The following is a 1,129,884-nucleotide window of genomic DNA, read 5'->3' on the forward strand; positions in this document are numbered from 1 at the left end:
TCATGGGGTCACAAAGAGTCAGACATGACTGAGTGACTCGGCACACACAATATTTATTTATTTTATTTGACCGGCCGGGTCCTAGTGGAGGCACATGGGCTCCTTAGTTGCGGCCTGTGAACTCTTGATTGGAGCTTGTGGGGTCTGGTTCCCTGACTAGGGATCGAACCTGGGCCCCCTGCATTGGGAACACAGTCTAAGCTGCCGGACCACAAAGGAGGTCCTCAGTCCTTACTTTTTTGCCTTTGCCTGCTCCCCTCTTTCAGATACTTCCAATTGTCTAGAGTAAACTTTCCCCCCACCCTTTGGACATCCCGACTCCAGTTCTTCTCACATTCTAGCCTCTCACCAAGCAGCCCAAACCGGGGTGAGTTTCTAGGGTGCTGAGCGAGGGGAACAGGACCTCCCCGTTCACCAAAAATGAGGCCCGTGGCCCCAGCCTCGGACCCGCGATCAAGCATCCATCCAGGTTTGCTGGGTTTTGCTCTCCAATTTCCCTTTCCGGAGTAAAAGCCCTGCCTTGCAAAATGAATCACAAGAACAGTAGCTACTTTTAGCTGCTGCCGAGGTGAAGGCAGGAAAGCTGAAGCTGCCCTGTGTGTTCGGGAAGAAGGATGTCAATACAAGGGTTCAGAGGTTTCCGTCCCTGTTGGAAGAGCCTGGGGAGAGAGTGTCGGGAAGTCCCCACCAGCTGTCTTGGCCCAACACATTGATGTGGGTGATTCTTGGGGGCCCCCAGGAAGTTCTGGGAGCCTCTTTGTCCATGTTTCAGCTTCAATGGCCCCCGAAGCACAGGGCCTCCTTCTCTTAGCTCCCAAGTCTCACCCAAGTGTTTGCCTTGCAAACTCCCGCACCCACATGGGGACAGAGAAGCTGAGTCAAGGAAGGGCCGCCCCTCCTCTCCTCTAGTGGGCGCAGACCTCAGGGGGGCGGTATTAGCACCCCTCGAAATTACATCATTTAATCCTCCCAATAATTCTTTGACTTGAGCAGTTTTTTTCAAGAACAGAAAGAGAAACAAAATTCAGAACAGTGGAGAAATACAAGATTATATAGCTAGAAAATGGCTCAGTTAAGATTTGAACCTAGGTCACCTGACTGCAAAATCCCATGACTTAACCACCATGTTAAATGGTCCTGGAAACTTATCCTTCTGGTTTTTTTGTTTTGTTTTGTTTTGTTTTTTGAGTTTTAAGACTCTTTTGCTTAATGAAGAAAAATGGCAGTTTATTACTTCTTCAAATTACAACTATCAATCTGAATATTGTTACCCATGACAACCAAGTAGCACAGAAGGACTTTAGAGTTTAAAACACGCATTCCATAAAAACTGCATGGAGTCCAGATACCTCTAAGAGGGGCTTTTTATCAACCTTACAAGGGGACTTTCAACAGGATTTGAACCCTATCCTTCTGATCAGAACATTTGAATGAACTAATCCTTGCTGGAACCCTCCACCCCTAGATGAAGACGGATCCAACACCTCTAACCTCTGGCTGGGGTCCTATTTCAAATTGGATAAAACCTTCCAGAAACAAGGCAGTTCCTCCCAGTTGCCCCAGTTTTCTTGCTGCCTGAAGTTTGCCAGAACTAAGGTTCTTGAGGACCAAGACGGGCAAATTAGGACATGCACTGGCCACTTCCCTTTGACAGCCGAGATGCTCTCAAGAACGATGTTATTTCCACACTAGCTCACCTAGACCTGGGCTGTCTCCTCCTCCCACTTGTTCCCCTCTCCTACAACTCAGCATCTTTCAAGCCCAAACCAGACATGTTAAAATAGCAAGCCGATTCTGTATGGTTCTTGGGTCTAACTGGAACTCCTGAACACCCTACCACATACGTACGGCGAACACCCTTCCCAATTTGAGTTAGACAACAGGCCTAACAAGGCACAACATATTCCATAGCCATTATGGCCTACAGAATAACACACACATCCCCAGCACATGTAAGCCATTCCCCAGAGGCTCAGACCTACCTCTCTAGTCCCACAGCCCGTTATTTTCCTAAATATGCCTTTTATCTAGTCAAAACTCATCTAGCCACCATTTCTAGGAAAGAACCTTTGTGGACCTCTGTTCAAGGTGTTCTTCCCACGTAGAACACCTTGCTTACTCCCCCGTCACTCCTGGCAAATTATAACCTATTTCTCAAGGCACGTCATGAATGGTGCCTAACAAATATTATGCTTCTCAATAAAAAACATTCCACGGCGCTTGTATCCTGGCTATTTGGGTGAGTGTGTTATCTCTTCTATCAGATGAAAATCACTGAGGGCAAGGATGATTTATCTTAAGGATGTCTCTCACCCACATCTTCATAGATACCTACAGCGGCCTAAGAACACAATAGAAAGTCAATTTTAAAAATCTTTCAAATTCAGCTTAGGAGTCGAAGGAAGGTCAAGAAAACTGTTCCCTAATAAATTAGAATATTTTCTGTTTTCCCAAATTGGAAAAGACAAATTATATATTCTATACATTAATGTCTAGCTATACAAAATAGAGGCTTCCCTGGTGGCTCAGACAGTAAAGAATCTGCCTGCAATGTGGGAGACCCCAGTTTGATCCCTGGATTGGGAAGATCATCTGGAGAAGGGATAGGCTACTCACTCCAGTATTCTGGCCTGAAGAATTGGCTTCCCTGTTGGCTCAGCTGGTAAAGAATCTGCCTGCAATGCAGGAGACCCCGGTTCGATCCCTGTGTTGGGAAGATCCCCTGAAGAAGGGGTAAGCTAACCACTCCAGTATTCTTGGGCTTCCCTTGTGGCTCAGCTGGTAAAGAATTCACCTGCAAGGCGGGAGACCTGGGTTTGATCCCTGGGTCGGGAAGAGTCCCTGGAGAAGGGTACGGCTACCCACTCCACTATTCTGGCCTGGAGAATTCCATGGACTGTGTAGTCAATGGGGTCACAAAGAGTCAGACACAACTGAGTGACTTTCACTTCACTTCATATAAAATAGAGACTTTAGATTATACAAGCATAAATAAATTTAAGAAGAAACCACCAAAGAGGAAATTCCCCAGGGTGGGAGGTATCTAGTTTCCAGTTACTAATGGATTTTAACTATCATCCCATCCCAAAGTTGGTGACCCTGAGGAATCTGTATATACACATCATAATTTCTGACCATTAATATAATTATGTTCCATTTCCCTAGTTATTTTCAGCCCAATACTTATTCAAATGCTTGGGGTTCCCCACCTCCCCTCCTAAAAGTATTTCCTTCAATATGCTAAATGTGTAAAAGAAACTTTTGCTGAATCCTTGCCAGAACACACTCAACGATGGAGGCTAGAGCAAATATACCTCCTGAGTCATGCAAGTACCTTCAATTACTGGGGCAGCCTGAGAGCAGGACCCCCCTGTGGTGTATCTGAGCACAGAAGCCTCTCTGTGTCCCCTGTTTCTTGTTTCTAGAGAACAGACTCCAGCCTCCAAGACCTTCCCTGAGATCCAAAGGGCAGGTTCAAATGGTTGTTAATCCAGGAAGGGAGGGGATGCAGAGACAAGGGAGGAGCAGCCAAGAAACAATAGTGCAGCCTTGGGGCAACCAGGAAATTAAAAGATGCTTGCTCCTTGGAAGAAAAGCTATGACCAGCCTAGACAGCATATTAAAAAGCAGAGACATTACTTTGTCAACAAAGGTCCGTCCAGTCAAAGCTATGGTTTTTCCAGTGGTCATGTCTGGATGTGAGAGCTGAACCATAAAGAAAGCTGAGCACCGAAGAATTGATGCTTTTGAACTGTGGTGTTGGAAAAGACTCTTGAGAGTCCCTTGGACTGCAAGGAGATCCAGCCAGTCCATCCTAAAGGAAATCAGTCCTGAATATTCATTGGAACGACTGATGCTGAAGCTGAAGCTCCAATACTTTGGCCGCCTAATGCGAAGAACTGACTCATTTGAAAAGACCCTGATGCTGGGAAAGATTGAAGGTGGGAGGAGAAGGGGACAACAGAAGATGAGATGGTTGGATGGCATCACCGACCTGAGGGACATGAGTTTGAGCAAGTTCCGGAAGTTGGTGATGGACAGGGAAGCCTGGTGTGCTGCAGTCCATGGGGTCACAAAGAGTCAGACATGACTGAGCAACTGAACTGAAACTGAACATCACAACTAATTTCTTTGAAATCTAAATATCCAAAGACCTCCCATAAACATTTGGGCTGGGTGAAAGGAGCACAAAAGGAAACTTTTATAAATTGCCTTCTGTGTATACATTGCTTTACATATGTTATCTAATTTAATCCCTACAGCAACTCTGTGAGGTTATTCTCACTTACAGAAAAAGAAACGGAGGCTCAGAGAGATCAACTTGGTTTGCTTCCTTCCCTTACTTTGGTGCTTAACATTAGAAATAGGAGTATAAACTCTAGAGTCAAACAGACTTGAATTAATGCTCTGTTTTCTTCAGAATGTTTCCATTAGAACTGGTTTTTTAATGTAGAGCTCATCTCCATTTTTATATATGGCAGTTTCTCTATGACTTAGCTTTCAGAAAAGTTATGTTTTTCTTAAATGACCTAGTGTCTACTTTCTTTAACTTCTGACTTAACCTACCTGGTAAACACCTGGCATTGGAGATAAACAGATGACCATTTAATTCAAATAGTAGCAGCATCATGCACTAAAACAAAACAGGGAAATAATACAAGTTATTTTCAAAGGTACAGAGGAGTAATTCTATGGTTGCAATGTTACCGTGCCATTTGGTCGCTGCATATGTTTATTTAACTTATATGCAGAGTACATCGTGAGAAATGCTGGGCTGGATGAAGCACAAGCTGGAATCAAGATTGCCAGAGAAATATCAATAACCTCAGATATGCAGATAACACCACCTTTATGGCAGAAAGTGAAGAAGAACTAAAGAGCCTCTTGATGAAAGTGAAAGAGGAGAGTGAAAACATTGGCTTAAAACTCAACATTCAGAAAACTAAGATCATGGCATCTGGTCCATCACTTCATGGCAAATAGATGGGGAAACAGTGGAAACAGTGGCTGACTTCATTTTTTGGGGCTCCAAAATCACTGCAGATGGTGATTGCAGCCATGAAATTAAAAGATGCTTACTCCTTGGAAGGAAAGTTATGACCAACCTAGACAGCATATTATAAAGCAGAGACATTCCTTTGTCAACAAAGGTCCGTCTAGTCAAGGCTATGGTTTTTCCAGTGGTCATGTATGGATGTGAGAGCTGGACCATAAAGAAAGTTGAGCGCTGAAGAGTTGATGCTTTTAAACTGTGGTGTTGGAGAAGACTCTTGAGAGTCCCTTGGACTGCAAGGAGATCAAACCAGTCAGTACTAAAGGAGATCAGTCCTGGGTATTCATTGGAAGGACTGATGTTGAAGCTGAAACTCCGGTACTTTGGCCACCTGATGCGAAGAGCTGACTCATTTGAAAAGACCCTGATGCTGGGAAAGATTGAGGGCAGGAAGAGAAGGGGACAACAGAGGATGAAATGGTTGGATGGTATCACTGACTTAATGGACTTGAGTTTGGGAAAATTCTGGGAGTTGGTGATGGACAGGGATGCCTGGCATGCTGCAGTCCATGGGGTCACAAAGAGTCGGACACAACTGAGTGACTGAACTGAACTGTACTTAAACAACTTAGGTACTTGAACACAATAAAGAATGGAAACACCATGAAACATCCACCAAGAAAGGGAGAAAGAGTCAAGAGTAGGTAAAGGTCAGGAACAGTAAGGATTTGGGGAATACCCCGTTTTCCCCCTTTGATCTGGCCGATCAGAGGAGGACCAGCTTGTTTTCCACCTCCCTCATTAATGAATTCTTTGAACTCCTTTGAGAACAAAGAACTTTGTAAGGTATAAAATGGCAGGCATCCAGACTCAAGCCGAGGCTCCCTCCACGCACGTACGCACGTAGTGGACGGTGTTCCCGCCGGGGCTCTGGTGCGCTGACCGTGGGACTTCCCGGCTGCTAGAGCCAGAGGGAGGTGCTTCCCCCCAGGTGGGTGACGCTCAGTTACTGGTGCTATTGCCAATTCGCTTCTTTCCTTTTACTTTGATCCTTGATTCTTACAGCCTCAATAGTTAATAAACTGATGTCTGCTACCATCTTGTGGACTGCATCTCAAATTCTTTAAAAGAACCACTGAAGCAAAGCAAAACAAGAGGTCACATGACATGGAATTCTTTGACAATGTTTTCTCCTTGTTCTCAAAACTACAAGCCTACTGGCCAGTGTATCCTGAGTTATATTTGGAAAACATGGCACCCTCTGTACAGAGAGGAAAAGTAGCCCCAGAATAGCAATGCTAACTATTCGGGGTGGGGGGCAGGGGTGGCCTTTTGCCAACAGCAAAATGTGGATCCATAGCTTCCTGCCAATTTCGCTTCAGTTTTCTTTTACATGCAACAAAGGACAGAAATATAAATGGTCTGTGATGCAACTTGCAATTGCTACCCGTTAAAAAACTTTGCGGTGGTGACTTTTCCACTAGCTGCTGCTACTAAGTCCCTTCAGTCATGTCTGACCCTGTGCGACCCCATAGACGGCAGCCCACCAGGCTCCCCCGTCCCTGGGATTCTCCAGGCAAGAACACTGGAGTGGGTTGCCATTTCCTTCTCCAGTGCATGAAAGTGAAAAGGGAAAGTGAAGTCGCTCAGTCATGTCTGACTCTTAGCGACCCCATGGACTGCAGCCTACCAGGCTCCTCTGTCCATGGGATTTTCCAGGCAAGAGTACTGGAGTGGGTTGCCATTGCCTTCTCCATTTCCACTAACTAAGGGACCTAACTCCAGGCCAGTGGTTCTAATTCTCTCTCGGTAATGTGCTTTTTCCCTGGTTCCTTAATTCCTGTCAGGAATTAAGTTCCAGCTTAATTAAGCTGGAATTAAGCAAAGACTTGAGTTTCATTCCACGGAATGACAATCTAATGGGAACACAAAGAGGTAAATAAAAAGTTAGTCTACAATGTCTCATAGACTAAAATCATAAAAGCATCTGCAGGCATCATGAAGATGCAACAATAGAATGCAGAGGATTGTAAATCAGACTGAACACAGACTATCCTGAAGAGTAAGTAATGATAGAGCACAAATTAACTTCAGCAGTAATCCTGAAGGAACGCATCTTACTGGGGCAATGTCAATCTTAGCATAAAGCAGGCAGGAAAGGAAGAAGCAAATGAAGGATTCAGAGTCCTGAACAAACAGGCATAATCTCTAAAATAAGGTAAAGGAACACAACATCAGATCTAACTTTTTTTGATCTAAATGAAAGTGGGAAGAAATTAAAATTGTCTGTCACTGATAACTAATCAGCCAGAATTGTTAGTCAACCCAGAGACAAAAAAAAAAAACAAAGACAGCACATTATTTGATACTGATAATCAAATAAATATGAAAGAAAAAGCAAGATGTTTGAAAAATTTAGAAAATAAGACCCACTGAAATAAACTTACCAGGGGTCTAGCTAACCGGTAGATTGATACGAACCATGTTCCCATTACAGGACCCTGTGGGGCCTGCCCCAGCACAAAAGCCTTTCCATGTCCCCCATTTCCTGCTGGTAAGAAAAAGGTTTTGGCCTCCTAGACCTTACCTGCATTCCAAAGAGCAGATTCAAACAGTCACTAATGAAAAGAGCCAGGGCATGCAGAAACAGAGGGAAAGCGGGTAGGAAAAAAACAGTGCAGGCATAAGGCAGAGTCCTAGCTCCTCCTCAAGGGACACACACACACACGGTCTGACACAGATCTCTGAGTCTTTCTTTTGGAGAAAGGCCCCTGTCCAGGTGGAGGATGGTGACTTCAAGCTGAGCACAAGCGCGTGGACCCCAGAAGCCTGGAACCAGAAGGCTGATGGTTGAGATTCCCAGGACATCACCCTGTTACTCCTCACCAACCAGTCAGAGGAGCAGGGCGTCACAGACCCCGAAGCCCTCGCCTCAAATTTTTCCTATAAAAACTGTTCCAAAAAGCCACTGGGGAGTTTGGGGATTTTAAACTGTAGTCACCCATATTCCTTGTCGGGCGCCCTGCAGTAAATGTTGCACTTTCCTTCACTTTGACCCAGTGTCAGCAGATTAGCTTTACTGCTCGAGTGGGCATACCCAAGTTTGGTTTGGTAACAAAACGATAAAAGCTCAAGACATGGGTGAGAAATAGCTCAACCAGACACTGCAGCAGCCCAGAGTGGTATTGAAACAAGAGAGAAGAGGGTAGGGCACAACCTTTAAAAGAATGACATCACGGTTGAGGAAAAAGAGCAAAAACTGCTGAGAACCAAGTAGGTCCAAAACGGAGGAAGATGTGACTTCCAGTGGACCTCAAGCCTCATTACGTGTTCACTGTTACACGGTGGCTAAATGACACACCCACAGGTCATGGCAGTTCTGAGGCTGACCGTAAAAGGATGAAACGTGGGCAGTGGCCCAGTTCCTGGAAATCTCTGCCCTTCCTCCAAAATAACTGGAATACTCCTTCTACACATTAGCCTATGAAATTACCCAGTCCACGAAAACTAACCACCCCGTATGTGGGGGCCCCTCGCCATCTGAGATGGCCCACACACCATCCATGGAGTGTGTTTCTCCCAAAGCTGCTCTCGCCTTTTGAGACACACCACATTCTGTCTGTGGAATGTGTGTCTCTCTAAAGAAATCCACTTCTTACCTATCACTTTGTCTCTCACTAAATTCTTTCTGTGATGAGACGTAAAGAACCTGAGCTTCACTAAGTCCTGAGACCAGGTGTGTGATCTCAAAAGACAATGGGTCTTAGTCTCAACCTGGTCTGTGCAGCTTCAGTGTTGGGCCCAAATATAAGCTCTAGGAGATTTTACTGGCCTGAATGGAGCTCAGGAGGGGGAAGACTGATGCCAGAAATGTTATGTGGACAGGGAACTCCCTGCAAGTCCAATAGTTAGGACTTGGCACTTTTACACGTGCACTGCTGTGGCCTGGATTCTATCCCTGGTTGGGAAACTAAGATCCTGAAAGCCGCAAAGTGTGGCCAAAATAAACTAAATAAGTAAAAAGAAGTAGGATGCATCCAGAAAACCAGAAGCCAGGAATCCAGTCCACAAAATAGAAAGTAGAGGGAGGGACTCTGTCCCCGTAGAAGGCAAAGCATCAAGGAAACTTGCCTGCTGGATGGAAAAAAAGAAAGATTCCTGGAAAAAAAAAAAAAAAGTGAAAACCCAGGCTTGCTCCAGTCATCTGTGAAAGATAATAATAATAAATTGTTGTCTTAGTTATAGTTCTGGGGATAGCTCATTATACAGCGAAAGGTAATCAGTATCTAGAATTACAAGAATGATTTCACTTTGCTGGAATTTCAAGCAAAGAAATTAGTACTGGTCTGAAACTGATGAAGCCCCTGAAGTACTAACAGAATCAAACAAAACCACTTTGAAGAGATGTGTCCAATCATTGCAACTCACACATTAGCAGCGCAACACAAACTAGTTAAAGATAAGCTCACAATAAAAAAATTACAGTGGTTGGGGGTGAAATAGGTGACGGGGACTGAGGTATAAGCCTCCAGTTATATCATAAGTAAAAAGGATGTAATATATAATATACAGCCTAAGGAACATGGCCAATAACACTGCAATATCTTCATATGGGGATAGACAGTTACCAGACTTCTCATGCGATCATTTCATAGTATATGTAAATGTCAGCTCATTGTGCAGCATGCCTAAAACTAACGTAATAGTGTATACCAACTATATTTCAATTTTGAAAATTGCAAATCACTTAAGGAAATAAACAACCATAAGAGATAGCAAACAAGAAAAAAATACAGAAAACTTGACACACAGGGAACTCTACCCAGTACTCTGTAATGACCTATGTGGGGGAAGAATCTTGAAAAGAGGGCATATATGTCTATGGATAACTGATTCACTTTCTGTACAGCAGAAACTAATATGACATTGCAAATCAACTATACTCCAAAAAGATTTTTTTAAAAAGAGAAAGAAACCTTTACAACCTAAAGACAGGAGTTTATAAATTGTGTATTTCAAATTATTAACATTTAAAATAATGCCCATCTCAGTGACTTCTTAATTTCTGAACGGTATCTTCATTCCTTTGGTAACATTGATAGTAAACTCTGTTTTCATTTATCTGAAAATGGGAGTGGGAAGAGGGAATTAACTAAAAAGGGCACGAGGGAACTTTGGGGTGATGGAAATATTCTATGACTTGACTGCTGTGGGATTACAAAACTGTGTTTTGTCAAAATTTGTTAAAGCATGCATTTTACTGTAAAAGGGTGAATCTTACTCTATGGAAATTAAACCTCAGTGCATGACGCTTGAAAAATCATTCAGTCTCCTGCCTTTCAGGGGAGACAGACAGAAGACAAAATGAAATAGACACTCACTCAGTGAAAAAGAATTTTTGCAAAGATTCCCCATGAAATTATCTCACCCACACAAGCAAAGTCATGGGAAAAGATTGGATTCAAGTCCTATGGAGGGCTTACGTATTTAAGTCGGTGAAGACTGACCTGAACCCCAGGCCCCCAAAGCTGGTGAGGGTCAGATAGTGTCACAGGAAACCTGCTTCCCTGGGGAGATTCAGGATCAACTTCCAGCCACATCCATTTTTTAAAAATGTGTAACAGAGACATTTACATTCCTTTACAGCCCTGAAAAAAAAATAAGTCTTTAGGAAACAGGTTTTTCACTGAAAAGTGACTCAGAACACATAAAATCATTCAAACCCAGACTTTGCCAGTAATAAATAATATAACCTTGCACCAAATACATCATTTCTCCTTATGTTTGTGGTCATAAAAGGAATGAACCAGCAGCTCCCTCTGGTCCTGTCCTGCCTTTATAACCCAAAAGTTTATAACACGGTGGACTTAGGCAAGGAGCCACCAAAACTTCAAAGTCACAATACTCAGTTGGAGAAAAATTAGAGACCTGTAAATTCTAACTTCCATGGCAGATTAAAGCTGTACCATTTCAGAGAGTAGTAAAATCAGGCTTTCTTCAAACTCGCCATTTGGGCGGAGGGATTTGCTGTGGAAACTAATTTCTCACAGATGCAAACAGAAGGAAAATGTTAATATTTATATGAAGTTTAAGAAGAATTAGAAAGTGAGTCTCATACATCATGCTCCATTCCTTCTAAATTCTATTTTAACTTTTTGTAAGAGATTATTTATGTAGCAGCCCACTTCAGCCAGTGTAAACAAAACTTGGATTCTATTAGAAAATTACCAACCTTTTTACATGATTTATTTGGACTTCCCTTGTTCAACTGGCAAAGAATCTGCCTGCAATGCGGGAGACTTGGGTTCGAACAATGGGTTCAATCTCCTGGAGAAGGGAACAGCTACCCACTCCAGTATTCTGGCCTGGAGACTTCCATGGACTGTATAGTCCACGGGGTCGCAAAGAGTCAGACATGACTGAGCAACTTTCACTTTCATGCTAATTTCTGGGGTAAGCTTTCGTTCATCCCCTCAAATCTACATTATTGCACAGTCAGACTGTGATTTCAAAGAATCGTCTATTTGGTCAGATCTAACCATGCAGATCAGTGATGCTAGTTGTATCTTCAGCTCGCTGAGCATGTATTTACTGCCTGGGAAAACAAACCTGCATTCTCAGTATCCAAAGTGCTCTGAGCTTCTCTGTAGCACTGGATTCCATTTCTGTGTTAGAAACTCCGCGGTCAGGATTGTGACCGCTGTATAACATAGTCTGTGCTAAGCTGGTGGAGAAGCTTCATTTCTCCTCCCTTCACCCTATGAACCAACCAAGGTCACTGTTGTGACCTTATCACTTGTTGGTAGTTGCCCCAGTGACCTTGGGGCAGGTCCTGGTTCCCCCTCCAGGGACACACAGTTTTGAGGACATTATCCCACTGTCTGGCATTATCCCCTTTGTCTGGCAAAGCAATAAAGCTATTCTTGCTACTTTACCCTAAACTCTGTCACTGAGATTCGATTTGGAACCAGTAAACAGAGGCTGAGTTTCCAGCATTACTAATTTTCTGGAATTAGTACAGACCCCAGAGTTAAGGCCTCAGGCCTCCACAAGACTCTGCTCACGTCAATTCCCACAGAACATCCTGGCCCCACCGTTACCTGCACGTCTGAATGGCTGGCTATCAATTCAGCGCTGTGCTGCCCAGTCATGTCCAATTCTTTGAGACCCTATGAAATGTAGCCCACCAGGCTCCTCTGTCCGTGGGATTCTCCATGAATCCCTAAGTATTCCTAAGAATACTGGAGTGGGTTGCCATGCCCTCCTCCAGGGGATCTTCCCAACTCAGGGATTGAACCCAGGGCTCTTGCCTTGCAGGTGGATTTTTTACCATCTGAGCCACCAGGGAAGCCCTTCCATTTGCGACTCCATGGACTGTAGCGCACCAGGCTCCTCTGTCGGTGGGATTCTCCAGGCAGGAATACTGGAGTGGGTTGCCATGTGTTCCTCCAGGGGATCTTCCCGACCCAGGGATCAAACTCAGTTCTCTCTCTCCCGCGTTGCAGGCAGATTCTTTACTATATGAGCCCCAGGAAGGCCCCAGGGGCCCCCACAAACCCCTCAGCCTTGATCGTTTGCTAGGCTGACTCACAGAATTAAGGACGCACTATACCTGTGATTACAGTCTTATTGTGAAGGATACAAATCAGGACAAGTCAACGGAAGAGACACAGAAGCAAAGGTTTGGGAGCGCTCTGAACGCCCTCTTCCCATGGAATCAGGACATGCCACTCTGGCACATAAATGTGTTCATCTACCGGGATGCTCCACTGAGCGCCCAAGTCCAAGTGTTGGCTGGGTTTCACTACGGAGCAGTATGGATTAGATGATCAGTCCTGTGACTGAGCTCCATCTCCAGCCCTTCTCCTCTTCCTCCAGGTCAGACTGGCCCACAGTCTCAACCCTCCGATCATGTTCTTGTTATTCAGTTGCTAAGATGTGTCTGACTCTTTGTGACCCCATGGACTGCAGCACGCCAGGCTTCCCTGTCCTTCAGGATCTCCCAGAGCTTGCTCAAACTCATGTCCTTTGAGTTGATGATACCATCCAACCATCTCATCCTCTGTCACCCCCTTCTCCTCCTGCCTTCAATCTTTCCCAGAATCAAAGTCTTTTCCAAGGAGTTGACTTTTCACATCAGGTGGACAAAGTATTAGAGCTTCAGCTTCAGCATCAGTCTTTCCAGTGAATATTCAGGATTGATTTCTAATCACGTAGGTGGTCTTTCTGCTAGCCAGCCCCCACCCTGAAGCTATTTAAAGACTGTCTTTGAGGCCTTTCATTAGTATAAAATTCAAGTGTGATCCAAGGGGCTTATGAATAACAAAGACATTTCCACCACTTAGGAAATCTCAGGAGTTTTAGAAGCACTAAGTAAGGAACCTAGAATAAAGATCAGATGAATTCTTTATTACACAACACAGCTCATCTCCGATTCTCTCTGTGCAATCTTTTTAAAAATTCTTTCTCTGCACACGGGTATTCCTGGCTTCCAGATGCTGGTGGATCATGACCACCCCAGTAGCAAAGCTTCAACTAAGTAACATCGCTAGGATACTATTTTTAATCTCTGGAGAAGAAAAATCCAAGTGCCCCAGCTTGAGTTAGGAGTCCATTGGCCTAACAAGCTGTGATCAGAAGGGCTAAGTTATAGGATGCTTCAAGTTGGGCTGACAGTTCTCAGAGACTGATGCCAAAAACGCAGACTCTGTACACCAGTGCTGAACTGACTCTCAGAGACAGAGTTTGGGATGAAGCAAAAAGGATAGCTTTATTGCTTTGCCAGGCAAAGGGGGACACAACAGGCTCATGCCCTGTATCCCAACTCAGGGGAATCTGGTAAGAAATTTTACGGTGATAGTTCAAGTGTGGGGCTGCTGATAAGGATCAGGGTGTTTGCAGGGCCTGTGCTTCTTTAATCTGGCCTCAAGTGGTCTCCAGATGAGGTTCTGTGGTTCTTGAGGTTATCAAATTTTGACCTTCTCTGTGGAATGAGGAATGCTTCATCAGTTCAGTTCAGTTCAGTCACTCAGTCATGTCCAACTCTTTGTGACCCCATGGACTGCAGCACACTAGGCCTCCCTGTCCATCACCAGCTCCCAGAGTTTACTCAAACTCATGTCCATCGACTCAGTGATGCCATCCAGCCACGTCATCCTCTGTCATCCCCTTCTCCTCCCGCCTTCAATTGGCATCCCCTCCCTTCCCTGATTAGCAGCTGTTTGAACCTACCCTTTGAGACTCAGGGAAGGTGATGGAAGATGGTATCTGCTCCCTACAAAAAAGAAATGGGGGACACAGAAAGACTTCCATGCCCAGGAGCCCCACTTGGACCTGCTTGGTTTCAAGACCAGACATGGATTTCGAAAGGCATCAGACGATGTATCTAAATACAAGCTTCAGGAAAAGCACAGGATCTGCTCAAAGAGAATTAAAGGAACCAGTCTCCAGGACTGTGGCCTTCCTCCCTACACTCTCTGGGTAAAATAGGTACAGAAATAGTTTGGTTTAGCTTTATACAGATAGGATGTCATTAAGACTAACATTCAAAGTAGGCAAACCCAAGTTGGACATGTTCTTTTTTGCACACAAATGGTGCCATTTGACTTCAGAAAAGCATTGTAAATGGAGAGCGTAGTTTGTAGGGAATGGGAGAAAAAGAAATTCTATTTGGGAATCAAAATATGGAGAGCTAACAGAAAGCTTAGATGAAAGCTAACCAAACAGTACATATCTGAGCTAAAAGAGAAAAAGATAAAATCTCTTTAGCTGCATATGAAGGAAGCTAATTAAAGCTAGATTAAGAAAAATGAGACTGCTGTCATAAACGACGTGAAAAAAAATTCTTATTTTGTGGCAAGACAAGAAATGTTTAAACACAACAAAATTCTTCTCTGCCCTTTCTTCTCCCCTCTCCCCTCACTGCGCAGTGTGCGTCTGCATTCTGCATAGACCAAACCTCCCCCATCAGCAGGAATACCTGCTCAGCCATAAGGAGCAACATTCTCCCAGTACCAACAAGATAACTCCTTAAAGATAACATTTCTTCTTGATCTCACAAGGGGCCATGATAACCCACCACAATGACGCTTAGATCTGGATTATGTAAGCTGTCAATAATACAGTATCCGATGTACAGTCCTCTGTCTCAAGAACCATGTGTAACTGAGCCTTGACTCTGAACAGATGGAGCAGTTCTCAGGGATTTCTGAGATGCTCTTCCCAGATTACAATCCCCAAGTTTGCCTTGAGTAAAATTTTCCATTTCTTTCTTAGATTAACTGGCTAACTTATTGTTGACAGGGATGAAGAGATGACTCGCGAACTCCAAGTGCACAAATACAGTGTGGCTTCCTCACTGCCCTCACGGCCGCTCTCTGCAGGGTCTGCCCTTCTCTCTCTCTCTAGCCAGCATTCTCCTTTTGCTGTTTCTCAGGCCACACACTGTGCACAGTGGCCACATCACCTGAGTTTACTCTCCCTCTGTCTGAAAGTCCAGACTAGAAGAAGCACGAATCCCTTAGGTTCCAGATCTTTAGCTCGGGAGACATTGCCTGGCTGACCCACTCTGCTCTGACCCATAATGACCCAATGGGCAGGGATCCTATTGTGCAAATATGGTGCCAGTGATACCTGAAACCTGGCTTTGCCTCTTGCTGCTGTCAAGTCAATAGACACAACCCAAAGATGGAGAGAAGGCAGGATTTATTACTTGCAGCAAGTAAGGAGAACACTGGGGATCTCTCCTAGAGCAATTCAGTTCAGTCGCTCAGTTGTGTCTGATTCTTTATGATCCCATGGACTGCAGCATGCCAGGCCTCTCTGCCCATCACCAAGACTCCCAGAGCTTACTCAAACTCATGTCCATCGAGTCGGTGATACCATCCAACCATCTCATCCTCTGTCGTCCCCTTCTCCTCCCGCCTTCACTCTTTCCCAGCATCAGGGTCTTTTCATATGAGTCAGTTCTTCCCATCATGTGGCCAAAGTATTGGAGTTTCAGCTTCAACATCAGTCCTTCCAATGAATATTCAGGACTGATTTCCTTTAGGATGGACTGTTTGGATCTCCTTGCAGTCCAAGAGACTCTCAAGAGTCTTCTCCAACACCACAGTTCAAAAGCATCAATTCTTCAGCCCTCAGCTTCTTTATGGTCCAGCCCTCACATCCATATATAACTACTGGAAAAACCATAGCTTTGACTAGGTGGACCTTTCTCGGCAAAGTAATGTCTCTACTTTTCAATATGCTGTCTAGGTTGGTTGTAGCTTTTCTTCCAAGGAGCAAGCATCTTAATTTCATGGCTGCAGTCATCATCTGCAGTGATTTTGGAGCCCAAGAAAATAAAGTCTCTCACTGTTTCCATTGTTTCCCCATTTATTTGCCATGAAGTGATGGGACCAGATGCCATGATCTTAGTTTTCTGAATGTTGAGTTTTAAGCCAGCTTTTTCACTCTCCTCTTTCACTTTCATCAAGAGGCTCTTTAGTTCTTCTTCACTTTCTGCCATAAAGGTGGTGTCATCTGCATATCTGTGGTTATTGATATTTCTCCCGGCAATCTTGATTCCAGCTTGTGCTTCATCCAACCCAGCATTTCACGTGATGTACCCTGTGTTTAAGTTAAATAAGCAGGGTGACAATGTACAGCCTTGACGAACTCCTTTCCCAATTTGGAATTAGTCTGTTGTTCCATGTCCAGTTCTAACTGTTGCTTCTTGACCTGCATACAGATTTTTCAGGAGGCAGGTCAGGTGGTCTGGTATTCCCATTTCTTTAAGAATTTTCCACATTCTGTTTGTGATCCACACAGTCAAAGGCTTTGACGTTGTCAATAAAGCAGAAGTAGATGTTTTTCTGGAACTCTCTTGCCTTTTCAATGATCCAATGGATGTTGGCTATTTGATCTCTGGTTCCTCTGCCCTTTCTAAATCCAGCTTGAACATCTGGAAGTCCACAGTTCATGTACTGTTGAAGCCTGGCTTGGAGAATTTTAAGCATTACTTTGCTAGCATGTGAGATGAGTGCAATTTAACATTCTTTGGCATTGCCTTTCTTTGGAATTGGAATAAAAACTGACCTTTTCCAGACCTGTGGCCACTGCTGAGTTTTCCAAATTTGCTGGCATATTGAGTGCAGCTCTTTCACTGCATCATCTTTTAGGGTTTAAAATAGCTCAACTGGAATTCCATCCCCTCCACTAGCTTTGTTCGTAGTGATGCTTCCTAAGGTTCATTTGACTTCACTGCTAGAGCAATGTCCTCCCCAAATAACAAAATCGGGGATGCGCTAAGCTAAGGGTACATGCATATTCATGAAGAGGCTTGAGCAGAGGAGAATTAAGCATAGAATTGGGCTAAGGTCCACAGAGACCAAGCTTTAACTGATTGAGGTCACCAGGATCAACGTCATCACTCCATTCTTTGCTGGTTAGGGACCTCAGTTCCTGCAGAACTCAAAGATGTTTTTGTGTGTGTCCCTTGAGGAGGAACTAGGGCTCTGCATTTTCGCTGCACTGTTGTCTGACCAGGCCTTCCCTAGTCCTGCTTTCCTTGGTTCCCTTAAGATCACTAATTACTGAAAACAGTTCAAGGGCGAGCATTGTGGGCAGGCTCAGACCACAGAATGGCTTAGGCCAGAAATGGTTTCTTTTATATCAAGAAAGCCCTGCCTGGTTCTTTTTCTCTGGGGACCTTCTAATCTATCTGCTTATACAAGGACCTTGTGAGCTGAGAAGTCCCGGAAAGAGGTTCTGACACTATTTCATTTAGTTTAGAGGAAAGTAATAGTTGCCCTGGATAAATGACAATGTCCATATCTCTCCAGTCTACATAATAGTTTCCGGATTTAATATTTTAATAAATTATGTGAAGAGTGAATGCTTTAAAAAAAAAAAAAACCTCACATTTGCAGATAAACAGGGATCTTTGGAGTTTAAGTAAGCCAAGGTGATAAGAATAAAATGCCAACAAATAGACTTCAGTGAGTGTCAGTGACACTGAACTGAATCCTGTGGCACCTTCCTGGATACAAAAGCCTTGCCCTGTCCCCCCCTTTTTTATTTCTAGGGGAATTCTTCAGCTTTCAGACTTTCCCTGAGTTCCAAAAGGGTTAGGGTGGGGGTGAGGGTGAGGGTGAGGGTGAAGGTTAGGTGAGGGTGAGGGTGAGAGTGAGGGTGAGGGTGAGGGTGGGGGTGGGGGTGAGGGTGAAGGTTAGGGTGAGGGTGAGGGTGAAGGTTAGGGTGAGGGTGAGGGTGAGAGTGAGGGTGAGGGTGAGGGTTAGGATGAAGGTGAGGGTGAGGGTGAGGGTGGGGGTGAAGGTTAGGGTGAGGGTGAGGGTGGGGGTGAAGGTTAGGGTGAGGGTGAGGGTTAGTCAGGGAAGTGAGAGACCACAGAAATAAACACAGTGTAGCCGTGGGGCAGCGTCCTGGCTCCGGCTCAACGAACAGACAGAACAGTATCTTTGAGTGTTTCTGCCGGAATAAGACCCCCACCCTGGTCGCTGATGCAAACTTCAGCTGAGCATGAGACTCCCGGAACACCACCCTGTCACCTCACCACCAAACCGTCAGAGGGAAGCCATGACCCCTGTGGCCCTCAGCCCAGATTCCGCCTATAAGGACTTTCTCCAAAACCATCAAGGATTTGGGGTCTTTTTGAATATGAGCCCTCCTTTCTCCTTTCTGGGCCCTTCAGTAAAATTTTTTCTGCTCCAAACTCTGACGTTTTGTTTTGTTTGGCTTCACTGTGTGTCAGCCACGGGGACTTACATTTGACAACAAAAGGGGAAGGTAATAAGCTCAGGACAAAGTAAATCCAAAGTATCTAAATCCATTGGTTCTAAAAAATCAAAGGAACATGAATTTGGGTGCACAGAAGACAAGTTCCGATAGATAAAGACCTGAGATAATCCAAGACCTGAAAAATTAATGGGAACTTTTATTATTGAATAATTTCTAGGTCTCAAGTGCTGTTACTCATTTACTACTGCAATAGAAATATGGGGGGGGTAGTGAGAGGGAAGAAGGGAGGAAGAGAAGCAATGGAAAGAGAAGGAAAGCAGGAAAGGAAGATGGAAAAAATACACGACACGTCACAGGCCCCTCAGGAGGTGAGTGTTACCAACATCAGGGAGCATTAAAGCAGCTCTGTGGGATGATAAAGTTTTAAATACTGTCTAAGAGACTGAATATGGGACAATAACCCATTTGGAGCCAGAGTATGATACCAAAAGAAGGTAAACAAGTTTACCTACCTACATTTGTACTCCAGAAATGCTGCCTCTTTACTGGCTAGGGCCTAAAATTTTCAAGAAGAAAATTTTGGTCACAGGTAAAATAATAAAATGGTCAAACCCCCAAACATAGAAGCAATGTTGAAGAAAAGTGGATACATCATATTACAGAAAAATTTAAAGAAACTTATAGGCAAGTGATACCAAAAATAAACTGGAACTCACACTTGCAAAGTACATGATAGTTACAATTCTTAACAACTAAAGGGCTCATACAACAATAAAGGGGTAAAAAGCCTCAGCAGGAAAAAGGGCGCAACCAAAACATCTGTCGACAGATGAGCCGACAAAAACGTGGTGCACACATATCCAACAGATCAGGGCCCTGTGGTCTCTGCCCCCAAGTCCTCAGCCCGCCCTTTCCTGCGGAAAAACTTCAGCCGAAGAATAAATTTAATCAGGGAAGTGAGAAAATGCAGAAAAAGAGAAACAGTAAAAAAAAAAAAACAAAAAAAAAAACATACAACAAGAGTTTGGTCATTAGGCAAAGTCAAGGACCTTTAACTCTCTCTCAAGGGCTGTACATAATATCCTGAGCCATATCCTGTGAGCTGTCTTGTAGAGACTGGAACCCCAGCAGGTGGAAGAAGTTAACTCCATGATGACCAGACTGTGGCCGTGACATGAACTGCCACAATGCCAAGGGCTGGCCTCAAAGAAATGGGAACACACTGACCCAGGACCTGAAGACTAACTGTACTTAAAACAACCAGGATGACTCTCAGAACTGACTGCGCTGTTTCTGCATGGAGCCGCTCCCTGCAACATAAAGACTCTTGCCCAGTGACATTCACTGGAGGAGTCGGCCTCTGGACCGGACTTCCCCACTTCCCCCGTGCCAGGACCCAAAATGCAGCAAGCTTTCCTTTCCCCCAATCTTACCTCTCTATTGGCTTTAGAGCAGCGGGAAACCGGGCCCCCACTTTAAGTGACATATGCAATGGAACACTACTCAGCCATAAAAAGGAAAAAGAAGCGACGCCATTCACAGCAACATGGACCGACCTAGAGGCTATCACACTAAGGGCAGTAAGTCAGACAGAGAAGCAAATACCACATGGCATCAGTTCTATGTGGAATCTAAACTAGGACACAAAGGAACTTATTTACAAAATAGAAACGTACTCACAAACATGCAAAACGAATTTATGGTTACAAAGGAGATGGCAGGAGGAGATAAACTCGGAGTTTGAGATTTTATATACAGTAGGTAATTTACTATATATAAAACAGATAAACAACAAAGTCCTAGTGATTAGCACAGGGAACTATATTAGATATCTTTTAATAAACCATAATGAAAAGAGAAAGAAAAAGGGCAAACGACTAGAAGAGAAGCACATTTGGCAAATAAAATTGAAAAAAAATATCAGTCCTTACTAGTCACCCCGCTATTTGTCTATCCAACTGCAGCTCTTCTCTCTCTCTCTCTTTTTAATGACAATATCCAAGGTTGTGCATGTTATTGTAAAGTGTGCTTTCTTAAATATTGCAAATGAGTGTTTAGAAGGTTACACATTTTCTGTAACATGATTAGTCAGTCATCAAAAATTCAAACACCTGACTACCTTTGATGCAACACTTGCACTTCTAGGAATCCATTCTAAGACACTGCAAAGATTAAACAGCAATGTGTTCATACAAAAGTATGGATAAAAACTAAGAACAACCAAATGTCCAATGATAGCAACTGCTTAAAGAAAGTTGATCCATCCACAGGTTAACATTCTCTGCAACCAGGGGAAAGTATGCTAGAATAGAATAGTAGTGTTCTGAATAATCAAGTGAAAAAGAGCAAATAATGAGATTGTCTATGCTTATCTATACAATTTTAGATAGAGAACATTATATCTGTAACACATGTTATCTATAATAATTACATCTATAGCACATATTATCTATAAATTATAGATATATATTTAGATAATTTTTAAATACTCATCAGATATACACCAAAATATTCACAGTGGCTCTTTCTAGGTAGTAAGGTTAGAGGAGATTTTTACTTTGTATAATACATTGTTCTCTGTTTATCACAGTTTCCACAATAAATTAAGCTGCATTATTTTTATAGTCAGAAAAAAATCATTTTTCAAAGTGCAGATTCTTCAAAGAGGGAGGCACCAGTTCTGCCCATCTTGTTTGTATGAGAGATGAATTCAAACAGTTTTCAGTCCTCTCTGAGGTGGTCACAAAGGTGGGAGCATACCTTGGGTGGCTGCAAGTAAACTCTGTCTTCTCCACAAACTTGTAGAAAGTTTAAATATTCCTCCCCAAAGCAAAACACAAACATACATTTCTAAGAATAATTTGGTTTTGATGATGATTTCCTACCAGAATAATCAAGCCATTATTCAAAATCTTCCAAAGCAATAATACAAACAATAACAACATCATAAAACATATGATAAAAAGCCTAAAACACAAAACCAAAACAAGATCATCTCATTAAATAATACAAGAGAATCCTGTTAAAAATGTCTAGGCTCTTGCAACTTCCCTGGCAGTGCAGCGGTTAGGACTCGGTGCTTCCACTGCAGAAAGCAAGGGTTCAATCCCTGGTCAGGGAACTAAGATCCCTGCAAGCCATGTGGCACAAGAAGGGGGAAAACGCCATCTAGACTCTCACTAGAAGGAAATTTCTTCAAGAATAGTTTTGATTTAAGAATGACAACCCCAAAATGACTTTGCTTTCCTCTCTTCGTGGTGCTTTCAAGGACATGTTTGGGTGCCTCTGAGGGCACTCAAGCGCTGTCCGCTAAGAGAAGTGTGATTGGTGAGAGAGGAAATGTATTATTTGCACTGTTCAAAAGCAAAACAGAACATGTGCTTATGATTTTTTGTGTATTTTTTACCTCCTATAAGTATAGCAAAAATTGAGTTTAAGCAAGTCCACCTCTCTCTCCCTCTCCTCTCTTTCCCAAATATTTCTCCCACTTGATGCTAAGGTGGCCAAAACACACCCCTATTAAATTACTCCCTGGATCCTGAAAGCATTTGCTTTATGAGGAATCTCTCATTTAAAAACAAATACTCCCCAAGCCAAATTGAGCTCATCCTGGACTAGATGCAGTCATCTGAGAGTAGGACAGTGACCAGAAAGGTTCTCCAGGTGAGGGGACTGTGTGCCAAGGACGTTTGTGCAGGAAGGCTAATGGGAGCAAAAGGCAAAGGGCAAGAATCCTAAATGTGAGCTCTGCGAATCACCCCCACGCAGACGGGGGGCGGGGGGGGAGGGAGGTGCAGAATGAAGTTCTGGGAAAATGGATCCCCTTTTAAAACCTGATAGCTCAACTGGTAAAGAATCCGCCTGCAATGCAGGAGACCCCAGTTTGATTCCTGGGTCAGAAGATCCCCTGGAGAAGGGACAGGCTACCCACTCCAGTATTCTTGGCTTCCCTGGTGGCTCAGCTGGTAAAGAATCCGCCCACAACGTGGGAGACCTGGGTTCAATCCCTGGGTTGGGAAGATCACCTGGAGGAGGGAAAGGACACTGACTCCAGTGTTGTGGCCTGGAGAATTCCGTGGACTGTGTAGTCCATGGGGTCACAAAGAGTAGGATACAACTGAGTGACCTTCACTTTCACTTTTAAAACCAAGGCAATGTCCACTTTCTCTTGTGCTCAGTCACTCAGTTGCGTCCAACTCCTTGCGACCCCGCTGACTATAACCCACCAAGCTCCTCTGTCCATGGGATTTTTCAGACAAGAATACTGGAGTGGGTTGCCATTTCCTTCTCCGGGGGATCTTCCTGACCCAGGGATTGAACCCACATGGATTCTTTACCACTGAGCCACCTAGAAAGCCCCTTCACAGGTACTAATTCCTAACAAATATCTTGCACCATAAACTGCATCTCTGTGTCTCCTTCCAGAGAACACAACCAGCAACAATGCAAAGATAAATAGTTCAGATCATCTGACAATGGCTGGCCATTGAATCATTTGGAATTCTTAGCTTTTGCTTTTGCACACATCTGTACTTCAGATGTCTTCACTAAATTACCATGTATTCATTTACTCAATAAACGAATGCCTTTTGCATGAGCTAGGCAATGTGCTTAGTGGAGGATGCATGAAAAATGTCTGAAAGGCAGACCCAGTTTGAGAAGTGAAGCAGCGCTCTTGCAACTGTGAAGCTGAAAGTGACGGTCAAGGAAGCAGAAGAGAGACCCAGAAATAGCCTCCATGGAGCAGTAATGACTGCTCTGCTGCTGCTGCTGCTAAGTCGCTTCAGTCGTGTCCGACTCTGTGCGACCCTATAGACGGCAGCCCACCAGGCTCCCCCATCCCTGGGATTCTCCAGGCAAGAACACTGGAGTGGGTTGCCATTTCCTTTTCCAATGCATGAAAGTGAAAAGTGAAAGTGAAGTTTCTCAGTCGTGTCCGACTCAGCGACCCCATGGACTGCAGCCCACCAGGCTCCTCCGTCCATGGGATTCTCCAGGCGAGAGTACTGGAGTGGGTGCCATTGCCTTCTCCAATGACTGCTCAGGATTACCTATCACTGCCCTTCCATTCTTTCTTCTTGCTAACTGAAGGAAACCCCACCACTAGTTGGCACTTACTAGTGCCTGAGGCAATATCATGTCTCAGCCATTGTTTGTTAATTGACTAAATGAACAGATGCATGGTGCGTGTTCAATCGTGTCTGACTCTTTGTGACCCAGTGAACAGTAGCCCACCAGGCTCCTCTGTCCAGGGAATTTTCCAGGCAAGAATACTGGAGTGGATTGCCATTTCTTTCTCCAGGGGATCTCCCGAACTCAGGGATCAAACCCAGGTCTCCTGCATTGCAGGCAGATTCTTTACCACTAAGCCACCAGGGAAGCCCAAATGCATGGTAGTCCTTTTACTATTATTCTACCCCGTGTTCCCTGGTCAAACCCAGACAGACAGCCAGCAGTAAGGAGTAAAGAGGGGCCTAGTCCCTGCTTGCCCACCTCCTGGCTCAAATCTGCTCACCTCTTTTTTTCATTTTTCATTTCAAAAACATACTGGTATTATTCCTGTTTTGGTATTACCACATGAAAATGAACAACAAGCAAAGCATTTCTCCAGTTATGAGATCAATTTGCCACATTTTCATTCTATATCTCACATTGGAAGGAGAGGAAAATCTGATACACGGGACATGGGGTTGCATAAACATATAGCATATTTTTTAACTGCTTCAGTTTTAGAGGATCTCAGAGATAATGGCATGTCTATAATTATCCCTCCACCATTAGTAAGCTTGAAATTACTAGCTGCTCTCAAACGTAGAGAAAATTTTTAAGTATTTTTTATGAAATTTTAGAAGTTGCATATTCAGTAATTTGCTATTTCATGGAGTTATAGACAAGGAGATATCTTAGAGATTCTACTTACCTGAAGGAAGATTTTTCAATCAACCTAACTGACTGGAACATAAGAAGACCACCAAGAAAAGCCTGACCACCAAGTAAATGCAAAGTCTTTGAGGTCCACAAAAGCGTTTCACCAAATGCATTTAGTTGAACTGTCGACTTTGTAGGCATTTAAGTTCTGATTCTTGGCCTTAAAACTGATGGGTTACTTTCCCCATCAGGAAGATCGTAAAAGGAGACACATTCATAATGCCATGAAGAACCACCAACTTTTAAAACGAGGCATCATTGAGGAAATGTAGAGCTGGAAGGGGCCTCAGAAATCATGCAACTGACTTCACTGCAGGTGAGGGGCAGAGGCCCAGCTGGTCACACTTTGAACAGATCAGAGTTGCATCTCCTGATGCCCAATATGGGTCTTATGCCAACCACAGAGTGGTCCAAGAACATGTGTCTGCAACAAACATTGCCACTGGTCAGTGTCATGGCCGTTCAATGGCTCCCCCATCCCTAATGTTTTGAAAACCTTTTTTTTTTAATTTAAATATTAAGAAAATCCAGGGCTTCCCTGGTGGCTCAGACAATAAAGTATCTGCCTGCAATGCAGGAAACGCTAGTTTGATCCCTGGATCGGGAATATCCTCTGGAGAAGGGAATCATTATACACTCTAGTATTATTGTCTGGAGAATTCCATGGACACAGCAGCCTGGCGGGCTACAGTCCTTAGGGTTGCAGAGTCGGACATAACTGAGCGACTAACACTTACTTACATGCTTTATAGCCTTTCTAACCATTTAAAAGCAATTGAAAAAATTTATCAAATAAAACTCTCATGAGGCCAGGACAAGATTTGGAGAACTGAGTTGGTCTAAATCAATGGTGAGTAAAAGACCAGATAGTAGGTGTTTTAAGCTTCGTGAGCCACAGGTTCTTTACAGCAGCGTCTCCCCTCTGCTATTGTATCAGGATCGCAGGTCGGAGGGGATATGTAAATAAAGGGGCTTTACTGTGCTTCCAATAATACATGCATTACTATGGACACTGGAAGTCGAATTTCATATAATTTTCATGTGTCATGAAGTAATATCTTTCTTTTGTTTTGGGAACCACTTAAAATTGCAAAAAGCTTTCTTAACTCACAGGCCATACAAAATGACAGTCAAGATTTGGCCCGTGGGCCAGAATTTGCAGATCTCTGGCTCTGATGGTGAGAGGAGATGCAAAGAGCAGTAAATGTCCTTGTCCTGGAATCCCAGGGTGGCTTTCAGGTTGAATACAAGGCCAGCCTGACTTTTTAATATGAGTATTTCAATGGTCGTTTGTTTGTTTTTCTTTTAGACATGGATTTCCTTTGTTTATTTTCTATATAATTTTATTTATCTACGTATTTGTTTTGGCTGTGCTGGGCTGTCGTTGCTGCGTAGGCTTTTCTCTAGTTGCAGCAGTGGGGGCTGTTCTCCAGCTGTGGTCTGCGGGCTTCTCTTTGCTGTGGCGTCCCTTGTCGCAGAGGACAGGCTCTAGTTCATGCCAGCTTCAGTGGTGGTGGCAGGGGGCTCAGGAGTTGCAGTTCCCGGGCTCCAGAGCACAGGCTCAATAGTTGTAACTCATGGGCTTAGCTGCTCCGAGGCATGTGGGATCTTCCTGGATCAGGGCTCGAATGTGAGTCTCCTGTATTGCAGGCAAATTCTTCACCACTGAGCCACCAGAGAAGCCTTGAATTGTCTTAATAGTTTATCCAGTTTATTCATGTTGTCTTGTTTGATCTTTGCCACGTTCTATGAGTTACACACGCAGGTATGTGTGCGTGTGTGTGTGTGTGTATGTGTATGTAGGTATATTGCATTTCAAATTTGTTCATTTTTCATACACGTTATAATCACCCTGGTGTCTCAGATGGTAAAGAATCCATTCTCAATGTGGGAGACCTGTGTTTGATCCCCAGGTTGGGAAGATCCCTTGGAGAAGGGCATGGTAACCCACTCCAGCATTCTTGCTCGGAGAATCCCCATGGACAGAGGAGCCTGGTGGGCTACAGTCCAAGGGGTCGAAAAGAGTTGGACACGACTGAGTGACTAAGCACAGCACACACAGACACACAGACACACACACACACACACAATTGCCATAACCGAAGAAAATTCACCCAAGAAATCTCCAACTCAGGAAAAAATATTTAGCATTTTTCTTTATATCACTCTACTCTTTTTTCATGTGCAAAATTTTACTGAATTGGCATCATAATGTTAATAACATGGTAAATTCCAGTTTTTCACATAATGAGTCCAAGCATTATGCCGAATTACTAAATAGGCTTCATGGTGACTGTTTATGATTCTTTTGTACTCTGTCATTATTCACTTAATCTTTTCTCACTTGTTGGACATTTGGGAATTTTCCAGTGATTTACATGACAAACAATGCTGCAATGAATGTCATTCTCCTCTTTACTTTTATAGGAGCATTTTCTTATGATATCCCCAGAAGAAGGATTACCAGATAAAATGATACTAACACTCTTTAATTATTAATATGCTTTGGAAATTTCCTTCAAAAAGTTATACTGAAGCAGAATTTTTATTAGCGTAGGGTTAAAACACTGGGCCGTGCTGCAGTCTAGTGCCATCCTTGACTCCTGTGTGACCTTGGGAAAGCCCCTTCTACTACAAGCTTCAGTTTCGCCATCTGTCAAAAGAGGAAAATAATCTATGCTTTCAGTGAGGATTAAAACAGATAATGTATATAACAGTGACCCTTAGTAAGCAACTTCCTAATACTAGTGAAGATGCTGTGATGATGATGAAGGTGATAATGAGGAGATGGTGATAATGGTGATGAAATGATGGTGATGATGAAGGTGATGGTGGTGAAAATGAGCTTCAGTTTATTTATAAAGAACTGAAGTTCAGACTTCAAACTAAGATCATGGCATCTGGTCCCATCACTTCATGGCAAATAGATGGGGAAACAATGGAAACAGTGAGAGACTACTTTGGGGGGGCTCCAAAATCACTGCTGATGGTGACTGCAGCCATGAAATTAAAAGACGCTTACTCCTTGGAAGGAAAGTTATGACCAACCTAGACAGCATATTAAAAAGCAGAGACATTACTTTGCCAACAAAGGTCCGTCTAGTCAAGGCTATGGTTTTTCCTGTAGTCAGGTATGGGTGTGAGATTTGGACTATAAAGAAAGCTGAGCACTGAAGAATTGATGCTTTTGAACTGTGGTGTTGGAGAAGACTCTTGAGAGTCCCATGGACTGCAAGGAGATCAAACCAGTCAATCCTGAAGGAAATCTGTCCTGAATATTCATTGGAAGAACTGATACAGAAGCTGAAGCTCCAACCCTTTGGCCACCTGATGTGAAGAACTGACTCATTGGGAAAGACCCTGGTGCTGGGAAAGATTGAAGGCAGGAGGAGAAGGGGACGATGGAGGATGAGATGGTTGGATGGCATCACTGACTCAATGGACATGAGTTTGAGTAAACTCCGGGAGTTAGGGATGGACAGGGAAGCCTGGCGTGCTGCAGTCCATGGGGTCGCAAAGAGTCGGGGGAGACTGAACTGAACTGAACTGAAAGTTCAGACTTAAGTGTCTCACTGAAAGTCACAAAATTAGGGAATAACACCTCAAACTCTAACTCATGCTTTGGCTGTTTCTTTTTGATGGCACCCAAGGATCTCCTGTGATTTTGAATATATAAATGGTTTTCATTTCTTGTTTGTTCTTTTCATTTGCAGACTGACTTCTAAGTACCAGGCATCAGCTAATCTCTTCCTTCTGCATCTGAGGACCCTGTTGGTCCATCTCTAACCTGTTACACAAATCCAGAAATGAGGTTTTTTTTCCTTTTTATTTTTTAAATTAAACAAGTAACAAATGAGCATTATGTGATATAACATTTGTGCCTTCAAGCCCTCACATCTGCCTAGTCACCAAACTTGCCACACAGCCCTCCCCTCCTGACAGCACTTAGATGGCTATTTAAAGCAGATGTCAACAAGTCCTAACTCGGAGTTCATTTATATTCATAAGCCTTTATCTACACGCTGATATTTCAAGGTTAATGACATCAGTACTTCTGAAACTGATAATATCCAAGAAGAATTCATATATGAAAAATTTATTACTTCATCCTCTTTTATTCTTTTACCTAAATATCAAAATTGTAGAGTCAATAAAACCGTGAGAATTGTGACAAAACCTATAATCTTTGTCTATATAATATTCTGAATAAGGACACAAAAATGGCATCTAGAAGCTTTCTTGCCAGCCTTTGCCATGTTTAATCAATCCCCCTGAGATGTTTTCTGTAAGTTTATTCACTGATGCTGTTGTGTTTCTCAGTTTTGCTTGCACTTGGTAGAAACTTTGATTTAAAATATTTGAGACAGATCCAGTTCTAGGAATTAATGACCCTTGTGGTTACAGATTGGGGAAAATTAGGAGTTCAGTGAATAAGTGACCCCTTCTTGGGTCTTCAGGGTGTGTTAATAATTCTATTATCATAGTAAATGAATAAGTCAGAGAAAGACTAATATCACTTACATCTTTAAAAACTTCTTTAAAAATGACAAAAATGAACTTATTTACAAAACAGAATAGATTCACAGACATAGAAGACAAATTTGTGGTTACGGAAGGAGAATGGGAAGAGTTTGGGGTTAACATAAACATACTACTATATATAAACTAGATAAACAACAAGGACCTACAGAATAACACACAGAGCTCTACTCAATATTCTGTAATAACCTATATGAGAAAAGAATCTGAGAAAGCGTGGATATACATATGTGTATAACTGAATCACTTTGCTGAACCACCTGAAACTAACACAACGTTGTAAATCAAAAATACTCCAATATAAATAAAAATTAAATTTAAGAAATAATAAAAAATGTAAACAATAATTACAGCAAATAAAATCAAAATTATATCTCTGATATTTACAAATTTCTATACTCCATGCTTTTTATTCAATAAAAACTGGCTATTTAATTTGTGAAAAGTGAAGACTTTGGCCAACAGTTGGTTCCAGCTATCATTAATTCCTATTTGCAATCATTGTGACAGCAAATATTAAGTTAGTATCTACTGTGTATACGGTGGGCTTCCTTGGTGGCTCAGCGGTAAAGAATCCACCTATAATGCAGGAGATACAGGTACAATTCTTGGTTTGGGAAGATCTCCTAGAGAAGAGAATGGCAACCCACTCCAGTATTCTTGCCTGGGAAATTGTACAGACAGAAGAGCCTGGCAGGCCACAGTCCTTGGAGTCGCAAAAGTCAGACAAGACTGAGCAACTAAACCACCACCACCACCATGGACAGGGTGCAGAACTTCCTCCAAATAATCATCTCAAAAGTTGTGTTGAGGTATCTGGGTTCAGCCTTATAAATATCTTCCAGTCCCATGGAGAAATTTTTGCATTATCTAAGAAATGGGAATGTTATTATATACAGATTCTACTGGTCTCATTCTTAAATTTAAAAAATATAGAATTGTATCCCTCTTTTGCACAACTCAGACAATGTATTCCTTGTGGGTTAGAAAACTCCAATTTTACAAGTATAAAATCAAGAACTAAGTCGGGTCTACCTGTTGACTTAAGAAACTGACTAGAATTTAACACATTACTTTGAAAATACAAAAAGAATTATTTATGCTTCATAAATTTGTTTTTCAAAGTAAAATAACTAAAGCCATGGTGGCAACATTTCTACAGGAGAAGGAGTTTGGAAGCTGGTCTGAAAAGCCGTACTAACTACCAAGGATTTGGCACCATCATGTGGCCATTTAGATTTATCCACTAAAAAATAAAGTAAGTACTGCCCTTAGCTACACGGCAACTCCATGCAAATCATAACTGATATCTGGAAATAGAGAAGAGACTCTTCAAAACAGTGTTTCAATCCACCCTGTTCTCTGTCTGACAGGGGGCAAAAGATTATCATAATTAAATTACTGTCTGATGCATAAAGCTAGCTTGCCGATTTCGAATCCAGTTTTGTCGAGTCCTGCTGAATTCACTGACCGGATGTCACCTGCCTCTTCTCCCCTCCATCCCTACTGCCACCCCGCCGAGGGCAGACCCTCCAGTGGGTCTCTCTCTGGATCTGTCTCCTGGGCTCCTAAAGCAATGCCCTTCTCGAGTGCCTCCTGCCGTTCTCCACTCTGCTGCCACGGGGATGTGTGTTAAAACCGAGCCTGCCACTCCTAAAGCCCACCTAAAACCCTTCCATAACGTCCCACTTCTCCCAGGAAACACGTCCAGTTCCAACTCCGCCTGCAGGCCACCAGCGCTGTCCAACACGGGAGCCTCCGGCCACGCGTGGTCCCTGAAAACTTGAGAGGAGGCTGGTGCCAATGAACTGCGCTGTGACTGCAAAAAGCACCCCAGACTTTGAAGACTTCAAACATAAAACAAGAACATCAGCTACCTTATTAATAATTTTAGAGTATAATGAGAATATTTTTGGACATTACAGGTTAAATATAGTATTTAAAATTTTTTTCTAATTTATGTAATTTTTAAAGGTTACTTTCCATGTACATTTACCACAAAATATTGGTGAAATTCCCCCTGTTGTACAATATATCCTTGAACCTGTCTTATAGCAAATACCCCGTAGCTCCCCTTCCCTCACCCTTGCATGGCCCCTGCTCCCCACTGTAATCACTGGCTTGTTCTCTATGTCTGTGCGTCTGCTTCTTTTAGAATACAGTATATCATTAAACTTATTTCCACCTGTCTGTTTTCACTCTTACAATTTGGACCCACAACCTGGGGATACAGGGAAGCAAGGAAGCAAAGTGCCTTTCCCTGCGGAGTTTCCCAGTCTCCTGGGAGAAACAGAAGACAGGCAGGTCAGGGCAGGAGGCAGCACAGGCAAGATGATGATCCGTGCTGAGGAGAAGGGGCTTCCCTGGGGACTCAGAGGTAAGGAATCCGCCTGCCGACGCAGGAGACTCAGGTTCGATCCCTGGGTCGGGAAGATCCCCTGGAAAAGCGAATGGCTACCCACCCCAGTATTCTTGCCTGGAGAATCCCATGGACAGAGGAGCCTGGCGGGCTACAATAGAGTCCTTGGGGTCTCAAAGAGTCGCTCAGGGCTGAGCACACAGCACAAGAAGGGAGTAGGAGCCAGGATGGGTGGGTGACTTGCAGGTAAGCGACCTGAGGCAAGGCCCCATCCAGTAGGTGATTTCCGAGTCTTAATGAACGTGAGGGAAGCCAGGCAGAAAAACCACTAGAGGCCGAGGAGACAGCAAGGGGGGGAGGTTGTAAGGCAGGGGCAGCCTTGGCTTACTTAAGACACAGTCAGAGGTCAGGGAGGCCGAAGCTTCCCTGAGCAAGAGGAGAAAGAGGAAGTGGGGGTCGGGGAAGTGACGGGACACATCCCTGAGGGGGACAGGAAAGGGGTCGGGGAAGTGACGGGACACATCCCTGAGGGGGACAGGAAAGGGGTCGGGAAGTGACGGGACACATCCCTGAGGGGGACAGGACAGGGGCCAGGAAGTGACGGGACACATCCCTGAGGGGGACAGGAAAGGGGTCGGGAAGTGACGGGACACATCCCTGAGGGCAGGACAGGGGTCGGGGAAGTGACGGGACACATCCCTGAGGGGGACAGGACAGGGGCCGGGAAGTGACGGGACACATCCCTGAGGCTCTTAGAGGAGAAAGGAAGGACTTCAGCTGAGGAGGACAGGAAGCTACCAGAGACCCCACACACCACACGCAGGTTGACTGAGAAAGCTGTTTCCATCTCCAACTCTCCCTGACTCCAACCCGAACGCCGAAGCGCTCCACTCCGCTTTTCGTCTAAAAGCTCTTTCTGACGTGACCGATTCCTGACATGCCACCCCAAGACCGGCTCCTCACCTAGGAATCCTTCTCCTAACCATATCTACATGCTCCTACATAGCACTTAAATAAAAGGCATTTGCAGTAAAAAGTCTTCTGTCATCAGCTCCAACATGTAAAAAGATTAGAAGGCATCACTCTTTCTTATGAAAAGAAAAAGGCGAATAAACTAAAAAATCAACAACTTCTCTCAGACCTGTCAGAGAACTGAGGGGTAAAGCACCCTGAGGTCTGGAGAGACGGGTGAATCCACAGAGTCACAGTCAAGGCCGGCGGAAGCCACTGGAGGCAGAAATTGGCAGCCACGGTTTCCACATGGCAGCTACAAATAGATTGAGAATTTGACTCCCAGGTGCTTGGCAGGTGTCGATGGGTCTTCTGAGTAAGAAATGAAAACCAAAAGTGAAACAACTACACGAGACTTAAAAATAGGTTTTGATGAGAAGAACCTCTGTACAACAAAAAGGAAGAAAAGTTTAAAAATAACTAGGACACTCGAGGGTTTATTTGTGGCATAGGTAACAAAAGATCAGCACCCATAATACATAAACAGCACCGAAGTATGAGCAAGTTCTTGAAGCTTCCCAGGTGGATCAGGGGTAAAGAATCCACCTACCGATGCAGGAGATGCAGGAGACGTGGGCTCGATCCCTGGGCTGGGAAGATCCCCTGGAGGAAGAAATGGCAACCACTCCAGTATTCCTGCCTAGAAGATTCCATGGACAGAGGAGCCTGGAGGGCTACAGTCCGTGGGGTGGCGAAGAGTCAAGACAAGACTGAGAGACTGAGTACGCATGTGCGCGCATGCGTACACGCGCGCGCGCGCACGCACACACACACACACACACGCACACACACACACACACACACACACACACACACACACACACACACACACACACACACACACACACACACACACACACACACACACACACACACACACACACGTTCTTGAAACATTGTTTCCAATACAGAAAACCTGGATTATATTCACTCTAGGCAGGGTATATCCATTCCATAAGGTTCTATGAAACTGATAAAAAATGGACTGTTACCTTCTGTCTTAGCAAAATCTCCATGTTTTGTATTTAAATAACATAAGCATGATAAATATTGAAAGTCTTATCTCAAAACAAAGTATGTAATTTATTCAAGACTTTATTTTATGGTTCCACAACAGAGTTTTCTTCAAAAAGGTCCTTTGTGCTTTTCTTTAGGTTAATTTTCTGGATATTTTCTGTTTCATGATGCCAATATGAATGGAATATATTCTCCCATAAGATTTTCTATACACATTTCTATACAGCTCATATAAAACTTGCTCATGTTTTTAGAGCAAGTTTTAGAGAAATCTGTTTTAGAGAAATCTGCTAAATTTCAGATATTAATTTATAATTGGACTCCTTAATGAATTTTCTTATTGTTTCTAGTAGCTTAAGAACTGTGCCTACCCATTCTGTTTCTTTTTTTTTTTTTTTTGGAAAAGTTTTTTTATTCAGTGTTTAAGTAAGATTAAAAACTACAAGATTTTGCTTGCAGCTGATGAGCAAGAAAAGTTAAACCCAAATTATCACCTGGCTGGCTAGTTAAAATGTTCTGACTCAGAGTCAGATTACTCAGTGACATAACAGTTACCTTGTGTTGGCTTAGGGATTTGGAGCAAAACAGCCCTAAACAAATGGATCATCTGAGAGCATAGGGCTAAAATGGGCGTATGAAATACTGAATAAGAAAGCTGATAAAGGGAGGCTGTCACAGACTTTTTTTTTAGGCTTCTAGCAGTTGGTTACCATATACAAGGACCTAGCAGCCAGTTGTCTGATCTCTTAACTTGTCTGAGTTAAACAACTTTAACCCACTAAGCCCCATTCTGTTTCTTACGTTTCCTCCCCTATACCCCAAGAGGAACTGTTAAATACAACTGCAGTTCAGGGGAATTTTACTGCTCAATACCTGGGAACCATAAAGTTGCTCATATTTGAAAACAGAACAGTTTCACAAAATCGATTAAGTATGTATATGGTCCCTAAGCTAAGGTTCCTAAAGTCTTTCTCAGTCCAGGCAGCAGTGATCACAGTCTTCAGGCAAGCAGCTCAATCTCCAAATGAAACCTCAAGCAGGAAGGAGCCTGAAACCCAAAACTGAGCTTGTGTGACTGACATTGGGCTGCAGCATCCTAGGTGAAAGAGGAAGCTCGTCTGAACCCTTGAGAGACTCCCCAGAATAATGTCCTGAGCACTGAAAACCCCTACGCTCTCACTTCCCCTTCACCCCTGAGAACTGCAGTCCAACTCCTTTTCTTCCCTCGTCCCCTCTCAAATTTATATTCCTCTTCTGCCATAAAACTTACTCTTTTTCAATGTGTGGGGGCCCCAAGTTAACTTCTGGACACAAATATAGGGCATTTTTTTACAGTCCCATTGAAATGTTCCACAATCGCCTAGAACATTCTGGAATTTGACTTGACTTCAAGGAACCAGAAGACAAAATACTGTGCATGATGACTCTTTGCTTTGAAACTCACGCAACTGTTTCTTGAGAATTCCTGCCTGTTGACCTTAAAAACATGCCAAGTGAGTAATTAAAATTCCATTGTTTAAAAAAAAACCACTCCATTGTTTCTGCTGATTTTATGTTTTTATGTTGGTTATTAATTTAACAAAGGTCTGCATGCCCACAGCTGCTTTAGGAGAGAAAAGTTCTCCACAAATCAGGAGAATCAAACAAATCAAAACAAAACTGAAAAGGAAGCCAAAAAAAACTTTTAAAATATTCTAGACCTCAGATAGGGCTTTGAACAGCAGGGCTTTAACCCAAAACTGTGCCTGGTACAAATAGTTCTTCACGTTCCATTTACCTGACTAGCAAACTGGGAGGTCTGCAGTCCAGCAAGCTCTCACGAGCACCCACTGGGGAATCTGGTTCCTCCAGCCCCGGCTCCACAGACCTGGCCGCTGTGCTTGGAAGCTCCTCGCCCCATCTTGGCATGCATCTGTGTGCATTGGCATAAAATTCCATCTGTGCTATAGGGTGATTTTAATTACAAGACTGGATCCGGCAGATAGATGAGAGAATGCAACGAAAGTTCTCCACATGATGAAACTGCAAATTCTGGCATTTTACTTTTTGATTAGCTGATGAGGTCAAACTATATTGTTTTTGAGCAAAAGCCTTTCTGCTGAAATCACGTCTTTTGGGAAAAGGAGCTGTGAAGAGCTGAGCCGTGACACTGAGCGGAAGGCTCTCCCTAAAGTAAACTGCTAGAGGCTCTGCAGGAAGGGATTAAATGAAGAGCTCTGATATCTACTCGGCCACATGTGATACAAAGAGAACAAATATGCAGCTGAGGAGAATCACAGGTAGCCAGACTCAGAGAATTTAATTAGCTTGGCCACAACTGAACCACCTATTTCCACCTTCTTACAAGTTTACTGTGTTCATCTCCAGGCTTAGGCTGAATGCTTAGTTTTCCATCTCAGTTAAAGTCTAGATGTGTAAGCCGCAGGAGACCACACTCTTCTCATTATGCATGTGTAAGTTCTACTGGTGCCCATTTCTTTCTGTCCGCAGAGCTCTCTCTTTGATTCTCAGGCTACTGCACATTGGTTTTATGCATCAAGTATCACTGATAAAAAGCCCAATACCATTCTGATTTTCTTTCCTCTTGTAGTTAATTTGGTTTTTATTCCTCAGGATTTTCTTTTTATCTTGATTGCTTTGAAGTTTCATGCCAAGTTATTCATTTTTGTGAATGGTGTAAGGTCTGTGTCTAGGTTCACTTTTTTTTATTTTAAAAGAAAAAAAAATGTAGTTGAATAAATGTGACATGTAACATTGTATAAATTTAAGGTGTGCCTTTGATACATTTTGATATTATAATATACCTGTCATTGTAGTGATGCTTATCAGCAGTATTTAATTATAGTACAATATTATTGACTGTGTTCATTGTACTGTGTATTAGATCTCTAGGGCTGATTTACTACTGGTTACAAGTTTGTGCCCCTAAACTCCATCAGTCTTATCCCCTCAGCCCTCAGCCCCTGAAAACCACTATTTTACATTCTGTTTTTCACAAATTTGACTTTTCTAGATTCCACATACATTTTCACAAGTTTGACTTTTCTAGATTCCACATACAAGTGATAGAGTACAATAGGTTCATTTTTTGCTTCTGGCCTTCCAGTTATTCCAGCGCCATTTGTTGAAAAGGTTATTCTTTCACTATTGAATTGCCTTGGCTCATTTGTCAAAGAGTTGTTAGGGTTTATTTCTTACCTCCTTAATCTGTGTCATTGGTCTGTATCAATCTACACATCTGTCACCAATACCCTGCTATCAGTTTGCCCTGCAAGAAAGGTTTACCAATGTGCCCTCCCAATAACAATGTTTTACACTTTCTCCATATACCCATCAATAATGAATGTTGTCTGTCTTTTAAACTGCCATATGACCCAGCAATCCCACTCCTGGGCATACACACCAAGGAAACCAGAACTGAAAGAGACACGTGTACACCAATGTTCATCGCAGCACTGTTTATAATAGCCAGGACATGGAAGCAACCTAGATGCCCATCAGCAGATGAATGGAAAAGAAAGCTATGGTACATATACACAATGGAATATTACTCAGCCATTAAAAAGAATACATTTGAACCAGTTCTAATGAGATGGATGAAACTGGAGCCCATTATACAGAGTGAAGTAAGCCAGAAAGATACACACCAATACAGTATACTAATGCATATATATGGAATTTAGAAAGATGGTAACGATAACCCTATATGCAAGACAGAAAAAGAGACACAGATGTATAGAACAGACTTTTGGACTCTATGGGAGAAGGCAAGGGTGGGATGATCTGAGAGAATAGCATTGAAACATATATAATATCAAGTGTGAAACAGATCGCCAGTCCAGGTTGGATGCATGAGACAAGTGCTCAGGGCTGGTACACTGGGATGACCCAGAGGGATGGGATGGGGAGGGAGGTGGGAGGGGGGTTCAGGATGGGGAACACATGTAAATCCATGGCTGATTCATGTCAATGTATGGCAAAAACCACTACAATATTGTAAAGTAATTAGCCTCCAACTAATAAAAATAAATGGAAAAAATAAATGAAAAAAAAAATAAAATATTTTTCCAATTCACTGAACTTCCGCCCCAAATCTACTTTTTGAAAATGCCTAATAAATTGTTTTTGTTTAATGATTTGTTGATACTGTTTGCATATTATAGATATTGAACTTATGTTATCAATATTGCAAATAGTTCCCTTCAGTTTCCTAATTTTCTTTTAACTTTGTTTCCCTTTTATCACACAGAAGTTCTGCATTTCTGTGTAGTCAAACCAGTTTTTTAAGTTCATGGCTTGGGTAAATGTTTTACTTCTGGGTTTCATTTCTTACTTAGAAAAGCCTTTGACACCTGTCAGGTCCCTAGGAGTCAAATTCTCAATCTAATAGTAGCAATCATGTAGTACCTGTATTTACATATTTTCATTAGAAATTTTTGCTTTCTTATATCATCATTCTAATTTTCTTACAGTTATCTAATATTCAATGGAGCTAATACATCTAATATTATCTCAAAACAGTGTTTGTGTTTTACATGAGATACAAATAAAGTGGATAAAAATAAACGTATATTTCACTCTTAGATATACACACAGAATAATTGAAACTGTGTGTTCAAAGATAAACTTGTGCAGGGCTGTTCATACAGCACTAGTTACAAGATCCAAAAGGAGGAAGCAAGCCAAATGTCCATCAAATGATGAACAGATACTAGATACTATCATATTAAGTGAAGTAACTCAGACAGGGAAACTCAAATATATGATATCACTCGTAGGTAAAATCTAAAATATGACACAAATGAACTTACTTACAAAACAGAAACAGGCTCACAGACTGAGAAAACAAACGTATGGCTCCCAAAGGGGGAAGTGGGGGCCAGAAGGGAAACATTAGGAGACTGGTATTAACACATACATGCTGCTGCTAAGTCACGTCAGGCGTGTCCAACCCTGTGCGGCCCCATAGACGGCAGCCCACCAGGCTTCCCCAGTAGATAATCAACAAGGACCTACTACAGCAGAGAGAACTCGACTCAGTATTCCATAATAACCTACATGGGGAAAGAATCTAAAGAAGAATGGATACACGTATAACTGAATCTTTTTGCTGTACCCTTGAAACTGACACAACATTGCAAATCAACAATTAGCGTGCGGGCACGCCAAGTTGCTTCAGTCATGTCCAACTCTTTGTTAACCCACGGACTGTGGCCCGCCAGGCTCTTCTCTCCATGGGATTCTCCAGGCAAGCATACTGGAGTAGATTGCCATGTCCTCCTCCAGGGGATCTTCCCAACCCAGAGATCTAACACTTGGCTCTTCTGTCCCTTCTGTCTCCTATACTTCAATATAAAATTAAATTTTAAAAAATGATGACAAAAAAAATTGATGACAAAATGTGGTATACCATACAGGGGAATAGCACTCGGAGTGAAATACTGATACATAATGAGCCTGGGAAACCTTATGCTAAGGAAAAATAAGTCAGACACAAAAGTTCTCATATTATATGACTCCATTTATATGAAGTATCAAGAATAAGTTAATCCAAAGAGACAGGAAACATATTAGTGGTTGCCAGGGACTGGGGAGAGGCAGCAGGGTTAATAGAAATTGACTGTGTAATGAGTGTGGGGTTTCCTTACGGGAAAATGAAAATGTTTTGAAACTAGGGAGAGGCAATGGTTATACAGCATTTGTGAATATAATAAATTCCATTGAGTTGGACGCTTTAAGTGGTTACATTTATATCACATATGGAGAAGGAAATGGCAACTCCAGTGTTCTGGCCTGGAAAATCCCATGGACGGAGGAGCCTGGTGGGCTGCTACAGTCCATGGGGTCGCAAAGAGTAGGACACAGCTTAGTGACTAAACAAGGCAACAATATCATGTATATTTTATCTCAGTGTTTTTTTAAGGTACAAATATATCAATAAATGTTTCTTTCTAATGTGACGATCTTAGTCTCTACCCACTGCAAATGACTGTTATAATTCTGAGATGAAGGAACTTTTTAGTTACCCCAATATTAGCATAGAACTACATCATGACCAAATATTGGGGTGACTAAAAAGCTCCCTCAGTTTTTAAGTAAAAATAAAAGACACATTTTCCTTTTCAACAAGAACTTTATTGAACAACATATTCACCATCTTCTTCTACTACATTCTACCATTTTTCAGGCAACTACATAATTCCACCTTCCCAAAACTTTCTATCTTTTTGAGCAAAAAATTGTTCCAGATGCCTTTTACAGTCTTCCAGGGAATTGGAATTTTTTTCATTAAGAGAATTTTGTAGAGACCAAAATAAATTGACATCTGAAGTTGTAGTGTCTGGTGGATACAAGCAGATGAATCACAGCTTCCCAGCCAAGCTGTAACATTTTTGCCTGGTCATCAAAGAAACATGTGGGCTTGCATTATCCTGATGGAAGATTATGCATTTTCCATTGACTAATTCTGGAGACTTTTCATCAGGTGCTTCTTTCAGTTGGTCTAATTGGGAGCAGATCTTGTTGGAATTAATCGTTTGGTTTTCTGGAAGAAGCTCATAATAGAGGACTCCCTTCCAATCCCACAGCATCACCTTCTTCAGATGAAGACTGGCCTTTGGTGTGGTTCATTGCACTTGTCCCAGATCAATGGGTTGTGCCACTGGCTGCAATTTCCCTGCCTGGTTTTCCTGTCCTTTGCTATGTAACATTTTGGCTCTCTCCCATGGTGGGCAGAGTGTGATGTCACCTCTGGTTTCCAATGGCTGGCTTTGGCCAGGGGATGTTAAAAATGGGATGCAGAGAGGGTCTAGGAAAATGATTGTGCAATTGAGTGTAGGCCTTTCCTAGCTAGCCTGCTGGTTCCAGAAGGGCAGTGAAAACAGAACTTCCCCAGTTAAACTGGTTCAATAAAATTCTGAATAAATCAGCCAGCCATCTGAACCCCAGCATGGCACAAGCCACCATATCCACTCTTAAGAATTTATCCAAGGAAATGTTTTAACAAGATAAAAATAAAATGATGCACAAGAATGTTCAGCAACATATTGATTACAATATGGGAAAACTAGAAACCTAAATATCCATGAATGGGGGTCTTTTTAAACACATCGTGATATAAGAGAATGAAAACTTATGCAGCTATAAAAATTGAAATAGACATTTTGCTTCTTTAAATGGGAAGATACCCACTACATATTATAGAATAGAAAGGGTAAAACAACTTAGGGAACAGAATGACTGACATGAACTCATTCATGTAAAATGTGTACATATTTCCACATATGTTACGTACATGAGAAATATCTGAAACAGTGTTATTTGAGGTTTTCTCCCAATTGTCAGGGTTTAGGTTTTTGTTTTCCTCTGCATCATTTGACTTTAAAAGTATACATGCATCATTTTTACAGAAGCAGTGAAGTGTTCAAAAGCAAGTAAATTACTCATCTTTAAAACTAAATATATGGATAAAGATGATGTGGTACATAGATACAATGGAATACTAACCAACCATAAAAAAAGAATGAAATGATGTCATTTGCAACAACATGGATAGACTTGGGGGGGTATTATGTTAAGTGAAATAAGTCAGACAGAGAAAGAAAAAAACCGTATGTCATCACTTATATGTGGCTCTAAAACCTGCAACAAACCAGTGAATATAACAAAGGAGCAGACTCACAGATACAGGGAACAAAGTAGTGTCTACCAGTGGGGAGAGGGGATGGGGAGGGGCAAGATAGGGGTAGGTATTAACAGGCACAAACTACTGTGTATAAAATAAGCTACAAGGATAGACTGTACAACACAGGAATGCAGCCAATAATTTATAGTAACTAAGTGTAGCATAACCTTTAAAAATTGCGAATCATCATGTTGTATACCTAAAACCTATATAATGTTGTACACAAGCTACACTTTAATTTTAAAAAAGAGATTAAATATAGGAGAAAATAGACCTTTGCTCTTAACTTAATTCCTGATTCATTGTCAAGGTTCATACTGGAAGTCCCAGTTTTTCTGCACACACACAAAAAAGAGCAGCTACTCATTTTAAAACAAGTTTAATTTTTTTATTAAAATTGGGTGGGAAGTACAAAGGTGTTTGTTATGTTATGCTTTGTATTTTTTTGTATGTCTTATTTCATAAATATTTTTGAAAAAATGTAAAACCTGTTTTATTGCCCAATGTATTTGATCACAAAAGCAATTTTTTTACTTCTGGGCCTCTTAATATTCATATTGAAGACTATTTTTAATAATTTACTCAAAGCCTCTAACAAATAAGCATCATTTAATAAAGCTATTATTTACTGAACTCCTACTATAATCAGTGCACTATATCAAGGCCATGGGAAGTTTTTCTTAAGTACATGACAAAAAGTCAACTTATAAGAGGCAAAAACTTCATATTTTGAAGAATATTCTCCTAGTAGGATATGATACAAAGAACTTCTGCCTATAAAATTATCTCAATGTCAAAGCTAGATTTCATGGAGAAGATGAATCTCATGCATGAGATTCTCAGAATAGACAGCATAGGTGTTCTAGGCCCATGCTTCCATCAGCTTAAAACTTGGCTCCAAAAACTGGACAGTCAATAGCAAACTTTAATTACACCCCAATTAAAAGCATCCTGGCCACAGGGTACTGAAAGGAATATGTTTTAAAGAAAAAGAACAAAAACAGTGATATTAAATAGGAAGCTTAGATCAGCAACCCAAAATTGGCCAATATCCCAAGCTGACTGTTCTCCAAGACTACTTGAAGTTGCTGAAGATGGTTTGTTGTCAAAAAGACTCTAATGTATATACCTCGGTCTTGGCTTCGTATGTACACACAAATTCAGCTGTGACATTTTCAACTCATTTCCTCTACTTTCTACCAAAAATGAGGACTCAGCTCATTTGTAAGAGTTTTGCATCATTGCCAAGGGACACACTGCAGCCAGATTTCTCAGCAGAGGACTGAATTGGTGATATACTCACTTTAGTTCTTCAAAACAAAATACCTGCTAGAGGTAATATTTGTTTCTTCAAATCCCTGCAGTTGATTCTCCAGTATAGTGGCACTTAATGTTGATTTGCATTAAACTCATTTTCCCTTGGGTCCTGCCTTCCCTCACTGTCTGTATATCCCTAAAAGTCAAGAACAGCACCTACTCATCACTGAAACCCCAGGACACCTACGATCTGTCTGGTAAACAGTGGTCCCTCAGTCAGTCAGTCAGTTAAGTCGCTCAGTCTCCCCTGACTCTTTACGACCCCATGGACTGCAGCACACCAGGCTTCCCTGCCCAACACCAACTCCCAGAGCTTCCTCAGACTCATGTTCATCCAGTCGGTGATGCCATCCAACCACCTCAACCTCTGTCGTCTCCTTCTCCTCCCACCTCAATCTTTCCCAGCATCAGGGTCTTTTCCAATGAGTCAGTTCTTCGCATCAGGTGGCCAAAATATTGGAGCTTCAGCTTCAGCATCAGTCCTTCCAATGAACATTCAGGACTGATTTCCTTCAGGATTGACTGATTCAATCTCCTTGCATTTCAAGGGACTCTCAAGAGTCTTCTCCAACACCACAGTTCAAAAGCATCAATTCTCCGGCGCTAAGCTTTCTTTATAGTCCAACTCTCACATTCATACATGACCACTGGAAAAACCATAGCTTTGACTAGACAGACCTTTGTTGGCAAAGTAATGTCTCTGCTTTTTAATATTCTGTCTAGGTTGCTCATAGCTTTTTCTTCCAATGAACAAGTGTCTTTTAATTTCATGGCTGCAGTCACCATCTGCAGTGATTTTGGAGCCCCAAAAAATAAAGTCTGTCACTATTTCCACCGTTTCTCCATCTATATGCCATGAAGTGATGGAACCGGATGCCATGGTCTTAGTTTTCTGAATGTTGAGCTTTAAGCCAAATGTTTTACTCTCCTCTTTCACGTTCATCAAGAGGCTCTTTAGTTCTTCTTCACTTTTTGCCATAAGGGTGGTGTCATCTGCATATCTGAGGCTATTGATATTTCTCCCAGCAATCAGTCCTTCAATAAGCAGTTCTTTTTAAAGACTTTTTGGATGATATTTATTGGTTCATTTTTGGCTGTGCTGGGTCTTCGCTGCTGTGTGTGGGCTCTCTCTAGTTGCAGTGAGCTGGGGCTGCTCTCCAGTCTCACTGCGGGCTTCTCTTTGTGGTGGCTTCTTGCTGCAGAGTGCGGGCTATAGGGCGCACCGCTTCAGTAGCTGCAGCTTGCGGGCTTGATAGTTGAGATTCTCAGGCTCTAGAGCACGGGCTCAATAGTTACCGTGGCGCCCAGGCCTGATTCCTCCATGGCATATGGGTGATCTTCTTGGCCCAGGGATCGAATCCATGTCTCCTGCATTGGCAGGTGGATTCTTTACCACTGAGCCACCAGGGAAGGCCAAAGATGTTGTTGTTGGTGGTGGTGGTGTGGACCATTTTTTAAAGTCTGTATTGAATTTGTTTCAATATTGTTTGTTTTATGTTTTTGGTTTTTTGGCCATGAGGTGGGGGGGGGGTCTTACTCCCCAACCAGGGATCAAACCTGCACCCCCTAACTGGAAAACAAAATGTCTGAACCACTGGACAGCCAGGGAAGTCCCAAACAATGGTTTCTTAATCAATTAATACATTCTAAGCCTGTTTCTAATTCTGACCAATAAAACTCAATCTGTTTTGCATATAGGGTTATCATTACCATCTTTCTAAATTCCATATATATGCGTTAGTATACTGCGTGGGAGAAGGCGAGGGTGGGATGTTTTGAAAGAACAGCATCGAAACATGTATATTATCTATGGTGAAACAGATCACCAGCCCAGGTTGGATGCACGAGACAAGTGCTCAGGGCTGGTGCACTGGGAAGACCCAGAGGGATGGGGTGGGGAGGGAGGTGGGAGGGGGGATCGGGATGGGGAACACATGTAAATCCATGGCTGATTCATGTCAATGTATGGCAAAAACCACTACAATATTGTAAAGTAATTAGCCTCCAACTAATAAAAATAAATGGAAAAAAATAAAATTAAATAAAATTTTTAAAAAAGGAAAAAAAAACCCCAATCTGATGAGATACACTAAAAAGGACACTGGATCTTAAGTACAGAGATGTAATAGATACTATTGGTTTTCATCTCTACATTCACTTTATAATACTGTCATCCCTTGTGGCAAAATCTGCTTCCCATGACTGAGACTAAAAATGCCAGATATTCATTTTAGCTGCCCTTTTTGCAGTTAGTGACAATAAATGCAACCAAACTCAAGCCATACTGATACACTGGGAAATCTGAGAACTATTTCTTGGAAAGATGTGAGAGGGAAAGTCGCTCAGTTCATGTCCAACTCTTTGCGACCCCATGGACTGTATAGTCCAGGCCAGATTCTCCAGGCCAGAATACTAGAGTGGGCAGCCTTTCCCTTCTTCAGGGGATCTTCCCAACCCAGGGATGGAACCCAGGTCTCCTGCATTGCAGGCGGATTCTCTACCATCTGAGTTATCAGGGAAGGTGCATCTCCTAATTAAAACAGGGGGAGAAGGAAAGAACGAGAAAGATAGAAAGAAGACATAAGAGATGGAAAAGGAGAAAGGGAGGGAGAAGTAGATGAAGTCATGCAAGAAGGAGGGATGGGGAGGGGGAGAGAGGGAAGCACAGTGGCAGAAATGGGCAGGAAAGGAAGGAGAAAGGAGGAGGGAGGAGGAAAGAGAGAGAGAAAGGATTCCTGACTCTCTCTTCTGCTTTGGATTGATTCTATAATGTGAAGAAGTGATGGCTGGAGCTGTTGCAATCATCTTGTGGCCTTAAGGGGTAGGTCAAGAGAATCAAAGAGACACAAGCCTGGCTCCTTGAACTAACCTGTAACCACTTGCTTCCAGTCTTCTGTTTATGTGAGATTGCTAATGTCTTTTGTGATTAAGCCACTATGATCCAGGTACCTGGTCACATGTACCCAAAAGCATCCTATCTGATACAGAAAACACAGGTTTAAGACCCAGCTCTGTCACTTACTATCTGTATGACCTTAGAAAAATATCTTAATATCTCTTATGCTCTATTTCTCTATCACGGCCTTCCTCACAGGAATTGTATCATGAATGGTTATGAAAACTATTTTAATTACAGGTTGAAGCTAATGATATTCTCACACTTTGTCAATGATTGTTGACAGACCATGTCCTCAAATCTCAAAATCAACAGGTAAAGAAAAACATACGATAGAAACAAGATCACAGTCTGCTGATGAGCAGAAGCAATTAAATTTCTCACATCTCCAGATTATCTTCTTTTCAAAGAGAATTCCCAGAGACTCATTTGACCCAACCCAAGAATTAGCTGGTTTTTTTTTTTTTAAATGCAACACTCTACCATGATTTTAAATGCCGATTTTAGTCTTCTTAAAATATCTTGAAAGTAGACAGAGAAACATTTTTCTGGAATGTAATTATTACAAACATGGACTAATTACAGGAGCAACCTAAGGGCTGTTTTTCTGTACAGTTTGTATATACTCACTCACTGTGGGTAATGGCTCAGTCACTTAGAGCAGCATAGAATTGCTCAGCACTTACAGTTAAGTCTTTTCTATACTTTTACTAAGTGAAAACATACAAATGCTATAAGACTTGGAGGCAAGCAAACGGTTCAGGGAAAGTGTAAGTGTTTTCCATCAAGGTCACTTAGGCTCTGATTCAGGATGGTTTGTGCTCTAGATGCACACGTTCCTATGGGTAAACTCCAGCCTGCTGACGCTCAATCAAGCAGAAGTACAACCTGCCCTTGAAATAAGAGGCTTGGGTTTGAAGACTTCCTGTTGATCACAGTAGACGGTAGACTACTCTTCTGTCTGCTCCACACGTACACACTTCCCTCTCTCCCTCCTTCTAGGAACAAACTCTCCCCACCAGTCACAGGCTTCAACGTGTGGCCCAATCAAAGTGGCGGTCATCATCACACTGGGACAACATCGTCCTGTGTGAGCCCAGGGATTGGTTCAGGGATGCGCATGTCGAGCCAATCAGAATCCTTCCCTGGGTTCCCTGTATGGACGTTAGGAAAACCCCATCTCCAATAAAAGAGGCTCTGCTGGGACCCAGAAAGGACTAGTTTCATCTTCTGAGTCAGGCTTTTAGCTTCTGCACACTGGCAGGCTGCCAATCCACAGGGCTTCTGGCAAAAATTCTCTGATTAATTCAAAGACGTGACTCAACTGCTCCTAGAAATAGTAGCAATTTTAAAATGGGTGGCAAAGTCAGCCATCATCTGAGCTCAGAAAAGACCTGACTGAGCTGTACCACTGGACACAGTGATCAACATGACAAGCAGAAGCAGAGAGTAACTTAACAGCAAAGATTAACTGACCCAGAGAAGAATCCAGAGCAGCACCACGCAATAGAATCTTCATGTGACCCACCCATATAATTTTAAATCCTCTAGCAGCTATGTTTCAGAAAGTAAAATGAAAGGTGAAAATAACTTAAACAATTGGTTTAATCTAACATAGCCAAATCTTATTATTATTTCAACAGGCAATGGATATTTTAAAATTATTAGTAAGACATTTTGCTTTCTTTTAGTTGTAAGTCTTGAAATCCTGTGTGTATTTTTTTTTAATTTACTTATTTATTTTTTGGCTGTGCTGGGTCTACATTGCTGCGTGTGGGCTTTCTGTGAATCGCGGCGAGTGGGGGCTACGCTCTAGTTGCGGTGCACGGGCTTCTCACTGCAGCGGCTTCTCTTGTTGCTGAGCACAGACTCTGGTGCATGGGCTTCTGTGGTTGTGGCTCACAGGCTTCGTTGCCCAGTGGCATGTGGGATCTTCCCAGACCAGAGATCAAACCTGCAACGTTCCCTGCATCAACGGGTGGATTCTTAACCACTGGGCCACTCAGGAAATCCTGTGTGTATTTTATACTTATAGCTGACCTCAGTTCAGACTAGCAGTATTCTATGTGCTCAATAACCTCATGTGGCTGGTGGTTACCATATCAGATGGTGAAGCTCGAAAGAATAAGATAACCTGGTTTTTAACTTTTGCTGACAGTTCCCTAATATCTGTTTGAGCTGGTAATCAGTGACTCCCCTAGATTCAAAGCTTCATTTACCAGAAAAATACATAGAAACTCCATGTTGGGTATTGTAAATGGCAAAGTCAAGATTTCATGTGGGTGTGGGTAGACCCAAGTGTGTGTGTCAAGAATCTGAAACACCTTGTGTGGACTATGACACCTGCTCAGCAAAAACACAACCACGGACCATCCCTCCCGCACTTACACCCGGGCTGTTGAGCAGCTCTCTTGGAGAAAAATCACGTAACTTGGAGCACTGGTACCATTACAAATTCAAGGCTTTAAACCTCAACTGGAAACCTCAACAGTTCTACCCAGAAATTCTGTCCCTGATCCATCCCCTTCCCCACTGTCCTCAACAGCTCTTTCACACTTTCACGATTTTCCTTAAGCCTGTTACCTCGGCATACCACCTTCCTCTGTCAGTTTCCCATGCATAACTCTAACCTTCCTTCATAGAGAAACGGAAGCTTCATGTAAGAATCCCATTTCCCTAAACCTGTTTATCCTTCAGATTGCAGACTTCAGCTTTTATCCATCCTTTTCTGCCTCTTGTCCGACTCCTATCACCTCCCACCTTCTTCAGAGCTTGCTCCAATCTGTTCTACTTCCTGCCTTTCTTTGGCCTTTCTTCTCCACTTCCTCTTTCTTTTTTTAATTTTTTTTTTATATTGAAGTATGGTTGATTAGGGGCTTCCCAGATGGCTCAGAAGTAAAGAATATGCCTGTCAATGCAATAGACGTGGGTTTGATCGATCCCTGGGTCTGGAAGAACCCCTGAGAAGGAAATGGCAACCCAGTCCAGTATTCTTGCTTGGAGAATCCCATGGTCAGAGGAGCCTGGTGGGCTAACTCAGCAACTAAACAACCACCACAAATAGTTGACTAACAATACTCTCTTAGTTTTGGGTGTACAGCAAAGTGATTCAGTAATACATGTACACGTAGCCTTTTTCAAATTCTTTTCCCATTTAGGTTGTTAGGCATAATATATCTGCTTCTTTCCCTTCAGTATATAAACATGTTCAAATTTCTATTGTATTGAAAATTATATACATCCAACGATTGCTATTGCTTCCTTTCTCTTCATCCTCTCTAAGAAATCTGTCCCCCTTTCTCCATGAAGATGGCCCTAGGATCAGCAGAGATGCCTCTTCCTGGAGAATCCAAAAGAGACTGCTCTTCATTACTGGCTCTCAGCAGGCTTTGAGTCGAACACACTCTCTGTCTTGAAAATATCCCCACCATTCACTCCATGGCACAATAGCTCTCCTGATTTCTTCCATTTCTAGCTACTCTTCACAGTCTCTTTGCAGCTTTCTCCCCATTTGCCGATTATTAAAATATCGTTGCTCCTTACGTTTCAATCATCTATGCCCTTGTTTTTCCAAGTGTGGTCTAAGAAACAGTAGCATCGCCATCCTCTGGACCATGATGGAAATTCAGACTTGTGGGCCTTCTCCCAGGCCTTCTAAATCAGAATCAGTATTTGCACAAGATCCCCAGGGGATTTATGTGCACATTCCAGGCTAAGAAGTGCTGCTTTCCCTGGCCTCTTCTCATCCTACGCATTTCTCCCAAGCAATCTCATCTGCCCTTACAACTTTCATCAGTACCCTTATACTGATGATGCAAACGTGCATCTCCAGCCCAGCTCTCTCTTCTGAGCTCCTTGCATGTTTACGGGCTTTGTCTGTTTTTTGTTTGGGTTAAGCCATGAGGCATATGGAATCTTAATGCCCTGACTGGGTATCAAACCCGTGCCACCTGCAGTAGAAGCACGACATCTTGACCACTGGACCATCTGGGAAGTCCCCCTTGCACAAATCGCTGTCAGGATATCTGCCCAGTTTACATAACACAGATATCAAATTTGTACGATTCCACGGGCAAATTTGATCCCATGTGTTCAGATAAGGGGGAGATGGTGAGAGAGGAGTAATCAAGGACCTCACCTTGGAGCTGGCATTAAACATGACCCAAACCCAGGAAAATGGGGCGGGCAGGGATTCAGATAAAGGGCGAGTGAAAGGAAACCTAAAACATGTTTGTCTTTGTAACTGATGTGTAACACTTTCTCCCAAGGCAGTCCCCTCTTGCCAGGAAGTCTGAGGAAGAGGAAGCAGTTCAAGACTTCTTCAGCTGGGGTGAGAATTTGCCTAGATCTCTTGGTCTCTCTCCTCTTCCAATTTCTTTTTATTCATTGAACAGATGTCTAAAAGTTCCTATTATGTGTCAGTACTGTTCTAGGTGCTAGAGATAAAGTAGTGAGGAAAATGCAAAAATTGTTGCCCTCACATTCTTCATAGAAATATTTCTTTTCTCCCCTTAATGAGTCACCTAAAAAAGAGATGATCATACGAGTTGAGTCCTTCAGTGACCAAGCTCCAGGACTCAAGAAGAAATCCAAAACATCACCTGAAATCTTTAAGGGACAGGCTTTCCATTTGTGAAACCTACCAGTAATAGTGACTACGCAAAAATGGCCTGGATCCTTCATGTTCCCATTGGCCCTACAGAGAGGCTTGATGGAAGCTGAGCCCCTGGTAAGCCAAAATGACTGATGCATTTATTCTAGTGCTTATCTATGCTAGACTCTGAGATCACAAAGAAAAATAACAGCTCTGCCCTCCAGGAGGGATGGGAGGTGAACTGTGAATGGAACAGTGCAAATCCACCACATCTGAGAAAACTTTTCCAAGTAGATTAATAGATTTATCAGTGTAAATCAAAACACTGTAAGACAGCCTGCCGTATCCCTTGTTTAGCACAGATTTCACTTGTGACACAGTCCCCATTCTTTGGACAGGCTAATTAAAACCAGCACTCTAGTCCAATGACAATAGTGCACCAAAAAATTAACTAATGAAACACACCCACAGAAGTAGTCTAGTCGAGTTCAGCTATGAGCAGAAAAACACTGATAACAAAACACTAAAGCACAGAAAATCTACAGTGGGATTGTAGATTAACTGCAAAAATGGAAAGTTCCCCTGATACCTTCATAGACTGATCATTTCCTCAAATCCCAAAGATCGTGGCCTTAATTATGTTTGATAATTGCAAAAGTCTGCCACACTTACATCTTCACATTTTTCTCTTTATATTGTATTTCAGGGCTTGTCAACTACAAATTGGCACTTGCCATGGGCACTTGCCATCTCCCTCTGATTTACAAGGATTTACAAGGATTAAATCATGAGCCGCTGTAGTCATGCAGTCAAAGCCACTGACCTTCAACACCCTGTGAAAGGAGCTCAAGGTGGAGAACAGAAATGAGGCACTCGGTGCTCTGGGCAAAATGCGCAGAACAGGCCTTCACAGTTAGGTATTTTCAGGAGAAGATTTTAGGAGCCCAATTCTTACATCTCCTCTCATCTAGAAAAGCACTAAAATCCTTCATGGTGACAGTCTGCCCCTCATGACTAGCAGAAACCTTCCACAAAAAAAATATGTGTTTCATTGCATGTACCCTCCTTCACCAAAATCACATGTATACTGACCTCCCCCCCTGCCTCTGTGGAGCAGTTTCTCAGAGCTATCTGAGGTGCTCTCTCCCGGGCTATAGTCTTCTTTTTGCCCCCAATGAAACTCAACTCACAATTCTTACATTGTGCATTTTTTTTAAGTTGACATGCTGATAAAATAGGGAAGAGAAAAGTAGAGCTTTGATATCAGGCCTCTTACCTGTTTTATCTCAATCCTAATATCGCATATTTCTAGAAATACACAATAGTGCATAATAGGCTTCTCTATCTTGGATTGGTATTGCTGTATGTTAGCTATCATTGCAAAATTATTGTGTCTCCTACATGGAGACTAAAATTACAGACAATGGTTACTGACAAATTTCTCTCCAGTTCACTGATTCCTCAAAGAGAATGGATTTTCTACCCAGCTACAATTAATTATCATTGTTAGAGAAATCAGAATGCATGGGACAGCTTGAACAGAAAACACTGCGCGCTTCCCTTTCCACTGTATCATATCAGGAATCACATTCTCCAAAACCAATTTGTATCCTAGAATCTTTCTAAAGAAATAGCTACCCACTATATAAGCTACCTGTGGAAAAGTCAGGCACAAAAAAAATACTCCTGAACTGTGGGGATGCAGTTTTGGGCAATGAGAGAAGGCATCAGCAAACAGCAAATGTTTTATCATCTCCTGTTGGTCCCAAGAACGTGGAGGATCTGGGAAAGTGATCCTATGGTACCAGGCAGCCCAAGATGGGACGATCCAGGGTGTTTAAGTTAGTACTTCTGCCTAACACGGCACCCAAAACTTGATGCCTGAAAACAGCAGCCATAACAACAAAGTCCTACTGTTGAGCACAGAGAACTATATTCAGTCTCCTATGATAAACCATCATGGAAAAGAATACCAAAAAAAAAAAGAATATATATAGTTATATATATATAAAGAATATATATATATATCTGAATCACTTTGCTGTGCAGCAGAAGCTCACACCTTGTAAACAATTACACTTCAATTAAAAACCAGCATATCCGTGTATTATTCCCACCTGTGTCTGGGTCAGCCGTGCAGTCCGTGGATCCGAGCACACTCGTGTCTGCCGCCAGCTGGCAGGTGGGCCATGCTCTGGCTGACCAGTGATGGCTTCAGCAGAGACTCTGCTCCACGAGGTCTTCTCACCTTTCAGCCCACTAGCCTGGGCTCGTTCTCGTGCTGGTGGCAAGGTGAGAAGAGGAGCATGCAAAGCCCGTGATGACTGGGATTGGCCAAAGCAAGCCACCGGCCAACCCAGATCCCCGGGACAGGGCAATGGACCCTACCTCCAGACGAGAAGGTCCTCAGAGTCACTGCAGAGGGCTACAATACAGGGGTAGAAAATTATGGAAGTGTCTTGGCCGTAAGTCTAACATCCCTGCGAAACCCCTGGCTAGCCTCCTTAGATATCACATTTCTACCTGGCACATCCCTGGGCGGCTGTCCTTACTGTGACCCTGTCTTGCAGTTGCTCAGTTGCCGTTCCCCTCTAAAGGCAAGTCAGAGGAGTCAGGGCAAGAGGGGAAGAGGAAGACACTGCCTGTGTCTGCAGGGCTTTACCATCTGTCCACTCGCACCAGTAACACATCCAAACCCGTGCTCTGGCCCCCTGACAGGTGGAGCAAGCTTCCCTGCCCCTCAGCTTTGGGACAGCACTGTGCCTTGCTTTGGCTGATGAGACGTGCCAACAGCAAAGGCTGAACATGTGCTTGTGCATTACGTTTATACTACTGTGCTTGAGTCTTTGCCGTGAGAAAAACATACTCTGGGTAGAGGTTGCCCCTTCAGCATGGAGCAGACCAGCCCAGATCACCCAGAGTGTATGAGCCAAAAATAAATGTTTGTAGTTGCGTGAAACCGAAATTGACTGAGTTATTGACAAACTCAACTGAGTAGATGAAGTTGGTTTACAATGTTGTGCCAATCTCTGCTGTATAGCGATGTGGCTCAGTTATACACATACATACATTCTTTTTTTAATATTCTTTTCCATTTTGGTTTATCCCAGGAGACTGGATATGGGTCCCTGTGCTGTATGGTAGGACCTTGTTGTCCACCCATTCTCAATGGAAGAGTTTGCATTCACCACCTTCGTGAAAAGACTCACCATTATTAAATCTGCTGATTTTTATTTTTAAAAATAATAGAAGAAATGAAGAAGACAAGGAGGAAAACAGAAATTCTGAAGGCAAGAAACCAGCAAAGAGGTGATGAAATCACCATCTTTAATCTGGGTTTATTCAACACATGAATTTTCTGGAAAGAAGTCATACAGAGTTGTTTTTGCTTACTGAACATTCCAAGCATTAAACCAAGAGCATCTTTTCTATCTCTGTGTGTGTGTGTGTGTGTGCGTGCATGCATGCATGTACTTCTTGTTTTAATGGTAAGTGCTGCTTGTGACTAATCATTAAGAGAGAACTTTGCATCATTTTCATAAGCATAATGGGATACACTGGTGTTTGTTAAAGATCTGTCCCATATTCCCCCATCTGTGAAATAGAGACTAAGATGCTAAGATGCCTCAAGGGTTTTATTTTCTGGGGATTTTTTTCCCCTGAAGAATAATGGAAAAGATATTTGAAAAAATTTAAGGAAATACAAAGTGTTATAAACACTAAATAATAATTACTTGTAAGAACTGAAATGAGAATTGCTTTGCCAAGAATCTTGAGTAAGATTATAGCTCCATTATTTCTGAGGAACAGCTAATGAGAATCCTCATTAAAATTTCTAATTTTCTACTGACCAACTCTTTACCAGGTCAAAATTATTAGCAAATCCCTATCAAGCATCGTGAAACAGAAAGATATTCAAGGCAAGCAGTTTCATTTCTTTTTGGAATATGGTTGACCAGGGTTGTCAGAAGTCACACAGCCATTGCAGAAAGACACAGTACTTCCAGCTAGAGAGGAAAAGACTCATTCCCAGCAGACAAGGCTTCACAAAGATACTAGGCTGGGGCTTCTAGTTAGTTGGAATGCTAACTGATGTGATATTTGTATACTACCCTTCCAGAAGACTCACTGCTGATTCACTCATGTAAACCACTAATCATAATAACAATAATAACAGCTACTATTTATTCAACAGCAAGTATATTCCAGGAACTTCAAACTATCATATCCTTGACACTTATCATGTACACTTCTTTACGTATAAAAGATGCTAATAAATGTTCCAAAAGTGAATGAATATTTATAAGTACTGTTGGCACCTTAACTCCTTCTTATAGACAGGAAACAAACAATTTGGGTGGTAAATGACAGAGTCACTTTTTTGAATCCAGAGCCTGTTCTCTTTCCATGACATCTCACTTCCTCTCCCATGTGGACAGGAAGAGCAGAATGGAAATGAACAGAACCCTTGCTCTTTAGACATTTCCCATCTCAACCAGGTGGAGATGTTACCTGCCACATCCTGAGTCAGGCTGAGTCCAGCCATCCTACAGGTGAGGTGGAAGGCCACGGCCCAGCTCAAGCGACTTTCTCCACCCCCAGCTCCGGTGCCTCTGAGGCTGTGCCCTTCGGAAATCAGTTTGAGGAAAGGTATCCTGGTGCTCCCAAGCAAAGAGTCCAGCCAGTAGGGCTGCCAACACCACCCCTGCCCTAACTCTCCTCCTTTGCCCCCACCCCACCAAAGGACTGACCTGCCCCTGGTAATCAAACACGGCCCTGTTACCCCACAGCAGGAAAACACTTGGGCAAGTCTGGGCCTCCAGGATCCCTTCCTTTCCCTGTCCAATCCTCCTCTTATCTACCGGGCAGAACACCCCCCCACCATCATCCCCACCCCGTCCCACTCAGCACACCACATGCCGCTCTAGTGCTAAGTATCATGAGCATAAAGTGTGAAGCCAGAAATCTTGGCTCTGCCATTTACTAACTGACTTTCAGAATGTCACAACGTCACCTAGGGCTTGGTTTTCTCATCTATAAAGGGGGAGCTAATGTAAACATTTTAAAAAGTACTTAAAGGCAGGCCTTTCAAATCTCACCAAAGGTGGCATTAATCCAGGTACTTCAGGTGGGCTGTCAAAACAAGCTTGGGTGAAGAAGAATGATTTTTTAAATTGATTTACAACATTGTGTGAATTTATTCTGTACAGCAAATGTTAGTTGTTCAGCTGTCTCTGACTCTTTGTAACCCCATGGACTGTAGCCCACCAGGCTTCTCTGTCCATGGGATTTCCCAGGCAAGAATACTAGAGCAGGTTGCCTTTCCATTCTCCAGGGGATCTTCCTGACCCAGGGATCAAACCCAGGTCTCCTGCATTGCAGGCAGATTCTTTACCATGTCAGCCACCATCAATGGGATAAAGGATAAAGAAGATATGGTACATATACACAATGGAACACTACTCAACCATAAAAAAGAAATAATGCCATTTGCAGCAATATGGATGGACCTGGAGATTATCATACTAAGGGAAGCAAGTCAGAAAGAGAAAGACAAATATCATATGATATGGCTTACATGTGGAATCTAAAAATATGGTACAAATGAACTTATTTACAAAACAGAAATAGAGTCACAGATATATAGAAAACAAATTTATGATACCAAGGGGGAAGAGGAAAAGGCATAAGTTGGAATTTGGGATTGACACATACACATTACTATATGTAAAACAGCATGACAACAAGGACCTACTGTGTAGCACAGGGAACTCTACGCAATAATCAGTAATACCCCACATAGGAGAAGAATCTATAACAGAGTGGACACGTGTATATGGATAAGCTCGTCACTTTGTTGTACACCTGAAACTAACACAACAATGCAAATCAATTATATTCCAATAAAAATTAATTTAAAATGATAATAAAGATCTGCCAAGCACCAAAACAAGGCTGGTGTAGAGTGAGCTGAAGTGGTGTAGATTATTTAGGAGCTTTTCAACCATTGCAAGGACTTCAGTACTTATTCTGAAAGGGTTTGAGCTAAGGAGTTGTGTAAATGGCTTAGGGTTTATAAGGGTGATCCTGGCTGTTGGGTTTGAGAACAGGCGGCAGGGACTCAAGGAGAGAATCAGGGAGACTTACGACAGGGCCACGACAGCGGCGTGGACAGGAGAGGGCAGTGATGTGGACCAGAGCAGCGGAACCTGGGAGAGGGCAGAAAGTGGACAGATCCAGATATATTTTAAGGTTATCAGAATGGGCAGAAGTCTGCAAGGTGCAGCCAAAAATAAAGAAAGAAAGAAGCAAAGCAAAAAGGAACATGATTCAAAAAGGTGTCTTATCTTTATAGTCTGGGACTGAAAAACCTTAATAGGGGAAGAAGAGGGGGAGAAAGGACACTTATGGGAAAACAAATGACTTTTAGGAGAGATAAATGGCCCCTCAGGAGAACAGACGACAGGTGCGGTTTCGTGACAGTGTCTGTTTAGATGTGGCTCCAGCTTCTCGTCTGAGCAATGAGTCCATCTTCCCTCTTCCCTGGGTGTGCATTCCTGGAAATGTTACCACCGTTGAGCTCTTCTGAGAGTCTCTGCTCTTAGGCAGATAAAAAAGGGTTCGGGGGAAAAAAAGTTTATTCTCAAATGACTTCATTTCAAAATAATATTTATGCCTCAGTGGCATATTCTGAACTCTGCCACTGTGTTCTGCTACCTTTATTTTAGAGATACATACTGGAATGTTTCAAAGTAAAATGTATGAATGTAATCTGTTTCAAAATAATCAAGAAGAAATAAGAAAAGTGAATGGGCCTTGGGTAAGACAAGATTGCTCGTAAATGGGTTAACTGCTGATGAATACATGGGGGTTATTATATTTCTCTCCAAATACTTTTAAAAATTAAAAATTTTTCCATCATAAAAAGTACAGAAGGACTACCCTGATGGTCCAGTGGTTAAGGCTCCACACTTCCATTGCAGTGGGGCTCAGATTTGATCCCTGGGATAAGATCCCACAAGCTGCATGGTGCAGCAAAAAAGAAAAAAAAAAGAAAAAAAAGTAAAGAAGCAAAACAAAAAGGAAACAAAATAAAACACAATAGTAATATGGTTTTTAATTAATTGCTATTATTGAACACATACTCCAGGAAACACGCTAACCACTTTACATTTATTACCTCTTTAATCTTCCCAACAACCCTGAGAAGTAGGTTCTATCATTATTCCCATTTTATAGATGAGAAGCACAAAGTACATTGCCAAGAACACAGAGCCCATTAGAGGTCAGAACTGGTGTCTGAAACCCTCCTAGGCTGGCTCCAAAGCCGATTCTCCCAAAATTCTAGACAAGTTACTTATTAGATTCATGTGGCTTACCAATCTGGGAACTCTATTCTCAGCTCCCAAGCCTCTTTCCTAGTTAATATGCTGCTCTGGTGATATCTTTCTGGGGGGTCACCTCCTGGGTCTTTGTATTTGACATTATTATTCAATTCCTTTTTCTCACCCACAATATAAAAATTAAGCTTAGTTAAATCCTTCTGTATCTGAATGCATTTTTTATCAACCTTCTCCCTTCTGCTTTAGTCCAAAATATAACAATAACAAGAAATCTTTTAGAGGAGAAGAAAAAGACCCAACGGCTTGTATAAAACATGAGCATTTGAGTCCTGTTAATCTCCAGCATACAATTTTAACTAGGCAGGGATAGATTCAGGTCAGGAGGCAGTATTTTTAACCATCACTGTGTACAAAGGATTTTACATCGGCAGTATTAGCATAATCTTTAAACAGACATCAGAAAACAAAACCACAAGCTACAAGGAACCTTGAGAGGTCATCTCATCCCCCGCTGCTCTAGGAAGGGGTGGGCCTGAGCCAGCCAAGAGCTGCAGCTTTCTCATCTTTCATCTCTTCAGAAGGAATGTCTTAAGGTTCTTTGTTAAAGCTTTACGCTTTACACTGCTTATTTTAGGGGAATTAATGTCTGGATATGGCGCTTTTTACCTTGACAAAGCTTTTCTCCTAGTTAATAACAGGTCACATGGATGACACTATAATAATAGTAACTGTAATAATAATAGTATTAATAAACCTATATAGATATAGAAATATGAAATAATAAAATCCAAACCAATTGAATTTTCTGGACTTAGCAACAAAGCTCCTAGAGAATTCATTAATATGGAAAAGTCCACATTCATCTTTTAACAAAATAGCCACTCTCTGTATAGAATAGAGGCTTAATATATTGATAACCTTATTTGAGGCTCAAAACCATTGTTGCATGGGTAATATTGTTGATTCTGAAACCAAGCAGCACCCTCTGGGGCCCTCCTAGGTACAAAAACTCCTCTGTGTCCCCATTTGTTGTTTATAGAAAAAGGCTTTAGTCTCTTAGACCTTCCCTAAGCTCCAAAGAAAAGGCAGGTGCAGTTACTAATTAGGGAAACATGAGATCCCAGAAACAAAAGAAAGCAGTTAAAGAAGAAAAAGAATGACAGTGATGAAACCGTCCTACGTTCCTCCTCAAGAAAAATACATAACAATCCGATGCATATTGATGCTTTTGAACTGTGGTGCTGGAGAAGACTCTTGAGAGTCCCTTGGACTGCAAGGAGATCCAACCAGTCCATCCTAAAGGAGATCAGTCCTGGGTGTTCATTGGAAGGACTGATGCTGAAGCTGAAACTCCAATCCTTTGGCCACCTGATGTGAAGAGCTGACTCATTGGAAAAGACCCTGATGCTGGGAGGGATTGGGGGCAGAGGATGAGATGGCTGGATGGCATCACCGACTCGATGGACATGAGTTTGAGTAAGCTCCGGTAGTTGGTGATGGACAGGGAGGCCTGGTGTGCTGCAGTCCATGGGGTTGCCAAGACTCAGCGACTGGTCTATGCCTATCTCTGAGCAGTTCTGCAGGAACTGAGACCTCCCCCAACCCAGGTGGAGGATAGTCACTATAGGCTGAGCACAGGAACAAGAGCCCAGATTGGCGGGAACCAGAACGTTGATGATTAAGATCCCTGAAACATCACCCTGTCACCTCCCACAAACCAATCAGAAGAAAGTCATGCACCCTGCAGCCCTCCCCTCAAAGGCTGCCTTTAAAACCTCCCCCTGAAGACCATCAGGGAGTCTGGGCCCTTTGAGCATGAGCTGCCCATATTCCTTGCTAGGTGCCCTGCAATAAACACTGTCTCTTTTCCTTTCACCACAACCCAGTGTCAGTAAGTCGGCTTTGCTGCGAGGCAAAAAGTGGACCCAAGTTTGTTCCAGTAACAACTCCATTTATGGATGAGGAAAAGGAGGGGTTTTTTCCTCCTTTTTCTTAAATAATGATTTAAAGCAATCGGAGGGTGGTTGATGAGCAATCAGAGGCTCATCAATCATGAGCTGATTGATCACAAAAACTGCAACTCCCCTCCCACACCTGACCTTTAAAAATGCTATCCTGAAACCCATCAGGAAGTTTGGGCTTCCAGAGAACTAGCTGCCCCTGGATGCCTTGTCTGATGCCCTGCAATAGAGACTGTGCTTTCCTTCACCAGAGCATGGTGTCAGCAGATTGGCTTTAACTGGGCACTCAGGCAGGTGGACCCAGGTTCAGTAACATCATGGAGATGAAATCAGAAGGTGTTAAGAAAAGTACTTGAAATACTGCCCCGCATACTACATAAGCATTGTTGTTGTTGTTGAGGCACCAAGTCATGTTCAACCCCGTGACCCCATGGACCGCAGCACTCCAGGCTTCCCTGTCCCCCACCATCTCCCAGAGTTTGCCCATGTTCATGTTCATTGAATCAGTGATGCCATCCAACCATCTCATCCTCTGTCACATCAGCTATTGCTACTACAATTATTGTTACTATTCCAGTCCCCAAATCCAGCTTTCTAAATTTATGCTGCAAAGTTTCTGGATCCCCTACTGGCACAGAAAGACTAGCTGGCTGAACATCTCTGAAAATGTGCTTCCTTGAAGACTTAGAGCAGGAATTAAGCAACTACAGCCCACTGACCAAATCTGCCTCCCCACTTCCAGCTCCCGCTGCAGGTCACGGCCTGCCCCGGCCGCTTGCGTAAGTATTGTTTGTAGCTGCCTTTGCACTAGAAGGGCAGAACTGAGAAGCAGCAACTGAGACCATATGGCCCATAAAGCCAAAAATATTAACCCTCCAGCTCTTTACAGAAAAAAACTGGCTGAGCCCCAAGCTAAAGGCATCTTTGTTCAAAACAACATAATTAGGCTTTTAAAATTCAAGGTACACTGCTTTCAAGCAATTCTAAAGAAACTACCAAAATATCCATGACCCTTCCTCCTTGGTCCCAGAGATCAAAGCTGAGCCTCAAATAACTAGACAGAGAAAAGCATTACAGCCTCTGCTAACCTCAGCCAAGAGTTCCACCGACTGGACTTACTGGTGACGGTAAAAACAACTCTCTTGGTTTTTCCAAGGTCATGAACAAACTGCTCTTCATTGCTGTCTTCCTGAAACAAAGATATTTTAAGTCACCATTAGAGCTAACATTTTTCTGTTTGTATTGGGGGGGGGGGGTGTGCTGACGTGTGTGTGCCGCATGCTTGGCTGGATTCTGGGAATACAATTTTTGTTCCCAAGAACAATAAGATTTCTCTTCTCAAAAAGTTTACATTCTAACAGAGGAATTTAAAAGCTCAGAAAAAAATATTTTTAAAAGGAGATCATTTCTAATAGTGATAAGAGATATGAAGGAAAAAAACAGGGCTCTGGGATGGAGAGAGATAGGGGGTGTCCTTACGATTGGGCGCTAGGGAAGACTCTCTCAGGAAGAGGCGTTTTGCTGAAACCTGAATGTCAGGAGGAAACCAATATGCACAGAAATGAAAACGGACAGAGCAGAGCAAAGACAGAGGCGGAAAGGAGCTTGATTCGTCTGAGGAAGAAAAAGAACACAGTGCGGCTTGGATGCAAGCAGTATGAGGCCGGCCGGAGCGGGCCGATGTTTGCCTTTCAGCCACTCTGAGGTGGGCAGCCACGGGCAGCTTTCCAGCCGAGAAAAGGCATGATCTGATTTACATCAGAAAAAGATCAATTCAGTCAGCAGTGACTGAAATCCTGGCAGGCCCCTCCGGGGCCCCAGAATGGGCTCCTGTTGAACACTCAAATTAATTTTCTGAGGAGACACACATGCTGACAAAGCAAGAGATTTTATTGGGAAGGGGCGCCTGGGGGGAGAACTTAGGGGAGCCCAGGAGAACCCAGGAGAGCGTAGGGGAGCCCAGGAGAACCCAGGAGAGCGTAGGGGAGCCCAGGAGAACCCAGGAGAGCGTAGGGGAGCCCAGGAGAACCCAGGAGAGGGTAAGGGAGCCCAGGAGAACTGCCCTGCTACGTGGCTCACAGCCGCAGGTTTCATGGTGATGGTTTAGTTTCTGGGTTGTCTCTGGCCAGTCATCTTGCTTGTCCCATATTTGTTCTTACTCAGGGTCCTTCCTCATGGCGAGTGCTTCTCTCAGCCAAGATGGACTCCAGTGCAAAGGATTCTGGGAGGTTGGCAGGACATATTATGGGTTGGCATCTCCTCCCTCCTTTTGTTCCCTCTGAACCCTCCCAGGAGCAGCACCTTGCTTCTTGTCAGGGCCTCCTGTTGGGAGACAACTCATGCAAGCAGTCCTCATCGTGCCTGAGCAAGGCACGTAGTTTCAGTCAACAATTCCCTAACAAAATGAAAGGTGCTTGGGAAGCAATGGAAAGTGGAGGCAGGAGGACCAGAGAGTTGGCTCTTGCAGGAACTTGGGGAGACTGTCAGCTATAGTGGCTGTGAAGGCAGTGCTGTGCAGGGGATATTTGGAGGATATAGTAAGTTAAGTTCTGGAAGGAGAAGCTGTGGGAAAGCAAACAGGGAAAGAATCATGGGTGCCTCCAACTAGTCTTATGGTTGGGGGAGTAATTTTCTGAGATCCACTCGTTTGTTCATTCGGCAAATGTTTATCAGGAACACACTTTGTGCCAGGTACTGTTCTAGACACCAGGGATCATAGCAGCAAAATTAGCAGCAAAAATCCCTACTCAGGGGGCTTCCCTGGAAGTCCAGTGGTTAGGAGTCTGCACTTCAACTGCCATTGGCCCGGGTTCCATCCCTGGTCAGGTAACTAAGATCACACATGCCAAGCAGCACAGCCAAAAAAAGAAAAAAATCCTACTCTGGTAGAATTTAAGCTCTAGGAGAGAATAGAAAATTCAGAGGATTATAGGGGAAGCAAAGACTTTGGGAAGGAAGACAAGGGGAATCATTTACCAAATCCTTCAATTCTGATTCTGACTCCTAAATATTCCTTGCACTAGTTCAAGCTGAAAACAGATGGCAGCTGCATTAAAGCCGTATTCAGAATGTTAATCAAATAGGAGGCTGTTAGACTGATATGGCGCCAATGTCCTGGCAGCCTGAGTCAGCAAACCAAAATCTAAGGCTGAAATGCCTCAAGGTTATTAAAGTGAAACTAAGGACAGCCAATCACATTCAGCCAGCCGGGCTTTAGGCTGTATCCAACCAGCACGTCCCTGCCTAACTTCCTACAAGCCAGCCTCTGAGCCCCAGCCGGTGAAGCTGCCTAAACACAGTTTGGTGCTGGCTGACTTGACTCAAAAAACGTTCAGATAAACTCTTAAAATATTTGAAATGCCTAAGTTTATCTTTCAACACGGAGCATACTTGAAAGACACTGAGAGGGACACTTTCCACTGGGCAGAGCTGCAAACAATGCCTCTGGTCCTTCACTTTGCACAGAAGTGAGACTGTTTCAGTATTCCTGGACAGTAGCCAAAGGTCTGGGCTTTAGTCAGGGGTCTGGAAAGAAAAAAACCTGGAAGATCAGAGACGAGACAATCTGGGGTGGAGGCACGCAGAGGCACACACAGACCCTCCATGGAGGGTGCAGACTTGCATATCACATGTTCACACCCACCAGAAACATCCACACGTTTATCCATTGAACAACCCGGGAGACAAAACGACCCGGCCACCCAGAACTTACACAAGAGGTGTCAGAAGTAGTCACTGTCCCAGAGATGGGGGCCATAGACAGCACTGTGGACTCCCAGTTACCAAGATGGATCAGCTGCCGCTGCCTCTGCATGTCCCAGCAAGCTGCAACGGGAGGGCCTGTGGGCCATCCTCATCGGTGTCAGGACTTCTCTGGTGGTTGGTCCAGTGGTTAAGACTCTTCACTGCCAAGGCAGTGGGCATGGGCTCTATATCCCTGGTCAGGGAACTAAGATCCCACATGTCGTGCAGCATGGCCAAAAAAAAGGCATCCTCACAGGTGAGGATTCCAATCCCAGGCGTGGGTTTGCCTTTGCTGCCAGCACGGTGGTCTGCGGGTCCACAGGCATGGGACCCCTTACAACGCAGCTTATGAGTGCTGGCTCAAAAACTCAGGCGTTCCCCGGGCGAAATCTGAAGCTGCCCCGCAAACACTGAAGGCAAGGAGGAACCAAACCCAGGCAGGTAGGTGGCAGATTTAATAAGCAAGGGAACGTACATAGGAGGACTGGCTTGGGCCCCACAAGACCAGGCGGTGTCTCCACCCTCCCGCCAGATCTTAATGTTCACGCAGAGACCTTAACCGGTTCAGTCATGTGTTCAGTCCAGAAGGTCTCAACACCTCACTGCTCTCTCTCCAGGCTGCATCCTTGCAGATGGATCCCACTGTGGGAAAGGAGGGTGGGAAGGTACATTTCAAGGTTGGGGAGGGACTAAGGAGCCTCCGATTGCCTGGGACCAGCTCAAGGGTCAGTCCGAGGTCACATCCTCTTTAAGAGCCCCCTCGACACTCCAGGCCTTCCCAGTGGCTCCTCCAATCCCACTTGCACCCCCACCCTCTCCAACAGGCTCTGAGAGGTCAGCAAGCCATTTCACCAGCATCAAGACGGCTTGTGGCTTGTTTGGCAGCAATAGGCACATGGAGAGAAAACAGAGATCAGAACGATTCCCAAATTAAGTAACACCTTTTCCCCATCAAGAGCCTCATGATCCAAACCACGGATTTACCAAAGTTCCCTTGGCTGTGGGTGGATCACTCAGGGTGTTCGCTTGTGTCTCCATGTGACTTTAATAAAGAAGACACACTCACAGATCCATCAGGTGTGAACATACAATATCGTGTTTAGATAACAAACACACAGGCACCTCCTTGTGAAGCAGTGAACGTCCCAGGCCATTTTAATTTGGAGGACGGCTTTTCTCCCTAGAGGCATTGTGGTATACAGGGAGGGCTGGCTTTGCCAGCTATCGTTCAAGGCTTGCTGGGTGAACTGGGGAAGGGCTTCTACGTGGGCTAAAATAGCATCCAGGCCGATGGAGGGATGAAGAGAACAGGCCCGCCTGTCCTCGAGGAGGGGGAGTTGGGCAGCTTTAGGACCTGACCTGGTTGAGCACATCACACATGCTGGCCGGAGGAGGCAGCCCAGTCAGGTGTGAGATGGACTGGGGTGGGGTCCACCCGACCAGGACCCCTCTCTCAGTGGTAGATATTCCACTCCGGGAACGCTGCTTTTCCACAGCCAGCTGACAGCACCACAAGGGTTCCCCCTGGACGTGGGAGCAGGACGCAACACTCCTTCCTGGGTGGGACGTCCCACTGCAGATCCCCGAGGATGCCACCTGTCCCAGGCGTGGGGGCTTGGTTCTCCCAGCAGCACAGCACGTTGACCCACGGTGAGAATCAAGGCACTGCTGTCTGCTGACACTTCGATCCTTCACGGGGTTGTGATTTTCAGCAGGGCCCCCAGGCTGGCCTAGGGGGCAACAGTCCCTGCCGGTTGATCACTCAAGTGCATGAAGTCTGGGACAGCGTCTTAGTCCACCCAGGCAAGGTGGCTGGACCTGTTAGTGATTTAATCTGCCACCTGCGGCTTTGAGGGCAGAGGGAACCTCCTTTGAACACCATGCTCCTTTGCTAGTCTCGCACATCCCAGGCTTTGACACATGTCCCCCGGTCACTGTTTGACGAGGGAGTCAGTTCATGGCACTCTGCTTCTCTGATCACCCGAGGGTGGCGGCCTGGTTCCTGCGGCGGTGGGAAAGCTTGAGTTAGTCCAGAAGCAGTGTCCACGCAAATCAAGGCATATTTAGAACCCTCACTTAGTTGAAATAATCCGGTTGCCAACCCATCACTGGTGGCGGAGGTGGCCCCAGACTCCTCTGGCAGCTGCCATGGGCACTGTTTAGAAAAGGACATGCTGATGCTGCATTAACCAACTCAGTGTATTTCAAGGGCAATGTAGGGTCCTGGCAACACACCACCCCATCCTGGCGCTGCGGCGGATGCCCTTCCTGTGCATCCCACCTACTGATGATTCTGCTGAAGGGCCAGTAACCAGGGCTGGTACCCAGCCTGGGGCATCAGCCTCCCAACTGCCAGGGGTGTCAGCGCCTCCTGAGTGGGGACATGGAAGACAAGTGAGGTGCCCCAGGCTCTTGCAGGGGGATGCAAACCTCCCCTGTCTCTCCATACATCCTGACCACACGAGGGGTTATTCACGAACATCCGCTTCCAGGTCCCCATTGTCCAAGCCACCAGGTTACTCCCTTGAGAACAGCCCAGCTGTCAGGACAAAGGGCAAATGGCTAGGGCTCAGGAGGGCCCCCCAGCTCAGTGCTGGCTTCAGCCCCCAGCTGCTGCATTCAGCCCCGTGACAAGAACAGATTCTTATTGAACTTATGCAAATAACTGTGTTGCCACGAATATAAGAATACTCGTTCTAAGATCTTCTGAGCTCTGGAGAGATCAAGTAGGGAGAAAAAGATAAATGTTTCATCTTTGTTTCCAAGGGTGTAAGTCAGCAAATTGCTGATAGTTTAAAAAACAAATGCTTTTCTTAAATCTGGAGAAAACATTAAAGAACCAACAATGTTTCCAATCAAGAGTCATAAAAATCATGGTCATCCTCAGCAGTTTTCCATCAGAACTCTGTGAATCTGTATTCAGTTTAGTTGTGTGATCCCAGTTATCAGAAAGCTGTGAGTGAAGTGGAAATGAAAGTCACTCAGTGGGGTCCTACTCTTTAGGACCCCATGGACTATACAGTCCATGGAATTCTCCAGGCCAGAATACTGGAGTGGGTAGCCTTTCCCTTCTCCAGGGGATCTTCCCAACCCAGGGATTGAACCTAGGTCTCCCGCATTGCAGGTGGATTCTTTACCAGCTGAGCTATCAGGGAAGCCCTTTGGAAAGCTACACTTTTCCACAAACCTTGAAGGAACGCTTCAAGATTCTTCTTACAGGAACACTGCAAAAGCATCAGACCATGACGAATGTCTGTAAATGACAGAAGGACTTTAAAATGGCCACGGATGAAGATCTGATGAGAGTTCATTATAGCACAATTGGCAAGGAAATCTGGTCATCTCTGGGACTCGCATCCTCCTGATGACCTCCTCCGACACTAAGCAGGGGACCTGCTTCGCAGCAAGGACAGGCCGTGGGCAGAGGCTAAGGACACGGGATCCCTGGGTTGTGTGACACGCCCTGCCATGCAGAAGCAGCCGGCCTCCCAGAGGGCTGAACTTCCTTCCAAAGGGACCCTGAATCACCAGCTTAGATGCAGCTCCTGAAGGGATGTGGCACCCATCCTCAGAATGCAGCATCTGCTTAAATCAAAGACTTTCTCTCTCTCTCTCTCTCTCTTTTAGTTGCTAACTTAGTCTGACTTTCTGGACCCCATGGAAAGAGTTCACCAGGCTCCTCTGTCCATGGGATTCTCTAGGCAACAATACTGGAGTGTGTTGCTGTTTCCTTCTCCAGGGGACCTTCCGGACCCAGGAATCAAACCTGAGTCTCCCGCATTGCAGGCAGATTCTTTATCAACTGAGCTATGAGGAATACTGTATGGGGCTAAGTCCCCAGTAAGAACACCTGGGTACAGAAAGGGGCATGGGGAACAGGAGTGACCCACTTACCATCTGCCCCACTGATCTAATCACAGTGAGGAACTTCATGCTTTCCATTCTTGCCACCCTGAGCTCCACAGAGTTAAAGCTCTGATCTCCAAAGGGGACACACTCTCTGGCCAGGGCACACAGCCAGTGTCTTATTAGAGCCAGGACACTCTGGCCTCCCGGTGCCCCAGGGACCAGAAAGTCAGCATACTGGCCGTGGGATTTGACCCCGACCAGCTAGGGGAGGCGGTGCTTCTTCACAGTGGGATGGGGGGATGTGGACGCCATCCTGGCTGTCCACCTGGGTGCCTCCTGATGCCAGGGCTCTCTGACCCCGCAGCAACTGCTGTCTGAGAAGGGTGTGTGGTGGGACTGCCAAGGGCTGGCTTCCAGGAGTAAAGATTTGAGTCACCAGGCAAGCTGCCAAGTCCTGCCAACATAATGGCTGAGGGAGAAGGGAATTTAGAAAGAACAGTGGCTTAGGGAGAGGGTGGCTCCTGACCAGGGCACGCCTGGAAACAGACGCAGGGCCAGGGGCTGCTGCTGACCCCACTGACTGTCCTCTTCTGAATTTTCCTGCAGAAAGGGAGGTCCGCAGGAGCCGGAAGGAGCTGCCCCCTGAACCAGCTGGGAGTAGACCCCTGGTACAAGGGGTGCAGCACAGGGGCCAAGGAGCATTCATTCTATAGGACTCCATTTATATAAAATTCTAGAAAAGGCAAATCTTATCTACAGTGACAGACAGCTCTTCTGGAGGTAGGGAGACTGACTGCAAAGGGGCACGGGGAGATTGTCACAGTGATGGAAATGCTCTGTGTTCTTTTATCTTACATCTTCAGGATTCTATTTATTTATTTATTTTTATTGTTTTTGGCTGCACTGCATGGCTTGCAGAATCCTGTTTCCCCAACTAGGGATGGAACCCACGCCCTGTGCAGCTGAAGCATGGAGTCCTAACCACTGGACCACCAGGGAATTCCTGGAAACGCCCTATATTCTGACTGAGGTGGCAGTTCCACAAGTGGAACTATTTTTATCAAACTTATTTGACTGTATACTTGAAATGGGTGCAATTTACTGCACATAAATTATGCCTCAATTTTCAGGCTCAGCCGCCGCCTCAGCTCAAGGTTGTCAGCCAGCAAAGCCACAACCCATGTGAGCGACAAAATGATTGCTGCTTCCCCTGCACCCTGTGAATCGCCTACAAGAATCTCTTGGGGCCAACCCTGACCAAACATACGGGAGAGCGAATTCTGGGAAATGTATTCATAGTTCAGCCTGGCCAACTTGACAGGTTACAGAACCATTGTAACACCCCAAACATGCAATGGTTTCCAACTATTCCCAGTGCCTTAATAAGGCTTATGAGGTTCTGGGACTTCCCTGGTGGTCCAGTGGCTAAGACACTGTGCTCCCAATGCAAGGGGCCCAGGTTCAATCCCTGCTCAGGGCACTAGATCCCACATGCTGCAGCTAAGATCTCACATGCTGTAACAAAGACCCAGTGCAGCCAAATAAATAAATAAATTATATATATATAGCATATATGAAAGAAGAACAAAATATATATGATAATATATAATTCATAATATATATGAAAGAACAAAATTATTTTTAAAAGTTAAGGTTCTTTGTGACCTGATTTCCACCAGACCTTCTGGCTTTCCCTCCTGCCTGCTTCTCAGGCTACATGTATTGACATTCCGTGCTGATGCTCTTTCTAAATTTCCTAGTCTTTCCACACTATGCCTCCTGGCTGGAATGTTCTTCCTTATGTCCCCCTATCCCGGCTAAGACCTGTTCACCCTTAAGGCCTCAGCTGCTTTTAGGGAACCACTTCATCCCTGGTGGCCAGTACACAAAACCACATCCACAGCTGGCTCCTAATAAACTTCAACTGAGCGAACTGTGTGCCAGTGAGAATTATGACTGAGGGTCAATGAAAGAACATGGCTGGAGACTCAGGCTATGGAGATAAAGTGCTACGGCAAAGGTCAGCAGGAGGGTAACACACACAGCCCGTTAACATCTCACGTCTGTGCCCCCAGCCTCCCAGGAAACCGGTGGCAGCACTGAGAGACATTTTTGGTCGTCACCGCTGGGGAAGGAGGGGGCACTGGAATCTAGTGGGCGGGAACTCGGATGCTGTGAAGCATCGTAGGATGTACAGGACAGCCTCCTCTTTCCTCAACAAAGAAGCACCCTGCGCAAAACATCCATGGTGCCAAGGCTGAGAAACCCGGACAAGAATAAACAGTGCCTGGGTATTGTTATATAAAAATATGCATTTATATAAATGTATTATTTCTCAATGCAGTTTATAACAGTTAAAAACATCAATATTTAATTACAAGTGATTTGTCCTACATGCCAGCAATACAAAGTGTTGCATTAGTACCGCCGAAACCAAAGGAATTAGTGAGCGCAATTCGTCTTTTCTCAGCTTTCCATTCCTGTGCCTTGAGTGGCACGTAATTGAGATCAAACTGCGGCTCTGTGCAGTCCAGGTTTAGAGTAGGCGGCAGTTTCCGATGATGACAAGCCAGGGCGGTAAAGGCGGCCTCGGCCGCCCCGGCAGCCCCCAGGAGGTGCCCCGTGGCCCCCTTGGTGGAGGAGACGGCAAGGGCGCGCGCGTGGTCTTTGAAAAGCTGTTTGATAGCTTTGTTTTCAGCAGCGTCTCCCAGAGGCGTGGAAGTAGCGTGTGCGTTGATGTAGGTTACCTCCTCAGGTTGGATGCCTGCATCTTTTACAGCAGCGGCCATGCATCTAATAAATAAGAAAAAAGCAGTTGGACTCATCAGAACGACATTTCATTTTAACAAGGTATTCAGCATCTGTGGGCTTCTCCAGTGGTTCAGTGGTAGAGAACCCACCTGCCAACGCAGGAGACATGGGTTCAATCCCTGGGTCGGGAAGATCCCCTGGAGAAGGGAATGGCAACCCACTCCAGTATTCTTACCTGGAGAATCCCCATGGACAGAGGAGCCTGGCAGGCTACAGTCCATGGGGTCACAAAGAGTCAAACATGACTGAGTGACTGAACACGCACTCATTGTCCGTATGACTACAGATAATGGCTACAGAAATATCCAGGTACACTGGATAAAAAGAACCCGTTATGTTCCCATAACAGAACAGCATCTTGGATTACCACGTGCACTAGAATGCCCTCTGCATGGGAATACCAAGGCACCCCCAGTACCCTGGACTGATTCATCACTGTGACATAAACATATAAACCTATGGATTTTATAATCTCTAATAAAACATATTTCCATTTTATTTGAACTGACCTTATTTCCTAGAGGAAAAAGTAAGGTAGACTCAACCCCAGAATAATTTTTCTTTGGGGAATTTCTTATCAGTGGAGAATGCATACAGAGTTAAAATAAGGAGAAAAGATTTATAACTATGTTTTAATTTTTTCTTTCACATTTAAATGTAAAGCTTTGCATATTTGCCAATAATCTAAAAAAAGTCCGTGCCATCACTTTAATGCTTCAAATATCTTTCAAAACCTTCTTATTCAGGCCATAAGAATTCTAAGTGAATGAAGAAGTACAAAGCCAAACCTCCAAACAGACAAATTTAAAAGTAAAATATTTCAAAATAAATAAATAAATAAAACATTTCTCTGGGAAAACCTCTGAAAATCTCATGGATATTAGCACCTCCTTATTCAGTTCCGGGCTGCCTCGATTTCCTTAAAAGGTAGCTCAGAGTATAACCGGAAGTGTGATGAAGGGTTTCAGCGAAATACGACCGTCTCCTGATCCAGCTGGCTGCTACGCTTGACATTTCCAGTACCAGCAACTACTCAATAAAACTCAAAAGGATATTCAAACGTTTTCAAACACGGTAAGGCAAAGAAAACACTGTTCAGTCTAAAACAGAGACAGCACACCAAGGCCGGATACGACCATTTCCACTAAGTTGAGACTCCAACGGTCTTATCTGAAGAAATGGGAACAAACGAGCAGTCTTTACCTGAAGGCACCCTCTCCTCCAGGGTCGGGGGCGGTTATGTGGCCGGCATCCCCGGAGAGTCCGTAGCCCACGATCTCGGCGTAGACCCGGGCCCCTCTGCGGAGCGCATGCCCGTGTTCCTCCAGGACCAGCACGGCCGCGCCTTCTCCCATTACAAACCCGTCCCTCTGGGGGTGAAACGGCCGACAGGCGGACTTCGGATCCGCGTTTGTGCTCAGAGCGCGAGCTCTGGCGAACCCAGCGAGGGACAGGGGGCTGATGCAAGCATCTGCTCCCCCGGCCACCATCACGTCCGCATCTCCGTGGGCTACGAACCTGAACGAGTCTCCCACCGCGTGAGCCCCGGTGGTGCAGGCCGTGGAGACCGCGTGGTTGGGGCCCTTGAGCTTATGGCGGATGCTGACCTGGCCTGCTGCCATGTTGACCAGAATCTTAGGGACGAAGAATGGGCTGACTTTACTGTAACCTTTGGTCTGAAACGTCAAAGCGGTTTCGGAAATCACCTCCAGAGGAACCATTCCCATGCCGATTGCGACACCTGTAGCCGCCTGATCAGCTTCTGATTGAGGGTGCCAGCCCGCATCTTTTAAGGCTAACTCAGCGGCCGCGATGGCCATCACCGTGGGAGGCGACATGGCCTTGGTATCTGACTTGGGCACAAAGTTTTGCTCGTTGAACTGCCCTTCATCACAACCTCTTGGCACATAAGCGGCAACGCTGCACGGAATGCTCTGGTACTCCTCGCCAATCAGGGAGACTATTCCACTCTCTCCCCGGACAAGGCGGTCCCACACCAGCTGAGTTCCAACGCCAAGAGGGGTCACTAAACCGATGCCGGTGACGACGACTCGCCGACGCAATCCGGGTGCTGGCGCGGTTGCCAAGAACCGCCTTTCGTTTATTAATCGCTGGCATGATCCTGCACGTATCAGATGACATTTGGTAATCCTTAGGAAACTTTGCAAGCCGTCTGACAGCATGGTTGAGATTCAGAGGGTCAGCACCTTTCCTGTAACAGACCACAACAAGCCCAGCAGGTATGGTCACTGTGGTTTAAAACACCTTAAAAGGTCTAGGAAACAACATCCAGGGTGTGGTTTTCAGGCGCTCGGTTGTGAGCTGTTAAGGGAACGCAGGGAAAATAACGTTATGTCATTTTAATTTATACTTATCATCGAACCACCTGTTTGGACGCATCCCTTTTCAGACTCCAATTACCCTAAGATATTAGAAGACAGAGTGAAACGACGATTCATTCGAATCACATAAACAGAACTTGACTATGGAAAACACACGGGCATTCCTGGCCTGATACAGGCTGCGGAAAGCATCCTTTTGCAGGATGACCAAGACCGTATTACATTTAATGCTCCTGGTGTTAGCGGCGTAAAACACATTTCGGGCCGTAGTGTTCGAGGTAGGGGTGAGAGGACTTTTTGGATCCTCAGCAGGGAATCAGGATTTCTGCGACCGCGAAGGCCAAGGGCGAGGGGAGGCCGGGGACAAGGGACGGTGGCCAACTCCCAGCACCGCCTCAGACACCCGAGGAGAGCGTGGAGAGAGGAACAGACAGTAGGCCCTGGTCCTCCACGCTGCTCTCCGCACCCGCCCCCAACCCGATGGGGCGCCGGAGCGCGAAAGCCAAAGAGGGGCGAGCGGCCACTACCTGCACCTGGTGCAGCCCGCGCAGCCGCGGTTCCCGGCGCCCGACGGGCGATGCGCACGCGCACAGGCACGTCCGCGAGGGCGCGCACGCACGAACGCGAGAGCGCGTGCGTGTGCGTGCACGCCCCCGGTGCGCGCGCCCGCCGGCCCGAGCGCCCTTCCCCCGCGTCCCCTTGGCGGAGGTCAGACCTTCCTGGAGGCGGATCCCGGCTCGGGGCCTGTGGCCACGTCGGCCGCTCCAAGATAAGCTGGAACGCACACGAAATGCAAGGAGAGAGCATTTTGCCCGTCAAGAGGGGATTTTTTATTTTTTTCTAATAATGCCCAAATAGTCTCCTGTTGTGGGGAAAAGGGGCACCGTCAGATTCTGCTGGACTCCTAGGGAAGAGTTAAAGACGTTCCTGAGTCCTTCCAGTGATGTCTGGGTCGCCCACACCTGTTTGTAGTAGCAGAGTAGGCCGAAATAAAATGCCCAGCAGCAGGAAGTCGACTGTTGAGTTTTGTTGTTGTTCAGTCGCTACATCCTGTCCGACTCTTTGCGACCCCATGGACTGCTTTGTGGTATATCTAAATGCTCTGCAGCCACTTAAAATAATTCTGTGTGTGACTATTAATGTAGGGCTTCCCGGTTGGCTCGGTGGTAAAGAATGGCTTGCCGGTGCAGGAGACACGGGTTCCATCCCTGGAGAAGGAAATGGCAACCCACTCCAGTGTTCTTGCCGAGGAGCCTGGACGGCTACAGTCCATGGAGTCGCTAAACGTGGAGTTATTTATTAATGTGAAAAGCATTTATTAATGTGGAAAGCCATTGATACTTTATTAGAAGATCCAAGTCGTAGCTTGTGTTTTTACTTTTTAAAGGGGATTTTTTTTTGGGGGGGGGGTGTTGTCTGCAAAGTATGTACAATAATAGTGATGTCCCTCCCACACACACCTTTTTTTCCGCAGCAGTGCAGAGACTTGAGGGATCTTAGTTCCCCCTCCAGGGGTGGAACCCAGGACCACTCGCAGTGGAAGCACTGAGCCCCACTGGACCTCCAGGGAATTTCCTCCCACCCTTATTTTCGCTTAGTTTTGTTTCCTGTCTTGTCTACAGTATACAAATAAGCCTTTCTAATAATAAACTTATGTTTACTTTTAAAATTTATTTTCATATCTTGGGTGGTGCTCAAAATATCACACCCAGTGTCTGACAAGAATGAAGACAGGAATAGAACAAAGAAAAATGTAGACATTTATTTCCAAGTCTTCGAAAAATTCAGCAACTTATTTGCTCAGAGCTGACTGAATTTATCAAGGGAAAAGTAACATGAGCGTATTGTTTAAAATGCAAGAAGTCAGCAAGGTAATATTTATTGGAAGAGCGAACTCATTGGAAAAGACCCTGATGCTGGGAAAGATTGAAGGCAGAAGCGGGGAGACGGGATGAGATGGTTGGATGGAATCATCGACTCAATGGACATGCATTTGGACATGCATTTGCGCAAACTCTGGGAGATAGTGAAGGACAGAGGAGCCTGGCATGTTGCGGTCCATGGGGTTGCAGAGTCAGACCTGACTTAGGGACAGACCTGACTTAGGGACTGAACAATTAACAGCTCATGTGCTGTCCCAGATGAGTTTGGTTTCCTTTTTCCTTTTTTAGTTTTTGGTCCTGCTGGGCAGCTTGCATGATCTTAGTTCTCTGACTAGGGATTGAATCTGCACCCTCATCCCTTAGCAATGAAAGCATGGGGCCCTAACCACTGGGCTGCAACTGAATTCCCTGTCCTTTTCTCTCCTTTATATAAAGGGTTGACTATATACTCTGCATCTGAACTTGTCAGCGTATTTGTCTCTTTCTGGGCAATGTCTCTTGAAGCATTATTTTCCAAGTAGAGTGCTTTGCCGTCTTTCCCAGCTCTAGAGGCTTTGGGAGAAACTTAGCTTTTCCTGGTTAGTAATGGATTTAAATGTGTCTGGAAATACACTTTTTCTAAAATTGTTCCCTAATATGAGCTTGAGTCATCCTTGATCCAAGGCCTGGTCCATTACTTCTTAGTGCGACCTTCTTTCAATGATAGTAGAGTTACTTTAAGAGAAATTAAAGCAAACGTAGTTATAAAATACAACTAAAACTTAACGAGTGAGAAGTACCCAAATTTGCTGTCTCCTCTCTTCACTGATATAGTGTTTTCAAGTCACAGTGTGAAAAGACCTAAAATAAATTTCATGAAGCCAAACTCATATGCAACGTTAACAGTTTTAACACGCTGTTTTTTCTTTTGTACATCACAAAATTATCTTGGATAAGAAGTGACAAGTTGATTAAAATATTGTAGAAAAGTAAAGCCACTGATAAGTCACTTCATTTTCATTTCTCCCTCTGATCTTTGGTCTGGAAAGGGGTGAGGAATTTTACGATGTTCTAATAGCTGTGTATGATTTAGTGCCGTGTGTGTGCATGTGCTCAGTCACTTAGTCACGTCTGACTCTGTGACCCCGGGGACTGCAGCCCGCCAGGCTCCTCTGTCCATGGGATTCTCCAGGCAGGAATACTGGAGTGGGTTGCCATTCCCTACTCCATGGGATCTTCCCAACCCAGGGATCAAACCCCAGGTCTCCGGCATTGCAGGTGGATTCTTTACCATTTGAGCCACCAGGGAAGCCCTTTAGTACCATATTCCTTGCCAAAATACATTGGTATTTTATCCAAAAACCTTCAAAATGGCCCCACTTACCATAGTCTCTTGTTCAGCTATAGGTTTACTTAAATTTTTGTGATTTGGTTCAAAACTGTATTCCGAGGTATAGTTCCCATTCTCTGTCAAAATAGATTCCCACCCAAGATGACTGTTCTCTTGCTCTGCTCAACTAGAGTCTGTTTCACCTATATCTGTTCACATGACTGACCTTCCTACACACTTGCGCCAGCCCCAGCTAGTGATTGTTCTAATCTTTAGATCAGAACCACCACCCCCCCCTCCACCCAACGTGACAGTTTATCAAAGGGGCCATGAGATATGCCCCTCTGCTTACTTCTCCTGGTAACCTATGAGCTAGCCGAATATCAACCTGGGTCCCCTCCCACTGGAAGCAAAGACCCCCGCCATGACCTGCCCACCTGCCCACCATCTGTGGCACACGTGTAAGATCCTTCCGTCCATTAAACCATCGATGTCTCTGTCACTCATCCTGAGCCCTTTTTTCAGTCTTGAAGCTGAGCAAGTACAGGGTTTGCAGGCCTATGGGGTGCAGACCAACACCCAGCAAAACTGAGCTTATCACCTCTGGATGGACTTCAGCTTCTCTTTTTTCATCTCTGTATCTTTGCTTGTACTTTCTTTTCAACATTTCTGCCTAACCTGAGCCAGAAACTGGCATATGAAAATGAATAGGGTATGGTTCTTGCTTTCAAGAAGTTCATTGTCTAGTAGAAGGAAATAGCTGTGAAGACAAATACATGCAAAGTACTGAAACAGGTGCTGTAATAGAAGAATATAACAATTATAATAATATGAAAGAGACAATATAATACTATGGGTCAATACTACCTTCCAAAGTCAGGAAAGTCTTCCAAAAAGTTGACCTTTGAACTTGCATCATGAAGGTGAGTAAATGTCTAGTAATCTTGGTGGGAAAGGACATCCTGCCAGGCAGAACAGAACAAACTTCTGAGACCTGGCATCTTCTACATCCTGCTGGTAGTAGTTCAGTGTGGCCAACACTGGATTTGAGGTGTGGGACAAAGCAACAGGGAATGTCTGAGAGTGAAGAATGGGCTGATGGGAACAAGTCTTGGGTTTTGTGCAGAAGACTTTGGATTACTCCTGTAGGTCAGAGATGGTATGTGGGCAGCCCCAGTTGCAACCTATGGACTGCAACCTTCTTTTATTGAATCTAAATTCCTCTAGGAAGGAAATGGTACACTCTCTCATTCCCTACCCCAGGATCCCTGCTACTCCTTTTTGTCTTGAACAAAGCCACTTATGTTCAAATCTCTTGCCTAATTTGTGACATCACTTGACTGTAGAGAGTGTGCTAAATTGCTGAAATTTGGTCTCTGTACACTAGTGCTGGATTAAATCTCAGGGGCAAGATTCTGGGTAAAAACAAAAATAGCTTTATTGCTCTGCCAGGCAAAGGGGGTCATAGCGGGCAAATGCCCTCAAGACTGTGTCCTGTCCTAGACGGGGCAGTGAGGAATCATGGTGTTCAAGGAGCAGGGCGTGGTCAGCTGTGGACGTCCTTCTGATTGGTTGGTGGTGAGGTAATCCAGAGTCAGCATCATCAACCTTCTGGTTCCAACTGGTCTGTGGTCTACCTGCTTGTGGGCAGCATGCAATTAACTTCACCTGATGGGGGTTTCAGAATCTGCAAAACAGCTCACAGGCCAAGGCTCAGAATATTGTCTATAGTCCTTGAGAAAGGGATGAAAGGTCCTTGACTTTGTTTAATGGCAAAAGTATTGTTTTGTCTTGACTGTTTCCCTTTGACTAAAGTCTTTCTACAGACAAAAGGCAGGTGGAGGACATGGGTGGGGGAGGTCTATTCTGGGAAGGTTTTATAGGGGTCTTGCTCGGTTACATGTGGGCAAGGGGTAGCCACAGAAGACTTCTCAGCAGAAAAATAACATGATCAGAGGGGTGGTTTAGAAAGAGCATCATTGCAGTATGTGCAGGGGGCTAGAGGGTGTGGGAAGGGCAGTGGGGAAGAGAGTGCAAACTGGTGGGGCCTGAACTAGGGCAATGGAAAGGAGGAGAGATCGCTAGGATGCTGTCCTTAAGTGGGGGGGGGGGGGTCGGGGCCCTCGGGGTTGGGGGGGGTGATCTTCCACAGCAGGGATGTTCGCCCCTTCCCCACCCCATTAACCTACAAATTTAAGGGTTCTGTTCAAATTCATTCTCTTCCATGAAACTTCAGTGACAGTGGAATTTTCCTTCCTCTAGTTTGGAATACTTCTCAAACTTTACTGGGCACCTGAAAGGCTTACTGCGCAGGTTGCTGGGTCTCACCTGTAAAGATGGGGCTTGGGGGCTTCCCAGGTGGCTCAGTGGTAAAGAATCCGACTGCCAATGCAGGAGACAGATCCCGTGTGCCGGGAAGATCCCGTGTGCCCCCGAGCAACCCAGCCTGTGTGCCACAGCTACTGAGCTTGTGCTCCAGGCCCCATGAGCCGCAACTGCTGAGACCCGAGTACCCTCGAGCCGTGCTCTGCAACAAGAAAAGCCCCTGCGAGGAGAAGCCTGCACGACGCAGTGAGAGAGGAGCCCCCACTTGCCACAACTAGAGAGAAGCCTGCGCAGCAGTGAAGACCCAGCATAGCCAAAAATAAGTAAAATTATGAAAAAAAAAGATGGGGCTTGAGAACATCCTGACGAATTCCCTGGTGATGCTGCTGCTGGTCCAACCAGTGAGCGGACTCACAGGGACTCCTGTGAAGACAGCGGGCCCGTGCTCATCGCCACTGCTTGGGTGCAGCACAGCACCTTTAGTAGCCACTGCATAACTATTTGGTGAGTGAATGAATTACAGAATGAATGAATAAACACATACGCGTATGCATACACCACTTAGCACATTTCTTACCAAATGGTTATTTCACAGTGACTCTTTTCGTAGTCCTTCCTACTAGATTAAATGTTTCTTAATGCCATTCATCTCAGGATGCTTTGCAGAGTGTGTGCTCAATAAATAGTAATCAGTTACATACGTAATACGATCATACAATAGTGAATCATCACATACTCCTGAAAGGCTTCAACCCCTCTCCTTGCCAGTAGTCTTCATTTAGGTCAACCTTTTCATTTTTTATGACAAAACCTGTCCCAGGGAAATTTTAGTGAGTCGTATCTTTATTTCATCTAAGAATGGTGCCACCATATGTCATATGTCACCTAAAGATGGTGTTCTTAATAAAGCTGGAATCCTAAAAGGAAATTCATTATTCTGAAGCAAAAAAAAAAAAAAAAAAATCAAGTGAAAGAACAGAAAGTTCAAACCTACTTTAAACTAGAATATCCTTTTATGTGTTTGAAGCAGTGGTGGGTATAAAGAGATTAAGAGTAGCTTAATATCTTCGATTTTTCTACAGGAAACTGAAAAATCAAAATATTTTCAACTTACGGAAGTAGAAGAAGCAGACAAGGAAAAGAAAGAGTCAAATCCCTTATTATAATAGATTCCTTAATAGCTCCATAAATGGTATCCTAGAGAGATTTTAGTTACTCAAAGTAGAGAGTAATTGGGAAGGATTAAAATTTCAGATGAATTAAAATAAACAATAACTCAGTGAATTACCCTTGAAATGACAATTTTTATGACTTTATGGACTGTATGATATAATAATAGCATTAATTTTGTAGCACTGGTTTTCACACTGTGATTGCATGTTTCCCACAGAAGCACTCAGAAGGCCAACACCTGTCAAGGGAAAAGCTGAGGTGATAATACTCTGTTCCTCCTCACACCACATATGCATTCCTGCTTCAATCCTAGAATGCCTCCACTTTGGTGTTTTATATATACTAGGTTTTCTCTTAAGATTTTATTTGGGGGAAAAAAAAAAGGTGTTCTAGATCTTTAAAAAAAATTCTAACTATTAGATAGTATAGGTAACCTTATGTGATTATTATAGAATAAATAAGTTGATGGAAAAAGAAACTCCAGGGGAATACAGTTTGTGATGGAGACAGCTAATCACAACCCCAACCCCCACCCCCATCCTCCCTGCTTGAGAGTTGTGAGTGCTCCCTGTCCAGCTAAGGACTACATTTCCCAGCCTCCCACCCTCCCCAACCCCTGCCGACTTTTACCTAGTTGGGGCTTCCTTTTCACCAGCAATACAGTAAAGAAAACGCTGTTTGTCATTTCTGGGCCCGTGAAGCAGATATGCCTTCTTTGTGCCCAGCCACTAAGTAAATGCAGAAGTCTCTGAGGCCATATAGCAGTAGTTAACAAACCACAAGCTAAATCCAGAAGGCTGCTTGTTTTTGTAAATAGTTTCTTTGGAACCTTACCATACCCATTCCTTCTAAAGTACAGTTGACCCTTGAACAACATGGGTTTGAACTGCCTGGGTTCACTTAATGCATGGATTTTTTTCAGTATTAAATGCTACAGTGCTACATGGTCTGCTCTTGGTTAAATCCTCAGATTCAAAACCACTCAATACGATCTACGAGCTACAGTGGAACCTCACATATATACAGAGGACGTTATGCACAGAATTTGACTGCCAGGGAGCATAACACTGCATGCTGTTCACCCCAACGCCCCCTGTTAGGGGTGTTAAGAGCAAACTCTACTGTCTGCTGCAGAGGCAGAGAGTTAAACAGTTGAAACAGAGACCCTATGGCCACAAAGCCTTAAACATTTACTAAATGGCACCCCACTCCAGTATTCTTGCCTGGAAAATCCCATGGACAGAGGAGCCTGGCAGGGTTCAGTTCATGGGGTCGCAAAGAGTCGGACACAACTGAACAAGGGAGCATGCATCCATATGGCCCTTTATAAAAAATGCTTGTTGGTCTCTATGCTGGGGGATGAGAGGCGCCTGGGGCCCTGAATCACTACACGGAGGAACTGACAAATGAGAACTGCAAGGTTAAACTGCTGTGTGCACAAGAAAGACATTTCTTATGTTAAATCATGGGAATCTTTAGTTACAGCAGCTAACAACAAATTATCAGTTAAACACACCATTCTTGGAACCTGGTCCAAGAATATTATATTTATTACTATATAAATATTACATATTTATCAAAATCTCACATGCATCTGGCAATTGAACGATAACTGAAGTGGGTAGTATAGCTCAGGGACTTGCTCAGAGTCCTGGAAGAAAATTTCGAGCTTGAAAAGCAAACCGAAGATAAAGCATCAAGAATATCTAAAGAAACTTAGACAAAAACTTACCTTTAAAATCTATCATCAAGAAACAATGTTTGTTGAGATTTGGAAAGGAATTTCTGCAAAGAAAGGAGGCATTGGTAAAGCACATTTTCAAAGGCATGGAGAGGCAGAGCATGGATTAAAAAGGTTAGGACGCATCTTTTAAGAGGAATAGAGGACACTCATCATGGCCTCTACCTGCACAACAAAGTCACAAATTGATACACACCCTTACTATATGGGATGCATAACTTGCTGTCTCTCCTTTCCCCTCTATCCTATTCTGTCACTATTGGGTCTGTGTTTTATTTTGGTCAATAGAGTCCACCACCTGCAACCTGCAGTTTCAAAACACTTCTTTACAGAAACATCATACTATCTGGGCTGGGAATGATGCAAGAGATTTTCAGTCATTTATCTAGTTCTAAAAGGAATCCATAGAGGGGAATCCCAGCAGAGTTCATAGCCAGGCCTTTGGTTTTGAAAACTGCTTGCTCCTTCCTCCTGGGGTCTTTCATCCCCATTTATTTAGGAAAGCCTGACAACCTGCGAGGAGGAAGCTGTAAGATATTTTCATTTGGGAAAAAGCTGGCAGTTGGAGTACAAGGAGTTTCCCCACTGTCTTGGCTGGATCTATTGAGGTTGGCCTTGGGACACAGAGGAACCCAGGTTTCCGCAATGTACCAGCCAGCACCCACTAGCCCTGGCCAAAGCCCACGGCCCCCTGTACCAGCCCTTCCACCCCACCCCTGGCCCAGACTACTGAGTCAATTCCTAGGCAGGTTGATAAGAAACCTTCTCTGTCCCTTTTCATACTTTAATGAAACTGTTACACAGAAGCTCTTGAGTGATCAAACCTGGTCCCTGGTCCCGAAGCTAAATCTTCAGAGATCACACACCTGACATCGTTTACTGGAAGCTACCACTACCAGACTGCTACTGTTGCTGCGAAGTCACTCAGTCGTGTCCGACTCTTTGCGGCCCCATAGACTGTAGAACCCCATAGACTGCAGGACCCCATAGACTGTAGCCCGCCAGACTCCTCTGTCCATGGGGTTCTCCAGGCAAGAATACTGGAGTGGGGTGCCATTTCCTCCTCCAGGGGATCTTCCCGACCAGGGATTGAAGTCGCCTCTCCTGCATGGCAGGCGGATTCTTTACAGCTGAGCCACTGGGGACGCCCAACACCCCTGGGCAAAGCCCCTTGTTCTGGACGATCAAGACCCCATCCCCGTCTGGTCGAAGATCCTTGGGCCCTGACCACCAGGTTTCTCTCGGCCCAAAACCTCGAAGCTCCCAAACAGACCCCAGCAGGCGGGGACAAGGCCCCAGCCCCGCCTAGACGACCCGTACCTGAAGACCAGCCCCGCCCCTGAAGACCAGCCCCGCCCCTCCCCCGCCCTTCTCCCCCCGCCCCTCCCCTCCCCCGCCCTTCTCTCCCCGCCTCTCCCCCGCCCTTCTCCCCCCGCCCCTCCCCTCCCCCGCCCTCCGGGCCGGCCGCGGGCGCCGTGCGCCGGGGCGCCTGCTCAGAGCGCGCGCGGCGCGGGGCGGGAGCGGACGGCACGGGGCGGGGCTCAGCCGCGCTCGAGCATGGCGGCGGCGGCGGCGGCGGCGCTGGGCGGCTCCGCCGGCTCCGCGTCCCCGGCCGTGGCTGAGCTCTGCCAGAACACCCCGGAGACGTTCCTGGAGGCTTCCAGGTTGCTGCTTACTTACGCGGACAACATCCTCAGGTGCGGGCCGCGGGGGGACGCGGACAGCAGGCAGGGCGCGGCCCCCGCTCGGCCAGGGCTTGGGGGGCGCCCGGCCGGTGGTGCCGGGGGCGGGGGAAGGGTCGCCGGTCCCGGGCCCCCAGGATGGAGACCCGGCCCGCCCAGCCCCGCCCGAGGGGAGGCGGTGTCCTGACCTGAGCCCTGGCGTCGCGCGGGGCGGGGACGGGGAGACGCGCCCGGGGCTCCGGCTGTTGAACCGTCTTCCGAGTCCGGACAGAAGCGGCCACAAGCGTCTCACGCCCCCCGCGTGCGTTTTCCCCGCCGGGCGCCTTCAGCTGCCACAGGCGGCTGAGAAGTTCGTCAGGGGCGCGCCGTTCTCCGGTCGGCGTCTTGCGGGCATCCTCACGCCGCCGTCGTGTCCGCGAGGGCAGCCCTGGTTGGGGGCGCTTTGTTCACCCCCAGACCTTCGAGGGACCTCGCGGCTTGGGGGCGTCGGGAAGTGGAGTTTGGACGACTTCCCTCGTCTCTTAGCTCCCACCACGTGGTGCCCAGAGGGACCTGAGGTGGGGGCGGGAGACGGGACCTGAGGTGGGGGCGGGAGACGGGACCTGAGGTGGGGGGCAGAGGGCACCTGAGGTGGGGGGCAGAGAGGCGCCTGTGAAGGCTCCGCCCGCCCCGACCCCTGGTGCGCAGTGTGTTGGCATGAAGTCTGAAAAGGAGATTCCCTCTCAGCTTCAAGGCTCTAGATTTCACGTGACCTGATTTTGGAGACGTTAGTTGCGAGTGCAGTGTTTTAAGCCATGGCAGTTTCAATGCTCAGTGAAAGGCGGTCAGTCGTGTCCGACTCCTTGCTACCCCACGGGACTATCCAGTCCATGGAATCCTCCAGGCCAGAATACTGGAGTGGGGAGCCGTTCCCTTCTCCAGCGGATCTTCCCGACCCAGGGATCGAACCCGGGTCTCCCTCATCCGTTGGTGGCTTCTTTACCAGCTGAGCCACCAGGGAAGCTCTTCATACAGGTCACCTTGATGACTTTACAGGTGAAGCGGAGGAACAACACATGGAGCCCTTGTCCTGAGCCAGCTGCTCCGAGGGGTGCGGTGTGCACAGCGGCACGATTGTGACCTATGTGGGGGCTGTCTCCTTCCTCTGTGACACCTTCTCGGCTCGATTTCCCTACCCCAGGAGGTCAAACAGCTCTTAAGAGCTCAAGGCCAATGCCGGAGGATTCTGCCCTGAGTGAACCCCGAGGCAGAGTTCTCCAGAGCCCATCCGCCGCAGGGACCTCCCGCCTGGGGAGCCACCCAGCTGTTCAAACCCCGTTATTGGGAACAGGGAGTTGGCCTTACAATGAGGATTCACTTCTGTTTTCAACCCAGTGAAACCACAGATGCTGAGATCAAGGTGTTGTGAGGAAGGAAATCCTTTTGCATCACAGTTATCACTATGAATGTTTACCAAACTCATAGAAGAAACTTGGCATACTGTTCATGTATGTTACAGTCTTTACCGTGGCTTATGTTTTCTATCTTAAAAAAGTGTTTGTCTATAAAAAGAAGTTAGAAGTTGAACTCATATAGGTGGAGATTGTGTGAAAAACTATCTGTTCTAGTTTGTCTTAAGTAGTAATATTAGTTCCCTGTTCTCATAGTCTTACAGTTCAAACTCCTTTGATCTTGGTGGCGGGGAGCCACGTTTTCTTCCCCTTCCAAGTCCATTTACTAGCTTGCTTGTTAACAGAAAAGCCCCAGACCTCCTGAGCCCTTAGCCTTTCTGCACTACAGATATGCTAGAGAACAGAGGAGACCCCAGTTTTCTGTTTGTTTTGATGCTTTAGGAAATCCTTTAACCTTAGAGATAAGGGAGGGTGTTGTCTTGATATCCCTTGCAACTACCTCAGGGTAGTTATTTTATAATATTTTATACGGTGAATGCTAAAATGAGAATTTCATTTGCAGTTTGTTTTTAAATAGCAATATTTGTCACTGCACACAGGTGAAAATAATAATTTGGTTTAAATTTTAAATTTCTGCTTCAGATTATGCTTATCCTGTTCCCCAACTAAGAGTCATAAAGCTCGTGAAATTATAGAATGAAGTATATGCTAATTTGCATGCACAATATACCATGGGTTAGAACCATTTTTTTCAGTTCACTAACTTCTTGATAAAAATCCACTGTCCTCAGTATCCACCTTTCAAGAATCTGTAATAGTTTTACTAACATTCCACATGGGCTCCCTGGAAAATTTGCTTCATTCATTCTTTAAAAAAACATTTTATTTCCCACTAATTTCCTTTGCAAACTGCACACAGTTACTGGTTATGAACTGCACTGGGTATGATTGGGAAGGGCTAAGAATGGAAAGTGGTTTCTTTCTTCAAAGAAAATATGTCTCGGAGAAAGACACAGATACAGAAAATAGCCATAGCATAATATCTGGAGGACAATTCGAGGATGATGTTTAAATGCTTGCATATTTATATGAGAGGAGATAGCAGGGACCTGATGTGGTTTTGAGAAGAAAGGTTTGATAAGATGACATGTATTTGACGTGATATGCAACAGAAAGCACTTGTAGTTTCTAGACTCAGAGCATAATGAGAGATTCGTGTAGAATGATGATGTAAGAAGGCATGGGTTTCACGTCTGAAGTTGTTGCAGTCAGCATGTGTGTAACTGGATGAATGGAGAGACAGTTGTAGGCGGGGGCTGGCAATTCTTGATGACTGAGTGCCAGGGGTACAGCTGGTAATGGGAGGAGACGGAACGCCTGAAATAACTTCTGATTTCTCATCTGGGTTACCACTGACACCTGGAGAAACTGAGCCAGGCAGTTAATTGAGAATGGATGAGTTTGTTGGCAACTGTATGGTGGAGAGTGTTTGTAAACAAACCAGTGAGTGGGTTTAAGTCCCTGTCAGCCGTTTTCTAGGAATGTGATTATAGGTGATTTATGTAAACTCTGGGTATCAATTTCCTCATGTTTAACAACTTATTGACCAGAGATGTATTAATACATCTTCTGTTACCCAGATGTTATTGACCAGAGTGTTTCAGTACTCAACTACATAAATCGTTGGCCACCGGTGTTAGTTTCTACAAAAATCCCCTGGTCAACAATGTGTTAACAGGAAAGAACAATACTTAAGTTATAAAACTGTCGCAGAAGAAAGAAATAAATAAAGGACATGGCACACATGTTGTTTGTTTCTCTCATTCAGGTTTTCCTGTTAAGCTGGGTTATGTGCACATGTTTCCCATGTTGTCAGCTACAGAGAATGGTAAAGTTAGAGCCAGAGATGGTTCCCAGATGATTCTAAAGGCAGAGAGATGTTTTTGAAATTTTACTTGTACTTCAGAATAACAGTTTTTCAGAAGGACTAAGAAATAGTGTTTCAAATGACCTACAAAATGACTTCTGTGATGAGTGATAAAAATACAAGATTATAGAATGCACTCATGTACTAAGTTTCCACTTGTGAGAAGTCTTTTTGGGATTGTGCATTCCAAAGAAGAAGAGGACAAGTAAATTGCTCAGATATACTTAATTCCTAGCATTTCAGAAATTCTGAAGCAGAAACATTTAAGTTTTCCTTTTCTGAGGAAAGGAAAGCTGTGACTCAGTGGGAGGCTTTTTGCTAACATGTGTTAAAGTCTTAGAAATACAGTTGATTATGACTTTTAGGGTGAAAAGTAGGGCTTTTTCCTACTACTCAGTTGTAAATTGTCAGCAGGCTCCTCTGGCCTCCATTATCTCCCAGAGTTTGCTCAAATTCATGACCACTGAGTTGGTGATGCTATCTAACCATCTATCTCATCCTCTGCCGCCCCCTTCTCCTGCCTTCAGTCTTTCCCAGCATCAGGGTCTTTTCCAATGAGTAGGCTCTTTGCATCAGGTGGCCAAAGTATTGGAGCTTCAGTATCAGTCTTTCCAATGAATATTCATGATCCTTTAGGATTGACTGGTTTGATCTTCTTGCAGTCCAAGGGACTTTCAAGAGTCTTCTCCAGCCCTAAAATTTGAAAGCATCTATTCTTTGTCACTCAGCCTTCTTTATGGTCCAACATCCATATGTGACTACTGGAAAAACCATAACTTTGACTGTATGGACCTTTATTGTCAAAGAGATGTCGCTGCTTTTTAATATACTGGCTAGGTTTGTTATAGCTTTCCTTCCAAGGAGCAAACATCTTTGAATTTAATGGCTGCAGTCACTGTCCACAGTGATTTTGGAGCCCAAGAAAATAAAATCTGTCTCTGTTTCCACTTTTTCTTCTTTTGTCTTCCATGAAGTGATGGGACCAGATGCCATGATCTTACTAGTTTTTTTTTTAAATGTTGAATTTCAGGACAGCTTTTTCACTCTCCTCTTTCACCCTCATCAAGAGGCTCTTTAGTTTCTCTTTGTTTTCTGCCATTAATGGTGTCATCTGCAGATCTGAAGTTATTGATACTTCTCCCAGCAATCTTGATTCCAGCTTGTGAGTCATCCAGCCCGACATGCAGATGAAGTTATCTGCATATAAATTAAATAAGCAGGGTGACAATATACAGCCTTGATGTACTCCTTTCCCAATTTTGAACTAGTCCACTGGACTAGTTCCATGTCCAATACTGTTGCTTCTTGAACTGCGTACAGCAGACCACGTTTTGTGAGAACTTTCCACTATGACCTGTCTGTGCCCCTGTGTGGCATGACTCAGCTTCATTGAGTTATGCAAGATCCATTGCTGCAACAAGGTTGTGTGATACATGAAGGGATTAGTTGTAAATACAAAGACTAATTTTTCTATGGATGAAACAATTTGGTGATACCTGTGGGTAAGACAACTCACAAGACACCAAAATGTGTTCAGAGTGACGGTTGAGTAAGATTCAGGAAATTTTGCTGCCCTTTCAAGCCTCATCTCTTCAACAGCATCATCCAGCAACCAGAAGAAACCTCAAGCTAAGGTACAAAACAATTGCTAATCAGCAAGATAAATACTGGAAGTCATAGAAATAATTAGTGGTCAGCAGAGATAGGAAGAAAAACATCAAAGAGTTATAGCACAAAAAATTTGAGAAAAATCTGTAGAGAATTAACGGAAGATCAGACAAAACTGCAGGTGATCCTTAGGGCTGCTTTAGATGCCGCCGGGTAAGGAGAGTAGTAAAGAGGTCAAGGAGAGTGACTGCACAAGGCTTAAACTGCGAAGCTAGATGTCTAGGCGTGTGTGTGTGTGTCCCTCTGTGTGTGTGGCGCTTTTCCAAAGGCAGGAAATGGGAGTTGATGGATTTGAGACCTGAAGGTCCTGGAGCCAAATTCTCTAAGCCTTTGAGGGCTTCAGAGGTTGATTTTCACATCAGTCTATACTCACGACTCTGGCCGGTCTGCTCAACACATTTTAAAAGAGGAAGATATTTGGGTAACTGGACATTATTGCCTTTTTTTTGTTTGCAATATGTGTTGAATGAGAAAAACAGATGAATAATATATGAGGTTCATAGATAGTGTACAAAGATAGGAAATTGCCTAGATGCTAGAGAGGACAATCTAAACTGTACAAAGCCCATATCAAAGATGCTGCATCGACAGTTACTTTGAAACACATCAAAATAATAAGCTGTATCAGAATGGCTCATGTAAGTTTTATAAGAATTTTTAAACACTAGTGGAAAGGGGAAGAAAAATTAGAAAATTAAGCGCAGTAAAAGACTTTGATTATGTAGAAATCTGGGAACTGTTGGGAAAAAGTAGATTAAGAGCTCTGGCACTTTTGCACCAGTGGAATGTACCATCCTGGTGGTACTGCTTTGTTTATCACCCTGTGGGAGGTGTTGAGAATCATGAAAAGATGCCTCATTTATCTGTAACCAGCTTTGATAAAGGTGCGGTTATGCTGTGGTTTAATGTTTACATTGTAAGGAAGAGTGGCATGCTTGTGACCTAGTGTAGCAGAGAAGCCCGGGAGGCTAAACGTTTTGCTGTGCCCAGGCAGCTCCCACAACAAAGGCCAAAGGTCAGTATTGCCAAGACTTAGAAACTGATCTAATACACAGAATAAAATAGTAAGGCACTTGTCTCTCCTTGTGTTTCTGTCATTTTATGACAGAAAATGACAGTTATCTGTCATTTTCAGATGACCTGCAATGAAGAATAGTGCTTTTATTTTTAATTTCCAATCCTTTGTGGACCTATAACTTTTGTAAATTACAATGAAAATTGCATGGCAATGTCAAGTTACTGTAATAATAACTGAATGCTCTCAATTTCTGTATTCCTCATGGATGAATAGCAAAGAGTAGATTAGCACCAATCTGGACACTTTAACACTATTTTAGAGCTTTTGTCTCTGAATATTTTGTAATAAACTTGTGTAGTTTTTAAAATTAAAGAAAAGAGGTTTTAAAAAAAGTTTCATGTAGTGTTTATGACAGTTTGGCAACAGGAGCTGCTTGATGGAAAACAAATGTGAAATTTGTTGAAACTTCCACAATTAAAATACCTATTTTGGTTTTGTTTTTATATCACAGTATCTAGAGAACATGTTAAGTTTAGGACTAAGGTGACTGGTTATCTGCTAGCATTTGGCCACCTCGCCATTCCAGACCCCAGACTGATGGCCTCAGGACTTCCTCTGTGGACACCTTACGCAGCCACAGAAACCTTAATGTTGTGCTGATGGAAGCCACTATCACTGGACTTCCCTGGCGGCGCAAGACGGTTAAGAGTCTGCATGCAGTGCAGGGGACCTGGATTTGATCCCTGGGTCAGGAATATCCCCTGGAGAAGGGAATGGCAACCCAGTATTCTTGTCTGAAGAATTCCATGGACAGAGGATACAACCCATGCGATCACATAGAGTTGGACATGACTGAGTGACTAACACTTTAAGTTTCACCATTTTTAAAGGTGTCACTGTCAGATATGAAACCTACTTATCCTGAATTATGTTCAGAAGGCCTTTTTTGAGTATAATTCCATGATTGTCTTTAACCTTTTATTTTTTTTTTCCTAACAATCTTTCTGGTTTATCAAGATTATTAAAAATCTCAAAGATGTTTCATGTGCTGGTCTCATCCCATGTGTAATATTCAAAATCTTAATCTTTGTAAAAGAAATTCAAATCTTCATTTTATATTATTACCATACTTATTGTTGACAAAAATATATCTTGAGCTGAAACAAGACTTGTAGTAAAAACCATTGGCCTAGGGAAGGAAGAAAAATCAAATGACTGTTAAGTTATAACTAGGTTCGTGTTTGTCAGAAGTAGTATTTGAGGAACTTTGGTTCATTTTTATGTAACTTCTTAGTTTCTTGTATTCATTTCACAAGCATTTATTAATTTTTAATAAACTAAATTATTAACATCATCTACATGTCAGGTGTTACTCTTGATGATTGAGATCCATCAGAACAAAACAGGCAAAACTTTCTTCCCCTGTCTGGAGCTTGCATGAGTTTTTCTTCTTTTTTTTTTTTTTTTTTTTTGAGTTTTTCTTCTTAGCAGCTGAAAAACTCATCAAAGTCTTTAATTTTAACAGCACAGAAATAGAAAGTTGCATGTATTTCCCTCCTGGCAGCATTAATATGATCAGCTGTGAAGGTGAACAGTGATGGTGTGCGAAGTGTGCCCTGAGGGAAGAATCACCAGATCAGGGTGTCCTTCCATAGCGGCTGTCTGTAGAGTCGGAATCTCTACTGCCTTGAGGGAATATAGCCAGTGTAAAACGTAGAAAAAATGTAAAAACATGGTGAAAATTATAAATTGTTATATATAATCAGACTTTTTTTTTTTTTAAATCAGAAACCCTAATGATGAAAAATACAGATCTATCCGGATTGGAAACACAACTTTTTCTACTCGACTCTTGCCTGTCAGAGGAGCTGTTGAATGTTTATTTGAAATGGGATTTGAAGAGGTAAGTGTGTTCGTGGCTTTCTCTGCAGTTTCTGTACAGAGCATTCATTGTAATGTTGATCAGTGATTTCTAAACAAGATAATATTTTTTAATTGATTTGTTCGGGAAAGCTATGGAACTAGTTATTTCTTCACTTATTGGACATTGAAAAATCACAGTAAATATACTTTAAAATCACAGTAAAATATAATTGCTCTCCCATGGGGAGAATTCTTACCATCTCAGTCCTTTAGGGAGGTCAGACGTACAACCCAGGGACTAAATTGTGACTCTTCTTAGACTTTGAGCCAAAATCTGCTATGTGAGCACAGAAGAATGGCCTCCAACCCCTGTCTACAGGAAGAAATGAAAAGGGTAAAAACAGAAAAGTCGAGTTTAGCTGCCACACGTAAGGGTTCTCCTCTGTGACGGGAGAGAAGACTCTCAGTGTTTTGTGTTTGTTTTTATTTTTAGGTCACACAAAAAGTTTGGTGTTTCCATCTTGTGGAGTCTGTGGCATAGTTTAATTTTATGACACAGGAAAGTAGCTGTCTAGATGATGAGTTTTCTGTGTGTATGTCTATGCTTAGCCATTTCTAGTTTATGGAGTACTGAAAGATATCAAAGCTGGTTCTAGAGACTGAGTGATCAGTAGCAATTAGAGCTGGCAAGGCTGTGGCCTTGGGTGCACTTGCCTCCCTACCTCTCTGCTTCCCTCCCCCCATCTGCTTCAGGCCTTAGGAATCCAGTGGTGAAGAGGTAACAGATCCCGTCTCACGTGGAGCTTGCATTCCAATAAGGCAGACAGACAGATGTGAAAGCATAGATGTGGTAAGGCTTGAAAAGACATTGTAAGCCGCTGTATTTGGGAGCAGCCATGTAAGGAAGAGTGGTCGGGGAGGCCCGGGAAATCATATTTGAGCTGGGACCTGAGGGAGGAGAAGCGGTTGAGGTCCCTGACACTCTCAGGTGAGGGCTTTTCAGTCACAGAGATTCGCCCTGCAGAGGACTTCTAGCAGGTGTAGCTTTGGCACAGAAAGTAGCCACAGAGGCAGGCAGAGGTGTGGGCGTGGAGTTTGGGGAACTGTGGTAAAGACAACTTGGTGACAAGTGGGATGGGAAGCCAGTGTGGGATGGGAAGCCAGTGAAAGGTTTTAAGCAGGGAAGAATATTTTTAAAGATTGCTGTAGCCATTGTAGAGAGAATATTCTGAATGTTTTGCATGAGGGTGAGGGATAAGCCTGGAGGCCACTTAGAAAGCTTATTGTTTTCGTCTCTCTGAGAAATGGCAGTGGTTTGTGTAAATTCTGTGATGGTGGGCTTTCTGTCTGTGTTTCCTGTGCTCTGGCTCCTGGGGAAGGACCAGCACACATAGGCACTCAGTGAATATTTGTTGGATTAAAGACCGACAGCAGTGGGGATGAGGGAAATCCTGGATTTCTTTTTGAAGCAGAGTCTGTGGGACTTGCTGATGAATTAGGTGTGGAGTATGAGGGGAAGGAAGAAGTCAGGGTGACATCTAGGTTTTGGTTTGAGCAACTATGTGGATAGGAGTTCCATTCATTGAGACAGAAAAGTCCTGGAGGGTAGCAGGTGTCAGAGGAGGAAAAACTACTAGCTGTCTTTTGGATAATTATAACTGGTACACTGTTAAATATTCAAGTAGAGGTATCAGGGAGAGAGGGAAGAAAACTGTGATGATTGCAAAGGAGAGGGCAGGATAGTGTCAATTATTGTGTCATCCGCTGGTAGCTGCTCACAGGCATCTGAGCATAAAGAAGTTAAAACTATAGACAGGGAAGATTGAGAAAATTGCTAATTTTGTTCAAGGAAATGCAAATTTTTGAGTTAAATGATAGGAAAATTAAGTAAATGATTCCTGGGTTGGGAAGATCCCCTGGAGAAGGGATAGGCTACCCACTCCAGTATGCATGGACTTTCTTGGTGGCTCAGCTGATAAAGAATCTGCCTGCGGACAAAGGATTAATTTCCAAAATATACAAGCAGCTCATACAACTCAATACCAGAAAAACAACCCAATCAAAAAGTGGGGAAAAGACTCAGACATTTCTCCAAAGAAGACATCCAGATGGCTAACAAACACATGAAAAGATGCTCAACATCTCTCATTATTAGAGAAATGCAAATCAAAAACTACAATGAGATGATATCTCACAACAGTCAGAATGGCCTTCATCAAAAAGTCTACAAACAATAAATGCTGAAGAGGATGTGGAGAAAAGGGAACCCTCTTACACTGTTGGTGGGAATGTGAATTGATACAGCCACTATGGAAGACAGTATGAAGACTCCTTAAAAAGCAGGAATAAAACCACCATTTGACCCAGCAATCCCACTCCTAGGCATACACCCTGAGGAAACCAAAATTGAAAGAGACACAAGTATTCCATTGTTCATTGCAGCACTATTTACAATAGCTAGAACATGGAAGCAACCTAGATGTCCATCTACAGATGAATGGATAAAGAGTTTGTGGTACATACACACAATGGAATATTACTCAGCCATAAAAAGGAGTGCATTTGAGTCAATTCTAATGAGGTGGATGAACCTAGAACCTATTACACAGAGTGAAGTAAGTCAGAAAGAGAAAGATAAATATTGTTTATCATATAATCAAATTATGTGATATAAATATATATAAATCATAAATATTGTAATGCATATATATGGAATCTAGAAAAATGGTAAACATTTATTTACAGGGCAGCAGTGGAGAAATAAACATAGAGAATAGACTTAGACATGGGGAGAGGGGAGGAGAGGGTGAGATGTATGGAAAGAGTAATATGGAAACTTACATTACCATATGTAAAATAGAGAGCCAACAGGAATTTGCTGTATGGCTCAGGAAACTCAAACAGGGGTCTGTATCAACCTAGAGGGGTGGGCTAGGGAGGGAGATGGGAAAGAAATGCAAAAGGGAGGAGATATATGTATACCTATAGCTGATTCATGTTGAGGCTTCATAGAAAACAGCAAAATTCTGTAAAGCATTTATCCTTCAATAAAAGTAAATTAATTTAGAAAAAAAAAGAATCTGCCTGGGATGTGGGAGACCTGGGTTCAATCCTTGGATTGGGAGGATTCCCTGGAGAAGGGAAAGGCTACTCACTCCAGTATTCCTGCCTAGAGAATCCCAAGGACTGTATAGTCCATGGGGTCACAGAGTCGGACACAACTGAGCGACTTTCACTGTAAGTAAATGACAACTGGAGACTACTAGTTTTTTATTGTTAAATTTTATTGTTAAAAATTCAGTGGAATCAGATTTATCTTTCATTCAGCAGATATTTGAGTTCCAGGAGAGGTGGCCAGCTGTTGCAGTTGCCTGGGAATGTGCTGGTTTTAGCAGTGAAATCCCATACCGCACACAACCCCTCCACCCCAGGCGGACTTGTTGTGGGTTGGTTATACCAGTACCAGGTGACAAGCCAGGTTGAGACTTGGAGTAGTATTAGACACAAACGGAATCACAATCTCAGATAAGACTATCCTGTTTTCAGACTAATTTATATTTAGAGTTTCTGGCTGGCTTTGGATTTCACACTTTAGGACCTGTAGAAGTAAATGTTTTATCAGTGTTAGCCAATAGAACTGAAACTGAACTTTGCCTCCAGAAAGAAACTTGGTAGGCTTTGAGATGCAGTGGGAATCCAAGACCTAGCCTGAAATTTTCAGTTGTTCATTAAAATCCTGACAGCTTTGGACTCACTTGACTCTGAGACTATTCTTTTTTATGAAAATTCTGAGGAGAGGGTGTAGAAAGACAGTGATTCACAGGGTGGGTGACCCATCAGGCCAGCTTAATGGAGTGGTTCTCACCAGGAGCCGTACCCACCCCCAGGGAGGAGTGGGCATCATAGTTTAGGTTGTCTGGATGACTGGAAGATGTCACCAGCATTTATTGGGCCAGGGACAGGGTTGACTCACACCCACCAGTGAGAATCGTCTCAGCAAGAATGTGTTGAGAAACACAGATTTTGTCAAATACTGAAATCCTGGTTGGTTTCTTAAAATGTTTGATCTCATGCATTAAGCCTGTAGTTTTGTCCTTTTACGAAAATGCAGTGATGTTGATTAAACTTTTTGGTACAGACACTTGGTTGATAATCACACATTCTTTCAGGACTGGTCCTGAGAAGATGGAAGGGATGGCACCCCCCACCGTATTAGGGGGGCCTCTCTGAGCTGTGGCCCAGGCAGACCGCTGCCTGTGGGGCTCCCCTTTGCCTGTCCATGGTGTCATCTTTCCTCTGTGTTGCCCTGCACACTGTGCAAGATTAGAGGCTGCCTTGTTTGGTTTTAAACCAGGCATCTGGTTTCTCTTTCCAGACGTTGTCATAGATAGGAGGTGGTTCCTTTCTCATGTTGGAAGATTAGTGTGTTCCAGTTTGTGCCAATCATCGTGTGCGTAATCATCGCAACTGTCGTAATACTTGGCTCTACCCTTCCACCTATTTGTACAGGCTTGTGGGATTTGATCTGTTCAGTCTCAGAGGTGGTTACAACATAGCAATTACAGTTGTGTGAATCCTTTCACTGACGGTTATTCAGAACATCAAGCAGGTTATTTAACTTCTCTGAGCCTTCATATTTTCATATGAAAAGCGGGGCTAAACCTAGTACCTACCTTTCAAGGTGGCTATAAGAATTCTTTAGATAATGTGTGCACAATACCTAGAAACATGTTGTAAGTGCAATAAATGATAGTGATCTTTCTTAACGGCTATTTTGGGTAATACATGGAGATCGCTGGCCTGTCCCAGCTTTTTCAAAAAGGATTCACTTGGAGTTGATCTTTCATGTCATTATTGACTAAGGTCTTGGTCAGGTGATTCCTGTAGATCTGCCATCAGCAGGGAAATACAGTCATTCTCAATTGTGGAGTTTAGTTTAAATGCTCATGATCTGCAGATTGGTCTGCTGCATGTTACACCTGTTTTCTCCTATTTGCAGTTGGTAGAATGCTCTTGGTTTTAATGCTCTTGGTTCTCGACACCTAAAACCTTGATTGAATATATTTTCATTTTACTTTTTGTTTTATAATTTGCTGACTGTTTTACATTGTGAGCTTTTTTGTAATGTTTATTGTACCTTAGAGCACTCTGTATTATGTGAATTCATAAAATGAATTACTTCTTAAAAGAATTGGATTTTTATTGTTTGTTTGTTTGGATCACCTTAGTATTACTAAATAGCAATCTGTAGTTTTGAAATGACCGTCAGGGTATAATTTTTGTTACTTTGGAAGAATTAGTGGACCCCATAGACTTCTAATCATGCAGCTATTCTTAAAGACTTGAGAAGATTCAAAGGTTGTTATATAACTTATTCGTTTTATGTGACCAGTGATCTTGTAGGAAATTTCATGGAGAATAGTTGTATCATATCCTATTACAGAGAAGATAGGAATGTGCTTTTTTTGCAGTCCTTAGGAGGCTTTCTGACTTATTACAGTATTCCTAAGAGATAGAATATTTTTAAAGGTCTTTTGAACCAATAAGATAGGCTAAACATCTGATGCTAAAAAGGAGACAGATTTTCTTAATTTTCTGGTATACCTTTTCCTGTAATTTTTTTTAAAAGTGCCGTAATGGTACAAAGAGAATGATTCTTAAAGTATGATGTGTTCTATAGTGTTGGCTCCATTTCATATATATTTCCCTAATTTTTTAAATTCCAGGGAGAAACACATCTTATCTTTCCTAAAAAAGCTTCAGTGGAGCAGCTGCAGAAAATCCGTGACCTGATTGCCATAGAGAGAAGTAGCAGATTGGATGGATCAGAGAAGAGCCACAAAACAGAATTATCTCAGCACCTTGCAGCCAGCTCTCAGCTTCCTACAGCACCTTCTTCACACCCTGACGGGGTGACCCAGCCTCCAGGGAACAGTGAAGGGCAGGCATCCAGACCCCGATTGGCTCCAATGGTAACGTTAGAGCTAAGCCTTCCTTGACTTGTTCCTTTCAAAGTGTTGAAACAGCAGAAGCTTTGCTTAGATGACTTCATTTAATAGGAAATTATCCTGCTTACAAAAATCCTTTTAAATAAAGGTCCTTAAGCATTTTACTCATAAATTTTCACTGTCAGAAAAATTGTAATGGTTTTTCTGTAGTACTTTTATCAGTAGCAAACGTAAACTCATGTCCTGTTTTAATTTTATAAAACACCTTGTTGCTTTCCTCAATACAACGGAACCTTACATATAGAGTCAGTTGTTAAATCTGTTTTTCTCCAGCTGGATAATTCCAGAGCCTTTAACCTCATTTTCCTAGTAGCCAGGTGATGAGTCATCCCTTAGTGTGGGCTAGGAGTGTCCTAAGTTTGTCTCTAAAAAATAAAGGATAAAGGTGGTAGGGGCCAACAGAGGAAGAGACAGGATAGAGACAGTCCTTTTTATATAATTCCTGATGAGTGGTTTCCCAGCTTTTTTTTTTTTTCAAGAAGATTAACTCTTCTAAAGCATATTCTTTTGTACCTCAGTTGACTTAGGTTAACCTTTAAGTCTTTATAATATTTTCCCCTCTCATTAGCTTCACAGCTAATACTTATTTATAATAATAAACATAACTTTGTTGAGGAATGCTTCCAAGAAGCGGTTTAGTATTGAATCAACTAGTAATGATATTAAGTGATTGTGGGAGTCAGATGATATGGCATGTGTGAAAGCTTAGTCAACTGTGAAGGGCTTAAAGATTTGCTCTTGGTAACAGTAATTCTCTCTATGAAGTATCTGAGCTGCTTCATTTAGTACAGAGTTATCATAAGTAACAGAACAGAGGGACCACCTGTCTCTAGTGGGACAGAATAGTAATCCGAGTCAGTCCAGTCCTTAGAACACTGATTTCCAGTTTTTCTTTGATTGCACATCTTCTCAGTGACAGTGTTGAAAACATAACCAAATAAGTGTCTCTTTACTTATGAGTTCCCTACTTCTAGGTGTATATGTTAATATACCTTAAACAGGAGTCACATACAGGATTAAAGCATGTCATTTGTTACACTTGGGGTAACTGGGGTCTTCATCAGTTTTGCAGTTAAGGTTGATACAGGTATAGAAGCATGCTTAACTTTTTCTTGGTTTTTAGCACCTTTTCTTATGAATTTTCTAATTAAAGTATGAAATATATCTTTTAAGATTCCCCACTTTATCTTTTGTTGAATCTCAGTATTACAGTTTAAAATGCACAGTATTGACCAGTCTTAGGGAAAAACATAAAATTCAGGAAGATATTTTATTTTACAAAACAGCTGTTTGCTGGACTAGTTAGAATTTCTTTTTTTACAAATTTTACAGATTTTCTGAACCTTCTTTAACCTCTTTCCTTATTTAAAATTCTTAACCTCAAAATTCAGTTGTAGTTTGAGGTCTTTAGAACTCTGCTAATTGCCCGAAAGCGCATGGATACTACACTGAAAACAAAATGTCATTCTGTTGTCAGAACAAATGCAGAGTTTAGAAGCAATAAACTTCAAACACATATGCTCTTAGAAGGCTGTTGTGTATTTATTCTTATTTCTCTAGTTCCTGGGATATAGTATCTTTTCCTGTTTCTTAAGGGAGTTGGGAGAAATTAGATTGAACCTTTCATATGTATATGATTTTCTGTATGTTTCTGGCCGTGCTGGGCTTTGCTGCTGTGCCGGCCGCTCTCTAGCCGTGGGGCAGGGGCCGCGCGCCACGGTGGTTTCTCACGTGGAGCGCGAGCTCTCGGGTGCACGGGCTTCAGTAGTTGTGGCACGCAGGCTCTTCCCAGACCAGGGATCAAACCCGTGTCTCTGGCATTGGCAGGCAGATTCTTTACCACTGAGCTACCAGAAAAGCCCTAGAATGAGTCTTGTTTTTATAGCCAATCCTAGTTCTATGGATTGGTGAAAGACTGTCTTTTAAAGTGTCTTGTTACTTAAGCTCTATCACTGTTACTGGCTGTACTACAGAATTTGGTAGTTACGTTCTCCTGCCTTTCTCATTTTGAGTGTGGATATTAACTGAATTAAAATGGACCAAGTCAAACAGCAGGAGAGAGATCGACAAAGCATTTAACTGCATATAAACTAGACATGTGCTAGGCACTGATGAGCTTCTTAACTAATATAATATTTCTCTGGTTGAAACTGTATCAAGTAAAAATTCTGAAATTTAAGGCAAGATGATGGTCGCTGATGTTGTAAGATGTAAAATACTGGAATATATTGGTGCTCAATATCAGTAGTTTAGTTAGAAACTTATTTTGCTGCTTTTTCTGGATATTTTATGTAAATGGAATTATGCACTGTGTATTCTGCCTCAGGCTTCTTTTAGTTTGTGTTTGAGGTTGATCCATATTGCAGGCTGTATCAGTATTTTGTTCCTGTTTATTGCTGAATAGTATTCTCTGGAGAGCATTTGGGTTTGCCCTGTTTGCCTTGTTAGTAGCAGTACTGCTGTGAATGTCCACAGACCAGGCTTCGTGTGGACATATGTTTTCACTTCTCTTGTGTAGACTCCTAGAAGTGAAGCCACTGAATTATATCCCAACTTTTATGTTAATATTTTAAGAAAGTGTAAGCTGTTTTCCAGAGCTATTACACCGTTTTACATTCTAACCAGCAGAGTGTGAAGGTTCTAAGTTGTCAGTGTTCTCACTGATACTTGTAATGTCTTTTTTGGACTCCCCTGATGGCTCAGTGGTGAAGAATCCACTTGCGAGTGGAGGAGACTTAGGTTTGATCCCTGGGTCAGGAAGACCTCTTGGAGTAGGAAATGGTAACCGGCTCCATTTTTCTTGCCTGGGAAATCCCATGGACAGTTGCGTGGCATGTTCTTTATCCATTCCTCCATTAATGGACATTTTGGTTGCTTCCATATCTTGGCTATTGTAAATAGTGCTGCAGTGAACACTGGGGTGTTTGCATCTTTTTGAACTATGGTTTTCTTCAGATGTATACCCAAGAGCAAGATTGCTGGATCTTACAGTAGTTCTGTTTTTAGCATTTTAAAGAATCTCTGTGCCATTCTCCTGGAGGAGGACATGGCAACCCACCCCAGTATTCTTCTCTGGAGAAGTCCATGGACAAAGCCTGGTGGGGTGCAGTCCATGGGGTTGCAAAGAGCCAGACACGACTGAGAGACCATCGCTCACTCACTCATGCTGTTCTGCATAGTGTTTGTACCAGCTTACGTGCCCACAGACAGGGCAGGAGGGTTCCCTTTTCTCCACGTTTGTTCTTTATCGACTTTGATGATGGCCATTCTGACCAGTGTGAGGTGATACCTCATTGTAGTTTTGACTTGTATTTCTCTAATAATTGGCATTGTTAAGCATGTTTTCATGTGCTGTCTGGATATCCGTATGTTTTCTTTGAAGAAATGTCTACTTAGATCTTGTGCCTATTTTTTAATTGGGTTGTGTGTGGTTTTTTGTTTGTTTTTTGAGCTACACGAGGTGTTTGTATATTTTGTATTTTGGAGATTAATCTTTTATTGGGTTTTTCCTTTACAAGTATATTCTCCCATTCAGTAAATGTTCTCTTTTCACTTTGCTTATGGTTTCCTTTTCTGTGCAAGAGCTTTTAAGTTTAATTAGGTCTCATTTGTTTATTTTTTAAAATTTTCATTAGTATGTGGATCCAAAAAGATATTTGCTACAGTTTATGTTAAAGGATGTTCTGCCTATGTTTTCCTCTTAAGAGTTCTGTAGCATCACTCTTACATTGAGGTCTTTAATCCATTTTGAGTTTATTTTTGTGAACGGTGTTACAAAATGTTGTTTTATTCTTTTATATGTAGCTCTCCATTTTTCTCAGCACTGCTTATTGAAGTGACTGTCTTTGCTTTTTTGTATTTTATACTGTGGATTTGTTTCTGAGCTTTCTCTCCTGTTCCATTGGTCTATATTTCTGTTTTTGTGCCAGTACCATACTATCTTGATTAGTGTCACTTTGTAGTATAGTCAGAAATCAGGGACCTGATTCCTCCAGCTCCATTTTTCTTCTATGTATCAATTTTGTATCCTGCAACTTTACCAAACTCATTGATGAAATCTGGTAATTTTCTGGTACCATCTTTAGGATTTTTCTGTGTGTAGTAGTATTTCGTCTGCCGACAGTGACTTTTCCTGTCGAAGTTTTCCTCCTACTTTTCCAACTTGGATTTCTTTTATTTCTTTTTCTCCTCTGATTGCTGTGGCTAGGACTTCCAAAACTTTATTGAGCAACAGTGGCAAGAGTAGACACCTTGGCTTGTTCCTGATCTTAGAGGAAATGCTTTCAGATTTTCACCGTTGAGTATGATGTTAGCTGTAGGTTTGTCATACATGGCCTTTTTTATGTTGAGACATGTTCCCTGTACACCCACTTTCTGGAGTTTTTTATCTTAAATGTTGAATCTTGTCAAAAGCTTTTTCTGCATCTCTTGAGATGATCATATGGTTTTTATTCTTAAGTTTGTTGTCATGGTGTATCATCCTGATTAATTTCCAGATATTGAAAAATCTTTGCATCCCTGGGGTAATCCCACTTGATCATGTTGTATAATCCTTTTAATGTGTTGTTGAGTTCAGATTGCTAGTATTTTGATGATTTTTGCATCTGTGTTTGTTCATCAGTGATGTTGGCCTTGTGTGTGTGTGTGTGTGTGTGTGTGTGTGTGTGTGTGTAAGTGATCTTTGGCTTTGGTAATCAGAGTGATGGTGGCCTTATAGAAAGCGTTTGGAAGTATTCCTTCCTCTGCAGTGTTTTGGAATAGTTTTAGAAGTGTAGGTGTTAATTCTTCTCTAAATGTTTGGTACAATTCTCCTGTGAAGCCATCTGGTCCTGAACTTTTGTTGGGAGTTTTTTAATCACAGTTTCAGTACTTGTGATTGGTCTGTTAATATTTTCTGTCTCTTCCTAGTTCAGTCTTGGGACATTGTACCTTTTAAAGGATCTGTTCATTTATTCCAGGTTGTCCATTTTATTTGCATATAGTAGTCTCTTATGATCCTTTGTATTTCAATGGTATCTGTTGTAACTTGTTTTTCATTTCTGATTTTTTGATTTGAGCCCTTTCCCTTTTTCCTTGATGAGTCTGGATAAAGGTTTATAAATTTTGTTTATCTTTTCAAAGAACCATTGGTCTTTCCTATTGTTTGTTTCTATTTCATTTATTTCTGCTCTAATCTTTATGTTTTGTTTCCTTCTAGTAACTTTGAGTTTTGTTTGTTCTTCTAGTTGCTTTAGGTGTAAGCTTAAGATGTTTGAGATTTTTCTTGTACCCTGAGTAAGATTATATTGCTATAAAGTTCCCTCTTAGAACTGCTTTTGCTGCATCCCATAGGTTTTGGATCATTATGCTTTTGTTTTCATTTGTCTTTAAGTATTTTTTAATTTCCTCTTTGATTTCTTCAGTAACCCATTGGCTTTTTAGTAGCATATTGCTTACTCTCCACATGTTTGTATTATTTACAGTGTTTTTCTTGTTTATTTCTAATCTCATAGCATTGTGATCAGAAAAGATGCTTGTTATGATTTCAGTTTTCTTAAATTTACTGAGATTCACTTTGTGGCCCAGCATGTGCTTTGTCCTGGAGAATGTTTTATGTGCACTTGAAAAGAATGTGTATTCTGCTGCTTTCAGATGGAATGCTCTATAAACATCAATTAAGTCTGGTTGAATGTGTCATTTAAGATCCGAGTTTCCTTGTTGATTTTCTGTCTGGATGATCTGTTGATTGATGAAGCTGGGGTGTTCAGAGTCCCCCACTGTTACTGTGTTGCTGTCAGTTTCTCCTTTCATGGCTGTAAGCATTTGCCTTATATAATGAGGTGCTCCTGTGTTGGGTGCATATATATTTACAATTGTTCTGTCTTCTTCTTTGATCTGTTGATTTTTATATGCTGTCCTTCTTTATCTCTTTAACAATCTTTATTTTAAAGTCTATTTTGTCTGATATGAATACTGCTGCCTCAGTTATCTTTTGATTTCCATTCGCATGGAATACCTTTTTCCATCCTCTGACTTTCAGTCTATCTGTGTCCCTATATCTAAGGTGGGTTTCTTGTAGACAGCGTATATGCCAGATCTTGTTTTTTTATCCATTCAGCCATTCTTTGTCTTTTCATTAAAGCATGTAGTCCATTTGCATTTAAGCTAATTATTGATAGTATATTCTTACTGCCATTTTGTTAATTGTCCTCCATTTGTTTTTGTAGGCTTTTTTCCTTCTTTTCCTCTTAATGTTCTGTTGTGATTTGATGACTAACCTTTAGTGTTGTGTTGGGTTATTTATTCTTTGTTGTGTGTGTCTGTCATGTATTTTCAGTTTGCAGTTACCATGAGGTTTTGATATAGCATTCTATATATATGAACAAGATTGTTGTAAGTTGCTCATCTTTGAATTTCAGATGTGTTTGTGCTCTCCTCCTCTCACAATTGCTAGTTTCAGTATCAGTTTGTATGTGTGTGTGGTGGGAGCAAGGGGGTGATTTCCTGTCTTGACTGTATGTTTGCACTGGTGAGGTTTTTCACTGATCATTTTCTTGTTTCTAGTTGTGGCCTTCTCTTTTTTGCTTAGAGAAGTTCCTTTAGCGTTTGTGGCAAAGCTAATCTGGTGATGCTGAATTCTCTTAGCTTTTGCTTGTTTGTAAAACTTGTGGTTTCTCCTTCAAATCTGAACAAGAGCCTTGCTGAGTAGTCTTCTCGGCTGTAGGTTCTTCCCTTTATCACTTTAAATACAGTGTGCCTCTCCCCTTTGGCCTGTGGAGTTTCTCCTGAGAAATCAGCTGATAACCTTATGGGGGTTCTTTTGTATGCTATTTGTTGCTTTTCCCTGGTTGCTTTTTAATTTTTGTAAATTACGTGACTATGTCCAGCATGTTCCTCAGCTTTATCCTGCCCAGGACTCTCTGAGCTCCTTGGGCTAGGTGACTGTTTCCTTTCCCATGTTAGGGATGTTTTCAACTATTATCCCTTCACACATTTTCTCAGGTCCTTTCTCTTCTTCTTGGGTCCCTGTGGTGAGTATGTTGGTACGTTTAATGTCCCAGGGGTCTCTTAGACTGTCCTCACTTTCTTTCATTCCTTTTTTTTTACTTTCCTCTGTGGCAATGATTTCCCCCATTCTGTCTTCCAGCTCACTTATTCATTCTTCTGCCTCAGTTATTCTGCTATTGATTCCTTCCAATGTATTTTTCATTTCAGTTAGCATGTTGTTCACCACTTGTTTGTTCTTCTAGGTCATTGATAAACATGTCTTATATCTTCTTGATCTGTGCCTTCATTCTTTTCTGAGACCTTGGATCATCTTAACTATCGTTACTCTGAATTGTTTTTGAGGCAGATTGTCTATCTCTGCCTCACTTAGTTGTTGTTCTGGGGTTTTATCTTGTTTCTTCCTCTGGAATATATTTCTGTGCCATCTCATTTTGTCTAACTTTGTTTATTTGTGGTCTCTGTTCCTCAAGTTGCAGGATTGTAATTCTTGTTTCTGGTGGGTGAGTTTGGTCCAGGGGCTTGTGCAGCCTTCTTGGTGGGATGGACTGGTGACTGCCCACTGGTGAGTGGAGCTAGGTCTTTGCCTTCTGGTGGACAAAGCTTGTGTCTAGGGTTATGTTTACTTAGAGGCAACTGTGGGGTCAGGATGACTTTAGGCAGCCTGTCTGCTGATGGATGGGGTTGTGTTCCTGCCCTGCTGGCTGTGGCTTGTGGCCCCAGCAGGGGAGCCTGCAGCCTGTTGAGTGAGGCCAGGTTTCGGTGTCGTAATGGCTGCCTTCAGGAGAGCTCACGTCAGATGAATATTCCCCAGTACCTCCGCCACCGGTGTCCTTGCCTCCACAGTGAGCCATAGTCGACCCCCACCGCCCTAGGAGACCTTCCTAAACCAGCAGGTAGGTCTGGCCAAAGCTCCTGTAGAGTCACTGCTTTGCCCCAGGTCCCAGTGCACATGAGACCTTGTGTGCCCCCCAGCCCTGAGGCGCTCCTGCACTCAAGCCCTGCTAACCTTCAAAGCCAGATGCTCTGAGGGCTGCTCCTCCCAAGGCCACGCCCGTAGGCTGAGGAGCATGACATGGGGCTCAGAGGGAGAACCTCTGCAATATAATTATTTTCCCGTTTGTGGGTGCCCCCCCCCCGGGAATATGGGATTTGATTATATTGTGAAAGCGTCCCTCCTACCATCTCATTTTGGCATTTTCTTTGTTTCTGGAAGTAGAATATCTTTTTTTGTAGGTTCCAGTTTGCTTTATCGATGGCTGTTTAGCAGTTGTGATTTGGGTGTTTTTGTGAGAGGGACTGAGCCCACGTCTTTCTCTGCCACCTTTTGTCCTCTCCTGTTTATATTTTTAAATTGACACCAATTCTGTTTATTATTCAAAACCCTTCTCTAATATCCACATCAGAGTTGGATTTGTTGCACCTTGAGGAGGTTAGAGTTAAGTCAGACTTGCAAAAGCTTGAAATGCATACCTGAGACAGTGGGAGCCCACAGGGAAGCGCAGCCTCCTGGCTGACCTGCTGGCTTCTTCCCCTGGCTGTGTGCCTGAGTTGGTTGATTTTTTTTTTTTTAAGACTAATGTTTCCTTTTTTAAAAAATTTTATTTATTTTTGCCTGCACTGGGTCTTTGTTGCTGCGCACATTCTTTCTCTGCTGATGGTAAGCAGGGGCTGCTCTTCGTTGTGGTGTGCGAGCTTCGTGTTGCGGTGTGCAAGCTTTGCGTTGTGGTGGCTTCTCTTGTTGGGGTCGCCTCGCAGCATGTGGAATCTTCCTGAACCAAGACCTGAACTGGCTTCCCCCGCATTGCCAGGTGAACTCGTAGCCTCTGGACCACCAAGGGAGTCCCAGTTAGTTGATTTTTAAGCTAATTGAATCTCGTAAGACAACTTCTTAGTCTGGATCTATATGCAGTCTTTTTAAGAGAAGAAATCTATGCTCCTGTTTCCTATTTGGACAGAGGATTTAACTGTTCAATTTATTATTAACCATTCTTAAGAGTAAACTACATCTACATCCCTTTCAATAGGCAGTTGAAATTATGACAAATCTTTAAATTGACATTCTTCATGTCCATTAAAAATGATGATGTGGTATATTTTGATGTGAGGATTATTACTATGTAGGAAAAAAGGTAAAGAATTCCAAAATTAAACAATGTATGTTATGTATATGTGACTATTTCTGTTTTTCTTGTTAAAAATGCTCATACATAAATATGTTTATTTTTAAAAGTTCTGGAAAACTGTACACAGTCTGATTTTTTGAGTAGTGAAATTTTAATGATTTCTTGTTATTTATACCATTCAGTATTTCCTGAAATTTTTTTTGAAACATTCATTAATGTTAAATATAGAATAAAGTGGTTTTTGTAAGCAATTTCTCTTTAAGTTGCAAATTGATTTTAGATATCATTAAAAATGTATTAAACAGAACTACTATATTTTTTAAAAAAAGCAGATTCTACATGTAAAAGCCATGGAAGCAGAGGGTTGTAAAAAAGCAGAAAGAGGACTAATGGGCTTGGGAAGCCTGTCCTTTACTGAAAAAGTAAACTTACTGATCCGGCTTCCTCTGCCTTTATCATGTGGTTTGACAGAAATACACATCGTACTTGTTTTCTTATAGAGTCTTAAAGGTCTCTCATCAGAAACCAAATAATTGAAATCCAAGTGTGATTAGTGAAGGAAAAAAATCTTTTTAATCTAAAACAGATTTCATATTTTAAACTCCCATTTGTACTCCAAATAACTTTAACTGTTAAGCAGTAAACTATTGCCTTATGTACATGGTTACCCAGCTGCTATAATTGCCATCAGCAAACTTCTATTTTTATGACTTAGTTTTTTTGGCATTGTGCCAAAGAAATAAGGCAAGAAAATAACCTTTATTGTTCAAGATCGTTTGCGTGCCATTAAATACCACAGTGAAGGGGGTAATTTCCAGAGCGAAAAATACTAAATTGAAAATAAAAATTCTTTGGCTGAGTTTTAACCTTCCCAGCAAATGAAACTCTGCTTGTGAAAAAGAAAAATAATATAACCATAAAGGTCTCATTTTTATAGGAATTCTTTCAAATGGTAATGGAAAGCAATTATTCTCCAATGAAAAATAAATAAAATAAAAATGGGCATGTTCCGTTTGCTCTGGATCAGTTCTGGTAAGACGCACTCTTTGTTGCTGTGAGTGCCCTGGGTTTCCCGCCCCAGGTCTGCCCCAGCTCTTCTTTCGTCTTTGGTGGAGTGAGTGAGTCTGCCGCTGCTGAAGGCCAGCCCCTCCTCTGTGCCTGTTTTCCTCTCCTCTGCTTTCTGTGGGGTCACAGGTGGGGCTGTGCAGTCGTGACCTGCCCCTTTTCTTGGAGATTCTTCTCAGTGGTTTTGAATCCTTGCCTTAGGCCAGTTTTCATCTAAGTTTGGACCATTGGTGTTAGAATAGCCTGGGTTTGCAGATTCCTGGGCACACCCTAGACTGGCTAAACCAGGAGAGAGGGAACTTGGAAATCTGCCTTCTTCACAGACAGGTCAGTGGTTACAAACATTTCCTGTAAGCTCTTAGACACAAGTCAGCACACAAATATCGCTAGATCCTGCCTTCTTTTATTTCTCATTTCCTCTTCACTGCAAGTTTCACAGGGAGTCCCCAGTATCCACCCCTGTCCTTACTCCTCATAGTTTTGTCTGGCAGGTTTCCACACTTTATGTGCCCCATCAGCAAAATATTTCTGAGCGTGTCCTCTTGATATGTATTTATTTGTTTATAAGTTGTATACTTACATTAGCGTGCCACTGTGCTGGGTGCATGGTAAAGCGGTGTACAGAGGCAGCGAGGATGGGAGGGTTAGATAGCACCACAGGCTCAACGGGCGGGAATCTGAGCAAACTCTGGGAGATGGCGGAGGACAGGGGAGCCGGGCGGGCTGCAGTCCATGGGGTCTCAGGGCTGGGCACAGCTTAGCAATTGAGCAACAACAAAAGAGGAGGTAGGAAATAAGTAATATTTTTAATTTAAAAAAATGATTTAGCACTATCATTCAGTGAATGTAGACCTAAGTCTATGTTTTAAATGCTCTTTTGATAATTTTGAATTTGGGAGGCTCACTTTATCAGATCTCAGCAGATTGTGTTCTTTTTTCACATTAAAATTTGGCTGTTGAAGGGGCTCATACCGAAAAAAAAAAGACACATTAGCCCTACCATTTCTTCTTGTACACACTCCACACGTTATTACATTGTAAGTATTAGCCTTATTGCTTAGAGGTCTTTGAAATCTTTTTTAAGTGAGGTTGAGGGTCAGTTTAGTAAAAACTACATAATATAACCTGCAAAGCCATTGAACCGGGCACATGTGGCCTGCAGAAGCTTGAAGGAGGAGTGGGTGTGCCACTGGGTCCCCCCGACTCCGTGCGGCCTTGTTCCCGTGGGGCTGCTTCTGTAGCTGCGGAGGGGCAGCCACTGAGCCACATGCTCAGTGTTATGATGACTTGGTTTTACTTGGGGGCACAGGTAATATAAATAGCAGTTGTAATATTTTCTGTCTGTATCCCAGCAGACCACTTTGTACAGCTCCTGGCCCGTGATGGGACAGCACTTGAACCACTGGGTCTCCTACACTTTGTTTTCCTTATTAACACTGTTGCAGAACTTACTACTGAGATCATCACTGATCTCCATGCCCCTAAATTTAGTGGACTTTTTGGGTTCATTTTTACCTGACCATTCGTAGCTTTAAGCACAACTGACCATTTCCTGGCTTTTTTCTCCTCTTGTAAGTGGTTCGACCATTGACCCAGTTGCTCTGTGGGTCGTTCCCCTTGACTGCACGGTTCAGTCAGTGGGACCTGTTGATTCTGCTTCCTCCGTGATTGTGAATCCATTCACTTTTCCACCACCTCTGCCCGCTCCTGGTTCAAGCCTGTCTCCCTCAGAGCTCAGCAGTGGTTCCCTGTGGGTCTCCTGAGACCTGCTTTCTCCCCACCTCAGCCGGAAGCTCGGAGAACATGAAGCTGGCCATTGTGCTCCCTTGCTGCTTAGGTCTCAGATAGCTCTCCATACAGCAGGAAGAGACAGGGAAAACCTGGCTGTCGCCCAGCTCACTTCCTGCTTGGTGCTCTGCGCTCCAGATACCCTGACTTTCTGTCTGATCCCCCTCTTTGCATGCTCCCTAGCCACCTACCTACACGTTATTCCCTCTTCACAGGAATGGTGGTCTTCTCCCTTCCCTGGTCACCAGCTTCTTCTCATCCTTCATATTTTATTACAGGATCACTTCTCCAGGGAAGTCTCATTAGAGCCCCTGCCAGGCAGTTACACTGTCCTGTATGTTTGCTTTATAGCTCTTCCCCTAAATATGAATAAACTAGTTGTTATATCCCCTGTATCTAACGGATCATAAAGACTCCTTAAATATTTGAGTAAATTGGCATTGTTGTAGCAATATTTGTTTCTATGTTCATAGGCTCATTATCCTGTGAGGATAATGCCCTTGTCTGGCTTGGCCTCCATTATTTTTCTATCATCTAATCATTTACACACGAACACACAAATTTTGTTGACTTAATGTGAAGATTCTATCATTATTTGTTCAGTGTCTTTCCCCCTTAGACCATAGGGTGATTATCTGTTTTGTGCACACATGCCCAGCATTCGTATACTGACATTATAGTCAGTATTTGGTGTTTTTTTAGTCTATTTCTGCCTTTTTCTATACACATTTAATCCATTCCTATTTACGATGATTCTAATATGTTTGAACTTATTTCAGACATTTTGTGTTATGCCCTTGTTTTTTCTTTTTTCTTCTATTTCTTTCTATTGTTTAAATGGATCAAGTTTTATTCCATTATTTTCCCTCCAAAAGTTAGAAAGTTAAATATCCTCTTTTAATTATTGTCTTAAAATTTTTAATGCAAATATTTACTTTATATTTTTCTAGCATCTGCTCCTGTCCCTGCCACCTTTCTTATGTGATTTTGCTTTTTAATTATTTTTAACAAACAGAACTTAAGTTTTACCAGCTTCTTAGTTTTTATTTAACTCGCTTCTGTTTCTTTTTATCTTGGGTTCTACTCTGTGGTGTTCTATTTATTTACTTTGGTTCTATTATGTTTTGGGGAGTCAGTAACTTTTGTAATAATTTTTTAAAATAGGATTTGGGAGTGATGTATATTCTGCATTGTTAGAGATCAGAAAATGTGTTGTTTTGCTCTTCTTTGTAATTAGTTTACCTGGGTATGCATTGTATGTTCTCATATTCCCTCAGTATTTCAGAGATTTTGCTTCACTGTTTCCAGTGAGATGTCTGATATCACTGAAGGCTTTTAGTATTTTGTTTTTACCTTTACTGTTGTTATAAAATGTCACTATTAGTTTAGTCTTTGTTTTGTGTTTTTTTTTCTCCTGTTCACACTGGCTCTTTCTTTAACCCTCAGAAATTTCCCATTATTTCTTTGATAAGTGTTTCTCTTCCATTATTTTCTACTCTAGTTTCTAGATATTTCCCGTTAGCTGGATTTGGGAAGTTCTGAGTTCATCCTTAGTGTCTTTGTCCTTTTGTACCGTATTGTCAGAAAACGCCTCATCTCAGTCTTGTAATTGTTTGATCACTTAACTGTGTTTGTTTTGCTGTTTGACACACCATCTGTGTTTTCTTCTTCATTTCAGTGTTTAAATTTTTAGTTTCCAAGATCTGTGGGTGTCTTTCTGTGACTCGAGTATGCTCTTGAACTTCTGAAGGCAGGCGTCTTTGGGTCTCTTCTGCATTTGCTGCAGGGCTCCTTCTGCCGTTGACGCCGGTGCACCGTCTCAGCAGCGCTGGTGGTCATGGGCTCTCAGGGACCTGAGAGTCCCTGCTAGCCTGTTGGTGAGCGCTGCGTCCGGCTCTGACGACTACGGGAGAGGGCAGGACGTGCCACCAGGTGGGCTGTGCCAGACCAGCACGGCTTCTGAGCTGGGACGCCTCTTTCCTTTTATCAATCTAGACGTCCACCCTCACAGCTCAGAGACACGCCTTTTTTGTGGAGAAGGAGTGACCACAGTGTCCAGCTGTTCCCGCTGCAGAGCCTGGCAGCCTGCTTAACACTTACTCCAAGACGCCTTCCTGCTTTGTGAAGCCTCTGGCCCCTCCCTCCTCGGGATTATTTTGAGAACTTTGTTTAGTTTTATAACCACTTTCTCTAGACGGCATATTGCCATTGTTTGTTCCTTTTGTCTGTTTGTACCTGCCTTTCTTCTTTCAGGAATTTCTCAAAATTTCTGATCCCTTGAGATCAGTCCTCCTTAGCTAATGCTGTATAAGGAAAAGAAAAAAAAAAGACATTTATCAGGACTTAAAGTGGAAAGAGCTGTCAGAAGCACTGCTCAGAGTGCTGTCTTGATCCAAGCTGTGCTCAAGGGTTCAACATATCCCTGTTTAAATATATCCTCAGTAACATCTATTCAGATGAAAATATAGACTGTGATACAGATGTGACTATCTCCTAGTACTAATTTTGTAAAGGTTTTCATTATAATTATTATATTTCAGTGAATCTGTACATTCCTTTATCTATGAACTCATAGAGCCAGTATTTTTTATTATATTATTTTTATAGCATACGAAGAAAAGCTAATTTCATTGTTTTCTTTCTATTAGGTTGCTGACAATTCAGTCATTCTAAAAGTTCTTCAGTCCAACATTCAGCATGTACTGGTCTATGAGAACCTTGCTCTCCAGGAGAAAGCACTGGCTTGTATTCCAGTCCAAGAACTGAAAAGGAGATCACAAGAAAAGTTGTCTAGAGCCAGAAAATTGGATAAAGGTAATGGCTTTACAGAATCATTCATTGCTAAATATGCATCATTACTAAATCAACAAAAATGCTGAAATGGTGCCCTTTACTGTATACATTGTAAATATGTAACCCAGTTCTATTTGGATTTTTAAGAAGTACAACAGTAGTATAATTTTTTATTGCATATACCTTGTGCACACATCTGTTAAAATTTTTTAACTCAAATAATGTATTTTTAGTTTAATCATTGGCATGTGATTTTTTTTTAAGATATAATATCACTGGAACTTCAGTCCATAAAATATGTGATGGCATTATTAGTGAATTTTAATGTGAATCTGAGAAAAAGCTTATTCAGAATGAATTCATGTGATTTGACCACTGACTCCCTTTAACTGGCAGTTACTGATACAGCATATGCATGTAGAAGCCGACTACCTGGGTGTGGATTCAGCTCCACCTCTCACCTTGAATCACTGAGCAAGGAATTTCATCTCCCTGCTACAGTTTCTTCATTTGATAATAGGAATGATAATTCTCAGAAATAACTATAATAGTGCATGTGAATGGCTCAGAACAATGCCTGCCACATTCATCAACCAATACTTTGTTGTTTTCATTAATAGTCTTAAGGATTTTAGTTGTTAAATTTTTCCAACTTCAGCATTTTTACTTTGAATTTGTATTCAGTTGTTTTTTTCTGTGAACTCATTTCCTAATCCTATATTTTCTAGGGGAGTTCAGTAATATTCTTTTGGTGGTTGATCTTGTATGCAATAACCGTTTTTGTTTTTCCAGTTTAAAAAACTGTTATTTTACATTGAAGCAGAGTTGATTTATAATGTTGTGTTACTTTCAGATATCCAGCAAGGGGGTTCAGTTGTGTGTAATGCAATATGTCCACTCTGTTAGATTATTTTCCTATTTATATTATTATAGAGTATTGGGTAGAGTTCTGTGTGCTGTACAGTAGGTCTTTGCTTATCTATTTTATATCTAGTGGTGTGTGTATGTTAATTCTGAGTTTCTAACTCGTCTCTCCCTTACATCCACAAGCATTATACAGCTTCCTGTATAGTGCAGGTAGGTTTTAACAGAATGTCTCAATTCTTCCTTCCCATCCCTTGTGACCCTACCGTCCTTCATTTCACTGAACTAGACACTAGTCACCCAGTAGACTAAGAGTGAGAAAAATGACAGATTTTATGTTACCTTCATTCATTCATTCTTTGGACACTCTTGCAGTATGCAGGCCTGAGTTTTCTTCTTTCTGAAGAACAACCTCTTCTACTGTTTCCTTCAGGGCAGGTATTCTGGTGGAGAAGCCCCTCAGTTTTTCTCTACCTGGGAAAGTCTTTATTTCTCCTTCACTGTTGAAGGTTAATATCACGGGGATGTAGAACTCTAGGTTGGTGGGGTTTTTTCCTTTCTGTCAGTGACACTCGATTCTCTTTGGTTGCCTGCTTGTGTATGATGATAAGTCTGCTGTAATTTCTGTCGCTGTACTCAGGGCCATCTCCAACCCCACCCCAGCTTCATGCAGGATCCTCTCCCTGTTCATTTTCTTCCGTTTCAGTATGACAGACCTGGATATTGTTTTTTGGTATTTATCCTACTTGGTGTTTTCTGAGCATCCCAGATCTGTGTTTTGGTGTCTCATTAATTTTGGAAGATGCTCGGCTATTGTTACTTCAAATGTCTCTTCTGCTCCTTTCTGTCTGTTTTCCTTCTGATACTCCAAAATAGGGTGTCCTGTTATACTCTTATTTATCAGCTGTTTCCACCTTTGTTTGATGTGCTAGGCCATTATGAACCGCCCCCCGCCCCCCACCATAATTGCATGTTCTGGGTGTTTTGTTCGTTTGTTTTCATTCTCTTTCTCTTTGACTTTCAGTTTCTGGTGACCTGCCTTCAGGCTCAGTGATGCTCTCCTCGGCTGTGTCCAGTCTGTTGATGAGCCCATGGAAGGCATTATCTCTGTAACAGAGTTTTTGATTTCTTCCCATCCCTCTGCTTACATTGTGCATTTGTTCTTACATGTTGTCTCCCTTTCTCATTAGAGCCCTGAGCATGTTAATCATAGTTATTTTAAATTCCCTAATTTCAAAATCTGTGCTGTATGTAAGTGGTCCTGATGCTTGTTTTATCTCTTCAGACTTTTTTCTTGTATTTTAGCCTGCTTTGTAATTTTTTGTTAAAAGTTGAATATAATGTGTTGGGTAATGGGAACTGAAGTGAAGAGGCCTTTTGTGGAAGGCTTATGTGTCCACTTAACTCTGAATTGGGCACGTTTAACTACACTGTTTAACGCTTGGTGTGAGTGTCGGGGCCTTCAAGTTCCTCTGGTGTTCCTGGGGCCTCTCTGTGGTCTCCGAGCCCTCCGAGCCTCCCTGAGGAGGACTCCTGAGCTCATCTCCCTCCTGCAGATGGCGTCATATAATCGTGCCCTGTTGCTGTACTGGGGTCCTGTGGATGGCGAGGCGTAGGGGAGGAGCATCCTACAGACTTAGGGCTAGGTCTCGGTGTTGTAGGGGCTCGTGTGCAGGAGCCTGGGACATCCCCACAGTGAGACAGGAAGGCCGGAGGGGCCTCGAGTCAGGGAACTCTAGAGCTTTAATGTGAGTAGGGCAGAAGGAACGCAGCAGGTAATGTACATTGGTATTGTGAAAATCAGAAGAAACTGGGCTTTTGTTTTTTTAAGTTTATGAAAGATACGTTGGATTTACAGCCTGAGATGCCAGAGGACACGTGAAGGCAGGGATGAGGAACTTTCCTGCAGGTGCAGGGAGCCGTGTGCGTGGGGCAGCGGCGGCAGGCATCATGGGGAAGGGTGCACGGCGCCGTCTGCTTGTGTCAGGTCGGCGGAGACACATGAGGCAGGCCAAGACCATGTTTTGTTTGACACTGAATTTTAGGCAGAGCAGAGCACACTGAGTTTATATTTTTAATCTTTCAAAAAAGAGTTAGAGGTAAAATGAAACAAAGGACTTGTAAATGAGGTTTTAAAGTAGAGAATAAGGACCAAGGAAATTTGAAGGATGAACGCATCTTAGAAGGCTAATGCTATGGTGTTCGTATGATTGAACTTATAGCAGAAGTGTTAAATAACCTGTTCACTAGGCAGGAAGAAATAAGATGACTTCTCAGGAAAGTCAGATGTTCTTGATGACTTAAGTCAGAGGGTTAGGCACTGAAGCATAAGCAAGGGGAAGACAGGGTGCCCTTCAGGAAAATCAGTCCAGCAGTCACTTGTAAGATAAAGAGAATCAAGAGAGTACACGGAGAGAAGAGTTCAAGCACAGCAGTAATAGAATTTCCCTAAGAGGTAAGAAGGCACGCAGGGGCTGCGACTGCAAGGGAAGCAATGGGTGTGTGTTGCTGGGGTGTTTGCAGGGGGTCAGACATGGCGTCAGGGATATGGAAGGAAAATGTGCAAGAGGACCGCCTCGTTCTGAACTGCAGTCAGTATGGGCAGGCTTTGAAAGATGAGGGGTCTGCGTTCAGTCCCCCTCAGGGGTTAGAATGTATATGTCTTTGGGGGGCCATTTTCAGCCTCCACATGGGCCAGCTGCAAAAATAAGAGACTTTGGGTTGTATTCTGAATGAGATGGAAAATCATTGGAGAGTTTCAAATGACATGAGCCGCCTTGTGTTTTTAAAAAGATCACTTTGCTGTAGGGGCTCAATGGAGAAGCAGAATGGCAGTGCTGTTTTTCCAAAAGTTCATTTTTAGAAATGAACATTCACCAATATCTCTCTGTTGAGAAGTTTTCATGTGTACAGGAAAGGCTAAGCTCTTCTTGCCAGTCAGTCTACCCTCTTAACTCCACACTTAAGAGTGGTTATCATGTGTTTCTTTTCATATCTTTTTCTGTTTATTTACATCCATAAGTAGTTATATATAAGAATAAACAGCTTATGTTGCAGAGTTTACATAAACTGGGTCATCCCTTATGTATTCAGCCCCACGGTGTTTTCCTAACATGGCTTGGAGGTCAGCTGCCCTTCCCCTAGTGCTCTCAGCGTGCGTGCATTGTCACTTACACTGTGTCCCAGTGTTGCGCTGACGGACACTGAGAGGGGTTTTCCTCTGTTCTGAGGGCTTCTGCAGGGGAAAATCCTTATACAGCAGGCCTGCCTACCTGAGGAATGTTTCCCTGGGATGGATGTAAAAGTATCACGGGCATGTGATGCTTCTGCCAGGGTCCCTGGCAAACAGACTGTCTTACAGCTTGTAACAGAAGTGTCTGGGAGTGTGTGTTTGCGCTTAATGAAATTACTGAACTTTCTTATGGACTTTGCTGATTTTTCTAATGATTTTGTGAATATTCTTACTGACTTATAGACATTCTTTATATATTCTGGATACTTTGTTAGATGCATTACATTTTGCTCTCAGTATTCTTTAATTTCATTTACTGTACCTTTTGAAATTCAAAAGTTATAAATTTTAATTAGAAAATTATTTTTACAGTTGGTGTTTTGTTTTCTCCCCCAAAGATGTAAACATAAACTTCTACTTTTATAATATTCCCGCTGTATGGTGTTTATATATATATGTGTTAGAAGGAATGAAGGAGGAATCTGGTATCTGGACAGCTGCTTCTCCCAATACGATTTGTCGAACAGTCCCTCCTCTTAGAATTGCTTTAAAGGCTAACTTTATTAAATACTGTGCATCACTTAGAAATCTGTCTTTCAGGACTCTTTCTTTTATTTCATTCTTCTGTCTGTTCTTTACCAATATCACAATATTTTATTTAGAGTTTTTTAATGTGCCTTGAAGTACTATAGACAAATTTATCTTAAAAGTTGACTGTTTTGTGCATTTCTTCTTTCATGTGAGTTTTTTGCAGTTGGCCTGTGAAATTTTATGAAAAATTATTTTCTAGTGTCACTTGGGATTTCATTAAAGTACAGGTTGATTTGTAGAGAATTAACAACTTGAGAATATTGTTTTCCCACTCAAGAACATAATATGTTTTGGCTTTTTAATTAATTAATCTCTGTAGTTTTTTTTATTTTTTTAATAATTTTGAGATATATAAAATATAAATACAAAAAGTATTTTAGAGTATAATAGAGTATAATAGATTCAATACCTGTGCCCAGCATCAGATTTTATTAGATCTTAATATTATGCTGTATATTTCCTTCATATATGTGTTTTTTAACTATTTAATAGTAAAACATTAAAGACAGGAATGAGAGACCCATCCGTGTCTCCCAGATTCTTTTCCTCTCTCCTTTTCTTCTTCCCAGAGATAACACTGTCTTGAATGTGGTTAGAGACCCTTTTATTTGATACAGTGGATATAATATGATATATCATGTTTACTTGCAAGGGTTGTTATAAATATTGTAAACATGGTTGTGCTTTTATGTGTTTTGTGGTAAGTGTTCTCAGATGAATTACATTGTACAATTGAAGCACTAATAGAAAAGCTAATAGGATGATTTTTAATATGTTCAGAATTCTGTGATTTCTGCCTATAATTTTGTGATTGTTTTGTATTTACTTGTGTTTATGTCTGATAACAGGTTTAATGCAGTCATTTAAAAATGTTTTTCAAAATCACACTTCTGTTTTGGGGGGTGGTAAAGTAGGAAAGGAAAGCTTTATTACTTTGCTAGGCAACAGGGGAACACAGTGGGCTTCTGGGAAAAATTGTGTCCCCAGAGTCAGACTTACTTTCTTACTTTCCACTTGCGTGACGACCCCTGAGAGCTGGCCGTGCTGAGTATGGTGTCGGTCAGAGGACACAGTACTCAAGCCCGACGGCTGTGAGTGTGCCGTGGACTGTGCCATTGTGTGCCTGCCTCACAGTGCACTGACAACTCTGTCTGCATCCTCTCGTGAAGACCTTTTAGGTAGTCTTCTGTTTTCATTTATTTCAGCTTCATATTTGAGAACAAAATGTATGTGGGTGTTTTTAGTTTTTTTCTGCTTTAGGTCTTACTCAGTTCTGTTCTAACTTTTCAGGTACTAATGTAAGTGAAGAGGATTTTCTTTTGCTGGAGCTTTTACACTGGTTTAAGGAAGAATTTTTTCACTGGGTGAACGACATTGTGTGCAGCAAGTGTGGTGGCCAGACTAAGTCCAGAGGCGAGTCATTACTCCCCAGTGAGGATGAGCTGAAGTGGGGTGCCAGCAGAGTAGAAGACCACTACTGTGATGCGTGCCAGCTCAGCAACCGATTCCCACGGTGAGCGTCCGCTGACGGCGAAGGCAGAGCAGTCCCTCATGGGATGGTTAGAAGAGCATTTTATTAAACCAACTTCTAATCTTCACTTCTGTTATTAGAAGTATATTCCTCCAGAACAGGGGTCGGCTAGCTGGGCTGACAGGCTCAGTCCGGCGCACATCCTGTTTTTGTGCATGAAGTTTTACTGGAGCGCGTCCGTGCTGCTTTGTTATCGTGGTCTGTAAGTGTTTTCATGTTACAGTGGCAGAGTTGAGCACTGGCTGCAGAGACCGTATGGCCTGCACAGTCTAGAGTATTTGCTGTCTTGCTTTTTATAGGAAGAGCTTGTTGACAACATGTTGAGTATTGTCCTAGCAATTTAATGCTATAAATTGTGAGTTTTTCTTCTTTTAATACATAAATTTTAACTTTCTGATAACATTAATAATAATACTGATAGCACATAAAAAATAATGCTAAAAGATTAGAATAAAACTAATCCTTGTGATGGTAAATACAGTGCTGCACTTAAATCATCAGATGGTAATATGGAAGGTGAAAGTATAGTTAAAGACTGTCATGTTTTATATAATTTTTTGAAACTAATTTTTCTTTTTTTATGTTTATTGTCGTGATATTATTCATTGAAGCATGCTTGGCATACAACATTACATTATTTTCAGTGTACAGCATAACGATTTGATATCTGTATACATTGTGAAATGATCAAAGTAAAACTAATTGCTTTCGGTTGTTATACAGTTAAAATGTTTCTTTGTTATGAGATCTTTTAAGATTTTTAGCAGTTGGTGGGTGAATGGCTAAAGAAGATGTGGTGTTATATATACACAATGCAGTTCTACTCAATCATAAGAAAAGAATAAAATCTTGCCATTTGCAACAGTATGATGGACCTTGTGGGTGCTATGCCAAGGAAATAAGTCACACAGAGAAAAACATGTACTATATGATTTCACCTGTGTGTGGAGTGTAAGACCAGAGCAAATAGACACACAAAGCCAAACTAATAGATATAGAGAAAAAATATGGGTGGTTTCCTGGTGGGAAGGGCATGAAGGGAACCAAGTATAACGTCCAGAAATAAAGTAGTCCTGGGGGCGTGATGCAGTGTGGGGTCTGTACACAGTGCTGCTGTATCGCATCATATTTTATTTTTAATAAAGAAGTTTGGTGCCTCCCCTGCCACTCTAACCTACCCTCATATCTCTTAATTTTAAACTAAAGGAATTGGAACTTTTCTGTTAACTTTTTCCATCCTTTAATATACAAGTCTCTTATTAGATATTCTTAATTGACAATACTTATAAAATTTGGTTGTGTCATCAGGTAAGAAAAGATAGCAAGTTTTTCTTTTTTTTGAGCAAGTTTTTGAAGCACCTGGTTTTAGGGGCCTCAGTACTCAGTTCTATCTTAAGGGAGAATCAGTCCTGTGATATACGGAGTCCAAGATAAACAGAATCCAGTATCCAATAATTATCTATAATTAACAGTTGTTTCTTCATTCAGCATATATGTGCACAGGTACTTGCAAAGATCTGAAGATAAAAGTATATATGATTATAGGTAAATTGTCCTTATAAACTCTAGGCTGTGGGTATGGACTGACAGTGCATGGGGTGGGGGCAGAGGCTTGGGGATACAAAGGTATTGTATTTGTACCTTGTTGTCCTTTTCCCGTCGAATCGTGCGCTCGTCTTGGCTGTTCTCTGTGTAGGATTGGGAGGATGGACACTACTCATTAGAGCCTGTGGCCTTTCACCTTGACACAAGCAATGTTGAGGCATGGAGGCACAGGACGCCCTGATTTGCTGCTGTTACTTCCTCATGTAAAGAGACCACGTGTTTCAGTAACTACATTACCTAAATTATAAATTCATTTCACTTAGCGCAAGCCAGAGCATCTGCTTGATTGAAGACAAGCTCGTCACTGCTGAGCCAGTGCACTTGTGAAGCTGTGTCCTTCCCACCCGAGCTCATGGCCAGCATTTCTGCTCAGCTGAGCGCTTTTCCTTTGTAGCTTTATTAGCCCCAAATTCCTTCTCAAACATAATATGCAAAATTGGATGTTCTTCAGCTTTGTGGTAATGTTAGAACTGGAGTAACTTTTTTTGTTTTTGTGCGCACTGTGCGGCTTGCAGGGTCTTAGTTCCCTGACCAAAGATTAAACTTGGGCCCCAGCAGTGAAAGCACCCCGCCCTGACCACTGGACCATCAGGGAAGTCCCTGGAGTAACTTTTTAAAGAGTGTGGCAAATACATTTCAAAAAACCACTTCCAAATTAGCAAGCACCTTCAAGTGAATTGGAAGAATAAAAGTATAATCCAAATGATCATTAGAAGGGAAAATAGTGTTTTAAGTATTAATAAAATTGAGTTCAGCTAAGCTTTCAAATCTTTATTGAGCAGTTTGTTAAAGTTGTTTAAGTACAGTGAGATAATTACACCACCTGTTAGGCAAACAGTCATGCTTAAAGCAGATTCTGCAGAGAATCTCTGCCTGTCCTGCAGGGCCCAGTTCAGATGTAGTCTCTCCTGCCTGAACCCTGTCCTGTAACACCGATTCTGACCTGTTGTGTAGCTTGTGTCATGTCCTGCCATGTACTAAAATTATCTGTGTTCTGTCCTTTTCTCTCTCAGGACCATAAGCTCCTGAAGGCTGTGTACCAGTGTTTAGTCACTTTCACCCAGGATTCTAGCACAGTGCCTCACACATTCTAGACTCTGTAATCGTTCTTTAAGAATATGAAGTTAAGAAATATTACTGTTTAGCACAAAGGTGGCTTCCCTGGTGATTCAGACAGTAAAGAATCTGCCAGCAATTCAGGAAACTCCAGTTCAGTCCCTGGGTATGGAAAATCCCCTGGAGGAGGAAATGGCTACCCACTCCAGTATTCTTGCCTGGAGAATCCCATGGACAGAGGAGCCTGGTGGGCTACAGTCCATAGGGTCACAGAGAGTTGGCCATGACTGAGGGACTAACAAACACTTTCTTTCAATATAAATTCTTTAGAATTCTTGGTATTGATAATGAACCGGCACTTTTTGTTGTTGCTACTTTGAACCAGGTATAATAATCCCGAGAAGCTTCTGGAGACGAGAAGTGGGCGGTGTGGGGAGTGGGCCAACTGCTTCACGCTGTGCTGCCGCGCCCTGGGCTTTGAAGCCCGCTACGTCTGGGATTACACAGGTGCGGGGCGTGGAGGTGGGAGGGCGCTGAGGCTGGGGTGCACACTCCCCTGCCTTGTCAGTCTGAGGCTCCGTTTGCCTTCTGTAAGATAACAGGTTTTTTTATGGGGAGCACAGGATCTTTTTTTTCTTTTATGGCTATTACTTTGCATCATAAATATTCTTTAACAATTTGGAGGACACCATGCCATTTTTAGTCATGCTATTTCTCTTTGGATAGGAACATGTGCAATAATGTTCTGTAGAAATTCTTTATTTTTGGAGAGATTAGTATAAAAGATTTAGTAATTTTAACTCAGTAGACAATAAAAATATAATAAAAGCCATTGAGATTTATATTTATTTACTTATAACTTGTGTCACTTACATGTTCTTAGATTTTTTTCACTTGTTTGTTTCTGTTGTTTTCTTAGGGTAAAATGAAAGCTTCACTCAATAGTTACTTGTTTTGTTTTTTTTTTCCCCACAATCAAATAGAGACCATGAATAACCAGACATCCACTGTTAGATCTCTGCTGGTCTACAGTTCCAAAGTGGAGTTAACTCCTTCACATTAGCAAACTGTGTGTATTAGCCCCATGGTTTTTGTTTTTTGCTATTTTAATTTTTTAAGTTTTACATTTCAATACTCATGGGCACCATAATTTCCAAGTACCATGGGCTGCTCGATTGCTATGTGTACTTTTTTTTTAAAGGATGATGTATTGTTGCTTAGTGGAAATTTTATTGATCATTTGTTAATATTTATTTATTGACTGTACCACCCAGAATGCAGGACCCTAGTCCTCTGACCAGGGATTGAACCCATGCCCCCTGCAGTGGGAGCACGGAGTCCTAACCACTGACCCACCAGGAAGTCTCAGGTCCATGTTTTTGATGCTGTTGTTTAGCTTGTTTGCCCCTTTTAGAGTTATAGCTCACATTATTTCTAACCAAACCTAACACTGACTCTACTGAAGTAGTTTCCAAGACATTTTCCAAGATTCCAGGGAGAAATTAGAACAACCATTCTAGAGTCTTGTATGCCACAGAATGGTCAGGCTCACTCATTAAGTTCAGAGTTGCTTGATGCTGTGTGGTTCTCCTCTTGGGTGTGTACAGTTACCGAAGGTCCTTCTGGTTTTATACACTGAGCTTTTGTTTCCTGCCCTGCTGCCTCTCGCCTGCCCGTCACGTGTGTAGACCATGTCTGGACGGAGGTGTACTCGCCATCTCAGCAGCGCTGGCTGCACTGCGACTCATGCGAGGACGTCTGTGACAAGCCCCTGCTCTACGAGGTCGGCTGGGGCAAGAAGCTCTCCTACATCATTGCGTTCTCCAAGGACGAGGTAGGACATGGGGGGAAGAATTGCGTCCTAAGAGTAAAATTACTTTGCTCTTTTGACAGCTTTTGAAGGTATAATTGACATAGACTAATCAGCATATATTTGAAGTTACAATTTAATAAGCGTTGCCCTGCGTCCACGCCCCTGAGATGCCTTTGCGGTGGAGTCGTGAACACACCCGCCATCCTTGCAGTGTCCCTGTTGCTTCATCTTCCCTCATCCTGGCCGCTCTCCCTGCAGGCCCCCACAGCTGCTTTGTGAGACCATCGATGAATCTGCATCTCTGGAGTTGTGTATAAGTGGAATCATATTTACTCTTTTTGATGGGGGGGTGCTTTTATCTTACTCATGGTAACTATCTTGAGATTCCTCTGTGTGTTCTCATGTATCAATAGTTTATCCTTTTCATTGCTGAGCAGTGTTCCACTGTATGAATGTACCATGCTTTGTTTATCCATTTGCCTGTTGATGGACATTTGTGTTTTTTCCAGTTTTTTACTATTTCCAGTGCAGCCGCTATTGTCTTTATATGACAACATAAAGGCACAAGTCTTTGAATGAGCATAGCTTTCTTTTCTCTTTGGTAAATGCCTACAAGAGGAATGACTAAATCACATGGTGAAAGTGAAAGGTGCTCAGTCGTGTCCAACTCCTTGTGACCCCACGGTCTATAGCCTGCCAGGCTCCTCTACCCATGGGATTCTCCAGGCAAGAACACTGGAGTGGGTTGTCATGACTAACTTTTTAAGAAGTTAGCTCAACTATTTTCCAAAGGAGTGGTGCCATCTTTATATTCTCACCAGCACTATGTGAGGATTCCCAATTTCTCCATACTCTTGCTGGCAGTATGGTCTGACTTTTTCTTGTTGTCCCTTTTAATAGATGTGCAGTGACTTCATTTGCATTTCCTCAAGGATGAATACTGAGCAGCTTTTTATGGACTTGTTTGTCATCCATTTCTCCTCTTTACCCATTTTTTTTTTTTTTTAAATTGGGTGGTTCATTTTCTTATTCTTGGGTTTTGAGAGTTCTTCATATATTCTGAATACAAGTCCTTTTTCAAATAAGAGCTTTGCAGAGATTTTCTCTGTGTTTGTCTTGTCTTTTTAATTCTATTAATGATTTTTGAAGAGAAGAAATCGAAAAAGTTCAGTTTATCGATTTGTCCTTTTGTGGATCTTGCTTTTTGATGTTACATGTAAGAGATGTTTGCCTGTCCCAAGCCACAAGGATTTTCTCCTAAGTTTTCTTCTGGAAGTTTTATGCTTTTAGTTTTACATTTGCGTCTGTGATCCATTTTGGGTTAACTTTTATGTATAGTCCAAGGTGTGAATTGAAATTCATTATTTTGCATATGGATAATGAATTGTTATAGCACCATTTGTTGAAAAAAATTTTCTTGTCTACTGAATTATATTTGCACCTTTGCCAAGAAACAGTTCTATAATGTTTATATATATATTTATCATTTAGATAATTCAGTACAATAAAATGGAATTTTATTTTTTGAATTTATGAGATCAGCTTTGTAGATAAATTCTGATAGCTAATTGTTGGGAGTTTACCTCCTAATCAATCTTCCTTGGATGTGTACCAGTTAGAATATGAGTAAAAAGCATGTTTGATTTTTTCTACAGATTCAAAAATTTTAATGAAAAGATTAGCATTTAAAAATTTTAAGAATTACATGCATTCTAGGTGTTTAGCAAATTAATGTTGATGGTTGTAATCTTGTTAAATATTTGTGTCTTGTAATTCAAGGTGGTTGATGTCACTTGGCGATATTCTTGTAAACATGAAGAGGTAATCTCTAGAAGAACTGAAATTAAAGAGGAATTACTTAGAGAAACTATTAATGGACTTAATAAGCAGGTATGTGATGGGTGTTTGTCATTTTTGAGAGGACATTTGAAATTTTTTATATAATCAAGAATAGCCATTTTTTAACCCATTGCAGTTCTTTAAGTAGTATGCAAACAAAAATATTTAAATATGTTAAATGTCTTTTTTCATTAAACTTTTGAGGACTCATTTTAAATATTGTGGGTGGGTGTTTTTTTGTTTGTTTTGGGGGTTTTTTGCCTTAAATTGTCACATCTGAAAGTGGGGGAAAAAAATTCAATTCAATATATGTAATACTTGACATAAAAAATATTTTGCCTTGGATGTCCCTGGAGGTCCAGTGGTTGAAGACTCTGCTAATGCAGAGGGCATGGCCTCAATGCCCATGTTCCCTGGTCAGGGAGCTGAGATCCCACATGCTGCCAGGGGCAACCAAATAAGTAAAAGTCTTTACCAATCCTCCTGTTTAAAAAAAAATATATATATATATATATATAGCGCCTTATTTTTCTAAGTGTCACTTGAATATTATTACGTGCGATTATCCTTACGTGTATCTACATGGAGAAATTTCTGAAAGAAGGCACAGGAAATTGTTAACTATGCTTATTTGTGAGGAGAACTAGGGGTCCAAGAGGGAAGTTTCTGCTTTGATTTTATACTCCTTTTGTGTACTGAAATTTTTTTTACTATATGTTTGTGTATTATTAGTATTTTTCATGATTTGAAAAACAACTAAGTTTGCACCTGGCAGGCAGTTAGAACAGGCAGATCACCTTACAGTGGTTGAGATCCACGGTGGGTCTCCTCCTACTTGGACTTCTGCCATGCCCCTACTATGCAGCCTTTCTGAGTGCCTCAGCTGAATCCCTGGAGTGTTTGCTGGAGCCCAGAGAGGGCCTGGACTCGGGGGCCGGCTCCCAGCGCTGACGGCGCTGCTGTGTCCGTGCCCGGCGTCTCAGCCCACCCGCCTCTGGGAGCGTGGCTCCCCGTGCCGCTTGGTAGACGGCAGGTGCCTGGCAGGGAGTTCAGTTTGCCTGTTTGCTTCTTCTCTTGGGCGACCATGGTAGCTTTTTGTTGCATTCAAACAGGTGTAATGTGTGTGTGTGGTCCCCTGCTTTCCTCATCTTCTCAGCAGGACAGCTGGTCTTACTCAGAAACAGAAACTTCTGCCTCTGTTTAAAATCTGGGCCAATAGAGGACATGGAAGGGCTTCCCAGGTGGCGCAGTGGTAAAGAATCCACTTGCCAGTGCAGGAGATGCAAGAGACCATTGGTTCAATCCCTGAATCAGAAAGATGCCCTGGAGCAGGAAATGGCAACTCGCTCTAGTGTTCTTGCCTAGGAAATGCCTTGGACGGAAGATCCTGGTGCGCTCCAGTCTATGAGGTCACAAAGAGTCAGACGTGACTGAGCACACACACATGCACACATATGCAAAGGGTGTGGAAAACTGGATATGGGTGCTAAATGATTTCTCAGCATGAAAGTTACAAAATCATCTTAACTTTCCACAGTGTCGTTTTTATTTTCCAAATAATTGTATGTATGAAAATAAAGTTGGTTAGTTGGACGTTGTTAAAATATAAACGTGTTAATTATAGTCATGCTTACAGATGGACCCCTACATTCTTTTAATCTTTAGTGACTTTTTTGTTTTTAAACCTGAATTACAGAGGCAAGTATCTTTGTCAGAAAACAGAAGGAAAGAACTTCTTCAGAGGATCATTGTGGAACTTGTTGAATTTATATCTCCCAAAAGCCCTAAGCCTGGAGAACTTGGAGGAAGGACGTCTGGGTCCTTGGCCTGGAGAGTCGCCCGAGGTGAAGCAGGTCCAGAGGTATTTGCTTCATTGCAACCCGATGACGACCTCACTTTCCCACTTCCTGTCCTGTGTGCTTTTCATGCAGCAAACCCACTGACCACTACCTTTCAAGAACTTTGCAGAATAATTGTTACAAAGTGTAAACATTTGAAGAGAGCCAATAGTGGATTGACATAGTATAATTGCACACAGGAGTTAGCAAAGCAGTTAAAATGGGACTTTTTATTGTTACTTTATGTAAATTTCTAGTGCAGTTATAACTTTTACTGAAGTACATGAAAATGCATGAATTATAAGTGCACAGCTTAACAGATTTTCACAAAGTGTTAAACACATAAGCATTAACCAGAATGAGAAATAGACGACCAGTCACCACCTTTCACCTCTAAGTGTGACCTTTATTCTGGTATCTAATATCACGGACTAGTTTTGCCTGTTATTCTGCTTTATGTAAATGGAATCATACAGGATGCACTCTTTTGTGGACAGTTTCTTTCTCTTAACATTATTTAGTGAGATTCATAGTTGTTGCTGCATATTTATAGTACATTTATTGTCATTAATGTATAATATTCCACTGTGTGGATATTCTATAATTTATCCACATCACTATAGGGTATTTAGGTTGTTTCTCAATTTTGGTTTAAAATTGTGCTACTGTGCTGTTGACAATAATACCCAAGATATGGAAGCAGCGTGAGTATCCATCAACAGATGAATGGATAAAGAAGTTGTGTTGTTATACAATGGAATAGTATTCGGCCATTAAAAAATAATGAAATAGTGCCATTTGCAGCAACAATGGATGGATGTACAGACTGTCATACTAAGTAAGTCAAAGTCAGATATTATATGATGTCACTTATATGTGGTATCTGAAAAATAGTACAAATGAATCTGTTTACAAAATAGAAGCATACTTTGCAGACACAGAAAACCGCCGAATGAGTGGTCAGAGGGGAGAGGGGTGGGGGGTGAGTTAGGAGACTGGGAGGCGCACACTGCCCGTTATAAAACAAGCACGCAGCACAGAGCTTGCAGTGTCCCGTGATAATCTACAGGGAGATCCTCTGGAAACAGGTACCGTTTGTGTTTGTGTATGTGCTGGGCTCAGTGGCTTCAGTCGTGGCTGACTCTCTGTGACCCAGGGACTGGGGTCCACCAGGCTCCTCTGTCCATGGGATTTCCCAGGCAGGACGCTGGAGTGGGCTGCCATGCCCTCCTCCAGGGGGTCTTCCCCACCCAGGGATCAACCCACATCTTCTGCGTCTCCTGCATCATAGATTGTTCGCCCACTGAGCCGCCTCGGAAGCCCTGTATGTGTGTAACTGAACCACTTTGCCATACAGCTGAAATCAGCGCAGGGTTGTCAGTCAGCCACCCTGCAGTTTTAAGTGTTGCTGCTGTGAACGCATGCAGACGTGTCTTCAGTGAGCGTTGTGCACGCTCAGGTGGGTGCACACCTGCGGCAGAAGAGCCGGGTCAGAGTGTGAGGACCGGCTGCTTCCAAACCGCTTCACACTCTGCCCAGTAATGTTACCTGTTTCTGCCTGTGCTCCTCGTCGCTGTGCCGAGCAGGGGCTGCTCTCTGGCTGTGCCGAGCGGCCTCCTCGCTGTTGAGGCTTCTCTTGCTGCGGGGCACCGGCGCTGGGGCGCACGGGCATACTGTCCCGCAGCGTGTGGGGTCTTCCCAGACCCAGGAGGGAGCCAGTGTCCCCTGCATTGCAAGGTGGGTTCTAACCACTGGACCACAAGGGAAGCCCTGTCGTTTGATTTTTATAATGTATTTTTTATCGAAGTTCAGTTGATTTACAGTGTTGTGTTCGTTTCAGGTTTACAACAGAGTGATTCAGTTTTACATATATATTTTTCCCCCGTTTTAAAATTTGCATTTTGATGCTGGATAATGACATTGAATGTCTGTCTTTAAACTTTCAGATATCATCTTTTGTGAAGTCCTGTTCAGTGCTGTGAAAACTTTTTAAAGTACAGTGGGGAACGTAATAGAAATCTGGGCCATTCTGCTAGTGAAAGTGTTCATTTCTTATTACATTCTTGACCACATCTAGTTTTGGCTAGAAATTGTTGTTAGTGTGAGTACTATTACATAGTCAGACTTTCTGAAAATATTATCAGTTAATCTCTCAAAATTAAGTGATGAACAATGGGAATATTAATTCCTAGAGTTAGAGGCTTGCTGAAGGCATTGTGTTCTGTAATGGACATTAAGAAAGTTCTTTGCCCTTAGGGAGCTTAAAGTTGACTCACTAGAAAGCATTTATTATAAACGCGTAAGAAGATAAGTCATGAAAAATGCTTGAAAGGAAAATAACCAAACAAAGTTTTATATCTACTTTTTCCACATTTGCCATTATTACACCTCATTTCTCTAATAAAGGAAGAGTGGTGAATTATCCCTAGTCAACATTGTTTACTTTTAAGTTTATCTCATCATATTTAGCAGGCAGTTAGCAGTGGTGGTTCCGCCATAGAATAACGATCTGAATTCAGCAGATAACTCCAGTCACCGCTGATGCAGTGCACATTACAAGCAGAAATCTAAATGAAGCCAGTGTGAGCAGAGCCAGTGCCATTCACAGCTGTGTTCAGTTTAAAATGTGGGTATTTAGGTCTTCATTTCTTTTTTCTTTTCATGGATGAGTGTGCTTCCTCTTGCATGGCATATAAGTTAATTAAACTTTAAAAATAGGAATTGGGCTATATGCCCAGATTGTTTTCCCTTTTGAAAACTGTTTAAATTTCTCAATTACGGAGATCATTTTAGAGCTGTGAATTTTAAAAGTCATTTTTCTGCTTTGAAATAGATGTTTATTTTAAAAGTCAGTCCTAAAAATTAGGGAACTATATATCTTAAAATCAGCAGGACAAAGAAGGAAACAGAAAGAGTTTTGTCTTAACCTTAAATTTTAAAGCATTAATGAAATATTAATGTTATAAATGATATATTCAGTAACATACATATTTTTCTTTTCCCTTTGTAATTAATTATCCTTTGGTAAAATAGTAGATAATGATACTTAAAAATTTTAGTTCCATCTGGTTTATGGCAGTACTCTGAAATAATCTTTGATAGTGAAATGTCTTTGATAAAGAAGAGAAGAATGGGAAAGTATTGTTACCTGCTAGTATACTAATTCATATTTAGAAAATCACCTTCTAAAAATAATAAACTGATTTTGTTTTTTACATTATCCTTGTGGCAATAATAATTACAGGTTCTAGGGAATTATCTTCTTATTTATACATTTGTAAATACTTTCTGTTTCTAAGATATTTTATATTCTACTTACTAATTCTTGTACATTTGAAGTTTTCACGTTGGTTAATACCTGGTACCCAGTGTTTAACCAAAAAAAAAAAGCATTACCTACTGTCATAATTCATTAGTAAATGATTCGTTAAAGCAAGACATTGATACAGACTAGAGCAGTGGTTCTCAGCAGTGGGTGATGTTGCCTTCCAGGAGACATTTGGCGGTGTCTGGGGACATTTCTGGTGTCAGAACTGGGATGGGTGGTCCCACTGGCCTCTTGAGGGTGAGACCAGAGAGGCCGCCACACAGGCTGCAGTGCTGGGGCGCCTCCCCACCCCCACCCCCACCCCCACCCCCGAGAAGGACTGAGCTGACCCGCAGGCGCCTCTGCTCCTGTGTGGGGGGACGGGACGTGGTGTCGGTGCCGTGCAGACGCAGGGTAAATGCACTCAGTGACTTGAGGGATTTAGGCGACTATTTTACATTAAAAGAAACAATTTATTTTGTAAGAGAATACAAAATTGCTTGCAATTTTAAGGTAAAACATGAGATTTTGTAGTAATTTCACCCGTGCAGACAATCATTTCCAGCTATCCTGTCCTCACTTCTAGCATCAGGAAAGGACACTGATGAAATGACTTTCGGCTGTGGCCTGGAGCAGGAGAAAGAGTCACGTAGCTGGAGAGTAGCAAGCACAGCCTTCCAGATGCACGTGTCAGGGCTCTGAGGCAGAAAGGAGCTGGCTTTGTAAGGAGCTAAAGAAGGAGGGAAACGGTGGGGGGCGTGGCGGCAGCAGGGAAGGGGAGCCTGGGGTCTGGCAGGAGAGGTCGAGGAGGTGGAGCCGTGTGCGGCGCTGGCCACCTTTGTAGGGGCTTAGGGTCTCTGGCAGGAGGTCGGTGCAGCGAGTTTGGCAGGTAAGTGACGTGTGCCAGTTGACGTCCTTAACAGTCGTCGTGATCTGTGTGGAGAGGTGGAGTTGAAAGCTAGGACTCAGCTGTAGGAGACGACGGCTGTGTCCACTTAAAAGGTGGTGACGGTGGTGGGAGTGAATTCATGTTGACGCACAGTCCCCAAAGTGTAAGTCACAGCTGCAGTTTATGTTTCTTGTTTTCTTCTTAGTAATGTCTATTGCTATGTCAGCGCCACACTGATGATGTTTAACCTGTAAGAGAATTTCCAAATTTCCCAACGGCGCCACTACACTTTCCTCTTGAAGGGATGGCTTAACCCCTCTCCACAGCAGTACCTCTTTGTGCACTGTCTTCTATTATGTTGAAAAACTAATTCTTCTTTTTTTTCCAAGAGTAAAGAAACCCTGTTCATCCCCTCTGAAAATGAGAAGATTTCTAAACAGCTCCACCTTTGCTATAATATTGTAAAAAATTATTATGTCCGAGTTTCAAGTAATAACCAAACCATTTCTGGATGGGAGAATGGTGTATGGAGAATGGAATCCATATTCAGAAAAGTTGAAACAGACTGGAACATGGTAACGTAATGCATGAAACTGTTTAAAATCTTAGTCATTCTTTAAACAAATAGAGATTGGCTTCATTTTTCACCTGGTCTTAATGTACAAACTGATATGAGAATTACGCTTAGTTATCCTTAAACTTGTAAAAGAAGATCCTGCCACCAGTGTTTAATGAAAAGTCCATTAGAAATTTGTGTGTTTGTATCAGGAATGTACCCGTTTTCATCAAAGAGGCCGAATTTAATTCTTTCATGGAAAAAAATCAAGTGTATGAGCAACCATGTAACTAGTTTTTGCATGAATATATGGAGTATATTCTTACCCATTTCCTTTGTGGATATGTATTGATTGCCTGCTAAAAAAGCAAGCTACTAGATACCATAACATTTAGTTCAGCGTCCCAAGAGCTAACCATTCAACATGCTTCCATCTCAACGGATTGTGGCTGGTTGAGCAGCAAGATTGGTTTATTTCTTCTCTGTTTCCTCTAAAATAACGGGAGGAACAGATGCTGGGACCATGGTAGTTCATTACACCAGCTTGTACATTGTTTTCAAATGTTGTCTGTAATAAATAAGAGGCTTTGCTTTTTTTTTTTTTTTTTTTTTTTGAGGCTTTGCTTTTAAACTACCCTCTCCCTTAGAAAAACTCACCAAAAATAAATGCAGAGCTACTCACATGCCCTCGCTAGATCCGACCCTGTTACTGACAGACTTCATGGGAGTGAACGAGCTTACAGGCCTCTTTAACTTGCCAAGTCGGGGGTGCGAAGCTGTGCGCTTGTGAGACACTCGAGTGGATGTAGCGGGAGAGTCACGGATGAGCAGCTGCTGGTGTTGCTGAGCATCTGCACCGTGCTTATCCTTGTAAGGCTAGGCGTTGCCCAGCGTGCACAGGGCGCACACCGATAAGGTCCCTGCTTCCTTCTCTTTTTCCCCACAAGTTTGTCTCCTAAACTTGTCTTGGTGCACATTTGGACCATCTTTTTGTAATAAGCTAAAAATGATTTATAGGCTTACTCAGATTGTAGATGTAGGAATTTACTTCTTTAGTTAGAGAAGGACATGAGAGAGAAAACAAGATGTAAAGTTTCCAGACGTGTGTATCTGTAATTGTCTAGTTGATGAGCAAGGATGGACTCCTAGAAGATGCTCCTCAGTTGCGGGATTGCTCTGAACAGAAAGCAGGAAGGGACAGACGTGGCTCTTACCAAGGGCTTGTCTGTGCTGGCTCCCACCGCGAGCCCAGCGTGCCGGAGGAACCGCTGTGCGGGGAGCAGAGGTGGTCTGCGGCAGGCTCTTGGTCCTGACCTGCAGTCGTCCACCTGCACGTGAGGGCCAAGGGCCCGCTGTGTCCGTGTGGACATGAGCATACTGGCATGGAAACTCCCGGAGGGAGACACGCCCTGGTTGCGGGAGCTGGGCAGAGAGCGCTCCGTGGAGCCCGGCGCTGAAAGGAGAGGTGTGGTTAGACAGGAGTGGCAGGTGCTTCTAGACCTCTGAGTCGATCTCACAGCCCGGGCGGGTGTGTTGTGTGAGAAAGCTTCTGAGTAAGGTAAATGAGATGTGAAGGCCATTACATGCAGACACGCCTACTTAAATGTATGCCTTCATATGCTTTTATAAGGGGCCCTGTTTTTTTTTTTTTAAGCTGAATGAATACATTTCCAGTTCTAAATGAAAAACGCTAGAATTGTAACTGTACTTGTAGAAACGTAACTCAGAGGGAATATGTTGCCATTAAAAGCATGGGTTTTCCACCTGCACCAGTGTTTTCGCTCTGTCCCAGGTTCCCCGTTGGGGACTCTGACTGCACCAGACGCAGGACCCGTCTCCCCCACACCCTCCCTCGCAGTCTCCTCGCGGGGCCGCGGCAGGGCACGGCAGCCCGTCTGTGGGTGTTGAGAAAAGACCTTACCCTCTCCCGGGAGCACAGAGACTCGCTGAATTTTACTGCTTACAAGTATACCGTTCAGCGATGTCTGGATTTGAAAGGAGCATAAAAAGCTAGAGTTTACTGAAGAGTTCACTTTTTAAGGGCACTTTTTAACTGTTCTTAGATGCTCTGTATTTTTGAACAGCTTTATTCTCTTTGCCACTAGAGTCATGTTAGCACTTTTTGATGCAGGACATGATGCCAGGAATTGATGCAGTCATTCAGAATCGGACACTGCTCAGCATTTAGGATTAGTGGTGAATTTCGAGGCAGACCTGCAGCGAGGGTCTGCTTGTGCCAGAGGAAGACACGGGGAGCGGCTGCCGAGACGAGTGAGGGAAGCACTGTGTGAGACGGCGGAGCCGCCGGGTCCCGGAGGGCCTGGCAGGGGAAGGGGGGTCTGCGCCGGCCTTGGAGGCGGCGGACGAGGAGCCTCTCAAGAGTGTGGCGTGAGAAGCTGTATGCAGTGCACGCACCAACCTGAGAGACAGGTGGCAGGTTCAGAGAAGAGGGAGGCGTCGGGAATGTGGGGAAGTGAGGCTGCAGGGGTGAGCGGGTCAGGCCCCAGGGGCTTCGGTGGCCTTGCAGTCATGCAGTAGGAAACCACGCAGGCGTTCAGGCGAGGGAAGCCCATCGTCACACTGGCCATCCAGAGGCTGCGCGTGGAAGCACGGGAAGCGTGGACTAGACAGTGGGAACTGACAGTGTTCATGACGGACCTCAGCGAGAAAACGGAATAACCAGGATTAAGATTGCTGAGCAAGGGCAATGTTCTAGCATTGGAGGAAGACTTGAAATACAGCTGCTCTGCTGGAGATGCAGGCATGACTGACTGCACGGTGAACTCAATTAGAGCTCATTCAGCAGCCTCAGCAGAATGCTGATTTTTAAGAGCATGCTAGAGAACCACTCCCAACAAGAGCAGTACACACCAGACCTCCAGGAAGCCGGAGCGGCGGGCTGACCAGCCTGGCGTGTAGTCATCAGAAAATCATCATGTGAAGGTCTTCACAAGAACGGGAGATGCGGGAGGAAGCTGGCATGCATATTGTTCTCGGTCTTGAAAGCAGTGGTCACGGCTTTCCGTCACTGGTTCCGTCAGGGTGCCTCGTGAGCAGCACGGCTTGACCCCACGCCGTCGATCTCGCCCCTCTTCGCAGGCGGTCGTGTGCTTCTGTCCTCACAGGTGCTGGAGCGGGGCCAGGGGCCTCACCTGTGAGTTTAAAAGGCCAGCACACAGACAGGAGTCTGAAACAGGCAGCAGTTACAAAAGTGCTTTTTTTTCCCCTTTAGAGCAAATAGTTGACTAAGAGGTTATAAAGTGTTTTTTTCTTCTAAATAAATTATAATTACTAGTTCTGTTGGTTTTACACATAGACTGGACCACAATTGGAGGTTTATATAAATCCTGTTGTTTTTGGTTTCAAATTACCAAACTGAGTATACTGTATATAGTAACATCCTACCACCTCTAAAAATGCTGAGTTAAATAAGTTGGCTAAAATGCTACAGATAGAATATATTGTGCAAAAAAGATGACATGAATTTTCAATAGAAATAGGACCTGTTTTATCTCCATTTGCTCTTCCTTTAACCTAAGGGAACTTTTATTTGCTCACAGTGTGTTATTTAATATAGTTGATTTATTTAAGCATTTAAGAGTTCAGTGATGAATTCCATCTTACCCTTTAACTTTTTAGAGTCATTAAAAACTGATGCCTTTAGAACTGAAAAATGTGAGTCTTAGAAAAAGCAATTCTCAGGCAGGTTCAATAGCTATCAGAAACCTTTTGTGACAGTTAAAACAGTTCTGGCCCAGACCCACCTGATACAATGAAGGCAGTCTTGGGGGCAACTTGAAATTTGAGGTTAACCTGACTTCAGCCTATCCTGTTTTATATGCCTACACTTTTATGGGGGGCATTTGAAGCTACTGAGCTCTGAAAACACACAGGACGTAGAAGACACACAGAAGTAAGATCACTTTCCCCCAGTCTTTTCATTTCTTTCCACCACCTTCTAGTAACCCCTCTGTTTGGCTCATTTTTTTCAGATGACCCCATTTACTAACCTCTGTTTTGGAGGAGTAGTTAAGTCATGGATAACCCATAGGGGCCCGGTTGTTCAGCAGAGGTGAACGTCTGGCCCCCAGGAGCACAGGTGCAGCCCTGAGCCCAGTTCCCCCTGCAGACAGCTGCAGAGGGGATGCGGTGGCCACCCGCAGGCCAAGGTCCTGGAGTCGGGCAGGCGGCAGCGCCCACGCCCAGGTCTGCCGTGCAGAACAGCGGTAGGCCGGTGTGCGTTTCTGGTCTCAGGAGGTTACGTGGTTTTCCTTGGAGACTGATTGTTTAATGATTTTATCATCGCCAGCTCGCTGATTCTGAAAACTCAAATTAGCTGACAAATTTAACCTGGAAGAAAACTATAGGTTGCCAAATAGAATGAATTATTGATAACGTGCTGGCAGTGATTGACTTCTTACTTGATGACTGAAAACTGGAATAGTACGGACTTAGATGGCAGCTGTGTTTCTTGTGGTACTTCCAGCTGTTTGCCCCTGAGAAGTAGATTAGATGTTTCTGAAAGAGTGCATGTTTGTGCAGGTTTCTGGTACAAATAAATACTGTTTATTAAACTCTGTAAATCCAGAACCTATGCCCCAGAGAGTTTATGATTTGGTTAAGTTACCTAATACAAGTAAATCTGAAATGAAATAGTTATAGTTGGGTCACAGAGTGTTGGCAGTTCAAGGCGGTATGAAATTCTGGATGAAATTCTGGCATGAAAGCCAAGAGTTTGACTATAATGTGAGAGGCAGGCACTTGCTGTGAGTTCTAGACCAGGCAAGTGATATGAAGGAAGTGGCATTTTAAAAGCGTTAATTACAGCATACTAACACATATATAGGGAATTTAGAAAGATGGTAATGATAACCCTATATGCAAAACAGAAAAAGAGACACAGAAGTACAGAACAGACTTTTGAACTCTGTGGGACAAGGTGAGGGTGGGATGTTTCGAAAGAACAGCATGTATATTATCTATAGTGAAACAGATCACCAGCCCAGGTGGGATGCATGAGACAAGTACTCGGGCCTGGTGCACTGGGAAGACCCAGAGGAATCGGGTGGAGAGGGAGGTGGGAGGGGGGATCGGGATGGGGAATACATGTAACTCCATGGCTAATTCATGTCAATGTATGACAAAACCCACTGAAATGTTGTGAAGTAATTAGCCTCCAACTAATAAAAAATAAAATAAAAAATAAATAAATAAAAGTGTTAATTAGGCAGTTGCAGAAAAATGAGAAAAAAGTCATGACCATATTGACAAGTGCCATATAATTAAAGAAAGAGGTTTTTGGTTTTTTTTTCCTCCAAGACTTATAATGTCCAGATTTTTGTGTGGGGAATTTGGACACTGGGCATAAATGATGAAAGAGATTCTCAGGGTGAGTGGACATCCGTTTTCGTACCAACATTTGCAGAGTGTAGATGAACCTGTGAGAGCAGATAGACTGGAGGCTTCGGTGACCCTGGATGCCTCCACTGGGATGTTGGTCAGGGCGCTGATGGTGGAGGCCCGGGGAGTGTCCTGTTCAGAGAGGCACGAGAGGAGCATGGACATGACCTTTTTAACCAGACCATTACTTTAGCAGTGACCGAGGTATTTCTTGGTTTATAGGGTGTGGCCCATCTCATTCTAGGAAAGCTTATCTGAAAAGCCGGGCTTAGAAAAGAAGATAAATTAAGGAATAATTGCATTTAAGAGGACTCTTCATTTTCATCCAGATTCATCATGCAGTGGGGAAAAATGAGGTTTTTAATAACCAGTTGTTCATAGCACACGTGACAGACTCTTGATGATCTGTGCTCTTACGCTGGTTGATTATTTCTGACAGCCCCTTTTATCCCTCCCTCTTTACAGGTGTATTTAGCCCGCAAGGAAGGATCATCTTATGCTTACATTTCCTGGAAGTTTGAATGTGGGTCAGTTGGCCTAAAAGTAGATAGTATTTCCGTTCGGACAAGTAGTCAGACCTTTGAGACTGGAGCAGTGCAGTGGAAGCTGAGATCTGATACTGCACAAGTGGCACTGACGGGCGGTAAGCGTCTGCCTGGGGAGCTAATCACGAAGGGTGTGCTTAATGCTCTGGGGAGTAGTTGTACTTATTTGAAATGTAGTTAAGGGTTTTTCTTACCCTGGAGTCATTCATACTATTACAGTAAAAAAAAAAAAGTTTCAGTTAAAACCTGTAGTTTGAGCTCATATAATAAAAGGGCTTATGTTTCTTATTGTGAAGCACAAATGGAAGGAGAAAAATCATTTCTTTTTCAGAGGACATATTTCCTCCATAAAGAATAATTTGTATTTATTTTTTTAAGAGTTGATTTTTACCTATAAGGTAGTTATATAAAATGCATTCTCTGTGTTCTTATCAAAAGCAAAGTGTTAATTTTTTTTTTCCTCCAATAGATAAAACTCTTCGCTCCTATCACGATTTTTCTGGGGCCACTGAAGTTATCCTGGAAGCAGAATTAAGCAGAGGAGATGGTGTTGTTGCTTGGCAACACACCCAGCTGTTTAGACAAAGCTTAAACGACCATGAAGAAAATTGTTTGGAGATAATTATAAAATTCAGTGACCTTTGAGAACCTGAACGTTACAGAGAAGCTGGCAATAGTCAAGGACGTAGCTTGTTCTAAAGTAGTCTGTTGGTGCCGTGCATGCTTAGTTGGCGGTCTGCTCTCCTCTGGTAGCACGTTTCCCTGTTGGCTATCCATCATGTAACCCTCATGAAAATATATCTTTATACCATGGACCATGATGAAACCTCGAATTAAAAGCTCCTTTCCATATGTGACTCTGATTTGGAGTGAAATCTTACTGCCCCGCTATGAGAATTTAACTTAAAAATTGTAATTGTGGCTTTAAAAGTAAAGTGAAGGTATTCATGACTAAATACTGTTCAGGATTATGGTGAAATCTTCAGCTAATAATACTAATTTGACAGTTTCTGATCAGCCTTTAATTTTTCCATAAGTAGCTAAAATAGATTTCCTAAGATTTTAAATTTTTAATAAATGTGAACATGTATCTCATGTTATAATGCATGAAAATTTTTATGATTGTAAATATGTAGGCATTTAAGAAATAAATTATTTTGCGTTACATCTTTTTAGTGGTTACTTTGGCTAAATAAAAATCTTAAGTATGCTAAACATTGAAAACCACTTGAATAGCCAAGAATTATGAAAACAACATTGCATAAATTCAAAGATACATTACAAATCCATGGTATGTGGACACTTCTGAGAATGCTTTACTGTTGAGTTTATTTTTGAGTATTTTTATCTACCTCATTGAATAAAATGTTTTTTCTTGACTTTGAAACTATGTAACTGTATTATTCCATACAATGTATCCATACAATGTATCAAGAGTTTTCATGCTGTGTTGGGTGTAACTTCTCCAGTTAAACTTAGTGAACATGTGTGAAGTGTTTGTGTGCAAGAGCCCTGTGGGGGAGCCGTGTGGGGGTGGTGAGAAAGATGACCCCTGCAGCCCCAACCCCCAGAGGCCTGTGTTGACAGTCTGCAGAGGGGTTGCCCAGCTCTCCCGGCCAGAAAAGTACGTTCTCAGACTTTCAAACCCAGTGTATCCCAGTAACGTGTTTACAAGCATTATAAAATACCTACCGAAATTCTGAAACAATGGTATTACATTTTGTTTTTAATTATAGTCAAACTCTGTTGAGGATCACTTTCTTGCTAAAAACTTACATTTAAAAGAAAAATAGCTTGTACCTCTAAATTTATTAATATGTCTTGAATATTAGAAATTTTTCTGGAACTCTCAAACTCTGAAGTTAATCACAGATCATGGAGTGGCCAAATAGGTAAAACTGGGCAGACTTGACTCCCACCTATCTTGTGAAGTGTCTGGTTTCAGCGCAGTGAACATTTGGGTGGTAAATGGACCAACACTCCTCGTGAGAAAAACGAGTGGGACAAGCAGTCTCATAAAGATGCTTGCTCCTTGAAAGAAAAGCTATGACAAACCTAGACAATATGTTAAAAAGCAGAGACATCACTTTGCCAGCAAAGGTCCATCTAGTCAAAGCTGTGGTTTTTCCATTAGGCATGTGTGGATGTGAGAGTTGGGCCATAAAGAAAGCTGAATGCTGAAGAATTGATGCTTTTGAACTGTTGTGTTGGAGGAGACTCTTTGAGAGTCCCTTGGACTGCAAGGAGATCCAACTAGTCCATCCTAAAGGAGATCAGTCCTGAATATTCACAGGAAGTACTGGTGCTGAAGCTGAAACTCCAATACTTTGGCCACCCAATACGAAGAACTGACTCCTTGGAAAAGCCCCTGATGCTGGGAAAGATTGAAGGCAGGGGCAGAACAGGAAATTGGTCATTGGTGGGTCTGAGCAACATCATCTTGGTTGTTTAAGGTACAATTACTTTTCACTTCCTGGGTTGATTTGTTCCCATTTCACTGAGACCGGTTCTCAAAACTGTGACAGCTTATGTCATGGACTAAAGCCTGGCGTGCTGCAGTCTGTGGGATCGCAGAGTCAGACATGACTGAGCGGCTGAACCACAACATCATGGCTACAAGTCTGGTCATCCTGTAGTTAACTTCTTCCAGCTGATGGGCGTTTCAGTATGAGACAGCTCACAGGAAATGGCCCAGAAAATTATTGCCCGTGCTGGCGGTGTGTTAGTTGCTCAGTTGTGTCTGACTGTTTGGGACCCTGTGGACTGTCGTCTGCCAGGCTCTTGTGTCCATGGGATTCTCCAGGCAAGTATACCGGAGTGGGTTGCCATCTCCTCCTCCAGGGGATCTCCCCGACCCAGGGATTGAACCCTGGTCTGCCCAATTACAGGCAGGTTCTTTACCGCCTGAGCCACCAGGGAAGCCCCTTGGGCTGCTTGTTCTGGAGGAAGATCATTGCTGTGCCAGGAGGCCTCTCGAGCAGGTGTGGAGAGGAGCCCAGGACTCCCTCCAGCCCCATCCAGACTTCAGGGAAGCCTCATGAGAAGGAGTCACACAGTTGGACCTGCCTAGCTGAACCACTACTGAATTCCTAATGCACAGAAACCAGATCTAGTGAGTGGCTTTTTAAAAATGTGTGTTTATAGAGCATGATGTTGCTGTCATGAACTGAATGTTTGTGTAAAGTGAAAGAAAGAAAGTGAAGTCGCTTAGTCATATCTGACCCTTTGCGACTCCATGGACTGTAGCCCACCAGGCTCCTCCGTCCGTGGGATTCTCCAGGCAAGAATACTGGAGTGGGTTGCCATTTCCTTCTCCAGGGGATCTTCCTGACCCAGGGATCGAACCCAGGTCTCCCGCATTGCAGGCAAACGCTTTAACCTTTCCTACCCTCCCCCAAATTCATGCGTCGAAATCCTAACCCCCAAGTGTGATGGTGTTAGGAGGTGAGGCCTTTGGGAGAGAATTAGATCATAAAGGTGGCACCTTCATGAATGGGTTTCTTGCCCTTAGGAGAAGAGAGAGAACCTCGAAAGAAGCCATCCGGAAACCAGGAAGAGAGGAGGGCCTTCAGCAGGAACTCAGCCCCATCTCAGAGCTTCCAGCTCTGTGAGAGATACGTGTTTGTCGTTGAAGCCCCCAGTCTATGTGATTTGTTTAATGCAGCACAAAGTAGGCCAGTTAATTAAAACAGCGTTGCTCTTTTTGCCAATCTGATGGGTGAAAAATACCTAGTTTTAACTTCCATTTCCTTGATTACTATGAGATTCCAATTGTTCATTAGCCAGTTTGGTTTCTTCTTTAAATGTTCTGTGTTTACAGTTGTCCCTCAGTATCCATAGGGGTTTGGTCTAGGACTGTCTATAGATCCCAAAACCCAAGGATACTTCTCAGCTCCGTTATATAAAATGCCATGCTATTTGTACACAACCTACACGCATCCTCCTGTATACTTTAAACCATCTCTAGATTGCTTATAACACCTAATACAATATAAAAATGCTATGTAAATAATTTCTGGTATGAGGCAAATTCAAGCTTTGTTTTTTTGGAATTTCCTAGAATTTTTTTTTTCTGAATTTTTTAAGAGTTTTTTTAATTTACTGTTCTTATTGAAAGATTCTTTACATTTACAGTACTTTAAAATTTTCCCAAGTGTCACACAACGATTTCATATAATCCCATAATGACCCTTCTTTTATTCCCCTCCTCTGTATTGCCCCCACCTGCTTCTCTCTCCACTGGTAACCACTAGTTTGTCCTCTGTATCTGTGAGTCTGTTTCTTTCCCCGTTTTTGTTCACTAGTTTGTTGTATTTTTTATATTCCGCTTAGAGGTGATAGATGATATATTTGTCTTCCTGTTTCTGATTTGCTTCACTTGGTTTGCTCACCTCTGGCTGCATCTCTGTTGCTGCAAACGACATCATTTCATTCTTTTCTGTGACTGACACTCCATCGTGCGTATGTAGTGCATCTTCTTCATCCCTTGCTCTGCCGATGGACATTTAGGTTGCTTCCCTACCCTGGCTGTGTGCCCAGTGTTGCTGTGTATCTTTTGTCTGTGCTGGGTGCCTGTATCTTTTCGAATGATCATTTTGTCTGAATATATGCCTGCGAATGAGATCGTCAGATGATCTGGTAGTTCTATTTTTTTAGTTTTTTAAGAGGCCTCCATATTGTTCTCCATGATGACTGCACTGATTTCCATTCCCACCAACTAAACTTTGTGATTTTTGGCATTATGATCTGTGTGAGACAGTCTTCTGCCACTTCACTTTGTGTTTCTGCTGACTGGTGGCTGGAGCGCCTTTTACATTTATTGATGGTTTGAGCTCCCTGCTCTGCAGTTGCCTGTTTGGGTAGTTTGCCCCCTTTTCTATTGGATTCTTTGTCCTTTTCTTACTGATGCTTAGTTCTTTATATATTGGGACAGGAGTCTTCTGCTTGCTTTATATCTGTCTCCATCCGTGATCCATCTTTTAAATAAATATGTTGATGATCCTTGGCCAGACAGAAACAACAAAGGGCCCTCTTCTCTACAGGATCTATTTAGGACGATAACAACCTTTGACTGTACACCCTTTTATGAGCCCTAAAGCCAGTCTTACTAGAAAAAGGGCTTTGTAGGAAGAACAGGAACAAAGCTGTATCTGGTGGCAATAAAGAATAGTGTGTTGAATTCCTGATGTTCTTGAAACATAACACTGAATGAAATTCCGTGTGTGATGGCAGTATGCTTACAATCGGAGAACGTTTAGAGAGCTTAGAGAAAAACAAATGCTTGAAGGCATTCTCATGCTAAATTCTTTGGTGGAAAGAAAAACTGTCATCTGAAATGTAACGGTATCCCTTGCAGATGTGTAAAAACTAAAAAAAAAAGCAAAGAAGACCTTTGATCTTCACTTAATAAATATGGAACCATCAAAGCTCTTGTAGTCCTCGTAAACTTAAATTTGAAACAGATTAAATGCCAAGGGAGAAGGATGGCAGGGAAACTTTGTAAAATGAATCACAAAGTAGTTGAATTAAAAAGAGGCCAGCTGAGGAAATGTATACCGTAATTTCAACTGGATGCAAATCGTTTCTCAGGATGAGGAGTGTCCATACCAAACGGTCGCACAATCAATTCACATATCTTTGCCACTAGAGGGAAGTTAAGGTATTTTTTTCATTAACAAAACACTATTATCCTGAAAATGCCGGGTGGCAGAGGAGTTGCCCCAAAGGGGTGGTGCAAACCTGAGTACCAGTTTTCCTTGTCCACGCCTGGTGGGAAGGGGCGTCTGTGCTGAGGTGTCCAGAGGTGGCTGTGCTCTCTAACCTGCCAGCCAGCTGGGGCAGGTGCTGCCCTGTCCCGCCCTCCTCCCGCTGGTCCATGGGGCACTCCCACCTAGCCCTACACCCCCAGGAGCCACAGGAATGGCTTGCTAACCAACAGGCCATCAACTTGCTAACCAGCGTGCTTGCTAACCAACAGGAAACCATCACTACTTTTAATACACGTGCTCAGTAAGAGAATGGAAGTTGCCTACATTAGATTTCTCAGACTCTCCACATCATAATTCATAAAGCAATATTTGAGGGAAACTTTTCATTTTGCTTTGTGAATATAAGCTAATTATTTTTCTTAGTGGGAATGCAGTGTTGCCTTTCAGCCTCGTCTTCTGAAAATATAATTTTGATTTCACTGAAGAAGGAATTACATACAGATTAAATTATACTGTTTATGAAATAATTCCTAATTTAAACTGTTTGTGATGTATTACAATGGGAACATATAAATGGAAACAGGAAGAAAAGAAATGGCAAGTTAGTTGCATAGTTAATACTTCTGCTATTTCCCTTTTGCACTGGTGACGCCTCACACAGAACACAGGATCTTTCAGGCTGTGTTCCCCAGAGTGAGGGTATCTTCCACCATCTGAGGGGTTCCCTTAAATGCAGATTCCTGGGCCTTGTGCAGGAGATAGTAAGTCAAAACCCTAGGGTTAAGCCCAGAGAATTTGGTTTATTAATAAGTCCCTGATTCTTTTTTTTTTAATTGAACTTATTTGAACTGGAGGATAATTACAATATTGTGATGGTTTTTGCCACACATCAATATGAATCAGCCACCAGTATACATGTGTCCCCCATCCTGGACCCCCTCCCACCTCCCTCCTCACCCCATCCCTCTGGATTGTCCCAGAGCACCAGCTTTGGGTGCCCTGTTTCATGCATTGAACATGCACTGGTCATGTATTTCACATATGGTAATATACATGTTTCAATGCTATTCTCTCAAATCATCCTACCCTCGTCTTCTCCCACTGAGTCCAAAAGTCTGTTCGTTACGTCTGTGTCTCCTTCATGTAGGATCGTCGGTACCATCTTTCTAAATTCCATATATATGCATTAATACACAGTATTTGTCTTTCTCTTTCTGACTTACTTCACTCTGTATAATAGGCTCCAGTTTCATCTACCTCATTTGAACGGACTCAAATGTGTTCCTTTTCATAGTTGAGTAATATTCCATTGTGTATATGTACCACATCTTCCTTATCCATTCATCTGCCATTGGACAGCTAGGTTGCTTTCATGTCCTAGCTACTGTAAACAGTGCTGCAATAAACATTGGGGTACACATGTCTCTTTCAATTCTGGTTTCCTTGGGGTGTATATGCAGCAGTGGGATTGCTGGGTTGTATGGGAGTTCTATCCCCAGTTTTTTAAGGAATCTCCACACTGTTCTCCAAAATGGCTGTAATGGTTTGCATTCCCACCAACAGTGTAAGAGTGTTCCCTTTTCTCCACACCCTCTCCAGCATTTATTGTTTGTAGACTTTTTGATGATGGCCATTCTGACTGGTGTGAGATGATAGATACCTACCTCATTGTGGTTTTGATTTGCATTTCTCTAATAATGAGTGATGTTGAGCATCTTTTCATGTGTTTATTAGCCATCTGTATGTCTTTGAAGAAATGTCTGTTTAGGTCCTTTGTCCACTTTTTGATTGGGTTGTTCATTATTCTGGTATTGAGTTACATGAGCTGCTTGTATATTTTTGGAGATTAATTCTTTGTCAGTTGTTTCATTTGCTATTGTTTTCTCCCATTCTGAAGGCTGTCTTTTCACCTTATAGTTTCCTTCATTGTGCAAAAGATTTTAAGTTTAATTATGTCCCATTTGTTTATTTTTGCTTTTATTTCCATTAAAAATAAGACAAGAGTGCCCACTCTCAACTAATATTCAATATAGTTTTGGAAGTCCTAGCCACAGCAATCAGAGAAGAAAAAGAAATAAAAGGAATCCAGATTGGAAAGGAAGAAGTAAAATTCTCACTGTTTGCAGATTACATGATCCTCTACATAGAAAACCCTAAAAATGTCACCAGAAAATTACTAGAGCTAATCAATGAATATAGTAAAGTTTCAGGATATAAAATCAATACACAGAAGTCCCTTGCATTCCTATACACTAACAATGAAAAATCAGAAAGAGAAATTAAGGGAACAATCCCATTCACCATTGCAATGAAAAGAATAAAATAACTTAGGAATAAATTTACACAAAGAAACAAAAGACCTATATATAGGAAACTATAAAACACTGATGAAAGAAATAAAAGATGACACAAATAGATGGAGAAATATACCATGTTCTTGGATTGGAAGCATCAATATAGTGAAAATGAGTGTACTACCCAAAACGATCTTTAGATTCAAAGCAATCCCTAGCAATGGTATCTTTCACAGAACTAGAACAAATAATTTCACAATGTGTATGGAAACACAAAAGACCTCGAATAGCCAAAGCAATCGTGAGAAAGATTGGAGAAATCAACCTTCCTGACTTCAGACTATACTACTAAGCTACAGTCATCAAAATAATATTGTTCTGGCACAAAGACAGGAATATAGGTCAATGGAAAAAAACAGAAAATATAAATCCATGCACCTATGGATGCCTTATCTTTGACAAAAGGAAGCCAAAAAAGTCCATGATTCTTAAATGGACAAACATTTTATAACTTCTGTGCTAGCCTAATTCTCTCATTTTTATGAGGAAATTGAAGATCAGGGAGGCTGAAATGTTGGTCCAGGACCACACAGCGAGTTAGCAATTCCTTACCCAGTGTCCAGTGTTTGGAAGCCTCAGCTATGGCTAACCTGTCTCATTCTTGTTTTTACCAAGATTTTACTGTTGTGAGATTCTTTTGTTCTTTCCCTTGCATTATTATGTACTAGCATCATTATCATTTGTGTCATTATGTTCATTTTTTAAAATTTAATAGGAAAGGAATTTTTTTTTTCTGGTTCTCTCAATTCTTAGAGCAGACCAAGTTTACCTCCAATGGTAGAGGGGGGAAAAGAGAGAAAAAGAAAAAAAACTGGTGTTCTAGATTAACTGAGGCTACTTCTTTGCATCCTGTTTCACTTTGGACTCACTGCAGTGTGTCCTCCACCTCTCTGCTGTTCTGCCAGCCCCTTAATTCCAGGAACTATGTGCTGTTCTTTCTTGTTACCCCAACACCCAGAAGGAGTGGAGTCAGTCAGCAAAGAATAAGCAGATAAACTCCAGAGTGAAAGGAACCCCAAGAGGGTTGTTCCAGCCTCTCCAGGGAACTGCTGCTCTGAGAGTATATTTAGCAGTTTTGCCCCAGGACACATACACAGTTTGCACTCACTGTGCTGTGGATTCATTGAAGGTCTGCTTCTGTGCTCTTCTGTATCTTTACTAGTTTCCATACATGGGTATCTTCTCATCCTCTCCATCACCAGGGACTCTCTCTCTCAACCCACATTCTGGTTCTTTTTCTGTTTGGATCCATCAGCATAATCCACATTGGTTTTCTGTTACCCTAATCAGTTCAACCAGTGCTGGAATTACTATTATGTAAATTAAAATCTGTGGTTGAAATAATCACTGGGACGGTTTGGCAGCTAGTGACACATACCACATCCTAAAACTTTTTTTTTTTTTTTTTTTTGTGGTGGTCAATCCTTATCCATCTTTTAGTTCTCTTTTACCAAAAAGATCCTTTACCCAAGCTGCATTTTTAGTCCTCTTTCTAATTTCACCATTCCCCTTTTGTTTATTTATTTTTGGCCATGCTGGGTCTTTGCTGCTCTGTGGGCTTCTCTCTAGCTGCGGCTGCTAGTGTGAAGGCAGCTCTAACTGCAGTGCATGGGCTTCTCATTGCGGTGGCCTCTCTTGTGGAGCCACGGGCTCGAGGACTCGAAGACTTCAATAGTTGCAGGACATGGGCTCAGCAGTTGCAGTTCCCAGGCTCTAGAGCACAGGCTCAGTAGTTGTGGTGACAGGGCTTAGTTGCCCTGCAGCCCGTGGGATCTTCCCAGATCAGGGATCAAACTGATGTGCCCTGCATTGCCAGGTGGACTGTCTGCCACTGGACTGCCAGGGAAGCCCTGTTATAGAACGGCGCACATCTTGTAGTCTCACTGATCAGTCTGGACATAGCTGACTCCCAAGGTTGGACTTTGTGCTGACACCTCAGGAACGTCTGAGATCCCCACCTCCAGCCACAGAGGTTCCTTTCTGGGCAGCCACACCATTTGCCCTCCTCAGACCCAGCCTAGTCTGTACCAGGAATTATTTCAGGTACGGGAAATATAGCAACAAGACAGCACTCTCAGGCCACGTGGCATTTGTATTTTGGATAGGGAGATAGCTTTTAAGCAAGATACACACACACCTTTAGATAGGGATATGCAGACAGATTTTTAAGTAGTGATAAATTTCAACAAAAAAATATTATGTTACCAATACACAAAGTGAGTCTGATGCACCAAGAGTGACTTGCCTGTAATGAACCAAGCTGCCTCCCCAGCCGCCAAACAGAATGACCGACAGTTGGGTCTGTCTGTCCTGCCTCCCCTCACCTGCATCTGACAGGTGATGGTTACAGAGAGGACACACTACTGTCTATGACCATCTCTGACTGTAAGCAGTGAGTAACTGATTTTGCACAATTCCTTGAGCTGGCCACAAACATCCCCTGCATCTGTGTGTCCTTGGGATAAGCCCAACACACTTTTTCTTCATACAAAAGACTTCACTCCCCCATGTATCGTGTGAGTGATGTTAACCGCGGCCCCCATGTGTGGATGGACCGGCCGTTGGCTGAGTGGTACAGGAGTACATGTTGATGAGGAAACTGTAGCACAACAGCACTTGTCAGCATCTCTCCATCTTTACTTGGACCAAATCTGCACCTTTGCTTTGGTCTCACTATTTTCCAGTAGTCATGTATGGATGTGAGAGTTGAACTATAAAGAAAGCCAAGCATCAAAGAATTGATGCTTTTGAACTGTGGTGTTGGAGAGACTCTTGAGAGTCCCTTGGACTGCAAGGAGATCCAACCAGTCCATCCTAAAGGAGATCAGTCCTGAACATTCATTGGAAGGACTGATGCTGAAACTCCAATACTTTGGCCACCTGATATGAAGAACTGACTCCTTGGAAAAGACCCTGATGCTGGGAAAGATTGAAGGCCAGAGGAGAAGGGGACGACAGAGGATGAGATGGCTGGATGATATCACCAATTCGATAGACAAGTTTGAGTCAACTCCGGGAGTTGGTGATGGACAGAGGGGCGTGGCATGCTGTGGTCCATGGGGGTCACAAAGAATCGGACACGACTGAGCGATTGAACTGAACTGAACACTAATACCTTGTCAGCCCCAGTGCAGCCACCTGATCACATAGTCATATAGGTTTAAGTAAGTTCCTCCCAAGTCTGTTTTATTGTGTGGCACATAGAGACAATTCCAGCATCTCAAGAATGTGGTGAGAATTGGGGGTATTACATGTAAAGTATCGGCATAGCCCTTGGGTATACGAGGACCCAGGGCATGCTAGTAGCCAGTGTCACTGGTCTGCTCTCTCCCTAGAGAGCCAGGCCTGGCCAAGCTGTGTCTTCTTCCTAAATTTTGGCCTTGGCCACTCCCACTTACACACCTTTCTCCTCTCCTTCATAATTTGGCTTCACGTTTGTAATCTTTTGTAAATTCGCAGTTCCTATTTTCAGAAATGTAGCAAGAAAATGAGTAATATTGCAGAAATGTAGCAGAATGCAGTATTATTTAATTGAAAGCAATTAAAATTGGGGATTTTTTTCTTAAAACTTTTTCTTATATGTTCCCTATAGAAAAAAAAATTAAAATACAGATAAGCAAAACTCACCTGTGATCCCATTGCTCAGAGATGATCACATTTTAGATTTTGATATTTGTCTTTTCACGCATAAGGACACACATTGTAAAGTTCATGTTATCTTTTTTTTCAAAATTAGAATTTCACTATACATCCTTTTTTTAATGTAAATGTTTGTGAATCATAAGGTGTTTTTCAATTTATAATCATTTTATTGCAGGCTTTTCTCTGGTTGGGGCAAGAGGGGGCTACTCTCTATTTGCAGTGCACGGGATTCTCGTGGTGGTGGCTTCTCTTCTTGCAGATGTTGCAAACACAAGCTCAGTAGCTGTGGCACAGGGGCTTAGTTGCTCCACAGCATGTGGGATCTTCCCTGACCAAAGATTGAACCTGCGTCTCCTGCATCAGCAGGAGGAGTCTTTACCGCTGAGCCACCGAAGCAGCTCCTTTCACTAATTTTTATGATTGCATAGTAATCAACGGTGCAAAGTCGTTGTCATTTGAAGCACACCAATCTCTTGTTAGATTTAATGGTCTGATTAGTTTGTTGTTTGGTTTTGATTCTTGTCAGGGTTTTTTAAGAGAAAGAGGTACATAACAAAGAAAAGACAGCTCTTAGCCAATATTTCCCCCTAAAGATCAAGATACCTGGAACAGGCCCTGAAAGGATGCAGATTCAGTCTAATTTCCCACACTTTTAGTAACATCTTAGTGATGGAACCAATTCATCGTGACCAACACAAAGCACTGAATTCCCCCCTCCCTCCTCTACATGGCGTGTGATAGTGGGAACTGAGGTGGCAGGATAGTGTCAAGAACCTGTTCGGCTCCTCTGCACAGGACTAATACTTTTGGAGGAGAAAATACTTCAGCCTGGGTTTTATAAAGACCTTTCTGATTTACTCTAATATAAATTAAATCAGCCAGATTTTGTGGTTTGTGTCATTGCTACAGATATGCTCTTTAAATTCAAATCTCAAATTTATTAACTATCTAAACACATGGGACATCAAGCAAACCATTTCCCTATCTGGTTCCCTACTTCCTTATCCTGTACTTAAAAAACAAAATGCAATTTCCTTGCTTATTCTCATGTAACATAAAGATGAACTGAACGTGCTCACAACTGGAAAGGACTTCCACGATGTGCGGGTGATACAGTTGGCATTATAGGACACCAGTCATTCTGAAGAGGATGTGAGATTAAAACAGAGGATGAGGGATTCCCTGGTGGTCCAGTGGTTAGAAATCAACTCTTCCACTGCCGAGGACATGAGCTCAATCCCACGTCAGGAAACTAAGATCCCACGAGACATGTGGCACAGCCAAGAAATTTAATAATAATAATTAATTTAAAATCAAAAACATTCCTTAAAAGACCATAAAAACTTTAAAGAAAACAAACACCATAAAATAAAATGGAGGCTGATGGTTGAGTACAGGCCAGGTGGTCCTGGAGCTGTGGGCAACGAAGCATAGACGTGGATGTGCCCATTCTTAGAATTCCAAGGTCCACAGTGAGCTAAATACACTGGCTTCTGTGATCTACTTTAAAGAGAACAGCAGCCTGTGACTAACTTAGCAGTAGGCAAGAGAGGCGTAGCCCCAGTCTCCTGACAAGCTGCCCACAGGGGCAAAGTTTGACTCTATTGACTGTCAATTGGCAAGATGTAGACAGTATTTGCCAACAAAGGTCTGTCTAGTCAAAGCTATGGTTTTTCCAGTAGTCACATATGGCTGTGAGAGTTGGACTATAAAGAAAGCTGAGCGCTGAAGAATTGATTCTTTTGAACTGTGGTGTTGGAGAGACTCTTGAGAGTCCCTTGGACTGCAAGGAGATCCAAACAGTCCATCCTAAAGGAGATCAGTCCTGAATATTCATTGGAAGGACTGATGCTGAAGCTGAAACTCCAATACTTGGCCACCTCATGTGAAGAACTGACTCATTGGAAAAGCCCCTGATGATGGGAAAGATTGAAAGCAGGAAGAGAAGGGGATGACAGAGGATGAGATGGTTGGATGGCATCACTGACTTGATGGACATGAGTCTGAGCAAGCTCTGGGAGTTGGTGATGGACAGGGAAGCCTGGCGTGTTGCAGTCCATGGGGTTGCAAAGAGTCAGACACCACTGAGCAACTGAACTGAGCCAGTATTCATTGTAGAAGAAAGTAAGGTTTCAAAGATACCTCTCAGCTTTCTGTAACAGGTGTTCTCCCTGACCTGCATTCATTCAGTTCAGTTCAGTTGCTCAGTCGTGTCCGACTCTTTGTGACCCCATGAATCACAGCACACCAGGCCTCCCTGTCCATCACCACCTCCTGGAGTCCACCCAAACCCATGTCCATCGAGCTGGTGATGCCATCCAACCATCTCATCCTCTGTCATTCCCTTCTCCTCTCACCTTCAATCTTTCCACCATCAGGGTCTTTTCCAATGAGTCAGCTCTTCACATCAGGTGGCCAAAGTTTTGGAGTTTCAGCTTCAACATCAGTCTTTCCTGCATCCATTAATGGAAGGTAAATGTGGAAAAGTGTGCCTCATAGATTGCTTCTTTCAAAACTAACAAAGGCATAAATTGGGAAGCAATTCCACGTACTACAGGTTCTCAGTTAATCAAGTCAGTCCAACAATCATTTAGAGCAGCAGTCCCCAGCTTTTTACGCACCACGGACCTATTTCATGGAAGAAAAGTTTTCTGTAGACTGGGGTAGGGGGATGGTTTCAGGATGATTCAAACACGTTACTTTTATTGTGCACTTTATTACTATTACATGGTGGTGTATAATAAAATAATTATATAACTTGTCATAATGTGCAGCTCACAGTGGGTTCCTACTCCTATGAAAATCTAATGCTGCCCCTGTTCTGACAGGAGGCAGGGCTCAGGCAGGAACACCCGCAATGGGGAGCAGCTATAAGCACAGATGAAGCTCTGCTGGTCTGCCCACTGCATGCCTCCTGCTGTGCAGCCCACAGACCAGTACCCGTCCATGACCCAGGGGCTGGGGACCCCTGAGTTAGAGCCACCATCATCTTAAACTGAAGGTATTCTGTCCCAATCCCAAATCCAACTCCTCATCCCTGGGTGGTTCCTTTTTCTACCAATAATGCCACTTTATCATGAAACTTTTCAGGTCTTCCTTGTTGATTATTCCTTTAAAATATGTCTCTCTCCCACTCATTTCTTTGTCTTCCCACACCAGGACCCAGGCACTCATCCCTTCCTCATTGGTTTTTGTGCCTCTGGTCTCCCTTTTCTAAGATATTCTGTACATCGCTGCTAACACAATATGTGATCTTTCTAAATTATTCATTCCATCGGGTCAGCCCTTGATTCCCCACAGATTTAATTCCTGGCACACAGTACATTGTTAAGAACTGTTGCAGGAACTCGATGATTGGTGAATGTGAGGTTTTAGTTTTGTTTTAGCTTAAACATGTGATTCACTAAACTTGAACTCGTAACTGTGGAACTGCACTTCTTTTAGGTTTATTTTACTTACAACTATTAAGTGAGGCATTGTAAAAACAACTGCTGATAGTGAAATAAACTAAGGAGATGAAAGTTTTAAGGACATGTCTATCTTGTGGAGTAATTTGAAGTCACAGTCTAACTTTCACATCACGAAAACTTGCATCATTCACAATGTGTGTCTTAAGTTGAAGACACTGATTTTCATAATCCTCACTTGCAAATCAGCTTCATTATTTTCTCCATCTCTATGTGCGCACAACCCTTCTTCCCATTCTTTTATTTTTAGATCCAGCCAACCTGCCAATCTTCTGTGAGCTGCTCATGAATAAGACCATCTCTAAACAGAATTATAGCATTAGGGGTTTCGGCTTCTGCGTAAGTGTTTATAAATTACCTAAATTCATTGACCAAGTGGAGTTGAATGATTTTACATCAAAAAGAAGTTTTACATGAAGTGTTCAGTGTTTCCATTTGCGTTGCAAGTGCTTTCTCTTCTTCTGCATTCCCCCATCTTGGATTTGTAAAAGTTGTGACATCATAACTTTCAACCAGGTTTCTAAGAACTTCAGATAAATCACAGAGCCCAAAATGATACATGTAACCCAAATTCACAGATTGAACAAAACCAATGAGTTGGTTAAAACTGTTCCGGGGGTGATTCTGGTATATCATCTCTTCTCATTTATCTCAGTTCTTTAGCAGAGCTATGTCTTAGAGCCCAAAGTATCAGCTGATAGGAGAGTTTGCTTTGCTCTCTGGGCTTAATTTTTATAGGTACTCCTGAAACTCCACAACTTGCTGATAAGTGACTGAAAATAAGGCAAACAAGGTAGATTCGCTAGGTCTCCTCTGGCGGCTTTGGATGAATGTGGATAATTAGCTCCTGAATGACTGACTGCAATCTGCATATTTCTCTGGGTCATAGCTGGAAGTTCTTTTAGCTCCCCTGACTGCACTCTACACTTCCTAATTGTGTGCTGGGGGTCAAGTTGCCCGTGTTCCAAGCAGACTGAGAAGAAATGTGGGAAGTTCTCTTATGTTTCAAAGTTATTTAAAACCTGTATGGCTCTTCAGCTGTGGTAGGCTATTCTTGCCAATAAGCTAAATTTAACATTTCTCTCAATGTGCTGCAATGAGGTTGCTACTATAAATTGCTGTTGTGTAGACTGCAACTTCAGAGAGTGATTCTATGTGCAGAGGGCTCCAAGCCAACTTCTTGACAATCTTGCCTGCAGCCAGTGTGATAATACTAGAAATTACTTACTCTTCAGCCCAAGACAACACTTGTAGCAGGGTCTGAAAAGACCCAATGACGACCTACGAGTCAGTCCCAGCTGAAGTGGAAATCATCAGGAATATATGACAAAAAAAGGTGAAAAATGCAGGCACTTCCTTTGTATGTCTGATGCTGAGCATTATTTTAAAAATCAAAGGATTAAAAATAAATAAAAATCAAAGGATTATTTTTATGTGGGAGCACTGTTTCCTTCTGAGGGCTTTTTGAACATCAATTTAGTATTATGAAGGTTTTGTTATTTGAATTAGGAAATGTCAAATGAGTATATATTGTAGATTTGATTCAGTCTGTACCATATAATGACAAGGCTTAAGTGTGGCAATTTGAGGCATATTTTATAGAGACTTTTGGGGAAAATGCAAGTGTTTGTTTTTTTTTTTTTTTTAATGAATTAATGCTTCTGATATTCAAAAACACAGATTTTAGTTTACTGTTGGCTTGTGTTCCATAAGTCTGATTTGAACAATCAGTTATAGTGGAAATGCCAAGGACTTGTGGAAAAAAAGCCAAACCTGGTTAAAATTTGGTCTATTATTTCTTAGCTGGATAAAGTCCCTTAACCTTTCAGAGACTCGTTTTACATGTGTGTGGGAAGAACGCTATCTCTCCCTGAGTTGTTATAAAGCTTAAGGGGAATATATGTAAAATGCAAAGCATAACACTTGAGACATAAAGTGAAAGAAAGTGAAGTCACTCAGTCGTGTCCAACTCTTTGCGACCCCATGGACTATAGCCTACCAGGTTCCACCCGTCCATGGGATTTTCCAGGCAAGAATACTGGAGTGGGTTGCCATTTCCTTCTCCAGATCTTCCCAACCCAGGGATTGAACCCGTGTCTCCCTCATTGTAGGCAGACGCATGGTAAGTTTTCAATTACTACAGTAATAGATTAGCAGTAGCAGTTGTCAGAACTTAGAATTAATAGTAGGAAGGTAGGTTACTTCTGCTATGCATTAAAATGAGATTTTGTGGATCAGCCTAGAAATCCCATCTAATTTTAAAACCAAAGTGAACAAGATTTTCTTCTTAAATTAAGGTTCAATTCCAAGATACAAAGCTGTTTCAGACCAACTTTTAAAAAAATCTCATGAGGGAATTAGCCTTTGGGGGAAGAAGCTTGTGGTTTTACAAGCTAAAGGAGCTTGTTGATTAAAGGAAAGCCACTGGAAATACTGGCAGTGTTCTTGACCTGAAAGCCAGGCACCTGCCAGTATTTGAGAAAAAGCAAAACAGAGACAACTTTTACTCCTCTTTTCATGTCTCCAGAGCTTCTGAGTTCATCAGCGTGTCCTTGGGGGCTCCCTCAGGGGTCAGCCCCACTTCACAGATGCAGAAACTGAAGGTCGAGCAGAATCACCTGCCTGAAGTCACACAATGGGTTAACAGCAAAGTGGAAACTAGAGTTAGTCCATTCTAGTTACGGAAACACGTGCGGAGTGTGTGCCAACAGTGGGCATATGGCCACAAGGCCTCCTCCCCAGCCCCTCCCCCCACACCACACACCCTCTAAGCCTCCTTCTCCAAGATCGCAACTGTCCCTTTGGAACAAGTAGGGCTCCCTCCCCGTCTTTGTCCATTTGCCTCTATAACAAAACATCAGTACCATGAAGCGGGTGGCTTGTAAACAAGTTATTGCTCACAGCCCTGGAGGCTGGAAGTCGGTGCAGCTGGGCCAGGAGAGGGCCCCTTTTCTGGGCTGCAGGCATCGGGTGGTGTCCTCACGGGGAGCTCTCTGGAGCCTCTTTCAGGAGTCCCTAATCCCTGCTATAAGTGCTCCACCCTGGAGGCTGAAGCATCTCCCAACAGCCCTGCCCACTGAAACCATCACATCAGACATTAAGGTTTCAACAAATTAATCTGGGGGTGGGGCACAAACATTCGGAGCTTTGCACTCCCTTTAACCAGCACTCAGGTATCCTGGAAGGTCTCAGAAAACAGGAGCGATTTCTTGTTACAAGGCAGAGAGGTGCTGGGAATTCCAGAGAGTCAGCATCATGCAGATTTGAGTATTTGTGTTGTTGACTACATACTAGTTGACAACTAACAAACTGTCAGTTGGGTACCTCTTGAAGCACCAGAAGTTAAACTGTCTAACTTTCTACAATTCAGTAACATTCTATTGTTCTCTTTAAAAAGGCTTTTTAACTTTTTTTCTTTTTAAACATCTTTTTAAATTGAAGTTTAGTTGATCTACAAGTGTTTCAAACTTAAAAACACACAGGCAAGAAAAACTCTCATCCCAGTTTTGGAGAGCTATAGGGCGAGGCCAAAACAAACACAGACACATTCGAACGGATGTTCAGGTTTCAAGAGCAGATGTACAGCTTCACGTTCTTTTCTCTCTCCTGCAGTGTTCACAACATTTTAAGAAGAGAGCCTCTGATGAAATAAATTGAGGTATTGAGGTTTTCAAGATTCATTTCATGAGTGGGTTTTATTACTTTCCTCCAAAGCGTAATATATTGCTAGGTTTCTCTTCCAATATCTAAACAGCTATTAGCTTTGTGAAACTGTGTTCTCTTGCCCAAAGAGGAAATTCTAATTAACTCAAAGCACTTTGATTCAACCTCTAAGCCATTTACAGACTGGGGGTTGTGCTACAATTAGTTTTCGTTTGTTTTTTTTTTTTCCTTTTCTCAAGTCCTTTGTTAGCTTCATAAAACTTCTATGGATATGAATCTTAATAGATTTCAGCCCTGTTCTATTTTCACATTCCTGCTTGTCCTAGGGGAGTCATATAGTGTGCTTACTGTTGGTCTGGCATGCAGCTGGAAAAAGAATGTCAAGTTTATGGGAGAGGGGGGTGGGGTCCCTGCTTGTTTCTGCTGCCAGAAATGTGTGTCTTGCAACTCCTAGGTTTTGTGCAAGACATGATATGAAAGGAACTGAAACAGCAGAGGTTAGAGCCTTGGCCCATGAAATGGCAAGTTTGGGGAAGGATGTTAAGGGACGGGATTGAGGCTAAGTCCTTGGACGTCTTCCTTTTGTCCAGGCCCCTCAGCTGCTCCAGGCATTGCTTTCCTTCCCGCCTGGCCGAGCCTCTGGGCTGCGGCATTTCAGTTCCTGCCTCATTCACTCTGCTACCCTCATCACTCGGTGGTCCAGTGCCCCCCGCACCCCTGCGTGTGGCGAGTCAGGCGGGCGGCCTGCTCTGCAGCCTCGTCCGGCCTGGCACACTCGGCCTGGGCCCGTGCTGCCCGGCTGCACCCAGCAAACCTGTGCCGGCATGCCGCAGAGCTGGGCCTGCAGGCCAGACCTCTGTCCTGACTTCCAGCCCCATCTCCTCCCATTTAGTGCGAAGACTCACTTAGATGTCCCAGGTAGAGTTCACCTATATCTCTCTTAAATCTCCAACTCCTTTGATGACTGTCAAGACCTTAAGGTCCTTGGGGCGGGGGGGTGGGGGGGGGCGGGGGGCGAGAAGAAATCAAAAGCCAAGAACCTGGCGTCTTTTGCCTCGAGGCCCTTCTCATCCAGAGCTAATCAGAGCCTAGTGCATCAGAAGGCGGGCTCTGTCTGCTTTGCTCTTCAGTAACCTGGTGATCTCAGTAGCTCTGTGCAGAAGGTCAAGACTTCAGGATGGGACACGTTCATTCATTCATGGTGTCAGCAATGATGCCAGATATGGGCATGGAACATGAAGAGCTCCTTAGATAAATAAAGACAGGTTGTGCTATTGTCTTTACATGCACCGCAAGATTGTAAAGATTTCTTGAATAACCAGTTTCCCTGGGGAATCTGCGTTCCTTCTAAATGTCTGTGCACTGCCCACCCCTCCTTCCGTGGGAGGAATTTGCATTTAGAGCATTATCTCAACGTATAACTTTTGAAAGGGGCTACAAAGAAGGCTGTAGATTTCCTTTGGGATCAATATAAAGCCAATGTCACATTGCATAGGAAAAAATCATACGCCTCAGCTTCCCTGGTGGCTCAGACGGTAAAAAAATCTGCGTGCAATGCAAATATGGGTTTGATCCCTGCGTTGGGAAGATCCCTGGGTTGGCAACCCACTCCAGTATTCTTGCCTGGAGAATGCAATGGACAGAGGACCCTGGTGGGCTACAGTCCACAGCGTCACAGAGTCGGACACGACTGATCGACTAACAGTTCCGACACTTTTTGGCCAGGAAAGAACTACGGGATTAGGAGTGATTAAATCTTACCCGCAGGGCTGAGCTGTTGGGAAGGACTGAGTTGTGGGGAAGGTTCCAGGAGCCGTTGACAGCCTGGCCCCCTTGGCTTTCTGAAAAAGAACATGATGATTTGGGTTTTACTTCTTCAACCAACAAAAATGGTCAAAAAATTAAGGTGCCCATGTTGAGGTTTGGCTGCTCTGCAGGGATTTGTTCAAGTAGAAAGAACAAGGAGCCAGGAGAGAGCCTGAGTGCCTCTGAGCCGTGTGATCTGAACCAGGTGCCTGTTTTCCCGGCTTCAGTTTCCTCTGCTGTTAAATAATGATTCCTGTATTCCATGTAAAGTCATCTTGGATCTCTAGTGAAACACTCAGGAAAGTCATGCTTGGGATAAATATGTTTCTACAGCACAGACAGACCATATCTTTAAGACCTCGTGATTCTGATTTTACGAATTCCTGTAGTTTGGGGAGGTGGGTGTTGTTTTTTTTATTTTTAATTTATTTTTTAATTGAAGGATAATTGCTTTACAGAATTTTGTCGTTTTCTGTCAGAGGGGGTATATGCACACCTATGGGTGATTCACGCTGTAGTTTTGTTTTTAAGAGCGATGCTTTGATTTGAAGTACTTTTATTACTTGTTGGATGTGAAAACTTAATTTTAAGTTAATAACTTCAGGATTATTGGCTGTGAGCTCCTAGTTGCCAGGCCCCCTTACTCAGAATAATGGTGTATGTGAAACTGGAGCGTTGTATCCTGGGGGGTCTATGAACCCTAAGGAGCGGAGGGGTGTGTCAGAGTCAGGACGAGGGAAGGGCCTTCCACCGAGAAAGGGAACGGGCCGTGGGGCAGCGGGGGAGGGTGGCTGGGCTGGAGGCCCGTCAAGTCAGAGCAGGCCACTGGCGCCGGAGACTCCGGCGGCTCCACCGCCCGGGGTGGGCCTGCGGCGCCCCCTCAGCCTGCAGGACCCGCGCTCCGGCCGAGCCGCTTCTCCAGCCCGGCCCCGGCCTGGTTCCGGGCCGCGGGGAACCTCCGCCTTCCCGCAGTCTGCCGCTGTCCTCCCAGCACCCTCGGCCTCGCTTTATTCAGGCTTCTACTCAAATGCCGGCTCATCGGTGGGACCTTCCCTGACCTCCCCAAAGTCAAGGGCACTCCTGCTCCCACTTCCTTGGCTCAGGGCCCCTTTCTTTCCCTTACCTGCCTTTCTGGTTCTAAAGCCCCTGCATGTTATGTGTGCGAAGTCGCTTCAGTTGTATCCAACTCTGTGAGACCCCATCCACGGACTGCAGCCCCCCAGGCTCCTCTCTCCATGGGGTTCTCCAGGCAAGAAGACTGGAGTGGGTGGCCATGCCCTCCTCCAGGGGATCTTCCCAACCCAGGGATTGAACCTGCGTCTCTTATGTCTCCTGCATTGGCAGGCAGAGTCTTTACCACTAGCGCCTCCTGGGAAGCCCTCTCATGCCCCTGCCACCACCTAAGGTTGACAATCCGTCCTCCTCAGGTGAACATCAGATGCAGGGGGAGGGGATACCTAACTATTGCGGTATCATCAGCACCCAGAATTGGCCCATGGTAGATGCTTCACTTTCACTTTTCACTTTCCTGCATTGGAGAAGGAAATGGCAACCCACTCCAATGTTCTTGCCTGGAGAATCCCAGGGACGGGGAAGCCTGGTGGGCTGCCGTCCATGGGTTTGCACAGAGTCGGACATGACTAAAGTGACTTAGCAGCAGCAGCAGATGCTCAATAAACCATCTTTTTCCTTTTGTTTCTTAACTTTTATTGGAGTATAGTTGATTTATAATGTTGTGCTAGCTTCAGGTGTTTAGAAACGAGAATCAGTTATACATATACATATATCCACTCTTTTCTAGATTCTTTTCCCATGTAGGTCATTATAGCATAGTCTCCCCTGGTGGTTCAGTCATAAGAATACGAATTCACTTGCTGTTGCAGGAGACTCAGGTTTGATCCCTGCGACAGAAAGATCCCCTGGAGAAGGAAATGGCAACCCACTCCAGTGTTCTTGCCTGGAGAACCCCATGGAAGAGGAGCCTGGCAGGCTACAGTCCATGGGGCCACAGAAGAGTCGGAAACGGCTTAGTGAGTAAGCAACCACATTGCAGAGTATTGAGGAGAGCTCCCTGGGCTCCGCAGTAAGTCCTCATCAGTTACCTCTTTTATATATAGCAGTGTGTAAATGTCAATCCCAACCCCCCAATTTCCCCCTCCCCCGCCCCTCGCCCAACAAACCATTACTGAATGAAGAAAAGCAATGTGTCTGAGACTTGCAGACATAGAGGTGTCTCAGTTCCATCAAAGAGGAGCCAGACACAAGCAACTGAACACTGCAGGTTCCAGGGGGAGGCCTGGGGGACAGACGGGGAGTCTTTGGCATTTGGGAGTTGGGGTGGGGGGTTGGGGCGCCGTCAGGGAGTGAGGAGTCAGAGGAGGCCAGAGCCAGGCCTGCGTCTCGGGGACACCAGCCCTGAGGCGCGGGTGATGGAACAGACTCGCGAAGGGGGCTCAGCAGGGGTAGTGACTGAGGGCAAAACCACCCGGCTGCGCGAGGGGAGCCCGGCGGCCGCCGGCAGGGTAGCCCTGGGTGCAGGACAGACCGGCCGGCGCTGCGGGTGAGGCTGGGTCCTTGGACCGGGCTCCCTCGTGCCCGGAAGGGCGAAGCCGGGCGGCGGCGAGCTGAGGGCCGAGGCGAGCCTGAGACCAGAGAAGCCGGTGGTGGAGGACTGAGCTGAGGCAGGAACAGCAGCCTTCAGTGAGACGGGAGGTGAAAGTTGTCTGCTGATGGAGCGAGACCGGGAGGTGGATGCAGACTCGGGGGCACAGATGAGGCCCCGAGGGGAAGCCGCGCGCTCTGCGGCTGGCACAGGGGGCGGGCAGGGGCAGAGGAGAGCCGGCCCTGACGGGACCTGGGCCGGGGCGGCGGCGAAGGACCGGCGCCTTCGGCCCCCAGCAGCCGCATCACCACCAAATCAAGGCAGAAGGGACGCTCTCTGGCTGGCGAGAGGCCAGACGTCGGGGATGGATTCCAAACAGAAGGTCAGCTTTGGGGAAGGGGTGACATGGGTGCCCAGCAGTGGTCAAGGCCACCTAGGACTGGAGATCACGTTTCTTTTCTTCTTCTTTAAAAAAAAAAAAAAAAAACTTATTTATTTTATACAGAACACGTCAGCAATCTGGGTGTCATCCCTGCCCCGGCGGCGGGGGACAGGCTAGTCTTCTCTGGATCGTTCCACGTTGAGTGCATTCACTGCCGCAACGAGCCAAGACCGCGAGTCTCGGAGCAGCCCCGGTGTTTCGTGTTTGGCCGCCAATTTCCCGGGGCAGGGAGATCACCTGGGGATCTTGCTAAAAGCTGTGAATTCGGACTCATCGAGCCTGAGGTCTGCAGGCCCAGGAGATCTGCGTGAGGCCGAGGCGGCGGGCCTCCCGTGGAAGGTATTGGGGATGTTCTTCGCCCGCATCCAGCGGCCCGTCCTGCGTCAGAGCGTGGGGCGCGGGGGCCTGAGGGTCGCCATGTGGGCTCCGACAGAAGGGCAGGGGAAGGGAGGCTGAGGCGGCTGGAAGGCCAGGCCGAGGCGACGCGCTTCGGCCTGGAGACGCTGGAGAAGGATGCGAACACCATGGAAGGAGGTGCCTGAACGGTGAGCGCCGCGGAGCCAGAATCCGAGGTGAGTGCGCAGCGGACCTGTGCTCGTTGGACCGGACCGGGTCCTGGGCGCCGGGGTGTAAGTGCATCTCCCCGGGGCCGGTACACGCGAAACGGGGAAGGAAAAATGCCAGCCGTCTACAGTGCCTTCTAAGCACATACGAGTTAGCCAAGGGCATTAACGTTCTTACCCTCTTTACGTAATTTCTACGTAATTAAACGTCTCTTTTTCCTGTTATCCTCGTTCCGGATTTTAAATGTCGACTGGGCCGAGATTTTACTTTGGGATTAACACGTATACCCTGATGCTGGGAAAGATTGAGGGCAGGAGGAGAAGCGGACGACAGAGGATGAGATAGTTGGATGGCATCACCGACTCAGTGGACATGGGTTTGGGTTAACTCCGGGAGTTGGTGATGGACAGGGAGGCCTGGTGTGCTGCGGTTCCTGGGGTCGCAGAGGCGGACACGACTGAGCTGAACTGAGCTAACAGGCATACAGCCCTGCATGGCACAGTGGGCTTGGCTGGTCAACATGCCGAGGGAATTCCCTGGCCATCCAGTGGGTGGGACTCGGGGCTGTCTCTGAGGTAGCCGGTTTCTATCTCTGGTTTGGGAGCTAAGACGCTGCAAGCCCTGGGGAGGCCAACAATAAAAACAAACAAAAAAAACAAGTATTGAAATACTTTTCTTCTGGGCAAGCACATGGACTTAAATGATCCATGACTGTAATCATTCTTTATCAGGAAAATCTGTTAGCATCATCTTTACATTATTTCACAGTTATTTTTCTTTGGAATAGGGCATCACCCACATGCCTAGAAACACAACTCTGGTAAAACACTGAAGTATGTGGCCAGCCCATAGTCTTAAGAATTACAGTGTCCAATTATACTGTATTTTAAATTATTTTTTATTGATATACAGCTGATTTACAATGTTTTAAATTTCTGCTGTGCAGCAAAGTGACTTAGTTAAACACATATATATGTTCTTTTCTATATTTTCTGTTATGATTTAGCCCAGGAGACTGAACTTTGTTCCCAGTGTTACACAATAGGACCTTGCTGTCGATCCATTCTCTAGAATAATTTGCATCTGCTAATCCTAACCTCCCAGCCCTCCCCTCCCTCCCCCGCCTCCCTCTGGCAGTCACAAGTCTGTGATAGGTTCGTTTCTGTCATATTTTAGATTCCACGTAAAAGTGATATCATATGGTGTTTGTCTTTCTCTGACTGCCTTCACTTAGTGTGAACATCTCCAGGGCTGTCCATGTTGCTGCACATGGCATTATTTTGTTCTTTTTGTGGCTGAGTAATATTTCATTATACATATATGTACCACATCTCCTTCATCCATCCCTCTGTCCACAGACACTTAGGTTGCTTTCATGTCGTGACTTTTGTACATGTGTCTTTTCTAATGATACTTTTTTCCCCCAGTGATATGCCCAGAAGTGGGATTGCTGGAACATTAGGGCAACTCTCCTTTTACTTTTCTGAGGGACCTCCATACTGTTTTCCATAGTGGCAGCACAGATTTACATTCCCAGTTATACTATTTTATATCAAGATCTCTTATATTTGGAGGATTCATTATTAACAGTTATTAGGACTTGGTAGTGCATGATGGTAATACAGAAGCTAAAGTAGGGCCCCTCCCCTCATCTCTAATCAGAGACTAAGATACACATGTGTGTGTAGGTGTCTTACAAGCAACACCAGGCAGTATGGTTAATTAAGTACCAGGATGAAAAAAATTAAGAACTTGTACTAAAGGCACCTTGAAAGGAAAGGTGCTTGCTTAGTCGCTCAGCCATGTCCAACTCTTTGTGACCCATGGACTGTAGCCCACCAGGTTCCTCTGTCCATGGGGATTCTCCAGGCAGAATATTGGAATGGGTTGCCATGCCCTCCTCCAGGGGATCTTCCCAGTTCAGGGATTGAGCCCAGGTCTCCCACGTTGCAGGCGTATTCTTTACCATCTGAGCCAAGTCCAAGTAATTCAAAACAAAAAGCAGTTACCAGATTTTTCTGCTTTAGGATCAATTTGAAGGTGTGATTTCCAATTAGTATTAATCCTAACTCTGCCTTGATTGCTAGGTCTTTTTCAAAACCTGAAACCAATATTAGCAGTTGTTACCAACCAAACTAAAACTGACCATTTTTAATTACTCCTTTAAAATCGTGTATCATAAACTTTCAAGCACACACAAAAGCATAAAGAGCAATATACAAAATAACTATTCTCTTACTCACCAATCTTTATCCCAATAGGTACTTGGTGAATGTTTGTTGAATGAAGAAAGGATTCTCATTTATTATTAAATACCTTGTCTCCATATTTTTTTGTATCCTTGGAGCCAAGGACGATGTTTTACATTTGTTTTCTTTTCCCTAGTGCTGTTCAATGATGCTTATGTGGTTGGTGTTCAATCAGTACTTGTAGATTGGCTGATTATTTAGGGTCTAGGCTCCCTATGTTTGTAGCTGCTTTTACACTTGAGCCCTAACTGGTAGCTTCCCCACCCCCCCACTCTAAGCCAATTTTAACTTAATTGAAATGGTTTTAATTGTAACACATTATTGATGAAGTACACCTCTAAAACTTGAAAGCGAGAGAAGCTAAAAATCATTTAAGCTATAGCTTTTACTGGATTTTATTATTACATCCTAACATCTTTTATTGCTACCTTCTACTTTTAATGTTTGAATTAGAAATTTGTTTAAAGCCCTGATTTTTAATTAGAGTAAGAATAACTCAAAAAGCTGATACTGCAAAATGTTTAAACACAGGTTTCTCTTGTAAGGGGAAAAAGAAGACTTGGCTTCTTCAAGGTCCTCTTGTGACTACTACAGGTGCCACAAAATCCCAGAGATTATTCCTATGCTGCCACATGCATTTATTTTCGGCTTCTTCCTCTGGTTCACTGTTTCAACATGGCTGGAAATCTCTGGGGTGCTTATGGTATAGATTCCCGACTCTCAGTCGTCTTGTGTCCCAAGCAGGATGAGGGGTAGCAGGTTGATGCCAGCATCTTTAAGGTCTCCCTGTGCTTCTTCAAGGTGCTAAACTTGGGTAAGTGTTAACTGCTGCTGCCTTAGCTCCGGGGTTCTTGTTCCGCTTTCCCTCTCACAGTATCTTTCCATTTCTGTCCCCATTTCCCCCTTTGCTGACCCTTCCATACCCCATCCCTGCTCCCACTCTGGCCCCTCCCTCAAGGGTCTCTTCCCCCCTCCATGGCCCTCGTGATCCACCTCCCAGTTCAGAAACTTAAGGGTAGCCCCGCTCACAGAATCACTACCCCTCCTCACTTAAGTCTCAGGGGATGTAATCACCCAAGACACTGGAGATCATTATTCTGTTTCAAGTGTGAGGGGCTGTAGATCAGAGCTACTCAAAGGAGCCTGTTCAGGAGATAAACTCACGCTGTATAATCAATGCACACTTTCCTTATGAGGAAAGTCTTGCTACAATCTCATATTTTGGTGTACGCTCGACTCTTCATGGACTAACCAAAGACAGTTCATGGAAAGCACAGTTCCGCTAACCACATCTTGAGTATATGTGCTATAGATTATTTGGGGGGAAAAGCTTTCTTGAGATATAGTCATATACCATCGGGCTTCCCTGGCGGCTCAGACTGTAAAGAATCCACCTGCAATGTGGGACACCTGGGTTTGATCCCTGGGTTAGGAAGATCCCCTGGAGAAGGGCAGGGCAACCCACTCCAGTATTCTTGCCTGGACAATCCCACGAACAGAAGAGACTGGCAGGCTATAGTCCATGGGGTAGCAAAGAGTCAGATGTGGCTGAGCAACTAAGGACACACACAGTCATGGACCGTGAAACTCATTTCAGTACATAAAAAGTGACTCAGAGTTTGCAACCTTTGCCATAATCAATTGTGGAACATTTTCATCTTCATTGGGAACTTCAGAAAGAAACGTGATGCTCCTTTAGCTGTCACCCACCTGCCCTTCCATCTCTCTTTCCCCAGCTAATCACTAATCAACTTTCTATTACAGTATCCTTCTGGATATTTCATTTAAGGGGAGTCACAGAATATGTGAACTTTTGTGACTGGCTTCTTTTACTTAGCGTAATATTTTAAGAGTTTCTCCGTGTTGCAGCATGTATTAGTAGTTCATTCCTTTCATGGTCAAATTCCAATTCTAGATATAACTTGATTATTCATTTATCAATTGATGGACATAGTTTCCACCTTTTGCATATTATAAACTGCCGCTGTGAACATTCATATGCAAGTTTTTGTGTGGATGTACATTTTCAGTTCTATTGGGTATATGATTAGGAGTGGAATTGCAAAGTCAAATGGTAATTCTGTTTAAATATTGAGAAACTGTCAGATGGTTTTCCAAAAAGTGACTGCACCATTTTATGTTCCTATAGCTGAGTATGAGGATTCCGATTTCTCAGTATTCTGCCAGCACGGTCATCTGTATTCTGGCTTTCACAGTCATCTTCCTGGATGTGAAGTGGTACTGTGGTTTTGGTTTGCCTTTCCCTAATGACTGATAATGAGTATCTTTTCATGTGCTTATTGGCCGTTTGTCTAGTCTTCAGAAAAATGTCAATCCAGAAAATTTTTTTGCCCTCCTTAAAATCAGCTTTTTTATTGAAATCATAAAAGTTCTTCTGGCAACAAGTCCCTTATCAGATCTGATTTGCAAATTTTTTTTCCTCTTCTGTGGCTTGTCTTTTCACTGTCTTGATAGTATCTTGTTGCACAAGAGTTGTTAATTTTGATGAAGTCTAATTCATCTTTTTTTGTTAATGCTCAAGCTTTTGGTGTTTCAGAATTCATTCCAAATTCAAGGCTGTGAATATTTACCCTTATGTTTTTCTCTAATAGTTGATAGTTTTGACTCTGCATGTAGCTCTTTGATCCACTATTTAATTTTTGTACATGGTGTAAAGTAAGGGTCCACCTCCAGTCTTTTGCATGTGGTTATCCAGTGTTTCGGCACCATTTGTTGACAAGGCTACTCTTTCCCTATTAAATGATCTTGGTACCCTTATTGAAAAATCAACTGACAGGATTTATGTCTGGATTTTCAACTGTATCCCACTGACCAATATGTTTATCCTTACGCTAGTTCCACGTTATCTTGATGAGCGTTGCTTTTGTAATAAGTTTTTAAGTTGGGAATTTGGGGGTCTTCCAACTTTGTTCTTCTATTTCAAGATCATTTTAGCTGTTTTAAGTCCTTTCAGTTTTATATGAATTTTAGGATCAGCTTGTCAGTTTCTACAAAGAAGCCAGCTGGGATTCTGCTAAGGATTGCATTAAACTGTAGATCAATTTGTGAATTATTGTCATTTTAACCTATTGTCTTTTAATCCTTGAATATGAGATGAGTTTCCATTTATTTAGATCTTATTTGATTTCTTTTGACAATGTCTTGTAGTGTTCAGAGTATATTTGGTACTTCTTTGGTTAAATTTATTCCAAAATATTTTATTTTTGATGCTATTGTAAATGGAATTGTTAAGTTCATTGTTGGCTCGTTCATTGTAGTTCTTACTCATTAGGGACACATAGAGGAAAATTCAGCTATTGCAGGGAAAACGTGGCTGGTTTTCTGTGAGCTAGCGTTTCCTAAGACAGATTGCTTGAGACTCTATGTAGAGAAAAAGTATTCCATGTCAAGCAGTCTTGAAGATGTTTCCTGTCTGAAAGTTTCATGATCCCTGTGAACATATAGAATAATCTGAGAAATCAGGCAGAAGTTTTAAATCCTAAGGAAGCAAAGTCTTTTGTCTATTTTGAAGTACTTAATCCTGAATGATTTTCAGACCCTTCTTAGGATGCGATGAGACAATAATTTATGTGGCCAGTGTCTTGAAAAACAAAGTTATGCTATTTCATAATTTTGCCTAGAGTAGACGTTGTCATGGTTGGTCATAATATTATAAAATGTACTGCTAGTGCCAGCGAAAATAGTTCTTTTTGAAAGTGATATTTAAATTTGCCCAGTAATATACTGTCTTTTGTTGAATTGTTTCCCCCTTGGATTAAGTATCATAAATGTTCATAATCCTGTATAATGATAAGGATAGGGTATTCAAGACTGGAGAAAGGGGTCTTGGGGAACTATTAGATGAGTAAGCTTTGGAGAGCTATTAGATGAATAAGCATACACAGTTTTGAGTTCAGGAAGGTAAGGAGTAAAGACAACGGGGCCTGGGAGTTGGACATGCTCGTTTCAGAATCTTAGCTCTGTGTGTGTTACCTGAGTGATAGTGAACATATGTAAAACTGAATCTCAGTTTTATCACTTAAAAAATGGTCTTAAGAGCTATATCGCTTTACAAAATGCATAGTATAGTACATACATAACTCAAATGTAAAATGGCTTTGTTCTCTAATGTAAGGCTATATATGTTTATATTCCATTTTGCGTATGCTTTACCTGTACCCTTCAGATTTGTGTCTGATTTGAAGGAACACTGGGGACTGAATTCCTGGAACAAGTTGACGGCCTTGCTTCAAGAGAGTGGACCCAAGCACTCCATCGACCTGAACTACACTCCAAGCTGGCTGCAGGCCAGCTTTGTTACCGTCCTTGCCTTTAAATTTTCTTTCTTTATTTTGGCCGTGCTGGGCCTTTGTTGGTGTGCGGGCTTCTCACTGCGGTGGCCTCTTGTTGTGTGGAGCACGGGCTCTCGGGCGCGTGGACTCCGGAGTTGCAGCTCGTGGGCTCGAGAGCACAGGCTCAGCAGTGTGGCGCGCACACGGGCTTAGCTGCTCTGCAGCATGTGGGATCTTCCTGCATCGGGGATTGAACCCGTGCCTCCTGCATCGGCAGGCAGATTCTCCACCCTGAGCCTCCAGGGAAGCCCTGCAGGCCAGCTTTGAATCAGGCAACTTACCCGAAGGGTTCCACCAACATTTTTTCCCATCTTCTTTCCCTCCAATTCATTCCCTCCTCCTCTCTGATATATGTCTGTCCTGACAAAACCAACTTTCTGGAAAAGTAATGTCTTAGTCTGTCTGAGCTGCTGTAACAAAATGCCAGAGACTGGGTGACTTACAAACAAACAAAATTGGTCTCTTAATTCTGTAAGCTGGTAAGTCCAGTATGATGGGACTGCCAACTTAGCGTCTAGCTGACCCTCTTCGGGATTACTGAGTCTTCGAGTGGTCTAAAGGGCCAGGGAGACCTCTGTGTCAGGCTTCCCGTTGCCCTCCCCCTCCCTGCTTTCTTCATTTCCCCTAGCATCTAGCTCATTTCTGAGCAGCATCAAGTCACCTTGGAAATAACTACTCAATCTCATTTTCCTTGTACTTACTGTTTTCTTCCATAATTTCAAGTGCCTAATATACTGCACCAATGGATGGTACAAGAAAACTTGTATATTTTCTTCTATTAATAAATATATAATTTTAACATTATAATTAGTGTTACAGATTGTTCTCCCCTGGTTTGTGATTTCTTCAAAGGCAAGGCTGTACTGTATTCATGTTTGTCAGGCCTTTTTTTAAATAAGGGCGTTAATCTCTGAGGGTAGGCCTTTGGGCTAAAAACTTCCTCAAGGCCCCATCTCCTAATACCATCACATTGGGCATTAGGATTTTAGTATGATGTTTGGGGGGAACACAAACATTCAAACAATATCATGTAAAGTATCATCTAGTCAAGTGACCTGTACCAGTGATATTCGGCAGTTTTTCTGTCTTCTCTAAATATGGACCGAAAAGCACTGTTTCCAGTTAAATTTTGCAACTTTGTCATGGAGGGCAGTGAGAAAGTATGGAATTCTGTTGAACAGATGACCCTTTCCTGATGCTTCTGGTTTTATTATGTTAGCCTGATGACTAATTCCATTATACCTCTGTTACTGGGCTCTGAATCACCAGTTAACTTTCTGGAGAAGGAAGGCACCACTTTTGGGTATTTATTATTGGTCTTTATCTTTCTGGCTTACTTCACTCTGTAAAATGGGCTCCAGTTTCATCCATCTCATTAGAACTGATTCAAATGTATTCTTTTTAATGGCTGAGTAATATCCCATGGTGTGTATGTACCACAGCTTCCTTATCCATTCGTCTGCTGATGGACATCTAGGTTGCTTCCATGTCCTGGCTATTATAAACAGTGCTGCGATGAACATTGGGGTGCACGTGTCTCTTTCAGATCTGGTTTCCTCGGTGTGTATGCCCAGAAGTGGGATTGCTGGGTCATATGGCAGTTCTATTTCCAGCTTTTTAAGAAATCTCCACACTGTTCTCCATAGCGACTGTACTAGTTTGCATTCCCACCAACAGTGTAAGAAGGTTCCCTTTTCTCCACACCCTCTCCAGCATTTATTGCTTGTAGACTTTTGGATAGCAGCCATCCTGACTGGCGTGTAATGGTACCTCATTGTGGTTTTGATTTGCATTTCTCTGATAATGAGTGATGTTGAGCATCTTTTCATGTGTTTGTTAGCCATCTGTATGTCGTCTTTGGAGAAATGTCTGTTTAGTTCTTTGGCCCATTTTTTGTTTGGGTCATATATTTTTCTGGAATTGGGTGCTCAGCCTTCTTTAAGGTCCAACTCTCACATCCATACATGACTACTGGAAAAACCATAGCTTTGACTATACAGACCTTTGTCAGCAAAGTGATGTCTTTGCTTTTTAATGTGCTGTCTAGGTTTTTCATAGCTTTCCTTCCAAGGAGCAAGGATCTTCCAATTTCATGACTGCTGTCAACATCCAAGGTGATTTTGGAGCCCAAGAAAATAAAACCTGTCACTGTTTCTATTTTTTTCCCATCTATTTGCCATGAAGTGATAGGACCAGATGCCATGATCTTAGTTTTCTGAATGTTGAGTTTTAAGCCAGCTTTTTCACTCTCCTCTTTCACCTTCATCAAGAGGCTCTTTAGTTCCTCTTCATTTTCTGTCATTAGAGTGGTATCATCTTCATATCTGAGGTTGTTATTTCTCCTGCCAATCTTGATTCCAGCTGGTGGGTCATCCAGCCCAGCATTTCTCATGATGTACTCTGCATATACGTTAAATAAGCAGGGTGACAATATGCAGCCTTGATATGATATACTCCTTAAACTGTCAGTTATTCCATGTCTGGTTCTACCTGTTGCTTCCTGACCTGCATACAGGTTTCTCAGACAGGTTAAGTGGTCTGGTATTCCCATCTCTTTAAGAATTATCCACAGTTTGTCATGATCCACACAGTCAAAGGCTTTAGGGTAGTCAGTGAAGCAGAAGTAAATGTTTTTCTGGAATTCCCTTGTTTTTTCTATGATCCAATGAATGTTGGCAATTTGATTTCTGGTTCCTCTGCCTTTTCTACATCCAGCTTGTACATCTGGAAGGTCTCGATTCACTGAGAACCTATAGCTGAAGCCTGGCTTGAAGGATTTTGATCCTTACGTTGCTAGCATGTGAAATGAGCACAACTGGATGATAGTTTGTACGTTCTGTGGCATTGGAAAGAAAACTGTCCTTTGCCAGTCCTGTGGTCACTGCTGAGTTTTCCAAATTTGCTGACATTTTGAGTGTGGCACTTCATAGCATCATCTTTTAGGATTTTAAATAGCTTAGCTGGAATTCATCACCTCCACTACCTTTGTTTATAGTAATGCTACCTAAGGCCCACTTGACTTCAGACTCCAAGATGTTAGGCTCTAGGTGAGTGATCACCATTGTGGTTATCTGAGTCATTAAGACCTTTTTTGTATAAGTGAGTGAAGTCGCTCAGTCGTGTCTGACTCTTTGCAACCCTATGGACTGTAGCCTACCAGGCTCCTCTGTTCATGGTATTTTCTAGGCAAGAATACTGGAGTGGGTTGCCAATTCCTTCTCCAGGGGATCTTCCCAATCCAGGGACCAAACCCGGGTCTCCCACATTGTAGGCAGATGCTTTACTGTCTGAGCCATGATGGAGGGTTGGAGTTTAGAGTTCAGAGACCTGAAGCTTTTTTGTATAGTTTTGTGTAATCGTGCCACCTCTTCTTAATCTCTTCTGTTTCTGTTAGGTCCTCACCATTTCTGTTCTTTATTGTGCCCATCCTTGCATGAAATATTCCCTTGGTATCTCCAGTTTTTATGATGTCATTTCTAGTCTTTCCCATTCTATTTTTTTCCTCTACTACTTTGCACTATTCATTGAAGAAGGCTTTCTTATCTCTCCTTTCTATTTTTTGGAACTCTGCATTCAGTTAGGTATGTCTTTCCCTTTCTCCACTGCTTTTTGCTTCTCTTCTTTCCTCAGCTGTGTAAAGACTCCTCAGACAACCACTTTGCCTTCTTGCATTTCTTTTCCTTTGGGATGATTTTGGTCACTGTTTCCTGTACAATGTCATGAAACTCCATCCATAGTTCTTAAGGCACTGTCTACCAGATCTAATCCCTTGAATCTATTTGTCAGCTCCACTGTATAACCATAAGGAATTTGATTTAGGTCATACCTGAATGGACTAGTGCTTTTCTCTACTTTCTTCAATTTAAGCCTGAATTTTGCAATAAAGAGCTGATGAGCTGAGCCATAGTCAGCTCCAGGTCTTATTTTTGATGACTGTATAGAGCTTCCCCATCTTTGGCTGCAAAGAATATGACCACTGTGATTTTAGTATTGACCATTTGGTGATGTCCACGTATAAAGTCAGTCTCTTGTGCTGTTGGAAAACCGTGTTTGCTATGACCAGTGCATTCTCTTGGAAGAATGCTGTTAGCCTTTGCCTTGCTTCGTTTTGTACTCCAAGGCCAAACTTGACTGTTGTTTTGGGTATCTCTTGACTTCCTACTTTTGCATTCCAATCCCCTATGATGAAAAAGAAGTGTGTGTGTGTGTTAGTTCTAGACGGTCTTGTAGGTCTTCATAGAAATGTTCAACTTCAGCTTATTCAGCATTAGCAGTTGTAGCATAGACTTGGATTGTTGTGATGCTGAATGATTTGCCTTGGAAATGAACAGCAATCATTCTGTTTTTGAGACTGCATCTCAAACTCTTTTGTTGATGATGAGGGCTACTCCATTTCTTCTAAAGGATTCTTGCCCACAGTAGTAGATATAATGGTCATCTGAATTAAATTTTCCCATTCCCATCCATTTTAGTTCACTGATTCCTAAGATGTTGATGTTCACTCTTGCCATCTCCTGTTTGCTGTTCAGTTGCCCAGTCATGTTTGACTCTTTGTGACCCCATGGACTGCAGAACACCAGGCTTCTCTGTCCCTCACCATCTCCCGAAGTTTGCCCGAGTTCATGTCCATTGCATCGGTGATGCCATCCAACCATGTCATCCTCTGATGCCCTCTTCTCCTTCTGCTTTCAGTCTTTCCCAGGATCAGGGACTTTTTCAATGAGTCAGTTGTTTGCATCAGATGACCAAAATACTGGAGTTTCAGCTTTAGCGTCACTGAATATTCAGAGTTGATTTCCTTAAGGTTGACTAGTTTGATCTCCTTGCAGCCCAAGGAACTCTCAGGAGTCTTCTCCAGCACCACAGTACAAAGGCATCAATTCTTCGGCTCTCTGCCTTCTTTATGGTCCAGCTCTCACAGCCATACATGACCACTGGAAAGGCCATAACCTTGACTATACTGACCTTTGTTGGCATGGTTTGTTGGACCTTTGTCTGCTTTTCAATGCACTGTCTAGGTTTGTCATAGCTTTCTTGCCAAGAAGCAAATGTCTTCTGATTTCATGGCTGCAGTCACCATCTGCAGTGACTTTAGAGACAAGAAGAGGGAAATCTGTCAGTACTTCCCCCCTCTATTTGCCATGGAGTAATGGGGTCAGATAGCATGATCTTAATTTTTTTTTTTTAATATTTAGTTTTAAGCTGGCTCTTTCACTCTCCTCCTTCACCCTCATCAAAAAGTGAAGCTCCTCTTCACTTTTAGAGTGGTATCATCTGCTTATCTGAGGTTGTCGATGTTTCTCCTGCTTGTAACTCACCCAGCCCAGCAATTCTCATGATGTGCTCAGTGTATAGATTAAACAAACAGGGTGACAGCAGACAGCCCTGTCGTACTTCTTTCTCAATCTTGAACCAATCAGTTGTTCCATACAGGGTTCTTAATGGTCACTTCTTGACCCACATACAAGTTTCTGAGGAAACAGTTAAGATGGTCTGGTATTCCCATCTCTTTAAGAGCTTTCCACAGTTTATGATCCACAAAATCAAAGGCTTTGAGGTAGTCGATGAAACAGAGGTAGATGTTTTTCTGAAATTCCTTAGCTTTCTGTATGAGCCAGTGAATGCTGGCAATTTGATCTCTAGTTCCTCTTCCTTTTCTAAACCCAGCTTGTACATCGGAAGTTCTTGGTTTGCATAATGCTGAAGCCTAGCATGCAAGATTTTAAACATGACCTTACTAGCATGAGAGGTGAGTGCAATTGTCCAATGGTTAGCACATTCTTTAGTACTCCCCTTCTTGGGAATTGGGATGGGGATTGACTCTTTCCAGTCCTGTGGCCACTGCTGGCTCTTCCAGATTTGCTGACATAGTCAATGCAACACCTTGACGGCATCATCCTTTAGGGATTTGAGTAGTTCTACTGGAATTTCATAGAATCCACTAGCTTTATTAACAGCAGTGCTTCCTCAGGCCCACTTGACTTCACTCTCCAGAATGTCTGGCTCTGGCTGGCTGAGCACACCATCATCATCTGGTTCATTTAGATCTTTTTTGTGCAGTTCTTTCCAGCTCTCCTTGCTCTCTTCAGCATCTACTAGGTCTCTCCTGTTTATGTCCTTTATTGTGCCCATCTTTGGGCAAAATGTTCCCTTGATATCTCCAGTTTTCCTGAAGAGAGCTCCAGTCTTTCCCTTCTGTTGTTTTCTTCTAGTCTTATACACTGTTCGTTTTAGAAGGCCTTCTCGTCTCTCCAGGCCGTTCTTTGGAAATCTGCATTTAGTTGGATATACCTTTCCCTCTCTCCCTTGCTTTTTGCTTCTCTTCTTTCTTCAGCTGTTTGTAAGGCCTCCTCAGATAACCCACTTTGACTTCTTGCTCTTTTTTTTCCCTTTGGGATGGTTTTGTTTGCTGCCTCTTGTACAATATTACGGACCTCTGTCCATAGTTCTTCAGGCACACTGTTTACAAGTTCTAGTCCCTCGAATCTATTTGTTACCTCCACTTCATATTCATAGGGGATTTGATTTAAGTCATGCCTGGCAGGCCTAGTGGTTTTTGCCACTTTCTTTAGTTTAAGCCTAAATTTTGCAATGAGAAGCTGATGATCTGAGCCACAGTCAGCTCCAGGTCTGTATTTATTTATTTATTTTGCTGACTATATAGAGCTTCTCCATCTTTGGCTGCAAAGAATGTAATCAATATGATTTTGGTATTGGCCATTTGGTGATGTCTATGTGTAAAGTTGTCTCTTGTGTTGTTGGAAAAGGGTATTTACTATGACCAGTGCATTCTCTTGACAAAATTCAGTTAGCCTTTGCCCTGCTTCATTTTGTTTTCCAAAGCCAAACTTGACTGCTACTCCAGGTATCTCTTGACTTCCTACTTCAGCATTGCAATCCCCAATGATGAACAGAACATCTTTTTTCTGGTGTTAGTTTTAGGAGGCCTTCTAGGTCTTCATGGTCTCCTGCTTGACCATGTCCAATTTACCTTGCTTCATGGACCTAACATTCCAGGTTCCTATGCAATATTGTTCTTGACTGCATTAGACTTGACTTTCACCACCAGACACACCCACAACTGGTCATCATTTCTACTTAGGCCCAGCTGCTTCATCCTTTCTGGAGCTGTTAGTAAGTGCCCTCTGCATATTGGACACCTTCCGACCTGGGCGGGGGGGGGGAGGGCTCATCTTCCAGTGTCATCTCTGCCTTATCACACTGTTCCTGGGTTCTTGAGGCAGGAATACTGGTGTGATTTGCCATTCCTTCCTCCTGTGGACCATGTTTTGTCAGCATTCTCCACTATGACCCATCCGTCTTGGGTAGCCCTTCACGGCATGGCTCACAGCTTCATTGAGTTATGCAAGCCCCTTCAGCACGACAAGGCTGTGATCCATGATGGGTGGTGTGTGTATCATATCTTCTGTATCTGTTTCTCTGTGGATGGTCACTTAGGTTGCTCCCTTGTCTTGGCTTTTATAAATAGTGCTGCAGTGAACATTAAGGTGCATGTACCTTTTCAAATTATAGTTTTGTCCAGATACACGCCCAGGAGTGGGGTCATACAGTGGCTCTTGATTTAGTTTTTTTAACAAACCTCTGTACTGTCCTCCATAGTGATTGTACCAATTTACAGTCCCACCAACCGTGTAGGAGGGTTCCCTTTTGTCCACACATGCCCTCTCCAGCATTTGCTGGCATAACTCATCTTTGACATTACCAAAACCAAGCACAAAATGGATCTAGTCACATGTCCCTCTGCTGTTTAACTAGAATATTTGATTTTTGAGCTCTACTGGCAAACAATGGATGCTCTCATCCAATGCTGCTGAAAGAAGCCTGGTTGTATTCATTTTTTCAAAAACCAACAGTGTGGACAAAGTATGCAACGTTTGGTATCAAGTTACAGAAAAAAAGATTCTGTAAAACTATGAAGGGGTAAATGCAACTCACTGGTCCTATTTCTCAAATTACTCTTACATTTGAATAATGGGAGGACTAAAAGAAAGGATGGAAATACTCAGAAGGAGTATCAAATCCAAATTCTTTGCATTTTACAGATGAAGAAACCAGGCACCCCGAGAAATTATACTTTGCAACAAAATGATTTAACCAACAAAACCTGTAACATTGAGGCCAGGGAATTAAAAACAGCTGTGAAAAACATTCTTCATGGTTAGTTCCTGCAGCTCATTGAACAAACGAGATGTAACATGACCAAGTGAAGATGAGAGATAACGTAATTAAAGAGCAAGAAATGTGTGATAAGTTCCTGAGAGAAATGTATCACCAGGGTAATGGGCAAAACGTTTCAGGTTTTTACTCCTCTGTATTATGAAGTGAAGCGGTCATCCTGTGGTTGTCAGGTGACAATCTGACATCTAGGTTGCTTCCATGTCTTGGCTATTGCAAATAATGTCACAATGGACATTAAGGTACGTGTGTCTTTTTTGATATATAATTTTGTCCTGATATATGACCAGGCTTCCCAGGTGGTGCTAGTGGTAAAGAACCCGCCTGCCAGTGCAGGAGACATGAAAGGTGGGTTCATATTCCTGGGAAGATCCCCTGGAGGAGGAATTGGCAGCCTACTCCAGTGTTCTTGCCTGGAAAATCCCATGGACAGAGGAGTCTGCCAGGCTAGTCTGTGGGGTCACAAAGAGTTGGACATGACTGAAGTGACTTAGCACAGATACGAGCCCAGGAGTGGGATTGCTGGATCAGATGGTAGTTTTGTATTTACTTTTTTAAGAATTTGATTTTTGACTCTCTGGAAAGGGTCAGCTCAGATGCTGTGGAGACTACTTGATCACCAGTAAAATAAGAAAGCAGTGGCTTTCCAGATAGTGTGTTTAGGAGGGCAGATTTTAAAATGACATCTCATACCTGGTGCTTGCCTGGACTTAGAATCACTGAGGATTTTTTTGTTCTTAGAACTCTAATAGCAATCAATATTTGTTCATCGTATTATTCTTCCATCAAGTAATTCATCAGAAGGAATATTTTCATTTTACAGGTATGAAAAGTAAAAAAAACAGAAAAGAATCAATAGCAGCATATTGTCTGTTAAGCTTTCGAGGACTTGGTTCATTGTTTTGCCAGAGGTCCGAAAATCCCCAGTAAGGGGGAAATTTTAAGGTCACTGCTGTGAAGGAGCCATTACTTGTTAAAAAGAGGAAAACAATAATCCTGACCCGCTCTATCTTATTTTTCTAGGGGGGATAGAATATGTTATAGTAGGCAGGTGAGCCTAATCTTAGAGATGAGATTTGGGCTCTGATTTCCTTTTCTGTAAGAGTAAGATAAATGTAATAATATTTGAACAAAAAAAGACTTAGAAAACTCCAAATGTAATCATGAGACTCCACTGCTTTCAAAACCTCCATTGATTCCCTCCCACCTTGGACTGTATCGGAGCAGAGAGTAAAATCCATGATGTGACCCCATGTTCCTGGCTTTGTCTAATCCTGGTGCTGTTTATCTTCTCCCATTTCCTCAGCTGTCCCATGAGCCAGCATCAGTACGGGTCCACTTGGGCCCTGGCCGGTCTTGAGTGTTCATTCATAGTCCATTCTCAGAGCTCAGCATGTTTTTTAAACTGTTTATTTTGTATTGGAGTATAGTTGATTGGCAGTGTTGTATTTCGGGCATACAGCAAAGTGATTCAGTTACGCATGTACCGATTCTTTCTCAAATTCTTCCCCCATTTAGGCTGTTTTATAATACTGAGAAGGGTCAACATGTTTTTAAGGCAGCCTCTCCCATCCCCCTACCTGGCTATGTTCACCACTGATTGGTTATTTAAGCAACTAGTTATCGAACGTCTTTCCCATGCTTAACTCAAGGCATGCTTCATGCTCTGGTTTACTCCTGTATCTGTAGCACCTGGTGCCCCATCTGACACCTAGGAGGGGCTTAAGTATTTGTGGAATGGAAGGAAAGAACAGCTGACTGCAATACTCAGTCAACATGAACAGCTGTTAATTAACAGATTAATTCTGAATTTGTCTCGCTCTCCCTCTGTTGCTTGATCCGCCTTGTTTTCAGTTGCTCGGGGTTCTGAGATGTCGGCCCAGCTCTGGGGACTAGCGGTTTGCTGCTCTGTGAGGTAGGAGCTTTATATGTGTCTGCACTCACTGCATGAGGACAGGTCTGGGACCCTGACCTTGGATCTGCTGCCAGCATAAACTTGCTTAGCTTTCAGGGCACTTCATCATCGTTGGATATATTAACTGTGGTGATACTAACCTCAGCTCTTTATAAAATTCATGAGGTTTCCTGTTTAAATGTTTATTGCCGATGACTTGTTCTGCTACGGGCACCTTTTAGAAAGCTGGAAGAATTTTGACTCCTGGTTTTGTTTGAAAAAACTGAAAGATGTTTGTGAGAACTAAGACTGCTTTTACATTTATTTTACTCTCAACAGTTAGTGATACTGTTCAGACAATCTCCTTTAGAGTGGCTTCTAAAACAACCTCTGGATAGTCAACTTACAGTAGAGCTGAAGATTAAAACCACAAACTCTGGTGACAGGAATAGACTGGGTTCCTATCACCCCTTTACTACTTAGAGCAGTGGGACTTCAGGCAACCAACCTTCCTAGCCTTGGTTTTTCCATCCTGTAAAAGGTAGTTTATAATAAATCCCACCAAGTTGTTTGGTGAATCCCTTTCACATCGTTGAAAATAACAACGTGAATATCCTATACCAGTGGTTCTCACTGGTGGTGGGAGGGAAGGAGTTTTGTCTCCCAGCAGACAATATGTCTGGAGACATTTTGTTTGTTTTGTCATGATGTGGGTGAGTGGGTGGGTGGGGGAGAGGTGGTTTGTTACTGGCTTCCAGTGGGTGGAGGCTGGGAATGCTGGTAAACATTCCACGATGCATGGGACAGGTCTTTGTTTTTTGTTTATTTTTATGTTTTTATTTACTGGTGAAGGAAAGTGTAGTATTTGTTTGCTGGCCATACAAGTAATCTGGGACAGCTGGTGTTCAAAAAGCCCAAACTCACCCGTGGGTTTCAGGGAAGGGTTTTTACTTAGCAGCTCTATGACCTTGACTCTTCTACTTAACCTTGCTGTATCTCAGTGACTTAATACAATGGATGGCAGCCTGTATGGGTGAGAAGTTGGGAAGAATGGATACACGCACATGTATGGCTGAATCCCTTTGCTGTGCACCTAAAACTATTACAACATAGTGTATAGGCTGTGCTGTTGCGCAGTTGTGTCCGACTCTTTGCGACCCCGTGGGCTGTAGCCCACCAGGCTCCTCTGCCGATGGGGCTCCTCCAGGCGAGAATACTGGAGTGGGTTGCCATGCCCTCCTCCAGGGGATCTTCCCAATTCAGAGATCAAACCCAGGTCTCCTGTGATGCAGGTGGACTCTTTACCATCTGAACTGGAGGCAGGGGGCAGGGGAGGCACTTAATAGGCTATACTCCAGTATAAAATAAAAAGTTAGAAAAAGGGATGGGGGTTTAAAGACCAGATGAGGGAAGGGGGTCGCAGGGTGTCACAGGGGTGAACATCATCAATCCTCGGGCTGTAGGAGACCTGGGGGCTCTGTGATTGTGGTCATCAAGTAATTAAACATCTTCCACCTGGTGGGAGTTTGAGCATCTGTAAAACAACTCAGGAATGGGCATCGGATACTGTTATCCAGCTTCTTCAGGGAGGAGCTGCAGCAGAGGACAGAGGGGAGGGGTCTGTCCCAGGAAGACCCCATGGGTTCTGGCTCGGGTATAGAAGGACTGTTGAAATCCATGCCTTTCTTACCCACCTGCCATCCCCGCTCTGGGCCCCTCTGCCCACGCCAGAGTATGGGGAGTCACATCCAAAGTGAGGCAGTGCTGGGAGGGAGCTCGTTGTGAAACCAGCGTCAGAAGGCTGTTTCTAGGGTGGAGCTGAAACTGCATGGCTCAGGTCGGACTTGAACCCTCTGTCTTTTTAACTAAAATCACACACCTGGTCTCAGGCCTTAATGCAGCTCAGGTGCCTTGTGTCTCATCCCAGAAAGAATTCAGTGAAAAACAAAAGTGATAGGGAAGAGAGGTGGGTTTATTTAGAGAGGTACACATTCCGTAGACAGAATGCAGTCTGGCTCAAAAGGTGAGAGCAGCCCTGGGGCATGGGGTCATCTAGGGAAGTGAGAGTGACCCTGGGAGAAATACCCCCAGATGGTGTGGACTGGCTCAGAAGATGGGGGGCAGGACGGATCTGTAAAGAATCATCCACTCCAGGGACTTCCCTGGTGGTCCAGTGGTTAAGACTCCATGCTTCCAATGCAGGGGGTGCGGGTTTGAGCCCTGTTGCAGGGAACTAAGGGGCTTCCCTGGTGGCTTGGCTGGTAAAGAATCCGCCTGCAATGAGGGAGACCTGGGTTTGATCCCTGGGTTGGGAAGATCCCCTGGAGAAGGGAAAGGCTACCCACTCCAGTATTCTGGCCTGGAGAATTCCATGGACTGTATAGTCCATGGGGTCGCAAAGAGTCGGACACGACTGAGCAAATTTCAGGGAACTAAGATCCCATATGCTTTGTGATTCAGTAAAAAAAAAAAAATTACCCAATCCAAAAAGTCTGTAGTGCTCCTGGTTGAGTGCCTGCTTACAGTGAATGGTTAAATAATCTCTGTAGCTATTTAAAAAACCCAAGAGGTCTATGCACAGACAGACACAGAAGGATTTCCAGGGGTCACCAAGCAAGTAAAGCCACCCAAAGGGATGTATTTATTTATACTATGATCTCTTAATCACTGCCTCTGTTCTATGCACACATGTTTCCACATACATACGAAAGAGCTGGAAGGACAAATACCAATGTGTTAATCACTGATATCTATTGGGGAATGACATGTTAAGGAGTGTCTGTATTTCTTACTGGACACACTTTTTACTAGATTTTTATAGCTAGAAGCTACTACCTTTATAATTTGGAAAATTCCTAACTCATACTGTTCCTGCAAGAATTAAAGTAGATAATGAAAGTAAAATGTTAGTACAGTGCCAATATATAGTAAGCCAATAACAGTTAAAATTATTGTTTATTAGGACAATTCTATATTTCTTGAAAATTGAGGGAGTTTAAGAAGTGAATATGGTAATTAAAAGATTTCATTATTGATTTTCCAGAGCTTTACATGTGGCAGCAAATTCATTTTTTTAATCACAGAAATTTCCTTTTGTGCTTACTGAAAGAACTGTTCAACCTTACATCATTTTTGAGGCACACATAATAAAGGAAAACATGAAATAAATTGGTAAGGGTACTCATGCTCAGGATACAAATCTTCTAAATCAGTGAACCTGTCTTTCCCATATACTCTCATCCTTATTTCTATCAAGTGTTGGTGATACAGTATTTGTAAATTTTATTTATTTTTTTGTGGTGCAGCTTGCAGGATTTTAGTTCCTCAACCAGAAACTGAACCAAGCCCTTGGCTGTGAAGGTGCCAAGTCCTAACCACTGGGCAGCCAGGGAATTCCCTAAAGTAAACTTTTTAATTAAACTTCCTTTAGCAAAGTATAAAATTAAAATGTGCACACTGGGATGAACTTTCAAAATGAACATAATCATGTACTCACCTTCTAGTTCAAAAAATAGAAATTATCAGCACCCAGAATCCTCCTATAGGCGACCACATCCTGACTTCTAACATCACAGGTTAGTGTTGCCTGTTGCTAATTTTTATATAAAGGGAATCATACAGTATGTGTTCTTTGTTTGGCTTCTTTAGCTTAATATCCATTTGTGACACATTTCTGGTGGGTGAAGCAGTGATCATTATTATTTCTGGACTGTTTTCCATCATGCGCACGTATGATAGATCCAGTATACCATTGGTTGTATCTGGTTCAGGGCTACTACAGATAGTATTGCTTTGTACATTCTTGTGTGTGTATGCATTTCTATCTGTATATAACTAGGAGTAGAATTTTCCATTATTCATATTCCATATAATGTTTAGCTTTGGTAGATACAGTTGGGTAGTCAACTTTTCCAAAGCAGTTTTGCTAAGCTATACACTACTTACAATATATGAGACTTTTTGTTGTTCCATATCCTCACCAACAGTTGATATTTTAATGTTAGCCCATCTGATGGGATGGAACTCCTTTTTAAGTTTTAAAGAACTCACTAGCACTTATTGTTGTCCCCTTTAAAAAAAAAAAAAGTATGAAAGTATGTTTCTGAGTATTCACAAAAGGAATGAATGATTGTCACCTAACTGTTAATAGTGATGGAATTGTGGGGTCATTTTGTCATTTGCTTTAATACTTATACTTTCTAAACTTGTAAAATGAACATGTTACAATAACAGAAATAATATAAAAAGTAACTGCATTTCCGAAAATATTTTCATTGAAACAAAAATTCAATGTTACTAGGAGTCTCTGTAAATAGTTTCAAGGCTAAATAAGCTTGCCTTTGTTCCCAGCAGGGTTGCTCAGAGACCTACGGGGCTCATGTATCTGACGAATCTCGCATGCATGGGTACCACACGGCAGTGTGCATGGCTGGGGTTTACAGTTTCCAAAATATCCACGAATGACTCAAGGAGCTAGTTTATGACAAACACTTGCAAAGTGCTGGAATGGGAGATGAAAAAAAAATGTAATACATAAGAACTATTTGCTTTTTTTTTTTTTTAATAGTTTTTGGTTGAGCTGGGTCTTCACTGCCATGCATGGGCTCCCCCAGTTGGGGTGGGGTCTGCTCTCTAGTTTATGGTGCACTGGCTGCCCACGGCGGTGGCTTCTCGTTGTGGAGCTCAAGGCACGCAGGCTTTCGTAGTTGCAATACTCGGTCTCAGTACTTGTGGCTCATGAGCTTAGTTGCTCCAAGGCATGTGGAATCTTACTGGACCAGGGATCAAACTTGTCTCCCCTGCATTGGCAGGTGGGTTCTTATCCACTGGACCACCAGGGAAATCCTGTTTGCCTTTTTGTAATTTATCCTTATCATAGATGGAGTGTCCATAAACAAGTCTTCCCTGGATGACTGAACACTCTTGAGAATTTTTAATGTTCCTTAAAGTATCTTTCACTAAATGAATTTGAAGTTCTCCAGACTGTGAATCCGAGTCCAGTCCCTTGGCACTTCTATATTTTCCCTCTCTACATCTGAAAGTTAACTATTTGAGAGTCTTCTATGATTACAAGACTGGATTTCTGTGATAAGGTTTAAAATCATGTAGATGGAGAGATGTCCCAGGACTCACAGGTCCAAGATCTCAGGTGTTCTTTGATTCTTTGGACTGATGCCAAAACCAACTTACTTTGTAACAAGGTGGGATAAAGCAGAATCAGGCTAGTTTGCAAAAGAAGTGCTCATCAGTCACACAAATTGTAGATGCTTGTCACCACAGTTCAACAATAAAATGTAACAACTGAAGGGTTTTACCAAGGGCCAGGTTTATTCACCAGTATTGCCAGCTTCCTAACGCATTGCCAAATAGGCTCTATTGCCAAGTATGTTAGCCAACTTGGCAGTGTGACCAAAGAGTGTGGTTTGGATCAAGAGAGACTTGGGTCTGAATTTCAGTTCCATCATTTATTCAGCTCTGTGACTTTCTATGACATTTAATTTCCTCGACTGTGAAATAGGAATGCTAATAATTCTCTTAGGGTTGTTGAAAGTTAACAAATATGTGTGAAAGTGCCTGCCCAGTACTGTCCTAAACAGATAACAGGGTTCTTGATAGATGGGGTCTTCCTTCTTCATAAAATGAATCATGAGCATTGGCTGGGCTATAGCTGACCGTCCAAAGGCAGAACATACTCACTTTCTCCACTCAGCTTCGGTGGGTCTTCTGCCCCCACCCCCAGTTCTTTTTTCTGGTTCCACAATCTCATTTCTTTCCCTCTTCATACCATCCCGTTTTTCATTCCTAAAGAAGAGCAATGCTTTAATCAGTATTTTTAGAAAACATTTTTGTTTATTTGGCTGCACTGGGTCTGAGCTGTGGCTCCTGGAATCCTGTTTCCATTGTGGCATGTGAGATCCCTAGTTGCATCCTGTGAATTCAGAGTTGCTCCATGTGGGGTCTAGTTCCCTGACCAGGGATGGAACCCAGGCCCCCTAACTGATAAAGTGTAAGCAACTTTCTCCTCTCTGGTATTCAACCAAGAACACTTAAAGAAACAAGACTTAAGGATCCAGGCCAAGTGTCAGCATCATTGTAAGGTGGGTGAGATGTTTTGCTTTGAGGAACTTTTTGATATGCCTCAAATTCATTCTTTGAGAAGTTGTTTATTGAATACCTACCATGTGCCAGGCTTTCTAGGATTGGGTAGCTCTGTGTAGTGTACCATTTACTGATCAGACTGGTCTTTCAGTTTTCCCAAACAACGTTTAACCCAGAAATATATTCCTTAAAGAGTTAGCATTCTTGGGTTTGCTTTGGGATTTTTCCACATTCAAATAGCACTCTCAAAGAGAAGAAGAAAGATATTAGACAAAAGTATCAGTTACATAAGATATCTGGGTTAATCTGGGCTTAATTGTTTTAGAAATAGGAAACAGTTGCTTTTTGTTAACTGGTACACTAAAAGGTGGAAAGTTTTCAAAGTTCTGACTTTTAATTATTCCCTTAGGTAACCTATGGGTATCTTCATTGTTCTGTTCCATTGTTTCTGTTCTGAAACCCCTCTAACTTTTGACAATTTTCCATCTTAGATTCTTCTGGTGTAGAAGTTTCTCACATTTCCTTGCCCTGACCCCTGGCTGCCCGCACTACCTCCATTACATTAAAAAAAAAATACTATAGAATATTTTAAAATATATCCTATACATTAAAAAATATACTTTAGAACTTGACAACTCCAGCTTTAGAGTTCCTAGCTCTTCTGAAATGCAAATAGTTGATTCAGGAAAGCCACTGCTATCTTATTTCTTTAGATCTGAATCTTAGAACCTTACTAAGTCACTGAATTTGATTCTGCAGAGATTTCTAGTGTCAATACAACATAGTGATACACATGCTAGGATCACATCATGTTCTGCGGGTGAAGGTCAGGTGAATGATGCCTTCTCCAAGACAGAGTTTGGGCTTCTGTGGTGGCTCAATGGTAAAGAAACCGCCTGCCAAGCAGGAGATGTGGGTTCAATCCCTGGGTTGGGAAGATCCCCCAGAGAAGGAAATGGTAACTCATTCCAGTATTCTTGCCTGGGAAACACTATGGACAGAGGAACCTGGTAGGCTACAGTCTATGGGGTTGCAAAATAGTTGGACATGACTTAGCAACTGAACAACAACGAAGACGGGGTTTGCTGAGAACAAAATGCTGTTTTGAAAGCCTGAACCTAATGTTATTCCCTTTCAAAGCCCAAGTACAGCCTTTTACATGATATGCTAATCACATGCGAATTATATTTTTCATATTATACCATTTAGAGTAGTTAAGAGGTCTGGTCTATACCATCTAAAATAAGTGAAAATGTCCAGTCTGTCTGTACAAGTAATTAAAGACATCTATTGCCAGAGGATCAGCAAAGCTTGGTTTGGCCAAAACCAATCAAAATAAACTTCTTCAAAGCAAAAGGTCAGACAAAATGAACCTCCCAGAAATATTATAGGTAGAAATCGAAGACCGTTAGCCTTTATCTGACTTTGCAATGGTGGTAATACTCAGGAATGTGGTGGTCATTAATGTCTTCCACCATCAATAAACACCTGTTATCTTTGGTGCCTAAGTATCTTTTTAAAAATAAAAATATGCTTAGGAAATACTTGGAGCAATTAAAGTCTCAGAATTAATAATCTTACAATATTTAGGATAGAAATGCTAAAACACAAATAGCTACATTGACGGTAGCTTTCTTCCTTAACATGAGCATATACTTCTCAAGAGATATAACAAATTACGTTGAAAACAATAGTCATTATCTGGAAAACCCTTTATTGAGTTTACTGAATTTTTCTTAGTCTTTGCCCAGCAACTTTGTATATGTTCAGTTCAGATGCTCAGTCGTGTCTGACTCTTTGTGACCCCATGAACTCCCTATTCATCACCAACTCCCGGAGTCCACCCAAACCCATGTCCAGTGAGTCAGTGATGCCATCCAACCAAATCATCTTCTGTCATCCCCTTCTCCTCCCACCCTCAATCTTTCCCGGCTTCAGCATCTTTTCAAATGAGTTAGCTCTTTACTTTGGCCACCTGATGCAATGTCTCTGCTTTTTAATATGCTGTCTAGGTTGGTCATAACTTTCCTTCCAAGGAGTAAGTGTCTTTTAATTTCATGGCTGCAATCACCATCTGCAGTGATTTTGGAGCCCAAACAAATAAAGTCAGCCACTGTTTCCTCATCTATTTGCCAAGAAGTGATGGGACCGGATGCCATGATCTTAGTTTTCTGAATGTTGAGCTTTAAGCCAACTTTTTCACTCTACTCTTTCACTTTCATTGAGAGGCTTTTTAGTTTATCTTCACTTTCTGCCATAAGGGTGGTGTCATCTGCATATCTAAGGTTATTGATATTTTTCCCAGCAATCTTGATTCCAGCTTGCACTTCATCCAGCCCAGTGTTTCTCATGATGTACTCTGCATATAAGTTAAATAAGCAGGGTGACAATATACAGCCTTGATGTGCCCCTTTTCCTATTTGGAACCAGTGTGTTGTTCCATGTCCAGTTGTAACTGTTGCTTCCTGACCTGCATACAGGTTTCTTAAGAGTCAGGTTAGGTGGTCTGGTATTCCCATCTCTTGAAGAATTTTCCACAGTTTATTGTGATCCACACAGTCAAAGGCTTTGGGATAGTCAATAAAGCAGAAATAGATGTTTTTCTGGAACTCTCTTGCTTTTTCAATGATCCAGTGGATGTTTGCAATTTGATCTCTGGTTCCTCTGCCTTTTCTAAAACCAGCTTGAACATCTGGAAGCTCACAGTTCACATATTGCTGAAGCCTGGCTTGGAGAATTTTGAGCATTACTTTACTAGCATGTGAGATGAGTGCAATTGTGCAGTAGTTTGAGCATTCTTTGGGATTACCTTTCTTTGGGATTGGAATGAAAACTGACCTTTTCCAGTCCTGTGGCCACTGCTCAGTTTTCCAAATTTGCTGACATATTGAGTGGAGCACTTTCCCAGCAGCATCTTTCAGGATTTGAAATAGCTCAGCTGGAATTCCATCACCCCCACTAGCTTTGTTCATAGTGATGCTTCCTAAGGCCCACTTGACTTCACATTCCAGGATGTCTGGCTCCAGGTGAGTGAGCACCCCATCGTGATCATCTGGGTCGTGAAGATCTTTTTTGTCCAGTTCTTGTATATGTTATTGGTTTATAAAAGCTAATATAATGAGAGGAAGGGAGAGGTAACGTTGCAGACACAGAATTTTGAATTCAAATATTAACTTATTTAAATGTAACTGAGTGCAAGATGAGCACCTCTCCCCTCACCTCCCAGCTGGACCTCAGCGTTGGAACAAGATATGGTTTGAGTGGAAACTCTATTATTGACATTTTGCGATGTATCTAGAAGTATAGTTTTGAGTTACTCTCTTCTTTTTTTTTTTTTGAGTTACTCTCTTCTGAGTAAAACTATTTTATTTATTGACGAACAAACCTGTTGTGTATAAGCACAATGAAAGGTGTGACACATCAGGTAAACTGTCTATTGACTAGCAAATGAATGCACATAAATTGTTTCTTTGAAATTGATCTCAAAACTGTCAATATATTACAAAAGGTGTAAACTCAAGGCCAAGACTACATCCTCATAACCTTTTTGTATTACAAGGTCCTGAGTACCTAACATATAATAGGCACTAATTTTTTTATTGCTATAATAGGGAAACATAAGATCTAAGACTAAAAATTTTAAAGTAGTTAGATTACGGAAGCTACTCAGAAAGCTTGATTAAATAAAGGACTTTATTTTGACAGTTACTGGTACTGACTTTGATTTGTACAATTTTTCATTTCATCTTACTAGGTATGAGGTGGAAAGTAAGTCTTTAATAAACACATGAATAAAAAGTAGTATTACAAATGAGACAAAGCTGGACATAGAAACTTTTTAAATTGAAGTGTGGTTGATTTACAATGTTGTGTTAATTTCTGCTCTATAGCAGTGATATACATATATACATTCTTTTTAATATTCTTTTCCATTATGGTTTAACATAGGATACTAGATATGGTTCCCAGTGCTATACAGTAGGACCTTGTTTATCCATTCTATATGTAACAGCTTATGTCTGCTAATCCCATTCCATCACTTCCCCAACCCCCTCCCCCTTGGCAACCACAAGCTTGTTCTCTGTGAGTCTGTTTCTGTTTCATAGATAAGCTCATTTGTGTCATATTTTAGATTCCACGTATAAATGATATATTTCTCTTTCTCGGTCTGACTTATTTCACTCAATATGACAAGGACCGTCAGTGTTGCTGTGCATGCATTATTTCATTCTTTTTTATGGCCGGTGATATTCCATTGTATATGTGTACCACACCTTTGGTGGCTCACATGGTAAAGAATTTGCAGGCAATGCAGGAGACCCAGGTTCGATCTCTGGATGGGGAAGATGCCCTGGAGAATGAAATGGCAGCCCACTCCCGTATTCTTCCCTGGAGAATTCCATGGACAGAGGAGCCTGGTGGGTTTTGTGACCACAGTCCATGGTGTCACAAACAGAAGGACACAACTGAGCAACTAGGACTTTCATTTTTTTCACCACGTCTTTATCCATTCCTTTGTCAATGGACATTTTGGTTGTTTCCATGTCTTGGCTACTGTAAATAGTGCTGCTTGAACATTAGGGATGCATGTATCTTTTTGAATTAGTTTTGTCTGGATATATGTCCATGAGTGGGCTTCCTCTGTGGCTCAGCTGGTAAAGAATCTGCCTGCAATGCTGAAGACCTGGGTTTAATCCCTGGGTTGGGACAGTCCCCTGGAGAAGGGAAAGGTGTACCACTCCAGTATTCTGGCCTAGAGAATTCCATGGACTGTATAGTCCATGGGGTCACAAAGAGTCAGACTTTCACATGCCCAAGAGTAGGATTGCTAAGTCATATGGTCATTCTATTTTTAGTTTTTTAAGGAAGCGCCATACTGTTCTCTCTAGTGGTTGTACCAATTTACATTCCCACCAACAATGTAAGAGGATTTCCTTTTCTCCACATCCTCTCCAGCATTTGTTATTTGTAGAGTTTTTAATGACGGCCATTCTGACCTGTGTGAAGTGGTAGCTCATTGTAGCTTTGATTTGCACTTTTCTAATAATTAGCAATGTTGAGCATTTTTTCATGTGCTTATTGGCTAGTTTTATTTCTTCTTTGCAGAAGTGTCTACTAAGGTCTTCTATCCATTTTTAGATTGAGTTTTTTGTTGTTGTTGAGGAATTTGAGCAGTTTTTACATTTTGGAAATGAAGCCCTTGTCAGTTGCTTTGTTTGCAAATATTTTCTTCCATTTTGTAGGTTGTCTCTTTGGTTTTATTCTTGTTTTTGTTTTGTTTTGTTTTTATGGTTTCCTTTGCTGTGCAAAAGCTTGTAAGTTTGATTGGGTCTCATTTGCTTATTTTCATGTCTATTGCCTTGGGAGTCTGACCTAAGAAAACATTGGTACAATTTATGTCAGATAATGTTTTGCCTATGATCTCTCATAGAAACTTTTTAATATGTCAATTATTGCTATGATTACTCAGTAAATGGAAGTTATTTGACAAAGTCCCAGAAGGGAATGCTGCACTGAAGTTCAATACAATCACTTTTATCATAAATACATGTTGTTGGCTGTCTGAGGTTAAACAGGTCATTGTGCCTTCAGGAGCTGAGAAGCTTGTGATCTAGTTACTTTTCCCCATTTATTGTGAAGCTCTGCTTTAAACTGTTGATTTGCATTTCTATTCAACAGCTCCTTTATTTGTGATTCTTTTAGGTAAGTCAGTATTTTCAAGAGAATAATCTTGCTACATTTACTAGAAGGTCAAGCTACATTTACTAGAGGGTCTTCATGCTTAGAAGCCTAAAGGCTTTAGTGCCTCGCATACGAAGCAAGTGAAAAGATGAACATGAATTTCCATTAACCCATCTGGCTTTTGAATATATGATTTTATTCATTTGAAAATTTGAGATTGAAGAGCTTTGAAAACTGACATTTAAGAAAAAGATATGAGTATAAATTTTATAGCTTGGCTTCTATTTAATGCATATATCTTTATTAAAAAACCTCAGAGCCCTTAATTATTTACCCCTTTTCAAACCTGTAGAATATATGTGTATTTTGAAGAAGTAAAAACACAGTAAATACAGAGCAAAAATCCTCAATTTAAGGAGGTGCAAGCAGAGAGGTCCATGAAGGTAAAATAACAAGCAGGGATACTTAGCTGATCAGGTTCAGCCCAGACTAGACCCTGGTCTGATTTACAAGCTGGCACCTCAAGTTCAAGGTAAAGAAAGGCTTCACTGTTCTGGACTAAAGTCCCAGATATGCCAAAATTACATGGTCGCTAGAGAGCTAATTAACAACAACTATGTTTAAATTATTTCCACCTTTCAGAGTTCTCCACCTCTTTAGATTCTGAAGTCAGTTGAAAGCTGTGACCCGAGACATTTTTGTTTCCCCTCGAGGGGAAACACACAGTTGGAAGTTCAGAAAACACACCATTTCCACAGGCAGCAATAAGGTTTTCACCCTTTCAAAAAGCTCTCTTGTCCTGGCTACTTGGTGGCACGTCGCGCCCTCAAGTACTCATGTTGGTTGATGGTTAGCTCCCTTTTAGCTTGTCTCAGGAGCCAGGTTATAAACGACTTGAAACCAAGGCCCGGGGTTTATCTTGAACCCGTGGCACAGCCTGGCACAGGGTGGCATGGATTTCTCCCCAAGAGCAGAACCGAAAAAGTCAAGCCATTTTCGTCGGCCAGGCTGAGGTGCAAGCTATGTGTGGGTGATTTTCTTAGAAAGCTTTAAGGTCAGTGACACGGTCCCTCGGTCGTGCTCTGGGACATTGAAAAGGTTAGCGTGCTCCCTCTTAAAGGACAGGAGGAGGCATGGCTGTGCACAGAAGAGGCTCAGAAGTGACAGACATGCTCTCATTGTTTGGAGGAGAGGGAAGGTCACCGACGAGGCGAACCCTCACGCCGCCCGGCCTCTTTCCCTGGAACGTTCTCGGCGCGCCCCTTTATCATCTAAGTTCCTTCAGAGCGGGTTTTTTCTCCAAACGGACCGGGCCCCTTTAGGGGTGAGGGGAGGGGGGGAGAGAGAGAGAGAGAGAGAGAGAGAGAGAGAGATGGAGGAGGGGCAGGTCTGAGCCGAGGCTCCTCTCACGGCGGCGCTCACCGGGGCCTCGGGGCCCCTCCTCGCACCAGCGCTCTGCAACGTCCCGCCCGCGGTCACAACCGCTCTTTAAAAATACTTTCCCTTCGGGACGCCCCCGGCTTCTTCCGGCCCCCGCCCGCGGTCCCGGGCCGAGGAGCACCCCGCTTCGCCCGCTGGTCTGGCGGAAACGGCAAGCTTGGAGGATTCAAAACCGAGCCGAGGCCAAGTCGACCCTTATCCTCCGCCGCCCTCAGGTGACCCCTGACAGCAGCCTCTGCGCAGCCTTCAAACGGAAAAACCCCTCAGAGACACCACACACACACACATAACAAAAACCCCAAGTCTTCCCTTCGGTTGCTACCCGCAATGACGTTTCCCCCCCCTCGGGTCCCGCCCCTCCGGGGGGGCTTGGAATTTTGGGATAGGCCGAGAGGCTTGGCGACAGGGCCCCGATTGGGCGCCGCGGCGTGAGTGACAGCGGGGCAGGCTGCTCGCCCGCCCTCTCCCCGCCGGCCTTCCCCAGCCCTCCCTGGGTGCGAGTGTGTGTGCGGTGTTATGCCGGACTGGAGGGAGGCGACCGCGGCCGCGGCGGCTCCGCTTATTGTCCGTCTCGGCGAGGGGCTGTGAGGAAGTCGGGCTGCGACGCGGCCGACACACGCAGCTTCGGCTTCAGCAGCAACCTCGCTCCAGCTCCCCGAGGGGCGGCCTCCGCGGAGCCTGAGAAGAGACAGAGCGCCGTCGCGTCCCCGGCGCTGCCGCCGCGTCCGGACGCCCGACTGCCGGCCGCGCTCGCCGCCCGCACTCGGGCCCTCGGCCCGGCGGGGAGGAGGCCGCGCCGCCGCCCACCGCCGGCTTCGGCGCTTCCTGCTCCGGCGCCGCCGCCTCAGGGCCGCGCTAGGCCCGGGCGCCGCGGCCGCGCGCCTCGAGTTTGAGGGCGGCGGGCGGCGCGGCCTCCTCAGCGGGCTCGGCCGGGCATCCGCCCCGGGCTTGGCGATGGGGCGCGGGGGGCGGCGCCGCTAGGAGCGCGGCGGGCGCGCGGTCGGTGCGGAGCGGAGCGGGCGGCCGGGTGGCCGGCGGGCGGCGGAGCGGCGGTCTCGGGCCCGGAGCGGAGGAGGCGCGCCATGGCCAAGGCGGGCGGCGGCGGCGCGGGAGCCGGCGGCCACGGGGCGCTGACCTGGGTGGTGAGTGGGGCGGCGGGGCGGGCGGGGGTCCGGGCCGCGGTATTGTTCCCCGCCCGCGGCGCCGGGGGTGGCGGGGAGGAGGGTCCCCGCCCGGCGGGAGGAGGGTGGGAGGACAGGGAAACCCGGCCCCCCGGAGCGCGCCCCGTCGGGGCGGCTGCCAGCCGAACCCCTGTCCGCCGCTTTCTTTCTTCTCTGCCTCGGTGGAGGTTCGAGCGCGCAACGCGCACCTGAAACTTGGGGCGACTAGCCGTCCGTCAGCAGCGCCTGGAGCCCCGTCTCTGCTCCTCCCCGGGGCTGGGGGCCTGGGGGCCGGGGGTGGCAGTGGTGCGTGTGTGTCCGTGTCCTGAGAGCCTCCGGAGAGGCGCCCGGCCGCGAGTGTGTGCGCGCGCGCCCGCGCGTGTGTCTGTGTTGTAAACGCTGTACCGCGTCTGACGCCCTCCTCTCGGAGGAGAACGGGTTTGGCCGGGGCACTCGGCTCTGGGGAGTACCCTTCGGTCCCGAGAGGCTCGCCGGGTGGAAAGCGCATTCGGGATGCCGTCCGCAGCAGCGAATGTTACACTGTAGGGCGTCCATCTGTCACAGCGGGATTATTGAAAGAAGCGCTTACCTGTGTCAGCATCGCAGGCCAGACGGGGTGGGGGCTGCGCGGGGAGTGTTGGAGAGGTGACCCGAGTGGTTCGACCTGGAGTTGAAGGCTTGCGGCGGCGCTCAGTTCTTGCTGGCAGAGTAGTAGAGGGAAGACCTTAGAGGGATCCGATTCCCACGGCGGATCGATAATTCACCCGCATTTCACTTGCTCAGCACCGAGTTCAGACCAGGGTCACTTCCTATACACACTGCCCAGCTCAGCCAACTGGCTGTGTATCCAGGAGAAAAGTAAAAAGCGTTACTTTTTCCCGGGGACTTTTTCGATGGACCTTCCGTTTTTTAAAACACCTAAGGAAACTCGTATTGGCTTTTTTTTTTTTTTAAAGAAAGTTTTTCGTATATTTTGTTTGCTTGTTTGGGTAAGGGTTAGGTGAGTTGAATAGCAGTTCTGTTATATTGACAAGCATTCCTTGTCATAAAGGATGTTACTGATAACAGGAAACTACATATTTATGTTTGCATGCCAAGGTGCAGACTGTCATCGCTGGATCTCTCCGAATTTTGTATGTTACTTCAGTAATGTATAGTATGCATGAATAGACTAGAGCCAGGAAGGAGAAAGTGTTGATAATAAGTTAGCCGTCCCTGTGAACATGGGGGTTGGGGGCCTTTTACCCTTCTTACTAAAATCAAACAACTTTCGAAAATAACAACACTTCTAGGTTAGCCAGATGGTTCTCATTCACTGTTTGGAACTGTGGAGGCCTGATCAGTGTTTCCTCTGAGAACAGCTGATTCTCTGTAATGGTAAATATTTTGCTCCAAGATTGAATTGGTTAGCTTTAATAGTTAAAAGCAGTAGTTTGTTTACTGTTAGTTAATTTTGTAGATGATTAAATGACTACTTTTTCTTTCACGCTCAATAGAAAATTTTCATCCATATGAAAAGTTTGATGAAACTTAGAGGATATCATTCAAAATCAGAAAAATTCATTTGAAACTATAATTGACTTACTGATTAAATATTTTCTCATTATAAAAACTATTAAGGGAAATAGAGTAAAATTAAAGTAAAAATCACTTACTCTTTATAAATTATATCCTCCTGTTGAATTAGAACTTTATTAAAAAGGTAATCACTCCATAAGTTCACTTTAAGATTTGATGCTTGCTTTAAATTTAAGTTGGGTTTTGTGGGCATCTTTATGTCTGTAATACACATCATCGACCATAGGCCATAGTTTAATTTTATTGGGGGCAATATAGGGAAGTGGTTGTGAGCATGGACTTTGTCAGATTGAGGTAGATTTGGATCCTGTCTCTAACAGTCACTGCGACTTTGCGAAAGGGGCCTAATCTTTCTAAACCTATTTCTTCATCTGTAAAGTAAGATTGCATTGATAATTAAATGAGACAATATATGTAGCACATTGCTGGGCTTAATAAATGTTTGCCTTTGTCAGTGAAGCTCAAGAAGCATACATTAAGAAGGGTAAAGTTGTTTTCACACAGAATATTTTTGAGCCAGAGTGAAAGAATTTTATTCCTTTGCGAGGGTTAGGGATTTGTTGCGGAGGTCATCTATTTCTGAAGACAGTTAATTTTGCTTGCTTTATTGAAACATGTTATATTGCTACCTCTTTGTGGGTAATGGGAAGAAATAAAAATGGAATTAGTCCCTGATATTTTCCTTCTTTTTAGGGAGCTGGGGGTGTGGTAATGGCCAAGTGTTGGCATGTGTGCCACCAGGTAGTGTTAATGTTGTCACTTCTCAAAAGTTTACATTTCAGTGTCTGAAACCACAAAGCACAGTGGTTTAAAATTATTAACTTCTTTTAATAGTGCACTGGGTTTATGCTTGATTTGCAGTATCTTAAGTTTTTTTTAAATTAAAAAGTGAAAAATACAAGTACTATAGTATAACTATTTTGAATAAAAATTGACAACAGCTGTGAAGGCTTCTCTGAAGCAAACAGAATTTCTTGAATTAAGTTTTAGTTTGTAAAGTTTGATTTGTAGACTAATAATCTATTTCATTCAGTCAGTCTTTTATCATGTTTAAGTGGTTGTAAAAATAAATGTATGGAAATATTAGAATATAGTTAATCTCTTTATTAATATTCACCTTTTCCCAGTCCTACTCTAATTTGGTAAATTAAAAAAAACATTATAATAGAAAATATTAGGCCTATACAATTATGATGGTCAGAATGATGCAGAGACACTATCATCAAGCTTCAGTGGTCATCAGCTCAAGGTCACTCACCCTTCCCTTTCTCATTATTTGAAGCAAAGCAAATCCACTTTATTTGTAAATATTTCAGTATTTCTAAAATGTAAGTTTCTGAAGTATAAAATTACCATTAACTATGGAGTTCTTTAAAAGTAAAATTGAATGAGATATAAAATTTTTTGACCATGAATATTTCTAGTTTAGGAAACTTGACTGTGTATATAAATGCTGTTTAAATATTTGTATTAAAATTTTTGCTTTAGTGGCTTATTTTTATAAGTCTAAACTCCTCAACCAGACTTTCAAGTCAATTTTTTTTATAAACTATGTTCCAATTGACATTGATTCCACATCTTCCTCATAGTTAGAGTTCCCTCTTCACATGTCCCCTGGGCATCACACTTGTTTCTGTCACTTTGGGTTCTTGTCTTCCAACAGGGCTGCCTTTTCCTCTTCCTTTTACCAGTCTAAATAACACTTCAAGGCTAGCTCAGAGTCTCACCAAAGTTTTCTTACCCTTATGGATCATAAAACATAAATGTTCTTTTAAATGTAACTTTCACGGTGTGATACTTTTGTTTTAACAATTAGATTATCAGCTCTTAAAGTTAGAGACCATGTATCCTTTATAGTTTTTAGCAATAAGCTGGATACTTAGTCCAAACTTAGTTATTATTGGTTAACTTAGTTAACCAATTATATAGTTGACATACTGACTTCCTGAAAAGTCTTCTGCTCTTAGGACAAGTGATTAGGTTCAATGTTCTTTAGATACATTCTCAAGTAACTAATTGCAGTATTTAGAAACAGTTTTTATAGAGTGTTCTAACTTTTCTGAATAGAAGTGTGTCCACCAATAGTTTCAGATACATTAAATACTGGTAGCAACAGTTGCATTTTACTAAGTATGTTAAAAATAAAAAAAAACCTCTTCTGTATTTTTAAAAATCTTAGTATAAATAGGACCCAGTTTTAAAAAAGAGGGGAGATCAGTAAAATTATAGCCATTTCCAGGGATGGAAACAGGAGTTTACAAATTAGGTAACAAAGTGTGAATTACATGGCTAAGGCAAAGGTGGGGTTTAAACCAGCCCTGTGGGCTTCCTGGTAGCTCAGTTGGTAAAGAATCTGTCTGCAATGCAGGAGACCCTGGTTCAATTCCTGGGTCAGGAAGATCTGCTGGAGAAGGGATAGGCTACCCATTCAGGTGTTCTTGGGTTTCCCTGGTGGCTCAGCTGATAAAGAAAGAATCTGCCCGCAATGCGGGAGACCTGGGTTTGATCCCTGGGTTGGGAAGATACCCTGGAGAAGGGAACGGCTTACCCACTCCAGTATTCGGGGCTAGAGAATTCCATGGACTATACAGTCCATGGGGTCGCAAAGAGTCTGAGGCGACTGAGCGACTTTCACTTCACTTTCACTTTGTTCTTAACCATCCTTTACACACTCCCCTGCTTAAAAAGTTACAACCAAAGCAGTTTGTCTTTGATATGGTGATATCACAAGGTAAAAGGAGAAAAGCCTCCTGAGGAATATGTGTATACCTCTTTCTAATAACCTTTCTTTTACTTTCACATGAAAGACTAGGGAGTACACTTCCTTTTCAAGGTATATGTATTTTGAATAGCATTGTAAGCATGATGCCTTTTAAGAATGTGGGCTACAAAATCATATCACCTGGTTTCATAACTCAGCTTTTCCATACTAACTTTGTTAGCTTAAATTCTTCAAACCTCAGTTTCCTTGCTGTAAAAAGGGAATCAGTAGTAGTAGTGTCTACTTCCTGGAACTTTTATGAGGCTTGAGAGTATTCATTTAATTCCCACAATGCTTTGCACACAGTAAACTCTTAGATGAGTGTCCATGTGTGTGCACACACAGACACTGGTATCCCCCTTCTTTATATTTAAAAATATCCAGTGATTAATATTTTCATTTTTGAGTCAGAAGATTTTTGTATTGCAAAATGATCACCACAATAAGTCTAGTTAATATCACCATACATAGTTACATATTTTTTTCCTTGTGATGAAATTTTAAAAACCTACTCTTAACAACACAGAAGCATTAACTATACAACATGGTACTGTTAACTATAGTTGCCTTTCTGTACATTACATCCCAGGACTTAGTTACTTTATAACTGGAAGTTTGTACTTTTTGACCACCTTCACCTATTCCCCTCCCCGCCCTCAACTCTGACAACCATTAATTTGTTCTCTGTATCTATGAATAAATAGATAGATTGCTTTTTGTTTTGCTTTAGATTCCAAATATAAATAAGATCGTACAGTGTTTTTGTCTTTCTCTCTCTGACTTATTTCACTAAATGTGAATCCTCTTTAAATCTACCCATGTTGTTCCAAATGGCAAGATTTCATTCTTTTTATGACTGAATAATATTCCACTGTATAGAAATACCACATTTTCTTTATCCATTCATTCATTGATAGACATTTATGTTGCTTCCTTGTCTTAGCTTTTGTAAACAATGCTGCAGTGAACCTGGGCGTTCATATAGCCTTTCAAATTAGTGTTTTCATTTTCCTCATGTAAATACCCGGGAGTGGAGTTGCTGGATCACATGATAATTCTATTTTAAATTTTCTCAGGGACTTTCACATTATTTTAGATAGTGACTACACCAGTGTACAGAATGTACATGAATGTACACAGGGGTCCTTTTCTCCACATTCTGCCAATACTTGTTATTTCAATATTAACCATTCTGACAGGTGTGAAGTGGTATCTCACTGTGGTTTTGATTTGCATTTTCCTGAGATTAGAGATGTTGAACACCTTTCACATACCTGTTGGCCGTTTGTCGTCTTTGGAAAAATGTCTATTTATATCCGCTGCCCAGTTTTTAATGAATCTATCTTTTGCCCTTGAGTTGTATGAATTCTTCATATATTTTGAATATTAACTCTTTATCAGGTATGTGGTTTACAGATATTTTCTCCCACTTGGTAGTGTGCCTTTCAAGTTCGATGGCTTTCCTTTGCTGTGTGGAGCTTTGTAGTTTGTTGTAGTCTTGCATGTTTATTTTTGCTTTGGGGGTCAAGTAAGAAAACCATTGCCAAGACTGATGTCACAGCGTGTACTCCTGGTTTTCCTCTAGGACTTTTATGGTTTCAGGTCTTACGTTCAAGTCTTTAATCATCTTGTGTTAGTTTTCTGTATGGTGTAAGATAGGGGTCCAGTTTAATTTTTTGCATGTGGTTGTCCTTTTTTTTTCTCAACACCACTTATTTGTAATTTTATTTTTGGCTGCACTGGGTCTTCGTTGCTGTGAGCAGGGCCTCCTCTCTCGTTGCTGTGTGTGGCTTCTCCTGTGGCGGCCTCTCTTGTGTGGAGCATGGGCCCCGGGGTGCCTTGGGCTGCAGTAGTTGTGGCTCCCAGGCTCTGGAGCGCAGGCTCAGAGTTGTGGCGCACGGGCTGGCTTGCTCTGTGGCATGTGGGATCTTCCCAGGTCAGGGATCAAACCCTTGTCTCCTGCACTGGCAGGCAGATTCCTTACCACTGAGCCACCAGGGAAGCCCCTCAACACCACTTATTGGAGAGATTGTCCTTTTTCCAGTGTGTATTCCTGCCAACTTTGTCGTAAAGTAATTGACCATATAGGCATGGGTTTGGAGAAGGCAATGGCTCCCCACTCCAGTACTCTTGCCTAGGAAATCCCATGGACGGAGGAACCTGGTGGGCTACAGTCCATGGGGTCGCTAAGAGTCGGACACGAGTGAGCGACTTCACTTTCACTTCTCACTTTCAGGCACTGGAGAAGGAAATGGCAACCCACTCCTGTGTTCTTGCCTGGAGAATCCCAGGGACGGGAGCCTGGTGGGCTGCCGTCTATGGGGTCGCACAGAGTCGGACACGACTGACGTGACTTAGCAGCAGCAGCAGGCATGGGTTTATTTCTGGGGTCTGTTCTGTTCCACTGATCCGTATGTCTTTTTCTTTTTAATGCTATTACCATACTGTTTTGATTACTGTATTACTTTGTAAATAGTAATATAGTTAGTTTTTGTTTCCTTTTTTGCCTGCGCCGTGGCATATGTGGGATCTTAGTTCTCCTGCATCGGCAGTGCAGTCATAACCACTGGACTGCCAGGGAAAAGTGAAAGTTAGTCGCTCAGCCGTGTCCGACTCTTTGCAACCCCATGGACTGTAGCCTGCCCGGCTCCTCTGGCCATGGGATTCTCCAGGCAAGAATACTGGAGTGGGTTTCCATTTCCTTCTCCAGGGGATCTTCCCGACCCAGGGATCGAACCCAGGTCTCCTGCATTGCAGGCAGATTCTTTACCAACTGAGCCACTAGAGAAGCCCCAAGAAGTCCCTATAATAAAGTTTTAAATTTGGGAGTGTGATGCTCCAGCTTTGTTCTTTTTCAAGATTGCTTGGGCAGTTCAGTTTTGTGGTTCCATATACATTTTAAGATTATTTATTCTATTTCTGTGAAAAGTGTTGAAATGCTGATACGAATTACATTGAATCTGCAAGATTGCCTTGGGAAATTGGACATTTTAGCAATATTAATTCTTCTTATCCATGAACATAGAATTTCTTGCCATTTATTTTTGTCTTCAACTTCTTTAATCAGTGTCTTATAGTTTTCAATATTGAGGTCTTTTACCTTCTTGTATAAATTTATTCCTGGGTATGGACTTCCCTGGCCATCCAGTGGTTAAGACTCCACACTCCTACATAGAGCATATATATATAAAATATGTTATATATTATATTGTATATTTTTTCCTGGTATTTTAATTTTTGTTGTTGCCATTATAAATGGAATTGTTTTCTCGGTTTTTGACAGTTCACTGTTAGTTTACAGAAACACAGTGGATTTTTGATTTTGTATCCGGCAGCTTTCCTAAATTTGTTCGTTCGTTCGTTCTAATAATTGTATGGTGGAGTCTTTAGGGTTTTCTCTACATAATATCATTTTGTCTTCAATTAGTGACAATTTTACTTCTTTTTGATTTGGATTCTTTTTAGAGAAAGTATTTTTTATTTTCACTGTGGACATTTAAGCATTTCTTATGATATTAAAGTATCCCTCATCTTCTAACTTCTCTCCTGTCCCTTGGTTTGGGAGGGCATATCTGGAGACACATTGTGATTTTTGTTTTTATTAATGGTGGGTAGATAGCATGGCCCTGGTTATATGGATGAGGATTATATGGGTGATAAAATGAATATCAAAGCATGGCAGCCTTGAGGGAGAGAAGAGAAGGCAATATTATGAAATTGTACCGTGGACTCAGAGGGAGTCTTTGTAGAAGATAGAAGAGGCTTGTTGCTAAGCTTTTGCTGGTCCACCTCCTGTTGGCTTGGTGATGGTGAGATTTCTCTGCCTGTTGTGTGAAGGAGTGGCTCAGTTCCTTTTTTTGCACCAACTGGCAAACCATCTCCTTTCCCCTCTTTGGCAGCAGTTCTTTCTCCCACAGAAAAACAAATTGAGTGATTGCCCCAAATTGCTGTGCATCAGGTGACCACTCTGTAAATGGAAGAATCTTTCTTTTTACAGAATGATCTTCGTACATACTTTCTGAAATTAGGAGTTTGTTTTATTGAAATTTTTTCTTTTCTAGTACTTGAGAAATGTTCTTGATAAAGGTTGCATCTTTGACTATTATTAAATCTATATTCTTTTATTAGAAGTTAGCATTATGGCAAAAACGCTATAAAATAGATTAATATTTTAAAATAGATTTTAATATATTTTGACATTTTTGTTATAATTTAAGAATTCTCAGTGCATTAGTGCATTGTCTAACATGGCAGTCAGCTTTTGAACTTTAGAAAAAGTCATATATCATCATATGTATAAATCACAAATGATTAATCACAAATCAAAATTGTAGATATATGGAGAATGTTTTAACATGGGTTTATTTTGCATTTTCATTGTCTTTAGTTATATGTGGGAGTGAAAATGTTGCCCTGAGTGCTTAGATTCCATTATTTACTGCTATAAATAGTTTGACTTGTCCACACAAAGACAATAAAATAAATTACAGATAAACTTAACTCCTAAGATTTCAATTTTATCAAACCGTAATGAAAATTTATTCAGAATGCTCTTGGTAGTTGATTATTTTTGAGGGCATACCGTTAATTTGTATTCAACATGAAATACTTAGTGCAGTTACTACAGTACAACATATTATAAAACAAATAATACTTTTACATAGTACAAATACTGTGAGCATACAGGATAAGAAAAAGTTGAATCATTTTTTAATCAGAAGACCCCTTGTTTTCAATGTTGAAAATAAGCATAATTCTCTTAGCCTATAGGTATTGAAGGGGCTTCCCACGTGGCACAGTGGTAAAGAATCTGCCTGCCAATGCAGGAGATGTAAGAGATGTTTGATCCCTGGGTCTGAAAGGTCCCCTTGGAGGAGGGCATGGAAACCCACTCCAGTACTCTTGCCTGGAGAATCCCCTGGACAGAGGAGCCTGGCAGGCTACAGTCCACGGGGTCACAGAGAGTGGGACGCATGCATGAAGCGTCTCTGCATGCAGAGGTATCGACTGTGTATCATTCTCCTTTCATGTGAGGGATTGAGAGTGCTTTTTATAAACACGCAGACGTGAGTTTGCTGGACTATTTCTGTTGAAGCTAATTTCTTAATCTTTTTTCTGAATATTATCAACAACAGTGTTTAAACTGAATTTCTATTCAGAGTGACTTTCTCTTTAAGAGCTTGAGATAATGGTTATAGTTACTGTGGGGAAAGTGATCAGTGAACTTTTTTCATTTACTTTCTCTGTTCTCAGGCTAAGGATGTTGTATTTACATCTGTTGGTTCAAGGGATGAGGTCATCCCATTGAAGGGTGTAGAGTTGCCCTTTCTTCCTTTCCCCCCAAATTTTGATTTTTAGTGGCTTGGACAATATTTAGGGGGCAACTTTCTAATAACATACAGGAGCTGCTAGAGATCGTTAATCCAGGCATCTTTCAGAAAAGCTGATAGACTTCTCAGGGGAGAGCCTCCTGGGTTTACTGCCTGGAGTCGGTGAGCAGTGCAGGCTGCCGCTTGTTGAGGGTAGGAAGGTATAGATACGTCCACCCGCGGTATGGACTTCTGCCAGGAGCCCCCTGCCAGGACCCCTTGGCCTGTTTGTTCTGGTTTCTCTTACCTTTTTACCTAGATTCTAGTGAGAAAGTGGGGGCTGCAGAAGTAGTAAGGAGGACAAACAGTGCCTCTAGGAAACAGTGTTACTTCAGTGTTACTCTAGCTTAATTATGTTTTCATATACATAAATTAATAAGCTTTTAAAACGCTTTAATATATGTTCACTGTAGAACATTAGAAAATGTCTATCAGAAGAGAAAATGAAAAGCATTTCTACTACTCACTTGTAATTTTTCTGGCTATTCTGTTGGGTATATTTCATAATTTCTCTAGACATGTATATATTGTGTGTGATTTTTTTTCTGATGAAAATGGACTCACATTTTTTAAATATGCTTTTATAACTTTATTCTCTGAACACTATAGTTTTATTTAAAAACTATTTATGGCTGTGCAGGATTTTCTCTAGTTGTGGTGTGTGCGAGCTTCTCATTGTGGTAGCTTCTCTTATTGCCGAGCGCAACCTCTAGGGCATAAGGGCTCAGGAGTTGTGGCTCGCAGGCTTAGTTGTATTCCATGGCATGTGGGAGCTTCCCAGACCAGGGGTCAAACCCTGCACTGGCAGGCGGATTCTCTACCACTGAGCCATCAAGGAAACCCTAAACAGTATAGTTTTAATAAGCTACTGATTTAAACATACTTGATTATGTACAATTTCATATAAAAGTTATAGTAAGAGAAATTTATAATATACCTATTTTTTGGTATAGGCAATTAAAAGTGTTTACTCAATGAAATAGTCAGGTTTAAAGCTTTACATGAAGTTTTGAAATTATTTAAAATCTTCATTGTGAATTGATTTGAAGTATCTACAAGCCATCTGTTTTATTGTGATATTCTGTAGATAATGTTTATTCCTTAATGCTTTTCACTACTTTAGATAGAATGATACCTTTTTTCCTTTCCTCAACATGTGTCGTATGATACTTAGGAAGAAATATTTTGGCATAAAATGCTTTAAGTATATCATCACACTTATTTTTTGATATTTATGTATTATTCCTCCAGAAAATTACGAATAGTAATCTGACAAAGCTGACTGCTTTTTGCATAGTCTCTGGCTTTTGAGAGTTTATTCTAGCAAAAATGACAACTTTTTGAAATTGATAGGGATCTAGTAGGTGCAAACCAAACATTCCCTATTCTCATGTACCCACTTGGGAGGAGGAGTGAGGTAGGTTTTCACCCTGTTTTCCATACCTGTGTGCCACTTTGCATGTATGCATGCATGCTAAGTTGCTTCAGTCATGTCTGACTCTTTGTGACCCTCTGGGCTGTATCTCAGTGTTATCAGGGCCAAATGCAGAGCCCAGATTAGGTAACCGTGGGCCTTTGTGAGAGTCTATAATCTTACAAATGTTTTCTTTGTGGTGGGATTTGTTTTGGATGAGTAACCTGAGATAGGAAAGCCTTTACTTGCATGGTTATTATAAGTTCCATATAACTTTATGCCAAAATTGCATACAGTTCTAAGTTAATGGTAAGAGGTTACTGTTATCCACCTTTGAATGCATGGTATTTATTATTCTTAAGCACTTAAAGAATGTGATCTTAGTAATTATATTTTTTCTAACTATTGAGGACCCATTAAAAATCAGTTATGTTTTTATTGTTAAGTTAATTTCTGTGAATTATCTCAAAAAGTGAGGAACATCATTAGAAATTTGGAGACTGACATTTAAAAAATATAGTTCATTTTTCTGGCCTCCTAGTTCATCATCCAACTAACTTGATAGAAACAGAATATGAAGACTTTATGAAATAATTATTTTTCTTATGTCCAAAGCTATTTTTAATTGACTCTGAGCAGCGTTAATGGGTAACCATATAAATCAAAGAATATGTAAGAAAATCTCTTTAATTTTATGTAAAATTTATGGCATTGGAAGATTATAATTGATACTTGGATTTCCATAGGTTTTGTTTGTTAAAAGCTTGCTCAGGTTTAGTCTACTCAGAGGTCATGTATTTTGATTTTTAAATGTACATTTGGCATGCTTTTTAAAAATAATAACTTTAAAGATGATGGTATGGATATGTTTAAGTCTCAAATTGAAGTGGTGTGTTGCTTGCTTGTTGAAATGCACAAAATCTCTCCATCTCCCATTGTTTGTCTTCTATTTCATTTCTACCAAAATTCAAAGACCTATGAAAATATCTCATTGTGTCTTATGTTTGAGTTACTTTGGGACTCAAAAAAAGGATAGGCCATCATAATAACTCTCTGTTAGTGAGATATCTAATTTGTCAGCATTAGGGAGTTCCAGAAGTAGAAAAATGTTTTCCTTGCTGCTATTTAAAAAACAGGGAAATCTGCAGCCCGCAAAAATTTTTGTTTGGAATCCTTATCTGCTGTTAAGAATTAGAATTACAACTTCTGCCTCCATGGAATTGGCAAAGAAGAGTATACGTACACTAACTACATAGGTTACTATTTCTGCCCCCTCTTTACTGTAGTCTTCAGTAGCTTAATGGCGGGGAACTTGTATCTGGGAGCTTTTGGGACCCCTGCAGTCAGCCAGGTTCAGTCCTTGCCCACCTATAACCTGATAAGAATGGACATTCTGTGGAAAGTGTTTAAAAATTACTTAACTAACTTCTGGCGGCGCTGGGTCTCGCCTGATGTGCGCAGGCTTCCTTTAGTTGCAGAGAGCCCCTGCTGCTCTCTAGGTGCAGTGCACGGGCTTCGCACTGCAGTGGCTTCTCTTGTGGAGCACTGGAATTAGTTGCTCTGCGGGATGTGGGATCTTCCTGGACCAGGGATTGAACCCGTGTCCCCTACATTGGCAAGTGAATTCTTAACCACTGGACCACCAGGGAAGTCCTTCTTCCCAGGGAAAGTTTTGAGGACTTAAAACATTAATCTGGTATCTTATAGAATTGGGAAATATTTATTTCTTGATTGAATAGTTGTTGGCTGTTCTAGCAGTTCTGGTGTCTGTGTTGACCTACTTTCTGGGTTCAGTCAAAACTGCAGTTTCACACTATATTACAAAAAGAACTAAACTGTCAGTAAATAGACCTGTGTTTTTTGTTGTTTAGTTGCTAAGTTATGTCTGACTCTTGGCGACACCATGGACTGCAGCGTACCAGGTTTCCCTGTCCTTCACTATCTCCCAGAGTTTGCTCAAACTCATGTCCATTGAGTCAGTGATTCTATCCAACCATCTCATTCTTTGTCACCCCGTCTCCTCTGGCTCTCAATCTTTCCCAGCATCAGCGTCTTTTCTAGTGAGTCGACTCTTTGATCAGATGGCTAAGTATTAGAGCTTCACCATCAGACCTTCTAACGAATATTCAGGGTTGATTTTTTTTAATAAAACTTAATAAAAATGAGCCTGAAAGATAGATTTTCTCTTTAACAACAAAATAATGTCATGTGTCCATATACATTTTAGTTTACCCTTTGATAGGTTATTTAAATTTGATTTTTTGGTTAATTTTAGACTCTTTTTGATCAGAACAATGCTGCAAAAAAGGAAGAGTCAGAAATCGTACACAGAAATGATTCTTCAAAGAAACTGTCTGTCGAGAGAGTGTACCAGAAAAAGACACAGCTCGAACACATTCTCCTTCGTCCTGACACGTACATTGGGTCAGTGGAGCCATTGACACAGGTAGTTATTAAATTTTACTGAAATTAGATGTATATCTGTATCTACTGAATAACATTTTTGTGATTATATGGTTTGTGAATACATAATTTCATGTGTCTGGTAATAACGCAAAGTAGGGAGAGCGATCTAAGAGGCAGAAATGTCTTCATTTCCTACTAGGGATTATAAAACTAGGAGATAAAAACTGAGAAGTATAGAGTATAGGGAAGTGTATAGTAAAATGGTGCTTTATGAACTTCTTAAAAGTTCTTAAGTTCTGGCTGTGGTTTATTTTAAATTATAGAATTTATATGTACACATTGACTATTGTTTAATACTTACTTGGCTTACACTTAAAGTCTTATTTGATTCTAGCAATTTTGGGGAGCAGGCACTGTTTTTTCCATTCTATAAATGAAGACACTGAAGTTTAAATTTTTTTTTTTTTTTAAGTGACTTGTTCAGATCCCTCAACTAGTGAGAGCTGGGATTCATAACTAGGTGTCTTTGACTCTAACATTATGCTGCATTCATGTTATTTTACTCTATGCTGTTTATTTATTGGAAAATATAACACGTGAAGCAAAGTGTAAAGTAAATATGATTTGGTTTTTTCCCTGTTTTATCAGGTTGGCCAAAAAGTTCATTTAGGTTTCATAACATCTTGGGGAAAAACCTGAATGAACTTACTGGCCAGTTCCATATTTAAATAGTTATTAACAATTTTTGGTGCTTTACATTAAAGCTGATTTTTATGAGTAGAATACAGACTTGATATAAAACAATTTCTCAATTTATGGGCTATTTAAATTGAATATGGATTCAGTAAGGTTACTTGTGATGAAGTAATACGTTTTTCTACTTTGAAGACCTAAGTATTTACAGAGTAAATGACAAATACGGGTTTATGTTTTGTGAAACTATACTCCATAAATTCTTTTGAATTTTTCTCTCAATGCAGCTCATGTGGGTATATGATGAAGATGCAGGCATGAATTGCAGAGAGGTTACCTTTGTGCCGGGTTTATACAAGATCTTTGATGAAATTTTGGGTGAGTACTTGTTTAAGATTTAATACATTTGTTTCTATTGATATCATTTATAATGTTCCTGTATATGTAAAGCCAAACTTATAAATTTTAGAGGTATATCTCAGGTTGTTATGTTGAGTATAAATATTCTTCAGAAAATCTATGTTACATGCTGTAATATGTTCATATTTCTTGACATTATATCTTTGTGTTTTGGTTTGTTCATCTGTAAAATGCGTGTATTGTATTTGGTCAGTAACCCCAAGATTAGTGTGTGGTCCTGTGAGTGCAGTTGTCTTGGGGTTGATTGCATCCCAGTTGCCAGGGAGGGCATGTTAAAGATAGATTCCAGGGCCTGATCTTTGCAGATTCAGTTAGTTTTGGGTGAGATGCATAAAATTGTGTTTCTAACCAACACATTAGGTATTTCTGTTGGTAACCAGGTTTAACAACCCTTGTTTCAAATACCTCTGCTTTCCAAATCACGCAGTTAGTTCAGTCACAATAAAGTGTTGATGTGTAATTGACTCCTGGGGAGTACTCAAGACTTTGGGAATGTTTTTAGCCACACAGATGCATTAGTGCCACTGGGTTTCCTGCCAGGGTTGTGTGGGTCTCTTGAAGCTTCTTTCCGTCTTTGGGAAAAAGAAAGGAGAGTAAAACTGGTTACTTAGTTTTGTAAGTTTTGTACTTTTTGCTCATCTCACAACTATGCCAGTTTTACTTTTAGGTTATACAGTGTTTATCAGGAACATATGCCTTCTGTGATTGAAGTTCAGTTTTACACCTAGCTCAGTGTTCAAATTTTACTGAAGCCATGGTTAATGTATGCAAATATTATCAGTTGTAGTTCATAGGATTTAGCATTTTGATTTCTGTGGATGCTAAAGAGTGCCTTTCTAATTCAAAACCAACTGGTTTCAGCTCATTCTATCTATAAAATCAGTAGTTTATTGAAGGCGATCAAGAGAAAGTAGTTGTTACCAAGATAAAATATAATTAAACCCAATTTTTAACTTTTAGGCCTGAATAGGGGATTGTAAACTGCAGATGTTTGTTTTCATATATCACAAAATCATCCCCCCACCTACCCCACACCTTGTTTTGTAGAAGACATAATAGTAATTTAGTGTGACATAAAAAAATTTAAAAATATTATTTGGAAAGTAAGGTTTTGTAATAGAAGTTACCAGTAATTATTTTCTTTGACTATCACCATATGTAAATACTTACATTAAGTAGTGACGCACTTGCAGCCATGTTTGTTTATGTCATGTATGTCTGTCTAACTTTTTATATATCACTCACCAAAGTATTTTTGTAGTTAATGCAGCTGATAATAAACAGAGGGATAAGAACATGACCTGTATTAAAGTTTCTATTGATCCGTAAGTATATTTCAAGTTTAATTTTTTTTTTTTCAAGTTTAATTTTTTATGCTAAGCTGTTTTATTCAGGTAGTCCCAGCTTACGAACATGTCTCAAATGAATAATTCATACAGTTAGTTTCCTATTGCTTGAGACCCTGTTATTCTTACCTCTTTTAGCCAGAATGCTGTCCTCTTAGTTTCCTCTGTCGTTGAGTCTTTTCCTCCAAGGTACTTTTCTTATGGGAGCTCTCGGAGACCATTTTTCTCCCTCTCTGGTGCTGTGGACGCTGTTTTAGCTGCCGGAATAATCACTGGGTGTTTCTTCCTTTTGCTTTGGTACTCAAGGCCAGGTGCACTATCATTAGTATTATTCCAGTTACATTATGGATTAAATTTATTCTTTCATAACCAGCATTTAGGCTTTTCCGTTATTTATAACATCATTTGTAGACTGAGAACTGCTGGTAGTGTAGAATAGGTACCGGGTGTTCAGGTAATCACTATGGTGATTTCTTTTTTTTGGAGGACTGAGGGGGGTGTGAAAATAATAAAGTTCTAAGTTTGAAATATAGTTTTTACATTTATGCTATTTTCACCAGTATGCCTTTTGTAAGATACTACATTATATTTATCCCTTGTAATTTCATTAGTAGGTTAGCATGATTTTAAGATTTTTTTCCTTAACATGAAAGTTTAATAATTCAGTTACAACTGTATTGTCAATAATCTAATTTCAGAGGGCATGGTTAAGATAAATGATATAATAAAAATATAATTTATATTTGGTTATACAATGAAGTTGACTATATCTTATATGAAAATATTACTACATAACTATACTATTGAAGTTCTTGATTTTCTTTGTCTTCCTTTCTTATTTTTTTACTTGCATCATTTCTATAATGAATACACTATACTGAGAATTTAAATGGTAAGATGCATACTTAAAAGTAAGTGGTATGGTATGATGGACACTTAAAAGTTACAACTTATGCAGACATTTAAGATAGTTTTAAGGAAATTTTAGCTGTCAAGATTTCTTTTCTTCCATAGTTAGGAAATTTATTCAGTTAAAAATGATTATGTTTTAGGAGAGTAGTACAGAGTAATAGAGGTTGAATGTTTAATATCTTCATGCTTTTTAAAAAATCAGAACTGACTGAAAACTAAGGAAGAAGGCCTTCTTAAAACTACATTCCTGATGAACCTGGTTACAATTATTTGATTCTTTTATCTTAATTATCTTGGCCACATTGATCCAGCAATGTGCAGTTAAAAAACAGCTTACATAGAATCCCATTATAGCAAAGTGATTAAGAAGTGAGCTATAAAATAGTTTTGTAGACCAAATAGTGGCTCATAGTGACAAGCTTTACTTTATTCCAGATTCTGGACAAAGTAATTCTATGTAACTAGTGTCTTTATTACTGCTCTTTCTGTTTTTCATTCTTTTTAAACATCTGTGTATAGCAGATTTTATTTTTCTTTGTGCATGTGTGTTCATGAACTCTGTGTAAAAGAAAGGTTAAATTTTAATAGTTAATGGATCAAATGTAGAGAATGCACTGTCTAGCTTAGCTCTTATTATTATTACTCTTTCAATAGTACTCTGTGATGTGGAGATAAAATTTAAGTACAAAGCCATCGTTGTAAAAGATAGAGGAATAGGTCAGCAAGGGATGCTGTGTAGAATTTGGACAGCAGTTCTAAGAAGCTAGAGAATTTAAAGCAACTTCTTACAGGGGAGTTTAAAACCCATTAAATAGTATAGTGTAATGGTTAGTATTGAAACAGCTTACTTGCTAGCATCAATTTGATTAAAAACCAACAAATGTGAAAAGCACAATAACCAGAGTTCTAATTATTTCTCTAGCTTAACTGAAATTTTTTAATAGAGAGGTGACTTTGATAGAAAGTTTCAGTTTCATACTCATATAGGCTTATAGAATGTATGAGGGAAAAAAAATGTATGAGGTATCATCTTATTTTTTTGAAACTGTGAAGATGATGAATTTACAAAGTGCCTTATTTTAATTATAGTACTATATATACTAAGTAGGATGAAAAGATTTTAAAGATTTTTTCATGAATATATTGACTTTAGTGTCATTCTGAGATGTTTAAGATCTGTAATTTTCCATCCATTATCTTTCTTTATTTCCTTCAGAATTGTTCTCTATTAGTTTTAAACTCCATGAAGTGTCTTGTGTTAAAAAAAAAGATATTTAATAAGTTACACATTTTAAACTCAAGCTAGGAACTATTTCGATATTTAAAAAAATAATGCAATACAGGGCCCTTGTTTTCAAGGCTTCACTCTTGACCTCTGGATATGGGACACACAAGGTAAGGTACAGTAGCTAAGTTGAACTGTTACATACTTAAATATTTAGCTGTATATTCTGTAAAGAGCATTTACCCACACATGAGCTAACCTAATTATGTCCTGAAAAGTGAAAGTGAAGTTGCTCAATTGTGTCCAACTCTTTGCGACCCCTGTGAACTGTAGCCTACCAGGCTTCTCTGTCCATGGGATTCTCCTGGCAAGAATACTGGAGTGGGTTGCCATTTCCTTCTCTAGAAGATCTTCCCAACCCAGGGATAGAACCCGGGTCTCCTGCATTGGAGGCAGACGCTTTAACCTCTGAGCCACCAGGGAAGATGATTATGTCCTGAGGTCCCTAGTAAATAATTTAGATTTTTTTTGGGGGGGGGCAAGTTTTAATATAAGGAATGTTGGAAAACATTGTTTTAGGCTGGGAGGACAGAAGTTGTAAATTGATTCTTGAAGTTAAGGTAAAATTTAGCTAGACAGAGAAGAAAAGAATTTTGCAGGCAAAGGAAAGCCGATGAAGAAATAAAGAATTGAGACTGAATATGGACAAGTAATAAAACTGACTTAAAGGAAAATATGATGGATGTTAGAGAATAGTAGTTCAGTTTGACTGTAAGTAGGGGTATGCATAAGGGCCTTGAACATGCAATAGAGGACTGCTAATCTTGATTTCATAGAAAACATGGAATTACTGCTGTGTCCTGGAGCAAAAAACAGTGTTATGAAAGCTGTGGTAAGTCCATCATTGTTATGAAGAATATATTTAAAGGGAGTGGCTAGTTCTGTTCTTAGCTGTGTCACAGTAATCAGTTTTTAAGGTGATACTAATTTAGACTCATACTGTGGCATTGGGAATGAAGGAAGGTGGATAGAGATGAAACAAATCTAATAGGACAAACTAATGTCTTAATGGTCAGGAGATATGAATAAAAATAACAAAGTTTGAGTCCCTGTGGTTCAGAGAGTTGAACCCATATTGCTAAAGGTGAGGGAAAGAAAAGTTGAGTCTCCATGATTTGGAGAGTTGAACCTGTATTGTGAAAAGTGAGGGAAAGAGAAGTTGATTTGCTGATTTGGGAAAAGAAAATGATGTGCTTTTTAGTCTTTTTCTTAAACTTTAAAAAATGTAATTAATTTCCTCCTGTGTCTTTGATTTTCATTTTGGCTTTTATAACTTTTTTTTAGTTGTAATAACTAGTAACTCTAGAGAGATTAAACAAAGTATGTGTAAGTGAAAGAGTCTAAGAGTAATTGTGAATCAGATTGCCAAATGGTAGCTTTTAAAGATAGTTCTCTGTTGGTTATGAAGCTGTGTGTGCAAATTTGGCTCTTAAATGATAAAGGCACTGTGGGATATACTACCGAAAACAATAGGGTAGGCAAAATTTTCCGTCAGGACCACTGCCTGTGTTAAGTTGCTGTTAGCTGTAGGAACCTCTCTACTCCATACCATTTAGGGCTAAAAAGGATGGTTTTCTGATAGAAATACCTAAAAGATCTAAAATAGGTAATAAATATTTTAAAGTTGTTTAAGTTAGTGTGTAACAATGATTGCTATAGTATAAACAAGCCTCTAACATTTAGATGGAGAGTGGAATATGTTTCAGACAGCTTTCCTTTTCTGTCTGCATGCCTCAGCAGTCAGGTGGGAAGTGACAATGGCCATGGCCACAGCCCTGCAGAGCCTGTGGTTCACAGGGGGTTGACTGGCAGGAAGGAGCATAGAGGTCATGGCTACTATGTATGAAAAGAAAGTGGAATTGATAGCTGGCTTCTTATACAAGCTTCACTGCTTTCACTATTGAGAAGAGTTTTGTTTTCTTGGGAGATTTTTGCAGTATTACCTGCAGAACTTAGTGACCCTAATTAGAGTTAACAACTCAGAGATGGTAATGTGTGTCCTCAGCAAGTGTTTTCTTTCTTTTTTTTTTTTTTAAGCAAGTGTTTTCTTGAAAGATGAGTGAGTGTCTTCCAATTGGTAATGGCTGGCATTTTACTTATAATCATTCATGTTTATTCTGGGTCTCTTTACTTTTGATGGAAATTGATTTATCTTTAAACTATTTTAAGCTCCAAACTCTGCTTGTTTATTTACAGTGAATCTAACATTATAAGCATTTGGAATAATGGGAAAGGCATTCCAGTAGTAGAACACAAAGTAGAGAAAGTTTATGTTCCTGCATTAATTTTTGGACAGCTTTTAACCTCCAGTAACTATGACGATGATGAGAAAAAAGTAACAGGTAAAGTCTAAATGGCTGATCAGAATTTTTATTGAGAAATACTGCTCTCTTAACATAGAAGTCTGTTACTATTTCTATATAAGATATTACAGAAAAGGAAGCTTTTCTAGTTTTGTTGTGAGAAAATCCTTCTTAGAATTAATGTCTATAAAAACTATCATGTATTAGTGTTGTCTTGATCATAGTCTGATAGACACTTAACTCGCAGCACATCGACTTCTGCTAGAGCCCCTGGAGCTCTGTCTGACCCGGCCGATGGTTTGGGTTTTGAATTGGAGTACTGGTGAAAGTAAGATGCATGTGACCCTGTATCTGTCAATTTGCTTTTACATAAGCACTGTGTCTTTTGGTATCAATTAAATTACTTCTAAACCATTTTCTTTGAGTCAGGATTGAAAGTCTAGACTCTATAGAGTTGAAAGTGCTTTGACCATAGCCAGTTGTTTTTCTACTCATTTACATTTCCTAAAAGATGATTTTTTTTCCAAAACCAAAGTTCCAGGAAGTTATATAGATTAGAGTTTTGTACTAGAAGTGACTGTGATAGAAAGCTCAGATTCATACTCACATAGACTTACTGGATTGTTTGAAGATACAGTGCTTAATTTTTTTTTTAATTGTTATGAAGATAATCTACAAAATGTGTATTTTAATTATATTACTGTATGTGCTAAATCTTAATTATGTTTCTTTAAATGAAAAATCTAAATATACTTTGAAATATTCAATCAATGATTAAAATAATAAGTGGAAGCTATTTTGCAGTAGACCTGCCCTATGGTAGGTGAGTTAACAAAGTCCCTTTAAAATTGTTTTCATTAAACCTTTCACATTTAATTGTTCTTACAGGTGGTCGCAATGGTTATGGTGCAAAACTTTGTAATATTTTCAGTACAAAGTTTACAGTAGAAACTGCTTGCAAAGAATATAAACATAGTTTTAAGCAGGTATGATAGAAATGTGACTAATTCTTTTTTTAAGAATAATCATGTTTGTTGCTTTGCCAAGGTAATACCTATATAATACCTTAGATACCTATATAACTTATTTTTTTAAGCATTAAGCAAATCATCAGAGTAAAAAGGCTACAGAATGCCTGGGAGATTTTACATAAATCTGTTTCCCTCCCATGCCTTTAAAACAAAATGCTTTATTTGACAGACTTTTCCTTTAACCTCTTTAAGCAATAGGGAAAATGTCTTGAACCTCACAGTCTAATTGAAATGCACCAGCTTAGCATGTTTGAAAGTTTCCTTGTTGATTGATCATTTATATTTCAAATTTTTATATTTCACTTCTGTAGACCTTTGAAAATTTTATGTAAGCTAAAATAATTTTGTCAGAAAAGCATTGTACCTTTTTATTTTTGTATAATTCTTTATGGTCATTTGTAGATTTTGAAAGATTTAACTAACAATATATAAAGCTGTTCAGTTGATTTTGCTTATTTTCAGTATGAGGTTGTTATAATAGTTTTATCTAAAATGTCTTCATTTATAGTATAGTTTTAAAGATTGGTTTGTTGTGAAAGTTGGAAAATGGTTCTCGTTGTGGTAAATGAATGTATTTCATTAGCTGAGTCTTTATGTATTATCTAATATAGAAGCACAATAGAAATATTTAAATATTCTCTTAAAGACATGGATGAATAATATGATGAAGACTTCTGAAGCCAAAATTAAACATTTTGATGGTGAAGATTACACATGTATAACATTCCAACCAGATCTGTCCAAATTTAAGATGGAGAAACTTGACAGGGATATTGTGGCTCTCATGACCAGAAGAGCTTATGATTTGGCTGGTTCCTGCAAGGGAGTCAAGGTCATGTTTAATGGAAAGAAGTTGCCCGTAAGTGTCTTCTAAAATAGCTCATGCTTTATTAATTTGTAGACAGCTTATAGTTAGATCTTGCTTTTTAAATTGTTAATCTCTTTTAACAAGTGTGTTTAGATGATTGACATTTAAAGTAATTATTGATACATTTGGATTAAAGCTTAACATCTTGTTATATGTTGATTTATTGTGTTTGTTCTTGGTTACTTATTTCCTTGTATCCTGCCTTCTTTGGTTTTAATTCAGCATTTAAAAAAAAAATGATTTCACTTTATCTTTTCTATTTACTTATTATGTGTGTGTGCATGTTCTCAGTTGCTCAGTCATATCTGACTCTTTGAGGCCCCATGGACTGTAGCCTGCCAGGCTCCTCTGTCCATGGGGTTTTTCAGGCAAGAATACTGGAGTGGCTTGCCATTTCCTTCTCCAGGAGATCTTCCCAACCCAGGGATTGAATCCACGTCTCCTGCATTGATTGGCAGGCAAATTTTTAACACTGTGCCCCCTAAGAATCCTCTTTACTTATTATTCTTATTTTTAAAACTTATTTAGTGATTGCCTTAGGGTTTATAATACTCATTTGTAGGTAATTTGAGTCCACCTTGATTTGTCACTTGGTGTGTAAAAGAGTTGGACACGACTGAGCGACTGAACTGCACTGTAGAGCAAAACCTTTATAGCAGTGTATCCCCAGCTCCTTCCTGCCCCTGTGCCCTTTTCATCATACATTTCGCTTTGGCATGTTCTCTAAACAACAGAAGAGAGAGAATGAGGAGGAAGAAATATTTGAAAAAGTTATGGCAGAAATATTTGAACAGTGAAGTTCATTGATTTTTTTTTTTTTTTAACTGTGTCAAGTTTCTGACTTGATGTTGCTACTGCTTTAAGCAGTCAGTTATACTTTAGAGCAATAAAAAATAGAGTTATAGTTTACCTTCATTTATTCCATCTCCAGTGCTCTTAATTTCTTGGTGTAGGTCTAAGTTTCTGACCTATTTTATATTCCTTCTGGCTGGAGATTTTTCTTTAACATTTATTTCCTGTGGATACCTTTGCTGACAATAGTTTCCCTCAGTTTATGTTTTTCTGAGAGAGTTTTTTCCTTCACTTGAAAGGATACAGAGTTTCACTGAGTATAGAATTATAGTCAATAGTTGTTTTTTTTTTCAGCACTTAAAAATGTTACTTTGTTGTCTTCCTGCTTGCATGGCGTCTGCTGTAATTCATATCCTCCTTGCTCTGTTGGTAAGAGATTTCTTTTTCCTCTGCCTGCCTTGAAGATTTTCTATTTGTCTTTGTTTTTTTGAGTATGATATGCTCAGTTGTATATATAGGGTTTTTTGTTGGTTTTGGATTTTCTTTTTGGTACTTAATTCTGTTTGGCGTCTCCTGAGCTTATTGGATCTGTTGTTTGGTGTCTGTCACTAATTTTGGAAAAATTTTGGCTGTTATTAACCTGCTGTTCTTCCTTTTCCTTCTGGGAGTCTAATTATGCATAAATTGTAGGACCCATGCTCTTGGATGTTTTACTCTGCTTTATTCACTCTGTTTTCTCTTTGAGTTTCAGTTTGTTTGATTTCTGTTGCTGCATTTTCAAGTTCATTGACTTTTTTGCCTCTACTGTGTAAAGTTTACTGCTGAGCCTGCCAAAGGCATTCTTCATTATCTTCTGCTTTTCTTGATTTCTAGCATTAGCATTTGATTCATTCTTAAAGGTTCTGTCTCTCTGCTGAAGTTGCACATTAGACAATATGCAACTTCCACAAGAGACTTTAACCTATTAGCCGTTGTTGTTCAGTTGCTAAGTTGTGTCTGACTCTTTGTGACTCCATGCACTGCAGCATGTCAGGCTTCCCTGTCCTTCACTGTCTCCCGCACTTTGCTCAGACTCACGTCCATTGAGTCAGAGATGCCATCCAACCATCTCGTCCTCAGTCCCCTTCCTTCTCTTCTTGCCATCAATCTTTCCCCACATCAGGGTCTTTTCTAATGATTTGGCTCTTTGCATCAGGTAGCCAAAGTCCTATCTGATAGTTAAAACATCTGCGACATACCTAAGTTCTGGTGATTGATTTGTCTTTTCAGACTGTGTTTTCCCCTTGCCTTTTGGCATACCTTGTGAGATTCTGTTGAACACCAGCTGTGTTGCATAGCATAGTGAATACGTGAATAGGCTTTCGTGTGAGGATTTATGTTAATCTGTACAGGGAGTGGGCGGTGTTTGCAGGCTGTGGTTGCTGCGTTACTAGTGTTGAGGTCTGCTGTTGCTGTGGGCACTTCAGATTCTGTTGTCCTTTCTCTATGCACTGGGGCTTGCCTTGGAGCTGCTGCTCCAGGAGGGTCTCTTGCAGCTCTTCCAGCTGGAAACCACTGTTACAATTGGAGGCCTGCTAGCCTGGGTATAGGTTGTGGGAGACCCCATGTCTGATTAGTCTCAGGCTTTGGAATGCTTGGGGCCTGTGTCTCGGGGTTTGGCCTTCACAGGAGTGTCTACGCCTCCTCTTGAGGTGGAGCCGTTCCCTTTGTCCTCTGTTCTCTGGTTGCATCAGGTCACACCAGTGATCTCCTTTTGTGTCCTTCAGGTTCCCTACCCTGCAGAATAAGCCTTTTTAAGATGCGAATGGGATGGGCATAGGAGGGGTGGGACTGGGCGGAAGTACTTTATCCCAGCTCTGGTGATATTTCACCACTGCTTTCCAGCAGTGTCCTTCCCGCTGTGAAGTAAGCTGTTCTTTTTTTTTTGATGAGTGAAGTGTCTGGGTTGAATTCCTAGTGGCTGCCGTTCTCTACCTGGCCCCATGAGGGTCACTTTTCTAAATTCTTTCTGATCTACCCTGTGAGGAAACACCTGTGAAAGACTGGGAACCCCTCTGACCACAGCCTTCAGGTGCTTCTCACGCTCACTAGTCCACACTCGTCTGTGGAAAGAGGTTCATCAGAAGCTCTGGTTCCAGGTTCCCGTGGGTTTATGCCATACCAAGCAGCTTCTGCCCAGATAAGACAAAAATTTAGGTTCTGCTCTCCCTCCAAACACCAGCTCTCTTCAGATTTTGGATGCTCAGCTGTCCTGTGATCTCAGGTTTTTGAAGATGCATAGAAAATTTGTTGTTTAATCAGCTGTTTTCTTATAAAGGAGAAGAAAACGTCTTCTTTGAGCCTTCCCTTCTACATGTCTGAACTGGCTGGTGTTCACCTAGTTCAGCTGCCAGTGCAAGAGGAATTGTTCATTGTTTTTGTTTTCTAAATTTTAGGTAAACGGATTTCGCAGTTATGTAGATCTTTATGTGAAAGACAAATTGGATGAAACTGGAGTGGCCCTAAAAGTTATTCATGAACTTGCAAATGAAAGATGGGATGTTTGTCTCACATTGAGTGAAAAAGGATTCCAGCAAATCAGCTTTGTAAATAGCATTGCAACAACAAAAGTAAGTAAACTAATTCTTTGTTTCCAAATCAGTTGTTGAACAGTCTTCATTAAAAACAAGATAAAACAACAAAAAAATCCCTCCACCCTGCTTTTGAGAAATCAAAATTGACTTATGAAAATAAAAGTATATTTTCTATGAAATATCTGTCTTACTATTTATTTAAGCATCCATTGAAAAGTAAATTTACATGATTAGAGCTTATAGTTGAATACATTTGTATTTTACAGAATTTAGAATGATAACAAATTCCTTGTTCTGTGTTCTGAGTTTTGAGTGTAAAAGAACAAATAATAAGAAATGAGTCTGTTTTGGAATCACATCATGAAATGCCTTATCTCTTGTTCTAAGGAGTTTGAACCCTTTTTGTAGGCTTTTAAATTTCCAAATCAAATGAAATTCTTCTCATCTATAGGCATTTATCCATTGACCATAATGAAATATTGGGCAATATAAGTGTGTATTTTGGAATAAAGCCATGAGCTATCACTTTGTCACTCTTGTTCAAGTTTGAACTTATTTTTTATAATCTAGCATCACTTTTTCTAGTCAACAGAAATCCTGTTAGATTTGATTGCATTTTATTATGTGTAATAGAAACGTAGTATGCAGTGGTTTGTAGACATGTGAAGGTTTTACTTTTCCTCTTCTGGGGACTGATGGTAGGCAGTCTTAGTCTGGTTCTGTGACCTTACAGTGTCCACAGGGTCCTGTCCTCTTCCTGGCTTTCTTTTCTGCCTCTCTTAGCATGTGGCTTTCATTTTCATGCCTTTAATATGTCTGCTGCACCCTTCCAAGTCCTAAGGAGAGAATTAATTAAGTTGGACAAATTCGTATGTGAATTAAATCTCTCCGCTTTTTTCAGGAATGCAGTAGTTTTCCTGGAAACCCCATCCAGTAGACCTCTGCTAGCATCTCTGGCTAGAACTGGGTCAAGTGACTACCTGTAGCTGCAAGGGAGTCTAGATTGGTAATCTTTGTAACTGGACATGTTGCCAGTTAAAAACAGTTGGATTTGTCTATAATGTGAAAGGGAAGAATGGGTATTGAATAGACAACTGTTGATGGCTACCATGGTCCCTTAGTGGCAATCTTGTGAGTGTCATTGCTACCACCAGGCCAGTGTTCATTCTCACTTCCGTGTCTCTTTTTGATTGTTTTCACTTTGTGGGGAGTTTATATAGAGTTGCTAATTAGCTCTGTGGCCAAAAAGACTATGTTTTAAATCCGAACTCTTTCCTTCTGAGACTTACCATATTACCTCTGGTATATAGGGTGAGTAATATAGTCATACTAACTTTAAAAAGTTATGTTGAAGATTAAATGCTCATTCTAGAAAAATATGAATGTATGAATGTTACTGTTTTGCTGCCTTAATTATAGAAGATTTTGTATTCTGTCCCCCGCCCCCCCCCCTTTAGGGTGGACGGCATGTGGATTATGTAGTAGACCAAGTTGTTGGTAAACTGATTGAAGTAGTTAAGAAAAAGAACAAAGCTGGTGTGTCAGTGAAACCATTTCAAGTAAGTGATGTTTTATATATTCTGTTTAATTGTTAAGTAATATCGATTCTGATATTGACCTTTTTTTGGATGTTTTCAACAGGTAAAAAATCATATATGGGTTTTTATTAACTGCCTTATTGAAAATCCAACTTTTGATTCTCAAACTAAGGAAAACATGACTTTGCAGCCCAAAAGTTTTGGATCCAAATGCCAACTATCAGAAAAATTTTTTAAAGCAGTGAGTAAAATGTATATTACTTTTCAGTGTTTTTTGTTTAATTTAGAGTTAATTAAATAGTTTTTTTGATTTATTTATTCTAATTATTCTGATTAGTTTGTTATTTTAACTGCAGATACAGGCATATTTATACTAAAAACTAAAATGCTTGATTCTGAAAACTTCAAAGGTTAGATAGTGTTTCATAAAACAGTTGATTATTTTGCCAAGCTTTAAAGTAGGAAATCATGTAATTAATTATGTTTTAGTTTGCATTGGTCTTTATAAAGCCAGTTTTGCCTCTAAAAAATGTACAGGTCCTCACAGGACTCCTGTCTTCATCTTTTCCATTCCTTTCAAATTCATCTACTGATTTTGTAGATGTAACTTAAAAAAATTATGGTAACATATGCATAACATAAAATTTACCATATTCTACATACTTTTTTTTTTTTTTTCATTTTACTTAGCACATATTTATTTAGGCTGCCTTAACCTTTCTGAAACAAGATGAGACTATAAATAGTCTTAGATTTATAACTGAGCCTTGTGGCTGCTAATAATTTCTTATAGTCATTTTTGTGTAAGATTTGCCTCAGTTCTCCTGTTCACCAGTGCCACCAAACATATATTAAGTGCCTTTATGTTTGCTCTGGGAATGTAAAGATGAATAAATTACAGCCCCTCCTCTTTGGCAGTTTATAGTTTTTTGGAGGAATATTGTGTAATATTGCAATAGAGATAACATATTTGTCAAATTTTGGTATTGGAATTTCAAAGGTAGGGTCTCACAAACAAAAACAAAAGTTGATTTTTAGGTTTAGCTAAAGGCCTATAGAATAGTACTTTTGGGTCTGATCATAATGAATTCTGAATACCGATGACCCAATGCTAATCATTTCCCAAATTTCTGCCCTCTTAACAGTTGTTCTTTTTATAAAGTAATTTGATTTTAGTTTTTATACTTTTTCATTTTTGGCAAAGGAAGTTTAGATTTGATAACATAGTTCACTTCTTTTTATATTTGAAACATTCCAGAAAACTATTTCATACACCTAAAATCAAACTACCCACATAGATGAAAAATAAATAACTCAAACTTGGAGATGCTTTACTTTTTCGGGGGAGTGGCGTTTGACATCTTATCACCCGTTAACTCACTGCAGAATGACACATATGTATAATGTTAAAATCCTTACTACTAAGCTCTTTAAAAAATAAGGACTATTCATAAGTTCTTGAGTTTATCCTGATATTCCCTTCATGTTAATATTTTTTTGTCGTAGTGAATTCCAGATTCATGTTTTTGTGTTGAAGGATATCAGAAATGTCAGTGTCTATAATTTCCCAGGTAGTAAATTCATAGGTGGATCAGCCTTTACTGTGTTCATTGTAACAAAACTAACTTGTAACAAAAGCTGTGTACATTTCTTATGGAGTTTATTCTAATAAAATTTTTTTCATATGTAGTGAAGTTGCCTTTTTCTCATGTGTTAACATTTCAGTATAATCGGTCATGGTGAATAGTTGCCTGGATTAATTTACTGTAATTAGAATAATTTACCAGCATATATCATTATTATTATCATTTTGCCTTACAACTGCCCAGATTCCAAGTATTACATTAATTTTAGCTAAGTCTGTGAACTTCTTGCTTGCTTCTTTGATTTTTAGGCCTCTAACTGTGGCATTGTGGAAAGTATCCTGAACTGGGTGAAATTTAAGGCTCAGACACAGCTGAACAAGAAGTGTTCATCAGTAAAGTACAGTAAAATCAAAGGTATTCCCAAATTGGATGATGCTAATGATGCTGGTAAGATTCAGTTTTTGTTCGGTTTTTAGATTTTGATTTAAGTTTTTATTCAGGTATAGACTGTTTTAATTTTCCACATATATAGGATTTTATTTTCAGAGGATAAATTTCACTAAAATTGTCACATATCATACATGTTACAATTTTGGGGGGATAAAGCTTCAATAAAATATACCTCATTTTTACATTATACTGAGCATAAGATGACTCTTTACAGTGTTTTATTATCACTGTGATTGTTAATTTTTTGGTTTCATGTTTTCCATTGGTAAAACTGAGAAATTTGGAATATGTATCATTACTAATTTCTCTTAGGTGGCAAACATTCCCTGGAGTGCACACTGATCCTGACAGAAGGAGACTCTGCCAAGTCCCTGGCTGTGTCTGGGTTAGGTGTGATTGGGAGGGACAGATACGGGGTCTTTCCCCTCAGGGGAAAGATTCTTAACGTGCGGGAAGCTTCTCACAAACAGGTGTGTATCTACATATGTACCCACATGTGTGTATGACAATTTATTACTTTAACTAAAATTGTTGCCTTTTTGTGTGTCAATTCTGACTCCTCTTTTGTATATTTTGACACTTTAAAATACTTCCAATTCTTTTCATTTTTGCACAGATCATGGAAAATGCAGAAATAAACAATATTATCAAAATAGTTGGTCTACAGTATAAGAAAAGTTATGATGATGCAGAATCTCTGAAAACTTTACGCTACGGAAAGATTATGATTATGACTGATCAGGTTGGTTAAAAGTTGCCACATACTAAAACATCTCTTTTTCAGAATGTCCTTTGGATATTTATTTCATGGGATTTGTTCCAACATAGTAAATTGAAAATGATTATACTTCACAGGGGAAAAATATTGTTAATGGCAAGGTTTGTATGAAGTACATTTTACATTATCTAATTTATGGTAGCCACCTTTTTGGTTAGTTATTTTAAAATGTTTTTAAATTCAGTAAATATGGAAAGAGTAGAACACACTGTAGTATTATGTTAAAGCTTGCCTGTAAACAGGAAGGAAATGGTGAAATTTGTAAGCAAGAAAGGTTAATCAATAGGAAAATGGCTAATATTTGTTTATGATAGCATGATTTGGGATGCACAAAAAACTAGGAGGATTTGAATAGTAAAATGGCAGTACTTAGGCAAGAACTAGAAAACTGAAGAGTTTCGTATGCTACCCTGGTGGCTCAGATGGTAAAGAATCCTCAGGTGGGAGACCTGAGTTCGATCCCTGGGTTGGGAAGATCCCCTGGGAGAGGGCATGGCAACCCACTCCAGTATTCTTGCCTGGAGAATACCCATGGGCAGAGGAGCCTGGTGGGCTACAGTTCATGGGGTTGCAAAGAGTTGGACATGACCGAGTGACTAAGCATACACATAAAATTGAAGAGTTTCATATGCATCCAACTGCTTGTGTCTCAAGTACTCTAACTGAAAGCATTTGTAGGAAAATCTGCAACTGAGAAGCTGCTGTGTAGTTTTAAGCAGAAATGTATCAGTTTTTATGTTAAGAGAAGACTTGTGAATACTTGTATTCCATAGGTTTCTCCTTTCAGTGAAGTGGCATTGTAACTGTGTTCCTTGTATTTCTGTCTTCTCGTGAAATCTGGGAAAACTATAAAAAAGATAATGGTAGTATGTTTTATAGTGACAGAAAGATTCAGTCTATCACATAGCTATATTCTTTGTTTGAATTTTAAGAAAGAAATTCTTTAATCATCCCAAGAATAATCTCTTCTGTTTTGTACAGTGCAGTTCTAAAATTTGAGTGGAATTTTGCCTCATTGCTGCATTCATATATTTAAATTTTTGATTATGTAAGTAATTATATTTCATAAAATTATCATGACATTCTTTACTGATACTTATTTAGGATCAAGATGGTTCTCACATAAAAGGCCTGCTTATTAATTTCATCCATCACAATTGGCCATCACTTTTGAAGCATGGTTTTCTTGAAGAGTTCATTACCCCTATTGTAAAGGTACTATTTACATTAATGTACTTTTATACTATGGTCTTAAGTAGTAGCAGAAAAACTAATTTTTTTTATTATTCATTTAAGGCTAGCAAAAATAAGCAGGAACTTTCCTTCTACAGTATTCCTGAATTTGATGAGTGGAAAAAACATATAGAAAACCAGAAAGCCTGGAAAATAAAATACTACAAAGGTCTGTATTCTAAAACATTAAAATTTTGTGAACTTAACTATTGACATAAATTTCCTGTTAAGAGAGCATTATAAAATATTTTGAAAGTTTATCTCTTTTAGCTTTCAAAAACAACTATTGCTGATTTTTAAAGGGTTATTATGGAAAACTTATGTAAGTAGAGAGAATAGTTTAATGGGCTTCCCATGTACTTAAGTGTCATCATTTCATGGACAATCTTGTTTCATCTGAACTCTTCTCATTGCCACCCCATTAGTTTGAAATATTAGGTTGGTGCAAAAGTAATTGCAGTTTTCCTTTGTTGAACTTTGTCATTTGATATTGGAATACGTTCTTAAATGTGGTTATATTATACATCATTTTACTGTGCATTTCTTGCTATATGTTCTTTTTGTTAATGACTTATTGCTTGTTATTTATTATACATTTATTTTGGACTGTGGAAATGATGTTAGACAAAAAGCAAATTTGAGCAGTTTTGTTATTCAGGTTCAAATGGGTTGTAAAGCAGTGGTGACAACTTGTAACATCAACAACACATTTGGCCCAGGAACTACTAACAAACATACAGTGCAGTTGTGGTTCAAGAAGTTGTGCAAAGGAGACAAGAGCCTTGACGATGAGGAGTGCAGTGGCCAGCCATTGGAAGGTGACAGTGACCAACTGAGAGCCATCTCGGAAGCTGATTTTCTTACAGCTACACAAGAAGTTGCTGAAGAACTCAACGTTGACCATTCTATGGTCATTTGGCATTAGAAGCAAATTGGAAAGGTGAACAAAGCTCGATAAGTATGTGCCTCATGAGCTGAACAAAAATTTTAAATATCATCATTTTGAAGTCTTCTCTTGTGCTATGCAATAAGAACTAACCATTTCTTGATTGGGTTGTGATGTGTGATGAAAAGTGGATTTTATATGACAACCAGCGATGATCTGCTCAGTGGTTGGTCTAAGAAGAGGGTTCAAAGCACTTCCCAAAGCCAGACCTGCACCAACAAAAACATGGTCACTGTTTGGTGGTCTGCTGCCCATCTCATTCATTACAGCTTTCTGAATCCTGAAGAAACCATTACATCTGAGAAGTATGCTCAGCGGATTGATAAGATGCATCAAAAACTGCAGTGCCAGCAGTATTGGTCAACAGAATGGGCCCAGTTCTCCACGACAGTGCCCAACCATTGTCACGGAACCAGCGCTTCAAAAGTTGAACAAATTGGGCTATGAAGTTTAACCTCACCCACCATATTCGCCTGACTTCTCACCAATTAACTACCACTTCTTCAAGCATCTCGACAACTTTTTGCAGGGAAACTGCTTCCACAAGTAGGAGGCAGAAAATGCTTCCTAAGAGCTTGTTGATTCCTGAAGCACCAATTTTACGCTACAAGAATAAATAAGCATTTCTTGTTGGCAAAACTGTGTTGACTGTCCTGGTTCCTATTTTGATTAATAAAGATGTGTTTGAGCCTAATTATAATGATTTAAAATTCTTGGTCTAAAACCTCAGTTACTTTTGTACCCACCTAATAACTTCCAGGCATTAATAATATAGTTAATTTCTATAATACTTTAGTATGTATTTCTAAAAGAATTTTTTGTTGCCCATCATACCATTATCATACCTTTCTTTAATAACCTTAAATGTTCAATCTGTTAAAATTCTCCTGACTATATTAAAAATGTTCATTTATATATATATACTTTTGAATCAGGATCCAAACAGAGCCCACACATTGCATTTGGTTGATAGGTCTATTAAATCTTATTATATTGTTTTTCTGTTTTCCATGTAATTTATTTGTTTAAAATGTTGGATAGTTTGACCTGTTTCATTTCCCACATTCTGGATTTTGTTAATCATTTCTACAGCTCTTTTTTTTTTTTTTTTTTTTTGGAGAGAACATTTAATGTCTATTCTAAGTAATTTTCACTATATGCAGTATGGTATTATTAACTACAGGCATTATGCTGTAATTAGATTCCCCAGAATTTATTCATTTCGTAACTGAAAGTTTGTACTTTTGACTGACATCTCTCAATTTCCCTCTCCCCTCAGCCCCTGGTAACCACTATTCTACTCTGTGTTACTATGAGTTTTACTTTTTGTTTTTTTAGATTCCACATATAAGTGAGATCATATAGTATTTGTCTTTTTCTTTCTGTATGGCTTATTTTTACTTTCGTTTTAAAACTTATGCAGGGTTGGGTACCAGTACAGCTAAGGAAGCCAAGGAATATTTTGCTGATATGGAAAGGCACCGTATCCTATTTAGATATGCTGGTCCTGAAGATGATGCTGCCATTACCTTGGTAACAAAGTTAATTAAGAAATCTCTCTAGACTGGGGGTTGGGAATGAGTTGAGAGAGAGTAGCATTGACGCTGGAGAAGGCACTGGCACCCACTCCAGTCCTCTCGCCTGGAGAATCCCAGGGCCGGGGGAGCCTGGTGGGCTGCAGACCATGGGGTAGCTAAGAGTCGGACACGACTGAGCGACTTCACTTTCACGCATTGGAGAAGGAAATGGCAACCCATTCCAGTATTCTTGCCTGGAGAATCCCAGGGATGGGGGATCCTGGTGGGCTGCCCTCTACGGGGTTGCACAGAATCGGACACGACTGTGGCGGCTTAGCAGCAGCAGCGTTGACATACATATACTACCACGTGTCAGCGAGCTCGCTGCTGTAGGGCACGGGAAGCCCAGTTCCTGCTCTGTGACGCCCTCGAGGGGTGGGAGCGGGGAAGGGAGGGAGGCTCCAGAGGGAGGGCGTATTGTATACTTATGGCTGATTCATGTTGTTGTACAGCAGAAGCAATTAAACTCCAATTAAAAATTAAAAAAGAAATCTCTCCCAATATCATTTTCCTCTGTCTGCCATCCTTCCCTTCCCTGTCTTGGTTTGCTGGGGTATGTCTCTCTTTAATTCGAAGCCCAACCTAGTTAATCTTTGTGTCATTCCCCATCACCTCAGATTATGCTCTGCTTTCATAGTTCTTTAATTCAGAGACTTCTATTCAAATGCATTTTTGATAAAAGAGTATTGGAAAAGACTTTATAATTTCCCAGAAATTAATAGTTATTTGCTTTTATAAATTTTAATTCTAGAGTGAAATTAATTTCTTTTTAATGTGTGAAATTATCTGGAATTTTTCAGGCATTCAGTAAGAAGAAGATCGATGACAGAAAAGAATGGTTAACGAACTTTATGGAAGATCGGAGACAGCGTAGGTTACATGGCTTACCAGAGGTTAGTCATAAAGAGCTGTGATCTGGGGGAAGAAAGAGAAAGGCTAAAAATCCATGTAGTAATAATGACGTAATTGCTATGTGACTTTTCCCTTAGCAATTCTTATATGGTACAGCAACCAAGCATTTGACCTATAATGATTTTATCAACAAAGAATTGATTCTCTTCTCAAACTCAGACAATGAAAGATCTATACCATCTCTTGTTGATGGTAAGTAGTGTTTGTTTAAGAAGCTTTTTTGTTTTTGAATGTTATTGAGTGTATTTTAATTTCATGTATTTTAACCCATCCTTATAATAATTTTAAAAAAAATTCTAAAGTTGCTTTTGAGATGTTTTAGAAGTTTTGAAATATTTTGTATTCTTTAAATCTTAAGCCCTTTTTGAGTTTCTAAAGAAAATTATTAATAGCTTGCAAATTTTTAAAGTTTTAGCTCCAAATTATTGGAGACTTTTTTGATAAGTTCTAGAGTATTTATCAGACCAAATTTTAAAAGCACCTTTACCTCCTCAGTACCCAGAGCCTCCCATCCAAGTACTAGCCAGGCCCAACCCTACTTAGTTTTCAAGATCAGACAAGATAAATCTCATTCAGGGTGGTATGGCTGTAGACCTCAGTACCCAAAATCTAATGCTTTAACTTACTTAATGTGACAAAAAAATTAAACTGCTACCCAGTAGTTGGAACAGATTTTAATCCTTTATCTAGAGCTTTTTGATTTTATAACTTTTAAAAAGTTGGTTCATCTTTATGTCCCTTGGTTTTTCAACTAAAACAGATGGTTTTATAATCTATCTAGTTTTAGCTTTAAGTTATACCCAGTCTCCAAAGTCTTCGCTAGAAATTGCAGTCTAAATTGGTCTCTGGTGCTGTAAACTTCTATGCCAGTAGTTGTGTGCCTCTTATTTTACTTATGTTAATTTTGCCTCCTCAATTAGGTTATAAAATTCTCAAGAAAAGTGGCCATATTTTGTTATCCTTTTGCTTCTTCTATGCTCTGGGCCCATGGTGATGATGATAGCTAGTATATACTGAAAAGTTTATTACTGGGCTCCTTGGTCTAGAGCAGGAAAAATGATCAGGAAGTAGAGTGCTTTGCTTACATTATCTCATGTAATCGTTATGGTCACCTTATTAAGAAGGTAATTATGTTACACTGAGACTTAATGGTTTAGTAAGTTGTAGAAAGTCATGGCCAAGTCGAGAAGAGTATCCAGGTTAGTGAGATTCTAAAGCCTGCATTCTTAATTACCAGAACATATCTCTTCTTTATAAGAGCATTCCAGATTTAGGGTATTCTAATAATAGTTTTTAGGCTATTTGATGACTCTCTGATACTTTCATCACAACTGGCATTTTGGGAATATGAGTGTTTGGAAGCTCCTGTGAAAGGAATTTGGTGCCACTCAGCAGTTCTTTAAGACTAGAAGGGGTCTTTCAATTGGTTCTTCACTTTTAGAATAGCTTAAGATGGTATAAAATATGTTAGTAGGTACTCATTTTGTTACAGAGTCTCAGCAATTTTAGTGATTTTTAGTAAGCAGACTATATCTTTGCTTTTTTCTCTTGAATATATAGAACATTGTTGTCACATTGTTGTCACATATAAAGAAACATTGCAACTCAATCTTGAGTAATATTTTTTTTTATTGAGTAATATTTTTTTTTGAGTGATATTTTTAAAAGAGGGTTTTTCTTTTTAAAACCAGGTTTTAAACCAGGTCAGCGAAAAGTTTTATTTACTTGTTTCAAGAGGAATGATAAACGTGAAGTGAAAGTTGCACAGTTGGCTGGGTCTGTGGCCGAGATGTCTGCTTATCATCACGGAGAAGTAAGCCAGCATGGAGACTGGAATTAATTGGGAGCTACACTTACTGGCATGAAGAATGATAGTAGGATAATTCAGCATAATCAAGTGGTTTTTCTTTTATGAGGTCTTTGGAAATGTTAAAGAATTGAGGATTTGTGTTTTAATAAAAATGAGATTCATGGAGGAACTTTGTGAATGTATTCTGTGTCTGTTCTGCAGCAAGCATTGATGATGACTATTGTGAACTTGGCTCAGAACTTTGTGGGGAGCAACAACATCAACTTGCTTCAGCCTATTGGTCAGTTTGGAACTCGGCTTCATGGGGGCAAAGATGCTGCAAGCCCTCGTTATATTTTCACAATGTTGAGGTAATGATTTGCAGATATAATGGCATAAATACTATTTGAAGGTTATTGGAACTAACAAAATGTGTAATAGAAGTGTAACTATGGAGAAAGAGCCATGTTTCCTGGTGGCTCAGACGGTAAAAGTGTCTGCCTACAATGTGGGAGACCTGGGTTCAATCCCTGGGTTGGGAAGATCCCCCCCTGGAGAAGGAAATGGCAACCCACTCCAGTATTCTTGCCTGGAAAATCCCATGGGTGGATGGAGGAGCCTGGTAGGCTACAGTCTATGGGGTCGCAAAGAGTCGGACACGACTGAGCATCTTAACTAACTTAACTATGGAGAGAGAAGCTTGAGTGTTATGTTCAGGGTGAGTGTTCCAAAGTATTTGATCACATACAGAATGAAATATGTTGATCTTGGTTTTTATGAATTATTGGTGAAGCCAGTCCTAATGAATGTAAGGATTTTTCTGATCTAACAATTTAGGCTGAAAGTGGGTTTTGTGGTTTAGTCAGAATAAGAGGAAATCCTTACCAGGTTATATAGCAATATGAAGAATTTAGGCAGGTTAGTCAGTAAGTAATATAAGTAAAACAGGGCCATTTTATTCTGGCTTTGTGCCTGAGAGAAATACATTTGGTAATAAGGTCAAGTAAATTTTATTGTCAAGTTTAAGCACTTGTGCTGAAAAATTGATGCTTTTGAACTGTGGTGTTGGAGAAGACTCTTGAGAGTCCCTTTGACTGTAAGGAGATCCAGCCAGTCCATCCTAAAGGAAATCAGTCCTGGGTGTTCATTGGAAGGACTGGTGTTGAAGCTGAAACTCCAATACTTTGGCCACCTCATGCGAAGAGTTGACTCATTGTAAAAGACTCGGATGCTGGGAGGGATTGGGGGCAGGAGGAGGAGGGGACGACAGAGGATGAGATGGCTGGATGGCATCACTGACTCGATGGACATGAGTTTGAGTAAACTCTGGGAGTTGGTGATGGACAGGGAGGCCTGGCGTGCTGCGATTCATGGGGTCGCAAAGAGTCGGACACGACTGAGCAACTGAACTGAACCAAAATTTTTAAATGCATTCTCTTAAAAGATTTCTGACATGTCAAGTAATTTACATATAAAGTTTTTTTTTTTCTCAAACCGTGACATTGATGCATGTTTCTCTTTTTCCTTTTATTAGCACTTTAGCAAGACTGCTTTTTCCTGCTGTGGATGACAACTTGCTTAAATTCCTTTATGATGATAATCAGCGTGTGGAGCCTGAGTGGTATATCCCCATAATCCCCATGGTTTTAATAAACGGTGCTGAAGGCATTGGCACAGGGTGGGCTTGTAAGCTGCCCAACTACGATGCCAGAGAGATCGTGAACAATGTCAGGCGCATGCTCGATGGCCTGGATCCTCATCCCATGGTAATGGTGTAGAATTTACTGCTTATATTGTTTTTTTTTTTTGTATTTAACGAATGATATTGTGTGAACTATGAAGTCATTAATTTTAGAAAAGTAATGGAACCATTTTCATTTAGAACATATTTTAGACAGTAAGGACCTTGTTAGTGTATAACTTGATATGTGCTTATAGTAAAAGATAAAAGTTTGCAAAAAGCCTGCAGATAAGGCTTATGGGGAGAAACTGTTTATTAAAATTTTAATGTAAAAGTATTTCAGGCTTTTTTCAAACTTTCAAATGTCTAAATTATGTAAAGAATAAGGCTTCTATGATAAAGTTATATGCAACTTTTTATTGTTCTTCAACAACTAAGTCATGTTAGAGAGTCATGAGGATACTTAAAAACACACTGCAGGTATTTTAATATGTCTCCATATTTACTTTTCCCCTTTCCTTACATCATTCATTGTGTTCAGCTCTTCCCCAACTCCCTCCAAGAAAAACCTCTCTACATGGTTTACCCTTTTTCTACATGGTTTAAAATCGTCTAGATTCATAAGCAAAGAGGAAAACATACTCCATGTATATAGAAACTTAATATTTTTATGTATTTCACTCCAAGTTTTATTTCATTTTTGTATTTAAAAAAATTAGATTGAATGTGATTTAAAATCTGTTTTTCCCCTAAATACTTTAAAGTACTTTACAATATTTCTAACAGAAGTATCAAATTACTTATAATGATTATAGCATTTTATTTGAATTATTTCAGATACATTGAGTATTAAGTTAATATGTTTCTTACATATACATATGTGTGTGTGTATGTATATATACACATATATATAATCTTCTATATATGATACTGTGCCAAGTGGTGAGATAAAATATTATGATCCCTGTCTTCAAAACGTTAATCTTTTGTCAAGGCAAGACATCCGGGCATGTGGTTTACGGTGACAGAAGATAGTGATAGTTGTTCAGTGTGCGAAAAGAAATGTCCTGTACTACGTACCTAGCTGCTTAGTGATAATAACAAATAGGGGTTAGAGAAGCGGGGGGTGGCTTGTTGTTTGGCTGTGATTCATATAGTTATATAGGGTGTGAGGGCATGCTGGGTAGAGGAAAGTGAGAATATTTAAAATATTTGAGACGTATAAGTAGTGATCTGGAAGGCGGATCATTGGCTCTGGACTGCAGAGCTAACAACATCTGAGGAATCTGAATTTAGAGAATTTTTAATGTACGGGAGAAGGAAGGATTTAGGTAATAGGCTGGGGAGAAAAAAAAGGTAATATACTTTGAAGACTATGAAAGATGACACTAAGGTTTCAGGGCTGGGGAATGTTGGTCCTCTGAGAACAGACACTGTGACCTCAAGCCTGAGTGGTTGTGTGAAGAGGGCCTGCTGTGGATGAGAGGAGTTTGGGTTCAGTCGCGTGGACCTGAGCTGGCAAGAGAGCCCGACTGGGGGCGTTCAGAGGTGGCGCTGGCACTCAGTGAGGAGTTGGGCCCGTAAGGGACTTTTATTTTTCTCTTCAGCTTCCAAACTACAAAAACTTTAAAGGAACTATCCAAGAACTTGGTCAAAACCAGTATGCAGTCAGTGGTGAAATATTTGTGGTGGACAGAAACACGGTGGAGATTACCGAGCTCCCCGTCAGAACTTGGACACAGGTTGGTACAAGATGCAAGCTGCCTGTGAAGAGGGTGATTGCGTTAGACAGTGTGTTCTGGTTTGAATGGGATTCCATCTCTGTTTGCCCTGAGTCTGTAGAGTGTTTAAACATTCCTGCATGCATTTTTTGACACATTCATTTGAATATTCAAATTGTAATTAAAATGTTTTTTAACTTATCTAAATGTAGAATGAGTTAAGCTAACTTTTAAAAAGACTTATCTTTTTTAGTAGATACTCTACTACATACTCTACTTGAGTAGAGTATGAAGTGAGGAAGGAATAGTGTTTGGAACCCTTGCAAGTGTGGTCAGTAAATTGACGTCAGTCAGTACAGGTGTCGAGTCGTCAGTTCTAGTTGATGCCATCCTGTTTGTACTCTCAGCCTCTTTTCACCCTTTGAGCAGATCAGAGCCGTGCCCTTGTCATCTTCTTTCTCCATTAAGATCCCCACATGTTGTTGACTGCAGTGGCTGGGCCGGAGACGGTGGAGCTGGAGGTTTCCCCTTTTTTCTGACTGGAATTGAGAATTTTTAAAAGAGTGCGTGACTTATAGTTTAAGAACATGAATGTGTGTCATGAAAGAATTACTTATTTATAAATCTTTTGTAGGTATACAAAGAACAGGTTTTAGAACCTATGCTAAATGGAACAGATAAAACACCAGCATTAATTTCTGATTATAAAGAATATCATACTGATACAACTGTGAAATTTGTGGTGAAAATGACTGAAGAGAAGCTAGCACAAGCAGAAGCTGCTGGATTGCACAAAGTTTTTAAACTTCAAACTACTCTTACTTGTAATTCCATGGTACGTGAACTATATTTACTATGAATTTAACCTTTTATTTTGTAAGTGGGATTTTTGCATCTGGCTTCATGACACAAGTGAGTGTAATACGTCTGAATGCTTCTCCTCTTGTATGTTTGCTAAGGAATCTAGAGGTACTTTCCTTTTTCTCTACTATTATCCTCTCCTCCCCAAGCTCTGCATTTTGCATCTGGTCTTGAATACACAGGGTACACATACTTTCACACACACTGACTTGAAGTTCTGGTAGTGATTATTGCAGGATTTCTGTGTGCCTTATGTCTGTCTCTATTAGCATTTTAATTGTGAAGTACTCATCTTCTTGTTGGAGAAGGAAATGGCAACCCACTCCAGTATCTTTTCCTGGAAAATGTCATGGACAGAAGAGCCTGGTGGGCTGCAGTCCATGGGGTCACAAAGAGTTGGGCACGACTGGGCGACTAACACATCTTCTTGTAACTATAATCTGCTTTATTAAGCTTATAAATAATTGAGGAGGAAAATAAAAGTGAGTATGTATGATTATTCTCGTTCCATTCCAAATTAGCTTTTAGACTTAAAAAAGAAAAAAAAAAATCCAGCAATATCACAATGACTGAGAAAAAGTGCCATGATTGATAGAAAAAGGATAAAAAGGATAGAGAAGTAAGATCTCTCCCTAAATTGAAGTTTGAGTGAATTTTGCTGCTGCTGCTAAGTCGCTTCAGTTGTGTCCGACTCTGTGCGACCCCATAGACGCAGCCCACCAGGCTCCCCAGTCCCTGGGATTCTCCAGGCAAGAACATTGGAGGTGGTTGCCATTTCCTTCTCCAATGCATGAAAGTGAAAGTGAAGTTGCTCAGTCATGTCCGACTCAGCGACCCCATGGACTGCAGCCTACCAGGCTCCTCCGTCCATGGGATTTTCCAGGCAAGAGTACTGGAGTGGGGTGCCATTGCCTTCTCCATTGAGTGAATTATAGCACATTTCAAAAAATCAAAAGAGAGGCAAATGCACATCCACTGAATATATGGGAAAGAGAGAACTTTAAACTTAACATTTAAAATTGAAAAACATTTTAAATTTAAAAACTTACAGATAGAATGGGTTTCTTTTTAGTTTGAAAAAAAATATTAGGTGGTTTTATAGCCATAGTTGATACAGTTTTAAATAAGAACCTTATTTTAAAGTCCTATCTTAAAAATTTATTCCAACTTAACATATTTTCATTGTTTTGAGAATTGAATTTTATCCATTTCTCAAAGTTACCAAAGGAATATTCACAGAAATGTGTAATTTTGGTTCTGGCTTTTAGGAGTGGTGTGTATTCATGTAAGTGTATTATGGTTATTTTAAATACTGTAAGACATAATACAAGCTAAAAATACCAACACAGATTTATACAATCTTTGAAAATTTTGTGTTTTGCATAGGTACTCTTTGATCATATGGGATGTCTGAAGAAGTATGAAACTGTGCAAGATATTTTGAAAGAATTCTTTGATTTACGATTAAGCTATTATGGTTTACGAAAGGAGTGGCTTGTAGGAATGTTGGGAGCAGAGTCTACTAAGCTTAATAATCAAGCCCGCTTCATTTTAGAGAAGATACAAGGGAAAATCACTATAGGTAAGATGCAACCTTTAAAAATTTGAAGATTAGTTAAAATGGAAAAAAAAAACTTTATTAATAGAAGACATTTTTTATCAGTAGAATATAAACAAATACAAATTGAATCTCTTTTCTTGATCCTAACTTTATTTTTCCCTCACATAGAGAATAGGTCAAAGAAAGATTTGATTCAAATGTTAGTCCAGAGAGGTTATGAATCTGACCCAGTGAAAGCCTGGAAAGAAGCACAAGAAAAGGTAATCATTTGCAGAATGAGACATTCAGAGAAGCTTTTAAAAGCAACTTCCAAAGCGAACCAAAAACCCAACCCCTGAATTTTGAATTTAGTACTGCTAACGGTGCTGAGTGGTGTGTTTGGAGACGAAGTCCTCTGTTTATCCACGAAACGGATGTGGTACAGGGTTTGCAGTGCACACCCGCCCCAAAGCACATGGCCAGCATGGCTCTGCCTGGGCTGGACTGTGCCTCCGGGTCTGAGGAGTAGCTCAGTCTCCTCGGCCTTCTTTGTGAGCTGCTGTTAAAGGATGGTGGTGGTGGTGGTATGTGGTGCGGGTCGTTCTGGGAACTGCTCTGGTCATGCGTAAATGATTTCCCCCGGGCAGTCTGCAGTCATAGTCTGGAGTCACCACTCCCTTGATCTGGTTTTGCTGCACTCTGGGGATATGAGAGATGGAATGGTCAATACTTACCAGTATTTATTGAGCCCCATGTGTATGCTGTGACCTTGGCTTAGATCTTTAGCTGGAGATTTAAACCCTGGGACTTCAGATTAAAAGTCTGATGTTTTGTTAATTGTCCATTTTAGATCATAGAGTACTAATACTAATTCAGTGAATGGAATATTGAAACTTTGAGAGTTCTCTCAAAAATTAGCTTCTTGCTGCTGTGGATAATTTAAAGAGGTCATACCACATTGTGACTGAGAACACAAATGTACAAAAAAGAAGAAATTTGGAAATGATTAGTTTTCAGATACTTAATTGAATATTATATACATATATAATACTGATAATGTTTGCATTTTCAAAAATAGTTATGATTATGTGATATAACTTGCACTGAAACATTAAACTTCCCAGCATCTGAGTTCTCAACCATAATGTTTTTCATATATTTCAAACTACATAGAAATACTGCTTTCACTTACATGAAAGTTTTTTCAATTTTGAACTGTCATTAGAATGACATATATTAGAATAAAACTAAAATGAATTATACATCAAATTACATATTGAGATAATAGGTTTATTCATTGAGGGAAGTGGGTAGGACAAAGTGGGAGAGTATTCAAAATTAAGATGCTTTAAGCACTTGCTTTCCTTTCAGCGTGTTTTACTGCATTCTTAAACCCCAAGTTATGGTTTATACACTGCTTGCCCTTCTGTATCACTGTTGGTTTAAATTATATCTTAAAAATTTTTGCTAGTAAGGTAATGAATTTTATGTTTAGTTTTTAAAAATAAAAGGGTTTTGGGTTTGAGAATGCCTTTCTGGTGAAAATAGACCTCATGGGTAAAAGCACATGTTTGGTTTCAATACTTTCATTGTTACCCTCAAAAATCTTCCAGCATCTTGACCATGTGTTGTTCACTTTGGGGGTTTCAGAAACAGAAGGAGCTGCTCTTACAAGAGTGTCCTGTTATGTAGAGTTGGAGGAGAGAGAATTATAAAGTAGATAATTAGAAGATCAAAAGCATGGTAGAATTGTCACTGGAACTTGAAAAGCGGTGTTTTTTTTTCCCCCTGAAAGTATCCTTAGTCATCTTCATGTTAACAGCGATAGATACACACATTTATGGAGCACTCATTAACAATACTTGGTGTGTCATTAAAGCCTAGAGCAAACAGACTTCTGAAATGTGGGTCTAAATAGGATTTTATGACACCTGACACCCTCATAGTATTTTTTTTTTCTTTTCTTTTTTTTTTCCTAATAGTATTTTAATGGTAGTGTAAGAAATTCCATAGCAGCACACTATTTCATGAAGAAATTTTAAAAGCTGTAGACTGTATTAATTTGTCATCAATTATCTAGGTACTTATAATCTATCAACTGAACAACAGCATTCCTTACTTGGATAATGTTACTTAACTGAGTTTATACTTTTAATGTAATGAAGCATCTTTCTTGTAATTTTTATTTTTATCTCTTCTAAAATAAACTTAATTTGTATATATACATTATTTTACTGAAAATTTAAAATTGTAAAACTTTAAAAACTGTAAGGCTTTTTTTCTTTTTTTTGATTACTGGAAGTGGACTTTTTGTTTTATGGAGTATCATGGCTAACTCAGTCATTTTTAATGATCTGAGTGCCTTTAACAATTGAGATTCAAATTTATTTTAACAGCTGTTGTTATTTAAAAAATTTTAAAGATGATGTCACTTATAATAAATTCATTTGATTTTGAAATTTAGTATTAGTGTAAGAAGATTGTTTTAATTGTAACTATTTCTGTGAAAAAAAGACCTTATGAATACAATTTTTGAATAACCCTTAGAATTTTTACTCTAACCTACCAGCTCTTCAACTCTTAAGTGAATTTTTCTTAGTCCTTACTTGAGTGTTCTTGCTTGAGAAAATTTTTATTAAGAATTCACCCTTAGTGACTGACTATCTTAGCATATTTATTATTACTGTAAAACATATTTATTTTAGGTTTCAATTGTTCATTCATTCTCCAATGCAAAGATCTGACAAAATGCATGATAGAATATTACTTCTGCTCTGTTACATTTAAGATGTGGTGTCTTCTCAAGCAGTTAATTTTTCACCAGATTCCTGAATAGAGGCTGAATATACTATTCCTTTTGATGACATTATTTTGCATTTTTAGAAAATTTAAACTTTTTATAGGAAATATATTTGCATAGATAATCTTGTAGATAATCTAAAATAAACCCACCACCCTGAAGATGTAGCTTTAAGAGTGTAGCATGTGTGGAATTTTAAACTTAGTATTCAATAAAATTCAACATTGATTTCATATTATACAGGACTTTAATATAAAGTTTATTATTTTTTGCAGGCAGCAGAAGAGGAAGAATCACAAAACCAGCATGATGATAGTTCCTCTGATTCAGGAACTCCTTCAGGCCCTGATTTTAACTATATTTTAAATATGTCTCTATGGTCTCTTACTAAAGAAAAAGTTGAAGAACTGATTAAACAGAGAGATGCAAAAGTATGAACTTCTGTGGGTTAAATAATTTGAAACTATTTCAGTGTTTTCCATATATTTATTTTTCTTTTCCAAAAATAGTTTTATATATCCTTTATGTATCCATTTTAAAATTATACATTTATAATTGAATGTTTAAATCACACTACTTTTTTATTATAGGGGCGAGAGGTCAGTGATCTTAAAAGGAAATCTCCTTCAGATCTTTGGAAAGAAGATTTAGCAGCTTTTGTTGAAGAACTGGATGTAGGTTAAGTCTCCATTAAAATATATTTGAAAGAGTAATGTTTATCAAACAAAATGAAAGTTTTTAAAATTAAATTATCTCAGGATTTCCTTTAACTCTACAAAGGTTAATGTGTTTATAAGCTGCAGAGGATTAAGCTTCTAGCTATATGAAGTCATAAAAAAAAGTTATGTCTGATATAGATGAATAAAAGCTATGGAGTGGGAATTTAGAATGAGTTAAATTCTAATACTCTCTACTAGTTAAAACTGCTTAACTGACTTCAAATTAGCTTATTGCTTCAATTTTAATGTTTTCCCCTGAAAGAGGTAAGAACAATATATATATATGTGATTGAATATAGGTATTTGATTTTTAAAAAGTAGAATGATAGTCTCTTTAGACTTTTAACAGAGAAATTTAAAATTTTTTAAAATTTATTTTTCTCCAAGTAGAATTCCATGTTTAAAAACAAAAGAAAAAATGTAGAGAAAGATATAAAATACAAACTTTTCCTAAAATTGCCTAATTTATTTTTAAGCAATTAACTCACTTAAAATCTTAGAATTGTATTCATGGTAGCAATATGATCGTCTAATTTTGAATAGTACAAGGTAGATTACTATTTATTATTAATCATGATATTATATTTATTGGTTTTAGGTGCTTCATTGATTTATTGTCCACATGCTCTAGTTTTATAACCTAAGTCAGAATTCGAACTCTTCAGAATAAGTGTGGTATATTAATTGCCTAATAGAATTTCTGGAATTTTAATGATCTTTCAAGTATCACAATATCACGTGTTGCCTTGGTTTATACTTTTCTTCTGTTGTTATGAATTAGATGTTTTAAAAATTTGAGACTTTTCCCTGCTGACTTACACATTTAAAAATTAATATCCATTAAGATTCAAGCAAGGTAAAGCAAGAGTAAAGAATGGCTTCATATTTGTTACCAGAACTGCCTTTTTGTATGATTTGCTAGGCATCTGATGATACCAGGTCATCAACAGTCCTGATCCCATAATATGTCATGGGGTTCTAGAATTGGAAAGGGACCATGTAGGTCATTTAGTTACAACCCCCTCGTCTTACAAATGAGAAATTTGTTAGATAGAAATGGGACTACAGCCCAGGCCTTCTGATTTAGAATTGTTTTTTCCTTAGGTTAGATCACTTGAAAAGAAAGCTCTGTTCCTTATTGAGTGAATAAAATTGAACTTTGACTTCTGCAGTTCCAATTGTCTTTTCTGATGAGTTGTTTATGCCCCACCCTCCTCCCCATCCTTAATGATTCCTCTCCAGAAAGTGGAAGCGCAGGAACGAGAAGACGTTCTGGCTGGAATGGCCGGAAAAGCAATCAAGGGGAAAGTTGGCAAGCCTAAGGTGAAGAAGCTTCAGCTAGAAGAGACGATGCCCTCCCCTTACGGTAGGAGAGTGGTTCCCGAGATCACTGCCATGAAGGCAGATGCCAGCAAGAAGCTGCTGAAGAAGAGAAAGGTAGCACACGGCTCCTCCTCTAGCTTGTGGGTGGGCTCCACCTCAGGAATGATGTTTGTAGGAATTGTAATTTTACTGTGTACTGAAATCGTGCTGTATTTTTTGTTTCAAATGTATCGCTATTTCACTGTGATAGGAAGTCATTTGTTCCATGGAAGCAGTTGATCCATACATAGGATGAAGACATATTATTCAAGGACCCACATATATGTAAAGAGCGACTTACTTGATCCCATTTCTAAAAAGAGAGAGAAGTATTCTACTCAGTATTCTAAATTAAAATCATGGAACAATAGCAACAACAAGTATAAACTATAAACTTTAGTTCTGTATCATGACCAGTTAAGGAAGTCTTACAGTAGAAAAAGGTCTGTTTGACTTTTGAAGTAAACTGTCATCTTTTACTATTTGTTTTTACCTTTAGTTAAAAGATCATCAGCCACAGCCTATATCATTGGGTTGATTGATGTTATAGTGGATTTAAAAGCCTCCTGGAGAATGGGGGGCAGTTAGCCAGAGGAAGGAAACATCTCAGAGCTGAGGAGGCAGGAGCCTGATGGTTGCAAGGAGAAAGGCTGACTGTTCTGGGCAGGCTGTAGAAGCAGAGCGTGCCGGGTGGACCTGGGAACTCGGGAGACGAGCCCAGGCGCTGGCTGAGGCCGGAGGGCTCTCTGTGCAGAGAGAGAGTGGACCCTGGGTGGGGCACTGGGGTGTGGGGGAGCCCTCTCCTGCTGTGCTGAGAACCGGGGTCTCACACATCCACCTACACACAGCTTGCTCTTCTCAGAGATGGCTTCTCTTCTCTCCATTTCCCATGGTGTTAGTCAGGATCCGTTCTCAGCACATTTCTCTGCGTCTTTCGTAGTCTCCCTCAGTGACTGCGTTTGTGCCTAGAGCTTTTATCACTTGATGACTCTTTAGTCAATGTCCTGAAGCGGTCATGGTTCCAGGAGAGCTGGACTTACACAGCCATCAGAACGCCCCCAAGCTCTACAGGTTCAGCATGCCTGACTTAATCCTCCTGATTTTAAAACTCCCCTCCTGCCTCTGCCTGATCTAGCTTCTGGCATGATCAGCCATCACTAACATAGGCCAGAAGCTGATGAGTATCTCATTTAATCAGTAACTCTGTCCTACTGACTGACTATAAAAGAGTCCCAAAATCCACGCTCTTTATCTTGGTCCCCATTGACACTGTCTTAGGATTCAGTATATTTTCTCTGAGGCAGTTTAAGGTGAGTCATGTGGCTCCCCGCAGTTCTGTCTCATCAACCAGTCCTGACTCCACCTTCTTCACTTCATTCCTCTGTCTTATCTCTTTCCACCGGGGTGATGTTTCCAAAAGACAAGACTGGTTATTACACAGTGACCCCTCATGTGCAGTGATTTAGCTTCCACCTGGCTGCCCTTGGGCTTCCCAGGTGGCGCTAGTGGCAAATAACCCGCCTGCCAATGCAGGAGACATAAGAGACACCAGTTTTATCTGTGGATCGGGAAGGTGCCCCGGAGGAGGGCATAGCAGCCCACTCCAGTGTTCTTGCCTGGAGAATCCCATGGACAGAGGAGCCTGGTGAGCTGCGGTCCATGGGGTCTCAGAGAGTCAGACATGATGGACCTTTCCTCTCAGCTCTCCTCGAGGCCCAGCAGACTGGGTCATTGTCTTTTCCCTCCTCACTCTGCTCACTTGGTGGATGTTCCCAAGTCTTCAGTGCCCAGTGGAAAAGGCTCCTTTTCCCTGTTGTCTGTCCTGCCCTGGGCAGGATTGCTCACTTCTCACGGGTCACTGTTCTTTCTCCATTTCAGGGTCAGGGGACTTTGTCTTATGCTTAGCAGTATATGACATGTCATGTTTTATTCTCATAATAATAATCTGAAGATTATTTTTATCATCTTCAATAATCTGAAGGTTTTTTCCTAGTGGATAGAAGCCTGAGCTATAGCAATGAATTTTTTTCAGGTACCTTTTGGTACCTTGTCCTTAGCTTTGAGTGTGAAAGTCCCTTGGATAATCAGAAGCTGCCTTCTTATTTCTTACAGTTTTAAGTAGCTGTCATCTCATAGAATGCACTAATAGATTAGAGTGGTAAGCACGATCATTTTCCATAGCTACATATAAAGCATGGTCTGATCAATGTCATCTCTTGGGGCCTCAGTAGACCCACGCATTCTTTTATTCATCTGATACAGAAAAGCTATCTATTGACCAGAAATGTACCTCTAAAGTACATATGATATTAATTCAGCTTTTATTTTTACTGATGGTTTGGCTTTCTTTTTAATGTGTAGGGTGATCTGGACACCACAACAGTAAAAGTGGACTTTGATGAAGAGTTCAGTGGAGCAGCAATAGAAGGCACAGGAGAAGAAGCATTAATCCCATCAGCTCCTGTAAACAAAGGTCCTAAACCCAAAAGGGAGAAAAAAGAACCTGGTGAGGAGCCATTACACAGTTTTTTGTTTGTGAGAAGATGTGTATGTTCAGGGCATTAGTAGATGCTTTTGACTGTGGTTTTTTCTGGTAGTTGAAGTAATATCTTCAGTTCTCACAAACATTACTTTATAATGAACTTTTAGTTATAATAGTTTTATTTTTACTAATGATATTTGGATAAGTATTGATATATACCTTATTGTTACTCATTTCTGTTTAGGTACCAGGGTGAGAAAAACACCTACATCATCTGGTAAACCCAGTGCAAAGAAAGTGAAGAAACGAAATCCTTGGTCAGATGATGAATCCAAGTCAGAAAGTGACTTGGAAGAAACAGAACCTGTGGTTATTCCAAGAGACTCTTTACTTAGGAGAGCGGCTGGTATTCTGATATATTTTATACTTATTTTATCATTTTTTTGTGGTTTGACAAAGTTAGTATTACTCATAAGTTGGTATTATTAATATCATCAATATTACTGAAGTAGTAAACCATTAGTATTTCAGAAGGTAGTTCACAAAGACCAAAAAGCCTTCTTTATAGAATGATCTTTTCTAGCAAAGTTGGACATACATTTCTCCAAAGTGAAATTTGGAGAAAGTGTTTTCTTACTGACTTCTGTGATAAAGTTTGGGTTACATTCTGTCCGTAGTTTGGAGATGTTTGCTAGAAAATGTACCTTGATGTGGGCTCAGTGGTAAAGAATCCACCTGCCACTGGAAGGGGACGCAGGAGACATGGGTTCCATCCCCGGGTCGGGAGGGTCCCCTGGAGGAGGGCTCGGCATCCCACTCCAGTGTTCTTGCCTGGAGAGGGGCCTGCTGGGCTACAGCCCCAGGGGGCTGCAGAGAGCTGGGCTGAGGGACTGAGCACACGCGTGTGCCCCTTGGTGTAGGGCACGGGCAGTGACGGTCCACAGGCAGTGCTGCGTCCGTTTCCTTGCGTCGTGTCGTCTCTCTCATGTCATGAGAAATTTCCCTACCTCATAGTCTGGTTCATATGCACACAGCATTATTTAGATAATTGCAGGGCCAGAGTTTAGGTTGTAGAATCCCATTTTGTTAGTGTATATTAGTATTAGGCATGTGATTTGATCCTTTGTGAATATTTATTAATTTGAAGTCTTCAAATACTGAAAAACTGATGAGTGTCTTATTTTATAGGTTCTTCTCAAATTTTAAGTCCTAATTTACATAAAATGAAAAAACATTCTTATTGTTTTCTTTGGGAGATACTTTTATTATTTCAGGCCTTCAATCACTAAGTAATTGAATTTCTTTTCCTAAAGTACATAGGTGACAGAGGTAAAAATTTTTTTTTGTTAGACTATAGTTGATTTACAATGTTGCATTAATTCAGAGGTGAACTTTAATACTGTATCAAGTTACATGAAAATTAATTTATTAACAGCTTTAAAATTGTACTTAGGCTTTTCCCATACATTTAAAATGAAGTATTAAGTTGCATAGCATCCAAATGACTTTAAAATTTTATTCCATAGTTATATGCTAGAAATTATAGTATAGCTTATTTGCATTATACCAGTGTGCCCTTCTCCACAGTGGGTGCTTTTTTATGTGTTATATTATTTTGCTAATATATTGAGATCTTAACTCTGTTTCTCCTGATTCATCTGAAAAATTACTATTTTTATTATTTCATGGTAAAACTACTGTGAAGAGAGATGATAGAAGTTTTTATGTAAGAAGTTAAGAGAAAGCACTTTCTAAAGATATACAAGTTGTCTTTTGTAATTGCAGAAATGGGGGAATCACATATTAGTAGTCACTTTTACAGTGACCATGTCTCCTTTCCTCACTGTTTGCAGTAACATTTAAGCATGAAAAGCAGCATCCTGATGATCTCATCAGGATCATGTCACGTTCTTCTGACACCTAAGCATGACCCCAGAGCCTCCTGGGAGTGCAGGCTAGACGTTAAGACTCTCCGAGTAACTGAGGCCAAACTTGGGCACTTTTATTCTCTAACGCTTGTCGTCTTCTCTTGCATGTTTTCAGAGACTGCTGAATTATTTTTCAAGTGTGTATGGTTTGAAATAATATTTCACTTTGATAAAGCTGGGTTTAAAGTCATTTTTATTTTTGTCCTAGCTGAACGGCCAAAGTATACATTTGATTTCTCAGAAGAAGAGGAGGATGATGCTGATGATGATGATGACAATAATGATTTAGAGGAATTGAAAGTTAAAGCATCTCCCATAACAAATGATGGAGAAGATGAATTTGTTCCTTCAGATGGCCTGGATAAAGATGAATACACATTCTCACCAGGCAAATCGAAAGCTATTCCGGAGTAAGTAGCACGGCAACAGCTCTTCAGTGACATGTGCAGTCCTGTGTCTTGGCCTCTGTCAGATCTCACAGTAAGCACCAAGAAACTGTTACCATTCTGGGTGAGGCCCTCCTCATTGAAGGAATAAATCTGGTTAATATTGTAGCTGTTTACATAACTGTTGCTTATAGTTGAGAGCATAGGTTGGCCAATGTTTTCCATAAAAATTTGGAATAGTAAACATTTTAGGCTTTGCAGGCCACATGGTCTCTTGAACTACTCAGTACTGCCACTGTAGCAAAAAAGCAGCCATAAATGATATGTGGATGGATGAGTGTAGTTGTGTTCTGTAAAATTCCATTTAAAAAATTAGGCAGCAGGTGTGTGGGACATAACTTGACAAGCTTGGTTCAGAGAAAAGTTATGAAGTCTCTAGAATTGGGAGGTTTACTTTACCTCCTGTGCTTTTGTCGTGGTTGACTTTTCTTGCCTCTGGTGCTTGGGAACAGGTAACATGTAGGATATGAAGTTTGTCAACTATTTCAGATTTTTAAGGAAGTATTTTACCACATGCAGTAAAGTATGAGAAATCAGATTATTGCCTCCTCTGACAGAAACTGACTTTCTTCTTGGATTTTTGCCAATAATTTACTGATGTTAAATTCTGAAGTGGTTTTGTCAACCATAAAACTCTGTGGTATTTTGATTAACTTGGAACTTTTGCTTTTCTGTTAAGTAATTGTTTTGTCTTGTCTCTGTGTATGCACACTAATGAGAGAGCAAAAAGGAGTTTGGGTGCCCTGTGTTTTACAAAGAGAAACACGTGAGAGCTAAACTGCTCTGTAATTATAACCTTGCAATAAATATTATATATACATTTTCAAGGTTGAGATCATGGCTTAAGTGGTGATTAATTTCTTTCTCTTTAATAGAAAGTCTTCCCACGACAAGAAGAGTCAGGATTTTGGGACTCTCTTCTCTTTTCCTTCATACTCTCAGAAGTCAGAAGATGGTATGCTCATTTCATCTTTTCATTGGTTATTTACATATTATTGCTATGGCTTCTTTTATGAGTAGTAAACTTACTTTCTCTTTACATTTTCTTCAGTGTAATAAGGTTTATTTTTTTCCTGATGTGAGTTCCAACTGAATGGTCAATGTTGGCATTATGGTCAATGTTAGCATTATGGAAGCACTTAGGTGGAGAAGCAGGTGCTGACATGTTTGTGTGGGTGAGGGGTGAGGAGTGTGAGTGTTTTAAGGAGAAAAAAGTACAGACAGAAACGTTGGAAGGCTGAAAATTTTCATGGCAATGAGAGTAGGTTTATGACAGGATGTTTAAAGCTACAAGCCTACCAATATGCCAATTTGTTTTACTAAATTCTAGTAGCTATAAGACAAAACCTTCATAGAAGCAAATTTAATCAGTGTGCATACTTTTTTTAATTGCCTACATTTGTGTGTAGAATTTCTAAGGTCAAAACAAATCTAGTTATATTTGAGTTACTATTTTCCATTTTTTTAATACACATTCATGTAGCTAGATAAACATGTAGACTGTCATCGTTCAAATGCTAAGGTATGTCTGACTCTGTGACACCATGGACCGCAGTGCGCAGACTTTCCTGTCCTTCACTATGTCCTGGAGCTTGCTCAGACTCCTCTCCATTGAATCAGTAATGCCATCCAACCATCTCATCCTCCGTTGCCCCCATATCCTCCTGCCCTCAGTCTTTCTCAGCATCAGGGTCTTTTTCAATGAGTTTGCTCTTCACATCATGTAGCCAAAGTATTGGAGCTTCAGCATCAGCCCTTCCAATGAATTCCTTTAGGATTGACTGATTTGATCTCCTTGCTGTCCAAGGGACTCTGAAGAGTCTTCTCCAGCACCATAAGTCAAAAGCATCAATTCTTCAGTGTTCAGCTTTCTTTATGGTCCAAGTCTCACATCCATACATGACCACTGGGAAAACCATAGTTTGACCATACAGATGTTTGTTGGCAAAGTTATGTGTCTGCTTTTTGATATGCTGCCTAGGTTCGTCACAGCTTTCCTTCCAAGGAGCAAGTGCTTTTTAATTTCATGGCTGCAGTCACCACCCACAGTGATTTTGGAGCCCAAGGAAATAAAATGTCCCTGTTTCCACTTTTCCTCATCTATTTGACATGAAGTGATAGGACCAGATACCATGATGTTAATTTTTTGAAAGTTGTTTCATGCCAGCTTTTTCACTCTCCTCTTTCACCCTTATCAAAAGGCTCTTTAGCTCCACTTCACTCTATGTCATTAGAATGGTATCATCTACATATCTGAGGTTGTTGATATTTCTCCCAGCAACCTTGATTCCAGCTTGTGCTTCATCCAGCCCAGCATTTCTCATGATATACTCTGCATATAAGTTAAATAAGCAGGGTGACAATATACAGCCTTGACATACTCCTTACCCAGTTTTGAACCAGTTCATTGTTCCATGCCTGGCACTGACTGTTACTTCTTAACCTGCATACTCGTTTCTCAGTAGAAAGGAAAGGTGGTCTGATATTCCCATCTCTTTAAGAATTTTCAAGAGTTTGTTGTGATCCACACAGTCAGAAGGCTTTAGTATAGTTAATGAAACTGAAGATGTTCTTCTGGAATTCCCTTGCTTTCTCTATGATCCAACGAACATTGGCAATTTGATCTCTTGTTCCTCTGCCTTTTCTAAATCCAGCTTGTACATCTGGAAGTTCTTGGTTCATATACTGCTGAAGCCTAACTTGAAGGATTTTGGGCATCACCTTGTTAGCATGTGAAATGAGTGAAATTGTGTGGTAGTTTGAACTTTCTTTGGCACTGCCCTTCTTTGGCATTGAAATGAAAACTGACCTTTCCCAGTCCTGTGGCCACTGCTGAGTTTCCCAAATTTGCTGACATACTGAGTGCAGCACTTTAACGGCATTATCGTGTAGGATTTTAAATAGCTCAGCTGGAGTTCCGTCACCTCCACTAGCTTTGTTTATAGTAATGCTTCCTAAGGGCCACTTCACACTCCAGGATGTCTGGTCCTAGGTGAGAGACCACACACCATCGCAGTTATCTGGGTCATTAAGGATCATTTTTTGTATGGTTCTTCTGTGTATTCTTGCCACCTCTTCTTAATCTGTTCTGTTAGAGCCTTACCATTTCTGTCCTTTATCATGGCCATCCTCGTATGGGATGTTCCCTTATCTCCAGTTTTCTTGAAGAGATCTCTAGTCTTTCACATTCTCTGGTTTTCCTCTATTTCTTTGCATTGTTCACTTAAGAAGACTTTCTTAGGTCTCTTTGCTATTCTCTGGAACTCTTCATTCAGTTGGGTGTCTTTCCCTTTTTCCTTTGCCTTTTGCTTCTCTTTTCTCAGCTATTTGTAAAGCCTCCTCAGACAACACTTTGCCTTCTTGTGTTTTTCTCTTGGATGGTTTTGATCACTGCCTCCTGTACAGGGTTACAAACCTCCATAGTTCTTCAGGCACTCTACCAGGTCTAATTCCTTATATGTATTTGTCACCTCCACTGTATAATCATAAGAGATTTGATTTAGATTGTACTTGAATGGCCTAGTGGCTTTCCCTGCTTTTTTCAGTTTGAGCCTGAATTTTGCAATAAGGAGCTTGATGATCTGAGCACAGTCAGCTCCAGGTCGTCTTTTTGTGGATGTAGAGCTGCTTCTTTGGCTGCAGAGAGTATCATCAATCTGATTTCACTACTGACCATTTGGTGATGTCATACCTGTGGACAGACAGACATAGATCTGGTACATGTTCTAATGTATATATGGATAATGCATTTTTGAAGGCCTGTCAGAACAGCCATATAAAAGTCTCACTCACACCCAAGTTACCTTTTTGGTTTGAGGAAAGGAAGGATGGAGGGGAAAACTGATTAAATTGAGTGTAAAAGTAAACTGAAGGTACCTACTTGCCTTTTAAATTAAACTTAAATGATGTAAAAATGTTGAATGTTGTTATTGATATTCCTGAAATGGTTAATTAGCTGTGTATATACTAAAATAATCACAGTGAGAACTTTTATTAAATATCTCATTTTAAAACCAGTATTTTTGAATTGATCAGTTTTAAATGATTAGCATTTGGGAGTATTAAGAATTTTTATTACTCTCTGCATTTCTATGTGGTTTTACAGAGTTAACATTTTTGAAATACAACATTGTAATATTTTTATTTCTGCTGTTTGTATATTGTGGATTATATGATCACAAAATATAAAGATTTATTATCTAGCTAGAGATGTCATCAGTAAAAATAAAGTTTAACTACTTAGTGGTCCTTATAGAATCTCTTTACTGAAAAAAATAACTAATTTTTAGATTCAGCTAAATTTGACAGTAATGAAGAAGATTCTGCTTCTGTATTTTCACCATCATTTGGTCTGAAGCAAACAGAAAAAGTTCCAAGTAAAACAGTAGCTGCTAAAAAGGGTATGTACTTACATTTATTTTTGTCAAGCATCATATAAGTCATATATAGTTGATTTTTTTTATATATAGTTGATTTTAAAGGAAATTTAATATAATTTGAAACTAATTGCACTAGTACTTCAATAGAAAACAGCTCTAAAGTATAAATGTACATACAGAGAATCCGTCTGGTTTTCTCAACTACTGAGGTAATTATTAAAATGTCTGTCAGGTCTCCTTTTAAAGCTCTTATAATCACATGTGCTGCTATCAAAAGCCAGCTCTCTAGTACCGGCCTGCTGTGGCGAGACTGTCCTCGCGCAGCTGGTCGTGGCCGCGGGGCCTGCCTCACTCGTCCCTGGAGCCGCTGGTCGGCTCACGGGGCCCTTTTGTGAGTCAGGTGGCTTCTCTGTTCCACAGCCTCAGGTTGTCTATCACCAGGCTGAGCTGAGTCACGAATCTGTTACTAGCACTAAGGCACATCCCTTGAAGGAGGTGTTAGTGCTCCGTGTTTAAAAGAGCTTCACTACTTAGCCAGCAAGACAGTAAACAGTTTGGAATGTACCTTTAGCATTTGAAAAGGGCGGCACACATCCCACCCTTGTAGACACACATGTATCAGAGGGGCAGAGAGGCAAAGAAAGGCCCTGCTTCCTCCGCACACACCAGGACCGCGGTGAGAAATCGTCTGGCCAGCGGGCCTCTCGCCTGCTTGCCCTCGGCCCTAATTCTTCACCGGAGGAAGCTCCTCCGCGCTGCTGTCCCCACCCCGCGACTGGTGGCCAAGGGGAGCTGGTTGCGGTTCTCAGGGCTCTTGCCTTCAGGCTAGCTCACTCTGGTTTCATACCAGCCGTCAGATTTCTCGTGTGGTTAAGTGTTTCAGTGATGCCAGGCTCCACACCCTACCCGTTCCCAGCTGCCCTCATCGCCTCCCAGACAGCCCTAACTGCAGTGTGTGTGAGGGTTGGGGGGCTTCTGGGGCGCTGAGACCGAGACAGGCCCTCAGCTTCCCTGCGAGCATCCTGTCTTGATGGAACACCGGAGAGCCACCCTGAACACGTGGAGCCAGTTCCTCTCCCAGTGATCAGCCTGTTTCCTTCTTCAAGCTGTTCACTCCCGTGAAACCCAACAAGAGTTCGGTGTTAACTAAAGGCCAGCACAGCCAGCATCCACCCGCCCTGAGGCTCCGGCTCAGGAGGATGGGGGTGACCTATTCTCCCCTTCATTCACTCATTTTAATGGCCCTTGTTTAAAACGTCACTTGAATTATCAAAAGGCAAGTTACGTACGATAAAAAGCATTTTGTCACCTATGAGCAGTTATTTGCCTTACACTGGCAGCAGATGAAACATTTTATTATGTAAGGTCACTCAGTTCCACATCAGCAGTAAGAAATCCTGTCATTACGGGATTCGTTCGATTCAGCTTGGGTTGCTGGTAAGTAATATTACATTGATCTGTGAAATGGATATTTGCTTAATAGGAAAACCGTCTTTAGATACAGCCCCTAAGCCCAAGAGGGCCCCCAAACAGAAGAAAGTAGAGACTGTGAACTCTGACTCGGATTCTGAATTCGGCGTTCCAAAGAAAACAGCACCAAAAGGTGAGGATAATCTTTGTGTAACGATCTTCAGCACATTCCCTCTGCAAAGTGTTCCTTTCTTCGACTCGTTGAGTTTAGAGAGACTGGGCACCTGGTTTTAAGTAGCTTTACTCCTCAGTAGTTCCCAGTGATTCTGATGATCAGTGCTCAACTAAATCCTAAGCAAGCAAGTAGCAGTTTGGTCCAGTCAGTTTGAGTCTCAGTTTCTTGATTTATGAAACAAAGACCTCTCTTGCAACCAGAGAATGGGTTAAAGACCCCCTGCAGGGGACTCACTGGAAGCCATTCCTTAAAAGGCAGTGAGGGCTCCTCCTTAAAGTGTGGGACTCCTTGCAGGAGGCTGGAGCAAGGACTGGCAGGCAGAGGCCGGTCCTCCTCTGGGAGTGGAAACAGCTGTCCTCAGGGCCCCTCCGGGGCACAGCACCAGTTCCTCTCCAGGAAGAGGAGCTTCGGGTCGTCAGCGGTGTTTTCTATGTAAGACGTGGTTTCTCTATGGGTAGCTGTTCCGTCTTTCACCACCTGATAGGATACTGCCGTCAGCATGTCTATTTCTTAAAAGTGGTGGCTGGGGTAAGGAAATACATAGATATACCTGGCCCCAAGGGGGAACGGGGGGGCTGGGGAGAAACAGGGGCGCGGGAGGTGGACCCATTCAGTGCCGTCCCAAGGCCATTTAGCAGTCTTTCCTTACCATACAATCTAGCCATAGCTCCTGAACTGTAAAAAATTTAGAGTTAGAGTTGCCATTTTCTGTCTCTGGCTTCATTGTAGGAACATTTGGTAACCATTCATATTTTACCTTTTCGCTTTCCTCCTCCGATAAGAATGAAGTAGACAAAAAAACCTAGGCTACACGGGGGTGATTCTAATCTGAGAAGGAATGTGAAGAGTTGACAGGTGCTCCCATGACTAATGCTGGGGTGATACACTTTAGGATTGTGCTGCTTAAAATGGGATATGCAACTGTTACTAGTGTGATAAGTAAAATTTAGAGGAAGCATTTAAACCATATATATCATCTTTCCTAGTGATTCACATTATACTTTTAAAAGTACTGGTCTGTGGCAAGTTAGGAACTAATTTTTACAAAACACCACATACTGTTAAGATTTTTGTTTCAGGCCCAGGTACCACGGGATGTGCAGATGTTTTATGTATTAGGGGGCTTGGTCATTAAAATCTGTCACTAGGATGTTCCCACTAGTTTAAGTGTGTTTGTGAAATACTCTTATGTTCTGGGGTTGGCATGACTAAAGTGATGGTGACAGACTTTTTCTGCGTCAGTCATACTAAGAGATCAGGGCTGCAGGGCCAGTTGGGCATGCCCAAGAAGGAAAGTGTGTTCTGGCATTTATCTTTTTATCCTGTACTTAATTTTGGGAGAAAAACCGCTTTGTATCATTTTAAGGTAAAGGCCGAGGGGCAAAGAAAAGGAAAGCATCTGGCTCTGAAAACGAAGGTGATTACAATCCTGGCAGGAAGACCTCCAAACCACCCAGCAAGGTAATAGCATCTTTTTAATTTATGGTTTTAAGATGATGTGTAACTGGCTGAGTTTGCTTATTACTGTGATGTCTTGTTATAGCTTTAACCCAGCATCTCTTATCCATAGGGGGCTTGTTTATGGTTAAAAAGTTATCCAGGTATAAAATTTATATAATCAGGACCATCTCTTAGATACGAGTGTCACATAAATTAGCCTACTTAAGAGTACTCCATTTCCTCCAATGGCAGAAGTTACATGCTGCCTTAACTGAAATACTAGTTTTCAGGATCAAATAAAAGCTATTTCTTTTTTGCAACTTGCAATTTGACAAGGACCAATTTGATTTTCTAATTTGAATTTATTTTTAGTCTGACCCTTCTCCAGAAGTACACTGTCTCTTTTGGGTAAATTAATATCAAACGCCCCCCTTTTAAAACTTAAAAACGCAAACAGATGCCTTTAGCTGTGTGGTGGTCTTTACACTGACCTTTTCCACCCAGTTGTCTGCTAGGACTGCGGTCCTTCCTGGTGACCGTCCTCAGCGTTTCTATAAACACTTACCTTGTGCACAACCTCCTGGGCAGTCTTGTTTTCTTCTCATGAATTGATGGGTACTTAGCAGTAAGCTGAATTTTTACTTTTCTGTGCATAGTTGCTGGGTAACATACGTTTATAAAGAAGTAATGGTGGTGGTTATCATTATAGAGGATTAGGTAATGGGCCTCACACTTAAGTAACTTAGCATTATAGTTCTCATCTTACAAGAACCATTATTTTCAGTATGTCCCCAAATAAGTGAAGGAATAATCAGTCCTTTTCTTTTTCTATTTTTAACTTTTTTTTTTTTTTTTTAAAAACAAACAAACCCAGAAGCCGAAGAAAACCTCTTTTGACGAGGACTCAGATGTGGACCTCTTCCCCTCAGACCTCACTGCCGAGCCGCCGTCGCTGCCACGGACTGGCCGGGCGAGGAAGGAAGTAAAATATTTTGCAGACTCTGATGAGGAAGAAGATGTCGATTTTGCAATGTTTAATTAAGTGCCCACAGAGCACAGAAACAGTTCTCAGCAGATAACTTGTGTTGTCCTTTTGTCTTTTCTGTCTCAGACTTTTGTACATCTGGCTTATTTTAATGTGATGATGTAATTGATGGTTTTTTATTATTGTGGTAGGCCTTTTAACATTTTGTTCTTACACATACAGTTTTATGCTCTTTTTTACTCATTGAAATGTCATGTACTGTCTGATTGGCTTGTAGAATTGTTATAGACTTGTGCATTAGCACAGATTTTAATTGTCATGATTGCAGACTACAGACCTGCTTTTTGAAATGAAATTTAAACATTAAAAATGGAACTGTGTTCTCCGTCTCTTGACTAAGATGAATGTGCAGTAAAATCTCTCATACACCTTTAAAATAAATATATTTTATTCTTTGCCAGGAGACTCCATGGAAAAAGGTAAACAGTATATGAACATAGAAGCACTGTTAAACAATCTCAATGTACAAACAGAGCCAGTGAACGTACATCACAGACTTGCTAATATATCAAAAAAAAAATTCCACTAGTGCTTAAATGAGACCTAAGAAAACTGACACTTGGATCTGTTAACCACTCCACCCTGCTTCATAGCGGCTGAACCAGGCCAGCGGATGCAGACTGTCCGCCCAGGACTTGGGGGGGTCAGCCCTTCCCTCTCGGGACACAGAGTTACCTGGCGCAGGTGGCAGGCCGGCCCGTCGTCACCCCATGGAACCTCCGTTGATGGCTTGTGAACAGGTAAACAAAAACTTATTAACACTGAAGAGTGTTGCTGCCTTGGAGGCTATCACTGTAAAAATGTATCTTTTTAAAAAAATTGTGTAGTTATGTCATTAAACAAGTATTAAACCATTTTTAATTTAAAGTGACATCAACAATTGAACAAATGACGTTTGATAACTGAACTGGCAGTTACACTGATAGAGAAGTCTTCTGCTAGCGCAGTGAATCTGGATACATTTACTGGGCAACAGGAAATCAAAGACGCAGTTTGAGAGCATCCGGAGAGCAAGGACAAGCGTCTACACTAACTGAATTAGAGCATCTTTAGCCTTATCTCGTCACACTACAATACTCCACTTCCTTACCTGGATGTCTTGATTGTTCTGTGAAAGCAAAACACTTATCCTTTTGACCCTCCCTTAACTGGACACGCACAGTAATCCGCTCCACGACCGTGGGCCTTGGCTCCCTGGAGCGTGGGACACGCAAGGCGGAGAGCCGCGCCGCTGTATGTACAGAGTCTTCGGAAACACGGCCAGGGTGCACCGTGGGGACTGGGTCTTTGCCATGCAATCTTGCGTGTTCAAAGAGGAAAACAGAAGCTTTTAACTCGTTTTGGGTTGCATGAAATGGCTGATTTTTAGAATTTAAAAAGTTTGTACTTCTAGGTAAGTTAGACAGTGAGGGGTATATATTGATACATATGAAAACTTCTTGGTCCTTCTTGAGTTTTAATATATTTTCAGTCCAAAAACTAAGCAGCAGTAAAAATGTTTCTTCCTTGCATTTTAAATCCCAGGAGTGAAGGTACTGGGGAATGCTGGAGTAGCTAGAAAGTGTCTCACTGCAGCAGCGGGGACTGGCCGGCGCCGCTGGGCTCCAGGCAGCTGGGGGAGACGCTGGGGCTGGGCTCCGCCGTGTGCCCGCTGGAGCTGGGGGTCAAGGGCTCGTGTCCTTCAGAGTTCTCCAGCATTTCCTGGATGAGCGGCGGCATCGAGCCAGGGATTTCCATCTTCAAGGTAATCACACGCTCCGCACCTTTTAGAAAGAGAACAGAAGCTGGTAGAGAGAGGGATGCCGGGTCCGCCCTCAGCCGCTCGTGGCGGGGGCTCGGGGCGCCGGGGCCTGCGCGTGGGGCGGCCCTCAGCCACTCCTGCTCCCTCTGGGCAGCAGCGGGGACGGGAGGACGGGACACGTGATCGACTCCAGACTCAGTTCTGGGAAACAATACGGGGGTGTGTGTACTCAGCATCTCGGACAAAGAGAAGCTCCTGCTGAGAGACCAGAAAGCGTCTCTTGAAAAGAGCCAGCGAAAGGACAGCGGTTGCCCAGGACCGGGGCGAGGACCTGAGGGACCCCCCCGAGACCGCCAGGAGCCCCAGGCGGGGCCGAGCGGTACCTGCGGCTCCTGGACACCGCAGGGCTTCGCTGTGGGCTCAGACGGGTAAAGAATCTGCCTCCAAGGCAGGAGACGCGGGTAAAACCCCTCACGCTAACTACTACTCAGAAAACCGCCTCAGCGGCACCAACCACGTCGCAAGGGCCTGAGCCCCACGTGTGGACGACGCGGGTCACAGCATTCCCATCCCGTGAGCACTGCCGGCGAGCGGGGAGCGGGGGCGGGGCCAGCAGCTTTAAAGTCCAAGCCCTCAGCACGCCCGCGGTCGGCGCTGGAGTCCTCTGCACGTCCTCCCAGGCCTCCGAGAAGGGCGCGGGGGCCCAAGCTGCTGAGCACTTTCTGAAACGTACAGACTGGAATCGCTAGGCAGGGCCAGTCACAGCTCTCTGGGGAGAAAACGCCCCTTTCTCAGGGGTGCACAAGCGCACCCACCTGCGCCCCAAGGGGGGCGGCCAGCCTGACGGACAGACATGACCCCAATGGGCACCTAAAGCACCACACATTTCTTCAAACCGGAGTGTGTGCGGAAAGCTGGAATGAAACGTATGTAACGAGTAAACGACAAAGCCAGTCATCCAGTATTCAGTATGTTCTCTTGGAAATGCTTTTTCTAATCACTTAAGTCACATGAAACTGTAAAGCTAGTCTCATAATCTGCTAAAATCACTGCGTGGGCTAAGGTATAAGGTTTAAGAGAAGGCATCCTCCTTTTTGACTTGAAAGAGAAATGAATTCCAAAATGATAACAGAAAGGTACCTACTGTCAAACACGCTGCATTAAAACCGAGGGTTTCTAAAAAGGCCGGATGCGGTGGACGGGTCGTACCTTTCGCGCTGATGCTGCGGAGGTCTGTGATCTTCATCAGGATCTTTGGGAACATGTGAGGCTTGCTGGGCCGTCTCTTTCTGATGTAAATTTTCAGTGCTTCCAGCAGTGGTTCTTGTAGCTTATCTACTTTTGTTGGTTCCTCAAGGTCCTGGCGGTCTAGATTCCAGAAACAAGGTATTAAACAATTGAGGTCAGGACAGAACGAGCCCTGCCCACGCCCCCGCCTCCTCCTATAATCTGGTGATTCAACCCCATAAACACGTTTGAAGGTGTGTGAGCGCGGCTGATCTGGGCTTCCCTGGGGGCTCAGTGCTGAAGCACCTGCCTGCCAACGCAGGAGACACGGGTTCCATCCCTGGGTCTGGAAGATCCCCTGGAGGAGGAAAGGGCAACCCAGTCCAGGATTCTTGCCTGGAGAATCCCATGGACAGAGGAGCCTGGCAGGATAGAGTTCAAGGGGTCACGAAAGAGTTGGACGTGACTGAGCACACACACACACTCCTGTGACACTTGAAAATGACTGTCCTTGGTCAAACCACATTTGGAAGGCTGGTGGCTTTTATCCCCAGCAGAGAATTACTGCTCGTGACCAGGAGGTGTCACTACTGAACTGAATTAAAGGAGACCTGACCCAGATGGTTAAAATGCAGGTAAACCAGCCCCCAATTAAAGGCAGCAGCTCCTTAACCACCCTGTTTTGGGTTCCCGTGGGCCAGTGAGGGCGTCACACCAGGCCTCCCGAGGTGGGGGCGCCAATGCAGGACTACAACCCCCCGCCGCCGCCTTGGCAAGCAGCACCAGCAGGCTCCCTGACTCACCCTGAGAATGTCCCCAGGCAAGTCACGTTAAGAGGGTCTGATCCTACCCTTCAAACTGCAGCTGTGGCAATGCAGACAGCATTTTGGTATTTCAGAGCAGGAAAACCCCAAATGCCTTTAACTTATAATAATATGGAAAAATGCAACAAACTCTAAGCATGCATGCCTAGTTTTATCCACGTCCTTTTCCATGCAAAATAACTCCCAAGTGGAGATGAAGAATCTCCCATAATTTACGAGTGTGAGCGCTCTCCGTGAGCTCTCGCGAGGGTGCTCTGGGTGGTGGTACCTCCACAGATCAGGCAGATGGCGCTGAGAAGGCCGGTCTCCGTGTCGTCCATCTCCAGCGGCAGGAGCTGGCCGGCAAAGGTGAACACTAGGTCGGTCAGAGGGCCAAAGCCGGCGTTGTGCATCTGGGTTCGATTCAGCGTCAGGCCGTCCGAAAACGTCATGGTGTCCTGCTCTGGGGTGTACCTGGTGCAGATTCTGAGAATCTGGGAGGAAACCATGTCTGGATCAACGGCCTGGCCCTACGGCCTCCCCGGGGAACCAGGGAGGGAATCCCAGGAAGGTTCCAAGGGCTCCAGAGCGGACAAGCCCCCCCGACCCCCACTTGGGTGTGAACGCTGCTCCAGCTCTTCCTCCAAAAGACCACACACATCAAAACAAGGGCGAAACCTTATTTAGGGAATAATAAATAGCACACGAGAAATTTTGAGAAATATCTGTTTATGCTAAAAGTGATTCATTTGACTCAAGTAAACATTTACTGAGTACCTACTTATGTCCCAGGCACTGTGCCAGGTGTTGGGGATGAAAAGAGGAAGAAGAGTCATTTTTTTAAAAGAGCTTAGTCTACCAAAGGAAAAAAAAAAAAAGGCCAACATTTACACTGAGTAAGCGCCCAGCGCAAAGCCAGCGCTCCACCTGCTCTCCACTTACGCTAGCCGCCAAGCTGGCGGGCTGAGGACGCTCCTTACAGACCAGGGGCTCAGGAAGGCTGGGCTGAGCTGGGGCTGGCCCCCCACCCCCGGGGATGCCCCGAGCACCCCGCCCCTGGAGACCCTGACCCCAGGGGGCAGGCTGAGCCAGCAAGGGGCAGCAGGGCAGGCCCAGGGCCGAGAAGGGGCTCAGCCTGGAGGCCTGGCGGGGTCTCCTGGAGAAGCAGCCACCCTGGGAGCGGCAGCCGTTGTCCTGGAGACAGAGCGCGGCGCCCCCAGTCACACCACCGGAGGGGCTGCTCAGACGGGCGTGGTCAGCGGAGCGCCGCACTCCCAGCTCCGGGTTCCTGGCTGGGGCCCCTGCGTCTTGGGGGCCAAGGCGGCCTGAAGCTGCCCCGCTGTCAGAGCGCAGAGGGACCCCGAAGTCACGGAGGGGCCTTCGCTCCCGAGGAAGCCCCAGAAGGTGAGGCGCCAGCCGACGGTACACGCCAAGGCGGGGCCGGCGGGAGGGGCCCCGCATCCACACAGGCTCCGGCGCGGGGCCTCTACCCTCGCTTCCCGTGGGACCAACAGGCGCCAGACGAGCCTCTGCAGCTTGCGCGCACAAGAGCCCCTCGGGGTCCCCAAGCCGCCCAAGGCTCCCCCGAAACCCGCGTCCAGACACAGCGCCCGGGGGCCCGCTCCACCCTGCAGGGCCTCACTCCTCAGGCCAGACGACAAGCGGGTTCTGATGAAGCGATTCCTGTGGCCTCTCTCCCCTGGGAGCCCGACACGGCTGACCAAGTAGAGCAGGCGTCGGGAGGGGAGAACGTGGACCGGGAGAGGGTGTGAGCCCTAGAGACACAGCCCGGAGCCCCGGCTCGTCCCACGTCCCACGACAGCACCGGCGGCACACCCAGCCCCTCTTGAGGGTGCAGACAGCCCCCGCCAGGCCGGCCTGCCGCGGAGGGGCCTGCCCCGGAGGTTTCTGCAGGGGGCACGGCGCCCACACGCGGGCCACCCTCCTCAGGGCGCCGAGCAGGGCCCCGGGGGGTGGGCAGGTGGCCTGTCCATGCCCCTCCACCCCAGCTCTCATGTCCCAGGTCCCCCTGGTGATGTGCCCCTGAGACGGGGTGCAGGGGACAGCCGGCCTGTGACAAGGCCACGGGAGGCGTGGGGGCCCCTCCTCGCCGCCCCCCTGAAGCCCGTCCTGCGAGGCGGCCGGGGCACCAGAAGCCCCAGCCTCTGCTCAGCAGCGGCTGCAGCTCCGGGCAAGTGATGAGCCGGCCTGGAAGCGGCCGGCAACCCTGGTCAGGCCTGCAGATGAGGTAGCCCCCAAGTGCCCACGGCCACCCCCCAGAGCTCCGCCGTGAGCTCCCGACAGCAGGGACTGCGGGACGAGTCTGTCCTCAGGGGCTCAGTCTGGGGCGGCGTCACAGACAACGGACAGCACACTTGCTGCGGGTCGTGCGCACACCCGGGGAACACAGAGGGATGCACCCGCCCCGTGTGGGCGCGCCGGGCCCCGGCAGGGCCGGCATCGCGGGCGCCCGGCCCTCCCGGCCAGACCCCCCCAGACCCCTGGGCCCCACCGCCCCCAGACACGGCTGCCTGGACCTCCGCCCCCAGGGCTCCCTCCGCCCGTCCCGAGCCGCGGGAACGCGGGCTCACAGTCGCATCCGACTTCTCCCTGCCCCGGGGCGGGGACCCCGCGGCCGTGTCAGAGTGCGAACCCGACCCCTCCCGCTTGCTGTCTTCACGCGGAGCTGTTCTCGGGGCTTCCGTGCCCCCCAGCCCAGGAGACGAGCTTTGGCGGAGAATGCCCCGGCTGCCCCTCAGCAGCGCGCCACACGGCGGGGAGGAGCGAACATTCACCCACTTACTGAGGAACCTCTCCCACCTGCTAACCCCCTGCGAGGGGCGTATTAAGTCCACGGGTTTCTAAGTGTTTTGGCAAAGAAAACACGTGTTCACCATCGCGTTCTCTGCACTGACTGCCCGGCCATCAGGGGCAGGTCCTGACTGGAGCGTCTGCCGCCCGGGGGCTGCGCTGAGACGAGGCCGCGGCGCCCAGGAGGGGCCGGCCAGGAGCGGCACTTCCTCAGTGCAGTCCAATCCCACGCCTGCTGCGGGAGGGGCAGTGACCCAGACGCTGGAGGACGATCACAGATTCTCTCACAACAATCAGAGTCCTGCGCCCCACATCCGTGCCCCAGCCCGGGGTCCGGCGCTGGGAGGAGCCGCCCCCGGAGCGCTTGGCTTTGAAGGCCAGCGGGGCTTGAGTTCAGGAGTTCACAGGACTGGGGGGACCGGGGACTCCACTCGCTGAGGGCGCACAAGGGCTCCTGGGCACTGACCCAGCAGAGCAGAGGCCACAGGAGCGTGGACCAGACCCGCCTGCTGCTACAGGGGGTCTTGGGGAGACGCGGGGGCAGCTGAGGCTCACTGTGGGCACAAGGACACGGGTGGCAGAGGGACCGGGAACACCCATCGGAGCAAACGCCCCAGAGGTCACCGTCTGGCATTGACACCTGGTCTACGCAGCGGGTTCCAGCGCTGGGACACCCCAGGCCAAATAACGAGCAAGAGGACAGCCCCACCCAGCAGCAGACAGGCTGCCAAAAGCCGGTCCTGAGCCCGCGACCGCCCAACACATGCCCTTGACACATCCTCCCAGGGCAGCCTCCAGCCCCTCCCACCAGGAAGGCTGCAGAAGTCCCTGAACCAACCTCCCCCACCACGGGGCAGACACCAGAGCCAAGAATTCCAGTTTTGCCTTGGGAAACGGCAACCACAAACCCAGAAATGTGGGCAAAAATAAGATGGCAGAGAAATATGTCTCAGACAAAGGAACAAGATGAAACCCCTGAAAAATAACTAAGTCGGGTAGAGAGAGGCAATCTGTCTGAGAAACAATTCAGAGTAATGGTACTCGAGATGGTCCAAGATCTCAGAAAAGGAACGGAAGAACAGACCAATAAAATACACAACATGCTTAACAGAGACCTAGAAAATTTAACCAACAAAAAAGCTGTACAACACAGCAACTGAAATGAAAAATAAAGAGAAGGTCAGACAGAGACAACACAGAAAAAGTTACAGGCCAGTACCACTGATGAACACCGATGCAAAAATCCTCAACAAAATCCTAACAAACAGATTCCAACAACACATTAAAAACCTCATACACCATGATCAATTTGGGTTTATCTGAAGGATGCAAGGATTCTTCAATATATGCAAAATCGATGTGATATACTGTAACAATTTGAAAGATAGGATATGATTATCTCAATAGATGCAGAAAAAAACCTTTGACAAAATTCAGCACCCATTTATGATAAAAACTCTTCAAAAAATGGGCACAGAAGGAACCTACCTCAACATAGTAAAGGTCATATATAAACCCACGGCAAACATTATTCTCAATGGTGAAAAAATGAAAGCATTTCAAGATCAGGAACAATACAGGGGTGCCCAATCTCACCACTATTATTCTACATAGTTTTGGGAAGTCCTAGCTACGGCAATCAGAGAAGAAAAAGAAATAAAAGGAATCCAGGTTGGAAAAGAAGAATTAAACCTCTCACTGTTTGCAGAGGACATGATACTGTACATAGAAAACCCTAAAGATAGTATCAGAAAATTACTAGAGCTAATCAGTGAATTTAGCAAAGTTGCAGGATAGAAAAATCAATACACAGAAATCACTTGCATTTTTATATACTAACAATGAAAAATCAGAGAAATTAAGGAATCAATTCCATTCACCATTGCAACAAAAAGAACTAAATATCTAGGAATAAACTCACCTAAGGAGACAAAAGAACTGTACACAGAAAACTATGACACTGATTAAAGAAATCAAAGACGACATACACAGATGGAGAGATATTCCACATCTCTGGGTTGGAAGAATCAATATTATGAACATGACTATACTACCAAATGCAATCTACAGATTCAACGTGACACCTATCAAATTACCAATGGTATTTTTCACAGAATCAGAACAAAAAATTTCACAATTCACATGGAAACACAAAAGACCTAGAACAGCCAAACCAATCTTGAGAAAGAAGAATGGAGCTGGAGGAATCAACCTTCCTGACATCAGATTATCCTACAAAGCTACAGTCATCAAGACAGTATGGTACTGGCACATAAACAGAAATATAGACCAATGGAACAAGATAGAAAGCCCAGAAATAAACCCATGCACCTATGGGTACCGTATTTTTGACAAAGGTGGCAGGAATATACAATGGGGCAAAGACAGCCTCTTCAATAAATGGTGCCAGGAAAACTGGACAGCTACATGTAAAAGAATGAAACTGGAACACTTCCTAACACCATACACAAAGATCAACTCAAAATGGATTAAAGACCCATATGTAAGAGCAGAAACTATAAAACTCTTAAAGGAAAACATGGGCAGAACACACGATGACATAAATCAAAGCAAAATCCTCTATTACCCACCTCCTAGAGTAATAGAAATAAAAACAAAAGTAAATAAGTGGGGCCTCATTAAACTTAAAAAAGTTTTTGCACAGCAAAGGAATCTATTAACAAGGTGAAAGACAACCCTCAGAATAGGAAAAATAATAGCAAATGAAACAACTGACAAAGGATTAATTTCCAAAGTATACAAGCAGCTCATACAAGTCAATATCAGAAAAACAAACAACTCAGTCAAAAAATGGAAAAAAGACCAAAATACACATTTCTCCAAAGAAGACATACAGATGGCTAACACATGAAAAGATGCTCAACATTGCTCATTATTAGAGAAATGCAAATCAAAACTACAATCAGATATCACCTCACACTGGTCAGAATGACTATCATCAAAAAGTCTACAAGCAATAAATGCTGGAGAGGGTGTGGAGAAAAGGGAACGCTCTTGCACGTTGGTGGGAATGTGAATTGATGATACAGCCACTATGGAAGACGGTATGGAGATTCCTTAAAAAAAAAACTAGGAATAAAACCACCATATGACCCAGCAGTCCCACTCCTAGGCATACACCCCGAGGAAACCAAAACTGAAGAAGACACATGTACCCCAATGTCCAGGGCAGCAGTGTTTATAATACCAAGAACAGGGAAGCAACCAAGACGTCCATCGACAGGCGAATGGATGAGGAAGCTGTAATTCGTATATACACAATAAAGTGTTACTCAGCCATAAAAAGGAATGCATTTCAGTTCTGATGAACCTAGAGTCTGTTATACAGAGTGAAGTCAGTCACAGAGACAAAAACAAGTACCATATACTAATGCAAATATATAGAATCTAGAAAGACTATACTGATGACATTATCTGCAGGGCAGCAATGGAGACAGAGACAGACAGACATATGGACATGGTAGGCAGGAGGGAGGAGAGGGTGGGAGGTATGAGGAGAATAACGAGGAAACTTACATTACCATATGTAAAACAGACAGCCAATGGGGATGTGCTAGATGACTCGGGGAACTCAAACGGGGCTCTGTGTCAACCTAGATGGGTGGGATGGGCGGGGACGTGGCAGGGAGGTTCGATGGGAGGGGACATATGTATACCTGTGGCTGATTCATGTCGATGTTTGGCCAACACAACTCTATAAAGCAATTAACCTTAAATTAAATAAAATACACTAGAAGGAATAAACAGCAGAATAACTGAGCAGAATGAATGAATAATTTGGAAGACTAAATGTTAAAAATCATTGCTGTGGAATAAAGAAAAAGGAATGAAATGAGGACAATCTAAGAGACCCCTGGGATAACACTAAATCCACCAACATTCTCATTATATGGGGCCCAGAAGGAGGAGACAGGAAGGACCTGAGAAAATATTTGAAGAGGTGATAGCTGAAAAATTTCATAACACTGGAAAGGAAACAGTCACCCAAGTCCAGGAAGTGCAGAGCCTCAGTCAGGACAAACTCAAGGAGGAACATGTCAAGACACATGGTAATCAAACTGAAAAAATGAAAAGACAGAAACAATATTAAAAGCAAAAAGGGGAAAGCAATAAAGTAACATACTAGGGAATCTCCATAAGGTTATCAGTTTATTTTCCAGGAGAATCTGTGTAGACCAGAAGTGGGTGGCACGAGATATTTAAGGTCATGAGAAGCAAGAAGCTACAACCAAAGATACTCTACCCAGCAAGACTCTCCTTCAGATTTGGCAGAGAAACGAAAAGCCTTACAGACAAGCAAAAGGCTAAGAGCATCCAGCACTATCAAACCAGCTTTGTAACAAATGCTAAAGGAACTGCTCTAAGCAGAAAATTAAACACTGCAACTAGAAATGTGAAAATCATGAATGGAAAAACTCACTGGTAACGGCAAGCATACCGTACAGGTGGGAAATCACCCGCACACAAAACATGACATCAGAACCAGCAATTGTGAGAGGAGGAGAGAACAAATGCAGGACACTGAAAATGCACTGAAATTAAAAGACCAGCAACTTAAAACATCTTGCTTATATACGCGGACGTCAGTATCAAAACATCATGGTCACCATGAACCGGAACTACACAATGGATAAACACAGGCAGAAAAGAAAATGCAACCCAAACACAACAATAAAGGTAGTCATCAAATCACAAAAGAAGAGAACCAAAGAGGTAGGGAAGAAAACGACAGACAAAAACAGATTAGCTCCAGATGGCAGAGTATAAGGACCTGAGCTAATTCCCAACACCACCGAAGTCACAACTGATGAAAAATCATCATCATCAAAAAACAAAAAAACAAAAAAATAAAAATAAAGATAAAACAAAACAAAAAAACCACACTGCAATCTATTAAAAAGATACTCCATGCCCAAAGACAAAGAAGCCACAATGAAATGGTAGGAGGGAGGAATCACAATAAAATCAAACCCCATACCCTCTGGGTGGGCAACGCACACGCTGGGCAACAGTCACACCACAGAAGCGCTCCCCCAGGCGTGAGTCCCGAGCCCTGCGCAGGTGTCCCAGCCTGGAGGTCTGACGATGGAAGGAGGGGCCCCCAGAGAACCCGGCTTTGATGGCAAGCGGGTCTGACTGCAGGAATTCCACGGAAGTGGGGGAGACAGAGACTCGACTCCTGAAGGGCACGTACGAGGACCTGTGCAAAGCAGGGCCTCCTGAGCCTGGTCCTGCAGGGTCTCCTGTGGGGGTGGGGAGGGCCCGTGTCTGAGACTCACCGCGGAGACAGAGGCACCGGCAGCAGCAATTCTGCAAAGTGCCTGCTGGTGTGACTCCCCCTGAAGGCCGCCATCAGCCCCAGCATCCCACAGGGGCCAGAGCTGGGTCACTTAAGGCTAAGCAACACGGGGCGGGAACATGGCCCAATCCATCAGCAGACAGGCTTCAGGTCTGCCTGAGCACAGTCCTCCCCCTAGAGGGACAAGACCCAACTCTACCCACTACTGGAGTCCCACCCGTCAGAGAGCCAGGACAAGCCTCCTAGCCTCAGCCACCAGAGGACAGACAACAGAAGCAAGAACGACAATTCTGCAGCCCATGGAACAGAAAATACAATCACAGAAAGTTAGACAAAATGAGACATCAAAGGAATATTTCCAAATGAAGGAATGAGATGAAACCCCAGATGAAACGACTGAGTGAAGTAGGCAACCTACTGTAAAAAGAACTCAGAATAATGATAGTGAAGATGACCCACAATTTCAGAAAAAGAATGGAGGAAATATAGGAAAGGTGCAAAAAGTGTGTAACAGACAGCTAGAAGAACTGAAGATAAAACAGAATTAAACAATAACTGAAATGAAAAATACATTAGAAGGGATCAAAACCAGAATAAGTGAGGAAGAAGAACAGATAAAGTAAACTGGACACAGAATGACGGAAATCACCGTCACGAACAGAATAAAGAAAAGAGAACGTGAAAAGAGAGACCTCTGAACAACACTGACTGTACCAACATTCACACTACAGGGGTCTCAGTAGGAGGGGAGAGAGAACGGACCTGAGCAAGTATCTGAAGATAGAACAGCTCAAAATATCCATAACACGAGAAAGGAAAGACTCAAATCCAGGAAGTACAGAGTCCCAGGCAGGATCAACACAAGGAGAAACATGTCAAGACCCACAGTAATCAAATCAGCAAAAATCAAAGACAAAGAAAAAACATTAAAAGCAACAAAGGAACAGTAACGAATAACACACAAAGGAACTCCCGTAAGGGTATCAGCAGATTTCTCAACAGAAACTCTGCAGGCCAGAGGGCGTGGCACAACATTTTTAAAGTGATAAAAGGGAAGAACTACGACCAAGAATAACCTACCCAGCAAGGCGCTCATTCACATCTGAGGGAAAAATCAAATGATTTATAGACAAGAAAAAGCTTAGAGAATTCCACATTACCAAATCAGCTTTATAACAAATACTAAGGGAAATTCTCTAAGTGGAAAAGAAAAGGCCAAAATGAGAAACATGAAAATTATGAACGGAGAAGCTCACCAGAAAAAGCAAACCCAGGGTAAAGGTAGGAAATCAGCCCCACACAACATGATACCAAACCAGTCACTGAGAAACGACCTGAGCACAAACAGGATACTGCAAATGCATTTGAAATTAAAAGACCAGCGACTTAAAAAACACACAAATCTTGTTTATATCTAAGATGCTACATCAAAACCACATGGTGAGACTTCCCTGGTGGTCCACTGGTTAGGAATCCATCTTGCAAGACCGGGGACACAGGTCTGATCCCTGGTAGCGGCAACCCACGTCAGTATCCTAGCCTGGAGAATCCCCACGGACAGAGGAGCCTGGTGGGCTACAGTTCACAGGGTCGTACAGAGTCAGACATGACTGAGCGACTAAGTGCATCACGGCACAGGGGAGCTTAGAGCTCATGTGCTGTGGAGCAACGAAGCCACGCGATGCAACTACTGAGGGCGTGGACCACGCCCACTGAGGGCCTGACCACGCCCACTGAGGGTGTGCACCACGCTCACTGAGGTGTGACCACACCTACTGAGGGCCTGCACCACGCCTACTGAGGGCCTGACCACGCCTACTGAGGGCGTGACCACACCTGAGGGTGTGGCCACTCCTGAGGGCCTGACCATGCCCACTGAGGGCCTGACCACGCCCACTGAGGGTGTGCACCACACCTACTGAGGGCCTGACCACGCCTACTGAGGGCCTGACCACGCCCACTGAGGGCCAGACCACGCCCACTGAGGGCCTGACCACACCTACTGAGGGCCTGACCACGCCCACTGAGGGTGTGCACCACACCTACTGAGGGCCTGACCACGCCCACTGAGGGCCTGACCACACCTACTGAGGGCCTGACCACGCCCACTGAGGGCCTGACCACGCCCACTGAGGGCCTGACCACACCTACTGAGCCCAAACGCCACAGCGAGTCTGGGGGCCACAGGGAGAGCGCCTGCCTGGGGCAACGCACAGCCCACGTGCTGTAGCTAACGTGATACAGCCGAACGACTCAGTCAGAATTGTTTTCCTAAAAAGAAACTCGCGGTAATCGCAAACAGAAAGATCTACAACAGATACGCTAAAAAGAAAAGGGAATCCAAACACAACACTGAAGTCAATCATCAAGTCACAAGAGAAGGGGCTCCCTGGGGGGAGAGTGGTTAAGAACTGACTGCCAAGGCAGGCAACACAGGGTCGATCCCTGCTCCAGAAGATTCCACTGCGTGGGTCACCTCAGCCCATGTGCCACAACCACTGAGTCCGCACTCTGGAGCCCGCAAGCCGCAGTTACTGAAGCCCGCATGCCTGAGGGCCTGTGCTCGGCAACAAGACGCCCGTGCACTGCAGCCAGAGAGGGTCCTGTGCGTCACACCAGAGCACGCGTGAACGCAGCAGCAAAGACTGACAGCAGTTCAGTGCAGTCGCTCAGTCGTGTCTGACTCTTTGCGACCCCATGAACCGCAGCACGCCAGGCCTCCCTGTCCATCACCAGCTCCCGGAGTTTACCCAAACTCATGTCCATTGAGTCGGTGACACCATCCAACCACCTCATCCTCTGTTGTCCCCTTCTCCTCCTGCCCTCAATCTTTCCCAGCACCAGGGTCTTTTCAAATGAGTCAGCTCTTCGCATGAAGTGGCCAAAGTATTGTAGCTTCAGCTTCAGCATCAGTCCTTCCAGTGAATATTTGGACTGATTTCCATTTGATCCATTTCAGCCAGTCTATGTCTTTTGGTTGGAGCATTTAGTTTACAAGACCCACTTCAAATATAGGAAAATGTATTCCATGCAAATAGAAATCAAAAGAAAGCTGAAAGAGCAATACTCATATCAGACAAACAGACTTTCTTTTTGCAAATTTATCTATTTGGCTGCTTTAGGTGTTAGTTGAAGCAGCCGGTTCAGTAGTTGTGGCCGGCAGGCTCAGCTGCTCTGCAGCAATGTGGGATCTTAGTTCCCCAACCAGGGATCGAACCCATGTCCCCCACATTGCAAGGCGGATTCTTAACCACTGGACTGCCAGGGAAATCCAACAAATAGACTTTAAAGTATAAACTTATAAGAGACAAAAAGAGACACTACATCATGATCACAAGGATCAACAAAATAATATAACTGCAAATATATATCCACCACGGGAGCACATCAATATATAACGCAAATACTAAGAGCCATAAAAGGGAAAACCAACAGTAACACAGTAATACTGGGGACTTTAACACCTCAGTTTCATCAATGGACAGATCATCTAACACCAAAATCAATAACAAAACACAGGTTTTAAATGACACTATTCATAGAGCATTTAATCCAGAATCAGCAAATACACATTCTTTTCAAGTGTACAAGGAACATTCTCCAGAACAGATCACATGCTGGGCCACAAAGCAAATCTATGCAAATTCAAGAAAACTGAAAGCATATCAAGCATCTTCTCTGACCACAACTCTATGAGATCAGAAATCAACTACAAGGAAAAAACTGTAAAAAACAAAAACCTGGAGGCTAAGCAACATGTTACTAAACAACGGACTGCTAAAGAAATCAAAGAAGAAACCAACAAATTTCTAGAGATGAGTGAAAATGAAAACATCACAACCCAAAAAACCTAGGGGATGCAACAGAAACAGTTCTAAGAGGGAAGTTTATAGCAATACAAACCTACCTCAAGAAACAAACAAAATAAGACCCCTCAAACAACCTAATCTTATACCTAGAACAGTTAGAGAAAGAACAACAAAAACCCAAGGCTAGAAAAACATCATAGAGCAAAGCAGAAAAAATAGAAATGAACAAAAAAAAACAGCAAAGGTCAATGAAGCCAAAAGCCATTTCTTTGAGACAAAGAACCATAAGAGATCATCACAAGCAGCTACACACTGATAAAATTGACAACCCAGAGGAAACCGACAAACTCCAAGAAGAAAGGAAGACAGAAGGAAGCAGGAAGGAACAGAAAATACGAACAGACCAACCAATCAGACGCCCTGAAACTGAAACTGTGATTTAAAAACTTCCGACAAACAAGTCTTGGACCAGATGGCTTCACAGGCAAATTCTATCAAATGTTAAGAGGAAAGTTAACCCCTCCCCTTCTGAAACTTAAAGTTTCAGAGGAGAGAACACTGCCCAACTCACTCTACAAGGCTACCATCACCTTGATACCAAAGCCAGGTATGGTATCACAGAAAAGGAAAATTACAGGCTGATATTCCTGGTGAACACAAGATACAAAAATCCTCGACAAAATGCCAGCAAACCGAATCCAACAATACTTTTAAAGGATCATATGCCATGGCAAGTGGGATTTATCATAGAGATGTAAGGATTTTTCAGTATCTGCAAATCAATGTGATCACATTAACAGCCTGAAGAATAAAAACCATATGATCATCTCAATAGATGCAGAGAAAGCTTTTGACAAAATGCAACCCCATTTATGATCAAAAACTCTACAGAAAATGGACACAGAATTTTCTTCAACATAATAAAGACCATATACAACAAACGCATAACTATCATCATACTCAATGGTGAAGAGCTGAAAGCCCCTCCACTACGATTGAGAACAAGAGAAGGAGGTCTACTCTTGCCACTTCTATTCAGCATTTATGGAAGGTCTAGCCATGGCAATCAGAGAAGAAAAATAAAAGGAATCCACACTGGAAAAGAAGCTAACCTGTGTCACTGTTCGCAGATGACGTGACACTATAAATAAAAAATCCTACGGTGGCTACCAGAAACCTAGTGCTCATCAATACATGCAGTGAGGTGTGTGTACAAAAGAGATACACAGAAATCTCTTGCATATTTACACACTAATAATGAAAGATCAGAAAGAGAAATTAGGGAAACAATCCCATTTAGCACTGCAACAAAAATAATAAAATACCTAGGAATAAACCTAGTATCTAAAGAGGCCAAAGACCCATATCCTGAAAAGTGTAAGATGCTGATAAACAAAACTGATGATGATACATGGATAGAAAGACATACCACATGCTTGGATTGGAAGAATCAAAATTGTCAAAATGAAACATACTATTCAAGGCAATCCACAGATTCAATACAATCCCTATTAAATTACTAATAGTATTTTTTCACAGAACTAGGATAAAAAAAAAATCCCTAACAATCTGTACAGAAACACACAAAACCCAGAAGCCAAAGCAATGTTGAACAAGAAGAATGGGGCAGGAAGAATCAGGCCCGTCTTCAGACCACACGACAGAGCTACAGTCATCAAAAGCAGCATCTTCTGGCACAAGACAGAAATAAAGATCAATGGAACAGAATACAAAGCCCAGAAATAAACCATGCCCCATCATCAATCCATCATGAAAGGAGACACAGTGTTGGAAAAAGAGTCTCTTCAACAAATGGTGCAGAGAAACCTGAACAGCTACATGCAAAAAAAAAGAAAGAAATCAGATCATTCCTTAACACCATACACAAAAATTAGTTCAAAATGGATTAGAGCCCTAAATCTGAGACTGGACACTTGAATCTCCTAGAGGAAAACACAGACAGAGCACTCTCTGATATAAAAATTGCAACAGTATCTTTTTTGGATCCATCTCCCAGAATAATGGAAATAAAAATGAAAACAAACAAATAGCACCTACTCAAAAGCTTCTGCACAGCAAAGGAAACAATCACCAAAATGAAAAGACAACCCACAGACTGGGAGAAAATGTTTGCAAATGATGTGACTGACAAGGGAATAATCTCCCAAATTTAGCAACAGTTCAGGATGGTTAACAGCATCAAAACAAACAACCCACTCAACAAAGGGGCAGAAGACCTAAACATTTATCCAAAGAAGAAGCACAGATGGCAAACAGGCACACGGAAAGATGTTTGACATTGCTATTAGAAAAATTCAAATTAAAACTACAATGAGATATTAGTATCACCTCACACCAGCCGGAATGGCTCTCATCAAAAAAATCCACAAACAATAAATGCTGGGGAGGGTGCAGAGAGAAGGGAACCCTCCTCCACTGTTGGTGGGAATGTAAACTGGTGCACCCACTCCGGAGAACAGTGTGGAGGTTCTTTAAGAAACTAAAAACAGACCTGCCATATGATCTAGCAACCCCATTCCTAAGCGTATATCCAGAGAAAACCAAAACTCGAAAAGATACATGCACCCTTATGTTCAAGGCAGCATTGTAACAGCCAAGACGTGGAAGCAACCTGTGTCCGCTGATGGATGGATAAGGATGTGGTATGTGTTTACAATGGGATACTGTTCAGCCACTTTAAAAAATGAAACAATGCCATTTGCAGGAACATGGATGGACCTACAGATGGTCACACTGAGTTAAATGAGTCAGAGGAAGAAAAATGCCACAGGGTCTCAGTTAAAAGTCCAATCTGAACAATGATGCAAAAGAACTTATTTACAGAACAGGACCAGACTCACAGACTGTGGGGGGAAAGCCTTAGTTTCCATGGGGGAAAGCAGAAGAGAGCGATGGATGAGGAGTCTGGGTGAACATGTGCATACTACTATGTATAATCAACAAGGATCTACTGTGGAGCAGGGAACTCCGCTCAGGGTTCTGCAATAACACACACTGGGAAGAGTGTGAGGAAAGAGCAGAGACGCATGAACACGTGTATAAGCGAATCACTGCACCGTACACCTCAAACAAACAACACTGCAAGTCAACTGCTGTCGCTCAGCCGCGTCTCTGCGGCCCCTGGACGGCAGACCCCAGGCTCCTCTCCTGGCGCGGCTCAGACTCACGTCCATTCAGTCGGTGATGCCATCCAACCATCTATGCTCCATGATAAAAGATTTTTTAAAATCTAACTATGTTTTAGTTAACCCAAGAGATCCAACATACTGTGTTAACAAGTTATCAACTGAAAGAATCATAAAGGAAATACTTCATGTTACTAAGCGCTAAGTCTGAAACCAAGCTTCCCCTACAATCGCAGCTCTCAGACCGCGGCCTCCATGCCGTCCTGGGAGCACAGCTCGAGACAGCGGCGTGGCCCCTGTGCACACACACAGACACGGTGGGCTTACAGACGACGGTGCTGCTGAGGAGGGCCTGAAGGCTAAAGGGAAGGAGCGCACGAAGTGCGGGGGCTGAGCCAGGGTTTCCAGCAAGGACGGCCTCCGTTCTCCCAACAGCCTCACCGCGGAGGAGTCACTGAGGACGCGAGTAAGAGCATCGCCTGGAGACGGGGCTGCCGTCCAGCGGGTGCAGTCAGCGACGGGGCCACAACAGCACAGAGCGCTGCTCCTCGTCTCCCCAGGCCCGCGGGCGGAGGCCTTTCTTACAGGGACCCGGGGACGGACAGGGAGCCGCTCCCCTCGGGAGCCCGTCTCCCCCGAGTCCCGGGCAGGTCCCCTGGACGCTCCTCCCTGGACGGTCCCCCGAGCCCCAAAGGGCGCTGGGCGTCACAGGGGTGTCCCCGCCGCGGGGAGACGGCGGGGGCACGGGGGCCTCGGACCGTCCGCCCACCCCAGCGCGACCTCCGCGGCCCGACCCGCGGGAGACACGTGCGCCGTGCTGGTGGCCGGGGCAGCACCGGGGCAGCCCGGGAGCTCCCAGGATCCCCTTTCCAGGGACCGAGCGCTGCCCGCCCCGGGGGTGTCCGTCTGTCCTTCCGCCCGCAGCGCTCCCGGCTTCCGCAGGGCCTCCTCTCAACAGTCAGCCGGCCGCGCCCTTACTCGAGAGACGCCCTCTGACGCGGCGGTTTTCAGGATCTGGGTCTTTGCCACAAGTCTTGGACAGGAGCTGTGCCAAGGGCCTCATGAGTATCCCCGTCTGCCTGCCTCCTCCACCCCTGCTAGAGCTTACCCCCGCCTACCGCACCCCAACACCAGGCCGCACCCGAGAAGCCAGCAGAGCGCGATGGAAAACGGCCTGGGTTGGGCCCAGAGCTTGTAGCCGCCTGCAGGCCTCGGCCCGCTCCCTCGTGGCCGCTGGCCGAGCCCCCCGGGCTGTTCCACCCTCTGCCCAGGACCGGGTGACCTCATGCCTGCCCTACATGTGGGTAAACTGAGGTCAGGAGAGGTCACGGAAAGCAGCTCCCGTCCCTCCTGACTCCACGGAGAAGGGCTGACGCGTGGGTCCCAGGAGGGAGTGGCTGGGCTCTGCGTCAGCGCCAGGTGCCCCCCGCTCCCCCCCGCCCCGTCCCGGGGGCTCCCCTCATGCCCTCCTGCCCCGAGGGCGGCGGGTGCAGGGATCACAATTGTCACCCGGCACCCAGACAGAAGGGAGACCCGGGAGCCCGAAGCCTGGAGGTGCCAGGCCCACGGGCGGCGTGGGGTCAGGACCCCAGTCCCGGGGCCGCCTGGCTGCAGCTCAGCCTTGCTTCGAGGAGGGGCCCCACGTGACCCAGGGGCCCGCGGGGCTCTGTCCTTGGGACCACATCTGAACGCCCCCCGCTCGCGCCCGGGAGCCTCAGACCTGCACTGCCACGAGGAGCGCCCCGCCCACCACACCCAGAAGACAGCCGGTCCCTGCGGCGCTCTGCATCAGGCAAGCTGAGCTTTACCAACTACAGGCGTGGGCACAAGACAGGCAGCCCGGCTCAGACGTTTCATTGTCCTGAACGTTTCTAGGCTCATCCAAGACCCTCTGATTTCATGAGACGGTATGACACACTCAGGATCCCTGGCACCTGCAGGTTTCAGACTAACTGTTCTCACTCCTGAGATCCAACTTCCCTAGGAAGACACACACACACGCGTGTACCGCACGACTGACGGGTCCGAGTCCTCCCTCCTCCTCAGGAGAAGGAGAGTGTGTCTAATTACAGTAACTGGATTTGCTTGGCAGAACTGTTTATACCCGGAGCTAGGAAAGGTGTAACACAAAGAATAATCGATGATTTTAAACACCTCGAAAGCTCACGTCACTCTCCCTGCGTCCAACTTCCTCCAGAGATCCTGCACCCCCCACACCAGGTGGGACACACCCCTGCCACCTCCACAGCTTCCCTGCCCGAGGGCACCAGCCTGGCCAGCGCTGGGCAGAGGACGGGCATGACGGGCCCTCACGCCTCCAGGGCCCAGAAGCCACGGTGTGGGGCTGCGGGCTGCTTCCCAGGCCACCCAGAGGGGCCCCCACCCCAGGGGGAGTAGGTGGTGCTGCCCGGCTCCGGGGGGCGCCCCTGGCCATCAGGCAGTGGACCCAGAGCCCCGGGTGTGTCCCCAGAGGCACCCTGGCCCCTCCTCCCCACCCACCCCAACAGCGGGCGTGGAGCCCACCTACCAGGATGTCGAGGCAGGCGGCCTTCAGCAGGGTGATCTGGTCTGCGATGGTCAGGCCGGTGAAACCTGGCAGGCGTTTGGCAAACTCTACGATCTTAATAATGCACTTGGTGGCCAGTTCACTGAATTTGTCCCAGAGGCCCAGGTCCAACCGGACTCGATGGTCAGCGCTGGAATTCTACAGGGAGAGAAAATGTGGTCAGGGCTAGTTGTGGGAAGCCCAGTGGAAGGCAGGGGACCGAACACCGCTCCTACTGAACCTGCGGACAATTCCGTCTTCACCAGGGAGCCTTGGGGCTCGGCAGGGGGTGGGGGGGGGCGTGCATTGTTGGTAGTTGACATTTTAGCTTAGATTCATCTTTTTTAAATGATCAGAATCTTATCCTCCAGACCAGTGGATAACCGAGTAGTGGAGAAGCTCTCTTTAGCAATTACTCCCGCCAACGAATGAAGGGATGGGAGGCGGCGTCATCGCTTTGTAACCTGATGAACCAATGGCTCCACTCGACCCGGGAAAGCCAGGATGGCCACAGGCAGAGGGCCCTTCCTGGGGACACCGAGATGCCACATCCAGTCTCGCCAGACCACACCAGGGTTTTATAGTTCAGTCCAAGTTGATCTGCGTTTGGCTTCTATCACCCGCAACAGGAAGATGTCTAACTGATGTCGAGTTACGGGTTAAGATGGACTAGGGTTGAGAGTTTCACATTCCGCTCGTAGAGAGGTGTCAGGACCCAGGGAAGGGGTCCCACCCCAAGGCCCCCAAAACCTCCTGCCTGGACCTTCCTCATTCCACCCTGGCCTCCTCACAGTGAGTTCTTTAACCAAAGGCATGTGGGCATCGTTTTAAAGCCTAAGTCACAGCGAGTTACGGTGCTGCTAACATGTCCCATCTCACTGAGGTTAGAAGGCCAAGTCCTCCCCGTGGCCTGCAAGGCCATCCAGCTGACTTGCCTCCCCCAGATCCCTTCCGTCCCTGGGCAGACGCACAGCGGGGCCGGCCCCAGGCTCTCTGCAGGGCCGCCCCTCCTGCTGGCCTGCCCTGCCCCTGGGTGAACCCCTCGCCCCCAAGTCTGGCACGCCTGGGCTCCCCCAGCCGCTCCGTGACAACCCCTGCAGGGGCCGCCTGTGCTCCAGGCCTGTGCTCCCAGCCCTCGCCCTGACACACCACCCTGTCCCCAGGGGCCACGCCCTCAGCAGGGGCGCTCAGACTTCTGCTGAGTACATCGCTGAGTGAGGAGCTTCCCAAAGCCGACGCAAGGATGAGGCTGGCCAGGGAATGGGGGACCTGGCAGGGAGAGACAAGGTCGAGGCTGGGGCTTGGGCCCGGACACCCTGGGACACAGCTGAGCCCAGAGCGCTGGAGGCTCGGCTCACCGAGTCTGTACACGGAGCTCTGCTTGTGAAGGTGGTTGGAGCTGCAAGGGAGCCCTGCGTGAGGGCCGCTCGGAGCTCCGACGCAGGCAGAGGCTGCGGTCCCGCTCACCGTCCCAGCCGTCCCCGCGGATCTGGCGCACACGGGCAGCGGGAGGCCTCCGCGACCTTCCGGCGGCGCGCCCGGCGCTCTGTCTGGCCGTGGGGAGGTGACACGGGGGTGCGCGTGAGCAGGCGAGGCCCCTCACGACAGAGGGTCCGTCCCCGCCGCGCCAGCTCGGGGCGGAGCGCAGACCTCCTCGGCCTCGCAGGAGGGACGCGGCCAGGCGCCTGCAAAGAGCGCAGAGCCATCCTAACGGCACGCGAGTCTCACTCACCACGACGCAGACCGAAGCGACGAGGCGGCTGACAAAACACAACCACCAGGTGTGTCCCTACTGGGGTGCTGGGCCCACAGCCTGAGGTCTGAACCCGGCCGTCAGTGCGAGCTCGGCCAGCTCGGGCACTGATGGAGGCGGCTGGGGGGCACCGGGGAGGGAGGGTGGGGGGACGGGCTCAGAGAAGCAGAGCCCCCCGCCCCCCAGGGCAGGACCCAGCCCGCCCCGCGAGGGCCGAATGCGCCCCCCAGGCCTCTGGAGCAGCGGCCCAGCCCAGCCCCACCCGACACGCAGGGAAACGGCCACTGCGGTCGCGCAAGGCGCCCCCTCCCCGCCGCCCGGCTCTCCGCTGCTCTGACTGGAGTTACTTCCAGAACAAGGCCCGGCCGCGGAGGTGGGGTCGCGGGGACGTCACGCCCGTCTGCAGAAACTCTGAAAGGGAACACGGAGCTGAGGGTCCCGGGGGCAGCGAGGGCCTCAGGGAGCCCAGCGTCTCAGCCCCGAGAAGCCAAGGCCCTCTTGAGTTTCATCTGAAGCATGTTCCCGGCATCCACGGTCACGTTTCCAGCAGAGATGCTGCCTCCGGACTGGCCCCTCCTCGGGGCTTCCCAAGAGCCAGGCCCCTTCTCAGCGCTGGACACGCACTCCGTCCAACTCCCAGGACCGCTCACCTGGCGGGTGGATCACCGCCCTCCTGCAGACCTAAGGCCCAGCGAAGTGAGCTGCAGTCTGCCCGGCCCGCCCCTCGGGGCACCACAGAGCCTGGACTTTGTCTCTGGAAGCCTGTCTCCTGGTTGGAAACCCCGGAGACTGGAAGATGCCGGGCCTGGCCATGGCAAGGGCGTGACACGCTGCACCTCCCTGTGGCCCAGAGACTCAGCGAAGAAGCAGTTGGGCACGTCCGTCCACAGGAGGACGGGGTACAGAGATCCCAACACACACACAGCGTGGTCCTCAGACCTGGGCGCTTCCGACAGGCCTGCCACTCCAGGGGCGGGGGAGGTTCCCCCAAGACGTCTGGCGAGAAGCAAGGGAGATGGGGCAGGATCTCCCTGAAGGCGAGGTTTCAGGGGTGCTCCTGGACCCCCCTTCTAAGATGCCTGGGCCGGGACAGGAGCTTGCAGGCGCCCTTCTGGCCGGCCGGGTGGTCTCAGCAATCAGGGGCCCTGCTGGAGGGCAGGGCGTGGGCCTGGGGCACCAGCTGCAGGAAGGAGTGAGACCACTGCTCCTCCCAGGGATCCGGGGTGCTCTGCAATCCACGCGCGCTCCTTTCCAAGTGGACTAAGGGCTCCTCGTGGCCCCACAGTGCCACTCCCCACACCCCCGAGCCCCAGGAGGGCAGCCTGCATGCCCAGGCTGGGCCCGCACCTCCAGGAGATCACCTCTGTCCCGCCCCGTGGAGCCAGGCCCGGGTGAGGCCGCACAGGTCCAGGGGGGGAGCCCTGCCCACCTCGCCTGTGTGTTGGAAAGGCGGGTCCGTGTCCCTCTTTAACCTCCTTGGCAGCCCCACGAGGCAGCCCCCGTCCCAAGTCCCGAAACACAGATGAGTGGCAGGGCTCCAAGGTCACGGAGCTCCCAAGCAGCCCGGGCAAGGCTTGAATCTGGGCCTCAGAGGCCCTCAGACCTGGACGCCACGGCGGTGCTCAGTAAGGAAGCAGAGCCAACGTCCCGGCGCTGGGCTGCTTCCTCTTTGGAGGGTGGGTCATCCACCGCCTGCGCCCACAAGGACTCCTTCCTTGCCTTGTTTTTGGGGGAGGCGTCAGAGGTCTCCCCAAGGAACCCAGCACTGAGCCTGCAGCTGAGCGCCTGCCCAGGCCTGGGCGTGGAGGGTGGGGGCCAGGCCCCTGCCCTCCCCTCCCACAGCCTCCTGGGCCCTGACTAGGGTCCCAAAGTGAAAGTCGCTCAGTCGTGTCCGACTCTTTGCGACCCCATGGACTACAGAGTCCATGGGATTCTCCAGGCCAGAATACTGGAGTGGGGAGCCTTTCCCTTCTCCAGGGGATCTTCCCAACCCAGGGATCGAACCCAGGTCTCCCACATTGCAGGCGGATTCTTCACCAGCTGAGCCACAGGGATGCCCGACTAGGGTCCCAAATCAACCCTAATTAGGGAAGAGAAGGAGCCACTCTTTCGAGGATCTGGAGATGGGCAGCTAGCTGCCTTTTTAACTCCTCTCCACCTACTTCTGCCACAGGCGTCTGATGAGGGTGCCAGCCTGGCAAAGGTGCATGAAGTTCCCTCGCAGTGGGAGCCGTGGCCTGTAGGAAACCTTTTTATAAAAAGAGCTCATCCCAGAACCAAGAGCCTTCAAAGAATGTATCATGCCTGCTGTTACTTATTTACTTCTGAATTTTACTTATTTACTTTCAGAAAGGACTGGAAGTTGCTTACAATAAAAAAAAAACAGCTAGACCCCGAGCTCTGGAGCAGCTTCTGCAAGGAGTCAGGAGATGGGACTTAACAGCCACACTCCCCACTAGATCCAAAGAGGCACGGAAAGGGGTGCTGGAGGCTCTTGGGGAGCCCCTGTCTGGGGCTGAGAGCAGACCCTGAAACTAGGAATTGAACACAAGCTGCTCCTTTGAGCAGAAATTCTGGGAAGCATAGGGGAGGCGAGGGCAGTGGGAGGGGGTTCCACCTTGTCGGGGAGCTGGTCATTCTCTGCCATCGGGTGGGGGTTGCTCCCAGGAGTGTCCATTACCCCCAGCCCCCCGTGTGTACCACGCTCACCCTGCAGCTGCACAAAGCCTTGAGGCGGGCGGTGGGCCTGCTGTGTGAGCCCCCCGGCCTGGAAGCAGGTGGATCAGACCTCAGGTCCAAAGAGAATCCCAAAGAAGAGGCTCCCCAGGAGGAGGGAGGTGGGGAAGGGCCCAGAGAGGCCCACCCGAGTCCTGGTGTGCCAACCACAGACGGGACCGTCCTGAGGCGAGGTCTGGTCCCAGGCCACGTGCTCTAGAAAGGCAAGTGCCATCCGTACTTGTGTTTGCCTTGACCTCCAGACCAGAGTGCCGCCACTTTATCTGATGACCAGGTGAGTCAGGGTCTGCAAGACGGACGAGGCCACCCTAAGACATCCCTGCCAGCAGAAGAGGGCTGGGGCCCCGACCAGACAACAAGTGACCCCTCAACTGTCTCTCACTGCTTGGCCTGGCTCAGAAGCTTCCACCTCCAGGAAGCTCTCCCTGCCGTGACTGTTCTCTTTTACTCTGTCTTCTGGAGTGAAAGGTCTAATTTATTCCTGGTTAACAGCCCCTCCTCCCACAGAGATGCCCAGGGGCTCTTGCCTCCATCCTGCCTCACCGCCCACCCTCCTGAGGTGCAGGGCACCGTCTGGGGTTAAAAGAGCTGCCTTGGAGTCAGACTGCCCGTGTCGAAGGCCACTTGGTATCTATGGGACGCGGGGAAAGTGACTTACTCCTCTGAGACATGGGGGCCTTGTGCCGGCCTCAAGGAGGCCTTGGAAGGAACCAAAGAAATCACAAGGTGAGAGACTCGATGTGGCCCTCGGCACGAACTAAATGCTCAGTGAGCATCGGCTGTAGTAACGATGACAGTAACCGTAACAAAGATCCCTCATCACAAACTAGACTTCTCTCCACTGCTTACAGACTGAAACCCAAAACCGAGGCAGAGAGAAGTCAAGTAACGAGCACACAGTCCCACCGCTGCTTGGTGGTTAAGCAGGATTTAAACCACATACACCTGGCGCCTGGTTCCTGATTCAGAGCATCACCCAGGTCTCTGGCTCTGCTTCCCCTCCCGGGCTGACCTCAAAGCTCCCAACGTTGCCCATCCCGCATGTGCCCTGGGTCGGACCCCGAGCTCAAGGGGGACTGGCATACTAGGTCAGTAGCCAGGCCAGGTCAGCACCTTCACAGATGGGCCAGCATCTCTTCTCCCTGACACCAGGGCATGGGGTGCCGGGCCCAGAATGTCATCCTGGGTCTTGCTACTCGAAGTGCATTTGTGGCCTTTGCTACTCAAGAGTGTGGTGTGCAGACCAGCGGCACCTGAGAGCCACACCCGCTGAATTAGAACCTGCACTTTAAGGGCTGGTGCTCTGTAAGCTGGCCAAGGGGGAAGCAGGCTCTCGGTTCCCCGTCGTCAGCAGGTCCGCCAGGGGACCTGTGTCCAAGTCCAGGGCCAGCTCTTCCGAAGCTGGTGCCACTGACCACACAGCCTGCAGGCGACTCACTCACTCTTTTTCTGGCATCATCATCGCCTCTTATCTCTATGACCTTTCATGCAGTTCTTTTTCCAGCACATCAGTCATCAAATCAGCAAAACTGCAACATTTGGAATTTTTACAAAAGAACCTGCATCTTAGGTGGGCAGCGTGAACTTAAGAACCCAGACCGACATTCGAGTTACACTCACTCATTCTTGAGAGCCTATCACCTGCTACTCACTAGAAACACATTTACACGTCAGTGAACACGACACGCACAAACATCAGTTTGAAAAATCCAAACACCTGACGCCATCCGCCCCCCCCCCCCCCCCCCCCGGGCACATCCAGAGCAGCCAACACAGGCCTCCTGCCCCATCTCCCCGCCTCCCCCTTCTCTTCATTTCTGACCCAGCGAGCCAATGCCCGGGAAGGAGGGGGTAGCGGAGGGCCTCGCGGGGCGGCCCCCCTATGCTTTCCCAGGGCCCCTTCACCCTTGTCCTTCGGAGGCCTCGCTCCCCCCCCTCCCTCCCCGGGCGGGCTCTCCCAGATGGAAAGCCCTGCGCTCCCAGCGGCCGTCTGTCGAGACCACTGAGACCGCCGAGACTGCAGAAACCTGCCTAGTACCCCCTCGACCCCTCCGCCCAGGAAAAAGTCCCTGGGAACACGGGCCTCGTCTCCGTTACCCGGTCCCGGAGCCGCGCACGGGTCCCACCTGTGCGTTGTGACTGTGAGGGAGGAAGCGCCCACTCGACGCAACCGCAGCTGAAACCCCCAGACTGGACGGTGGTGAAGAGCCCCCTTACCGAGCTGGGTCCTTCCCGCCCAGGGTCGGCGGGCGGGCGGGTGCACGTGCCTCCGCGTCGGTGCTAGTGCACCTGCACGGCAGGGCGAGGGCGCATGCGTGCATGAGCATATGCAGGAGTCTGTGCGTGCGTGCGGGCGTGCGTGCGTGCGTCTGTGCGTGCGTGCGTGCGGCGCGGCGTGGGCGGGGCCTCTCACCGTGGTATACTTGCCCAGCTGGCAGAGCGAGGGGAAGGTTTCCTGGTGAGCCTTGCGGATCTTCTCAGTGAGGTCGTCCAGCTCGGCCGTCATCTCGTAGCTCTCCGGGCACTCCTGCTTCGAAGGCTCCTTCTTCTTCTTGTTCCTGTCATTCCTGACCGCTGCGGACGAGAGAGCAGACAGACAGAGCAGGGTCACCAGAGGCCGGGCTGTGCCGCCGCGGGGCCGGGGAAGGCGGTCGGCACAGCACAGCGTCCCCGGTAAACGAGCGGCGGCCGGCGGAGAGTGGCCCGCCGGTTCCTGAGGAGAGCTCAGCTCACCCACAGGGCCGACGGCCTGTTTGTTTGGACGGAACCTCCCGTGTGCACTGGTTTCTCGAAGACTTTTTCCGGGCACGCTCCCCCCAGTTCCAGAGGCGGTGGCCCGAGGGGCGCGCCAAGAAAACCCCTCTTGCCTGGGACACACATCCCGGAATGGAGCCAGGGATTCCTAGCTAGGACTTTTGGGGCACTTTTTTTGCTTTTCAGTTTTCTGAATTAACTGGCAGTTTTGGAGAGACTCATCCTCAAGAGGATGGGATTTGGGGTTCTTGTCCCTTCATGTGTTCCTGCTTCGTTAACTTTATGTGTTAATTACATAGTCATTTTTTGTTAAGTTTTAAAAAGTAATAATCCATGTGTCAGGAGCCCTCGGCCTGGGAAACTGTCCGTTCATTCATCCCTTACCTGCCCTGCAGCCCTTGTCCCCACGCCTTGTCTGGCAGCGGATCTCATGCAGCAGAGCCTTGGCCTCTGCTCTGAGTGGTATCCCTACAGCAGAGCCTCTCTGACGGCTCAGAGCCGAGGGTCACTCAGAGCTCTGGCGAAGGTCTCCTGGGGAAGAAAACTGGGACCCAGGGAGGCAGACAGGGGAAACTAGACCATGCTACTCCCACCATGCTGCCGAGGGACCCAGGGGTGCCAGGCTGGACACCACCTGCTGGGTCTGCTGCCACCCTGACCTGGGAGTCTGTGCTGCAGATGACCCAGGGCATAATCTGATCCTTCCTAAGAGGATTCAGCCTGGCCCTCCTTGAAAACCGCCAGGCGATCTGACAGCCAGCAGCTCCCCAGGTCGAGGTCTACACCATGAGGACCCCAAAGCTGCCTGGGAGCTGAGGGCAGAGTGAAAGCAAGGCATCAGCATAGGGAGAGGAGAAAAGGTGGAAGGAAAAACATGGGAAGGGCGGCGGGGAGATAACGAAAAAGGGAGGCGGATACTGAGAACCTCAGATCTGTAAGAGCACCTCATGCCTGCAGTCAGGGGGGTACTTCTGAGTGCCTTCAGATCCTACTGGGAGCCCTGTCCACAGTATGTCACTTGATCCCCTTGCCAGGTAGGCAGTTTTAAACCCATTTTACAGATGAAGAAACAGCCTCAGTGAGTCTAAGGTATGTGCCCATGACTACACAGCTGGAAAGTCCCTTCCTCTCTACTTGCTTGTTCCTAACAAAATACAAACATTTGAAAAAACTTCTCCAGGCGATTTTCTTTTCAAGGACTCTGAAATGTCACTGTTCTTTGGCCCAGAATGTTTCCAGGTCTAGGACAAGTAAGTAAAGACAGTTGGGGTATCTAAGCCTCACTGGAAGGCAGATCATGCGTGTGCCCAGACCACTCCCACAGGTGGCAGATACAGGGGAGGACTGTGTGGTTTAAAGCCGGGAGAGTGCAAAAGTGAAAAACCAATTCCTTTTAAAATTGCATCCAAAACAAAAACAAAAACACAAAACCCTTAGGAATAAACCTGACCAAGCTGACAAAAGACTTACGTGCTAAGAACTATAAAACATTAATAAAGGAAATGGAAGATGATTCAAAGAAATGGAAAGATATCCCATGCTCTTGGATCAGAAGAATTAATATTGTTAAAATGGCTATGCTATACTACCCAAAGCAATCCAGAGACTTAATGTGATCCCCATCAAGTTACCCATGACATTTTTCATAGAATAAGAACAAATAATCCTAAAATTTATATGGAACCATGGAAGACCCAGAATTGCCAAAGCAATCCTGAGGAAGAAGAACAAAGCAGGAGGCATAGCCCTCCCAGACTTCAGACAGTACTACAAAGCTGGAGTAATCAAAATGGCATGGTATTGGCACAGAAAGAGACATAGATCATCAGAACAGAAGAGCTAGCACAGAAATAAACACACTCACCTAAACATCACTTACTCTTCAACAAAGAAGGCAAGAATATACAATGGGGAAAAGACAATCTCTTTTGCAACTCATGCTGGCAAAGATTAGACAGCTGCGTGTAAATCAGTGAAGTAGAACACATCCTCACACCACACACAAAACGAGACTCAACACGACTTAAGGCTTAAATGTAAGACATGACACCATAAAGCCAGGGGAGAACACAGCAAAACATTCTCTGACATAAATCACACCTGCGTTTCCTTAGGTCCATCTCCCAAGGCAATAGAAATAAAAGCAAACATAAATGGGATTTAATCAAACTTATAATCTTTTATACAGCAAAGGAAACCATAAACCAAATGAAAAGACAATCTATGGACTGGGAGAAAATATTTGCAAATGATATGATCAACCGACAAGGGCTTAATTTCCAAAATATACGTGCATCTCATATAACTCAGTAAAAAAAAGGCCAATCAAAAAATGGGTAGAAGACCTAAATAGACATTTCTTCAAAGAAGAAATACAAATGGCCAACAGGAACAATGAAAAAATGCTCAACACCGCTAATTATTAGAGAAAACTACAATGAGGTACCTCCTCACACTGGTTAGAATGTCCATTGTTTAAAAGTCTACAAATAACAAATGTTGGAGAGGTGTGGATAAAAGGAAACCCTGCTACACTGTTGGTGGGAAAAAAGACTGGTGTAGCCATGATGAAAAACAGCATGGAGTTTCTTCAAAAAACTAAAACCAGAATTGCCAAATGATCTAGCAATCCCACTCCTGGGCATATATCTGAAGAAAACTCTACTTCAAAAAGATGAATGCACTCCTATGTTCATTGTTTGTTGTTTTAATCGCTAAGTTGTGTCCGACTCTTTTGAGACTCCATGGGCTTGTAGTCTGCCAGGCTCCTCAGTCCATGGGATTTCCCAGGCAAGAATACTGGAGTGGATTGCCATTTCCTTCTTCCCTACCCAGGATCAACCCCACATCTCCTGCATTGGCAGGTGGATTCTTTACCTCTGAGACACCTGGGAAGCCCTATGTTCATAGCAGCACTATTTACAATAGCCAAGACATGGGCTTCCCTTGTGGCTCAGCTGGTAAAGAATCCTCCTGCAATGTGGGAGACCTGGGTTTGATCCCTGGGTCGGGAAGATCCCCTGGAGAAGGGAAAGGCTACCCACTCTAGTATTCTGGCCTAGAGAATTCCATGCACTGTATTGTCCGTGGGGTCTCAGAGTTGGACACAACTGAGTGACTTTCACTTTTCAAGACATGGAAGCAACCTGAATGACCATCAGCAGGTGAATGGATAAAGATGTGGTACACACATACAATGGATTACTGCTCAGCCATAAAAAGGAACAAAACTGGGTCACTTGTAGAGATGTGGATGGACCAAGAGATTATCATACTAAGTGAAGTAAGTCAGGCAGAGAAAGACAAACACCATATGATATCACTTACATGTGAAATCTAACATATGACACAAGTGAACTTACCTATGCAGCAGAAACGGACCCAAAGACACAGAGAATGGATCTGTGGTTGCCAAGGGGGAAAGGAGGTGGGAGAGGGAAGGATCGGGAGTTTGGGGTTAGTAGATGCAAACTATAAGATACAGGATGGATAAACGCAAGGTCTTACTGTATAGCACAGGGAACGCTATTCAACATCCTATGATAAAGTATATGGAAAAGAATACGAAAAAGAATGCGTATAGATGTACATGTATGTATACCCAAATCACCGTGCTGTATAGCAGAAATTACCACCACATTATAAATTAACTATACTTCCATAAATTAGAGTAGGGAGAAAGCAGAGAAAAGAGTCAACACAGGGGAGCCAAGTGGGCACCTGGGTTTGAGGGGGAGGCCGTGGCCTGAAGTCCTATGTGAACACGGGGCTCTGCGGGCAGGTTGTCGGCAGGGGCCCCCCGCCCCCTCCTGGCCCTGCTGAGAACCCTCTCCTCCAGCTAATGCGAAAGTCCTATCTCAGCAAGATGGTCTTCTGAAACAGAACAGTTTGGCACGAGAAAAACAGTCTGGTAGGTCCTCAAAAAAACACATCCAGCAACTCTACTGCTTGGTGGACATCCCAGAGAACAGAAAATACATGTCTGTGCAAACCTACACCCAAATATTCACGGCAGCGTGATTCCTAACAGCCCAGAAGTGGAAATGACCCACCTGCCCATCCATTGATGAATGGATAAATAAAACTGGTCTGTCTATACAGGGGAATATTAATGGTCACAAAAAGGGACAGAATTCAGATACATGTGACAACACAGATGAACGTTGGCAACATGATGCTCAGTGAAAGAAGCGAACCTTTTCTGTTCCTGTGGTTCTATTCCTATGAGATGTTCAGAGTAAGCTAATCCATACAAAGCCAGTTGGTGGTTGCCAAAGGCTGGGGTGAGGGTGGGGGGAATGGGAAGTGACTGCAGTTGGGCCCAGGGTTTCTTCTGGGGAGATGAAGATACTCCAGAATTAAGCAGTGGTAATGGCTGTGTATGCCAAAGAATGCTCAAACTACCGCACAATTGCACTCATCTCACACGCTAGCAAAGTAATGCTCAAAATTCTCCAAGCCAGGCTTCAACAGTATATAAACTGTGAACTTCTAGAAGTTCAAGCTGGATTTAGAAAAGGCAGAGGAACCAGAGATCAAGTTGCCAACATCTGCTGGATCATCGAAAAGGCAAGAGAGTTCCAGAAAAACATCTACTTTTGCTTTATTGACTATGCCAAAGCCTTTGTGTGGATGACAACAGACTGTGGAAAATTCTTAAAGAGATGGAAATACCAGACCATCTTACCTGCCTCCTGAGAAGTCTGTATACAGGTCAAGAAGCAACAGTTAGAACTGGACATGGAACAACGACTGGTTTCAAATAGGAAAAGGAGTACGTCAAGGCTGTATATTGTCACCCTGCTTATTTAACTTATATGCAGAGTACATCATGCGAAATGCATGACTGGATGAAGCACAAGCTGGAAATAAGATTGCTGGGAGAAATATCAATAACCTCAGATATGCAGATGACACCACCCTTATGGCAGAAAGTGAAAGTGAAGAAGAGCTAAACAGCCTCTTGATGAAAGTGAAAGAGGAGAGTGAAAAAGCTGGGTTAAAATTCAACATTCAGAAAACCAAGATCATGGCATCTGGTCCCACCTCTTCATGGCAAATAGATGGGGAAACAATGGAAGCAGTGAGAGACTTTTTTTTTGTTTTTTGGCTCCAAAATCACTGCAGATGGTGAATCTGCAGCCATGAAATTAAAAGACACTTGCTCCTTGGAAGAAAAGCTATGGCCAACATATACAGCATATTAAAAAGCAGAGACATTACTTTACCAACAAAGGTCTGTCTAGTCAAACCTATGGTTTTTCCAGCAGTCGTGTACGGATGTGAGAGTTGGACTATAAAGAAAGCTAAGCGCCGAAGAATTGATGCTTTTGAACTGTGGTGTTGAAGAAGACTCTTGAGCATCCCTTGGACTGCAAGGAGATCCAACCAGTCCATCCTAAAGGAAATCAGTCCTGAATATTCATTGGAAGGACTGATGCTGAAGCTGAAACTCCAATCCTTTGGCCACCTGATGTGAAGAACTGACTCACTGGAAAAGACCCTGATGCTGGGAAAGATTGAAGAGGCAGGAGGAGAAGGGAACGTACAGAGGATGAGATGGTTGGATGGCATCACCATGAGTCTGAGTAAGCTTCAGGAGTTGGTGATGGACAGGGAGGCCTGGCGGGCTGCAGTCCATGGGGTCGCAAAGAGTCGGACACGACTGAGCGACTGGACTGACCTGAACGGCTGTGCAACCATGTGTGAGTGTATTACAGATCCCTGGACTGTATACTTTACAGCAGGGGTCCCCAACCTCCACAATCTAATGCCTGATGATCTGAGGTGAAGTTGATGTAATCATAATATAATAAAGGGCACAATACACGTAACACGCTTGAATCATCCCCAAACCATCCCAGCCAGCTCTGGTCCATGAAAAAATTGTCTTCCACAAAACCAGTCCCTGGTGCCAGAAAGGCTGGAGACCACTGCTTTAAAATGATTAGTATTATGTGAATTATATCTTAAAACAACAAGAGCCAACCACAAAAGCCCAAAGCCCCGTGGGAGGGCACAGTCACCCCAGCTCGCGGGCCTGCGCTGGCCACGACGGCACCTGGACCGCCTGACTTAGCCACAGCAGCAACATTGCTCACTGACGCTTGGCGAGGCCCGGACCCAGCCTCAAGGGACTCAGTAAATTCCACAGCGAACCGGGGTGGTGGGCGTTCTGATTCCGGGTCTACAGGCTAGAAACTGGAGGCCCCGGGTCACCCTGTATGCAAGTCATCAGGATGTGAGTGGAACAGACGGAAAAGTAAAGAGGGGCCACGTGCACTGCCCACAGCCCGTCCCCAGTAGGCCCAGGCACCAACCACCGCCTGTTCACCCGTGGCCCCCGGAACATGAAGCCCAGAGGGGCAGTCACAGCACTGGAGGGTCGCCTGGGGGGAGGGGGCCAGCACTGAGCGCTTGAGCAGAGGTGAGGCGGGAAGGGGACCCGTGAGGTGGGCAGGCAGGCGGCACTGCTCATTTCGAGGCCAGGGCTCCACCTGCTGTGCTTGGGGTCCAGGCCGGGGCGCTCTCAGTGGCTGTCTGGTGGCCAAGGGACCACGACTCCACCTCTGTTCCCTTCCAGATGGCTCGTGCCCTCCCCACACACACTCCCCCCGTATCTCCATCACCAGAGGACGCCTGGGTCACTCAGACTCCTCTGCAGCTGCACCATGCGGCCCCGCGCCTGCTGACAACGCCCTGATTACAGAGAGGCTCCTACGCTGATGGACGTGTTTCCTAAACATTGGCTCCAGCAGCTCATTCTGCTCAATGGTTCCGGAGTGCTGTGGAACGCAGACGTGGTGTCTGGGCCAGGCGTGCGGATGGCTGCCAAAACCACCAGCAGCGGGGGACAAGGCGGTGCAGAGCCGGGGGCGCTGGCTCCGTCCCCCCTCGGGGCTCACGGAGGCGGTGGTGGCTGGGCTGTAGCAGAAGCTCTCTCCGCACCGAGCACTGGTGAGGTCTGGGGTGCTGCAGGGCCCGGGGTCTGACCGTGTCCCCTCCTGGAGTGGCTGGCCCCTCCCAGAGCCTCTCTCCTCAGTGGTTGCTGGGCGGGAAGGGCGGGTCCCCTAGTCACACAGGCAGAAGGACGGAAGCCCTTCCGTGTGGACACGGGGGGACCTGAGCACCCTGGGCCTGTCGGCAGCATCACGGGTCGGTGGCTATAAGTGGCAGTCAGGCTTTTGAAGAAGCCGGTGGGTCGGGCACTGTGTGAGCAGGTGGACCATTGCTTTGTCCAATCATTCATTCATTCACTAAATATTCTGCAAGTACCCACTCTGTGCCATCTGCTGGGAAGCCATACAAAGCCTCCTGCTTCCACGGCACTCGTGGAGGGAGACACAGGGTCACTTGGTAACAGTGACAGAGACAGGACTATTGGCATCACTTATTACATGTACTGTCACTCGAGCTAGAGAGTTATTATAAGACTCGAATGTTAGTACAACTTCCACAGCAGCTATGGGGCACTCGCAGAAGCCCTCTGTTCTTTTAGATCACTCAGTTCTCACACCCACCTGACGGGAAAGCATCATCATCGTGCCCATTTTGCAGATGAGAAAACGGAGGCACAGAAATGTAAATAACCTGTCTGTCCTGTAACTGATGTAGAGGGGGTTTGGAATTCAGAAATCCCGGCTCCAGGGCCCCCAGCCGCATGTGTCACACTCACACACGATGCTATGACGTGAGTGTCATGAAGGAGGCTGCAGGAGCACCAAGTGTGTTATCGGGGTGTGTGTGCATGCGCGTGCGTGCGTCTGCATGTGTGTAGGGGGTGGGGTGTGCGTGTGTGTAGGGGCGGTTGGGGCCCTGAGTGTGTTACTGATTGTGTGTGTGTGTGTAGGGGGTGGGGTATGTGTGGGGGGAGAGTGGGGTGTGTGTGTGTGTAGGGGCGGTTGGGGCCCTGAGTGTGTTACTGATTGTGTGTGTGTGTAGGGGGGCAGTGTTTGTATGCGTGTGTAGGGGTGGTTGGAGCACTGAGTGTGTTACTGGTGTGTGTCTGTGTGTGTGTAGGGGGTGGGGTATGTGTGTGTGTTACTGGTGTGTGTATGTGTGTGTCTGTGTGTCTGTAGGGGGTGGGGTATGTGTGTGTGTTACTGGTGTGTGTGTGTGTGGTATGTGTGTGTGTGTGTAGGGGCGGTTGGGGCCCTGAGTGTGTTACTGATTGTGTGTGTGCATGTGTGTAGGGGCGGTTGGGGCCCTGAGTGTGTTACTGATTTTGTGTGTGTGTGTGTGTGTGTAGGGGCGGCTGGGGAGGAGGTCCGGGATCAGGCACTGATGCTGGAGAAAGGGGAGGAGGAGCGGGGGGAAGGCCGGGCTGGTGGGGAGGCCCACGAGTCTCTGCCCTCCAGGTCTGGGGTGGGGGCTCAGCCCTGCAGGAAGCCTGCGCCGTGTGACGTTTGGTCTCTTCTTTCACTCCCACTGCACTGGCTGGCACATGCGTCAGCCCTGTGATGTGCCAGGGAACAGGCACCTGCATCCGTCAGAGGGCGGGGGGCGGGCCCCTACCGTTCCCTCTGGCTCAGCGCCTCCATCCCGTGGTGGGGGGACAGGTGGTCTCCCGCACGGCCCCCCGGCTGTGACCTCTGGAAGGCAAGGGCCGGCGTTTACCTGTGTGTGTCTGCAGGGCTCGATGCCCCCTGCGGTCCATGGTGAAGGCTGAGCGTGGGGTGGATGTGGGCTGTCGGCTGTCAGGACCCAATGGCAGCGCACAGAGCCCGCCTGAGCCTCCTTCTTCCCCAAATTCAAGGTCTCACCCTCGCCTCCGGGCACGCAGAGAAGTCACGGCCACCCTCGGCCCCAACCGTGCGGCTGATGGAGCAGCGGACGTGCAGAGGGTTGCCAGCGTGATTTACACACCTGGCAGAGCCTGGCCCCTTGTGGCAAAACGCTTCTTGGACGAAAGGCGCTCCATAAAATATCAAGTATTCTCCTTGTGAGGGCTAAGTGCCACAAATCAGATTTGGTGGCATAAAAGTAACATATTTATGATCCACTATCATATTGCAAATGAAATGAACGTAATAAAAGTGTCACTTATACAAATACCTCTGATGTACGGATCTCAACCTATGAATATGAAAACAGACACCCCAGCACTTTTATTTGAATGTCTAATCATGAAAATAAATGAAGTCATGTTCATTTCAATGTGTGCACTTGTGCATGTATCTGGAATATTGATTCCTAGGCACACAATAAAAATGTAATCCAGGAAACACGCAAAAGGGAAGAGATTTCACTTGGACTCGGGAGGAGATGAAACAACACATCCCTACAAATTCTTTCACATCAAAAATAAAATAGGAAAGGAAAATACTATCAACAGTGTTTCTGTCCATTAAAATTCTCTAGATTCAGTCTAGCGAAGGAGGCATAATGGTCTGTTTAGTCTTGTTTGAATATTAAAGTCTGGAGTCCCTTTATCCCGACTTTTCACCTCCTTAACTAACTGCACGAATAATGAGCCTCAGCCGGTGATGATAGCCGTCTGGTGGCCATGAGCAGGGGAGGGTCTGTAAGTAACATACCGCTATACTTGAAAGAAAACCACAAAAACATAGTTTCATCTTAGTTTAAAAACCATTTGCTGAACTAATTATACAGATGAACTACTCATGGACCTGAAGGCAGGTGGATCTGTAACTAACAGGAAATACTGGGAAATACTTCCCCATGGTTTCAGGATTTGGGATTCTTTCTCAAGCAATTAACAGAGCAGATCCCGCTGTGACCTTGGGTGGGGTTGGGGTGAGGGGAGCACACAGCCCCAGAGTCAGGACCCCCTGGGCGGTGGGAACTGTGCCTTTCTCCCAATATTGCAGTCTCCACGGAGGCACACGTAGAAATTGGAACAGATACACAGAGAAAGGAGGTTAGTGGATGAGGCTGCAGCTACATTTTCTCCACCGCGAACACTGCCCTTTGGGCCAGTCTGAGGACAGGACACCCGTGAGCGTCTGTTGAATGAATACAGCCCTGGCGGCTTCCCTGGTGGCTCAGTGGTAAGGAGCTCAGGCCTGACATGTGCTTAATTGAATCCGACTCTTCGCGATCCGAAGGACTGTAGCCCACCAGGCTCCTCTGCCCATGGGATTTTCCAGGCAAAGAAGACTGGAGTGGATTGCCATTTCCTTCTCCAGGGGATCTTCCCCACCCAGGGATTGAACTTGCCTCTCTTGCATCTCCTGCCTCGGCAGGTGGATTCTTTATCAGCTGAACCACCAGGAACCTACGTGTCAATTCAGGAGACACGGGTTCAATCCCTGGGCTGGGAAGATCCCACGTGCTTGGGAGCAACTAAACCTGTGTGTGCAGCGCCACTACTGGGCCTGCGCTCTGGAGCCTGTGCTCCGCAACGAGAGAAGGTTCACACCGCAACGAGGGAGGAGCCCCGCTCACCGCCAGCGAGAGAAAGCCCGCCCAGCAATGAAGACCCCGCGCAGCCAGAGGTTACAACAACAAAAAATATAGCCCTGTGCTTGGACCTCGCTTTGGGGGTTTTGAAACGGAGGTCAAAACTGCATCCTCCAGGGGCCATTCCAGTGAGCCACGAGGCAGCATCTGAGGGCGTTGCGGGCCCTGCACAAGGGCAAAGCCTTAGGAACGGCCGGCGCACATGGTGACCGCGCACGGAGCATACTTAAAATTTTTGGAGAATATTAAATATGCAGGTCTTGGTGGGGAGGGAGAATAGTCTGGACATAGCATTCTGAGAGTTTAACTGGGATCTACCAGCCTAGCTCAGCTTCTTCAAGTTATCCCAAGGACTTATAGAAAATCCTCAAATAGCAGAATAACAGAAGGTCCAAATACTTCTGTTAAAGTGGTACCTTCTACTAATAAAACTTTCCAAGCGATTTTAAACACACTTTCCCTTTCCCTGGCTCTTTCAGCCATGCAGCGGTAACCTCTTAAGGGAGCCGGGCTCCTCCCGTCTCATACCACCCCCCAAGCCCTTTCCCGCCTGGGCGGGCAGGCGGGCGGGCAGGCGGGTGCAGTCGCCTGTCTCTCCGGCGGGCCCCGCGCGGTGGGTACCCTGGCACGGCAGGAGATTGGAGCTTACTGGCTCTGCTGGAAGGGACAAACCCTTTCCTCTGGAGAAGAATCTTGGATGAACTATAGCAAATACCCTACATTTAACTCCGGAGACAAACCCTCTTGCCTGACGCAGGAAAGACAGGGCTTGGGCAGAAGCAGAGAAAGTGCAGGCGGCCTCTGGGGGGCGCCACCGGGGCCCTCCTCTGACCCGGCCTCTGGCAGCAAAGGCCCGGCCAGCCAGGGTGGCTCTCCAAACCCCGTCCACTGGAGGCGCTGTTTTCCTGAGCGCCATCCAGCATCATCAGGGCTGAGATGAAGGATTTTACTGATGCTATTAAATTGGATGCTAGGACAGCTCTGTTGGCGCAGCGGATGAGAATTCGCCTGCCAGTGCAGGAGCCACAGGTTCAGTCTCTGGTCGGGGAAGATTCCACATGCCGCAGAACAACTAAGTCCCTGCGCGACAACTACTGAGTTCATGCCCCACAACTACCGAAGCCCATGCCCTTAGGACTGGTGCTTTGCAACAAGGGGAGAGCCGCCGCGCTGAGAAGCCGGAGTACTCCAACGAGAGAGTAGTCCCCACTTGCTGCAGCTAGAGGAAAAACCCACACGGCAGTGAAGACCCAGCCTGGCCAAAAATAAATAAGGAAAGATAATTATATTTTAAAAATGGGATGCTAAAAAAATGGACATTGAAGACACTGTGCCCGGCCATCTGCCTTTAAATCAGGAGTAAACTCACACCCACTGCACGATCAACACCCCTCATCTGTTAAAACCTCCAGTTTAGAAAAGGACCGTTCAGCCTCTGCTTCCATGAGCCAGTTTCAGGGGCAGGACCTGCCTTGCTATGTAAGTGGAGGTTAGCTCTGCTGAGTTCAGACTGCCCTCGTCTGTCTGAAAGGCTGCTCAGTGGGTTTTTCTGACTCGGTAAAACTGCAGGGAGTTTGAGAGTCAGGAATCCAGAGTCTTAAAATAAGGACCGTGTATCCAGAGTGACAGGACTGAACAGAAGTCCTGGTACTTCTCTTTAGAATTTTTTTTTTTCCCACGAGAAGACTTTGTTTAAAGCAGTATCTAATGCTCTGGGGTGGGGTGGGGTCTCCAAATAACAAGAAGAAATTTCCCAGCACATTGTTGCAGATAAGCCTGTATCCTGCTCTGTGTCCTATACATTCTTCACAGCAAGTTACAGGCTGTCAAATATGAAACAACACTCTCCATCAAGATTTGTATGGAAATAGAAAAGACCCCAAATAGCCAAAGCAATCTTGAGAAAGAAGAATGAAGCTGGAAGAGTCAACCTTCCTGACCTCAGTCTACACTAGAAAGTTACAGTAATCAAGATGCTATGGTACTGGCACAAAAATAGGAATATACATCGATGGAACAGGGCGGAAAGTCCAGAGGTAAACCCACAAACCTGTGGTCACTTATTCTATGACAAAGGAGGTAAGACTATACAATGCAGAGAAGAAAGTCTCTTCAATAAGTGTTGCCAGGAAAACTGGACAGCTACATACAAGAGAGTGAAACTAGAACACTCCCTAACACCGTACATAAAAATAAACTCAAAATGGATTAAAGACCTAAATGTACGGCCACACACTGTAAAATTCTTAGAGGAAAACATAGAACACCGTATGACATAAATCACAGCAGGATCTTTTCTGATGCACCTCCTACAATATGAAAATAAAAACAAAAATCAACAAATGGGATCTAATTAAACTTAAAAGCTTTTTTACAGGAAAGTAAACCATAAACAAAAATACAATCCTCAGAACAGGAAAAGCATTTGCAAATGAAGCAATCAGCAAGGGATTAATCTCCAAAAGAGACAAACAGCTGAGGCAGCTCCATATCAGAAAACACAACTGAATCCAAAAAATGGGCAGAAGACCTAAATAGACATTTCTTCAAAGAAAACAAGATGGCCAAAAGGTACATGAAAAGATGCTCAACATCACTAATTATTGAAGACATGCAAATCGAAACCACAATGAGGTACCACCTCACACCAGTTGGAATGGCCATCGTCAAAATGTCTGCAAACAATAAATGCTGGAGAGGCTGTGGAGAGAAGGGAACCCTCCTACACTGTTGGTGGGAATGTAATTTGGTGCAGCCACTTCAGAAAACAGTGTGGAGGTTCCTTGAAAAACTAAAATTAGAGCTACCTCATGACCCAGCAATCCCACTCCTGGGCATGCATTCAGAGAAATCTCTATTTAGAAAAGATACATGCACGCCAATGTTCTTTGCAGCACTGTTTACAACAGCCAAGACATGAAAGCAACCTAAATTTCCATAGACAGAGGAATGGATAAAGAAGATGTGGTACATATATATAATGGAATACTACCCAGCCATAAAAAGAACAAAATAATGCCATTTGCAGCAACGTGAATGAACCTAGAGATGGTCATACTGAGTGAAGTCAGACACAGAGAGATAAACACCATATCATATTGCTTATACACTGGAATCTTAATAAAACAGTACAAATGAACTTCTTTACAAAACAGAATTAGAGTCGTAGTTGCAGAAAACAAACATGGTTATTTATGTGGGTGGAGAGGGGAGGGGTAAATCAGGAGGCTGGGATTGACACATACACACGGGCATATACAGAACAGATGACTAACAAGAGCCTGTTGTTTAGCACAGGGAACTATACTGAACACTCTGTAATGGCCTATGTGGAAAAAATATGTATATGTGTAACTGAACCAGGGCTTCCCTGTAGGCTCAGTGGTAAACAATCTGCCTGCCAAGTAGCAGACACGATTCCAACCCCTGGGTCAGGAAGATCCCCTGGAGAAGGAAATGGCAACCACTCCAGCATTCTTGCCTGGGAAATCCCATGGACAGAGGAGCCTTGTGGGCTGTAGTTCATGGAGTCGCAAGAGAGTTGGACAGGACTGAGAGACTAAACAACAATAACCACTGAATCACTCTGCGGTGCATCTGAAACGAACACAACGTTATAAGTCAACTACACCTCAATAGATTCTTTTTAAAAAAGATGAGTTCTAACAATCAAAAATGTCATTCCTCTGGTCCCCTAAACCCAATTCATTTTCAGAAAATCATTTTCCGTTCTTGTTGACATTCTCCTGTTCTCCCTCTTACAACGTTTTATAAAACAGAAACCAGGTCCCTAGCTTGGGGAAAGTCCTGAGATGCAGCCTCAGGGACTGCCCTGCGGGCACGGGACCCTCACAAGCCCCCTCAGGGCCAGGGCAGGGGCGCAGCGTGGGAAGGGCAGCAGCCCCATCCTTTGGCTCTCCCCCCGTGGACCCCCTGCGCGCCCTGACGCCTCAGCGCCTCCATCCAGAGGTGGAGGCTGGTCCCAGCCCCTCTATCTGGGCTGGCCCATGACGCACTCTGACCAACGGAGCCCAGCGGGAGTCGAGCTGCGCCAGCCTCGGCGTGGAGAGCACCGTCACTGCGGGAACAGGCCGGGCCAGCCTGCTGGAGGAGGACGGACAGCAGCCCAGGCGGGACGTTCCCAGATCAACCGAGAGTCCTGAACCTCGGAGGCACTTCAGCAAGACTGGGGGCGGGGGTAAGTTGGGAGACTGGGATTAACATATACACACTGTTATACATAAAATAAATAACAGGTAAGAACCTACTGCATAGCACCGTTTATAACAGCCAGGACATGGAAGCAACCTAGATGCCCATCAGCAGAAGAATGGATAAGAAAGCTGTGTTGCATATACACAATGGATTACTCAGCCATTAAAAAGAATCCATCTGAATCAGTTCTAATGAGGTGGATGAAACTGGAGCCTTATACAGAGTGAAGTAAGTCAGAGAGAAAAACACCAATACAGTATACTAATGCATATATATGGAATTTATAAAGATGGTAACGATGATCCTATATTCGAGACAGCAAAAGAGACACAGATGTAAAGAACAGACTTTTGGACTCTGTGGGAGAAGGCGAGGGTGGGATGATTTGAGAGAATAGCATTGAAACATGTATACTATCAATTGTGGAACAGACCGCCAGTCCAGGTTCGATGCATGAGACAGGGCACTCAGGGCCGGAGCACTGGGATGACCCAGAGGGATGGGATGGGGAGGGAGGGGGGTTCAGGATGGGGGACATGTGTACACCCGTGGCTGATTCATGTCAATGTATGGCAAAACTACTACAACACTGTAAAGTAGTTAGCCTCCAATTAAAATATATTAATTTACAAAAAAAAAAAAACAACCTACCACATAACACAGGGAACTCAGTCCTCTGTAACAGCCTATATGGGAAAGAATTTAAAAAGAACGGGCATGTGTGTATAACTGAATCACTTCACTGCACCAACTATTGTGAGTTTCAACTAACAATGTTGAGACTAACACAACATTATAAATCAATGAGACTCCCACATGAAACAAAAATCAAAAAACAAACAAAAAAAACACCCTTCTTTCCCAAAGGACTTTCTTCCCAAAACTCACGGTGGGGGGGATCCGGCCCACGGGGTGAAGTTGGCAGAACTGTGCTCTAAAAACATGTCTTTGATTTTTAAGAAGTTATTTGTAAAATAAGTCCAAATTAGGGCAGAAAGTATTTTTAACAAACAGAAAGGGCTTAACTCCCACTCTCCCACGATTGTTTTTCCCTTTGATTTCATTAATCAGGCAACAGGGTGGACCCCAACTGCTTTTTCTACCCGGCACCAAAGCCTGTGTCCCCACAGACTCTCTTCTGGAGACCCTCCTTCCCATCTCCCCACCACCCCTGGCTGTGACCCCACAGTACGTCCTGGCCCTGGCTGAGAGCTAGAGGCGGACTCTTCCCCTCACCACGCACAGAATAAAAAGGCTGTCACTCCCTGAGTGCGGGACTTCAGCGCAGTGGTCAAGAATCTACCTACAGTGTAGGAGATGTGAGTTTGATCCCTGGGCCCAGAAGATCCCCTAGAAGAGGGCAGGGCATGGCTACCCACTTCAGTATTGTGGCCTGGAAAACCCCATGGACAGAGGAGCCTGGCGTGCTGCTATCCATGGGGTCGCAGAGAGTCAGACGCGACAGAGCAGGCTCATACCCCTGACTCCCCCCGAGAAAGCATTGGGGATAGTGGAGCGGTTGGTGGGGGGGCAGCCAGGGGAGACCCTCCCGGGGAGGTTACACCTGAGCTGAGCACAGTGAACTAGGGTGGAGAACGTCCCAGGCTTTGGGGAAGGGTGAGCACCCGGGAAACGGAGAGACTCAGGGGTCTGAAGTCCTGGCGTTCTAGGAGGTGTTCTAGGGGTGTGAGGGGGTTCCAACTCTCACAGGGCCTCTGAACAAAGCTTGCAAACCCGCCCGGTGCAGTGACGCCCAACGCCGACACCTAGAAGTGCATCTGGCAGATGTGTGCCAAAGGCCTCCGGGCACGGCCCTTGCTGGAGGAGAGAGCCCAGATACACGAGACGTGATCAGTGCAGTGTGTTCACTGCCCCACAGTCTCATGAAGCAACACCTCAGATGATCTTGGGGGGAGGGGGCGTGGACAGGAAGGGGGGGGTCTCCTTCCAAAGTCCTTATTCTTCTTTAATTTTTACTCAGAGCCTCTCCAAAGATGTTGCATTCCCCTCTGCCCTTTTGCAAGATGGCCTAGTCAAAAAGGGAGTCTCACAAACAGTGAAACCTAATTCACATGGAGAAGAGGAAAATGTGAAGACTCCAGAGAGTCTCTAAAGAAAACCGACCTGCACCCTGCCCACCCTTCCTCCAGGGATGCCGAAGAGCACACCTGGGCGCCTTCCAGAAGGAAGGACGGTGAGACCTGACGGCCAGAAAGGTCGGCAGACAGCAACCAGTAGGGTCTGTTTCATTCACCCAAGTCTTTCCAGAAAAACAAACAAAAAACTGCATAAGATGGCCAAAAAACATCCTCTCCCCAGAACTAAAATTTTCAGATATTTAAGCACCATCACTTTTCATCATCGACTCAATGGACACGAATCAGAGCAAACTCTGGGAGACAGTGGAGGACAGAGGAGCCTGGGGTGCTACGGTGCGAGGCGTTGCAGAGTCGGGCTTGACTAAAGAGATGGGGCAACAACACTTTTCACATATTTCATAAAATTCACCAAGTAAATGATACTTAAGCACATCTTCCTTTGTAAGATTTCTGTTTTTCATTCCAACGCTTCAAAACATGAAGTTATACCTTAATGGACATGTCATTAATTTTTCCTGTCTTGACAACATGTGTTTATATTTAAGTGCATCTATTATGTAAAGTTTCAAGCATGCTACAAGTAGAGGAAATGGTACCAGAAGCCCCCAAGCCGCTCAATGGTCAGCTTCAATGATCAACTTCTGGCCAATCTCCTTTCCTCCCTGACTCCTCCCTCCAGAGGATTCTGAAGAAAGCCCTAGATGTCACATGCTTTCCTCTGAAATATTTCCAACTCCTTTTTTTTTTTTTTTCTCATCACTTTTTCCATACCCTTGCTTGATTTTAGAGGAGTGAGGTTTCATCTTTTTCTTACAGATTTTAGAAGGAAGAGAGGCCGAGGCGGGGCGGGGGGGGGGGTTACTCGACCTGAACCTGGACCACAAGTGCAAGACGGTGACCTTCCCGTACTCAGAGCAGAGCCAGGCGCCCTGGAAACGTCCAGAACACGAGGAGAGGTCATGCTGCCCTCACCGGCCACCGAGACGAGGAGGTCCACCACCTCCTCTCCGCGTCCCTTCCGACGAGAGCAAGCAGCGCTTCCCGGCTCCGCACGCCCAGGGTCTTGAGATGCACACAGCAGGACTCTGCAGGCAGTTAAGCGTGGCCGGACCTCAAGCTGGAGAGGAACGCTCGACTCTGTAGTGCTAATTCTTCTCACTAATTCCACCGGGCCCCCGGTCCGGCCTGTTCCCCCACTCACCCCGGAATCTTCTGACTGAATTTGGGAAACTGCACAATGGGGCCGCTCCAGCAAGTGCCATTTTTAATCACACAGACGTTCTGCCACCAGGCATCCTGACTGCAGAGGGGCCCACGGTCAACCGTGAGGGTCAACCTGACCCTCCCACGCCAGGGCTCTCACTGAAGTCACCTTATTTCCAGACTGGGCAAGGTCAGTAAGTTGTGGGACTTCCTTACGATGTGTCTGGACTTTTAAAAAAATAGCAAGAATTATGGAACATTAAAAAGTGCCTTGAGCTAACTTCAAAAAGAGCAATGCTGGGACGTCCCTGGGGGTCCAGTGGCTAAGACTCCGAGCTCCCAATGCAGGGCACCCAGGTTTCATCCCTGGTCAGGGGACTAGATCCCACATGCCACAGCTAAAGGGCCCACCTGCCGCAAGGAAGATCGAAGATTAAAGATCCTGTGTGCAGCAGCTAAGACCCAGTGCAGCCAAATACATGCCTTTAAATATTAAGTAATGGATTTATAATATAAGTAAGAGACTTCGCTAGTGACTCAGATGGTAAAGCGTCTGCCTGCCATGCACGAGACCTGGGTTCAATCCCTGGGTCGGGAAGAGCCCTTGGAGAAGGAAATGGCAACCCACTCCAGTGTTCTTGCTTGTAAAATCCCATGGACGGAGGAGCCTGGTAGGCTACAGTCCACGGGATGGCAAAGAGTTGGACAAGACTGAGCGACTTAACTTCCATAGATTTATATATAAATATACATTTATACTTAAATATATGCATATTTAAAGAGGAATGCTGATGAATGTGGACCAGACTTCTCCTCTCTGAGAACTCTTGCTGGTCCCCGGATGTATAACCAGGCGATGGAGGGCCCCTTTGAGAAAGCTGGTAATAAACACTGCGGCTGAGACAGCCGTATCCTGGGATCCCCAAGAGGCCTCCCTGCAGCACATTTAAAGGGCTCTCTACCCAAAGAGCATCCCGAGCCCTCCTTTCCCGCTTCATGAATCCTGAGATCGTGCCCAAGCCGTCTGAGCACTTGCACCTGGATGGCACGTGTCCCACCTCTGCCCCTAACCCCCCCCCCCCCCAGCGTCAGACGTGCGCCTACCGCCCCCGGACGTCGCTCAGCCCTGCCCGCCGACCCCCTCCTAAGGGGACCCCCGATGCCCTCACGCGACCCCGCCCTGTGGTGCTGTTGGTTCAGTGACTCTGGACCCTCCGCCTGGCCCGGGCCCCAGTGCGTCCCCCTCATCCTGTGGACCTGCCGAGGTCGGCTCTGTCTGCCTGCATCCTCTCTGTGAGTGACGTTTGCAGACAACAGCCCATCTGGGAATGCTAGGCAAAAGTAGTAATATAATAGAAGTAAAAGTGTTAGAGGTTAAGCAGGCCTTTTCCATAGAGGTGTCCTGACTCATTGTCTCTCGTGGGGCCCCATAAAGCATCCAGGGGAGCGCTCAGGTGACCAAGGTCCTCACCGCGGCACATCATTGGAGGGAGTGACTTGCTGCTCCCAGCACCCTGCTAAGACCCTGTCCCTGCAGGCTTTCACGATCATCTTATTTTGCAGGTCATGACCTTCTCAGCCCCTTAAGACAGACACACACACATACACACGCTCACACTCACTTATTCCCTTTCCAGACGCTCCAGGAAAGCAGAGATGGTAAACTAGCGTTGCCAACCATGCAGACCGCTTTGACTCTCCAGGACCTTAACTGCAAGGGACCCCTGGTCTCTCAACCCACCGAGTTTAAGGAGCACGTGTTCTCAGACTAAAGTCACCTCGTTTGGGTGCTGTGACAGAGGACTCCCTCCCTGTGCCTGGAATGTCTCAAACATCAGGAAGGGACTTTGAACGTGTGTCCTGAGTGGAGACCTGGGGAGTGGTCAGAGCTGCCAGGGATCCCCTCACTGATCCCTGGAGTCCCTCTCTGGCGGACTCGGTTATGACAAGGCGGCAAGTGCTGGGTCCGAGAGCTGGTTTACGTCTGGCCCCTGGCCCCGGAGCTGAGTGAATCCCAGCAAGGTACCTGGCTTCTCTCCGTGGTAGCTGCCCCGACCAGGAGGGTAAGGTACTAATCCAACACAGGTGCCAAAAAGATCCAGAGTGTGACAGACGGTCGCCAACTTGGCAGCTTTCCTTTCCGCGCGTGGCCCCCCAAACGGTTCAGAGCCAGCATCTCCTCCCTGTGGCTGAGTCTCCCCAGCCCCTGAATTTCCAGCGTGCTCTGTCATGTCTCTCAGCGGACAGCCAGGTCCCAGGCTGTCCTGCTCCAGCTGCAATGGATGTTCTGAGAATGAGATGCGCAGAGCAAAGCCCTGCAGCTCTCCAAAACGTGCTCTGCCCAGCCGCAGACAGAGAGCCCCGCGGGCCTCCAGGATCCATCCGCCCAAGACCTCAGGAGCAGACAGGCTGGGGAGCCTACGGCCTCAGTCTCTCAGGCCGGCACCCAGCGCATCCCGTGACGCTGCATCCGGACACCTCGTCTCCGCGCAGGGCGTCTCCCCTGGACCCGCCCGTCATCTGTCTCTGTCGAAACCTGCAGGAAGTTCCAGGTCTTCCAACATTCTCAGTCTTCCATGCTCTTCTCCGGGACCAGCTATAGACTGGAGTCTTCTGCCTGAGGCCTCTCCCTTGAGTCTAACCATCTGGGGGCCTCCTCGGCCCTGCCCGGGACCCCTGGGCACCTCAAGGGGGCCCAGCAAGCAGGGGGACCCTCGGAGGGGCCGCTGCTCGTCGGGGGCCCAGGTGACAGCGCTGCACATGAAGCGGACGGACTCACCACCCCCAACCCGGACGCCAGTGAGACTCACCCGGGAGAGGCCGCCGACGGCAAGAGCCCAGCCTCCCCCCTAAAGGCGCGAGCAGGCCTTCCACCAGAGTGACAGTCAGAGAGGTACTAGACTCCAAACACAGAGTCAAACCTCGGCGAAATGAGATCCCCCGGGGCTCGCCCTGAAACATCCGTAATGTCAGCTGCCGCTTCAGTGTGTATTGGAAAAATATTTAGAACTAAAATATGGTATTTCTCCAGGGGGCGTATATCAAAAACGGGGGGAGAGCAGCAATTACTAGAGAAACTCGATAAATCTCCTGGCTACCTGTCACTTTTCTCCAGGTGCACCAATAACATGTATTAGAAGGATTCAAATCTTGCTGTTTCCTCCCCCAATTTGTTGTTGTTGTTGTTGTTTTTGTTCAAGTCTAGTGAAGCTCCATTCAGATCATGGGCAGGGGAAAAAAAAACACCCTATAAAATGCAGTCAGTGACTTACAGCGTACACCACATTTAAAGGAATGGGCTTCAGAAATGTAGAAAACATTTACGGTTACCAGGTGGAAAGGGGGAGGAATCAATGAGGAGATTGACACTGAGATGCACACACTACTGTCTAGCACAGGGAACTCTACTCAATACCCTAGAGTGACCTCTATGAAAAGAATCTTAAAAAGAGTGGATACATGTATAACAGATGCACTTTGCTATACACCTGAAACCAACATGATGTTGTAAATCTACTATATTCCAATAAAAATTAATTTTTAAAAAGTCCATTTACAATTGAGAAATATTGTCGTACTAAATTAAAAAAAAATTAACACCAAAAGAATGGACTTAGCTAAGACTTTCCCTCAGTGCTGCTTACAATCCAGGGAATCTGAACACCAGTCTTCCTGTATTATTCATTCCATAATTGCTGGGTTTTATTAGAAATATGATCTATTATAACCTTGAATAGAGTACATTAAATGACATTGAAAATTAGATTATTCTGATTATTAGAGAAGTGAGAAATGTGCTAAACATTTGTAAGACTGATAATCAATCAGGGAATCCATCTGAGTGTAATAAAAATCAATCTGGAGCCAGTGCGTTTAAATCTAATTTTTTAAGCATGACATTTTCCTCGGAGTTTCTCTCTAAAATGTCACCATCTTCTACAACGGTGATTGATTCTGTCTCTAGGGAGAAGCACTCACTCCAATTACTTCATCCACTGCACACAAACCACAGTCCACTTACAAAAAGGCCGAATGAATCACAGCAAGAACGATATATTTTGGGGGGCGGGGCACAGATAGATTTATGTCACTCAGGCTGGAAAATCACGTCTTCCTCCCCCAGCTCAGACAGAGAAAATATGCTACTTAGATCTCACGTGGCTCTTTAGTGTCTTCCAACAGAAACTAGGAATTTCCATAATGGGTTTTTATTTCAACTGAGGGAAAAAAAAAGAGGAAAAGACCATGGCTTATGTAAAAAACATGGTTCTGTTCATGTCTTCTTCAGAGAAAGAAAAAAAGGTATGACTTAATTTAGTCTTCCTTTCACCCACCCTTCCACCCATCTCTTAACGCATTCACCCATCAGTAGATGATTACTGAACTCCAACTGAGGTCACCAGGAGACTGGCCAGCTGGGGACTCTTTCTCTAGAGGATATTTACCTGGCGGAGGAAGGTTAATGAAGTAACGTCCAACGGGGACTTCCTGAGCTGAACCCCACATTCTGTAGAGGGACCACTAGCTTGGCACCCCCTATCCAATAACTCAGCTTGGCCCCCAAGAATGGTACAAGTGAAGACTGACTTTACAGAAGGTTGGTGTTTTCCTGGCAATGGTAGGAGAAAGGGGAAGACGACAGTTATGGAACCTTTGCCATGACCGAGAACTTGACATCCATCACTCACTATAAATCCTCAGGGGTAGGGCCCCGGGCTCCTGGCCCCGGGTCTGCTGAGCCGGTGACCGGCAGTGAGCCTTGGCTTTCTCCCTGCCTCCCCGTCTCGTTTTCCCAGGAGCGGGGACTTGTCTTAGTGAGTCTGAGGGAAGGCACTGAATGTTCTCAGCGGAAGCCCTCCCAGGCCTTCTCTGCCTCTGCCCTCCTCCCCCCAGGAAAGGCATCTGGCCTGTTCTCCATGCTGTGGGAGCTCCCGGGGCGGGCTCTGCCTGGGGGAGGACTTTGGTTATCAGTGCTGCCCAGGACAGGGCAGGGAGGCTCATCTGACTCAGGGGTGAAGTCCAGGAAGCCATGAGCCACCGGGGCTGCACGTGGCAAGCTGCATCTTCCAATAAGCCAATGACTCTGTAAGTTAATTCACACCTGCTGAAAGGAACATTACACTGCTATCAAAAATCATCTTTTCAAAGGCTATTTAATGACATGGCTAAATATTCACAATGCTAAATTTAACATCTCCTTTCAGAAAGGAGATCAGAAAACAATGGAATACACACATATATGGATTGAAAAAAGCAGAATAAAAAAAAGTCACAATATTCACAGGACTTACATCTGGGACATAAGATTCACTGTGATTTATCTCCTCTTTTTGATAAATTTTGGTACTTTCCAAATCATCTGCAGTGAGCTAATGTTGCTTCAATTATTACTTTTTTAGGCTCTCATTAATTATCTATTTTATTCAAACTATCAATAGTGTATAGAGGTCCATCCCAGTCTCCCAATTCACCTCACCTTTCTTCCCTTGGTGTCCATGCATTTGTTCCCTGTGTCTGTGTCTCTATTTCTACCTTGCACATGAGATCATCTGTACCATTTTTCCAGACTCCACAGGTAAGCGTTAATATACAATATCTGCTCTTCTCTGTTTTTCATTCAGAATGACAGTCTCCAGGTCCATCCATGTCTCTACAAATGACCCAATTCAATTCCTTTTTAAGGCTGAGTAATATTCCATCATACACACGGACCACATCTTCTTCATCCATTCATCTTTCGATGGACATTTGGGTTGCTTCCATGTCCTGGGTATTGTAAACAGTGATGCAGTGGACACTGGGGTGCATGTATCTCTTTGAATCATGGCCATCATTAAAAACTCTGCAAACAACAAATGCTGGAGAAGGTGTGGGGAAAAGGAAGCCCTCCTACACTGCCACTGAAAGTTGCTCAGTCATGTCCGACTCTTTGTGACCCCATTGACTATACAGTCCATGGAATTCTCCAGGCCAGAATACTGGAGTGGGTAGCTGTTCCCTTCTCCAGGGGATCTTCCCAACCCAGGGATCAAGCCCAGGTCTCCTGCATTGTAGGCAGATTCTTTACTAACTGAGCCACAAGGGAAACCCAAGAATACTGGAGTGGGTAGCCTAGCCCTTCTCCAGCAGATCTTCCCTGCCCAGGAATCAAACCGGGGTCTCCTGCGTTGCAGGCGGAGTCTTAACCGGCTGAGCCAGAGTGGGCATGTAAATTGGTGCAGACACCATGGAGAACAGTATGGAGGTTCCTTAAAAAACTAAAAATAGAGCTCTCATGTGATCCAGCAATCCCACTCCTGGGTCTAATCTGGAGAAGACCATAATTCAAAATAGACACATGCTTTGCATATATTTTTTAATGTAGGGTTCCTTGGTTTTGCCCTTCAAAGGAAAGTGGCTTTTCTCTAGCGGGAAGAAGGTTTTCAGACTGTAAGGTGAGTCTCAGAAACGAGTTGCCGACATGGTGATTCCTGCAGTTACTTCGCAACTGACTCCTGAAGACTCCCAGCCCCAGCATCGCCTCGCTGCTCCCACGTTCCCTTCTGTGGCCCCCAGGCGCTCCCTGTGTCTGCCCTGACTCTGCCGACATACAGTCTCAATAGAACAGCCTTCTTGGACCTACGGAAACCCAACTTCTGCCCTAAACACCCGACAGCTTCCCATCAGACCTGCCGTAAGAGCAGAAGCCGGGACAGATCCCCTGGGCCTCTCTCATTCCCTGTCCTGTCTTATGCCTTTTTTTCACAACTGGCTTCCTCCTGGGTCCTCAAACATACCGGGGAATGCCCCACCTCAGGGCCTTTGCACTAGCTCTTCCTTCTGCCTGGAGCCTCTCCTTCCTGCATTCTTTATTCAGATGTCACCGTATAAAGCCTGAAGCCTGCCCTGACTACTTCATCGCAAACTGCAATCCCCCACCCCATGCCCCCCACAACGGTCCTCTTCCCTTTCCCCGTTCAGTCTCCTTATTTGTCCTTTTAATTATCTTTCTCCCCCATAAGAAGGTAAATCCCTGGAGGGCAGGGATTTTAGGAATTCTTCACCCCAAACAGCACCCTAAACAAGTCTTTGTTGCTGATGGAGGCTCTGAGAGGGAGGCTGAGTGCTGTGCTGGGGTGAGGGGATGAGGGCGCCAGGACAGCAGGAAGACCCCATCCCTGCCGCACGCCTTCACCGCCCTCACGAGCTACTCCCTACTGGGAACAGAGCCTGCGGCTGCGCTGAGGCCTCGTGTGCGGTGAACCGCTCATTTAGATTCCGGGTGTCACACCCTCTCAACCCGCTTCCCCCGCAGCGTCTGCTTTGGGGGCGGACGCGAGAGGGGACGAATCAAGGCAGGGAAGAGGCGCAGTCCCATCAGAGGTTGGGCTTCTCAGGGCCTCTTTAGAGAAGAAAAAGGAAGCTCCCTCTGCAGGGAAGTGCAGATGTATGCCCGCCGGGAGACGCACGGAGAACAAGAAAAGTTCCCTGACCGATCACAGATTCTGCCACAGACTGCTGTTCAGCTTAGGACAAAATCTAAATATTCTAGAGGTCGTAAAGAAAAGCATTTGGCAAGAGAGTAGCTCCTTGGAGATACTGCAAGGAATGTCCATCCATTCACCGAGGCAGCACTTTGGAGATGGTCATGTCAAACAAGCCAGGCACCTTCCTCTGTTTTCTAAGTTCTAGCTAGCGGTTAAGCAGCTTAGGGGAGGGGGAGATGGGAGGGAGGGGGCAGATGTTCCAGTTTTCAACTAAACAAGGTAGGAAAAGGAGTACGTCAAGGCTGTATATTGTCACCCTGCTTATTTAACTTATATGCAGAGTACATCATGAGAAACGTTGGGCTGGAAGAAGCACAAGCTGGAATCAAGATTGCCGGGAGAAATATCAATAACCTCAGATATGCAGATGACACCACCCTTATGGCAGAAAGTGAAGAGGAACTAAAGAGCCTCTTGATGAAAGTGAAAGAGGAGAGTGAAAAAGTTGGCTTAAAGCTCAACATTCAGAAAACTAAGATCATGGCGTCTGGTCCCATCACTTCATGAGAAATAGATGAGGAAACAGTGGAAACAGTGTCAGACTACTTTTGGGGGCTCCAAAATCACTGCAGATGGTGACTGCAGCCATGAAATTAAAAGACATTTACTCCTTGGAAGGAAAGTTATGACCAACCTAGACAGCATGTTAAAAAGCAGAGACATTACTTTGCCAACAAAGGTCCATCTAGTCAAGGCTATGGTTTTTCCAATGGTCACGTATGGTTGTGAGAGTTGGACTGTGAAGAAAGCTGGGTGCCGAAAAATTGATGCTTTTGAATTGTGGTGTTGGAGAAGACTCTTGAGAGTCCCTTGGACTGCAAGGAGATCCAACCAGTCCATCCTAAGGGAGATCAGTCCTGGGTGTTCATTGGAAGGACTGATGCTGAAGCTGAAACTCCAGTACTTTGGCGCGACCTCATGCGAAGGGTTCACTCAATGGAAAAGACCCTGATGCTGGGAGGGACTGGGGGCAGGAGGAGAAGGGGACGACAGAGGATGAGATGGCTGGATGGCATCACTGACTCGATGGGCATGAGTTTGAGTAAACTCCAGGAGTTTGTGATGGACAGGGAGGCCTGGCGTGCTGCGATTCATGGGGTCGAAAAGAGTCGGACACGACTGAGTGACTGAACTGAACTAAACTGAAACATCTTATGACTGCAGTGCGACCAACCAGATGAACTAACTTCCTTCATCTTCCAGGTAATGACTGGTTTTTGGTTAAACTAGGTTTGGGCAACTAGTTTCCTAGAGTCTCCATACAACATGAGAACCTTCATAAAAAGTTACTTTCTTTGGAAAGAAAAGAAAGAGTATCTTTTAAAAATAGCAACATATGCTCACTGCACACATTTGGAAAGTAACAGAATCGCAAAGAAGAAAATACAAGTTATAATTCATCCATGTCCCAGAGATACACCCTCCCTGTTAATGTTTTATTTTTTTTCTCTTCCTTTCTATGCATTTATATGTATATTTTTATTACAGATCATAGACAATCTCAATTTTCTCATCTTGTTTTTCATTTAAACTTAACATGGTGGGTATTTCCCCATATCAGGAAAAAAATCACTTTCCCTGTGGCATAATGTTCCTTTCTATGGAACTAAAGAACCTCTTGATGGTGAGAGAAGAGAGTGAAAAAGCTGGCTTAAAACTCAACATTCAAAAACTAAGATCATGGCATCCAGTCTCATCACTTCATGGCAAATAGATGGGGAAACAATGGAAACAGTGACAGACTTTATTTTTGGGGGCTCCAAAATCACTGCAGATGGTGACTGCAGCCATGAAATTAGAAGATGCCTGCTCCTTGGAAGAAAAGCTATCACAAACCTAGACAGAGTATTTAAAAACAGAAAAGTCACTTTGCCAACAAAGGTCTGTCTAGTCAAAGCTATGGTTTTTCCAGTAGTCATGTATGGGTGTGAGAGCTGGACCATAAGGAAGGCCGAAGAATGGATGCTTTCCAATTGTGGTGTTGGAGAAGACTCTTGAGAGCCCCCTGGACTACAGGGAGATCAAACCAGTCCATCCTAAAGGAAATGAACCCTGAATATTCACTGGAAGGACTGATGCTGAAGCTGAAGCTCCAATACTTTGGCCACCTGATGCGAAGAGCCAACTCACTGGAAAAGACCCTGATGCTGGGAAAGATTGAAGGCAGGAGGAGAAGGGGATGACAGAGGATGAGATGGTTGGATGGCATCACTGACTTGATGAACATGAGTTTGAGCAAATGCCAGGAGATGGTGAAGGACAGGGAAGCGTGGCGTGGGGCAGCCCATGGGGTTGCAAAAAGTCGGACAGGACTGAGTGACTGAACAACAATTACTGAGCCACAAAAAGGAATGAAATTGGATCATTTGTGGAGAGGCAGCATGGACCTAGAGACTGCCATAGAGGGAAGCAAGTCAGAAAGAGAAAAACAAATAGCACATATTAACACACACATGTGGAATCCAGAAAAAGTGGTACCGATGAACTTAAGTGCGGAGCCGGAATAGAGGCACAGACGTGGAGAACGGACATGTCGACACGGGGCTGTGGAGCGGGTGGCAGTGATATCTATACACCACCGGGGGTAAAGCGGACAGCTAGCGGGAAGGTGCTGTATCACACAGGGAGCGCTCGGCGCTCTGGGATGCCCTAGAGGGGAGGGATGGGGCTGGGGTGGGGGCAGGCCAAGCAGGAGGGGCCGGGAGAACACATACAGCTGACTCACTTCAGTGTTCAGCAGAAACCAACATGACATGTGAAGCAGCTATACCCCAACAGAAATAAAGAGCCTGGAGGAGAAGCTGCCACCTGCCCCCAAGGACACGGCAGAGCCCCCATCTGGTACCCAGCGCTGGACAAAGACGGGCCAAGGTGTCTGTGGGGGAAGGGGCCAGACACCCGTTTTGTGGCCTCCTCGTCTGTTCCCCACTCTTTCCGTGACCCTACCGGGTCTCAGCCGCTGTCCTCGGCGTGGTCCAGGAGACTGGGCCACACCGGATGAACAGAAGGAAATTTACAGAAGCACTACTACCTTCAATCACTGCAGCCACAATATGTCAGAGTAAGACCAGACTTGGGGCCAACGAAATGGAAAACAGCTGCCTAAAGTTCCAGGTCTTGGCTGGGTAAGGGGACACGTCCGTGATTCCAAGCGGAGCGCTCCTGTACGACTACCTCTGGGGTCCACCCGTTCACCTGTGAGGTCCAAACAGGACTCTCCTGCAAGGTGACCTCTGTTGGAACGTGCCCTCCAGGCAGAGCTAGACCCGCTCACATGCCTACCAGACGTGTGCCAGGCAGGGGGGAGACGGCACTGAACGGAACGACTGAAACCTATGCCCCATGCGTGTTTCTGTCGAAACGAGGTCCGTGTGAAGATGGAGGAAGTGTGGACAGAGAGAGTGGAGAGGACAGTGAGGTTCGCTGCACCACGGGGTCAGAGAAGACATGGCCGCCAATGATGGTCATGGGAGCCGGGAGCCGGGGCAGGGGTTTGGCACCACCAGAGGCCAGATTCACGGACCTGTTGGCACAGGACAGAGGCCAGCCGACTGATCTCTGTGGAGAACCGAGAGCAAGTATCTCACGCTTCGGGGGCCACCCAGCCTCTGTCATGGCGACCCAAGTCTGTGGTTGATTTCAGAAAACAGACACAGATCATCAGCAGAAACCAACCGGTGTGGCTGTTCCAATAAAACTTTATTTGTAATTCCAGGTGACCCACTGGGTCTGGCCCACCCAGCTGCAGCTTGCTGACCTCTAAATCAGGTCATTCATCAACCTGAACAAAGTGGCTTTGCTTCCATCTGCAGGGGGGGTGGGGGGAGAGGCCAGGATGCAAGGCGGTCAGGAAGTGAGTGGGGCGTGAGTTAAGTCAGGTGGCCCCAGGGAGGCGGCTTCCACGAGTTGTCTGACTGCCTTCTTCCCTCTTTAATCTTCTCTATTATTCTTCTTAATTACAGACATCAGACACGCTTATTATCACCTGTGAAACATCATGGTAATGACTCCCTCCCACTCCCCTTCCAGCCCGGCCCCCTGAGGCTACTACCCACACAGGACGTCTGGCGGGGTTCAAGGACGCGGGGGACACGTGGTCAGGGGCTGGGGTGCTGGGGGTGATCAGATGTCACGAAGGTCACAGCAAAGAGGCCTCCTTGACCGACAGCCCCGAAAGGGGAGGATGAGGGAGGCGGCTAAAACCAACGCACTGTCCACCTGGGGATGCTGTCCACCTGGGAAGCTGGCTGAGAAACGCCGGTCTAGAGTCACAGCTGGCCAGGTCTTTGAAAACTGGCTGATGGAGCTCGGACCCACACACTGGAGAGATCCAACCGCAGACCCAGTAATGGTCTTAGACGGCCTGATGAGAGCTACACTGCATGGACTGGGAGAGGTGGTCATTTTCCTGTACCCTGGGCAGACCGCGCTGGGAACGCCAGGGTCGTTTTGGGGGGACTCACCCATTGTAGGACAGACACTGGCTCGACAGAACGCGGGGAGTGGGGACCAGCAGGGCGGGAAGACTGAAGATGGGGTGTGGAAGGGGATTCAGAAGCAGCACGGAGTCTGGCAACAAATCCTGGGACGGATTCTCTGTATCCTGGGGAGGCAGAGCTAAGCCCACAGGTGAGTGGCAGAGACGTGGGCCTGGTGTGAAGAAGGACTTTCTAGCCATCCCTGCTATCCCCCTCCGAGAGGATGCCACCTGCCGTGATGCGGCCCTCCCACGGAACAGGGGCTGCCCACGGGCAGGTCAACACCAAGGGCAGCACGGCCCCCAGGGTCTCTCCCAAACCTTGAGCTTCTGTGCAGCTATGATCTTTCAATTGCTTTGGAAAACATAGGGAACGGCCTTTCTGTTGAGGGTCTAAATGGTTTTCTGATGGGGAGGACTCAAACGTTATCAAAGGCTATCTGTTCATAGGTCACCAAGGTCGATGGTCAGCAGAGATCCCTCCGTCTCTCAGGCAAGGGCATCCCTGGTTGTCCAGTGGTTTGGGGTCCGCCTTGCAGAGCAGGGACACGGGTTCGATCCCTGGTTGGGGAAGATCCCCCGTGCCACGGAGCAACTAAACCCAGGCCCCCCAACTACTGAGCCTGTGGCTCTGCAGCCCGGGAACCCCAGCTCCTGAGCCCAAGCGCCCCAGAGTCCATGGTCCACAGCAAGAGAAGCCCCTGCAGTGAGACGCCTGAGCCACATAAGCAGACAGCGGCCTCGCTCTCCGCAACCAGAGTCAGCGGACGCACGGCAAAGAAGAACCGGCACAGCCAGAAATACAGAAAGACCTCAGGCGAGAGCACCCGCAGCTCGGCTGGCTCAACAGGGTCTGTGATTAGCAGCAGAGGGTTATCTCAGAGGGCCGCTGGCTTCAGGTGTGAAGCACTGGATGGAGACAGCCCACAGGTGACAAGCTAGCTGTCTTTCCCCTCTCGCAGTCTAGGTGTGTTTTATCTGTAAAATGGGGTCTAATATGCAATCCCCGTGTCCCTCACAAAACCGGAAGCAGTACCACGTGGGGTGATGGATGCTGTGTAAAATACAGGACAGATGAATCGCGAGGAAAATGGCACGCTGCTTGGATGTTACGGCAGTATCAAACTACAGAGTTTCTCAATTTCTGTGTCTCCCTTTTCAAAAAAATTTTATGGAAGAAGAGTTGATTTACAACGTTGCATTAATTTCCGTGGTACGGCAAAGCGATGCAGTTATCATATGTATGCCTTCGTTTTCACGTTCTCTTTCCTTATGGCTTATCACAGGATATCGAGTGTAGTTTCCTGTGCTACACGGTCTGTTCCTCACTTTTGTACACATCTATCATTTCCGTCGGCTCTGGTTCACGAACCACATCTTGTGTAATTCTACTCTAAAACACTGAAAAGTATTATTCTAATGCAGTGTTACTGTGGCGTGAAAACATTAAAAAAATCACAGTGATAAGACATCTAAAACCTTGATGAGAAGATACTGGTGTTTAGCGACTGAAAGGACCCCCTTTCTCTTCTGATAACCGGTCTGGGTTCAATGATCATTACTGGGTCAGCTGATGAAAATAAGAAGGCAACTCCACAATCACGAGGCGGGTCTGAGCTTCGGTCAGGGGCTTGCCAGTCTTCCTGGACGTTGATGCAGAGCCATTGTAATCTCACTTCAAATGCTTTCACAATCAAAGAGCCTGGATAGATTGAGTGTCTGAGAAGACAGTTAAAAAGACACACACATTACCAGGAACCATTTCTTAAAAAAAAAGGGGGGGGGGTTGCTTGTTGATTTTCAATCTAAGTGATAACCTAGAAGCCTCTGAAAACTGCCTGAGAATACGCCCCAGACACAAGGGACTTTGTTCCTATAAAGCACTGAGGCAGCAGTTTGCACAGAGTTAATAAAATAACACTTTCTACTTGGATAAACTGACCTAGATTCTCTGACTTTCATGCAGAAACGAAACCGGCGGGCTGCCATCTCGGGAGCCGCCTGTGAGAGCGAGGGGGTGGGAGACCCGGGGCTGGGGGCAAGTCCTGTGCGAAGAACGGCAAGAGGTTTCCGCCTGACCCTGGTTACGACCTGCACCCCCACTTTGTGAGTGGAAGGGATCTGTTGTTCTAAGCGTTGAGGAAGGGCTTTGTAAGGCGACTGACATCGCTGCTGGAGGCTGGGCTGACGGAGAGGCCCTCTCCTGTAAAAGGACGTTATTTACTTATTACTTCTGTTTTTGGCTGTGCTGAGCCATGTTGCTGCGTGCAGGCCTTGTCTGGCCTCAGAGAGCGGGGACTCCTCTCTGGTTGCGGCGCGCGGGCGGGCTTCTCCCGGCTGAGACTTTTCTTGCGCAGCACTTCTCTCTTTGTCCAGGAGCTTGAGCTGCAGGAGTGGAGGCGAGGTGCTCCAGAGCACTGGCTCCATATTTATTGTGGCGCATGGGCGGTGATGACCCGTGGCTGGGATCCTCCCGGATCAGGGATCGAACTCATGTCCCTTGCATTGAGAAGCGGATTCTTCACCACTGCACCATCAGGGAAGTCCAGGAAAGGCCCTCTTGATAAAGGAGCTCAGAAACACACGCGCGCCCTGATAGCCCCCTCATTCAGGGCCATCTTTCGGTTTTGGCAGCAGGAATGAATGAATGAATGAATGAACAGTGCTATATAGCCAAACAGCCCCAAAGAGCCGTGGTGTCTACATCTGCGATACGGGGTTATACACCTGCCACATAAAGGAACAAACTGACCATCAAATCGGTCCGCGTGCGGTGCTGGGAATGCAGACTCTGACCAAGAACCCGTGTGTGTGTGCACACTCATGTATACACACACACAGACAGTTCCAGCCCACTCAGAGCCTCATCATACACACGACAAATCCTGACCTGCAGGGGCAGGCGATCTCAGGGGAAGCAGCACACACAGCTGAAATAATCGATGCGCGCCCACGCTCACATGACTCAAGGAGCTTGGCGTGCCTTTAAAGCACTCGATGGTGTCTTCCAGATGCTCCTTCCTCTCAGCCGCACTCTGTTAGCAGGCCTCTCTCCTTTCCACCGGGCCAAGCCACATACTCAACGCCCTCGGCCCCTGAGGATTTGGGGTCTCTTCCTGACCAGGGTCCAGGCCGCCCCTCCCAGCAGGCTGCAGAGTCAGCACTTCCCTCTGGGGGCTCCTCGGGGAAGGCTTTGAGGAGCTTTTCTCAGGAGTTTGGGAATGCAGTCTCTTACTCAACTTCTCCGAACTGGATCTGCCACCGTGTTCGGGAGAGCATGGGTTTATTTTCTTTCTCAATCCAACACGTTACTGGAAAACTCCCCAACTTTCTTTCTCTAGGGCTCTTAAAGTTCTCATTTTATGGTCACGCTCTCTCTCCCAGCAGCCCCCCAAACTTCTCACCATTACGTCCCAAACTCCCACCTCACGCCTCCATGCACCCATCGGTTTCTGAGACACTGTTTCTTCCCGAAACACCCAGCCGTATTTGCTCAGAAGAGCAATGGGTCTGCATTTTATTTTTCACTAAGCAAGGAAGCCTGATGCTTCAGAGGGTAGAGAATCCGCCTGCCATGCAGGAGACACAGGAGATGTGGGTTCGATCCCTGGGTCGGGAAGAACCCCTGGAAATGGAGGAAATGGCCACCCAGTCTTGCTGCCCGAAAACACCCATGGACAGAGAAGCCTGGCAGGCGACAGTCCTTTGGATCTCAAGAGTTGGACGTGACTGAGCAACTAAACGTACACGTCAAGCTAAATTCCCCACACCTGCCAGAGCCCAGGGATTAAAAAACAACAACAAACTTTAATTGTTTTTGTTTTGAAATCTGAAATGTTATTTAGCTTTGCACCCTGCTTTGTGCGGAAGGGCTTGACTTGGAACATTCTTTGGTCCTCTAAATGTCTCAGTCCCATTCTGTCTTTTCCCTGGGCTGTGCAGCTGGAATGAAGTGGCATCCCCTATCTTTCATCGGAGCTCCGGGGTGGATGAGGCTGGGTCTGTGAGTGCCCTGGGCATTTACACTGCAGGATTCCTCATTCTGGGAACGCGCACGTGGGCATCCTGCGCCAGACCCGGCCTCCGCAGTCACAGCCGCGGGCCTGCAGAGAAGCCGCGGACGCTCTGAAGGGAGAGGGGATGCTTCTCTGCATCTCCGCCCACCCTAACAGTCAGGTGAAAGAGCAGGAAGGAAGAAAGGAGGCCTGTGTGTGGTGCGGGGAGGCTGGACGGGGGCCCTGGGTCCCCACCACCCTCCTCCGGAGCCTCCTGCCTTAAGTGACCCCGGGCTGCCTCCCTGGCGCCCCGCACGCTTGTACACATGATGCGTTGCCTTGCCCAGCAACCCAGCAAGATTAGAACTCCTACCCTCTCCCCCCTCACAAGCAGGATGCTGACGCTCGCGAGCTTGCGGGGCCCCAGATCCAGCCACGCTGCCCTCAGCGGACGGGGAACCTCTCTGACGTGGCCCCAAGCGCCCACAGCCATGCCCACGCTCGGCCATTTCTTCCACGCTCCTGGCTGGCACACAGAAGAGGTTTAGGCTTCCGAGGGACAGTGGGGCCTTCCAAACAGCGGTCTTTGCAGGACTAACTGGGTCCGCCTCACCCCCGGACCCTGCCCCAGGGCAGAAGCAGGAACTGCTCCAAGTTCCCCTGCACTGGCTGGCCCTGCAATCGTCTGTCCGTTTACTTAAAACGATCATCTCTTGGGTGCTGATCCCAAAGCCAACACGGAAGGACTCAACGTAAAACAAAACACAAACTCGGAGCACAGTTAATGTGTTTGCTTACACTTATTTATTTTTAATATTTTTTGGTCATGCCCCAGAGCTTGCAGAGTTTTAGTTCCCTGACCAGGGATCGAACCTGGGCCCTCGGCACTGAGACAGCAGAGCCCTAGCCACAGGACTGCCAGGGAATTCCCCTGTAATGATTTATTTGAAAAGAAGTACGGTCTCTGGGCTTCCCTGGTGGCACAGTGATAAAGAATCCTCCTGCCAGTGCAGGAGACGCAGGTTCAAGCCCTGGTCCGGGAAGATCCCACACGCCATGGAGCGACAAAGCCCTTGTGGCCACAACTACTGAAGCCTCTGTGCCCTGGAGCCCGTGCTCTGCAACAAGAGAAGCCGCCACTATGATAAGCCCACACACCACAACTAGTCCCTGCTCTCTGCATCTAGAGAAAACCCCGCACAGTTAAAATAAAAAAGACCCCCCAAAACTGGCCACTGGCCAGAAAACATCATCATCCAAGCTGGTGTGTTCAGCAAACGCTGCTCCAGGAGGACCCAGGAAAGTCACCACTAAGGGCCCTGGGGGTTGCTGACACCCAGACCCTGAGTAGAAGGGCAAGTGTGGTGCTTCCACAGGAGCTGTGAAGCAGGGACCTTCTCTGCTTTCACTTCTGGGATGAATATAAAGGTAAGCTTCGTTCCGACCAGTCGCTCAGTCGTGTCTGACTCTTTGTGACCCCATGGACTATAGCACACCAGGCTTCCCTGTTCATCAACAACTCCCAGAGCTTACTCAAACTCATGTCCATCGAGTCACTTAAGTAAGCTTAAGACCCTTAAAAAACAAAAACTAGAGTCACCGCATGATCCGGCAGTCCCACTCCTGGGCGTATATCCAGAAAAGACAAAAATTCTAACAAGAACAGACACATGCATCCCAGTGTTCACAGCAGCACTGAACCACCTAAACGTCCACCGACAGATGACGGGTAAAGATGTGGTACACACATACAGTGGACTATTCCTCAGCCACGAACAAGGATGAAATAAGGTAATTTACAGCAACCTGGATGGACCTACAGAGTATCACACCAAGTGAAGCAGGTCAGACAGAGACAGATACCGTAAGATACTGCTTATATGTGGATTCTGAAGAATGATACAAATAAACTTATTTACAAAACAGAAACAGATTCACAGAAACAGAACGCAGGCATACAGTTACCAAAGGAAATGCAGGGAGGGATAAATTGGAAATTTGGCATTAAAATAGACACATTACACTACTATATATAAATTAGATACGCAACACGGATCTGCTGTCTAACACAGGAAACTATATGCCATATCTTATAATAACCTGCAATGAAATGAATGTATATATGTATATGCATATATAAATGAATCACTTTGCTGTACCTGAAACACTATAGATCAACTATACTTCAATCTCAAAAAGAAGAGAGAAAAAAGCCCAAGTTTAAGAATCCTGAGTCCTCCTCAGATTCAGAAAAGATAACTGAAGACCCATTATTAACAACAGTACTACCGATAAAGACTAACATTTTTTGAGTTGTGTACTTATGATGAATCAAGTACACAGAACCGGTGCATTGCACACAGGTTCCCACTCAACCTTCTCAATCTTCAAGGTAAGTATTATTTTACTCTAATTTTGCAAATGCTCGGATTGCGTGGCCAGCAGATAGTGAGGTTGGGTTTCCACTTCACAGGGACTGAATCTAGCTTTCTGATGATTGGTTATGAAAGGATACACTGAATCATGAATACTCAGAAGTTAGAGCTGAGCTGAATGAAACATAATCTGGGGGTTTCTTCAAGAGGTACATGTTGAAAACATTTTTTCAATTAGGATCAATGGGAGACACGAGGAAGGACTTAACTTGGCTTCCATGGAGGAATTCTGAGAAGCCCCAGAAGAGCACTGAAGATTCAGTGGATCCATGTCACCACCAGGAGAGAGGAAGCCAGGGTTTAATTTAAGATCAATTCAGAAGAGGCAAAGTGCTAGGAAGTAAGGCATTTAATTTTGCCCAGGAGTTTGCATTTCTTTAAATCACACTCTCAATTACGTAACTTAATAAATTTTGAATTAGACAGTTTCTGCTTTTAACCCAAACTTTGTCAATGGTTTTCTTATTCATTTAGCAGTGTCTACTAGAGTACTACAGATTACCTTCTGCTCCTTCTATCAGATTATTTTATGATTTCTATCAATGATTGAGCAGAATTGAACCAACAAAGTAGAAACCTAGATATATCATTTGCAAAGGAAGTACTTGCTTTATTTGCTGGCATATAAAATGCAATCACCCCTCTTCTGGCTCACCAATAAAACATATCCAAACACTACCCTGCATTTCATGTCCTTCAACTTACAGAAAACCAAAAGCACAAGATGTGAAACAAGAAAGTATTCTATCCTCTTATGAAATAACAAGCTTCAAGCCAGGCAGCACATTAGGCATTGTTTGGCCCATTATCTTCATGTTTTAGAGGTACTTTAGTACATTACACTGTTATTTCCTGATACCAATGTAACTATTTAACCTTGAGGGATTTCTTATTTAAGGTTAGTAACTGCAGCCATGAAATTAAAAGATGCTTGCATATTGGAAGAAAACTTATGACCAACCTAGAGAGCATATTAAAAAGCAGAGACATTACTTTGCCAGCAAAGGTCCGTCTAGTCAAAGCTATGGTTTTTCCAGTAGTCATGTATAGATGTGAGAGTTGGACTATAAAGAAAGCTGAGTGCCAAAGAATTGATGCTTTCCAACTATGCTGGAGAAGATTTTTGAGAGTCCCTTGGTCTGCAAAGCGATCCAACCAGTCAATCCTAAAGGAAATCAGTCCTGAATATTCATTGGAAGGACTAATGCTGAAGCTGAATACTTTGGCCACCTGATGCAAAGAACTGACTCACTGGAAAAGACCCTGATGCTGGGAAAGATTGAAGGTGGGCAGAGAAGCAGACGACAGAGAATGAGATGGTTGGATGGCATCACTGACTCAATGGACATGAGTTTGAGTAAACTCTGGGAGTTGGTGGTGGACAGGGAGGCCTGGAGTGCTGCAATCCATTGGATTGCAAAGAATTGGACACGACTGAGCGACTGAACTGAACTGAAAACAACTACATATCTAGAACTTGATACGTTTGTTGAGTTGTGGTCTAGAGCATATAATTTTTACATAAACAATTTTACATAAACCCTATAAAACTACATTACAATTATGTTCAATATAAATATATACAGAGCTTTTTGTGAGTGTACATTGACATGGCCTTTATAATCAGTGCATTAGATTTAAAAGTGGAGGTAATGTCTGTAGTACTTTTAGCAAGTATTATGCTTTCATAAAGAATCTCTTTTAATCCTCTAACACCGGTCAACTTGTTAGCAGCGCTGAAGGAAACCCCAGTTGTTATATGATAGGCAGTCTCCGTGACCTCAGTCAGCACTGCCTGCCACCTGGTGTCAGCATGCCGAAATTGCAAGCATAGACCTCCGGCAGGCCCAGGGCTAGACCTGGAGAGGCTGGCCTTGAAAGTGAACTCTAAATGTCCTGGAGAGTAAAGCCTCTCTTTCCAAAACACTTAATCACATTCCCCGGGAGGAATTCCCTCATCTTTTGTGGATTAGTGCCTTGGCCACCTGCCATCAGGAGTGAAGGTAAATTCTCACTCTGGAGACAGTTATGGGAAGCCTCTTCGGGCTCCAGCCATTTGGACCATGTTCTTAATTATCTGAGAGCTGGATCTTTAGCTCTTCTTCCTGGATCTTAGCCCAGCAGCATCTACTAACCAAATCAGTTGGTCAAGTGTATTCACGTAATATACGGCCGTTTTCAAACATACATTGCTCTTGGGAGGCAAAGTGCTACAAAACATAAAATAAATTGTCACCACAGCAACTACCAAAAGCCTCTAAGTACTCATGCCTCTTTCACTTTAGGGAAACAGTATCATAAATAGAAGACGCTTCTTTTAAAATAAAAAATACTATTTGTTTTTAAACAGCACCTCTCTCCTCATTACTCACCCCACCTCCCCGCCTCTGCTGTTAACGACATCTGATCTCACATTTAAGCAGGAAGAAAATGTAGCCACATGATTTAAAAAGCATGTGTTTATGACTTGCCATGTTTAAGCACTGCTGAATAAATGTATATTGAAAACATATTTCAAGTGAGAAGCCATAATAAGGGGTTCGGAGATATTCAATATTACTCTACTAATTCATAGCACACCATAATTATGGAATATGTAGACTTTCTGGATGTAAATTACAACCCATGACTCGGTAAGAGCCCTTTGCTGCTCTCCCCCCGTATGACATTATACTCTTCAGGCAAATTGACATAAAATAGAATAAATTATGTCAAAAAGCTATACAGAACCATTATTTCAGCCTTAAACATTTCATTAAACCTAAACAGCTCAAAATCTCCCCTTCCCCACTCCTACCTCCCAATCTGTGGTGAATTTAAGCCTGAAGATCTTGAACAACGTAGCTTTTTCACATATTTCTGGATGGGAAGATTATTTTTACCAACAGAACTAATCCAGATTTTGCACTGGTCCCTTCGGCAAGACCCTGGGTGAAATGACACCGACCTCGTCTCTGCTCTCCTGAATTGCTACCTGGCAGAAAAGATTCCTCGCATGCAATTTTAATAATGCATGGGTTAAGAAAGTGGTTTCCTGTTTTTAAAGTGTATCTTTTCCTTTTCTTATAAAAGTCTATAAAAATAGAAAACAGCTGAGTGCCTCCGGTTGAATTAGGGCTAGATGGGGGAATTTCCTACAAGGAGCCTTGGGGCTTCTCTGTAAAATCCTTCAGAAAACATGGTGGAAAGTTCCTGAACTATCATTAAAGGGCTCTGTGCAGCGACTCAGGATGGTGATGTCACGGCATTCAGGTTTCCAGATTCCAATGGGAGATGGAGCAGGCAACTGTTGGTCCCCTATGTATATTTTACACACACCCGCTAGGTCTTGACTTCTCCAGTGTATTCCGACCAGAATTCCAACCACCAACACTTGCATCTCTGCTTGTCAGCTTTCCCTGGCCCTGGAGTGCATGTGTACACAGCTCCCAGGAGTTAAGTTCCCTCAGGGCAGCTCTCGATCACACCCCCACCTTGTTAGGGGCAGCCTCTGAAGTTCAGGTTTCCTACCTCAGCCCCCAGCCTGGATCCAGCCGGCACATGGGGCCGCAGCCCCGAAGACACCCTCAACGCGGTTTCCCTCTCCCCTACCTCCCTCCACTTCCCACCAGTGTTTCCAGGGATTATCTAAGGAAACCAAACAGAAAACCTGTAAGCTCTCAAAAAAAGCGCTGCCTCTCAAGCGACTCATGTCAGGGTCTCTGCACCAACTAAAACTGGAACAAAAGTCCGGTGAGACCCCAAATCTGGGAGGAAGCACTTGCCATCACTCAAATTTCATCCATCAGCTCTTTACCGTGTGTGGCGGCGTCAGTGACAAGCTGTCCCTTGCTGTGGGCACTTGCCACCTATCTCTGTGAGGATTAAATCGTTAGCCGCTGCAGTCGCTGACCTTTAACACCCCCCGAAAGGAATTTAGGGTGGAGATCACAAATGAGGCACTCTGCGCTGGGGTGTCAGGGGGAATGGTAGAACAGGTCTTCAGAGGGTTGGATATTTTCAGGTGAACATTTTATGAGCCCCATTCTTGTATCCCTTCATATCTACGAAAGCACCACAGTCCTTCATGGTGACGACAGCTCCTGTGACTAGCAAGAAAACACGTGTTTTATTGCATGCACTCCCCCCTGCACCAAAATCACACGTGCCCTGACCTCCCCTCCCCACCCCACGGGTCCCCCGCCTCTTTGGAGCAGCTTCTCAGAGCCATCTGAAATGCTGTCTCCTGGGCTGCAGGCCTCATTTGGGCCCCAAATAAAACTGAACTCACACCTCTCAGCTTGTGCATTTTTTTTTTTAAGTTGGCAATAGGAAAAAGAATGCCCCCAACCTCATCTCCCCTAAATGTCTCCATGCCAATCCCCAGAATGTGTGAAGATGTGGGGATCAAGGCTGGGCATCAGTGGACCTTCGAACCCCAAGGCTAGCCTGGGTGGTCCGGGGGCACCGCTGTGAGCATCAGGGCCCTTAAAAGGAGGGAGACGGTGCAGAAGGGCCAGGGTCACAAGGGTAACATGAGAAGGACACGACCCGCCCCTGCTGGTTTTGAAGACGGACAAGGGCCAGGAGTCGGGGTGCAGGCAGCCTCCAGGGCTGGGAGAGACCAGGAAAGGCATCCCCCCAGACCTGCAGAAGGGGCACACCCCACCAGCACCCGGACCACAGCCCAGCGAGACCCCCTCCGGACGTCAGGCCTCGGGACCTTATCTGAGGGGCCTTCAGCCCCGGCCCACGTCTCCCCCTGACTCTTCCTCCTGCAGAACCAGAGAGGATGCCCGCATCTCAACGAACTCGCCACAATCTTTGCAGAACTTCTCTAGGTGCCAGGCCACGTGTTGGAACTGAGGGAACTTTCAGTCTAGAGGGAGCCAGAGAGGCCCACAGATGCCCACGATTCTGCCAGGCCAGCGCGGGAGGAAGCGGACGGAAGAGTGGGGACCAGGGCAGAGGACAGGAGAGGCGGGCAGGGCAGGGCTTGAAGGCGCTGCCATCCACACCGACAGTCTGACTCTTGTAGCAGTGCCTGCGTGATCCGTGTGGGCCGGCTCTGCGACCCCAGGGACTGTAGCCCGCCGGGCTCCTCTGTCCACGGGACTCCCCAGGCAAGAAGACTGGAGTGGGTGGCCATGCCCTCCTCCAGGGGATCTTCCCGACCCCGGAATCGAACCCAGGTCTCCTGTGTCTCCTGCACCACAGGTGTTTCTTTACCCCTTGAGCCACCTGGAAGCCCAGCTGAACTCTTACCCAAAGAGAATGGCAAACCACTGAGGGGTTTTAGAAACACTTTTTCTTTTTTCCCAGTAGATGGAGTAGCTAAAAAAATAGAACAATTACATATAAAGGATGAACAAAGTTTAATAAACACACCTGCATGCCTACCACAGTGAGTCCCCTACATGCGAACACAAGAATATTCGTGAGCCCAATGTTTCTGTGAGGCCACCAAAGTCAGCCTCGGTACGCGACTAACGATCAGCTACACTGAGCCAGCTCCACCACGGCTGGTTCATGCTTGCTTCCAGGCATCCTGAGCTTGAAATAAAGATCCTGCACCACCGTCCCCTATGCATTACTGCAGGGTACACAGAGGACAGCCGCTTGTAGGGGATGATCTCAGGGACAATGCACGCCAGACACGTGAGCCAGGACGCATCTTCTCAGCTTTGAAAGCTGGCAGCTCAAAGGTTCATATGTAGGGGGCTCACCATATACACTCTTCTCTAACAAGCGCTTTTTCAGTTGAGCTATAATTTACATACTACAGATTTCACCCTTTCGCTGTATATAGTTCTCTGAGCTTTGACAAACTCGCAGTCATATAAACACCTTCAAGATCATGATACAGAATAAGTTACGCCCCCTCCCCCAAGTTTCCATCATGTACTTTTAAGTTTAAGGACATCTTGTCCATCTGGGAGCCTCTGGGGTGCCCCTTCCCACCTTCTTATCCTTCAGAAATAACGCTACTCTAAATTTCATGTTTAGCATTTTTCTTGATTTCCTGGCTAACTTTTCCACGTTTCCATCCATAAAGAAAAGGTGGTTTGTCTTGAATGTTTCGAAATGTATAAAAATGGAAACAGTCATATTTTCGGTGAGTGAGTGGGGATGAAACCTGAGCGGCATCCATGTTCTCAGCTAGACAATTTCATCCTCATGGAGAACTTCAGGGTTTGAATTTATGCATTCTGCTGCTGCTGAAAATTGAATTCTTTGCAGCATTTTGCTATTACTTTTTAATTGAAGAACAACTGATTTATAATATCATGTTAGTTCCAGGTATACTGCAAAATGATTTAGCTATTATATATAAATGTATTTCTTCAGATTCTCTTCCCTTATAGGGTATTACAAGACACTGAGGCGAGTTCCCTGTCCTACACAGCAGGGCCTTGTTGTTTATCTATTTTATATATAGGAGTGTGTGCAAGGTGGCTTCCCTGGTAGCTCGGTTGGTAGACTCTGCCTGTGCAGAGACCCCGGTTCGATTCCTGGGTTGGGAAGATCCCCTGGAGAAGGGATAGGCTACCCACTCCAGTATTCTAGGACTTCCCTGGTGGCTCAGATGGTAAAAAATCTGCCTGCAGTGCGGGAGACCTGGGTTCAATCCCTGGGTTGGGAAGATCCCCTGGAGAAGGGAAAGGCTACCCACTCCAGTATTCTGGCCTGGAGAATTCCATGGGCTATATAGTCCATGCGGTCGGCAAAGAGTCAGACACGACTGAGCGACTTTCACTTTCACTTCTCACTTCCAGTGTGTGCAGTCTGGATGTTAACCCCAAACTCTTAAATTATCCCCTCATTTTGAATACTGTCGTTAAGAATATTCTTGTACACATTTTCATGGTAGAAAACTATATATATATATTCCTTCTGAGGTTCACAGAGAAGCTGTTTGCTTTTTCTCTTTAGTTCTGTGGAGGCAAAGCTAATGACCTAATGTTATCTTTGACTCACTCAAGGAGCAATGAACACATTTTGGTTTGTTTGCGGAATGCCAAGAACATCTAGTTACCCTCAAAGAAGCCCCTGTTGCCTTGGGACATTAAGGTCTCGAGAGACAGGCTGGGACCCTCTGCTGCAGAGCTGGCACCTGGACAAATGTCTCCTCCAGCGACAAAACACAAAGAATCCATAAGGGACGGACAATAACTGTGTGAATGAGCCGTCGGGGCAAATTCTGGACAAGATACAGAAAGACCAAAACCCCCGCTGCCACTTCTGAAGAGTCGGGAACAAAAGCGGGGGGGCCTGCCCCCGGCACTCAGCACCACCGAAGGGGCGGGCAGACCACCTAAGACACCCCCCGGCCCGACCCCTGGATCCGCCGACATCCTCGTCTTCTGTGAGGAACCAGCTCGCCCTCTCAGGGAACAAGTGAGCAAGGGCACCTGTTGCTTGTTCTCACTCCCTCCTGCTGCAGCAGGGGCCCCAGGAAAGCCTTGCCTGAGTTTCTCATCTGGCGTCTGATCCATTTCAATTGATCGGGGAAGGCCAAGGGCCCTGGTTGGCAACACTCTGAGCATTGTCCATCACTTACCTGTGCTTGGCAGGTGCTGGACTAAAGGATTCCTGTACAGTCTAACCCCTCTCAACACACTACAGGGTTTGCCTGGGCCCCGACTCGTACTTGGGGACACTCCAGTCCATGGGTCGCCTGGAGCTGGGGCTGAGCCCACAGCTGACCAACTTCAAAGCCCAGCTTCTTTGACCTCCATCCTAAAGGGAGGTGGTTTACCTGTAACACACAGTCATCTTTCACGACCATTTTCAGGGCTTGTCAGTTGAAGTCTTTCCAGCAGGTCTTCCTGGGAGGAAATCAAGTCACAGGCCCCCTGTGACTGGGGCCTGCCACTGGGTTTGCATGGGCAGGAGCCCCCCGGGGACTCTCCAGAGCCTTTGCCTCACTGCGGGCTGATGCTTGCACAGTGTTCAGGGCTGAGGTGCAAACTGTGGACACAGAGGCCCGGATTTGGAGGGGCTGGCTGGTGAGAACAGGCTCTGGACATTCTTAATTGCACATCTGCGTCTGGGGGGAAATTATTCCTGCTCCACCGACCTGCAGTGACCTCAAGTAAGTGACCTGCCCTCTCTAAGCTTTAGGTTCCCAATCTGTCTGTACAAGGGCCTGGGCAGTGTCCCCCTCACAAGGCATTCCTCAGGATGAACTGAAACAGCCTATGAGAACACTGCTTCCCAGGTCATGCTCATGGCAAAGCCTGCCAGTTCAGGAGATGCAAGAGACGTGGGTTCGATCCCTGGGTGGGGAAGACCCCCTGGAGGAGGAGACGGCACCCCACTCCAATCTTCTCGCCTGGAGCAGTCCACGGGCAGAGGAGCCTGGCGGGCTGCAGTCCACGGGGCTGCAAAGAGGGGAACACGACTGAGTGAGCGAGCAGAGCGCATCTGACAACATCGGAACGCCACCCGGCCAGGCCAGGCCTCCACACCCTGCTTCCGGGAATCACACACACAGGACACCACCAGGTATCTGCTCAACCACAACGGGGTCGTCCACTAAGATCACTGCTAAACGATGTAATTCCTTCACAGCAGGGCTCCGTCACTAAAGCACAAGTGAGCAATCACAGGAGACCGGGGACCCGCCTGAGGAAGGAGAACGTTTCTAGCAATCAACTCAGTTATCATCCTGTCAAATGCGGAGACTTGTCTACCAGATCTGTACTGAAGACCAGAGAACTAGTTGCCAACCATCCAGCCCCAACCATCCTTCCACCTACCCGTGTGCCTATCTGTCTGTCCATCTATCTGTCCCCGCTCCGTCCACGCCCCCACCCATCCACCCACCCACACACCCACCATCCGTTCATCCTGAGCTCATCCAACACTCCCCACTGCCTTGTATGCACTGTCAAGCTGGTTCTTCATCCAATTTATTGATGGAAACCAATGCCATTCTCTGGAATTTCCACTTTTATCTCCACTGCCACCATCTCGTTCCAAATCATCCTCTCACACCTGTGCCTGGCTGGTCCTCCACCCACTCCCCACATGGTAGGCCAAGCAGTCCGTACTTTAAAACTGGAAATGCGATCACGCCATTTAATGTTGATCACGTATCAGTGGGACCTCAGAGCACAGAGAACAAGGTCACACTCCTTCGGTGGGGGGGGGGGGCCTGCAACAGCCAACCAGTCTGTCTCCTGCTCCCTGTCCAATGACATGCTGGAACACTTCTCCCCTTAATGACCATGCACAGCCCCAGCGGTCATCGGGGCCCCCAGCGGACAGACGTATCCCAGCCTGGAGACCTTCCCCCATGCTGCTCCCATGGCCTGCACCCCATCCCCCCACAAACACACCACCCGCCATATGCAAGGCAGCTCCTTCTCAGACATCACACGTCTCACTGCGGTCTTTTCTCATCAACCGATTCGAAGTCCCTCCCAAGTCCCTTCTCCCATTTATCTTCTATCACAGTTTGATTTTCAACTATGCATGTAATTTTTGCCACCTAGCTTAAAGTCCACCTGACCTGTAGACGGAAAGTTCAAAGTCCATGGATCAGGAATGCATCCGTTTCGTCCACCACTCAACTCTCAGCATGCAGCGCAGAGCTTGGCACCTGTGGTCTCCCACCAGGAACCGTCTCGCTCTGACCCCTCCCTGCCCCACCCTTTACTTCCCTCACATCCCTGCTCAGATGTCCTCTGGCCAGAAGGATGTTCCCCAACCTCCTTTATCAAAGAGCCCCCACCAGCCCTGCAACACCGCTTTATGTCTGTCTGTATACTTCAAGTGCTCAGCAGACGTCCGTGTCATGCGACACAGCTCAAAACAGCGGACCTGCTCATCAATTACGTCTGTCTACTCTCTCCCCAGCGCGTTGTCTTGCCAACATCCACTCGATCATCGAAAAAGCAAGAGAGTTCCAGAAAAACATCCATTTCTGCTTTATTGACTATGCCAAAGCCTTTGGCTGTGTGGATCACAATAAACTGTGGAAAATTCTGAAAGAGATGGGAATACCAGACCACCTGACCTGCCTCTTGAGAAACCTATATGCAGGTCAGGAAGCAACAGTTAGAACTGGACATGGACCAACAGACTGGTTTCCAAATAGGAAAAGGAGTACGTCAAGGCTGTATATTGTCACCCTGCTTATTTAACTTATATGCAGAGTACATCATGAGAAACGTTGGGCTGGAAGAAGCACAAGCTGGAATCAAGATTGCCGGGAGAAATATCAATAACCTCAGATATGCAGATGACACCACCCTTACGGCAGAAAGTGAAGAGGAACTAAAAAGCCTCTTGATGAAAGTGAAAGAGGAGAGTGAAAAAGTTGGCTTAAAGCTCAACATTCAGAAAACTAAGATCATGGCATCCAGTCCCATCACTTCATGGCAGATAGATGGGGAAACAGTGGCTGACTTTATTTTTTTGGTGATTGCAGCCATGAAATTAAAAGACACTTACTCCTTGGAAGGAAAGTTATGACCTACCTAGACAGCATATTGAAAAGCAGAGACATTACTTTGCCAACAAAGGTCCATCTGGTCAAGGCTATGGTTTTTCCAGTGGTCATGTATGGATGTTAGAGTTGGACTGTGAAGAAAGCTGAGTGCCAAAGAATTGATGCTTTTGAACTGTGGTGCTGGAGAAGTTTGAGAGTCCCTTAGACTGCAAGGAGATCCAACCAGTCCATCCTAAAGGAGATCAGTCCTGGGTGTTCATTGGAAGGACTGATGCTGAAGCTGAAACTCCAGTACTTTGGCCACCTCATGTGAAGAGTTGACTCATTGGAAAAGACCCTGATGCTGGGAGGGGTTGGGGGCAGGAGGAGAAGGGGACGACAGAGGATGAGATGGCTGGATGGCATCACCGACTCAATGGACATAAGTTTGAGTAAACTCCGGGAGTTGGTGATGGACAGGGAGGCCTGGTGTGCTGCGATTCATGGGGTCACAGAGAGTCAGACACGACTGAGCGACTGAACTGAACTGAACTGACCTTCTCCCCCACCCCAAAGAGTGCTCCATGGTGTCGGGGACTATCCTCAGGGCGGCACTTGGCGCCTGAAAAACACCTGGCAGATAGGAGGCATACCATAAGTATCTGCTGTTGGAAGACCGAAGGGTAGGACTTCCCTGGCGGTACGGTGGGTGAGTCTACCAGTCAAGGCAGGGGGTGCAGGTTCGATCCCTGATCCGAGACGATCCCACGTGCAGCGGAGCTCCTGAGCCTGTGCCCCACCACTGCTGGGCCCGTGCTCCAGAGTCCACGAGCCACGACGACTGAGCCCACGTGCTGCAGCTACTGAGCTCCCTGCACCCTAGACCCCGAGCTCTGCAAGGAGAGCGGCCACCACGCTGAGAAGCCCACGCATGGCAACCAGCAAGGCCCCTGCTCGCGGCAGCGAGAGGGAGCCCGTGCGCAGCAACGAAGTCCCAGCACAGCCAAATAAATGAATGAAGAACAACGTGGCAGACCGGACGGTAAACACTCGGGAAATACGTGACTACTTCCATGAAGCTTCCCTTCAGGAGCGAACTCCTGAAGGCATGAGTCAGAAACTGTACTTCCTGAGGGGCCTAAGAAATCAGTGAGGGTCAAGTTTCTGATCTCAAGGAGCTTCCTACTGAGGACGGGGGACAGGGCAGCCGGAGTCGCTCGGCGTTCCAGTCTGTGCCCCTCCACCCTCGCACGCCAGCTCTCCAACCCTTTCGTCCTCTGCCTCTCGCCTCAAGAGGAAGCCAGACTTTAATTCTGCTGATCTTGCTTTTGCCTTCAAGTGAATATTGGGCATTTTGCTCCCAGATGAACAGGAGAACTCAGCATCCTGGGAATTTTATTGTCAGGATAGAAAGATCTTTAAGTGTTATTTTTTCCCCTTTATTTCCCCATCCATTTAGCACTGCATGTATGTGTGTAAAATTCTGAATAGGTTTGTCAGAACACTTTAGGAAGTTGTGATATAAACTGAAAATTAAAAAAAAAAAAAAAACACTTCCACATCACATATCATTTCTGATTGTATTCCCAGAGTCATAAAAGCAAGTCTTTCCAAAGTGGAGAAAGGGGGGTGTGTGTGGGGGGGGAGCCTTCTTTTGAAGGTGTTTGTTAGTAGGTTTTAATCCTTACTTTTATGAGATGAAAAAGACTTGTACCGCATTCCTTAGGAACCTCCTTCTTTAATCCAACCAAGATGAAGAAGATGGTGGAAACTGCAGGCCACTGGCATGTTTCAGATCTAACCCTAATTCCTACGGGAACAAGGTTCTAATTATCCTTTGATCTTTTTCTGGCCAACACCTCGACTAAAGAGATCTTAAAACTACTAATGCACTTCACCTTCTGTGCAATCTGCTTTTTCGAGGAGCTTGTGTAAAACAAGCGTGGACGCTGCGTGCCGTGGTAACAGAAGTAGGTCACCCTGCCTTGGCCGTGCGTCTGGCTCCGGGAGCACTGTCCCGCGAGCACCCCGGCTCACGCTCCTCCAAGAGCCACGTTGGCGTCAGCTGCACGCAGCATGCGGGGAAAGGCAGCGGCCGGCTTAGCCGCGACGGCAAGATGCTGCTCAGACGCCTCAAGACGTCCCTCGACTTTTTAAACACCTTCCCTCCTAGCTTCGATGAGCAACCTCTTCTGTGCTGAGGGCACGGGAGTGGAACCCCTCAGAAAGTTAAATGTGCATCAGTCTTAGCACTGCCCGTAGGACAGACTGCTGGAACTTTTTAAGAGGCAGCTTTCAAACTGTACTTTATATGGGAATGGGAATGAGAATGAGAGGTTGAGAAAGATTTCCCCGCTAACTTCTATTGCTACAAACGGCTCGTTTTAAAAATTAGGCAATGTTACTAATACTTCCCGGGCAAGAGAAAAAGAGTTGATAAAAATCGTTGCAGAAGTTTGATGGTTGTTCTTCCCCCTTTTAATTCTGAAAGCGTGAGTGAGGGCTGACGCTCCATTCAAACAGGGCAGTGATAAGGTAAGCTATTTTCTCATCGTTTTCAAAAAGCACTTGTTAAGCATTTTTTGAAGGAACTGGACAATATGTATGCGGTAGACCCTGACTTCTAGAAGCTCCTAATTTGTCGTTTGTTTAGCCCAGCTGGCGAGAATGCTCTCTAAGGAGACAAGGGCCCTCTGCTCAGAATCAGGACGCCTGAGTGCTATTTCTGACACAACCGTGATTAGCCACCGACATTGGACAAGTCATTTCAGTTCTATGAATCTTATATTCTTCAGTCTTTAAATAGAAGCTTTTGGTCTCTCCCTTACTGTTTCACATGAAACTTGCCAAGATCCAGCTACCTGAAGGGGACGGCTCATGTAATAAAAGGATCATTCATTTTACAAAAAACTTACCTAACACCCCATGGACACAGGGATCGCCCCACCCTGTATCTGGAAACAAAGTCTTCTTATGTATAGAGACTCGATTTATTCTGCAGGAGGCCAGATATCCAGTAGAAACAAGGGCAGAGAACCATTTCCTGAGGCAGACATCCCCTCAACTTCTCATATGTAACATGGCAACACTTCTGACAGGTCTGCAGAACCTACCAGAAGGTGTCATCAATACCTATGTGTTTGTTATGTGCTGGGGAAGCTGTCAGCAGCAGAAACATTCCCTTGTCTTAGAGATGAGATCTGGTGAACACGAGATCTAGACACCACCACGAACATGTAGAACATCTGAACAGAATTCTGATCACATGTTCATGGATTCCTTACTGAACTTTCTGGAAATGAGAAAATAGCTTACCTGTCACTTCCCTGTTTGAATGGAGCATCAGACCTCACTCACGCCTGGTTTCAGAATTAAAAGCAAATATGATTTTCAATGACAGGGTCTCACTGGCGCTAATGAAAGGGATGTTGTGACAAGTCTACCATCTTAGATCCTGTGATGTCTCACCAACCATCCACTGCCATGCCCTGAATGGGCACTTGGAGGACAGCCAGCCTGGGTCCCCTGCTCTATGGACAGAGGCTGGGCCAAGAATCCAGGGCCATACCCTGTAACACTCAACACATCTGAGTCCACTACTGCGTGGCCCCCAGGGGCAGGACAGGGCCCCTCCTGCTGCAGAGGCAGGGGGTGGGGGCTCTGGGAGGACCATAGACTTCCCACGCCCCTGGGCTGAGCTTCCAGATGGGGCGGCCTTGGCTGATTCTGGGCCAGAGTTTCCCAGGCCTCGCCACCTGCGCTCCATCCCCCAAAGCGCCCACACTTCCCCAACACCTTCTCCTCCTCTCTTCCCTCTGCTGAGTGATAGGGGCCAAGCCCCATTCCCTCCGCAGGATCAGACAGGGACGCAACCTGCCGCCTCTCCCCGGGGACCACCCTGTACTCACGGGTTATAAAGACAAGCTGACTGCGAAGGGGAAAGCCCTTTACACGTGGGGACGGCGCGTCAGTGAGAGTGGGCGGAGCCTGGGACTCGGGGTGCGGGACGGGTGTGTCACAGCGACAGATGTGCCCAGGAACCCGGTGCGCCCCGACGGCAGGTTCCTCCCCTGCCACCTACAGCCTGGGGTCGTCGGCCCAGGGGCAGAGCGCACACAAGTCTTCTCGTGGATTTTTACATCTACACGCTCCAGGCGCCTGGAGACGGAAAAGTGCGTAATTACAACCCCACTTCGCTCGCCTCGCGCCAAGCAGACAGCTCCTCCCCTCGGCCATGTCTGCTTGGGGCATTCTGTACATCTGTTTCGGCCGAGGCCATTAAGACCCTTTGTGTCTAGGTGTCTCACCTCTCCCACGATGAGACACGTTCTGAGCATGCCGTGATGGGAATGTTCAGAGCGTCCCCCGCCAAAAGTGACGGGCGAAGAAGTGACAGAGAAAAGTCAATCCCGAAACGGCGCTACATCCCCAAACCACTTTCACAGCTGCTTTCTGTCTGCTTTATCAGGAGCAGAGCAGGGTCCGAATGCGGCTTCACTGTATTCCTGTCCTGGAAGCAGATGTGATTTTCAATGACGGGGTCTCACTGATGCTAATGAAAGGGACGTTGTGACAAGTCTCCTGTCTCAGATCCCGCGATGTCTCGCTACCCATCGCCACCACCATGCCCGTGTATGTCAGACGTGTGACACCCAGAGAGGGCACGTCAGTTGCGCGGGTCACCCCCCTGGTGAGGGGCATGGCCAGCCCCCAGGTCTCGCCGCTGGGATTCCGGGTGTGTGAACAGACGGCTACTCCACGAGGGAGCCCAGAGGACGCAGACTGCAGGCTCTCTTCTGCACTCGTTCACAAATCAGTCCAGCAGGACCAAAGTCCCTGTAGGTCTCATTTCCTGTTTTATCCCCAGCCGTCCTAGAAACCGTCAGAGGCACCAGGAATAACGGAGAAGCAGCCATCAGCTCCCTCCAGCAGCGAATAACACAGATCCATCCTTGAAGCAGAAATCTCTGTGATGAGTTTACCTGGAGGGTGAGGTTTGGTGCACCCCTCGTTTGGTATAATTAGATTCCAGGAGGAAACGCTAAGAAAGATGGTAGCATCTTTCAGGGGAGCGAAGTCTGCAAGCTGTGAATAAGTAGGTCAGGGAAGTTCCACTGGGACGGGAATATGCACGTATGGCATTTCTCCACGGGAGGTGGGCTCTGAACTGTGCGGGTCGGGGGGTGTCCGGGGTGCAGTGATCCCACAGAAAAGTAATGCCCTGGCCTGGTCTGATGGGGAGAGTCCCACACAAAGGTTCTTCTACAGCCTCGGCTGACAACAGGCTCACAACACTACCCACAATTATATCTTCTCTGTTTCTCAAGCATTTTGGTTTGTTAAGCCACTTTCACAGTTTTTTTGTACTCCTGGCATTTTGTTCTCACAAAATATGGAAAGGGCAGGAATGAACACCTTCGTGTTCAGTTCAGTCACTCTTTATGTTACAAGATACACAGAGACACGAAAGTCTTCGTGTTACCGGATGCAAAAACAGAGGCAGTGGTGTTCTTCTGCCTTGAGTCCATCTTTAAAGTGGTCCAGGACACCATGCTAGTTTATTGATGTGTATTTGTTTTTAAGTTCCCCTTTGGTCATTTGTAAAAGGTGAAGAAAGAGTGATACGTTCCTCATGAGTTGATGTAAATGTTAAAGCATTCCATTCTTTATAATGTATGGGGTTTAAGATAACATGTACAGATGGGGCTTCCCTGGTGGCTCAAGAAATCAGCCTGCCAATGCAGGAGACACGGGTTCGATCCCTGGTCTGGGAGGATTCCCGCCTGCCGCGGAGCAACTAAGGCCCATGGCCACAACTACCAAGCCTGTGCTCTAGAGCTGGTGCCCTGCAACAAGCCGTCACGACGAGGAGCCCACGCCCCGTGGCTGGAGAGTGGCCCCCACGCCCCGCAACGAGAGAAAAGCCCACGCAGCAATGAAGACCCAGCGTGCCCCGAAACAAATAAATAAAATTGTTACTATACACAGGTAAAACAGAAGACCATTCAGACTAAGAGCCATCATCTTGGAATGCTACCCGTTCCAACTTTGGTGTCTCTGCTTCTAACAAATTTCTCTCTCTCCTTCCAGAACTGCTTTCAAAGTCAATTTCTAGCCAAGAAAATCAAGCTACTTTATTATTCACAGTCACTACACTTCCTTTATCTAAAAAGAGGTACCAGTTGGATGCTAAAGTTATCTATGTGTGTTTAAAAAAGTTACATGACTTTAGAGTTAGCTGCATTTCAATCCAGGAAAAAAACACTTTTATTTTTCCTGCACATAACATGAAAGGATTTTGGGGTACAGATGAGGAAGGATTTGTTTATGGATTTTCAAGCTGAAGTTGAAATTAGATGTAGTTCTTATTGAATTATCAAGACATGATTGTAAGGCACGTAACTGGTGAGTAGCTTCTGTGAATCGTTTAGAAAGGAAGGTGCGGTTACAAACTGCACGTATGTCTGGCACAGAGCAAAGCTCTCGTAACCATTGCTTGAATTGAAACAGAAAATTTAAGGAGACGGAATGGATTATGGTCGGGGCTGGCAAACTCCTTCCACAAAGGGCCAGACAGTAAATATTTCAGGCTTCGTGGGCTACACAGTCTCTGTCCCAATCACTCAGCTATAATGTCACAGCAAGGGAGCAGCCGTGGACGATACATAAATGAATAGATGTGGCTGTGCTCCAATAAAATTTTATTGATAAAAACAGGCAGAAGGCCAGATCTGTCTCACAGGCTTAAGCCTGCTGACCTCTAGATTGTAGCCTATTAAACTGAGGGAAATATGGATGCAGTCCTTAGATATCAAGATGTCTAAATACACATGCATAGATTTGCTTCTCCCTGGGGGAACAGATAAATGCAAAACTGTATTAGCATCTATGTTCTCAACCATTTCTATCTAAAGCACCATCAATACCTGACATTACTCAGCCTAAAGTGTTAAGACAATTAGGAAAATGAAAGGTCTACCTTGATCAATTAAAGAAATAACCTCTTCTTTTTTTTCCCCCCCAAATTTTTCTTCTTTTATCACACAATGAACAAATGTATACTGAGGTTAAACAATAAACTAAAACTAGAGACAAGTTCACACAAGAATATAACAAGAGCTTTTAACATTTTGAGCATTATCTTCCAAACTTTGTTTTTATAAACATGAGATCAAAATGTGCGTAGCTTTATTTTCTATTTACTAACTTAACAACAGGTTGAGCTTTTGTTAAATTAAAAAGCAATGTACTCAGCCACAAAACAGGGGTCATTTGCAGTGATGTGGATGAACCTAGAGTCTGTCGTCCAAAACGAAGTAAGTCAGACAGAGAAAAACAAATGTCGTCTATTAGTGCCTATATGTGGTGTCTAGGAAGATGGTACTGATGGCCCTATCTGCAGAGTAAGAATAGAGACTAAGAGACGTGAGAGAAGGGACTTGTGGACGCAGTGGGGGAAGGGGCGGGCGGGACAAACTGGGAGCGTAGCAGGGACATGTGTCACCACGTAAACCGGGGCAAAGCAGACAGCTAGCGGGGAGCTGCTCCACAGTGCAGGGGGCCCAGCTGGGTGCTCTGTGATGCCCTGGAGGGTGGGATGGGGGAGGGAGGATCAGAAGGAGGGGAATACGCGTGGCTGATTTATTCTGCTGTACAACAGAAACATCACATTGTAAAGCAACTGTATTCCAATTAAAAAAAAAGGCCAAAAAAAAAAAAGCAATGTAATATCATTAGTGATCATGAAAATACAAACGAAAACCACAGTAAGATGATCACCTCATACCCAGGAGAGGCCTAAAATTAAAAAGACTGAAATATCGTAAGTTCGTTTTCTTTGCTGGGGGGGGGGGGGAGTTGGGAGGGGGGGACAGTTAGGGACTTTGGGGAGGTCATGTCCACACCGCTAGATTTAAAATGGAAAACCAACAGAAACCTACTGTATAGCACAAGCCAGAGCGACTGGGGACGCAAAACCGGGGCGATCTCCAGGAAGGCAGGATTTGAAGGAGAGAGATTTAAATGATGTAACTGGAAATGGATCGGGGAGAGGAGTCAACCCTTGTTTGCTGTGACAGTCTTCACGGTGCTCCTCAATTTCGGGGCCAGTCACTTCTTTGGGGGTCTAGCATCATAAAGATTCCCTTGCTTTTCTGATGCCTTTTTAATTCCAATTTGGAAAAGAGATGAGACTGAGCTACATATGAAGGGCTGTCCCAAGGAACAGCAATGAGAACTGTCAAGGACATACTAAAGACCCCTCCCAGGACTCTCTTTAGAAGGAGTCCTGGGAGACGTTCATCTCCAAGTCACTGGAGATTCGGCTGTTTCCATCTCGTGGACGCCAGGGACCCTGCCCTTGACAGCATCCTTTTTCACTCCACTAGGGTGACCAGAAGCCTTGTCTAGGCTGCATGAACCTCAGGGTGCTAATTTGAATCCAAGGTTTCTCCTCCTATTTTCCCCTAAGTCAGCTAGCCTAGCATTTAAAACATTCTTTCATTTAAAAAACTGATATATAATTCACATACCATAACATCGACCTTTTAAAGTGTGTGATTCAGTGGTCTTTGATAGAGTCACCAAGCTGTAATACCACCAACCCTAAGAAGAAACCCCTTAGCTGTCACTCCTCATTCTTCAATCACTCACGCCTCTGGTCACGCCTACCTTCTGTCTCTGTGTTTTAATTTTTAACTAAAAAATGTGTTTTAATTCACATATAGTTGATTGACACTGCGGCATTAGTTTCAGGTGTATAGCAAGTGATTCAGTTATACATGCATCTTTTCTTTGCTTCGGTCTCTATGGGTTTGCCTATTCTGCACATTTTAATAGGTGAATTCACGAATTATGGAGCCTTTGTGTCTTTCTTCTTTCACTGAACATAACATTTTTCAAGGGTCAGCATGCTGTATCATGTATCAATACTTAATTCTTTGTTAGGCTGAATGACATTCCATTGCATGGGGAGACCACATTTTTTTTTTTTTAGGTCTCTTCATCAGTGAGCAGACACTTGTGTTGTTTTTCATGTTGGCTCTCTTTAGGAATAATGCTGCAAAGAACATCTCTGTCGAGTTTCTGTGGGGCACGTTTTTCATTTCTCCCGGGTACACATCTGGAATAGAACTCTGACGGGTGATACAGTAACGCTATCTTTAACTTTTTGACAATCGCCAGATTCTTTTCCAAAGCGGCTGCCCCACGTGACAGCCCCACCTGCAGCGCGAGATGGCTCACGTGTCCGCATCACTTCGCCAGCACTTGCCGCCGTGGGTGTGAAGTGGGAACTCGGTGACTTTGATTTGCCTTTCCCTGATGACTGATAAACCCGCTGAGCATCATCTTGTGTGCTGATTGGCCGTTTATTTGTCTGTCCTCTTTGGTCAAATGTCTATTCAAATCCATTGCCTACTTTTTAGAGGGATGTATTCCTTTCTTCGTGTTTGGCTGTGCTGGCTCTCGGTCGCTGGGCGGGGTTTTCTCTGGTTGCGGAGACAGGGGCCCCCCTTGTTGCAGAGCATGGGCTTCTCCCGTTGGAGCGCGGGCTCCAGAGGGCGGGCTCAGTAGGCGTGGCTCACGGGCTTTAGCTGCCCCTGCACGTGGGGTCTTCCTGCACTAGGGACAGACCCCCTGTCTCCTGCGTGAGCAGGCGGGCTCTTTACCACTGAGCCATCAGGGAAGACCCATTGCTCTCTTTTTAACCAGGCTGTCTTTTTACTCTTGAATTGCAATCATTTTTAAAGTAATATTTTTGTAAACTCCCTTGCATTCTTGAAGATGGCACTGAGAGATACATCGCTATAAAAAGGGTTGGGGTTTGTTTATATTTGCCTCTTTTGCTGAAATGAAGCTTCATTACTTTTGATATGTTTAAAAGTGATATTCCATATCCTAAATCAAATGCTTAATACACCAACATTCAGTTCAGTTCAGTCGCTCAGTCGTGTCCGACTCTTTGCGACCTCATGAACCGCAGCACGCCAGGCTTCCCTGTCCATCACCAACTCCCAGAGTCTACCCAAACCCATGTCCATAGAGTCGATGATGCCATGAAACCATCTCATCCTCTGTTGTCCCTTTCTCCTCCTGCCCTCAATCTTTCCCAGCATCAGGGTCTTTTCAAATAAGTCAGCTCTTTGCATCAGGTGGCCAAAGTATTGGAGTTTCAGCTTCAGTCCTTCCAGTGAACACCCAGGGCTGATCTCCTTTAGGCTGGACTGGTTGGATCTCCTCGCAGTCCTAGGGACTCTCAAGAGTCTTCTCCAACACCACAGTTCAAAAGCATCAATTCTTTGGTGCTCAGCTTTCTTTATAGTTCAACTCTCACATCCATACATGACCACTGGAAAAACCACAGCCTTGACTAGATGGACCTTTGTTGGCAAAGTAATGTCTCTGCTTTTTAATATGCTGTCTAGGTTGGTCATAACTTTCCTTCCAAGGAGTAAGTGTCTTTTAATTTCATGGCTGCAATCACCATCTGCAGTGATTTTGGAGCCCAAAAAATAAAGTCTATCACTGTTTCCATTGTTTCCTCATCTATTTGCCATGAAGTGATGGGACCGGATGCCATGATCTTAGTTTTCTGAATGTTGAGCTTTAAGCCAACATTTTCACTCTCTTTCACTTTCATCAAGAGGCTCTTTAGTTTCTTCACTTTCTGCCATAATACACCAAACATACTAAATCACAGATGCTCTCTCTTTATAGTTAAATTTCAGAAGCTGAATTAATTGCTCCTATTCTGCCAACTGGTATTAGGAAAGGATTTACCATTTTTACTATTTCTCCTTTGTCATCAACATATGGTAAACATTTTTTAAAACCAACAAAAAGGACAAAGAAATTAATATGGACTTTCTGTAAACTCAGAACTCCTTTAAATGTGAATAGCCTCACAAAGAAATGACTCGATAGCTATGAAAAAGAATGTAGGTTGTCTATTCTATTAGGCATATTTTCTTGTTAACTTTTCTAAACCACTCTCAGTTAAAGTCCCATTTGCCTCTAATGGATGATTCAAAATGAAAAGACATCTTTTTTTTTAATTATGGAAAAAAGGGATAGCAACTAATTATTAAACTAGAATCTAAACTGGTTTATAAATCCCATTCTGATCACATTACATACCTGAGAGAAATTTACCGTCACTGTGAGGTGGTGCAGTGGTAAAGAACCCGCCTACCAGTGCAGGAGATGCAAGAGACATGGGTTTAACCACTCAGTCAGGAAGATCCCCCGGAGGAGGAAATGGCAACCCATTCCAGTGCTCTTGCCTGGAAAATTTCATGGACAGAGGAGCCTGGTGGGCTATAGGCCATGGGGTCACAGAGAATCAGACTGACTGAGCAACTGAGTGTGTGCACACACACTGATAATTTAACACTAAAAAATAACTATTCTTCGTGCACTGTTTATTATTTTGATGGCTGAAATAAGTTTTCCAAAACACAACAAGCTGTAAATGGATCCATGGGCTATTCATTTGCAGTGCATAGCACCAAAGGGAAAAGCCAGTTCGTTGGGTTGATGAGATTGGAGGTGTGATATAACCATCCTCAGAGAACTCAGAGTAAGTCAGGGATCACATCCCAGGTCTGGTGCTCCTGAAGAGTTCAGAGCTGCAACTGAAAAAGGTCCCCAGTTAGAGGAGAAGATGAAAGGCAGAGAGGGCAGAACACCTCCTGAAGAAACAGTGGTGTGTTAAAGGGAGGCGCATTCATCTTCTTTTTTAAAACTGTCCTGGAGGATAACTGATTTCCAGGATTGGGTTTCTGTCAGGTGGAGAGCCAAGTGATTCAGGAACACATATACACACATTCATTCTCTTCCAGAGTCTTTCTGTATATAGCGTATCACTGAAGACTGCATAGAGTTCCCTGTGCTACACGCTGGATCCTCAGTGACTGTCCATCTGACATACAGGAGTGTGCCTACGTTATTCCCAAGCTCCTGATTGACTCCTCACACCTATGTTTCCCCTCTGGTAACCAGGAGTTGGTTTTCAAAATTTTGCGAGTCTGTTTCTGTTTTGTAAATAAGTTCACTTATTTAATTTTTAAAAGTTTAGATTCTACACATGAGTAATATCATATGATACTTGTTTTTCACTTAGTACGATCATCTCTAGGTCTGCCCATGTTGTGGCAAATGGCATTATTTCATTTTAACGGCTGTATCGTATTCCATTGCACACACAGACTACATCTTTACCATTCCTCTGCGGAGGGACATACAGGCTGTTTCCACGTCTTGGCGATTGTGAATAATACTTCAATGAACATTAGGGCTTAAGCCTTTCTGGTAAAGGACCACATTTCAATTTGATGGACATAAAATTAAGGAACTCAGAGAACCACACAAAAGCCACTATCTGCAAAAACAAATTGGGGTTCGCGTTCTAGAGCTCCAGATCCTGTTATCATCTGGGAGACACAGGCACGGTCATCTCCAAGGGTTGGTTTGGCTCCACGAGGTCATGACGTCTCCCTTCCCTGGTCAGAAGCCTACTTGGAGCTGCGTGTTTTCACATCTCTGACAGCTCCAAGTCCAAGGGGGCCACAGCCAAGCTTCCATCCAAAGTTGCTCAAGTGCGGAGTCCCCACACTTTCAGGACACAAAGTGGGAATCCTTCATGCATTATAGTTTGCCGCTTGATTCTCTGGCTGTCCTCATTAAGTCCCAGAGTAGACAGAGTTTACTCAAAGCAAGTTTTATCTTCTCTTGGAAGTGCTGTGGCCTCCTAAGTGGGTCCATTTTGAAACACCTGTGAAATCCCTCTGTTCTATTTTAAGATTTAAACAATGTTGCTGAACCAAGACACTGTTTATAAGTCTGACTCAGGGATGCTATTAACCACCACCAGAAGAAACAAGCCAAGACAGGGGGTGGGACTCACGTCCTCCAACGTCAAAGCAGAACATTTCTGTCCGAAAATCATTTTGAAAACAGAATGATCAGACTTTTTAATCATGGAGGGACATTATATCTGTGAAATGAAGTGTTGAAACAAGTGTGAATTGGGGGCAGAAACAGTCCTTCTCTTGAGGAAACAGCATTCTCTCCTTGGTCTCAGCACTAAAAAGACACCTGTCTTCATTAATCGAGTTCATCGGCTCAGAGCAACTCTTTGTTTTCCAGCATTAAAGGGAGAAGGATGGGAGGGATAACCTGAGTGTGATAGTTAATGTTCTGCGATGGCAGACTGGCGTGAGTGCGCAGTCCCACTGCAGGAAGAGCAAATTCCAGGCTGAGCGGTGTGCGTGGATTTATGGAGCAATTTAGGGAGCCACCCTCCAGAGAATTGCTGCCACTGAGAAGGCACTTAAAGTAGGGCCCTGCTCGCTGGAACACAGGGGCTGAGCGGGCGAATCTCGGGTTGCTATTTTCAGGGACACATTTGTTTCCAAACAAAGGGCTCTCTGCCAGCTATTTTAGAAGTCTTTGCATATTTACTCAGCCAACTCTCTGCGCTGGGGATTGTCTTTGGGCACTGAGGTTTTATCATCAGTGTCTATTTAAAGCAGGATGAAAAACAGCTCCAGATGAAAACAGAGCATATTTCCAGCCTCAAATGTGAAGACACTTCCTTTTCTTACAGGGCTGAGATCTGGCTTCCCTCTCTCTCTCTCTGAAACTGCCACCTGTCTTAACAGTCTTCACTGTGTCTTAGTTTAATTGGTGCTGTTTTGTTTTTAGCGGTACATAAAATTATAGTGCGCCTTAACAAATTATAGATTGGATGAAATATGGTGTCTATGTGTGCATGGTTTTGAGAGAAAGCAAATCTTCTCCATTAGGACCTAGTTACAATCTCTATCTGGTTACACCCCCCATGGAACACATCATATCAAGATTTCAGGTCATCAAAGGGCCAACAGGCTAGTATTCACAGGGTGCGAATTAGGGGAGGGAGAGAAATGGAAGAGAGACAACAGGCTCAGTACAGCAATATGTTGATTCCAATCTCTAGCTCTTGGGAAGATCAAAGGTCCTGATTCAGAATCCTCACTTCTCCGGCACCCTTTGCCTGCAATCCGTTCCAGAACTAGCTGTTCAATACAAGGCGCTGGGGACCCAAATAGGAAGAAGGCTGTGCCTGCCCTGAGGATGCTCACAGCCCTGCAGGGAACACCTGCTGCCTCTCACACACGCACCGCTGACTTCTGAACTCAGAACAAGTCTGACTTTGAAAGTCGCCAGCCTCAGGTGTCACTAGCATGTCACACTGCGGGGAGGTGAGCGCGCCCACCTGCCTCTGCTGCTGGAGGAGCTTGGGGGTTCGTGGGTTAGGTTAGGTGGCTTAGGAGGGCGGTGGGTTAGGACGAGGGAGAGGAAGGTGGGGGGCAGCATGGACTGAGGCAGACCACTCAGGGGTCTTTGGGGAGCAGGACGAGAACCGGTGTGGGGCACAGAGCCGAGCGGGTGGTGGGGCTGAGACCCGAACCCCGGCTGCCTCGGGTCTGCACCCCCAGCCCCACCACACTGCTCTTCAGAAGCGGGGACACGGGGCTTCCCCAGTGGCGCTGTGGGTAAGGGTCCACCTGCCAATGCAAGGGATGTGGGTTTGGTCCGTGGCGTGGGAAGATCCCACGTTTTGAGGAGCAGCTAAGCCCGCGCTCCACAGCTACTGAAGACCAGGTGCCCCCAAACCCCTGCTCCACCCCAAGAGGAGCCACCAGCCCGAGAGGCCTGTGCACCGCAACTGGAGATGGTCCCCGCTCACCGCAAGCAGGGAAAAGCCCACGCAGCAGCAAAGACCCAGCTCAGCCGGAAATAGATAATAAACATGAAGCAGGGACTCAAGCAAACCGCCCTGGAGGCCTGCCTGGCCTCTCCCGCTACTGCTGCAGACGGTCTGGGTGTTTGAAAGCCCGCCCCACAGATCCAAGGGAACCCACCCTTCACGGCACCAGGATGGGATGAACCCCGGGAGGCAAGCAAAGCAGGACCCATACCCTCCACATGCGGGCAGCTCGGGGTGGGGAGAGGGCTGGGGCAGGGGCAGGACAGAGGCAGATTGTGGGGTCCAGACCCCTAAGGGAGGCCCCAGGCTCTGGAGAGATGCTCTTCTATCCCTGTCCAGCACCGCCTGACCAGCTGGCTCAGAAAACCAGGCTTTCTCCAGCGTCAGTCCCTGACTACCTTCACGGTTTTTCACATGCTCACAGGCCAGCATGCCCTGATGACTTCTGTCCAAATTAATTTTTTGGTTAAACAAATTTTAGAGAATTTGATTTTACTACTGTTAATATACAGGGGAAAGTAGTAGCAATGGCCATAAATAGGAGGTAAAAGAAAAAAAGTCAACAGTGTTTTCAGGTCAACTGCTTTTGTTTGTAATCAAGTTTTACTAAATAAAGTCTTACTGGAACAAAGCCAAGCTCCTTCATGAAACTTTCATGGGGCAACAGTAAAGCAGAGGCAATGACACCCAGTGGCCTGCAAAGCCTAAAGTAAGTGTTATCTGGCCATCTAAGAAGGTTCGCACACCTCTGAAACAAATACGGCTTCCAACTAAGGATGGTAGCCTGTCCTCTCTGTTAAAAAGAGGGAGCATTGAAGGTTCATGAGGTGTTGATAAAGAACGTATCAGCATCAACCTGAGACCTTCTCACTGGCAATGGAAAGACTGAATGAATATTGATCGAAAAGGAAATAACTTCATCACTGTATGATGTGATCCCATTCAGCATTCCCTAAATTATGTTTCACAGTACCGTGGGCAGAGTTTACACCAGGGGAAATATTGCATTAAACCAGTCCATACATCAAATCAAATCTTATATGTAAATGATAGAACATGTGACTTGGCAGCAAAGATGGGTGAAGACACTGAACACCTGGTAACATTAAACTCGCAAAAGAACTTTACTATCGGTGGCTCAGTTGGTAAGGAATCTGCCTGCAGTGTAGGAGATGAAGGCTCGATCCCTGGGTTGGAAAGATCCCCTGGAGAAGGAAATGGCAACCCACTCCAGTATTCTTCCCTGGAGAATCCCATGGACAGAGGAGCCTGGTGGGCTACAGTCCATGGGGTCGCAAGAGTCGGACAGGACTTAGCGACTAAACCACCACCACCAAGCAAAGAGAAACTTGAGAAGATCTGCGGGACTGGAAAGGGACCGTGGGTTGAAGCCAGCACTGTGAGTTGGGCAGGCCTCAGCTCCTCCAACTCAGGACACAAGGGGTGACCCTAAGTCCTAGGAGGCTCTTGGTAAAGCACTTTGTGCCCCTATCACCCGCGAGGCTGATGGCAAAAAGCCATGCTGATAAAGGGCCGGAAGGGTGATAAGATCTAGTTGGGAAAAAGGAGATAATGGGTTCAGGTGAAAGGCAGGCACGGAGACCCAAATGAAGGATGCGGAGAGATGGGAGGTGCCATGTGGGCGGAAAGGGGGGATGCCGAGGGAGGGGGCCCCGCCTCCCCGGGGACTCGGCTCGGTTCTGCACCCTGAGCCGAGGACACAGGGAGGCCTCCTTTCTAACACTTCAGCTTCCCCCGTGGAGTAGGGCTCCGTGATGCCAGCAGGGCCCTGTCTATTCTCTGCCCTCACGCATCTCCAGGCGGATGAGCTACCTGCCTCCAAGTTCACAGCAGCCAAGGAAGGAGGATATTCATTCTAGAAACTTCGTCTGCACGTTTTCCCTTAACTCTGCGACATAACGGGTCGGGCGTCCATCTGCACTGCCCTGCTATACAAACACCTCAACCCAGTCCCTACCTCCACTTTTGTCCTAAAGGAGGACCAAGGCTGTGGTTACTCAAATCAAAACCAGGGCTTCCCTGGTGGCTGAGGGAAGTGGTTACGTCACCCGAAAGGTTGGTTTTAACGGAGCTTTAACACTAAAGGGGTAATGATGGTAAAGAACCCACCTACCAATGCACGAGACACGGCTTCGATCCCTGGTCCGGGGAGATCCCACATGCCGCCGGGCAACTAAGCCCGTGGGCCGCAACTACCGAGCCTGCGAGCCGCACCTCTGAAGCCGGCGCGCCCTAGAGCCCTGCTCCGCCACGAGGGGAGCCGCCGCAACGACAAGCCCGCAGACCACGGCGAGAGGGTAGCCCCTGCTGGCCACAGCTAGAGGAAAGCCCGCGCACGGCACAGCCATGAAGACGCAGCGCAGCCAAAAATAAATAAATAGCATTAAAAAAAAAAAAAAAAAAAAAAGACAGGCGTGCCAGCAGCAACAACAGCACAGGGCAGAGCCAGTGGCCGCGATGGAAGGAGACCCCGAGGAGCGGGCAGCACCGACCCCGACTTGTCGTGCGCCGGGCAAAGTCCCAGGCGCGAGACCACCCCCTGCAAGGCCGCGCACCCCTGCCCGAGGGAGGAGGGCTCGCGGCCCCAGATCAGCCCCCATTGCTGCTCCGGCGCGCTGGGTGATGGGGATTTCGCCTTTGCCTAAGGTGAGGCTGCGCGAGGCTGCGGGGAGAGGCGTGTTTCAAGCCCCACGGCGGCATAGACAGCTCTGCCTGCCGGGGCCCAAACGGAATCCCCTGTGGTTTTTAGGGTCCCGGGCAGACACAGGGAATCAGGAACCTGTGGCCAGTGTAATGGGGCAGCGGATTTTTACCTTCCAGCTTCCGTGGCATTTTTAGATATAAAAAGTTTCAGTCTTTGGTTAACTTCCCCAGGGAGGTGCTTTGGGGGGATTTTGTGTGCGGCGGGGGTGAAGGGAGAAGGCGGGCTTAGAGCTCCATCTCTGCTGAACAGAACAGAAGAATCACAGTGAACCTCGGAAACGCAGTAACAGGCTAGGGCCGGGGAGCACTGGAAGAAATAAACTGAAATTAGAAAGACGTTTGCGTGCCCTGATGATGATTTTTATGTAATTTTCCATGTACATCCATGTACGTGGGGCAACCTACAATATGAATTTCTTCGTAATTAAGCCAGTAAAATTCAGCCATAGAACCAATGAGCACATCCATATAATTTGTGCACCAAGAAAAGTGATTTTAACGGAGGTTAAGAGCCTTTCATCCAAAAGGTTTGTTTTAATGGAGGTTTAACACTGAAGGGGAAATGATGGGAACAGAAAAGGAGAACATCTCATGGAAGTGTCTTAAGTGTCCATAAAAAGTGTCCATTTATCGCGTCCAACCCACCCATGGGGACATTCACATCTAAAGTGTAAACTGGAATTTAGAGACTTTATAAAAAACTGTTTTTAATCTCAATGTGCCCCAAATGAGAAGCTATCAATGAGTGGTTAGGGACTCTTAAATTCAGAGATTATTCAATTGCTCTATTCTATAAAAACACTTTATGAAATTGTCATAGGGATTAAAAAAAAAAAAAGCTGTACAATAAATACCGAATAGCATTCTCACACAAAATCAAAGATTTTGCCTACCCCTCAAAGGCATGGACTACATAAATATAAGCTCAAAGAAAATGTAAATGGGTTCCTTTGAAAATTATCAGCCAGTGGTTTTAAGAAAGGAAAGAAGAAGCGGAAGGGGGCGGTGGCCTCGGGACCTTCTATAACATCTTTGTGGAGGGCGCCCAGCCTAAAGGACAGAGGCCCACGGAACCTGCCACACATCAGAGGCACCAGGGCCACAAATCTCCCCTCATCACAGCTCACGCATCTTCATCCAGGCTAATTCTCATCTTCCATTTCCACCCCAAGTCCAGCCTGTCCCTGGATCCCTGCCTTTTGTCTGTGAGCAATTTCACTACTAATGAGACAGTAAAATTCAACATTCAGAAAACTAAGATCATGGCATCTGGTCCCATCACTTCATGGCAAATAGATGGGGAAACAGTTGCAACAGTGATAGACTTTATTTTTGGGGCTCCAAAATCACTGCAGATGGTGACTGCAGCCATGAAATTAAAAGACGCTTGGCTCCTTGGAAGAAAATCTAAGACCAACCTAGAAAGCATATTAAAAAGCAGAGACATTAGTTTGCCAGCTAAGGTCCGTCTAGTCAAAGGTATGGTTTTCTAGTAGTTGTGTATGGATGTGAAAGTTGGATTATAAAGAAAGCTGAGTGCTGAAAAATTGATGCTTTTGAACTGTGGGTTGGAGAAGACTCTTGAGAGTCCCTGGGACTGCAAAGAGATCCAACCAGTCCATCCTAAAGGAGAACAGTCCTGGGTGTTCATTGGAAGGACTGATGCTGAAGCTGAAACTCCAATATGTTGGCCACCTTATGCAAAGAGCTGACTCATTGGAAAAGACCCTGATGCTGGGAAAGATTGAAGGTGGGAGGAGAAGGGGATGACAGAGGGTGAAATGGTTGGATGGCATCACTGAATCAATGGATATGAGTTTGAATAAACTCCAGTAGCTGGTGATGGGCAGGGAAGCCTGGCGTGCTGTGGTCCATGGGGTCACAAAGAGATGGGCCCGACTGAGCCACTAAACTGAACTGAACTGAGACAGCCTGGGGCCTGGGACCCTTTGCTGCTGTGCCTGCACCTGGACTAACATCTCTTCCAGCAACAGAATACAAAAGAACTAGCAGGGACTAAACACAACTACACATATGTGAGCAGTTGGGGCAAAATATGGACAAGAAGATATACAGAGAGACCAACAAACCCAACTGCCACTTCTGAAGAGCTGGGAACAAAAGCAGGGCACTGCGCATGCCCCCTGCACTCAGCACCACCAGAGGGGCGGGCGGACCCTAAGACACCCCCAGCCCGACCCCTGGACACACGCCGCCCCCGCCCGTCTCTAGTTGCGCTTTTGTGTCTGACCCTGTGCGACCCCACGGACTGTAGCCCACCAGGCTCCTCTGTCCATGGGATTCTCCAGGCAAGAAGACTGGAGTGGGTTGCCACGCCCTTCTCCAGGGAATCTTCCCGACTCAGGGATTGAACCCCAGTCTCCTGCACTGCACGCGGGTTCTTTACGGCTGAGCCACCGGGGAAGCCCAGGACACATCCCCATCCCTCATGTAAGGAGCCAGCTGCCCCATCCTGCTCAGGGAGTGGGCAAGGAAGCCTGTTACTTGTTTTCACTCCCCGCTATGAAGCAGGGACCCCAATAAAACCTTGCCTGAACTTCCTGTCTGGCCTCTAATCAATGTCTACTGATTGAGGAGGCCGAGAACCCTGGCCAGCATTACCAGAATCACCAAGGTTTGGCAAACGGGAGCCACAGCCCCCTCGCCGCCCGTCCACCCCAGCCGCCCCACCTTCAGTGAGGTTTCCGTGCACACGCGATGCCTGCTCGGCTCCCCGGTGAACACACGAGAAGACCTTACATCTGCCGGGGAGGCGACCAGCCAGGGGAGGCTGAGGGCAGCAACACCGTTCTCGGAACAGGAGGAGAGGCGTCCCTGCTCAGGCCACGCCCAGGGGGTCAGCCAGCAGCAAGGCTACGCTCATCCAGCAGAGAACACAGCCCCGGAGAAGGTGTGTAACGTGTCTGGGCCCGCGGCAGAGGAGGGACAGCTGAACACGTGTATCCAGAAAGGCGCTGCGGCTGACAGCTTGCAGAGGCCGGGGTGTCTCTCAGTGCAGCCACAGTTAAGCCCCTTGACCAACCTAACTTCTCTGTGCAAGCATCGTGCTGGCTTCTGGGGCCACAAGCTGAGAAGCACAGGATGCGCGCCTCTCAGGGGTTTATAATCAAGCTGGGAAGCCTCACGGGTAACAGAATGGCCTGTGGTTCCTAGAGGGACGTACAGAGCCCCAGCCCCCGCCCCCAGAGCACCGGGGAGAGAGCCTGCAGGGGGCTTCAGGGAGGAAGCAGCACCTCAGCAGGCTTCTGGGGTTCCTCGGACAGGGAAGAAGGCGGAAACCCAATCCCAGGGCAGGGCCTTTGCAGGAGCTCGGAGCTGTGAGAGGCTCGAGGGCCAGAGGCTCCAGGACAGCTGGAAGCTGAGTGATCACCCGTCACAGGAGAAAAGCAGGTGGTGGAGGGGGGACGAAGCTGGGGGTGAGGTCACAGAGCAGCGGGCATGGCTGACCGCTGGGGGAGCCAGGAAGGCGGGAGTACTTCCGGGCCAAACCCACCCGACACCTGTTTTGTAAATGAAGCTGCACTGGGACACGACCACACCTCTCTGCTCATGTATTTTCTATAGCTGTGATTGGGCTTCCTGGTGGCTCAGCGGTAGAGAGTCCGCCCGCCAATGCAGGAGACAGGGGTTCGATCCCTGGGTCAGGAAGATCCCCTGGAGGAGGAAATAACAACCCACTCCAGTATCCTTGCCTGGGAGATCCCATGGACAGAGGAGCCTCGAAGGCTACAGTCCATGGGGTCGCAAAGAGTTGGACACGACTGAGCGACTAAACACCACCACCGCCAATAGCTGTGTTTGCTACAGCGGCAGAGGTCGGGAACTGAGACGGAGGTCACACGGCCCAAAAGTCAAAACATTTCCTATCTGACCCTTTTTTTAGTTTTGCTGATCAATGGCTGAAAAATGTGAACTCTCACTGGGGTTTCTGTCACTGACCGGAATGCATTGTCAGTTTCCTCCTGTGGTCTCTAAGCAGCACGGCTTCAACCTGCTCCCTCCCCACCACGGACATAAGCTTGTCTGGACCGAATGTCTCACTCTCAATCCCAACTTTTCTGTCTTCACTTGCTGCTGATCTTTTTTTCCCCGGGTTTTTACTTTAGGGCTTTGCTGTGCTTGTCTTCCCTGACATGGTCACCAGCCTCCTGCCCACCAGCAGCAGCTCACCACTCAAGCTGGAGTCATGTTACTTCCTTTCCCTCCTCCCCAAGTTCTTCATAAACTTTTCTACTACTTTTCAAATGCGGCTGAATATCGATTTTTTTTCCCCCTTGCTGTTACCGCTTTCAAATCCCATGCTCTGACAAATAGCTACTCTTCTGAAAAAAAAAAAAAAGAAAAAAAAAAGGTTCCCCTCTTGTACAAAGCCCTTGGAAAATAGAAGGTACGCCCACCAGCATTCAGAGAAAAGGAAAACGAAGAAATAACCTTGCTTTTCTGATGGGACAAACAGTAAAAGCTTTCTGTGTACATCCCCGTATACATTTAAAACCAAATTTGATCTATAAAAATTAAATTTGCACATGATTTTCCAGGGCATACATCTCTAATATACAGCAAGGAGTGTGACTGTTGTTTTATTAACCACTGGCAATAAAACCCAGAGTTTTCAAAGCTGCTTTTTAGGGCACACAGTATATATCACTCCCTGGGTCCTAAGCCCAGGGTTGCCTCTTACCCACTGTGTTACGTCGGGTCAATTAACCTCTCTGTGTCTCAACATCCACATCTTCCTAAAACAGGGGTAGAGAGGAACTGAAACTAACCTATCTTACAGGGCTGTTCCGAGGATGGGATGACGTGAGCAGTTTATGCGGTGCCTGGTACACAGAAAACGCCTTGCCTGTGTTAGCGAGCACTGTAATCCTGAGGTTTCTTTCTTTTCCCCAACCCAGATTCAAGAATAAGAACATACTGGGAACAGTGCCATGAGACTCGATGTTTCACGGTGAACATGAAGTCGTTTCTGCCCCCATCTCTCTGGTTTCCCGCACTCTTGGCTCCTTTGGGGTGGGGGTGGGGGTCCAGGGATGGACACGGATCCAGAACTAGCCAATCACAGTATTCAGCCCCCGCCCCACCCCAAGTCCTGCCTTCACCGAGGATCTGGGTCTCTGTGTTTCTGCTGGGTAGGCTATTGGCTGGAGTTGTTGGTTGGCCATCTTTACTAGCCACTTGGAAAAGCTTCCCAGAAACAAAACCAACACAGTAAAATAACAAACCAAAAAAAAAAAACAAAAAACCCAGCTGTGAGAGATGAAGAGGACAATGAAAATGCCCCTAAAACAAACAGGAGCCTTGGGATCCAGTCATGGTGTCCGGAAAGCCCCATTACGTGTGCGGATTTTTTTAACTTATGGCAAGTTTCAGCTGGGTTTTCTGTCCCTTGCATCCAAAGAGTTCTGCAACACCCTAGTGAACTGACATGACCTACGACCAGACCTGAAGGCAAACCTTGCGCGTCTTGGTGCTGCAAAGAAAGCGTGGCAAGGAGAGGTGGTAGCCGTGAACTCTAGGCCCGGGTCTGTCTGCAGCCAGTAGGGGATGGCTGGGAGGACCGTTTCATCTTTCTGGGTCCTGCCGTACTTGTGTGTCAAGGGAGAGAGGTGACTGAAAACCAATCTCCGAGATCCATTTTCAGTTCAACCATCCCAAGAGTCTCTATGATTTCTGGGTTTGTTTCAGTTGCTGATACTGTGGTCTAATTGGTTACCGATTCTCTTTATTTTCCTGCTTCCTTCTGTTTCAACTTTTTAAATTTTCTATTAGACTCTCAGTCACTATACTCCAAGTGTTTATTGTCTTCACCTTCAATTGCCTTCTAAAGAAAATACATTTATTTTTGTATACTTGGGCATAATGATCCCATTTTCTTCCCATTCCTATATTTTTCAATCTAATTAGGGTGATAAGTTCCTTGAGGGTTGAAACCAGAGTTTTCCTGTGGGTGTAAACATTATTATTATTGTTCTTTTTTAAATTGGCAAACCAACCTGCCAGTTTTTACGGAGCGGCAGGATATGGGTTTTAAGTAATGTAAGCAGGAAATGGGTCTCTAGCCCACACAAAATAAAGGCAAAAGTACCGATCTGCCCTGAGTCCACAGCTGCCTTACTCGTTTATAATTGTAGTCTGAACCAAAATTCCCCCACAGAACTTCAGCGTAACATCCACATCTAAAGAATGTCAGACCAAAAAAGGGAGTTAAGGGGACATCCTGTGGGCCTCACGTAGCCATGTAAATGATCTGACTATTTCAGGGCAGTATCACTCTTTTCTCATCAGTGGTAGGGTTTAGGGCCTGAGCTAAGTAAAAATTACTTTCATATCACAACATTCATTGATTTTTTTTTTTATTAAATAGCTCTGAAGTCCAGAGGGGATGAAAGGAACTGGCTGAAATGTGGACTCATCACTTGCAGACAGAGCCCCCAGAGGATGTCACCCACGATGCTTCCCTGTCTGGTACCCATGGGGCTGGTGACCCCATGCTTGCTCATCGGGATCTTAATTATGAATGAGAGCCCAGCCCAAGGGCCTTCATGATGACTTCTTGGCAGATACAACCAAATGACCTGGAGGCAGAGGTTCCAGGGGTGGTTGGTCCAGCAACTCAGGGATGCCGTCAGGGCCCGAGTTTGTATGTCTGTCCACTCCTCCATCCACAGAGCCTGCTCTGACCTGTCGCTGACCTCCTTCAGGGCTGAGAGGACCTGTGGGTCCCTGCCTCCCCACACACCTGCAGCAGAAGGCGGGAACACTTCGGCCCCAACATTCTAAGCACGAGTCTTTGGTTTTAGTAATTTTACTTTGCTAAAATTTCCGATTTGCTGAAAAGTTGCAAGAACAGTACAGGGAGCTCCTTCATGGTGTATCCCTTCACTCAGATTCATGCGATTTGATATTTTCCACCTCTCTCTTCTTTCTCTCTCATTTCTGTCTCTCTCTCTCTCTCTCACACACACACCTCTCCCCTCCCCATCTTTTGAACCATGGAGAGCTGGTTGCAGATACTGAGAGTAAGAACATTCTCTTTCTCGTATAACAAAAGCACAATGATCAAAGTCAGGAAATTTAAAGTGGACTCAATTCTAATCTACAGTCTGTATTCAAATTTCAATAACCGTCCCAATAACGCCCTTTATGGATAGTTTCCTTCTGCTCCAGCATGTTCAGGATCACTTAGCTGTCATGTCCCAGTCACTCTGTCTTTCAGAACCTTGGCATTTTTGAAGAGTACTCGTTAGTTGTTTTAATTGGGTTATTTGCTTTCTCATCGTCGAGTTTTCAAAGGTTTTCCATATTCTACATTTAAGTCCTTATCAGATATGTGATTTGTAAATATTTTCTCCTCACCTGTGGCTGATCTTGTCATTAATTTCACAGTGTCTTTGGAACAGCAGACATTTCTGATTTTGATGAAGTCTAATTAACCATTTTTTTCTTTTATGGATCATGAGCACGAGTCTTGAACTCTTTCTCACTGGACCAGCCTAGGTTACAAGTTCATGAAACAATGATAGTGCCTGGAACAGAATATACTAATGGCTTGAGTCAAATGAATTGATCCAACCCTGATGTCTTCCCTGAAGTGCAGAAACCCAAGAGGTGGAAAAGCCCATTTAAACCCTGGGCACAGTTAGGAACACGCTAGGCAGACCACCAAGAAAGATCCTCCAGTCACAACTCCCGGGGTAGAGCCAGGCAGCCCGTTGCACACCCTCAGTGTGGGCCCACCTGACTCCAGGGACCTTCTCCACTAGCACTGGGCCACATGTTCCAGTTCCAAATTCCAAGAGCCTCTGCACAACATAAGTCTTCAAACCCCACTGTCAGACTGTGGCTTTCTGTCCCACACTTGTAGACGATGGTGCGCACAGCTCAGCATCTCCAGAGCCACTTAGACCGCCCTGCCCAGGGCCCCAAGTGATCCCCACGGGATGCAGGGCAGGTGGGTGGCAGTTCCACCAACTATTCCCCCTGGCACACACACCTGCCTCTTCCTCACACCCGCCCAAGCCAGGGCATTGGTCTGGCATGTTCTTGCTCTCTTCATTTGAAAGCACCAAGGAGAACCCACAAGCAATGATTTTTTGGTGCTGTATTCCCTCTGCCTGTGTTAAAGCACGTCTAATTCAAAGCCCCATAAGCCGATGATTATGGACCACTCGTTTTTAACCTATTCACATGTTCTCTTCTGAATTAATCAAGAGAATAATTGGAGGAGGGGGTGGTGGGAAGGAGAAAAGCTGAATCAAGTTTGGAAAAGTGTCAACGTGCCAAATTTCTAAACGTTTCTTCGACAGCAAAAGTTTGGTACCCCCTCCCCTCTGAGAAAGGGTGCATTATTTCCACATGCCTCTGCCTCTGTTTTATTCTCATCAATACAGGCAAGCTCTTTATTCCTCCTGTCAAGATGGGGGAATGGTCTCCGTGTGGTTCTAGGACATGCTTGGGTTACCAGCGGAGACGCAGGGTCAGTTACGAACTGCTCTGGAATACAAGAACGACCCCCAGCTCCACCCCTTTCACCAAATGCCACTCAAACTGTATCTGAAAAGCCCCGGTTTTCTATTTCCATGTCATCTCTGTTGACACCTAACTGTGGCCATGTATCATTAGTGTTATGTCCGAACTCCACATGCTGATGTCCTCCACAACCTGATTTTGGAGGCTGAGTAATCACATTTACAGATAAAGCAAAGAGAAAAAGAATTTTTGAAGTTCGACTTACATTCTTTGGACATCCCCACTTCAAAGCACTTCTGGAGCCGACAGTACTGGCATCGATTCCTGGTGACTTTATTAATAACACAATTCTTATCTCGGTGACAAGTGTAAATCATGTTCTTCTGAATACTTCTGCGGAAAAAGCCCTGCAGGCAAGTGAAAAGAGGAGAAAATTAAGCAAAACTACTGAGCTTCAGGAGAAATCAAAGTCAACCTTATCAATGCATTGACTGCTCGTTCTGAGTAATGAAGTGATGGGAGCAGAAAAGTTAACTTATTTAAGCCTTAAAATTCTTGTGTCCTTGTGAAATATGACAGTCATATTCAGAGTCTCTCCCTTTGCTGCAAAGCAGAAAGTTCCTTTTAATCAAAACTGGACATGACTGTTATTATCTTGCTAAAAGAAAATGAATGCCTTGGGAAATACAATGCAGCGTTGACTTCCCTCCAGACAGGCTTAACTTCCTAAGTGGTTCCCACGCTGGCCAGAGTGATTTCAGGTGAGTCTACTGTCAAGAAACCCAACAGAAGAACCATTCAGTTTGCAGAAGAAATGATATGCTTCGTGAAAGAAGCAGGTCTTTTCAAAGGTGTCCTCTCCAAATCCTTTTACATATTCAGCTCATGTAACAATATTTAAAACATGACTTAATTTACAGAGTGTTTAAGAAAAATATTAGCCAAGGTTGGAAACAAGGCAGAAAAATGACTGCTTGGTCATTTAATGGCATATTAGAGTTGTGTTGTCCAATAAGGTATTGGACAATAAGCTGTTAATAAGCTATTGTCCAATAAGCTATTAATCACATGTGGTCATGTAAATCAAAATTGATGAAAATTAAATAAAATTAGTGTGATAATCTCCACGTCCATCCAAGTTGTGGCAAAGGCCACTGTTTCACTCTTTTCAGCGGCTGAGTAGTATTCCATTGTATCCATGTACCACAACTTCTTTATCCATTCAGCTGTCAATGGACACTTAGGTTGCTGCCATGTCTTGGCTATTGTAAACAGTGCTACAATGAACATAGGGGTGCATGTATCCTTTTGAACCATGGTTTTCTCCAGATATATGGCCAGAGGTGGGACTGCAGGGGCCTATGGTAGCTCTATTTTTAGTTTAAGGAGCCTCCATCTGTTCTCCATAGTAGCTGCACCAATTTACATCCCCACCAGCACTTTCCTCCACGTCCTCTCTGGCATTTATTGTTTGTAGACTTTTGGATGATGCCCATTATGGCTATTGTGAGGTGACGTCTCACTGTAGTTTTGATTTGAATTTCTCCAATAATTAGCGATGTTGAGTGTCTTTTCATGTGTCTTTTGGCCATCTGTATGTTTTCTTTGGAGAAACGTCTACTTAGATCTTTAACCTATTTTTGATTGGGTGGTTTGTTTTTTTTATACTAAGTGGCACAAACTCTTTGTAAATTTTGGAAATTAATTCCTTGTGGTTGCTTTGTTTGCAGATATTTTCTCCCATTTCAATCATTCAACAGCCACATATGTGCAGTGCCTACCACACTGGATAGCACATGTACAGAATATTATTGTCATTTTTGCAGAAAGTCTGCATATGCAGCCCTGACTCATAAACTTACCCAGGTCGTCTAACGGTCTCAGGAAAAGTAACTCATTGTGACTTACTGTTTATTACTGATTGGACCCTGACTCTGTAAAGATTGTATACAATAAGACTGGTAACTTAAGAATCATATTGGTCTATTACAGGTGCAAAGATTCCTGCCCAGTTGAGCTATAACCAAAGATTACTGTTTTATTGCCTTGCAGGGCATTAATCAGTTGTGTCTAACTTTGCCATCTTATTCCAGCATTTTTTTCCCCCATCACTGTATCAGGTACACTGTCTGTCTGTGTACCTACCTACCTAGGCATTTTCTCATATCCTTCTTTGAACCAATTTATCCTCCTCCTCTTTTCCTCATTAATGTTTTAAATAAATCCTCAATATGAGTTTACTGCATATTTGAATAAGTTACTGTTTACTAACTTTTGGATGTTATCATTTGACCAAAGAAGCAATTTATCTTGATTTTTGTGAAACTGGGATGAAACAAGTAAAACTTTAGGCTCCACAAGCACAGGGTCCCCGCCTTCTCCTCTCTGCTTACCCATCTCCCCACACAGCTCTGCAGAGAATGGAAAATTGAGTGATGCTTGTTAACACAGAGATGAATGAACAGTGACTGACAAGTAAACCTGCTGTCTTTTTCCTCTTCCAATCGCCCATCAAAAACCTCTCTGCTGCTAGGGGTAATAAAAGCAAGGAGTTTTACCTTATCAGTTGTGATGCAACTTTTACCTACACGAGACACAATTCTCTTGAACGTAAGAAACACACCACCCAATGTGTTGAACCACAAATAAGACTCACCATTTGAGTTCACCTTTCCCGGCAGTGCATTAACACTCCAGGAGCCAGAACTAAAAACCTTCAAAGCCAAAGCACAGTAGCCAAGAAAGCTCATGTAACACACATCATTTAGGATATGTACGTGGGCACCCTAGGATTTTAATGTCTAAATAACATATTTTCACTGGCATGGTTCAACTGTAAATGCCTGGAAATCTTGTTTAAGGTTGCAACTCCTGTCACATCCCAGATATACACATTTTTCCAAGAAAACATAGTTTATTTTTGTACCTCTGGAGCTACAAATATGCTCAGAATTTAAAATAACAGGTTATAAATACCCTGCAACTCTAAGAGAATCTGTGCACTGTGGTCACTTCAAACACATCTTTTCCTGCAGAAAATATTAATGCATACGGGACACTTTTGGCTGCCAGATGTACAAACTCCACTTACAAACACTTCACTGCTCTACTGCCAAGAAACACTGACATTTGGAAGATCCAGTCTCTGCAGGTGTGAAGCCAGTGAGGTGTGGACAGAGGGGGTCTCCTCCGTTTATTAAAAACTGAATATTCAGTTCAGCACATTCGTGGTGAGGGAGCATGGAGGAGAGGAAACCAATCTCATGACACCGAGATGGAAGAAGAGAGGCTTAAGAACTTTATACGGCACTAATTATCTAGAGAGTGAGGTTCAGTAACAGTGATAGCAGAAATGAAATAGGACTTCTTGGCTTTCCAAATCAGGGTTTAGGCTGGATTTCAGAAGGGGAATCTGAGTTCCAGGAAATTATTTCCACCACGACAGGATACTTGGCTAAGACGGATGCGGTCAGGTACTTTTGCACATGGGTTGGGTGAACGGAAATGCCCTTGGAGGCCACAGAGGGGCCTGTCTTGTCCAACCTCCCTCCCCTGCAGTAGATACCGTGTGCTGTTCGGTAAACCTCATTTCCACTGCTTGGAGGCTCTCGTGTGTGGGTGGCACCATAGCCCCATGCCACCAACATTTTATCCACTTAATGTTTTTATCTAGGTCGAGTCTTCTTTTATTTCTAGCATTATTTAAAATGGAAACTTTTAACCTCTGGCTCGATTCAAAAGCTAGCACTGTCATTAAAGAATGAGAGGGCACTTACACAATAAACAGAATGAAGTCCGGTAAAACAGTAGTCAGGACTTCCCCGGTGGCACAGTGGGTAAGATTCCGCCCGACAATGCAGGGGACACGGGTTCGACCCCTGCTCCGGGAAGACCCCACGTGCCGCAGAGCAACTAAGCCCGTGTGCCACAGCTCCTGGGCCTGTGCCTAGAGCCCGTGCTCCGTAACAAGAGAAGCCACTGCAGTGAGAAGCCAGTGCATAGCACTGAAGACTAGCTCCCTGCTTCACACAGCTAGAGAAAAGCCCACGTCGCAATGAAGACCCAGCACAGCCAAGAGTTAAATACATTAATGGAAAAAAAAAACAATACTCAGAAGTGATTTCACTCTTGCTGGATCCGGGTTGTGCTAAAGACGTGGAGCCCAGCCTCCTCACTTCTGCCTGAAAAGGGACAGAGCAAGACTGAGGAAGAGATCAGCCCTGACTTGAGACTTCCCTTCGAGGGATGGAGAGATAATAAACATGCTTCTCACTATGTGACTCAATGAGGTTTAAAGCCAGGAATCCATCCCACCTAAAATTGAGAGCCTCGTAATTTGGGAATCAAAAAACTGTAGCCTCTCCCACATAAAACAAAAAAAAACCCAAAAAAACCATAGCCCAAATTTGTCATATGTAAAATGGGCTTTAGGAGTATTGAGTTCTGTTCATTGCAGCACTGTTTATAATAGCCAGGACATGGAAGCAACCTAGATGCCCATCAGCAGAAGAATGGATAAGGAAGCTGTGGTACATATATACCATGGAATATTACTCAGCCATTAAAAAGAATTCATTTGAATCAGTTCTAATGAGATGGATGAAACTGGGGCCCATTATACAGAGTGAAGTAAGCCAGAAAGATAAAGAACATTACAGCATACTAACACATATATATGGAATTTAGAAAGATGGTAACGATAACCCTATATGCAAAACAGAAAAAGAGACACAGAAGTACAGAACAGACTTTTGAACTCTGTGGGAGAAGGTGAGGGTGGGATGTTTCGAAAGAACAGCATGTATATTATCTATGGTGAAACAGATCACCAGCCCAGGTGGGATGCATGAGACAAGTGCTCGGGCCTGGTGCACTGGGAAGACCCAGAGGAATCGGGTGAAGAGGGAGGTGGGAGGGGGGATCGGGATGGAGAATACGTGTAACTATGGCTGATTCATAACAATGTATGACAAAACCCACTGAAATGTTGCGAAGTAATTAGCCTCCAACTAATAAAAAAAAAAAAAAAAAGAAATCACACACACACACAAAAAAGAAGAAGTATTGAGTTCAAACAGGAACAGACTCATAGACTTTTAAAATAAACTTATGGCTACCAAAGGGGAAGGGAGGGACAAATTAGGAGTTTGGGATTAACATACACAGACACATATATAAAATAGATAATCAATAAGGACCTACTGTAGAAAACTCTACTCAACAGTCTGTAGTCACCAGTATGGGAAAAGAATCTTAAAAAGAGTGGACACATGTGTTTGCATAACTTTATCACTTTGCTGTACAGCAGAAACTAACACAACATTGTAAATCAACTAGATTTCAATATAAAATAAAAGCTAAATTTAAAAATTCTTGAAAAAGAAGTACCAAATTCAAGTGTGCTAGTTCTTGCAGCCGGTAGATGGGTAGAGACACACCTGGAGGAGAAAAGGCAGAAAAGCTGAGCAGGTCCAAGGGAAGGACTTGGTCCTCCTCCCCGGAGCGGCTGCAGGGAAGAGGGGAGGCGGGCAGGGCCCTGGAGGAGAAGCTGAAGGGTGGTCTGGGGAGTCCCTGCCAGGGAGCTGGGTGCACCCATCCCGAGTGAGGGGCTGGTGGCTGATTCCCGGACCCTTCTCAGGTGTACATTTCTGAGATCCCAAGTGGGTCCTCACAGCAGGGAGGGGCATGTTGAGACAGCTTGAGGGGGAGGATGAGGGGGCTTCCATGGGCACAAAAAACAGCAAGGAGGAGGCAGCATGTGGAGACGAAGGACGGACAGATCTGCCACCTGCAGGGGTAATAGCTGTGGTTTCTTCAGACTCACGGACACAGAGAACGGCTCTGTGCTGGCTAAATCGGAGGAGGGGTGGAGAAGGGATGGCCCGAGAGTCTGGGATGAGCGGCTGCAAACGATTATATATAAGATGGATAAACAACAAGCGCCTCCAGGATAGCACAGGGAACTAGAAGGAATATGCTGTGATAAGCCATCATGGAAAAGAGTATGGAAAAGAAAGTAAATATGTGTATAACTGAGTCACTTTGTTGTGCAGAAATTAATACAACATTGTACATCAAATATACCTCAATAAAATGAATGAAAAAATGAAACCAGAAACAACTATGATTTCTTGGGACTGGCCTTGGGCTTAAAAGATATCAACCAGAGGGCTTTCCGATGGCTTCAGCTTTCTCTTGGAGTGGAGACCTCAGCTCACCTCTCTGGGGACCTTGGGCGGGTGTCTGTGGCCAGACTGAGGCTACGGTGCCAATCCCAGGAACTGGCTCACAGTCTCCGGTCACCAGTTAGTCTGAGGACCTGGTTTTCTGCCATGAGGTCAAGAAGACAGACCTGCATCACAAACTGAGTCAAGCGTATCCTAATCATGGATTTTTCAACCTTTCTAACTTCATGTTCTTCTACTCTTGCTATCAAAGAACTAGGGGTCAACCAAAAAAAGAAAAATACTCATATGGTACAGAAGGCCACATAGGCCTTAGAGCCATTTGTGAGCCATCTGCTTCACATCTTAGCAATAACCACAAAACACCCACATCCTACTCAAGATTTCATTTGTCTTCCCTCGGGGATACAAGGTACCCTTGTTCTAACTGATCTACTATCTACAGGACATAAACAATCATAAATCAGAAGGAAAGATAACTGTCTCTTGCAAACCTAAACATTTTCCTAAACCTAAATACTTCAGATTCCTAATTCCCTTGACGAGCTAGTCAAATGTCCCCAATCTAGACAGGACATGGGAAAAAGTGACTCATCTCACTCTCCTTTATGGTGGTGGTTTAGTTGCTAAGCCATGTCCAACCCTTGTGACCCCATGGACTGTAGCCCAACAGGCTCCTCTCTCCATTGGATTCTCCAGGCAAGAATACTGGAGTGGGTTGCCATTTCCTCCTCCAGGGCATCTTCCTGACCCAGGAATCAAACCCAGGTCTCCTGCATTGCAGGCAGGTTCTTTACCAACTGAGCTACAAAGGAAGTGGTTAAGAATTAGGCTTTACATATAATTATATATAATGTCTTATTCCAAAAAACTACTAGAACTCTTCAATGAATTTGGTAATGCTGTAGGTTACAAAATTAACAGACAGGAATCTGTTGCATTTCTATACACTAACAACAAAAGATCAGAAAGAGAAATTTAAGAAACAATTCCATTTACAATTGCATTAAAAAGAATAAAATACTGAGGAACAAACCTACCTAAGGAAACAAAAGACCTGTACTCCAAAAACTGTAAGATGCTGATGAAAGAAATCAAAGAAGACAGAAGCACATGGAAAGATATACCATGTTTGTGGATTGGAAGAATCAATATTGTTAAAGTGAGTATACTACCCAAAGCAGTCTATAGATTCAATGCAATCCCTATTATATTACCAATGGCATTTTTCACAGAATTAGAACCAAAAAATCTTAAAATTTATATGGAGACCCAAAAGAGCCAAAGCAGCCTTGAGAAAGAAGAATGGAGCTGGAGGAATCAGGCTCCCTGACTTCAAACTATACTACAAAGTTATAGTCATCAAAACTGTATGGTACTGGCACAAAAATAGACATCAATGGAACAGGATAGAAAACTCAGAATTAAAATCATGCACCTATGATCAATTAACCTATGACAAAGGCGACAAGACTACCCAATGTTGGAAAGACAGTCTCTTCAACAAATGGTGCTGGGAATACTGACATCTACATGTAAAAAGATGAAATGAGATCATTCTTTACCACCAAACACAAAAATAAGCTCAAAATGAACTAAAGACCTAAATCTGAGACTGGACACTATAAACTCCTAAAGGAAAACATAGGCAGAACACTCTGACATAAACTGCAGCAAATATCTTTTCCAATCCATCTCCCAGAACAATGGAAATAAAAACAAAAATAAACAAATGGTACCTACTTAAAGCTTCTGCACAGCAGAGGATACAATAAACAATAAACCGCAAAGACAACCCACAGGTTGGGAGAAAATATTTGCAAGCAATGTGACCGACAAGGGATTAGTCTCCAAAATTTACAAACAGCTCATGATGTTTAACAGCACAAAAACCAACAGTTCAGTCAACAAGTGGGCAGAAGACCTAAATAGACATTTCCCCAAAGGAGACATACAAACGGCCAAGAGGCATTTGAAAAGACGTTCAACATCACTAATTATAAGAGAAATTCTAATCAAAACTACAATGAGATATGACCTCATAGCAGCCAGAGTGGCTACTATAAAAAAAATCCACAAACAGTAAATGCTGGAGAGGGTGCGGAGAGAAGGGAACCTCCCTACACTGTTGGTGGGAGTGTAAATTGGTGCAGCCACTATAGAGAACAGTAAGGAAGTCCCTTAAAAAACTAAAAATAGAGCTACCATATGTCCCTGCAATCCCACCCCTGGGCATACATCTGGAGAAAAACATGATCCAGAATGATACATGTGCCCCAATGTTCATCGCAGCACTGTTTAGGATACCCAAGACATGGAAGCAACCCAGATGTCCATCAACAGAGGAATCGATAAAGAAGATGAGGTACATGTATAAAATGGAGTATTACTCAGCCACTAAAAGGAATGAAATAATGCCATCTGCAGCAACATGTGATAGACCTAGAGACGGTCATACAGCGCACAGTAAGTCAGACAGAGAAGGAGAGAGATATTCTATGACATCCCTTATATGTGGAATCTAAAAATAAATGATACTATGAACTTGCTTACAAAACAGGAGGAGACTCACAGACTTACGGCTCACAGAATGAACTTACGGCTGCCAGGGGATGGGACAGTTAGGGAGTCCGGGATGGACATGCACACACTGCGTATCTATAATGGATCACCAGCAAGGCCCTACTGTATAGCACAGGGAACTCTGCTCAATGTTACGTGGCAGCATGGATGGGAGGGGAGTAGGGGGGAGAATGGATGCACGTATATGGATGGCTGAGTCCCTCCACTGTTTACCCAAAACTATCAAAGCATTGTCAATTGGCTAAGCCTCAAAACAGAAGTTTTTTTTTTTAAAAAGAATTAGACTTTACAATATTTTTTAAAAACACAATGGCCTGTACTTTGTATAACCAATGATTATTATATATAATGTCTTCCCTTACAGAAATGGTTCCCAGTGGGAGCAGGGCTGAGATTTTTGACCTGTAAGGGATGTTTCTGTTGTCATAATGTACATGGCTGGCAAATACATTAGAGTAGTTAGAGACAGAGGTTAGAGATGGTGCCACACATCCTGTGATGCCCAGGACCCTCTCTGACAATCCCCCTGCTGTAGACTGAATGCATCCCCCAGAAATTCTTTCACTGAAGTCTACCACTCAATGTGATGGAATTGGGAGGTGGGGCATTTGGGAAGCACTTAGGCCATAAGGGTTTGTTGTTGTTGTTAAGTCACTAAGTTGTGTCCAACTTTGTGAACCCATGGACTGCAGCACGCCAGGCTCCTCTGTCCTCTACTATCTTCTGGAGTTTGCTCAAATTCATGTCAGTTCAGTTGGCGATGCTGTCTAACCATCTCACCCTCTGCCGCCCACTTCTTCTTTTGCCTTCAGGCTGAGCGCTAAAGAATTGATGCTTTCTAATAGTGGTGTTGGAGAAGACTCCTGAGAGTCCCTTGGACAGCAAGGAGATCAAACCAGTCAATGCTAAAGGAAATCAACCCTGAATATTCACTGGAAGGCCATAAGAGGAGAACCCTTTAAAAAGACACCAGAGAGCTAGCCTACCCTTTCCTCTCACACATGAAGGTAAAGGGGAGAGACATCTGTCCAGGAAGCAGGACGTCACAAAACTCTGAATCTGCCGAGTGCCTTGATCTTGGATTTCCCAGCCTCCACAACTGTGAGAAATAAATGTTTGTTCCTTATAAAACAAAACAAAACAAACAAACAAAACTTTGGCTTGGTCACTTACCATCTGTGTGATATTGCACAAGTTACACCAAGGCCTCAGTTTCCTCCTCCATAAAATGGGGATACTGAAAGTGCCTACTTCATAGGCCCACTCAGTGGACCCGATCAGGAAATGCACATGAAGTGTTAGTACAATGCCCAGCACATAGCAAGGCCCTGATGAATGGCAGCTTTTGTTTCTGGCAAAACCCCTTTTTCCAAAGCTTTCTTCTGGACAATTTCCAATACACATCTTGTGTTTAAAATAAAGATATCCAAATAGGACAGAACAGTGCTATGACTCTCTGGGCAACACGGGCTACTGTGGGCGGGCAGCCTCATGACTCCAAAGACCCATTCATGATCCATTCACTCAGGGCCATTTAACGGGGGTGCAGAGGCGGTGGGCTCTCCCGGGGAACACCAAGATGGAAAAGATGGATATGGACTGCCCTTCTCCAACCTACCAGGAGTGAGAAGTCACGTGAACTAAGCAGTGTAGAAGCATTAGAAGAGCCCCGTACAGTGCCTGGCACATAGCAGGCACACACAAATGGAGGGTTTGAAATTGACGCACACACTACCATGCATAAAATAGTAACTAATTAGGACCCACTGTGGAGCGCAGGCACTCTACTCAATACTCTGTAATGACCTAGATGGGAAAAGAATCTTTAAAAGAGTGGATACGTGTGTATGTCAAAGTGAATTACTTTGGTGGACACCTGAAGCTAACTCAACACTGTAAATCAGCTATGCTCCAATAAAGTCAAAACACCATGGGTGAGCAGAGGTCAGAGGTGAGGAAGGACAGGGAAGGGCCAGCAGTCCAGACTGGCAGAGAGGTGAGTGATGGGGGTGTGTGTGCAGCCACGGTGGGGACAGTGAACTGATGGGCAGACAGGGTCAGGTCAGGAAGGCCACGCCAGGCACTTGCTGGGAAGGCGCTCCCTCTTCTGTGCAGGCGAGGACCAAGGTCAGGAGCATATTCTGCCAAGCTGGGCACCACTGATTGCATTCTGCATTAATTTAACACATACTGAAGCATATAAAGAAAGCTGAGCACCCAAGAATTGATGCTTTTGAACTGTGGTGTTGGAGAAAAGTCTTGAGAGTCCCTTGTACTACAAGGAGATCCAACCAGTCCATCCTAAAGGAAATCAGTCCTGAACGTTCATTGGAAGGACTGATGCTGAAGTTGAAACTCCAATACTTTGGCTACCTGATGAGAAGAACTGACTCATTGGAAAAGAGCTGATGCTGGGAAAGATTGAAGGTGGGAGGAGAGGGGACGGCAGAGGATGAGATGGTTGGATGGCATCACCGACTCAATGGACATGAGTTTGAGTAAACTCCGGGAGTTGGTGATAGACAGAGAAGCCTGGCATGCTGCAGTCCATGGGGTCACAAAGAGTCGGACACGACTGAGTGACTGAACTGAATCGAACTGAAGACAGTCGAGCCCTGGGTATCAAGGGGCCAGGGGGTGGGAGGGAGTAGGGATGGGGGAAGGGGGTTAGTGTTTGGTGGGGGCAGACTTTCAACCTGGGATGGTGAAAAATTCAGGAGATGAATGATGATGAGAATTATACAACAGTGTGAATATACTTAGTGCAGCTGAACTGTACAATTAAATATGGTTAAAATAGTATGTTTTATATTACATGACTTTTACCACAATAAAAAAAAAATCATTATAAAAAAATACAAATACCTAAAGCCCTTAGGTTTGAGCAGGAATGTAGGCCAAGAATCTTTGATTTCCGAAATGACAGCACAATTGGCTGACTCCTGCTTAATCCTCAAGCTGATTTTGAGAATTTACAATGCGGTGTTTTGGATGGAAGCGGCTTTTTCCATTTTAGAGCCCCTTTCGTCGGGTTTAACAAGTGTAGAAAGTGTCATGATCTCTGGAAGAAAGGCACTAAGTGAAACCTTTTTTCTTTTTTCAAAAAAAGGCAACTTGGCCCCGAATTCATCATAAAAAAACAACGGGTCAGGAGAAATTCACCCAAAAGAGAGTGTGGGCATCACACATGTTTGCACTGGGCTTCAGCAGGGTTGATTTCTATCCCAAGCAAAGTTCAAAAGGGTGCTTTCTCCTTCCAGAGTGAGAGGTGAGAGAGAGAAGTAAGTCATCATTCCTCGTTCATTAAAAGGAATGGTCTGCAATCCCAGCTCGATCCAAGCCACTAAGCAGGTGGCTGCCCCAGGCGGGCATCACCCAGGCCAGTGAGCCTGGCATGGAGACTCAGGCTGGCCACGCACAGACCTGCAATTCCCATCTCCAGTCAGAAGCAGAGGAGCTGCCCGTGGGAGGTGAGGGTGGAATACTCCCATTGCAGCTACTTTGGGAAACGCGGCTTTCAGACCAGGAAACACGTTGCCTTAAACAAACAAAAAACACCCTCCGGACTGAGTAGAGGTCTATGCGTGACAACGTCTGAGGAGTTATTAATAGCCAGATTTGGGGGGAGAAAGAGAAAAGTGAAGACCTTTTCACCCCACTGAAAGACAATGGTGAGAGGGAGGGAGAAAGTAGAAAAACAGCCCGCTGTTTTGATGACAAACAGGGCGCTTCCTCCCCCGTGGGGAGGCTGGGCACGCATGGGCTGAGCACGCTGGCCGGCCAGGTGGGGGCCGCTCTGAGCCACCAAAGGAAAATGCCGCGGGAGCCACACTCTGCACAAGAATGTTGCCGTCATCCCAAGGGGGACAGGAGTAGAGACATTCGTTTTTTGTTTAGAAAAAAGCCCCTGCCAGGGCAAGACGCCGCTACTGCGAATTCGGCAAAGGTGAACGGGTGACCACGTGGAGGTGGACAGCCCACCTCCTAGGAGGCCCCAAACTCCACGGCGCCTCTCGCCTGCCCCTGGGAAAGGGGCCTCTGAGTCCTTCCCCTTGACCACGCGTTTCAGCCCCAATACTCTCCTGCCAACTCCCTCAGACGGGAAGTCTCCTGAGCTCACTGACTCTAGTCCAGGTGAGAAAGACAAGCCTTTATTTTGGGGGTGATGGGCAGACAGGGTCAGGTCAGGAAGGCAGACAGGTAGCCCAAGCGGTAAGGAATCTGCCTGCAGTGCAGGAGATCTGGGTTCGATCCCTGAGTCAGGAAGATTCCCTGGAGCAGGGCATGGCAACCCACTCCAGATTCTTGCCTGGAAAATCCCATGGACAGAGGAGCCTGGTGGGCCATAGTCCATGGGGTTGCAGAGTCAGACACGACTGAGTGACTAACACTTGCTTTATTTTGGGAGATGCCTAGGAAGATGGTTCTTAAGAAGGCAAAGACTACAGATTTAGCAAAAACTTCATCTCTGTGGGAGCCAGTCTTTCCAGAAGAGGGTGATTACGGCCTTTTCCTGGACTTTGTCAGGCGAGCCCCTGAGAGCTCAACCCCTGTTAGACCCAGAGGCCAACGCTCTCAATCCGTCTAATCCCCTGTTAATTAGAACTCCCCAGGAATACCAAGTTTGCAAAGGTGGCCTGGGTTCCTAACTGCGAACATGAACTCACAACACCTGAGATTAAGGTTTAAACTTCTAGAGTCTTCCATGTCCCAGGAAGGGCATTGGAGCCAGTGCATCAGTCCACAATGTTCTTTATTTTAGAGGAACATGATCTGGGGAAGAAATGCCACCAGGTAAAATGAACTGGGACTAACAAGTAAGAAGAGTTTAATTGACTGGACAAAAAGTCTTTCAATTTAGGTGAAAAAAAGAAAAAGGCTTTTTATATTTCCAAAGCATGACCTTGGATAAGAGTTTTTGAAAGTGCTCAGCTATCATATAGTCTGGTTGATTATTATAAACCCATGCTGTGGGTAGGCAATCTATCAGGTTTGCGGACCAACAATCACAAACAAGATTTGAGGAGAAGAGTCTCACAAGACAAGTGAACACTACTGGTTGAACCGGCTGTTTTTCCAAAGTGCAGGGGTCTGCCCTGGGCGGGGCCAGCTTCCCACGCGTGCAGCCTGGGCGGCCACACAGAGCCTGGCCCTGGAAGGGTCTCGCACTGGGTTTACTGCTCTGCTGGCCCTGTCTTGAACTTCTGGGTCATTTTTGAATGGGAGGTGAGCATTTTCATTTTGCCTGGGTCCTGCAAACTAAACAGCCAGTCCTGGCTGTAGAATACCATCTCAGCAAAGGTCTCCAACTTTCTTCCTCCGTGAGGACCTGAAAATCTTCTTATCCTCTGGATGACCTCAAGGCTAGCTGGAAGACTGCAGATCAGACAGAATTAAGCAAGTCCACCACCAGGATGCTTTAGATCTCCTCGGGATGCTTCTGGGCAATTCAATGGCTCCAGAAAGAGCCAGAAGGGAAAACCATTTGGAAGGTATTTGATGTTCTACTTTGGGCTTTATTTCCCACTTGGATAAGGGACTTTGGGAGGGAGCTGGGAGGAGTAGAAAGAAGACCGAGAACTTTTTCAGAACTGGATAAAATTTCCTTCTAGACAGCACATATGTTTAGGTGCAGTCTCAGGAGGGAGCCTAGAAGCTCACTCATATGCCCCCTGGATGTGCCAACTCCTTCTTGGGGGCCACCAAGAGAAAGAGTAAAGCAGAAAGAAGCTGAAGAACATGAAGCCCAACAGTTACTCCGTTTTCCAAAGGATTTCTGTACAGCAGGTTAAGTATTACAAATACAGTGTCTCGAGGACCACTTTCCCACTTCGCAAGAATTTGAGTTGAGACAGAGTAGAAAGAAAAACTGTAAGAGAATTAAAAAAAAAAAAAATTCCTCCAAAATGGATGATTTCACTGGGCTCCACATAGCTTTCTTTAAATCTGGTCTTGAGAATTTACTTTAAACCAACCAAAGACATCTGTTTTCTAGATTACTTGGGTCAGTTATTTTGTGCCCTTCCACCATGAAACCCATAGTTACCGATTTATCATCAGGATTACTCAAAATATAACAGGGCAAGAAGCCAGTGCATTTTGAGTTTTTAAAATATCAATTCTTTCACTGAGAAAAATTGCACCAAAATTGGTCCTCGGCCACAGCCCAGGAGTTAGCAGAACCCAGCTGCTTTACACATTAATTACTAAATCTCCTCTGGACCCAAGTTCAAGATCTTCATCTGCCCCAAAGAGGGGGAAAGGTAAGCAGAAGGAGACACAGCCAAAATGTGCTTGAAAATACATAAATTCTTTGCAGAGGAGGATGAATTTATAAATCTCTTTTAGAAATCTGGTATGCAACAAGTCACCACCGGCAAAGCCACGACTTTCTCTGTCATGACATGTGGGCTGGTGACAAAGTACAGCTCCGCGTATCACAACCTTCCAAGGCCTCTTACAGACACCGTAACTAGGATGTGCGGTTATTGTTCTGTGTTGCAAAGAGGGACCTAAATTAGAAAAGAAAAGAAAAAAAAAACTTTAACCAAAATTTCTTGTATTTTTTCTAAGTTAATTTAATTTTCGGGGCCAGTCAGGGATCCTCTTGCTGGAATTTTTCCACACTTATTATTGTGTGTGCAGTTATGTCCTGAATCTGACGTGAAAAGGAAGAAGTCACAGAGGATGTGTGAGCAGGAAGGGAAGCGGGTCAGGCCTTCCCATTTAAGTCGGCAAGAGTCTGACGCCTGTAAAGTAACGAGCATTTATTGGGTGTGACCTTCGGCTTCTCCACACCACAGACGCAGCCCTGTCGCTGCAACGGTCTTGCCAACAGGTCGTTGAGAAAACATGGCTTGAGCTCCAGCTCTCAAAGTGGATTCTGTCCTGCTGTGGAACAGCCACGGCGACTCCAGGCTGAGGCCTGCTACAGCACCGTATCCCAAATCCACGCCCTCCAAATGTCCAGGTCATCAGTGAAACGGTCTAGACCCCTGCCTGTCCCCCAAAGCTGCCCGAGTCCTTTGTCCGGGCCCCCACCCCGAGTGCATGCTTTCTCTCCTCTGAGCCTTCACAGTGCTGTTCCCTCCGACTCCAGATTCCTTCCCTGCCTTGCCCTTTAGCTCACGACACAGCCCCCCAGAGGTCAGGCGCCGGGGGATCCCCTACGGCCCCAGCAGCAGGCCCTACTGTGACCTTCACTCCACAACACTGCAGCGACGGGTCTTCACGGCGTTCTTCCTCAAGTCAGGAAGCCTTTCACGCGGTATCCTAATCATCTCTGTGATGCAGCGTGTGCGGCTGCTGTGATTAAAAAGTAACGCAGTGCGCCCAGCGCTCACAGCAGTCGAGACGTGGAACAACGTGAATGTCCACCGACAGAGGAATGGATAAAGAAGAGGTGGTACATACGCACAGTGGAAGATCACTCAGCCATCAAAAAGAATGAAGTAATACCGTCTGCAGCCACGTGGATGGACCTGGAGATTATGATACTAACTGAAAAGTCAGACAGAGAGAGACAAATATCATATGATGTCGTGTATATATGGAATCTAAAATAGGACACAAATGAACCGTCTGTGAAACAGAATCAGGGCCACAGAGAACAGATTGGTGGTTGCCAAGCGGGAGCGGGGTGGGAGGGGTGGAGTGAGCTTGGCGCTAGCCGATGTCAACTATTATATACAGAACGGACACTCAGCAAGTCCTACTGTATAGCACTGTATCCAATACCCTGAGATAAACCACATGGAAAAGAATATTAAAAAGAATGAGTGTATGTGTATAACTGAATCACTCCGCTGTACGGCAGAAATTAGCACAACACTGCAAATCAACTATACTTCAGTAGACAGATAACATGGTGGCAAGTGATTTTGCTTTTTAAATATCATATGGAGATTCCATGTTGAAGGAGATGGAAGAAAAGAAAGATCAGCATGGAAACTTAAATTCAATAAATATAACCACCAACCAAAAAATTTCAAGATTAAGGAAAAGGAGAAAGGAAGTTATATTTTCAATGTTATTGCTGTTAGCTGCTCAGTGGTGTTCAAAACTCTTTGTGACCCCATGGACTGTAGCCCACCAGGCTCCTCTGTCCATGGGATTCTCCAGGCAAGAATACCAGAATGGGTTGCCATTTCCTTTTGCAGGGGATCTTCCCGATTCGGGGATCAAACCCCGGTCTCTCTCATCGCAGCGAAACTAATATTAGAAATTCAGACAGCAATACCAACTTCGTGATGTATCCCAAACTCCTTTCTTCCTTATTCCAAATTAGTAAGAAATCGGCTCAAATTTCACCCCAGCTCCTCTTTCTTGATCTTTAAAATTAAAGTTGCAATATTATGTCAGCACCGTGCCAAGATCTGAGACTGAACAGGTCCCCAGTGCAAAAGGTAAAGTTCTTTAAACAGCATGAACTTGTCTGCAATTAGCACATTACAGCTCCCACCCAAGCACCTCGAGTTATAAAAACGCGCTTCTGGAGCTGTGGCTCTCGGAGACCTTAACTCCTGTGCTTCCCGTTCCTGTTTTATAAGAGAAAATTTGGCAGAACTCACACAGGGCATGTTTTAAGTGTTACACTTCTCTGCTGCTCCATTTCATCCCTGCTTTCCGCTGATAAAAGGCGGAGCAGCCTTTCGACTACACGGGAGAGAGGGGGGAAAACCGGTCCCATCATAAAGGAGGTACCTGCCAGTTCTCAACTGCTCTCCAGTTTTCAATTAAAGGCGGCTAATGAATGTAGGGAGACACATTTTATTTTTCCTAACAGAGCCCTTATTTTTAAACACGTAGCTTCATTTTCCAAAACTGCTGGCCTTAGACAGAAGAAACACACATCCTGAATGAAAACCTGTTATGTTCTCCTGTTTCCTGTATCAAAGGGACATTTATTCTCCTCCGTGGCTGCGTCCCACTGCAGCCGGGATGGGCGTGTGGCGTGGTCCCTGCGGCCGGAGCCCGTGTTCCCCGCCAGCAGGGCACCCCAGGGGCTCCGGGGCGCCTCACTCGCATCTGCTCTTGTCAGATGATCATTCCATGGAACTTCGTTTACCCTTCCAGGCTTTTTTTTTTCTTCCCAGAAGGACAAAGTAGATAACTTGGAAGGGTGTGTTTATTTGGAACTCATCTAAAAGAACTTTCCTCTCTCTTAAGCAGCTGCCTGGACACAGAATTTGGGGAATTATTTTCCTTAGATCAAACAGGACTAAACACTTCCTTGGCCACGGCTGACCTTCTTCTTTGGAACACACATGCTTTCAGGATTGGTATTTTTATCCAGAGTTTTCTCAAATGAATAATTAGGAGATGTCCACAGGCAGGTGTAGGAAAAAAAAAAAGCTTGGGCCCCTTAGCTGGTCCAACCAACCTGGGACCACCACTGAGCGACTTTCCATTAACATTCGAGCAGTTCTGTCTCTCTGGGACCACCCTGTCACCGGACTTAGGGGATCTGGACCGGGGCGGGGGGGTGGGGGTGGGCGACAGGGGTCAGAGCTATGGGAGAAATCCTCCAGGGCTGGAAAAGCTGCTGTGAGCCACGTGACTCTGGTCGACTGAGATTTAACGTTGTCAGTGGGGGCAAGGAGACAAGACGGCATGTAGTAATCCCTATTTGTTTTAACGTCACCTTAAGCTTGCTGGGTGCACCCAAAGCCGGCCGAGAGAGACCCATCAGGACTGAGCCTCGCGCCTCGGTGGGCCCGAGAACAGGTCTTGTGAAAACAGCAGGCAGTGAGCCAGAAGAGGTGGTTCTGAATCCATCTGCAATTTCAGGTTTCCAAGCGGCTTTTACGAGGTTGCTTACCCAAGGCATTTTGGAGTGTCATCTCTTTGAATTTTTAATGTTCACCTGCGCGATGCTCCTCCAACACCCCGACCCCAATCATGGCCCTCATCTTGTTATCCTAATGGGCTGGGGAGGGGCGGGGAGATAGGGTGTCCAGCCGCCCTTCCGCATTCGGTGTCCTCATTTACAGATTGAGGAAGAAAGTGCCGACCGTGAATTATTTAAAATCTTTTGTATCAGTGTGTGTTCTGTAAGCATTCGCTACCGGCAGAGCCGCCCGATTAATTTTCCGCTTTTAATTGTGCTGATGCCTCATCTGCCTGGTTGAAAGTGGAGAGTGGTACATGACACCGCCTCGCACGGTGAGGACCAGAGAGGCCACGACGCCTAGCTCTGAAAGCTACACTGACCCCCTTGGCGAAGGAACCTTCAGCAGGCCGCAAGGATGAGCCATCCGGAATCACTGTTCCCCTCTGTTGTTCTGTAGTCGCAAAGTCATGTCCGACTCTGCGACCCCGTGGATGGCAGCCCACCAGGCTCCTCTGTCCATGGGATTCTCCAGGCAGGAATACTGGGGTGGGTTTCCATTCCCTTCTCCAGGGGATCTTCCCCACCCAGGATCAAAACCCACCTCTTCTGTTATTGGTTAGGCAGATTCTTTACCATGGAGCCACAGAGGAGGCCCCATTTTCATCAGTAATGTGTGTCTATTACTGTATCAAACAACAAATGAGGGCAGGACAGAGCCTGGTTCCTTAAAAAAAGGCTCTCAGCTGAGGAATCCAGTGTGGGACCAACCGCACAAAGGCAGCGGTCCCAGGTAGGCAAGGAGGGGACCACCAGCACCCCCCCTCTGCCACCAACTCTCAGGTGTGTCGTAAGAGGAGAAGCATCGGAAGACATCACGGCTGGGTATGCTTGCAGACTTTGTCCTAATCCGAAAAAAATATTTAGAGCAACGAAAATATATTTAGATGATGAAGCTATAAACCTGTGACTGGAACCTGACTGAAATAAGACTATTCATGAGACGCAAGGATTTATTACTCAGAAATTCAAAATTAAGGACTTCCCTGGTGGTCCAGTGGTTAAGACTCTGGGGTGAGGACTCGATCCCTGGTCAGGGAACTAAGATCCCATGTGACACAGCCAGAAAGAAAAAAAAAAGAAACTCAAAATGAGTCGTAATACCGCTCCTCAAATGCTCACAGGTACTGGGAATGTCGGTATGTGGTCCAGAAGTGTCTCACCATTATCTAAACGTAAAACGTCCCCTCCAGACACAGCAACTCAGGAATTCATCTGGGCGAATCCACAGGTGACTACAGAGTGGTTCTGATGTAGTTTATGAAGCCGAAGACTTGTCATAACTGTTTAGCTCTTGTATCCTCAGCACCGCATCCAGTGCCTGACCTGGCTTTTGGGAAATCTCTGTTCATCTGGAAGGTGGAGGGTCGCGTGGGGGAACGACTCAAGTTTGCCAAACTGAGACGGGCTGGGGCTTGGGACCCTTGGCTGCAGTGCTTGCACCTGGACACACCTCTCCTCCACCCACAAAATACAAAGAAAGCATCAGGGCCTAAGAATAACGGCAGGCATGTGCAATCGGGGCAAATTCTGGATAACAGGATACAAAAAGACCAAAAACCCAAATGCCACTTGTGAAGACCTGGGAGCACAAGAAGGGTACCATGCATGCCCCTGGCACCTAATCCCACCACAGGGGTGAGCAGACCACCTAAGCCACCCCTCCAGCCTGACCCCAGGCCACACCCCGACCCTCACCATACAAGGAGCCAGCTCACCCCTCCTCCCGGAGCCGGTGGGCAAGGGCACCTGCTACGTGTTCTCACTGCCCACCTCTGCAACACAGGCCCCAGTAAAGCTTAGCTTGAGTTTCTCCTCTGGCCTCAAGTCAACTTCTACTGATCAAGGAGGACAAGAGCCCTGGGCCATCGCAAAACGACTCTGCTGGAGTGGAGGTTCGGCCGAGAGGAGAAGGAGGAAGGCCGTGGGGGGGTCTTGGATTCGCCTCACAGGGAAGCTGGGGGCCCCGGGAAACTGCCGAGCGACTCTTGCGATTCCGGTGCACACGTCTGAAATCACCTTGCCCTGCCCTCCAGCTCTGATGTCTGAGATTTCTGGGAGTCTGAAGGAGAAAACGCGGGGTGCCCCCACGTCTCCAGCCTGAGCTCAGGCCTCTGCCTTTTGTGGGACGGGCCGGGTTTGCTCAGGAGGGAGCTCGAGTTTCCCAGACGTGGGTCCTTCCCCGCCCGGGTCAAAACCCAGCCGACAGACAACTCCCAGCAAAACAGCCGAGCCCAGAGCAGGATGCAGAGATGAGCCGTGTCCCACGGGGCATCTGTGAGTTTGCTCTGCACGCTGTCAGAGGGCATCTGTGGCAACGACTCGGGTGAGAGCCCTAAGTCAGCCCCCCACACGGTCCCTGGCTGGGACACAGCCCGGCACCCTGGCTGGGCACGAGCTTCGGAATGAACTCCTGCCCTCCCCAGCAGCTTCCCGGTCTCCGCCTCGAGTCAGTGCGCGTGAGGGGAGCGGCGGGCGGGAATGTTCTGCCTCCACCCCGAAAGGGAACCGGCAGAGGGAGAGGCTCCTGCCTTCCTTTCCATCTGGTTTCTCCAATAAAAGGGAAAAAAAATAAATGGAAATGAAAAGTAGACAATTAAAAAAAATTACACTTAACTTCCTTTTGCTAATGTCTGTAAGATGATTTTTTTTTTGGCCTGGCAGGAGATTCCAGATGGGCCGTATAATGACTATAATTTAATACAAAAAACCGGAGTTCAAAGCAACACATTTTTCCAAGTCAGAAGGTAGTGGGTTGTCTCACACTGTGTAATGCAAGGCACCGGGACGAGTCATGGCATTTCTGCTCTTATTGCACATTGGCCTTTAAACCTCATCTCAGGGCGGCCAGACCCGAAGCCATCAAACCAGAAGCCGTCGCTCTCCGAGATGGGCCGGCACTGGTGCGTGCTTGCCGGAAGGGCCAGAGACCACTCACTACGAAATGTGTTTTCCTCCGGGCTCTCAGGATTTATACCACCAATTAAGGCCATAATGAGTGCCCCAAGTTGACCTCCTAGGAGCAAGAATTAATTAAGCACAGTATTTCTTAGTAAAGAATGACATTTCTCCCAACAAGGAATAGAAGGGAGCCATATTTTCTGATATTACCACACGTCCATGTACCATCCTTCACAAAAACAGAACAATCTCGGAACATGGCTGAGTTTGTGCTTTTAATGTGGTAATAAAAGAAAACAATCTTTACTTTTATCCTTAGTTGGGGGGGGGGCAGCAAAGAGAATGTTTTGAGCATAGTGCATGTATGTGAAGCATAAAATTATTTACGTTAGTCGTATAAGGTCACTTCTTTTAATTACCAACATCAAGACAAAAGAAGGAAGCCAGGGCTCATATTTCGAATCTCCTTTCCAGCTTTCAAACATGAAGAGTTGTGTGCTGAAACTATTTGCTCCCTGAAGTTCTTACGCTTCCATAAATTCTGTAATCGAGTTTGTTTTGTCTTTAAAAAAGGTTAAGGCTTTATTTTGGAAACTGACTCTTAGATGGTCTAATCTAGGGGTTGGCAGACTCCTTCCATAAAGGGCCAGATGTAAACCTTTTAGGCTGTGAACCAGTGTCTGTTGTAAAGGCTCAAGCCGGCCGCGGCTGAGTGGAAGCCATGCAGACAATTCATAAATGAGGGAGCATGGCTGTGTTCCGAGAAAACTTATCCATGCACACCGCATCTGAATTTCCTATCATTTTCATGTGTCATGAAATATTCTTTTATAACTTTTTTTTCCCCAAGCTTTTCAAATGCAAAAACTATTCTTAGCTCTGGGCTGTACAAAAAACAGGCAGCCAACCAGATTTAGCCTGTGGGCTGTAGCTTGACAACCTCTGGTCTGAAACGAACGTCTATTTTAAGTCATCAGTGAGGCTGGAGAAAACATGATCTCTGTCTCTCTCACACACGGACACACATGAATACAGAGTCGCGCAGAAATGCACCTATCAACATCAGGGCTTCTGAAACCACTGACGTGGCACAGGGAAAGTGTGGTTTCAAGCGTGTGTCTTTAGTGCCATGAACGAGACACCAGAAAAAAAAATCTCAGCCTTGAAGAAACATTACAAAGGTGGTAGGAGAAAGAGACCTCCTTCCTCCCATCCTTTCTCAGGAAGAAGATCACCACTCTCAACTACGAACCGTGCCCTCTACTCCTGTAAGGAGTGAAACGCAGCCCACATGAATCTGGAAATCCCTGAAGCCTACTTGCCAATTAATGTCTTTAAAGAGCAAGGTTGTTATTTTATTATTTTTTTTTAATTTAGCCCATCCATCACTAACAGAACATTTTGGTTGAAAATATTAGGATTTCCAAATAACTTTATGGCTCTGTAAATTGCCAACATACCATCTGCAATTGAATTAACATTTATAACCAAACTGAAATAATAAATAAAGCAAATTATGCTGCAAATATTCGTGAGTGCCCAATACGCACTCGAGAACGATAATTAGCATTTTATAATCATGCTTCATTTTCTTTATCCAACTCCCTGTCACATTAATGATAAAATATTTTAAACTGTGCTCTCTCAGCAAATGGCAGCACAATCTCTAGATTAGCCATTAACTAACGTGGAGAATGAAAACAGTTTGTGCTGCTGACACGATGCATCCAGAGAACTTCTACTCATAATCAGTCTCCCTGGCTCTTATCTCTGGGCTTTGCTGTGTCTTTTTCTCCCCGTTGCTACCAAAACAAGCCTCAGAAAGGCAACGCTTCCTCTGCACCATCCAAACCTCGGTGAGAGCGGAAGGCACGCTCTTTTGCTAGGAGGAAAGAAAGAAAACAGGATTTAAAAATTTATTATGCTCCTCTGATCGAGACCACTGCGAGGGGTCCAGAGGTCAAGAAGCTCTAAGTCATTCAAATGGGACAACTCTGGTCCTCACATTGTTGTTTCCGAAGCTCACTCTCTCTTCAGGATCTGACATCCTCAACTGTGGTACGGGCAATCTTTTTCCTAGCTCCAGATAAAAATGAACTTCTTTAAATAAACCAGTAAAGAGAAACTATATACCCATATATTTTTTTTCACAACTAGACCTTCCACCAATTAGTAAAATTTCCCCAAAGTTTCCCATTTTCTTTCTCCAAAATCACTTCTTTAAAATAACTGCATCCAGATGCTTTCCTGACTCTCTGCTGCCCTGAGCCTCTCCGTCCCCCGCACCAGGCACTAAGGGGTTTTCTCGCAGGCTTGCCGGCTGTGCGTGCGACTCCCACGCCTCTCCGGTCCACTGCTGTGCCGTCCACTGCCGGCCACTGGCCGTACGTGGCTGCTGAGTCCTTGAAATGGGGCTGGTCAAAACTGGGGTTGTTTTACGTGTGACCATAGCCTCATGTTTGGAGGACTTAAGTATGAAAAATAATGTAAAGTCTCTCAATGGTTCTAGTGAAATATTTTGGGTCCAGAATAAGACAGCGTGTATTATGGACATTAACTTCACTAGATGCTTTTTACTTTTTGAACACGAGGCTACCAGGGCACCTCACGTGGCACATCTAACTCAAGCAGTGGCCAGCACTGTATTCTGATCGAACGGCGCTGGTCCAGTCAGTCCTGGACCAACGGTGCCTGGAATCCTTGGCTGAGTACACGCTCTGCTAAGACCAAAATGATGATTATCAAAATACCTTATCAAAAGCTTGTGATCTAAGAAATCCTGCACGAGGCCCAGCAGGCAACTCCAGACATTTCAAAGAGCCATAAAACCTGGTCTCTGCCATGCAGAATCACATCTGTACTGAGATTAAGGACTGATGAGCCATGTGTCACATGGAGATCTGGGGCAGATGGAAATCATTCTGTGGGTTGTAGGGCTGTGTCCTCACTGGCCCAAGTCCTACAGGGAAGACGAGGGCTGAGGACCCTTCGTGGAGAGTCAGTCTAGTGGCTGTGGGCTTGGGTCCTGCTGGAGACAGGCCTGGGTTCAAGAGTCATCTCTGCCTATTAACTGTGTGGTTGATTTTGGACAAGTAATAACCACCGTGTGCCATGTTTTCTTATCTCACAATGGGGACAGTAACATTTTCCATCTTATGGGGTTGTTATGGAAAGGAATGAGCTAAGTTATGTTGAAAGTGGAAGTGTCAGTCGCTCCGTCGTGTCCCACTCTTTGTGACCCCCTTGGGCTGTGGCCCACCAGGCTCCTCTGTCCCTGGGGATTCTCCAGGGAAGAATACTGGAGTGAGTTGCCATTCCCTTCTCCAGGGGATCTTCCCCACCCAGGGGTCGAACTCGGCTCCTGCCTTTCAGGCAGATACTTTACCAACCTGAGCCAGAACACGGTCACTATGTGGGAAGCTTAAAAACACGTGTTAAGAGCTTAAAAACATTAGGTGCTGGTAGTACTATCGCATAACACAACGGTAAGTGGCAAGAGCTGCAGGTGAAGATGAAAGAAAAAGTAAGATGAGGTGAGGAAAGAATGCGAGCTGCATGTGGGCAGAGAGGGGTGAAGAGGAGCCTGAGCAGGACCTCAGGGATGGCAACACGAGGCTGAGGGCAGCAGTGTCCGGCCAGGACCCTTCCCGGCAGCCAGGTCTGCTCCTGGCAGACAGGCCTCAGCAGGGACCACAGCTCACAGGCTGCCTCCGCCTAACCCAGGGACCTATCTGATCCTTTTCACAGCTGATGGATTCCCACTTCCGTTTATAAAAGAAGAGCACATGCTTTGGCTTGCGGGACTAGGTTTTTTCCTTTTTTCCTGCTGTAAAGTTTTTCATGAGACTTTTAATTGCAGAGAAGACATTAAAAAAAAAAAAAACTGAATTCTTTCATTCTCCTCCACCCTATCTTCTTAGCATCTAAAGCAGAAGTTGCAAATGACTAATCTGTACGCTGAACTGAGCCACCAGCTATGTTTATTTTGGCTCAGCGGTGGCCAGCAGAGTCGCTTAAAAATGTTTAAATGCATTGGCAACATTTAAAAAGTGGGAGATTTCAATAACAAAAGAGATTGATTTGATGTTTCTGCCTAATATTTTCTTGCCTAATCCTTGTCTGATTTGAGCACTTTTTTCTAGTAGCAAAATGTCAGGAGAACCAGAAAAGATCCTGAAAAAGCCACAAACCTCAAAGAATAGAGAGGTTCCCTTGAAATACTAGAAAACTTGACAATGTTAGTCCCACAGGGCAGTGACTCTCAAATGTGGTCCCAGCCCCTTGCAGGATTCAGGAGTGTGTTGGAAATGCAGAGTCTCAGGGCCACCAAGACCTCTTGTACCTGGGACTTTGGGGGCAGGACCCTGTAATCTATGGCTTAACAAGCCGTTCTAGTGACTTGGATCCACACTAAAGCTTGAACACCACTGACAGAGGCTAGCGAGCATTGGGAACATAACCAGTATCTTGGTCACACTCCCATCACTCTCTACTGCCCTAGATCAGCCCACATGGCTCTCCGCTACGCATCCAGATTCTCAACTCCAGTAGTAGAACTAACTCCAGTAAGAAAAATTACACACGACTTCTTAATGGGGTTCATTTTTGCAGAAAATGATCCGGCATCCTTTCACCCTAAAAACTCAAACAGACTGGACTACATAGTGACTTTTACCTTTAGAATTATGTGCAACACAACCAAAGTGCCTCCTTGCCTTTCAAGGAATAGTGAATCAGAAAATATTAAAGATGAAAGTTAGTGACCTCAATTGCCATCTGAATCTGACCTGGCTCCTGGCACGGGTGGAGAACAAGAGGAAAAGAGAAAGTAAAGCAAGCTGGGGTCTCCCCTGCAACTGGGAGCAGCGGTAGCTTCCTTCTTCATCAAGCCATGGTGAGTGTGGACTGAGTTGAAATATGTGTCCAGCACAGGGCACATGCTAGATAAGTGCTTTCCTCCCTAAAGAAACACTGGGGACACGCGACAGTGTATGTTTCTCAAATAACCCTACCATTCAGCTGTTATTATCCTTTTCTATGAAAGATGAAACTGGGTTTCCGTGGCTTGCCCCAGAGAGTGAGACTTCCGGGGCCAGAGGAAGGCACCAGCTCAGGTTGAGGGGACGTAGGAACCACAGGCCTGCCGCATCCATCTCACCAAGACTGAGCTTGCTGGGGAGGGGACAGATCGCTCTTTTCCAAAGAAGACAACCAGCCTTTCGTGCTTCAGGAATACGGTCAGTATGTGGGTCATTAAAGATCTTTCCCAGCTCGCAGGTCGCTGCACAGCATGTAATGTGTGAAGGGGGATGGAAGAGGAAGCCAGGTCAGCCTGTGTCACTTCCATGCGGCTTATTTATAATGTCCGGTGGCGGAGCGCTAGAAACATACAGTGCAATTAACATGGCCTGTGCATTCTGCAGTTGGGGATCGTCCCGCCTCCTTTATAGAGATGGCTCAGGTGGTGACCCCATGAAGCCAAGGAAGGAACCCGAGGACTCCCAAGGTCGCACGACTCTGCTTCACCAAGTCACAGTCAAAGCCACATTCTACACGTTTCCTTAAACCCATGACGTGTGTTAGCTGCTCAGTCATGTCCGACTCTGAGACCCCATTGATGGCAGCCCACCGGGCTCCTCTGTCTATGGGATTCTCCAGGCGAGAATACAGAAGTGGGTAGCCATGCCCTTCACCAGGGGATCTTCCTGACCCCGGGATTGAACACAGGTCTCCCACATTGCGGGCGGATTCTTTACCAACTGCGCCACCAGGGGAGCCTATGATATTTGAAACTTTAAAAAGTCATTGTAAGTACTCATTTATAAGGAGTTGAACAAAATTCAGTATATTTCATGGTTTTGTGTTTTACTTTTAAATAGGAACAAAGTAATAAACAGTTTTGGAGGGTTTAATCTAACAAGAAATGTACAAAAGGAAAATGAAATTTATGGTCAGAGAAGGGTATGGATCACATAAGACTGTGCGCAGCAAAGTTGTGACTTTTAAAAGCGGCCATTTAAAATGAAGTCCAACACCGCTCATCCCAGAACACGGTATCTACCACCCTAAAACCAATGAGCGTACCATGATGGATGCGCTGAGTAATTTTTAAGTAAATACCCCTGCATGTTTTCTCACTGCCCTTCCCTTGACACGCTGTACTTTACAAAAATTCATGTCCGAGTTCAAAGAGGAAAAAAAAAAAGACAGACAGACAGACAGCATTTTTTAACCAGCCCAACCTTGGAAATATGTACAGAATTTATGCATGTTTCAAGTGCTCTTTCTCCTTCGCCAGAGGGTGTAATTAAAGGCCCGTAGACAACTTTCAAGCTGAGGCCAAGAGCATCTCGGCCGAAGTCAATGGGAGTTCAGCACCCTGACCACGCACGGGAATAGCATGCCCGAAAAGGAATAAATAACTCTCTTGGCAGGGAGCTCAGGGAAGCACAGGAACATCTCACGTTAGAGCCCTCATTTATAAAAATACAATTCATTCAGCGGCCTGGAATCAATAAGATAATCATCGTGTGACTGACACAGCCTGGGGAGGGCTCGGGGCAGAGCGGGCAGCCTTCTTCCGGGAAGTCGGGCTCACCTGCCTTCTGATTCACTGTTTCCCCCTCTGTCAACAAAGGCAGACGCACAGCCTCAGTGGGCTTCAGTTTTCCCAGTTATCTGTGAAGTAGGAGCCCACCCACAGCAGCGGAGAGGTGGGCCAGGGAGCCACACGCCAAGCTGCCCCGAGCTCAGGAAGTGGGCCTCCTTCAGTGCAAGACCAGTGATGGGACCCCCGGGGCCCTCGGTCCCTCGCGGCTCCCCGTTGGTCTCCCCCGTCCATAAAGACGCGCCCTTTCCTAAGACAGGCTCCCAAGAACACGCCACCTGCTTCACCTGGCGTCCAACTGGAGAGAGAGCCCGTGCTTCAAACCAGAGCCCCACAGCAGCGGGTTGGTCCTCCAAGGACGACCACAGGGCTACCCCCACCCAGATGCTCTTCTCAGCTGACCTGGCTCTATCCCCATGAGAGGAGGCTCTGCGCCCCTTCCCCTGAAGCTGGAGCGGGGGTCTGTGACTGCGGCGAGCAGCAGAATTTGACCAGAGGTACACTCCGGGGCTTCCGGGACTAGGAAATAAAAGGCCACGTCTCTTGTCTGTAAAAGGGCCTCCCCCTCGTCTTCTGCAGCCCTCACTTGTGGGCCTCCGAGCCCACGCTGTAATATGCCTGCCGACTCCACGATCAGCATCTTGTGAGGAAGCACAAGCCGCTCTGAGAAGTTCCAGTCAGTTCTCTGCTCCAGATACCAGCTGAGGCCCCGGTCACCAAGCAGCATCAACCACCAGATACAGCTGCCTCCAAAGGCTGCCACCTCCCAGACCTCAGGCACTGGAGATGCTGTCTTCTCAGCGGAGGCCCAGACAAACCATCCCCACCATGTCCCGTCTACACTCCTGACCTACAGACCCCATGAGCAAAAAAAATAAAAAATAAAAAAGTTGTTTTATGTCTTTAACATTTGTGACGGTTTGCTATGCAGCACTGGTAACTGGAACACACTGTTTGGATGACTGAGGGTCATTTTAAGCCGGTGCAATTTTTTTTAACACATGCACTTATTTCAGAAACTAAACCTTACTAAGGAGGGGCTCTCTGTCTCACCTACACAATAAATATGTTATAAAAAGCAAGGGCATCAGTGGTAAAGAACCTGCCCGCCAACATAGCAGACTAATAGACATGGGTTTGATCCCTGGGTCAGGAAGATCCCCTGAAGGAGGGCATGACAACCCACTCCAGTATTCTTGCCTAGAGAATCCTAAGGACAGAGGGCCCTGGCAGGTTTTATAGTCCATGGGGTTGCAAAGAGTCAGACATGACTGAAGTGACTCAGCACGCACAAAGCAAGGAGGTACTGTATTCACTGGAAGTCCTGAATATTCATTGGAAGGACTGATGCTGAAGCTGAAGCTCCAGTACTTTGGTCACCTGATTTGGTCAACTGACTCATTGGAAAAGACCCTGATGCTGGGAAAGATTGAAGGAGGGAGGAGAAGGGGACAACTGAGGATGAGATGGTTGGATGGCATCACCGACTCAATGGACATGAGTTTGAGTAAACTCCGGGAGCTGGTCATGGACAGGGAGGCCTGGCGTGCTGCAGTCCACGGGGTCGCAAGGAGTCGGACACGACTGAGTGACTGAACTGACTGTATTCATGAATCCTCACTGTGCCCTCTACTTGTTAGTAATCACAGGATTTTTCATAATGAAAGGAAGGCATCTGTTATTTCACTGGTGTATATGACGAATGGGAAATGACCAATATTTGAAATTTAAAACCAGTTCAACATGAGGCCAAGAAGTGACCTTAATAATTGATAAGAAAACAGTCCCCCTCGGCAGACAGCAACACATCATCTATCTCATCAGGTGACAAGGCGAGCCCAGTGCTGTTCTTACATCATTGGTTCCATGCCAAGAGCAGCGTGGCAGTGGGTGGAGGGGAGAGACAGCGGGACAGTGGGCTGGACTCCCCTGTCAAGTCCCGAGTGCTCGGAGGAGAACGCTCCTCCTGAAGACGAAAGCAGCATGGGTCAGGATGCCTCCTGACGTTGCCAGGCTTCCCCTCCAGTCTGCTAGGACACACCCAGCCGATCCTGCCTGAAACATCTGTTCCTCCATTTGCCCCAAGTTATTACAGGGTGGGGGTTAACACAACCATAGGGTAAACACTAGCAATTCTCCCAGACACACAGTAGGACTGCATTCCATTCCCCTGGATGACACAGGGCCACACAAACTGCTTTGGGCAATGAATCGTGATGTGAGTGGGAGCAGAGAGGTGGCCTGCACCCCGCAGGGCCTTAGAACCACGGGGACCCAGGCTTCTTCCTGCCCCCAGGAGGCTTGAGGAAAAGGAAACAGGAGTTACAAAGGTACAGTGTCTCCAAAATGTATGTAAATCATTTTTTTTCCATCTTACTTACATGACTTTTACATTCCTTTGTAGGAACTTCTGCCTTGATATTCTAAAATAAGTTGCTACAATGCTTACAGCTTCCACCTCTGATGTGGGGGGTGAGCCTAGAGTCACTGACAGCAGCCCACCCACCGGGTCGTGACGGCCGCACGGTGAGCTCCTGGGGGTCAGTGACGGCCTCGCGGTGAGCTCCTGGGGGTCACATTCTCGCCCCGCCCGCAGTGTGCCCTGCAGACAGCAGGAATACCATTTCCTTTCTTTTCTCTTTCTAATTTGCTGTACCTCTTGGCATGCGGGATCTTAGTTCCCCGAGCAGCAGCGAGGGAACCTGTGACGCTGCGGCGGAGGCTCAGAGTCCTAACCTCTGGACCGCCAGGGAAGCCCCAGGAACACTATTTCTGAGGCCCAGGGCTGATAAAGAATAGGATGGATGGAAAAGAACCGAGCAGAAAAGAAATACCTGACTAGATTTATTAACTAAAAAAATACTCTGTTAGGCTTCTTAAACCACTGGTCCATGATGTTAGTCCTCTGCAAACGTGCCACACACGGGCGTAGGGAGGGGAATGACACAGACTTCACTATTTGGGTTTGAGTCCAAATGTATCCAGGGGTGGCAATCTACCCTTTTAGGCTTTGACATAATTCATAATTCTGTGTCGATCCTACCCGCCACAACAGAAATAAATCCTATATCTGTATGTGTAACAGATCCACGAGGCTCAAATTTTTGGTCAAGAGAATTAGCACCAAATACTCATTTAAACAGAACATAGTTCCCACCTAACTCTTATTAAAGCAGGGAATAATTGAAGACCAAAAATACCAGAGGATGAGGAATTTTACATTTAATTCCGTTTCAGGGAAAAATAACTGGAAGCGGTGGATCAAGCTCTCAGACCCTTTCCCATAATCTCTGGCATTTGCACTAATCCCTGCTACACTTTTGCCATTCAGTGAACAGGACTGAGAGCATGTTAGCATACTGTCTTTGATGAGAATGTAAACTTGATATACTTGCATTCAAATGGAAGAGAAGCCATCAAACGCTATCTCGTGGGGGTACTGGATCCACACGTGGTCTAATTTAGGAGACCAACCAGTTGAAGGAGCATCTAACACAAGAGGACACGCCCCTGAAACTGACAAATATCGCAAACCACCCCCCCCTCAAAATTTCTACGATTCTGAGACTCATTCTTGACGCTAACGAGGACTAACGTAAACAAGGACAGCAGCTTTCAAAAGCATTTCCTGGCTGAAAGTGTGTCCGCAAGGCCCGAGTCCCCAGATACAGCAGACAAATGTGAGTATGAAATACAGAAGCGGGATCCACACGGAAATTCTTACTTCCCTCAGGAGCAGTCAGATGACCCCTGTGGGGTTTGACTAATCAGGATAATTTTCATGATTTGGGGGACTTTCCAGTCCGTATGAATGGTGGTGCTGTGTTACAGAGAATGCTGCTATTTTCAGCTTCAAAAGCACGGAGGAGAACGCGCGTTGTTTGATCATTCTAGTTTCTCCAAATTTGTTTAACCGTGCAAATCCTTTGTACGGCCAAAGTTTTCCCTCCCTCGCTGACCTACCTCAGAGTTTTTCCATCGCTCATTATTTTAAGGCTCACAGACCCTGAGAAGTACATTTAACATGTTCCACTTCAGAGCTGCAGCCAATATAAAGGATTTTCCCTACCCTACCCGCCCCACCCCCCCACCCCCAGGCTTTTTCTGTAAAAAGCCTCCACAGAAACAGAACAGACAGGGTCACTGAAGATTTTGCTTTTCCTGATTGGAATATTTACTTTGCAAATTCACTGATCTCTGTCATAAAGGGAATATCACGTGAAATCCTGAGGGAGGAGGGGGCCCGTGATAAAGCCCCGAGGGCTGCCTCAGCAACACTTGAGAACAAGCTAATGAGTTAAATTCACTGTACGCGCCTTCTCGCGTTCTGACACCAGTGAACGGGAAGCAGCCGCCCTGGCGGGCGGGCCACCTTGACGGCGCAGAGGAGCCTGACAGCCAGTTCCGCAGAAACAGCTCCACCTTGGACGCTCACATCGCCCGCACTGCGCTGCTTCTGAAATAAAACAAAACCAACCCAAACACAAATGCCCCGGGCGACAGCGCCGGCCACAGGACTGGTGCCAGACACCCGGGCAGGCCGCTGCGAGCAGAGGAATGTCATCTTTTCAACGTGGAACAAGGAACAAGGCTCTGATGGGGCCGGGCTGCCAGAACCCAGCCTTCCCTCCTCCCCAGACAATGCGAGCCTTGTGCGGGGGAGATGCACGCAGATCTTCATTCCCATTTCTAGATATTTTTCAGGGATGAGTTCTAGGGTCCAGAGAACAAACGTCTCCCCATCCTGTCAGAGCTAAGCCACTGGACACAGCTAGCCACCTTTCTGAAGTGGAAAAATACTGAACTAAAAATAAAAGAAAGAAAGAAAACAAAAAAGATACAGCTCATAAAAGGCACTGGAGAAATGCCAATTCCAAGGAAACTACTGTCACGGAAGAAACTCAGAGACAAGGAGAGATCTAGAAAGACGTGTGATTTTCAGGACATGAGTTTGTGTTGCATTCGTGTAGTTCCTGTGCTTAAGGACACGTATTTTTGGTACAACACGAAAACAGAAAACAGCTATCTCGTCTGGGGCTCTGAGGAAGGGCTAGCAATCTGCTTCCAAGGCTGGAGGAAGAAGTGGCTTTGTCGTCTTAATGGGAGACATATGTCAGTCTCCAGCCGTCTGCCTGCTGGAGGGATTTTCTGGGGTCATTCTTGGCTACGTGTGATTTCTGTTTTGTGGGAGCATGCTGGGCTAGAGCCCCTGATAAAGGTCTTCCCAGCCTCCCTGTATGTCAAAACAGAAGATACCAGGAAATGAAGATGTTTAGAATCGCAGACTTTGAAAAGACTTTGACACGATCAGGGAGAATTAAGTGAACAACTGTACAAAGTATCCATGCTGGTTTCCACAGTAACCCTGTCAGGGGCAGCATCAGATTCTAAATCTGGGAGGTGCATTGTAGAACCTGGTGTGTTTTCTCACCTGTGAAATGGAAGGAAAAAAAAAAACAAAAAACCCTCCTCTACCTACTTCTCTAATTTTTACGAGGAGCAAATAAAACACCTCAGGCAGGGACTCAGCTCTCCACTAAATTCAGTATTGCTTTCCTATTGCCAGTGGCTCGCAAGGTAAAGAATCTGCCTGCAGTGCAGGAGATCCGGGTTCGATTCCTGGGTCAGGAAGAGCCCCTGAAGAAGGGAATGGCTACCCACTTGCCTGGAGAACCCCATGGACAGAGGAGCCTCGTGGGCTACCATCCATGGGGTCGTAGAGAGTCAGACACGACCGAGTGACTAACGCATTCACACCTGCCTACTGCTAACAGCCGGTTGGTCCCCAAGCTCACGTCCAGGCTCCACCTCCAACAGCCGCTCTGAGGCCAAGACCGGGACCTGGCCTGCTCTGTGCCCCCCAGGCCTGGCTTTGCCCACCTCTCGCTCTCCCTTCCAGTCTCCGGTTAGAACCAGAGGCGGTAAGGGCCTGGTGGATGCCACATGGGAAGCAGCCTGCCTTCCTGCGCACAGCCTAATTATGTACAGCCTAATCTCTGTGCATAAGAGAGCAGGGACCAGTCGAGGACACATGCCCCAAACGGCTACTTGACAAGGAAATTCTGTACCAAAGAGGACACATTTTGGAGGGTTGTTTTTTTTTTCCCCCTCCCAGTGGCAGCTAAGCTCAGCTGAATTTAATTGCACAAAGCAAAAGTGCTTTAGAAAAACTTAGAGGCAATACAAATATAAGATGGTTTTCCTGTTTCTGTAATTTAACACAGGTATGCAGGTGAGGAAGGCAACCATCCCGAGAGGGGAGACCAGGGAGGCACAGCCCCGCCCTCGGGAAGAGCAATCCAGCGACTGGAGACACAGGGGCGCCCTCGTTATTAAAGGGGAAGCGGGGGCAGAGAAACCAGGAGTTTGGGATTGACACGCACACACTCTTCTCTGTACACAGCAGCAGCCAACAGGGACCTGTTGCAGAGAACACGGAACGCTGCTCAACGTCCTGTAGTGACCCGCGTGGGAAATGGTCTGAAAAGAGTGGGTACATGCACGAACAGGGCCGAATCCCTCTGCTGCACCCCTGAAGCTAACACAACACTGCAAACTAACCACACGCTAATATAAAATGAAGAATAAACGTCACAAAGACAAACCAGGAGTGTCCTTCCAGGGGATTCCATTCCTCATGTTCCTTGGAGTTCATGCAGGAGAAGGAAATACAGAATTGGAAGCTCCCTATTGAACCTCTCCAGTAAAAAGGTCTGGAGAGACATCTGAATGACTCATCTCCCCAAAGTCACTAAAATCATAACCTCTGATGGTGTAAAACCTATTTTTTAAACAGAAGCGATGTTCGGTCACAATTTCTATCACCTCTCAGGAAACCCCAGACATACGCTTTCATTTCTCTGACAGAAATACAGTCTTGTTGTCGTTTGGTGAAATTGTAATATATTGTCACATTTCTTTTTAGATGACGGTCTCTAGGAATTTTGTATAGGTAACTTAGTTAACCGCCCCCTCCCTGGGGTCCCACACTTGCTTTAAGTAAAAAATGGTATTGATATTTTGCTAATTTTTTTTCATTGACCAACTTCTTGAAATACATACACTTGTGACATCACTGGGAGCAAGGCATTGGCAAGTCAAGAGGCTAAGTATGAACACGGGGGCTTCCTTCTCTGCTGGATGACAAGGGCAGAAAGCTTTACCAAAGAACTAGACTTGAGGCTTGTTTAACAAAAACAGCAAATGGGAGTGTTCTAGATATTTTTAAACAACAGACAAGCAAAGTAATTTAAACAAGCATTTATGAACTTGTAACCATTAAAAAATTTACAAACCACTTAAAACTACCAAATGAAATAAACTGTTCTCACTCAGCTGACATGGCAAAAAAAAAATATAGGATTGTAGGCGAATTCACAATTCACCCTCCACTTCCTGTTTATTCCTACATCAGAAACGAAAAAAAAAAAAGACAGACTTTTCCTGCTTTTTCAATCCAAAATGATTTCTCAATTTAGAACAACATTTGTCCAGCAGAAGAGAAGAAGGAAAGTGTTTTCTCCTGTGGGAACTAAAACTAGAAATAGCCAGATTGTCATTTCATCTGTCTAGATGTTTCTAGATAGAGGTAGGTTCTAGATGTCGAGATTTTTATTTTCTTTAAAGCCCTAAGGGCTCACAGTGTTTTTAAGTACATTGTTCCAGTTGCTAATCCTTAAGAGTTTGCTTAAAGATATCAAAAAGAACGTATCTTTTTCCGTGAAGGCTGAACCTTGAAGTGAAAGGCAGAAGGACTAAGCAAATAAGCTGGATTTTGGCCACTCGAAGCTTCAAACTGTTAATAAATTTTGTAAATATGTTCATGAATATATCATCACAAACCAGATATATTCAGATGCAATTCGTTATATAATTACAATACATATGATGATACCACTCACTGGCATTACCATGCAATTTTGTCTTATTTATTACCTGTCACTTATTACTCTATTCATTACTATACAATTATATCTGATTCCTGATTTAAAACACTTCTTCCTTTGGGCCCCATGCCACGTCCTGGTGGTAATGTTCAGATGCAACACCAACCCTGGCCTTCCTGAGGCTGACGGTGTGACAGAGGCAGCGGGCAGCAAACACACAGATCCACCACAGCAAGTTCACTCACATCACTCAGCCACAGAAGAGATGGAAATAACGCCATCTGCAGCGACATGGGTGGACGTGGAGATGATCACAGTAAGTGAAGGGCGTCAGAGAAGGACAGATACCGTATGACACCACTCTATGTGGAATCTAAAAAATGCTACAAGTGAACTTATTTATAAAGCAGAAACAGAGTCGCAGAGCTAGAAAACAAACATATGTGTATCAACCGGAGGAGGCGGGAGGAGTCTGGGGTTGACACATACACGCTACTATGTGTAAAGCAAGTAAGTAATGAGAACCTATTGTGCAGCAGAGGGAACTGGACCCAATGTTCTGTAATAACCCACATGGGGAAGAATCTAAAAAAGAGCGGACATGAGGACATGCATAACTGATCCACCTGAAACGAACACACCATCATAAATCAACTATACCCCAACAAAAATTAATGAAAAGAAATTAAGTTAGTGACACCTGGGTTGAGTGCTACAAAGGAGAACACAGAGCATGTGGCCAAGAACGGCAAGGCTGTGCTGAGGAGACGGGCCGTGGGTCCTTCTGAGCCTCTCAGCCGTCAGCTGACCCCCAGATGCCTGCACGGGGCTGTGTAGAACCAGCCGGACCCGAAGGGATGTGTGTGTGCCAAGTCACTTCAGTCACATCCAGCTCCTCGTGACCCTACGGACTGTGGTTTCCCAGGCTCCTCTGTCCATGCGATTCTCCAGGCAAGACTGGAGTGGGTTGCCAGGCCCTCCTCCAGGGGATCTTCCCGACCCAGGGATCGAACCCACGTCTCTCACGTCTCCTGCAGGGCAGGCGGGTTCTTTACTGCTAGCGCCACGCGGAAGCCCTAACAGAATGGATACATTTCCACTTTTCCATGTAATTCTCTGTGGGCTATTCCAGGTTCCCTTGCTTTCAGATCAGTCTTCAGCTTCTGCCTGGAACACCGCTCCCCCTTTCCTCATCTGGGAAGTGCTCACACAGTCCATGGTCACGCCGTCTCTTCTTCAAAGCCCTCCCTGGAAGTGCCAGAGGAACATGGGTCTCCTTCTCTGCACCCGGCGAGCCCCGAGACCACATGTGTCACAGCCCGGAAAACACACATCTCCCTCCTTGCTGGCGCACTCACTGTTTGGGTCAGGAAATATCTACTCTATGCCTACTATTTAACCGCACCAGTCTGTATACTTGCTGAACATTGGGAGCAAAACACATGAAACTTTTCACTTCTCTACCTAGAGCCTGTCTCACAGAAGGTGTTTAGTAAATGACGGATCAATGAGAGAACAAATTCTCCACTCCTGACCAGTTTCATAAAGAAAAGTTCTCTGGATCTATGAGGGGACCTACTTCATGGCTCAAGGATGGAAATAATGAACTTGACAGCAGCTTCATAATGCAGCTTTAGCTGCAACAGCGTGCAGACATTGTCCCATCTCTCGTTATGGCCCTTAGTACGTTACACTGTTTTGGGGACCAGACCCTTGCAACAAACCCCTCAGCAGAAGCAACCGTGAAGGACAGGCAAAGCCGGGAATGGTTTCCAAACAGAGCATGATGTTCATGTTTATCAATGTCGATTAAAAACAACAACAACAGAAAAAACCAATGTCATCTTAAATGACCCTGGTCAAATAAAATAACGAAGCATGTTTATAATATTTAATAGAAGTTCTAAAATTAAGTGCAGACATCCATCTTCCTGATTGCAAAACTCTCTGTGACTGCACACACTACTTGCTGTCTGCCAGGAAAAAAAAAAAAAACCCAAACCAGTGGAGTGGCTGAAGGCCATTCTGGAGATGAGAGCCTCCCTCTTCAGAGGCGAGGAAAACAAAGGCAGATGAGAAAATGGATGAAACGAGCCCTGAGGGACCTAGGGGGCTAGCGGAGTTTAGCCTCTTCAAGGCTGCTTTAAATAGCAGGCGGCCAGCGTGACCACAATCAGACATCGCGCTGGGCCTCCTGGAAGCCTCACCCCCGCTCTGGTGGGGCTGGGCGCTGGCTCAGGGATGGGAAGTTTCCACCCAGCGAGGGCGAAGCGGGGGGAACACGGACCGAACACCACGTGGGAGGCTGCCCGGGGCGGGGCCCGTCTGTCCACTGCCCCTCCTTGGGGAAGACTGCCTTATAAGCCCTTTCTTCTTTTACTTCTTGATGTAAAAGTGTCATTTCTTTAATGAGATGACCAAGATGACAGGGTCGCTGCTCTTTTGCGGTACGCCCCCACCTGGTTCTAATTTGTCGCCCCCGCGAAACCCCACGCTCTGGAACAGAACACAGCACGCTTCCTATCCTCTGGTTCGGTGTGGCTGAAGCAGTCGGGTATTTTCCAAACAGGCGAGGGTTGAGGTCCAGCTGTGTGACCTTGGCCACGTTCCTTAACCTCTCTGAACCTCAGTTTTCTCCTCTGTTAACGCGGTGGTCATACAGCCTACCCGCTGCTGGGCTGTTGTGAGAATTAACCGAAATGGGAGTATAAGATGCTCCCGGGCCTGGTAAAGAGAAGGCACCCACCAAGCACAGCTTCTTCCCTGCCCGCGACTCTCCCCGGACTTGCAGACACCAGGGACCAGAACACCAGCCAGGCTACGCCTAACAAGAAATCGGTGCACGTACTGGATTCACTGTGGCAGTTATTTGCCCTTTGGCGCAGGATGGCGTTCAAACGTGTGGATTTGTCTTCGTTTCACACACCTGTTGAAGTCGAGAGAGGTGAAGGGACACAACAAAGCCAGGAAGAAACGACCCGAGCCCAAGTTCAGTTTCTGACCTAAAGTCCTGTCCCCATCACACAGTCGACTCCTTCTCCCCGTGAGCTCTCACCGGCGTGCGGGCTGAGTTGCTTCAGCCGTGTCCGACTTTGCGACCCCAGGGACTACAGCCCGCCAGGTTCCTCCGTCCTTGGGATTCTCCAGGCAAGAATACTGGAGTGGGCTGCTATTTCCTTCTCCGGGGGATCTTCCCGACCTGGGAAGATCCCGGGGATCCCAGGGATCAAACCCGCATCTCTCACGTCTCCTGCATTGGCAGGCGGGTTCTTTACCACTAGCTCCACCTGGGAAGCCCCGATCTCCTGTCGACCCAGGTTCCACTCCACTCATCTTTACCAGACCATCCTTTCTTCCAACTCCAAACGGTTTGCCTGTCTGTGTCCCTGTTCCAGGAGGAACCCGTCTGTCATGTCCACTCTGTATCCATGGCGCCCAGCACAGTGACTCCGGAATACAGTTTTGGGAAACTAATTCCACACGACACCAGGGCATAATAGAAGGAGGTGTGTAACCAAATGTCAGCTTGGGCACCCTCACCTTTTGCTGAGTGGGGACTCGGCCACTTTTCCCCACAAGGGGTGGTGGCCATTTCTCCATCCGTTGACTGCAGGCATAAGCGCGCCTGGGCAGCAGGAGGGACACTAGCAAGTGTGACGTAACCAGAGGTGTGTACACTGGCGGTGTCCTGTCTTACGATGGAAGCCTGTCCACCCCACGTGAACAAGGGCAGGCCAGGCTCACGGGAGGAGGAGCCGGTCATGCCGTCAAGGTCCTGGTCACGTGCATCATCTGGCCCAAGCCAACCCAGCCCAGACAAGAAGACCTGCAGAGAATCGTAACCGATCAGAAATGTCTTTTGTTTTAAGGCAAAACCATGAAGGCTCTTTGGTAGGCAGGAAAAGCTAACTGCTACAGAAGATCAAGGGGTTATATCTGGTAGACAGAATGCCTGCCTGAAGAACTACGGACGGCGGTTCATAACACTGTACAGTAGGTGGTGACCGAAACTATCCATGAGAAAAAGAAATGCAAGAAGGCAAAGTGTTTGTCTGAGGAGGCCTTACAAATAGAGGAGGAAAGAAGAGAAGTGATAGGCAAAGGAGAAAGGGACAGATCCACCCCACTGAATGCAGAGTTCCAGAGAAAAGCAAGAAGAGATAAGGAAGCCTTCCTAAGTGAACGACGCAAAAAAACTAAGGAAGACAATAGAATGGGAAAGACTAGAGATTTCAAGAAAACTGGAAATACCAAGGGAACATTTCATGCAAAGATGGGCACAATAAAGGACAGAAATGGTATGGACCTAACAGAAGCAGAAGAAGTTAAGAAGAGGGAGCAAGAATACACAGGAGAACTATACAAAAAAGGTCTTAAACACCCAGATAACCCCAACAGTGTAGTCACTCACCTAGAGTCACACATCTCAGAGTGTGAAATCAAGTGGGCCTCAGGAAGCATCATTAGGAACAAAGCTAGTGGAGGTGATGGAATTCCAGCTGAGCTATTTCAAATCCTAAAAGATGATGCTGTGAAAGTGCTGCGCTCAGTTCAGTTCAGTTGCTCAGTGGTGTCCGACTCTTCGCGGCCCCATCAATTGCATCACGCCAGGCCTCCCGGTCCATCACCAACTCCTGGAGCTTATTCAAACCCATCAAGTCGGTGATGCCATCCAGCCATCTCATCCTCTGTCGTCCCCTTCTCCTCCTGCCCCCAATCCCTCCCAGCATCAGGGTCTTTTCCAATGAGTCAACTCTTCGCTTGAGGTGGCCAAAGTACTGGAGCTTCTGCACTCAGTAGGTCAGCAAATAAGGAAAACTCAGCAGTGGCTACAGAACTGGAAACGGTCAGTTTTTATTCCAATTCCAAAGAAGGGCAATGCCAACAAATGTTCAAACTACCACATAATTTCACTCATTTCACATGTTAGCAAAGTAATGCTCAAAATCCTTCAAACTACGCTTTAATACTATGTGAACTAAGAAATTCCAGATGTACAAGCTGGATTCAGAAAAGGCAGAGGAACCAGAGATCAAATTGCCAATATCTACTGGATCATTGAAAAAGCCAGAGAATTCCAGAAAAACATCTACTTCTGCTTCATCAACTATGCTAAAGCCTTTGACTTTGTGTGGATCACCACAAACTGGAAAATTCTTCAAGAGATGGGAATACCAGACCACCTTACCTGTCTCCTGAGAAACCTGTATGCAGGTCAGGAAGCAACAGTTAGAACTGGACATGGAACAAAGGACTGGTTCACGATTGGGAAAGGAGTACATCAAGGCTGTATATTGTCACCCTGCTTATTCAACTTCTCCACAGAGTACATCACGTGAAATGTCAGGCTGGATGAAGCACAAGTTGGAATAAAGATTGCTGGGAGAAATACCAATAACCTCAGATATGCAGATGACACCACTCTTATGGCAGAAAGTGAGAAGGAACAAAAGAGCCTCTTGATGAAGGTGAGAGGAGAGTGAAAAAGTTGGCTTAAAACTCAGCATTTAAAAAATTAAGATTATGGCACCTGGTCCTGTCCCTTCATGGCAAATAGATGGAGAAACAATGGAAACAGAGACAGACTTTATTTTATTGGGCTCCATAATCACTGTGGATGGTGAGTGCAGCCATGAAATTCAGACGCTTGGAAGAAAAGTTATGACAAACCTAGACAGCATATTAAAAAGCATAGCAGCATATTAAAAAGACCTTTGCCGACAAAGGTCTGTATAATCAAAGCTATGGTTTTTCCAGTAGTCATGTACAGATGTTGACAGTTGGACCATAAAGAAGGCTGAATGCCGAAGAAGTGATGCTTTCTAATTGTGGAGAAGGCAATGGCAACCCACTCCAGTACTCCTGCCTGGAAAATCCCATGGACAGAGGAGCCTGGTAGGCTGCAGTCCATGGAGTCGCTAAGAGTTGGACACAACTAAGCGACTTCACTTTCACTTTTCACTTTCATGCATTGGAGAAGGAAATGGCAACCCACTCCAGTGTTCTTGCCTGGAGAATCCCAGGGACAGGGGAGCCTGGTGGGTTGTCGTCTAAGGGGTTGCACAGAGTCGGACACGACTGAAGCGACTTAGCAGCAGCAATTGTGGTGGATGGACATGGGTTTGAGTAAACTCCGGGAATTGGTGATGGACAGGGAGGCCTGGTGTGCTGTGATTCATAGGGACGCAAAGAGTCAGACATGACTGAGCGACTGAATTGAACTGAATTGTGGTGTTGGAGAAGACTCTTGAGAGTCCCTTGAGATGAGACCAAACGAGTTAATCCTAAAGGAAATCAACCCTGAATATTCATTGGAAGAACTGATGCAGAAGATGAAGCTCCAATACTTTGATGTAATGTTGTGAAGAGCCAGATCATTGGAAAAGACCCTGATGCTGGGCAAGATTGAGGGGAGGAGGAGAAGGGGATGACAGAGGATGAGATGGTTGGATGGCATCACAGACTTAACGGACATGAGTTTGAGCAAGCTCTGGAAGAGTGAAGGACAGGCAAGCCTGCCGTGCTGCAGTCCATGGGGCCATAAAGAGTCGGACACAAACTGAGTGACTGAACAACAACAACAGATTATAAAATATATCCCATCAACGTCTCCAAAGCAAGCCAGGTGTTTCTGGAAGTAACTGACTTATAAGGAAACTGCTCATCTCTGGCTCTGGGTGATAAGGAGGTGGGAGCTGAGCGGGGATGAGGGGTGGAGGAACAGATAGGAAGAGTGGTCCTGAAGCTGTTGCCATGGAGACCGTGCAGGCAGGAAAGGGACGCAGCTGTCCTAGGCCCACAGTCCACTAGAAAGAGCTGATGCCACCTTTGGCATGAATGCTTTGGGCCATCAGCTTCTGAGTTTCAGAAACTGGATGGGCTTCCCAGATGGCGCTAGTGGTAAAGAACCTGCCTGCCAATGCAGGAGACATAAGAGACATTCAGTCCCTGGGTTTGGAAGATCTTTTGGAGCAGGGCATGGCAACCCACTCCAGTATTCTTGCCTGGAGAACCCCAGGGACAGAGGAGCCTGGTGAGCTGCAGTCCATAGGATCGCAAAGTCAGACACGACTGAGCAGCTAAGCACACACTCGAGATACGACGTATCACCATGTACTTTTGCAGAGATCGGGAAACTAGGCCGAAGGGCCAAACATGGTCTGCGGCCTGTTTTTGTAAATAAAGTTTTACTGGAACATAGCCAGGCCTATTTATTTACATATTGTCTATGGCTCCTTTCATGCAACAACTGCTGAGTTGAGTAGCCGTAACAGAAACCATACGGCCTCTGAAGCCTAAAATATTTACTGTCTCCTCTTTACAGAATCAATGTGCCAACTCCTGTCCTAGTGTAATCAGTGGAGGTTCCAAGTACTGGCTAGCTCTTAACCTAAGTCTTGAAGGAAAGAGGCAGTGTTTATTTGTGTACAAGGGAACAGGGAATTTCTGAAAGAACATTACAAGAAAGAATACTAGGATCATAACCGACGTTACAGTACTGTGTGCAAAAGTCACCACAATACGTTAATGACAGTACGAAACAGTAAGTAAGCATATATACTGCTTACGATGTGCCAAGTGCATACTTCATAGTAACTCATTTTATATTCACAACAGTATTACAAGGTGGTGATCTTATTATCTCTGTTTTTCCCACTGAGAAAAGAGAGAGACAGAGAGAATTAAAGATGCTTGCCCAAGGTCACAAAACTAGAAAGCAACCTAGCTAGGAGTCAAATCCTGGTCTTCTCACTTTAGATCCCATGCCCTTTGAAAGCTACAAGTATGCAAATATAAAATGTGATGAAGGTCAAAACTTCACGCAAATTCTAGCTATGAGTAATGGAATTGTTTCTTAAAGACAGCTGAAAATCAGCTTTACAACTTTATACTGTTACACCTCCTCAGCTAACTACACCACATGTTCATTTTATGTACTCTTGGTCCCCTGTAAAAATTTTATGCACCCTCTGTCCCCTGTAAAAATTTGCCAACGCTTAGCTGGAAATCCCCTAAACGGGACATCCCTGTGGGACAGCTAGTGCTTATGTTGCCACGGTGATGCCAAGTCAACACGCAGCCTCTGGCCATTCCCAGAGGTAGCCCGTGGCCCGTTCATCACCTTCTGAGGCTGATTCTGCCACCTGGTCCTTTGGGAGACAGAGGTTCTCTCCCCGAAACAACAGTCAATAAGGTCACTCTGGTCACGACAGGCAGGAGTCACTGTGGCGACCCCTTCTTAAAGATATAAATTGGGTTCTGTTTGGGAACCCTACTTTAGAGCAAGGGCTTCCAGTCTAGAGCTGCGATCCTTGATCTCCAGGCAGAGGGTGGGCCCACTCTTACAGGTCAGCTGGGGGCCCCTGGGGTCTGCCTGCTGGGAGCCTGAAACGGCACCAGGCAGGGGGCCCGTTATAAACGACCAAACTGTGGTTTGTTTGAGAAGCTGTTTCTTGACTCATTACATTATTACTACAAGGGAGAGAGTCCTAATAGTCTTCAGTAATATTAACTCTATCAGACTGACAGAGCTGACACCAATAAATGTCTTTTAGAAGGCATTTTGGCAATTTGTTTAAGCCTTAAACCTGGAGAAGGAAATGGAAACCCACTCCAGAGCTCTTGCCTGGAAAATCCCATGGACAGAGGAACCTGGTGGGCTACAGTCCACGGGGTCGCAAAGAGTTGGACACGACTGAGCGACCTCACTTATACTTTCTTTCACTTTAAGCCTTAAAAATGTACAGAGCCACTGACCTAGAAATTCCACCTCTACTAATTTATCCTAAGTAAATTATCAGAGATAAACAAGAAGGCTATTTACCAAAGCATTATTTATAGTAGAGAAACACCGGGAATACCTCAGTTGTACAATAGGGGATTCATTAGATAAATTGTGATGTACCATAAACCACTACATTAACGGTATAGCCTTATAAACTAAGCAGTTGTTTACATTTTGGTCATGAAAGATTATTAAATTTAAAAAGAAAGTCAAAACCAGTGTACAATATAAAATTCTATTCTGGTGAAAAAAAAACAAAAAACAAAAATAACAACGTGCATATAACTAATAGAAAAACAGGTTTAACAGGGGTTTCTCTCCCAGGGTAGAACACTGGTTATTTTAATGTTCTATTTTTTTTTTTATACAATAAACTCTGCACTGTACTGGTCATTTTTAAAATGAAAACAAAAGTTTTATTTCATTTTTTAAAGTTATATATTTTTTCTTTGGTGGTTACATCATACTTTTGGCTTCTTAAGCTTTTCAGTTCTATGAATTTTGTCACTATATCTGCCCAGCAAGCCAAAATGCAGACCAGTCTTTCTCAACAAGCAGGGGGCAAGGCGGCCCTCGCTTTCAGAGGACCACCCATAGTCTAAAGCTATGGTGGGCTTAATCCTTAAGCTGGACAACTGGCTGGCCAGCTCACCTGACCTTATTGGGCTTACTGTTCTTTACTGAAAAGATACACCCCAGCAGGACTCTGAACAGCTTTCCCAAGCTCATCAAAGTTGCTTGTACTGGTCCAGGCCTTGTTTGTGTTGGGGATTTTCCTAAAAAGAGTCAGAATCCTGTGCAGGAGGTCAGAGAACTAGCTGACTAAGAGCTGATTAAAACAGCTTGTCCTTCAGAGATTGTGAAACAGCTTAACACGTGGGCAGGGCCCTGGGGTCTGGCACAAGAAGACACGCGGGCTCATTTCTTTTCCCAGGGCAGAAAGGGAGCAGGTGAGCGGAGTTACAACAGCCCTCATGAAGGTTTCTGGACAGAAGGTGACAAAGTTTTTTTGAAATAAAGGAGTGTCCTTTCATTTAACTTTCAAATGAGCACTAGAAAATGATGTATTTATGCATTGCACAACACTTGGACAGAAGGAACTGGGGTTCTCTGAACCCTTCCCAAATCTCAAGATAAATTTCAGTAGGTTCAGCGAGGGGTTACCAACATTCAGCAGTACTTCGAAGCAAAAAGCTTCACTTTCCACCCAGCTGCCAGCTGGCTGCCATGCTCACTGCCGTGCCTGCCCTATCTAAGGCTGCGGGAGGAAGTGGCCTTCCTTTCACGCCAACATGATCCCAGAGAAAGAGATGTCCCTCAGGCTGTAATGAATTTCCCCAGGCGGGCCTCACCCTGCAAACGAATACATGCTTATTCAAAAGACTTGAGAAGGAAGGAAGGGTCATCCAATCTCCTCGCGGGGCTGATGCTTGGGTGTTTGCTCATGTGGCTCTTCTGGTGGCCAGCTGTGGGTTAGTCGCAGCTGCGGTTGGGGTCCCGGGTCCCCCCCCCCCCCCATGTATGCCCAGGCCAGCGGACACGCAGTGTGGTAGACGCAACGCACAAAGACCCCATTGGTCCTTCCTCTGTGTTTCCGCCTCTCATCTTGTGTCTTGGCCACTCCTTGGGCTGAGAGGTTGAGTTTATGTTCCCACCTCTTGTGTTAACAGGCTGGGCTTCTGACCTGCTCTGGCCAACACCAGAGCGTGTCAGGAGCGCTCAGAGCCTACGCCTGTGGGCCTCCGGAGGCCTTGAGCAGCCTGGTGCCCTCTTCTGGAACCCTGCCCGTGAGAATAACCGGGGCCAGCCCATCGGGAAGGGAGCCCCCCACCCCTCAATGGACAGCACCCTCAGAAGCAGAGCCAGCTGGCTAACCTGCAGCTGATCCAGTCCACGCGAACGCCGCCAGGGGAACTTGGCCGAGAGCACTGGCCCATGAGTTGCAAACCAAAGAAAAGGCTGTGGTCTCAAAGCCATACCATTTCAGGGTGGTTTATCACAGACCCCGAGCACACAGTAAGTACTCACTCTTATCAGCCAAAGACAAAATGCCTTGGAGCACCTGGGGGGCTGCGGGGTGGGGAGCTGGGGGGCCGGGGGGCTGTAACTCTCCACATTAAACAACCACCTGAACTGGCACCAGTGAGAACAGAAATTAAGCCGTGTATCTAGCGAAGGGCTGCAAGACAGACACAAATCCTTTGACAGACTGTCTGTGGGTGAGTTGGATCTGCCTATGAAGTCATTCTTTGTTTCTTTTCTCTCTTTAAAAAAAAGTAAGAAGCTCTTTCACTCAATTAAGCCTGTTGGACTCGATTACGACTGTCTAGTTTGATTCAAAGCAGCCATAGAGTCTCTGACACATGTTCAGCCTCCACGACTCCGTAGGCTGGAATTTTAAATCCAGCTCCCCTGAATTTATGACACACACACAGTAGCAAGTCCCCACAGGCTGAAAATCAAACTGTAATTCAAAGGCCACAGGGCTGAGGAAACAGCCAGAAGATAAATCCCAATTTCAACCTTGGATTCTCTGCAAGTTGATTCAGGGGACTGTCAGTCATATTTAAAAATAAAATAAAACTACAAAGACACCAGACGGCATGTTCTAAAGAGAAATAGGGTGATGCTTTTCAGGACGCCTTCAAAAGGCTCTTGTTACCTGAAAAGAACTGCTACGGGTTATTTTGAGGGCCCTGGAACATTTGGCTTCCATCAGTCATCTGGAGAAGTTTCTGCATTTTTAACTAATGAGCTATATAAGGAAGAAATGAAACCATCAAACACAGCCCAGACCTCCAGGCTGATTGGAGAGGCCGGGACAGATGTCGAGGCGTCCCAGACCTGGGGCTGAACTCACCTTACAGCCCTCGCAGGCGCTGACCCCATAGTGGTAGCCTGACGACTTGTCCTGGCAGACGAAACAGGGCTTGTACACGCGGGGCGGCGGAAGCGGAGACGGGGGGCTCGGGACCAGTTCCTCGGAGCTGGTGCTCTGGGTCTCAATCGCTGTGGCGGAGAGGCGGAGAGGGAGAAAAGCGAGAAAACACAGTTCATTACTTTTTCCCCAGTGGGTTCACAGGCCTCCGCCCCCATTTCAGCTATGACATCGCCAGGACAGGCCCACAAGGCCAGCTGTCAGGGTGGGCACCACAGGGGCAATCTACCGCTGACGTGGGTCTCTGCGGTTTACAAAGCAATCCGGCATGTCTCTCTCACTGGCAGAACGCTTCGGCACTGAGAGGGAGGTCATGTTATCACCGTTTTACCCTCGAGAGAGACAGCATCTCAGAGGAGCGCAGTGACTCATCCCAAACCAACAGGGCCGTGGTGGAGCCAGGACACAAAGTCAGATGCTCACACCGCACACTCAGGGCTCTTTCGGCTCGGGTTCCCCAGCTTCCGGTTTATTTAAGAGTCTCAGGAATGACCTGCTTGACCCTGCAGTAACTTAACCAAAAGTAAGTCTCCTCAGGGCAAAGGAAGACAATGCCCTAGCCAGCCATCCGACAATGGAGGGGGTCTTCAGCGCGGGGCCAGAGCTGAGCGTCATGAACAGTAACGGGGGCGAGATCTTTGCTCTTCAGGGTCCCCCTTGGACCAGCAGATCAGCATCGCGTCAGAGCCAACTACAAAGCGAGGTCATCAGGGTCCAGCTCAAGCCAGTGGAGTCAGTGTGTGTGTGTGCGCGCTCAGCCATGCCTGACTCTTTGCAACCCCTTGGACTGCAGCCCGCCAGGCTCCTCTGTCCATGGGATTTCCCAGGCAAGAAGACGGGAGTGGGTCGCCATTTCCTCCTCCGGGGGATCTTCCCGACCAGGGATTGAAGCTAGCCTAGCGATCAGCCAGCATCTCCCACCTCAGCTGCTGCAGAAGCCTCTGCACTGGGCTCCTGGGCCCACTGTCTTCTAGCCTCGGGTCCATTCTGCAAACCCACAGTCAGATAGCTGCTGCAAAGTTAAGACCAATCCTCTCCCTAACCCGCACAAAGCCCTCCAACAGTCACTGGTGACAGCAAACTCCTTGCTATGTGTTCAGCAAGGCTCTTCGTGATACGGTGCCTTAGTGATGACATTGGATGCAATGATCGTCCTCCTTGACTGACCTCTAAACAGTTGCTTTCTGTTCCATCCCTTGAACAGGCCAAGCTCTGGTGTCAAGCATTCTCTGTATCTGGAAATTCTGAGACCTTCATACGTCTCGTGGCTCTTCTCTCCTACATCTTAGAGCAGATGTCAGCTCCTCACAGATGGCTTTTCTAAATAAAAGACCCCTTCCCACTCTTGGTCACTGTATCTCATTTTATTTTCTACAACACCCTAACTAGAGTCTAAATTTAGAATGTCTGTGCACACCATTTTATATTCTGCCCATGCTACCCCACAAGTATGGGTCTGGGAAAACCAAGGAACTTAGATGAATTGTTTACAACTCTGCTCCAGGCCTACAAGAGGTTCTGGCACATCGTAGGTGGGTAATCGATAAATATTCAATGAATTAATACATGAGCTTTTCCACTTTTCCTTCTTTGTCTTCATTCCAAGCCCCAAATGCCCCTCTAAGTTGTTAAATGGTAAAATTAGAAACCAAATAGCTTTCAAATACTCATTTGCTTCCTTTAAAAGTAATTAATTATCCCTTTGGAAGAGAATCAACTATAATTATAGTATTTTCATAATTCAGAAGAATCTTGGAATGAATTCATTAGCGCTGCGCAGGTCTAGTAGATAAATCTAGTATAGTCTTCCCTGGGTAGCTTGGCACAATCGCAGCACATGTTGCATAGGAAGGTCACCATTTAAGATGTCACAAAAGCTCATCAGATCAGCTATCAAGCCACAGATACAAAAGGATGCCTCACACTAAGCTAATCGGCTTCACCGAAGGCAAACGAGTCATAATGGCATCCACAAGAAAACAGTACAAGATGATATACCACTGTTCGCTAAAAATCTAGGGAAACAAATACAGAATAAGCTACAAGGATACAAGGAGCTTCCATGGTGGCTCAGTGGGAAAGAATCCACCCGCAACGCAGGAGACGCAGGTTTGATCTCAGGGTTGGGAAAGATCCCCTGGAGAAGGAAATGGCAACCCACTCCAGGATTCTTGCCTGGGAAATCCCATGGACAGAGGAGTCTGGAGGGGTACAGTCTCGGGGTCACAAAGAATCGCACATGTCTTAGCAACTTAACAACAACAAGGACTAAAAATAACAAGGATACAACGTAGGGAACAGAGCCAGTATTTTATAACTATAAACGGAACACAAACTTTAAAAATTGTGAATAGTGTACATCGAGTGTACCTCTGTAACTTACACAATATTGGACAGGAACTGTATTTCAATCTTTAAAAAACCCAAGATACTGCTGCTGCCCTTGTTACTACTGTCATTCCTGGGTGTCACTGATCTGAGTCACCATTGATTACAAGATGCAGTTATTCCACATTATCATTTAAGAAAGCCAGGGTACTGCCAATTAAATTATGATCCATGAGTGCTTGTGAGACACAGCCCGATTTCAAAGAAGTTAACAAATTAAAAGCTTCTGGAGCCCTGGGTTGGGGGGGGGCGGGAGGAGAAAAAAATCTAAGAAAATAAACCCATACAGAATTACCCAGAATCCTTTCACTCAGAGAAAATTACTGTTATCTTGGCATCTGTCCCTCAAAACATTTCACCGTGAATGTAAATGCTTTTGGTTTATTCTAAAAAGTGGAATTACACTGTAGATTCTGTTTGCAACTTTGTTTAACTTACTGTGTCATGAGTTTGTTTCATTGTCAATAAATATTCTTTCCCACAAAACATTCCATCATGATGAATATCTTCGTAGCCAATCTCAGCACATCTCTGACTATGTCCTTAGGATAAATTCTCAGAAGTAGAATCATTAATTCAAAAGGTATGGTTATTTTGTTGTTTCTAGAGGGGCTTACACTTACACTCCTAGATATCAATGGGAGTGAGTCCGCCCCTAAGTGCCTCCCAGAACTTTCTGATTGGTTTTATCTGTGTGTCTTTACTTCCCCTCAAGGGACCAAGCTGGGTCCTCACCACGACCATCAACCCTGAGTTGCGTGCAGTGTGGGGAGAGCGTATTTTAACGTCCCACTGGCTCATGTAGAACAGTTAATCTGGCTCGTTTAGCAAAGTTGTAAATAGACTTCTGCTAGGGCTGGACTCAGCTGTCAGAGCTGCCTCCTAAATTTTGGAAGTGGGTGTAATTTCCATAAATACGCTGCTTCAAATTCATGTGTTGAGAGCATCCAGCATCTCTCCCTCCCAAAGAGAGGAAACAGAACTGCAGGCAATCCAATCCCAAGCATCTTTGGCAGGGCACCTGAAAGGGGAGCGACCTCAAAATCCTGAGACATTTTATAAAAAGGTCAGGAAAAGCCTTTCCAGTGGAGGAGAGTCACTTATAACCAGAGACTGAATCAGAAGTCTTTTTCTGAACAGTTGTACAGATGAAAACGTTCTATTTGGAAGCAATCAATAGTGAATGCTGTGGACTTCTCCTAACCCTGTGGTGACTTCACCAGCAGTGCTATGAACTTTTCCGTATTTGTACACCGGATGCTCATGTGTTTAATTGTTTAATTCCCTGCGCGGCTGTAACATGCCAAGCGTATGTTATATGCTACGGACGGTACATGGTGTAATCCCTTAGCCCTGACAACTTTGGCCCAATATAGAGTAAACTAACAATTAGAAATATAATACAGTGGTTCTCGAACTTGGCTGTATGTTAGAACTACCTGGGGAGCTTTAAAACTTCCTAGTGCTTAGGCTGTATCTATGACCGATTACGCCAGAATGCCTGGGAGTGGGAGCCAGGCATCAGCGCTTTTTAAAAAAATATTCCCAGGTGAATCCAAATTGCAGCAGTTTGGGAACCACAGATAAATGACATATCAGAGAGGGCTATATAAGCCTTATTCAGCTCAGAAAAATCATGGGAGTCTTCCCAGAGGAGGTGACCAGGCTGTTTTGAAGAATGAATTGATTCTGCTGCGGTTTGCAATGCGAATCCTACAAATGCCATGCATGCATCCCACACAAACATAAATAGAAAAGACTTATATGTCACAAGAAACAATGATCTTTGGAAAAAAATTCCCATTGGTGGTAAAGAATTAACTGACTGTATACAGTCAAACATCTCCTCAAACTGGATAATCACTGGTCTCTCACGTCCTCCATGTGGCCCACCAGGCTGAGAACAATACGAAGCAAAAAAGAAAAATCTCAGTGGTCCGTCAGCCTGCCAAAGCTGGCTTTAAGCAAACAAGCCAACACAAGCTCTAGAATTACAACAAGGATATGGCATCAATATAAAAGCGGATTTGAACTTCAAGGCAATCTCTGGTTTTTTCAGTAACACAGCAAAAACGTAAGTTTGGCCAAGTTTTATTAGTGCTCCTCTTCTCCCGTGCTCCCCCTTTATTTCCACCGCAGAGAAGACAGCGGGGAACGGGCCGGGTGGGCAGCCCACAGCTCCCTTAGTTCTGGTGTTGAAGATAGCTACCGAGTGCCTGGCCATTGATCTGCTCCCTGTCATCCTGCTTAAATCAATAATCTATTAGTCCCTTTAAATGAGAGTTAGATTCATCAAATGCCCTTGAGAGGCCTCAAACATTCTGTTACTTATTCCGGGCAAGCACAATCAGTCTATGGAATGATAAAATTTTTGCTCAAAAACTCTGCAGGCTCAGCAGACAACATGTCCTGTGTTAACTCATTCAGCGATGTCAGGCAGGCCAGAGAACGCAGTTTTTAGACTTCCCAGAGGGGAGAAAGAGGCTGGTTGTCATTCAATAAAACACCAGCCCTCCAGCCATCCTGTGGGGATTTCAGTTTGGGGAAAAGCAGCCTTTGAGGACTCATCCGGACCTGCTTTTCCTTTATTTCCCTGCTTACCTATTGTCCTGTGCAGTTTTGGCCGGTGGCTGCCTCCCCAACAACTGCAGCCTCCAGGGCATCACCCAAATTGCACATCAGACTGGCTGTCAGGGAACCGCCAAAGCAGGAACTTTTGTGCTTGGGCGAGGTGGACGTTTGGCTCCACGGGATCCTGCCAAGAGCAGAGTCAGCACCAGAGGTGCTCCGGGGCCTTCCCCAGGCTGCCAAAGGAGACAGCCGACCCACACCTGCACTGACAGAAGCTTCTGGCCCATCTTCTAAACCTCTCCGTTCCTGCCACGCAGAGGAGGCTGTCACTGGGGCAAACAAATCTAGAGGCACCTTCCTTGCAGAAAAGCCCCACAAGTCTTGATTGCCTTCATACTAACCCTCCAGGTGCGTCTGGGCCACGATCAGCAGCAGACCTCTGGGGGTGAGGAAGGCTTGTGCTTTAAATGAGTGATTTTCAGACTGTCTATGGTAAATGACCATTTCTTTTTTTTTCCTTCATAGATTGATAGTAATAAAAGCAAATCTCGAGGGGGAAAAAGATACAAAATGAAATCTCCAGGAAAAAAGGAATTTCAGAAAAGATGCTCAAAACACAAGCTACAAGTTAAAATGAGGAGGGAAAAAACCGATTTTTTTTTCTAGACATAAAATTACTCTTGTCGAATTGCTGGACAAATTTCTAAACACCTGCTCTTGCTGCCTCATTCCTCCAGGACTGGCAAGGGGCCGAAGCTGGCACTGTGAGAAGCACAGTTCTGAAGGACTCCAAACTCCGAGGTGGTTTGCAGACAAAACAAAAAACAAACGAAACGAAATCTCCACCGACCAGATTCTGCACAAAAGCAGAATACCAGCATTCCCAAATGTCACAGCTTTCTTAAACAGTCACAACTCTGGAGGTTTAATTCACTCCAAAAAAAAAAAGCAATAATAATAATACTATTGCATGTTAAGAGGACTTGGTGCTTATAACTTAACTCACCTGAGAAAACACAATATAAAAGTCCTTGTTGTTACAACACACCTGAGTGTCATTTAAACACACGGAAAGCTTCTAACAATAGCTCCCTTCACAATTCCTAACATGCTTGGCATTCTTCTAAAGGTTAGATTAGTAGCAGATAACATTTTAAAGAGAAGGCCCAGTATACTGTTTTTCTTTGTTTTTTTTTTTTTTTTCTTTGTGAGAATTAATTTACAGCTGGCTAAGCCATGTTGACAGACTTCAGGATTTTACGTTGGGCCTGATTCGACGCGGGCGGGGCAGGCATCCCGCGGTATGAAAGTCTTGCTTTTTTTACTAGAACCTTCGATGATTAAGACAACATTTTAATGCACTCTCTGGGCAGCCGAGCTTTAAAAGAAAAAGAAAGGAGTTGTAAAGCAAAAGGAATTTCCTGCATGGCCCCCGGGGAATTTTGAGCCCCGAGCTCCGGGACCCGGTGGGAGGGAGTCATTTCAGCTAATTAAGGGAGAAGCGCAAAGTGTCGCATTTGGTCAAAACATTCAGTTGGGTTTCATTTTTGTTGGCACCGAAGAGAGCCAGTCTGGATTTCCCCCCCTCCCCTTTTTTCTGTGGATGCACTGCAGGATCGCAAGGCCCACAGCTCACATACATTAGGGAGAAAGTCAAAGGAAACGCCAAAGTTCAACCAAAGTACAAGTAATTAGAACCAGATTCTGCGCTGCAGACGTGTACGCATGCGCGCGCGCGCACGCGGGCCTTCTTTTAAATTATTCTTTACACGTGAGCGCGGGGGACCTCGGTGCGGCCGCTCATTTAATTTTCCAGTGGGGGTGGGGGCGGGGGTCTGCTTTTAATCATCTTTCAGGAAAAGCGGTTTGTTTCCACACTCGAGGGATTTTGCAAATCTGTGAATCGCATTTTGAAAATTAGGTGATTGCCAAAGAAAAACTCCGGTTTGGAACGGTCTTGCCTCGCTCCGCTGCTGGCTTTGTTATCCCTAAGCAGCTCCGAGATCAGTCCCGGGTCTGGGGAAGGGGAGGGGAGGTGGCGGGGGACGCCGGGGCGGCTCCGGCAGTCTTGACTCAGTAACCTGCCCGTGACCCTGAAGGAGTGTGTGCTTGCCCGGGTCGCCCGGGATGCTGGCCCAGGGCTGGGGCTGGCGCTCTGAGAACCGCTGCAATTCTCACCGCGCGGGCAACAGGTGCTGAGCACAGGCAGGAGACCAGAGGGCCGGGGAGGACTTTGATCTTCTAGCCCTTACAGAAAGGCTGGCCTTCCGAGCTGCGGCCCCTGCCTCGGCACCACCTGGGAGCCCGGTGGAAGGCGAGACTCTCGCGCGCCCCGCCCCAGAAGTGCCTGCCGAATCCAAACAGGCATGTTAACAAGAGCCCCAGATAATTCCCAGGCCTAGCAGCAACATCAGAGCCACCCGGACATAAAAATGCCTTGTTACTGTCCTAACCTCTCCGGAATCCCAAACAATCTGCTGAGTCAATTTGGCACCGGGACTGTGCCGGCTTCCCCTTTGCTCAGGTCCGCCCCGAACACTCCCCTCCTTGGGCAGTTAGTCCATTATTCAGATCTCCAGGCTGCCACTGTGTTTATGCTCACCAGAAGCCTGCATCTTCTCCCACGGAATTTTGGCAGTGGGTTTTAGCTGGCGGAGGGGGGTCAGAGTTGGAGGGAAGAGCTGAACTAACAGAACCTACCATTTACTGAGCACTTACTAAGTGCCCAGGGCTGGGCTAAGTGTTTGTAACTAAGGCAGAACCGCATTGTCTCCGCCCCCAGCCCCCGGGGGAAGGGAGGGGAGGGCCCCTGAAGTCGGCGCCTTAGCATCCCAGAAATTTAAACACAAGACTATTAGTTTTACAAGAGATTTAACTGGCTGAATACTCTTTGTTTTTTAAGATTTTTTTTTTTTTAATGTGGACCATGTCTAAAGTCTTTAGTGAATTTGTTACAATATTGCTTCTGTTTTATGTTTTGGTGTTTTTTGACCAGGAAGAACGTGGGATCTTAGCTCGGGGAGCAGGGATGGAACCCACAGGCCCTGCATTGGAAGGCGAGGTCTTAAACTGGACCTCGAGGGAAGTCTCCATATTCCTCTTGTTTCACTCAAACCCACAGCTTTTAAAGCTTTTTAACCCACCTCCTTTATCTCCTTCCTCTGCTAGGAATATCACTAGGTGTGGTCCGCTAGGGCCTATTTACTGGCATTGTAGAACTGCAGGGTTGGGTACCTCCCTTTCTTTTAATTGATAGTTATAATTTTCCAAACACTGACTTGAATCAAGACATGGTTAAACTTGACAAGATAGTTTAGGCCTTATCAAAAGGGCGACTTCCCTGGTGGCTCAGATGGTAAAGCGTCTGTCTACAATGCAGGAGACCCGGCTTCAGTCCCTGGGTCGGAAAGATCTCCTGGAGAAGGAAATGGCAACCCACTCCAGTATTCTTGTCTGGAAAATCCCATGGACGGAGGAGCCTGGTGGGCTATAGTCAGTCCGTGGGGTTGCAGAGAGTCGGACACGACTGAGCGACCTCACTTTCACTTTATCAGAGAGACGGGCTGAGCATCCACTGATCTTCCTGTTCTGCACCTACATCTGCCTGGGCTCTTGGCAGCAGCAGAAATTATTCCTGGGACTGACTTTTACCATGGGAAGAGCTGTCATATTTTCCTAAGGGACTATGACACATTGAACACCTACCTTTCATTTTTATAATATGCTTCTCTTGCTTCAAGGAACATAGTCGAAAATTATCTCCTAGGTTGTTTTAGGTGACATTTGTAACAGACGATGCTTTAGATCACTATTTTCTAGGACAGAATAAGATAGCTTGTGACAAGTTCAAATAAATTCTCTCTTAAAATCACTTAACGCCCGACACATCTAACTACTTATTAATGATGTGAACAGAGAGGCATCAGAAATGGAAGGTGTGAATGCAACAAACGCGAGACCCAGTCTCTGGAGTCAAGTACAGATGAAGCTAATTGCCTCGCAATAGGAAGGTCCCTGAAGAGTTAATCTCCACACCAAATGAGTCACTCTCATATTCTACTTCCAGTCAGGATTCCCATAATTCTTAAAAAGCAATTATTGCACTAACAAATGACATCCTATTATCTGTTCAAATTTCTTACACCCACAGTGAATTAAAACAAGAGCATTAAAATGTGTATCATCTTAGATATACAGTTATTTGTTTATATCCCATAAATATATTTGAAAATCACACTGATACCAGCCTTACAGAAAAGTAATAAGGGGAGGATACTTTGGGGGAAGAGTTTTAAAAGAGGACATTTGGTCACATGGAAATTTCTGCCACTCTTCCCAGCTCTGAGTAAGCTCAAGGGTTAAGACACCAGAATGTAGCCAACCCATCTTTTGCAACAAAGTAATGCTGTACTTGCTGGGTCACCATTTGCTGCAAAGAAGTGGTGTTGTTGTTGTTATATTTTGTTGTTATTTTACAGGTATACACTCATATTAGTGGCTTCAGAATAACTTGGAAACCAATTCAATCCTCATCATCTGGGTTTTCTTGTTTCCTAAAAAGAACTAACATGCCCTGAACCTGCAGAAAACCGTGTGAGGAAGTGATGGGAAGGTCATGCGCTTTGCTGCCAGAACCACCTGGGTGGGATCCCTCTTCTGCCACTTATTAATTTAGTGACCAGAGAGTTTTCTTTCCTTCTCTGCACCCTAGTGTCCTTTTGGACACTGCAGATAATCCTAAAATTCCTGCTGGTGAAAGAGAGAGTATGTTTGCAACTTGCCTGGCACAGTGTTCAGTAAGTGATGGTCAACCCGGACCTCCACATCCGTCCACTTTTCCCTCCATTTTTTTTAATGTTGAACAGTGGCTCTTAACTAACACTGATTTTTGCCCCCTAAGAGATAGTTGGCAAGGTCCGGAGAGATTCTGGCTGTCATAATTGGTGGCAACTTCAGGCATTTTTTGATTATAGCCCAAGGATGCTACCAAACATCCCACAGTGTACCCCATGTTCACAGAAGCACTCTCCATGATAACCAAGAAATGGGAGCAACCTAAATGCCGATAGAGGAATGGATAAAGATGTGGCACATATATATATAATGGAATATTAGTCGGCCATAAAAAATAATGAAATAACGCTATTTGAAGCAGGTGATGCTAGTGGTAAAGAATCCACCTGTCAACGAAGGAGAGATAAGAGATGAGGGTTCAGTCCCTGGGTTGGGAAGATACCCTGGAGAAAGGAATGGCTACCCACTTCAGTGTCCTTGCCCGGAGAATCCCATGGAGAGAAGAGCCTGGTGGGCCACAGTCTGTGGGGTCAAAAAGAGCTGGACACTACTGAAGTGACTTAGTACACACACATGCAGCAACATGATGGACCTTGAGATTATCATACGTGAGTGAAGTAAGTCAGAGAAAGACAAATACCATAGGGTACTGTTTATATGTGGAATCTAAAAAAACGGTACAAAAGAACTTATTTACAAAACAGAGAATTGCAGATGTAGAAAACAAAACTTACAGTTACCAAGAAGGAAAGAAGGGAGGTGGGATAAACTGGGAGACTGAGATGACATATACACACCATTATATATAAAATAGATAACCAGTAGGAAACTGCTGTTTAGCACAGGTCACTTCCACGCAAAACTCTGTAATGATCTATATGGGAAAAGACTCTAAAAACCACAGATCCACTTTATATATATACACATGTTTATATATATACACACATATTTACATGTGGAATCTTAAAAAAAAATTAGTACAAATGATGGTTAGGTTGGCCTCAGTTTCCTAATCTGGGAAATGGGGATGACAAGCGTGAATAGCACATTGCTGGGTTCACACCAGGTAAACAACAGAACTCTGCATTTGAGTGTTTGTTAGAGTATCTGGGAGCAGGTGGGCGAGCCATGTCTTAATATGACCAACACCTTAGACAACAGGAAACTGTCATCCAGGCAAACAAGACCCACAGGACGATATTGACAGAGACACTCATGGAGCCCGTACCGCGGGGCTAGTAGGTACCACCCCCTGTTCTAAGCGTTTGACGTGTATTAATTCATTTGACTCCCACAATGGGTCTTTGAGTGAGCTTGCCTTTATTTCTACAAAATGCTTCCCGGCAAGACACCGGAGGTGTGGACTGGGGCGGGAACTTGCGCGAGGTCCTACAGTGGGGAGCAGATAGGCAGGAATGGGCAGGCACGTGACTTGGGTTCAAGAGAACGGGTGTGACCCCGGTGCTGGGCGAGGACGGGACACTCACATCCTGTCTTGTGATCCTGCAGAACTTCTTTGGCCGGATGCTGGCAGAGACCCTGGCAGCAAGTTTGAGAAAATATTAGACCATGTCAAGCAGACCCATGCCTAAGGACCGAAAGTTAAAGTAGAAAACTAAAGCAGAAAGAAGCCAAAGGGACAGCAAGAATGCACTTGCTCCTTTCCAGTCAAAGCGGTGCGGCAGGCAAGTCCCGTAGAAGCAAACGCAGGGGTCAGGAGGCACGCACATCGCAGACTGGAACCCCTCCCTCACATTCCCTGCCGCGAAGGGGGGCAGGGTGGAGCAGCTCAGACGCGGGTCCGAGGGCGTGTGATTCCGCGAGCAACTCCGGCCACACGTGGCTCGCCCACCGCCAGCTCGGGGCTCGGCCGGGAGGGGCAGAGGAGGGCTCCGGCCCCCTCCCTGGGCAGTGGCTCCCTTTCCTGACAGTGGACCACTTCCTCTTCCTGAGCCAGGATGTAGCTGGCGCAAGAAGGGAACCCGAGGCTGTGTGATGGCTCTGCTGTCCCTGTCTGTCCCTGTCTGCAGGTTCGGGATGCCTTCAGGAGGGCTGGGTCTCCCGGGAGGACCAGAGCGTGGGTGGCGACCGGAAGCACCCCGCAAAGCTTCTAGCGGATGAACGCGACGACTGAGCTAGTGAGGGAGACGGCCACACACACCAGCTCCAAGGGACGCAGCACTGGGGGTATTTCGTTTTCATAGGTGCTTATGTTTCTACATGGAATGTTCACGTCAGAGAGATGCTCTAGCATGGGCGATTTTTCTTGATCTGTAACAGTGATTCCTCACTGTTTCTTCCTGTGAGAAGGAAGAGGGCGTCAAAGTGCTCTCCTTTGCGTTCTTAAAAAAGAAAATTGCTGTGGCTTCCCTGGTGGTCCAGGGGTTGAGGACCCACCCTGCAACGCAGGCAACACGGGCTCGATCCCTGGTCCAAGAAGACCCCACGTGCTGAAGAGCAAGTAAGCCCACAGCACAACTGCCGAGCCGGCACCCTCTGGAACCCCGGCGCCCTGGAACCTCCATGCTCCGGAATCCATGTGCTGCACTCTGGAACCCCCGAGCTCTGGGACCTCTGTGCTCTGGAACCCATGTGCCGCGCTCTGGAACCCCCGTGCTCTGGAACCCACACGCCACACTCTGGAACCTCTGTGCTCTGGAACCCACATGCTGCACTCTGGAACCCCCCACACTCTGGAACCCACTAACCCTAACCCCGCTCTGGAACCCCCATGCTCTGGAACCACACACCCCACCCCCCCCGTGCTTTGGAACCCCGGCACCCTGGAACCTCTGCTCTCTGGAACCCCTGCGCTCTGGACCCCACTAACCCTAACCCTGCTCTGGAACCCCCGTGCTCTGGAACCCACACGCCACCAGAGAGAGTCGCTGTGCCATAAGGAAAGATCCCGCAAGATGTCACAAAGATCTTGACAGCTGAATAAACAAATAAATAGTTAAAAAAAAAAAAAGAAAAGAAAGAAAGAAACTGCTAAACAAACTTACGGAAAAAGAGGGAAATGTGGTGTGGAGAGATGAATCAGAAGTTTGGGATTCACACACACACACTGCTGTAAGCTTCCCAGGTGGCGCTAGTGGTAAAGACTCCACCTGCCAATGCAGGAGACAGAAGAGCCACGCATTTGATCTCTGGGTTGGGAAGCTCCCCTGGAGGAGGGCACAGCGACCCACTCCGGTCTTCTTGTCTGGATAATCATGGACAGAGGAGCCTGGCAGGCTGCAGTCCGCAGGAGTGCCAACAGTCAGACACAACTAAAGTGACTTAGCACACATGAATCACTGTCTATTAAACAGACTACCAACAAGGACCCACTGTAGCGCACAGGGAACTCTATACTCAATATTCTTTAATAACCTACATGGGAAAAGAATCTGAAAAAGAATGGACATATGTATAACTGAATCATTTTGCTGGCTGCATGGAACTAACACAACATTGTAAATCAACCATACTCCAATATAAAATAAAAAACAAAGAGAGACAAAAAAAAAAAAACCTTCACAGAAACACTCAGAATAATGTTGGACCAAGTATCTGGGCACCCCATGGCACCCCAGGCAAGTTGACACATAAAATGAACCACTATGATTTTCTTTTTGAGATGATGAAAGTGTTCTAAAATTAGATAGTGGTGGTGGTTGCACAACTCTGTGAATATATTACAACCCACTAATTGTATACTTTAAAAGGCTGAACTGAATGATATGTAAATTAAATCTCAGTAAAGCTTTTTTTAAAAAAGAAGAAATTGCTAAGGAAAACTTGAAAAAATAATTTAAAGAAACTTTTACCACCTGCAAGAAGGCCTCAAGGCTCAGGTCTTTTGGGATATTCCCTTCTTCAGGGAACTTTCCATCTTGACAGACAAGCTGAGGCACGTGATTAGAAATGTGAACTTTGAAGCCTGCTGGTCTGGGTTCAAATCCTAATTCTCCTAGCTGTGTGACCTTGGGCAAGGTCCTTACTGTCTCTGAGTCTCCACTTCTCCTTGTAAAAACTGACAGCATAGCCCTCACCGGGTCACCGTGTGCATTCAGTGATGAATTACGGTGAAGTACTGGGCCCAGCGCCTGTCCCCAGGCCCTTCAAGCAGAGTTAGCATCGCTGCGGGATCAGGGGCTCATGCTGTGCTGATCAACCTCAACACTCTTCACCTCCCATCGCCCTCCTCCACAGCGCTCGCAAGTCTTGATATGCTAAGAACAGATAGTGCATATTAACGCCTTTCTATGCAATCCAGAAAAATGGTACGAACGACCCCATCCTCAGGGCAGGACATGGAGAATGGACTTGCAGATGCAGCGGGGGCAGGAGAGGGTGGGACGGAAGGGGAGCCAAGCACTGACATAAGTGCACAATCAGGTGTAAAACCGCTGGCGGGAAGCTGCTGTAAGCAAGGGAGGCTCAGCACGGCGCTGGGTGATGGCCTGGGGGCGGGATGGGGGAGGGAGGCTCCACGGGGAGGGGAGACGTGTATCTATAGAAATATGTATTTGCTGACCCTGATGCTGGGAAAGACTGAAGGCAAAAGGAGAAGAGGGCAGTAGAGGACGAGATGGCTGGCTGGCATCACCAACTCCATGGACATGAGTCTGAGCAAGCTCCGGGACAAAGTGAAGGACAGGGGAATCTGGCCTGCTGCCGTCCATGGGGTCGAAGAGTCGGACGTGACTGAGCCACTCAAGAGCAACAGGATACTTATAGCTGATTTGTGTACAGCTGAAACCAACGCAACATTGTAAAGCCATTGCTCTCCAATTAAAACAACAACAGAAGTCTTGATACGCTGCCCCTTCCTTCCATCGTCCCTCCGCACGCGGTCCTCCCCGGGCTAAGAGGAGCGGAGCGCCGTGCCAGCCCGACTCCTCACCCTCCCACTCCAGTGTGGCTTCCACCCAGCTCTGCGCATCACCCGGATTCGTGTGCACAGACCCCGGAACAGCTTCCCGAAAGGCCTCCCTGCCACGGCGATCTCCATCAGCTTGACAGCCTTCCACGACTGCTTGAACTTAAGTTCCAGCACTTTGGATGGGCCACTGGGGGTGGGGGTGGGGTGAAGACGGACGGTCCCCGTGATTATGAGCCAGCAACATCCAAGTGCTGACATGTATTTATTGAGCAACCGGCAAGACCAGACACCATGCTAAATGCCGGATTAAAAAGAAGTTAGGAGACACTGTTCTCAGCCCACGCAGACGGGCAACTAAAAACACCAGACGGCAAAGATGGTCCCCGAGGCTGCCATGACTGGGCATGTCACCGGCACACAGAGGCTTCAGCTGCCTTGCCTTTAAATGCCCAGTGCCTGAAAGTACAGAGCAGGGGCCCAAGAGAGGTTGGTTGAAAACCGAGTGTAAGAATGAAATCTGCGTAGACATCCTTGCCAAGATATCCTGTGCACTATGGAATACGGGATGGCTGTTTCAGCCACCGTCAGCCGCCAGCAGCGCACCAGGTGATGGAGGACCCCAGGGGCGTTTCCATCACACCGCCTCCCTTGCTCCCCCGTAGCAAAAGTGAGCAGAAGAGCAGAGATCAGTATCATTAGCAGAGTTTTAACCTCCATTATTCACAGAAGGGGGCGTCCCTGAGAGCTCAGTTGGTACAGAATTCGCCTGCAATGCAGGAGACCCACGTTCGATTCCTGGGTTGCGAAGATCTGGAAATGGCAACCCACTCCAGTCTTCTTGCCTGGACAATCCCATGGACGGAGGAGCATGGGGGTCTACAGTCCATGGGGTCGCACGTCTACAGTCCATGGGGCCGCACAGAGTCGGACACGACTGAGCGACTTCACTTTCACTTTCATTCACAGAAGGAAACTGAGGCTTCCAGAAGGTCAGTGACTTGGCCGAGATCACAGAGCTGGGGACCGGCGTGGTCCAGAACAGGTTTCTGGAATCCACCTAACATGATGATAACCAAGAGACAAGGTACTCATTCCTAGTCTAACTGTCCCACTGATTTTTCTTTTTTTTTTAACATTTTAAGACAAGATTAGCAAACTCTTTCTGTAAAGGACTAGACAGTAAATATCTCAGGCTCTGTGGGACACACGGTCTCTGTCACGGCCACTGAGCTCTGCGGCTTGCAGGGGAGCAGCTGCAGGCAAGTGGGTAAATGAGTAGGTGGGACATGTACCAATAAAACTTTATTTACAAAATGGGTTGCCGCCCAGCTTTGGCTCCTGCTTTAAGATTAATAAAACTATTCCTTCCTAGAGTAAATGCACATGTAAATAAAATATATAAAATCCATGCTTTTCTTTGCTTCTGGGGTAAAGACAGAATATGATAGCCATATGTCACAGAGATGCGGGAAATATTTTAAGGATTCTAGCACTATACTGTATACAGTATTTATATACACTATAAATGTGTAAGGTCTGCACATTTCCTTCAAAACTAACCTCATGTATACATTTTTATTAGTTAGGGAGGTCAATATGTCTATCGTAAATACATTTTAAAATTCCTTCCTACATATTTTGTCTATTGGGATTATTTATCATGCCCTGTTCTTTGGCCTAGAGCCAGGCGGAATATGGGAGTTTTAATACCTTTAATCCATTACATGGATTTTTTTTAGAGCTCCATAAGACAAAATAAAAAGCAGTCTCATGGTCATATATGCAATAAACCTGATATGCCACTTAATATTTCATGTTCCATTTTATATTTCACCTGTGATGGTTTCCAGCTCTGAACGTACAAAATGACATAATTTCTGCCATCTTTTAGCTCCAGCTTTTTGCTGTTGTTGTTTAGAGAACTCCTGACAATCCATAAACAATAAATTTCACTGTTGACTTTGAGGCATGATTACTATTTTTCCCCAACACTCTGAATAAGTCCTGAAATAAATGGTCGCTGACACGTCTTCCAGGGTAGGGCACTGTGGATGTATTAGGCCGCGTGACTCTATTGAAAGAGGTGTGCATTTCTTTCTAGTTAGTATGCAGGCGGTCTCCAAAGAGGGCCTGCCCAGGGAGACCCACACCTCCAGGGAGCATCACATCGCTGGGTGGGCCCTCCCCCTTTAATCTGAGCTGCCACTTTGATTTCTTTTTGATCAAAAGGATATGGCAAGAGTAACACTGTGACATGGGAGGCAGGATCCCGAGAGGCTTCTGTCTGCATCTCCTGGAATGTTCATTCTGGGAGAAGCCCTGTGAAGAGCTTAGGGATCCCCACACTGTGAGGAAGCCCACGTCACAGGAGGGTGTGAAGAGAGAGGTTCGGACAGCCTCCAGCTGCTCCAGAAGCCTCAGCGGAGGACCCGGACAGGGCATGGAGAAGCCCACCACGAGCATCCAGCCTCCTGCAGCCGCAAGAGGGGTCCAGCTCAGCACTGCCTGCCTGCAGCCACAGGAAAGATCCCAAGGGATAAGGAGCCTCAGAAGGGAGTAACACGCTGGGTTTTAAGGCACACCTAACTGAAATTCCTTCTACGGTTATCATTAACTAAAGGTGACTTATGTGCAGTCATGAAGGGCCTGTGGAAAGAGCCCACCTCACTCTTTCAGGATCTGGGAGACAGTAATCTGACATCACGTTCACTCATGCATGTTCACTTTCCAGCCAATTACAACAGCGATGGACTAATTCCATCTAAAAATAAGGAATTAGGAAGTTCCCTGGCAGTCCAGTGGTTAGGACTCCGAGGTCACTTCTGGGGCCCTGGGTTCATTCCTGGCTGGGGAACTGAGACCCTACAAGTTATGCAATGCCTCCAAAAAAAATTTTTTTTTAAACTAAAAATAATTAAGAAATTCTGGATAAAAAACAGCATGATAGATGCTCATTTATGAATTCAAAGACTGTAATGGTTAAGATAGAACAAGGCTCTTAAAAAGTTTAAAAAAAAAAGTCTACTGTAATGCAATGGGTCTATTCTCCTCCAATTGCTTGTAAAACTCATTCATATCCACCTGGGCCCACATGTGAATACCACCTGCCTGTCACCTGCACACACCCTCTTTTATTTTGAGATGCAGATGTCTGCTTCTTGGGTCGTTATGTTTTTATTTGTTCCTCCAGGGGACAGACTGAATTCTTCTCCCCGCGCTGGACACTGCAATTCAAAATAATAGCAGAAAACCCTGCAGGTGACGGGCCAGAATACTCACTTGATACCCACTAAAGGAGGGTTTAGATCACTTGTTCTCGGTTACCTTTCGTGAAACATCTGTTTCACATGAGCCCGTTAAAAGTGCATACATCTGTAAATGATAAGCCCGTGTGTGCACATAATTTAATGAATTAGGACATAAAAAGGAATTGAACAGTAGGGGCACAGCGATTAGAGTAACTGCCCATTTTGTTAAAAATGCATTGTTTCCAGCTTTCACTTGAAAACCCTTCTATTATCCTGTGGGTTCTGAGACTTGCAACCTCGCTCCGTCCCTCTCCTTACAAAGAAAATGGGGGTCTACTTCGCAGGTTGGCAGAGGGAAGGAACCCCGACATCACACAAAGCTGAGAGGGGACCGCACCCCGCTCTCTCCCGCCTCACAGATCCGGGTGCCCGAACCGCTCTGTCTGGGGAGTCTCATCTGTAGAAGGGAGCCACCAACAGCGCCTTTCTCGTCAGGCTGTTGTGAGGATGAGGGGACAGAACTCATTTTACACTCTTGGCATAATATGCAGGTAACACACACTTCATAAATATTAACTATGATGATGGTGCTTGTTTAATAAAAAATCAGTCACAACCTGAAACCATCTGAGGGGAAAAAAAACCTTGGTTCAGAAATTTCTCTTGACGGGACAGACTTGTGGTTATCAAGGGGGAGGGGTGCGGCGAAGGGAAGGATTGGGAGTTTGGAATTAGCAGATGCGAACCACTGTATATATTAATAGAACAGATTAAAAAGCAAGGACCTGCTGTACAGTATAGGGAACCACATCCAATATCCTGTGATAGCGTAATGGAAGAGACTAGGAAAAAGATACACAGACACATATACACACACATACATATACACACACACACATATACATACACACACATATACATACACACACATACAGAGAGAGACATACACACACATACACACATATATACATACACATATACACACACATATATATACACACATATACACACATACACACATATATACATACACACATATAAATACACACATATACACACACATATAAATACACATACACACACACATATACATACACACACATATATATACATACACACACATATATAGACACGCACATACACACACATACATATGCACATACACAGACACACACACATATACATACACACATATATACACAGATATATACACACATATACACACACACAAATACATGCACACACATATACACACATACATATGCACATATACACAAACATATACACACACATATACATACACACACACACATATACACACACACATACACATATACACACACATATACACATGCATACACACAAATATATACACATACACACATATATACATACACATATATACACACACATACACACATATACACATACACATATATACACACATACACACACATATATACACACACATATACACACACACATATATACATACACACCTATACACACACACACACATATACATACACACACACACATATATATAGGGCTTCCCAGGTGGCACAGTGGTAAAGAACCTGCCTGCCAATGCAGGCAGATTCAGGAGACCCAGGTTTGATCCCCGGGTCAGGAAGATCCCCTGGAGAAGGAACTGTTAACCCACTCCAGTATGTTTGCCTGGAGAATCCCACGGACAGAGGAGCCTGGAGGGCTACAGTCCATGGGGCCGCAAAGAGTTGGACACGGCTGAGCACAAACACACACACACACACACAGCACCCTGCTGTGCCGCAGAAATTAACCCAACTTCATAAATCAACTATGTTTCAATAAAACAAAAATTTTAAAAGCTTTTCTTGACGGTTGACTTGGTCTTACTTCTGTTTAATTTCTTTAGCCCCTTTCTAGGATGAACAGAAAAAGGAAGGGAGGGAGGTGTGGCAAGGTGAGCGGGAAGGACGATCAGAAATTCTGCCCCGGAGACAGCGGGGTGAGTGCCAGAAGCCCACGGAAACACCCCCTCTCACGTCTGCAGGCTGGTTTTCCAGCTGGCGTTTTCCGTACGGGCTTGCCTTCGCGGCCAGCGTGGGCCTCCCGAGGCCTAGGCACCCTCTCACGTCTGCCTCAGGTGTTTTGAGTGACCCTCAGATACACAAATAAACGAAAGCAGAGGCCGCCACCCGAGACGCTCTGGGTTTCCAGGCCGTCTTCCCTGAGCGGTATTCAGGTCCCTCCCAAGGACGTCCTGTGCGCCCGGCGCTGCTTTCCCGAGCAGCGCAGACATGTGCAGAAGGCGCTCCTGAGAGTCTAGAACACACACTGAGGCGTCCACAGAGCACAGTCTGCTATCCCTCTGCCTCCCTGCTATTCCTCTGCCTCCCTGCAGTTCAACATGCTTCAGCAGAGTTAAAACCGGCTGGAAAAGGCTGGAAGAGACAGCGTCCACTTGAAAACCACGCAGGCGTGGAGCGCGGGGCCTGAACTCGTCCTTTCCCTCGACAAGACTGCTGCAAGGAGCGGCTTTCAAGCCCAGTCCACAGGGATTCTGGGCAAGTCTTGGTTGAGCTCCGCAAAACGCGCGTGAGCAAAATAAGTGCTAAGTCTTTGGCAAGCCCCAGGAAAAACAGTTCCACCCAGAAGGAAAACAAGTAAAACAATGACTGAAATCACAGCCCTCCAATATTCTGTTTACATTCTCCTGCAGTCCATTTACGGGCTGCATAACGAGATAATTGGAGCTCCTGAACGGCAATAGAAGAGGTGAATAAAGGCTGAAGGAAAAGGGAAATAAAGAGAATGTACAAATATTGAAAAAATAATAATAGCTGAGTGTACAGGGCTGTGTCGTTCAATGCAGTAGCCACTAGCCACATGTGGCGACTGAAAGTTAATTTAACTAAAATTAAATACAATAAAAAATTCAGTTCCTCAGACACATTGGCCACATTTCAGGTGCTCAACAGCCCCACGTGGCCAGCCATCACTGTGTCAGAAACAGAATTACGGATGGCTCCCATCCTCGCAAAAAATCCTACTGGAGAGACCAGGTAACCGGGACCTTACGGGGTGACATGGCTGAACACCTGTATCCACTGACTTAACCACGGTTAACTGAGGGCTGATCAGGTGCCACACGAGCTGTGCCGACAGCCTGCTCTTGTGCTGGGAGGACAGAGGTGAAGGGCACCATATCTGGCCTCAAAGACTTCCCAGGTTGCTAAGGGGACACAATCCAGGTGGCTCAGTGGTAAAGCATCGCCTGCCAGTGCAGGAGACCCAGGTTCAATCCTCGGGGCAGGAAGATCCCCTGGAGAAGGAAAGGGCAACCCACTCCAGTATTCTTGCCTGGGAAATCCCATGGACAGAGGAGCCTGGTGGGTTACAGTCCATGGGGCTGAAAAAGAGCTGGGCATGACTTAACGACTAAACGACAACAATGACAAAGTTTGCAAGGTAAGCGTTACGTACAGGTGAAAACGATCGAGGCAACAGCAGAAGCAGTGCAGGAAGCGTGCCCAGCTTCACTGCACCACGGGGTCCACGAGGAACGCATGCAGCATCGACCCAGAACGCTCCTCACGACCCACAGGCAGTCACTGCAATTCCCCCATCTGCCTCCTCAAAGGCCGTAATTCAACAATTAGATTTCAAACAAAAGAAACAGGTAGAACACAGTACACAAAAATCCCCAATACAGAACGATATATTGCACTTGAAACAGTTACTCCATATCTGCGGGAGACCCTGGTTCCAGGATCCCTGTGGACACCAAAATCTGTGGACGTTCAAATATATAAATGGAAATAGAATTTGCATACAACATCCACATCCTCTGTATCCTTTAAATCATCTCTACTCATAATGCCTAATACGCTGTAAGCACGAAGCTCACAGTTACAAACACAATGTAAATACTGTGCAAATAGTTGCCAGCTGTGCAGCAAAATCAAGTTTTGCTTTTTGGAACTTCCTGGAATTTTTTTTGTCCTGAATATTTTCCATCTGAGATTGGCCAAACCAGTCAATGTGGAACCTGCGGACATGAAGAGTAAACTGTTTGAAACCACAGAAATAAGGGCGTTATGTGAGGCTAACCGCCATCATGATGATTAATGTAAACTTCATTAAATAGTCACAATTTTCATAGGTTTGTTGTTGTTGTTTAGTCACTAAATCATGTCTGACTCTTTGTAACCTCATGGACTACAGCACGCCAGGCCTCCCTGTCCTTCACTATCTCCCAGAGTTGGCTCAAACTCATGTCCATTGGGTGGAAGATGCCATCCAATCATTTCATCCTGTCTCCCCCTTCTCCTCCTGCCCTTAATCTTTCCCAGCATCAGGGTCTTTTCCAATGAGTCAGTTCTTCGCATCAGGTGGCCAAAGTATTGGAGCTTCAGCTTCCACAGGTTTGGGACCCTAAAAACAAGCAGATACTGAAAGTAGGTGGCAAATATCAAAATGTAAGTTTTTCAGTATCTCCTAGAAGTTTTTCTTTTCTTTTCAGTAATGGAAGATACAGTAGTGCTGTTGAAGAGGTCCCACCACTGGTGTCCATCTCCAGATGAGGGCTCTGAGCAAGCTAGAAGAACAAGAAAATCTTATTTCTCATCTCTCACCTCCCTTCAATTCCTCCGTCCTGACTCAAGATCCTGTGAGCTGCAAAGGGACCAGGTCAGTTGCAGACTCTGACAACAAACAGGACGGAAGACAAAAGGATGAAGGAGCAAACAGCATCCTAGCTTCTTCCACAGTTTAAAAGGCTGTGTCTTTCATGGGAGAAATGATGGAATCAGAGGAAATTCTGTGGTCCAGTCCTTCACCTCTCTCCCACCTTGCTCCAAAGCCAAAGCGCTCACTCCGGGGTCCACACGTGGGGTTATCAGGGCAGAAACTTTCTGCAGGAATTCCCCCCTCCGCTGCCACACTGCTATCAAACTCACTTTCTCTGAGCCTCAATTTTCTCTTCTGGGAAAAGAGGCAAATCATACCTGCCTCACATGACTGCCTGTGATACTGACGTAGGGAGCACGATTAGAGTAGGGTCTCTTCAAATGTCTAACCAGCCTAAGAAAGGACTAAGAACTCCACTGCAGCTCCTCAGGCTGTTCTCTAAACCAGAAGACGGTCACTCCTCTCGGGTTCCAGGGCACGATGGGATGACCACCGTGTAGAACACAGCAGCATGCTCTTAGACCCCCACGTGCAGAGGTGGTCCCACGGGAGCCGGGCTGGGCCGAGCTGCTCCCCTAACAGGAGGCGGTCCCAGTGACCACGTGCCAGCTTCGCTCCAGCCTTTCCGAGGCCCAGGAGCTTCTAGGCAGCCCCCTTCTCGGATTACTGCCGCCACGCAGAGAGGAGCAGGAGATACACATGGTGACCGCCCAGCTGAGCTCTCTGCCAACAGCCAGCATCCACTGTCAGCCCCGGGCGCCAGCAAGGACAAGCTTTCAGCCCATTTCAGCCCTGCATGGTGCAGCCTCAGTGGACATCACCTGGAGCAGAAGATCTGCCCAGCTGAGCCCAGTCCATCCACAAAATATTGAGATAATAGCTGTTAGGTCACTAAGTTTGGGGGGCACTCCGTCATACAGCAAGAAAGTCTCAAAAGCAAAATCATAAATACAAAGTGACACAATGGCCCCCACGTGGAAACATCCTGAACGTCCATCGACAGATGCATGGATAGAGATGTGGTACACAAACGCAATGGAATAGTCTCAGCCATGAAAAAGAGAGAGAAATGATGCCGTTTGCAGCAACATGAACGGTCCCAGAAATTATCATACGGACTGAAGTCAGTCAGACAAAGACTAATATCATATGATACTACTTACATGTGGAACCTGTATTTCCAATGACATAAATGAACTTATTTACAAAACAGAAAACAGATTCACAGATTTCAAACATAAGACTTATGGTTACCAAAGGGGAAATTGGGGCGGGGGGATAAACTTGATAAACTAGGAGGTTGGGATTAACAAACAGACACTATTATAGACGAAAGAGATAATCAAAAAGGACCTATTGGAGAGCACAGGGAATGCTACTCAATACTCTGTAACAACCTATATGGGAAAAAGTCTGAAAAGGAATGGATACATGTGTATGCATAGCTGATTCACTGTATACCTGATTTCCCATACACCTGCAACTAACACAACATGGTAAATCAACTGTCCTCTAAGAAAATTTTTTTAGAAAGAAGTGATTTTTAAAAAATATCTAATCAGACCCAACCCCTAAAAACATTATTTAACAAACACTCCAGAAACATCCTGTGAGCCTTCAAGAAGCAAGTTCAGAAGGTATGCCCTTAATCCATCGCGGAGTTTGGAACTCTGCTTTGTAAACCGCGCTTAGGACGCACCTATGGTGGCTGCCCCCAGCAAAACCTCTTGCCTGCCTCTTGTGACAAAAATGTGTGACCCACGTGATCCCCTCCTTAGGCACGAGCCCTGTTTCTCAGTGAGTTTGAGTTCTGTCTGTAATCAAACCCACTTCCAAAGTCCCAAGGAGATCCTTGTGTTTGTCTCACCGCGGGGCTGTGTCACACTGGCGTGTATACACAAGTGTCTCCCTTCCGTGGAGAGTCCAGAGAGCAAGGGAGGCGTGGACTTCACCTTGGGGGTCCCTCTCCTGCCACCGGGACATGTCGGGGGGAGCCTGGCATACGGCAGACACCCAAGAGCTGTTTGTTGAACAGGCCTTTGCAAGATCTAACCCATCCCTGAATGATAGAACCCTGGGTGAGCTGTACTGTGACAACTTCAAGGGTGACCACGCTCGGTGTAAAAGTCAACTGTCTGCACTCAAGTCTCCGGGCTTGGTGAACAGATGCCACTGCATCAAGACCACAGCGCTATTCCACTGACATGGGAAGTACTGTCCCCTCGCCGACAGGTCACAGACAGAGGAACCATCTCACGCAGGAAAGAGACACCAGCTCGGCCGGCACCGTGGCTGCTGGCGAAGGCAGGCGAGTCACAGAACTGCTCTGAAAGCAGGGACCTCCGTGTGTCTTCAGGGCAGGGCAGAAGCCTCCTTGACGTTATCTATAATCTTGCTACAAATCCTGCGATGTCCCATTTCGTGGCTGTAGAAATCGATCCTGTGTCCAGGCGGGCTATTCCTCAGGCCAGCCACAGAGCGGGGACCGCAGGTGGAGAGATGCTCGCAGAGTTACGTCTGTGCCGGGCAGGTGGAGAGGCCGCCGTGAAATTCTCAGAGTGACGGCCCCACAGCCCCAGGGCTGGGAGCCGGGAAGTCACTCCGCCCACCTCTCCAGAGCGCTCCCCACATGCAGGTGGCAGAGGAACTCCCGGGAGGCTATTTACAACCTGTGCTGCTAGAAGCCCGTGGCCCACGCAGCAAAAGACGACTTTTGCATCCTCCAACTTTCCCAGCACATCCAAACCCGGTCGCCGTGTCTCTGCTTCCTATTGTTTCCTCTGATAAGCAGGGCCCCAGTGAACAATTAGGGCTTTCAATAAATAATCTCTAAGCACATTCATTTGATTGACTGTTATTTGATACAGCAGTTAGTTTCAATGGGGCAGTTAATATTGATCACATAAAGTACTCCAGACAAACATGAAACAGTTCCAGAACTCCATGGATTATTACCCTTTATCTGCCAGTCATCTGGGTTACTTGTAATGGTCACGGAATTTAAAATCAATAATAACAATTAGTGTTCTGTACACCAAAACGGATGGATCATGGGAAATGGGTTTTCCTAGAAGATCAAAGGTAAAATGGGCCTGTCACTTGGAAGGCGGCTCTCTGGATTTCCAGGCCACACGTGGCATGGTACATCCAGCCAAGCCTTCAGCAGAGGCTGCAAGTGAGAGAGAACACTGGATTTAGGAGATGTGATCATAAAAACGCAGGTGAAACCCCTGACAGTCTTAATCCAAAAGGATGAAGCGTAAAAGATAAAAGTGATCAAAACGAGTGCTAACAAACGTGGTAAAATTAATGGGACTGGCAATATACTTACTCTGAGAGATGCTTCTCGCTACCTTTTCCCGATTCCGATTAATAGGCATTAATCGTGATTTTTTTTTTTTAATAAAATGGCAACAATGGTATTTTAGCTCCACGGCCCCACCACTGTAATGTCTGGATAATTAAAATGCAAAGCAACAGAGAAATGTTTCATCGTTAAACTGTAACCAGCACACTATGTGAAATCATCCATCCCAAAGACTTGTTTTTCATCAATTATTTGTTATTTATCTGATGTAAATATAAGAAGGACTAATTAAAACGTATGCCTTTTTATACAGCTTCTTGTCATTAAAGCCAATGAAAGCATTCTGAGGACCATAATGAAATAATTATGTTTGCCTTTAAGAATTCTCTTCAATAACACATGGCAGTACTGAGCTAAATTAAAACATTAGGAACTAAATTTCGCTTGCCTTCCATTTCCATTTTAGTTAATTACACCCCCAAGCTTTCCAATGGGCCAGACCCTAAAAAATCTTTTGAAGCTGAAACAGCCTTTTTGTAATCACGAACTTAAATGACAAGACAAAGGTACTGTAGCCCCAAAAGCTTTAACATTTTTGAGACGAGGGATTTATTACCGAGGTCTTCATTCACTCTGAAAATTAGAGAAGCATTAGGATAAGTGTGATTCAAATCTTCATTTTCCAGTTAGCTGATGCAGTCATCTTATCTGGTCTTATCTGCATCATTTCTACCCCAGTATTCCAAATTTAGCTATTTTTTGATAACATTTAATCTGTGACCAGTATTAACTGATCAATATCAACAACCACAACAAAAACATTTCACTATATCTGAGTAACATTAGGAGAATAACTCCTTATTCAATACTAAAACCTTAAAAAAAAAAAAAAAGCGTAATCTTTAACAGTAGACTATGATGGCATGAACTTGAAAACATCAAATAGGATCCTTTCATTAGAATTTGACCTCCGAACTTCCATTGCAGACACTAATAAAGGCAAACAACAGTAAAAAAAAAAAAAAAAAGAAGAAGAAAAAAAATTTTTTTTTTTAATTTTAACCTAGTTTAGGAGAAAAGGACGAAGGAAAGAGGAAAGGAAAAACTGCCAGGTGGCTTCAGGGCTTTAGCCTGCTGTCAGATGACGCCGACGGGGGTGGGAACCTGGAGTTTAGAAAAGTAAACAGGAGTCCCAGGGATTAACTCTGACAACGCGAATTCCCGCCCATTTGGTTCTACGTGGGGAGTTGGCAGGATTCACGGGGGATAATATTTGGTGCCTGCTGGATAGACCGTCTTAGGAGACATCAGAGGGAAACTGTTGACAGCTGGGAAACAAATATCCAGCACATGACAACCTAAAATTGCGATTATCATCGCAGAGTCTGCTCTTACTAAACCCCCTCCCCTGCCAGCCATTCTTTGTTCTGTTCAGAGAAACCTCCTTTGGGGAAGGAGGGACACGGTCACCCAGGTTCAGCCCTGCTCAATTAGCTCCCCGCCCCCCAAGCCGGCCCAGCTCCACTCCATCAGCCGGGAGCCTGTGCCCCGACAGAGGAAACGCTCCTCCGGGCGGGGTCACCCCCTGACGTCAGTTCCTGTTATCCCGCCTTATCGTGCTGGGGACCAGGAGTCTTATCTTACTGAAAGGCCCCCTCCCGGCTCCCCACCCTGCCAAGCCAGAGAAAAAGCAAGTCAGCGGTTCCATTGCCTGCTTGAATTCCCACCTAGGCAGCTCTGGGAGCTCCAAATAACAGAATACCCCACCGGCACAGGCAGCCTCCACTGCTGCCTGAGTGGGGAGAACTTTTTGCAACTTTTATTTTTTATTCATTAGAAGGGGATCAGGGGTTGGGATGGGGCGGGAATCGTGCTTCTTAATGATGAAGGAAGGAGGCAGGAAGGAACAGAGGAGCGTCCAGGGCAACGTACTGAGTGATGAGGCTGTTATTAGATCTTACAGATGGGCAGGCTATCTCATCTCCTATTTAACAAGAGGTGCTTAGGCCAAGCCACTTACAGACAGGATGCGGATAAATCTGAAACCGGAGTTAACTCTCCTCTCTCCATCGCATCCAACGTCAACTTTTTAAGAAGACGCTGGCTAAGAACTGTTACAGCTTTGTACACAGGGATTTAGTGTGTAATTCCACTCCTCCGGCACTCCCAAAACACACACGCAGGCATGCACGCAGACACACACTTGAGGCATCAGAACCTCGGTCATAGTACTTAAATCCATATTGCAAGGGACGCCTGCTATTTACAGATCTACGCTTTGCCACAGAAGGAACTCATGTTCAGAAGAACGACCCAGAAGCACGGGCGATCTGCCCTTATAATGGAAAAATTAAGCTGTGAGTGAAAGCTGCAGTTACACTGACCATAATATCCAAACAAAGGCTTTCTGTGCCGCTCCTGGGTTCAAGGGGCAGCGCTGGGAGATGTCGTAATGCTGGAATATCTGGCATAGTTCTGTGACTTCTGTGGGAATTGTGGCAAGCATATTTGAAAGTGGGTTATCCTAGAAAAGCTGAGATGTATGATAGCCATAGCTACCCTGTAATTTGAAAGGCAAGATTCCACATTAATATCTTTTAGAAAGATTTTCAGCCAAGATTTTTCTGATTAACTTTCATCAAAAAAAAAAACTCCCATTCCTGAAATAATCTATTTAATTGATAGTTAACTGAATTTATATGAGAACATTTAAAGTATAAAAATGTCACTTAAGGATAAATTTATTGGCACTTATATGTAACTCAAATCCTATGGAAGATTCTTTTTAAGATGCCCTAAAATGAACACTGCATTTACTATTTCGTAAATGCTATTGGACTCGAAGGGTTTTCTGTTTTGCAATGTGCTTTTACATCTTCATCTTCTCTCAGTAATTTGTTAGTTAAAAAATCCCCAGCCTTTAAAAAACTGTTTTCATTTTAAAGATTATAAACTCCTGGAGAGCACAATTTATAATCTTCATCATCTACCATGTGTTTCTCTTCTGAGATTATCTATTGATTACATTCCACAAGAAGGTACAAAGGAGAAAACAGTAAGGTTCTCTTTCCTACTTAGCCATCTCAGGGGCTTAACATGTTGAAGGGAAATTATAAGAACCTGATATCCAGAAGAACTTTCTTTTCTGCTTTAAAGCAAAGTTCATGATGATACTGACTGGTTATACATGGTCAGAGCCAGGCCTCAAAAATGAGGAGAAAAACTTCTGATTCAGGTCACCTAACCTATCAGAAATTGCCATCTGATCATTTATCTACTAAGAATAAAAAAAAAGGAAGGCCTGTGTGGGTGTGAGGGCTTTGCATCGGGGCTGCGAAGTCCAACGCTGCCCCGCGTTTTCCCATCCATTCCACAGCCCAGGTTTAAGGGACACGCACATCTACTTCTGGCGTTTCCACCTAATTTTTAGAATCTCCCCTTTTCTGGTAATAACAGTTATTTATTCATTTTTTTCCCCCAGGTTGCACATCAGTGCCTCCCTACCAGGAGTGCCGAATTATCTGGATACTGATAAAATTTTAGTATTGCTTTCTTCCTACCGGGAAGGAAAAGTTAGTGAATCTTCCACTTGTTTTCGGACGGACCTATCCTGCACTCCCTGAGATATAAGAAGAATTCCCTTTTCATCTCTCCTTTCTGATGGTGTTGGTAACCACTGTCATATGGCCGAGAAGCAGAAAAGTATGTCCTACTTTAGAAAAACAATTAAGCCTTTTCACCGAAATATTTATTCAAAACCCCATTCAATTCATACGGTGGCTGTCAGCCTTTATTTAGTCTCTCTTTCAGAGGGTATCTTTGATTTTGCCACTTTGACCCCAATTTATATCTCACTAGAAGAGGATTTAGATACTGTTTAATACTGAAAATTCAGGTCCCGGCACTTTGGGAAGGGTACTTTTTTCCTTCTTTCATTGTACATTGATAGTTTGTTTTTAAAAAAACAGATGATTTCTCCTTGTTGGAAAAAAAAAAAAATCTTTTTCTCCTTTGTTTTTTGATGTGTTGAGTAGGGAGAAGACAGGGAAAGGGGCCAAGAAGTTGTCACACTCATGATTTCACCGAAAGCAACTGCTATATTTAGACCACAAATATTAGGATTTATCCTATGCCCACTGAGCAATTAATGCTGAAAACATCTGGAGCAGCCTAAACCCAAGATAATCCAGGAGGCATCTGAATAGAAACTTAGTGACTCCCAACACCTCCAGGGGCAGTCTTAAATCGTATTATTCATACCACATGCCCTCAGTAACTCGCTACTCCTGACTTTGAATTTTTAGAAGCAATTCACAGGCCCTACTCCAACCGACAGCTGGTTGGCATATCACTTTTCTGTCTTTAAAATTAAAAAGGAAAATAAAAAGAATATTCTAACACCTTTTAAGGAATGCTTCTGGTATGGTTTACATTCAAAGGGTTTACTCTAATTACTACACACACAAAGACACACACTCACACCATAAAAATAAAATAAAAAGTAGGGATCTCAAGAGTAGAAAACAGTTTGGGTTAGGATTTCGTACTATTTTTTCCCTTTCTTGCCCACTGCTTCCTCTCTGTTAAGAGCACAAACAGATCTGCTTCTTGTCAAAACAGTCATTAAGTAAAATGGAAAAGGTTGCGGGTTTGTTTGTTTGTTTGTTTGTTTGTACTTACACAAACGGAGCCCTAATATGCTTTTACTTCAAAAGCCCTAACTGGCTGTGCCACCCTGAGCCAAACACCGCGTGGCAGAGCTTTGTTAGAACTTTTATTTATGCTAAAAAAAATGCAATCACTTCAAGAACTAAACTGAACCATCAAAAGCCCTCCAACTCTGCAGGGGCATAAGTGACATTTACATTCTATTCATGTAACCTGGAGTGGGGGGTGGGAGGTTGAAACCCTTGTGAAACTGACCACAGCAAGCACTAATTGCCCTGCTTACAAAAATAAAGACACTGAAATTTTTGAAATCCCTTTGTCAGATGCCTTTATTTACTTTTTTGAAGGCAAGTTTCTTTGATTAGCTGAACTTTGCTGTTATCAACACTTCTCGCTTATCTGGCTGGCCCTAGGTGAATGACACATTCACCACTCGCTCTCCCCAGATAAGGCAAATCCCTTGTTTAACTTGTTCAAGAACAAACAAAGCTTTCCCCCCAACTCCTGCAACTTAATAGGCACTTTTGGAGGGTTAATTACAAAAGGAAGAATGTCTACTTGTAAAACCTCTATTAGGTCTAATAGCTTGACGCCAGGATCCCAGCATTCTTTTTTCTCCTTCCTTAAAAAACGTTTCATTAAAACTCTCTCACAAGAAAAAGTTCCAGACGCTCCAGTTCCCTGCGATTCCAAATGAAACTGTTCATACTGTTTTAATTGCTACAGAGGGGTCTAAAAGATCCCTTAGTAGGTTGGAAAATTATTTTGTAACAGTTTCTTTGAGCTCTTCAGAAAGAAAACAGGCGGCAGGAAAGTAAAGCCATTTCAAGAGCAGCTAACTGAGGGCACCTTCTGAGAAAGATATATATATATATATTCTTTTTTTTTACCCTGGTTATGGCTCTACGAAATATTAAGTCAGACAGCCAGACTGTTGGCATCAAATGGTTATTGATTTTTCAGCTACAGACCTGTTGATTTCCTGGCCCTGGAAGCAAGTCTTTATTCTTAAGAAAAAGTTTCAGAAGAGGGCAGTTTAAATCTTGTCATTGTCCTCTCTTCCTCTCCTTTTTCTTCCCTTTCTTTAGATAAGCCATCATGTTATTAGGAAAACTCAATTTCTTCCAGTTAAACTTTGACCTCTTTGAAAACAAAGATTTAAAATGTCATTTTCAGGCTAATGCTCCAATGAATTGTCAAATAAAGTACTAAAAACATTTTGATAGATAGCCGAGCCATTTATCTAAATCACTGTCAGGGCAGCAATGCGCCCCGCAGGCCCCCACTGCAGACGCCCGAAAGTGGGGTTTTCTGGGACTGCTGCTCATTTCTCAAGCCTGCAGCCGGGCTACTGTTGACCAGCGTGGGCCTCGGCACCCCGTCAGCATCAGATAACCAAATAGTCAATATTTTTTTAAAAAACTGGGCTACTCCACTTATGTTTCCCTTCCTTGAACCAACGTCCAGGTTCCCGGCTGAATTGCAAGATATGGAAATAATGGATGGCTCAGCCCAAGGGGTGTTCGTTGCCAGTAGTTTTCTAGCAAAACAGCAACTTCTTAGAGCAACAAAGTGACTCGGAAAGGTGGCAGCAGGGTCAATGCTAAGAAATATTGCCTTTTTCCTCCGCAAGAAAAACATTGGAGGCAGCAGTTTGAACTGGTGGTTTGTGAACTTCAGGAGCAGCAGACACCTCAATGAGGCCAAATTCCTCCCGAGGAAGATGTCATATTTTAATTACTTTGGATTGTTGAAACACACAAGGGGGGTGAGATAGATATGTGTGTGTGTGTGTATATATATATATATATATATATATATATATATATGTATATATATATATATAGCCAGCAGTTAATCCAAAGAACAGCAAAGTGAAATTCCCCTCTGCATACATCTTAGTAAAAACTGTACAAATGTGTCAAACTGCCTCACTTGAAGAATGTTTCAAAGTCCTGTGGTCACCCTCTACTTTTCCCCTCTCAGCGCGCGCACATTTTTTTTTTTTTTTTAACAATTTTCAAGGCACGGTAGGGTTGGTAAGGAGAGGAGCAGGAGTCTGGAGGGGTTGTTTGGGAAGAAAACATCTAACAGGAAATTTTCAGCAGACGGAATCAATATGCACACCAGCATAGCACACCCTTTCAGCATTAAATCATTAAATCCTTTGTCTGGCTAGCAGTGCAGTTTGTTTCCAGTGTCTTTATTGCATGCAAGAGAGACAATTCATTTTTTTTTTTTTTTCTGGGTAGAAGAAGGGAAAAAAATAAACCTACATTGAGCAGTGTGCCGATGCTGCCATTCGGTTTGGGTCAATCCACTGAAGCATGCTTTGAGAGCCTTCTCCTGGAGCATGCATGAAGACGGGCTCGCAGTGTAGAAATCCAGGATTCGCCCAGGACTCACTGACAGGACATCCATACAGTCAAACATGATCTCCCCTGCACCGAATGTCTGCAAAAGTGCTTATCCTCTAGGTGTGGAGGCAAATGGCATAGAAAAGTCCACCCAACTCCATCAAACTCTGCCCCCTTTTTGGCACGTAGGCTGTTGGTCTTTTTCCCAGCCTCGAATCATGAATTATGACAGACAAGCCAGCTAAAAGCCTGTAATTGATCCAAATGATCATTTACCATTTTCCAGGCTTGCTCGGCCAATCCAGCCGGGGCGGGGGGTTCCCAGAAAGATCCCAAGTTCTCCTTCCAAGCGGACGCCTGCAAAAAGCCTTCGGAATGCGGTGCGGCTCCTACCCGGACGGTGCCCAGACCAGCCCTGCCCGGCTCGCGCGCGTCCTCGGCATCCGCGTCCTCGGGCGGCTCGCGCGGGGACTCTGGTCCCCCCTTTGGCAAAGAATAGACCCTCCTGCCTCTGAACAGCTCACTTCCTACTACTTCTGTCACACAGAATGAAAGATTGAATTGCCTAATATATGCGAGTGAACTTTCGGTGAACCCTTCCCGGGCTGCTAACCTTCAAATGACCCAGCGAGTCTGACATCACCAGCTCCCAGGATTCTCACAGAGCCGAGCACTCCCAGCAGCCCCGCCGCGCGGGCGGCCCGCGGCCCGGGCGCGCGCTCCTCCCGCCCCGCGCCTCCGCTCCGAGCGCGCGGGGCCGGGGCCGGGGCCGCCGGGAGGAGCGCGCGGGGCCCCGGGGAGGAGCGCGCGGGGCCCCGGGGAGGAGCGCGCGCGGGGGCGCGCGGGGCCCCGGGCCCCCCGGGGGGAGCGCGCGCAGAGCGGGAGACACGGGGAGCACGCGGGGCCGCGAGCAGCCGCCGGAACCGGGACGCCGCTCCGGGCCCGCCGCCCGCCGGCGCCGGCCCTTTGCGCCCTGGTTGTCCCGGGCTCCGCTTGGCTTCGCGCCCCTCCCCCGCCCGCCCCCGGCCCAGCCTTGACATTCCTCGGTGCGCCTGTCTGTCTGGTAAATGCCTCGTAACGTGAGTGTTTTTCCACTCCTGCAAAAGCACCGCAAGCCCTAAACTGGAGCACGAAGAGGAGCCGCCCCTCGGGGAAGCGGGGGGTTCAGAAACTTTCCATTTGATAGTCTTTTCCTCTCTGTCCCTTGCGGGCCGAAGGGGACTGCATTGGCTCGGAAGTGAAATTCCGGCTTTCTGGATTCATTTGTTTCTTAAAAATTATCCTGAGTCAACACGCAGCATATGAAGGAGTCGAGAATGTGTTCCTCCCGCCCCAAACACGCTCAATCACGTAGATATGCAGGGTTTCATAAAACACAGTGATCAAGAGCGTGCATGCGGGAGTCAGACTGAACAAGTTTCCAACCCAGCTCAACCTCTGAGCAGCTGTGTGACCTGGGACAAAGATCTAACCTCCCAGGGCCTCAGCTTGCTTGTCTGTAAAATGGGAATATAGGACTGCGGACCCCAGTGGGTTGCTGTGAGGACAAAGAGAAACAGCGCTTGCAGCACACATCCCAGGACAATCAGCTGTGACTCTTCTCAGGCAGGCTGAGGGCTGCCTGAGGGCCCACTGCTCAGAATCAGGACTAGAGCCCAGCTCCCCGGAACCCCAGGCGTGAATGAAAATTACTTTTCTGCTCTGGAACAGCGCATGGGCGACCCCGGTTACCATAGCCGCCACTCCTGTACCCCTTCCCTTACTCCCACCACCACATAACTAAATGCAGGTTTTGAGAACTGATTATGTCAAAGTTTTCTATTTCCAAGGGCCACTTTTTACCCCTCCTAGCCCCTCCAAACTTGGCTATTTATTAGAAGATAGTAATTTTAAGAAAACGGATTTTTTTTTTTTTTTACATCTCCCACACTGACCGGAGGAAGGAAAAGCTTTTCAGCCATCACCGAGAAGGACAAACACGGTGTTTACAAATACACCCAGGCAGAGAGCTGTTAAAGGGAGAGCCAGTCCACCCTGCAGCCATTTTGCACAACTTGCTTAAAGGATGCAAGGGTACATCAAAGAAAAGCAGCTCCGGGAGGGATTAAAACACCCTTTTTGATTCAGTGCCCCTGCACTCCGGACTGCGGATTCTCTCACACCGCAGGGCTGGCGAGTGGGCGGGCAGGGGGCCGGCTTCCTCGCCCCTCCCAGGGAAGGGCGGCTGCCTCTCCTTTCTGTGCGCGGGCTGGAATGCGCACTGGCATCCAGGCCTTTAAAAAGCCTGCCGGGCACCCACCCCGTGCCGCTGGGCTAGCACAGTTGTTAAGTGGCACTCATGGCGTAACCTGTAAACTATGCATTGCGCACACTTACCAAGTCCAAGGCCCTTTTAGGAAGGTACGTTTGGACAGTGTTCAGTCCAGCAAGCTCAGTTCTTGCAACTGAAAAGTCCTGGGTGATAAAAGAGGTGGTACGATTTTGCTGAAATTCCGTGTTTGTTATTCTCTCTTTTTTATGTGGTCATCATTTTGTAACAGAGCTTTATTACCAGAAATCCTTTAACTACAAAGAAAACACACATTTTAAGCGAGGAGCAAGGAGGAATTTACGAAGCATTTGGTAACACTCCTGTCATGAAGATAGTTGTAAAGATACACAAAGCTCCCGATCCTGTGCCACTTGCTACGGGGTCCACGATTTAGCGACTGAACCACCACCACCATGAGACTTATAGCTCCAAATGCTGATTTAAGGTCCTGAGAATTCCTTGGAAACTGTAATTATTTTGTACAAGATGGGTGAAAAGTTCTTTGGGGGGTGGGGCGCAGCTTTATTTAAAGTACAGCTGAAGGGGCTCAGTTAGAGAGGAGAAACACAGCCCCACGTCCAGGTTTGTGCACAGGTTACCTCTGGCCCTTAGCACTTGCCAAAGGGTAGGGTGCACTGGCCTCAAGGTAGGGAACTTGGGGACAGGGCCCCCCAAATTCTGTTTACTCCATTCCTTAAGCTACGGTTTCAGCCTCATCCAGGAAGGGAGACAAGTGTTCCCACATTTTTTTCCTCAATATTCTGTCATGGCACAAAGACAATGACAGAGATGTGTGTGTGTGTGTATGTGTGTCTGTGTGTGTGTGTCTGTGTGTGTTAGGGATTTGGAGATTGGTATTTTCTATAAGGAAATTTTACGTTTCTATTCACCTAGGAACCCATTGTTCTTAACTGTAGAGAAATAAACTTGAGGCTTGAAATGAACCATCAGTGCTCAAATCCTTGTGCATAGGATATTATGTGTTTTTTTTTTTAATAGTGCAACAGTATTCACTAGTCAATCTATCATTTCTCATCCTGAATTGACTAGGTAGACAGCAACTATTAGAGTTATTATTTAATCCAAATATAATTGAAAAAGTAGACCCTAAATTGAGCCATGACATTTCTTTGTCAGTAAATATACTTCTTATACTTCTTGAAAATCTGACTTTTCCTTCACATTCTTCTCCTTAAGTAAAATTAAGGAAAGATACACAAATAGCCACAGTTCTTTAAATACATATCTGTGCACCATAAAGATTAATGAACAGGTAGAAGGTGAAAAATGGCCTAATTATTGTGGATAATGAGATTTAAGTTACTGACACCTATTTTAAACATTAACCAGTGACTTGGATAGAACCCTTTCCCAAACATGCTCTTAGGCATAAAATAACATTCGGATATGTGTCATGGCTTCTGTGTTCTTTGTGTTTGATCAATGATGAAAGGAACGCTAATAAAAGTATTCCCAACCACAAACAAACACAAAAGCAAAAGTTTGAGCCCTAAATTCATTTTGTTTCAGAGTAACTGTGTATTTGTCAGTGTGACACAGCGCATTTGAAAGCCATAATCATAAAACAAAAATTTATGGCCAGGGTTCAGGGTCTACATCTGTTTCTCTGGTTTCTGTACGGCGATTACCCACTGGACAATCCAGAAAGCAACACCATGAATCACGCCCGACAAACATGTTCGAACTGGAGAGTCTGGTGAAGAGGGAGCAGGCGTCTCTGCGCACCAGCACCGCGGCGGCCCCGCGCCTCCGCCGTCTAAAGAGAAGGCTTCCCCCGGGCGCGGGCCTCCGCCCGACGCCAGGCTCGCAGAGTGCAGGCGGGCGTGGGGCGGAGCGAGGGCCCGGGACCCATTATTGGAAAGACGCACCTGCCTCCTCCCTGCGTTTTTCTATTGATTTTTACTGTATTATTTCTTTTAACTGTTCATCTCATGTAAACCCCTCTTGCCATAATTCTGCCACGCCCCCCCCAAATAAACGACCAGCATGGCGTGGAGTGGGGGTTTCAGCAGGGCGGACGGGGCAGGGGTGTGCGGCGGGCACAGGGCCAGTGCTGAGCCGGTTCTTGGGGCTCCTGCGCCCGCAGGCTTAGCGGCTTTCCGAGCTGGGCGCTGGGGCAGCCCTAACACCGATCAGCATGGGAACCCGCCCCAGCCTGCCCCTCTGTACCTGCCGGGGGGGTTGTCTGCTGCTTTTCTATAACTGTAATCAAACAGTATATAATGTTCTGATTGTTCTGTTTAGTAATAAGCAGTATACATAGAACTAGCTCATTAAAAACAACACATAGCTCAATTTAAAGAAGAGTCTATTAAAAGAATGGGAAGAAGACCTTAATGGACAGTTTTGTTTTTTTTTTTCCCCCCAAAGAAGACATACAGATGGCAAACAGGCACATGTAAATGTGTGCAACATCACTAATTATTAGAGAAACGTAAATCGAAGTCACAATATCACCCGCACACCTGTCAGAATGGCTATCATCAAAAAGACTGCAGATGGCAAACATTGGTGACGATGTGGAGAAAAGGGACCCCTCCTGCAGTGTTGGTGGGAAAACAGTGTGGAGGTTCCTCAAAAAAATAAAACCAGAAATGCCATATGATCCAGCAATTTCACTCCTGAGTGTATATCCAGAAAAAATGAAAATACTAATTTGAAAAGGTAATATGTGCCCCAATTTTCATAGCAGGTTTATTTATGATTGCCAAGACATGGAAGCAACCCAAGTAACAGACTAATGGATAAAGAAGATGTGGTACCCAATGAGATATCGTCTCACCAGTCAGAATGGCCATCGTCAAAAAGTCTACAAACAGTAAGTGCTGGAGAGAGTGTGGAGAAAAGGGAACCCTCTTACACTGTTGGTAGGAATGCAAACTGGTACAGCCACGATGGAAAGCAGCATGGAGTTGCTTAAAAAACTGCCATATGACCCAGCAGTCCTACTGCTGGGCAAACACCCAGAGGAAACCAGAGCTGAAAGAGAAACACATGTATCCCAATGGTTATTGCAGCGCTGTTTACAACGGCTAGGACATGGAAGCAACCTCGATGTCCATTGGCAGATGAATGGATAGGGAAGTTGTGGTATGTATATGCAATGGAATATTACTCAGCTATTAAAAAGGAACACATTTGAGTCAGTTCTAATGAGGCGGATGAACCTGGAGCCTATAATGAAGAGTAAAGTCAGTCAGAGAGAGAAAGTATATTAACACATATATATGGAACTTAGAAAGATGGTACCAATGATCCAACATGCAGGGCAGCAAAGGAGACACAGACGTAATGAACAGACTTTTGGACTCAGTGGGAGAAGATGAGGGTGGGATGATTTGAGAGAATAGCATTGAAACATGTACATTACCATATGTGAAATACATGACCAGTGCAAGTTCGATGCATGAAGCAGGGCACCCAAAGCCCGTGCTCTGGGACAATCCAGAGGGATGGGGTGAGGAGGAAGGTGGGAGGGGCTTCAGGATGTAGGGGACACATGTGTACTGGTGGCCGATTCACGTTGATGTGTGGCAAAAACCATCACAATATTGTAATTGTCCTCCAGTTAAAACAATAAAAAAAAAGATGTGGTACATATATACAATGGAATATTACTCAGCCATAAAAAAAAGAATTTAATTCTGCCATTTGCAACAATTTGGGTGGACCTAGAGAGTATTATGCTTAGTGAAATAAGTCAAACAGAGAATGATCAATACTCTTATGTTGCCACTTATTTGTGGATTCTAAAAATAAAACAAATGTATACAACAAAACAGACTCACAAATATAGAGAACAAACTAGTGGTTACAGGTGGCAGGGACAAGCTAGAGGTAGGAGATTAAGAGATATAAACTACTGTGTATAAAATAGATAAACAACAAGAATATATTGTACAGCACGGGGATGTTGTTACTTTATAACAACTTTTAATGGAGAATAATCTGTAGAAATTCTGAATTACTCTGCTGTACACTTAAAACTAGTATAATATCGTGTATTCTTTTACATGAACGCACTGTAATTCATTTAACAGTGCTCAGCGAGTGGATATTTATATTGTTTTCAGTTTTCCAGTGTTATAAGAAACCCTGTGGGTATGTGTATCAAAACATCTTTTGAAAAAAGTCTAGTAACAGTGTTGACAGGTTAAATGTGCATTTTAAAAATTTGATGGCCACACAAAATAGTACTCCAAAATGGTTATGCTAATATATGTTCCCCTCCCCTCCCCACCCCACCTCATGTTCTATAACGGAGGTCAGTAAGCTTTTTTCTGTATGGGGCCATAGAAAGTGTTCTAGGCTTTGCAGGATATATAGTGTCTGCTGCAACTGCTCAGCTCTGCGGATGTAGTGTTAAAGGCACCGCAGACCACACTTAAATGAATCAACCTGTGTGTGCTTAATGAAATTTTATTTACAAAAACCAGCATTCCACTGGGTTGACCCATACGCTGCAGTTTGTCTGAAAGTGACAGTGAAAGTCTCTCAGTTGTGTCCGACTCTTTGTGACCCCACGGACTATACAGTTCATGGAATTCTCCAGGCCAGAATCCTGGGGTGGGGAGCCTTTCCCTTTTCCAGGGGATCTTCCAAGCCCATGATGGGACCCAGGTCTCCCGCATGGTGGGTGGATTCTTCACCAGCTGAGCCGCCAGGGAAGCCCAAGAATCCTGGGGTGGGTAGCCCTTCCCTTCTCTAGGGGACCTTCCCCACCCAGGGATGGAACCCAGGTCTCCCGCGTGGCGGGCGGATGCTTCACCCGCTGAGCCGCCAGGGAAGCCAGCAGTTTGCCTGCCTCTTTTCTAAACCAATATTCAATGATTTCATCCAATTCTCCATGGCTCTGTCTCTATCCATAAAACCTAACCATATACATTTGCGTTTTCTTAACACTTTAACTTTCCATCTCCTCTAAAAGCTTCACCCATTTTCAACTGTGTGTCATACAAAGCATAATATGGCTCTTGTATTACAGTATTTCATCCAGGGTCATCTTTATTTCTCTCTTGGCTTATCATTTTCCCCTTTCCTGCTTCTTCACCTCCTTCTGTGAAGAGTATGGGATTACATCTCTCCTTCAATGAGCCCAGATGCCACCATACTTCCTTTTTCCCACACTGAACCCTGCTTTAAAGTCAGTGATTTCCATCAACTCCCTCTTCCCCTAATATACGGGGGCAAGTATCCGGAAGATGGAAAATGTAACAATGATTCCTGAGAATAAGTGCCAATGGGCCCACCATGCTACAGCCTGCCTGTATTATTCTTCCTGGATTATTTGTTCTATCTCTTTTCCACACATCCTCCAAGGAGCTAAGGGTAGCTGTCCCACCCAGTTGGCAGAGCACTTAGAAGAATCGAGAGGCTCTTTTGGGGATGGAAAGAATCACAAAGGATTCTCAGAGTGCTTTGGGACTAGAGGATAATGTCAATAGCTGAGATGTCTTCCTTTTGCTTAGTTCAGCACTTAATACTTTTTTTTTTTTTTTGATCATCTGCATGAAAAGAGGCTATCAGTTGGCTCTTAAACCATGCTGTTTAAAGTAGTTTAAATTCAATACAATTAAAACTTAGTTCCTCAGTCATATTGGCCTCATTTCACGTGGCTACTAGTTATTATGTCGATCGGACCACGCAGATAGAGAACAGTTTCGTCATCACAGAAAGTTCTGTTGGACCAGGATGCTTAAAAAGTGAGCTGAGGGACTTCCCTGGGGGTCCAGTGACTAAGACTCTGCGCTCTGCACTGGGTCCCAGGGCAGGGGTTTGATCCCTGGCCGGGGAACTGCACCCTGCATGCCACAACTAAAAGACCCTGCATGCTGCAACTGAGGCCCGGGTCAGCCGAATGAATACATATTTAAAGAGCGGTAAGAGAGGTGGTACGGCTTGGTGGGTGGGGCTGTGGAGTCTGGACGCGGACTGAGTTTCAGCCCCAGCTTCACCTCTTCCCAGCTGTGGGATCCTGACCAGTTACTTTCACCCCAGGTGCCTCGATTCCCTCACCTGTAAAATGCAGATATTAGTGGCACCTACCTTCCAGAGTTGTGGTAAAGACTGAATGAGGTGATACAAGCAAAAAGCACTTAGAACATGGCCTGAGATATATTATAAGTGCTCTGCAAAATGTTAGTGGCGTGTCTGTAAGGAGAGCGCGAGGTCAGGAACAGAACTCAAACCCTGTTCAGCTGCCTCCGGTGTCAGGGACACAGCATCTCCTGTCAGCATGGGAATTTTCAGCCAGGATGCGCAGTTCGGGCTGTGGGGTCCAGGCACATGCAATTAGGGCAAATTCCCCAGGGGATTTTGCTACATAGATGCCCAGTTTAAGTTCCTCAGCATCGAAGCATTATTATATACATTACAAAAGGATGCTTTCTTTTCGTCTCCAAAGCAGACACTGAGTCAGAATGGCAATAAAATATTTGACAAGCCCCACCCTGCTGCTCCTTGTGGGAAGCAGAAAATAGATCCCATGGCGTGCTGTTTTCTGCAAAGTGGTAGTTAGCCTCAGGAACATAGGCCAATTATGGTTAATTAAATGGCAAGGATATTGTACAAAATGGAAGATGTGCATTGTCTACCTTATCTTTCCATCCATTCCTCCATCCTATCCGCCTACACACCCACCCATCATTACCCATCCACCATCCATCTTCCCTTCGAGTTATCTGTCTCCCACTTGTCCCTCTGCCCATCTGGTCATCCACCTCCCCAGCTCTGTCTGAGTCATCCTCTACCCAGGATCCAACTACCAACAGAGATGAAGGGTGTGTGGCTTTTTGGCAGCAACGTCTTGAGTACAGAGAGATGAAAGTAAAGCTTCTCAGAAAGCTTGCACCTTTCTCTAGAATCACTGAAAAGGATTTCTCAGTGACATGTGCTGGTAGAAATAGAGCCAAAGCACTGGCCACTGCCGATTTCCATTAAGGACGTCCGGTAAATCAGGTTGCTGATGGGGAGCCCTCATCCCTGAGAACGTCGAGGAATTTGAAATGCTAATGAAGCCTAGTTCTATTAGCAACACAAAAGTTTCTGACTCAAAGGCCCCAAAGGAATTTCCATCGGATTCGACAGGGAAAGGGAATGCAAAAGTTGCAAATACATCAGAGAGGCCATTGGGCAGGGAGAGGAGTTTAAATTCATCCTGATGTCTGACGGAGAAAAAGGCAAGTAAAAAGCTCAATGCAATTGACTGGGAATTGAGGTTAAAATAAAGCCACAGAGAAATCTCTGGGAAATTAGCTACAGGATATAACGCCACCCCCTCAACCAAGGACTTTGAAAACTTCTGTTTGAGAGGCTATATGTTGGCTTCCAAAATTCATTTTTGACATTTTATCATTGTTTGATTTTGTTTGTTTGTTTGTTTTGAGTTAGAGATGTTTCAAAAGAAATTAGCTGGGATTTTTCAGAAAGCAAGAGTTTCAAAATTTAGCATGTAAGTCTAGGAAAGCCAAAAGGGAAAGAATAAACAGAAATATGAAATATCTTCCCTCTCTGTTTAAGCAAAACACAATAATACAATGTAAGGTCAGTGCGGTGATTCCAATGGCATGACCATTCCCGGGCTTCACACCCAAGGCCATGTCATGGGTGTGAAGACCTCTAGTGCTGGGCTCAGGTAATCAGGTCCTTTGCACACTAACATGTCAGAGCCTTTGCTCTGCTGGGACATTCTACTCGGTAAAGACCAAGACACAGACCTTGAGAGGATTAGGTATTAAGAGGGATGAGTTTCTAGGAGAGCAAGTGGGGGAGCTCTGAGCCTGGAGTAGGGTCTGGGTTCTGTGTGTAGCAGCTATATGGCTTTGGTAAACTCACACTTTTTTTTTTTAACTTTTTAATTTAGAAAGTTGTTTTAATTGAAGTATAGTTGATTTACAATGTTGTGTTCATTTCTTTTCTACAGCAAAGTGATTCAGTTATGCATGTTCACATTCTTGTTTAAATATTCTTTTCCATGACGGTGTATCATAGGATGTTGACCCGAGTTCTCTGTGCTATGCAGTAGGACCTTGAGGTCTATCCGTTCTATACATCTGCTAACCCCAACCTCCTACTCCATCCCCTCCGCTTCCCTCTCCCTCTAGGCGACCACCCATCTATTCTCTATGTCCCTCACGCCCCTTTTATTTATTTTGGCCTTGCGGAGTCTTCATTGCTGTGTGGGCTTTTCTCTAGCTGTGAGCGGAGGCTACTCACTCGCTGCCATCACGGGCTTCTCCCCGCCGTGGCTTCTCTCATTTAAGAAGGGCTTTATGTCGGAGAGTGTTTTGCCTATGTTCTCCTCTAGGAGTTTTATAGTTTCTGGTCTTACATTTAGATCTTTAATCCATTTTGAGTTTATTTTTGTGTATGGTGTTAGAAAGTGTTCTAGTTTCATTCTTTTACAAGTGGTTGACCAGTTTTCCCAGCACCACTTGTTAAAGAGGTTGTCTTTTTTCCATTGTATATCCTTGCCTCCTTTGTCAAAGATAAGGTGTCCATAGGTTCGTGGATTTATCTCTGGGCTTTCTATTCTGTTCCATTGATCTATATTTCTGTCTTTGTGCCAGTACCATACTGTCTTGATGACTGTGGCTTTGTAGTAGAGTCTGAAGTCAGGCCACCTCCCAAAATATTGGAAATAAAAGCAAAAATAAACAAATGGGACCTAATGAAACTTAAAAGCTTTTGCACAACAAAGGAAACTATAAGCAAGGTGAAAAGACAGCCCTCAGATTGGGAGAAAAATAATAGCAAATGAAGCAACAGACAAAGGATTAATCTCAAAAATATACAAGAACTCCTGCAGCTCAATTCCAGAAAAATAAATGACCCAATCAAAAAATGGGCCAAAGAACTAAACAGACATTTCTCCAAAGAAGACATACAGATGGCTAACAAACACATGAAAAGATGCTCAACATCACTCATTATCAGAGAAATGCAAATCAAAACCACAATGAGGTACCATTACACGCCAGTCAGGATGGCTGCTATCCAAAAGTCTACAAGCAATAAATGCTGGAGAGGGTGTGGAGAAAAGGGAACCCTCTTACACTGTTGGTGGGAATGCAAACTAGTACAGCCACTATGGAGAACAGTGTGGAGATTCCTTAAAAAACTGGAAATAGAACTGCCATATGACCCAGCAATCCCACTTCTGGGCATACACACTGAGGAAACCAGATCTGAAAGAGACACGTGCACCCCAATGTTCATCGCAGCACTGTTTATAATAGCCAGGACATGGAAGCAACCTAGATGCCCATCAGCAGATGAATGGATAAGGAAGCTGTGGTACATATACACCATGGAATATTACTCAGCCATTAAAAAGAATTCATTTGAACCAGTCCTAATGAGATGGATGAAGCTGGAGCCCATTATACAGAGTGAAGTAAGCCAGAAAGATAAAGAACATTACAGCATACTAACACATATATATGGAATTTAGAAAGATGGTAACGATAACCCTATATGCAAAACAGAAAAAGAGACACAGAAATACAGAAACAGACTTTTGGAACTTTTGTGGGAGAAATGTGAGGGTGGGATATTTCAAAAGAACAGCATGTATACTATCTATGGTGAAACAGATCACCAGCCCAGGTGGGATGCATGAGACAAGTGCTCGGGCCTGGTGCACTGGGAAGACCCAGAGGAATCGGGTGGAGAGGGAGGTGGGAGGGGGGATCGGGATTGGGAATACATGTAAATCCATGGCTGATTCATATCAATGTATGACAAAACCCAAAAAAAAAAAAAAAATTATAGCTACAGTGGCAACCATATTATAATATTTAAATGGGTCAAATTAATATGTTAGATACCTTAAATTTATATAATGTTGTATGCTATATATGTATGTTATGTATGTTATATATGTATGTATATAATTGAAATTGAAATATTTCAATTAAAAACATAAATTAATAAAAACAGAAAGATGCAAAAAAAAAAAAAAAAAAAAAAGAAGGGCTTTAGCAGGTGTGGCGTATGGAGTCAGCCGTTGCGCCGCATGGGCCTGTTTGCCTCACAGCCTGTGGAATCTCCCTGGGCCAGGGATCGAACCCTGGCTCCGTCCTGCATCGGCAGCTGGCTTCTTAACCACTGGGCCACGAGGGAAGTCCCTGAGTCACATTCCTGAGCATTATTTAATCTTCAACTATAAGAAGATACTGTGTAATTCCAACGATAGTGTTTATTTCAAGGGAATATAATGTTGAAGAATTAAACTAATGTATGAGAAAGACTTTTCTAAATTTCTAAAGTATTATGCAATGGTAGTCATCGCTGTTTACATATTAGGTAAAAACGGACAAAAAATTTTTTTCCACCTTCTCTTATAAACTCTGTGGCAAGCTGTTAACTCCAGCCTCCCTCTTAATTTAAGCTCCCTTTAAGAATCCACGATAATAGATTTCTAGTAGAGCGCAGGGCTCCCAGACAGAGAGAGCATTTCCTCTCTGCAGCCGGCTGTGGCCACGGGATCATGCTCTCATCGATCAGACGTGCTGTGTGCAACTTTCACGTCACATCCTAAAGAGGTGATTTCTCTCTTCTCCCTTTCCTGCCAGCTGAACTGCTTTGGGACCCAGCCTAGTCCATGGGGATTAGGGTAGCAAGTCCAGGGAGGGTAAAGGCTCATGATGGAGGGACCCCAAGGTCCTGAATGTTCACGGGGAACAGAGCTACTCAGACACCTATCTCTAGACCATCACATGAGGGAAATTAATTATATCTTTTGTGTCTGTTTGAAGTGTGCAGGTAAGACTGCCCAACACTATACTAGCCCAGAAATTAATTCTATCTTATGTGTCTGTTTGAAATATACAGGTAAGACTGCCTAACACCATACTAGCCCAGAGGCTGGCATGGTTCAAGAGCCAAATCTAGCCTACCAGTAAAACAAAGGCCACCCAAATCCAGCTCATTCAGCAAAATAAAAGTTTTATGAGAGCTTAGAATGTTCGCATTTATTTGCTTACATATTGTCTGAGGCTGCTTTCAACCAATGACAGAGCTGAGTGATTGCAACAGAAACAGTATGTCCCACTACGCTGAAAATATTTACGATCTGGACCTTGAGAGAAAAAAACTTCCTGACGCCTGCTGTAGGCGTTCACCACCAATTCATCTGAATTGGCCTTGAAGATGAAATCTACCTGGAGAAGGAAATGGCAACCCACCCTAGTTATTCTTGCCTGAGGAATCCCATGGACAGAGGAGCCTGGCGGGCTACAGTCGCAAAAGGGTCACAAAAGAGTCGGAATCGACTTAGCGGCTAAGCCGCCACCACGTGAAATCTACCAGCGGTCTTGGAACTGCATAATATTGAGATCTAAAATTCTCATTTCAAAGATCCCAAGCACACTCTGCAGCTTTTTTTTTTAAGCAAACACATTCCTTCAGCATCTCTGAGTTTATTTTGGCTCTGCCAGGATACTCTTTGCTTGGATATCGACAAGACTTATCCCATTCCTTTCTTCACATCTTTATGAATATATTGCCTTAACGGAGATATAGTGATCCTGTTTAAAATAGGACTCTAGGTCATGTCCATCACTATCAGTTCCTTGAGCCTACCTTTTAAAATTTATGGACATATTACTACCTGGCATACATTTATTCTTTACTGTATGTACCCTAAAATAGACAGTAATCTCCTTGAGGGCAGCGAGGCCATCCAGTTCACTGTGATGACCCCGGTAACAACAGTGCATGACACACAGTAGTCCTTCAATGAATATTTGTTGAGTAAATTAAAACAGAGCACTTTTGGGAAGATATTGCCATGTACAAATTAACAGAAATTTAAAATAGGCAGAAAATACAATCCACTGTCTCCAGGCAATTTGAATGGCCTCACTGTGCGTGAAATAAAACTAGGACTAGTTATTAAAACACATCATTTTAAAATTGAAATCTATGGCATAAACTTTACGCTTTTAGTTCACTGCTAAGGGAGTTCAGCCTAAATGCAGACCAGGAGAAAGGACAGTCTCTCCAAAAACAGCACAGGGCCAATGAGAGATCCACTACAGGAAGAAAGAAACAACCATCCATACCTAACACCACGTACAAACGTTAAGTCAAAACGGGCCATGGGCCGAAATGTAAAACATAAAGCTATAAGCTGTTAGATGAAAATGAAAAGGAGCTCTCGTGACCTTGGGTTGGGTGTGGATTTTTTTTTTAATTGGAATATAATTGCTTTACAATGTTGTGTCAGCCTCTCTATGAAGTGACTCAGCCACACGCATACGTGTGTGCCCTCCCTCTTGGACCTCCATCCCACGACCCCATCCCACCCGCTCAGGTCATCACCGGGCAACGAGCTGGGATCCCCGTGTCACAGAGCAGCTTCCCACGAGCTGCTTTACACATGATGGGGTGTGCATGTCAACCCCCACCTCCGTCTGTCCCGCCCTCTCCTTCCCACCCTGCATTCACACGTCCGTTCTCTCCATCTGCATCTCTATTCCTGCTTTGGAAACAGGTTCAGCTGTACCGTTTTTCTAGATTCCACATACATGCGTTAATACATGGTACTTGTTTTTCTCTTTCTGACTTAGCTGTGACACCAAAGTATGACACGCAAAAATACAAACTGATAAGTTAGATTTCATCACAACTAAAACCTTCTTTCCTTTGAAAGATTCTGCTAAAAGAATGAGAAGATAAACCACACACTGAGGGAAAAAGCATATAACTGAAAATGAATATGTATCCATATAAAGAATTGTCAACATTCAAAAGCAGCAAAGCAAGCACCCCAGTGGGTAAATCACTTGAAAAGAAATGCCACCAAAGGCAAAATATCTTGGCAAACAAACACAGGAAAAGATACACAGATACAAAACACAAAAACAAAATAAAATATCCACACAAAAATAAAAAACAAAAGATACACAGCATTATTAGTTACCAGGGAAATGCAAATTAAAGCCACAAAGAGAAACCATGACATACCACCTACAAGACCCTCTACAATTAAACAAACAAAAACAACACCAAAGCAAGCGTCGCTGTGGTCAAGGAGAAGCTGGAACTCTACACGACGGCCGGAAGGGCAAGACCATACCACCCCTTTGAAGAGGGTTTGGAAATTTCTTGAAAAGTTAAGCGTGTACCTACAACATGATCTAGCTATTCTACTCCTAGGTCTTTACTCATTTAATTCAAGAAACATTAAAGTATATTTTTACTCAATGACATGAATGTTCATAGCTGTTTTATTTGTAAAAGCCAAAAGTGAAGATAATTCAACAGGTGAACTGATAAACTCTGGTATACCTATACAACGGAAAGCTCTTGGAAATAAAAGGGAATGAACTACTGATACATGATAAGACAGACATGAACCTCACAATAACTATGCTGAGTGAAAGAAGACAGACCCAAGGTGGTATTTAACATACGGTTCCATTTATGTAAGGAAGTTCTAGGAAACGCAAACTAGCGTTTTGTCCCTTAGAGGACGCAGAGCCATGGTTGCCCAAAGACAAGATCTGGAGGAAGAGGGAGGGGCAAGAAGACAAGGTCAGGGGTGGCGGTGCTGTGCGGCGCTCAGTCGCTCAGTCGTGTCCGGCTCTTAGCGACCCCCTGGACTGCAGCCTGCCAGCCTCCTCTGTCCATGGGATTCTCCAGGCCAGAACAGTGGAGCGGGCTACCATTTCCTTCTCCAGGGGATCTTCCCAACCCGGGGATGGAACCCAGGTCTCCTGCATTGCAGGCGGATTCTTTACCATCTGAGCCACCACGGAAGCCCAAGTGTGGTTGTATATATGTTCATTATTATTATTCACATTTTTTATTGAGATATAATTGATGTATGCGTGCATGCCTGCTAAGTCGCTTTGGTTGTATCTGACTCTTTGCGACTCTGTGAACTGTTGCCCGCCAGGCTCCTCTGCCCATGGGATTCTCCAGGCAAGAACACTGGAGAGGGCTGCCATGCCCTTCCCCAGGGGATCTTCCCAACCCAGGGATCAAGCCTGTGTCTCTTTATGTCTGCTGCATTGGGCAGGCGGGTTCTTTACCACTAGCTCCACCTGAGAAGCCCATAATTGACCTATATTTTATATTAATCTCAGGGCTATAACATAATGATTCAGTATTTATATCTATTGCAAAATGATCATTACAGTAAGTCTAGTTAATATTCATCATTTGTTACAAATCTGTTTTTTTCTGGTGATGAGAACTTTTAAATTTTACCTTTTAATGACCTTCACTCATTTAGCCTGCAACTCACTGCTCCCCCGCTCCCCCAGCGTCTGGCAACCACCAATCTGTTTTCTGTATCTCTGAGTTCAGTGCTGTTTGTTTTAGATTCCACATATAAGGGACATCGTATGGTATTTGTCTTTGTCTGCATGACTTGTTTCACTAAGCATAACACCCTCGAGGTCCATCCATGTTGTTGAAAACGGTGGGATTCCCTTCTGTTTTTGTGGCTAAGTAATAAATATATATCACAGTTTAAAAATCAACTCATCTATTGATAGACACTTAGATTGTTTTCATATCTTAGCTATTGTAAATAATTATGTATTGAACATGGGGATGCAGAGAGCTTTTCAAGTTAGTGTTTTCATTTTCTTTGAGTAATTACCAAGAAGTAGGATTTCTGGATCGTGTGGCAGTTTTATTTTTGATTCTTTGAGGAACCTCTATGCTGTTTTCCATAGTGGCTGCACCAATTTCCATTCCTGTCAACAGTGCGTAAGTGCTCCCGTTTCTCCTCAGCCTCACCAGCACTTGCTATTTCTTATCTTTTTGGTGACAGCTATTCTAATGGGTGTGAGGTGATGTCATTGTGGCTTTTGATTTGTAAGTTCTCTGATGACTAGTGACTTTGAGCTCTTTTTCACATACCTGTTGGCTATTTATCTGCATGTCATCTTTGGAAAAATATCTGTTCAGATCCTCTGTCCGCTTTTTAAGAATTTTTTTTTCCTGCAGTTGAGTTAAATGTATTTTAAAAATATATTTTGGATGCTAACCCCTTATCGGATTTGCAAATATTTTCTCCCCTTTCACAGACTGCCTTTTCAGGTTATTAGTGGTTTCCTTCGCTGGGTACATTATAGTAACTGTGGTGATGACATCACAGGTGTGTACACATGTCAGAACTTATCCAACCTCACACTCTATGTGCAGTTTAACACATGTCAGTTATACCTCAATAGAGCTGTCCTAGAAAACAGTACTTAATAAAATATTTAACTCAGTATAGTACAAGCACTGACCCCTGAGGATAAATACTGGCCATGTCAGTGTGTTGCAGCTGAATACCCAACCAGCCTTGGTTGCAAAGGTGCTCCACTCTATTGGTATTCTGGGAATGAAATTTAAGACCACAATGCAATAGCACTTCATGCCCAGCAATATAGCTAAATTAAGCAAACAAGGAATGATATGAAGGGTGTGCAAAGATGTGGAGAAATCTGAGTTTTTGTACACTGCTGGTGGAAACTGACATTTGTACAACTATCTTGGAAAAGTATTTGTCAATATCTACTGAGGTCTGATATCCTTCAACCTCTAGAACAAGGGGATTGTATTCCTACATACATACTCAATATATGTTCACATAAAAGACATGTGGAAAAAAGGCCATAGTAGTACTAATCATAATAGCCCCGTATGGGAAACTAACCAAATATCCATCTGTAGTAGAAGGGATAAATAAAATACGATGCATTCTATTATTAACTACCATTCGGCAGGGAGAATGAATGAACTTTAACCACAGGCAATGGCATGGGTGAATACCACAAAATTATATTGAGTGAAAGAAGCCAGAAACACACAAAAAAGTACAACTGCATGACTCTGTCTTTATAAAGTTCAAAAATAGACCTAATTAATCTATGCTGTTACGAGTTAGGATACCTGTTATCCTTGGGTCAGGATTAGTGAATAAAAGGAAGCAGTTAAGAGCTTTTGATGTTCTGTTTCTTGATCTGCCTGCTGGGGACGTGTGTGTGGTCGGTTGCAGGGCAACTCCAAACTGTATACTTATGATTTGCATACTTATTTCTATGTGTATTTCAATAGTGTTTACTTAAAAATAAAGAATAGATGGAACAGATGACTGACAGATTTTAAAAAAACTCCTCTCAGTTGGTCTTTGGGTTGAAAACGTTTGAGAACAACTACAGCGGTCAAGAATCTTGAGAAGGTGAGGTATTCTCAAGCACTGGGGGGGAGAGGGGGGTGAGAGTCTGGGAGTCCCTGCAGAACCGGCTTTGAATATTTAACTCTAAAGTACAAAAGGCATCTTGATGAAACCTCATGTCAGCATCTACATCTCTAGGTATTTAATAGCAACATCTAGTGAAGAAACACCAAAGCCTCCACATATCAGGATATCGTTTTTACCTTTTAAATGAATATCTAAGAAACTAAACATAGGAGAAAGAAGAGAATGAGGGACAGAGGACAAAAGAAAAATAAAACAGCCACTTTCCTCTAGATAATAATTTGCTATCAATTCCCACCAAGAAGCACCTTGACCACAATGTAGTAATAGAAGCCAAAGGTGATTAGACAGCTTACAGACTCTGTGAGGCTGGGAGGCCCCATGATGACCGTCTCTCATGCTTCCTACAGTTCCCAGATGACAAGGTTTTAAGCGGGATGGCAATTCACTTGCAGTTGGCCATTTCCCCAAAGTCAGGGGCTTCCGCCCTGCCCTCACCCAGCCCCTGGTTCCGGGCCCCCTGCGGCCCTGCCCCTGCTGGCCAGGAGTCTCTCCTGCACTGTCCCTCTTCCCGAGTCACCCGCTGCCTCTCCAGACGCCCCTGCATCTCTTGGACTTGCTAAGGGCTTGGGTTGCCTGGCATTTCCTCTCTGGATGCCAGGGGTCACCATCCTGGTTACCAGTCAGTTCTGTTGGATACTAGCTCATCAGGACACAGGGGCGCGGGCCAGGCTCCAAAGGACATTTCTTGGCGCTGGTTTAGAGTGCTGGGAGGTACTATGCCTAGGCCGCTCTGTGAGTCTTTAAGAGATACTTTGGTTGCCTGTCTGACCGAGGGCACTCCTGGCATTTCGTGGGTGGTGCTAGAGACGTCTGTGGTTCTGTACAGTGAAGAACTACTCACGTCCCACGTGACTCTGGAGGGCAGGTAATCCACGTAGGAATGTAACCTGAACCTAGGAACAAATTCCTTCCTGACAAACACACAAACTATGTTTTTTTGCATGGTTTTAATATGCAAAAAAACATTCTGGGTCTTCCAAGCTGCAACTGTCCTGTGGATTGAGGGAAGGGGGTGTTTTACGCTGTGAGGAATTTTACGAAGAGTTGCTTCAGAACGTCACACTGATTACTGAAGCCTCACCTTGCTCATTCTGCATTGTAGCTGCTGCTTTCTTTGTGGTTCTACGTAAAGGTATGAACAATATCTTATCTTGTCTTCTAGTGAGACACGCTCAAATATTTACATATTAAAATAAAGCCACCTATTATAAATAACTTCCATTTTTTAAAATATTATCACTGGGATATTATGTTGATTTTTTAAAAAAAAATGTTGCACACATTATACATGTATGTGCACACGTGTTTATATGCATATATATACACATACATGTGCGTGCGTGCGTGCTGTCACTTCAGTTGTGTCCGACTCCGTGTGACACCATGGACTGTAGCCCGCCAGGCTCCTCTGACCTTGGGATTCTCTGGGCAGGAATGCTGGACTGGGTTGCCATGCCCTCCCCCAGGGTATCTTCCTGACCCAGGGATCGAACCTATGTCTCCTGCTTTGCAGGCGGACTCTTTACTACTGCAGCCCTGGGGAGGACACACGGGGTCACTTTGCAGTACACTTCAAAGTAACACAATATTGTAGATTAACTATACTTCCATAAGAAGTAAATATAAGTAAATAAATAAAAATAATTTTTTTTTTAAAAGTGCTGCACAGGTAAATGATATCTATGAATTTCATTCCAGAATGGAATAGGATGTTTTCTAAACTATCTAGTATATAATGGAGATATTGAGTCTCAGAAGGCTGGGATCCACTGATTTATAACAACAGTTCCAATTCCTTTGAAAAATTTTTAAATGCTTTTGTAAGATCTCAACTTTTTATGCCAAATATCAGCTGACCTTTGCCCAGTGTTGTGTTGGTAAATATTTAACAAGTGGGTTTCCATGGGGGAGAAGTCCTGGTTCACAGTATTTGCCCATTTCCTTGCTGTAAACACTGTGTGGGCAAGTTCAAGAGTCATCTAACATGACACCCCTGAGCCTACAGCTGGGCAGAGATGACAAATACTAGCTCCTCTAACTTACACAAGTCAGGGGACCTGAGGAACCCCGGTTATCAGTTTTCTGCTTAGACACCGTCCCAACTTTCTCTAGGTTTTCTCTACCAGCACTCAGGGGAGCAAAAAGTAAATCAAGCACAGAATAAATAAATGAAATAAGCCACAACTTTATATGGGTAACAAAGATACCACAAGGCTCAGGTTCAAAGGAAATGCAGACAAGCATGAATGAAAGAGTTCACTACATCGTCAGCTGATGTCAATTAAGATTCCAGGATAAAAAGAGCTGCCTTGTTCAGAGGAGAGCCAGAAGATGTGGCAATATGTTTCTAGTCCTTATTCTGCCGCTGGTTGGAGAGAAAACTCTGAAGACAGATTTGTGAAACTGATTAAGGGCAATCCTGGGACAGGACCTTTTGCTTAGCCAGCTGGTGGAACTCCATGGGCCACGGACTGGCCCTCCTTGGTGGTATCTTAGCCTAGAGTGTCGGGTAACCCATGGTCAGCTGCTTGGTTATCAGTCATTTTCAGGACTGGGGGGTCCACATGGTGTGTTTGGCCAGAGTACAAAATCTCATCAGGAGGAATGGTGGATGAGTTACCAGCTGAGAGGAAGGGTGAACACAGGAGCTGGATCGGTATAAATGGTGCTCAAACAGGAAAAAGGCATCCAGATCTGTGGCAATGGGAATCTATCTGATTTAAACACACACGTCTGATTTTCAATTTGTCTAGGACCAAAATTAGCCACATTTTCTTTTTCTTCTTCTTCTTCTTCTTTTTGACCGCACGGAGTGGTTTGTGGGATCACCAATCAGGGATCAAACCCGGGCTCCCTGCAGTGAAATTGCCTAGTCCTAACCACTTGATCGCCAGGGGGTCCTCAAATTAACCATATTTTCACTGTTTCTGCAAATCCCTGATAAAGAACACTGAAGGACTCTTGGGATGTGAATGTAAGGCCCTGCTGTAAAAAGGCACGGAAGGACCGGCCACACCCTGAGGGATGTTAACGATGGAATTTTTGGAGAGCAGACAGGAGGGAATTGCTGAGCTGGCTTGGATGGACCCCAGCTTCTGCTGGTCACTTTAAACTTTGCATATTATTAGAAGGGACCCCATCAGGGTCCTTTGTAATAAAGAAAGCTAAGTTTGGTACAGCTTACTCTCTGCACCCCTCTTTACTGCCTTCAGATCTTCAGAAATGTGAAGTATAGTCCCACACCTGGAGTGTGTTATTCTGCGACTCTGCATTCCCCGTGAATCCCTAATATTCCAGTCGTTCAGAGAAGATCCTTCTATCCCATGACACTGCAGAGTTAACACAATGTTGAATAAAGTCTTGAGTTTATGATGAATGTGTTCCAGACACACAAAAGTTTAACATGACTGTCAACCAAGAAAATGTGCAACCCCAGCAGATAATGGCATATGGTGTGTGATCTGATGAGGCGGAGCAGGTTCCGAGCAGATGCTTAACGACAAAAGCAAAGTCAGTTGTACAGTCTCTTGGGAAAACAACCAGAAAATAAAGGTGAAAGGAGTTTTTTTTGGCGTGTCAGTAGAAGAAATTCATGAGCTATACATTTTCTTCCAGTGTTGAGGAGCAGGGACAGACAGCTCACGCTAGTGGGCTTAGGCCGCTGCGGTCAGAGGTCCCACATCATCAGACAGCGTCACCAAGGCCCTGCGGCTTTGGGGTCCGTCTGTGTAAACTGGGAGTGTCAAAAATTAAACAGCCCTCAATAAGAGCCAGTGGGAAGTCAGTGGATGAATCCAATTTAATCGCAGAGTTGTGGTTGCTGCTGTTGTAATGCTTTATATGCTGTGATGGCCTTTGCTTTGCTTGCTGCCTCGGGCCGGGCGGATCACCCCTTAACAGTTCTTTAGTGGAACTTGCGGCAACGCTGGAGATACGGCCAGAGTCCTAATGCCAGCTTCCTGTGGCAGGTGCAGGGGGTGTAGGTGCAGGCGTGGGTGTAGGACACCAACTGGGTCCCGCCCATTGGGTCACGTGCTGCCAAGGAATCAAGGAGTGAGTGACGAGTGAGTCCTGTGTAGCTGATGGAAGATGCCACGTGCTGCACTGGCATCTCAAGTTGGGTTTCCACAGAAACAGATGCTGACAGAAGGTTCTGAGCACGCGTGTCTTGGGGGGCATCTCAGGCGGCAGCGATGGCAGGTGGGCAGTGAGGCAATGAGGGACAGGCGCTTGGAGGCCGCTCACCGAGACTGGCCGCCCTGGGCAGGCGGAGGTCAGTCCTTCCGCGGCCCTGGGGTGGGGAGTGCTGAGCAGGCCTGAGAGTTACTCATCCTCCCCAAAGCACACGGAGGCTCAGGGATTAATTCCCCAACTTCCTACTGGCTCTTGTTGAGGGCTGTTTAATTTTTTTTGACGCTCCCAGTTTGCAAGGCTTGAGAGCTGAGGATGCTCCCACAGCCAGGAAACAAGCCTCCAGGCAGAGAACTGCAGGTATTCACACAAGCGCTTTCAGTTCTTACAGAGCAGCGGTGAAGGGTATGAGCGGGGCTGACAGATTCCTGCACGCGTGTGTGTGTGTGTGCGCGTGTGTGGTGCACATGCACACAAGCACGGACATAAAATAAGATGGATCTTGAAGAAAGGGACTAAGATGGGCATAAAAAGGGGGAGGTCCCAGCCAGCTGGTGGAAGGGTGTTCAAGGTTCAGAAAGAGGAAACGCAGAGTAGAGTCAGGGATGCTCACGATGACCGGGCCTTTCACTGAGGACATCCTATCCTCACACAGGCCCTTTGGACACATTATGAACTGTCTCTCCTGCGACATTGTAGTTAAGTATCATTGCTCTCCTATCACAGATCCCAGGAGACTGAATTTCAGTTAACATGTCTCAAAGGCCGGTGAGCAGCTCTTATCCGAATCTGCATCGCAGGCCTAGAGTGTTCAGCACACCCGTGCTGGCCTCATCCTGCTCCGCTTTGGATGAAGGCATTTCTGCAATGCCTCAGGCCTCTGTCCATGCAGGAGGTCAGGCGGGAGCAGGGCTTCTGTCTTAAGTATCTTTGTATCCCCACATCACCAAGCCTGGTGCCTGGTACACAGCTATTCTTTTTTTTTTTAATTGGATTATAGTTGCTTTGCAATGGTGTGCTAGTTTCTGCTGTATAACCATGTGAATCAGCTAAAAAACCCAAATATATATATATATATATTTATCTTGCCTCCCTCTTGGGCCTCCCTCCCCGCCCCTCCCTTGAGGGCATCACAGAGCCCCGAGCCGAGCTCCCCGTATCATAGAGCAGCTCCCCACTGCGAGTGAATTTACGTCAGACCTCATCTCCCAGTTCATCCCACCCTCCTCTCTCCTCTGTGCTCACACATCCACCCCCTGCATCTGCGCCTCCATGTCTGCCCTGCAAATAGGTTCGCCTGTACCGTGTTATAGATTGTACACACATGTGTTTACGTGTGATACTTGTTGTTCTCTTTCTGACTTACTCTGTATGACAGCCTGTTCACATGTTTACAAATAACTCAGTTTCGTTCCTTTTAATGACTGAATAATATCCCCTCATGTGTATGTACCACATCTTCTTTATCCATTCCTCTGCTGACGGACATCGAGGTTGCTTGAACAGTATGGAGGTTCCTTGAAAAACTAAAAACAGAGCTTCCGTAATGACCCAGCAATCCCACTAGGTGTACACCCTGAGAAAACCCACAATTCTAAAAGACACAGGTACCCCGATGTTCACTGCAGCACTATTTACAGCAGCCAGGACAGCGATTCTTAGAACACGTTTGTGAGCCTAATGTGGTTGCCATTTGATCTCGGATCACTGATCAAGTAGACTACTGGCCAATCTTGTGGCTCAAAAGGAAAACCTTTAAATTTTTTGACTTTCATGAGTTTGGCCAAGTGCCAGGTCTCCACTCCAGCCTCTGAGGGGCGATGGATGGTTAAAGTGCAGCCTTGGCCCCTGAGGGCTCAGGGCTCCTGGAGAAGGCAGAGAAGCGAATCTAGGCTCACTGCTCAGATGAGCAAGTGCCTTTCAGGCAGGTCTGCAGTCTACCTTACAAGATTTAGGCTGATGCTTCTTGTACTTTTTTCTCCGGTCCTATAGAATCACTTTTCTTTCCTATAGATGGAAAAAATGCAATAAATGCTGGCAGGGCATGAGACCTGTTGGGGTCCCTGACAAATTGCTGGGAGTAAGTTATGTCTTGTTTTCAGGAGCAGTCACCAGTGGGAGGGGTGCAGTAGACCAGGAGAGTGATGGTCTTCCGGGTCAGAGACACTGAAGAATTTCACTGGTTTCATATCAATGTCACTGTAACAGTGTTGTTAAGTCGTGTCCGACTCTTTTGAGACCCCATGGACTGTGACCCACCAGGCTCCTCTCTCCGTGAGATTCTCCGGGCAAGAAGACCGGAGTGGGTTGCCATGACCTCCTCCAAGGCATCTCCCCAAGCCAGGGATCCAACCAGAGTCTCTTGCTTTGGCAGGCGGACTCTTTACCACTGAGCTACCAGGGAAGCCCCGACTGTAACAATGATCTACCATCAAAGACGGTCTTTCTCTGTAGACAACGCTGGAAATACAGAGGCCACGCCTAACTGGTCACGTCCATTTCCCCATCCCATCTCCGCCCGCCACTCTGGGGACCTTGTCAACAGTAGGTACTCAGAAGATGCCTGCTGAGAATGAACGGGAGAGCCTGTAACGAAGAGTCTTTATGCTTCCTTTCTCTCCACGGGGCCAATTCTCCAGTCCTTAGAACCATATCCTTCCAGAAACTGGAGGGCAGCAAGGCGGTTGCCTGGTCTTCCTTTGGTCTCACAGGCAGTAGTAACTCTCGGGAAAAAAATAAACAAACTGTGTTCCCGGTTCATATTTTTACTAGAAAGCAATCTTTTCTTTTTTTTCTTTTAAATCTTGCTTCTTAATGTATTGTAATAAGACAGTGAATTTGGCTGGCATGTGGAGGAGATACTGAAAAGCATTCATTTTTCTTTGATTTTGCAAGACCTGGTTTAATTCCCATCTGGGGAGGGTAGGGAGCAGGTTGTGAAAGTACAGCTGCACAGGAACCTAATCTGTGCTAGACAGATAATGTACTCGTTTACAATATAACAGGATAACCAGAAATTCGAAGGCTCTAATTGAGGCCGTCAGCGGTGATACAATTTTACATTTGGCTCAAGTGACTGTTTGAATATCAAGTGGTGCTGAGTTCCTCCAAAGCCCTTCATGACCCCTTGGAAGGAGTTTCACCACAGTCTCAGAAGAAATCCAAGTCGTGAAAAGCACTCATTTTTAAAGAGCATGCCAATAAACCAACAGTGAAGAGAGAAAAAACAAAAACAAAAAACCCACAGCGCTCCATGAACTTAGAAGGGGATAAGCGTTCACAAGTCAACTTTCCACCAAGGAGCGCAGAGGAAGAAGTCGCAAGGGCTGCCCGGGAGGGCGGAAAACACCCTGAGAATCCAATGACACATGGACAAATATCACTCCTGCCCGCTTTCCTCAAATCAGAATCGAGCAGTGGAAACACTTCCCAAATCAGGTTTTGACAGTTCAGGCAGGACTGGGCCCCTCCCTGTCCTGTCAGCAGTCTCTGACAGGCTCCAGGTGGGTCCTGTCGGGGGGTGGGGGGTGGGGGGGAACGGAAAATCCTGAAATATTCAGTACAAAGTGATTAGGGAGGTTTTGCCCTTCAACCATAAGCTTCTGGGGAAGAAATATTTAGAGGTTTTTTTTTTTTAATATAGAAAAAGGAATTCACAGCTTGTAAAACTTGGCATCTTAAAAAAAAAAGATGATGACTAATTTCATAAAAGAAATGGAAACAAAAGTGCTAAATACCAACACTCAAATGTCAAGACAGGATTTTCCAGGAAAATATCAGACTGCTCAAAAGGCTGAACACGTTATTAGGATGGCTACATTGTTTGGGACATAGTCTCGCCTTACTTCAGAGCAAATCTTAAAAAATAATAAAATCACAGAGCCGATGTTTTCATCTTTGTTCTGGTTCTAAAGTTAAGCCAGGGTAACTTGATCTAGCCTGATCTGCCTAGGTTTACTCTGGTTTAAAGGCAAAGTTGAGGTCAGGTTGAACAATACTGCCTCATTCTCCAGCCTCAATCACATGAACTCAATGATGCTTTCACATGGTTTTACTTCTAAACCATGAACAGATCACGTGTTGAATGAAACTGGCGTTGAGTAGTTGGGTTTTAGCCAACTTGGGATCCAAATTATGTTCTTCAAACTGTAGTGATGTCTTCCATCGATTTGGAAAATTCATGGCTTTTTTTTTTTTTTTTTAAATCTTTAAAATTTCTTCGGTCCTGTTCTCTTCTCTCCCACTGGGAGTCCAAATATATATGTTAAAACTTTTCAGGATGTCTCCTGTCTTTTCTGTGTTTTCTACCCAATGAAGCCTTTTTCCTGTTTTAGTCTGAATATTTTCCCTGACCTATCTGATAGTCACTTATCCTTTTTTCAGTTGTGCCCAGGCTGCTATTCAACTTATCTATTGAGATTTTCGTCTTTTTCTTTTTTAAAAAAGTTATTGGTATAATATAGTTGATTTACAGTGTTGTAGATCTTCATTTCAGCTAGTATATTTTTCATTGCAAAATTTCTATTTGATTCTTTTTGAACAGAGTCAAGTTTTCTGGTGAAATTCTCCTTCCATTTATTTCTTGACTATGCTAACGACATTTTTTAAAAGATAAAGACTGTATTTATCTGTAGAGATAAGCACAGGGGCATCACTGGTGGTCCAGTGGCTAAGACTTCACGCTGCCAGTGGAGGGGGCCTGGGTTTGATCCCTGGTTAGGGAACTAGATCCCACATGTTTGAAAGATCCTATGTTCCGCAACTGAGACCCAGCACAGCCAAAACAAATAAAGAAATAAAAGTAAAGATCAAAAAACAAGGTAAGTCAATATCTGGATCATCTATGGGTCTGTTTCTATTGTCTGTTTCTTCTTGGTTCTATTTCTTAGTTCTTTATTAAGTTTTGATGGGGTGAAGACCATTGCGTATGAAAATTTTAGAGGCTCCGGATGGGTTTACCTTCCTTTAGCAAGTCAGTCCTCTCTGAAGGTAAAAGTAAACCCTGATACCTAGAGCAGGGGGTGTCACCTCAGTCTAACCAAAGGCTCAGTTGAGCTGAGAGCAAGTTTTACCTTTCTCAGGCTGGGCCTACTTTGGACTCACCCATCCCGAGGCAGTTACTTTCTAGAGGCCCCGGGCAGAGCTTGGGGTGTTTGTAAGAGTCCCTTCCCAGTATTCTCACCTTTGCTTTTCCAGCACCGTGAGATTCTGAAAACCACACTCTGCTTTTGAGCAGTTTTTCCTTTGCTTGGGGTCTTAACCGCTTGGTTTATGCAACTAAGAATGAAAAACCACGTTCTTGTTGTTGTTCGGTTGCTAAGTCACTTCCAACTCTTTGGGATCCCACGGACTGCAAGCTTTCCTGTCCTTAACTGTCTCCCAGAGCTTGCTCAAATTCATGTCCATTGAGTCAGTGATGTTATCCAAGCATCTCATCCTCAGTTGCCCACCTGCCTTCAATCTTTCCCTGCCTCAGGGTCTTTTCCAGTAAGCTGCTCTTTGCATCAGGTGGCCATAGTATTGGAGCTTCAGCTTTAGCATCAGTCCTTCCAATGAATATTCCACGCTGATTTCCTTTAGGATTGATTGGTTTGATTTCCAGCAGTCCAAGGGACTCTCAAGAGTCTTCTCCAACACCTTAATTCAAAAACATCAATTCTTTGGTGCTCAGACATCTTAATGGTCCAACTCTTATATCTATACATGATTACTGGAAAAACCATAGCTTTGACTAGATGGACTCTGTAGGCAAAGTGAAGGCAAAGTGAAGTGTATGCATATTAAAAAGTGTCTCTGCTTTTTAATATGCTGTCTAGGTTGGTTATAGCTGCTGTCTAGGTTGGTCATAGCTTTCCTTCCAAGGAGCTAGCGTCTTTTAATTTCATGGCTGCAGTCACTATCCACAGTGATTTTGGAGCCCAAGAAAATAAAGTCTCTCACTGTTTCCACTTTTTCCCCATCTATTTGCCATGAAGTGATGGGACCGGATGCCATGATCTTAGTTTCTGAATGTTGAGCTTTAAACCAGCTTTTTCACTCTTATCTTTCACCGTCATCAAGAATCTCTTTAGTCTCTCCTCACTTTCTGCCATTAGAGTGGTATATCTGATATAGCTTTACCATATAGATATTATCTGCATATCTGAGTAAGAATGAAAACTTACTGAAGGAGAAAGAGCTTGGGGCCTTCCTTTCACAGAGGGCCTGACCCCTCAAGTCTTAGATGCCTTGGCAGCCCTCTGATGCCTTCAGATAAATTTTTATTTTAATTTTCTCTTGCCTTTCTACTTGTTCTTCCTGGGATCATTGGTCTGGCTAAAAACTGCTTTGTTAGAGCCAGGAGTAGAAGTAATGAATAGCTACAGTTTTGCAAAAGCAAAATCCCAGAAACAGAAAGCTATAAAAAAACTCAACTGGGAAAATTCATTCCATGTACCAGGAAATATACCTGGACTGGGGTTTTTAAGCAAATAAGACAATATCCTGATCCTAGAGGGCATTCACATCCTATCAGGATTTTTCCAAGGTGAACTTGATTCCATTCTATTTTGCTCTTTTTCACTCGTTGCTAGTATTTAGCTCAAGGCATCTAATAAATATTGGCTAAAAGACTCAGGCAAATATTAAGATCTTCTTTCTTTGAGACCTTGGGCTACTTATCAGCACCTCTCAGATCCTGAGATGGTTAATAATGGGGCCCTTTACTCCCTGCCCACACCAGACTGGGAGTTCCCTTGAAGAGAAGGACTAGGTTTGATACTTAGGCTAGACCCTCCATATCACCCAGCGTCTATTTTTGGCTTTTTTCACTATAATCACTCACTTGATGGGCAAACTCCCATATTTTCAGTGTGACTTGGGATTTTGTTTGTTTGTGTGTGTTTTGACTGTGCCTCTTGGCTTGCAGGATCTTAGTTCCCAGACCGGGGATTGAACCCAGGCTCCCAGTCCTAACCTCTGGACTGCCGGGAATTCCCACTTCCAGTGTATTTTGTACGGGGAATAATGGGATGAGGCGGTGACCCTCTTTAATGAGCGGGGAGAGTACAGAAGATGTGCTCTAGTTCTTGTCTGTGCAGGATCAGTAATGATTTCAGCCCATCTCCATAACGAGCAGCATTTATTAATGGCTTCCCAGTATGCTTGGCATTTTTCTAAGCATGTTATATGTATCATCTTGTTAAATCTTATGGACAATCCTAAGAGGTTTTATTATTATGCCCGTTTTGCAAACCAAGAAACAGAGGCAGAGAGTGGCCAAGTTACAAACTCAACCCTAAGGCGCAGTCGTCTGAAAACAGCAGCTGAGCCCTTAACTCAAGACCTGCTCATGGTGGTGGACCCTTGTCCGAACCTGGGGAATTCCTGGCGACGGACCCCAGCCGGTGGCGGATGGTTGATGGGGAATTTGCTGATTATATACAACAGTCTCTGCCCGAGACACAAATCTTGCGTTTCCTTGTGGTTCCATTTATCATTTTTCTTCATCCCGTCTCTAGTTTGTTTTACTCATTCATTTAGAACCGAGTGTCGTTACAGCGGCTACACTGGCTTAACCAGCCAGGGGCCTCTGTTTTTCCTGGCACGAGTGGTCTGGAGGTGGGCAGTCGCGTTCCACACAGTGGCTCCCTGATGCCCCGAGGGTTCCGGCGCTTTCTGTGTGTCTATTCTGTTAATGAAACATGTAACTTTCATTCTCCTGCTGGCAAGCGTGCCACTCCCGCTTCAGCACTGTGTGTGTTTCAGACAGGAAGAGGAAGGACAAAGGGATCGGATAAAGAGTCAAGCTGACAATTCTGTTCCTAATTAAATAGCTTTCCCAACCCTCCTACACTGCTGGTGGGAATGGATACTGGTTCAGCCACTGTGGAAAACAGTGTGATTTTCCTCAGAAAACTAAAAAAAAAGCAACTACCATAGGACCCAACAATGCCACTCCTGGGCGTATATGCAGACAAAATGCTAATTAAAAAAGATATGCGCACCCCTATGTTCCTGGCAGCACTACTCACAACAGCCAAAACGTAGAAAGAGCCTAAATGTCCATCGACAGCTGAATGGATGAGGATGGGGTACACGGACACAATAGAGCACCATCCAGACCTAACAAAGAGTGACCCAGTGCCGTCTGCAGCAACAAGGACGCAACTAGAGATTACCACGCCGTGGAGGGAGTCAAAGACAGATGCTGCATGACATCACTTATATGTGGGACCTAAGATATGATACAAGTGAACCTATCTGTGAAACAGAGACAGACTCATGGGCAGAGAGGACAGACCGGGTTGCCAAGGGGGAGGGGCAGCGGAGAGGTGGAGTGAGGTTGGGGTTAGCAGATGTGAGCTATTGCACATCGATTGCATAAACAACAAGGACCTACTGTGTAGCACAGGGAACTGTCTTCAATCTCCGGGGACAAACCACAGTGGAAAAGAATATAAAAAGGGACGCATGTACGTGTATTACTGAGTCACTTTTGGGGCTTCCTAGGTGGCGCAGTGGTAAAGAACCCGCTGGCTACTGCAGGAGACACAAGAGATATGGGTTCGAAGGTGGGAGGGGGGGATCGGGATGGGGAATACATGTAAATCCATGGCTGATTCATGTCAATGTATGACAAAAACCACTACAATATTGTAATGTAATTAGCCTCCAACTAATAAAAATAAATGGAAAAAAAAAAAGAGATATGGGTTCGATCCGTGGGTCAGGAAGATCCCTTGGAGTAGGAATGGCAACCCACTCCAATATTCTTGCCTGGAAAATTCCACAGACAGAGGAGCCTGGTCAGCTACAGCCCACGGGGTCACAAAGCATCAGATACGACTTAGCGACTGAGCACACACGAGTCACTTTGCTGTACATCCGGGATGGGCACAGTGTTGTAAATCAACTATATTTTAATTTAAAAAATAAAATAAATAAATAACCAGCTGTCCCAGAAGCCCCAGAAGGAATTCTCTTTACAACCAGCTGAGCAGGACCTAGGCCCACGGCCACCCCTACGGTAAGGAGTCTGGAAGGTGGGTACGTGGTACACTGAGGAAAATCAACATTCTTTTAGCAAGGAAGAAAGAACAGTAGCAACCTACAGTACCTGAGCTAGTTATGCAAGTTTTAACTGAGGGCAGAGGAGAGAACTCCATCAAGGACCGGCAAGCCCAGGAGGCCAGATTTCTCAGTGAGTATCACAGTGACACATGGAGCTTGAGAAAGAAATCAACATCCTCCTGGGTCGGACCTCGGAGCTACCTTCCGGTAAGTGATCTGTTGTACAACCATGACGCTATGCTGAGAAGACCACTGCATTCAGATGCAGAGGAACACCCTGCTGTTGCCACATATGATCTGGGGGACCTTGGGCAACATATTTTCACAGTCCTTATCAGTAAAATGGTAATACCCATTCCACAGAATTGGGAAGGTCAGAATAACCAACGTGGAAAAGTTTTATCATCTACTGACTCACACATTTCACTTGCATTTAAATGACATTGGTATTTCCAGTAGTCACACATGGATGTGAGAGCTGGACCCTAAAGAAGGCTGAGCACCGAAAAATTGATGCTTTTGAACTGTGGTGTTGGAGAAGACTCTTGAGAGTCCCTTGGACTGCAAGGAGATCCAACCAGTCAATCCTAAAGGAAATCAGTCCTGAATATTCATTGGGAGGACTGATGCTGAAGCTGAAGCTCCAGTACTTTGGCCACCTGATGCGAAGAACTGACTCATGTGAAAAGACCCTGATGCTGGGAGAGATTGAAGGTGGGAGGAGGAGGGCATAACAGAGGATGAGATGGTTGGATGGCATCACCAACTCAATGGACACGAGTGTGAGCAAGCTCTGGGAGTTGGTGATGGACAGGGAAGCCTGGTGTACTGCAGTCCGTGGGGTCGCAGAGTTGGACACTGAGCGACTAAACAACAATAGCAACTTAGGACATTTAAAAGTTAGAAATGGAGAAGTGTAAAAGGGAACTAGCTAATTATTTTCATACATGTTTAAGAAAGTGAAAGTGAAGTTGCCTAGTTGTGTCCGACTCTTTGTGACCCCATGGACTGTAGCCTACCAGGCTCCTCCATCCATGGGATTTTCCAGGCAAGAGTACTGGAGTGGGGTGCCATTTCCTTCTCCAGGGGATCGGATCTTCCCGACCAAGGGATTGAACCTGGGTATCCCACGTTGTAGGCAGATGCTTTACCTTCTGAGCCACCAGGCAAGTCATAAATGTTTAAAGGTCCATCTAAAATTAGGTGTATAATTTATACACTTAGGTGTATAAATTTATAACACTTTAACATTTTGTAAATATAAAGAATATACTGATGTAAATAATTCTATAACATACATATACATACACACGTATGCAGTTGTTTGTTAATGAGATTTGGTGATAGCCTTGTAATGGAATGTGGCAAATTTACAACATTCAGTCTTAGTACTTAGGCATCTAGAAGCTACCTGGTTGCTTAATCTACTTCTTGGATTTATCCCGTACTGGGGAGAAAAGAGGGCTTGGAATTGTCAGTGTATCTCAACATTAAAACTGTCATCTCTTCCCCTGGAAATATGGGAACAGTGCTGTGTTTTCCAAGATATATGCCAGCAATATTTCAAAATATGATTAACAGTGCCAATACCTTGTGAAGTCAGGCACATCTTTTCTTGTTTTGCTGTAGCGGTGCCGTCTATCTCTGTGAAAGCTGATGTATTAAATAGCTTTTTAAAAGCCTTATTGTGGCCTTTCTCTCCCCTCGGTATCGGAGTGTAACTTTTATAGATAATAATGGGAGTTATGCTGGAGCATCTTGGGGTTATGTGGCTTCTCGAGTTAATGGTGATGGGCCAGGCTGGAAGCCACGGCTCGGCGTTCAGGATCCCGTCTCATTTATTTAAGCTTTTGGGGGATGGCTGTGTCCTTTCAGCTGGCCCCCAAACTTGCTGCTTCTCTCCCTTTTATATTGGCAGAAACCCAGTACACGGACACATAAATTAAGTGAGATGGAATGGCATCAAATTTCATAGAAAACTGTATGACATCCAAAATCCAGCATTAGGAGAATTTTCACCCCAAAGATTTACTTTGAAAGAAACCTGAATTTCAGTTAACTCAAACCAGGGCTCTGTAACAACCTAGAGGGGTGGGAAGGGGTGAGAGGTGGGAGGGAAGCTCAAGAGGGAGGGGACGCATGTATACCTATGGCTGATTCATACTGATATACAGCAGAAACCAACACAATATTGTAAAGCAATTATCCTACAATCAAAAATAAATAAGTTTTTAAAAAGAGTATATGAAAATTATAATATTCAAAGGTTATATAAATCAGCTGTTGAGAACTAGACAGGAAATAGATTTATCCTAATTTTAAAAAGCCTGCTTAATTTTTTTTTATAGGGTATTATTTTTAAAATTAATTTATTTATTTTAATTAGAGGCTAATTACTTTACAATATTGTGGTGGTTTTCGCCATATATTGACATGAATCAGCCACGGGTGTACATGTGTCCCCCATCCCGAACCCCCCTCCCACCACCCTCCCCATCCCATCCCTCTGAGTTGTCCCAGTGCACCAAAGCCTGCTTATTTTTAAAAATCACACAACTTTTGAGCTGGAAAAGAGCTATGTAATGGACTCATTTTATAGATGCGAAAAGTGAGGTCCAATGAGGTTAGACTGTTTACCCAAAGTCAGTTAATCCTAACGCCTGACCGTGGATACAGAAAACATTAACATAATGAGCCACTTGATTGCTCAACAAATATAAATGCCTCTTTGGGACAGGATGGATACTCAATAGATACTTTTAGGATAAATTCAATACTGAAGGGTCATTACAAAGAACGGAGCTAACTTAACAGTTATTGAAATTATTCATATTTTACTGTACTAGCAAAAGTCAAACTCAGGCAGTCAGTAGGGTTGGTGGGATGTCCACTGAGCACATAATGAGAATTGAACAAACATTTGATGACCGAAGGGAGTGTGTTAAACTTTTACCATACGTGTCATGAATAAAAAGTATTGAACAAACATTTGTCAGCTGAAGGAGGTGTGTTAAAGGTTTACCATACATATAATGAAATATCCCCAAACAGTCATTTTTAACCTAGGTTATTTTTCCCTTTGATGCTGACTTTTATTATTCTGAAGCCCAAACCTGATACATATGATACAGTTATTCTGTTTGGAGTAGACTTCCACTCCATGTCGAAAACCTGTGCCAGTTTTTGAAGAGGAAAAACGAACCTGTCTGCTGGTAGTCACACGGGGACTGCTGGCGTGGTCACAGTCCCAGGCTGTCTTTTCCCCAACACACAAGCCTGGGCCACCTGAGGCCGTCTCCCCTCCCCAGCGTCGCTTCACCTCATCAGACACAAGCAGTGAAGTCTCCCCTGCATAGCTCCTTCACGTCTGCCTTGGCGCCTCTGGGCATGCTTTCCTTCCCCCTCCACTCCTCTTTCCCATCTGGTTTGCCTTCTTTCAACACTCAGGGGCTGCTGCTCCGCACAGAGAACTACAGTCAACATCCTACGATAGAGGCTTCCCTGGCGGTCCAGCGGTTAAGAATCCACCTGCCAAGCCAGGGCCCACGGCTCTGATCCCTGGTCCAGGCAGATCCCACCTGCCGCAGAGCGACTAAGCTTGTGTGCCTCAAGTACCCAGCCGGCACTCTGGAGCCTGCGAGCGCGGAGCCACGCTCTGCAACAAGAGGAGCCGCCGCAACGAGAAGCCCTCCAAGGGCGGCGAGAGGATCCCCTGCTCGCCGCACATGGAGGAAGCCCGTGCCCAGCAACAGAGACCCAGCACAGCCAGAAATGCATGATAATCAACAAACAAAAACGTTCTGCTAAGAAAACATTCTGTGATAAATCACAAGGGAAAATAACACGAAAAAGAATGCATATACATATATATATGTGTATAACAATGACTGCCGTATCGCAGATATTAATACAGCATTGTAAATCAACTACACCTCAATAAAAATATATATAGATAAAAAGTTTAATTGTATGTGTGATCAAAATTGTACAGTCGATAAAAAGTTATATAATCATACAATTGATAAAAACTTGTGCAATTGATAAAAATTTTAATTGTGCAATTTAAATGGGTGAATTATTTGGTATATGAATTATATCTCAAAAAAGATTTTAAGAAAAAAAAAAAAAGAAAGAGACTCAAATACTTAGCATCTTCTCTTTTAGGTCTTTACAACCTCCCCAAGGTTCCTCTCTCTGGGCCCCGTGCAACCCACACATCACTACCATTGATCAAGTTAATGCAAATGGCAAGACCCACAGAATGGAGGCCGCCCCTGGGGACTGGCCCATGTCACGAGTCTAAACCTAAGTCGGCCTGTACTTATGGGAAACACCGGCCAAACGACACTAACACAGCCCAGTCACAGCTGAGCATTAGCTGACTCACCTCATCCTAGAAAACGGGACCCAGCAGCCTGCCAGGGAGAGCCCAGCCCACTTCTGCATTGCCTCTCTCACTCCGGACAAAACTTCTTGCCCCAGATCCCTTGGGAATGATGCTATGCTGCTCATGAGGGTCTGTCCTGAACCCCATCTCCCAATCCCAATCCATGGACCTTTTTCCTTTTAACAGATGACATCACATCTGTTCCTAAATCATGTTATTTTTGTCACGAGGCACTATTATTTCAATTTTTTCTATAGGCACCACTTTCTTCTCCATTAGACTGTGGATTCTGAGACAGCAGATGCCTTGCATTCTATTTATTCCTTTGCCCACAGCAAGGAGGCCCTACTGAAGACAGGGTGGGTGGACAGCAGACATTTGCGAGAGGGATGAAGGAGAAATGTCACCTCCTCGCCCTGTGCCCTGGCCCTCCGTCTCAGCGCAAGCAGAGCAGGGTGGCAGGCATCACCCCCATGGCCCGGGGCCGGTTCTATCACAGGCACCCTTTTACTGAAGGGGGAACCGACACTTAGGCGATGTTTACTGACTTTCCCCAAGTCACACAGCGAGGTTGGATGGCCGTACAGTGGAAACACTAGGGGAAGAAATGTGAAGCAAGCGGTAAAAGCCATGGTGGTAACAAAAGCAATCTGAGCCACGGACATCACTGAAGAAGTCACACAACCAAGGATGCGAGCGCGTCACCAAACAGGGAGGCAGGGCGCCCAGACTTGAGCCGATGCCCAGTCAGCTCTGAAAGCTGGGGTTTCATCAGGAGGACGTTCTGGATGAAGGATTTCTGCCAGCCCCGCAGGGGCCCTTCCAGGGGCGCTCCACGGGCAAGTGGGTCCTTCTGCTAACCTGAGTCTGGCAGGCTGCACCCCAAGTGCCAGTGCCTGGCTCCCCACGTTCTACGAAGATATTTCACACCCTTCCTTTCCCTTTCTTGCAGCCGGCAACATGTTTCTGTCTCCCAGTTTACTCCGAGGCATCGTGTGTTTCCATTCGCCAAAATAGATCAGTGGCATTTTCTACCACTAAATCAAAAATCTTTTTCCTCTTCCACCTTCAAAGATAAACCTGCTAATATTCAAAACATTCCCTAGATTTTTTTTTAATGCCTAGAAATTCACATGACAAGGGAACTAGGGGAAAAAAAGCTCCCCACCTATCTCCTGCGTTTGTGAATATTTACAACGCCATCATTGTTTATGTTGAGTTCTATTCATTTTCGTCAGCTGGCTTCCTTTGTACAGTTTAACTACTTTCTCATCTTGCCAAGCTCTCTGAGAATTGTCACGATGGTTAATGGGAAATTCTGTACCAAATACTATTTAATTTTAAGGCATTTCTGCCTGCTAATTTATTACCAACTGCAAATTTCATTTTGCCAGGGCAAAATAACAATTTGTTTGTTTTATGTTGAAAATGGTTTTTCAAATAAAATCTGATGGTACACTTATCAAGCCCTCTTATCTTTCATTAAACTAATGCTTCTGAGCATAATTAAGAAGGGGCTAGAAAACTAAGTACATTGTAATGCTCTGATATTAAGGAAGACATATCAAAATAAATTTGCAATCGTATCATTACATCAATCTCTACTCTGACTGCAGTAGTATTATAACCATAATTAATTAGCTATGGTACAAATTACTAATAAATCTTTAGAAATTAAATGCCTAATTTTTCAAAACCATATGTCTTTGTAAATTGATTATTTAGAATTTAGAGGCTTTTTAATTAGGAAGAAATTTATGCAATGCTGTATGTAATAATTAGGAATCAGCTTTTCTGAAATACTCTTGAACATCAGCAAAAAATTAAATCTTGGGAAAATAGTCTGGGTTAATTATAGTATTTCACTGTCAAAAATCAACATCGAGGTAAAATTTAGAGGTTAATGTGGCCTTTCCATTTCTTTAACTTCCACCTAGCCTTATGTTCTCAGTGCTGGAATCATTAACGGAATCCAAAAATCAATGAGAGGGGGGGAAATCTCCCCCAGTGATTTATGCCTCTAAGAAAGTTTTCATTTTATCCAATAGTTTCAGCAAACCTCATCAATCCAGGTTAAACATTTAACACTCTTTTTCTCTATTCCCTAAGGATAAAGCAGGGCTATTTCTGCGCCTGGCCATCATTTTGGGTAAGTGATTATTTTGACATAAGACACAAAAGCTGCTTTGTCAGGAGGGTGGGGACAGCGTTGGGGTCTAACAAAGGCATTGCTGAAGTGTGACCTCATTAAGTGTTTGGGCAAGAGACCCACGGGCCAGGAGGAAGACCCAGCAGCGAGCCCCTGCCCTCCTGGGGCTGCAGACCCAGCATCAAAGCCACAGCCCTCCTGTGTCCAGGAGGCTGACTAGGGGGTGCCTGGGGCCACGCCTGGTTCCTGCCACATGGGGGCCTGGGAGGGGCGTGTCTAGGAGGTGCCACAACGAGAGGGGAATCCTCTAAAAACCAGATGGTTGGCTACACCACCCAGACACCAGTGGTTTCCGGCTTCCGGCTTCACCTCCTGCCTCTGCAGCTCTGGGTATAGTCCAGCTGATGAGTCTCCTATCCGTGGGTGCCATTGGGATGAGGCCACCCGGAGCCGGAGGCGATTTTGCTCATCAAAGCGCTTTTCCTTGTGTCTTCCTTTTGAATCTGTCTTCCTCAATAAAAAGTTGGACCCCAAGTTCTCCCAAAGCCAGTGTCCCCTCATCTGCCCAGGAAACAGAATTATTCTTCCCTGCAGGCTCCCAAAGGAGGGAAGCTACAGTTCTCTGCCTTCGGGGCCAGTGGTTCTGTTGTGTATCCCCAAGTCCCGTCTGCACCGGAAGGTCTCCTGGCAAATCTGTCACAGCTCCTGAGCACATGACTCCAGGGTGATGGTCACTCACGGCCGCATTTGTACCCGGGCGGGAACTGGTCTCTAACGGTCGCTCGCGGGGGAAAGGAGAACAGGGACAGCCCCTCTGCTGTCGGATCGAGACGAAGCCACGTGCACGGGTGGCGGGGGGTGGGGCAAAACTGCTGACGCCTACAGGACGAAATTTCAGACTCTGACAGCTGCTAGGTTAAGTAAATGGCAATCATTTTATTCTGGGTAAATGCAGCACAGCACATCTTGCAGAAGGAGTGGGGGCCCCGCGGGCGGTGACACCCCCGGGGTTGTCAGAAGGCTGTTCGGAAGGGTTCCCCGCGAGGAGGAGGCGCGGGCGGCCCCGCAGGGATCCCCCCCACCACAGCCCGTCTCCACGTGAGCGCAGGCGGAAGGCGCGAGCCCCCTCTAAAGGAGACGGAAAAAAGGGCTCTGCGTTCCCAGGTCAGCAGGAAGATACCACACGTGGATCTGAGAAAGCCCGCGTGAAAGCCCAAGTAGGAGTGAAAGCGCTAGTCGCTCAGTATGTCCGACTCGCTGCGACCCCCTGGACTGTAGCCCGCCAGGCTCCTCTTTCCATGGGATTCTCCAGGCAAGAATATTGGAGTGGGTTGCCCTGCCCTCCTCCAGGGGAATCTTCCCGACCCGGGTATCGAACCCAGGTCTCCCGCATTGCAGGCAGGTTCTTTTACCATCTGAGCCACCAGGGGGGCCCAAAAGCGCAAGGCCTGTGCCCAAATCCAGGAGACAGACCTTCATCTCTCCCCTTGAGGCTATTAACCACCTTCCAACTGGTTTTTCAACTTCGCTCTCCACCTGCAGCCAGGAGAAAAGCCTTTTCAAAGGCTGCCCCAGCCCACGGGCCACCAAGGACCCCACCGGCCACCAGGAGAATGTCTTGTCTTTAGGCTGATCCACAAGACCTCCCCCTCCTCACCACAGCCACATCCCGCAGGCCTTTCAGGGGCTCTTCCATCCTTGAACCCTCTTCCGAATGATGCCTGTAGATCCTGTAGATGTCAGCTGAGCTGTTCTTGTCCCAGAACCTCCTCCTACTCTCTGAACTCTGTGCTCCTTCTGCGCCACTGGGATAGCTCTCTCAGACCCCCAGTACCTGCTTGGTTTATTTATTTATTTTTGGTCTCTGGACCAAAAAGTGTCTGCAGACACTTGAACCAACTTAAGCTAAAAAGGAAATTCAATGGACCCAAGGATCGCTCACGAAAGTGAAGGAAATGCTGGACAACCAAGCTAGAAGAGGGCAGAATCAGGGTCCCTCCCAGACCCCCAGAGTCTATATCAGGGCCTTGAACACTGCTCTTGGCTTGCCCCTGTCTCTGCTCCCCGGCTCGCTCTCCACCTCTCTTTCCCCTCTCTTCTGTCGCTGAGGTGCTGTCTCTCACCGGCAGCATGGGATCCTATTTTTCCAGAGGGGCTTAAGCTTGCATTTTTCTTGGTTCGAGGGTGGAGGGTCTTTAGAAAGGATTCTGATGGTTTCTTCTTGGATCACCTGCTTGCCCCGAGACCACAGATGACAGCTCTGGTTTAGGGAGAATGTTTTAATAGAAAGACAGCTCGCATGCTAAATCGCTTCAGTCGTGTCTGATTCTTTGCGACCCTATGGACTGACTGTAGCCCACCAGGCTCCTCTGTCCACGGGATTCTCCAGGCAAGAATACTGGAGTGGGTTGCCATGCCCTCCTCCAGGCACATGACCTCCTAGTAAAGCTTTATGATGTACAAGACATCACGGAGCATAGATACCATGTCATGTGTCATAATCTGCATCAAGGGCACCTCACAATATATATATATATATTTTTTACTATCAGCAGATGCAGGGAAGAGGTGCACTTAAGTGGGAAAACAATTTACTTCTTATTACCCCTTCTCAGCTTTCTAAACGAAAAGAATTTGGCTGGCTGGTCTTCTCCCTTTAAAGGCATAATGGGAGCTTCCTTGGTGGCTCAGTGGTAGAGAATCCACCTGCCGATGCAGGAGACACAGGTTCGAGCCCTGATCCAGAAACAGCCCACGTGGCTGTGGGGCAACTACGGAGCCTGTCTGTGCTCTAGAGCCAGGGGGTCTCAACCACGGAAGCCCTGCGCCTGCGCCTAGAGCCCGTGCCTGGCAATGAGCAGCCCGCGCACCAGGATTGGAGAGCAGTGCCCACTCCCCGCAATGCGAGAAAAGCCCAGACGGCGATGGAGACCCAGCACAGCCAATAAACCAACAGCCAGGTAAACGAAAGGGCGGAAGAGGCTGTGCTTTCGGGAGGTGCTCTTCTCGGGAGAGGACGCAGACAGGTGACGTCAGGTGACACGCGCTGGTGTGAGCACCTCACGTACCAGCCCCTCCTGCGGGCTGAGCTCCCGGCAACCAGAGAACCATCTCAGGGGAGGAGGAACGTTAGGCTCGTCCTGGAGAGAGGGGAGCCAGCCCTGCGGGGAGGCTGTGATTGCAGGGCCAGGGGTCTGAGGCTTTAAAGACAAAAAACTAAAGACACCTGAGGAGCGGGTTCCTCCCCCGATCTCTAGCACCTCGTGGCCACACGACTGTGGGGGACCCTCACCACCCATGCCTTCTCGCTCCCACCGACAGGAGCTGAGACTCAGTCTGTGATTCTTCACACAAGGCTCTGCCCACACGGAGGACAAAATCTCCCCTTGTTGGTCCATCCCCTGACTCTCACCCCACCCAGCTGGTTCACAGGAAATAACAACAATAAATAAAGCTTGCGCTGGGAGACTGAGACCCTGTGCTGACTTTTCAAAACACAATCAGACAATTTAACAATTACTGGGCAGTGATGGGGGTGTACAAACCCTCAGTCCTTCTAGCTAGACATGTTGCATATCTGGGGGGAAACTGGATTCTGCTTGCTTGTTTTGAGAGGTTGCCGGGACGGAGATTTTGTTGTTGTTTTGTTTTTAATGATTTATAATGTATTTTATTAATTATTATTATTATTTTAGGTTCTCACTAGATATCTATTTTATATAGTAGTGTCTACATGTCCATCTCAATCTCCCAATTCATCCCCCGCTTGGTGTCCATAAGTTTGTCCTCTACATCTGTGTCTGCATTTTTGCTTTGCAAAGACGTTCATCTGGACCATTAAATAATGTTTTTGGAGAATCTGTCCTAACAGCCAACTAAAAAAATGATCTTATAAACCTGTGTGGTCTAATATGGTAGCAACCTCTAGAGGTGATTTTAAACATTTATATTAATAAAGATGAAATAAAATTAAACATTTAGTGCCTCCTCTACCATATCGGGTAGTACAGACACAAAACATTTCCATCAGCTCAAGGTAGTTGGTGCCGTGGGAATAGGCTGCCGTTAGCTAATGGCTGTCACCCTCTCGCGTGGCCGAGCTCCGGGTCCTCCCAAGTTGAGGTCTGGGAAAATCGCTGGAGAAGAGCAGTGGCTATCAGCTCAGGAGCTGCCAAATCTAGTAATCAAATCACCTTTCCATTTCGTAGGTCCTGCTGAGGTCCCACGTCCTCCCCACACTGAAGACTCCCCGTCTATGCCAAGTCATGAGTTGGCAGAAAGGAACCCCATGCAGAAGGAGAAAATGCCTGGGTGTGATCAGAGGACCCGGGCTCTCATTTCAGCTCTAAGACTAACTTTGTGCCTTTCGTTCTGATGTTTTCCTCTCTGAACCTCAGTTTCATCATCTATGAGACAGAGTCGACCAAACCGATGTGGCTGATCAGATGAGTATGAAGACATAACCTCCTCCCCTAACACAGATGTTGGTACTTGCATGGCGACCCCATCCCAACACGCCTTCAGGAATGACGGCTCTAAGGTCGTCATGCGGACAGTGAGGCTTTTGCCTGGGTATTCTCCCTCTCTGGCTCTTCTCTGAGGGTTTTTGGAAAGTGCCTGTGGGAGCAGGTTCTCACCTCTGCTGTCTCTGTGGGGTGCCTCCAGCAGCAGTGGTAAGCGGCGTTTCCCTTTTGCAATCAACAAGAAGGGTGTGCCCGCTGTCTCCTGTACGCAACAGAGAGGTTCACAGGTCCAGGCGGGTCACCCGGGGCTTGACAGGACAGCGAAGCTCGGGGGTCACACTGTGGGCGTGGCTGATTAGCCCACATCCCTGGAGAGTTCCTTCTCCAACCCCCAGGGAGCTCTGGAAGGAAAACACGGTGACATGCCCTAAGGCGTCAATGTCGTAAGGTCCCACACACGCCCATGGACGACCACTTAGACATTCAGCGGAAGTCACTGCGAGCTGCCCGGTGACTTGGTTGCTTCAGGAGGCGAAGGGCACTAGTACTGAAGACATAGAGAGGAGGCTCGAGCTGCGGCCAGGAAATCTGCCAGACTCAGCGGTCACTAACCAACACCCCCAGTGAAAGGAAGAGGTGCAGGTTCTTCACTTCATGAAGACCACCCAAGACCATTAGAGGAACCAGAGGAACTCACCAAGATTAGGAGGCCCCCTGAGACCAGAGCAGAGGAGTGCACACACCCCGGTCCTTACCAGCAGCCCCACCCGTGAACCGTTCTATGAATTCACCCATTCCCCCAGGATGGGACCACGGGCAGGAGCCCGCCATGTCCCCCCATTCACCTAGCAAAGCAATAAACCTATCTTTTTCTACTTAAAAAAAAAAAAAGAAACGTCTGGACCAACTAGTCTTGCTTCCCTGTGACAATGAAGGACTTCTCTTTGTTCTGATCTGTCTTCATCTACCATATACTCTTAGATTCCTACTCTTTGAACCAAGAGAAACAAGCAATTCCGCACCCCCCCACCCCCGCCCCGACCCTGGGGCCCATGGAAGGGGTGATGCTGACACTCCTCAGGTAGAGTATTGCTACCCTGCAGCCATAGCTTGCTCCCTGCTTAGGTTGCTCCAAAGAGCATGACCATGGACGGTACAGAGGGTCACCGTGTTGCTGGTGGCGGGGGTGGGGGCTAAGGTAGAGGCAGCTCTCTTTTGTATTCTGGACACACCTTTCGAGTAGAGAGCGTATCCCCCATAGGGTCATGGCTGTCAAACTTCAGCATCACCAGAATCACTTGCAGGGCTTGTTAACACCTGAATGGCCTGGCCCCACTCGCAGAGACTCTGATGAGTCGGCTGGGGGCGGGTCCAAGGTGGGGTGGGTTGGATCTGCAGCCCTGACTGGTTCCTACATGCTGCTGCTGCAGCTTCTGGTCCAAAGGGCTCAACTCTGATAATCACGATTTTCAAGGCTTCTCAAACTGGAGCACAGAGGGACTCAGGCGACAGGAGGCGTATTTCCCCAAACGCATGTTTTCTTGAGTCTGATACCAACTCACATGACAGGCAAACCGTAATAGTTAACACTTGGCTAATAGTTAATCCATAGCTTTTCTGTGTTAGAGGCACAACTCTAAGCGCTTAACTGTATTGAAAGTGAAAGTTAGTCACACAGTTGTGTCCGACTCTTTGTGATCTCATGGACTGTAGCCCGCCAGACTCCTCTGTCCATGGGGATTCTCCAGGCAAGAGTACTGAAGTGGGTTGGCATTCCCTTCTCCAGGGGGAATCTTCCCGACCCCGGGATCAAACCCAGGTCTCCTACACTGCAGGCAGATTCTTTACCAACTGAGCTACTAGGGAAGTCCTATTAAATGAGTTAACTATATTAACTCACTTAATTCTCATGAAAATTATATAAGAGGGTAGCATATGATCTTATCTCTTTGGCAAATGTAGCCCAGAGAAGTCACTTTCCTAAGGTCACACAGCTAAGGGGAGACGCAGAACTGGGGTCTGGACACAGGAATCCGAACTGCATCTCCCTCCCACCGTCTCCCTGAAATGGCAACGTTCCTTTAAGAGGGCGCTTGGGATGATCCCTGCATGCAGTACGCCCAGCCTCAAGACTGTCAGAAGGTAGCCTCCGTCAAGTTTATTTTTATACCTTGTAACTGCAACAGAGCACAGCTTCTCATTTGCTGATACCCTGACATTTTGGGAGCATCCTTGATGCAATAATTAGTTCACAAGCGATGTAGAATGATTTGACGAATAGAAAAATGGAATCTTGGGTGAAGGAAGAGAAGTAATAAACAGGAAAGAGAAAATAATAAAGCAAGAGGAAGAAGGGTACAAATAGCCAGATGGTAAGGTCAAGGTGGATCAAACATGGGAAATCGGGATTCTATAGGAGAAACTCTGGCGAATTAAACACGCATGATAGAAAAGTTAAAGTGTGCGGCTGTCATACTGAGAGAAATTTAAAAGCTCAGAGTAAATCCCGTCAAGAGGACAGAACACAGGAAAGGAGGAGGAGGGGAGGTTAGGAGGGGTGGGAGGGGACAAGCGAGGCCATAAATTGGGGTTTGAACTCCTGTTATAATTGGGCATTTAAGCTATGTCAACATTCTTCCTCATCCTCGGTGTATTTTGCAATCTTTCAAACACAGGAAACGCCATTTGATTTTGTCCCCACGCTGGGCCACTCAAGTCCTGGTTGCTTGCTTATTTTTTTTCTCGTGCAAAAGAAGTTTCACGAAAGGTTGGCATATGGAATAAATCTTTTAGAGGAAAGAGAGGGAAAAATAATTCAACGGGAAGGAAGGATTCATTATGACAGGGTCCAGGTCAGGGAAATGACCACATAGCTGCATTCCTGAGAGCAAAGGCCTGCGAGAAACTAAACCTGCACGGAGGCTGTTTGCTCTGCCCTGGGATCGAGCTGGGGTCGCTCCGGAGGCCAGTCTCAGAGCCGGAGACTCTGAACGTTCTGTTTTCGATTAGAGCTGGGTTCACCCAAGGGGTACAGCTTGGGGAAGGGTATGGATGAGGTCAGCTCTCGTCTGAGGGCCTGCGTCCTGCATGGGAACATCCCCACCCCGGAGGCGGTCTAGAAGGTGGTTGTTCCATTCCATGGGCAAAGACGGGGGTCCGGAGCGGAGGGGAGGAGCGTTTTCTTCTTATTCACCATTTGCCCATTAGTTGTCAGATTCTTCTCTCTACGCTTATCTTTTGGTGTAACAGGAAACTCTTGAATTTTAAAATGGAATGCTTGCAAAATTTATCTTTCCTAGAAAACTAGCTCCTATCCAGTTCAAGGTTAATTTTCCAGCCCTGCAACTTACAAAGTCACTTTTCCTGCAAAGTCTTTCAGCATCTGCCCTCTGGGGATCCACCCGCCCTTCTCCCCAGCTCCATCCATCTTGGAGGAGAGTTGTCTGTGAGGCCACAGCACTTATACTTCCTTGAATCCAAGACACTTCTGAGTGTGAGAACTGGGCATCATTATTTCACGCGCCACTAAAGGAAAAGAGTGCCATTCACACTGCACGGCAGGTTGTGGGATGTCCCTCTAACCCAGAGATGTTACCAAGTTAAGTAAACACTCCGGCCATAGGAGTGGCGTCGCCTCTGCAGACAGCAAACTCTTGTGCCTTGTTTCCTGTTCTCTTAGGCCACCCTAAGGTAGAGCACAGCTTTGTGTATTTCCCAGGCTAGCTTGCTGACAATTGCGACTGAATTGAAAGAGACGGAGAGAGAGAAAAGAGAGAGGAGAGAGAGAAGAGAGAGTTTGACCATGCGTCTGCACAACTAGCATCTTTATGCCATAAAATAAAATTGCATACCCTTTCCATCCTTAAGTCTTCCCAAGAAATTCAAGAACCAGGCAGGCGCTGCATTTTCCCTATCTTACCGCTGATCTGCCTGAAGCTCAGGGATGTGATCTCTGAGACCCACGGTCATATTGTTAGGGGAACCACACTGACTGAATCCGCCCACCCTGGCCAGGCACCATAGTGACCATCTGCATGAGTTGTTTTACAACAGGAGGTCCTGGTAAGGAACAGGGAACTAATAAGCCTCCACCAACCAGAAGAGTCCCTTGGACTGCAAGGAGATCCAACCAGTCCATCCTAAAGGAGATCAGTCCGGGGTGTTCATTGGAAGGACTGATGCTGAAGCTGAAACTCCAATACTTTGGCCACCTGATGTGAAGAACTGACTCATTGGAAAAGATCCTGATGCTGGGAAAGATTGAGGGCAGGAGGATAAGGGGACAACAGAGGATGAGATGGCTGGATGGCATCACCGACTCGATGGATATGAGTTTGGGTAAACTCTGAGAGTTGGTGATGGACAGGGAGGTCTGGCGTGCTGCGGTTCACGGGGTCACAAAGAGTTGGACATGACTGAGCGACTGAACTGAACTGAACTGAACCAGAAGAGTTTGGGAAAGGTCAAAAGGAGTCACCACCTGTCCGCCCACCTCCCAGAATCCTCCCCTCTGGCATCCATCTTGGCTGAACAAGGAAGGACTCAGTCAGAATGATTGGCTAAGGACAACCCAGAAACTAATCCCATGAGCATAAAATCCGAGACTGCGAGCCATTTGACAGAGCTGTTCTCCTGGGTTCCCTTACCCCCCTCCTCTCCATCCTGGCGCCCTTTCCCAATAAAATCTCTTGGTTTGTCAGCAGATGTGTCTCCTCGGACAATTCACTTCCGAGTGTTAGACAAGAACCCAGTTTCGGTCCCTGGAAGGGGTCCCCTTTCCTGCAACAATATAGCCAGGAAAACGGAAAACTAGGACCCGGAACCAGGTCTGGGTCTAGCCTTTGCTATGTCTTCCATGTTCAGGAAACAGTAGCAAGGACAGCGATCCCTCACTTCCCATCCCTGCTCCCAAGGAAAGCCCTGTCTTCACTCAGAGAAGGGCTGCTCTGTGGCCCCGCGGGCTCTGGCGTGAGGGGTCTATTTTATCTCCACGGCAGCTCCCTGTCAATGCCTGGTGCTGGCAGCAGCTGGGGGAGTTTGCACACACGGAGACCATCCGAACAGAACGTTAAATGGGAGTGAAGGAACACGGGAGCAACAGGTCAGTAAATCCCCGACAACCTGTGCTGCCTGCGAGGGCCAGGCTATGCTGAGCGTTGTGCTTACACAAAATCAATTTTACAAGCGATCTTAAATAATTAGGGAAGACACCGTCACACAGCAGACACCCTACATTCACGTAACAGCCGTGGCGTTCGTCTCATTGATCGCTTTTGTCTGATAGCTGCTCGGGAGAAAGCAGTCCACGCGCGCTATCTCCTCTGATAGCTTCTTTATGAGATGCTGAAAAGCTACCTTAAGAGGAACCAAGACACACATTCTTATCAGTATTTTACAGACTAAAGACCCTGAAGTTACCTATTAGCAGTTAAGTTACCTATTCTTGGGCTTCCCTGGTGGCTCAGAGGGTAATGCGTCTGCCTGCAATGCAGGAGACCCGGGTTTGATCCTTGGGTCAGGAAGATCCACTGGAGAAGGAAAGGCAACCCATTCCAGTATTCTGGCCTGGAGAAGTCCCTGGACAAAGGAGCCTGTTAGGCTACAGTCCATGGGGTTGCAAAGAGTCAGACACAACTGAGCAATTTCTTTCTTTCCTTTAATTCTCTGATCTCAAGAACTTAAAGTATCTGGGGGATGGACACATAAATCAGGGGGTGGGGTACCATAAACACTAATCATAGAAGTTGGAAGGAAAACAAAAACTGTCTACATCGGGTTCACGACAACAGCAGAGAAAGAACATTTGGATTAATGTGTGTCTTCCCTTCATCTTCTAGCTTTCCGGGACATAAGCACGCTTCCTTCATATAAAATGGGTCTTTAGTGAGTGAAAGTCACTCAGTTGCGTCCTACTCTTTGCAACCCCGTGGACTATACAGTCCATGGAATTCTCCAGGCAAGAATACTGGAGTGGGTAGCCTTTCCCTTCTCCAGCAGATCTTCCCAACCCAGGAATCGAACCGAGGTCTCCTGCATTGCAGGTGGATTCTTTACCAGCTGAGCTATCAGGGAAGCTCAGAAAATGAAAAAGCCCAAATAAAATGGATCTTTGGTTGACATCCAATACCCACTAACCATGCTTTGCAGGGGTCACTGGGGACAGATTTCCTTAGGGACTCAAGTCCAGAGACACTGCATGGCTTCCCACAGGTAGCAGGGAGCTGCTCTGGCTTGTGATGGAGACGCTGTAAATCCCCATCTGCCCTGGGACGCTGCGGGTCCCATCTGTTCCCCCGAGTGCCTCCATAAACGAAGTCCCTGCAAGCCATCTGCAAAGGGCCCTTGTGCGTGCGTGCCGGCGTCTTGTGCTAATGCAGTGTGGGGATTTTGCAGCTTCCCATGAGGTTCATTTTCACTGTCACTGTTAAGACCACATTCTTCGCCGCTGTCTCTCTTCTGCGGATGAAAAGCATAACTTCAACGGCTGACACGTTCTTGTCTCTCACCTGAACTGCCCCATTTCGCTCCCTATGTCTAGTGTGTGTTTAACAACAACAAAATACCTGTGACCATAGAGATGCAGATGGACCTGGAGAGAGTGTCATAAAGCGTGAAGCCACAAAGAGAAACACAGATACCGGATTTTGATGCATACATGTGGCATCTAGAAAAGCGGTAGGGATGACCCTACTTGCAAAGCAGAAGCAGAAGCAAAGACGCAGAGAGCAAATGGGTGGGTGCTGAGGGGGAGGGCGAGTGGGAGGTGTTGGGAGATCGGGACTGACTTACAAACACCACTGATTGCTGCTGTTCGGCTGCTAAGTCGTGTCTGACTCTGTGACCCCATGGACTGTAGCCCGCTAGTCTCCTCCTTGGGGTTTTCCAGGCAAGAACACTGGAGTGGGTTGCCATTTCCTCCTCCAGGGGATCTTCTTAATCTGAGGAATAGAACCCACATCTCCCACGTCTCCTGCATTAGCAGGCAAATTATTCACCACTGAGCCACTATGTATAAAAGACACAACTACTGAGAACCTCTGAACCTGGGTCTCCTGCACTGCGGGCGGAATCCTTGCCATCTGAGCCTCCAGGGAAGCCCTTCAATGAGAACCTGCTGAGCAGCACAAGGAGATCTGCCCCATGCTCTGTGCTGAATGAAGAATCGGGAAGCTCAGAAAGGAGGAGTCGTGTGTATGTACGGCGGGTTCCCTCTGGTGTGCAGCAGAAATCAACACAACAGTGAAAAGCAACTACATTCCAATAAAAGGTAATTAAAAGAAACCCCATGCCTAGGAAGAGGTGGCGGGAAAAAGACAAGAATCTCAGATTAAGGCGTGGGCTCTGGCCATCGCTGGGCTACGTAAGAGCCGCGAGACTGAATCCCTGGGTGGCTCCTCCCCACGGGTAACTCGGGCACGCTGAGAAAGTGAAAAGGTCCCTGCCAGTCCCACAGGGCAGGTTCTAAATTTAGCCCCACTCCTCTCACAGGTGATTCTAGCTGTGCTTGAATTTTCTTTTCTAGGGAACGTGACCCAATTTGGAAATTCTGCCTCCTCTCTTTCCCTTTACGATCCCAACTAAAACCTTTACAGAAACCAGCCCAGAGAGTTTCAGTTATCATCAATCACCTATTTTAATGAAACTACATACTACATAAAGGATGACTTAATTAACTCTGGCTGGTAATTTTTATCTGCTTAAGGAGCCTTATTTCCTATTACCATGCTGTAAGTAAAAAATAGAAAAGCAATTTCTGTTAGGAGATATCTGTCCTACACAGGGCCATCACACGCCTAGCAGGTAAGAATGCTTCTGTTCTGTTGGGACTGTTGATCTGACCCCCAGGCAAGCCCATCTGCACACTTCTCCCCTGTCTGCCTTGCAGAGGACACAGCAGTGCACCGCCCTGAACACTATTGTGTCCAGTCCCCTTTTCAGCACGGCTGGTATTTAGTCTAACGAGGAGAGGAAAGCAAGGACAATTACACAAAGTCCAGGAATACCTGTTCTTTCACTGCTGATAAGCCCAATTGCACGGGGCATGTCTGAGCGGAATCTGTCATTCACACAGCGTACTATTTGTCCAAATATCTGTAGGTCACATTATTTCTCTTCAAGCCAGGGAAAGCAAAAGCCAAGGCCAGACGGGTTATTCATCACTTAGTATTTCTCAAGCAACACTGAAAAAAAAAAATGAGCTAACATAATGGATTGAAAGAAGATTAAACACAAGAAACACGAGGCATTTTTCATGGTTGTGAAATGAGCCCACCCGGCTACCACAGGGTGCCGTGAGAAGTTGGAAACGGGACCCACGCCTAAGGAATTACACCCTGGTAGCTCTCATTTCCTCTGGAAGGAAATGGAAGTTCAGATGCGCACAACGCTGGTGTTTGTGTTGGAGTGTGGGAGTCCGCCAGGGGTGTGGGAACCCACATGGATGCAATGAGTCCAACAGTCCTTGGGACAGACTGACATCATCACACACAGGTAGAACTGGGAGCGGGGGAATCCGTGTCTATTAATGTCGAGTGAAAAGAAAGGGTGTGGTTTTGTGGCTGTCCACGGCTGTTGGGGTGACTTGGAATAGCATAGGTAGGCTCACTGTCACACATCTGTAAGCAAAAGCCTGTTCCAGACGAAAAAACGCGCTACTTAGGAACAGCAGGTGCATTGTTGAGCCTCCCAGGAGGACTTCTGTTTCAGGGCAAGACATGGATTACAAGGTGATACAAAGACATGGTTATAGATTCTGCATCTAAAAAAAAAAAAGATACAAATGAATGTATTTACAAAATAGAAACAGGCTCATAGATTTAGAAAACACGTTTATGGTTACCAAAGTGGAAAGTTGGAGGGGGATAGGATAAATTAGAAGTTTGGGATTAACATATACACATGACCATACATAAAGTAAAATACTTTTTAAAATGGGGCTTCCCTGATGGCTCAGATGGTAGAGTATCCGCCTGCAATGCAGGTGACCCAGGTTCAATCCCTGGGTTAGGAAGATCTTCCGGAGAAGGGAATGGATACCCACTCCAGTTTTCATGCCTCGAGAATTCCATACACAGAGGAGCCTGGCAGGCTACAGTCCGTGGAGTCGCAAAGTCAGATGCAACTGAGTGACTAACACTTTCACTCATACATAAAATAAATAATCAATAAGGACCTATTGTATAGCACAGGGAACTCTACTCAATATTCTGCAATAACCTAAATGGGAAAGGAACTTGAAAAAGAATAGCTATGTGTATATGTATAACAGAATCACTTTGCGGTACACTTGAAACTAACACAACATTGTAAATCAACTAGACTTCAACAAAAGGAAAGAAAAAGACAGGGTTGTATCTGGGGCCATAACGGTTGGTAAATTAGTCACGGAGGCAGAATTTTCTTGTTCTTCAGTATCTTTCTACACTAACAGAAGATAACATTTTGAGACAAATTGGAGTCCTGTCTTGCTGGACTATATGGAGCCCACACAAGCTTTCACGGAGCCCCTACCGTGTTTCTGGGTGGTCGACAGGGAGGTGTATCGACAGGTAAGACCTCCAAAGTGAGATGAGAAAAATGCGATTTGATGTAGTTGATTCTACACAAGTAAATCATAATGGCTTCTCTTGGTAGTTTTCCTAAACAGAACAATACGTTAGATCTGCTGTAAAATAAAGGTGAGGTTTTAAGGGCTTTGCATGGATTAACTCCCCTGCGCCCTATTCATCCCGGAGAGGCAGAGGTAACACCCGCATTCCACAGCTAGGAAATGGATCCACAGGGAAGCTCTGTGATGTTCCTCAGGGCCACGTAGCTGGTAAATGGTTGGTGGAAACTGAATCCTGGGAGTCTAACTTTGGAGTCCATTCTTTTAATCAGTCTCACTCCAAACAAACAAACAAACCTCTGCCCCAACCCCGACGATATGGCTAAATGACTGAGGCTGATCACAAACAGGACATCAATTTTGATCATGGTGCATGTGTCCCAGCAATACGTGTGCATGTTCACGCATAGTCAGAGACTTTAAAGGTACCTATAATGTGGCTCAGCGGTAAAGAATCACCCTGCCAGTACAGGTGACAAGGAGCCTGGGTTCCATCCCTGGGTCAGGAAGAGCCCCTGGAGGAGGAAATGACAACCCACTCCAGTATTCTTGCTTGGAAGGCTCCATGGACAGAGGAGCCTGGTGGGCCACAGTCCACGGGGTCACAGACAAACGACTTAGTGACTGAGCGTGCATGCATGCATAAGGCACTGTACAGATTCTCAGATTCGCTCCCCAGTAGGTGGTGATCACCTATAACTGAAGGGTAACAGAAGGTAGGCCTCCACAGGATCCAAGTTTGCATCCAACAAATGGATTCGTCAATAACTCAGTCTAAGACGGTACTTCTTGAGACCTAGACAATTAGTCATAAGACCCAAAGGACCCAAGTAATCGATCGCCTCTGCCTGACTCAGTAATCAGCATATTTCTGAGTAAGGGGTCATCATTGGTACTAATACAAGGGCCTTTAGGACAGGAAAGCCCACAGTTAAGGATCAATGGCTGTGATGTTGCCCACAACACCCATGGTTCTCTGGATGGAAAACAGATCATCAATATGAGGTAATTCAACTGCAATGACAGTAGTCATGGAAATACTTCATTACTACCGAGAAGGCGCTGGCTCTCCTACTATGCGTGGGCCCCTATATTTACGGTCGTGTTTGAAGCTACTGATTTTTTTCCGAGGTGGAATATGCTGATGGAGGATCGTTTTCCAGGCTCTATTTCCTTTTTGGCAGATATGCAGTAACAGTTTTGGTGCCTAGCACCCTGGAGCAATGATATTTCATTGTTTTTTTTTTGACAACTTGCTTTATGTCTCTCTTTAAGTTTTCAGGCAAGTCTATTCCCAGCCTGGAAGAGCATCAGTGCTTCAGGTTCTAAATCAAAAGTAAGGGTTTCAGGAAAGATACTCGGGGGAAAAAAGAAGCAGCATAATATAATCTTTGAGTCGTCCCCGTGAACCTTTTTCTGGGTGTGGCTCTGTAGTTCTTTCCTAGGCGAATCAAGGTGAGAAGGGCTCCATCGAGCTAAATTTCTGCTCAAGTCACTGACACCCGAGGCGTGACATCCTGTGCAGCCTAAAAAGAGGACAGGTCCTCCCTGTTAGGCTAGACGCAATCAGGCCAGAGACGGGTCCGGGGGGGGGGGGGGGGGGGGGGGGCTCCAGCGTCCCTGTAGACCTGCTCCCGGCTCCTCTACTTGCCCCAGAAGCCCGCCCTGGCTTCCGGCTGGAGGCGGATGAGCAGGTGGGAGGGGCTTCCCTGCCCCGCCCCCTCCCCCTGCCCCCGCGCCCGCACCTTGGGGTCGCCGTGCTCTGTTAGGAAGGCCCCCCTTCCTGCCGCGGCCGTCCCTGCTTCAGGATGCTTCTGCATCTCTGCCAGACCTCTCCTCCCCCTGCCCACACCCTGAGAGTCTCCACACCTAGACAGACTCTTCCCTGCTGGGAACTTAACCCGGTACCAAGTCCTGTCCTGGGACCCCCGCCCCTGAGGCTCGCCCACCTGTCCCCAGGCCCCAGAACTTGGCATCCTGTTTCCAGCTGGGCCTTGGGGCCCCAGGCGCACCCCACACGTGGGAGTCTGAGCTCTGCGGGTGCTGCCGGGCCCCCAGCCCTCCTCTGCCCGGGGCTCTGAAGGCTTTAGCAGGATCCCCATGGCAACTGAACTTCGCCAGCGGCTCCAAACTTCAAGATGGTACCTAAGGCCTTAATGTAATCACGAGTCTCCTTGACTTTTTTTTGTAATTTAATTTGTGGTTTAAGTGATAGGAGGAGAGGAAAGAGCTAGGATCTCTCAACACTAACAAGATTGTTTATTCGGGCCTCTGGGAGCTGCCCTTCACTCCTTGTGTGTCTGGCATAACCAGAGCAGGGCCCTTCCTGCCCCTTGTAACATCCTTCGCTGTTTTTCTGGACCCTCCTTCCTCACTGAGCGCTCTTTCTCCATCTCTTGGTTTGCCTTCTCTTCTGGGAGCGCCCCCCACCCCGCAGCGTGCCCCACGCTCGGCCCAGGGCCCTGTCTGCCCTCCGCGCTCCTGTTCTCCTCCCTCCGTTCCTGCTTTCTCCACCCCGCCTCCCCCTCTCCTTCCCTCCCTCAGAAATCTCATCTTGACCATGGCTTTCAAAAACACCTGTGTGCCCACGACTCAAAACGGTGCCTCCAGCGTGACCTCTGTCCTGGGCTCCAGACTTGCACCGCTGATGGTCTGCCTGCCTTCTTCCCTTCGTGCAGATCTTCCAGAGATTTCAGCAGGCACACGACCTCAGAACACACACCCCTCCTCCCGACTCTGCCTCCTGCGTCTTTCTCCGCATCAGTAAAAGATGCCATGAGTTACCAGTTGTTCAGGCCACAGAGGAGAAGGACATGGCAACCCGCTCCAGTGTTCTTGCCTAGAGAATTCCATGGACAGAGGAGCCTGGTGGGCTGCTGTCCATGGGGTCGCACAGAGTCGGACATGACTGAAGCGACTTACCATGCATGCATGCATTGGAGAAGGAAATGGCAACCCATTCTAGCGTTCTTGCCTGGAGAACCCCAGGGACGGGGGAGCCTGGTGGGCTGCCGTCTATGGGGTCGCACAGAGTTGGACACGACCGAAGTGACTTAGCAGCAGCAGCAGGCGGCCACAGACCGTCTCTGATTCTTCTCTTTCCCCTGCATGCTCACTTCTTAGGCGTCAATAACTTCTACGATTCCACCTCCGACACACGTTCCAAGTTCACTCATGTGTCTCTCTCCTGCTCTTACAGACGGCCGTGAGCTCTGGCCTGGAGCCCACCACAGCCCCCCACACCGGCCTCCTGCCTTCCACTACTAACTCTCCTACAAACTGTTCCCCTCGTAGTAGCCAGAGAGGGGTCTGTTGCCATTTAGCCCAGCGCTCCTATCTGGGGGTGATTTCGTGCCCCAGGGCACAGCCGGCAATGTCTGGAGACAGTTTTGGTGTCACAGCTGAGGAGAGTGAGTTCCAGTGGGGAATGCGGCTAAACCTCTTCCTAAGCTCACGGCAGCCCCCAGACAAGGAAGGGCCAGCCCCAAATGCCAACAGGGCTCAGGCCGAGAAACCCTGATTTACATGCACAGGGATCAAGCAGGAGCCTGCTTATATTTAAAATTCACACTTAGAAACATTTTATTGGAGGGTAGTTGGTTTACAACGCTGTGTTAGACTCCGTCGCAAAGCGACTCGGTTCTACATATATTCATTCTTTTTCAGATTTTTTTTCTCGAATAGGTTATCACAGAATACCGTGCAGAGTTCTCTGTGCTAAACAAGGAAGTCCTTGTTGGTAATCTGTCTTTTTTTCTTTATATTTTTAAATTGACGTAGAGTTGATTTGCAATGTCGTATTAATTGCTGCCTTATAGCGGTGACTCAGTTATACATATATATTCTTTTTCATTTTCTTTCTCGTTACAGTTCATCACAGGATATTGAACACAGTTCCATGTGCTATACATCAGGTTCTTGTTGTCTATTTCTATATAACAGTTCACATCTGCTGAGTCCAGACTCCCGATCCTTCCCTCCCCCGCTGCCCTCCCCCTTGACAATCACCAGTCTGTTCTCTAGCTCTGTGGTCCTCTTCCTGTTTTATAGATAAGTTCATTTGTAATAACACTTGTAACTGATATCATATATTTGTCTTTCTCTTTCTGCCTGACTTCACTTAGTATGATAATCCCTGGGTCCATCCATATTGCTGCAAATGGCATTTTTTCGTTCTTTCTTATGGCTGAGTGGTATTCCATTGTATATATGTACCATATTTTCTTTATCCATCCATCTGTCGATGGACATTTAGATTATTTCCATGTCTTGGCTAGTCTGACTCGTGCTGTTATGAACATAGGGGTGCATGTATCTTTTTGAATTGGGATTCTGCCTGGATGTACGCCCAGGAGTGGGGCTGCTGGACCATGTGGTAGCTCTATTTTTAGTTTTTTGAGGACCCTCCACATGGCTCTCTATGGTGGCTGCGCCGATTTACATTCCCACCAGCACTAGGAGGGTTCTTTTTTCCCCATGCACTCTCTAGCATAAGATCCATACATTTTGCCTCAACCTCTAAGGCCTGAAATGATGTTTCCTCTAAGCGCCTCGTGTCTCAGCCCCCCTTGTCCCCTTCCTCACTGTCCCTCAGACACGCCAGGCCTGTTCTTCATGTCACCGACAGTAGCTCTGGGCCCGAAACGCCTGTCACTCAGCATCTCCCAGGGCTCAGTGTCAAATGCCACCTCCTTAGTGAAGGCCTTCCCTGACCACCCAGCTTCAAACACCCCTCTAGGCTTTCTTTCACGCCATCATATTTTGTTTTCTTTTTGCATTGTCACCCTGCTACATTCTGGTTTACATATTGTTTACATATTGATTGTCAGCTCATGAGAGCCAGGAATATTTCCCCCTTTATCTGCAAGGCCACAGAAAGTGTTCAGTAAATAACTGTTGAATGAGTTAGGTTTACAGTAAGGGTTCACTGGCTTTGTTTTTGAGTGACCTAATAAGGAATGCTTTTTTGCAAGAATGATTTTTGTTCTAGGACCAACATTTGTTCCAAAACCACTTCATGAACACCGCTCATAGGATAGGCACTCTCCTCCCCCCCACCTGCCATCTTTTCTCTACTGATTTTTTTAGCAGATGTATTCATTTGTCCATCATTTCAATGGGCAGCATGTCAGAAACCAAGGATGGTGCCTTGCTGTTAACAATGACCAAGGAATGTCTCTAGTCCTTGAGAAACCTTCAGACTTGACTTATCAGCACCACCTTCCAAGAAACCAAATATGAAGACTTGCCTTCTCTACGATGTGCCCATCAGCATTAGGGTGGGTTAGGTGGTGTCCCCCCAACCCCACTGCCCCCTCCAAAAAGGACTTGTCCACATCCCAACCCTAAGAACCTGTGAATGTGACCTCACAGTGAGTCCCCTATATACAAATGAGTTCTGTTCTGACAGCATGTTCGAAAGTCCAATTTGTTCATAAGCCCAACAAAATCAGCCTAGGTACCCAACTAACACAACCTATATAGTACTATACTGTAACAGGTTATAATATGTTTTCACACAAATAATACATAAAAAGCAAACACAAGACAAAAAGAAGACATTTTTAATCTTACAGTGCAGTACCTTGAAAAGTCCAGTAGTAAGTACAAAACAGCCAGCACCTCTTAGCAATGCCAGCTACATTCATCGCTGCTTTTACGTTTGCTTCCAGGCATCTGGGCTTGGAATAAAGGTTCTGTGCTCTATACAGTACTGTGCAGTGAAGTTCACAAAAGCATAGGCACTTGCAAAGGAGGCGTGCATGTGACAATGTATGCCAGACATATAAACTAACTTATGGAATTCGACGCACGTTCGCATCTTTGAAAGATCACGACTTGAAGGTCTATATGTAGGGGACTCACTGTACTTGGGAAAAGGGGGCTTTATAGATGCCATTAAGTGAAGGATCTCCAGACGTGATCATCCTGGACTAGCCAGCTGGGCCCTAATTCCAGTGACTCGGTGTCCTTACGAGAGGCACGCAGAGGAGAGGAGCGGCCGGGGAAGATGGGGCAGAGGTGGGAATTAGGTGGCTACGAGCCAGGAAGCGCCTGGAGCATCAGCAAATGGAAGATGCAAGGACGGGTTCTCCCTGGGACTCCCAGAGGGACCATGACCCTGTTGGCCTTCAGGTCTGTGAGGGAATACATTTCTGCTGCTTCAAACCACCAAACTGGGGGTAAAATACTATGGCAGGCACAGGAAACCGACTCGAGTGCCCGTGCAATCCACAGCTAGCTCCTCCTCATGTCAGTCGGCCCCTCCTGGCATCGGCCTCTGCCTGCCTTCCTGTCCCATTTCTGGGATCAGTGCCTGCTTTCTGCACACCACATTTTCCACGTAGCCACGCGCGAGTCCAATGGGATTATTCATCTTCTCCAAAAGCTCACTCCCCTCTGATGCCTTACTGCTCCTCCATCCACTTCCCATCCCAGTGAAGCCGAAAACTCCTGCCTGTCCTTCAAGGCCTGATTTCTACGTCCCTGGCTTCTTACTCCCACTTAAGGCACTTCTGCAGGCACATTACCACTTCCTGGTGTCTGTTACTCCCTATGGAATTGCCCTAGGTTGCAGTATATTTCTTTATCGTTTAACACTAACTTTTACGCTACTGTGTTTTGACGATAAGGAATTTTAACTATAAAGTACTTCCTGAATATAGTGCATTTAAAAAGAGGTGGGCTTCCCTAGGGGATCAGTGGTAAAGGACCCACCTGTCAGTGCAGGGGACATGGGTTTGACCCCTGACCTGGGAAGATCCCACAGGCTGCGGAGCAACTCAGCCGGTGAGCCACAGCTATTGAGCCTGTGCGCTAGAGCCCGGGAACCTCAGCTATCGAGCCCACGGGCTCCAGAGCCTGTGCTCTGCGACAAGAGAAGCCCACGCACCTCAACTAGAGAACGTCCCTGGAGCAATGAAAGCCCAGCACAGCCAATGACAACAAATAAAAATCATACTAAAAAGAGCACTGTCGGCAACACTAACATGTCGCTCTGACCGCTCCTTCCAGCGGCGGGGCAGCAGAAGTGCTGGACCGTAACCCACATTCAGTTTCACAGAAACACTGCCAAGTCCTCTTTCACAACACTGTTCGTTGGCTGTGCCTGCTTTATCCTTTTGAACTGAGTTGTCCACGGAATGAAAACACCATGAGGACCAGCACCTCTTCTGTTCTGGTTTCACGCCCAGGTTCCTAGAACAGTGCCTGGTACACAGTGGGCATTCAATAAACGTCTGTAGGACGGAGGTCAGTTTCCCCGTTTCGTAGAGTGCAAGCTCCTCTGGGCAGAAATAGCTAATTCCTTCCTGTATGCCTGATCCCTGCAAGCATCTCACACAAATCAGATGCTCAAAAGTTCTTGTGTATTGTTGAGTTAATGAGAGGGCATTCTCAGCACGATGCCTCCGTGTCCTCGGAGATGACCGTCAGTGGCCTAAGTGTCGATACCTAAAAAGCGGGCACTGTCTTCTCGATCTACTCCCCTGCCCAACTGAAAACCTTACCGTTGGCGATTTTGCAACCTAGTAATTGTGTAATTACATGCTTCCTTTGGAGGACAAAACCAAGAGTGTGATGTGGCCCAGTTTCCCCACCTGTATTCCCATAGCCATGCCGATGGACAGTCACTGGTGCAGTGGGGAGTTACCAAAGAGGTCCGAGTGATCTGCTATAATCTATAGGTAGGAACAGAGGGCCGAGTGATCTGTTATAATCCGTAGGTAGGAACAGTGGTCCAAGTGATCTGTTATAATCCGTAGGTAGGAACAGAGGGCCGAGTGATCTGTTATAATCCGTAGGTAGGAACAGCGGTCCGAGTGATCTGTTATAATCTGTAGGTAGGAACAGAGGCCGGGGCCTGGAAAGGAACAAGGGAACCCCTGACCGACCCCTGGGCCGGCATCGTGTAACAGTAGGCAGATTTCATTTAAAATGTCATGAACACACCTTGGAAATCCGCTTGCAATTAGAAAGAGATAATGAACTGTATGTATCTAGGCCAGGTCTGTTTGTCAGCAGCTCAGGCAACAAAACCATGAGTGGCTTGTGATGATGAGGATTTTCAATGAAAACACATACAATTCCTGATAAGCACATTGCCACCTCTTACGTTTTTGTGGAGATATTTTTTTGGTCTTGAACGATATAAAAGAGAGTGTGTATGTATATTTAAATAATGTATTACCATGAACATCTTTGATCTTGTCTGTGTGTATGTAAGTGTATAATATGTATGCATAATTTACATCCTAATAATGTCACATATGAATGATAAATGCTAAATTTAAAATAAGGTGGTAGAATTATTCATTACCAACTTTGTTGCCAAATGCATGGTTTAAGGAATTCTTTAGTTTCTCTAAAAGGCCAGAGAAAATTTCTCAACTGCTAGTCTAGAAGTTCCCAGATCTTCATATTTCAAAGAATGATTAAAAGAGCAAACCTATAAACAAATTTAGGGTCTGTTACAGCTTGCCAACTGTTTGTTTTTGCCAAGGAAGGCCATTCAGAAAGAAAAACAACTATTACTGCCATCACGTCATAAAAGGAAAGATATTCATGGCCTCCACAGCCCCCAAAAGGTCAGAAGATTATTCTCAAGAATAAAGGGAAGTCTTTTAGCTTGCAGAAAGTAGATTTATTAAAAAAATTTAGGTTTACAAAAAGATTTCCTTATATTTTCTCATTTCACAGAGGAACACTAAAAACTTGATCTCCCACGAGTCCCAGTGCAGGAACCCATTGGGAAACCACCTCTCCAGCCTGGCTGCTTCAAGACTCCCTTGATTCTTCTGGAATTTTCCTATGAAATCCAAGAGAGCCACAGTTAGACTCAGCACGGAGGGTAAGACAATTCCAGCAGCATTTACTGAGAGCGTGAGAAAGAAGTTCTTATGACGACACCGACTGACGCCATTACACCGGGTGTCATAGGAGACTGCACGAACGCTGCGAGAGCTGCGATCTTCTGCACAAATAATGCTCTCTGCCGCTGCTGGAAATCCAGTGTTCAAGTCACCGCTAATACGTATGTCTGCTGCTTGCTTTTCCAGTTGGTTACCACAGTTTGAGGAAATGTTGGAGAGTTTTTAGAGCTTTAGTTTCACATGTTTACAATGGAAAACTACTCACTTCTAAGAAGTGACAATCTGGATCATTTGTAGAGCTATGGATGGACCTAGAGTCTGTCATACAGGGTGATGTAAGTCAGAAAGAGGAAAACAAATGATCCCACGTTGTTGCTCAGTCACTAAGTCGTGTCCAGCTCTGCGACCCCATGGACGACAGCACACCAAGCTGCCCTGTCCTTCACTGTCTCCCAGAATTTGCTTGAACTCATGTCCACTGAGTGTGTGATGCCATCTAACCATCTCGTCCTCTGTCGTCCCCTTCTCCTCCTGCCTTCAATCTTTCCTAGCATCAGGGTCTCTTCCAATGAATTGGCTCTTCACATCAAGTGGCTAAAGTATTGGAGCTTCAGCTTCAGCATCAGTCCTTCCATTGAAGATTCAGGACTGATTTCCTTTAGGATGGACTGGCTTGATCTCCTTGCAGTCCAAGAGACTCTCAAGTCTTCTTCAGAACCATAATTTGGAAGCATCAGTTCTTCGGTGCTCAGACTTCTTTATGGTCCAAGTCTCACATCTCACTGGGAAAACCATAGCTTGGACTAGACGGACCTTTGTTGGCGAAGTGAAGTCTCTGCTCTTTAATATGCTGTCTGGGTTGGTCATAACTTTCCTTCCAAGGAGCAAGCGTCTTTTAGTTTCATGGCTGCAGTGACCATCTGCAGTGGCTTTGGAGTCCAGGAAAAGAAAATCTGTTACTGTTTCTACCTCATGCATACACATGGAATCTAGAAATATGGCACAGACGAACCTGTTTGTAGGACATGAATGGGGAGCGCAGACCTAGAGGATGGCTGTGTGCTTACGGAGGAGGCGGGGAAGAGGTGTGGGATGGACTGGGAGATGAGGGTCACACACATACTCTAGCAGGTGTCAAACAGCTGGCTAGCGGGAAGCTGCTGTGTTGCTCAGGGAGCCCCGCTCGGCGTCCTGTGATGCCCGATTGGGGTGGGGGGCCGGAGACCCCAGAGGGAGGAGATGCACGTATACATTTAGCTGATTCATTTCAATGTACGGCAGAAACCAACAGAAGATTATAAAGCAAGCATATTCCAATAAAAAAAATAGAAAGAACCCCACTCGGGAGGCCCAGATCTACACAAGACCGCCTGTACTCATCTCCCACGAGTCTCCTGCTTTATTATCCACCTAAGATACATGACTCCCAGGGAGCCTCTAACCCAGGTCACCCGTTCCTGCCTCTGAGCCTTTATCTACGCTCTTCTTTCTGCCTGAGACACGGCTCCTTCTGCTTGGCTTCCTGGATGGGTCTCAGGATGCGTGTGTGCCTCCTGGAAGTGAGGGCAGAACTTTGTGTAAATTTGCACATATGTCTCATTCTGGGAAGAGGGTCACAAGATTCAGCAGACTTAGCGAAGGGGCTGTGAGTCGAGGTTGCTTAAAAACGACTCACTCAAAAAAAAAAAAAAAAAAAACAACTCACTCTCTCCTTTGCCCCCTCGTTTCCCCGTGAATCCACTTATCCGCTTATTGACACATGCTTACGGAGTGCCTGTTAGGTTCCAGGCACTGTTTCGGGCACTTCGGAAACAGCAGTGAATCAAACAAACAGGGCTGCCACCCCCCGGGACTTCTGGGCACCTGACTATTCCAGCACAAGGACAGAGATGTTACATCACACAACAAACACACGCTGGCGACGTGAATTATACAGTACACTTGAAGACCTGTTCTATGCGAAAATTGCGCTGGTAAGGAGAATCTGAAGTGCTGGTAGGGATAGCACCACCACGACGCTCTCTTTCATGAAACTGCCCAGGTTTCCTGGGACGCCCGGTCTGCACCACCGTTGCGCTCTCATTGTGTGCCCCCTTATCTGGATTAACTGTTGACCCTTCCTTCACTGAACCGTAAAAGCTGACGGGCTTCCCTGCTGGTCCGGTGGTTAAGAGTCCACCGGCCAGTGCAGCAGACCTGGATTCGATCCCTGGCCGGGAAGATGCCACGGCCTCAGAGCAATGTAAGCCCGTGCACACAGCTACCGAGCCTGTGCTCTGGATTCTGGGAGCCGCCACTACGGGGCCCACGCTCCACAACCACTGAAGCCCGAGGGCCCCAGAGCCTGTGCTCCTCAACAAGAGAGACCTCTGCAGTGAGAAGCCTCAGCTCCGCAACCCAGGGGAATCCCCGCTCGCTGCAACTAGAGAGAAGCCTGTGCAGCAGCAGAGACCCAGCGCAGCCAACAGAAATGAAACACAAGGAGCGTGGCGAAACGTAAGTTGCTTTCTCTCTCCCACTCAGTTCTAGCCACTCTGATTCTTTCTCAGTCCTCATCCACCTTACAGTTTCTTGTGTGACACAGACTACGTCATCCTAAATAACTTACATAAAGTAATAAACCAACCCTGGAGTTACAAAAAAAAAAAAAAGAGCTAGTAGGGAGAAACTCAGTTTTAAATTGCTGTTGTTGTTTAGTCGCTAAGTTGTGTCCAACCCTTTGCGACCCCATGGACTACAGCATGCCAGGCTCCTCTGTCTTCCACTATCTCCTGGAATTTTGCTCAAACCCATGTCCATTGAGTTGGTGATGCCATCCAACCATCTCGTCCTCTGTCGTCCCCTTCTCCTCCTGCCCTCAATCTTTCCCAGCATCAGGGTCTTTTCAAATGAGTCAGCTCTTCGCATCATGTGGCCAAAGTGTCAGAGCTTCAGCTTCAACATCAGTCCTTTCAATGAACACCCAGGACTAATCTCCTTTAGTATGGACTGGTTGGATCTCCTTCAGTCCAAGGGACTCTCAAGAGTCTTCTCCAACATCACAGTTCAAAAGCATCAATTCTTTGGTGCTCAGCTTTCTTTATAGCCCAACTCTCACATCCATACATGACCACTGGAAAAACCATAGCCTTGACTAGATGGACCTGTGATGGCAAAGTGACTACATAGATCTTTGTAGGCATTTTTAACTGAAATGGTCAAATAGGCTGTGTTAGGAAGATGACACTTGAGCCAGGTGTTGAAGATGGTCAAGGAGTGATCTACATGAATGCCTGGGAGAAAAGCCTTTCAGACTGAGGGGAAGCCTGAACAAAGACTCTGAGGTGAGAGTCCGCCCTGCAGAAAAGAGGAACAGCAAGGGGCCAAGTAGGGCTGAAGCAAAGTCACGGAATGAGAGGAGTGAGCCAGGAGGCTGGGGGGCTTGGCCCGTTGCATGGACTCTGAGAGACGTGGGCCCAGAGGAGGATTCTGGGGAGGGCATGGTGGGCTCTGGGGTGTGTCCTGTTGTGAACAGTGCATGGTGTGGGGAGGATGGGACGCGAACAGCAGCGGCGGGGCTCAAGATGGGGGTGGTGAAGCTGTCCCACTCTGGGCTGACCAGAGGTGCCGATGATAGGATTTCCTCTCGAAGCAGAGGTGGTGTGAGAGAGAAAGACAAGAGACAGGGATGACACCACGATCTGTGGCCAGGACGATTGAGGGGTTGTCGCACCAGGATGGGGAAGGCTGGGGGGCAGGGGGCCTTGGGGGCAAGCTGGGAATCCGGCTTTGGCCACGCTGATTTAGATTCCAAGAGGAGCTGTCTCACTGGCAGCTGCAGGAATCAGGAGCTCCAGGGGAAAGTTCAGCTGGGGATAAGCGTCTGGGAGCCATCAATTATAGATCCCCGGGAAAGCTGTCCCACCAGCCCTCAGGCCTTCCAGGTCTCTTAAAACATTCTACTCTACTTCCCCAGTGACATGTTTTCTGCTGCTCATCATACTGAAGTTTTCTACATACTTTCCTCATTCTCTTTACTGGACAATAAAGTTCTCCAGTTGCATCCTATCTAACATTGTATCTCTTGTTTTGCCTCCAGAAAATATTGGTTTAAGCTCCTCTTCATTAGGTTTTCATGTTTCAATAGTCAAGACCTTGCAGATGGATTGAACATAATCATTTTGATTTCTTTTTCTCCCTACTCATCAACATTTGCCATCAAATCCAGGCTCTATTTTCATTTTCTAGTGAATGTTAATTATATCAAGCCAGTTTTCTCCTTAGAATGGATTATTTTAAAAACAGACACAGGAAAAAATGCCCAACATCATGAATCATCAGGGAAATGAAAATCACCTCACACCTGTCAGAAACGGCCATTGTTAAAAAGACAAGAACTATCAAATGTTGGCGAGGATGTAGAGAAAAGGAAACTCTTGTGTACCAGCAGTGCGATGTATACCGGTGCAATGGGAATGTAAATTGGTGTAGCCACTGTGGAAAACGGTATGGGGATTTTTCAAAAAATTAAAACAAGGGCTACCATATGATTCAGATTTTCTACTCCTGTGTATTCACCCAAAGAAAATGGGACTACCAATTAAAAAAGATTTACTCCTATGTTTCAGTTCAGTTTCAGTTCAGTTCAGTTCAGTCGCTCAGTCGTGTCCGACTCTTTGCGACCCCATGAATCACAGCACGCCAGGCCTCCCTGTCCATCACCAACTCCCAGAGTTTACCCAAACCCATGTCCATCGAGTCAGTGATGCCATCCAGCCATCTCATCCTCTGTCGTCCCCTTATCCTCCTGCCCCCAATCCCTCCCAGCATCAGGGTCTTTTCCAATGAGTCAACTCTTCGCATGAGGTGGCCAAAGTACTGGAGTTTCAGCTTCAGCATCAGTCCTTCCAATGAACACCCAGGACTGATCTCCTTTAGAATGGACTGGTTGGATCTCCTTGCCGTCCAAGGGACTCCTATGTTTAGCACATTATTTATAACAACTAAGATATGGAAACAGCCTTGGTGCTTACAGGTGGAGGAATGGATGAAGAAGATGTGGTGTGTATATATATATATATATGTACACACACACACACACACACACACAACGGAATATTACTCAGCTGTTGAAAAGAATGAAATCTTTTACCATTTGTAACAATATGGATGGCACAGGGGTAGAGAATCTACCTGCTAATGCAGGAGACATGGGCTCACTCCCTGGGTTGGAAAGATCCCCTGGAGTAGGAAATGGCAACCCACTCCAGTATCCTTGCCTGCAAAATCCCACGGACAGAGGAGCCTGGGGGCTACAGTCCATGGGGTCGCAAAGAGTCGGACATGACTGAACACACACACACACAACATGGATAGACCTTGAGGGAACTACGCTAAGTGAAATAAGTCAGAAAATGACAAATAGTGTATGATTTCACTTCTATGTGGAATCTGAAAGACAAATCTAAAAAATGAAAAAACTAAACCAAACCAAAGCAAAGCTCATAGATACCAAGGACAGGATGGTGGTTGCCAGAGGGGAAGAGGGGTGGGTGGGCAAAATGGGTAAAGGGGATCAAGAGGTCAAAACCTACGCTTATAAAATGAAAAAGTTTATAAAATAGGGATGGAGCTTACAGCGTAATGACTACAGTAAATAATACTGTAGCACACATTTCAAAGTTGCCAGGAGAGGAAATCCCGAAAGGTCACTTCACATGGTGACAGAGAGAAGCTAGACTTACTGTGGCGATCACTGCACATTGCATATCAACATCGAATCATTATGTTGCAGACCTGAAACCAATATGATATCATGCATGTCAATTAGATCTCAATAAAAAAACTCACTATGAATATTCATTGGGAACAAAGCAGAAAAAGATGTCAAAAGGCAAAATGTAAACTTAAATACTTCTCCTCTTGTAGTTTCCCTGAAAATTAGCTTTCGTATTCTGCTGAGCTGGGTGCAGTTATTAACAGGAAGCACTGTGGGTCTCAAGTTTCTCAAGCAAAAGATAAAGAAGCTGGGTTAGACAATTATAAAATTCTTCAAATGCTTCCTTTTGAAAGACTCGGAATGGCTCTGTTTAATCACTAACATTTCTGGAGACCCAGCATCTATTCTGCTTAAAACTACATGTGATCAGAATAAATATTAAGGAGAAATAGATCTTGCAGTCAGTAATCTTTACTACAACTCCTTTCTATTAAATTGCAAATAGAGAAATTAGCCTCCAACTAATAAAAATAAATGGAAAAAAAATAAATGGCAAATAGAGAATATATGTATATATTTTAAATTAAAGGACATTTCCAAGAATGATCTTGACCATTTTCTATGTCAGGATTGATTAAAAGGAGTCTTTTTCTGAGTTCCTGCTTACTACTTTTTCCTAATTGATAATAGCTAAGTCTGTTATAGATGCATTCCATAAAAAAGAGACCTAATCACAAGGCAAGCAAAGTACTCTCTGTGTTCTGGCACAAGTGTGTTTCATGAGACTCTAGGATACAATCTGCGTGACTAAACTGAATCTTGTGATTCCTACATTAGAACTATTTTAGCTACTTATGAGGTTGAAACGTATCCTGTCCACAATATCTTGCTTCCTTTTTTGTTCAAGTCTACTGACAGAGACTTATTCTTCATCATGAGCATTAATGGGGACTCATAAGTGCTACCTGTGGAAATCATGGTAATTGCAATAAAAAGGTCAGATCAGGCTCAGGGCTTGGAAGTCAACCACAGGTGGAGAGGGAGACAAAAAAACAAACAAAACCCTGGCCAGCCAAAGAAACCCCTGTCAACAAGAGGCTAAGTGGCTTTGATTGACTTGACTCATTGTGTGACTGAGGGATTAAAACACAGAGATTCCATCAGATTATCTCAGATCTGAAAGCCCTTGGAGCACGAGGAGGCCAGCCAAGGAAAACCTTGCTCTCAGAAGAGATAGATGGAAAAGATAAAAAATCCCAAAACCCAAAAAGCAGAGCAACAAAAGCCCACCACCACCAACTGGTTCAATGGCAGCAATTGGCTGCTCAGGCTGGATCCTAGTTGGATACAACTGTATAAACTCCAATATCACCCTCCTTAAACAGATTTGCTTTAAGAATACATATGTAGCAACTTGTCCCTGTCAGGCAGTCTCCTAAAAGCTTTCATTTTCCTGTAAACCCTGTGAGGTAAGCAGTGTGGGTATCTCCAATTCTCTAGGTGAGGACTGTGGACACAGAGGCTCTATAATTTGCCCAAAGTTGAATAGCTTGTAAGTGGCAGAGCTGGGGTTCAAACTCAGACCTTCTGAATCCAGAATGTATGCTCATGGTCACTGTGCTGTTTTGGAAGGAAATGGAAAAAAAGGCACTGCAGATGAATTTAGGTGGTTCAAAACGCCTACTTCTCTCATTTCATGAAACTCTAGGGAGCATCCTTCACCCTGCAATAGCTGGGCAACGGCAAAGCACAGCCTGTCTTTTTAAGTATTAAAAAGTACTTTAAGCGTCTCCATGTTCCCTAAGTGTGTGCAACTCTGTTACCAAATAAATCACACCCAACAAAGGCAAAACAAAATACCTTGGCCATTTAACTTGGAAAAAGGCAGCTGGGATGGATGGTTGAGTTCACTCTCAGTGTCTGAGAGGCCGGCATTGAGGAGAAACCAGCAGGCTTAGTTACCAGGTCTGCAGTACCCTGTGAGGGCTAATAATCTGGCCCTGCTTGGACCCCGGCAAAGTTTTCCATGGCTTATGATGAATCCTTTTCTGCTTTGTACAAAATGATACAAAATAAAATAAATTAATAGCTTATACTTCCAGGTCCAAGAGGATGTTGATATAAGTTTTAGAAATGAGAAGCACAGACCACCCCCAAGAGGAAATTCCAGAGAGGAAAAACATACTATCAGGGTCCACATGATCATAACCTGATTTAGCATCCTTTAAAACCACAGTCTCCTCCAGGATTTTCCTGATTACTGTCTTCAGAAGCATGAAACAGTTCCACGGGATTTTCCTGATTACTGAATGCCAAAGCATGAGAAAGTTCCATGAGTCACACGATAGACTTGTCTAACTTGAAGTCGACTGCCAGGCAGTTTGGAGGGTTACATTTTTATGACTGCTACATAGCAGTTCTGGGAAAAGTAAAATATGTTAGTCATAAGAAACACATTCTTTAAGTAGGCTAGAATCTTTCTGATGCTGCTCTTAACCTTTTTGGGGGAGGGTGGAAGTGGGAAGGATCATGGATTCCTTTGAGAATATTTGGGGAAAGCCGGGGAGCATGAATGCACACCCCAGAAAAAGACATGGGCATACTCTCATAGTATACTGCATTTTATCTCAGAGAGTGTATAAACCTCCTATGTCCCTCTCCTTAGAAACCATGCTATACATTCGGGTCCTAATGGAATTTCACAGACAGCTTACGATGCTAGCTTAAGACGCTGCTTGAGGCTAGAATAGAACTGCTTGAAGGCTGGGCTTACCGCTGCAACTGGGTCAAGACCAATGTACTTAGCTCTGGTGACTCTCTGCTCTCCCCAGAGCCGCCTGGGACAGGAAGCAAGGACGCACCCAGCTACACGGGAAGAGTTATCAGACAGGCAAGGGATAATCTGAGTTTTGGTTTCAATTATTTTTTTTCCCACAAACACCACTGAATCTGCTTGGGGTAAGACAAAAAAAAAAAAAAAATCTCAGCAGTCATTTTTCTTAAGAGACTATGAACCTTACTGTTAAGTTAATGAGTCAAGGGGGACTCAGTTTCCAGTGAAAATGAACTGGAATCAGATCAAATAAGGACAAACAGAAAAGAAAGACCTTCACAGGCGTCCCCATCGATAGGGCGGGGAACAGGAAGCAGATGTAAAGTGTCCAGGGTAGCGTTTCACCCTCCGCCCACTCATTCATGATTTATTCATAAACCAACTGAAGTATGTTTCCACGGAGACTCCGCGGTGTGGCAGAGTCCACGGTGCTCCGCTGACCCGACAGCTCCTCCCGGCAGGGACGATGATGCGCCGCAGGAGCTCAGAGTCAGGCGTCCCTGTGGCTGGGATCACCTCCGTCCTCGGGGGGTCAGGGAAAGAGGCAAGTGAGCCCCAGAGCACCACGCTCCCCGGGTCTGTGTGATGATGAGAGCGACGGGGACGAGCCACCCCCAATGGGCCAGAGGGGCCTCCGCGTTAACACCTGTGTTCTGTCGTTGAGTACAAGAGAGGGGCACATCACAGCTGCAACGGGGCGCCACCCCACCCCAGTCAGCATGGCCACGGCCCAACAGTCTCCAAGCAGCAGACGCTGGAGAAGGTGAGGAGAGGAGGGAACCCTCCTATATGGCTGGTGGGAATGTAATTTTGTGCACCCCCGATGGAGTACAGTGTGGAGGTTCCTCAAAAAACGAAACATAGAACTCCCATATGAAGCAGGAATCCCACTCCTGGGCATATAGGAAAATGGGCATACAAAGTCCTAATTCAAAAAGATACACGCACCCTAGTTCATAGCAGCACTAGTCATACTAGCCCAGACATGGGCACAATCTAAACGTCCATCGACAGATGAGTGGATAAAGAAGATATGGTATACATACACAATGGAATACTACTCAGTCATAATAAAGAATGAAACAGTGGCCATCTGTAGCAACATGGACGGACCTAGTGGTTGTCAAACTAAGGAAGTCGGAAAGAGAAAGATAAATGTCATATGATGTCACTTATGTGTGGAATCTAAACTATGACACAGAAACAGACCCCCCCCCCCGCCCCCAGACATAGAGAGCAGGCTTGTGGTTGCCAAAGGGGATGGGTTTGGGGGCGGGAAGGACTGGGGGTCTGGGGTTAGATGATGCAAACTGGTATAAACAGAATGGATAAACGACAAAGTCCTACCGTATAGCACAGGGAACTATATTTGATATCCTGAGATAAACCATAAAAGAAAAGTACATAAGAAGAATGGACACTCTGGATATGATAACGGAATCACTTGGCTGTGGAGCAGCAGTGAGCAGAGCACTGCAAATCAATGCAGTTCAGTCAAACACATCTGTGCTCCGACTGCCTCGTGTGACGCGGTACACGGTCAACGTGTAGTGAGCGCTGCGCTGAGTAGAGGAAAGCTTTGCTTCTCACTCGGTCGCCCAGTGACTCCACAGTAGGCAGGGTGATGGCGATCATTCCTGTGATGCGGGTGGAAAAACTCAGTCTTAAAGAAGGAAGGTGAATGTCCACAGGTGGCATAGTTCACACCTGCAGATCCATGTCTAGAATCCAAGATGTCTCAGCCCTCGGCCCAGTGTTCCTCCCGCTACAGGCCAAAAGGGAGGTGGGACGTGATGAGTGATTTTTACAGCTGTCTGAGATGGATCCAGTGAATCGCAGAAGATGAGACTCTGTGAAGCTGGACTTGATTCTGTTTGAGAGTTACTTAATAACCTTGTCCTGCTGACATTAAATGAGCAGTAAGCTAAATCGTTACTGAACGGGAACTGGGTGGGAGAGAAAGAAAACAATAGTAAAGGAAAACATTGTTCCTTAGAAGCTGGGACAGGTTAAATTGGGACAGGTTAAATCGGCCTGCAATGCAGGAGACCCCCAGTTCGATTCCTGGGTCGGGAAGACCCGCTGGAGAAGGGATAGGCTACCCACTCCAGTATTCTTGGGCTTCCCTTGTGGCTCAGCTGGTAAAGAATCCATCCACAATGTGGGAGACCTGGGTTCAGTCCCTGGGTTGGGAAGATCCCCTGGAGGAGGGAAAGGCTACCCCCTCCAGTATTCTGGCCTGGAGAATTCCATGGACTGTGTAGAGTCCATGGGGTCACAAAGAGTCGGACATGACTGAGCGACTTTCACTTTCACGCATTTAGAAATCAGACACAAGCAATGCTATAGACATACTTGCTCACCAAAGGTGAGGCTACAAGATATGTAACAGGTGTTTATAATCCAGTAGAGTTCTGTTGTCAAGGCTTCACAGCCATTGCCAAATTTAGGGGACTCTGGGACTATTCTAGTTTCAGAGAGCCAGGGACACGTTCACATCAGGAGAGAGAGATTCAGACAGAGAGAGAAAGGCAGCTGGTTCCCAAGGGGACAGTATCTTACACTGAGGTGCTGCCACGCCCATGGCCTTGCCTTCGTTTGCTTTTAGGAGCACGACTGGACCACTGCATTGCCAAATGCCAGCTTTACAAACTCAAGGTTGTTTCTGGACAAGGGCGTGGAGGAGTGTTTGCAAACAGGGTGCAGACTCTACAAGACTCCAGTGTTCTCTTATTTGCATTTAAAACACACGCTGTTTTCTAGGAACTTGAGGCCTAGAATCTGAAAGGCCTCCGAAAACTCTGATCATGCTATATGGCAGGTCCGAGGAACTCGGCTAAGTTCATCACAGTCAGAAACAACTCTCACAATGGTGCCTTTGAAGAACATAAGAACATCTCAGCCAGAGGCCCCTCTTTGCAGCCAGACTGGGCTGAGGCCCCTGTGGAGAGAGCTGTCACAGGGGTAGGGTTGGGTGGGGGCCGGAACGAGTGAAAGCAAAAAGACGTGGAGGAAAACCCCCAGGACGCGGCCAAGAGGAACACTTACAGTGCTTTTTCAAAGAGATTTCTTAGCCTTGTTTGAAAGCACGCAGGTGCCTCTGGGTTGAAAAAAGGGCTACAAAGTGCTCCTCCTGCAACACTCCATGCAGGCAGGTACGCGAGGCCAGGAGAAAGGAATTCAGGTGAAGATCCTTCATGGGTGAGAGCTAGCTGGAACATCCAGCTGACAGGCCCCCAAATGACAGGTCTAGGTGACCTGTCACCAAATCTGATGCAAGCACAGAAAATTCATTAAGGAAATCGGATTTTTCCCCCCCTTTGGTCGATAAACAATCCAAAGAGCAGATGGACAGGAGGATGAACACCAGTGAGGATTCTAATCTCTAGGACCACGTTTGCAAGGCAATGCTCGAGGAAAAAAGCCAAGAAAGGAAAAAAATATACAGATCGGTAGAAAGCAAAAATGGAGAGAGAAAAGAAGAAAGAAAGATAAGAAGGAAGACAGCAAGTACTTCCTGACATCTCAGTGAAAGACACAGCGGAATGAAAAGCTATCTGGTTAAGCCTCTATTTAGGAATGAATAGCTCATGCTCACTAACCAGTTCCAGCAGGGGGGAGGATATCTGAGGTTTAGTTGGAAATAATCTAGCATTGCACCAGAAGCTGGTCCTTAAAACTAAGGCATCCGGTAAAGCCAGGTTCATGTTACTCCCACCTCTGTATTTGGAAACAGGAGCACAAAGCCTAATTGGCCAAATAAAGGAGCTGAAGGCTCCACAGAAAACCCTCTAAGCCCGGGATTGATGTCCATTGACAGCCCGGACAATGACACCATGGGAACCAGCAGAGGAGAGGCAGCAATCATGACAAAGGGGTGCCCGGCCCAGGCCCTGCAGAGGAGACCCCAACTCAGCCACAGGCGTGCGTCAGGATGACGTACTTGGGAGCTGCCACGTCTGCCTCGGAGAAACAGTCTCAACATGACATTTCTCTTCTCGTCTCCTTCAGTAAGCATTTTTGCAGAACGTCTCTGCGCCAGGCTTTACTGTCGGCGCTGGGCATGCAGCAGAGAGCATGGGAGCCGAGTGACGTCCCCTGTGCGTTTTACACTCGATGAACGTCTGCCTTGCGGGGGACAGGCCATAAGGTTGGAAACACTACTTAACACAGTGTCAGCGAGTGGGGAGTGCTCGGAAGGAGGAAAAATAGAGCAGGGTGGGGGAGAGAGTGTGAACAGAGGAATGTTTCGGCAGGAAGGGAAGCAGAGATGCCAGTACGGAGGTTCCTTAAAAAGAATAAAAAAAAACCAGCACTACCATATGACCCAGCAATCCCACTACTGGGATCCAGAGAAAACTGCAATTCAACCCCAATGTTCCTTGTAGCACTATTTACAATAGCCAGGACAAGGAAGCAATCTAAATTTTCTCCACCAACAGATGAATGACTCAAGAAGATGTGGTGCATATACACAGTGGAATATTACTCAGCCACAAAAAAGAACGAAATGGTGCCATTTGCAGCAACATGAGCGGAACTGGAGATGATCACACTAGGTGAATTCAGACAGAGACAAATATCACGTGATATCACTTATATGCAGAATCTAAAAAGACAGAAATGAACTTATGTACCAAACAGAAACAGAGTCACAGACACAGAACAAAAAAAACTTATGGTTATTAAAGGGGGAAGGGGGAAGGGACTTTGGGGTTGACAGATATACACTACTGCCTGTAAAATAACCAACAAGGGCCTACTGTACAGAACAAGGTACTCTGCTCAATATTCCGTCACAACCTAAATGTGAACAGAATCTGAAAAGGAAGAGATACATGTATATGTATTACTGGATCACTCTGCCATACACCTGAAGCTAGCACTACATGGTTAATCGTTATACTCCAGTGCAAAATAAAAAGTTAAAAGAAAAAACAGCTGCCCTGCAGCAGATATGCATGTTGGTGTTCTGAAAATTCTCAGTAAGGTACAGTCACAGCCGTTGCTGTGTGTCAGGAGGCTCTGAGTCCTTCCTGCGACGGACCCGGTGCCCCAGGGATCAGCCTGACCGTGGTGTGGATGCTCTCAAGCAGTGGGGGCTGTGACTCTGGTGGACTCTGGCGTTTGGCCCTGCACTTGCTGGGGTTGATGCCCTGTGTAGACGGTCCTCTGGAGTGTGGGCTGGTCCTGGGACTCCGTTTAACCTGAATCCTTTCTAAACAAAAATACGTCTTCATTTGGCTGCATGAGGTCTTCATCGCAGCACGAGGGATCTTCACTCTAGGTGTGGCTCAGGGGCTCTGTGGCACTCACGAGAGGCATACAGGATCTTAGTTCTCCAACCACAGATTGAACCCTCATCCCCTGCATTGGAAGGCAGATTCTTAACCGCTGGACCACAGGGCGGGGGGGTCCCTAACTGAACCCTTGAAGGCCTGGTAGTTTCAGCTTTTACACATTTTGGCCCTATACCCTGAGCCAACCTGCTGTGAAAAGCTTAGTCTAGCCTCACAGGGAGACCCAGAGAGGAAAACCCAGGCCCCCAGACACACTTTCCTTCTCCAGCCGGGGATGCCCAGCTGAGCCCACGCAGAGCAGGGCAAGCCGCCCTGAGGCAGGAGACAGACGGGCCCCAGGCTCAGTAGCTGGAGTCTGTACCCTGTGGGCAGACACTCCAAGATGAGACAATTCAGTTCAGTCACTCAGTCGTGTCCAACTCTTTGTGGCCCCATGGACTGCAGCACGCCAGGCCTCCCTGTCCATCACCAACTCCTGGAGCGTGCTCAAACTCATGTCCATTGAGTCGGTGATGCCATCCAACCATCTCACCTCTGTCATCCCCTTCTCCTCCTGCCTTCAATCTTTCCCAGCATCAGGGTCTTTCCAAATGAGTCAGCTCTTCGCATCAGGTAGCCAAAGTACTGGAGTTTCAGCTTCAGCATCAGTCCTTCCAATGAATATTCAGGACTGATTTCTGGAGGGGGATAATAGGAAGAGCTGAGTCCTGCTTGGGTAAAAGATCAAGAGTCCACAGAATTCTCATTCTTGAGGTCGAGACCGCCCCAACTACACATGCACAGAAAGGCTCCCTGGGGGGTCAAAAGGGAGGGGGCACCATCCCATAATGGGTGCTGTCAACCTGCCCATCGCCCTCTGCACTGGAATCCATCTCGCCTAAAATACGCACATGCCGGTCAGAGAGGGACCTAGGACAGGTCAGGTGTGGAAAAAGAAGTGAGACAACTGGCCAAAGGCAAGCAAAGACCTAGAAGGACTGCCCTAAATGAGAGACTTAAATCACCTCTTTGCTGCCATCCTCCCCGTTAGGGAGGACGCCCACACCCCTGCTTGCCTCGCGGGCATCTCCGCCTCGCTCCTGGTCATGAATAAATGACAGGCTTCTTTCTGGGTGCTCTCCCCTGTGTGCTGCGTCTCCAAGAATAACCTTTGTGCCTGTTTCTACAGCAGGAGGAGTTTCTGCCTCTTGGAAACATTCTTGATTTCTAACGGAGGTAAGAGCCCAGCCCACTCTGCTTCCAGCCTCTAGCCCCTGGTGGCCTGGTGGTTCGGACTCCTGGTTTTCATCCAGGCTGTCCAATCCCTAGGCAGAAACCTCAGGTTCTGCTTCAGGACCTCTCAGTTTCACCCATATCAGTTCCACCCAAAGCTGCACACGGTGTAGAATTAGGGGCACAGAAATAAAACCGTTGATGCTTTAAGCCACTAAACTTTGAGGGTGGGTTTGTTATTCAGCAATAGTCAACCAGAACGCTGACTTCCATTTCAGATCCTAACATGATAACATCCGAAGCACAATTTTGGTTGGAGAATTTGTGACGGGGCAACGGTTTTAGATTTTTCTTGGTTTTGCTGTCCATGCCTTTGATTTAAAAATACCTCCTCATTTGAGAATATGAATTATTGGATCTCAAATAGGGGAAAAATATGTTCTGACCTAAGGCTTAAAAATAGAGATGTCTGCTATTAGGAAGACAAGAGTACGTTTCTGCTGACCTATTCATCTCACGAGGGCCAAATGTAACGTCCTGCCATAATTCTGTAGGTAGGAAGCTGAACTGGAGTTGACCTCAGTTAGCATTTCCCAACTCGAGGGACAATACCCCGCCCTGGAATTCCTGACAACACTATCAGCCTCAGACAGCGGCCAGCTTCTGGCTGTCTGCGAAGAGTGCTGGCAACAAAGTCTTGTCCAAACAGGGGACGAATCCGCCTAGCTTTATGCAAAGGAAAAGGAAACGCAAGGCCATTAATTCAGCCTGGGGAAATATGCTGAGGCCGTGCAGTTACCGGGCAGCACAAACTGTCAGCTTCGTCCTCAGGGAGGATGCGCCGTCCTTTCCCGGCTCTCCGGCCCTTTCCGCCTAGGTCGTGGGGGACGGCCAGGGGAAGACAGGGTGTGGGTGGGTGGAGACCGAGGACGTGAACGGGCGCTATAAACCAGAAGAGAGTGGGAGCATTGCTTCTCGAAGGCACTGACTTCACCTGCATTGGTGTCACGTGTAGCAAAGGTCACGAGAGGATACAACCAAGGGGTCACCGGGATGACTGATGGCAGGGCTTCTCAAAGTGTGGTCCTGAGACCACAGCGTCAGCGTTAAGGGGGGGATGTGTTAGAGATGCAGTCTTCAGCCCCACCCCCGATCGGCTGAATCGGAGCCTCTGGGAGGGGGCCCGGTATGTAGCAAGACCGCCAGCTGATTTCTGAGGTACCCTCAGGTACTGAAATTCTGGAAGAAAATCTAAAACTTCTCTTTATATCGTTTGTAATTTAAAGAGGAAATACACAAAGTGCTATTAAAATTCACATGCAATAGAGCCTCCTGATCTCATTTGATTCTGAAGTCTTGGGTCCTATGTGCTAAGACATTTACCACCACCCAAAGGATTTGTGATTATTATCTCTGATCTTTCACTAACTGTTAACTTCATTAACAGTTATGTTAACATTCACATAACAATGTTATAATATAATGTTATAACATAACATTAACAGTTATGTTAACTTCATTAACATTATTCTGACCCTTTAGTTTATTTAAAAATATTACTCTTTACTTATGCCCACTGGTGCATTTACAAATTATATTGCTGCTGTTGTTCAGTCGCTAAGTCTTGTCTCTTTTTGTGACCCCATGGACCGTAGCCCGCCAGGCTCCTCTGTCCATGGGACTTTCCAGGCAAGAATACTGGAGTGGGTTGCCACTTCCTTCTCCAGGGGACCTTCCTGACCGAGGGGCTGAAGCTGGATCTCCTGCATCTCCTGCACAGGCAGGCAGAGTCTTTACCGCTGTGCCCTCTGGGAAGAGCCCAGGTGGACACTACAAGTTCTGGATCTAGTCTAGCCAAGTCATGTTTTTTATCCCAGGTAAGCAGACAACATCAAGCAGAACAGCAACAGTTTGGGAGTGGTGACCCAGGAGCATCACCCTTGGGCCATGACCTTCTCCCAAGTGCCAGTGAGCCTTGTGAAGTGAAGTGAAAGTCGCTCGGTCGTGTCTGTTTGCGACTCCACGGACTCTACAGTCCATGGGATTCTCCAGGCCAGGATACTGGAGTGGGTAGCCGTTCCCTTCTCCAGGTGATCTTCCCAACCCAGGGATCAAACCCAGGTCTCCTGCATAGCCAGGCGGATTCTTTACCAGCTGAGCCCCCAGGAAAGCTCTGTAAGGGGCCTCCAACAGCCTTGTCCAGACAGCTGTGTCAAAACCTCCTGTTGCTGGAGCGGCAGCCAGTCACCGAGAGCTTCCTGCCGAGCTGGTGGGGAACAACGGGGGACAGTCTGCAGTGGCCGTGACGCGGGGAGCAGCGTCCACACTGGCCACGGGATGAAGTCTCAGGGCAAAAATGCCAGAGACTGGTGAGCTTCTCTGAGACATACAGGAAACGGCAAGTAGAGATTAAAGGCAGTAAATTCAATGAAAATGCTAATTCATTTAGCCATCAATTTTTAATCATTTGACCATCTCATTAATGAATCAATTAGTTTTGTTTGGACTGTGGCTCCTTCCTGAAAGCATTTGGGGCTGACGACAACAAAAGACGCAAATAATCCTAAGAGTTATTAAAAATCAGTCAGAAGAAACGTTGGCTTTCTCTCCACTCCCTGTCTCAAGAGCATCCAGGCAACCTGGAGAGGATGCTGCCCTTAGGAAGATTCTAATATGACACACGTGAAAGAAATTACAAAAGGAATTTAGAGACAAGGCCATATTAAAAAGTAACCGGCAATGGTCTGCAAGTTTTATCCAAGCAGGTGATCAGGTTGAGAGGCCTTGTGGAGAGAGGCCTTGGGTGCCCTGGCTTTGGCCTCCCCGTGACCAGACTGCCCCCGACTGACCTAGCAGCTGACCACCAAGGGATGGGGGAATTCCACTGAGATCAGAAGAAACACTCCTCAGAGCCCATCCCAAAGGGCAGGCGCATAGAGTCGCGAGCTAGCTGAATGGTGGTTAGTTCTGGAGAAGTTTGTTGCACACCATATGCTAACCGGTACATCTTGCCTCTTGAACAGCACAGGTCTGAGCTACACGGGTCTACGTTACACAGATCTCTTTCAGTGAATGCATAGTCCAAGGCTGCAGGTCTGCAGCTGGTTGAATCCCTGGATGCAGATGGGTGGCTGCAGAGAGCGCTGGCTGTAAAGTTATATGCGGATTTTCAACTACTCAGGGCTTGGCACTCCTGACCCCCGGCGTTGCTCAAACGTCAACTATACTTCATTTCACACATAATCACCTCGTGAGCAACAAAATACTTATTTGCTCCAGTCTGTAGCTTGGCCACATGGAAAAATCTTTTTAAGCTTTTCCTGAGTCTGTTTAAATTTCGTCCTTGATGAATTTCATGTAGCTTAACGCCATCAGCCATTGTACGTAACATCCATGGGGGAAAATAAAATACTACAAATTTCCGCTTAGCCTTCTCAGTTGCTTCTTTTTCACGACAAAACCAAAACCAAAATATACTCCAGAGTCCAGTAAACTGGGCTCCTACAGCTCTGGACAAAGAGCTTTGGTAAGTTGTGTTGGTTTAGGGGTTTTTTTATGCTTCTGGGGGTATTAATACTATTGAGTTTGCGTTGAGGACAGTTTTTTTTTTTTTTTTTCCTTCTCTTTGGAAGCTTGAGTCAGGGGCAAACATTGCTGATCAATACAGATACTTTTTAAAAGGTGGTAAATCAAACAATCCAACTTCAGTGTGTGTGTCTGCTCTCCCATTCGAAGATGTTTGTAAACCAAAAGAACAAGCATAAGGGGAGAAAGAAAGAAAGTGCTTAAGAACATGAACGTACATTCTAACTCACAAACACAAGCATGCCAAATATTTTTCAGAGAGCATGCACGAAAATGACAAGCAATTTAAGCTTAAGCCCTAAAAGCGTTCCCCTCTCTCTGGCTCCCACATGTATATAAAAGGTTTAAATGAACAAGAAAAACATGTTGGGATTAGGATTTGATTCCAAAGAGCTTTTATAGTCATATAGAATGACCAGGAGTTACACTAGCTTCAAAAGACACACCAAACAAAAACTGATTTTTATCAAATAGTATTAATACTTTATGGACCAAAGTTGTTTTCACAAAGTATTTACATAATAAGGCACTTGCCAAGCTGTGTAAATGTTTATGGCGTTAGGATTCCCATCTTAAAGCTTTCAAATTCAGTCAAAGGAAAAACCGCGTGCTTGTTTATTTGAACTTTAAAATCTGTAACTAGATATCACCCCAAACACTTCTGAAACACGAATGGTGGGCCCAGTTCTGATTCAGTTCTCTCCTTTGCCGGTCACACGCCCCATGCTGGGTACAGCAGACGTGTTTTGATAAGTTACTTCATTTCTTTGTTAATCAACCCCATCACATGTAAGTCGAGATGACATAAATACTACTCAGAAATTAACTGTTCCTGATTCGTTAATGTGAACGCTTGCCTGAGATGCTCAGAACCTCAGGCTGAAATTAAGAAGCATAACTGCTTTTTTTTCCCCACAAAGTGCCAAGTCTTTTCACACATGTTATCTCACTCTTCTTGAAATAAAAGTTCTCTACCCACTTGAGCTTCGAGTTCACTTTGGATGTAATTTTATGAAAGAAAGAAGGAAGGGTTTACTTCTCCCGTTACCTCTGAGGCAATCAGTTTTGAAAAGTGATCCGAGTCAGTCAGAGGAAGTTTCTGGAATATAATACCAGGCTCCTGATTCTTAGCTTTAAGCTCGGAAGTTTTAAACTTTGCCAGCCTGCAGTCTTTGGTCTCCAAGCTAAGCCACATGTTTAAAGACCGTTGTGGCGGGCATAAAACCCAAGCTTTCCTCTTGTAACTGTGGTCTCTCCCTCCCACTTTATGAGTCACCTTCTTCTGTCTTTTTAGCCCTTCCTCACTGTGTGTTCCCTTTATCAGCCTTACTATGTGAAACAGCAGTCCCCAGACTTTGCCAGGAGAGAGGAGATAATTGGGTAAACATCACCCCATGGGTTATCCCTCCCTGGAACCCGTTTTGGCTTGTGTCGTTCAATGGAGTTGTGAGGAGCAGCGGACCAGGTACCGCTCGGGAGACACGGCACACCCCGCAGCGCTGAGCGGTACCCGCTCAGCCCAGGGCCTCCTAGGCTCTCTATGTAAGGAACCAGGTTCTGGGCGTACGCCTGAAACTAGGAGAGTGCTGCAATTAATCATACCTTAAAAAACAGAAAACTGGAACGGGAAAACTTTTTCCAAGTTCGAAATATTCTTTCCTTGAATACAAGTTCTCTTCAGAATGCTTCCTAACTCAGTTCTGTCTTCTATTCAAACTATAGGAACTAATGCTTGAGATGAGAAAGCAGAGATGAGGGGGAACAGGAAATGAATCTCCTCTTCCGGATTTTCATTACCCTCTCCGACTCCCACTGTCTCCCCTGCCCCCGGCCCGTCTGTCTCTTTCACAATTTACTTTAGAGACCAAAGAGAAGACGGCGTGTGTTTGGCTGGGAAGGTGTTGACTGAGAACGCCCTGCACCCAGGGCCCTCTGCTGGGGCCAGAGAAACCGACCGCAAGGGGATGTGGGTCTCAACCCCAAGTCTGCCACAGCCTAGTAGCAGAAAACTAGATGCAGAGAAGGAGGTCAGTGCAAACAGTTTGCAGGAAAGTCTTTGCCTTCATGCAGGACCTTCTAATCTGTATCTGAAATTCTCACTTTGTAGTCACCCCCTCATTCCAAGAGGCAATCTGTAAATGGAAGGTCGCCAGGCACATTTGGTACCATGAAGGTGGGTCTTCCCTCCTCTTAAATCACGAGCCCTCCTCGCTGTCCTTGCTGCAACATGGACAGGACTCTCTACCCCCTCAGATTCGTTTATTTACTTAGGACTTCAGATGCGCAACCGTGGTAGCCAACGTGTCCTTTTCTGCCCTCACTTCATCAGAACAGAGAAAGGTTCGCTGCCAGGGCAGAAGGCTGCATTCTCAGGAAGGACGAGGTGGCTGGCAGGAAAGAGAGACCCCGGGTACAGAGGCCAGCTCATTGCTGAGTCTGCGTGCAGGCGTTCCGGTCGTGTCAAATTCAGCTGGCAGAAGGATGCCTGGGCCTTGCTGCCTCTCCCTTTCTCGGTGAAAACAAAGGCTCTTCCAGAACCCCTGTCTTGGCAGATCTCGCTCTACGCCATTGACAGAGCCATGCCACGTGGCTGCGACAGACTGAGAAAGCGAGGCCCGGCGGCTCTGCTGGGAGTCCACGAGGAGTCGATGCTTCAGCATCACCCCTAGTCCAGCCTGCAGAGATGCTTCGGCACGGCTGAGATCCCAGTTCCTTTGCTGGTAAAGAGCTAAGATGCTGGGGTCCTGCAGGAAGCCTGCATCAGACACGTGCCCACCGCAGAGTCAGACTCTCAGCTCTCCCTTCCCTCCTCTTCCCGCAGCAGGTGAAGAATCATTTTCTGTTTTCTTTCTTTTTTTGGCTGCACCACGTGGCGTGCGGGATCTTAGTTGCCCAATCAGGGATTGAACCCGTGCCCCCTGCCGTGGAAGCGCCAAGTCCTAACCTTTGGGCCGCCAGGGAAGCCCCCCTCTGTTTTTTTATGCTTCACTTTCTTGAACGGAAACAGAGAAGCAACCCAAGACCACCTGAAAAACATCTGACGCTTGTAGAAACTACAACTCTACTTGAATATCTGCTTTGCTTACTACCTGAAATTAGTCATGGGCTGATTCATTCTTTCATTCAGTAGATACTGACTGAGGTTCTACGATGTGCCAGGCTTTCTAACAGGTGCTAGGATACAGTGGTGAATGAGATACACACAGTTTCCTTTTCTAGGAGGTTTGGTTTTCAGTGGAAGATGAATATCAAGCATTTAGTTGTAATTGTGATGAATACTATGGAGGGAAAGCACAGAGGGAGATGAGGATGTTACAGGGTGGCCGGGCAGGATGAGCAGCGGCGAGGAGCTTCTGCAAGCTGCACTGAAACCACGGCGTCTAAGCTTTGGCACGGCCGGCTTCTGGGTTAGAGAGCTCTGCTCCGCGGCTCGCCCTGTGCACTGCAGGGGGCATTGTGCAGAATCTCCAGCCTCTTCCCACTAGAAGCCGAGAGCGCCCCTCCTCCCAGTTGTGACCACCGAAAATAGCTCTGGACATTGACAAATATTCCCTGGGGGGCAGAGCTGTCCCCAGTTCAGAACCACTGACTTAAACAAAGACTTGAAAGATGAATAGGGGATTCGGTCACACCCAGAGGGAGAGGTTCATCTTTCACCAAAGGCCTTGGTAAGTTTTTAAAGCCCTCTTGTTGATTCAAAAGCCTTTAAAAATCACTTCTTCTAGAAGTGTTCATTAAATAATTGCAAAATAGGTACTAAATTCCCTCTGGTTAGCACCCTGAATAAACAGTATGCCTTATGCCTTTTTTTATCTTTTTTTTTTACAAAAAATTTTATATTGAAGCATAGTTGATTGACAATGGTGTATTAGTTTTGGGTATACAGAAAAGTGATTCAGTTATACATACACATATATTCATTCTTTTTCAGATTCTTTTCCCATATGTATTATTACAGAATATCGAGTAGAGTTCCCTGTGCTGGTTAGCTCCTTGCTGGTTAGCTATCTTATACATGCTGTTGTTGTCTGGTTTTTAAGTCATGTCTGACTCTTTTGTGACCCCATGGACTGTAGCCCGCCAGGCTCCTTTGTCCATAGGATTTCCACGGCAAGAATACTGGAGTGGGTAGCCATTTCCTTCTCCAGGGGATCTTCCCAACCCAGGGACGCAACCGGAGTCTCTTTCATTGGCAGGCAGGTTCTTTACTACTGAACTGCTGGAGAGTAGCGTGTGTATATCAACCCCAAACTCCCTTCCTCCTACACTTTCCTCCTGGTAACCACGAGTTTATTATCTCATTTATGACCTTTTCTGGCCTTCCCTCATAGCTCAGTTGGTAAAGAATCCGTCTGCAATGCAGGAGACACCAGTTCAATTCCTGAGTCAGGAATATCTGCTGGAGAAGGGATTGGCTACCCACTCCAGTATTCTGGCCTGGAGAATTCCATGGACTGTATATTCCACGGGGTCGCCAAGAGTTGGATATGACCGAGCGACCTTCACTTCACTTCACTTTATGACCTTTCCTACTCACTGTCTCACCACCTGCAGGGTGCCATGGGGTCTGGAAGCCCAGACGGCACTATTTCACTATTCTGCAGGTTGAAGGTGGCCTGGGGGGCTTTGTGCACATCTGCCTCCACATCCTGACTGCACGGCTTCCTGTGCATCGCCTCCTTCCTCCTGACCTGTCCACACGCCGGCGTCGGGGGCCTGCCTCGTGCAGGGCTCTGTCCTAGAGGCTGCAGCAGGGATGCGGATAGGGCTGTGCTCCCCAGGAACTCTCTGCTGCTCACTCAGGGGCAGCAGCACCCGAGCGGCCGAGGCAGCCCGCCAGTGGGCACGCGGGCACTTTCTGCGCGTGAAAGCGGATTGAGGAGCCAGGGCAAGGCCCATCTGGTTCGAGATCCAGCGCCGATGATGGTGCAGGAGGAACACCAGCAGGTTAGCTGCTGGCCACTCTGATAGTGAACGATGAAGCCGGTGACCCAGCACTTGCTCGGACACCCTGCAGCCGAAGCAGCCCCTCCACTGAGGCTCTGTCCTCCCTAATTATTTGCTGAATCCACTGAAACATGGTTTTCACTTGCTTCAAGCTCTGCTGATGACTTCCCCAAAGTGAGGTCTCCCCTCAAATCCTCTGCTAGGCCATGACCTACTTCCTTTCTGTCGCTTCTCTGGAAGACGGAGCTTGCCCCTAAAATCCTCTTGTCCATCATCTGTCTGGCTAAGTCAGCTGCCAGTGACAGCAAAACTGACGGGAGGGAAAGCCCTTCTTCCCTGCTTCGTGGAGCTGGATACTTCAGGTGGAAACAAAGCACCGCTGTGCTCGCTAAGTCACGTTTGCTTTGGTCAGAACCACACAGTGACTCATGCGTCCAGACTGCACATAAATAAAAGCTAGAGGCATGAAAACGGACAACAGCACACATTTCTTTCTTTCTTTCTTCTTTCTCTAACAGAGGGAGCTTGATGGTGGTAGCTTCTTCCTCATGGTATGGAAAATAAAACTGAGATTTTTAAAGAAAACGGGGCTTGGTTATCAACTTCACAAAACACTGAATAAATATTTGGCTAGAGCCTGTTGTTCTTATCCCAAGTTTGTCAGCTGACCCAATAATATCCTTTATAGCATTACTAAGACGGAAGTATAGTTGACTTGCAATGTTGTGTTGGTCTGGGTGTGCAGAAAGTGATTGAGTTATACATATATACATATATGTATACTTATATACTTTTTTTTCAGATTCTTTCCCACTACAGGCTATTACAAGATAGTGGTCCCTTACAGAATTTTTAAACTTGTGTTTTGGAATCCAAAAGTCAGAACTATATAAGAAGTTACACTTAGAGGGGTGTCTCTCCCTCACCTCTCCCCCCTCCCTGTTTCCTTACCCCTGTAGCTATCCAACTTAGTTGTTTTCTTGTTTATTCTTTTTTGTGGGGAGGAGAGAGAAATAAGAGAATTGTATGCTTCCTTATTTTCCCTTTTATATTACATAAAAATGAGCATACTATGTATATTTAAAAAAAAGAAAGAAAAGGAAGCAGGGCTCAGCCTGGAGAGGTGGTTAGCTCCAGAATTTGGGTAGCTGGGAGATGAAACTTATCCCGTAGAGGTGAGCACTCCCCAGGAGAGCCCGCTGAGGGGATGCAGGTCTGTGGAGCCGCAATGCGGGGCACACGGCAGGGCCCCGAGTCTCCTCTGAGCCCACCCGCCCTTCAGGAGCCCCCGGGGCCAGCCTGGCATCAGCACCAAGGGGCATGCCACAAGCCCCTCTTTTTCAGAGGAAGCAAAACAGTACCAAGTCTCTGAGCATCCGGGCCCTTTGTCCCAAGCGTTCCCTCTCCTGAGGGCTCCGCTCCCACTGGTTAATGGGCACAGGTCTTCTTCATCTGCTGGCGCAGGGCCCTGAAACGCACGCGCAAGCCATAAACTCACGGTCATCGGCACTGTGGGGACGCTGAATAGTTCATTTCGGAGAAAGTGTCTAAATCACAGCGCAGAAGCCGCAGTCAGAGTTAGGAGACTCGAGCGGATTGGGTGGAAACTGCCGCGGACGAATATGAGCAGGTTGCCCAGCGCTGCAGCGCGTCTGCTTAGCTGGGCCCGTCCTGGACCCTCTGGAAGCGCAGCGCTGTGGATCCCGGGACTGGAACACAGCGGACTCAGCCCAGCGTCGGGCGTGCGGAGCGGGGTAGACCCGCCCTTCTGGTGTGCGCGTTCAAACCAGAACCACCCCCCCAACCCCCTCCGGCTTTTTTTTTTGAAAGGCAAAGGGTGTGAGGCTTTTTTCGGCTGGGCAAGGCAGTGGAAATAGATCCTGGGGGCCTTCTCATTTAGGAAGCTTCAAGAGAGTGTAATATGTTCATCTTATGTGAGTTCCATTTCAGTTATGAAAGCCCGTGGAAATTTCAAATGAAAGTTTCATTGCTCTGCAGTCTCAGGCAGCCTGCTATTTAAGTGTATAGCACGTGGAAGGTAAGGGCGCTGTTCCTCGGAACGGACCTGTTTTGGAAGGCTCCCTGCGGTGTCAGGAAGGACTGTGCCGTGGTGATCTTGGGAAGGGCTAGTGAGGGGTTCTGGGGGGATAACCCAGATGACCCTGGGGTGGTGGGGAGGCGCTCAGGATACTGGACTCTTGAAGGACATGGTTCAGGTCCACTTACACATGGCTTTTTCTCAATAGCAAATACTACAGAATTATGTGGTCTGCGGTTAGTTGAATCCACAGATGTGGAACCTCGGCTACTAAATTAGATGATGATTTTCAACTGCACGGAGTAAAAAGCCCCAAGCGCCCCCATTGTTCAAAGGTCCACTGTATTTCACCATTTTAATAACCAGTATAGTGGTACAGGTGCAAACTGCTGAATATCAGCTTTACTTTTATGAATAAAATTAAATGAACGAAAAGATGAATGACTTATTCACAACGAAGAATCAGGTTGTCCTGAGTTCTCCAGAAATCCACAAAAGCTTCTTTAGGTGAACCCTGTATTTTCCCAGGAAGTTTTCTCTGGATCAACGGTTGCTGAAAAACTCAAAGACTGGTAGCTGCCTTCTGGCCATATGTCAGAGTAACCGGAGAGGGTAAATGATTCCAGCCAAAGACATCAATAATTGACAGCAGGTAATTCAGGACATCGATTCCCCAACTGCTTGTCTACAAAGGTGGTGAAGAGAATGTCTCTCTGTTCTTCTTCACTCATTCAATTTAGACACGAGCCCACCTCCAAATAGTCCCATACATTCCAATCACGAAAAACAAACAGTGTGACAATAGCCAGGGGCCCTCAGACCAGAGCATCTCTTTGGTAAACAGGCTCCAGCGGCCATCTCCAGCTCTCCCAGGGAATGCCAGCTGCAAAAAAGGCTGAAACTCAAAGTTGGGCGGGTTTAGAAATTACGGGTTATATCATCTCTGTGACCCAAATGCAGCACCCGGGCCCCATAAAAGAGAACTTTCGTATTTTAATACATTCCTTAATTCTGTGTGTATATGTGTGTGTGTGCACGCTCAGTAATAGTGATTTCATTCTAAGGCCAATGATTCAGTGAAATATATGGCATTAATTATTTTTAGAGGTAACTTACAATTTTCAGATGTAATTTTCTTGAACTTTTGATTATTATCTCTAGGTAGACTTGATTAAGTTAAATTCTTTCATTTATTTATTCAACCAATATTTACTGAGTCTCCATGCTGCATCATCTACACTTTTAGGCTCTGGGGATATAGAAGGAAAGAGCAAATAAGAAATCTCTACTTGTGGAAGTTACCTTCTGGAGGAAAAAAACAGATAAATAAACATTAAACATTTGTCTTACAATTTCAGGAACAGTAAGTACTCTAAAGAAAAATTAAGCAGGATAAGGGGTGGGTGGATGGTCAGGGAATGCCTTTGTAAGGAGATGACCTCCGAACAAGTGAGGGGAGAGACATGTAAATATTTGACAGAAGACCATTCCAGGCAGAGAGGGCAATCAAAGCAAAAGCCTTGGGGTGGGCACAATCCTGGTGTGTTTATGTCTTATCAAGATGCCCAGGGAGAAAATACTTGCAAATGATGCAGCTGACAAGGAATTAACCTGCAAAGTTTACAAATAGGTCATGCAGCTCAGTATCAAGAAAACAACCACCCAATTAAAAACGGGCAGAAGACCTAAATAGATACTGCTCCAAAAAACATACAGATGGCCAACAGGCATATGAAAAGATGCTCACTAATTGTTCAGATCAGTTGCTTTGTCATGTCCGACTCTTTGCGACCCCACAGACTGCAGCACGCCAGGCTACCCTGTCCATCACCAGCTCCCAGAGCTTACTCAGACTCATGTCCATCAAGTCGGTGATGCCATCCAACCATTGCATCCTCTGTTGTCCCCTTCTCCTCCTGCCTTCAATCTTTCCCAGCATCAGGGTCTTTCCCAATGAGTCAGTTCCTCGCATCAGGTGACCAAAGATTGGAACTTCGGCTTCAGCATCAGTCCTCCCCATGAATATTCAGGACTGAATTCCTTTAGGATGGACTGGTTGGATCTCCTTGCAGTCCAAGAGACTCTCAAGAGTCTTCTCCAACACCACAGTTCAAAAGCATCAATTCTTTGGCACTCAGCTTTCTTTACAGTCCATACATGACTACTGAAAAAACCATAGCTTTGACTAGATGGACCTTTGTTGGCAAAGTAATGTCTCTGCTTTTTAATATGCTGTCTAGGTTGGTCATGGAGAAGGCAATGGCGCCCCACTCCAGTACTCTTGCCTGGAAAATCACATGGACGGAAGAGCCTGGTAGGCTACAGTCCATGGGGTCGCGAAGAGTCGGACACGACTGAGCGACTTCACTTTCACTTTCCCCTTTCACGCACTGGAGAAGGAAATGGCAGCCCACTCCAGTATTCTTGCCTGGAGAATCCCAGGGACGGGAGCCTGGTGGGCTGCTGTCTATGGGGTCACACAGAGTTGGACACGACTGAAGTGTCTTAGCAGCAGGTTGGTCATAGGTTTTCTTCCAAGAAGCAAGTGTCTTTTAATTTCATGGCAGTAGTCACCATCTGCAGTGATTTTGGAGCTCAAGAAAATAAAGTCTCTCACTGTTTCCACTGTTTCCCCATCTATTTGCCATGAAGGTGGCATGATGGGACCAGATGCCATGATATTCGTTTTCTGAATGTTGAGTTTTTAAGCCAAATTTTTCATTCTCCTCTTTTACTTTCATCAAGAGGCTCTTTAGTTCTCTTTCGCTTTTTTCCATAAGGGTGGTGTCATCTGCATATCTGAGGTTATTGATATTTCTCTTGGCAATCTTGATTCCAGCTTGTGCTTCATCCAGCCCAGCATTTCGTATGATGTACTCTGCATATAAGTTAAATAAGCAGGGTGACAATATACAGCCTTGATGTACTCCTTTCTTAATTTGGGATCAGTCTGTTGTTCCATGTCCAGTTCTAACTGTTGCTTCTTGACCTGAATACAGATTTCTCAGGAGGCAGGTAAGGTGGTCTGGTATTCCCATCTCTTGAAGAATATTCCACAGTTTGTTGTGATCCACACAGTCAAAGGCTTTGGCATAGTCAATAAAGCAGAAGTACATGTTTTTCTGGAACTCTCTTGCTTTTTCAATGATCCAGCAGATGTTGGCAATTTGACCTCTGGTTCCTCTGCCTTTTCTAAAACCAGCCTGAACATCTGGAAGTTCATGGTTCATGTACTGTTGAAGCCTGCCTTGGAGAATTTTGAGCATTACTTTGCTAGCATGTGAGATGAGTGCAATCGTGCGGTAGTTTGAGCATTCTTTGGGACTGGAATGAAAACTGACCTTTTCCAGTCCTGTGGCCACTGCTGAGTTTTCCAAATTTACTGACATATTGAGTGCAGCACTTTCACAGCATCATCTTTTAGGATTTGAATTAGCTCAACTGGAATTCCATCACCTCCACTAACTTTGTTCATAGTGATGCTATTCCTAAGGCCCACATTCCAGGATGTCTGGCTCTAGGTGAGTGGTCATACCATTGTGGTTATCTGGGTCATGAAGATCTGTTTTGTATCATTCTTCTGTGTATTCTTGACCCCTCTTCTTAATATCTTCTGCTTCTGTTAGGTCTATACCATTTCTGTCCTTTATTGTGCCCATCTTTGCATGAAATATTCCCTAGGTATCTCTCATTTTCTTAAAGATATCTCTAGTCTTTTCCCATTCTATTATTTTCTTCTGTTTCTTTGCACTGATCACTGAGGAAAGATTTCTTGTCTCTCCTTGCTATTCTTTGGAACTCTAATCATTAGAGAAATGCAAGTCAAAACTATTATGAGGTATCATTGCACACCAATCAGAATGGCCATCACCAAAAATGTTCACAATGCTGGAGAAGATATGGAGAAAAGGGAATCCTCCTGTGCTATTGATAGGAATATAAATTGGTGCAGCATTCTGGAGAACAGTATGGAGGTCCTTCAAAAACTTAAAAATAGAGCTACCATATGATCCAGCAGTTCCATTCCTGGGTATATATCCAGAGAAAACCATGGTTTGAAGGGGCACACGCACCTCAATGTTCATTGCAGCACTGTTTACAATAGCCAAGACATAGGAGGAATCTAAATGTCCACCAAGAGATGAATGGATAGAGATGTGGTTCATGCATACAATGGGATGTTGCTCAGCAATTAAAAAGAAAGATATAATGCCATTTGCAGCAACATGAATGGACCTGGAGATTATTATACTAAGGGAAATAAGCCAGAGAGAAAGACAAGTACCATATGATATCACTTATATGTGAACTAAAAAAAGATGATACAAATGAACTTATTTGTCAAACAGAAACAGACTCACAGATATAGAAAATAAACTTATGGTTGCCAAAAGGGACAGGTGAGAAGGAGGGATAAATTAGGAGTTTGAGACTATGATACTATGTATAAGATAGACGACCAACTAGATTATACCCTATAGCACAAGGAACTCTACTCAATATTCTGTAATAATCTAAATGGGAGAAGAATTAGAAAAAGAATGGATGTATGTATATGTGTAACTGAATCAGTTTGCTGTACACTTTAATCTAACACAACATTGTAAATCAACTATACTTCATTATAAAATAAAAAGCAAAAAATTTAAAGGTGACCAGTGTCTGGAGTGGCCTTAATGAGTTTGCAGGTACAGGAGGGGAGGCTAATGTCATTCCCGATAGAGCCCCTCAAGGCTCAGCCTTCTGACAGATGGAAGGAATGTTTCAAATCAGTGCTGTAAGTTCTCTCTGAAGAACTGAATGCTTCCTAAAATAGCTACAGTGGAGGTGATGAGGAGACTGAATCAGTCAGTCAGGTTCCAAAAAAAAAAAAGTATTATTGTTGGTACCTGGAATGGTTTCCCATGAGATTCTACAGCAATCATCTTCTAATTTTTCCCTTTTTTTTGTGGGGGAAAGGAGGGGCAGGATGATGGTTTAGTGGCTGACATATCTAGACTAAGGCTAACTACAAAATAGGAGAAAGTGTGCATTTCCAATTTTTTTTTTTTTTTATTATTTAGCAAACGGCCCCAGGGCTCTCTCTTTTTACACACTCTCACCATTCAGGGACACCCTGTTGCAGCACACTGGGGACTGACAGTTTCTCCAGCGGAATTCACTTCCCACAAGGGCAGAGGTTTGTTCGTGGCATTGATGGTGCTTTGCTAACGGTCCCTGAATACCTGGACGCGCTACGTCCGGGTCCCTCCGCGTCCTGTCCTTGCCGTTTCGTCCTTTAGTCGCAGGGCAGGACAGCAGGCAGAGACGAGCGCCGCGGGGCGCTCTGGTCTCCCGGTCCGGCCCCCACGCTGAACTCACGTGCCTCGGGCCGCTCCCCGGGAAGCCCCTCCTCCTGGTGTTGCTCAGCCCCCCACCTTCCAGGTAACGGCACTAAACTGAAGAGCAGTCCGGGGAGCTCTAGGGATGAGACGGGGGCTCGTTTGTCCAAATGACTCCTGTCACTGAGGAGGATTTGTTCTAAGGATCCCAAGCTGGTGGGAGCATCACTCCTCCTGTCTTCAAAGCTAGACTGTTCATGACCACTTAACATCAGAAGAGAGCGGGGCCAGGCACGAGTGTTGAGACAGGCTGGCACCTGGAACCCTTTGTCGCGGTGCTTGCACCTGGAATCACCCCTCCTCCAGCAACAAAACGCAAAGAAACCACAAGGGACTAAAAGTAACTGCACACGCAGGGGCAGATTCTGGACGGCAAGGCACTGAAAGACCAAAACCCCAGCTGCCACTTCTGGAGAGCCAGGAGCAAAAGCAGGGGACTGCGCCTGCCCCCCGCGCGGAGTATCACCAACGGGGCGGGCAGACCACCCGAGACCCTCCAGCCTGAGCCCTGGACACACCCCACCCTCACTCCTTATAAGGAGCTGAGCTCGCTCTCCTTGGGGAGCAACCAAGAGAACCTATTACTCCCCTGACCCTGTGCAGCAGAGGCCGGAAGAAAGCCTTGCCTGAGTTTCTTGCCTGGCCTCTGATCAATTTCTATTGATTAAGGAGGTCAAGAAGTCTGGTCAGTAACAGTGTTACAGAGAGGTCTAATGGCTGGTTCTTTCCTACAAGAGGTTTAAAATCTACTGAGGAAAATGGTAACAATAGGATACTATTAAACTAAATTCTAAATGAATAAAATAAATTTCATTACCAAAGTGCAGTGCATGTACAATGGTATTGGAAAATAAGTACTCACATGTTTTTGGAATCAAATTTGTGTTATTTATCTGGAGGTTATTACTACTTATTTTTAAATCACATATACTTTTTCTCATGATAAAATAATAGACTTCCTAAAAAAAATATTAGAAGAGAGAAGGAGTAAGGAAGGAAATGAAAACTATTCATAATCTTTGAACCCAGAAAGACCTCTCTTAACATTTTGGTTTATTTCCTTCCAGTTGTCTTTTTTTTTTTTTTTTTCTTCTTACATAGATAAGATCGTATGGAATGTGCAATTTTATTTCCTATTTTCCTCTTAAGATCAAAGCATGCTTTGCATGTTTTAAAAACCTTTGGTGATTGGCTAAATAATAATCAAGCAAATGGCTTATTAATTAGACTGATTATGTGTAGCATGTTCCTCCACACTCCAGCAAGATTTCCACACTTGGATGCTTCACAGCATCTATTGTCCCCTGCTTAGGTCTGTTCTCTGGTCTGATAGGTGACAAAACATCAGTTCAAGGAAAGGATACAGCAGAGAACGTGGTTGGGGGCGGGGCGCCTTCAGAGGCAGAAGGTCAGATGCACCTGTTCGCCCGTACAGAAAGTGCCCGCCTGGGCTCCTGGCCGTCTGGCTGAGTTCTCTGTTGTCCAGCAGGGCTCCCCGCCAGGAGTAAACTCTCAGTGGCCTTTTGCGCGACAGCCGGAAGATGGGCGAGTTTGGTCAGCAGTTCCGCTGGAACAGAGACCTTAAGAAGCGACCGCACAGACAGAAGCAGTGGGGCCAAGAGAAGGTAATGAGATGCCAAAAGCCCGGCCTGATTGCAGAAGGCGGGACAGAAGCCCAGCAGAGACACGCCACACGCTGCTCTCGGGGAGTCTGAAACGGCGGGCCCCTCCTGCAAAGCTGTTCTGTCCAAAATCAGGGCCCTGTAACTAACTATAGCTCACAATTGTTTTCATTGGGGATTTTTTTTTTTTTAATCCATGGCTTTGTTTCCGAAGCATTCCGGACACCTCTTTAGCAGGTCCACTGACTGCTTCATGACGTGTGTGTGTTATCAGCTGAAATAAAGTGGTTGTTGTTTCATCCTCAGTCATGTCCAACTCTGTGACCTCATGGACTGTAGCCCACAGGCGCCTCTGTCCATGGGATTTCCCAGGCAAGAATACTGGAGTGGGTTGTCATTCCCTTCTCTGGGGGATCTCCCCGACCCAGGGATTGAACCTGCGTCTCGTTGGCAGGTGGATTCTTTACCACTGGGCCACCAGGGAAGCCCCCCAATATGGTGGTGACCGCTGCATATCGAGTATTGAATATATGCTAGGCATCCACCCGGCTTAATCCTCCCAGCACACCCATACCGTGGGCTTGTTCTAACGCCATTCCCACGCCATGGGTGAGGAAACAGAGGCACGAGAGGTTGCCCAGGCTCAGCCCCTGACACGGGTGGGGGGCGCACCTCCCCACCCTGCTCTCACAGCGCCAGGGCCCTGTCCTTCTCCATCGCCAAGGACCGCCTCCAGGAACACGCTGGTGTCTCCTCTCACACCCTCCGCCACTCACACGGGTTTGAAAGGAGAAGGTGAGCGAGCAGCAAATAACGTTGACTTGGACGGAGTCAATCCGTGTGGGCGACCCTCCTGCCCATTTCCTTTTAATTACTTTGCCAAAGGAACATACACCATCAGGAAAAATAAAACAGTGACAGAAGAAATATAACAATTCAACACCGTTCCCTGCTGCATGCCCCTAACCTCCACCTCCTTCTTTTAAATCTCCTTTAGCAATTTATTCTGGACTCTAGCTGCCCAAATTTCTTATATCGGTATTTCTCAGTATATTCATTTTCTGTTTTGAGTGTGGACATCCTTTATGAGGTATGAGGATCTAGCTTTTCCATCATTCTTTTTCACCCCATTGAAGAATATATATTTCTAATGATATACTAGGGATATCTATAATTCTTAATAAGATTTTGTTAAATCAACAGTTTTTTAAGTACAGTCTATTATTTACTAAAGAGCCAAATAGTGTACTTTATTTTTCATTTATTATACAAATGACCTCATAATTGCTTCTTTTGTTAAATTTGCTTCATTTTCCATGTATCTATCATTAATTTTCCTTCCACTGCTGCATTATAAGTTCCAACAGTCAAATAGAACAGATAATATATCAATTCTCCAACTCTTGGAGAACTCCTTCCCAGAGCCCTTTATTTCCTTGCTTTAATTTGAACCCCTTTCTCTCTAGACGAGTGGCGTGGTTTGTCATCCGGGACTTTACCTTTCCTATCGTCTGGATATTGCTTTGCATTTCTGATTTCCTGTGCTGGATCCTCTATGTCATGGGTCTTTTCTCCTTCAGAGGAGGATCATATTGGGAAAGCATGCAGAAAAAAGAGAGATGTTCTGAGACTGTATCTGAAGATGCTTCATCCTGTGCTCACACTGAACCAAAACTTCAGGCAAGTGTCAACTTCCAGGTTGGAAACCTTTTCCTCTCGGAATTACAACACTGCCTTATGTTTCTCTCTCTTCTAATGGTGAGTATTAAAAAGTCTGACATCGCTTTGATTCCAGTGACTTGCGTATGACTTGCTTCCCTTTTTGGAATGCTTTCTGAGTCTGTCTCTGTTATTCTGAAATATCCCAGTAAGTGGTCCTTGCGGTGGATCTTTCACTTACTGATTTTTCAGTAACTGTATCTAAGCGTGTGTGGTGCCCTTGCATTCTGGAACTCTGTCTTGCAGATCCCGGAGACTTTTCTTTATTTTGGAATTTTCAAAAGTCCCTCCTGTCCACTCTCTTCCCAGAATTAGTGATAGTCAAATGTTAAACCTTCTGTGTTAATCTAAATCTTTTTTTCTCCCTCTCATCTTACAACCCCTTTGTCTCTACATTTTGGGCAAGTTTCTTGATATTCTCATTTAGTTCTCTAGTAAATATTTTCATTTCTATAAAAAGATGTTAATTGCCACTTTTCAGATTGCCCCAGAATATCAGGAGAGGCTCCAGGGGTTGACAACATAAGTTACAGATCTACTAAGGAGATGCTGAAAGAAGATTAAGCGCACAAATGGAGCTAGTCTGTTGAAAAATAGTTGGGCTTGTCACGCTGAAGTCAGGAAATCATTTTTTTTTTAATACCATAGTCTGTCAACCATATTATCTTGAATATTTTCTTCCTCCCCTTGAAAGAAACTTGGACCACTTCCAGGTATTAAAAATAGTCTCATTAGACAATTGTCTCAAGAGACAACTGGGGATATCTTGTCCGTCCAGGGGTCCCTTCCAGGATGATGCAATTTCTGGTCCTTTCCATAATTTCCACGTGTGACCCTGGGAAGCACAAAGGTTTGTTCAGATACCAGTGGGATGTGGTAGGCTTGCTTTCACCGCAGCCTTTTCTGCTTGCTCTCCTGCGAGGGGAGTTAGGTACCAATCATTCTGTCCCCTTGAATTTCATGGAGACATATGGCAACATCTTTCAGGGTTTTTTCAAAGGCGAATTTCCTTTCCCTGGGGGCAATGAGCGGTGAAGAAGCTCTGGTACCTCCTTCCAAAGCAGCTCTCAGCACTGCGCTCTCTCCGAAAGCTCACCTTCTCTCATGCATGCTTATGGTGGGTGATGACAAGGGATGAAAGTCCATCTCATGTTCTTGCCTGGACCAAACAGGTTATCTGGAATCTGTTCTTGGAACTAGGTCAAAACTGAGACCGCAGGAAAATTTGCATTTAACATCTCGTTTCACTTTAGCAATTTTATTTTTATTTCCAAGAGGTCCTTTTGTTTCTTATTCTCAGTTCTTTGCTCTTTATTAACATACTGCTTCTTCAAATTTATCTGAGACCACGAATTAGTCATTTTCTTCCATTTCCTTTATTATCTCTGTTTTCTTTAGGTTCCTCTTTTCTTTGTTTACTTTTGCTTTGTTTTTTTTTTTTTTTTTTTTTTACATCGGAAGCATTGTTCCTATACTTGGTAATTTTTGATAGTGGGCTGACATTTAAGAGTTAGGGACTAGGGTCTGAGCAGTGTTTTAGAACAGAGATAAATGTATAGCTAAATTTATATTTAACTGAAATTTCTCTTAAGCTTTGGGATCATACACTAACTTTAATTTTTAAATCTTATCACCAAATTTTTGGTCATATCTTGTGTCTTTTTTTTTTTTCCTCTGTAGTTTTCTTCTCAGTGTGGGCCTGGAGGTCCAGCATCTTTATGTGTGACCCTTCATTTTCCAGGACAGTGGGTGTTCTGAAGAGTTTCCGGAATAGAGCTCTCCAGTTTTGGGCAAAAGGTTTTATTTCAAAATGCATGAAATGCAGTGTATCAGCCAAAGTTACGGCCTCTACTTTCCCATATATTCCATGCAAACACACACAGTCATAGTTCTTATTTGGGGGGATATTGAACATGTTGGAAAAAAAACGTGGGTATTTACAGAGTAGATGACTAGCAGAGCTGACAGTCACTGCTAGACTACTTACGCTGAACACGAACGTTAGGACACGGTGGACTAATTCATCTGTTGGGTAAAGGGGGCGCGTTTTCCAAGTCACCCTGTGGCTGACGGCTGTCGAAGAGGCAATCGCCTCCCATCGCCAGGTCCTGGGCCGTCCTGCGCTCCGGAAGGAAGTCTGCCCCCTTCCCCGGCCCTGGACCGGCCCTGTGATGCTCTGATGAGCGGCAGGTGGTGACGGTGGTGCTGGGGGGTCGCCGGCTCCAGGCCTCCAGAGCCCGCGTGTCTGCTGCGCTGCCCGCAGCCTCGGGGGGCCTGTGCGCCCTGCTGGGAGAGGCTGCACGCGGCGCCCCCGGGCCGAGCCCGCAGAGGCGGAGGGGAGAACCCCTGCAACTCTAGTCACGGGCAACGACCGCACCGGGAGCAGGGACACGCGGTACCTGCCGAGTTGCCCCTGAATGTCTGACCCACAGGATGGTGGACTATATAGTGGTTCACGTGTTAAGCCTCTGCATCTGGGCGTGGCTCTGTATCCCTGGATGCCTGGGCCTTGCTCACTGCACGAGAACCGTTCAGAGCAGGCCTTCTTAACTCACGCAGCATTTTGGTGTCTCCTTCCGTGTGTTTGCCAAAGGACAGAGTCCACAGCTTTCACCTGATTCTTAAAAACATCTCTGTCTCCATAATGACCAAGAACCATTGATTTATGAGTTAGACACAGGACCAACACAGCTTTTAGTGTTTGTTTATAAAAATAATACATGATTTTATTATTATAAAAAATAAGATATGAAATTAAGTAAAAGATTGTCCTAAAGGCATGGTGAGAATTTTGGTGTGTACCTCCCAGAGCACACAAATATTAAGAATCTATCTGGAGAAAATTAAAATAGTATATGTATGCTTATATATGTGTGTATCTCGAGGTGTGTATATATTCATATATGAATGAATTACTTTGCTCAGTTAAAAACTCAGAACTTTGAAATATGTATTATTTGTCCTTTGACTTTTGATGAGAGCCTAGGTCTGTTCTGCAGTCAGATACACCAATATCTTACATTTTAAGATATCCTGCCTTTCTTGTGCCTTCTAGAAAGGTCCTCCCTTCTTTAGCATACAACACACTCAGGATTTCTCTTACAACTTTGCAGTAGCAACTCCCCAAACCTCCCATTTCAATCATCTATTCCTCTATCCTTCTCAGAATTTTCAAAATTTTTGGTGGAAGAAGTAGGAGGAAGCATGCTTTATTTTCTCCCCAACATTTATTAAACGGTACACCTGGACTTCCCTGGGGGTCCAGTGGAGAAGAATCCACCTGCCAATGCAGGGGACACAAGTTCCAGCCCTGGTTCAGGAACATTCCATACGCCAGGGAGCAACCACAAATACCGCAGCCCGCAGGCCCTAGAGCCCAGGCTCTGCAATGAGAGAGGCCACCACGGTGAAACGCCTGTGTGCCGCAACCAGAGAGGAGCCTCCGATCGCCGCAACCAGAGAGGAGCCGAGCACAGCCAAAAATAAATGAATAACTGAAAAACAAAAAACACAAAAACAGCACGCCTTTCCACCGCTCCTGTGAGGGCCACCGTATCTGCCCTTCCCTGGTACGCGGGTCACCCTCTGGGCCACACCGCCCGTCTTGCTGCTCCTATACCTCTGTTTTCATTGCTATTGCTTATAAAGAATTTTATTATAGGGAAAGGAGGTCTTCTCTTCCTTGTCTCTTTTTTCAAACATCTTTCCTCCTTTTAATTTTTTGAGATGAACTTAAGAATCACTACAATAAGTTTGCATCCATCCTCCAACAGCTTGCTTCCAGAAATTCCTCAAACGTCTTTTTTTACTTCGGAAGTCATCCCACTGAACTCATATCATAGCTCATCCTGCGGGGAAGTTACAACTTTGTAACACTGCTCTCTCCTGCCCTCAAATGAGGTATCTTTGCGGTTATCCAAGAAGCACAGTGACTGATGGGCAGATTCAGATATTCTTCTTTACTAGACTCTGTTGAGCTTATCTCTAGATATTATTGTTTTTTTGGTCAAAAAGATAGTATAAAATACAAATAGTTGGTTAACTCTGGCTTGTAGGAAGCAAATACATTACTGCAGTATGCAAGTAAACTCTTGATTTTCCCCAACATGTTTCAAAGTCACTTTAGTCAAGCTCTCAAGGTCTCGCTGCCACACACAGAACTTCAGACCCGTCCTGTCCGGCTCGGGGATAACTACCCTTGACCCCCTTGGTGGTTCCCAACTCATCCCAACTTTGAAGCGCCCAGCACGGAAGGTCTGCCTGCTAAACTGAGGCTGATTTCCACAAAGAGGGCAACACTCAGATGAACACGGCTCCCAGAGAGAAACCCCAGGCTCCTTTAATGGGCTTATAGAGCTTACAATTTTAAGGAGGATATAGAGAAAAAATACTTTTAACGTATCAATGCTAGTGGATGCCTCAGAATTTCCCAGGTACAAGTCCCTGTTCTGTGAATCAAAGTGTTTTGAAGGGATTAAGTGATGAATATTGAGGCTTTACCTAGGATTTTACTAGATGCTTCAAAATGGAAAGAAGAAACAGTTGGATGAATTCACTGGGAAAGAAGCCAAATAAAACCTCTGGTAAAAATATGTATGTAAATCCTAGGTTTCAGAAAAAGCCCCTTTAAGCACTTTTTTTTTTTTTTTGAGAGACATGCTAACATCAGTAATCCCACCTGTGGCCCCACATACATGGAAGCCTGGATTCTAAATACTGTGGTGCTAGAAGTAAGACCTAACAATCTAGAATAAATCAGGTAGGTATTTGACATGATGGACAATTAGAGACACAAGGAGAGGGGGCTGCCACGGTATGGGGAAAAGGCAGAAGACAGCTATGCTGGGACCCTGGGTAGGGGCTTGAACGGGCGATGGAGTCAGAGCCAGAACACCCTTCAATGGCCAAGTTTTAGATTGTGTGTTTGAGCCCTTGGGAAGCTTCTCTTCTGTCATCATAACACTATGGGGATCAGTTTCTAGGGGTTCAAATTGAAGCTGCTGTGAGACCATAATGTAAAGAAAACAAGGTCTCAAGGGGCCTCGTGAACCATCTCTTTTTAAGTTTTTCTTTCTTTTTTTTTCGATATGGACCATTTTTAAAGTCTTTGTTGAATTCGTCACAATATTGCTTCTGCTTTATGTTTTGTTTTCTTGGCCATGAGGCAGGTGGGATCTTAGATCCCCAACCAACCAAGGACCAAACCTGCACCCCTTGCATTGGCAGGCAAAGTCTTAACCATTGGATCACCAGGGAGTCCCCAACTTCAATAATTTACTGCAATATTTTGAGGGAAAATAGTGAAGTCAACAGAATTGACTTCTTTAATAGTGAAGAAAACAGAAGATACCCTAATATTCTTTATGAAAACATCCTGACCATCTTTGACAGCTGCACAGGATTTATTGTGCAACGGAATTCTAAATTCTAGGAGCTGTGGGGGGGAGGTTATAGAGGTCAGGGAGCCTCTGGGGGGTCAGTACCCCTTGCCTTGGTCTCTTCCAGATTGATGTATCAAGAGATCCAAAAGCAACATACCCATTAGCAAAAAGTGATGGTCCTTATCACTTTCATTTTTAGTTGCTGATTACAGAGAAAATTTCCACACTGTTCCAGAAATAGTCTGATTTTTTCCAACAAACCTTTGACCTCCCAAATTAAGTTAGGATATCAAGATATCTCTAGTGACTTTCCGCAGTGAATAATTCCAAGCTATGTCACCTTTTCAAAACAACAATGATTTTTAAAACATGGCCTGAGAGTGTATCCTGAATAAATAAGTGTCTGAAATGCACACAGTGCAGAATCTACTGTAAACATAAGTTTTCGGTCCTGGAATGTACGTCTCCTCCCCTCCACCAACATAGCGTTCACTTGGTAGTCAGATAACTTTCTCATCACAGCCCATGCCTTTCAGGCAGCAGTGAGATTGCTGTTGAGGAGAAAGGAAACCAAACCACCACGTCCACATGGAGTGGTGCTGAATCGGCTTCTCAGGTCTGGAGGGAAAACGCCTCCAATCACGGGCTTGTGTGGAACGTGACCACTCCTCAGATTTGGATGGCCATTGAGTCTGTCTGGGCTGACGGCTGGAGAACAGGTGTAGACGCAGATGTGCGGAGGGGATACAGGGTGACGAGTTTATGAGAGTCCTGCACGTGATGCATAATTCAGCTTCCCTCTCCCCTGAGGATGGCACGGCCCCTCCGCAGGAGAAAAACCAGTAATCCTCCCTATGAATGAGATGGATGCTATTAAGGCAATTCCATGAGGATTTAGTGACTAGGTGGGAATTACCTATGTCATCAAACCATCTCCCAGGGGGACCGTGGATCACAGGATTGCAGGGGTGAGAGGGTCAGAAAACACTCATGTCGAGTCCCTATTCCTCTGGGCACCCTGCTTTTGGAAGACAGGATGGCAGCATTAGTATAAGCCTGTCATCTTGTCACAGAAGACTCTCCTTTCATCTCCCAGGCCTGAGAACTCAAGAATGTTGACCCAACAGATCATTAGAAACCATCTTTCATATTGTAGTTCATAAAAATTAACAGTTAAACCAGACCTTCTTAATTCTACGTTGTTATTCAGTAATCAACACAGACACAGAAGCAACTATACTCCAATAAAAATTAATAAACAACACACAAACAAAATACCCCACAATGATAACATCCAAAGCAGGATTAGGTAAAAAAACCTTAGATATTTGTATCACTGCCTGTATAACGTAATTGATGTGATTTCTAAGGAGTAATACCAATAACCTCAGATATGCAGATGACACCACCCTTATGGCAGAAAGTGAAGAAGAACTAAAGAGCCTCTTGATGAAAGTGAAAGAGGAGAGTGAAAAAGTTGGCTTAAAGCTCAACATGCAGAAAACTAAGATCATGGCATCCAGTCCCACCACTTCATGGGAAGTAGATGGTGAAACAGTGGAAACAGTGACAGACTTTATTTTTTGGGCCCCAAAATCACTGTAGATGGTGGTTGCAGCCATGAAATTAAAAGACGCTTACTCCTTGGAAGGAAAGTTATGACCAACCTAGACAGCATATTAAAAAGCAGAGACATTACTTTGCCAACAAAAGTTCATCTAGTCAAGGCTATGGTTTTTCCAGTGGTCATGTATGGGTGTGAGATTTAGACTATAAAGAAAGATGAGTGCTGAAGAATTGATGCTTTTAAACTGCAGTGTTGGAGAAGACTCTTGAGAGTCCCTTGGACTGCAAGGAGATCCAGCCAATCCATCCTAAAGGAGATCAGCCCTGGGTGTTCATTGGAAGGACTGATGTTGAAGTTGAAACTCCAATACTTTGGCCACCTGATGCGAAGAGCTGACTCATTGGAAAAGATTCTGATGCTGGGAAAGATTGAGGGCAGGAGGAGAAGAGGACGACAGAGGATGAGATGGTTTGATAGCATCACCGACTCGATGGACATGGGTTTGGGTGGACTCCAGGAGTTGGTGATGGACAGGGAGGCCTGGCGTGCTGTGGTTCATGGGGTCGCAAAGAGTCGGACACGACTGAGCGACTGAACTGAACTGAACTAAGCACAATATAGTAATATATATCCTAAGTCTAAAAATATCATGTTTTATGATCCAAGAAGTTTTACTGTAGATAACTATCTTAAAGAAAAAAATAAAGATGAGGACAAGTATATATATATATATATATATATATATATATATATATATATATAAACAAACACAGACACAGAGTTTAGGGCAAAGACACGTCGTGAGTTACTGCAAGTGCTGGGCCCTGAGAGAGTTAAAAACAATGCTGGCAAGTGGACACAGACAGAAAAGGACATCACAGACATTGCCTGAGGATGATGCTGAAAAAAATCAAAACCTTCCTGAAATTCCCATGTCTAGTAGGTCATGAGCGTCTCCAGGTGATAGTGTTGAAACGTGGGGGCCACTTACAATTCTGCTAAGTGCTGTGAGAGTTGCCACGTGCTTGGATGGAAATCACCCTTTCAGGAAGACTGGAGAACTCTGCATTTTCTCCTAAAAAGCCCCTTCTTTCATAAGGACTGGAGCAGGCCCCTGTCATCCTTCTAGATAATGGATTACCTATACATACATTTTCAAGTGTAATGACACTCTTGCTTATTAAAGACCTCTCAGCTGAAGGGGCAGAATATTATGAACTGGCCGAGCCATTCATTTTCCTGAATATGTTATTCAGTATTTTATGCTAAACCAGCAATACACCATCCATTTCAGTACAATGATCCTTATGTTCAATAAAACTGAAGTGTCGCATCATAAATCATTAGAGTCATTTATTTTACATTAGACACATTAGCCACTATATTCCATAATCTATTACAATAAGGTGGATTTAAATGTACCCCAAGGAACTGCAATAATAACTCGGGAACCAAATATAGCAATTTATGGATAAAATATGCTTAACCTAAAACTGCACTAGCTATTGTGAAGCCTGTGAACTCAGGATGGAATTGAGCGCTGATGGGGACTGAACCCAGCGGCACATAAAGAGGGAAGAGAGGGGCAAAGAAATGGCAGACTTTGCTCGAATTTTCTGTTCATTAGATTAACAAATGTTTAAGACTGATAACGTCATGATCTGGAGAGGGAAACTTGGTTGTGGGAAGGCGTGCTCACGTGAAACCTTTTCTCCGTGACGCGTGTTCCAGACCTCTGGATGGCAACAGGGCGCCTCCTGCTTCCCACGTGTGGTGCCAGAAAAGCCCCATCGGTTCAGACTTCTTCTAAGTACAAAGTTGTGAAAATGCAGACAGAGGTTGGGCGGGGCGAAGAAAAAGTGTCAGAGAACTGCCAGGAGAATGCGCTTTCTTTGTTCTATGTTTTGGCTTTGCTATGCAGCATGTGGGAGCTTAGTACCCAGAGCAGGAATTGAACCTGTGCCCCCTGCAGTGGAAGCGCGGAGTCTTAACCACTGAACCACCAGGGAAGTGCCAGGAGAAGGTCTGTGAACCAGAGAACTGTCTAAAACCATCCTGAAGTTGACAGGAGGCATCCTCTTACTTACAACTGAGAGGATGATTACACATTCTTATCGATGAATGAAAAGAGCTTCCCCCACTGATCTCTTTTAGATAAAGTTTTATTGGCCTACTCCCTTTTCTGAGAGGCATCTAAAAGCAATACAATTGTGTTCTGCAGTTCAGATTCTTTGCTCACTTGGCAGCCCTCCATTCCGTCACTGACAGTGAGGTCTTGTTGGTGATTGCTGGCGACTGATTCCTAGCCCTGCTGTGGACACTGCGGGACACTTCTCGTGGCAATCTCAAGCCTACTGACCAAGCAAAGGAGGTGGAATTTTCATATGACCTGAAACAAAGTCGTTGCTGTGTTCAGTCGAAGACAGCACGGCTCAGAATCGCCAAGGTCAGTTCTTCCTCAGGCAGGTAGAGAACAGACCAAGTTCCTCCTTGGAACTCAGTCACCTGTTTTTCTACCCTGCCTCGGTCTTCCTCCCTGCTTCCATCATCCAACCATCCACTCACCAGCCAGTGACCCAGCATCCCCATGTCGGACCCCAGGGGAGCCCTAAGGCTCAAGACAGAGCAGCTGCCCTTGTAACAAGTTAGGTTCTAGGACGACCTTATTCCTTTTACCTAGGCAAACAGCTTGTGATTTGTACACCATTTCTAATTGCCAAACTGGAGAAGGAAGTGACAACCCACTCCAGCATTCCTGCCTGGAAAATCCCGTGGACAGAGGAGCCTGTGGGATCCAGTCCATGGAGTCACAAAAGAGCTGGACGCCACTTAGCGAGTAAGCAAACAACAATCATCAAATACTTAGGGCTGGCTCTGTGTTCTCCCTCAGTCAATATTTATGCAGTTGTAAATGGATACATCAGGAAGATTCTGAGGGGAGAGAGAGGACCTTGTTTACCTAAATCATTTGATGTGAATTATTTATTCTCTCATTGCTTCATCTGAACAAGGAGGGGATAACCAGGTAGTTTTTAGGATTCCTTCTCCGATTCTAGGGTTTGATGATTTTTGCGGTCCCTTTTCGTAACCTGTCTCATTTATAAAAATGTCTCCAATACAGAAAACACCAAAATAAAGCATTATTGTCCTCTTGGTTAGTCCTATTTGTTGCACAAAATGTCATCATTGTCCTATTTGTTGGTCCTCTGCAATGCCCTTGATACTTGTTGGTCTTTTCTTTTTATCATTTATACTAACACATTTGCTATTCTCCCCTCAACTTGCAGTCCAGTGTATAGTCTTAAAGAGTTGTTACCATCTGATTATGATGCCAATACCCAGCTTCTTGGCAGTACTATTTTAATCCTCTCCCAGTCTCAGCGCCCTCTTGGTTTTTCTATTGGCAGATCTGAGTTATACATTCTCTCCCCCAGGCAAGTTATTCCAAATGAAATAAAATTTCACTTCTGTTCCTAGTTCTAACCCCACTAGAGTTTCTGGCCTTTTTATAACTATCACATACATTATATAAGGTACTTCAAGGGAGCTCTGGATGACGCTCACCCATAATTAAGGCTTTCTCTTAATGGAATGTGTCACCTTTCATGTGTCTGTGGTTGTGGAGGAAAAAATGACACTAAGTAGACAGGATAGAAATTATATAAATAAGTAAAAAAGACACATGCATATAATGACCCTCAAGTTAACTGGTGCCACATATAAAAAGTTTACTGAAGACAATAGGAGTCTTTGATACAAAACCTTCAGGCCAAATTCATAAACATATAAAAATATCTAAGCATATTTTTTTAAAGCAGAAAAACAGCAATGGTTCAGGGTTCAGTCAGAAAAAACAACCCCATTTTCGGTGATCCAGTAGAATGCATTTAATACAGTAACTAGTCACAAATATTTTGTAAGAGCTGGAGATTGAAAATGATGCTGAGGGACTTCCCTGGTGGTCCAGTGGTTAAGACTCTGTGCGTCCAATGCAAGAGGGTGCCGGTTCGACCCCTGGTAGGGGAACTAAGATTCTACCTGCCACTCAGTGTGGCCAAAAAATAAAATAAATGAAATTAAAAAATAATGGACAGTAAAAGAAAAAGGCAAGAAAGGGATGCTGACGGAACTTAACACATGCAGGAAGCTGGAGGGATAAAGGGAAGAGACGGGGGGAACAAAAGCCAAGAGGCCCCCCACCCCCACTCCCTTGAGAGTGCCTCCTTTTGAGCAAACCAGGCTGGCAGAAGTGGGTTGAGATGGAAGACAGTGAGGCTGAGGCTGGGGGGCCTCTCCCCGTGAAGACCCCTCACCAGGCCCTGGTACCTTGTGGACAGTGGTTCTGTGTAAGCAATTTGAAAAGCACACGGTTATGACTGCCGTCTCCTTGCATTCTCTCCCTATATCTTCTGTGTCACACTTCCTTGGTGGCATGCAAATGGCCTGGGGCATATTCAGGGGCTGGCTGGGGGAAGGTGAGTTAGTTGGCACCTAGTGGGGTGGACGTGGTTCACATTTATTTCTGAGATAAATGAATGAAGAGCCTGCTTGTTGCCGTGGGATTGAGGGTTGCCAGCAACACTTAGTCCGTAGACATTCTGCAGACATCAGACTGCCCCACGCCCCTAAGAATTTCCCACATCTGACATGCATTTTACACGTCCTCTCAGATATCCAGATCCGGGGAAACAGTGGTTCCTGGTGTCAGAAGAGCCCCACATGACTGCCCACTGCCATTTCACCTGGCTTTCACCTCAGATGCCTTAACATGAGGACACGATGCCAAACTGTCTTGTCCCAACATAAGAAACGCAAATTACCTTAAAAATCTCACAGCTCTGCTATGAAAGCAAGTTGCTAGAGGCTGGCCCACAGTTGGCAACGATCTGAAAATTCTACATAAAAATGTTTAACATTAACAGTGAGTTGGTAATGGAAACTCTTCCATCAATGCATTGTCAATAATAAAAAAGTGAATTCCAGTCAGCATACTGAGGAAAGACCGAATGGCAGCTCTGCTTTTCCCCACAGAAAATTACTGTCATAGGAAAAGGCAATCCGAGAGCATAAACTCAAAAATTCCAGAAAACAGTAGGAGAGACACCTGCCACAATCCAATAAAAGGCCATCTTACATTTCCAGCTTGTATTTTTTATTCGTCCTTTTATTTTTTCACTCTAGGTAAGATTTTTAAGATTTGTAATTTGTTGTGGTTCTTCCTGTTAAATATTTCTTTCATACATAATTTTATATTTATAATTTGAATTATATTTTGTAAACAACGACCCCCAGTTGCACGAATGTAGGCCCTACTACCTTGCTGACACAGGAGCTTGGGAAGGGTGCCCTGTGGAGGCTGCCAGGACAGCACAGAGTAGACAGGAGAAAGGTGGGGTGGGGAGTGGGGACCCAAGAAGCAAAGGACGGTACTGCAGGATCTAAAGGAGGTCACGGCTTTTCTGGGAGGGCCAGAGAACAGGGCTTGGAAGTTAGGCAACCAGTGTCAGTGGCTCACACCACACGAGGGGCTGGGAGAACCCAGATGCTTCCTCTGTGGGCACCGCTGACTCCCTCCTCTGCCACGGCCGCTCCCACAGATGCAGCGTAGCTCTTGCAAGGTGAACCATGCACAGGTGTGTTCCTGTGGGTAACCGGCTGCAAATCCAAGTCTGCTTCATCCCTCTTTGACTGGAAGAGCCAGGGTCACTCAGGGGTGCCCTGGGTGCTAGGCAGGCTTGGAAAACATGTGAATCCCCATAAGATGGGCACTTCCAAAGAAAGAAACAATGGGGAAAGAAAAAATAAAAGTCACAAATATCCAATGTTTACAGCAGCACTTTTTATAATAGCCAGGAAATGGAAACAGCCTGAATGTCCACAGACAGAGATGAAAGGATAAAGAAGATGTAGTACATATATACAATGGAATATTACTCAGCCATAAAAGGAATGAAATTATGCCATTTTCAGCAACATGGATGGACCTAGAGATGATCATTCTAAGTAAAGCCAGACAGAGAAAGACAAATATCACGTGATATCACCTATACACGGAGTCCAGAAAAATGATACGAATGAACTTATTTATAAAACAGAAATAGATTCACAGACATGGAAAACAAACTTATGGTTACCAAGGGGAAAAGTGGTGGGGGAACGTAAATTAGGGGTTTGGGGCTAGCAGACACACACCACTACACATAAAATAAACGACAAGGACCTGTTTTAGAGCACAGGGAACCACAGTCAATATCCTGTAATAACCTATGATGAAAAAGAATCTGGAAAAGAATATACGAATATTCTGTATGCTAAAAAAAAAAAAGAATAAAAATCTTAAAAAAAGGAAAGAAAATACCCTAAATACTCACAACAGCGCCACCACTATCATCCTTGTTTTAGAGAATGGAAATAGAAATGGAAGCCTTGAGAGTGAAAGTGAAATAGCTTGAAACTGACAGAGCCCAGAGCCCACCTCCAGACCTTAAGGCACAAGTTCAAATGCCTGTAGAATCCAATGGGTGATGTAGATGAGTAGGAAAAAAACAACAGCACAGGTGTGGAAGTATCAACTGGTTCCTGGTCTTCAGGTCTGAGGAAAAAGGGAGTGGCGAGGACTCTGGCAAACTAGAGAGTTCATGTCTGTCAAAGCGGGTCATTGCTTCAAAGCTCCCGCATGTTGTGGCCATGTGGGCAGGCTGGTCAGTGGAACCAGATACGCTGATTTTAAGAGAGATGAGACATGTCAATTTCATTGTGAATTGTTTTGAATTTTAAATCCTGTTAAAAATGGATAGAACTTTGCTAGCATTTTTTGGGCCACAATTGTGCAAAGTCATCTGCTAGTAGGTTATGATCTTATTTGCAATTTTTGTTCTAAAGTGAACCCTTGCCCACTAAGCCACACAGCTACACCTGTCATAAGTGGACTGCATATCATAAACCTGCTGTTAGGTTTTAGCCTTCCTAGGCTTTGCTTCTTGACCAGACCAGAATTAGGACAGAGTTTCTAAAGGCCTGACTTTATTGCTTATTAGCTGTGTAATCTTGAGTGAATCCTCTAACTTCTCATCTGTCAAATGAACATTAAAAACAAAACAAAACACCCTGCCTACCTCCCAGGGTTGTTGTGGGAATCAAAATACTGGATCTGGATATGTTTTGAAAACTATCAAGATCTGCAGAAAAGTCAGTGCATTATTTTTAATGATAACCTTAACTTCCCGAAAGGTAATTAGCCCAAATTCCCCCTTTCCATTTATAGAAATAACACACTAATTTTTCTTCTGTCTCTGACTCCCTGCCGCCCTCCTTGGCATTTCAAAATGATTGCCTGGGATTCGGTATGTTCATTAACCACTTCCCCTAGTACCGCAGGAAACGACTCATCTGCCCCCAAATACCTTCCATTGTGAGCACAGCGTTTATTTTTTTCTCCCATCTTCATACTGTTTCTTTTTAACCAAGTACAACATTAAGGGGCTTGTTTGCACTTGAACTTTTCTGCAGAGACTCGCTTGCACCAGGAGACGGAGTCACGTGGGAGGGCAGCTGGGAGGCAAGCGGGGGCGGCCTGAGCGTGTGTCCGCATCCCCCACCGTCAGCCCCGGGGGTTTTCGCGAGTTTACGTCTTGAGTCTGAACCGTCTATGTACAATGCGTGCCCCGGGGAAAGCCATTCTCACTGAAACGCAGAATAAAGCCATCACTTAGATGAAGGACGGAGCCCATTTGGCAGTGGCGTTCTTTTCCATACTTCCTCTCTCCAAGTGGTTTTTTTTTTTCCATGGAAAGGCATTTTATTTCACATACAGCAATGTGTGCATGTCAACCCCAAACTCCCAATCTATCCCACCCCTGGACTCTTCCACTCTTGGTAACCGTAAGTGAGTTCTCTAAATTGGTGAGTCTGTTTCTGTTTTTTAAATAAGTACATTTGTGCCATTTTTCTTTAGTTTCTGTATGTAAGTGATATCATATGAGATTTGTCTTTGTCTGACTTGATGCTGGGGAAGATTGAGGGCCGGATGAGAAGGGGGCGATGGAGGATGAGATGGTTGGATGGCATCACCAACACAATGCACATGGGTTTGGGTGGACTCCGGGAGTTGGTGATGGACAGGGAGGCCTGGTGTGCTGCAGTTCATGGGGTTGCAAAGAGTCAGACATGACTGAGTGACTGAACTGAACTGCCTTACTACACTTAGTATGATAATCAACAGATACATTCATGTTGTTGTAAATGGCATTATTTCATTCTATTTTAATGGCTCAGTAATATTCCATTGTATGTATGTACTACATCTTTACACATTCATCATGGACGTTTAGATTATTTCTATGCCTTGGCTACTGTAAACAGTGCTGCTATGAACATTGGGGTGCATGTATACTTTTGAAACATGATTTTCTCCAGATATATGCCCAAAAGTGGGATTGCTGGATCATATGGCAACTATGGAAAAGGTCAGTTTTCATTCCAATCCCAAAGAAAGGCAATGACAAAGAATGCTCAAACAGTTGCATTCATTTCATGTGCTAGCAAGACTATGCTCAAAAATCCTTCAAGCTAGACTTCAGCAGTACATAAACTAAGAACATCCAGATGTAGAAGCTGGGCTTAGAAAAGGTGGAGAGAGAAACCAAAGATCAAATTGCCAACATCTGTTGGATCATAGAAAAAGCAAAAGGACTCCAGAAAAACATCAACCTCTGCTTCATTGACTACTCTAAAGCCTTTAACTGTCTGAATCACAACAAATTGTGGAAAATCCTTAAAGAGATGGGAGTGCCAGACTACCTTACCTGTCTCCTGAGAAACCTGATGCAAGTCAAGAGGCAACAGTTACAACCAGACATGAAACAAATGATTGGTTAAAATTGGGAAGGAGTATGACAAGGCTGTATATTGTCACCCTGCTTATTTCACTTATATACAGAATACATCATGTGAAATGCCAGCCTGGATGAATCACAAGCTGGAATCAAGACTGCCAGCAGAAATATCAATAACCTCAGCTATGCAGATGATGCCACTAATGGCAGAAGGTGAAGAGGAACTAAAGAGCTTCTTGATGAAGGTGAAAGAGAAGAGTGAAAATGCTGGCTTAAAACTCAACATTCAAAAAAAATAAGATCATGACATCCAGTCTGAACACTTAAAACAGAGAAGTAAAAAGTGGAAGCAATGACAGATTTTACTGAACAGACACACAGTTCAGGCAGGTATGATTGGACGGTGGGTAAGAGAAAAAGGACAAAGATAGGGAAAAAAGCCAGATAACTTCTTCTGTGTCAGGAAAGGCATTTTAGTTGACACTATGGGCTGGATGTTTGTGTCCCCCCCAAAATTCATAGTGTGGAGTGCTAACTCCCAAAGTGATAGCATTTAGAAGTGAGGCCTTTGGGAGGTTATTAGGTTTCAATGAAGCCAGGAGGGCTGGACCTCATGATAGGATTAGTGTCCTCATAAGAAGAGGAATAAGACCCCTCCCTTTACACGCACACAACCGAGGAGAGGCTACGTAAGAACATGGGGAGAAGGCGGCCATCCACAAACCAGGAAGCAGGCTTTCACAGGAGTCAAAGATGCTGGCACCTTGATCTTCTCATTTCCAGTTTCCAGAACCGTGATACACACGTGTACTGTTTGAGTCGCCTAGCCTATGGCATTTTGTCGTAGCAGCTAGAGCTGACTGAGACAGCTGATGTTATGCACAGTCTGTATCAACAGTGAGACGTCGTCTCCCCAAAGGCAAATCAAATCTTAGTTTTACAGCAACAGATATATTAACTCTAGAACAATGGAGATGATGGCTCTGCCCAACTCCACATCGGTGGAACCACACCTGAAATGTTGCGTTTGCACTTGGGGATGGATTCATGCTTCCAGGGGACTGTGACTGCATGGGTAAAGGTCTCAGGACTTGAAGATAAAGGGAAACAAGGAAGTAAATTGGAATATCTAACTGGGAGAAAAAAACACTCAGGGAGAAAAGAGTGAAAATTTTCAATACCAGAATGATCACTGCATTGAGGAAGGGTCATGTTTGCCGTATACCTGCAAAGCAGACAGACATATACATGGGAGGAACCAACAAGAAGATGGACTTTTAAAAAAGGTATTTATTTTTAATTGGAGAATAATTCCTTTACAATAATGTGTTGGTTTCTGCCATATATCAACATGAATCAGCCATAGGTATTCATATGTCCCCTACCTTTTGAATGTCCCTCCTGCCACCCACTCTAATCTACAGATTCAATGCAATCCCTATCAAACTACCAATTGTATTTTTCATAGAATTAGAACAAAAAATTTCACCATTTGTATGGAAACACAAAAGACCTCAAATAGCCAAAACAATCTTGAGAAAGAAGAATGGAACTGGAGGAATCAACCTTCCTAATTTTAGAACATACGACAAAGCTATGTCCGTCAAAACAGTATGGAACTGGCACAAAAACAGAAATATAAACCCTTGGAACAAGATAGAAAACCCGGAAATAAACCCATGCCCCAGTGGGCACCTTATGTTTGACAAAGGAGGCAAGAGCATACAATAGAGAAAAGATAACCTCTTCAGTAAGTGGCGCTGGGAGAACGGGACAGCTATGTGTGAAAGAAAGAAATCATAATTCTTCCTAACATCATATATAAATATGAACTCAAAATGGATTAAAGCCCTAAATATAAGACCAGAAGCTATAAAATTCTTAGAGGAAAACATAGGCAGACCACACTTGGACATAAATCACAGCAAGATCCTCTATACTCAGCACCTAGAGTAACGGAAATAAAAACAAAAACAAACAAACGGGACCTAATTAAACTTGAAAATTTTTGCACAGTGAGGGAAACTCTAAAGGTGAAGAGACAACTCTCAGAATTGGAGAAAATAACAGCAAATGAAGCACTGACAAAGGATTAAGCTCCAAATTATACAAGGAGTTGGATTTTCACTTAATACGAAGAAGGATTCCTAACAGAACTATCAAAATACAGAATGGCATGTCTGGGGATTTGAGGGTTTTCCCGAGACTGGAGATGGTTTTGAGGGTAATCAGACATCAGCCAGACGGGAAGTAGGACGAGGTGGTTTCAAAGATCCCACCTCGTGCAAGAAGCCGTGATTTTAAATCCATGATTTAACCTATTCTTCAGTTCACTGCACACAGTGCAGCTTTGACAAGCAACTGCACCTCGTCCTGGCCACCCAGTGAAGAAGATCTTAGAGGAACACAGCTTCCCAGGCCAGGGACTAACAGCGTTTTCCTTTTCCTGGGAAGGACATGATAGCAAATACTCCAAGGCTTTGCTGGCCGTGTGGTCTGTATGGCAACTAAACTCTGCTGCTGTAAGAGCCGCAGACAGCATGTGAACATATGGACACGGCTGTGTTTCAATAAAACTTTATTTAGAAAACCAGGCGTCAGGTTGGAGTTGGGTTGTGGAACTTGCCAACCCCCTGCTGTGGATGCTAGGCAGGACTCTAGTTAGAGGAGCTGCTTGTCCAAGAAATCTACACTCTGTGAATGTCTCATCCTCCTCCTAGCAGTAAAGACTAAAAAGTTAGAGGATGAGCCTATCTTTGTCCAAAGACAAGGAAGCCCAACAGTCCGTCACTTAACAAGAGGTAGAGAGCTCTGAAGAAGAAGGTACATGTGTTTGTGACAATGGCATGAAAACATAGAATACAGAAAAAGGAAATGGGTTTCCAGATGTTTAAGATGTTTAAATGGGTTTTTTGGCTCAGGTGGTAAAAGCGTCTGCCTATAATGCTGGAGACCCGGGTTCGATCCCTGGGTCGGGAAGATCCCCTGGAGAAGGAAACGGCAACCCGCTCCAGTACTCTTGCCTGGAAAATCCCAATGGACAGAGGAGCCTGGCAGGCTACAGTCCATGGGGTCACAAGAGTCGGACACGACTGAGAGACTTCACTTTAGATGAAAAGGATGTTTTTGCTTGACTTTTGAACCTGGCTCATGGTGCATTGTAAGAAAACAAAACTGCAACCAGAGAGGCTGTGCAGGCTTTGGTGTGTTGGCCCAGGAACTTCTGAGATCAGCAGTAACTATGCAGCAAAATTGGGACCGTGCCAGGAACTTTGTTGTTGCTTGGTCTCTAAGTCATGGCTGACTCTTTTGTGATCCCATGGACTGTAGCCTGCCAGGCTCGTCTGTCCTTGGGGTTTCCCAGGCAAGAACACTGGGTTGCCATTTCTTCCTCCAGTGTCAGGAATTTATGTAGCTATATTTTAATTCTTAACAACAAATACGTACCATTGGTATCTTCTAGACCATGATGAGATCAGATGTTGGTCTCCGGCCCTCATGGGACATGAAGGAGTATGTCTTACCTCTGGGCAGCCACCCTGAATAGCTTGCATGGTGAAAGTGGTCCATCCACGGCCCTCACTCAGGATGAGGCCAAGCCAGGCAGACAATTAACATAGACACATGGTTTTTCATTTGAACTAACAAAGATGTTCAACCCATCCCACTATCAGCCTGCTTAAGCAGGCATTATTATAATGGTATGCAAATTGTAGAAACAGCAGACATTCTCCCCAACTATGCTTTCATTAAAGATTCAGCTTTTTTTTTCCCCCAGCAGAATAATAGTAAATGACATGCGAACTTCATATGAACTATGGGTCATGAAAGGATTTAGTATTGGCATTTTTAATCTAAAAAGTCTGGTGCCAGAAAATCAATATGTTTCAGTTGCAGCATTCGAATGCAATTTTCCTCACGTAACAGGGTTTCTTTCTTCCCTTCTTTCTTTTTCTCAGTCTTTTTTTTTTTTTAAAGAATGAATAATTCCTGGTTTTTCTATGAAACAAGCTGCCGTCTTATAAGGTAATGACATCAATAACACATTACATGTAAACAGAAAATGAACAAAAAATCATTCAAGGCCCTTTTGAAACTGGAGCGCTTTTCATCAGCAGTATTACAGGTCCCATTCACATTATCGGATTGAACCGTCCTGCATAACCGAGGTGCTGACAAGTCCTGATTACCCAATAAGTCCTGGATCCCTTTCAGGCAGGTTCACGCAGAGGACAGGGATACCGGGCCTCGCTGGGGGGCAGCCGCCTCGCCACGGAGACCCGATCAGGAAACCCAACGCCTGCTCGCTCGCTCCCCCTTGCCAAATCACGGGGGCTGCACCTCCTGGAGTGTTCCAGTGGTCTCAGATAGCAGCCGTGTGACACAGCCGGGGGCGGGGGGGCCCGGCTAAGCCTCCTAACCCCTTTCCCCAAATGCAGCCACTTTCCAGGCGGGCTACCCAGGTGTCACTCACGTAGCAGGACCAACAGAAGAGCTTGTGCTCTCGGGACAAGACGGGGGCTGGGGGTGGGAGGTGGCGGGGGTAAGTCACCTGAAACACGGAACTGTTTCCAAAAAAACAACCGCCAGCCTTCCACTTCCAACTCTGCGGTGACCCTGATCCTGAAATGCCCAAGACCCTTCCCCAACTGTGCTGGTCACATCCCTGGGGGACATTTTCCTCTTTCTGAGTGAATGCTGGTTGAAGCCCAAGCTGTCTGTGCTACGCAATGAGCAGGACTTCTCGCTCCTGATGGGGTAGGGAGCATGTGGACACTTCTGGCCTGCCGGGGCTATGACACAAGCCAGTGGCCTGCCAGCCTGCCTGGTGTCTGCAGTCCAGGGCACCCCTTTCCAAAGGCCCAGAGTCACCAGGCGGGCAGGACCACAGTGCCTCTTCTCCAGATGACTTTTCAACCCTTGCCTAGAAACTGCAGCCCGCGGCTTGGGGTGCAGCTCCGAGGAGCTGCCAAGCCAACCTAAAACAGCTTTTACACAAACAAACTGCGGCTTTGCCTTCGGGTGGTATATCACCATGTATTTGACGTAATCTTCGGCTTGGGAGAGATCGTATTTTTAAAACAAACTTCTCAGCTCCCAGCTTGGCTCTGGGGCATTGCTGTCTGAAGGACTGGGCTTCTCTAATTAAATCAGGCTCCAGTCTTTTTCTCCTTCCTTAAAACTTTTCCACCTACAGTTAAAGTCACACACTGATGCACGAACATAAGAAAACAAGCAGTGCTGGGCTCCTCACTGAAACAGCTGAAATGCCAGCGAGGGACTGACGGTGTGGCTGCAGCCTGTCTCAGTGAGGCCTCTGTCTGGAGTGGGAGCTGTGGTCCAGAGGGTGGTCTGGGTTCAGATCCCAGCTGGTGTATCGGGGGAGCATCTCCTGACCTCATTGTGCCTCTGTTCTTGACATGTAAAACATGGGAAAGGCTTAGAGCAGTGCCCCAGGTAAACACTGCTACTATCAGGGTGAATAGCTGAACTCCATGAAGAAAGCCTGAATCACCTGTGCATCTTAGTAGATCTTGGGGAACTTTGAATTTCACCCTAAGTGTGATGGGAGTCACTGGAGGGCTCTGAATAGGGGAGGAACATGCCTGGCATTACAGTCTCAAGGGATCACTCAGGAAGCCAGTCTGTACGGGCAAGAGTGGAAGCAGGAAGACTTGCTGGGTGATTACTACAATAGCCAGTGGTGCCTTGTGCTTGTGGAGATGGTAAGCGGTGGGGAGATTCTGCAGGACTTCCAAGATGGAGCCCATAGCTGCAAATCAAAACTACAATGAGGTATCACCGCTTTCAGAAGGGCCACCATAAAAAAGTCTACAAATAATAGATGCTAGTGAAAATGTGGAGAAAGGGGGACCCTCATACACTGTTGGTGGGAATGTGAATTGATGCACCCACTGTAGAAAACAGTGTGGAGGTTCCCCCCAAAACTAAAAATAGAACTACCACGTGATTCAGTAATCTCACTTCTGGGTATATATTTAAAGAACACAGAAACACTAAATTGAAAAGACATATGCACCCCAGTGTTCATAATATTGTTTACAACAGCCAAGATACGGAAGCAACATAAGTGTCCATCAACAGATAAATAAAAAAGATGTGCTACATATATACAATGGAATATTACTTAGCCACAAGAATGAAATTTTGCCATTTGCAGTAACATGGATGGACCTAGATATTGTTATGCTTAATGTGATAAATTAGAAAAAAAATAAATACTAGATGTTATCACTTACATGTGGGATCTTAAAAGTAAAACAAATGAATGAATATAACAAAACAGAAATAGGCTAACACATATAGAGATCAAACTAGTAATTACTAATGGGGAGAATAAGGTGGGGTGGGGCAAGATAGAAGCATGGGATTAAGAGATATACACTACTGTGTACAAAATAGATGAGGAGCTAGGATACATTGTATAACACAGGGAAAAGCTAATATTTTATAATAACTTAAAAGGAATATAATCTATACAAATATTGAATCACTGTTATACACCTCTCCCACTGTTGTGAAGGTTCTGAACCCCATGTCAGCCTTCCCAGCCTGGGGATCTGACAAAGGGATTGGGAATCCCCAGGGAATCTGACCTTGAGGGCCAGTGGGATTTGATTATAGGACTTCCAGAGGACTGGGGGAAACAGAGACTCCAGTCTTGGAGGGCACAAAGAAACTCTTGCACACGCTAAGACCCAAAGGAAAGGAGCAGTGATCCCTACTGGTGACTGAACCAAAACTACCTGCTAGTGTTGGAGGGTCTCTTGTGGAGGCGTGGGTCAGCAGGGCCTCAGCATGGGGATGGGGGCACTGGAAGGTCCCCCTTGGTGTAAACCCTCTTAGAGGTAGCCATTAACCCTACCATAGAGCCCGCAGACCCCAGGGCTGGGTTGCCTCAGGCCAAATGACTAGCAGGGAGGGGGCACAACAACACTCATCAGCAGAAAATTGTATTAAAGCTTTACTGAGCAAGGTCCTATTCACCAGAGCAAGGCCCAGTTTTTCCCACCACCAGGCCCTCCCATGGGGAAGCCTCCTCCATCAGAGGGCAGAAAGAAGAAGCAAGAAGAATCACAGTGCCACAGGAGCTAGAGCGAAAACCACATTAACAGAACGCTAATCAGAATGAAAAAGCAGAAAGTTATGTCCCAGATGAAGCGACAAGGTAAAACCCCAGAAAAACAACTAAATAAAGTGGAGATAGGCAACCTTCCAGAAAAGAATCCAGAATAATGATAGTGAATATGATGCAGGATCTAGAAAAAGAACGGAGAAGATGCGAGAGATGTTTACCAAAGACCTAGAAGAACTAAAGAACAAACAGAGATGAACAATACACTAGAAGCAATCAGTAGCAGGATAACTGAGGTAGAAGAACAGATAAGTGACCTGGAAGACAGACTGGTGGGAATCACTGCCGCAAAGCAAAATGTAGAAAAAGGAATGAAAACAAATGAAGACAGCCAAAGAGACCTCTAGGACAACATTAAACGCACTGACATTCGGATGATACGGCTCTCAGAAGGAGAAGAGAGAAAGGACCCGAGAAAATATTTGAATAGATAATAGCTGGAAAATTCCCTGACATGGGAAAGGAAACAGTCAACCAAGTTGAGGAGGTGCAGAGAGGCTCAGGCAGGATGAACCCAAGGAGGAACACACTGGGACACATAGTAAACAAACTGACAAAAATTAAAGACAAAGATAAAATACTGAAAGCAACAAGAGAAATAGACAAATAACATACAAGGGAACTCCCATCAGGCTATCAGCTGATTTCTCAACAGAAACTCTACAAGCCAGAAGGAAAGGCACAATATATTTAAAGTAATGAAAGGGAAGAACCTACAACCAAGAGTACTCTACCCAAACTCTACCCAAGACTCTCATGCAGATTTGGTGGAGAAATCAAAAGCTTTCCAGACAAACAAAAGTTAAGTGAATTCAGCACCACCCAAACGGCTTTACAACAAATGCTAAATGAACTTCTCTAGGCAGGAGACACAAGAGGAGGAAAAGACCTATAGACTCACCCCAGGAGAGTTTAATGATCCTGACACCCAAGCCTCATCCCAGATCAATGAAGTCAGGATCTCTGGGGGAAGGACTCAGGCATCACTAGTTTTTAAAGCTCCCCGGTAATTCCAGTGTGCAGCTAAGACTGTGAACCAGTGCTTGGAGCAGACTTGCATCTTACTCAATGCTTAAATTCTATATGTGAGGCAAAAACTGAACAGAAAAAAATTACTCTGGATACATCCTTTAATTGCTCACGAAGTTAAAGTGGCTTTGTGTCTGCACCGCTGAGTGGTTGATACTGTAGATGCTGGTGCTCTGAGAAATGTAGAGCACATGGCAAGTGGTACACATGCAAAGTGGAGTTTTGCTGTATTCCTTATACAACCAAAAGCACACATTGACTTGCAGCCAGATTACTAACATGCACAGAAGATGAGCCCCACCGTCTATAGGTGGAGTTAAACCCCTGTTCATATAAATGGTTACCCTTTACATTCTGGATGGCCCAATGCTAATTTTGAGATCTGAGAGTTTTCATAACGTATATCTGGTAGTATTTTTACAACTTCCCTGATGTTCACAAAAGGAAGTGGCCTCTTAAGTGATGCCCAGATTGTGGCTGAACCTAGAAGCCAGGTGTCTGGACCCCGAGAGTATTATGGGGCAAGAGTAAGCGTGGCAGGTGGTCTGGGCCTCCCAAACCCCGGCCACACATGACTCTCCCCCCTCACTTTCACCGCTTCCTAGCAAAGCTGCCTCATCCACTTCCATTGGTCTCCTCTTCCTTGACATCCAGTATCTGTTCCATGCTCACACCTTCGTTTAAGTTTTTCCTCGTGCTTGAATGTCCTTTAAATCCCCTCCACTTGATCCCAAAGCAGTCACCTCTGTCATAACTGCAGCGCTCTAGTACTGTCCCCTTAGACTGCCTGCGACCATCTCTTGCTTCCTTATTCAGCCTAGCTCTCATCTTCACTCTTCCAGATGCTTTCTTTGAGCTTGATCAATTACAGCTGATCAGTCCATCTTTGGAATAATTTTAGCCTCTTTCCTTCTCTCATTCCCAACGTCTAATTCTTCCACAAGTCCTATGGGTGCCATCCTTTTTTTTTTTTTCTTTTAAATTGAAGTATAGGTGATTTACAATGTTATATTAGTTTCAGTAGGGATTCAACATTTTTATAGATTATCCTCCATTTAAAGCCATTGTGAAATATTGGCTATATTCCCTGGGCTGTACAATACAGTAAGTGGCTTATTTATTTTATCCATAATAGTAGGCACCTCTTAATTTCATACATCTATCTTGCCCCTCCCCGACTCCCTCCCCCTACTAGTAACCATGAGTTTGTTCTCTGTATCTGTGAGTCTTTCTGCTCTGTTAAATTCATTCACTTCATTTTTAAGGTCTCACATATAAATAATAACATTCAGTATTTTTCTTTCTCTGTCTGACGTAATTTACGAAACATAATACCTTTGAGGTCTATTTGTGTTGCTGCAAATGGCAGAATTTCATTCTTCCTTACGGCTGAGTAATAGTCCTATATATATACACACATGCCACATCTTTTGTATCCATTCCTCTGTTGATGGACACTTAGGTTGCTTCCGTGTCTTGGTGATTGTGAATAATGCTTCTGTGAACATCAGGGTACGTGTGTCTTTTTGTACTAGTGTTTTTGTTTTCTTCACATATATACCCAGAAGTGGGATCGCTGGATATATGGTAGTCCTATTTTTAGTTTTTTGAGAAACCTCCGTACTGTTTTCCACAGTGGCTGCACCTACTATTCCCACCAACAGGATAGGAGGGTCCCCTTTTCTCCATTTGCACAACAATATTTGTTGTTTGTTGTTTTTTTGATGATAGACAGGTGGGAGGTGATGTGTTACTGTGGGTTTGATTTGCATTTCTCTGACGATTAGTGATACAGAGGCCTCTTTTCATATGCCTGTTGGCCATCTGTATGTCCTCTTTGGGAAAACGAGCATTCAGGACTTCTGCCCGTTGTTTAATTGGGTTGTCTGCTTTTTTAAATATTGAGTTTGTGGACTGTTTATATATTTTTTATATTAACTAAACCCTTATCAGTCATATCATTGGCAACTATTTTCTCCTGTTCAGTAGGTTGCCTTTTTGTTTCTTTGATGATTTCCTCTGCTGTGCAAAAGCTTTTAAGTTTAACTAGGTTCTGTTTGTTTACTTTTGCTTTTATTTCCTTTTCTTTAGGGGAACAGGTCCAAAAAATATCGCAAAAAAGGGTATTTTGTCTTTGACGTTGGCAAAGGGAAGGTGTGCTTGTACAAGTATTATCGCTGCCAGAGGGGTTAAGGTGTCTCCTGTCAGGTCTCCAGGTGCCTGTGGTGGAGGAGAGATGGACCAGGGAGGAATCACTGTGTTTCCAGTTTTTCTAAACTTTGGAGCTGCTCTGTGTCCTTTTCCAGACCAGGTACCCCCAAGCCTCAGGACTGTCTTGGCTATGACCTGGCAGTAGACATAAGTCTTGTTAAACCAGTGGGCCACCCACAGTCACAATTTATCTTTGAATCCTGGACACTGAAGTCTGCAATTAAGGAAAAACCAAGACCAAACAAAACAAAATAAAAACATTCTGCCAGCCTGGCAGTGGCTCTATAGGGTTCAAAAGTAGCTCGGCTGAAATTCTGCCAGTGATTGCGGTAAGCTGTTAGTACCTCTGAGTTTCACAAAGAGGGAAACCTGAGCATCCAAACAACCGTTTACTGGGGGAGAGACGATGAATGCCATCATCTGTACTTGATGAGGTTTTGGCCGTGTTGTGGGAGCCTGTGCTGTCTGCCCAGCTCAGGTTGTGGGGAATGAGAGAGAAAACCAGAAGTCAGTCAGGACTCTGGCCTTCCTGGGGGCGCCCACTTGTCTGGGGCTTTGGTTTACTTACTATTTGGTTCAGCACAAAAAATTAATGGAAGTTCAGCTTTGCCATCACTGTCAACAATCATATTTTAGCTCAGTTGTAGTTATTTCTGAACAGAAAGGTCTGTGACAAATTTAGTCTGCAAGGGCTCACTGTAGTTTTTTCATTAAAAATTTTATTGAAGTATGATTGATTTACAATATTGTGTTATTTCTTCTGTATAGCGAAGTGACTCAATTATTTTTCATATTCTCTTCCATAATGGTTTATCACAGGATATTGAATATAGGTCCCTGGGCTGTACAGTAGGACCTTGTTGTTTATCCATCTCACATGTAATAGTTTGGATCTGCTAACCTCAAACTCCTGATCCGTCCCTCTCTGACCTCCACTCCCCTAGATAGACACAAATCTGTTCTCTGTCTCTGTGAGTCTGTTTCTGCTTCATAGATAAGTTCATTTGTGTCATATTTTACATTCCACACATAAGTGATATCCTATGGTATCTGTCTTTCTCTGTCTGACTTCCTTCACTCAGTATGACCATCTCTAGGTTCATGCATGTTGTTGCAAATGTTATTTCATTCTTTTTAATGCCTGAGCATTAAGAGCACCTTGAAGAAACAGATTAAAGGGGGTTGGCAAACACTAGAGGATTAAATCAGTGTCAGTGTTTCTTGCTTCTTGAGCTAGCATCTCTCTGAGCTCAGGTTTTCTCATGTGCACGTGGGGATACTGATAGCTCCCAAGGTTCTTTTGAGTGTACTAGGCTCTGGGGACAAAATGCTGTGTGTGCCAGGGGGCTGCGTGTGGAAGGGACCGAGGGCAAGAACGCATGCTCTCATGGGCGTGGAGGTTGGAGACATCCTAAGGAGGACATTCAGCCTGCTGTTCAGATTATCTCTCAGGCCAGCCTCCTAGAACCTGAGAATGCAGGATGCAAAAAAAAAAAAAAAACATGCTGAATGAGCTATTACTATTTGTCTCTCTCTCACACATACACTTTGTGACTAGAGAATAGTGCCTTAAACCCAAACCACACAAGTGGGGGATGAGAGGAACTATTCTCACAGGATCTGGCGTGACCTCTGCCCAGCTGTGGCGACGACTCATTCTTTTTGTGCTAACAGTTTAATTGAGATACAGTTCACATAACACAAAGCTCACCCTTTTAAGGTATACAGTTCAGAGGTTGTAAGTATAGTCACAGGTTGTGCAGATATCACAATGATCTAATTTTGAACTTTATCTCCACCCCCTAAAGAAAACTCAGATTCATTAACAGTAACTCCCTATTTTGCCCTGTCGCAGCCCCTGGCAATCACTCATCTACTTTCTGTCACGTCGGCCTATTTTGGGCACTTCATCTAAATGGGAATCACACGACATGTGGCCTTGTGCGATTGACTACTTCCCTTTAATGTTTTTGAGGTTCTTCTGTTGTAGCATGTGTCAGTACTTTATTTTGCTATGGGGGAATAATTTTCCATTTTATGTTTATCCATTTGTCCATATTCATTTATCCATCTGCAAGTGATAAACATTTGGGTGGTTTCCATTTTTTGGTGATTATGAATAAAGCTCCATGGACTTTCATGTTCAAGCTTTTATGTGAACGTATTTTCAATTCTCTTGACTATATCTTAGGAGTGGAATTCCTGATTCCTATGCTTCTTCTAGGCTTAGCCTTGTGAGAACTGCCAGACTATTTTCCCCAAACTACTGCAACCATCTAAAATTCCCCCTGGAATATGTAAGAGTCTCAGTGTCTCTGCATCTTTGCTCACACTGGTTATTGTCTGACTTTCTGGTTTTAGCCATCTTAGTGAGTGTGGAGTAGTATCTCATTGTGATTATGACTCACTGTTTTTTATTCAGCTTGGCTTTTGTGTGAACGTCATCTGAGAACCCATGTCCTCAAGAATTCATGGCCACTACTTCTTTTCTTTATCATGCTATTTTCTCTTTTTGTGCCCTTTTATCAGATGGATGTTGGAAGTTCTGGATCTGTCCTTAGATTAACTTTTTAACGTTAACTTTAAAAAATTCTCACTATTTATCTTCCAGTTCATGGATTTAGTCTTCACCTGGGTCCAGTATCCCCCTCAGCTTCTTTGTTGTTTTTAACTTTGGTAATAATACAGTTCATTTCTAAGATCTCTGAGTTTTAAAAACTCTGTTCTTTTTAAAATATAACCTACTATGATTTTAGTGATGGGATTTCCTCCTTTGGCTCTCTGAGGCTATTGTTTTTTTAACTTTTAAAATTATTTGAACATATCTATGTCATCTGGTATCAGTTCTTTCATTTTCTGAGCATGAAGTTTCCTTCCTGTGAAGCTGGTCTTGCTCAGGTTCTGGGGGGCTCCTAGTTTTGTGCTCAGCTTCCACAAGGGGACTCTGCTAGCAGGTCCTGCTCTTAGGATCTGGTGGTCAGGAGGCCTTGCTCGTTTTTAGGAGATGCTGAGCTACTTAGAGCTTCATGCAGGTGGGGTAAACATGGGCATCTTCTGCGAATCACATGAGGTCTTATCTGCTTCATCTACGTCTGTTTGGTGGAAAACACAGCCTCTTCACATTTTGTTGTGAGCATGGATATGTAGTTGTTATTTACAGTTCTTGTTTCTTCATTTCGTGTAGGAGTGTGTCAGGAGTTGATATGTGCACGTGTTACGACTACCATCTAGAACTGGAAATGCAGCAAAGCTTCAGAAACTTCAGGATTCAGGATCTCAGCGGGATTTAAGGCCTTAGTCTTGCTGAGGAGGAAAATGACGCTCAAGCTCCTGTCCCCAGGAGGCTGTTGCGGTAGCCACCGCCGTTGTCTCTACTGCCAATGGCCTCAACCACGGTGGGGGTGGCACCAATGCCAGATCAGAGAAGCTATCTCTGGCACAGGTGCTGGCACCATGTCGGTGGAGAAACACTCCGTGGAGCTGGAGCCCCAGAAACAGAAGAGGCTCAGCCGTGACCTAGGGGGTCAGGCAGAGGAGAAGGAACATGACCCTCATGGGCAAAGCTGGGGAGTGAGACGCACCCATGGGAGATACTGTGAAACTGTCCTGTGTGTGAAGCTGGGGACTCCTGAAAAGAGGAGGCATTAAAGAGGAGGACTAGAATCCTATAAAGGAGATTGACAACAGAGACATCTTGGTAGGTGGAGCCTGAGGAAATCTGAGGATTAAAAGAGATGCTGTACATAAAAACTGCCTAACGTATATACCGAGGGGGAAAGTGGGGGGAGGGACAAACGAGGAGTTAGGGATTAACATACACATAAAATAGGTGAACAACGGGGAAGACCTGCTATAGATAGAGCACAGGGAATTCTGCTCAGTATTCTGTAAGATCCTACACGGGTAAAGAATCTGAAGAGAGATGAATATATGTATATGCATAACTGAATCACTCTGCTCTACTCCTGAACCTAACACAACACTGTAAATCAACTACACATCAGTTAACAAAAATTGCCGAACACAGTGTCACTCATGTAAAAGACTGTCCTGTGCTCCTTGAATACATACGTGAAAATATGAAGGCGGGCTAGCAAGGTCTTCATGCCCAGGTCTCTGTACCCATGACCAAGGCGACGTCCAGTCACCAAGGGGATGTCATGTCCACCCTCACAGGCCAGGGGCTTCCCCAGGAATCACTGTGTTCCCTCTTTTTTCAAGCCTTTATGACCTTGTTGTAGAAAACTTTGGCTCCCCTGATTCTTCTCACAGATCTGCGCCCCCCATCTACAGGATGTTTGTATCAGGAGGCTCCCTGAGCGAGCCCGGAAGGCCCTCAGACTCAGCAGGCATAGTCCTCCTGGAACCTGGAGGTCTGAGACGCGGGCGGCGCTGCTAACGGTCGACCAGGAGGCCGGGTCGGAGGAGGCGCCTGTCTGCACAGGACGCTTCCCGCCGCCCGCGGAAAGCGGCGCGTCTCTCGGCGCACGCGCGCCCTCCCGCCGCCTCAAAGGCGGAGAAGCCTGGGAGTTGGGCCCCGCTGACGGCACCCGAGTCCCTTTTCCACACGGAGGGGCGCGTGTTTGTGCTGACCAAATGATCACGCAAGGACATTTCCTAGAAAACATCTGTGGTCACGTGGGAGTGTGTACCAGACCGCCCTGCGGCAGTGCTGACGGGAGCACGGCTTAAATTTAGAGCCACGCTTGACCTCGGGCACCCTCCTTTCCTCCTCAGCCACGTCTCACCGAGGCAGAAGCTCTGACTCTATGAAGCCTGCTGAAATGAATGGAGTTTGGTGCTGAAATCGAAGCAAATGAACTAAAAATCGATTTGATGTATATGTAATGCGATGCGTAGTTGTAATTATGTTGCACGGCAATTAGACACAGAGGCAAACTCTTCGGGGGATTCGTTCAATTATTATGACTTTCCACAGTCAGTTGGAGCTGGGGGCAAATGATTCTCAAAAAGGAGAGAGAAAGGAATGAATATTTCCCAGTCTTCAGCATGCTAAACAAAGTCTCTTAACGTGATTCTTGTGCCACGGGCCCTGCAGTTGGCTTTAAGGCTTGGGAACCACTTCTCAGATTAGGGTTTCATAAGATAAAGTACATAATATTTAAACTACATAGTATTATGATGGAAACCAGTTTCATTAAAAGACAGTCAAAATAGACATTTTAAAATTTGTGATATAATAGTAGATGTTCCCCTTTATGAAGTCATTAAATAGCCTATTACTAGTAGGGCTTAACCGTTAGCATCACTTTGAAATAGTGATGAGCATGAGTGATATTTTGAGGTACTGCAAAAATTTAAATGTGACATGAAAAAAGTTACAGGTGCTGCTGGTACTATTGTGTTTGGCTGCCTCTATTAGTAATCCTAAATTTCAGCTAGAAGTGAATGATAATGAAGATACCATTTTTCCCCCTACCGATGGGTGCTGTGAATCTGTGTTGAGAAGACTTGGGCTTCCCTGGTAGTCCGGTGGTTAAGAGTCTGCCTGCCAATGCAGGGGACACGGGTGCGATTCCTGTCCAGGAAGATTCCACACGCCATGGAGCAACTAGGCTGCTGAGCCACAACTACTGAGCCCGCACGCTAGAGCCTGTGCCCCGCTCCAAGAGAAGCCACTGCAATGAGAAGCCCGCGCGTGCGCACTGCAACTAGGGAAACACCGGCTCAGCCACGAAGACCCAGCACAGCCAAAAAGAAAGCTTCATAAATAAAAAAGAAGTCTCTCCTGAAGGGAGAGGCCAAAAGCAATTAACCATCATTCTCCAGGAAGTGCTCACTAAATGTTAATGATTTGTTACAAAAACTAAACTTGTGGGAATAATGACAACTGTTTTCATGTCACCTAAAACTGAGCTAATATTCTAATTATGTTAGAACAAGTCACTAAATGCCATCCTCCAGAAACCCGTTTTAATAAGTGCACAAGTCAGCGGTCTCCCTGGTGTGACCGGTACTGCACTGGAGCAGTGCACGTCCCACAACCAGACAGGGCAGCCGTGCCGCGAGGCCTCACAGGGCTGCACCGTCGGCCGTCATTCAGGTGCTTGAGTTCCCTCCTGACCTTTGGAATCAGGACTGTTCTCTTTTGTCTGAATAAACCCCTGGCAGTTCTTGTATGCTTTGGGGAGGGTTGAAGAGGCCCCTGAATGAGGATGTCCACAGCAGTTATTGGAAGCCCAGTGGGATTCTCTAGTTTTCATCCCCGAGCCCTCCCAGGGAAGCTGGGAAGTTCTGTTTCTCCTTGGAATCTGCAGACCCCAGGCATCCGGCCTCCTGGGCCACCCAAGTCCCAGACAGGTGAGGAAGGCTGGGGATATTCCCAGTGTGGTGTCACGCCTGTGACAGGAAATTAGGGACCAGTCTAAACTTATCCCTGACCATACCACTGGCTTGAGATCTGATTCTCAGACACACAACGAGTTGTTGAGTTAAAAGCTAGTTCTTTATCACTGTGTCTAAGCCGAGTTTATAAGCATCCACTAGAGGAAAAGATGTGGTAGCAACTCTTAATAAAATTATATGAATGTTTACATAATCAAATTGTCCTCTTGTAAGCCGGACAAATAAACACTACTGCCGCCTCCGTTCAAGCCTCCGCTTTGAAGAAAGAACGTGTGCTTAGCTGTCCTTTGTCCTCTATTACAAAAGAAAAGCCCCTTTCTCTGGAATATCTGAATCATCCACTGGCAGTTGCTCAAGGTAAACAGAGTAAATTAAAAATTAATGTTTCTCATATGCACATATACACAACACATAAGCAAACACTTGCCTCACCATGCATTAAAAGCAGTTGAACCCATCCGTCATAATAAAAAGCCACTAAAAAAGTGGAAATGCTAGAACAACATCAAAAAATTCTGAAAACAATCTCCTGGATAAAGATAAATGTTCTTTCAGTGATTCGTCTTATCTAATTAATCCCATGCGTGAGACTCGACTGAAAGATGAGGGGAAAAAAAACTGGATCGACAAAACAAGAAGAAAAAAATAATACTTTATAGTCCTGATATCTTAAAGGAAAGGAAAAAAAAAACTCACAAAGATCTGCTTTTTCCTGCACATGATTATCTTCTCCTCATGAATTAGGTTTTTGATAAAAGCTGCTTCAGATTACAAGAAAACAAACAAACCATGATTCTTGTGAGTTCATATTGTATTACATCTCCGTAGAGAAGGCAGGAAAGCCTTTGACCAGTCTAAATCCGAAATAAAATTAAAAGTAAACTGTATGTTGGGAAAAAGAAAGGCGGCTTCTGGATTCTCTGTTTTTTTCCCAACTTTGCGATGTTAGGGGTAGGAGGGTTTGTGGGGTTACATGAATTGATTATAAACTCCTTTCTTTCTCTAGGATATTATGTTTCAGCTATTGGTCTGATTATTCTGCTGGTGGGGAACCTAGGCCTTAATTTCCCTACTTTACCCTAAACCAGTTATTATTTTTAACTATTTGAGAATATGTAGAAAGCAATGAACTCTCTCCTAAGATAGATGCACCCAGACATGGACCATTGTGCCTGCCATCACAGAGGGGCATGGGTATCCTATAGTCTCCATATACAGAACACTTAGAGGTCCAGAGAAGTCAGAGGAAAGGCCTGGGTCTTTAGCTATATACTTTATCGTCCACTTAACTCTTTCTGTAGACCATAGACACTTGGGGAAGGAGAGCCTTGAACCAAATGCAAAGTCTCCAAGAATCACCTTGGTCCATGGCCTTAGGGACCTCCCATGATATTGAAGGAACATTTCCTAGTCCCTGTGAAACATCCTTTCCAGATCAGCTGGGAAGTAAAGCACTGCTGTGAAAGCCATACTGAGATGGCTGGTTCATTTGACCAACTCTGGACTGAGGCGAAAAACAAGTCTTAGGACTTCCAAGTTACAACCAATAATAATGACATGGACCACTTCATGGGGTCACGCAGGAGATCCACCCAGAGGATCCTCAAATTAAGCAGTAAAACAATTTGGACAGGAAGCAGTTTACAGCCCAGGTAGAAAAAGGTTCCCCCCCACCCCCCCCCCGCAGTGATCCTGATCATTCCTATCATTCTCTTCCTTGAATAATCTACTAAACCTTTACCACCAAATAGTTAAAATAATTGAGCTAAGAATTTTGGTTATTTACTACCTGCCAGATACCATGCTAAGCACTTTCACATACAAACTCAACTCATTTTAAAAACATGTCAATGTCAAGTTCTTGTTTAGTCACTAAGTCATGTCTGATTCTTTTGCAACCCGATGGACTATAGCCCACCAGGCTCCTCTGTCCATGGGATTTCCCAGGCAAGAATACTGGAGTGGGTTGTCATTTCCTTCTCCAGGGGATCTTTCTGACCCAGGGATTGAACTTGTGTCTTCTGCATTGGCAGGCAGGTTCTTTACCACTGATCCAGCAGGGAAATCCATCAACATCAAGAGGGAGGTACAATTAAAACCAGAATTTTGTAGATGGTGACACAGAGACAGAGGGACATAATTTGCCTGAGGTCTCTAAGCTAGAAGACTGTGAAGTTACCTGCCATCTGCCTTTTTTCATGGATATGGTGATCTCAATTTTCCTTGAAGCAGTAGCTTTCAACAAAATCCTCATTCCCAGCTTCCTTGGGACAGAAAAAGTCTTCTGGGATATTCCAGGACTGCTTGTCCTTCAGTTTTTCTGCTGTGGGTGAGAGGATTTTTATTTATGGACATTTCATGATGTGTTTATCTTCTAATATTTTCCTAAGTATCTTCTTTCAAGCCTCAACTTGAATTTTGCCTCTTCTGGTATCTGACTGTGCCAGCATTTATTATATTATGTTAGATTATACATCCTTGAATGTACTTTTCTTGGACACTCAATAGTCATGGATTCAGTTCTCCAAAGAAGACATACAGATAGCCAAAAGGCACAGTAAAAGATGCTCAATATAATTAGATATTAAGAGATGCAAATCAAAACTACAATGAGGTATCACTTCACACTAGTCAGAATGGCCATCATCAAAATGTCTACAAACAATAAATGCTGGAGAGAAGGGAACCTTCCCACACTGTTATTTAGAATGTAAACTAGTGCAGACATGATGGAGAACAGTATGGAGATTCCTTAAAAAATTAAAAATAGAGTTACCATATGATCCAGCAATCCCACTCCTGGGCATACATCCAGATAAAACTCTAATTAGAATAGATACAGTTACCCCAACATTCATTGCATCTCTGTTTACAATAGCCAAGACATGAAAGCAATCCAAGTGTCCATCCACAGAGGAGTGAAAAAGGTGTGGTACAAGTGCATAATGGAATATCACACAGTCATAACAGGAATGAAATAGTGCCATTTGCAGCAACATGGATAGACCTAGAGACTGACACCAAGTGACTCAAGTCCGAAAGACAAAGTAAAATATCACATGATATCACTTACATGTGGAATGTAAAATAGACAAATGAACTTATTTACAGAACAGAAAGAGATTTACAGATGTAGAGAGCAAACTTTTGGTTACCAAAGGGGAAAAGGGAGGGAAGGATAAATTAGGAGGCTAGGCTTGACATATACACACTACTATATATAGCATAGATACCAACAAGGACCTACTGTATAGCAGAGGGAACTTTACTCAATCTTTTGTAATTATCTTTAAGGGAAAAGAATTGGAAAAAGAATATACATATAAACACATATCTATATCTATGTCATATCTGTCTATCTATGTGCTTGCATGCATACTCAGTTGTGTCTGACTCTTTGCAACCCCATGGACTGTAGCCTGCCAGGCTTCACTGTCTATGGAATTTCCCAGGCACGAATACTGGGGCGGGTTGCCATTTCCTCCTCCAGGAGATCTTCCCAAGCCAGGGATTGAACCCATGTCTCCTGCACTGGCAGGAGGATTCACTAGGACTGCACCACCTGGGAAGCCTTATATATCAATATATCTCTGAGTCATTTTGCTATACACCTGAAACTAACATGATGTTATAAATCAGCTATACATCAATAAAAAAATGTGCTGGATCAAGGAAAAAAACAACAGCAGCCATGGACACTTATTGAACTGGCCAACAAGACCGTCTTTTAAGAAGCACCTAAGATATGAGACAAAGCGCCCCTTTCCAGGTCCCCCACACACGCCTGCTCTGCTTCCTGATACGTCTGAAGCCTCCAGTACTGCTGGGGGAGGGGGTTGGAAAGCAGAGTCATGGAAGTTGTTCTCAGCGAGTCCCTTCCTGCTTCTGATGGTCCTCCTCACATATAGCATGGATCTGAAATCAGCACTGGTACCTTAGTCAACATGGAGGCAGAAGAAGTCCCATTTTTATAATCCTGCTATAGCAATACAAGCAGGCCACTGAGATGTCAAAGCTTTAGGCAGGGCCTGAGAAAATGAACCAATTACAACTCAGGAGAACATAGCCCTAAATGGAAATCAAAATGAAAAACTCTGTAAGATTGGAACTCTCCTTAATTCTACTTCACAATGAGAAGAGTGAGGAATAGAGAGAAGCTAAATTGCCCAACACCGCACAGGAAGTACAGCCAGGATTTGAATCCAGGGGTTTCAGAGCTCTGGGTCTTAACCACCACATTGCCCACGCTGCCTCTGGCATAAGAGTTACGTGGTCAATGGTAACACAGATCCACTGCTGAGGGTTACATATGGTCCTTTAGGGAAAATGAGCAGATTAAGACTGTCTTTGGAGGAAAACACACAGCAATGCTTTCTGGTGTCCTGTGAGGTTACTGCAGGGGATTGGTGATGCAGCGCTGGGCGGGCTGGGCCTTGGTTACCGACCTCTATGCCGTGGAAGCCTGTGATAAAGAACAGAGCAGGGTCAGGCTGCGGGATGAATCTGGCAGATAATCTGCAAAGATTGTGAGGTTTTTTTTCTTCTCTTTTTATAGGTGCAAGAGGGAAAAGACTAGGGAAGGCAGAATACATGGCCAACTGGCTTCCGGAAGTTTCTGCCAGCAGGGGCAGGTGTGGGGAGAACCCTCTGCCTTAGGTCCTTCTCCTGGGTGCCTGGACCTCCTCTGGGGTTCAGCTTCCACCATCTGCCTCAGCTGTCCCTTTAGCTTCCTGTGGAAGCTGACATCTGGGTTGTGCCACCTTCAAGCTCCCTCTCTCAGCTTTTCCATCAGCTGTACAACCAAATCCCTATATTAAATTGCTTCTGGGAGAAATAACTGGATTGGTGTGTGTGTGTCTTTACTCGATGCCAACTGATGGATAGGTGGAGTGAATTGAAGACTGACACTCGGGACTTCCCTGGTGGTCCAGTGGTTAAGACACCCAGCTCCCAATGCATGGGGCATGGGTTTGATCTTGATCCCTTGCTGGGGAATTAAGATCTCACATGCTGCATGGTACAGCAAAAAAAAAAAAAAGAAGAAGAAGAAGAAGAAAAAAAAAAGGACTAGCACTTGCTTAAAGCCACATAGGAAGTACTGAAGTTAAGTTCCTGGGGCCCAAATATCTCTCTCTGAAACCTAAACCTTTTGCATTAGAAATGTTCCTCCTCAGTGAGGACCCAAAGTTTAAAATTTAACTCTTAACTAATGACAAAATAAGCAAAATATATTTTTAAAAAGATCTCAGTCTTCTTCCATTTTTTACTTTTTTACATTGAAATCATCTTTATTAGCTTGACATTTTAAATATGTTTATTATTGTACATAAATTTAAAATTTTTATGTACTCAAACTTATCAGTATGGGCCTTTATGGCTTCTGTGTCTCATGGCATGCTTCCAGTTTTTAAATTCTACTGATCCTTCCAGCAATCTCCATTCGCTCATGAAATTCTTACAGAGGTGGGACTCTTGCCTGGCAAGCTGGCTGCGTTTTCCATGGTGGATTCTTTGGTCAGTTTCTCTTCTTATGTCCTCTGAATTCATGGTCACTTGACACTTGTACCAAAGCTGAGGAGACTTATTGCACGGAAAAAATGAAAAGGGGCATCAGGGTGGAGCTCTGGCTAGCCATTCCTGGCTCTGACACCTGCGGAACTGGGCCCCCAATTCTGGCCTAAATTGCAAAAACGACACCCAGGCTGTGGTCCTGTGTCACTGGCAAGGGTCGTGGGGGGAGCCCGTTCTTCCCTTTGGTAGTAGAGAGACTGGAGGACACGCGCGAGCACGTGAGTGCACACCCACATCCACACGCAGCCTCTTCAGCCAGAACTCCTGAGTCTGAGATGTTTCCATCAAATAGGACTGTGAACAGAGATGAACATACCGGGTGATGACGGTTTTAGGCTAATGGGATGAGTTATTGCCACAGACACAAGCTGGTGTCTATCTCTGGATTCTCTTAATGGAGTGACTCCAGTCTTGGGAAAGTGATGGTCTTTTTGTCCAGAGCGCTGCAAAGTGTCACGTAACTTGGAAAATGTGTCGCTGTGTGTTGGTGACATGCATTTCTCCTGCTGCCAACAGGACCCATACAGTGACACCAATCACAGCAGAAACACTAGGAATGTTGAGGGCTTACGATGGGGTAGACTCTGTTTCACGTGGTTTATTATGACACAGTGATCCTCTCAGCAGCTTGATGAGGCGGGTACTCTGACAGCTCCACTCTACGATGAGGAAACTGGGCAGGAGGAGGGAAGCCACCTATCTGGAGTGGTGGAGCCAGTGAGAGGCAGAGCTAGGGTTTGCACCCTGATAGATCGGTGCCTTTCTCACCAGTCTGACTACTGTGCTGGGTCTCCGAGATCTGTCTCGACTTGGACAGAGGCATGCGGTGGAGATCACACGTGGACATCTGACCACTCAGTGAGGGTCACTAATACCTTTTGGTCCCATGTGACTCTCAGGCCAAGTCCCTTGATTGAGGGACTTGTGTAGCATCTTTTTCTGTTCTTGAGGGGCCTCTCACACACTGTGCTTACTTTGCCTGACACTGTGGGGGCCTTTCGGTTTCACGGACCCTGAAGCTATTTTTATGCCAGTGCTAAGGCAAAAGCTATTTCTCAGTGATCTGCCCTGACTGCCAGGAGACGACTTCTCACAAGCCAGCACTACCGCAAAAAAAAGGACGTGTTCAAACACGCATATTTTGAAACCAACCCTTCATCCGCCTCTTGCCCGTGGGGACAGCTGACCATATCAAAGGGAAGTGAGTGTCTGCAGAGAGTCTGGTTTCTGAGCACTTTGGTTTCTCAGGATTTTAGAAAGCTAAGAAGGGAGGGATTAGTCTCAATCTTCTCCTGCCTGACTCCATCTGTGATGTGAAGCTTGTCAGACCAACGCCAGCTCCCTCTTGTTCAGAAGGACTTTTTCATCTCATAATCTACTATAAAAACTACGAAGGTGTGTGTCTATAGGATTTTCCCCATCTTCTCTCCCTCCCTCCAAGGAAGACAGGGCCTGGAGTCTGGCTCCTCTCTTATGAGAAAGTGTTCATGGACTCGGTGATGTGACCGAGTCCTCAGTGGGGAGGGCCTGGCGTGTCCCTACTTTGCCTTTATACTCCTTGACACTGGGGCGCTGACCCAAGCTGGACATTCCTGGGATCTACTTCCAAATTCCACTTTGGTGGGATGGAGTGTGTGAGGGCTAACTCTCCAGCTGGTAGCCCGTGCCCAACTTCACGAAGAGGGGTGAAGACCATCTCATTAATTAACCAAATTCTCCTGTTAAGGACAAGAGTGCCAACTTCCCTCATCAGCCATCCCTGAGGCTGAGTATTCCACGGGCGAAGAGTAGGGAATCGGAGAGACAATTAATCTCTATCAAGGTTTGGTAAAACAATGGGAGGATGGCTTGCTCCTGCCTTCTCACGTGTTAGAAACAAAGTTGTATTAAATTGGTAAAATTTTAATGAGGGGAACTTCATAAGAGGGGGAAAGTTAAAGTCCCAGGTTAAAGATTAATATTCCAAGTTCAGAACAAAAGGATGCTCTTTTGTGGCTCTGTGCTTATGCCTCTGAATGTAAACATTGTTCTGAGAGCCATTTTTTCTTTGCCAGATCTTTAAAGGGTAATAAATTAGCCTGTGGACAGCCATACAAGCTGCTACTAGATGTGAATGTGAATGCGTCTGAAGAAAAGGCTGACTTTCAATCAAAGTCCATTGAAAGAATGGTTGGATTTTCTAAAGAAGCATGTTGTGCCTATTAACCAACTTACAAAAGGGGCCATCTCCTTGATTTATGTTTGGTTGCTATAGCGATCCTGCAGCCCAGGCTGGCAGGTGAAGCGCCCCTCCAACAATCTCAGAGGTTTTTCTTAGTTACCCTCGGAGGCCCAGAGCAGCCCTGCGGGTAAGAGGCAGTGTGCAAACAAGCTGTGTGTGTTAAAAAAAAAAAAAAAATCAAACATCTGGCTCAAGCATTTTCACACATTTCTCTTAAACGATGACTTCTCTGCAAGACTTGGGGGGCAAGCCTTTTCAGAGCCCTTACGAACATGAGGACAAAGGAAAGTTCATTGTCTTATTGGGCACCCTTGATGGCTGGTTTCTGCAAGTGCAGCTTACCGCTTTACAGAATTCAGTGTTTGGTGTTGACACCGCATCTGCAAAGATGGCTTGCCTTCACGGTGCCGTGGCAGACACACGGGTGTGGGCCAGCTTCACTGCCTGCTCATCCTGGAGGGATCTTAAAGCTAGTCTTGCCTCGACTCTGCTTCTCAGCGGGGAAAGGAGGGGTGGTCAAGGGTGGTCTGTGCCATAGCAGAGCTGTCTGGGCCAAGTCTCTCGCCATCATTCCCGACCTCATGAGCGAGCCGTAGGAAATCCCCGGGTCAGAGAGGGGAGAGGCCTTGGATCCTGAAGCCTGGTAATGTCACACGTAATTCTCAAGGAAAACATTATTGCTGGGTCAAAGACAGAACAGGATTTATGTCCTGGGGGAGAGAGAGAGAGAGAAGAGGGCAGGGTGAGGAGAAACAGCACTGAGCGGGAAGCGGGGGACACGCTTCACTGTCGGCGGCCCTTAGAGACGGATCAGCTTCCTAGAAAAGAGGTCAGCGCAGCCTGAGAGGCTGGTATCAACTAATAAGGCATTGCCTCTTCCAAGGAGGCAGACCGCATGGGTCGGGCACGGCTGACTCTGAACCGAAATCACGTGCCCACTTGCAGCCTCCTGGGTCAGACAGCTCCTTGTGAAGTCTTCTGAAGGTCTGGGGGAGCCCGGGACGGAACCTTCTTCCCTGGTCTCGAGGTGTGTGGCCTGCGTCCTTCAACACAGTGTGATAGGCAGCTCAGGCTGCTAAAAAAATGCACAGACGGGGAGTCTGGCTCAAACAGCCGGGAGTCCAAGATCGAGGTGCTGGCATGCCATTTCTAAGGCCCGGCCCCTGGGTTCATCGATGGCCTCTTCTCTGGGTATACTGGCACGGCCTCCTCCGTGTGTTTGTGAGTGTGTGGGTGTGAGTGTGTGTGTGTGTGTGTGTGAGTGTGTGTGTGATCTAATCTCATCAAGGACACCAGGCCCACTCCCAGTGACTTCATCTCCCTCTCTCTTCCTCTCTTTTTTGAAAGGTGCATTTGTTTTTGGCTGTGCTGGGTCTCCGTTGCTGGGCGGGCTCTCTCTCTAGCTGCGGTGAGTGGGGGCTGCTCTCTCGCGTGGGGCCCGGGCTTCTCGCTGCAGTGGCTTCTCCTGTGGTGGCACACAGGCTCTGGGTGCACGGACCTCCCTAGCTGTAGTGCACAGGATCAGCTGCCCCACGGCACGTGGGATCTTCCCGGCCCAGGGATTGAACCGGTGTCCCTCAAATTGCAAGGTGAATTCTTAACCACAGGACCACCAGGGAAGCCCAGCCTTGCTGATCTCTTTAAAGGCCCTCCCTCCAGAGACAGTCCCATGTCTAGGTACTTGGGTATTTGACTTTGGCATCTGAATTGTGAGCAGACACGATCCAGCGCATAAAACTCACAGGTCAGGAGGTTTGTATTGGAACAGTCCAACCCTCCAGCAGCCTGAAAAAGAAGGCCCTGCTCTGCAGAAGGCTCTCTCCAATCCCCCAAACCCAGGCCCTGGAGGGAATTTCCACAGGCCCCACCAGTACCTGCCAGAGTCTTTTCCTGACTTCCAGTAAAGCCAGGATTTCGTCATAGCTCAGAGCTGTGGTGACAGTCTTTCAGCCACGAGGGATTCCTGGTAGTCTCATTCCCCACAAGGTCTTGGGAGTCGTTTGGCTAAGAACTGTTTGCTAGTGGCTGAAAAATGAATCCTTTGGTTCCATTCCAAAAATAATTTATGGCTTATTCCATTGCTCTCTGTACTTCCAAGAAACTGAAGGGAATGGCCCAGAGAGGGAAAAAAAATCCTGTTCCTCTCTCCTACTCCTTTATTATGCTATAAACATTTGTTAATAGAGCAATTATCTTTTGAGCTGTAAAGGCTAAGTAAGTCTGAGGAAGAGGGGGTGAGGGAGAGGTGCAATTCTTCAAGCTTAATGAAGTCAAGTGAGATTATTTCAAGTGGATGTGAGTTATGGTGAACAGAGTCCCTTTTTTTTTTTTTTGCTGAAGTTCAGTAAATGATGACATACCCTCCTGTTGATCTAAACCTCCTTGCAGCTCAGCTTTGTCAGCCTCACACACAAATACACAGGAAGGACATCTGTGGACAGCCCTGGGCTTTCACAAAGGTAACTCTTTGCGGTTGAGAGGTGTCTGTGGTCACAGGGACGTGGATCTGCTGTCTCTGATAATCTGTGGTTCATAACGCTATCTTCATTGAGCATTTGCCAAAGGTCCTCTGTTGTGTCCAGTACGTTATATGCTTATTTCAACCTCATGGTATCCCTGTGAGAAAAATCTTACTTGTCACTTTTGGTGAATGAAGAAGTAGGCTCAGACACGCGGAGGAACCTCACTAGGATTCCACGGTGAGGGGAAGGTGGAGCTGGTATTTGAATTTAGCCTCTGCTCTGAACCTGGGTTCTAACCTACACTGGGCACATCTGAATAGGCTTCCCTATGAAGCACGGCCTCAGTGGTGGAACTGAGTTAGCAGTTTGGCTCATGAGATTATTATTCCAGGACTTCAGGCCTCTGAATCTAGGTGAAGTTCCCCTGGTGGCTCAGTGGTGAAGAATCTGACTGCAATGCAGGAAATGCAGGTCTGAACCCTGGGTTGGGAAGATCCCCTGGAGAAGGAAATGGCAACCCATTCCAGTATTCTTGCCTGGGAAATCCCAAGGACGAGGAGCCTGGCGGGCTACAGTCCATGGGTTCACAAAGTAAAACACGGCTGAGTGACTAAATGACAACACAGTAAAGAATGAAGACTAATAGAGTCTGGTCCTCTGCCTGTTGAAAAATGGTCATCAAATGGGACCCTGAGTGAAAGGGGACAGGTGGGCTAAAGTTCAATGGCTCAAATTTCTACAGCGACCGTTGAAAGCAGAAGTTTAATCTTTAGGAGAGAAAGCACAGCTCCCGAGCAGGACAAATGCTCTTTCAAGATGGCAGCTCTGGATGACTGTCTTCCCAGTCTCTGCTGAGGGCTTTTTGCTGACAGTCCGGAACAGAAGCACCTCCAGGGGAGAAGGGCAGTCTGTGGCCAGGTAATCATTGACTGAATGGGTACCACCTGGGGTGGAGGCCCTCACACGTGCAAACTGGCCCAGTTCTCCCCTGGGCTGCTGCATTATGTGAATGAACAGAACTGGGATTTGATGTCAAGTGGCTGCAGAAATATTGAGAATATTTTGCACCTAAGAAAACAGCACAGCGACCGTGTCCTGTCTGCTTCCATTAGCTTAGAGAGCCCTCCGGGAATTCCCACCACCAGTTCGATGAGATTAGGCTGAGAAGTAGGGATTGGCTGCTCTAGAGTCTGTTGGAACTCGGATCTGAAGTCACTCTAGATCATTTATTTTGCTGCTAGTTATTTATTTTTATATCCCAGAACATCTAAACTGTTTCCCTTCTTCCTCTGCAAGTTGGAGCTACAGTAAAAACATAACTGATGGCTAGATGCAGTCCCTGTGGGACTCCTCCCTGCAAATTGCATTATAGTATTTGCAGTTTGAATTTCCTTGACAATGTTTTACTATATTTTGCCACTTACCTTTATCATTAAATTTGCTACTGTGAGCTGGATAAACACACTATTTAATTTTTATTAAATATGGATTTTATTTTTTAAAAGCCACTAGCTTTGTGAAAAGTTTCTTCCCCTCTCCCCTTTTCATACATGTTGAGTGTACGAATTTGTGAACCTACAGGTGCTGCCTGGATGTTTGGGATCACAGATGATCTGCTTTAATTGAGCTCTAAGTGAAGACGGGGAAGAACAAACGGGAGAGAGACAGCTTCTCTATGAACTAGAGTCATTTCTCACAATGTCTATTTGCATCCTTCCTGAATTTAGTTTTCAAAAGAAACTGAAGAGTGAAAACATGAAATATAGAGGACATTATATATGCGTGGAACACCCTGTTATTTACATAGTGCTTTTCATGTATTTCATCAATTGACAAAGGGAAAGATCCTTTAAAAAATTTTGAACTCATGTAGGACCTGGAATTTGCAAAGTGACTCCTGATGCTGGGGAGGGCTGCTGGCCTGATACTAAGGGAGGCTGAGGGGTCTATCTGTGTGTGCACCAGGATGGATGGAAGCATTTCCCATCCATGCTTCCCTTTTCTGCCCTGCTAATGACCTCAGCCCTGGCCTGAGGGACCAACATCCCTTAGAATGAGAGGTTATTTAGCTTTGATATGAGTGCAACGTTGGGAACCTCTGCAGAGAAATTGCTTACTCTAAAAATTTAGCTTCTTTCTTTTTCTTCTAAGTGGAAACATAGGAAGAAATGTGGTTTGGAAAAAAGAATATATGGAAAAAATGAAGCCATGCCAGGAATGAGCTTTGGGTGGAGGAAAGAAGATGGATTTTGTGTTGGCTGGAAGAGAAGAAGGTCAGGCTCATAGGAGAGAAACTTGGGTGCTCAACTTTGATCAAGGCGATGTGCATTTCGACAGCGCATTTCTGCCCAAGCTGTGAGACGGTGTCACTGGGAGGGGGTGACTGGATTTAGCGGGGACACAAGCACAAACGGGAAAGGGTCTCACAGTGAGAAACGGATGGCCTCTTAGTCTAGTGCCCTGAGTCCAGCGGGAAGAAAGTCTTCATTGTTCCAATGTGTCTTTACTTCTCTGATCTCTCCTCAACCAAGAGAGAAAGTGTCACAAGTGATAAGGAATTTTTCCCTGTGTGGCCATTATATATAGAGTTTCTTATAAATACATTTAAGTAAAGGCATAGGTGTATTTAAAGAGACATAGCGGAAGAGTAACATTCTAGGTTCCTTTGAGTCTCGATTTACTCCTCTGTGAAATGTGACAACCTTGTAGGGTTGTTATGAACATGAGAAAGCTCTGTCCATTCTCAGGCGCTATGACAACCTTCAGTTAGGTGTAAGTGAAGATTAAACAAATTGCAGGGAACTAAGAGTCACAGAGAAAGCTCGTTAGGGAGTTGGGTTTGGAGGGTGATGGGGACAGAGTGAGGCTGTGGGGCTTTAAGCTCAGGTAGAGGGGGCGCTTGAAGCTTCTGCATGGGGTGTGTCATGGTGAAAGAGATGGTTGCGGAAAACTAGTCCTGTGACGGGGTACACGACACATGGGGGAGGAAAGGAGAGGAGAAACATGAAACCGTTACCGCGAAAGCGCTGGAGGGCTGGCAGGTGAGAAGGAACAGAGAATCCAGTGCCGTGTTCCAGAGAGATCGCAAGAGGAGAGTCAGGAGTTCACAGCGGGTGGGACGGTGATGGCCAGCTCGTGAAGGGCACTTGGTGGAGACAGGGTTAAAGGAGCAAACATAGGGAAGGCAGGAAAAAGTGGGTTTTACACATACTTTTCAGCTTGTGTGTGTGTGTGGACGCCATGTCATGGAGTCTGGCCATGCACGTGCAGAGACGCTTGTACGTGTAGATGGGTGATAACACCTGGCTGGAGAAACAAGGAAGGGGAAGACTAGTCTTGAGCCCCACTGTGTAAGACAGAATTTGGAATCTATCATTTTGCTGCTGTCTTTGCCTCTGCCACTGACTCTGGGCAAGTCGTTGCTCTCTTTAAGCCTCAAGGCATCATCTGGAAGATGGAGAGAGTCATGATCCTTTCTCCACATTGCCTGCAAAATTCATCACGTCCCCTGAGAAGTCCCTCCCCAGACGCAGACCTCAGCACCTCTCTGGAGCACAGCGCTCCCCTCTGGGTGATGCAGGAGCATCTTACTTAGTCTCCCGGGACCAGCTCAGGTTCCCCTCCAGCTTTCCACTCTGTAGTCAGAGCGACATTTGCACAGTGCCCAACTGATCCCGTCGCCATCAAATGACCTCTTGAAATGGCTCCTGTCATGTTTTCCACAAACCCCTCCACAGCCTGGTTCCTGGGGCCATGACCTGCCGCTCTTTCCTCCTGGCTCTGGAGGCATCAACGACGGGCCTCCCCAGCACACGCCTCCGTTTACCCTGTTCGCTCTGTGGGAAGCCTTCTCCTGGGCCTGTTCATTGCTTAGCCCGCCCTTCAGTATTTGCAGAGAAGGCAATGGCACCCCACTCCAGTGCTCTTGCCTGGAGAATCCCAGGGACGGGGGAGCCTGGTGGGCTGCCGTCTGTGGGGTCGCAGAGTCGGACACGGCTGAAGCGACTTAGCAGCAGCAGTATTCGCCATGTGGCTTCCTCCGGGAAGGCCGCTCTGACCACAGCCTGATGCAGGTGCCCTGGGAGACAGCTCAGCTTCTCAGCAGAGCTTCACGGCTGTGGTCTCTGGGGCTGCTCTCACCTTTAACCTGGCAGCATCCCGCCCCTGACGCTGAGCTCGGAGAAGCACGGTTAGTACCTCGCGCATCAGGAGGGGACCGTGATGAACACAGGACTGAGTGGGCACAGGGCCCCTGTCTCGCAGAGGCTCTAAGGACGTTGGTAAATGTAAACTCTGAGTGAAGGTATGAGTCATCATTCTGAATATTACTGAATGCACCCTACAAGGTTTTATTAAGCATCTTGAAGCACTTCCCAGGTGGCTCAGTGGTTAAAAAAAAAAAAAATTTGCCTGCCAACGCAGGAGACACAGGTTTGATCCCTGGGTTGGAAAGATCACCTGGAGGAGGGCATGGCAACCCACTGCAGTATTCTGGCCTGGAGAATCCCACGGAGAGAGGAGCCTGGTGGGCTACAGTCCATGGGTTGCAAGGAGACCCATGGTGTCAGACACAACTTAGCAACTGAACAACAAGAACAAGAACAACAGCCAAAAGGATCTTGAGACCCTCCTCAACCTTTCACCTTCCAGGGATCAGCAGAGTGCTGAGTATCCCTATTTTAGAATTCCGCCTCCCTTGTTTTATTATCTACTGCTGGGTAAAAAATTCCTCCCAGCTTAATGGCTTAAAGGAACAACATTTATAATCTCCCAGCTTCTCTTGGGCAGGAATCTGGGCACCGCTTAGCTGGGCGCTCTGCTTCAGGGTCTCTTACTGGCTGCAACCAAGGCACTGGCTGGGCTACAGTCACCGTGGGCCCGGCTGGGGAGAGGTCCGCTTTCAAGTCCACGTCTGTCTCCTGCAGAATTCAGTTCCTCCTGAACTGTCAGAAGGAAAGCCTCTGTTCTGGAAAGAAATCCGGATGAAGGGCACCCTCAGCGCGCTGCCACGTGGGCCTTGCCCGTGTGGGGCCTTGCTTTGTTGAAATAAGCGTGATGCCGAGGAAGAAGGGAGAGACAGGGGGATGGCCGGGAAGAGAGAGGCAGCCAGGGCCTCCATGACTTTATCTGGGAAATGACCTCACGTCCCTTTGGCCATATGCTGTGTAGAAGGAAGTCACCAGGCCCCAGAGGAGGAGGTAAAGAAAGGAGTGAGGACCAGGAGGGAGGGGTCACTGAGAGCCACTTAGGGTGCTGGCCCCCTCATATGACTGCCAGAGCTGTTCCTTAGCAACCACACGCCATCCTGTCCACCTGGACCCTAACCCAGGGCACACACCGGGACTGCCTGTGGTTGCTCCCGCTGACGGACTAAACCTGCTCGGAACGGCAGCCACCCCCGCTCCCCTGATCCCCGCAGGTGACCTTACTGATCCACAGCTTAAAATCTCTCTCTTTCCTCACAAGCTGTGTCAGGGAGAGAAACAGTCAGTGTGACCCAGCGGGGTCACACTTAATCCATTTCCATTAAATAAATATTCACAGACTCCGGCAAGCCACCTCGAAGGTGTCAGGTATTACGCTTTAATTTCAGCAATTATGCGGCCTCCTGTCAGATGGATATGACACCAGGGATACAGAGGGGCCCAAGAATTTCTACTTGGGGTCAGGCCCCAAACAGAGGGAAGTCACTTAGTGCTGGCTGGGGGCTCGTAACGAAGAACCTGCCGTTCTCCGGTCCTGATGGGTTTCAGAAGGTTGGCTCTGTTTCTGGTCTGGAAGGTAGAAGTGATGCAGAGGCCGACCTCTGGTGGCAGGAAGGCTATCCAAAGATGTGCCCTGTGTGGTGGTGAGCCTTCCCAGCCCAGCAGCAGCACGGAATCCCGAGCCAGGGGTGCGGCTTCCATGCGATGCCCCCTTCCCCATCAGGATCCCCTCCAGTTTCCTCTCCACCAGCTCCTCCAGCCATGCCCCACGCACCCAATTCACTCATCAAACATCATCTATATTCCAGGTACCGATGTGGGCCCTGGGGCCTCACCAGTGATCAAGAGACTCAGAACCTTGTCCCTGGCTTTGACGGTTCAGGGGGAATTAGAAATGCTGGAACTGAGAATTTTAAAGCTAGCAGCTGGGGCAAGCCTCATGGAAAAATTGACGCTTGAGGAAACATGTGAAGGAAGAGGGGGTTGGCCATGTGGGAGCTCTGTGAAGAGCCTTCTAGACAGAGGGGCTGGTCAGGGCAGAGCTGCTCGGTGGGTGTGTGACTGGGAGCGGGAAGGAGTCCAGAGCGGCTAAATGCAGCCAAGGACGCAGAAGGTCGAGTGAGATGAAGCTGGATCTGGACCCTAACTCCCTACGTTAAATCCCTTCCCGCTGGAAACCACTGGGATGACCTCTCTTTCCTCTGCTACTAAAGTGATTGACGTGGACCCTTTGCACAATTTTATTCTAACCTTTGTCCATTCAAACTGAAATTGCATTTGCACCCCCTTCAAAGCTGGGGCCTCATGATCTCTGTACCCCAAACACCTAGCCCGGGCCCTTACAGATCAGGCCCTTCACATAGAATACTGAACACAACAGAAACATGGCTATTTCCGAACCACTGCCTCTTCCAGACAGGAGGCCCCTCTGTGGGAAGATGTAGCCTCCCATACGGCTGGACGTGTGGAGGAATAAAGCTCTTTCTCATGGAAGGGATACATTTAGTATTCTAATGAAGTAATTATAAAAGTAAGTAATTACTGAAATAGCCACATCAACTCCCAGTCATTAAAATCCTCCTAAACAGAGCCGGCATGATGGCTGAGGCTATTAGAAACCTTGGCAACCACCCAACGCCGACAATAGCTTCTAATTAATTGATCTCACCTCTAATCTGCTATTGTGAGCCCAGCGCCATCATCTGTTTGGCCTACAGATCCTATTGCCCCTTCCTTTTGATTGTATTTGTTCCTGCACCCCTTCTATCTCTTTCAATTAAGCACAGGTTAAGTGGTTCACCCGCAAGAGAATACGAGATAATGGTACCAATCAAAGTAATCTCTTTAATTTGCTAAATGGATTACAGGGAAACCCCAGCCAAAGTGAAGTCATAGCCAGTGGCCTTCCCTTGAACTACACATGAAGAGTATCTAATCATTAACCCACCATAAGCCAAACTTGATTGAGGAATAAATGTCTGCAAAGGTAGCAGGTAGAAGCAGTTTTCAACAGAAGAGATGGCTCTCAGTGACTAAATTGTTCCCATGGTGAAACATCCCCACTGGCTTGTTCCCCAGATTTCTCAGTCCCCTGACCTTAATGTTGCAATGCACATCCTCATATACCAAGCAAAGTACTGCCCCACACTACAGTCAAGAGACTGGATTTATAATCTCTTTGAGGACATGCTCTGGCTAGAATTCATTTTTCTTATTTGTACTATAAATGCAAATGCAGTTTCATAGGTGTGAGGACCCTGACTTTTGCTGACTCTGAGAAAAAAAATATATTTAAGAGTAAACAAGTTTGTCCCCAAGCTGGTAATTTTCCCTCTTTTTTCTGAACCCGTTTGTTCTGTTACAAAACACACACGCGCGCGCATGCGCACACACACACACACCCACTCAGAGATCCAGGTGGGGCAGAATATAGAAAGATCCCACACCACTAGGATTCTTGGCATTGCGTATGTCCTTGGTTTGTCAAATAAGCAAACAAGCAAGAAAAGAATGTTAAATTTGGCCATTTCCCAGAAGAAGAAGAAGAGGTAACAGTAAGAATAAAATGGAAGGTGGAAAAGTACGAAATAAAACTCTCTAAGATTGAAGTACCCAAACTGTGATGTGAAAAGTTCAGTCAATATTGACGCAGCCTCTGTGTCTTCAAGACTTCCAGCTTTCTGGGGTCATCATTTTTTTTCAACATCCAAGTAAAATGACTCTGCCTCTTTGGCCTATGCTCTGCATTAAGTCTCATGACCTTCCCAACACCTCCAGGCATTCCTGAGGAGGCTTATGTCCAAACTATTTCCACTAAGCTCCTCTCAACTCATCTCTCAAACTTCTTCTCCTATCTTGCCTCCTGCGGCACTCACTTGACACCCCAGTCCTTGTCTCCTGTCTTTAGACCAAAGACTGACCTAACTTCTCTTCCTCCATTTCCTAAAGGACCTCTGACACAGCGTGTGTAATCCGATTTTAGTGGACTTCCGGGCAAAATCGTCCAGAGGGGTACTATAACGCGGAGCGGAACAGGGGTGCCTGGGAGTAAACGTCAGTGATCATCAGCACTCTCCCCACAGAGAACTGACCACTGGCCGTATTTCCTCACGGGCTCTGCCCATCCACCCCTGTTTCAGAGCCACGCTAGTTTCTCCCACCTCCTCCCTCCTGGTCCCAACCTTCCTCTCAAGGTGCCCAGAAGAAACACCTCTTCCATAGGTCAGTGATGGTCTGCCTTTTCTCTCATTTGCTCTGGGATCTGTCTTGGCGCAGACCAAACAGTCTTTCAGGTCTTGTCTCCATCAGGAACGCCCGCCATTGTCCACAAGCAATTCAATTCCTAGAGCAAACTACTTAAACTTCAGCTGGCCTGGAAAGGAAGTACTTTCAGCACCACTCTGTATGGAATGCAGGAGTGGGTGCAGGAGGGGAACAGGCCACGGGGTGAGGGACACGCTCTGCTTTTGGGGCGTCTGTGGTTGGGCAGGGATGTGAGTGTCCACGCCCGAGGCGTGTGGGGAGCAGGAGGAAGCTGGATGGCAGGAGCCCCAGGTCTGGCTCCCCTTCTTAATAACACAGGACACACAGACAGGACAGACAACCTCTCTGAGTTTCAGTTTTAAGTCAAACAGGGACACAAACACCCCCTTCCCTGCCTGATTCCCAGGGTGGCTGTGAGGATGGAAGGGAATGCTGAGTGTAGGAGAGCTGTGGAGACCACAAAGCCTCACCCGAGTGCGCCTTCCCACGGGGGCACAATCTTTCAGGACTCAAATGTTAAAATGTTGGTGTCGTGTTTGGCGGGACTAAAAGAAACTAAACGCTCAGTGAATCAAGGATCAGCCCAGTGAAACCCCAGCCACGTCCTGCACACTCCCTCCAACTCTCCACAAGCACGCTTAGCTCTCACACACGGTCCCCTTCAGTGTTTCTGATTGAGAACATCTTTCATGCTCACAAGACCAGGTTCACATATAATCTGCTAAATGCATGCATTTCCTTTGTGACTGGCCTGAAATTTTGCTCTCTCTCTTTCCCCTAATTCTGAGTAAGTTGTATCTTGGTTTCCACCTTGTTTATCTGACCCACTCAGTATCTCTGTGATAGAGGGTGTTATGACCTAGTGGGTTTCAGCTGTGTTAGAAATAAAATCTATATCAACAGATATTCAGCAGTGCCCCAGGTAGAGAGATTGGTGTACTTGTGTACACTGGCCTAAAAGTCGACATCTATTGCTGTGGACCTTACATGAGGGTTTGGAAGGCCTGACAGTGGTTAGAGAATGCTTCGAGAAAGATGCTGGACTTTTGCATGGGTACGGCATCAACAGTAGCTTGCAGTCTCTCTGGAAGTGGCAACGCTCATATTTGCATCACATTTAAAGTTTGCGAAAGGTTCACATACATTATCTCATTTAACTGTTACAATAAATCTGAGAGATTGACAACACTGACTTCATCTCCTAGCTCTAGTTAAACAGAGACTTGGAAAGGTAACCCCACAGACACGTGTACATACGTGCCCCCGAAGGCATGCACAAGATGGGTAGAGCTACAACGTTCACAATGGCTCTAACGTGGACACAACCTAAATGTCCATCCTCAGGAGGAAGAAACACACAGGAAGTAACACTGTATCCTCACAGCGATGAGAACAAACCAACTGCAACCAACTGCACTAAAAGGACGATTCTCTTAAAGATCACATGTGTGCAAGAAGGCCGACACAAGAGAGGAAGTACTGAATGATTCCAGTGGGCTTCCCAGGGAGTGCTGGTGGTAAAGAACACACTGCCAACGCAGGAGACAGAAGAGATGAGGGCCTGACCCCTGGTCGGGAAGATCCCCTGGAGGAGGAAATGACAACCCACTCCAGAATTCTTGCCTGGAGGATCCCAGGGACAGAGGGGCCTGGAGAGCTACAGTCCATAGGGTCACAAAAGGTTGGACACAACTGAAGTGATTTAGCATGCATGCAAGCATAAAAAGTCGGCTGTCAGAGGTCAGAGAGTGTATATGCTTGGGGCAGGGTGGGGCAGAAAAGGAGAGTGGAGGGACCTTTGGAGGCAAGTGTTCTGTCTCCTGCTCCAAGTTCTGGTTACTTTGGAGGCGACCCCTGACTCACAAACTGTTATTTGAGAGCTGCTGCTTTTGGTCATCTGGAGAAATCCCAGCTGGTCAGGAACTCTCCTTGTGTTTCTGATACACAGATTTCACACGTATCTTTTCCCCTTGCATCTCCTTTCTCCTGCAAGTGAGAAGTTTTTCCAAGTCGTGACCCACTGGGGCTCTCTGAGGAGTGGGGTAGGGTGGCTCTGGGGTGGCTGGGAATGTCCCGGACCCCACGCCCCAGGTTGCTTTGCCCCATGCCCCAAATGGCTCCAGTCTGCCCACCCTCCACCTACACCAGCCTCCACAGTGCAGTGGGCTGATTCTTTGATACCTGCCTGGAATTCTTCCTCACCAGCTCCACCTTGAATTCTGCCTTGTAAGTATTCAGCTAACTTCTGGAAGCTACCTGGGAACACATAGATAGAGGCTTTGATGTTGGTACTATTATTGGCCTTGAATAGAGATACCCTTTATCTACTCTTCCAACTATGCAAATGTTCAGTGATTCAGTCATTCATTTTTTTCCCCTCTCTTTTTTTAAAAAACTTACTTATTTAATTAACTAATTGCATTTTTTTTTGCTGCACTGGATATTCATTGCTGTGCATGGCCTTTCTCTAGTTGCAGCAAATGGGGGGGGGCGCTGCTCTTCATTGCAATGCAGGGTCTTCTTACTGTGGTGGCTTCTCTTGTTGCAGGACACGGGTTCTAGGCATATGGACTTCGGTAACTGAGGCTTCCGGGCTTAGCTGCCCCATGGCATGTGGGATCTTCCTGGATCAGGGATCGAACCTGTGTCCCCTACATTGGCAGGTGGATTCTTAACTACTCGACTATCAGGGAAGCCCTTTTCCCTCTCTCCTTTTCTCCTTTCCTGTCCAAACTCTTACCAACCAGAAAAGATAATCAGTGCCGGATCTAAGACACAAATGTCCAGTTTATGAAATGTCTATGATACAAACTGCAAATCAGATACACTGTACTGGTCAAGTTCCCTTGACCCTCAGACCTGTCAACCAATCACACGGGGAGAGGAGATTAATGTGACAAAACTGGGCCTTCATGTAGCCATTCGGCCGGCTACCAAGGACCCTGCTCTCTCCCAGGCATCTCTAAGTGGATTTTGAGCTGGGTTGGTTTTTCCCTGGGCCTTTTCCACACCAAGTGTTCTACCATCATTTCTCTGATCACTGTTTGAAATTAGAGGCGCAATGACACTGTCTCTTTTGCCCCAAACTTTACAGCTAGCAGCAAATGCTCTGGGAGTTACTTTGACTAGTTCCATAGTTGCTAATACAGGAAAACTGAGGCATGAAATGAGTCTAATGACATTCCTTCTATTGTATTTCACTTCATTTGGTTCCTTATACTCCTGTTCCAGGGCTTCCCAGGTGGTGCTAGTGGTAAAGAACAAATGTAGGAGATGTAAGAGACGTGGGTTTGATCCCTGGGTAGGGAAGGTCCCCTGGAGGAGGGCATGGCAATCCACTCCAGTACTTCTGCCTGGAGAATCCCCAGGACAGAGGAGCGTGGCAGGCTACAGTCCACAGAGTCTCATAGAGTCAGACATGACTGAAGCGACTTAGCATGGACACATGCATGCACTCCCATTCCACAGATTACCAATTTACTTATTGAGTTTTTATGAGCTACCTGTATCTTAAGGCTTTTCCATGAATTATTTAATCTTCACATCAACCACAGGATATAAGCTTCACATCATAATCCTCACTTTCCAGAAGGGAATACTGAATGACCCAGAGATGCCCTAGTTTCATGTGAGACCCTCTATGTGACTCTGACTTTGTTGCCCAGTTTAGGATAATTTCATTCAATTAAACAAACATGATGATGCTGGAGCTTGGCACTGGGAGATTCAGTCATGAACATGAGTTTTATCACCATTTTCCTGGGGCTTCTAGGCGATAAGGCATAAAACTATTCAACAGACATGATCTTGAGGGTGGTAGATATTACAAAGCAGGCAGAGTATTGGGTCCTTTTGTGGCTGACATATAAAGGGGGAACTTCTGGATGTTACAGGCATTGAGTCAGGTGCTACAGAATCCAAACCTGAATGAGTTGGGACTCTGAACTCTTAAGGGCATGGCATGGAGAGCCTGTGAACACAAAGGTGCTGGGCCACTCAGGGCAGTGAAGGAGCGAGAGCATGGAGTCACAAGAAGCTTTAGTCCGATTTTAAAAAACACATCTAAACTCCCAAGCTAAAGCTGCCCCAGCTGATCATCCTTAGATGAAACATGGGGTTGAGTGTTGGCTCTCACCTTCTCCTGCCCTGCCTGCCTGGCACGGTCAGTGTGGTGGCAGGACACTTCCCCAGCCCTGTGCTCTTATTATGGGGCTGCGCCATGGACCGGCTTTGGCCAATGGAATGTGGGGAGAAGTTACTGTATGCCCATCCCCAAGACTCGGCCTTACGACACCTTTAATGTTCCTTCTTGTCCCTTCTGTACTTCTGCCACCCCCGTGGAAAGAGTGTGTAAAGAGGCAGCCACTGGCCCCTGAGGAGCAAAGAAAGGGGAGTCCAACCTGCACCCGGGGCCCAGCCCTGATCCCACCATGCCCTGCGAGGCCCTGCAGAGGCTGGACCGCTACAGAAAGCAACATGTTGTTTTACAACACTGAGATTTGAGGGTTGCTGGTTTCACAGCATTATTATAGCAAATGCACACCAGGCTTGGCTTAATTGCCATCTTCAGACAGTCAGGCCCAGAAATTTCTCCAAATTTCCCCATTGTCATAGCATCCCTGGGAAAGAGAAGCCTTCCTTGGTCACCCTGTATGAAGGGGCAGTGCTCTACTTGAAAGTCACTCCTCACTTTTCCTTACCATAAAGAGAACCATTTTACACGTGATGCATTTATTTACTCCCTGTCTCTCCCCTGCCCTCTCCCCCCCCCACCGCCCCCCGCAAATGTACTCAGCCAATATTACTTTGTAGGGTGAGTGACTGGGTGACTAGGTCCAGCATGGTCCCCAGCTATAGATGCATGCTAGAATCACCTGGAGAGCTGAACAACCCCTCACCTTTCCCACCTAAACTAAAAGCCTGGATCCCAGTAAGATCTGGGTTATATTGATCCATAGAGAGGCCTGGTCTTTAGGCTTTTTTAAAAAACTGCCTGGTTAATTCCCACATGTAGCAAAGGTTGAGAACCCCCGAGCCATGGGGTGTGGAGGTTGAACTCAGAGATAGCTTTCTAAAGGCAATACCTGATAAGAACCCTCAAGGTGAGCTGGATAAGCCCAGTGATGAGGGTGTGAAGGGGTCCGGTAGGGAAGCCTACAGCCATTTGCCACATGTGAGGACTTGAAAGGGGTCTGGCCCAAATGAGGATGTCTTATAAGTGCAAAATACACACCAGATTTTGAAGACTTAGTCTGAAAAAGGGAATGTAACTGATTTCATTCATGATTTTTATATGGCTATGTGTTGAAATAGTATTTTGAGTATGCTGGGTCAAATATGATATATTGTTGAAATGAAATTTTCCTGCTTCTTCTTTTTAGCGTGGTGATGAGAACGTTGAACCATGCCTCAGTGGCACAGGGTCTGCCAGGCAGCTCTGGGTTGCAGGGTCTTCCAGACCAGTGAAACGTGACCAAAGCCAAGAGGGAGAAGCATCAGAATGGGGAGGGTGAGCTGAAACATGCAGCTGGCTAGGGCTCGTGGAGAGGGCAGGGAAGGGATTCACCAAGGGTGGCCCAGAGGCAGGAATGCCAAAGCTTAGGCCTGCAGTCACCTCCTGGAGGTGCTTGAGAAGGATCTTTCTTAAAGCAGGACATTCAGAGGTGGAGTGTGAGAGGAGACGGGCAGATACTAAGGAAGTGAAATATTTGTAATAGGGGAGTGAAGAGCCGGCTGGCAACCGCTCTCCTATTCTGAGGCACTTACAGGTTGATTCATGGGCAATTTGAAGCCATGAGCAGTTGCAGTGATGAAACATATAGACCGAATGATTGCCCATTCCTTATCTTTGCTGGAGAGCCCACGCTCCCCTCTGCCTGCCGTCACACACACTGTCACCTTGAGAAGTGCGATCCCATCACTGTCTGTGACGGGATGAGCTGGGAGATGTCACTTCTAACAGCCCATGAGAGATGGGCCCATTCAAAGATGCATTAGGCGGCCTCTAAGAAGCCAGCCTGCTTTGGCAAAGAGCAAGAAGGCAGAAACTCAAGTCAGAACCAGATCACAACATCAAGTAAATAGAACTTTCACCTCAGTGCCCATTGGGTGATGATTTTAAAGGCCAGTTGTGAAAATTGCTGGAGAAGGAATTGAAATGATTGCACAAATGAGGAGCTGGAAAGACTTGGGGTGTAAAAATTCATGCACAATCGCTGAGACCAGCTCGAGCCCTTTGCTAGGTGCCCAAACATCAGTGATCATTCTGTACTTGATACAACACGTGGATCCACACAGAAGCCAGAGAACCCTCCGCTGGATTCTACAAAACGGGTGGCACTGCTCCCTGGTGGTGGCCTGTCCCCCGAGTAACCGAGACCCTAGGGGTTTGTCTGGGTAAGCTCGGAGCTACCTGAGGCTTATATGGCATCAGCTTATAGGGGATAGAAAATACATAGGAACTAACAGATGCCAACAGAGAAAAGATTTCTCCCCGTAGTTTTAACATGAACAGTTCTATTTGATCGGATTGAATAGAAACTGGCATTTTATAGATTGCTAAATCTGGATGTGAAGTAGATCACCCCTCTTACTGAACAGGGGAAGATCCCGAGGCCCCAGCTAACAGCGACTCACGCAGGGTCCACAGCCAGTCAGACGGGGGGCTGGAAGCCAAGCCTGGGCCTCCTTTGTCTCTGCTTGGTGCTATCTGTGAACGACCCAGGGGTTGAGATGTCTAGGACTAAAGGTACCTGAGGTGCTAGGAACAGGTCTCAGGGCCGTGGTTCTCCACCCTGGTTGTGTACTTGAATATGCAAAGCAGAGTCATTGACGCTCTCCAGGGATGGGATGTGCAGATCTAGAAGCTTTCCAGGTGATTCCAACCGTGGTAGAGGATTACTGCCTGACAGAATATTTGAGTGATCTTACAGAGAGAACCTAGTTTCCAAAGGCAGAGCATCACCTGCCAGAGATGACGGCCGGGTCCACCTAGAGGCCTCTCTTATAGAGGAGAAGGAGATTAAATTAGCAACATTATTGTGACCTCAAGACACTTTGGCTAACCAGACAGACACCGGTGAGTTGCAGTCACCTTTCTGCCCAGTGAAGGCAATCACAGCACACCTTACCAGTCCTGACCAGCTGATGCCAGCTTTGTTTCAGCTGGTGCAATAGTGGATTCTCCCGCCAACCTCTCCACGGCACACAACCCAAGACGGACAAGGCTTTGAAGCAAGCCTAGAACTGTCCACAGAATTTTCTGCAAAGATGAAATTTTCTCTCTCTGCACTAACACATTGCCACCAGTCACACGTGGCTACTGAGTATTCGAAATGTTGCAAATAAAACCAAGAAACTGAATTTTAACTCTTATTTCCCTTTAATTTACTTTACATTTTAATTTGAATTATCACACACAGCTAGGGACCACTGTACTGGATAATGAAAAGAAGGTCTCAGAACTGTACCAACCAGGTAGGTGATGGAAAATCTGTAGATGACAAAAGTAAATATTTTAATTTTAAAATATTTTGTGGCTTATTCATTCTACATGGGCTTCCCTTATAGTTCAGTTGGTAAAGAATCTGCCTGCAGTACAGGAGACATGGGTTCAATCCCTGGGTTGGGAAGATGCCCTGGAGAAGGAAATGGCAACCCACTCCAGTATCCTTGCCTGGCAAGTCCCATGGATGGAGGAGCCTGGTGGGATGCAGTCCATGGGATTGCAAAGAGTTGGGCACGACTGAGCGACTGACACTTACTTACACTTACATTCTATACATGTCACTAGTTTGCTTAGCAAGATGGGACATTAAAAAAAAAAAAAGAAACCTTAGCAGACAGTGGTTTGTGACAGTAACGCATAGGGAATATTGATTTTAAAAAATGCTTTGTGTATTTGGTATTCCTTTATAAGAAAGATTTACTGAATTGTGTGAGGAAATTCCTGCCTGTGCATGTTGAAATATATGATGAGAAGAGTTTGAGGAAGAAGTAGGATCTCAGAGTAACTGCCTTGCTCTCAGTTGCTTGAAAGAATCATATTGTAGGGATGATGGAGCTGTTGCTTCATCTAATGACAACCTTTCTGTGGAAACTCTTCCAAAAGCAAGTCACTTGAATGCCAATATCAACTTATTCTCCCAGAGACACAAAAAGCACCAAATTCTCCTAATACAGAGCAGGCCCCTGGCCAAAGAAGATGACTAAACTTTTCCAATCACGTCTTTCAGTTCAGGAAACAGTCTCCGAGGTTGTGCATTTGCGATGAGATACTTGGGATATTGGTATGCTTATCCTATATGACATTCCAACAGTTAGTTATTTTTGGTTAGCACTTCAATTTTCATGAGAAAAACCATATCATGCCCATGGAGATGCAAACCCCTGCCATCTCTATCGTGATATGTTATCTCCTTCGTAGATGTTTGACACTGTTCCTCAATTTACCCTGATAAAAATGGAAAGATGATAAACTTAAATCATAGTCCTTCAGCCTTGGTTGCCACATATCTACTGATTTCACTTTACAAATTGTAGACTAGAGGTTATGAGAGACCGCTGATTCTTTACCAGCCCAGGTATGAGCATTCCTTTTTTTTTTTTTTTTTTACCCTTTCTACCTCATTTATCCATTTATCTTTTTTAAAAAAATTTATTATTATTTTTTTTAAATTATTTTTACTTGGAGGATCATTGCTTTACAATACTGTGTTGGTTTCTGCCACACACCAACATGATGTAAAACAGGAAGCTAGTGGGAATTTGTTGTATGACAGAGAGAGCTCAAACCTGTGCTCTGAGGCAGCCTGGAGCGGTGGGATGGGGTGGGAGCTGGGAGGCAGGTTCAAGAATAGCACTTTTATCTTGCTGAAAAGTGGGATCGGGGATTCATTTGTGGAAGGAAAGAAGATCTTGTCAAGGGGTGGACTGATGTAGAGGTCCTGATGTCGAACTTGCCAGTAATGTAATCTTGGGTACTATGTCACTAACTTTTCTGAGATCCACTTTTCTCAGGAATAAGAAGAGTGCCTCAAGCGGGGCTGCAGGCACATCACAAGGGGATGTATGTTCGTGTGCTCTGTAAACTGGAAGTGTCACCCAGGTGTGAAGGATCAGGGTGTGACGGCACGCTGATTCTCTCCCAGTAAGACCTGCGTATGATCTTTTTGTTTTAGTGATGGACATTTTGGCGTGTTTCCACCTTTCAGCTAGCGTGAAGAATGCTGATATGAACATATGTGTACAAATGTCTGTTTGCGTCCCTGCTTTCAGTTCCTTGGATTTATGCTCCGAAGTGGAATTGCTGGATCACACGGTAATCCTATTTTTAACGTTTTGAGGTGCAGTCACATTGTTTTCCACAGCAGCTGCACCATTTAACAATCCCACCAGCAACGCACAAAGGTCCCAATTTCTCTACCTCCTTACAAGCGCTGATCTTCTATTGTTTGTTTTTGGATCATAGCCATTCTAAAGGGTGTGAAGGGGTATCACACTTTGGCTTTGTTCTCCATTTCCCTAATGATCTGCAATGTTGAACACATTTTTATATATTTGTTGCCATTTGTATATTTTCTTTGCAGAAATTTTTATTCAAGTTCTTTGCCCATTTAAACATGAATTTCTTAATGTCAATAAGAACTTATCTATTTTGCTAACAAATGCTTTAGGATGTAACAACAAAGACATAATACCCTTAAAAGTAACGGTTAAATGACTCTACATTGTTATCATCATCACTCTTATTTTAATAACTTATCTTTCTTGCTGCTATTTAACTAAAATGTTGAATACTAGCCTTGTTCCAGGCACTGTGCTAAATAATGTGCATTTATTGACAGTGAATCTTCACACCTACTCTGCAAAGCAGGTCTTGTTAGTGCTCATTTTAACAGCTGGGCAAACTGGGGCTTTAATGGTGCTAACTAGCTTGCCCATGGGCCATGCAATTATTAAGTGGTAGAAGTGGGATTTGAACCCAGGAAGTCAGATCCAAAGTCTCTGTTCTCACCAACCTGTGTTACTGACTCTGAGTGACGGTGGCTGGTCAACGATCCACTGATGAACCTCACAGGACATCCATGTTAGAGGAGCCGTAGGAAAGGGCTACTGCTCATGGTCCTTCATTTCAGAACAGATTCATGGACTCATCTCTGTGACTGTTCTGTGTTCTTCTGAAGTGATCCAGCAATATGACTGTGGTGTGCTATTATTTAATAGCCCACAGATGAGATATATTTTGAAAATACCTGAAAAATTATATCCTATAACACCATACTGTCTTGGCTTGACAACTTACTTTGAGGGAATAAGATAAGTCACAATCACTTTTGGTGTTCAGCCTCCTTCCGTCCTACTGGAGGAGAATATTTGCACCTCACCCATTTACTCCACAAATCTTTACTGAGGCCTCCTCACATGTGCAGTACTGTTCCAGACTCCAGGGACTGTACAGACGGACAAAGGTTTCCTCTTACGGGTGCTAAGGTGGGTGTGATGGGCAGAGAACATGCAATTACATAAAGACTTCTACAGCAAGTGATGGTGGGGGCCAGGAAGAAAAATAAAGCAAGTAAGAGGACAGACGGGTTCTAAGATGTGAGAAGGTCCAACATTTTAGACGGGGATGTCAGGAAAGGCTTCCGTGGTGGGATGATGTTTAAGAGTGACCGGAAGGACGTGAGAAAATGAACAATTGGTAAAGAGCATCTCAGACAAAGGGAACAACCAGTGCAAAGGCCCTGAGGCAAGAGCTTCCCTGGAATTTGTGCATATCAATGAGGACTTTCGGAAAGGTGAATGGAACAGAATGAAAGAGTGGCTAAAATTCATTAACTCTGCTGTTCCTTGAATCCTCCGTGGTAACACTGGAATTTATCAAACGGCAATGACCCAGCTGGGGAACATACCACATCTAAGATCTGAGTTAGGAAAACAACACAGAAATGACAGATTTGCTTCTCAAGAGCACACAGTACCTGGATTACTCTTCTCTTTCCTGGGGGATCGTGAATCAGAAGAGTTATGAACAAAAAAGAATGCCCCAGGCTGTAAAGCACTTCCTAGGGCATTTGCCTGCACAGGCATACATCCACTGAACATTAAGATTCATCTCTTTTACATCAAATGATGAACCCTTCAATGTTGGACACACTTGCTTTTTCTAAAAACCAATGATGGTCACCAAATCCTCTCTAATGGAGAAGGGGAAAATAAGTCCACAAATGATAAAAGATTAAAAGAGAAGGATTCACGTGTGAGAGCTCACCTGCGTAGACTTTTTTGTTGTACAATTTTGTTAAAAATTTTTACCATCCAGTTATATGTTCCAAGAAATCTGACATTAGAATCACAGATAATTTAGGAAAAATTAAACCTTTCTAGAATTTGACAAAAACCTCTGAGAAATTATTGAAACTAAGAAAAATATATGTTTCAGCATTATATGTATACATTTCAACATATGTATACAAAAAGTTCAATTTTCTGTATTGGATTTCAATAGTTAATTCTGAACATCTTGACCCACAAACACTGGAAAATTAGAGTACTTAATTCTATGCCATTATTATATGTAATAGTCTGATTTTTAATGTATATTTAACCAGATGCTGGAGTAACCACAAATTATAGCTTTTCAGTTCCTACAGAATGAACTCCCACCCACACAACTCCCAAATGTGAATCACAGTATTTCAGAATAATACTCAAACATTAAAAATCTCATTTCAAAAGGAGCTTGTCATGTTTTCTACAGAATAAAATAACCTCAGTCAAGTGTGGAAAAGGTAAGGGTTCTGTAGGAGTCTAGCCTCCAAACCCCACTGTCAAGCATGACATTTTATTCCTAAAAACAAGAGGAAACTGAAGAAGAGGTAGTAAAAAGAAGACAGATCAAAGCAGCAGGCAGGAGAGTTAGGAAACAGTTGTGTACACACTATTATATACAAAGGGCTCCCCTGATGGCTCGGAGGGTAAAGCGTCTGCCCACAATGCGGGAGACCGGGGTTTGATCCCTGGGTAGGGAAGAACCTCGGGAGAAGGAAATGGCAACCCACTCCAATACTCTTGCCTGGAAAATTCTTGCCCGGACTGATGTTGAAGGTGAAACTCCAATACTTTGGCCACCTGATGCAAACAGCTGACTCATTTGAAAAGACCCTGACGCTGGGAAAGACTGAAGGCGGGAGGAGAAGGGGACGGCAGAGGATGAGATGGTTGGATGGCATCACTGACTCAACGGACATGAGTTTAAGTAAGCTCCAGGAATTGGTGATGGACAGGGAAGCCTGGCGTGCTGTAGTCCATGGGGTCGCAAAGAGTCAGACACGACTGAGCAACTAAACTGAACTGATTATATAAAACAGATAAATAATAGGGCCCTACTGTATAGCAGAGGGAACTCTACTGAATACTCTGTAATGACCTATATGGGAAAAGAATCTCAAAAACAGTGGATATGTCACACTGCTCTACAGCGGAAACTAACATGATATTGTAAATCAGCTACATTCCAATAAAAACTTTGAGAAATGAAAATTCTCAGATTCTCAAAAAAGAAAAAAATAGTAAGTAAAAAATAACAAGCAAATCACCTCCAAAGAGAACTAAGAGCCGCAGTGGGAGGTGGCGGAGGGGAATCGCTAGAGGCCAGACTGGGCTGCACAGTCACCGTATGGCCTCTAAGGAGAGGATTTCGCCGCTGAACCACGAGAAGGCTGGGCTGCCGCTGTTTCCCCCGCTGCCTAATACACCAGAGCTGCCCAGTATCACTACGATGTACTCTGTCAATCAAGTCAAACGCAGGTGCTTAATCCAACACTGAATCCAGGTCAAACCAGCACTCCGTCTTGAGGTGGGGGAAGGGGAGAAGGCCAGTCTCCACCATAATTATGTGGTTTCTGTTTTGCTTAAAATGTGTAAGAATTAATACACATGTCAGCTTTCCATTTAAAGCTTTCTTTCCCTTGGATTGCACTAGAATAAAGCAATATGTAATTTTGGTGAGTTCATCGTGAACAAGTTACTTAGTTGGCTCTCACAGACGTTTTGGGGAGGCCGGCCACGGAAGACCAACATGGAGGCTGAATCCACAGGGCGCCGTCCCAGCTTTGGCAAAGAAGTCCTGCCCCAGCCGCGCTTCCACATGAGGAGCCGGAGGGAGGCTCTCACCCACCACGTCCGTGGAGTAGAGGCAAAACAGCTTCCCTTCCCGCTGAGGGTTCCCAAAGGCGGCCTGAGGTGATGCTGTTCCTTCAGGTCCTTCACGCTGTCTCCTCCCCTTTCTCAGATCACACGGGGTTACTGTTCAACAAGAGCTTTGAGTTCAGTGAAAGAAATCCTTAGCTTTCTAGACAAAGTTGTTTGCCACAGTATAGAGTCAACCTCTAATACAACTGTACGCACACTAACAGATCCACGTTACCGGCGTATGCTGCCACTAACGGAACGGCAGGTGTAAGTGAGGGAGCCGCCGGAAAGCACACCGTGCAGAACAAGCTCCCGATGCACCTCGCTCTGACGGCGTCTATTCCTTTCTAGGGCTCTAAGAGAAACCAGCGTGTCAGAGCGAAACGCCTTCCAGGGCTCCCCCTTCAGAAGTGCTGAGAAGACACAGAATTTGTTAACGAGAGCAGGTGACCGGCGTGTCCCCCAGAGGCCGCGTGAAGAGCGGACGCTGTGAACAGCCGCAGATTTAATGTGCGCCTTCTTCCACCTGTCCTCCTTGGCTCTCTGGCCTTCTCCTGGGACCGACTCTCATCAAACAGACAAAACAATCCTGCACGGACTCACGGTTAGGCCCAAGGATTTTCCCCAAAGACCAAGGTGGCTCTGAAAGACAATACACGGCTGCTTTTTACACTTGAGGCCCACAGGGCAGAGGTCTGAGAAGTTGCCCGCCTGAAAAATCTCAGATGGAGCCAGCTAATTCATTCAGTGTACTTCTTAAACCCACGAGGCTAAAGGCTATTGAGTTTCATGAGAAATGAACAAAATTTCAAATTAACAATAGCGACCTCCCATTCATGTAGACTGACCACAGAAGGGATTGTTTGGGTTGGCAGAATAAAGTGAATAGCCCAGAGTTACTGTATACCAAGCTGGCTGATAACAGGCAAGTTAAGGTCTCATGCCTCAGTTTCCACATTCATGAAATGGGCAATAGAAATTGTACCTGCATCAGAGGATTGTTGTAAAAACTAAATGAATTAACAGATGAAAAGCACTAACAATGTTCAATATATAATAAACAGTAAATGCTAAAACAGCAGTAAGAGTAATGCAATTTTTATTAACATCACATACTGGTTGACCAATTTTCATAGAAATGGAATTATTAACATGAAAAGCTCTAGTTACTGGGCACAGGTTAATACCTCCTCTGTGCTGATTCTTTAAAGGGAATCTAGATTATCACTAGGTGTTTGAGTCATCCAAAATGTTTACTGAGGGTCTGTTATTTATTCTTAACATAGGGATCAAAAATGAATAGATCTTAAAGAAGGTCAAAGTTAAGTCAGGAAGAATGACAAATATACAAATACAACAACAACATATAAATGTATCAAATCAACACACTGCACACCTTAAGTTTATACAATGTTACATGTCAATGACATCCCAAAAAACAAAACCAAAACCAAAACGCTATGACGGTATTTCCTGCATGGAATGACAGAGGTAAGCACAGAGTTCTGTGGGAACATGGAAATGGGCATTGTGGTAGGCAGAATGACAGCCTGTCCAAAGAAGTCCATGTTCTAACCCTCAGAACCTATAAATAAGCCTTATATATATATATCGAGGAGGAAGTAAAGTTGCTTAAGAGCTGACCTTAAAATAGGGAGATTATTTTGAGTGGGTCCAAAGTAAACAGAAGGTCCTTAAGCTTTGGAGAGGGGGAGCAGCAGAGTAGGTCGGAGAGACCTACTGCTGGGCTGAAGCTGGGGGAAGGGACCACGAGCCAAAGGGTGCAGCTGCCCTGCAGCGCCTGAAAAAAGCAAGGAAACAGATCCGAGCTGAAGCCTACAGAAACGGAGCCGCTCTGTCGAAGCTTTTGAGTTAATCCATGAGACCCATGTCAGACTCCAGACCTAAGGAGCCATAAGAGATTATACTTGCACTGTTTGATAGCACTGGATTTGTGGTCCTTTGTTGGAAAACTGATACAGAAGTAGAATCCAACTTGCACGTGAAAAGACAGGGGGTGATGGACACAGGAGGCTTCTGAGAGGGGTCACGGTTGCCCCGAATGTTAGACAGTGACCAGTGACTACCTACAGGGAGGGCAGTCTGGGCGCCTTGGATGAAGACTAGTTTCATCGATCCAGTGAACAAAACCCGAGGAGTGGAATGTTTGAAAATGACCCTGGACTGATAGTACAGCTTACATAATAGGGAGTCATCCTTAGTTTTATGAGGGAGGGGGACTCACAGGGGCTTTAATTCAGGGAAGGGTGGTGTTAGTTGCTCACTCCTGTCCAACTCTTTGCGATCCCATAGACAGTAGCCCGCCAGGCTCCTCTGCTCATGGAATTCTCCAGACAAGAATACTGGAGTCAGTAGCCATTCTCTTCTCCAGGGGAATCTTCTTGACTCAGGAATTGAACCAGCGTTTCCTGCACTGAAGGCATATTCTCTACTCTCTGAAACACCAGGGAAGCCCAATCCAGGGAATAAGAGGGTCATGTTGTGTTTCGGAAAGATCGCAGGCATAGCACAATGGAGGATGAACTTGAAGAGGGCAGGTCAAGTGAAAGGAGACCAGGTCAGAGGTCCAAGTGAGAAGTGATGGGGTCAGAAGTATGGCAGTGGGAGTCAGAAGAGAAAGTACAGATTTGGGAAACATTGGCCCGCAGATTTGGCAGGCACTGCTGATGGTTTGTATTTGAGGTGTGAGGATGAAGACGGAATCCAGAGCTGCCTCTCCATTCTCAGCGTGGGTGACGGGAGAGAAAGGTGCCATTATGTGGCAGAGGAGGAGGAAGAGGAGTTGATTTAGAGGGAAGATGATGAGATTGTTTTTGAAAAGTTGGCTTAAAGCTTAACATTTAGAAAACTAAGATCATGGCATCTGGTCCCATCACCTCATGGGAAATAGATGGGGAGACAGTGGAAACAGTGTCAGACTTTATTCTTTTGGGCTCCAGAATCACTGCAGATGGTGACTGCAGCCATGAAATTAAAAGATGCTTACTCCTTGGAAGGAAAGTTATGACCAACCTAGATAGCATATTAAAAAGCAGAGACATTACTTTGCCAACAAAGGTCCGTCTGGTCAAGGCTATGGTTTTTCCAGTGGTCATGTATGGATGTGAGAGTTGGACTGTGAAGAAAGCCGAGCACCAAAAAATTGATGCTTTTGAACTGTGGTGTTGGAGAAGACTCTTGAGAGTCCCCAGGACTGCAAGGAGATCCAACCAGTCCATCCTGAAGGAGATCAGCCCTGGGTGTTCATTGGAAGGACTGATGCTGAAGCTGAAATTCCATTACTTTGGCCACCTCATGTGAAGAGTTGACTCGTTGGAAAAGACCTCAATGCTGGGAGGGATTGAGGGCAGGAGCAGAAGGGGATGACAGAGGATGAGATGGCTGGATGGCATCACCGACTCGATGGGCATGAGTTTGAGTAAATTCTGGGAGTTTGTGATGGACAGGGAGGCCTGGTGTGCTGCGATTCATGGGGTCACAAAGAGTCGGACACGAATGAGCGATTGAACTGACTGAGGACCACTAGAAAGCTGAGCACTGAAGAACTGATGCTTTTGAACTGTGATGTTGGAGAAGACTCTTGAGAGTCCCTTGGACTGCAAGGAGATCCAACCAGTCCATCCTAAAGGAGATCAGCCCTGGGTGTTCATTGGAAGGACTGAATTTGAAGCTGAAACTCCAATACTCTGGCCACCTGATGTGAAGAGCTGACTCACTGGAAAAGACCCTGATGCTGGGAAAGATGGAAGGTGGGAGGAGAAGGGGACAGCAGAGGATGAGATGGTTGGATGGCATCACCAATGTGATGGACATGAGTTTGAGCAAGGTCTGGGAGCTGGTGATGGACAGGGAAGCCTGGTGTGCTGCAGTCCATGAGGTCACAAAGAGTTGGACACAAATGAGCGACTGAATTGAACTGAACTGAGGACCACTAGATTGAGACACACAGTGGACAGCCAAATGGGAGCATTTGAAACCTACGTGCAGGTGCAGACTACCGAGATGGTTTTGACATCTGGAATGAGGACTTGCCATCAACATATGGGGGATAATTTGAACAGTATGATTAGATGACTCATAAGAAGAATGAGACGAACTCATGAGAAGACTCATGAGAAGAATGAGAAGAACAGTGGGCTGTAGACAAGACCCTGGGGGACCAGAGCATGTAAGAGGTTCACGAAAAAAATGGAGGAGAAATGAGCAGGAAGCAGCCTGGAGAACTAGCACACGTGGTGTCCCAGGAGCACCAACGAATAGAGGGTTTCAGGAAGGGAAGGTGGCCTAGAGTCAAATAGAGCAGGCTTTAGGAAAGTAATGACTGGATGATGGTGGTGGTGGCGGTGGTCATGTTCATCAACATCATCAAATTATAAGGACAAGAGCAGCCAGCACTTCTTAAGCATTCATTATGAGTCAAGTACAATGACTTATTTAACTAATACATATATGACACCAACTGCCTACCAGAAACTTCTCTAAGTGCTTTATAAGTTTTAACTCACTTAGTTCCTATAACAACTCTATGAGGAAGACACTATTATTAATCCCATTTTACAGATAAAGAAATAGAAACACAGAGAGGTTACCATGACCTAAAATTACTCAGTAAGTGACAGTTAGGACTCTGAAGCTCTGCTGTCTCCTTCTCACTTGGTTTTCACTACTCATCAGTCAACGAGTAGGTCCCACCAGCATCCTGATTTAATAGATCAAGGAGACAAGGATTAGCAACGTCAACTGAACTGCTCAAAGTCAGCCAGCCATGGTGGTGGGCCTGGACAGGTAAGATCAGGCTGAACGATGGATCTACACAGCGACTCCCATCAGCTCCCGTGTGACTGGAAGGGGAAGACTGTAGATGACATCTCTCAGAAGATGTAAGCTCCCCTTTCCGCTGGTTGGCAGACGAGGTGAGAGTCTGAACCAAGCCAATCAAGGATGAAGCTGGGTTGAGGACAGGTGGCCTTCTTAAAGACTTGGTTCCATTCTGGTTTACTCTTGTCCCTTGGATGTGGCCTCTGGGCTTCTGGTTGAGAGCCTGGTGGGTCTGTCTCCTTTGGGATTGTGGGAGACCCTGTCCCACCCTTCAGAAGTCTGTTACTTTTCTTTCTCACTGAAAAGGAGCGTGAACAAGTCCAAACACAATAAACTTTGTGGTCTGTGTGGTTTAAATGGTAAATGGTATAAATAGTAGGCCAATATCTGGTACAAATCTCCTTTAGACTGGGATTCCTTACTGGCTTAGAACACACAGGTTCCAAAAACACCTATCTAGGAGACACACCTCTATGTTCATTGTAGCACTATTCACAATAGCCAAAACATGGAGACAACTTACGTGTCCATCAACAGAGGGATGGTAAAGAAGATGTGGTACATATATAAAATACTCAGCAGTAAAAAAGAACGACACAATGCCATTTTCAGCAACATGAGATGACCCAGAGATTGTCATACTCAGTCAGTCAGAAAAAGAAAGACAAATATCATGTGACATCGTTTATATGTGGAATTTAAAACATGCCATAAATGAACCTATCTATGAGACAGAAACAGAATTGCAGACATAGAGAACAAACTGGGAGCTGCCAGAGGGAAGGAGGTTGGGGGAGGAATGGAGTGGGAGACTGGGGTCAGCAGACACGAGCTTTTGTATAAAGAATGGAGAAACAGCAAGGTCCTACTGTGTAGTACAGGAAACTGTATTCAATATCCTATGATAAATGATAATGAAAACAACAGAAAAAAGAGGGCATGTATATGTTTTTTTTTGTGTGTGTATATATATATATATAAATATCTGAATCACTTTGCTGTACAGCAGTAATTAACACATTGTAAATCGATTACACTTCAATTAAAAAAATTAAAAATACAAGACTATATTATCTTTGTATTATTTATTCTACATAAAATAATACTGCAGCTTTCCGTGAACTTTCCAATACTCTCCATGAACCAAGGCTTGCAAAGCCCTGGTGTTCTTGCGTCTGCTGTCCTCCACCCGGGCCGGACAGAATGCAGTTAGGGTCCCCTCTCTCAGGGGACTCTGACCCCTGAGTGTCAGAGGCCGATCGCAGTCAGCACCAACAGCAAGCAAAGCTGGCGCTCAGCTGGGCCTTGAGCCCAAGAAAACCAGCCACACACGAACTCACACCATGGGGGAAGCAGAGAGGGGGAAGATGTTCTAAAAACAAACCCAGGAGGGAGAAAGGCAAGCGGAGAAGCTGGCTCCATACCGACCGGCTCCCACAGGGGCGTGTGGGAGACAAAGCCTGAGAAAGAAAAGCTTCCCCTGACTCGCCGGGAAAGGAGCCTCCGTCTCCTGACTTGACTGGAAAACACTGACAAAGGCCAAGAGCTCTGAGTCTCCTGAGAAGGGAGATGCCTTTAATTCACGCAGCAACACAGGTTTTGTTTGAAAGGAAAAAAAGTCAGAACCCATTTAACATCCTCTGTATTCTTTATACGGAGAAGTCATCCTAAATGAAGCATTTGTTGGAAAGTGTGTGAGTGAGCTAAGATAACAACAGCTGCTGTGACGAGTAAACCTGAAACCTCAATTGGCTCCACATGGCATGGGAGAGTAATACAAATGAAGAAGGGACCGAATGAGCTTCAAGAGCAGACCCTTGACTTGTGCTTTGATGGAACAGGTTGAGTCTTCCAAACTGAGAGGATAGGGTGTTAGTGGGGGCGGCATTAGGGTAATTACGGTAATTACAATTAGCGTTAAGGGACTGGGGGATGGAGGGAGCTAAGAGATTTAGGAAGGAAAGAGGGGCCTGGGAAAGATGGAAGGAAGAGGGAAGGATGAAGAGAAGTGGGAAGGGAAGGGAGGGTCTGGGAGGACCCCATGCACTGGGGGCAGGCAGCACCTGGGAGGAAGTGGAGGTAGTGACTGCATCCCTGGCATCAGAGCCTTCAGCTTAAGCATCTCTAATGAGCAGAACTCCTGATGAAGCTAATTTCCTACCTGGGCAACTTGAGAAGTTCTCAAGGTCGTCTCAATATTCAGCTAAACATGCCTCACCTTGGTTCCAGCCCTTCTGCCCTGGTTTCTACTCTCTTAGATACATAGATCAAGTATAATCACTTTTCCACAGATCAACCCTTCCAGAATCTCAAGTCCGTTTCCGTGGTGTCTCCTCTTCTTGGAGATAAAAGCTCTCTTCATATGTGTTTCCCTGTGAGGATGGTTTTAACCACTTCTTCATTGTCATCCCACTCCTTGGGCTGGACACATTCCAGTTAGTGAATTTTCAGTTGAAATGTGGTCCCCAGACAAAACAGGCTATTCCAAGTGTGATTCCCAGCCCCATCTTTGATCTGCACTGGAGCTTCAGATGAAGTTCCCAAGCAGACATACTTCATGGCTGAGTCACGCTCAGCTTCCTGTCAGCCACCACAAGAGCTGCTGCTAAGCTCATTCCCTTATTCCTCTTAGGGGCAGATGTTTTTTTTTGAACTTGAGTGTATAATTTTTCTTTGATCAATTTATGTTTCCCTTGGTAAGATTTGGTCCATTTTTCCAGACTGTCAAGAGCTTTTGGAACAGTTTTATGATGTCTTGGACAATTATTTCAAGCATGAAGCCAAAGTCCTCCTCCAAGTTCTTGATCATGGTGTATAATGAGACATAGTTAAGACAGAACTCCGTAAATTGCCACCCAAGACTCTCAGGTTTAGGCCGTGCCACTGCTACATCTCAGGATATTCTTAGCATCCTCCACATTTTAACATTTTCCGTGCCAATATCTGGGTCCATCAGAAGACTCCAGGGGAAGCCAAATTAGTTGTCTGAGTTTTCCTTTTTCTTTTCTGCTCCACTGATGATGTATTCAGAATTTTATTTCTGAAACATTCCTGTCCTTTTTGAAAAGACTGTCCTTTGTGGTGTTGTTCGTAAATTTCAATTAATGTTTGTTCAAATATGTAAAGATTCTGAAGTTGTGGTTCTGTGTCTGATCATGAGCTACCTCCCAGTACGGTGTTTTGTTTTTTTCTGTGTAAATGTTAAGACAATGTGGATCCCCTTGACAGGGTACACCTCTTTAATCAATTTCTTAATTCCTTTCATTCCTCCTTAATGATTAGACAAGTTTTCCTCATTGTTGGTCCTGCATTCAAGGAGACTGTTTCAATAAGAGTGGAACAAAAAAGTAAAATTGATTTTCTTGGCTGAGGGAACACTATGAGAAAAGACAGATGAGCAAAGAGAACAGCACATTTTGTAGACTGTGCATGGATGTATGTTCCTTCACATTTCCCAAGTAGACTGGCATTTCCTCGATGGCAGGAAGGACCATATAGAAAAGTTCACCTTTAAGAAATCTCACTGAAAAGTCAGTAAATCTTATGAAAGTGAAAGTTAAAGTCACTCAGTTGTGTCCAACTCTTTATGACTCCATGGACTATACAGTCCATAGAATTCTCTAGGCCAGAAAACTGGAGTGGGTAGCCTTTCCCTTCTCCAGGGGATCTTCCTGACCCAGGGATTGAACCCAGGTCTCCCGTGTTGCAGGCAGATTCTCCACCAGCTAAGCCACAAGGGAAGCCCAAGAATACTGGAGTGAGTAGCCTATCCCTTGTTCAGTGGATCTTCCTGACACAGGAATCAAACCAGGGTCTCCTGCATTGCAGGTGGATTCTTTACCAAGAAATCAAGGAAGCTATCAAGGAAGCCTTAAATCTTACGAAACAAATGTTATAAATTAATTTACAAACAAATGCACAGTGGCCTTTCTTGCCCAGCACACAAAAGGTATAAAATAATCATTTAAAATTTATTTTTGTCAATAGATATATATTTAAAAGACCAGGTTCTGGTTGTCTTTGGACTTTAGCAGCTCAACTAATGAATTGTGTTGCATGAACCACTCTAATATGATATAAAATTTATCTGCAATCAGAATTTATAATTACATTTTTTCCACCCATATTATCAGCTCTGTGAGAGCCCTAAATGGCAAGCACTGACTCTTATTCATCAAGATAAAATATTAGCTTTTAGTTTTTCACTTACACGGTGCATAATGATTAAGGATTCTGGTTGCCAAGGGTGAAATGCTGCTTCAAATTCGCAGTTCAATTGTTTTGTGAATTTGTAATTGCACCCTTTCTGAGGGATGAGGAAGGCAGAGGAGGAAATTCACAAAAGTGACACAAAGCAGATAATAACAGACCCCATGAAGAATTCAAAATGATGTTTAAGGTGTGAGGGAAAGAGGTTGTTTTAGTCACAAAGAATGATCTCTGATTGTGGCTAGCTACCACAGAGATGGCTCTAGATCTCAGGGTGCACAATGCGTTCTGATAACAAGTTAAAATCCAGGTCCCAGTCTCCAGAGTAATTCATATTTTTCTTGATCCACTGTGTCTGCAAAGGTGGGGGTGAGGCTGTTTAAGAAAACTCACCAGGCACTCACTTGGTGCCACGTCTGGTGACAGAAATCAGAGAGCGTTGCCTCAAGTTTCGTTCAGTCACTCAGTCGTGTCCGAGTCTTTGTGACCCCATGAACTGCAGGGCGCCAGGCCTCCCTGTCCATCACCAACACCTGGAGTCCATCCAAACCCATGTCCATTGAGTCGGTGATGCCATCCAACCATCTTATCCTCTGTCAACCCCTTCTCCTCCTGCCTTCAATCTTTCCCAGCATCAGGGTATTTTCAAATGAGTCAACTCTTCGCATCAGGTGGCCAAAGTACTGGAATTTAAAAAGGTCAGCAAACTTGACCTCTTGACCAATATGGATGGCAGCCCCTGGTACAATCAAGAGTGAATGCAGAAGGGTGCTAGGTTGAGAATGTTGGTGAGAATGTGCTAGGTATCAAGTATGGTGCCGGATCTTCCTTGAAAGTTTCAGATTAACCAGTTCAGGCCGTAACCAATACATCAAATTTATAGACGAGCGCGCCAAGTGTCATAGAAACATGCAAACTGCCCAAGGTCAGAAAGTCAGTTAGGGACGAGAATCTCTCCGAACACCATCACACTGTCTTATACCTCCTTCCCTCTCACAGTCTTGCATTTCCCTCCCTTCACCCAGCCATTCAGTGGCCAAGCCACTTGGCCATCCAGGGTCCTCTCCCCCTCCCTCACATACCCTTCCTCCACCAAGGTTTTTCCTTGAAAGTGAGCATTTTAAGAGCTTTTTCAATGCCCCTCTTTCAGGCGATGCATTTCAGGAAAGCTGTCAGAGAAGGCGAATCCAGTTGGCTGCTAACGTTGGTCCTTAGGGTGGCGTTATCCCAACGTGATGACCCGCGATCAGTTTCTCAGCTTTGCGAAGGCAGAAGTTGGATGGCGTCAGTTCATTCAGACGTGATCGGGCTGTGGGTGACTGACTAACATTCACCAAACTTCCAAAAAAGCGATCACTGACACAGATGCTACCTATGTCCAGTGTTGTTAACCTTGTCCTCCACGGAACTGCTTCTCCGTACAGGGTACCAGAGAAATCAAAGAAGAGAGGACGTACTCCTGAAGTCCATCATCCAGGCTGCAGAAAGGCCTGCAGAAAGTGATGAACTCTCTTCATTCCACAATAACTGTGTATCTTTAAAAAAAAATTAGATTTGGTATACAATGCTGCGCTAGTTTCAGGTGTATAGCGCGGTGAATCACATACATACTTTTTGGACTTTCTTCCATTATCGGTCATTACAAAATACTGATTATAGTTTATTGCGCCATAGAGTATGTTCTTTTAGTTTATTTTATATATAATAGTAAGTATCTGCTAATCCTAAACTCTTAATCTATCTCTCCTCCTACTTCACCCTTTGGTAACCATCAGTTTATTTTCAATGTCTGTGAGTCTATTTTGAAAATAAGTACACTTGTATCATTCTTTAGATTCCATATAAGTGATGCCACGTGATATTTGTCTTTATCTAATTTACTTCATTTAGTATCATAACCTGGAGGTCCACCCATGTTGCTGCAAATGGCACTGTTTCATTCTTTATATGGCTGAGTAATAGTCCACTGTATATACGTGCCATTGCTTCTCTACCCATTCATCAGTCAGGGAACAATTAGGTTGTCGTCCATGTCCTGGCCATCATAAATAGTGCTGCCAGAAACATAGGAGTGCATGTGTTTTTCTCAATTATGGCTTTCTCTGGATATATGCCCAGGAGTAGGATTATTGGATCATATAAACAGTTGTCTTAGGAGGCCTTACAAATAGCTGAGAAAAGAAGAAAAGTGAAAGGCAAAGGAATAAAGAAAAGATATACCCATCTGAATGCAGAGTTCCAAAGGATAGCAAGAAGAGATAAGAAAGGCTTCCTCAGCAATCAATGCAAAGAAATAGAGGAAAACAACAGAATGGGAAAGATAGAGATCTCTTCAAGAAAATTAGAGATACCAAGGGAACATGTCATGCAAAGATGGGCACAATAAAGGACAGAAATGGTATGGACCTAACAGAAGCAGAAGATATTAAGGAGAGGTGGCAAGAATGCACAGAAGAACTATACAAAAAAGATCTTCATGACCCAGATAACCATGATGGTAAGACAACCACTTAGAACCAGACATCTTGAAATGGGAAGTCAAGTGGGCCTTAAGAAGCATCACTATGAACAAAGCTAGCAGAGGTGATAGAAATCCAGTTGAGCTATTTCATATCCTAAAAGGTGATGCTGTGAAAGTGCTGCACTCAATATGCTAGCGAATTTGGAAAAATCCAGTGGCCACATGTACTGGAAAAGGTCAGTTTTCATTTCAATATCAAAGAAAGGGAATGCCAAAGAATGTTCAAACTACCACACAATTGGACTCATTTCACTTGTGAGCAACGTAATACTCAAAATTCTCCAAGCTAGGCTTCAACAGTACTTGAACCAAGAACATTCAGATATTCAAACTGGATTTAGAAAAGGTAGAGGAACCAGAGATCATATTCCCAACATAGGTTGGATCATAGAAAAAACAAGAGAATTCCAGAAATACATCTACTTCTGCTTTATTGACTATACTAAAGCCTTTGACTGTGTGGGTCACAACAAACCATGGAAAATTCTTAAAAGTGATGGGAATACCAGACCACCTCTCCTGCCTCCTGAGAGATCTGTATGCAGGTCAGGAAGCAACAGTTAGAACCCGACATGAAACAACAGATTGGTTCAAAATTGGGAAAGGAGTACATCAAGGCTGTATATTGCCACCCTGCTTATAAAACTTATATGCAAAGTACATCATGAGAAATGCCAGGCTGGATGAAGCACAAGCTGGAATCAAGATTGCCAGAGAAATATCAATAACCTCAGATATGCAGATGACACCACCCTTATGGCAGAAAGTGAAGAAGAACTAAAGAGTCTCTTGATGAAGGTGAGAGAGGAGAGTGAAAAAGCTGGCTTAAAACCCAACATTCAAAAAACTAAGATCATGGCATCTGGTCCCATCACTTCATGGCAAATAGAGGAAGAAACAATGCAAACAGTGACAGAGTTTATTTTCCTGGGCTCCAGAATCACTGAAGATGGTGACTGCAGCCATGAAATTAAGACACTTGATACTTGGAAGAAAAGCTATGACCAACCTAGACAGGGTATTAAAAAGCAGAGACATTACTTTGCCAACAAAGGTCAATCTAGTCAAAGCTGTGGTTTTGCCAGTAGTCAGTATAGATATGACAGTTGGACCATAAAGAAAGCTGAGTGCTGAAGAATTGATACTTTTGAACTGTGGTGTTAGAGAAGACTCTTGAGAGTCCCTTGGACTGCAAGGAGATCAAACCAGTCAATCCTAAGGGAAATAAGTCCTGAATATTCATAGGAAGGACTGGTGCACTGGAAGAAGTGGAATAGAGTGACTGCTAATGGGTACCAAGTTTCTTTTGGGGTGATGAAAACATCCTGGAATTAGATATTGGTGATGGTTGTGCAACTCTGTGGAGACAATAAAACCCACTGTATAGTATACTTTAAAATGTATGTTATGTGAGTTATATCTCAAAAAAGCTATTATTTTATATTTTTGTTTATCTATTTTTTTTTGGCAGTGCGACGTGGCTTGAAGGATCTCAGAATCTTAGCTCCCTGACCAGGGATTGAATCTGCGCCCTTGACAGTGACAGCACAGAGTTCTAATCACTGCACTGTCAGGGAATTCCCAAAGCTGTTATTTTAAAAAAGAGTTTATCTGAGTTACTAACCAAAAGATTATACATGACTGTATTTTTGGAATATAATTTTTAAGCAAAGATTGCCAAGCTATGTGAAACAACTGTTTAAACACTTTCCTTGACTGTACTTTAGGAAAATGCCATGTTGTATTTGACATGTTGAAGTGGAAAGATGAAAATAACTGACAAAAAGGAAATAAACAGAATAATTATTAAGATAATACTCTGGTTACTTTAAAGTCATTTTATAATACTGTTTTGGGAAGCTACTCGCAGAGACTAATAAATTACATCAACTTATTATGAGATCACTTAAATTCTTTAGTGACCAAATTCTCTAAATGGATTGCCCAAAGTATTGCTGAAGATTGTTCAGTTTAGAGTCCTTGTGTTGTGAAGTATTATTTCAGAAAAGCTTTTAACTGTTAAAGGAAATCTTTTCAGATAAAAAGAGAATTTTATTAAATGGAAAGATAGCAATTATGATAATAGCCTAAGATCGTCTCGTTCAAGCGATATCAAAAGTACAGAAAAATATCACACGTGGAAAGAGTCTGATTTGTTCAATAGTAGAAGACTCACAGATTGTGATTTGAGGAGCATTAGGTGGAGAAACAGAAGGATAAGAGAGCAGACAATTATCAGATAAAGGTTATCTCTGAGGTTTTAAATGAAAATTAGAACATTAAAAAGCATATTAACTATAAGGATTGATAGATCTTCCAGATAAATAACAATATGTAAATTAAAAACACTTTTTTTAAATTAAAAAAATTTAAATTAAATAGCACTTTTTATTTAATGTATTATGTGAAGATGAATTCTGGCCTTTCTTATACCCTCTACAGAATACTAAATCCCACATGAAATGCCACTTCATGGAAACGGCAGCAAAAGAACGTTGATGGAAGAGTCAGCATTTACTTTCCCTGTTAGACACGTTTGTTGTTAAGAGTTTGTGGCACTAGATCTTCTGAGTTAACTGCACAGTGAAGGGAAGGTTTTCTCTTGTTCTTCCCTCCCTCTTCCTCTTCTTTCTTTCCTCCTTCCTTCCCTCCTTCACTGGCTCTAACACCCCACCCTTTCCTTCCTTTCTCTTTTATTAGGAACATATAGTCATTTAGATAATGTTCATGTTTTTTGCTTCAAGGGTTCAGTAGCTTTTAGAAGAAGAAAGTCAGTGAAACAAATATTTGGCCAGAGACATGTAAAGCAAGCAACTATCCATCTGTTACTTTGAGGTAACGATAAAAAGGATAGCACTGTCTTTGAAATTATCTTGAGCTTAAGCACTGTTGAGTAAAATAAGGCAAGGTGCTCACCTAGCCACCACATTGATCGTTTTTATTTACTGCTGAATGCTATTGTTCCTTGGCACAATTAGTACTTGTTGAATGAGACTAGAGATCTCTTCAAGAAAATTAGAGATACCAAGAGAACATTTCATGCAAAGATGGGCTCAATAAAGGACAGAAAAGGTATGGACCTAACAGAAACAGAAGCTATTAAGAAGAGGTGGCAAGAATACACAGAACTATACAAAAAAGATCTTAATGACCCAGATAACCACCATGGTGTGATCACTCACCTAGAGCCAGACATCCTGGAATGCAAAGTCAAGTGGGCCTTAGGAAGCATCACTATAAACAAAGCTAGTAGAGGTGATGGAATTCCAGCTGAGTTATTTAAAATCCTAAAAAATGTTACTGTGAAAAAGTGTTGCACTCAATATGTCAGCAAATTTGGAAAACTCAGCAGGGGCCACAGGACTGGAAAAAGTCCGTTTTCATTCCAATCCCAAAGAAAGGCAATGCCAAAGAATGCTCAAACTACCACACAATTGCACTCATCTTACAGGCTAGCAAAGTAATGCTCAAAATTCTCCAAGCCAGGCTTCAGCAATACGTTAACTGTGAACTTCCAGATGTTCAAGCTGGATTTAGAAAAGGCAGAGGAACCAGAGATCAAATTGCCAACATCTGCTGGATCATTGAAAAAGCAACAGAGTTCCCGAAAAACATCTACTTCTGCTTTAGTGACTATGCCAAAGGCTTGACCATATGGATCGCAACAAACCATGGAAAATTCTTCAAGAGATGGGAGTACCAGACCACCTGACCTGCCTTCTGCAAAACCTGTATGCAAGTCAAGAAGCAACAGTTAGAAGTGGACATGGAACAACAGAGTGGTTCCAAATCAGGAAAGGAGTACATCAAGGCTGTATATTGTCACCCTGCTTATTTAACTTATATGCAGAGTACATCATGTGAAATGCTGGACTGGATGAAGCACAAGCTGGAATTAAGATTGCTGGGAGAAATATCAATAACCTCAGATATGCAGATGACACCACCCTTATGGCAGAAAGCGAAGAAGAATTAAAGAGCCTCTTGACGAAAGTGAAAGAGAAAAGTGTAAAAGTTGGCTTAAAACTCAACATTCAGAAAACTAAGATCATGGCATCTGGTCCCATTGCTTCACGGAACATCGATGGGGAAACAGTGGAAACAGTGACAGACTTTATTTTTTGGGGGGGCTCCAAAATCACTGTAGATGGTGACTGCAGCCATGAAATTAAAGGACACTTGCTCCTTGGAAGAAAAGTTATGGCCAACCTAGACAGCATATTAAAAAGCAGAGACATGACTTTGCCAACAAAGGTCCATCTAGTCAAAGCTATGGTTTTTCCAATAGTCATGTATGGATGTAGAGTTGGACTATAAAGAAAGCTGAGCGCTGAAGAACTGATGCTTTTGAACTGTGGTGTTGGAGAAGACTCTTGAGAGTCCCTTGGACTGCAAGGAGATCCAACCAGTCCATCCTAAAGGAGATCAGTCCTGAATATTCATTGGAAGGACTGATGCTGAAGCTTAAACTCTGATACTTTGGCCACCAGATGTGAAGAACTGACTCATTCGAAAAGACCCTAATGCTGGGAAAGGTTGAAGGTGGGAGGAGAAGGGGATGACAGAGGACGAGATGGTTGGATGGCATCACCGACTTGACGGACATGAGTTTGAATAAACTCTGGGAGTTGGTGATGCACAGGGAGGCCTGGCGTGCTGCAGTCCATGGGGTCACAAAGAGTTGGACATGACTGAGCAACTGAACTGAACTGAACTGACTAAATGAGTCTAGAAGGGCATATACTTACATATATAAGGCCAATCCTATAAGGCCTACATATATAAGGCCAATACAATTAGATAACTAACTGCATCATGAATAAAAGTTAGAAATGAAATATTTCTGAGGATAACACAAAGAAGATATGTAGAAAGGCCAAAGAAGATAGAGTAAAAAACTAAGATCCCCTGAAGAATTCAGATGGACTCTTTCCTCAGGCTACTTGAGGCTGATGATCTTACAAATTATCTAGAAATGCTTGATTCGCGTCCTCAGAGTTGAACGTACTGTGAAAACACAAGTGATGAATGTTTCTTTTATCTGTGTATCGGATCACTTTTTGGCATTGTTTATTCACATTGTGGGGGCTTCCCAGGTGGTGCTAGCGGTAAAGAACCTATCTGCCAATGCAGGAGACATAAGAGATGCAGGTTCAATCTCTGGGTCAGGAAGGAGGAGGGCACAGAAACCCACTCCAGTGTTCTTGCCTGGAGGAGGGCACAGAAACCCACTCCAGTGTTCTTGCCTGGAGAATCTCATAGACAGAGGAGCCTGGGGGCTGCAGTCTATGGGGTCACAAAGAGTCGGACACGACTGAAGCAATTTAACACACATTCACATTGTGGAGAAAACAATGGAATTTCTATTTCCATCTTCTTGCACAAATAAAAAACTGAATAACAGTCAGAGAAGAGCTTCCGTAACAAAACATTTCCACCCTACATGTATACTTGTGTGTGTGTTTCTTCACTGTGCCCTATTTTTCGTAACCTTACCTGAAAGCTATAATAAGTAACAGGAAAGTGGTTAACCACACAAAGCAGCAGATTTGCTTATTACATCTACGGAGCATTTTGCCTGTGATCTGAGTAAAAAGCACGATGACTATTACAGACACAGAGGAAAAAGGCAGCTAAACTTTAATTGCATTGAAGAATGAACGCTCTTCACCTTTGCTGGGGTTCTGACGACATACCCAGCTCTTTAGGTGAGGAGAAAGATGCTGCTTTTGGAGCTCAATGTATTAAATCACTTCACATGTCTCTAAACTTCTGAATCGACTGTCATGCTAAGCCCAACTTCCAGAACCTTCTCTGGTCTTCTGAGTAAAATTTTGCTTGTAATATGTGATGGTGACATTGTGCAGTATTTGCTGTTAATCTGCCTGAGACTCTGTTTCTACATTTGAATAATGAGAGAGTCCAGACAGAACAGAGTAACTATCTTGAGGACCTGAAAAGTATACTCGGTAAGCAGAGAGTGAAGAAAACTGAAACCTGAAGAATGACCAGCACCACTGAATCTGCTGATGGGGGCCTGATGGCTTAAAATTTGCAAAACTATGCAATAGGTATGAGGGTCACATACTGACAGACACCCTCTTTCTGACCTGAAAAAGGGGCTCATCTGAGCTAGAAGTTACAGGAAGAATACTTGTGGAGTTTATTTTTCCCTCAGCCAGGCCTGCTCTGTGGACAGTTCCAGCCCTGAAGCTGTACTGATGCTGTGGGGACTTCACAGTGGCCACAGAGGCCTGGGCACACAAGACTTCAAGAAGAAAAACTTTCTCTCTGGCCAGGAGGAACCAGAAAAAGAGGTCCCTGTGGTCCAAAGCATGTGGGCAGGATTCCTGTAACTTCTTCCTCCCTCCCTTCTCCTGTGGGTTCACCCCAAGGGCAGATGGAGTCACTCAGAAGTGTGCAAGATTTTACGGGGAGAAACACATCCTCCTGGTCAGAGGAACCAGAAGAGGTCCTTCTGGAACCAGGAAGTGTTGGCAAATCCCAGGGAAGAGAAGCCTGAGGAGGAGATTTAATTCTATATTATAAACAGATGCAAGCCCCAGGCACATCCCTAAGCCAAGCAGACATGGAATGGGTACAAAGGGCAGGTTAAGAGCATGCTACAACCAAATACGGCACCTTACCATGTTGAGTATTTTAACCTGAAGGAATTTGAGAATTGGCACGTGGAAGAAGGACTCTCTGATCTTCTCTTTCTTCCCTGAACAAGGTCATAGAAAGTGCTGGAAGGACTCTCTGACCCCTTCCTCCTCCCTTGAAGCAGACCATAACACCCTCTTATGAGAGGTGCCCTCTCCACATCGGAAGGGAAGGAGCATCCTTATCTCTGGAGATGGAGGGATGCAGAGGACAGCCCAGGTGAACGGGCCTTGGTAAGTTCCCCCAGTTCACCTGCTTAGCTCGGCCCTGTTTTCCTGTCGTGGTTTCCCATGACTTTCCCTGATAGCTCAGCTGGGAAAGAGTCTGCCTGCAGTGTGGGAGACCCCGGTTCGATTCCTGGGTTGGGAAGATCCCCTGGAGAAGGAAAAGGCTACCTGTTCCAGTATTCTGGCCTGGAGAATGCCATGGACTGTATAGTCTATGGGGTCACAAAGAGTTGAACATGACTGAGTGACCTTCACTTCACTTCCATTTTTCATCAAACGTAGTACAAAAAGACTCCGCTTTAACCATTTATTCAGGGATTACTTTTCTTATGAAGGGCCCTGTGCCATACAAAACTTAATTCAAAATGAGTTTATGTTTGTCTCTTGTTAAACTGACTTTGGTCAGTTCAGTTTTCATGGCCCAGCCAGAGAAACTAGGCAGGTAGGAGGAAAAAGGATTTTTCTCTCCCCCACTACACACAGAAAGAGATAGTAAAGGTAAGAGCAGAGTAGGGTGAAAGTTAAAATGAAAATCTACAGAGGAAATTAGCAAAAACAAAAGCAAATTCTTTGTAAGGATTAATAAAAGTGGTAAGTATCTAGTCAGACTAGGCAACAAAAACAGAAGAAACATAAATTACCAATTAAGAATGAGAGAGGGGATATCACATTGATCCTATAGACCCATACTCAAAACTGAGAAGAAATGTACCAATTCCTTTAAAGATAAATATCAAAACTTACTCAAGAAGACATATATAGGCTAGATAGCCTATAGATATTACAAAATTGAATTTATAATTAAAAAACTTTCTAACAAAATTCCAAACCCAGATGGTTTCCCTGGTGAATTCTAACAAATATTTAAGAAAGAAATAATAACTTGACAAAATCTCTTCCAGAAAGTTGGAGAGGAAGTAACATTTTCCAACTCATATTATAAAACCAGAATTACTTAGATAGCAAAACCAGACAAAGATATTACAAGAAAACTACAGACGGATATCCCTTATGAACAGGTCTCAAAATCCTCAACAAAATATTAGCAAATTGGATATACAAAAATATAAAAAGATATACTGCATCGCAATATATATAAATATAATGCATCGCAACAAAGTGGGGTTTATCCTGGGAAACAAGGCTGGTTCGACATTCAAACTCAATCTAATCATGGTATTAACAGGCTAAAGAAGGAAATGTGATTTTCTTAATAGATAATGAAAAGTCATTTGACAAAATTCAGCACTCATTCACAAAAACATTCTCAGCAAATCAGGAATAAAATAACACCCTTATCCTGATAAAGGGTACCTAAAACACTTACATTATATTTTTAAATATATATTTATTTATATATATTTACTTATAATATATTATATTTTAGAATGAAAGACTTAATGCTTTCTTCCTAAAATTGGAACTGGGACAGGAATGTGTGATTTCACTATTTTCACTCAATATTGTTCTGGAAGACCTCCTAGTCAATACAATAAAGCAAGTGAAAGAAATAAAGGGCATACAGATTAGAAGGGAGGAAATAAAACTGTCTTTGTTCCCAGAAGAGATGCCTGTCTGCATGAAAAATCTCACAGATTTTATAAACATGCACACACACACACACCTTCTAGAACTAATAAGTGATATTAGTATGATCACAGGATACAAGGCCAATACACATAAAATAATCAATTGTATTCCTATATTTAGGAATTAAAGTTTTATTAAGTGCCATATATGTTAGCATCAATAAATACTTAGACATAAATCTAAAAAATACTGGCAGAATGTTTATGCTGAAAATTATGAGATATTGGTCAAAAAATTCAAAGAAAAACCTAAATAAATGAACAGATATACTATGTTCATGAATGAGAAGACCTGATATTGTCAAGATGCCAATTCTTCCCAAATAGGTTTGATGGAATCACACTGAGGATGATTTTGTACACACCAAGAAGCTGATTCTAATACTTATTTGAAAATGTCAAAGGCACTAAAACTGCCAAAACGATTTCTGAAAAAGAACAAAATTGGAGCAACCATACTATCAACTTTTCAGATTTATGATAAAGCTATAGAAATAAACACAGTGTGGTATTGGTAAAAGGGTAAGCACATAGATTGGCGGAAAAGAATAGAGTTCAAGAGTAGAGCCACATAATACGGTCAATTAATTTTCAAAGTAGTTAAATGAAGAATTAACAGTCTCTGTGACTCCATGGACTATAGCCTTTCAGGCTCCTCTGTTCATGGAATTCTCCAGGCAAGAATACTGGAGTGGGTAGCCATTCCCGTTTCCAGGGGATCTTCCTGATCCAGGGATCAAACCCAGGTATCCTGATTGCAAGCAGATTCTTTACCATCTGAGCCACCAGGAAAGCCCATTATTTTCTTAACAAAGGTGGTTAACTGAAGAATTGACAATCTTAACAACAAATCGTTCATGGGAACACTGTCATCAATATGCAAAAGAAAAATAAATCTCAAATAATAACTCATAGATTTAAGAAAGCTGTATAACATTTAGAAACTATAGAAGAAAATCTATGGAACCTTTGTTGGGAAATGAGACTTTGGGTATGGTACCAAAAGGGAAAAAAATTGGATAAATTGGGCTTCATCAAAATTAAGAATTTTTTCTCTGTGAAAAGACAGCGTTAAGAGAAAGAAAAGAACCAGTCAAAGACTGGAAGGAAATATTTGTAAATCATATCTCCAACAAAGGCCTTATAACCAGAATACACAAAGAACTTTTAAAATTCAACAATAAGAGAGCAAGCAACCCATTTAAAAATGCACAGAGAGTTGAAATAATCCTTCAAAGAAGATATATGGATGATAAGTAAATACATGAAAAGATGCTCAGCTTCCCTAGTCACTTGGGAAATGCAAATTTAGATCAGAACTGATAATCTTACACCCTGGATAGCTAACATATTTAAGAGACATTACCTTACCAAGTGTTGATAAAATATAGGGCATACAGAACTCTCACATGTTGATAGCTGTTGTTATAGCTTTGACTTCTCAGAGGAACAACACGAAAGGCCTAGGGCACTGATTGCCTTCTAAGTATTGCTTGATGGGAGGTAAGATCAAAGATCTACAAGGACTTTTGGGTTTGACTTCAGATGAGCTGGAAGAGACTCAGTATTTCAAAAGAATCACCAAGGATTCTAAACTATAAGCACCGATGTGCATGTAAGTCAAACAAGTTAACCTCAACAGTCTTCCATCTTCTGACAAAAGGAGGCACTGTTTTGCTCTTCTACGTACTGATGAACCGTCTTGCAGTTAAGCAGGTGGGAAGCACTGATATCTCACTTTCCAATGTCTCCCTGGGATGATCCCTAAAACGTTACCAGCACATGCCAATATTTTCTCGAATACTGGGTATTCATATTTGTTCATATGAGTGGCTATTGCTAGGAACTGAGAGCACCTTCTGTATTTATGTAAGATTTTCTCATTTCAGGAGTTTAGATACAAGGGTTTTAGAGATAGCATAGTATTGTTCAGTTCATTGATTACCTATTGTGGTATATAACAGGAAAAAAAAAACAAAGAATCTTATAGAAGATAGCTAGATCAGTATGGTCTAATATGGTAGCGCCACGTGGCTACTTTGGAGAAGGAAATGGCAACCCACTCCAGTATTCTTCCCTGGAGAATTCCATGGACAGAGGACCTGGTGGGCTACAGTCCATGGGTTGCAAACAGTTGGACATGACTGAGCAACTAACACACACAATGCAGCTACTTAAATTTAAGAAAAATTTAAAATTTATTTTCTTATCACATTAATGATAAGAAAATCTATAATGATAATTATTGCTAGAAGCTAATCACAAGGCAAAAATAATTTAACTTAAGGAATTTAATTTTTCTTTGAAATAGTCTACTCCAGGATTGAATAACAATTTATTTTGGTGAATAGGGCATTATTTTTACTTCTTCCTATCAGCCTATCTCCCTGAGATTTGGGGCTTAGTGGGAGAAGGGAAAGTGTCCCATTTTTATTTATAATTCCATGGAATGGGAAGGAGAACTGGAACACCATTTCTCTTCCTTTCCATGTATCTGTGTGTTCTCAGTGTATGGAAAGGCACGAGGTGGGTTGGGTTTTGGGAAAAATAAAGTGCTATAAGCTTACTGATCTTGATAACTATAAAATCACTCTTCTTTAAATACTTATTAGGAAACTAAAGCATTTTAAGGTAAGAGAAAATGGCAGCAGAAATGTAGAAGAGAGGGGGAGGGGTGTTATCAGGGGTTCCGAGGCTTCAGGATAAGCACACTTTATTCATTATTTGTTTTTATTCCTTTGGTGTCACTAGGCACCATCATTCATAATATATTTACTCAAGATCCTTCCCTACTCCAGAAATACAGTTTACAATGCAAGTCTTTGATGATCTGAAAAACTATAGTCCACTTCATTACAGACCATACTTAGAGAGAGGATGAACTTCAGTTGGGGTGACCTGTCACACCCAACTCATCCATTACATCTCTTGTCACAACTGTTTACTTTTTCACACTGTGCTGGAGCCATTAAGAAGGAGCGCTAAGGTAGGATTGGCTACATGCAGCTCTCCTCTTGACCTGCCAGAGAATTAATCTTGAGTGCTCAATTTAATGCTTTCGAACAATGACTCTGGGGTGGGGGTGGGGGGGCGGGGAACATCTGCTCCATTTTTTTTTTTTAATGCACCCATTTAAAACACAGAACTTAATTTCACTGACACATACATCACTTTATTTTTGATAGGAAAATAGTAGCTAAAGGCTCACACATCTCTTTAGCATTATGCAATATAGCTGGTGACTACTGGGGTAGGAGCTTGTTTACGTATTACGGTGGACACGTTTCAGTAAAAGACATTAATTTATAGACAGTCATTGCAAATAATCGTAATTTATGGAGAATCATAATTTTCTATAGGTTTGAGATTTGAGAGAGGACTTTAAAACTTTATGACATTTATCAATATCAATTTAGGAGTCTTTGCATTTTGTACACTTTTAAGAAGTCACATGAAACTCCTATCGAAAAAATGAAGTAAAGGTAGGAGTATCCTTCTTCCTGAAATTCATGGCAATGAACAAAAGGAATAAAAAAAATAGGGTACAAATTAGAGCTCATAATTAAATTAGAAAATGATTACGACCACAAACCACAGACTATGAAGATAGTTTGCCTAACACAGTGACATTTGTCCCAGATTAAGTTAAAAAATAAAACTAGCAGATCCTTGCAAACTTCTCTAGCAGGACATACATTTTTCTGAAGGTGATTTAGTGGTAATAGTTCCTTCCCTAGAAGAGTGAGGACTGGGTTAGTGTACAGGGCATCAGGGTCCAAGAAACCTTCTTGCAGACTTCTGATTGTCTGTAATACTCGGATACTTACTGGAGATGAGATGAACAGAGAAGACAGGGGGAAAAATGGAGAGAAACAAAGTGGAATTTGGTGACGAAACATCACTGTGAGTCACCCTAACATCGGCCTCAGTGATTTGCTCTTGTTGAAGAGAAACGTTCTTCTAGAGCAGAAGGGGCGTTAACGAGAGAGTATTCTTGCTACCCTCACTCCCTACACATGTGCTTTACCCACACTAGTGGTTAGCACACACTCACACACGGATGACCGGTACCCAACAAGTGTCCAGCATGCGCCATCTGTATGTGGACACCGTGACACTCCCCCGCCTCCCCCACACGAAGCCCAAGAAGGCACATGAGAAGCATGTACAATACACTTCAGGGCTTTGGCAACAAGGAAGCCTATGAATAGTGCTCGATACTCTTTAAAAAAAAAAAAAAGTAAGAATCCACGGAATCTTCGGCAGGTGGTGAGAATAGCAGAGGATCAATACAAGAAATGAAAAAAGAGATAATTAAAGAGAAAAAAGGCAATCTGGCCAAGCTTTGGAAAGAAATTAAAGACAGCAATAAACCATTAATAAGCAAAAGGAAACCACATCAGAAGAAGCTTAGCAGCATTCTAGGCGTCTTGTATAAGTAGAATCAAACTGCATTTGTCTGCACCTAATGTACCCTGGAAAGCACTTTTAGGGTTAACACAGCACGTGTCCTACAAACAGACGGCACGCTCTCTCTCCGCTCCTCACCGTGCCGTGCAACAGGCTCTCGTCAGCTATGGATTTTATACGCAGTGGTGCATATGTGACAATCCCAATCTCCTAATTTACCCCACCCTCTGCTCTTTTCCCTTCTTGTTCTCTACATCCAGATCTCTATTCCTGCTTTGCGACCAGGTTAATTTGTACTGTTGTTCTAGAGTCCACATGTATCCATTAATATACACAGAATCAGAATGTACACTGGTAGATGCCGGGGGTTGGGCATTAGTGTTTAATGGGGACGGGGTCTCAGTTTAGGAGGGTGAAAAATTCAGCAGATGGATGATGGTGAGAGTTGCACAACAATGTGAATGTAGTTCTTACATATGGTTAAAATAGTATGTTGTCACAATATGTGACTTTTATCACAATAGAAAAATTAAAAAAAAAACAAAAACAAACAGCTTGAAGTGGAATGGATACTGCTAAAAATAGAGGCAGTCACCTGGAGGACAACCATAAAATAATAACAAATAGGTGCTCTTTGAACAGTGCAGGGGTGAGAACACAGACCCCCTGCATAGTGAAAAGTTTACATGTACCTTTTGACTCCCTCAAAACCTAGCTACCAATAGCATACTGTTGACTGGAAGCCTTGCCAATAACATAAACAGTTGATTAACACATATTTTGTATGTTACATGTATTATATACTATATTCTTCTAATAAAGTGAGCAGGAGGAAAGAAAGTATTAAGAAAATCATAAGGAAGAGAAAATACATTCACAGAACTGTATTGTATTTATTGATACCTTAAATTTAAGTCATCTGTTTACTAGATGAATCATCTGCCTGTTATTATCTATATCAATATTGTCTTATATGATACAAAACACCATAGGTGCTACATGTATTACTAACACTAGACATCACAGATGAAAAGATAATGTGAAAAACAAATTCATATCCTTTATGGTATACTGATTCATGCATTAACAAAGAAGCAGCCATACAGTCTTCATGGTAGCTTTGGGCAATGGTTAAGCTTGCTTCGTGATAACCTAGTCTGTACACTATGAATGAACCATTATAAAATTTTTACAGCACACAGTATTGTAGTCATAATACAGCATTGGAAACATTGTTAAATTGAAAAAATCCAGTTCCCTGTGATAAGAAGCTGGTACACAATTTCTCCAGTTACCAAAGCAAGCCTCTGTACAGTAACACTGTATGGTAATGTAATTCTTTGAAAGTAAAGATATAAAACAGTAAGAAAGCAAACATGCTGTTAATCTTATATTAAATACCACTCACCATAAGCCTATGTGAAGCGAAAGTGAAAGTGGAAGTCACTCAGTTGTGTCCAACTCTTTGGTACCCCATGGACTATACAGTCCATGGAATTCTCCTGGCCAGAATACTGGAGTGGGTTGCCTTTCCCTTCTCCAGGGGATTTTCCCGACCTAGGGATCAAACCCAGGTCTCCCGCATTGTGGGTGGATTCTTTACCAGCTGAGCCACAAGGACAGGCTATTCACTTCAACAAAAGTCTTGCACCCGAAATTCTATGCCTTGAACACTTAGGTTGATGATGATGATGGTACATGGATGCCTCATCTAGTTCTTGTCCTACAGTTAACAGATTTCACACGAAGATACTTACACACCTACACAACAGGTAAGTTTATCAACTGTAAGGCATGATGACTACTGACTCTTCATTCCATGCAGCTAGCTGATCACCGTCAAGTTCTTCATCCTTGTTGTGCTCATGTTGAGTAGGCTGAGGAAGAGGAGAGCTGGTCTTGCTCTCTCGGGAGCGGCAGACACAGAAAGAGCAAAGAAGGAAGAGAGGGGGAGAGCAGGCACCCTCAGCGGACTTTACAGACAGACAGAGCCATTTCTCTCTGACTTCTTTTGCTTTTTCATTTCTCTAAAAATGTTTCTGCATGGTACCAATCCTTCTTCCACTGTTTGCTTTAGTCTCACGGCTTGTATCTTAGAAGGGTCCACGTCGTAAAAAAAGCCAGAAGCAGTCTTGAATAATCAGAGCCCTTCTGTCAGACTGTCTGATGTCATTTGGCTTTCTGGTACTGCTTCTTCCTTATCGTCTGGCGCTGGGCAGGAAGCACTCATCTCTGTCAGGTCATCTGCTGGTAATTCCTCTGCTATGGTGTCTGTCGGCTCTTGGATTTCTCCAAGATCCATACCTTGAAACTCTAGCCATTCCCTCTCCACCAACCTCCACTCCCACCATCTTTGCCGTATCCACAATCTCTTTCATGATTTCCTTGATGGGCTCTGTCGTAAATCCTGTGGAGTCATGCACAGCATCTGGACACAGTTTTCTCCAGCAGGAATTTACTGTTTTGGGCTTGATAGCTTTCACAGCTTTTATTAGAACAACAATGGCATCTTTGATGATGTAACTAACTCTCCCAGACTTTCACAAGATTCTCTTTATTGGGTTCTCTTGCGTAGAGTTGACAAGCCTTTCCACAGAATACAGTGTGGAATGAGCCTGAACTGTCCTTCTGATCTGCTGACCTGGAGGCTGAATTAGAGGTGCTGTGTTTGGGGCAAGTGGACAACTTTGATGCCTTCAGCATTGAACTCCCGGTGTTTTGGGTGGCCAGAGACACTGTCCAATGTTAAAAGAACTTTAAAAGGCAGTCCTCTTGGGTAAGGTACTTTCTGACTTCAGGGACAAGGCCTCAATGGAACTAATCCTGGAAAAGTGTTCTTGTTGTTGAGGCCTTCTTGTTGAGCAGCCCAAAGACTGGCAGTTGCGGTTGATCTTTTCCCTTCAAGTCTTGGGTCATTAGAGGTGAGGGCAGTACCAGTCATAATCTCAACTGCCTTTGCACAACAAAATAGATCAAGCTGATCCCTCCAGCCTTAAATCCTGGTGCTCAGCTCCCTTTCTTACTAGTGAATATCGTACGGGCATCCCCTCTCCCCTCTAGAATAGCACACTTAGATTTCCATTAAAAACCTGTTCAGACAGTTATCCTTCACCTTAGTGATTTTCCTGCTGGAGATTGGGAACTGCCTCCTCTTCGTGGGCAGAAACTGCTTCTCCTGTTATCTTGATACTTTTACTGCCAAATCTCTTCCTGAAATTATTAAACCATCCTGTGCTGGGTTTCAATTCTCCAGCTTTAGATCTTTCCTTTGGCTTTAGGTTGCCATATGATCTGATTTTTCTTGAAATCATAGTAGAATCTAAGGTTATGTCTTACTTATAGCAATCCTGCACCCACATACAAGTTGCACTTTCAACATGAGATCAAAAAGTATTTCACAAGAAGGTTTTTGTGCCTGCTGGTGTATCTGTGGTGATGGCTTCACAAATTTCCTCTTCTTCTTCTTCTTTTTTTTTTGTTTTCTACAGTGGTTCTTATGCTGGATTCATTTATTTTGAAATGGTGGCAACCGTAGCTGCGACCCTCAACTACAGTACACATCGAACAGTTCAATATTTTCTTGTTGTGTCATGACTTTTCTCTGCTTCCTGGGAGTACTTCCAGCATCACTTGTGGCACGTGGTGGGCCTCGTGGTGTTATTTATGGCTTACAATATTGCACTGAAAAAACATGGGAGGGCCACGAGAGATCACTTTTGCTTCCAGAGGTACGCACTTTCCTGGAGAGATGAGCCTCTCACGTGGAAAGGATGAATGTTGCATGGACACTGGCAGTGCTGAGCTCACCACCCTAGCAGCAGGCGGCGGCTCTGAAGCTATTACAGGGGTCAAGGATGGACCACAGTTAATTCTATGTGGTTTGCTTTAATATTGCATCTTTACATTTGTTTACATTTTTCATGACTGTGAATGGCGTCACATATGTGCTTACGTTTTGATAATTTTTTGTGTGATAGATTTGTGTATATTCTATGGTAACAGATTAAAAAAAAAAAAGATTAGTAATCTAAATAGTGGGTTGGGCAAAAAGGTCATTTGGGTTTTTCTGTAAGATACTGGGCAACCCAATACACCTTATGTATTCATGACATGCCTAACTTTTTCTTAATTTTTTGGCTAATTCTAGGCTATGCAGTTGGCCTACAAGTTCTTTTCAAATTGTCACAAGTTTCCAAAAAATATTTCATTTATTTATTGAAAAAAAAATTCACATGTAAGTGGACCCATGCAGTTCAAACCTGTGCTATCCAAGGGTCAACTCTAAACGCAAAGGAAAACAAAAAATTAATGAAAGTTATCTTAGATATGGAACACCAGAGCATCCTTAAAATTGAGAATGAACTGAACAAACGAGCAATCAAAAAAACCAAAAAAACAACTCTCAAAGAAATAATAGAAGAAAAATTTCCCATAAGAAGGGAAGTTCGAGATCCACGGGCATAGCAGTTCTTCATACAAACAATTATGGAATAATCAGTAACATGACATATTCTGGTGAGGTTTTTGAACCTCAAGGATAGAAAAGCAAACCTGAGGGTGTTGAGACAAAGTATTAAGTCACCTACAAGACATACAACCAGGCAGCCTCAGGCTTGTCCAAACACATGCTCCCAGGGGGCACAGAAGCAGTCTACTGGTTTTTAAAAGAAAAACACAACTAACGTACCTATCCTAGATTTCAGTCACTTTTAAAGACACAGGAAATCATTCTAAACAGAAGAGAACCACAGGAGGAGTCCCGTTGGTAATGGAATGCCATCCATCAAAAAAGGAGTGAACAGGACGTGCAACTCACGAAGAGGAAAGAAGAGACTGAGGGGATGGTCGGCCAGCACAGACGCCGTGTGAAGTTAGAAGTTTAACGGTAAACCATATGGAAATTATGATTACAGAGAAAAGGCAAATGCTGCAAACATTTACCATGCAAATCCAACAACACGGTAAACAAAACGTGGTTGTGATGGGAATGGGAGGAAACACAAGTGAGCCACTTTCTTCATCTTCCGTGCATGGTTCAAAGATGACTTCCTGAGGGTATGTCTACACAACAGCCTGGGGGGGCAGAATTGGACCTCAAACAGAATTTACAGTCAGCCTTCACACTCGCAGCTCCTCTGCATGTGCAGATTCAGCCAACTGCAGGCTCTGCCGTATTGTAGTCTTTAGGATTGAAAAACATCCACCTGTAAGTGGACCTTGCCGCTCAAACCCAGGCTGCTGAAAGGTCAACTGCATTGGCATATGTGAAGTGAGAGAAACAGTCATAAAAGCGTATATGTAATATGATCCTAATTGTGAACTTTCATGGGTGGGGAGTAGGACTGACAAAAAAAGGAACCTTTGATTTTCCCTTATGAACTGTACGAAATTTCTGCAGTGCTTTTATAATTAATACCAAATAAATTCCTCTTTTGAATGGATAAATGTTATATCTTCCATGCTCAGTGAAATTGTCAAGCTGATGATCTGAGCTATTTTATTGCATAACTTACTCTTCTGAAAACATTTCTTCTGTTTAAATTTAAGGTGAAACATTCAGATTTGTATTTATTTCTCTCAACTCTTTAATTTTTTTATAGTTTCAGCACATATATATTCCTGACCAGTGAGCTCATGAACCTAGCAAATGACCATCTTTTTAAAGTCACACACACGCTCTCTTAGTTCTACGACTCTCTTTAGGCAATATCTTTACAGTGTCCAAACATCAGCTTCTGGAATAAAAGTTAAAGCTTGAAAAAGTAAGTAGACTATTTGGACTCATCAAGGAAAGCAAAGCACCAAATCAAATCAATCAGTAATAATCCCCCGAAGGTTTAACAGACCTTTCACATACAGGTCTCTTACCGTGTGACAGGTCTGACTCGTGAGAGAGAGCATGGAGTTTAGTCTTCCTGAAGGGCAATTAGGGATAACTGTGGGTCCTTCCAGAACTCCTACGTTCGGCCTTCCTGACCCTGTCACATCCGTATCAGTTTCAAACCTGTCCCCTTGTGTTTGACTCACACCGCAGAGTGACAGGCAGGGGCATGGAGCTCGGGGTAACCTGCCAGAGAAGTGAAGGGAGACGCAGTTTTTGATTGAATACCACCAGCAATTCAGACAGCAGCCAACCTGCTCAGAGACAAGCTGAATGAAAAATCAAATCCGCTTCCCTCAGCAGATGTTGCCGCTGTTTGCCTGTAATATATGTAGTCTAGATAATATGGAAACATAAGGATTGGCAGGTTTTCAGGTTTTCTCTCAGGAAAACAAGAATATTTGTGTAGAGAGCTCCATAAATGCTTGGGAAATTCATCATAAAGCTGATTTTATTTCCCTTTCAAAACAGATTGACCATAGTTTTTTTTTTTTTTTTTTCCCTAAGAGAAATATTGTAATGGGACTATTTTGGGGAAAAACCAAATTATCCTGAACCCAGAGCAACTTTACTGCTATTTAAAAGTCATTGTGGTCTTGCTCCATTGTTTAATAAAGGCTCTTATACTTCCTTCACCTAAAGTAAACTTTGATAATATAGTAGAAGTGCCTAATTTTTATAGAGTAAACATGAAACTTAATTGAAGATATCTGTAACTCTACTGATTGCCTAAGTGAATGGGGAGAAATACAACATTAAAAAAAAATCTGATGGCAAAACTTTTAGAAAAGTGAACATCCTCCCCTTGTGCATCATGTAAAATTGATGATCCTATGGGTCATTTCCCCAAAAAGGCTATAGTTGTCTCAACTGATTAAATTATCCTACAAACGTTTAAACCACCAGGGAATTAATTATTACTCTCATTACATATTTCCTGGTTTTACGGGTAATAAGTGAACCTTTTTTCAGAAGATGACCAAAGAAATTTGCACCACAAAAATCTGTGTCAGGTGCTAGGTTGTTCAAATCTTTTCTTTCTTTTTTTTTTTTTTCAAGTCCAATAAAAAATATCATCACACTACTGAAGAAATTAAGATCATCTACGGATTAGAAATGACAATCTGGTGTGGTTGTCCTCATCACAAGTGTGTATGTATCTATGCCTATGTCACCTATGTCGAACTGTCCTGTTGCACGCAAAATTCTTTCTTATTTTTATTTGAACACTATAGCATAAAGTTATAGGCGTTATTTTTTTATGTCAAATCATGACATTCCGTAGTACCAATGTCCCATTTTGAGAGACTTCAATGTTTCCGTTATGGCATATTAGTTACTGGAAATTTAAGGATTCCAGAAAGTATAGCATCTTAAATGATGTTGAGTTCCATCTATCTGGTGCTGAAATATGACCAAGTCATTTTGGCCTAGGGATGTATATCTCCTTTTGGAAGGATTTATGTCCTTCCAAAATGAGCTTACCGAGAAGACACTTTGCATATTGCCCTTTTCACACAGTTCCTTTGCAGTTTCAGGAATTATTTTCATCTTGCTAACCTACTAACATGCTTCTCCCCACATAAAATCCAACATTCAAGCCCCCTTCTCTTGAAGTCTTAATTCCCTCCCCACACTGAGATCCTCTATTCTTCTCCTTGCCATACAGAGTATTTATTCATCCTTGTGTTATGTAACTTTAGCGCTTAGCAAGCACTTGATAAATTATTTTTACATCAGTGGATATGGATAAACAGAGGAGGTCAGAGTTTCATCCAGTTACAAGTGGACATCTAAGGTGCAGGTTTAGGTAACACTTTGCTGGATTTATAAAACCAACACAATTCTGTTGTATCTTAACGGGTCATTAGATCTGTGAAATTCAGGATATTTCAGAGGCCTGCATCTGAACATTTTTTAACCAGCTGAATCCAAATCCTCTTGAATGTTAAAGTTTCTAGATAAAGTACATGACAAGAGCCAAAATTAATCTATTATAATTTCAGATGAAGATTGTACCTGAAAACCAAATTTCTGGAATATTTAGTGATTTGACATGGAGAATAAATCTTAAAGACCAAATAAACGCTTAGTTTAAGGCACATAGTTAATAGATTTTGCTTCCTGCTAAGAACTCTGGTTGAGGTTCAGTCTGCTCCAGTATAGAATTTTGCCTTTTGCTTTACTTGCTTTGACATAAATTCTAATCTAAGCTACGGAGTTTCTCCTTGTGAGAGAGTTTTGCCCTTAACATGCTCCAATATCACTCAATACAATAAAGGCTGCAAACTACCGATTCTCCTGAGTAAAGTTTGAATCTGAACAAGGAAGCAAATGGAAAGATCCCCCTATTGCTTTCAGTTCTATTCTGGAAACTAATTGCTTGCTGATTTGGAATTAATAGGCTATTAACACATTTATCTTCAAATGTACAACACTTGCCACCAAATGCTGTGTAAATTGGGGCAACTCATTTTAGAGAGTCAGTTTTAATGAGGACATTAGACTAAATCATCTCTAAGTGTTAACATTCTACGGTGTTCTGTTTTCAGGTGTATCATTCTTTGTTTATACTTCTGTATGATTAGGAAAACTCTTGGAACTGAAGAGAGTGCACATGTCAGAAAATTACTAAATATTTAGAAATACTTTTAAGGGCAAATAAAAGGACAGGGCATAATAAATGCATCCCATTGATTATCTCAGAGCCGGGAGTTCAGGATAAAATACACAGGATGACAAATGTTTTAAAAATGCACGGGTCATAGGACCAAAAATGAGTCCATGAGGAAATGGAAATCTGTCCAGAGCACCCACTTACTTTACAAGCATTTCTATGACAGTGAATATAACTTTCTCCTTTGTGTTTGATGGTTTGTGGACTTGAGGGACTGCACTCTTCACATGAGTGGTGGGGTTGGATAGGCATCTACTAATGTCTTCATCTTCTTATCTAACAGTGATCTATTAAGCACCTAGGAAAGCAGGCACGGGGCTGGACCCTGCAGACAGAGCTGGGGAACATTGTGCTACCACTCAGCTTTCAGGCTCACAAGCTCACCGCTGTGAAGTCTTAAAGCATATGCTGGAGCTGAGCACATTTGGCTCTCTGTTCAGTCAAGACAACACATTGCCACCTCTATGTGTCTTATTAAATTCATATGAATATTCTTTCTTGCAACAGCTTTTAATATCCTTCAAATCTTTTTCTTATGAAAATACATCCTAATGAAATAGTACTCAGTAGTAAAAATGAAAAAATAAATCATGATACATACAACAGCATAGAGGTGCAATAAAAGAAGTCAAAGACAAAAGACAGTATGTATATTTGATTTAAATGGAATTCCAGTAAAGGGAACTTAATAGTGGAAGAAAGAGCAGTGGTTGCCTATGTGGGGTGTTGGGAGAGGGGACCCACTGCACAAGAACATGGGAGAGGTTTTAGCATGGGAAAACTATTCAGCGACTTCCCTGGTGGTCCAGTGGCTAAGACTCTGCTTCCACTGCAGAGAGCATGGGTTCAACCCCTGGTCGCAGAACTAAGATCCTGGATGCCACGTGTTGTAGCCAATACAAAATAAAAAAAACAAAAACAAACCCCAGACTCTTCAATGTCTTGATTGTAGTGGTAGCCACATTGACTATTTACAGATACAAAAATACATCACAGTGTATACTTAAAAAGGGTAAACTGATTGCAAATTTTATCCCTCATAAAACTAAAAAAAATCATAAATTGTTACCCAACTCTTTAAAAAATGTTCAGAGGAGAGAAGTGATTTTAGAGGAAAATAGAAAGAAATGCTTCCATCCATTCCCATAGGTTTTCTAACTCTATTCCCAAAGAAAATTACACACCTGTACCACATTAGCTTTCACAGAAAATGCCTTAAATGGATATATTTTAATTATAATACATCCTTGACTTTATCACAGGATGAGAACAAGAAATAACTATGAAGAATTTTCAGTGATACTGCCATTAAAGGCAAAGTTGATTATGTTCTTTAACATTCTTTAGGTATGTATCCAAATTTAAAAAAATTTTAATTTTATATAACAAAGTTTTGAAACAAAATGTTCTTCATTCTTTCAAACCATCATCTTTTTTTACTTTACTGCCAGCTCACACAGAGATAAATATAAAATTCAGTTGCACTGGGCATGTTAGCCTTCCCCTTCATGGATCACAGCCTTGTCATGGTGAAAGGGCTTGCGTAACTCAGTAAAGTTAGGAGCCAAGCTCTGCAGGGCCACCCAAGACGGATGGGTCATAGTGAAGAGTACTGACAAAATGTGGTCTACTAGAGGAGGATATGGCAGCTTGCCCCTGAATTCTTGCCTTGAGAACCCCACGAACAGTATGAAAAGGCAAAAAGATATGACTCCAGAAGATGGGCCCCTCAGGTCGCTCGGTGTCCAGTATGCTACTGGGGGAGGGAGAGGGCAATTACTAACAGCTCCAGAAAGAACGAAGAGGCCAAGCCAAGCAGAAGCAGCACTCAGCTGGGGATGTGTCTGGTGGTGAAAGCAAAGTCTGATGCTGCAAAGAACAATACTGCATAGGAGCCTGGCATGTTAGGTCCATGGATCAAGGTAAATTGGAAGGGGTCAAGCAGGAGATGGCAAGAGTGAATATCAACATCTTAGGAATCAGTGAACTAAAATGAACAAGAATGGGTGAATTTAATTCAGATGATAAATATATCTACTACTGTGAGAAAGAATCCCTTAAAAGGAATGGAGTAGCCCTCAGAGTCAACAAGAGAGTCAGAAATGCAGTACTTGGGTGCAGTCTCAAAAACAATAGAGTGATCTTGGTGTGTTTCCAAGGCAAAACATTCAACATCACAGTAATCCAAGTCTACACCCCAACCACTGATGCCGAAGAAGCTGAAGTTGACCAGTTCTATGAAGACCTACACACCCTTCTATAACTAACCGAAAAAAGATGTCCTTTTCATTATAGAGGTCTGGAATGCTAAAGTAGGAAGTCAAGAGATACTTGGAATAACAAGCAAGTTTGGCCTTGGAGTAAAAATGAAGCAGGGAAAAGGCCAATAGAATTCTGTCAAAAGAACAAGCTGGTCATAGCAAACACCCTTTTCCAAAAACACAAGAGATGACTCCACATAAGGACATCACCAGATGGTCAATACAGAAATCAAACTGATTATGTTCTTTGCAGCCAAAGATGGAAACACTCTATAGAGTTAGTAAAAACAAGACTGGGAGCTGACTGTGCTCAGATTATGAGCTCCTTATTGCAAAATTCAGGCTTAAATTGAACCAAGTAGGGAAAACCACTAGACCATTCAGGTATGATCTAAATCAAATCCCTTATGATTACAGAGTGAAGGTGACAGATAGATTAAAGGGATTAGATCTGGTAGACAGAGTGCTGGAAGAACTATGGACAGAAGTTCATAACACTGGACAGGAGACAGTGACCAAAACCATCAAAAGAAAAAAAGAAATGCAATAAGGCAAAGCAGTTGTCTGAGGAGGCTTTACAAATAGCTGAGGAAAGAAGAGAAATGAAAGGTGAGAGAGAGAGAAAGGCAAAAACATACCCAGTTGAATGCAGAGTTCAAGAGAATAGCAAGGAGAGATAAGAAAGTCGTCTTAAATGAATAGTGCAAAAAAGGAGAGAAAAGCAATAGAGAGGGAAAGACTAGAGATCTCTTCAAGAAAATTAGAGAGATCAAGGGAACATTTCATGCAAGGATGGGCATGATAAAGGAGAGAAACAGTATAAATCTAACTGAAGCAGAAGAGATTAAGATGAGGTGGCAAGAATACACAGAACTATCTAAGAAAATCCTGACTCGGTTAACCACAGTGGTTCGGTCACTCACCTACAGCTAGACATCCAGGAGTGTGAAGTCAAGTGGACCTGAGAAAGCATTACTATGAATAAAGCTGGTGGAAGTGATGAAATTCCAGCTGAGCTATTTCAAATCCTAAAAGATGATGCTGTGTAAGTGCTGCACTCAACAGGTCAGCAAATTTGAAAACTCAGTAGTGGCAATTGTACTGAAAAAGGTCAGTTTTCATTCCAATCCCAAAGAAGGGCAGTGCAAAGAATGTTCAAACTAACACACAGTTGCACTCATTACACGTCAGCGAGGTTATCCTCAAAACCCTAGGCTTCAACAGTACGTGAACTGGGAACTTCCAGATGTTCAAGAAGGATTTAGAAAAGGCAGAGGAACCAGAGATCAAATTGCCAACATTCACTGGATCATGGAGAAAGCAAGGGATTTTCACAAAAACATCTACTTCTGCTTCACTGACTAGGCCAAAAGCCTTTGACTGTGTGGATCACAGCAAACTGTGGAAAATTCTTAAAGAGATAGGAGTACCAGACCACTTTACCTGTCTCCTGAGAAACCTTTATTTGGGTCAAGACACAACAGTTAGAACTAGACATGGAACAATGGACTGGTTCAAAATTGGGAAAGGAGTTCAACAAGGCTGTATACTGTCACCCTGCTTATTTAACTTAAATGCAGAGTATATCATGTGAAATGCTGGGCTGGATGAACCACAGACTGGAATCAAGACTGTTGGGAGAAATATCAACAGCCTCACATATGCAGATAACACCACTCTAATGGCAGAAAGTGAAGAGGAACTAAAGAACCTCTTGATGATGGTGAAAGAGCAGAGTGAAAAAACTGGCTTGAAATTCAACAATCATAAAACAAAGTCATGGCATCCAGTCCCATCACTTCATGACAAATAGAAGGGGAAAAGTTGGAAGCAGTGGAGGTTTTATTTTCTTTTTTTTTCCCTTTTTATTTATTTTTTATTAGTTGGAGGCTAAGCACTTCACAACATTTCAGTGGGTTTTGTCATACATTGATATGAATCAGCCATAGAGTTACACGTATTCCCCATCCCGACCCCTCCTCCCACTTCCCTCTCCACACGATTCCTCTGGGTCTTCCCAGTGCACCAGGAGGTTTTATTTTCTTGGGCTCCAAAATCACTGCATATGGTGACTGCAGTCATGAAATTAAAAGATACTTGCATTTTGGGAGGAAAGCTATGACAAACCTAGACAGTGTATTAAGAAGCAGAGATATCACTTTGCCAACAAAGGTCCATATAGTCAAAGCTATCGTCTTTCTAGTAGTCATGTCTGGATGCGAAAGTTGTACCATAAAAAAGGCTGAGCACCAAAGAACTGATGCTTTCAAATTGTGGTGTTAGAGAAGACTCTTGAGAGTCCCTTGACTTCAAGGAGGTCAATCCTGTCGATCCTAAAGGAAATCAATCCTGAATATTCATTGGAAGGACTAATGATGAAGTTGAACCTCCAATACTTTGGATACCTGATGGGAAGAGCCAATTCATTGGAAAAGACCATTTGCTGGGAAAAGTGAAAGTGAAAAGTGAAGTCACTCAGTCTTGTCTGACTCTTTGCAATCCAATGGACTGTAGCCTGCCAGGCTCCTCTGTCCATGGGATTTTCCAGACAAGAATAATGGAGTGGGTTGCCCTTTCTGTCTTCATTGCTGGGAAAGACTGGAAGGCAATAAAAGAGGGCGGAAGAGGATGAGATGGTTAGATAGTATCACTGACTCAACGGACATGGATGTGTGCAAACTCTGAGAGACAGTGGAGAACAGAGGAGCCTGGAGTGGTGCAACCCGTGGGATCAGTGAGTCAGATACGGCTTATTGACTAAATAGCAACAAATGTTAGCCTTGATGTCTATTTATTTATTTTTTTGGTAGAGAATCTTTTACCTTCTTTACGGAGGTATGATTGGCATTATATAAGTTTAAGGTGAAAAATATACTGATTTGATAGATTATATTGCAGCGTGGTTGCCTTAGAGCAATAGTTGACACTTCTCTTTCATCACATAATTACCATTTCTTCTAGTGCTGAAAACAATTAAGACGTAGTGTCTGAGCAGCTTTAATGTTTATAGTACTTTTTGTGTCTGTAATTCCTGTGCTGAGTATCAGGCATCCTGGCTTATTTATCTCCTAGCTGCAAAACCTTCATTTTTAGTATCATGATGTTTTACCTTTTTTTTTTTTAATTGAAGTGTCATCATTGAATGAGTCTTAAAAAAAAATGCATCCAGGGCTTCCGTGGTGGCTCAGTGGTAAAGAATCCATCTGCTAATTTGGGAAGACAAGGATTTGATCTCTGCTCTGGGAAGATGCCACGTGCTGCTGAGCAACTAAACCCGTGTACCACAACTACTGAGTCTGTGCTCTAGCGCCTGGGAGCCCCAAGCGCTGAGCCCATGGCCGAGAGACGGAAGCCTGCGGGCCCTAGAGCCCTCTGCAGCAGTGGAGGCCACAGCACTGAGAAACGCTCCACCGTAACTAGGGAGTAGCCCCCACTGGCCACAGCTAGAGAAAAGCCCAGGCAGCAAAGACCCAGCACAGCCTAAGATCAATCAATCAATCAATAAGTAAGTGAATAAAAATACTTTAAAAAGTATTCACTTTACAATTATGTAGGCTATGAATCATAAAGAAACTCAGAAGTTTTGACAACGCCGGCTGTGGAACTAAATGTTGTTGAGGGGTTCCTCTTCAGGAAAGAACCAAGTAGCTCAATTATACACTCAAAGGAATGAAAGCCAGATATCTGCAGACAGGTAAAGGGCTCTGAGTGAGTCAGAGAGGAAAAATCAGAACAGCCTGGGGACAGATGGGCATTGGTTGGATAACTTAAATGCAGCTCAACTTCAAAGGGTAAAAGAAAAAAAAAAAAGGTAGGGAGATCCTATTCCATAGAACTTTTTGGACCCTGGACTGCAGTCAGCCTACATCTGCCCGGGATGCTTTCTGCATGGGTAGGCCTGCCTGCGGAGCAGGAGCGCACTGGTGAGATTCACCCTGTTGATGAACTGCACTCACGCATCATTAGAATGACAGGTCACACTGGTGATGTATTGCCAAGGAAGTTAATGAGAGCAATAGCTCATTCTGATTATTCTCCCATGAAAGGAGGGCTCTGTCTTCAGAAGAACTCGCCAACAAGCCGATTCTGTTTAATTACAGGATACAACATACACTAATAGTAATGTTAAGATGTTCTTTGGCACCAAGTTTTTGGCACTGATAGAACTAAAATTTACGACCCTACTCTGTACACTTGGAAACATTCACACAGTGCGCATAGTCTTGAAATGAGAAGCGCGATACCCTGGAATCCACTTGGTTTCTAGCTAGGCCAGAAAACTGAATTTCTACTGTAGCTCTCTCAATAGATGCTTCAAAGATACAGATTTATGTACTTTTGTCAATCAGGTTGTCCTGGAAGTTGCATTTGATTCAAAAGTGATGAGGGACAGAGGAGAAGCACTGTGACTTCCCTTTGTAACGGGCAGAAACTGTTTATTATACAAATTGAATCTTCACAATGACATCACTTTCACAGGGACTGCACCTAACAATAAACCCACCAAGGTCCTAAGCTTGTGTGGAATTTTGGTAGCACCAGTGTCAGCCTAAGAAAGCAATAAAACATGATGACAAAGAAGAGGAGGAGGATTATTTATTAAATTTCTAATAATAACCACTACCATTTTTAACCTGCCTATTTTGTGTTAGGTAAGCTATTGGATATTTCTCAGGTGTCACCTTTAATCTTTACAACAGGGAAGGTCACAGTATCACCTCCACTTTACAGATAAAGAGACTGAGGGCCTGAGAGTTTATGTATCTCATCTAAGGTCTGGTAAATAGATGACTCAGAATCTGACTGGGTCTGAACCATTCACTGTACAAGACCTCAGTCCCTGTGAAGATACTGTTTGGGGCCAGAAAAGATGAGTTGTTTATCAATAGCTGGAAACAGTTTTTAACACAAAAGACCATAATACTTCTGATCCCAGATCACACGTGTTAAGTGGAAAACTGCCAAAATAAAGAATAATTGGAAGAGGTGTAGAAATGGGTCAGCTAATGGCTGGCTATAGGAAATGGGTTTGTTTGCCTGTATAAATGACGACTTAAGAAATCCATGAGAAACAGTCGCCTGGCAGGGCTAGCTGGTTCACCCTCTGTCCTCTCAGCTCTAAGGAACAGGGACAAGTAGGAGAGTGGACAGGCAGGCAGATTTCAGTGTGAGAAGGACTTTATAGAGGTCAGATCTATCAGATGGGAACCCATCCGCACCCAAAGTATCAACCTCCCCCAAACCCAAAGAGCTCAGGGCAAATCGTGCAGACCCTGGGAGGTGACTGTGAGTTAGGGATGCAGTAAAGAGATTTCCCTTTTCGGTCCATGTTCTGACAAGCTAGACACCACAGAAATTTAAAACCCCAGTGATAGAATAGCCATCAATCCCTTAAATAAAAGCATCGGGGCTGGATGTGTTTGAAAATTCAGAATTGTTCAGAGTTTAGAAAGGCAATTTAGAGCATCTGCCATTTGTGATACAAGCTCCCCAATGTTGTCTGGGGCTGCACTCCATAGCCAAATGCATAAATAGTACTGCTTTTGCTCCAAAATTCCACTGAACAGTCAGAAGACTCTAGCCTCACATCGGTTTGGTCAGGCTATGTTTGAGTTTGATTTTGCTGTCGAATTATGGAAAATGTTTTTAGATTCTGGAAACCTGGGGGCTTGGAACTGGTAGATAAGAGGTGGAACTATAATAACTGCTGCGTGTTGAGTGCTGCCTCTAACAGCACAGCAACTCTGCAAGCTGGGTTTGGTGGACTTGTATTTTGCAGACGGAGAAACTAGGGATCGGATAGACAAAGTGATCCTACTAAGGCCACCCAGTAAAGGCAGAGCTTGGAAATAAACTTCTACCTATGTGACTAGAAAGCAAGGCTGAAGGATGCAGCCTCTAACACTTCATGGGCCTAGACAGCAAGCTCCTCCTCAATGTGAACCCAAGGATATATCTGAATTGGGTGAGATTCTATTTCCCCATTTTCTCTATCACCTCTGATATCTAGATGTCACTAAAGGATCCAAGAAAAAAGTTAAAAAAGCTATTAACACATCTGGTCCCATCACTCCATGGCAAATACATGGAGAAAAAATGGAAAGAGTGGCAGACTTTATTTTCTTGGGCTCCAAAATCACTGCAGATGGTGACTGCAGCCATGACATTAAAAGACACTTGCTCCTTGGAAGAAAAGCCATGACCAACCTAGACAGCATATTAAAAAGCAGAGACGTTACTTTGCCAACAAAGGTCTGTCTAGTCAAAGCTATGTTTTTTTCAGTAATCATGTATGGATGTGAGAGTTGGACTATAAAGAAAGCAGAGAGTCGAAGAACTGATGCTTGCGAACTGTTGTGTTGGAGAAGACTCTTGAGAGTCCCTTGGACTGCAAGGAGATCCAACCAGTCCATCCTAAAGGAAATCAGTCCTGAATATTCATTGGAAGGACTGATGTTGAAGCTGAAGCTCCAATACTTTGGCCACCTGATGTGAAGAACTGACTCATTGGAAAAGACCCTGATGCTGGGAAAGATTGAAGGCAGGAGGAGGAGACGACAGAGGATGAGACCGCTGGATGGCATCACCGATTTGATGGACATGAGTTTGAGCAAATTCTAGGAGATAGTGAAGGACAGGCGTGCTGCAGTCCACGGGGTCGCAGAGAGTCGGACACGACTGAGCAACTGAACTGAACAGGTAGGGTAATTCCTGGATATACAAACACATGTTATGATGTTATGAAAACACAGGACTTGAACCCTAAGGACATTTCCCATGCATTCAACATGTGGACAAAGCACTAGAAAGGTGCTTTTAACAATATTCTAAAATAGGTTTGAGTGAGACTGATTCACAAAGAATTCATCAGCTTTACGTGCAGCATAATGAGCCAGACATGCCTGTAAGCGTGGCAACCCACTCCAGTCCTCTTGCCTGGAAAATCCCAAGGATGGAGGAGCCTGGTAGGCTACAGTCCATGGGGTTGCAAGGAGTTGGACACAACTGAGCGACTTCACTTCACTTCAACGGAGGCATGGGTTGACAGTGGCCTGCTGAGGGGTCAGGGGTGCTGGCAGCAGCAGTCCTGGGAGGCGCGGCCTGTTGGATGAGTCAGCTTGGGGGAGTCACCATTAACCCTGCCATAGAGACTGCAGACTCCAGACCTGGGCACCCTCAGGCCAAACACCTACAGGGCGGGAGCACAGCCCCGCCCATCAGCAGAAAATTGGATTAAAGATTTACTGGGCAAGGCCCTGCCACCAGAGGAAGACCCAGTTTTCCCCACAGCCAGACCCTCGCATCAGGAAGCTTGCACAAGCCTCTTATGTGCAGCAACAATATTTCACATGTGGCACTTTGATAACAAAAATCCTGGATTCCTAAACAAGTATTTGGCAATGATCTACGAAGGGGCTTCCCAGATGACTTGGTGGTAAAGAACCCTCATACCACACCAGGAGACTTGGGTTCAATCTTTGGGTTGAGAGATCCCCTGGAGAAGGGAATGACAACCCACTCCAGTATTCTTGCTTGAAAAAAATCCCATGAGCAGAGGAGCCTGGTGGGCTACAGACCATGGGGTCACTAACAGTAGGACAGGACTAAGTACAAGTGCCGAGCGATGGTCTACAAATCCTATTTGAAGTAAGGTACAGTGTCCTGCAAGGACAGAGAGCGGTCCCTCAGCCAGACTGCGAACACCCTGCAAGTCACGCGGCTCCCCTCTGTCCTGACTGCTAGGACGTTTAGGGAATTCCTTCTAACTCTTCTTGCCTTTGTTACCTGGTTGCTGTTCACATGTCCCTGTTTGTTTGATTCTATTATATCTGTGTCTTGTATCACACAGACACTTCAGAAATTTGGGGGGGCGGGGAGGAGTGGAGTATAAATCACAACCAAAAAAAAAAGTAGAATTGCAAGGCTGTTGAGAGTTTGTGTATTTCTGCTTGTATGAAGTGGAAAAACAAAACCTCAAGAATAATAATGTCTCACATTGATCATTGTTGCATTCTCTTGCAAGGGCTGTTTATTCATCTCACTTGACCTGCACCCGGGATCCCATTAGACAGCCAAGACCATGAATGACCATCTCCACTTAAGAGACGATTGTCCCATATCACATAAGAAATAAATGGTGGAGTAAGCTTTTGAACCTGGGCCTCGTAACTTCAAGACGAGTTTTCTTTCTCATATACAGTGCTTTCTTCAAAAAGAATCACAATAGTGATCAAAAGACTTTTGGTGACGGTTACATATTGGTTAGAAACACAGTGGCTCAGCTATTGCAAAATGAATTCTTCTATACAGAGAAATTGTTCTGTTTCTCTAAACAGAAGACAACTGTCTATTAGTTGGCGCCTACTGAACCATGCAGTTAGGGAACTACAGCTATCAGGCTGACGGGTCGAACCAGAGTTACCGTGCAGGAATCTGAAGGCAGTTTAATTACAATATTTAATCAATGACTGCACATTAAGGATTTTATAAAACATGCTAAATGGTGGATTTCTTGTTATGTAAGATGACATAGATGCTTTCTTTAAGAAAATCCTATATCCCTATTCCAAACTGTTTATAGAAAAAAAAAAATGAATTCAAATCAACATTTTTTCAAAAGTCTTACTCTAAGCATAGTAACAATAGTTTTAAGATGAGGTCTATGTGCTGCATTATATAGATTTACTTCTATTTTGATCCTAGATTATTTTTTTTTCCATTTCAAGGCTCACACTTGACTCTCTTAGTATGAATCTAAAAGCCTTGGATAAGCAGGTCAGAGCCTGCATTTCAGAATCACTCAGGAGTACAGCTTTTGACAAGACTTCCTGAATCCTTGAAGTTGTGGGTCATAATCCAACTCAACTGTCCAGATAATATTGTTTTCAAGAACAAAAACATGCTTTATTTAAAGATTCTGAGAAGATGAGTTTTGGGTGTGTGTGAGGGGACGGCAACATCCCGCTGATTGGCAAGTGCAATGCAGCAACCAAGCAGCAAGCCCTTGTAGAGCTTTGTCTGGGCACCAAGAGGTGCGTTAGGTCTCGTAGAGCAAACTGTGGATTTTATATCCCAAGCAACACATTAGTGTTACTTTGTTAAGACAAATTGCAAGGACAAAATGGCTCAGGCCCAATAGCTCAGAGCTGTTAAATGCTTCATTCTCCAACTCTGTGCCTGGACCCTTTCTTCTTTCTTCTTATAATAGAAGCTGAATGTGACAAGAAGGTGGCTTGAGATCCCCTCAGTCTTTACTACAACATGACATATGAACACACGTTGATTTTGTAACGTAGAGGCCATCGTTTTATCCATCTCCTTTCAGGAGAGAGGATCGTCAGAAGTTGATCTTAACAGTAGACATCAGACGTAAGCATTACATTTAAGTGTGTGTGTGTGCGCATATATGTATAAATTATTCTTCCACTTGACTTCAAGAACCTCAAGGGTGTTTTGTTTCCTACAACAGTGCTTAACACATGGTGGATGCTGAAAAAGCACCGAGTTGAATGAGTAGAATACATGATGGGTTGGCTGAAAGGGGACGTGATAGTATGCAAGTGCCTGCATCAGCTGGGGGTTCAAGTGCAGAGTCCAGGGCCTCCCACAAGGGCAGCGAGGTGCATGTGAAGGCAGGGACTCATCGTCCCCTGGAATGAGTGGAGGCCTGGGCTGGGGAGGCAGGAAGACCACTGGGTGAGGGGTGAGGCCAGCTGAGGGGTAGTTCTGCTCCAGCAGCTCTCTGAGCCTGCATCACCTCTCTGAGCTCAGGTGGGTATTTTATCAAATGCGAGTGGAAGTGTGTCTCCAGCCTTCCTTCAGGTAAGACGCAAGCGTGCACTTGACCGTCTCTGCACAGATGCAGTCAAACCAACCGCAACGTCACGCCTTTGTGAACGACTTCCTGCATCTCTTGTGATCAAACATCTAAGTGTTGATGAAGTTGTATGTCTCTGTGGGAGAACGTCCCAGAATCCTCCTTTCCTACAGGTGGACCGAGGTCCTCCAGCCTGGCCACTCCACTGGCTGGACCTAGCTAGCTGCATCTGGTGTCGGCTACAGCTTTCATAGAGAGAATTTCTTTCTCTGAAAATGAATGATGATTTTGGAGCTGTTTAAGCTACACAGGTGAAAGGAACAGTTGGGGGGAAATGGAGAATAGCATACTGGGTATTTACAAGGATCTTGTGGGGTAACAAAAAAGCAACATGAGAGGTGGTGTGTGTGTGTGTGTGTGTGTGTTGCAGCAGTGCAGGCAGGGCTCACAACTGTCACAGCATTTCTGAAGTGAAACCAGAGAGAACTGTGTGTGTGTGTGTGTGTGTGTGTGTCTGTGTCTGTGTGTCTGTGTGTTGGAGCAGTGCAGGCAGGGCTCACAACTGTCACAGCATTTCTGAAATGAAACCAGAGAGAACTGCCCTCCCTAAACGATGGAGTCCTTCCAGCTAGATGAGAGTGGCAGTGCCTGTTTTATTCCCGGGAGGCCCGCCACGCTGCAGCTAAGACCATCCTTTTCAAAAGCTGGAGAAGCTGGTTTGTGTGTTAATAAAAATCTTCTAGGAATGACCAGTTAACTTTCCTCAGAAACACAAATGGGACTTCCCTGGCAGCACAGTGGGTAAAAACCCGCCTGCCAATGCAGGAGACGTGGGTTTCGTCCCCGATCTGAGACGGCCCCACGTGCTGCAGGGCAGCTAAGCCGTGCTCCGCAACAGGAGGAGCCGCCACCATGCGAAGCCCACAGACCGCAACCAGAGAGAAGCGCCCGCTCAGCACGGCGCGGGAAAGCCCGCTGGCAGCGATGAGGGCCCACAACAGCCGTCAATACATACTTAAAAATATGAAAAAAATATATATAGGCACTGAGAAGCAGCAGCTCTTTCCAAGACAAGAAGAGAGAAGATGAGACAGGATACGTCTCTTGATGGAGAATGCATCTCCACCTGAGAGGATGTCTGTCTCCACACAATCGCATCTGAATGTGATTACGCCTCCGGATCCCACACCCAGTTTGCTGGACACGCAGAGGCCAAACTCAGGAAGCACATGGTGGGGTGCACCAGCCGAACACATCCAGAGGCAAACTCCGAGAGAGATGACCTGCTTTCTCCAACAAAAAGTATCACTGGAGTAACAGTGAGATGAAGGGACAAAATTATAGAGGAGAGAGATCTCAATGATATTAAAGATAAAACAGACAATGGTAACACCAGAGTTTGGATGAGAAAGCTATAAAGAAAAGCAAAAGTTGATTACTATAAAAGTCAGGGTGGTGGCTCCTCCTGTGGGTAGGGGGAGAGGGCTGTGTTGGGAAGAGACAGATGGAGGGCTTCCAGGTGCTTAGAAAGTCTGCCTTCTTTCATGGGTGGCGGTTACAAGGGTGTCCACCTTTATTAATTAGGCTCTACATTCACGTTATCAAATCTTTCACAGTTATAGGCTTTTACACAACTGTATGTGAATATGTATGTATATGTGTATATGTGTGTGTATGTATGTGGGTGTGTATATGTATGTTTGTTGCACATATGCATTTATATGCATGTGTATGTATATGTCCATACATGTGTGCATGTATATCTGCATGCATGTGTTTATATATATACACATGTGTGTATGCATGTTGTATGTATGTGTACACTTGCATGTGCACATGTATATGTATGTGAGTATGTATATGTGTATATGCATGTTTGTTGCATATATGCGTTTATATGCATGTGTATGTATATATCCACACATGTGCACATGTGTATATGTGTGCATGTGTGTATGTATATATGTATGTGTGTATCTGCATGCATGTTGTATATATGTATGTGTGTGTGTGTGACTGCTCCTCTCCCACTTGCTTCAAGCACACATTCTCATGTGGTCCATTAGGGCTCTGAGCTCTGAGAGAGGCCCTGTCTCTGAATGTGAAATGCACTTCTGGGGAGAATTCCTTTAAAAACCTGGCTTATTGAAAACAAAAATTCCAAGGTTCTGTCCTCTTTATAAACTGCAAATTCCAGTTTGGTTTGACAAATACTACAGTCTCATACAAAAGTATGTTGGGAATTACTCCCTTAAATCGTGGAACGATTTCATGAGCAGCAAGGTCCAGGGAAGGGCCTGGTTCTGCTGACTCTGGGACCCAGGCAGCCTGTTACGTCCCCACCTTTATTTCCCACTGGCCTCTTTTCACTCAGAATTTCCTTTCTAGAGCCTGGAAGTCAGAGGTAATGCGATGAACCAGTGACCGGGAAGTGCTGGCTTCAAATCCCAGCCCAAGAAACCGCTCTCCTTAGCACCCTTCAGCACGCCCTGTCTCCCTCTCCACACCTCCTCCCTGGCCCCAGCGGACTGGGTGTCCAATTACGCTACTAAATTATGTTCTTCTCCATTTATCTCTCCATTAAAGTGCCGTAAAGTGCTGTCAATCCCTTTCACATATATGCTTTCATTTTCATGCTTTCTTTAAAAATTACATTCATGATTTAGATTTAATTGCTTAGTCTACAAAGGCATTTAATCTCAATCTGTGGTTTTCAACCTTGGCTGCAGAACCCTTTCGAATACACTGTGGCTGGGACTTCATCCTAAACCAAATGAAACAGACACTCAGGTACGAGAGGCTGGGTCGCTGGTGACCCTGTGTGCGTCTGGGTCTCTACAAGCTCAGGTCAGAGCGATCAGCCCCACTGGATAGGTTTTCCTTTGCAGATTTGCCACTGGGTGTTCACTGTAAGTGTGTTCTGACCACCATTCTCGGCCCCCCCCACTCACTCCTTCGGTACTTGTGTGTGGCTCACGTGCAACCCAGGGGGAAGCCCCGCCAACCTCCCTGAGTGAAGAGCGGTAAGGGAAGGGAACCGGGGAGAGTCGGAGCTCTACCATACGCAGCCCACTGCCCGGCACCGGGACAGGTCCTTTTAGCCTCTGTGTGGCTCAGCTGGTCAAGAATCCGCCCGCAATGCGGGAGACCTGGGTTCGATCCCTGGGCTGGGAAGTTCCCCTGGAGAAGGGAAAGGCTCCCCACTCCAGGATTCTAGCCTGGAGAATCCCATGGACCATATAGTCCATGGGGTTGCAAAGAGCGGGACACGACTGAGTGACTTGCACTTTGCATACAGAAAATGAGAAGAACAATGAGGTCCTCTCAAAGTCACTGTGCAGATTCTCGGCACAGAGACTGAGGGAGAACCTGGGACTCTGACCCTCGCATCCCCTCCGGAGCTGGTGACTCTGGCCAGACCCGTGGGGCCTCTGCAGGGCTGTCAGGCGCACGCTGTGACCCTGTCCACGTGCCCAGGAGTCTCCCACCACGCGCGTCTCCTGCAGTCACACTGTTCAGAAACATACCCGGCTTACACGAAGATTTGTATCACCTGAATGCATTTAAATTCACATCTAGCTACATATTATTTTAAATGGGAAATGAATAGCAGCCACTGAATTCCATCACCTCAGTTAAAGTCTCCCTGTGTGTGACTGACGTACGTGTTATAAGCACCTGTCCTCTTTCGAGTTAGCAAGGAGCTTGCGTTAGCAAGGGCCCTCCTGGCAGGAGATGCTTCAACATAGCCCATTTGCTCCTCTCCATCAGCCCTCCTTTTGCCTGGCCCGGGCTCTGTCCCTGAAGTTGACCAAGAGTTCTGCCGGTACAAAGAGTAAGAAGGCAAATAAGCGAGGCTCAGGCCTCATCAGAGAGCTTCTCCCCAGGTCATGGCCCAAGCCTTCAGGCCTGAGCTCCAGACTTCTAAACTTCTGCTACCCTGTGAGAACTCACACTTGGCATGTAACCTCAAAGTCTTCTATCCCGACTGTGAAATTACAACTGAAACATTGCAACTTCGGGCTTCCCTGGTGCCTCACATGGTAAACAATCTGCCTGCAACGCAGGAGACTGGGTTTGATCCCTGGGTGGAGAAGATCCTCTGGAGAAAGGAACGGCTACCCACTCCAGTATTCTTGCCTGGAGAATCCCATGGACAGAGGAGTGTGGCGGGCTACACTCCATGTGATCTCAAAGAGTCGGACACGACTGAGTGACTAACACTTTCACTTTTCATTGCAACGTCAAAGAAATACATGAAACACCCCCATACGCATAGTTTTGGTGAACTGGTGCCTCCGACTTGTTCAACAGCCACAATTTTTGCTAGTGTTTCTATGGTCTGATAAGCCAACAGTCTTGAAACAGCACACAAGTCATTAATGTATCCACCAAAGAATGAATCATATAGGGCAATGAGGGGGTGGAAAAAGGACTTTTTCTAAAAGAGAACTTTATCAGTATTGAGGAGGAGACTTGAAAAGTGCTGGTGATGTTATCCAAGGTGTCCTCCCTCTGCGTTTTAAACAGCAGTGACTGACCATGGTCTCACAGTCTTGGTGAGTCAAGGTTTCAGTATTTAAAACTCTTCAGCGCTGCTCTGCCCTGGTCCAGCTTTGCTCCCGTGCTGACGAGACTCTGGTCTAACGCTGTGTTCTTAAATGCTATGCCAGCGCTCATAACGGCTGCCATGTGCACGCCTGTCTTTAGCAGGACAGACTTTTAATCTGCTGTTTAAAAACTGCTGTGAGCTTCAGGAAACTGTTTGGTAGAAAATATTGAAGCCGAGTGTCCTCAGACCCTGTGACCCAGTGTTTTCACTTGTGGGGCACACCCAGTGGAAATGTGCAAGTAAGGTCCCCAAAACACACACATTAGGGAGTTCACAGCCACCAATGTGCAAGAGTCCAAAACCGGAGACTTTCCAAAGGCCCATCGACACTGTGCTATGCTTAATTGGTTAGTGGGGCTTGACTCTGGGATACCCCACAGACTGGAGCCCGCCAGGCTCCTCTGTCCATGGGGATTCTCCAGGTAAGAACAGTGGAGCAGAACAATGAGATGTGGCATATACTGACAAACTGAGCAACCAGGGGAGCCCTTGGAATACCAGGAGGAAAAGGAAAAGAGCCGCAGCAGCTCCATGGGACAGTACGGGTGGCCCCACACACTGAGGCGAGGCGGCCAGACGCAAGGAGCCCAGACTGCGTGACGAAGCACGCAGGGTGCGGGAACAGCCCCGCAAACCTCCTCCAGGGGGAGTCAGGAAGCGTGACCCTCTTGCAGGGCAGTGACGGGGGCAGGGACGGGGGAGGGTCGGCGTGCAGGTCACCGGCTCTCACCTGGGTTCTGGGAATTCACTGAATGTCTACTTAGAGAGTAGATAATTTTCTGTATGTGTATCATGCTTCCATAGAAAGTTAGAAATAAAAAGCTGCTGCGTGCAAGGAAAAGCAAAGCATTGCATTTAAAGTAAGATTATGTGAACTCTGGGGGAAGCCTGTGGGGTTCACTTATGAGCCGAGAACAAGAGGATGAGCTATTATGATGCTTGGGGGCCTCCTTTAACTCCTTCCTGTGCACTAGTCTGGGCTTCCCAGTAAATAATCTCTGGTAATTAAGACTTTACAGAGCTCTGCCTGGAGTTTCCCTAGTTAAATGGCTTTGGTGATTCAGTTCATATGAATATGGACTTCAAGTTAATAATCAGAAGTTTTCCACATATTTTTTCTTCCATACTCATAAGAAGTGGGAAATAAAATAAGTGGCACATTCACAGACATAGCTCCAGACTAACAAGTAATTTGACAGATGATACAAAGATTTAGTAACATACGGTTCCCGAGGGCAGCATGATACTCATTTCTTTTGAAATAAAATCAGCCTCTTGAAGAGATATCTGCAGCATTGTTCACAATAGGCAAGTTATGGCAACAACCCAACTGTTCACAAACAGACAAAGGGATTAAAGTGGTGGTATATGTAAACAATGGAATATTATTCAGTCATAAAGAAGAAGAAAATCCTGTCAGGTGCAACGGCATGGATGAAGCTGGAGGACATTATGGTAGGTAGAGTAAGGCAGACACCGAAAGACAAATATCATGTGGTTCACTAACATGTACAATCCAAAAAAGCGGAGGACATAAAAGCAGAGAGTGGAATAGTGAGTGCCAGGGGCTGGGAGGTGGGGAAAATATGGAGATACTGGTCAAAGGGTACAGAAGATCAGCGATGCAGAAAGAATACACTTTATAAATATCAGATATAGCACGGCAATGGTGATGAATGCTAACCACGTTAGCCTGTATGCTTGGGATTCTCAAAACAGATAGATTTTAAACTAAATCTCACACATACACAAGGGTAACTATGTAGGTGATGAATAAATCATTTGCCTTGGTTGTGATCTTTTCACCAAGTTTCAGTTCAGTTCACCAAGTTTATGTATATATAAGAACACAAGTTGTACACCATAAATACATACAATTTATGTCAAAGATAATGCAAGAAAATTGAAAATACACATTCATTTATATAACAGGAAGTATTAAACAGCAAGTTGTCAGAATTATCGGTGCTCAATGGAGCGTAAATAGTCTATATTATTGAATTAATTTCTGTATTTGACTTACTTATTTAAGTAGTTTATTCATTTTCCCTTTCTCAAATAGAATAAAGAAATGGAGTTCAGATAAACTTTTGAATTTTGGTGCTCTCTTGGTTCTTTGTCCATTAATGTTTTACAATCTCATTTCAACTTACTTTGAAGAACATGGCAATACTCATTCCCCCAACCCCAACTGAATAGAAATACTTGACAAAACTTGACAAATACTGGACAAAATCACTTCAGATGGTGACTGCAGCCATGAAATTAAAAGACATTTGCTCCTTGGAAGAAAAGCTATGACCAACCTAGACAGCATATTAAAAAGTGTATTAGAAAGAGATATTACTTTGCTGACAAAGGTTCATCTTAGTCAAAGCTATGGTTTTTCCAGCAGTCATGTATGGATGTAAGAGTTGAAACATAGAGAAGGCTGAGTGACAAAGAATTGATGCTTTTGAACCATGGTGTTGGAGAAGACTCTTGAGAGTCCCTTGAATTGCAAGGAGATCAAACGAGTCCATCCTAAAGGAAATCAGTCCTGAATATTCATTGGAAGGACTGATGCTGAAGCTGAAGCTCCAATACTTTGGCCACCTGGTGTGAAGAACTGACTTATTGGAAAAGACCCTGATGCTGGGAAAGATTGAAGGCAGGAGGAGAAGGGGACGGCAGAGAATGAGGTGGTTGGATGGCATCACTGACTTGATGGACCTGAGTTTGAGCGAGCTCTGGGAGTTGATGATGGACTGGGAAGCCTGGCGTGCTGCAGTCCATGGGCTTGCAGAGTGGGACACGACTGAGTGACTGAACTGAACTGAGCTTGACAAAACAAATTGAAATTTAGAGACTTTGATATGCCTCTTTTCCTTCAGATAGACCTCATGTTCCTGGCATTTTATGGGGGAAATAGGCAGTATATTCAAAAATAAGAGAAATAGGGAAAAAAATAAAAGAAAATATAGTTTGTATATACTTTGCAATTGTTTAAATCCCAGGTCTGCAAATTATGGCCTCTGGAGCAAATTTGGCCACCACCTGTTTTTATAAATACTTTTACTGGAACACAGCCATGCTCATTCATTTATGGGTTGTTCATGACCACTTTTCCGCTACAACGGAGAAAAGTGCTGAAGAGTTGCAACAGAGACCATATGATACCCAAAGCCAAAACTATTTTCTACCTGGCTCTTCACAGAAAAAGTTTGCCAACCTCTGGTTTAAATGACAATATTTACATTTCAAATTTCAAATGTGAACTACGTGGAAATGAGCCAGGCAGAAACTCTACCCCTGGATGTTTGCATTCACGCTATGGATGAATACATCTATGTTTCCCTATGGTTACTGATCATCATTAATACATTTCCACTAGACCATACGTGTTTCTATAATAGATTGCAAAATATACTACATGTAGGGCAGTTTGTCTTCCACTGCTTTTGAAATTGATCACCAAGGTGCTGTGATGACATATATTCAGAAATTCTTCTTTGTCATGTTTTTGTAGAAATGGCTCAAATGTATGCTAACCAAGAAGAAGGCTTCTCAAAATTCCTCCCCTCTGCTTAGTTCTCACTCTGTTGACAAGGCAACTGTAGGATCCTGTCCCATTCCATGTTTCACATTGAAATAAAATAACAGAGTCTAGCTTCTTGAACATGTCTTCAGTTCAGTTCAGTATAGTTGCTCAGTTGTGTCCGACTCTTTGTGACCCCATGGACTGCAGCACGCCAGGCTTCCTTGTCCATCACCAACTCCGGAAGCTTGTCTTGGTCCTTGGTCATAGGGCCATATCCTCAGGACCAATAAAATCAATGATTTGATGAATATGATGAACATTTGCTGAGAGTTTATTTTCTCCCAGGCCTGGCTCCGAGTGCTCTACATTTATTAACTAAATTAATCCTTACAACTGTTTCAGAGGAGTAAGGTTATCTCCACTTTGACAAAATTGAGAAAACTGTAGTGCAGAAAGGGAATTTACTCAAATGCACACATCGGGGTCAGGACCAGAAACTGAATTTATATTGATATTTTAAAATAGTATGTATTGAGTGGCCTTTCATGTGATGGATCTAGAGCAGAGTCTGCAAAACATTTTTTAATAAAGGGCTAGGCAGCAAATATTTTTGGCTTTGTGAATCAGACAAGGTCTCTTTGCAACTTTTGGGCTTGTAGTAAGAAAGCATGACTGCTTTTGTGGACAATACATACGCAAATGGGCATGGCTGTATTCCAACAACACCATGTTCACAAAAGCAGGCAACAGATTAGATTTTCCCAGAACTATAATTTGCCAATCCTTGGTCTAGACAAAACTACTAACCTATAAGTGGTATTATGTTGTGTACTTATCCCATGTGGGTGTTGGGTGGGAATGAGGAAAGTTGTGAGCATAATTCTCTCTAGAATCAACCAACACACAAATCTTATCTGCCAGCTGGCATCTAAGTCTATTATGATCCAGTCCCAACTGATATCCTGGGAAGTTATACAGCACATTCTGAAACCTCATCTCTGCAAAGCACAACCAGCCCTGGAGGAAAATGTTGGGATAATACACTCAACAAACGTTGGGTTCATTTCAGAAGCATGAGGACTCTGATATGTCATAAACGGGATTATCAAATTCACCTTATTTATTACAGAGTTTCTACTGTTTAACTTTGAAACCAAAGTGGACTGCAGGAAGATGGCAGATGTGAACCTCGCAGCTGTCTTATCAGTCACAGCCCAGGGTGGGTGGGTGTATGAGGTCCAAAGGACGTTCTGAAGGCAGACAGTCTTCCGACGCAGGGGGGAGAGGCTGCTTTCGGTTTGTTTTGAATAGGGCTGCATTGTACGTTTGAGAACTCAGCTGTTTTTAGATTTCCAAAGGGATGTGATGGGGAAGAGGAGAGCCAGGGATGCAGGTGAGAAATAAAACCCCAGGTCTACTTTGCACAGTTGTGCAAGCTCCCTGCAGAGGAGGCCAGGCTGAAGGGATGAAGAGGGGCAGAAACACACATTCAGAACTGTGCATCCCCAGATCTGCCTGCCTGCTTTTCCAATTCTCACCCACGCACCCTGTGGTTTATACATGGCCCTGTAAAAAATGGACTTTGGCATATCTCTAGGTTAATTACGATTGCACGGACATGAAGTATGGTCTCATCTTAGCCCACATGATGATGGATCCTCATCACATCTATATATGTGCCGTTAGGGATTGACTTCCAAGTGTCCCCCACACCACCCACGGCATGACTTTGTAGGCAAGGAAGGCACTGGTTAAAACCAAGAGAGGTTACATGAAATGATGGTAATGCTGGAAACACCAAAGGGAGGAGTCAACAACCTCCTCTGGTCTCCAGCAAGCATCGCGTAACTCCCCGCGTCTGCTGCTTGCAGATGGAGCTCTGGCTGACTGACAAGGGGGCGGGAGGAGAAGCCGAGTTTAAACTAAACTGGCACATATATTTGTGGCCACTTGTCACAATGACGATGAAAACAGGTGAAACGTCCTCAGCCTCCTGTTTCCCTTTTAAATTAAAGCCTCTTCTCAACATAGGGAGCTATGGGTCACGTCTGTTTTCAAACATTAGACTGAACCCAGGACACTAAGCTGCTTCCGTACTGTGCGTGGAGGCAGTTTTCTGAGGGAAGAGCTCCTCAATGAGAAGAAAGACCTTTTCATGAACTCCAAGGACAATAAAGTAGTTGGGGGTTTCGCAGGAGGATGACTGGCCCTAGGCTCTGGTCACCTTCTCTTGCTGGTTGAGAGAAGGTACAAGTTAAATGGCTTGGGGAATTGGCAGCCAAATCTGAAGGGCCCAGGGTGATCCCCCCAGCTTTGTTTTAGGAAAAGAAGATAAAAGTGTCAGGTCAAAGAGCTTTCGAGGACAAACGAAGCACAAAACAATGAAAAAGAACGGGAGGGAAAAATGTGTTTCAAAGACACCACGGTGCTGTACATACAGCAGAGGAAGCCAATAAAACGAGAAGGCAACCTAGGAAATGGGAGAGAGTATTTCATGCATACACCTGGTCAGGGACTCATATCCAAAATATATAAAGGACTCGTGCAACTGAAAACAGTTCAATTAAAAAGTGGGCAGAGGTTCTGAACAGACATTTCTCCAAAGAAGACACACATGAACAACAGGCATGTGAAAATATGCTCAGCATCACTAGCCATCAGAGAAACGCAAATCAAAACCACAACGAGATAGCACCTCACGCCCATCAGAATGGCCATCATCAAAAAGACAAAAAGTCTTGAGGAGGAGAGAGAGAAACCCTTGTGCACTGTTGGTGGGAATGTAAATTGGTGCAGCCATGTGGAAAACAGTGTGGTGTATTCCACACCTGGGTATTTATCCAAAGGAAACAAAATCACTTACTTGAAAAGATACCTGCACCTCTGTGTTCACTGAAGCATTATTTACAATAGCCGAGACATGGAAACAATCTGTGTTCATCAATGGATAAAAGATGTGGTACATATACAAAATGGAATAAAATTCAGCACCAGAAAAGAAGGAATTCCTGCCATCTGCAAAAACATGAATAGAACTTGAGGGTATTATGCTACGTGAAATAAATCAAATACTGTGTGATTCCACTTGTATGTGAAATCTAAAAAAAACAAAAACCCAAATCCAAAATTCATAGAAACAAGGAACAGAATGATAACTGCCAGAGGCAGGAGGTGGGTAAAATGGGTGAAGATAGTCAAAAGATACAAACTTGTGGTTATAAACAATCCCTAGGGATATAATGTCAGCATTACTGTTGATGTTTAGTCGCTAAATTGTGTCGACTCTTTTTCAACCCCATGGACTATAGACCACTGGACTCCTCTGCCCATGGGATTTTCTAGGGAAGAATGCTGGAGTGGTCCATCTCCTTCTCCAGGGGATCTTCCCAACTCAGGGACGGAACCTGTGTCTCCTGCATTGCAGGTGGATTCTCTACTGCTGAGCTACCTGGGAAGCCATGTATAGCAAGGTGACTGTTAAAAAAGGACAAAATAGTGCTGGTATTTAGGATGAGACTACATCATAGATGGGGGAGGCTCATAAGGTGGGCATTATGTGTATAATTTTTAAATATAGAAAAGAAATGCAAAGCGAGAGCAAAAGACTTGCCTGAAGCATCAACAGTGGAGATCTAACTAAATTACTGGAATAAGGCTGAGCAATCAGAATTGGACTGCCAATATGTGAATGGGCCTTCCGACGGCTCCAGATCTCCAAAGGAAATTTATTCTGATACTGTGATAACTCAAAATGTCAGAATAGTAGAGAAGGAGCTTTCTCCTATTCTAGAATTAGCTTCCTCTAATAGGAACACAAATCTTTAGATTCTTAGGATCTAATTCAAAACTATAAAACACCCATGCCCTCCCTGTGAAGGATCTGGATTGCATTCATTCATTTATTCAAGAAATATTGATTGAGCACCTCAAGGCTGTTTTAAGGGCTTGGAATGCCTCCAGGAATAAAACAGATGAAAATCCTTACTCTTTTAGTTTTCATTCCAGCAAAGGAGGAGAGACAAAACAAATAAGTAAATGATTTAGTATGTTAAAATGTTTATGTAGTATAGAAAAAATGAAGCAGGAGGAAAGAGGAATATTGCCATTTTTATTTATTTTTGTTTGGTAATTTGACTAGTTATTACTTGTCAAAAATGAATAGTTGCTTTTTCTATGTGTTTGGTACGTGCTTTGCCTAGTATTATGCAGAATGTGTAAAAAGAACATCAATTCAGGAAAGAGGAGTGAGGAAAGGTGAGTATATACCCCACATCTGCTGTGTTTCTTTGGGCAAAGCATGTGACCACTACAGTCTCAAGTGCCTCATCTGTAGAATAAGGGCATTGAACTCGTTAATTGATTTCCAAAGGTTCCTTCTCATCTTAACCTCATGATTTTGTGATTCTAAAAATGAAACCTTACTGTATTCTGATAGGAATCAGCAATCATGAAAAGAAAGGTGTTGGGAACGAATCCCTTTCCTGAAATTCACTAATCTGCTTTGACTTGCCTGAGAAGTTTTTAGTGCGGGAACTGTCCATGCCACAAGCCTGGGACTGACCACTGCAAAGTCCCTAACACTGGATCCAACACTCAGGGTTGGTCTAGGTGAGTGTAAATGTGGGTGAGGAGAGGCAGAGGGTCTGCGGACGCTCTTGGAAGCTATCAGACATGATGGGGCATCCAGAGGATGGGAGCAATGTGGCAGTACTCAGCCGAGCATCATTTTTCAGGAAGAGTAATTGAGATCATTCCAGGGTACTTCCAATCTACAATAAATCTCAGCACAATTTCTACATGTCTCACTGAGCTATTGTGTGGCATCCAAACAGCACTCACTTGGTCATTTTCTTTCCTTTAAATGGTTTCTTAAGCACACAGGAAGCTTGAAAAGAAAAGTTATCTGCAGTGGGTAGATGAAAACAAACTTTGGAGCTCTAAGCTGGAACTATATCCCCAGGCGAATGACCCCATTATTCTCTGACCAACCAGCGACATCTTCAATGTAAAGCATCAGCAATTTACACATTTTTTAATCATCTGAACATTAAAATATGGCCTAAATAATTTAGGTGTAAAAATTTGAGGGAGCAATAGAGACTTCCTCTTTAGAATTAGAAATTTCACATGGAGAAGGCTTAAAATATTAACTTAATAAGGAAATTATGCCAGCTATCTAAACTCTAGAGGGAGGTCTTAATACTGACTGCATGGGCAAACAGACCTAGGGTTGGAATATTTCCAGGGCTGGTAAACTGATGTTGCACAAACATTTAGCTATAATATTGGGGTCTATAATACAGATATTTGAGCAATGAGATATGCGAGAAAAGGCACCTGAGGGTAAGTAGTATCTATCTTGTTTTAAAAATATTTGTGTGGAGTTGATTTTTCATCTTATGAGGAAATATCATTGTGACATTTCTCTGATGTTTGAAAGGTTAGCTGGCCATGAATTAGTATATACTGTAGCAGATGCCGTCACTGGGGGAGACGAGCCCGTATTCCCTGGGCACTGATCTTTTCAGAGCATCCTAACTGCCAGGACTTTCATCTCTTTTCAAGAGGGCTTTCTTTGGGCACCACAGCCCACTCTCATTGTCGTGTGGCAGCAGAAAGTGCTGAAACTCAGCATCCTTCCTGGAGAACCTCAGTCAACGGGTTGGTGGATAAACAGCCAAAGTCTGTGCACCTCGGGTGGGATAACTGCAGTTCAGTGTGGGTTCCACACTGTCTCCCTTTGGGACCGAGTGTCAGTCGCCCACATGGCAATCTGTGTGATGCTGTGTACTTTGCTTTTTTCTCTTACATGTCTTACTCCACACCTCCTTTTAACACAATTTGCATTCAATTCTTTGTTGCAGAGTCTATTTCTAAGGAACCCTAACCAAGACAATGATAGATGCATCTGAAACGCTTATCTCTTTTTCTGGTCTGTAATTAGGTCCCTTGAGTGATACAATAACAGAAAGGCATAAGAATGTCCCACTTAAAAGTCAAACACTGAGTAGAATATTTCATCATTTTATATGCAGATACAAGAGATTTTGAAAATTTGAAATTCTATCAGTGGTACACCTGATAACCTACTCTACAGCTAGAGGCTGACCACAATGAACAGTTTTTAAATGACTTGAAGCAAATAGGAGAACCATGCAGAATTCCCCAACAGCCTTGTCTGCATTAGCTCACTAACCAAATAACTGATTTTTAAAAGAGTCAGAAACACTAAGTCTAAGAAATTAACAGATCATATATAATTCAGAGATTTTTTTGACTTTGGGTATGTTATGGAAGTTGTGTATATTCTGATATTATATCACTATGTTTTATCAAAATATTATTGTTTTTTCTTGAAATATGTGATTATATCCACAAAATTTCCACATTTAATTTACAATTTTTTTTTTTTTTTAGTTTATTTTTTAAGTTTTTCCCCACCATACAAAGATACCGACAATATTACCAGGCTGTGCAGTTCATCCCAGCGACTCATTTCCTCTATAACAGGAAGTCTGGACCTCTTAGTCTCCCTTACCTCTTCCACTTGTTCCTCAAACTCCCTCCCCTCGCCGCCCCCTGTTGGTTCTCTGTAAGTCTGTTTCTGTTTTGCCACCTTTGTTCACATGTTTTGCTTTTTTAGATTCCACATACATATAAGTGAAATCATACAGTGTTTGTATTCTCTGACTTAATTTCGTTTGCATAATACATTCCAGGTTCACCCATATTGTCATGAATGGTGGGATATTTTCCTTTTTAATGGCTGAGTAATACTCCATTATCAGTTGCTTCTATATCTTGGCTATTGTAAATAATGCTGCAATGAAAATAGGGGCGCATGTACCTTTTCAAACTAGTGTTCGGCATTTTGTTAAAAAAAAAATACCCAGAAGTGAAATTACTGGATAATATGGTAGTTCTATTTTTAGTTTCATAAGAAACTTCGATACAGTTCTCCACAGTGGCTGTGCCAATTTACATTTCTACAAACAAGTGTAGGAGAGTTCCTTTTTCTCCACATCCTTGCCAACACTTGTATTTGATGTCTTTTTGATGATAGCTATTCTCATAGGTGTGATGTGATATCTCATGTGGTTTTGATTTGCATTTCCCTGATGATTAATAATGTTGAACATTTTTTTTAATTCCATACAGAAGTTGGCCATCTGTATAACTTCACTGGAAAATGTCTCTTCAGGTCCTCTGCCCATTTTTTTAAACCAGGTTGTTTCTTGATATTAAGTTGTATGAGTTCTTTGCAAATTTTGGATATTAAACTCTTATCAGATATATCATTTGCAAATATCTTATCCCATTCAGTTAGGTAGACTTCTCACATTGTTGATGACTTTCTTTGTTGTGTAAAAGCTTTGCAATTTAAGTTAGCTTCATTTGTTTATTTTTGTTTCTGTTTCCCTTGTCTGAGGAAACATACCAAAAAATATATTGCTAAGACCAATGTCAAAAAGTGTATAAGTTTTATGTATAAAAGTGTATAAGTTTTACTTCTATAAGTTTTATGATTTCAGGCCTTATATTTGAGTCTTTAATCCATTTTTAGATTATTTTTATAAATGGTGTGAGAAAATAGTCCAGATTGACCTTTTTGCATGTAGTCATCAAGCTTTTCCAACACCACTTATTGAAGAGGCTGTCTTTTCCCCACTCTACCTTCTTGCCTCTTCTGTTACAGAATAATTGATAATATGCACATGGGTTTATTTTTGAGCTCTCTATTCTGTTCCATTTATCTGTGTTTGTTTGCAGTCCAGGACCACACTGTTTTTATTATTGCAGCTCTGTTTGTTTAAAATCAGGGGATGTGATACCTTGAGCTTTGTCCTTTCTCAAGATTGTTTTGGCTATTTGGGGTCTTTGTATTTCCATATACATTTTAGAATTATTTGTTCTAGTTGTGTGAAAAATGCCAATCACATTTTGATAAAAATTACATTGAATCTGTGGATTGCATTAGGTAGTATGATCATTTAAACAATATTAATTCTTCCAGTTCATGAACCCCATGTATCTTTCCATCTGTTTGTGTCATCTTCAATTTCTTTCATCAGTGTCTTATAGTTTTCTGAGTACAAGTCTTTTATTTCCTTAGATTTATTCCTGGCTATTTTATTCTTTTTAATGAAATGGTAAATGTGATTGCTTTCTTAATGTCTTTTTCTGATAATTCATTGTTACTGTATAGAAATGCAACAGATTTCTGTATATTAATTTTGTATCCTGCAACTAAAAAATTCATTGATGAGCTCTAGTAGTTTTTTGGTGGCATTTCAGGAGTTTCTATGTATAGTACTTTGTACCTGCAAACAGTTAGTTTTACTTCTTTCCAATTCAGATTCCTATGTTTTTCTTGTCTTATTGCTATGGATATAGCTTCTGGTACTATGCTGAATAAAAGTGGTGAGAGTATACATCCTTCTCTTGTTTCTGATCTTAGATGAAAGGTTTTCATTTTTTCACCATTGAGTATGTTAGCTTTGGGTTTCTCCTATATGGTCTTTATTATGTTGAGATAGGTTTCCTCTATACACACTTCATTGAAAGTTTTATCATAACTTTACTAAGGGATGTTGAGTGTTGTCAAAGTTTTTTTCTGCATCTTTTGAGGCAATCATGATTTTCATTCCCGGATTTGTTAAAGTGACATATCATATTTATTTGTGGATATGGAATCACCCTTTCATGTGTAGGGTAGAGCCCACTTGATTAAAGTGCATGATTCTTTTAATGTATTGTCAAATTCAGTCAGCTAATATGTTGTTGAGAATCCTTGAATCTATGTTCATTAGGGATATTGGCCTGTAATTTTCCTCTTCTTGTGGTGAATGTGTCTTGTTTTGGTATCAGGATTATGCTAACCTTGTAGAATGAATTTGGAAGCATTTCTTTCTCTTTGGTTTTCTTTGAAAAGTTTGAGAAGACTAGATGTTAACTCTTCTTTAAATGCTTTGTGGAATTTTACTGTGAACCTATCTGGTGTTGGATTTGTTGGAAGGTTTTTTGTTCATTTGTTTGTTTTTTACTGATTTAACTTTATTACTAGAAATCATCCATCTTGTTATCTGTTTCTTCCTCACTGAACCTTGAGAGAGTGTACATTTCTAGGAATTTCTTCCTATCCATTTCTTCTAGGTTGTCCATTCTATTGATGTATAATTGTTCATAGCTACCTCTTATGACCCTTTGTATTTCTGTCATATTGGTTCTAACTTTTCTTTTTTCCTGTTTGATTTTATTGGGCATTCTTCTCCCATCCATTTTTGCAATGATCCTGTCTCAGGGTTTATTGATTTTGTTTATCTTTTCAAATAACCAGCTCTTAGTTTGTTGATCTTTTAAATTACTTACTTAGTCTATATAGCATTTATTTCTGCTCTGATTTTTATGATTTACTTCCTTCTACTAACTTTGCATTTGTTCTTTTTTTTCTCCTTTAGGTGTAAGGTTAGGTTGTTCATTTGAGGTTTTTCTAGCTTCCTTGAATAACTGTAAACATCCCACTTAGAACAGCTTTTCTGGGTCCTACAGATTTTGAATCACTGTGTTTCCATTTTCATTTGTCTCCAGGTATTTTTTAAAGTTTCTTCTTAATTTCTTCACTGACCCATTGCTTGTTTAGTACCATGATGTTTAGCTTCCAAGTGTTCGTGGTTTTTGCAGTTTTTTTCTGGTAGTTGATTTCTAGTCTCATAGTATTGTGGTCATAAAAGATGCTTGATGTTATTTTCACCTCAAATTTAATGAGACATCTAGCATGTGATCTATCCAGGAGAATGTTCCCATGTGCACTAGAAAAGAATGTGTATTCTGTTGCATTGGGATGGAATGTTCTACGTATATCTATTAAGTTCATATGGTCTAACATTTTAAGTATAAGCCCCATGTTTCCTTACTGATTTTCTGTCTGGATTTTCACTGATGTAAATGTGGTTTTAAGGTCTCCTACTATTAATGTCTTGCTGTCAATTTCTCCCTTAATGTCTGTTAATATTTGCTTTATGTATTCAGGTTGAGTGCGTTATGTTGAGTGCATATATATTTATAACTGTTTTATCCTCATCTTGGATTGATCCCTTTATCATTATGCATTGCCTTTGTCTGTTGTTAGTTTTGTTTTAAAGTCTATTTTGTCTGATGTAAGTATTGTCACTCCAGCTTTCTTTTGATTTCCATTTGCATGGAATGCTTTTCCATTACCTCACTTTTACTCTGTGTCTTTTAATCTGAAGTGAGTCTCCTGTAGGAAGTATATATATATATATATATGTGTGTGTGTGTGTGTGTGTGTGTGTGTGTGTATATATGGGCCTTGTCTTTTAATCCATTCAGCCACTCTATGTCTTTTGATTGGAGCAATTAGTTCTTTTATATTTTAAGTAACCATTGATAGATATGCATTGATTGTCATTTTAGACATTATTTTCTGGCTTTTGTAGTTCTTTTTATTCTTTTCTTCTTCTTTGGCTCTCTTCCCTTGTGATTTGATGACTACCTTTACTCTTCTTTTAAAATTCTCTTTTGGTCTCTGTATATATTATAGATTTTTGGTTTGTGGTTACCATGATGTTTATATATAGCAATCTATATACATACAAAAGATTATTTCTTTTTTTTTTATTTTTTAATTTATTTATTTTTATTAGTTGGAGGCCCATCACTTCACAACATTTCAGTGGATTTTGTCATACATTGATATGAATCAGCCATGGATTTACACGTATTCCCCACCCCGATCCCCCTCCCACCTCCCTCTCCACCCGATTCCCCCGGGTCCTCCCAGTGCACCAGGCCCGAGCACTTGTCTCATGCATCCCACCTGGGCTGGTGATCTGTTTCACCATAGATAGTATACATGCTGTTCTTTTGAAATATCCCACCCTCACATTCTCCCACAGAGTTCAAAAGTCTGTTCTGTATTTCTGTGTCTCTTTTTCTGTTTTGCATATAGGGTTATCGTTACCACCTTTCTAAATTCCATATATATGTGTTAGTATGCTGTAATGTTCTTTATCTTTCTGGCTTACTTCACTCTGTATAAGGGGCTCCAGCTTCATCCATCTCATTAGGACTGGTTCAAATGAATTCTTTTTGACGGCTGAGTAATATTCCATGGTGTATATGTACCACAGCTTCCTTATCCATTCATCTGCTGATGGGCATCTAGGTTGCTTCCATGTCCTGGCTATTATAAACAGTGCTGCGATGAACATTGGGGTGCATGTGTCTCTTTCAGATCTGGTTTCCTCAGTGTGTATGCCCAGAAGTGGGATTGCTGGGTCATATGGCAGTTCTATTTCCAGTTTTTTAAAGAAATCTCCACACTGTTTTCCATAGCGGCTGTACTAGTTTGCATTCCCACCAACAGTGTAAGAGGGTTCCCTTTTCTCCACACCCTCTCCAGCATTTATTGCTTGTAGACTTTTGGATAGCAGCCATCCTGACTGGCGTGTAATGGTACCTCATTGTGGTTTTGATTTGCATTTCTCTGATAATGAGTGATGTTGAGCATCTTTTCATGTGTTTGTTAGCCATCTGTATGTCTTCTTTGGAGAAATGTCTGTTTAGTTCTTTGGCCCATTTTTTGATTGGGTCATTTATTTTTCTGGAATTGAGCTGCAGGAGTTGCTTGTATATTTTTGAGATTAATCCTTTGTCTGTTTCTTCATTTGCTATTATTTTCTCCCAATCTGAGGGCTGTCTTTTCACCTTACTTATAGTTTCCTTTGTAGTGCAAAAGCTTTTAAGTTTCATTAGGTCCATTTGTTTATTTTTGCTTTTATTTCCAATATTCTGGGAGGTGGGTCATAGAGGATCTTGCTGTGATTTATGTCAGAGAGTGTTTTGCCTATGTTCTCCTCTAGGAGTTTTATAGTTTCTGGTCTTACATTTAGATCTTTAATCCATTTTGAGTTTATTTTTGTGTATGGTGTTAGAAAGTGTTCTAGTTTCATTCTTTTACAAGTGGTTGACCAGTTTTCCCAGCACCACTTGTTAAAGAGGTTGTCTTTTTTCCATTGTATATCCTTGCCTCCTTTGTCAAAGATAAGGTGTCCATAGGTTCGTGGATTTATCTCTGGGCTTTCTATTCTGTTCCATTGATCTATATTTCTGTCTTTGTGCCAGTACCATACTGTCTTGATGACTGTGGCTTTGTAGTAGAGTCTGAAGTCAGGCAGGTTGATTCCTCCAGTTCCATTCTTCTTTCTCAAGATTACTTTGGCTATTTGAGGTTTTTTTGTATTTCCATACAAATTGTGAAATTATTTGTTCTAGTTCTGTGAAAAATACCGTTGGTAGCTTGATAGGGATTGCGTTGAATCTATAGATTGCTTTGGGTAGAATAGCCATTTTGACAATATTGATTCTTCCAATCCATGAACACGGTATGTTTCTCCATCTGTTTGTGTCCTCTTTGATTTCTTTCATCAGTGTTTTATAGTTTTCTATGTATAGGTCTTTTGTTTCTTTAGGTAGATATACTCCTAAGTATTTTATTCTTTTTGTTGCAATGGTGAATGGTATTGTTTCCTTAATTTCTCTTTCTGTTTTTTCATTGTTAGTATATAGGAATGCAAGGGATTTCTGTGTGTTAATTTTATATCCTGCAACTTTACTATATTCATTGATTAGCTCTAGTAATTTTCTGGTAGAGTCTTTAGGGTTTTCTATGTAGAGGATCATGTCATCTGCAAACAGTGAGAGTTTCACTTCTTCTTTTCCTATCTGGATTCCTTTTACTTCTTTTTCTGCTCTGATTGCTGTGGCCAGAACTTCCAACACTATGTTGAATAGTAGTGGTGAGAGTGGGCACCCTTGTCTTGTTCCTGATTTCAGGGGGAAATGCTTTCAATTTTTCACCATTGAGGGTGATGCTTGCTGTGGGTTTGTCATATATAGCTTTTATTATGTTGAGGTATGTTCCTTCTATTCCTGCTTCTGGAGAGTTTTAATCATCAAAGGCTTTGTCTGCATCTATTGAGATAATCATATGGTTTTTATCTTTCAATTTGTTAATGTGGTGTATACATTGATTGATTTGGTGGATATTAAAGAATCCTTGCATTCCTGGGATAAAGCCCACTTGGTCATGGTGTATGATTTTTTTAATATGTTGTTGGATTCTGTTTGCTAGCATTTTTGTTAAGGATTTTTGCGTCTATGTTCATCAGTGATATTGGCCTGTAGTTTTCTTTTGTTGTGGCATCTTTGTCTGGTTTTGGAATTAGGGTGATGGTGGCCTCATAGAATGAGTTTGGAAGTTTACCTTCTTCTGCAATTTTCTGGAAGAGTTTGAGTAAGATAGGTGTTAGCTCTTCTCTAAATTTTTGGTAGAATTCAGCTGTGAAGCCATCTGGTCCTGGGCTTTTGTTTGCTGGAAGATTTTTGATTACAGTTTCGATTTCCTTGCCTGTGATGGGTCTGTTAAGATCTTCTATTTCTTCCTGGTTCAGTTTTGGAAAGTTATACTTTTCTAAGAATTTGTCCATTTCATCCAAGTTGTCCATTTTATTGGCATAGAGCTGCTGGTAGTAGTCTCTTATGATCCTTTGTATTTCAGTGTTGTCTGTTGTGATCTCTCCATTTTCATTTCTAATTTTGTTAATTTGGTTCTTCTCTCTTTGTTTCTTAATGAGTCTTGCTAATGGTTTGTCAATTTTGTTTATTTTTTCAAAAAACCAGCTTTTAGCTTTGTTGATTTTTGCTATGGTCTCTTTAGTTTCTTTTGCATTTATTTCTGCCCTAATTTTTAAGATTTCTTTCCTTCTGCTAACCCTGGGGTTCTTCATTTCTTCCTTCTCTAATTGCTTTAGGTGTAGAGTTAGGTTATTTATTTGTTTTTTTTCTTGTTTCTTGATGTAAGCCTGTAATGCTATGAACCTTCCCCTTAGCACTGCTTTTACAGTGTCCCATAGGTTTTGGGTTGTTGTGTTTTCATTTTCATTCATTTCTATGCATATTTTGATTTCTTTTTTGATTTCTTCTATGATTTGTTGGTTATTCAGAAGCATGTTATTTAGCCTCCATATGTTTGAATTTTTAACAATTTTTTTCCTGTAATTGAGATCTAATCTTACTGCACTGTGGTCAGAAAAGATGACTGGAATGATTTCAATTTTTTGAATTTTCCAAGACCAGATTTATGGCCCAGGATGTGATCTATTCTGGAGAATGTTCCGTGTGCACTTGAGAAAAAGGTGAAGTTGATTGTTTTGGGGTGAAATGTCCTATAGATATCAATTAGGTCTAGCTGGTCCATTGTGTCATTTAAGGTTTGTGTTTCCTTGTTAATTTTCTGTTTAGTTGATCTATCCATAGTTGTGAGTGGGGTATTAAAGTCTCCCACTATTATTGTGTTACTATTAATTTCCTCTTTCATACTCGTTAGCGTTTGCCGTACATATTGCGGTGCTCCTATGTTGGGTGCATATATATTTATAATTGTTATATCTTCTTCTTTGATTGATCCTTTGATCATTATGTAGTGTCCTTCTTTGTCTCTTTTCACATCCTTTATTTGAAAGTCTATTTTATCTGATATGAGTATGCAACTCCTGCTTTCTTTGGTCTCCGTTTGCATGAAATTTTTTCCAGCCCTTCACTTTAGTCTGTATGTGTCTTGTTTTGAGGTGGGTCTCTTGTAGACACATATATATAGGGGTCTGTTTTTGTGTGTCCATTCAAGCCAATCTTTGTCTTTTTGGTTGGGGCATTCAAAGCCCATTTACATTAGGGTAATTATTGATAGGTGTGGTCCCTTGCCATTTACTTTGTTGTTTTGGGTTCACGTTTATACAACCTTTCTGCATTTCCTGTCTAGAGAAGATCCTTTAGCATTTGTTGAAGAGCTGGTTTGGTGGTGCTGAATTCTCTCAGCTTTTGCTTATCTGTAAAGCTTTTGAATTCTCCTTTCATATCTGAATGAGATCCTTGCTGGATACAGTAATCTAGGTTGTTACTTTCAGTACGTCCTGCCATTCCCTTCTGGCCTGGAGGGTTTCTATTGATAGATCAGCTGTTATCCTTATGGGAATCCCTTTGTGTGTTATTTGTTGTTTTTCCCTTGCTGCTTTTAATATTTGTTCTTTGTGTTTTATCTTTGTTAATTTGATTAATATGTGTCTTGGGGTGTTTTGCCTTGGGTTTATCCTGTTTGGGACTCTCTGGGTTTCTTGGACTTGGGTGGCTATTTCCTTCCCCATTTTAGGGAAGTTTTCAGCTATTATCTCCTCGAGTATTTTCTCATGGCCTTTCTTTCTGTCTTCTTCTTCTGGGACTCCTATGATTCGAATGTTGGGGCATTTCACAGTGTCCCAGAGGTCCCTGAGGTTGTCCTCATTTCTTTTGATCCTTTTTTCTTTTTTCCTCTCTGCTTCATTTATTTCCACCATTTTATCTTCTACCTCACTTATCCTATCTTCTGCCTCCGTTATTCTACTCTTGGTTCCCTCCAAAGCGTTTTTGATCTCATTCATTGCATTTTCCATTTTTAATTGACTCTTTTTTACTTCTTCTAGATCTTTATTAAACATTTCTTGAATCTTTTCAATCTTTGTTTCCAGGCTATTTATCTGTAACTCCATTTTGTTTTCAAGATTTTGGATCATTTTTATTATCATTATTCTAAATTCTTTTTCAGGTAGATTCCCTATCTCCTCCTCTTTTGTTTGACTTGGTGGGCATTTTTCATGTTCCTTTACCTGTTGGGTATTTCTTTGCCTTTTCATCTGGTTTAGATTGCTGTATCTGGAGTGGGCTTTCTGTATTCTGGAGGTCTGTGGTTCCTTTTTATTGTGGAGGATTAACCCAGTGGGTGGGGTTAGACGATTGGCTTGTCAAGATTTCCTGGTTAGGGGAGCTTGCGTCAGTGTTCTGGTGAGTGGAACTTGATTTCTTTTCTTTGGAGAGCAATGGAGTGCCCAGTAATGAGTTTTGAGATGGGTCTATGTGTTAGGTGTGTCCTTGGGCAGCCTGTATGTTGATGTTCAGGGCTATGTTCCTGCGTTGCTGGAGAATTTGCGTGGTATGTCTTGCTCTAAAACTTATTGGCTCTTGGGTGGTGGTTGGTTTCAGTGTAGGTATGAAGGCTTTTGGAAAGTCACTTATTACTTAAAGTTCCATGTAGTCAGGAGTTTTCTGGTGTTTTCAGGTTTTGGGCTTAAGTCTCCTGCCTCTGGATTTCAGTTTTATTCTTCCTGTAGTCTCAGGACTTCTCCAACTATACAGCCCTCCTTTCGAAGACAATGGGCTGCTTTTCTGGGCGCCTGATGACCTCAGCTAGCGATCAGAAGTTGTTTTGCGAAGTTTGCTCTGCGTTCAGTTATTCTTTTGATGAATTTGTAGTTGAGAAAGTGGTCTCCCCGTCCTACTCCTCCGCCATCTTGGCTCCTCCCCCACAAAAGATTATTTCAAGTTGATAGTATCTTAAGCTCAAAAGCGTTCTAAAACCCTGCATTTTCACATCTTCCTCTAATTTCTATTTTTAACATCATATTTTATATAACTTTGTTTTTGTAACCCTTAACTATTTATGGTGAATATAGATGATTTTTCTACTTTTGTCTTTTAACCTTCCTACTAGCTTTGTAAGTGTTTGATCTAACACCTTTATTGTATATTTTCCTTTCCCAATGAGGTTTTTTCTTTCATCATTTTGACATTTCTTTTCTGTGTGGAGAAGTTCCATTAACATTTCTTGTAAAGCAGGTTTAGTGGTGCATACTGAGTTGCTTCAGTTGTGTCCAACTCTCTGCGACACTATGGATGGTAGCCCACCAGGCCCCTCTGTCCTTGGGATTTTTCAGGCAAGAATATTGGAGTGTGTTGCTTCTTCCTTCTCCAGGGAATCTTCTTGACCCAGGGATCAAACCCCATCTTCTGCGTCTCTGGCATTGCAGGTGGATTCTTTCTGGCTGAGCCAGCTTAGTGGGCTGACCTCTTAAATTTGTCTGTGAAACTCTTTATCTCACCTTCAAAGCTGAATCATAGACTTGCTGGATATTCTTGATGTAGGTTATTTTCATCACTTCAAATAAAATGCCACTCCCTTCTGGACTGCAAAGTTTCTGCTGAAAAGTCAGCTGATAATCTTAATGAGGGAGTTTCCTTGTACAACACTAATTGCTTTTCACTTGCTGCTTTTAATATTCTCTTTTTACCTTTAATTTTTGTCGTTTTAATTACAACGTGGAGCTTCCCTGATGACTCAGGCAGTAAAGAATCCGCTTGCAACGCAGGAGACCTGAGTTTTATCCCTGGGTCGGGAAGATCCCCTGAAGGAGGGCATGACAACCCACTCCAGTATTCTTGCCTGGAGAATTTCAAGGACAGAGGAGCCTGGCAGGCTACAGTCCATGGGGTCACAAAGAGTTGGACACGACTGAGTGCCTAACACTTTGGTGGAGACCTCTTTAGGTTGATCCTTATTGAGACTCTCTGTGCTTCCTGTACCTGGGTATCTGTTTCCTTTCCCAGGTTAGGGACGTTTTCAGTTATTATTTCTTCATGTGAATTCTCTGCCCTCTTTCCTCTCTCTTCTCCTGGGATTCCTATAATGCAAATACTAGTGTTCCTGATGCTGTCTCTTTAACTATCCTCATTTTTAACAATTCTTTTTTCTTTTTCTTTTCTGTTCATTGTGGGTGATTTTCACTGCTCTGTCTTCCCGTGCACTGATGTGTTCCTCTGTGTCTCTAATCTAACATTGCTACCCTCTAGTGTACTTTTCATTTCAGTTATCGTATTCCATAGCCTTGTTTGGTTCTTCTTTATATCTTCCAACTCTTTTATAAACTTCTTACAATGGTCATTCATTCTTCTCCCAAGTTTCTTGAACATATTTGTGATCACTGACTTGGAATCTTTATTGGGTATAGATTGCTTATCTCTACTTCATTTAGTTCTTCTTCTGGGGTTTTATTTTATCCTTAATTTGGACCATATTCTTTTCTTGCCTCATTTTACCTCCCTGTTTGTTTTTTTTTTTTCATTTCTTTGTATTAGGTAGGTTGTTACATTTCCCAATATGAGAGAGGTTGCCTTTTGTAGGGGATGCCCTATGGGGCCCGGAAGTTCGGCCAACTCTCGTCACCCGACCTGCATGGTCTAGGAGATGCCCCATGCAGGTTGTGGGGACCCTCGTGTTGTGGTGGGGCTGACTAGTGTGGGCATTCGCCAGGCAGGTCTGTCCCTTAGCCTGTTTGGTTGCCTGGCTCTGCCTTTTGCAGAAGCTGCTGGGGGGTAGAGCCTTGTCCTGGGTCTGATGCCAACCCACTGGTTACTGGGATCAGTTCTCAGGGTGGCTAACTGGGGAGCTGGGGGCTTACAGCTGATGCCAGCCCACTGGTGGGTGGGGCTGAGTCCCAGTGTGGCTGGCCACTTGGGCGTGAGTGTCCTGAGACTGATGTTGACTGGCTGGTGGGTGAATAAGTTTATAAGTTAGAGGGAGGATTCCAAAATGAAGCTTACCAGCACCAAGGTCCTTGTACGGTAGAAGGAGCTCCTAAAAATGGCTGTCATCCGTATCTGTGTCACCAGCTGGAGTCCCTACTGCTGTTTGCCTCTCTGGGAAGCTCTCCAAGGTCAGCAAGTGGGTCTGATCCAGGATCCTTTCTAATTTCTGCCTCTGTGCTGGGGTTCAGAGCAGATGAGGTTTTTGCATATGCCCTTTAAGACGGGAATCTGCTTCCCACAGTTCCACTGCTTTCTTGTACTCAAACCCCACTAGCCTTCAAAGTCAGACAGTCTAGGGATTTCTCTTCCCAGTGCAGGACCCCCACACTGGGCAGCCCAACTGGGGGCTCAGACCTCTTGCTCCTTGGAGAGAATCTCTGAAATTATAATTATCCCCCCGTTCGTGGGTTCCCCACCTGGGGTATGCTATGCATCTTGACAGTGCTGTGTCTGCTCCCACATCCAGCTCATTGTGGTTCTTCCTTTATATCTTTAGTTGTTGAAATTCTTTCTCCTGGTCTTCAGGTTGTTCTTATCAGTAGCTGCCCTATAAATAGTTGTAGTTTTGGTGTGCCTGGGAGAAGGTGAGCTCAGAGTCTTCCTTGCTGCCATCTTGGCTGCTTATACTACATCTAATTTTGATTTAGATTTAACACTCCATTTTTTTTTTCATCCTGGGAATGAAGCTATAATTTCAAATAAGTCAATTTTATAACAGACTCTACTAAACTGAAATTCACTGTCAAGTTAAATTTTTAATGCATCTTTGTTCCATAAAAACCATTTTAAATTCACTGATCCTTATAACATGCTAAGAAAATGCTTGGGAATTTAGTAAAGTTGGAGAGAGTAGTAACAGAAATGAAATTTGATGGATTTATTTGGGATAAATTCAGAAACTGAATATGATATTAAGAATTACCAAGCTAATACCACAAGTACTCTTTTAAATGTTTAAATCATATTAAGAAATATTACTTTAGCATGTTACTACTAAAATCCACCTAACCAAATCCAATGACATTAATATCTATTTTCTTAGTTCATGATAACTATAAGAAAGCTTTTTAAATTGCGCATATAAGACACTATATAGTTTTAAGTGATCTGATTTCAATAAAAAAGCCTGTGTTGGTGAGGAATTAGTATACTTCCTAATAAATAAGAAGGAAATAAAAAAGAAATAAATATCTGCAAGTAAAACTATGGAAAAAATTCACATTATCAAGACCTATGGGGAGGACAGTCAACAGTTTGTATGATATAATTTCACTGGAGCCATAAAGACTTTGTATCAAGAAATACCTCCTGTCTTCCAAATACTGACTGATACCCAAAATATTCTTTTAGAGTCACATTTTAATCTTTTTTGTTTAAAACTCTTTTCTGTTAAAATAAAATATCCACAGGAAGTGTAAGATAGTAAGTTAATTAAGAGATAGTAATTAATCATTAATCATTTGCCTTTTATTATAAATTAGTATCCTTTTCCACCCTCCATTTCCAAACATACCTTAATGAGAAGAAGACAGTCAGGAGAAAAGACCATACTGAGTGTTCAAAGAGGTCCAGACCACAGAGACCATGATAACTATTTGACACTGTCGGTCAGCAGCATCCTGTAGTCTGATCTTAAGACACAAATGTTTTCATTTCAGCTGCACAGTCAGACAATCATTTTATGAATTGGTTCATCATAGGGCTTCCCTGGTGGCTCAGCTGGTAAAGAACCTGCCTGCCATTGTAGGAGATTTAAGAGACGCAGATTCAATCCCTGGGTTGGGAAGATCCCCACAGAAGGAAATGGCAATCCACTCCAATATTTTTGCCTGGAAAATTCCATGGACAGAGGAGTCTTGTGGGCTACAGTCTATGGGGTTGCAAAGAGTTAGACACGACTGAATGTGCATTGGGCCGCATGCGTCCACACACATAGATACTTTAAAATACTTGTCAACACATATTTTAATACTGAGTACAATTTCATAGTGGGTAAATATGTCATATAAATATATAAAATGTACACACTGAACATGTTTATATAGTCTACTCCTTTTTCCCTCTTCCTTTCCCATCTGATCATTTTCTTTCTTACTCTGAAAAGCAACAATCTACATGTATAACTGAAAGAAAATTAGAAAGGAAACTCTCGAAATATCTCCTTATAAAACATATCACAACAGCTGTTAGCAAAAGAATATATTGCAAAATAGCAGAAACAGATAAGCGGAACAAACACTAAAATGATGAACAATGAAATTTGATTATTTCTACTCTTTTTTATGACAAATTTATTGCTGAGAATGAAATGCTGACAAGCAATTACAATTGAGTTAATTGAAACATATAAAACAATAAAAAACACAATCAGATCATGGTTTGATGGAAGAGAGAAGTGATTTCTGAACTTTTTAGAGTTTTAATGTTTTAATGTTCCTATCTTTTTACTCCAGAGGAAACAGATTTATTTTTTGCTTTAAAGTTCAATTTTAAAAGACTTCTTTCTATTGGATTGGCCAAAAAATTTGTATGGATTTTTCTGTAAGAGGTTATGGAAAAACCTGGATGAAATTTTTGGCCAATTCAATACAATGGAACAATCTTTGAAGTATCTGAACACTCAAGGGAAGCTGGCTTCCATTCTATGGGAAATTTTCTTTGAATTAGGAAGAATGTAAAATCAAGGGTTTGGGAGAAGTTGGAATGAATGTGGACAATAGAGTCACACAGCTAAGCCAAAAGGGTCAAGGTTAAAAGGGGGTTAAGGAAACAAGTGCTGTAATGTTTTTCTATTGCTTAGAATGTGAGGCCCTGTTCCTGTCATTCAAGGTTTTCTTTTGCATATTTATTCAGGTATACGGTGAATGAAGTTTTCCACATCACTTTTTTCATCTACATGGCCTGAAGCAACATTTATTAAAAGCCTTTTTCTAAAATGGAAGTTTTCTAAGAAACCGACTCTTTGTTTTATCAAAACTGTATATGCTAAGTACTAAGAAGAGTGTCTAACACACAGTAGGTGCTCAGTAAGTATTTGTCTACAAAGTGCCCGGCAACCACTCCATTACCTGCTCTCTACAGTCACTGAGATCAGGTCTACAGACACAGTAGGGGTTACTGGCATTTGGAGCAGAAAGATTACATGTGTGTGTGTGGGGTGTGGGGTACAGGGCTGTCTGGTGCAATATGGATGCTGACCACCCTTGACTGGCAACCATTAGTAGCCAGTGGCAGCCCTTAGTTGTAAACAACAAGAAAAAAAACTCCCATATATTTCCAGATGCTTTCTAGGGAACAGTTATTTCTACCCACAAGTTGAGAACCAGTGATTAAAAAACACAGGTGCGTAAATGCTACATTACTAAAAAGCCTAATCAGTCCTTTTTAAAAATTATTAATTCTTACTATTGGCATATGAAAAGTTTGCTTTCAGGGTCTATGTAATATTTTATTGAGTAGATACATCTCATTTCCAATAATTTCTCTTTCATTAAGCAAGAAAAATATTTACATTGTATTCAGACCTTTGAAGCTCATATTCATTTCAACCTAACTCTGCCTAGAAGTGTTATATTAACTGAGCAGACTAGAAAATCAAGTTTCAATTACTTTTTGTGAAAAGCAAATTTTCACTAATAATTATATCCTTTAGTCTACCTGTAAATACAGATTAACTATGAATTAATTCTCTTCCTAATCCAAGGAAAAAATTGGATTGAGATTGGTTGTTAGTGCAGTATTTTTGCACACCTCATTTCATTCTTGAAAATTTACCCAAAGAAAGTAATTTTTTTAAATGGGAAAAAATTCCTTGAATGTAAAAGTTGTTTACTGTTTTCTGTACTGGTACAAAATATAGGAACCACCTGCATGCATATAATGGCTTACCTGTACTTTTGAAATACTACACAGAAATTAAAATAATTATGAAGAACGTATTATAATAGTAAAAGAAAAAAATTTTGTAAAAAGGATGTTAAGTGCTTTATATAAGATAAATAAAGTGAACCAAAAGAAAACAGAAAAATGAAGTATAATTGGATGAGAAAAAGAAAATAATGCACAAAGATGGGTAAGTCTGGAAAATGTTCACCATGAATCCTGCTTTCAAGCAGACTGCAAAGGTAACCCTAAGTCTTCCAGGATCCAATGCTAAAAGGGAGATGTAATCATCAAATCAGTCTCCCTGGCCATAAGCTAAAAAACTATTTTCCTCACTAGAAATATTACTTGTGCATTAGAAATCAGAAAACATATTTCCCTGTGATGGCTTATAAAGGAACGTTGCAGAATAGAACAAGCACCAGCCCCAGCAACATCTAACAGAACAGCAAACAGCAGCATCATTTTGTAGAGAAAAGCAGAGACCGTAACTAAAAAACTTTGTTTTTTCTTTCTCAACTCAACAACAACACAAACAGCCCAATCCAAAAATGTGAAGACCTAAATAGACAGTTCTCCAAAGAAGGCGTACAGATGGCAAATACACATGTGAAAATGCGCTCAACACTGCTAATTACTAGAGACATGCAAATCAAAACTGCAGTGAGGTATCGCCCCACACCATCAAAATGGTCATCACTGAAAAGTCTACAAGTAACAAGTGCTGGGGAGGGAGTGGAGAAAAGGGGACCCTCCTACATTGTTGGTGGAATGTAAGTTGGTGCAGCCACCATGGAAAACAGTATGGAGGTTCCTTAAAAAACTAAAAGTAGAGCTGCCGTATGATCCAGCAATCCCACTCCTGGGCATGTATCCAGACAAAACTCTGATTCGAAAGGATTCTTGCACCTCTATGTTCACAGCATCACTATTCACAACAGCAAAGACACGAAAACAACGTAAAAGTCCACCAACAGATTCAAATGGGTAAAGAAGATGTGGTGAGTGTATGTGTGTGTATATATACATGTGTGTGTATATACATATAAATACACATGTCTGCACACACACAAATATACATGTATACACACACATAAATATATATCTGTATACATACACACATAAATATATATGTATACACACACACACACAAATACACATGTCCACACACACAAATATACATGTGCACACACACATATATGTACATACATACACACACATAAATACATATGTCCACACACACAAATATAAATGTGTACACATACACACATAAATATATATGTCTATACATACACACATATAAATACACATGTCCACACACATAAATATACATGTGTACACATACACACATAAATATATATGTCTATACATACACACATAAATATGTGTATATACATACACACAAAAATATATATGTCTATAGAAAGTAAGTAAAGTCAGTCAGTCGTGGCCAACTCTTTGCGACCCCATGGGCTGTAGCCTACCAGGCTTCTCTGTCCATGGGATTTTCCACATGACAATACTGGAGTGGGTTGCCATTTCCTTCTCCAGGATATATGCCTATACACACACACATAAATATACATGTGTATACATACACACACATATTCCTTTTCCAGGGGCTCTTCCCGACCCAGGGATCGAACCCAGGTCTCCAGCATTGCAGACAGATGCTTTACCATCTGAGCCACATGAATTCCTCATGTATACACACACACACACACACATAAATATATATGTGTATACATACACACACATAAGTATCTATGTATATATATACACACATAAATATATGTGTGTATATATACACACACACACACTGGAATGCTACTCAGCCATAAAAAGAATGAAATAATGCCATTTGCAGCAACACTGATGGACCTAGAGATAATTATACCAAGTGAAATAAGTCAGACAGAGAAAGACAAATATCATATAATATCACTTATAAATGGAATCTAAAATATGACAGAAATGAACCTGTCTGTGGGGCAGAAACAGAATCACAGACATGGAGAACAAGACTGGTGCTTGCCAAGGAGGAGGGGTTGGGGGAGGGATGGATTGGGAGGCTGGGGGCAGTGGATGGAAGCTACTATATATAGAATGGATAAACCACTTAACAGTATAGTTCCTGTGCTGCATAGGACAGGCGCTATATTCAACATCCTGTGGTAAGCCATAATGAGAAGAATTTTTTAAAAAATATATACATCTACATACACATGTATAACTTGAATGACTCTGCTATACAGCAGTAATTAACACAACAATGTAAATCAACTATACTTCAATAAAAAATCCTTTTTGTTTTATGGCTACAATGATATAAAATTATGTATATATAGCAACCAATACCAAATTAAATGTGAGGAAGATAACTACAGCTAAATTTTCTAGAATTATATTTTAGGTAAATTAGATTATGATACATTCTGAGGTATCAATATTGGGACATTTATGAACTACTTTTATTCTGTAAATGTACTCACTAAAATAAATTACAGGCTATTGCATCTAGTAATAAACATGAAAAAATAATCTAAGTCATAATGGCTAGTATCTAATTATCTTCATTGTAAAATTAGTCCCTAAAAACACAAGTAACTCTACAGTGACTGACCAACAGATTTTTAAACAGTTACATTGATTCCCACCAATCAAAACCCTGTAAAAAGGTTGCAGAAAATCTGGAGAGTAATTAGCTTATACAGCTCCCCAAGAGACTACAGCACTTCCTTTGTTTGATCTAGAAATTATTTAAGTATGAGAGGTTATTCAGTTGTACCTAAAGAATCCTTTCTTATCTTCAAAAGAGGGCAAAATTGGATTGAGATTGGTGTTAATGCAGAACTTTCGCACATCTCATTTGATTCTTGAAAGTTTATCCAAAGAAAGTAATTTTTTTTAATGGAAAATATTCCTTGGATGTAAAAGCTGTTTATTATTTTCTGCACTGGTACAAAAATTAGAAACCATCTACATGTATATAATGGCTTACCTCTACTTTTAAAATATTATACAGAAACTAAAATAATTAAAATGATAACTGGGGCTTCCTGGTGGCTCAATAGGTAAAGAATCTGCCTGTAATGACTGAGAGCCAGGTTCGATCCCTGGGCCAGGAAAATCCCCTGGAGAAGGAAATGGCAGCCCACTGCAGTGTTCTGGCCTGGGGAAGCCCATGGATGGAGGAGCCTGGCAGGCTACAGCGTGGGATCTTGAGTCACACATGACTCAGTGACTAAACCACCACCACCAAAATGATAATTATGAACATATTATAATAGTAAAAGAAAAAAATTCCTGTAAAAAGGATTTTAAGTGCTTTACAATAATGAAAAACTTTTTGGATTCCTGTTCTGATATTTACCAAGTCATTGGGAAAAAATACTGCCTTTATGTTCTGTGGTGGTTTCTTTGGTGGCTCAGTTGGTAAAGAATCTGCCTGCAATGCAGGAGACCTGGGTTCGGTCCCTGGGACAGGAAGATCCCCTGCAGGAGAACACCCACTCCAGTGTTCTTGCCTGGAAAATCTCATGGACATCACCAGATGGTCAACAAGGAAATCAGATTGATTATATTCTTTGCAGCCAAAGATGGAGAAGCTCTATACAGACAGCAAAAACAAGACCTAGAGCTGACTGTGGCTCAGATCATGAACTCCTTATTGCCAAATTCAGACTTAAACTGAAGAAAGTAGGGAAAACCACTAGACCATTCAGGTATGACCTAAATCAAATCCCTTACGACTATACAGTGGAAGTGAGAAATAGATTTAAGGGACTAGATCTGATAGACAGAGTGCCTGATGAACTATGGACGGAGGTTTGTGACATTGTACAGGAGACAGGGATCAAAACCATCCCCATGGAAAAGAAATGCAAAAAGGCAAAATGGTTGTCTGAGGAGGCCTTACAAATAGCTGTGAAAAGAAGAGAAGGGAAAAGCAAAGGAGAAAAGGAAAGATATACCCATTTGAATGCAGAGTTCCAAAGAATAGCAAGGAGAGACAAGAAAGCCTTCCTCAGTGATCAATGCCAAGAAATAGAGGAAAACAACAGAATGGGAAAGACTAGAGATCTCTTCAAGAAAATTAGAGATACCAAGGGAACATTTCATGCAAAGATGGGCTCGATAAAGGACAGAAATGGTATGGACCTAACAGAAGCAGAAGATATTAAGAAGAGGTGGCAAGAATACACAGAAGAACTGTACAAAAAAGATCTTCACGACCCAGATAACCACGATGGTGTGATCACTCACCTAGAGCCAGACATCCTGGAATGTGAAGTCAAGTGGGCCTTGGAAAGCATCACAACGAACAAAGCTAGTGGAGGTGATGGAATTCCAGCTGAGCTATTTCAAATCCTAAAAGATGATGCTGTGAAAGTGCTGCACACACAATATGCCAGCAAATTTGGAAAACTCAGCAGTGGCCACAGGACTGGGAAAAGTCCGTTTTCATTCCAACCCCAAAGAAAGGCAATCCCAAAGAATGCTCAAACTACTGCACGATTGCACTCATCTCACACGCTAGTAAAGTAATGCTTAACATTCTCCAAGACAGGCTTCAGCAATACATGAACTGTGAACTTCCAGATGTTCAAGCTGGCTTTAGCAAAGGCAGAGGAACCTGAGATCAAATTGCCAACATCCGCTGGATCATCGAAAAAGCAAGAGAGTTCCAGAAAAACATCTATTTCTGCTTTATTGACTATGCCAAAGCCTTTGACTGTGTGGATCACAATAAACTGGAAATTCTGAAAGAGATGGGAATTCCAGATCACCTGACCTGCCTCTTGAGAAACCTGTATGCAGGTCAGGAAGCAACAGTTAGAACTGGACATGGAACAACAGACTGGTTGCAAATAGGAAAAGGAGTACGTCAAGGTTGTATATTGTCACCCTGCTTATTTAACTTATATGCAGAGTACATCATGAGAAACGCTGGGCTGGAGGAAGCACAAGCTGGAATCCAGACTGCTGGGAGAAATATCAATAACCTCAGATATGCAGATGACACCACCTTTATGGCAGAAAGTGAAGAGGAACTAAAAAGCCTCTTGATGAAAGTGAAAGAGGAGAGTGAAAAAGTTGGCTTAAAGTTCAACATTCAGAAAACTAAGATCTGACATCTGGTCCCATCACTTCATGGCAAAAAGATGGGGAAACAGTAGAAACAGTGTCCGACTTTATTTTTTGGGGGCTCCAAAATCACTGCAGATGGTGATTGCAGCCATGAAATTAAAAGACACTTACTCCTTGGAAGGAAAGTTATGACCAACCTAGACAGCATATTAAAAAGCAGAGACATTACTTTGCCAACAAAGGTCCATCTAGTCAAGGCTATGGTTTTTCCAGTGGTCATGTATGGATGTGAGAGTTGGACTGTGAAGAAAGCTGAGAGCCAAAGAATTGATGCTTTTGAACTGTGGTGTTGGAGAAGACTCTTGAGAATCCCTTGGACTGCAAAGAGATCCAACCGGTCCATCCTAAAGGAGATCAGTCCTGAATATTCATTGGAAGGACTGATGCTGAAGCTGAAACTGCAGTACTTTGGCCACCTCATGCGAAGAATTGACTCACTGGAAAAGACCCTGATGCTGGGAGGGATTGGGGGCAGGAGGAGAAGGGGACGACAGAGGATGAGATGGCTGGATGGCATCACCGACTCGATGGACATGAGTTTGACTAAACTCCAGGAGTTGGTGATGGACAGGGAGGCTTGGCGTGCTGCAATCATGGGGTCGCAAAGAGTCGGACACGACTGAGCAACTGAACTGAACTGAACTGATGTTCTGTAAGCTCCAAAGATGAAAAATAATGTAAATATTAAATTTGGAGCCCTCAAACTTGCTGTCATTGCTACTCTTCTAGAATAACTGCTGTGACTCTGTATTACGTCAACACTCAATCCCTTTCCCTAATAGACTTCACATTCTCCCCTGCCCCACCTTCTTCTCCACTTCCCCCTTCCTTGTCTGCTTTATATTAAAGGAAAACCGACACGTCAGCAAATTCACAGGATTCCTTGACCATGCAATCAGAGACAGCATGGGCAACTTTTTCCCCAAAGAGTTAATTTGTCATCAGAGCACGCTACTGTGACTTGTTACCCTGCATTATAGATATTTTAATCTCCACTGAGAGACTGTAATTTAGGAACACAGAATTCCTGGTTCAGAAGGTACCCTTTCAAGTCCTTGCATAGACGGCATGAACTGAGTTAAAGTCTCTTCCCAGTGCAAGTTACTTAGTGACTGCCCAGCTTTAGTTACAGTAACACGATCCAGCAAAGTGGGTTAAAAGTTCAATATGTATCTTTTCATTTATTCCCCCCATGTGCTTCAGAATAAAAATTTATAGTCATCCATTTCTGGATTCTTTTTTTATTCAACAAAATTAGTGAGGATCTCCTTGGTGAAAAGCATTAGCATAAGTGAAGTTGTCAACAATGTAGGACTTAACCTCAACAAGTTGACAATTTCATGGGAGGGATACATATTTAAACCACTGACCACATTATCAGGAGGAACAACCAAAATTCTTCATTAGAGACCTACAATTCATGTGGTGAGGGTCCAGAGGAAGAAAAGATGAAATCTGAGCAGAATATTCATTGAAACAGGGGAGAATTATCCCACGAGTAAGGTCTGGGTATTTATACCGCGTTGGCGTCAGCAAGTTGAGTGACAGAGTCTATATGAGAAACAAGATCGGGGCTATTAAAACTCTCCCCTTTGGCTCCGTCACTGGACTAAAATGTCCGCTTAACACATGAGAGAGAAATAAAAGCTACGCTAGGGTGTCTCATACATGCTCACAACCTCTCAGTAACGTAGCACTCACAGAACTCTTGTCTACCTTCAGCTCAGATTTGAGGACTGGAGGAGAAGAGAGGAAGATGGATGAGGACCCCAACACAAATCCATGCAAACCAACCAGTTGTCTCCACGGAATTAATCGACTCTGATTCAATTTATCACATGTTTCTGAACAGGATGATTTTTTTTTTGATGGCACATCTGGCAACATCATAAAAACTCCAAGTCCCAAGTGATTAGACAGGAATTACTTTTGCAAATTATTTATGACTAGTACTGATGTGAGCTCATTCTGAATAGCAAGTGACAGAACTAGCCAAGGACAAATTGAAGAAGAAGGAAAAAAAAAAAGACCTGGGGGTGGGAAGAAGGTCCTTTCACTTCAAGATCCTCTCAGAAAGGGCCACCATTTATCATTTGAACCTAGAAAACTGCTGTCATTAACAGATTGGAATTAATTAAGCATACCTCAAGGAATCGCCTGGCAGTCTCTTTTTCATCTGCCTGTTAAAGAAACACATTTTTTAGTTAAGCAGTTGAAGCTTTCCATGAAAAAAAAATGTGACCCACCCCGACCTCAGAGAGAACCTGCCAGTTAAACATCTCCTGCTGTGTTATGGGGGGCGTCCCAGGTGGCTCAGGGGAAAGAATCGGCCTGCAACGCAAGAGACGTGGGTTCCATCATCGGCTTGGGAAGATCCCCTGGAGAAGAAAATGGCAGCCCACTCCAGGATTCTTGCCTGGAGAATCCCACGGACAGAGGAGCCTGGGGTCGCAAAGAGTTGAACACGAATGAGCATGCACGCATGCTGTGCTATATAATGCAAGAGCCACAGTAAGATTAGGAAACACACTTCATATTTCCTGCTCCCAAAAAACCACCAACACTGACATTTTGTCACAAATATCAGTACCTTGATGACCACACAAAAGAAGGCAGCATTTGGAAACCTTCTCCCACTGTGTTTTTGTTGGATGTGTGGGTCAGCAGGATGGTGTTGGGAGAGGAAAGCAAAACGGTATGGGAGCATACATATTGATTATCCTTTCCTTGATCCAAAAAAAATGGATCCAACTGAGGGGAATGCAGCCTTGAATCCATCTGCTTCTGCTGACATAGCTTTCCTTCCATGATAAAGAGTCTATTACATATTATTGAGGGCTTCCCTGGTAGCTCAGCTTTACCAGTAAGAATCCGCCTGCAATGCAGGAGACCCCAGTTCATTGCATGGGTCAGGATGATCCCCTGGGGAAGGGATAGGCTACCCACTCCAGTATTCATGGGCTTCCCTGGTGGCTCAGACAGTAAAGAATCCGCCTGCAATGCGGGAGATGTCGTTTTGATCCCTGGGTCGGGAGGATTCCTCTGGAGGAATTTATGTATGTCCTATGTATGCAACCCACTCCAGTAGTCTTGCCTGGAGAATCCCCATGGACAGATGAGCCTGGAGGGCTACAGTGCACAGGGTCACAAAGAGTCGGACACAGCTGAGTGACTAAGCACAGCACATATATTATTTATCATTTCCACTTTTTCTTCAACGTCTTCATATTCCTTCTCTTCCTCAAACCCCTTGCCCCCGCATCAGTCAACTGACCGAAGCTCTGGGAAAAACTGAGTCTGATCCAGGATCCGGGCAATGGACCTTCCACGTGGACTTCCATTCAATCCGCATGCTGGCCATGCTTCTGGGCAGGTAAGATGGGCAGAGCCTCACCAAGAGAAGATGAGAGGAGGTGGTGTTAGCCCAGGGTCACCAGCTGAGTCCCCATGGAGGTTTTTTTCTGGCTCCAAAGTCTACACTTTTAAATATGCTGTTCTACACTTTTCTGTAACCTGGTGACTGTTGGAACCGACTCAGAACTGTTCTGTGAGGGAAAGTCCTGCTCCTTTGGCTCTGCAGGTCCTTGTCAGGAGAGTATAACTTCAAATTCACGGCTTCTCATGGCTGACAAAAACCCTTGGCTAAAGAAAACAGTTTTTATGGAGAATTGCCTGAAGGCTATGAAGGCCATTTTTTTTTTTTTTTTTGTCTTGACACACTCATATTTATTTTTGGATTAAGTTCAGATTGCAAGAGAGCTATATGTACCTGGAGACTTGGCTTGGGATCCGCACAGGGACCTGCCTTCATGGACTGAACTCTGGAATGATTAATCTGGCCTGCATTGAGAGATGTTATTAAAAACACAAACTCATGAACAGAGTCAGATTTACTGTGTTGTTGGCCTGCCCTTGGTGATACAGTTGTGCATGTTCTCTGGGCGGCCAGGTGGTTCCGTGTTATGAAGCCTGTCATCCACGTGACTTTGTGGACACTCTTCTTGGGACAGGACTTCACGTCATCTGAGCAATACTTAGTACCTACCTAATACTAGTACCTTAGTACCTACCTTCCTACCAAGGAAGGAAGATGCCCTTCCTTGCACTGGCCTCATACTGGTTTCAACCCATCTCCCCCACACTTAATTTCTCTTTCTCCAGTGTTCTTCTTGTTGTCGTTGCTGTTTTAGTTGCTAACTCGTCTGACTCTTCTGTGATGCCATGGGCTGTAGCCCGCCAGGCTCCTCTGCCCACGGGGCTTCCCAGGCAAGAACACTGGCGTGGGTTGCCATTTCCTTCTCCAGGGGCTCTTCCTGACCCAGAGAGCAAATCCACATCTCCTGCATTGGCAGATAGACTATTTACCACTGAGCCACCTAGGAAGCCTTTCCCCAGAGGTCCTCCTTTACAATTCTAAAAAGTTGAGTGTATGAATTTTTTGCAAGTTATAAAATTTACTTTCCTCAATGACGGAGGACATACATAAATCTGTTAGTTAAAAAAATACCTCACATTTGCTATGGAAAAATAACCTAATATATACAGTCTCTTACTTAGGTGGTAATTATGATTTTTATAGACAGTAAGATTGGTAACAATTATTATCTGTCTGGGGTCTATGAAAAGAAAAGTGTTCTTAGGAGTGGGGCATGGATGGAGTACGTGGATATCATACGAAAAAGCTTTGAAGAACCTGATAGAATAACTTTCCTGCTCCAAAATATCTCCTTAGAAATCCTACCACTATTGAGTCAGGGCCTTAAATGAAAAGTTAGCATTTCAAAAGGCAAGTGTCCCTGTGAAGGGTTAATTCCTTGGAAACAGAATCAGGCATGAATATCTTTAATGTAACCCTCAGCTCTAGGAAGATAAGGATGCTAATTTATGTAGGGTATTTGTTTCAGTTGAGCACAATTGAATTAGCTCAGTAGAAGGTCTCCTTTCCTTTATTTTAATTAATTCCACAAGTTGCCATTTAGCAGCAGTCCCCAACCATTTTGGCACCATGGACTGGTTTCATAGAAGACCATTTTTCCATGGACCTGGGTGACAGTTGATGGTTTTGGAATAATTCAAGCACATTACATTTATTGTACATGTTATTTCTATTGTTATTACATCAGCTCCACCTCAGATCAAGTATTAGATCCCAGAGGTTGGGGGCCCCTGATTTAATGTGTTCGTTCATACAATTAAAATTTAGTGAGCACTTACTATGCACCAAGGACTAAGCAGCAAGGGTAGAACGGTAAGCGAGACAGACATCACCCAAAATAAAGAATTAAGTTAAAGAAAACATCACAGATAATCCCATGACCGGCAGTAAATATTATAAAGCTCCCCAGGCTTTGTCCTGAACCCACAGAGATACCCCTAAACATATGTACTTGGTAAAAAGTAGAAGAATATGAAGTATTCTTAATATTTAAAACAATTCTATTAAGTGTATAACTTGTCTTCCTCACTAAATATTTTCATGTCAATATATTAATTTCTCCACTGACATTTAAAAGAGTTGCTTATTCATTTCATTCTCTCTATATTTCACTAAATCGCTTTTTATTAGCCAGGAAGATTGTTGCCAGCTTTTTTTTTTTAATTATAAACAAGTCTATGCTAATATCTGTGTTCTCTCAAGCACACTAAAACATTTATTTCTTATGAATAAATTCATAGCAGCCAAAATGCAAAGCCACTGGTATGAATATTTTAAGGCCTTTGCTATTTACTGCAAAATTATTCCACAGAAAGGATATATCAATTTTCATTCTCACCATCAAGGCTATATATATATCTCTATAGCCTGAGTAACAACGGGAATCTTTCTTTTAAATCTCTGCCTTCTTATAACACGAGATACAATTTTAATTTGCATTTCTTTAAAAATTTGCATTTGAACAATTACTTTGAAGGCTGAAAATTTTTAAATGTTATTATTGGCTACTTTTCTTTCGTGGTAACGTGAATTTTCTGCTCAAGGCTTTTGCCATTTTCCTTCCCTTTTCCTTTCTCCTGTTTCCTAACACATGAAGGATACAGTCACAGTTTTTATCTTTTTACTGTACACTTAATAACCACAAAAAGTAACCCATATATGTATGGGATAAAGCATATTAGTAACATGAATATTTAGGAGTTAGAGCTCTATCACTTCCACCGCATCTACCATATGCACTTTCCCTTCCCATTTAACACCAGGAGATATCTGTAATCTGGAATCTGGTCTTTATTATTCTCCTGATCTTTTAATGGACAGTTTTATTACAAACATATCGTTTTTCTAAACAATATTTCTTCTAGATTTATAAAAATAGCATCCTCTATGTAGCCTTAAAGAATCTGCTCTTCTTTTCAATATTATGATTCTACTGTCTATATGTGCTTTTGCCTATAACTTCATTTTCACTGATGAAAAAAATTGACTTTAGGGAATATGTATTTGTCTGCTCATAGATATTTGGATGATATTCAATTTTTACAATTTAGGAACAGTGCTACTATGACCATTCTTAAATATGAATTCTGCCATTTCTATTAAAGCATTTCTCCTATGACCTACAGACAAATTGCTTGGTCATAGGAAATCTGAATATTACATTTTATAGGATAGTGCTAAGCTATTTTCTGTATAAGTCTGCTTATTTAACTTATGTGCAGAGTACATCAAGAGAAATGCTGGGCTGGATGAAGCACAAGTATAATCAAGATTGCTGGGAGAAATATCAGTAACCTCAGATATGCAGATGACACCACCCTCTTGGCAGAAAGTGAAGAACTAAAGAGCCTCTTGATGAAAGTGAAAGAGGAGAGTGAAAAAGTTGACCTAAAGCTCAACATTCAGAAAATAAAGATCATGGCATCCAGTCCCATCACTTCATGGCAAATAGATGGAGAAACAGTGGAAACAGTAGCTGACTTTATTGTTTTGGGCTCCAAAATCACTGCAGATGGTGATTGCAGCCATGAAATTAAAAGACACTTGCTCCTTGGAAGGAAAGTTATGGCCAACCTAGACAGCATATTAAAAAGCAGAGACATTACTTTGCCAACAAAAGTCCATCTAGTCAAAGCTATGGTTTTTCCAATAGTCATGTATGGATGTGAGAGTTGGACTATAAAGAAAGCTGAGTGTTGAAGAATTGATACTTCTGAACTGTGGTGTTGGAGAAGACTCTTGAGAGTCCCTTGGACTGCAAGGAGATCCAACCAGTCCATCCTAAAGGAAACCAGTCCTTAATATTCATTGGAAGAACTGATGGTGAAGCTGAAACTCCAATACTTTGGCCACCTGATGTGAAGAACTGACTCATCTGAAAAGACACTGATGCTGGGAAAGATTGAGGGCAGGAGGAGAAGGTGATGACAGAGGACGAGATGGCTGGATGTCATCACCGACTCAATGGATATGAGTTTGAGTAAACTCCGGGAGTTGGTGATGGACAGGGAAGACTGGCATGCTACGATTCATGGGGTCGCAAAGAGTTGGACATGACCAAGCAACTGAACTGAACTGAAGCTATTTTCTAGATAATGACATATATTGCTCTCACCAGCAATATATCTCAGAATATGTTGATCAACATTCTACCCAACACCTGGTATTTTCACCACACTTCTTAATTTTTGCAGCCTAATAGATAAAAAATGACATTGCAAGATGGTCTTGACTTGCATTTCCTTAATTATCAATGTGTGGCTATCAGAATTATTTTTTTAGTAAACTGAAGTCTACTGACTATGTCTGGTTTGGATTATTTGTCTTTTCCTTCTAATGTACATGGTCTTTCCCTTTCCTCTGTATATTCTGTCTGCCCGGCAACTGGAGTGCAACTGGGCTGGTGCATCCCCAGCAACAAGCCTTGTCTTTTCCTTTCCTCCACAGCACTTCTCTGCTTGCCCATTTCTGGACACATATCTCTTGTTTTCCATTCTCAAAAACTCTGACAAGTACTAAAGAGATGTTAACCTTTGTAGCAATATTTATTTAACGTATATTTACTTAAATCTATCAGGGGATTCAGAATACGAAACAGTATTAATAGTGGCATACTGTTTATTTATGACTTGACTTTTGGTTTTGGAATAAGATTTCTTGTGAAGAAGAAACAAAAGACAAATCCTGAAACTGCCTCCAGGGTGTCAAAGCAGGTGGCGGGGGCATGGGTGGCGGGCAGTCAGGGATGGTGTGAAGTCACGTCATGCTTCACAGATTGCCATCAGAACCCACGGAAATCCCTGGTTTGCCAAATATTCCATCTAGCCATTCTGCTAAAAGAGGTTTACTAAGCATGTGAAGGTCTTCCCAGGTGTCTCAGTGATAAAGAACCCTCCTGCCACTGTAGGAGATAGGGGTTTGATCCCTGGGTCGGGAAGATCTTCTGGAGAAGGAAATGCAACCCACTCCAGTATTCTTGCCTGGAGAATCCCATGGATGGAGGGGCTTGGCGGGCTACAGTCTGTGGGATTGGTGACTAAACAACAACAATCAAGTATGGGGAGAGTAACTGTCTTTTTAAGCAAGTGGTCATCAGTGTGTGCTACTTACTTGTGTAAAACATCAAGACTAATGTTTTCCTTTAGGTATGTTATGTTGAGTTGGTGAACTTCATAACCATTAAGCAAGTAACATCAGAGAAATTTGATATTAATAGAAGCAAAACCATCACGGTTGAGAAATGGACATTATTACAAACATCACAGAAATTAAATCAAACATTATTAGAGACTGTTTATAGAGACAGAGTGACCTGCAGAACCTGCAACCGTCAGAGGAGAGGAAGGCTCCGCCTTTGCCTGTGTCCCCGGCTCTGAAGGGAGCTCATCTGTGATAGACAGCCTCAGATACACGTGTTTCTCAAATGTGGACTCTTTGTGATAAACACACATTACTCTGCAGGCCACTGTTTCTCATGAAAAAAAGAGTCCTTTCTAATACCCAAACTTGAGACCAGGATCTCCTGGAGAATTCTGAAATTGAAAGGAAAATCTTGGTATGATATAAACTCTGTGAAGTGAAAACTTCTTTATGCCTGATATAGACTTTAAAGAATATGGAAAATACATGTGTGTACAAGAACAGCCTTTACACTTAGGAAGCCACGCTCAGAAAAATCAGTTGATGGAAGGACAGTCCTGGGACACCAAAGAGCTCTGCTTACGAGTGGACCGATTCTGCCAGCAGAGCACAGGTAAGGACGATGACTGTTACTATTTACTGAGTTCCGACTATTCTAGCACGGTTGTAAGTAGTTTACACATATCAGTGGATTGACAATCTCATCATAGCCCTTTAAAAGAACCATTATTAATATGATTTTACAGATCAGGAAGCTGAAACACAGGTAAAAAACAACTTTTCAAGGACACAGATGGGGTCTGGAAATAGCAGACTCTCTTGTCTACCATCCTGTAGACAAGATGGACCTCTTGTACATCTCCTGTACCATCTCCCACAATGATCTGCACTGATCCATTTTTAATTCAGCAAGATGAACTTTACCTAATCTGTACTTCTGTCTTGACTGTTGCTCCTAAAGGTGAGGGGCAGTCTGTTAACGGTACTGCCCTCAGTGTGGCATGCGATTCAACACAACATAATGGCTATATGACTTACTGCTGCCATCAGTACCCACAGGACACAATCCTCGTCCCCCAAACGCCCTGAAACTTTTACTTTATCTAGACAGTTGTCAAGTTTATGGGCACTGGGCAAAATATCTTTACACTAAATTAAAAGATTGCATTCTCATTGGAAAATGGTCATTCCCAGCAAATACTACAATGATTATTATTTTTTTTTTTTTTAGATTTTGACAACAAATTGAAACAAAAAAGCCTCTACAAGTTTTATACTGTTAAATTTGACTCATGATACAAAAAGACAGAGACCCAGGTACCCACTTTACTGAAAGCAAAGTTAACCAGGGAAGAGTTCTGTGAGGCTTGGAATCCTTACATGTGATGTAAGTAAAGCTTACATGTGATGTAACTTTAGCTGGTCTCAAAACAATTTTAAAAGATTTTTGGCATGTATCAGTTGATGAAGCTCAAATAAGATAAGAAGCTAAAAAAAAATCTCAGATGTGTAGAACAAATAGAGGTAGTTGTACAGAGTACAGAACTAACTGTGTGACAAAACTAGCTTTAAGCATAAAAGGGTGTATTATTGAAGGAAGGGTGCTGGGGCTGGAGGGGGGAGTTGCCCAAATTTTCCTGTTTGAAGAGAGAGGAGCCACTAAGAATTCAGGAAGGTTAGACAAAGTCAATTAAATCTAGTTCACAAATCCTGAAGAGAGACTGCCAGAGCCAACAAAGTGATGCTTAAGATAATAAAGAACCAATCATGATAATGATAAGATCACTGCCACCAATGCTCTCCCAGTGACTGGAACTTGAAATATGGACTTGTAATAAGAATGACTCTTCTGGAGAATCTCACAGGCTCCAACATGACAGTGATGGCTAACCCTGCAGAAATTTGAGGCTTTAAAACTAGGAAGAGCAAAATGGATGTTAAAGAAGGCACATGGAGGTTATAGAAGGGGGTGGGAGTTTAGTATATAAGGAAAAGACCAAGAGAGAGCAAAAGAGGCATAGAGAAATTCATTTAAAACATTGAAAACACTGTGACTCATGACCGTGGACTTGTAGCTGCCAGCATCAAGAGAGTTTGGCTATGATGGGGGGAAAAAAAAACAACTCTCCCCTAAAATACTATTCATTAGTTCAAGCCAATGGAGTCATAATGCAGAAAAAGAAAGTCACTGTGAGAACAAAATCATATGAAAATAGCTGAATTACTAGATATTTTTGTGGGGGGGGGGAATAAAAGGCACAGTTTTTCCTTCTTCAGTGGGAGGAAGGCAGAGTTACAGTAACAATGCGCCATAAACAGTTCTGGGGACTAGAAGCCCCAAATCAAGGTGCCAGCAGACTTGCTCCCTTCTGAAGTCTGGGGAGGGGCTCTGCCATGCCTTTCCCCTAATTCTGGTAGCTTACTGGCAATCATTTTTTTTAGTTGAAAAACAGATAAGTCAACTTTATTGCTTAGTAGTTTTGATTTCGGGTTTCTTTACACCTTGGGTTTTGCAATAAGTGGAAAATATAAAGTTTCCTTGGGGTCCAGAGAGACTTACACAGGTGGTTGGGAAGATCCCCTGGAGGAGGGCATGACAACCCACTCCAATATTCTTGCCTGGAGAATCCCGTGGACAGAGGAGCCTGGTGGCCTACAGTCCCTGGGGTCATAAGGAGTCAGACATGAGTGAAGCGACTTAGCACTCACTCACTTAGATAACATCCAATAAACATTATTTTGCAAAATTCTAAGGGGTAATAGATTTCAGGTTGATAGAATTCAATTGTTTCAAGGAAAATAAAAAGACCATAATGAAATTAAAAGTAGGGTTTTATTATGTTTATTCAGCAATTCTATCTCTCTTTCAGGGCTTCCCTGGTGGCTCAGATGGTAAAGAATCTGTCTGCAATGCAGAAGAGCAGAAGACCTGGGTTCAATCCCTGGGTTCAGTTCCTGGGTTGGGAAGATTCCCTGGAGAAGAAAATGGCAGCCCACTCTGGTATTCTCGCCTGGAGAATCGCACAGACAGAGGAGCATGGTGGGCTACAGTCCATGGGGTCTCAAAGAGTAATCAATCAATGAAAACCATACGGAATAAAAATCTCTGTAGAGGAATAGGACTTCCCTGGTGGCCCAGTGGTTGAGAATCCACCTGCCAAAGCAGGTGACATGGGTGGGAAGTCTCCACATGCAGAGGAGCAAGGAAGCCCGTGAGCCACACTGCTGAGCCCACGCTCCAGCGCAAGGAAAACCACTGCCGTGAGAAGTAGCCCCTGCTCAGCGCAACTGGAGAAAGCTCGCACACAGCCACGGAGACACAGCACAGACAAAAAAATTAACTATTTTAAAAAGAAATAGGATGATATGTTATTTTCTGAGACTAGAAACAGAGATTATTTTGCACAAGTTTGTGAGTTGGCTCCATGTGGCACACTCAAGTCTCCTATTGTGCTACCTCTCCAGATGGCCCCCATTTATCCATTTAAAAAATATTTAGGTGGCTATATTTTAGTCATGTAGTGTGGCAGAAAGAACAAAACACTCTCCTCTACATGTAGAAGTTATAATCCAAAGAGACAGCTAAAACATTCAAGAAACAGCCACATCTGAATTGCAAAATTAGAAATAGGACTGTTTTAAAAAGGACAGATCCAAGCTAGGTTACAGTAGGGAAATTTGATTTCTTCGTGAAGCTAGAAGAAAGGCAATGGAAGGAATGTGCTCCTTGGGCTGAAATGTAAAGGCATCGATGTCTTTGGTGGTCCTTATCTTGTGCCAGCATGACCCCAAGATTCACACAGTCTCCTCCCTGCATCTCTGTCTCTGGTCCACATTTCCCCTCATTACAAGGACGCTGGCGTACTGGACCAGAACCCACCCTAGTGACTTCATTTTAACTCGATCATCGGAGAAGATCCTACTTCTCAGTAAAGTTATATCCATTTCACAGATCCTGGAGGTAAGGAGTTCAACATCTTTTGGGGAGACATAATTCAACCTCCAACAGTCTTTGTAAGTCTTTCCTAGTAAATCCTAAGATGACATCTCATTGGAAGTAGACCCTGACAGGACACATAAATAAGAACCGAGCGCTCTGATGGGTTTCCCAGAAGAGCCTCAGAAAGACTCAGAGGTGCCGACTGCAACGCTTAACCCACGTGTGTTAAGTAACAATGAGAAGAGAGGACTCGTGAGTAATGATACACTTGGTTCCCTCTGCACACCTGAGAGAGTCTGATTACACATCAGGGCCTGGAGGCGAGGGCTGGACGGGTCCTTGCCAACCGCGCACGCCATCCAAGGTGGGAAACTTAAACACCTTCCTTCTTTCGCTGGATCTCCTGCGTATGGCTTTTCCTAGCGCCGAGTCACTGTCCCGTGCCCGGCACAGTCACAGGACTTGGTTTTGCAAGCCTTTTCCTGTCCGTTTCACTGATAAAGTTTCTTCTGCTCCTCTCAACAGCTAGGACATTTGCTTTTCAAGCAGTTTTTTTTGACACTGTTAGTTATTGTTTTCACTGAATCATTCCTGCATTCCTTCACCCATACATTCATTCCAATAATCCTCAACATTTTGGATGCAATGCTTCTTTTAGTAACATATTTTATAATACCTGCTTTACTATATCAACATGAGAACTATAGATGATATAGCCCACTTGCATATGTAATTTGAAAGAAGCTAACATGATGCCCTGACTGCAATATCAAGAGTGAATTAAAAGAAAATCACTTATGATGAAATAATAGTTATTTCATTGTCTAAAAATGATCGAGCATAAAGAAATGGGAAGATGCTTGTCCCTCTAGGCAGAGTTGCAATGGATGTTTTAACTCCAAATGCAAGTTGACAAAAATGTGTGGTATTGGTGAACAAAATACCAAGAATAACACTATCATTAGTGACATGATTTCCTGAAAAGGTGAATGATTCTTAGAAACACTCAAAAAAAAAAAAAAAAAAAACAAAGATGAACCTCCTCTTGGTTTACACAGCAGCAGGAGACCCTGGTTCGATTCCTGGGTGGGGAAGATCCGCTGGAGAAAGGATATGTTACCCACTCCAGTATTCTTGCGCTTCCTTGGTGGCCGAGCTGGTAAAGAATCCGCCTGCAATGTGGGAGACCTGGGTTCGGTTCCTGGGTTGGGAAGATCTCCTGGAGAAGGGACAGGCTGCCCACTCCAGTATTCTGGCCTGGAGAATTCCAGGGACTGTATAGTCCATGGGGTCACAAAGAGTCAGACACAACCGAGAGACTTTCACTTTCAATATAGTTCTAAATAACTTAAGATACAATAAAAGCATACAATATTTTATATTTATACTTAGAATAGAATTAGTTTCGCCTCAGTTAATCATAATTTATTTGGGGGAGGACTTTTGATATGACGAGTGGGGACACTGGGGAGCCGTGAGATATCAGGGAATTCTATCATGCACAGTGCAGCTCCGAGCCCTTGCCCATCAAATGCTCATAGTTCTGCCAATCACTGTGACATCCAAAAGCACATCCACAAATTTCCAAAACCCTCTGCCAGCCAGAACCACCGATTCGCTCACTCCACACACTTTGAAAGAGTTTCAGCTAGCACCAGGTGCTCAGGTTAACAGACACACGGAGGAGGAAAAGCGATGAAATCAACTAGACCGCAGAATAGGACCCTTATCATAAATAAAATGCACACGGTCGGTACGTGGGTGAGGGGGGATGTTACAGGCTTTAAAAAATCAAGGTCTTCGAAGGCAAAGAGCAGTCAGAGTTTTAGATCTAAATGAGTTTTGGTGACTGTGACTTCCCAATAGGAGTGGTAAGACACAGTGTTCTAAAAATCTTTGCACCACCTCAATATCCATCACATCAGGAGGTGTGACAAGGATGACTTTGGTCAGAGCAGGAGGAGTTCAAACCTGGTCCCACCATTTTTGGCTGGGGCAACTTTGGGCAAGTTGGTTACCTCAGTCTTTATTTTTTAATTTTTTCCAGGTGGCAGGCAGAGGTAACACATGGAGCACACTAAATAGATGTCAGCTACATTTAGCGCTGTTCTCACAGCAAAGTGGAAAACGAGTGAGCGGATGATAGCGCCTGGCTGGCACCGTTGGTGGGTCTGGGGGCCTCAGGCTCTTGGCGGTGGCCTGCAGCTCACACACAGGCTTTGTCAGAGTCTCTCTCTGCCTTTCCCCTCCCCACCTCTCTCTTTCCCTCCCTCCCTCCCTTCCTATCTCCCTCCTTCCCTCCCCCTCTTTCTTGCTTAAATTTCCAAGAATCATTCGCATGTTAGAGAGAACCGAAGCAGAAAAACAGAGAAGCAAAACAAAATAGGGAATTATGTCAATCCAACGACACCACGCGAATCCCCAGAGCTCCTGTGGGAGGGCTGAGCTGCATCCTGAAGACGGCTCGGAAGGCGGCCCCCTGGTGGCGGGCTACTTGCCCTCAAGCCCAGCTACGCGGATGTGTATGGAGGTTAACCTCCCACCACTCAAGGTCATCTGAATGGGTTTTTTGTCATTAGAAGCAAAATAACCCATCTGAAATGTATAGGAGTTGTAGATTAGTGGACTCATCAAGACAGAGATTTGGAACCCACGGGAGCTCTCGTATCTCACGGCCGACTCAGCCAATTCAGAGCTGCCGTGTTTCCAGTTTTCAGAGTTTCGATTTCCACGAGTTCAAAAATGCTCTTTTTAAATGTCTATTTAGGGGACTTCCCTGGGGGTCAAGAGGCTAAGACTCCGAGCTCCCAAATCAGGGAGGCCAGGTTTGATCCCTGGTCAGGGAACTAGACCCCACATGCTACAAGTAAAGATCCCATTGTGATGGAGATCAAATTTCCTGTGTGCCGCAATGAAGACCGGGTCCAGCCAAATAAATACATATTTTAAAAAAGTCTGTTTAATTTATTTGATAAATCTAAAGGGATTCTAATATAAAATTCAAAAATATCCCTTTCTTTTTCTCCATTCGTGGCCTCTTTTTGGTCTATTTTTTCTTTTTCTCCAAACCACCTCCTCCTAGAGATAATCAAAGGAATAAACTTAGATGAAAATTCATTCCTGCTTTTATGATCACCTCCGTGGACTGAAAGCCTATTTCTATTCAAAAACATACTTCGAGAGTTGAGATTCTCCTTTGGGCATCGTAGTTAATTTGATGAAATTGAACAATAATCTTTTTGTCTCTAATTCATGTTCACATATTCCTGATCCCCTTGGGCTAAAGTTCAACAAACAGCTCCTCATTAGAACTATTCAGAGGATTCCATGTTCACTCAATCAGAGTCTGGGGAAATGGTACAGACATCGAGGAGATGACACAAAGATTCCTTTATTATTGGGGAAAAGAGGCATTTCACTGAAGTAATCAATACCTCTTCCCCTTTAAGAAATGGCCTCTGATATAATATACACAAGGCCCTAGGCATAGGCAAGACACTAAAACTGTTCAATCATGCCAAAAGCTTAAACTCTGTCTAAAACATGCATGTAAAAGCCTTTGACATCTCTCAGCCTTAGAACTTCAGAGATACACAACAACCAACAGCAGATGAAATGAGCAAAATTGTTATAACCGTAACAGTTGGAAAACTGGTACATTTACTCAAATTCCTAGCAAGCTTTTTTTTTTTTTTAACTGTATTTTACTTTATTTTTATTTGGCTTGAAAATCATGAAGGCTACATACATATGAACCATACTATTACATACGACATACGCTAAATGCCAGCAATATATTAAGTCCCAGACATATTAAAATTAGAGGTGATCCCTGTCCAGTGGGGTCACTGTGTATATTTAAGGACAAATATCATTCGCAGTAGAAAGAAGATAAGACTACAGAGCCAAGGATGATGGATAATACAAGTTAATGAGTTGGTTTTAGTTATCATCAATCTGCATGTATTTGAAACAGGATCAACACCTCCGGGTCCATTGTTCTTCACATGCAATAAGAAATTCCAATCTGGCCGCACACCCTACTTTAGACAAGCTGGGTAAACAAGGCTCCTCTTGGTTGAAGACAAGGGATAGAAATAAGACCTGTTTTATGTCCCGTCATTGTTAATTCTGAGATTCACACTCCATCTCTCCAGAGGGTTGGGTTTTTTTTTCTTTTTTTTAAAAGCAAACACCGAATTTTGTGATTTTTGACAGCACTTTCTGATCAGTAGAGAAGCAGGGGAAACAACCCCCATTTTAAGATGCTGGCATTAAATGGAGATCACTTTGAGAGAGGCTCCGAAGCCAAAACTGTTAATATTTTCCAGCTTACCACAACCTATAAAAAAGCACATGTGCGGCCATAAAACAGAACAAGCAGCCATGAAAGGAACATAAAGAGAGGCAGACGGACAGTGGGCCAGCACTCACAGCGAGCCCTGGAACATTAATTTCTGAGTGTCCCTGGCACAGCGTATTGGGCTTCCCTCCTGTTGGAAGCCTTGCTTGCTGGGGACGACACGCTTGCTGCTCATAGGAGAGAGCTGAGCAGAGACATCGCAGTGACTCCCTGCCTGCGGGCCCACCCTCAACCCCTCGCTGATGAAAAACGACGGCCGCTCCCACGGAAGTTGCTGAAACTGAAGAGGCTCTGAGGTCCTCCGTCCCCAGGGGCTCTGTGCACCGTCCTGGGAGAGAGACACCCACTGTGCCGCTGCGGATAATGCGGGGGCTTGAGCGGCTCTCGCTGCCCAGCACATCGCAAAGCACGAGTACTCTGGAGCCCCAAGACCTGGGCTTGGAGTCTGGCCCCAACATTAACTAGGTGTGCGAGCGCTTTACTGTCTCTAAGCCTCACAGTCTTCATCTGTGAAATGGGACTGCAGTGCATGGCCTGGCAGCAATATTAGGAGTCTATTTAAAAAATTTAAGAATGACAGATTAAATAAACACTCAGTGGATTATCCAGGAGGTGCTCAATACAGGGTAGTTCGTTCTCACTACTTATTTTAACTCTCTCTTTTATGTATTTCCTCATTTCTAAGCTTATAGAGACTCAGTGAAGTAAGGATTAAGTCATAAAGCAAAGACGAGGACATCACAACATGGAAGATGCCTTAAGTTCACTTCTGTCCTACAAATATATATATATATATATATATATATATAAAATATATATATATATATTTCCTTTATGTTGGGAGGTTCTGGGGAAGAGAATTTCTGAAACGTGGCCACGAGATTCCCTCTGAGTTGTGCATGGTCACAAATGGTCACACCAATAGCCAGAGGGGTCCACCACTGGCATAAACCAAGAACAGACAGGCTGCTTGCCTGAAAACAGTGTGGAGGCCAGGAGAAAATCTGAGTGATAACAGAGAGAACCATCTCCTGCTGGTTCTTCACATGAAAGGGTCTTGGAGATGCTTTGATTTCACCCCTTTATAGTATAGCTCTTCTTTGTAATTTATGCTCCATCTTTATCCTGAAAAGATTGAATATGATTTTTATAAAAGACTATTCTTTGAATAAAAATATTTTCTAGTTTATGGAAGAGAAGTTCGGGGAGGCTGAATGACTGTAACGGAGATGCTGGGTCAGGGACTTTCTCATACGTAAGAATGGGACCCCGTGTCCCCTAGGAAGACAGAGATCCGGTTCTGGCCTAGGAACCCCAGGCTGCCCAGAGAGTCACGGTGGAGGCAAGAGTGAAGGACAGGGGTAACATCAGTAGCTGCTATGGAAACTGTCCTCACTGGCTTTTGAAGTAGGAAGTTCTCAAGCTATATATAACATGGTGCTGAAAGAAGCTTGTTACAAGGCAGGAGAATTTATGTTCTGGTTGAGCTGCAGAGTCAAGGTGTGTACAGATTATGACAGAAACATCAGCAGGTTCCATCATGCAGGGACAGGACCCCATGATGGAGTCATCACCACCACGTTTGTTCCCTTCATGTCCCATGGTAGCCAGCTTCTCACCCAAGCCTGTGTTTTGCTACTTATCAAGACTTTATGAAATGTGGCTACCTCCCTAACTAACCTCAGTACATAAATAAAACTTCAAGTTTAATTTTAGCAAGAAACAGTTTGCGTGTAATTTTTTTCGACCCGACCCTTGTTTCCCAGTCTTTCTAAACCACAGGTTTTAACAAAGACAACTTCCTCTTGGAGGGCCAACTAACAGACCACATGGCAAGAGTGCCTTCTTGTAACGATATTCTTTTGAGCAGTTTTCATGTACTTTGTCTACTACAAGAAGTAATTAAACCTGGTATTAGCCAGAGTGTGAAGCAAGCCAGCTTTGGAGTTTCCGACCTGAACTTTCTGAACTTCATCCTTTCTCTGCCCCTTCTCCAGACACCATCGAGTGACATCTTCCAAGATGCAATCATTCAGCACCCTCTCACCTACGTCCTCAGAAAAAACTAATTATTCACCCTCTTTTGTTGAACTGCAAACACTCTTCTTCTAAAAGTTGAATTATATGAAATCAATATTGACCAGCTTTGATCTGGAAAACTAGGAGTTACGTGATGAGTCAACTTAGTATTGATAGTATATTGTGCTTTATTAGTAATTGTGAAATAAAGAGAAGAGCCTTGTGTTTATAGGTGATTTGGGGTACAATTTAGCCCAGCTTGTTCAGGGCCTAAGGAATTAGGAGAGCTAACAGTTCCTGTTGGAAACAGCATGATTAGATTTGGGATGAGTTAATTCCTATCCCAGTGTTCTTATCTCCATAACAGGGGTCAGCAAACTTCTTCTGTAAAAAGCGAGATAGCAGATATTTTAGGATAAGTGGGCTATATGGCTTCTATCATTGTAACATGAAAAGAACTATAGATAATATGGGGCTTCCCTGGTGACTCAGAGGGTAAAGAATCTGCCTGCAATGCAGGAGACCCGAGTTTGATCCCTGGGTAGGGAAATACCCTGGAGAAGGGAATGGCAGCCCACTCCAGTATTCTTGCCTGCAGAATTCCATGGACAGAGGAGCCTGGTGGGTTATAGTCCACGAGGTTGCAGGACACAACTGAGCGACTGACACTTTCACTCTCATAGACAATATGTAAACAGATGAGTGTGGCTGTGTTCCAATAAAACTTTATTTACAAAAGCAGGTGGTGGACTGGCTTTGCCCTGCAGGCTGTAGTGTGCCAAGGGCTGCTCTACTGTAGAATTCTAAAAATATCTGCGAACAGATGGGTGAGGGATTTGTATGCTGATAGCCTGTTTGAGTGTTTGGGGATGCTCATCCAGCATAAAGATCTCACTGTCCTTCCATTTACTCTGCTCTGCATTCTCCTTACAATCAGCAGCCAAAGAAGGTCAACATTGCTGGCACGTGCTGGTGGGTGTACTGGGGCTGCAGCCGCCTACGAGTTGGGTTTTCCACCTGCAAGATTAGATCACCCAGGATGGCACTAAAACTCATAACTCCAAGGAGTCCTAACTCCTTGGCTACATCTACAAAAAATACTTCTGATCTGAGGAAAGGAATGTGTCAGAATGTGTTGTCCATCAGGCTGGCTGTGCTACACGATTAACTCCTGAGGGGAACTTTAATAGCTTTAACAATCATTTAGTCAGGCCCCTTCATGTGTTTGTTGAAAGTAACCACATTATGCCATTTGCATGTTGGTTGAACAGGGCTTGAACTGGCACCTGGGTCAGCTAGATAGTTCAAATACACCTTTTCTTCCCCATCTCTCTTGATAGCCAAGAAAGTATTCTGCCTACATCTATTTTCAATTTCAACTTGAGAAGCATGGGAAAATGCTATTAAGCAATTTAAAAGACTTTATTGGTCACATGCTTAGGCCAGAAATCCAAAACACAGAAGAGAATTACAATCAGGTCATTCCAAGAAGGAAAATAGATCAGTAAATATCAGGCATGATAGTAGAGTGATTGCAGCCAACATTCCTGCAGTGAGAGTCTGTTCATCTGTTCATCCATCTGTCCATCCGTCTGTCCATCCATTCATCCATCCACCCATCCATTCAAGCATCCATCCATCCATCTATCCAAATACCCAGGCATCCAGAAATCCTTCTCCTATGAATTTTGAAGGCACTATACTAAGAGCTGAGGGTTCCCAGTGAGGTGGAGCAAGTTTCCTGCTCCCAGCGAGCTAAGGAGGGAGAAATTAAGGAGCAAAGACCACAATATAGCTGACAAGTAAATAAATAAAAATAAATATTAAAATAAGTAAAATAAAACTTGCAGCTATAGGAAATGTAATATAAAAATTAATTGTATCACACACACACACACAAAGGAAAATGAAGGGAGTAATTTAAAGGAGAAACTTCTAAGGACAAACTAATATTTGAAACAACACCTCGAAAAGCAGCAAAATATGAAATAATCAGCAGGCAGAACTCTGAAGAGGCCCTGCCGAATTAAGAACCTGAAAGAACTCAGAGAAGATGCTGCAGATGCCTGATGCGGCGTTGCTGAACCCTTTTCCAAAAGGTAGAAGAGCTCGCTGGCAACCACAGCCTGTCTTCAAACAGGCAGAAATATTTTTCTTTAAATTTCATACTATGGATGCTTCCTATGAATGAGTCACATCAGTTTTAAGAATTCTAAATTGAACTATTTTTATCTTAAAATACTGTATACCCAACATTTTAGAGAAGATTGCACATAAGAAGTGGCTCAAAAACCCAAAAGTCATCAAGGACATTTAAAAAGCTTATGTGGCATGAACTAGCAGTAAAGATCCCTGGGAAGGTGAAAACAATGACAGGTTTTATCTGTACCCAGGAAATGAGTAAGAGATTCAAAAGAAGACCTCGACCCAAATCGATGTTAAAATCAGGATTATCATCGGTGATTTTTATGGCATCATTTCCTAATTCATTGCTCATGTCGTTTATCAAGTGACCACTTTCTTCAGGTGTATTGATCACATCTTTGATCAATATTTCTGTTTACAATTTACCCAATAGAACAAAATACCAATGTGGTTTTGAACGGACCAAATTCTAAGATTCACCATTTATCTGGTTTCAAGTTACCTTTCTGCTGATAGAACCAAAGGTACACTTCTAGATCCAGAAGAACCAGCACCCAACGCAAGGAGAACGCACTGTGGATATGAACCACCCTGCTTTCAGTCAACCAAGAGAAAAGAGAGAAGATTCCAGCGGTACTTACTTGCAGGTGAAGGGGTGCTGCACCCACTTGGAGGCGGCGGGCCATGCAGGCCGTGGAGCGGGGGCAGGGAAAGCCCGCCGATGACGGGCGGGAAGAGCAGCGGGTAGGGCGCGGCGGGATAGTGAGTCATGTGTCCGTTCACGGCCGGGACGTGGCATGCGGGGCTGCTGGTGCTCATGTTCCGGCCTTCACGGGATGGGAGGCGGTCGGGGGCAGGGACGCATCACTCCAGGCCTGGCATCAAAGTGGGCTAGGTCAGTTCGGAGTGAGAGTGGAATCTGAGCTGTGTTCTGGGCCGAAGTCAAGGAGCTTCAGCAGATGACCTCGCTTCCTTCCAGCACGGTTTCTCTGCCTCTCATTTTGCCGCGCTGATGATAGGAAGGATGGCTTTTTGTTCAGCTTCTCAGCTGAAGGCTGGGAAATGCTATCACTTTAGAAGTCCAGAGCTGCTAATCCTATAAGAAAAAATATGTATATACGTATATCACACAGGTCAGAAGTATTTGCTTCTTTATTGTTATTACATGAAAAACCTCTTCTATTAATCTGGGACTCCTAACTCCCAATTGTTCCCCTATCCTCACTACCTTAATTTTCTTAAATTCTCCAATTCTAATGTAGAATAAAACTTCTACACAATTTCAAACTAACCCGGACTGCCTGATATTAAATAACCCCCCTCACCCAACCCTATCTTTCTCCACATTCCTCCCCACCCCCACCCCACCACATCACTTTCCTCCAGGGCACTTACACAGCTCCATGCATTACATGGGGGAGTGTTTATTTCTGTCTCCTCCATGAGAATGCATGCACTAGGAGGGCAGAGTTTTTCTCTGTTTTGTTAACAGCTATGCTTTAAGCTCCTATAAGAGTTCCCTAACAGGAAATAGACTCTCAATGAGTATTTGTTGACTGACTAACTGAATGAATTTTCTTACTTCTTTTAGATAAATTTATTGTTTAATGTCCTAATCTCTGTGCTTTCAAGATGTTAGACTTCCAACTTTGGAATGACCTACTCAGCAAGATAAATGTCACTGTGAGGGAAAGTTATAACTGAGCGAAAGTAAGGAGGAGCCACCACCATTACAGATCCGTGAACGAGTTCAGTATCAGTTCCTCCCTGTAAGCTTTCCTGTAAGAGCGCCACCCGTCCACTGGTCCACACAAGCACCAGATGCATTTGTCTGCGCTCAGCCATCCATCCGTCCGTCCGGTCCTCACTTGCCATTATGTTCCAGCTGCCAGTGTGGGCACTAGAGGCACACGGTGTGGGCCAGGGCTACTGTGCTCGAGTTCTCACGAAGTTTCTAATTTCAACAGCTCCTAACGGAGGTCATGTTGTTAAGGACATTCAGTTGCCCTGTTCCCCATGAAGGACACTCCAAGGACACACAGCACTCAGAACTCCTTGGTAGTGAAACAGACTCTAGGGTGGGCTGACAGTGGACTTCATAGGCTCACTTGGGCCCTAGTGACCAATAGTCGCTAAAATTCCCAAACTCCAGTGCCCTGTGAATGGCAAGCCCTGAAGGTCAACCGTCTGGCATGAAACAAGAACAGGCTCTCGAGGCCAGCACAGAGGGGTGGCGATGAGCATGACGCAGAGCCAGACCACCAAGGCGCCAGTCATGGCTCTGTCCCCTTGGACAACTGTCTTGCCCATGAGTAGGTCAGCTTTTATTGTAAAATGGGGGTGATAGCAGAATTGGTTTCAGAGGGGTGTTGTGAGGATGAAATGAAGTAACGAGGTAATACCCAAAGAATACCAGTTTCTGGTACAGTGTAAATACCAGGTAAAGGCGATGTTGGGCAATGTTTGCCTTTTTTGTCTGTGTCACCATCAAATAATATGTTTCTGAGAACAAGCTTGCTGGAATGAACTGTGGCTTTGAGGTTAGGGCAGGGAGGAGACAATATTACAGTGTTACCCAGGACCCTATGGGCCTTCCCAGGACAGACCTCTCCCCCATATCCCCTGCTAAGATACCTGGATAATAGTATCTCATGCATATTTCCTGAGTTTTTCAGATACTAAAGTGAAGTGAAAGTCGCTCAGTCATGCCCGACTCTTTGCGACCCCATGGACTATACAGTCCGCGGAATTCTCCAGGCCAGAATACTGGAGTGGGTAGCCTTTCCCTTCTCCAGATCTTCCCGACCCAGGGATTGAACCCAGGGCTCCCGCACTGCGGGCAGATTCTTTATCAGCTGAGCCATAGGGAAGCACTTATATCTGAGCTATCAGCTGAGCCATCAGCTATCGGGGAAGCCTAGACGCTAAAACCACCAAATGGAAGAAACTAACTCCCTGATGGTCGTGAGCATGCAGCCCCCAAACCTACCGACCCCTAAGGACTGATCATCCTCAGTCAATCAGGGAATCGTGGTTGAGCTGAGCACATACCCTGAGACATCCCTCCCTCTCCTGGCCTTTAAAAAGGCTTTGCTGAAATTCTTTGAGGAGTTCAGGTTGTTTGGGGCATGAGCCACCTCTTTCCCTTGCTCAGTCCTGCAATAAACCTTTCTCTGCTTCAAACTTCAAGTTTGTTTGGCCTCACTCTGCATCAGACACATGAACTTAGGTCCAGTAACAACATAAGTCCTGAGCAAAGAACATGAGGACTAAAATTTCAGTCATGGAAGTAAAGGAGTGAAGGTAAAATGTGAGGAAAGCTGAGAACAAAGATTCATAAGGCTTACTTACTGACTTCCCAGGTTGGTGTCTGCACACCCTGAAATGTTTTGATCTATAATAACGCCCATTTATTTGTTGACCACATGTCAGGTGCTCCACTTATGAGCTGTAAGTTCTAGCCCATAGAGCAGCCCTAGGAGGCAGTTGTTATGACCCATACTTTCCAGATAAAAAAACAAAGTCTCAGCGAGTTCAGAGGACTTCCCCCTAAGGTCACAGAACTAGCCTGTGGCTAACAGAGATTCTGCCCCCAGATCTGCTGGCTCGACCTCTGCTCTCTCTTCCCGGCCATTCTGTGCTTACATCTGCTGAGTGCCTGCACTGTTCCAATCGCCCCTACAGAGCAAAAAGTCCACGTGCAGCTGTGATGGGCGCGGCTCTCCTCACTCAGGTGACCTTCTCTCTGGGGCCTTGATCCCTGGACTGTTACCATTAAACATGAACATCATCCATACAGAGACCAAGGGGTCCCAGGTTCCCCCTGGGCTCCCCTGAGCCTTGCAAAGGAGATGATATCCCTGGCTGACTTATGCCACACACTAAACTCCAACAGTGATGTCCCCCCAAATATCGATATCCTTTTCAAACACAAAATGCAGCTTGTCCCTCTGATGAAAAGAAAGTCAATGGACTATGAGAGGTGAAAGTTTTCAGTGCTTTCTCTTCTAAAAATTACAGACCATCTAATACACTGAAGACTTTATTTTGTAGTTTGTAGTAAATTAATTAGAAAATAAACAATGCCATTTAGTATTTGCTGCATTTCCACTCAATTTGATTTTTAAATCACACACACACAAAGCCCAGCATTGTTACAAATGGTCTTTTCTATCCCCATTAGACAAACTACATCACTAACTGGTGAAGCTGACAGTTAGCAAACCCACCCATGCAGGGCGCAGTTCTTAGATTTTTAAAGCTGTTTGTTTGTTTTTACCAACCAGGGACTATTTCTATTTTTAACAATCCTTCATTTCTCTTTGCTTTCAAACACCGCAGATTTTTAGCACCCTGTCTCTCTGGTTGAAAGGTCTTTTATTATGCCTCGGATCTTCTAGAAAAAACCAATGAAAAACAAAAAAACTACTAATACAGATACTAGGAAAAAGAAAAAAAGAAATCAATGTGCCAGGAAAATCCTGTTAGGTTGGTGGAAAATTGTCTGAACAGTCACTGGGTCTATGCTCACATATGTGACTGATTAAGGCTATTCCTGGAAGCAGAGAATTTCCTTTGTTTCAGGCTTTTAGGAAAAAAGATGGTCATTGGTATTAGCAGTGCTTTCTTTCTTCATGCTTGATTTAAGTTTGGGCTCATTGGGTTTTTTTTTTCCCCTCACCACCTGAGGCAAAGCAAACAGGAGCTGAGATGGCAGAGGGGAAGGAAGTGGGGACCTGGTCAGGGGGTCTTGGATCGATGAGAATCTTTGGGTGTCAGTTTCATCATCTGTGAAAGGGGTCAAGAGAAGTAGGTTCTATTAATAAATAAAGCTTCCTAAATTGTGTTGCCCAGAAAGCAAGTGTTTCACACGAAGGTTTTTAAAAAGAATGAAACAAAAAAGGTGAAAATAACAGAGGAGAAAATTGAAAAGAAAGGACTTTAAAATAACTGCTTGCATGGTTAATGCTGGGATGCAATAACCTATCCCTGATACACAGTGGGAGGAGAGCAGGTAGTGCCCACCAGCCATTGGGATGATGTACGCCAGCGGGTGGCAGGGCTCTTGGGAACAGTTAACGTTTATGTCTGTATCTGTGAGCGCTTATTATTAACACAACACACGACATTTTCTTCAGTTTAACTTGTCCATGCTTTTGTTCAATTAAAAAGTTTTTTAAAAAATTACATTTTAATCATTTCTTGTCACACAAAATTTACTGGAGGTTGCTTTTGTATGCATTTAAATCTAAGTGAGCATGGAGGCTTCCGGGTTTGTATTTCTAAACATTTAAATTTTATCCTATATAAACCTGACGCTTACATGATGATCTTTTAAAAATCACAGAGTTCCTTTAGAACAGTGTGGTTCTCAAAGCAGAGTCCCTGAACGAGCACATAAGTAATTATCTGGAAACTTACTGAAAATGTAGATTTTCCAGGCCCCACCCAAGGCCCACAGAGTCAGAAAGGCTGCAGTGGGCCAAGCAGTCTGTGTCTTAACAAACCCTCCAGATGATTCTGATGTAGCTAAAATTTGAGGACGCTGCTCTAGATACGAGGCTGGCAAATTTCTTGTGTAAAGAAAGTAAACATGTTAGATTTCAGGCCAAACACAGTCTGTCACAGTCACTCACCTCTGCTTTTGTACAAACTGTGTGTGGCAGAAAAGCAGCCACAGACAGTCCATAAACAGATGGGTGTGGCTTTGTGCCCATAAATTATTATTTACAAAACAGTCTGCTGAATTTGGCTCATAGGCCACAGCTTGCAGACTCCTGAACAAAAAATGTGACAGCTGTCATAACGGACATGCCTTGGGACTAGGTCAAATGCCTTCTTTGTTGCTGTTTGAATCACTAAGTTGTTTCCAACTCTTGCAACCTCCATGGGATTTCCCAGGCAAGACTCCTGGAATGGGTTGACATTTCTTTCTCCAGGGGATCTTCCTGATCCAGGGATCGAACCCATGTCTCCTGAATTGGCAGGCAGATTCTTTATCATGGAGCCATCAATGCCAATGAGCTCAAATGCCTTCTACTAATAAATAAATAAAATAAAGGGATTTGACCAGTCTTAGCCAAGCACCTACTGGCATATTGAATAATTAAAAATGCTAGTTAATGCCTTGATGACTTTGTATGCACTTTCTTGAGGCCTCCAAGTTGGAGTCAGAACTCTCGGTAGAGTCCGCAAAGCCAAACGCTTTAACGTGGTGGTGAGAGGTGTTAATTTTACACACTACTGCTTTCAAGTGTAATCCACACAACAAAACAGCAAGATTTTTGGAGAAAACGTATCTATTTCCTCCTACTGAAATTTAAAATATAAAATTCACATATAAAATATAAAAAATATAGGCGGACGTGAACATAAGATAGATTTTTAAATTACTTGTGATAACAGAAAACTCTCCTGTATTTCTGCAGCTGATTTAGAGATTCTTGTAGGGGAAATCTTTGCATTGATAGACACAACATGCATATTGCTTCTTTTCCCACTGTCTTTGAGCTCAAACCTCCCTATTTATTTAAAACACTGGTTGCAGGTAATGCCACTTGAAATTTCTCAAATACGTTTGGCCAAGTACCTGTTTTCGGCAAAAGTGCTAAACTCAGCACAAATCCCGTGAGTTGCTTTGCTGCTCGTCTTGATAGAAAAGAAACACGGCTGTAAAGAAGTCAGCTTTACACGCCTGGTAGTTTTTCAGTCTTTCTGATATCTGTCATCTTCAGCAAAAATATTACTGATGCAATTACATTCAACTTAACCCAAAGGGAAGCCACAGTGAATAACTTGAATGTGGCCAAAAAAAAAAAAAAAAAAAAGGGTATTTCTTTCATCCTTTTAATTGTGTCTAGGAAGGAAAGATACGGAAGTGAGTCATTCAGAGGGAACAGTGCAGTCGAAGGAGGCCCTCAGAACACCCAGTGAGCAGAGTGAGATCTGAATCCCTCTTTGCACCAGGAGGTGCTCATTTGGCACGTTAAGGTCTGTCTTTAAAAGCATACACAAAATGTTATAAACAGTGCTGCGATGAACATTGGGGTGCACGTGTCTCTTTCAGATCTGGTTTCCTCAGTGTGTATGCCCAGAAGTGGGATTGCTGGGTCATATGGCAGCTCTATTTCCAGTTTTTTAAGAAATCTCCACACTGTTTTCCATAGCGGCTGTACTAGTTTGCATTCCCACCAACAGTGTAAGAGGGTTCCCTTTTCTCCACACCCTCTCCAGCATTTATTGCTTGTAGACTTTTGGATAGCAGCCATCCTGACTGGCGTGTAATGGTACCTCATTGTGGTTTTGATTTGCATTTCTCTAATAATGAGTGATGTTGAGCATCTTTTCATGTTTATAATAGCCAGGACATGGAAGCAACCTAGATGCCCATCAGCAGATGAATGGATAAGGAAGCTGTGGTACATATACACCATGGAATATTACTCAGCCATTAAAAAGAATTCATTTGAACCAGTCCTAATGAGATGGATGAAGCTGGAGCCCATTATACAGAGTGAAGTAAGCCAGAAAGATAAAGAACATTACAGCATACTAACACATATATATGGAATTTAGAAAGGTGATAACGATAACCCTATATGCAAAACAGAAAAAGAGACACAGAAATACAGAACAGACTTTTGAACTCTGTGGGAGAATGTGAGGGTGGGATATTTCAAAAGAAGAGCATGTATACTATCTATGGTGAAACAGATCACCAGCCCAGGTGGGATGCATGAGACAAGTGCTCGGGCCTGGTGCACTGGGAAGACCCAGAGGAATCGGGTGGAGAGGGAGGTGGGAGGGGGGATCGGGATTGGGAATACATGTAAATCCATGGCTGATTCATATCAATGTATGACAAAACCCACTGGAAAAAAAAATAATAATAATAAAAAAAAAATTTAAAAAAAAAAAAAAAAAAGCATACACAAAATGTCCCTGTGTTCCCTTCTAGGGCACATTTATAAGATTCCATCTGCTAAGGAAATACGACTTTCAGAAAATAATAGGCAAAAATATGTTAGAATGTATAAAACTCTAAGATTTTAATCTCATAAATTACGAGAACAGGAATGTAAATATAAGTTTTAGGGCATCAACTCTCTACCCAAAGCTGTTACATACACTTCGGAAGAGACAGCTTTCACCAAAGGTATTTCCACACAGATTTCAAAAACATAAGGTAAAATATGTACAGGCCCAAATGTCTGTGGGATGACTGCTTGTTTTTCAGAAAAGCGGCAGCAAGCTACTCCTTGCACAAAGTTTTCTGTGCAAGAAACACGAGGCAGAGAGGAACGCAGAATGAAAATACTGGTAGCAACAGAGATAAAAGGAAATACAGAAAAAAACACAAAAAAACCCAAAAACAAACAAACAAACAAAAAAAACACACACAAAAAAAAAACACCAAAAAAAACCCACAAAAAAACAAACAAACAAAAAAAAAAGGAAATACAATAGCTATAATTGTACTTCTAAAGTTATCTTTTTAAAGACTCACGACAGTATATTACTTTCAGATGTACAGTGCAGTAATTTGATATTTTTATATATTATACTTCATATAAAGTTGTTATAAGATATTGACCACATTCCCTCTGCTCTACATTACAGCCTATAACTTATTTATTTTTATATTTAGTAGTTTGTACCTATTAGTCCTCTTCATCTATTTTGTCCCTCTGTGCAGCCCTCTCCCTTCTGGTGATCATTGGTGTGTTCTCTGTATCTTTTGGTCTATTTCTTTTTTGTTATACTTGTTCATTTGTTATATATCTTAGAGTCCATATATAAGTGAAAACATAGTGCATCTGTTCACCTTTGTCCGCTTTATTTCACCAGGTATAATATCCTCCAGGAATATCCATGTTGTTGCAGGTGGAAAAATTCCTTTCTTTTTATAATTAATATTCTGTTATATATATGTATATTCCCTTTTATACATATGCACATGTGTGTGTGTATATGCACATCACATCTTCTTTATCCATTCATCTGTTGATGGATACTTAGCTTGCTTCCTATATCTTGACTATTGTATACAATGCTGCTATGAACACTGGGGTACATGTATCTTTTTGAATTACAGTCTTTGTTTTCTTTGAATAAATTGGAATTGCTGGATCATATGGTAGTTCTATTTTTAATTTTTTGAGGAACATTTACATTGTTTGCTATAGTGTTTAAGCCAATTTACCTTCGTACCAACAGTGCATGAAAGTTCCCTTTTCTCCTTACCAACACTTGTTATTTCTTATCTTTTTAATAACAGCCATTCTTGTAGGTGTAAGGTGATATCTCACTGTGGTTTTGATTTGCATTTCCTGGATGATTAGTGATAGTGAGCATTTTTTCATGTGTCTGTTGGTCATTTGTATGTCATCTTTGGAGAAACGTCTATTCAGATACTCTGCCCATTTTAAAATTGGGTCGTTTGGCTTTTTGGTACTGAGTTTTATGAGTTCTTTATATGTTTGGATATGGACTCCACATTTGCAAACATCTTCCCCACTCACTAGGTTGACTTTTCATTTTGCTGATGGTTTCCTTTACTGTTTGAAGCTTGCTTAGGTTCCATTTGGTCATGTTTGCTTTTGTGCCCCTTGCCTGAGGAAGACCAATATCAGAGTGTACTGCCTATGTTTTCTTCTAGGAGTTTTATGGTTTCAGGTATTACATTTAGGTCTTTAGTTCATTTTGAATTTACTTCTGTATACTGTGTGAGAAAATGTTCTAGTTTTATTCTTTTACATAAGCTGTCCAGTTTTTCCAACACCACTTATTGAAGAGACTGTCCTTTACTTATTGCATATTCTTGCCTTCTTTGTTGTAGGTTAAACGACTGTATGCATGGGTTTTATTCATGGGCTCTGTCTTCTGTTCCACTTATGTATATATTTGTGTTTGTGCCGGTACCATACTGTTTTGATTATGGTAGCTTTGTTTTATAGTCTGAAGTTAGAGAGTATGATACCTTCAGCTATGTTCTTTTCTTCTCAGGATTATTTTGGCTATTCAGTGTCTTTTGTGGTTCCATACAAGTTTTAGTTTTATTTGTTCAATATACTTCAATGTAATATATACCATATATTACAAGCCCACAGCTAATATAATACTCCATGGTGGAAAGCTGAAAGCCTTTCTTCTAAAATCAGGAATAAGACAAGGACATCAATACTTTTATTCAATATATTATTAAAAAAATCCTAGCCACAGAAATTAGATAAGAAAAAGAAATAAAAGGCATACAAATTGGAAGAAAGAAGTAAAATCATTTGCAGATGACATGATACTATGTATAGAAAACTCTAAGTGAAAGTAAAAGTGAAGGTCCCTCAGTCGTGTCTGACTCTCTGTGACCCCATGGACTATATAGTCCATGGAATTCTTAAGGCAGCAATACTGGAGTGGGTAGCCTTTCCCTTCTCCAGGGGATCTTCCCAACCCAGGGATCGAACCCAGGTCTCCCACATTGCAGGCAGATTCTTTACCAGTTGGGCCACAAGGTAAGCCCATAGAAAACTCTAAAGACTGCACCAGAAAACTAGTAGAACTCATAAATGAATTAAGTAAAATTACAGGCTACAAGATTAACGTACAGAAATCTGTTGCACTTCTATACACTAATAGTGAATTATCAGAAAGAGAAATCAAGATGATAATCTCACTGACAATTGAATCAAAAAGAATAGGATACTCAGAACAAATTTAACCAAGGAGGTGAAACGCCTAATCTCTGAAATCTTATAGACATTGAGGAAGGAAACTGAAAATGATACAAATAATTGGAAAGATATCCTGTGTTCGTGGAAGAAATAGTATCGTTAAAATGTCCATACTACCCAAAGCAGTCTACAGATTTAATGAAATGTCTATCAAAAATAGTCATGACATTTTCCACAGAAATGAGGTTACCTTTAGTGTTAAGAACAGCTTTCCAATGTGAATTATATCTTAATAATTAAAAAAGAGAAATAGGTACATGAACTAACCAACCAATGCAGACAGACTCAGTCCACATCTGACAGATGCCCAAGGTCTGAGCCCAAGGTTACCTGCATGTCTGATTCCCTGGCTTCTGTCCCTAGACACAGGTCTAGCCTCCCCAGGGTACCCTGCAGTCATTTCCCTTAGAAGGGTCTCATCTCTGGGGGCCTCTGTCAGGATCAAGTCTGGGTCCTGAGCACTCCCAGGCTTTGGATTCTTGTCCCCTACTCATATTTAGGGGACTTCCTTCTCTTCTTCTTTGATTCTTATGCATTTTCTTAAAATCTTAATTCAGTAGTTTAAATATTCTTATCTATTTTTATTCCCCCCTGGAAGGGGATTTTGTTAATAAATTTACATTTGCTATTTAAAATATTCAACATTTTGGGGAAAAAAAAGAAGTGACCAAGATATTTATATACACGAAGCTAGCTCTGCAAAGAGGCATGCACAAGACTATGTACTGAGAAAAGTGGACGGGCAGAGGGATGGAAGAGGCTGACATTTTTGAGCTGGGGGATCGGGAAGAAAGTCTGGAGAAGTGGGAGTGTTGCTGACTTGCAGTCCTGCCGTGAAGAGGAGGTTGCCTCTGTCAGTTTCAAGGGTATGCTGAAAGAACAGACCATAGTCTGGTAGTGAATAAACAACAGAAACGTGCTTATCACAGTTCTGGAGGCTGGAGAGTCAAGGAGCCTACCTGGTCCTGCTGTGCGGAGGGCCCTCGTCTCCCTGGTGCGTAGCCTGTGCCTCCTTGCCGAGTCGGCACACGGTAGAGGCGGCAAGCTGCATCCCTGGGATCCCTGTTGTAAGGGCACTGATCTCAACCACGAGGGCTCTCCTCTCACATTCTCATCACCCCCAAAAGGCTCCACCTCCTCATGCCATCACCTCGGGGTAAGAATTTCAGCATGTGGGTTTGAGGGGTACTCAACCATTCAGACCACAGAAGACATGGACTTATGCTCTGTAGAAAAGCTGCCTTGAGCCAGCTATGGGAGGGGCTGAATAATGGCCCCCAAAGGTATCTGCCCTAACCCTGGAACTGGGGAATATTATCTTACGTGGCAAAAGGGACTTTACAGATATAAACAAAACAAAACAAAAAAAAAATCACACACACACACACAGAAGAATATGTATATGTTAACTGTATCACTTTGCTATACAAAAGAAATTAACACAGCAATGCAAATCAACTATCCTTCAATAAAGTTAAACAAATAACAAATATTTTAAGAAGTAAGGATCTTGAAATGATAAGATTATCCTAGATTACCTGGTCGCCCGATGTAATCAGAAGGTTCCTTATAGGAGGAAGGTAATGGGAGATTTAATGACACAAGAGGGGAAGGGATGACATGATGATGCAAGCAGAATGGAGTGACTTGCTAGTAAAGCAGAAGAAGGGGCCCAAAGCCAAGGAAACAGGCGGCCACTGGAAGCTGAAAAGGGCAGGAAAACTGATTCTCTTCTCAGATCCTCCAGAGGGGACTGTTCATACCTTGATTTTAGCCCAGTGACACTGATTTCAAATTTGTGAGCCACAGACCTGTAAGAGGGTATTTGTGGGTGGCTTTAAAAACCACTGGGTTTGTGGTCATCTGCTGTAGTGACAATAGGAAACTAACACATCAGCTCACTCTGAGCCTGAAAATGTCTGGTCAAGAACACAAACCGTAAACACTAGCATCTTCCCTACCCTGGAGTCAGATCCAGTCTATCAGCTTTATCAAAATAGAATTTTCCCCGTGGGGGAAAAACCCAATGTTTGGTGTATGTCTGGGAAGTAAACTTGAAGATGCTCACCACTGGCTGCTGAAATGTCCTACAACATGGAAGTAGAGAAGATGCCCAGCCATGCCAGCTCTAGAGAAGATGGAGCTTTGGAGAGGCCAGAGGTCAGAGCCAGGTCAAAAGAAGAAGCAAAGGGGCGTCCCTGGTGGTCCAGTGGTTAGGGCTCCACACTTCCACTGCAGGGGGTACAGGTTCGATCCCTGGTCCAGGAACCGAAATCTGGCAAGCTGTGGAGCGCAGCCCAGCCAAAAAGGAAAAGAAAAAGAAAATCCACATAGAAAATGCAAGAGTGTGTGGTATCTTTGATAAGAATGTATAGCCACTCCCAAACACCTGTTTAAAATGTTTATTTGACTATTTTTCCTTTCTGCCACAAAATATAAAAATCATGCATGGTCACTTATTTACCTGCAGCCTCAGAGCACCCATGAAAGTGGCCACAATCTGCACATATGCAATAGAACTATTCAACCTGAAATGGATAGGATGGAGGCAGATAAAGGAAGAAATAAGACAAGTTATGCATGCATGTGTCTCTAGAGAGTGTCTGGAACAAAAATAGAGAATTTCAGTGTTTTACTTAAAAATTATTTTTGGTTTACTTTTTTTTTAATCATCAGTTTCCATGATTATCTTAATTACTCTACCTACGGCTCTCAAGAGACTTGGACATAGAAGAAAGAAGAGGTAGCAACCTATTTCTTACAAATAAAGATGTGCGAAATATCCTTTATTCTTTCTGAGAAAAAAAAAAGATAGTACCTAGAAGAAAAATAAAATATTTAACCTCATTTGAACACTGAAGTTTGATCTTCCCCCTTAGGGAATAGTTTATTTCCTTTATAAGTCATCCCAAGGAGTTCTTCTTCCAAAGTTTGGCAGTTTTCTTGCACGGCCCCCAATTCCATGCCCCCCTGACTCTGCCTTTCCATCCCATTTGTCAGAAAAACCCTTAAGAGCTGCTTGGCAGACAAAAGAAAAAAAACAACAAGTCCTGAAACAGCTTTGCTTATGTCATCTGAATGGAATCATGTATGCAATGTGGACAAAACATAAAGCCAGCATAAGAAAGCTACCAGAGGGTACCAGAGGCATTTTTCCTTTGAGGTAGTTACAGTAAGTGATTCAGCAGTTTATTCAGATCATGCTTCTATTCTATGTCTGTGAGTCTCTTTCTGTTACAGAAATAAGTTCATTTGTATTTTTCCATACATATAATACATACTGTGATATGTAAAATGTATAACCAGCAAAGGCCTACTGTATAGCAGAGGGAGCTATCTCCATATTTTGTAATATTCTACAAGGGAAAAGAACAGGAAAACAAGCACATGCATGTGTATGCGTATGTTTATCTACACATACACACCTATGTACCTGGAACTAACATGATATTGTGAATCAACTATATTAATCAATTATTAATTAATCAATTAATCAATATCAATCAATTAAAAGACACTATTCTGTTATTTTTCGAGATATGTTTGGAACACTTTTGGGAGAGAACACTCCTAGAAGGAGGGTGGCAGAGACACTGCCATGCCCGTGCTGAATCCCATTTACTTTTCCTCCTGGTCCCACGAGCAGACAGGATTTCCTAACGTCCCCTGCAGTTCCCTGGGGGTGTGGTACTGAGCTCTGGCCGGTGCAGTGTGTGTAGACGTGACATCTGCCGTCTCCGGGCTGGTCCCCAAACCTCCTCCTTGCTCTCTCTTCTCTCAACGCTGGCTGGACGCAGAACGTCCATAGGAGACAGCAGAGCCACGGCCTGGCAGGAGCCTGGTCCCTGGGCCTGTTGATCTCATCAGACTGTGACATTAGTAAGAAATGAAATGGTAGCGTATTAAGGCACAGGTGTTTGGAAGTGTATGTGATAACTAAATTAACAGTTACCGATTAAATGAAAACGATCACTTCATGACTTTATATTTACACTTCCATTATTGATTTCCCTCCCCATGTTGACTAGATATTCCTCTGAAATTGTATTTTTAAAGCAATCTCTCCTAAGGATTAAGAATAGCCACCTTCCTAAATAAACAAATGCCTTATATCCAGACAAAATCACAATCCAAAAAGATACATTCACCCTTATGTTCACAGCATCGCTTTTCACAATAGTCAAAACCTGCAAGCAACCTAAATGTCCGTCGACAGAGGAATGGATAAGAAGATATGGCCCATATATACAACGGAATGGGTACTTTGCCATAAATAGAATGAAATAATGCCATCTGCAGCAAATGGATGGACTTGGAGATAATCATACTAAGTAAAGTGAGTCAGACAGAGAAAGACAAATACCATGTGATATCACTTATATGTAGAATCTACAACAGGACACAAATGAACCTCTCTATCAAACAGAAGCAGAATCATGGACACAGAGAACAGACTGGGGTCACCAAGGGGGGCAGAGTTGGAGGGGTCAGGGACTGGGATGTTGGGGTCAGATGTAAGCTACCAGATGCACAGCGGATAAACAGCAAGGCCCTACTATACAGCACAGAGATCTGTATTCAGTATCCCACAAAAAAGCATAATGGAAAAGATGACAAAAAAGTGAATATATATACATATATATATGCATAACTGAATCACTTTGATGTACAGCAGAAATTAACACAACACTGTAAATTAACTATACTTCAATAAATAAATAAACTAGGCAATTACAAAAAGAATCCAAAGACACTTTGATCATGAGTAGCACTGTTAGAGTAAGGTCTACATCTTCTCAAAGAAGCATCTTTTGAAACCAGTAACACATTTTAATACGTAACAGAGTTTATAAGGGATTGTGATATAGTAAGAATTGAGCCATGACACTGTTATAAAAGGACATTTTTAAACAATTACCATTTTGATAATCACATCATTCTAATTATTGAAGCATGACTTGGTTTTACGTATGATAGTTACAAAGTGATGGTGTGATCTCCCAGGTGAAATTATGGTAGCCCCCTCCTCAGGACAGAGTTAGGAGAAGGGAAGTCTGTAAGAAAACACAGCAGTATTATCTTGCTCGTTTGGCTGGTAATGCACTAACTGTAATGTTTCTTAGCTGTGTATATGTTTGGGGAGGAAACTGTGTGTTTAAATATCACATGATGGGGGAAAATGCCATCATGTGATATTAAATCCTGTTAAAAATTTGTTAAAATTGTTAAATTCTTTTGAAATTAAAAAAAAATCCACATTTTTGAAAAGTTTTTAATTCAGAATGTGTCTAATTATAGACATTGTAAATCAATGAGAATCTGTGGCATCAGTTCCAGAATGTGTAATTAAAACTGGAAGGTTCACTGCTTTATGAATTCACACCTTGAAAACGAACAGGTGAGTCTTATTCCAGGAAACAAATGATAATAAACCTAATGTATTGGGTTGGCCAAAATGTCCATTTGGCTTCTTCCGTGGGATGGCTCTAGTAGCGCTTAGTTGTCTATTAACTTCATTTGAAACAGTTTTGTTGGATTATATTGTGACAGCTGTCATATCAGCATGCATTAAAAAGAAATAACACCAAATTTGGTGGAGTTTTGGGTAGCCATTTCGATACTGAAGATGAAAGAAAAAAGCAACCTTTCTGGCATATTATGCTTTATTATTTTAAGAAAGGTAAAAATGCAACTGAAATGCCAAAAAAGATTTGTGCAGAGTATGGAAAAGCTGCTGAGGCTGATCAAACATGTCAAAACTGGTTTGTGATGTTTCGTGCTGGAGGTATCCTGCTGGATGATGCTCCATGATCGGGTAGACCAGCTGAGGTTGATAGTGATCAAATCAAGGTATTGAGAATGATCAATGTTATACCATGCGGGGGATAGCTGACATATTCAAAATATCCAAATTAAGCTCTGAATATCATTTGCACCACCTTGGTTATGTTCATTGTTATGTTGTTTGGATTTCTCATAAGTTAAGCAAAAGAAACCTTCTTGACCTACTTCTGCATGTGATTCTTAAACACAATGAAAATGTTCCATTTTAAAAACAAGTTGTGATGGGTGATGAAAAGTGGAGACTGTGCAATAATGTGGGATGGAAGAGGTCATGGGGCAAGCGGAATGAGTCTCCACCAGCCACACCACGGGCCGGTCTTCATCCAAAGAAGGGGACATTGCACATGTGGTGAGATTGGAAGTGAGTCCTCTGTTATGAGCTCCTTCCAGAAAGCCAAATGATTAATTCCAACAAGTACAGCTCCCAGTTAGGCTAACAAAGCAGTCAGGCAGTCAGTTCAGCCTCTCAATCATGTCCAAAGTTTGTGACCCCATGGACTGCAGCACGCCAGGCTTCCCTGTCCATCGCCAACGCCCAGACCTTGCTCAAATTCATGTTCATCAAATTGGTGATGCCACCCAGTCATCTCATCCTCTGTCGTCCCCTTCTCCTCCTGCCTTCAATCTTTCCCAGCATCAGGGTCTTTTCCAATGAGTCAGTTCTTCACATCAGGTGGCCAAAGTATTGGAGCTTCAGCTTCAACATCAGTCCTTCCAATGAATATTCAGGACTGATTTCCTTTAGGATGGACTGGTTGGATCTCCTTGCAGTCCAAGGCACTCTCAAGAGTCTTCTCCAATACCACAGTTCAAAACCATCAATTCTTTAGCATTCAGCTTTCTTTATGGTCCAGCTCTCACATCCATACATGACTACTGGAAAAACCATAGCCTTGACTAGACGGACCTTTGTCGGCAAAGTAATGTCTCTGTTTCTTAATGTGCTGTCTAGATTGGTCATAGCTTTTCTTCCAAGGAGCAAGTGTCTTTTATTATCATGGCTGCAGTCACCATCTGCAGTGATTTTGGAGTCCAAGAAAATAAAATCTGTCCCTGTTTACATTGTTTCCCATGAAAATATTTGCCATGAAGTGATGGGACTGGATGCCATGATCTTCCTTTTTTGAATGCTGAGTTTTAAGCCAGCTTTTTCACTCTAATCTTTCACTTTGATCTAGAGGCTCTTTAGTTCCTCTTTGCTTTCTGCTGTAAGGGTATTAAATCATAAATCCATTAGGATAATACAGTAGAAGTGACAAATGATCCAAGGGATTAGATCTGATAGACAGAGTGCCTGAGGAACTATGGACAGAGTTTTATAACATTGGTGCAGGAGGCTGGGATCAAAACCATCCCTAAGAAAAAGAAATGCAAAAAGGCAAAGTGGTTGTCTGAGGAGGTCTGACAAATAGCTCAGAAAAGAAGAGAAGCAAAAGGCAAAGGAAAAAAGGAGAGATACACCCATCTGAAAACAGAATTCCAAAGAATAACAAGGAGAGATATAAAAGACTTCCTCAGTGATCAGGCAAAGAAATAGAAGAAAACAATTGAATGGGCAAGACTGGAGATCTCTTCAAGAAAATTAGAGATACCAAGGGAGCAATCCATGAACAATAAGATGGGCACAATAAAGGACAGAAATGGTATGGACCTAATAGAAGTAGAAGCTATTAAGAAGAGGTGGCAAGAATACACAGAAGAACTGTACAAAAAAGATCTTCAGGACCCACATAACCACGATGGTGTGATCATTTACCTAGAGCCAGACACCCTGGAATGAGAAGCCAAATGGGCCTTAGGAAGTATCACCACGAATAAAGTTAGTGGAGGTGATGGAATTCCAGCTCAGTTATTTCAAATCCTGAAAGATGATGCTGTGGAAGTGCTACACTCAATATGCCAGCAAATTTTGAAAACTCAGCAGTGGCCACAGGACTGGAAAAGGTCAGTTTTCATTCCAAGCCCAAAGAAAGGCAGTGCTAAAGAATGCTCAAACTACCGCACAATTGCACTCATCTCACACACTAGCAAAGTAATGCTCAAAATTCTCCAAGCCAGGCTTCAACAGTATATGAATTGAGAACTTTCAGATGTTCAAGCTGGATTTAGAAAAAGCAGAGGAACCAGAGATCAAATTGCCAATATCCATCGGATCATAGAAAAAGCAAGAGAATTCCAGAAAACCATCTACTTCTGCTTTGACTATGCCAAAGACTATTGTGTGGATCACAACAAACTGTGGGAAATTCTTAAAGAGACGGGAATGCCAGACTACCTTACCTGCCTCCTGAGAAATCTTTATGCAGGTCAAGAAGCAACAGTTAGAACCAGACAAGGACCAACGATTGGTTCCAAATTGGGAAAGGATTATGTCCAGGTTATATATTTTCACTCTGTTTGTTTAACTTATATGCAGAGTACATCATGAGAAACGCTGGGCTGGATGAAGCACAAGCTGGAATCAAGATTGCTGGGAGAAATATCAATAACCTCAGATATGCAGATGACACCACCCTTATGGCAGAAAGTGAAGATGATCTAAAGAGCCTTTTGACGAAAGTGAGAGAGGAGAGGGAAAAAGGTACTCAATGTAAAGCATCCAGAATTAGTCAGCAGAAACTTGTATTATCCCTGAGGATAATACAAGATTGCCTATTTCTTTAATGACCAGGCAAAAACTGTTACTGTTTGGTTGGGAAGTTCTGATTTACCCACTATATCCCCAGATATTGCACCTGCAGATGTCCATTTATTTTGGGCTTTATAAATTTCTCTTAATGGAAAAAATTTCAATTTCCTGGAAGACAGTAAAAGGCACCTGAAACAGCTATTTGCTCAAAAAGGTAAAAAGTTTTGGGAAGATGGAATTATGAAGCTTTTGGGAAAAAAAACGGCAGAAGGTAGTGGGACAAAACGGTGAATGCATTGTTCAATAAAGTTCTTGGTGAAAGTGAAAAATGTGTCTTTTTATTTTTACTGAATAAACTGAAGGAGCTCTTTGGCCAATCTTAAGAAGCAAAGAGTGAAGTCTGAGTGTAACCGAGTCTCAATTTCCTGACTTACCACATGGGGACAATAACCAGACTTAGTTCATAAATCTGTGACAAGGAATAAATGAGTCAATGTACGTAAAGTTCTCAAAACTGTGGCACCTAGGAAGCATTAATTATTCTTAATACTGTTGAGACCATGAAAATGCCTGATAGCTTTAAGCATTATTCTGATCAATTGATTAAACCAGAGCAGAACAACACCTACTGTTTCCTCATACTTATTTTTAGCAAATCACCTTTTCTTCTATGCTGTTTATCCATCTATCTAAGCGTATCAGATGCATGTTTTAATACATAAATATCCATTCTTTTTTAAAAGTCAAATTTCTCTAAAGTCAATTTAGGAAATTTCTTAGGGAAACGACAGATGTATGAAAACGGTCCTTATTTCCTACTCACTGATTTTACAAGCTCCTGCCATAGTCTATAGACAGACCGGCTCCAGCTTTTCTGTGGCCCAGCCAGCCAGGGCTCTGACTGGAAGGCCGGCCACATTCTTAACTATTGTGTCAGTCCAGCAATCTGTGAGAGGCAGTACCTCCTTTAGCCCTGTTCTCGTTAAGACTCATCCTGTTTTTCTATCACTTAAACTCTATTTTCAGGAGCAAAAAAAAAAAAAAAAAAAGAATCAGCCTAAAAATTCCTCTGGGCCAAAACACAGCCTTGGGCATCTTATGCTAAAAAGGACTGGCAAAATCTGGCCGAGGCAGTTTCTGAATCTGTTGTAGGGATGAGAGCATCTCCATTTAGACTGTGTGTATTTTTGTAACTGTTTAATTCTCTCTTTGTGGACAAGCACTTTAAAATCAAAAATGAAAAATTAATGAAAACTCCAAATGCCTTTTTTTTCCCCCAGTTGGTGCAAGAATCTGTGTGATTGGAGGGAGTTACTTAAAACGAAGGAAAATGAACAGTGAGAAAGCTCTTGCTGGTGATGTGAGTGAATGGCCGCATTTCCATGACATTTTACTGAATCCACTCAAACAGATGGGATTCCAGAGCTAACTGGCCTCCGTTGAGATGAATGAGATTCCACAACTATTAGCACATTGGCATAGAAATGGGCCAGATTCAGTTGCAGAGGCATTCTTACAGGAACAAAGAAGATCACAAAGCTATCCTGTCTCCAGTGCCCATCAATACAGACCCATTTGTTATAGAATCCCATTCATTCAAGCTCAGGCTACCCTCAGTATCACATGACAACTCTTCTTCGGACTCTGCATGGAAATCCCGAGGATCTGATCAGCTATTAACCACTACTGACGCTGATGTGGCAGGTTTGGCTACAGAAGACCAAACAGCAGTCCCACAAGTCAGTGATACGAGTCAAAAAAAAAAAAAAAGAAGCACCAAGCGAAAATCAAACACACAGAGAAAAAGCCGATTCATGGACAAGCAAATGCACTAAGGCCTCCTGGGTTGGCAAAGGTCACCCAAGACATTGAAATTCAATGAAGGGGGTTTTAAGTTAAGGAAAACAGGCAAGCACCAGGGAACCGTCCTGTAAAAAGGCTGGGGACTCAGGCCCTTTTTCCTACAGAAAGGAGCCAGCATGGGGCATGCCTTGCAGATGGACGGGGCTAGCACACAGCAGAGCACATCTGGCACACGGGTGTGTGGCCCGGGCTCCTTCAGCCAGACATCAGTGGTCATGCGCAAAGAGTCCTGTTGCTATTTGGGGTGAAAAGCAAGAGAAAATCATAGCTGAAAGATGCTTATGTTTAAAAAAAAAAGTGTATGGGTTCCTGCCAAAACAGTCTTCCTCTAGCAGATTATATTTTTAATCCACCTCCTTAATTAACTAGCTCCTCGGTGGATCAAATGATGTTAGTGAGTTAGAGTAATATTGCCACTGGAGCGGCCATTTAATTCTGGCAACTCTAAAGCAAATTATTCCATAAATGGATAGTTTATTCAATTGTGTTCAGTTCCAATTCAATTCTGAGCCCCTTCTATGACCAAAGCACTGAGCTAGACCCGTCGGGGAACAGAGTGAGGGAGGAACCATCCCTGCCCACAATCTAACAAGGGAATGGTGACTGCTAAAGTGAATTATATCAATATAATGCAAATCAAGTGGATGGGTGGGGGGAGGTGGGAGTGGAAGGGAAGAAACCCGTCAAAGGAGGGAGGGGTTACCTCGTGTGCAGGAAAGCAGAAAAGATTTGATGGAGTGGAGACCGTGGAAGATGAACACCGAGAGGCACAAGAAGGAATTCAGCAGACAGAGATGTGGAGAGTAGCAATAGTGTAGATAGGATATAAAATATATTTTGTAGAGAGAACCCGGTGATAAAAATCTAAACTAGAAGATGGCAATTAGAATGGGTAGAAGGGTGGTGAATGCAAGAACGATATAATTTAACAAGTGACTGGATGACTTGGGCAAGTTTCATGAATGATTGGGCTTCCTAGGTGGTGCTAGTGGTAAAGAACCCACCTGCCAATGCAGAAGACGTAAGAGACGCATGTTTGATACCTGGGTCAGGAGGATCCCTGGAAGAGGGCGAGGCAACCCACTCCAGTATCCTTGCCTGGAGAAGCCCATGGACAGAGAAGCCTGGCGCTTACAGTCCATAGGATTGCCAAGAGTTGGACAGGACTGAAGCGACAGCACGCACGCACGCACATGATAGGTTCTATGCTGGGGTGCTAGGATATGAAAAGACACACTCAGGCCACACATACTCCCAAAGCGGTTCACAGCCTAGAGGGGACTATCACAACCCATTAGAGTTTGTGTCATCCTCCGAGAGAGGCATGTACCTCACATCATGGGAACACGGAGGAGGGTACCTCAAGCAACCCAGAGCTGGTGGGGGAAGGGTGACAAGTGAGCTGGAGGCAGGTCCCCTGCACAGAATAGGGGAAGTGCAGAGTGTCAGCCAGAGCATCGCGTCATTGGGTCAGATGGGCCTGGAAAGGAAGGAACTCGATGGAGGAGGCCCTGAACACATTGCTATGGAGGCTGGGCTGTTCTCCCAAGGGAAATGACCAGCAAGTCATCAGCAGGTTTGAAGAAGGGGAGAGACATCATCAGTCTTTGACATTGGTGTCAAAGGCTGAAGGCTGGACAACTGCACAAGAGATGATGGCCATGGTCACCCTGAGACGTGGCCCATGGCCATGAGACACCCAAAGGCTATCAGTGGAGCAGAACAGATAGAATAAGACCTGGATTGGACACAGGGCATTAAAGACAGTAAAGAGTCAAGGTCAACTCCAGAATCCTGGTTTCAGAAGCGAAGGGGCTGATGGCGCCCTTCACCGAGACGGGGACCGAGCAGGAGCGACGGGCTTCAAGAAGGAGGGACGCAGCTTTGGGTGAGTTAACCTGAAGTAGCACATACCAGCTGAGATGTTCGTGAGATGTTTAAACAAGTCAAAATCCCAGAGAAAATGGAATAAGATAAGGTATCTCTAATTGTGCACCCCAACATGACTGGCCCCTTAAAAATCAGTATGACCACAGAACAGAGTAATTTAGAACCAATGTAAACAAAGGGAAAGGTGTACAAAGATAAACCCGCCAAAGCAAAAGGCTTTCCTGTAGTGTGGATTCTCTACACTCTCTCAGCTCTTTACAGACACAGTCTTCGAGGCTCACTGAACATCACAGGTTCTGGGCTCTGATTTGCGGAGCTCTCGGATTTGTAAGCACTTAGTGAGTAACCCCGATGGACAAGCATACAACACTGGGTAAAATAAGGGGTCTCAAGGCAGACACAGCCTTGCGCCTAGCGTCCCAGACGCTATCCACGCGGTCGACGTGACACAGATGCAAGTGACCAGAACACACCATGGAACCTGCCTGGGGATGAACAGTGAACAGAGCGCCGTGGCGGTTTGGAGCAAGGTGGGCGTGAGACCAGGTCGAAGTGAACAACGGGTGACAGTACTGAGCTGGTCCTATTCAACTTTTGGTATTTTCTTCCACTGTGGATTTTTTGCATTAATTTTGATTTTTTTAAAGAAAAATGCTGCATTAAAGGTATCAGCTTGGTTGCTGAGTTTTCTGGTGCCCCCTTAGACTGTGTGCCTGAGGGGAGCACCCTTCTTGCCCCATTCCAGCCCTGGGTCACAAATTATCCATAATTCAGACAAAGGAGACAAACAGCCAGGAGTCATCAAGGCCAAATCATGACTTCCCCTTCCTAAAACAACTCCAGCTTTGAATTATTTTTCATCCCTTTCATGAACAGAGCTGCCTCCTCAAAACAGTTCAACCAACAGCTATAAGGAGGGCTTTCCTTTTGGGCAAATCCTCTATGGCAAATCACCAGGAGAAAGATGATATTAGTCATTAACTGAGACTTTACATTTTGCTTCAACTCAGGGTCATTTCCAATTTAACATAAGTACATATTTTGATTTCCCTCAAAACTATTTCTTCCCTCCAACCCCTAACAGATCCTTGCATTTCAGAACCCAACAAAAATATTCTGAACAAACAAAGAAACTTGGAGTTTGCTGACTCCTCCGTGGGACCCCAGCTCCCTGGGGAGAGGAGCTCTCCCCACAGGTGCTCTGCTCTCTCCACAGTGCTCAGGTCTGGGTGGTCAGGCCACAGATGGTACTTCACACAGGCTGACCCAAGGTTCTTAACAAGTACACTTATCAAAAGAAGTTATTTAAGAGAAGATATTCACATTGTTTAATTACAGCCATATATGTGTTCTCATTACTGTTTTATATCAGCCTGATGCCCACAGAAATTAAAGGCATGATTTTCCAACCTTAACGGTATTGAATCGTCACCTTCTGACCAGCCCTTTGGTAAAAGCAGAAGTTGTACAAATGGATTTGAGTTCAGATTACTTTATGCTCAGTGACGAACCCATCTCTGGGTGCCCTTAGTAGGGACTGAAATTTAGAGCCACATTTTGGAGGACAAACTATGGTATTTCTTTTTTGACCTGATATCTTTTTCTTTATTGGAGTACAGTTGACTTACAATGTTTGGTTAGTTTCAGGTGTACACAATAAAGTGATTCGGTTACAGCCATACATATACAAATGTGTGTGTGTATGTATATTCTTTTTTAGATTCTTTTCCCTTACAGGTTATTACAAAATATTGAGCATAGCTCCCTGTGCTATAAAATAGATCTCTGTTGATTATCTGTTTTATATATAGTAGTGTGTTTATGTTAATCCCAGTATTAGGTGTATTTTGATGACAAACCTGATTTGGAAATGTCTCGTTAAGAGACTGGGAATGATGTGCAGAAAGCAAAACCCTTCCCTGAGCCTCGGTGTGTGCAGAATTGCTGAGCACACTTCCTGGCGAAGGATAACTCGGGATACCTCTCCTCTGCTGAATACTCCCATATGTGCCCGCCATGTCTGTCATTTGGATGGCCTGGATTATGAATGCAGAAGATGCGATGGAGAATTCCCTGAAAGCACGAATGAATGGCACCAATTCATAGATTAAAAACTCTTCTGTGCTTTCCCCCTGGGGAACGTCAATTCTCCTCTTGCCTCAATGGTTTGCCCACATATTTAAAAAGGCTTTAGATATACTTGGGAAGTGCCATCAAGCTAGTGAACCTATCTGACCTTGTTCGGTTTATGAATTCTTATGAGCACATAGGTCAAAGTGTTACTGCCCTAAGTAACATTTTAAATGATTTTAATGTACTCTCATAAAAAGTTAGCTGCTAAGACACAAATCTGTGGACTCCATAATATAAGAACTATGTTGAATCTTTTAATATTACATTTAGTTTTAATGTGCCAGGCAAGTTGGTATCACTGTGTGTGCAAGTGCATGTGTGTGCATACATATTATATATTATACACATAAGTGTAAAATGAAAAATGCATATATAGTTTCAGGGAACAGTACATTTGTTTCCTTCCCTAAGTGTAGTAGTTAATTCTAATAAACTATAGCTTACTTCTCACTTTTAGTTCCATTTAAAGAGAAAAAGCCAATAATTATTTTGCTCTCTGTTGTTTCACCTTCGCAACAGAGTAAGACATCTCTGGATATAAGAGGAACAAAAGGTACCAATTTCTAATCACTTCATAGCATAACAGTTTGGACCAGGTTTAGTGCAGAAAAGGATAAGATCTTTAACTAAATTATCCTAAAGTAAAAAGGCTTTGGGACATAAATATGTTAACCAGGTTTAGTGCAGAAAAGGGTGAGATCTTTAACTGAATTATCCTAAAGTAAAAAAGCAAGTGAGTTGAAAGCATGGTGATTTAAAATCAGAGGGAAAACCAACTCTATAGATATCCACATATCTAGAGAGTATTTAAACTATTTCACTTTATAAAATTCAGTGGGGAATGTGATTTCTGGTGTTCTGCCGTATAGAATCACTTGGGAATGAATAATTCATAGGCTTTTTACCAAGTCTCAAGTGTAAATCAGTCAAATATAGCAACATGATATTCGTGCTGAATTTCTAAGTACTTAAAAACATTTAGATGGAAACTTCTTTTCAAGAGAACAGGAGGAAGAATGTCACTTTCCCTCTGCTCGTGGGGCTCAGGCATATTTGCATTACATCTTCTGAAAAATCTATACAAAGCGATTTAAGGAAACACTAAACCAGTTAGGTTGCAGAAGTGAAGAAAAGGAAAGCAACAGAAAACTTTCTCACTGTTATGTTCTCTCTATTAACATACTGATGTGAAACTAAACAGAAAAAGCAATCTAATAACAAGCATTCCTTTGAGACAGGCTCAGGGAGCAAAAGGACACCCACTTATTGTTCCGCCCATCCGATTGGTCCATATATGGCAATAAAGGTACAATAGACGGAAACAGGAAACAGACGGGCACATCTGTAGTATCTTATTAGCTGTTAATGGATATCTGAGAAGAACATGCATGTAATGCTGAATCGTCTGGACCAATCTCCGAAGCAATTACTCTTAATTAGCGTGTTCTGTTTATAGATTCAACTTAGTGTACCCTTATGTATCAAAGAGATGAAAGCAGCTGCAGAAAAAGAAACGAGGCTCTTAAAGGAAAAGTGTTCCAAGATGTTGGGAGATTTCTTTTTGGTGATATGAAACCATTTCTTCCCATTTTCTCCCTGGCAGAAGGGGGTTCTCTCCTCTGTGAATGATTAAAGAAAAGGTAGGGAAGAAACTTCCAAAGCTGGCTAGCTGTTAGAGGTATTCTCTTTGTTTCCTTAGGAAAATGTAAAGAAAACTGGTCAAAACGAAATAACTGTGCAGGACAAAAATACTCCCTGAAGCTGTAACTTTAAACACTTCCAGGGGGCTCCGTCCATCCTCCTCTGTCCAACCCCACGAGTGCTTCAGAGCAGTGGCACCTGCATTTGGTGTCTGCCAAATTGGAAGCAGTGGGGCACACTCGGTGATGTGACCAGCTGTATCTCCATAAAAGAGAAAACACAAAATGGTCTTTCTAGCCCAATCTAGTCAAAAGAGATCTGAATATATTCACTGAGCTTCTGAGCCAAACACCCACTCTCTGTAAATGGAAAGATATTATATAGATCAGTCACCCACCCAAAACATACAATTTACTGGCTTTAAAAAAAAAAAAAAGGAAATTCCTCTGGGGTAGTGGATGTTGAATTTGCACAATCCTATGCCCATGTCATGACTTTCCCTGATAGCTCAGCTGGTAAAGAATCCGCCTGCAATGTGGGAGATCCTGGTTCGATTCCTGGGTTGGGAAGATCCCCTGGAGAAAGGAAAGGCTACCCACTCCAGTATTCTGGCCTGGAGAATTCCATGGACTGTACAGTCCATGGGGTCACAAAGAGTCAGACACGACTGAGTGACTTCACTATGCCCATGTCAACAGTTCTATGGATATCTTCCTGAGAGCCACCCCTGGAGTGCTGCCTCTGCTGTGACTAGAAGGCTTGATTCTTTAAGCATTGCTGATTATCTCTGCAACACGCTGTTCTACTCTCTTGAAAGTCAGAGAACTTCTTTCCTGTCTTAGGGAGTTCTGTTTTGAAAGATCATTTTGAACGCACAGTTAGTGCACTCATGTTTAACCTGTGACCGCTCTTTCAAATGCCTGTGCTCTGTGCAGACATAAGAAAACTGGGCTGGATTTCTTCAGAAGGGAAAGGAGGGACTTCTTACTTGTCGGGGGTTTACCACCATTCAGGATAGGCATGACTTCTGTGCATTTGCCTTTCTGAGTACCTGGGAGTTTGCATATAAGCCCCTCCCTACATAAGGCAAGAGAAACTTAAGAACTGGCCTTTTCCACTGTTTTCACGCCCAAAGCACAGGGCGAATGGAGCCCTCCCCCAGGGGTCCTCTGGAACGCAGGGCTGCAAACAAGGGCTGTTCTCCCCAGGAAGGGGGGCCCTTTGCTTCCAGAAATCTGCTCCAGACATGTCGTCTGTCTGTTGGCTAAATCAGCCCCCGTTTTACTGTGCTATGCATTAGATTTTTCAGGTTTAAAGTTTAAGATTCTTGGCGAATGGTTCTGTTCTGATACTCACGAATATAGGCAATGTTATTAAAATCTCATTAACTTTTTTTTTTTTTTTTTTTTTTTTTATTAGTTGGAGGCTAATTACTTCACAACATTTCAGTGGGTTTTGTCATACATTGATATGAATCAGCCATAGATTTACACTTATTCCCCATCCCGATCCCCCCTCCCACCTCCCTCTCCACCCGATTCCTCTGGGTCTTCCCAGTGCACCAGGCCGGAGCACTTGTCTCATGCATCCCACCTGGGCTGGTGATCTGTTTCACCATAGATAGTATACATGCTGTTCTTTTGAAACATCCCACCCTCACCTTCTCCCACAGAGTTCAAAAGTCTGTTCTGTATTTCTGTGTCTCTTTTTCTGTTTTGCATATAGGGTTATCGTTACCATCTTTCTAAATTCCATATATATGTGTTAGTATGCTGTAATGTTCTTTATCTTTCTGGCTTACTTCACTCTGTATAAGGGGCTCCAGTTTCATCCATCTCATTAAGACTGGTTCAAATGAATTCTTTTTGACGGCTGAGTAAAATTCCATGGTGTATATGTACCACAGCTTCCTTATCCATTCATCTGCTGATGGGCATCTAGGTTGCTTCCATGTCCTGGCTATTATAAACAGTGCTGCGATGAACATTGGGGTGCATGTGTCTCTTTCAGATCTGGTTTCCTCAGTGTGTATGCCCAGAAGTGGGATTGCTGGGTCATATGGCAGTTCTATTCCCAGTTTTTTAAGGAATCTCCACACTGTTTTCCATAGTGGCTGTACTAGTTTGCATTCCCACCAACAGTGTAAGAGGGTTCCCTTTTCTCCACAGCCTCTCCAGCATTTATTGCTTGTAGACTTTTGGATAGCAGCCATCCTGACTGGTGTGTAATGGTACCTCATTGTGGTTTTGATTTGCATTTCTCTAATAATGAGTGATGTTGAGCACCTTTTCATGTGTTTGTTAGCCATCTGTATGTCTTCTTTGGAGAAATGTCTGTTTAGTTCTTTGGCCCACTTTTTGATTGGGTCATTTATTTTTCTGGAATTGAGCTGCAGGAGTTGCTTGTATATTTTTGAGATTAATCCTTTGTCTGTTTCTTCATTTGCTATTATTTTCTCCCAATCTGACTTTTTAAAAAGCATTCTTCTTAATGTATCTTGCTGTTGTTGTTCAGTGGCTAAGTTATATCCAGCTCTTTGCAGCCCCATGGGCTGCCGTGCCCCAGGCTTTCCTGTCCCTCACAATCTTGCGGATTTTGCTCAAACTCATGACCATTGAGTTGGTGACGCTACCCAACCATCTCATCCTCTGTCTCATCCAACCATCTCATCCTCTGTCATCCCCTTCTCCCCCTGTCAACTACACTTCAATGTAAAAAACATAGACAATTTTGTGTATCTGTCTATATTTTTAAAATTGCAGTAGAGTTGACTTACAATATGCTGTCTTAGTTTTAGGTGTACAGCAACATAACTCAGATATTTATATTAAAAAATTTTTTAAATTCTTTAAAAAATTCTTCTCCATTTATTAGTGTCTATCTATTAATCCCAAACTCCTAATTTATCCTGCCCAACCTTTCCCTCTGGTGACCATATCTGTTTTCTATGTCTGTGAAACTATTTCTGTTTCATAAGTTCTTTTGTATCATTTGTTTAGATTTCACATATAAGTGATATATGATATTTGCCTTGCTCTGTTTTACTTCGCTTAGTCTGTTAATCTGTAGGTCCAACCATGCTGCTTCAAATAACAATATTTCATTCTTTTTTTACAGTTTAGTAATATTCCATCATCTATCTATCTATCTATCTATCTATGCTATATCTTCTTTATCCATTCACCTGTTGATGGTCATTTAAGTTACTTCTATGTGTTGGATACTATAAACAGTACTTTGGGGTGTATACATCTTTTCAAAATGGAGCTTTTGTCTTTTCCAGATATATGCCCAGGGATTGCTGGGTCATATGGCAACTCTATTTTCAGTCTGTTAAGGAACCTCCGTACTATTTTCCATAGTGCAGCAGTGTTTTTTGACCTTACCTTCTGAGGTGTATGACAGAGTCGGAGGCAAGGAATGACCTACACAAATGGAGGCTTTCCTCACTGGAAGGAGAGAGACGTGTTGCGCTGTACATGCATTCATTTGTATGCAGTGATACTGCCTGGTCTGCGGATGCCGGGGACATGTGGGAGATAGAACGACCCACTTAAACACTAGACGGTGACTGTCTCCTCCCTTTCTGAGTTCGCACCCCAGCAACATGCAAGGGGGCCTTATGTGAGGCTCTGCAGTTGGCCCCTCTCCCACCTAGTTCTCACGCTGTGTACATCACCCACTTAAGCAGGAAACCGAAATGACCGGAGAAGTTACTTGTCCACAGTCACACTTTCTGATAAAACTGTGATGGGCATATGTGCTGTTTAGTATTATTGTCTGGGTTATACATTCACATACATGTGTTACTGCATAGGATTGTAGACACCATGTGGATGGTCCTCCATATGGGTTTTGATGTTCTAGGTTACTTCTGACAGTACTCATATGTCAGTAGAGGCATTTTTCATGGACTTGAGAACCTATTTCCAATGGAAGATTCACCATAAGGCCACAATTTATAATTTTTATAGACTAAACCATCCTTCCCACACTCCTGTCTCCCTCCTTCCTTTCAAATGTCAATGGATGCTAATTAATTTTTCTTTCCCACTTAGGGGGTTATTTCTGGGTGAAGTTCAGAGAGAGGTTCTGGGATGTCCATGTAACTAGGTGGTTTTCAGTCCATCTCCATAGCATATCAAAATAAAACTAATTCTTTATTCCTATCTTGTGTCTTTCTACTGCTCAGCAGTTGTGAAGACAGACCAGACACAGGGAGAAATGTTTAAAGCCAGCTGAGATGATGGAGATAAAATACAAAAGAAAGCAGCTCCCAGGCCCTTATGTTCAGAGGCCGAGCTGTGCAAGCGGAGACATCCAAGCTGTGGCTTTCAAAAGAGGAAGGGGATGTTTAACAACTACTTACCAGGTTAAAGGATATGTGTTGGCATTCTTTCACACAATAACTGAACTCGATCCTTTTAGTAACCCTGAGAGCCAGTGAATTATTATCCATACTTTACACAAGAGGAAACCAAGACACAGAGACATTAGGTAATACACTCAAGTCTGCAAAGGTAGAAAGTTTTTAAGCTGGGTCTGATTTCACATTTCCCACTGTACCAGCTGCTTCATTAAAGAAGAGCCATAGTTACTAGTTAGTAAGTAGTAATCATCCAGTAACAATAGGAATGGTCCTTGTAAGTCAAACTAAAAGAAGATTCAGAAAAATTAGGAGCTCAGAAAATAGGAACAGATGAATATGGGTATGTTGAATTACAAGGGTAAAAACTAAATGGATGTTTGGGGAGTTTATATGAAAGACCTAATAAATATTAGTGGTTAAAACATTATAAGGATGTTTCAAAAATTATCAAGAATAAGACAGTTGTGTTATATTGAGTAAATATATATGGATGATACAACAAAAGAAAAAGACCCAGTACAGACAGCCATGAAATCTTGGAAGAGCCGTTTCTTCCCACCCAATCTCATTGGTTCAGTGGGATCTACTGACTCAATGACTTTGGAATATATCAAGGTTATCATTTGTAAGAGCATTTAAAAGCTATTTTCATAAAGTAGTTGCCATGTGAGTTGACAATTACATTTTCTTTTTTTAAGTTTTTTTTCCATTTATTTTTATTAGTTGGAGGCTAACTACTTTACAATATTGTAGTGGTTTTTGCCACATTTTCTTTTAAAACTTCTGCCCATGATTAATGGAAGGAGTTCTATCTCTAACTAGTGGATAGAACAGCATGTGCTTTTAAAACTTGTCAGAAAAGGGCCTTTCTGGCTGGCTGGCTCATTCATAAGGCTTACATCACCTATTAGGGCATTAATGTCTCTGAACCATCGCCTCCTCTGTTACAGAGAGAAGTGTAGCTTACATACCGCAGTTAGGAATTCTTTTGCCCGCATGTAACAGAACTGCTGAGTAGTTTGAGCAGTAAAAGTATTTGAGTGTATCATGTAAACCAGTAAGCCAGAAAAGGAGTGTGGTTTAAAGAAACCAATATGGACCTCTGTTCTCCTGATCTTCTTTCTACCTCCATTAGCACGTTGGCTTTCTGCCTCCTGGTAACAGATGTGCTCCACAGTTAGTACAGGAAGAAGGGCAAGAGGCTCTGAAGGGGTACGTGTACCTCTTGCCAGGACAACCGCTCAGATCTCAATGGCCAGAGACGTCCGTGACCAGCTCATGCTGTAGGGTCAGGTAGGAAAGTGAACAGCTTTCCTAGTTTCTTTAGTGAAGTCAATAGCGGAGAAATCAGCAGGGTTGACATGGCTCTTGGCAACACCTGTCTCACTGATGTACTGACTGGGAAAAAGGATTCTGACCCTGGAAATAACTCCTTTGCCTGCGGTTACCCCAGAAATGTGGCCACGGCCCATTAGAACAACGGGCTGCCCTGCATCACATCTCCTGGTCTAGGTTCTGAGAAGAAGCTGCAGATCAAGTATTACTTAATGGAAGAAAAGAAAAGGGAGGGTGAGTTTCCAAAAGTCACCTCAAGATGAGAATCACTTGGAGTACTTGTTTAAAACACAGATTCCTGGGCTTCAGTCCAGAATCAAATCAGAATTTGCAGGCAGAGGTCTGGAAATCTGCTTTCTCTGACTAACAAGTGCTCCAATAAAATTTATCACCAGTGGACCTCACCCTGGCTGTGCAGTAGAACCATCTGGAGAGCCTGTATAAAACACCGATGGCCGGAGCCTCACCATCAACCAGAAGAGCAGAGTGTGCAGCCCAGCATTTGTTTTTCAAACATCTCTGGCAATTCTGCTGTAGCAGGTCTGACAAGGGCACGGGCTCTGGCATGGAAGCCGGTGTGGAAGTTGTAGCAGCTTAGAGAATGACTTGATTCAGCCAAAGGCACTTTGGGGCTCATGCGATACCCTACAGGACAAATCGCATGTTCTGCCTGCTTTGTAAATAAAGTTTTATTAGAACACGGACATGCCAGTTCTTTACCTATTCTCTGCAGCTGCCCTCGCCCCACCTACCACATCAGAGCTGGATAGCTGCAAGAAGGATCACTGGCCCACAGGCCCATATATTCACTCTCTGCCTCATGACTAAGTTTGCCAGTCTGAACTCACCAAGCACCTGGATCAAGGATAGTTAACGCATTCCAGTCATGGCAATAAGCCTGGGTTACATACAGGACACGGTTCTGTGTGCCCTACATCTACTACCACGATTCTCATTTTACCAAAAAGAAAACTGAGGGCTGGAGAGGTAGAGAAACATGTCTATGCTTCCAGCACCAGCAAAGGATGAGGCCGGGATTTGAATGCAGGCTGTGTGACCTCAGGACCTCAGATGACCATTTTAATCAGGACATCTCTTAGGCATGACTTCCGTGGCAAGATACAGGACGAGTAATGGTGAGTCAGGGCTTCTCAGGCGGCGCCAGTGATAAAGAGCCATCCCGCAGTGCAGGAGACATGAGAGATGCAGGCTCGATCCCTGGGTCGGGAAGATCCCCTGGAGGAGGGCATGGCAGCCAACTCCAGTATTCTTGCCTGGAGAATCCCATGGACAGAGGAGCCCAGCGGGTTACAGTCCACGGGCTCATAAAGAGTCGGTCATGACTGAAGTGACTACACAGGTACACACGCAACGGTAAGTTAAGAGGACACACAGACATCTGAAGAATCTAAGCCCCTGGTCTGGTCCTTTGAGCCTCATGTCCACGGGAGCAGTCAGACTGGAAAGGTTTCACTCTTTTATCAAACTTGAAAAATGCTGAGAACTGAACTATACAATTCCTTTTTCTTTTTGAAATGCACCCTGTTCAGTATGAGAAACTCTCTAAGCTGGAGTCCTAAGCATCGCTCAAGGCTCCCAGACATATGGCATGATGATCACTTCCTTGGCTGCATTAAGCCTCACATCCTTAATTTGTTCTGTGATGTATTCAATATGTTCCTCGTTTCCACAGGGTCAGCAGGATAGACAGTTTGCTGGTAAAGACTGGACATTACTCTGGAATCCCTGTTTGCGGCTGTTTGTCAGAGGATCAGCAGAGCAGGCGGAAGAGAGGAACACTGTAGCCATGAAATGTGAAGGGACAAAGACCGTGCAGTGGCTGGTGAGACAAAAACAGCTATTTTATTGTCAATATTTTGCTTTACAGGGAGCCAATAAAGCAAGGGAAACATATACATTACATGCTGAGATAACCCAGCCCACACCAAGGCCTCGGGGGGAACCTGTGGAGCACCTGCAGGGACCGCAGACCCGCCACCATCAGAGGCAAGGACACCACCACAGAGGTCTCTGTTCCTCCAATCGCTCTGCATTCTCGGATGCCACAGCCTTGATGCTAGGCACGCTGTACGCCAAAGTGCCCATGAGACCAGTTACACGCAGGGCGAGAAGCGTGCTGAGTGACACTGCCCTCCCAGGCCCCCCAGTGGCCTCAGGTACTGCTCCCTGACTGCACGGCCTTGAGATGCCTGGGCATCTACACTGGCCAGCTCCTGTTCCGGCGTCATTGTCACCAGCTCTCGCCAGGCAGCAATGCCACATCCCGATTGAAAGAGGTCCCATCTTTCAACTGTCCCATCCCTTAAAACAGACTCTTTAGCCTCCGGCAGGATGCCAGATTACTTGAAGAGTGTTCGGTTTAGTCAATGAAACCTTTTTTTTTTTTTTTTGGTCTTCCTATGTCTCATTGCTGCTTTTTATATTAGAATGTTTAATGCTGATTTGATCTGAATTCTCTTATTTTTTGAACTGGGGTGTAGTTTCTTTACAGTGTCGTGTTAGTCTTTGCGGTACAGTGCAGTGAGTCAGCTGTGTGTATCCACATGCCCCTCCCTCTTGGACGTCCCTCCCGCTGCCCCATCCCGCCCTCTGGGCCCCCACAGAGCGTTGAGCTGAGCCCCCTGCTCTATGCAGCAGCTTCCCGTTCGCTATCTGTCTTACGCATGGCAGTGAACACACCTCCATACCAGTCTCCCAGTTCATCCCCCTTGCTATGTCCACATATCTGATCTGAAATCTTTAGCCAGGGAAATCTGGTCTCTGGTTCATGCTGACCCTGTGTTCCTTGTTCCGCACTCTATACTTTGGGAATTGCTTTCCTTGTAATGCTCTGCCCTGGCCCCACTTTAGAACCTCTGTCTACAGGGCTCCTCTCTGTCAAGACTCTAGGAAAAGACTGTTGCCTCTCTTCCCCTACACCCTCCCAGGGAGAGGCTGTCTGAATGGTTTCCAAGTGAGGTCACAAATGTAGATTATAAGCAAGGACCTAAGGTGGTTGAGTGCTGCCCATTCTGGACACATGGCTTCAATCCCTGGGCTGGGAAGATCCCCGGGGGGAGGAAATGGCAACCCACTCCAGTATTCTCGCCTGGGAGATCATGGACAGAGAAGTCTGGGGGGCTACAGTCCTTGGGGTTGCAAAGAGTTGGACATGATTTAGCAGCTAAATAACAACAAAGGCTTTAGAGCTACTGCTATAATCTAGAAAGTGCAGGTTTGGATGATCGAAGCTGGAAAGAAGAGGAGGTGTATATCCTAGTACCACAGAGCCTCAGAAAGGCAAAGAAACAAATAGGATGCTCCTCTTCGAAGGGTACATTCAAATCTTGTTCTATATTTGGCAGACTTCCTTTTCCAGTCAAATGAAACAACCAAACTGGGCTACTAGATGCTTTCCAAACAACTCCCTATGCCTTCTTGCCAGCTGACTCTAGCTTGCCTCATTTCTTTCATCTGAAAACCCTTTCCAATTTCTGTTGGTTGAAATCCTAATACCTCATTCAATTCCCACTTCAAATGGCACTTTCTTTAAGAAGCTTCTCACTGATCCAGAATCCATCCTGTATTGGTTCTGTACCATTTTTAAGTTCCTTGACATATTTTGCTTTATATTGTGTGCTCCCCCAGATAAGGAAATGGCAACCCAACATATTTTGCTTTACATTAGCTTTCCAGAAACTTCCATCAAAGTCACCTCTGCAAATTATCTACTCCTTGAGACTAGAACCCTTGCAGATGTAGTTGTTCAACACATTCTGATGAATGTATAGATCGTGGGTTGTCAGTGACAGGTGATTCCACCCAAGTAGACAGATAAAGAGGAAGAAAAACATATTTCTTCGATAGAGATTTCCACCCTGGGACCTTTGGTTGCTGCGAGGTTGTGCATGTCCTTCATGGCAGGTGAGCTGGTGGGCCTCTCCCGTTCGGAGCTGGAGGGGAAGGCACAGCTGGCATCGATTTCTGGTCAGGCGCAGGGCCCTTCTCCCTCAGTACCAGACTGTGCGCCCAGCACCTCATGCGCATCACCCCAACCCTCACCATAGCCCCTTTAACAAGTCAGGAAAGTGAGGTCCCAAGGAAGTCGAGCTACACGCTGAAAATCACACAGTTCCAAGGGCCAGGGCAGCTTTCATCCCAAGCAGTCTGCTCCCCAAAACAAAGCATATGTGGGCAACCACTGAATTATCCTGCTTCAGGGCTGAGAGTGGGACAGCTCTGGGTTGCTTGTTTCAGAGTAATCACGGAGCGACGGAAGGGGTCCAGCAAGGCCGACAAGGCATTTTGTGGGCAGCCCTGTGTCAAGGAGGAGGGCCGGGGAGCTCAGTGCCCTGGTGAGGATGGCAGAACACCTGGGCGACCAGCTCTACTTTGAGCTTCTGTGACACACCCCTTTGGGAGTCTGGCCAAGGAGGCTGCGTTGTGATGGATATGAATTAGGTTAGGTGGCCTTGCTCTAAACCTAAAGACATGGCCAAAGTTATTCAGCTTGCCTAAGTTGCATACTAGAGGGGTTTGTCAACACTAAAGAAGAAAAGGCAGAGAAAGGACAAATCTAGCTGAGATTTACACAGGAAATCCACAGCACCTCACTTCTCTCATCACCTCTCCCCGTCAGAGAAGCTCAGAAGCTGTCTCCTTCACTTTGCCACAGTGCGTCAACAGCTGCTAGCTAAATTACAATGTCAAGACACGGCTAGGTGAGTGGAGAGACTGTGTCCAAGTGCCGACTTCAGAATGGCAAGATGAGCATGGAATTCGCTGGCAAGAGAATTCACTGGTATCAGTGGATGCTCCAGGCTAACTTCTAGTCAGGACAAATGGCCTCAGTTAAAAGTTCAACTCATCAGCCTGCACCAACTATCAATTCCTTCTTTCAGAAACTGCCCAGAAGATTTACATCACTGGTATGGCATTTAAGAAACCATGTGTATTTCATTTAAGTATCATCGTCTCTGAGGTTTATCTGCCTGTGTAGCAAAGACCAAGACATGGAGATAGTTCTCGTTGTGTCTACTTCACACCGACAGCTCCGCAGTGGACCCGTTTTCTCCCTCCTCTTGACCATTGTTCCGAGTTAGTGCATGGACCACCAGCTGTGGGCTTCAGCCCTTTGGAGGGTTCTCAGGCTCTACTAGCGGTCCTGGAGGCTTTCTGTGAGGCGACATTCCCTCTTTGAAAGGCAGATATGGCATCTGTCTGTCAACCCTAATTACCTTCCTCCACAGCTGATGATGATGGCAAATGGCCATGTACTCAGACATGCCACTGATGAGCTTAAAATAAATACTGGCAGTGATTTCCTGCATTGGAAGAAAATTCTAATGGGAGAGGGAAGGGCAGAGAGATCATAGCATCTCCTCAAGTACTACTGTGAAGGATAAGACAGTTGCAGGGCAGGGCTTCTCAACCTGTGGGCATAGTTGCTCAGTCGAGTCCAACTCTTTGCAACCCCATGGACTGTAGCCTCCAGGCTCTTCTGTCCATGGGATTTTCCAGGCAAGAATACTGGAGTGGGTTGCCATTTCCGTCTCCAAACTTGAAGGTCTTGCTAAAGTTCAGATTCAGATGCAAGAGCTCTGGAGCCAGTGATTCTGCTTTCCCATCAAGCTCCCAGGTGAGGCTAACGCTGCTGGTCTTCAGACGCCACTTAGGGTAATAGGGCTAAAAGGAGTCTATATTTGGTCATCACCAGAAGTATCAGCATTCCCAATGCTCAGTCTTACAATCCACAAATCTGTCACACACACACACCGCACTCACCCGATTTTCATGGCACTCTACTGCCTGGAGAAGGTGAGGAAGACTCTTTATTATAAAAGCAACTTCATTTTATAAAAATCTCGATTTATTAGACTGATTTTATATCTCTGAAAACAGAACTCATTTCATGGATGGACCCTAGAGATTATCATACTAAGTGAAGTAAGTCAGACAGAGAAAGACAAATATCATACATCACTCATATGTGGAATCTAATTAAAAATGATACAAATGAACCTATTTACAAAATAGAAACAGACAGATATCAAAAGTAAACTTATGGTTACCAAAGGGGAAATGTGGTGGTGGGGGGGATAAATCAGGAGTTTGGATTAACATATACACACACTACTATATATAAAGTAGATAACCAGCAAGGGCCTAGTGTATAGCACAAGCAGCTCTACCCAATATTCTGTAATAGCCTACATGAGAAAAGACTCTGGAAAGAGTGGGTACACATATGTATATGTATATGTGTGTGTGTGTGTGTGTGTGTGTGTGTATATATTTAACTGAATTATTTTGCTGAACACCCAAAACTAACACAACATTGTAAATCAACTATACTCCAATAAAATTAAAAAAAAAGAATTCACTAGAGGATTCCTAGAAGCAGAGTGCTCCCCTACTAGCAAAAATAATGTTTTTGAAGGCTGTACTTTGCATATAGCAGTATAGGAAACCATTTATGATAAAACTGGTAAACACCTAAATTGGGATATAGTGCAAAGAAGTTAACGCCACAGGATTGAAATGAAAGCCCTTGGACTCTCCATTTGAATGGCTAAATCTGTCACAGTCCTCGGGCTTTTAGCTACTTGCAGAAGATGGGCAGCAGGATTTCAACGGATGCTACCCCTCCAAGGAGTCTCTGAAATTGGCTGATCATTTCACCTATGGGCGGCCACCTGGGAAGTGAATGAATTGGGTCAGTACAAATAGGTCAGATGCTTGTTAGAAAACCACTAGGGATACAATGTTAACCTTAAAAAGAAGCCAGAGAAACTTAGAGTGGATTTTAGTTCTGCCATCCTTACACATTTAATATATTAAATTCAGATACTGGCAGAATATATATGTCAGCATCAAAAAGTTATCCAGGGAAAGGCAAATATGTTTTGAGAGCACTCACCAGTTTCCTGGTACTAAAAATTTTATCCCACAATGTTTTTGAACCCTCTCTTAAAGAACCATATCTTATAGAGGATTATACACTAAAAGACAAGTTTTCCAAGTATAGGATTCTTATTAATTAGTAATTCTCATACTAAGTCAAGTTACGGTTGAAAGTAATGGTTCCTTTGTTTTGCTTATATATGTGGACTCAGTTAAAAATAGTTATCTATGCAGAAACATCACCTATATTGACAATTTTTCAATAGGTAGTAACTATAATAATATAAAATGATCTTGAACATGTACCTTGATTTTTTCTCTGAAACCAGAACTGTTTTTCAATGTCCTTTCATGCTCAAGTCTATCAAGAATAAGGATTCACATTGCTAATTATAACATTGGGCTTAAAGTTTAAGTAGAAACAGTTAAGATGTAATGGACATTGAATATTCATCTGTTTTACTTCATCCTGTTTACCTTGGTTCCACAGGTGATGGACCAGACTGAGTGTGTAGTCTTGTTTGAACCAATGATCAGTCTAGAAACTAGAAAAACTTCCCTGTTTTAAAGAAGTTTGTGGGGCTTCCCTGGTGGCTCAGTGCTAAAGACTCTACCTGCCAACGGAGGAGACACGAGTTCGATCCCTGGTCCAGGAAGATCCCACATGGTGAGAAGCAACTAAGCCCGTGAGCCACAACTATTGAGGCGTGCTCTAGAGCCCAGGAACTGCAAACTACTAAAGCCCTGCGCCCTGGAGACCGTGCTCCACAACAAGAGAAGCTGAAGCAGTGAGAACCTGGGCACTGCAGCTGGAGAACAGACCCCGCTCATCATAACTAGAAAAGCCCATGCACAGCAACGGAGAGCCAGGGCAGCCAAAAATAAAATGTATCAAAACAAATCTGTTACCGTGCTGCTTTCAGATGGCTCTATCATAGCCTGGGGGCAAGGGAGCAGCAGCTAGCTTTTAGTAATTTCTTCACGGATGGGTCTACTTTCATCTCTCCACCAGTGTAATCTGAGCACACCCCAACAGTCTCCAGTCACCCCCTGACTCTGGGCCACACCAGATGTTGCTTGAAAGGCAGGACTGCAGCCCCCCTGAAGACTGGAATTCCCTCTAACCCTAAGGTATATCATCTGAAGTCAAAACAATGCCTTCTTGACTGTTCTGTCAGCCTTTTATCTCTCCATTGCCTGACCATGCGTCTCCTGAATGAGATCTCAAATTTGATCTTAACTGAAAAGGATGTTTTGAGTACCTTTACTCTTATGTAGACAAAGGCTATTTCAGAGAGCTCTAGTCTTTCAAACGCAGATGCTTCTTTTAAACTCAACTAACCCTTGTCTTGGGGGTCTTACAAAATGGTTCTGCCTCTCAGTCATGGCTGAGGGCTGAAAATACAGGGGTGGTTGGGGATTAGAAGGGAAGATTCTTTGGCCAACATTCTTAAAAAAAAAAAAAAAATGCCAGTGGGACCTGAACTTGAGTACCTGGCTTCTTATCACATGGTCATTTAAATGACAATAAACAAAGCGGCAGTTAGAGGCACACACAGGTCTGGTAAATCTTACTCTAAGGTATTAATTTCTGCTGGAAATATGCAATCACAGTAAAACTCAACAAGAATATGTTTACAATCTATAAAGCTCTTCAAACTTCAACATCCACATGCAAAAGGAAAAAAAGATTTCTACCAAATGTCTTTGTTTTCTTCATATCTGACCAAACTTTTTTTTTTTTTTTGCTGTCACAACAAAATATTGATAAATAAAACCCAAACTCAAACCTTACAGTATACATCACTCAGTATTTCTGAATTTCAGCATTACTAAGCTTTTTAAAGGCATGGAGAAGGGGACAGAAATCATATCTCTTTATTGAAATCCCATTTCACTGCTGAAACAGAAAACGCATCTTAAAATATCAAACTTTATCCTATGTGAGAAATGAGAAATTATAAGCATTCCAGTTGCATTCAAAATTCCTTGAATTTTAAGTTCTTAAAGCTTGTTTTCTTTGGCTGTATAGCCCATTCTTTTAAATACTACTCAGTCACAATGAAGTATTCTTTTAAATAATAGAAATATTTAGTGTCTGGGCTAAATAGGGCTTTCAGTCTATATTAAAAGGCCTGAGACTAATGTACGTTCATGTGAAAGCAATGTCTGAGCACCTCAATGATTACAGAGTTTGACATCCATCTGCTGTTTCCTGGTTAACACTTTTTACTTTTTCAACACCTTGGGTGCAATGAAATTTCTGGCTCTTTTGTGCTCTTGACAAATCTGCTTGGTGTTTAATACCATTAATAATGTCAACCTAAACTAACTCACCCAATATACACCTCTCTACCTCCAAACTGAACTATGTGCTAAGGATACCACCAATCACTGCCCCAATGCTCCCTGAACCCAAATTCATAGCCTATGGAGGCCCTCTCTCTTCATCCTAAATGCTCCCTTCCTTCATCACTGAAATCCTGTCCCATCACATCTATTAAGCCATCATCTTGCCCAGTTCAGGTCACTGCCCATCATATGTACTATTAATTGGAGGTAGGAGACACATACTATATTCAGCTTTGTGCTGCTTCTTCTGTTGTGGTCCTCTGTGGCTATTTAAATCATTGCCATTTAATTAGTCATGCATTATATTTTCATGCAGTAATCTAATAATCTAGAAAGCCAGCTATTTATGAAACAAACCAATCCAACATGCTCTATGGGCTATGTCTTCCCATATATAACATGGATGCCCCAGTTAAGCTTCAACACTGAGCACAGTTTTCACAATAAGTCATAAACTCATTCAAAGATGGACCACATGTGAATTTTTATACAATCACCTCTTAATTGAAAACTAAGGACATTTAATCATTTATAGAAGCATGATCCACAGCTTATCCACTTGTGTCTTGGTCCTAGCTTTCCATAAGGATTAATTCTGTAGCTCAATCATCCCTTGCTATATTCAAAGAGCCTCCAAAAGCCTTCTGGATAAAGCTTCCTGTCACAACACATACGGTGACATTCTCTAATGTCTGTCTTAAAATGAGATTTTCCCCTTATAAATGGCCTGAGATTTATATGTCCTTATAGTTCTTCTGTCTACTTTTTTCTGTTTTATTTCATTTTTATTTGTGCTTCATACACTCTGTCTCAAACAAAAAATGACATAATGTAGTATTTACCTTTTAAAAAAGTCTTTGCTCTCTTTTTCGTATCATTTACATATATCATCTCACTGACATCAATGTAATTTGGCTTTCCTGACTATCTTATTTCATGCACAGTTGTTTAAGTGAGAGTTGCAGTGTAGCTCAGCATATCCTCAGAGTGTTCACATCACTAAGAATCATTTGCAGCTCAGGCTAGTATTTGCCATTTTAGGTTTTCCTACTTGCCTCTGGTTTCTCAGCTAGTGAATGGATGTTTATTTTTTTCTAAAACTCAGATGTCTGGATATGTGGGATTGTGTCTACAATTCCCAAGGAAACAGAAAGAAGGAGGCTTTAGAACTGTGTTGTCCAATATGGTAGTCACAAACCATAGGTATCTGTTTAAATTAAAATTAACTGAACTAAAAATCCAGCTCTCCAGTTGCACTGGCTACACTGTGTGCTCAGCGCACACAGCTAGTGGCTACTGCATCAGACGGTGCAAAAGGCGGTGTCATCACGGCAGCTCTGCCAGACCCGCTGCTCTAGAGGGTTAGGAGACCCACGCTTCCAGACCCACAAGACTTAGACCATTAACAGGAAAACAATGATGGACTCTGCAGCACATTCCTCATGCCTGCCCCAAATTTTCACCATCTTGTTTTTAAGTCCTGGCATCCTGGTGTGCTGCAGTCCACAGGGTCGCAAAGAGTCAGACAACAGAGTGACTGAACTGAACTTATCCTAAAGGAGAGTTTAATCTTCCTATAGTATCTTTAAAGTTCACAGGGTGAAAATTCACTTATGGGGGAATATCTGTGTAACAGCAAGAAAGCTTCAGATGTGAGAACGGTTTTATGATTCAGACTCAGGAAAGGGCAATGATGGTTAAGGCTGAGCCCATCCCTAGCTACACTCTGATACTTCCTACGATGACTATGATAATTGTAAAAAAGCATAAATCCAGTAAAAAGGAATCACCCAATTCTAATCCAATGTGGATCCACAGCCTGCTTTCCCCTTCAAGCATCAATAGAATGCTCTGTTATTGGGAAGAACAAATAATCAAGTTTTCACAGAAATAAAAATTTTAGTTGACAAAGAGCAGCCACATATAGGGTCACATTATCATCCTAGCTAAGACCTGTGAGTACCAGCTGCCTGCACTTTACATGTTATTAGCTCATTTAATTCTTAAACAAAACTTTTAAGAAGGGACTTGGATTTCTCTTGAAGACCAGAGGAACAGAAAAGCCAATCCAGGAAGTAATGCAGGTGACAGCTCATAAATAGTCAAACCTATACTGACACCAGGCAGGCTGACTCTAGAATCTGTGTCTTCACCATGTATCAACTGTAGTTTAGGAATCACAAATGAACTTTTGCATTTTTGACCAGTTAAAAGATTCACAATATATGCTTCTAAATTCTATTAAAATGTCACTTATTAATTCTTTATTGGCTCAGAAAAAAGTTCAGATGCTACCAGATCTCCTGATTTTTATTAGGAGCAACAGTTTTCACTGAACTAATGATTTGTACAGTGCTGGTAACCAAAGAAGTTCAGTAAATCAATTGTTGGACAACTCGTTTACTCTTCTATTTTTGCAAGTAGACAGAAAATATGAAACTAAGGAGTAAAAAGCAGGATTGACAGGAATCGCTGTAAGAAAGGAATGCTCTTTTAATTTATGGCAAAATGTCTTTTTTTTTCCTTTTAAACAAAAACAGTACTCCCCAGGAAATCTCAGTTTTTGTTTTTGTTCAACCAGGACTGTAATATTTAATTAACTTCACAGCTGGATCAACATATTGATGACATTTTATATTCATTTTTCCTAAATGTTTCAGTGTAAATGATCTCTCCCCCAGCCCCTCCCCTGTTCCTCCCGATTCTTTCTCTCTCACACATTTTTTTTCCCATCAGAGCTGATCAGCTTTTTATTTGGAAATGTATGTGTGCACATGTATCTCTATCAAAAAATCTCTTTATCACATCTTCATGATATCTCTCTTAAAAGACTTCGTTATATAAAAGAAAGAAAACTATGAATTATATGTAGTTATAGAAAACAAGATCTTTAAAGATGTGCATAATTTTTTTAAAAAGGCAAACTCTTAAACTTAGAGCGATTTTTCTGGATAACTTAAGAGACTTATTGGAGACCTGGGATTTATTCTCAGCTCTGCCTTAAACCACAGAGGCTATAAACTAGGTGTCACTGATCCTAAACCACATACTTTTCCCCTTTCCATTATTTCTGCTTGCAATTCCTGTCCTCAAAGTGCTGCCGTGAGGTGACTATCATTGCCCATGTGCACCTCAAAACTTTCAGAGTGAGTGCCAGAAGCCTGGAAAAAATCCTGACAGAAGAAGTATAGCCTCTTTGAGATATGCACTACTGCCTCTGAGTTTTTGTTTGTTTGTTTAATCTCATGGTGGGTAAACCCAGGAACCCTGGTGCTTGTTAGCAGAGGGGATTGTCTAGTTATATGCTGTTAAACTTTTTTTTTTTTAATTACAGGCTAACATCATTGATGAAGATAGACACAAAATTCACAACAAAATACTAGTAAACTCAATTCAACAATACATGAAAAGGATTTACAGCATGATCAAGTGGGATTTACCTTAAGGATGTAGGAGCTTTCAATATGTACACATTAATCAATGTAATATATCACATTAACAAACATATGAATAAAAATCATATGATCATGTCAATAAACATCTTTGAGAAGACTCTTGAGAGTCCCCTGGACTGCAAGGAGATCAAACCAGTCAATCCTGAAGGAAATCAGTCATGAATATTCATTGGAAGGACTGACGCTGAAGCTGAGACTTCAATACTTTGGCCACCTGATGTGAAGAACTGACTCACTGGAGAAGACCCTGATGCTGGGGAAGGTTGAAGGCAGGAGGAGAAGAGGATGACAGAGGATGAGATGGTTGGATGGTCCAACTTGATGGACATGAATCTGAGCAAGCTCCGGGAGATGGTGATGGACAGGAAAGCCTGGCGTGCTATATAGTCCATGGGGTTGCAAAGAATCAGACACAACTGAGCGACTGAACTAAACTGATGTCAATAGATGCAGAAAAAGCTTTTGATAAAATTCAACACCCATTTATGATTAAAAAAAAAAAGACTCCCCAGAAAATGGGGATACAGGAAACACGCTGCATGCCAAGTTGCTTTAGTCATGTCTGACTCTTTGCAACCCTATGGCGTGCTAGACTCCTCTGACCATGGGATTCTCCAGGCAAAAATACTGGAATGGGTTGCCATTCCTTTCTTCAGGGGACTTTCCCAAACCAGGGATCGAACCCACATTTCCTGCTACTCCTGCACACCAGGCAGATTCCTTACTGCTGAGACACTGGGGCAGCCCCAGAGGAAACATACTTAAACATAATAAAGGGCATATATGACAAACCTGCAGCTAACATCATTCTCAACGGTGGAAAAGCTGAAAGCGTTTCCTCTAAGACCAGCAACAAGACAAGGATGCCCACTCTTGCGATTTTTATTCAACACAGCAATCAGAAAAACAGGAAGTAAAAATTGGAAAAGAAAAACTGTCACTCAGATAACATTATATTATACATAGAAAATCCTAAAGATGCTACCAGTAGAATCTACTAGAGCTCACCCATGAATTTGGTAAAGTTGCAGGATACAAAATTAATATAGAGAAATCTGTTGAATTTATATACACAGAGTATCAAAGAGAGAAATTAAGGAAACAATCCCATTTACCATTAAATCAAAAGAATAAAATGCCTAGGAGTAAACCTATCTAAGGAAGCAAACGACCTATACTCCAAAATCTATAAGACACAGATGAAAGAAACTGAAGATGACAGAGCAGCAGATAGAAAGGTATACCATGTTCTTGGAGTGGAAGAATCAATGCTGTTAAAATGAGCATAGCATCCAAGGCAATTTACAGATTTAAGACAATTTACAGGTTCAGTGCAATCTCTATCAAAACACCAATGGCATTTTTCACAGAACTAGAACAAATAATTTTAAAATTTGTATGGGAACACAAAAGACCTGGTATGGCCAAAACAGTACTGAGAAAGAATGCAGCTGGAGGAATCACATCCCCTGCCTTCAGACTATACTACAAAGCTGCCGTATGGCACTGGCACAAAAACAGATACACAGATCAATGGAACAGAAGAGAAAGCCCCCCAAAACCCCACACATGTATATGCAATTAACATACAACAGAGGAGGCAAGAATATATAATGGATAAAAGACAGTCTCTTCAATAAGTGGTGCTGGGAAAACTGGTCAGCTATAAATTAGAAGATCCTCTAACACCATATGTAAAAATAAACTCAAAATGAGTTAAAGACCTAAATGTAAGACTGCAGACTATAAAACTCCTAGAGGAAAACATAGACAGGCACCCTTTTTACATAAATCACAGCAATATTTTTCTTTTGGATTTGTCTTCTGAGTAACTGAAATAAAAGCAAAAATAAACAAATAGGGCCGTATTAAACTTAAAAGCTTTTGCACAACAGAGGAAACCATGGACAAAACACAAAGATAACCTACTGACTGGGAGGAAATATTTGCAAATGATGTGACCAATAAGGGATTAATTTCCATTGTTGTTGATGTTCTTGGGGAGATAAATGGTGATTCTGAGTTGAAAAGTGATTGGGAAGTGCCATTCTAAGTGTGGAGATGTTCAGAAACATTTAAATCAATTTATTTCACTGATTTTTTCCCCCTTTACATGTGGTTAAAAGTGATATATGATAAGAACTATGTCTAAATTAAGTCTAAAAGAACTCTTTCAATAAGTTAAAAGTTCTAAATGATAAGAAAGCAAAAAAAAAAAAAAATGATAAGAAAGCATAGCACCGTAATTTAATTGCCAGTGTTTTTTCTTAGCGGTACATAAAATAATGACGTGTCTTTCTGGAACATCATCTTAGATCTGATGAAATAACCATAATATAGTGGCTTAGAACACTAGACAGACAAACCTGAAATAAGTACTCAGTATTCTACTTCTTATTACCAGTGAGTCTTTGGGTGAATTTCGTTACATCCCTAACTTTTAATTTCATCATCTGTCATATGAGGATATAAAAGTTCTCATCAAGTATTTTTGCAAGGATTGAATGGAATAATGTAGGTAAAGCATCTGAGCATACTGCCCAGCACATAATAAGAACTCTATAAATGGTAGCCTTTGCTATTATTATATGTGTTAACTTAGGCAAGTCACATAATTCTTGAATGATGAGTTTTCTTAATTGTCAAGTCAAGTCTAACATTTCCCACCTGATCTCTTAGGACTGCTGTGACATTCAAATGCAATAATTCAAAAACACAACGTACTAAACTGCTACACAAATATGCTATTACAGTTTATAATTATAGTAACAACTGGTGCTATTAAACAACAAGGATACTGTCTCCCATGGTTAAGAGCATCTTGGTACAGAAAGGATTTATCACCTGGGTTCTAGAAGAGTTTGAAAGAAGAAAGAGACAGACACCTTTTCTGGATAGTGAAAGAGGAGAATCTGCATTAGGCCATCTTTAAGGTTCCTTCCACAGGCAGGACTTTTTTGCAATTGAGCACCAGTAGGGTTTAATGTGTTGAGACAGTGTGATGAGTCAGAATGGAGGGCTGTGTCAAACTGAGGAACGTGCACCATAGCCATCTCTTGGTGTGCACAGGGGATCAGCTCCAGGACCCTTAGGGACACAGAATCTCTGAAGCTCAAGTCCCTTACATAAAAGGCATGATGTGTGCTTACAGTCAACACATCCTCCTCCATATAACTTGAATCATCTCTAGATTACTTATAGTATCTAGTACAATGTAAGTGCTATGTAAATAATTGCTGGTGCAAAGTAAATTCAAGTTTTGCTTTCTGGAACTTTCTGGATTTTTTTCCCCAAATATTTTTGATTTGAGTTTGGTGGAACCTCCAGATGCAGGACCCAAGATGCTTACTGTACCTGCCTCTTGGTGGGACTCCATCCTTTAGACCCCTTGCTTTTCCCTTTATTGGCTTCAATCCCTCCTCTTGTCCAAACTCACCATCTTTTCACCCTAATCCCGGATCCTATTCTTTCTCCTCGAAGTCTACAATTTCCTCTGGCTTTCCTTCTCCCCAGCATATCTAGTGCTGGTAATGGTGAGAAACTTCTCAGCTTAATATTTTGGTTCCTTTAATTTTGGGGAGTGTATGGGAGTTGTGGGGAGAAGAAGTGATGATTTTGGCACCAATCCTCAAATTAGAATTGTTAATGTTTTGGGGCCTCATATTCTCTCCCAAGGGCTATCCTGGCAAATGGCTCAACCCTCTGTCCCCCTTGAAATGTTTCTTATGGTGAATAGGATCTATCATAGACTTGTGATTCCTGAAATCTAAAGCCTTTGCAAATATATATTTTTCTTAGCAGATGAGGAACTTTGAAAAATTATAGCATGCCAGACGGGTTTAAACAATTCATCTGGTATGTTGAAGCTAATTAGACATGCAACATAAACACTGCCATGATAAAAATGTACAGAAAAGGCATTTCACAAACAATATGACTATAAAATCCTACATCTGATCGAAAATGTTTAAAAAGAAACAACTCTGTGCCAAGATTTTTTTTTTCCAAGGTCCATTATTTTCAGTGTGGTATCTGCAGAAGAAGCCAAGTTACTGAAGAGCTTGATGTTGAAGAGTGAAGAATTCAAGCTAAACACAAAATGATTAGGAACCCAGGAGGAAGGCATGGTTCTTGTTGTCCTTGGAGCTAAGCATGTGAACTTTTCTTGAAACTTGGCTGTTTCTGTAGGCACCTCACCTTGCGTAAGTCTGGGGTCTAATTTCTGGGCATGTCCTAAGACCTCAGCTGACTTTCCCTTCAGGCTCCCGTTTCAGAGGACAAAGATGTTGAGTTCACATAAATCACTGGAGAGATTTGAAAGAATTAATGATAAATATCTTGAAGTCTGTTGGGACACACTGTTTTGGTCTACGAAGTAGAAGAAGGGATGGGCAATTGTTTCATTTAAAATTTACAGATCAAGCAGATTCTACACATAAAGATAGCACTGTGAGAGACAAGAACATGAGTGAGATGGGACTTTGGCTTAGAATTACTGCAAGAAAGTCAAGGAATTTATTAAGTGGTAACTAAAAGAGATGATGACATTCAGTATTGACATTGTATATATCCATTTTATAGTAAAATTACAGTAAAATGCCCCCCAACCCCCCCCCCATACACACTGCTTACTGTTCACTTGTTTTTTAAATATATGAAGGCTTAATAGGAGTTGGTGAAGGATAGGGAAGCCTGGCGTGCTGCAGTCCATGGGGTCGCAAAGAGTCAGACACGACGGAGCTACTGAACTAAATAGGAGGTATAATACCAGGGCAACAAGAGTAAGAGAGAAAAAATGTAATGAGGCAAGCAGGAAGGAAAATAAATACAAGGTGGTCCATTGCTTTTATTAAAAAAAAAAAAAATCACATCGTGTTCAGTCTTGTTGGAAAAGTCGCTCAGGAACACAGGCCTTAGAACAATTCTTTACCCTCTGGTTGTCAAGATAAGTCACAGAGGTTTTTATTTTACCAAAGACAGCACGTTTTCTAGTGGGAGTTTAGTTAAAAGTATTCTGGGAAAGCTGCCTGTTGCAGGCAGTATTTCAGCTGAGCCACAGAAGGTCAGCAGAGCTTTGGCAGGTTCTGCTGGAGGGAGGCATTCCAAGACAGGGCAAGTGCTTGCAGAGACTGGAGCTGCGGGGCAGAGCCACTTTGCTGACCCCACTACACGCGGACAGAATGGGCCAGACGGTCAGTGGGCCTGCCCTGGTCCGTGAGTCCTGCGCTGTACTCATATTCTAGACACAAAGAGCGTTTTGCCTACCGATTCCCATAGAACGGTGGCCAAGTCTCAACAAGTCCTCTACCACAGTCTTCCTGCAGACGTTCTAAGCTGGATTTTTCAAATCTAAAAGATTTGTTTGTGGGTACTGGAGAGGGTTCTGCAGAGGAAAGGCCACAGAAAAAAAGAGCTTCCGAGAAAAAAACCACGTAAAGATCAATTTTTAATGGGCAAGAAATATTGAAAAACAACTTTTAATCACTTTCTCCCTCTATCATTCTGCACCAAAGTGAGTATTTAACACCAGAAATGGTGACAAATGATCACTAATCCATTTAAGAAAATAGCAAATTCAAACAAAAGTAAAAAGCTAATCTGATTTACATTTTTTCTTTTAATCAATCTCCTAAAGCTTAAACATAATTTATAATAGTCATTAATTCAGTTATCTATCATGTACTTACTAAATACCAACTATATGCTAAGGGTTAGTCTTAGCTCTGGCCTTTTATTTGCAATTAAATATTTTCTGGCCTATGAGCTGGACAAACTGAAGGGCTAGAGTGAGAGCACTTTTAAATGCAGAGGTCAGGGCCATTGAGTCTACTTCACCTGGAGCTTGAGATCAGTTCTGTTAATACCAATAGAACTTATGTCATCTGATTCTAAATATGCCTGTTACATATTCATATTTCAGACTTTGTTTTAAACAAATGAAAGACTGGAAGTCCTTAAACCATTTCTCCATGAAAAGACACACTCTACTGATGCATTAAAATATATACAGAAGATGACATTTTTATAAAAATCTATCTTTGTCCAAAAACTGAAAAATGGAAATCAGAGGTTTTAATATTTACACACAGGAAAAAAAATGGACTTAAAATATAAAATAATCAGTATAATCCTTTTTCACTAAACCTGTCTGCTGTTTTTAATAATTTGTTACTCACAACCTATAAAACAGTAAGAAATGCATCTAGTCAATAGTGAAAGAAGGAAGAAACAGATTTACAAAAAAGCCAAGCTTTAATTCACTGGATTTACATAGCAAGTTCAATAGCATCTTTTTGCAAATGCTGTCTCTTCCTTATTTTAATCTCTGTTGGACCTTCCTACCCTCTCTTCTCCATGTCGTCTGCTTTCTCTTTTGTATCCTGTCAATCACTTTGCCTTCCTCAGCTTATTTCTGTATATCTGGCTTCTTGTTAATGAATTCTTTCAGCAGACTCTAAACTGCAGGTTCTTCTTACTAACATTTTTTTCAGCAGGTTACTTCATCTGTTGAAATTTTTAATTATTAACATTTTTAATTTGACATTTTCCCATAAATCTCTCTGAAAGTTTCCTCAAGTCCCTTATTCTGTTTTCAGGGACTGACCTAGAACTCTCCAGGCATATTTAGCTGCTTTCAATGACAGGATTGTTCCGGGTGTCTACTTCATCAGGGCTGCCATTTATAGACCATTTCATGTAAAATTATACCCTGAACTGGTGTTCCTGGAAACTATTTGCATAGATAAAATGTAAATGGTCATGCCATTTACATGGACTGCAAAATAAAGGCTGCAAGTGCATAGTCCCCAGAAATATAAGCCTAGATATTTTACACAAATGATTTGAAAATCTCTTCACAACAGATTCTTATTTTCATCTAACAGGTGACAGTAAGGAGGCTGAGAAAGGTTTGGCCACTTTCTCAGAGTCATATGACTAGGAAGCATTGAGCCCACGATTTAAAAGTGGACTCTGTGGATTCCAAAGTGTACTGTCTTTGCACTCCTTATCATGGACTCAAGGGATGAAACACCCCCAGGTCCCCTGGCTACCCCAGCCTTGGCTGACCATTTAGCAAACATTTGCTCTGTGTATCAGAATAACACACCTAGAGCTCTGTCAGCACAAATATATTATTCAGAATGGAGAACCCTCATTATAAGCATTGTTCTTATGTAAATTCCCTCAAATGATGCCTTTTTTCAACTCATTTGAGTTTATGGAAATAAAAGTTAATGATGTCACTAAAACTTAGCACAGAAATTAACTACTCTTTATAAAAAATATTTTAAAGCCGTTAAATTAAATGTGGTAATTTCTGTCATTCCTAAAACATGAGAGAAAGGTAATTTCTAATAGCACTGAGTATTAAATTGAAAAACGGAGAACATTTTAATCAAAGATTTTGAGGTTGTCTTCCTTCCTTCCCTCCTTCCTTCTAACCCCAACCACCCATTAAATGCCAGGACTTCAAGAAGCTTCTATTCTAGCCTGGTGGCATGAAGCCAGAAAATAAACAAGTAAACAGATTAAAAAAAAAATGCTTTCAGAGGGTGACAAAAATCAGGCAGGCAGATAAAATATAGAAGGATGGGGACACAGCTGATTTAAATTGGGTCTAGAGGTTCTGCCACTCCCAGGAGATGACCTGAAGGATGAGAAGCTACCAGCAGCAGCCCAGCACCCTAGGAATAGCCTTTCGGATGGAGAGACACGTGTCAGCACAGAGCTCAGAGGTAGGAAGCTGTATGGTCTATTGTGTGCAAAGAGCAAAGGAAGGTGGGTGGGCTGGAGTGAGGCTCCCTGGGGAGAGGGGCCTGGGAGAGGATGGGGAGGGCTGCAGGCTCAGATCAGGCAGCTCTTGTTGGCCATGGTCACGGACTGGGAGCAGATGGCAAGCTACTGGAGGTGCTGCAGGGTGGCACCTCATTTGATGTCTACTCTTGGACAATCACTTAGGTGCTGAGGGGCAAGGGGAGAAGCAGGGTGGTGAGTGAGGGCATTCTTAAGAGCTGGGGCGAATGGCACTGAAGAGTCCCATGGGGCTGGCGTGGTGGAGGGGGAGAGCTGGGGTGTATCTGAGGGCACAGCTGGCAGGATTATGGATGCACTGAAGGACACAGCCCTGACCAGGACGCAGGGTTTGCCTTGTCCTCCAAGGTGCCTTTAGGACCAATTCTCCGATGAAAGAAGCAACAGCTGAGTAACTCAGCTAAGAGACCTTGACAAGCTATCCCAAAGACCAGAAAGGAAACACAAAGCGATGTTCCAATGACCAATGACAGAGTTTACCTTTCAGGAGATGCCAGTCATCACTTATGGCTACTAAAAGTGCGGTCTGGGGCAGCGGCACTGAGTTTCCCAGTTAGAAATGCAGAGTCTGCATCCCCACTCCAGACCTGCTGCATCTTCTCTGTAACAGAATCTTCTCTGTAACAAGACCCCCGGGGGACTGGTGCCCACAGGAAGGCTGGAGATGCAGTGGCATGAAAGGTTCTGGCCAACTGGAGTCTGCAAACAAGCAGGGCCCTCCAAGGCATTCCCAAGACAGACCCTCCCCCATACACTCTGCTGGAGCTCCTCTCTGAGACATGAGGCCCACAGTATCCGACACACAATTCCTGAGTTGTTTTACAAATGCTAAAACCCCCCCAAACGTTCATTAACTATTTGATGACCTGCAGCACACAGCCCTCTGCAGCCTGAGGACTAATGATGTGAGCTCCCATGAAATCACTCTGTGACCTCACCATCAACAAATCAGAGAATTGTGCATGAGCTTGTCGCATACCCTCCCTCACCCGGCCTTTAAAAATGCTTTCCTGAAATCTGTCAGGGAGTTGGGGTACTTTGAGCACTAGCTGCTTGGACACCTTGTCTGGGGCCCTGAAATAAAGGCTACACGTTCCTTCACTATGACTGGGGGTCCGTAGATTGTTTCACTGTGCTTCAGTGAGCAGAGCCAAGTTTGGTCCAGTAAAAAGGTCACACTCCTTTATTTTAAGAAATAAACAAAGGTCCCATGCTTATTTAGTATTAGCAACCTTGAAAAACAGAAATTGCCTTCACTGGTACAGCAACAAAAAACACCAAATGAAACATAAAACCAGCTTCTATAAGGTTGCTTCAAATCACCCTAGTTACCAGACTCCCTTCCCTTTGCAGTGGTCTTATTTTTTCGTCATTTCAGTGATTGCACACATGAGAATGGAAATCTGCACAAATCTGGTTAGCAGACTTCAGGGCCTGGTGGTCAGGATACTGCTCTCCAGTTATATTTTAAAGGAAACATTACTTTCTTCAATTATAAATAGAGGTCACTGCAATTTCTGTGCAGACTCCTAAATGTTTTATGATGTTTTTAATGAAAAAAAGGCAAAGAAGCCAATGCTTCAATATATCACATACACAAGAGCTGCAAAACATTATAATAAAAATCTATGTACTCAACTACATTTTCAACCAGCAGTGAACCTACTGAGAATGGAACCATTTATATATAGCTCATTTCTTCTTTGAGTTCAGAGGAACCACACTGAAATGCACTTCCCTCAAAATCTGGGTTTCCTTCCTGACGATGTCACCTAAAAACTGAATGTAAAAGCCATCTGTTTGAAAATGAAATCAAGATGTTTTGCAGAAGTGGTGCTCATACCTCTGTATTGACTTGCACAGAGGTTATTAATCAAAGTTTGGATAGAATCAAAGTTCAATTCAAGTCAGCAAGTATTGACTGAACACCAATAACAATTAGGTGTGATTGAATTATGTGCCTACAGAGCTACTGAAGACTGCTGATTGAGAAGTTTGATGATTTTAAAGACAAGAGGAGAGATATTCCTTAAAACTTAAAATGCTCACAACTAGGGAGATTTAATCCCTCTCTGGAGTATTAAATTTACCGTGTCTTCTTTCCCCCTTCTTTTTAAATATCTGAGCCTAGTGATACTGACTAGATACTTCCCCCACTCAGATGGATCTTTCCTCCAATCCAGTCAAATGTGAACTTTCCCAGACATCCTGGAGTGGGAAGTCAAGTGGGCCTTAGGAAGCATCACTGTGAACAAAGCTAGTGGAGGTGATGGAATTCCAGTTGAGCTATTTCAAATCCTAAAAGATGATGCTGTGAAAGTGCTGCACTCAATATGTCAGCAAATTGGAAAACTCAGCAGTGGCCACAGGACAGGAAAAGGTCAGTTTTCATTCCGATCCCAAAGAAAGGCAGTGCCAAAGAATGTTCAAACTAATGCACAACTGCACTCATTTCAGATGCTAGCAAAGTAATCCTCAAAATTCTCCAAGCTAGGCTTCAACAATATGTGAACCAAAAACTCCCAGATTTTCAAGCTGGATTTAGAAAAGGCTGAGGAACCAGAGATCAAATTGCCAACATCCATCAGATCATAGAAAAAGCAAGAGAATTCCAGAAAAACATTTACTTCTGCTTCATTGACTATGCTAAACCCTTTGACTGTGTGGATCACAACAAACTGTGGAAAATTCTTCAAAAGATGAGAAATACCAGACCACGTTATCTGCCTCCTGAGAAACCTGTATGGAGGTCAAGAAGCAACAGTTAGAACTTGAAGGAACAACGGACTGGTTCAAAATTGAGGAAGGAATAAGTCAAGGCTGTATACTGTCACCCTACATATATAACTTATATGCAGAGCACATCATGTGAAATGCCAGGCTAGATGAAGCAAAAGATGGAATAGAAATGGCTGGGAGAAATATCATAACCTCAGATATGAAGATGACACCCTTCTTATGGCAGAGAGCAAAGAAGAACTAAAGAGCCTCTTGAGGAGAGTGTAACAGGAGAGTGAAAAAGTTGGCTTAAAATTCAACATTCAAAACAGTAAAGAAGACTTCACAGGAGAATTCTATCAAACACTTAGAGAAGAGCTAATGCCTATCCTTCTAAAACTCTTTCAAAAACTGAGAGGAAGGAACACTTCCAAACTCATTCTACGAGGCCACCATCACCCTGATACCAAAACCAAACAAAAACAACACCAAAAAAGAAAACTATAGGCCAATATCACTGATGAACATAGATGCAAAAATCCTCAACAAAATTTTAGCAAACAGAATTCAGCAACACATCAAAAAGCACATGTACCATGATCAAGTTGGGTTTATTCAAGGAATACAAGGATTCTTCAATATATGCAAATCAATCAGTGTGATACACCATATCAACAAATTGAAAGATAAAAACCATATGATAATCTCAATAGACACAGAAAAAGCCTTTGTCATTTATGATTAAAACTCTTCAAAAAATGGGCATAGAAGGAACCTACCTCAACATAGTAAAGGCCATGTATGATAAGCCTACAGCTTACAGACACAGAAAAAGCCTTTGCCATTTATGATTAAAACTCTTCAAAAAATGGGCATAGAAGGAACCTACCTCAACATAGTAAAGGCCATGTATGATAAGCCTACAGCAAACATTATTCTCAATGGTGAAAAACTGAAAGCATTCCCATTAAGATCAGGAATAAGACAAGGGTGTCCACTTTTATCACTATTATTTTACATAGTTCTGGAAGTCCTAGCTTCAGCAATCAGATAAGACAAATAAATAAAAGGAATCCATATCGGAAAAGAAAAAGTAAAGCTCTCACTGTTTGCAGATGATACTGTACATAGAAAACCCTAAAGATAGCACTGGAAAATTACTAGAGTTAATCAGTGAATTTAGCAAAGTTGCAGGACACAAATCACGACACAGATATCACTTGCATTTCTATATACTAACAACAAAAAATCAGAATGAGAAATTAAGGAATCAATCCCATTCACCATTGCAACAAAAAGAATTCAATATCTAGGAATAAGCTTACCTAAGGAGACAAAAGAACTGTATACAGAAAATTATAAGACACTGATTAAAGAAATCAAAGATGACATAAACAGATGGAGAGATATTCCATGTTCCTGGGTAGAAAGAATCAATATTGTGAAAATGACTATACTACCAAATGCAATCTACAGCTTCAATGTGATCCCTATCAAATTATCAATGGCATTTTTCACAGAACTAGAACAAAAAAATTTCACAATTCATATGGAAACAGAAAAGACTCCAAATAGCCAAAGCAGTCTTGAGAAAGAAGAATGGAGCTGGAGAAATCAACCTTCCTGACATCAGTTTATACTACAAAGCTACAGTCATCAAGACAGTATGGTGCTGGCACAAAAACAGAAATATACACCAATGAAACAAGATAGAAAGCCCAGAAATAAACCCATGCACCTATGGGTCCCTTATTTTTGACAAAGGAGGCAAGAGTATACAATGGGCAAAGACAGCCTCTTCAATAAATGGTGCTGGGAAAACTGGACAGCAACATGTAAAAGAATGAAATTAGAACACTTCCTAACACCATACACAAAGATAAACTCAAAGTGGATTAAAGACCTAAATATAAGACCAGAAACTATAAAACTCTTAGAGGAAAACATAGGCAGAACATTCAATGACATAAATCAAAGCAAGATCCTCTATGACCGACCTCCTAGAGTAATGGAAACAAAACCAAAAGTAAACAAGTGGGACCTGATTGAGTGGAAACGCTTTTGTACAGCAAAGAAAACTGTACAGCAGGGTGAAAAGACAACCCTCAGAATGGAAGAAAATAATAGCAAATGAGACAACTGACAAAGAATTAATTTCCAAAATATAAAAGCAACTCATACAACTCAATGCCAGAAAAACAAACAACCCAATCAAAAAGTGGGAAAAAGACCTAAACAGATATTTCTCCAAAGAAGACATACAGATGGCTGACAAACATATGAAAAGATGCTCAACATTGCTCATCATTAGAGAAATGCAAATCAAAACCACAGTGAGATATCACCTCACATGGGTCAGAATGGCCATCATCAAGAAGTCTACAAACAGTAAATGCTGGAGAGGGTGTGGAGAAAAGGGAACTCTCTTGCACTGTTAGTGGGAATGCAAATTGATACAGCCACTATGGAAGGTGGTATGGAGATTCTTTAAAAAACTAGGAATAAAACCACCATATGACCCAGCAGTCCCACTCCTAGGCATATACCATGAGGAAACCAAAATTGAAAAGGACACATGTATCCCATTGTTCATTGTGGCACTATTTACAATAGTGAGAACACAGACACAACCTAGATGTCCATCAACAGATGAATGGATAAAGAAGTAGTGGTACATATCCACAATGGAATATTCAGTTCAGTTCAGTTGCTCAGTCATGTCTGACTCTTTGCAACCCCATGAATCGCCGTACTCCAGGCCTCCCTGTTCATCACCAACTCCCAGAGTCTACCCAACCCCATGTCCATCGAGTCGGTGATGCCATACAGCCATCTCATCCTCTGTCATCCCCTTCTCCTCCTGCACCCAATTCTTCCCAGCATCAGGGTCTTTTCCAATGAGTCAACTCTTTGCATGAGATGGCCAACGTATTGGAGTTTCAGTTTCAACATCAGTCCTTCCAATGAACACCCAGGACTTATCCCCTTCAGGATGGACTGGTTGGATCTCCTTGCAGTCCAAGGGACTCTCAAGAGTCTTCTCCAACACCACAGTTCAAAAGCATCAATTTTTCCACACTCAGCTTTCTTCACAGTCCAATTCTCACATCCATACATAACCACTGGAAAAACCATAGCCTTGGCTAGATGGACCTTTGTTGGCAAAGTAATGTCTCTGCTTTTTAATATACTATCTAGGTTGGTCATAACTTTCCTTCCAAGGAGTAAGCATCTTTTAATTTCATGGCTGCAATCACCATCTGCAGTGATTTTGGAGCCCAAGAAAATAAAGTCTGACACTATTTCCACTGTTTCCCCATCTATTTCCCATGAAGTGATGGGACCAGATGCCATGATCTTAGTTTTCTGAATGTTGAGCTTTAAGCCAACTTTTTCCCTCTCCTCTTTCACTTTCATCAAGAGGCTCTTTAGTTCCTCTTCACTTTCTGCCATAAGGGTGGTGTCATCTGCATATCTGAGGTTATTGATATTTCTCCCAGCAATCTTGATTCCAGCTTGTGCTTCTCCCAGCCCAGTGTTTCTCATGATGTACTCTACATTAGTTATAATTAATTGCTCTATTAAAGAGTTCAGAGAAATAAATTTTTTTAAACTTTCATTAAAGAAAACTTAGATACATCCAGCTACATAGTCCTTACAATAGAGTTCCAACAAAGCAAAACAAAAATCAAAAACACAAAGCTAATGGAGGTGATGGAATTCCAGTTGATTAGATCTGATAAGAGTGTCTGATGAACTATGGATGGAGGTTCATGACACTGTACAGGAGACACGGATCAAGACCATCTCCAAGAAAAAGAAATGCAAAACGCAAAATGGTTGTCTGAGGAGGTCTTACAAACAGCTGAGAAAAGAAAAGATGCAAAAGGCAAAGGAAAAAAGGAAAGATATACCCAATTGAATACAGAGTTCCAAAGAATAGCAAGAAGAGATAAGAAAGCCTTCCTCAGTGATCAATGCAAAGAAATAGAGGAAAACAATAGAATGGGAAATACTAGAGATCTCTTCAAGAAAATTAGAGATACCAAGGGAACATTCATGCAAAGACAGGCTCAATAAAGGACAGAAATGGTATGGATCCAACAGAAGCAGAAGATATTAAGAAGAGATGGTAGGAATACACAGAAGAACTATAGCAAAAAGATCTTCATGACCCAGATAACTACAATGGTGTGATCATTCGCCTAGAGCCAGATATTCTGTATTGTGAAGTCAAGTGGGCCTTAGGAAGCATCACTAAAAACAAAGCTAACAGAGGTGATGGAATTCCTGTTGAGCTATTTCAGATCCAAAACGATGATGCTGTGAAAGTGCTGCACTCAATATGCCAGCAAATTTGGAAAACTCACCATTGGCCACAGGATGGGAAAAGGTCAGTTTTCATTCCAAGCCCAAAGAAAGGCAGTGCCAAAGAATGTTCAAACTTCCACACAGTTGCACTCATCTCACACGCTAGTAAAGTAATGCTCAAATTTCTCCAAGCCAGGCTTCAACAATATGTGAACCATGAACTTCCTGATGTTCAAGCTGGGTTTAGAAAAGGCAGAGGAACCAGAGATCAAATTGCCAACATCAATTTCCAGTGTAGGATGAAATATCCATTAATTTCCTAAATATATTTTTTCTTTATAAAAGAAATAAATGTCATTAGAGATGATCTGGGAATTAGAGAAATAAAGGGCACCACTCACAGTTGTTAATACCACCAAAAGTCACAGATTAACTAATGATGGTAAAATGGGGCAAAAAAGATTGCTCATCTTCTATTCATCAGTTTCACATACTTGCCTGCCAAGATTACTGGAAGGAGCTTAGTGTATTGATTTAAAGAGGTGAGGGGGGACTGAATGTGTTTAGGACAAAAAGGAAAGCTTAATTATAGATATTTATATTCCTTAGCTTTACATACATTTTACTGATAGTCCAAAGTCTTGGTGCTGAGGGATCTTTTGCTCCTTCGAGTGTCACTTCTCAGGGAGACTGTAACGGACTTGGTTCTTCACACTCACTCCAACCCTCCCTGTTTGAGTTCTGGTTACCTAGTTTGAGGATTTAGCCTCTACTGAAGCAGATATGGGCTTCCCAGGTGGTGCCAGTGGTCAGGAACCTGCCTGCCAATGCAGGAGACATAAGAGATACCGGTTATCTCTGGGTTGGGAGGATCCCCTGGAGGAGGGCACGGCAACCCGCTCCAGTATTCCTGCCTGAAAAATCCCAGGGACAGAGGAGCCTGGCAGGCTACAGTCCATAATGTCACACAGAGTTGGACACAACTGATGTGACTTAGCATGCAGGCAAGCACAAAGGGGATGTATATTTGGATTATTCAAATTATCCTTGGTGCTGAATGGTTCAGCCCTGAGATGTCTAGCTAAGAAGATATGAGAAGATGTTTGCTATCAGCTTTTTGGAAAGTTCTGGAGGTAGTCCCAGGAAGCACACCTCGCACACAGTCCTGTAAAGAAGCAAACTTAAAACTAAATCAATATCACCCCTGGTAGAGGAGAGAGATGCAAAAATGAATCCTGGACAACATGGTTAAATACGTGGATTTACAAACACCGAGCCTGTGCCTGTAAAGTGAAACTGAAAGTGTCAGTCGCTCAGTCACGTCCGACTGTCCGTGACATCATGGACTATAACCTGCCAGGCTCTTGCCTGGGAGTTCTCCAGGCAAGAATACTGAGGTGGGCAGCCATTTCCCTCTCCAGGGGATCTTACCCACCTAGGGATTGAACCTGTGTCTCTTGCATCTCCTGCAATGCAGGCGGATTCTTTACCGTCTGAGCCACTAGGGAAGCCCAAGGAGTTGGCTAACAGATCCAGAACAGTGGTGGGCTTTGGCTTGCTCTTTGTTACTTTTTATGAGATATTACAAGAAAGATGAGCAGAGAGGAGGTTCTGGTTTGCAAGCAGAGACAGGAGAGAGTGAAGGTGGTCCAGCAACTGGGTGCTGGCTGAACACACATGACCAGGAAGGGGTCCCTCCCCAGCCTGACATCTCATATGGTCTCAACAGAGCCACCATTCATGTGAAAGAGACACAGCAGAGCAAGGAAACAGAGACAGAAGAAGTCGAGGGAGTGGGTCTGTGTGCCGTCGGGAGCGCGGGAAGTGGCTGGACTCGAACAGATGAGAAGCCTGCTGTGATTCCGAGGAAATGATGTTCCCAGAGAAGCCACATCAGTAGCCTGCAAAGTACGCCTGTGATGATTCAAGCCCTATGATTCTCAGCAGCCCACTCCAAGTGATGCTAGCAGAAACAGATGTGCCGAAGTCTACCAGATAACACAACAGAGGATGACAGGTAAGGATGACCTGCCAACGGGTGGAGCCAGAAGACACAGAAGACAGTGAGCAAGAGTTTTACCAGAAAGCAGGGACAGGCTCATCTAGGATCCTCCTGCCAGCCACCCACTGCCAGATCGAAGGCTACTCCGAAGTGCCCTTGCAGGAGAGTTCCACTACTGCTAGGGACCACTTCTTCCTCTGTCTGAAAGACACTGGGCCATTTGTAGAGGGGTGGACGGACCTAGAGTCTGTTATACAACACGAAGACAGAGAAAAACAAACATCGCATACTAACATGTATGTGTGGAATCCAGAAAAATGGTACTGGTGAACCTGTTCGCAGGGAAGGAATGGGGACGCAGACGGAGAGAAGGGACGTGCGGATCCAGCGGGGAGGGGAGGGTGGGGGCGGACTGAGAGAAAGCACTGACACATACACACCCCCACGTGTCAGACAGACAGCTGGCGGGAAGCTCTGCACAGCACAAGGAGCTCACATGGTGCTCTGTGATGAGCCAGAGGGCGGGGGCCGGGGGAGGGGTACGTGCACACACGCCGAGTCCCCTCATCCTGCACCAGGAGCTAACACAGCACTGTGAAGCCGTGTTTAAAAGGCAGTCTTTAAAAGCAGTTGTATCGTACCTGAGTTCCCACAAGGTTATACGAATGTGTCGCGTGTGTGTTTTAGGTGGGGTGGTATACACGACTTGTCTTTTATTACATAGCTGCCCAGACCAGGAGGAGCCATTCCATCCCTGATGGAAATAACTGAGGATCTGCAGATGGATCGAACCCTGGAGCAGGAAAGGGTTCGGTGCTTCGTGCTTCTTCCTTGGGGGAAGTGGGGAATGGTCTTTAAGCAGCCAGTACAGAGACTCAGCTGTCCACCACACTCATTCTCTCCTCCTCTGCAGCTGCCTGGGCCATGACTGGTAGCGACACTACACTTATCCTAGCCACAGGACCAGAACGTACGGCCATTTAACTAAGATCTTGCTGACAGAACATGAGTCAAGTGAGTTAAGAGCGCCGTAGGGACCTTGGAGAGTGAAGCCCCTCTCTCATCTCTCCTCCGTCCTGCCATAAGCTTGAGCATGGACACACCCGTCTGGCAAGGTAAAGCCGGTAGTTAAAGCCAGCTTTACCTTGGACCAAGCTTCTGCATGCAAGAAAGCCCCAGGGCAGAGGTTTCCCCAATTTCCTAATTTTTCACAGTGCCCATTCCCCGAAAAAAGTACCCAAAGTACTTTTTGTAACCCATTAATTACAAAGTGGTTAGGTTAAAAAAAAAGTTACAAATGTATGTCCCGAGAGTAGTCTAGTAGTGCCATCTGAAAAAAAATAATACATAAAAAGTTTAGACAGAAATATTCTTACATAACCATCATTGCTTACTAATGAGATTTGTGCATCTGTTGAGCTTTGTATAACTTCTCAAACACCACCAACTTTATTTCCTCGGCAGTGTTGATTTGGGCACAATATTTGCTTTTGAAAATCACAAGTCCTGAAAAACCAGCTTCACACAAAGATATGACATCACTGAAAGGAAGGTAGTGTAAGATCTAATGTTGAAAGTGATCTATCTTATTTGCGTTTTGGGTTACTTTGTTGCAACAATTAGCATTGCCCTAACGAATATATTAACTACACTCTTGGATGTCCTTCAAAGAAATGTGAGGAACTATCATGCTGAGTTAGAATGAGTGGGTTTCCCCTGCTCACTATTGTTGAGCTGACAAGTATGAGCAGGAGCGTGGAAGAACTGGATCAGTACTCTTGGGATGTAACCCTCCAATGAGCACAGTGAACTCCTCAAAGAGCCTCCAAGTAACTTTAGTGCTATCATCCTATCTCAAATGACAATTTTGGAATGTTCAATAGAGACATCTTGAAGAACAAGTAGAAACTGGATAAATACAAATTATTTTGACTAGCTTATTAATTCAGAAAATATGTACCAAGCACTTACTGGGTATGCATTATGGCTGGATGTTAAATAAAACATATACAGTACCACTCCATGTGGAATATGTTCTTTGCAAACTATTCTTAGGAAAAACAAATCCACATTCCTTATTGCTTTGACAGACGGATCCTGATACTTCGTTGAGCCAAAAATCAAGTGTCCACCATGTGCGATGTCACTCCCTGAGAAAAAAAAAGGTTAGCTTGGAGTGCTCAGATATTTTTCCTACAGATCACATTCATTGTCTACCTTGACTAGGTAGTTTGCACATCATCTAACAGTGTTCTACTTTGAAGTTGAGTCAAAGGAGCTGTTCTTTAAATAAACTTAAATATGAACCTGGTGCTTCTGAGAGTTCAAAGGGCATTGAGCCACGGCCTTCCTTGCCTCCCTGACTTATTCCCAGGAGTTTTCAGCTGCCCTTTGCTTCCTGTCTTCTGCAAGCTGAAATGGTTAGCTGTGATCCCAGATGCCATGCCTGAAAGTTCTCCCTTCTGCACGTGGGGAACTCTGCCCTGTCCTTCAAGCCTCAGTTGAACGTCGCCTTTTCGGCCCAGCCTTCCACACTGCCTCTGAGGAGTGAGGATCCCTTCCTCCTCTAAGTTCTCGCAGCACTTCTTTGCACAAGCACATGAATTTCTCTACACACACTTCTGTTAAAGTACTTTTCAAATTATGTATTCATTTTTGGCTGGTGTATTTATTTGGATTAGGGGTTGGTCTATTTGGATTACAGGGCTTCCCTTGTAGCTCAGTCAGTAAAGAATCTGCCTGCAATGCAGGACACCTGGGTTCGATTCCTGGGTTGGGAAGATCCCCTGGAGAAGGAAATGGCAACCCACTCCAGTATCCTTGCCTGGAGAATCCCATGGACTGAGGAGCCTGGTAGGCTACAGTCTATGGGGTCGCAGGAGTCGGGCATGACTGAGCGACTAAGCACACACACAGAGGGGTTGGTCAGCTTTTTCTGTAAAGAGCCTGATAAAAATAATTTTAGGTTTTGTGACCTATAGGATCTCTGTTGCAACCATTGAACTCTGTCATTGCCAAGGGAAAATGGCAGGTGTCAGTAAAACTCCTGCTGGAGGGCAGATATGGTCAAAGGAAAATCTAAGTCTTCAAGACAGGAAGGCCCATATTGCTTATAAAGTTTCCTAGGTCGTTCATCTTCAAGAAATATGCATGGAATATGCTCCATGGCCATTTCCCAAAATCCCATGGGGCTATCTGAACAACAGGATCCATTTTGACTGGAAAATTGTGGTCAGAGCTTTCGCCTACAATATATAGCTCACATCCGATAGAATGCGAGTAAGCCACGATGTTTAAGACATCACACTCAACTGGACCACAGATGCATGTTCTTTTGCCTCTAATACTGAGCCATACAATGTCTTATATTTCAATTGGTTGGTAATCTTCTAAACTGGAGATGTGAAAATTTTAAAAAGACTGTGTTTCCTGCTTTTCTTGTCAAATTGGAAGACATGGCCCTCTTCCATCCAACTTCCATCATGGTGACAGTCAGCTGGATGTGAGTAGCAGCTGCCTTTAAAGGAGTGAGTAACCTCCAAGTTTCCCACCTTCCCAGTCACCACTGCTCTCTGTCGCTCCCCAACTCCGTGCCATTGCCACTGATGACCTAACATCTGTCCAGGATGCAGCCTCTTTCTTTTCTGTCATCTTGTGAGTTTGTAACTCTTAATATAGTTATTAAGAATTCCTGGATGATGTGAGACCACAAGTTTTCATTTTCTCTTGCACCCATCAAGTTTTATTCCTTTCCTGCATGCCCAAGGTAAGCACGCCAGTTTATGTGATAAATCCATTTTATATCTGCATGCCTTGACGTTGGGAGGGAGGGACCTGAAATTCTCTACTTACGCTGTACTTATCAAAACATCACTTCTCCTCTCCTTGTTTCCTCTTCTGTTCACGTCTCTCCTCTAGTCCTTGTTCCACCTTCTGAGTGTCCTTCTATCTAATCTTATTTATCTAATTAGACCCTTCTTTTTAAAAATGCAAATACTCACTTTTCAGTGATAAAATACAGGCACCAGCTCATACACATCTTGAGCTCTAGCAGAGAGTCCATCTGAATGTTTATAGTAGCCACTTGCTAACCTGAATGAATAGGCAATCCTCCGACTTGCTACTGGCAGGGAGGTGTGTGTCCCCGTGACGGGCGCCTCACTTGTGGAGCTGGGCTGAGTCATGCCCGTCTGCCTGGTCTGCCTTTGGTCACGCAGCCTGGACTTGTGACAGGGATGCTCTGGGTTAGTGCATCTAGTTCAGCTACAACTAGTGATACCAGCCAGTGTTTACTGAGCACTGTCTCTACCCAAGACTATACTAAGATCTCTTACAAATACATATGTTTACTCATAAGACATCCACGGAGTATCCACTATTATTATATTCATTTTATGAGGAAACTGTGATATAGACGAGTAGTTTGCCAAGGTCAAACGGAAGATCACAAATCTGAACCCAGGAAGTGTGATTATAAAGCATGTTCTCTTGACCACTGACCCCCAGGACCCCTCCCCGACTCCTGATAGATGACCACACAGCAGAACCAAGCCTCTTGTCCAAACAAGTTCAGACCCAAGGAATTGCCAGTGGTCTACTAATTTAGCAATCGTACTACAGTCTAACTGCAATAATGCTGCATTCCAGAACTACCCATGCTCTTGTTTAGTAATGAAAAAAATAATGCAGATTTACTATTCCTAGGCTTAGAGAACCTGGGATATTGGTAAGAATTTTAATGAAAACTGAAAAAATTGCATTATGCTTTTTCTTTCAGTTGACACTGGGAATGACACTGCTCAAGCCTGATATTCTCTTGATACTCTGCTTGCTGAAATTTTTATTTTTTATGACCAAAGTGGGCATTTGGTTACAGCTGCTTTAAAATTTTTCTGAGATAAAGATTAAAGTTGTACCTTAAAACAGGGAACTCTGGGACCTCCATTTCCCATCTGTCTGTGTTATAATGGACTTTGAATGACTTTCTGGGGAGGATCTTTTGTTGCCTGGGACTATTCCTATGGCTTATTGCTAAGCAAAACCAGGTACCCTTCTACTGAGGCATAGCTCATTCTTAAAAACCCTAGCTTCACAGGAGGGTATTAATTCTACCTCAAGCTTGGCTGAAAAAGCACATGGCTTTGCACTTCCTGATAAAATGGAGCAGCTGTTCTCTATGTATTTTTCCAGGAATAAACTTTAAACTCATTATTAATCCAGCATCATCTTTTTAAAAGTTGGCTGAAAGAAGATGTACTTATGGAGTATTTCCCCAAATCTATGTCTAGAGTTCAGAAACAGTGAAGAAATTAGGTTATTTCCTATTTGACATCCAAAATACATATGCATTCATAATATGCATATATCCATTCTTTAAAAAAAAAGCTCAGGGACTTCATAAACACAAAGTAAGAAAAAAATAGTTCACATTCAATCCTGGGGTGGATGGTGGACCATCAGAAACTGATAATTGACTGCTACTGCTGCTAAGTTGCTTCAGTCGTGTCCGACTCTGTGCGACCCCACAGACGGCAGCCCACCAGGTTCCCCCGTCCCTGGGATTCTCCAGGCAAGAGCACTGGAGTGGGTTGCCATTTCCTTCTCCAATGCATGAAAGTGAAAAGTGAAAGTGAAGTGGCTCAGTCGTGTCTGACTCTTAGTGACCCCATGGACTGCAGCCCACCAGGCTCCTCCGTCCATGGGATTTTCCAGGCAAGAGTACTGGAGTGGGGTGCCATTGCCTACAGAAGGTCAAATCTGTTGGAAACACAGCCTCATTTCAGAGAGCTGATTTTCAATTAATTTTGACATCACAGTATAAATGCCATGGTCTATACTGAGGGATTGTTAGGGAAGAGCTGATGAAGGTTATCACTATGTTCCAATAAGGATGTTGTTCACAACATCACACTGTGTCTTTCTAGAAAGATTCATTGGAGAAATTTCTAGACTTCTGGTTTAAGATGGCAGAGTAGAAGGACGTGTTCTCATCTGCCAGAACACCAAAATTGCAACTAGCTGTTGAACAACCATTGACAGGAGGATGCTGTAACTCACCAAAAAAAGATACCCCATGTCCAAAGACAAAGAAGAAGCCACAATGAGATGGCAGGAGGGGTGAAATCACGATAAAAACAAATCCCATACCTGCTGGGTGGGTGACCCACAAACTGGAGAACAAGGATACCAAAGAGGCTCTCCCATGGTTGTGAAGGTTCTGAGCCCCAGGTCAGGCTTCCCAACCTGGTGATCAGGCAAAGGGACCGGGAATCCACAGGGAATCTGACCTTGAAGGCAAGTGGGATTTGATTACAAGATTCCACAGAACTGTGGGAAACAGAGACTCAACTCTTGGAGGGCACAGACAAAATCTTGTGTGCACCAAGACTCAGGGGAAAGGAACAGTGACCCCACAGGAGCCTGAACGAGACCTACCAGCTGGTGTTGGAGGGTCCCCGGTGGGGTAGATGTGGCTCACTGCAGGGACAGGGGCACTGGCAGCTGCAGTCCTGAAAGATGCCCCTGGAGGTCCTCTTGAAAGTCACCGCGAATCCTATCATAGAGCCTGCAGACCCCAGGGCTGGGTTGCCTCAGGCCAAACAACTAGCAGAGAGGGAGTGCATCACCACCCATCAGCTGATAACTGTATTAAAGCTTTATCCAGCAAGGCCCTGTCCCCCGCTCAGGGCAAGATCCTGTTTTCCCCACCAAGTCCCTCCCATCAGGAAGCTTACACATGCCTCTTAGCCTCTTCCATCAGAGGACAGACAGAAGTAGCAAGAAGAACCATAGTCCCACAGCAGCTAGACCAAAAACCACATTACAGAAAACTAATAAGGATGAAAAAGCAGAGAATTATGTCCCAGGTGAATGGACAAGATAAAATCCCAGAAAAACAACTAAATGGAGTGATGATAGGCAACCTTCTAGAAGAAGAATTCAGAATAATGATCGTGAAAATGATCCAGGATCTTGGAAACAGAATTGAGAAGATGCAAGAAATGTTTACCAAAGACCCAGAAAACTAAAGAACAAACAAACAGAGATGAACAATACACTGGAAGGAATCAATAGCAGAGTAACTGAGGCAGAAGAATGGATAAGTGACCTGGAGGACAGAATGGTGAAAATTACTGTCACAGAGCAGAATACAGAGAAATTCATCTTCGATCTCAGTATCAGACGGGAAGGGGCTTCTCCAAGCAACTGGCTTCATTTCACTGATGAACCCTACAAATCATGTTTGCCCCATCTCTCAGATGCTAAAAAGCTCTGAACCAAATGTGTGGGCCTTTTCTCCAAAGGAGGTCAGGCTTCAGTGATGTGCCTGTCTTATTCCAACTCTGTCTCACTTTTCCATGATCATTTGTACTTACCCTCATCTATTTTACTTTCTCTGTTATACTGACCAGAGTTTAGTAACATATATAAGTAAGATTTTTTCTGACAGAGTAGAAATAAGCAGTTACTTCCTTTGGTGTCTTTTCTCCTGCAGGGACTGGTTCTGCGGATGACCCCTGTTGCTCAAACTAAGACCCTGATGGTCATGTTTGACTCTTCCTTATCCTTCTCACCCACACTTGATTCTGCTTCAGATTCATCCACTTATAACTCCACTCAGTCAAGGCCAACAGCTCTCTTCTGGACCACCACAGTAACTGAACTGGTCTTCCTTCCTCATATCTAATCCATCCCCTTATCCAACCTATTCTCTGGGCATCAGCTATGCTAGAAAACCTAGCTTGGTTTCCCTTTGGAAGCCTTATGATATGGTCCAAATTTCCTAGAAGACTTTTCAAGTCCCTGGAAAATCTAGAATGGACACTTTTTGATGTAACCCAAGGAGCATCTTTGGCTTCCTCAAAGGTACAGTCCCTGTCCCTCTGTGTTTTGGACATTTGCCCATGATGTCCTCTTCCTGGGACACTCTTATTCCATATTCCGGCTCTCTTTTATTCACCTATTAATTTAAATGTTGTTTTTTTTGTTTGTTTTTTTGTTTTTGGACAGGCATTCCTCACGTCTTAGATTGGTTTACCCACTCCTATTACATGCCTCCAGAAGCAGTTATTATTTGGGAAGTACAGATTACTGGTCTGATCAGAGTTACTGATTTGATAATCTGTTTTCCCTGCTACACAACAGATCAGGGATGTATTTTTGCTCACTTCTCCAGCCCTAGTGCTTGGAACATTATAGAAATGTAACAAACATCAATTGAATGAGATAAATCACCATCACACACTCACTCTAAAGCACCAGAAATTAGAAACAGCTGACACAAGATTCAAGGAGAGGACCCACAAATTTAATGAAATAACCTGCAAAGTGGCTCTCATTTTTATGTAAAAAAATGTCATTACATTTGCTAACTCTCTTTCTATTTTTACAATGTTTTCACCTTAAAATAGAGGAGAACTCACACAAGCATACTGTTCCTGGGTTGGTTCCTTCCTCAGCTGCCAGAAATCACTGAGGTAATGCAGTAGGAAAGACAGAGTTAATCTCCGGGGGTCTTTCCACTTGTCAGGGGATGCTCATTAGTTAGACATAAAGGGAGGCTTTGGCTGTCTATGTGAGAAAAACAGAAAAGAGGGCTGACTGTGATGAAATGTAAAGACTTCATGTACTTGCCAAGATCACTGGTCACCTCACTCCCCTTGTAAAGTTAATGCAATGCAACCAACTTCATGACATCCATGGTTTCTACCTTTGTGGTGAAAATAAATTGTGCTGTTACATTTTCTACAAATACTACAAGGCAAGATAGTCAATAAAACACGAGACTTCTGTGCTTGGGCTGAAAGTATGCAAGCAGATCCGGACCTAGGATGGACCAACAGGCTGCTTCACTCCTTTTATTTCCTGTGTTCTTGACTCCTGCTCATTCGTAAATTCCAATGAGATGCTCCTATGGCCTTCATGAAATTCAAACAAAATGATTACTCTTACTTCTGCTAAACAAACATTTAAACTCAAAAATGCCTATAGAACATTTCCAACCAGTGAAAATTCTCAGGTTCAGTTAAGTCTTGAACAAGGCGGTATTTCAGGCACTGACCTTCCATACAGTTGAATATCCTCATATATTTATAGTTGGCCCTTCATACTCAAGGACCTTCTCTATTTCAGGCTTGACATTTGCAGATTCAACCAACCACAAACCACTTAGGATCACAGTATTTACTGCTGAAAAATAATTCCACATGTAAGTGGACCCATGTATTTCAAACCCATGTTGTTCAAAGGTCCACCGTACTTGTGAATGGAGAGGGGACTTCTGGATTACTACGGTACTAGATTTCTCAGATTCAGCTACATCTCAGGCCCTGGGTTCTATGAGATGTTCTACACTCTTATATAGTGCCATCTGTTACCTGCAACCAAGGGAATCTGGAAGAGTAAGGCAAATCAACTCGGTCAAATTCAAACACGTGAATGGTCTGAGGTATAAGGCTGTTACAAAGAAAGGAAAGGGAACCCTTCTTAAAATAATCTCTGTGGGAGAGAAGCAGGCATCCCCTTAAAGAGAAATGAAAACTACCTTCCAAAATGAAAAACTGAAGAATGCAATCGTGATTAGAAATGCTGACTACTGTACCTAGGTTCAGCTCAATTAAGTAATCATCTTTTACATATACACATGCATACACACTCACCAGGGTATTATCTGCCTCTTTCTAACTACTAAATTTTATGGACTTAAAATGCCATTAATGGTAAAGCACACTTTATATAAATAGTAATAAATAAAAAGCACACTAATAACAAAAACAAAGAAATACTGCCAATTAAATGGTGGTACAAGGCTTTCTTATCATTTATTTTTTATTTCCTTTTTCTTGAAATGGCTTCTTTTAGATTTAGGTAGACAAATTCCTAAAACTTATCATTTCATCTGAGCTAAATGTACTGATTAAAGTTTTCCTAAAACATCTTTACAGAGTATAGCCCTTTCATGTCACTTTTCAATTCAGTCTTCGATAGCTATGTGTTTAAATAAAAAAGGGAGTGAGAAGTATTTCTTAAAAGAGTGCTCCACCATCTCTAAGCTGCCAACCATCATTTGTAAAGTTTTCATGCTAAAGCTTTCTCCACCAGAAGATGTCAACAGAACATGGTCAGACAATAACCTAATCCTCCTTTCTCAAGTGCTCCTTAGTCCTTTAAATGTCAAGAAGTTATGGTTGCCCAGCCATGCAAACGGAAATAGCAACCATGTCCACACATGCAAAGAATGACAATTTATGCCATTGCTGTTGTGAACAATGGTTGCAAGATAACATAAATCATAAGCAGTAACCTGATTTTAGTGATACAAAAATGTGTGTTGGAGGGAAGTATACCTTAGAATCAGTGAAATACAACTGATGCTCACCCCAAGATACAAAATGAAATCCCTGCGAGACATGTTTGACCATTTTTACTTTCACAAAAACAAGTATTCTAACTCAAGAATATTTTCAAACTAGTTAAAACCCTCCATTACTTGCAATTAGAGTCATTCAGATCAAGAATAATCAATCTAAAGAAACACTATTTCAACTGGCTGGTTTGGGCATGTGGTTCTACTTTACTAAACGGACTTTTCCACACACTGTCCTGATCCAGAGGAGGTAGAGTTTCATGAAGGGTAAGTAAAGTCGCTCAGTCGTGTCCGACTCTTTGCGACCCCATGGATGGTAGCCTACCAGGTTCCTCCGTCCATGGGATTTTCCAGGCAAGAGTACTGGAGTGGGTTGCCATTTCTTTCTCCAGGGTATCTTCCTGATCCAAGGATTAAACCCAGGTCTCCAGCATTGCAGGCAGATGCTTTACCGTCTGAGCCACCAGGGAACATTTCCCATTTCTCCTGCTCTGTTAAGATGGAATGGGTGATCTGGAATAGATCTGAAACGCAACAGGCTCACATGTATCCTTGCTTTACCTCCCGCCCCCCGCCCCAACCTTGCAAATAATGATGCCACAAGCTGCATTCATGTGAAATAACTAAGAAACAAACTAGTTGAGGAGATGTATAGGCTGACAAAATATTTTTCATATACCATCTTTAAACCTCTCAAACTTTTGTGGTTAAGCCACCAACCTTGTCATGCTTAAAGTCTGGGAATGATCCTGAAAATTTCCCCTGCCTTCCAGGGAAGCCAGGGTGTTGCCAGTGCAACCAAACTACCCTGTTTTCCACTCAACGCCTCCTCCTGTCTGGGTGGCCGTCCCTCGTTCCTAGGGAAGGTTTGGACCAGCGTCTGATGTTTCACCCTTCAGAGGAGATCGGGCGTGTTCAGGGTGGTAAGGCCTAAGACCAGCTTATCACCCGTCAAGATTCTTTTCCTAAATCTATTGTCCGCTTCCAACCTGAGTGGCAAGACTGTCTGTGAAACCTTGCATCAGCCTCTAGCTAAAAAGTTTCCAAAGATCTGACTAGCACTGGTGGAGAGTATCAGAACCTGAAGTTAATACTCTGGAGAATTAAGTGGCAGCTCAACTATTGGCAGGAAGTTGTACAGAAAAGAATAATAATGCAAGTTATTCTCATTCTACTAAACAAAGCAATTATCTTTTTTCCTTAGGCCTTGACTAAGGAAGAGGACTTTATTCTTCAAATAAGAAAACAAACGAGCCAAACATATTTCCACTCTACATTTATTGTTAAATTAAGAAAGGCTTGGTCTTAGGGTTGTCAAAATAAACAGGATATGAAAATTTATAGACTTTTAGGAAATTTACAGTGATGCTGAAATGTACTGTACCCAGTGGTAATTTAATTTCCTTATCAGTCTTTCCCAAGAGAAAATGGGAACAGAATGTACCCGAGTCCAAGAAGAAATCCTGAAGAGACTGCTGGAAAGAAGCTAGTTGCTAATTGCAACCAAACCAGTTCAGATAATACAAATACAAAGCGGGGAAAGCAAGGGAATCCTCTGTGAGAAAGGAACAAGAAGAAAAAGATCAGAACAAAAATAAACCAAATGGCAGATGAATTTATGATGTGACGTGTTTTAAAATAAACGGCAAGTCAGGACAATACCACAAGAAAAAAAAAAAAGACAAAACTAGCTTTCAGTGATGCTGAAGATCTATCAAGAACAGCACAAAAAAAATACATATTTACTGGATAAAAGGAAAACTACCCCCAAAATCAGAAAAAATTGAGGACATATCTAAGAAAGACCACAGAAGACATTACAATCCCTCTAAATCATATCCTTAGGCTGGCATGACTCTGCATAAAAAATAACGTGTTGAACATTAATTTCCTATACACTAGGACTGAGCTTCCCACGTGGCTCCGTGGTTAAGAATCTGCCTGCCAACGCAGGAGATGTGTGTTTGATTCCTAGAGCAGGAAGATCCGCTGGAGAAGGAAATGGCGACCGCTCCCGTTTTTTGGCCTGGGAAATTCCCTGGATGGCTACAGTCCACAGGGTCACAAAAGAGTCAGACACAATGGAGCAACTGAGCACGCACACCAGGGTTAGGAAAACCATTACTTTTTATAAGAAAATGTTATTTTGAGTACTCCATAATATAGTTAGGAAAACTAGTGCATAATGTAAGGAAATACCTTTTTAAAAATTTTTATATCAAATTTTAAATGAAAGATCAAGTTATAAGGTTTTGAGAAACTTTCTTTTAGTGTTGTGTTGTAAGTGTTCCAGTAGATTATATTTTAAAATAGGATGGTTAGTTGAAGCTGACGTTGGAAAAGTATAAACATCATTAAAATGCTTTTAGGCCAGTGTGTCTTCTGCATCAGTGACCCTCAGGTCTTTCCATGCATGTGGATCACCTGAGGACCATGTAATGCACAGCGTGACTCAGCAGGTCTAGACCGAGGCCTGAGAATCTGCACTTTAATGGGCTCCCAAGTACTGCCCTACTGGGCGGGCATCACGATCTGAGCAGCATGGTTCCCGGTGCCTCTGTTTCCGGTGGGGTCTTTCACTTGCGCTATGTGGGCTGGAAGGATGATCAACTTCTAGCTCAGAACCACATCCAGTCTCAATTATGGATTTGGGTTTAAGATGACCTTGTCCAAGTAACTGTTAAAGTCTGTAAGAACCTGCTCTCTCATTTATTTAAAGTCATCATTATAATGAAAAAAACTGTACAGCTGTGGCCTAGGTTACAAATGAAAATATAGATTCTTGTCTCGAGGAGTTTATATTACAAACTGGGTGTGGGTGTGATGTGACATTCCAGGACAGACACCAAAGCAGGGGCATATCTTCAAATCACATCTAAATCAAAGGTTTAATCCATTTTCTAAGCAAAAGAAAAATATCCAATATAAAATTTGATGGAAATAGAGACGATTTAGTCAGGAAATTTAAATGTTAATATATATTCTATATTGTCAGTTTCCTTTTGGACAATTCTTATGAAAGGGCGTGGCAGGTCAGAACTGATGGAAAAGCAGATTTCAGGTTGCAGGGGAGACAGAACTTCTATGAGCCCAATAACAAACAGGGCCATCCGTGTCAAGAGAATTCTTGGCTGTTTAAACAGATATTGATGAACAGTGGTCAGGGAAATGCAAGGAAAAACTACAAGGCGGTATCATCTCACACCTGTCAGAATGGCAATTATCAAAAAATAAAAGTGTTGGGAAGGTTGCGGACTGTTGTGGGAGCGTAAGTTGGTATAGGCATTGTGGAAAACGGTACAGGGTGCTGGGGGGGGGGGGCACTAAAAATGAAACCACCACGTGATCCAACAAGCCTCCTGAGTATATATTCAAAGGAGATGAAATCAGTACCTTCAACAGGTATCAGCACTCTTATCTTCATTGGCATTATTCCCAACAGTTAAGATAAGGAAGCAACTGAAGTGCCTGTTGAATAATGACTAGATAAAGGAATCATGAGACATATATGCATATATAATAGACTATTACTCAGTCTTTAAAAAGGAGGCCCTGCCTTTTGCGATATCCCGGATGAGCCCAGGGGACATTGTGCTAGGTGACACCTGCCACACTTAGAAGGATGGACGTGACACGGTGCTGCTTACATACGGAATCGAAGCATGCTAAACGCAGAGAGGCAGAGTGGAGTGGAAGCTACCAGGGGTGGCGGCGGGGAAGGGGAGGTGTAGATAAAAGGGCACCAAGCCAAAGTTCTATAGGATAAATGAGCCCAGAGATCTAACCTGCAGGCATGATGATTAAAGTGAATGACATGGTACTGAATACTGGAAATCTGATAAGAATAGATTTGAGATGCGCTTACCACACACAACTATGTGAGGAGATGAGATAGTTAATTAGCTGGACTGTAACAGGTCACGTTGTATGTGTACATCAAATAATCATGTTGTACACCTCAAATATATATAATTTTTTTTAGTGGAACACTCAAGAATGGCTGTCAGTTAATACCAACTAAAATTAAATAAAGACTCAGAAAATAATTGAGACACTTCCTAAAATTATACAACTAACTCTTTCCTCCAAAAGCTTTATAAAAATATACGTCAGTAAATACAATCAAAACAGTATTGATTGCCAGGATTGATTCCTCGCATCTGCGAAAACAAGACAGATTTGTTAGGAATTCTAGAATTCCTTGCTGCCGTGGCCCTACAAGCATTTAACTGGTAAGAAAATAATCCTGCCAAGCTTTAGAAAGACTCAAGACGCTGGAAAGAGCCAAGACGTTAGAAATATCCCCATTCCCACTGTTCTCCTTTCTGTCAAACTCATAAAAATGTACATAATCCATGCACATTTGCAAAAGTACACTGTGTTTATGTCAAAGTAAACTTGAATGTGAAGCTTTCTGTGTCGTTCACACAATGCATCCTATTGTTTCTCTGAGAAAAAAAGGATGAGATATTTTGATACCTGGTGTATGCTGAGATTATTCAATTTGAGTTGGGGAATTAAGAACAGGTTCGTACTACTTACACTTGATCAGTTCAAACTGTTACACTATACAAAATACTCCTTCTTCCTGAGATTCTGAAGTTTAATATCTTTTAAAACGGGAAAAACCCAAAATGATTTCTCTTCTAGAATAAGATATAATTACAGCCTTTTGAGGCTGCAGCTAAATGACTATTGGCTTATCTTTACTTTTCACCTTGTCATTTCATTCTCTTGTTAGAAGAAGTCTTAATAATATTTAAAACAAAATTTGCTCTACGTGAAGCAACTGGTGCTTTTAAAACATTTCCAAAAGGTAGCTGTAGTACAGAGAATTAAAGTGTCTGAATCTAAGTCCTTGGCTCTTTCACTTACTAACTCTGTGATTTCAAGTATATGGCAACCCACTCTAGCATTCTTGCCTGGAAAATCCCATGGACAGAGGACCCTGGTGGGCTACAATCCATGGGGTCACAAAGAGTTGGACGTGACTAAAGCGACTTAGTGGTTTCTCAGATAACGCTAGTGGTAAAGAACCCGCTTGCCAATGCAGGAGATATAAAAGACATGGGTTCCATCCCTGGGTTGGGAAGAGCCTCTGGATGAGGGAATGGCAACCCATTCCAGTATTCCTGCCTGGAGAATCCCCACAGACAGAGGAGCCTGGTGGGCTACAGTCCAGGGGTTTGCAAAGAGCCAGACATACCTAATACGACTTAACTCTTACATACACACAAAGCAACTTAGTATAAAGTTTGAGTTTCTTCTTTTGTAAAGCTTCTCAAAGACATGAAGGAAGGATTAGATAAGATAGCACCTATTCAGGCCCTTTGAAGACTCTGGAATGCTATGTTAGTTTTATGTTATTTTAGGTGGTGGCAGCAGCAACCATAAAAACAACCATAAAGTGAAACACGTTGACATATATTCAGCCTCGACGTGCTAAGCTGTCCATTTATGAGCCGAGCCATCCCCGGACCCCACTTTTAGGGGTTTGTTTCTGGCACCACTCCTGGCATGAACTTCTGAATTGGTCAGGAGGCAGAAATAGTATCAGACAGGATTTAATGCCAAGAATTGTTAACCAGATACTGGAGATCTGAAAAGGCAAAAATGGAATACAAGTATCGTAAGGTAATAAATTGCAGGAAGCAGCTCTTCATAACAGGCTGGGGGAAAAAGAAAAAGAAAAAGAAGAGACTGGAACTTCCACAGCTTAAGGCTCAAAGGAGGGACCAGTCCTTGGAGAGGACTCCACCTGGTATGTGCTAGTGACTCTGAAACTGGTTCTCGGCGTGTTGGAAAAACTACCAGCTGGAATCAACATAACCACTGAAGCTAACTGTCACTGCCTGGGTGAAGGGGCGTGGGTACGGGAGTGCTCCCACTGTGCAAACCTGCTTCTTCTTCCTTGTTCTACTTTCCAGGCACCCTTGAGCATTTCTGTGGGAGGCAAACAGGGATCCAGCTAGATCTGCATTTGATCTGTGACCGAATGTGGTTGTATCGTCTCAGGGAGGCATCACAGAGCAGAGAGTAGAAGGGTACACTTGACCCCAAGAAACCATATTTTAATAACCAGTATATCCAGCTTTCAAGTACATTTTGCTTTCTGGGAGAGTGTTTCAAAAGATGTTTCAATTTTAGTATTTTCATACAGTGCATGCATTCACCAGTTAACCACAGATCCTACAACTCCCCATTATCACATTTGTGTTTTATTCCTCCAGATCACAATTCTAAGTACCATTGATTCTTCTAAAGATGCTGTGATACATGCTTCAAATAATATATTCTCCTCAAGAAATAAAGCTGAGAAGCACAAAAACTCATGCTTTGTAAAAGTCAAAGTAGCTCAGCCGTGTCCAACTCTTGCGATCCCATGGACCGTAGCCCACCAGACTCCTCTGTACATGGAATTCTCCAGGCAAGAACACTGGAGTGGGTAACCATTCCCTTCTCCAGGGGATCTTCCTGACCCAGTAGTAGAACCCAAGTCCCTTGCATTGGAGGCAGATTCCTTACTATCTGAGCCACCAGGGAAGCCCCTATGCTTTAGAGGGTGTTGCAATTCAAAGGATGCAAAAGTTGGGTGGAATAACATCTTAGTATCCATACTCAGTGGAAATGTCATCAGTGTTGTGATACTCCTAATATACTCAAATATTCATTTACATAGTTTAAATTACTATACTACAGGTATAGTATCATATTATTATTAGGTTACTGTCCCTGAGAAAGGGCATGGCAACCCACTCCAGTATTCTTGCCTGGAGAATCCCATGAACAGAGGAGCCTGGTGGGCTACAGTCCATGGGGTCGCAAGAGTCAGACACGACTGAGCGACTTTCACTCACTCTCACTCACACACTGCCGTGCCTACCAGTTGAATGCTTATCACACAGCAAACACTGACTAGGGCGATTCACATGTCTTCCACTGGTGCTCATTTGCTATCTTCCAGGTCCACCATCACGCTCATTTCACAGAAGCGGTGCCACTTCAAAAGGTTAAGCTTCACAGCCGAGATTCTATCATTGCCCTGCCAGTGCAGGGCTAGAATTTAGTCTGGAAGACTCCAAAGCACAAGATGTCAGCTTTGCATCTCCCTGTTTCCATATAAAGATTAATTTTGTATGGAGGGGTCCACCTGGAAACTGGCAGAGAATATCCGCCAAAGTAAAAAGATACAAACGTACTTGCTGACACGGTGAGGCTAATTTTCAAGTGATAGCAGTTTTCTCACAGTAAGTTTAAAGCTTTATCAGGAATTCCCTGGAGGTCCAGTGGTTAGGACTCTGCGCTTTCACTGCAGGGCTCAAGGGTTAGATTTCTCTTTGGGTGTTTTTAGAACTGGATCTCGCAAGCTGCATAGCATATCCTAAATAAATAAAATGCAGCTTTATTCTAAATAAAATTTAAAGTTAATTCACATAGTTTTAATTTTAAAATTTTGTACAATTTGAACACTGTAAGAACTACAGAGAAGAAAAAAATGGCTACAGAATTGGCAAAATGAATGTCACAAAATTCCTGTACAAAGAAATACTAAGTAGAGACTGGTATCCATCTGTCAAAATCCATTCTGTCCCTCTTCCTGGACCTAAATTAGATGATACTACCCAGGCACCCTTGCAGGTAGCTGTGGCCACATGACTGAGTCCTAGCCAATTGGATTGCAAGTGGTTGCAGTGTGGTCCTTTCTGATCTGGCCCATAGTAAATAGCCTCCCACCATCATGCCTTCATCTCTTTCCTCTCTCTCCGTGGGGATGCAGATGACATCGGGACTCTAGGAAACGGAAGGAATTCAAGTCAGGATGCCTGAATAGGTAAACCATCTGATGGTGACCTCCACCCCTGTTCTGGACTTTTTCTGTATGTGAGAAATAAATTTCTGCTATTTTATGTTTCATTCTGTTTCTACTGCTTAATGTCTTCTTAATTAACATAGGCATCCTTTTAATAACTACATTGATAATAAAATCAATAAAATCAGCATTAAAAATAATGCTGAACCCAGTTAGATATTCTTACAATTCAGATTAGATTAGAAGGAGAAAACTAGAAAAGTCTTATCTGTAAATAAGATCCCTGATAGAAGCAAGAACTGATAGCTGATAGCTTGATGGCAAAGGAAGAGACAAAAAGAACACATAGAAACCATATAAGAAAAAAAGGCAGTCTGGGGCCATCTGGTATAGGGCCGTATCTCCACGAATCTGTAAAGCCTTGAGGACGTCAGCACAATAGTTCCTTTCAGGAGCTGATGCGTATAATGATGACTAACTTAGCAAGAAGTTAAGCCACATTCCCTAAGTTCTGTTTATAAAGTAGAAGTGTGTAACAATATACCTGTACCAGCTGACATGGTGCACATTTAAAAAAATCCTGCTACTTAAAGGATGGGCTTTAGCTAGCTGGAAAATGTACCTATGGAACAGCAAGTTTCTAAATGGTGGTCCATTACTGTGTATTTACTTGTCTGAGAAAGCATCCTTTGAAATATCACAGCTATAAATCCTGGAGGGAACTCAGATGCAGTTAGATTTGCTACAAAGCAGATGATAACAAACAGCCTCCTTTTTAATGCCTTCCCAGTTCATGGGCAAGAATCTGTTCTGAGGTGAGTCACTCACACCTTGCTGGTTATCCTTCCACTGCTATCTTTCTGGGGCATCTGGTGTGAACCATGTATCTGAGCTGTGTGGTTTTCCTGCTGAGATTAGTAATAGCTGTGCCACCAAGAATTACTGCACAATACACCTACGGGTTACATTTAGATGACATTGGATTTCTATACTTGGGAAATACACACTTTAATTTTCCTCTTTTGTTAAAATCCATAATGCAAGGAAAAGAAGTTATCAGTTCATGATACCGACTTGTACAGTGGGTATTATTTGCCTTATAAGAGCAATGCTTATACCACCAAATACGCATTTAATGAATTAGGGCACCCAGCCTATGAAAAAAAGATGTTGACAAGTAAGAACACTGGGAATGGGAAACAATCCCAAGGGCAAGGCAGATAATAGAAGCTGCTTTTTCTACCTACAAAGGAAATTTCAGGAGAGTGCAAAAATTCTGTGATCAAGCTCTTTCAGTCTTTCCCTCCAAGTGCATGGAGGCTTATAAAGAGCTGAATCCATTATTCACAAGATAAAGGCCAAGCAAGGAACTGAGACCATTATATCAGAAGCAGTGCAGTCTTACTTGGCAAAACATATGACTGATATCCTTTATGGTGCCACAAATCTTCTGTTTTGTTTTGCTTTTTTTGCACATGGATACACTAAACAGCTGTCATTTCTTTTTATACCTGTTATGAATTTTTAAAAAGTGCTATCAAAGCACTTGTTTTAGTATCTTTTTACTGTCTTTTCCTTTTTTTTTTTCTTTTACAGTAGGCCTCAGAGAAGCCTGAGGGCATGTCCTAAAGCTCATTAAACCAGGAGGAATAATGTCCAGCCGCACGTCGATTCTCTGTGGGGACCTGGGAAGTTTGCTATGTGAAGTAAACTGTAGGGAGCGAAAATAAAAGTTATTTAATGCTGAAGATAACATAATTATGAAAGCATTTTAGCTCTAGAATTAAAATGCTCGAATTAGAATGACTTGCCCTTCAACATGAGTTTTTAAAATATTTTACTTTTTGCTAGACCACAGAAAAGTACACAAATTCTAAGTGTGCTACTCATTAAATTTTTACCAAACATGTGTGTGACCAGCATTCAGATTAAGAAGCAGAACATGACTCACAAATAGAAGCTCCCCCTGAGTCTTTCCCTCCATCCTCCATCGAAATTGCTCCTGATCCTTGCAGTACTGGAGATGGACTCTGCATCTGAGTATCCACACACTGGGAGCTGGACGCACGATAACAGACGTGAGACTCAGCCGCAGAGTTGCGTGCAGGTGTAACCTTGCTCATTCTCACTGATGTATGACGTCTAATTGCTGCTACATCCCATCCATTCCGACACTGATAGACTTTTGGGTATTTTCCATTTGTGAGCTCTTGGGAATAGCATTAGTACCAGCTTGTTATACCTGTGTTTTGGTGAACATATACTACTGCTTTTTATGCTGAGGCATAGAACCAACAGGTTAGAAGATTTACATGTGTTCAGATGTAGCAGATACTAACAGTTTTTCCACCAGCAGTGTTTTGGAGGGCTGGTTGCTCCGGATAGTCATGAAAACTAGGTGATATCTGTTTTTCATTTTAGTTATGTTTAGTTTAGCTTAGTAGTTGTGTGGTATATTCATGCAATGATTTAAATTTGCCTTTTCCTGCAGATTAACTAATGATGTCAAACAGAATGAGACATTCTGATATATTTGTAAATGAGCGTGTATTTCTCAGCATTCTGAGACAGTGGAGGGTTTCAAAGATGACCATCCGGGGAGAGAAGGTGTGTGGCACGCCTGCCCCTCTGGGCCCCCCTGCACCACCCCTGCCTGCACCTCTGAAGGAGAACACTGCAAAGTGATCTCGGGACCTGGACTCAGACTCTGAATCTTTCCCAATACAATTCATCACACAGTCATCTCCACGCAAACAGAATAAACTCACCAGAGGAATCTTACTGACCAGATGAAATTTATCAAAAACAGAAAGGCAGGACTTGTGGAAAAGGCTACTGAAGATGGCCCTGGGTTTAATTTCAGATCTGCCATTCATCATGGCAGAAGACCAGGGCCCCATTCACGATACTGACTTTATCAGGTGGTTTGATTAGCTTTACAGAGGCAAAGTTTGTAGAGCAGCAATATTTGATTCACTGAACTGAGTGACACTGGTAAGTTAATTCACTCTCAGCTGTGTCTGGTTCTTTGCGACCCCATGGACTGTAGCCCGCCAGGCTCCTCTGTCCATGGGATTTTCCAGGCAAGAATGCTAGAGTGGGTTGCTATTTCCTTCTTCAGGGGATCTTCCCGACCCAGGGACCGAACCCGTGTCTCCTGCATCGGCAGGCAGACCCTTCGCCACCGCACCCCCTGGATTAACTAAACACTGTGGCGTATTTGCAGGTCTGTTCTCCTGCCTTTCTCTAAGGACAGCTTTCTTTCTCCTGGGGACAGACCTCTCACCACCTCTGCACATCTATCTGCTCTTGAACTCGTACGCTTCTTAAAAGCCTGCTGAAGATGGCAGAATTTTAGACTGACTACGAGTCATCAGGAGAACAAGGTCTGGACAAAGAAGATGTGGTACATATACATAATGGAATATTACTCAGCATAAAAAGAGAACAAAATAATGCCTTTTGCAGCAACATGGATGGGCCTGGAGACTGTCATACTAACTGAAGTCAGATAAAGACAAATACCATACAACAGTACTTAAAGTGGAATCTGAAATATGACAAAAGCAGACTACAAAACAGAAACAGACTCACAGACATAGAGAACAGGCTTGTGGCTGTGAAGGGGGAGGAGGGCTCGGGGGCTGTGGATTGGGAGTCTGGGGTTAGCAGAGGCAAACTCTTATACACAGAATGGATAGACAACAAGTTTCTACTGTATAAAACAGGGAACTATATTCAGTATCCTATGATAAGCCATAATGGAAAAGAATACAAAAGGAGAATGTAAATATATATACATGTATAACTGAATCACTTTGCTGTCCAGTAGAAATTGGCACAACATTGCATATCAACTATACTTCAATAAAAGAAGAGGGATAGCATGGTCTTTCTCAACACTTGTCTAAAGCAAGACACATCTGGGCCATCTAAGTCATCATCTAAAATCTTGGAAAAAGAAATGGGGTTGTTCAGTGATGGAATTATGAGAAGGAGCTAGGTCATTTCCCCGGCATCTGTGATGGCGCGCATCACCTCTGATGTTTGGGACGTACTCATTCATTTATGCCATGCTTAGCAAATCTCAAAATGTTTCATGACCAATAATGAGGTCAACTGCTGGCCAAGATGTTCCTGCCCAAAAAGATGCTCCTGCCCAAAGAAAACTACAGGAACAATCGGACTCTTGGCAGCTCCTTTCAGCTACCCTTGCATGGTTCCAAAGTCCTCAGCCTGCCCTCAGGGGCAGGTGGAGGATTTTTCTCTGGTTTTTGCTCATCCCTAGATGAATTTTCTTCCTTCTCTATTCACAAAGCAATACTTCACACAAGTTCATGGTGGCTTAATTGCAATTCTGAAATCCAAATGGCTCTGAATACCAAAATTTCTCTTCCATAACCCATTTAGCAGCAATATCTTATCTGATCCAAAATTATTTCAAGGCTGAAAACTTTCCTGAGGTTTTATCATCTTAGCTTACTTCGTGGGGACATTTATGTGTTTTGTTGCAGAGGTGTTGATGTGTTTAATTAGGAAGTGCTGGCGCAAACTGAGTTGAGAGTGGTACTAATTCATGGCATCTATGTATGCTATCTTTCAAAATCTGACCACTTTAAAATTTTGACATAACTCTGTCCCCAACATGTTGCATAAAGGAACCGGACTAGGGTTACAGCAGATCTTGCTCTCAGCGTGTTTACCCTTTAATCTGAATTATTTTAAAGAGATGCAAATCAAACTAAAGAGACACAGATTTCCACCTAACAGAGCAGTCAAAATATAAACAGCTGAAAGTACCCACAGTGGAAGAAGAAAGATACGGGGAGAAGGGACCACCACCCACGACTGGTGGGAAAGCATATTGGTATAAACTTCCTGAGAGGCTATTTGCCATTTTCTCAGAGATTTTAAAATCCTTGTGCACTTTGACCCAGCAATCCTACTGCAAAGTATCCTGTGGAAAGAGTCAAAACAGTATGCCAAGGACAGGCCATACTGAACAGAAAAATATAAAAAAAGGTTTACTGATAAAAGACTGACTAAATAAACTTTGGTATAACCACAAAAAAAGCGCTGTGGTGCTGAAGAAGACTCCTGAGAGTCCCTTGGACAGAAGGAGATCAAACCCGTCCATCCTAAAGAAACCAACCCTGAATATGCACTGCAAGGACTGACGCTGAAGCTCCAATACTTTGGCAGCCTGATGCGAAGAGCTGACTCGTTGGAAAAGACTCTGGTGCTGGGAAAGACTGAGGGCAAAAGAAGAGGGCAGCAGAGGACGATGTAAAATAGCATCGTCAACTCGATGGACATGAATCTGAGCAAACTGCGAAAGACGGTGAAGGGCAGGGAGCCTGGCGTGCTGCAGTCCATGAGGCTGCAAAGAGTCAGACACGGCCAAGCGACTGACCAACCACGCAAAATAAAACAATGCAGCCTTTAAGAGAGTGGAAAGCAGGTAGCCCTAGATGTAACAATATAAAAAGATAAATATTTATGTGAAACAAGTAATTTGCAGAAGAGCATATAGATTAGAGATGTATATAGGATATTATACACAATATGGTTTTTATAATTTCTAAGGATATACTTATACTCTAGATAAGAACATTTTTTCCCTTAGACATACTTTTATGGAAAACAGCAGGTGGTGAAGACTGGGGATGAGAGTGGGGAATGTGGCTTCCAGGTTTCACTGTGTATGTGTGTAACTTAGTTCTTTTTCCCATGTGCATGTTCTGCCCTTACTATTGGTCCCCGGGAAGCGTGTGGAGTCTCTGCAGGTTCAGTTACAGTGCCCGACATTGAGCGTCATTCCTGAGACTTGAAGTGCCATGAAGGGAAGTCTCCAGCCACCAAAGACCCCCACGACTTTCTGGTTAAACTTGACCTCCACTGACTCTTTACAGACCTAATAAAAATAAACTCCTAACGTGACATCATGGAATTCGAGAGGTGCCTTCTGCTAAGTAAAGCCAATAATCAGCTCCAGCTACCTCTTCAATGTGTCCTATATGAGATATATCAGGTGTAATTCTTCCTTTCTGATCCAACGGCATGGTCTCTGCTTCCAGTCTGAGTGTGGTGCTGAGAGCAACAGGAGTCAGTGATGGGTGGATGACCCTGCATCTCAACCCAGGGGTAACAATCCTAGGTCCTCCACTTCCCGTCCCCCACCTCACCCAGCAGATGAGCTGGCTTACATCACCTGTGGGCTGTCCTCTCCAATACTTCCTGAGTGGTGAGCAGAATCTTCTGGTTTTATTACAAACACTAATCACAGGATGAGAATTTCTATAGACACCTTCAGATCCCCTCCAAAGATGTAACTCTGCTCTAAACTTATCTGGTATTGTGACGGGATTAGAAAGAAGACAGGAAAGAGCAGAGTCACTTTTCATTGCCAAGATATACAGACTATGTTTAATACCAATCCTTTTGCCTGGTAAAAACATACCAAAGAATATAAAACAATTTGGTTGGCCAAACTATTGGTGGGTAGGTATAGTCTTAAGAATCAGGTGTCTGGTTACCCTTCAGGCTTTATATTTTGAGTGTAAGTCTCCTCTGCTTTTCCTAAACCATTTATTTTCCAATATTAAAAAAAACTAAGTACACTCCATCCTTTGCTAAATCTTAATATGTGGGACACTTTGTTTCCTGACCTTTGCTAGGCTGACTCCTCTTGCTGTTTGGATGAAAGACAGATTAAATATTATCTAGATTCACTTTTCCAATCAAGCACCATCACATGTAACTTCCCTTTATATTACTTTTCATTATTTATTTCCTTTACTTGTAACCTGTTCAACCATTTTTGGTTTATTCCCCACCCCCTAGAATGTAGAAACAGAAATGCTGTCTGCTCTGATAGTACATTCTGGCACATGGTAAGTACTCAGTAACCACTGGATGGAAGAATAAGTGAATGAATGAACACTTCGGGTCACCTCTCATCCCCTAGAAAGGTAGCCAGATGCTTTGATGGTAAAAAAGGCAAAGCAGTTTCGAGTAGTAGGACAAAGGCCAGTGAAGCCAGGAAATGATATTTTAAACTGAATAAAGAGTGAAGGCTAAGGAGCCAAGACGGTCCCTAGGGAAAAGCATGTCCTAACAGCCTCCAATGTCTTCCCACACCTTCTCTGCCTCTTGGAGTTGGGAGACTACTCTTGCAAACAGAGGAGAGTTGATGTAAAGAAGAGGTATGCCACGGTCTCCAGAAGTACTTCTGGGAAGACACACCATGTTCAAATCTGTCGATGGTACTGAGCACTGGTAAACTGAAATAAAGACAGCAAATGCCCAAACGTGGGACTCCCAACGTCCTTCCCAGACAAACGCATCCAAATAAAACCTTTACACAAATGTTTACCCATCATCTACTGCATAATGAAAGTTTTTCCTTTCTTTTTAATTCTGAGACTACTCATGAGAAAGTTAGAGGAAAATTGACAGTAATGGAAACATGTTAACAGGATAATAATATCTAAGAAGACATAATTTGATTCAATGATACATATGCATCTTAATCTTGGTATTTTTCAGATGAACTTTTCCCCCTGCTAAGTTTTTGTTTTCTTTCTACGATATTATAAAGGAACACTTCACTCAGCCTGTTCATACCCTGTTAGATTAATGTATTTCCTTTGAAAGCGTGTCCTTGGCAGTCTAGCCCTCGCCTTTACCCAATGTCACACAAGAAACTTAGTGTCAGCATTAGGCCGATGTCTCCCCCGGAACAAGGCTGAACAGGTGATAATGACCTTGACCAAGGGTGCAGCAGAGGTGACCAAGGTAGAGGCAATTTCACTTGGGGTCCCTGATAACTGAGCTGTTTTTTTTAAACAGAGGGTCTTGAGGAGTACCCACCTGTTCTGCTACTATCTTTCTCTTCACACATGCTGGCTCACGTCACCAGGACTACTTAATCACTGCACCTGCACAGTCCTTCTTGCATAGCTCCCCTCGAGCTGGACACACAGCCAAGCATGGAGGTTGCAGCAGTGAACGGACCTCAGCCACTGCTTACACAGGACTGACATTCGAGTTACTCAAGGCAGAGATGCTACAGGCTTGTAGCTTCTGAAATGTCTTAAGAGGAAAACATTTTTTAAAATTCCTCAAGCAATGAGCCTAATAAAATGAAGAAGGTTTACAGTTTAAGTTGGATGCAGGGGTTAGGCCGTTGGTGTTGAGAAGGGAGGATAAAAATTAAAAATTAAAAAAGGAGGCATTAATGGAGTCATTAAAAATTAGATTTATCCAGACTAACGACAACAGAAATAATAAATACATGCTAAATGTACAGTTCAGTGATCAGCAAACTTTGCCATGACAGTAAATATTTTTAGCTCTGTGGGTCAGATGGTCTCTGTAGCAACTTCCATATGTCACCAAAACAGCCTTTGTTGTTGTTGTTCAGTCTCTAAGTCGTGTCTGACTCTTTTGCAACCCCGTGGACTGTAGCCCACCAGGCTCTTCTCTCCATGGGATTTCCCAGGCAAGAACAGTGGAGTGGATTGCCAGTTTCTTCTCCAGGGGATCTTCCCCACCCAGGGATCCAACCCGTGTCTCCTGCACTGCAGGAGGATGGATTCGTTACTGCTGAGCTACCAAGGAAGCCCCAGCCACAGACCAAGTGAAAATACATTCCCAGGGCTGTGTCCCAATAAACTTGGATTTATGAACCAGTGGGCAGTCTGGATCTGGCACACAGGTATTTTGCCAATCCTAACCCAGGTTCATCTTTTCCCAGGAATCCTTTCCGATGAAGAAACTGAACCTCTACTGAGTGAAATCTCTTGCCCAGCGTACACAGGCAGGATTGTCCTAACTCACCCTGCATCCTTCAGTCCATCTAGTTGGGGACTAGAGATACACATGAAGAAAAACTAACTTGAGGGAGACTGCATATTGGAGGTCTCTGACTTCAAAGGTTGAGTCCTATGGTTTGGGTAACTAGTTGTGAAGAAAAGGAAGCTGATCAGTGAGAAGTGGAGTAGTTCTGGAAATCTTCCTGGAGAAGGTGGGCTGGAAGGATTTCTGCCTTGGAATCCCCACTCTCTCTTCCCCTACCTGTCTTACCTGTCTGCAAATACCTATCACTGCTCAGGTCTCACCTCCAGCTTCCCCTCCTACAGGAAGCCTCCCCAGATACCTCAGGTACACTCAGGCCCTCCCTCTGCAAGGATCCCATGGAGCCGGGTGAAAGCCCCCAGCTCTACATGTGCACTTTTCTGCATGCATATTATACTTACTATTAAAAGGAAAACCAACAGACAAAAATCAGCTGTACTTCCTTGGTACCACGGACTGGTTATTTCCATGTCTAAATCTCCAAAGGGCCGTGAGCAACCCAAGAGCAGGGACTATTGTTTCATCCCTGTGGAGTTAACCCAGGCTTGACATGCAGCGTATACTCAAAACTCATGAGTTCATGAGTAGGGGTAAGATTTGGAGGAGCATAAATGTGGGAAAATACACTCCCCAGAAGGGGGATCATCCACGAGCTGAGCTTGGGTGTGAAGCTGAGCCTTAAAGGGGAGAGCCCTGAAGAGGGGAGCACGGAGGGAGTGCAGCTTGGCTGGTGGAAGGATGGAGGGTGGGGGGGACCCTGGGGGCACCCAGGAGTGAGCCAGCACTGCCCTCCATCAAGAGACTTGCTTTCATGCAGAACTGGACACTACTTTTGACTGCAGATATTTTCATATAAAACTTTGGTGAAATCGATGCTCCCATTGAAGTCATTCTACTATCTTAAAAAAGCATTCAAGTAACACCCTACATGTTTTCCCGTTACTTTCTTTTCAAATTTCTTTTTCTAGCTTTATTGAGATAAAATTGACATATACCACTCTGTATGTTTAAGGTACACTGTGTGTTGATTTAATACATTGATATGTTGCAAAATGATTATATCATATTAAACAGTACTGGCTACCATCTGCATCCCATTCCATAATTGTCACTTCTCTTTTGTGGTGAAAACACTTAAGAGTTACTCTGTTAGCAGCATCAAATATTGGATTGGCCAGAAAGTTCCTTCGGTTTTAAAAGTAAAAATAAAAGACACATTTTTCATTTTCACTAAGAATTTTATTGAACCATGTATTCACTGTTTTGTTCCATTACCTTCTGCCATTGTTCAGGAAACTTCATACTTCCATCTTCCCAAAACATTTTATCTTTTTGAGCAAAGAAGGCAGTCCAGGTGCCTTTTACTGTCTTTCAGGGCATTGAAATTGTTTCCATTAAGAGAATATCATGGAGACCGAAAGAAAAGGGCATCGGAAGGTGCAGTGTCTGGAGAACAAGGCGGACGCGTCAGAACTTCGCCGCCGAGTCGCACAGTCATCAAACAAACCTGCAGTCTCGCATTATCCTGACAGAAGACGATGCTTTTCTGTCGACTCATTCAGGATGCTTTCGTCGAATGCTGCTTTCAGTTGTCTAATTGGGAGCTGTATTTTTGGGAATTAATCATTTGTTTTTCTGGAAGGAGCTCGTAATAGAGGACTCCCTTCCAACCCTACCATACACACAACGTCACCTTCTTTGGATGAAGACTGGCCTCTGGTGTGGTTAGTAGTGGTTCATTTCATTTGCTCCATGATCTCTTCCATCCTACTTTATTGCACAGTCTCCACTTTTCATTGACCATCCCAATTTGTTTTAAAAATGGAAGGTTTCCCTTATGTTTAAGTAAAGAATTGCATGTGGAAATACAATCAAGAAGGTTTTAGTCATTTAACTTACGTGGAATCAAAACATCAAAGTGATTAACATACCAACTTGGTAGAAATGATTTTCGATAGTTGATCTGGATATTTTGAGTATGTTGGCTATCTCCCAAGTGGTGTAATGTTGATTGTTCTCAATTAATGTCTTGATTTGATCTCTATCAACTTCAACTCGTCTACCACACCATGGAGCAAGGTCCAGGGAGAAATCTCCAGCAGGAAACTTCACAAACTAGTTTTGACAGTTCAATCAGTCACAGCACCTTCTCCATACACTGGAGAAATCTTTTTTGGTGTTTCAGTTGCGTTTTCACTTTTCTTGAAATAATAAAGCATACTATACCCCAAATGTTGCTTTTACTCTTCCATCTTCAAAATTGAAATAGCTACACAAAATTCACCAATTTTGATGTTTTGTTTTTGTTTTTTTTTTTAATGCATGCCGATATGACAACTGTCACAAAACAATCTAACAAAGTTGTTTTGGATGAAGTTAAAGATGACTAGGCAATATTGGAGCCATCTTACAGAAAAACCGAACGAATGTTTCGGCCAATCCAATATATAATACGGTATTACCAACTACTTACTCTCTTGTTTAGTGCCTGGGGGCACACTTGGGCTACATTTCTATTTCAGCCTGTCTTCTTTCTCTTTCATCTGCAGTTTCTCTGCTTTAAACTGTGGAGGGTGTGCTCTCTGGTTATCTCCATGACCTCTCAGCGGTTTGTCCAGCAGACCACACACTGTCTTGTTCCGGGTGGTCTTTGACTAACAGTACAAATGTGGGCATGGAACAACAGACGGGTTCCAGATAGGAAAAGGAGTACACCAAGGCTGTATATAGTCACCCTGCTTATTTAACTTATATGCAGAGTACGTCATGAGAAACGCTGGGCTGGAAGGAGCACAGGCTGGAATTAAGATTGCCGGGAGAAATATCAATAACCTCAGATATGCAGATGACACCACCCTTATGGCAAAGAGTGAAGAGGAACTAAAAAGCCTCTTGATGAAAGTGAAAGAGGAGACTGAAAAAGTTGGCTTAAAGCTTAACATTCAGAAAACTAAGATCATGGCATCTGGTCCCATCACTTCATGAGAAATAGATGGGGAAACAGTGGAAACAGTGTCAGACTTTATTTTTTTTTGGGGGGGGGGGAGCTCCAAAATCACTGCAGATGGTGATTGCAGCCATGAAATTAAAAGATGCTTACTCCTTGGAAGGAAAGTTATGACCAACCTAGACAGCATATTAAAAAGCAGAGACATTACTTTGCCAACAAAGGTCCATCTAGTCAAGGCTATGGTTTTTCCAGTGGTCATGTATGGATGTGAGAGTTGGACTGTGAAGAAAGCGAGAGCCAAAGAATTGATGCTTTTGAACTTGGTGTTGGAGAAGACTCTTGAGAGTCCCTTGGACTGCAAGGAGATCCAACCAGTCCATCCTAAAGGAGATCAGTCCTGGGTGTTCATTGGAAGGACTGATGCTGAAGCTGAAACTCCAATACGTTGGCCATCTCATGCAAAGAGTTGACTCATTGGAAAAGACCCTGATGCTGGGAGGGATTGGGGGCAGGAGGAGAAGGGGACAACAGAGGATGAGATGGCTGGATGGCATCACTGACTCGATGGACATGAGTTTGAGTAAACTCCAGGAGTTGGTGATGAACAGGGAGGCCTGGCGTGCTGCGATTCATGGGGTCGCAAAGAGTCAGACACGACTGAGCAACTGAACTGAACAGAACAAATGTGGAAATATGATGTGGGCAGAATCCTCATCACGCTGTCACCGATGGCTTGCTCTTCCTCCACCTTTCAGACCACTTGCACCCTTTTCAGTTAAATCACTCCAAAGAACTCGAAGAAACAACTCACACAGAAAGGCCACTGAAAGTGGCGAGACATAGCTCTTATTCTCTGCTGCTAGTAATAAAGGCTGGTCTGTGTCTCCTTACGCAGTTCCAGGGGCTAGGGAAGACTTTATCTGAGAGGTTTCAGGTAACATGAAATAAAACATCGCTTCACATCTCATCTCACTTCTTAGCTGAAACAGTAACCAAGCCATTTTCCTTCCGAGGGGTCTATTTTTCCTTTGACAACATCTTCTCTGTGAATAGACTGGTCTTCCCAGGGTCTTCAACTGTCGGATAATTAAGAGGCAGGGTCACCGCTAGATTAATCATCTTGAGACACTAGGAGGTGAAACACCCACCCAGCCCAGGTAAAAACAGCTAAGCTGCCCTTCTCCCCACCATCTCTGCCTCCTGCCCTCAGCATTTTTGCTACAGTTTTAGACATAGGTTCTTCATGACGTATTAGAAACAGAAAAAGGCAAATGATGTCCAAATCAAAACTCAAAGTCAGTTATTGGTTGAAAATGGTACAACTAAAAATAAATAAATAATACATAGAGGAATGTTTCGCACATATATTATAAAGCATTTTAGGATTGGTGACTAATGACTAATGTCAAACAGCTGGATCTTTGGAAGCTGTGCAATAAATGTAGGTATGATTTCCCTTAATTCTTCCAAGGGTACCCAGACTTGCATGAACATTTCCAGCTCTTCCTCCCATCCTGGGGCTTCAAAGAGTCCTCAGTTTAAACAATTATATCCCATTAACACCTCTCTCACCCCGACATGCTGGACTCCTAATTCTTTCACAAGCCATTGTCCAAAGAACCAGTAAAACAGAACTCAAGCAGATACTAAGCCCAGAGGGAAATACTTGAAAAATATGACAAAAAACAGCCACACTGAATGAACATGCAACAGAGGGCATTAGGGAAATAGGCTAATATACCGAGTTACTTAAAATTATAATGTTGAAGAAAATAATTGCGGAGGCAGGGAAATGAGGCCAATTAAGTGGCCCGATAATGGGAAGGAGGCAGGGGAGAAGTCACTTTGCTGACCGTGACCCAGCCCTACCCTCCTCAGGCGGGCAGGGAGTGCCTGCTTTTTGCCATCAGCGTGGAACTTTGGGGAAGATGTAGATTTCAACTGCTCTGAGATTTTCTCCGTTAAGAATACATCCCCGCTGACTTCAAAGCACAGGAAGGAAGGGCCACAAATGACTGAAGTCAGATGACAGTACTTACTGCTTTCATTTTTCTCCAGAGGACAATTTCTTCCTTTTCCTTTTTTTTGCTTTTTGATGGTGCAGTACTCTGGCCACCCCCAGAAAGATTCCAAAATCCTCCCTCAGTTCTTTATTCCTGCGGCTGGCAACCTACACTACCAGGAAATCCATCTTTAATACAAATCTGAATACCTTGTAGTGTCATTTGGGTTTAAATATATTTCCCCTGAGCTCTGGCCTCAGTAAAAATAGCAGACAGCTGGTCACCATGCTCCACACCATAAACCTGTTAGGAGGAAGTACGGCCAAGGGGGTGGTTGGCTTGCATCAAAAACACTTGGAAAGCTTGTTAAAACACAGATTTTTGGACTCCACCCTCAGAATTTCTGATATACATGTCTGGTATGGAATCCAAAAATTTGCATTTTAATAACTTGCAAGTGGTACTGCCGCTGCTGGTGCAGGGACCACGCTTGAAGAACCACTGGTCTACACCAATCTCAAACCTTCTGTCTCAAGAGCTATTGACAGTGGTTCCCAAACTCTACTGCATGCCAGAATCACCTAAAGAGCTTCAGAAATTCCAAGGCATTGTATACCAAGTGAAGCAGAATGTTGACGCAGGCATCCATATTTTTCAAACCCAGGCATTGCGACTTTTCAGGGAGTTCCTGGCTCCTGCAACACACAGCCGCGTTTGGGATGAGGCCTGGAGACCAGAGAAGGACCAGAGGCCAGGAGAGGGGGGAAGAGCAGCCCTTGGTCTTGGGACGATCCTCCTATTTCCCTAGTCTGTCTTTTCTCATCTGTCCAACAACATGACAAGCCCTTTAGTTTCCTCTCAAGTGTTAGTGGCAAGAAAAACACATTGAGCAAGTAAAACAGTTTTGGAACTTGGGAGGGAGGTAGTGCTGCCAAGGGTAAGATGCAGAGACTCTGTGGTCAGGGAGACCTTGGTCAGCATCCTGACTCTCAGCAGCTCTGTGTCCCGAGCAAGTTCATTAGTTGCTCTGTGTTGCTCTTTCCTCCTTTGTAAAGAGAGAATGACATTACCTTGCTCATGGGATTTCTCCAGAGCAATTTTGCTATTTGCCCAGAATGAAGTGGGTGCTCCAGAAATGACTGTTCTTTGATGGTTATCCATACAACATGGGCTTCCCAGGTGGCACTAGCAGTAAAGAATTTGCCGGCCGACGCAACCTGAGACTCAAGAGATGTGGGTTCCATCCCTGGGTCGGGAAGATCCCCTGGAGCAGGAAATGGCATCCCACTCCAGTATTCCTGCCTGGAAAATCCCATGGACAGAGGAACCTTGCGGGCTACAGTCCATGGGATTGCAACGTGTCAGACACGACTGAGCACAGACAGCAGATACATACTGCACATGCCATTATCCCTGGATATGGAAAAGGCAGCCTTTTGGGGAGAATTTCAAATAGAGGTTAGTGAAAGGAACAGTGGAAAGGCTGAGAAAGAGCACCAAACAGCCCATAAGCAGACAGTAGACAGTTATGGGTGTGTGAAGATTCAACTGGATTTAGGTAACTCAGTGAGTGGATCTTAAGGCACCATCTTTTCCTCCTGCTTTCGGACAAGATCATTTACCAGCAGGTATGGTCCTCTGACACTCCATGTACTCAAGGTTAAGTCTGAACTTGCAGTACTTTCAGATCCTGTATCTGGCATATTATTTCATGTATATAAGTTCTTCTCCTAGACTAGATGGTAAGACCTTGAATTTCATGAGTTTATGTTTCCCTAGAGCACCCATGGCCTGAAAATTCTGGGTGCTTAATAGCCATCAATTTCTCATCTATTTCCACAAGCCCCTTTACATTTATCCTCCATACAGCTTCCAGAATAATCTTTCAAACATCCAAATGCCATCCCTCTACATAGGAGTCTTTCAAGGTTCCCCACTGCTCCAAGGGGCCAGCTCACCCTCCTTAGCCAGTTTATAAGGTTCTTGGTGATCTGGCCTCTGCTGCCTTCCCCTAGCCTGGCGGGGGAAACAGACAGGGCTTTGGTGTCGTGGAAATCTGGGCTTGAAACCTAGCCCAGCCTGCAACAAGCTGTGCACCTACCCAGGAGTTCCATAATCTCCCTGAACCACAGTTTCTTTATCTGCAAAATGGGAAAATACTAACTCCTTTCAGGTTTAAGACTAGAATTAATGAGCATGATATGCCTGGCATATGAGGGACTTTTTCTCTTTAAAGTAACTGTGAGCTGCGTTTGCTGGTCCTCTCACATGTAGCGCCTGCCCCAGGAACCGGGAGCTCTCTCTGACCTGACGCTAGGTCATGTCTCTACACCTCTGAACAGGTCCCTTCCTACCTCATCAGCGTGGGAGCCTTTCACACAAGCCACAGTTGCAAAGCCACTCCCTCCCGAGGGCCACTGCCATCCGTTTAACATACTCGGTCGCAGTCCATGGTTTACATGTCTGTCTCTCAAACCAGGTATTGAGTGTTGTAAAGATCGGGGACCATCTGCACAAATGTACGGCAGAAATCGGGAGGACAGGGAAGCCTGGCCTGCTGCAGTCCGTGGGGTCACGAAGAGCTGGACACGACCGAGCGACTGAACTGAACGGCAGAAATCAACACAATGTTGTAAAGCAATTATCCTCCCATTAAAAAAGAAAAAATTTTGAGAGAATAGCATTGAAACATGTATATTACCATATGTGAAACAGATCGCCAGTCCAGGTTGGATGCATGAGACAGGGTGCTCAGGGCTGGTGCACTGGGATGACCCAGGGGGATGGGATGGGGAGGGAGGAGGGAGGGGGGATCAGGATGGGGGACACATGTATACCCGTGGCGGATTCATGTCGGTGTATGGCAAAAACCACTACAATACTGTAAAGTAATTAGCCTCCAATTAAAATAAACAGATTAAAAAAAAGAAAAATATGTTCTCACACACACTCACACAAAAGATCAGGGACCCTGCACACTGACGTAGCAGGGCAGGTGACTTGTGTGGAACGGGTGGTCGATGTCAGCCCAGGGTCCCTCTCCTCTCGCCCCTGTCCCCTTGTCCTGGGCAGGTTCACAGACAGCCTGCCTGACTGTAGCTCATGGGGGAGGGCGTCCTGCACCGTCGCCGCCCGCAGCCCAGGAATACTGACGTCCGGGGGTGTCTTCTCGGAATAAGGAAACGCGGGCCCCCCTCAGCCTGGCCGCATCACAGACTGCCTGTAAACAAGACCCTCAGGTGGTGTGGATGCACACTGGAGTCTGAGAAGAGCTGCTCTGAACACACCTGCTCCCCCACCAGGACCACAGGGCGGGCGCTGGGCGAGGAGGAGAGAGGGGAACCGCTCATCGCGTGGGAGCAAGCAGGAGGCACGTCAGTCCCAGGATAAGGCTGGGAGTGGGAAGAGTCCAGATTTCAGCCTCTCTCTCTAACACCGTGGTGATGAATTACAAGCTCCGAGTCCACAGCAGGTCCTGAGAAGGATCACTCCTGACTTCCACCAATAAAAATTGAACAACAGCAACCGACAATCCCAACCCAGTTACTTGAGTAAGAGAAAAACCAGAGCTTTAAGTAGTGCCGGATCACCTAACTAAAAATGAAACAACTGAAAGCTAATCTTATAATAGAAAAGGAAGCCAGTCCACTGCAAGCAAGAGAGTTCCTGTTCAGAGCAGGGCGACATACTTCTTAGAGGCATATTTTATCATAAATATTAAGACATTCACAGAACTTTTGCACAACTGTAAATGTTGTCTTGCGATCTTTTCTGGGGAAAAAAAAAAAAGGAGGAAGCCCATGATCTGAGTCAAAGATTCCAATTTCCAGGTAACAGCCTGCTCTTACTGGTAAGGGGTAGGCTAGAGAGCTCAGAGTTTGCGTCTCTTCCCCACATACAGGGCAATGTGGTTTTAGAAACAGCATCGAAAGTAAAACGGCAGACAACTAGTCTTCACTTCAATGTTCTCTGAATTCTCAGGGAACACCTGCTTACAAATTAGCAGCATAGAGACACTTTATTTGGGAACAGAGCCTCATTTTTTTTTTTTTTTTTTTTTAAGGATCTTGGGCAAAGATCTGAACTAACAAAACACCCTACATGAAACAAAAAGAAAACAGCATTTGGAGTATTTGCTTTGCAATCCTGTTCCCAAAAGAGCTCAAACACCACCACAGTTTGCAACCTTTTCGGCTAGCTACTTTTTTCCCTCCACTTAACAGATGGGAAAGATTCTGTGAACTTTTTAAAGCAACCGGCAGGACCACCTCTTCTCTCTTAAGTGCCTCGTCAGCAGATTCCAGGAGCCTGGCTGTAAAAGCACTTGCTTCCACTTTTTCCCCCCAATCTCAGAAAGATGCCTCTTAAACCATAGTGAGGCAGGGCATAGCCATTCAATTATCCAAATACTAGAAGTCTGTGAAAGAGCATCGGGCTGCAACTGGTTTCTTAATTTGAGTGAAACAGCATGCTCAAACACATCCCCAGACCTTGCAAATAAATCTCCATGCAGCACCTTCTGATTCAACCTCATTGCAGGATGCATTTTTATGAATTTTGACGTAACTTGCAGAATATGCAGACCATACCAATATGATCACAGTATCACAGAGGGAAAAATAAACTCCAAATTAAACCTTTTTCCATAGCTTTTTACACACTATTGAGAGTAGCAACAACAGATTCTATTTTTTGCCTTTTTTTCTGTACAGATGTTCAGATTTCAATTTCCAGGATGCCTTTAAATGTATTCAACTCTTTTAATGTGACACGTGCCTTTTATCGCCCACTTTCCAAATATTCCAGTCCTCCTTTGCTATGGGCATTCTGTCTATGACTGCTCAGAGAGTATCTGAGAGAAAAAAAAACCTAAGCAAACTAAAACCAACTAAATGATAATTGCAGACTCTATAAAATTTGTATCTACCCCGTGTGAAGCAGATGGTGGATTCTGTAGTAGGCATAAAGCCACGAGCTGTCCAGCTCAAGGTCCAGTTTGGGAGCAATTATGTGCTGGAGAAGAAAGGCTTGTCACAGTTTCTGTACACTTCTCCTGCTCTCCAAAGACTTACCTGTGCTTGGAAAGAGGACTGGAACTTGAGAATTCGTTTTCCTAAGGGAATCATAAAACCCATGGACACACTCAGTTCAGCTTCCAACCTTTGCCATCAGGAGACCACGCACGCTCAAAGCTCAGGAAGCATCCAGAGAGCATCCATGCGCCTTCAGAGCTGTGTATCCAGCAAAAAACTACCTCTCGCTCACTCGCACGGTGCTCTTTATTGCAGCTCACATGGACTTGCCCAGGGGACTGACTTGTTGTTCCACAAAGATCCTTACACAGGCACTACTGATGAAACATTTAATCTGAGCCTCGGGATCAAATGGCAGCAACTGCCACGGACAGTGGTAGAAAAAAATCTATCCCCCAATTAAATAATTGCAAGCTAAGTTATGACTGGTCATTATGTACTTTACCCAGTTCAGCTTTTCTGGAACACAGCCAATAGGCTTCATATTTTATTTTAATAATATGTATGTAGTAGTCTTGAGATCATGGATTGTTTTAGACATTTCTTGAAGGAAATCATCTCTTTCCCCTACGTGAAAAATGGAGTGTAAGTCTGAACAAGAGATGCTTGTTATGATACACCATAGAGCAATTACTCTTTTAAGTTCATATTGGCTGTTTCTGAAATTCTTCTCTGCTTATGGTTACAATGTTGCACTTTATTTGGGGGTCATTTCTGTTTCCTCAGTACCATGAATATTTTATTTCGGCCTAATTTAACCTGTTCATACACAAAGTGGGATGAGATTCATTAACTCTGTATTAAGGAGCTATGCTTCCAAAGTCTAACATAAAAATCTTATCCCCCAGGACAAAACATCCTCACTACATGACAACATCAGACAGCGGGAAGGTGGTTGAATGGGGAATGTCCAGAATGATACGTTGTCTTAAAATTAGAACACTTGTGCAGACAAACGAACTTATTTATGAAACAGAAAGGGAGTCACAGATGTAGAAAACAAGGAGGGCTAGGGATAAACTGGGAGGTTGGGGTGGACATGTGTACACAGCACTATACGTAAAGTAGATTACTGACAAGGACCTACTGTATAGCACAGGGAAATCTACTGAATACTCTGCAATGGCCTCTATGGGAAAATAATCTAAAAAAGAGTGGACGCGTGTATATATACAACTGATTCACTCTGTTGTACACTAGAAATAAATACAACATTTTAAATCAACTATATTCCGTTAAAATTTTTAAAAAAAGAATTTTGAAAAAAAAATACTTGTACAAAGCAAGTAAATTTTGGTTTTGAAATGCAGAGTTGTTAAAACTAAGAATATCAGAAGTTTGGAGAGGTTTAATATCCTCTATTGGAATCTTTCTTCAGATACTTATTTTTCCCAAGAAAGAACTAAAAAACACTGCAGTACATGCTTCTTATCTGCATAGGGGTTTTATCTTGAAGTTCTTTCTGGTGATAAGCAAAGGTCCCAAGTTGTTTCCGATGATAACCTATTGCAGAATTCATCTCCCATCCCCGTCAAGGAAATAGATTTTTAATTCTTCACAGTTGTCCTATGTCTGTGTTATTTTGCGCTTTTTCATTCAGATTAACTATGGATTTTAAATACCGCTTTCTGTCATTTTGTTAATGAGTATTTTTCTGATAAGTCATATTGGTAGACTTGGATTGAAGTCACTGATACATCTCACATATGGTCAATGATACGGGATTGTTCTCCAAGACCCATTGATTCTTGTGTCACTGTGTGGGGTTCTGAGTCCTAACATACCAACATCTGGGAAATGTCTTTTTATTCATTTCAAAGGATTCTGATTTAACAAGGAATACAATCTATGAAAAGCACTACTTCCACTTTGACTTTACAGTCATTCACATGGGAACTATTTATCAGTTCAGACCCCTTTTAAAGAGGAGGAAATGAACTGTTCTTGGCTTTTCTTCCAAGGAGAGAATTGATATTGCTGAATTTCACTGAGATAAAACAATGCAAAATAGAGCAAATTACTTCAAATAATGCCTATATCAATAGGTGCATGAAAAAAATGCACTATGACATGTCTGCCTCAGACCATTTTCAATGCCACTTTGATGGTAAGAGCTGTTTACTTAGTAAATATAGTAATTGATATTAAGCAATATTGATATTTCAACAAAGCTCTTGTCATACTTCGGGATGTTTTTGTAGGATATGATCCAGTTCCCCTCAGCTTACAATTCTCTTTGATTTTGTTACTTCCTTTATTTTTCCTTGATGGATTAACATTCTCAATCATGAAAATACTTTGTGTTAATAAATCACCTAAAATTTACTGCATCTAGTGATGTGTTACTCTAATATTGGAAGTATAATTCATTTGTAAAAGTGTGCATGTAATTTTTTTCTCAGTAGACTATTGAAATATCCTGATATATCCTTAGCTGGCAAGGTAATTTTTATAGAGAAAGACCAAAATAAACTGAAAATAAATTACAGAGTCTGATATCTTTACAATGAATATGAAAAAATAATGGCTCACTCTGTTCTTTCCAATCCTTGAGAAGAATCTCAAATTACTTTCAGAAACTTAGTATCAATTTTTGCATCCTAAAGAAAAGTTTAGAAAGTTTTACTGACCCTTTTTGAATTAGTAAACCTAGAGGGTGAGGAGGGAACATAGCCTTAAACTCAGCAAGTTCTAGAATGACAGGTCCTGCAAGCTATGAGGCTGTCAAAAACAGAACAAAACAAAAAAATCTGTATTTTTTTCCTTTGTCCATTATTAGAAAAAAGACTGCCACTTAAAAAGAGCTTCCAAATGCTCTGCAGTCAACAACCAAGCAACCTGTCAAGGGCTCTGAAGAGGCTTCTCAATATTAATAATCTGAAGTACCAATATCAAATTTCACTTTTAGAGTATCAAGTATATCTGGTTCATGAGATAGCTTGGTTTTCTTTATAAATGCCCCACAATGAATACATCAGCTTTAACATCTAGTCTTTTGATAAGCCATCTTGAGGTGGTCTGACTTTTGTTTTCTTTCCTTTCACAAACACGCTCCTCACCATGATGAATGGCCTCCCATTGGGTATATGGAAAATTTCCCAGCCCTGTTCCCTTGAGAATGTGCCACTATGTGGATTTCTGGGCAAAGGAAGATTAAAAGAGGAGGAGCATGAGCTATGGTCCTTTTACCCCACAGCCATCAATTATTTGCAGTTATAAATCAAAGTTTTCAGCCCAAACAAAGACCTGTGTGGCAAGCAAACACGGGCGTTCACGGCAAATTGTTTTGAAGCCGAATAAAACTCTTGATGGAAAACAATGGGGTCAGCAAAGCCACTGTCAATACCACTCTAAAGTTTAGCTGATTTATGAAGAATTAGATATGGTGCATCAGGTCTCAGGAGGACTGGCTTAGAGAACAGCAAGGAGAAGCGTGAATACACTTCTGTACACTGATGTAAAACCAAACGGAGCTCTTCCTTCGTCACCAAAGTTTAACCCAGTGATGTGTTTATCCTCATGAATCTGACCCCCTGCCTGAGAGCCCTATTCTGAAACCTCTAATTATCAAACATGCCCTCCCTACTGATTTTTCGTTTCTGCAGAAGCAAAGCTATTGGCATTTCCACCACTCGTGTGAACCACGGCAGCAGGCCCATACCTTCCTTTCTATTTTGATCTTACACTTGGAAGAATGTAATTTAAATAGTTTCACATACCGTTTATATGCCCCACATAAAAATCTACTGTAAATGGTGAAACAGGAAAATATTGACTTTTGTGAGAACAAATAGAAATATCATTGGGAGGCAAAGCTAGTTCAGAAGGCATGAAATTAAATAAATAATGCTCTTGTTTTCCAGGGTTTTTTTTTTTTTTTTTTTTACTTTTTGAGGTCTAACATTTGTCAAGAGTTTTCTCTTTTAGAGCCAGAAATTGCTCACACCTGGAAAGCAGGTATGTACTTGGGTGAGAGAATTAATAATAATTCTAACAACAACTGCCATTACTATCACAATATTTGGGCTTCCCTGATGGCTCAGTTGGTAAAGAACCCACCTGCAGTGCAGGAGACCCTGGTTTGATTCCTGGGTCGGGAAGATCCACTGGAGAAGGGATAGGCTACCCACTCCAGTATTCTTGGGCTTCCCTGGTGGCTTAGCTGGTAAAGAATCCACTCACAATGTGGGAGATGTGGGTTTGATCCCTGGGTGGGGAAGATCCCCTGGAGAAGGGAAAGGCTACCCACTCTAGTATTGTAGCCTGGAGAATTCCATGGACTGTATAGTCCATGAGGTCACAAAGAGTTGGACATGACTGAGTGACTTTCACTTACATTATAATATTTATTGAGTGTTTACTATGTGCCAGGTATTCACAACGTAAAGCAATGTGTGTGCATTATCTCATTTATTATCTCATTTATTCTCCAGAGCAAACCTATGAAGTATTCACTATTATCCTTTCCATTTGATGGAAGAAGAATCTGATGCATTGAGAAGCCAGCCAGCCCAAGGCTGCAGGGTTAGAAAGTCACCTAGGTAAGACATCATGGGTCCTGGCTTTGAACCCAGAAAGTATGACTACATGAGTGCATGATTTTAACTACCATATCTAAATTCATATTTGGCAGAAAAATATGCTTCTTCCTTAAATCTCTCAAAATTGATTCAAAATCTTCATATGGTCCGCAGTGTCTTATTTGCCCCCCTCATTTTCTTAACCTTAGCAAGTTGTGAAAATCAACCTAAATGACACAGTGTACAAATATGGGAAGGAATTCTTCTAAAATGTATGGACCATCTAAAGTTATCTGATCCACTATCACTCTGTTTAATAACAGAACTGTCCCGTGCTGTGGACTGCCCATTCCATGTTCTCCTGGTAGGAGCTGGACATGTGATGAGTGTATGATTCATGTCTAAGTTGACTCCATCATTCTCACAGTGATGTGGGCCACTTCTGGTTCCAGACCATTAAGAGGTGGATGGCCCTCTGTTATGTTCTCTCCCACCAAGACCTGAGTATAGTAAACCCGTCATGACCATGCTGCCTCATCAAAGGAGCAGAGGGCGGCAAAGCCTCAGGATGGAAGGAGCCCAAGCCTCTGAATCATCATATGTAGGACAGCAGCCTAAACACCCACAGCAGGTTGTTTCATAAACAAGAAATAAACCTCCCCTATGTTTAACCATTATAGATTTGGGTCTGTCCGTTACAGCAGCTTAGCTTATCCTGATTCATGCAAGAAAGTATACAAATTCAGCTCTCCTTTCAGTTTAGATGATTTCATTAGACTAGTCAAAATGAAGAGGATGGGAAGGAATTTGGAAGAAATATGGACAATCCTGGAGGCTCTGGGTCAGGAACAAGTAAGACAGGAAGCAAAGGATGAAGCCAAGTTTCTAGTTTCATCATCTGGGAGAAACTGGGCCTTGACCAAAACCAAGAAATTAGCATTTTTAAAACTGAGAGTGTTTATCTTCAGTTTTGTCTTCAGGAAAGAATAAAGGAAATGAACTAAATGGTCAAAGTCATAAAAAAAAAAAATGTGGCAGAGGGCAGAAAAGAGGCTTGAACAGGAAAACCTATAGGAAAGGAGAAGGGTAGAAGACAGGAATGTGAAGGTGGTCAAACAAACAAACCAAATCCCCAATGACCTCCCCAAACATACTTCTTGCCAAAATCTAGAGCACTCTCAAAAAGCAATTTATTCAGATTTTCCCCATTCTGTGACGTGATGGATAAAAGTAGATTCATCATTTTAAAGAAAAAGAATAAAATTTGGGAACTTCCCTGATGGTTTTGCTCCGGTGTTTAAGACCACGAGCTTCCACTGGAGGGGGTGTGGGTTCAGTCCCTGGTCAGGGAACTAAGATTCCACATGCTGTGTGGCACAGCTTAAAAAAATAAATAAAATAAAATCTGAAACCAAGTTAACTGGAGAATGATTATCTCATGCTTCTCTGTAGGATGCCTGACCATTCTGTTTTCCATGGCTGTTGCTACATTTTTAAAAGAATTTCTGCTTTACTTTCACACTACAAGTAGATGACCTTGTTGCCTGCCAAAGAATAAATTCCAATTGATAAAATAATCTGGTTTGTTTGAACCTCAGGTGGCACATCTATAGTCACATCTATGTTGGTATTCTGCTTTTAGAATGATGCATGACTTACAACATCTTCAAAATAATAGATTCTATTAATTTGTAGCTTATACAACTAAAAGCACTAGAAGATCTGCCTGATGATTTTATGTGGAAAGCATAGCACACAAATGATTTCTTGTTTGTGTTGATTCTTACATAAAAATGTGCTTTAGCATTTAGTGAAGTGGTGGGGGAAAATGTTAGTATTTAGGAAATTACATTGATTTATGGAGGGATCTATACAACTTGGCAAATGCTTGTTTTAAAAAAGTACTCAAAATTGACTTTAAAATCTAATTAAAATGTTAGATTAAAATAAATATACATATTAAAAATAGAAATAAAAGATCTGGAAACAAAGGTTTAAAAACCCCAAACAGATGGAATATGAAAAGGGGGGGAATATAAGAGCAATACAATTAAAGCCTGAGGAAATAATATCAAAAATATCCCTTTGCATGTTCTGATGAATCCTAAAAGAACAGCTTACACATCTCTTTTTAAACAGTATTTCATAAACCCCTCCCCAAATGCCAATAATTTTCTAGTCATAAAAAAATCTGAAACAGTTTGTTCTCTATAGGAAGATTAATTATTGAGTCATTAGCCAAATGCTATTTTCATCCAGAGGGTGTAACTCAGTGAGGCCTGGCAGAGAACAGCGACTGACAGCGGGGAGGTGAATGGAGCTTCCGAAGGTGGCACGGGACACTGGGAGGGACCTCACCTCTACTCAAGTGGACGGACTTCGCTGAGCAGCCAGAAAACCCGGGTGAGACCTGACGAACATTAAGCCGTAGCAGTAACGGCAACTCTAGGCCAATAATCAGAGCCACATTAGGCTCTGATTATAATGAGACTCCAGCTACTTAAAAGCCAACTAGAGCGAAACACAGGCATCTTTAAAGGATGATAATTTAAACCATATCTCAACAATATAGACTTTCAACAATGCAGAATTTACCGTGTCTAGCATACATTCAGTAATTAATAGACAATAAAAGAAGCAGGAAAAAAGTAAACATGAGAAATAAAACACAGAAACCCAGACATGACACAGATGTTAGAATGAGCAAATACAGGTTTTTAAATGGATTATAATTAGAATTAAACTGATTTAAATAAAAGATGGACATAATGAGTGAACAAGAGGCAAATCGTAACAGAGAAATGCAAACAATAAAAGAACCAAATAGAAATTCCAAGATTTAAAAACAGTGTCCGAGGGGAAAAAATTCACTGATGACATCAATAGCAAATTGGAAATGGCAAAAGAAAAGACCAGTTAACTTCAAGAAAGATCAATAGAAGGTGTCTAAAAGTGAAGCTCAGAGAAGATTAAAAGATAAAAATGAATAGACACTTAGTGATCTATGGGACAACATAAAATGGTTTTCATACACGTAACTAAAGTCCTTAAAAGAGAAAAGAGATGAATTTTGGCAAAAGAAATATATTTGAACAAAAGTGTCCATATTATTATTCCAAAATATTTTTTTAACAATCAAAACCCCAGGAGCTTAATGAATTTCACACAAAATAATTATAAGAAAAAACAAACATCAAGCATATCATATCAAAAATGTTGAAAACAGAAGATAAACATTTTAAAAGCACACGCAAAGAAAGAAAACACATGTCACAAACAGAAAAACAATAATAAAGAGTAACTGCTGTGTTTATCAAAAGCAATACAGGTCAGAAAGGAACGGAACATCTGTAAAGTACTGAAATCAAAAAACAAAACTAGATACCTCACAAGCTACAATCCTGTATCTGAAAAAAAATATTCTCCAGAAACAGAGGCAGTGCAAAAACATTTTCAGATTAATAGAAGTTTCAAGGCTTTAGTACTAGAAGACTCATATTATAATAAAAGTCATAGAAAGTTCTTCAGGTTGAAGTAAAACACTGTAAGGGAGAAATTCACGTCTATATTAAGAAATGAAGAGCCCTTGAAAAGATGAATGTGTGGTAAATCTAAATAATCTTTTTTCTTAATTTGTTAAGAGATAAATGATTGCTTAAAGAAAAATAACTTGTGTTTTAGCGTTCATAGAATATAAAAATATGAGAGAAGCAACACAGATGACAGGAGGATGTAAGTAGAAATACATGTAAGATTTTTAACATTACACTTGAAGAGATATAACACTAAATCAAAGAACACTAGGATGAGTTAAAGACACACGTATTTCTAAAACAAATACAAACATAAGAAGAGAAAAGCTATGACCAACCGAGACAGCATATTAAAAAGCAGAGATATTACTTTGCCAACAAAGGTCCATCTAGTCAAAGCTACAGTTTTTCCAATAGTCATGTATGGATGTGAGAGTTGGACTATAAAGAAAGCCAAGTGCCGAAGCATTGATGCTTTTGAAGTACGGTGTTGAAGAATACTCTTGAGAGTCCCTTGGACTGCAAGGAGATCCAATCAGTCTATCCTAAAGGAAACCAGTCCTGAATATTCATTGGAAGGACTGATGGTGAAGCTGAAACTCCAATACTTTGGCCACCTGATGCGAAGAACTGACTCATTGGAAAAGACCCTGATGCTGGGAAAGATTGAAGGCAGGAGGAGAAGGGGACAACAGAGGATGAGATGGTTGGATGGTATCATTGGCTCGATGGACATGAGTTTGAGTAAGCTCCGGGTGCTGGTGATGGACAGGGAAGCCTGGCAGGCTGCAGTCCATAGGGTTGCAAAGTCAGACACAGCTGAGCAACTGAACTGAACTGAACTGATAGCTAATGAGCATATAGAGGTGATAAAACAGAATGCTCAAAAAAAGAAGCCCTGAAATTATCTTTAAAAAAAAGGGAGAGAAAGAAAAGCAGTTATAAAGATAAATGAGATAAATATTATACAAAAAATGAGATGCTGTGCATAAACTGAACCATATCAAAATTACATTAAATGTATATGGAACAAATACTTGAAAATAATAAATTGACTGGATTCAGGAAAAAAGCTATTCCCACTTGTATGTTCTTTACCACTGATACATTTTAAATATAAAGAAATGGTCTCCTAATGAGCTTCTTTTTGGAATAAAGAAGGCTTCATCAATTAGTCAACATCTCCCATTTGTTGGGAGTTTAGTTCTGCAGAAGAGCTCAAACATGTTATTACGTGTGTCCCTTGAGGGGAAGAAGTAGCCGGCTCCAAGGCTGCACTATTGTTTCGTGACTCCTCCTCCCCTGTCTCCACATCCCCTCCCTTCCCTGACTAGCAACTGTTTGAATCTTCCCTTTGGGACTCAAGGAAGGACATGCAGGCTGAAGTCTATTCCCTATGAACAAGAAACAAGTGACACAGGAAAATCTCCGTGCCTGGGAGCCCCATAGGGTCCTGCTCAGTTTCAAAGCCCCCAAGATGCAGTGCAGAGGCAGCAGACTAAAACACATCCAACTGTTCAGTGAGAGAGGCCTATTTATTTATCCTAAAAGCCTTGGGCTGAGCGGAAGGCTCCTAGTTGGATACGCATCTCGGGACTGACTGTAGTCCTCTCCAGAGACTGCAGAGGCTGGCAGAGGCCACCTTGACCTTCACTCTGCCTCCCTTCAGAAAGGAGCTGGTCCACAGGTCCAGTGCTTTAGTTTTTGCAGCTTCTACTCTTGGGACTCCCTCCTCCCTTATCATCTGGCTCTGGTGCCCTGTGGGGTTTGTATCTGTGGGTCCTACAGAACTGTAAACAAACAGAGAAAGAATTCCTGACCACCATCCTCTAGGGCACACTGTAGAGACAGCAGATAGACAGGCCTGAAAAAAGGCCTATTTGCTTTTTTAAAAGCAGTGTCCTGCTTAAAGCTGTGTCCTAGAAGCACAGGTTTCCAAGTTAACATACATCTAGGGGCCGATTTACAATCCTTTTCAGAGAAGGGGGATGCCAGCTGGCACGGTCTTCTCGCTGACCCTCTGCCACGTTTACCCAGACTGCCACCGTGTCTGAGAAAGGAGCTTGTGCACATATCTGGTGCCCAAGCTTTTGTGGCTGATGCCCAGAGGATGTATCTCTTGATAGCCTGGCTTTGGTGACCCCTGGGCTTGTGTCCACGAGTAACAGAGAGATCCAGTTCTTAACTTACTGTGTCCCTAGGCTCAAGTTGCTGATTGACATCCTCTGCTTTGGGACATTGACAGGTGTTGGCACCTGTCAATGGCATATCCTCAACTACTAGGAGAGCCAGGAAGAACAAAGAAGGCTGTTTGGACAATCACAAAGGTTCCAAACAAAAGGAAGCGTTATGGCAGGGTTGTATGATAAGTCTTATCTCCTACATGAGACTGCTCATTAAAGACCAGGAGAGGTGGCTGGTTTATCTAATACACAGAAATCAACACAGAGAGTTAAGAAAAATAACGAGACAGATGAATATGTTCCAAACAAAAGAACAAGATCAGATCTCAGAAAACAACCTTAATAAAATGAAGATAAGTGATTTACCTAATAAAGAGTTCAAAATAGCAATCATAAAGATTCTCACCAAGGTCAAGAGAACAAGGCATGAACAAAGTGAAAATTTTATCAACCAATATAGAAAACGTAAGAATGTATCAAACAGAAATCACACAACTGAAGAATACAATAACTGAAACGTTCAAGAAAGGGGGTCAACAGCAGACCAGATGAGGTGGAAGAAAGGATCAACCCATCAGAGAGGCAAAAAAAAAAAAAAAAGACCTAACAATATACTGTCTATAAGAGACTCACTTTAGCTTTAAGGAAACACACAGATTGAAAGTTAACAGGTTAAAAAAAGATTCTCCATACAAACGGAAACCAAAAAGAGCTGAGGTAGGAATACTTATATCAGATAAAATATACTTTAAGACAAAGATTGTATTAATAATACAAGACAAAGTAATTAGGTTATGGTAATGGGGTCAATCCAACAAGAGAACATAACACTTGTAAAAATATTTATGCACTCAATATAGGAACACTTTTTTTTTTTTTTTTTTTTTTTTAGGAACACTTTTTAAACAAAGTAAATATTAACAGATCTAAAGGGAAAAATAAACGGTAATACAATAATAGTAAAGAACCTCAGTACCATACTTTTAATAATGGGTAGATCATATGGAAAAACATAAGGAAACATTAGACTTAAGTGACACATTTGGCCAGATGGACTTAACATTTATAGAATGTTCTATCCAAAAGCAATGAATACACATTCTTCTTAAGCATATATGAACTTAAGTCCATCTATAGTCTAGGATAGATCATATGTTAGTCCACAAGACAACTCTAAATACATTTTAAAAGACTAAAATCATATCAAGTGTATTTATCAACCACAATGACATGACATTAGAAATCTACTATTAGAAGAAAACTGGAAAATTCACAATATGTAGAGATTAAAAAACATATTGATGATAGTGAACAATCAGTGGGTCAAAGAAGAAATAAAAATATTTAAAATACCTTGAGATAAATAAAAGTGGAAATAACAACATATCAAAACTTATGAGTTACAGCAAACTCAGTTCAATGAGGGAAACGCATAGTGATAAATGCCTACAATAAGAAACAACTTCATATCGAACGGTACTAGAAAAGAAGAACAAACTAAGTTGGCCCAAAGATGGAAATAACAAATATTAGAACAGAAATAAATGAAATAGAGATTAGGATGATAATGAAAAATGTCAAACTAAGAGCTAGTTTTCCTAAAAGATAAATAAGACAAACCTTTAGCTAGACTCAAACCATGCAAAAAAAGAGAGAGGACTCAAATATAATCAGAAATGAAAGAAATGTTACAACTGATACCACAGAAATACAAAAGATCATAAGAGACTTCTAGGAACAATTATACACCAAAAAGATCTAAAGACTAGGAATAGCTAGGAGATCTGGTGCCCTTGGTTGCCAAGAGTCCACTTAGAGATCCCATCACACTGGACTAAGTTTTTCTTGAAAATTCCACCCTCCAGTCCTCTGTCTCATGAGAATCACACAAGGAGAAGGTGACTCCGTGTTTGTCAAAATAGATTGAGAATCTCTTGTTCTTCTACATTCGACTGATTTAAGGAAAGGCTGTGTTTGGAGAACACTTTATTGAAAAAAAGAAAAACAACTTTAAAAGTTTTTATGTATTGCAAGACTTCCTCAAAATTTTAAATACACACAAGTTCAGCATGACCCTTCCGAATGGGACTACACTGAGAAAACTTTTTAAACCTACTTGGGCATGGAGTCATTTATTTACTGAAAATCTCAGAAATGAGGAGCTCCATGGAACACACACTTTATGCATTTCGGAACTGAGTAAAGTCTGCTGATCACTGGACTGCTCAAGGGGAAAAAACTACATGTGGGCACATTCATGTCTAAAATAGTTAGAGACCTCTAGTAATTGCCATTTTATATATTATATATAGCCATTATGTATATAAATAATAAATAAACATGAATATAAATGTATAAGGCATGTATAATGTAAATATAATGTATAAAGGATACATAATATTCCCAAATTTACAAAAATAACTGCTTTTGTATATATTACTGAGTGCTGAATTTATGAGCTTGGTAACTGAACTGATTAAACAACAAAAAAATTTAACTGAGGTTTAAAAAAAAAATTTAACTGAGGTTTAAATCCTTCAATGGACTGTGGCATCCTAAAAAAATTGTTAGGAAAACAAAGCAAAAAACTATATCTGAATTAATTTTTAAACATCGAGCTTGATGACCAGATGCTGACTCTGACTTTTCCAGCACCATCTTTCATACATCTAAAGGCACAATCTACTTTGGTTTGCCAGTCTACACACCAAAGTGTCGAGAGGTAATTTATCAATCTGTTTATTGTTCATGGATATCAGTCAACAGATGGGCCTGAAATTATCATTTTGCAGACCAGCCCTTCAACAGGAAGCTTCCATATCCATACTTTCTCACCCCTGTCAAATCATTCCAAAACAGTACATGGATATATCAGGGGACCCATAACAAATATTAAAGTCATTTGCTTTTCCAGTTTTTATTTGAGGACAATTCCCTCACTAAACGATCTTCACCCTCTGTTCCCATCCTCTCTGTGGATAATAAGAGGGTTCTTAACAATTAGCAGAGTTCCAGTAAAAATATTTTCCCCTAGCTGTACTGTAGTAACGGCCAAAAGAGATCAGGACAAGCATTTTCCTACCTGCTTCAGTAAGTGCACCCCCAAGCAGGGACATGCAGGATGCTGCTCAGGCGCGCCCTGGGCTCAGCATCCATCTTCCTGCCCCGTTACCACTGCCAGACTGACAGCTGAATTACTGCACAGAAGTCGCTTCTCTGGGCTGTAACCATAATGCTGCCACTGAAACTGGTGTGTTGGCTAAAGGATAAACACAGATTGAAGGACAATTTTCAATAACAGAGAAACATGGCTTACAGGAGAGGAGAGCTGATCTGCATGGGAGAGTAAGCTTTAGCGACTTAACAAAAAAACAGGAGAAGACACTCTAATTGAGTTGTAATTTTCCTGTCAACTGGCAGGCACTAGTTGAATCCTTGGGAGAAGCCCGCATTGGTAGCTGAGACTGTCTAACATGCTTTCTGTTGCCCAATGGTTAATAACTGAGGAAATCTTTACCTGTAAATAGAACTGAACTTAGAGCAATGAAAGAGGAAGTCAAAACTATTTCCACATGAAACGAACATAGTATTTTCAGGAAAATGAACCTTCTTTGCTGAAGCATCATCAAGAATTTAAAACTAGGACTGAGAAATACAGGGAAAAATCAACCCATGTTTAGTGACTTATTTGACAAATATGTATAAGCAATTGCACTCCATGTATATAAGATAGGATTCTGAATTCAGTGATTGTATAGCTTAAATTAAGCAGAGTAAAGACATGCAAATATATAGTAGGTTACAAGTGTCTACTTCATCTCCCACTGTCAGTATACATAATAGGTCTTTAATAAATATTGGTTGAATAAATTATTGAAGCAATATTTCTTATTTATGGGAAAAGTAGTACAAACCATAAAAAAGTTATAGATATGAGTAGTGGGCTTCAAAGGGTGAGGTTTATTTTGGTTGGAAGAGTCAAAGATCAGTTCAGTTCAGTTCAGTGGCTCAGTCATGTCCAACACTTTGCGACCCCATGGACTGCAGCACACCAGGCGTCCCTGTCCATTACCAGCTCCCAGAACTTGCTCAAATTCATGTCCATCAAGCCACTGATGCCATCCAACCATCTCACCCTCTGTCATCCCCTTCTCCTCCTGCCTTCAATCTTTCCCAGCATCAGGGTCTTTTCCAATGAGTCAGTTCTTCGCATCAGGTGGCCAAAGTATCGGGGTTTCAGCTTCACCATCAGTCCTTCCAATGAATATTCAGGACTGGTTTCCTTTAGGATAGACTGGTTGGATCTCCTTGCAGTCCAAGGGACTCTCAAGAGTCTTCTCCAACACCACAGTTCAAAAGCATCAATTCTTCAGCACTTAGCTTTCTTTAATAGTCCAACTCTCACTTCCATACATGACCACTGGAAAAACCACAGCCTTGACTAGATGCACCTTTGTTGGCAAAGTAATATCTCTGCTTTTTAATATGCTGTCTAGGTTGGTCATAGATTTTCTTCCAAGGAGCAAGCATCTTTTAATTTCATGGCTGCAATCACCATCTGCAGTGATTTTGGAGCCCCCCAAAATAAAGTCTGTCACTGTTTCCACTGTTTCCCCATCTATTTGCCACGAAGTGATGGGACTGGATGCCAAATCTTAGTTTTGTGAATGTTGAGTTTTAAAGCCAACTTTTTCAGTCTCCTCTTTCACTTTCATCAAGAGGCCCTTTAGTTCTTCACTTTCTGCCATAAGGGTGGTGTCATCTGCATATCTGAGGTTATTGATATTTCTCCCGGCAATCTTGATTCCAGCTTGTGCTTCATCCAGCCCAGCGTTTCTCATGATGTACTCTGCATACAAGTTAAATAAGCAGGGTGAAAATATACAGCCTTGACGTACCCCTTTCCCGATTTGGAACCAGTCTGTTGTTCCATGTCCAATTCTAACTGTTGCTTCTTGACCTGCATACAGATTTCTCAGGAGACAGGTCAGGTGGTCTGGTATTCCCATCTCTTTAAGACTTTTCCACAGTTGTGACTCATACAGTCAGATGCTTTGGTGTTATCAATAAAGCAGAAGTAAATGTTTTTCTGGAACTCTCGCTTTTTCGATGATCCAACAGATGTTGGCAATTTGATATCTGGTTCCTCTGCCTTTTCTAAATCCAGCTTGAACATCTGGAAGTTCACAGTTCATGTACTGTTGAAGCCTGACTTGGAGAATTTTGAGCATTACTTTGTTAGTGCGTGAGATGAGTGCAAATGTGCAATAGTTAGAACATTCTTTGGCATTGCCTTTGGGATTGGAATGAAAACTGACCTTTTCCCATCCTTGGCCACTGCTGAGTTTTCCAAATTTGCTGGCATATTGAGGGCAGCACTTTCACAGCGTCAGCTTTTAGGATTTGAAATAGCTCAACTAGAATTCCATCACCTCCACTAGCTTTGTTTGTAGTGAAGTTTCCTAAGGCCCACTTGACTTTGCATTCCAGAATGTCTGGCTCTAGGTGAATGATCACACCATTGTGGTTATCTGGGTCATGAAGATCTTTTTTGTACAGTTCTTCCGCGTATTCTTGCCACCTCTTCTTAATATCTTCTGCTTCTGTTAGGTCCATACCATTTCTGTCCTTTATTGTGCCCATCTTTACATGAAATGTTCCCTTGGTACCTCTAATTTTCTTGAAGAGATCTCTAGTCTTCCCCATTCTATTGTTTTCCTCTATTTCTTTGCATTGATCACTGAGGAAGGCTTTCTTGTCTCTCCTTGCTATTCTTTGGAACTCTGCATTCAAATGGGTGTATCTTTCCTTTTCTCCTTTGCCTTTAGCTTCTCTTCTTTTCTCAGCTATTTGTAAGGCCTCCTCAGAGTCAAAGATGACATTATTCAAATGCAGCATGAAGAGAGAAGTGGAGAATTCCTGGGATGAATAGGAAATAGCAGTGGTATTCTTAATTGTCAGAGTCTACGGTCCAGGCCGAAATAAACACTCTCTTAGAATTGTTGATTTTCAGTATCTTAATGGAAAGCAAATGCTGTGTACAGCTACCTCTGCAACTGCAAACCAAATTAGGTCACATTATGACTCAGTAAATGATTGCGGACCAAACTCTTCCTTTTCAAAATGTCAGATAAACCCTCAGAGAGAGGACTGTATTAGCAGTATTGCAAATTGAAAATACATATTTTTATTAGTTCCCCAGGTTTAGGTCAGAACTGGCATTAGCTAGAACTAATAATCTAATCCTAGACTCAACTCAGTGACTGGCTTATTTCCTGGCACATAGTAGGTATGTAAGATATATTTGTTGAATACATGAATATCAAAAATCAAGAGTTTGTCATGTACTGAGTAATATATTATTTTATAGAATAGGCTCCCTTTATTATCTCTAGTTTTCTCTCAACTTAAAACTTGAAAATCGAATACCTCATAAATGATAGGAACATCTAATTCACAATGTAGTTGATGAAGAAAATCACACTTGTTTCCTACTTTTTACTCCAAATGTTGAAATCATGGCTTCTAACTTTCCAAGGTCACTCACAGGCATCCTTATTTTAGCCAGGCTACATGTCTGTTTTCAGCATCTGCTATTTCTCTTGGATTTTCATTTGATTTTTCACTCACATTATTTACTGCAAAGTAAATTGCAGCATGCTCTTCCAAAGTACCTTCTTGAAGTACTCACAATGAGCGGCTCCAATGGTCAGATGAGTTCACAAAATTCTCTGTACCCTGAGCTTACTCTTGGAGGTTCATTTTGTAAGTAAAAACACTTAAGTTTCTGAGAAGCGTTGCAGTAAAGAGCCAAATCAACTCTGTTTAACTCAGTGTTTTTCAAACTGTTATGACCACGGAACCTATTCTGAACGCCTTTCACTCTCTTTTAGGACTAGTTAGTGTTGAGGTGTAAGTTTGGGACAAGATCCTAAGGCAGAGGGTGTCAGCTGCTGACTCACGTGGTATTTTATCCTTGAGCGATGGCACACACTGAGAGGGGAGAGAAATGTCAGCACATCTGGAAACGCTGGGACCACACCCTCTTCAGCACCCATCCCCCGCCCCCCGGCCCCGTTCAGTGGGCGTCGCTTCTCTGATGCACTGTGGCACTGGCATTCCCATATTACTCCCAGACCATTTCAGGCACGTACATTACTTGTCTGGTTCTTGTAGCTATCTGACTTTGGAATTCTTGCCCTGGGATATCTTAATCATTCAGTTATTCCTACTACTCTTAGAGGAGAAAGGAATGCTCGTATTCAAATATGAAAAAAAGAGAGAGAGAGAAGTTAGTGTAAGATGAATGCCCCTTTAAGCTATCAGCAATAATTTCTATGTCTGTTGAACTTCAAAGAAATGATTAGAAGAAGCCTATGTCAGCATCTTGGCCCCCTAACAGCAGTTGCTCCATTTTCTTGCATCTGTAAATCTATGATCCTCAGAGTAATATGGGAATCTTGAGATGCTACAAACACACCATGGAGCCTTTCACTTGCGCTCTCCAGAAAGGGATCTTTATTTCTGAAGGGAGTCAATCCTTATTTGATTTCAGGTCTTTTTAGGCTCATACTTCAGTGACTGGCTGCTCTGCTAGTCACAGTTCTGGACTGAACTTTCACATTTACCAACAAATAGCCCTGGATCTGGTCTTCCCTGGTGGCTCAGATGGTGAAGAAACTGCCTGCAATGTGGGAGACCCAGGTTTGATCCCTGGGTCAGGAGGATCCCCTAGAGAAGGAAATGGTAACCAACTCTAGTATTCTTACCTGGAGAATCCCATGAACAGAGGAGCCTGGTGGGCTAGTCAATGGGGTCACAAAGAGTCAGACATGCCTGAGCGATTATGCGAACACATGCACTCACGTGCGTGTGCGTGCACACACACACACACACACACACACAGAGCACTGGGTCTAGACAGCAAGCAGATTACTTTCAAAAGGAAGCTCTTGGCTCTCCAGAATGGGTCCTTATTTCCCCTTTCGAAAGCATCATCCTTATTCTTTGGTTGCAATATGCTCAACTTCACAGTGTGTAATTAAAAATGTCTTGGTTAATGAAAATAATTTATTTTTTCTAAATTTTAAAAGTTAACATATTTTAGTCTGCAAGATTTTGAGGCCATGGTGAGGGGATTGGGAACGAAGAGAAAACCCCAAGGGGCATTTGGTGCATAGCCATTACACAGCCTTCCAGCAGAGAAAGCCAACAGAGAAACAAGACTTTCTCAGGAGGATAGAGCTGACGGGGCAAAGGTGAGACAGCCTGCTCTGTCCGTGCCCCACCTGCTCTCCAAGTAGTGTGCGCCGCTCGTAAGGTAGCATGACCGCCTTAACAACAAGCGACTCCAGCAGCACCTGAGACACCAAGCTGGGGAGGGGTCTGTTTTTTTTTTTTTTTTTGCTTTGTTTTTACCAAAATGTCCAACATATACTTTATTTTCCGTCACCTTATGCTAAAGAGTATACTTCAGTAATGCCTCTCTTTATACTACAAGATCAGGTTTTCTTTCCTAAATATTTTCCAATTTTCAATTTCTGCCTTTTTAATGATGTCAGATGTCAGCATCTCATAAGTCATTATTGTCATCCTTTTAAGTGAACTGATTGTATTGTCACCAAAAGTGTTGTAAGCTGAGGGTCTGGACCGGAAGTGAAAGAATTAAGGTGGCAGGGATGGAGTTTCCTGTTTATGTTTTCTTCCTTAAGCAGCAGCAGCTTGCAGCAGGAATGCTGCACAAACCTACTGCTCACTCGGGACAGGCAACTATTTGGCTGAGCGTTTGCTTGGGTGTGGAGAAAAAGGCATATCGCTGGACTTTCTTTCAACAAAATCTCCAATCACTGTATCCAAAGTAGTGTGCTATATATTTTTAATTTTATAGCCAAAATACATTGTTTGTGACTATCAAAAGCCAGCAACACCCTATTTCCCCTGAGTTGATTCAAGCTTTGGGTTTGAAATGCCCGCTGATTGCTCTAAACCATTCATTCTACAAATATTTAACAAGCCTCTCCTAATAGGCTGACTACTCTTTGGCGGTGCTACAGACATAGTAGTGAATAGATGAAAATTCTAGCTTACCTGGAGCTTATTTTCAAATGGTCATAATTCCTACGTATTACTGGGTCCACTTTGTACCTGTTTATGTCAACCGCATTCAGGACTTGGAGGAAACATGGTGGGCGCAGTCTGGTAAATGTCAAGCCTGCAGCCCAGAGCAAGGGAAAGCCTTAAGAGAAATTCATTCTACTACATTCTGACTGCCAGTGGCTCCTGGACTTGCACCTTCCCCAAACTATCCCAGCAAGGCAGTGGAGACGAGTTCTAGAATACTGGACCTGCTGAAATAGGAACGGACTAAAGATGAGCTCCTTGGACCTCCTTCTACAGCGGAAACAACTCAAGCCCACAGAGATTAAAAACACAAAACCTTCCTTCCATACCCGTGAGAATTAAATGAACGGATAGTACGCAGAATTATGCCTGGCAAACATCTTTGTGCTACTGTTACTATTCATCACTATTATATCCTCCTGTTCTATAAATTTAAGTCTTGCTGGTTTCATTTTTTTATATAAATTCCTTTTTAAAATATTGACTTTTATTTATATATTTGGCTGTACCAGGTCTTAGGTGCAGCATGTAGGATCTTCAATCTCCACTGTTGCACAAAGGATCTTTGCACAAAACATCTCTATGGGACCTAGTTCCCTGACCAAGGATTGAACCCAGATGCCCTGCATTGGGAGCCCAGTCTTAGCCACTGGATCACCTGGGAAATGTCCTAAAACTTTTATATAATTGCATCTCTATCTAAAAATCTTTAATAATGGCATACTGCTGTATTTAGGAATTCTGAAGTACCTCGAGGTTGCGCAGGGGCAGGGGGTGGTGTCTTACTCTGATAATCTCACGTAACTCACACAGAACCTGCAGTCTTGATGCCAAGGATTTTCAGTTAAGTGTGTATTGAACTGAATTAGAAATGTGTCTTTACGTCTATTCAGTAAAGACAAACATCTCTTATAGTCACTGTTAAGGGTTAAAATGTGTCCCCACCCCTCACCCACACAGAAAAGAAGCTATATTGAAGTCTTAATTCCTGAATGTGACCTTAGTTGGAAATAGGGTCACCGCAGATGCAATTAGTTAAGGTCACAGTGGAATAGGATGGGCCCTAATCCAATATGCCTGGAGTCTTGCAAGAAGCCCTGTGAGAACAGAGACTGGGCAGAAGGCGGGATGCTGGTCAAGGCAGAGACTGGACTCAGGAAGCTGCAAGCCAAGAATGCCAAGGATCGCCAGCAAAGGACCGGAGGCTAGGGAGAGGCAAGGGGGAAGTCTCCCCTCCAGGTTTCAGCACGTCCCTGCGGACCTCCTGGTTTAGACGTCTGGCCTCCAGAACTGTGAGGCAACACGTTTCCCTTGTTTGTGAAACTTCGTTACAGCAGCTCTAGAAAGAAGACTGAAGCCACGCCTCTGCTTCCCTGACGCACTCAGATCAGCAATGGGCGGCATGAGCTTCCCCCCCATGAAACACACTGCCTATCGCGTGACTCAGCATTCGTACAAAGAACGTGCACGTGTGTACACGTGTGGGCTCAGTAGCTTCAACAGTGTCTGCCTCTTTGTAAACCCGTGGACTGCAGCCCGCCAGGCTCCTCTGTCCATGGGCGTCTCCAGGCGAGAACACTGGAGTGGGTTGCCATGCCCTCCTCCAGGGGATCTTCCCGACCCATGGGTCCAACCCGGGTCTCTGGCAGTGCAGGCGGATTCTTTATCCTCTGAACTACCAGGGAAGCCGCGGGAGACTTGGGGAGAGTTTCAAGGCGGACTTTAGAAGGGAGATTACCCTAAGAAGTTTCCAGGATTCTCTTGGTGCCCTAAGAACTCTATTTAATGTGAAACCATTCCTAGCTTGGATGGAAAGATGCAGCTGATAAATCTGCTACAATATATACCAGTTAATTCAACAAAACGTCAAACTGTCTGAGAAAGTCCTTAGAAAAGCTTTACTTTCTGTGTCACCAGGGAACTGACTGATAGAAGGAAAGCTCATGAAAATAAGATTTTCTCTGACTTCTGCCTACAGTGAATAAATCAATGGTATTTTCAAGTCCCCTCAATACCAATGAGTTTATCTCATAAGCAGGCAAGTATTTACAGACTCTTAAAAGAAACAACTCTCCAGTTTTTTTTTCTTTTTCTTCCCCTTCCCATTTCAGCCTAATTTCTTCTTTCCTGTCTCTCTACCATTTCTTTCCTTTGTCCCTCACTCACCCTCCTTCTGCTATTCTTCGCTTAGCTATAGGAGGAAAAATTTGTCTTACAACTGCTATCTCCTACCTCTTTGCTTCTGAAAGCTTTGATGAGTGTGGGGGTTCTTCACTTTATTTATTTTTTTAAGATTTAGTCTCCCTGCCCTGAACTGGATTTAGGGTAATTGTGTATCTGCTTGAGGGCTGAATGCAATCTCCAGCCTTTTTCATAAAGTTTATGGCCCTGGTGCCCCTTTAAAAGTCTCCTGTGGCTGACTGATGGGCTCATTTCTGATACTAACTGTAAAGGATTGGCCATCCTGAAGATCAGCTGCTCCTCCCCGGAGCATCTCAGGGGGGAAGGGCAGCCGCCTTACGCACAAGGCCTGTGTTATGGATGACGCTTCGGGCCTCAAGCAGGTTCATCCTTCAGCGGTCTAGGCTCTGCCCTGCACCAAGGGACTGCACCACGGGGCACATGAGCTCAGCCAAGTCCTTTAGCTAATGGGTGTCAGAGGACTGAGACATCACTGCGGGAGGGAGAGCGCAAGAGCTAACACCCCGTTTCCCAACTGGTGTTCATTTTCTCTTGGCACATTAGTCTAAAGAGAGGTCGGCACACTCACAGAGCCTTCATCATTCAAGAATTCAAGCCTTCTGATTTAATCTAAGTTTTCCTCAGATTTTACCCATTAAAAATGTATTCTCAGTTATCAGAGAAATGCAAATCAAAACCACAATGAGGTACCATTACATGCCAGTCAGGATGGCTGCTATCCAAAAGTCTACAAACAATAAATGCTGGAGAGGGTGTAGAGAAAAGGGAACCCTCTTACCCTGTTGGTGGGAATGCAAACTAGTACAGCCGCTATGGAAAACAGTGTGGAGATTTCTTAAAAAACTGGAAATAGAACTGCCATATGACCCAGCAATCCCACTTCTGGGCATACACACCGAGGAAACCAGATCTGAAAGAGACACATGCACCCCAATGTTCATCGCAGCACTGCTTATAACAGCCAGGACATGGAAGTAACCTAGATGCCCATCAGCAGACGAATGGATAAGGAAGCTGTGGTACATATACACCATGGAATATTATTCAGCAGTCAAAAAGAATTCATTTGAATCAGTTCTAATGAGATGGATGAAACTGGAGCCCATTATACAGAGTGAAGTAAGCCAGAAAGATAAAGAACATTTCAGCATACTAACACATATATATGGAATTTAGAAAGATGGTAACGATAACCCTATATGCAAAACAGAAAAAGAGACACAGAAGTACAGAACAGACTTTTGAACTCTGTGGGAAAAGGTGAGGGTGGGATGTTTCGAAAGAACAGCATGTATATTATCTATGGTGAAACAGATCACCAGCCCAGGTGGGATGCATGAGACAAGTGCTCGGGCCTGGTGCACTGGGAAGACCCAGAGGAATCGGGTGGAGAGGGAGGTGGGAGGGGGGATCGGGATGGGGAATATGTGTAAATCTATGGCTGATTCATATCAATGTATGACAAAACCCACTGAAAAAAATAAATAAATAAATAAAGGAGAAATTGGAGGGAAAAAAAAAAAGATCAAATGTAAAAAAAAAAAAAATGTATTCTCAGTTTTCACGTCAATATGCCTTTTCTCCTCAAGCTGTCTTTCAAAAATATCTTCATGGAACAAATGGTGGTGATGAGCGAGTCTTCCCTACTTCTACCACTTGTATATTCTGGGTCAAAACGGCACTTGAATTCTCAGGGAAGCATAAAGATGGCTGGAGGGGGAAGAGAAGGTGAAAAGGAGAGAATGAGTGAGATAGAGGAACAGGGAGGAAGGGAGAGAAGAGGGGAGAGAGAGAGAGCGGACTGGAGGGCAGGGAAGGCAGGAGAGGAGGGATTTTAGGAGGGTTACCATTTCAGTTTTAATTGAAGATTTAATTCCATGCAGGAAGGGGAGTTAATTTGCCACTTGTCAGATACGAAGACATGAAAGACGTCACCCAAGAGTGGTTGGTGGTCACCGGGCAGCCCATCAGGTGTGATGAGCAGCTGAAGGGAGGAGTCAGAGACCAGTGCACACATGGGGGTTGGGGGGAATGCAGGTTTGGGGAGAAGGGTGACCCACCATTCAAATATTCACTGAAGGTTTTATACGGCGGGCATGACACCATGACTCGGATTATCAGACCCAGAAGACAAGCTTTGGCTGTGAGATAGTCAATGTGCATGAGGAACCCACACTTCAAGTAATGGAAACACCAGCAGTGTAACCAAACAATTACATCCAAACATTAAAAGTGATAAAAGGCACTTAGAGATGCTGCCAGCACCGCTGCATCCACCCGTCTGGTTTCTCCCCTCACAAAACAGCAAGAACTGAAAACAAAGACCAACCACGTCAGCGTCACCAGTAACATCTGTGCTGCTAAACACAGGGAGTGTCTTTCGGACCTTATTGTGAGCAAACACCATCTGACCCAATGGACCACTTCCTCCATCTTGGACCGTTCTCTTCTTGGGTTTTCCTGCATATCGCATTCTGTGCTTTTCCGACTGCTTCTCTGTTTATTTTTTTAACTCTTTTGCAAGGTCATCTCATCTTGGCAACCATAAAGTGTGGTAATTTCTCCAAGGTCTGATCCTGTGCTTACTCTTCTTGGGACTCAGTGACCGTCTGTGTACCGAGAACTCTCAGATGAGCCTTCCCGGCAAACCTCTCCCTCCGCACCCGCCGTGGGATGCGCTCCCGGGTGCTGGGTAGGGTCAGCTGCACCCTTTTCTGGGCACTTCCTTAGTAAACCTGTGCTTCCCATCTGCCAGTTAGAACCTGTGTGATATTCAGCTGTGTGTCTTCAGTGTTTGGCAAGGTGCTTGGCATGTGTTCATGGCTCACGGTTTGTTCAGCTGTGGACTGGAATTCGGGGCAGGGCTTCGGGGCAGACGGCACGGCATCACTGCACATACTGGGGTGCTGCTGGGTGACTCTGCCTTGGCAGGTGAGCCAAGATAGTTGACTATGAGAACAACTTTTGATAGTTGACTATGAGAACAACTTTTCAGATGATAATGCCTTAATGATTGTAATTATGTAATCTTATGTAACAAGACAGAAAGCATACATGGGATTTAACATGGAGGATTTCTACTTTTTCGGTTATTTTTGTATTATCGGAGTTCTACAGTGCATATAAACAATTTTATAGTTCTTTTTACATTAAATTTTTTTTGAGGTCTGCTCTGTGTATTGATAGGCCGAAAGAGAAAAATCTGTGTGTGTCAGATACACACACGAAGAGTTAAGGTAGTGAAATGAAAAAGAGGAATGTGACTTGCTACCAGAAATTCTAGGAGTTGGAATCCCAGGAGTTAGAATCCCAGGAGTTAGAACTCTTTTTTGTTCAGCAAAAGTATTACCCAAATTCTTCACTAAGCAGCCCAAATTGCCTTTGTTTCTATGTGACTTTTAGGGAGAAAAAGGGCAAAGAGAAATTATTTACTCAAATGGCCTGTCACTCCTGATTTTCAAGAATTAAACACAAACAAGTATTTTTAGATAATAAATTTGATAGTAACATATGCTCTCCTGAATTATAACTCAGACTACAATCCTTACTGATGAGATCTAGACACTGACATCCTAGTCAAGCCATCCAAGCCATCAAAATAAGCAACCCTTATGAAAATGAAAATTGAATATTATGTTGGAGAAATTGAAAGCATGTTTTATCAAAGGCAATTTGTCTGTTATCTGACAGCCTTGGAAAACAACAGGAAAATTACATCTCTCACATTAAAGTGAAAAGGCAGCAGCTTCTTTAAACATTACAGTAATAAAGGAACCTTGGGTCATTAAAAAAACAAAAAAACAAAAAAACAACTGTTTATTCTATATGCTGGCACCATCTGATTTCTTTCTTGTGTTCTCCTGGGGGGTGGGGGGTGGGAAGGGCCTATTTCTGAACTAGTTAATGGATCATAGAAGAAAGGAGTACCAATTTCTTCCTTTAAAAAAATTCTTCCGTTATTGGTTAAAAAAAAAAAGTGATTTTTTTTTTAATCAAGGTAGATTTTATTTACTGGTTCATTTTAAACTTTTAATTTTGCACTGGAATATAGCTGATCAATAGGCAATATCACAGGCAATTTTAATATTCAGAAAATGGTGTTAAACTGCTGCAATAAAATAAGCAAATCTTCGTAGTACGCAAGTACTATGAAAATCTTCGTAGTACACAAGTACTACGTAGTATCACAATTGCCTGTGATAGTTTCAGGTGAACAATAAAAGGACTCGGCCATACGTACAAACGGATCCCTTCTCCCCCAAACACCGCTCCCACCCAGGCTGCCACCGAGGAGTTCCCGGTGCTGGACAGTAGGTCCTCATCGGCTATTCATGTCAAACACAGCAATGGATACAGAAAGAGCGACTCTACAGAGCAATGCCAGGGGCCATCAGAGTGTTAGAGCTCAGGTGCGTCAGCAACGGGAAGCTCCGCTCTCCCTTCAGGGCAGAGCCAGTGGTTCCCGATGCCTCCCCGCCCTGAGGGTTTGTCCCCATGAGCTGCACTCCTGTAGGAAGTCCACATCTTAGGTTCTCAGTGAGTGTCTGTTAAGTCGCTTCAGTCATGTCCGTCTCTCTGTGACCCCATGGTCTGTAGCCCGCCAGGCTCCTCTGTCCATGTAATTCTCCAGGCAAGAATACCGGAATGGGTTGCCATTTCCTCCTCCAGGGGATCTTCCTGACCCAAGGATCAAACCCACGTCTCCTGCATTGGCAGGCGGGCTCTTTACCACTAGCGCCACCTGGGAAGCCTAAACTGAGGATCCTCCAATTTAGAGATGATACCAAGTAGTACCTAACTACACATTTAATTGAGGAACTTTTAGTCTCTGCCCACTGTTCCAAGGAGAGTAGCCTTGAACTCCGGTCATGGTTCGGGCGGAACAATCATGCTCATGTCTATATCTTGGTTATGCTTGTTAAGTGATAGGGAAGTGGTATAACAGAAACCTTTAGCCCAATATGTGGCTCATGTAGTGGAAATATTCTATGATGCTTGAGTCATTGAACACTACTGACTAAAACTATAGCCAGGGCTGCTTGCGTACTACAAAGATTTGCTCATTTTATTGCAGCAGTTTAACACCATTTTCTGAATATTAAAATACATTGTTTTCTTTTCAAATGAACCATCTAGAGGAAAAGCATTGTTATTAACCCAATAACTAGTTCTTTAATGTCAATATTTCAGAAAGCTCAAATTTCACTAAAGCACTCTGTGATGTGTGACAACCTACTTCAGTATTTTTGCCTGGAAAAACCCACGGACAGAGGAGCCTGGTGGGCTACATGTTCACGGGGTTGCAAAGAGTCGGACACAACTGAGCACATGAACAGAGATGAATTAGATGTAAACTGAGTGAGTCTTAGATTCCCTGCAAGGGTTTTAATAAGTAAAATAATTTTATAAAGATAATATAGGCATTATTCAAAAATAATATAGGCATGACTCCAGAAACTGGGGGAAAGAAGAATAACTCTAAAATGGTGCCTAAAATCAAGTGTTCAGTTCAGTTCAGTCGCTCAGTCATGTCTGACTCTTTGCAACCCCATGGACTGCAGCACTCCAGGCCTCCCTGTCCATCACCTACTCCCGGAGTTTACCCAAACTCATGTCCATTGAGTTGGTGATGCTATCCAACCATCTCATCCTCTGTCGTCCCCTTCTCCTCCCACCTTCAATCTTTCCCAGCATCAGGGTCTTTTTAAATGAGTCAGCTCTTCACATCAGGTGGCCAAAGTATTAGAATTTCAGCTTCAACATCAGTCCTTCCAATGAATATTCAGGACTGTGTACTTAACCAATTTATGCTTTTCTTATGTTCTTCAACTAAATCAACCTTACTGATTATGACACTTGACCACTACATTTAATTCAGAACTTCAGTGGATGAAACATTTGACTTCTGTTCTGGGAAGGCTGATCCATGTGTAACTGTTGTGCAGTTCAATTTGTGGACCTTCAAATGTATTGGGGAAGAGAGATGCAGAGCTCTGATACTTTCTAGCTATGTGGTCTCAGAAACTCAGTTTCCTGAAATACAATTTGGGAGAACAATGCTTTCTTCAGTACAAGAAATCCTAATATTTAATGGTGTCAGTTCCCTTCTTAACAGAGAGCCCCCATTTTAGGTTAGCACTGGGTAAAGTTATCTTCTTTGATAGATGCTGCATTTTTTACCCTCTTGGAACAACTAGCTCCATGAGTCACAAACATCCATTGATAATATTGTAAGAACATTTCAGTGAACACTAAACGCAGGACCCCTTTTTTTGGATAGCCTGCAACTGCATGTGGGAAAAAAAAAACTAAAAATAATGCCATTTTTGATTGCTGATGTCAAAGACATTGGCAAGAATATTGAAGCTGTACATCAAAAAGATATTTTGGGGATAAGTCAGTGTAAGAATAAAATAGAGCTGTGGAGCTCTCGTGAAATTGAGAGATCTCTTTTGTATCAAAGTATATTTATGAGATAATATTTCAACAGAAATGGAGAAAAAATGGAAATCTATTGCCATTATATTACTATTGTGTTGAAATGGCAATCTTATAATGAAATCTAAAATTCCAGTTCTCATATCCTAAAGTGGATGCCTGCTTGCTTTAATCTTGGTTATCGTTATATTGCTAAAGCAATCATTGAAATTAGCTTTGGCAGTTACAAAAAGGCAAGATAGGTCTCCTCTTCTCTACTGCCTTTTCATAATCCCCACCCTCTAGCTCAAGGGTGCCCTTGACAACAAAAGTTCAAGAACACCCAACTGCAACCGAACATTTGGTTATCACATTTTTCACTGATTCTTCCAAGTCACAGAGGAGTCATTCACTGTGATCCAGCTCACCCAAAGCACACTCTCTGAGACCTCTCAGTTGTGTGGGTTAAAAAGATTTACCACTGCTTCTCTTGTCTGGAAACCCTGTGCAAGGCTCCAACCTCTCAAGGGTCTGTGATTCTTTACTTGTAGAACTGTGTCTTCAACTACAGGAGCTACAGATAGCTTTTAGCTCCAATATTTTATGACTATTATTGTCTTTAAGTTTTTTCTTAAACTTTTGTTATATTCAGACTCCAGAGGCATTAATTTTGCCTTGTTGGCAAGCCACTTTCTTTCTTTATGTATTATTTTTATTTAAGTCAGCACACTTTTTTGTGTGTTTGTTTTTTACCTGAATGTGTTTAAGATGGGCAAGTTGGAATACTCCTATAAGCAATAAATCAGCTTTGCTTATTTCAAACAGAAGTGTAAACTGTAAAAATAAAAAGGATGGCAACCCCCCCCCCACCCTAAAAACCCAGTGTAACTGAGTCCTGGTTGGATGCTACAGCTTAAGGACAGCTCTGAGTCTCAGGACTAATTTCTTTGCTAAAAAGAGTGACAGAAGATGGAATACCATCACATAGCCACTCCTACCAAGAGAATCAGACATTTTGGAGGAGATGTGAAAGAAGAATACAATGATTTCCTCACTGTGGGATTTACTATGACTTAAGTCACTGTTGGTACCACCACTGGTGTAGATCCCATCGCTGGGAAAACGTCTCTGATTATTAAAAGGGTGTGCTACATTTCAGACTCAGCTGCCCAAATAGGTTGGGTAATTTCTTCAATTGTCAAAATATCTTGACTATACTTACATACTTATTCTCAAAAATGAACACTGTACCAACATGAATGACCTAACTAATTTTTCCCTAAATTGTATGCCATAGTTATTATTAGGAACATTTAAATCAGCACAAAATCCTTTGTTCTCCAGAATATAAACTGCAACAATAAATTAACAGAATTATTACAGTTTACATCTAAATTTGAAAAAAATGAACTACTTTTGAGTTAAGAAAAAGCGACAACAATACTAAGCAGAAGAAAAGTTATGTTCAATCTTAAGAGTATTCAACTGAACGAAACTATACCAGCAGAGAAAAAACAAATTTATCAAGTCATAAAAAAATACATTATTTCAAAATGAATTAGAAAAAGCAATACAGTTATTTGGAACTGCTATAGAAATTCTGTCTTAAAATAACCAATTGAACTTACCCAATAGGTTCACTTGAAGATAAATTAAAATATGATTATAATACGAGAAATTTATAGTTAAGTAGCATTACATTAATTCCTTATTTTTCCTAGTACACTCTAATATGTTTTTCTTTCCTATTCTTTGTACATACTTATCTTCCCAATAAAAAATAATGAATAATGAAGGAAATGATGGGCAAATGAAATTTTATTTTCACTATAATTAGATTTCCCCTCTAAAAAATCTTCCATCTCCTTAAATCACTATGAATTAAACTATAGTGTTTCCTTTATTGCAAAATTCCATGCAAGGCATGTTAATCCTTTCTCAGGAAATCTCAGGATCATTCTGGTATAGTCATGTTTACCCAAACTTTGCCAACAGTCTGAGAACATGATTTTTAAAGGGATCTACACAGAACAAGTCTTGGACGTGCTGAGACACCAGTGAATTTGGGCAACTTTTCCTTGCCCAAGTACTTCACCTCCATGAGTACAAAAATCCTGCATTAATCCCCACCCTGGAGGGAAGAGAACGTTCTCATGTACTAACCACTGAGTTACATAAATAATTTCATTTAGTTTTCAAAATAACCATACAATCTTTGCATTAGTAAACATGCTTTACTCAAGGGGTCAAGGAGCCTACCTGTCTCATCTGAGATCACATCTAATGATGGAAATTCAGACTAGTTCCCTTCTCTCTACACGCAGGATATTCATCACGCTTCCTTCTCAACCATCACAGTTTTCTAAAATAACTTTTTTCTTTCTGTATTGTAGGAGTTACAAAACTATAACCTGTGGCACAAATGTTTCCTGCTTCTTGTCTTTATAAGTGAAGTTCTATCAGAACAAAGTCACACGCGTGTGTTTATGTAGTGGCTGTGCCTGCTTTTTCACCAGAACAGCAAAGCCGGGTCGCTGTGGCAGAGGCTTGGGTCCACAAAGTCTAAAATGCTTAGCCTGTGTGCCTTTCTGGAACAGGTTTGCCAGCCTCTGGTCTACTGCATCTCCTTGTTAGCTGAGAGAAAATAAGACTACCTAGACAAGACATATGTAAACAAACAGTTTGGAGAATAATTTTTATCTATAGTATGACATTTTATTGAAAAAAATGTTAACATTTGCTTATATGTGTGTATATACATACTTGCGAAGTTCATATTGCAAATGGTGGTTATATGTGAGGCATCAGATTATTATAAGGAAACTTTCATGATGCTTTAAATATTTAAATTACTTCAATATTTAATAATTTAATATATGCTTATTTGAATTTATTTCTTCTTTCTTTACTCACCAGGTGTGGGTCCTCAGACAAGTTCCTTCATCTCTGCCAGACTCTATTTTATCTGTAAAATGAGGAGCTGAGTTAGACAGTGTTTCCAATTCCTTTTAATTCTAACACCCCACCACTGTATGTAACACAGTTACTCAATTTCTTAGTATCATTTAATTTTGATAACTACCAACCATCGAGAAAGATGTCTACATGGAGCCTACAAATTTAAAATTTTCTATTTGTCATTTTTATTAGGAGTAATCTTCATAGATAACTCAGTTTTCTATTGGTTCACTAGAATCTCTTTCAGGAGAATAGTCACAGGAATTCTAAGATATCATCACATTTCTATAGCAGTCTAAAATTAATTTTTCATTAGAGACCAATAGCCAACTGTCAATCTTGGGAACAAATACTTTCTAACCCAATTCCAAGATTGTTTCCTCTAAATGGGATCTTTTTTGGTTCCCACTGTATGACTTATGTTTGCATTTGTAATTTCTTGACTTGCTTTTGTAAGAACATGCTATGAACTTTGTCTTCAGGATGCTCATATCCTAGAAGTTCCCATTTCCTCTAAATTTGATTTTGTTTTTAGTTTTATTTTGAAAGCAACATTACAAATCTGAAAACATTATTAAATATATATTCCAATTTTACATCAAATATAAAGTACAGAACACATTCTCATAGTCATTTTGTGACTGTTGAAATGGTGAAAGTTAAAATCAAAGCAAGTACCCAGTAAAAGTGACCGTCTCGGTGGACAAGTTCCCACCCAATGGAGGTATATGTCAGTATGGTCTTCTGGGGGATATTTTCAATCATGTAACTAAAACTTCAGGAGTTTAACCAGAAATTTCACTTTTAGGGGTGTACCCTAAGCAAATAATGGATAATGAGGAAAAGACAGGTATCTCACTATTTATACATTTATAAAAAACTAGAAAACAAATGTAAGTAAACAGTGACTTGCTTGGGCAACTGAGACGCAACAGTGTAATTAAGTACCATGCAGCTATTGAAGTTATAACGCAAAAACAATGTAAAGTGGAAATGTTGTACATTGTTTGCTCTAAAAGGAGAAAACAGTTGTAAAATAATGCATGTAGTAGGATTCTATTTCTTATAAAAATGCATAAATGTAAAGATGTGTATGTATGTCAGAAAGCAACTGGGAGGATTCCAGTCAAAGTGTCAATGCTGGCTACCCCTTGGTGAAAGAATTATAGTAAATTTTTGGATCTTTCATTAAATTTGCAATTTTTCTGCATTGACTATATATTATATTATCACAAGAATTATTTAGGAGCAGCAAATTATAGTTACAAAAATAACTTTAAAGTCTCTAGATTATGCCTACCCATATGATCAGGCTTTTATGGAATTAATCATGTCAGTGATTCAGGAAGCATATCATTTTAACGGAATCTAAGTAAACAGTTTTTATCTAATGTACAATCAAGTGCTGATTTTTAAAACTTAAGAAGATCATCTATCCCTTCATGCCCCTCTCATTCTCTTTCTTAGGACAAATAGGTCTTTAATTTCCAAGCTCTTTTAAAAATAAGCTGTAAAAAGAGTACTTACTTGCTTTTTACTTGGTTTTGATGTGCCTACCCATTCAACTGCAAGCTCCATGAGATCAGGAGTCATAGCTTTTTGCTTCATTTACCACAAATCTCATTCAAATAATTCAATGAGACTAGGTAAAATAATTCAAATAATTCAATGAGACTAGGTAAAAGAGCAAAACTACTACAGCTTTGTAACATCTTAAAATCAAAAGCCATCAGATTGGGTAGTTGATTCCTGTAATCTATACTGACCCAAGGCTAGCAAAATGTTCCATGAGCTTAACCTCTTGGAACTTATAGAACCCAATCACATGAAAGTGGAGCATGCTATATCAACCTCCAATATTTATGGAAACCAAGACCATCAATCTTGATGATCTAGGGCAAGTTAATCTTCTTTACCTGCACTGCCCATTATTTAATTTTATGCCTTTAAAAGATTACATCTGATAAATCATTCATAATCAAAACTTTGAACTCCAAATATAATTAATCAGATGACACCCCAGTACCGTTTAGGTGAACTTAAAGTGCAGGAAATTTACACTGTGAATGTTGCAACCTGAGCTGAGTGGAAGTGCAAGATTAGACACTGGTCAGCCACATTCAGAAGAGAGTCTAATTCAGGAGACATGTGTGTGTGTGTACGTGTATGTACGTGTGTGTGTGTGTGTGTGTGTGTGTGTGAAAGTCACTCAGTTGTGTCCGACTCTTTGCAACCCCATGGACTATACAGTCCATGGAATTCTCCAGGCCAGAATACTAGAGTGGGTAGCCTTTCCCTTCTCCAGGGGATCTTCCCAACCCAGGGACCGAATCCAGGTCTCCTGCATTGCAGGCAGATTCTTTACCAACTGAGCCACAAGGGAAGCCCAAGAATACTGGAGTGGGTAGCCTATCCCTTCTCCAGAGGATCTTCCCTACCCAGGAATTGAACCGGGGACTCCTGCATTGCAGGAGAATTCTTTACCAGCTGAGCCACAAGGGAAGCCCAAGAATACTGGCGTGGGCAGCCTATCCCTTCTTCAGAGGATCTTCCCTACCCAAGGAATCGAACCGGGGTCTCCTGCATTGCCAGCGAATTCTTTACCAGCTGAGCCACAAGGGAAGAATGTGTGTGTGTGTGTGTATGTGCATGCATGTGCATACACACAGTGCAGAATTCTGTCTTTACATCACCTATAAAGACAGGCTTCTAAAACAAATTAATAAAATAAACTACATGTTTTTCCAACAATGCTATATGAATCATTTTTATCTGAGCAATAATTCAAATTCACTGATTTTCTAAAGGATTTTATTTATCAAACTCTGAATATATTGTTGTTATTAAAAATATTCTATTTCTTTAAAAATAATAGATAGTTGAGCTTTCTTCATTGTTTGGACTCATCTTCATCCAGTAAGTCAGAATGAATAAAAGCTGATCATCTTCTTAAAATATAAAAGTAAGCACAAATGTAATTTAAAAGGCCAAGAAACTGACACAAAAGAAATTCTCATTTTCTTCTTTGAAGCTGCTCTCAATACCATAGGATCCTTGAATGAGGAAGCCTTTCTTATGCCAAGTCTTCAAAGCAAAAATTAAAACGGAAAGTTACTCGACTATCTGGTAAATTCAGTCAATGAGGAAAGCAAACCTAGGTTAATTGAGGCTTGATTTTAAGTACCAATTTTTGCTTATGGTTTTTCTAAGAGGTTAGGGATTTAAAATTTAGCCTCTAGAGTAGGCATTTCTGTTTTAAATTATAAGTGGGGAAGTAACTAGGGTATCCAAACCCAACTCCCATTCGCTAATGTGATTTGAAAAACTATGGAGATAACCGTAAGCCCCCTAACAATGGAGTCTCTTACTTTAAGTCATAACTGGTACATAGGAGTGCTTATTGCGAAAGATGCCTTAAATACCTATTCCCCACTGGTTTATAACTGCCAGTGGGGCTGGTTTGCATGTTGAATGCAACAAGCATGGAAGTTTCTGGCAGAAAGTCTTATAAAGCTTAAATGTAGCAGTGGGACCATTCCGACTCAGCCCATAAGCTGCAAGGTTAGAAGCTAACATTTCAATGATTCGCCTGATCATCGATGGTGAATCACTGTGGAAACTGCAGAGATGTCCTGGTATTTGGGCTAAATGCTGGGGAGTGCTGCCATGAAATACTGCTTTGTGGAGACGTGACAGTGAAGGCCCATATACTCGCTCCACAGTCAATCAGTTTACACGGACTTTAGCCGGTTACTGCTCATTAAGGAGAGGTTCCCCTCAGGACTCTGAGAGGGGGGCAAAAGAAGAATTGCACTGACACAGTGTTTTCTTTTATATTTAAAAACAGTAATTTTTTTTGAGTCACTAAAGAATTCTATCCTGCCAAAATGCTCATGGCAAAGCCCTCAGCCAAGAGAAGGGATGAATTTATGTTCCCTGAGATGCACCCAAGTATTTAAAAAGTCATCAGGTGGTAGACAGATACTGAAAATTTCATTACAATATAACCTGTTACTACAAATGGCATTATTTCTCTCTTTGTTATGGCTGAATAAGCAACGGATGGATCTACAGACTGTCATAGTGATGTAAGTTTGACAGAGAAGGACAAACATCATATGGTATCACTTATATGTGGAATCGAAAAAAAAAAACTGTACAAATGAACTTATTTACAAAACAGAAATAGAATCACAGATGTAGAAAGCAATATTATTAGTACTGGTGGAAAAGAGGAGAGGGATAAATTTAGAGCTTTGGATTAACATATACATCCTACTATATATATAAAATTGATAACTAATAAGGACCTACTATATAGCACAGAGAACTCTCAATACTCTGTAATGGCTTGTATGGGAAAAGAATTTTAAAAAGAGGGGATATATGTATAACTATTCACTTTGCTGTACACCCAAAACTAATATAACACTGTAAGTCAACTGTGCGCCAATAAAAATTAAAAAACAAATAACCTGCGACTAAGAGCATCTATTATTCTGAGACGGAGTCCCAACTCTTTTGATTTTAAATTTGTTTACTATTTTAATTGAAGGATCATTGCTTTACAGAACTGTGCTGGTTTCTGCCATACACCAACATGAATCAGCCACAGGTATACAAATGTCCCCCCTCCTGAACCTCCCTCCCTCCTTCCTCCCCATCCCTCCCCTCTAGGCTGTTGCAGAGATCAGTTTCAGTTCCCTAAGCCATACAGCAAATTCCCAGAGTCCCAGCTTTTAGAGAGTGGGTAAAAGTCTGGTGGGTTCAGCATCATTCTCCCTTCATACCTGCTTTCTAGTAATATATTTTGGAAAGTTTTCTATCAGTGTGCAAACCGTATTTTTGCACATATTAAGGTCCTCTGTTTTAGACATTCAGTACTACAGACTGATGAGCTACAGGTCAGACTGTTTTCACAGATATGTGGGTGTATATATATATATATCTATATATATATACACATACACACACACACACACACAACTTTTTATTTTGTATTGGTTGGTTTGTTTAGTTGCTAAGTCGCGTCTGACTCTTGTGACCCCATGGACTGTAGCCTGCCAGGCTCCTCTGTCCTTGGGATTCTCCAGGCAAGCATACTGGAGTGGGTTGCCATTTCCATCTCCAGGGGATCTTCCTGACCCAGGAATTGAACCCAGGTCTCCTGCACTGCAGGCAGATTCTTTACCGACTGAGCTCTGAGGGAAGTCCCATTGGGGTCCAGCCGGTTAACAATACTGTCTTAGTTTCAGGTGGACACCAAAGGGATTGAGCCATACATACATGTATCCATTCTCCACCAAACACCCCTTCCATCCAGGGTACACAGTGCTACATTTAAAATGGATAACCAGCAAGGGCCTAATACAGCAAAGGGAAGTCCGCTCAATGCTATGTACACAGACATATTTCTGAGCCGTTTCTCTTTGAGGCTGAATTTCAGTGCTTTTAGCTGGGTCCCTGTCTCTGGCTTTCTCAGAGACCTGCCTCCCCCGCTGCCGACACCAGCTACCAGGGAGCTCGGCCCCTCTGACACTGGCTTCCCCGCCTCCGAGGTTTGTTTTCCTCACTTAGGATCGTGCCTAGCTCGTGTCCGTCTTCTGCCACCATCCTGCTGCCAGCAGGAAAGTAATCTCTTGGCCTCTTTGAAACCTCTTTCTGCACATTGTGCTCTGAATCAAGAAAACTGCCAGCAGCTGGGCCTGTTTCCGGGGATGGTGATGGTGAGTTCCTTACTGTCGCCATGGACTGATGCTATTAAACATCCTTCCCACAGCACTGGGATGCTGGACACTGCCCTGCCCACACTCCGCTCATGCGGTCCCTTTCCCGACTTTCCACACACTAGCTCCCCAGGTGTGTTCATTCCACACCTGTGACTCTCGGTGGGCGGACCATCAGATACAGGAGCGATGAACATGCTGCAATGACGCTGAGGTGCGTCCTGTGTTCGTCCCACAACTCCCCAGCAGGCTAGGACCCAGGTGACTCTCCCATGCATCTGTCTTGATCCCACCCCTCTGTCAGTCTCCTCTTTCCAGTCCCACCCCTCCCCATTTCTTCCTCTGACTTTTCCCAATCCTCACCGTAAGCTCTGCTTCTGGGAAACTGACTTAAGAACTCACTTTCCAAATGGGAAATGACTCTTCTAGAGACCCTGTTGGTATTGGTGTTGGTGATGGACAGGGAAGCCTGGCGTGCTGCAGTCCATGGGGTCTCAAAGAGTCGGACACGACTGAGCGACTGAACTGAGACTGCAGCATTTCCGTAAAACAAAGGCGCTCAAGTTGGAACTTGTGTGAGTTATAATCTATGTACTATCTCTGTACATACAATGCACTTTCCATTCTGAAGGGCCCTCAGTGCATAAATCAGTTACACAAAGATGCTTGAGGCTGACAGCAGAATCATTCATCAAATGCACACCTCGTACTTGGCCAACAGGTAGTTCATGATGGTGTCAAGTTTGCAATAATGTGCAAAAAGTCCTGCTGCTGTCAAGGAACTATGGGACACCTTACCAGTTCTTTTTTAAAAAAATTTACCAAATGATATGATTAATTTACGAACTGAGATCTCATGTCTCAATATGGCTGTGAATTTTAAATTTGGAATCCTATTTCTGAAACTTTGACTTTTAATCTGTTACTCTTGAGAACTGCTTTTTGGCAAAAGCAGAATGAATAAGCACAACTGATGTACAGGAGCAGGTTCAGAGACCGGTGCTATGATTTTCTAATACATGAAGTAGTTAAAGACTGATGAGACAGTACATTATATGTGCATGGTAATTTAGTTCAGAAGTTCACAATTATTTTATTTTCAATATTAATTGCTTTTGTCCTTCAATAAATGACTCTGTAGGAAGTGGAATTCAATTTCATTCATTTTCAATAATCGAGATTGCTTTGAACTAGCTCAATAACTTGGCCTCCGATGTATTGCTGGTTGTAGCACATAAATAATCTTAGTTTTCTTTTTAGATTCCTAAGCAGAGCTGGCTTTTGGCAAAAGAGCTAAGGAGATACAGTTTTCTGTCCAGGGCCCTCCAGCATCCACAGGCCCCCTGATTCTCGGTTTCTCATCCTGTGGTCACCCCTGCCCCCTGTTTCCCATCAAGGGCAAGTGGTAGGAGACAGTGGGATCTCAAGCCCCTCTCCTCCGCTCACCCCGCGCCTCTGTCTGAGGTGCTCTCTGCCCAAAGACCCAAACACACTGGGAAGTGAGCTGGCAGGGTAGGTTAAAGTCCCTCACCTCCGCAGAACCCCTGCCGCTCTGCCCAGGGTGGAAAGGAGCATGCGATGCCCCTGGGCTCCTCTGCGCCTCCCCAGCTCCTTCAGCCCTTCCTGCAGGCTCAGAGGTTTTCACAGGCCTCTCTCCTCCACTAGACAACCGCTTCTCGGGGTTATAAAGCACAAGCCATTTATCTACATCAATCATGTAATGCTTAGCTACGCTCCTTGTCAAAAACAGTCTGAATTCAGAGGAAGACAAATATCGTATGATATCGTTTACATGTGGTATCTTAAAAAAAAAAAATGATACCAGTGGACTTATTTACAAAAGAGAAACAGACTCACGGAGGCCAAAGTTATGGCTACCAGAGGGGAATAGTGGAGTTGGGGGACAGACTGGAAGTTTGGGATTGACACGTACACACCACCGTGTATAAAGTAGACAGTCAGCAAGGACCCGATGGAGAGCACAGGGAACTCTCGATACTCTGTAATAACCTGAATGGGAAATGAACTTGAAAAGTAATAGACACACGTGTATGTGTAACTGAATCACTCTGCTCTACACCCGAGACTCACACAACTCTGCTAGTCGGCCACACTCCAACGTAAGACACAAATTTAGAAAGGAATGTATATATGTGTGTGTAACTGAATCACTTTGCTCTACAGTAGAAATTAACACACTAAATCAATCATACTTCAATTAAAAAATTAAAATTGGAAGAAAAAACAAAGTTTGAACTTGTGCTAAAAAGAGAATAAATATACTAATGGATGAACTAATGAATGAGCAGTGGGTTAAGGGGTGCTTGTCTGTATTTTATCCACATGACACTGCTTTTGCTTCTCCAGCACAAGTTTCACTTCCTTATCGTAGAGTCTTTGTTTTATCCATAGATCCCAACCTTGATCAGGTTGTACTGGTTCCGCATCCCAGTGGACTCAAACCCTGCCGCTGTTAGACTGAGGGCCCCTCCAAGGCAAGGAGCTCAAGTGTTTCTGTGGGATGAATGGGGTTAATGTGTCCTGTGACTCTATCAGCTTTCGTTTGCAAAATGTGTATCTCAAAAGATGGTTCCAGGCAGGGTGCTTCATGGACAAGAGCAGAACAAAAACACAGGAAAAGCAACACCACTTTTACCAGACCCACCGCATGCCAGTGCTTTACAAATGTTAACTCATCGAGTTCCCACAACCCTTTGCCATGGGTGGGATCACTCACTCACTTTATCCATGAGAAGACAGGCATCAGGAAATTAAGTGGCCGACCTCAATTAACTGACAATCTCCCTTATAAAAGCGTGGTAATGGTGTTGGAGCTACTAAAAGGGATAGCTCACGATGAGAAGGACCATCATCCCAGTGTAAGCTAAACTAACATATCACTATTGCATTTTATTTATTTTATTTTTAATTGGAGGATAATTGCTTTACAATATTGTGTCAGTTTCTGCCATATGACAATCTGAAACAGCCATAATTACACATGGCATCCAGTCCCATCACTTCATGGTAAATAGATGGGGAAACAACGGAAACAGTGACAGACTTTATTTTTTTGGGTTCCAAAATCACTGCAGATGGTGATTGCAGCCATGAAATTAAAAGATGCTCCTTGGAAGAAGCTATGAGCAACCTAGACAGCACATTAAAAAGCAGAGACATTACTTCCCTGACAAAGGTCCGCCTAGTCAAAGCTATGGTTTTACCAGTGGTCACGTATGGATGTGAGAGTTGGACTATAAAGAAAACTGAGCGCTGAAGAATGGATGCTTTTGAACTGTGGTGTTGGAGAAGACTCCTGAGAGTCCCTTGAACAGCAAGGAGATCCAACCAGTCCATCCTAAAGAAAATTAGTCCTGAATATTCATTGGAAGGACTGATGCTGAAGCCAGGAGATCCAACCAGTCCATCCTAAAGGAAATAAACTCTGAATATTCATTGGAAGGACTGATGCTGAAGCTCCAATACTTTGGCCACCTGATGTGAAGAACTGACTTCTTGGAAAAGACCCTGATGCTGGGATAGACTGAGGGCAGGAGGAGAAGGGGATGACAGAGGATGAGATGGTTGGATGGCATCACCAACTCAATGGAGATGAGTCTGAGCAAGCTCCTGGAGTTGGTGATGGACAGGGAGGCCTGGTGTGCTGCAGTCTTGCAGTGGGGTCGCAAAGAGTAGGACACAACTGAGCGACTGAACTCAACTGAATATATGAATGTATGTATATATCTATATCTATATCTATATATTGGCTTCCCTGGTAGCTCAGCTGGTAAAGAATCCACCTGCAATGAAGAAGACCCTGGTTCGATTCCTGGTTCTGGAAGTTTCTCTGAAGAAGGATTAGCTACCCATTCCAGTATTCTTGGGCTTCCCCGGTGGCTCAGGTGGTGAAGAATGATCCTGCAATGTGGGAGACCTGGGTTAGGAAGATCCCCTGGAGGAGGGCAGGCAACCCACTCTAGCATTCTTGCCTGGAGTATCCCATGGACAGAGGAGCCTGGTGGGCCTCAGTCAATGGGGTTGCAGAGTCAGACATGATTGAGTGACTACACGCGCGCGCGCACACACACACACACATCTCCCTGCTCTCTTGAATATCACTTTTTTTGCTGTAAAGTTTTAAACTTGAGGGGAGGAGTCAATTGTGTTAAACAGAGGATTTAGTGATTCCCTAATTTTCATTGCAGGCCCTCTCTATTGGACCTGATGTTCTTTTCTAACGTTATACCCACATTTCCAGTGTTCTCTTGGACATTTCCAATGGTTTGATAACTCAGACTCATTATGTCCACAAACAACTCATTGCTGTCCAGTTTCTGCATCTAATCACTTCTCCTGTTGTGTAAGTGGAATTATCATTAATTTAGTTATGTGAATTTGAATCACCGACCTTTTCTCCCATCTCCCAGTTGTCCTAGAGTGTGTTTTTCATCCCTTTCCTCATGTTTGTTCCATCTGTCCGCACTCACTGTTCATAAGCCAGCTTTAGATTTTTTCCTTCCTCTTAGCCCTTCAATCATAGCATCCCATCTTCATCAGTTCAGTTCAGTAGCTCAGTCATGTCTGACTGTTTGCTACCCCATGGATGCAGCACACCAGGCTTCCCTGTCCATCACCAACTCCTGGAGCTTGCTCAAACGCATGTCCATTGAGTAGGTGATGCCATCCAACCCTCTCATCCTCTGTCGCCCCCTTCTCCTCTGCCTTCAGTCTTTCCCAGCATCAGGGTCTTTCCCAATGAGGCAGTTCTTTGCATCAGGTGGCCAAAGTATTGGAGTTTCAGCCCATCTTCACGCCCTACCTTTACGTCCATTCTGTCCTGAAATGTTTTGCCTATAGTTGCCTGGTTTTCTTCCTAAAGAGCAGCTCTACCATAGCATCTCACTCCAAGGTTTGGAGCAGCTCTCCATGCTCTACCAAAGCCCACACGGCTTCTACCACCTGCAGTCAAGGCTGTTGGTGGTTGGTGGAGACATGTAACACTCATTCTCCACATCAGATTTCCATAGAAGGGATGTTCCTTCCAGCCTGGTCTTTCCTTTTTCAAGAGAGTGTAACGTTAAAGGGAACAGTCACTTCTGCCAAGTCTGGTAAGACTAAGGTAAAGATCGCTGTCTACCTGAGATGTAGGGGAGCTTTGGTTGATTTCTTTTATGAGAGGCCCCTGGTGCCCTGTCTCCCACTGCTTCCACCCTGTCGTCTAGAGGCTTGTGGTTGTCTGCCTGCTCTGTAGACAAGTATATGCAAAATTTAGAAAGCCTGACTAGCTTCCTATTCCAAACTATATCCCCAGTGCCAGCTTTACTGGCAATTCTGTGTGTAATTTAATCTGTGTCCGATTCCTATTTCTTTATTTCAAAGTGCTTGAAACTCATAGATGACACAATGTGGATAATGCTTCAAAAACTCTAATAAAAGCCCTCTGTAACTTGGCATCAATGGATCTCACCTCTCTTAACCAACTCTCAAAACACTGACCTGAAAGTTCTCGCCCAAGTTTACTATTTGGTGTCCTCCAAAGGCATCAGGTCTTCCCATGCCCTTATGTCATTGTGTTTCCTGCCTCTTCAGAGAACACACTTCTCACCATTTATTTTTGCCTGAAAAATCCTATGTTTCAGGATCTTTTTGGGACGTTACTTCCTTCAAGCCTAAGAGTAGTTTCTCATCAGCGTGAGTTCTCAGCTCACTCATGTTCTCTTCCATGAATCAGTTCACCTTATTTGTACTTATGTCTCATTGTCTTTTCTTAACTATAATTTCTGTGAAGTATCTGTTGTCTGACCAAAGTTCCTAGTGAATTTACAGTAGTATCCTCAAAAATATCAATTGAATTGAGTATGTGGTCTCATTTTTAAGTAGATAAGTGACAAAACAAAGCTCTATTGGCAGGAAATTTTCTTCCTGTACTAATTCAAACATTTACGACCTGATATTTTGCAAATACTCTTCTCTTCTCATGCTTCTCACTTTTTTATGCACCTAAGATTTAAAGAGGCTGGGAACTACTTTGTTTTTTAGGTACAAAGCATCTTTAGACAGTTCTTCAAAAGTATTTGCAAGCTTCCTTTTTTCTTCCTTTATCACCCTCAGGCTAAGACCTGTCTTATTGCTGCAAAAACTCCCTCTCTCCTACACTTACGAATAGAATGTTCACAAGGACAATTATACCTTTCTATTCCTCCTCTGTACATGTACTTTATCTTATTTTTTAATATCCCTGACAAGTAGTTTAAACTCTGCTCTATCTCAACACCTGCTTTTCCTTTGCAATGATTAAACATTTTCACTTAAAATTCTACTTCTGCCTTTTCTGTGGCCCCACGGAGAAAGCCTTATTCTACCTTTTTTTAAACACAGCATATCAAAGATACACATTTATCTCCACTTCCTCCCTAAAGGCATAAATCCACAAATTTAAAGAGAAAGAGAGAAGAGATGACAGCAGATGAAAGACATCAACGAAATTTTAGTAGCTGGAAAGCATACGGAAAATTTCACAGACCAGAGAGAATTAAAACATTAACCTGTAGCTTGAGTCAAAGAGGAGTGGATGGTCACAAGAACCAAGTCAGTTTATATGACACAGGGAAACATCAATATAAAATATGGCATTTTTGCCTAAAAGCAATGTTTGTACAATTATATGTGCAATATTGAATATTCATTTAATTAAAATTGTGCTAGAATTGTATTGGAAAATGTGGATGGGATCCAAGCACATGAGTGTAACATACAGTGTATCCAGTGTTAGTCGCTCAGTTGTGTCTGACTCTTTGTGACCCCATGGACTGTAAGCCCACCAGGCTCCTCTGTCCATGCGGATTCTCCAGGCCAGAATACTGGAGTGGGTTGCCATTTCCTTCTCCAGGGGATCTTCCTGACCCAGGGATCGAACCTACGTCTCCTGCATAGGAGGCGGATTCTTTACTGTCTGAGCCACCAAGGAAGACCTAGTGAGTGTAACATGAAAGAGTTAAATTTTGATCTTCTGTAACTGGAAGACAGTAAATCATTTCTACAATGTAATAATCACAAACAGTATGAACAAGTAGATTAGAAATGTTAGAAGAAAGTAAAAGACAATTGCTGAAAAGTTGCAAAGAGTTGCCGCAAGGCAGCAGGAATAATTACTACTGGAAAATGGTGGAGCAGGGCATTGCTGTTTTGTCATAAGGACGTAGCTACTTGACTTCTTGAACTGAATGTATGTAATACTTTTCCTCTAAAAAGAAACCTCTTCACCCAAGTGTCATAGGACATCTTTCTAATATTTCTGAAAACATAAGTCTTTTGAGAAGTAAAGCTTCATTTAAAAAGCATCAACTCAAAGAACAAATCACAAATGCTGGAGAGGCTATGGAGAAAAGGGAAGCCTCCTACACTCTTGGTGGGAATGTAAACTGGTGCAGCCACTAAGGAGAACAGTATTTAGGTTACTCAAAAAAGTGAAAATAGAGTTGCATATGATCCAACAATCCATCTCTTGAGCATATACCTAGACAAAACTATAATTTGAAAAAACACACCCACCCATATGTTCATAGAAGCACTATTTGTAGTAGCCAAGATATGGAAGCAACTTAAATATCAATCGACAGATGAATAGATAAAGATGTGGTACATATATGCAATAGAACATTACTTAACTATAAAAAAGAATGAAATAATGCCCTTTGCAGCAGCATGGATAAACCTAGAGATTATCACACCAAGCAGAGTAAGTCAGAAAAAGAAAGACAAATACCTTGTGATGTCACTTACACGTGGAATATAAAACACAAATGGACTTATCTATGGGACAGAAACAGACTTCCAGACATAAAGAACATAGAGGCTTGTGGTTGCCAAGGCGGTGGGGGATGACAGAAGAATGGATTGGGAGTGTGGGATAAGTAGATTAAACTATTATATTCAGTTCAGTTCAATCGCTCAGTCATGTCCGACTCTTTGAGACCCCATGAACCTCAGCACACCAGGCCTCCCTGTCCATCACCAACTCCCGGAGTCCACCCAAACCCATGTCCATTGTGTCAGTGATGCCATCCAACCATCTCATTCTCCATTGTCCCCTTCTCCTCCTGCCCTCAGTCTTTCCCATCATCAGGGTCTTTTCAAATGAGTCAGCTCTTAGCATCATGTGGCCAAAGTATTGGAGTTTCAGCTTCAGCATTAGTCCTTCCATTGAACACCCAAGACTGATCTGCTTCAGGATGGACTGGTTGGATCTCCTTGCAGTACAAGGGACTCTCGAGAGTCTTCTCCAACACCACCGTTCAAAAGCATCAATTCTTCTGTGCTCAGCTTTCTTTATAGTCCAACTCTCACACCCATACATGACCACTGGAAAAACCACAGCCTTGACTAGACAGAGAGTAGGTAAACAACAAAGTCCTGCTATATAGCATAGGGAACTCTATTCAACATCCTCTGATAAACCATAATGGAAAAGAATATGAAAAATAATGTATTGTATATATAACTGAATCACTTTGCTGCACACCAGAAACTAACAGAACACTGTAAATTAACTACGCTTCAAAGAATATTTTTCTTAAATATTAGCTCAAGTGTCTTATTTTTGGGATTGATCCTTCTGTAAAATACTGACCATTTTAGATGACTTTGGTAGTCAAGGTAATGAAATGTGTCTCACGTGCTCAAAGAAGTCTAACCCCGCAGTGGTGAGACGCTTTCCCCAGCCACCGTCTGGAGGGAGCCAGGGCAGAGCTTTCCAGGTTTGATTCTTGCACAGCCAGCCCATCGTGCCATCTGAGTGCTGTCGCATGAAACTCCACAAGTCTAGGAACTGGACACACTGAGATACGTTTTTCCACCTTTCTGAAATTCCCTCCCTCACCTGCTTTGGGCTTCGCAGATGGCACAGTGCTAAAGAATGTGTCTGCCAACGCAGGCAAGAGATGCGGGTTCCATTCCTGCGTCAGGAAGATCCCCTGGAGGAGGACCTGGCGAGCTACTCCACTACTCTTGCCTGGAAAATCCCATGGGCAGAGGAGCCTGGTGGGCTGCAGTTCATGGGGTCGCAAGGAGCTGGACACGACTGAGCAGCTGAGCCCAACAGCACAATGTACTTTTCTACCTTTCTGAACTCCCTCCTCACCTGCTTAGAAAGCTCTCAGTTATCTTTGAAAATTCAGAGTAAATATTTTCTCCTCCATGAAGCTTCCCTTCCCCAAATAGTTAGTGGCGTCTCTTTCCTGTTTGTTTGATTCTATTACTCACATGTCACTCACAATCAGTTACCTCAATACATGTCTTCCCTTTACCAGACTTTGAGGTCTTCGACAGAGAGAACTGTATCTTAATTTATTCACAGTGGCAAAAATATTTACCAAATGAACAGATTCAGGAAACTAGGCACCTCCCATCAAATACCTGAAATGTTCATTAATTCTATAGGAAATCACCCGGAGCCCACCATCTGCTTATGTCTCCGAGTCCAATCCTTGTGAAGATGCTGAGCTAAAATCACACCCTTAACTCTCAACACTACATAAAAGCACAGATAGATGTCACAGAGCTAAATGTTCAGATATGCCCTCTTGCTTTTAGGAACCTCGCAACCTGTCCCAGAAAGTCTGCCAACTTTTCCATGACAAGCATCTCAATCAGAAAATGAGTGGCCAGAATGATGGAAATTAGCAAGGAAAAAACTTCTAGTCTGGATTGTACATATTCCAAAGTCAATGCTGAAATTTTTGAAACTCTAAATCAATATTTTGTGGATCTCTAACAATTCACCAACTCAATGGACATGAGTTTGAACAAACTCAAGGAGACAGTGAATGACAAGGAAGCCTGGCATGCTGTAGTCCATGGGGTCACAGAGAGACGGATGTGACTGAGCAACTGAATGGAACTGACAATTCTTGGTCAAATAACATGAATGCTCAAGTCAGTAGTGGAAGAAGACAAAATATGCCTAGAACTGGCAGAGAAATCTGTCTCTGATGAGCCTCAGCCTGCCCTTCCAAACCTGGTTTCTTCCTTCCAGTTCCTGGGATGTCAGTCCTTCTACAGGCACCTCTAAAGAGTCCCACTGCTTATTTTAAGCTACTTCACCAAGGCCTGACCCAGAGGACTTCTCCAAATCAGCTGGTTTTATTTCTGTACCATGGACACTTATATCACTGCTACACTAAAGAGAGAAGTGAATGCAACTTCTTTCTCTGCTGATAAATCTTTTTCATCCCCTGAAACTATAAGAGCATCACTGGATAAAGCAAAACAATCAGATAAAGAGTAAAGAAATCTGAGATTTAGTGTTTTGCACCAGAGTATCCACTAGTTTTCTACCATCGAAAAGATTAATCAACATATGCAGAATGTCTCAGAAAAAAAAGTCTCAAAAATGTAGATACTATTATAAACATTTTTTTAAACCTTAGTGAATATGCACAAGCAAACCTTGGACAATGAAATAAGTCCTTGGATATCATAATACATTGCTTCAAAATATCAGCATTCTCTTTTTAGTAAATGCATTAACATGGGAAACTTGGATGCATTTAAATGTATATCCTATAAGAGGGGTGATGGTGCTGCTTTGTACAAAGTACTCTGCAAGGTAGAGTTATTCAGATGAACCATGTAGGAAACACAGACTGGTAATTTAGATGGCCCAGATGACCAAGTTACTGCTTTTTAATCCAGTGGTTTGCACTGTGTAGACAAGATTCATACAAAGTTAAGAGATGAAATGAACAGTGATACTGCTAATCTATGCCGTCAGGACAACCCGCAGGATTCAGCTCAGACGTGCTGGTAGGCAGGGGCATGGTGCTGGAGAAGGCAACGGCGGCCCGCTCCAGGGTTCCTGCCTGGAGAATCCCAGGGACGGCAGAGCCTGGTGGGCTGCCGTCCATGGGGTCGCACAGAGTCGGACACGACTGAAGCGACTTAGCAGCAGCAGCATGGTGCAGTGGGAAGAGCAGGGGTTGGAGCCCAAAGGACCTCAGTTCTTTGAGCCTCTCAGTTTATTTATCTGTAGGAATAGGGAAAACACAAGGCCCACTGGAAGAGAGCCCCCAGCACAAGCTTAATGAGTGCTTGGGCTTGCTCCAAACACGACCCTTCATCCTATTCTACCCACGCGCACATGCCCTCCACTTACCACGAAACACCATTTCCCTTAACGTTTATGGGTCCTGTCTAGTGGGTGTGGAGCCTGTGTGACTCTTTTAAACACTCCCTTTTCTTCTTCCACAAGCTTCTTTTACATAAACATTTTTCTAATGAACCCTCCCCCCGTCAAGCCTTTCCTTATGGATTGTGCCCCCGACCTAATTACATAAGTACCTGATGGGCTGGAACGCTTCCAAAAGTGCCTCTTAGGAAAAACAATCTGAAGGGTTTTTCTTCCCCTTCTTCTGTAATTACATAATTACTCAGCTGACTAATATGAGTCACTGTGTGCCATTCTAATCTCCCAGGCACAAAATAGTTTTATTATTTTCCTTGGAACTACCTAATTACCCAATGGGTAGCAATAACTCCAGGGCTCTTTTCAGTGAGTAATTGGTAAGACTCAAGGCTGAAATTCCTCCAGAAGTCTTTAAAAATGGAGGAGAACGTAGAATAATGCTATCATTTGCTGCACACAGCATTGGGGTTCTGGGGACCAGGGTGGTCTGATGATGTACCACGAATAATTCTGGGGGAAAAAAAAAAAAACTCTGGGCATGGGATAAGTTAATGAGGCAGATTCTTCCTGCTGGGTTTGAGGAAATATGTGTTCCTGAGACAGAACAGCAATGGCTGGGAGCACATCTAATCAGTTAAAAAAGAATTTAGCATGCATTCCTGATACATATGTATTTACTAATAAATTATATGGACTTTCCTGGTGGCTCAGATGGTAAAGCGTCTGCCTACAATGTGGGAGACCCGGGTTCAATCCCTGGGTTGGGAAGAGCTCCTGGAGAAAGAAATGGCAACCACTCCAGTACTCTTACCTGGAAAATCCCATGGACGGAGGAGCCTGGTGGGCTACAGTCCATGGGGTTGCAAAGAGTCGGACATGACAGAGCAACTTCATTTTCACTTTCACTAATAAATGATATGCATCTGCTCTTGTTGACCCATGTGCTAACTATTAGTGAAGCTTAACATTTTGATACAACCTAAATGATAATACAAATTATATTTATCCACATCTCAGTGGAGGGTTAGTGTATCCTGGTTTGGAAAACACTGCTTTCCTGAATACCAAAGTCTTCAATATGTTCTAGAATTGGTTTATGATTGGTGTGTAGTTAGTCTCTATTCACTTAAGGAATGATTGGTAGACTGCCTACATTGATTCTTTCCTCCTCTTTCATAAGGGATGTGAAAAAACTCAGACAAGCCCGAGAGAACATCAGCCTATCCCTGGATATTTCCTAGGAGATGCTTGGAAACCAGCAAACGTCGGTCTTCTCTCCATGCCATGTCCATCCTCTTCCCCTAACTTCCCGCCCACCCCCATGAGTGCTGGATTTATGACAGCCTCTTTCTGGTCTGAAGTCTAAACGGCTGGGCAGCCTGCATGATTTACAAACCTAACATGTTGGCCTATGCCTCGGATATGATAGATTTCTAACAGAAAGAAACACATATTTATCCAAGCTATTGAACAGCTGGGTCTAATCAATATTAATGTTGATCAAGCCATTTTCCAATGTATCATAAAATACTAGGTCATGTTCATAATTCAACCATATTTAGAACTGTCCTCTATAGTCCATATTTGTAGGTCATTTTAAGAAAAAGTCTCCATTAAATGTTATTTTAGGACTAACACAAATATTGAACCTAAAAAACTTCTGAAGCTCCAGGAATACAGCTGAACCTGGTAATGTGCTTGTAATTTACTTCAGTAATTATGGATGCAAGTCTATGACAATGAATTTTATATTCCAGAGATTCACAGTGTCCATTTTTTAGAATGGTTTGCAGATTTTAGAAAATATAAATTTAAAAAACTCTTCAGTTAAGTCTTATTCTTCTGGTAGATAAACCAAATCACACAGTGTAGTAGAAGCAGCTTCACTGAAGTCGTTTCGACAGCTGAACACAAACAGAGGCCCCAAACAATGAACACATAGAAATAGTACACTTCCCTGAGGGAGGCAGCTCTGGCTTTGAGTATCTGGAAGGAAGCCAGCAGGCTTGTGCATTAACTTAAACCGCTTAGATGACACAGTCACCTCACCTGCTCCTTTAGAAAGGCCTCCTGATCTGTACACCCTGGTCCATCGTGGACACCAATCTCCCTTAACTGTTAACTAGATGAGAGAATAAAAGAGGGTTTCCTGACATATCTATAAACGTACATTTCACTCTCTTTTCCCAGATTGGAGGTGGCTTTAAAATGTCCTTTTTCCAGCCATCATCAGGGAAACCTGCTTTGGTAAGGAGGCTCACTCTGGGCTTATCCTAGCTTTTAGACCAATCGTTTTCTAGAAACACACATGACAAGCTTCTGTGTCTCTCCTCAGACCTCTTGGTACCACCAATCTAGACTTCACCAACTTTTGAACTTTGTCATTGGGTATAGTAAGTTCTCCAACTATAACAAAAATGCTAGAAGGACTTTGATTATAAAGTTGATGACTCCCCTTCAAGCTATGAACTATCAGCTGCAAACAGGGCATTCACTGAGAATAATGGAGATGAATAATGAAAGGCAGGGCAGACAAAGTGTTCATCAACAGATGGATAGATAAAGAAGATGTGGTACATAAACACACTGGAATATATCTCAGTCATGAAGAGGAAAATTAGTGCCATTTGCAGCAACATGGATGGACCAAGAAATTCTCATATTAAGTGCAGTAAGTCAGAGAGAGAAACACAAATATCAGTAATAACACTTATGTGAGTGAAAGTCCTCAGTCGTGCCCAGCTCTTTGTGACCCCATGGACTATACAGGCCATGGAAGTCTCTAGGCCGAATACTGGAGTGGGTAGCCTTTCCCTTCTCCAGGGGCTCTTCCCAACCCAGGGGTCAAACCCAGGTCTCCCACACTGCAGGTGGATTCTTTACCATCTGAGCCACACATGGTATCCATAAAATGACACAAATGAACTCCTTTACAAAACAGAAATAGACTCACAGACATAGAAAACAATCTTATGGGGAAATGAGGGGGATAAATTGGAAAGCTGTGGTTGATATATACACACTAGTAGGTATAAAATAGATAACCAATAAGGATCAGGGACAGCACAGGGAACTCAATATTCTGTAACGATCTGTATGGGAAAAGAATCTTAAAAAGAGGAGATATATGCACACGTATAACTGATTTGTTGTACAACAGAAACTAGCACAACATTGTAAATCAGCTATACACCAATAAAAAATTAAAATAAAAAAAACACATTAAAAAAAAGAATAATAGGACTGCTGTCTGGGTGAAGGACTAGTTTAAAGATTTCAGGAGTGGCCTCATAGTTGGTTGACTATTGTTTCCTGCAGATCCCAGCATTACTAGGAGGAAGTTTTACAAAGTTTTAGAATATTTCAGTAACATTAGAAAGACACTTCCTTCAACTTACTATTCATTCAGTCTACAAAAAGTTGACTATCTACTATTTTCCAGACATTATTGATAGGGAACTAGGAAGACACAATACATTCACTGCCCCACATATATTTAGAATATTCATTACAGCCCAGGAATGTGCTGGCCACACACCCTGGGTCCTACTACATGGGACCATGATGTACCAATTCTAGGTTCTCACTACTACAACGGGGCCTAATTAGGGAGAACTCAGGTGGCTCAGTGGTAAAGAATCCACTTGCAAATGCGGAGACACAGGAGACTTGGATTTGATCCCTGGGTCAGGAAGATCCCCTGGAGCAGGAAATGGCAACTCACTCCAGTGCTCTTTCCTGGAGAATTCCATGGGCAGTGAACCCTGGTGGGCTACAGTCCATGGGGTTGCAAAGAGTTGGACACATCTGAGTGCACACAACACACACACACACACACACATGGATTATGTGGAGCCCTAGAGTCTACAAAAAGAAGCTTTCTTCCTTTTTTCCTCTCTACCCTCCCTCCCATCATTCTAATATATACTAATGAAGGGTCTCTATACATTTGGTAGAAAATCAGCACCAAGGATGCCGCAGTGGGCAGACATGACACATGGTTCCTGCCTGACACAAAACTTGACAGAAGTCCAATTTCTCAGGTTCTGCCCAATTGTGGAATAAGACATTCATGTAAGAATCATGCAGGCATTGACACTGCAACTGTCATTCGTCCTTAGTCTATCTTTCTCCCCTCCCAGCTTTACTGAGACGTAAACTTGCATTTATTTAGGTTGTACATTGTGATCTTTAATGTGTATAAAATGATTTAATACACATATATAGTGGAACTAAGGAGACTTTTGATGAGGGTGAGAGAGGAGAATGAAAAAAAGCTGGCTTAAAACTGAACATTCAAAAAAACTAAGATCATGGTATCCAGTCCCATCACTTCATGGAATATACAAGAGGGAAAGTGGAAACAGTGACATACTTTATCTTTTAGGCCTCTAAAATCACCATGGACAGTGACTGAGTCATGAAATTAAAAGACACTTGTTCTTTGGAAGGAAAGCTATGACAAATCTAGAGAGCACATGAAAAAGTTGAGACATCATTTTGCCGACAAAGGTCCATATAGTCAAAGCTATGTTTTTTCCAGGAGTCGTGTATGGATGTGAGAGTTGGATCATAAAGCCAAGCGCCAAAGAACTGATGCTTTTGAACTGTGGTGTTGGAGAAGACTCTTGAGAGTCCCTTGGACTGCAAGGAGATCCAAGCAGTCCATCCTAAAGGAAATCAGTCCTGAATGTTCATTGGAAGGACTGTTGTTGAAACTGATGCTTCAATACTTTGGCCACCTGATGCGAAGAGCTGACTCATTTGAAAAGACCCCTGATGCTGGGAAAGACTGAAGGCAGGAGAAGGGGATGACAGAGGATGAGATGGTTGGATGGCATCACCGACTCAATGGACATGAGTTTGAGTAAACTCCAGGAGAGAGGGGAGGACGGTGAAGCCTGGCGTGCTACAGTCCATGGGGTTGCAAAGAGTTGGACATGGTTTAGCAATTAAACAACAAACAACAATATACAGTGTGAGATGATGACCACTTTTAAGGGACTTCATCACTTCACAAAGCTATTTTGTGTGTGTGTGTGTGTGTAGAAAACATTAAGATTTGCCCTCGCAGCAAATCTCAAGTGTCCGGTTTGATGTTCACTATAGTCACCATGCTCTACATTAGATCCCAGAACTTACTCATTAAAGAAAGTCTGGACTCTTTGACCAGCATATCCCCATTCCCTGCTCCCCATCCCCGGACAATGACAGATCTATGCTCGGCTTCTGTAAGTTCAACTCTTCTGGATTCCACATGTAAGTGAGATTGTAACTGTCACAAGTCCTTGAAGGTGAGGTGGAGAGGGCAAGATGCTGGGTCCAAGAAGAAGGAAGGGTCCATTAAAAGTTAACTGAAAGAGCTCTGCTGCTTAAAATTCTTCCCTGAACTCATTTACTTTTTGTTGATTCATTCTCATTTACTTTAGAGGACTTCACTGGACAGAAAACTTTTTAAAAGACATGGGAAAGCCTCAGAGGTCTGCAGAGCCTCAGGCCCTGGTTGGGATGAATTTTGCTCCAAGTCCTGACACACACATATGGTTTCTATTAAAACCACCAAGGAGTACTTCTGAACAGCATCAAGCACACATTTCCTCGGTGAGCCACAAAATAAAGCGCTATTAATTCTCACCAATATTCACGAAATGATTGCCTTTTATTGTATATGTCTAACCTTTTGCCACAGTCTTGAGGTTTCCTATACTTTTCTGACCCGTGGGCGAACCTCTTTGCCTCTTAGGGAGCATGCTGAGTGGTCATAAAAACGTTCAAGGCTGCCTTAGTTATAGTCTAATACATTATGCAAAGAGAAATCATATTGATGTAATTATAAGTACTCTTTTTTTTTTCCTTAGAAAACGAAAGATCAGAAGTGCCTACTTTTTCTTCCCTCTCTCTGAACTTCATGGTAGGAATAAACTTTCTTTCTGGGCAAAGGCATTCCTTTTGAATCTATTAATAGGTCACTAGAAAGCTTCTTGTTTTTCCTCCTTTCTCCCTTTGCTTCTCTGTTTCTCCCTCCCTCCTTCCTTCCTGCCTTCTTTCTCTCACTCCTCTCTTTCTTCCTTTCCACTTCCAAGTTCTGATGGAAGTTTTTTTTTTCCCTAGTTATTTGGAAAACACACACACACATTGCATTTTACATCTACTCTGACCATTCTCAAGTTACAAGCCTCTGAAGTGTGCTTGGCCTGTTGCCGGGTGTATTTATTACTGTTAATAAATAAGTCGCTGGTGTGAGAATGCAAATTTTATGTGGTCCATGTATAAATGAGCCTGTTATGAATGACCAGATACACGTCTTATGTGACTGCTAAACAATGATGCCATAGAAATACAGCTTGTGAATTCAACATTAAAGTAAGAAATGGATCCGGATAATGTTAGAACAAGTATTAGTCAAAACATGGTTTTAGTGAGTTAAGGTCATAAAAAGAGGACAAAGAAAATATCTGGTGTCTGGGTCTTAGAAAGAGACCGGGGAAGCTTAAGCTGACCATGACCACTCTACCTTCACCTCATTACAGTAGGAAGACACATCTGATTCACAGAATTGCTCTTATGTTTTCAACATTTCCATCTGTGCAGATGGTATTCAATGAGGACGTCTGAAGTTGTGTCTATAGATAGCAACAAAACATGACGTCAGAGCTGAGAAAGTGGCGTCAGGTAACAGAAGCATGACAGAGAAGGAGACAGACATAACCCTGGGGTTCACATTTGGTCGGGGGAGAATGGGACAGTAAAGAAAACACATTGCAGTGTTATAATCGTGGCAGGTAGCATTCGGTGTCCGCCAAGGGGCACAAACCAGAGTCTTCTAAAGTGACACTTCCCTATCAAGCTGTCTCAGCCAATCAGAAATCTGGATGTCAACTTAATATCATTTCTCTAGTCTGAGCACCGAGAGCAGCTTCAGATACAAGGATGGGCTCAGATCAGCTGGCAGAGGGGAGAGTCCAGGGCAGACACTGAGGCACCCAGGGAAGCACAGGATGAAGGGGTCGGAAACTCCTGAGTATCAGAATGCTGATTCCAATCTAGAGTGGACAGGAATTACTTAATTTTGATCTGAACACAGTTTCAGAATTTCATCTAAATCCCTAATGCCTTCACTAAATATCATAGTATCATCTCTCTCTAATCTGCAGACCTGTCAGTAAACAGGTCGGGCGTGGGAGGGTTTCTTTAGCCATGCAACGCTTTTAAAATATCAGAAATCACTGCCAAAGCTTAAAATTCAGATTATGCCTAAACAGCTACATATCCAACTTTCTGCTTTTTGAAAAATGGTAAGGTCTAGAAACTTTCCCACATTAGCATCATTTAGCAGGAACACACAGCAGTGTGTGGCCTCCCTCCAAAACGGAGACGTGCCATCCACTTGACCATAGTCTCTTCCACTCCTGAGGTCATCACACCTTGGGGATGGGGGAAGTGGCCTCACAGACTTTAGACACCTTACCTTTGGAGGCAGCTGCTCCATAAATTTCAGGCTTTACCAGCACCACTAATTCAGACAGTCCAGGCCTTTCAGTACTCTGTCTTCCTTTGTTCCCTGGAGGCTTCATTATTACCTCTACTCTACTCCCCTCTTTTATTGGCAGTTCCAACACCATTATCAACTATGTATACATTTATTAATTTAACTGATATTCACCTATTCTTTTATACTGATTGGGAGTTCTTTTATACTGACTAAGGATATATAAGGTGCAATTGCTGTTCTCAAGAACCCCATAACCTAAAAGAGGTGTTCAGAGTTGAGAGTAGCAGAGATTTAAATAATTCTTAGCTGTACACTGTTGGTGGGAATGTAAGTGTGTGCAGACACCGTGGAAAACAGCACAGAAATTCTGAAAAAATAAAAAATGGAACTACAATATGATACAGCAATCCCACTCCTGGGCATGGATCTGGAGAAAACTATAATTTAAAAAGATACATGCACCCTTATGTTCATAACAGCACAATTTACAATAGCAAAGACATGAAAACAACCTAAATGAATCAATGAATGGATAAAGCAGATGTAGTATATAACACACACGCACACACACACGCAATAGAATATTATTCAGCCATCAAAACAAAATGAAGAATCTAAGATTATCACACTAAGTGGAGTAAATCAGACAGAAAGAGACAAATATTATATGATATCACTTACATGTGGAATCTAAAATATGACACAAATGAACTTATCTATGAAACTAAAACAGTCTCACAAATACAGAGAACAGACTTTCAGTTGTCAGTGGTAGGTGGGGGAAGGAAGGATTGGGAGTTTGGGGTTAGCAGACACAAACTATTACACACAGGATGGATAAGAGTCAGGGTCCTACTGTATAGCATAGAACTATATTCAATATCCTGTGGCAAACCATAATAGAAAATAATATTAAAAAGAATATATATATACACACATACACACATTCTTTTTACTTTGCTGTACATAAGAAATTAACACAACATTATAAATCAACTATGCTTCAATAAAATAAAAAAGAAAATTCTTAGCTGGAGGGCAATGTGTAAGACCATATATCTTGATCTTCTACCTTTTGTAGGACAAGGTCGAGAGCTTTTATTTGTCCTGTATCTTCTCTCCTAATCATGTTCTGTTTCTTTTTTCCCCTCTTTAAGGATATAGGACAAGGTATCTGAGCTGTGCAAGGGAGTGGGGAACAGAATATGTGTTTGACAGACAGACCCATAGACCTTTCTCTGTGTTAATACAAGCTCTTTAGGATGGTGTAAAAGGATTTAAATATTTAAATGTTAAATGTCAATCTTGGAAAAATCTTAATTTTTGGAGAAAATGTATCAGTAGAAAAATTAATCCAGCATAGAATGTTAGAGCTGAGACATTTTATTTTATAGGTGGGTGATTTTGGACTGGCTTCTTTGAGCCACCAAGGAAAGAATCTGCCTGCCAGTGCAGGAGATGCAGGTCCGATTCCCAGGAAAATCCCCTGGAAAAGGGAATGGCAACCCACCTGGAGAATCCCATGGACAGAGGAGCCTGGTGGGCTACAGTCCATGGGGTTGTAAAAGAATCAGACACGACTTAGTGACTAAATAACAACACAGCAACAACAAATGACATTTCTCAGGCCTTAAGAGATTAGTAACAGCCAGATCTCAATCTCAGATTTAAATGTCCCCAGATATTTTTTGTCTTTAATTCTCTAATAGAAATATACACTATTTAATAATCCCACTGCCCACTACCTCATCCTCTAACTTCTTTTATTAAATAAATTCACCACATTTGAGTTCAGTCCCTATGCCAAGCACTGCTCTGGGTGCTGGTGACACAACATGAACTAAACAGCTAGACATTCCTGCCCCCTAGGAACTAACATTTCAATCTTGCGTTATCTCTGAACCCAATCCAGGCTTACAGCGTGCTAGGCAGGCCTGAGATCCTCAGCCCGTTTACCTCCCAGGAATAATGGAACTATCAAGTGAGACAACAACCAGGAAAAAAGCTGTGTAACATCAAAGGGTTTTATAAATTTGGTTGCACATTCTAACATGTCAATGATGGCTTCAGCTCATCATGTAAAAGAAACCAGAGTAATTGATTCCATCCTGCAGTGAACCACACGGCACTGTCACTGGCTTCATCTGAACCCAAACCTGGTGAAAATCTGTTGAAAGAATGGTGACAATATTAAAAAGGTCACGCAGAGAACTGAAGGCATCTCAGCTGCTCCCACAGAACAGTCAGGCTGAATTATTTGCTCTCCCAAAGAGTTTCACTTCTTAGGTACTTCATCTTGTCTCCTTTGACAGAATTCTTTTCACTGCTTCCGCAACATTTCAGACCAGAAAATAAAATTGTACGTGAAGCCCACATTTCCATAAATGCCCCTGGCCTGGCCAGCAGGGCTCACTTTCAGGACATCAAGGGAAGTCACCATTAAGTTGACTTTCTCCAGTTAACATCTTTCTCCTTTCTGAGCCAAGCAAAAACGCTCTGCGAGCAGCTGTCTCTCTTTCGCTTTCTATCACAATTTGCATGACTGTCTGTCTTCCGTCCAGCTAAAAGTGGTACAATTGAGCTGCCCTGTGGCCACATCTCATTTTCTGCAAGAAGTCTGCAATGCTTCTCCACTTCTCCAAAGACATCCTTATGTCCATACGTGACACTTTTGTGACACTTTCTTTCAGACTGAGGGACTCCCAATAGGAACAAGACTTGAGAAGCTAAAGTAACCTATGGCCCAAAGTTCTGCCTCCAGATTAACCATAAGGACAGAAGTCAAAAAATCAGCTTCTTAACCTTAGATCTCAGTTTTCACCCCAAAATGGTCTCCTAGCTTTCCGTAACATTCAATATTTAAAAACTTTGTAACAGCACCATCCACTATGGGTTTAGTTATTTAATGTCCATGTCCACCTAAAATATAAGCTCCAAAATTATATTTGTCTCTCTATGACTGTCCTCATCGCCTGATATAATTCTTGCCACATTGGAGGCACTTATATAATATATATTTGCTGAATTAAAAGAACAAATAAATTAGAGACAATTAATAATGGCTGGATCTCAATCACAGATTTAAATATCTCCAGTAGCTTTTGTTTCTTTTTAAATAGCAATAATCCCACTGCCCACCACCTCATTCTCTAACCTCTTTTATTAAATAAATTCAACAGGTATGTATGGGGTTCATTCTCCATGCCAAGCAATGAACTGCATAGAATGTCATTTGGACTGCAAACTCCCTCTGGACAGGCTTACATGGAACAAAATATTTTTCATCAACAGAATCAAAAGGCTTCGCTGGTTTCCCCACTGTCTTACTGAATTCACAGCCCACTTTCCACTGAGGTTTGGTCTCGTCTCCAACCATTTGTGCTACAACAGGACTCAACATTCTCAGTGTCTCACTTCCGCTCTACCTCCCCGACTTGGTCTCACATTGCATCCTTTTCATCAAGTGCAGAGAGCATGAAATCTGATAGGTGAGCACATGAGCTTCATTTTGATGTATTTTTGTCAAGCCTCTACAGGCAAGTGGAAAGAGAACTGAAACAGAAACTAGGAATCACTGCCCCAAATGATGTCAGCAGATAACTTCAGAGTTTACTAACTTCCTATTAGTTCTAGACCTTGCAGGCAAAGTAGCCACTCTTTGTCTTACAGGTCAAATCCCAAACCTGAAATCAGGGGAAAAAGGCAAAGTCAGTCTCTAATTGAACATTTTTCATCCTATGGTCTCAGTGATTAGATTTTTTTTCTAGTTTTACGTAAAACAACAGAAGTTTATGCCTCCCTGTCTTTCCAAATCATACCCAGAGGCTGGCAATATGGCTCCAGTCGGTAGTTAATAAATCTCAAGTAATGTATCGATCACTCTTCATGATTTTTTCTATTGTTCTTAAAACATAGGAACTGTCTCATTATGTTAAGAATAAAAGGACAAGTTTCCACACTTAAATGCCAAGCAAGGAAAGAAATCCCTGGGAAGCTAATAATGAAACAAAGGTGGTTTTCTTCAGCAGAACTGTGTGCACTAAATTGCACTTTTATGTGATTTTTAAGGCAATTTGCCACTTTCTTGGCACCACTTCATCACTTTCCTTCAGCAACAAAAAGAAAAAGGAGGGCCACAATGACCTATATATTATAGCTCTAACAATGCCCAGGGCTGGTCTCTCCCAGCGCATGTCTCATTTAATAATGGATATTTCATTTTCTTATCCAAGTTGGACAAACTGGAAGGCACATTCTCATTACCCCAAGGATTTTTACTGTTTCTCCCAGTTTGCCCACCAGAGAATCTTCATCTTTATGTGTAGCGAACAGCTGTATGTCCATTGCTTCATTGTCTATGACGGTGTATACGTTATACACAACTCAATTTGACACAGAACATGTATCAGATTCCCTCATTACAAAAATGGGGGAACTGGGGCCCGGTGACTTGCCTTCAACCAAGCAGACTATCAGTGCTACAGGATTCAACAGCTCTTAAAGCGGATTATACAGTTAATAGCTAGGTGAAACGAGAGAGGTTTATACCCAATCTGAGCCTGGTTTTTCCCATGTGTAAATGGGAAAATGCCTACCTGACTGGCTTGTTCCTTCCCATCTCCAGGGGCTTGCAGTGAAAATCCCTCCATCCCCATCCTGGAATGTGCCCTTGCTGCTTTGTATCAAATCTCACATCTCCTCAGCAAGCTTAGCTGATCCTTCCAGCTACTTTGGTCCACAGGCACTCAGGACCCCCTGTACTTGCTTCTCCACTGCAATTTAGTCACCACAGTAAGTAAACGGTAATGAAAGAGCATGTGGGGACTTTGCTATGCAATGCTTTTCTGCTCCACTAGATTATCAGCTCTGTGAAGGCAGCGAGTCAGTCTCCACCTCTGGCCACACTCATGCTCTCTGTCAGCTAGCCCATAGCAAGGGCACTGCAAGTATTTGCGAAATGAACATCAAAACACAAATCCCATAAATGAAAGTTAATGTTCATGTTTCGTCTCTGGTCCTCTGGTTGTTGAGCCAAGGGATACATACATAGCTCTTTGCACCTCTCCCAGGTCAATCCATTCTTCTCTTTAAAAATGACTTAGTTCATGGTTTCTGTGTATTGATAGCAGCTTCCTGGTGTCTGACATTTTCTCTCTCATTTCGTGTGAGCAAAACAATTGAGGAAAAGTCAGTTCTGTGTTTAGCTCTTTTGGCAAAACAAAACGTCCCTCTTCCCTTCTCCCCCCACCCAGCATTTGCCCTGAATTTGACTTCACCACAGTCTACATTAAGAACAACAGCTAAACCCTCTTTGAAACTTTATTCACCATGGCCAACAGGAAAAAAAAAAAAAAAGAACTGGTGAAATTCCTTTAAAACGCGCCTTAATCTAGCTGGAATGCCATAAATTGCTTCCAGATGTGCACGATACAAAAGTCAATCAAAGCTATTTATACTGACACTCTACAGTCCAAACAATCTGAAGCCAAATGCCATGTCTCCGCTTCAACAAAGCTATAAATGTCAGTTTTGTTGAATTTGGAGAGGTGTTGAAGAGTTCATGCAAGTTTGAGTTCTTGACTCTTTTAGAGCCAGCAGTAATTTTGAAAGGGGGGGCGGGGAACAAAGCCATGACACACACAAACTTTTGTAAATCCCCGTCTTCACGGAGTGTACCTGACACTTCTCATATATGACCTTGAAAGTCCCACCGGTCTGAAGACAATACTCGGTTTTATAAAGCAGAAAAATGTAGCTCTTGGATGAGATGCCAAGAAACCTGAGGAATCTGGCCAGACCCCCTCACCCCACCCTGAACACAAATAAGCACACTCGGAGTCGGCTGGCTGCGTGGCCTGTACTGATGCCTTTTTGACACCCTCACAATCCCAACATTCTCACAACAGCCTCCACACAAAGGCAGTTCACGTTGTCGGTAACACACACAGGCACCAGTGTGAGCGTAGTGCCTGAGGTCCAGGCCACTGTCGGAGGGGCTGTCACTTAGAAATGATCTCTGTCTCTCCTCACATGAAATGCAAGTCCAGGCTTTCTACCTTGTTAAGCACTACAACCTCAGTGCCCGGCACACAGTAAGCCCCAAATAAGTAATGGTGAGGGAATGCATACCTAAAGGAAAAGAAAACTGTGAGTCCAGTAATTTCTTTTCAAGGATACACAGTACGTCCCATACATACAAACGAGTTCTGTTTCGTGAGTTCAATTTGTTCTTAAGTCCAACAAAGTTAGCTTAGGTACCCAACCAACATAATCGGCTGTATAGTACTGCACTGTATTAAGTTTATAATACTTTTTGCCTAAGTCATACATAAGGAAACAAACACAAAAAATCAACATTTTTCATCTTACAGTATGGTACCTTGAAAAGTAGAGGAGTACAGTAGAACAGCTGACATACAGAGGCTGGCATACGGGCAAGAAAAGTTGCTGACTGGAGGAGACGGGGGAGGTGGGAGATGGTAGAGCTGAAGGGTCACCAGCAATAGGAGATGGAGGGCAAGCCACAATTTCATTCACGCCTGATACTGAAGGAATGCACATTCGCATCTTTCAAAGTTTGCAACTTAAGCTTCATATTCAGGGGACTTATTGTGCTTGGAGTAAGTGAATTTAGAATAGAAACTCCAGGTATTTACACAATAGATGAAAACAGCTTGGGCTTTGGGCCCACAAACTTGGTGCTTCAAATGCTACCCGTGGACCGAGGAGTGGTAGGACTTTGTCCGGGAGGTCTCCGGACCTCAGTTCCCTCCTGAGGGTTGGGAGATCGGGATGTCTGTCTCCCCCAGGCCTACAAGGGTGCTGCCCTCCTTCCATGCCAGGCCTCTGGAGTTCTCTCCATTCTTCTGTTCCCATGGTTGGCATTTGCAGTGTTTGGAAAACTAAAGGAGCCAGAAGCCGCTCAAATTTGGAACCAGAAATAATACAGAATTCCAAAGTGAAGGCTAGCCGGTTTTCATCCAGATTGCCACAGCACCTGGGTAGACCTCCAGGAGCTGCATGCAGTCTCCCAGAGGGACACCTGTGTGACGGGCCGGGTGAAGGGCCACGTGACAGCACACACTGGCCCTCTGGGACGTGCCTGAAGGATAACTGCCTCGGCTGCTGCAGCCACTGCCTGTCTCTGTAAATACTGTTTCTACTATAGCATGCCGTACCCGTTACTTCCCTTACCAATCATCTGGCCACTTTCACCCTACAGGGCAGAGCTGAGTTGTTGCAACAGAGACCGTAGGATCCACAAAGCTGAAATTAAACTTTCTACAATCTGGCTCTTTCCCGCTGACTCTGTTTATGAACCTGGGCTCATCAAGTTGGATTCTGTTTTCTGTTACCCAGAGGATGGCACATCACTTCCTTTGACTTAATTCAGGGAAGGTCCTTAACTCCCTTAATCTCAGTTTTTCATTCATAAGGTGGAAATGATAGCTACCTTGTATGGCTGAAAGGATTAGATAGAAAAAAAAATTAGGTGTTGAAGCAGTTAGCACAATGCCTGGCACCTAAGAGTTATTAATTCAATGGTAGCAGCTTCATCATTACCATCCATCAATATTTCTTGACTTACAAGATGTATCATATCATGTGTAAATGATACATGGCAGAGGAGAGCAGCCTTCATGTGGGGACAGTTCAGGGCAGTGGGGGCCGTGGCCACAGGAGAGCCCTTTGTCAGAAAGGGTCAGTGTCCCCTGAGCTCCAGCCACAGAGGCCATGTAGGAGTGTCAGATCAGGTTTTCCAGGTTTTCAGAATTTCTAAAAGACACTGGAGGTTGAGATACTTATGCAAAAGCTTCTCTTTTTGCTTTTTTTTGGGGTGGTGAGGGTGCATTGTGTGGCATAGGCTTCCCTGGGGGTGCTAGTGGTAAAGAATCTGCCTCCAATGCAGGACACCTGAGTTCGATCCCTGGGTTGGGAAGATCCCCTGGAAGAGGGCATGGCAACCCACTCCAGTATTCTGGCCTGGAGAATCCCACAGACAGAGACAGAGGGGCCTAGAGGACTACAGTCCATGGGGTCACAAAGAATCGAACATGACTTAAGTGACTTAGCATGCATGCACGCATGGTGTGACACACAGGAACTTAGTTCTCCAACCAGGGATCAAACCTGTGAGTCTTGCAGTCGAAGTGCAGAGTCGTAATCACTGGACTGCCAGAGAAGTCCCGAAAGCTTCAATTCTTAAATGCTAATAACCAACAATGTTTAAAATCACTCTGTAAGTCTAAAAAAAGACCTGTAATCTTGTTTTTGCTTTTATTATTGATGTTTGACTAGGTAAAAAAGAAGAGGAGGAAAGGGGAAGGCCTGTGTACTCGGGTAGAAGATGGCCCATGCTGTGTCAGAGCTGACCTGGAATACCTTGGTTCTGCCACTAAAAACCATTTTAGTAAAGGTTTGCTCTTTGCACATCTACTTTTGTGATATCAAACAAAAATGTGCACCCATCTTGCTCTCCCTAGAGAAACCACAGTGCATACTTTCTAGCCACACCCTTTCAAGCATTTATTTCACAACTGCTATGTGAAAGGTGAAAGACTACATTTTTAAGCTAACTGGCAGAACATCCTACAAACCACAATGCTCTGGTCCTCCTGACATACACCTAAGAGATTTGAGATACACCCCAGCGTCCATTTTTAACCCCCATAGTAAGCATGAGCAGTGGCTCAGAAACACCCTCAGGGCAACACTCATTCTGCTGGGGTGACTGCATCTCACAGCCTCAGAACAACTTGAAAATCTTCACAGTCCATCATCAGGAGACCTAGATTTTACCAACATTTAATCGTCTACTCTTCACTTTCTTATGAGATGAGGGCTGGGAGAGACCTCCAATGCACATAACTTCTCAGTGATATGCGATAGAATGCTTAAGCTAACAAACAGTGATTGTGGAATTTTGCATTGAGCCAACCTCTAAGCTGAAGTTTGCTCCCCAGAACCCCATTCTCTGAATGGGTTCAAGTTATAGCGGGTCAAGAGCAATCTGCCTGAGACCTGGAAGTACTGGTCCTCAGTTTCTCACCTCCTTTGTTTATTCTGATTTGTTCATCCTCCTATTCACATCCAGCTCTCGCTGACCACTGATCTGGCCGTCCAACATCACGCTCAGACTCCTGGTTGGTGCCTGGCAGTGTAGCCACAAGGGGTAGCTGCACAGACACGGCCTTCCTCAGCTCTGCCAGCACCTTGCACCTGCTTTGCAGCCCCATCTGGGGGGCTGGCGGGGCCTATGTCTCCGATTTACTAATTGGTGACTCCTCTGATTCTCCCTGTCAGACTTTGACTTCCCAGCTCCTCATGCAGTTGAGTAAGATCTGATTCCTTTGCTGTGCACAAGCTTTTAAGTGTAATTAGGTCCCATTCATTTATTTTTGTTTTCATTTTCATTACTCTAAGAGGTGGGGGTTCTAGAGTAATGTTCTCTGTGACTTGTGTCAAAGAACGTTCTGCCTGTTTTCCTCTAAAAGTTTTATAGCATCTAGCCTTACATTTACAGCAATCCTACTCTGGGGCACACACCCGGAGAAAACCATAATTCCAAAACATATGTGCATCCCACTGTTCACTGTAGCACTATTTATAGTAGTCAGGACATGTAAGCAACCTAAATGTCCATCAACAGAAGAATGGATAAACGGATTGGGATTGACATACACACGCTTGCCAAGTATGAAACAGGTAACTAATGAGGACTATGTATCACAGAGAACCCTGCTCAGTGCTCTGTGGGGACCTAAATGGGAAGATTTGAAAAAGAGGGGACAGATGTACACATACAGCTGTGTTCACTGCATGAAGCGATGCAGTCTCCTATGGTTGATAATTGAGGTGTTAACCAGAACATAACCTTGCTCTTTTCTCTGTTAAATTTTGTGAGAGGATTTGTAGGATGAAGTCACAGAAGCTGAGTTGCTAGAACAAAGGGAGGGTTCGCTTGCAATCCCTGCCCCGGGAACTGCACCTGCCTGGCCCCTGCTGAAACACCCTCCACTTATCTCTTCTAACAATTTATACTTCCACCAAGAGTGTATAAAAGTGCCTGTTTCCCGTACATCCTGACCCATGCGATATGTGGTCAAGCTTTTCTACCTCTGCCCATCTGACTGGGGAGTAACGGCATCTCAGTATTGTGTAAAGTGAACGCGGCTCTAGTGAACATGCAGCAGTGCCTGGAGTCCTCACCTCTGCCTCCCTTCACTGCCACATAATCAATCAATAAACCAGCCTCACCCTGGGATGGATTAACTTTATAAAGCAATAAGGGATCCTTAGCATTTATGTCGCACTTCAACTAATGACTGGAACTGGCTTCAAGGGGGAAAAAAAGGATTGCAGCTAATTATCCTAGCCCACAGGGACATTAGCTTTTACTGTCTTTGTTTTCCCACTCTTGCCTCAGGTAAGTGGAAGGTGTGGACAGGCAGGCTCTAATATGCAGACTTTGGGTTAATGAGGATAAATAGTGAGCTCACTGATTGCTGCAGTCTTTTAACAATGTCGTTTCAGTGGAGGCTGCTGTTGCCAACACTGGCTAACGTTGGTAGCAGAAAAAACAATCAGTGAATTACAGCCCTATTAATAGTTTTCTTGGGAAAGAAAATGATTTTGTCTTAATTGATACTCTGCCTTGATTATAGGGTTAGTAGATAGATGGGTGCGGATGTTTAGAGCAAAAAAAAAAAAAAAAAAATCCTTCTAATGGCTTTAATCAGGACAAAATCTCCCAGGAATAATAAATTATTAGCCATAACAATAGAATGTTAAGAAAAGTAAAGTTTATTAATTCTCTTACTGTATTTTTCCTGATATTATTTATGGCAGCCTTAGTTTTCCTGGTTTATTTTTAGTGTCTGAGCCCTGATACTAATCCCCTAAAACTGGAGTGAGAGCTTGGTACACATATATAAAGACAAGGAATTATTTAAAAATGCCCTTTTTAGTTGCTCTTACTTCATACGGGGTAAGATGAAAAGTTGGATGTTCCCAGGTATGGCTGACAGAAACAAGCCTGTCCAGGGGCGGTTGCCTTCCGGGGCTGGACCCCAAGTGTTTGCTACACAGTAAGAGCAGACGGAAGAGGGCCCCTCAGTTGAGAGGAAGCTGGGGGTCAACAAAGCTCAGACAACAGTGAACCTATTTACTTTCCACTACCTTCTCTTGGGGCTTCCCAGATGGCTCAAATGGTAAAGAATCTGCCTGCAATGTGGGAGACCTGGGTTCAATCCTAAGTTGGGAAGATCCCTTGGAGAAGGGAATGGCAACCCACCCCAGTATTCTTGCTTGGAGAACCCCATAGACAGAGGAGGCTGGTGGGCTACGGTCCATGGGGTCACAAAGAGTCAGACTCGACTGAGCGACTCACACTTTAGAGTGACTCACACTTTAACTTTCACAGATTCTTGTTGCTCTCCTATCTCCTCCCTACCTTTTCCTTCCCACCCCAGGGTTCCAGATGTCAGCAGTCTGTATTCTGGGCAGTGGGAGGCGGGGAGCATCGTCACATGTTTTCATTAAAACAACCATCTCTCTTCCCTTGGGAACCTAGGACATGCCTCCGAGCTAGGAAGAAGACCAGGAAACTAGCTTGGGGCTTGCCCCCATGTCTCTTTATCCTGACAGTCGCAGTTGGAGGGCAGACCTGCAGCGCATCCAGTGGCTCTCAATGTGGGGGTGGGGGACAGGAAAGCACTTCCAGCCGCCAGGGGACATCTGGCAATATCTGGGCACATTTTGTGTGTCCCCACCTGGCGTGACTGGCACGTCCTGAGTAGAGGTCAGGACTGCCAGTAAACACCCAATAACACACAGCACAGCCCTTCACCAAGAGCAGTATCATGTCCAACTCAAAAGTGCTGAATCCATACAAATTGTGAAATTATTTGTTCTAGTTCTGTGAAGAATACCGTTGGTAGCTTGATAGGAATTGCATTGAATCTATAGATTGCTTTGGGTAGTATACTCATTTTTACAATATTGATTCTTCCAATCCATGAACACGGTGTATTTCTCCATCTATTTGTGTCCTCTTTGATTTCTTTCATCAGTGTTTTATAGTTTTCTATGTATAGGTCTTTTGTTTCTTTAGGTAGATATACTCCTAAGTATTTTATTCTTTTTGTTGCAATGGTGAATGGTATTGTTTTCTGAATTTCTCTGTTTTCTCATTGTTAGCATATAGGAATGCAAGGGATTTCTGTGTGTTAATTTTATACCCTGCAACTTTACTATATTCATTGATTAGCTCTAGTAATTTTCTGGTAGAGTTTTCAGGGTTTTCTATGTAGAGGATTATGTCATCTGCAAACAGTGAGAGTTTCACTTCTTCTTTTCTTATCTGGATTCCTTTTATCTCTTTTTCTGCTCTGATTGCTGTGGCCAAAACTTCCAAAACTATGTTGAATAGTAGTGATGCGAGTGGGCACCCTTGTCTTGTTCCCGATTTCAGGGGAAATGCTTTCAATTTTTCACCATTGAGGATAATGTTTGCTGTGGGTTTGTCATATATAGCTTTTATTATGTTGAGGTATGTTCCTTCTATCCCTGCCTTCTGGAGAGTTTTTAATCATAAGTGGATGTTGAATTTTTGTATGGAAATACAAAAAACCTCGAATAGCCAAAGCAACCTTGAGAAAGAAGAAGGGAACTGGAGGAATCAACCTGCCTGACTTCAGGCTCTACTACAAAGCCACAGTCATCAAGACAGTATGGTACTGGCACAAAGACAGAAATATAGATCAATGGAACAAAATAGAAAGCCCAGAGATAAATCCATGTACCTATGGACACCTTATCTTTGACAAAGGAGGGCAAGAATATACAATGGAAAAAAGACAACCTCTTTAACAAGGGGTGCTGAGAAAACTGGTCAACCACTTGTAAAGGAATGAAACTAGAACACTTTCTAACACCATACACAAAAATAAACTCAAAATGGATTAAAGATCTAAATGTAAGACCAGAAACTATAAAACTCCTAGAGGAGAACATAGGCAAAACACTCTCCGACATAAATCACAGCAGGATCCTCTATGACCCACCTCCCAGAATATTGGAAATAAAAGCAAAAATAAACAAATGGGACCTAATGAAACTTAAAAGCTTTTGCACTACAAAGGAAACTATAAGCAAGGTGAAAAGACAGCCCTCAGATTGGGAGAAAATAATAGCAAATGAAGAAACAGACAAAGGATTAATCTCAAAAATATACAAGCAACTCCTGCAGCTCAATTCCAGAAAAATAAATGACCCAATCAAAAAATGGGCCAAAGAACTAAACAGACATTTCTCCAAAGAATACATACAGATGGATAACAAACACATGAAAAGATGCTCAACATCACTCATTATTAGAGAAATGCAAATCAAAACCACAATGCGGTACCATCACATGCCAGTCAGGATGGCTGCTATCCAAAAGTCTACAAGCAATAAATGCTGGAGAGGGTGTGGAGAAAAGGGAACCCTCTTACACTGTTGGTGGGAATGCAAACTAGTACAGCCGCTATGGAGAACAGTGTGGAGATTCCTTAAAAAACTAGAAATAGAACTGCCATATGACCCAGCAATCCCACTCCTGGGCATACACACCAAGGAAACCAGATCTGAAAGAGACACGTGTACTCCAATGTTCATTGTAGCACTGCTTATGATAGCCAGGACATGGAAGCAACCTAGATGCCCATCCACAGATGAATGGATAAGGAAGCTGTGGTACATATACACAATGGACTATTACTCAGCCATTAAGAAGAATATATTTGAATCAGTTCTAATGAGATGGATGAAACTGGAGCCCATTATACAGAGTGAAGCCAGAAAGATAAACACCAATACAGTATACTAACGCATATATATGAAATTTAGAAAGATGGTAACGCTAACTCTATATGCAAAACAGAAAAAGAGACACAGATGTACAGAACAGACTTTGGGACTCTGCGGGAGAAGGCGAGGGTGGGATGTTCTGAGAGAATAGCAATGAAACAAGTATACTATCAAGGGTGAAACAGATCAGCAGCCCAGGTTGGATGCATGAGACAAGTGCTCGGGCCTGGTGCACTGGGAAGACCCAGAGGCATGGGATGGGGAGGGAGGCAGGAGCAGGGATTGGGATGGGGAACACATGTAAACCCACGGCTGATTCATGTCAATGTATGGCAAAAACCACTACAATATTGTAAAGTAATTAGCCTCCAACTAATAAAAATAAATGAAAAAAAAAAAGTGCTGAATCCAGAAACCCTCAGTAGCATCTCAGAACAACGGTTTCCTATTCCTGTAATCGAAGGAGACTGGAAAAAGTCCAGAATAACTAATCTCGAGATGCGACTACTCAGAGACTGATTTTCTGCTATTTGTCACTGTTGAAGGGGGAGAGAGTGTATTTTTGTTTGTTTTTAAGTTAACCCAACAAATATTTGTGTATCTAAAACAGGATTTTAGGGACGAGACAGACACATCTGATAAACTCAGGAGTGCTCTAGAACACGACACAGTGAACACCAGCTCTTTAGCTGGGCCTGATTTTTCCACAGCGTTTCCAGGAAGCTATAGGACTTCCTCAAAATTACAGAAATAAACACCAAATGTTCACTTAGATACTCCAACTGCAGAAAGCTGGACTTTCCTAGGCCTCCATTTATTTGTTTTAATATTGCTCAGGAGGAGGCATAAGATAACATGAGTTACAAACATTCACTAAATTAAACTTTGAGACTGTTTTCCTCCCTCAAAAACTGGTTAAACATCTTTGACATTATTGTGACCCAAAGGCCCCAGATATCAAGTTTTTAACCAAAGCCAAATCTATGGAAAAATATGGAATTAAATATTGATATATCCAGTCCTCTTTATTTGATTATAAATGTCAGAATCACATCCTCAAGCTAGCTTAATGGTCACAGAAAAAGGCAGAAGAAATTACTCTAGGGTGATGATTTAGAGAATAATACAAAGTAATCTGCAGCTAACATCACTAGCTTTAATGTGTGCAGGGGCTGAATTTAAAGTACAAGTCGGACAATGCAATATTTTTCCTCTCCCTGATCTTTCTCAATCTCACACAGGCTCCAGCAGAAGATAATAATTATTTCCCAGTAACATAATAATAGGAAAGGTATTGACCAGCGATACAATCTACTTGATCACCCTGCGTGACTCCATTCTTCGCACCGAAAGCTCAATTTGATGGCAGGAGATATCTGTCTCTCAAAGGAATAAAGGGCTTTCCAGCTACACTATAACTGAAGGTTGTGATTCGTCTTGCCTGACACCATATTCTATGTGTCCCCAAATTCAGAGCCCTGCATCATACATCATCAAGCAGATATTTTCACTCTGGTGTGGTTTCTTGAATCTAGTGTTCTATGGCAGCTAAATGCTGCTAAAGGATTTCAGCCTTCTACTCTATCCCATGTTGATTTCCTTTTCCCATCTGGATGAAATAGTAGCAGGACCTTATTGCCCATTCCTGAGATGAAGAGCACACAGCAGTGCCACGCGGGACTTACTCTGCTTTATGGACCCAGCACTCTCTGAGGATTATCTTGAACACACACGGTGTCCTGGAGTGCTGAACGGGGCTGCAGGGTCTGGGGAAGTGGTTGAGAAATGGGTCAGAATCACACAGAGAAAAGGAAACTCCCCACCGGCCATACATTTTTAAAAGCTAAGAAGGCTCATCAACGAAGACCAAAGAAAAGGCTCCCGTGGGCCATTTATCCATAAATGGAACCTGGAAATACTTTCCACTTGGAGTTTATCCCCAGGTCCCTAGTTTTGAAGCAGTTATGCAAATCAGAGTTGGGCTAAACTCAAGACCAATTCATTTAATTTATTTCTTACCATTGGAGTTTAACTTTTTTTTTGCCAGAGGCTCCTGCTTTCTAAGAAAAAGAAACACAGTCCTTTGCCTTTCGGGTTCCACAGCACCAACCTATGGTTTTAAGAGGATCAGCGGGATATTAGATGGAAAAGTCCTGGAGGACAGACCAGCACTCAGTCTGTGAGCAGGCCTTTGCCAAGGTGCGTTGCTCTCTGTAAAACACCCTCTTTATAAGAACAGAATCTGACAGTGCCCAGACCAACTCCACCTGATTAAAAAGGTCCTAGAATGAAGTTGAAGGGCTTCCCTGGTGGCTCAGCTGGTAAAGAACCCATCCTCCAATGCAGGAGAGACAAGAGACAAGGGTTCGATCCCTGGGTTGGGAAGATCCCCTGGAGAAGGAAATGGCAACCCACTCCAGTATTCTGGCCTGGAAAATTCCATGGACAGAGGATCCTGGAGGGCTACAGTCCATGGGGTCACAAAGAGTCAGACACAACTGAGCACACACACAAAGTGAAGTTGAAGGGAGATGACCCTCAATGGCAGCTAGGATTTTACCTGAAAACCTGGACAAGGATGTGCCATTCGGTACTTCAGGGAATGAGAAGTAACCTCACCCCTGGGATGCTGGTGAGAGCAGGCCTGGGTGCCCCATGCCAGCGCCAGGCAGGGGCTAGAGCTGGCAGAGTTAAAGCTGGGCTGATGGGGGGAATGGTCAGCTGTCCCACGTGAACGGCTGTCCTCTTAACCCAGCTTCCCACTCCCCCAGCGGCATTCTAACACACCTGCCCACAGAACCCTTCCTCCTCACTGCTCCTCCTTACTCTTCTAAATCCACTCTGTCTCCCAACTGATGTTTTACCAGGATAACATTTTCCTCTGCCAATCTCATGGCAGCAAGCCAAGCGCATTATTGCAAATTACACTTTGGCAATAATGGTCCTTCTTGCTGATTCCTAAACCTCAAGTTCTTAATAAAACAGGTCTGAGTGAGATCCGGGGATTGGCATTCCTAGCAAGTTCTCAAGTGACACAGATACTGCGAGTTCAGGGACATCACTTTAAGCACCACCAGCCTACTACCCAGTGCTCTCTGAAAACCTAGAGGGGTGGGGAGGGGGATGGGAAGGGGCTTCAGGAGGGAAGGGACATGTGATGCCTGTGGCTGATCCAGGCTGTGGCAGAAACCAACACAAGACTGTGAAGCAATTATCCTCCAATTAAAAAAATAAAAGAATCACCACCTAAAGAGATGAAAAATGTGATGGAAAAAGGAGAAAATCTGACTCCCTGCAGTGACCGACAACAGAGCAAGCCATTGATGAGCCTGTATCAGAGTCACTCGGAAGGCTTATCACAACCCAAAAGCGGCTCCTCCTTCTCATAGACCCTCATTCATCAGGTCTGAAGAAAGGCCTAGGAATTTGAGTTTCCAACCAGTGTCAGGGGATACTGATGTTGCTGGTCCAGGGATGACACTTTGAGAAGCTCTGGGGTAAGGATTCCATCACAAAATGAAGGAAGTGCGGTGACCAGCATGTTGTAAGTTGATATCTTTATTTCTCGTCAACATGCGGTTATTTACAAGACAGGTCTGAAATTATTATGGAGGCATATATACAGGAGAGTTTGAAAAATCCATGAGTTGATGAAGATCTCTGTTTTTTTCAGCAACAAGGCACCCTACTGTGGTGTAGTCAAAACATAAAGTATATATTGAGACTTAACTGCTGAACTGTAAGTAAAACCCCTCTGAGGTTGCCTGCGTTTGATGCAGTTCACATAACTGCTCTTCTAAGCCAGATGCACTTTTAAATGGGTTACTTGTAATTGCCTCTGAGGGTCGTAAAGAAATATAAGAGATATTTTAAAAACATCTTTCTGTTAAGAAAAAAACTTGCTAATTATTATCAACAATAGAAGTTATGTTCTTTCTTTCCAGGAAAGGTATCTTCTGGGGTGATTGTATTACATGTTAAGAGATAGATACATACTTGAGGTTTGGATTGTTTTTTTGATTGGCTTACAGCAACTCAGACATTAAAGGGACTTGACAATTATACAGTAAGGGATAAAATTCCCAATTTTAGAGTTAAGAGTCTCCTGAGTCATCTGGAGGGAGATGTATTTTCGAGAGATGAAAACTGAGGTTCACAGAATCCCCATGTTAACAGGCTAGTTTGGGTGGGGTTAGGAAAGGAATCGAGGTCACTGGACCACATTTCCCTCCCCACCCCCAGCTGGCTCTTCCATATTCCTCACTAATTCAATACCCACCTAACCTAGCTCTCCCTTCAAAATTCTTCCAATCTCTTCTACTTGTTCATTTTTAATTTCTCCTGCTTGTTTTCACCCATATTCTGCGAGTCATAATGTCCAGTAGATTCTCCCGTTATTATTTCAGAGTAAGCTGTCTCACTCTCCCATTCCTAACGACAGAACTCTGCATAACACTATGTGACTCACTGGTGTGCTGGAGGTGCTCAACATTGGCTCCTGAGACCCATTGTTAAATTTGCAGCAATTTGGTGAATTGTGAAACACACACAGCCATTAGTAAAAATTAAATTACATAAACTTATACAAAGCAAATGATATTACCAGCAAAGATAATAAAAGACTAAATTCCCATCTCATCCTAATTTTTTTTTTTTTACCTCATTCACTGTTATTTTCACTGTTATTTATAGTTTGGAGGTTATTCATGCCTACTGGATACGGATGGTGGCATTGCCATAGAATGATGTGTTATCCGTATTGGCCCAAGTCTGTGTTCAATGACATCATGTTGGTCATGGTAGGTAGTCAGACATGGTAGGAATATTTACAACATAGAAATTGGGCATATGATACAATTAAGGATTTTCCTCCATTGAGAGATGTTTGTTAAAAATTTTTGTGCTCACTACTTATCAAGGGCTGAATTGAGCTCCCTACAGCCCCAAATGGAAGTCCTAGTCCCAGGACCTCAGAATGTGACTGTATTTGGAAATGGACCTTTAAAGAGATGATACAGCTTTTTGTAAAAACTCATATTTGTGTGCCTAATCCATTCTGACTGGTGCTCTTGTAAGAGGAAATTTGGATACATAAAAGGACACCAGGGACATGCACATAAAAAAGAAAAAGCCGTGTGAACACACAGCAAGAAGGCAGCTGTCTACAGGCTAAGGTAGGAGGCCTCAGAAGAAACCAAACCATTACCTTGATATTGGACTTCTAACCTCTCAGACTGTGAGGAAATTTCTGTTGTTTAAGCCACCTAGTCTGGCATTTGTTACAGTCTCCTGAGCAAACTCATACAGTACTGTGTTTGGGCCTGCTCACATTGTTGTTCAGTCATTCAGTTGTGTCCGACTCTTTGCAACCCCATGGACTGCAGGACAGCAGGCCTCCCTGTCCTTCACTATATCCCGGAGTGTGCTCAAACTCATGTCCATTGAGTTGATGCCGCCATCCAACTATCTTATTCTTTGCTGCCCTTTTCCTCCTGCCCTCAATCTTTCCCAGCACCAGAGTCTTTTCCAATGAGTCGGCTCTTTGCATCAGGTGGCCAAAGTACTGGAGCTTCAGCTTCAGTATCAGTCCTTCCAATGAATAGTCAGGATTTATTTCCTTTAGAATTGAGTGATTGGATCTCCTCGGAGTCCAAGGGACTCTCAAGAGTCTTCTCCAACACCACAGTTCTAAAGCATCAATTCTTCGGCGCTCAGCCTTCGTTATGGTCCAAAGCTCACACCCATACATGACCACTGGAAAAACGATAGCTTTGACTATATGACCCTTTGTTGGCAAAGTGATGTCTCTGCTGTTCACTACACTGTCTAGGTTTGCCACATGTTTTCTTCCAAGGAGCAAGTGTCTTTAAATTTCATGGCTGAAGTCACCATCCACAGTAAATTTGGAGCCCAAGAAAATAAAATCTGCCACTGTTTCCATTTTCCTCCATCTATTTGTCATGAAGTGATGTGACCAGATGCCATGATCTTAGTGTTTGGAATGTTGAGTTTTAAGCCAGCTTTTTCACTCTCCTCTTTCACCTTCAATCAAGAGGCTCTGCAGTTCCTCTTTGCTATGCAGTTCAGTTCTCAGAAAGCCCACCGATTTTAAGAAATTTATCCTAGAGTAGGCAGTGGGAATCAGTTCAGTTCAGTCACTCAGTCGTGTCTGACTCTTTGAGACCCCACGGACTGCAGCATGTTAGGCCTCCCTGTCCATTGCCAACTCCCAGAGTTTACTCAAACTCATGTCCATTGAGTTGGCGATGCCATCCAACCATCTCATCTTCTGTTGTACCCTTCTCCTCCTGCCTTCAATCTTTCTCAGCATCAGGGTCTTTTCCAATGAGTCAATTCTTCGCCATCAGGTGGCCAAAAGATTGGAGTTTCAGCTTCAACATCAGTCCTTCCAATGAATATTCAGGACTGACTTCCTTTAGGATAGACTGGTTGGATCTCCTTGCAGTCCAAGGGACTCTCAAGAGTCTTCTCCACCAACACCACAGTTCAAAAGCATCAATTCTTCTGTGCTCAGCTTTCTTCACAGTCCAACTCTCACATCCATACATGACCACTGGAAAAACCATAGCCTTGACTAGACGGACATTTGTTGGCAAAGTAATGTCTCTGCTTTTTAATATGCTGTCTAGGTTGGTCATAACTTTCCTTCCAAGGAGCAAGCATCTTTTAATTTCATGACTACAGTCACCATCTGCAGTGATTTTGGAGCCCAAGAAAATAAAGTCAGTCACTGTTTCTACTGTTTCCCCATCGATGTTCCATGAAGTGATGGAACCAGATTCCATGATCTTAGTTTTCTGAATGTTGAGCTTTAAGCCAACTTTTTCACTCTCCTCTTTCACTTTCATCAAGAGGCTCTTTAGTTCTTCTTCACTTTCTGCCATAGTAGTGGTGTCATCTGCATATCTGAGGTTATTGATATTTCTCTTGGCAATCTTTTTTTTTTTTTCTCTTGGCAATCTTGACTGCAGCTTGTCCTTCATCCAGCCCAGTGTTTCTCATGATGTACTCAGCATATAAGTTAAATAAGCAGGGTGACAATATACATCCTTGACATACTCCTTTCCCTATTTGGAACCAGTCTGTTGTTCCATGTCCAGTTCTTACTGTTGCTTCCTGATCTGCATACAGATTTCTCAAGAGGCAGGTTATATGGTCTGGTATTCCCATCTCTTAAAGAATTTTCCAGAGTTTGTTGTGATCCACACAATCAAAGGCTTTGGCATAGTCAATAAGGGAGAAGTAGATATTTTTCTGGAACTCTCTTGCTTTTTCAACAATCCAATGGATGTTGGCAATTTGATCTCTGGTTCCTCTGCCTTTTCTAAATCAAGTTTGAACATCTCAAAGTTCACGATTCACATACTGTTGAAGCCTGGCTTGGAGAATTTTGAGCATTACTTTACTAGCGTGTGAGATGAGTGCAACTGTGCGGTAGTCTGAGTATTCTTTGGCATTGCCTTTCTTTGGGACTGGGATGAAAACTGACCTCTTCCAGTGCTGTTGCCACCCACGATAACTTAAATTTCACTTTGTGTTATTCTATTTCACGTAACTTGCACATCAGTTCTGACAATGCAGATTATCATTCTCAATAGTTTGAAATTGGAAACTATTAGGTTGAACTGTAGGGAACTACTGATATTTGACCACTTCTTGAGCTATAAAAATAGCAATGTCCTAAGGTTCCATTTTATAGAATTTGACTGTGTAACTTAGGAACTGATTTCAGATTTTTTATTCTTAAACCTAGGTTTACATGGTCCATAGACAAGTGTTTATTTGCAATTCAAATTAATTCCCAACATTCAAAAGCTGAGCAATGGCCTAAGAACTTTGAGATTCTGGGTTCCTGGTTGCGTGGACGGTCAGGCAACATTGCACCCATGTCCATCCTGGAAACTAGTTACCCACAGTCGAACACAGCCTCCAGATTGTTCCAGAGCCTTGAACAAGCATGTTGCTTACTGTGATACCTGCCTGGTCTTGGGCATATCTGTGTGGGTAACTCTGAAACATTCAATTCCTACTCTGACTTTCTACTTCTTTTTGGCCGGTTCACATCTCTTCAACCAATTGAGTATATACAAAGTGAGATAATGAGTCCTCTAGGGTCAAGAGTGAAGCGCAGAAAGGTAGGCTTCCCAGGGCCCAGCAGGACACTATAGGGTCAAGTGTGATATGATACAAACTGTCCATCATATCTGTGCACAAGTCAAAAGGAGAAAGTCTCTGACATCCCAAACCAACTGGAACCAAAGTTACTAATGACATAATGTGTTGACACCTCCCACAAGTATTTGCTATTTTCTAAATACAATCAAATGGCACTTAAAGTTCATCTTCCCCTTCACGGATCACAGCCTTGTAGTGGTGAAGGGTCTTGGGTAATTCAATGAAGCTATGAGCCATGCCTCACATGGTGAACCAAGATAGATGGGTCAAGTGGTGAGGTCTGACTAAATGTGGTCTACTGGAGGAAGGGATAACAGCCCACTCCAGAATTCTTGCCACAAAAACCCTATAAATAGTATGAAAAGACAAAAAAGACATGACACCAGAGGATAAGGCCCCCAGGTCGAAAGTTGTCCAATATGCTACTGGGGAGGAACAGAGAAATAGCTCCAGAAAGAATGAAGAGGCTGGACCAAAGCAGAAATGATGCTCACTTGTGGATGTGTCTAGCAGTGATGTAAAAAACTATATGGCATAGGAACCTGGAATGTTAGGTCAACAAACAAGGTAAACTGGATGTGGTCAAGCAGGAGACAGTGAGAGTAAACATCAATATCTTGGGAATCCATGAACAAAATGGACAGGACTGGGAAATTTAATTCAGACGGCCATTATATCTATTACTGTGGGCAAAAATCCCTTTGAAGAAATTAAGTAGCCCTCATAGTCAACAAAAGAGTAAGAAATGCAGTACTTGGGTACAATCTCAAAAACAACAGACTGATCTTAGTTCATTTCCAAGGCAAACCATTCAACATCACAGTAATCCAAGCCTATGCCCCAACCACTAATGCCAAAGAAGGTGAACTCAAATAGTTCTATGAAGACCTATAAGACCTTCTAGAACTAGTACCGAAAAAGCGATGCCCTTTTCATCATAGGGGACTAGTGAAAGTCACTCAGTTGTGTCCAACTTTTTTTTTTTTTTTTTTAGTGGAGTGCAGTTTATTACACTGGCGGGCCCAAGGCAGAGTCTCCTCTTAGCCAAGGACCCTGACCAGCATTTGTGAAAATCTTTCATACCCCATGTGTCCAAACCCACTACCCCAATTCCCTTGAGACTTACATAAACAAAGGAAGGGTAAATACAACTACAATAACCCCATCATTCACGTGTTATGCGTTCAAACAGTCAATAATCAATAAGCCCGCAGTTACATTCCAAATAGTTAATAACTGATAAGCCTGTGCTTACATTCTGATAGATAGTGTCCGGAGGCAGGGGTGATTAGTGTCTGTTTTCTCTTCTTCAAGATTCCCCTGTCCAGAGGGGGGTCTTATCCTTCCATTGTCATTCCCACAGGCGCTAAGCACAGAGTTCAGAGTCCACTGGAGAAGTGGCCGCGCACGATCAGCACAGACAGGCCTGAGATGGAGTCCAGGCCCTATGAATTCCTTCTTCATTCCCCCCTCTTGATGCTCTTAGTTTCCATAATGAGCATCATTTATTGAGATATATTGTACCTTAGCCCTCCTGCCACCCACATGAGAGAATGCTATCAACCTCTGGGTTACAAAATTCACAAGGCATTGTAGGAAGCAGGGCCCACAAAGCAGTATGATCAAGATTACTATAACAACAGTTCATTAGACATGGCTTTCACTTTTGCAACTACACAGTCCATGGAATTCTCCAGGCCAGAATACTGGAGTGGGTAGCCTTTCCCTTCTCCAGGGGATCTTCCTGACCCAAGGATCAATCCCAGGTCTCCTGCATTGCAGGCAGATTCTTTACCAGCTGAGCCATAGGGAAGCCCAGGAATACTGGAGAGGGGAGCCTATCCCTTCTCCTGTGGATCTTCCTGACCCAGGAATTGAACTGGGGTCTCCTGCATTGCAGGCGATTCTTTACCAAATGAGTTTCAGGGAAGCCCATCACAGGGGACTAGAATGTAAAAATAGGAAGTCAAGAGATACCTGGAGTAACAGGCAAGTTTGGCTTTAGAGTACAAAATGAAGCAGGGAAAAGGCTAGCAGAGTTTTGTTAAGAGAACACACTGGTCATAGCAAACACCCTCTTCCAACAACACAAGAGAGGACTCTACATATGGCCGTCACCAGATGGTCAATGCCGAAATCAGACTGATTATGTTCTTTGCAGTTGAGGATGGAGAAGCTCTATATAGTCAGCACAAACAATACCTGGAGCCAACTGCAGTTCAGATCATGAGCTCCTTATTACAAAATTCAGGTTTAAACTGAAGAAAGCTTTAAACTGGGGAAAACCACTAGCCCATTCAGTATGACCTAAATCAGATTTCTTATGATTATACAGTAGAAGTGATGAATAGATTCAAGAGATTAGATCTGGTAGAGAGTGCCTGAAGAACTATGGCTGAAGGATCATAACATTATACAGGAGGCAGTGATCAAAACAATCCCAAAGAAAAAGAAATGCAAGAAGGCAAAGTGGTTGTCTGAGGAGTCTTTGCACAGCTGAGGTAAGAAGAGAAGCAAAAAGCAAGGAAGAAAGGGAAAGACATACCTAACTGAATGCAGAGTTCTAGAAACTAGCAAGGAGAGATAAGAAGGCCTTCTTCAATGAAAAATGAAAAGAAATAGAGGAAAATAATACAACGGGAAAGACTGGAGATCTTTTGATGAAAGTGGAGATATCGAGGGAACACTTCACTCAAGGATGGGCACGCTAAAGGACAGAGGCAGAAAGGACCTGACAGAAGCAGAAGAGATTAAGAAGAGGTGGGAAGACTATACAGAAGAACTATTAAAAAAAAGGTCTTAATGACTGGGATAACCACGATGGTGTGGTCACTCACCTAGAGCCAGACATCCTTGAGTATGAAGTCAAGGGGGCCTTAGGAAGCATTGCTATGAACAAGTAAGTAGAGGGGATGGAATTCCAGCTGAGTTATTTCAAATCTTAAAAGATGATGCTGTTGAAGTTCTACACTCAAAAGGTCAGCAAATTTGGAAAACTCAGCAGTGGTCACTGGATTGGAAAAGGTCAGTATTCATTCCAATCCCAAAGAAGAACAATGTAAAAGAATGTTCAAACTACCATACTACTGCACTCATCTCACAGGCTAGAAAGGTTATGCTTAAAATCCTTCAAGCCAGGCTTCAGCAGTATGTGAACTGAGAACTTCCAGATGTACAAGCTGAATTTAGAAAAGGCAGAGGAACCAGGGATCAAATTGCCAACAGTCACTGGGTCATGGAGAAAGCAAGGGTTTTAATTTCACAAAAACATCTACTTCTGTTTCAGTGACTATGCGAAAGCCTTTGACTGTGTGGATCACAACAAACTGTGAAAAATTCTTAAAGAGATATGGATACCAGACCACCTTACCTGTCTTCTGAGAAACCTGTATGCAGGTCAAGAAACAACAGCTAGAGTTGGACATGAAGCAATGGACTGGTTCAAAATTGGGAAAGGAGTACATCAAGGCTTTATATTGTCACTCTGCTTATTTAACTTTTATGCAGAATACATTCTGTGAAATTCCAGGTTGGATGAATCAGAAGCTGGAATCAAGATCACTGGGAGATAGATCAACAACCTCAGATATGCAGATGATATCACTCTAATGGCATAAAGTGAGGAAAAGCTAAAGAGCCTCTTGATGAGTGTGAGAGAGGAGAGTGACAAAGCTGGCTTAAAACTCAACATTCAAAATACTAAGATCATGGAATCCGGTCCCTTCACTTCATGGCAAACAGAGGGATAAAAAGTGGAAATAGTAACAGATTTTATTCTCTTGAGCTTCAAAATCAGTGTGGACAGTGACTGCAGCCATGAAATTAAAAGACGCTTGCCCCTTGGAAGAAAAGCTATGACAAACCTAGACAGTGTATTAAAAAACTTTGAGACACCACTTTGCCAGCAAAGGTCCATATAGTCAAACTTAAGGTTTTTCCAATAGCCAGGTATGGATGTGAGATTTGGACCATAAAGAAGGTTGAACCAAAGAGCTGACGCTTTCAAACTGTTGTGCTGGGGGAGACTCTTGAGAGTCCCTTGGACAGCATGGTGATCAAACCACTCAATTGTAAATTGAGCATGATCGTAAACCACTCAATTGAAACCAACCCTGAATATTCATCGGAAGAACTGATGCTGAAGCTGAAGCTCCAATACTAAGGCCACCTGATGTGAAGAGCTGACTCATTGGGAAAGACTCTGATGCTGGGAAAGACTGAGGACACAAGGAGAAGAGGGTGACAGAGGATGAGATGGTTGGATGGCATCATTGACTCAATGGACGTGAGTTTAAGCAAGCGCTGAGATATAGTCAGGGACATGGAAGCTTGGTGTACTGCAGTCCATGGGATTGCAAAGAGTCAGACATGACTTAGCAACTAAACAACAAGAAAAGTTCATCTTGGAACTGCCATATAAATGAAAATGTCAAAATTACTATATTTCAGAAGGACAGTCTTTATTCATATGATGCTTAGAAATTTTATTGGCAGACATGCTTTTCTCTAACCAATTTTTATTTACTTTAATCTCAAGATTTCATTTAATTTCTTATCTTGCTGCAGCTAAATTCAGTCTAATGGCTTTTTATCCCGTTAGGTTATTCCTGATACTTAAGGCCAATTTTAGGTTGCTTTAATGATAAGAGGCCTAAGAGAATTTTCTTATCTGCAAAGCAGATAAATAAAAACTGATATCAAACCACAATGTGTTGCTTAATTAATGTTTGTGATAGTCTCTATAATTACTCTCTAACGTTATTCCTTTTAATCATGTCAGTTTATATGGATTTAAAAGTAAAACACAAGGCATCCCCATAGTCTCAATGTTAGACCAATTCAAGTCAGAAATTTTTCCAAAGTATTTCTTTGATAGTTTTTTTGACTAACCTCAATAAATGTGTGTGTGCTCAGTTGTGTCCAACTTTTGGCGACCCAGGCAGAATACTGGAGTGGGTTGCCGGGAATCTTTCTGACCCAGGGATTGAATTGGAGTCTCCTGCATTGGCAGGCAGATTCTTTACCACTGAGCCACCTGGGAAGCCCAGTCTATAAATATTATTAACTAAATTGTTGCATTTTGGCTGCATCTACTAAATCACAAAAACATTTCAAAAACTAATTAAAAAAAAGACAGAAGTATCTAGTTTTTCTGGAGGTTACCATGAAAAAACTTTACAAGGATCTAACATATTTCTGTATGTTTTAATTATCCTACTTTTCTTTTTTTTAATTTATTTATTTTAATTGGAGGCTAATTACTTTACAATACTGTATTGGTTTTGCCATACATTGACATGAATCCGCCCTGACTGGACATGTGTTCCCCATCCTGAACCCCCTCCACCTCCCTCCCCATCTCATCCCTCTGGGTCATCCCAGTGCACCAGCCCCGAGCACCCTGTCTCATGCATCCAGCCTGGACTGGCGATTCATTTCACATGTGATAATATACATGTTTCAATGCTGTTCTCCCAAATACCCTACTTTTCCAATTTGTGAGTAAGGAATTCAGCTGTTGTGGAGGGCTCATTGGAGAGCATGTTATTACAGGTGATTAATAATGAAAAATTCAGACATTAGAGCTTAATGGTCCTTAAGGATTATCTAAGGCCAATTCCTTCATTTCACTGCCATAGAAACAAATGTCTAGAGAGAGGTAATGAATTGTTCACAAGTTCATGGTAAACTCTGATCTGTGATAATGCCACACTCATATGGTGTGCAAGTATGTAGTCACACTCACATCTTCTCCATTCCTCAATTTACATCTAAAGAGATTTCTGCATATCACTTTTTAATGTACTCTAAATTAATTTCCCAGATCATTATGTTGTCATGTTAATGACTGTTTAGCTAGTCTAATCTACTGAGGTTTCACTAGAGAAGCTCACATAAATAACTCCCACTCTATTCTTTCACAGTGGTATATAAACATCAATGTACCACATTTCTGTATTCCATACGCCCATGACTAATCCCAGTGGCAGAGTCATCCCAAGTCCCTAGTGCTAGTGATCCAGAGCCGACAAACAGACTCTAGTTTGACTGGTAGGTACATAAACCCAGATTCTAGCTTCCTTGGTTACGAAGCTATGTCACCTACATTTCCTTTATATGAGAGGAAACCTTGGCTGCACTGGTATTTTCTATGAGTGCCCACAGACACACACTGAGCTATGAGCCCTAGAAAAGGTCAAAGCCAGTTATAAATTCAACGTCAGTAAATGAAGGGAAGACAACAGAGCCCATCATTTTCACTATCTTGGTCAATCTACTCAAGTGCTTGGGAATTATAAAATAGGTTTCTTGATTAACTAGATCAAGGCAAAGATTGGTCACACTGCTACAGAGTGTAATCTATGGTTCTGAGGAATAGGTTACATATTCCAAAAGGTCTGGGATCGTGACAAACATCAGGTGGAGTATGGGCTTCTAGGCCCAGACTAACGACAAAGTCATAGGAAGAAGCCTCCTGCCTAGAGACCTGGTGCTGTCCTCCTGGGTTTCTGCAGTAACTCTCTCTGCATATCCACTTCCTCTCTCCATCTATCTGGCCCCTCTAATTTGTTTTCCATGAAGCAGCTATACTGATCAGAGTCAAATGTAATTATCTCCTCTGTTTATAGAGTCTTATGAGGATTTCTGCTGCGCTGAGTATAAAGATAAACCTCCAAGGTTCCGCCCCATCAGATGCCCCAGACACAGCCATCCGCACCTTACCCGACTGCCTCAGCTCCAGCCACACCTGCTCCCTTCCCCAGCTCTTGACTACGCTGCCTCCTGCCACCGGATCTGTGCACAGGGCCATTCTCCTTCCATGGATCTGTTCCCCTCCTACCCTAATTATCTACAGCGCATCATTTCAAGTCTCAGCTCTGTTGTCAGTTCTTCAGGGGACCCATTCCTGCCCTCCCTTTTTAGAAATGCGATCAGAACAACGTGACACTGTTGACAATACCAAGGGCTAGTAAGGATGTGCAGGAACTGGAATTCTTACACATTGCTGTCAGAAGTGCCAAACGGTACAGCCGTTTTGAAAAAGAGTCTGGCACTCCTACTAGCAGTGAACATAGACACCCTTTGATCCAATAATTCCATTTCTGCCAATTTCATATACCCACCAAAAGTGAGTACATATTGTCATTAAAAGACATGGACTAGAATGTTCATAGAAGCGCTACTGATATATAAGTATGAATTAAGTTTAAATTTGTATCATTTCTCACTTTTTAAATAAGCTTTTACTATTCTACTACCAAAAGATGAAAATTAAAAATAGATGTTACATGGACTTCCATGATGGTTCACTGGTTAAGACTCTGAGCCCCCAGGGCAGGACAGCTAAGATCCTACATGCTGCGTGGTGCAGCCAAGTAATCAACAAAACTTTTAAAAAAACAGACAAAAATTAGAAACAACCCCCATTGCCTATTAATAGCAAAAGGAATAAATTGAAGTCTACACATAGAATGGGATACTATAAAATTCATGCACAATATAGATGAATCTAACAAAGGTAATGTTGAATAAAGTAAGTTGATACTAAAAACCTCACAACAAGCAACACTATTCCTTTTACATAAAGTTCACAAACAGAGGAAGTATGCCATGTTTCACAGATCAGGATACTGGTCACCCTTAGGGTAAGTGGTGACAAAGGGGGCACACGTGAGCCTTTTGAGATGGCTGGTTATTTTCTGCTTCTTTGTGAACACTCATTGAGGTGAACATCTATGATTTGTTCACTTTTCTACATGTATAGTACACATTGATAAAAAAATATAAAAGTCTCATTTAGGTTCTGGAAATAACAAATACTTATTCATTGTAGCATCTGTCTCTCAAAATGTTACCCTTGATTTGGGTCATTATCTGACCAATGCTTCTGTTGCCGTTGAGATTTTTCTGAAGCCCCATGAGTCTTTAATGATCATTCATTACTCTCCAGCACCTAACTCATTATTTATCAAATATGTGATAAGTTAAGGACAAATGCAGCAATGCACATTTTCGCAAACAGATGCCAATCTCTGATTATTTGAGTATACAGTCCTGCTTCAGTAATTCAAACCACGGAACTGGGCAGCCTGGGGCCCGGGGGCCAGCACTCAAGCTCGCACCACCAGCACCACTTGGCTGAGGCGGGAGCAGCCTGTCTCTGCCTGGCTGACAGCTCTTTCTCTGGGACTGAGCACAGTGTTTGGAACATGACAGGTTCTCAGCTCTGTGCTTTGCTAAGTGAATGGAAGACAGAATGCACATTAAATTGGATTAAATATCTTTCCAGTGTACGACACCCTCAAGTGAATGAAAAACAAGATGAATCAATCTGTTTTACTTCTCTCATCCTGGTTGTAATAGCCTGAGTATATAAGCTCATTTCTAAACTCTTAAGATCACAACCCTCCAGACTCCGGCTCCTACTTCTCCTTGTCTTTGGGGCCCAGATTCCGTAGGACCTGGTTGTTCTGGTGAGTCTACAGCTTGTGAGGTAGGTTCTTAGCTGACTTATAAGAAAACATCTTAGAGCACTTTTGGAGAAATAGGTAATAGACTATGGCTTCCAAATGACAAGATTGTAAATAAATCAAGCTTCTACTTCCTCAGTTGAAAAAAGTTCTCAACTAACTTGAACATAGAACCTTTAGGAGAGGAGATTAAGTGATTAAATAAAGATCAAGGATATTTAATTTCTTACTTTAAAATGTAAAATTATATTACATTAGTAATATAGGTGGTGCTAGTGGTAGAGAACCTGCCTGCCAATGCAGGAGACATAAGAGATGCAGGTTCAATCCCTGGGTCAGGCAAGTCCCCTGGAGAAGGAAATGGCAAACCACTCCACTGTTCTTGCCTGGAGCACCCCATGGACAGAGGAGCCTGGAGGGCTACAGTCCATGGGGTCACACAGAGTCGGACATGACCGAAGCGTACACACACTTTCAGAAATACTCCTCCCTCACTGTTTCAAACAATGTTACGAAAACTCCACACACATCTTTTAAATCTGCCTTCACTATCAAGAGAGTCATAGTTTAATCTTCTAAGGTTTTTCCAGTGTATAATTTCATTTTCATTTAGATGCTGACTTTTTGAGTCCAAGTAAAATGATTCCAGTTGGAAAATGTAAGTCAAGCCTTAAGCACTCATTGTACACCCTTGGGAATCATTCCTTATCTATTAACCCTATAAGTGTTTGTGATCTCCTCAACACAAGAACTTGCTCTGTCACTTTTGAGTTATTCTTTTTCAGTTGCTAAGTTGTGTCTGACTCGTTGCAACCCTACGGACTATAGCCCACGAGGCTCCTCTGTCTGTGGGATTTTCCCGGCAAGATTACTGGAGTGGGCTGCCATTTCCTCCTCTAGGGGCTCCTTCAGACCCAGCAACCCAACCCATGTCTCCTGCATCGGCAGGCACACTCTCTAATGCTGAGCCACCAGGGAAGCCCGAGTGGTCTTCAAAAGCCTTTCAGCTAATGAAATCCAGCCTCACTTAAAATTTGCCTACCTTGAAAAGAACGACTCTTTTCACATGGCCCCTACAGATACTCAAAACCAGTGATGATGGAGGATATATCTGTGCTAACCTGTTTTAACCAAACACTTCTCGGTTATTTAAAGTAAAGGGTCAGTGACGCTGTCTCCAACATGAGATGCTTTACAAAGACTAGAGTATAATATAATTCACACCTTTTATTCTGAGGGCTTGAGTAAAATTTCCATCTTAGGTTCAGTCAAGTATACACATGTACATGCTCTGTGGAGGTTGGAAAAGTGGTCTATTCCCCAGGGTGTAGCAGGTGATAGGTGGACTGAGAAATGTGTAGACAGCTTCTCTGGAGAAGCTTTCTCAGAATTTACAGTGACCTGGAGTCTCTCTGCTTCCCAGGAGGCGCAGTGGTAAAGAATTCACTTGCCAATGCAGCAGACTCAGGAGACCTGAATTTGATCCTTGGATTAGGAAGATCCCCTGAAGGAGGAAATGGCAACCCTCTCCAGTATTCTAACCTGGAAAATTCCATGCACAAAGGAACCTGGCAGACTAAGGTCCATGGGACTTTAAAGAGCCAGACATGACAGAGCACACACACACGGAGTCTCTCTAATCTCCAAGTCCTAACCCTGTGTTCGTTCTGCTCTGCTGCCTATGACGCAAGGTTCCTCATGGAAGACTTCACAACTCAGAGCCAAACCTCAGCCAAACCATTTGGCATGGGCCAACCTGAGCTGGAGAGGGCTACTCTCCAAAGTCTCCTATCATTTTCCATGAGTACCTGGCTGGGTATCTTTCTAAGAAGCAAGGGAATAATTGTGCTCTGTCTCAGCCTCCTCCACCCCAGCCCCTCCCCTGCAGCAAAACAGAATGGAAATGAACAGCCTGTCTATCTTTCGAGCTGGTTACAAGGTTTGGTTATTGTCTCTGCTTCCTTCTGAGATGTACAGATAAAAAAAGTCTGATATTCACATTCACTTCACATTATGTACTAATGCAAATTAAGCTTTCTGAACCTTGAGCTACAAAGAATTATTTTTAGAAGCTTCCAAACCTATGAAGAGAAAAGTGAGGGAGATCTGGCATCACTGGCATCCTCCTACATACAAACTGGATTTCATGTGCCAATCCCTACCCAGCACATCCACAACCGTTGCTGGTGTGCTACAGCTCACTCTGTTTTCCTTCATTCTTTTGAGCTTCTCTAACAATCATGCTGGGCTTTCCTGGTGGCTCAGTGGTAAAGAATCCACCTGCCAACGCAGAAGACAGGGGTTTGATCCCTGGGTTAGGAAGATTCCGCTGGAGAAGGAAATGGCAACCTGCTCCAATATTCTTGCCTGGGAAAATCTCATGGACAGAGGAGCCTGGTGAGCTACAGTCCATGGGGTTGCAAAAGAGCTGGGCCTGACTTAGTGACTAAACAACAACAATCATGCTGGCTTTTGTTGCCTTATTTTTATTTCTTGAATTTCTGTTACATTCAAATACAGTTCTAAATCTGAGTCAACATTTTTAGGGCATTAAAAAAATTAACAGTCATTCAACAATACCAGGCATAAAATTCCTTCTGCTCAGTACAGCCCAGTGGATGCTACAGTGAAATGTTCAAATGAGGTGCGACATGGGGACCCAGAGGCTGCAATGAAAAAGTGATTCCCCGAGAGTCATCTCTTAGTTGAAGGCATTTAATTTTCAAAGGAGCTCAGTATTTGAACAAGTTCTGTTTTTCCTTCTTTTCATGGTTTCAATGAGCTGTACTTTTATGCCAATCATAAATGAGAACAAGTTTAATTTAAAGTCTTTAGATATTTTAATTGGAGAAGGAAATGGCAACCCACTCCAGTGTTCTTGCCTGGAGAATCCCAGGGACGGTGGAGCCTTTTGTGCATCAATCCCTGAGCTAGGATGGTAAGGGGGAAGTGGCTGAAAGGAAAGAGTTTAAAAATATGTGCTCCCACTTGCAGCACTGGTAAGCGTTTCTTACAGCATCAATCACCAAGAATACTTGCTATTTTCAGATAACTTAAGGGAGTAGAACTCAAGAGCTGGAAGGAGTCACGAGGTTTTACTTATTAGCAAACTTCAGCCTGGGTGGGACAGATGCTTACCTGAGGTGAGTGAGTCATGACTCAAAGCCAGACTTTCTAAAATTTCTGACTTCACTTACACTGGCTTTTTTAACTTCATGGAATAATACCATCTGAACTTCTTAAATGAATGTGATTTGTGCATATATTCTAACTTTCAAGATAAAGGAGAGAATGTCCTCATAATGACCTACCCATGGTGATGACCTTCAAAAACAGAACCAGTGTGATAAAGGAGGTGCCTTTCAGTTATCAAGACCTTGAGGCACATTGTCAAAATACTAAAATTCTGGGAAACTTTCTAAAATAATCTCTCTAAATTGACTTATCTTTCTTTCACCAACTGCTGTATTTGATTCCCATCTATGATTATGAGTCCAACAACTGGAATTCCAGGTTGGGAGAAACCAGAATGGGAGAAATGACTATTCTCTTTGTAACAATGCACTTACCTATCTTTAATGACCTACAGGTTCAGGAAATACGATTTCACTATATTTGCTCTACTAAAAGACAACTGTGCTAATGGTAATTATGCCATCCATCCAGTTAGGCACTATAAAATAGGTCTAACGAAACTTAAAATCTACCCACATACTAAGGGTTGAGATTACTCTTTGTGACCTCTCCTTTAACAAGGAAATGACTGGCCCTGATTTGGAGGCAGTAAGTTTAGTAGCACTTATTAAAAGTACCTTCTATTCTACCTTAACAAAAAAAGAACCACAGTTGACACAGTATTAACAAGCTGTCTTCCTGTTTCTATCTTATCTCCTGTCATACAGATATTCATCTTTAAATAGAAAGGTATTTGATCAAAGAGCTGAATTCAAGATAGTTATTAAGTACACTGCTTTCCTAGAATATTATACAAAAAATGCTTCAGATAAGCCAATGCTCTAGGGGAAGTCTGACCTTCAGATTCCTTTTAAATTTTATATTTGAATTAATGTTGATGGTAGATTTATCAAAATGGCAGAATTTTTCTTTATTTTATTTTTCCCTAGTGAACGACTTGTATAAACTTTGGAAACACAAAGCATAGACTATGTGGGGTCTATGCGGAAAGAACTTTTTATTAACAGTCAGAAGAGAAATTAATCACATCTGAAGCTAACTTTCATCTTAGAGTTTTGAGAGCTAGACCCTGAGATGGTAAAAACAAGACAAAACAGTCAACTGGTAAGCAACAGGACCAGCACCCAAACGTGGATGTGGTAAACTGTGTTTTCCAAAGATGGTGGCGGTGATGTCCATCACCCTGTGGGCTCTTCTGCTCTGTGACCTGCTACTCACCAGCAAATTGCGAAGTCTACCCTCTACAAACCTGGCAGGCTTTAGTGACTCACTTGTAACCAATACAATGCATGGAAAGTGATGCTGTGTGGCTTCTAAGGTTAGGTCAGAGAATCCTTGCAACCTCTGCCTTGGTCTTCTGAAATGCACACCCTTTCTCAGGACTCAGGTGTTAAGGATATCATGAGATGATATAAATAAAATATTAGTGCTTGGATAGTCATAATCAGTATTTATCACACATCAATGCCACCAAGAAGAGTCAGGAGTGGCAAGAATCGTTCCAACAAGGAAATTTAGGATATAGATTAAATGTCAGAAGGGAGAAGGAGTTCCAGAAAGGGAGGCAAAGAGGAAGGGGGGAGAGGGAAGAGAGGCCCTGGGAGAAGAAAAGCAGGGGAAAGGAACAGGAGGAGGAAAAGAGTGGCACAGAAACACTCATATAGACAAGATCGAAGGGTTACTAAACTAGGCATCATTTGAAAGAGAGTAAAGACAGCAACTTACTGAAGATACTTGCTGGAATGGAAACTGACTGCAAATTGGAAACAACCCAGTGTGGAAAAAAAATCATATACAGTATGATGCTAGTCTATTCTGACCAAATGTTTGTAGTAAGACAAAGACGGCCTCTGATCGTGGTCATCAAAGATAACATTCACCTTTATTCCAACCCTCACAATTATTTAGACAGCCTGTGGAATTTCTCATCTCTTAGGATGGTGTAAGAGCAGCAGAAAAACTTCCTTTGTATCTAAGAACAGCACAGAAATAGCAGAGGGAGCTACCAGATCTTAAGGACACAGACGGGACAGGAATGATTTAGCACCACCCAACGAGCACCATGGCTGACGTCCACATGGAATGAATGATGAGCTCTCAAAGGATGTGAGTGCAGGCAAATGTTACTGGAGTCCCACCTTTGACTCCTGCGCACTATGTCCCTGAAGCTTGGTATCCTCTAAAGAAAAGAAATGTAAAATTGACCGTGATTAAATTTCTGGCACCCTGACAGAATGTGTTTGGAGGGGACATTGCAACAGAAATTAAGTCCCCCCCCCCCAATAAGTACTTCTCTCCAGGTGGCACCACGGTAAAGAATGCGCCTGCCAATGCAGGAGGCACAGGAGACTCGGATCCAATCCCTGGGTCAGGAAGATCCCCTGAGGGAGGAAATGGCAACCCACTCCAGTGTTCTTGCCTGGAGAATCCCATGGACAGAGGAGCCTGGTGGGCTATACATCATGACTTCACAAAGAATTGGACATGACTGAGTGACAGAGCATGCACGCTTTCCCCCAAAATAAAGCTGCATTTTCAGCACACCCAAGTCTATGGTCAGATAACTGTGGTCAATACACTAACTTCCTTCTGAGCACAACCTTGCAGAATAAATGATGGTTTTGCTAATGTTCTAGTTAGAGTATTTCATGGTAGGTGATCGAAAACTTCACTCCTGGTATCTGTGAATGTCCTAAACCAACGGTTCTCAACCTAGGATTGATTTCTCTCTCCCATCTTGCTCCAGGGGAAATTGGTTAAAGTCCAAAGAACTGGTTGTCACAATGGGAGGGGGAGGGTGCTACGGGCATCTAGTGGGTCAAAGGTCAAAGATGATGCTTAACCTCCAACACTCCTCAGGACAGCCTCCCGTAATGAAGAATTCCCCAGTCTTAAGTCTCAGTACCACTGAGGTTGAGAAACACCGCTTAGCCCTAATGCCCCAATGGCACCCCTTGGGCATGACTTAATACAAGAGAGACTTACGTGCACAAATAAAAACATCCATGCAATTGCTTCATCCCAGACTTCTGCTTCATCTCCTTCATATTCAAATGTGTACATACACTGTGCTCTATAAATTACTCAACAATGCTAGCATTTCCAAACACTGTTACAAACTACAAATCCATGACTCCTGTCTCACCTAGACTGAATTTGCCCTTGTTCACCTCCAAGCACTTCTCCACTTATTCGTTTAACCAACACATAACACACCTCTATTTTCTTTCTTTTTAAATTTGTTTTTATTTGGTGGATACTTGCTTCACGATATGTTGGCTCCTTCCCTACAACAACATGAATCAGCCGAGAGTATACACAGGTCCCCTTCCTCTTGAGACGCCTTTCCCCCACCCCCATCCCCAGCTAGGTCACTACAGAGCTCCAAGCTGAGCTCCCTGGGTTACACAGCACCTTTTCCACTAGCCATCTGTTTTACGTGTGGTAATGTATATGTTTAACGCTATTCTCTCACTTCTTCCCAACTTCTCCTTCCCTTGCTGTGCCCAAAGTCTGTTCTCTATGAAAGTGTCCTAAGTACATCCCTCAAGAAATGAATGCATTCCACGTTTCGAGAGAAGGCCTTTCCATAAACAGAATTAAAGCAAAATCTGAAAGAATAATCCATTAGGACCACTTGAGCTGTGGTGGGATTGAGCAAACATGGGAAAGTGCGGTTTACTTACAAGGAGTCAGCCTGAGACTGGTCATCAGTTACAATGTTTAAAATCTGCTATCTGTTACTCTATGTGCTGGTCCACTGACTCCCGGAAATGCCTTGAGTTCATATTCATGTGCGTTTATTCCCAACGTGAAGTCTATTTCATCTATGACCGGAAATAGAAAACACCTCCCTTCTTGAAATAACTAAGAATGTACAAAGTAATAAATGGCTTTTAAAAATTTTGTAGTCTACCAAGAGGAAAGTTATAGAAACCAGGCTCATTTTGTTGGTAATGTCTAAAGATTACAGTAGATGAATTCTTCATATCAGTAGAATTATCAACAAATCTTATTAAGAAATCTTCCATATGTCTGATTCAGGAAAAGAAAAAAAAAAAAAAACTCTTAGACAAATGAGGGAAGGTGTCAACCAGCCCTTCCACTCTGAAGACAAAAAGATTCAGTTTATTTCACAGTTGCTTTAACAAGTTGTAAAGATAATATTCTCTCTCCATGAAAGATTCATTTTCTGGAAAATACAAAGTATTTCTCACACCTCTCCATGGAACACACTGTAATGATAAGAAATGTAGAATGAACTTAAAATATATGAATATTAAATTTCTTGTGTTTAACACATTCCAACCCGTAAGCATTTTTCACTCCCTCCTATGCTTTTTCATTTAATGTAAGTTATTTTGATAGTATTAATGGGTATTTTTGAGGTAAAGTCCCATCATCACATACATGGTTTTTCTTTTCCTTTTCTGATTTTTGCTGCAGCAGTTTAGCATGCTATGTATAGGAAGCCATCTGCTTATATATGTATTCTCAAAGCCAGATTTTCAAGACAACGGAACACAAAATGTGGAAAGGTCCTGATTATAAGCTCTTAAAATCTGTTTGTATATAAACAAAGCTCTTTGCCTGAATGTGTCACACTCACAGAGAAATGTAAAAAGGGAGTAGAAGTGGTCTTATTCTTTAGGTACTCTATAAATACACATGGACGCAGTAGTACAGACAAAATTAGGCAAATATAACCAAAGTGGATGGGGAGGTGAACATCTGAAGGTTTTGTTTGCATAATTATTCGTATATTAACACCCTAGCTTCCCTTGGGGCCGCACAGCCCCCACTCCCAGTCTACATGTTTCTGGGGTGGTTAGTCTTACTCCCATCTCCCTGAATGTGCAGAAGGATATTCTAGGCTGATGCTAAAACAAAGAACTCTGTGATGGTGGGGGGTGGGTGGGAGAGTAAAATGCAGAGTCTTAGAATGTGTTCACACTTAAATTGTTACCAACATAAAATAAACTGTTCAAATACATATATACATTTTTAAATGTAAGCCTCATGGTAACCAAAAAGCAAAAACCTATACTACATACACAAGAGAAAAGGAGAAGAGAGTCTAAACATAATAAAGAAAGACACCAAACCACGAAGGAAGAGAGCAAGAGAGAAAAGGAACAGAGAGCAAGCACAAAACAGCCCACAAGTAATTAAAATTGCAATAGTATGAGCATCGATTACTTTACATGGGAATAAATAATTTCTTCAATCAAAAGACTCAGTGTCTAAATGGATTATAAAGCAAGACCATCTATATGCTGACTACAGGAGACTCACTTCAGATGTAAGGATACACACAGACTGAAAGTGAAGAGATGAAAAAAGATGCTCTGTGCAAATGGAACCAAAAGAAAGCTGAGGTAGTAATATTCACAACACATGGAACAGACTTTAAGATAAAAACTATATAAAGCAAGTATTAACAGGCCCAAGGGGAGAGATATACAGAAATACAGTAATAGTAGGGAAATTTAATATGTCATTTACATTAATGGATATATTATTCAAATTAATAAGGAAGCCTCTACCTTAGAGGGTATATTATGCTATATAAAAATACATACATACATATTATATATATATGTATATACACACACACACACACATATATACATACACATATATGCATATATGCAGAGTACATCATGAGAAACGCTGGGCTGGATGAAGCACAAGCTGGAATCAAGATTGCCGGGAGAAATATCAATAACCTCAGATATGCAGATGACACCACCCTCATGGCAGAAAGTGAAGAAGAACTAAAGAGCCTCTTGAGCAAAGTGAAAGAGGAGAGTGAAAAAGTTGCCTTAAAGCTCAACATTCAGAAAACTAAGATCATGGCATCTGGTCCCATCACTTCACAGCAAATACATGGGGAAACAGTGGAAACAGTGGCTGACTTCATTTTTTTAGGCTCCAAAATCACTGCAGATGGAGACTGCAGCCATGAAATTAAAAGATGCTTACTCCTTAGAAGGAAAGTTATGACCAACCAGGACAGCATATTAAAAAGCAGAGACATTACTTTGCCAACAAAGGTCCATCTAGTCAAGGCTATGGTTTTTCCAGTGGTCATGTATGGATGTGAGAGTTGGACCATAAAGAAAGCTGAGTGCCAAAGAATTGATGCTTTTGAACTGTGGTGTTGGAGAAGACTCTTGAGAGTCCCTTGGACTGCAAGGAGATCCAACCAGTCCATCCTAAAGGAGATCAGTCCTGGGTGTTCATTGGAAGGACTGTTGCTGAAGCTGAAACTCCAATACTTTGGCCATCTGATGTGAGGAGCTGACTGATTTGAAAAGACCCTGATGCTGGGAAAGATTGAAGGCAGAAGGAAAAGTGGATGACAGAGGATGAGACGGCTGGATGGTGTCACCGACTCAATGGAGATGAGGTTTAGTAAACTCTGGGAGTTGGTGATGGACAGGGAGGCCTGGCGTGCCGTGGTCCACGGGGCCGTGAAGAGTCAGACACGACTGAGCGACTGAACTGAAGCATGTGTGCATTCCTGGCAGCTTCAGTCACGTCTGACTCTTTGCGACCCCCTGGACTGTAACCTGCCAGGCTCCTCTGTCCATGGGATTTCCCAGGCAAGAACACTGGCGTGGGTTGCCATTTCCTCCTCCAGGGGATCTTCCCAACCAAGGGATCAAACCTGCATCCCCTGTGTCTCCTGCACCAGCAGGGACATTCTTTTACCACTGTGCCACCTGGGAAGCCCCATTTGAGGATGACATAATTTTATATATAGAAAACCCTAAAGACTCTACCCAAAAATATTAGAGCTAATAAACATATTCATTGTTTGAAGGATACAAAATCAATACATAAAAATCTGTTGCATTCAATAAACTATGAGAAAAAGAACTTAAAAATTCCATTTATGCTTGTATCAAAGAAAATAAAATTACTAAGAATAAATTTTTCCAGAGGTGAAAGATCATTACACTGAAAACTATAAAATAATGATGAAAGCAATTGAACAAAACACAAATAAATGGAAAGATATTCTGTGCTCATAGACTAGAAGAATTGTTAAAATATCTATGCTGCCCAAAGCAATCTGCATGTGCAGTGCAGTCACTATAAAAATTACAGCAGCAGTTTTCACAGAAATAGAATTAACAATGCTAAAATTTGTGTGGAATCACAAAAGACCCTGAATAGCCAAAGCAATATGGAGAGACAAAAGAACTAAAGCCATCATACGTTCTGATATCAAACTATATTACAAGCTACAATAAGAATAAAAAAAAGTTGTGGTATTGGCAAAAAACAGATACCCAGATCAGTGGAACAGAATATAAAAGCCAGAAATAAACCTACATAAAAATAGTTAATTAATCTATGACAAAGGGGCAAGAATATATGACAGGGAAAGAAGTTTTCTTCAATAAATGGTGCTGGGAAAACTAGACAGTCACATGCAAAAGAACGAAACTGGACCCCTATCTAACACCATACAAAAAATTAACTCAAAATGGATTAAAGATTTGAATATAAGATTTGATAACACAAAAGTCCTAGAAGAAAACTAGGCAGTAAATTTCTTGATATTGGTTTTGGCATTGAATTTTTGGATCTGACTCCAAAAGCAAAAATAAACAAATGAAACTATATTAAACTAAAAAGTTTCTGCATAGCAATAGAATTCACCAAGAAAGTGAAAAGACAACCTACTGAATGGAAGAAAATATTTGCAAATCATACATCTAATAAAGAGTAGATATAAAACCACATAAGGAAGTCACACAACTCAATAGGAAGGAAATGATCCAATTAAAAATGGGCAGAGGACTTGCACAGGCATTTTTCCAAGGAAGACATAGAGATGGCCAACTGACACATGAAAAGATGCTTGATGTCACTAATCATTAGGGACATGCAAGTCAAAACCACAGTGAGGCATCACCTCATGTCTTTTACAATGGCTATTTTCAAAAAGATAAGGATGAGTGTTGGCAAGGATGTGGAGAAAAGTGAACCCTGTGCACTGCTGGTGGGAATGGAAACTGCTGCAACCACTACGGAAACCAATAAAAAAATCAAGATAGAACTACCATATGACCCACCAATTTTACTTCTGGGTATTATCTGAAGAAAACGAAACCACTAATTCAAAAAGATATGTGCACCCTGTGTTCATGGCAGCATTATTTGTGATAGCCAAGATATAGAAACAACCTAAATGACCTTTAATGGATAAAGGGATAAAGGAGATGTAAAAGATACACATATCCACAACAGAATATTACTCAGCCATTAAGAAGAACAGTCTTGACATTTGTGACAACATGGACGGACCTTGAGGGTATTATGCTAGCAAAATAAGCCAGACAGAGAAAAGAAAATACATGTAATTTCACCTATATGTAGAATCTTGAAAACAGAATAAAGCAAAAACAAGCAAAAAATGTCAAGCTCACAGATACAGAGAACAGACTGGTGGCTCCCAGAGGAAGGAGTGTGGGAGTCCAAAGGAAACCACTTCCCATCAGAGTGTGGATAAATCACGCAGATGTGACGTACAACACGGTGACTACAGGTAATAATACTTGGTCAAATATCTGGAAGTTGCTAAAATGTCAATCTTTAGAGCGTTCTTTTTCTTTATACAAAAAACAAAGACTGTAGCTGTTTGGTGATGATGATAACTAGATTTATTGTGGAAATCACTTCATAGCATATACAAATGCTGAATCATTATACTGAACACCTAAAACTAACATGCTATATGTCAATTATACCTCAAGAATTTTTTAAAAAATAAAATATTAAAAGACTCTTCCAATCCTCTATTAATGAATGACAAACTACCCCACAGCTTAGTAGCATAAAATGATAACTATCAGTTGCAAATCTGTGGATCAGCAATCTGGGCAAGGCTCATTGGGCTTGGACCATCTCCACTCCGTGTGACACTGGCTGGACTTAATCATTCAGCTGCACGCTGGCGTCTGGCTCAACTGGCCACTGTCCTAACTGGCCCTTCGTGCTGGCTGAATCTTCCCTGAAACTGCTTTATTCACATTTCCTCAGCATCCAGGGCCTCTCCTTCTGGGTCGCCTCTCTTTCCACAAGAACAGCCTTAATTTCCTGACCTGAAGATCCATGGAAGAAAAATGAATGACAGCATAAACTCCTACGACTCTCGAGAACTGGGCTCAGAATCGGCACAGCAAAACTCTGGCGCATACTATTGGTCCAAACAATAAAATGATTTGTGCCCTGTCTTCAGGAGTGGGGAAAGAGAACCCACGCATCAGTGAAGGAAGAGACATCTTTGTTAATATTGTTATATAATGATACAGCACCAAAGATGCACTGGAATGAGAAGGTATCTTTGGTGGGTGGGGGTAGTATGACATATGAAGACCTAAGCTATACAGCCTACACAGCAACTAGGAAAAAGCGTTCTGTTTCTGCTTGAAGTGATAAGGGCATAAATTATGTCTATGCCATCCTGCCACATGAGTAGGGACCTGCCTGAAAGTGGAGAGAATTCAAAGTTGAGAAAGGCACAAAGTTCTATAAAGTTCTAACAATATTATTTAAGCATCTAAAGAAGACCATTCCTGAATCTAACACTATCCTGGACTTTCTAATTTGGGGGGTCAAAAAACTCTCTTTTATATGTAAGTCAGTTTTAATTGTTTTATTGCTTGTAGTGGAAACGATCCTGTTTAACACAGAGGGCTCTGTCCATGCAGAGAGGAAGAACTAACTCAGCTCCCCCTCCCACCCCCTAAGATCTGGGGCTCTGGATAAGAGTGAAAGCTATTTGATAAGCAGTTAGTCCCTCTTTTATTCAGCCCTTACTTCTCCATCTTTCTGAGGAACTATGGATGGAGGTTCGAGACACTGTATAGGAGGCACTAATCAAAACCATCCCCAAGAAAAAGAATTCCAAAAAAAGCAAAATGGTTGTCTGAGGAGGACTTACAAATAGCTGAGAAAAGACGGGAAGCAAAAGCAAAGGAGAAAAGGAAAAATATTCCCATTTGAATGCAGAGTTCCAAAGAACAGAAAGGAGAGATAAAAAAGCCGTCCTCAGTGATCAATGCAAACAAATAGAGAAAAACAATAGAAAGGGAAAGACTAGAGATCTCTTCAAGAAAATTAGAGATACCAAGGGAATATTTCATGCAAAGATGGGCTCAATAAAGGACAAAAATGGTATGGACACAACAGAAGCAGAAAATATTAAGAAGAGGTGGCAAGAATACACACAAGAACTATACAAAAAAGATCTTCATGACCCAGATAACGACGATGGTGTAATCACTCACCTAAAGCCAGGTATCTTGGAATGCGAAGTCAAGTGGGCCCTACCAAGCATCACTATGAACAAAGCTAGTGGAGGTGATGGATTTCTGGTTGAGCTATCTCAAATGCTAAAAGAGGATGGTGTGAAAGTGCTGCACACACAATATGCCAGCAAATTTGGAAAACTCAGCAGTGACCACAGGACTGGAAAAGGTCAGTTTTCATTCCAAGCCCAAAGAAAGGCAATGCCAAAGAATGTTCAAACTACCGCATAATTGTACTCATCTCACCTGCTAGCAAAGTAACGCTCAAAATTCTAAAGCCAGGCTTCAGCAGTATGTGAAACATGAACTTCCAGATGTTCAAGCTGGATTTAGAAAAGGCAGAGGAACCAGAGAGCAAATTGCCAACATCTGTTGGATCACTGAAAAAGCAAGAGAGTTCCAGAAAAACATCTATTTCTGCTTTATTGATTATGCCAAAATCTATGACTATGTGGATCACAGCAAACTGTGTATAATTCCTAAAGAGACGGGAATACCAGACCATCTGACCTGCCTCTGGAGAAAACTGTATGCAGGTCAGGAAGCAACAGTTAGAACTGGACATGGAACAACAGACTGGTTCCAAATTAGGAAAGGAGTACATCAAGGCTGTATATTGTCACCCTGCTTATATAGCTTATATGCAGAGTACATTATGAGAAATGCCAGGCTGGATGAAGCACAAGCTGGAATCAAGATTGCTGGGAGAAATATCAATAGCTCAGATATGCAGATAATACTACCCTTATGGCAGAAAGTGAAGAAGAACTAAAGAGCCTCTTGATGAAAGTAAAAGAGGAGAGTGAAAAAGTTGGCTTAAAACTCAACATTCAGAAAAATAAGATTATAGCATCAGGTCCCATCACTTCACGGCAAATAGATGAGGAAACAATGGAAACGGTGAAAGACTTTATTTTCTTGGGCTCTAAAATTGCTGCAGATGGTGACTGCAGCCATGAAATTAAAAGACGCTGCTTCTTGGAAGAAAAGCTATGACAAACCTAGACAGCATATTAAAAAGCAGAGATACTACTTTGCCAATAAAGGTCCGTCTGGTCAAAGCCGTGGTGTTTCCAATAATCATGTATGTATGTGAGAGTTGGACTATAAAGAAAGCTGAGCACCGAAGAATTGATGCTTTTGAACTGTGGTATTGGAGAATACTCTTGAGAGTCCCTTGGACTGGAAGGAGATCCAACCAGTCAATCCTGAAGGAAATTAGTCCTGAATATTCATTGGAAGGACTTATGCTGAAGCTGAAACGATAATGCTTTGGCCACCAGATGCGAAGAACTGACTCACTGGAAAAGACGCTGATGCTGGGAAAGATTGAAGGCGGGAGGAGAAACGGATGACAGAGGATGAGACGGTTGGATGGCATCACTGACTCGAGGGACATGAGTTTGAGTAAGCTCTGGGAGCTGGTGATGGACAGGGAGGCCTGGAGTGCTTCAGTCCATGGGGTCAGAAAGAGTCAGACACAACTGAGTGACTGAACTGAACTGATTTCTCCATCAGCACCATTCAGCAAAACTATCTTCAGGCTCTAGGTTATACTGTGCTTGATTCTCCTACTAGAACTGGATGAGGGTTTGTTGACCTATCAGGGGAGGGTGAATATAGTTAGGGAGCCAAGTCAGAGCCTAGGGCTTATGAATCAGCCCCAAGCATGAAGGCCTTTGTGGCAAGGTGAGGAAAGAAACATGAAAACTAATGACAAAGTCAGAAGATGAGAGGGTCAGGAATAATGAGGAAAACAGAACACATTAGGACAATGGCTCAAAAATGAATTCAATGAAATAAGAAGCAGGTTCTAGGGGCATATGTCACAGCAGCAGACGTAGTGCAGTGATATACCTTTCTAGGTCAAAGGAACCACATAGGACCAGGTGACTATTTCCTCTGGGCCACTTCAGGAAGACAAAATCAGTCCCGACAGTGATCTAAGGATATGAGACCATTCTGAGATTCTTAAGCAGAATTAAATTCTGATCTTCATGTCAAAGTTTTTCTTAAACTCCGACTTGATTTCAGATCTAACATAACCACCTGGTCAAGAGAATACTGTTTGCAACGAGGTGCCTAAGTCTTTGCTGACGCACGTGGGCTAGGACTTGAGCAGAACTAATCAGGTTTGCAATAACAGTCGAGTCTGGACAGAGGATATGGTTCGTTGAGATCTCTTACACACCCACTTGTCCTTCCTCCATACACATCAATTATTTTGTGTTTTAAATCTACTTAGGATTTGACCTGAGGAAAGCATAGAGATTTATAAAATAAATAATAATAGTACCCATTATTACTTAGGAATCCTAACTACATACCAGAAATCATACCAGTTTGATCTATGGAATTGACCATCTCATTATCACCATTTTATCAGGAGTGCCCATGATATTGTTCATGTACATTTTTGTTCATTCGAAAAACAAATAATCAAGTTATTCTGACAAGAAAATAAAGCTTGCAAAACTCATATTTGATAAAATAGACTTCAAAACAAAGTCTATCAAGAAAGATAAAGAAGGGCACTATATAATGATAAAAGGATCACTACAAGATGAGGATTTTACATGCCTTAACATATATGCACCCAATAGAGGAGCACACAAATACATAAAACAAATAATAATAGACACAAAGGGAGAAATCGATAGGAATATAATAATAGTAGGAGAGTTTAATACCCCATTCATAATGGACAGATCCTTAAAACAGAAAATAAGGCAACAAAGAGTCTAAATGATACAGTAGAACAGTTAGACTTAATTGATATCTTCAGGATATTACATCCAAAAAACCAGAAAACACATTCTTTTCAACTGCACATGGGTCAATCTCTAGGATTGAACACATACTAGGGCAAAAAACAAGCCCCAACAAATTTAAGAGCATAGAAATTATTTCAAGTGTCTTTTCTGATCATAATGGCATGAACCTAGGAATCAACCAACAACAGGAAAAAAAAAAAAAATGAGAAGAAAAAACACACATTGACCTGGAGACTAAAAACCACTACTAAAAAACCAATGGGTCAACAAAGAAATCAAAGAAGAAATTAAGCAACTGATTCCATTACCTGAGCATGAACTTTATACATTATTTGTACAGATTACTTCTCCTCTAGAAATATGACAAAGTATCTCATTTTTCCTACAACCCACGGAAAAAGAAATCTGAATCACCTCAAACAACATTTAGAAGTTCATTCATTAGGAAATCAAAATATGCCAACCTGTGGAAACAATGATACATGACCTTTTCCTCTTCAGGCCTTTTATGAGTAATAAGACAATTAAAATTGAAATCAGTATATCATTCAAGCCTCTAACATGTGGATGAGAGGAGCAAACAGTCCATGCAATGCTGAGTCCTCCATATTGCACATTTATGAAGTTGGCTGATTATCTAAATTCATGTGGAACTTGTTAAAAATACTCATTTTGCTGCCCTTCTCAAGACCTCCTGAATCAAAACATGTGGGTCCAAGGAACAGTTTTTTTCTAAACACTTCCCAGGTGATTTAGCTTGTCAGCTAGATTTGTGAACCACTTTCTTATCCGTAAGAAACAAACTGCCTTGAAAATCAAAGTAGGTTTCCTACATATTAATAATCTTTTAGGATGTTAATATCAGCTTGGAATATTTAACATATGTGTCAAGGCATTTTTGAAGTGCCTTCGACTTCCTGTTCAGTGTTTAGCTGGGCTGATATAATCCAGAGCCATAAGACAGGCAAACGTTTACTCTGCTCAAGTTGGAAACTAAATGAAGCCTAATTACGACTTTCTCCACCGACGCTACATCTGTACGGTATATTGGAGCTGTCTGTCAACATCTCACCGTGGAGACTTCCCGGGAAGCTTGGGGTATGTCAGGACTCCCTGCCCTCTTAGCTTCGCAGCTTCCTGCGTCCTTTGCTGGAAGTGAATGGCCTTCTCTCTCCCCGAAATGGTGCCTCTTTTCTCTAGTGCTGGATCAAGACTCAGCTCTCTTACCAACTCCATGCCTCAGTGATTACATTTTTAAGCTGGATTCATACTGCTGTTTATACTTGGCCTCAGCAGCCTTCGACTCCTAGATATGCAGCTGGTCTTCCACGTGGATTATAAAGTATACCGAGGACGCACCTGTTTCTTTGACATTGTTTTCAGGCTTGCCTTACACCACAGAATTGGTGTAAGATAGAGGCCTGCTGAGTAAGCAGACGGATGGATGGAAAAATGACCTGGATCTTAACTGGGATCTTAACAGCACAACTGGGTTTTCAGTAAGTTCTACAATTTCAGTGGTCAATCTAAGGCCAAGTTAAAGTCATACACTTGACTTCTTGGAGCCTCAGTTTCCTCATCTACAAACCATAAAAAGGAGAAGAAGGACAAGATAATTTCTAAGGCCCTTGTCATCTAAGATCAACAAAATGGATCTAAAACCCGAGGCAAAAATCACCCAATGTTTTGCTTTCCTGTTAAAAACATGATTTAAATTCACATTGATTTTTTTCTTAAATGTCAATGGTATATATACATGGCCCACTCCCTCACCTTCTCAGCCTTTGTTCAAGCATCACCTTCTCAGAGGGGCTTCTCTGATCTGCATTTAGACCTGCAACCTATTGCCAACTTTCCCCCTTCCTTCCTTGTTTTCTTCATAGCACTATTACCACCTGATACTCTGTAGCTTACTTGTTTCTGATGCTTAGTACTTCTTTCTCTTCACTAAGTTCCATGAAAGCAGGGATTTCTGTCTAACATCTATTTCTATACCCCTAGTGCTTGGCCAAGCACATCACAGGCATTCAACAGATACCTGTTGAATGAAAGGCTCGACAAAAAGTAATAGGATAACCACAAAATCAACTTGATTCCATCCAAGAAACTCAGAGAATCACAATTTTAAACAGGTGTGATGCATGCTGGACATCGAGAAGGATGTGATACATCAAGGAGGAAATGATACAGAGTCTGGCTCCTGACATCACACGCCAAGAAAATTAGAAGTCTGGTAAGTGAGATGCTTAGAAAGAGAGTAACACAAGACAGGATTGCAAAAATATCAAACAGAACCACATGCAGGATTTTGTATGAGTTTAAAGGAAGGAGGGATTCAATCCTAACCAGAGGAGGATCAGGGAAGGTTTGTGAAGACCCTGGCAGAACTCTGAGCAAATCACAAAAGATCCTGAACATCCCTTCACTTTTCTAGAAGAAAAAAACATCATCCGCTTTCTCACAGGGATGCTGTGAGCATTCACTGAGCATACCTACCTCATTGCCACCAGATGGAAGATTCCCTAACGTTAGCTGAACCTGAATTGCTACCATAACGTGCTGCTCTGAAAACAAAGGTGCCAAACAGTGATGGACAAAGATTTAAAACAGTGGAAGTATTATGTTACAAAATAAAAAATCTGCCTGCAAAGTAAAGGATCATACTTTCCAAGGCTGACATACTTACATATCAGGTTTATTGTATAATTCTACAGGTATTTTTTTTTAATCTTGTGTAAGCACATCTATAAAACTGTCACAGCAGTTCTTTAAAATCAAATTTAAGTAATTAAAAATTCTTATTATTTGTGTTAGTTTAAACAGGGCAGAGAAAGAAATGTTTAAGTTTAGGGAAGGCTTGAAATCACTGTAGGAAAGGCTGTTATTTAAGATCCAGAGTCTGATGAAGCAAGAATGTAAAATCCATCAGATGTGTGAGACTTGAGGTTTTCTTTAGCCCCTCTGTCCTTTGGCCCTCAGCATCAGAACCCTATCTAACAAGAGGAAGAAAGGGAAAGCTCTACCTGGGCTAAAGTTATAAAGAACAATTTTCCAAAGGGTCATGACCTGGCACTTTGGACTGGCAGAAGGTAAGAAGGGCTACTTGAATCAGACAGCCTGGCTTTTTTAAAATAAGAAACAGCTTTGACGTCAGCGCTGTCCCTGAACTGAACTGCTCGAAGGTTCAGACTGGGTTCAGTTAAATTATCCCTTCCTTCCTGCTCGTCCCCCTTCCCCGGCTTCCCCTAACCCTGACAGCACAGTCACGTCGCCCTGACCTTCCCAGACGGGACACGGCCAACCGGCAGAGTTGCCACCACCCTGCTACGTCTTCTGGAACGAGGCTTATCCCAGCTCAAGACGCTGGAGTTGGCAAGAGGGTGGGAAGGAAAGGTTGGCCACGGTGGGGCCAGGCTTGGGACCCCATGGGGGTTCATGCAGTAAGGGTTGAACACTTCTGCAGGGTCCCTCGCAATGAACCCACGAAAAGTGTGAATGCAGATGTTCCTCCTGCCAATCAAGACACTCCCATTCCTAAAGGGGGCTCCCCCAAATCCTAGAGATCTGAAAATAACTCTCTGATGTTAGAGCTGCTTGCTGGAGCCTTAGTGTTTGAATTTTTGCTCTGATAATTACTTAACACTGGTCTGTGAGGAGGAGTGCAGGGTAAGAGGAGAGAGACTTCAGGGCACAGTTGTTTTAAGTAGGATTGTGGATGTTGTACGTGACTGGGATAGTCTCAGTGTGAAAAACATGAGATATATGATTACTGTAAGAGAAAAGTGATCCATGAGCTCAGTCACAAAAGATAAGTATCTTCTGTCAATCCTCCTACCTCTCACTCCCAGAGCCATGGTCTTTCTCAGAGTCCTAGAATTTTAGAGATAATTTTGTAGTTAGATGAATACACCCGAAGTTAAGGGATTTGCTCAAGGACACTGCCCAGTGCTGTCAAAGCCTACATTTGGGCTCCTGATTCTTGTATCAAGGACTTCTTAATAGTCACATTGCTTCTTTGAACAAGTAGATTTCATTTAACTCTGAAACAAATTCAAGACTACTAAAAATATAAGATCTTTAGAAATTAAAAAACACATAAGAGGATATTATTTGCTACAATTAGGATTCAACAGTAATATTACCTTTCACTAGTAAAAGTTCACTATAATGGAAACCTGAAACTGATAAATAAAAACAAATTTGAAAAGCACATAAAGGAGAAATATGGTTATTCACATCACCAAACCGTTTACCACTGGCAACATTAAATTGGGACTGGTCACAGCAAATGCCCTGAGGATCAGGCTGGTAGAACATGCATGAATCAGACAGTTTAAAGAGATAGATTGGATGCTTCTGGAAACGGTGGACTTATAAGGCATTAGAGAACTACCAAGGCTCCAGTATTGGAGGCTCAGCTGGTTAAGAATCTACCTGCAATGCGGGAGACCTGGGTTCAATCCCTGGGTTGGGAGATCCCCTGGAGAAGGGAAAGGCTGCCCACTCCAGTATTCTGGCCTAGAGAATTCCATGGACTGTGTAGTCCATGGGGTCGCAAAGAGTCGGACACAACTGAGTGACTTTCACTTTCACTTTAAGGCAGCCAGGACCTGAGGAATCAAGAAGGAACCACACAGAGGCAAGCCAATTCTGCACCAATTTCCCCTTCAAGGCATTCAAAGACTCTTAAGCAGTACCCTTGAGGTGCTGAAAAGATTAGCAGAATGCAGCTACCCATAGACACAACTTGAAGAGATCTGTCACCATCCTCACAAGACTGAATCAGAGTTCAGAGCTGCCTAAACAGCTAGGACCTGGGAGACCAAGCTCCTGTTGCAAGGCAAGTAGAGATATCTCAGGGTGGTGGTGATTCAGGGGGAAGAAGAACTGGAAAGGCTCAGGGAGGCTCGAGATGGCCTTCTACCCTGAAGTAACACAGTTATGGGGGATGAGAGGGTTCACTGCAAGCTCTGAGATGTGCACAGTCCACCCAAAGGAATCCGAATCCATACTTCTTAAGAACACTGTACGAGCTGAACAAAACCTTGATGAGCCATATTTCAGCCCGTAGGCCAGGGTTTCTGTGTACAGATGCCCTCTTATGAGAGCTACAAATATGTACCAATGGATGAGGCTTCAAGATTCAACTAAAACGAGACTCAGAGCATTTCGTATGTCAAAAGCTGTGCTAAGGCCCAGCAGTGAATTACTCAGAGCTAGGGGGACTCTGGGTGGTGTGCACACTGCGGAGACAGAAGGTGGAGTATAAAGGGTTCTCCAAGGAAGTGGAAAACCACAGATTGATGAGGAGACCCTCATCAGAATTGCTGTGCAATTCTTTTGATTTTTTTCCATGTTTAAAATTTTTCATAGTAAAATGTTGGGAAAAAAGTAATTCACTGTCAGCAAAGGATGAAACAAACTAACAATGCTTTCCTTTTCAAGAGAAAGATTTGAAACTCTCAGGGATGTGTGCAATGACGTTACTAAAAAAGAATGGTTTTCATTAGTTTTCTGTTTTATACACAGTCATGTATATATGTCAATCCCAATCTCCCAATTCATCCCACTCCCCTTTCGCCACGTGGAGTCCATATATTTGTTCTCTCTGTGTCTCTCTATCTGCCCTGCAAATAGGCTCATCGGTACCATTTTTTCTAGATTACACATATATGCATTAATATGTGATACTTGTTTTCCTTTTTCTGACTTACTTTTATCTGTATGACAGTCTCTGGGTCTGAGGTGGGGGGGGAGGAAGAAGGTACAATTTATTTTCAAGTTAATCTTAAGAATGCATTCCAGGGACTTCCTTGGCGGTCCAGCAATTAAAATTTCAACTTATGGTTTCAGTCCCTTGCCAGGGAGATAAGTTCTCACATGTGTGGTGGCCAAAAAACAAAACAAAACAAAACAAAAACAGAAGAGATAATGTAACAAATTCCATAAAGACTTTAAACATGGTCCACAGAAAAATCTCTTTTAAAAAATGCATTCCAATATACATTAGGTGCAAATGCTGTCTGATTCCACTTAAACAAGGTACCAAGACTGGTTAAAGTCACAGAGGCAGAAAGTACACTGGAGGATGCCCGGGACTGCAGGAAGGGGGAATGTGGGGTCAGTGCAAGCAGGACAGGGTCAGCTCAGGAAGGTGGAAAGTTCAGGAGATGGATGACGGTGAGGGGCGCACAATGAAGTGAACGGACTTAGTGCCCCTGAACTGCACAGTTAAATATGGTGAAAACAGTGTCTCTTATATGACTTTTACCACAATAAAAAATATTAAAAAAAATATGGTTTAAATTCTCCTAGTAATTGTTTTCTTTCGAAGCTACTTATTAAATTTGTTCCTGTCTAGAACACTCTTCACTCCAATCCTACCTCCACTAATTCTACTTGCTAAGCAGCCATGGGCAAGAAGCTGAAGTAAGCCTCAGATGGAGATTTCTCCATGTAGACAATAATAAAACTATGCTGAATGGCAACCGAAGGCACAAATGAAATAACACGCATAAGGAGCCCAGCACCATGTTTGGCAACAGGAAACACAAAATAAAAGTGACTCACAATAATTTTTTAAAAGGAGCTATGCAAAAGCCTTTTACATCCCATTTTAACAAATCCCAAAGAGACAGGCATAGAACCCCCAGCGCAGCACAACTACTCTCAATGTGCCCTGGATGTACGGAGGGCGTGAACGCAAACTGTGATCATGTAATCCCATATCCAGCCCACTCTCTACCACAAAGATATGACCTTTGCAGATTACAAAGCATCCCAGAGCCTAAAGGGTTAGCATCAGAAATGAAGTTAAAGCATCTCTGAGCTCTAAACCCTCCTGTTTTTGTTTTCTAACAAACGCATGTACTGTTTTCAGGAAAAAAAAAAAAGAGCAGTGTGGTTTTGGTAACTAGCACTGTGTCCCACATTTAGAGCAGCACCTTTATTAACTGGGAGACCCTGGGTGACTTCCGTTCGTGGGGTAAGATCAAAGGGCAAGTGGTGCAATTTCCCTTGCCTTCCTCTCTATGGCGATAGAAGATTCTGGTCCCATGCCCTTTTGCTTTATTGCAGGTTTCTTTCTTTCTTTATTTATTTATTTTTATTTATTTATTTTTTTTTCCCAGTGGGTTTTGTCATACATTGATATGAATCAGCCATGGATTTACACGTATTCCCAATCCCGATCCCCCCTCCCACCTCCCTCTCCACCCGACTCCCCTGGGTATTGCAGGTTTCTTAAGCATCATTGCATTTGTGTGTTACATCTTTAGAGCTTGGCAGATGCTAAAAGTTTAGGGTATAAATCAAACTCCAGGTTGAGAGTCACATTATTTTCAGGATTCTTTATACTATTCATATTCCTTCTTATTCAGAAGACATGGAAAATCAAAATCCATAAATACTCTGGATTATTACCGGATATTACTTTAGATAACATTAAATTCCTGACCTTTCCCTTCCACATAAGGAGTTCTAGGACATAAAAACATTTGGTTTTATTGAAAAAAAAGGTTCTGACTACCTAGTGAATTTATAAACCAAGTACATCAAACAGCAAAATTCAAAGCAGAACTCCAAGGTGTGATCCTTGCCTCTGGAATAAGAGTGGTCTCAACTAAAGGAACACAGAGAAGTATAAAAATCCATATTCAACGCCTATCGATTTTTAGCTCATTGCCCAAGATTAGGCCTTCTGTATTAGGCCTTCTGGAACTGGCCTTGATTAAACCAGAGGCAGTCAAATATTGAATCATTTTTTATGCTTACTTGTTTCTGTCTCATGATTTTTTTTTAAAAAAAGATTTTTTTTCTTTTTTTGGAGCAGCTTTAGGTTCACAGAAGAATTAAGAACGTACAGAGATCTCCCATACACCTCCGGTCCCTACACCCACACGGCCTCCCCCACAGGCAGCATGCCCCACCAGATGGCACGTTTGTGACAACTGGGGAGCCTGCACGAACACACTATCATCACCCAGGCTCCACAGTGCATCAGGGCTCACTCTGGCTGCTGAGCATCCTGTGGGTTTGGACAGATAAACAGCGCTGCATAGGGTTGCACAGAGTCGGACATGGCTGAAGCGACTTAGTTCTCATGCATTCATCATTATAGTCTCACACAGAGTATTTTCACTGCCCTAAAAACCCTCAATGTCCCTCGTTTATTCCGACTCCACGGTTAGCCCCCTCTGTCAACTACTGATGTTTCTTACTATCTGCAAGTTTGGCCTTTTCCAGAGTGCCTTATTGTGTGTATATGTGTGTGTGTGTGTATCTGTAGTGTGTGTGTGTGTGTAGTGCTTTCAAGGGCTTCCCTGGTGGCTCAGACAATAATGTATATGTGTGTGTGTGTGTATCTGTAGTGTGTGTGTGTGTGTGTGTAGTGCTTTCAAGGGCTTCCCTGGTGGCTCAGACAATAAAGAATCCACCCGCAATGCAGGAGACCCAGGTTCAATCTCTGGGTCGGGAAGATCCCCTGGAGAAGGAAATGGCTACCCAGTCGAGTATTCTTGCCTGGTGAATCCCATGGACCGTGAAGCCTGGTGGCTACAGTCCATGGGGTCACAAAGAGTTGGACAGGACTGAGCATGCACGCACATAAGCATGTAGAAATCCCACTAGGTGATTAAGACATAAAGGAAATTTTAAGGAGCATGGGAGACTGATGTAAGCTCATGACCACTCAGGAAAAGAATCCAGCAACCTGGCAATAATCTACACTACCTTTGTGGCTTAGATGTTAAAGAATCCGCCGGTAGTGCAGGAGACCTGGGTTTGATCCCTGGATCGGGAAGATCCTCTGGAGAAGGAAATGGCAACCCACTCCAGTATTCTCACCTGGAGAATTCCATGGACAGAGGAGCCTGGCAGGCTGCAGTCTGTGGGGTCACAAAGAGTGTGACAAGACTGAGTGACTAACACACACGCTTTGAAGGAAGGTCAGGTGTATCTAAGTGCCAGGCACACTCAAGCCACAAGTCTTGATAGTAAATACACAGGACAGTAGACATGGGGTCTGAATCTTGTGACATGAAGTCAGAGAGATAATAGTCCTTCAGGAGTAGCATTTCTGCATGTAGCCATGACAGAAATATAGGTGAACGGGACAGTATACCAAAAATGAGATGAATTACCACATTTCAGTGTATGTTACCACCCTTCTGCTAATATACATATGATTTAAATAGTGCCACGACAGTCCTGGTTAGGCCAAACAGCACAAAGGAGAAGATAACGATGTAAGTCTTGACATATACCCCCAAATGAGGAAGAAGGTGGTCTTCTTCCCTCTCCACTTGTCTTTGATCATAAAAATGTAGCGCTCTGTGCTCTCAGGGCTATGCTCTCTGGTCTGCCCGCTGGTATCTCTCACAAAGTGTCCTATGCTAATAAACCCACTCTTTGCCTGCGTCTTTGCCTCACGCTGAAATTCTTTCTTCTTGAGACAAAGGATCTGAGCTTCAGTAAGTGCTGAGGCCAGGTGAGTAGTTTTAATCAAAAGACAGTGGGTTCAAGTCCCAAATCTGAAGTGCTTTCAACTCCCAGCCCATGGGGCCAAGCCCCAGTCTGAGTGTTGGCTGGGTTTGAGTCCCACCCAAGAAAAAGTGTGGTTCTGGTGGGGCTGCCATTTTCCTGTTCTAGGAGCAAGGGAGCAGCGTGGCTACGGTATATAGAAAGGGGGAAAGAGAGACGGGGAGGCCAGGAGCTGGCAGTGGGCCTTTCAGAACCTCCACTTTATGCTGAAAGAAATGGGAAACAATTGAAAAGTTTTCAACATAGGAATGACACAATCGGGATTACGTATTTCAAAAGGCTGCTCTGATGGCTAGGTAGAGAACGGACCACAGGGACCATAGTGGTGAGCCCCCAAGATGGCCCCAGTATCCCTCTTTTCAAGTACAAAGAGCCAGCCCCCCGTATCCACGGGTTCTGCACCCGTGGATTCAACTGACCAGTGATCACATTGCTCCGGGGAGGTGGAGGGCCATTTTACATGAGAGATTTGAGCATTTGGAGATTTTGGAATGGGGAGGGGTCCTGGAACCAGTCTCCCCAGTGGCTACTCAGGGTCGACTGCATTCATCCTCTCTGTGGTCCCCTCCCACCATGAGGCAGGCTGACGCATATAAACCGTGGGATGTTTTGGAGGTGATGGTGTGTGACCGCCAAGGCTAGGTCATAAAGGATACAGTGGCTCCAGCTTAGCCACTCCTGAATTCCTGACCCACAGAGACAGTGAGATGATAGATGTTTGCTTTAAAGCACTAAGTCTGGGGATAAGGTGTCACACAGTAACATAACCGACACAGGCAAGGGTGGAAGCAGGGAGGCAGCAGGCTGCCTTGGTGATGCAGGACACCAGAGGTCTGCGTGAACTGGTAGCAACAGAGAAGGGAGAAGTGGTTTGATGTGGAATATATTAGGAAAGTAAAGCCAACAGAATTTGCTTAGAGATTTGATATGGAGTACAAGAAAAAAGAAAGGAACCTGTGGATGCCCTGAAGATTTTTGAATGATTAGCAGAATGGGATTTCCATTGCCTGATTAGGGAAAACTCCTCCAAAGAGTGGAGAATGAGACTTCAAAATAATCAAGTATACAGATTTGGTCTATTACTGTTCAAAGAGTCACAGTGATAGTTATGTTTTGTAAAACTCTAAAACATATTACCTAGTAGCTGATTTTCACATCTCATAAATATCATAAAGCTGCAACTTAGCTTCAACATTTTAGTGGTCTCCTTCCTCACACATTAAAATATGTGAAAGGCTCACTACTGGGAGTAAGTGGAGGCTGGACCATGGCATGTGGATCTAAACGTCACGTCATGGAATGATGATGCTATGTTTTCACTAAATTCCATTACATTATTTCTGTTTTAGGGCATACGGAAGGAATATATCTTCAGGGTCTCACAGTGTTAGGTTGGGTAAGTCACTGCATTCTGGCCAATAGGATACGACTGTGAAGGATGTAGTCAGACATGACTCTGAGCTTAGAATGATCACGCTTCACGCTCTTTCCTCCTTACTGCTGTGATGTGTTAAAACAGTAGCATCGTAAGATGGAGGAAGCTGGGATCCCTGAAGCTCCATGTGGAGAAATGTGCATTAGACTTTGTGTGAGAAAGAGGACTTTTTTAGGCTCAGCCACTGACATTTGAGGTTTAATCTGTCATAGCAAAACATAGCCTATACTATCAGGCATGATTGCCAAGCTCTGATGAGGTAACTCTTTTTAAGGTTAATTTTGTGGCCAAAAGGTAGCCTGAAGCTGCTGCCAAACCACACACTCTATAAACTATATTGTTCCAGGAGTCTAGATTCCATGAGTAAAAACAGAAGGTAGCTTTCATGAGCCTTTTCTTGGGCTTTTATCCATTCATCCTTCCTTATCTCTCCCCAGACAAGGAGTGGACCTTTACTACCTTATCCTATAAACTTTGGTTAAAAAGTACTTTTATTCTAGTGGAGATCATATTTTATTGTAACTAATTATGAGTTCTTAAAGGTAGGGCTATATCTTCATTTTCTACTTCTATGAGTGTCTAATACACAGAGAGTATGAAATAAATGTTGGATACTTTAATGAATATTTGTATTGTATCCATTAAAGCATTTAACTGTACTATTTCTGTCATAATATATGAAACATCTAAGGAGCTGACAAACACATATACCAGTGCTAATACATACCTGACTAAAATAGAGACAAGAGGGAAGACTGTCTCATCACTCCCAGTGTTATTTTTTATTTCACAATAGACTTCATTCTGTAATTTCAGTGCCATAGTAACAACTTGCCTTTGGTCTCAGGTACGCCCTGATATGCTAAGCCTTCCCTGCCAAGCTGGTCTAACTATATCTCATGTCTGTTCTGCTTTTCCTTCCTGGAAGAAACACCCTGTAATTATTCCTAATGAACTTCATTTCAATAGTATGTTTTTTATTTTTCTTGTATTACAGTCTTTTATCCTTAGAAGAAGAATTCAGAGTTATAAAACAAAGAGGAACAAGCTAAGCAAAGGCTGTGAGGTCTAGTATGGCCATCAAAGAATTATAGATATAAAAAAATCAGACATGACAGAATGTCTAAGAACTTAATAGTTAAATTACATACAGCATTCAAAAAATACTGCAAAGCCAGTAAATCTATGGACAAGGATCTTTTATCAGTCTGAAGTGATCACAGTATAATCACAGGGAATACTTCAATAACATTAACAGTTACCAGGTACTCTCCAAACGTGTGTGTGTATGTGTGTGTGTACACACATATTCAATTGATCTTCCCAACAGCTATGGGAATGATATTCACACTATCCCCACATTAGAAATAAAACAAGGCATTAAGAAGTTAAGTTACTTGTCCAACAGTCAGGTGATACATTGTGAAACCAGTGTGCAAAATAAATATGCAGGACACAAACTCTCAATCCTTCCACTTCTGTTATATATTACAAAACACAGTAGAATTTTGTCTCTACTGTGTATATATGATACATACATACATGTGTTTAGTTATTTTATGTATGCACACATGTACATGTTTAGATTTACATATATCTGCATTTATATGCAGCATAAGAAAAGTTGACGGGGAATATGCCAAAACATTAAGTGACTTTCAACTTCTTTATATTTTAAAGATATACTATTTTCTGTGGTAAGCTTTACAATCTAAAAAATAAGGTTATTTTCAGCCTAAAAATAAAAAGATAGGTGCACTCTAGAGCTAGTAAATTCCACGTGTGGCAGGGGCTGGGTCTGAACAATGCCCAGGGTGTGGCTCCATGGTGCTCATGAGTTGATTTCTTCTTGCTCCATGGGCACCACCTTTGTTTCAGGTACCACTCTAAGTGCAGCACGGACAGTGTGCAAACATTTCAAGATGACGAGGCTCAGTTTCACAGAGAGATGCGGATTATCCTGCCTGGCCACAGTGACTGCCAGGAGAGGGTGTCCAATACATGCTGGGTGAAGGCGAACATGCAAGAAACAGATTCTACATTTCAATTTGAGAAGCCGGAAGTTAAAGTTCCCTCCCTAAATCCACTGCTCATGAATCTAATGTACGGATTGTAGTCATAAGATCCAGGGAACACTCTTTCATGATCCAAAGAGTAAAAACGGAATTCAATATAGAAAAAAAATTGTTCGGATGAGCTGCATTTACCATAGATGAGATGGAATAAATTTTCCAGTTTCTCAGGTCATACATTCTGAACTGATTTCAAGCAAGTCTGGATATACATAAGTGGAGACACAAGGCTAAGAGCTGATCTTCCTGCTTATTCTGAGGAGGTCGAGCCTGCTGTCAGTCATGGAGTTGTTCACCATCCATCATCAATATGTGAAAGAGACAACTCCCACCAACTTTATTTGACAGGTTTTAAGGACATACCCAAAACTCTTATGAGGTTTTGTTCTTCATAGTAGCTGTATCAATATATATTCCTACCAAGAGTGGAAGAGGGTTCCCTTTCTCCACACCATGAACCCAGCAACCCCACTACTAAGCATATACCTGGGGAAAACCATAATTCAAAAAGATACATACACTCCAGTGTTCACTGCAACACTATTTACAACAGCCAGGACATGGAAGCAACCTAAATGTCCATTGACAGATGAATGGACAAAGAGGAAGCGGTACATATATACAAAGGAATATCACTCAGCCATGAAAAGGAGTGAAACTGGGTCATTTGTAGAAATGTGGATGGACCTAGAAATTGCCATAGAGAGTAAAGTCAGTCAGAAAGAGAAAAACAAGTATCATATATTCATGCATACATGTGGAATCTAGAAAAATGATACAGATGAACCTATTTTCAGGGCAGGAAGAGAGACACAAATATGGGGAATGGATGTGTGGACAGGGGGCAGGGGTGGGATGCACTGAAAGATTGGGACTGACGTATGTGCACCCCCCCACGTAAGACAGACAGCTAGTGGGAACCTGCCGTACCGCACAGGGCCATCAGCCCGGTGCTCTCTGATGACCTGGAGGGGTGGGATGGGGGCAGGGTGGGTGGAGGCTCAAGAGGGAGGGGATAAATACGCCACATGAGGCCGACCCCCTTCACTGTACAGCAGAAACCAGCACAACACTGTAAAGCAACTATATTCCAGCTTAAAAATTAAAAAAAAAATTTAAAAACCTCTTGTGAAAGACATCGACTCCTTTGAACAAATGAGAAGCTTAGGTGGAATGGCTTCACATCCTTGAAACATGGCCACCGCTAAAATGTTCTAAGCTCAGCAACTGCTTTTCTTTAGAAATAAAAGCCAGAGCTGGCTTTATATTATGTACTTTGATTAGAAACATGTTACGACTTGCCTCTCTTTGTTTATTTTCAGCAGTGTTAGTAGAAAACCTGTCATCTACTTCTGATGATGAATGGGACTCTTACTTCCTTGCCTCCCCATTCTCACAAAGTTCTAAATGTTAGACAAAGCATCACATAGCACTGTTACTGAAAATGTAGTTGTTTCCAAGCACCCATTTTTTAAATTGATGGTTCAAGACTTTGGGGGGAGCCACTCAACCAAATCCTCATTTCAAGTCTATCAGCTTCGATGTGAAAACTACATATGGCTGAAACAACTTCTCTTCTCTTTAAAACAGACTTAACTTTTACAAATACTTTCAATAAACAAACAGATATACTTTATAGTCACTGCTCTATATCCACAGTTCTTCCATCTCTGAGCTTCCTCAGTGTTTGTGGTTCCCAAATCCATGAGTTCAACCAATGAGGGAGCAAGCAGCATATACCATTGAAAGGTATCTGCACATAAGAGGACCCATGCAATCCAAACCCCACGTTGTTCAAGGGTTGGCCATGCATAAAATCTAAAACCCTCATATCCTGTTTTAAAGTTGTGCAAACTTGAGCATTTATGAGAACAGAATTTTGCATTTCCACCAGCAATGAGAGGGTTCCTATTATCCCTCATTCTCACCAGCATCTAGTATTGTTAGTATTTTGAATTTTCAATATTCTACTAGATTTGCTGTGGTATTGCACTATTATTATAATTTGAATTTCCTGATGACATCCGATGTACAGTTTTCTTCAAATGCTTATTTGTCATTTTTGTATATTCTTCGGTGAACTGTTAAGATCTTTAGCCAATTTTATTAATAATTGAGTTAGCCAATTTTCATTAATAATTGAGTTTGTTTTCCTACTGTTCAGTTTTAAGTGTCCTTTTTATATTTTGAATTACAATCCTTTATCACATGTGTCTATTGCAAATATTTCCTTCCTGTCTGTGGCTTGTCTATTCATTCAATTATTTCTCTCAGAGTTGAAAATTTTAATAAATCCAGGAGTACAGAATAAATTATATTCATCTGTTGAAAAACAAAGATTTAAAAAAAAAAAAGTCAGGGGAACTCTGATTTTAAAACTCAGCCTTGCAGGTCAAGAGAGAACTTACTTCCATAATGAGAAAAAAGAAAAAAAAAGTAAGCCACATAAAAGAAACTGCAAAAAAGGAGAATTTTTCTCTTTAAGTAAGAAAGCCATAATAAGTAAGAAAATCACCATGGTCCATAATTAATTGAATCCATAGAGGTATCTGGGTATTTCACATGGTATTGTTGGACATGACTCTTTCTTATTTTCCCCTGAATTTGCAAGGTCTATAAAATAATATTACTTTTACTCAGATTAGATGGGGTTGGTCTAAAATTTACATTCTAGAAATAATTAAAGCACCAGTACCTTAAATTTACAAAATGATGAGACTCCCCTAAGTCATTGCACCTATGTGAAAGCAGAAAATTTTGTAGTTGACATCTGTTGTTTTGACTTCTCAGCACCCTGCCTCTCTTCTGGAAATGTAACACCTTTTTCCTTGTATAAATTGCCCATCTGTCATTCTAGCGTTTGAAGCCTGATCTCCATTGCCACTAACTGGGTGTATGACCCTGACTAGCCGATATAACTCTTTCCCCCTAGTCAAAGACCTCAGGGGTGAGTTCAAGATTCAAGCAGAGCAGAGCTAGTCAAAATATTTTCTTGGATGGATGTGGCTGTTGAGAGGAAAGGGGTTTGCCTCTGTCTCTCTTTTTCTTACATCCAAGGCTGTAAAGGAGTAATCCTGGAGCTTTCTGAGGCCACCTTTCTTACTTGGAAGGAGAATTTCTCTGAAATTAAAATTCACACAACACATGCAAAAGATGGAGAGAGATAAAGAGCATATTGCCATGACTGAAGACCTAGCTACTTCTTTAGAGCTTAACTAGGAGCTAAGAAAGTCCACTGAGCTTCAGCAAGCCTAAGCTGTATTTTGAGTTCATACAACAAAAAGAGTCTTGAATATGAGCAGTCTTGTCTTGCCATTTTCTTGTTGGTTCTTGATTTGCACACACCAATCCAAGAAATACCGATGTCTCTTTTTTTCAAGTAGCACATTCTATTTTTTCTAAGCTCACAAGTAACTGTAGAGTGGACTATCCAAACAATGAATTAGGATGCATGTTACCATGAGTCTCAGGAAAGTGATTTGAATGAAAATATTTAGTTACAGGACAGATTTGAAAATGTCAGGCAGCTGGGAGAAAGCAAGAGCAAGAAAAAAATCAGAACAGACTTTGCTAGGCTGGTGATTTATATAAACGGTGGTGACATTTTTTACGAGTGTTTTTTGCAAGCCAGACATGCAGTAACTAATTTCATCCTTACAAAAATCCAATGAGAAGGTTTGTCTTATTGGATCAGTTTAACAGATGAGGAAATCAAGACTAGAAAGTGGCAAGGCTCGAACTGAAACCCAAATCAGTCTCTGCCTTTGAAAGCCCGTGCCCCTTCCCCACCAGCTCCCAGGACTGAAGGCAAAGGCATGGAATCCACACTAGTGAGTTTCTGATTGTTTTTGCAGATTTAAGACAGCTTCACATTCTTCCACAATGGAATCTTGTCAGTTGTCTTAATTGTTTCATCTTAGATATAAGTTCTCAAGAGCTCAGGCACAGAATGCTCAAAAGCAGGCAAAGATAAGCAGACCTTTGTTCATTTGGAGCAAGCATGTTGACCTTAGAGAAACTTTATTTTTTAAATTTGTTTTTCTTCTCTGTCTGGGTCTGACCAATTGATGTCATCAGACACGGACTCTAAACAAGCTGAAGCAGACATGTACAAAAGCACACGCTGTAGGCTCTGATGCCTCACAGCACCATGCTCAAGGGATTGGGGGCTATAGACAATGAGAAGCTACCTTCACTGCTATCCCAAAAGCCACTGGAAGATTTCGCCTCCAACTTGACATGCACACCAGCAGGATCTGATGCCTCATGGGAATAAATGACTTTTGCAAAGTAAAGGGCAGACATGCAATAAATTTGTACAGCATGGCTGGCTGTATACTCAAGATTGTACAATCATGCAAGATATCTCTAATTGCATATCATGAGATGAACATTCAGCAAATACACATGAGGACTTCTGTCTCTAATATAGCATATCATTCTAAGTCAAATTAGAGGCTATTTATTTAACAGTACAATAGAAAAAGAGGATACAAAGAAACTAGTCACATAGGAAAATGCATGGAATACTTGAATTCATCTGACAAAGATTCCACTCCTCCTGGGATAATTAGGGCTCTGGGGTTACATACAAGTTGTTTAACCTCTTTGAATCCAAGTTTCTCACTTGTGGGGTAAACATAATCCTTCACAGGTGAACTCTAGAATATAATAAAGTCAGACGTGTGGAAGTACCTAGCAGAATATCAGCTTGTAGTACATATGTATAAATATTACTTTTCAAGAATATGGTATGGAATTGATACCAAACAAGTTTTTAGAAACATTAAGACAACAGCTGCAGGAATTGGAATTTTTGTAAAGAATGTTGGGACTTAAATAAGTTTAAGTAGATGTGTGCAAACAAGTTGAGTTTCTAAGTATAAAAAGAGGAACCCCCTCAAAGACAGAAGTAAAGAAGGAAAGTAAAAATAGAGACATCATCCCCAGAAGACTGTAGAAACATAACAGATATTGCACTAGATGTAAATCCTCAGGATAAAAGGCAAGGAACAGACATGTAGCTGAAGCTCCATTAAAGTCTAGGCTTTCAACTGGCTGTCCTGGACACCAAAAGGAATACTATAAAAACTCCATTTTTGCTTTTATTTACTTTATTAAAGTTTTTCTGTTTTTGATGTGGACCATTTTTAGTCTTTATTGAATTTGTTAAAATACTGCTTCTGTTCTGTTTTGGCAGCAGGCATGTGGGATCTCATTTCCCCAGTGAGGGATCAAACCCGCAAAGTCTCAACCACTGGACCACCAGGGAAGTCCCATAGAAACCACTTTTAAATGCAGCAAGGAAAGCTACTTTCAGTCAAAGCTCTCAGAAACAAAAAAAAAAAATCTTGAAGGAAAAATGCAAATACCATAATTATGCAACGGACATATGGGGTTTGTGGTGTAAGATTTAATATTAACAAAATAAACCTAAGAACTTCTCTAGAAGTCAAATTTCTAGGGCCTCTGAGTACATAGGACTCCATTTTTTTTTTTAAATGAAGAGTCAACTGAATAAAATCACAGAGAATTAATCATCTTCAAGCTAAAATAATCTGTGAGCATACTTAAGAATGCTTATAATTCTGGAAAGGCTGAAAATGAAGGTAAAAATTATTCTCAAAGAACAAATAACTAAGAAAAAAGAATATACTTGTTTGAAAGGAAAGGAAAACTTCTAAAATTAAAGAGTGCATGAAAACCAAAAGGATGTTTAGTTAACTACTCATGTTGTATAAAATATACCCATTCATTGATAAAGATTAATATAACTTAGAACTTACACGTACTTATTAGCACACATGCACAGTGAGAATGAGGAGGATTTTAACAACTCAAAAAGTTAGATGTCGTGCATATATGTAGAACATTATATCAATATACTTAGAAAAATCTACATTTTACATGTGTACACAGACTATTTAAAAATTTTACACTGAATAGTTTGCTAAGTTCCTACAATTACCCATATATGAAGAATATATAGTCCAATAAGTTTAGGACTCAATTCAAAGTACAATGTTATTAGAAATAAATATCAAAAAGAGCAAAAATATCCTTATGTTTAAACATTTTAAGATACAGTTAACTTTTTTATTTGCAAATGATGTAAATGACAGGGGCTTAATTCCAAAAATATATGAACCATGCATGCAACTTACCACCAACAACAAAAAAAAACAAACCAACTGAAAAATGGGCAGAAGACCTAAATAGACATTTCTCTAAGAAGAAATACAGATGGCCAATAGAGATATGAAAAGATGCTCAACATCACTAATTATTAGAGAAACGCAAATCAAAATTACAATAAGGTATCACATCACACCAGTCAGGATGGCCATGATTAAAACATCTACAAATAATAAGTGCCAGAGAAGGTATGGAGAAAAGGGAACCCTCCTACACTGTTGGTGAGAATATAAACGGGTGCAGCCACTATGGAGAACAGTATGGAGGTTCCTCAGGAAACTAAAAACAGAACTACCACATGATCCAACAAGTCCACTCTTGGGCATATGTCCAGACGAAACTACAAACTGAAAAGATATATGCACCCCAATGTTCACAGCAGCACTACTGACAATAACCAAGATATGGGAACAACCTAAATGTTCATCATCAGAGGACTGGGTAAGGAAGATGCAGTACATATTAATGTACACAATGGAATACTAGTCAGCCATAAAAAAGAATGAAATAAGACCACTTGCAGCACATGGATACAACCAGAGATGATCGGACTAAGTGAAGTAAGTCAGAAAAAGAAAGACAAATACCACATGATATCACTTACGAGTGGAATCTAAAGTATGACACAAACAAACCTATTTGAAACTGAAATAAAATCATGGATGGAGAGAATAGATTGGTGGTTGACAAGGGGAGAGGGTTAGAGGAGGGGTGGATAGGATATTTGGGTTAGCAGATGTAAGCTTTTATTTATAGAATGGATGGGTCCTACTGTATAGCTCAGAGAATTATATTCAATATCCTAAGATAAACCATAATGGAAAACAATATTAAAAACAATGTATATATGAATAATTAAATCACTTTGCTATACAGCAGAATTTAATACATTGTAAAGCAAATATATGTCTGTAAAAAAAAAGTGATTAAACAAGAAAAAACAATGCCAAAAAATTTTTAAAAAGTTACATTTTATAGACCAATGCATCATACTAGAAATTTCATCTGAGTAAGAATGAAAAATACCACATGTAATAATTCACAGTTATTCAGAGGGAAATTTGCAGCTTTAAACATACATAATAGTAGTAAATACTGAAAAATCAATAAGCTTGCTTTTCAACTCAGAAATTTAGGGAAAAGAAATAATGGAATAAATTAAAGAAAGTGAAAAGAAATACAGACATAAGCAGAAATTAATAGAAAAATAGGAAAAAAGGTGTACAACAGAACTGTCTAGGTCCAATCCATTCATGGGGGCTCCACCCTCATGACCTAATTGGCTTCCAAAGGAGTCCCTCTCTAATGCCCTTCTGTTGAGGGTTAGGATTTCATCATATAAATTTAGGGGGTGGGGCACAAACATTGAGTCCATAACAGTATCATTGTCAATGCAAATATTCAAGAAAATTTGCAGACAGACTGTTAGAAATAAGATAATTCAGCAAGGCTGCTGATTACAAGATCAACATATAAACAATAAAATCCCTATACACCAGACACTGTCAGTTAGAAAATGTAACATTTTAAGTAGCCCTATTTACAACAGCAATGAGAACTGTGAAGCATTCAGAAATCCATCTAACAAGATATCCACAACCTCTAAAGATCAGATCATAAACGTTTGCTGAAGGACATAAAAATAAACAAACAGGAAAGATATACTATGTCATAGATGAAAGGATTTGATATTTAAAGATACCAATTTATTTTAAATTGGTCTATAATTCAATGTGGTTACAAACCAAAATCCTATCAGCTATTTCTTGGGTGCTTGTCAAATTAATTTGAAATTCATATGAAACTCTTCACATGTAAGAGTTAAGCATCAAGAAAAAGTTAGAAAACTTGGAAAATGAGTTAATAGTAAAGTTGCTGTTGTTGTTCACTTGCTAAGTCATGTCAGACTGCAACTCCATGGACTGCAGCAAGCCAGGCTTCCCTGTCCTTCATTATCTCTTGGAGTTTGCTAATAGTAAAGTGGCTAACACAATATTGCAAATCAATTATATTTCAATTATAAAAATAGTTAATGTGTTGCTGAACTGAACAAAGAACGACATGCAATGTAAGGTTAATAAAACTTAAGACAAAGTGGTGGTACTGATAGAAAGCTGCAAATAGATGTAACGGAGCCAAATATTGGAGGCAGAGAAGTCTTACAAATGTATTTAAACTTGGCTTATGCTTGCATAGATAGTAATCAGATTCCTCTCTGATATCATATTTGAAAACTCCAATGGATTAAAATAATTATAAAAACAAAAGTTTACAGTTTCAGAAGTATAACTAAGTACACTTATGATGCTGGACTAAGCAAGATTTTTTTAAAACAATATAAAAAATTCAACTATACTGAAATGCAAAACTTGTATATGACAATAAGCAACATAATAAAAGTTGGGAAATTGAACTGTGGACTGACAGCTGTGTTTGCTTTACATATAATTCATAAAAAGCATTAACACGGAATGCGGTGATAAACTAATGCTTAAATAAAAAAGAGTAATAAAATAATATAAATAATTCACAAATGTTATAACCTGAATGGGTAATAAACATATTATGAAATGATGGTCAGCCATACTGATAATCAGAAAAATATCTATTAAAAATCAAGGAGCGATATTTCAAATCCATCAAGTAATCATTAAAATGTCAATATTTTGCAGTATCAAGATCTGGTGAGGATGTAGGGAAGTGGGAACTCTTAATAGAGCTAGAGGACTATTGACACTACAATGCTGGAGAAAGTGAAAGTGAAGGTCGCTCAGTCATGTCTGACTCTCTGTGACCCCATGGAATAGTCCACGGAATTCTCCAGGCCAGAATACTGGAGTAGGTAGCCTTTCCCTCCTCCAGGGGATCTTCCTGACCAGGAATTGAACTGGGGTGTCCTGCGTTGCAGGCAGATTCTTCACCGCCTGAGCTCATTCTATTGAGAAGATGAGTGGTCCCTACCACACAGCCATTCGTGCCTTGAAGCGCTCACCTGGGAGGCACGCTAGACCCGGGGCTGTTGTTTAGCAGGTGTCTACTCCTGCTACTCGGAAAAGGCAGTGGCAGCCCACCCCAGTACTCTTGCCTGGAAAGTCCCATGGACGGAGAAGCCTGGTGGGCTGCAGTCCATGGGGTCGCGAAGAGTCGGACGTGACTGAGCGACTTCACTTTCACGTTTATGCATTGGAGAAGGCAATGGCAGCCCACTCCAGTGTTCTCGCCTGGAGAATCCCGGGGATGGGGAGCCTGGTGGGCTGCCGTCCATGGGGTCGCACAGGGTCGGACGCAACTGAGCGACTTAGCAGCAGCACTCCTGCTGCTTGGTATCCTAACCTGATGGGCTGTTGCTCACGCTGCACAGATCGTTAAATCATTTGAATATCACAGTTAGATAGCAGTTAAACTGATTTACAAGAACACCTAACAATAATTTAATATTGCTAAGTATGTAACACAAAATTTTCCAAAATCAAGTTGTAAAAGGCAAGTACAGTGTGATAGCACTAAGGTAAAACATCCAAAGAGAAAGACCAGAATTACAGAATGTTTAGGGAAACAAGCATCCGTGACCAAAGCACAAACGCGTGAACACGTGAGCCAGACGCGCACTCGCCCACTTCACAGCTGTGATCACCTGCCTGTGGCACCAAGGAAGGATGCAGGGTTGGACAAATTATCAACTACACGTGGAATGTTTAATTTCAATGTTTTCAATGAACATTTATAAAGTCTGCTAGAAAGGAACATGACTTTAAATTTTTATTCATGTTTTCTAGTATATTTGAAATATTTTGTAACTTGAGAAAAAACACAGTAAACATTAAAAAAAAAAGGGGGGGATGACAACCCAAGAACTCCGAATTTTTTTCTACCTTCACTGAAAGAGATCTACTTGAGGGCCTCAAAGGATTAGCTCAAAGGATGACTGATTTTATTTTTGAAATTTGTTTTGTTTTGTTGATTGACATGTTGCATTAGTTTCTGCTGCACAGGAAAATGATTCAGTTAAACACACGTATATATATTCTTTTTTATATTCTTTTCCATGATGGCTTATCATAGGGTATTGAATATAGTTCCTGTGCTATACAGTAGGGCCCTGTTGTTTATCCATTCCATTGATAAAATAGTTTGCATCTGCTAAAAGGGATGCCAGATTTTAACTTCAATCATCCCATATGGTAAACCAGTAGTCATATTAATCACGGTCTTAAAATACATAGTAACCACAATCCCAAGACATGAGTGATCCAGAAAGCAGTATCACATTTGAAATGTCTTGGTTAAAGGTTTCCTTTGGAACAATTACACCCAGCATCTCAACCAAGTTCATTCCAAAACAGAGACAAGTTCTCTAATAATTACTGTAAAATGTTCCAGTTAAAACTAAGAGTGATATTTAGGGGGAAATGGAGCAAAAGTTCTTACTGATAAAAGCAGAGAAGTAAGGGCTGTAGTTTTTTGCTGGATCTGTTTGTATTTGGTTTTGGTGTTTTTATGTTTGAGTGTGTGTGCCCGTGTGTGTGTGTGTGTGTGTGTGTGTGAGAGAGAGAGAGAGAGAGAGAGACCTTTGGGTCTGCATGTGTTGAGGGGCAGGAGAGTCCAGACTCGGGGTAGGAACAGAGCCCTGTGGCTAAAATTCAAATCTATTCCCCCACTTTCAACTCATTTAAAAGTATTTGAAGCCAAATTTGAAAACTCTTTCTCATTTTCCACCAGACCTAAATGATCTCCGCATGTATTTTTCTTTCAAAACCTGGTCTTTAGCTGTGCTGTACGTTCCCTCAGGAGGGATATACGTCTCTTATCTTAAAAATGGAGTATGTTTCTTACGTGGCCCCAAGGCAAGTGAACAGTGTGACGGTTTTGCATCAGAGCAGCTCTCTCCTCCTTGCTCTGGTCCCCCCGCAGTGTGTGTTTAAGATCAGGACTGTATCTGCCCCTCGGCATCATCGTTTCCACACCGCCTCTTTTCTCCTTCTGAAGTCCCTTCTTCCTTGCTGGTCCCCTTTTCAGAGCCACTGAACGACTATACTGTTACACTTCCATCCCGCTCACCTTCCAAATTGCTTCAGTGGGGTGAGTCTTAACCTTGAAATGTCTTAATAAAAAAGGAGGGAGGGGGCCTACAGGTCCAGAGGCTGATTTTGAGATACATGTGGCTGTCCCATAGAAACAGCAGATGACAAAGGGCTATATTTAAAACAAATTCTTCTGAGTTTTGTGCTATGAATGTATGTTCGACTCGTCGCCCAAAGATTTAGTCAGGTAACTCCCTGAAGGCTAATAAGAATGACAGCACTAGAAGCTGTGGGATTATAGGAAAGTCTTCTTGGGAGAGAGACATTTCGTTTTCAAACTTGCATTTTTCTGAATGAGTATCAGATTTCTGAAAATGGAAAGATGACCCGGGTTGACTTCTGAATGTTCTAGAGCCCTGAGGTTTTGATTCCTACTTTTGGTTCCCTCCGCCAGACTAGATAGAGCCCAGAGTCCCACGGAGGCAAGGCTGCTGCGGTTTGCTTCTCCGCTCTTTGGGAAGGAGGGGCGGGAGTTCAGGGCACAGCTCTGCGGAGGGCCCGGGACAGGGCTGCCATGCGACCCCCCACGCCGGGCTGCAGTGAGGCCTCAGTACTGCTCAGCTTCTCTGAAACAACATCGGCTACTGGAACCCTAAAACACACACTGCAATCTTCCAGAAATTAACTACCAATTGTTTTTATTCTCTTGTTTAATGATCTTTTTGAATCAATTAGAACAAAAAATACCATTATGCAAGCAGAATCCAGAGAAGACAAATTAAATTTCAGTGATACAGCATTAACTACTATTAATATTTCTTTAACTAAAGCCACAAAAATCATTTGGAGATTAGTCCCAAAGTAATCAACAAATGGCCAAGACTAATTTGGGGGAAAAAAGTAAAACTCTGGCAAAAAAAAACCCACTGCGGAACCTGATTTTTTAAAATATCTCAAAAGTAATTTTTATATCCTATATCTTTGATCTTTATTTTCATGATAAACACTTTTTTCTTGAAGAAGAGGTGGTACAAGTTGGACACATGGTTAGTTGTATTGAATAATTACACATACACACAATATATTTGGCATTTTTACTACACTGAAAATATTTATTATAATCAAACATGTTCTGTTATTATTTTAAAGTTCTACGTTATTCACCTCTGTATTTTCAGCCCCAACAAGGAACAGGAACACTCCGACATTCAGTGAATATTTCCTGAGTCAATGAACTCTGCAGTGTTCAGAGTCACACAATTTACGGTTCAGCACTTAAAATCAGCTTGTCACCGCTATAGGTGATCTTACCCAGGGTTCTTAGAGTTATATTCGAATATTCCAAGGCTGTGGCGAAAAGTGCGCTCATATTTAATCCCATAAATATTTTATGGGATATTTAATATGGACACAGATGAGCGCTAAGTCTCTGTTGTCAGTCTATTGTTTTCCGCTTTGCATTTGCCCTGTCCCTTCAGCGAGCGCTGGCTCTGTCTGCAGCCCGCTGCCATGCACACAGGCTCCTGGCTGCCAGCGTGGCAGCAGACACTGGCCCCAGCGCTGTGACATATCTATTTAATTAACACAGCTGTTGTAGCTACTGTGCGAAGTACAAAAGGGTGGAACTGCCTTGGAAAAGGCATGGTTATAAAATGGGAAAAAATGAACAAAATTTCTGGAAACAAAAGGCCCCATGCATCTCTCTTTTCTCCAAAAGGTAAACCTTAGCTCTCCATATTTTACCAGCCTAGAGGTTCAAACCAAAGGGCACTTTGCCATACACTTTTGTGATTTTTTGAATCACGAGCCTTGTTTAAATTTTTTCCCCAGAAAAACATGTAAAATAAAATTGCCCTGTGTAAAATTACTCATCAACTGAGCAAAGGTTTGTCTGTTGTTTGTTTATCCCTTCAGATTTAATAGAGGAGTCACATCAACTGTCTCCTTAGCTTCATCCAAATATAATATTGTTCCGCTGGGAAATATTCACATCAAAAATAACCATGAGCAAAATGCGATGGTGCTGAGGGAAACAGTGAAGCCCAGTTGTGGTTTCAAAGGTTTCAAGATGTTCACATGCAATTTCAATGCCCCAATAAATTCCATGATGAGGAAGGCTGATTCTCAGGATCTGTTACAACATGCAATAATCCATAGTAACTGCTAAGTTAGAATGTGAGTAACATAATAACTGCTAATATTTTGGGAGAAAAAAAACACAAAAAAACAAACAAAAAACCCCTGACCATTTCACACTAATGGTGTTGGTAACTAACTGGATAGGACCATCTATAGTATGATGGAGAAGAAAGAATCAAGTACCTATTTAAGGCACTTGCAGAATCAGCAAATGAGATGACCCTTGAATTTTAAAAGTCAAACTCTCCACCTTACAGATGAGAACACAGCCTGAGAAGGAAGAAGTGACTTGCCCAGGTGGTTAGCCGAAGAGTTCAGATTAGAATGGGTTATAGGTTGTACTTTGTGAACTCACATTTACTGAGCTGAAGGTGTTCTGTGAATTTTTAAAAACCTACTCCCCCTGATACATGTTCCTTCCTTTCCTTTCTCTTGTGTTTTCCTCAAAATATTCCCAGCACCTAATACAATGCTTTTCACTAGTGTGTACTAAATAAATATTGGCTGAATGAATGAAAGAACAAATGAGTGAACTGTTGCAATCATATTTCTATACTATATATGATTGCTTTATGCTTGTATCCAGCTTGTTATCACTTTACATTTATTAACATTTCCACCTGTTCTTTGCTATTTTGGTCACTTGTACAGTGCAGTGAACACCATTTGTCTGGTTTATTTCTTCCCTTTTGCTTGGCTTAGCTTAAATTTTCAGGAAAAGAATTACCAGATCAATAAGAATGCACATTGTAATGATTCTAGATTATATGGCCAAATTGCTTTCCCAAATAATTTTATTAATCTATAATGATACTAACAGAGTACTGGCAGAATGATTTCATCACAACCTAAATTGGAGTTAGTGAGAATCATGAGAAATGAAAACTAAGTAAAAATTAATTGGAAATTACTTGTGCTTTTCATTTGGTTTATTTTATTGCATTGTCTATTTCTACATATCTTTTTTTCTGTAATTGAATTTATCTTGTTTTGAGCTATATCTCATACTCCTTAGTATCTTATGTGAAGACTTAGGTGAAGACCTCCCTCCTCCCCATATTTTATAAGATAATCACTTTCTTCCACACTTAGGATTGAGCCATGTGGCGGAGGTCATGGAAAAGAAGTAGGATGGACTGAAGGTACACTTAAAAAAAATGTATAAATATCCTAAAGTGAGAGTCCCAGAAAATATAATCTATCTACAAACATAGTTTAAAAATCAATAATAATTCTCTAACAGTAAGGTAAAGGATAAACAAAAGTAAATGATAAAGATGTAATACATGTTTTCACACAGAAGTACTCAGACACAGTTTCACTAGAAGGCATAACGAGGTAGGCAGATGTGTACACTGATATGCAATATCATCAGGGACGCGACAGCTACAAATTTTGACGAGCACCTGTGTGTTTATTGGCAACTGAAATGCCAGCAGGGGCATTACTATCGGCAATGTGTGCAAATTTACAAACAAAGAAAAATTCTTTCAATTTGTTTGGTTGTTACATTTTTGGATAACTGAATCTAGATACTTAATATATATGTGAGTGTGTGTGTGTGTCTGTGTGTAAGAAAGTTATAATGTAGGCTCAGATAATTTTAAGCAGGCTTCTTATGACAATGTATGGAAGGACATTTGAAGGTCATGCAGACACAAGAGGTGTATATTGCAGGATAAGGTTCTCATGCTTTGAAGGATGTTCAGCACCCCTGAACTAAATGCTCACAGAGTTCCCCAAACATCATGGCACCCCACCCACAAAGAGCCCCTGACGCATTTCTAACCATTCCCACTCCCCAGGATGGTGTAACCACCATTGAGAACCTCAGACAGAGAAGAAGCTGGGGCTGGGTAGAGAGAGGGAGTTTTTAAAAAAAGAAACAGCCACTGCTACAACTCCAGGGAATGACAGGAAGACATTATAGTGCTAAAGCTCTCTTCTATTCTTTTTTCCATTTTTTGCCCAGAAGAGAAAGTACTACATAAATGGAAAGCAAAGTCCCAGGACTGTGAAAGGAGGTGGGCTCCCAGACTGCCCCATTCCAACCCCACCTGGACAATGACAACCTGAAGCTAATGAGCAGCTTGGGGTGGGCAGGCAGAGGAGCCGCTGCGTTGAGCTCTCCTAGCCAGGTGGGGTTCCCCTGGAGCTTGGAAGAGAAGCAGAGAGGGTGCACAGGTCGGGGAAGAGAAGGATTAGACTAGGAGTGGCCCTGGGCAGATGGTCCAGCCCAGTTCATCCTAGGGACATTAGGAGATCCAGGAGAAGAAGCGGGGCCAGGTTAGCAGAGAGAGTAGCTGGGCACCGACCACGCGGAGGGAGCGCCGGGCCGCCAGGCCCACCGGCTGTGGATGCTGTCTGGGCGCATGGAGCAGCAGGGCACACGGGGACTGGGCAGCCACAAGACACCCCTGCAACGGAGGCCGGCTCCGGCCAGACAGCGGCACGGGGGCTGACGGCGCAGCCCAGACCCCCGCTGCGGCCCAGCATCTTCAGGGCCTGCTGGCCAGACTGCTCTCCAGGCAGTCAGATACCATCTCAGAGAGTTTAGGAGCCAAAGGACAGACATATAAAATCTCTCGACATCCTTACCTAAAGAAGTTTGGTTTATCTCCTCCTCCACAAAACAACTCAAAAATTTGTTGGACTAAGACAAAACTGCTGAATAGAATGCAGTTAAGTACTTAAATTCTCCCGCCCCCCATCCTCTCAGATGGAGGTTTCGTTGGCGGGGGGGGGTCGTAAGATCAAACAACAGAAAAATTAAACATGCACACCCTCTTTGTACACATCAGTGTGTGTCATGAGCAAACTTCCAGCTCATGAAATCATCTAGCTGGAATTTAATTCAACAATTCTTCACTAGAAGCTTAGCTCCACGAAGGCAAGGATTTTATCTGATTATATCCCCAACACCAAGAACAAAATCTGGCATGTATTTGGTGCTTAAAAAATCATTGAATAAATGTTCATTTTAATAATCATTATAATAATAGCAACTCTCATTTATTGAGGAGCTCACCTTAAGGATACAGAATTGGAATAATCTACCCATGCCACCTCTCACCATGAAACCCAGGTTTTAACTTCAATAGTTCAACTGATACTCATCAGATTCTACCCCGAAATCCTTAAGCTATCCACTATGAATACAGTACTAGTGCGTCCTTGACTCATTTCAGAAATGTATTTCAATTCAAGTGATTAATTAAAATTAAATAAAATTTAAGATGCACTTCCTGAGTCCCACTAGCCCCGTGCTAAGTGGCCATTTGATAGCCGTATATGACTGGGGCCTCCCAGAGTGGGCAGGGAGCTTAGGATAATGAGTGAATGGCACAGACCATTTCCATCAGTGCGTCACTCTACAGGACAGTGCTGGCTAGAGTGTCGTCAGCTTTTAGCTGTCTCTAAGTAGGACCTCTCCAAAGCTTCCTCCTCTTCAAAATATTGATGGCTGGTTGAGAGAAAGTGTTCCTCTGACATCTTTCAGCATCTGAGAAAAGCTGTAAGATTTACATTTGTTGACACGTATTTGCAGGCTTCCCAGGTGATGCTCGTGGTAAAGAACCTGGCTGCCAATGCAGGAGACATAAGAGACCTGGGTGTGATGGGTTGGGAAGATCCCCTGGTGGAGGGCATGGCCACCTACTCGAGCAGTCTTGCCTGGAGAATCCCATGGGCAGAAGAGCCTGGCAGGACATAGTCCGTAGGGTTGCAAAGAGTCAGACACGACTGAAGTGACCAGCACAGAACAGCACATTTTTGCAACTTCTGATGCATTTCTTTCTATAGGAAGACCTAGCGATACTGTACAGTTGTTTCTGCATACGTAAACTTACATAAATAAAGAGCCTAATGACTGTACAGAGCCTTACTGGGAGGGAACATTGTTATTTAATGGGATGATGGAAGTGATGGTGAATAAAACACGGAGACTTCTTCATCTTTCCTCCAGGGCCTGTGCTGACTCAGGTCAGGTCACTCCATCCGGCCCATCACATACTGTGATGTCCACAGAACAGGGCACAGGGGAGAGATATAAAAAACAAGTGCGCTGGACATCCACTGTGCTAAATTCTTACTCTCCATGTGGACTTCTCTTCAAAGGCCAGACTTCTCAAAGTTAATATTTTTTCATGATATTGAAAATACATCAATGTTTGACATGAAATCATGAAAATATTTTTGATACTCTGGATAGAGAAGCTTTCTGGGATCGAGTAATATATTCTGTACACCAAACAGTCAAACTGTACCAAGCCCAAGTTATACTGTTTTAAAAGCTCATGAAAAGTCAGAAGACTAACATCCTTACCTCTCCATTTATGGGAGCCGCTGCCCTGCTCCGATGTCCACCTCCCTCATCAATACCTCCCTAGACAGGTATGTGCTACCAATCTACAAAGACAGCTTTCTAAACAGCACTTAAAATTTTTTTTAAATATGTTTTGGCACTTAAACAGTAAGTTTTAATTATCTATAAATATCACAAGAAACACTCCACAATATCAGATGCATAAGGAACTACTAAATTAGTATATTTTGGATGTAAAACACAAATGTTATTCTCAATCTATTATTAGAATTATATGTGTGTTCAAAAGCTAAGGATCCTTCTCATCTAAAACAAGATTTAGCTTCTCACCTTTTTGTTGTCAAAGAAAGGCAGGCTCGAGTCCAAACACGCTCCTTCCCGCTCCCCTGCCCCAAAATAAAGATGAATTGACTAAACTCCTAACTTCAGTCTCCTCATCTGCCAAATTAGAATTGTATCTCCCTCAGAGATCTGTGGGGAAGAATAAATGACATCATGCATGAAGATGACCGGCGTGGTGCTTAGCATATCACAAGCTCTCAGAAGGTGTCAGAAGTGCTCTCATTTATACATGATCTCATCTCCGGCTGATGTGACCCTCAAGTCACCGAGGACAGCACAGTAGCAAGCTGCCAGAACAAGAGCAGCAAGAGCCAGAGAAACACACTTGGTATCAGAGGCGCGGGTTCAAACCCCAGCTTAGACGGGTGGAACACAGAAAGCAAAAAATCAGGCAAATTCCTCAGTTTCTGCTCTGAGTCTCAGTTTCCTACTGTGTCACTTAGTTTAATGAATGCTTAGCTCACAGGATTTTTAATAAGATTCAACCACCATCATCAAAAAAGCAATTAGCTGTTAAGTGAGAGGAGGGCAGTTCTCAGCATATCTTTAAAAGGGAGGCATTCACTGGAGAAAATGGTTTGTGTGTCCAGGAGAAAGTGATTCAGTTGACATTAAAGTCACGAAACTCCTGAGAAGTGTTTCTATGCTGACATGGATGCAGAACAGGTGAAATGGCAGTCTTGACGGAACTATCTGAAATATGAGCTTGTGAACTAAAATCGTTCCATGACAAAGTATTTATGAGCAATGAGGAAAATATAGGCTGCGTGTTACACAACAGTCTGTTTTCCCAACTTGAAGGACTATCCTTTAAAACCCCTCTACTCTAGTACTAGTTGAGTAAACTCCAGGAGTTGGTGATGGACAGGGAGGCCTGGCGTGCTGCAATTCATGGGGTCTCAAAGAATCGGACATGACTGAGTGACTGAACCGAACTCTAGTACTAAAAGAAATGCCTTTCTTACAAGCGTTAAAGTAGATGGTGAAGAAGAAGTTGTGTGTGTGTGTGTTTAAAGACTTCGCCAGAATTTATTTTAATCAGAAACTGTGTTGTCTGAATGTTTTTATTTAAATTTACTGGTCTGTGAAATTCAAAGTCCAGCCAAATATGCCATTATCAATAGCCATTTTCAAATATAAAAGACATACAGGATGACAAAATGCAATCACTAGAAAGAAAACAGAATCATCTTCTTGCTTGGTTATCTAAGTATTTATGAATGACATCACACTCCCAAAGGAAACAGAGGTAGTGGGGTTAATTACAGTTCTCACCATCACAAACAGTTGTCTGAAACTTAGGAAATAGCCCCAGGAGTTGGTGATGGACAGGGAGGCCTGGCACGCTGCAGTCCATGGGGTCGCAAAGAGTCGGACACAACTGAGCGACTGAACTGACTACAAAACAGACATTCTTTTTTTTTTTTTTTTTCCGCTAAGTCACTTCAGTCGTGTCTGACTCTGTGCGACTCCTTAAGACAGCAGCCCACCAGGCTCTGCTGTCCCTGGGATTCTCCAGGCAAGAATACTGGAGTGGGTTGCCATTTCCTTCTCCAAAAACAGACATTCTTTTCTCTCTGTTAATTGCCTGCAAGATTTAGAATTCCTTTTAGGTCAAAGGTCCGTTAACTATGGTCACTGACCAAAGCTGACTCACTGTTATTTTGGTAAATAAAGTTTTATTGGAAAAGAGCTACACCCATTTACCTTTGTCTGTGGCTATTTTTGCTACAAAAGCAGATTTGAGAAGTTGCCACAGAGACCTTATATCCTACAAAGCCTGGACTTTTTGCTCTCTGGCCCTTGGCGGAAAAAGTTTGCTGTATTCTGTTTGGGGTAATAGTTTTATCTTTTCCTTTAAAATCAGGTCATGGTATACAACGTCCTGTCCAATACGAGATTTAGTGAAAGGTTTGAACCTTGTGTGGTAGGCAGGGCTCTTCAGCTACATGTAAGCTTTGCTTGGGAAGCAAATGCATTGCTAAAACTATATTTAACAATGAAAACGTCATGCTCTAAATGGACACACCACTCTCCGAGGAAACATCTCCACGTCTCCTATTATCCAAAGCTCTGAAGCAGAACTCTGTGCCTCATCACAGTCATCGGAAATTACAAAGGGCTTAGTGAGAAAACAGTAATTGAAATTCAACCCACTTTCTCTTCTTCTTCTTAAAACAAAATTAGCTGGAAATTTGATGTATTGAGAAAACCATAATGAGTATCTATGCTCTGAAATGGTGAAATGAAACAGCACATAAATATAAAAGAGCTGGGAAAATGTATACACGATTATACCAAGATTGGCTATTGCCTCTGAAAGGTGGATACACTACAGAAAAACAGTGGCTGCTCCAGATGGATTTCTGGCTTTTGTATGATGAAGATCCCACTTCTCGAGGAGATGCTGTGATCGAGATGATTATCACTGAGTAACAAACAGCAGCAGCAGAGGCACCGAGGTTGTTCCAGGTGGCCCCTTGCAGACAACATTCAGAGGGTGCTTACTGTGTGTTGAGCACTATATGAAGCTTTTAATTTAATCTCCACAACAGTTCTACAGGGTAGGTACTTTGCTTTTTATAGAAGGAAAATTGAGGGTGGAAGGGAAATAAACATGCAAAAAATGTGACACCTATTTTTATATCTGTATAATATTTGTATGTATAAAAAGACATAGGTTGACAGAACTTCAAAAGACTTATATTTATCATGTATACATTATTTTCTATATCATGCAAAATGAATACTGTATCAAAATCACAAAACACTTTTTCTCTCCTTGTGTCTAAGCAGGTAATTTATTGATTATAGGAAGCCTAATTTATTTTCCCAGTGGCCAAATATAGTTAAAATAACTGCAAACTTGCTTTGGCCAGTTGTTCAACAGTAAGTGTGAGGCAGAATTTAAAGTGTGCTTGCATACTGGCACCTGTCTTCGCTTGCCGTTTGGGTGAATAAGCCCGGGCTCAGCCTGTGGTGGATGGAAAACACGTCACCCAAGCCCAAGCCAACAGCCAGCCAGTCACTGGACACTGAGTGAGGCCCTAGCCAGCCCTGCCCACCGCTCCCCACCTGTCAGCCGACCATAGGAGGAGGCAGCCCATATAAAGCCAGCCAAATCCAACCCAGCCCAGAAGAACTCGTCCAGCAGAACCATGAGTTAAAAGAACTGTTGTTAGTTGAATTTATTATTCTAAGGTGGTTTATTGCATGGCAAAGTTAACTGATTTTTTACCCCACAAAACAAAGTACATTATTTTTGTCACAAGAATAATGAGAACTATAGTCTTAGCAAAAGAATGAAGACTTTACTACCCAGTCATTCCTGGGAACACTGCTTCAGGGAACCTTTTTAATCTGATTTATGAGGTTGGTATATAAAGACAACTAGTCAAATTGGACACTGTGGCAGATGGTATTGGATTTATACATATTTATGGAACACATGTTTAATTGTCTACTTTGCTGTCCATCTTTTTGCCTATCAAATAGATGATTATTTATAATAATGGTGAAACTTTAACTGGCCGACACTCAAAACCTAGTTTCTTCCTTTGGATGCACTAGGAAGGAAAAAAAAAAAACCACACACCTAAAACCAAACCAAACAAAAAAGGCCACCAAAGCTCCAAAGAGCTATTCTAATTGTTTTACAGTTTCATTAGAAAACATCCTGTCTGTTATGCTTGCTTCCGGAAATTCTAATGATAATAGTGTTTGTTGCTACTGCTTAATTCCCCCTCAGGGTGTCTGCCTTTTACAGTTACAATTACAATTGGAAAGTCGTTCAACCACATGTTCACATCAATTTACCCATTAATTTATTTGACCTGTTAATCCATTCTCGCCTGGTAATCCATTAAACTGCTTAAAATAATATTTGCAGTCTCTAGTGTGGGATGCCTTTGGGTCAAAGATGATGAATTCAAATTATTAATGATGATGCTATTTTATTCATTTTGGAAACTTTGATAGTGCCATAAAGCAAACTGTGAAAGCCTTCTTAATTACACGACTGCAGAGGAGCACAGAATGGCCAGCGATAGGGCAATAACTCATTCCTAGGTTTCCACTATCACTCAGCTGGCTCCTTCTATGCCCAGGATAATATGCTGAAAGACACATGTATGTAGGGGAAACCCTGTCCTTGCCGCCTTCAGAGACAAGTGAGAAGGGACAGGATTCTGCCCTTAAAAGAGGACCATGGACTCTGTGGGAGAAGGCGAGGGTGGGATGTTTCGAGAGAACAGCATCGAAACATGTATATTATCTATGGTGAAACAGATCACCAGCCCAGGTTGGACGCATGAGACAAGTGCTCCGGCCTGGTGCACTGGGAAGACCCAGAGGGATCGGGTAGAGAGGGATGTGGGAGGGGGGATCGGGATGGGGAATACATGTAACTCCATGGCTGATTCATGTCAATGTATGACAAAACCCACCACAATACTGTAAAGTAATTAGGCTCCAACTAATAAAAATAAATGGGGAAAAAAAAAAAAGAAAATGAAAAAAAAAAAACCAGCTTAAAAAAAAAAAGGACTATGGGAGGAGTTGAGACAAATTTACAAAGCAGCTACTCAAAATTCAAAGCAAGAAGGACATCAAACACTGGTCCCATGACTTGCTACAGGAAACCTAGGGGTTCAAGTCGACCCAGGAAGCCTTGAGGGATGATCCATCCTATACTCCAAGGTCTTAACATGTTCAGGTCTTAGAGGACAGAGACAGATACTTAAGGGGATGAACCCAGCCCAAGGAAAGGAAGGCAGATGGGCATGGAGGCAACCGTGACGGACCAGAGGATTTATACCCGCCAGTCAGGGCAGGCACCACGCGGTTCTGGCCACTGCTATAGAGGATCACGAGCAGAGTCCCTTGCGATTTTTCCAGATAATGCGGAAATCCATGACTGCAAAACATGAAAATCCATACATGCAAAACCATTTGCTTCTGAAGTATTTGCAACTAACTCAAAATTTTAAAACTATATAAAGCAAATATACTGCATCAGTGGATGTATTCTTGAAGAAAGGCAGCTGGTTCGTCACTTCCACGATAGAACGCATTCATGAGCAAAGTATGGAAAAGTACAGAGAATTCAGAGAAGAGTGTGGGTCAAAAGAGTTGAAGGGGGCAAGGTGTGATCAACTGATGCAACCACTGTCTGAACTTTATGAACACATGAAGATTGTCTAAGGAATATTTTAAACACTTATAACCCAAACAGTAAAAGCTGAGCTTGAATGTTGTTGCTATTGTTCTTTAAAATGAGTTAGCTCTGACTTTAGCTGTCCCTGGCCTGTTAAACATCTGCGAGGTATCTTTCCTGCTCTGCTTTCTGTTAGGGACTTCAGAGAGACGAGGTGACGAGCATAAACCAAGGTCAGACGCGGAGGACGGTAAGGTGATCCCTGACATTCCTGTACTTAATCAGACCAAGGCGTGTGCTAAGAAAAACACACACTGAGGTGTGGAAACCATAAAATATCACCAGGGAAATGAAAGTGGACTTGGTCAGAAATGCCAGCCACCTGCTGACACTGTACCCGTGATAGCCGGAGATACACACAAATAGAAAGCCCCGAGCCTTAAACCACTTTCCTTTTGTCATTGCCCCAAACTGTTTCTCTTAAGTGTCAGATACTGCCTCCTGTCTCCCCACCTCAATCACCTTCTGTCTCACTCCTGGGTGACCTAACAGTCTCCCCTCCTCTGATGTCCCCCAACTCAGTCAAAGACGTATGCTCATTCTTTGCCATTAAGTATTAAAAATGCCGTGGGTCGGTGCCAAAGAAAAATACTTGAATGACATTATAAAACAACAAAGGAAGTGTTCCAAAGAGGAGATGTCACCTTAGCTGTAATTTTCACCACCTTGAGTAAGCCTCCCAACTCACCCAACGTAATGAAGCCAACCAGCCCTAAGTGTCTTTCAGTGGTAAGTGGTACATGTGTTTTTTTCCCTAATGCAAAGCTAAAATACTCACCAAGAAGGCAATACTAATACCATGTTACTCTTCTTCAGGGCTCTGCAACTACAGATTGTTTCACAGTTATCTCCCTTAATCTTCACAAGAGGATTATAACGTGATATTAATATTGGTGGGAGGTAGAGTGAGGAAGCCGGGACTCAACTAGCATGGCAATTCAATAAAGGCGACAGAATCAGATAACTGGCATGGTAACAAAAGGATTTACTGAGCTTTTACTATGTAGCAGGCACCTTCTCAGCATTTGACATGTATTATTTCAATTAACTCTTACAACCCAGTAAGGCAGGTACTGAATGTTGTTCTTTATTTTTTTTACAGTTGACACACATGAGGCACAGAGAAGAAAAGTAACTAGTCAAGGTCATCCAGTGACCTTTGGGGAGGTGCTGGGATTCAAGTGGACCATTTGGCCCAAAGCCGAACCTCCTCACGGCCATAAAATACTGCCGCTCCACAATGCAGACTCTGGTTTCCTGATTCTAAGTCTTCCCTTTTAATTCCACCCCAAATGTTTCACTTACAAACCTGAAAGACAAAACCTACTACTTTTTCCATAGATTAACAGAGGTTAGGTCACTAGCGTTCCTCAGAATGACTCTAGTGAAAATATTTCTCACTTTAAATACTATGAAATTTTGTTATGTTTTAGCATGGCCATTCTACTCCAGGATTTGGAATTTCTATATTTATTTTTATACTCTCCTGGGCACTCCAAATTTGCGAACACCTAACAAAAACATATTCAATAATAGAAAGTGGAAAGATGAGGGGTGCACACATACTGGTGTTAGGAGACCTGCACCCTCACTGGAGATGAGTCTAGTCAACGTGCCCAGGAGAAATCCAGCAGCCAAAGGGGAAAGGAGGACAATTCCTCACACGAGACATACTTTCTTTAAGTCAGAACTTAGTTCCAGGTCTGTCTTTCAGGTCGAGGGACTCCCCCTTCACAGGACCTTTCCGAGGCACTATTTCCTATCACTACAGACAGCTCAGAAGTGAGAGCAGCACACAGGAGCGCCTGCCCGCGCTGTTAGCAAGGAAAGTGCTCGAAGCTTCCCCGCCAGGCGGAGGGCGCCTGGAGCACCTGCGTCACAGTGCTCTCTTGAATACCAGAGCAGCGCGTTACTTCTGAGGACCACGGTGACGACGTTCAGGCTGCCAGGCAGAGAGAAGATTCTAGAGTGCTTCTCTACACATCTCCACATTTGCAAAGAAGAATTCACCAGATTAGTCAATGACCATGCCCAGCTTCACCAGCTTGTGGGCACCATCTCATGGGGAGGGCACACAGGAACACTGGTGTATCCACATCCATCAATTTATCAACAAGCTTCAATGTATCCACACACATGAGTGTATCCACATGATGTACCCACACACATCACTGTATTCACAAGCCTCAATGTATCCACACCCCTCAATAAATCTACACCCATCAGCATATCCACACACATCAATGTACCCACATGCATCGATGTATCCACATGCCTCAATGTAGCCACATGCATCAATATAACCACATGCATCAATGTAATGCACACTTATCAATGTAATCCACACTTAGCGATGTGGACCGCCTGGATCGGGGTCCACACGCATTGATATATCCACACTTATCAATGTATCCACACGCATTGATGTATCCACACGCACTGATGTATCCACATGCCTCACTGTAGCCACAGGCATCAATGTAACCCACACACAACAATGTAATCCACACCCATCAAGGTACCCACACGCCTCAGGGTATCCATACGCCATCCCCATCAACTCTCTCTCATGTGTTCAGAATACCCGTGTGCCCAGTCCTCACCTGTCTTGGGTGTCCTTTCAGAATCTAAACTTCTCTAAATGTTAAAAAGGACTAGAATGTTACATACATCATGATTTATTTAACCAAACTTTGTTTTGGAATATTTTTTTTTTTTTTAGACTTTCATGCATCAATAAAAACAATATTTTATAAAAAAAAAAAAAAAAGGACTAGAATGTAAAAGGGGGATCAGAGAGCAATTGTCTGATAAACGAGGTTCTCTGGGAGCAAGGAACCAAAAGCAGGGTTCAAGAACAATTGCCAGAGATAAATACCAGTGGTATCCTGAAGTTAATGTTTCATGTTGAATATGCGGAGAAGGGGTTTCCCATAGTGTGGCAATAGTGTGGCATAGTGTGGCAATAGTGGTGAAGAACCTGCCTGCCAATGCAGGAGACTAAGGAGATGCAGATTCGACCCCTGGATCGGGGAAGATCTCCTGGAGAAGGGAATGGCAATCCTCTCCAATATTCTTGCCTGGAAAATTCCACCGACAGAGGAGCCTGGTGGGCTACAGTCCATGGGGTCATAAAGAGTTGGACATGACTGAAGTAACTTCTTGCGCAAAGAATTTTATCAATGAAGAGTCTCTTGATCCTATTTGATTTGTAAATTTCTTTAAAAAAATCAATCACTCTTGTCACAGGCTTTATCTAACCAAATAAGTAGAAAACATTCCCCCAATTCTAACCTTTTTTTTTTTTTTAACAAACAAAGGAGGCCAATTTTAATCTATAGAATATATGCAGGGGAAAAGAAAACCCTGAAAAAATGTTTTGCAGTTGAGTAGAAACTCAATTTGAAAGGACTCTGGTGATAAAAGGAGGAAAAAAAAAACAAAAAGGAAAATGTTAAAATATTAAATTTTCCTGCTCCCTTTTGTTCTGTTCTGACATCATTTGTCAGGTATGGAAGCCCTCTGCTGGTCAAGACTGTATACAAGGCCATTTACTAGAACTCTGGAAAAGACTTTTTAAAGAGCAAGTGAAGATTTTTTTCCCCCCTCCAAAATTGCAGCTGGATTTGTCTCTGAAATCTCTTTTAAAGATTAATTAAACATTGGTTGAGCATCAATCAATTCTTTTCTGAAAAAATAAAATGAGTCATTTATTCTAGATTCCTAATGTTGCCAGGTGCAGGTCTATAACTGAGCCTGGGAACTGCTCTATGGTGGGGACCCCCACGCACACTGACCAGCTCCTCGCCACTCCATGTTAGGGAATGTTTGTCATCCTTGTGACTGTTGAGCTTTGGCCAGGTTTCTTGAATTCTCCAAGGCAACTATGTTTTTCAGAATTTGGAGGGTTTAGTTCTAAAAGTTATTCTGCTTCCTGAATTTGGTTCATTAAGCAAATAATAGTCATAGTGTAATGGAAAATAATCTCATTGTCAGAGGAGGCTAAAGTCAGGCCAAAGCAGGCACGAGAAGGCAAACAAGATCAAGAAGCTATGACCGTGACCACACGGAGGGGGAGCCATTAGGCCCTAATGTTTTGGATACAGCGCAGCTGACCAAGGACAAAAACAGATGAGTTCCCAGTGCTTCGCCCCTGTGAGAGCCTCCTTAATTAATTCACTGGCATTTATATTAACGTGCTTCTTTGCTTCATGTTGCAAAAGAACTTGCCTAGAGCTTACTCCATTTCAAATAGCGAAGGGGTCACGGAGAGAGCCACCAGGCCTTGTGGAATGAGACACAACTTCCCTTTGTTAGAAAAAATAAGAACAATGGGGGAAAACTATTTAAGGTATCTATAAGAGAAATTCACAGGGTGTTAAAAAGCATGGTTCATTAGCAGGCACATATTACTTAACAGAACAAAAAAGGATAAATGGTGAAGGTTGTAGAGCTCCACAGCCAGGCTGAGGGGATGAAATTACAACTGCAAGTTACTTAACCTTCTGTGATTTGATTTCTCACATTATAAAGTAACTATGAGAATTAATGAGTTAACATGTAAAAGGCTCAGAAGAGTACCTATCACATGATAGCAATCATGTATAACATTTAGCACCAGGGGAGGTGGTGGCTCTGAACCAGAGGTGATTTTGTCCCCAGCAGACATTGGGCAATGTCCAGAGACATTTTTGGAGAAGGCAATGACACCCCACTCCAGTACTCTTGCCTGGAAAATCCCATGGACGGAGGAGCCTGGTGGGCTGCAGTCCACCGGGTCGCTACGAGTCGGACTCGACTGAGCGGCTTCACTTGCCCTTTTCACTTTCCTGCATTGGAGAAGGAAATGGCAACCCACTCCAGTGCTCTTGCCTGGAGAATCCCAGGGACGGGCGAGCCTGGTGGGCTGCCGTCTGTGGGGTCACACAGAGTCGGACACGACTGAAGCGACTTAGCAGCAGCAGCAGAGACATTTTTGATTGTCATGCCTGGGGGCTGGTACTGCTATGTGGAGGGTAGACACCAGGAGTGCTGTTAAATCTCCTACAATACCCAGGACAGCCCCCCAACAATAAACAGCTATCTGGCCCCAAATGTCGATGGTGCCGAGGTCAGGAAACACTAACAGAAAGGTATGATATAAGCGACTCTACACAGGAGTGAATGCCATTTTCAGCGACATGGATGGACCTACAGATTACCATACTAGGTAAAGTAAGTCAGAGAAAGACAAATACTATATATCACTTATATGTGGAAACTAAAATTATACAAATGAACTTATTTACAAAACAGAAATAGACTCACAGAAATAGAAAACAAACTTAAAGTCACCAAAGGGGAGAAGAGGGGCGGGATAAATTTGGGATTAATACACACACACTACTGTCTCTTCCCTGGTGGCCCAGATGGTAAAGCATCTGCCTGCAGTGCAGGGGACTGGAGTTCTCTCCCTGGGTCAGGAAGATCGCCTGGAGAAGGGAATGGCCACCCACTGCAGTATCTTTGCCTGCAGAATCCCAGGGACAGAGGAGCCTGGTGGGCTATAGTCCACGGGGTCGCAAAGAGTCAGACATGACTGAATGACTAACACACACACACACACACACGAATGGATGTAACAAGGACCTACTGTATAGCCCATGGACCTTTACCCAATATTCTATAATGACCTATGATGGAAAAGAATCTGGAAAAGAACAGACATATAAACACATGTGTAACTGAATCACTCTGTTGTGCCCCTGAAACACGGTAAGCCATCTATGTGCTGTGCCGTGCTCCGTCACTCAGTCGTGTCTGACTCTTTGTGATCTCATGCACTGTAGCCCACCAGGCTCCTCTGTCCATGGGGATTCTCCAGGCGAGACTACGGGAGTGGACTGGCCATGCCCTCCTCCATGGGATCTTTCCCACCCAGGGATTGAATCCAGGTCTCCTGCATTGCAGGTGGATTCTTTACCATCTGAGTCACCAGGGAACTATACATTAATTAAAAATAATAATAATAATAATTTTTTAAAATTAAATTAAAAAAATTTTAAAGACTTTGCATGGAATACAAACCCTGTTTGTATGTCTCTTTCTCACATACATACTTACCATTGTTCTTGTAAACGTTATGAAGTGCACAGTGTCCCTGAGGCCTAGACCAGGTGGCTCTAACCTGGTGGAATCCACGGCGTGCTTTGCTGGTGGTCGGACGGCTGCTGGGAGCCGGCTTCCTGGCCACCCCGTCAACCACGTTCTGCACTGGTCCCTCCTTCCCAGCTCTCTGAGACCTGTGCGGCATCAGAGGGACTCCGGGCCCCACCCCCTCCTCCTCACAGTCTGGCAAGCTTCACTGAATCCCTCTCTCCAAATGACCTAAGAAGTCCCAGATGATGCATCTTACAGAAATGAGTTATTGCATTTATTAATAGAGGGCTGCTTGACGTAAAAAAATTAACCCACTTTTACAAACTCTCTTAGATACAGAAAATGGCCAATTGTAGTGTGATTTATCAAGTTCATCATCAGTTAATGTCCACAAAGCTGAGCAATGAAGCCCTGAGTCTTCTTAGGACAATTTCACTGAGAACGTGGTTCTTCCCAAGTTATTCATGGCACAATATTTGCACAAAATTTATTTTTGGTTTGGAAAAAGAGGGAAAATTAGAGCTGTTTTATAACTATCTTAGCAGGGTGCCTTGCACAGTAGATGCTCAATAAATATTTACTTATTGAATAGCAATCCTAGGCTCTTATTTATCATTAATATTTATAACAGCAGAGCAGCTTACAAACATGGAATAAAACTGTTTCACAGTTTCAAAAATGCTTTCTAAGTTCCCCCCTCATTTAATAGTTTTAACAAGACATATTGCATTGACTAAGTTTGACAAATAAGGACAGAACATGTAAGAGAAGCTAAGTTCTACCCTTCCCCGCAGAGCCCACCACTTCCTACTGTCAGGATGCCAGAAGCCATTCTTTCCCATTTTGCCTCTTCTGCTCAATGTTCCAATCCCACCAACACATCTGATGTTGATGTCAAGAACCCTTCTCCTGTAATCATATTTTATTCCATGTTTTAGTAAAAAGTGAACATAGAGTCAGATTGATAAGAATTTTATACTGGTAACCTCCAAATATGTAGAAATGAAAAGTGTTATGCGACATACCAATGTGCAAGAAAAAAAAAATTGAAAGCCCTTATTCTCAGTGGAAAGTTGCAATTTTCTATTCTTTTCTTCAGTCTATGGTTACAGCTACAGTGTCAAAAACTGTTTCATCCACAGCATTTTATTTGGGGTTTGTTTTAATAAAGAACAAGAGGTTGCATTTTCAAATTCAGTGTCCCCAAAAGGATGCCATAGTTTTCCATCTCACCCACTCTGACTTGCTCTGCACCTAAGCCCAAATGTGTGGATGAAAAGAGCATGGGGTTCACAACATGTGCGCGCGTGCACACACACACACACACACACAATTTGACAGAATGTCTGATCAGCAGAAAAGAAAGAACAGAGCCCTTCACAGATAGGGAGAAAATCTCTTCAGTGGAATTTTTGTACGTGAACTCACACGATTTTTCCTGGGAGCACATCTCAACATTTACAAAGGCCACTGTGACGCTTAACTTACTCTAGCAGATTGTACTAACACTGAGGAGTGTGTATGTGAGTCACTCAGTCAGGTCCAACTCTTTGCGACCCTATGGACTACAGGTCGTCTGGCTCCTCTGTCCATGGAATTCTCCAGGCAAGAATACTGGAGTGGGTTGCTAGTCCCTTCTCCAGGGAATCTTCCTGACCCAGGGATTGAACCCAGGTCTCCCACATTGTAGGCAGATGCTTTACCCTCTGAAGCACCAAGAAAGCCCAGTAAGACTGATAGGTTCCTATTAACAGAAATAGGTTAATGCCCTAAGCGGCATCTCAATAACCTTTTGAAGGCAACCTTCAGATATTCAAAGATCTGTTCACTAAAAATTTCAGTGTAAGTATTAGATGAATTTTCCTCCCTCAAAATAGGGAACCCTAATGCTGTTATAGGGGTTCCCTGGTGACTCAGTGGGAAAGAATCTTCCTGACAATGTAGAAGCTGTGGGTTAAATCCCTGAGGCAGGAAGATGGCCTGGAGAAGGAAATGGCAACCCACTCCAGTACTCTTGCCTGGGAGATCCCATGGACAGAGGAGCCTGGTGGGCTACAGTGCACAAAGAGCCAGGCACGACTTAGCCATTAAACAACAATGTCTTTATGACTGCTAGCAAGTACTCAGGAGCGGAGGAACCTTAGAGAGGAAAACGGAGGCTGATGAAATAGAGGAGACAGGCTCCACCTGCTCAGTACCACCTTTTCCTTGCTGTGACCCATCTGAGCACTGAGAGGGGGCACTCTGATTTGGGGTTCAGCCACTGTCTTGGGGCCTATGGATAGACTATGACCCAAACCCCAAATCTGATCATCAACTGCTAGGATTTGGGTAAGTCTTCTAAATTATCCGAAAATTCTTTTTTTCCAGCTGTAGAAGTAAAGATAATACTGCTGGTTTTATAGGATTTTCGGGGACGAAATACTACAAATGAAGGGCTTGGATAAAAAAGGAACAAAATACTATCATTTGCAGCAACATGTATGGACTGAGAGATTGTCATGCTGGGTGAAATAATTCAGAGAGAGAAAGACAAATATGATTGCTTATATGTGGAATCTAAAAAAAAAAAAAAGGCACAAATGAATTTATCTACAAAGCAGAAATAGAGACACAGATATAGAAAACAAGCTCATGGTTACTAAGGAGGGAAGAGGGGGGACAGACTGGGAGACTGGGCTGACATACACACAGCGCCATTCATACGACAGGTAACGAATAAGGACCTGCGGCACGGCCTAGGGAACTCTCCTCAATGCGCTGTAATTACCAAGATGGGAGAAGACCCTAAAAGAGACTGGATACATAAACATGTTAAACAGATCCTCTTTTCTGTACACCTGAAACTAATACAACATTGTAAACCAACACACCCCAATAAAAATTAAAAAAAATAAAATAAAACAGATAAAAGACTTGGAACATAGTGGTACATTCTCCTCTCTGCCTTGGTCCCCTTGCTCCTTGCTTCTTACTTCCCTTTTTCTGATGGGAAAAACCACAGAGTTCCCTGTTAAATATTCTGTTTCCCGTTTTAATCCCAGTCACGTTTTTTACTTAAAATACTCCTAGAAAGGACATGAAGAATCTTCAGTGCAAAACCCAGTGTAAGTCCAAGGGAGTGACTATCTGCGGGTCACGGCCCAACAACCTTATCTCACCAAGCATTAAAAAAACACATGGCTAAAAAACACTCAATTTTATAAAATCAAGATTCTGTAAATCCTCTTAACTTAGACACGTACTTGGTGTCTTTACAGACTGGCAGTCTGCATGAGGCTTACCCCTGCCTGTGTCAGGCAAATATCTCTGAGTATGGTCATTCTAGAAGAAATGCCAGGAAAACTTCACATCAATGAAAAAGAAAACGGAAAGCCTAAAACGAGCAGCATGCATTTCTAAAAACTAGAATGTGAGAGAATTTTAATGACTCTTTGTTCAATTAAATTGCCTTTATGGTTGCTTCAGTAGATGTCTGGAAACCAAATAATTAATTAAGAACAGAAAGAACAATTTTTTTTCTGTGTCTTTATTAGAGGACATATAAGAATGAGCTGTGAGTAAGTTATTAATTCTCAAGTTGACCGAGTGCTTCCAGATAGTTGAGGAAACCTTCTAACTGTCTGGGGACGATCTCTTCCTACTCTGTGTGTTTTTAACAAGTCTAGCACCTGATACAGTTTACTGCGAACATCAGAGGTCAAAAATTTGACTATCAAAAACTTAGGAGTCAGAGCTGCCATAGTCCCACTGGTGGTGTGCTAAAGTTGGCAGAAAATTATACAAACTTACAATAAAGTTGTATTAAGACAAAGGTAATAAGTTCTCAAGACTCACCGCATGCTAATCTTTAGATTACATTTTACTATTATCTTGTGTTTATTTATATCTATCTTATCCACATGGTGTGAACTTTCGTGATGGCATAAAGACGCCTATGATTATGCTAGAGACATGAGTCACTTTTTGCCCACCTGCTTGCTCTTTCTAAGGCAGTCTGCTCTGCCCACATTGGGGGTGGTGTACTGGTAACTGGACTCTGCCCCAGATCACTGACTGAACCTCAGACAGGCACCTCACGCAAGGGTGCCAACCCACTGAGGGCCGCGGCCCCGAGTCATGCTAGTGGTGCAGCACGCTAGCTTCCTGGAGCTGCCCAGGGTCAAAAACTGTCCCCAGCTTCATACTCCTTGGGTTTGCAATGCACAGTGGCTCTTATTCTGGGGTGTCTGTCCTCCTAATTTTCCCACACATACTCTTATGACTAAATACCTTTATCTGAGATATACTGACTGGCTTTCCTTTCCATACAACCAGACACAAATTGAGGCAGTGACTGCAAAGGTTTCAGGGGAATAGCAAGAGCAATCCTGAGAAGGAAAAATGGGACTGGAAGAGTCAGACTCCTTGACTTCAAACTATATTACAATGCTACAGTCATCAAAACAGTATGGCACTGACATAGAAACAGACATATAGATCAATGGAACGAGACAGAAACTCCAGAAATAAACTAACACCCATGGTCAATTAACCTTTGACAAAGAAGGCAAGAATACATTCTGAAGGAAAGACAGTCTCTTCAGTGAAAGGCGCTGGGAAAACTGGACAGCTATATGTAAAAGAATGAAATTAGAACATTATCTAACATCATTTACAAAAATAAACTGAAAATGGATCAAAGACCTAAATGTAAGGCTGGACACTATAAAGCTCTCAGAAGAAAACAGGCAGAACATTTTTTGACATAAATCATAGCAATATCATTCTGGATCCACCTCCTAGAGTAATGGAAATAAAAGCAAAAATAAACAAATGGGACCTAACCAAACTTAAAAGATTTTGCACAGAAAAGGAAACCATAAACAGAACAAAAATACAACCCACAGGATGGGAGAACATATTTACAAATGAAGCTGCTGACAAGGGATTAATTCTTCAAAATATATAGACAGCTCATGCAGTTCTCCATCAAAAAAACAAACTAATAAAGAATGTGCATTAGACCTAAATAGATATTTCTCCAGAGAAGACATACAGATGGTCAAGAGGCATATGAAAAAATGCTCAACATCACTATTAGAGAAATGCAAATAAAAATACAATGAGGTATGGCCTCACACCAGGTAAAATGGCCATCATCAAAAAGTCTACAAACAAGAAATGCTAAAGAGCATGTGGAGAGAAAAGTGAACTCTTCTATGGCGGGAATGTATGGCCACTATAAAGAAGAGTAGAACTACATATGATCCAGTAATCCAACTTCCGGGTGTGTATCCAGAGAAAACCATAATTTGAAAATATATTTGCACTCTGGTGTTCAGCACTATTTAAAAAAGTCAAGAGATGGAAGCAACCTAAACCTCTGTTGACAGAGGAATGAATATAAAGAAGATGTGGTATATATATATGTATGTGTGTGTGTGTGTGTACATACACATATATACAATGGAATACTAGTCAACAATACAAAAACTATATTAATACCATTTGCAGCAACATGGATGGACCTTGAGATTATCACACTAAGTCAGAGAAAGAAAAATATCATATGATATCACTCATACTTGTAATCTAGTCTTTAAAACATGATAGAAATGGACTTATTTATCACAAACTTACGGTTACCAAAGTGCAAACATACAGGGGGTGGGGGGATAAATTAGGAGTTTGGGATTAACATATACACACTATATATATAGAAAATAGGTAAACAACAAGGGCCTACTGTAACCCAGGAACTATGCTCAATATTCTGTAGTAACTTAGATGGGAAAAGAGTCTGGAAAAAAAAAAAAAGAGTCTGAAAAAAGAATGAATATATGTGTATGTATAACAGAATCACTTTGCCATATACCTGGAACTAATATAACTTTGCAAATCACCTATAAGAAAAATTTTTAAATTAAATTTGAAAAAATATTTTTTTGGGAAGTAGACCTAACAGAATCACCCAGAGAGTAAATGTTTAAATTATATTAAATTCTAGAGTGAACCAAATATGGAATTATTTTGACAGATTGTTCTTTCTGCAGGGCATAGAATGAAAAACTAACTACAGTCCTGAGAACTCCAAGCACTTAATTAACCTGATCAAAAAGTAATTTGTATCTTATGCTTTATTTGACTCAAGAATTATTACTTTATAATTAAAAGCCAAATTTCCCTGTTGTTACGAGCTAAAAGCACTATGTATAACATTCTCATCTATTAAAAGGCTAAAAACATAAGAGCACTTTCTGGGCCTGTATTAAGTGTCAAATCCTGTTCAAGACATCATAAATCCAGAGGAAAGGATAGTTCTGCCCTTGCCATTATTTCCCTTCTAATTGGAGATAAAGACATGTATGTAGATGGCCATATTTCTGGACAAGTCTGAACGTCTTGACATATATGGAAACACAGAGGAGGCAGGCAACCTGGCAGGAAAGGAGCATGGGATGGTGGTCCTCAGAGGAACATTTCATGGCAAAGGCGATGCTTAAGCTGAGTCTTGGGTAATAAATAGTTACTGGGAATGAAGGACAAGCCCAACCATGGAGACAGTCATGGGATGACAGGGAAAACAGCGTGGGTTGAGTGGAACAGGATTCCACAAGAGCAAGGAAAATCTAATGAAGATGAAGCACCTTGTCTAACATTCATAGAGATCTCACATTCACCCCGGGGGTGTGAAGAGAGAAGGAAGGACAGATTTGAGACCATTCTTACCTTCTGGAAGGTGACTGGAAGGAGCCAAGCCAGCTTTAGAGAATTCCCACTAACTGTAACCAGGTAAGAGACAACCTCAAGAGATAACTGGATCCAGAGTAAGGCAGTGGAAGCAGAAATTGTGAAGACACAGATGAGGCATTTAGAAGATAGATCAGGCAGCATTTGGTGACACATTAAATATACACAGTACAAACGAAAATTACATTAAATATGATTTCTACATTTCTGTCTTTGGCAATTGAGTAAAAGAAGATGCTATTTTCTGAGAAATGGGATTTATTAATGGTTTCAAGGAGTGTTTATTGCCAGCCACAGGCAACAGCAGGAACAGATGAGCAGACAGGGAAGAGGGGAAGGAAGACTTTAGCTCTGCTTTAGCCCTGTTCAGTTCTGTCTCCTAAAAAGAGTGGCTTTAGGAAAGCCAATCACCCATGGGGGAAAAATGTTGATAATTAATAACATTTCTGGTTAAAAAAAATTTTTTTTGGTCTCAAGAGCAGGGTTAAGGTTGAATTATCTAATTGTCTTTGGATATAAGCACGTTAGTTTATACATGCTTTAGCTTATCCATACCAAAGGCTTTACTATGATTTTACTTTGCTCAGGCAATGGGAGAATCAGCTGGGCCACCTCCATAAAACTGATGTGGAAAATTGCTAACAAGAAGAAATGAAGACATAATACAAAAAAACTCTTCAGTTTAGTCACTCAGTCATGTCCAACTCTTTGCGACCCCATGAATTACAGCACGCCAGGCCTCCCTGTCCATCACCAACTCCTGGAGCTTACTCAAACCCGTGTCCATCGAGTCGGTGATGCCATCCAGCCATCTCATCCTCTGTCGTCCCCTTCTCCTCCTGCCCCCAATCCCTCCAGCATCAGGGTCTTTTCCAATGAGTCAACTCTTCACATGAGGTGGCCAAAGTATTGGAGTTTCAGCTTCAGCATCAGTCCTTCCAATGAACACCCAGGACTGATCTCCTTTAGAATGGACTGGTTGGATCTCCTGGCAGTCCAAGGGACTCTCAAGAGTCTTCTCCAACACCACAGTTCAAAAGCATCAATTCTTCAGCGCTCAGCTTTCTTCACAGTCCAACTCTCACATCCATATATGACCACTGGAAAAACCATAGCCTTGACTAGACGGACCTTTGTTGGCAAAGTAATGTCTCTGCTTTTTAATATGCTGTCTAGGTTGGTCATAACTCTCCTTCCAAGGAATAAGTGTCTTCTAATTTCATGGCTGCAATCACCATCTGCAGTGATTTTGGAGCTCCCCAAAATAAAGTCTGACACTGTTTCCACTGTCTCCCCATCTATTTGCCATGAAGTGATGGGACCAGATGCCATGATCTTGGTTTTCTGAATGTTGAGCTTTAAGCCAACATTTTCACTCTCCTCCTTCACTTTCATCAAGAGGCTTTTTAGTTCTTCTTCGCTTTGTGCCATAAGAGTGGTGTCATCTGCATATCTGAGGTTATTGATATTTCTCCCGGCAATCTTGATCCCAGCTTGTGCTTCTTCCAGCCCAGTGTTTTCTCATGATGTACTCCGCATATAAGTTAAATAAGCAGGGTGACAATATACAGCCTTGATGTACTCCTTTTCCTATCTTAGGGGGATATAAACTCTCGGTGAATAAGTGAAAAGAATACAGCTTAGTTTAGAATCAGAAAACTGGAGTAATGGTTGTATATCTCTGTGTACAAAATAGGCCACATTTGAACACATTATCTGGAAAATTCTAGCAAGTAGCAAATAGTTTTGCTTGAAAGCTCCAAGGTGTGAGGTTAGCCTCTAGCTTCATAATATCTGGATAATAATTCTGTTTTCTCTCATTCTATAAGCGATCATAGCTTTCCTCAGAACCAGCCGTTTTTCTTCTTCACAGTTGTGGTGAGTACACTGGACCTTCCTCTTGGCATTTGTTCCCTCCCCAGTAGAATGCTGAAGCAAACTCGGGGAACACTTGAGGTGTTCTCTCCGGTTGCATGGGCTTCCCAGGTGGCTCAGTGGTAAAGAAATCACCTGCCAGGCAGGAGATGCTGGCTGGACCCCTGGGTCAGGAAGATCCCATGCAGAAGGAAATGGCAGCCCACTCCAGTGTTCTTGCCTGGAGAATCCCATGGACAGAGGAGCCTGGCGGGCTACAGTCCAGGGGTCTCAGAGTAAGACATGACTTAGTAACTAAACAACAACTCTGGTTCCACAGACTTACAACTTTGATGGACCTGTTTTCAACCAAAGTTTCTTCAATAATATTTATAAAACAATGGAAGGAGGGTCTGGCTTTAGCCTTCTTCAGGAGGGACAAGCAACATGTTGCTTTGTGTCCCCAGGGCCTTGAGCCCCTTTCCTATTTTAATAGGGAAGAACAAACCTAACCCCGCATTAGTTCTGCTTCTTTTATAATACGCTAACCTTTGTATTCTATTGCTTTTCTTCAATTTAAGACTGTTGCCTACAGCCTAAAATATACAGGAGAGCCCATCCTCAAGGTTCTGAACTTCAAGCAGATAACACACTTTTCCATTTATATAGAGATAAAAGGTTGCAGACCAGAGAATAACACCTGTCTTGTTGGAGGTTCACAGGAATGTCATGACCTGACTTATGTGGACAGCGGCAAGAACAAAGGATTCCTGCACCAAGAAGGTTATAACAACCCCTCCCTCACCTTGCATTTAAAAATGGTTTGCTGAAACCCTCAGAGGAATTCGGGGTTGAGGGGGGCACAAACCATCTGTTTCCTTGCATGGTCCTGCAATAAGCCTTTGTCTGCTCCCAACTTGGACATTTCGGTTTGTTTGGTTTCATTGTTTTCATTCATTTCATTTCACAAATTTGCATTCAGTAACACTCTGATACAGGGTCCCTAGAACACAGCCCAGCACCTCCCAAGCTGCTCTGCTCTGCACATGAGATGGTGTGGACTTCTGGGCTGGGTTCTATAGTGCTCTGTCTACAGACTCCTCTTTAGGAGAGGCCCTCACCACGCCTGCTGCCTTAAGTCACCTGTTGACTATCACCCCTCCTCCACAGGGCAGCCAGCATCTAACAGCCTACTGATATGGGGCAGGAAGATCTAGCCCTTTTGCCTCAATTCTGGACAATTCAAGAGAACCATCCCAATGGCATGACCCATCGAGGGTTTGACTGAGAACCATATCAGCTATTGCAACTGTATTGAATTCCTTTTCCTGTCTGATCCAGCTTTCCCCATTTTCTCACAGGCATGGATCTGAAGGGCACTTTGCAATAAGCTTCCTGTGTGCAAACATCCAGCTAATAGCCTGTTTCCTGGAGAAGTAAACTAAGTCCACTTTCTAAACATTGTATGACTTGTAACCATGATCAGCTGCTGTAATGGTAAGAAGATCATTAACATTAATCGATCAGCCCTCACCAGAACTCAAAATGAGTTACAGACATTTTCATGCATGTAGCACAAGTTAATCATTTTTGACAAACATTTGTCCTATCTGTCTGTCCTTTTCTGGGTACATCTGCAACCCAACAACGGCAGCTGATTTTACAACAAAGAGCTTAGAGCCAGGTTTTCAGATTCTGATTTCAGAGCTGGATGAAATTAGCTTGCACTTCAGCAACCTTCGGCTTTCCCTGGTGACTGAGATGGTAAAGAATGTGCCTGCAATGAAGGAGACCTGGGTTCAATTCCTGGGTTGGGGAGATGCCTGAAGCAGGAAATGGCAACCCACTCCAGTATTCTTGCCTGGAGAATCCCAAGGACAGAGGAGCCTGGAGGACTACAGTCCCTGGGGTCTTAAAGAGTCGGACATGAATGAGTGACTGACACTGCAGCCACCTTCAGCCTGCTGAAAACCAGCCTCAGGAGCTCCAGGCCGCTAAGCTGTGAGTGCTAACTCTTCTTCACAGCAGGGTGGTTAGAAAGAAGGCTCAGTCACACATCCAGAACAGCAACAGTTCCTGTCTGAGTGCCTTCTGTGAATCAACCCTCTACATTTTTCTCATTTAATCAGGACAACAGACTTACAATGAAAATACTGTCATCCTCACTTGACAGATGAGAAAGTTGAGATCCAGTGGTGTTTCTAATTATTATCTTCATGGTCCTCCTTCTTCCTTCATCTTCAGAAGAAATATGAGTCTCTGTCTCTTATCCTAAAAATATTTCCTTTTGCCACTTTCCCCCGACTTGGAGGAGGGCCCCGAGTTCTCCTCCGTTAGCAGCAATGGCTCTCCGCTCTCTCACGCAGCCTTTCTGTAACGGGGTGGACCAGGAAAGTCACTTGATGCAATGTGAGCATCTCCATCTAGAGTCTTGGAGTTACACAGTTAAAAAACTTTGAGCATGAGACAAGTGCTCAGGCCTGGTGCACTGGGAAGACCCAGAGGGATTGGGTAGAGAGGGAGGTGGGAAGGGGGATCGGAATGGGGAATACATGTGAAACCATGGCTGATTCATGTCAATGTATGACAAAACCCACTACAATACTGTAATTAGCCTCCAACTAATAAAAATAAATGAAAAAAAAAAAAAACAAACTTTGAACAAATCATCACCTCTCTGCACCCCATTTTTAATCTGCAAAATGAAGGAACTGAATTTGTTCCATGACCTTCTAAAGCGGCCCCAAGAAGCACATTTTGACTTCTGATTTCTTCATGATTTCCTATGGTTTCCAGCACAGTTTAGGACTTGGTTGCTGATTAACGGCCCATAAAACAGGGTCTGATTTTTCAGGCCAACAGAGGCAACCCTATAGAGGAAACAATAGCTCTGAGCCGATATGTGAACCTACTTATTCTACAAAGTCCTCTCTGGGATCATACCAGTGGGGACATGCCATGTTTTAAGGTGATCCTCAAGATCTCATCTCATTGTTGTTTTATAAAATGCATAGATCTGTCTGCTGAACTTGCTCACGGCCATTTAAAAAATCAAGTGGACTCAAGGTATTAGCATATCTGGAATTAGAAAAATATACACAGGGGCCCATAGAAAGAACAGAGACAGAAAACAGAGAGGCATGAAAGTCTGGGGACACAGATATGGGATAAAGAAGGAAAGGAAGAAATGAACAAGTCAAAAGTAAGGAAAAAGAGGGAATTCCCTGGTGGTCCTGTGGTTAAGACCCAGCCTTCCCAATCCAGGGGGCACAAGTTCGATCCCTGGTCAGGGAACTAAGATCTGATATGCTGTGAAGTGTGTAAAAAGTTAAAACAAAAAACAAAAAAAAAAAAAAGAAGAAGAAGAAGATAGGGAAAAAACTGGTCTGAATACAAAAGAAAAGGACAAAACAAGAACAAATGAAGCCCTAATTTGTTATGAAATAAAGAAACCTGAATGGTCAGCTGTCTTTGCCTTTGCCCCCAGCACTGGTAGTGCATTTAACCTCTGAGGAAAGTTAATCTCCTTGAGAAGTCAAGCAAGAATCAAATGGGCGGAACCCATCACGAATGTGATAATAAGAAAAAAGCTTTGGAAAGTAGCGGAATGCATATAGAGTGGGAGTAAAGCAAGAGAGTTCTATTTTTGATTTTGACAGAAGAATTGTTTTTCAAAAAAAAAATCTGTAATTTCCTAGGCACAAAGGGCTCTTCTGACATATGAGATCATTTATCTACTATCTCTTCAGTGTCTGTCTATCATCTAGCTATCCATCATCCAGTTATCTCTATGGCAACGACTACCACTGCTTGGAGGTGTTTTGACACCCCAGAACGTAGCTTCCAGAGCAAGGATCTGTCACCTGAGGTGAACACCATGCAGAGGAAGTGTTCTGGGTTCCTTTCTAAAACGCACTGGCATTTTCAAGGTTGTGTTTCCCAAAGAATGCATTGCTTAAGCATTGTCAAGTGAGGCCCTGGCCCTTTAAAGCAATTGTTACTGAGATGTTTCCCCTTGTTTTAGAAAATAAATCAGGTATAGATTGCTTCTGCAGGTTTGGCTTCCTCATTTTCTCTCTCCCTTTTTTCTCTTCTCCTTTTGAATATGCATTTCTTCCTCCCACCGTGCCTGCTGGCAAACTTCCAAGGATTTTTATCAAATGTTCTGGGGAGTGAATTACTCATTTTAGGTTATTTAAATGAAAGAGATGCATAATACCACTTTACATTCAAATTTCATGAACCCCTGCCCATGACCTCTTTCTATCTACTTGCATCTATGTGCTCTCAGACCCCAGCTCACCCTTTCTATGAGCATCTCCCTGAAGGGGCTACACCTAGAGTCCATTTGACACTAAACAATCAAAAAATTTTTTTGGCCACAATTTGTAGTTTCAATATTATATATTCTTTCATAATTAATGTGCACTGTGAGCTACATTATGTCTCTAAATTACACAGCTTCTGATGCAAAAAAAAATTAGTTTTACTATGGGCCTTTGTTACCTTTCAACATAATTTAATGAGTTACATAGACAATTTAGAGAAATTGAGGACTAGGTTTAATGTCTTTGTAATGAACCCATCAGGGAGAGGGGGGAGAAAGAGACCAAGAGGAGATAATGGGAGAGGGAATAGTTTCAGAAACACGTATGCAGAGTAGTCTTTCCCAGCCATTCACTGGTTTAATTAATGTTTATTGAGTACCTACTGTGCCAGGCACTGGGCTGGAAGCATGGAGAACTCAGGACCTCATGGTCTTGCCCTATGGGACTTAGTAGGGAGGCTTTGAACTCAGAGAGCTTAGCAGGGCGGTGGGCGGCGGGGGAGGTGCAGGTAAATGCTTAGGATTGGTGGTAGGGGAGCAGAGATGCATTCTGGAAAAGGAAAGCCTAAAAAAACGCATTTTAGAGAGGTTTAAAGACAAGCTTAAAAATCTCAGGAAATGTCTGTGCATTCCATTCTGTAAAGTTGGGGGAAAAGTGAAAGTGAACTCACTCAGTCGTGTCTGACTCTTGGTGACCCATGGACTGTAGTCACTCAGGCTCCTCCAACCATGGGATTTCCCAGTCAAGAATACTGGAGTGGGTTGCCATTTCCTTCTCGAGTGGACCTTCCTGACCCAGGGATGGAACCTGGGTCTCCCTCATTACAGGCAAACTCCTTATCATCTGAGCCACCAGGGAATCCCAAAAAAGCTGGAGGAAAACTCATCCTAATAATAGGATATTATTATTGAAATATAATAATGAAATTATTATTTATAATACATTTCCCTAATCATTTTTAGAAGACTTTTTATAAGGATCATCCTTTTCAAAGTCTGTACTGAATTTTGTTGTAACATTGCTTCTGTTTTATGCTTTGGTTTCTTGGCCCAGAGGCATGTGGGATCTTAGTTCTCTTGGCCAGGGATCGAACTTGTACCCACTGTCTTGGAAGGCCAAGTCCTAACCACTAGATCATCAGGGAAGTCCCCCTAATCATTGTTTAAAGCACTGAAAGAAGCACATGCTAGTTTTTAATAAAGGAAGCTTAAGGAAAAGGCTGAATGAGTTGTTTCTATATAGCTAAACTAAAGATAAAATATTTTGAAAATCACCCCAAAATACAAGGCCAACTTCAATGCACTGCCTACAGCAAGAATATTACCATGTTTCCCGTATTCCAAATTTTCAAAATTAATTCTCTCTAGGAAACCAAACACAACTCAAATTCCTTTTGGCTAAGGTTAAATGATAAATCGTTTGTCCTGAATATTTTCATGAACATGAAACAGAACAGCGAATGCCCTAAGGAAGAGAACCACTCCTCTTGCATCTTCTGCTCTTTGTGGGGGTTGCTGGCATCCATTTCTTATTGACTAGATGATTTTCATTCTCTCAAACATCCAAACAAGTCCCTTGGGCCAGACTGAAGGCAGGTGTTGCAGAGTGAATGTATCAGAGGTGGTCCTCTTGTAGGGGATAATAAGAAAGTACTGACCCCATTCACTGTGGGGCCCAAAACTTTGTTGCTGGGAACAGTGATCTCACAAAACTCCCGCAGGCATTTTAATTCTCACAAGACCCAAATAACATCACTGTCTATCTCGGGTGTCCAATGACTCCTAAGCCTTGCACACGTGGCCGCGTCTCTGGTACTACCCCCTCATCACTTGTGCACAGGCTCCCCTGACTCCCTCCCAGTCCCCCAGGACACTATGTCTCTCTATCCTGCCTGGATCCTCCTTTCTGCGGCTCCTCCTAAAGAAGCGGCTGACACCAAGAACTTGAGGCTGGGTGGTGATGCATCATGAGACAGGACCAGCCCTCACTGGGTGGTTCAGTGAACACCTATTCTCCTCCCCCTCTCCGGCTCCTTGGACTCCATGTCTCACATGGCTCCTCCCACTGTCTTAACTCTGTCATGACACTGTCACCTTAGAGGTCACCAAAAAGGTGCTGCTTTCAAGACACTTGCTCTGCAGAGAGTGACTCTCCCCTGGATCTCCACCAGCTGGGGCCCGCTCTCCATCCTCAGGTCCTTCGGGTCCCTGGCTCTCCACACGGCTACATAGCCTCTCAGCACACTCAGCACACCGTGCAGAAGATGCTGGAACCTTCCAGGAGACTGGCTGTTCACAAACTAAAGTGCACATCAGAGTCACCTGGAAGGCTGGGCCACCTTCCCGGGCCCCTTACACACGGACTGATTCAGGATGGGGACAGGGTGTGGCACCAGGAGCATCTGCACTTCTAACAAGCATTTGAGTGACGCTGATGCTGAGGATCCAGGGACCACACTTGAAAACCACTTTGATTTCTTTGTATCAATGGAGCTTGTGTGCACAAGCTCTCCTTTATATAATATGATTCCTTTTCTTTTTTTTCCTCTTGCCTAATTGCCTACTCCTTTCAATTTATATTTTCCTTTTTTGGCTTCCTCCGCTCCTTTCTGCACCTTGGGTCTTCCAGTAACCCTGCTGGGCCTTTTTAGCTCTGCTCACAGAAAAGAGGACAGCAGTGTTTCCTATCTCTGGCTCCATCATGTTCACCTCTAAAATATCAGATGTAGTTGTGCATTCTGCCAGGCAAACTAATCTGTGATATTTCAAATGTATTTCATGGACCAGAATAAACTGGCATATTTGAGCAAAGCCGTGTTCCAGCTATATTAGAGTATAAAAACTGGCATGAAAATCAGGTCTCATGTAAACAGGAGATTATTATTACTTAGAATCCTATAATGTGCCCATCATATGGATCTCTAGGGCATTTGCAAACCCATTTTTACATAATTATGTGAAGAACATGTATTTTATATGAGATGGTGAAATTAAATACAAAATAGGGCATTTTGAAATGGCTGTAATGTTTTAAATGAAGAAATGAAACTGTTTCAAGACATATGTAGGAGAGAAAATTTATAGACAGCAGTTTTTAAGAGGCTCTATTAATTCCAAAGAAAACACAGGATGAAAATGAAATACGCAAAGAATAAAATAAGAGGTCTCCCATAAAAATCAGGCTATGTGATTCAAGTGGTTCTTCTGCCTCCTAACAATGTGAATCTTACAATGCGATGCTCACCCGCATTAGCATTTCAATGGCACAGCACTCCTGTTACACACTGTTGGACTGCTGTGATCAGCCCCTTCCCTCTGCCCCCCAATCTTGAGAGGCTCCCAAAGCGGGGAGGACGTGACTGGCTGGTGAATCTCCTATCTACACCTGTGCCAACCGAGCCTGGTATTTTCTAACCAGTTGCTGGATGTTGGTGGAAAAATTAAAGACACAAATCAAATTCATCTCGTATCCATTCCATTCAGGAAGCATCCGATTTATAAAGCAGCTTTTGGAATTACAGACTACTTTATTCCATCCCAGAATGTCCCACACAGAGGCTATTCCCAACAATGCTTACACAAGTCTAAACAATTTTTAGATCAAATGGAAATATTTAAGAAACATATATTATCATTTCCAAATTTGACAGTAATATTTTGCTTTTATTTTCACGTAACATGTCCTTGTGAAAAGTGAAAAAGTGTTAGTCACTCAGTCATGTCTGACTCTTTGTGAACCCATGAACCACAGCCCACCAGACTCCTCTGTCCATGGGATTCTCCAGGCAAGAATACTAGAGTGGGCTGCCATTTCCTTCTCCAGGGGATCTTCCTGACGCAGGGATTAAACCCATGTCTCCCGCACTGCAGGCAGATTCTTTACTGCTAAGCCAGACAGCACTGTCCTTATGTAAGCATAAAATGCGTGAAACTGTTCTATACAAACAATTTTATAAATTGCTATTATATTAGTTACTTTGACAATTTGCCTTTCACCCAATTAGAGCCTCACTTGTACTGTGCACCTTCTTCTTAGTAGGTGAGTGGGAGGTCCACCTACGTGCACAATCTGTTCCAGGGGAGAAGGAGAATTATACTTTCCCCATATCCTAGAGGAAGTTCTTCGGGTGTGTTCTATGACAGCTCCCTTCAGTGGTGCCCTCTGCAGCCTGGCTTTGGGAGAATGATGACTGTCCCCTCTCAAGGACCGAGCAGCCGGGGTCAACATCAGCTCCAGTGGGAGCGGCGGTGTTGCTTTGACGCTGAGGAGCTGCAGACCCGAGGCCAGATGGAGGCCTCCCGAGTTTGTAGGTGGCTGATGATATCAGCCAAGCAGCAAGGTGCGCTGGGAAGATCATAATCCTTCGGCAGCATCGGGGGCGTATCCCTCGACTTTGCTCTATAAACTGAGGACAGCTAAGAGTGTTTTCCACCTGGGAACAGGTAAAGGAGATGATCACAGGGGTAATATGGACGGAACGTTAACACTGAGACGCAGTGTGAGAGTACTTTTGCCTCTTAAGTGTCTTTCAGCCTTAATTACACAAACAAAAGAGAAGCTCCAGAGGTTTCCCAGCATAAGATCAAGGAAGCCAACGGCAAGGATGGGAATAAACGCACATCTTCTCAGCTTCTTCTCACCTGCGGTCCCCGTGGTTGACTGTCCACATCCTGCAGAGGAAGATGCTGCTCATCTGGAAATGCAGGAGCTAAGACTGGAACCCAGAATTCCGCTTTGTCTGCATTTCTTCCTCCATCTACCTCTGACTCCACTTCTGCCTGTCACAGTCTGTGTGCAGGCTGGAAAACAATTTCCAGACATGAGGCAGAATGAGAGAAGAGAGTTTATGAGAGCAGGAGATGCTGTTAGAACAGAGGGCAGGTTCAAGGGAGAGCCGATGCTTTCGTGGTAGGCTAGTAGTCAATTTTTAGAGCTTCAGAACAAAGAAAATTCCTGCTGGAAGGATGGTAATTAGGTGGTGGGTTAGGGTGCTATAGGGTGGGTATTTTTACCTAATATGGGATCAGGGAGCTGGCTGGTTTAGGTCAGGGGGAGCTTATGGCAACAGTTGGTATGGGGCTTGGTCAGTTCTGGAGATGACCTTGGTACAGGGCTGCGTGTCTGTGGCCTTGGGACAAGGCCTTGCACCTGTGACCTTGGTGTTGGGCTCCACACGGCCCAGACTCTCCAGCACCGTGGACTGAAACGTCTGTTTCTGTAACTGGTGCTACTCCAATGGGCACATGGAGATTTAAGTCCTGAGGGGGGCACTGCTTCCTCCTCACAGACCTCTTCACCCATTGCTAATGATCTGGGCACCGCTCCTCCGGGCAGCTGGCCTGAGACATGAGCACTGAGTCGTGGAGCAAAGAGGAAGCTGAGGAGACGTCCATGTGTGTGGACGTCTCACACAGCCACCTTCTGAAAAAATTCTGCAACCTTACTGCTGCGGTTCAGGACCAGGCTTTCCTCGGTGACGAAACCAACCATGCTACTCGAGCCCCGCCCGACTGAGTGGACTGCAGGTCATCTGTATGTGTGAGCCTTCCTTGCAGCCATGGAGGAGACCATAAATAAAGATGCACAGGTTTCCATGCAGGAGGAGGTGTCCGTTTCTAGCCTGGGGCTCCCTCAGCCTGACTTCATAATTTACGTGTGTTCTATCTCTCAGCATGAAGCCACAATTTTCTTCAAACATAAAATGTCCAAGATTCAATCAAATGAATTAGCCTCCCAATATCCTGATCCATTCAGTCTTTTTACTTTATTTTTTTTTGCTACAAAATACGCATCTGTAACACAAATTAGCACTATGGGACTGGTTGACAGAGGCACGATGTCATTTTAAGGAGGAAGTTACACAGGTTTGTATATGGCTTTCCTCGGTACATCAGTATTTTTCAGTCAGTTACACCAGTTGAACTCAAGATATTACAGTACCGGGAGCTGTGGGAGAACACCGTACTAGACACAATTCACCAGGTCCCTCAGCTCAGTCTGGCCATGTGCTTGGTTTCAGAAAGACTAACCATGTGGGTCTCCCCACTTAACCGGAGCTCTGTAACTCAACAGCCTGAGCCCTACCATCAAGTAACTCTCCCTTTTCTTCATAGCAGCATCTTGAATAGGAAGCACTCCTTTATGGGGAATCAAGCATGTCTTTCCAATGGCACTAGTACTTTTAATTAGGCATTTCCATGCTGAGATTACAAAGTAGCGTATCTTCTGAGTTGTCTGTCCTAACGCTATTTTCCCATGAGCCTGGCCATTACCCGTGTCATTTTTCAGAACCCCAGGTTTTTCCAAGACTGCATATACTGTACTACAGCAGAAACATCTGAAATCTAGTTAGCTTGGTAACTTCATTTGAAACAAAGAATGCAGAACTTTGTTGAAAATGAGGTTACCAAGCTATCTGGTACTCTTGACTACCCACTGTCTCTCCCCAGCTTCCCACACCCTCTCAGTTTCTATAGATTTGGTTGTTAATTATCACTCTGAACTGGCTGAGTTTTAGTAAAGATAAGACTGAACTGATAAAAACATGGTCCACTACCTACACAACCACTTGAATTACTGCTGCTGTTCAGTTGCTAAGTCAGGACCCACTCTTTGTGACCCCGTGGACTGCAGCACAGCAGGACTGCCTGTCCTTCACTAATCTCCCAGAGTTGGCTCAAATTCACGTCCACTGAGTCAGGGATGCTATTGAATCCTCATCCTCTGCCACCCACTCCCCCTCTGGCCCTCAGTCTTTCCCAGCATCAGGTGGCCAGAGTACTGAAGCTTCAGCATCAGTCCTTCTGATGAATGTTCAGGGCTGATTTCCTTCCAGACTGACTGGTGGGATCTCACTGCAGTACAAGGGCTGCTCAAGAGTCTTCTCCAGCACCACGATCTGAAAGCACCGATTCTTCGGTGCTCAGCCTTCTTTATGGCCCAGCTCTCACATCCATACATGATTACTGGAAAGACCATAGCTTTGTCTATATGGACCTTTATCAGCAAAGTGACGTCTCTGCTTTTTAATGATACACTGTTTAGGTTTGTCATAGTTTCCTTCCAAGGAGCAAGCGTCTCTTAATTTCATTTCTCCAGTCACCATATGCCGTGATTTTGGAGCCCAAGAAAATAAAAGCTGCCACTGTTTCTACTTTTTCCCCTTCTATTTGCCATGAAGTGACTGGAATAGATGCCATGATCTTAGTTTTTTGAATGCTGAATTTTAAGCCAACTTTTTCACTCTCCTCTCGCACCCTCATCAAGAAGCTCTTTAGCTCCTCTTCACTTTCTGCCATTAGAGTGGTATCACCTGCATATTTGAGGTTATTGATATTTCTCCTGGCAATCTTGACTCCAGCTTGTGATTCATCCAGCCCAGTATTTCACATGATGTATTCTGCATATAAGTTAAATAAGCAGGGTGACACTGAACTCCTCTTTTCCCAATTTGGAACCAATCTGTTGTTCCATGTCTGCTTCTAACTGTTGCTTCTTGACTTCCATACAGGTTTCTCAGGAGACAGTTAAGGGTCTGGTATTCCCATCTCTTTAAGAATTTTCCATAGTTGTTGTGATCCACATGGTCAAAGGCTTTGTTGTAGTCAATAACGTAGAAGCAGATGCTTTTCTGGAATTCCCTTGCTTTCTCTACAGCCCAAAGAATGTTGGCAATTTGACCTCTGGCTCCTCTCTTGGTTCATGTATTGCTGAAGCCTAGCTTGAAGGGTTTTGAGCAATTGTATGGTAGTTTGAACATTCTTTGGTGTTGCCTTTCTTTGGGATTGGAATAAAAACTGACCTTTTCTAGTCCTGTGGCCACTGTTGAGTCTTCCGAATTTGGTGGCATATTGATTCAGCATTTTAACAGGATCATCTTTTAGGATTTGAAATAGCTCAGCTGGAATTCCATCACCTCCACTAACTTTGCTCATAGTGATGCTTCCTAAGGCCCACTTGACTTTACATTCCAGGATGTCTGACTCTAGGTGAGTGACCATGCTACTGTGGTTATCTGGGTCATTAAGACTTTTTTTTTGTATACTTCTGTGCATTCTTGCCACCTCTTCTTAACTTCTGTTTCTGTTAGGTCCATACCATTTGTGTCCTTTATCATGCCCATCCTTGCATGGAATGTTCCCTTGATATCTCCAATTTGCTCAAAGAGATTTCTAGTCTTTCCCATTCTATTGTTTTTCTCTTTTAATTCTACTGAATTATAAGTATGCTTAAATAAACGTTTTGAGATTTTTGGCATTACTCGAGGCATTATTGGGCTTCCCTTGTGGCTCAGCTGGTAAAGAATCTGCCTGCAATGTGGGAGACCTGGTTTAGGTCCCTGGGTTGGGAAGATCCCTTGGAGAAGGGAAAAGGCTACCCACTCCAGTATTCTGGCCTAGAGGCATTACAGTCTGAGTTTATATGGAGAACAGTGGCAGATAAACTTCCAGGTATGAACTAGTGTCCACTTAAAAGCAGAATATTAACTACTATGAACTGGTCCCATTGCTCATTATCCCTAAGCCCCATGGATGGCTTACTGGCTTCAGAAAGAAGTAATGCCACATGGAATTATGGTATCAAGGAGGACAAGAAATACAACTTGTTTCAGGTTTGCAGTTCAGTGGCTGGGCCCACATATAAAGATACTACAGCGGCCAAATATGCCAAGGGAATGCCCTTTCACTTTTTGGCAAAAGAGAGTCATGAAGAATAAGATTCTGGAAATATACTGGTTCAAAGAAGCCATATTTCTTTGGTGCAATAGTAATTGAGTACACAACACACGCACTGAAAAACCCCGTGGTTCAGCAAAGCTACATTAGGAGCTGTTGCTTGTGTCAAGATTGACAGCTGGGCCTCAAAAGATGCTAGCCAACACTGCTCCAAACGTCAACTGCCACCAGTTATGCTTCATGGGTGTAAGTGCGCGTGCACACACACACACACACACGCATTACACGGATCTAGTTTCAGTCTTATCCCTTGAGATCATATGATGCCCACAGGCTGATGTAGACACTCACACCTCAAAGAGTATACAGATTGCTTCAAGAAAGAAAAAATCTGAAAAGAACCAAAAAATAGTATGCCCCCCAATCTTCATAGATTCAGTTTATTATTACACATATATGCACAAACATGAACCTGTAAATTCCATATGTCTGAAGTGCTCTATAGCCATAAACAAAATAAGGTTATAAAGAAAAAAATATGTAAGATTATAAAAGAAATTAAAAATCACCTCTCTCCAATATAACAGATCATGTTAGCTTATTGAAACCATATCCCTGCTCCCTGTGTGAACACGGCCTGCCCGCCTGGTCAGGCACAGCTTCCATGGCGTTGTCAGCTCACCATTGCTTTCTGCTCAGTAGAAACTAATTTCTTCCTCTCTAGTTCTGAATGTAAACCACTCCACAACCCTTTATGTTGTGGAAACCTCATTGGCAGAAACACATTATCATCTCCATATTTCGTCTGCCTCCACTGCTCCCTGAATAATGTCCTACAATTAAAGTAATACTAGTTGGCACTAACATGATAGTAAAACACCATCACAATATGGTCATCCAGATGATCAAGAATACACTCAGATCCATTCTACTTAGATTACCACTGCGATAAAAAACACACAGAACACAGAACATCTCACTCGAGGAAACACCAACCCTCAAGAATATACTCAGAGATGTGGATGTGAGAACAATGAATTAGCAAAGAGGTTCTAAAAGGCAGAATCCATACCCTACCGATGGACACGGGTCATTCAAATGTTTTTACATTCAAATTCCACCTCTACCGCTTTTATTTTTTGTGATTTAGGCAAGCCGTTTAAACTTTACTGAGCTTCCCTGGGGGCTCTGACAGTAAAGAATCCCCCATAATGCAGGGTTGGATCCCCTGGTCAGGAAGATCCTCTGGAGAAGGGAATGGCTACCCACTCCAGTATTCTTGCCTGGAAAATTTCATGGACAGAGGAGCATGGCAGGTTATAGTCTGTGGGATCACAAAGAGTTGGACATGACTGAGCAACTAACAGTTTTAATCTTTTTTAGCCTTAGTTTCTTCATCTGCAAAGCCATGAGAGTAGCACCCTTCTAAGAACACAGCAGTGTGGATTAAAAATAAGATGAGATGAGATGATGCTGGCCAAATATTTAATACAGCAAGTCCTCAATGCATGTTAGCTATTTCCATGATTTTAGCAATACTCATTCAACAAATATTTGTTGTGTGTCAGGCACTGGACTTTATGTTGGGGGCTAAGAAAGAAAAGGCAGAGTTGACATCCTCAAAGGGATCACAGTCTGTAGGAAACACATGAGAAGAGAGGACTGTGGGATATAAATGCCATGCTAAAGAGATGCTGGAAGTATGCTTATTGATTGGGGATTGGTTGCCAATCAGCTGCTTTCCTGCCAATTTTAAACCATAATCTCAAAAAGTCTGTGAGGGAGAGAGACAAGGATATAAGTGAAGTTTACCACAGTCATTGTTGACACATTTGAAACTTCATGATTTCCAGGTAAAGGGGGTGAGCTGAAGTCCCCTCCTGACATGATTTAGGACTCAAGAGTTCCTCACGCATACATGCTAAGTCACTTCAGTTGTGTCCGACTCTGCAACCCTATGGACTGTAGCCCGCCAGGCTCCTCTGTCTAAGGGATTCTCAAGGCAAGAATACTAGAGTTGCCAGGCCCTTCTCCAGGGCATCTTCCCCACCCAAGGATCAAACCCATGTCTCTTAAGTCTCCTGGACTGGCAGGTGGGTTCTTTACCAATAGCGTCACTTGGGGAGCCCCCTAAAGTTCCCCAGACCTCTATAATCAACACATGCCATGGCACTAGCTTATTTGTCATACACAAGGAGAAAACATACGTCACAATCTTGCAATTCAATTTTTGCTTTGAGTCAGAGCCTTTTTTTTCCCCTCTCTCACTTGAATTTCAAAAATTAAAAATCAGGAATGTAGGATATTGACAAGAAATGTCCTTCTTAAAAGTCCCCAGCTTCAGTGCCATAATGACATCAGCAACTGGCCCCAATGAATGCTAAATTCTTAAACTCACAGCAAGACTGCAGATTCTAATCTTTGATATTCTGTCATTCCACTCTGCTTACTCAGAAAATGGATCCATCTGTAGGTGCAAAATGCAAATTTCAGGGAAATGGCACCTTAAAATATTCTGACATAATGTTCCATCAGCAGTCCTTATAGTTAGACAAATAAAGACAATGAGGAGCCACACAGACCTGTTAACATCTGCTCAAAACCTGCACCCACGTTTCCTTGCCTCTGCTTGCACTAACTCAAGCTAGAATTCATTTAGGTAATTCCTTAAGCTCGGAACGCTTAGCATGTCACATTTCCACCAAGTCTCATTTATATAATTAGTGCTAACATATGGCCCACAATCAACACTGGAGATTTGGAATCATTTTTAGCATGCCGTTAGACCTGAAGGGGTATGGATTCAATATGGAGGGAAAAGAATTAGGCATGCAAATTCCATTTGCCGTAACAAGAGCGTAGCAATGGAAATTTACCCCCAAAAGGTTCGGCTGCTAATCACATAGCAAGCAGAAAGAATTACATTCTTAATGACCTTCACCAAGTGCAATAAAAGGAAATAGAAGTTTGTTTTATGGCATGCTTTTGGTTACTATTGCTCCCCCTAAACTCAGAAGTATTTTACAAACCAGTGCTACCAACTAAGATCACCTCAACAGAATTTGCCCTTGCACAGTCTGCTTTCGGTATCTGAATCAAGACACCCTCTCTGCATCACTCAGTCAGAGTTCATAGCCAACCGTGCATGATCTACAATGATCACTCTTTTCCCGTTTTAAACTCTTCCTATTCAGGTGTCACTGACTCTTATTCCAAACCTTGGTAGCTGAAATCAACTCTTATTCCCTTAATTTTTTTAATAGTTAAAAAGCTCTGAGATGATGGAGGATACAAGAAAAAGTATGGATAATTGACGCAGTCAGGTTCTAGCAGCTTCATAAATCAAAAATTGAATCCATAAGTTAATGGGAGGATTTCCCTAAACCAACACATCTTACTTTTTCTCATAAATCAATACCACTATGCTCTTGGTAATAATACTTGCCCACTTTGGGCCAGACAATATAGTGTAAAGAATGTAATACCACTCTTACAAAACTCCTAAAGGTGAGATTATCTTGATTTCACAGATGAGTAAACAAAGGTCACTCGATACAAGGTCTATCAAATAGTAATGGCAGAGAACTCTGCGCCTGTGTTTTGTTTTGTTTTTTTCTTAAATTGGAGAATATTCGCTTTACAATATTGTGTTGGTTTCTGCCAAACAACATGAATTGACCTTCGATATACACACATCCCTTCCCTCTTGTACCTCTCTCTGACCTCCCACCCCACTCCCCTCCTCTAGGTTGTCACAGAGCATTTGAGCTCCCTGCCATCATATGGCAAATTCCCACTGGCTATCCATTTTACATATGGTAAAGTATATGTTTCAATGCTATTCTCCTAATTTGCCCCACCCTCTAATTCCCCAACTATATCCACAAATCTTTTCTCTATGTTTGCATCTCCATTACTGCCTTGCAAATAGGCTCATTAGTACCATCCTTCTAAATATACATATACACACACACAGACATATTAATATATGATATTTGTTTTTCTCTTTCTGACTCACTTCACTCTGTATAATAGGCTCTAGGTTTATCCACCTCATTAGAACTGATTCAAATGTATTCCTGTTTATGGCTGAGTAATATTCTGTTGTACATATGTACCACAACTTATTTATCCATTCATCTGTCGATGGACAGCTAGGTTTTCTTCCATATCTTAGCTATTGTAAATAGTGTGCAGCATGTGTTTTTAATGACTGTGCTATTCTGCTCCCAAGTTCTTATTTCCTTGTACCCATTTGACCTATCTATCTATCATCCTCCATGGCAAACTAGACATCAAGTCTTGTTGACTCTGAACATCAGAATTACTCAAATCTGTTCATTCCAAGTTACTTCATTAGATTAGGGCCTTAAGTACAAATTAGAGTAAATAAACCCAAAGTCCATTTCAGATTTAAAGTTTGATGCAGCTATTTGTTGCTAAGTGGTTTCCTCCCAACAATTATGAACATAGCTACAAAACCATGTGGCTTATTACTTCTCAATACCTCATGCAATAGTGGCCCTGGGGAAGTGTTAAAGCAGGTGAATATCTAGATGAGCCAGGGGTCATGAAACCTTAGTTTAGTCTCACTTTTATCGTGAAACAGCTGTGTGAGCTGGAATAAATCACTTAACATGTCCAAACGTACATGAAAACGTCTATTAAATGAGGATATAGGACCAAAAACATCTAAGAAGGCTTCCACATCAGTATGACCAAATCATTCCCATCCTGCAGAATCTTTGTCTTCCCTTTAGCAAAAAAATTATAACCTTCAGCCTGGGATCCTGATTAGTTGTCCTTCCCTCTCATGGGAATATCTGATGAGACACAAAGAACCACAAATGTGAAACTTGCAATCACTCCTAGATGTTGGGCCTCCCAACCACATAAACTGGGCAGCTGCGTGTGTGCAGCACGCACACTCAGTTGCACCTGAACTCTTCGAGACCCCATGGACTGTAACCTGCCACGTTCCTCTGTCCATAGAATTCTCCAGGATACTGGAGCAGGTTGCCATTTCCTCCTCCAGGGGATCCTGCCAACCCAGAGATCGAACCTGCGTCTCCTGTATTGGCAGGAGGATTCTTTACCACGGAGTCACCTGGAAGTCCTCAAACTGGGTATCCACCTAGTATAAACGTCAGTCTCCTTAGCTTTAAAAGGAGTTTGATTCAAGATTCTCACATAGTCTAAGAATGACATGCTAGGTCATCCACGGGAAAATGAAGCAAAGATAAGAACAATACAGTACAACTTCCGTAAGGCTGTATTTATTCAGTGCAAAGGGATTTCTTTTGTTCTATGATTGTGTCTTAGTTTTTTGCATTAAAATCGCTGGAGAAACAATAAGATTTTTTAAAAATATCATTTGACATAATAAAAAATTGGCAATCCTAAGTTAGTACAGCATCTCAGGAATGCTCTGGAATGCTCCATTTCCCCTAACAATCACTTAGTCTAGTTTTCTGTTTATGGTGACTTCCCCATATAGGGTACCATATAGGACACTGTATGTTTCACCTATGACTATTCTTGTCTTTCTCCAGGCTCTATTAACTCAGAAGTTAACACCCTTTAAATTCATGCCCATTCTAAAGTATCAGCAATGAAAACAACACACACACATACACATATATTTTTTTAAACAAGGTGTTACTAAAAGAAGGAGATTCCATTACAACATGGAAGGTGAGAATTCTACCACTTAATCGCACAATATCTTGGCTCCATTATAGCATGGGATGATAAGTAACTTAAAAATTAACGTTGCTTGGTTTTGTTTTTAAAAGTCCTTTGGGCAACTATCTCAGATGATCCCTCACTGTCCATCTTCTCTCCCTGGGTTCCAGTCCTCATTTTCTCCCTAAACTCCTACAAGTCTCATGAAGAACATAACAGACGGGAAATGTAATGCTCCAGGAGGTTAACTAACTTGCTACAGTTGACAGAGTCAACTCTGACCCCAGAGGTCAGAGGACCTCTGACCCCATCAGAGGACAGACTCAGACCCCAAAGCCAGAGACTTGTCATTGCACATCCTACGCAGTCCACAGACCCCATCACTGTCGAGGGGTAGAATGAAATCCTAGGGTCCACACCTTTCCCCCAGCATGTGGTAAGTTACACTGGCTGGCTATACCGGGAACTCACATAGGCAGGAACTCAGTTTGGGTCAGCTAATGGAGGGTGCTTGCAGGATATTGCCACAGAGATGCAAGATAAGGGGAAAAACCATAGGAGAGGAATTAGGTGGAAAAGAAATCTGAGTTGCTACTTAAAAGGCAGTTCACTTGAGTGATTACTTTGAAAACTAAACTGATATAAAATCCTTCTGATCCCCTATCTGATTGCAAAATGTAATAGGAAATGGGATTAATTGAGATCTTTAAACACGAGACATAGCTGCTCCTTTTCCACATCAAGTCTCCGCTCCACACTGTCAACATCACAGACCTGGGTTTCAGTCATGAGAGTTTTTTCAGTCAGTTAAGCAACTCCCACCCATGGATGTGCTCCTATTATTGCCACATCTGAATAGAAGGGACTATTTGATATTAAAATGTCAAATGAAACCCCTTTGTACTATGAAAACTTGAACCCATGAGCCACACCTTTGACTACAGACACAGACCTCACCACCATTTAAAGGAGACATGTTTACATTCCTGCCAATCAAGACTTTTCAACCAAAGTCAGCTGAAAAGACTTTCTGAGCTCACTTTAACCCTACGCTGCCATCCACAAAGCTCATTTCCATAACAAAATTAAAGTGTGCTTAAATGAGTAAGAGCATTGTTTTGATGAGAATCATAAAGTTTATCTAAAATGAGTGACATGTGCTTGGAAGGAAAAGCGTGGCACAAAACCGTTACTGGAGGGAACAGCCTGCACTGCGTGTAGCTTATCCCTCAGGCACCTGTGCACGCGTGCTGGTATCATCCTGAGGCCACATGTATTCATGTCTGATTACACGCAAGCATTTGTGTGGTACACGTTAAAATGTGCTGACAAATTAGCTTCTGGGGTTAGAAGACTAGGAATCCAGAGTTAACTTTATTAGCTGTGCAAGGAATAGGCTCATCAACTGTGATGGTTTCACAGAAGAATTTAAGTTCTAAAAATCATTATCAGAACAGTTAATCTGAAACGAAAAAGTGCCACATAGGGTCTTGAAAAACTGAATCGATGGTGTTTATCAAAACTGGACACTGATGAAACTCTTTTGATTAGAACATTTACGAAGAAACCTGCTTTCCTCTGACCTGACAAATATTTTTTATGGCAAAAGGTAAAAAGAGTCTGGCTTTACTGTAATACAAAAGGGAATGAGGACCCGAACTTAACCATTTACGGCAGTTTATATTTGTCACCTTTGTAAAACTATAGAATGGTTAGGCAGTTTTTTCTGAAATTAAATATAGAATGAACATATGATCCAGCAATTCCATTTCTAGGTATATACCCAAAAGAATTGAAGGCAGGGACTCAGACACTTGTATATCAGCCGTCACTGCAGCATTATTTACAATAGCCAAGAAATGGAAACAAACCAAATGTCCATCAACAGATAAATGGATAAACAAAATGTGACATATGTACACATGAAATATTATGCATCCTGAAAAAAGGAATGTAATTCTGATACACGGTACAACATGAGTGAGCCTTAAAAATAATATGCTAAGTGAAATAAGCAGACAAAAAAGAAAAAAATATTGTGTGATTCAACTTGTATGCAGTACTGAGAACAGGCAACTCCACAGAACGTAGGTTACCTGGGAGTGGGGAAAGATGAATGGGAGAATTATTATAGGGCTGGCACAGAATTTGTTTGGGATTATAAAAAAGTTCTGGAAATGGACAGGGGTAGTGGTTGCACAATATTGAATACACAATGCTATCAGTTGTACATCTTATATGGTTTAAATGGTAAATTTTATGTTCATTTTATCACAATAAGTGTATATATATAATAATATTTCTGGGTTCAGAGTTATTAAAGCTTAGCATCACAAGGCAGTGATTCTGTCTTTAAATTATTATTTATTTTTAACTGGAGAGAAACAGTATCTGCTGGGCAGAAAATAAAAACAAAACAAAAATCTATGGGGGAAATCAAAAGGTGTGTTGTTCCCTAAAATATGAGCCTGGAACACAGAAGTCCTAGGGAACTAGAAGGGAAATACACCATTCTCTAACAAATCCCATGGAACAATGAAGACCCCAGGGCTATAGCAGAAATTTTGAAAAACAGGAGGGAAGTGGGTTGTATTAATAGATATAAAAGTGCCAACATGATGCTTCTGAACTATAGAAACATCAGTTTCACATGGTCCAAATTAAACCTGGAAGGCTACCCTGCCTCTCTCCTTACCCTTGTCATGACACTGACCCAGCCAAAGTTGATCTGATCACCTCTCAAGTCATCTCTCTCTCTCCCTCCAAAAATTCACCTCTAACCAGCACATCAGTAAGTGTGCAGGGGTGTGGGTGTGAGGAAACAGGTGAGGGGAGAGGGGTAAGCCCCATCTACCTGGGGGCTGGGCAGTAATGTAACAGACGCCGTTGGTCATCAGCAAGCATGGCCACCCTGTCACCTCCGGTCATCCCCAGGTTTAGTTTGCAGAATACAGATGCAGTGTTGCTAGTCCTCTGATTTTCCAAAAGAAGCTAGACATCTGGATTGGGATGAAAATCTGCTAATTTTTAAAATGCTGGATCAATTTTTTAAAACATGATGCATGCCCAATAAAATATCTGTAGACCTAACTCTCCACGCAGCTGCCAGCGTGGTATACAGATGACCCAAGTGTAGGGGGCAGCTGCCTGAACAGAGGTGCTGATGCAGCCCCTGAGCAGTGCAGAGCTTCCTTTCTGCCGAAACCACAGAGGAACGAGAGTCTTTACGCTCCCCACGTTACCTGCCCTCCTCCCCTTCTTCACACTCTTTCCTTGATCTGGGTCCGAGGATTTTCCTTGGGCTCTTGGAGTGGAAACAAGCTCCACATCCTTTGGGGCAACAGGTGCATTTGGGTGGGGAGGCGTTGCTGGGAAACAGTAGTAAGGATGGAAGATGAGATTTCTCCACTCACCCTTGCACTTAGGGCAAGTTCTGGCAGCTGGGTAGGCTCTTTGGGTGAGAGTTACCTGTGTTAACAGGCCCACCTCAGCACTGTACACAGAGGCAACTTCACATCAACGTACAATAAGGCCTCCACACGCGCACCTTCACATAGTGAACTTTCAAAGATGCAAACCTGCATGCGCATGTCCCACCAGGCAAGCTGATTCTCGAGGCGGGCACACGTTGTCACGTGCGTGTGTCCTCTACGAGAGGCTGTGCTTGGTGTGCGTTACGGCAGCTGGAGGGCTAGAGCCATGGAGTCACAACACGTCCAACAAGACTTAGCAGCCGAGCACGCACACGGTGTACAGAGCCCAGAGGAGCACGGGGTCTTCACTTCAAGCCCAGGAGTCCAGAAGTAAGGGGAAAAGCAGCGATACACAGCCGATTCTACAGGTTGGGTACCTACGCTAACTTGGTTGGATTTACGAACAAATTGGACTTTCAAACATGCTCTTGGATTATAACTCATTTGTATTTAAAGGGACTTACTGTATTGAATCAAATTGAGTGACAAACTGGTTGTTTCTGGCACAGAATGAAGAATTGTTATGGAGAAAGATAAAGGGACAAAAATAAGGAGAGGGAGGAAGACAGAGTTTATTTTCCATTTTCATCTATCTGTTTTACTCATTATTAAAAATCAGGCATGCCTCAAATGAGACAATTACTTTTTGAAGTCACATCCTTAAATTATACGAAAAGATGAATCTTACATTCTTTTACAGACAATAGTCAAGAAAGATTTAATTTTACTTCTCGTGACAGCTTCAACAGTCAAAGAAGACTAGCACTGAAGATTTACCCAGACTCCTTGCGGATGTTTAACCCAGGGATGGCCTTTTCCCTTGGAATTTTGGCAAAGAACATCCTACACACTCCACAGTATTTAATTAACCAGAGACCATTCTCAAGTACACTTAATTATAGGTCAGTATTCTGACTATATAAATCATGGAAAAGGAAAGGAAATGACACAAAAGCCCTAGACTAATATAATTTATAGCTATCTGAACTAACACAAGGGAAGAATGGTACTGTGCTATAATTAAAGATTAGGTTAGTGCCAAAAATCATAATTTTCTGCCTGGCTTTAAAAGCAAATGTCATGTTAATGATAGTTAACTTCTGATTACGCAGGGATGATTATATATAGTTTGTGGATTATCTATGCCCTCATTTTCTTTCCCTCCTCCTCATGTTGCTTTATTGCTAATTAATCCCTCTATCAGAATTCTGATTAAGGAAAGGAAGAGACTTCGAAAATCAAATTAGTCCTTTGGGCTGATTGTTAGCTGCCTCAGATAAGAGTCTTGGTTAAGCTGATGTGAAAAAACAATGGCTTTCTGGACTTGCTCTTTATACTGTAGTGCTTCCTGACCTTCTAACTAAGATCATCTGAAGCTGAGCTTCCTGAGACGCTAAAATAACATATTATACATAATAGTCTGGAGATATTTTTATTTTGTTGTGTGACCTGTAGTCCCAACACATAAAATTCAGCAAATGTCTTCATTCAATATATTAATACATAAGACAAATAGAATCTCAGGAATAGGTCTGTACCCCAATCACCATCACACATCTCAGAATTATGATGCTAAGTAAGAAGCACTTATGACTGTGCCATTTTCCTACCCAACACAAACATGGACAGGGAGATACAAAATGAAAACACATTTAGAAGTGTGATTCTAGAATATAATTTTGAGACTCTAGGAGGATTTTCTTGATGGTACCTTTGGCCCTTCAGCAACTATGCTGTTTCCAAACAGTTAAGCTTCAGAAGACATGCAGATCCTCTCAAATAGGTATTCAATTTGTATATCCTCCTAAAATACCATGAACAAAATTCACCTACTCTGTGCCAATTTGTCAGTGGTGAAATCAAGAGAAGATTAACATTGAGTAGAAACGATGAGCAACCAGACAGAGCTCTCTGCCAATGGGCCTGCGGTAAAAATCGGCCTGCAGACGGCCACGCTTTGGCAGCTCAGTTAGGATCATGCTATATCAGAGTCATCACAGAAAAAGTTAAGGACAGTCTAATTTCTGAATCTAAACAAGATCTCCTCCTGCTGCCAGGCCTGCTCGAGGACATCCCACCTATCTCACACAGGAGATGACCACAGGAGTCTGACCCTAGGAGATGGCAGCATGGGCCACATCCTGGGGACTGTGAAAATTCAGCACAAACCTGGTCCTTTTCCACAATCTGCCCACAGCATTAGAGGTGTCACTGTTTCCGCACACTAACAATAGATCCTTAAACTCCCTTCTGTGAAATTGCAGGGATTAAAACAAAAGAAGAAAAAAATAAAAACTAAAAACTAAAGAAGGCTGAGAGAGGGTGCAGAGCTAGGACAGGGTCAGTTCCAGGCTTTCATACTGCCATAGGCTTGTTTGGGGTTTTCTTAAGGCATGGCAATTTCGTTTGTTTGCTTTGGAGGTATATACGGCATCTATGGCTTTCCAGAGAGGGAAAGAACGCAGTGCGGTTCTCTTTTGGTACCTCTTGGTGCTCAGTGAGACGTGGATATATAGAATGACATAATGCCTTTGTTCTATACCTAAACGTAACAAAGCAATTTGACTTCTGCTTAAAACCTGCAACAGAGTATGAAAGTGCATTATGGATTAAATTAGCCAGCTACAGCCCATTACTGAGCTTTATGAAGAAAATGACAAAACATTAATAAACAGCCGCCTTTCAAAAATACCCACCTCTGGAAAACATAAGTTAATGCAATCACAGTCCAAAAGGAATGTAAACCAATATTATAATACCACATGATATGGTTCGTTAAATACTTCAAGTCTTTAGGGTGCTTTTTGGAATTGCAAAATATTTCTGTCATCTCCCCACTGTAATTTGGTACTCCAAAATACCATTAACTTTTAAATGTACCAATTTGCTTTTTGCTGCTTGATAAATCTTATTTGTCATTCACAGGCTCTAAATTCATTTTATGCTTTATGATAGCTCACTTAAAAACTTTTTCCAGTGCAGCAAATTCCTCAATAAAAAAGCCTGAAAATGAAATGATATTTGATTCTAACAGTACAGGAGTATAGCCAGCCATTTTCCTCTTTGACATTAAAATGGATAAAATTATTTATGGTAGGAAAATTATTTATATTTTGATTACAGAAGCAACCAACACACTTATTAGAACTCAGTATAGCTAGAGCATAAGAGGTGTGAAAGAATGAGTTTCATGCCTTAGACTACAAAAAGGCAGACGTTTCTATTAAAAGAGACTTCAGGCTTATTCATCCACGGTTTACAGACGAAGACCAAATCCAACTTCATAGAAGTAAGAAATTCAGAGCATATGGTAGGTTTTCCTCAACAGACATGCCAGTAAGAAAGACAAAAGCAGTTTAAATCTTCAAAGTCATCTAAACAATAAATTAAAAAGAGCCATTCTTACCAGAAAGATCTTCCAGATTATCTCTGGGTTACACTGATTCAGGCCGAGATGTGCCCGTAACTTTTCCACCCTCAGGCAGAATGGTAGGCGAGCAGTTAACAGACTAACAACTATTAACGCACGGCACCTGACTTTTCACACCGAGAGAGCCGCAATGAAATGGCTTCGCCTTTTCCCTGCCCTGGCTAGCTAGGGCCGACGGCACAGCTGGATTTCACAAGTCACAACGAACACAAAAACGCAGACAATACCTTTTGGCAAAATAACAATTGAAATCGCTCCATTATTTATCATTATGTCCTTCAAAGGGAACTTCTCTGAGAAGCTGAGACGTCTCTTAACAAAACAAAAACGTCTTCTCTGAAGGTTCCAAGGATATTGAAAAACTTTTCTTTTTTTTTTAAAAATATATATGTAGCTTATTACCTTATTAGAAAATACAGAGAAATACGTTTATGTGTACTGGAGTTTAGAATGCCAATATTTTGTTTTTTAATGTTTTATTTGATGCTGTCTTACTAAATTACATCTTTATATACTACAACACAAAAATAAAGGAGTTGTGAGAAAAATGATCATAAATAACTATCTGTGGATATTTTTCAAGTAAACGGTTTTAAACTTTGTTAAATTGGCCATTGTTTACATAGCAAGGCGTCTCATCTTCTAGAGCACTTGTGTCTCCGAGTGTTCTAGAACCATCTTGCTCTCAAGAAGCGCAGCTGTGTGTGCACATGCCAGGTGTGGGCCCAATTTGCTCTGACCATCAGTCCACACTACTGCTGCTGGCTGCAAGAGGTAAAAACTCTCCTCCGTGACAAGACTGTGAAAAGACAGCGTCACTAAGAACTGAACAGAACTACCAAGTTTGAATACCCAACTTTATTTAAACTGGCTTCTGAAAAATTCTTTACCAGAGTCTGAAACAACATTTAAGGAATTTGTTTTAAGGCTTAGAATATAACATGTAAAACAGCCTTTCCTAATAAGTTCATATTTTAAAGATTTATTATTTTCATGAAGATGTAAAGAACTGTAAAGAAAATTTGAAGTGACATACTATCATCATTGGTCTTTTTCTTCAATCAAATATCTCTACTCTAACAAACTGAAAAGATGTACATATTTTACCCTTGCTTTGTAAAAAACAGATTCACATACAAGGAAACAACCTCAAACTGTTTATCTGTTCAAGTATGCACCCTCTTTCTTCCTAAAAATTATTTTTCCATTATTTATGATAAAGGAAATTATTATGACTTCACATTGAAATGTCACAAATCTGAATCATACTTTACTTCAATTTTTTAAGAAAGAAGATAGACTTCTTCACCTACTTAAATGATTCCTCTAGTTCTCTCATTTAAGGATATTTTATTAGTAAATGAATTACATAGCCTTCCCCTCTTCCATAATGGTTAATTACTTTTTCTGAGCAGGGAGAGAAATAAAAGTGAAAGAAAGATGAGTGGAAGAAAGAACTCTATGAGTTCTGTCAGTCAGCGGCAGCTTTCCCAACTGAAGTAGCAATAAATCATTATATGATTTGATCCTGCTGGATGTTTCTTGGGTTTAATTAATAAATACTATTTTTCTGGGCAGACATCAAAACCTCCAACAAACAATCTCTCTGAATACACACTGAATACAATATTATTTGTCCCCATATTATTTTCTTTAAATACCAAAAATATCAAAGCAGATGAATTTGATAAACTCAGCCCATAATAAACACAGAGAAGGCTTTGAGGTTTCTGGAAAATTACAACAGATATATTCAACATACAGATACATCTATCCTCCTCTTTTTTTGTGTGCTCATTCATGTTTAACTCTTTGGGACCCCATGCACAGTGACCCGCCAGGCTCCTCTGTCCATTGGATTTTTCAGGCAAGAGTACTGGAGTGGGTTGCCATTTCCTGCTCTAGGGGATCTTCCCGACTCAGGGATCAAACCCAAGTCTCCTGCATCTCCTGCATTGGCAGGGGGATTCCTTACCACTGCACTACCTGGGAAGCCGATATATCTATGACTATGTGCAAAAAATGTGGGCCTATGTACACACTTAGAACAAATTAAAATGCATGTTTAATGAGCTCTTTAGAGTTGCTATTGAATATGAACTTGATGACAATTAAAATGATAAAGTGAAAGTGTTGGTCACTCAGCTGTGTCCAACTCTTTGCAACCCCATGGACTGTGGCCCTCCCTGTTCCTCCATCCATGGGATTTCCCAGGTAAGAATACTGGAGTGGGTTGCCATTTCCTCCCCCAGGGGATTTTCCTGACCCAGGGATTGAATTTGAGTCTCCTGCATTGCAGGCAAATTCTTTACCATCTGAGACACCAGGGAAGCCCGGAAAATGATAAAAGAAAACACGTGTAAGTGCCTTCAACAATTCCAGCATGTAGCAGTCACTACACAACGAGATGACTGCCCCGGTGGGGACCGGGTCTTCCATGCCCTTCTGGTGCTGCAGCGTTGGTGGCAAGGAAGACATTCACCCAGTTTGAGTATATGTGCTGCCGAAGCGAGCACAGATGTTCACCCAGTTTGAGAACTGTGACTTTGAGACATGTTGGGAGTCGTTGCCTTCCTTTCCTTTCTCTCTGCTTGATTATAGATCAGGAAGTGCCTTTATCCCCTTGGGTGAGAAGGCCAATTTTAATTCTCATCAGAGTATATGGTTCATGAAATAGGTAAAAATAATAACTTTTTTTCCTGTCAAGCAGCCTCCAAAACGGGAATTTTTATTTATTGTGGATCTCAAATGTATCCAAAGAAATAGCTCAACATTCAGTTAAAATCACTGCAATTTTTCTACCAAATAGTTTTGTGGAAGGAGATATAAATTTAAAAACATAAGTCCAGAAACCCACTGAATGGTCAAAGCTCTCCAAACAACAAATGGAAAGACAGAGCCAGACTGGATATTCTCTGGCCTCATGATAGCAAAAATAAGTGCCTGACTTAGTCAACAAATCTTTAACGAGCCTCTGCCAGTTACCAGCAGGCTGCCCTGTACTGTTGCACCAGTGTGCACTGCTCAAATCCCAGGTCACCACTGACACTGTAGACTACAGGAATACCATAAATTAAGGAAAGTCTTCAATGACATGCCAAGAAGGGTAAGGTTTTTCCTTATGCGGTTAGAAGGTGGGGAAATTTTCAGGCAGGAAAGAAGAGAAATAATTGGCTCAAAATATATGCATAGAGCATCCTTATTAATCATGAGAATCAGTGGTTCTTCCCAAATCATCTTCAACTCAGTGAAGCACAGTCAAGAGATGAAAAGCATGAACTGTGAAGCTGGACTGTCCAGGTCAGAGTCCCAGCTCCTCTAACTTGCAAGTTGTGTGATCTTGAGTAAATTACTTAACATGTTGGTAATTCTTCACCTTTATGGGGATGCATATCTCACACAGTTGATTTAAGGATTAGGTAGTTAATATTTGCAAAGCATTTAGAACAATGTCTGGCAGAGAGTAGGCAGTGGATAAGCGTTTGATAGAGAAATAAGTACTAACTGAATGCCTATCACGTACCAGACATTCAGGATGTATGGATGAAAAAGACAAAGAACCACCTGCTCAGATGAAATTTACAGCAAAGCAATATTCAAGGCTCCACTAAATGGCTTTCATTGGTTTTCTTTGATGTGTGTGAATTAAAATTACTTTGGTTTGGGGAATTTTGTTGAGAATTTTAAGACCATTAAGTACAACCGTATTTTGCAATTCCAGCAGGACTCGTAGACACTAAGTTAATGATGGTAAAGCTTCTGCCCCTCGATGCATCCCACCCCCCTTTCATTCAGAACCATCAACGGGTAAGACCTCCGGCACACGGCTCTCGAAGGAGAACTCTGTGCACTCTGCCTAAATGCAGACAGCTGTTGTGTTATAATTTTACTTTATACTTGCTCCTGTCATTAATTGTGTTTTAATAGACCTGTTTCTGTTTTCAATGTGTTAGAATATTCTTTGACAGTATGACCTATAAAAGAGGAAAAAAAACTGTCGCTTTTTTCATTCAAATTAAAATATTCTCTATCAAAATAGATTCTAGAATATGTCAATATCTCTTTTTAAATATATCTAGACTTGTAACTTATTGAGCTATCATACTGTGCTAGATTATTATTCATGAGAAATGAAAAAGGTGAGAACAGCCTATTAAGATAGGTAGAATGAGCTATACATTATTCTTCATAATAATTAAGAAACATTGTTTATAGTTAATTCATAATTATTGGTTTTCAGAATTTTTAAGAAAGTATTCCTAAAGGAATCGATCAAAAGAAGAAGCATTTTCCCCTGTAGCAGCACTGTCCAGGCATTATAGGCAGGCCATACTGATTACATGAAAATTAGTATCAGCTAGAGTCTGGAAGCTTGGGTTCCTCTAGAAGTGCTAAGAAGCAGAGTAAAGAGGAAGTATAAAAAGAGAAAAAGGTGGATAGTTGAACAATCTAGCTGCTAGAAATGAGCCATAAATTACCATGTTTTTTTAACCCTACATTGTCAAAATCTAGCATGGTGTTTATAATCATGTAAGGGTAATTCAAAAATTATTTGGGAAATGAATGAATAATGACCAGTGTTTTGCTGGCTTTTTTGTCTAAAATCATGTTTTTCAAGTTGTAGAATAAAACTGCTATTCTTTGCTCTTTCATAAGTGATAGTTCTAAAGCATCCTATTATAAACTACAGCTCAGGACATTTTTCCCCTTAAAATGCATTTTTATTGAATATCACCAGTCACTTTTCTGCTTACTCTCAGAGCATGGTGAGATCTTCCTATAATTTATCCATAAGAATAGCGAATGCAATGTGCAAATGCAGAGATTCACTATGCACTCTAACTTCCAAATCATTTATTAAAATACTAAGTAAGGCCAGTGTCCAGGTTCATCTGTTAAGAGATTCCATTAGTAACCTGTTGTCCTCACTCTGTTTTCTCTTGGAATATTTGAAAAAATTCTATTTATAAATGTGTTTGTTAATTAAATTCAATGTTTTAAGAGAATATTGTAAATTTGAGTTAACAGTAGTTGGTTAAATATTCATATTGCTTTTACACCATGTCTTTTCTAAAGCTCTTTTTTCTAAACAAAACAGGTGCTGTTTACAGTAAAGACGAGGAGGAAACATGATCACTATATTAATAGTGCGATCACTTCCAGGCTGTAAGATTCTTTCGTTTGTCTGTTTCCGGGTTTGCTGTATCTGGATAGGGAACTGCACGAAGCAGTGCTCAGTCCTGTCTGACTCTCTATGACCAGTGGCCTTTAGCCTGCCAGGCCCTTCTGTCCATGGAATTTTCCAGGCAAGAATACTGGGGTGGGCTGCCATTTCTCCTCCACATCTTCCCAACCCAGGGATGGAACCTGTGTCTCTGGTGTCTCCTGCATTGGCAGGTGAATTCTTTACCACTGCGCCACCTGAGAAGTAGGACATAGCTTTTTAAAAACAAACTTTCTAGGAATTACTAACCCAAAATAAGGATGATTTATTAAACCAGATTACTCAGAAACACTGCATGTGGTCTAAGAAATAAGAAGAGAGGACCTCTAAACGGAAGAAAAACACTCCTATAATCGAAGGGAGTCTGAGAGAGAACTTGGAGACTGAGAATTTGAATTAACCCAGCTCTCTATCTGTGGAGGAACAGGTAGAACTTGGCGCTCATGACCATATACAAAAACCCTAACATCCCCAACATTTTTCTGAGAAAGAAACAACATTGAAAAACCAGAACCACAAAGCAAGAACTTTCTTTCAGTGACTGAGTATAAATTAAAAAATGATGAAGACTTTGGAAAGAGAAGGATCACTTAGCAGAAGAAAAAACCCTTTAAAATTGAAAAAATTCTTTTAAGTACAAAAAATTTCAAGAGTTAAGAATCAGCTGTCATCCTCAGGTCTATCTTTTTGTCAGATGATACACTGCAAGAGTTGTTAAAGTGCAGTTACTTAATACACGGGTTAAACTTTGGTACAAACATGGATTATACTCTCAGTATGTAACAGATGGACAAAAGCATTTGATCTTTTGAACCCTATCCGTTAAGACCACGAATACTTTTGTAAGGGGGTAATTAACCCCTTCATTTATAACACGGTATAAGCAATGCTTTCCAAGCCACAGATTCCTTTGCATGTTTTAGTTTCTGGCCATACACCTTCAGCTATTATCAGAACTATACCACAGACACTCAAATGTTTAAGACCTGGTAAATAAGCAGATATTACACAGAGTTTTCAACCCTATACCTCCCCAATCAAAGACAAAGATCACAGCACTGAATTCCATTGCTGTACAGAAGCCACATGGGCTGCAGTATGTAAATACAAGTTCAATACATGCAATTTTTTATTATCCTTAGGGACAGTGGAGTATATAGTTTACCTGGGAACTGAAAACTGGGGAACTTGGAATAAGTGATTCTTATACAGTGATAAATAAACATCATGCTAACTAAGGTCCTTGGTGGAAATTTCCAGGTTTTATTCTTTCCTACACAGATCAGAGAGTCTAGTTAAATATCAGAGTCATTGAGTGAAGTGTTTGATTTGGTACTATATGGACAAAAATGGCTCTACAAGAAGACTAACTTGAGGAGAAAGGCGGTTAGGTTGAGAGCATTACTGGATCGATCTATCCTGCTGGCACAGAAACGGGAGGATGACTGGGGAGCATTCTTCTCATCTTTAAGTGTCTTGTGTGACTCTGTAAATTAATGGAACCAACCCTCAGTGACTCTTGTTTGGATGTGCAGCTGAGTGATGGCAAGAAAACATAAGACTGGCCCCTTCACTTTATTTCTGAAGCCAAGCACATTTGGCATGAGAACAGGGTGGTGGTGGGAGTAACATATTAAGCCTCATTGGGGTGATTTATCCTGATCTACCCATAAACTATCTGAGCAGTATAATCTGTTCTTACAGCAGCCTAGAATATAGCACCCAGGGGCACTGGTTGTCAAAAGCACACTTTATTCTTACTTATGCCTGCTCTGTTGTCTTCTCCATCCTGATAGATCCAAAACCAAACTCCGTATTCTTACCACAAAAATAGCTCCTAATCTCTTTTTTTGGGCAACCCATCTTCTCCACCAGCCTCAAATACTTTACCGTCATCACTAACTCATCCTTCTTGTCCTGGGGAGTTGCTTCCACTTTGGTGTTATTTTAGCACGGTGCATAGATAACTGTTCTTTTCCTCAATTCAGATATATTTGTGGGCCAGTGGTGGCTCAGATGGTAAAGCATCTGTCTGCAATGCTGGACACCCAGGTTCGATCCCTGGGTCAGGAAGATCCTCTGGAGAAGGAAATGGCAACCCACTCCAGTATTCTTGCCTGGAAAATCCCATGAACAGAGGAGCCTGGTAGGCTACAGTCCATGGGGTCGCAAAGAGTTGGACATGACTGAGCGACTTTACTTACTTTACTTATGATTAGCGACTGAACAACAACAACTCTCTTTCCAGTTGAGCCTCTATTTGAGGGCACGGACTGTGGCATTCATATCTGAAGCAACACTACATTGAGCAATGAGCTGCTGGGAAACAATGCTTTGGTTCCTACCACTTCAGGGTCAACTACACCCCAGAATGGGCTTCAGGCCCTACTGGTGAAGAACCCGCCTGCCACTGCAGGAGAAGGAAGAGACGTGGGTTCAGTCCGGGTCGGGAAGGCCCCCTGGAGGAGGGCATGGCAACCCACTCCACTATTCTTGTCTGGAGAATCCCAGGGACAGAGGAGCCTGGCGGCCTACAGTCCACGGGGTCACAGAGAATTGGACACGACTGAAGTGACTTAGCACACACAAACTGCAATCTGGTTCAACAATCCGATCATCCTCCTCTTCCCCTAATTCCTACTGCTTCTGCTTCATTCTCTTTGTTCAAAGGCTCAACGTTTTTGGAAAACTATAGTACATGAAGTGCCAAGACATGTCTTCCTGGGGATAACTTGCTGCATTGCCAGAGTGGAGGGGGCTTTCAAAACTATAGGCCGTCCTGAGATTACCTCTAAAAGGAGGTATCAGTAACAAACACGGCAGAGTATCAGCAATCTGTAAACCTAGTTATGGGTAAGTGCAGTCTGTCATGTCTTCTGTGCTTTGGTACGATTACTAACATTTTTACTTGAAATAGATTAAAAATGAATAAGTGAGAATAATACATTCTTGCATTTAGCCAGTATCTGAATGCCTTGGGTACTGCAGGCAGAGCATAAGGTCGTAGGGATATAATGTTTGTTTCACTGATACAATGCTTCTCAGAGAGATGGGGAAAGGCAGGCAGGAATAACAAGATTAAACTCTTGTTACCAGGTACTGCTCTGCGGGAAAAGGATGAAGGGCAAGAGCCTGGGGGAGGGTGCTAGTGTTCAGCGCAAGGAAAGGTGAGAAGCAATTGCAGTCTTCATAGAAAATTTTAATTAAAAAAAAAAAAACCAAAATTTTTGTCTGCATTTTATTATATTCCAAGCTTCAGCAATTCTAAATAATCTCTGATAAAACACTCCTTGCCACTGTCTGTCCTCCTCAGTACATCACTACTCTGCGCAATTCTTTTCTAAACACTCAGAAAGCCATATTCGAGGCGCCCTGTCAAGAAGCAGCATCCACCACCGTGGGTCCTGCACACGGAGTATTCACCTCCACCAGCACTTTGCACGCGTCAGTACACACGATCAACTCCTTTACTCTTGACTTCATTCCTGGACTTCCCAGGTTGGTGCTAACAGCAAAGAACCTGCCTGCCAATGCAGGAGATGTCATTAGTCATGGGTTCCATCCCTGAGTCAGGAAGATCCTCTCGAGAAAGGGATGGCTACCCACTCCAGTATCCTTGCCTGGAGAATCCCACAGACAGAGGAGCCTGGTGGGCCACAATCCAAAGGGTGGCAAAGAGCTGGACACGAGTGAAGCGACTTAAGTGTGCACACACATTCTTGGGGAAAGGAGCCTTCTCTGCAACAAGTTAAGATGCTGACCTGAATCACACCCAATTGCTAGAGTGAGGTTTGGATCCCAGGTCCTGCAAATCACGTCTTATAAATCACGATGCTATGATCCCCCAGAAATCTAGGACTGGGGCTAAAACACAGGCACATTCAAATGGTAAACACCTGTGACAACACTGGGGGTCACACTGAGTTGTCATCTGGTTTTATATGTTGAAAGAGCAAAAATATTCAGACGGGCACTGCCCAGTACAATAACCACCAGCCACATGTATCTCAGATGACAATTAAAATGCCATTTTAAAATGACCTTAAAATCCTCAGTCATACTGGTCACATTTCCTGTGTTCAGCTGCCATACACGGCCAGTGTCCTGGACAGTGCAGATGTAGGTCATTTCTGTTATCATGGAAAATTCCACTGGACCCTCCTATTCTGAAGCCTAAGGCTTTCTCAACCATGGTTCCCTCAGCTGAGCCAAAGGACGCAGAAATCCATCTGAAAAATTACTTTCACAATCTTCTCAAAGATGGTATAAAGTCATTACCATTCTAGATATAATGTCCTGAGAATGTCGAGATTCTTAGGACACTGGGATTTAGTTCTTTCTAGGGACTCCTGATGAAAGGACTGATTCTGAATGCCTACCAAAATGAGAGCTTGTGACTAGAAGACTGTGATTGCTGGATGCTGACAGCTGGGGTCTAGACCTGGCTGGGTCATCAGATCTTGCACCCGAACAAGTCACACAGCCTCAGTCATATTGCTCTTCTGTAAAATGATACAATTTGGCATGTTGATTTCGAAGATCTCATTCTGTTGAAATTTTTAAAAATCTACAAACACAGAAACCATGCTCCTCGCCTCTCTCCATGCCAAATAGACTATAAGTGCTTTTAAGAAAGACTAAACATCACCACAACACATGAATAGGATTACCTAGGTATTTCCTCACACTGCCAGTTTTTAAGCTTTGTTAGCTTGTAAAGAATCCACCTGCCAAGCAGCAGATACAGGAGACTTGTGTTTGATCCCTGGGTCGGGAAGATCCCCTGGAGGAGGGCATGGCAACCCACTCCAGTATTCTTGCTTGGAGAATCCCATGGACAGAGGAGCCTGGCGGGCTACAGTCCAGGGGGTCACAAACAGTCAGATACGACTAGCAACTAAACCATACCACCACGGCCAGGAAACTTTAGGTCTGTGCAGTCCCTTTTGCTTTCTCAAGACTTCTCAATAACTCCATGTGATTTGGCCAGACAATTTCAGGATTCTGGTCTCCTTTAAGGTAAATCCTGCACCTTACCCCAAGCAAAGGGTCTCTAAGGTTACTTCTAAGTCTACTAGGGTTTATTCTTGATACTTTTGCTCCGTATTTCAAAAAGCCTATTGTCAGAACTTAGAGTCTTAGACTCTACATGCTGCAGATTCAAAATAGAAAAAGAAAAAAGAAAAAATGAATGCCTATATAAGGTTTTAAAATAACGATTCTATAATTATTGGTAGATCTCAATGGATTTAGTACATCACTAATTATACTGCATTACTGTCAAATGAATTCTTTTAGCATGATTAATGTTATTATGCCAAATCCCAAATTAATTCACAATGAGTATCTTAAAGTCTCAGCAATGCTTTAAAAGGAGGGGAAAAAAAAAAGATGACAAATTAAACTGGGCCATTATAGTGAAATAGAGAGAGGTCTGCTATCTAAGCACTTCAAATATATCGCTAGATGAACCTATATATTTATGAAGCACCCTTCTGATCTTAGTTCAGTTTTTCAGCAGATTTCCCAGCTGGGAAAATAATGTGCTAAATGAACAGCTCAAGTACTCAGTGTCTTGGCCTTTTACCCTTGTCTGAACATTTCTATTGTTTGTGTGTCTTTTGTTGCAACATGCCACAAGTCATCATTTGGAAGTCAGCAGGATATAAATAAAGAACCTCAGAACAAAGAGAAAGTATAGTCTCTTTGCAGTTGAATTCTTAACGTATAATTACTCAGTTATTTTTCTGACACATTTAGCCTTGTGCAGTTGTCCCAAGATTTGGGTATCTCTAGCCAAGCTGACCCACGGAGACCCTGAGGGTTTTACACCCTTAGATACCCCCAACCCCTTTCAGGAGGAGATTCTCAGAGAAGCTGGAAGCAGCCAGCTGCATCACTGAGCATTTTGTCTTTCTATTCTGAAGGAGGGGCTCTGTATTTCAAATGTGATCCACCTTCTCTATATCCTTTCCCAACATCCATGAGGCAGCCTCAAATAGAGTTTAATAGAGTAGATTGGAGTAGGCATGGGCTTCCTGGTGGCTCAGAGGTCAAGAATCTGCCTGCAATGCAGGAGACCCAGGTTTGATTCCTGAGTTGGGAAGATGCCCTGGAGTAGGGAATGGCAATCCACTCCAGTATTCCTGCCTGGAGAATTCCACGCCAGAGGAGCCTGGTGGGCTACAGTCCATAGGGTCACAAAGAGTCAGACACAACTGGGCAACTAACACTTCCACTTTTTGGAGGTAGGCAGCTTGCCTGTGTGTCTTGGGTCTCCCAAGCTGAGTGTGACTTTGGACAAAATGTTTCTATCAAACTCAGTATCCTCATCTATGAAATGGGAATGATATCTCCTATATCATTCTCCTATAAATTAATGTATATCTCCTATCAATATGTACACAACAGGATTGCTGTGAAAATTGAAGGGTTTAATAATGCTTGACACAGTACTTACAAAAGTGTAAGTGCTTGATACAAGTTGGCTTTATTATTATCTGTTCCCTGCAGATGAAGCATACAGCTAGCAACAAAAACCCAGTATTTTCCAACACGATCAGCACTCACTCCCCCTAAGATGAAGTTCTGTGTTAAGCACTTGCAACCATTCATTTAAACATATGGATCTTCATTTCCTAGACTTACATCTATAGCAACAGCAGAATAAGGATTTGAACAAACGCTGCTGAGCTCTAGAGCCTATGTTCTTAATCTGACAGAGAAGTTCTTTTAAAACTATTTTCCTGTAATAAAGAAGGATCCCAGTATGTAGAACAAGGAATTCAGCTGCATCTCCTGAGCCTAGGGATACATATTGCCTAATAATAGATCTATGAGGAAAGAAACAATGCCAGGCAGGTAACAGAACTGCATCCAACCTGAAATCTCCAAGTCAGCAAGTGCAACAGTCGCTACCAGATTGAGGGCACCGGAAATGTATCATTTCTTAGAACTGTCGCATAGTCTAAGAATTGCTGCACTGGGTCACTAATTGCAGAGCTGTTCTTCACAAATTAATTCTGTTTCTGCTATTTTTATTTCTTGGTCTAAGTTCAGAAATATTTCAGTAAGTCTCAGCATCAGAAAAAGTCAAGGTTAGTTAACGCCAAATTCATAAACCATAATAGTCCATGCTTAAACTCCTTTCCAAAGCATCTGTGGTGGTGTTCTTAGTGAGGTGAGGGTGGCAGAGAGTGAGGACGGACTGGGGGTGGGGCCGGTGGCGGGCGTCATTGAGGAAATGAGGACTGGTGCAGTTATTTGGGGAAAGATGATACAATCTGCATTAGACTGTGTAGAAGGGGACTGAACTGGCGATAAGGACGGTCAGGGATCTGAACAACAGCTGCAGGGACCTCCTTGATGATTGGATGCTGGGAGGAAACAAGGTGCGCTGAAGACAAGGTAGGAAACTCATTGGTAAACCCAGGCATGTGGTCAGCTGGGCCAGAGATGCTGCGTTGGTGCTGGTCACCTAAATGCTGGTGTCAGGAATGCCTCATGTTCATCTAACCAAAGACAGAGTAGGCTCCAGAGTCTGGAGCTGGGCTGAACTTAAGTCAGGCTGGAAAGATAGAGGAAAGGGTGGTACAGCCTTCAGGGAGCAGAAGGATGCAGAAAAATTCATTATACTGGGGAAGCCAGCATTTTCTCCATTGGCTTGGCACTGACTATAGAATACAAGTATGTATGTATTCAGTGCTGGCCGCCCAACAGAATCTCAGTGCCTGTATTTGCAATGAAACAATGAACTTAAAGAATGCATAGGCTCGTGGGCTACATTCACAAATTGCTAGGACTGTTCAGTGTTTTAAAAATTGAAAATAGTCTTCCAGCATTTACTCACTGGGAGACTTTACCTAGAAACCTGGATTTACCATCTGGCAACACTGGTAGCACTGAGCTGACGGTACACAGTAAGTGCGCCCCACAGAACACACAGGTGCCATTTTGACTGTTTCCACCTGCTTGGGTTTGGAGGCGTCTGTACTGGTAAACCTTGACCTAGAGGTATAGCTGCAGTCTCTAATAGAATTAGAGACTCAAGAGGGAAGGCAGTGTCATAGAAGGCTTAAGAGAGCTACTTGACAGGGAAAGGGACTTTGCTTTGCCAGTCACATCCTATCACCTAAGCAGAACCATCTTTGGGGAGGTACTATAAATGCACCCCTGTTCAAAGGGGACTAGCAAAGGTGAGCGAGACTGATGGGAAATGATCAACACGGCCACAGGCCAATAGCAGGCTATGGAGCAGAGCTTATGGCCCATGGAGGTGAAGACAGGTGCAAACAGCTTGTGCCTGAATCAGAAGGAAGATTGAACACAACGGACTGGACAGAAAACAGAACTAGGGGTCAGAAAGGAAAGCTCCTGTCCAGCACAGCTGCCAGTAAGTGTTGTGACGGTGCCCACGACCATATCACCCTTTTCTAGTTCTTGAGTTAGTTTTGTAAGGTCATGGAAACTAAGAGCTGAAGCTGAAATATTTGAGAGATCTGGACGATCAGAGTGACAATGGAATGAGGAAGATGGCCATTTTCAATACAATATTTAGGTTTGTTGATTCCAAATTTTCCAATTTTAAATCTCTGTTTGTCCTGAGCTGGTTGTAACGCTTTCTATCATACATGTAGGAAATTTCGGCTCCACACATTAACAGATTAATAGATTTCTTTTGGACTGTGATCTTCATTTGGGATGGGGAACTTTTTAAAGACCTCAGCACATTCTTGATTTGTATGTAAATGACGCTGCTAATTGCCAAGTTGAAAGAAGCCCCAGCAGGACCCCTTCATGGAAACACTTGGTTAACAGCTACTTCACATGGTTAGTGTTCTTGAAAAGTAATAAAATTGCTTCTTATTTTCAAATAATCTTAAATTCAGTCTCTTCAGTTTGGATGACTGGCATTCGCCCAACTTCTGTGAACAGAAATTTAATTCTTATCTTCTCCTTAACAAATGCTGACCTCCCAGCAAACTTGAGCAATACCCTATTTTTCTTCGCTGAGGATTGGCTCTCAAATGATGTCAACCAAAAATTGCATTACGACAAACAAGTCTATAGGTGTCTAAAAAAGTCATCACCAAATGCACACGTGAAAACTGCCACATTTTACTTTGTAGGCAAAGACCTCAGGCCCTCTTTGAGCTGTGGTAGGCTTCTTGTGTCAAGGCAGGCCATAGCTCATCAACAGTACAGCAAGCTACAGCCGAGGAGAACCAGGAAGCTGCTAGGACAGCACCCTGAGAAGTCTGATGAGAAGAAACCAAAGCAAGCACAGCCAGGAGGGAGACAGGGTAAAATTAGAAGTTGGATGAGGACCTAGAAAAGCATCATATACCATTCAGACTCTTTCAGGAAGGTTATTGACAAAGCCCAATACCAAATCTTGGGAGCAAATAACTTTCATTTCATTCAAGATTAAGATCTTTGAGCCAAAAGAAAGAGTGAAAATGTATTCAATTCCCCTACATCATCATCATCATCATCATGGTAATAAGAGTTGACATCTGATAAGCTCTCAGTGTGCTAAATGCTGTGCTAACGTACTGTTTGGGCTTCCCTGGTCAATCTACCTGCCGACACAAGAGACCTGGCTTCAGTCTCTGGGTTGGGATGATCCCCCGGAGAAGGAAATGGCAGCCCACTTCAGTATTCTCGCCTGGAAATCCCAGGAGGAGCTTGGTGGGCTATAGTCCACAGGGTTACAAAGAGTTGGACGTGACTTAGCATTTAAAATAACAACACAATGACAAAGTAGTTTATCTCATTAAAATTTTTTTAACCTAGGTAACAGGTAGACACTACTGCTATTCCTATGTCATAGAGGAGTAACATAAATCATAGAGATGTTAACTTCTAGAAGCACACAGTAAAGGTGAAGAAAATCATATACCAGATTCCACTCTCAGAGCCACCAACCCCTGCAGAGAGAACCCCATCATCTGAGTTCCACTAGTCTCTATGTTTCACAACTCTGCTTAACAGATCTGAGATACTAACACACATTCCTCCATTTTGCGTGTAAAATTTAGTGATTTTTCAGTGAATTTATAGAAGTGTGCAGTCACGTTCACAGTTTAGCTTGAAAACATCTCTATCACCCCTAAAAGAGCCCTCTCGTTCATTGGAAGCCCCTACTTGTTTCTTCCTAGGCAGTCATTTACCTAATGTCTCTCTACATAAACTTGCCTTTCCTGGACAATTCATACAGATGAAAATGTAGAGGATGAGGCCTTTTGGTGACTGACCACATGCACTTAGCAAAATGTTTAGGAGGTTCAACCAGGTCAAACCACATATTAATAGTTTGTTCCTTTCTACTGTTGAATTACATTCCATTGTATGAATACACCGTGATTTCTTTAGCCCTTCACCACTTGGACGTTCGGATTCTTTCTGGTTTTTGTGACCATGAACAATGGAACTCTGGGCATTCGTTTTTAAGTCTTTACAATCATACCTCGTTTTATTGTGCCTCACTTTATTGCACATTACAGGTAATGTGCTCTTTATAAATTGAGGGTTTGTGGCAACCTTGTAACCAGCAAGTCTATTGGCACCATTTTCTTCAATAGCATTTGCTCACCTTTTCTGTCTCTGTGTCATATTTTGTAAATTTTGAAATATTACAAGCATTTCTATGATTATTATATTTGTTATGGGGATCTGTGATCTCTGAAGTTACTATTGTACTAGGTTGGCCAAAAAGTTTGTTCAGATTTTTTCATGTCATGGAAAAATCTGAACGATCTTTTGGGTCAGTTCAATATTTGTGTTGGGGTGCCATGATCTGCACCCATATAAAATGGCAAACTTAGTTGACAAATTTGTGTGTTCTGACTGCTCCACTGACGAGCTGTTTCCCACCTCTCTCCCTCTCCTTGGGCACCCCTATCCCCTGAGACACAATAATACTGAAATTAGGCCTAATCCTACAATGGCCTCCAAGTGCTGGAAGCGAAAGAGTCACACACCTCTCACTTTCAATCAGAAGACAGAAAAGATTAAGCTCAGTGAGGAACACGCGTCAAAAGTGAGACAGGCTGAGACCCAGACCTCCTCACCAAACAGCCAAGCTGTGAATGCAGAGGAAAACGTCTTCGAGGAAATTAAAAGTGCTACTCCAGTGAACATAAATGATAAAAAAGTGAAACAGCCTTATGGCTGAGATGGAGTGAGTTTTATTGGTCTAGAGAGAAGATTAAACCAACTGCATAGCATATTAAAAAGCAGAGACATTACTTTGCCAAAAAAGGTCCGTCTAGTCAAAGTTATGGTTCTTCCAGTGGTCATGTATGGATGTGAGAGGGACTATAAAGAAAGCTGAGCGCTGAAGAATTGATGCTTTTGAACTGTGGTGTTGGAGAAGACTCTTGAGAGTCCCTTGGACTGCAAGGAGATCCAACCAGTCCACCCTAAAGGAGATCAGTCCTGGGTGTTCATTGGAAGGACTGATGCTGAAGCTGAAGCTCCAATACTCTGGCCACCTGATGTGAAGAGCTGACTCATTTGAAAAGACCCTGATGCTGGGAAAGATTGACGGCAGGAGGAGAAGGGGACGACAGAGGATGAGATGGTTGGATGGCGTCATCGACTCAATGGACATGGGTTTGGGTAGACTCCGGGAGTTGGTGATGGACAGGGAGGCCAGGCGTGCTGCGGTTCATGGGGTCACAAAGAGTCAGACACGACTGAGTGACTGGACTGAACTGAACCATTCCTTTAAACCACAGCCTAATACAGAGAAAGGCCCCAACCCTCTTGAATTCCATGAAGGCTAAGAAAGGTGAGGAAGCTGCAGAAGAAACGTTTAAAGCTAGGAGAGGTTGGTTCATGAGGCCGAAGGAAAGAAGCCATCTCCACACACAAAAGTACAACGTGAAGCAGCAAGCTCTGATGTAGAACAGCAAGTGATCCACAAGACCCAGCAAGGACAATCCATGCAGCCAGCTAAACTAAAGAACAGATTTCCAATACAGATGAAACAGCCTTATATTGGAAGAAGATACCATCTCGGACTTCCATAGCTAGAGAGGAGAAGTCAAAGCTTCAAAGGACAGGCTGACTCTCCTGTTCAGGGCTAATGCTGATGACTAAGTTGAAGCCAGTGCTCATTTACCATTCTGAAATCCTGGGCCCCTTAGGAATGATGCTAAATCAACTCTGTCTATGATCCAGAAACGGAACAACAAAGCTAGATGACAGCACATCTGTTTACAACATGATTTATTTCCAGAGTTTATATTTCCAGGCCACTGTTGAGACCCACTGCTGAGAAAAAAAAAAAAAGATTCCTTTCAAAATATGATGCTGATTGAGTCACCCAAGAGCTCTGAGGAAGATGTACAAGGACATTCATGCTGTTCTCATGTCTGTTGACACAATGTCCATTCTGTAGCCTGTGGATCAAGGGGTAATTTTTACTTTCCAGTCATGATATTTAAGAAATACATTTCATAAGGCTGTAGGTACCATGGATAGTGATTCCTCTGATGGATCTAGAAAACTGAAAAACTTCTGGAAAGGATTCACCATTCTAGAGGCTATTAAGAACATCTTTGGTTTATGGGAAGAGGTCAAAACATCAGTGTGAACATGAGTTTGGAAGCTGATTCCAACCCTTATGGATAACTTTAAGGGGTTCAAGACTTCAGTGGAGGAAATAACTGTTGATGTACTGAAAATTGCAAAAAACAAAAAAACACCAAAAACCTAAAGATAGAAGTGGACTCTAAAGATCAAACTGAATTGCTACAATCTCATGAGAAAACTGTTAACAAATGAGGAGATGCTTCTTACAGAGAAGCAAAGAAAGTGGTTTCTTGATATGGAATTTATTCCTGGTGAAGATGCTGTGAAGACTGTTGAAATAGTGACAAAGGACTTAGAATATGACATAAACTTAGTTGATAAAGCAGCAGCAGGATCTGGGAGAACTGATTTCAACTTTAAAAGAAATTCTACTCAGGATAAAATGCTATCAAACAGTATTGCATGCTACAGAGAGATCAGTCTTGAAAGGAAGAATCAGTCAATCAGGCAAAATTCACTGCTGTCTTATTTTAAGAAATTGCCACAGCCACTTCAACTTTCAGCAACCACCACCCTGATCAGTTAGCAGCCACCAACATCAAGGCAAGACCCTTCACCAGCACTGTTTGGGGGTATGCAAGTTGGTGTAGCCACTGTGGAGAACGTATGGATATTCCTCAAAAAACTAAAAAGAGAGTTGCCATATGATCTACTTCTGGGGATGTATATATGCAAGGAAAAAAAACCATTAATTCAAAAGATACATTCACCCCAATGTTCAGAGCAGTTTTATCTACCACATCCAAGACACGGAAACAATCTAAATGTCCACTGACAGATAAATGGATAACATGTATGTATAACATGGAATATTATGTATGTAAAACATGGAATATTGCTCAACCAGAAAAAAGAATGAAAGAGTGCCATTTACAGCAACACAGATGCAAATAACTATGTGGAGTAAGTTAGAAAGAGAAAGACCAATGCTATGTGATATCTACGTGTAATCTAAAATGCAACACAAACGAACCTATCTGTGAAACAGAAACAGAATCACAGACATGGAGAATAGACCTGTGGTTGCCAGAGGTGAGAGGGACGGATGGGGTGGGAGGTTGGGATACAGAATGGATAAACAACAAGGTCCTATTGTATAGCACAGGGAACTATATTCAATTTCTTGTGATAAACTATAGTAAAAAAGAATATTTAAAAAGAAGATATGTATAACTAAACCACTTTGTTGCACAGCAGAAATTAACATAGCACTGTAAATCAACCATATTTCAACAAACAAATACTGGGGGGAAAAAAGCTCTTTCATGAAAAATAATTTGGGGCATTTATTCTCTAGTCAGACACTTCTCCAGCGGATAAGGTATGATTCTACGGACCATGACCTTTGGTCTAGAGCTGGCCTGCCCAATAGGACGGTCACCAGTCACACATGCTACGGAGATGCACTCTGAGTGTAAAGTGCACAATGATGTTTAAGACGTTGACAGTAAAACAGGTTCATTATTTTAAACCATTTTTTTGCACATTGGAATATTTTTGGATTTACTAAAGTTAAATAAAACTAATACAATTTCAGCTGTGTTTTTATTTTTCTCAATGTGACTATCAGAAAATCTAAAAATCATGTATTTGACTGGCATCCCATTTCCATCAGACAGCATAGATCTAGGGTTTTTTAAAGGAAGGTCTTCCTTTCAAAAGGGTTTGTTTTTGCTTACTTCAACCTTGACCATTTCTCACCTGAGTCAACAAGTTATTCAAAGTTGTGGTACATATGTATAATGGAATATTACTCAGGCATTAAAAGGAATGAAATTGGCTCATTTGGAGTGATGTGGATGAACCCAGAGCCTGTCCTACAGAGTGAAATAAGAAAGAAAAAAAACAAATATATATTCACACACACGCACACATATATATATGGAATCTGGAAAAATGATACTGATGAATCAATTTGCAAGACAGGAAGAGACACAGATGTAGAGAATGGACTTGTGGACACAGCAGGGGAAGGACAGCAGGACAAACCGAGTGAGCAGCACTGAGATATCTGCACTATCAAGTGGAGAACAGGTAGCTCGTGGGAAGCTGCTGCTAACAGGGCGCTCGGCCTCCTGCTCTGTGATGACCTAGACGGGTGGGTGCGCAGCGGTGGGAGGCTCAAGAGGGAGGGGTAAATCAGTTATGGCTGACTTCCTGTGCTGTATGGCAGAGACCAGGCTTCCAGGGTGGCTCCAGGGTAAAGACTCTGCCTGCAATGCACAAGACGCAGGAGAGGCTGCAGGTTTGATCCCTGAGCTGGGAAGATTCCCTGGAAGAGGACACAGCAACCCATTCCAGTGTACTTGCCTGGAGAATCCATGGACAGAGGAGCCTGGCAGGCTACAGTCCATGGGGTCACAAAGAGTCGGACATGAGTGAAATGACAGAGCGTGCATGCACGGCAGACACCAACACAATATTTTAAAGCAATTAGCTTCCAATTAAAAAAAAATACATATATAGAAAAAAAGAAATGTTTCTTACAGGTTTTTTTTCCTCCACTAAGTACACAGTTTTAAATGGTCACTTGTATCTTTCAAATCCAATTTCTAAAGCCAAACTGTGGATCTCCATGTGACACATGGTATGTGGGTCTCCCGTGCAAAGCCAAGGTACCATAATCACTTTCACAGACAGAAAAAGTCTAAAGTGTCATAGAGACAGAGCACAGTGAAGCATATTGGTAACGTGGTGGTTAGGACTGGCAGTAGCATCTCTGTTAGTCTGGAGATGACGACATCATCCTGCCCAATGCATTTATACACATAATCAGCATAAGACGCTGTGTGGCCAAATCGAGAGGCTTACTTGCCTCTCCTTGTAACAACGTGAAGCCCATCTGAGAAGGCATAATACCTGTCCTGGCCTTCCTCCACTAATCCTGGGGCATCATGTCCCACCTTGAAAAGCTTTGAAGCTTCAGTGAGTGGTGATATGCCAGGAATCCAAGAGCACCCCATGCCACATGACTGAGATGCCACAGGAAAGCCCTGGAAAGTGTGATAGCTGAGGAGACGTGTACAGGTTCAGATCCTTCCTGTGCTATTAAGGGATGCTAGTAGCTTAGTACATGGGGCATAAACTAGCTTAGTACAGGGATGTTAACTACTTAGTAGCTTAGTAAGCGCAGCTTACGACCCATGCCCCGCCGCTGACCCTGAGTGATAACACGCCGGGGCCTACAGAGGCGGCAGGGACAGGACCCGAAGGATGGCACTCTCCCACGCTGAGTGCCTGCTGTCCTGCGTCACACAGGCCCGTGTGTGGCCGGCACCACCCTGGCCATGCTCATCTCCTCCCTGTGACTGACTTGTACATATTTCCACTGCACAGAAATAGACAAGCTGTCTTTACAGAGCTGGTTCAATTTCCAAAATAAACTATTCTACTGCTAAGACACAGTGAGTAAACCCAGAATGGTAGCAGGTAGCGCTAGCGTACTATGTTAGACTGGACATCCAGTGTTCTCACGTTAACTTCTGGGCTTACTCATATATATTTACAGCTATTGACCCAATCATTCAAATTAATCTTGATACTTCTCCAAAAAAGTTGAAAATATGGGACCATAAAGACCAACATCCATGAGGGGCTCATGAACAAACCCAGACTGTGAATCATTTTAATTTAAAACATGATTATATTTTGATAGGAGGAATTCCTGGCATACTGTTGTCCACTAATTGTGATAGACAACAGTAGAAAGTTACTTTTTATAAATACTATTTCCTAATACGGTATTTCATTTAATTTCAACCTTGCTGTTCTAGAAAGAAATGAAAGCATAAATTTGTTCTGACAGTATATTTTTCAGGCTTCCCATGAGTTAAAGAGACATGCATTAACTAAATTTCTGTATTCACTATTATAGGTGATCTCTGATGTACGAAAAAAAGACTTCAGATGTTTGCTATGTCCCTATAGAGTTGTTTATAAATTGAAGTAAATAGCAGAGGAAAAACTCTGTTAAGCAAAGAACAGCTACAACAAATGTGAACTGTCATTTCAGACACTCATGGGTCAACATTTCTTGAAATAAGAAAAGACCTACCTACATGGGATCATTTTCCTATCTTCCAGTCTCTTCCTGGAGTTGAAAAATTTAGTGAACTACTCTTTGAAAACCTATTTTTCTTAAGGGCAGGAGGTAGAGAAACATCACACAAATTATGATCAGATTCAAGTTCTTTCTAACAACTGAATCTAGGGGGTAGTTGTAGAAAACACTCGTGGAATATTAACTTTAGAAAGGAAGTCAGATGCAACTTAGTTTAGTCACATAGAAAGATTTTCTCCTCTTACAAGAAGTGGTGGCTTCTTCCATTTAAACACTGCTGATGACAGCACTCATTGCCCTGTGCCCTGGTTCTATTTTTATCTGTTTCTATAACCATTATAAGATTCTCCCTGCTAAGCTGAACTGTGTCTTCCTATAACTCCATTTCTATCCTCCTTACAGGCCACCCATAGTAAACTCCATTCATCTTATTACCTGACAAACAATGTTTAAAGACAGCAAATATTAAGTGCCACTTGTTGAGACTGTACTGTGTACTGGGCACCATATTAAGTATGTTACATGCATTATTAATTCACTCTTCATATCAGCACAAAGAAACAGGTGCATAAATCCTCCTCTCGGAGGGCACAGGTGCAGGAGGGGTGAGGGCCCCTGTCCTGCTGGAGAAACCTAGACAGGAAGAGTGGGCTTTGAACCCCGGGCCTGATGCCAATGCCTGCGATCTGGGGCCCTGCTACAGCACCGTGTGGCCTCCCTGTCAGACCCCCCACCCACCGAAATCTCTAGCAACTCTCTTTCTTCCATTAGGATGTGGAAGCATGACACAAGACAGGGAAAGGGCATGTAAGTGAAACTTGTTTGCCAAATATGCGCACAAGTAAATGTTACTAAAAATGGTGCTAAGATTCCACGTCCATGCTTTTCAGCATTCCGAAACATTGTCTAGGTCTGCAGACCTGAAATTCTTTAAAGCCACCGTATGCTCTATATTTCATCCATCCGAAGACCGAAGTCTTCTTATATCAGCAGGTTCTAAGCCTTTTAGGGGGTTATCACAGGAGGCTTTGACAGTGGAATGAGAGATATGAACTCTCTTCCCAGGAAAGTGAGTGAAAGTGAAGTCACTCAGTTGTGTCCGACTCTTTGCAACCCCATGGACTATAGCCTACTAGGCTCCAGGCAAGAATGATTTTCCAGGCAAAAATACTGGAGTGGGTTGCCATTTCCTTCTCCAGGGGATCTTCCCGACCCAGGGATCGAACTCAGGTCTCCTGCATTGTAGGCAGACGCTCTACCATCTGAGCCACCGAAGTCACCACCATAGTTTGGTGGAAAATACACTTCAAAATACACTTCAAAGACACACATTTTAACCTTCAATTGGTACATGCATAGATCCTCTACTGCCATTCATCAAGGAAACATAGTATCCAGGTTTACCCAACTTTTTGCAGTGCTAAAATGATACTACTTTACAGAAAACAAACAAAAGGTAAAAACGGAATAACTCCTTTTGGCATTCAGTTCAGTTGCTTAGTCCTGTCAGTGTCAGACTCTTTGCAACCCCATGAATCGCAACATGCCAGGCCTCCCTGTCCATCACCAGCTCCCGGAGTTTACTCAAACTCATATCCATCGAGTCGGTGATGCCATCCAGCCAGCTCATCCTCTGTCGTCCCCTTCTCCTCCTGCCCCCAAGACATTAGGTAACACTAATGCTTAATCCCAATCCATAGAACTATTCTTCCTAGCCTCTTTCTCCAAATATGCATCAGAAATTGGTTGTTTTTAGAGCTGGCTTTCAGACACACCAGCTCATTCAAGGATTAGCATTCTCAAAGTAATTCTCAGAAGTTTGTACCACTATTTTTTATGTTATCTCTGTAATAAGTCCCTGTCTATATTTTGTACAAGCTCTTTTCTTTTACAGTCAAGACGAACAATCGCATCCATGTCACTTACTAAGAGGTCTGCTCACTTATTTCTTAAGAATTCTAATTCTCTTACACAGTATATTGCAGCTGTGAACAAAGCCAAATAAATTTCCTCTGAGAGAAAATATGGTTTTATCCTAGAAATACTTTTAATTATTAAGCAGTCCAACTTAATTCATCATTAGCACCCATAATGAACGGCAATAAGGCAATTTAGAAGGAATGGAGCAGAGGTGCTATAAAATAAAATAGAAAGTCATAACATTTATCACAGCTTGCCAGAGAGAAATTTATTCTGCTGGAAGCAATAGTTAGATGTAAAACTTGAACTGTTAAAGAACTTATGTCCACCCTTTGGTAGACAGAAACTGGCCAGCTTTTCACAGAATGTAGTTCCTTTTCCTTTCAGACACAATTAGACTACACTCCTTGGGCTTAAAAGTAGCCCGATGAATGAGTTCTGGCCCGTGGAAAGGAGCAGCCATTCAGGGCTCTGCACATAAAATCCTCCTTGTGAAACTCTCCAGTGTTTCTGCTTCCGGTTGGCTGAGATGGAGATGACCCCCAGGGCAGTTGTGAGACTCATTCATCGAAATTTTATGGTTACAAAATGGAAAGAAATGAAAGCTTTAAATTCAAGCTTGGAGAAGTTGCCAGATCAGGAGCCCTCAAGGCTGATGGCTGAGTGACAAAGAAAGCCTTCTTACATGAGATCTGAGGGGTCCGAGTTTTATCTGTTATAGCGGCTAGCATTATTTGCATGAACATAGCTCCCCTTTATAGAGAAGGGAGTGGCAAGCCACTCCAGTGTTCTTGCCTGGGGAATCCCAGGGACGGCGGAGCCTGATGGGCTGCCGTCTATAGGGTCGCACGGAGTCGAACACGACTGAAGCAACCTAGCAGCAGCAGCAGCTCCCCTTTATAAGCACATATATCATGGGCCCTGAGAAATCACAAAGCTCATTTACATTTACTCTATATTTTATATTTACCATTTACATCATTTGGTTATTCTTGTGCTTATCTTTCAATGAGACGTTGCTAAGGCGTTTCATTATTAGAGGGCTTGGAGTAAAATGGTAAGACAGTCATGTTAGAAGGACTAGACCTAAGAGGGAAACTATAAAACTTACTTGAAAGGCTTTGACGGTAAGGTAGAAAAGACAAGACCAACAATTTAACTTTTTTTGCCAGCACTTTAGGCTTAAGTAGAACAATATTTAAGATAAGGCATTCAATATTTATTTTTTACAAAATGGAAACAGCATGAAAAAGTAGAATAGGAAGTGTTATAGAGCTATAGCCTGCTCTGGGTTCAAATCCTGAGTTGCCAAAAGTGGACATAGGAAGACCCATATTTACTTTTGTGTGTGTGTGTGTGTGAAAATTAAACGTTCAAGAACTTAGGGCAAAGTAGCGTTCTCATAATCCCTAGACTAGAATAATTAAAAGTGATATTCCTTTTTACTTTGAGACATAAATAGTTCAGGGAAAGACATGTTGAATTTAGACACTTGGTAGAGAATATACACGCAGACACAAACACATGCATATTCATTAGTTACTCAGCAAGTACAGGCATCTATGCAAACACGCAATATATACATTATTAAAGCCCTTATGCTCTGCAAAATTACACATTAAAATCGGAGGCAACAGAACAAAAATAGGTCAGGGCAGACCATTCTAAATGTATGCACCTTGTGATCAGCGTAGAAACAAAAATATCAGCCTAACAAATATTCTGGCAAAGTTAAGACGTGATGAATACTTAGTAAATGAAACTACAGCATACAGAAAGACTTCAACTTACAAACAAAAGGTGGGAATAGCTTGATGGAAGTAGTTTAAAGAGAAGGTTAAAACTTAGTTGTGTTACTGCACTTTGCAGCAATATGGATAGACCTAGAAATTATCACACTAAGCTAAGTCAGACAAAGACATATATCATGTGATACCTCTTATACGTGGAATTTAAAATAGGACACAAATGCACCTATCAGTGAAACAGAAACAGACTCACAGACATAGAAAACAGAGTTTTGCCAAGGCAGCGGGGAGGGAGGGAAGAGGAGTTTGGTATTAGCAGAGGCAAACTATCATACATATGGTGGATAAACAACAAGGTCCTACTGTATAACCATAGGAAACTATACTATCTTGTATGAAAAAGAATACACTCATATATGTATAACTGAGTCACTCGGCTATACAGAAGAAATTAACACACCATTGGAAATCAACTATACTTCAACAAATTTTTAAACATTGGGTCTTAGCGAGAAGGTAAAAATGCAAAAAGATGAAGACTAGCATAATAAATGCTTCCCGGACAGAACACAGAGACACGCAGAGTCAAGAGGACAAATGCAGAAATGGGCCCGTACACATAATCCCAAGTCCACATAGCTTATTGCATTCAGCTGTGTTAGCTTCAAGCATACGGCAACATGATCACTACATAAATACATATACATGTGCATACACACACACACATATACTTTTTCAGATTCTTTTCCGTTACAGGTTATTACAAGACACTGACTAGCATGCCCTGTATGATGCAGCGGGCTCTTGTTTCTCTTTCCCTATTTTATACATAGCGATGTGTATATGGGGTCCTGACTCCTCGAGACCCCATACACTGTAGCCCACCAGGCTCCTCTGTCCATGGGGATTCTCCAGGCAGGCATACTGGAGTGGGTTGCCCTTCCCTTCTCCAGGGGATCTTCCCGAACCAGGGAGCGAACCCAAGTCTCCTGCATTGCAGACGTATTTTTAACATCTGAGCCACCAGGGAAGCCCAATATATAGTGACGTGTATACATTAATGACAAACTCCTAACTCATCACTCCCCCCACCCATGACTGCATGTTTTGACATCATTTTACTTAACAGTTGTGTATGTGCTAATATGTATTACAGAAACATGCAGTATAACAGCATAGAGTAGGGGCTAAACAAATATTTGTTGAATGAATAAATGGGTAAATAAGTGTCAAATAGTTCTATGGGGGGAAAGACAGGCATATAATGGAGAACAGAGTATAAAATTTGTAGCATACTTTCTTAGGTCCAAGTCTACAACTTTTTGGCATTTAAGACCTTGGAGACTTTTTTCTTTTTCCTCCTTTAATACCACATCATTATAATAACTTGTTTCCCAAGGTTATCATGAAAAGTAGGGAGAATATTTTTTGTAAAAATGCTTTGAGATTTTAAATGGGCTATATAAATGATTGTAATAAATACTGTCAGTAGCATGTTTTCTGTTGAAGTCCTCAGCATATAAGCACTTCCTGGATAAATTGGGATTCAGCTAGGTCATGATGGAGAATCACACGTGGACAGTCAAGGAATGTTGAGAGGAGAGTGTGGATCGAGGTACAACAGACGGAAAAAATAAATTTATGTTTTACTCAAACATTAGTGAATCAACTACAAGGGTTAATATTGATAGTTCACAGGACTAGAAAGGTAAGATGATGCTAGTCTAGGAAGAGCCAGAACACGTCAATGCATTTTCCTTTTCCATTTTTTCCCTGTATCTCCTCTACATTGTGAGCTAACTTTCATGTTAGCCAAAAAATCACATAAGTGATTATTTCTCAAGAACTATGGAATTTTAGAGCTAGAAGAGACTTTATGTTTATCTAGTCAAGTTATCCTCCTCCCACCAAGGTCCTTGATTTGACCTTATTTCTGTTCTCAAGAAAGCATTTCAAAACCAAAGCAGCAAAATTTTGTTCATTATGTTGCACTAAGCTGCATTCACATATTGGTCTTATCAAAGAGAAGATCCAAATTGTTAAGGTTCTTGCTTCAGTGATTTTCCGTGACTGAAGCCATGCATGTATTGGCTTTCAATGTGCAGAGCATATGGTGACTGCAATCTCTTCTAGTATAGATTTTGCTGCTACATATTTTAAAGAAAAGAGGTGTTTTCAAAAAAAAAAAGTAACACTAATATATATAGCTATGTATGTTACAAAGAGGTTATCTTTAACTTTAGACAGCATTTTAAAGAAATAATTTAAGGGAGCAAATGCCTTAAGTATCAATTACTCTAGTGCTAAAAATCCGAGTATAACCTACCAAATACCTGAGCAAGAATCAGTATCTTATCTCCAAGTTAATCATCATCCAAAGACTTGGAATATGCTGCTAAACTGCACAGGACTTATACACAGTCCAAGTTTCACAAAAGTAATTCCATTCAAACCCCAAGTTTTCTGGGAGGTTGATAAAGATATGAGACCTCCTTCCCCAGTTCTAAACCACAATCAGGATTAGAACAGCACAGAGACCAGTTCCAAAGGGCGTTCCTTGGATCACTCATCCTTAAGGCTTAGAAATATAGACAGATGATTTCCAAGGGGGTTCTTGGACTACTTGTCCCTAAGACAGTAATACAGAAAATATATATTTCATTGTTAAATAATTTTGGAAAACATGCTTTCTGAATTCCTCTATTGGCATTGTGCAAAGTTTATTTGTGTATATAAGGCATGAAGAAGTATTGCTGAAAACAATTATGTTTAGCTTTATTTCAGACAGTGTTTAACCAGATATTTACCCAAAGAAACTTTCTTTTCCAATACAGTTTCTCTATCCCAGCAAAGCTAAGTGTTAGTCACTCAGTTGTGTCTGACTCTTTGTGATCCCATGGATTGTAGCCCACCAGGCTTCTCTGTCCATGGAATTCTCCTGGCAAGAATACTGGAGTAGATGGACATTTCCTTTTGCAGGGGATCTTCCAACCCAGGGATCGAACCTGGGTCTCCCACACTGCAGACAGATTCTTTACCATCTGAGCCACTAGGCAAATGTGCCACAAGGAAAAAATGTGTTCAAAGCCTCTGTTTATTTGATCCAGTTTGACTTTTTAGCACTCTCAGCAACATGTAGCAGATATACCTACTGCTTCCTTTACAAAACTTTCATTATCTTGGCTTCTCCTCATATCCCTTTATGTCTCCCCAGCAGTCTTCTTACAGCCAAGTCTCTCTTCTAGTCTGGAACCACCAGCAGTGGGACCTGGACCAGAAGCAGCATGACAACAGAGGGGGCTGTCTCAGAAAGGCAGACGCCCAGCCCTCACTCCAGACCCACTGCGTCAGACGTCTAGGGTAGAGCCTGGAGATGTGGTGACATGCCCTCCAGGCGATCCTGATACCAGTTGTGAGAACTACTCCTCTACCCCTTAACTATCCTGGTTCTTCAGGGGGCTGACCAGTGGCCCTTTTCTCCTGGATTCAAATACCATCAACACATTAGCGCCCAGGAACACTTATTGTATGGTGGGTGCTCCATAAATACTGGGTGACTAAACAAACACATGATTCCTAGTCTGTATCTCCAGCCACCTCCAAATACTTTGACTGGATATCTACACTGAATGGCCTTTTGGTCTCTCAGACTCACCACTTACAAAACTGCCCTCTTTCTCTTCCTTCCCTGACTCAACAAAAATAATTAAGGTGAAATATGAGCTCTCTGCTCCGAGCTCCATGTGAGTTCTCCCACCCAGCCCTGGTCACACCACCTGTGACGAGTCTGTGATCAGCGCAGCAGCATAGACAAGGTCTCTTGAGGATCAGAGTCAACCTCGCCAAGATCACAAGCTTAGGAAGGGTGAACTGCCATACACGCTCAAGGATCTTTGACCCAACAATCTGAACTGCACTGCGGTCCATGGCACACCCCAACCTGGTCACTGGTTATACCCTTTATGCCCCAAATCTACAACACATTCTAGATGTCCCTTCTGCCTGCATTTTTACCTCCAGTCAACCCAAACACTAGTACTCACTCATTCTTCTCTAAACGCACTTTCATTAACTGTACCCCAGAACTCCAGTATCTTTCCCTAGAATCTGACAAAATCCTCCCTGTCAGATTCCCCTACCTCTAATCCCTGCACCACTGCCCAGCCACTGGCCTTGCGACTTGCCTAGTGACTCTGGGATGTATTTAATCACCTGGCAAGTTTCCTCACACACAGATAGGGCCACAACACCCTCCTTCACCTCATCTCTGAGAACACTGTCAACCTTATCACAGCCCATAAAATCAGGTCCTGATGACTTCTCCTGAGCTTTCTGCCCCTCTTCATCATTTACCACTCTTCTCTTCCAACTCTAACTACTGGCTGCATCAGGCTCCTTTCAGTTCTTTGAAAAAGTGAAAGTCACTCACTCGTGTCTGACTGTTTGTGACCCCATGGACTGTAGCCCACCAGGCTCCTCTGTTCATGGAATTCTCCAGGCAAGAATACTGGAGTGGGCTGCCATTTCCTTCTCCAGGGGATCTTCCCGACCCAGGGATCGAAGCCAGGCCTCCCATATTGCGGGTGGACTCTCTACTGACAGCCCCCAGGGAAGCCCCTTTGAGATCTTTACACAGTGTTTTCTAGGATGTTGCACCTATTCTTAACTACCATCTCTCCCTCCCTCTACCTGGCTATTCTCACACCCAGGTGTCCATGACCTCCTCCCTGCCTAGATTAGATCCTCATTCAATAGGCTGTCTCTACACTCATTCCTTCAGTATAATTTTTTGTTGAAATGTATGTATTCTTTGAGAGGGACTGGGGGCTTCCTTCTATATCCCAGGACTCAGCTCAATGCCTTAAGCATAGTAAAGTGAAGAAAAAAGTCACCAGAACATTCACCATCTTGTCCAGTGCAGACAAGGATGCCAGCAGTTAAAACGCCAAGCCTTACGTGCTTCGATAGGTGAAATCCAACTGTGGTAAAATAGACCCGAGAGCATCTGCAACACAAAACCTAACTCAATGGTAAGAACAGATGTTAATCAAATTCAAATGAAAAGTCTGGCAAGAGGCAGCTTTGGTGGGTGCAACCGCTCAGAGACGCTTTCAAGGACCCAGGCTACAAGGTCTATGATTTACCATCCCTGCGACGTGGGGCTGTCCCCATTCCTGCAGCCTCACAAAAAGAGGGCTGCTGCTTCTCCAGCTTTCACGTGGGAGGAAGGGAAGGAGGGCAAAGGATAAGATGTTCACCGCCTCAAACTCTTTTCAATTGGAAAACAGAAGCTTGTCCAAAAGCCCCACCCCAGTCATCTCCCCCAGTGGTCCACTGGCTGTAACTATGCCACTTGGGCATCCCTAGATAGCAGGGGCCTGCGGTCTCAGGTGGGTCTGCCTATCACTGCTGCGTACCATCACCATTATCACTGGAGCAGAAAGATGAACCGAGTGAGAAGAGATATGGTCAGACGCATAAAGTAAGCAGAGAGACTTTCACATTGTGCTCAACCCAGCCTCAGACAATGAGAAAAACAATTGGATTTGTATCTTAGAAAACTCAATTGTACTACCCTTCTAATCACATCAGAAACTACCAAATTGGCAACTGTGAAGGGCCCAAGGTTAGGAAGAGATAGCTTTTCACACTACCAGTGGTGAAATGAATAAATCAGAGTCACTGTTCTTTAAGTTGGTACTGTGATGGAGGCTTCAGTTAAAATTAAAAAAAAAAAAAAAAAAAAAGTAGTAAAGGAAAATATGGCTTAAGAAAATTGACTAACTGAAGCCATGGAAGAATGAGACTTGACTCCAAAAGTACAGAAAGCAATGCAAACTGGAGCAGCGTACCTGCTGCATGCCAGGCACTTTCACCCCGTTTGGGAGCCACAGGCCACCTTGCAGACCTCCGACAACAAGGACAGTTGCTGGGCCAGGGCCCCCACGCCATGTGGAGCCTTCCTCAGACGGCACGGGTGTCTGACCGCTTTCCCTTCCTCCCTCCCCCTTCCCTGAGAGTCAGCCTTGCCTCCTCACAGTCTCTGCCCTCTTGATTTTCCCAGGCTCCCACCCCACTGTCTCTCACAGGCATTTCTTCCAACAACACCTTTGCACGTTTAGTCTCATCCTGATGTCTGCTTCTCAGAAGGCTCAAAAGAACACATCACCTAATCCTCAGACAGTCCTGGGAGGTCAGTGCCACCTGCACTTCAGAGAAGAGGAAAGGTAAAGAACTTGCTCACCCACAGGCCAATGTGTGGTTAGTAAGGGCCAGGGGAATGCACCCAACTGCTTTTTTTTTTTTTAAGTAACATTGATTTTTCTCCACTTTAAGGAGAAAAGACAGAGTCCCCCAAGACACACATGGAAACTGAGGCCAACTTCACAACCAGACTGCAACTGTGACCTGGGGAGTAGTATCACGTCAGCAACATTCTTCTTCTGGGACTTGTGACTTTGGTACCAGAGAGCCTGTAAAACATGACAGCTCCCAAAAACCAACTTACATTGTAGCAGTTAAATGTTTGATCTTTCCAATTAATTTGGAAAGCTCCTTTTAATATGGATGGTTCCTCCATTTTACCAGACACAAAACATAGATGTTTCTTAAAATAGGCTCCCTTGACTGGCAGTGAGCTGAAAATTCACTAGAAACACGATCTCTTCCACTTGAGGATCAGGGTTCTGAACAGAGATTTACTGGAGAATTCTCTCATCTGTAGAGTTGCATTGTTAACATTTTATTAGTATATTGACTTTTTTTTCAAGTGTTTGTCATTATTGGTAACGTTCATGGTTACTAAATCTAATGCCATTTTTCCTCTTATTTTTCTCTTTTTTATAAGCAAACTCAGCTTGGAGAAGGATCAAGAGAATCTGACCCTTTGCCTCCAGCCCAGGGCTCAGTCACAGGGCAAATCCCTCTGGTCAACCAGGGCATTTCTGGGCCTCAGTGAACCCTTTTGAAATGTCTGATTACATCACTTGTCCAGAATGTCTGAGGGATTTTAAACCAAGACAAATCATATATACAGGTGTGTGTGTGTGTGTATGCATATGTGTGCTCAGTCACTCACTTGTCTCTTTGTGACCCCGTAGACTGTAGCCCGCCAGGCTCCTCTGTCCATGTGATTCTCCAGGCAAGAATACTGGAGGGGGTTGTCATTTCCTCCTCCAGGGGATCTTCCTGACCCAGGGATCAAACTTGCATCTCTCATGTCTCTTGCACTGGCCGGCAGATTCTCTACCACTGAGCCACCTGGGAAGCCCACATACAGAGCTGACCCTGGAACAAATCAGGGATGAAAGAGTCCACCCAGATGCAGTCAAGAATCTGCCAGTTTATACAGCATGTCAAACCATTCATCTACACAAAACACCAAGTTTCTGAGAGAAGCTCTGGTCATGGACCAAGGGTCATTCCTGCAACCTATTCCACATAGAATTCTGTCTTAATATATTTTAATGTTTGTGGTGTTATGCTGCTTCTCCATTACAGTGCAATATTTTCATTTTTATTTCCTATGGTCCAAAGGCTGTCCTACCATGAGAAATAAAAATTCTCTTGGATTGAATTATCATGACGGTTATATCCTATTTTTAATTTAATATTAAACTTCTTATAGCTATTATACATATGGAAAAATTGCATTAAAACTTTATTTTAATGAGATGGAGATTTTCAGTCAACCTTGGAAGCATCTCAAATGGTTTTTCTGAGACTTATCGAATGACTGTGAATTATGTATCTTTACTCCTTTGTTTAGGGGTACCTCATTTTTCTCCATATACTTTGAAAGTTTTGGAAAATGTAAGTACTAACTGAAAAACACCTTTCCCAATACAGAGATTATAAAATACTTAGATCTTATCATGTGCTTTGTATTTGTGCTAAAACCTTGGAACTACAGGTTTAGTGTGTATAATTTATGTAAACTATCTACTACACAACAAGGCTGGCAAAGGCATTGTCAAACCAGTCAGCCAAATGAGACTGATCTCATCATTTTTCATTTCAAACAACGTGTCAAGAAACATCTCTCACATGATAACCCTTTTATTTCTGAGAGAGGCGGCCAGACAGGCAGGTGAGTTAAGTCTTCTTGGACATGCTGGGAGGTGAAAATGGGATGTTGTAGAACTGTCTCATCATTCTCGTTTGACTCTAAGTTCTACTTAAATTCAGATATTCTCAACACAAATCCATTTACCTATTTCTATCATCTCAGACTGTCAGCAGATTATGTCTGAATCTCAAAGCTCTACCAACAAGTCTTGGAAGACTCAGGAGGGTAGGATGTATTCCTTCCTCTTGTAAAGAAGGAAAAGGTGGGAAAGAAGTGGTTTCAGCTAAGGGTGGATGTGAGGTTAGAAAGCAGTTCCCTGGATACTCATCCTCTTTCTGCTCCATTAATTCACTTTCTTGAAAGGGTTTACAGGTTAGGTAGAGAGACACAGCCCACACATAAAACCTAACAAAAAGACAGAGATGTATTGTGGAAGCAGGGCTCACAGTCTCTGGAGACCAGTAAATCTGATCAAATCCTAGATCTGTTACTTCCCTTGCAAGTTCCCAAGAAGGACCTTGGACAAGGTACACAACCTTCTTGAATCTGAGGAACAGCATCAATCTCATAAAAACAGTTAGAAGGCCAGATGAAAACACATGTATAAACACTTAGCACCTGGAACAGTAAATGTTCTGCAAAATATTGACAGATGGACTGACAAAGAAAATGTGGTATATATACACAATGGAATACTACTCTGCCATAGAAAGGAACAAAACTGGGTCATTTGCAGTGATGTGAATGAACCTAGAGTCTGTCACACAGAATGAAGTAAGTCAGAAAGAGAAAAACAAATGTCCTGTATTAACACATATATATGGAATCTAGGAAGATGGCACTGATGAACCTATCTGCAGGGCAGGAATAGAGACACAGACACAGAGAACAGACTTGAGGACACAGTGGGGAAGGGGATGGTGGGGCAAACTGGAAGGTTAGGATTGACACAGACACACTCCCATGTGTAAAGCAGAGCGCTGGCGGAGACTGGGTGTACGGCACGGGGAGCTCAGCTCAGTGCTGTGTGACGCCCTAGAGGGTGGGACGTGGAGGCAGGCCTACACGCGAGGGGATGCACGGGTACTTTAGCTGATGCGCTTTGTTGAATGGAAACTAACACAACACTGTAAAGTAATTATACTCCAACTGTAAAAAATCAAAATCAAAATCTCACAAAGACAGTTAGCAGGTTAGATGATTTTATATATATATATATATACACACACACATACATATGTATATATACACACACACACACACTTAGCAGCTGGTATAGTAAATGCTCAACAAAATATCATTTATGTACATATAAATGCCTAGTGAGTGTATGGTTAAAAGTGCTTCTAAAGAAGTGGAGAACAGGAGAGGAACTGCTTCCTCCTATTGACAGTCAGAAGAGGGTCCCCAAAGGAAAGTGGTTCAGGCATCATCAGAAGATGCAGATACAGCAAGAGGAGGGGACAGTGATGTTGGGCCAGTGTTTGATGTCTTCTATGTAAGGTCTTAAGAACTGGTTACCACAGGCTTTGGTGACACGATGCTTACTTTTTTTTTTTAATCTCTGTAACTGTGGATTTTGTTCTCATTCTGTTATTTTTCTTTCAGACAGGCAAGTGAGTGAGTGAAAGTCACTCACTCGTGTCCAACTCTTTGAGACCTCATGGGCTATACAGTCCATGGATTTTCCAGGCCAGAACACTGAAGCGAGTAGCCTTTCCCTTCTCTAGGGGATCTTCCCCACCCGGGATCAAACTGGGGTCCCCTGCATTGCAGGCAGATTCTTTACCTGCTGCACTATCTGGGAGGCCCACTACGGACTCCATGATAATGCACTATTTACCTATTCTTTTTATTTCCTTTGATGATGTTCTCAGTCTAATTGTTTAATTGGTTTGTGTCCACCCATCATGTTCCTGGGCTCATGTAATGCTCCATCACACACAGGCGACTCTCGCTCCCAGCTCCCCAGCAGAAGGCATGGCCCTTGAGATTGCTCTGCGGCTGACACTGCAGCCATGGGGAGATCCTCTTCTTCCCTTTTTCATGCCATCTGCCATCAATCCACACCAAGATTTTCTATCAATTTACACTGAATCTTATCCCTAATTAAGATATTTGTTGTTTGTTCACTGAGTCGTGACTGACTCTTTTGCAACTCCATGGACTGCAGCCTACCAGGCTCCTCTGTCCGTGGGATTCTCCAGGCAAGACTACTGGAGTGGGTTGCCATTTCTTTCTCCAGGGGAATCTTCCCCACCCAGGGATCAAACCCCCATCTCCGACTTTGCAGGCAGATTCTTGACCGTTGAGCCACCAGGGAAGCCCAACTAAGATATTTAACAGAACATAAATTCCTACTGGTAGAGGGAAGAAAGCAAAAGATAAAATTAGTATTTTAAGTCTTGGATTATGTGAAATCTATCATGTTGTCTTCCAATATTGGATAATTGAACCTTGTTCATATGTATTCCAAATTATGTAAATAGGTTATTATTTAAAGACTCAAGCTATATTATTTATTGCCTTGCATTCCTTTGTTATAAGCATCCAACTTTACCCTATAATTTTATTACACCATCACTGTCACAGTATGACTGTTCAAACTGCATGTGCTACTTTACTCCAATTAGACCCACTTAGCAACATTTTTAAGAACTAAAATTGTGCTGAAATGCATTTACATCAGCCCTCTCATCCCGTCTTTAGAGAAACAGGCAAACAACTCTTTTGTGCCAATTTTCAAAAAACATTTTTAAAAGCAAGCTTTGGCAAATTAGATAATTATTAAGCAAAACAATACGGGGCTCAACATGATGCATTAACAGCTTCTAATGTTATTGAACGGAACGACAAGAGAGGCACTTTGTTCTTACTTACTTGGCAGACAATTATTCTTTGCTCCAGCAATACTTCATGTGCATACTTCCAAGGAAGACTCATGAATGCAAAGGTTCATTAAGGGAATGAGAGAATCGATTGTAAAATGGAAAAGGCCGGGTGAGGTCATATTTCAAAGAGATGAATATGGTACACTCCATTATGTTGTAATCAGCCCCTCTCTTTCATGCCACAAACTGTCATAGTTTATCCTAATTTTTAAAAAAGGAAAAACAATTCCTGCAGCCTTTGGACCAGCTTTATCCTAAAGCCAAGGAGAGAGTCACTCACGCTGCAGGCATTTTCCAGTTCCCGTGGTCTTTGGAGTCCACCAAACCAACGTGCCTGACCATTTTTCTCCTTAATAAGAAAAACATTCAAATGCTACTATTATTGCTGCCCTGGCAAACCACACTTAATAGATGGTACTTGCCCTGTACATGACACTTACAACATCAATCAAGACTGAATTTTATTTCAATTTATTATGGTTGCTGTCCAAATGAAAAAATGCTTATGTCGTAAAAATGTCTTGCAATATAAATGTGCTAATGATGTAATCACAGATTTCGGACCAAAAGAAAAAAAAAAAAAAGAAATCCTGATTTGGGTTAAACATTTGCCCATCCTTCCTCCTAAATTTTTCATTGAAGTTAAACATAACAAAATAATGGAACCATTAAGAGGTGATGTTGGTACAAAGCAGAAGTCACATTTAAATATTTTATGTCTTTATGAGGGAGCTTTATTATATTTTCCTTCTTTAAGAAGGGAGTTGATACTTCCAAATGATCTGCGATAAATGACTTTAATTTCACTTTCATTTAAGGCTCATCTGCAATTTTTTTTTTTACCCCTTGAAACGACCATTTATCAGGGAGCAACACTACCCAGCCTATTAGTCTGGAATTTATCCTTGGCCACAGCTGTTGGCTGGGGGAAGCTCCTCTGGGTCCTACTTGGGTCCTACTAGGCTCCTGTCCCAGTGAGGTGGGGAGAGGCAGATGTCAAGTGATGCTTCTCACCAATGGCAAAGAAAATCATTCAACGTTCTGCCTCTCACATGACTGCCAGGGACTGGATCTTCTACAAAGAGCCCAGCAGATTTCTCAACAGGCTAGAAGATCTGGGAAATAAAGTACCTATTCTGTGCCACAAAATCTCCTCCTTCAGTGGTTCTCAAATCTAAGTACCTGGAAAGCTTGTTACTCTTTCTGTTCCAGAGGTAAGGCCAACTTGATGGACCCTGGCACTATGGCTCGGCACAGGGCCTCTTGTTTGGTATAAGGATCTGCTGTTTTTGTCTTGAAATTTTAAACAGCTTTTGAACTAGGGGTTCTATATTTTCATTTTTCAATGAATCCTACAAAATTACCAAATCAGTAACTGGTCCTGACAGAAGCTCAGGGATACAGCAGGTGAACTGATATTTCTTTTTTTTTTTTTTTTAATTTGGGGTTTAGCTGCTTTACAATATTGTATTTGTTTCTCGGTGCAGTGAAGTGAGTCGGCAATAAGCATACATATATTCCTCTCCCTCATGGACCTTCCTCCCACCACCCCCATCCCACCCCTCTGGGCCATCACAGAGCACTGAGCGGAACTCCCCGCGCTGCACAGCAGTGTCCCGCTAGCTGTGTGTGTCACACCTGGGAGTGTGTTTACGTCAACCCCAATCTCCCAACTCACCCCCCCATCCCATGTCCACACATCTGTGCTCCACATCTGCATCTCTAGCCCTGCCCTGCAAACAGGGTCAAGGTCCCAGGTGAGTCTGATCTAGAGACCACACTTGGAGAACCACTGCTAAGTCAGATTGCTAAGTATCTGATTTTTCCAGGCCACCTCAATAAAGAGGTGGTCACAAAACATAATTTTGGCTAATTATGAATAGAATTCTACTAAGGAGAGCCTCCCTTGCTGAGCCCACATAACTCTCCCTGCACCCCCCGCCGAAAAAAAAAGATTCTCCACTGCTCCCCCTGCCCTTCTTGCCTGGAATGCAGTGCAGAGCCTGGCAACACAGCAGCCATCCTGCAACAAGAGTTAAAGGCTGAACAAGTTGCAGCAGATTTCTGCCCTAGGAGAAGGAGGAATTCCTAGGAAATAGAGCTGACCAGAGAAAGAAATATGTGTACTACAATTATGATATAAAATTGGAAAGTATTAAAAAAGTACTCATCCCAAACCCTTACCAAAACCAAAGACTGTTAACACTTGTGCGCTGTGCCTTCTGATATTTCTGTTCTATACAAAGAGTTATTTTTGGACATTGCTGTGATAATACTGTGTAATCATACTGTATATTAGATTTTGTATCTCAGTGTAATCATAGAAATAGTAATTACCCAGGCTGTTGTCTAATTGTACTTATCATTCTCATGATAAAAATGCTCTGAAAATGTTTGTGCTTCACAGTTTGCAAGGCTATTTCACGAGCATTTTCTCACTTGCTGGCAACAATCCTACGAGTTGGGTATAAAAGGGAGCAAGACCCCAGGGCAGCAATGAAGCATCAGAGCTACAGACTTATCTGAGAGCACCCAGCTAACAGAGCAGGGACCAAACTCTTGGCTTGACTCCTAACCCCATGCCTGTCCACTCCAGGGGGAAAATCATCTTTTTCAAGGTCATACATCACCAAATAAACCACGAGGCCTAAAGTCTTCACTTCCTCAATTTACCCGGTGAAGGAAGTCATGCTAACTTTTCATTTTCTCCTACTTCTAAGAGATACCTCTGGGAAAAGAAGTTCCATAAGGAGTATGTTCTGGAAGTCTGAATTCTACAAGTTTCTTCTTGGCAATTCATAAAGCAAAGGTTCTTAAATGCCCTGCAGTTATTTTCAAGTTTTGTTTAAACCAAAATTTATCAAAGTTGTTTGACCACAGAAGACTGTCTTTAAGGAAAATTTCATCAAAATTTCTCAGAACATCATGTTCTACGGAACACACTGTGATATTCTCTGGATTGACGTCCCTTCTGGTTTTAAGATTTTATTGAGTAAAAGGAATGGAAGACCCAGAAAAGAAATGACAAGCACATCTAGTCATCCTGTATCAAATTTGTACCCCAAAGCGTTTGATAAAAATAAATATAATGTATAGTTTTTAAATATAGTTTTATACTTTTAATATACTTTTATAATATACAGTTATGGCATTGGCAAGGATTAAGATACTTGGTCACTTCAGTGTCATGAAATATTTATGAAAATAAAAATGGGGTGTTAAAACCAGGAACACTCTTCCCGTTTACAAAAGCATAACTCAGACAAAATAAATTTCTTTTGAAAAATGTCACTATCAAGAACTACACATGTTACCCCAAATGAATAGCCTAACTTGAGTTGCAGAAATCACCCTGAGCGTTTTACTCCATATATTTATTTTACTATTAGGTTTTTCAACAAAGTCCACTTTGGTAACATTTAATTGAGTTAAACAGTTATGCCTTAAGGTTAGAAATTATGAAATGATGGATATGAACAACTACCCCAAATGGCAAATGCTCTGCTTTATGAAGGAGGAGAGACAGGGCATGATGCTGGCTTTACACGTTTATTTAATTATCAGCTGTCTAATTTAGACATAAGTGTCAGAGACAGACGTCAGGGAGGCCAAACCAGACAGCCTCTGACTCCCAGACATTTTCTACACGCTCAACTTACAGACAATGGCTTTCCATTCAGACAAACTGAGATATGTTCCTTTCCTGGAAGCCTGGCCAGTGGTTGGATGTAAAGGGTTAACTTCTGGGCAAGTTCAAAGTGTACATTATTTTTCTAGATCGGTTTCCATAAGACCTCACATTTTGGTATGAGAAATATCTAAACCAGAGGTTTATTTTTCCACTAGAGGAGTAAATCCTAGCCCATTCTAAATTCATCACTCTAGATTATTCAAACAAGTCTAGATTACTCTAGCAAGCTTTGGAGAAATACTGAGACAAGCAGGAGGGAGGGTATGGGCTACACTCTTTACAGTTCTTTTTACTGTAGCGAAATATGCATACCAAATTCATAATGTTACTGATTTTTTAGTATACAGTCCAGTGATGTTAAGTATACTCACAACATTGGACAATCATCACTACTATCTGCAGAACTTTATCATACTAAACTGAAACTCTACCCATTCAATTATTACTCTCCATTTGCCCCTCTCCCAGCCCTGGTTAACCAATATTCTACTCTCTGTCTTCTTGAACTGACCATCCTAGGAACTTCATTTAAGCGGAATCATGCAAAATTTGTCCTCTCGATTCTGGCTTATTTCACTTAGCATAATGTCCTCAAGGTGCATCCATGTTGTGGCATGTTACAGAATTTCATGTCCCTTACACATAATGGAAAGATATTCCATTGTGTGTGTGTGTGTGTGTGTGTGTATGACACAATTTGTTTAGCCATTCATCCATCCATGGATATTTTCATTGTTTCCACCTTTTGGCCACTGTAAATATTGCTGTTGTGAACAAGTATCTGTTCAAGTCCTTGATCTCAATGATTTAGGCCATATAACAAGGAGATGAAATGCAGGATCACATGTTAATTCTATGCTTTTTTTTTTTTTTGCAGAACTACTAGGCTGTCTTCTCTGCAGATGCAGTTTTATATTCCCATCAGCAGCACATAAGGATTCCAACTTCTCTGCATTCTCACCAAGTTCACCAAGACCTGTAACTTTCTATACATTTTACAGTTACCATCCTAAAAGGTTCACTGTTTTCTTTAAAAGATCCAATTGTAGGGAGCAAGGGAGAGAGATCATTGGTATATGAAAAATACAGAAATGTGTGTTAGTCTATGAGAGAATTTTAAACATTAACACTTAGATAAATAAGCCTTTTATAATCTAGAGTACTGGTTCTCAAAGTGTGGTCTGTGGATCCATATTCTAGGGCTCTACCCCAGACCTACTGAATCAGCCTCTCTGCAGGTAGAACCGAGCAGTCTGCATGGGCCATCCAGGTGATTCTGATGTGCACAGAAGTTTGAACACCACTAATCCAGAGATCAAGATTGTTGAGAAACAGCCCGTGAAAGATGCAATCCCAAATCTAATTGGGAGCAGCCTATAAGCTAAATAGACTCATCAAATCAATTTTTATGCCACCTATTTAATGAATTAGCTGTGTAGTATTAGTCCACAAGATTATGAGCTTCAGTTCCTTTATCATAAATGGTTGAGTATATGATCCAGTAATTTCACTAATGGTCAAGACCGTAATTCAAAAAGATACATGCACCCCTATGTTCACTGCAGCACTATTTACAAAAGCCAAGACACAGAAACAACTCAAATGTCAGTCAACAGATAAATGGATAAAGATGATATGCTGTTAGGTTGGTGCAAATGTAATCACAGTTTCAGATCATGAATTTTAAATCTTTATAAGTAGGCTCAAACACATCATTATTAATCAAAATAGGAACCATAACAATCAACACATTTTGCCAATGAGAAATAAGTTGATGTATTTCTATAGCATAAAAATCCATGCTTTAGGATTACAACAACTCTTGGCAAGCATTTTCTGCCTTCTTCTGGTTGTGGAAGCGTTTGCCCTGCAAAGAATTGTCCAGATACTTGAAGTAGTAGTCACTGGTTGGTGAGAGGTCAGGTGAATATGGCAGATGAGGCAAAACTTTGTAGCCCAATTCGTTCAACGTCTGAAGCAATGGTTGTGTGATGTACAGTCGGGTGTTGTCTTGGAGAAGAATTGGGCCCTTTCTGCTGACCAATGCTGGCTGCAGGTGTTGCAGTTTTCAGTGCATCTCATCGATTTACTGAGCATAGTTCTCAGATGGAATGGTTTTGCTGGGATTCAGAAAGCTGTAGTGGATTAAACGGGCAGCAGACCACAAATGACCTTGACCTTTTCCGGGTGCAAGTTTGGCTTTGGGAAGTGCTTTCAAGCTTCTTCTCAGTACAACCACTGAACTGGTCATCGCCGGTTGTTGTATAAAATCCACTTTTTATCCTATGTCACCATCTGATCAAGAAAGGGTTCATTGTTGTTGCAGAGAATAAGAGATGATGACACTTCAAAACAACAATATTTTTCTGGAATTGAGCTGCAGGAGTTGCTTGTACATACAGATGGCTAACAAACACATGAAAAGATGCTCAACATCACTCATTATTAGAGAAATGCAAATCAAAACCACAATGAGGTACCATTACTCGCCAGTCAGGATGGCTGCTATCCAAAAGTCTACAAGCAATAAATGCTGGAGAGGCTGTGGAGAAAAGGGAACCCTCTTACACTGTTGGTGGGAATGCAAACTAGTACAGCCGCTATGGAAAACAGTGTGGAGATTTCTTAAAAAACTGGAAATAGAACTGCCATATGACCCAGCAATCCCACTTCTGGGCATACACACTGAGGAAACCAGATCTGAAAGAGACACGTGCACCCCAATGTTCATCGCAGCACTGTTTATAATAGCCAGGACATGGAAGCAACCTAGATGCCCATCAGCAGATGAATGGATAAAGAAGCTGTGGTACATATACACCATGGAATATTACTCAGCCGTCAAAAAGAATTCATTTGAATGAGTTCTAATGAGATGGATGAAACTGGAGCCCATTATACAGAGTGAAGTAAGCCAGAAAGATAAAGAACATTACAGCATACTAACACATATATATGGAATTTAGAAAGATGGTAACGATAACCCTATATGCAAAACAGAAAAAGAGACACAGAAATACAGAACAGACTTTTGAACTCTGTGGGAGAATGTGAGGGTGGGATATTTCAAAAGAACAGCATGTATACTATCTATGGTGAAACAGATCACCAGCCCAGGTGGGATGCATGAGACAAGTGCTCAGGCCTGGTGCACTGGGAAGACCCAGAGGAATCGGGTGGAGAGGGAGGTGGGAGGGGGGATCGGGATGGGGAATACGTGTAAATCTATGGCTGATTCATATCAATGTATGACAAAAAAATAAATAAATAAATTAATTAATTAAAAAAAAACAAAAAAACAATATTTTGATTTTTGGCCAGCTCACGAGGCACCCACTTATCAAGCTTTCACCTCTCAAATTTGCTTCAAGTGCTGAATGGCTTTAGAATGGTTGACACTAAATTCTTCAGCAACTTCTCATGTAGTTGTAAGAGGATCAGCTTCGATGATTGCTTTCAGTTCGTTGTTGTCAGGTTGTCACCTTCCAACGGGCAGCCACTTCACTTCTCATCTTCACGGCTCCCATCTCCTTTACAAAACTTCTTGAACCACATCAGCAATTGCTGGGCCAAACACATTGTTGTTGTGAGTTGTCTCCACTACTTTATGACCCATTTTGAACTCAAATAAGAAAATTGCTTGAATTTGCTTTTTATCTAACATTATTTCCATAGTCTAAAATACATATAAATAGCACGTAATAAGTCATTAGCAAAAAAAATGTGAGAAATGTGCATTAAAATGATGTATATATAACATAACCACATTTATTTAAGAATGTATTCTAATATCAAATAGCAAAGTTCAACAATGCAAAACCTCAATTATTTTCACACCAATCTAATACACACACACACACACACAATGGAATATTCTTCAGTCACAAAAAAGAATGAAATAATATCATTTGTAGTAACATGGATGGATCTAAAGATTATCATACAAAGTGAAGTAAATCAGGCAAAGAAGGACAAATATATGATATTTGTGGAATCTAAAATACAACACAAATGAACATAACCACAAAAGAGAGACTCACAGACAAAGAGGACAGACTTGTGGCTGAGGGAGAGGGAGAGGGATGGGCTTGGAGTTTAGGGTTCACAGATACAAACCAGCATTTACAGAATGGGTAAACAGCAAGGTCCTACTGTGTAATCAGGGATCTATACCCAGTCCTGTAATAAACCAAAATGGAAAAGAATATGAAAGATAGTATATATGTGTATAACTGAGTCACTTAGCTCTACAGCAGAAATTAACACAACATTGTAAATCAGTTATACTTCAATATTTTTAATTAAAAAAAATGGTTGAGCAAATCAAATAATTCTTTGCATTCACAACACGGCTAACTCTGTGGTGCAGGAGGCCTAGCTTTCAGCCTGTCTCAGCTTTCGGCATGCCTTCCTGACTGAGCTTAATCATCTTCCACTTGAACACTTAGAGGCCATTGTAAGGTTATTTACTGGCCCAATTTCAATACTGTTGTATCTCAAGGAATAGGGAGGCCAAAGGGAGAGAGAGAGATGTGGGAACAGCTGGTACATGGAACAATCAGAACACATACACCATTTGTCCATTAAGTTCACTGTCTTATACGAGTGTGGCTTGTAATACCCCCAAATAATTACAATGGAAACTTCAAAGATCGCTGATTATAGATCACTATAACAAATACAATAATAATGGAAAAATTTGAAAATATCACAAGAATAACCAAAATATGGCAGAGAGACATGAAATGAGCAAATACTGTTGGAAAAATGGTGCTGATGCAGAGTTGCCTCAAGCCTTCAATTTGTGAAAAATACAATACTGCAAAGCACAATAAAGCAAGGTATGTCTGCACATCTCCCTGGTGGCAGCAAAAGGGAAAACAAGCCTGTCTCTACATGTTCTTCAGCTCAGTTTAAATGATAGTCCTTTGAGAAACCTCACCCCACACTCTTAGCTCAAACCTCGGCTATAATTTGTACCATTTTGGTTTGTTCTCATTAGCCACTGGTCTCCATAATGGCAAGTGCTGCATCTTCCTTACCTTTGTTTCTCTGGCATCTAACACATACTTAATATATTGTGGTTACTCTAGAAATATGCTGGATAATTGATTCACCTTCTTACTGATGTAATTTATCATTGCTAGTCAAAAGCAGGCTGACTAGCTAAGTCACAGAACTTTCTGAGTCATCATCACTGAAAGGCACAGGCTCACGTTAAGCGGACTAAAGCTACCGCTGTGCTTGTCCTTTTGAAGTCCCTGGCTTATTTGAAAAACAAATGGAAGCGTTATAAACATTATTCCTAGAAAATGCACAGGATTACATGCATAAAAAGCAATTTTTTGTATGCAAGCATTTTTATTTCATTAGGAGAAGATATTTGCAGTAAAAAGCCCTATTGTATTCATCTCTGTATCTTATAATACCTTGCACAGAGTGGGTGGTCAAAAGATTAAAGCTATGAATAACACCTTGAACATTTAGATGAATACTAGGCAATCCATTCTAAATATTCCTTTTATTCCTCTATTTTCAGATTTGGTTTACTTGACAAATCTGGGCATCCATACATAAATATTGTCCTATTGAAACAAAATCTCTCCCAGGGACCACCCTGATGTTTGTCAAGGTCAAGACAGCAAATGAATTCACATCGTTCAGGTGCAAATTAATTCCACGTGGTTGATGAAAACCATCTATAAAGTTGTCTTTAAGCAGCGTCTCACTACTGGAGCTCAAAGGTTCTCCCTTTAGGCAGATATGGAAGAGACTCTTGCTTGACAGCTAAATGTCACCCTGGTGCTATACATGAGTGTGGTACAGGAAACAGAGCTCTCTGGAATCAGCTACTGTGAACATGGCCACTCTGCAGACTTGGAGGACAGCATCCTGAACAAAAAGCAATCATCCCAAGATCACTCTCAGCATTGTACCCTGGAGAAGGCTTCCGATCTCTAACATCTGACTCCACCTAACATTAGATCATTAACTGAATTTAACATCATGCTTTATGTGTGCATCTTTTATATTTCTTTAATGGCATATATTACACATGAATCCATGCTGGAGAAAAAAAATACAAAGGTAACTAATGCTCCTTGAATTTTATAGATAGGAAAGCACTTTCAGGAATTTTCTTAGTAAATCTTTGGTGAACTCATAATCCCTTGATTTGACCGGGGACGAGGGAGGTCACCGATTCCTTTGAGAAGGAAATGAAAGTGTCCTGGTTATCTTCCCTGGAAAATGTTTACTGAAAAACTCACGAAAAGCACATATTTTACCTACTGGTTTATGTCGCAAAATTTAAACCACAGTATATGCTGAAAAGTATCTTTAAGTCTCAATCTAGCCTCCTCCATCAGTCCCATCCATTTGGCTGGTGAAGGGAAACTGTTGAGCAGTTTATACCATCATTGCATAAGCCCCTACGGAGTGTATTCAGCTCCACTTTATAACAAGGTACCATCTCTCAGAGCAGCCTCAGCCTTCCACCTCCAGCCTGTTTTCTCCCTAGGACAGCAAAAGATGCAGGATTAAGGGAAAGCTACCCACATCCCTCTTTTTTCCTAAGATGACATCAAGTGAACTGGAGACGGTGTGTCACTATCTACCTGTCTCAGAGTGGAAGAGTCAGGCTCCTTGGGGACCATGTCTTGGGCCCTGGAGCGTCCCCTGTTGATGTGTGCTGATGGTTGAACCCATTCTCTGCCTCCCCACAAGCTCTTACTCCCTCAGAGCCCCAGCTGTGCTGCCATTGGACCCGGACCAGCCTTCTCAGCAGCTCTCTACCTCTTCATGCCCATAATCCCCGCTGGCAAGCTCTCAGCCACCCTCTCACCTACTCCTACAGACACATGTCCAGAGTCAAGCATGACTCGGGAAGTCTCAGCCCAGAGGCGTGCACCCGGCCGTGAGCAGCCCGGACAGTGGCGCTCCCCACCGTCTCTGGAGGTCAACAGGTGAGGCTCTGGCTCTGTCTTTACTTCTCCCTTCACTTACTCTAAAACGTTTGACTCTTTTTTCCCCACTTCTCATAGGCCAGAAAATGGTTAGATTTTTCTGTAGTACCCCTGTGTCTGTTCATGTTGCCTGACTTTTTTTCACTATTAATGCCAATATTTAACTATTCATAAAGAGAAATTCTGACAAAGTCAAATGATGGTTAGCATTAACTACCTGCTTACAGGAATAGGGATGGGTAAGGAGTGGGTGGGAGAAGGCAATGGCAGCCCACTCCAGTACTCTTGCCTCGGAAATCCCATGGACGGAGGAGCCTGGTAGGCTGCAGTCCATGGGGTCGCTAAGAGTCGGACATGACTGAGCGACTTCACTTTCACTTTTCACTCTCATGCATTGGAGAAGGAAATGGCAACCCCCTCCAGTGTTCTTGCCTGGAGAATCCCAGGGACAGGAGCCTGGTGGGCTGCCGTCTCTGGGGTTGCACAGAGTCGGACATGACTGACGTGACTTAGCAGCAGCAGCAGCAAGGAGTGGGTAGCATTTGCTAGATGTTTATGATCCACTGAGAAACACATATAAAGCACTTAAGATAGTGATAGGTTGTTGCAGAGCCATGAAAGACACCGGGATTCCTGGCCTCTGGAGGAAAGGAATTCAATCCAGGGCCAGTGAGGAGGCTTAATCCCTCAGAACTTTTGTGTGACAAAGTTTTATTGAAGTATAAAAGAGACAGAGAAATCTTCTGACACAGACATCAGAAGGGGGCAGAAAGAGTGCCACCCCGCTAGTTTTTAGCAAGCTGTTTTAGGTCTGTTGGAAAGCTATTGATCAAATAAGAGAGAGACCTCAAGGCTGACGGAGTTTCACCAGGCCCCTCTCCCACAATGTGCATTTTTGGGATAGGATGGCATGAGGTGTGTCATCCCCCAGCCATAAAACAATTGATATCAATACTGGTTTGTTGGGCTATAATCAGTCCAAGGTCTGAGAAAAGAAAAAAAAGTTAGTCTTAGGTGGAACCATTTTGAAGAAAGGCAAATTCCAAACCAAATACATAGTTTCATTGACATAGCTTAAGAAAAATATTTCCATAAGAAAAACACATTGGTTAGCTCCAGGTTTGAGAAAAGTTAAGTTGAGGAGAAACCAGGTGTCGTCATGGCAACACAGAATTTTAAGAGAACCCTCCTTTTAATTTTGTATAGAGAAGGAAAAAAACCTGACACTTGTAGCTTGCTTCCTTCTACCGCTTGAGGGAGAGACAAAAAAAATGTCTGATACTTGCAGCCTATTTCCTCCGTTTGGAGACCCCTGACCTTCCTGCCTGTTACTCTCTCAGTAGTATCTCATAATACCCAAAACTAACCTGTAAGTAAAGGGGGGGGGTGGCTTCCCAGTGGTGCTAGTGGTAAAGAATCCATCTACCAGTGCAGGAGATGCAAGAGACATAGGTTCGATCCCTGGGTCAGGAAGATCCCTTGGAAAAGGAAATGGTAACCCATTCCAGTATTCGTGCCGAGGAAGTCCCATGGACAGAGGAACCTGGCGGGATACAGTCCATGTGGTTGCAAAGAATCAGACATGACTGAGAGACTCAGCACAGACACATAACCTATGAGAGGTGATGTCATTCTTCTCACTCAGGAGATGGGAAAACTGAAGCACAACTAGGCTAAGTACCTCACCAAGGCCACTCAGCCACAAAGCAGACAGACAAGACTCAAGTGCAGGCTGTCTGAGCTCCAGAATCCACGGTGTGAATGGATACACATCATGGATCACCTCTAGCGTGACTGAAATGCAGCCTTGCTTTGAGGACAACTGAGTAAAATGCCATGCAACATCATTGAAAATTAAAACGTACCATCCTTGGTGGGATTACTTTTTTTCACCTAGTACTTCATTTGCTTAAAATCAAAATTTATGGGCTATATTGGTCACAATGTTGCAGACAGATTTAAATGCACTTAGCTTTTCCATATCCATTTTAACCTTGGTGCTACTTTACTTACAAGGGTTAAGCCATAGTTTACTGAGGCTGCTGATGAATATCCATCCCAAGACACCCCTTGTTATCCCCATTTTACAGGTGAAGAGATGGAGGCTCCACCGGGCTGAATCATGTGCCTAAGGTCACAGAGCGGGTAAGTGAACCCAAACTCAAGCTACATCTGTCAGACTCCAGAGCCCCAGCCCCCGTCATACAGCAGTGATGAGCTGTGTAGAAGCACCTACACAAACAACCAGAGTTTTGTTCGATAACAAGAGCAACTCTGCCCAGCAACCCATACCCAGGTGCAGTGCATACACAGCATCGCCTCCAGAGTCATCTGGACCACACCCCATTGTGGGAATCACAGAGACTGAAGCTCACAGGTGTATGCCTCTGGCCACCCTTCTTACAGGACCGGACACCTGGGCACACTGGGACAAGAGGGAGCCATGTAGTCTGGCCCACTGTCTCACCAGAAGTGCTGACCGCTACCTCCTGGGGCAAAGTAAGAGCGGCCACACTGGGGCTTCTTATGCTCACCAACCTCCAGGGGTCGACACTAGCATTCTCCAGCATCACTTTCAGTCTGGACGAGGAAGGTGGCCAGCCCTGTGTGATAAGCAGACAGACTGAAAAAGCCCCAGATAACGAGGACCACCTGACAAAACGGAATGAGTGCGCTTGATCTGAGTTCAAGAACAGGCACCAGAAACAGCCAAGTGCAAAAGGGTCCCAAGGTTGGTACGCAACTGGTGACTTGACCTGTCCCAGTCAGCGCTGGTTTCTCTGAAGTGGACTGGAGGGCCCCTGCGGGGTGCTCGCAAGACCAGGAATCCTGTCACCATTCTGTCTCTCTGCGTGGGAAGGGGGCCTTGGGTGAGGCTTCATGAACCTCCACCAAGGGGCTATCCTGGCATCAGCTCAGAACAGCAGTTGCCTGGTGATCTGGAGAGCACCCCAGGGATCCCTCATGCCTTTAGGCCTCACCCAGCAGGAAGTCTGAAAACTCCTCCTTTTGGGCTGAGAGGAGGAAAGAGAAGACCCTGCCACCCGCTAAAGGGCCGAGAAGTCAGGAACTAACAGAGCTAAGCTGCTCCCGACTGGAGGCCTCCCCTCTAACCTCCTGTGGGATATTCCAACTGTGGAGGGGCTATTTCAAATGCAGGCCATGACAAATTCAAGGGGAACCCCCAGTTATATCAGAGCCCATGCCCTTTGGATGCCTCCGGTTTGAATCTTTTGAGAAATCTATTAACCGTCTGGTGCTGGTTCCAAATTTCCTGAACCAGAAATCTTACCAGGCTCAAATCTTGTGGCCTCTGCGTGCCTACAAATCACTCCAACCACCCCACTGCTAGTTGGAAACAAATCCCTACACCTTAAAAGCAGAACATCTAAGATAAGGGAACCAAATGTCCTCCATACTCAAGGACAGCCCATTACATGCATCCCAGAACTGGAAGTTTTGGGGGGTATCACTCCTTGACCCCAAAACATGTAACCTTCCTTTGTAACACAGACTGGCCCTGAGAGATGAGAGAGTTGGCCCATCAGTTGGTCTCTAAGTTATGTTGCTTCTGATTGCCTTGCTCCGCATGCAGTAACCCCGAGTGATAGGTTAAAGTCAAGTGCATTTGGACTCCGGCTGGTAAACCTACTCCCCGGGCACAAGAGAAGGAACACCTGAGTCCGCTTGAAATGGAACAACTCAAGCAAGCATCCCCGACCCAGGTGGGAAGAAACCACGAGAGCCTCACAGAAAATGGGAACAGGTACTGCCCACACCCACACACCAGGTTGGACCTCCCCCCACCTGGAACAGGAGACCAGGTGACCCTAAAACTCTGAAAACTGGCAGCGCACCCCTGAGCGGGACAGAGCACACCTGGGGACCCCGAAGCTTCAGGGATTACTCCGTGGGGACATCACACTTGAGGGCAGAGGCCCCGAGCCCCAATTGCCAGAGATGCCACCTGGGGCAATGACCCCTGGACCACCTGTGCAAACCCCTCTCTGACCTGAAACTTCCCAAAACCCACCACCACGTGACAGGGGACACTCTGGGCATGGCGGTGACCCTGGGCAGCAGGGCACCCTTACCCGCAGGCCAAAGACCGAGGTACCTTCATTTTTAGAAAAAAATCTGACACGTGGCTGTCTGTTGCTAACACTGGGTCCACACATCCTAAGTCATCTGGAGACCTTCGTCTCTAAATCTTCAATGGGTGGGCACTCAGGGCCCCAGTGCTGAGGCCTGTTAACAAACACGTCTAATGACAGACAGGGGGGAGTTCCGCTGGTCTCCGGGTGGTTAGGATGCAACTACCCGCTCCCCAAAACCACCGGACGCTGTTTGGAAGATGGACCTTCGACCCTCAAGAATGAGGAGTTGGATGAAAAACACAGAAGGATTTTTCTACAGCAAAGCCCATTCACAATTCCAGAGAGACGCGGGTAATACAGTAAAGTCTAACCTTTCTACTCCTTGGTGCTGAGTCTAATTTCAGTTGTTGACAGGAGGCTGAGGGCAGAGGCCTTGCCCAGGGCCCTTCTGACGAGAGTTCTGGGTGTGAAATAGCTGCACAGACACCTCAGCTCCGGACACTCAATGCAAGATGACGGCCGCGCGGCCAAGTATACAAACCCCGCAAGGCCTCGCGAGAACTCCGCCCGCCGTGCCCCGCTGACGAGGTCCCGTGAAGTAGCCCCACCTGTGGCCTGCCTAGGAGAAGCTGCGCTCGAGAGCGAGACTCCCGCCTCTGCAGGCCCAGAGGGAAGAGCAAAGCTTCCCCTCTGCTTCTGGAAAAAAGAAAGTGGGTCTTGAGTTTCCTGGAATTCCCCCTTCTCCTTTTAACTGTGAGAGACTGAGGAACTTCAACGTCAGCCATGACCAGGGAGGTGACAAGTGAGAAACGCCTGCAGGCTGAGGGGCAGCACCAAGCAGGAAGGGGGGAAAGTCACCAGCCCTCTCCCCGAACCGCTGTGGCCCGCGCGCGGGAGGCAAGTGCTATCACACGGCGCCATTACACCTAAGGAGGGCGATGACAATCTCAGTGTCTGCCGAGAGAGGAGTGGATAAAGATGTGGTGTACGTGTGTGTGTGTGTGTGCTATCACACGGCGCCATTACACCTAAGGAGGGCGATGACAATCTCAGTGTCTGCCGAGAGAGGAGTGGATAAAGATGTGGTGTACGTGTGTGTGTGTGCTATCACACGGCGCCATTACACCTAAGGAGGGCGATGACAATCTCAGTGTCTGCCGAGAGAGGAGTGGATAAAGATGTGGTGTACGTGTGTGTGTGTGCTATCACACGGCGCCATTACACCTAAGGAGGGCGATGACAATCTCAGTCTCTGCCGAGAGAGGAGTGGATAAAGATGTGGTGTACGTGTGTGTGTGTGTGTGTGTGTGTGTGTGTGTGTGCTATCACACGGCGCCATTACACCTAAGGAGGGCGATGACAATCTCAGTGTCTGCCGAGAGAGGAGTGGATAAAGATGTGGTGTACGTGTGTGTGTGTGTGTGTGTATGTGTGTGTGTGTGTTTAGTCATTGAGTTGTGTCCGACTCTTTGCCACCCCGTGAACTGCAGCCAGCCAGGCTCCTCTGTCCAAGGAGTTTTCCAGGCAAAATATTGGAGTGTGTTGCCATTTCCTATGCCATTGTATATATATACAATGGAATACTAGTCAGCTGTAAAAAGAATGAAATAATTCCATTTGCCGCAACATGGATGGACCTAGAGATTATTATATTAAGTGAAGTCAGAAAGAGAAAGACAAATATTATGTGATATCATTTATATGTGGAATCTAAACATGATACAAATGAACTTATTTACAAAACAGAAACAGACTCACAGACATAGAAAACGAACTTATGGCTACCAAGGGAGGAAGCAGGGGATGGGGTCAGGGAGGGATAAATTAGGAGCCTGGGATTAATATATACACACTACTATATATAAAATAGATAATTAATAAGGACCTACTGTACAGCACAGAGAACTCAATATTCTGTAATAACCTATGGTGAAAAATAATCTGAAAAAGAATATATATATAAATATATGCCCATATATAAATATATGCACATATATATGTGTGTGTGTTGATGTATAACTGAATCACTTTGCTGTATACCTAAAACCAACATGACACTGTAAATTAACTATATTTCAATAAAAATTTTTAAGGATACTAAGTGCAACACATCAAAAGAAAAAAGAGTGATAACCTCTCGGGTATGAAAAGAGTGCATCCATGTCAAGACAAGTAGAAGTAAACCATAATCACACCAGGGTTGCCTGAATTGTATACCATTTTCATCTAGTCATGCAGAGTTGTTATAAACATAGTCACAGTGTGTACTACTGATCTCACAATAACATTGAATGGGCTACACAAACATTTATTATTAAAGATTTTTTCGTGACAGTCCAAGAAACTTTTGAGTTCAGATTCTTCTTTTCTTACGTTCTTAGTCTGAAGGTAACTGCTTTGAATAATCTCCCCAGATTCTCAACAATCCTATTAATAATATGAAACTTTTCTTATTTCCAGAATCCGTTTCTATCTTGGACCACATGTTTAAAAAAACTGCAAAAATTAGAATTTGTGTCTTTATTGAATATACCTTTAAAATGTGTATGTGCAGATGCACAAACTTGTACCCATAATTTCATCAACATAAAAATGTCTTTGGAAATAATAAAATTATGATTTACGCCTGTTATTTCTCGAGCTGATTTTCACAACTTTAACAAACATAAAGTAATAAAAAATGTAAACACTGTAGTAATTGGAGGTTGAAAGCATGAGTTTTTCAAAACATGATTTTTACAAAAAACTTGACCGTCTCTCCTGCTTTGATTCATCAGTAAAAACCCTGTAGGTGAATACATAAGGTCGGCTCTCTTATCACTGAAATTCAACTGTCCAGGAAGAAGTGCTCAAAGGAAGCAAAACTACTAAAAGAAGTGACAATGGTTTTGTGGCAAGAGCATGCACATCAGCAGTGAAAGGAAAAAGGAAAAATAAATGAAAAGACATAGAAGCCCGAGGATCCCAAGCATCCACAGTTTGTGGGTCGGATTGTGTACAGTGAGCTGTCACGGAATGCCGCACACGGTTGTCACATCTTGCCCTCAGCAGATCATCCCCTTGTCTATTTGCAAAATTCTCAATAATTCCATTATCCAATTAGAGAAGGAAATAAACAATATCGCCCAGAGGAAATTAGTCAGACATTTCCTGTTTTCCAGCTCAGTAAGATCCAGGACTGTCAGCTGTAAAGTGAGGCGAACTTACTACAAATGGACACAGTTGAACCACAGGCCTGCAGCAAGGTTTCTGTACACACCCTGCAAAGCAGGTTAAACTACAAAAGCTGAAGCAAGAATACAGGCACCTCTACCTCTCTTACTCTACAGCTCCTCTCTCCTCTGTGCCCATAATATACAAAACACCAGACTGCTTTATACCAGCAACTGAAAGCCCTTCTGTGTCCATCTTTATAAATCCCTGGTGGTTCAACTGGTAGAGAACCCACCTGCAGTGCAGGAGACTCTGGTTTGATTCCCGGGTTGGGAAGACCCCTGGAGAAGAGATAGGCTGTCCACTCCAGTATTCTTGGGCTTCCCTGGTGGCTCAGCTGGTGAAGAATCTGCCTGCAATTCAGGAGACCTGGGTTTGATCCCTAGGTTGGGAAGATCCCCAGGGTAAGGGAACAGATACCCAGTCCAGTATTCTGGCCTGGAGAATTCCATGGACTGTATAGTCCACGGGTTGCAATTAGTTGGATACGCAAGAGCGACTTTCACTTTTCACTTTATAAACAATACTAACATCTACCGAGCACATACGACATGCCAGAGATACCACAATTCCCCAACCATGTTTGGGTTAGATCCTATTACTTACTATACTTATTTTACAGCTTATTAAAAAAAGATCATGTGTGTTAAATAAATTAGATTGCCAGCACTTAAATCCAACTTTGGCTGGTCACAGGGCCTTGGCTTTTAGTCACCATGTATGATGTTTGGTGAAAAAAAAGTAAGCTTGGGATTGCCTGGGTTCAAATTCCAGCTCCACCGCTAGTACCTTTGTAAGTTACCTTACTTTTCTGTCCTTGTTTTTCATAGGGTTCTGGTGAGTGTTTATCAAATTAATATATATGAAATATTTGCTTAGCATGTGCCAAAAACTACCAGGTGTTTGCTATTACCGTTATCCTTATTGTTGTTGTTCAGTAACTAAGTTGTGTCTGACTCTTTGTGGCCCCATGGACTGCAGCATGCCTGTCCTTCACCATCTCCAGGGGTTTCTAACTGAAAATTCTTCCGTAGGAAACCTGAATCTGTAGGTATTTGGAATACACCAATTTTCATGCCTTCACAGCATTAATTTGAAGAAGCAGGAAGGAGAAGAAGCCTGTGGTTCTTATGTGAGGAACACTTTTCAAGCCATTAATACTATATTTTGTGTAAAATATGAATCTCAAATAAGTATTTGTAGCTATGAAATTAACCAGTTTATATGAAAAACTCCCAAAGGGAGAGAGAACACTTCAGAAGTAATTGGAAACCTCTTGTGAGAACATGGACATATATGGAGGAAAGAAACCTAAAACAACATGGACATATACATAGGACATAAAGAAAATATATTTATATTTAAAATATAAATTTATGTATATTTATTTAACAAATAGGGTGCCTATTTAACAAATTTAACAAATAGGGTGCCTCCTTTATTGTATTGCCTTTTATAGGCAGATATCTTTAGCCTTTATATATGGATGAGGCTGCTGTAAGGGAAGCAAGTTTCATGTAAAGATCCTTTCATCTGGGAGGTCACAGGAGGCTCCCGCAAGTCCCTCTTCTCAATTAAGGATCAGGTGAGCCCAGCTCAACTAAATAACCATCCATGCGGTGCACCATGCTAGGAGAACTCCAAGGAGATGAGTGAGTCAGTCCCTCAGGCAAGGGATGAGCAGTGTAATTAGAGAAGCCAGATGTACCCAAGCCTCAAATGGAGGACAATAAATACAGGGAGATTTTGATGCCCGAATTTGGCGTGCAGACAAGAAGTCCCACCAGAGGCTGAGGCAGGGCTGCCCAGTCTTAGCTGTGGCTGGCAGGAAGGGTTTCACAGAGAATGTGGGACTTGACCATGAAGAAAATACGTTTTTGGCTTGATAAAAGTCAGCAGTACCCTACCGTAGAGTTTTGGATCTCTGTCAGCAAAGGAGGGTAAAATTACAAAGTTAAGGTCACTCTTGAAAATCCCCTAAATCACTCTATAAAGTACATTTTAATATAGAAAATACAAATACAGAGGACAGTTTCATAGCACTACTTAATATATATCTATATAGCTCAAATTGCTTAGATTAAAGGCACATATGATACAACTTCACTGTAAAGAATTTAAGGTGAGTTATTTGCAACATTATTCTGACTTCTCTAAAGTCCAAACAGAAGATCATTCCAGGGACTGCAGACTTTCTTCAAAGAGATTTTTTCTTTATGTCCCAAGGTCTGCTATCTATACCTTAATTTTGTGTCTTACCCAATTCTAGTTTAGTGGTGCTAACACTACATCCTACCACCCAAAATTAGGATCCTGAGGTTTTTTCAGTTCATTCTTGATCAAAACTGGGGTTCATTCTCATGTCAGTGATTTAGACCTACATTAAGCCATGCAAGACTGCACGCATTCCAGAACCAGATCTTTAAAACAACTTGCATTAAAATGCACAACTCTCCATGGAATATCTTCATTTAAAATTCAGAACCACAGATGCTCAGGTAAAAATAACATTAAGTTCCTATGGTCCAACCACAGTTCTGATCCTCAAAACCCACTAAGATGACCTTGATCAAAGCTCTCCCAGTCTTATTTGAGCAACTCCATTCCCAAAGGTAGGCATCTCATTTGATCCATACAAAGTTCCTTATGAATTTCTCCCTCATCAAGCAATCCAATGTCTGTTTGTCCCTCTCTCATGGATCCTACTTGAATTCTTTCAGGCCAGCAGTCAAAGTCTTCTTTTTTAAAATTAGGATCGCCACACAGCCTGTTTCACTTAGTACAGTCCCTGTATATGATGGCTGTCCCCACTTAATCTTTATTATTGATGTGTTGTTGTTGGTTAGTCCCTAAGTCTTGTCTGACTCTTTTGCGACCCCATGGACTGTAGCCCACAGGCTCCTCTGTCCATGGGATTCCCCAGGCAGGAATACTGGAGTGGATTGCCATTTCATTCTCCAGGAGATCTTCTCAACCCAGGGATGGAACCAACATTTCCTGCATTGGCAGGCAGATTCTTTACCGCTGAGCCACCAGGAAAGCCCAATCATTACGACTCCCTCCCTTTTATTCTCAAAGGTTCCCCCCTGGAAAATAAATTATATGGCCATCCTAATATAAAAGATCTTGACCTGGGAGACTTAGACCTCAGTCTAAGTCTTCTTTCCTCCCAGCTAAACTTTTCCCAATCCTTCAATAATACACCTGACGTAACTTAAGTTCTGTAACCTTCCTGTTTTCCTCTTTCCACAGCAGCTGGCCTCTTTGTAAATTTGGGGAAAAGATGACAGATCCCAAGTTCCCTGTACTCCGTAAATGTATTGTTTTCCATTGAGAGTCACTTAACATCTTGTATTTAGCTTGTAATATTTTCTTTCTCATGAATAGTAGCTTCCATTTCTGAGTATTTTTGCAGGGATCATTTGGACCTCATCTACTCTTCAAAATGAGGTTCCCACAAGGACTTAGCCTGTCACTGAGGTCAAAGTCAATGCTAGACCCCACTCAATGGTATATAACCATCTACTTAATAACTTCACAAGGGGGCTTCATAAAGAAATATAGAAATAAAAATGAAAGCATAATCAACAGCGAGTCAGAATGCAATTCATCAGGAAATGTGAGGAAGCAGCACTAAACCAGAAAAATCAAGCCCAGATCTACCGTCACTATGTTGCTGCTATTTTATCTTTAGAGACCATCCCTGGGGGCAGAGGGGTGGAAAAAAACTTGGAAGAGTGTGGGGACAGTCTTTGGAGAGTTGTGCCCTGGGTATTTCTACCCTTGTCGATGGATGACTTTAGAACTGCATGCTCTCCCTCAAGCTAGTCCTTCACAAGATGTGCCCGGAGTAGAGTCCTGATCATGTTCCAGCCTTAAGGAGAGCAAGGCACTGCCTTCCAACCTCTTTTCCTCGAGAACCAGCACAGTCTCGGGGACACACTTTCCTTTCAGCCAGACCCCACACGTGGTATTCGCAGGACACTGGCAATAACATTTAATAGAGCTTCTGGGCATAAAGCACTTTCATGGACACCTGCTAGAGAGCTTTATTTTCCTTAAAAGTTTTATTAGAGCTGTTACATTTTTCTGCAGTGTTTTATGTGACTTGCTGGAAATGATTATTGCATTGCATTAAACACAACAAAATCATTGGTGCCAGGCAACTAAAAAAAAAAAACTATGTGACCAGATGCTTGTCACCTATTTAGAAGAGAGAAACAAATCTAACAGGACTCAAAACTACCTAGTTTTGCTGGTTAGGATAATAAAAATTAAATAGCCACATAGGGCCTGAAATGAGAAATTTGACATGATGACACACAGATACAAATGAAATGTAAAAATACTAGCAAGTTACACAAAAATCATTGATTTTTTTCCCCCTCTGATTACAATTTCAGTGATCTGAGTATATTAGGTGCTTGTTTGCTTGTGATGTGTTTTATTAATGCTCTGAATCTGACACCCAATTTGGAAATCAATGTTTATTTCATCATTTTTCTCTGAGGGGTTCTATTATTTACAATTGATTTAACAGGAATGAAAGGCTTACCATTAACAAGACTCAGTGGCTGACACTTCGCAGATGAAATATTGAAATTCAAAAAGTGAATTAACTTAACCATTGCCAAGACTGATGGTTTGATAATTTTTTGCACCAAATCTGATGTATTTATAATTAGAATGTCAACACAATAGTGCTCCTGCTTTGCCCTGTCTTGATTCCTTCACTTTAAAATATTTAAAAGTTTGTTTGCTTCATAGACCATCATCCCTTTGGGTTAAAGTACTCCTTCAGTACTCTTAAAAACAACAACAACAACAAATTAAGACTGTGGAAAGTCCAGCTTCAAAAATGTCTAAGGAAATATGTATCTTTCACTCCTGATATCAGAGGAACAATGCATATAAAGGGATATAATTATTAGGGTCAATATATCTATAAAATGAAACTTACTTTTGGAAAAATATCAATTAAAGGAATAGTTTGGGATTAACATGTACACATTGCTCTATTTAAAATGGATAATCAACAAGGACCTACAGTACAGCACAGGGAATTCTGCTCAATATTATATAACAATCTAAATGGGAAAATAATTTGAGAATTAGATACATGCAAGTGAAAGGAAAGGACAGTGAAGTCTCTCAGTCGTGTCCGACTCTTTGCGACCCCATGGGCTGTAGCCTACCACGCTCCTCTGTCCATGGGATTTTCCAGGCAAGAGTACTGGACCGGGCTGCCATTTAACTAAATCACTTTGCTGTTTACCTGAAACTATCCCAACCTTGTTAATCAAATATGCTCCAATATACAATAAAAAAGCTTTTAATAATGTTAAGAAAATTACTTCAGTCGCAGTTTTTAAAAATTCAGATTCAATTGATTGACTTAAATAAGGAGATTTACAAAATCTAAGCTAAAAAAACCAACAAACCTGGGATTCGTTCCCAGGGCTGGTTGATTTGCGGTTGCACAATATCATAAAGACCCATGGTCTTACTCTCATTCTGTTTTGAATACTCAATTTCAGCTCCCCTCAGGAAACATCACCCCCCTCAACACCATCCGTCAGACAAGAACACGATCTGTCCTTGAGTTCTCAGAATCAGGCAACCTTTTCCAGACATCCTCAGCAGTGAAGGCTCTCAGGTCTAACTGACTGGAATTCATCAAGTGCATTTGTCAACTCAGCACTGGGAGGAGAGTGGGATTGCCAATGTGGGTTAAACACGTATTCGTGGGGAGCAGTGTGGAGTTCTGAACAATATGGGCATTCTGCCTAAGAGAGGATGTGGAGAATGAGACACGGAATATTTTCAAGCAGGTCTTTATCTTACAGGCAGCAAGTAATAAGGTCTTCCCTTGCCCCCAAGAAATCTTGTCAGTTCAAATGAAACTACAAGAATGGACACCATGAACTCCCCAGTAAATAGTACACGTAGTTCCTCTTGCAGCTGTGGTTCTCAACCAGGGTGGTTTTGCACCCTACTGTCCACTCTTAGGGAATCCTTGTCAATGTCCACAGGTGTCTCTGGTTATCACAATTGGAGAATACTAGTGGCATTTGACAGATGGAGGCCAAGGACTTTGCTCAACATCCTGCAAAACACAGTACAGCACCTAACAACAAAGAATTACATGGCTCCAAATGCCAACATTCGGAAGTAAATGTCAGCAAATAAAGAAAGCTGAGCACTGAAGAATGGATGCTTTGAACTGTGGTGTTGGAGAAGACTCTTGAGAATCCCTTGCACTGTAAGGAGATCCAACCAGTCCATCCTAAAGGAAATCAGTCCTGAATATTCATTGGAAGGATTGATGCTGGAGCTGAAACCCTAATACTTTGGCCACCTGGTGCAAAGAACTGACTCGTTGGAAAAGACCCTGATGCTGGGAAAGATTGAAGGCAGGAGGAGAAGGGGTCGACAGAGGATGAGATGGTTGAATGGCATCACCGACTTAATGGACATGAGTTTGAATAAGCTCCGGGAGTTGGTGGTGGACAGGGAGGCCTGGCGTGCTGCAGTCCATGGGGTCGCAAAGAGTCAGACACGACTGTGCAACTGAACTGAACTGAAATGTCAACAGTGCTGGTATTGAGGATTTCTGACTTAAAGCAATCCTAATCATGTATATACCCACCTATCCTTTCAGAGCCCCTGGTCAGCTTGTTCCCCACTCCAACTCATAAAACATCAACCAGGGCTTTTACCATGTATGCTAGGAAAGCATTTAAAAATGGAAAACAGAGAAGAAAGCAAAGAAAGAGATAGACCCAAGTGGGCAACATGAAGGAACTATGTCAAGCAGGAAAAAGAAAATTTTGAAAACAAAACCCAGCTATGCGCTCTTTATGAGGGACACACAGAAAGCACAGGAACATTTTTAAATGATGGGAAAGACATACCAGGAAATTGCCAACAAAAAGAAAATTGGCCTGGCTATATTAATATAGACAAAAGGAGACAGGGACAAAAGTCTGACTGGAGGAGTTATTATGTAATGATAAAAGACTGCATTCACCAGGACAAAATAACAATTCTAAACATGTATGCAGCTAACAACATAGCCTCAAAGCACTCATTTTGTGCCTTTCTTTACCGTTCTCATTTTGAAACCTTGCACATGTACGACTTTTATTTTTCTTTTATGTCAGCAGGGGCCTATCTAGGTGGTAAATTGGGCCATTTTTCCTCTCATTCTGAATGTGTGTCTGTGTTGTAAAAATACCTACTATATGATACATTTTTAAAATTAAATAAATAAAAAGAAAAATCTGATAATATCTTTAAAAGCTGATTAGAGAGTCCACATGCCTCTTGGAAGCTTGTAGAAAGGTAGATTTCCTATTAACAGGCTTTCAAACATCACTGTCTATAAGTCTTTTCTCAACCCTAGGTGCACTTGGTATCTTGGCTTAAGTCTTGTGGGCTTGTTGGATCAATACCTTTACAAGTGAACCTTTAGGATTCTGTAGAGGAGGCTGAAGTCATTGTAATTGTTTCTTTTACAGACTTTCAATAAATCTTCCTATTTTCAGCCACATCTGCCCTCCACTTTTTAAAGGTTATGGGAATTTTCTAAGTCTTTCTAGAATTTTAGAAAGATTATGTGAATCCATATATTTAAAAAGTAAAGTTACTTTCTTTGAAAAAAATGACTAAATCACATAAAATTTATTATGACTAATTTCAGATGTTGCAAGGAATTGTATCAGAACTTTTCAGTTTAGTGTATTTATCCTTTTTTGAGATAAATGGTTACAAGAGGGTTACTAAGAATCACTGTGCAGCTAAGAAATGTTTCCATTCCAGTGGAAACAAACAGCTTTCAAAAAATTGTGTAGGTGTCACTTTTACATAGTGCATCTAACCATTAAATTAAACATTCTTCCAATTCAGGGCACTGCTAATAAAAATTAGAGGAAATTCACATGATAGAACAAATGCATCTGCATTTAGGTGAGACATGCATTGTCATTCCAATTTGTACTGTTAGCTCTCAGTCCTAAATATTCTTATTAATATTCCAAGATAGCCTCAGGGTTAATAAAATTATATATCTCTTGCTACTTACTATTTATGATAAATTTATGTAAATTTTGCTTCTGAATATGCTTATGCCTGAGAATGAGACTATATATTGTAATTCTTCATCAACCCATAGCAATAAATGCTTGATAAGTAAAATACTACTGTCTAAATTTCATTTTTCTAATTGGCACTGTTTCTATTCATGAGAAAATGCTATTTTCTCGGATGTTTTGCTATAATATAACATGGCTAGTTTTTTGTTTCTCAAAGCTAAAAATTCCCAGCAATGAATATACTGTGGATCCTTAAAGATATGCATTTTAAATTGCAATAGAATTAAGACTTTGGTTTAGACTACATGAGATTTTTGAGAAATAAGACTTGTATAGTTCAGGAGAGCTTTGGTATATTATGGGTTAAAAATTAAATGTTAAATGTTTGCTAAGTAATATATTTGCATACTCAAACATCTCAGATTTGATTAATGTTGGATATACTTCAAAATTCTGAGCTGTTTGTGGTTCTATCCTGCCTGCACACCATTCACACCATTACTGTAATTTGTTTTTATTGGAATATAACTCATAATAATTGAATTAAATAAATTAGAATGAAGGTACAGGTCTTCCTTATAGGAAAAAATCTGAATTACTAAAATGGAAAATTCACCATTAAGCAAACACTCTAACAATGAGTGTTTTCAGGCAAGATCCATCAATGGATGCTGAAATTAGTGGTTGAAAGTTGGAGGAGAAGCAGGATATTTGCATAGTCCAAATTACTCGTTAATCACCAAGTGTAAAGTGTAACTTTATGGTGGAACAGCACAGCGGACACCACCCTGACCAAGTGCTCCACGTCAACATTGTCATCGTCATCATCATCATCAGTAAGAAAAGACATGTTGGCATCAAGCGCCCCGATGCGATGCACTAAAACGGGCACATCGGTTCTGCGGTATTCCAGTGAAAATATGCAACCTCAACCCAATCTCACGTCATCAGCTTCCAACCGAAGGATGTTCTAAAAAATACCTGAATACAATACTAATGTTAATAGTGTCAAGGGAAGATTGAGGAACTGTCACAGTGTGGGGGGAAGCTACCATGCCAGTGGAATTGTGACTGTGATCCTGGGATGTGCCCTGGAACACCAAAGGGAGAGCTGATGGAATCTGACTAAGATCTGGAATTTAGTTAACCGTATCGTTTCATGTTACTTTCTTGGTTTTGGTAATTGTGCTTAGCTTATGTACAATAATATCAGGGCAAGTTGTGTAAAGATGTTTGGGAACTGGCTGAAATATCGTTGCAACCTTCCCATGAATAGAAAATTCCCAGGTTTGGGGCTGACTGTTTTAAGGAACAAAGTCACCAACAGCAGAAATTGAGAAGTCACATGTGGACCAGCTCTGGTGGGTGTGCAGGAGAGATCAGATCTCAGTCTTAGACTTATTAGACTTAAGATATCTGCAAGGTGGATGCAGAAGGGATAGTTGCAGTTGGATATCCAAGTTTTGTAGAGGAAACTGGGCAGAAAATATAAATTTGGAAATGTAGTCATAAAAACCCAGATATCACCCAGAAAATACATGTTGAAAAGAACAGAGTTCTGGTACACTCAGATATACAGAGATCTCCTTGCTCCATATACATATCTGAAATGGAGCAAGGAGAAAACCCAGGAGAGAAGTGGCAGTGAGGGGAACCTAAAAGCCGAACAAAAAGAAGTGTATCAAGAAAGAGGCATGAACAATTTTAAAGAGGCCAACAGATAAGACAAAGGGTGCATGCAAATTGAACATTCAGTTCAACACCAAAAGATTTAAAGAGAAAACTATAATATTGTCCTAACAGATGATTAAAAAAAAAGAAACACTGAATAAAAATCAGCTACCATGGTAAGAATTCTTAGAAAATTAAGACTATAAGTAAATTTCCTTAACCTAGTAATGTGCTGCTATACAAAAACTTCTAATTCACAGATTAAAAAATATTTCCATAAAAGTTAGAAACCAAGATAAGCTTGGACACCATCACAAGTTCTTTTAAAAATGGTACTAAAGGTCTTAGTGCAGTAAGGTGCAGGAAGATGCACTTATCTGCACTTTACCTCCTTCAGCATACTCATACAGGGCACAATGAAGGAAGAAGAACAAGAATCACGTATAATATGACCCCAAAGAAGCTGCAAATTATTAACACTAATATGAGCTCCTAATGTTCTCTGGATATAAAAAAATGAATTATATTTATATTCTTTGAACAAGCAGAAAATGAGGTTTTTTAAAAAGCTGTCATTAAAATATTAATAAAAATAATGTATCCAACAATATGCCAAGCAGAATTTACGTCACTTCCATGACGAAGAAGATAAAAGTTTTTGAAATACATTAAGAAGTCAAATAAATGAGTCATACCAGTATTCATGAATTATGTCTGCCAAGATTGATCCATATATGCAAAACTATTCCAACCAAATTCCCTATGGAATTTTTCATAGAACTTGATGAGCTACTTCAGAAAGCTATAAGGAAAGCAAATGAAGAGGAGGCCAAATATTCCTAAAGAAGTACAAAGTAGAAAAAAAGTAATGATAGTAGGCCTAACCTATAAGAAACCAAGACTCAGTGTAATGAATTGTAATTTAAAAAGCAGTATTAATATACAGTAAACTTATAAACAATGAGACAGAAGAAGGGATTCAGAAAGACACACACATGGAAATTCTATTTATAACAGAGAAGATATTTACAATTGAAATGAGGAGAGACTATGAAATAAACAATGTTGGAACAAATAGTTTCCATGTTAGGGAAAAAAAATGGATCCTTACCTCACACCAGTTATAGAAATCAATACCAAATGAGTGACGTGAAAGGCAAAACTAATATATTTATAAGAAGATAAAAGCAAATACTTAATACTTGTATTTCTTTGAGATACGTTATAAAATAAAAAGAAATTAGAATGCATTAAAATTGATAAGCTGTGTTCACCAAAAGACACCACAAAGAGAGTAAGATATCCTTAAATCTGGGTGTATATATTAATAAAATGCATCATTAATAAGGAATTAGTCTCCAGGATATATAGAGAACTTGTAGAAATCAGTAGAATAGATCATAGATGTTTCATAAAAGGTATAACACCAACATTCACTGAATATGAAAAGATACACAACCTCATCAGTAAAGTAGGTAAATGCAAAAAAAAAAACCCAAAAAACTGTGAGATACTTTTCCACACCAAGCAAGTGCAGTAAAATAAAGTTTAACAATACCAAGTGTTGGTGAATATTTAAAACAACTGCAATGTTCATATCCTCAATATATTATTTTGATATACACACAAATGGCAGCATCATAAACGAGGAATAACTGACATACAGCTCAGGGAACGCTAAGGCTCCATTAGAAAAAGAGGCAGAGATAGTATGAAGGTGACCCGGGGGCTTCAGAGGTAATGACAACATTCTGTTCCTTATACTGAGTGTGGAAAATGGAGGTTTTATTTATATATTATTATATATTTTGCTATTTGATTGGTTTATTGATTATTCTAGTTTTATTTTTTTAATTTTATTTTTCCATTATATTATTTATTTTCATATTTTGTCATTCATTGTGTTTTTATATTTCTATTGTAAAGAAATACTTATTTGTACTTGTTATTTTGTGTATTATTTTCAAATATCTTATTCATTTTATCATCTTTTATATGCATTCTTCCATATGTATTAAGCTCTGTGGCTATAAATTGCCCTTATAAATTTATAAGAGTAAACAGTGGAAATTTAACCCACAAAGCTGAATGAAAATCTCATATAAAACTCTTCATTATCTCAAAGCAGTTATAGAAGAAATGACCACTCTGAAACAAGAATACAAAAATGGAATGCAAGATTTCAAAAAAACGTAAAGCAACTGAAAGAGATGAAAATTTAGCTAGCCTAGCTCTGAAAAGAATGGAAATGAAAGACAAAACCATTACAGAAATGAAATCACACTAAATCAACCAGACAGGCAGAATAAAAAATAGCCAGCAACCTGAAAATCAGGCTGAGAAAAACTGGGCAAAATGAAACTAAGGTATTAAAATGGAGAAAAGGATTATTGATGCCTAAGTCAGACGAAGGTTATACAAGAAACGCATACATTATATCCTTAATAAAGTGAGGAATATTCAAAGAAGTTATTCTCTGAAATAAGGAGAGGTCTGAAACAAGAAATGAAAAGGGTATAATGAATGGGGTAGAGGGCAATGATACAAAATAAATAAACAACACTAAGGCATATCTTGGTAAAGTCAACAGTTTTCAAAGACAAAACAAAAAATAGATAGGCAACCACAGAGATGAACAAAAAGCCAAATATATCCTGGGTTGGAAACTTCACACTGCAGTGATGAACATTCTCCCTGAACCAAAATTATGTAATTCAAATTTGATTCAGATTTTCAAATGAAGAAAAATATAGTCAGGTGTGAATAGCCAGGAAAATGCTGAAACCAACAAAAAAAGTAATGAGACTGAGACTTTCAATTATTAACATATTATTATGAAGTTATAGAAATTAATGGGTCTCCCTGCTTCCAACAGTAAAGAATCTGCCTGCAATGCATGACACATGGGTTCAATGCCTGGGTTGGGAAGATTCTCTAGAAAAGGGAATGGCTACCCACTCCAGTATTCTTGCCAGGAGAATTCCATGGATAGAGAAGCCTAGAGTGCTACAGTCCATGCGGTCACAAAGAGTCAGACATGACTGAGTGACTAACAATAGAATGGGAAAGACTAGAGATCTCTTCAAGAAAAACTAGAGATACCAAGGGAATATTTCATGCAAAGATGGGCACAATAAAGGACAGAAATGGTATGGACCTAACAGAAGCTGAAAATATTAAGAAGAGGAGGCAAGAATACACAGAAGAACTATACAAAAAAGATTTTCATGACCCAGATAACCATGGTGGTCTGATCACTCATCTAGAGCCAGATATCCTGGAATGCAAAGTCAAGTAGGCCTTAGGAAGTATCACTACGAACAAAGCTAATGGAGCTAATGGAATTCCAGTTGAGCTATTTCAAATCCTAAAAGATGATGCTGCACTCAATATGCCAGCAAATTTGGAAAACTCAGCAGTGACCATAGGACTGGAAAAGGTCAGTTTTTAATTCAAATCACAAAGAAAGGCAATGCCAAAGAATGCTGAAACTACCACACAATTTCACTCATATTACATGCTAGCAAAGTAATGCTCAAAATTCTCCAAGCCAGGCTTCAAGAGTACGTGAACTGTGAACTTTCAGATGTTCAAGTTGGATTTAGAAAAGGCAGAGGAACCAGAGATCAAATTACCAACATCTGTTGGATCATTTAAAAAGCAAGAGAGTTCCAGAAAAACATCTACATTGCTTTATTGACTATGCCAAAGCCTTTGACTGTGTGGATCACAACAAACTGTGGAAAATTCTTCAAGAGGTGGGAATACCAGACCAACTGACCTGCCTCCTGAGAAGTTGGTATTCCCAGGAGAAGAAGCAACAGTTAGAACTGGACATGGAACAACAGACTGGTTCCAAATTGGGAAAGGAGTAAATCAATGCTGTATATTGTCACCCTGCTTATTTAACTTATATGCAGAGTACATCATGTGAAATGCCAGGCTGGATGAAGCACAAGTTGAAATCAAGTTTGCTGGAAGAAATATCAATAACCTCAGATACACAGATGACACCACCCTTATGGGAGAAAGAGAAGAAGATTTAAAGAGCCTCTTGATAAAAGTGAAAGAAGAGAGTGAAAAAGTTGGCTTAAAACTCAACATTCAGAAAACTAAGACCAGGGCATCTGGTCCCATCACTTCATGCAAATAGGTGAGGAAACAATGGAAACAGTGAGAGACTTTATTTTTTGGGGCTCCAAAATCACTGCTGATGGTGACTGCAGCCATGAAATTAAAAGATTCTTGCTCCTTGGAAGAAAAGCTATGACCAACCTAGACAGCATATTAAAAAGCAGAGATATTACTTTGCCAACAAAGGTCTGTCTAGTCAAAGCTGTGGTTTTTCCAGTAGTCAAGTATGGATGTGAGAGTTGGACTATAAAGAAAGCTGAGTGCCGAAGAATTGATGCTTTTGAACTGTGGTATTGGAGAAGGCTCTTGAGAGTCCCTTGAACAGCAAGGAGATCCAACCAGTCCATCCTAAAGGAAATCAGTTCTGAATCTTCATTGAAGGACTGATGCTGAAACTGAAAACGCCAATACTTTGGCCACCTGATGCGAAGAACTGACTCATTGGAAAAAACCCTGATGCTGGGAAAGACTGAAGGCAGGAAGAGAAGGGACAACAGAGGATGAGACGGTTGGATGGCATCACCGACCAGATGGACAAGAGCAAGTTCCAGGAGTTGGCGATGGACAGGGAAGCCTGGCGTGCTGCAGTTCATGGGGTCACAAACAGTCAGACATGACTGAGCAACTGAACTGAATACACACACACAGACACAAACACACAGTAATTATCGAATCAGTAGACACACCTATGGAACCAAATAGAGAAACCAGAAACACACACAGTTGAGACACAACCCTCAATTGCTACAGGACATTTTAAAAATAAGATATTTTAGAGGACAAGATGGCAGAGGAGTAGGTGGACGTGGAGTACATCTCTCTCCATGGATACATCAGGAACACACCTTCAGACACAGAAGTGCCCGCAGAACGCCAGCTGAGAGCAGACAGGAGTATCTGACCAGTGGGAAAGGATATGTAGAACCATGCAAAACTTGGTAGGATGAAGGAACTAGAGGGAAAAACAGGGATGTTAGTAGACTGGGCCTGCCCTCGGCAGGTGGGGGAACTGAAGCAGGGGTCTGATCCCCACATTGGGGCAATTGTCTGAGTCAGAGGACAAACATTTAAGGCTGAGAGTGAAATAGCTGCTCTGTGGCAGCCTGAATGAATGAGACCCAGACAGTCCTTGCTGCAGCCATACACATGCCAGGCAGGAATGCAGGCACCCTGGAAGGTGCAGTGGCTGGGAGCTGGAGTTTCGGGATTGAGCAATCCCAGGGCGAGGGCTGCTGTTGACTGCAGAGAGGTGGACTGAGGGGATGTGAGGGAGGAATTCACGGCAGGAAATGCCTGTGGAGGAAAGCCAGGCAGCCACGGAAGCAAGGCGATACTGCTGAGTCATGTGTAGGGGGTGGAGCCATCACTATAGCCTCCCTCTCCCCCACACGCCAGCCTCAGCAGCTTAACAGTGGAGAGGCTGGCCCATCAAATACAGAGAAGGACCCCATCCAGGGGGCCCCATTCAGTGCCTGAGGCACCAAACTACAGATGAGGACCCCAGGCAAGGGAGCCCTCTAAGTGTCTGAAAGGGCAGAGCTACGGAGAAGACTGGCCACACAGGCCTTCTGATCGCCAGCTACAAGAGGCTCAGAAAAAGACTCTGATAGGGCCGTCACTCCTGGGGTGGAGGCAGTCCGTGTCCCCGCACACTTGATGCCGCCAGGGTCCCCGCAAGCCAAGCCACTGCACCACCTTCACGACCGGCTCTCGCGGGGGCAGAGCTGCCACAGGCAGAGTCTTGCTTCTATACGCTCAGGGTCACTTCAGCAGTGTCCGGCTCTCTGCGCCCCTGTAGACTGTGGCCTGCCAGGCTTCTCTGTCAGAGAGGGGGTTCTCCAGGCAAGAATACTAGAGCGTTTGGCCAATACTGGTTGCCATACCCTTCTAGAGCACAGTATTTCCTGCTGCCCTAATGCCAACCCCCTCTGAGTACCTGGTGCTGCCAGAGCCCCTGAAACCCAAGCATCTGCACCACCTCCACACCTGGCCCTCACTGGGGCAGACCCAAGTCCTCCAAGGCAGCCCCAGGAGCAAACCCCAGGTGAAGACCCACATGCAGAGGGGGAAATAAAACCACAATTGAAACCCAGGGGCAGCGTGGCTAAGGAAGAAGACCCAAAACCTCCCCACCAGCCGTACCAGCTGCAGATTAAACCCACAGGATCAGCTAGCCAGACTCTGTGTCTATGGAATATGTAAAAGGTCATTGAGAGCTCCCACAAAAGAAAATTTACTGGTTCTGATAGCTGTGGACATTGGAGGCCAGAACACACAGGAGGGGGAGCAGATTAGAATCTGAGCTGCCCCCACAGCAGGTCCAGAGACCAGGGTTGCAGGGCATCCGACAGAGGTGAGCTGGACGGACTCCCAGCGAGGGAAAGGACTCTGACAGCAGGGACTCAAGAAAAACACTTATTATTCTTAGGTTTTGACTTGTTCTGTAGATTCTTTTGGAGTTTTTTTCCCTTTCTTCCCCCCATTGTTGTAGTTGTCAATTTTATTGGCACTATGAAATCTAATTAAGCTTCTGAGCTTTTTTTTTTCTCAGTCACATTTTTTATTGTTGTTATAAACCTCTGCCTCTATGTTGCGCTTTTGCAGTTCGCTGGAGTTTCCCTTTTTCTTTTTTTCTTTTCTCTTTTTTTTAATTTTAAAACCTATTATATTTTTTCTACATTTTTTTCCTTTGTTTGCTTTTCCTAGTGTTGTTTTCCCCTTGCAATTAATGTTTAATGTATATACATCTTTATCTACCTCTGTTTAACTTTACATATCTATATTCTTTCTTTCTTTTCATTCTTGCCCTTCCTCTCAATATATTTGTTAGTTTTATTTTCATTGCTTTATTCCCCAGTTGGCATCTTGCTTTAGTTTTGTTTTCCAGTTTGTGCTTTAGTTAGTTTTGTTCTAGTAGATATAATTTTTGGCTTCCTTTGTTCGCTGGGTCAATCTATTGTACGTTATTTTTGGTGGACTGTTTTGACTTTGCTTATGGATGTATATGTATATATTCAGTATACTTTTTATTGTTGCTATAAACCTCTGCCTCTACATTGGACTTTTGCAGTTCTGTGGAGTTTTCCTTTTTTTATTCCCTCTTTTCTTTCTTCTTCCATTTTTTTTTTATTTTCTCTTTTTTATATTTTAATTTTCTAAACCTATTATATTTTTTCTACATTTATTCTTTTGTCTGCCTTCCCTACTGTTCTTTTCCCCTTGCATTTAATCATTATTGTATATAAATCTTCTTCATCTACCTCTATTTAATTTTGCATATCTATTCTTTCTTTCCTTTCCTCTCAGTATGTTGTTAGTTTTACTATCATTGCTTAATTCCCCAGTGTGCACCTTGCTTTAGCTTTGTTTTCCAGTTTGTGCTTTAGTTAGTTTTGTTCTGGTAGGTATAATTTTTGATTTCCTTTGTTTGCCAGATCAATCTATTCCACTTTGTTTTTGTTGTAGTCTTTTGATTTCACTTACAGGTGTATATGTTTATGTGCATATTCAGTCACACTTTTTGTTGTAGTTATAAAACTCTGCCTCTGCATTGGGCTTTTGCAATTCTGTGGAGTTTTCCTTTTTTCTTTCTTCCATTTTTTTTCTTTTCTCTTTTTTATAATATTAATTTTTAATTTTTTAAAATCTATTATATTTTTTTACATTTATCCCTTTGTTTGCCTTCCCTACTGTTCTTTTCCCCTTGCAGTTAATCTTTAATGTACATAAATCTTCATCTACCTCTATTTAACTTTGCATATCTATTCTTTCTTTCCTTTCTTTTCAACATATTTGTTAGTTTTGCTTTCATTGCTTTATTCCCCACTTGGCACCTTGCTCTAGTTTTGTTTTCCAGTTTGTGCTTGAGTTAGTTTTGTTTTCAACTGGTAAATATAATTTTTTATTTCCTTTGTTTGCTGGGTCAATCTATTGTATTTTTGTTGGACTGTTTTGACTTTGCTCATGGGTGTGTGTATATATATATATATGAGTGTGTGTGTGTGTGTGTGTGTGTGTGTGTGTGTGTTGATTCCATTATTTTGCTCATTATTTGCCTGATTTTGTAACTGCCATTTGTCTGGGGTTTATCTTTGGTTTCTCATTTTTGGATATTTGTTTTAATCTCACTTAATGCCATAACAAACCACTTGTGGAATCCTCATTCCTGACCAGAGATCAAGCCCTGAGCCTTTGGAGCAGAAGCACTGACTCCAAGACCCTAGACTACCATAGAACTAACCCTAATGAGTATCAAATGGTGAGAACTCACACAAAGGAAACCGCTGGAATACAAGACCCAGCATCACCCAACCACCAGTAGGACTCTGCAGGACGCCTCATCTAAACAACAAACAAAACAAAAATACAAACTCAACCATTAGCAGACAGGATTACCTCCTCACTCAGCCTTGCCCATCAGAGGAAAAACAAACAAACAAAAACTCAGCACAAATCTCACCCTATATGAAGCTTACACAAACCACTGGACCAACCTTAGGAGGGCAGCAACCAAAAGGAAGAAAGAATTCAACCTTGAAGCCTGGGAAAAGAAGACCTCAAACACAATAAGTTAAAAAAAAATAATGAAAAGGCAGAGAAATACTACACAAATGAAGGAACAAACTAGAAATACAGAAGTCCAAATAAGTGAAGAGGAAATAGGCAAGCTACCTGAAAAAGAATTCAGAATAATGATAGTGAAGGTAATAAAAAAACCTTGAAAACAAAATGGAGAAATTGCAAGAATCAATTAACAAACATCTAGAAGAATTAGAAAATAAACATACAGAGACAAACAACACAATTACTGAAATTAAAAATACTCTAGAAGGAATCAATAGCAGAATATCTGAAGCAGAAGAACGAATCAGTGAGCTGGAAGATAAAATGGTGGAAATAATTTCTGAAGAGCAGAATAAAGTAAAAAGAATGAAAAAAACTGAGGATAGTCTCAGAGACTTCTGGGACAATATCAAATGCACCAACATTTGAATTATAGGGGTCCCAGAAGAAGAAGAGAAAAAGAAAGAGTATGAGAAAATTTTGGAAGAGATTATAGTTGAAAATTTCCAATTTCCCTGATACGGAAAAGGAAATAGTCAATCATGTCCAAGAGGCACAAAGAGTCCCATACAGGATAAACCCAAGGAGAAACATGCTATTCAAATTCAAGACATACTATTCAAATTCAAGACATACTATTCAAATTACAAAGACTAAACACGAAGAAAGAATATTAAAAGCAACAAGGGAGAAACAACAAGAAACATACAAGGGAAATCCCATATGCTTAGCAGATGATCTCTCAGCAGAAACTCTGCAGGCCAGAAGGGAATGGCAGGATATATTTAAAGTACTGAAAGGGAAAAACCTACAACCAGGATTACTGTACCTGGCAAGGATCTCATTCAAAACTGATGGAGAAATAAACTTTTCAGAAAGTCAGAAGTTAAAAGAATTTATTACCACCAAACCAGCTTTACAACAAATGTTAAAGGGACTTATATAGTCAAGAAATACAAGAGAAGAAATGAGATCTACAAAATCAACCCCAAACAATTATGCAAATGGCAACAAAAAGGAATACATACACACACACACATATATATATATAAAATTACTTTAAATGTAGGTGGATTAAATGCTCCAACCAAAAGACACTGACTGGCTGAATGGATACAAAAAAAATACACATATATATGCTGTCCAAAAGAAACCCACTTCAGACACATATAGACTGAAAGTGAGAGGATGGAAAAATATATTCCATGCAAATGGGAAGCAAAAGAAAGCTGGAGTAGCAATCCCCATATCAAACAAAATACATGTTAAAGCCTATAAATAGACTTTAATATAAATAAACAAGATTACAAGAGATAAGGAAGGACATTACATAATGATCAAGGGATCAATCCAAGAGGAAGACATAACAATTGTAAATATCTATGCACCCAACATAGGAGCACCTCAATACATAAGACAAACACTAAAAGACATAAAAGGAGAAATCGACAGTAACACTATAATAGCAGGAGACTTTAGCACCCCTCTCACACCAATGGACTGACCGTCAAAACAGAAATTAATAAGGAAACACAAGTCTTAAATGATAAGTTACATGAGAAGGATCCCATTGATCCTTCAGGACATTCCATCCAAATGCAGAAGAATAACCTTCTTCTCAGGTGCACATGGAACATTCTCCAGGACAGCAACATTCTCCACACTCCGACATTCTCCAAGCTCACATCTTGGGTCACAAATCAAACCGCAGTAAATTTAAGAAAACTGAAATAATATCAAGCATCTTCTCCAACCACAACTCTATGAGATTACATATCAATTACAAGAATAAAACTGTAAGAAACACAAACACATGGAGATTAAACAACACGTACCAACAGGTTACTGAAGAAATCAAAAGGGAAATCAAAAAGTTTCTAGAAACAAATGACAATGAAAACACGACAACTCAAAACCTACGGGATGCAGCGAAAGCAGTTCTAAGAGGGAAGTTTAGAGCAATACAATCCTACCTTGAGAAACAAGACAACATCGAATAGACAACCTAACTTTACACCTAAAAAAACTGGAAAAAGAAGAACAACAACCAAAAAAAGACCCAAAATTATAAGGAAAGAAATCATAAAGATCCAAGCAGAGATAAATGAAAAATAAATGAATGACACAATAGTAAAGATTAATAAAACTAAATGCTGGTTCTTTGAGAAGATAAACAAAATTGACAAATCTTTAGCCAAACTCATCAATTAAAAAAAAAGAGAGAAGAATCAACAACAAAATTAGAAATGAAAAAGGAGAGGTTACAACAGACAATGCAGAAATATAAAGGGTTATAAGAATTATGAACAACTATATGGCAATAAAACGGATAACCTGGAAGAAATGGACAGATTGTTAGAAAAGTTCAATCTTCCAAGACTGAACCAGGAAGAAATAGAAATTGTGAACAACCCAATTACAAGCACTGAAATTGAAGCTGTGATCAAAAATCTCCCAGAAAAACAAAAACCCATGGCCAGATGGCTTCACAGGAGAATTCTGTCAAACATTTAGAGAAGATCTAATGACTATCCTTCTAAAACTCTTTCAAAAAATTGCAGAGCAAAGAACACTTCCAAACTCATTCTATGAGACCACCATCACCCTGATACCAAAGCCAGACAGAGACAACACAAAAAAAGAAAACTACACACCAATATCACTGATGAACATAGATGCAAAAATTCTCAACAAAATTTTAGCAAACAGAATTCAGTAACACATCAAAAAGCTCATACACCATGATCAAGTTGGGTTTATTCCAGGAATGCAAGCATTTTTCAATATATGGAAATCAATCAATGTGATACACCATATTAACAAATTGAAAGATAAAAACCATATGATAATCTCAATAGATGCAGAAAAAGCCTTTGACGAAATTAAGCACCCATTTATGATTAAAACTCTTCAAAAAATGGGCATAGAAGGAACCTACCTCAACATAGTAAGGGCCAATATATGATAAGCCTACAGCAAACATTATTCACAATGGTGAAAAACTGAAAGCATTTCCCCTAAGATTAGGAACAAGACAAGGGTGTCCACTTTCACAACTATTATTCAACATAGTTCTGGAAGTCCTAGCTACAGCAATCAGAGAAGAAAAAGAAATAAAAGGAATCCAGATCAGAAAAGAAGAAGTAAAGCTCTCACTGTTTGCAAATGACATGATAACGTACATATAAAACCATAAAGATAGTATCAAAAAATTACTAGAGTTGATTCAGTGAATTACACTGAATTACAGTGAATTTAGCAAAGTCGCAGGATACAAAATCAATACACAGAAATCACTTGCATTTCTATATACTAACAATGAAAAATCAGAAAGAGAAATTAAGGAATCAGTCCCATTCACCAACATAAAGAATAAAACATCTAGGAATAAACTTACGTAAGGAGACAAAAGAACTGTACACAGAAAATTATAAGACACTGATGAAAGAAATCAAAGACAACATAAACAGATGGAGAGATATTCCATGTTCCTGGGTAGGAAGAATCAATATTGTAAAAGTGACTTTGCTACCAAAAGTAATCTACAGATTCAATGCAATCCCTATCAAATTACCAATGGCATTTTTCACAGAACTAGAACAAAAAATTTCACAATTCATATGGAAACACAAAGACCTCAAATAGCCAAAGCAGTCTTGAGAAGGAAGAATGGAGTGGAGGAATCAACCTTCCTGGCTTCAGATTATACTACAAAGCTACAGTCATCAAGGCAGCATGGTACTGGCACAAAAACAGAAATATAGACCGATGGAACAAGATAGGAAGCCCAGACATAAACCCATGCACCTATGGGTACCTATTTTTGACAAAGGAGGCAAGAATATACAATGGGGCAAAGTCAGCCTCTTCAATAAATGATGCTGGGAAAACTGGACAGTTACATGTAAAAGAATGAAATTAGAACACTTCCTAACACCATACACAAAGATAAACTCAAAATGGATTAAAGACCTATATGTAAGACCAGAAACTGTAAAACTCTTAGACGAAAACACAGGCAGAACACTCGATGACACAAATCAAGGCAAGATCCTCTATGACCCACCTCCTAGAGTAATGGAAATGAAAAGTAAACAAGTGGGACCTGGTTAAAATTAGACCCAGGGACTGAATCCAGGTCTGCTGCAATGCAGACAGATTCTTTATCATCTGAGCCTCCAGGGAAGCCTTTTATAATGGCAAAGAAGCAATAAAATAAGTACTTTCATTCACCAGTGATAGCAATGAAATTTATCTACCTTATCTGGAAAGTATTTTATCAGTGTGAAAAAAGCTCCTTTTTTGACTTAGTGATCCAGTGGTTCCATTTCTATGAAACCATCCTAAAGGAATAGTCAATATAAACACAACTATGATTATGTTTGTTGTTTATGAAATATCAAAGATATAAATATTTTTATGCTCACAAAAAGGAATGGTTGGAATATTATGCAGACATTTTTTAAAAAATCAAAATTTCAAAGAATACTCAATGACGGGAAACATTCTTGCTTAGAGAATTGCTGATTTACAGTATGATTCTAATTTAGAAGAAGGGATACATTAATAAGTATGTGTACATTTTAGAAAGCTGGAATGTTTTGTGAGTGATTTGCCTTTTCCTTTATACTTTTCCTCTACCTTCCAAAGTTTTAACAGTTGGACATGTTATAATTATTTAATCAAAAAGAAATAAAGGTTAAATTCAACTCTCTAAGGATCATGAAGCATGATTTTAATTGGTTTAAGTAACTTTCATATTTGTGCAAAAGTCAAGTATTCTAAACTTGAAACTTTCTGTACTTTGTGCCCCTATTAAGATCTTTCTCCAAAATATCAAAATATTGCACATAAATGATAAAATTTGTCAGATTTATAAAATAGCCTAGGAAGCAATACTGTATTAAAAAATCTCACATATGCAGATAATTGCTAAAATTTTCACTTTTTTACATTTAATGTAAAACAATTAAAATAACACCTACATAAGTGAATAAGGGGCCATTCCTTATTTAAGAATCATTCAGTCTCTTGAAAAATGGGAAAAATATTATAGCATGGAGTGTTGATTTCTTGCTTCATAGAAGTGAAAAGTAGCCACAATGGAGTTAACATAGGAAGTATTTTAATAATGATTCACTTGTTAAAAGCCTTATCAGCATTGCTTAAAAATGGATTAAATTAAGTTTAGCATCATCTGTTATAGATGTGTTTCTGAAGTGTCTTCTGTTCTTGTTGTGTATTAAATTAATTCTTTTGATCTCAAAGACCTAGATTTTCCACATCTAGACAGTATCATCTGGCTATCTCTTAGAAGAGGCTAACACCCACATGTCACACATGCATTTTATACCATTTCAGTGAATCACCATTGAAAAGGCTGGATTTTGAGTGCTAACTCATTTCAAAAAAATTATTGTGATCTGATAGTTCTTATAATACAGATATCTAGCCCCATTTTCTCTACAAGCATCTAGAGATAGGGAGTTGCATTTTCCTCAGTAGGAATGAATCATCTCAAACACCAATCACTTTAACAGGCACCTGTATGTAATCTCACAGTTGAGTCCTCTGATCTCAATGGGAATCCTTATTTGACACTTGACCTGGAAATGTGCCCGGTAGTAGAGCTGATTTTAATGGCACTCGATGGAAATGTCCCAAGTCTCTGCTCATTCATCTGGTCTTTCTGTAGATTTTCCTTGAGAGAATTCCCAAAGTTGATTTTTCAACTTAATGAATCATTAAAGACATAACAGGACCTGAACACGATGAGCAAACATCTGAAAAGGACCCTGAGGTCCAGTTCTGAGTTGCAGGGACACGAAGCCAGCTCCCCCAATGCTGAGAAGGGGAGCACACCCCAAATCAGCTTCCAGTGGGACCACTGGCTTCACCTCATCACAACCCCTTCCCCACACACAGAGGGATATGCAACTTCCCTGAGGCTTTATGGTTTCCAGGCATTGGGAAGCTGGTTTCCAAACCACTCTGAACAGCTGCAACCCCCAAATCAGGTCGGCCTGGTGCTCAGCTTGCGTGATGATCCCCCACTGAGAAGTCTGCTCATCAGCGTCCCCCAGAAAAGGAAGCACAACAGGGAAGAACATTCTGCATCTGGAGCACAACTGTGACCCACAGCACATCAGGGTGGGTGAGGGAGGTCGGGGTCCCACATGCCTCCTGCTCTTGTGACTGTGCTGCTGCTGCTAAGTCACTTCAGTCATGTCCGACTCTTTGCGACCCCATAGACGGCAGCCCACCAGGCTCCCCCGTCCCTGGGATTCTCCAGGCAAGAACACTGGAGTGGGTTGCCATTTCCTTTTCCAATGCATGAGAGTGAAAAGTGAAAGTGAAGTCACTCAGTCGTGTCCGACTCTTTGCGACCCCATGGACTGCAGCCCACCAGGCTCCTCCGTCCGTGGGATTTTCCAGGCAAGAGTACTGGAGTGGGGTGCCATTGCCTTCTCCGTGTGACTGTAAGTGCTCCCTTTTGCCACAAGGTCTATTTCTGCAGTGATGTGGGGGGCACTGTGGAATTCACCTTGAAACATGGGGCAGGAGAGGAGGCAGCTCACAAGGGCCTTGCCTGGCCTTACAGCGTGTCACGAGCTGGTTTCCATAAACACTCGTCAGTTTGATGGTTTACGAGGTGGTTATGCTGAAGTGGGTGTTAGAGGATGAATAGGAGTTGGGGATACAGCGGATCTGAGGCACGGACTTGAAAGTAGGAAGAGTGAGTCATTCAGAGGAAATTTCATATAAAAGCCTAATGAACAGAACAGTTTGGTGAGTGCCTGAACTCACAGGCCACTGAGTATTGATGAAAGGTGAAATATGAGAAAGTAGTAGGAGATGACAAGAGGAGAGGTGGGTGGGGATTTGGTGGAAAGGGCCTTGGGCATCGGCACAGAAGTAAGGTTTCATCCTGGGAGACAGTGTTCTTCAGACTGGGGGTTACTAACCAGCTAAGAACCCAGAATCCTTGTGGCACTCGGAACCAATATTTTCCTTTTGATTGTATTGGTGACATGCTACACTGCCTAGAAACAGTTTAAGGAGGGGAGAAGAGGCCAACTTAATACTTGCATGGCCCATTCAGGCTCCAAATCGTCATATGATTGTATAAAAATGAAGATTTCACAGGAGTTTGAAAGACGTGTGCTAGAACCTGCCTCAGGTGACAGAATCAAGCCAGGCTTGCAAGAACCTCACTAGAAGGCAAACCAATACCAATTTATGTAGCAAGAGACAATTCAATATTCAGTGAAAACCATGTGTCATGCCAACTTAATGTTAATTTAGATTTTATTGAAATTACAGTTTTGCATTCACTCTGGTTTGGTTTTAGAGTTGCACAGGAGAATATATCCAGGGGAATATAATTACAATTGTATGTATTAAGGTAATATATGATAACATCAACCAGGGCGGGCGTAGCAGGGAGAGCCTCAGTGTAGCATCAAATTCTAATTCTACTACCTTCCTGCTGTGTGATGCTGCCATTGACACCCAGTCTGCTCACCAAAGTTCCTACCACGCCAGGTCACCATGAGGACTGAATGAGTTCCTGCTGAAGTGCTTGGCACAAAACGGAAATAGCTCATACTGATGCTGTGTGGTCGTTGTCCTTTTCCTGGGACCCGTAACTTACTCAAGCTCATGAAAGACATCTGTAGGCAGGTGAACACCTCTAAGAAGTTGTCATATTGTAGCTAGATACAGGTATTACTGAAAAATCTTTTTGTCAAATAGATTTGATGAAATCGATTTTCACGATTCCCAGTGGAGAGGAGAGATGGACTACGTAGGAGACAGGAGAGGGACTGGCAGTGATTCAGAACAGATTCCGGGACCAGCACTGCTTGTGGACTTGTTAGAAACACCGATTCTCAGGCCCCTGAATCAAAGACTCTGGACGTAGGAACCAGCACTGCGTCTTCACGAGCCCCTCAATGTTGAGGCTACTGGAGAAGAGTAGGTAAACTCTGGTCAAGGGTCAGATGGTAAATATTTCAGGTTTTGCACATTCCACATGTGTGCGCGCTAAGTTCTCTCTTACGCCTCCTGGCACAGGCAGGCGGGTTCTTCACCACTAGCACCACCTAGGAAGCCCCTTGCAGGCGACATGGTGCCTTTTAAAACACACTTCAAAAGAGCATGGGGGTATTCCAATACATCTTCATTTCTGGAATCATGTGCCTGCTGAACTTGGCCAGCTGGCCTTAGTTTGTGGAGCCCTCTTGAAGGAACACTGATGGAAGTGGCTGCGACAGTAAATAAGGAGGAACAAGGCTGAAGGGTAAACTAAGTCTGGGCTTGAGACGGTGAGTGGTGAGTAGTAATGAGCAACGTGCAGCTGATGGGCCAGCGGGGAAGCTGGCACCAGGGATCTGCGTTGCAGTGCAAGGGACACAGGTTCCATTCCTGGTCCAGGAAGATCCCACACGCGGCAGGGCAACGAAGCCCATGCGCTACAACTGCTGAGGCCCTGAGCCACAGCTAAGCGCTCAGCTTTCCTTACAGTTTACCAACAAAGTGGGGAGTAAAGCTGTCAAGTAGGATTAGAAAGGTATTCTATGTCTGTGGGTCTATCTCTGTTACCAAAGGGGAAAGTGGGGGGGAGGAATAAATGGACAATTTGGAATGAACAGATACACACCACAATATATAGATAGATAAACAACAAGGACCTACTATATAGCATAGGGAACTATGCTCAATATTCTATAATAACCTACATGGGAAGAATATGAGAAATAATATATACATATACATATAGATACATGCATACATATATACATATGCATATATGTATGTGTAACTGAATCACTTTGATGTACATCTGAAACCTACACAACATTGTAAACCAAGTATACTTCAAAAAAAAAGTATTAGGCTGGGGACATGAGGAAACTGGGGAGGATAATAAAGCTGCAGTTCTTTAAAAATGAATCAAACTTTTCCCCAATTCAGAGTGTTTCCCGCATTAGTGCGAATTAGTGGTGTTGTCTAATGACACTGGATTCATGAACGGGTGAAGCGCAGGGAGATTCCATTCCCTCATTTCTAATCCAGCTTTCACTTCTGAATGCTTTCTTTCACCTAACCTAAGTTACGCTGACATGATCTTTGACTTCCCACCGAGAAGCATTCATTTTAACTGGCAGGCAAACGATATTACACTCTGAAGGCCCATCATGCTAAATGACCATTAAACCACTCCACTTAAGAACTGCCTCTCAAGACGGACGCCAAGCGCCTCACACAGTATCACTGCTTAATGCTCAGCATTTTATAGACAGGGAAATGTCATCGCCGATCTCAATGAGCTCCTCTGGTTGTAAACAAAACATCTGTGGCTGGTTAGCTGAGCTGGTTCACCCGTGAAGTGAAATGACCAAAGCCTTAGGTGGAAGCTCTGTAAAGCTCTCTTCCTGTGGCTCTGTTGAGCCATTGACTGCAGCCCCCTGAAATGAGACGCCCCACCAAGGAGGCTCGGATTCGGAGAGGGTGTGGTGGCCACCGCCCCATCCACCAGCCTCCGCTCTCCTCGTTCAATGCAGCCCTCACTGTGTAGGAGGCTCTTCTCCTTCCCAGACACGCTGCTTCTTTTCCTTTCCCCAACTTCCTCCTTCCACCATGATTATCCTGCTGCCGCGGAATCCCTCTCTGTATTTCAAAGGGTGCGTCCTTTGTACTCCAGCCTCACTAGGAGTTTTCTCAGCTAATTCCAGCCTTTATGAGTCTCCCTAGAGCCTAATGCACGCCCTTGGAAACTCTGTTCCACGGTTTGCACTCATCCACTCAGTCATGTCTGACTTCTCTTTGCTCATATGTGTGTACCCCGCAGTTTCCAGGGCCTGTCATGACCTGTGATACCACAATAGCTTCAAGGCAGAAGTAGACAAGCAAATCAAGATGCCTTTATTAAGCCGGACGTTAAGGAGGCTTGCAAAAATGTAAGAAAATGCTATACTTCTCACCTGTCATTTTTCATACAAAATGTTATTTGTGATACCACGTAATAGGCTTATATTTTAAATAAAGCAATAATCACATGTTTCTAATATGTGCCTTTTGGTTTGTTATTTCTAATATGGTAAATATCAGTAGCTATAACTCTCATGCAAAAGAGGGCTTCTCTGAAAGCTCAGTTGGTAAAGAATCCGCCTGCAATGCAGATTCGATTCCTGGGGTGGGAAGATCTGCTGGAGAAGGGAAAGGCTACCCGCTCCAGTATTCTGGCCTGGAGAGTTCCCTGGACTGTATAGTCCATGGAGTTGCAAAGAGTCGGACATGAGTGAGCGACTTTCACTTCTTCATGCAAAAGAACTCCGTAATAACTTCTAAGAGTTCTTGGATGAAAACATTTGGGAATCACTGTGCTGTGCTGTGCTTAGTCAGTCGTGTCTGACCCCTTGTGACCCCATGGACTGTAGCCCACCAGGCTCCTCTCTCCATGGGATTCTCCAGGCAAGAGAACTGGAGTGGGCTGCCATTTCCTTCCCCATGGGAATCACTTCTCTGTATCAATAAGGATATGAGATAAACATTTGTCAAAAATAAGAAATAAATTTGACTGTGAAATCTGGATAAGACATGAAAAATACACCCACAACAGAGTATGACTCTGTCTTTTATCGACATCTGGAGCACTGAGCATTTTCCAGAGGATGGCAGTAAGGTCCAGAGAATCCAACCCCTTTCTCATGCACCCCCACCGCCTGTCCCTCCCCCAGGTTAGGGGCGGCAGGGACCAAGAAGGGGACCAGGCTCACACGTGACCTCTGCTCCCGCAGGTCACTCCACGGTGGGGCCTCTACACAGGTCCCTCACAATCTCATGCAGATTACTTTCTAAGGCTGTAATAACAAAATAACAGAGAAAACTTGGAACAATTTTAGGGAAACATCATTTAAGTGTTGCTTGCAATTATTTCTTTCATAAAGAATTATTTTTCCAATAATCATGCCCCCGACTTGACTGTGTATTCATAGAGGCGTGTGTAGAGAATAAGGGGTCGAGAGGCACATGGATTTGTTCGTTTCTTACACTGGGGTTTGCTGACACCAGGGGACATCCATGTTCAAAGGGTCCTCCCAAATGTTTGAAGTGAAACCCTTTAATCAAAGAAAAGCGGTAGATGCAGAATATAAAGAACCTTCCGCCCCATAACTTGCTGAAGAACAGCCACCAAGTTTACAACTTCCTCCTGGGTGTATGTTAAGTTGCTCATCGTGTCCGACTCTTTGCGACCCCATGGACTGTAGCCCTCCAGGATCCTCTGTCCACGGGATTCTCCAGGCAAGAACACTGGAGTGGGTCGCCATGCCTTCCTTCAGGGGATGCTCCCAATCCAGGGATCAGACCCACATCTCTCCTGCACTGACAGCGGGGTTTCTTACCATTAGTGCCACCTGGGAAGCCCATAACTCCCTCAAGTCCTGCTCACTAGTTAACGAGCTCAAAACAGACTGCAAAAGGGTGGAAGTGGGAAAAAGGCCACTGGCTGCGAAGGAGATGGCCCAGGTGAGCACGATGGGTCCTGAACACACAGAGCCAGCATGCAGGGCCCACGCTGGGTGTCGGCAGTATCTGACACCCCCACCTTCTGCAGGCGCAGTGAGGATGTGTAGTCTGACCTCGGAGGCACTCACTCCCCTGATGGGAGCCCAGCTGCCTTTGAGAGGCCATTGCTATAACACAAGCAGAATAGGACGTCTCTGCCATGCTCCTGAGTACAAGCTCAGTGGAGATTCTCAGGAGAACTTGCCTGGGTTCTTATCCAAACTGTATCACCCAGGCCAGATTTGGAGCTCGACCGACTTGTTTTCATTTGTATTCTCAGCCTTTAGGCTGGGAAAAAAGGAAAAAGAGAGAGAGGCAGAGAAGGAGGGAAGACAAGAGGGAAGGAGGGAGGGAGAAGGGAAGGGAGGCGGAAGTATTTTATGACACTAGAAAACACAGACTTCAGATTTCAGTGTCCATAAATAAAATGTCACTGGAACATGACACATTCGTTTACATATTGTCTAGCGCTGATCTGCTTCTACAGCAGCAGGCCTGAGCGTGCCAGAGACCACATGACCCGCAAAGCCTAAAATATTTACTACTTAGTCCTTCAAGGTCATAGCACTGGTGACAGCAAACACCCTCTTCCAACAACACAAGAGAGGACTCTACACATGGACATCACCAGATGGTCAATACTGAAATCAGATTGATTATATTCTTTGCAGCCAAAGATGGAGAAGCTCTGTACAGTCCTGTAAAAACAAGACCAGGAGCTGACTGTGGCTCAGAGCATGAACTCCTTACTGCCAAATTCAGGCTGAAACTGAAGGAAGTAGGGAAAAGCACTAGACCATTCAGGTATGACCTAAATCAAATCCCTTACGATTATAGAGTGGACATGAGAAATAGATTCAAGGCACTCTGATAGAGTACCTGAAGAATATGGACGAGGTTTGTGACATTGTACGGGAGGCAGTAATCAAGACCATCCTCAAGAAAAAGAAATGCAAAAAGGCAAAATGGCTGTCTGAGGAGGCCTTACAAATAGCTGAGAAGAAAAGAGAAGCTAAAGGCAAAGGAGAAAAGGAAAGATATACCCATTTGAATGCAGAATTCCAAAGAACATCAAGGAGAGCTAAGAAAGCCTTCCTCAGTGATCAGTGGAAAGAAATAGAGGAAAAGAATGGAATGGGAAAGACTAGAGATATCTTCAAGAAAATTAGAGATACCAAGGGAACATTTCATGCAAAGATGGGCTCAATAAAGGACAGAAATGGTATGGACCTAACAGAAGCAGAAGACATTAAGAAAAGGTGGTAAGAATACACAGAAGAACTATTAAAAAAATGATCTTAATGACCCAGATAACCACGCTTGTGTGATTACTTGCCTAGAGCCAGACATCCTGGAGTCTGAAGTCAAGTTGACCTTAGGAAGCATCACCATGAACAAAGCTAGTGGAGGTGATGGAATTCCAGCTGAGCTATTTCAAATCCTAAAAGATGATGCTCTGAAAGTGCTGCACTCAATATGCCAGCAAATTTGGAAAACTCAGCAGTAGTCACAGGACTGGAAAAGGTCAGTTTTCATTCCAATCCCCAAAGAAAGGCAATGCTGAAGAATGTTCTAACTACCTCACAATTGCACTTATCTCACATGCTAGCAAAGTAATGCTCAAAATTCTCCAAATAAGGCTTCAACAGTAAGTGAACTGAGAACTTCCAGATGTCCAAGCTGGATTTAGAAAAGGCAGAGGAATCAAAGATCCAATTGCCAACATCTGTTAGATCATAGAAAAAGCAAGAAAGTTCCAGAAAAACATCTACATTGCTTTATTGACTATGCCAAAGCCTTTGACTGTGTGGATCACAATAAACTGTGGAAAATTCTTCAGGAGTTGGGGATAGCAGACACCTTATCAGCCTCCTGAGAAATCTGTATGCAGGTCAAGAAGCAACAGTTAGAACCAATGAACAATGGACTGGTTCCAAATTGGGAAAAGAGTATGACAAGGCTGTCACCCTGTTTATTTAACTTCTTTGCAGTGTACATCATGCAAAATACTGCACTGGATGAAGCAAAAGCTGGAATCAAAATTTCCGGGAGAAATATCAATAACCTCAGATATGCAGATGACACCACCCTTATGGCAGAAAGTGAAGAGGAGCTGAAGAACCTCTTGATGAAAGGGAAAGAGGAGAGTGAAAAAGCTGGCTTAAAGCTCAACATTCAAAAAGCATAGATCATGGCATCCAGTCCCATCACCTCATGGCAAATAGATGGGGAAACAATGGAAATAGTGAGAGATTTTATTTTCTTGGGCTCCAAAATCACTGCAAATGGTGATGGCAGCCATGAAAATAAAAGATGATTGCTCCTTGGAAGAAAAGCTATGACCAACCTAGACAGCATATTAAAGAGCAGAGACATTACTTTGCCAACAAAGGTCTGTCTAAGTCAAAGCTATGGTTTTTCCAGTGGTCATGTATGGATGTGAGAGTTGGACTATAAAGAAAGCTGAGCACTGAAGAATTGATGCTTTTGAACTGTGGTGTTGGAGAAGACTCTTGAGTCTTCTGCAAGGAGATCCAACCAGTAAATCCTAAAGGAAATCAGTACTGAATATTCATTGGAAGGACTGACGGTGAAGCGGAAACTGCAATACTTTGGCCACCTGATGCGAAGAACTGACTCATTGGAAAAGACCCTGATGCTGGGAATGATTGAAGGCAGGAGGAGAAGGGGATGACAGAGGATGAGGTGGTTGGATGGCATCACCAACTCAATGGACAAGAGCAGGTTCCACAAGTTTGTGATGGACAGGGAAGCCTGGTGTGCTGCAGTTCATGGGTTGGCAAAGAGTCGGACATGACTAAGTGACTGAGCTGAAGTCCTTTACAGAAAAAGTTTGCAAACATCTGATCTAAAATCAGCACCTGAGGCCCTATCCCAGGCAAAATACATGAAATTCATATTTTTGATTTTAATATCTGTACCTTTTTCACCTTGGGACAATTTAATGATATGGCAAAGCATGCTGATATTAGTTGAGTTTAAGATTTTGTAAACTTGAAAAAAAAAAGATTTTGTAAATTTGAAAGATTTAGAATTCTAAATTCCAGTTAGAATAGCCAGAATACAGTGATTAGAGACCAAATTCCTCTAACATGAGAGACTTGCTCTAGACCCTTCTATTTGCCTTCTGGGTGAAGAAATGACAGTATTCCTGAAGTCCTTCCAGTGTTTAACTACAGTAAGTTCCCGACATACAAATGAGTTCCCTTCTAGAGCAAGTTTATAGGTCCAACTAGTTCCTAAGTCCAACAAAGTTAGCCTAGGTGCCCAGCTAACAAGGTGGCTCTATACCACTGCTTTTATGCTTGCTCTGGACGTCCTGGGCTTGAAATAAAGACGCTGTACTACTGTGCTGGGCATAGTGTTGTACAATAAAGTACACAAAAGTATAGAGGATGCGTGCACATGACAACGTACACCAGATACGTGAACTAACGCGTGTGATCGGGTGTGCAAATGAACATCTACATCTTTGAAAGTTTGAAACTTTAAGGTTCATGTGTAGGGGATTTGAAGAGAAACTGTTTGTATTTATGATGCTATTTGGGATCCTGGAATAGCAAATAACTTCATGTGTTAGTCTTAAGCAGCATCATGCAGATAAAGAAATTAAATTTGATTATTCAGAGTTCTTGCCTGCTTCCTCACAATACCTTCTTTCCATTCTTGTTGTTGTTCAGTCCCTAAGTTGTGTCTGACTCTTTGCAACCCCATGGCCTGCAGCACGCCAGGCTTCCCTGTCCTTTACCATCTCCCAGACTTTACTCAAACTCATGTCTATTGAGTCGGTGATGCCATCCAACCATCTCGTCCTCTATCACTCTCTTCTCCTGCCCTAAACTTTCCTAGGATCAGGGTCTTTTACAATAAGTCAGCTCTTTGTATCAGGTGGCCCTAAGTACTGGAGCTTCAGTTTCAGCATCAGTCCTTCCAGTGAATATTCAGGGTTGATTTCCTCTAGGATTGACTGGTTTGACTCCTTGCTGCCCAAGAGACTCTCAAGAGTCTTCTCCAACACCACAATTCAACAGCATTAATTTTTGAGTGCTTGGCTTTCTTTATGGTCCAACTCTCACATCCTAGAAAAAACATACCTTTGAATAGACGGACCTTTGTCAGCAAAGTGATGTCTCTACTTTTTAATATGCTGTCTAGATTTGTTATGGCTTTTCTTCCAAGGAGAAAGTGTCTTTCAATTTCATGGTTGCATGATATGGATATTTATCCTTCTCACAATGAAGAGGAACAAACAAGTTCCTTTGCTAAATCTGAAACCACATAAAAACACCTCCACTAAGCCTGTGGCTGTGAAGAGGAAGGAAACAGAGCGCTGGGCTGCAGGCCTCCTGCACGAAGCTTTCTATGAACTGGTGTGAGCAATGACTCTCAGGTGGGCAAAAGGTCTCCACTAGGACGGACCTTTGACCTCAGAGCATAGAAGTCCTGGATAGCAGACTGGATAGAAGTCCTGCTATTATCCAGATCATAAAGATTTAAAAGAAGAAATGGAGACATGTTGTGATCTTTTGGGGTTCTTTGCTTTTTGCACAAGAAAAAAGTTCTAGGGTCTACTGAGAAATATCTGTAATCACTGCCTCACCATTTTAGGGAAATTTGACAATGCCTTCCCATTCTAGCTTTTCCTAAGGGGGGAAAAAAAATCCTAGGTTCCATATTGCCTTTCATTCTAAGAATATAGTTCAGTTTTCTTAATGTTCTTCTGGTAGAAAAGCCAAACAGCTTTCTCTCTGAGATACTCTCAGTTTGAGGTTTAATGATCACAACTGGACCTTCCTGAAATCCAGTGGCATTAGTCCAGAGAAAAGCAATGAGGGCTGCCAGATTTAACAGATGGAAACACAGGACACCCAGTTAAATCTGGATCTTGGATAAATAACCGACATATTTTCAGCATAACTATCTCCCCAAATATAAGTATATCCCAAATGACACATGGGCCATGTGGTATTGTGGTGCTCACTTGTGTCCAACTCTTTGCAACCCCATGGACTGCAGCCTGCCAGGCTCCTCATTCCATGGAATATCCTGGGCAAGAATACTGGAGTGGGTTGCCATTTCCTGCTCCAGGGGATATTCCTGACCCAGGGATCAAACCTGTGTCTCCTGCATCTCCTGCATTGGTAGGCACATTCTCTCCAGCTGAGCCATCAGGGAAGTCCATGCATGGACTATATAAGACAGAAAGTATATTTGTTGATTATCTGAAATTCAGATTTAACTGGGCATTCTGTTTTTCTCTGACAATCCAAGGACAACTTTAATTGAAAATGGTTCTTGGTGGACAAGGAGTGGGGAAAGCTTGGTGACTGTGTTGAGCCTACTCCTGGACGGTGACCAAGTTTGGTTCAGAGCAGACCCAGACACCTTGAATCTGCATTCCTCCAATCTGTGAAACATGAGGCGCAGTATGTAAACATTTCATGGGTCTGCACTGAGAAGTAATTAAAAGTAATGACAGTCTGTTATAAGATAAACCTCCTTGATTTTTGACTGCCTTAAATTGCTTGTATACATATCTTACTGATGAATGTAATTGATTTGCAATACTTAGGTGAAGTGAGTGGGCAAAGCTGTCTGGGTGCTTTCCGTCTCATTCTTGGCCATCATCATGGACTATTATGATGAGCATCGGCAACTAAATAATGAGAAGTCTTTTTCTCTTCAGGCATGGTGTGTTTCCTCAACCTAATAAATCAGTATAAAACTTTATCTTGATACCCACCCACCTCATCATTTCAATGTAGGGGAAAAAAAGAAAGGAAAGGGATTCACACCAACTAATCCAATTGCTTTCTCCAGACGCAGGCTCCTGACTGTTGCCCCAGACCATGTCTGACCTCTTGAACTCACAGAGGGGAAATTAAGGCAGACAAACCTAGCCGCGGTTTAAATCACGGTTGTGTCACCTGGTGCTAAGATTTAATCTCTGAGGTTCCCTAAGGCAAATGAGGTTGAGCAAAATAACCAAGGAGTAACATGTTGAAGAACGGTCTATTTCTAAAGACTGAAAATGACCCTAAACACTGAGGATTTAGAAGGAAGAAGCTACAGAAGTTCAAAGTTCTCATATTAAGTTACCAAAGCACAAGGACATATGCCATCATCAGAGGGAGGTGAATTCCATGCAAAAACAAACAAACGAACAAAAAACTTAGATAGCTAGGTACAAGGAATCAAGGAATATTTTGTCTTGGATGACTTTAAACAACTTCAAGAACAGCATGGTGGACATAAAACCTTATTTACCTCAGAGTTACTTTCACAGAATGGAGGGAGAAGTGTTTCTTTTCTTTATATTATTGATTGGCTTGAGCAAACCACAAAAGGAAAAGGAATTAGTTCCCTCTGAGTAGTCTCCTGACTGTTCACCTGAAAAAGCCCCACCAGGAAGTTAAAAACCCCTCAGTGTAATTCCTTGAGCGTCCCATAGTAGGTCTACCAGCTGGTCTCCCCTTGGGAACACCTTGGAACCTCATGTCTTCATTTTCACACCTGGAAAATCCCACTATTAGGGCATTTCAAGTAATTAAGTAGGGACCAGGATACAAACAAATATATGAAAAGAATGAAGATTCTTAATATATTGTATGTATTCAAGAATTACTTGATGGACAGAAGATCTAAATAGATATTTCTCCAAACAAGACATACAAATGACCAAAAAGCACATGAAAAAATGCTCAGCATCGCTAATTATCAGAAAAATGCAAATCAAACTTCCTTGAGGTATTACCTCACACTGCTTAGAATGACCAACATCAAAGAGTACACGAACAGTAAATGCTTGACAAGATGCAAAGAAAAGGCAACTCCTACAGCGTCAGTGGGGATGGAAACTGGCACAACCTCTATGGGGAACATATGGAGGCTTTTTTAAAAACTAAGACTTAGAGCTACAACATGGTCCAACAATTGCACCCCTGGGCATACATCCAGGGGAAACCATCATCTGAAAGGATGCATACACCCCAATGTTCCCTGCAGCCATACTCACAACATCCAAGACATGAAAGCAACCGAAATGTCCATCCACAGAGGACTGGACAAAGAGGATGTGGTAATACTGTATGCAGTGGAATATTACTCAGCCATAAAAAGAACAAAATAACGCCATTTGCAGGAACAGGGGTACACCTAGAGATCATTATACTAAGTGAAGTAAGTGAGACAGAAAATGAAAATATAATATGTGATCACTCATATGTGGAATCTAAAAAAGATACAAAATTAACTTATTTACAAAAAAGGAAGCAGAGTTACAGACATCGAAAAGAAACATATGGTTACCCAAGGGGAAGCAAGGTGGCAGGGACAGATTAAGTACACACACACTACTACACATAAAATAGAAAACCAACGAGGATCTGCTGCATACCACAGGGAACTCTACTCAACAATCTGTTACACATACATGAGAAAAGAACCTAAAAAACAATGAACTTGTGTATACGGCATACGGGGGCACCCCGGTGGCTCCGCAGTAAAGCATCTGCCCGCCAATGCAGGCTCAATGCCTGGGTCGGGAAGATCCCCCGGAGAAGGAAACGCCACTCACTCCAGGATTCTTGCCTGGGAAATCCCGAGGACAGAGGAGCCTTACAGGTGACAACCCACGGGGTCACAACGAGTCGGACATGACTTAGTGACTAAACAACAACAACACGTATGTGGATAACTGAATCACCTTGCCGTACCCCTGAAACTAACACAATGCTGAAAATCATGTATATTTTAGTAAAATTAAAATATTAAAGAATAAAATAAAAATATTAAAAAATAATATTGTGTTTCTCTCCTGTGGGAGAAAGCTGTTTTAAGTTCAGATTACCAGTCTCCAGAACAGAGACGCTGATATGGTAGGTCTGAATTTCTCTGGGTTTGGTTTTGTTTTATTGACAACGCGTGTAGTATTTATTGATCGTGTACTATGAGTAATGCGATGTGCTAAGCATGAAAAGTTCAACAACATAAGTGCACTCTATCCTTTCTTAAAGGAGGTTCACCATCAGTTGATTATGTCATTCTTCAGAGCAGATCTATAAGGGACAAGTACTCTTCCCGCTTCATAGAAGGGAAAGCTGAAGTCAAGAAGACCACAGAATATACTAAAAAACCAGCTAGTATGTACAGAAATCAAGTCCAGAAACAGGTAAGTTCATTCACTCATTACTTCTTATTACTCTCATCTTTTCCCCGACTACTTTCTTTCCTCTTTGACCCACTGCTCTAGGCTGCTTACTGTCCTCTGAGCCTCCCACACATACACCAGCTGCCCCGGGACCTTTGCTGTTTTCCTTCTCTTTATGCCTGAAGGGTTTTTCCCATCAGCGCTGGATGCACTTATTCACTTCCTTCAAGTAGCACCTTCTCAGTGAGACCTTTCACAAGCATTTTATTTAAAATGATACCCTTCCCCTCTCCCAGAACACCCTGGCCGCCTGCCTTCTTTCTTGTCCTTCCAAAGCCTGGCATGGAATGGATAAAGTGAAGACACTCCACCTTCACAAACGTTAGGTGCAGAACACCCATCACTCTGAGTGGTTTGGGTGTGTGTATACATGTAACTGTTTCCTGCCTCTGTCTCCAGGTAGTTCTCAAAATTAGCAGCATCAAATCATCAGAAGGATTTTGTTTTTAGGGAATTTTAAAAAATTGATTGTTTTTATAATTTTTGGCCATGCCGCATGGCATGTGGGATCTCAGCTCCCTGGCAAGGGACTGAACCCAAGCTCCCTGCACTGGAAGAATGAGTCTTCACCACTGGACCACCAGGGAAATCCAGAGGGATGTTACAGAACACAGATTCCTCATTCCCGCCCCAGAGATCTGACAGAAGGGATGGCAACAGTTCAGGTCAGCCCACCATTTGAACAGCCTTGCCCGAACAGCTGCCCCCCATTTGGGGTGCTCCTGGGACCAGGCAACCGCTACAACCATCTGGAGACGTTTTAATAGTCAGAAGTGAGGTAAGGGAGCTACTTGGCATCTTGCATGCTAAAGCGCCTACCACGTACAGGACAGCCACCATAACATAGAATTACCCAGCCCCAAGTGTCAAAAAAAAAAAAAAAAAAAGAGAGAGAGAGAGAGAGAGATAGCACTCTGCCGACAAAGGTTGGTATAGTCAAAGCTATTGTTTTTCCAGTAGTCAAGTACAGATGTGAGAGTGGTCTAGAAAGAAGGCTGAGCGCCAAAGAATTGATGCTTTCAAACTGTGGTGTTGGAGAAGACTGTTGAGAGTTCCTTAGACAGCAAGGAGATCCTAACCAGTCCATCCTAAAGGAAATAAACTCTGAATATTCATTGGAAGGACTGATGCTGAAACCCCAATACTTTGGCCACCTGGTGTGAAGAACTGACTCACTGGAAAAGACCCTGATGCTGGGAATGATTGAAGGCAGGAGGAGAAGGGGACGACAGAGGATGAGATGGTTGGATGGCATCCCGACTTGATGGACATAAGTAAACTCCAGGAGATAGAGAAGGACAGGGAAGCATGGCGTGCTGCAGTCCATGGGGTCACAAAGAGATGGACACAATTGAGCCAGTGAATAGCAACAACAAAGTGTCGTATTGCCGAAACAGAAACCCTTTGCATGATCAGTGTATCAATACCTAGAAAGGTTGTTAAACTCTATACTGTGCGACTGCATCCCCAAAGTTTCTTATTTTTAAGTAGGTCCAGTGGGGGGGGGGGTTGTAAAAATTTTCTGCTAACTACTTGAGTAATGGAGCTGCTGCTGGCCTAGGGCCCGCTCTTGGAGAAGAGTTCAGTGCAGGAAGACTCCACCAGCATGGATCTTGCTCTCTTTTACTCACTGCTGCTACCCCAGCAACAGAGGGTGGCAGAGTGCAGTCACTCAAGTTTCTAAATTTTTTAGTAACAGAACCCTTCTATCCTAGCCCCGAACAAAGTGCTTCTAATACCAGTGACCCTCGTCATAGACACTGAGGAACCAGGGGTTTTTTTGTCTGTTTGTCACTGTTTTGGAAGCAACTCTGAGATCCCTTCTCTCCCCAAAGACTTCTCAGCTCTTCAAAGAAACCTGGAGGGCATGCCGGCGTGAGCCCAGGCTTCCCTAACTGTCCCCTCAGAGGGCGTGCAGGTTACAGCTCCACAGCGGGAGCCTCCAAAAAATCAGCCACGTTCAAGTCCTGATATTTGCTATTTATTTATGTATGATGGAACAATACCATCCTATGACCCCTGTCAAGCAATTCCTGTGTTCAAAAAGTAAGGACAGAGAATGCACACCCACTCACACATACACACATACACAGAGGCCCGCATAAACACAGAGGGACTTCCTGGTGGCTCAGCGGCTGTGACTCTGCACTCCCAACACAGGGGGCCCGGGTAAGTAACTAGATCCCACATGCTGCAAGGAGTGGGCCTGCGTGCTGCAGTGAAGACTCGGTACAGCCTAAACAAACAGCTTTTTAAAAAATCCTACACATCCACTTAGTTCCCGAATCTGATGCTTGAGTGAGTTTCCCAGCATTTTAATGAGGATTGGGGTGTCTTCTTGAATATACTTCTGCTTCTACAACATCACCTATGCCAGTAGCTCTAAGACGGTATCTTCCAGGCACTGCCTGCTATCTTCCCTTACATCATTTTCTGGGGGAATATTACGTTCAGTTCCTTTTAACCTGCGCCTAGGGCTAGCAGTGGAGCCATTGATCTCCATAACTCAAACATGTCTGATATCTTAGATTCAATTGCCCCACTAAAGACGGGCATTTGATGAAGACCTGGTGAATGAGAGGTTTAATGGCTAACGTGAAGACACTCCATCTTACAAATCTCTTTTCACTCACGTGGAATCATCAGCCAGTGCTATTGATTTGCATTTACCAACTGAACTTTGTATTGTTTTTAGATGTTAGTATCCTCAGCCAATGCCTGCAGGCTATTAGTTTCAGGGTGAAGCTTGGCCACTGAATTGAGAAAGCTGAAACATCCATGATGGCTAAGAGAATACAACATATTTCAGAAAAGAAACAATATTTCATTGATTGTCTTCATCTTAACAATGATGAGAATCAATAAGGAAATAATAAAAATATTTTAAAAATGAACACAGTTCACTGTTTTGAAAAATAGCATTATTGAGTTGTTATTAACGTTCTAGATTCACAGTGAGGCCAAACAAACTGAAACTTTTGAGTCTGGAGCAAAGAAAGGTTTACTGGTGGGTAGAGCAAAGAATACGGGTGGCTCACGCTGAAAAGACCCAAACTTCCCAACGGTTATCAAGGAAGGGCAAATTTGGAGGGGTGGGCTGCAGAGTGTCTGACCTTTCTCTGATTGGCTGCTGGGGAGGTAACAGGGTGATGTTCCAGGATCTCAATCATCAGTCTTCTGGGTCCAGCCAGTTCGGGATTCACACACTGTGTTCAGTCCCAAGTCACCATCCTCTGCCTGGGTGGGGGCCTTATTCCTCCAGAAGAACTCAGAGATCTGAGTCAGACTGTTGAGTGCACATCCCTTGGGGAGGAACTAGGACTCTGCCTTACCACTGCACCCAGTTCAGTTCAGTCGCTCAGTCGTGTCCGACTCTTTGTGACCCCATGAACCGTGGCACACCAGGCCTCCCTGTCCATCACCAACTTCCAGAGATTACTCAGACTCATGTCCATCGAGTCGGTGATGCCATCCAACCACCCCATCCTCTGTCGTCCCCTTCTCCTCACGCCTTCAATCATTCCCAGCATCAGGGTCTTTTCCAATGAGTCAGCTCTTTGCATCAGGTGGCCAAAGTATTGCAGCTTCAGTTTCAGCATCAGTCCTTCCAATGAATATTCAGGGTTGACTTCCTTTAGGATTGACTAGTTTGATCTTCTTTCAGTCCAAGGGACTCTCAAGAGTCTTCTCCAACACCATAGTTCAAAAGCATCAATTCTTCGGTGCTCAGCATTCTTTATGATCCAACTCTCACACCCATACATGACTACTGGAGAAACCATAGCTTTGACTAGACGGACCTTTGTCAGCAAAGTAATGTCTCTGCTTTTTAATATGCTGTCTAGGTTGGTCATAGATTTTCTTCCAAGGAGCAAGTATCTTTTAATTTCATGGTTGCAATCACCATCTGCAGTGATTTTGGAGCCCAGGAAAATAAAGTCTGTCACTGTTTCCATTGTTTCCCCATATTTTTGCCATGAAGTGATAGGACCAGATGCCATGATCTTAGTTTTTTGAATGTTGAGTTTTAAGCCAGCTTTTCCACTCTCCTCTCTCACTTTCAGCAGGAGGCTCTTTGGTTCTTCTTTACTTTCTGCCATAAGGGTGGCGTCATCTGCATATTGGAGGTTACTAATATTTCTCCTGACAATCTTGATTCCAGCTTGGGCTTCATCCAGCCCAGCATTTCACATCATGTACTCTGCATAGAAGTTAAATAAGCAGGGTGACAATATACAGCCTTGATGTACTCCTTTCCCAATTTGGAACCAGTCCATTGTTCATTGTCTGGTTCTAACTGTTGCTTCTTGACCTGCGCACCAAGTTCTCAGGAGGCAGGTAAGGTGATCTGGTATTCCCATCTCTTGAAGAATTTTCCACATTTTATTGTGATCCACACCATCAAAGGCTTTAGCGTAGTCAATAAAGCAGAAGTAGATGTTTTTCTGGAATTCTCTTGCTTTTTCTATGATCTAATGGATGTTGGCAATTTGATCTCTGATTCCTCTGCCTTTTCTAAATCCAGCTTGAACATCTGGAATTCTTAGTTCATGCACTGTTGAAGCCTGGCTTGGAGAATTTTGAGCATTACTTTGCTAGCGTGTGAGATGAGTGCAAATGTGCAGAAGCTTGAACATTCTTTGGCATTGCCTTTCTTTGGGATTGGAATGGAAACTAACCTTTTCCAGTCCTGTGGCCACTGATGAGTTTTCCAAATTTGCTGGCATATTGAGTGCAGCACTTTGACAGCATCATCTTAGGGTTTGAAATAGCTCAGCTGGAATCTCAGTGCACTATTGTTTCTTACCTCTGTTCGAGTTGTTTCTGCATTCCCTCACTCTCCTAATTAGCAGCTGTCTGAATCTGCCGCTTGGAATTTAGGGAGGGTCTACAAACAAAAAACAGGGGTCAGGGAAACACTTCTGTCACTGGGAGGGCCCTGTAGGGGCCATCTCTCTCTCAGTCCCTTCTTTTCTTTGAAACTCCTCAATGTTGAGGGGGAACAGATGTGGAACAAGACAGGGAATAAATTTTTAGATACAGGAGACTCCATTTCAAATTCACCTGGGAAAGTGTACAAAGCAATGATTTGGGGTAAATACCACATAAATGGAAAGAAACGATTTGTGGTCTTCTGTGCCTGGCTCCTTTCACCTAGAACAGCGTTTTTGAAGTTTCTGAAGCTGTAGCAGGTATCAGTACGTCATTAGATTTTATTGCCAAACAGTATTCAGTGTCCAGAATGTACTGTTGCTGTTTAGTTGCCCAGTCATGGCCAGCTCTTCTGCGATATCATGGTCTCTAGCCTGCCGGGCTCCTCTGTCCATGGAATTTCCCAAGCAAGAATGTTGGAGTGGGTTGCCATTTTCTTCTCCAGGGGATCTTCCCGACCCTGGGATCGAATCCACGCCTCCTACATCTGCAGGCAGATTCTTTATCACTGAGCCACCAGGGAAGCCCTGTCTAGATATACACTGCAATTTGCTTATTCAATCACTAGTTGATGGACTTTTGTTTTGGCTTCTAAGAGTAATGCTGCTATGAATATTTGTGTACAAGTGTTTATGGGGACATATTTTCATTTCCCTTGGGCAGATTCCTATAAATAGAATTTCTGGGTCATATGATATACCTGTCTTTAACATTTTAAGAGAATGCCAAGTAGGTTTTTAAAGTGGCTGTCATATTAAAATCCCACGAGCGGTGTTTGTGGGCTCCACTTTTCCCACATGCTCTCCAATACTTGTCCATCTTTGGTTCACTCTAAATGCTGAAATAAGAGTGATTTCAAATACACCTAACCTTTTATTGAGAGACTGCTTTATGTAATGTTCTCTAAATAAATTGGGTTGGCCAAAAAGTTCATTTGGTGAAGGAGTACATTGTTAGAGAAAGGTCTTGGTGAAAATGAGAAATGTGGTCTTTTATTTTTGCTTAAAACGGAACAAACTTTTTGGCCAATCCAATTATTACGGTTAAACTATCACTGGCACAATGAGATATTAGCAAGGGTTTACAGGTAAAGAAAGGAGGCTCAGAAAAGTTCATAACCGTTGCCCAAGGAACCCCAGCAAGCAGGTGGCAGGATCTGAATTCAGTGACAGATGTGTTTGACAGAAAACTTGACCACAAGAGTTAGTCACACAGAAGTTAAGACATATTTGAAGTATAATGTGGCCAAGACACCACTGTTAATGTCACTAAAGAGAGGACTCAACAAACATAAGTAAAACTCTTCCTAATAACTACGGATTTTCTTTCTTTTTAAATTTTTATGGGGGTATAGTCGATTCACACTGTTGTGTTAGCTTCAGGTATATAGCAAAGTAACTCAGTTACACACATACATATATAATAACTACAGATTTTCTTTTGAAGAAATTATGCCGAAATTGTAGAGAACAATCTCACCTCAAAATTCTCTCTCCAAATGTCAAATCCCATAGCTGTAGCTTTGATTCAGGATTTAACTAGCAAGTTATTTATGACAATCAAAACTCAGATGAAACACACTTCATAGCAATGAAATTGCTGAATGGTTTTTATTAACTGTACTGAATCATTTGCTACTATCTAAAAATGGGGATTCTGACAACTGCTGTTCATGTTTGAGTGCTCAAAAAACATTTCCTGCAGTTTCTGAAGTCCTGCCTGTGATGGCAGAGCGCTGCTGTCTCGTCCGGCTCCCACACCGTCACACACAGGCTGCTGGCTGAAGGTGACCCCCAAAGCCACAGTGTGGGCTGCTCCCGTTCAACGCCTCCCACTCTTCTGCAGCCACCCCACGCGACCTACCCACCCTGCTGTCGCCAACCATGAATCCATCTGATCTGTTCACTGCCATTCACAGGGCCTTTCTGTGGTCTCAAAGCCCAGTTCATCTCTGAACTGGAGCACCTTGGAGATGCCCTGAACCAGAAAGGCCCAACATTTCAGAACAGGTACCTTTATTCCCTTGGGACTTATTATTGGGTCTGTTTGACCCATGTGGTTTGCAAATGAAGCCTGTTTCCCTCCTTTGTGTCAGAATATCTGATGATGTAGATCATTTGCTACTCAAAGTATGGCCCCTAGATCGACAACATCAGCATCCCTGGGGAACTTGTTAGAAATGCAGAGTTTCAAGCTTCATCCGCAACCGACTGATCAGATTCTGCCATTCACCCATCTGCCCAGGTTGATTCCTATTTGCTAGATCTTGTACTGGCGCTAGTGTGGACTTTCAGGTCTAACCCACAGACCCAGAGCCTCACCCGACCCTGACGGTCTGCCCCTAGCAGGAGTAACAGCAGACGCTTCTCCTCCTCTCTGCACAGGTTTCTGCCCTCTGCCTGCAAACATATTAAAGTCGCTCTAGTTTAAACAACAACACAAATCTCTTGACCCCGCTACCTCGGTGAGGAAGAGTGCACTATTGTTCACATTTATGTGTTTCCTCTCTTTGCAGCAGTGCTAAACAGCCCCATCCTGTGGAACCCGGGTCTGCCTCTGTGACTTCTCCTGGCCAAGGAAATGGAAGCAAAGGCGACATGTGTCATTTCTAGGTAGAAGCTCTCAAAGTCAGCTGTGCCTTGCCCTGCCCCTCCTCACTCCCACAAGACTGACGGCGGCCCAGACGGAGGAGGTTCTGCCGACTTGAGTCCAGACAGAAGACGACACAGCAAACCACGGGTGACCTATGGAGGGCATGTAGATTCGCTGCTGAAAGCCACAGAGACGCGGGGTCCATTTGTTACGGCGTACTTTAGCGTAAGCTGACTGACACACACTGAGTCTCAATTCTGTTTCTCCCTTTTATATTTGAAGAAAAACCAGGAAAGAGTATATCTAAAGACAAAAACATTATTGAAAGGTACACTTGCATCTCAGTTCTCTTGTGTGTACCGTGTCCCTTCTCCACCTCTGCCAAGTTTTTTTTTAGAGTTATCGTTATTCTAATTTCCAGATTCCTCCCAGGCTACATAATGATTTTTTATTTTTTTCTTTACAATAGGGATCAGCAGATTAATTCTGTACATGTAGATAGAAAACATTTGGAGCTATATAGACCAAATAGTCTCGTTTAGAATTAATCAACTCTACTGTGGTAGCATGAATGCACCCTTAGAAACTATATAAATGAAAGGGTGAAGCTCTGTTCCAATAAAACTTTCCTGATCCAAGGTCCAAAACTTAGGGGAAAACTTACTTGTTCCATATACTTTAGCCCGTCTAAACCAAGCCAGGCACTAAGAACTCACAAAACCACCTGAAAGGAGAGTAGGCATCTTTCAGCATAAACCTGTAATTTTATAGATAAAGAAATTACTACCAAAATAAATTAAAAAGTCATGTCAAAAACAAAACTCTAGTTAATGCTATGCACATTGAAATATTAAGGGAGAAAGGTACTGGTGTCTTCAATTTACTTTGTTTTTTTAAAAAAGTATTTATTTCTTCTGGTTGCACCATGCCTTAGGTGTGGCAGGAGGGACCTTAGATCTTGTTGCAGCATGTAAACTGTTAGTTGTGGCATGCGGGATTTAGTTCCCTGACTAGGGATTGAACCTGGGCCCCCTGTATTGCGAGTGCAGAGTCTTAGCCACTGGACCATCAGGAAAGACACTCTTCAATATACTTTGAAACACATAAAACAATAAGATGGATTGACGAATGGGTAAAGGGATAGAGGGATACACCAATCTGTGAAAAATCAAGGACAGTAAAATGTTAGGATATGGATGGTGGATATATGGGTATTCACTGTGAAAATCCTTTAACCTTTCTGTATATTTGAAAATTTTTCATAATAAAATATTGGAGGGGTGAGAATGCTGAGGCTAAAGTTTACAGGCCTTGAGTAGAATTGATTGACTTGTGACATGTAATTCTACTTGATAAATATCCCATGGAAAGTTATCAAACAGTGTTTGAAAAACTGATATAAGTTAGGCCTTGAGACACCAGCTCAAATACTTCCACGTTTATTCAAAAAAATACTTGAGCTCCTCATTATATGGCAGGTACTGGGACACACCGGTAAAAAGACAGAGGTGGAATCTGCAGTCTAACAGGAAAGAAAAAGGCTTCCCAGGTGGTGCATTGACAAAGAATCTGCCTGCCAATGCAGGAGACACAAGAGATGTGGGTTCAGTCCCTGGTTGGGAAGATCCCCTGGAGTTGCAAATAGCAACCCACTCCAGTATTCTTGCCTGGAAAATTCCATGGACAGAGGAGCCTTGCAGGCTATAGTCCACGGAGTCACAAAGAGCTGGCTATAATGAGCACACACGCATAGGAATGCAGGAAAGAAAAACTAGCCCATCCTTGGTGGGTCTGAAACTCTCTACCACCTATTGTCTGTACTTTCCATTAAGTACTTCGTGTTTATCATGTTATGATAAAGAGCCTCCTTTCTCTGGGAGACTGCAAGATCCCTGAAACCCAGGGATTCGTGAATGGAGGTTAGTCCCTTCTACATGGTCTCCAACAAAGCTCGCTGTCATGTTTGTTCATAAAGAGGGCTCTGGATACTGGTAATAAGAAGGTGTTGCCAAGGAGGTGATGTGTCTTCATTCATCTGAAAGGCAGACCTCGACCATCATGCTTCCAGCAGTTGTGCAATGGCTGAAGCAAATCCTTTTACCCCTCTGTGGGAGCAGAGTCAATGAATTCTTGTCCTTTCATAGACTAAGCAAAGCCAGCAATCAAGAGAATGGTCATATACAAATACCATATGATAATCACATATGTGGAATCTAAAATACAACACAAATGAACTTATCTATGAAAGAGAAACAGACTCACCAACATAGAGAACAAACTTGTGGAAGCCAAGGAGGGGGGTGTGGGGAGGGGTGGATTGGGAGTTTGGGGTTACTGGGTGGCAAACTAACACATATAGGATGGATAAACAACAGCGTTCTACTCTTTAGCACAGGGAACTATACTCAGCGTCCTGTGATAAACATTATGTAAAAGACTATGAAAGAGAATATATATATGTATAATTGAACCACTTTGCTATCCAGCAGAAATTAGCACAACATTATAAATCAACTATACTTCAATAAAATGTTTTAAAAGAAACAAGAGTATGGTCCTATAATGATGTAGAGGTCATCATCATTCATACAGTTCATATTTGTGAACTTGTAAAATAGACTGCAATGTGTAGCCCCCAAATCAATACTTCTGGCACATCTGCAGTTATTGGTGAACGTGCCCAAAGCTGTGGAACACGTGAGTCACCCTATGCGCGTACCAGTGGGGGGTGACCACAGCGACACTCTGCCTCCTCACTCAGCTCTCACCTGTGAACGAGTGTCTTCTTTGTGGGCCTGTTCAGTGCCACGGTTTTCACATTGATTGTGTGTGCTTTTCGTCGATGATGCTGCTTAAAATGGCTCCCAAGCATAGCACTGCCGAGCTCTCTAGGGGTCTGAAACACAAGCAGGCGGTGCTCGCCTTGTGGAGCAAACACGAATGTTAGACACGCTGCCTCCAGGCACGGGGTGGGTGCTGCGGGCCCTGAAGCTGCTGTTCGTGAGTCAAGGACATAAATTAAATAAGGTCTCCTTGAACAGAAACGCACAGAACACAAGGTCATGCGTTAATCAGTTGAGCAAAATGTTGTTACCATCAGACCAGGAACCTGACCCTCGACATCCCCTAGGGCCAACTGTTCAGTTTTTGCTAACTGGAGGTGGAGGTGTCTTTGTAGATAAGAACCAGCACAAACAATGAAGATTAACTCTGCATGCAGACAACTTTATACAGTATCAGAAAATCCTATGACCGGCAGCTTCTTGAGAGTAATAAGTAAGCCTGGCCACAGACAGAACCACCCTCTCTCTGTCCAGGAGCAGCAAAGGCACGCAGCCTGGAAGACTGACCATGGCGGGGTGTCAGCAGGATGAGACGGACGTCACAAGGCAACAGAGCGCAGGGCATGACTGTGTGGCGTGAGGAGTGAGGAGAAATCACATCCTCGGCATCAAACTAATTGTTTCCTGTGCTTTGGGTGGTCACAACATGCAAACACAATTTATGAAGATCTTAAAGGTCACACTGAAGCTTGATTTTTTTTTTTTTTTTTTAAGTAACTCATTAGGACACCCTGAAGTAAAAGACAATCAATCATGGAAACAGATGGGCTATATAGAACGTGCTGCTGCGTTGCAATTAGTAAAGGAGGCTATGGATAAAGCAAAACTCATTAGGCTGAAAAGCAGAAACACTGCAAAAAGCAAAAGAGCCTGTGGTCGACCACAGCTGTAAACTCAAGGACAAATGTACCATTTGCAAGGCGGAGACAAGACCGAAAATGACAGATACGCCATCCCGGGTCATTTGCAGATGCTCAGCCCAAACAAGGAAAGTATTAAGTTGTACTCAAACATGAACCGAGATCAATGGACTTGAGAATGTTCTTTTCATGGGTCAACGACAGTCACCTGTCCTTGTAAATAATAATTTTTTTAAAAGAGTATTTGGATTCTATGGGTGAAAGATCTACAACCCAGAAATGTATGATTTGTTAACATTCTATGTGTGTGTGAGCTCAGTTGCAAGGCATGTCCAACTCTTTGCATAGACTAGGGCCTGCCAGGCTCCTCTGTCCGTGGAATTCTCCAGGCCAGGATATTGGAGGGGGTTGCCATTGCTTTCTCCAGGGTATCCTTCCAACCCAGGGATTGAACACAGGGCTCCTGCATTAGCAGGTGGATCCTTTACACTGAGTTGCCAGGGAAGCCCACTAATGTTTTATAATTGTAGGCCAAACACACACTCCTATAACCTTGGTGGTGGTTGTTGTTTAGCTGCCAAGTCGTGTCTGACTCTTTGCAACCCCATGGACTGTAGCCTGCCAGGTTCCTCTGTCCATGGGATCTCCCAGGCAACAATACTGGAATTTCTCCTCCAGGGGATCTTCCTGACCCAGGGACTGAACCCATGTCTCATGCATCTCCTACGTTCCCGGTGGGTTTTTTTTTTTTTTTTTTTTTACCACTGAGCCACCATGGAAGCCCCTAAAACCTTGGGGATGGTCCTAAAATTCTCTCTGAATTTGTTAAGGCCAAGCAGCCCACCTGCAGTGTGAGTGGCTACGGGACACCCTGATTTATCTGCACATAGGCCAACCCGGAACCTCAAGGCTGACTCACTGCCCTGCTACCCAAGTGTGGTACAAAGATCAGCAGCACAGTGTCATCCAAGGACGTGTTGGAAACGCAGATTCCCTGGCTCCAACCCAGGAGCACCAAATCAGGGCTTGCATTTTAACAAGACCCCCTAATGATTCACACTGTGCAGCTGCACCCGCAATAGGCTGCAGTCAGGGTGACGACTGTCCAGACCTTGGGGTCAGCACTGCAAGTCCCGTGCGGTGGGAAACCGCTCTGGCTCATGGAGGTCTGGACATCCTATTTATCCCAACACTACAATCAAAGAAAGGTCTCGACAGGAATATCTGAGCCTCAGAGCCACTAAGGAATTGTTGCACCCTGAAACAATTTCCCAGGCTTTATTTTGGGCACACATTTGGTTTTGCGTGATCCTCACATTAGGAAAGGGCTCAGCAGTAGAGAATCTGTCTGCCAATACAGGAGATGCAGGTTTGATCCCTGGGTTGGGAAGATCCCCTCAAGGAGGGTGTGGCAACCCACCTCAGTATTCTTGCCTAGAGAATTCCATGGACAGAGGAGCCTGGTGGGCTACAGTCCATGGGGTCGCAAAGAGTGGGACACGACTGAGCAACTCTGCACACACATAAGGAAAGCAGAACAGTCATTGAGGATGCACAGGTAAAGCTAAGCCTTTGAAGAGCCATCTTCCTCCCCATCCCATCCTTTCATGCCAGGACGTAATAGCCTAAGGAATCCAGTTTGAGCAGAAAGAGACCAGGAGATGTGCTCTGGGAGCCCAGAGCCATTCTCTAGGATTGGTTACATCCTCAGCAGAACTTTCAAGCCAGAGTCCACTATTCTAGTGCAACAGTTCTCAAACTTTCACCCCGTCAGAATTACTTTCAGGAGTCTTACACAGAAACCGCTGGGTTCTGGACTCCAACTCTCTGATTGAGGAGGTCTGGTGTGTGTGTTTCGGGATTGGGGGGTAGGGCAGATGGGGTGATATTCTGCTTTCCTAACATGTTCCCAGGTGGTACAGAGGCTGAATTGCTGAGATCACACCTAGTGAATCACAGTTCTAGAGTCCCAGCTTCTCCATTCTGGGGCAAACAGCTGCCTTTAACCCAGGTTCAGTCCCTGGGTTGGGAAGATCCCCTGGAGAAGGGAATGGCTAACCACTCCAGTATTCTTGCCTGGAGAATTTCATGGGCAGAGGAGCCTGGTGGGCTACAATCTGTGGGGTCACAGAGTTGGACACAACTGAACAACTAACACACACACAGCACCCCCCCCCCTCATTTTCTCCAAAATACAAAACAGCAACAATGAAGCAATGCAATATTTTGCTACTCAGAGTGTGGTCCCAGACGAGAAGCACCCAAATCACATGGGAGCCTGTTAGAAATGCAGCATCTCAGGCCCCACCAGGACCTGCTGAGTCAGGATCTGTATTTCACCAATAGTCCCCAGGCGATTGGCTTGCAAAGAGAATGGTACATCCATATCCTGTGTATAACTGCAACTGCTTTATCTCCTCAGAACCAGTATTACACGTTCTTCTCTTCCATTTATGTGTGTATGCATGTACGCATGCATGCATGTATGCATATTTTAACCATAGAAGAAAGCTTGTTTTCTTACAGCTACACAGACTCATTGCTCAGAATGGATATAACATGTTACCTCCAACACCAAGAGAGCTCTACGGAGGCTGGTGGAGGAGCATTTGCTCTGACTCAGGGGACACAAAGTCTCCGTCTCTCCAGGGAAGCAGTCACCCAGAGGAAGCCTCCACCACCCACTAAGGACAGCTGGGCAGAGCCAGGGTGCATGGCCAGACCTCGGAATCCCTGCCCTTTGAAGGAGCCCCTGTACCTTCTGAATGAGAGGCGGCATTTATCAGCTGTGCTCCTGGGAAAGTTAGATTCCAATCTATTGAACCTACTGAAAGCAGCATGTTCCCTTCTGCAGAGAGATAATGCTGCCCTCAGAGTTGCTACCTTCACTCCACTTTTCCAGTAACAGAAGGCCACACGCTTTGTAATTTCTTCTTTGGAACCCCTGAACTAAATACCAATCCTCCTGGCATTAAAGAAAAGTAGTAGCCAATATTTATGCAGCACAGTTGTTATGTTCCAGATATCCTACTAGACACTTAACATCCATTATCTTATCTACTCCACACATCAACCCAGGAGGTAGCTACTATGATTAGTCCCATTTTACAGATTAGGGAATTTGAGACACAGAGGGGCTGATCCGCTTGTCCAAAGTCATCCAGCAGATTCCAGAGCCAGCACACCAATTAAAAAAAAGGGTAAACCATCATTTTTGTCCTATATTTTCAGGCTAGCTCTTTAAACACTGTAATCACAGACAGGATATGGCAGGCAGGATCCTGTTGACCCGGACAGAGTGTATCTTTTAACCTGTGTGTATCTCAGGTTCCATCTGCGGTGGGCAGGGTAAGAAGCAGCTCTATGTCTCTCGCTGAGGAATTGTGTGAGTCTCTGCTTCCACCAAGTAAACTGCAAAAGCACAGGACGAAGATGATGACCCCAAATAATTTACTGTCAAAACTTCCTTCTGAAACACAGGAAACTGAGGCTGGCTTAATTGTTGGCAACCGTCAAAGTAAGGCACGCCAAGGTTCTATTCTTGTTCTTCAGGTGGGTGGAGGGGGGCTGTTCCCTGAAAAGAGCTGCCTCTCAAGAGGAGGAGGGAAGGTTGAACCTCTCCGAGGAGGTGCAGGAGAAAAAGGAAAAAGGAACAAGGCGGTTCCTAGGTGGACAGCAGCAAGGATGGATCCCCAGGCCCGGCACCCAGCTGGGCTGCAGTTCCCAGCTCCTTTGCAGTTAAAGTTGACCACGTGATTCAGCTTTGGACAGTGGAAGGGGAGCAGAAAGCATGCGTACCTCCTCCAGCTTCACCCCATAAACACCTCCCCGCCCCCATGGTCTCTCTCTGTCCCAGAGCAACCCAGGGAAGCAGGAGTGGAAAACAGCAGGCCGACGGCGGCCCGGGGCCCTGAGGACCGCCTGGAGCAATCCTTCTCACGGCTGTCCCCAGTCCAAGCCTGTCCTCTTTACAGTGTTACCTCCATTTTACATCAAGTTTAACTTCATGGAAGTCACTGAAATGGGGGCATTTGTCTGCTACCGCTGGTATTTGTCTGCTGGTATTAGGCAAAGTATCTTACTGATCAATGTCCCCTCTACCCCCCAAATCTGCCGCGTGCTAAAGTCACTCAGCTTGTTGCAAGTTCCCGTGAATAATGGAGAAGGGAATGGCAACCCACTCCAGTATTCTTGCCTGGAGAATCCCATGGACAGAAGAGTCTGGTGGGCCACGGTCCACATGGTTACAGAGAGTCAGGCACGACTGAAGCGACTAAGCGTGCCCGTGAATACAGATTCCATCCAGAAAGCAGAAGCATCCTTAGAAGAACTAGGGGAGATTCTACTTTGTATGTGTGTTCAGCTGGCTGCTTTCCTCTAAGTCCCATCCAGAGATCGGCCATGTGGGTAAATGAGAATGCTGACTGAAGGACAGGAGACCAGGGAGAGATCATACAGCAAGGATGGAGGAGAAGTCTGCTGAAGAGGAAGACGCTGGTCACTGTGAGTTCAGCAGATTCCCAAGATTACAGCAGCATCAGGAAGTGAGGCGGGGTGGTTCCAAAAACAAGTACCTTGACCTGACAGAGTTGCCAAGACTGGCCTTGGAGCTGGGGAAAGGGGAGTGTTAAGAACGCTAACCCGCTGGGGAGGCAGATTATGGACCACTGTGGTCCAGGGGCCTTGGAGTAAACTTTACTGAAATACACTCTGGTACAGACCCATACGGGGCTTCCCAGGTAGCGCTAGAAGTGAAGAGCCTGCCTGCCGATGCAGGAGACAAAGCAGACTCGGGTTCGATCCCTGGGTGGGGACGATCCCCTGGAGGACGAAATGGCAACCCACTCCAGTATTCTTGCGTAGAGAGCTCCGTGGACAGAGGAGCCTGGAGGGCTGCAGTCCGTGGAGTCGCAAAGAGTCACACAACTGAGTGACTAACGCACACAAACACACACACAGACTGAGAAAGCCTGGCTTGTGTATATTTGTCACAGTTTTACAGATTAGGAAAGTGACAGATCTGATCTGCCCAAGATCATGCAACACAAGTCATTGCCCAAAGCTTCAGGAGCCCAGTTTCCGGCTTCTCCCGGCAACCAAGGCAGCGAGCTGCGTCCAGCACCTCATCGTCCTCGGGGCTCCATCAGCTCCCCAGCCCCGCGTCACAACCATGCCCGTGCCAGCCTGTCAATCAGCAACTTGGAAATTCGACACCAAAAGAGAAGAGAGTAGAGACGCAGGCCAGCGGGTCGCAGATGTGCAAAAAGATGACGCCGGTTCGCTGGACCGAGCACATTCCTCTGCCCCCTCTGAAGCAGAAAGACAATCACCGAAAGAAAAGTGCTCTCCGAGCACGAACGCCAGGCCGGGCTCGGGAAGAAGCGAGGGCCCTCCCTGGCCGTGGTGCCGACTGCACACAGCGGACAGGTTTCCCCCACGCCCCACACATTTCCAGGCAGGAGCAGCCGTGGGCAAGGCCCTGTCCCCGGCAGGCCCGTCCGCGCCTCAGGCAGTGACCTCCAGCACAGGGATCGCTCTCCAGGCCCCTGGAGGGCTGCTGTGAGTCCGCGGAACTCACGGGCTAGTCGGCGGAACACGTGGGAGAGTCGGCCTGTTGGCAGCTCAGTTTCACTCAATAAACATTTCTTGAGGGTCTCCTTGTGCCAGGCCCAAAGCTGGGGGCTGTTCCGTGGACGTGCAGGGTCACGGGCTGTATTCCTCACCCCCATGCATAGCTGTCCATCCCCCCAACACCACCCCAGCAACAGGCAAGCGGCGAAGAGACACGGAAGAATCACCCGCAACGCAGGGCGCAGGGAATCGGAATCCACAAGGTCGGGAGAGAACCGACAGCGCCCTTCAAAGCGCGATGCGCACATAGTCATCCGGCTCAACGGCAGCTTCCCGCTGCGCAGGTCTGGGGTGGGGCCCAAGACCCTGCGTTTCTCACCAACGCCCAGGAGAGGCTGCTGCCGCTCACTGAGGACCCGACCTGCAGGAGCGCAAGGCTTACCTGGTCTTCCGGCTGATCTGACACGAGGGGGCTGCTGTGGACAGGTAGGAGGGACGCATCTGATTTAAATCTGAGCACCCATCAGAAGTGAGTGCATGGAACTCACTCTACATGATGAGTCTGTAAGGTACCAGGTACTTGGCGGATATACATTCAACACATCCTTCTGGGCGGGTGCCCGAGTGAGAAAGCGTCAACCCAGAGTAATACAGTAACCTGTCTGCGGTCCACAGCTAGTTAGTAGTAAGGGTAAGATGGGAAATGAAGTCTTGATATCTTTTTGGACTCTGTGGGAGAAGGCGAGGGTGGGATGTTTCGAGAGAACAGCATCAAAACATGTATATTATCTATGGTGAAACAGATCACCAGCCCAGGTTGGATGCATGAGACAAGTGCTCAGGGCTGGTGCACTGGGAAGACCCAGAGGAATTGGGTGGAGAGGGAGGTGGGAGGGGGAATCGGGATGGAGAATACATGTAAATCCATGGCTGATTCATGTCAATGTATGACAAAAACCACTACAATATTGTAAAGTAATTAGCCTCCAACTAATAAAAATAAATGAAAAAGAAAAAAAAAAATCTACCTTTCACCAAATACCAACTCCCCTACACTGCCCCCTCATCCATTTAGGCTGACCTCTGTCTGGAAATAGATTGAAGTCCACAGATTCTGAAATGGAGTTGCCTTTCAGGTGGCCCTTGAAACCTAGTGAAACAAGTGGCCCTCTGCTCACCAGCACTGCCCAACTAATCCAACTCTGTTTTTAAACCATGACTGTCATTAAAACCTTGAGGTGGGTGTTAAAGAACACCAACCACCACCACATTGGTAGGTTTCCTCCGTCTGGCAACAAGCTGACCGCAGTGAACAGGTATCAGTATCTGGAAGGTGATGGATTTTTTTGTCATGTCAGAGTAAAACAATAACAATAAAGGCCAAGGGTGAAATTCCTTCCAGCATAAAAAGAAATACCGTGAGGGCTGTTTACCAGGCCCCCTTTGGCACGGCCCAGCGGTCTCTAGAGAATGAACACACGAGGATTGCTATGGCAGCCCAGGCAAGTATTCAAAATATATTGGGTTTCATGCTTAAAGAATTATGTTTATTGTTTTCCCTAATCAATTTTACCTCACAAAATAAAGAGTGATAGATCATTCTTAAATTCTTGGAAGAAAGGAATGTCAGAAATCTTACAAATCAAGTATGTGTTAAAGCAAATGGGCACAGAGTGGCTTCCTGACTGGAAAGAGGATGTATAGCCCCCTGTTTAAGCTCTCAGGAGATCTTGACCTCAGAAAGCACCCATGATTTCTCAAGAGAACTATTACTTAACAAAATCTCCACAATAGCCATGAATAAGAGCCTGCCAAAGAATATAAATAGAAAAGGGTTTAATATAGATCCCATAGTCGGGAGATTATTAGCCAAGGGAGTCTGGTGCTAATAAGATCACTCTCAACTCCCAAATCTCATTCCTCACAAAATAATATTCATATTGCTAACTCTTCTAGGGAGAGACAACAGTGCTCTGTAATCTGTGGCCCAACTGGCATTTCTTCGTCTATAAGGGAAATAACTCAAAATGATAAAATAATTCCACTCTGAAGTGGTTCTTAATATGCTGATCTAACTATAGCTTTGAATTTATAATGGAATAATTTCTGTGTTTTATATATAAGTACTATGAATCTCTGATAAGAACTAAAAATGAAAATGACCTGAGTTATTTCCCATCATAAGCTTATTTCCATAACTGTAGTCAGTCTTGGGTGGTTTTCAATCTTTTCCCTCCCGACTTCATTCTATTACTTTCAGGAATGTTGCTCAATAGAAAATCGAACCAACAAAAATGGAAAACTCTTAATGCATCATTAGGCCTTTGGAGCATGAAAATAGACAACATCAATTAAAAACAAGGGTCCGGGAATATATTTTCTGTCTCCTGATTATTAAAACTCAAAAAAGTCATTTTCAATAAGCTCCTTCATGTTTAATTGTAGTAGGTCTATATAATAATAGAAAAGGCAATGGATAGAAAGCTAAAAAGAATGTGCATTAATAAATAAAAGTTAAATAATTTCTAAAACATCGATATTTCAATTGTTTCTAAACCCGTTGCAATCCATTATCATTAATAGCTATAAAACTCCTATTTGTAATTATAAAATGTCTGCTAATGATCTCATTGAGAGTAAATTATTTTATTAGTTGTTCTTCATTATATTATAAAAGATTATTAGTAATAGAACCATGTAATTAACTTGCCTGCTGTTGGTCTGATTTTTCTACTCATCTGAAAAGTGAATATGCAATAGCATTCAATTTTGATTTAAGGGGTTACCATAAATTTAACTTGTTTTCTTTGAAATCTAGTTCTAAGCTTGACCTTAATAAAATACTTTATGGTATTTCACAAGTCATCAAATCTGAAACACACCTTCTGGAATATCTTTAAGTAAGGACTTTCTGACTCACAACAGCAGTTTTAGAAGGTTATGGTAACCCTGACCTAGGCAACAGCTCTGACCAATTACAAACTCATGGCCATGTGCTATGGCATCTAGGGCTATGGCAGGTAAATTTCTTTTTTTATATAATTGTATTTTAAATCTTATATAATATTTTTAGAGAGATGACCTTAGGTAGGAAAACTGGGGAAATATCCATGGAATTACTCCTTTGAATATATAACTTAAAGTTCAAGAAAGCAAATAGACAAACATTTGGTTTTAGTTGTTTTCATCTTTGAGAGCATCTCCTGGATACTAACCTCCAGCAAAAACACCGTAACATATTTCATTCCAAGTGTCTTCCTAGAGTCTGCCCCATTGCTCTCCAAAATACTTTGCGAGAATTTGAATCACCGCGTGTATCACAAGGCATTATAATGTTTATCTTCAGAGCTAGAGCCTGATTCCCCAGAGGTCAGGCACTGTGTCATTGGTTTTTGTGTGTTTTGTTTTTATCCTGGACACCTAGTGTATCTGAAATAGGACAGATGCTCAATAAATATTCATTAAGTGATTCAGTAGTGACTGTACTGACTGGGTGTCACCTTCACATTTGTGCTTCAAGTCATTTTCAAATTGTGCTTTTCTCTTACTCATGCCAGACCAAAGAAAACAGCCCAGCAGGTACACTAGAAAACGCTAACCATTTGGATTCCTAATCCATAAATAGTGTTTATATATGTTGCCTCCAGCAATCCTTTCAAGCCCACCGTCAGTAAGATATCTTAATTTTCTATTTCATACAAAAGGCTCAGATAGTGTGCGTCTTTACCATGTTCCTATGGAGAGGCTGGCGTATTGTAAAAGCAGTGCGTGGATCCAGGTCTTTGGGCACAAATTTGAAAATGTTGCTATGAAACCACAGCCGTATTCCATGCTGGGAATTTCTGGGAAAGAGGAAACCCACAACTGAGCCAGCAACAGGCTCAGAAGAGATGATGCTTCCACCGGGGCCTGAATTCTATTTATACCATTCCTTTATGTCCTCATTGCTTCATTTAACAAGGGACAGAGAAACACTGGCCCCATATGGGCAGTTACACCTTCGGTCATTCTTAAATCCACAGTGTGAGAATTGATAGTGGTTGATAAAATCCTGGCTGTTCCAATCTAGAATCATGTAAGAAGAACCTAGGTGCTTTAAGCACATCAGTCCACTTAATCTTCACAACCACCTCTGAGTTAGGTGTTGATGATCCCATTTTACAGCTGAGAAAACTGAGTCTCAGAGAAGTGAAATAACCTTGCCAGTGGTCACACAACTGATGGGTGATAGAGCCTTAATTCAAAGTTCTATTTATTTGACTCAGAGCTGTTCGGTCAACTATTCCACCATCCTTTTACCCGTTTCCACCCAATAGACAATTATTAAAAACCTTATGAACCTCAAACTCAACCAGTAGAAGGAAATTTCTGTGCCTTCTCATGCACTTCATTGTAAAATAAATTGTCCCTATTTAAATTGTCCCTTTAAATAAATCGTGTTTTTAAAGAACATTCTCCCAATTTCGGAAAACAAAAGTCATTTTCTGCAAATTGGGACCCACGCTTGGATTATCCAAACTGTTCTTCATATTCTTTCAAATTCAGTGTATAATTCATTACACTTTTCCCTGGTCCCTTTTGCTTGCGGAAACCTGAGGAGTATCACCCAAGAAAAAGTGGCATTCTAAACAATTCTGTGAGGTTAAACCCTCAGGAAATAGGGTTAGAGCTTTACTTCCTTTGTTTTACAAACAAAACAGAAGTGGATAAGCAAGGCTCACTCTCGCATCTGGAAGCCAAAGCCAAACATTTCTTAGTTCTACACTGGAGTATCTGACATCTCTGTCCACACCAATTCCTAAATTGAGTATTTTGTATCACATTAAAAACCTTTTCTTACTCAAACATGCACCTTACTCACTATGAGTTAAAACTATACACTTCGAATTGGCAGCCAGCAAGCCAAGTTTAGGCACCCAATATGTTAGTTTGGGTGCTATTATTTTTAATTTTGATTTAGTTGGCATTGAAAAAACAAACAAAAAAAAACTCTGGAGATTTTACAAAGATTTCCAGACTCCCAGAAAAATTCAGATTTCTAAGCCATCATTTCAAGTCTTACATTTGTCACGAAGAGGCTGAAACTGCTCCAGAGCACAGCAAATACCTGGAGCTGGGTGGCCCTCTCTGAGTTCCCAGCCACATGTCCCGCTGTTCCTCTTCTAATCCAGGTGTATTCCACCCCGGGACAAAAGTGCTTCCTTTATTTACTTAAGCTTGCTTTTCAGAGGTCATGTCTCAAGGTTTGTTTTGTTGTTTGAACACCAAGGGTGCCTTTAATCTGCAGTGGTTTGGGTACAAGATATACTAAAAGAACACCACTTCCCCCTTCTCCAAAAGGGTATAGGTTTCAAATCCATCTACTTTTCAGGTCATCTGGTCTGTCTCAGTTGACAAGGATATTCCCAAGATAGACAAAATTTTACGCCCCCATATCGTCCGCTCTGATATCTCTCCTGTGGATGTGTTGCCTTACTAGGGAAAAGGAACTTGGCAGAAATTTAGATTACTGTAAAGCACAGTGAACTATATTCAATTTCTTGTAATAACCTATAATGGAAAAGCGAAAGTGTTAGCTGCTCAGTCGTGTCCAACTCTTTGTGACCCCATGGACCATAGCCCACCAGGCTCCTCTGTCCATGGGGATTCTCCAGGCAAGAATACTGGAGCAGGTTCCCATTCTCTTCTCCAGGGGATATTCCCAACCCAGGGACTGAACCTGGGTCTCCCCCATCACAGGCAGAATCTTTACCATCTGAACTACCAGGGAAGCCCAAGAATACTGGAGTGGGTAGCCTATCCCTTCTTCAGGGGATCTTCCCAACCCAGGGGTTGAAGCCAGGTCTCCTGCATCATAGGCAGATTCTTTATGGTCTGAGCAACCAGGGGAAACCCATAATGGAAAAGAATCTGAAAAATAATGTATGTACACATGTATAACTAAATCACTGTTATATTCTGAAACTAAGACAACATTGTAAACTAACTAAACTTCAATTTTCAAAAATTGAAAAGGAAAAAAAAAGATTACTCATCAGCTGACCTTAAAACAGTGAGATTATCCTGGATTACCTGGGTGGGCCCAGCCACAGGAGCCCTTATAGAGCAGACCACTTTCTCTGGCAGGAGGAGCTGTGTGGGCAAAGGATGTCAGAGAGATCTGATGAATGAGGAGGACTGAGCCCACTGGTGCTGGTTTGGAAGATGGAAGGGTCCGCGGGCCAAGAAATGCCTCTGGAAGTTGAGAGCCATCCCCAGCTGACAGCCAATGAGGAAGTGAGGACCTCAGTTCCACAACCACATGGAATTCTCCCACCAGTGTCAATGAGCCTGGAAGCAAATTCTTTCCCAGAACTTCCAGATGAATCTCAGGCTGGCCATCCCTTGATTCTGGCCTTGGGAGAAACCCTAAACAGAGTATTCAACCAGGCCTGCCTGGACTCCTCCCCTACAGAAGCTATGAGATAATAAATGTGTAATGTTTTAAGCCACTAAGTTCATGTCAACTTATTAAAGGCGGTGATAGAAAATGAATCCAGGCCCCACGGTCACCTGTGACCCCACTTGGTCGTATCAGAAATGCTCTGAATGCTTCATCCATGGCAATCATCATTTCTTTGATGTTAATCATTCACTTTGTCATTAATTATGTGTGTTTCTAAGCCAATCCTATTGATTCAGAACCTGTATTTGTGTTCTATCACTGCCATAATGAATTAACACCAACCAGAAAATAAAGAGGCTAAAATTGGTGCTGAGAAAATTAAGTAATGAAAAATCACATGGAAATTGAACCTCTTTCAATTTAGATTTTTCAGAATGATCTCTTTTAACTATAATGTGTTGATGTGTGAAGGCAAGAAAAAGCTCTTTACTCCATGTTTGACTTCTTCATTAAATTCTTTTTCAAAAGAATACTACAATTGCCATTGTACCCATGAAACACTGGCTACAGTTTTAAAATTAAGTGCAGAGCAGATTCACAGAAGCCACCAGTCTGGGACCTTCTTTGGTCAAACTCTTTGTTTTTCAAATAATACTTGTAGAGTAAGTCTTAATAACTAGTGGGAAAATCTTAAAGAAGACAAGGCAACATAGTCAGACTGTATGAGACTGTTTAAACTGTACTCATCTTTGCATTCAGTACCATTTTCAGAACAGGAGACAGGGGGACAGAGTTTAAAACCAGAAAGGTGTGGGATCTACAATTAAACCTCTCCTCCCACACCTCCAAGCTGAAGTTTTCTTCATAGGATGGACGGTTCCCTGACATTATCATTTTGTCTACTGAGTTGTAATGTATTACTCCTAATAGATGTCAGCCACAAGAAGCCAGCGACTGCTCACTCACTGAAGGACAGACACCCATTAGACTGGTGCCTGGCACACAGCCGGTTCTCAGAAAATACTTGTTAAATGAATGGATAAATTGATGATGCAAACTCTTGATTAGCAACCAGCAGTTCTGACAGTGCTGGGGGAGACTCTTGGGAGTCCCTTGGACAGCAAGGAGATCCAACGAGTCCATCCTAAAGGAAATCAGTCCTGAATGTTCATTGGAAGGACTGATGCTGAAGCTGAAACTCCAATACTTTGGCCACCTTATGCTAAGAGCCGACTCGTTGGAAAAGACCCTGATAATGGAAAAGACTGAAGGCGGGAGGAAAAGGGGACAACAGAGGATGAGATGGTGGGATGGCATCACCAATTTGATGGACATGAGTTTGAACAAGCTCTGGGAGATGGTGAAGGACAGGGAAGCCTGGCGTGCTGCAGTCCATGGAGTGGCAAAGAGTCGGACACGACTGAGAGACTGAACAAGTTCTAACAGACCACCTTTACCTTCCTTCCTCCACTTACTAAGTTGTTCCCACGCCTTTTGTTTCTAACATTAGCTTCATTACTGTCACCACTGAAACACCAAGTCTCACATTTTTTTATTTGTTCAAAAGACATTATTGACCACCTTGAATATCCCCGTTCCCTCAAAAGTCATTCATTTATTCAACAAGGAAGCCAGTGGATGAGGTCACAGGACCGCCAAGGGCAGAGCATGCACACAGAGCCTCCTAGGCCCTTGCAAGGTCTTGGGTTTTTAGTAGGAAAGAGAAGTTGGATGCTGTGGGCAACCCCTCACTAAGTGTCTTATCCTGATTACAGTTAAGTCCCCTACACAGGAACCTTCAAGTTGTGAACGTTCAAAGACACAAACGTGTGTGCCATCAGCATCAGGCAGGAGTGAACCTGCAGCCTGCCCTCTGTCTCCTGTTGCTGATGGTCCTTCAGCTCTACCATCTCCCACCCCGTCTTCCTCCCGCAGTCAGTATCTCTTCTTGCCTGTTCACCCGATGCCAGCCCCTGGATGCCAGCTATTGTACTCTACTACTATACCTTTCAAGTATTCTACTGTAAGGTTTAAAATGTTTCATTTTTTGTGTTTGTTTTTATGTACGTATTATTTATGGAAAAGTATTATAAGCCTATTACAGTACACTACTATATAGCTGATGATGTTAGTTGGTACCTTTGTCAGACTTACTAACAAATTGGATTTATAAACATGCTCTCAGAATGGAACACGTTTGTATGTAGGGGGCTCAGTGTAACATTTGAATAAGGCCTGTCTTATGAGGCAAAGGGCTTCCCTGGCGCTCAGCTGGTAAAGAATCTGCCTTCAGTGCGGGAGACCTGGGTTCAATCCCTGGGTTGGGAAGATCCCCTGGAGAAGGGAAAGGATACCCACTCCAGTATTCTGGCCTGGAGAATTCTATGGACTGTATAGTCCATGGGGTCACAAAGAGTCAGACACGACTGAGCGACTTTCCCTTATGAGACAAAGGTAGAAAGAAGGTCAGCAGTCAGGGAGCTCTAGAAAGAGCCCTGTGTTTTGACTGCCCATTTCCTCAGATACTTCAAACCAGGCTCTGGAACGGACTCCATCAGAGCACAAGGCTCATCTTGGCAGCCCTTATGAGACCCTGGGCACTGACCGCCCACTACTGCCTCCTTCATGCTCAGCCCTCCTCTCACAGGGCAGCCACGGCCTCCTGGGTGCTGCCTCTGCAAAGGACCAGAGAGATCCCCCCCGGCTTGTGGAAGAGGGGGTCCCATCGCGCTGGCTCCTTGGCCAAGGCTCACTTCACCCACACAAGGCCATGGCGCTCCTTCTCTGCCCAAACCCAGGGTTTTGTACCACTCATTCTCACTGAAGACAAACTATAGCATGTCTTTTTCAAAAGTTAAAAAGTGCATTAACTTAGAGAGTCCGAGATCAAGAAGGCCCTCAGGTCCCTCAAGGCTTTCCCAGAGCTGTGAACCTTGGCTCAGTCCCACCTGAAAGCCCATCTCGTTTTCAGGCTTCCCAGGAGCCACAGTGGAGAGAGAGGCCCATGATGAGTGGTCCTCACCAGGCTTTCCTGTAAAGGCTTTCACCCTAAGCCAGACCCAGTTGACCTCCTCTATAAGCTAAGCCCACAGGCCAGAGTGAATGTCATTCTCCCCGCCCCCCATCATTTCTCTGAGGTGTTATTAGAGCAGATACTGCGGCTTCAGGGCATTCCTGCAGCGCGTCATCAGTAGGACGTCATCAGAGACACAGAACATGGGTGTCCCAGCAGGATGGAGGGCACCGCAGCTAAGAAGAGATGAGCTGCCCCTCCCGAACTTTGAGTCCTGCAACCCCTCCTCAAGTAATTTAACCTTGTTTGGGCTGTTCCCTCACCTCTAATAAAGGGCTTGCTGGGAATGAAGAATAAATAACACACGTATCAAGCATTTAGCGCAGACTCTGTCACACAGCAAGGACTCCATAAATATTAGCTATCATCATTTAAACCATTATTCAAGTTGTCATCATCACTGTGAAGATGGACATAAACAGTACCTGAACTCAAGAAGCAGGGAGGCCACCTTTATATCACCTGGTGGCAAAGACTCCTTCTTGGAAAAAGGTCATTCTAGAGCATGCTAGTATGGATCCACAAACCAATTTTATTAATCCCTTTCTTCCACTTCTTCTATGTTCCTTAGCTGATATAGGGAAAACCGAGGCAAGAATTTTAAGGTTCTTGACACAAGTTCCAAGTGATGGATGCAAAGACCAGAAAGTACAAAAGGCAGGAGCTACGTGGTAGAGTCAGTCCTATGATGGTGGTAACACCTGGGCAAAAGCTCACGTAGATCTTTCCATTTTGTTTCTGCTTATATTCCCTGGTGGCTTAGGTAGTAAAGAATCTGCCTGTAATGTAGCAGACCTGGGTTTGATCCCTGGGTCGAGAAGATCCCCTGGAGCAGGAAATGGCAACCCACTCCAGTATTCTTGCCTGGAGAATACCATAAACAGAGAAGCCTGGCGGGCTACCGTCTGTGAGGTTGCAAAGAGTCAGACACGACTGAGTGACTAAGCACGCACAAGAAAGATGAAGGAAGACAATAAGAATAATGAGGGACAGAAGAAAGGGGAAAAGACACTGATGCTGAAAGCCTGGCTTCTCTGTGAACCGTTGCCGGATCAAATGTTGGAGACTAAGTTTTGGCTGAAGTAGAAAAGGATAGCCTTATTACTCTGCCAGGCAAAAGGGGGACATAGCAGGGTCATGTCCTGAAAACCATGTGTCCCAGCTTAGGGACGATACTGAGACGTTTTATAGTAATGGCTCAAAGAGGACGTGATCAGCTCAGTGACTTTCTTCTGACGGGTCAGTGGTAAGCGGGCGTCAGCATCATCGACTTTCAGGTCTGACGGGTCGGGAGCCTACATGCTTGTGGGCAGCACACCATCATGAATCATTAACTTCTCCCACCTCGGGGGGTTTCAGCATCTGCAGAACAACTCAGATATTGCTATGTGTCCTGTAGGGAAACAGGACCCTGTTCCAAGGCTGCATGACTGTCTCTCGGCTGTTCCTCCCTGGTCTCTGCGTCTCCCTCCCTCCCCTAATTAACAACTGCTTGAGTCTGCCCATTGGAACTCAGGGAAGGTCATGGAGGCTGAATGAAGGCTGTTTACTGTGATCAAAGACAGGGGGCACAAAGACAGGCCTTGTGCCCAGGAGCCCCACGGGGCCCTGCTCGGGATCAAAAGGAAAGGAGTAAGAGAAGCTGAAGAAAAGGAAGCCCTGAAGAAGGCAGAGAAAGGAACTGAACGATGGAAGAGCAGGAAGAGGAAGAAAGAACAAGACCGGGCGAAAGGAGGACCACTGCGAGGCTGGGTCTGCGGCCTCTGTCACCCAAGGGAGAGGCTGGGACCAGGGCAGCAGATTCCAGGGAACGCTTACAATGGAACCAGCTCTCGCATTTCCGTGCCTCTTTTGTGAATGAAAACGCCTCTATCTTTAGAAAAGCGAAGCTCAGACTATTCTTGATCTCTGCCTTCCAATTACGTCACCAAGACGTGTTTACACAGTTACAAGTCACCAAGACTTGTTTACTACTTCCTGGAAGTATAACCTTGTAACTCTCAAATGTGGTGACTGCAAAGTAATGTAGACTCAAGGATGCTCGTTTTGCTAAGAATTCAACCTCCCAACCGAAAGAGGGGGCGACGAGAGAGCCAGTGGTTTGGGAGTCGGCCCCAGCGATACACTTACTCCAGTTATTCTGCTTTCGGTTTCTAGCATTTGTCAAAGATTCTGTATCAACATTTACATGCCTGATACTCAGTCTCTTTATTCCTATGTTAGCCTGTGTACTCTGTTGGCCATGAGAAAAAACAGACCATTCAAAAGGACGACTAGTTAAATTTTCTTTAGTTGGGGAACTTCATCCGGGTATGGGATGGAGACATAAGAAGGGGGCCGAGGATGTAGCCACAGGTTGGAAAAACGATCCACCCTGCATGTAGAGAGAAAGCAGGAAGAGCCAGCTGAGAAATAAGAAAAGCCTAACAAGGAAAATTGGAGACGTACAGTGTCAGAGAAGCCACTGAAGTCACTGATGCCAAGAGAAAATAGCTTACGAATTAAAAGGGACCAGTCAACTCTTTCAAATGCTCCAAGAAGTTGAAAAAGTACGCGGCTCCCTGGATCTGACCACACAGAGGTCACTGCTAATCTCAACAGATGTTGTTTCCATAGGTGGTGGGGGCAGAAGCCATGTGGGTGTGGGGTGAACAACACGGAGAGGGGGTGTGAAGACTTGGCATCGCCAGAAATACGACAGCAGCTGGAGCAGAGAAACAACGTGAGAGGTGCCCAGAAGTACGGGCTCCAAGGCTGTTTTCTGTTTTTAAGATGGAAAACATTAAAATATGTTGACATGTCATCTTCAGGACTCTGTGATTCAGAGATGTATTATTTCCCCCATTGACCAGATAAGAAAACTGATGCTCAGAAAGGTTAAAAATTGGATCAAGGTCTCACAGCCAGTAAGAGGCAGAACTAAAAGTTGAACCCAATCTATCTTATTCCAAAGTCCTAGACAAACTTCCACCGGTGACATTTTATTACATTTATTGCATAACTGTCTTCCTCACCTTCTAAGTACAGGGACTGAATCTAAGTCATCCTTGAAGTCCTAGCACCGAGCACAGTATCTCATAGCTAATAACAGGTACTCAGTAAATATATGTCAGAGCAGTGAATTAATTAACCAGAAGTCAGATTTTAGCCTTTAAAACAAAGAAAAACAGAGAACTTCCATATAGAACAATGACATAAAGAACAATACAAATGCAGAGAAATTGGCCAGTGTTTCAAATATTTGGAATATAAAAGTGATAACAGGAATAGTGACTTTCTTTAAGGATGAGCATAATAATTAAGCCTGTATTGAAAATGTACTTTGTTCACACAGTTGCATTTCCCAAATTTGTAACCAGCAAAACTATAAGAATACACCCTGATCTTATACAATCACCAGTCTCCACTATAATGAACAGCCTGCTTGTCACTTATTCTTTCTTCCCCCCTGCACTTAAAATACATACAAGGTTCCTATTTCCATACAGAATCCATTCTCAGGTAATACTGATTTCATTGTGCCGTTCCACATGAGACTAGTGTATTTGTATAGGAAGGAAAAGGTGCATTCAATCATCATGATGATATTTTGTGTGCTGGCAAGAATAAATGGATTTTTTAGAACATTCATGGGATCAACTGATTTCTCCAACCACACACGTTCTGCTCAGCTGTTCCGCTGGCATGTTACTTCACAACCCTCTTAATACAGTTATTAGTTGTTTCCTTTACCATATGAGTAAGCCAATTTTAGCAAAGATCCTAAGGTTAAAATAATTAGTAGTTCTAAAATCTGTGACTTCTGATGTTTGTCTTAAAATGTTATTAACTTAAATTTCTGCTGAAAGGATTTTGTTTTGAGCTTCCTCCAAAAAACCTCTTCCTTCATTTCAGAAAATTTACCCTTTGAAAGTTTGAATAGCAAAAAAAAACAAAAGTTTTTCAGGTTAACAAAAATTGCTTCATGATGTAAGATAGAATACTTCGATTTGGTTTGTTAAGATTAGCTAGGAAAGAAGTTTAGGATTTGCCCATAGACTAATTACATATATAGTTAAAAAGTACTTGAACCAAGTTAAATAAATTAAGGATGCCTAAAGTAGGCTAAATTTGCATTCTGATTATTTCCAGAAGGCTTCTAATCCCACAAAGTTTCAAAAAAATCTTTTTCGTGCTTAATGTAAGAATTACCTAACATCCCCTCCCCTCCTCTCCCTCCCTGTCTATCTAAAAGCATCAAGTATTTTTTTCCTAAAAGAGATATACTATACAATTTAGCTATTCATTTATGCAAATGATGGTAAACAGAATTATAAAGACAGATAATAAACAGCAAATGAGGTTATTTTGTTTCACGCTTTATGTTGTCAGAGTTCTGAGCATGGTTTAGTGTTTTCTATTCATGACTTTATATTACCAAATTACTCCCTGATGGTGTCTCAGATGTGCTTTTGTCTGCAAATGAGAAGGAATAAAATACCAGGACATTAACGTTAAATTACAATCGTTAATGGCGTAAATACGAAAATAATTACTGCATCATACCATCAATTGTTATGTGTTCATTACTGAAGTTCTTGTAAAGCCTTCATTTTCTTGTTACAATTATTTTTTCCTTTATTTTTGCCTGGCTATTTTATAGTCGTGACAGTACTTTAGCAACATTCAGCAGTTACACAAGCCATTTAATCCTGCTCAAAGCTTCATTTAAACTTAATTTTAGCTGCATTTTATTTGTGTATATATGCCTTTTACTTCTTTCTGACAGTGAAAAGGTACTTCTGCAGTAGGTACTGGAAAGACTTGTCAAAGGCGATTATCTAAAACAAGCAATAAACTTGGGAGAAGGTCTCAGACTCACTTGAACACCGGTCGCTGAAATACCTTTATTAATCAAACTTACTGCGTCCCAATCCTCTAAAATTTTAGTTCAGCAGCCCACTCCCCTTCTCTCCTTAAAATGAACCTATTTTACAGCTAGTCACGCGAGGTGGTTTGTAACCTCTGCTCTCTCCTTCCCCCTGACGGGATCCGTCTCCTCCGCCCCACCTCACCTTTCCTCCGCACCTCATCCCTCTGCTACCAACGCTGTCTCTCTAGCTGGCAGGAAAGGGGGCCCAGACACACACTCACACGCTCACACGCTCACACATGCACCCCCTCTCTCCAGGCACCTCGCCCTTGGAGGGTCGTCCGAGTGCACCCTTTGTCTGCTCCACTCCGTGACCGTCACCTCGCCTGTCACCCGCCAGCCTGAGGCGAGGAGCGGCAGGAAAACTCGCGCCGCTGTCTGGAGCTGGAAGGGGGACGAGGGGCGCAGGGCGGGAGGGAGGAGGGTCCGAGGGCGGTCCAGCATCCCTGGCCGCTGCACGTGCGCGCGCGCGGTGAAGCAGACACACGCACAGACACACACACGCGCGCGCGAGCACACACCCCCAAGAAGTCTTCTGTCACCTGTTCGCTTTCCAAACCAGCTCTAGCACCGGTAAAACTTACCCGTTTCCCGTCTCCACCCCCACCTCTGGGAGTTCCAGTCCGAGGAGGCATCCTTACAATTTCCCAAACTATGTTCAAAAAGAAAAGTGTACACTGGGTTGTATACACACACACACACACACATATAATATGTATTTATACCTCCGTCTTCCTCTCTTGTTCGCCCTTTCTGCACTCACACCAGCCTTGCCCTGTCTCTGAGCTCACACCACAAGCCTCCAACCTCCGCCGGCAGTCCAGGCTTAGAGCCTCTACCCTTCACTCGGGAAGGGTCTCTTCACCGGGACCTCAGTCCCCAGAGACCCTCTGCCCGGCGCCAAGCCGCGAGCACTGTCTCCACCTCGTGCCGTGTGCAGCCGGGCGCTGCTGGCTCCCAAGTACTAGCCGAACCTCCAAACTTTTTCTCGCCTTCCCTCCGGCCTCAAATCACGCGCATCCGGGGGGGTGTCTAACGCCTGTGATCCCAGAGGCCAGGGGGACCCGCGAAAACCGCCGGCCGCGGCAGCCCTAGGGACCCTGCCAGACTCGGCAGGGACGAGAAGGGAGCCAGCAGGTGCAACTTGCCAACCGACCCCGGGTTCACGCCCTGGGGGACTGGGGGTCAGGCCTGGTGAGAACAAAGCTGGAATCCGGGGAGACCGTCGGACGGGAGGCGACGAGACAATAGCAACACGGGCAACTTAGAGTAGGACCGCTGGGTAAAGTTGTCTCCGAGTGCGGATGTCCCGGGCTGGCCGCAGGCTCGCGCCGCAGACCCCGAGCCCTCCGCCCCGCCCCGGCGCGGAACAGGCAAACCCCCGGCTCCGCGGCGAGTCCCTGGATGCTCCGCAAACGCCCTGGGCGCCCAGACCCAGTCGGCGGGCCGGACGCTCCGGGGCTGAGCACTGCCGGGCAAGAAGACCCGCCAACGCGCTCTCCCGGCTTTACCTGTCGGCGGGCTGCCCGGGAGTCCGCGGCGCGCCGCCCGCTGGCCGTGCCCTCGGCCCCTGCCGCCGCTGCGGAGCGCAGACAGCGCGAGCCCCGCGCGCCGCGCCCCGCCCCCGGCGCCAGGCTCCGCCCCGACCCCGCCCCCGGGCGCAAGGCCCCGCCCCCGACCACGCCCCGGGCGCCAGACCCCCGGTCCGACCCCGACCCCGGGCGCCAGGCCCCGCCCCGTCCAGGGCGCCAGGACCTGCCCCCCGACCACGCCCCGGACTCCAGGCCCCGCCCCGACCCCGACCCCGTCCCCGGGCACCAGGCCCCTCCCCCGACCACGGCCCGGGCGCCAGGCCCCGCCCCGGCTCTGGCCCCGCCCCTCCACGCCGGCCGACCCCCGCGCTGAGCCACGCGAGCCCAGAGCAGGTTTGCACGAGAGCAGTTGCGACCCCTGCGGCTGCTCTCCTCCCGCTGCCGAGCCTGCCGCCTCCACCGCCGCGTGGCCGCTGCTGCTGCTGCTGCGTGCCTCAGGCCAGGACGCCCCGAATCGTCAAGGGGACCCCCGAGAAAGGGAATGATGGCAGATCACCCCTAGAACACGGTGGAAGGGCCAGGCACTTGAAGAGCATCTGAGGAGCTTGCTGGAAATGCACATTTCTGAGCCCAACCCCAGATCTACTGAGGCAGAATCTCGGGATGAGGTTTGGCCCTGTTTGACCAGCTCTCGGCGATCCCAGGCCCTTAACGGTAGAGAAGCACTAACAATTAAGGGGCTGCTCAGATGGAGGCCTAAGGCCCCGGAGCCCACCCGTACGGAGGGTCTAACTTGTCAGTGTTTGCAAAGCCGGGGAGAGTACGTCGTCTGTGCCCTGGATGCCATTCATCTTGCTTTATTGACTGCGAAGTCTTTAAAGATAAACCGAGGAGGGAGCACATTTACTTGGGATCTGACAGCTCTAATGAGCTCAAGGAAGAATTATGTAAACATTATTAAGTGTAATAAACACGTGTCGGCATCAGGCAATCTTCTCCCGAGAAGAGTTGGCAAAAGCCTGCCAGAGCCAACGTTTTATTCATAATGTCTTTTTAACTTTATGTTGCCTGTGTAATAGGCCTTTGGCTTTGCTGTTTCCCAGACGGAAAATCATTACCCCAGTAATGGATGAGCCAGTTCAAAAGGAGAGCCACTGGGACGCTGAGCACTTCCATTCATGAGTGCCATGTATCAGAGACGGGAGACCATCCCCTACCCAAGTAGCCATTTTACCTAAACCGCTGTAGTCCAGTCTTTTTGTTTCAACTTCCCCAGACATTACTTGCCTCAAACTCTAAGCGCCAAATGGAAGTCACCTCACTGTTTTGTTGGAAGTGAGCACCCCCACCCCCAACCCCTTTTCTGTTCCTTCCAGCCCCAAGTATCACTAAACACTAGAGGACCTGGTGATTGTTTGCCAGAGGAGAACGTGAGGGGCTGCCTCGGCAGCCACTGCTCCAGGAACTGAATCTGGCTTTGCGTCCTTATTTTGGGGTAGATTTGGAATCTGGAAGTCTGGTCCTCAAGGAATACTTGTCAGCAGTATCCAGAGCAAAGGGACCTTTTAGAGACTGTTACTCTGCCCCCTTCATGTTCTTTTATCCAAAAACAACCAACCAAACAAAAGCCTGTGCTCAGCACTAATGACATTACCATTTTAAGCGATGAAAAGGGAGTGCGTTATTAAAAGAATTATTAGTAGTCCACTAAAGAATCCAGGGCTTCCCTGGTGGATCAGTGGTAAAGAATCCTCCTGCCAATGCAGCAGTTGCGGGTTTGATCCCTGGTCCAGGAAGATCCCACCTGCCCTGGTGCAGCTAAGCCTGCATGCCACAATCACTGAGCCTGTGCTCTGGATCCCGGGGACCACAGCTACTGACGTCCACTTGCCCGAGAGCCCCTGCTCCGCAACAAGAGAAGCCCCTGAGAGGAGAAGCCTGCGCACTGCGACAAAAAGTAGTTCTCACTTGGGGCAACTAGAGGAAAGCCCGTGCAGCAGTGAAGACCCAGCACAGTCAAAAATGCATAGATCAATAAAAGGATCCAAAACAGTTTCGCTCTCTCCCCCCAAATTCCAAGAGCACTGTGAGAGAAAGGATTAGAAATCTGGCATCACAGGGCTTGTTCTAGATGAGAGATGGAAGGAAAAAGGAAGAAAAGAGAGAGACGGAAAAGAGGGGAGGGAGGGAAGGAATTTTGCTCCTCACGCCTTAGAAACTAATGAAAAAGAAAATTGGAAAGAGATGACACGGTAAAGATGGAGGGCACTTTAAGTCTGAGTCTCCAGAGAAACAAATCCAGAAGGAGGTACATAAGGTACACAGAGAGAGATACATACGAATGTACAGAATGACATGGATCTCAGGTACTGGTTCACCCCATTCTGGAAGCTGAGACGTGCCACCATCTCCTGTCTGCCAGCCAGTGGCCAAGGAGAGCCGGTGCTGTAGTTCAAAGGCCTGGGGGCTGGACCACTGATGGGTGGATTCTACCCAGAGTCTGGAGGCCTGAGCACTAGGAGCCTGGGGTCAGGAAAATACAGAAGTCGCAGCTCAAGCACTGAGGCAGAGAGAGGAAAAATTCTTCATTCTTCCACGTTTTTATTCTATTCAGGCTCTCAAAGGCTTGGCTGATTGCTAGTCAGTTGTGGAGGGCCATCAACTTAACTCAGTCCCCCAATTCAAATGCTGCCTTCTTTTAAAAACACAGACACACCCAGGAGTCATGTCTAATCAGAAATCTGGGCAACCAGTGAGCTGGCGAATTTGACTCATGAAACTGTCACAAGGGCAACGATGGTAGAGCTCCATTCTTACCCAAGGCCACATCAGGTTTCCAAGAGCAGGCCCTGAGTGAGGAATTATGGGCCAGCGATTTATTAAGAAAGGGCTCCCAGTGGAAACCACTGAGGGAACTGGGGTGAGAAGGACAGGGAAGAGGAGAAAGCCCCATGGGTCCAGAAGTCCCACGGTGAGTTGGCCTTGGCCTCATCCTGCAGGGAAGCTCACTGCAGAACTTCCCTCAGCTCACTCAGGAAGCAAACCGAGCTAAGAAAACTGGACGTTCATATTCCTTCGCTGGACACTTTACTGGTTAACAAAGCCCCAAGAGGAATAAACTCCCTGGCCCTTGGGTGGGCTCCAGTAGCCTGAGGGCAGTCTTTCAAAGAGAAGTCAAGAGTGCTAGCTCTTGAAACCAATGGAACTCAGAACTTTGGAGGAGGCAGGATGTCCCACAAAAAACAGTAGGAAAGATTTGAGAGTGTCTGAGCTGAGCACTAACTTTGTTTCAGTATGTGAGTTTTCACCAGTCGTGAACTGAGCGGCTGACCGCCCCCCCGACTCCCCACCAGGGGTCCACACTAAGAACAGGAGGCCCACCGGCAAGCTCCCATGGGCTGTACCATGGGGCCGGGTGGTAGGGACCTGGAGGCTGTGGAATCACATCTGTGTGGGGAGCTGAGCTGAGTGTGGCTCGGCAGTGTCCTCATGACAGTGTCGCCTGGGAGGACATGCATGACGACCAGCTCGCACTGGCCAGAGAAGCACGGCAACCCACACGAGGCAGTTACACAGCCAGAATCTGCCCTTCCTCCTCGCCTCCCCTCCCAGCTCCTAAGAGCAGAGAAGGGAGCTTTGCCGTGAAAATGGAAGGAAAAGAGATATTCCCCAAACCAAACATTGATTCCCGTTGAATTCTGGATGCTGCTTTGAGAAAAGACATAGGCACAGGGTACAGCCTCTCCCAATTAAGGCTCCTTTGGTCGCAAGACGGGCCAGGGACGAGAGAGAGAGCTCTGAATTGGAGAAGAAATGAAGTTGACCCTGGACGGGTTTCTAAGAAGTGAAAGTGAAGAACTGAACTGACCCAGATCTGGAGTCTGCCCAGGGACTTATGAAGGGTTCTTCTTCCTGGTCAGAAGAGGGGTTTGACATACACTTATGGGGCCAGTGGTTTGAGAAAAATATAGTAATTTCTTGTGTATGCTTCCGTTTGTACAATAAATTGGTTGTATTTGGAACTGTTTACATCTCCTGGCTGCCTCCTGTGATGTGTCCTCAAGTAACTTCTCTCCCTTAGGGGAGCCTCCACACCAGTGTTTTGAGAGATGGCCAGGGTCTGGCAAGGCTAGTGCACTGCCTGGGGGCACTTACCACGTGCCCTGAAATGCTGGGAACATCGGCAGGGCGAGGCGCAGAGGAAAAGCGACAATAGAAGCACTCATGGCCCAACACCATGTACTGGCCCAGTTCTTTTGCTTTCTCTTAAGGAAAATCACTAGTTAGAAATATGCAGAGGGCGGTCTCCTCTCCTTTTCACTTTTCACTAAAATATCTGTATAAATACTTCAATTTATTTCGGTTGGAATATTTGGCTCTGGTTGTGCGCCCTAGGGGAAACTGTTCTGGGTATCAAATGGAAATTGATTTGGATGAGAATCTGACAGGCAGGAAGTTAGCTGAGCAACAGGAGGCGGCCCCTCGGCTCACTCTCCAATAGCCGCCTAATCCCACCACGCAGTTTACCAGTCCCACCTCTGAAACTCCCACCAGTCCTCCAAACATCGTCAGGGGCCGGAAAAACCCTCGGCCGCCTGGCGGGGCTTTCTTACTCCAGCACGCATGCGCACCTCACACCATCCTGTACTAAAGTGACCGTTGCCACTGGACTCATTCAAAGCTCCTAACTATTCCATGAATACACACATCTAATTACAACAGACTGAATGTGGGAAAGACATGCATGGCAGAGCACCTTGTTCCATAACCTGCAGCTGTCAATCAACGACCCCCCCCGCCCCCGGATTATCCAAATGACCCTGCTTTAAAAGCCCCGCATCCCAGTCCTCCAGGGCCATTTGCCTCTCATGGCATGGCCCACCTCTGTCTTGAGGTGTTCCCTCTGCTCTTTATGTGTGCTCAGTCACTCAGTTGTGTCCAGGGACCTGTTCTTTCCTTCTTTCCTTATTGTTAATAAACTTCCTTGCCATGGGTAAGACCTTAGATTCTTCTTTGCATCCTTATCAAGAGTGGAGGCCCACAGGAGGAAGGGTCTCTAGACTCTCCTTCCACTAACAAATGCCATTTTCCCATCATGCAAATGGCAAGAGCCGACTGTGGATTTTCCCATGTTTGGAATGCTCTGTGTGGTCCCAACTGAAAAGCCCAGCTCAAGTTTCCTTTCCCTCCCCCTCCCTCTCTTGAGCCCCTGATCTGCCTTCCCATCCAGCTCTATCCCCACTCCTCATCTGCTGTGTTTCCCACTTGGACCACGTCTCTAAGATATGATGATACACAGTACTTTCGGGGCTGTAACAGGGCGTGATAAATATGATTCATTAAACACAGAGTACATCAATATCAGGTCAGGGTAGAAAATATAGACAATAATGAATGGTCTACAGTTTGAGATTCAAGAAAGTGCAGTGGTCCCATGGGGGTTTTAGTGGCATCATCAATCATGGACGTAAAAGCAGAGCGGTGTGTGGTGTTATAGAACGCCATGGAGACAGGCTTTCTCCACTCCCCTTGGTCCCTCACTAACCTGCTCAACTTAACAATGCTAAGAGCAGTCCACTACCTGTGAGTGACTTACAATTACCCTTCCCCCCCAACAGTATAACTTTTTAGGGCATAGGTTAGTATCATCTGATTCTCTAAATAAAGCTTTCCAAGAATAAATTAATAAGCTGCCGAAGTTTACTCACAGACCATAACCTTAGACTCTAACAACTCAGAAGGGAGTTGAGTTACTAATCTCCCAAAGATTAGAATTATTTTGGAAAATATCACAAGATCTTTTAACATCTCACACTGCCCACTTGAAAAAAAATTTTTTTCTTTGCTGATAGTTTAAATTATTTCTTAAAGATTCAATTTTTAGGGAACTAATAATAGTGGTTGGGAGGGCCTGTGAATTTTTTGAGAAAAATAAGGAATTATGAATAGTCAACTAGGTCTCTAATGCAACCAACTTAAGGACATTCGTATGCATAAAGTGTCTTGTTGCATTTAGCTCGATTGAATAGTTGTTTTTTAAGAGCAACCATGAGCTGCCTGCAATACAAAAGAACTCACTTTTTTTTCAGTCTGCAAATGAGCAATATAAAATTAATTCCAAAAAATATTTGCTGAGTGCCTACTATGTGCAGTGCAATATGCCAGGTATTTTAAGGAGTTTAGAAACAAATCATTTCCTCAAAAACTTAATGCATATTTTCCTTCTTATAAAATAGTATTAAAACAAAGAATTATGAAAGGAAAAGGAAGGCATTGAATGATCCCATCTTCCTAATAACAATCACTCAATCACTTTAACTTTTACTTCATACCAACGCATACCAGAGTCTAACACCATCCTACATTCATGGGCCATAGTCACACTGTGACAGAGGATGAGATAGTTGGATGGCATCACTGACATGATAGACATGAATTTAAGTAGGCTCTGGGAGTTGGTGATGGACAGGGAAGCCTGGCGTGCTGTAGTCCATGGGGTCGCAAAGAGTTGGACACAACTGAGTGACTGAACTAAAATGAACTGAGTCACACTGTAGGCAATTTTCTGTGGTCCTGGACAAGCTTCAATAATGGTTCTGTAGTTTAGAGTGCAGAGTCTTCCAGTTGTCTTTTTTTTTTTTTTTTGCTAAAATTGACAAGCTGACCCTAAAATTAATAGGGAAATGCCAAGGACCCAGAATAATTAACACAATTTAAACAAGAAAAAGAAGTTAAGGGGACTTATACTAAAACTTACTACAAATCTACAATAATTAAGAGTATGTAGTACTAGCAGAAGCATGTACATACATATCAATGGTTCAGAAAAAAAGAGTCCAGTAATACATTTATACATTCATGTTCAACTGATTTTTGACAAGAATTCTAAGGCCACTCAATGGGGCAAAAAAATAACTCTTTTTCAACAAATGATATTCTGACAACTAGATAGCCATATGCAAAAGAATGAAGTTGGAGTCCTATCACATTCTATATACAAAATTAACTCAAAATGGATCAAAGATTTAAATTCCAGAGCAAAAGCTATAGAACTGTTAGAAGAAAACACAGAAGTAAATATTTTTGAATTTGGACTAGGCAGTGGTCTCCTAAATATGACACTAAAAGCACAAGTGGCAAATGAATAAATAGGTAAATTGACTTTGTCAAAATGGAATACTTTCAAGCATTAAAGAACGATATTGAAAATTTAAAAGACATGCCATAGAATGGGGAAGATATTTGCAAATAATGTGTCTGATAAGGTCTTATATTAAGAAGATACAAATAACACTTACAACTCAATAGAAAAGAGAAAGAATCAAATTCAAAAACTGGCAAAAGATCTGAGAAGATATTTTTCCAAAAAAAATATGCAAATATCCAATCAGTTCAGTTCAGTCGCTCAGTCATGTCCGACTCTTTGCGACCCCATGAACCGCAGCACGCCGGGCCTCCCTGTCCATCACCAACTCCCAGAGTCCACCCAAACCCATGTCCATTGAGTTGATGATGCCATCCAACCATCTCATCCTCTGTCGTCCCATTCTCCTCCTACCCTCAGTCTTTCCCAGCATCAGAGTCTCTTCAAATGAGTCAGCTCTTCACATCAGGTGGCCAAAGTATTGGAGTTTCAGTTCAACATCAGTCCTTCCAATGAACACCCAGGACTGATCTCCTTTAGGATGGACTGGTTGGATCTCCTTGCTGTCCAAGGGACTCTCATTACCCAATAGGCACATGAAAAGATGTTCAACTCATTAGTTATCAGAGAAATTCAAATCAAAACCACAAAGAGATACCACTTTACATCTACTAAAATAGGTATAATAATAAATTTTAAAAAGACATTAGCAACTGTTGGTGAGGATATGGAGAAATTAGAATACGTTATACATTGCTGATGGTGGTAAAAAGTGATTCAGCCACTGTGAAAAACAGTTTTGAAGTTTCTCAAACATTAATATTGAGTCATCAAAAGATACAGCCATTTTAATCCCTGGATATATATCCCTAGAGGATAAAAAACATACACAAATATGTATATGTGACTACTTGGGGAAGTATTATTCATACTAGTCAAAAAGTGGACACATTATAAATGTCCATAAACTGAGGAGTAGAAAACAAAATATGGTCTTTCCATACAATAGAACAATATTCAGCCATAAAAAGAAATAAAGTCCTGCTGCATTGCATGCAGTATACATATATATAAAACATGAATGGACTTTCAAAACAATATAAGTTAAAGAAAGAAGATGCAAAGCACTCATAGTGTATGTATATGAATGGCTCAGAATAGGCAAATCCCTGGAGACAGAAAGTAAATCAGTGGTTCCCTGGGCCTCGTGGGAGCAGGGAATGAAGGGTGAGGGACTGCTAATAGGTATGGGAATTTCTCTTGCCTTGTCTCTCTTCCCTTCCTTCCTTCCTTTCTTGCTTTTGATTTAAATCTTTTCTTTGAATTTGTTTTCCAGAAAAGCTTTGCAGAAAAGTAGAGAAGCAGGGAAGTTACACACAGAAAGAGAAAAGTCTAATATTCTACAACATATACCCCAAACTCTGTTTTCTGGACTAAGAAATGAGACTGGAACTGTGCAGTATATTTACTGATTGAGGATGGCCAGTTCTCAGCAGGTCAAAATCTCATTGACCTGGACAACTAGCAACACTTGGGCTGTTCTTTACTCAGTCTATATATTGTGGCCAATTCTTTGCTTTGTTTATTTCTTATTAAATTTTATTGCTCTTGATGAAGGTGAAAGAGGAGAGTGGAAAAACTGGCTTAAAGCTCAAAGTACAAAAAACGAAGATCATGGCATCCAGTCCCATCACTTCATGGCAGATAGATGCGGAAGCAATGGAAAGAGTGACAGACTATTTTCTTGTGCTTCAAAATCACTGTAAATGGTAATTGCAGTCATGAAATTAAAAGATGCTTGCTCCTTGGAAGAAAAGCTATGAAAAACCTAGACAGCATATTAAAAAGCAGAGACAGTTTGCCAGCTGAGTCCGTATATTCAAAGCTTTAGTTTTTCCAGTAGTCATGTATGGATGTGAGAGTTGGACTATAAAGAAAGCTGAAGTTGGACTATAAAGAATGCCAAAGAATTGATGCTTTCTAACTGAGGTGTTACAGAAGACTCTTGAGAGTACCTTGGACAGCAAGGAGGTCAAACCAGTCAATTCTAAAGGAAATCAACCCTGAATATTCATTGGAAGGACTGATGCTGAAACTCCAATACTTTGGCCACCTGATGCAAAGAACTCACTCATTAGAAAAGAAGCTGATGTTAGGAAAGATTGGGGGCAGGAGGAGAAGGGGATGACAGAGGATGAGATGGTTGGATGGCATCACCGACTCGCAATGGACATGAGTTTGAGCAAGCTCCAGGAGTTGGTGATGGACAAGGAGGCCTGACGTGCTGCAGACTGTGGTGTCGCAGAGTTGGACACGACTGAGCGACTGAGCTAAACTGCACTGATAGTTACTTCCCCATACTGTGTTAGTCTCTTGTTGTGCAGCAAAGTGAATCAGTCCCTCTTCCTTCGGTTTCCTTCTCGTTTAGGTCACCACTGAACACTGACTAGCACACACTCCCTGTGCTATAGCAGGCTCTCATCAGCTGTCTATTTTGTACATGCTCAAGTGCATCTGTTAGTCCCAATCTCCTGACTCATCCCACCCCCCTTCCTTGCTTGGTAACCAAAAGTGTTCTCTGTGTCTGTGACTCTGAATGCAAACATGTTCATCTGCACTGTTTCTCTAGATTCCACAGATAATCAATACACAATATTTGCTTTTCTCTTTCTGATTATTTCACTGTGCATGACAATCTCTAGATCCATCCACATCTCTGTAAATGGCACTATTTCATTCTTTTTTATAGCTGAGTAATACACACACACACAAATATATATTCACACCACATCTTCTTTATCCATTCTCTGTCGATGGATATTGAGGTTGCTTCTGTGTCCTGGCTATTGTAAATGATGCTATAGTAAACATTAGCATGCATACATCCTTTTGAATTATTATTTTCCCTTGATATGTGACCAGGAGTGGGATTCCTGGATCATATGGTAGCTCTATGTATAGTTTTTCAAGAAACCTCCATACTGTTCTCCATAGTGGCTGCATCAGTTTACACTCCCACCAATAGTGTAAGAGGATTCCCTTTTCTCTACACCCTCCCCAACACCTATTGTTTGTAAATTTTTGATGGTAGCCATTATGACTGGCACAGCATGATATTTCATTGTGCTTCTGATTTGCATTTCTCTAATAATTAGTGATGCTGAGCATTTTTTCATGTGTTTGTTGGCCATCTCTATGTCTTTGGAGAAAAGTCTATTTAGTTCTCCCACCCATTTTTTTGATTAGGTTGCTTTTTTTCTTTTTTATTGAGCCACACAAGCTGCTTGTATGTTTTGGAGATTAATCCCTTGTTGGTTGCTTCATTTGCAAATATTTTCTCCCATTCTGAGAGCTGTCTTTTCATTTTGATTACAGTTTGCTTTGATCAAAACTGCATCAAAGTATCAAAACTCTGGTGTTTTATTTTTGTTTCTATCTTCATTGCTGCAGGTGGTAAATTGAAAAAGATCTTGCTGTGATTTATGTCAGTGAGTATTCTGCCTATATTTTCCTCTAAGAGTTTTATAGTATCCAGCCTTACATTTAGATCTTCAGTCCATTTTGAGTTTATTTTTGTGTATAGTGTTAGGGAGTGTTCCAATTTCACTTTTTTACATATAACTGTCCAATTTTCCTAGCATCACTTTTTGAAGAGCCTGTCTGTTCTCATTGAATATTCTTGCATCCTTTGTCATAGATTAGGGGACAATAGGTTCACGGGTGTATCTTTGGACTTTCAACCTGTTCTGTTGATCCATATTCCTGTTTTTGTGCCAGTACCATACCATTTTGATGGCTGTAGCTTTGCAGTATAATCTGAAGCCAGGGAGCCTGGTTCCTCCAGGTCCATTCTTCTTTCTCAAGATTGTTTTCCCTATTTGGAGTCTTTTGTGTTTCCATACAAAGTATAACATTTGGCTCTGTGAAAAATGCCCTTGGTAACTTGATATGGATTGCACTGAATCTGTATGTTGCTTTGGGTAATGTAGTCACTTTCACGATATTGATTTTGTTCTTTCAATCCAAGGACATGGTATATCTCTCCATCGTTAGTGTCATCACTGATTTTTTCAAGAGTATCTTATAGATTTTGAGTATGTCTTTGGCCTCCTTCAGTAGATTTATTCCTAGGTATTTTATTCTTTTTGATGCAATGGTAAGTGGGATTTCCTTAATCTCTCTTTCTGCTCTTTCCTTGTCAGTGTATAGGAATGCAAGAGATTTCTGTGTATTAACTTTGTATCCTGCAACTTTAGCAAATTCACTGATGACCTCTAGTAGTTCTCTGTAGCATGTTCGGGATTTTCTATATATAGCCTTGTATAATCAGCAAACCGTTGACAGTTTTACTTCTTTTCCAACTTGAATATTTTTATCTCTTTTTATTCTCTGATAGCATGGCTAGGACTTCCAAACCTGTGCTGAATAAATGTGGTGAAAGTGGACATCTTTGTCTTGTTTCTGATCTTAGAGGAGATGCTTTCGGCTTTTCACCATTGAGCATGATATTAGCTGTAGGATTGTTGTATATGGCCTCTATTATATTAAGGTGTGTGTGTGCATTAGTTGCTCAGTCATGTCCGACTCTCTGTCATCCCATGGACTGTAGCCCACCAGGCTTCTCTGTCCACGGGATTCTCCAGGCAAGAATACTGGAGTAGATTGCCATTCCCTTCTCCATTTATTGAGGTAGGTTGTTTTAAAATAGGCTGTTAGAGCAGTTTTATGTTCACAGTGTAACTGAGCAAAGGCATGGAGGGTTCCCATATACTTTTGCCCCCACAAATGCATGGCCTCCCCCACTATCAAAACTCCCCACTAATGTGGTACATTTGTTACAGCTGGTGAACCTATGTTGCGACCTCATAATTACCCAAGTCCATACTTAATGTTAGGGTTTACACTGGCTGCTGTACACTCAATGGGTTTGGACAAATGTAAAATAATACATATTCACCATTATAATAGGTTCACTGTCCTGAAAATCTTTATGCTCCCTCCTGTCCCTGTAACCCTTGGAAACCATTGATCCTTTCACTGTCTCCACAGTTGTGCCTTTTCCAGAATGTCATAGAGTTAGGATCATATAATATGTGGCATTTTCAGATTGGTTTCTTTCACTCAGTAATATGCATTTAAGTTTCTTCCATGACTTTTTATGACTTGATTGCTCATTATTTTAGCACTAAATGCTATTTTATTGTCTGAATGAACCATGGACTATTTGCCCATTCACCTACTTAGAGACATCTTGGTTGCTTCCAAGTTCTGGTAGTTATGAAAAATAACTGTGTTAAATGCCCCTGTGCAGGTTTTTGTGTGGACTAAATTTTCAACTTTTTAAGGTAGATACCAAGGAGCAGGGCTTCCCTGGTGGCTGTTGGTAAAGAATTCGCCTGCAATGTGGGAGATCTGTATTCCATCCCTGGTTGGGAAGACCTCCTGGAGGAGGGCATGGCAACCCACTCCAGTATGCCTGGAGAATCCCCAGGGACAGAGGAGCTTAGTGGGCTGCAGTCCATGGGGTCACAAACAGCTGTATCACCTTGTATTCCCACAGCAAGAAATGAATGTTCTGTGTGCTCCACGTCCTTGCCAGGATTTGGTACTGTCAATGTTTCAGACTTGGGGAATTCTAACAGGTGCAGAGGTATTAATTTGCATTTCCCTAATGCCATAAGATGTGGAACATCTTTTCATATGCTCATTTGCCATCTGTATATCTTCTTTGGTGAGATATCTGCTCAGATCTTTTGCTCATTTTTAATTAGGTCTTTCATTTTCTTGTTATTGAGTTTTAAGTGTTCTTTGCATGTTTTGTATATCAGATGTGTCTCTTGAAAATGTTTCTTTCAGTCTGTGGCTGATTTGTTGATTCTCTGGACAGTGTATTTTACTGAGCAAAGTTTTTCAGCATTTCTTTTTTGGGTGATGAAAATGTTCTTAAATTAGGTAGTGACACTAGTTGACATACAACATGTCACTTCCATGATGAGGTTTCTGTCTTGGGCTCTCTTTCTTTGTTTCTGTGCTGGAAGTGGTTGCCCTATCATGAGCAGCCCTGTGGTAAGGAGCTGAGGCCAGCCTATACCACCTGAGTATACTCAGGAATGGGCTCTCTGGTCCTGGGCCTCTTGAGATCACTGTGGCTTTGGTTGCAACCTGAATCAGAACCACCCATCTTCCCTAGATTCTTGACCCTCAGAAATGATAAGAGATAATAAATATTTGTTATTTTCAGCTGCTAAGTTTTGCAGTAATTTGCTAATTTTGGAGCAATCCTCCAGTTGATAAATAATATAGTCCACTTATTAAACTAAGTTTGACCACTATGCTTAAGTTCACTTTTAAGTGACTTTAATACTAATTTCAAATTCTGATAAATATTTAAGAAAGATCTTTACAATGCAAAAATATCCTTGGAATCTGGTATTTCTCTAATTTGAAGAACAAGCTTCCCTGGTGTTCAGATGGTAAAGAATCAGTCTGCAATGCAGGAGACCCAGGTTCGATCCCTGAGAGTCTGCAATGTAGGAAACCCAGGTTTGATCCCTGAGTGGGTAAGATTCCCCTGGAGAAGGAAATGGCTACTTACTCCAGTATTCTTGCCTGGAGAATTCCATGGTCAGAGGAGTCTGGCGGCCTGCAGTCCGTGAGGTCACAAAGAGTCAGACACAACAGAGCAACTACCACTTTCACTTTTCAAGAATATATAGAATTATGAAGATTTTATATTCATCATATTAGTAATTGTTTTTATACATTATTATTTGTTAAATCTATCTCTATATGCATTGGAGATAGCTTAAAGCAGAATGCATAGAGATAAACAGACAAAGAATTACTGTTAAAATACAAATACAATATTAAAATTAGGTGAAAGCAGAGAAAACTAGTATTGTTATGGTTATTAAGCCACAAAGTTAGTTTTGAGGTTTTGACAGGACCTAAAGGGAGTGATCCCATAAGCTGAATGAAGCATAAGCTTTCTAAGCAATATTAGTTTGGTGCAAAACTAACTGTGATTTTTGCAAAGTTGAAATTTGCTGTTTGATATTGGAATACATTCTGAATATATGTGGTTATGTTATACATCATTTTAATGCACATATCCCACTTTATGTTTTTTTTTTTTTTTGCTAATGACATTACTTGCTGTTTATTTTATATTTGTTTTAGACTATGGAAATGATGTTAGACAAAAAGCAAATTCTTATTTTCTTATTTGACTTCAAAATGGATTTCAAAGCAGTGGAGACAACTGCAACATCAACAACACATTTGGCCCAGGAACAGCTAACAAATGTATAGTGCAGTGGTGGTTCAAGAAGTTTTGCAAAGGAGACGAGAGTCTTAAAGATGAGGAGCATAGTGGCCGGCCACTGGAAGGTGACAGCGACCAATTGAGAGGATCAGTGAAGCTGATCCTCTTACAACTACATAAGAAGTTGCCAAAGAACTCAGCATCGACTATTCTATGGACGTTCGGCATTTGAAGCAAATTGGAAAGATGAATGAAGCTCGATAAGCTTACTAGTCAGCCTCGTGAGCTGACTGCAAATCAAAGAATCGTCGTTTTGAAGTGTCATCTTCTCTTATTTTACACAACAATGAACCATTTTTCATCCAGATAGTGATGAGCAAGGGAAAGTAGATTGTATATGGCAACTGGCGGTGACCAGCTCAGTGGAAGGGCTAAGTAAGAGGCTCCAAAGTACTTCCCAAAGCCAAACTTGCACCAAAAAAAAAAAAGGTCCTAGTCACTGTTTGGTGTTTTACTGGCGGTCTGATCCACTACAGCTTTCTGAATCCTGGTGAAACCATTCCATCTGAGAAGTATGCTCAGCAAATCGATGAGATGCACCAAAAACTGCAATGCCTGAAGCCAGCACTGGTCAGCAGAAGAGGTCTAGTTCTTCTCCGCAACAACACCCAACCACAGATTGCATAACCAATGCTTCAAAAGTTGAATGAATTGGGTTTCAAAATTTTGCCTCATCAGCCATATTCACCTGACCTCTTGCCAACCAACTACCACTTCTTCATGCATCTCGACAACTTTCTGCAGGGAAAGCACTTCCACACCCAGCAGGAGGCAGAAAATGCTTTCCAAGAATTTGTCGAATCCCAAAGCACAGATTTTTATGCTACAAGAATAAACCAACTTACTTCTTGTTGGTAAAAATGTGTTGATTGTAATGGTTCCTGTTTTGATTAATAAAGATGTGTTTGAGCCTAGTTAAAATGACTTAAAATGCATGGTCCCAAACCATAATTATGTTTGCAGCAACCTAATACAAATATTTTCCTGGTACTAAGCTCTAAAAGCAACTTATCGCTGGGTTCTTAGCAAGGAAATAGTAAATATTTAGTAGACTGTTTTTTTCATATTAGCTTTATAGTTAATAAAGGAACAATTTTTCCTTACTGTCCTTATATTAACTATCAATGAAAACTGAGGGCATAATATTGATTTGGAATCAGCCTTTTTCTTTTTGGTTTATAGGATGTTAAACGAGCAGTGCAATAATTAGACTTGCTGATTAAATAGCAGTTTCATTGTTACTTTTTTATCATTGTACTGTAGCTATGAAGGAGATTATTTTTAGGAAATACCTGCTGTGTATTTGGGGACAGAGGAGGATTAAGTATGTACCTTACTCTCGCAAATGTTTATATGTGTTTGTGTGAATGTGTGCCCATGTGTATGTGTGTATAAAGTGATAAAGCAAAAATAGTGAAATATTAACTGTTGGAGAATCTGAGTATATATAGGAAATCTTATGTAAATCTAAAATTATTTCCTCATGATTACAAAATCAGGAAAACCCCTTTCAGGTATTTTTTTTTCCAGCAAATTTCATGGGGGTGATAACATTTATTACCTGTCTGACAGCATCTTTTTGTTGACCTTTATCATGAACAATAGCCTAACCAGTAATACATATGATCAGGAATGAAGAGTGTTTCCCCTAAAAAGTATGTAGGTGTTTCCCAAATCCCTTTTAGCATTTGGATTTTGACATAAGCTGATTGTGTTTCCACTTTGGGTAATATGGCATCTACAAACTGGTGATTTAATTCTTGAAATTAAAGAGATACATTAGGAAATGTTTGATTTCAGGCCATTGTCAGTAATGTGTTGATTACTACTCTTAACAGTGCTTTCATCCAAGGCTCAAAATTTGCAGGGAAATTTTCTATTTTTTTAATGTGGAGCAGAGAACATTCATAGTCCTCCCAATCTAACAGAACCTTGATTTTATTCGGCTGTCTGCATGCCTTCCTGCAACTGTGTTTAAGGAAAGTAAGAGGGTAAATACGATTGGTCTAAGTCCATCACGGGGGCCCTTCACCTGCTTTGGGAGAATGCGTATAGGATGCAATTCAGTCAGTGAGTCAGGAGGGAAAGTCTGTGTGCGTGTGTGTGTGTGTGTGGGCGCACGCAAAAGTTCTCTACTGATGAAAACAGGGATACACAGTTTGTTCCTTTTTGGTGGACCACCGTCTTACAATAATCAGACAGCATAATATGATGAAAAGTGGAGCGTGGAATGATGAAAGAAATCGTGATGACACTGTGGGGACTCTCAGTTATTTAAGTCAGAGCCATCTTATTTTAAGGCTTCTTGTTTTATAAGATAATTCAACTCCATTATTTTGAGTTGTTTTATTCTACTTTGGCAAAAGTATTACATTTTCATGCTATTTTATCTATTTTCTTTTTTTTTCTGTTTCTAATCTTTTATATAGAATCTTCTGGATATGTTTCCACTTTTTATTATGAAAGATGACACATTTTCAGAAAACGACACAAGATGTGAAATGTAGAGTAAAATGAATTATTTAAGGCAAACACTACTATAAATACTCCTCTGGTGTCAAGAAAGAAAACACGAACTTATAAGGTTCAATATGAAAAACCCTACAGACAATCTGATTGAAAAATGGACAGAGGACCTGAATAGATGTTTTTATTATATTATTTTTGTTGTTTGAAGCACTGTGTGGCTTGTAGGACCTCAGCTCCCTGACCAGGGATTGAACCCCGGCCATGACAGTGAAGCCTGGGACCCTAGCCCGTGGGCCACCAGGGACCTTCCCGAATAGGTGCTTCTTAGAGGAGAAGCGCAGAGTGCCAACAGGCCTGTGAAAGATGCTCAACAGCACTGAACAACAACAGAAAAGTGGAAATTAATGCCGTAATCACATATTACCTCACACCTCAGAAAGGCTCTTACAAAAAAGCAAGGAACAACAAGTGTCAGTGAGGACGTGGAGGACGGGGAACCCTAGTATACTGTGCTGTTGGCGTTGTTCAGTTGCTAAGTAGCATCTGACTCTTTGCAACCCCATGAGCTGTAGCGCGCCAGGCTTCTCTGTCCATTACTATCTCCCTGAGTTTGCTCAGACTCATGTCCTTTAACTCGGTGATGCTGTCCAACTATCTCATCCTCTGCTGTCACCTTCTCCTCTTGCCCTCAATTTCCTCAGCATCAGGGTCTTTTCCAATGAGTCAGCACTTCACATCAGGTGGCCCAAGTATTGAAGCTTCAGCTTCAGCATCAGTCCTTCCAATGAATATTCAGGACTGATTTCCTTTAGGATTGACTGGTTTGATATCCTTGCAGTCCAAGGGACTCTCAAGAGTCTTCACCAACACCACAGTTCGAAAGCATCAATTTTTGGTGCTCAGCCTTGTTTATGGTTCAACTCACATCCATTCACGGCTACTGGAAAAACCATAGCTTTGACCACATGGACCTTTGTCAGCAAAGTGATGTCTCTGCTTTTTAATATGCTCTCTAGGTTTGCCATAGCTAATATTCTAAGGAGCAAGCATCTTTTAATTTCGTGGCTGCAGTCACCGTCTGCATTGATTTTGGAGTACAAGGAAATGAAATCTGACACTATTCACAAGAAAATGAAATCTGACACTGTTTCCATATTTCCCCCATCTAGTTGCCATGAAGTTATAGGAATGGATGCCATGATCTTAGATTTTTGAATGTTGAGTTTTAAGCCACCTTTTTCACTCCTCTTTCACCTTTATTAAGGCTCTTTAGTTCCTCTTCACTTTCTGCCATTAAAGGGGTATCATCTGCATATCTGAGGTTGTTGATATTTCTCCGGGCAATCTCAATTCCAGCCTGTGATTCATCCAGCCCTACATTTCACATGATGTACTCTGCATATAAGTTAAATAAGAAGAGTGACAATATACAGCTTTGAAGTACTCCTTTCCCAATTGAACCAATCCATTGTTCCATGTCCAGTTCTAACTGTTGCTTCTTGTCCTGCATACAGATTTCTCAGGAGACAGTTAAGTATACTGCTGGTGGGATGTAAATTGGTGCAGACACCATGGAAAAGAGTACTGGAGGTTCCTTGAAAAGTTAAAAATAGAACTACCATATGACCCAGCAACTCCACTTCTGGGTATTTAACCAAGGAAAATAAAAACACTAATTTAAAAAGGTGATCACCCTTACATTCACTGCATCATTGTTTACAAAAGCTAAGATATGGAAGCAACCTAAGTGTCCACTAACAGATGAATGGATAAAGAAATTCTGGTATATAGAGAATGGAATATTACTCAGCCTTGAAAATAAGGAAATCCTGCCATTTGCAACAACACAGATCTAGAAGATAGGCTAAATGAAATGTCAGACAGAAAAAGACAAATTTCATATGGTTTCACTTATATTTGGAATTGAAACAGCAAAACAAATGAAGAAGCAAAACAAAAGAGAAACAGACCTATAGACACAGAGAACAAATAGGTGGTTGCCAGAGGGGAGGTTGGTAGAAGACTGGGCTAAACAGATGAAGAAGTAAGAGGTTCAAGCTTTCAGTTATATAACACATGAGTCATAGGGAGGTAATATACAGCATAAGGAATATATTCAGTAATATTGTAGTAACTTTGTATGGTGACAGATGGTTACTAGACTTACTGTGATGGTCATGTCATGGTTTATTTGAGATCTAGTCACCAAGCTGTATTCAATTAAAAAAAGAAAGAAAACATGGCCAGCTGCCCAGCCACCTCCACCTACCACTCTTCACTACGGCTCTTGTTCTTCCCCTGAGCAATAGCCATTCTCCTGATTTTCACAGAAGTCATTTTTTTGCTCTTCTCTACCATTTTTCCAGGGCTTTCCAGGTGGCGTAGTGGTAAAGAATCCATCTGCCAATGCAGGAGATGCAGGAGACGTGGGTTCAATCCCTCCCTGGATGAGGAAGAGCCCCTGGAGATGAAAACGGAAATTCACTCCAGTATTCTTGCCTGGGAAACCCCATGGACAAAGGAACCTGGCGGGCTACAGTCCATGGGGTTGCAAAGAGTCGGACACGACTGAGCATGCACACATTAATTTTCTATTCACACATGCATTCTTAAACAATACAGTTGATTTAACGCTTTTGAATTTTATATGCTTATAAAAATGCATCTATTATTTTAAGACTACTTTTTTCACTTCATATCATGTTTTTGAGATTTATCCACATTATTTTGAATAGCTGCAATTAATTTTTCATTTGTTTTCAGTACAGCATCCAACATATAGAAATAACACAATTCTCTTATCCGTTATGCTGGCTAATGGATTGTTCCTAAGTTTTACCTACTGCAGGCAATGATGCTATGACTATTCTACATAGCTATCCTGATGGTAATATCCCACCACTATTTAAGTGGATTTGCAAGGTTGTCAGATAAACTATGTTACAGTTAATTTTGCTAGAAAAATGATCAATTACTTTTCATGTGATTATACCAATGTATACTCTCTGATGAAACTTGAGAGTTAGCTGCTGCTTCACATCTTTGCCAACATTATGTATTATCAAACTTAAAAGAATTTTTGCCAATTTGTTGGGCAGGCAATGATACTTTATTGTAGTTTCACTTTGCATTTTCCTGGTTATTTATGGGAATATTTAATACATGGAATTTTTCATCAGTTTACTGGTCTAATGCATTTCCCTGTTTGTTAAATGCCTATCTTGGTCTTCTCTACGTTTCACTGAGGCATTTATTAAAGGAATTCTGATTTAAAAATCTTAACACTGACAACATAGAGCCTTTAAGAGGACTTGGTGATGTTAAAATGAATATAACTCATCATTCCCAATGCACTTAAAAAGCATTTGTTGCAGACCTTGAGTCCCTTTTAACGTTTCAGTGACAAACCAAGCCAATAATAAATTGTGAATACTGGAGGAAAATTAATACACTTAAATTCATTAATGTGTCTACATCTGGAAGATGAATTGTATAAAGCTCTTAGCAACAATCTGTAAAATATATTTTGTAAATACTTTCAAAATCTCTCCTAGGGGTATTCTGACTGAAATTTTAGTTTAAATATCTGAGGTACCACATTCTGTCTCTTTGGTATTGGGTTAAATTTTTAGTAGACTCTTACTATATTATGGAAATAAAAAAGCTTAATGGCACTATCATTTATTGAGTTTTTCTGCACTGAGAGTAAAGGTCCTGGTGAAAATTGGTTTGGTAAGTTGAACATCTGTCTTTAAGAGACAAAGGTCTCTACCTGAATTAAGAATGATTTGTAGACTCTAAGTAGAGGTGATTTCCTGAAATAAAGAAATAATTGAGTTCTTCTTCCCTAAAGAAAGATTAAATATTTTAAAAGATAATGCTTAATTTGGAACATAAATATAAATATATAGAATCCCCATGACCTATTTCTATCTTTGAATGTGTATAAATATAAAACATTGCTACTAATCAAATTGTGAAGAAACATAATCTACTTTTATTAAAATATATTTAATCCATGTTATATAAAACTTCTAAGGAATTTCTGTGTTTTGATAAGTTTGGGAAGATCCCCTGGAGGAGGGCATGGCGACCCACCCCAGTATTCTTGCCTGGAGAATCCCATGGACAGAGCAGCCTGCGGGGTACAGTCCACGGGGTTGCCAAGCATGGGACATGACAGAGGTGACCTAGCACACGCAGCATGTTTATGTGTAATCATGGGTTTTGTTAGGTTTTGTTTCCTTGGAGGGTTATTTAAAACATCCTGACATGCTATCTGATTTTACTGTTAAGACCAGAAATGTCATACATAGAAAACTGGCTTAAAATATCTGTTTGGGAGGGAGGGATAAATTGGGAGATTGGGATTGGCATATATATACTACTGTACATAAAATAGATAACTGATAGGAACATACTCTATAGCACAGGGATGTTGCTCAAAACTCTGTAAAGATTCATGTGGGAAGTAAATCCTAAAAAGAGTGGAGATATATATTTGTATACACGTGTGTGTGTGTAACTGATTGTACAACAGACACCAACACAGCATTGTAAATCAACTATGCTCCAGTAAAATTAAGTAAAAATAAAATATCTATCTGAAAACAACATTTACAAAAAAACTTTTTCTTTTTTTTGGCCACACTGCATGGCAAGCAGGATCTTAGTTCCCTCACCAGGGATTGCACCTGCACCCCCAGCAGTGGAAGGCGGGGTGCACACATCTTCACCGCCGGGCCACCAGGCGAGTCCCTGAAAACAACCTCAGCTTTCAATCGTGACAAAGTGACTCATAACAGACATGCCCTTTTCCCAGAAAGAACTACAAGGTTGGAAAATATATGAAACCATTGTTTCAGAAATTAAGCAAAAAGACTGTGGTCCTTGAAAGAAGAGAAAGCTAAGGCATGAGCTTGATCATGATTGCTCCACAATCACTCAACTCTCCCAACAGCAGGAAAGCGGGGCCGACAGGAGGGTGGTCTTTGAGACCCAAGGAAGAATAGACTGGTAGTCCACCCGGGCTGCTGAGATGTCTGAGCGTATCAGGCACGTTACCTGAGAAGCTGTGCTGAGGGTTGTCCAGCAGCGTGTGTGGACGGGCAGAGAGCGCTCAGCCAAGGGCTGGGCTGCAGTGTGCAGACAGAGACTCCACGGCCTCGCAAAGACAGGTTGTTCCAGGGCTGAGCGCTCGACAGGAAAACTAGAGGGCGTACAGCACTGGAATTTACTGGAACCCTAGTCCAGTCAAACTGAAGAGACCTAGACAAAATGGTGTCTTAAGCATAAAGACCATGCTCTAGAGTGAGGACATGCCCTTGAATGAAGTTTAAAATTAACTATAAATAAAAATTTAATAAGAAATAAATCCAAGTCTAATAAGAACAAAAGTATCCACCAGTGATTTCTCTGTCAGCCATAAAAAAGTCAATATTGTTTAAAGGAAACAGCATAATTCAGATTCCCTTTATTTTATGATTCATAATGACCAGTATATGACCAAAAGTTACTAGAAGTAAGAAATTAAAAAAATGTGTGGTTCATGTTTGAGGGAAAAAGCAGTCTATATCAGTCAATACCAAATATCCAGATGTCAAAATTATCTGACAGGGACTTTAAAGCAGGCTTTATAAATGTTTTAAAGGACAACACAGTCATGATGAATGAACAGACAGGAAAGCTCAGAATAGGAATGGAAACTATAAAAATGAACCAAATAGAAGTTGTAGAATTGAAAAGTATAATATTTGAAAAAAAAAAATCACTTGCTAGCCTTAATCACAGATTGGCAACCTAAAAAAGATCATTAAATTCAATGAAATACCAGTATGCAATTCTGCAGTTTGAAGAACAGAAAGAAAATAAGTTAGAAAAAAACGAATAGTTTAGGACCTATGGAATAATATCAAAAGTTATGACACAACATAATTGGAGTTTTTGAAGGAGAGGAAAAGTTAGAAAAGAAGAGGAGGAAGAGGAGAGAGTGTAATGGCCGTAAAAAATGTTAAAGAACAAAATCCTTCTCAAAGGTAGTAAAGCCATCATAAAATGTTTATGGAACCACAAAATACCTTAAATAGCTAAAGCAAGTCTGAGAAAAAAGAACAAAGCTGGAGGCATCACACTTCCTGATTTCAACATTTATCACAAATCTACAGTAAGCAAAACTATTACTAGCTGTTACTGGCAGAAAAACAGACATACATATCAAAGGAATAGAATAGAGAGCTTAGAAATAAACTCAGGTATACATGCAACTGGTATTTGACAAGGAAGCCAAGAATAGTTTCTCGAACATTGTTGTGAAAATTGTAGAAACACAAGCAAAAGAATGAAATTGGAATCCTCCTATATACCACTCTGAAAAATTAACTCAAAATGGATTAAAGGCCAACATGTATCAAAGACCCAAAATCATAAACTCCTAGAAAATATATGGCAAAAGCTCTTTGACATTGACATTGGTCTTGACAATGATTTTTCTGGATATGACACCAAAGTGTAAGCAACAAAACTGAAAATAACAGGTAGGACTACATCAAACTAAAAGCTTCTGCACAGGAAAAGTAGCAATCAATATGATGAAAAGATAACCTATGGAATGAGAGAAAATACTTGCAAACCATCTATATGATAAGGATTTGATATACAAAATATATAAGGAATTCATACAACTGACTACTAAAAAATAACAATCCAAATAAAAAATGGATGGAGGACTTGAATATACATTTTTCCATTGAAGATATAAAAATGGCCAATAGGTACATGAAAGTGAAAAGTGAAAGTGTTAGTCACTCAGTCATGTCTGACTCTTTGTGACACCATGGACTGTAGTCTGTCAAGGCTCCTCTGTCCATGGAGTTTTCCAGGCAAGGGTACTGGAGTGGGTTGCCGTTTCCTTCTCCAGGGGATCTTCCTGATCCAGGGATTGAACCCAGGTCTCCTGCATCGCAGGCAATTTCTTTACTATCAGAGCCACCAGGGAACATGAGAAAATGTTTTAATGGTCAAGGAAAGGCAAATCAAAACCACATGCAATACTACCTCATGTATGTTAGAACGACTATTATAAAAAAAACAAGAAATAACAAGTAATGGTGAGTATGTGGAGAACAGGCAATGTTCACGCCCTGTTTGTGAGAATGTAAACTGCAGAAACCAGGATGGAGCTTCCTCAAAAAATTAAAAATAGAACTACCATACAATCCAACAATCCCACATCTGAGTATACCATACATCCAAAGGAAATAAAATCACTATCTTCAAGAAATACTTCACTTCCATATTCATTGCAGCATTATTCACAACAGCTAAAGCATGGAAACAACCCACATGTCTACCAAAAGATGAACAGATGAAAACATGTGAGATATATATATATATATATAATTCTAACGCATTGATTCTATGTATAAGGTGAACTCCAATACAAAGAATAGAGTATTACTCAGCCATGAAAAAACCTTGACCTCCGTGACAACTTGGATGGACCTTGAAAGTGCTATGTTAACTGAAAGAAGTCAGACAGAGAAAGAGAAATATTTAATGTTTCTACTCAGATGTGGAATCCACAAAAGTCAGATTCACATAAATAAAGAATAAAAAGGTGGAATCCAGGGCCTAGGAGTTGGGGGAGACAGGGAGGTGTTGATCAAAGAGTACAAAGTTCCAGGTATGAGGTGAATAAGCTCTGGGAATCTATTGTACAGCATGGTGACTACAGTGAACTAAACTTTATTATACACTCAGAAGACACTAAAAGAACAGATATTAAGTGTTATCGCCACACACACATGATTATTACATGTGAGGTGACGACTGTGCTAATTATCCTTATTGTGTTAAGCATTTTGCAATATATAGGTGCCTCAAATCATCATGTCTTAAACTTCCATATGGTATATGCCAATTTTATCTCAACAATGCCAGGGGCAAAAACATTACGAAGCCAGCCTAACAATCTGTGTCTTGGTCTTCCTATATGTTCTCACCTTTCAGATTTATTCAGGGGTTAACTTTACATCATAGTTGTCAAACTGAAGATGACTTCAAGATCAAAGGCTCCCACTGTGAAATATTGAAAGGTTGATTTCACAGCTTCACCTGTAAAATGTTGAAACATTGAAAATGTTTCAGATAGAAGCTGTGGAGAACCATTCTAACGAGCCTTTGGTAAAGAAAAAGCTATTTTGTCATTTAGTGACAGTTCAGTGATTTAAATATCAGTGCAAGTAAGCAGTAGAAAGACGGAAAGAAACAGAGAAAAGAGAGAGAGAAACGAAGGTCGGGTTAAAAGAAATTAAGACAGGGTCTGATTTAAACACTATGCTGCAACTCAGGGCTCCTGAACAAAATACGTCAAGAAACTTTGAGGCCGTCAGGATATAGCAAATGATGTAAGTACTAAAATGGAGATGACATAATTTTACCAAACCAGATTTTCAAGGAATAACAGGCAGTCTTTTGAATTATAGTGCTCTATATTTAATGATTTTCCTTGGCATATAAGAAAAAAATCAATATTCATTTATTCTCTTCAAAAAATGCTTAAGGAGCACTTTCCATAACTGCTTACTAGGTGTGGTAGACAAGATAAGGAGAAGGAAACCACCTATTACAGAGCTTTCCCAGTGCTTCAGGCAGCATACTAGACTCACATTTTGCCATCTGTTATTTTATTTTTCCCTCCTGAAATGATAAGCTAGGTATAAATATGCATCTCTGTCTTTAGGAGCTTTGAAAATACTCGGGGGTTGGGGCTGGGGCCAGCACTGAAAAGGCTAAAAAAATCAGCAATAGATAAAGTATATAAAGTGCTTTTATTTTTCAGGTATTTACATTATTTTTATGTTTTGATTCATTTAATCCTCAAAACAACTCTATGAATAGGTAACTGTTTTAGGCACCTTAAAGAAGAGAGATGAAGGAAGCCAAAGGTCATACAACAGCCTAGCTAGGATTCTAATCCGGGCATGGGTCTGTAGGCTATGCCCTTAACCGTGACTTTTACTGTCTCTTTTTCTTTTCATGAACAAACATACGTCATAGTGGAAGTGCTGTTACCGCTGGGGTGTGAGTGACTGCTGCCTCTGCAATAACAGCAACGGCCACAGAAATATTTACTTCTTATCAAGTCTTAAGTGAAGCACTTTACACGATTTTTACCATTTAATAGAGCTCAATATTTTTTTTTAATTAAAGGAAATGAAAGTATCTGACAAGAAGAAGTGCTGTAAGGCAACACAGGAGGAGACATTAACATAGTCTAAAAGGAAGGTGGAAGGTAGGGAGTGATTTTTACAGCTAAGGTGGTATTTATTCTCAATCCAAAGGAATATACAGAGAAGACAAATTAGGATTCGTTAGGCACTTTATGCCAGACTTTATAAGCATGATCTCATTCAGTGTTATGAAACATTATTATCTTCATTTATAGATGAGAAATTTGAGGTCCAGCCAAGTTAAATAACTTGTTCAGGGTCCAGAGGTTGGGGCGGTAATCAGGATCAAGTTTGGTCTACCTGACTTCAAGTTCCCAGCATTCTACTGCTCAGAAGCAATGGACTGACTGAAAAATCACAAAGGCCTAGATGGGACCAGGGCTTCCCTGGTGGCTCAGAGGGTAAAGAATCTTCCTGCAATGTGGGAGACCTGGGTTCAATCCCTGGGTTGGGAAGATGCCCTGGAGAAGGGAACGACTACCCACTCCAGTATTCTTGCCTGGAGAATTCCACGGACAGAGGAGCCTGGCTGGCTACAGTCCATGGGGTCGCAAAGCGTCAGCCAGGACTGAGCGACTTTCACTGTCACTTTCGGAGCGGACCTAGGGACAGAGATGTGACCAGGCGGGAGCTCAGGAGACACCTGATCACATGCCCATGGTGCCTCATAAAGGGGAGCACCCACAGTAAAGTAAACGGAGGCAGTGCGCGGCCGGCCAGGTTCTAGAGTTTAAACATCTTATTCCAGACGTTACAGGGCCTCTGAAATTCTGCAGCAGGAACACAGTATGTGAATACGATGTTTTAGAGTGACGTAAGAAAGCAATTCTACAGCTGGGAATATACTTAAAAAAATTTGCCATTAAGTGTTTATGAAGATGCTCGTTGAAGAGTGGTTTGTAACATTACGAACTGGAAACAACATAAATGTGAGTTAATATGAGACTAGTTACCTGAATATCCTTAAGTGCTGGAACAGTTTAGTCACTGAAAACAATGAGGTTCATCAATACACATTAACATAAAAAAATTCCCAAATAATGTTATTAAGTAAAACAAAACAATAAACAAGTCTCCCAACACACACCTAGTGTGCTATAGTTTGAATAAAGTGAAAGATATACATATGAGGAGAGTGTGGGTGCAAATATGTTTATATGCATACAAATACATTGCATGAATATGAAAACCTAGAAACACAAGTAAACTGTTCATTGTGTTTACTGTGACATAGAAACACTGAGAATAGGGGTTTCTAATTTAAGAAATCCGCCTCTTCTCCAAGTTACAAAGATTTTCTCCTAAATTGTCTTTAAACAATTGAAGTATTTCTTATTTTACTTTTAAATTAACTCATGTGTTACTTATTATGATATAATAGTAGCAAGCCAAAATTCCATTTTATATGGATAACTATATTCGGGGATATCATAACTTTTTCTTATTCAAAACCTCTACGGAATTTTAACTTTTAAAAGAATTTCTTGAATCCTTATTTTAATTTCTAGAAGCCCTCTCTTCACTTTTAAAGATAATTCCATTCTTGTTCTACAGAGGCACTACTTCCTCAAATCTTCTTGGAGCATAGGAGCGGAATGATAAAATCGTCCTCTCTGGTCAGGCTGCCAGTCTCTTTATTCTGGTCTTTTCTCTTGCTCGGCGCAGGCTGTCCTCACGTTTTCTGTGGCCGCGGGTGTCCAGTCTTGGATGGGAGGCTGGTTGGCAGCGGTGTGGACCACAGCGGGGCTTCTCAAGGGCAGGCTTCTCAGAGCACCGGGCAGGAGACACCGGTTATGCCCGCTGCCCCCTCCGCAGGCCAGCGCTCCACACGGCGAATCCGCTCTAGGACTCCGCACCTCTTCGGAGCACCCCGGTGGGTATGCTAGGCCGAGGCTTCCTCTGGTCACTCTCCCGTGCCGTCACCCTCGCGCTTGCTTTTGGTAAGTGTGGATGTGTTGGCTTCATTCTCTCCCTCTCCTTTTAACCTTCGTTTATGTGGCTGCTCCGGGTCTTGGTTGCAGCAGGCGAGTTCTTCGATCGTCGCTGCAGGGTGTGGGATCTAGTCTGACCGAGGATCAAACTCGGGACTCCTGCCTCGGGAACCAGGAAGCCTATATTGGGAGCTGCTGGACCGCCGGGGAAGCCCCGCTCATGCATCTTTGAACTACAGAAATATACAAGCATTTTATCTGCGATGGCATTCCTCCTATCCTCTGTGCTCTTGTGAATTTATCTCAGTTTTACACCTTTACCATAAATTTAATATAAAGGGATAGGAAGAAAATGAACTTTCTAATGAGTCAATCTTTATCTTGGCGTCCAAGAACTAATTTTTAAGCAAAAAAAAAAAAAAAAGTTGGATGTCACCTTAGATAGAATATTTATGCATTGGTGAGAAGCACTGAGGAGAAAATATTATAAAGGATATTTTTTAATTAAGAGACTGGAGCAAGAGAGAGCATGTCATGTATACATTACTATATTTAAAATAGATAACCAGTAAGGACCTACTTTATAACACAGGGAACCCTGCTGAGTATTATAACAATCTAAATGGGAAGATAATTTGGAAAAGAATTGGTCCATGTATTTGTATAACCAAGTCATTTTGATGTACACCTGAAATGAACACAACATTGTTAATCAGCTATGTTCCAATATAAAATAAAAGAGAGAGAAACGTCACTGCATTGGGAATGTCACTGGAGACCCGGGGGAGAAGAGTGTGCATTGATAGGAGAAAGACCCCAACTGCACGTGTGCAAGCAGTTAACAGTGTCCACCTGTACGTGGCAATTGGAAACTCTCACACTTGTCCCTAAACATCCGCCATCACCCTCTATTGAAAACCTGACTTCAGACCACTGTCTTTGAACCATTTCTGGTCATTACCTCTTACCTCCCAGATATCGATCTTCAGTTCATTCTTCTATTTTATTTTTGCTCCACGTACAAACACATCGTATTTCCAGGTCCTATTCTGTCCACAACTGCACTAGGGTAATCCTGTTTGATGCAGCCCAGGACTCACCATCTTGCCTTCTTCTGCAATTTCCCACCACACACAAGCTAACCAGGACAGCACTGTTATCCATTTTGCTCTGAGAGAACTGAGGAAAGAGTGAAGCAGTGGAGAAAGAGAATATAGAGCTACAGCAACCGGAGGAATAGTGTAATCATAAAGGGCGTCGATGCACACACTACTATATCTAAAATGGATAACCAACAAGGACCCGCTGTACAGTATATGGAACTCTGCTCTCCGTTCAAGGCAGCCGGGCTGGCAGGGGGGTTGGGGGAAGAACGGGTACATGTGTGTGTGGCCGCGTCCCTTTGCTGTCCACCTGAGGTTATCACAGCATTGCTAGTCAGCTCTACTCCAATACAGCACAAAAAGCTAAAAAAAATTAAAAAAGGGCATTGAGAGGGTCTGATATTTCCTCCCAGCCCGAAGCAAACACAATGAGCACTAAGCAAGCAGAACTGGACTGAGTGGCCCATCTCCTAGGTCTGAGCACTTAACGCACCACCTAGATCATCGTCTCCACACGCCTGGGAGGCAGGCAGTGGTAAACGCTCCTTGTCATGGCTCCTAAAAAGGCAGAACTTAGACTCCCCAAAGTACTGCTGTTGCTGCGTGCATCCCGACCCTCCCTTTCCCGACAATGTTAAATACAGCCATTGATCCCTGTGCATGCACTTCTTCCACAGATGGTTGCGGGGACCTTAGGAGCCGACCGCGCTCTGGGCATTGAATAAAACACTGCCTTCTGAAAGTTACGTTGTGTGATATACGAAACACCCAAGAAGCAACTTATGAAAACATTATTTAAATTCTTCTACTTCGGAGGGAAAGGGATTCCTCAATCCCTGGACGGAAAAGAATCTGTAAAGGCATAAGTGCTCCGTGCTCACGATGACACATCTGGGCTCTCCAAGCAAAGCTGCCGAGGCCGGTGACTTGGGCCAAGCACAGACAGCAGCCCTGCTTATGTGGGCACCAGACCTGTGTTTACAACCCCAACCTTCGGGGCTGTTTGCGGTGTTTGTTGGTGAATCCACACATTCACATCTGTGCAGTGGGTGTCCATGTGTGAGAACAAAGGGGGGTCATACAGATGATGCAGCTGAGCCCATGCCTGGCTCTCCACACGGCCCATCCTGCAGCTAATCTTGGAGAATGTGATTCAAATGGACCATAAAACCACAAAGAACAGCCATAAAAAGTTTTTTTTTTTTTATTATTCCACAAAAGCTTGATTTTTTTTCTCTTCCCTGCAACCTTACCAAGATTATGTATGATCCAGTAACAACACAGAATTGCAAATGAAATAAAAATTGTTCAACACACCCGTTGCTCTCATATTGCATGTCGTACAAATTTCCTACTCCTTGGAAGTGTCCATATTTAAAGAGAACCAGTTAAATGTAACCAGAATAGACTTTTACAATAAATACCTTTTCTTTCCCTCCATATTGTTTTAATTTGTGCCAGTCATAACGTACCCTAAAATAATTAACTCATAAAATAGAGTGACTGTACAAATGACATCAGCTAACTTTTATCTTTACTTGTGTTGTATTGGCTTTCAAAAATATGAAACCATAAATCAAAAATAATGGAGTTATCTTACTAAAACCCAATGTCACTCTGTTCATTTGGTTCCCAATCACGGCAAAAATAAATAAGAAGATGGGAGGAAGATGAATCAGATCTATACAGTGTGGGGCATTCACTTTTTCCATCTGTCTTACTCTGTCAGCTGCAAAAAT

The 1,129,884-nt window shown here is 43.3% G+C and overlaps 4 protein-coding genes, 1 long non-coding RNA gene, 1 other non-coding gene and 1 pseudogene across 10 annotated transcripts; 3 read left to right on the forward strand and 4 right to left on the reverse strand.

The window, feature by feature from the left end:
* Nucleotides 1–69,329: 69,329 nt before the first annotated feature.
* Nucleotides 69,330–72,725, reverse strand: OXSM (3-oxoacyl-ACP synthase, mitochondrial). Its single transcript, XM_043454599.1, has 3 exons — nt 72,656–72,725; nt 70,990–72,108; nt 69,330–69,768 (listed from the first exon to the last, which is right to left on the reverse strand). The coding sequence occupies exons 2-3, from the start codon at nt 71,967–71,969 to the stop codon at nt 69,366–69,368; spliced, it is 1,383 nt and encodes a 460-aa protein (XP_043310534.1). The 5' UTR covers nt 71,970–72,108; nt 72,656–72,725; the 3' UTR covers nt 69,330–69,365.
* A 9,339-nt stretch (nt 72,726–82,064) lies between these two features.
* NGLY1 (N-glycanase 1) lies at nt 82,065–137,325 on the forward strand. Of its 2 annotated transcripts, XM_043454245.1 has the most exons (12): nt 82,068–82,256; nt 90,034–90,148; nt 95,835–96,080; nt 110,728–110,893; nt 116,850–117,072; nt 120,137–120,258; nt 121,440–121,585; nt 123,344–123,454; nt 125,100–125,264; nt 129,827–130,012; nt 135,859–136,036; nt 136,408–137,325. In XM_043454245.1, the coding sequence occupies exons 1-12, from the start codon at nt 82,117–82,119 to the stop codon at nt 136,581–136,583; spliced, it is 1,974 nt and encodes a 657-aa protein (XP_043310180.1). In that variant the 5' UTR covers nt 82,068–82,116; the 3' UTR covers nt 136,584–137,325. The 2 variants fall into 2 exon arrangements, with proteins under 2 accessions (XP_043310181.1, XP_043310180.1); XM_043454246.1 differs by lacking the exon at nt 135,859–136,036 and having other exon boundaries at nt 82,065–82,256.
* Nucleotides 137,326–190,999: 53,674 nt separating this feature from the next.
* Nucleotides 191,000–252,187, forward strand: TOP2B (DNA topoisomerase II beta). 3 transcript variants are annotated; one of them, XM_043454579.1, is made up of 36 exons: nt 191,000–191,240; nt 204,656–204,826; nt 205,767–205,857; nt 207,161–207,224; nt 211,639–211,784; nt 212,634–212,731; nt 213,423–213,635; nt 216,872–217,045; nt 218,467–218,568; nt 218,651–218,788; nt 220,442–220,580; nt 220,896–221,053; nt 221,200–221,325; nt 222,466–222,576; nt 222,658–222,763; nt 224,964–225,073; nt 225,918–226,010; nt 226,107–226,221; nt 227,721–227,842; nt 228,041–228,189; nt 229,353–229,584; nt 231,107–231,241; nt 231,855–232,055; nt 233,468–233,663; nt 233,811–233,902; nt 236,697–236,852; nt 237,012–237,095; nt 238,383–238,577; nt 240,864–241,008; nt 241,229–241,390; nt 243,121–243,322; nt 244,234–244,313; nt 247,648–247,758; nt 249,221–249,340; nt 250,749–250,843; nt 251,697–252,187. In XM_043454579.1, exons 1-36 carry the CDS (start codon nt 191,181–191,183, stop codon nt 251,862–251,864), a joined length of 4,860 nt encoding a protein of 1,619 aa, XP_043310514.1. In that variant the 5' UTR covers nt 191,000–191,180; the 3' UTR covers nt 251,865–252,187. The 3 variants fall into 3 exon arrangements, with proteins under 3 accessions (XP_043310514.1, XP_043310512.1, XP_043310513.1); XM_043454577.1 differs by having other exon boundaries at nt 191,095–191,240; nt 204,671–204,826; XM_043454578.1 differs by having other exon boundaries at nt 191,103–191,240; nt 249,236–249,340.
* A 46-nt stretch (nt 252,188–252,233) lies between these two features.
* On the reverse strand, nt 252,234–696,842 carry RARB (retinoic acid receptor beta). Of its 2 annotated transcripts, none has more exons than XM_043454580.1 (8): nt 696,390–696,842; nt 400,967–401,115; nt 353,536–353,677; nt 280,172–280,332; nt 273,252–273,428; nt 255,928–256,132; nt 254,818–254,976; nt 252,234–253,630 (listed from the first exon to the last, which is right to left on the reverse strand). In XM_043454580.1, exons 1-8 carry the CDS (start codon nt 696,565–696,567, stop codon nt 253,434–253,436), a joined length of 1,368 nt encoding a protein of 455 aa, XP_043310515.1. In that variant the 5' UTR covers nt 696,568–696,842; the 3' UTR covers nt 252,234–253,433. The 2 variants fall into 2 exon arrangements, with proteins under 2 accessions (XP_043310515.1, XP_043310516.1); XM_043454581.1 differs by lacking the exon at nt 696,390–696,842 and adding an exon at nt 433,841–434,629.
* Nucleotides 696,843–989,674: 292,832 nt separating this feature from the next.
* On the forward strand, nt 989,675–1,023,351 carry LOC122432423 (annotated as a pseudogene).
* Nucleotides 1,023,352–1,074,770: 51,419 nt separating this feature from the next.
* Nucleotides 1,074,771–1,074,843, reverse strand: TRNAA-CGC. Its single transcript has one exon. It is a non-coding gene; the product is annotated as a tRNA-Ala (tRNA).
* A 24,962-nt stretch (nt 1,074,844–1,099,805) lies between these two features.
* LOC122432604 lies at nt 1,099,806–1,114,254 on the reverse strand. Its single transcript, XR_006266889.1, has 3 exons — nt 1,114,041–1,114,254; nt 1,107,502–1,107,509; nt 1,099,806–1,099,817 (listed from the first exon to the last, which is right to left on the reverse strand). It is a non-coding gene; the product is annotated as an uncharacterized LOC122432604 (long non-coding RNA).
* Nucleotides 1,114,255–1,129,884: the final 15,630 nt, after the last annotated feature.

Source organism: Cervus canadensis, chromosome 31 (assembly GCF_019320065.1).
Source record: "Cervus canadensis isolate Bull #8, Minnesota chromosome 31, ASM1932006v1, whole genome shotgun sequence".
Classification (NCBI taxonomy): Eukaryota; Metazoa; Chordata; class Mammalia; order Artiodactyla; family Cervidae; genus Cervus; species Cervus canadensis.

What these genes read in the sequence shown, in the direction of transcription:
- OXSM (XM_043454599.1), bottom strand. Translation starts at nt 71,969, where the DNA reads ATGCTGTCAGACGGCTTGCAAAGTTTCCTAAGGATTACCAAATGTCAT. An exon ending in GGAGGAGAGGGTGCCTTCAG is followed by an intron (nt 69,769 to 70,989) that starts GTAAAGACTGCT and finishes CTTATTTATTAG; the next exon opens with ATGCATGGCCGCTGCTGTAA.
- NGLY1 (XM_043454245.1), top strand. Translation starts at nt 82,117, where the DNA reads ATGGCGGCGGCGGCGGCGGCGGCGCTGGGCGGCTCCGCCGGCTCCGCG. An exon ending in TTGAAATGGGATTTGAAGAG is followed by an intron (nt 90,149 to 95,834) that starts GTAAGTGTGTTC and finishes TTTAAATTCCAG; the next exon opens with GGAGAAACACATCTTATCTT. An exon ending in ACAAGTGGCACTGACGGGCG is followed by an intron (nt 136,037 to 136,407) that starts GTAAGCGTCTGC and finishes TTCCTCCAATAG; the next exon opens with ATAAAACTCTTCGCTCCTAT.
- TOP2B (XM_043454579.1), top strand. Translation starts at nt 191,181, where the DNA reads ATGGCCAAGGCGGGCGGCGGCGGCGCGGGAGCCGGCGGCCACGGGGCG. An exon ending in GGGAAGCTTCTCACAAACAG is followed by an intron (nt 221,054 to 221,199) that starts GTGTGTATCTAC and finishes ATTTTTGCACAG; the next exon opens with ATCATGGAAAATGCAGAAAT. An exon ending in AAGGGAGAAAAAAGAACCTG is followed by an intron (nt 241,009 to 241,228) that starts GTGAGGAGCCAT and finishes ATTTCTGTTTAG; the next exon opens with GTACCAGGGTGAGAAAAACA.
- RARB (XM_043454580.1), bottom strand. Translation starts at nt 696,567, where the DNA reads ATGAGCACCAGCAGCCCCGCATGCCACGTCCCGGCCGTGAACGGACAC. An exon ending in AGTGGGGATGTCCAAAGAAT is followed by an intron (nt 280,333 to 353,535) that starts GTAAGTCGAACT and finishes TCTCGTCCGCAG; the next exon opens with CGGTCAGGAATGACAGGAAC. An exon ending in CCGCAGCATCAGCGCGAAAG is followed by an intron (nt 253,631 to 254,817) that starts GTACGACCCGTC and finishes TCTTTCTAAAAG; the next exon opens with GTGCGGAGCGTGTGATTACC.